This window comes from Parasteatoda tepidariorum, chromosome 10, assembly GCF_982258835.1.
Source record: "Parasteatoda tepidariorum strain Cologne lab strain chromosome 10, Ptep-v5.0, whole genome shotgun sequence".
NCBI classification, from domain to species: domain Eukaryota; kingdom Metazoa; phylum Arthropoda; class Arachnida; order Araneae; family Theridiidae; genus Parasteatoda; species Parasteatoda tepidariorum.
The window spans coordinates 71639349-72705728 of NC_141764.1; the positions used below are offsets into that span (position 1 = coordinate 71639349).

General features: G+C 28.9%; 23 protein-coding genes and 1 long non-coding RNA gene across 43 annotated transcripts; 13 read left to right on the forward strand and 11 right to left on the reverse strand.

The window, feature by feature from the left end:
- Positions 1–14311: 14311 nt before the first annotated feature.
- On the reverse strand, positions 14312–52360 carry Ythdc1 (YTH domain containing 1). Of its 4 annotated transcripts, none has more exons than XR_011637403.2 (20): positions 52147–52355; positions 47611–47703; positions 46587–46807; positions 46341–46467; positions 42840–43037; positions 41799–42071; positions 41508–41585; positions 40671–40715; positions 40489–40583; positions 40323–40376; positions 40159–40213; positions 39148–39265; positions 38858–38942; positions 36811–37876; positions 29328–29398; positions 26758–26788; positions 26621–26672; positions 18188–18259; positions 17991–18101; positions 14312–16554 (listed from the first exon to the last, which is right to left on the reverse strand). XR_011637403.2 is itself a non-coding variant. In XM_016065003.4 (20 exons), the coding sequence occupies exons 1-20, from the start codon at positions 52157–52159 to the stop codon at positions 16468–16470; spliced, it is 2076 nt and encodes a 691-aa protein (XP_015920489.1). In that variant the 5' UTR covers positions 52160–52360; the 3' UTR covers positions 14312–16467. The 4 variants fall into 4 exon arrangements, 2 of the variants coding, with proteins under 2 accessions (XP_015920489.1, XP_015920497.1); XR_011637404.2 differs by having other exon boundaries at positions 47611–47700; positions 52147–52342; XM_016065003.4 differs by having other exon boundaries at positions 37680–37876; positions 52147–52360.
- Positions 52361–52542: 182 nt separating this feature from the next.
- LOC107449491 (ATP synthase F(0) complex subunit g, mitochondrial) lies at positions 52543–61651 on the forward strand. Its single transcript, XM_016065021.2, has 3 exons — positions 52543–52702; positions 56576–56736; positions 61448–61651. The coding sequence occupies exons 1-3, from the start codon at positions 52663–52665 to the stop codon at positions 61544–61546; spliced, it is 300 nt and encodes a 99-aa protein (XP_015920507.1). The 5' UTR covers positions 52543–52662; the 3' UTR covers positions 61547–61651.
- Positions 61652–66946: 5295 nt separating this feature from the next.
- On the forward strand, positions 66947–78223 carry LOC107449463 (venom protein 302). The gene is made up of 4 exons (XM_016064992.4): positions 66947–67032; positions 68200–68261; positions 74073–74184; positions 78014–78223. The coding sequence occupies exons 2-4, from the start codon at positions 68215–68217 to the stop codon at positions 78158–78160; spliced, it is 306 nt and encodes a 101-aa protein (XP_015920478.2). The 5' UTR covers positions 66947–67032; positions 68200–68214; the 3' UTR covers positions 78161–78223.
- Positions 78224–82220: 3997 nt separating this feature from the next.
- On the forward strand, positions 82221–93941 carry LOC107449410 (uncharacterized). Of its 3 annotated transcripts, none has more exons than XR_015429586.1 (4): positions 82221–82356; positions 88722–89949; positions 91898–93669; positions 93746–93941. XR_015429586.1 is itself a non-coding variant. In XM_087152968.1 (4 exons), the coding sequence occupies exons 3-4, from the start codon at positions 88724–88726 to the stop codon at positions 92163–92165; spliced, it is 1494 nt and encodes a 497-aa protein (XP_087009094.1). In that variant the 5' UTR covers positions 82269–82356; positions 84660–84675; positions 88722–88723; the 3' UTR covers positions 92166–93941. The 3 variants fall into 3 exon arrangements, 2 of the variants coding, with proteins under 2 accessions (XP_087009093.1, XP_087009094.1); XM_087152968.1 differs by adding an exon at positions 84660–84675 and having other exon boundaries at positions 82269–82356; positions 91898–93941; XM_087152967.1 differs by having other exon boundaries at positions 91898–93941.
- Positions 93942–99790: 5849 nt separating this feature from the next.
- On the forward strand, positions 99791–108333 carry LOC147803020 (uncharacterized). The gene is made up of 3 exons (XM_087152969.1): positions 99791–99934; positions 104961–106297; positions 107747–108333. Exons 2-3 carry the CDS (start codon positions 104964–104966, stop codon positions 107997–107999), a joined length of 1587 nt encoding a protein of 528 aa, XP_087009095.1. The 5' UTR covers positions 99791–99934; positions 104961–104963; the 3' UTR covers positions 108000–108333.
- A 10915-nt stretch (positions 108334–119248) lies between these two features.
- LOC139426200 (uncharacterized) lies at positions 119249–134412 on the forward strand. Of its 2 annotated transcripts, none has more exons than XM_071184077.2 (4): positions 119249–119388; positions 122981–123089; positions 126421–127541; positions 131842–134412. In XM_071184077.2, the coding sequence occupies exons 2-4, from the start codon at positions 123084–123086 to the stop codon at positions 132137–132139; spliced, it is 1425 nt and encodes a 474-aa protein (XP_071040178.2). In that variant the 5' UTR covers positions 119249–119388; positions 122981–123083; the 3' UTR covers positions 132140–134412. The 2 variants fall into 2 exon arrangements, with proteins under 2 accessions (XP_071040178.2, XP_071040179.2); XM_071184078.2 differs by having other exon boundaries at positions 119375–119593.
- Positions 134413–162586: 28174 nt separating this feature from the next.
- LOC139426203 (uncharacterized) lies at positions 162587–517816 on the forward strand. 2 transcript variants are annotated; one of them, XR_015429597.1, is made up of 5 exons: positions 162587–162985; positions 164179–164195; positions 283976–284160; positions 482610–482646; positions 515708–517816. It is a non-coding gene; the product is annotated as an uncharacterized LOC139426203 (long non-coding RNA). The 2 variants fall into 2 exon arrangements; XR_015429598.1 differs by lacking the exon at positions 482610–482646 and having other exon boundaries at positions 162588–162985.
- On the reverse strand, positions 170413–368773 carry LOC107449509 (paired box protein Pax-6). 5 transcript variants are annotated; one of them, XM_087152983.1, is made up of 8 exons: positions 368481–368773; positions 276498–276592; positions 257286–257759; positions 228290–228439; positions 215047–215205; positions 183912–184208; positions 176485–176672; positions 170413–171669 (listed from the first exon to the last, which is right to left on the reverse strand). In XM_087152983.1, the coding sequence occupies exons 3-8, from the start codon at positions 257554–257556 to the stop codon at positions 171415–171417; spliced, it is 1320 nt and encodes a 439-aa protein (XP_087009109.1). In that variant the 5' UTR covers positions 257557–257759; positions 276498–276592; positions 368481–368773; the 3' UTR covers positions 170413–171414. The 5 variants fall into 5 exon arrangements, with proteins under 5 accessions (XP_087009109.1, XP_087009112.1, XP_087009111.1 ...); XM_087152986.1 differs by having other exon boundaries at positions 170413–171652; positions 368481–368769; XM_087152985.1 differs by having other exon boundaries at positions 215047–215202; positions 368481–368764.
- LOC107449420 (uncharacterized) lies at positions 483236–489971 on the reverse strand. Its single transcript, XM_043052204.3, has one exon. It carries the CDS (start codon positions 487456–487458, stop codon positions 485599–485601), a length of 1860 nt encoding a protein of 619 aa, XP_042908138.2. The 5' UTR covers positions 487459–489971; the 3' UTR covers positions 483236–485598.
- On the forward strand, positions 499216–500649 carry wuho (tRNA (guanine-N(7)-)-methyltransferase non-catalytic subunit wuho). Its single transcript, XM_016065085.5, has one exon. The coding sequence runs from the start codon at positions 499437–499439 to the stop codon at positions 500634–500636; it is 1200 nt and encodes a 399-aa protein (XP_015920571.5). The 5' UTR covers positions 499216–499436; the 3' UTR covers positions 500637–500649.
- tutl (immunoglobulin superfamily member turtle) lies at positions 513588–819647 on the reverse strand. 3 transcript variants are annotated; one of them, XM_087152981.1, is made up of 17 exons: positions 819050–819603; positions 570431–570766; positions 563772–563887; positions 560002–560155; positions 556992–557279; positions 553038–553322; positions 550500–550615; positions 549079–549232; positions 547351–547462; positions 544900–545078; positions 541533–541634; positions 537909–538115; positions 534049–534150; positions 533751–533891; positions 529990–530074; positions 522624–522647; positions 513588–519703 (listed from the first exon to the last, which is right to left on the reverse strand). In XM_087152981.1, the coding sequence occupies exons 1-16, from the start codon at positions 819111–819113 to the stop codon at positions 522641–522643; spliced, it is 2448 nt and encodes an 815-aa protein (XP_087009107.1). In that variant the 5' UTR covers positions 819114–819603; the 3' UTR covers positions 513588–519703; positions 522624–522640. The 3 variants fall into 3 exon arrangements, with proteins under 3 accessions (XP_087009107.1, XP_087009106.1, XP_087009108.1); XM_087152980.1 differs by lacking the exon at positions 522624–522647; XM_087152982.1 differs by lacking the exons at positions 522624–522647; positions 541533–541634 and having other exon boundaries at positions 819050–819647.
- Positions 819648–835865: 16218 nt separating this feature from the next.
- On the reverse strand, positions 835866–844166 carry RpS25 (ribosomal protein S25). Its single transcript, XM_016065092.4, has 4 exons — positions 844136–844166; positions 843323–843412; positions 838766–838949; positions 835866–835973 (listed from the first exon to the last, which is right to left on the reverse strand). Exons 1-4 carry the CDS (start codon positions 844136–844138, stop codon positions 835900–835902), a joined length of 351 nt encoding a protein of 116 aa, XP_015920578.1. The 5' UTR covers positions 844139–844166; the 3' UTR covers positions 835866–835899.
- A 13000-nt stretch (positions 844167–857166) lies between these two features.
- LOC122271323 (uncharacterized) lies at positions 857167–862812 on the forward strand. Its single transcript, XM_087152975.1, has one exon. It carries the CDS (start codon positions 860497–860499, stop codon positions 861934–861936), a length of 1440 nt encoding a protein of 479 aa, XP_087009101.1. The 5' UTR covers positions 857167–860496; the 3' UTR covers positions 861937–862812.
- Positions 862813–870426: 7614 nt separating this feature from the next.
- LOC107449437 (uncharacterized) lies at positions 870427–874831 on the forward strand. The gene has a single exon (XM_043052331.3). It carries the CDS (start codon positions 871729–871731, stop codon positions 873580–873582), a length of 1854 nt encoding a protein of 617 aa, XP_042908265.2. The 5' UTR covers positions 870427–871728; the 3' UTR covers positions 873583–874831.
- Positions 874832–880771: 5940 nt separating this feature from the next.
- Positions 880772–909589, forward strand: LOC107449542 (uncharacterized). Of its 2 annotated transcripts, none has more exons than XM_087152976.1 (2): positions 880772–880831; positions 908341–909589. In XM_087152976.1, exon 2 carries the CDS (start codon positions 908624–908626, stop codon positions 908933–908935), a length of 312 nt encoding a protein of 103 aa, XP_087009102.1. In that variant the 5' UTR covers positions 880772–880831; positions 908341–908623; the 3' UTR covers positions 908936–909589. The 2 variants fall into 2 exon arrangements, with proteins under 2 accessions (XP_087009102.1, XP_015920586.1); XM_016065100.4 differs by lacking the exon at positions 880772–880831 and adding an exon at positions 895913–895992.
- Positions 905557–906357, reverse strand: LOC147803021 (uncharacterized). Its single transcript, XM_087152841.1, has one exon. It carries the CDS (start codon positions 906355–906357, stop codon positions 905557–905559), a length of 801 nt encoding a protein of 266 aa, XP_087008967.1.
- A 37256-nt stretch (positions 909590–946845) lies between the features above and the next one.
- On the reverse strand, positions 946846–956189 carry U2af38 (U2 small nuclear riboprotein auxiliary factor 38). Its single transcript, XM_016065121.3, has 8 exons — positions 956034–956189; positions 954485–954572; positions 954326–954401; positions 952889–952968; positions 952510–952581; positions 949502–949635; positions 947851–947946; positions 946846–947114 (listed from the first exon to the last, which is right to left on the reverse strand). The coding sequence occupies exons 1-8, from the start codon at positions 956075–956077 to the stop codon at positions 946982–946984; spliced, it is 723 nt and encodes a 240-aa protein (XP_015920607.1). The 5' UTR covers positions 956078–956189; the 3' UTR covers positions 946846–946981.
- Positions 956190–956195: 6 nt separating this feature from the next.
- Positions 956196–957919, forward strand: LOC107449553 (3-hydroxyisobutyrate dehydrogenase, mitochondrial). Its single transcript, XM_016065113.4, has one exon. It carries the CDS (start codon positions 956520–956522, stop codon positions 957546–957548), a length of 1029 nt encoding a protein of 342 aa, XP_015920599.2. The 5' UTR covers positions 956196–956519; the 3' UTR covers positions 957549–957919.
- Positions 957920–959465: 1546 nt separating this feature from the next.
- Positions 959466–976265, reverse strand: LOC107449443 (GA-binding protein alpha chain). 2 transcript variants are annotated; one of them, XM_087152977.1, is made up of 10 exons: positions 976132–976265; positions 974337–974551; positions 974096–974249; positions 973344–973428; positions 971098–971175; positions 970862–971014; positions 969118–969330; positions 966881–966982; positions 965164–965387; positions 959466–962039 (listed from the first exon to the last, which is right to left on the reverse strand). In XM_087152977.1, exons 2-10 carry the CDS (start codon positions 974537–974539, stop codon positions 961872–961874), a joined length of 1380 nt encoding a protein of 459 aa, XP_087009103.1. In that variant the 5' UTR covers positions 974540–974551; positions 976132–976265; the 3' UTR covers positions 959466–961871. The 2 variants fall into 2 exon arrangements, with proteins under 2 accessions (XP_087009103.1, XP_087009104.1); XM_087152978.1 differs by lacking the exon at positions 976132–976265 and adding an exon at positions 975637–975760.
- On the forward strand, positions 976164–982181 carry Roc2 (Regulator of cullins 2). Its single transcript, XM_016061897.4, has 3 exons — positions 976164–976859; positions 978123–978170; positions 980928–982181. Exons 1-3 carry the CDS (start codon positions 976679–976681, stop codon positions 981044–981046), a joined length of 348 nt encoding a protein of 115 aa, XP_015917383.1. The 5' UTR covers positions 976164–976678; the 3' UTR covers positions 981047–982181.
- A 356-nt stretch (positions 982182–982537) lies between these two features.
- Positions 982538–992017, reverse strand: Taf9 (TBP-associated factor 9). Its single transcript, XM_043052262.3, has 6 exons — positions 991762–992017; positions 990002–990138; positions 987540–987674; positions 987412–987463; positions 984597–984740; positions 982538–983015 (listed from the first exon to the last, which is right to left on the reverse strand). The coding sequence occupies exons 1-6, from the start codon at positions 991907–991909 to the stop codon at positions 982663–982665; spliced, it is 969 nt and encodes a 322-aa protein (XP_042908196.2). The 5' UTR covers positions 991910–992017; the 3' UTR covers positions 982538–982662.
- Positions 992018–997473: 5456 nt separating this feature from the next.
- Positions 997474–1014274, reverse strand: LOC107447080 (uncharacterized). Of its 2 annotated transcripts, none has more exons than XM_016061892.4 (15): positions 1013851–1014274; positions 1013420–1013514; positions 1010189–1011032; positions 1009948–1010086; positions 1008417–1008561; positions 1007517–1007557; positions 1005499–1005577; positions 1005245–1005390; positions 1004828–1004977; positions 1003233–1003349; positions 1003032–1003099; positions 1002245–1002379; positions 1001488–1001732; positions 999725–999868; positions 997474–998043 (listed from the first exon to the last, which is right to left on the reverse strand). In XM_016061892.4, the coding sequence occupies exons 2-15, from the start codon at positions 1013484–1013486 to the stop codon at positions 997958–997960; spliced, it is 2406 nt and encodes an 801-aa protein (XP_015917378.1). In that variant the 5' UTR covers positions 1013487–1013514; positions 1013851–1014274; the 3' UTR covers positions 997474–997957. The 2 variants fall into 2 exon arrangements, with proteins under 2 accessions (XP_015917378.1, XP_015917379.1); XM_016061893.4 differs by having other exon boundaries at positions 999720–999868.
- A 239-nt stretch (positions 1014275–1014513) lies between these two features.
- Positions 1014514–1021375, forward strand: LOC107447085 (transmembrane protein 256 homolog). Its single transcript, XM_016061899.4, has 4 exons — positions 1014514–1014855; positions 1016774–1016866; positions 1019742–1019770; positions 1021132–1021375. The coding sequence occupies exons 1-4, from the start codon at positions 1014639–1014641 to the stop codon at positions 1021273–1021275; spliced, it is 483 nt and encodes a 160-aa protein (XP_015917385.2). The 5' UTR covers positions 1014514–1014638; the 3' UTR covers positions 1021276–1021375.
- A 4690-nt stretch (positions 1021376–1026065) lies between these two features.
- Positions 1026066–1061564, reverse strand: LOC107447079 (calcium-activated chloride channel regulator 2). Of its 4 annotated transcripts, none has more exons than XM_043052277.3 (14): positions 1061252–1061564; positions 1056712–1056967; positions 1055247–1055391; positions 1054063–1054171; positions 1053580–1053710; positions 1050582–1050696; positions 1049377–1049601; positions 1046451–1046792; positions 1045182–1045385; positions 1042303–1042437; positions 1040448–1040592; positions 1038530–1038649; positions 1036423–1036617; positions 1026066–1027617 (listed from the first exon to the last, which is right to left on the reverse strand). In XM_043052277.3, exons 1-14 carry the CDS (start codon positions 1061402–1061404, stop codon positions 1026875–1026877), a joined length of 3018 nt encoding a protein of 1005 aa, XP_042908211.2. In that variant the 5' UTR covers positions 1061405–1061564; the 3' UTR covers positions 1026066–1026874. The 4 variants fall into 4 exon arrangements, with proteins under 4 accessions (XP_042908211.2, XP_087009115.1, XP_042908209.2 ...); XM_087152989.1 differs by having other exon boundaries at positions 1036423–1036620; XM_043052275.3 differs by lacking the exon at positions 1026066–1027617 and adding an exon at positions 1032953–1034301.
- Between the last annotated feature and the right edge of the window lie 4816 nt (positions 1061565–1066380).

The window sequence follows — 1066380 nt, forward strand, 5'->3', positions numbered from 1 at the left end:
AATGTCGATGTTTAACTTGTGACGAAATCTTGATGAATAAGTCAATGTTTCCTGCAATTCATCATAATTTTTTTAAACCAGAATACAAGGAAAAACCAACTGATATTTTCCTAATATTAAACTCGAATAAGTGCCGAAATGTATATAGTTCCATTCAAAAACTGCAAAAAAAAAAAAAAAATTGAGAAATCACCTTATTCAGTTAAAGCTGGCGGAGTTGGCATTGAAATTGAAAGTTTAATTAATTCTTTATATCTCAATGCACCCGATTAGAAAAAAACATTACTAATACATTTTAAACACATAAAAAATTAAAAATGTGCTTTATTAAATTAAAAATTCATTGAAAAAAAAATGGTTTGTTGCATTTTTACAAGATGAAGCAAAAATGACGGAACATTGATTGTTTCATTTCTGCAACATTGTGAACAATGGTGTAAATATAATGAGTATTCACAAATTTCATTTCAATTCATTCATCCATTTCAATTCAAGAAATTTGATTTCAGTAATATTTCTAAACAACTTTATAAGCAACAAATTGAACTTCTAAAAATCTCCTCAGTATCACAATGTATTAGAAAAGAGTTGAACAATATGTGTTACGAGGCCGCTACCCGCGCCCTCTTGGATTTAAGGTTAAGTTTTTATTTTGTGTCGTCTTGATATTTTTTTTAACTTAACTATCTTTTGGTGACATAACATTATTATACAGTACAATATCTTTAAAAAAAAGATGAAAAAAAAGAGGTCTCTTCATTTTAAGTTCTTAACTTTAATTTCTTAAACTTATTTTTCGAAATCATTCTTAACCGAATTTTAATTAAATTAAACCAATTATTTAATTTTATTACATTTTATAAAAAGCGAATATAAAATATTTTATTCTTTTCTTAACAATCAATGTAACGGCTAACTTTTTATTTCAATACTAATGCAAGACTCAATAATTCACTGTCTCGACTAAATCGAAAACAAAAATCTATTTATAACTCTTAAGTTGTACTGATTCTCACAATCTTTTCGGCAATTCGCTTTCGCCAAATTATTTTCAAATTTAATATTGGCTTTATTTTCGGCTACGTTATCGGCTACGTACGAATGCCAAAGCAGGGGAGCATTCCTCTCTGCAGAGGATTAAAATTGCGATGGCATACCTTCAGATCATTCTCAGGAATGTTTCCCAGACCGTCGCCAATAGCCCATCGTGCAGCTTTAGTGCGACTTAAATAAAGTACTTACTTATTTACTTACGTACTCAAATTTAAATTGAGCGGAGGCCTCTTTTTTACCCACCATCATTATATTTATGAAAATTTAACCAAGAGGATTAAAAGCAAATTTAAAATTTTCCCACCCCCTTCGACAGTGAGATAGGTCGGGAGAATAAGGTGGCAACATCTTCAAATCTTGTGCTCCAAAAACTTGTTCGATGGAGAGAGAGAAAGAGATCAGTCTGGCAGAAAGACGAATGCAGTGCTATGTGACTGTGGGTTCGTTCCCGATTTCAACGAGTTTAAAATAGCTGTGATGTTGATATTTAAATCACTGTAAATGCGGGGAAAAAAACGGATAACCACGAATAACTTTTGATCTTTACGTTTTACTACTCAATCTTAAAGGTTCGAGGGTGTGACCTCAAATGAAATAATTAATTAGTGCAGATATATTTTAAATGACGAAATCAGACAGAAAAACGTATTTTCTCTGAACAAACATCTACGGAATCGGATTTCTGATCCCCAAAATATAGGAGAAAAAGCTGCTAGAAAATATGGTCCCACTAATTTAGTCAGGAGAGCGGTCCAAAATAAAGACCTCCAAATGTTAATTTTATTTTTTGGGAATTTCACGACTTCTCTAGAGCTATTTAAGCGAATTGAAAAATGTTTGCACACACTTATAAAATTCGTTTATCCAAAGATAATTCCATGCAAAAAATAAGCTTTAGTAAACATTTATTGAACTTTAATATTTTATTAAATGATAGTAGAAAACAATTTGAAATGCAAATTATACATCACTTTAAAGTGTGCAGTTTTACATGTCAAAATACAAAATTTGAACGAAATCGACTGAATAGTTCTTGAGAAATCAAATTTTTAAAAAATTTGTATATTTAAAATTCAATTTCTCAAGAACTATTCAAACGATTTCGCTCAAATTTTATATTTTGACATGTGAAATTAAGATGTAAAAAGTGTCATACGGTACAGTGCAAAACTTCTTCGACTAATATTTAATGAAATAATAAAAACAATAAATATTCACTAAAACTTATTTTTTGCATGGAATTACCTTTGGATCAATAAATTTTATAATTGTGTGCAAATTTTGTTTTATTCGCTTAAAAAGTTCTCGAAATATGGCGAAATACACAAAGGTAAAATTAACATTAAGGGGCTCAAACTTTGGATTCATCTCCTGATGAAACTACAGGGGCCATATTTCCCAAATTGCTGCTGCTCCCTGTACCGTTGTAAAAAAAAGGCATGTTTATTCAGAGAAAGTATGCTTTTGTGTCTGATTTCACAACATAAAATATCGTCTGCACCAATTAATTAGAATATTTGAAGTCACCCTCTCGAACCATTAAGATTGAGTTCTGGAAAGTGAAAATCCAATTATTAGATCAAAAGTTATTAAAGGTGGTCCGTTTTTTATTTCGAGCACAGTACATATTTTTTTTCCAAGCTAATCAAGCAAGTATTGTTTTCAGATTCGACAGTTTTTTTAAAGGTTTACTGAAGGTTACTATTGTTATTGTCGTTTGCAAACTGACTACAATGTAAAAAAGGAACAAAAAAGTTCGCAAATATTTCTCTACTCAGTTAATTTTGTTTACTTTTCAGGGAAAAAAATAAAAAGATTTATAAAAGTTTAAAATTTTAATAGAGGTAAAATATAATCAGGTAATGCAAAAAATCACGAAATAAAATTTAAAAAAAATAAAATACCGGTAGTTAATGAAACTTATATTTTAACACATAATTTTAATAAAAAATTTGTATAAAAATATTTGAGTTTTCTAATTTTTTATGTTTGAATTGGTGATTCCATCATTCACAATTCATTCATTTTATTTTGTCCAGTAAATGATTGTTACAATCGTTTGAAAAAGAGCAACAATGTGGAAATAGAAAACGAAAAAGATTGCAAACATTCCTAAACCTAGTTCACATTGTTTCCTTTTGGGAAACAATAAAAAAAATAGAAATTAAAATTTTTAATGTATAATGAAATCTTATCATTTATTATAAAAGAATCATAAAACATAGGGAAATAAAGATAAAATACATAAAAAAAGAATTATGTTTTAATGCAAAATTCCAACAAAAAATTATATTTAAAAATATATTTGTTCTTTGTTAAGGTATTTTTTGAGGTTTGAATTGAAAAATTCATCTTTCACGATTCATTTATTTTTTAAATTTATTTATTTATTCATATTTGTCTGTAAACAACTGTTGCAGTCGTTTAGAAAAGAGACCCAATATGGAAGTAGTGAACGAAAAAAAATTAACAAATATTCCAAGACACAGTTTAAATTGTTTGTTTTTAGAGGTAGCAATAAAAAATGAAATTCAAATTCCAAATTTTCTATTCGTAATAAAATATAATAATTTATAACAAGAAATCAATAAAATAAAGTAAAAAATAAAGAAAAAATACATTATGGAAATTACATTTTAGCGCAAGATAAACAATTGTATTTAAAAAATATTTTGTTCTCGAATTTTTAAAGTTTAAAATGAAAAATTCATCCTTCAGTATTTATTTCTTTTAAATTTATTTATTTATTAATTATTTTGTCCTGTAAATAATTGTTGATTTTGTTTGCAAAAGTGCAACAATGTGGAAATAGTGAATAAAAAGTATTTCAAATATTCCAGGACATAATTTACCTTGTTTTCTTTTATGGGTAACAATAAAAATTATGCTAATTAAAATTTTAATACGTTTTCAAATATATTAATTTAATACAAAAAATCAATAAAATAAAATAGAAATAATAAAATAAAGATAAAGTACATTATAGAAATTATATTTTAACTCTAGATTTCTATAAACAATTGTATTTAAAAATATTTTTGTTCACTAATTTTTTAAAGTTTAAAATGAGAAATTCATCTTTCAGTATTTATTCTTTCAAATTGATTTATTTATTAATTTCCTTTTCCTGCAAATAACTGTTGCAGTCGTTTAGATAAGAGACCCAATATGGAAGTAGTGAACGAAAAAAATTAACAAATATTCCAAGACGCAGTTTAAATTGTTTGTTTTTAGAGGTAGCAATAAAAAATGAAATTCAAATTCCAAATTTTCTATTCGTAATAAAATATAATAATTTATAACAAGAAATCAATAAAATAAAGTAAAAAATAAAGAAAAAATACATTATGGAAATTACATTTTAGCGCAAGATAAACAATTGTATTTAAAAAATATTTTGTTCCCGAATTTTTAAAGTTTGAAATGAAAAATTCATCTTTCAGTATTTATTTCTTTTAAATTTATTTATTTATTTATTAATTATTTTGTCCTGTAAATGATTGTTGATTTCGTTTGCAAAAGTGCAACAATGTGGAAATAGTGAATAAAAAGTATTTCAAATATTCCAGGATATAATTTACCTTGTTTGCTTTGATGGGTAACAATGAAAATTTAAATGCAAATTCAAAATTTTAATACTCGATCTTTTGACCTAGTCTACTTGTGGTTAGAAAGTATACAGCTGCTTACTATAGCTTATTCTGCGAGGCGATATTTTCAAACAGACAATTTTGTTTTTAACAAACTAAATAAATAAATTATATAACTTATTTATTTCTTTATTTAAAGAGAAAATAAATTACATAATTTCTGAGCTAATTATATTTTGAACCCAATCCAGAAGACAAGGGAACTCCTAGATCGAGTATTGGGAGAAATTTGCCTTCGTGGAGGACTTTTTGATGGAGTTAACCCGCATTTGCGTTACATGGAGAAGAAGACCACGAGAACCTGCCACGGTTAGCCTGACGCAAGGGGACTCTAACCCATGATCCTTCTACCACTGAGGATATTTCATGTCAGCACTGTGGTCGGTGTGAGCCGGATGCGGAATTCGTATCGAGTGGGATTCGAACCCGGTTCGCCTCACTGAAAGGCGAACGCTCTGTCCCCTGAGCCATCGCGGCGCTCAGGTGACATGGTTGTTAGATTTAGAAAGAATTCACTTTTTTGGAAGTTCTGATTTCACCTCTTTTTACTTGCTTATTACTGGTTGTTTTTTGTGCAAACTCTGCACCATCATATATAAAAAATATAAATAAACATTATTTATACGTTAATGTTAGCATATTGTTCGAGCAGCGAAATTAAGTTCATTTTACAAATTATCATTTAGGTTTAAATTTCGAAGTTGATATATTGTTTACAAGTTAAGAAGTGTTTTATGATGATTTTTTTCTTCTAATTCCTTGACAATTCCTACGTTTTTAAATGACTGGTCTTCAATCGACGATTCTTTTTAAAAACACAAATAAAAAATCAGGTAACAAATACACGTATACAATAAATACTTCCCAAAATGATCGCAAAATGGTCTCATGATCAACAATGATCAAAACGACACAATGATCAAAATGATCACAAAATGGTCTCATATGATCACGTTGTGAGCCAATTGGCTCCAAAACACACCGAAAACAATAACCCGGAATATAGGGAGGCAAAAGCTCGCAGCACTCCCTAGTATAGAAAACACCATTCATAAAATATAATCATTCATCATAAAATAGAAAAAAATCATGAAATAAAATAAGAATAATGAAAAAAAGAAAAAATACGCAATAAAAATTTTATTTTAACACAAAATTTCTACAAAAAATTGTTTTTAAAACTAATGTTCTTATTCAATTTCTTAAAAGTTTGAATTGAAAAATTCATCTTTCACTTTTTAAATTTTTTTTTCATTTATTCATTTCTTTGTCCAGTAAATAATTATCGCAATTGTTTGCCAAAGGGCAACAATGTGGAAATGGCGAACGAAAAAAGATTACAAATATTCTGGGATACAATTTATCTTGTTTGCCCTCACGGACAATAATATAAATGAGTCCCACGTGAGACACATTCTGCATACTTCCTTTATTCTTGTTATTTGGCATTCTGATCTATAGCGACACCAATTAATTACACAACAAACATTCTCTCTGTTTGATGAATAGGTAAGCAGGAGGAAGAAAAACACCGTTCGAAATGTCAGCAAATAACTGTTCTTTTTTCTCCCCTTTTGTAAGTCTCAGTTAAAATTTATTTTAACTCGTAAATTACAAAAAGTTAAATCTATTGCAAATTTAAACTTACGTTTAAAAATGTTATTTTACTTATTGATTTAAAATTTTTTTAATTACTTGTTACGTATATGTGTACTGTGGTTATTTATAGGATTATAAATTAATATTTTCGCAGAAATTTTAATTCATTAAACAAAATTTTTCCCCATGAATATCTTCAAACACTTTTTATACGTTAGGGAGTGGAAAAAATAATGGAAACAAATCTATACTAATACAGTCGGATCTCTATTTAACGAAGTCGCTAAATTCCGATAATAAGTTCGTTATATGGAAGATTCGTTAAATAGAAAATCACCTTCAGAAATACTTAAACGACACAAAACAGGTTTTAAATTCATAAACTCTAGACATAATTAAAATAGTTATTGATACACTTTTATCAAGTGAACTAGTATCTACTATTTATTTTCTTATAAATCTTAACCATAAAAGAAATGTGCATTATCCAGTGTCACACTATTATGCTACATACATTTTCAACTAAAAAAAGCTGAATTTATGTATAAAATTATAGCTACATTTATTATCGAGGTAATTTTAAACATACATAACCAAATGTGTTCATAAGTTTAATTGCTACTGATGAAATCCGTTAATTTTATCTGAGGTTTTCGTTTGAAATGCAAATTAAAAGGGATTTCACTGCTTTCTCTAAAAGTTAAGTGGCTTCAAAAATCGATTCTAGGTCATTTCGCCCATAAAATGCGTTAACAAGTTTTACATGTTCTGAAATATTTTGGGAAATAGGAGAAGTGGATATCAAAGAAAAGTTCGTTGAAAAGAAAATTCACTTCGCTATTTGGAAGTTATTCTACGAAGAAATTTCTAAAATGTTCTTGGTACATCGAAAAAATTCGCAAAATAGAGAAATTCGCAAAAAGGAAGTTCGTCAAATAGAAGTCCGACGTATATTTGTTTCATATTTCTCAAGAAATACTTAAGGAAGCATTTTATAACTTCAGGAGTGTTTAGATCATGCGATTTCTCATACATATCAGTGAAGCTTAAAGATTTTAGAGGGACTGACAATAAACTAAAAACGGAACCGAGTGTTTTTTTAACTCCCTATTCCAAAAAATGTAGCAATAAATTTGTAACTGGTAGCAATTATTTGGGTTATTATATGAGATAATTGCACAAAATTTCGTAAATCTAGCTTAAATATTTATGGAGATATGGACATTGTTATATAAAAAAAATGTCTTAAGTTTTTTTGCTGTAACTTTAAAAATATTCAATTAAATAAAAAAAAAGTTTTTAGAGCAATTTAAAATTAATTATGAAATCTTTGCTGGAAAATTTGAAAAGAAAAATTGTTGAAAATTGGGCAATATATAAATAAATATAGTTCTTTTATACTGTGGAAAAAATTAAAAAATTTATTTCACATAATAACTAATCGATTTGAATGTCTTAAAAATACAAAAAGTTGCAAGCAGTTTTCCAGGTATTTTTCCTTTTTTAAAACTTTTTAAAAAGATAATTCGAAATGATAAGGGGTATTCTACAAATATATTTTTGTATCATGTGACAAAATTAAATAACAAATGAAAAAACCATTCAATAAACGTTTATACACCAAAATGTAATTGTATAAGGAAAGAAAACATGTCAAAGAAAAGGTACCGTCAAGTGGGGCTACTTTGTGCAGCGGGGGCTACTTTGTGCAAATTCGAATTTGGCACTTTTCAAGTGTGGAATTGGAAGATAGAAGTCTCCTCTATTACTACAAACATTTTTTCGAATTTTGAAACAATCTCAGAGTATGTTTTGTTTATCCAATGTTAACAACTTTCCGACAACGTCGGACGTCGTAAAGTGTGCGTGGAAACTTTAGCTGTGAAATGCAAAGACGTTGATAAAACAATTGTCGCAGTGCAAAGTTTTTTATTTATACATTAATAAACAATTATATCATGTTAGCATTAAAAGTTTTTTAAAATTAATAACAAATAAAATAAACGGAAAATGAAAAAAAAATGTACTGTGGGGCTACTTTGTGCAAAGTTTCATTCGTTTTTTCTTCGACAGAAAAATTGTCACACGTTATAAAAAAAAATACCTCGAACGAGAAATTACCGTGATTACACTTTAGAAAAGCTGCAACAATGTTTGCAAGCAGTTGCTGGTGGTATGTCGATTGCAGAAGCTTCTCGGAAGTACAAAATCCACAGAAATACTATCTCTAATAAAATTCACAGGAATCGCGTGAAACGTGCTGGTAAACTATTATTTTTCTTCTACAAAGGTTTTCTAATGAATTAATCAAACGATTTAACACATAAAAATATATTTTATAGGACATCAGGTGATTTTGACAGAAACTGAAGAGCAAGTCGTGTTCATTCAAGCATGTTATGTTCAAATTTATCAATATTATAAATGTTAATGAATATGTAATAATTATTATTTTTGAAATTTCATCCATTTCAATGTTCAAAAATGTATATGGTTTCCTTTTGTCTAAACTCAAATGTTTTGAAATAAACACTATTTTTAAGAAAAAATTCTTTATAAAAAATGGTTTCTTAACGCTGAAAATTATTTTTAAACTAATATCTTTACACATCTTGATGTTTTTGTTATTAAAAAAGTCAGCAATTAACTTTTTTAACAATTTTATATCAATATTGTACTAAAAACATGATTATTAAACTGAATTCCTATCGCTGCACAAAGTAGCCCCACTTGGGGGCTACTTTGTGCAAGGTATGTTTTGACTTATTATTTGTAAATATTACATACAAATAATGCCAATATTGATCAAATTCACTCGTTTGAGTCCAGTTATGAATATAATATCGATAAATTTTACTAAAGTTTGAATTAACATAGTTTTTTACATGTCAAAGTTCAAAAACTGAGAAATCCTGCACAAAGTAGCCCCACATGATGGTACTTTTATGGGGGATGATCCCCAGTGTCGGTGTCATTTTAAGTAAATCCCGTTTAATAATACAAAATAAAATTTTTGGAAAACCCTTTATCATTTTGAGCTTTCTTATAAAAGTGCAAAAACAACTTATAAAATTGCTTGAAATTTTTCTAAAATTTTAAGATATCCAAATCGAACTTTTTTTATTAGTTACCAAATACAAATATAACAAAATTAAGAAAAAATATTAAAATATTTCCCGCGCATGCGCAGTGTAAAATAATTACTTTCACTGCTCATACCTTGCGCAGTTTTAAACAATTTTTTCCTAAATTTTAAAGCAATAATTTTGTAATTAATGTTAAATTACTCCAGAAATTTTGTTTGATTTTTTTGAATATTTTTAACATTATAGCAAAAAAAAAAAACGCAAGACAAAAAAATTTATTTTTTATAAAAATGTTCATATCTTTATAAATATTTAATCTAGGTTTACGAAATTTTGTGATATTATTGCTTACAAGTTAAAAATTTATTGCTTCATTTTCTGGTACAGGGTGTTCAAAACCACTGCGTTCCGTTTATAATTTATTGTCGGTTCTTCAAACCTCTAAAAAGCTAATAACTTCATTGATAAGTAGGAGAAATCGCTTGATCTAAATACTTATGATGTTTTAAAATGATTCTCTAGGTATTTTTTGATAAATATATTAAAAAATATATATATTAGTATAGAAGTGTTTCCATTATTTAGTCCACCCCCTGTATTTTCGATTCAATTAAAACTGTCGTACGTTTAAAATTAGATTTCTGAGGACCAATTTTATATTTTGAAATATAAAATTACATCTTTTAAGATGATGGAAAAATGTATGCAACTTTCAATTTAAAATTGTATCGTTATTACTGTTGTTGTCGTCTGCCACTTAAGCAGAGGGGGTGCGATTGTTCTTGTTCTCCAGTGGCGCCATTTGCGAGCAAGAATTCGACTTCTGCCACACCCATACGTCACACCCGTTTTACAGGGAGGACCCATTCACACATCCACAGGTCGTTATCTTGACCTGAATCAGAGAACAATCATTCTACATTTTAGTACGTCCAGAGGTATAATTTGCTATCGGAACATGGAGGACTTTGTGATCCGACAAGTTTAGCGTGCATCAGTCACCGTTTACTTCAGCGCGAGTCTTCGAACTCCCATTCTCACGAACATGAATCCAGCGCCCTGCCAACCGGCCTAGCGTTTGATGAAATAATAAATAAAAATTATTTTTTTGCATGAAATAATCTTCGCATAACGGAATTTTATAATTGTGTGCAAAGCTTTTTTAATTCGGTTAAAAAGTTCTCGAGATATGGTGAAATACGCAAAAAGTATAATTAACATCAAGGGGTCCAAACTTTAACAGGTCTCCTGACCAAACTATTGGGACCATATATATAAATTCAAATCTATTTAAAAAATAAAGTATGTTTATTTAGAGAAAGTACGTTTTTGTGTCTGATTTCGTAATTTAGAGTATCGTCTGCACTAATTAATTAGCATATTTGAAGTTACCATCATTAACCATTAAGATTGAGTTCGATTATGTGAAAATTCGATCACTAGTTCAAAAGTTATTCAGGGTGTCTCTTTTTTTGCGCACTATGAATTTTTTATGAACAATTAGTAAAAAAAAAAATAAACCCAATTTTTATGCAAAAACGTATGGATTCCGAATTCCAGATTAACTTATAAGCGTTTGGTTTCGAAGCATGTTTGTAGTCAGGGCCCCATTAACTTCTGAAGTTAGGGGGAACTCAGACTAGTTTCGGGGCCTCATTTTCTGTTTCGTTTAGGAAAACTTAATTCTATGCACATGAAACTTAATAATGCTACAAATATTATTTCCAAAAATGGCTCAGAAGCATAAATATTCCCACCTCTCCCTATTATGACATATTTAAATACTATATTTATTATATAAACATTATGTTCAGAGAGGATGGATGCGAATACTTCTTTTTGATCCCTTCATGGTTACCATATCATCGTTTGTAGTAACATATCTCACAGATATAAACAAATTGAGTAAGATTCAATGTAGATCTTTAAATATTTAGAGAAAATGATTACTTATGGTCATTTTATTTTTATAACCGTTGTTGAACAGTCGATTTAATTTTGGGTTTACGACTACTAATGTTCAACTCCGTAGCCTTGTAATTTTGAACCCAATCCAGGATCAATTATTGGGATAAATTTGCCTTTGTGGAGGACCATTTGATGGAATTCACCCGTTACATGGAGAGAAAAACCACGAAAATCTCCCACGGTATGCCTGACGGCCATCGGACTCTAGCCCAAAATCCGCCTACCACTGAGGATATTTTACGTCAGCATTGTAATCGTTGTTAACCGGATGCGGAATTCGCTTCGATCAACCATCGCTAGGATTCGAACCCGGTTCACGTCATTGAAAGGCGAACGCTCTATCCCCCGAGCCACCATGGCTCACTTATAGTCATTTTATTTTATAACCGTCGTTGAACAGCTGATACAATTTAGAGTTCACGACCATCAATGTTTAACTCCGTAACCTTGAAACCAATCTAGAAGACAAGGGAACTCCTGGCTCATGTATTGTGCGAAATTTTATTTCGAGGACTTTATGATGGAACTAATCCGCATTTCCGTTTTTTGGAGAGGAAAACCTTCCACGGTGAGCCTGACGGCAATGGGACTCTAACCCATGATCCATCTACCACGGAGGATATTTTTGCGTCAGCACTGTGGTCGGCGCGAGCCGGGTGCAGAATTCGTATTGACCAGTCATCGCTGGGATTCGAACCCGGTTCATCTCATTGGAAGGACGGCTCTCCCTTATGGTCAGTGTTACTTTTCATGATCAAACAGAAAATAAAATTCTAATTTTTCATATTCAAAATGTAAAGACAGAAACTACATACTTCTTTAAACCCACATCATTCATCTGTTTTTATTCAATTCTTATTAGTTCGCACTCTCCCTATATATATCTTGTTCAAATTTTCAATCGTTAATAAAATACTTTTTATTTATTCACTCAAGTTAAATTACCTTTTTTTAAACTTATAGTGTATGGCACTTGATATTAATACAGTTTTTTCAAATATTAATTAAATTTAATTCATTTTAGTTTTATATGGGAGAGTAAAATTCCTTTTACGTAGACATTTAGCAGGATATAAAATTAGGAATAAATGTCGTCAGTGGCGAAGCTTGTTGATCGCTGAAAAAAATTTTTTTTCTTCTTTGATCTAAGTAGGAATTGACTTTTAAATTTTTTTTTTTAAATATTACTTATTGGTCAGAAAAAAGAGGGAGTGCATTCAATCTTAAATCGTTTGATTGGTTTAAATTAGTTGTCAAGCAACGCAGACGTGTCTTCTTTTTCAGTATTTATTAAAGCATTTAGAATTCCTTTCCATATGTAGCAAAAATTTCCCTCTGTTGAGGGATCTATTTATTCTTCCTTTTTTCTCTCGTCAATTTAAAATGACGGTGAAATCGATTCATCATATTCGGAAAATATTTCTTTTTCAAAGAGATTTTCTTAACTGGTTAAATTGAAGCTAAACAAACATTTCTAAAGAGAACTCAGGAGACAGATGGACTCTGGGCAGGGGGACACCCCATGGCTTTCACACTGTTGGGTTTGATCCTCACCAAAGATTCTATTGTTTCTGGCCAGTGAAGGGGTTACTTTTAATAAAAGGACCCCTCTTGTAATAGGAGATGAAGACACCAAGTCCAAATAAGGAGGTAAAATGTTTGGCATTCTCTTCTAGCATAGGATGGAGGAAGAGAAGATAGAGCATCTGGAATAAGTCAATAACGGCACTTCGGGCTATTATTGTGTGAAATATGAACATTTGACTTCTAAACATAGCATACTCACAATAATACTGAAATTTTTTATGAAATTTGATACTTAGCGGTTGATATTTATTCCCCCTACCCCAATTTCTCGATACATTAAAAAACCGAAAACGTGCTGCTGTTTTGGCAGTTCAAAGGGACGTTAAATTTTATTTTGATGCGCAAAAGCTCTAAGACTTAGAAACTTGAACTCACGAAGATGTGTAGAAAAATGTACCGGGAATGCAAGGGAATAAAAAAAAATTCAATAGTCAATAATTAGTTATAGATGTGTAGGAAAAATATCATGCAAGTCGCAAGAATGTAACAACAAAGTAGGGATCCTGAAGTTGTGCAGAAAAAGGAACAAGATAGAATAATAAAAAAATTCCAACATTTGACTTTTTCGAAAATAATTAACTGTAAAAAACATACCCTTTGGGCTGATTTACTTCCTGCTGAAATTCAATTACACTGTTGAAATTTTACATGTCGAAAGAGTAATCTTTTTTAATAAATTGAACATGTTTTTTTTTTTTAATTTCAATTTTCTCAAAAGTTATTGCATGTATAGATGCTTTTTTCTTTTGCGTTACATTACATCATTACATTTTGTTTTGCTGCGAAAAATCTGTAAAACTTAAAAGATCTATGAGATAAATGGAATAAAAAAAATTTAATAATTATTAACTATCAAAGTTTTAGTAACAAAAAAAAAAAAAGCATTGCCTGATTTATAGCCCTCTAAAATGCAACTACAGACTTGAAATTCGATGTGCTGAAAGGGCCATTTCCTATTATCAACTTAACGTGAGTTATTTTCAAAAATTAATGTGATTCAAGTGTTCTCAATTTTTTTTTAATAGCGATTATTTATCCAACGTTGTCAAAAAATTTCTCTCTAGAGATCTTTATTTTATAAGCTCGCATGCACTTTAATCCAAGTATTTGTTGTTTATTTTGTTATGATCAACAAAATATTCTTATAAAAAAAAACTATAATACTTATATATATTATTAACAAAGCTATCAAAATATAGATTTCTAAGGGGGGGGGGAAGATGAGTAGTGCCTTCTAGTTTATTATAAGATTTGGAACTTACTCAATCGTACTGATTCAGTCGAGAAATAGATAAAAACAAGCACTTTTAAAAACGCTACGCATCATGAAAATACACTATCAAAACAACAGACTTTAAAAAGAAACAATTATAAGAAAATTGTTTTATTATACACAAATGACATGGCTAAGAATAAAATCCAATATTTATATGAAGTGCTTCACAGTTGACGAATTTCAACAAAAACTCTGAACTGGTCAGTTCTTAAATAAAAATTTAACATATAAAAGCTGGTAACAATTCACTGAGATACCTAACGTAACAAATAACTTTTGAGTTCAACATAAACATCTAAAAAAAATGTTGTTCTGAGATGACAAATTATCCACCACAAAAATGTTGCAAAAATTTCTAATTTAAAGGGTGTTACAAAATATTCTGAAGTATGATATTTGTTCTCTAGATCTAAATACTAATTTATCTGAGTACTAAACAAAAGTACAAACATTGCACTCATACACATTAATACAACACAGTAAAAATTGCAAAGGTGATTTGTAGAGGAATGTGGTAGCACAAAATTGTGATTAAAATAATCATACAACAGTTGCAAAGGAAGTACATTAATGCAAATAATAAAGTGTTACAAATGACCTCACTTAAAGTTAAAAAGAAAAAAAAAGTTAGCAAATTAACACTGATTATATACCTCAAATGTGTTTGTTTACTTGTATATAAGTTTGTCAATATTTTGGGAAAAATTGTGCATTTGTTATTCTTTGTCTTTGGAATGGAAGAAATCAGTTCTTTGTTAGAAGCAAAGTTCAGTAGCACTTTGAAAGTTCAGAAAAAAACTGGTTCCAAACCTTAGAGAACATCACTTTTTTTCGTGAAAAAAGAAAGGACCACAAAAAAATGTATGGCTTTCTGGAACCACAAGAAATTTGACTTTTATATCAATTGATAATAATTTAATAATTCCTGCAGATAATATTGACAATATCAATTGAAAGACTAGGTGTATACATATATATAATATTTCTGAATTAAACACATTTGAAATTTTGTTTTCTATAATAAATATAAATCATCGCAGGATTTCAACTTTCCCTACACAATTCATTTGATTATTTCTTACTGAACATAAATTATTCACACTTTTAATTACGAAAATGCACTAATAAAAGTACATATTTTTATATGTATTAAAATTAATGAATATTTATCACAAAATGTTAACAACAAAATTAATTTACAAGCAACAGAAATTTCAAAGGCAGCAAGGCAAATTATTTAGTTTACTGCAATAGGTAGAGTCAGAAATAAGAATGTATTAGAGCTATATTGCAATTATGGAAAATTTATCATTTAGTTATGAATTAATTCCGCTAGGTTTCAAGATATTTATAAGCAGTCTATGAATATTCATTAAATTTAAAAAAAAAATCTTTAATCAAAAGAACAGAATTAGCACAGCATATGATAGCATTATTATTCCCATTAGCATCGTATTCTAATGATTAATTATAAAGGGATAAAAAAAAGAGCACTTTTTAAGTTCTACTACAATTTAACTTACAAAGGCCAGTCAATTATGATATAATTGAAAATTATAAAAAACATTTATAATGAATAGCATTATGGTACAACCAAATTAATATAAAGATTGCTGACTAGCTATATAAGGAAATGGTCTTACATTAATGAATAAAGTGTACAAACTGAATTATCTCATTGATAGTATAATTAAAAATGCATTGGTTTGATTTGTACACTAAATACATAAAGATAATACAGTCTAGTTTTGATTTTCAATATAATAAATAAATTCAATGAAATGAACCTAAAACTTTAACTTTGAAATCCTTTACAATAAAATAGTTTTGGTAATGTAAACATTATTTTTTTTATTATTATTAATAAAGAAAGAAACAGCTAAGTAAGAAAGAATATAGTAACTATTAGAAAATGAGGGGTTCATTATAAAAGGAAAATATTTAAAAAATGAAGTTTTCTTTTTTATCTTCTCTGTTTCTTCATAAGAAAAAAAAAATTTAAAATAGATTAACACATTGGTTGATATGTGTAGCGATGAATTAATTGCCATTTTAAGATAAAATTCATTGGTTACATTTAGTTCAGTCAATTAAAATTTCTATTTAAAGTACATAAATAGAAAAGTTTATTTAGCATGTGAGGTCATCCATGCAACACAACAAAATAATTTAATTATTCCAACTTTACAATTTAAAGAATGTTTCACAATATAAGTGTTCTTTCTTATTTACATATGTAAAGAGCTCTTCATCTCCTTTCTCTGTTATATCTTCGATCAGGTCTATTTGGCACACGTGCAGTTCGACGTAAAAAGTCATCTACAGATCTTTCATACTAAAGAAAAAGAAAATACTTCATTTTAGTAAAACTTACTTACATTATTCTATATTTTTTTATGCACATCGGAGTTTTTTGGCGCTTCAGTTTAAATCAATAGCTGCAAAAATATTATGCGAGACACGTAAAAATCTCGGAGGGGGGACTTTTTTTGGTTGAATAGACATCTCGGCATTCTGAAGTGGGGTTTATTGCAGTATGAAAAATAATTTTACACAGTCCTGGATTGAGTTTTTTTTGTGAGAATATGAAAAAAAGTGGAGAAAATAGAAAACACAAAAAAGTACCAATACTCAAATAAGTACTATAAGAACTAAACTCAGTGGCGCGACAGCCCATAGAGGGCCAAGGCCTACTGTGCCCATCTCAGTTTTCTTGACCTTGGGCTCTGGGGTGCAGGAGCAGATGTTCCGGTCAGGTGGTCTGCCGAACGCGGAACCCCCAGTGTTTAGTTCCCAAGCATGCTTGGTACTCATTTATCGACCCACTGAAGGGATGAAAGGCTGAGTCAACCCTGCCCGGCCCGAGGATCGAACCAGGGACCTGTGGCACGACAGCGCGAAGCGCTACCGTAAGTACTATAAGAACCATTCAAATTTGATACAATACTAAGAAAATCAAAATTTCAAAAATTAGGTAAAAAATACCTATTTACACAATATCCATTTCAATTTTAAATTCTATACAACCAATATTATTATGTATTATTTTAAATGGAATTTATGATAAAATAAATTATGTATAATTATATTATTTTTAGTTTAATGTTTATTATATTTTATTAAGTCCTAAATAACTGCAAAAGATTGACTTATTTGTGTTCACAGGCTTAATTCTGATTACAAAATATTTTCTGTTTAAAATATTACTTTTAAGATCTCTCTAAGCTGATTAATTTTTTGTTATAATTTGTTTCTTTGAATATCATTGAAATTTTTTTTTTTTTTTGATTTTAGATATCAATTTTGTTTTTATTACCCGAAATAATGAAATAAAACAATTATTAAAGAAATGCATAACATAACTAGAATAAGATTGCAATTAACAACAGCTAAAAAATTTTCTTTTAAGATTTGATATTTCTTTTTAAAAGGCATTCTATCATTTGAGATGGAAAAAACCTTTTTCTTTCAAGGTGATTTTTACGGTGCTTTTTCCACTTATGAATTTGACATTTCGTTTGCATCCTAGCAATTGCTTTATAATACTCAACTGTAGGAAGAATAACAATCAGGTTTTTATAATAACTAAAATTACAGAATTGTAAACTTATCTTAAAAATTAATAAAACAAGAAAGATTTTTTAAAACTAATTGCTTTATAATATTCAATTCTAGGAAGATTAACAATCAAATTTTATGAAAACTCTAGAAAGAATTTTAAATTATGCAATAATGAATATTACTGAATGATTAAGTTTGTCAGATACTCACAGCTCGTTTATCCAAAGGACGTGCTCCTCTCGGAGCAGAGAAATCTTGATGCATGGAGCGTTCATAATACGCTGATTGATCCATGGGAAAGGGAGGTTGAGGAAAATTATGCTGAAAAAGAAGATAAGAACACATATAAACCTAAAGCATAACAAGCTTGAATCGTATAAAAAGAGAAATCGAAAGAAATTACTTACTTGTGCACCAAATGGCATGTTAGGCATAGCATTTCTTTGAGAATGATAGTCCCTTATGTAATCATTGTAATTCTAGAGAAGAAAAAAAGAAATGTAACCATACGTCAGTAATTATTTAGTATTTTAATGTAAGGTGAAACCAATTTTAAAGGTTCAAATATAACAGCTTAAAAAAGTTTGGAGAAGTATTGAGGCCAACACTCTGATCTATAATTAACTCTGCCATCATAGATTCAAAATGTAACAAGTATAAGACAAGATAGACTGACTGCATATCAATTACTAAATAACTTGAGAGAAAATATAAAAACATTTTATCTTTTTAACAGCTTGCAATTTTTCTAGATAAATATTACACAAATTTTAAGACAAAATTTGTTTAAAAAGCACTATTCTAAAAAAATGAAATCATTGACGATAACTGATTCACCCACATATTTTGAGTATAGATTGTCAGAGGCGCTAACTTCCCAAACCAGATATCAGTAATCAGAAGTACAATAACACAAAATATATCCAGTTAAGGTTTACGAAATTCAAAGTAGTCCAATTTCTAGGTGAGCGGACTACTTAATTCTGTATAGGTATAAATAATTAATAAAATTATGCTCGAATTTACAATTAAATTAGTTTATAATTGATTTATTCAATAACAATTAAATGAAAAAAGTTTACAATTAAATGAAAAAAGTACAACACTCTATTAAATTAAATTAATTATTTGAAATTAATGTTCCAGTTTTTGGCTAAATAAAAACTAGCTTTCATTGACATATCCATCTTGCATTCGAACGGAAAAATGTTTGCTTATGGAATTTCAGATTTGAGTTGATGGTTTTTTACTTTACTATCAGGAGAGATAAGATTAAATTTCAGAACAGCTTATTGAATAGGTGAAAGATAAGACATCTTTGCTCTTTTTTATTTCTTATTTCTAAAAATTTGTTAAACAGTTTAATAAGAAAATTAACACTCATATATATATATATATATAATTTTTATTAATCAAATGAGAGACTGTAGTCTTGACTATGAAATTGTAATATTGACGGATAAATTCATAGTTGGCATCGTTGGATTATGATAAGCCCATTAAGCAACAAATTTTTGAAAACCTACATATCAAACATAGTTATATTAACCCTCCTGGTGGCGGACCCGTAATAACTCGGGAATCATTTCTACACACAAAGCGGCAAGCCCGGAATAACTCGGGTTGCCTATCTGCCTCTCTAGCGGCGTGCCCGAGTTTTTGGCTGGTGTTTATTTTCCTTCCCCTGCGACCGCCGACTGGGTACTAATTGAGAGGTGGGGATAGCTGTCATCATAAATCACTATAACAGAGGAGTTGTGAGTTTATTTTGCAGTTCATTAGTAGTTAAATTGTACTGATAGCAAAAGTTTTTGGTGAAGGAGAAAAATTAATTTAATAATTTATTTTATTTTATTTATTTATTTTAGCTTTTTTTCTTTTGTTAACATCAAATCAAACATTTCGTTCTTTCATTGCCGTTTAATTTTTATTATTATTTTTTTTTTAAATTGAAGTTTTTCTTGGTAAAATTAGTGTGGGGGGATATATTATCGCAAATTACTTTTAACTTTTTTATTATTAATTATTTGTTTATTTTGAATAAATTTTAAAATATCTCTATTAATAATGTTCTGCAGTTTCATTATAAGGACTGTAAATTCGATATTTTGATAATATTCATTAATTGAATTTTAATTTTTGAACTTAATAGGAAGAGATTTTAACTTAGTTTAGATTTTGACTTATTTTATTTCTTTCACATTATTTAAAAAATTTTCTAGCAAAGAAGGAAATGAACAAAAAGAAAATAATAATAACAATAAATAAATAAATAAAGAGCGAATAAATAAAATTATGTTTTTTTTTCATGTTTTAAGCATTTTCTTTGAATTATCGCATCTGAAATCTATACAGAAATAAAATTTAAAAAAAAATTGAACAGAATACGAAAGACAGTTATTGAAATTTTAAAAAATAACTTGCACATTCAAAAATTTTTTTGCAAAATGAAAAATCTTATAACCGCAAAGAAACCAACGAGATTAAATATCTTTTTAAATTTAATTTTAATTAAAGTTTATATAAAATTATATTAGTTTAAATAATATTAGTTCATATAAAAACCATATAATAATACTTTGAAGCAATTTTTCCCAGCTAAACTCTGATTACTTCCTGTGACAATTTTAATATCAAGTGATACTATCAAGTAATTTATTAATAATGAGAGTAAAATTCTTAAAACTAAATAAGATACTTGTTTTATTGCGTCATAATAAATGAATTTAACGAATTGCAAATTAGCATAGTTATTCGGATTCGGATTCTTATTATTTAACAAGAAATTACTTAGTAGTTTTCTTCTTCCTCAGAAAGTTATCTATTATTTAATAAACTAATATTGTTTAAAAATGTATCCAAAACTAACTTCATTTTACTACAAAAAACAAGACTAGGTAAAAGAAAGAGTATAAAATAATTTTTATTTTTTAAATTTTTTTTTTCTATCAAAATTTTTTAATAATACTATTCTTATGTATTTGTTTCAAATTTCTGATTTAATTATAATCAATACATATTAAGGACGATAATCAAAGGAAAGGCAACGCAAAGTTAAGTTTTTTGTATTACACAGTTCTTTACTTTTACTTGACCAAAAAAAAAGCCAAACAATCTAATATTTATTTAGGAAGGTGTAAAAAAGAATTTTTCAAAAATTAATATTAGAGAAATTACAGAAAATTATTTTTACTAGATAATTTAGCGAAATGAATACATGCTAAGATAGCATTTCGAACAGTTTAAAAAATGTTTAATTTTTTTACTTATAAATTAACTGTTGGAAAAATTTGACAACAAAACATTTGTTTCAAAAATATCAAATATGATGGTCTTGCAATTTTGGTTGTGGTTAAAATTCCAGAAAACATCGTTGAAGGTGTCACAATAAAATTATCTGCGAGATAAAGTATGGATAACTTTTAAAATTATATGAGCAATTCTACAAATAAACGCCAATTAGGCGGCCAAAAAAAAAATAAAATTTTTTTGAGGGGGCACACTATTTCTAAATGAATTTTCTTCTTTTTTACACCCTAAAAAGGCAGGAAAAAATCGTGAACATGGATTTTTTTCTTTGTGACATACTTTAAATGCGACATACTCTTTCTGACATACTCAGATAAATCTGAGCCATTTATTCAGATAAAACGAGTTTTACATAAATATAATATTATTAGAATGTCTTTCTATCATGTATTTATAGAGATTTCGTACTATAAGATTATATTTTAGTATAAAAAACAAAAATAAAAAAATTTAATCAAAGTTCCTAAATTGAAAAACTCGGGAAAAATTTAAAATTGGTATTTTGTCATTTAAAGTATGTCACAAAGAAAAAATTTCATGTTTAATATTTTTTCTTGCTTTTTTAGGGTGTAAAAAAGAAGAAAATTCATGTAGAAATAGCATGTCCCCCCCCCCAAAAAAAACATTTAATTTTTGTTTGGCCGCCTAATTTGCGTTTATTTGTAGAATTGCTCATATCGTCGCCTTGAAACTAACCGTAGTAAATCGAAAAATGAGATATTTGGGTCATTTTGAGTAAAAAAAAAATCACCCTTTTAGAGAAACAAAGTGTTATCTTCATAGTTCCATAAAATTAATTTAGAGAGCAGATAAATCGTTATCGCATTGACGCGATTAGCATTAGCGCGGAAAGTTAAAAAATTTTTCTCCTGAAAAACTTGTTTTTTTGAGTTACCACGGTTTAGTTTCAAAGCTACGATATGAGCAATTCTACAAATAAACGCCAATTTTTATACTAAAATATAATATTATAGTATGAAATCTCTATAAATACATTTTAGAGAGTATAATAATATTATATTTATGTAAAAATCGTTTAATCTGAATAAATGGCTCAGATTTATTTGAGTATGTCAGAAAGAGTATGTCACATTTAAAGTATGTCACAAAGAAAAAGTTTCATGTTCACGATTTTTTCTTGCCTTTTTAGGGTGTAAAAAAGAAGAAAATTCATGTAGAAATAGTGTGCCCCCCAAAATTTTTTAAATTTTTTTTTGGCCGCCTAATTGGCGTTTACTTGTAGAATTGCTCACATATATATATATATACAATGGTTGCAATTTTAAACACGAATTCTTCAAGATGAGCCTTGACAATAAATCCAAAAGTATATTATTCAAAAAGGTATATTAGCAGATTCAACTGATAAGATTTATTTCTTATTGCTTTTCTATTACATATAAAACTGATTTTTAAAGGACATTTTATTTTCAAATTTTATTTAACTGTGAAGGTATTTTATTTTTATGCACAACTTTATAATTTTAGACAATAAATTAAACGTTTGGTTTTAATTTGTTTACTGTTAGTTAAGTTTTGTTCTATCCCTCCTTTTTCAAATTACATATATAAATACGTTTCTCATTGCAATCTATGATGCAATAATTTTTCTCCAGAAATGCTTTCCTGTTTGACGACAGATAGAAAAGAGAAAAATTTAAAGACTAGGTTTAAAAACAGAGTGTCAAGGATTCAGTTAGTGATTTATCTTCTTTCCAGAAATGTGCAAAGATTGGAATTCCATACAATTAGCAACTACTGGGCTGCGATACAGGAAATGACCCCTTGCAGAGAAGGAAATATCACTCTTTCAAAGCGCCAATCTTCCCCCATGCATTGACTATACCTATCGTAATCTTAGAAAGTGATTATTCAAGAAATTTGTTGCAACATTTGCTTTCATTCTTTGAAAACTAACACTTAGTACACAGTGTTGACCCCAGGATATCTTCAGCTTCCTTCAGTTAGAATGTATTATTGCTTTAAAAGAAAGCGCAAAATGAAATATGCTACCTCTTTTTTTTTCACTAATAAGTTCACTAATAAAATAACTAAAGTGGCCATGTCATCTAGTAAAAGTAGATTTAATATAAAACTTTGAAGTAGTGTAAATAAAGGGAGTATATACTCTCTTTCAAGGCTCCCAAAAGCTGAATATAGACCATTCTCAAAGTCTAAAATAGTTTTGTGACATTGAATTTTTTCACTCTATATTTAATTGGTAAAAAGATTGTCAACTGCAAATATTTTATGTTGCAAAAACTTTTAAACAATTATCTCTTATTGGTGTTGGATTTTCATGAAGTCGTGATTTCTTAAATAATGTTTGTTTTTTCCTTTGTCTAGATCACTAATTCCTAACTAAACTCTATATAATTTGTCCACAGCTTCCCAATCTGATTTCTATTCTTATTTCAGAATACGTAATTACTTTACTAACTTATAAACTTTAAATTTTAATAGGGTTATCAGAATCAATACAGTTCGTGTTTACTGAGTATATAATTATATTGAATCAATCAGTCATCATAAAATCGTTCTATTTAATGAAAAAAAAATTTGATTTTAGAATCGAAGGATTTTAAACCCGTTTTTATAAAGCTCTTACCAGCAATTTATGAATAGTAGTTTGAACAAAAGATTTTCTTTAATGCGTTATTTCGTATCAAATTAGTTACCACTTTAAAATCATTTCTATTTGTAAAAATTTCTCAAGAGCTAATAAGAAATTTTTTGATAATCTTAACTTTAGACTTTTAATACTAGTTTGAATTTCGTTATTGCTGAATATATTTCAATTAATCAGATTTGAAAAATATTTTGTGAAAGAAAATGCGTGCAAGTTGTTAGAAGATGACTACGATTATGCTCTTACTCTAGTGAGCTTCCAAAAAATGTGAATAGTATATAAAAAAAGGAAATTAAAAATTTTATACAAAAATACACAGAATTTAAACATAAATATAGGAGTCTTAATTAATATTTTTTTTTTTTTTTTTAACATTATGAGCAGAAAATTGTTTTATTCTGAGAATACTTTCTTATTAAAAAGTGATTTTTTTAAAAACTAAAGTATGTGATTTTCATTAGAGAAACCAATGTTTAAATTAAATCACGAAATATGAAGTTTGATTGAAATATTTAGTTTTCCTGATTGAAATTCTAAACCTGGTCATATTATTATACTATAACTGAAAAATTAGGTTCAAATTCTGTTTAGTAGGGTTACATATCTTTAAATTGGCGTATGCAAAGGATATATGATTATGCAAGAATTTGAAAAAAAAATCTTTTAGTCACAGTTTGGATCAATCTGTAATTTCTTTCTATGACGTTTGCTGATATGGATAGAGACTGGATATATAAATAAATATGAAGGAATCACAAAAAATGGAACCATTTCAAGGATATAAGTTCATAAATGTAGATTATGATCTTTGTGATTTTTTTAATTTACGTTTGTTTATTATAGGTCCGTTTTATTTATCACTAAAAAAAATTTTTTTTCTTCTTTTTTTGTTAAATTATTGATTTGTTATAAAATAAAAAATGTATACAATTCAAAATTCCAATAAAAGTAATACTGAGAAAAATTTTTGAAATCAATAGTAAATTTAAGTTTATATTTTTCCTTTATTCTTCTTTACACCGAAAAAGTAGAGATTTTAAACAAAAATAACCACAAGAGGAAATTCTATAAAAATTTTGCAATTAACCACTACGCTTTTCATTTTAAACTTGTTTCAAGCTATTCTCTTAATCGTTATCTTATAGTTCATACCTAATGTCTACGGCATGCATAATGTGATGAATACTATTGAATATTCATAGATATCATAGACAAAAAAAGATTTTGCCAAAATGTTTCAAATTCCATCGGTTCGAAACAAACTATTTAAAATCAAGCCTACTTTAAATAGTAATTGCTCTCTAGGTATCCACCTTAAAATCAATCTAAAAACTGAAGAAAAAAATCGGAGAACTGTAAAGAAATGAATGTTCTTTGGTTATCTTCTTATGTTAAAGTTAAAAACTAAATTTTTTATTGAGTTATACAATGAATAATTTTTTAGAGTGATTAGGGGATGTGCTCGTTTTTAGCAACACCAACGTTTATTTGGGCTTTAAATAAGAATTTTCACTTATATTTTCTGTACTTTACTTATACATTTTTTTAAATTTAATTTTGAATGTCTGAAAATTTTGATAGAATTAAAACTGTTAAATTTTAAAAAATTCAGAAAAACAAAAAATTCTGAGCAGAAAAAGAAAATGAATAATAGCAAACCATGCTAATAACCATGCAACACACAGTTTGCTTGCATTAAAAAAATTTACGAGTAATTTTTAAAATTTTCATAGGTTAATATTAGCATTGACCCAAGAAATATATCGATTTAAAGGATACGCATTACTATTTTCAAACTAATTTAAATATTCCATAATGTTATTCAGAAATACATAACGTAAAATGAAGATAATGATCATGGTTTAGATTAAATAAAAGAAAAAGATTGCCACTCTGCAAAATTAAATATTATAGAAAATTAAAGGATCTTAAAAGTAATTATAAACGATATGCATAGTGATAATAAGCACTAAATCAATATAAATTTAATAATAAAAAAGAAAGAAACTTAAACTACATAATATTGTTTTCAATGTTTATTTTTTTTGTTTCAAGATTCATATTATATTTTTTTTATTATTAATTTTTTATTTTAATTTTAAACTGGAATGGAAGAATTTACCCCGACCCGCCCTTATTTAGGACATACGGGTAAATGTTTATTAAAATCGAAAAAAAAAAAATCCAGAGAACTGTACAAACATAAATTACATAAAATACACATCAGACATGGCAACAGCCCATGAACATGGCGAATTCTAAACTGGAATAAAATTTGTCTAACAATCTTCATCAACGAGAAAGGCGAGGGCCATACAGTCATGTCTTTTAAATATAAATTGTAAAAAGATTAAAACATTCTGGAAACAAACACTGAATTGCAGGAGGATTAAAAAAAGATAGTTGAAAAGTGATCTACAAAACGAGTTCCATCCATCAAACTGTCATTCCCTTGGCTGACCCTCCCATCCAAAAGCTGACCACATAGAGCGTAAATAATTCCCTTAACTGCGAACGGAAAAAAGGGGGGAGGCATTCCTTTTGTCTGACCCTTGCCGTTTCACGGACAATTCTGTTAAATATGCTCGACCTTCTAAGAGAAAAACTATTTTAAGTAAGCGCCACCAAGAGGGTTAAAATTCTTTTTTGCTAAGCCTTACAAAACATTAAGATTTTGAAAATTTTAATTCAAATTATTAGTCTTGATAGTTTATTTAAATAATATGCCCTGCCGTAAAATTAAACTACTGTTATACACATCATTGTGAAGTATGCATGGGGCATACTTAAGAAATAAACGTATTTGCTAACAATAAATTTTCAAATTAGTATAAGCCTTTTACTTAAAATAGGGAAGTTTAAGTTCTTAGCAATTCGAACATATAATTCAAGTTTAACTTACTCCATTTTGAACATTGCTCCTGTTTCTCATATTAAAGCGATCTGACGGTGATCTATAAATAAAAGAACATATAAAATTAAGTAAAAAGAAAAATGAAGAAATATTCCAATTTTATAACATAAAAACAATTTTATTACCTATCTCTTCCTGGGCCTGATTTATAGTAACCTAAAAAAGGAGTTCAAAAATAAAATTTAGAAATTTGAATGTCAAAATACAACTTTACAAAAACAGACAGGAAAATACACCTTGGGAGTAAAATAATGGTGATAATGGTAAAATAATGATAAAATGATGGAAAATTATACTAGATAAAGACACAATGGTCTGATATAGCTCGATTATACTCCCACTGGCATCTTGAAGTCCACCCAGCTTAAGATTGATGAAAGTTAGCTTGGGAAGTAAATGCAACTGGTGCAGAATGCTTACCACATTGTCACTATTAATTATGCATGCCAACTTCTCCAGTTCTTACAGGAGATTTTTCTTGGACATTTAAAGTAGTAATACAATTTATGCTTTATCAATTCATTTTTGATTTGATGAATGTGATTTACAATGATTTTGTAATCTGATGATCACAAAGGAGGTTTTAAGTTACAAAGCTAAATAAAGCTTCCCTTAATTTTTATTCCTCACCCTTTTTAAAATAATTGTGAGGAGATAAATTATTTTGGTTTTCAGTCATGCACTATCATGTGACTGGTCTGTAAATTGTATTAAATAAAGATAATAACATAAGATAGCAAATTAGACAAGAAGCAAATAGAATCGAGACTCAATTTTCAAGTTAAAATATTAACCCTATTATCAATTGATTACCCAGTAGAAAAACCTATGAAAGCAACCAGGTCCTGCAGCTGGACTAAACTTTGTGAGATAGTATTTTGCAACCTAAGTATTAAAATTTAATCAGATAAATCTAATATAGTTTTAAGTTGGGTGCCATTTTGCACACAAAACCTTACCTTTTTTTTTCAAACTTAGAAAAAAACAACTAGCCTTTTAAATTATGAAAAACCCAAACATATCCAAAATACTTTTTTAATATTCAATTGTAATAATTTTTTAAACAATCTTTACGTAAGTACGAAACTATATTTTAGAGTTTCTTCAATGTTAGAACAAACGACCACTTTTTTTTAATACAAGAAAGAATTCAGCCATAAATTCTAGGCTTTAAAATAATTTTGTTGAAATTCATTTTTTTAACTATAATTATAAATACATCATAAGGGTTTCCACAAGTAGAAGAAACAGTTTGCTATTAGTTTATTTCTTCCAGTCTTTTTCTCCTTTATATTTAAAATTTACTGAGATAAATACGAAAAAGCAGCATTTACTAAACAAAAAGAAATTAGGATAGATAAGTATGTTATAACTTTTTGTAACAATCCATAAATGGGTAGAATTTTCAAGGGGGTTCATAAAGTATTAGAGTAGCGGTTCTCAATTTTTCTAACTAAGGAACCATAAATGAATGACCTTCTTTAAGCATGACCCTAAGACTTAGAAGAAACTTCATTAGCAATTGTGAAATATATTAAGCAAAAGACGATCAATTATTTAAAAAATATTTAATAAATTAAAAATTAATTATTTTGAAAATATATAATGAATGATGAATAAAAGTCTTTCATTTTGTGGTTTTAACATGTCTTAAAATTGGTTTTTATGTTATGACAGCTTTATTTACAGGTCTAGAGTGGCATCTATAATTCATATTTTGATTTCATTGCATGTAAAGATTGAAAATGAATGAGCTGAAATGCAGTTTTTGTTTGAACAAAAATGAAAAAGAACGAAAATAAACCTTCAGAATAGTTATCAGCTCAATATTAAATAACTAATGGAAAATTAATTGGATATAATTTCGTTACAGGGCTTTGTAACTGATAATGTTGTCTTAATTCCCGGAACCCCAGTGACCCTTCCACAGAACCAAAGGGTAACATGGGACACCACTTGAGAACTGCTGTATTTTAATGCCCAGAAACTGATCAACGCAAGTCATTATTTTCTTTAAAGAAAAAGAAAAAAACTGCCTATAAATAGACTCGAGTCTGAGCATCTAAAATTACTAATTAGTATTTTGTAACTTTAACAAGAGTAAGAGTGTATTATACTCAGAACAAAAACAAAGCAGAAAAGAAAATTCCTTCGCTGTAATAGTATTGATGTTGTTCATATCTAAATTTGAAGAATCTGAGTCAGTTGCAACAAAATAAATGCTTGAACAGAAATGTGTGAATGCAACAGAACATGTGTGAGTGAGTGAGCAATGATCAGATGAATATCAACAAAGAAGCTGGAACTAGATAGAATAGATGCTTGAAATTAATTTACATTGTTGAGTAAGACCTTTGAAAAGTACTGATTTATTACAACTTTTACTGACTTATTATTAAGTGTGAATGGTGCTAAATATCTTTTAACTTGCTAAGTATTTAAAGTTGCACAAAATAGCACCAATGTTTTGGCAGTTTAGTGCTACTTAATAGATGAGATATTAAAATAACAATTATTCACTTAACACAACTTTATATTGCTTTGAAACTTAGCAAGTTTTTACGGGAAACACTTAAAAGATAATTACCAAGTTTTAATTTGTTGTAATTAACCACAAAAAATAAATAAAAATTTTCTTTTAAAATACACAGCATTAAAAATCACGAGATAATCAAAATTCTTTTAGACATAGAACCTTCATTATAATCTTGGCGACTTCTTTTATTGGGTCTTGCTTCAAATGCATCTGGCCTTCGACGTCTCCTTCTAAATTTAAATAAAAAAAATATACAATTCCTTTTTAATGATCATTGAAAAAAGTATAAAAACACATTTAAATAATATTTGCAATGCTGACAATGTATTTCCATGGTAGAAACTTTTCTATTAAAATATTTATTTATAGTTAAAGAAAACATTGAAATGTGTCGTGAAAACAGAAGTTTTTAAAATTCATTGTAAGCAAAAAGAGAAACCTTAGAAAGCTACATCTTCTAATTATATTTCCTCATGAGTATTTCTAGTCATCGTTTTAGGCATAAAATGATGCTAGAATTAGCTATTGCTTGCATATCAAAACTGTTAACTTTTTGATTCATACACTGAAACATAAGTTTTCTTACCTGCACTGTAAGATCAAAAAACAAGTGTAAAAGCATAGAGTTAACAGTTGAACACCTTCAATAATTAGATGAATAAACAGTGAATAATGCAAATATCAAACCAAGATATCAAACAAAGAAAAATTGAAGACTGAAATTAAATTTAGAACCAGTTTTAGCAAAGTTATAAATTTTCAGTCTTATTTTTCTTGTGTGCATAAATTGCATACTGCATATTTTATAATTCCTAAGATCTATTTTTCGATTTTTAATTTCCTAAATTGGCTTTTTTTCCCCAAGGGTTTAAGTAAAAAATTTTAATCCTCCAGAGTATTTGCCAGATTTTTTTTAAGCTTATTTGAAATCCCCAGAACTTTTAGGTTATTAAGGTTCTCCTTGACACATATGAACACAGATTCAGTATTCTCTGCAGCAGCCCAAAGCAGATACTATCTGCCTGAAATTAGTGAGACATGCAAATCCTCTACCACAGCAATGCATAGTCTTGGGGTAAAGATAGCAGCAAACATCTCAACTCTCAACACATATTACTGGCATCATTCCTAGATGGCAGACTTCTACAATACTTGCCTACAAAACGTTGAGCCCACTGAAGTATAGAAATTTAGGCGGTTCTTATGTAGAGAAATATAGCGGTATCTTTAGCAATAACTTTGATAGTTTTAGCACTTTAGAAAAAAATTTTCCAAGAACTTTTAAAATTATGATTTATTTGAGGAGTTTTAATATTTAGGATAAGTTAAATCAGTACAGAAATGTCAGCATTGCAAAAGAAATTATCTTTAAGAGTTATAAGCTTATGTTAAAAAAAAATAAAAACAGCCAATATGCCACGTTTATAAATGTATTTAAGAATGGAAGAAATTTAAATAATCTGCTTTAGATTTATAAAAATTAAAAAGTTTAATCATAAAATAAAAATAACCACTAAAATTTAATTTAAAAATAAATTTGGCACTCACAAATAACACAGAATAATAACTAAATTATCTATATAATCAAGCTTCAGAATACCTTTATGGACCAACATAGCATTTCATTCTTTCACATGTGCATGAAATATAAGTACCTCTTAACTTTAATAATATATGCCCAATGTACAAAAAGTCGGCATTCTGTGGAATGAATAATGACAAACAAGTAAAGTATGAAAAAAATTAATTACATTTCCTAGGCATTCTACAGAATTACAAATGAAAAGCCCATAAAGTATGAAACAAATTCTATTTAACACATTGCCTGGCATACTATAGAATAACTAAGGAAAAACCTTTAAGCATTCAATGAAATGTAATGAAAAATCTAACGGCACAGCTACCAACATGGATAGAAAAGAAGAAAAAAAATCCAGTATATTTTATAAAATAACATAAATTTCATAGCTGTTGTATATACAAATATCCTAAATATTTTACATTTAGGAAAATTTAGGGATTTTTTATTGTCATCAAAATACAAAACTTTATTACACTAATAACTATAAATGCTCTGCTACATTTTCCATTTATGATTGATATTAAATGAACTAGAAATGTTTTCAGGTAAACTCATAATTTTTAAAAATAATAGACAAGTAATTTATCATTAATAACTGAGAATTTTTTTAAATTAATTTACAAAGGGTGATTAAGTTTAAATTGAAAACTATAAATGAGGTTCACTCCATTATGCATTAGCAGGGGTCTGTCTAGGTTTTTTTAAGACAAGAGTTATCTATTTTGTGAAAATTTAGATATAATTTGGGGAAATAAAAAATTATATTAAAAATTCAACAAAAAAATATAGATTTATCATTTCTTACAAAAATTGAAATTTTAAGAGAAAGTATTTTGTGAAACTACCGTTTTTTCTTAAGTGGAATTTGTGAAGGTACCGCTAAATGGTAGTAAATCTGGCCTGGGACAGACCCCTGATTAGTAATACTCAAACATTCAAGAAAGCAAAAAATTTAGTAAAAACTCTATTTCAATAGGGATTTTTTAAGGGAATTTATTCAATTTTAGGGAATTTTTTAAAATGTGCAAAGTACAAAATTTTTCATTAACCAGTAGAGTTGGCAACTATGTAACAGAATACCTAAAGAATGACTAGGTTCAGTACGTAACAATTTTCACAATTCATCTTTTGCCTACAGAACATTTATCATACTATAGAATGCCTAGGCATTCTATACAATGATTAGACAAATTATATAATTCCTCATAATTCATACTTTCTTAAAATGTAGGGCATTCTATATAAAGACTAGGCACTCAACAGAATGCTAGCATTTTATACATTGAAGGTAAAAAATAAAAATTATTTATCACAATATCATAAAACTACACATAAGAGCTAAATAAATTAAAAAGATGTTTCAGGTATTTATTTCATAAAACTTAGATATTGAAAAAAAAAACCTAATTTAATTAGATCTTTCTTATGATATTTTAATATAGAAAACATGGTTATAGGAGGTTATGATATTCTAGCATCAGAAAAAATAAGCATATCTTGCAAAATCATTTTCAGTTAAACAATAAAACTAATCAAAATTCATGAAAGTTTTTCACCATACTATTAAAGAACAGTATAAAGTGATTTCTTCAGCACAATACAGCTATACAGAGTTTCTTTGATTAACCTTTGGCAAAGCAAATACGAAAAATATGCAAATATCAGAAGTATTAGAAACTTTTATATGTACAAATTTTTAGAAGAATATTTTTTAAAGGATTTGAAAACCTATAAAAAATGTATTAGAAATAATTTAAAAGAAAAAAAAATTCAAACATGTAGTTGTAAACAATGTCTATTTAAATACACAGCTTAAATTTCGAGTCAGATAGTAAAGGTTTGTTTGACTTATGAATAAGGTCAACTTGAAATATGAAGATTAAAAAAAATTCTTTAGAAGAATTTAGGGTGCAAGTGATTCTCAGAAATTTAAAATTCAAGAGCATAGATACTAAAAATAGTAATATTATGTGTATTTTATTTCAGGTTTTAAACCACTTACTTTGAAAAGCTATCCATCAAATGATAACATGAGATATTATGAAATTGAGCTTGAGTACTCTAACACACAGAAAAAAAAACAAGTAGCCTAATTGCAGAACCAGCTAACTTAATTTAGTATAAATAAATAAAAAAATTAGATCAATCCTTTCTGACAGACTTAGATAATATGAAAAATCTTCTACGAACAGAAAATTTTTATTAAAAAACTTACGCGAGCAATTATAATTAACTCTTAAATAATGTAATATTAATTACAGGGTATCTGCTATGTTTTAGATTTTCAAATTCATGACTTTCCATGACTAATTCCAAGAATTTTTCATGACTCAACGAAGTTACTATTTTCTCCGACAATAACACAACAATAAATTTAAAAAAGCATTATAATAACATTCATTGGAATGATAGGAATAACCAAAACTGTTACACTCTGCATCTTCATATTTAGATTTTTAATTTAAAAAACAGAGTAAAGAAAAAGTTGAAACAATAAAATAGCTGAAAAAATACAAAAGCAAATAAATTTTTTTCTGCAGAATTAAAGATACTTTTCTTGTTCATCGGAAAGGAAAGAAATACACATTTTTCTGTTCTCATTTTGGATTAAAAAAATTCGCCAATGACTGGCTTGCTTTAGCTAGAATTTTAAACTGATAAAATAAAAATAATAACAAAAATTCTGAAATAACAGAAGTTTAAAAAGATAATTCGCTCTAGAAATTATTTTTCTTTCATTTTTTGAAAGAACACCACAATTTTTAAAGAACACGATAAAAACATTTAACATTTTAATCAAATATGACTGTGATTGGGGATTTTGTAACAAATTCAGACATTCGGAACATCATGAAATTGGGGGAGGGGGTAAATTCCATTTTAAAAATTAGATTTTCCGATGACCTAAATCAATGACTTTTCATGATTTTTCTTAAAAAATAGTTAAAATCATGACGAATTTTGTTCAATACCGAAATCCATGATTTTCCAGGTGCGTGAAACCCTGTAATTAACCCTTGAATCTAGTTTCAACCTGTTCTTTGCCACCTTATTTGGAAAATTTGTTAGAAAATCACCAATTTTTAAAATTGCTTTAATTTTTATAAAACTTTATATTTGATTATTACACATACCTTTTCTATGCATACATACATTCTCTATATTGACAATAACACATGCCTGAAAGTCAAATGCAACGACGCAATCACAGCAAAAGTGTGGCTGCATGAAGTGGAAATTCTGATATAAATTTCTACAAGATTACTTGTGAGTTAGAATTGATTAATTATATTAATTTTTTACTAAATGATTTAAAGAGTAATACTGAAAAAATTTCTGCGGTATTGAGAATTATTAATTGTGGTGTAAAAAAGAGAACTTCGACCATTCTTTGCTTTTAATGAGTGATAAAAAATGTTCTATGAACGCCGTTCCTGTATATTATGCGGATCTGCTTTACAGTATACAAAAACTTTAGTCAAGAACCAAAAGAATTGTGGTCATATGGATACAACATTGATTATTTTTTTAATATCAATTTCTATTTTGACAACCAATGTACCAATTTAGTGATAAAAATTATTACAATTTTATTGGCAAGGTTTCATTCATATTAAAAATGAAAGCAACAGTTTTTAATAATACATCAATTTTGAAGATGTCTGACAACATTTAATATGAGCATAACCTTTTTTCTTCCTAAAATGTTTAGAAGTGTTACATTATTTCAATTTCATGAAGAAAAAACACTGGTCAACATTTTTGCCAGCTATTTTTCTGCAGAAGTTTATATTATTTTCTTTAATACTTCCTACAGAAATATTCAAATACAAGAGTAAATTAATTGAATATTAAATCAAACAAAGACTAGCAATCAGATTAACAAAAAATAGAACTTATTGGTTTGAATTTACATTTTGAACTAGAGGACTCCCTCACCTGCATTCCAAATACTGAACTGTTGCAGTTCTTTTCAGATTATTTCTCTATTTGATCTGGATTATTTCACTATATCTTCAATACCTCAGATAACAATTTTAATTTCTTCTATACAGTGACACCTCCAGGAAAGAACACCTCTATGTAGCGACTTCCTGTATTTATGAGCCCTTTTGGGAGGCACGGAATTTTTTCCATTGACTTTGTGTTTAAGAAAACTTTTAGGAGAGACCATCAAAGCCTCTCCTAGCAACTGGCAAACCTCTGCACCAAATGCAAAAAAGGTCAATTAAATAGATTAAAATGTATTCAAAATATCTGTGTGATACTCTTATTTAGAGCACTTTTTTCGACGATCTCTAAAAGAGATTGAAAACCTCATGTTGCAGACATAGTGCACTAGATACGATGCTATCAATGATTTATTTTTAGAGTTAAAAGTGAATAAATTAGAAAAAAAACTTCTTCCCATTTTGTTAAAGTTAATTTTTATGATATAAAATTAAATAAAAACTTAAACAAAAAAACATAATTGTTTACTCATTTAAAAGTTGTTTCTTACACATAATTATATCAGTAAAGGTTATTTTTATTAACGCTAAATTTTATTCATCGATCCGGTTTTCGTGGCACTAACATAAGTGGCACTTTCACACACACACACAAAAAAAAAGGCACCTGCTAAAATTAAAATCCTTTTTCGAAAAATTATGCACCTTCAATGACATTTTGAAGTCAATGGAGGTAACCCCTAAGAATGACCAATTTCAATTAATGATCATTTCACTGTGGAACAGAGAGTGGTGGCTCCTGAGATTTCACTGTACTGACTGTATTATAAATTTATGTGAGACCAGGGCTCCTATTCACCATCACCAACATTCTAAGCTGCTTGTGCAGTTCTTTTTAGATCACTTCTTTCTCTCATCCACAAAAACAAATTGCCGATAAATAGAGTAATTTTAACGAATCTCTTAGATTCTTTAAAATTTGACTTTGTCTTACAACATGAAAAGATGTTCTTATTTAGCTGATAATACAGGGTTGCCACAGAAAAAAGTAAGAATATAGCTGCATTTAGTAGCCTAAAGCATGAAAATAATTCCCTAAATAAGAAAAAAAATATGACTAAAATTTTATTAAATTACTTAATTTTCATATACTACGATCTATTTAGTCAAATTGGTGTCAAATATAATTTTTATATAAAAAAAAAAAGTATATTTGTAGAAAACTAAATACTTTTAATTAATAGAAATCATTCAAAAAAATATTTTTCCATTAAAGAAAAAGCACACTTTTTCTAAAAAATTTCCAATTTAACCAATAATTGATTTAGCAAATATATATATATTGTGAAAAGTAATTATTCAAATTTGAAATGCACACATTGCAATATCATACTAAAAATTGGGCACTTTAAAATCCTGCAGAATTTCGTAGCAATTACCGTTGAAAAGGCGATTCAGAAACAAAATAGATTCACAATGGAATTAGTGTAAATTGAGCGCATAAAAAAGTGATGACTCAAATTTGCAATTCAAATTTTTTTTATTTTTTAAGAAAAAAAATTTATTGTGTTCAGAAGCTACTGCAGGTTGTCAACCCAATTTATGCTTAAAAAATACATAGCTGGGGAGCAAAGAAAAGTCTCCCAATAGTCTCCTTTTCCTGAATATAGTAGCTTTTGAAAAATGTTATCATAGTCTCCTCAGGGAGAAAATAGTTGCAAATAGTCGCCTGTGGCAACCCTGTAATATATCCTTTTAACTATTTTACAAATATTCTTTTTTCAGTTTCGCATCTCAGCATTTGTCTGTCTTAATTATCATAACTTCATTAAATGACAAAAAATAATAAATAAACTACTTACAAATAGTATGATCCATGTCTTAAAAAAGTTAGAAACAAAAATAAAGAGATAATGAATAAATAAGTAACAGGAATTCAAAACTTTTGTCATGAATATTTTGTTCCATAAATGAGTCATGCTTGGTAAATATTTTCAATATATGTTTACATAAATAAACACATAAGATATTTTGTACACATTAGGCATATTGGCTGTTAATACATATGAATGTTAATGCACACAATAATGAAAAAAAAGTGAAGACATACCAGTGCGGAAATAAAAAACCGCACATAAGAATATATTCATCGAAAGTCCACTGGTTAGATGTAGAGAAGCGAAGGTAAACATACGTGTAACATCAAAACATAATGTTCATTGGCTTAAAAGATCCTTTTATGCTATAAAGATTTGCTTTTAGAAAGAGGTTGGAAAACAGATGATAGTTCTTTTTGTATTTTAAAGAAAAGATATTTCTTGAGGAAAGTTCTAGGCACATCATTTTATTCATAACTTACCAAGTTCAAATTTTGAATAATTTATTTGAAAGATTGCCAACAGGAAAGAAATTGAAAATTATCTGACACTTTAGTTCATTAGTTCGATATCTTAGAGTGACACAGCCCTCATATGAAGTCCCGTAAAGAACCCAATTTAAATATATTCCCTGAAAAAAGTTCTCCCACTTTTAAGTTCTTAAAAGCCTTTTTTTTTAAAAAAAGACATAAAATAAAGTTCCATATTTAAAATCAAATCATAGAGAAATGTTCCAAATACTTTGCAATTGAAACATCGCAAAATAGGATTTTTATTTTCTTTGTTATTTTGACTCATTCCCCTTAAACTTCACAGAGCTACATATTATGAATAGCATGCATGCTAAATTATGATGAACATTTTTTGAAGTACTCGTCAGAGCAATAATAGCCTCATTTCGATTGAAATTGATTGCATACGATTTTAACTACAGCAGCGCTCTGCTGATTTTTAGAGCTTCTTTCTCAATTTGAACATTTTCTTGCATTAAGCTCTTTTTTTTTCTAGCATTTAGCCACCACTGGCAGCTGGATGAATCACTAATTCACTGAAAGGCACATTCAACAGTTCTCGCCGTTTCGGCAACCATTTATCAGCTAACCTCATTGGATCAGGTGGACTTCTTCGTGATGCGACGTGAGCACCTCGGCGACGATCGTGGCGTTCACGATCATCTCTAGACGGTCTTGAGCTTCTTGTTTTATTCCTCTTCATATTTCTCAAAATGCTGATTAAATCGATGTTTTCATCCACAGGGAAGAGTCTGCATAATTCTTCGGCTACTTTTGGCTCAATTTCCTAAAAATTGCACACAATTAGAAAGTAACAAAGAAACGAACTAAGCATGAGCTTAGTGGAAAAGCTAGTCATTTGAAAAACATGTTATCTCATTAAGAGCTGCCACAATAAAAGATTTAGCAAGGTAATGCTATGCTTTATATTTACCATACATAACATTTTAAAATGCAGAAATTTCAGTATTTCCAAATATAGTGGAAAGTCACATAGCCGGAACTGCTGGGACTTAAGCAAGTCCGCAAAATAGATTTTTTCTAGTTAACAGGTTTTTTAGGTAAACAAGTAAGAAATCATGAGTTATTCAATAGAAAAATAATAAATAGATAATTAAGTTTATGCAACAATGTTTTCTAATAGGATGAATGACATTTAAAAATGTTTAGTATGACCAAATATAAAAAAGAAAGAAATTAAAGTGAGCAGGCAATAATTTGAACTTTTCTTCACATGAATAATGATACGTTTTAGGTAAATATTTAATTTTCTAAAAAAACTCAAGGACATATTTCAGCATTTTAAAAATATTGCTTAACTTATAATCTCTTGAAATTCATGACAATGGTCTCATTTTATAACAACTATCTACAACAGCTGGCCATAACATTTCTAACATGAAGAAATTTTAGCGTTTTGAGAAAATCACGAAAACCTTTGTCTAGGAAAATTTTCAAAATATAAATTAACACAGTCCTCTACTAAGCTTTATAAATATTTATTTTCTTAAAAAAAAACTTGAAAAAAGATATTTTAGCATTTTTAAAATATTGCTTAACATATAACCTCTTAAAATTAATGACAATGGTTTCATTTTGAAACATCTACAATAGCTGACCATAACATATTCTAATTAAGAATAAATCTTAACGTTTTGAGAATATCATGAAAATCTTTGTCTGTGAAACTTTTCAAATACCTAATTTTTAAAAAAACTCAAGAAATTCGAGCATTTACAAAAATTTGGCAATTATTAAAGAAAATCACCTGTCCATCTCTGCCTATCTTGACTTGTTTTCCTTCATTCCAGGGGTTATAGAGGTGCTGTGTCTTAGTGAAAGATAATTCCCGCCTAAAAAGAAAAATCAAGCAATAATCAACAAAATGATAAAATTCATGGCAACTGTTTAGAATTAAGTTAGAATTTTAAAATATATAAGCTTTGATATAAAATTATTTTATAAAGTGTTTTACACTGAAAATGACATATAATAGTGTCGAATAAAAATTAAATAAAAATAATAAAATGAGAATAGCATTTTATTAATTAATCTTACCTGCATATGTAATCTAAATGAAAAACACCACCCAAAGCTCTTGCACTTAAACCAGGTGGCAACACCCACTGAATCGCTGGCACATCGTGACGAGATTCTGAACCCATACGAGCAAAGCCTGAAAAATACATATGAATTTGCTATCACACAGTAGAGCTCTTATAATCAATTTTTTTTTTCTCTCCATTTAAATAACTTGGATGACCTAAATCAACAGTGAAGTGTTTTTTTTTTCTTTACAGGTACACTAAGTTTACTTTCTTTTCTGAATTTTAAAATGCTGTCTTACTTCCAATATTCATGAGGCCTTCAAACTAAAATCACCCAGAATTACATGAATAGAATTAATCATTTTATAAGAATAACAAATCAACAATGTGTTAGTTGTTGGAGTTGCATTGCTTTTACTAAAAAAAATCTGAAAGTTTTAATATTTATTATTTCATCTCGTTTTTTTAAAATCATTTTTAGTGTAGTTTAATTTCATCATTATGGCTTCTACTTTTGTTTAAAGAAAATCTGTTATGCTATGTTATCTGCTTGAAAGGGGATAAATCAATGAAATTAACAGTAAAATTCAATGCAACCAGTTAACAATTAAAAAATACTTATTTGCACAAATAATGCATTAAAAAATAAATAATAAAAAAACATTTGTTAAATTATTACGCTACAAAGAACATTTATTTGATCCACAATTTCGATTTTCAAAGTTATTAGAGAAAATAGAAGAGTAAAAAATGATGTTACTACAATTAACTGAATATTTGGACAATCTTTAATCACTCAGGTCCAATTACTTTACACAACACTCCTGCTGTAATACAGTATTAATCCTATGTACTACTCTACTCAATCTGAAACATCCCATTATAAAACTTAAAAGCTAGCCTCACTAAAATTTTTTAAAGGCAGTACAATATAAACCATTTAATACAGGAAAACAATGTACTATAAAGATAATAAATTTTAAAAAATTCTTGGTATAAAAACACAAAAATAGTGTCGTACCTTGAAACTTTCCACTTTCTTTCACAGAAAAGATAAGAATCACATTCCGACAAGACTAAATAATATTAAAACAATGAATTATTTCAGATAAAACAATAATACAAATACATATATTATTTTTGCCAATTTATATTTCATGGGAGAAAAAAATTAATATTTCTTACTCTGTAAGCTTGATTAAACTTGCTTTCATTTTGAGGTGGAGTTGACCAAACACCCTAAAAAATATTTACTATAAGTCTCAAATACTCATATTGAAATACATATGAAACCATTGACATATTAAAAATTTAAATAATGTATATATACATGTAAAGAGAAAAGTCTTACTTTTGCTTTTGACAAAGCAACATTTTCATGATTATTGCTCTTCACTAAGAAAAATCTGGCATCACGGAAAAAGTATTTCAGCAAGTGAGTATAGTCTGCAGAAGAGAGAGTTTTTTAGAGAAAATTTTTTAAACAGTGTCTTTTTTTATTGAAAAATTTTACTAATGAAATATAGAACTTACCTCTTTTACTCACAGAAGAAGTCATACGAGGTTTTTTAACAGCATCTGTAAAAAAATAGGTACTATCAACATATATATGCCAGTTTTGAAATAAATATTAAAAAAAAAAAAAAAACATTATTTCCTCTTTGATTTGTAAAGAAACATTTTCATGTGAATTGAAAAAGTTTCGATTTCATTCTAATGTAAATTTTTAGTCATCTAATTAATAGACTCTTTATTAACTATATAATGTAATACTTTTAGCTATTATTAATTTTTATGTATTAAAAAATATATTAAGTTCAGAACACAGACATTTAAATAAGTATCATACTAACTACACCAAATTTTCTTAAAATGTTCACATAATGCAAAAATTTTTTAAGAAAAACTATTTTACTTAGTACTAATTTGCATTCTATTTGTTTGAGTTAAAAGGCTATTGTTTTTAAGGTTAAATATAAGCTCTGAATTAGTTTTTTTTTTTAAATATAAAAACATGCTTAATTTAACTTCTACATTGCAACTATACAACATTTACTGTTACTAAACAAACAAAACTACTTAAAAATAAAGAAAAATAATAAACACAGTTTTTCTACAATACCATAAAAGGGTAACAAACTTAAAATTGAGTGTAAATGTATATGTACAGATTTAAAAATCCTCATTATTAATTCAACATAATTACTCATTTTATCACTTCTTAACAATAACTTATATATCATAAAAAAATTTAAATTAAAAAAAAAAACAAATTTTTTTAAAAATAGATCCAAAACAATATTATGTTTCAGAAATTATCAATAAAATCGAGTTAATTATGTTTTTTATTAATCTAAATATCACACTTACGTTCTTTGCTTTCTTTTCTATCATAAATAACGGGGGAGTGAGTGCGTTTTCTTGACCTTTTTTCATGTTTTTCAACCTCTATCAAAATAAAAAACATAAATATAAGACAATATAACAAATATATTAGATAATATCAAAAATAAATAAAATCATAAATCTCAATTTAGAAATTTTTAACTTAAAAATACTAACTTTAATGTACAGTTTTTTTTATTTATTTTAAGAAGTGAGTTTAATTTACTTGTTTTAATTTTTATAAAATTAAAGACGACTTAAATCAACTTTTCTTACCAGATTCAGGAGAAGAAGAAGGGGATGGACTAAGGGATCTTGAACGTGATGGTGAAACCGAAGATGAAGCAATGCTGCTGCGGCCACAAGAGCAAGTGACATCATCTGCTAGAGAACTTGAAGCATCACTGATTGTACTGAAATGGGTATTCTTATCATCTAGAGGACTTTTCATACCAAGATGATCATCATCGGATAGTTTTAGTTTTTCATCTATTAATTCTCTTCTATCTTCTCTTTTGGCCATTTGAGAAGCATTTGCAAGAGCCAAAGCTGAAAAGAGGGAAAACATATAAAAGATAAATTAAGGAACTAAAAAAAACTAGTTAATCAATTAGGATTCATGATTTTAAAGAACCAAGAGCAACAAGGTAATTTTAAAGTAAAAAATAAGTAAAACATCAGTTCGTAATGTTGCAAAAGAAATAAAAATTATATCCAGCCTAATTTGAGAACTATGCAAGAGATAATGTGCATACAACTATCTTCTTTTCAATATTGATTTATTTGTTTCGTTTTAACCCTGACAAAAATGGGCAAATGATTTCTAAACAGTATCTTCTGATTAAAATTGTTGTAAGCAGTTAACCGATAGAACTGAAACTGTCAATTTAGAAAATTTTGATCAAGCCGGATTAAGTGAAATCATAGACATTTCTTGGAAATAAACAGCACAGAGAAATAATTTTCAGATTAAAAATAAAACTTAGATAATTAAAAATCATTCAAAGAATATCTATGAATTATCTTTATCTATGAATATGAGTGAGATTTTAAATAAATTAGACCATTTTTATTTTTTTATAAAAAAATCTCTTCAACCTAGACTTTTTTTTTTATTAAATTAAAATATTGCATCTAAAATTTCCAAATACTTAATAAAATGTTAAATAGATATAACATACATAAATTAGAATAATTAAATTAGATTGTTAAAAAATAATCAATAAGACATAAAATAAAATGTTTCATCACATTGAAATAGTATAGATGAAATATAAATGGTATACAAAGTTTCTCCTCAAGAAAAAAATTACTAACATTTACTAGCCAAGGCCTTGCTTTCCGGATCAGTGCCTCTTAAAACACACTTGGCAGCTGTCTGAGAAGATGAACGAGATGAGGAGGAAGGAGGAGAATCCCTCTTAGATGTTAACTTTGCTGGTTTCCTAACGGTTGATGGAGCTGATAAAATGCCAGTAGGAATTGCCTTTTTGGTAGAACTCTCCACTTTAGAGTCTAAATAAAAATAGACATTAATCCTATTAATATCAACAACAAAAAAAATAAATAAAAAAAAAATAAAGGAAAAAAACACTTTTTATCCTATGCCCGGCTTGAACGAACCGGCCAAACACTAATTTGCTGTACAATATACTTACAAGACCAAAAAAAAAAAAAAAAATCCATCAGCTAATAGTAAATAAGGAGATGTGGTATTCTCACACGAAAGGCTTGATGCAGAGATTGTTACACCAATTCTATTGGGATGCTGCTAGAGGTAATCGTAGATTAATCTGTCGACCAGGATAGAAAAATAAGCAATTCCGTTCCCCTTACTTCCCATTTACACGATGCCTGATATTAAGTTTAGGACGCCACAAGAGAAACGGAAACCTGATACTTCATCTCTGATTCTCGTAGTTTGGTTTCAGGCAAATATCGCCAATAAAAATAACTTTGAGTCAGGCTGGAATTCAGGTGCCTGATGATTGACTCTTTGGGTCAAATGGTTGGTTTTTGCCAGTCCTGGCAAAGTGGGGTTCTTAACATCAGGAATAGTGTAAATTTGACTACGATTTTTTCAGGCTTGTGACGTCAGGCGTCTTTTGTCAGTTCTGTTTAAATAAGAGTGTTAGTGAACCATAAAAAATCCAATTATTGTCTTGTATAAGACACTTAGGTGTTACATCACCATAACAGAGTTTCCCGATGTCTCTAGATTTGATCTTTATCAATGATTTATAGTTTCTTAAGAGAAAAAAAATCTAAATACAGTGCCTTAAATTTTGCCAATTAATATAGGAATAGTTTTAAATAATCTTTAAATTACAGCAGCATGAACTTAAAATAAAGAATTTTATGAGATTACTGGCACAAAAAATGAGGTTTTTTCACAACTTGTCAACATTAATAACTGGATGACATAGAACATGTCTTTGAATTTAGATAGCCTCAAATTTAAAATGTAATTTCTCTATTATTCTAATTTTAAATTGCACAAAGCATATTTTAAAAAATCAATTCGGTTCATTTGCAAATAGAACTTATTTATATTTCTAATGGCCTTTCATGGACATTTTCTAGAGATAATCAAAAATTGCAGTAAAAGAAATTATTAAAAAAATAACTTTTGTTGCCAAATTAAAATATTTAAACTAATCTATACATCTGGAATCGAAAATAATAGTCCAGAAAATACTGCTTTTCAAAAAACTTAAGAAAGCTTAAACACTCTTCTTTTGTTAAATGCTAAAAACTCTTTTCTAAAATTAAATGATTAATACTCTGAAAAACACATCTCCAAAATCCATTGCAATAAAATTCACCTATAATGGTAAATGCTATTTGCTCGCTTTAATGCTAAGATTCATCTCTAACATTAAATTTGATCACATAACTTTATTGTCAAATAAATGTTACTCAGGGTGGCCACTCAAATCAGATTTCAAATTTCCCTGATTTTTCCAGGTTTTCCAGATAAAAATCTTAAAATTTCCAGGTTTTTGTTTCTTTTTTCTTATAAAGTATAGGATGTGTACAAGAAAAGTGTCTATATTATAAAATATTTTATTCAAAATGTTATTTTTTTAACATATCATCTAGAAAAAAATAATTTATTTTGACAATTTTCAAGATTTTTTATTTATTTTTTAATGTTTTGGCACAAAATTTTGAATTAAAAATCATATATTGACCAACAAAGGAGCCTTTTTTGTTTAAAATTAAAATATGTTATAAGAGGTTAAAATGAAATAGAAAAAATTAGCATTAATGCAACAATTGTAACAATTTGTCGACAAACATTGCTGTTAGTGATTGTAAAAAAATGTGTGATTGGTTGGTTTGCTCAGAAAAAATAATTTACAGATTTCTTTGAATAGGAGTAGAAAAGCTTTCAGAAAAAGAGTGCGATATAAAATCTATTATCATAAAATTATGACCAACTAATTTTTGGAGAATTTTATAAAGTTAAAAATACAAAAACATTTTGTCAAAATAGAGAAAAAAAATAACCAAAGCATCGGAACAAACTTGAGCCATAAATGGATTTAGCCCAAGGACAGAATTTAACAACAGAAGCTAATATCCTAATCCCTTTTTCCACCAGAATCTTACCTAAATTTTCCTAAATTCCCATAGCGGTCAAAAGTTTCCACATTTGTTTAGCAACCGTGGAAGAATTTTATATGGCATTCTAGTTTAACAGAACTATAATGGAGCAAATTTTGATGCAAGCAAAGTATCGCTAAGTTGATGATATTTCAACTGTTTGGCGATACATTTCCGTTAAAAAAAAGTGGGTATAATGGATGAAATAATTTAAATTAAGAAAATTAGCAAATAATTTAAATTAGTGAAATTTGAAAAATCATCAAAGAAAAATTTCCAGCTTTTCTTTAAAAATCCTTGATTTTTCCAGGTTTTTATCCAAATTTCCCTGATATTTCCAGGTTTTTTCCAGTATAAAAAAATTCCCTGATAATTCCAGGTTTTCAAGGTTTTCCAGGTGGGTGGCCACCCTGTTACTTTAATAGTTATAAAATAATCTCTTAATTTTTAATGATTAGATATCTAATTTTTTTCCTAAATTGCTTTTCATATTAAAAACTTCTTAATGAATATAATAATTCCTGCACTGCCAAATAGAATCTTATACTATGTTAAACCTCTTTAACAGCAACAGCACCACATATAACCAAAGCGGAGTAAAATTTTTGTTTCATAATAAAGAAATAAAATTATAATCTAATACATAACTGATAATTGTACTTACAAATTACAACTTTAATCTAGCAGTAACTATTTGTCAATACTTAATTTTTTTAAATTTCATATAACACTTTCCAGCATAGCCAGATTTTTCAGCGAAAAAAGAAGCACCCTTTAAGCACTCAAAAAATATTGGTAATCACTTCCAAAAAACAAAAAAAAAATTATAATCATAATTTGGATCCGTGCAGTAATAAAATAATTTTTTTTCTATTGTTTAAAGTTCCTAATTACTAAGCATAAAATCAATAAAATTCAAAAACTTCACATAAAGTGACTAGTTTACATAACTAGTTCACATAAAGTAGTGACTAGTTCACTTAAAGTAACTAGTTTTTGATAAATAGTGCAGAGAAAATTGTGAAAATCAGACATTTTTTTGTAATTTAGAATGACAATGGACATGGCAAAGAAAAAACTCTTTTTAAATGACAGAAAACTAAGCACTTTTTATAAACACCGAATAAAAAAAAGCACCTTTAAGCACTTTTTACAAATGTTACCCTGTAATGTGTATAATATTTTAAACTCAATTTTTTTTTTACTTACCAGGTGGTTCTTTCTTGACAATAATAGTCTTTTGAATTACTTTTGTAGGAACTGGGGCAGCAGGCTTTGACGAACTCGAAGAGCTTTTACTGGACTTAATAACTTTCTTAACTATCCGAACAGGATTCTATAATAATAAAGTTATATTTATTTTAATATACATACCACATTGTGTAAGAGAAATTTTTTTACCATAATAAAAATTAAAACATGTAATAAATTCTCAGAAGTAGAATGATTTTAAACCTTATTTGCTGCACTGGTTGATCCATCTGATGATTTTTGACTAGATTTAATAAGTACTTGTCTAATAGTTCCATTTTCTTCAGTTTTTTGTTTCACCTTCTTTTCTTCTGGGAGGGCTGTGGGCTTTGAAGTCTTAGAAATCGGTCTTGAAGGTCTTGTCATCTTTTTATGAGCAGACTTATCAGAAGACTTCGTCGGTACTTTGGCTTGAGATCTAGAAACTGAAATAAATAACAATTCAAATAAAAAACCTACAACTTTCCTTGAGAAATTTAAAATCTTTCAAAAATATCACTTTAGTTTAAGGGAAAAAAAGAGAAAAAATCATGCAAATAATAATGAATTTTAACTTTTGTGATCAATACGAAAATCTATATACTCTTAGTTTCAAATCACTAAATACTTAAAAAAAAAAAAAAAAAAAAATATCATGACACAAGACACTATTATAATAAATATTTGGCAAACTTTCTCTGATACAAGATGCCTTATAAAGAACTACCCTAATCCTCTAACACATTTAATATTACTAGTTTTTACAAATGAAACAGAGAAAAAATTCAAATTTTGTTTTAACCAATGTCAAAATTTTGTAAAAATAACAATGTAGAAGTCAAGTGGTTCATTAAACACTAAAATGCAAACCATGCAATTCAAAATCAGAGTTTGTCTATGCGTGATTGATAAACTTATCACAAAAGATAATGCATTAAAAATCTAATATTTCATGTAACATATATCCATCTACTTTGCAATATTGAATGGGAAAGGTAAATATTTCTCACATGATCACACATTGAGTTTTTTCTTCCTGACAATGTAAACAAGTGCTTATTGTACTGCTTAATGTTTTGATAAGAACGACTGATTTATTTAGCAATTAGAAAATACCAAAATTATGCACAAGTTATAAAAAGAATACTAAAACTCTTTCTAAATGACAAAAAGTATTTTCTCACCAAGATTATACAAAGTAGTAATTATTTAGGAAAAAAACGTTATTGAAATGCAGAATATTACAAACCTATCTTTTTCTCCTGACTATCTAATTCAGCAATTAATTCATCATCTTCTCCAGGAACCACAAGAAGTGCATCCAGAACATTTACTTCATCTGCTAAATAAGAATTACAAACATTTAAAATACAGTTTATACATATAGTAATGAGGCTAATTTATTTTATAATCAGAAAACAGAGTAAAATCTTCTGAAGAATAAGTTTCTAGTCAAAGGAACATAATGAGTTCACAAGATTTAGCAAGCAGAAGTGTGGCCATTTAGTTTGGGTGATCACTCATCTATAGAAAATGTTTAAAATAAAAAATACTAATTTTCCTTGTTTTTGCACATACTATTTTTAAGTTTTCAGGATATCTACTTTATTTCACGATTGATAACGGCGACTATTTATTTAAAAAAAAAGACTGTTTGTCTCCCAATGAAGTGATCCAGGTTTGAATCCCAACCGTGGCTGGTTGATATGAATTCTGCTCGCAGCTAGCACCGACCACAGTGCTTATGTAAAATACCCTCAGTTTGTAGAAAGAACATGGGTTAGATCAGTGTTCCCCAATCTTTTTATCACAGCGGACCTGTCAACATTTGATAATTTTACCGCGGTCTGCTGGGGAGGACGTTAATTGTTTATATTTTAGATTATTTTGATTTATTAATCTTAATTTAATTGTATTTAAACGTGCCTGCAAAATAAAATACAGTTACACCAAAAAATAAATATAAAGTGATTTAACATTTTAGCTTACTAGAGTGTTAAATTAATGAGAACCCTGAGCTTGTTTCGTTGTAATGAGACTGTTCATTCTGGGGGTAATCAGAGACAATGATACATTACAAACATTAAAAAATTTATGTCACTACCTTCGGGGGCCCCTTTTTTCAAATAAATAAAATTTTAATGAAACACAGATATTTTTAATTTGGGGTATAAACCTAGGAATTTAAATTCAGTTTCAATGAAATGGGCGGCCCGATACTATTTCATCCACGGACCGGTACTGGGCAGCGGACTGGGGAACACTGGGTTAGATCATGGACATCCCCTTGCCATCAGGAAAACCATGGTAGGTTTTCCTCTACATGTAATGCAAATTGGGGTTTATTCCATCAAAAAGTTTTTCACAAAGACTAGTTGGTCCCATTGCTTGATCCAGGAATTTCCTGGTTTTTTGAGTTAGGTCCAAAATTATACGGCCACAAAGTGGAATAATGATATTCGTTAACTCCAAAATAGGGTGGCTATTCAATGCTCGTTATAAAATATAACTTAAACAAAGGAATTAAGTAATCTTTTTCTTTTAAATTTGTTAAATCATGGTATTCATATATTTATTACCAATTAAAATAATTAAACATACAATAAATTTGTGAATATTTTTTAATACCTTATCTTAAAAAAAAAAAAAATTATTTACAACCTGTATCATAAATTTAATATTAAACTCTAGAGATTAGAAAAAAATAAAGAAGCAACAAAAACACATATTTTATTAGTGACGCATGGGAGATATTTATTATGAATAATTAATGTAAAATCAGTACACAGGAACATAAATACAATTCAAAAATTTAACATACATTTTAATACTTAATGTTAGATAATCTAGATGAACTGATAAAATAATGCTATAACTTTAATCTGACACAAGTAATATCAAATTCAGACCGAAATGGAAACAATTATCAAAAACTAATTTAGACCAGAATTGGTTATAGTTAATCAAGTGAAAATGATAATACACTGGATACGGTTTTTGTTTCAATGCCATATAGGCAAATTAATAATGAATGTTAGTAGGAACTAATCCAGGATTTTTTTCGGAGCCCATTTTTTTTAAAAGAAAATAATATTTAAAAAATAGAGGTTATTTTTGTAAAAATTTCTAAATAAATGAAAAATGCAGTAAATTGATAAACAAAAAAAAATTTTTTTACAATGCTTTGTACTTATATTTAATTTTTTACTTGATCATATTGTAACAAAAGATTAAGATAAGTTTTCTGCTAGATAACAATTATGTATATCAAAAAATTTTAAAATAAAAGCCAAGCAGTGGTTTATTTTTGAATTCAAATTTTGCGAAAGGTCTGCAAAATGGTTCCCTTTTCCACTTAGCCTTTTCTCTCCCCAGATAACATACACATTCTCAAATTTTTTTAATCTAATTCCACATGTATAACTTTTAATTTAGTCTCATTAATACATAAATTTATTACAATATTTTGATTAAAATTTTTATACAAACTTTTTAAAATTGAGGCACAAAACATAAAAATCCAGGAAATGGTTATGGCTAGCACAAACTTCACCTTAAATTTCTAAGTTTGTAGTAGTTATATGGCCTGTGATTCATTATAGAAGTCCAAACTAAAGAGAGGTGTAATGTGACTCACACAAGCTAAGTATTTGATTATAACTTATAACTGTGTTTGTGTGTTTAAACTCTCACATTCTATGAACGTAACTGCCGTGGAGCTAAAATCGTTTTTTAGGCAAAATTTTAGTTTTCAGAAGAAAAAATATTGTTAGAAAAGATTTTAAAACCTTGTCTTAGTTTAATTAGATTTCTGCAACACACAAAAAAACTACCTGTACAATAAACAGACAGTAGCCCAGTAATGGTTTTAAACTACCTATCTAAATTCAATTGGTTAAATAGATTTTAAATACATAATTTAAAAATAAAAGAAATATAACTTACAGTGTAATTTTTATACTTTTAAAACGAAAATGTATGTTTTGATATTCAAAACGTTGTGTAAGTGTATTTTTTCAGGGTTCCAATTAATCAACAAAAAATAAGCAACTTTCAAGAACTCAAAAAATATTTTTAAGCACTTTAAAAAATATCATAATTAGGCAGGGTTGAAAAGTTTTTGACAATTGACGGTTTTATCTCGTTTTAATTGTCATGTAAAAAAAAACCTTTTAACATTGTTTTTAACAATTGTCAAAAATTATGAAATTCTGAATCATGTAAAAAGAATGGCGTTTTCATACTCTACGGATTGACAATACGCCGAAATAGATTATGGTTGAATGAATTATGAAAGCGTTGAATAGAACAATGTGAACTGTGTCTTGCACAATTCGAAGCGAAAATCAACATAGTAAAGTAAAAATCTAAATTTGGAAAAAGGAAAATTAAGCACTTTATGAAAACACCCAATGAAAAAATGCACTTTAAAGCCTTTCAAAAAACAAAAATCGAAAATAAGCACCTTTAAGCACTTTTTAAAAACGCTATGCACCCTGTATTTTTAATATGATTAATGTCGACCAATTTAACAGAGTAATATGGAGAAAATGTTTATTTTAAAACAGTTTGGTGAACAGATTCTGCGTTGAATAAATTTTGGGGAATAACATAAGTTTTTTTAACTACAATCACTTAAGTGCACTTGACATATTACAGTCGAACTCGTTTATAACGAGCACAAAGGGACCGTAACATGTACTCGTTAAATCCGAGTGCTCGTAATAAACGGGTCCTTAAGACAGGCTTGCAACCAGAAGAGGGGTGGGGGTTTGGGAGGTCAAATTATTGAGTTTACATAAAATTTAATTAATACTTACTTTAATTAATTTAATTAAATACTTTTCGTAATTTAATAATAACTATCCCCCCCATCAACCAGCAAAAAATTTCTAGTTGCGCTACAGTCTTAAAGGAAAGAAGCAATAAACGGAAAGAAAAATAAAGGAAAAGATTCTTACCAAAACATTTATTTTTTTCATTAATCTACATATTTAAAATAGTAGTTTGTTAGCTTACTTTGAAGTTTCAGTTCGCGTTTTTTTTATTTATTCCGCGCGCATTTCTTATCATTTTGAAAAAAAGATTGCAAGACAGAAAAATATTGCTCGCTAAAACCGGGTCTTGCTCGTTAAAAGCGACTTCTGTTCCATAGACTTAACATTGATCCAACCAAATATTCTCGTTTCCCTCGGTAAATCCGAGTTCTCGTTAAATCCGAGCTCGTTATAAACGAGTTCGACTGTAATTATAAAAACAAAATTAGAAATTGAAGTTATAAATTGGTTAAACCCTTCATGTTTATATAAATCAAAGCTATGCAGAAAAAACAGAGAGTCCTATAAATAACAACGAACAACAAATTAGATTTATGACATATCGGCTTATCCAGTAATGTAAGAAAACTCTTGAAGACGGACAATGAACTGATCCGCCATTTTGTTTACAAATTGCAAAATCAGTGTTGAGCAATAAGATTGCTGCGTCAATGTTTGAAACAAAGCTTAATAACTCCTTCATTAAACTATTATCGTATTTAGAATATCAAGATTAAACAGTAAAAAAGCAAGTTAAAATTCATAAATGGTTTAAGAAATCAATAATTTTCATCAATACCGATACAACTAAAGGTATTCGATTCACACTTTTTTTAAAATAATATTATATCCTCATGATCCATACATTATAAAATTTTGTTTTAAAATAGTTCTAAGAGTAAATAAAATAATAAATATTTAAAGAAACTGATGATGGACTAGACATTATTTCCCGGAAAGCGTCTCACCTTTTGAATCCATTATTTTGCTAAGTAAAAGATCTTATAAATTTAAATGCCTTAAAAAAATGAAATTTTAACTATTAACCATATTATTTATAAAGGAAATTTATAAAACTAAGTTTTATTATACGTCATAACATATAAAACTTCTTCAAGATCACAAAACAACAAACAACAACAAGCAACAACTTTCATCTACAGTTTTAATCTTCTTCTTTTCAAAGTGGGGCTTAAAATGTAGCTTCTTCATTTTTTTTTCCTTCAAATATTCATAAAATAAGAGTCATGTGTGTTATGGTACTTAAAATTATCAGTTTGTTTAATATTTTTGAATCACCTATCCTAATGAAGATTTTTAATAAGAAAATAATTATTTAATTTAAGGGAACACTTTTTTCTTTCATTCACTGTAACTGTCATCTTCAGTCTTTAACCTTCATTTCGGTAGTTGTTAAAGCAAGTACTTATTAATTATAAAATAAAAACACTTTTAATTTAGCTTTCATTTTATAACGATAAAAAATGGCCTCTCTTGGTTCTAAGTTGCCAGTTATGATGAAAGGTAAATTTATAATTTGTTTGATGGTCAAATTTATAGGTCACTAAAAAATTGTGTATATAATGTAAACACATATATTAAGGTTAATAATTGTTAATCAATGCAGTATTGCTGTATATTCTTCACTTGATTTATAATTCCATAATTTAGAAATCTTCAAATAATTGCAGTTAAATATCGCTTAATAAAATATACATTTATTAAAAATTGGTTGAATATCTATTGATATTAACATAGATATATATCAAAGCGATGATAAATAAATTTGACGTTATTTTGTTTTGTAACCGTTACTTACAATGAGAAGTTTTGGTTTCCTGAAACGCTTAATAATTTTAGTTTCTTAAAATAATTTAATTTATGTTTGTTTCTGTGGGGATTTAATTATAGACTATGTTAACCTTCATCTATCAAAAGGAACATCAAGATAGAATCAAGTTAACATGTCTTATATACTAGTGAATTAATATTCAATATTTATAGTAGTAGTTATGCCACATTACTACCCTCCCAGGATTTTATCTGTGATAGAATACGACAAACAAATACCACTTGTTGATTCATGCTGTTTATTTATTTATATTAATTTTGCTCATTATATTTTCTTCATTTATTTGTTTTTAGCAATTCGCCCATGATTTTTTTTTATTAACTGGGAGACTTTATTTTCTTTGAGCAGTATATATATTTTTAAGCATATCAACTGTTTCTAATGTGGACCATCCAGCGATGTTGGCATGTTCATATCACGTCCACAGGTCACCAGTGTGGGGATTTAATTTCTTCTGAATCCAGTAGATTAATGTTTTTTTAAGGATAAAGAATTGCCTGAATTTTTATTTTCAATCCTCACAATTAGAATAAGTTAAAAATGTTCAAATTAATTTTAAAGAAATTCAAAAATTTTTAGTGAACTCATGGTGCGCAGCGTTTTTAAAAAGTGCTTAAAGGTGCTTATTTTTTATTTTCGTTTTTTAAAAGCCCTAAAGGTTCTTTTTAGTGGATGTTTTTGAAAAATAAGCTTAATTTTCATTTTTCGAAAATGAGATTTTTTTCTATACTGTGTAGATTTTCGCCATGTGTAATGCAAGAGCGAGGTTTTCACGTTGTTTTATTAAACGTTTTTACAATTCATTCAGCCACAATCTATTTCGGCGTACGTCGACCCATAGGGTATGAGAGCGCCTATCATTTTACATGTTTGATGAAATACTTGCGAGTTTGCATGTGCGTCTACTGAGCTGGGTTCGGTGAGTTTATTACGCTCTCATGTGCAACTCTGCTGCATTTTGCAAGATATTCTTGATTTCAGGCTGCATTTTCCACTCTTTGATATTGAACCAAAAAATCTCTTGATCATTTTATACTGACTAATATAATCAAGAATAGAGTTCTTTGTCAGAAACTGGTTATTTATCATGATCATGTAAAGTTTTTAAAATTCTCTTGCATTTTTTTAATGTATATAGTGTTTAAAATATTATTGAGTGCTTAAAAGGTGCTTATATTTTGGGTTCGGTGAGATTATTGCGCTCTCGTGTGCAACTCTGCTGCATTTTGCAAGATATTCTTGATTTCAGGCTTCATTTTCCACTTTTTGATGTCGAACTGAAAAATCTCTTAATCATTTTATACTGACTAATATAATCAAGAATAGAGTTCTTTGTCAGAAACTGGTTATTTTATCATGATCATGTAAAGTCTTTAAAATTCTCTTGCATTTTGTTAATGTATATAGTGTTTAAAAATATTATTGAGTGCTTAAAAGGTGCTTATATTTTGTTGAGAGATTTAGCTACGCATCCTGAAACTACTAGTGTGATAGTAAACTTTTGGTGCTAGACCATAATTTTTAGTTAGAAGCATGTTTTGCTTTGAATTGAGCCCAGGAATGTTGACTTGCTGTGCTATGCTTGAAAAGTGAAATTTTTGTATGTGAAAAGATTTAATATGACTTGGAAGTAAATTTTTTATTGTTGTAGATCTACTTAAACTATGATTAAAGATTGGTATAATTTTAAGGTATTTTAAAAAAATCATGTTTCTTAACTTAGAACTTCAATGTGTTTATTATTATATTTTTTTCTTATGATATGTTTTTTTAGTTTTGTTGAATAATAGTTTTATATGTAGTTGTATATTGCAATATGTTAATTGTTGTAAAATTATAGTTTTGTGTGCATGTATTGCTATATTTTTATGAAATTTACAGTAGGCTGGTAACAAAACTCTAGCCTGGAATATAATATTTTATTTAGATATCTACCATTTTTTATTTATGAAATACATGTTTTGTATTGTTAAAAAATGAATGTAATACAAGTGAACTTAGAATTTAATGTGATTAGAATATTTGATTCCATTTTTGGCCTATGGCAAAAAACAGTGTCGAAAGTGCTTGTTGAATCCCCAAAATGGTGTTTGTGCTTAACAACGAATCAGTTTCACTTTTTTTTCTCTCAGAAGTAAAGTTTCGAAGTTTCTGAGATACATGTTATTTTTAAATAAAAATTTAATGGAAAATTTAGCTTGTTTGGAAATGTCTCGTAAAATTTTTGAGTTGTTTTAAGGTTATAGATATTTTAGTACATTTTAGGTGTACTTATTATTTTAATCTTGAAGCATCTTGAGCTATAAACAATTCTTTACTGATATATGTAAATCAGAATTTTTTAATATCTTAAACTGCCTTTAATTGTCTTTTTTTTACATTTAATTAAATGTTGTAATCAAATTTTTATGTGAAAGTTCATCTTATTCTGCATATTTTCTTAGTTTTGTAATATTTACTAAAAATTATAATTAAGATTATTTCTTTTTCCTGACCTTAGTCTGTCATGAGAAAGAATTCACTTTTCTTTTATTGAAATTACAGCATTAAATTTTTAAAAGTAATTTTCTTGCTTGCCATCAAATAAAATCCTATCTTTTTTTTTATTATAAAATCTGTATTATTTTATAGGAAGTATTATACTTATAAGGTATCTAAAAATAGTAAGGTAGTTTCTGTTAGACTGTACTATCTTTCCCTTTTTAATTATAATTATTTATTAAAAAAGTTTTATTTTTTATTATAAATACACATATAGGATTATTAAGGTTACATGCCAAATGTGACATGATTTAAAAACAAAAAAAAATTATGTATTTTTAATTAACCGTTTCAATTACCAATTTTTTTTTAAAAAGAAAGAATGCAAAAAATCAACATATTTTTTTATTTTATATACAAGAAACTAAAAAAAAAAACATAAAACACAAGTTCTAAGTTGAAATTTTAATTTTTTTATGCGTAAAAAATATTTAATTTGCCATCAGCTTACCATCCCAATTTATCTCGGGCAAATGAAAAAAGTTAAATATTAGTCTTTTTATATGTTCACATCTTCATAATCTGAAAAATCGTCTGCATTGCTTTCATTTTTGCTAGCAAAAGCCAGTTTTTAAATCTTTTTTCTCTATGTAAATTCATCAACCATCGTATATACAACTGTACAAAACATGCCTACAGTCCCACAAATAGCAAAACTCCCAAACAAAAATTAGCAAGCTTCCAATCACAGCAGATTATTATTATTTTCTGTTTTGCTTCCGGCCGAATAAAATCGTGATAAAACAAAACATATTGACAGGTTAACTCGAGATGGTCAGGGAAGCAGTTATGTCTTAACAATCTTTTTTTTTTCTTGTAACTGTTAGTCTGTTATAATGGAATTTCCTAATTATAACTTTTGACCTAGTCTGCTGGTATTTTATTTTTATTATTATTATAAATTGAAATTGTTTTAAAATATTTTGGATAGAATGAATAGAATTTTCTTTTGCAATATAGCTTGAAATCTGTTCATTTCTCAATTATTCCATTACATTTTAAAGGTTTGGTTGAAAGTTCAAAGCCTAAGCTTGCAACATTTGTGAAATATGCTAAAGTTGAACTTGTACCTCCAAAGATGTCAGAAATGCCTGAAGTTATGGCTGGCTTTGGACGCCTGATGAGGTCAGCAAAAAGTGGTGCTTGGAGACATACTCCTGTTAGGGTAAAAATCTTTTCTTATATTTTTCAGTTTTCATTCTTAATATTTTATTCTTGTTGTTCTTTTTCAGTTTTCATTCTAATGTATTCTAAATTTAAACTTTAAAAAAAATATGTATTAAAATTTTCTATGTTTATGTTTACAAAATGTTTGTAAACATTGGATTGTATTTCCATAGCTGCTGACTACTGGATTTACGAGTAGACTACTAGATTTTACCAGTTTCTCCTAGTCTAATGGTTTTTGAAAGTTCTCCTGGTTTTTGTGCATTTTAAAAAATTACCTAAAATTCAGTTAAGTTTCCTAAACTAATTCCAATTGAATTAGAATTTTTACACAGCTCTTTGCTTACTTGAATATGTAAATAAATATTACTAATACATAATGAAGCAAACCTCAAATATAATAAGCAGTTAAAAGATTTTCTTTTTTTCTTGTTCTAAAATTTTCAGTTTATTTTTATTTAGAGCTCTCTTTTTAAATTCATTAAAAAAAAATAGTTATCTATAATAAGTTATGTGTCCATTACTATTCGAAATTATGAGTTAACATAGTGAAAATCATTTGAAGTTCATTTTAAATGTCAATCAAAAAGGAAAATTATTTCAGATCATTTATACTTATTTGTGTATTTTGATGACGGGCTTTTTGATAAAGCTTTTGTATTTTGATGACAATAAAAATCCCCAAAACTCACAATCTGTATAAAAAGTCAAAAAAAAAAAAAAAATCAGTATATTACGCAACAGCTATCCTGAAATTTATGTTATTTTGTGAAGCTTACTGAATTTTTTCCTATCTATGTTGGCAAAATTGTCTTTCATTTTTGTTGTTTTACACACTGTCAAAGGAACTTGTTAAATGGATCTAAAAAAAATTTATATATAATTTATTACAGGGTTTTCACAAACCTACCTAAATCTTTACCTTAAGGGTTTTAACAAACCTACTCGCATATATAATTATATGTGAGCAGGCTTTTTTAATCCAAATTAAATAAGTGAAGAAAACTCTCTTTCGAAAAGATGTGTGATTCTCCCAAAATATGACTTTTTTAAATCACAAGTTTTTAAAAGCTAAAGATGCTTTAAAAAAGAGTATATTTTTTATAAGACATTTGACACAAGGAAAGTAAAAGAAACTCACTTTAACAATGTTGGCTTTTAAGCTAATCTTTTGGCTCAGAAAATACTAGGATAGTGACATTCTTGCATACCAGGAGTGTGACAGTTTTTTCATACAAGGCCTTTTATTAAGATAGATGTAGGCTTAAGAAAGTTCTTCTGTATAATCATCACATTATTATATGTAATATTTTTTAAATGTTGTTACTCGACTATTAACATTGCTGTAATTGCATACCTTGCCTATATAAGTTCTTGGTATCTTTATGATAATTGTAGTATTTATTGTTTTATTTTGATTAATATATGAAAATAATTTTAAATAATTATATTAAAATACCAAAGCATTAAATGGAATATTTTCATTAAAACAGTATTGTTCTTTTTACATATAATTCTTCTCTAAAATTTTAATTTGCAGTTTTTCACACAGCCGTCCCCTTTTTTAACATTTTAAAATTGCATTGATGTTTAGCTGATATTTTTTCTCTATTGTATTTTATTAAGACATTTTTTAACTGTGTAAAAACTGATTTTTAATCAATTTATTTCTGTGTAATAGAGTAATGTATAAAATTAAAAAATTATATGAATATATGATTTGTTAAAAAATTAAGTTCCTGGTTTCGAAAAATGTGCATACATTAAGATTTGTATAGAAAATATCATGTCAAAGCAAAAGTTTTTTCTGACCACTAGAAAGCTTTTGTTGGACTTCTTTTTAAGAAAAATTAAGTGAAGCATCTGAGCTATACACGCCGGCAAAGGACTTGCCATTCATCATTCATTTGGTTGATTCTCTAATCAAAATTGGAGAGTGTTTAGCTCAAGACAGTGGTGAAAACGAATGTGCCATTTGTTGCACTAATTAGAAGCTTTCTTTGACTCAACAATGCTGGCTAACAATTGAAAGAGAGACATATGCCATTGTGTAGGCTCTAAAAAAATTGAACACTCGATGTTTGGACTGATCATAACCAGGGTTTGTTGATTTAAATTAGCTTGATTTAAATCACAGTGTAAATCATGATTTAATTCAAATGATTTTTTTAAAAAAATCATTGATTTAAATCAGCTGATTTTTTTTATATATATATTTATTTAAAAAGTTAAAAAACAGTGTTTTAAATTATTGATACTGTTATTATTTCTTTTCTAAATTTTAAAATTTATTTGAAATAAATTGCTGCATTAATTAATTTTAGCTAACGAAATTACTATCTTGGTGTGTGTTAAATTCCAACACATTTGAAATTACATTTTGAAAAATCTTTTCATTCTCGAGATTGAAAGTACAGATTAAAGTAAATATTTAAGTTTTTTTTCTCATAATATGTTTACAGTATCTTTGACATTATCAGATTTTGTATTAAGAAAATTTCAATGAGTACATAGATTTCTTTAAAAAAAAAAATTTCAGCTTAACTTATATATTTTGATATTGGATTAAAAATGAATATTTTAATGTAAAAATATATAGATTAAATATTTATTTGTTTTTTGATGAATGACTACATTTATAAACACTAACTGTTAAATTTATTATGTCATTTTAAAAATCAAAAAAAAAAAAGAAATCGCAATTTTAAATTAAAATTATGGTTTGGTAATTAAAACTGTGTTTTAAAAGTTAAAGTATTCTTTAAATTCTCTATTTCATCTCGTCTCTAAATTTCAATCATGCATTTGTTTCAAAATGGTTACTATGCGTTATAATGAAAAATTGTTTTAGGTAAAAATATTCTTATAATATAGTTTTAATATTAATTAAGTTTTGATTTAACATTTATAAAGTTTTTTTTAGTCATAAATCAAAGTTCTTACTGTGTATTTGAATAAAAATCAAAAAAATCCATATTAAATAAGAAAAAATCCAATTTTCTTTTAAAAAATCAGGAAACCCTGATCATAACGCACTATAGCTTTTGTGAAGAAAAATATGCTACAACCAGCAAAATTACAGCACTGGGCACTTGTTCTTCAAAAATGTAATATTCAAGTCATTCACTGCCTGAGATCAAAATTAACTAATGCGGATACATTAAGTTGACTATTTACTTCATAAACAATATCTTTACTTCTGGATTAATTCTTTTTTTTTTCTATGTGTTTGAAGGTAAATATTTTATTCATTAACTATTAATAGAATATATAAGAAGTGCTTGAATGTTCAATTATTGGTAATTAAATATTTTATGTGATTACTAAATTTTAAACTTTAAAATAAAAAAATTTATTTTAAAAATATAATGATTTTTATTATGTTATTTCTGCAGATTGAGTTTAAATTCAATTATATACTTTGTGAGTAATTGGATGATAATTTATAGTACATAATATGCTTTTTTTATTATGAAGTTTAATATCTCCTGAAAAGTTTTTTCTAATGTTTATTTTATATTGATGCTAATTAGTATTTGATAAAAATATTTTTGAATATTTGAAACACTCAATATGTTTGCTAATTTAAATACTGTGATTTGTCTTTATTACATTTTAATCAGTCATATCTCTTTTTTCTTTGAAGTCTAATTTGTAGATTAAACTTATTCAGTAATTTATAGTTTTATATACATATAAGAAATTGCTTTTTTTATTTATTATTTTTTTTTAAGTGTATAATTTTCATATATGTAATTTTTATGCCAATGAAAATTATAAATTACAAGGAATAATGCTCTGAAATTGTCCAGAAATGCCATTGTTGTCAAAATCTGGATCTTATAACAGTGTTCTCCCTAGGCATTCTTAAAAGGGCGGACCGCGCTGCCCGTCATTTGATGTGCCCTCTTTGCTCTTTTTGTAAAATTAAACTGCCATTTCTTAAAAACACTGCCTTTTTTATTCCTATTCCATTAATAAAAATTAATTTACTCTTTAAATTATGATTTGATTACCTACTTGGTAAAATTATCTGTGTTTATAAGTTTAATTCTGATTACTATTACAAATATTTATTTTGTTAGTATTGTTCTCTACTGGTTAAATTTTTATAAGTTTATTTTTTTTTGGGGGGGGGGGAGTATATTAATAAACTTTTTATGCATTTTTAAATAATTTTTTTTTTTAAATGTTCATTGTCTCATTATTTTCAGCTTAAGTTATGGCAAAAAAGCTTTCAAATTATTTCTCAATTAATGTTTTTTTTTTAGTTAACTTTTTTTTCAAAAAAATTTGTGCGCTGTAATTGTCTTTTAGGATGTCTTTAAAATTATTTTTTATAAACTACAAAGTTTTCTCTTATTTTGATAATGAGTATTACTTTTTGAAATACACATAAAATGGTATAAGAGGATAACTTAAAAATTGTTGAGGATCAAAATCAGTTATTACATAATATTACAAATTTTTACCGTGGTAAGTGAGTGCCTTTTCCAAACTCAAAGTACCCTTTTTCTGTGAGGAAGCACTCTGCTCCTTTCTTTTCCTTGGAACTCTGCTTATTAGTAACCACATTTGTAATAAATTGCAATCAACTTGAATTATCTAGTCAATAGAGATTTGTCACGAACCTTTTTAAAAAAAATACTACTAGATTTTTAAACAAAAATTTTGTTCATTTTACATATTGTTTTTTCTTTTCTTTTTAGGAAGCATGGTTGAATTCTTTAGTTGCAGCTGAAATCTATTTCTGCTTTTGCATAGGAGAGTGCATTGGTAAAGGAAGTATATTAGGTTATCAAGTATAGATAGGTACCCAAAGTACGTTATGCATAAGAACTTTGTTATTAACACCCCACTAAATGTCATAGAATTTATCATGTGATTAGATAATAAAATAATTCTCAAAAACATGTGCTTTGATTTGTTTTTGCTTTTTTGTTTTGAGTTAAATAAATTCTGACTCAGTATTATCTTCTGTAATTATCTTATGCATTGCTAAACAGAAAAAAATAATTCATTCTTTAACTTTCGATGTAAAAATTGTATTCAAAATATGTTTTTCAAACTTTAGTGTTAATCACTATGTACTTTAGTGTTAATCTCTATGCAGCTATTAATTTCCAGAATTTATCTTAACTCCAGAAAGTATTATGTGAATTACATACAATTAGAGTTACATGCATACATACCAATTCTCCTCTACTCCGAATTAGAGCATAGGGCTTCTATGCTTCTATCATAGCTTTTCATCTCGCTGTATTTGTAACCAGATATTTTGCCTCTCTCCATATCTTTCCTATTGTTTTCAATTCATTTACAATCATCTTGGCCAAGTATTCTTTGGTCTTACTCTTTTTCTATTGCCCAGAGGGTTCCAATCAGGCATTTGTTTTACTTTAAATTTTCAGGTTTACATAGAACATGACCAATCCCTATTTACGTTTTTTAATTTCCAGATCTATTGGTTTCTGTTTTGCTTTTCTGAGGATTTCTGCGTTACTAATTACATACAGTTAGAGTCCCTGATGTCTAATTTTAGTTAGAGAGTTATGACAATAGCTTCAAAATTGTCTAAAACTTTGGGGTTGTGGCAGAGAAAAATAGTGGAATGGATTACCACACTTGGCAGTCTCGTTTTCTTCCTCCATTTTGGGATTTTTTGTCTTACACAATGGTTTTTATTGTTTCTGTATTCTTTTTTAAAAATAAGATGCAGTTTTTCGTTTTCGAAGCGAATTATATAATGGTAAAAAAATTTTTGTCCTGCTGAAGCTCTGAGCCCAATGTCAATGTTCATTCATTTCCAGGCAGCTATGAGCATAATTAATCGTGATATTCCCGTCAAAAAATTTATTGTTAATTAAAGATTTTTTTAGACTTTTAAACTCTTTTAACTGGAGCTCCATGCTGAATGACAATGCTATTTGAATCATTTCCTGAGCGTTACTGGTAGAACTTATCACGAAATTAATGCCAAAATAAATTTCCCGCCACTTTCTGACTTACTGGAGTGCTCACATTATATGTTCAATTATTTTCTGATCACTACAATCAGAATTTATCACCATATTATTGCAAAATTAATTGATCACTGGTAAAATTTCCAACGTGATCTAGAGCTCCTAGCCTAATGACAAATTAAATAATTATTTCCTGACAACTTTGACTCAAACTGAATTTATCACCATGTTATTACTACAAGAAATTTATACTCAATCAAAATTTCGACTGCTGTCCAATTAGCTAGAGTATTTCGTTTTTATTATAAATGGAAACATCTCGGTGTTTTTTATCAGTTCCTCTCATGCATGCATCATAACATGCAGATTTTATTATCAAAAAGAATTTATTGACAATCTAAATTTTGACCGCTTTTCAAATAGTTTTAGTGTTTAAAAGTAAACTGGGTAGTTTTAATCGTTTCTTGACCGTTACAAGCATAAGTTATACAATCTAAATTTATTGGGAATTTTTATGACCACTTTCCGACTAAATTTCAATTGAAGCTCCGCATATGATTTAATCCCGAAACCCATCAACTAAATCAATTGTGTAAGTTCATAGACTTCCAGAAAGTCTAAAAAAAATCTCCTCTAACCTGAAATCAAAACATTTTTAATTATGTTAGACAATTCTACACTTTATACAAATACTATAAGTTTTCTGTTACTATAAGACACCTCAAATGACCACTGGCAAAGCGTGATACGCAATTGTGCTGACTTCTGAGCCTTTCAGACAGCAGGGAATTTTCTAGAATTCCAATAATGTAGACTAAAATTGTATTTGCAAAGTAAATTTAAAAAAAAAAAAAATTCGTTTATCTTATTAGAGTGCCACTCTTCAGTCCTGGAGACTGCAATCAGTCTTTAGAAAAAATCAGTTGACTAAATTTCATCAATTAATATCTAATCTCTTTTTCATTTGTTTTTTTAATATTAAATGCCCTTTTTTCCTTTTAATTTAATTCCGAAAATATTTTCTGTTAAAAATAAAATCCATTTTAATGAAAACATTATTTTTCATAACTATTGCAAAAGGATCAATAAATGAAAAAATGGGATTAATACTATACAAGTGTACAAAAACATAAAAGTTATGCAAAAATGTGGATCTATAAACAATGCTTGCTTACACAAAATTAGTACTGTTGTGTTTAAATTTGATTCAGTTTTCATTTTCCCCCAATTTTTTTAAATGCTGTTTAATAGTTAAATTAGGATTTTTAAAAAAACAACAACTATTTTTTGGTGTTAAGACAAAAAATAAGTAGAGATATGAATAGCTTTATGAAAAAATTAATGGTTTATTATTCAGTGATTTGTCTAAAAAGATGTATAGAATTAGCTGTTATTTTTATCTTGATTGCTGTAAAAAAAAATCAAAGCATTGATTTAATATATGTGCCATTATCATGGAAAGGTACATATCCGAGTAAGTGAGCAATAAATTTCTGAAAAACAACATTAGATAGTGTCAATTGGACAAAAAATAAGTTCAGATTTGAAATTTTTTCGAGTGGCACCCATGCATTAATTGCTAGCAAAACTTAAAATTTCGATCATTTTCCTACAGAAAAAAAAAACGGGTACAAAATTTTTCGTCAGACTCAGAACAAGAACAGTGTAGCACATCACTTTCACAAGACACTTCTATTACCACCAATAACCAGCGTCTTTCGAAAGAGGATGCGGTTTAGGTGTGAAGGAAAATAAAATTGTTTTCTTTCTTTTTAGTTTGCTGGAAAAACATGGTTTGTAAATTTTTATGTTATTTTATTATGTCATCACAAATTTCGATTTTAAATCAAATGAACTTTAATAAAAATCCACACATTGTTGTACTTATTGAATACTTAATTCAAAAAAATATTTATGTCGTTAAATAAAACTAAAAAATTAAATTGAGCAAAAACAAATAGTCAAACATGTCACTGCTCCAATATGTGATCTAATTTTGTAGTTAATTTTAGGATTTAGGTTGACACCACTATATGGTATAGTAAGGTTAACCGGGCAGTAGCGCTTAATATAAAAAATTCATCAGTGTTGTTTCTAATATCACTTGCCAATCCAGCAAGCCTGCTTGGTGAAACCAAGCGCATTTAAGTCAGAGGGCGCCATCTATGGCCAAGAAAATGATTTGAGCCATACACGTTGAAAATGTTTTTTAATTTAACCACACACATTTAAATTGTTTCTTAAACAAAATGTTTTTGAAATGGAGCCATTAATTGATTCTAATATGCGTGAAAGTATGTTGTTATTGTATGCCATTAAAGCGAGAGGGGGGGTCTTTTTGTTTTCCAGTTCGACCTTTTTGTTCGACCAAGAATTCGACTTCAGCCACACACATGCGTCACAGTCCGTTTTACACGAAGGACCCATTCATACATCATAGATCGGAATTTAACCTGAACTAGAGTACGGTCAATCTCCAATTCAGTACTCCCAGGTGTATGATTTGTTATGGGAACATAGGAGGAGTTTGTGACCCGCCAGATTTAACGCGCACCAGGAGTCTTCGACCGGAGGGGATCGAACTCACGACATCTTGGGTTTGGGCTCAACTCCCTGCCAATCAGGTTATACCGGCAGTGTAGGGTATACCGAGCAATAGCAATTAAAAGCCAAAAAATAATAAATCAACAATTAACAAAATATATGTCCATTATACACAGGTATAGCGCATATCGGGTTGATACTAAAAGCATTTCATTTTTTTATAATACTAATAATGAAAATACACTGTTAAATAACAACACAAATTAATATGCGGAGCTATATCATTGTCAGTAATAGAGTAAAAATTTTATTTAAATCATAGATTAAAATAAAATTCTTACATTCATTCTAAGAATTAAATTGCATATTAAATAAAACAGTACTCAGGAGTTCCAGTAATTCTTAAAATAATATGTGTATAATTCTTGAGATAGTAAAAGAGTTTAATAAGTAATTTTTGTCTTTTCATTTAGGTATAAAAAATCTCGATAAATGGGATATTTTAAAAAAAGTTATATAACTTCTCTACTTTCCTTGGTTAAGTAGCATCAAAAGAAACTTTTAAAAGGAAATTATACAAGTGTGTGATTGTGTATATATATACACTATTCATAAATGATAGGACACACTTAAACCAGAGCTTCGTTAGCCCAAATGTGAGAATGTAAGATTTTTTATAATTTTTAGAACCACTTCATTTATTTAACACCGATTCCATATTTAAATATTGGGCGTCCTATTTTCTGATAAATTTTCCTTTTCCCCCAAATACACTAAAAACAAAGTATGTGTATTGCTTACATTAGGTGATGCTCGTTGCTATTTTTTTTTTTTTTTTTAATGATTTTTTGTACTGCTTCATTCATTTTAACTAGTCTCCCTTTCAAATATGATCATATTTTCCGAAAACTTCCAAAGGAATTTGGAAATATTTATAGATACTTTAAGAAAAATAAAATTAAAATAATTTTTTCCCAGAATATTAAAAATTTGAAATAAGGCTGGGCACTCTATAAAGTTTTTAGGATTTTTTGCATTCCATTCATTTTAAACTAGTCACATATAAAATATGGGCGTGATATTTTAAAAATGAAAAAAAAAAAAAATTCTATTTTGCATACAAATTATTTTAAAAACTGAAATAAGATTAAGTATTTAAATACAAACGTAATTTATTTTGAGTGCATCGAAAAAATGTTATTATATCTTCTTTAACTTTTGAAATCCTTTAAGCATTTAATGTCAAGAAAATTGTACAAGGGATTAAAGATAGTTTCAAAATTTCAATTAAATGTAATAACGTCATTTTCAAGTGAGCTTACTACCGCAGAGGAGCGCTGTACGCGTTAAAACAAAAAGTGATTGTATTTTTCTGCACTCCGAAAGAATTTTCTGTGACTTTTTCGCAATCATTTTTGAGTGGAAACTCTTTAATACTTCTTTATGATTAAGTCATTTGCTTAAAAAATGGAGTGTTGTAACGTTTTTTTTTAAAACTTTTTTTAAAATTATTATTATTACAGTACTGTTTTTGAAATATTTAAAATACAATTGCAATGCATTTATGAATGCAAGATTTCTTATACGTTAACATAAGGTGTCAACAACCTTACTATACGAAGCAATATGCCACAAGTTATCCAACAAAGCTTGCAGAAAAATAAAGATTAAAAGATTATCTATTATTCTAACTGGCATCAGCTGTTTTATTCTCATGAAAAGTTATGTGAAAGATTAAATACCTTAATTCACAGTTTCTTCTTATTAAAGCAAGGAGACAATAATAGGTATGTTTTTAAATTCTGATCCAAAAATTTTGAATCAATGAAAACTGTCTTAATGAATATTTGTTACTTATATTAATTAACATGGGTATTTAAAGCCCTGGCATGCTATGAAATAGCACTTCTTAGAGGTTAGTTTAGTTTGAGGATAAGCTATTTCCATAACTGTTGACTGAAGCAATAAATTCATGACTGTAATTTTTTTTTTTCTTTAGCTAACGCTCGCTTTGTTAATTATGCAAAATATCAATATAAAGAAAAATCGCTGTTTTTGAAATAGAAAAAGAGTGTGTAGTTGATCTTGTTAATATTATAAAAGTTACTACCGAGCAACATTTGTAGGTTCATAAAAATATGCAAACATTTAGAACCATTCATTTATTCTTTAGGTTTTCATTTAGGTAAAAAAACTTTCGCTTGACTGGCGTTTTTTTTTTTTTTTTTTCCTCTTCTTTCTTACTTTTAGTTCCTGAGAAATCCTTAGTTCCTTAAAATTCCCTTGTATTTAAAATTCGATTTCTCAGAAAATACTTAACCGATTTCGCTCAAATTTTGTATTTTTCCAGGTAAAATTACATACTTTAAAATGATATAAAAAATTGTATACCTTACTGTTCAAAGTGTTATTTTACTATTATTAAATAAAATAATAATAAATTGTTACTGAAATAAATTTTTTGCATGGAATTATCTTTGGGCAAACGAATTTTATTATTGTGTGCGAAATTTTTTCAATTTATTTACGAAATTCTTGAGGTAGGACGAAATTCTCAGAAAGTAAAATTAGCATTAAGGGGTCCAAACTTTGGATTGCTCTCCTGACCAAACTATGGGGATAGTATTTCTCAGACAGCGTCTACCCCCTATATTTTTGGGGTGAGAAATCCAAATCCGTTGGGGAAAAAAAGACATGTTTTATCATAAAAAATAGGTGTTTGTATCTGATTTCGTAAGCATAAAAGGGAGTTATAGGAAAAATTAAATAAAATGTTATTAATTTTGACATATTGCGAACGAATTGACCGTAATAGTTATAAAATTTACCTAGAAGTAGAATGTTACTTCTTAAACAGAGAAATTATTACTTAAAGATCAACATTTTAAAGGACGGCAATCTATTTCGTCATATTTCACATAAATTCGTATAATATCACGTGATATCTATTTCAGTTTCAACAGGCTATCATGAAGACCTATACTTATTTGCTCATCTGCAGTGCTTTAATCTCAAGGTATGTTGATTTATATTTGTGAATTTCTCCTCTCTCAGACTTAAAGCTTAGTAAAGAAACAATTAAAAACATTTCTTTCTTAACAATTCACCTACAATATGGAATGAAAATGTTCACTTTGAAATAGGCATTGTTCCACAAATAAAATGATATTCAGAGGCTGATCTCACTAGATTAATTTTTATTACTCGGCACGTTTCTTTTTCGATGACTTGCAAAAATGGTTTCAAAATCAAAATTTAAAATTATCATGCTATCACCGTAGTCAACTGATCACAGAAGACGTCTTATATTAGCAAAATCCATTGAGCTCATTAAAATAGAAAACGCAACAAAAAATAATAATAATAATTTTTTAAAAAATATATTCCTTTAATAACAATATTTTGCGTTTTGGCGACTACGATTAAATACACTTCGAATTTAACTCCTTTGGCGATATTTTTTTCGCGTCTCTGGCTGAGTTTCAGCGCAGAAAGATTTGGCACATTTTATTTGATCTCATTATCAGCATTAGGCAGTGGCATCTTATCTTGTACTATTCGAATTCGGCATGTGAATGCAGTATTGAATGTTGATACTCATTCATAATTCTATACTTTTAAAATACTCCTAACAAAATAATAAAGACCTCTAAATTTTCATAAACATAATCTTTCATTTTTCTACAAGTTTTTCTAAATTGAAAAGTTCAAATTCTTATAAGTTGAGAACAGCTGAATGGTTAATTAGAAAATCGATAATCTCTAAGAACGCTTTAAGAAATATTTTCCTTTATTCCATTAAAATGTATAATATCTATAAATCAGGTTGGGTAGTGGAGTAAAACCAGGTATCTTTACTTTGGAGAAATTAGTTCTGCTTTCCATTTGTTCAAACTTTTAAGTTTCTCTTTACTAATCAAGAAGAACGTTAGTTTGTTGTTGTTGTCTGACAGGCATATTTTAAGGCAAATGGATGCGCTTCTTCCCGTTTTCCAGTGACACCATCTTTGGCCAAGAATTCGACTTCTACCTCACACATACGTCACAGCCCGTTTTACAGAGAGGAAGAATTTACACACCATCCATCAATCCATCCGCAGATCATTATTTTGACCTGAACCTGAACACGACCAGTCTCTGATTCAGTACCCCCAGAGGTAATAATTTGCTACGGGAATTTGAAGGACTTTGTGACCCGAAAGATTCAAAATCCTGCGGAGAGGATTTTTTTTTTATTGATAGACACTCTTATATATATACAAGAAAAATATACCATAACTTAAAAAAAAATTTCGATTAGATAACTAAAGTTTATCTGGATATAGATAGTATTAAACAGTCAAATTATCTTTTCTGTCCACCAAACAAGACTTAAAGCTCCTGGTACAGGAATAAATGTTCCATTTTTTTTAATGCTGTCGAAATTAATCATATTTAATTCCAACTGGTCTGGAGATGATTCTTTCTGCAAGATGATTCTGGGTAATCATCTTGCAGAAAGGTGGTACTGCTAAATATCAAGAATGGTAAAGTACTTCTGTCAGGTACTTCTGTGCAACTAGTTATGTGAGTAATTATTAATTTTCCCCATATTTCTTTAAATCATTTAAAAAGCGAAATCTCACAAGGGCACTTTTTCTTAATTTATTTGATCTCCTTTGCTTGCCTTTGTATCATGACCACCAGAGTGTGCCTACGTTAAAAGTACCTACATGTGAGCAGTGATGGCTCAGGGGATAGAGCGTTCGCCTTCCAATAAGGTGAACCGGGTTCGAATCCCAGAGATGGCTGTTGGATATGAATTCCTCACCCGTCTCGCATAGATCACAGTGCTGACGTTAAATATCATCAGTGGTAGACGGGTTAGAGTCCCCTTGCTGTCAGGCTAACCGTGTGAGGTCCTGCATGCAACGCAAATGCGGGTTAGTTCTATGAAGAAAACCCCCCACGAAAGAAAATTTCTCGCAATACTTGATGCAGGAGTTCCCCTGTCAGCTGGATCGATTTCAAAATTACAAGGATACGTTGTTGAACAGTAGTAGTCGTAAAGCCAAAAATCGGGTAAGCTGTTTAACGACGGTAATGTGAAGAAACTTAGCTCGACTTTAATACTCCATTTTGTTTATAAGCGACTGCCGCCGGCGTCATAGGTCCACATATGTGGGTATCCGTAATGTCCTTCTTCTTTGCAAGTACCCAATTCTCCTATTTTTCACACCTTTCATATTATTAAGTATTTTTCTATGTAAGTTGTAAGCTATCAATTAAAGTGACTAAATTTTTAAACACTAAATATTGTGTCCCACTTATTAGTGAGTTTAATTCGAAATTCAAATCAAATGTAACGAAACTCTATAGGCTCAATAACTTGCTTATCTTATTGCAAAATAGCATTGAATCATTCTCAAAAAAAAAAGTTTAAAGCATTTTAATGAAGCATGGAAGATAAATATATTACAAAGGAAAAACGAAAAAGGAGTCAAATCAGATACGTTCGCGATTTGTCATTTCAAAGTTATGTCCGTAAGGTTCTGCGTAATATGAATGAAGAGGCTAGCATATCCGCAACAGCTCAAGAGATAATGGATTCTGTGGTTTTAGACATGTTTGATAAACTTAGCAAAGAGACCCAGAATTTTATGGTGATTAATGGAAAACGCCTACTTATGCCATTTGATGTCCAATGCGCTGTCATTTCTGTACTGAATGGCGAAGTCAGAAGAAATGCAATTGCAAATGCTATTAGAGCTATAGTTGATTACAAGGCTCTTATAAGAGGCACTTAAATTATATGAAGTAACGAAACATTATTTCAAGCATCAAGAACCAGAAATAACCGGAAATTATTTGAAAGGACATTATAATTGGAATAATAGAAGTCTTTCTGATGATTAACATTTTAATAATTCAACTCTATTGTAATTAAAAAATCCGTGTTGATTTTACCCAGGAATGACAATTGTACAGTATTAAATCACTAAAAATTTTGAGACTTTTACATGTGATGAAAATTACAGCCATCGGCAACTTTTTGTATTGGTTTCATACTGCAACTAACTGTAGAAAGACGACTTGGCCCATTCTGTGCAATACAGTTTTATTTCTAAAAATATATTTCATTATAAATATTAATTTATCGAATTTATTTCATAATTAAAACATCACTTTTCTTGACTTATTCAATGATACTTGTATTGTTTGTTATTTGAAACAGTTAAAGTAGTTTTCCCGGGTAAAATTCTAGAATTGCCCACCCCTTGGCGACTTTTTGAAATCTCGCCATGTTAGCGATTATTATTTGGATCGAAGTTGTTTTTTTTTTGTTATTAAAAAACAATTTAAATTATTACAAATTTACTAAAATATCATTAATGAAATAAAATAAAAAATAACTTGCAATAAGTTTGCAACATATATGCCCAAAATATCTTCCAGAAACCTAGTTTAGCGAGATTTCAAAAATTAGCCACGGGGTGGGCTATTCTAGGATCCATCCATTTTCCCGTGTTGGATAATTTCAAAGGAAAGCCTAGGCCCACCCTGGGCAGTCGGATGAAATAATTTTAGCACTATTAGCATACATAGCTGAGGAAAAAAAATTTCTGCTGTGTGAGATTTTTTAAGCAAATCTCATATATTTTTGTATCAATAATTTCAAATCTGTTTTTTTTTTTTAATGACAATTTTTAGTCTACTTTCTTTTGAAATGAACAAGTTTAAAAACGTTATAGGTGATTTCAAAACGTCTAGGGAAAACATCATCAGGATTAAAATTGTATAGTGTCCCATGAGCACAAATATCGCCCTACTCCGCTAGAGGAGCTTCTCCTATTACTAACTATTTTTTCGTGTGGCTCTGAACATGTCATGTCATGTCTAAGCACCCCCAGTCATGTCATGTCAAAGCGCCCCTAGCTGCTTACATCCCCAGTCATGGGCCCCTATGCAGTTTTTATTTTGATGATGTGGCCTAACTCACCAAATTTTGTCGCAATATTTACACGCAATCCCCCTGTTACAGATAATTTTTTTTTTTAACTTGTACATTTCGACAAAAAATAGACTGAAATGTCATTTTAAAAAAAATCTGTAGTTTTAGGAGCAAAACTAATTTGCAACAAAACGTTTGCTACCCAGTGTTATCCGCAAATGTAAAATTATTCTTGAAGCTTGATCAGATATTTTTAGCTTACGAACAATTGTAACTTTTAATATCATTAAACGCTGAACTTTACTTAAAATTTGAGCTCACTAAATAAACCGAAAAAAAAATCTAAATTTCAATTCACAATTTAGTGTATTTATTGTTAAAGTTTGCTTGTAGCTGTCAGCACACGATTTAAACTTTTATTGTCAGCAGCAGAAAAGAGCACCAAGTCAAATTTACATGCTCTAAATCACCGGTTCTTAAATCTTTTTGACTATGGAACCCTAAATGATCGAGCTTTTCGCGGAACCCTGATATTATGTATAAAAAAAGTGCCGTGGTGGCGCAGAGGATAATCTGCTCGCCTCCCAGTCAAGAGAACCGGATTTGAATCCCTGACTGATCGATGGAAATTCCGCACCTGGCTCGCACCGATCACAGTGCTGACGTAAAATATCCTCAGACGGATTACGGATTAGAGTCCTCATGGAGCCAGGTCAAGAGTGAGAGGTTTTCGTGGTTTTCATCTCCAAATGCGGATTAGTTTCATTAAAGTCCTCTACGAAGGCAAATTTCTCCCATACTTGATCCAGGAGTTCCCTTGTCTTCTGGGTTGGATTCAAAATTACATGGCTACGGAGTTGAACATGCATAGTCGGTCGTAAACACAAAATTGGGTCGGCTGTTCAACGACGGTTAAAAAAATAAAATAAAAATAGTAGCTGTGAATATACTAACCAAAAGAAAAACTATTGATTAATTTGTGAATATTTAAGGTGAAGAATGAAATGTTTTAAATTCTAAATTTGTTCTAGGTTTATGTATACCTTGAAAACGAGTAAAATAAGCTGAATTACGGTTTTCACCATTCTAAATATCGAGAATAGCTTACAGAGAAACTTTCTTCATTCTTGAATTTGGTTTTTATATTTCGATTTGGAAAGTTCAATGAACAATACATATTAAATTTTGGAAAATGAATATTGTTTTTATAATTTATTCAATAAATTATTATAGAAAATTTTTTTTTAAATTTTTCTTCTCCTTTTTTTTGGCCTTTAACACAAACAATTTCATTTAAACATTCGAAATATTAAACAAATTAAGGATTATTTATTGGATATAAATAAAATTATGACTGGTTAAAAACTGTCCAAGATCTCGGAGCCCCTGCGAACTTTTTAACCCTAGGTTTCCGTGGAACACCATTTGGGAACCGCTGCTCTAATTATTCGAAGAAAAAAAAGAGTCGGAATTTTGAATGACCGTAAATTTCTTTATACGTCAAAATTCAATAAATTATGCTTGTTAATCATGTTTGTCCGAAAATGATTAAAGCCTCCATTATTACCAGGCAAACAACAGCAGTAGAGATTTGTGTGCTCTTGTTCGAAAATTCGTTTTCAAGATTCTATCAGTAGGAAAGAAAGTTTATAAGTTGAACGCTGTATAATATTAAGTCTTTAACAAAACTTTAATAACTGAACTGGGTTGATTTGGAAACATATTTTTACAAAATTTTTCTAATTTCCATATTATATTATGCAATTGGACTTTCGGCAACTTTAATATGGAACTATAGTATCGAACTTGTGTTAACTTAATTATTTGGTACTATCTTTCAACTTGAACAGAAACATACACAACCACTGTCTTTAACCAACGTGTATCATTTTGCAGCTGCTTGACGTTGGATTGTCCTGATTGTGATAAGAGCCTCTGCAAAGAGGTGGAACCTTGCCGACATGGAACTACGACTGATGTCTGTGGATGCTGTCCAGCCTGTTATAAAGTAAGTTTCCCTTTACTATAAGTACACTGTGAATTTTTTTTTTTTTTGTAGAACTACGACTGATGTCTGTGGATGCTGTCCAGACTGTTATAAAGTAAGTTTCCTTTACTATAAGTGCACTGTAAAAATTTTTTGTGGAACTTCGACTGATGTCTGTGGATGCTGTCCAACCTGTCATAAAGTAAGTTTCACTTTACTATAAGTTCACTGGAAGAAAAAAAAAAATGTGTATAGTTGGCACCATTTATTTGTTGAGATAAACTAAATACATTTTTAAGTACAGAACTGTCATTATCTTGCAAAAGATAATTTAAAATTAACAAAATAGCGATTCGAAAGAATAAGTGAAAACATAATATTAAAAATGTGATTGTTTTTTTAAATGAATTGTTTTTGCAATGCAGCCATAAATCGATTCTAATGTGCATGAAAATTTGTATTGTCAGTAAGCAAACAAACAAAAATGGATAAATAAATCTATAATAGTGAAAAAGTTAATTAAAATGTGACTACGTCTACTGTAAAAATTTCAGTTCACCACAACACCAAAAATGGTGGCAACTAAACACCAAAATGTTTACAGTGTTATAAGAGTACCGTTATTTTTAAGCCTACGAACAGTCATTCGACTCACCCAATGTCCACTTTATAGCCACATGCATCATTGTTTTTTTTAAATTAAGAATAATTTTCTTTTCTTGTAGTCATCAGTAATACACTGTAAAAAATTCTGGTCTGGAGTTACCCCCATTCTTGATGTTATTTAAACTAAAACTTTTCAAATGGCTTGTAATTACACTTTTTATTTGCTTTTTCACTCTTATAGTTTGATTTATTTACTTACTCATTTTTTGTTTACTGACAACACATATTTTTATGCATCAATTTATGGCTTATTTAGAATCAATTTATGGCTTCATTACAAGGGCGCCGGTCGCGGGGTGCAAGGGGGTGCACTTGCACCCCCCTGGCTTTCTTTAAAAACAAAGAGACACAGAAAAACAATTTTGTTACAAAATTTTTTTATTAAAAATATTTTAATTTAAGAACAAATAATTAAGTAATTAATGAAAAATAACAATTAAAAAATTGTTTAATCAAACAAGAATTGTAATCGTCTTGTCTGCTGTTCAAATCTGCTTATAACTTTTTCAATGAATTCTGAGCCATCGTTGATTCTTTTCTTATGCACACTGAGCATGCACAAACTTGGCAGATATCTAAGCTATGTTTTTAAATTTCATTTAATAAAATATAAATAATATTATATTTTCTATTAGTTATTTAGTTTAACAAAGGTGTAGAACACAAATTGACTTCTCACAACTGTAAAACTTCATCAACACAATAAATACCAATGATAAGTGTAAGCGTGCACAAACACGTTAGTATTCAAAGCTACGGTTTTTTTATTTTATTTTATAACCGTCGTTGAACAGCCGACCCAATTTCATGGGTTTACGACTACTTACGTTCAACTCCGCAGCCTTGTGATTTTGAACCAATCCAGAAGACAAGGAAACTCCTGGATCAGTACCCCCAGAGGTATTGATTTGTTGTGGGAACATGGAGGACTTTGAGACTCGACAGATTTAACGTGCATCAGTCACCATTTCCTACACAGGGAGTCTTCGGCCGGCGAGGATCGAACCCACGACCTCTTGGATATGGGCCCAGCGCCCTACCGACCAGGCTATCCCGACCCTTGAAAAAAAAAAAACTACGGTTTGTAGTTATTTGTGTTTCAAAGTAAGTAGCTATGCCAGCGCCATCAATACAGTTTCCCGTGGCAAAATTTGAAGTACAAGAAATTCGCACTTTTGAAAAAAAAAATATCTTGTTAACAATGAAGAAATGTATCGTGAAAAGAATTAACAGATGAGAGTATATGTAATAAAAAATAAAATGTAATAACAGAATGTATTTAAAAAAAAAGTTTTTTTTTTTTGGGGGGGGGGGGTAGTTTGCTATAGGGTTATACCCCCTTTCATATTATTCTACCGGCGCCCTTGCTTCATTACAAAAGCATTTTGTTTAAAAAAGAAGTAAATTTTTAGTAATATATTTGCACTATTTTATCAAGCAATTATTTTGTCAATTTTGTGTAATTTTTTCCTCGATAACTACAGTTCTGTGTTTAAAAATGTATTTAGATTGCCTCTACGACAAACTTGATAGCAACTGTACACAAAATGTTTTTGCAGTGTACTTTTCAAGAATGCAATTTGAATAGATGTTGATAACACACGCAGTAAAAAAGCTTTACAATAACAAATTAAAAAAAAACTTTAAAGAGTCTTTTTAAATTTTGGAAAGTCTTATATATTATTCATAACTCTTATTTAAATATATTATGTCTTGACGAAAGTTGCAGAAAACTTTAGAATCTGACAATTTTTTCGAATATTTTAGTTTCAGGCTAGCACCTTGTCAGAGAAATTATGATAAATGCGCAGCTGCTCGTGAAAACTCTCTCATAGTTTCAGGAAAATGATCAGTGTTGCGAGACTAGTGGAAATAAATTCTTACTTTCTTTTTACTAAGAGGTTGAAGAGGTTCAAGTCTTATCTGTAGATATCTAATACAACAAGTGCTATTTCAGAATCATTATGGAAAACTGCTAAATTTGCACTTTGCACAATTATGCTTGTAAATGAAAGTGACACTTATTTTAAAAAAATCTCGTTCATTGGAGGTATATATTAAATATAACAATGTGATATATCACAGGGAAGGGCACAAAATAAGGAAAATATATATTCTCGTCTTCAGCTCACACGATTACATTCACAAAAGTGAGTGCTTTCTAATTTTGCATTGTAGTCAAAGCAATATATCTCAATATAATTGTCATCTATAAATAAATCCATTACATATAGTGTTAATAATAACAATAGTATTATATGTTGTGGATTTTATTCATGTTTGCATAATATGTATAAAAGTATAATAATCCCTCCTTTATAGATGTAGCATAAGACTCAAAATAATTTAAAAAAAATTTTTTTTAAGAATTTAAATAGTTTTCAGAATATTTAAATTTTTTCTTCGCTTTAAAATTATGTTTCCTCCTATATTTTTCTTGTTTCCTTCGTATTTTCAACTTGTTTTATCGCCTCTATGCACTCGCTTCTATGCTTATGCTCAGTAAGTAAGACTTATTATTTTTTCTTAATTTTCTTTGTTTATCTCTCCTTTTTTTAAATTCTTTTTCGTTCAGCAATATGAAGCAATGTTAAAATAATTCAATGTTATGTTTAAATGATGCAAAGCTATGTTTCTAATAATAATACTTATATAATACGTTATAAAAATTATACTTTCTTGCGTAATACTATGACATTTGATAGAATAATCTAATACTCCCAAAATTATATTATTCTTGACTCACGCATTCATAACAAAGTAGTGAAATATTCATAGTAATATTCTTCCTTTTTAGAAGAAACATAATATATAATGGAATTTTAGAATTTACACAAAATTAGAAAATTCCTGACTCATTCATTCATGTATAATATTCAAAACTTTCATACTTTCAAGATGAAACATGAAGTATAATATAGAAATGTAATATGTATGTGCTTTGATGTATATTCATGATAAGTAATAGTATGAGGCAACATTAGGGCAATAATTAATGTTATGAATATCATTCATGCATGTATAATACTTATAAAAATGTAGTACTCACTCATCAAGATGTGATATAATACAGATGTGTTATACAACTCAAAGCATTCTTACTTATAACATTCATTCATTACATCCATATTATAATATTCACAACGTTTGCTGAAACAATGCTGATAACCTTTTTTTCTTACAGGGTATAGGAGAAGAATGTGGTGGTCCATGGAATGTGAAAGGCGTGTGCGCTGGCCACCTATCCTGTATTCGAAATCCAAGTAAAAACGAAGAATTGAATCCAATCGAAGAATTCAACAGAACTGGAAAATGCCTAGCGTTACCTTAAAATTGTTATTAAGGAATGTTTACTTGTAGACTTCAATAAATATTCAACGTTTTGAATGCTTCAGTTCATTAACTTATTGAACATCAGACAAATTCTGATAATAAGAGTGTCTTTTACTAACTTTTGTCTCCATGATTAGACCATCTTCAATCGCATCTGCTAGAGCTAAACTAGATCAGTCAAATATGTAGTTGGATTAGTCTTTACGAATAACTGAGTTTAAACAACTGATAGACCATTCTAATTTGTTATTCTCTATTAACCTTAAAAATACGGAGGAAAAAAATTATAGCAAAAGAAAAAAACCATATTTACGTGGTAAAAATATATTTGATTAAAAAATAGAAAGAGAGAATTTTAGAAGTAAACTCCAAAACTTTATATTGATAATAATTCTGTTCGTTATGGCAACAGTTTATCAGAAATTCTGATCGTAAGAATTATAATTCTTATTGCCCACACATCTGGTAAAAATTCCACTGTGAAAAGAAAATTTAATAGAAAAATGCCATTCTCTGAAAAGTCACGATAAAATTGCAAGACTATTATCCAAATGATATCATTCATTTTACCATATACTTGGTAATTTTAAGATTTTATTGACAATGCCTTTAACCAAATAGAATAGAAGTAGAGCTTATAATCTGTTTACCATGCTTTCTGGTTCATTTCCCTGAGAGTAACTATAAATTATTACAAAAAATAAATATAATACTTTTCACTTATTTTGGCTTAAATGTATACAAATAATGAAAAATATGTTTAAAAAGAGATTTTAAGTCAAAGTATTAAAGCCTAGAAAATGTGAGTACCGGTAAAACTAGAGTAAATCATAAAGTTTCAAATTTTGAAGAAAAAAAATTTTTTTTACATAAAATTATGGCATGATTAATTATTATGATTAATATGGCAATACTACATAAACATAATGAAATAATGTCTTAATTTGTTTGCATTTTGATATTTTTAATTTTTTTCTGCATTTGAAAATTATTGATTTATTCTAGGTTTACCTTAACTCATTTTTTTTCTATACTTTAAATTTTAAATTACTTATCGAGGTGAAACAAAATCTACCATGAATGGATTCTCCCGTGGTATCCCTTGTTAGAGCTAGTGCCTTGTGATTAGGAATTACCAACACAAGGGGTAATTTTTAGCCTGGATCCTGAAAATTTTCCGTAAATTTAAATTTGTCCGTCCAGAAAGGGATGTGCGTAAATAACAAATTTTTGTCATAGGTTTACCATTACGTATTGTTAAAAAACGAACTATTTTTTTAACGAATTATTTAATAGAGTAGAAGGATCCGCTATTCAAACCCCGAATTTGTTTCTCATTCATTATTGTTCATTTCATCTTAAACGTAAATATTTTCCACAAAAACACCGATCATTTTGGTTTTATAATATACAATTATTGTAGCTTTATGGTAGAACATTTTGTTAATGTGTTAATCCTAACAAAATAAACTTTTACATAGATTTGAAAAGTAATCAATCATCTGTACTTGAAAAAAAATTAACCTAAGGAATACAGATAGTGAGATTCAGTGAGAATAATTGAATGCGAAATAATTTTAATCGTCAGAGAAACTTAAATGAATTCAAATAGGGAACGGATTTTATATTTATCAAGATTTTTATTTTATTTTTAAAAATTATATTGCGAATGTTTTTTTATTTCCAATGCAGCAGTGATACAGACATTATCCTAACGCCGTACAGAGATCAAAGGAAAAGAAAAATACAAAAGCAGAAAGAGATGAGATATACAAAATACAATAACAAAAGCAAAACATCAAACACAAAAATTAAATCAAGAATATAAATTGAACAAAAGGTCTCTGGTCTCCCAGTATCGGGAGTAGATGCAGTTCTTTGTGAGAACTGAACAGTTGAGAAGATGTTCAGCATTCATCGTCGCACCACTGCGGCAGAGGGGGCAGGCAGGATTATCCACTATTTTAAGACGGAAAAGATGAGCGTATAAGCAATCGTGCTTGGTAGCAAGACGAAAGGCAGCTGCAGCACTGATTCTTTGGGCAATCGGGGAGATTAAGGATATCATTTTTCCTCGATTTTTCTATTGTCCGTTCTTTTAGCAATGATATATGTGTTGTTTTAGTTCCGTGATTAATCATTAATGAAGTGGATTTATAGCTCAAGTTATTTGGGGCATGATTAACGATTAACAAGGCTTGATTCTCTTTACGAATGTTAAGGTTTATATCTCGCAACCTGCAATCTCTCTCATTTTATCTCTGTCTTGTTACTTTAGATTGAACAAATGCCACGTTTCAACAACCAATCAGGATCGTGATATCCACTCTACGTCACTTGCAGGTATCCCATTGAAACAAAAACATGTCATATTGTCGGTTGAGTGCACTCTTTTTAATAATTCATTATAATTAATAAAAATTATATTAAATAATTCTTTCTGTTCGTGTGGTAAGCCCATTCCGAGTTCTTGTGTTTATTTTCCTCGCTTTTGAAGTGTATATCTACAAGCATGAAAATTGTAGAGTAAGCGATAATAGAAATAAAAGAAAATTAAGTTATGCGCTTAAGTGTTAATGCATCTAAAAAATTACTTGATTATAGTTAATCTTGACTATCGTATTAGCAACAGTCAATACCATCAGTTTTGATGCCAAACAATACTGAGAATATTAGTTTTTTTCATATGAATTTAACTATTTTTCGTAATCATGCAATGATGAGCAGCGGTGGCTCGGGGAATAGGGTACTCCCCACCCAATGAGATGACCCAGTTTCGAATCCCAGCGATGGTTTGTCGATAAAAATTACGCAACCGGCCGCACCAATCACAATAGAGACGTAAAGTATCCTCAATGGTAGATAGACCACGGGTTAGAATTCCCTTGCTGTCGAGCTAACCGTGTGAGGGTTCTGTGGTTTTCTTCACCATGTAACACAAATGCTGGTTAGTTCCATCAAAACGTCCTCCACGAAGGCGAATTTCTCCCACTTCTTTATCCAAGAGTTCCTTTGTCTTCTTGGTTGGGCTTAAAACAGCATATTTTTATAATTATATATTTTATAACCGTCGTTGTACAGCTGGCCCAATTTTTGGGTTTACGACTAATAATGTTCAACTACGTAGCCTTTTAATTTTGAACCCAATCCAGAAGAAAGGGAACTGCTGGACCAAGTATCGGAAGAAATTTGCCTTCGTGGAAGACTTTTTGATGGAACTAAACCGCATTTGCGTTACATGGAGAGAAAGACCACGAGAACCTCCCACGGTTAGCCTGACGACTAGGGGACTATAACCAATGATCCCAACCACTGAGAATATTTCACGTCAGCTCTGTGGTCGGGGCAAGCCGGATGCGAAATTCGTATCGAACTCAGTTCACCTCATTGGAAGGCGAACTCTTTATCCCCATAGCCTTTGCGGCTTAAAAATTACATAATTGAACATTAAAAGAACACATTGAACTCAGGTGAGCATAAATAGTCGTAAACTCGGACTTGGATAGACGGTTCTACGCCTATTATAAAATAAAATAAATCATAAAATGACGTAAAGCCACCAGGAAAGCTGCAATTAATAATAAAAAAATTTAAATTTTTTTGATTTTTTAAATTGTCTCGGTTTTTCCCTTTCAGTTTTTTTCATGATAGCTTTGCTTTTAATCAATACAGATTTATTGGTAATTTCTGATTTTTTTTTATATCCCATCCAAAGAGCGGGCTTTCAGTAAGTATTATATTCTGAAAAAAAAATTTTTTTTTTTTGTACTGAATTGCTAAAAAAATATAGTCTAAAGAGCAGCAAAAATTTTAAATTTCTAGGTAAATGCACCGGCGGCAGAAAACGTCTAGCAAAAAATTTCTTTGGTATTTTATTATCCTCAAAAGGTAATTCAAACTATTTGTCCTATTTGAAAAGAATATTAAATAAAAATAAATAAGTAGTTAGCTTGGAAGAACGCTACGCCTATTATGCACACATAGTACAAATTTCCGGACATTTAAGATTAAAATAAGCATAGGTTTCAGATTCTGAGTGGTTAAAAATATTATCAGCTTTAAAAGATAAGTTTCTCTTGTTTTTATCTATCCCGTACTTCGTCAGAAATGTTTTCTACATTTATCGACATGGAACTTTTTTTATAAATATTGTTTTGAATTCAATGTTGGATAGATTTTTTTAAAGACATCGTGGTAAGCTGCCTTTTTTTGATGCAATATTTTGTTATTTCTATGTGATTTTTGAAAGATTGCTATTTGACGATTTCTTCCGATATTTAAAAAAATGTAGGAAAAAAGAGGTATCGTTACTAGTTCCGCTTTCAAAGATAATGATATGCTGGCATATATATATATATATATATATATATATATATATATATATATATATATATATATATATATATATATATATATATATATATATATATATATATATATATATATATATATATGTATATATATATATATATATATATATATATATATATATATATATATATATATATATATATATATATATATATATATATATATATATATATATATATATATATATATATATATATATATATATATATATATATATATATATATATATATATATATATATATATATAATTATACACACACACATTCACGAGAAATAAAGGTTTAAAAATACAACTTTTCTGAAATTTTGTGTAAACTATTCGAGCGAATTCACTGAAATTTTAAATTTTGTTATTCAGAATTGTATGATTTCAAAATGGTGTTAAAATCTGTGTACCTTAGAATTCTAAATTTCTTGACCCTTATAAAATAAAAAAATAAAAATTAATCATAAAATATTTTTTTTTGGATAAGCACATTTATCTTTTTTTTAATTATTTATCTTAGATAAACGAATTTTATTTCATAATAGAATGCAAAAACTTTTAGAACGTTTTTTCTTCGAAGTTCCAAGGATTATTCCATGCAAAAAATTATTTTTAACAAATGTTTATTATTTTTTATTATTTTATCTAAATATGGCCTGAACAATGTTGAATGGTAAGGTATACAAATTGTTGTTTTATTTTAAAGAATATAATTTTACATGGCAAAATATAAAAATTTAGCAAACTTTGTCAAATAGTTTCGGAAAAATCGAATTTTAAATATCTGTATTTTTTGAAATTCAATTTCCAAGGAAATATTCAACTGTTTATATTAAATTTTGTATTTTGCCAGGCAAAATTACATTTCTCTAAAAAATGATACAAGAAATGATACAATTAAATGAAATAATACTAAATAATCACTAAAAATTATTTTTTGCCTGGAATTTTCGTATGATAAACGAATTTAATAATTGTGTGCAAAAAAAATTTCAATTCGCTTCAAAAGTTCTCGATATAAGACGAAATACGCAGAAATTTTAAGTAACATTAAATAGTCCAAACTTTTGACTTCCCTCTTGATCAAACTATTCGAATCATATTTTCCTGATTGCTGCAATCCCCTATATTTTGAGGATCAGAAATCCAAATCCGTTAATATCATCGAAATGACGAAACCAAAATGAACATGAAGTTTGCCCAAACTTTCAGAAGCTCATCTTACTAAACTAGGCAGTATTTTTAAAATTTCAAACTACCCCCTCTATTTTGATACATAAGAATCTAAACTAAACTAAACTCAGTGGTGCGACAGCCCATAGAGGGCCAAGGCCTCCTGTGCCCATCTCAGTTTTCTTGACCTTGGGGAGTGGGGTGCAGAAGCAGATGTTCCGGTCAGGTGGTCAGCCGAAAGCGGAACCCCCAGAGTTTGGTTCCCAAGCATGCTCGGTACTCATTTATCGACCCACTGAAGGGATGAAAGGCTGAGTCAACCTTGCCCGGCCCGAAGATCGAACCAGGGACCTGTCGCACGACAGCGCAAGGCGCTACTGCACAGCCACGGGGTGTTACATAAGAATCTAATCCGATGAAAAAAAAGGTTAATTTATTCATAGAAAATACATTTTGGTATCTGATTTGTTAATTAGCATTAATTAATTAGCATATTTCACGTCGTACTTTTGAACCATCGTAAATAACACCTAATTTGTGAAAATCTAATCATTAGAACTAAAGTTAATTTAGATTGGTATCTTTTTAATTTCGTTCTCTGTGTATTTAACGAAGGAATTGTCTTGATTTCTACAATTTCTTTGCGAACAGGTTTAACTATTATTTGCATTTCAATGATGAAATATTTCTGCTTCAAAAAATTTCATTAAAATGAGAAGATAATTTATAGTCAAATTTTACATAAAGTATCACATTAAGGCGATGATTTAAACCGTCTGAGCTAAACTGTACTTGCGAAATACTTCTCTGTAATTCGTTTCGCAATTCAAAGAATTCAGAGACAATGAATTTTGTTGCTTTAACATCTATGTGCGTTTGTGCACTGTATTTTTTAATGTTATAATAAATTTTGATTTCAAATTAATGAAAATAAAAAAAAATATTAGCTGAATATGTTTTTTTGAGGTTTATACTACTACTGGTGAGTATTAATTTATTTGACACACCATATTTTCGAAAGTAATATATGTAATGTCGTCTTTTTTTCATTTACTGTAATGATCTAAAGTTATATACATAAAACTTGCATCCTTATTTTCCTTCATTTATTCTGAGAAAAAAATCTGTTCAATTTACTGAAAATAAACTGTCAGTTGGTGTACCAGTAATAAAACCGTTAATTTCACAGAAAAATACTGTTATTTAAAAACAGACACCTGTTTTTTAAGCGTTTTGTGTTTATTTTGAAACGCTTTTTAACGCTTATTTTGAAACTGGCGCAAAACATCAATATGGAGAAAAGACATACTCTTGTGAAAATGAAAAGCATTTGTGATCTAACTGTTTTAATATTTAAGAACTTACTCCAATGCTGCATTACTCGATCTCATAAAAAAGTGCAAAAACTGAGAATAAGTCAGCGATTTTGATAATTTTTATCTGGGTTGAAAAATGTCGCCAATTTGGCAATTTTTAATAAAGTTTAATGACTTTTAAAATATTTAAGTTATTTGTCTGTTCTAAAGCCCAGATAATTCACGGCAAGATTGTATATATAGTTTAAAATCATCACACTGCTTCAAGTGTTAAGCACTTAAACCATGTTTTTTTAAATTTTCCTTGCCGATAAAGCTTCGAAAAATAGCGTTAACTAAAATCTCTATAAAAATCATTGTAGGATTTAGACAAGAGTAGCATTCATATGACCTGTCGGCTCTGGAATTCGAACATGGTTCGCCTCTATAGCAGGTGAAGTCTCTTTACCCTGAGCTCCGCATCTCTAGTGTCTTAGTATAAAGAAAAATCTCAAACTGTTTTTATTTTAAAAGTCTTACTTATTGAAATAATATTCATGAGTAAAAACGTTTAAAACTATAGTAACCCACCCGTATAAAAGTCTTTGACAACTTATCTTATTAAGAAATTATATCTTAAGAAATATAACAATTTGGCAAAATATCGATTTGACAATAAAATCATTTTACTTATACGATGTTCAAAATCATAAAATAATTGCTGAAAAATAACAGTAAGTAATGAAAATAAAGGTAAAATGATTTGAAAAAAAGAAAAGAGTTACCGTACGGTAAACAAAACTGAATGGCATGAACAAGAATTTGATTTGACGGTTTTAATCCGTTTATGATTTGGAAAAACTGAGGAAAACCGTTCTGTCAACAAAACAGCTTTAAAGCGTCAAATAAACAGATAAGACCTGCAAAAAGGGGATTTTTTACTGTACACTTGTTCTGTTTATTTCCGAATTTTTTGCAACTTAAAAATAAGTGCTGAAAACTATTGCTGAGACAGTTTGATGTTTCCAATTAATAAGGAAATATGTTTCTCTACATTATTTTTTTAAAAAAACTACTGTTCTGAAAGCTGGCCAAAAGTAAGAGAAAAACAGTTATTAAAGTATCCATCATATTGACGCTTATTATAAGGAAAAAAACATATTTTTAATGGATTCAATTCCAACCTCTACTGTCATAGACATATCGATATTGATTTGTTAAACTTGATTAATTTTCCAGTTTTTTGTTGTTGTTGTTGTGGCTTATCCTCCAAACGCCTGACGAAGTCAGACATGGTCCATCAGGCCGTTGACCCTAAGGAAATCTAGGACCGGAAGGGGGGATGAGTATATGCCCTCTCTGGAAAGTCCCAAACAGTCCAGGATGTGTTCGGGAGAAGCCTGTTCAATTTGACATTTGGAGCAGACCTCGAAGATTCTTCCAGTTTCTTATAAATCCTTATCTATGACATTAATTTTTAATGACATAATTTTGAAAAATAATAATAAAAATTCATGTCGAGGATATTAGCGATCCTAGATATAAGATGTAATAGAGTTATAAAAGTTAACAAAGTTATAACATATAGGTGAAAAGTACAGTACACCAAAAAAACAAAAAAAAAAAACGAAACAACTTTCATAATTTTTGATTTAATGATCGGATGTTCACGTTCCAGAACTCATTTTTAATGGTTCGAGAGGGTGACCTCAAAAATACTAATTGATAAATGCAGACGATATTTTAGGTTACGAATTCAGACAAAAAAAACGTACTTTCTCTGAATAAACAAACCTTTTTTCTACGGATTCAGATTTCGGATCCCTGAAATAATAAGGGGTAGCCTCAATACGGAAAATATGGTTCCAATAGTTTTGTCAGAAGTGTGGTTCACTCTTCTCACAATTATAAAATTAGCTTATCCAAAGATAATAGTTTTTAGTAATTATTTATTATTTTTTATTATTTAATTTAATTATAGTCGGAAAAAATTTTGAATTGTAAGGTATTAAATTTTTTGCATTATTTTAAAGAATGTAAAGGCAAAATACAAAACTTGAGCAAAATCGGTTGAATAGTTCCTGTGAATTGAATTGAAAAAAAAGACAGATATGTGAAATTCGATTTCTCCGGAACTACTCGACCGATTATGCTTGAATTTCGTATTTGGCCATGTAAAATTACATTTTTTAAAATGAAACAAAAATTTGTATACCTTTCTATTCAACATTTTTTCGACCATAATTAAATAAAATAATAAAAAATAATAAATATTTACTAAAAATTATTTTTTGCATGGAATTATTTTTAGATAAGCGAATTTTATAATTGTGTGCAAATAATTTTCATTTCGCTTCAAAAGCTCTCGAGATAGAACGAAATACGCAAAAAGTAAAATTAACATTAAATGGTTCAAACTTAGGAGCGCTCTCCTGACCGAACTATTGGGATATTTTGGGGGTCAGAAATCATGTATGTTTATTCCGAGATATTACGTTTTCATATCTGATTTCGTAAATTAAAATATCGTCTGCTTTTATTAATTAGCATATTTGAAGCCATTAATATTGAGTCCTAGAACGTGGAGATCCGATCATTAGATCAAAAGTTATTCAGAGTGGTCCTTTTTTTGCGCACTTTGCATTGATGACATACAGGGGAAAGAAAGTTATGACAAACAGACATAGTCAGCATTTGCAGCCAAAATGTACCAAAAATAAATTCCTGTGGAACTTTATGATCGCATAGATTAAATGATTGGGAAAGCGAGATACGCTGGCAACATCGTCAAGTGTGGTAAACAGAATCTAATTCATTATCATTCTCTTTCACAAACTTGATCAGAACTATTTTTTGATAGAACTATGAAACAAAAACCTCAACGTTAACTTCTCAACGTAAACCTCACTTCTGCCTAGCTTAATAGTATGAGATTGCCGCAGCTGATGCTCTCTGGTTACTTCAGTTTCCGTTTTTAAAAGCGCTATACGTTGAGCCACCTCATCTAGATTTGGCATGCGACATTTTTAGCTGCAATCATTGGTCGTTTCGCCGTGTAAGAGAAATAGTAACGTAAGCAAAACAAAGCAAACGTTGCCACCGGTGGAAAAGAAATACAGCCAAAATTTGGGAGCCACGTAAGAGAATTATGTATATTAGATAATCACAAATTTTGTGAAATAATTATCTTTTAGAAACTTAGAGAGCCACATGCAGTTTTTATCAAGTAAGTTTTGCAATTATAATTACAATAAAAGCTTCTTTTTGATATAACATTATTCTTGCTAAAAAAGATCTATAAAATTTCCAGTAAAACATTTTGTAAACAAACTAAACATAAAGCTATATTTTCATATTTATATAGCTAAATCAGTTAATCAATTATTTGAGAAACTTTGGGGTAGTTTGAGCGTTTTGACTGGTAAAAAAAGGAAACGAAACGTAACTCAATACAGTTTGTATAAGTTTTATGTAATGCAAGGAGACGAAATTTGAGAGCAACTTCACCAAGTGTGGTAATCTTTCGATACTCCAATCCTCAATATGACAATTGTGAAGTTGCTTGTCATAATTTTCTAACTATGGTATATACAGAAACTCTAGCATTACTCTCTTTATATATATAGAAACTCGTAGCAATCACGGTGCACTTTGTATATTATAAATATCTTTCACATAAATTTACTAAACTATATTTTGTCGTTCATACTTCAAAATTTCTTTTCTTTTTCAGAAATGAACTTGTTCTTATTCATCATTTATTCTGCATGCTTATTTTATTCATTTAAAGCTGAGGATAAAGATGCGATCAAGGAAGAAAAAGAATTTCATTTCAAGGGAAAGCATAGTCATCCTTCAAACACACTTTTACCAAAAGATCATCATTCGCATCATGTTACAACAAATGTTTGTAATATGTCATTAGTATCATCAGTTGAAGATGAAAATCTAAAGTATAAAAACTGCATTTGCGATGAACGAAATGGCGACGTTGATTGTAACCATCTAGGGCTAACTGAACTTCCCAAGTTGATATCATTCCCAAAGTACATCCAGGTCGTCAATTTTAAGGGAAACAAAATATCAACTCTCGAGCCTGAGACATTCTTTAACGGAGGAAATGTTACTGAATTAGATTTATCGCATAATCATATTGATTTCATCAGCAAAACTGCTTTCAAGAACTTTCAGCGGCTGGTTAGATTAGATCTCTCTCACAATCACATATGGAATGTTCCAAAAGATGTGTTCGCAGATCTCATCAATTTAAAGGAACTCTACCTGAATTTTAACAACCTAATATTTTTAAATCCGGGATTATTTAAGAATCTTGCAGAACTTAGAACGCTTTCACTTAAATCCAATCCTATTCGAGAACTCACGCTTAGAAGTTTCGAAAATCTAAATAAATTGGATTACCTAAACTTAGCCTCCACCATGTTGACAGAACTTCCGCCTCATACTTTTGTTTTCACGCCACAGCTAAGAATACTGCATCTTGCTGACAACATAATGACCGAAGTACCGTCTATCTCATTGTATCCTTTGGAACATCTGAAGATTTTAGATTTGAGCCGAAATCCAATAACAACAATTCCTTCAAAGGCTTTTATAGGCTTGGAGACTTTGGTAACACTTAAGTTAAACAACATGTCCCGCTTAACGCGTGTAGAAGATTATGCTTTTGGTGACATGATGCATTTACAAGAGTTGCAGTGCAATAATAATTTCCTACTTCAAGAAATAGCTGCAAATGCCTTTGCTGATAGGACAACAAATATAAAAGTGCCATTGCCTTGGCTATATTTGAAGCACAATGGATTAAGAAGCATACCTGAAGAGCTGTTAAATTGGAGTGATAACAAGGAATTACATTTGATAGGTAATCCTTTCCATTGCGATTGTAACGTCACCTGGATGCTTAGCTTGCAGTTACAAAATCACTTTCAGCGGCACATAAAGTAAGTATCTAGTGCACACACAGAGTGGTCACTTTTTTATGCCCTCCCTCTCAATATCTCGTTTGACCACCACTACCCTTCATTACCGTCTTAATCTTTGTCGGGTTGTACTCATTTTTTATATTTGGTTTGTGTTTATTTTCTAATCAGGTGAAATTGTCTGGTTGTTGGTCTAGATGATGAAGGGCTTCACTAGTCTTCAATAAGGTTGAGTTCTGCAGATTGTGAGCACTAGAAAAACAAAGTGAGGCAAATATTACTAGCCTCAAATCAGTCATTCAAAACGCATTCATCTGATGCTTATAATATAGTCCTCCCAAAGAAAAAACTCATCAATGTTTTATTCCTAATGCTTTATAAAATGTATAATGATTCATTCCTAAACATCGAACTACATTGCAGACTACATCGAAATAAAAGTCCTAAAGTAGACTATTTTTTCACTAGCCCTGTGGCGCAGTAGCTATTTGCAAAAAACTGCCAAGTGGTCGTGAAAAAGCAGCCACTTGGCGAATAAGTATCGATAGTTAAGCTATATTATACAGCTATTCCTATTTCCTGAGTATTTATGCATTAATTATTAATATGGATCCAATAAGTATAATATTTTAATAAGTAAAGAATTAATAAGTATAATATGCTGAAAAGTATAATATGTGTTTCATTGTATGAAATAAGAAGTCAGTTACCGAAATTCTCCCTTTTTTCTTGCCCAGAAAAAAATAATGCAAGTGGAGCAAATAAAAATTATATTTAATTTTTCTTCTTAGTTTTACAGTGGCATTATTCTTAAAAAGGAGCGGAACCGTAATTATCTTTTAAAATATTTGTTTTTATGACCAATCATTGAAAGCACATATTTACTTATTTAAGAATTATTCAATGTGTTTCGAACTCTACTTCAAACAAAGGAAATGTTTTAAAATAAAATCATTCTTTTAGCAATACTTGAAGCACCTATAGAGGAAAACTCGATAACATCAATTTAACTCCGATTTACTAAATAGTGTAGCATTCACGAGAGCAATGCTGCAGCTTCCGTTTCACTTAGAATTTTCCGTTTGCCCACAGATTAACAAACTATTTTCAGGGCGATCACATGATACTGTGTATCAACTTGAACAGAAACGTGATTCAGTTTAACTCCTTGTAACGCCTTGCAACTTATTGATCCGATATACGTCACTGTGAAACGCTAAATCGAGTTTTTCGGATAGTAAATTTGCAAGCTAACTGAGTGAATACTGAAAAGCTAACGGAGTTCACGAAGAAGAAAAAACGTTATCCTGATAAAACGCCATACAAGTTTGGGAAGTTTTTTTTCTCCATTTTATCCATAATTTTATAACACGCTTTATTTTAAAAATGTAAATTTTTTAAAAATTTTTGGGTTTAAGACTACTAATGTTCAACTCCGTTGCCTTGTAATTTTGAACCCAATCCAGAAGTCAAAGGAACTCCTGGATCACGTATTGGGGGAAAATTGCCACTTCTTTTATCGAACTAACCCACATTTGCGTTACATGGTGGAGAAAACCACGAAACCCTCCCACGGTTAGCCCGATAGCAAGGGTTACTCGAACCCATGATCCGTCTACCACTGAGGATAATTTACGTCAGCACTGTGGGCGATGAGAGCCAGATGCGAAATTCGTATCGACCAGCCATTACTGGGATTCGAACGTGGTTCACCTCTTTAGAAGGCGAACTCTCTATCCCCTGAGCCTTCGTTGCCTACATAGGTACTTTTAACGTAGGCACACACTGGTTTTCGTGATACAAAGGCAAGCAATCCAAATCAAGTAAATTAAGAGAAAAGTGTCTTTGTTATAAACTTTTTGAAAATGGCTCTTTGTTATAAGTTTGTTAATGTCTGAATTGCTTTCCTATCTAAATATTGCAATCATTTTAAAATATATATATATATATATATATTTCAAATTTTCAGATGTTTCTCTCCGCCAAAGTTTGCAAATGTAGCCTTGAGTGATTTGAAAGATTATGAATTGACTTGCATTGTCACTGAAGATTGGCCTGGCGTAGTTCTGATTTCAATTCTCGTCATTTTGTTTCTTCTTGCTCTCATCTTGGCTTCCTCATTGCTCGTTTGGAACTTGAATTGCAGAAAACAAAGGAATGCGAAATTTCACAAGATGGACAAAACTGTTATGAATGATATTAGCATTGACTATTATGGGGGTGACGATTTTGTTTGACAAAATATTATGACTGAGGATTGGGAAATATATAATGAATACTTATTTATTCGCTGTGTATCAGTCTTTTCTGTCAGATGGATAACAGTTGATATATTTGACTCTGGTGGACTTAAACTTATATAAAGGACGCATCAGATCCTGATGGCAACAACTACCACCGCCAGTGTCACCAAGTGCTACATTAAAGGTTCTTGCACTTTCAATTGATAAAGATAATGTCGTGATATACAGGGTTATTCATAATTCCCACCGACTGTAAACGCCATTTTTTTTTCTACAATTGGCTTCATTGGTACATGTTACTGTCATCGACCGGCAACTGCTTAAATTAAAACTTGAATACTTTCGGAATAATTTCATATGTTCTTTTCTTGCCGTATTCGTCTTCGTTTTTTTTACTATAACGCCTCGAAACCTCTGAGGGAATTAAGAATAACCATGTATAAAGTGACTTCGATGAATTTGTCTCCTTCTGTGATTTTTTTTCATGTTAGTTCTTAACGTACTGGCTATCCCCAGAACATGGCGACTATTTTAAAGCGATGCATACTTTAAAATAGTCGTCTTCAAAAAAGTTTCCTTTTCGCCATTTGGACTTTTGTTTCATACCCAACTAATGGATAAGTACCAAATGATAGTTGCATTATGATATTTCCATTGATAAAATTTTGACAGTAGATTAATTTTTGATCTAAACAAAATAAAAATACAAAGATATGTTTGTTCTTATTAGTACATACACAACGGGCTTGTACTACTAGGAGAACTTTAATCCAAATTTTTACAGTCGTGGAACATTAAATAATTAAATGCTGTCCTAAGAAAACAAGTGTGCACAAAAATACCAAAATATGGTAATATTTGCCATGTTTCTGGCTCTATGGGAACTCCAAAAAGCTCGTTTTTTTTATTTTATCAAAGAGCGTTGGTAATGATTTTAATAAAATTAAGAATAAAATATTGTTTCGTAATAAGGGACAAAAATTGGTTAATGTGGTAAAATTTAGTAATTTTACGATGATAACTTGGAGCATTGCCACCATTTATTCTATTAAACTTACTTTTCAGTTTTGTATTTTTTGTTAAATGTATGGTAATAAGAAGTATAATTTTTAAAACCAGAATTTTCAGTAAACTTTTATCATATAAAAGGAAGAATTGCCATTGAATAGCTTAAATATCGTATATTCTGATCTTTATAATCAGAATAATAATTTTATTTACCAGAAATGTCATAACAATAAAGTACGGTAATTTTGACTGAATTCAGCATTTGATTTCCCCCTATCTAAACAAAAAACATAAAATAATAGTGAAAAAATCTATAAATCATTAAATTTTTTGATAATGTTGAAGAGTACGAGCTTGGTATTCAATACATGAATATATATTAAGACTTCTTAAAGTACGGCATACAGAAAAATACAACTACAAGCTTCATAAAAAATGAGCTTTCCTTCATCAGGTAAATAAAATTTTAACCATGATATTCATTTCATCAGTTCGTGAAAAAAATGATTTTTCTAAACTAATGAAAATCACGTTTTCGAGTTAGAACGTAAGTATATCGAAAAAAGTTCTTCATTTCTTATATCGGACAAACTTTAAAATCTTTTCAAGAAAGAAAAGGCCTTTCGGTTAAACGATTTCAATATGATTGATGTAAGTATTATTGTGTTCTTATAAAGTCTTATATGTGGTCTGAGTAAAATATTTTATAATTTTCTAAATGCTTTAGATTCCTTCTGATTTAATAAATATTAACAAACAAAATACGAGTGTCTTTTGTGTATTCATATCTATCTCGTTGTTTATAATGCATCAATATTTCACGATCATCGTATGTCTGACTTTATAACGGGTATACAGGGTGGTCCCGAATTCATGGTACAAACTTTAATGATAGGTACAGGACATTGTAACAATGATTTATTGTATAGCAATGTATAGTCGCAAGTGACACGGTGAGGCGTAAACAGGAAAAATGACAGCCGAAAGGAAAAACAAAGATTTTATTGAAAGCGTTGTTGACAAGCGTCATGTTTACAGTAAGTGTTCAAAATTGCGTTCACCAGAAGCGATACATGCTTGACAGCGTCGGTGTAGCGATTGGCGTACACGTTCAAAGATGCCTGGTATTTCACGCACACCTGCAGCAGCTACAGATATGCGAGCGACAAGATCCTCATCTGAGTCAACTGGAGTCTCATAAACAAGATGCTTTAGATGTCCCCATAAAAAGTAATCGAGGCTCGATAAATCGGGAGATCGGGGTGGCCAAGGGATTGGTCCACCACGCCCAATCCATCGAGCACCAAACGTGGCATTCAGGTAATTCCGTACATCAATGCTGAAGTATGCTGGCCCCCCATCGTGCTGAAACCACATGTGGTTGCGAATGGCGATCGGAACATCATGCAGCAGTTGTGGTAACACTTCTTTCAGAAAAATAAGATAGCTTCCGCCACTGAGTCTCGTGGGTAGTAAGTATGGGCCAATCAAAAAGTCGTTCACAATACCAGCCCACACATTAATACAGAAACGTTGTTGAAACGCATGTGGACGCGTTGCATGTGGATTATCTGCCCACACATGGGAATTGTGCGCATTAAAGACACCCTCGCGTGAAAATGTCGCTGCATCTGTAAATAGCACATCCCCTACGAAATCCGGCTGCAACGCACATTGTTGCATCACCCACAGGCAGAAGTTCACGCGGAGAGGATAATCTGCCGGATTCAATGCTTGTACTTTCTGAAAATGGAAGGGGTGTAAGCGATTTTCGTTTAACGCTCTGCATACAGTCTGATGACTCACACCTACGACACGCGCAACAGTTCTTGTGCTTGACTTGGGTCTATCAGCCACAATGTTCAAGATGCTTTCTTCCAGCCTTGGAGTGCGTACAGCTCATAATCGACCAGCGTCATGTCTGTTGACGTCGAACGCACCTGTTTCACAAAGTTGACGATGTAACCGTTGAAAAATTCTATGATCCGGCATTCGTCGATCAGGATACTCCGCGCGATACATTCGTGACGCAGCTCTGCCGTTACCATTTGCACGGCCGTACATGTAATGCATGTCTGCTTTTTCTGCATACGTAAAGTCACCCATCATCTACGGCAGCACAATTGTGAATGGCGCTTTTCCCTACTGCGATGCATCATTTTCAACGGCGGCTAGATATCTACTGCCCTCTATCGGCAATGATACCAACCGATCACTCCATTTCTCTTTTCTTTTATTTCCCCTGTTTACGCCTCACCACGTCACTTGCGACTATACATTCCTATATAATAAATCATTGTTACAATGTCCTGTACCTACCATTAAAGTTTGTACCATGAATTCGGGACCACCCTGTATAAGTTAAATCTCTGATTTTCGTAAACTTTTGAGGTATTGAAAAGTAGGCTTATAAACTGATTTGTACGTTTAAATTCAGTTAAGATATTTTTATTTCTTAAATGTCTCGATATATATGCCGCTTATAAGAAGAAATATCGTCAAAAAGTACGAAATAAGGTAATAAGATGTAAATCTTATTCCGCACTACTTAAATTATTACTCAACGATATTTTTCGAAGCTCTGCCGCCCGATAAAAAGAGCATATACATCGAAGAGCCATTGCCTTATGACCACCCTGCTAATAACATGTAGGACCACCTTTAGCCCTCAAAACTGCTAGCACCCGCCGTGGCATTGATTCCATAAGGTGCTGATAGGTAGTCTGAGGTATCTAGTACCAAGCGCTCACCAACTGGTCCTGCAATTCCCTCACATTGCTAGGGGGTAGCGTGGCAGCACGAATTTGGTTTTCCAAGTAGGGCCACAAATGCTCTATTGGATTAAGGTCAGGGGAATTTGGGGGCCAAGACATGACTTGAAAGTCACTGGAATGCTCTTCGAACCAATCTATGACGATTCGACCCTTATGACATGGTGCATCATCCTGTTGATAAACACCATCCCCCGCAGGAAAAACTGTTGCCATGAATGGGTGAACCTGGTCTGCAACTATGTTCAAGTAGCTGACAGATGTCAGGGATTGTTCTACGAGGATTAACGGTCCTAATGTGCCCCATGAAAACATTGTTCCTGGGCGAGAAACCATGAAAACCTGGGAGAGCCCATTGTTATATATGGAGGGTGGTCATAATGTAATGGTTCTTCGGTGTATATATATATATATATATATATATATATATATATATATATATATATCTTTATATATAAGAAGAGAGTGGAATGATAACACATAGCCAATCACAGAAGATTTCTGGTTAGTAACGCCCAAAACAACCAATCAAAATAGAGATCGCATGTATGTGAAAAGGTAATAATTTTTAATAATGCTGTCAAAAAATACAAAATACAAACTGTCCTCAAATAAAACTCAGAGGACTTCGAATCAAATAATTAAGAATACTCTACTATTACGTTTATAAAAAGGAAGATTTATTAACTCAACAACAAAATTATAACATCGCCATTTCAAGAAAAGAAAAAAAATCTCACACTTGTTACGTAAAGCTATAAAAAGACCAAAGGATTATTTATGCAAACGATTATATATGATTATTATGAACTAAACTTTATGCAAACGATTGTTTATGACGTCATTAGATAAAAGTGTCATTAACGCAATATTATCCAGTGTTTATTAATAATTTTGAGTGGCAATGTAAAAAGATAGTTGTTCTAAAGTTTTATAATAAAATGTTTGTTTTGATAGAACGCAGCTATTTATTTTAGAATTCCAATATATTTTAACAGCTTTGATAAATCGGGTAGAGTTATTGGAAGCACGAATCAACACTCTCTCAAAAAACTATTTACATTCCAAATTATCAAAATATATTGAACAGAGTTTACTTTGAAATACTTATATCTTTTATAAAAAATGGATCGCCGTAAATATCTTAGGCGATATCAACAGCGGCATAGAACTGAACATGATTTAGCAGCACAAAATTAACTGGAAAATAATCGTAGTGCTATCAATACGCGACGGCGGAATGCGCGGCGAAGAAACGCTGAAAAGTCAAGACGTTTAAATAAAAACGAATACCTTGGTGTACTTACGAATACTTCTGATTGAAACTAAAATATTTTGTCAGTTGACAGTATTGAAGTTAATTGAGCAATTACTTGCAATGGTATTTGCTTTTGAAATATTACTTAGAATCAACTTATTAATATTTCATGTTTTAATTTTTTGTAATTTTTGTAAAGTTTTTTTTCATCAGGTTTTAATTGTTTTTAGTTTAAAATTTAAATTACTGGGGGGGGGGAGAGATAAAGCACCATATAGGGAGCGTTTGACATCCTATAAGATCAACAATGATTTGAGTTAGTCTCTACCACGCGTGCTTCGGATACGGAGATTAATCTCCGGCAAATGCCCTATAGTAATGTGTTAAATAATATTGCTTCCTCGCTTTATATAAGTTTATAATATTGTTTGTATTGAAAATGCTTTATATAAGTTTATAATAAGTTCTTTTGACATTTTACAATCCTATCATATTCTCTCTATGTGATATTGGTGCAGAAAAATTGCCAGCTAATCTCCAGGTAAGCTACTTTAACTTTGTTCGCGAAGCGAACGAAAATGTAATTGCGTAGCAATTATCAGGGGTTGGCGAGCGGCAGTGAGCAGGGGGCGGAGCCCTATATTACACACACACACACACACACACACACACACACATATATATATATATATATATATATATATATATATATATATATATATATATATATATATATATATATATTTGATGAGCACGTAACACCTTTTATATTAAGAGAGAATAAATAGTATTTCATTTATGATAAAATCTTTGATTGGCTAATAATTTACTCATTAATAAGCAGAATTTTAATTTTTATCAGTATCTCCGATCAAATTATTACGCATGTAACGTTTTAAAACTAGCAGTAAGAACATTTAAATCCTGTGCTAAGAGATAAAATACAGATTTTTGTTTTTTTTAATCGTCTGCATCTTTTTTGAACAAGATAATGAATTAATTCGCGATCGCAACGAACTATAGGGGGCGTTGTTGTATGAGACGCATACCTGCGATTTCTATATGAACCGTCATTCAGTTACTCTGGAGACGTCGTTAATGTAGCGTGTAGCATTGCAACGTTCCTTTTTTATCGTGGCTAATTAAATTTAAAAAAGAAAAATGTTTAATATCTTTTCTTATACAACCGAAAACAAGATGGTATATCTTTTTTTTTTAAAGAAGGAACATCCAAAACACATCTGAAAAATATTTGTAAATAAACAGAAAAAAATATGTATCTTCTTATTAGAGTTAAAACCTAATGCCTGAGAAATAGTTTTACTAAATTTAATGATATAACCTGAAAGGCCTAATTAAACTCAACATTCCATAGTTTTAAGAATCATATTACTTCAAACATTAAAATAAGCAAAAAGTATACATAAGCTTCATAATTTTATGTAATTTAATTTTGTAAATAAAGTTTTTTGACAGGTAATTTTATCAAAAAGTTTTAAGTTTTAATAAAAATCATTATTTAGAAACTGTAAAACGTAAAGTAAAGAATGCTTACGATACAAAAAAAAAAAAAAAAAAAAAAAAAAGAAAACAATTCTAAAAATGCCTTATATTAAAATAAACAACTTTCATGTTTTTTTCTTTTTTGATTCATAATCGGACGTAGAAAACCATTCTATAGAAAACTATCATCAAGAAAAAAATTACTTAAAAGTAAAATTTTTTTTTTTTATAAAAATTAACACTTACCTGCTTTATAAATCAGAAGAATTCCAAAATGATTTGTTCCTCGATTTTTGTTACCATTTTTTAGTGCTACGAAAATGCGTCTTTGGGATTTGTCAAAAATAGAACAAGATGCAATTTTATTTTTTCTGGAGCGAAATATTTTGTCCATTGTCCACCGAAATCCGATAAACTACTTTGATTTTAAATAAAGTGTTTCATTTTATGATTTGTTACGAAAATTTTAGGTGTATATTGGCGGCACTTAAAAACAGCCAAATCTGTAGCTGCTGTGGCGCTAATACATAAGTACCGAATTTTTATTCATACTTTTCTGAATCATATTACTTGAAACATTAGAATATGCAAGAAGTATACATAAACACATATTGTTATACCATTTATGTTTTCAAAAAAAGTATTTTGACAACAATTTTTATCAAAAAACTATTAACTATAAAACTGAAAATAAAGAATTCTTAGGATAAAAAACGATTTTCAGAATTCTTTACATTAAAATAAAAACTTTCATATAGTTTTTTTTCTTATTATTCTTTTAGTTTTTAATCAGACGTAAAAAACCATTCTGTAGAGAACTATCATCAAATAAGAAAAAAAAAATTTACAAGCTAATTTTTTATTATAAAAATTTATAAAATTTATAAAATTATTTATAAAATTATTCTTGCAACTTAATAAAATTTAAAAATATTATCAGTTTTCTCATTAATCTTTTTTTTTCCTTTTTAATCGAAAGATTGAGCTTAACAGGGTGAAAAGGAAACGAAGAAAAATATTAAATGCTATTCTTCATTTTTCGTCCGCCAAATTTATCAGCAACTTGAAAAGATAATTTCCCTCTTTTATCTAACATGAACTTTGTGTGATATTTTTAATATTCTACCTGTGCACCGCTAATGCAATAGCTTTCTACAAAAAAAGATTGAAAACGATTTTCAAGAAGATCGAACGTTCTTATGATTTCGTAAGATAAATTAACGGTAAGACAATATTTATATTCTCTGTATAATTTGCGTAATAAAATATCGTATGCTATTTTGAACGTATTTAAAACGTATCATTCATTCCCTTATATCAAAGTAATGAAATATGGATAAAATAAAAATATATTTATGAACCTTGAGACGTTAATTTGAATATTTAAAAATATAGGTAGATTAAATTGTATTTTGTTTATTAATTTTGTTGAACTAGAAGTAGTCTCGTTGACTTTTTTACTTAATTAAATTAATTTATAAAGCGTTTGTTTCTATTGAAATGATTGTCTTTTATGTTACAGAATATTAAGCATGTAAATTTTATAATTATTTTTAATTATAAAATTAAACTAGCTTATTGAATGTCAAAATGAAAATAGGGGATTTGAGAACTCTTTCCCTACTAGAACTTTCCAATTAAAATTATTTACTACCTTTTCTCCGGTCATCTCTAATACCAGAAGTATTTACTACCTTTCTTCAGGAAATTTTTAGCTATGATTCTATGCTATCAAAATTATTTACTACCTTTCTTACAAACATTTTAACTATAATTCTCGACTACCAGACTTATGTATCATCTTTTCTTCGGACTTTTTTAACTATAATTTTTAACTACTCGAATTATTTACTGCATTTTCATATGTTTTTAATTCTAAATCGTTACTACCTTTCTTCCACAAATTTTTATTCATAATAATTTCCTATTATAATTATTTGCTACAATTCTTCGGAAAATATTTAACTATTATTTTAATAATGATATACAATTTTTATAATCCAATGTTACATTATCAATTACAATGTAATGGTTATACTTCCTCCTCCTTTCAACATACATTAAGCTTTAGTTTACTTCTAGAGAAGTATTTACTACTTTTCCTCCGGAAATTTATAAGAATGATTCTATACTACTTGATTTATTTACTATTTTTCTTCCAAACATTTCACCTACAATTCTTACCTACAAGCATTATTTACAACCTTTTCTTCAAACATTATTAAATACAATTTTTTACTACCTTTCTTTCACAAATTTTTATCCATAATTTTTTACTACCATCTTTCTGAATATTAATTATCATTTCAATGCAACTAGAATTATTTACTGCCTTTTTTCTTGCTTCGTGATTATAAACGGGCAACATCAAAGGAGAAACTATCCAATTAAATGTTCAAAAATATTGATTGCATTAATACAGATTTTAAATCTATTAAAATAATTATTTATGAAATAATTTTGATCAAACATCATTGCAAATTTAGCCGCACACTTATTAAAATTAAATTCTTATTTAGATTTTAGTCACTCTTAAAACACGTTAAATATTTTTACTAAAAAGATTACTTAGCAATAAAGCGAAATGTTAAGTCTTAATATCACTTTAGATATTTAAGTTGTTATTTTTTTATTATTTTAACCGCATACGCTGCCTGTACACAGTTTCATTTAATATATTTTATAAAACTAAATACAAATTATTTATTATTTATTTATTATTTTTATAAATATATTATCTTTCTTACAAAATTTTGCATGATTAGATAACATCATGCGATTTCATTATAATATAATATCAACAACACTTTAATTATAACACTTTTAATTTTGAGCTCTTACTTTTGAAATCAAAATTGAGAACGTTGAATACTAGAGATAAATATCACTAAATTAGAGATAAATAAATGATTTCCGGGTAAATACTATTTAAACTTTTATTTGTTAATATTATGTTGAGAAAAACCAAAGGTATCTGGATTTTATGCATTTATTTTGTTTATTAATGATCTTACCAAGTACTGTTTTTGTTCAATTGAAATACACAAAATGGAATGACGACCTTCAGCTTTTTATGATGTAACATTCATATGTAAAATGCGTCTAAAATTGAAATGCAGACTTTAAAATAAAATAAAAATTTAAAAGTAGAAGCAGAATTTTCTGTCAATAAAACTTACAAAAAACCTTTTGTACCGAATTTCATAAAAATATTAAAAAATTATAGAGTTATTACACTGTTAAAATTTTCATTCTGAAATTATTGCAAAATAACCAGGAGCAATCTGTTCAGCCGTTAATCATAAAGTTTATGATTGATCTGATCATTTCTGATCAATCAATCAGATCATGATCTGATTGATTGATATGATCATTTTCCTTACATTTAAGTTATTGAAACCGTTTACAAGTGATACGGTTAAAAAACCGTGAATACAAAACTGTACGGTTTTGTAACCATTTACAATTAGCAGAGTTTCTAAACCATAAAAATAAAACTTAAATTGACGGTGTTGCGCTATTTTTGTGTGAAAGATAGTTTCGACTTCTAACAGTCCAGGGTCATAATAGATTGAAGATTGCGGGATACTGGGAAGTCTTCATGCATTGAAGGAATGAAAAAATGTTGTAATTACAACGCTGGGATTCCAGCCCCTGCTCATCTGGTCACGAGATTGACTGATTAGCCCCCCAGCTACAGTGTGCACTCAGCTGCGCGGAAATAAATGACTTTATAAGGTAGGCCTAGTTAGTGCGGTTAGAATTCTGGTTGTTTAACCGTATTACAAAAAAACAATCAATATTTTTTTCTCACTCTTAACAGTTTGAATATCATTTTCTATGGTTATATAACTGCTTCGGTAGAATAAGGCAAAATAACAATGAAATAAATAGCTATTTAACCGTTTTTGCCTAGAAGTTTCTAACACTGCAGTAAAAAATTATTTATATAAAAATCATGACAAGATCGATACAATTACCAGACGAAAGATCTTTTTTGCGAGTATTAATATCTATTAATAATTATATTATACTTGTATGGCAATTAATATTATACGTCTATTATACTGCATGGCATTTAAGCCATACAAATATAATTTTGTTGTTTACAATGCTTACACATTGCTTTAATTACGAAAGGTAAGAAATAATTTCGAAATATTATATGTTCCATTATATTCATATTAAAAATTAAAACTTTTCAGATAATATTTTAATTTTTTTCCCACTAGTTCTGAAATCAAGTGAATCTTATTACATTTTTTTTTTTTTTGCATTCATAATTAATAATGATTGCAAGAACTACTTTTTTCAAATTATTGAAGCATACATTATATAAAACAATTTACTTTGGTACCATTAAAATATTTACTGATTAATTTATATAAACATTTTAACTTTATCCGCATTGAAAATTAATCGTAATGTTAAAGTGATAGTAATTTGTATAAATAATAAAAATAAGATTTTAAACTGTCATTCGTTTTTTTTATTTACTTATTTTAACTGGTATGCTTAAATGATTAACAATGGCTATGTTTTATGTGCATTTCTATACTGATAATGTGCATTCTTATATGTGCAGTGTGCAAAGGAAAAAAAAGATAATGGCAGATATTTAAAATTTGATTTTTTAAGAACTAACTGTTCAAACGATTTCTTTTAAGTTTTGTAATTTGCCATATAAGATTACATTTTTTAAAATGATGTGCAAAATTGGTATACCTCAAAATTAAAAATTTTTCCTACAATTATTAAATGAGAATATAAAAAATAATTATTTTTGCATGGAGTTATCCTTAGAAAAACGAATTTTATAATTGCAAGCAAATAAATTTTCATTTCGCTTAAAAAATTTCCGAGATATGGAAAACTGTGCAAAAAATTTAAACTAACATCAAAGGGTCCAAATTTGAACTCTTCTTCCGGCCAAACTACCAGGACCGTATTTCCGAGATCTACTATTCCCTATATTTTGAGGATCAGAAATCAAGTTCGTCAAAAATGTACAGAAAAGAGCCTCGATGGCTGAGTGATTAAAAAGTTGAACTGTCATTGTGAGGAATTGGGGTTCGATTCCCATTGTTGGTTTCAGGCCCAACCAGCATCAGATCGATGGATATCAATTTGTCTAGGAAGTAAATGAGGCACGTGCGCATTGATGACCACATTGCCACTATCATGTCGTTGGTCAAAACATCGTAGAGCTTTAACCTTCATGAACCCCTTGGTCCCCAACGGGCTTATTCGAAAATACTTTTTATTCAGAAAAAGTACATTTTTGTGTTTGATTTCGTAACTTAAGCTATCGTTTTCCCTAGTAATTATTTTATTTTAGGTTAGTCCTTCGAATCTTTAATTTAAGTCATAGTGCATGAAACTCCGATCAAGTTATTTTATTTTTAATTTTATAACCATCGTTAAACAGCTGACCCAATATTTGCGTTTTACAACTACTAATGTTTAATTAGTAGTTGCCTTGTAATTTTGAACTTCATCCAGAAAACAAGGGAACTTCTGGATGAAGTATTGGGAGAAATTTACCTTCGTGGAGGACTTTTTTGACAGAACTAAACTGCACTTTCGTTAGAGGGAGAGGAAAACCACGAAGAGAAACCACGTTAGAGGGAGAGCAAAACCAAGGGACTCTAACCCATGATCCGTCGATCACTGAAGAAATTTTACGTCAGCACTGTGGTCGGTGTGAGACAGGTTTGGAATTCAAATCGACCATTCATCGCTGGGATTAAAACCCGATTCACCTCATTGGAAGGCAAACGCTCTATCCCCTGAGCCACCACGGCTCAACTCCGATCACTAAATCAAAAGTGTTTCAGGGTGCTTCGTTTATTTATTTATTTGCGCACTCTTTATCGCTAAAAATCTTGAAGCATTTTTTTTTTTTTTTAACCCTGTGCAATTTTTTTTATTGGGTAATCTTGATCTACTAATTTATGAAAGCGCAATTAAATGCTTATTTTTCAAGAAAATTTAACTTCAAAAAGTCTACTTCTTTGAAATAAACAAATTATTAAAAACTCATTATAGCTTGTGAATGTTTTATATGGATACAAAAAAAGTCATTATTTTAAGAACTATAATCACAATATTATAAAATGTGGTACCGATTGGAATATCGAGAATTTTCTAAGATTGCATTTGAAGAACGATTGCTTCTCTTAAGAATGATTCTAAGCACTTTTTTTTTCAGAATTGTTCTCTCATAAATTCAAATCTTCTTATTTTTAGAAAATGGATCAACATTTTGCTATGAGGATCTTCCTAGCATTCTTATTTATTCATGGTGTTTGCAAGGCTCAAGATGTGAGTTCGACTACATTAGAAGAAAAGGATGTGAAGGACAAAATAACTGACACTACGGTGCTTTCAGATGTAAGTAGCTCAATCTCAGTTGCTGACCATTCAATCCCTACAACAGAAAATCCAACTCCTGATGTTTCTACTGCAAGCACAGAATCTGCAAGTCCATCTTCCACTGCAAAGCCGGTTGTTCCCCCTCTACTGAACAGCATTTGTAGCATATCTTTAAAAACATCGGCAGAAAATGATAAGACAGATTCTAAGAAATGCTTATGCGATGGATTTCACCAACACGTGGATTGTAGCCATTTGAGTATCATAGAACTTCCAAGGGAAGTATCATTTCCTCCAGACATCAAGATTGCTCAGTTTCAAGGAAATAAAATATCCAACCTGAATTCAGATACATTTTACAGTGCTCGTGGAATCACAGAGATCAATTTGTCTTTCAATCAAATAGATTTCGTAAGTATCAACGCTTTTAAAGCGTTCAAGGTATTAGTAAGGCTTGATCTTAGCCACAACCGTATCTGGAATTTACCTAAGGGCATGTTCGAAGGTTTGGGCAACTTAAGATACCTGGATATCAGTTTCAACAATTTGGCAAACGTCTTCCCGGGGCACTTCGCTAAACTGAGTGAGCTGAGAAAACTTGTCATGAAGAACAACCCCTTACAAGAGCTGGAACCGAAGCATTTTGAACATTTGACAAAACTAGAAGAATTGGATCTCGAGTCTACTTTGCTTAAGGTCATTCCTGATCGCGTGTTTCTTTTTACACCCAACCTTAAGTTTCTGAAATTGGCCAGCAATCAACTGAATATGGTGCCTACAGAAGCACTTCACGTGCTGGACCATTTGAAAACTCTAGATCTGAGTGGAAATCCGATTGAAGTTGTTCACCAAGAGGCTTTTAGGGGTATGAGATTACTGGTGACACTGTACATGGATAGAATGTCTCATTTGACAACAATCGAAGATTACGCCTTCGGAGACTTGATTCACCTTGAAGAGCTGCACTGCAGTTACAATTTCCGGTTATCCGAGATTGAACCATATGCGTTTGTCAAAAGATCCACAAAACAAAAAGTTTCCTTAGCTCAATTGTTCTTGAGACAGAATGATTTAAAAAAGATTCCTCAAACATTACTGGATTGGAACCAAGGTCTAGAAATGCATCTGAGAGACAACCCACTTAACTGTGACTGCCACTCAGCGTGGATGATCAACACAAAGTTGAAAAATGATTTCCAAAGCCATGCAAAGTAAGTTTCATAGTTTAAAACTTATTTCCAAAATTTAAACCAAAATTTAAACCAAAATTTCACTGAAGTGTTGTATTAAGGCAATTTTCCTAATTTCTACTTTCAGTTTTGTAAGTTTCAACTGTAAATTAAAACTGACATCAATAAACACTAAAAATTGGTTTATAATGGAATAACTAAGGAACATAACCTTACACCTGAAGCGGATTTACACTTCGGGTGACAACAAAACCAATGTGACTTTTGAAAGTCCATTCAGAATGTTTTGATCTATTGCAGAAGTTAAAATCCTGTTCTTACGCATCGAAAATTTAGGAATATGCGTGCGTGTTAGGATACCAAACTGTCACTTGATGAAGCGGCTGATTAGAGCACCGCTTACTATTATAGGTATTTTTCGAAGGCTCCGTCGTCAGATAATATAACGCTTTTTTGTGAATAATATGTTATCTTAACAACTGTTGTGAGTTTGCAACAGTTACTCATGACTGTTAAATCAAGTTTAGTTAACTAAAGTCAGCGCTTTCAATGCTTATTCGAAAAATGGCACAAAGCTTCAATATAAAGAAAAGTCACAGTTTTGTGAAAAAGAAAAGCATTGGAGATCTAATTTTTAAATATTTAAAAACTTAGACCAATATTGCACTATCTTGTCTCATAATTTCAAAAAAAATTTAAATAAATAAGGCAGTATTTTTGATAAACTTTTAAAAAGCCTAATAATTTTTAAAATATTTAAGGTTATTTGGACGCTCGGTGAGTGGTAGCGTTTCGCTCTCTCCTGCTACAGGTCCTGGGTTTGATTCTCGGCCGGGCAAGGTTGACTCAGCCTTTCATCCCTTCAGTGGGTCGAAAGAAAGAGCACCAAGCATGCTTGGGAACTCAACACTGGGAGTTCCGCGTTTGGCTGACCACCTAACGTGAACATCTGTTCCTGCACCCCAGAGCCCAAGGTCAAGAAAACTGAGATGGATACAGTAGACACTATGGGCTGTTGTTCCACTGAGTTTAGTTTTAAAGTTATTTGTCAATTCTAAAAGCCCAGATAATTCTTCGTAGCAAGATAGCATATATGACTTAAAATTATAGTTCTTCTTTAATTGTAAGACCCTTGAACAGTGGCTATATTTTATTTTTCTTGGCGAAAGAGCTTCGTAAAACCATGTTATGGTTATAAACTAGTCTGGATTCAGACCAAGACACCATAGTGATATTAGGCCCATAGTGACCTACGTCTTATCACGTGATCATGTGCACAGGGCTTTTCTATTTACTTTTAACAGGAAAATGTTCTATGGAAATATTAGATATTTGGCCAATGGAAGTTGCTGTTAGTGACAAATTCAATAACGCAAAGAAAATCGATTAAATATTTTAACTGATTAATCTTCATTTTAAAGAGTATTAATTTTCATATCAATGTATAAAAATTGCTTGCTTTCGTTCTAGGTGCGCCACCCCAGCAGATCTTGATGGTATTGCTTTGAGTCAACTAAAGGGCCCTGAACTATCATGTGGATATGAGCTGTCTGATATTGTTCTAATAGTTTGTGGCGTTATCATGGGTCTTCTCCTCCTCGTTTTGATAATTTCATTCCTTTTCTGGAGACGCAACTACAGGGGATATGCCAAACCACATTTTTACAAAGTCAACAAGAATGTTAATGACATCGACTACACCGGTGGTGACGATGGTTTCTAAGCCAATTTTTTAATAGTCAAAGTCATTTGAAGGAACAAATTTCTTACATTAAAAACATTGACATGTCTTTAAAAATATATTTTAGACAATCAGTGGTTTGATGTTGTTAGCTTGCATATTTTTAATGCAGTATTTCGATTGATTTATTTCTTTGTCGTGTTTTTAATAATTTCATCTCGTTGTTGTTTACATTTTTTTTTCAAATTTAAATATATTTTCTTTTTAAACAGCGCATATTTTTGTACTCGATCATTTTTATTATTTTCTCTGACTGCAATGTGCATTTGGTATTAATTCAATACAATTTTTTAATTTATTTTTTTTAAAAATTTTTGTCTCCTGAACTGAGATTTTTATTTGACTAAATGAGGCAGCTTTATCATAGCTCTTAAGAATCAAACTAAAATATGTGAAAAGCATTTATCTTAATTGATAATTGCATAAGGAAATCAATGATTTTATATTATTAAATTTGATTGCTTCCGTTTAGTTGTGCCCGGCAATGCCATTGTTATCATCTTTTTTTCGTTTTGGTGGATTATGGCCGGGTGATTTCAGTGGATTACAAAATTTGGTAGATTTCATCCTAGAGGGTGATTATAAAATACTTCGTTGACAAATGACACTATAAAAAGCATACCGCTTGAGTGATCGAATAAAATTTTGTACATACGTATTCTGATCTGTACGCTCAAGATTGATGTTAAAAGTGATTGCGTACCTCAAACCGTTAGAAATACAGGAGTTTTTTTATTACACCCACTTTTTATGACAGAAACGTAATCCTTACAGTTAAAAACCTAAAACGGATTTGGAGTGATAATTTTACCACAAAAAATAACATTAGACTTTTGCCAAGACGCTTTTCGTGATCGTGACCACTAATGAAAAGAGTGTATATATATATATATATATATATATATATATTTATATATATATATATATATATATATATATATATATATATATATATATATATATATATATATATATATATATATATATATATATATATATATATATATATATATATATATATATATATATATATATATATATATATATAATAATGATAATAATAATAATAATGTTTCATGTTATTTCACATATAAAATAAGCTACTTATACTATACCAGTTACAGCATATGAAAGTACTGACCTTTATCTAATGTTCATTTTATAAAGTAATTCCGAATAGTATTCATTAATAATTGTTATTGAAATAGATAAGTTTTGTAAGAATTAAAAGATTGTGTGTGATCGAACTTTCAAAGTTAAGAAGAGATTTATGAAATAAGGTTTCAAAAACATGTGTTACAAGTATTTTATTGCTTCTTAAAATAATATATGTATATTGCAATGACTGTTCTTTGTGTATTAAAGTGGTATTTTGATTTTAATTTGATTTTTATAAGCACTTTCTCGGTTTCTTTCAATATAACGTAAATCAAATTATTGTTAAGGAACAGAGACTACATTTATTTATGTAAATAATTGATGTTTTGATGTTATTTTCTCTTTACAGCACTTTTTTCAAAAGTTGATTAAATCATTGTATTTATGCATTATATCATAAATAAAAATGTTACCTAAGTCAAGTATTTATTTATCCATCACATAGCAGAATAAACACACACGGTGGAAAATTACGGTAAAAAGTACTGTACTGGCACCCTGAAAGCAACATCCGTATAATCTATTTTTACCATAAAATTTGATTACGTAATTTTTACAGTAATATTTAGTTACTCACAGTGATTCAGTGATTTTATAGTAAATATTATGTGATAATTACGATACGTCAGACATTTTTGCTCTGTAAAATTTTACTGTAAAAATTGATTTTACGATAAAAGGTTTCGCCTCGTAGGGTGTCACTATTTTTAACCGTAATTTTATCCGGATTTTTTTACAGTGATGCACATATTGTTCTTATTTGTATCAATTAATGAATGAATAGTAAGTTATTAGGCTATATTTTAATGCCAAAACTTACTATTTAAATTTAAAAATTAATTTTACGATGAAAAGTTCCAGCGTTTGGGGTTCCAGTATTTTGTAATGTAGTTTTATCCAAAATTTTCTACAGTATACTTGCAAACATTGTTTTCATTTGGCTGTTGGCTGTTGTATCAATTAATGAAAGAATAGTAATTTGTGTATTTTATTAGGCTGTCTTGTAATGCTGTTCCTTTCTTTGAAACCTAAAAGAGTTTAACTTCTTTTTTTGTCAAAAACTATTTATTCTAAAACATTTTAATGACAAATATATTTTTGCTTTAATCTCAGCTTTGGCATGGAGCGGAAAATGAAATTCTAGCAAAGCAATATTTTCAGCCATGAAAATTCCTTAATTATCTTAATAACACGAGATAATATCAGTGACAAAAAATTAAATTCACTACTTATTTTTAGAAATGGTCACGAAATATCACAATTATAAAACAATTTATAACATAATTTTCAAAACAGCTACAAAAATTGCATTAAAATAATTTTTAAGAGATTGTATTGTAGGATAATTTAATATTGATCTTTGAGCGTATAGTGAAACATATATTTGGAACTTCCGCTTTTTTTTTTATATATAGCTTATTTTTTGAAACACAGGCATATTTTCATATTCTCTCTGCCAAACCAAATACTGCAGAATCTGAAATTCCTAAAGCAAGTTGACTGTTACTTTTTTTTTAATAGAAAAGAAAAGTGCTTGTAGAAAGATATTATGTTTGTTGAATAAACAAATACGTTTATGCTGATAGCTAGTGGGGTTGTAGGAAGCAAGTCAGCTTGTAGAAAGAAAGTAGGCTTATAGAAATCAAGTCAGCTTGTAGAAAGAAAGTAGGCTTATAGAAATCAAGTTAGCTTGTAGAAAGAAAGTTGGCTTATAGAAATCAAGTCAGCTTGTAGAAAGAAAGTAGGCTTATAGAAATCAAGTTAGCGTGCTGAAAGAAAGTAGGCTTATAGAAACCAAGTCAGCTTGTAGAAAGAAAGTAGGCTTATAGAAATCAAGTTAGCTTGTAGAAAGAAAGTAGGCTTATAGAAATCAAGTCAGCTTGTAGAAAGAAAGTAGGCTTATAGAAATCAAGTCAGCTTGTAGAAAGAAAGTAGGCTTAGAGAAATCAAGTCAGCTTGTAGAAAGAAAGTAGGCTTAGAGAAAGCAAGTAAACTTGTAGAAAGAAAGTAGGCTTAGAGAACGAAAGTAATCTTGTAGAAAGAAAACAGGTTTAGAGAAAACAAGTAAGCTTGTGAAAAAAAAAAGATGTAGGTGCGTCAAAAAAAAGCAGGTTTGCAAGAGAAAAATATGATAGTAGAAAGAAAGTAAGCTTTTAAAAAACAAATAGGTTTGTGGTAAAAAATAGCAGGATTGTAAAAAGGGCTAGTAGACTTTTGGAAAAGATGTAGGCGTGTTGAAAGGAAGTAGGTTTTCAGAAAGAAAATTGACATGCAAGCAGAAAATAGGTTGATGTAGAGAAAGTAACTTTTAATAACTTTCATTTCAACACTCCCTTTTTTATTTGTCGCAGTTAAAATTGCACAATCCTGCATTTTTTGTCGTCTTATCATCTTTTTTAAGATAAAGTGTCCATCTGTTGACTCCACAATTTAGCCTAAAATAAAAATTCAAGATAAGGTAAGCTGTTCCCCTTTACTTGATTTGTTGCAATCAGCTTTGAAGTATTGACATATCAAGTTAAGAAGACTTTCACTTATCATTTGTTGCTGCAGCAACGAAAGGAGATAAGCTAATAAAAGATTCTTTGAAATTCGTTGCGTTTGGTAACTCCAGTAACGAAAACAAATTTTTTATCGATGATTAAATAATTCGTCATTTAGAAAATATCGAACTTACAAATGAAAACTGACATTTTCTATGCACACAACGTTTAAAAAATAGTCACATAAATCGATTTTTATTTGAAATTATGATTATAGGGAAATATAGGTTTTACTCCAAGAAAACTTTTTGTGCTGAAGCTTTTTTTAAATAAACATCGTTACGATTTTAATTGAATAGATGAGAGGGGGTTAGTATGAAGAGTCGTTACGAGTTTGCTAAAATACCATATTTTGAGTCGTGGTGGCTCAGGGGATAGAGCGTTCATCTTCCAGTGAGGTGAACCGGGTTTCAATCCCAGCGATGGCTGTCGATACGAATTCCGGACCCGGCTTGCACGAACCACAGTACTGGCGTGAAATATCCTCATTGGTAGACGAATCATGGGTTAGAGTCCCTTTGCCGTCAGGCTAATCGTTGGAGGTCCTCGTGGTCTTCCTCTTCGTGTAACGCAAATGGTTACATGAAGAGGAAATGGCGGGTTAGTTACATCAAAAAGTCTCCACGAAGGCAAATTTCTCCCAATACTTGATTCAGGAGTTCCCTTGTCTTCTGAATTGGGTTCAAAATTACAAGGCTACGGAGTTGAACATTAGTAGTTGTAAATTTGGAAAAAACACCCTCTCTTGCTTCGAAACACATTAGCTATCATGACTTGGATCTCTTTACATTCTCATCATCCTTTAAGAGACTTGTGATGGAGACGAAAGACACTCTAGCACAGATAACCACTACATCTCAATTGGACGATTTTCTTGAAGATGTAACTCAGAAGATTACCAATATTTGTCATAGCTCAAAAAAGAAAATATGTAAGAGCCATAAAAATAGCCCTAAATGGTGGTCGGTTGACCTCTCCATACAAAGAAAGAAGCTGAGAGCAAGAAGAAGACTTTTTCAAGCTGAAAAGGATCTTCAACTTAGAATTAAGAAACAAATAGAATACAAAAAAGAAAAAGCTATCTATAAAAGAAACATTAAAAAAACGAAAAAAGAAAGACTAAAGAATTATCTTAAAAATATTACAACCCAAGAATGCTTTGGTCCTGGTTATTTAATAGCCAGAGACAGGTTTAATAGCCATCATGACTTTAAACAGATACATAAATCAGATGGAACTATCACTACCACTAAAAAAACCACAGTTGAAGCTATCCTGGAATATCATTTCCCATTGGACCAACACCCCTCCCCTTTGCTGGAACCTGAAAGTTGTAACAAAGATCAACTATTTACTAAGAATGAAATTACAGTTGTTGTTAATAGTATAAAGAACAATAAAGCTGCAGGTTCCGATAACATCCCCCCTGAAGTCATTAAATCCATATTCTACTTGGAACCAAAATGGTTCATTGAAATCCTTAACAAGTGTCATTCGCTAAATTATTTCCCTACATTATGGAAGAAAGCTAAATTAGTTCTTCTCCCTAAACCTGGAAAGGATTTACACCAACCTGAAAACTATCGTCCCATTTCTCTTCTTCCGGTTTGGGGGAAAGTGTTGGATAAATTAATAACAAATCGATTAATCTTTCACCTTGAATCTAATAACATTCTACATACAGATCAACACGGTTTTCGGAGAGGTAGATCGACTACCACAGCTATGAAGTCCTTACTTGAGAAAACTAAGAAAATAAAGGATAATGAACATCACGCACTGGGTATTTCCCTTGATATCAAAGGTGCTTTTGATAGCGTCCTATGGAACAAAATTATAGAAGAATTGAATTCCTGCAACTGCTCCTATGACTTAGTTAAGTTGATTTCAAGTTTTTTGGACAACAGAAGGATCCTGTTTGATATCCAGAATGAGAAGTTGGAGAGACCTCTAGCAAGAGGAGTCCCACAGGGTTCAAGTCTGGGACCGATCTTATGGCTACTTATAGCGAACACTCTTTTAAATATGAAAAGGGAATCTAATGAGCAAATAATCGCATACGCTGATGACTTCCTTTTACTTCTCAACGGAACATTTCTTGATAGACTTGGACCCCAAGCCACTATGATTTTGACGAAATTTGAAAACTGGGCTACGTCCCACAATCTTCAATTCAGTACCAAGAAAACTGTCGCGATTGTTTTTCCTAAAGCCAATCGGGTCTCAAGACGACCAACTATAAAACTCTGTGGGGCTAACATTGCAACGAGGGAAACCATAGATTATTTGGGATTTAGATTGCATTATCAGCTTTCCTGGTTGCCTCACCTTGACTTTATCTATAGCAAAGTTACTAAATTTCAAGCTAAACTAAATAGAATCTCTGGGGTCGACTGGGGGATTGGCCCTGATGTTCGGAAATTCATCTACCTAAACAGCACTCAGAAACTTATCTTATATGGAGCAGAAATTTGGTTTTCCCAACAGGTAAGAATCATTAATAGATTGAAAAAAATGGAAAGAACTTCTTTACTGTCTATCACTAAGGCATACAAGACTGCATCTACTGACTCTCTCCAAGTACTTGCTGGAACAATTCCTCTAGATATGGCAGTAAACATAGAAGCTCAACTTAATAATATTTTTCAACATGAAGAAGAACATATAATCTATAAACCAATACCTACACCTTATATTTATCATCCGGCTGAAGAAATTTTACTTAAATATCAACTGCATTTACCTACTTATAAAGGACTAGAATTATTTACAGATGGATCAAAAATATTAGTTAACAATGAGTTTAAGACAGGATGCGCTTTCGTGGCCTATCTGGAGGGAGAATCTGTTGAAAGAAAAACCTTTCGCATCTCTGATCACGTTTCCGTGTTTAAGGCTGAATTATGGGCCATTCTCCAGTCGATTCGTTGGCTTAAAGAACAAAGAATTACAGACAATATCTCAATTTATACGGATTCCCTGTCTAGCCTGCAAGCTTTGGAAAGCAGCAACTCTAAAGAGTATTTAGTCCACTTAATAAAACAAGAATTCACAAACAATATCGCTTTACATTGGATAAAAGCACATGCAGGCCATAAGGGCAACGAAGAAGCTGATAGGTTAGCCAAATTAGCCTGTGAGAGATCAACGGTCGACCTGTTTGAAGATCCTAGCAGGCGGACTGCAAGAAAAACTTTGGAACGCGAAAAATTGATTGAATGGCAGGAGAGATGGAGTGACAGCTTCACAAAGGGAAGGCACACATTCGAGCTCCTCCCGAAAGTTCAAACGAGGAAAATCATGGGGAATTTCTTTTTAAATCAATTCCTAACTAATCACGGCTGTCATGGACAACATCAAGCCAGGTTTTTTGGGGGAGCTCAGCTGTGCAGTACCTGTCAGCTTGTTGAGGATTGGGAACATATTTTAATCCAGTGTACAAATTTTAAGCACATTAGAGAGAAATTTTTTCATTCAAAAACCACCTACGAGTTTATAAAGCAGCATTGGTCAAACCCTAAAATAAAAAAGGGAATTGAGGAAATAATAAGAAAATTGTTTAGTAACAAGGCACCTCCCTGAATCCTGATGGCCTTTTGCTGCCTCTTGTTAGGAAAAATACACCTAAATCACGGCTTATTAACTTTCCTGTTATGGTTTGATTATTACTTGAATTTTCTCTTAAAATGTTTTTTTTTTGGAGCTTTAGTCTCATGCTTTGTCAATCTCTGCCCTTATGTGATTCCTCATTTTGAAAATTTTAATCACTTGTGTTCCTAGAGTTTTTATATATGGTATATATATGTCCTTTCTGTTTAAAAAAAATAATAATAATAATAATTACTGGAATTTGATAACTTTAGTACTGTTGTGCCAGCCATAATTATATTCTGAGTTACAAACATCCTTTATTTTCCATGTGAAATTGTTTCCTTTTATTAACTTTGCACCCCTACTGAAGATGCGACATCAATATCTCTTCTGATTGTTACTGTTTATTTTCTTTGTAGTGTTTGTTTCCTTAGTTTATTTCTAAGTAGCACCGTTTTCTGGATTTCATATTTAATATTCCACCTATTTGTTAAAACTCTAATTTGAAAATTTTGAATATGTTTGCTCATGTAATTGAACTGTTACGCTCACTTCGAACTTTCGGAGTGCCCCCGGATGCCCCCTTACGGGGGCGGGACGGGCTTAAGCTTGTTATTAGTAGTTGTAAACCCAAAAAATTGGGTCGGCTGTTCAACGACGGTAATAAAAAGAGAAAAAATACCATATTTAATTTAATTTTTAACTCATAAAATATTTGAGAATAATTTAGACGTGACCTACATTTTGATTTCTATCTGAAATTACAAAATTGCTTATCATAATAAATTTTTCTAAAAAATAAAAAAAAACAATTGTTTTTGTTTACACTAGTCTCGCTACAAGGTACAAGTGTGAACAAGTTTGATAACTGATTAAGTAGTAGTTCATTACTACTCAGAAAGGTATATTCAAAGCCAACATACAATTAATTTCAATTCAAGTCTAATTGGAGAATTAGAACCGATATATCTTAATTAAAGTACTAATTTGTAATAGAGCATTTCACTGTCTGAGAAATACAGTTTAAACACAAATCAATACATTTGAAAATCATTACCAACTTCAAATGTGTATTGCGATGCAGTCATCATTGTTTCCTCAGTCACTGGCAATGGAAGTTTGCCAACTAATTTTTTTTTGAATTTTTTAACCATTTTTTCATTTTAAATTTTTTTCTCCCTAAGAATGAAAGATTCATGCTTAGAATAACTATTTCCCTGTTTTGTTCGTAAAAATTGGGTATCATAATCTCCACATCACTAAACAACTTCACCTCTATCACTGTTTTTTTTTAATTTAAAAAAAAAAAACTTGACTAGCACAAAGTCGTTAACTCTTATTGAGTTAGTGTTGTTAAGAAATTTCAATATATTTATATCGAACTGATATCATTGCGATTTAAAAAAAAATAAAGAAAAAATACCAAAGTTGATAATTTATAAATGAAAAATTCCACTTAAAGCACATCTACACAAGCCTCCCGTCATTTATCTAGGCTAGTCTCACAAAGAAACATGTTTGTTTATGACTAATGCTGATTAATTGAAACAATATACAAAGCAAAAGTAATGGAAATAGATAAAAACCAATATCATTCATAACATATTTTCGCCTTCGGTATTATCCCCTTTAAAAGTAAAACATTTTAATAAAAGAGTAAAGAGTTACTTTTGAGCCTTAGAAAAGTTCTTTACTAATTTGCACTAAAGTATTCACAGTGTGCTTATGCAAATGCACATGGAAATGGACACCAATCTTGCCCATTTCCGAAATCTCATAGAAGAGATTTGATCGAGAAATAAAAAAGTTCCTATTCAAGACGTCTACTTTAGCGGCATGTCAACACTAGCCTCCGTCTCTCCTAAGTATAAACTCATATTGTCAAGTGAGAATGGAGTTAATTTTTGTCTTGTACTTTCAGATCTTGGGCGTTTTCGGAGTATTTTTCAGATTTGGCAAAAATGGGTATCGTGATAAATTTGTAATTAAAATAAATATTTAGCATAACATATTTGAAATTCTTAAACAAAAAAAAAACAACAAAAAAAGCTGAATGTCTTAATGGCGTTTTTGATGGATAATAAATTAAATTAGCAACTTTGTTAAAATCAAGCTCTATAATTATTTGCTGTAATTGAAATTCGTTCAAAAGTGCCAAATGGAGAGCAGTTCTGTATAATTTGATTTGCTTTTCAAAAAATGTAGCTTTTTTTTCATTATAAAGTATAATTTTCAATGGAATAAATCCTTATCGAATCCTCTTTTGAGTATTGTATTATTCTAGACCAGAGATTTCCTACTTACATGAGGCCGGGGGCCACAACTTTATCAAAATTTTACGGTGTCTTGGGATATTCATCCACTTTTAGATACACCTGAATAAATTTTTTTTAAAAAAATTTCCGCACATGCGCTGTATAATGCAACTACTTCAATTACTCTTATCTGGAGCAGTTTTTGTTATTATTTTTTTAATTTTAAAGCAATAATTTCGTTATCAGTTTAATATTGATTGAAACGCTTTGTTTAATTTTTTTTAAATATTTAAGCTATAGCAAAAGTGGCACTAGACCTAGTATATATTTCGGACATTTATCAAAGGTCTAGTCATACTAGGTCTGGTTAAGTGCCATTGCCCGGTATACATTTGCCCGGTATATCCTACACTGATGTTTTTTTAAGGCCAAGTGCCATTGCCTGGTATATATTTACCAGATACTCCAAACACTGATGTTTGTTCTAATCTATCGTCAGTAAGTATTAAAATATCGAATAAATGTAATTATATCCACGAATAAATAAATATCAAATCGGATGTAATAAATACTTAGGACATTCACCAAAGCGACTATGTGATTGTCAACATTCACCGGTGAAAGACAACAACCACCGATTTCGGTCATTCACAGTAACATGAACATCATTTACATAATAACCTCATCAGGACGATTATTTCATACTCTGCCTAAATAGCATCCGGCATTTCAAAAAATAAAAATAATTGGTTTTGTTGGCGATAATCTCGTAAGGCGATAAAGAATCATGCATAGTACAGGTAAGGAAGGTACAGGTAACCTCGAAATAAAAGTGGATGAATACCCCAAGGAACCTTCTTCAAACATAAAAGAGTCCTATGCTATAAGAAAAATCAAACGTATTGAATTACAAATTAAAATAAGAAGTAGATTTTTAAGCAACACACAGGATTAATTTTGCATTTGAATAAATAATTTCTTGGATGCAAACCTGAGAAATAAATTTTTTTGCACCGTTGGTATGCTAAATTTCACAGAAACGAAGAAATTAGATTTTTTTTTAAACGAAAGAAAAGTATTTTTAACCCATATAGATTTTTTACGAAAATTGTCCGAAAAAATGACAACTAATATATTTAGTTTGCGGGCAAAGACTTCGCCGGCCGCCTGTTGGTAACCACTGTTCTAGATCAATCGATGCAAAGTGCAAGAAATTTGAAAGATAATTTTAAAATAGTTCATTAAATACTTATATGTGAGCAGAAATCTCTTAAAGTTTAAAAATAAGTGTCAAAGTAATCATGTGACATGAAAAAACTGCCGATTTTAGAATGCAATCCGTTTTGCTTCCTCTCTTAATTCAGAGGCATGTCTCGGTATTCCCCCCCCCCCGGATGTTGTCACTCCTTGCGCATTACGCTTTTTTTACAACAACGACTGTTGAAATAGTAAGCATCAGGCATGCTTATTATCAATACGTAAACTTCTTCAGAAAAATGATTTGTATTTTTAAAAAAAAAATAGAAAAAGTCGTTTAAGCATGTTTAAAATTCTAAAAGCATGATCTTTATAAAGCCTTAGTTAAATATAAACAACAAACGTTATCAGTTTTTGCTTCCTGAAGTTTGCAAAACTTTTTTTTAAAATGTTTCCAACGAAATCTTAGTTTAAAAAACTTCGAGCATTAAATTTTTATGCTTAAGAAATGTCTATTTTATCTTCATTTCCATGGCAACGTTGTCTGTGGTCGCACCTTGGATTGAAGATAAGTTGGAAAATCGCTAAATGGCATTGCGACATGATTACCCTCTTCACTAAATACAGGTATGCTGACTATTTGATTGATTTTTAATTAATATTTATTGCAGTATCGTCATAGTGAAAGTAATTGATGATGATTTAATTAGATTTAGAGTAATCAGGTGTTATGCTCGTATTATTGTTCAATAAGTATGCAAAATTTTTAAGAAATAAACGTAACTAAACTGATAAGGAATATTTGAAGAAAATGAAATGAATCCCTTAAAAAGTCAGTTTTTTAAACATCCTTAAAATTATAGATTGTTATTATTTTAAATATTTTTGTCATATATTTATGATATAATATAAAGTTGTTCTAAGTATTCCATATTTTATGCGTAATACATTTTTTAAATAAAAAAAGAATACTTTCTTTAAATACAGGTGTGCTAATTGAAGGATTGATTCTTTATTGTGGCTTTGTTATTGGTTAGTGAAAAGTTAATTAGTTCGTAATAAGTAAATAAGATTTAGAGTAATTTGTGTTGTGATAATTGTGTATAACTTTCTTTTTTTTAAAAAAAATGTGCTTTAACTGTTGTCTAAAAATTTCGGATTAAAATTACAGGCTAGATACTACGGATTGATATTATTTGAAATTTTGTAATACACTTATGATATAATGTTGTTATAAGTATTCTATATTTTAAGCGCAATATATATTTTTAAATACAAAAAATACATTCTCAAATTCTCTCATGAAATGCAGGTGTGCTAATTGTTTGATTTATTTTTAATTCATTTTCATTGAAGTGTTTCCATTAGTTCGTAATAAGTTAAAAACATTTAGAATAATTTATGTGTTGTGATAGTTATGCATAATAGTATTTTTGTTGCCTGAATTGACGAGAAATTTAGGAAGAAAATTAAATCCATCAATTACGGGTTTAAATATTAGACATTAATATTAAGTAAAATATTTTCTTCCTTTTTTAATAATACCGTGTTATTATTTCTATTGTGTTTATTATTTCCAATTTTCAATTGGTCATTAAAAGGTGACCACAAAGTGAAATCAGAAAAGCATATTCTATTTTCTTCTCTTCTGTTCTTATTTTCGGATTTTGTTCAAAATATTTAAGAATTTGTACGATATATTTCTGTGCGTAATAAAAATATGAATAACTGCTATTTGAAGATCAATGAGGGAAGAATGGTTTTTGTTGAAGTTGTGTTGTATTTTTAGGAATGCAAAGTTTGGACAAATTAGTAACATAAAAAATTCATTCTCCCCGAGAATTATTACGTAGTGAAAAGGGGTCGTGCTAGGTGAAAATGATTCCTGCAAATCTTGAATTTTTTCTCAGAATCAGCTTTCATGGAAATTAACCATTCTTCCGCCTAGATCTCCATTTGCGAGAAATAACTAAAAAATAGCAAAAACTCAATTCGTTGAACAATGTACAAGAAACAAAAACATCCAGAAAAATTTACGGGAAAACTGACAGCTAGGTTAATAGTGTAAAACCGTTGAAAATTTACGAGCTAAATCAGTCGCTTCAACAGTTTTTTACCATACAAAAAACAGGTTTTCCATAAAAAGCATAAATAATATATGTAATCAGAATATATCTAAAAAAAAAATTAGTTTTTACAACAAAAACTACAAATAAAGATAAACCTGTTGTCTTTACATACTTTTACCGTATGCGAACAAGTTTTCTCTGTGTGGAATTTACAGAATAAATCTGTACTCACACCAGGTGTGAAAATTTCATCGTCGGTAGAATTTGCATCGACTAGTCATTGCTGAATTTCGAACCTGGGTCACTTTATTTATTAGGTGCACGGTCATTCTCCTGAGCCACTGCGGCTGAAGTGCTATATTAAGAAGAAATTGCGATGGTGAAAATATCACATCCATAATATATCAATTTAATAATAGAATCGCAGTTTTCTTTATACGATGTTCGAAGCCATAAAGTGATTGTTAAAATGTTAGAGCAAGTATAGAAAATAATCATTAAATTATAAAAAAATGGGTAAAGTTATATTACGGAACACAAAACTTCAACTAACGGTTTTAGTATGTTTGTGATTAGGGTTAAAAACGGTGAAAAACCGTTTTTTTAACGAAACGTCTTTAAACCGTTAAATATGCGGAGAAATCGCTAGAAAACAACGGGTATTTTTTACGATGAAAATATAAATGATATATCAAATATTTGTTAACAAAATAATATTTGCAGTGGATTTTGTTGTATAATGATAAATAATTTTGATAATATTTCAAATTTATTCCGATTTATTTTCTTCGTTTTTGCTATTAAAATTTTTTATAATGAGATTTGTTAAATTTTACATTAAAACAGGGTAAGTTTTATATAATAGAAGGATAAATTTTGCTTTGTTTTCATAAAATCATGTTTTAAGTCATGTAAAGATGATTAAATTATTTTATTCTTAGAATATAATAGAATTGTTCTGTTCTATTATATTCTGAATGTTTTGATGTATTAAGCTTACATTTATTTATTTTGTGTATATAATACTTGGGTGTAATTTATATACATTAATTTTTTAACTTATAATTTCAGAAAATATTTTGTAAATATGTATGCATGTCTACAATATTTTTGTAACAAATATGAATGGATAAAAGTAATTTAATTCATATTTATAAAAAAACCTACAAAAAAAATTCCGACTTCTAATTATACCTGACGTGAAATTGCCCCTTTCATGTTTTTCCCCCGTAACTGTTTTGTTTACGTCATGATTGTGGTCATGCGTCATAATAAATTAATCATTCTAGGATACATTTGTCAGACTTAGATAATGACTTAAAAATTACTACAATCGACATATTGGTTTTTCTAGTAAGTACGTTCCATTTCTGAAGAAAAATAAAAATTTCATTCAATAATTTAGAAAAATATATATATAAATAAATAGAGATAGAACATATAATTTGCAATTCAAGGCAAAATAATAATAATAATTTACTATAAGTACTTCTTGCCTAATAATGGATATGTAATAAGTAACTAATTTATGTCCCTTAACAATTATGTCACTAATTTATGTACTAAGTTTAACTTCGAACGGTATAAAAAAACTACACAAGACATGTTAATTTATAAGTGAAAGTAATTAGTTTAATTATGAACTCAGTCACAGAAACGTAGTTATTTGTTTATTTGGCGAAATTTCAGTATTTCTCCAAACCGTTGGAACCAGTAGCGCGAATAAAAAAACACTACTATTTATTTTAGAAACTGGTTGATATAAAGACAATTTAACGCTGAAAACAATGTTTAATCATTATTTACAATCAGTTTTAATTTTTTGATTAGTTGATAAACAGAAACACTTCTAATTTTTGGGTGTGAAAATTTTGATGTCTGTATATAATCTAAATTACTCTAAATGATTAAATCGAAAATCTGGAAGAAATCGGTTGAATATTCGTCAAGAAATAAAAATTCAACTTCAAATAAATTTAATTTTTATATTTATTTCAAATTAAAGTTAACTTCTGAATTCAAAATTTTGAAAATATAATTGAATGTGCAGTTGTTAACAAGCAATGAAAAATTTAAAATAATGTCTTGACATTTGAAATAGGATTGGAAAAAGATGAATTATATATATATTTATTTATTTTTTATTTTAGACAAAGTGTTCCGAAGAGCATGCTTTTTATACGGTGGATGTAACTTATACTAAACTTATACAAATTTTTTGATGAGCAAATTGATCTACGCTTAGAAATTCAAATGCAGGTAAGAAAATGTGCTATAAATTTTTTGAGTGTTACCTTTCTTTCAAATTTAGTAAAACACACACATGCAAAGGTAAGAAGTAATAAAATTGTATCAAAGTAATACTTATAAAATTATACTTTTATAGTATATCTTTTTTTCCACTTTTTAATTTGTTCGACAGCACGAATGGGGTTTAGCATTATCGGAAAGCTCCTTTCGACGCTTGTCTTCTACCCTGTAAGTGTTCTTCAGTATTTTGCTCGCAGAGCAGTACAGATACACTGTAAAAAGAACTGGATCAAATTGCGTTATAAAGTACCGCTATTTTCGATGCATCATCCGTAAACTCCATTTTCATCGTAAAATATTCTATTGTAGTATTTATTTGAATAGAGTGATTCGGTGATTTTACAGTAATTATTTCTGTTCAAATAATTTTACAGTATTAGTTATTTAATTAGAGTATTTCAGTGATTTTACGGTAATTATTGTTGTAAAAATTACGGTATACCAGAATTTTTGTTCCGTAACATGTTCCGATAAAAATTATGGATTTTACGGTAAAAAATACCGCTAAGTTGAGTACCAGTATTTCATACCATAATTTTATCCTTACTTTTTTACAGTAGTAGATTTCCTAGCCGTCTAACCATCTCAAATTTGGTCTGCCTTTTTCTTTTTTCTTCGAGTACATGTATATTTAAACCCTTTGACGCAAAACTTTGATTAAGCATATGTTCTAAAATTTTTTAATTATTTTATATTTATTTAAGTAAATTAGTGAAAAATATTATATTTAGTATTTAAATTATTTATGGTTATGGAACACAACAGGAAACACCAGTGGTTTTCATTGCTTTAAAGGTAAAATTTTACAAAAACGGCTCACTTTTAAAAAATAAGTTTCTAAATTTGCACCTATTTGCAGTTATTTAGATCTAATAAAAACAGTCATTCATCATTGAAATTTTTTTGATTTTCAAAATCAATTATTGATAAATTTTTGAATATGAATATAAATAAAATGTTTCAAACTACTCTGCTTGGATTTTATATTCTATTACAAATGTAATTTCAATAATCTAAAAGATTTCTTGTAGTAATTATTGCACTGCTTCGTTTACATCAGATTTATATGTCAAAATATATTTTTGCTTTTAATTAGAACGTCAGAAAAAAAATATAAATAAAATGAACACCGTTGTCCCTTATTTGTCAAAGGGTTAATGAGCATGACAAAATAATAGAAATTATATAATTTGCGAATGTAGAATGCTATAGAAATAAATAATTTAATTTAAATAAATTTGCTCTATAAGTTTATTATGAGTCAACTATTACTGTGTCTGTGTTTCCTTGCTGTGTCTTGCTGTATATACTGTGTCTGTGTTCACTCACAGTTTCAATTATAAATAAAAACAAAGTTTTGGTATCTTCAACCTGATGCAACATACTTGGATGAAATTCAGATATTTTGCCAATTAAATTTGATACAAGCGAGCCCTCCTCACACATATGTAATGTAGTTGTTGTTGTTGTCGTGGACCAATAAGGCACTGGAAGGTGCGATTGTTCTTATTTTCCAATGGCGCCATCTACATCCAAGAATTCAACTTCTACCACACCCATACGTCACACCCGTTTATAGGGCAGACTCATTCATAACATCCATTCATTCATCCAAAGATCGTAATTTTGATCTGAACCAGAGAATGATCAATCTAGAATCCAGTACCCCTAGTGGTACAATTGTTATGGGAACATGGAGTACTTTATGATCCGACAGATTTAACGTGCACCAGTCACCACTTACTACACGGCGAATCTTCTGCCGTCTGGATTCGAACTCCTGTTCTCACGAACGTGATTCCAAAGCCCTATCATCCAGGCCATCCCGGCCCCACATATACGTTATGAAAAGTAAAAATAACTTTTTCGCGTTGCTTTAATATTTTGAATGAAATACTGATTAAGCAGCTAAAATTATTTAATTTTTAGGGGGTAAGAGCTATTTCACAAGGAAAAGTAACTATTTTATTGAAGAAACAATTCATTTTATGGTTAAAAGAAATTATTAAACAAAAAAAGGTAACAATTTTATAGTGGAATACCATTTTAAGAGGAAAAGGGGATATTTTATGGAGGATGGTATTAATTTATAATCGAAGTAGCAATTATTTTATAGAATATCGTTTCTAAGGAGAAAGTAAACATTTTAAAAGAGAAATTACAATTTTGGTAGAGAAAGGTGTTCATTTTTTAGTGAAAAGAAGCAATTTTTGAAGGTGTTTAGGTGTTAGTATTATAAGAGTGTATTATGAGAGTATTATAAGAGAACTATTAGTGTATTATAAGAGGGCTATAATACACTAATAGTGTACATTATACACTAATACTATACATTATCTAGTGAAAAAATAACCGTTACTAATGCTAATTTTCTAAATTTGATTCTTAATTTTAAGAACTAAGGAACATTACAGAACGTGAACGTTATTGGAAAAATTAAATTTATCCTTTTTTCTACACTGTGTAAAATTTCGGATGAAATAATGGTGAAATAAATTTTTTCCGGACCACGATACGGAACAAAAAGTCTGATATACAGCAATTTTTACAGTAATAATTATTGTAAAATCACCGAATCCCTCTAATTAAATAAATATTAATGTAAAAATTACTTGGTAATATTTTACGGTAAAAATGGATTTTACGGATGATGCACTGAAAATGCTCGTGCTATCTGATATACCGTAAGAAACGAAAACAAAGAATTTGATATAGCGTGATTCTTATAGTAATAATTATTGTAAAATCACCGAATCACTCTAATTAAATAAATATTAATGTAAAAATTACTTGGTAATATTTTACGGTGAAAATGGATTTTACGGATGATGCATTGAAAATGCTCGTGCTATCTGATATACCGTAAAAAACGAAAACAAAGAATCTGATATAGCGTGATTCTTATAGTAATAATTATTGTAAAATCACCGAATCACTCTAATTAAATAAATATTAATGTAAAAATTACTTGGTAATATTTTACGGTAAAAATGGATTTTACGGATGATGCACTGAAAATGCTCGTGCTATCTGATATACCGTAAAAAACGAAAACAAAGAATCTGACATAGCGTGATTCTTATAGTAATAATTATTGCGAAATTTTCGAATCACAGTAATTAAATAAATATTAATGTTAAAATTACTTGGTAATATTTTACTGAAAAAATGGATTTTACGGATGATGCACTGGAAATGCCGGTATCTATTACCACAATTCGATCCGGAATTTTTTACAATGTAGTACGTAAATTTTTATTCATTTATTATTATTTTTCAGAAAATGAAAAAATCACCCCAAGGAAGCTTATACAAAGCCATGACATTTGCCATAACTTTCCCATTGCTGGTCTGGAGCCAGGTAACAGGCGCACCTGACTCGTTATGCCCTGCAGTTTGCGTTTGCCATAACTTGCAAGATGAAGGACTCTATAAATTAGACTGCTCTCGGGTAGATTTGTCAATAGTGCCACCCCTTGATGACTGGCCAGCTAATGTCACTCATATGGACCTTAATTCCAATAAAATTACAGCCTTGGACGTTGAACTAGGTCATCCCACAGTAGAAGTTCTGGACTTAAGCGATAACCGCATTGCGACTGCCGTTCAGTATGCTTTTGGAGGTCTTACTAAATTGAAATATTTGAATTTAGCCAATAACGCTATTTCGTCATTTGCTGACAATGGATTCTATGGTCTTGATCATCTACAGGCACTGAACATAAGCGGCAATAACTTGCACGTTATTCCAGATCGACTTTTGTATAATTTCCTTGGCCTGCAAGAGTTATCACTGGCTAATAATCCATTAACTCACATCGATCCCATTAATTTAAATCGTATGGTGGCTTTGAAATGGTTGGATCTCAGCAATACTAATCTGTACTCGATGCAACCGCATATATTCCATACCACGCCGCAGCTTGAATTTCTGGATTTATCTTCCAATGATTTCCATGAAGTGCCAACGGATGCTTTGAGAAGTGCCAAGAGTCTGAAGTACCTTAAATTGAACGAGAATCCAGTGGATAGACTGGATAAGAAGTCTTTCATCAAACTGAGTACACTGGAAGTTTTGGAATTGAATGAAATGGATCAGCTTGAGAAAGTTTTCGCTCAAACTTTTTCGAGTTTGACGAGTTTGCGTGTGCTTGAAATGAAATACAATCGATATCTAACGGTTATTGATGCTCGGGCGTTTGATGGATTGTTCAATAACACGAGGCCAACACTTCAAGAGCTGGATTTGGAAGGAAACAAAATATCTAAGTTGGACAGAGATATGGTGCCGTGTGCAAAGTTGAAAAAGTTCAACGTTCAGACAAACCCTTGGCAGTGTGATTGCAACTTGAGGTGGATCAAAGAGTGTGATATCCAACAGATTTACGCTGCTGATTTAAGGTAAACATACATTCTTTTTACATGTTTTTAAGCTTTTTTTTAATGAAATTAGACATTTTATTAAAATGAATTAGACATTTAATGAAATTAGACATTTTATTTAAAGCGCGTTCATCCACTGAATAAAATTTCAGCACCTTTATTTAGTCGATGTTATAATAATGTTATATACTATATTTCTTTAGAGGCCATTTTCAGGAATTTCTTTTAAATCAAGCATAATTAGTCTTTCCTTTTTTTTTTTATTGATTTTTAACTTTCGTTATTGCAATTTAGGAAGGACATTCACCAGATTTTTAAGAATGTGAAAAACAAATGTTTTATATTTCTTTTGACAAGTGTCTTCTCGAAAATATTATTTGAAATCGAGGATTTATAATTTTGAACCGGCGTTGAACAACCCAAATCCGAATATATGACGTTTAATGTAATTTTGAACTCAACCCGAGAACTCAAAGACAAGGGAATACCTGGATAAAGCATTGAGACAAACTAGCCTTCGTAGAGGACTTTTGGATGGAACAACCAACATTCGACGTAACATGGAGAGGAAAACCACGAAAACCTCCCATAGTTAACCCGATGGCAAGGGGAATCTAACCCATGATCCATCCACTACTGAGAATATTTAACGTCAATATTGTGACTGGTCCGAGCCGAGAGCAGAATTCGTATCTACCAGCCACAGCTGAGATTCGAAACCGGGTAACCTAATTTTTAGGCGAACGCTCTATCTCCGAGCAACTACGACTCAAGATTTATCATTTGAAATCAACGAAATTGTTATTTGTGAGCATATTATGGAGGTGAATTTTTTAGGGTTTTACTTAAAACCAAACATTTTGCTACTAGTTCCTAATTTTATTTTTAGTTTTCATTGGGCATTGCAATTTAAGATGAAAGTGTGATATTCAGGTGAGTTTAAAGTCGCGTACATCAAAACTTAAAGGTCCGTTCAAGTATCAGTTTCACAGTATAAACTAAAGTACGGCATTTGAAAAGTTGGCTTTTGCTTTTTTACCAGATAATATTTAGGTGCTAAACTAAATGTTCGAAATCACGACCTCTTCACGAACATTATAGCTACACTTTTACCAGATTTTGGAAGATCAGATTTGTTTATGTTACCAGATTTTGCATTATGCAGCAGGACACTATTGATGTAAGCGTCACTTAATTAAGAATAATGCAGCATCACGGTAATTAATTGAAAAGTTGGCTTTTTGCTTTTTTACCTGATAATATTCAGGTCCTAAACTAAATGTTCGAAATGACGTCCTTTTCGCGAACATTATAGCGTACTTCTTCTACCAGATTTTGCTTTATACAGCGAGACAGTGTTTATTGGCTGTTGTGATGTTCGTTTTCAGTCAACAATTTTCATTATGCTTTTGGTCTACCTACGCAAAAACTATGTTTCAACTTCTCTAGATTCTTCATTGACCGACTTGGAGAGTCTGTCGGTTCTCTTCTTGTCAGCTATTAATCTATTTCCGTTGAAATGGTGAACGAATCATCTCACTATTAATTTATTGGATGGATTTCATTTAACACAATCTACACGATCATATACCTGGAGGAAATTGAAATTCGATATGCTTTTCCTAAATTACGAACAGTTAAACTTCGATACGTTTGACTTTAAACTCTACTACTATAAAAAAAAATTTTAAAAAACGAGGAAGCAATTTAAATTACTCAAAATCTTTTACATAACAATTTTAAATAACGTGCTTTCTGACATTCTACATTCTTTTTATTGTATTTTCGTTTTCAAGTGTTGTCTTGCAGAATTTTATTTGAAGCATTTTTGAATATAAGGGACTTATACTATCTGAAGTAAAATGTAGATTTATATTTTCTTAAATGTTTTTAGAATTATAATTGAAATCACACTACTTTCGCTAAATATTTTCCTTTAATGTTCCTTTTAAAACTTGTTCGAAATCCCACATTAGATAATTAATAAATCATCCACTTGATTGCTTTTTTGAATCGTTTTCTAATATTAAGCTTAAATTTCTATCGTGAAATAAAATAATGCATTATAAGATTATTTTAAAGAACAAATTGCTTTACTACAGTTAATATTTTCAAATGAAAAATAATTCTATGTGATTATAACTTCCTTTTGCTATCCATAAGAAAGGGAGTGTAATACTTATCAAGTTTCTTAAGGGGTGTGAGAGGATTTCTTGCTTCTTTAAATAGAAAAAAAATATAGAATTTATGGAAAAATTGTGAAAAATTAATCTAAAGATTTTCTGAAATTCTTATTAGAAACAAGAAAATTTTTGATATATTTTACTGGTTGTTTCTAGAGTTAAAATGAGCGATAATATACGAATTTATGGAAAATGTCAAAGAAATGAATTAAAATGAGCTACATAATTTGACTATGTCAATTATTAATAGGCGATGTATGGGGGAGCTATAGTGTTAGGAACTTAGAATTTTATTGCTATCATTAGGAGCAAAAACGAATTATATATTACGAATGCATGGATGTAATGAAGTACGATAAAATAATAATCTGTTGTAATATTAAATAACTTATAATATTATTAATTTTAATACAGGCATGAGCGATGTAATGCAAACTCACGATATTATAAGATGCGACACAACAAAGTTACTGCACACAGGGAAGAAAAAAATTATTAGAAAATTACCGTATTGTATGGTAATGACATTCCTGGTTAAAAAAAAAAAGAGCAACATAATTCTGGTTAATAAAATCAAAATATACGGCGTTGAAACTATTCATTTGGTAGTTTTTCTGTTCATGTAACAGTTTATCAGAAATTCTGGTTTCCGAAATTATATTTCTTATTACTACGCATTTAGAAAAAAAATATATACTAAGTTGAGAAGTAAATTTAACTGAATATAGCGTTTTTATGCCATGGTCTAAGGCAGAGGTTCCCAAAAGGTGTTCAGAGGAACCCTAGGGTTCCATAAAAATGTCACGGGGTTCCATGAGCTAGAACCTTTTTCTAACCAGCAAATATTTTTTAAATTTTTAGTGGGCTAACCAATAATATATTATTTATTTAATATTTCTGTTATTTTTATGATCATTAAATGACAAAAGAAGTAACAAAATTTTAAAATTTCCGTAATTATTTCTTAGCCTAAACATGCACAAGTATTTCTCATCGAACTTTGAGATTCAAAATAAAATAACTAAATTCTAGAAAAAAATATTTTTCTCCGATAACCTTTCTAACAGTTTAAAACAGTTCTTCTTTAAAAACCATAACTCAGTTTATTTCATTCACTTAGACTTGTGTATGCGTCAAAAAGCTTCTGTAAACTTATGAATCTAACTGCCGAGCATATAAATTAATTTCAAGACAGTTATTGATAGAGCATTTCATAAATTCATCCTTCAGAATAACTATTTTCACATTAATTTGTTTTTTTTTTTATTCTTCTTTTTTTTTCTAGTATATTTGCAGTTATTAATGAACTTTTTTAAAAGTAATAGTTCCGCAAACGAAACTCGACTTTTTAGGGTTCTGCAACCGAAAAAAATTTGGGATCCTCTGCTCTAAGGTATCATGATAAAATTACCACACTTACCAAATTTTAACGCAGATTATAAAACCATATTTCATTTGTTAAATTATCTTTTTCATTAATCTTCTTTATCTTTTCGGGAAAACAAAATAAAAAATTTAGTATTTGTCTACATGTTTTTAGGAAATTTTATGTTAAAAATATTTAATTGTAAATATATCATTGATTTTTCGTAGCGACTGATTAGCTATTCCGTCATATGTTTCGACTTCACAAAAACATTCATTTTTTTCTATGTTTCAAGATGTAAGGGCTATAAAAAATATTTAAAAGTGATTTGTTCATGCAAATAGGTTTTCACTGACAATAACTAGAAAATATAGAAGAACAAGAACCGAAACTGAAATTCAGACAGTTAGAAGTTATAAAATGTACGAAAAAGGAATACCAGTTTATATACAGTATACTCTCTATATCTCGAATTTTATTATTATTATCGTAGAATTCATTATTGTTAACTAATATTAATTATTATTGTTATTAATTATTGTATTAAAAAATTTCAATATACGTTATATCGAATTTTTGTATTTTTTTCCGATTAATTATTGTTAAAATTCGTTGAAAAATTACCGAGCTCTTTGGTGTTTCCAAAGAGCCAAAAACATGGTAAATTTTATTATATTCTGATAGTGTTGATTATATTTTTTCTCATTGTAATAATAAATCATTCATTACAGAAAATTTAAAAATAACAATTTTTTTCTATTTTTCACAGATGTAGGCACCCGAAGAAATTTGAAAACGCCCACATTTTTGATATGAGTGAAGAAGAATTTTCATGCGATTATCTAACTTATAGTAATTCCCCAGCTGCTTTGCATCATAACAGAGTCATTAAAAGCTTAACTGTGGCAATCACTGTATGTTTTTTGGTGGCTGTTGCACTTGGAATAGCTTTTACCTACAAATGGAAAAGCATTAAGTCCTGGTACAAGTATAAAACTCAAGGTCCTGGTGCAGTGTACTACGTTCGAGCCAGGAATTCGCCTGGTCCAGCTATAAATGCAAGCTAGATTCTATTCAGCAAATACTCTTCCAGGTCTGGCAAAAAGTTTATAAACTGAGAAGAAACTATTTTTTTTTCTCCATTTTCTGAACTGAAGAAACTGCGAAAAACGTTGTTTTTTATCTTTTCAAAAATAAAACCAAAAAAAGCGGAAATGTTTTGTTACAAAATATACGGACTTTGCTGGAATAAAGTTTTAATAAAACCTTGGAACGTTTTAAACAGTAATATTGTTCAAATCTGCTAAAACCTTAACATGATGTTAAGTATAACCATAGCATTAATTTTCTTAAGCTTTATTAGATATTATAGTTCACATTGATTCAAAAATTGATTCAATTTACCATCTTTGTTATAAGAAGGCTTAGTGAAACTTTGGAACGTGTTAACTGGCAATATCGTTCAAATTTTCTGAAACCTTAACATGATGTGAAGTATAACCATTATTTTATTGTTCATCAGCTTAATTTGATATTATAGTTCAAATTGATTCCAAAATTGACTCAGTTTAGCATTTCTTATGGTTTCGGCAGCTTTGCACAATATTCTTTGTCGAGGTATTAGTATTATGTTTCAACTTCAAACCTATTTTTCTGTTGGTGTATTTATTTTTTAAGTGCTTAGTGAATGATTCATCATTTACATATTTTTAATACTGTAATTGCGTGTGAAAATTTATTAGTAAGAATTTAGTATATTTTTGTTTGTTTTTATATATTTTTTTTTTAGTTTTTTGAGTAAAAAGTAAGAATTTGTTGCTAAAAAATGACAGGGTGCTAAATGATCAATGAAAAATCACAAGGTGACAAAAAATGCAAGTTAATTTTTCTTCAAAGTTTTGAAAAGGGAAAAAAATTACTAAATTTAGTGCTAATTCAATTTATAAAAATAAAAAATAATACAGCTGGAAAAATATCTTGTTTTCTTTGAAATTAACATTTGCTTATGATTCCTTTTCTGATATTTTAATTTCGTTACATTGTGTTTTTAATTAAAAATGAAACATACTTTAAATTTTAAAAAAAAATTATCTTTTTATTTAAGATATTACTGTAAATTCCTGTGAATATCTAGTCTTAAGTTAATGTTTAATGTTTAAAAATAGTTTTAAGCTAATGTTTAAGTATAAAAAAAAGTCTCAGCTTTAAATAAGTTGAGGAAGACTAGTTTGCACCAAACCATGTAGTTTTTATTGTAACCATGTAGTTCTTGTTCAATTCTCCTTACTATAATAATTTTATTTTTTAATATTAAATAAAATATCACATATGCATGAGAAAAATCTTGGTCATATTTATTTCATAACATTAGTATATTGTTACTATGTCGTATTCTAAATAGATAAACTAGGTTAAACTTTGCGCAAAATATGGTTTTGATTGAAAGACTAAAATAGGGGTTATAATAATATTTTAGTTTCCGTAAACTATATAGAAATTTAAGTATTTATATTTGCGTCATATATAATAAGGTTAAATAATTCAAAAATATTATGAGATTAAAATAAAGAAAATTCCTACTACTTTAAGTTAAGCTTCCACACATTAAAATTGCTTCTACTTTTTACACACGTATTTAATTTTTTTTTTTAATTTTTTTGTTCATTTAAAATTATTTTCACTAATTTTTTTTTCCTTTGACTTGTTTTCATACCTTAAAAAATGTGTTACAAAACAAATATGTAAAAAAGTGTTACAAAACAAACACATTTTTACATATTTGTTTTATGCTGCCATTTTATTTTACATTCGACATGATTATATACGTACCTATATTTCTGAAAGAAAAAGGGATGAAGAATGTTTGTTTTGCACTTGTTTCCTTCCTGTATCAAAATTGACCAAAAATGATTGTTAATAGATTTTTGTTTTTAGTTTTATCAGTTTTCACTAATTAAATTCTTCTTCGAAAATATCTTTCGAAGAAAAAAAACAAGTAGTTTTTGTGTAATGAATATCTCTGTAAATTGAAATTTACGTTTTGCACTTGCTTCCTACGTGTATCACAATTGAGCAGAAACGTTTGTAAATACATGCTGTTTTATTTTTTAATATTAAAAATATTTTTCTTTAGTTTCTTTTTGGGAAAATAAGAAAAGCATATTTAGTATTTGTCTGGATGATTTTGAGAAATTTTTAGTTTAAAATATTTAATTGTTCATATGTCATTGATTTTTGTAGCGAATGTTTAGCTGTTTCGTCATATGTTTCGATTTCACAAAATCATGATCATTTTCTGTATGTTTCAAGATGTAACAATAATAAAAAATTTTAAAAATGATTTGTTCATATAAATAATTTTTTACTGACTAAAAAATACTGAAAAATACAGAAGAACAAGGACCACCGAATCCGAAATTCAGACTTTAAGTATACGAAAAAGGAATCCCAGTTTATTTATGTGCTTTTCATCGAATTATTTATCGATGTATACATCGATGTGTTATTACCTATCGTTACGTACAAATGAAACTAGGTATTAATCGATTCCTTACAATGGTTCTATTGGCGTTATGGATTCATTACACTGCTATCTAAAAACATTAAGCTGTCGAACCTTTAGACATAACCTCGTTCTTTCAACGTTGGAAATTTTTGCAACGTATATAATTAGTTTAGTACAATTTTAATACACTTTCCATCGGTGCAGAGATTAATTTTTTAAATCAAAGTTTTATTTCGTATTTTTGCAAATTTTAATAAGCTTGATACATCGAAAGACATATTGCGAGAAGTACAATATTACAATACCTTCAAAACATTAATATTTAAGATACAATAATTCTTTGTTTATAACGAATTAAAAGAAACTTTAGTTTTCCGCTATAGCTGCAAAAATTCGTTCGGGGAAAATGTGATCATTTTTCTGTAATTAAAATTAACAAAGGAAGAGGACAAAATGGAAGACGTTTTTATTTATATATCTGATATTAATGTAGAAAGTGAATATAATTTCACTTAATTTTCCTCTTTTAATCATAATCTCTTAAGTTATTATTTTGGAAAAACACCAGCTAAATTATCATCCTACATAAGAATGAAAAAATCTTTTGCTGTTATCAACAATATTTTCATATACTTCAAATGGATGTACAACTTGCAAAATAAATAAACGGACCCCCCTGAATAACTTTTAATCTAATGATCGGATCTTCATGTTCCAGGACTCATTTTCAATAGTTCGAGAGGGTGACGTCAAATATTCTAAAGTGGGTTAAAATTAATTCTAAAGATAAAGATTAAGATTAAGTCTATAATTGGACTTTCTGAGGTAAATCTTACATTAGATACCCTTTTTGTTGTGGATTTTCTTGCTGTAGCCTGGAGTTTATCTGACTTACCTCAAATTAAGAAGATAGGCAACAACAAAGTCAAATATTGCAAATGGTATTATAAGTTTGGAAATTAGACACAGAAAAAGTACTTTCTCTGATTAAACATTTGCTATATTATCTGATTAAACATACCTTTTTTCCCCGATAGATTCGAATTTCTGACCCCCAAAATATAGTAGCCGTAATCTGGAAATATAATCCTAATAGTTTGATCAGAAGTGTGGTTCAAAGTTTGAACCCGTTAATGCTAACTTAACTTTTTGAGTATTTCACCATAGCCCAAAATTTCTTAAGTGAATTAAAAAATTTTGCATGCAATCATAAAATTCGTTTTTCTAAAGATAATTTCTTGCAAAATATAACTTTTAGTAAATATTTAATATTTTTTATTATTTTATTTAATGATGGTCGAAAAATTTTAGAATTGTAAGGTATAAAACATTTACATAATTTGGAAGAATGCAATTCTAAATGGCAAAATGCGAAATCGGTCGAATATTTCATGAGAAATAAAAAAAATTCGTCATTGTCAAAATTTGGTCCCCTACCACCTAAATTTTTTTTGTGACTTAAAATTCATAACTATGAAAGCAAAATTAAATTTAAATCGTAGAGGAAAAACTGTTTCGCTTTGGTCTGAGGTAAACAATAACTAAATAACTGCGTGAAACGTTATTCGTTGCTAATTAGTAAATGAACGTTATTCATGCCAATATGTGAGCAGCTTCCGCAGAGCGAAATATTTATTTTTATTTTCATTTATTTATTTTTAATTAAGTTAGTTAAACATTGTTTGTTCTTTTTTTTTCTTTCTTTTTTTTTTGCCGAGCCTGTATTAAGATATGTTTTATTCAAATAAATAATAAATAACGGAGAATATATTTTCATTTTTATTTTCAAATGAGTGAGTGTAAATGTAAATAGAATTTACAAGATTTAGTAACATGAAATTCCAAAAGATAAATTGCTTTAAGATAGCTACTAATTATACTAATTAAATAAATAATTAAATTATTAAAGTTTGTCTTTTTTTCGGGCTCACTAATAAAAATAGGCTAATTACACATGCAAGTAGTTGGTTCGTAAATACGCATTTTATTTACCTTGTACTTAATTTTTCAAGAATAAAATTTTTCCTTATCAAAAACTGTATAGGACATTATTCTTTAAGAAAATTTGTTTATAATAGATGGCAGCACTAGTCATTGGTTTTGGGTCATAAAGGGATAAGAAGAGATATTTCCTTATAAAAAGAATAATTTTAAATAATTTTTACGGTAATTGTTATTCGAAAATATTTCTGCCTGTCGTTAAAAAACTTAACTTTGTAATGTTGAGCTGTAGTTTGATTAATGTATGATTGTATGAATAACACGAAAAAAAAAAAGAAAGAAAAAAACATTTTGTATTGATTTGTTGTTGTTTTTCCTTTAGTATTAATAATAGTTATTAAAGATGTCACTAGATGGCAATCAACTCTTTTAATTTTCTAAAAATAAGCAGAAAGATCTTTGAAAAAAAATTTTTTTCATACATAGACATTCCGTGTTCATTAAAATTTGTTTTCTGAAAAAAATTTTATGTTAATAATTTTTCTCCTTCTTATTTTGTATTGTTTGCCTTCTCAAAAAAATTTAAGTTAACACATGAAAAATATAATGTTTTGATAAACGATACATTTTTATTATTTTAATTCGTATAATATTATACTTATTTTTTAAAAGGAAATTTTACCTTAGTTTTGCGTCTGATCTGTATTTCTTTATAATACAACAAATAAAAAACCAGCTTAAAAAAATTTTAAAAAATTCTAATTAAGACCTATTATTATTACAATATTTTTTTGTTTGTTTTGTTTTTCTAAGTAAAATTTTGCTTTAGTTTTGCGGCTATGTTCTAATTTAGAAATTACATAGTATTGTATTAGATTAATTGTATTTTTATTAGATTGTATTGCTTTATAGTATGATAAATAAAAAACAAGTTAAAAGCAACAACAAAATTTTTTTTAAAAAATGTGCTAATTAAAAAAATGGAGCAGCTGGTTTTAAAACGAAAGAATTACAAATTAATTACAAATTAATTACAAAGAATACTCCAGCAAACACTCAAGCTATGGTCGAGGATTTTTTTTACTCTCTACTGGTCATTCGCACACTCAGATAAACACTGGACCTATCATTATAAAATGAAATAAAAACAGAAATATAAACATTGGAAGCTAAAATTAACTAATTTGAGGATAATTTTACTACATTCTAACTAGCCAAACTATTTTTATAGGCTTATTCCTTTGACACAGATGAAACAACGGTGTCGCATTTATATATTTTTTTCTAACGCTCTAATTGCAAGCAAAAAAATATTTTGGTGTTTTTAATTACCAAAACAAAAGCGTTCTAACAGTTATCAAAAAAATCAATTAGATTATTGAAATTATATTTGCACTAAAATAAAAAATAAGAAAAGTAGTTCGATTTTTTTAAATTCATGTTCAAAAATGTATCAGTAATTGATTTTGTAAATTGAATAAATTTCTATGATGAATAAGTGTTTCTCTTAGATCTAAATAATATCAATTAAGTGCTAATTTGAAAAATTTCCGTGAGTTGTGTTTGGAAAATTTTACTTTAAAAGCAGAAAAATACACCTGAGTCTTATGCTGTAGTTCATAACCTTGAATTATTAAAATGCAAAATAAATTTTTCACTTATTTCGACCTAAATTGATAAAAAGAAAAAGGAAAAAAGTTTGAAAAATATGTTTGACATAAATTCTGCTTCAAAAGGTTAAAAGTCTATATCACTTAGTATTTACTGTTACAGTGACAAACGGGTTTTTCTTTTCAATGTGTTTTATACAAAGTCATAATTTAAAAATTACTTTTTCGATATTTCTTTTGAAGTTTGAAAATCCGAAAAAAATAGTTGAGCAATATGAAACACCCATGAAAATAAATGTTTGAATAATTAAAATAAATGAAACGTTAAAATAATGTTAATAATTTGGATTTTGACACATTTATTTATGCTGTAAATTTAAAGAAATTTAAACTTATATAATCACCTGAAATTCACTTTTTCCCTTCGAGTTGAAAGTTTACAATCACATCGATGTAATCTCTAACTGCTGCAAGAAAAATATAAAAGAAGCCAACAAAGTATATGAATATAATTCGAGGGCATGTAGGTTGTGGCAAGTGTTCATGCTTTACAATTTTAAAGCACTATGGAAGTAATATTATAACCATCGTTTGCTATAAATTGTTGCAATTCAGACGTCGAAGGCTTATAAGGGTTGACTATTTCCATTTTAAATTTTATTTTATTTTATAGCCGTCGTTGAACAGCCGACCTAATCTTTGAGTTTACGACTACCAATGTTCAACTCCGTAACCTTGTAATTTTGAACCCAATCCAGAAGACAAGGGAACTCCTTAATCAAGTAATGGAAGAAACTTGCCTTCGTGGAGGCCATTTTGTTGTAACTAACCCGCATATGCGTTACATGTGAAGGAAAGTCACATAAACCTCCCACGGTAAGACTGACGGCACGGGGACTCTAACCCATGATCCGTCTACCACTGAGGATATTTTACGTCAGCACTATGGTCGGTGAAATCAGGGTGCGGAATTCGTATCGCTCTATCCCCTGAGCCACCCCGGTTCCTACAGAAGTAATAGTATGAAGCAAGAATGGAGGAAGAGAAGGAAGTGTAATGTAATGTTAACTTTATCTGATATCATCGATATAAACTTTTTCTACTCGCTATGAGTTGGAAAACCCCACATTTTTTAGTGCCCCTTACACAATACTTCACAATAATTAAAAATTGATCAAAAATGTCTTATCTGACGTCTTGTCACTTATCATATACTACTAAATTAGTGATCAATGTAGTTAAAAAAACAAATTTTTAAAAATTTACTCAAGTGTCTTTGCGAAAAAACATGCATAAAAACTGAAATTCTACTTTTTTTTTCTCTTAGTCTGTAGTTCAAAACTTGCGTGCTTTAATCGTGAGCACTCATCAGAAATTATCGACAATTCTTTTTAAAACCATATGAGATATCGAAGGTGGTGTAAAATACGAAGAAACCTGCTTTTTGAGATAAACACATTGAGAGACTTAAAATCACCAGTCTATCTACCATTATCATCCGGCACAAAAACTGCTATAACTTTGCAAATAATTAGAGTACAAACAAAAGTAAAGAATTTTTTGAGGACTACAACTACAGTGATTCGAAATTTATCATCAACTTAATTTCGAAAATTTTATCCAAAATCCTGTTTTTGCTCAAGTCAAATACCTTAAAGAGTCAGCATGAACTTCGAAAAACAAGATGGAGACCTCCTTAAAAAGTTTCTTTTCCCCGTAATCTACATCTACTATCAGAAAAATATAAAGGAAATCAGCATACTATGTGAATCTAATTCTATGACATGAACGTCGTGGCAAGTACTCAGTAATTATTTTAATGCTCCGCAGAATTAATCGCATGAAGCAAGAGCGGGAAAGCGGCAAAAGAATTTCATGTAATGTCGCCTTTATCTGACATAATCGATATAAACTATTTTATCTCGCCATGAATTGGTAAAAAACTAGCTCTTCTTAACATCCCATTGCGCAAAATGGAGCCATTTACCTAATACTTTACACGATGCGTTCTCTCAAATCAGACTCCTTAATTTTCTTGTCCCCGTAGGTTGTCAGGTTCAAATCCAGATGGAGCGGTGATTAGAAAAGGACAGAATGACATAGATATGGACGACACACCAACGACACCTATACCTATAGGTACCTCCTGATTATGCCTAATTAGGTCCGTGGAAGGGACTGGAGCAAAGTACAAAGTCGGTAAACTGAATCTTTATCTTTTCTTGTTTATGGTAGCCATTAAACACGCTTACACCTTAATGAAGAGGTTCGCCAACTCATGATGGGAAGAGAAAAGATGATTATTTCTTTTTCGAATGTTTTTGCTTCTTAAGTAGATTTTTTTTACTTTTTCCATTTATATTTTTGGTCACTTGATTCTTATCACAACGCGGACTCGATTTATAGTCGCCACCTGCATGATTTGTCGTGTAAAAAAAATACTTGTTAAAGTTCCTTTAATTAAAAATTGACATTTGTTTCTTCGCCTAGTAAATTCTAAAACAAATTTTAGTTCGCAATTAATAGATGAAATGAGGCTTTTTAAAGTCATTTTTATTTTCTTTAGAAAAAGTTTATTTGTATTTAAAAAAAAAAGAAGTTGAACTCAGAAATAAACTAATACTGCTTTCCTCATTAACAGTAGTCAGTAGGGCATATATCAACCATGCTAAAACTGACCTTTTTTTGAATTACCTTTTCCAAAAAACTACTTCTGATTACTACTTACTACTGACTACTTACGCTTTGAAATTTTTTTGGGGACATTTGAAATTATATCAGTTGTATGCTGTGATATTGATTTAGTGACAACAGCTATTTAAAAGGAAAACATAAGGAAAAAACATATAAATAAGTAAATAAATAAGTGAATTTACTTGCTCCGATGAAACGGAAAAATACTATTTTATAGTTAATTAATAAACACATTTTTATTTAGTTTAATATTTTAAAAACTAAACAGCAATTTTAAAATATTTTTCGATTTTGTTATTTGCATTTAATATTTTAATGGAGATTTCCTTTTAAATTTCACCTAATTGTACTTAAAGTTTAAGTAATTTATTATTATTAAAGACCCAATTTTTTACAATTCGTATTTGGTATTGGTATTGATTAAGAACAAAAAGATTTGAAATATTAGGGGGGGGGGTTCTTTTTCTTTGATTGCTGATTCTAATAATGTCCATGATCTAAATTCCCAAATCATACAAACTTTTCAACCTCATAAAAAAAAACTGACTGCAAAAAAATTCGAAGAGTTAAGAATAAAATTATAGCGGATTATGAAAGACGAAATAGAATAAAAAATAAGACATATATTTTCAGAAAGAAAAAAAATAAACAGTAATAAAGAGTAAATATTTAAGTTATCTTAAAAAATATTAAAATATTGGTCAATAAAAAGTGGTATTTAAGAAAAGAAACTCTGTATTTTTTTATTAAGAGTTGCGGTCACAAAGATGGCGGCGTGTCGCTACTTAATCTACGCATCCAGGGCTCTACTTAAAATATGAAAGATTATGTAAGATTTGTTTAACTATCGTGGCAATTTTAAAACAAAAAAAAAAAAAAAAAAATACGATTTTATATCAATTTAAAAAAAAAGACAAAGTTAAAGAAAATAACTCTCAATGTATTTGGATTTATGTCACAAATTTAACTCATTTGTCATCGATTATTCTTTGCAAGTGTTTTTCAAAGATAAATTAACAAATCCAAACACCAATAAAAATAGATAAATGGAATCATTTTTAAATAATTTATTCAAGTGCTATAGTTCTTTCTGTCGCTGATGCTTTCTTTTGTATATTTAAAGAAAAAAATTGTTAATTATTAACAATCAAACATATCACACATCGCTTTGAATTGTATTTTTCCCAATCGTCCATTTCTTTTTCTACGAAAACTTGAAAAGGAAAAAAAAAATGGTGGTTTAAAAAATGTCGCTATTTCATTCAGTTGTTACATTTTATGTTCGTATTGTTCCAGGCCTAAGTTATTAACACTTGAAACGGAAGAAGAAAAAAATTCAACATTTATAGCCTAACTTTAAACTACTGTTTTGATACCTAAAGATCGTATCAGACAATTTACAAGATAACAATTTTTTTGTATTCAAATATTTCTTCATTTTCGATTTGTTACCAGACATATAATAACTAGGCAACATAGTCGCTAAACTCTGAATAAGTTTGGCGAGTTTGTGGTGGGAATGTGTGTTATTAAACGCTGAAGAAAGAAAATGAGTAGGATTTATTGTGTCAGTAATTTGTCGGTATTTTGTTCTACTGTTCTTTTTTAGTTTTTGGTTGTGTTCTTCCTTCGGACACCAGTGAATAGAAAATAATAGGAAGGTTGTGGTCAAATTTATAGAGTAAATGCATGTTGAGTTGACCGCCCTATCGATATTGACACTCGTTTCTATTTTTTCAAACAATGATTTGACGTTAAGTTATGATTGTTCTAAGACAGAATGTTTGGAGACACATTTAACATAGATTTTTAGAGCTCTGCTAATCCACAAAAACAATCCATTGTTAATTAATGATCTTAATAGGCGACATTTTGAAGGGCTTAGAAATTTCAACTTAAATTAAATAATTTCTATACTTTAATTTCATTTAAAGTATAAATGAGTGAGTTTAGGCAAACATCTGGTAAATCATGAAGTTTCAAATAGTGAGAAGAAATTTTTAAACTATAAAAATGAAAATAAATTTATGAGATTATAACTTAGGATTACGCAATTCTCTCTAATAGTTTGTTTGCATTTTAATATTTTTAAGCATTTCTTCAGCAAATGTTGAAGGGCTTTGAATTTTTAAATTAAATTAAATAATTTCTACACTTTAATTTTGTTTCAAGCATAAATGAGTGAGTTCAGGGAAACCTCTAGTAAATCATGGAGTTTCAAATAGTGAAAAGAAATTTTTAAACTATAAAAATGAGAATAAATTTATGAGATTATAACTTAGGATTACGCAATTCTCTCTAATAGGTTGTTTGCATTTTAATATTTTTAAGTATTTTTTCAGCAAATGTTTACTTTATGACTTACTCTAGGTTTGCCTGAACTTGCTTTTATTTTTCTTTAAATTTTAAATTAGTAGTGAAGGAGAAAGAGAATTTGCAACGAAAATTTTCTTCCATGGTATGGCGTCCTCCTATCGCAGAATGTTTGGAGACACATACAACAGATTTTTAAAATAAGATTTTTAAAGCCCTGTTAATCCACTGAAACAAGCAATTGATAATTAATAATCCTAATAGGTGACGTTTTGAAGGGCTTAGAAATTTTAACTTAAATTAAATAATTTCTATACTTTAATTTTATTTAAAGTATAAATGAGTGAGTTTAGGCAAACATCTGGTAAATCATGAAGTTTCAAATAGTGAGAAGAAATTTTTAAACTATAAAAATGAAAATAAATTATGAGGGGTTAACTTAGGATTACGCAATGGAAAGTTCCCTTCCAATGATTTGCTTGCAATTTGATATTTTGAATTTTTTTTTCAGTAATTGAAACTTCATGATCTACTCTTGGTTTGCCTTTTCCTATGCATTGTTGTTGTCGGCCATTAGGACAGAGGGGGTTTAGTTTTTTTTTTGTTTTCCGGTGGCGCCATCTTAGGTCAAGAATTTGACTTCTGCCACACCCATACGACACACCCGTTTATAGGGCGGACCCATTCATAAATCCCTTCATTCGTCCACAGATCAATATTTTGACTTGAACCGGAGAACGATCAACTTAAAATTCAGTACCCCCAGAGGTATTGATTTGTTATGGGAACATAGAGGACTTGGTGACCTGACAGAGTAAGCATGCACCATCTGCCATTTACTACACTGGAGTCATCGGACGGCTGGATTCGAACTCCCGTTCTCAGAAACGGGAGTCCAGCGCCCTGCCAACCAAGCTATTCCGGCCTTTCTATGCGTTAAATTCTAAATTAGTTATGAAGATAAAACAGAATTTGCGATAAAAAATTTCTTTCCGGATATGATTTTCGCTTAATAAAGTTTATTAAGAGTTGAATTTGTTGCTTGAAACAAAGTATTCTAATTTATTTATGGATCAAGCTGAAATTGAAGGGCAAAAAATGATAATAAAAGAAGAGAAAGGACAATTGACTCAACCGGTGGAACAACAAAATAGAAAAAACTCATAATTTATATAAAAGTAAGCTTCTTTCTTTTTAAATATAGTAAGTTATTTTCAAAAGTTTCCAAAAATGTACAATCTTACTATGAATTTTATATGAATACTTTTTAAAATATACAAACGAAGATTTTTAAATAATTTTTAAAAAATTACCGTACATCTAAGTGTACACTTTAAAAACTGTACCTCTGATTTCAGAGGCACATTTGAATCATTTGTGCCTCTGAATTTTAAGGGCACAACGTACCTTTAAAAATGAAAGGCACAATGTACCTCTGATTTCAGAGGCACATTTGGATCGTTTGTGCCTCTGAATTTTAAGGGCACAACGTACCTTTAAAAATGAAAGGCACAATGTACCCCTGATTTCAGAGGCACATTTGAATCATTTGTGCCTCTGAATTTTAAGGGCACAATGTACCTTTAAAAATGAAAGGCACAATGTACCTCTGATTTCAGAGGCACATTTGGATCGTTTGTGCCTCTGAATTTTAAGGGCACAACGTACCTTTAAAAATGAAAGGCGCAATGTACCTCTGATTTCAGAGGCATAATCAGATGTACCTCTTAACTTGGAAGGTACATTGTACCTTAGATTTTGCTTTTATGTACCGCTCATTGAAACAAGCATTTAGTGGTACCAAAACCTGTTATTTACCAGATTTGAACACATTTTTTTTTACCTATTTGTAATTTGCTAGCACTTTATATAAAAAAGGACTTTCTGTTTGGTTTACACTATTACCAAGATATTAATTATAATAATTCTTAATGAAAAATATTTCTCAATTCTTTGAATATTGGCCACTTGAAAGTGATCATTTCAAGGGATTCCATCTAAGGCTTTTTCATAGACAATTATAAAATATGTAAATTTATACCATTTCTTTAATTATGTAGCGTTTAATGATACTTCAACAACTACAATGATGCTTTTCTAATCAGATATAGGTACAAAAAGATAATATTTATTTCTGTTAAGCCAAGTCAATATAATTCATGGATTTTTTTTTTTTCCAAAAAGCATCCTCAAAATGGAAATTTATTATAAATTTAGATATTTTTTAAATATTTAGAGATTTCATAAAATAGTTTTATAAGGATCAAAAATTAAACACTAAATATCATGAAATCTAATATCTTTTATTTTCACACATAAAGAACAATTTTACATAATTTAGTAACAGTTGCAATATGATGTATACAGTTGCACAAATTTGGAAAAACATAGAATATTTTAAAATGATAGATGTATATTTTGAGAACTTGGATATTTTATAGCATGAAATATGCTTAAACAAATGACTTAACAAGTGTAAAATAAAAGATTTCTTTCCATTGAAATGAATTTTTTTAAAATCCAGATTTTGGTGAAACATATTAACCCGTTAGGCGCCATCATTCCCATTTTGGGAACATTAGCTTTCAATTTTTTTAGAACTAACTGTACTTAATATTATTTAATCGATGATTTTATTTGAGCTCAGAATATATGAAAAGCCTTCTGCAATTTTTTTGGAAAGCTTGTTTCAGAAATTTTTTTATTGTATTTTAAAAAACGTGAAATTCTGCATTTTTGCCCCAATCATTAAACATGCATTTGTTTTATAAATATTATTAAAATAAAAATTACTTTCGTGCTTAAACTTGATTACAACAATCGGATATAATTCTCTTTTCTATAATCCGAATTTCGATGTCTACAGTATTTCTTAAAATGTCCTATTTCACCACAATAGAAACATTCACGTTCAGATCTAAATTTCTTCACAATACTTGGCGAATTCCATTTCTCATTAAAATGTTCTTTCTGGCGATCGTTATTACACGGAATAGCTTGTGGATCATACTGAAAATTGGCAATGAGATTTTCTTTAAAGTAATAATAATTATCATCATAAATTTCTGACCTTTCAGCAGGAATAAGCTGTAAAGCACACGAAAACCAAAGATCGAAATTCACACTAAATCTCTTCGCTTTCTGTTCAAAGAGTTCGAAGTACCGTCGAATTCCACACTTCTTGGCATCAATTTTAAACATCTCATTCACTAATTTTTTCTAAAGTAGGAAATCCTTAATAACAATAATATTTGTCACCAATTCTTTCAAAAACTTAATAAAACATTTCTGGAACGGATCCCACCGCTGCCACCAATCAATACATAGCTGTAGCGTATCAAGCTATATTAAAGAACTGTTCAGTTTTTTTATAAAAACATTTATTTCACACCACAACAAATACAATAACAAATATAAAGTACCCGTAACGGGATAGTTAAATCTTATAAAGGAAACTAGAAAAAGTGCCCGTAGATGATATATGAAAACTCACCCGTAACGGGATAGATAAAATATCATAAAACAAACTAGATAAACCCGTAACGGGTAATATGAAAACTCAAATTCCACACAAAACTAATTCTAAAATATCAAAAACTTTCTGGTGTTCTAATTTTATCGTCTGCTTTTATTATTTGTATTTCGTCATAAATATTTCATTGATGTGCGCATGCGCTTCTTCTCCGTTACATCGTACCGAAGAAAAAAAAGGGAAGCCTATTTGAGAGGCACAGGGAACCGGTAAAATCCTTTCGTACCGCGCATTGACTCGCGTTTGCTTTGGTGCCTTTCATTTCTTGTGGTGCCTCTCATTTTTAAAGGCACATTAGTTATGTGCCTCTAACGCGAGAAAATAAAGGGTACATTTAGCTTGTGCCTTTTATTTAAGAGGTACAGTTTTTAGAGTGTATAACCCGTTGCGTAAGTCGAACCGGTATTCTTGATTACGAGATCTCAAATTTTTGGTATGTCTGTTGTATAAGTCGACCGCTGAGAAAAAAAAAATTATGAAAGTTTTCAAAGTAAAAAGAAATAAATTATTAAGTTGTCAAAATTTTTTCAAGTTTAAAATCTTTCATGTTGTTCTCTCTTGATTAGATCGATGCATTTGCCCTCAGATAGAGACGAACACCGCTATTGAATCCTTCCTAGATTATGTTCTCTAATCTTCAAATTTGTACCTTTATGGTATGTTTTAAAAGTTTTTATTGAGTTACATATTTTGAAATATTCTTGAATAATTTATCTTAACTTTTCTAATTCTTAATTTCCTTTTTCCTGTAATTTTAGTTAAAGTGTTTCGGAAAAAAAACTGTTGTTGTTGTTTCTAATGCTACTTGTCGACTAGCAAGCCCACTTGGTGAAACCAAGCGAATTTAAGGCAGAGGGTGCGTTTCAACGGATTCATCTGTGGCCAAGAGTGTGTCTTCAGCTACTCACACGCCACAGTCCTTTTATTGGATAGACCCATTAATACTTCCATTTATTCATTCACAAATTGTAATCTTGACCTGAACTGGAGAGAGATCAATCACCAATTAAGTATTCCCAGATGTATTAGTTTGTTATGGGAACAAGGATGATTTTGTGACCCGACAGATTTAACGTTCACCAGTCACCATTTACTACTCAGGGATTCTTTGACCGGGGATCGAACTCACGACCTCTTGGACATAAGCCCAACGCCCTACCAGCCAGGCTACCCCCCCCCCCAAAATATAAATATGTAAGAAAATATGACGCTTAAATTCAGTTAGTATTTAGTACTGATATATTAGTACTGATTTGTACGCTTAAATTCAGATATTTTTATTTCTGAAATGCCTTGATCTATACGTAAGTTTTTAAATATTAAAATATTAGACTACAAATGCTTTTCATTTTCACGAAACTGTGGGTTTTCTCCATATTGACTTTTTGAGACATTTTCAAAATAAGCGCAGACAACACTGGCTTTATATAGTCTAAACTTGACCTGTCAGTCCTGAGTAACAGTTGCAAACACACACCAGTTATAAAAATGGCATATCATTCGCAAAAAAGCAACATTTCATATTACGACGGATCCTTCGAAAAACAGCCTTAAGACAACCAAACAAAAAGGATAATAACTATAGTGTTGCCAATCGATCGAGAAATACCCGAGTTTATGGTGCCACATACGAGAATTTTACATATAGATTACATTCTCGCACTTTTTACCATGTGCCTCTTCATTCATGCACCTTTTTTCATACCTCTCAAGAACTCTTAAAACATAGTTGTAGAACAAATAATTCCTTTGTAAAAACTAAAGTTTCTGATTGTTTTCTTGGAATAAATACAATGAACAGACTCACTGTAAGTTGATTGACCTTATTGACTAGTTAATACAAACAGGAGCTGAATGAATTAAAAATAAACATAGTCACAAATGAATAAATAAACATTCTTTTTCTTCAGGCCCATACTAAATCCAAGTAATGATCAATATTCTGATTTTTCTAATTATGGATTCAAAGGCTAGACTTTCCCCCCCACGATAATGAAAACAGGGAGAAAAAAATCATGGTTAATCGATTGAATATGAATACTTGAAGTGCTCTTATTAATGCAATTGTGATGCTCAGAAGAGTACGGAATATATGAATGAAAAAAACAAGGTTTTTCAGTTCTGAGATATCGAGCTCTTAGTATAACCACAAACTTGATCTAAATCAGTTGTTCTTGTTCAAATTCGTTAGACTTGACAAACAGCGCGTCAAGAGGTATGTGATATAGATAGTTATTCAGGTGATCTGTTATCTGTTTAAAAGAGCACCGCGCGCTGAAAAAATTGTTTCTTTGATGCACCAGAAGCATAAAAGAGAAAATAAATTGCTTACTTAATCCAATGAAGAGATTGAGTTCGGAATTTTTTTTTTCTTCATTTCCCTAAACAGATTTATTAAATCCTGATAGCTCGTTTCCCTTCTTCTATAGACTGATTATTTATTATTAGAGATAAGAAATGAACACAGAATGCATAGTTTTGTCGGCATAAGGGCAAATAAACGTGATTGTTCTTGGATAATCGGAATGTTAAGTGCGTCTTTAGCTTTTACATGTTTATCCTAAAAAGTGACGATTAATTAGAATACGCATCTTGATACACCAAATTGTAAGATGTTTGTTTTGTATAGATTACTTATGATTGGTCATATATTTTACCGCAAACATTATTTTTTCTTCTGCAACAAGTGTTTAAAAGATCACCCGCATTCACTGACTGATAATTCGACTGAGAAAAAAAGTATGGTCAAAACTACCTGAACATGGTAAAATTTATAGTCTGTATGGATACACCAAAAAGCTCGGAAAATTTTACTGATGAGCTTTGCTAATGGTTTTGGTAAAATTAACTACACAATACGGTTTATAATGAAACCGTCATTATACATGATAAAATTTGGTAAACGAGGTAAAATTTGATAATTTCCCCATGAAACTGTAGTGCGTGGTATAAGAACCATTATTCTGTTAAATTTATTTTTCAGTATTGTATTGTCTAATAAATGTAGGGTAATAAAAACTATAATTTTGAAAAATAGAATTTCCGGTAAACCGCTACCGTATAAACAGAAAAATTACAGAATGAATGGTTTAAATACAGTATATTTTGGTTTGTAATAACAGAATTATGCTTCTTTTTTAATTTTTTTTTAATAATTTTTAACAGAATTGTCTTTATTATACAGTATGCTAATATCACCAGAATTTTTCTTCTCCGTGAAGAAGGCTTTCGCAATTTTAGCTACTAAATGTGTAGAATAATCCTAATGCCCTGCATCGCTAAACGAATTAAGACTTGAATCACAAAGATTGTCTATGATTTGGCATGCCTTTAACCATGCATTGTTTTTTTTCAACCCGTATGCATTCATGGATAATCAGAATGTTTAGAAAAGTTTTGTCACTAAATGTTTAGCTGTAAATCTTATTGCTGTAATGCTTAGAAAGAACTACTTTATCAAATTACTAAGATTTGACACACTAATATTGCTTATGTTTCAAAATGTGTTTTACCATGTTCATTTATTTCATACGCATGCAAAAGATCTTCAGCGAGTATTCATGAATGAATTTCATTCATTAAATCTTTAGCATTTCAGCTTATTTTTCATATTGCGTAGAAAGAACTGCTTCACCAAATTTCGATGACGAAACAACAATGATTTAGCATGTGTTTTACTAAACGCTATTTCTTCTTCTGTAATGTGCAAGGAAAAGAAATTAGCCAGTTTTAATCCATAATTGGAATGTTTGTCATATTTTTAGTCACTGAAAGTTTAATTTATTACCTTATTTTTTATTACACTTAAATTGAGCAACTTCATGGAATATATAAAACTGTACACACACAGATTGTGATTCTACTATTTTCTTTTCTTCCTTAAAGCACATATAAAAGGTCACAAGCTTGTAATTATGAATAATTGAAATGTTTGATGTATATTTAGTTACTAAACGGTTAGTTAATATGCTTGATATATTGGAAATAATTTAACAATTAAGAGTCTGAAGTCTCAGTCAATAGCTTATAAAGTTGACGCACAAATATTATTTATAATTTGACAAGAGTATTATCAGAAAGAAATATGCAAGGTTCGAACTGTCATTAAAAAATTAGAAAAAATATTTTTTTTTTCAATATTATAATGAAAAAAAGCTAAATATTTCTTTTTATTAGCTTTCATCTTAAAATTACAAAACCAAACCAAACGAAAACCATTAGCGAGACCAAATATTTTGAAGCTAAACTCATTTGTTGGGAAATGTTAAACGAGGTGTTAAATAATATTTTTCTAATTTCTAATTACCACAATTTTACTAATACTAGTTTATACTAATTTACTAATTATTTAATTTCTAATACTAAGTTACGAATTTTAAAATTTTTAATACTAATTTACTAATTTTATAATTTCCTTCTTTTGAAAGTACTTTTTAATTTTTTTAAGAAATCTTACCAATGAAAAGTCATCACTCAAATATTTTATGTGACCATCTCTCCTGAAGATGAAATAGTCACCGAATTTATTGTGGCATTCTAGGATTATCTTCTGCTTTTTTTGCTTTAGGAACAAAGGTTGGACTTTGGATTATTTTTATGATTTAAGAATCCTCTACCCTCACTGTTTTGAATTTTACGTAAAATTTTTAACTTGTGTCTTCTCGATATTTTATCTAGCAGTCTTCTGATAATATAGTATTATCTGATAGCAAAATACCTTTAAAAAAATGGAAAATAAAGATGTCGCTTTAGTAAGATAAAGATAAATAGCATCTGAGAATTTTTAAAAATTTAATAAAATTTTCTTCAAATTTGTAAAGCAATAAAATTATACAATTTCTGGTTTTGAATAAGTAATTTAGAGCTACATATTTCTTAATATTTAGAATTGGAATAAGTAATTTAGAGCTACATGTTTCTCAATTGGAATAGGTAATTTAGAGCTACATATTTCTCAATGCTTAGAATTCTTTAAAAATCTAATTTTATTACAGTTTAAGTTGTGTGTGTGTTATGAAAATCGATTTGGATAACGCAAAGAAATTCCCTTAACATTAATTGCATGAAAAACAAAAGAGACTTATCAAAAATCTAAAAACTGGCAACTGTACACTATTTAACAACTTATCAAAAACTTTTAATTGGAGAATTTTATTGGAATAATTTTCTCAGAAAAATTTAAGAGAAAATCTAAAATACCGCAAGATTTATATCTCAATTCGTAATTGGGTCGCGGCCTTTCATTTTAAATCTATCGAAAGATGGTTGGTAGGTTCTAATGCCACTTGCCACACTGGCAAGTCTGCTTGGTGAAACCGAGCAAATTTAAGGCAGAGTGTGCGTTTCTTGTTTTTCAGTGGCGCCATCTATGGTCAAGAATTTGACTTCTGCCACACCATCCGTCGCACCCGTTTATAGGGCGGACCCATTCATACATCCATTCTTTCATCTACAGATCGTAATTTTGACCTGAATCAGAGAACGATTGATCTCCAATCCAGTACCCCCAGAGGTTTTGATTTGTTATGGGAACATGGGGGACTTTTGCGAGTGGACAGATTTAACTTGCATCAGTCACTTTACTACACGGGAGTCTTCTGCCGGGGGGGTTCGAACCCACGAACACTCGGACATGGTCCCAGCTCCCTATCGATCAGGCTACCCCGGCCATCGAAAGATATTTCCAATTGGAGTATATATCTATAATCAGTTTTTCTCTTTTTTGTGAAAATTAAATAAAGAGGATTAAAAGTGTATTTAGGATTTTCCCTTCCCTTTAGCAGTTAATTTCGGTCTGGAGAGAAAAGGTCTCTTAAGGGTCCAGCTAGTTGGAAAAAAATATAACCTACTTTATGGAAGAAAAATAAGATTGTTTTATGAAAAGCACTTGATTATTAAATAAAATAAACATTAAAATTCCTCATACTTACTACTACTTAATCGCAAAAAGCAATGCTTTGAGACAGCGTTAATAAGACAGTTAAACTCCTTCCTATAAAACCCTGAAATTATGGTTTTTGCGAATAATATGCTATTTTTGTAACTCCTGTGAGTTTGCAACTGATGCTCATGACTGTTGGGTATAGTTTAGCCAATTCGAAGCCAGCGCTGTCTACGCTTATTTTGAAAATGGCGCAAAACGTCTATAAGGAGAAAAGCCACAGTTTTGTGAAAATGAAAAGCGTTCGTGGTTTAATTTTTCAATATTTAGAAACTTACTATAATGATAAATTACCTGGCATCATAAAAATTTGCAAAAACTGAGAATACGGCAGTGATTTTGATAATTTTCTACCAGGAGGAAAAATGTCGCCAAATTGGCGATTTTTTAAAAAAAAAAGTTTAACAACTTTTAAAATATTTAAGTTATTTGTCTGTGTTCTAAAGCCCAGATAATTCTTCATGGCAAGATTATATATATAGATTGAAATCATCGCATTGCTTCAAGTGTAAGGCGCTCAAACTATGACTTTTTAAATTTCCTTGACGACAGAGCTTCGAAAAACAGCGTTAACAAATATCGGTAGTACTTAAACTGGCCATTTATCCTCGATGACCATATAACCTAGACTTATCCTATATTAAACATCCACATCTAGAGACATGATTTAATTAATAATAATTTCATTATTTGTAATTTAGTTACCGAACCACGTTTAAGATTACACTTTAAACCATCATAAAATTTAAAATAACTTATATATAATTAAATCATATAATAAAGTAAATAAAATAATTTAAACTTAATTTACTTAAAATTCTTCGTTTTCAATACAAATCCTTTATGATTAAATGAATTTGTATGCTACTGATAAAAAGTTTCGGAAAAGTAAATAAACGCTTCTTAAATATACTCAGCATTTAATTCAAGTCAGGTATTTATCGAGAAGTCATTGCTTAACAATGTTGATGGCGTAATCAGCACTCTCTCTACTTTCAAGTACTCGTAATTTCCATAAGTTTCTCGTTTTCATAGAATAACCATTAGACTTGCTTAGCATCTTCAGTTTTTAAGGGATAATTGCCTCTTTTCCCTAAAGGGATTTTCTCTTAGAATTCTTGTCATTTTATTAGCAATGTCTGGACTGAGGGTCATTCTGGGTACACATAAGACAGTCAAAAATAAAAAAAATGTTCCATAGCTTTCTCACTAATTATATAAAAGTATTTTGATAAGTGCAAACGATATTTTGTATGCCATATTTCATTGAAAAAGAAATTTAAATCTAATTTCAGGTTTTATAAAAGTTTAAATTTTATTTTGTTTTTTTCAAGCAGAATAAATTCCACATGGAAATCATCTAATTATTCATTATGTTTAGAATTAGAATTATTATGTATACAGAAACTTTATACGATTTTAATATTATTGTATTTGATATTAAAGTATCTTATAAGTGCAAACGATATTTTGCTTCACATATTTCGTTAAAAAATATTAAATTTTAAGCTTCAAAATCTGGATTATTTCAATTATGCTAAAAAACAATTCTTTTTTAACTCTATTTAATCATTCTTTATTTAAACATTCATTCTATTTTTAATTTCAGAAATTTTATGTCGTTTTCATATTACACGAGAAAAAGTATGAAAAAATATTTGAAAAATAAACAAAAATTAAAAGGGAAAAAAAACTCAATAAAGGGACATAGAGTCGAAGCTTTAACGCAAACGATTTTAACATTTACGTATTTTTGAATCCTTTCCCGTTTTGCTTGTTTTTTTGTAAACTTTACACTGGAGTTATAAAAAAATACATAAATGAGCTAAATGAAGGAGTTTCTGTTTGTGCCTTCGAAACGCTTTAGAAATAAAATAAAAAATACTTCAAAGTATTACTCTAAAAACTAAACAAGACATTTCTAACTCTTTATTGCAAATAGATGAGTGTAAATTTTGTAAAAAATGCAACTGTCTACAACTTTAAGAAGTCAGCACAAACTTAACTATTCCTTTGTCTCATTTTAAAAATAGTTAAGAAGAAGAAGAAAAAAATAAAGTCATTTTTAACAAATTATAGTTATTTCCGAAATTCTAAAAATGACTGAAGCTTCCGAAACATACCTTCCTTTGCACAGATTTCATTGACAGAATTATGATCGTATTTTGTCAGTCTTCTGATTGCATGGAGTTAGTTGATACAAACTATACTTCGGTGACACCGCTAAATCACTTAAATTAAATTTCCCTGCCAGATTCCCGCCTAGTTTATGAGAAGCCAACAGATAAATCTAACGGTAAAAGGCGCCAACATTTAACAACTATGCGACTCCGCGCGGGCTTTATTTTTATTCCGAATTCATTCCACTTAAAAAACATATCTTGCGAAACGATATTTTCAGTTCGTTTATTTGTTCAAAAACTCGGAAAATTCTTCCCTTGCCAAATCATAAAGGAGAGAAGAGCAAGCGAGAAAGTAAAATAAATAATAAAAAAAGAACGTTTGAGTAAACTGATGTTAGGAATACGTGTTGGGCCAATTTGAGATCTCGTTATCTTCTATTTCCTCCCATTTTACTTCTAGTTTTTCAGTGTTGTTTAAACAAAACCAATTTACTAAAGCAATAAAACTTGCGTCTCCTTTCACCAAAGCGTCCCTTGTTGACGTGAAATATTGTTGAAAAAGAGCGGAGTCTTATTTCAGTTATATATAACAGTAAAAAGGCGGTGCGTCTTCTGAAATGAAAGTCATATCCATTAAAAACTAGTAATTGACAGGCCGTTAACTTGGTAAGAGCAATCATTTGAAATTATGAGAAAATGCTACGCCAAAAGATTTCTTTTTTCTTGTTCTACAAATTGGAAGAGTGGAAAACTCTGATAAGGACGGTAACTGGAAAAGAAAGCATTGGTTAAAATAACACCTTCCACCCCCCCTCCCCCCCCCCCCCTCCCCCCCCCCCCAAAAAAAAAAACAATAATTGAAAAAATACTAACTGGTAAAATATTAGTCTGAAAAACCTCTAAAAAGGAAAATCATATTTTATATTAAATCCATAATTTGATGCTTATAATTAATTTTTTTTAAATAAATTCATATCCTAGGTAAAAATTTTAATGTTTAAAATTAGGTACTTGGTGTTTGAAAATAAAATAAATACTAATTTATAATAATGCTTTATATATATATATATATATATATATATATATATATATATATATATATATATATATATATATATATATATATATATATATATATATATATATATATATATATATATATATATATATATATATATATATATATATATATATATATATATATACCGTAAACCGGGGCGAGTCTACCCATTTTAGTTTTATTTAATTTTCACTATTTTAAATTACAAAAAAAAAATTTTTACCGACGGAGGACTTAGTTCAGACTCTAAGGAAGATGGCGCTGTGGTAGTTTGATCCGTTTTTATTTATTTGGTGTCTTTTTAACCGACCTGTTCAAACGTCTTTTGAGAGATATGTATTGAAAATCAGCAAACTTTTAGTTGGTGCTCCGTAAGTATATTATTATTATTACTATTTTCACTTTGGTTAAGTGATAAACTTATCTAAGACTAAGATTACATTAATTTTATATGAAAAAAACCCAAAAGAATGTAAGTTTTGCTGTTGTAAACAAAAAACCAGAATTCGCGGGGTGAGTCTACCCATTCGTATTTAAATTTAATAAAGCATAATAATATAATTTAGAACTTTGTTTATATTAAAATGAAGTCATTTTAAATGAATTTGAGTATATTATTTTAATTCTGCATTGATAAATTTATCATTAATAAGAAAATTTATAGGTTAAATATAAATGTAAATATAAAATATGTTTATTTTACCTATTTTTTAAATTTTTATATTACAAAATTAACTTTTTTTATTTAATGCAAGTTAAATAAATTATTATTTATAAATTATTATTACCTCCCAAAAGAATGGGAAAGGATTTTTCATGATTCCCAATGTTTGAATTTCGATTTTGTTAATAATCTTTAATTATTATTATTTATTAATTATTTAATTGTAAATTTATATTAATTTTAATTTATTTTAATTTATTTTTATCAACAATAATCAGAAAAAAATGTTATTTTATAATGTTAATGATTATAAAAACAAAACTGTGATCAAAATGTGATAATCAATCAAATACTCAATTTGTGTTATTTTATGAATAAAAAAATGGAATATGTAATAAAGTTATGAATTTTACTTCATAAATATCCTATATAGTAACTAAAATAACAATTTAATAGTAAAATTTGATTATTTACAATGTTAACATTCATTTTAGTAGAATGGGTAGACTCGCCCCATACGAGAGATTTGTCAGCAGTTCTATAAAAATATACAGCAACAGCGTAACTGTAAATATTTTCTAAAATCGATTTCACAGCTTTAAAGAGGGATAAATAGCAATCCCGAAACACCTATTAAAAGCCTTTTTTCTTTAATATTTACAAAAGTTTGACCACTTGAAAGTTGACAAACTGAAAAAATGGGTAGACTCGCCCCGGTTTACGGTATATATATATATATATATATATATATATATATATATATATATATATATATATATATATATATATATATATATATATATATATATATATATATATATATATATATATATATATATATATATATATATATATATATATATATATATATATATATATATATATATTTCAATTTGAATGCTTATTTAGCTTATTGGGTAAATGTTAACTGTCTTTGTAAAATTATTAATGCGTACTTGGATTGTTAAGACACAATCCTGTTTGAGCATAATTGTTATCTTTACATTTCCTCGTAAACATTAATGAATAGATTAAATGATTTTTTCTTAAAATATTTCTACTTCTCTTGAATTATCTTCATTCAGAAAAAAAGTAGGTATCTCTTTGTGTCTTATGTTACTATCAGAAGAGCACGATCTCTGCTTCTTTTAAAATTATCTTCATTAAGTTGAAGCAGGGACCATTTTGTATTTTATGTTATTATCAGCAAATATAAAAAGATCCCTACTTTTTTTTATTTATTATTATCTTTAAGGTATCCAACTGGGTAAAAATCGGCAATTTCGACGAAAATTTCTAATTTTTCTAACTGTCCACATTTGAACTTCTGTCCATTAGCTTTCTAAATCTCTTTAAATTTAGGTTCTCCGGTCTTTAGAGTCGTTGTTGAGTTGTTTCTTTGCGTGCTGAGAGAAAACAGTACAGCAATTTTAGATTTTAAAAGCAATTTCAGAAAAATGTTGATTTTGAAAAAAGCTCTTTACGCGAACTCACATTACACAGAATGACTATTGAAGAATTTTTGAAACATTGAATGTAGATTTTGTATAATTTGATGTTGATCTATGTTTTGAGTTAAAAGCTAGGGTCTCGTGAGAATTCATTACTTATTGCACGCTTTAAATAAGAATGCTTAGATTTAAAAAAAACAACTCAATATGAAACAATATATTTAATTCCATTTCATTTTATATTTGAAATTCTATAAAGATTTTACTTCAAAACAAAAATAACTATATTATTAAACTAAAGAAATTATTTTAATATTCATGCATTACAATTTGTTGTAGAGCAGTTAGCTTTAATTAAAAAAAATTAGTACTTGTTATGCTCAATTTTGCCTTATTTTAAAAAAAATATTTTATAAATTTTTGAAGTTTACTTTTGATTTATAATTTTAAGACATCCGCTTACTAAAAATAAAATTAGAATTTCAATTAAGACTGTTTTAAAAATAAAAATTTCTTCAGACCTAGTTCGATATTTTAATTTTAGAAAGAAATAGGGATCTCTTTGCGCCCATGTTGCTAACAAAAGAACTCTAAGAAATTTCCACTTCTTTCGAATTTTCTTTAACATCATAACGAAGCAGGAATCTCTTTGTGGTTTATGTTCAATGGAGCACCGAAAAGAACTCTACTTTTTTTTAAAATTATTCTTAACATTAAAAAAAAGCAGAGATCTCTTTGTGTTCCTAGCTACTATCAGCAGAACACAAAGATCCATACTTTTTTTAATTATCTTTAACATCAAAAAGCAGCAAAGATCTCTCTGTGTTCTATGCTACTATCAACAGAACACAGAGATCCATACTATTTTTTAATTGTCTTTAACATCAAAAAGCAGCAGAGATCTCTTTGTTACTATCAACAGAACGTAAAGTTCCCTACTTTTTTTAAAAATTATCTTTAACATTAAATTATCTTTAAAGCATTCTCTTATGTGAATGTTAAATGTTAAATTATCTTTAACATTTTTTAAAATTATCTTTAAAAAGCAGCAGGAATCTCTTTTATGTTCTATGCTACTATGAACAGAACATATCTATACTATGAACAGAATAGATCTATACTTTTTTTAATTAACTTTCACGAAAAAAAGCAGCAGGAATCTCCTTTATGTTCCATGCTACTATGAGCAGAACATATCTATATACTATGAACAGAATAGATCTATACTTTTTTTAATTAACTTTCACACAAAAAAGCAGCAGGAATCTCTTTGTGTTCTATGCTACTATCAGCAGAACACATAAATCTATACTTTTTTCCAATTATCTTTATTATTTAAGAAATAAAAAATTTTGCAAGTTGCTGTTTTTTAAAGCACATAAATCACAGCACTGCAAGTTCGAAATGTTAAACCTTAATTAACATTAACTGTTTTAAAGCTTCTAAATAAGTTTTTTTTTCAAAACTTGTCATAAGCGACAAGACTAAGGCGAGTCAGCAATTCGACCAACCACGTGAATAGCCAAGCACCTGTTCACCTTCTGCAATTAAGCTCTATTTTCTTAATCCACTAACATTCCTTTCGCCCAACATAAAAATCTCTCTCTGCTATCTTAATAATGCCAATTCTCACGCAAAACAGCTTGCAAAAAGCAGCTGATTCTGACAACGCAGAAAAGAAAAAGAAAAAAAAAATGGAACGAAATGCTACGGGGGTGGTTAGGGATCGTAGCACCGGATGAGCAAGAGCGTAATTCACCAAGTTACCATCTCGTTAAAGTCACACTTTTTGCACCCGTAGTCATTCCTCATTTTGATGACTTCGTTAAAGACGATCTCTTCATCATTCTTATTTAGGAAGTGTATGTATTTCTTTTAACGTGATATCGTATTTGAGTCAATATATTTTCAGACTTGACGTTCGTTTTTTTGGTTCCGGCGCCATTAGAAAGGAAACTCTATGAAGAGTCAATAAAACTCAGTTTTTTTTTGTTGGTTTTTTTAAGTGATAATAGTACAGAAGACTCTCAACAATTCGAACTTAAAACGGATGGTAAAAAAAAACTTTAATGATTCACAGCTTAAATCAGCAAAAAATATCCACTGATTAAAAAACAGCAAAAGTTATATAACACAGAATTCAACAAGTAAACTTATCTTAAAGTTGCCGATTTTAAAAGTGATCTTTTAGTTGGATAATATTATAAAAAAATTATAAATCAATAAATATACTGTATTTATGAAAAGTTTGGGTCAAATCAATGATAAGTCACATTTTCAAGTTGGTCTGTAGAGTGTTTGTCGTTTCCATGTAGACAATAAGATGTTTTTGTGAATTGTGCTTCATAGGGCTATTTTTTCTTGTAATGCCATGTTACAAAAAAAAAGTAACTTATTTAGCTACTTACCTAAAAGTAAATTGATTTTTCAGAATTTTTTTTATGGGAATTTTCATACTTTTACCTAGAGTTAATAATTGGTCATAAACTTGAACTGCTGTGCTTAGATGCAGCCGAATTTCTAAATTCTGTGTTTGCAACTAGAAATAAACTCGATGAGAAATTATCAATTCGACAAACACCCAATACACAAGAGAATATCACTCGATAGTGTTGCCCTTTTTTCTTGATCCCACGTTTACCGTTACCTACTTTTATGTAAACAATGCCCTACATTTGAATTATTTTCTGAAGTAATTAGAAGATGGTCGCATAAATCATTAAATTGTGCGTGGAAAAAAAACTTTATACCAACATTTAAAAATCAATGAAATTTTAAAGAAGTATACTTCCCTACGGTATGCTTCTTATGATTGTTATTTGCTGTTACTGTTACTTGGCATAATTATTCAGTGATCTTTTTTGTTGTTGTTTTTTTTGCTTTTGTTTTGTTGTAATCTAAGACTTAAGAATTCAAACCATTCAAAGTCTCGATCACAGAAATAAATTCTCTTTTAATTTCGGAGAAGGTTTTAGAGTTGAGCACTAGCATGCTAATTATTTCTGAGCGTCATGATTATCCTGGGATTTAGTGGTACGAACATCCTTTGTTGCAGTCTAGGACCAACCATACCTCCAATTAACATAACCTTTCCAGACCACTATCTTATGAGCTGTGGTAGCCTAGTGGTAAGAGAATCGAACTTCTGTCTGGAAGGACTGGGGTTCGATCCTCGATTCCGCTAAGACACACCGAGTACATACGATATACTTGCTCGTGAAATCTGCGGAATCGAAAGTCCCGTGGTCGGTCGCTGATCAGTACCATAGGTACAGGAATCTGGAGAAAAATTTTCTTCCCTTTCAGATCTATGACTAAATTGAGGAAGTGGCCTCACAAAATTGTAATGGCATGTCTTCGGATCATCATTAGGAATGTTTTCCAGACCGTCGCCAATACCTTATTGTGCGAAGTAAATAAAATACCTTTTAACCACTATTTAAAATATGAAAAATGAGCCCTTTGTTCCCGAAGTGCGTCACAGAAGGTCTCAGGTTTGTGCTCCGAAGTTGTTGAATAACCTCTATACTTACATGGAATGAAGTAAGAAAATTTCCTTTCCTTCACCCTTTTTTGAGTTGTGTAATAAGGAATGGGGAAAAATAAGAATTAGTATCTTTTTAGATGTTATGTATGGTTTTTGATGTAATTGCTTAAATAATTATGTAAGAGTCACTATATGACAAGATATAATTCTTCAAAGCTATCTGAAGCAAGTTAGAGGGTGTGGTTCCAATCGTAACTGTAGACATATCTTTTAATATCTGTCTGCGATGAGTCCCGCAGTGGACTGATCGTTAAGACACGGTTCCCAGCAGATCACCGAAGTCAAGCATCACTGGCTACGGTCAGTGCGCGGGTGGGTGACCACTTGGATCAGCCTGCGTAGGGACCGAGGGTGTGCGGTATTGGTCCTCGTTAAACTGTGCTACCGTAAAGTGCTCGACTTCGCGCGCAGGTCGTCGGGCTACTGAAGCGGGGGTGCCATCCCCTCCGCAGCGGATCAAAATTGTGATGGCATGTCTTCGGATCATCCTCCGGGATGTTTCCCAGACCGTCGCCAATAGCCCATTGTGCAGCTCTAGTGCGACGTAAATTAACAACAACAACAACTGTCTGCGATGACCTTTTGTAACTTGTGCAATATGGCAAGGTATGATGAACCATTTGTACTTACATGCTTGAAAATTTCTTCATAAAAAAATAAAGAATATAAAAATAAAGTATAAAAAGGACCTCACTGTTCCACCAAAAACTCTGTAAGTGTAGAGGTAGCGGGTTCGAATCCAGCCGTAACCCTCAATGCAACTTCGTGATGTTCTTCTCTATCTTTTATTAACTGTTATTCAACTTGACATGGGCATATAAGTCGCACTTTATAAGGAGAATGAGCATACAAACCTGCATATGTTTTTATTTATTTATTGTTATATATGTATAACAATAAACAAAAAAAATATTAAATTTATTTACTGTTATACATATATAATTACATATATTTATATAACTACATATAATTACATGTGTAGGCTTGTGTGCTGACTATAAACACGATTTATAAGTCTTTGTCAAGTTCAAGAACACGTAGTACAAAATAGAGAAAGACACAACAAAGATGCATCCAGTGTTACGGCGGTACTCGAACCCGCTACCTCTGCGCTGCAGAAGCTTTGGTGGAACTACGAGACCTCTCGGCAAAGGAGGCACCCAAAGGAATTTATGGTAGGGTACGTCCATATTTTTACAGCTTTCAATTTATTTTGTGTTTGTGCCTGGGATTATAGAATGTTTTTGTTTATCCGTCACGTAGCTAGATCTGAGTTTGTGATAAAAATAGTTATCATCGTTGTATTTTGTTTGGTGTTTTCATACATGTTTGAAAACTTAAAAATAATCATCGTTATATTTTAGTGTTTGTTAAGAAATAACCATCGTCATATTTTATTTAGTGTTTTTTAACATCTTTGAAAAACTGAAAAACAACAATTGTTTTATGTTAACACTAGTTACGTCAGTTCATCTTGTGCTCAATAGTTGGCCTTCTTAAAGAAAAATAAAACAACAAATCAGTTTTCCTTAGTAAGCATTAGTTGCTTTATATTTTTCAAAATTCAGAGTTGCAGATCAATCAATGAATATTAAACGATTCAATTCTTTTTGTCACATTACAACGAATAAATTAATTTTTTTAATTTTTACTAGTCCGTATGAAAGACATTTATATTGTAATATATATTCCGTCCTTCCTTTTCTTTTATAAAAAAATCTAAATATTAAAAAAAAACTCTTTTTTATTTTTTCTTATTTTGAGAAAACAATTTTATAAATGAAGGTTACCCGCAATCGTTTTCTTATTTTCGATTTGAAATTGGAATAAAATAAATACATTTTGACACTTCTTGAGTTAATAATAATTCTTTGTCAATAAATTTTAAGTTATAACATTAGAAGCCTGCTCTTTTTCTCTTACGAGATCTCAATTTCTTTTTTTTCTTTCTTGGATACATAACTTTTTTTTATCCATTAAATAGTGAATAATACCTCAATATTGTCTGTGAAATAGAATCTTCTTCCTCTAGTTTATATCCTAGAAGTTTCTTTCAATTCATATTTCCAGATTTCATAAGACATAAACTTAAAACTTCGCCACATCGTTCAATCATTTAAGTAGATACATTTGGTGTTAAGAAGTTGAATTGATAATGTATTTCTTATCTTCTTAACTATTCACAAATTGAAAATCATTTACTTAACTGTAAATGTAATACACGTTTTTACATTTTAGATGAGTACGCGAAAAGTCTAATTTTAATTTTTGCTTTTTGAGAAAAGAAATCACACTTAATTTTATATTTATTTTAAAGTACATTAGATTTAGTAGTCAAAAGTTATTCAATAGTTACTAGTTGTCAATAGTTATATTACAGAAAATTTTTACAGTTATTCAACAGTTCAATTATTCCAACAGTTCAATTATTCAACAGTTCAATTATTATAACAATTCAATTATTTCAACAGTTTATTGTTATTAAATAGAGATTAGTTTAGTGCCATTTTTTTAACTTTGTTTTTTTATTATGTATTCTAATCATTTCAATTTGTCTATTCTATTATGTATTCAAAGATTCTTTAAGTTTTGTGCAAATTTTAATTTTTGCTTTATAACAGTTACTTAAAATAATATATATGTATATTTAAAGAACATATAATTTACAAAATTACAGAAGTTTAGTGAAAAATTTAACAAGTTAAAAATGAAGTTTTTTTTTCAGAATGAGTGGGCTTAATGGTAAGTTAAATTTGGTCGTTTTTTTAAGTGAATTGAATATTGGTTGTTTAATTCAAATAACTTCAATATTTTTCTGTTTACTGATAAAATATTACTCACTCTTTCAGTTGTTTTGAAGCTGATATTTTTATTATTTATGTGAAGAATTTTTTTTAAAAAAAATCATGTTACTCTACAGCAGTGTTTCCCAAAGTGTGGTACGCGTACCCCCAGGGGTACGGGAACAGTTTAGCGGGGGTACGCGTTCTTATGCGAAATATCTTGCAACAAACGAAAATTTCAAAAAATTTTATTTAAAAACAAAGCCAGCCATGAAAATTTACGATTACATATTTTTCTTTTGCTATTTTTTGTAGAGTTAACAGTTAATAATTAGTGGTGTCAACAGTTAGTTGTGATTTTTAAGTTTTGTGCAATTTTTTTACAGTGAAGGTTCGTAACAAATTCCATTTATTTTGATTATTTTAATAAAATATAATTTTTATCCTTAACATAGAATTTTTTACCAAAATTTAAGAATTTTTTATCAAAACCTTTGTACCAAAAAAGAAAAGTAAGCATATTTTTTTTTAAAAAATGCATTCATTTTTTTATTAGTGGTACACAGCGTAACGAAAAATTTAGAAAAGGTGCACAAAAGTAATGAGTTTGGGAAACACTGCTCTACAGCATTGGATTATGAAATAAAATCCTTTAAATTATAATTTTTTTTTAATGAAATATGAGTTGTTAGTTTGACTAACGATCTTTATAAATGATTCTCTACGAATTATTAAGTGAAATATTGTCAGTGCAGTGATAAAATATAGCAAAATGTTTTGGATTGTTGCTCTAAAATGGACATTTTTATTATTTAAGTGAAAAAAATTTTAATTGCTGTTACTCTTCAGCATTGGGTTGTAAAATAAAGCCTTAAAAATGTTTTTTTCCTTCTTTTTAAATCTGGAATATAAGCTATTAGTACGACTACCGTTCTTTATAAATATTCCAAGTACTAAGTTTCGAACGAAATATTGTCAGTTTATTGATAAAATAATGTGGAATCTTGTATTGTTGTTCTGAAATGGACATTTTTATCATTTAATTGAAACATTGTTTAATTGCTGTCACTTTTCAGCATTGGATTATAAAATAAAACCTTGAAAATTATTTTTTTTAATTTTTTAAAATATGAGTTGTTAGTTTGACTAACGTTTTTTATAAATGATTCAAGTACTAAGTCTCGATTGAAATATTGTCAGTATATTGATAAAATAATGCAAAATCTTGTATAGTTGTTCTAAAATGGACATTTTCATTATTTAAGCAGAACATTTTTTTAAATTACTGCCCCTCTACAGCATTGGATTTCAAAATAAAACCTTGATAATAATTTCTTAATAAAATATAAGTTGTTCTTTATAAATGATCTCGAATGCATATCCGCCAACTTGTAATCTGTGCTAAGATGACTTACCCCAGTGGTAGTAAGATTAAAAGTAAATTACATTTATACTCGAAAATTTTCTTTGCATTTAGCGTAAACTTTGACCTACCAGAGAGAGATTATTATACATTTATATATATGTAGAATTTATTTAAATATAATGGTGGTCAAAATCATTTTGAATTAAATTTATAATGTAAAGAATAAATAGAAAGCATACATTTTACTAGCGCTTTAAATGTAAAAATGAAATTTTACGCCAAATGCGTAAAAGTTGGCAGGCATGCGAATGGTGTATATAATGGTTTATATGGTATAAATGTTATAAATGGTGTCGAATGAAACACTGTCTGACTATTGATAAATATTGTATAATTTTGAATAGTTGTTCCAAAACGGAAACTTTTATTGTTGAAAAGGAAAAAATTTTAAAGCCAGTCATTTTAAAAAACTGAATTATAAAATGAATTTAATAAATGTTTTCATGAAATGTAAGTTATTATTTCGATTACTATTCATTTTAGGTGATGAGATTGATATTTTTTAAAGCCGGTCATTTCTCAGAACTGAGTTATAAAATGAATTTAATAAATGTTTTTATGAAATGTAAGTTACTATTCCGATTATTCATTTTAGGTAATTAGATTGACATTTTTTAAAGCCAGTCATTTCTCAGAGCTGAGTTATAAAATGAATTTAACAAATGTTTTCATGAAATGTAAGTTACTATCCCGATTACTATTCATTTTAGGGGATGAGATTGAAATTAATTGTTAACTTATTCTGTTAGGTTATACTTGTTTCCTTTGAAACAAACTATTGCTTAAGGCTAGGAATAACGCTTACTCTAATGCTGCATAATTTGGGCTCATAAAAATTTGCAAAAACTCAGAATACGGCAGTGATTTTGATAATTTTCTTCTAGGAGGAAAAATTTCGCCAAATTGGCGATTTTTAAAAAAGTTTAAAAACTTTTAAAATATTTAAGGTATTTGTCTGTTCTAAAATTCAGATAATTCTTCACATCAAAATTATATTTTTAGTATAAAATCATCACATTGCTTCAAATGTAAGGCACTTAAACTATGGCTTTTTTACTTTCCTCGGTAACAGAGCTTCGAAAAACAGCTTGCGATTTAAGATTTAGGCAACTCTCCTGTAAAAGTAAAATTGTATGGATTTCTTCGATGTTAAGACAACTTAGAAGATTTTGATAAAATTTTTTGATTTTTTTTCCCTTTGGTGCAAGTTTTTTCTCTTGGAAGATTTTTATAAAATAATTTGTTTTTCCCTTCTGATGCCAGATTTTTCTAAGAAACTTACTTTTCGGCTCGAAATATTGAATGTTTCTCTGCGAGATTTTAAATGTTCTAATACTGAAGTGTAATTATCTGCCTGGGATAATTATTTTGCAATCTAAATTAGTGAAATAATGACTAATAAACATTTGATATAAAATGATAAGTTATATTTTATTCACATTGATGCAATGATTACATATGAAATGCAATTTGAAAACAAAACCAAAATTAAGGTTTATTACAAGTATGAAAATGATAATGGTATTACATGCATACTGTAGATGTTGCTTAAATTGCTCTAAATATACAGTTTTTGTAGATAAGTTTATTTAAAAAATGTAAAAGATTTATGATTAAATACAGTAAAATAAATACTTTTAATTTTTCATAGCATTTCTTAAAATAGCAATCAATTTTACATGAAGAGTATGAAAAATTTTATTATAATTTTGAAAAATAATCATTAGATTTTTTTCAATTTTTCAAGTACAAAACATGTCTATAAAAATAATACAGAATATCAATACTGACAGGTTAATGTAGATATGGAGTACTACCATAACACTTAAACTAGATTTTATTTTTGCTTTAAAAAACCAGAATATTTTTTTTTAAAGTTGCCTTTTTTTCCCTTAAATTTTTTATACATAATTGTCTTTCCCAAGATTTGTAGTTAATAATATTTTTAAAATACTTTTAAGTAAATAATTTATTTTAATTTAGATGAGGCATTTAAAGAATAATTCTGATTAGATGTTATAAAACAATTATGTTATAAGATCTAAGTTTTTTTCTTTAAAAGGACTGGGTTTTTTTCTTTCAAAAATAAAAGCTATTTAATTGATTCATTGATTAAAATAAAGCTTCTTTTAAAAAATTTAAGTTATGATTAAATGTTTATAGCTCTCTATAATAATTTATTTATTTAACTTTTCTTATTCTATTTAAATTTTCAGGTCAATATGGAACACAAATTATATAAAAATTAGTTTTGTAGAGCCATGTGCTATTGATTTGATGTACTAGTAAAACATTGATTGACCGAGAAACCTGATTTATGATTCAAATCTAAAATACTATATATTTTAAATAATTAATTTGACATTATTGTATATACTTCAAATTTTTAATGTAATGTCAAGACAAAAAGGGACCACCCTATCAGATTTTATTGTAAATGTATAAAGGTTAGTCATCTGTATTTGTTTACAAAGGAAACTATTCATTTTATGAGAATTCAAACGAAAACAAAATGTCATGCTTTATGTTGTTTTTCAAAAACTGGTTTTACATCAATTATGCGACTTGATTTATTTTCTAAAATTCTAATCACATACTTAATTTTCCCCTTAAAAAAAAGTAATTTATATGCAATAATATTGAATTCCGATATTAAAGTAGATCATATAATCTGATATATAAACAACATCATGTTGTTTTTGGAATTTATTCAACCGTGTTACACAATGTTTGATTTTTTTATTTTTTTTTTTATTAGAATTACATACTAATTGCCTGCGTATTCATGCATGAATTTTTAAACAGAATATTTTCTTGTAAGTTTGAAAATATTGCATTTAAAAAAATACCCATTCTTAAATCCATATTTTAATGTTATTTTTGAACTAAAAAATACGGTTATTTTCCTTGAATTTTATTTAGCATTTAATAATCCAGCATTTGAATGGATAATGCTTAGTACACTAGATGAATTGTAATTTGCTGGAGTTATGTATTCACTAAATAAAATATATTTAAATAAACTTACAAAATTTTCACAATCTGCAATCTGCACAGTTGTATAATTTGAAAGTTTATTAATTTTTTTGTACCTTTAATTATTAGTCTATTAATTTTCTTGTACCTTTAATAATTAGTCTATTAATTTTTTTGTATTCAAAAAATAATGTGCTACTGTAATGAGAAGAACAAATTTTTTTTTATGTGGATATGATTTTAAATAAAGAAAGCGATAATGAAAACGAATTTTATAAATAAGGAAAATGGTTATGAAAATGACTTTTATAATTCTAATTTTTTTTAAAGTTGTTTTCGATTTATTTAAAATATTAAGCTTTTTTGAAAAAAAAGCAAGCTCTATTAAAATACTTTTCGTTGCAGCAATATACATCTAAAGCTATAAAAGCTTTACTCAAATTAAGTATGTCTACAGCTATATGCTTAAGTTGTGTGAAATATAGTTTTATTATTTAAAAAAAAAAGAAATTTATGCTTCCTTCTTTTTGTATTTTAACGCTAAAATATGAGTTTCCTAGTAATTTTGCAGTTTCCAGGAACAAAAAATAGTTAAACATTTTTATGCATAAATGCGTAAACTTTGACTTCTGTACACTTAAATTTATGAATTTAGTCAGTTATATATACTTAAATTTTTAATCAGGTTTTTTTTCCAGTACTTCAACACTACCCTATCAGGTCCAGATTTTTGAGCGTATGACAAGTATAGTTTGTCTACGCTAAGAACTCCCCCCTCCACAACGTTTGCGACTGTCTGCTGCTATGGAAACAAGAATAGCGCATTTCAGGGAGGGTAGCTTCTCTTCACTCTAGGGCTAACAAAATAGACTGAAGAAAAATCTTCCCTTTCTTTCGCCAACCTGATATAAAACCTGTCCTAAACAGTAACCCCACACCCCTATTTGAAATGGTTATACCTTGTTACCATAGTCAACGCTACGGATCCAGACGGTTCGGGGAGTTCTTACTGTAGACAAACTATAAAAATATCCTTACATGATTTGTCACAACAATGAGTGGTTTGCTTCTTTAATTCGGTATTTGAAATCGCAGTAAAAGCAGTTTTTTTTTTCAATTCATATATTATTACTTATGATCTACAACAAAAATCGTGAATTCTTTAATCAGATCAACCGGTTTCTGTTCGGATCTTAACGCATGTTATTTGGAAGGATCTGCAGTAAAATATTTTCATTCATTGTCAATGAATTGTGTTTATCACAATTTTTAGTTGTGGTGTTCGGAAATGAAAATTTTTAATTCTGAATCAGATCAGACTCTTTTTTATTTCCAATTTAAACCCATATCATTTCTAGAATTTGCTTGAAAGTAGTTTCACTAGAATGTTATTTGTCACTGGATTATCATTCCCCCCCCCTTCCCTTTTTTTTTATTTGTACGAATCTGAAACAAAATTCGTTCATTCCAAGTAAGATCAACCGGGTTTTTTTTTTTTCAATTCTAAAAACATACTACTGCAAATACTTGTTTTAAAGCACTTTCACCGGATTATATATTTCACTGGGTTCAATTTTATTTCAATTTCACACAATTGATAAAACAATTTATACAATAGCTTTATAATAATTACCAAGCAACTATGTGAAATATAAAATTACTTAAATAAAAACAAAATCTGGATACGAAGGGCTTAGGGTAATAAAGTGTAAAGCCACATTTTTTTCAAAGGTGTAATTTTTTTTACGTCATATTGTTTTGTAATATATATATATTTTTCAAGATAGATTATTTACTCGTTTATGAAATTTCCACTAGATGGCAGCAAAATGGAGAGAAAGACTCATTGACTACGTAGAAATCATGGCGTTTTACCGAAAACGCTCTTTTGAGCTATTTAAAAAATTTAGTTTATCAATGTCTTACCCTAAGCCTTTCAAATGTAGCATATTATTTGTGCACAATTTAAATGATTTCAAGTTACAAATTTAGTTCTAAATATTAGATAATTCCTTCAGTGGTATATTCTTAATATTATACCGTAATTTTGGGTAGTTGTATAAATTAAGTTTATTATACGACAATGGATTCAACCGTTTACTTAGAGCAAATAAATTTAATTCAATATTTCAAATAATATTAAGATCACATTTAAGCAAACAGTTCAAATATTTAAATTAAGAATTTTAGTTGGTCAAACTTCATTGTTCAACCTAGATTTTGCTTTAAATATTCATCAAGCTAATTTCACAAACCACCAGAGTCAACTGTAACTGTTAACCCTTTTTGAAAAGTCTATGTACAACGCAGTTAGAAATCACACTTAACCCCCTCTCACAAAAGAGAATATTGCAGATGTTCACATAAAATGTGAGAGAAAGATTGTCCAGTCTACTCCGATATGTGTATTATTTTCAATAACACTCTACATTCCATTCATAAAAAAAAATCGATGCAAATGTATAAAACTACAACCTTCATGACGAACGTGAGAGAAGGTCGTGAAAAGTATCTCAGATCTAAATTGTTGCCAAATCTTAACAACAGATGGCATTAAAACCCATTAGGATGACTCTCTAAGCAAAATACTTTCTCACACAATGAAAGAGAAGACACATAATGAGATGCAGTTTTATGATGTGGCAAGTTACCCAGCACGTAATATGCTCATGCGAGGCTATCAGTGCTGGACCTGATGGACATTGCCTAGTTGTAAACAGTTTTATGGTATTCATGAATGATTCATGGCCACTGAGAAGATGCTCAAGATAGATGTTCAGTCGGAAGATGGAGATGAGGATGTTTGTCGAGCAGCTGGAGTGAAAGCTGAGTTCTCCCCTCCCATCTTTGGTAGATGATCCATGATCCTTGGTGGTTGTGGCGGCTGACTAGTTGGTCCTACTGGTTCTGGTGAAGGCACTGGACTGAGGCTTGGGGTGGGCGATGTAGGAGGGATGACTCCATTGACGGGCTTCATCATATTCATTCGCTGGTGGCGTCGCCATTTTGCTCGTCTGTTAGAAAACCAGACCTGTTTCAAACAATCAACATAAACTGACTTCAAGAAGAAGATTCAGTCAAAATTTTTGATATTAATTACTATTTAAGTTTTAAAAAGTTATACCACACTTGACGTTGGAGGGTGATTTTCTCAGGTATTTAAAGTGGTAGCATAATTTATAACCCAACATTAGAATTAAAATGATTTTTGTTGTTAAAGTACTTAAATAATTCAATGTTACTGTGAATGACTAAAATTGGTGGTTGTTGACTTTCACCTGTGAATGTTGACAATCACATAATCGCATTGGTAAATGTCCAAAGTATATACTAGGTCTAGTTAAGTGGCACTGTCCGGTATAAATTTGCCCGGCATGCCCTACATCAATATTTTTAAGGTTCAGTGCCACTTCCCGGTATGCCCTACATCAATGTTTTTTTAGGGTCAACCGGTTTAACCGAACCGGTACTCCGAACACTGATGTTTCTCTTAATCTATCCTCAGCAGATATTAAAACATGGAATAAATGTAATTATATCAACGAACAAATTAATAGTAAATATTTCGGACATTCACCAAAGCAACTTTGTGATTGTTGACATTCACCGGTGAAAGTCGACATTCTCTTGATTTCGGTCATTCACGGTTACATGTATATGAAATATCTGAATCTCAATTTTTAGTGTTAACGAGACTTTAAGAACATTCAATTACTCTTAATTGTTATTTAACTATTACTAAAAATAATGAGAGATGTCAAATACTACACTATTTATCAAAATATTTCATAGAGTGGTGGACTATTTAAAACCTAAAGTTTTCAAAAATTTTGCCAACATTTCAAAAGCTTTACAAACACAGAGCTGGAGCAAAGTGGCATTTCATATAAACTTTTGATCCATTTACATGTAGTGGTAGGGAAAATAACTTTAAAACAAATTATGTACGATATGAAATATGATTCTAAGCATGTATAACTTTTGATCTAATGATCGGATTCTGACGTTCATGGGGGTGACCTCAAACATGGTAATTAATTAGTGCAGACGATAGTTAAATTACGAAATTAGGCGAAAAAATGTACTTTCTCTGAAAAACATTCTCTTTTTCAACATATTCGGATTTCGGTCCCTCAAATATAGGGGATAGCCGCGCCATATCGCGTTTTTCGCCATATCTCGAGATCGTCTTAAGTGAATTAAAAAAATTTTGAACATAATTACAAAATTCGTATATCCAAAGATAATTCCATTCAGCAAATAAATTTTATTCATTATTTTACTGAATAATACTTTAAAATTGCAAGGTATGCAATTTTTTACGCCATTTTGATGTATGTAATTTTACATGGCAATATACTAAATTTGACCAAAATCTTTTGAGCGAATTGGCAGGTAGCATAAGCAACTACATTTACATTAATTTAAGGATAGTTTTTCAAAAATATTTATTAAAAACAAATATATTAAATTTATGCTTTTATGCAAATTTGTGTATGTTACTACATAAATTTATGTAAATTTAACGTTTCACATTTTGTCTCATCAATGGTTTATAGGTTTCACAGCAATACATTTCTGAAATGTTGCAGTACCTTATAATGAAGTACCTTAGTTGAAGTACCTTAGTCTTTATATAGTACGAACCAGAAAATATAAAAAAAAAGAAAGGTTTCAATAAAATTATTGTGTTTTTAATATATATTGTCTGAATAATTATATTTTAATATTAATTAATGCTAATGAGTAAGTGTATTGAATGAAGGAAAAAAAATAACCCTTTATAATCCTTCTTTGTTATCAAGTTATTAGCTAATAGAAATATAATAAATGAAATTCCACCTAATGTTTTTTTTTTTTAAAAAAAGGATCACCCTTTGCTCTTTCTTTTATTTTTCACCGTTTTCTTTCATCATAAAAGGACATTTTATACATAACCCCCCAAAAAAGGACATGGTAATGTTTGTATATTTGTTTATAACTTCTTTTCACTCCAACTGAATAAAATGCATAAAACTAATAAATGCATGAAAGAGGACAATAAGGTACATCGAATGAAAAATGGCGGCCGACAGAGTGCTACGCAAGAAATAAGAAAAACTTGCTATATCATTGCCCATCAGATAATGGATTCTCAAATTGTGAAGAATGTGTTTGCATTGCTTTCCACGGAATATGAAAAAAAAAGACCTTACGTTTTGTGTATATAATATGCATTAGGCAGAACCATTGTTGGCAGACTTTTTCTTTTTTCCTACATCTAGCTACCTCTTTTCATCAGTATTATTATTTTATTATTCATTCTCTATTCTGTGTTTTCTTTTTTTTTTGTATCCGAGTGTTCCAGTTTTTTTTCCCTAACAGCAAGCTCTCTTGCAAATGTAATCCAATAATCACCGCCCATATCTGGCAACGGCGCTCCTGAATAAACCATCAGAGTTGAGTTGTGCGCGAGCAGGCAAGCAGCTATACGGTCGTCTGCGTTTTCCCGGCAGGCCCCACCCGTAAGACAGACACATCACATGCATGGGCCCCACGCCCACAAAAAGCAAATGCACTCCCTTTTATTTTTACTCCGGAACCAAGAAGAGGAATAAAAAAAAAATTAAAAAAGAGGCCTTAATACAATAAAAATTGGAAATAAAAAAAATTAGAAAACGATATTAGAAAAGAACAAAAAAGTAAATTCTACTTTGGTTACATTGAACGTTGCCATGGGCAACTCTGCGCGACCACTTAACGATAAACCTCAGAACCCACGTGATATCATTTTAGAATACTACTGGTAGATGGATGTGACAGCCACGCCCACGATTATTCATGACGTCACTAATAGTAGCTCGTTAAGAAGGTAATTACTCATACACAAAGACTAGTTGGGAGGAAGAAAAGTATTTTAGTCATTACTGTGCATTAATAATGGCTTAAATCGCCCACTATGTGGCACTGGTCAGTGCCACCAATCGGTGCGTGAAGGGTAGCACACGGGAAAAAAAAAAACTAACTAAATTCAAAAATGATTGTTTATGAACACACGTGAGAACATGCATCTGCCTGTAAAGGATGTAGGCTACAAATTGTGTTCTGACTTACCTAATACTGAAATGGGGAATCTTACCTAAAGAAGTTGCGTGATTTTTGTTTTGCCCGTAGAGCTCTTTGCGTGACGATAAAAACTACGAAAAGGACCAGCTCATAAAAATACTCTGAATGGGATATTGCGTTTTAGTTGAACATTGATCGTCGATAATTTAAAATTTTGGAAAAAAAATATATAATATAAAGATAACGAAAAAATACGGATAAAAATGTAATTATTATTTAAATAGTTATTTAAAAAAAATCCTATACAATATTCCTATATCCTATATAAAAATCCTATATTCTACATTGAATTCTAACTTATTGTATTCCAATAAAATAATATAACACCAACTTAATGTACTCCAATAATAAAAGTGTTAAAGATAAGCAAATATAACAGATTCAACTAAATTCCCCCCAACATGTTTCCAAATATTCCATAGAATAAATTTTACAAGAATAATAAAATTCTTGTAAAATTTATTGAAGAGCCCTGATTACTGATTTAAAATTCTTGCTAAGCACTTTCTAGTAAGGGCACAAAAAAATAAAGGAAAATCAAAAGGACTAGTAGAGGTTGTAACTTCTCCCAAAGATTAACTCTAAATTATTAACTCAACCCTCAATTAAATTAAATTGTAGGATTAACTCAACTCTAGAGGCAACAGGACCCCCAGGAACTCTTGTAATATTTTTTAATCAAGCTTAGTTTGTAACTTCGTTTGATTTCGTTACTTTGAGCTCGTTATGTCATTTTAGCTGGCTAGCGAAGTATAGCCAATTCCGGCTGTTATGCTATTGAATTCTCCATCTAATCCAAATAGCCACACTTTTAGCTTTGCGCTATAAAACTCTAAATTTAATGTAATTTAAATTGTCGTTTCCAGCTATTATGCTTTTAATGTTCGGCTTTTGTGCAGTTAAATTTTATATTTTATCTAATCTAAATGGTCAATTTCGACTGTTGTGCTATGAAATTTTGCATTTTATCTAATCTGAATGGTCAATTTCGACTGTTGTGTCATGAAATTTTGCATTTTATCTAATCTAAATGGTCAATTTCGACTGTTGTGTCATGAAATTTTGCATTTTATCTAATCTGAATGGTCAATTTCGACTGTTGTGCTATGAAATTTTATATTTTATCTAATCTGAATGGTCAATTTCGACTGTTGTGTCATGAAATTTTGCATTTTATCTAATCTAAATGGTCAATTTCGACTGTTGTGATATGGTATTCTACATTTTATCAAATTCATATAATTAAGAGTTTTACTCAATTTACTAGGTAATGTGCACATCAAAGATCTTCATATCGTTTAATTTAAAAGTTTGTTCTGCTCATTTTATCAACTAATTCGTTGATTATTTTATTGTACTGACTTGATTTTTAAGATGCTAAAAAATAAATAATATTTTATATTTATTTGAATAATAAATATTTTGGATTCGAAATTAATTTCGTCTTTTATGGTAAAGAATGTTTATAATTATATTTCAACTCTAACAGGCATTTTAGTTAAAAATAAGCATTTTGAATTGGAATTTTATGTGATTTCAAATTGTAGAAAGGAATCACGCTTACTTGAACTCTAACATGCATTTAAGTTAAAAATAAACATTTTGAATTAGATTTCCATGTGGTTTTAAATTGTAGAAAGGGATTATGCGTACTTGAACTCTAACATGCATTTAAGTTATACATAAATATTTTGAATTGGAATTCATATGATTTCAAATTGTAGAAAGGGATTATGCGTACTTGAACTCTAGCTTCAGATAGATTAGTTTTTGCTGCTAGCCTCTCCCTCGTACTGACACATGGATAATGTGTTTTTTCAAACTCTTCTTCGAGAACTTCTAATTGTTCAGGGCTGAAAGTAGTGCGATTTCTACGAAACTTGGGCCGATCACCGGAATCAGAGCTTGCTCCATCATCCAAATCCTTATCTATTGGGAATAAAAATTGAAAAAGGATCAGTTTATAGACCCAATTGAATAAAAAATTCAATTGATGAAGTAATTTTAAGAATAAGAAAAAGTTAGTGTTTCATGAGAATATGTTCTCTTGGGTTTTTAATGTATTTTAAAAGAATTTTTAGGACTCCAGATAGGAAATTTGCAACTTTGTATTTATGTATTGATGTAGCTATGTGCAACATTGTAACTAAGGACATAACAAAGTTATTTAGTAAACTCAATAAGCAATAACTATTATAAGCAAAATTGCGTAACTTGTATAAACCATAGCTACGTATAAAGATATCTAAATGCAAGAGAAACTCGACAATAGCACACAAAAAATATATGTTACAGGAAGTATTTATTTTCATTTATTTTCAGTATTTATTTTCATAAAGTATGCTTGAGAAAAATCGATCACAAAAAAGAATGCTACACATTGTATGCACAAATTGTACAAATGTTGTAGTGTTCACTGTAGGTAGGATTTTGTTGTTAAAAATTCTTTTAAGAAATGGCAGAATATTGAAAAATAATAAGAGAGAAAAAAAGAATTTATAATCAAGAATTATGGGTTAATTATCATTTAAATTGCCAAAACTATGAAAGTTATATATGAGAATTTTTATTCCATAAAATTTTACGATGAAAAGTACCTTAAATACCGTAATTTTGACCATAATTTGATCCGGAAATTCTTACCTTGGGTATTTTATGTATATATTTTCAGCAATATTAGAAGCATTTGTATTTTTTTTTAAGATTTTAAGTAATCAAATGGGAATTAAAATATTTATAAAAGTTAAGAAAGATTAGATAAGTAAGGAAAAATTCGAGAAATTTAAAGTTTTCATTGCATATCTACCCACTTATGCTCCTCGATGTAAAATGAGCTCCTTTTTATATTATTTATTTATTTATTTTCCTGAGTTCCAAAGATATTGAGAAATACACGCACAAAAAAAAAATGATATTACATTGATGGGGACGAACCTTAGACCACTAGACTATTTGGATCATTGAATTTGCCAGATTGAAGCTTCGCCCACATTTTGGCGTTTGAGTTTTTAACCAAATCTCTTGAAAAAGATATATTTGCTACATTTTTTTCCGTAACGAAAAACAGTATCCGCACAAATCAATTAGTATGTTTAAGTTTAGACCAATGAACCACTAAGATTAAATCTTTGTACATAAGTCCGATCATTAGATCAAAAGTTGTTCAAGGTGTTCGCTTTTTCATTTACTCTCAATGATAATTAATTTTTTTCAAATTTTTGGGGCAATTACCTTGTCTAGCATATGAGAATTTTCAATCAGTTTTCGTAGAAGTCTAACATTTATACAATACATTGAGAAATATCTCAATAATTTAACTCACTTCTCACATTAATCGATTTTTTTTCCATAATATTTTACTCTATTACGAAAACGAGACATGCAGTAATTGCAATTCTAACGAAAAGCAGAGCAACAAATGAAAACGGTGCTTTTTTTTGTATGTGCCAAAGTCGATGGCAAAAATGCATTTTTAATGCATTTGGCGTAATTTATTTCAAAATACCAGTCTCTCTTCGACGAAAGGCTACACCAAGTTTCGCATTGATAGCTGATGAAGTATTCATGGGCAATTCCAAACTTTCTCATCTATTATACGTGGTTGCTACGAGCAACTGATGATTTGGTTCGAATGTAAACACATGAAACGAGAAAAAGATTATTTTTTTTATCGTTAATTCTTTTTTGGGTTAGTTAAAGTTTAGTTGTTTGTATCGAAAACATGTTTGATATTTCGAAAGAAACCGACATTAGGTTCTATAAAATGTCAAATTCAAACAAAGTTTCGTTTTTATATGCGTTTCTGAATTCAGCAATTTGGCTTTGATTTTTTTTTATCCGACAGACGTATTACTGAGTTTTTTTTCTTTTCATGTTTTTTCTTACAAACGAAACTGCTTTTCTTACGGTTCTTTATGCAGCAGTTGGGCAATTACTGCGAGTGTGGCATCTAGATTGTGGTTTTTTTAGAGTTGACAGATGTGTAAGAGAAGTTGCTTCAGTCACTGAAGTTCCCACGACTTGGCGATAAATTTAAAAATCTTTTCTCTTTTTTTCCTCCTTCTTTCTTTATTAACAAATCTGTTGCTGTTCCATCAATATGACATTGAATTATTGCAATATTTTTTGAATATTTTTTGTTTGCAATTCAATTTTTGTCAAAAAATGTCATTACAAATCAACTCCAGAAAGTGTCAAAAATTTATTTTCCTACGAGAGCGTCAATTCAGTCATAGATTTTTGGAAATATTTGTATATTTGAAAAATATTTTGAAATTTCATCTCATAATTTATTGACAATCAGTATTTTCATAAGAATCGCTAATGGAGCAAAATGTATAATATACTGATGATATGGGTACAAAGGAAATAAATAAGATGATATTTGAAACATTTAAACAATATTTTCTTAAGAATTGAAACTCATTGCTCCTGTCTTTTATTTTTTATAATTTTTATCAATGCTTTGATCTAGCATATATCTTTGTGTATTTTAATAATAAAGCACCTTAAGAATCTTTCATATTAACTTTTATCGCAGAATGAAACATCATGAAAGCACTTTAAAAAAAGAAAATAAATAGTGAAAATTATTTTTAAGAAATTCTAGCTTAGCTAGAATTTCTTAAAAATAATTGACTATTATTAGAAATACAAATTTCTATGTTGCACTAACTAAAATGCCTAGCTTTATTTTTGTCATTCAACAATGGTCTGATTCAGAAAGGAAATTGTAGTGGCATTCAGCTAACATGCAACAATGTGGCGCTTAGAGCTTCAAGCTAATATACTATTTAATAAATAAAATGTTGTTGAATGAGAAATTCCTGCTCGAGTCTAAGCAATTAAATTTTAACAAATAATACCCTACTAATTGCTTTAGATCAATCTCTAAAACAAAGCACAAAACCGTCTGAAGACAAGTAAAATAAATAAGTTCATGTGTATTGCAATTTGCTTCATAAAAATACATGTATACATTTATAAATGACTTTATTGCGGGATACAATATTAAATTATACACACACAACTAAAATTCTCTTCTTGTCTTAATTCAACAATGATACTAGTTGAACGAAAATTGTAATAACATTCTACTGTCTTTCAACAATGTGGCACCAATAGCTTTAGATCTATTTCTGTTTATCGAATAAATTGTTTAGCTGAAAATCGCACAAAATTCGAATAACCCTGTTCAATAAATCCCACATCTTAACAATATTCAATTAGTTTTTTAAGTTTAATCTCTAAAACGAAATGCCGAATATGCTAATGAAAATAAATAATAACAAGATCAATTAATTACTCGAACAACTACGTTACGTATTGAATTTATAAAACCACGACTAATAATTAATAATAATTAACCCCAACTTAATCCTATTCTTGTCTCGAATTCAATGGCAACTGAAGTGACATTCTTCTGTCTTTCAACAATGTGGCACCATAAACTTTAAAGCTGCCGCTATTTAAAAAAATAATAAATTGAGAATTCCTAAAAAGTCAAACAACTCTGAACAATAAACCTCGAAATCTTAATAAACAATACTCCATTAACTGTTCTAGACTAATCTCCGAAAAACAAAACTCTGCTAATGAAAAGCAAAATAATAACAAGTTCACGAAAAATGAAGCATTTGCAAATAAAAACCATTTCCATTTTAAGCTAACTGACTTTGTGGAAGATATTAGACGAGATTCGCCAAAGAATAATCTTTAAGAGAAAGTCACGAAAAACGAATACCTTGCAAGAATCAAGAATTTATGAACACTACCCTTACGTAACCTAATTTTACATTACTTTTTTATTATTTTATCGAATTCCATTGCGCTGTTGCAGTTCACAAAGTTAACTTCCATCGGTCGGCAACAGTTCTACAAAGCAAATGTTCATTAGTAACCGCAGTTCTGCCAAAGATAAAATGTCAAACGACCCAGGCGATTCAATTTAAGTCATCTTACTAGAAGCATTACCATAGAAAATGGGCAATTGTACTTTAAAGAAAAAAAATTCATTGAAATTTTCACGGAACTTCACATTCCTAATCAGATAATTGCTTTAATTGCAAAATTCAAGAAGAAAAAAAAATGGAACCCCGAACAATAAAGAACGCGGTCCCATCCTCAGATAAAGTCATCAGAAGTTGGCGATAGTTAGAAGACATAAAAAAAGATGAGGTAAAAAAAAATGTTCTTTCGGCTTTTGGGGTAACACATTTTTTACCCACATAGAGTGAATAAGTATACCCTTAAAATCGCATTGGAGCTTTAATCTAGAGTTAAATATCAACGTAGTCAACACTAAAGCACACCGAGCTATTAGATATAAGCAGGGAGGCGGCAAAAATCGTGCAGTGCGTCCCAGCAAGTTCTTGAGTAATCTTCATGCTAATGTCCCACCCCCCGGGGGCCGTGGAAGCTTAATTAAGATGGAAAAAAGCGAAGTATAAGAATTGAAACAAAAGAAGCCGAAAGCAGTAAACATGGAAGCAATCAGAGCCCTTTAGAATTGACTTCAATTTAGTTTTATGAGAAATTAATTGTTTATCGTTTGCGAAAAATTGGATGAGATCTCCGCTTGCCCAGACGTTCCATCGTGTTTTCTGTTATTATCTTTAATAACTTTATTCTTGGCGGAATATTTTAATTTCTCGGGATTAACAATATTATTTTTTGCCATTATGGCAGCCAACTTCGTGATTTTGCTCTTACTGGGTGAGAGACGTTTTCGTACGATCGGCGCCAGCGAGGTTTTGTGTGAATCTTTTTCCTAAAGACGATTTTTGTGTTTCTTTTTTTTATTTTGATACTTATTTTAACTACTGAAGTTTTGGAACAATGAGAACAATAAAAGTAGATTATTAAGGGAATTTTGATGAAAGGTGACATCCAGATTTCAAGAACTTCGTGCGGTTTTCCAGATTTAGAAAGAGAAAGTGCCGATTTTCGACGAATCATTTTTCGCACTTGAAGGAAATTTTCTCAGGGCACTTAGGCTTATTTAAAAGCTTATTTATAAAAGGCGAATATATAATTTAAAAAAAAAAAAGAATTTAATAAAAATGCATATTGTTTATCGATTAGAACACTAAAACTATGCATATATTGTAAGGATAATTTGATATTTTTAAGTTGATGGTTTTTAATTGTCATTTTCATATTTATATAACTGCAAAAGCTTTGAGACAAGTAAACAATGAAAATAATGAAGGTAGATTATTAAGGGAATTTTGATGAAAGATGACATCAAGATTTCAAGAAATTCGTATTTGTTTTTCAGATTTACAAAGAGAAAGTGCCATTTTCGATGAATCATTTTTCTCACTTGAATGAAATTTTAAGGCACTTAAGTTGATTTTAAGGTTTATTTATAAAGGGCGAATATAAATTTTTTTTAAAAAAAAAAGCAAATTTAATAAAAATGCTTTTTGTTTATCTATAAGAACACTAAAATTATGTATACATTACTAGGATCATTTGATATTTTCAAGTTGATGGTTTTTCATTGTTGTTTTCATATTTATATAGCTGCAAAAGCTTTATGGCGCCTATTTTTGATCGCTTAAAACACGTCGACTTTTAGTTGCGACTGCATATTTCTGAGGCAAATGAAGTTTTTTAATCAAGTATGATGTATGTTATCACATTTTGAATATCCTCACTCCCCCAAAATGTAACTTCTTTCTTTAAAACCTTTTTAGAAAGCATGCCGTAAGATAAAATAAAGATGTCTCATTTCTGCGGTAATGATATTTCCTTTTTTCCTGTTAAGATTAGCTGTCAGTACTTCATTTTTAATTCATACTATGCAAATCTTTTATATAATAAAATTATACACCAAAAATAAATTAGATAATTAACTAATGCCAATTACTCATCAAAATCTTCTAGTTATCAGCTAAGTAATCTTAAAATAACTTTTTTTATTTTTTAGAGGAAACAACTTTTTTTCTTTCTAATTCTTGAATAAAAGTGAAATAAATTATAATACACAATGTAATATAATTTTTAATCTCACTCCAATGTAATACCGCAAATAACAAGGTATGTAATATAAAATTTAACTATTTCTTACAAATTGACAGTTGAATTAAATCAACAGCTGATTAAAAAAAAGTGAACTGTAGTACCAAATCGTTGGACCATTCATCAGTCAATTCCTGACAAGCATGTCAATTCTGCAATTAGTCTATTTAACATTCAATATTTTTTGCGATTTCCCATAGAATTATTTTAAACTAAAATTCGATAAATGCATCAAATAAATAGCATTTTGAAAAAATCTGTAAAAATAACAATTGTCTTACAAATGCTCATTTCACTATTTAAAGCCCTGTCAATGAAGGCTAAAAATCTTTTCATCTCGGAACAAATTTAGGAGAAGCTGAATATTTTCAATTGTTAGTCTCAATGTTCAGTTGTTAGTATACCAAAAAAATGGATATTTCATAAAACGTCCTTGCTCTTCCCTCCCCCCCACTTCCTTAAGCATAAAATCAGACGACTTAAAATAAACTCGTGCATCTTCTAAAAATTTCATTGAATATATTATAAGCAATATTTTGTTTTTGTCCATTTAACATTTAAAATACGAAGTTAACTTAAAATATTTCATAAATTTATCCCTTTAACGCAAATGAGACATCGGTATCCCTATATATATATATATATATATATATATATATATATATATATATATATATATAATGTACACAACAGCCTAATAGTTACTAAAAATCTGTTAGATTATCAAAATTTTTACTAAACTATGAAAGCCAAGAAAAGTAATTTGAAAAATAAAAAAATAAATTCATATTTAAAAATTTATCTATAATTGATTTTGTAAGTTAAAGAAATTTTAATGATGAATAGTTGAATTCTTTAGACCTAAATAACTGCAAATTAGCGTAAATTTAAAAAAAAAATATTGTTTGGAAGATTTTGACGCAGAAAAAGGCACCGATGTTTCATGCAGCATTTCATAACCATACACTATTAAAATGTTAAGTGTAATATTTTTTCACTTATTTTGTCCTAAATTAATACAAAATAATGAAAAAAGTATATGTTTAATAAAAATTCTAAATCCGAGGGTTAATTTTTCTTTATTTTTGTTGCTCTATAGATCTTCAAAAATAACTTTAAAAATACATCTTCAGTTATACGTACCCATAGAGCGCTGGTCTCTTAGACTATTTAAACTGGATAAAGATGATGGATCCACTGGCGATCCAGTCGCCAGTGGTCCGGCTGATCCGGCATGAAAAGTAGGCCAGATGTGGGGAGTAGTAGCTGCTGCTGCGGCTGCCGCGGCGCTCCAGGGAAAAGCGGCGGCAGCGGCGTAGGGATGGTACATTCCATACCCGGCTGCCCGAGCGAATTCCGCGGCAGCTCTTTCCGCCGCACGATTCCTTAGGATTCGATTAATGGAACTAACGCTAGGTGCCGTGCTGTTTGTGCAAACACCTGAAACAAAGAAAAATATTTCAATGTTAAATTATTATGTAAAATGCAACATTCGGAGCAAAAGATACAGTGATTAAATCTGAAGGAATTATAGTTTAATGTCGACCCAACGCGAAAGAGCATTCTAAAAAAAATTTCAAGCATTATGAAATAAAAGAAATAGTAATATGTAACTGTTTCCGCTAAAGTTTTTGAATAAATTATTTCATAGATTATTAGTCTATAGAATATTTATGTATCGATTTATTTTCTCTTCAGATTATTATTAACAGTCTAACTAAGCAACGAAAACTAGTGAAATAGTCTAACAAAATCAAAACCCACAACATTGATGTAACCATCATAAAGTACTTTAATTGATGAAATAAATCGAGATATCCTCTTTAGAAATTAATTGTTAAAACTAATTTCTAAATAAATAAATTTTTAAAATTAATTTCTAAATAGCAATTTGTACGCGAAACAGCAACTTAATCAACAAATTCTTAAATTTTTCACAGTTTGTAGAACTTTTTCCAATTTTTCCCCCCTCTGTCACGTCATTATTTCACAACACCCAAAGCTTAACTCGAATAATGACGTTTGTTTTAATTTAAAAAAAAAAAAAAAAAAAAAAAAAAAAAAAAAAAAAACCCTATACTTTTTTTTATTTCTTGAATATTTTCTTGTTGATTATTTCTATTAATAAGGTAAAAATTCACAGTTTGTTGAATTTTTCCAATTTTTTCCCCCTCTGTCGCGTCATTATTTCACAACACCCAAAGCTTAACTCGAATAATGACGTTTGTTTTTAATTTTTTTTAAAAAAAAACTCTATACTTTTATTATTTCCTGAATATTTTCTTGTTCATTATTACTATTAATAAGGTAAAAATTCACAGTTTGTAGAATTTTTCCAATCCCCCCCTCTTTGTCACGTCATTATTTCACAACACCCAAAGCTTAACTCGAATAATGACGTTTGTTTTTAATTTTTTTAAAAAAAAAACTATATACTTTGTTATTTCCTGAATTTTATCTTGTTCATTATTACTATTAATAAGGTAAAAAGTCATCAAAAGTTAATTTCAGAAAGAATTATTCTTTTATCCATAAAAAAAAAGAAAAAAAATTTCTGAAGGTCCTGGTAAAAATCAAAATCCCTTCATCCGTGCCTAATTCAGGCTTTAAGAAGAAACGAAATTGCCTATCTGCTATAAGCCACCCACCTTCGCCGTTCCACAAGTAAGCGAGTGTGAAACTATCAAACAGAAGGGTAAAAGAAAATTGATATCACCACAGTTTTCTTTCTTTTCTTTTTTTTAAAAAAAATATCGTCTCTTGGTTTATTCGCCATTCTATGAAAACTTTTGGTTCCAGGTTGGTAATTCCAATTGTGAACAAGGCCGGATACCAAAAGTTTTCTAAAAAGGCAGGTGCTCATTGGGTTTATTTTCCCTTTTTATTCATCGTCTGCTCACAAATCGCATCGTCTGTGTCATTATTTAAAGCTTAAAACTTTTAAGCAGTCTTTCCCCCCCCCCTTTTTTTTTGGAACGATTCGTTCTTTTTGTAGTCCACACCATCTAAACATTCCTGTTTTTTGTCAGAGTATAAAAGAGGTGTGTTGTAAATAGCTCTGAAATGCTGTTCCCAAAAAGAACTGGTAAAAAAAAAATGCTTTGATAGTAATACTTTATTCTTTATTGCATTACGTTTGACTGACAAATAAGAATTATAACTATATATTTTCACAATATTTATCAGAAGGAAAACACATGATTATTTTTTAATGCGTTATATTTTTGAAAAAAATCTTTGAATTATTTTTTTTCTTTTTAATGAATTCTATATTATCTATATGCAGAATATATACACTATATATATACAGAATGATGTAAATGTAAACGGTTACATGCAATCATGGCAGCGATTATTATCAAAATTAAATACAAACAAGAATAATAATTATTATCGAAATTGAACATAATCAAGATAACAATTTTTATTAAAAATAAACTAGTCAAGATCACTATTATAAACAAAATTTATTTAATTAAGAAAACAATTGCAGTCAAAATCAAGTGAAATCAAGAATACCATTTGAAAGAAATCAAAAGTAGTCTAGATTGCAATTATAATCAAATAAAATCAAACGTAATCAAGGTTACAATTATTATCAAAGTCAAGTGTGATCAAAATTATAATTCTTATCAAAATTAAACATGAGTTTTGTACGTATAAAGTTATTTAATTTAACTCAACAAAAATGGCAAATATGCACCAAAATTTTTTACATGTAGACAACCGAGATTGTAGATTAATGTCATTTGTGCAATAAAATTTTGTCAACCGAAAGAATGGCATCTAGACTGTTGACAGTTTAATATTATAAAAAAAGTGAGCTCTTCCCGAAAAAAACTACATGTTTTCAATATTGAGCAGTATTTGATCATTGTTGAGTTATTCCCTGTTCGTGCGATTTCCAGTTTTAGTGGGAAGGAAATGTCAGCACAGATCATGCGATTTAGCATCTTAAGGGTCTTCTCTTTCTTTTAAAAACTGAAATCTAAGTTTCATGTAAATAATCCTTGTACGAATAAATTAAGCATCAAATCAACGAAATTTGGGTCACATTTGCACAAAACGGACATTGAAAATTTCGGAAAAACACTCATTCCAGAAAAACTAGGGAAATCATTTCCCGATATGCTCTTCCAAACTAACCCTATACCAAATGATTACTTTATGAACCAATAAAATATTAACGATGTTTAATTGAAAATTGTGTAAACTTTAAAAATTACTTCTTCCGTGAGATTTTGGATGAACTGTAGGGGAGAGTGGGGTCAATTGTAACAGGTTACGATTGTAACACAGCAAAAATTTCGAGTGTCGGTTTCTAGATTTGGTTTCTAGGTGGCGCACAAGGTGTATTTAATAAATCTACATGTACACCCCTGCTGGCAACCATTTTTATGTACTTTTGAAAGAGTTACATCACAAAAGATATTTTTACGCTACGTAAGTACTTTTTTTGGTATTAGAATATTATATTGTAACAAAGTAATTTTGCTTAAACAAATAAAAGTTTTTAACCGAATATGTAAGTGGACACCTTAATTAACATTTCAATAAAAAAAATTAGTTTAGTTAGTTAACTAGCATTTTTTTTAACAAATGAAGCTGAAATGGCGTCTTGGGGACATTTGTAACAATAAGTAAAGGGACGATTGTAACAGCTGAAAATAAATAATCTTATGTTTACAAACCATTACTTAACTCCTTAAGAACCACCAATAGTTTCCTATATCATTTATATTATGCTGCGTGTGCATTATTTTATTTGTCACCCTTCACAGCGTAAATTAAAATTTTTAACCCCTAAAAGTCAAAAGTTTAACCCTTTAAGTATCTGCTCATTATTATTTTTACTCCTAAAATATAACTACTATTTTGATCAATAAAAAAATATATCACAACTATTTTAATATGTATAATTAACTATGTTTTAGTTGAATTTATGAACTGTTACAATTGACCCCGTAAGTGGGGACAATTGTAACAAGTACACGACTGTCAAAAATTGTTAATAACTAATATAATAACATTTAAAATAAGGTATTTATTTTTTTTTCTAGTAGAGGATAGTCTACTTTACTCGTCTGTCAATTAATACTAATAATATATAGGATTTTTTGTTAGTTAAAAATAGTTAAGTAAAAAATGTTACAATTGACCCCACTCTTCCCTACTAAGCATGGATTGAACTACAATTTAAAATATGCTAAATGAAACTTTAATCATTCACTGATTTTGCTAAAATCCTAAATTTTTGCAAAAAATGTTTACCTCTATAAAATCCAAGAACTTTTTTATTATATTTTTCATTTTCCTATTAGGAAACCGTTAAAATATTATCGTTTTTAGAAAATATATAAGTTATCATGTTTTTAGCAAATTTGCACCCCTTTGTTAGTAAAAATAAGCAAATCGTAAACCATCCTCGCAAGCTTGCATGAGAAAGTCACAGCACTGTCTCCCTCTTTCTTCATTCTAGTTATTTCTTTTTTAGAATTAAACTTAACTCTACAAAGATGCAATAAAAGATTTTATACATAAAACAAAATTAAGTAAAATGTTCTTAATTACAATTTTAAAAGACAATAACAGTAAGGACAAAATATGTGGAAGTAAAAGAAAAACGAAAGCACAATAAAAATAGATCAGAAATAGAGCTCTAAGTTCAAATTCTATTATACAATAAGTTCGAATACTTGTATAACATTATAAAATCATTTGTACCATTTTTTTTTTCATATTTTTTTTTTTAGGAGGAGGAGGAGGAGCGAACAGTCGCATCTAATGGGCGCATAAACAAAAGCAGGTGATCTCTTCCTGGCTCAAACGATAATTATTTATTAACAAATTTAAAATCTAATACAAAAGTTAAAATGCATTTAAATGTTTTTTTTCCACCCTTAATTACTTCAAGTTATAATACTTCATTGAAATAAAAGGAAAAAAAAGCCCATCAAACAATGAGAATTTCGTCAAATTAATGGAATGAGCTGTGATTTCACACTTTAAATAAAAAAGCTATAAATCATTTTTGTTTTCCTTATTATATTTTTTACTGCAGGAACAAACGTTACCTTCTGTGAGAAAACGGTAACCTGCCTCAACTTTTTTTCCCTAATTCTCCAATTTCTTCCAAGAAGTTTTAATGACCATTACGAATTGATTCGATTCGTATAATTTGAAAGGTTTTGTTTTTGAGTTTAATTTTCTTCAATTCTTAGTAAGGACTTTGACCTTGCAATGAAATTTCCCACGAATTAATTTACTATGCAAAAAGAAAGAAAAAACTTCATCAGTACTTGGTAAAAATAGCAGAAAAGATATAAATCATTGTCATGAGAATAGAGACCAATAAGCACGTCAAAGCTTCTATAATTGATTACTCTTTTTGTTCTGTGGTTGGGGAGTAATGATCCTTATTGTTTTGATCGATACGAAAAGATCAAATGTAAACAAGCAGTTTTTGTACACAATTGGGCCTATTGAAATCTGATATACCCACTATTTTTTGGGATCATCGCACATGTGGTTACACGAGCAAAGATAGACATTGATAGATGAGAAACACGCTCCAATGCGATTGATAATTAATGTTGAAAAATACAAATTGATCATCAAATTGATGCTGAGAAAGTGCCAGTAACAAAGCAAAAGTGTTCGTACATTTTCACGCTATTTTTTGGCGTTGCTGTGAAAGCTAATTTTTTTTTTCTTTTTTGTCGTAATTCCTCCCTTTTTTCAAAAATTTGCTTAAATTTGAAAATAGACACATAACTTAATAAAATACGTATTAGAATGCTTTTTTATTCAAATTGTAGATTGAACTACATAGTTCTGTACTTGAAATTCAACGGCTAGAATGCTTTTGTGTCCAAATTGTAGATTGAACTACATAGTTCTATACTTGAAAGTCAACGGCTAGAATGCTTTTGTGTCCAAATTGTAGATTGAACTACATAGTTCTATACTTGAAAGTCAACGGCTAGAATGCTTTTGTGTCCAAATTGTAGATTGAACTACATAGTTCCGTACTTTAAAGTCAAAGGCTAGAATGCTTTTGTGTCCAAATTGTAGATTGAACTACATAGTTCTATACTTGAAAGTCAACGGCTAGAATGCTTTTGTGTCCAAATTGTAGATTAAACTACATAGTTCCGTACTTTAAAGTCAAAGGCTAGAATGCTTTTGTGTCCAAATTGTAGATTGAACTACATAGTTCTATACTTGAAAGTCAACGGCTAGAATGCTTTTGTGTCCAAATTGTAGATTGAACTACATAGTTCCGTACTTTAAAGTCAAAGGCTAGAATGCTTTTGTGTCCAAATTGTAGATTGAACTACATAGTTCTATACTTGAAAGTCAAAGGCTAGAATGCTTTTGTGTCCAAATTGTAGATTGAACTACATAGTTCTGTACTTGAAAATCAACGGCTAAACGCTAAAATGTCAACGACTGGAACGTTGAACAAGTTTCCAACCATGATTCTTGTCAGAATTGAATACAAATGTTCACACAAGGAGTCTTGAATTAATATTTAAGGGAATAAAAAACAAAAATTCTTTCTAAAAAACTGGGGGGGGGGGGACTAAAAATATCAAAGTCTCTTTGATTGTTGGAGGACACATAGAGAATTAAAAGTTGATGAAAAGAATGAGCAGCAAAAAGTTAGCTGTTTTTTCGAAGGTCCATTCCTATTATGAAATGATGCGTTTTTGCGAATAATATGTTTTTTTAATAACTGCTGTGAGTTTGAAAATGCTAGTCATGTTAAGTTAAGTTTAGCCTATCTAAAGCGAGCGCTGTCGATGTGTATTTTGAAAATGGCGCAAAATGCCAGTATGGAGAAAAGACACAGTTTTTTGAAAATGAAAAGCGTTTGTGGTTTTAATTTTTAAATATTAAAAAACTTACTCGAATGCTGCATTACTTGGACTCATAAAAATTTGCAAAAGCTAAGAATTTGGCAGTGATTTTGATAATTTTAATCTAGGTGAAAAAATTTAGCCAAATTGGCGATTTTTAAAAAAGTTTTCTTTAAAACTTCAAGAGTGCATAATTAGTATTACATATTATTTCATGGGACTAATTCCAATACGTTCATTGTTATCAATATTTCTTTTTCTACCAATTGAGGCAAATTTTTTCATATCAGACTACAAAAAAAGTAACAACAGTTGTCAAATATCAGCTTGAGCGATTGAAACCTGCATGAATTTTCACAAAACAAAAATTTTAATTTTCCATGTATTACTTCAGAAAATGTAAAAGTATCAGTAACGAAGGTATAAATAAACTTGAAGAATTTATCCTGCTCTGAGCAAAGAAGCAATATGTTTATTCTGGAGAGAGTTAGAGAATTTTTATTAGAATTTCTCGATTTAAAATAATATTTTCCTTAACGTTAAAAAAATAAATATAAAAAAAGAGAAAAAATGGATGTGGTCAAAGTAAATTAAAACCTGAACTTCAAAAGTATAAGTTATAGTTTAAAATTCTTGCAATGTCTTAGTCTATTTTTGAATGGTATTATTTTAAATAAATAAATATATATATGTATATATATATAAATTTTTTTAACAACAGCTTTTTCAATTAAATTATTTATCAGCAATTTTAAAGTTCTTATTTTATGCTCAAATAATAATCTTTTTTAGTACTTAACATTTAAGGTCGTTGTTTAAATCTGGTAAATATGAAAAAGTATGAAAAAAGTTTAAGTTATCTATAATCTTTCATTATCTCTTTTTATCTATAAGAAATTATTATCTATAAGAAAATGTATTAAAATTGAGTATCTAAATTTCTCCCAATTTACGAAGTATTGTTATTGGGCAATATGTAACATAAAAGAGTATTTATATGCCTTTTTTTTTTTATTTAAGTATGAAAATTAAAAACGAAAATTCGAAAATGATAGTTAAATATAATGACGACAACAATTGAGATATTTTTTATTTCTATTGAAATTGTTAAATGTCAGCTTTTGATAGTATAAAATATACCAAGAGCACATTTGGGTGTCTTATTTTTGAACGTAAATAATTTGCTAGTGGTGTAAAGTTTGAAAGCTAATATTAGAAAATATTTGAACATTCAGCTCATTTATTACAGACAAATAGCGAAGTTTTCATATCCTTTTAGTATGATTTTCGATTTTTGCGTGTGGCGTGATGTCATGCAGTAGAGCTAAATCACTGTTGCATCAAAGATTTGTATAATACTATCAGTATATTGTATAAGCTGTGTTGGCTTCCGATCACCTTTTATGTTAATATCCTTTTATAATTTTAAGCCTTTTACTGGCTTGTATTAAAGAAAATAACAACCGGTACAATCATAGTTTGATTAAAGTTCGGTACAATCAACTCAAACAACTTGAAATGCTTCCTTCGTTGTGCCAATTGTACTTATTTTTATTTACCCATTGCTTGCTGCAAATTTTAAAATTGTAATCCCCTTAGATATGCATAATTCGAAAAGTACATAAACCTGTTCAGATTAACAACATGGTCCAATCATAGAAACCCAAACAAACTTAACTGCTTTCCTCAACTGGCCTATAGAACTAATTTATATTTTCCCAATGTTTGCTGTACATTTTTAAATTGTACGCTTTCTTTGGAAAGTAAATGAACATGTTCATAATTACAATATTGTACATAAGCGTGTACAACAAGATTGCACTTATGCACATGTTATGTGCATGTTTATACATGTACATAACAATAACATAGTAAATAAACATGTGCAAAACTATAGCAAATAAACCCGATCCAATCATAGTAACTCCAACAATTCGATCTGCTTCCTGCATAGGACCAATTTCATTGTTTGCCGTAAATTTTAAAATTATAACGTCTACGCTTAGAAATGCGTAGTTTAAAGAGTAAATAAACATGTTCTTTGTAAAAGCATTGTACATAACAACATTGTACATAACAAAAACATTGTAAATAAACCTGTTTACGAAATTATAATAAATAAACGACCGGAACTTTCATAAAAGTTCAAACAAATTATATTGCTTCCTTCATCGGGCCAATTGCACTTATTTTTATTATTCCAATGTTTGCTGTAAATAAATATGTTCATAATAATATTGTACATCAGCGTGTTCAACATAATCGTACATAACCGTGTGCATAGTAAATAAACGAGTGCAAAAATAAAAAGCTGCAAATTTGTTGATTTTAAGAAATATTTGAATTTTATTAATTCCTCCAATCACATACCCAAACAAATTATCCCTATGTCGCTTCGAAACTTGTGCTGTTATTCAAGCTTCAAACTCACTTTTTCCCTTACACGTGATCATTCGTCATGTGACATACGTACCTCTAATTGTGAAAATTATAGCAAATCTAACTATTTCAAGTCATTCCAAAAAAGAAAAAAGAGAAGAAAAAAAACCTTTGCAGACAAAATAACCATTTTCTGTTTTGACTTTGTAATCAAAACAGAAAAAAAACTTTAAAAAAAAACCTATGTGCAACGAAATGCCTTTACCAGTGACTGGTTGCGTATTATAGCAGTTCAAGACCAACAACCAAGACTGCGCAGCGATTTTATCGTCAACTCGTGTGGTCCAATCGTTCAAACCCAAACCTCCTAACAGACAGAACCAAAGGTACATAATAACAGAGAATCAGACCAACAGTCCGGAAAAATTTCTTCGAAAAACAATGTTGCTGCAATTAAACCTCTTTTTTTGTATTTTGAAACTCTTTGAGCTCGCTCGAAATTTGATGTTTGTTGAAGGTAAAGGTAAACTTGCTTGTCAATTGCTAAGCATCACTAAACGTTTAATGCCCAATTTTCTTTGCTGTTATCTTGCTTCTGGTTGATTTATTTACCTTTTTCTTAAGATAATAAAAATCTGACTTTTTGAAAGTTTGTTCCATTTCTCTCGAATTGATTTTTGAATTTGATTAGAATATTTTGAGGTTCTTTTATAGAGCATAGCTTTTCGGCAAATAACTTTATCAATGTTTGTAGAAGAAACATTTAGTGTTTTTTTTTAATTGCTGTTTTGTCTTTAAAAAAAAGCCTGTAGTATAGATGCAAAACCTGAAAGTAGTACGTCTTTAAAACTTCTGAGATGTGTTGAACCATAAAGTCGTTCAAATATCAGCTACCTAACTAAATGCGGTGTCAACTTGAATCATGTTATAGAGCAAATCAATCCTTCTTAAATTTGATTATAAAGGTTGCCCCAAAATTGACGCAAGATTTGAAATTGACACCATTTTTGCAGTGAATTGTTGACAACCCAGAAAAAAGAACAATTTGACACCTAAGAGTTAAGGGTAAGTAAAAATAGAGCGCTATACGATACAACAACATGTTTTCTACAATTACAACAATACAACAATTCAATTACTGCATGAGACATTTCCTGGTCGTGAACTCTCTCATTTCGGTGATCAGAATTGGCCCCCTAGATCGTGTGGTTTAACACCATTAAATTTCTTCTGATGGAGTTATTTGAAGTCAAATGTCTATGTCAACAAGGCCCCTACCATCCGAGTATTACAGGAGGAAATTAAAAGCTGCATCATCGAAATTCAGCCACAATTATGCAGAAAGGTCTTCAAAAATTTCGACAAACGAATGTGCATGTGCCAGTAAAGCAGTGGAGGACATTTGTCTGTTGTGTTATTCCATAAATAACCCTATCCTATGTTCTTTATGATTCAATGAAAAAGAAAATCTGAAGACCGAAAACTGTGTTTTCTATTTAATTCAAACCTTGCCTTAATTTTGGGACACCTTTTATGGTTCAATTTGAGCTGAAACAAGATACCTTATTAGGCTTGCAGACAATTTTCGCAAGTCGGGAAACATACATTTTGCTTTGAATGTATTTAATTGTTAAAAAAATATAACTGTTTAACATTTAGTTTGTTGACCAAGTGGTTCATGGAGGTTAATACTTCGCAATTTCGAAACCAACGGTATGTGAAAGCAGCAATGTGGTCAACTAAGCACACCGGCCGTATTTTTTTCAGAAAAGCTAATACCCATCGGTCTGAAACTAAATGAACCAAACCGCCGCCAGATGTAGAAATCGATTCTTTCACAATAACAGTTCAGTGATTTTACCACTGCTCCTTAATTGTTGATAGTAAATTCATTAAAACAACAAACAAGCTTTTTAAATTTTTTTTTTTTTATAAATTTGATAATCAGAAATTTAAAAAGCATATTATTTTAAGACAATTAGGTAGTTGCATTTCAAGAAGAAGATCACAGATACCCAAACAATTGACTTATGACGTCAGCGCCAGTTGATCGCTTATAAGCAAAATGGCGTATTGTTAAAGTTGAGTCAAATTTCTCCACCTAAGTTAGAATGTTATCAACGTAAAGTTAATTGAATACAGTGCATTATCGCACATCATATTTGTTAAAATATGAATTCCTTCTTGTCTACATCTTTTATTTAACTTAGATTTACTATTTGTTTACGTATTTTATTATAATTGAGATTTTTTTTTGTTTTATTTACCTGGCAACTTCTATGTATAATTAGTTTGTTTATATTCTACATGACTTCCTAAATGTCAAATAACTATGTTCTTACTAATTGAAAAAAATTAAATCCTTGCGAAAGTATCTTTGTGTAAGAATATAGAATATATCACCTGAGAGAATCGATACTTGACGGGCTCAAAGTAGAATGGAATGAACAGTTGCTAAAGTAAATAAATGCCGCATTTAAAAAACCAATCAGGATCGAGATACCCGAACTACGTCACTTGCAATTATCGCATTAGGTATTTCAATTTTTGAAAAGTAAATTATTTTAAGACAGTTTCGCAATGACATTTTGAGCCCACAACAAGTACGATAAAACCGTTAAATATCATTTTTGCATGGCAAAGTTGTCACAAGCATGACTTGAGTTCAATTTCATACCTATTTTGACAAATTTTCTCTTACTCTGACTTTCAGGGTCTACATCCCACTTGCGTTAAAATTTCGATAAATTAAGTTCCCAATTTTTTATTCGAAAAGTAAATTTTCACATTCATATTATCATAGCTTTCTAAGGTTTATTAATTTTCCCAGAGTCGTCATTCTAAATCTAGTAATTTTAAACCCTGTGTGATTGATTTCTTTTTATCAATTTCACTTTGCTTAACTGCAACAGTGACCTTACCTTGTTTTGGCTTATCTTTCTGGCGCCACTAGTTGAATATTTTTTATCACTAAATGTGAATTCTTTTTAGTTCTTAATTTTTTTTTCTTTAATTAGGTTTCTGTCTTTCCACTGTGTGTTTAGAATTGTGCTGTATTTTTGAAGGTTTAAAAAAATAATTATCTAATGTAAGCATCACTATCTATAATAATTCGCACTCGTCTTTTATTTCTCAAATAAAAAAAAAATATCAGGTTTATTCAAGACCCATGGTAGGTAGGGCGTTGGGCTCATGTCCAAGAGGTCGTGAGTTCGATCCCCACCGGTGGAAGAGTCCCCGTGTAGTAAATGGGGGCTGGTGTATGTTAAATCTGTCAGGTCACAAAGTCCTTCATGTTGCCATAACAAATCACACCTCTAGGGGTAATGAATAGAAGATCGATCGTTCTCTGGTTCAGGTCAAAATTACGATCTGTGGAAGAATGATTAGATGGGTTCTCCCTATAAACGGGCTGTGATGTTATGTGTGGTTGAAGTAGTATTCTTTGTCATAGATGGCGCCACTGAAAAACAAGAAACGCACCATCTGCATTAAATTCGCTTGGATTCACCATGCAGGCCTTGCTGGTATTGGCGGGTGGCATCAGAAACAACAACATGAATTTTTAATTTTTGGGCGCCTTACACTCGTTGTTTTCATTTTTTCTCCATTTTCATATGTTCCCTTATGCGCGATTTAAAATTTAAAACTCTTTTATGTTGCATGTTATACAACTCTGCTGCTGCAGTTCTCACTTTATAATTTCTCCAATGCTTCTAGTTTCAGATAATCACATAAACGATTTAAAAGTGAATATTCTTTGATGCTGCAAGTTATATACAACTCCACGGTAACTCTTTTAAAGTTTCGAATTTCAGATAATCATATAAAAACAAGTTTTAAACTTGATACAAGTTTCAAGAAAAAGCCGATTTTATTTTTTTAAGTCCAGGGTAACATACATCCTTAAGGGCCTTTCTATTTTTAACAGAAGAATGTATGACAAGGGAAAAAAATTGCCATTTAATTTAAGGTATCCGACTAGTTTCGACAACTTTTTTTTTTAAACATTCATATAAAATTTTAAAACACTAGTTTATTATGCGTAAAAACTTATAAAACTAGCAAAAGCAATTATTATTAATATTTTCTTTTTATATGTCCATTTTAGTTTAAAAAAATAAGGCATTTTTTGCATATACGCTAAACACTATAAAAAAAATTCGATCACCCGAAACAAAAATACATCTATGGATTTTATTTAGAAAGCTATCAACTATATTTTGAACTATTATCTTTAAAGCAAATGCGTACACTACTAAGTTAGGGATCAATGTAGTTAAAAAGCAAAGTTTTAAGAATTTCAGCTCTTGTCTTTGCGAAAAAACATGCATGAAAAAGGAAATTTGAACTTTTTTCTCTTAGTCTGTAGTTCAAAATGTCCGCTATAATCATAAACACTCATAAAAAATTTTAGACAATTATTTTCAAAACAACATGAGATATCATGTTTAAGGTAGTGTAAAATGTGAAAAAAAAACTTATTTTGAGATAAACGCATTGAAGGACTTAAAATCACTAGTCTATCCGCTGTTATCAACTTGCACAAAAACTGTTATAACTTTGTAAATAATTAAAGTACAAACAAAAGTAAAGTATTTTTAGAAAGCTAAAAGTACAGGAATTTTAAATTAACGATAAAATCAATTTCGAACATTTTGCCCAAAATCAAGCACTAGTCTAACCTTAAACAAGTATTTCATATCAAAACTAAACTAAAACAAAAGAATAAAGTGAAAGAGTTAATTGCATAAAATGAACTTGAAAAACTAGAAAAGTTTATCACCGGAAAAGATCATCTACTTGCACACGCTTAAATCTTCGAACTTAACGATCGAGAAAATCGCCAATTTGCGCAAGTGCCAAGTCAACATTTTTGCGATTAAGCATGCTTTGCACGAGCTGGTCATCACTTTTAGAGAGGGTCTGCAACCTTGCTCGATTTAGTTCAAATGGTGTGGGGGGAGGGATTGTCCACCGGATATGAGATAGTAGGACCTTTAATCATGACCATCGTCGAACACACGAAGCTTCGTTCCGCTCTTCTGATTTTTCAATTGTAGTTTCCATGAAGAAAAGAAAAAAAATCTTACTTCACAATTTTTTTTCCCTTCCAAACTTATCTCAAGCTTATAAGTCATGATTTGTTGTACTCTTCTAGTCATGCCATTGAATGCATGCATCTAAGATAAAAACTTTTATAATTTTGTCTTAAATAAGGAAAAAAGCAGCCTTATTTCTGCTGGTTAGACAGATTTGTTAAGTTAAATACAAACAGAGAAATATCAAATTCAAGAGAAACCATTTTGAAAAAAAAAAGGAAAAAAAAGAAAGGGAATTGAATTTGCAATTTTTGTATATATTTATTTAAAAGTCCTTTTTGCAGTCTTATTAATAATATTTTATGGAAAAATATAATCACGAAAATTTATATTGAGCTCTTATGTTTACTATTTCTGCTACAGGTATACACATGCATACGTGTAATATTTAAGTTTAGTGGATTTTTTTATTAATAATTTATATCATAATTGGAACGTCAAATGAATTAGAGAGGAAAAGTATTAATAATAAATTTAGTTTAAGGGGTTAGTGTCAAATTTTGTTTTGTAAACTGTTTCCCCTATCCCCTTCCACACTTAATTTGCAATTTTCACAAATATTTTTTTAAATATTTTTCTAGAATGAAAAGGAAATTTTTTAAAAAAAGAAAAAAAATAGAGAAAAGGAAAGTAAGGACATTAGAAGTATAAAACTAAAAAAAATAAAAATAATAATAATTTAAAAATCAGCCAAAATTAGAAAAAATAATGGAAAGATGGAATCTTGTCATCAGCTGACACGATTATATCTGCAAAATAGTGCTTTCTAATGATGTATTAATATAGCCAAAAAGGCAAAATATACCATTATAAGAATACGAGCTACACCAAAGGGGTGAAGAAAAAATTTTCATATATACACAAAGCATTTAACAGTTGGGTTTAGCATATCTAAGAAAATTGAGTATTATCTCGAGTAGAAATTGAGATGAATGCATAATTGATGGACTTGAAACAATACAATGATAAGCCAAAATTATCAAATTGTTCAGAAAAAAGTTTCTTAAGATGAAATTTTGATGAAAATCCGGAAACAGGCAAACTGTCTGTCTAGACACAATAAGGAACATTTTGATGTGAAAATACATTCTTTGGTGAAAGAAACTATAACTTATCTTTAGATTACCAAATTTTATCGAAAGATAATTAATAGTATTATTCCTTAAGTAATGAACTGAAGAATCGAAATTTCTGATTCGAAAATTCTCGAACACTTGCTTCCCCGATCCATTAACTAATTTAACATACGATTGTTACTCTTCCAACTATATTTATTCGCAATAAATAAAATAACAATCTCATTTCCAATAGAGATTTGTCATCGTAGTCAACTTCCTTTGGAAAATTGACCACACAAAATGATATAATTTTGAGTCAATTTCCCATCTTCGTGAATTGTTTTGGATGAGTGCCCGTTATAACGACTTATTCTTGCACTTGGACACATGTTACTTGTGCGTCCTCCTCAAAAAACGGTGCCTGATTACTTGAGGGAGGACTTAGCTATTTAAAAGTAAATAGGGCCGCCAAGAAAGTGCGCCCCACCACCTGTTACAAAGCAGGTGGATGTTTAAGTCTAATGATAGTCCTTTGAGTGCAGAAAACGAATCTATTTTTCTGGTCCGAATACAGCCTACTTCGTTTCCGACTATTAAAAGGTTGCGGCCGTAGAAAATAATTGAGCTTTACAGCTGCTTTTACTAATCACACAGATACGCAATTCCTTGCGTATTATGATATTTTATCTTATTGCTTATTCTATTCTATTGTCATTGATTTTTTTTGTTCTAATGTGTAATTCTGAAAAATTACCGAAATATCGAAATAAAGTTTATTCTCTTAATGCCTAACAAAGTTTAATCCGTGTTCCATCCCCTACCCATGAAGAAATAGCATTTTTTTTTTAATGTGCTTTTTATAGAAATCGGCTAAATTGGTTCTCAAAGATTTCGAAGGAGGTCAATAGTTCTTGAAAATTTTTACTTTTGAAATTTGAAAAAAATATATAAATAAGTTCTTCAAAAATATAAATTTAAAAGTAAATAAAAAATTAAAAAGTTTATTTTAAAAAAATGAGCTGGACAACGTAGAGGACAGCAAATATTCCCTATACCGAACACATTTATTTCATTTATTTATTTTAAAAAAAAAAAATAATGGTAAAATTTCTAATTTTTTTTAAGGAAGGAAAAGAAAAGGAAAAAAAATATTCAAAGCTGGAAGTGTCTAGACAGATTGAATTGATACATCCAACTTTCGTTCTTAATTATTATTGATTTTCTCAACTAATTGTTTTCTATAATAATGTCTTTTATACGTTAATTTTAAATTTCGTTAAAACAGCTGAAAAACTATTCAATAAAAGATACTGAAAAAGAGCAATTGAAAAAACAAAACAAAAAATAAAAAATAAATTCCAAAACATCATTACTTTAAGAAGCAATAGATAAATTAGTAAAAATAACCCAAATGCAAAAGTATGCTGGATTCTAAGAAAAAGAACGCTGTCTTTTGTCAATGATATTTACTTGAATGTTAGCTAGTTTTCCTTTTATTTTGATCGTGATTTTATAAAGTTTAAGTTGATGCTAATGTAATTACTTGTTTCTTATTTCGTATTTATTTAACCACTATATAGATAAAGTTAAAATAATTTACAGTATTTAATTGGTCTGCCCTTCTCTTAAACGGTCAACTTTCCTAAGTGGACAATTTTCTGTGTTCGAAGGGTGTCCGCTTGATTAAAGTTCCAAAGAGCAAGCAACCTTACAGCAAATGTTGTGCTTTCATTTTTGTTTGGTTGGCATAGAAAGGTTGACTAATTAATACCTTTTTTAAACTTAGTCGAAATATTGGTATGTCAAGCTTGCTACCTTAAAAATGGAATAATTGCCTGCAGAAAACTCTTTCTTTTTTTTGTTTTTAACTGTAAACCTTGTTTTTACCTTTTTTTAAATTCTAGCTTTGTTTAGGCTTAGAAAACTTCATGATCAGGCCAACCTGAACTTTTAAAGTGTTATGAAAAGTATGTAAAAGCCTGTACAAATAAATCTTGTTTCAGTAACCACCATTAAATCTAAAATTAACCGTGAGAAGATGAATTTATTCCCGGTTTGAGAACGCTTTCTACTCTTATTTGCGAATGATACGAATTGTCTCACTGCAATACGCATTATCATCTGCGAATGATCCTCGATTTCAGAAGGTTTTTCTAGCCTTGTTTCGTAAAGGCAGATTCAATCTCGATATAAAAGGATTGCTTAAGCAAGATTAATGCAAATATCATAGCGCGTAAACTCGCATAGTTAAATTCTACATTGTTTCAAGCTTGTATGGTTTATTTGCTAATCATTTAAAAACCTTGTTGGGCTTTCCGATAAAGGTTGCTGCTGACATTAAAATCAGCTTTGTACTGTTTTCTGATGACTTCAATGTTATTTATGACATGAGTGGTTATTAAATATATTGCATTTCTTTTCTTAAAATAAAATAAATGACAATCAAATTTACTAATTTATGTTATTTATGTTAGTCCAAGTTAATAAATTTCTATTATTTAAGAAATTTGGTAAACATGATAAATAAAAAATGCTGGTCTGTGCACAATTGAAAGTGAAATTTTTTAATACCAATTTCAAATAAATGAATATAATAAATACATTATGAATTAGCAAAGATTTAGATAGGAGACTATTTTTGTTTTCAGTGATAAATTTCTTGCGAAATTCCAATTACTTCTCCAGGTACACATTGAAATTCTCAGCAAGAAACTGCAACAAGTTTTCTTCATTTAACCCTATCACGCGACCGACAGACGACGACAGGTTTTCACCATAACCAGTGAACCAATCACGCAAGCACATAATGTGATCATTAGTCAACTTAGTTACCCGTTTTGTACTGCGATACGCATCTGCGTATATGCGACCGCGATACTATCAACTAGAAACGCACGCATGATCATTGTATTCTGGGGAGCTACTTCCTTTCTACGTGCCCGCCCCCTATTAAGCGAGTTTGAGTCCGCTTATCTACAAAATAATATTGTTTCTATCTAGAATAAGGCGTACGCCTCTGGCGCGTGAGACAATAATTAGAGCCAACAAGTAAATAAGAAGGTTAACCTTGCTACCCTTGAACGTGCGGAAGACGCGAAAGGATTGGTTTAAGAATTCTGTTATTTTAGAAAAAAGCTATTAACCTTTCAGAATTTCAGCTTTTACTTTTCAATAAAAGGGAATCTTGCTTTGTAAAAAGTAGTTGATTTTTTAAAAAATATATAACAAATTTTAGTTATCATTAAATTTGCAAATTATTAAAAAATACGTTTATCAAAAAAGAAGAAAAAAACCTGCTAGCATTTTTTTAAAGTTCTCTCTAAAAAAAAAAAAAGTCAGGGTTAGCTTGGAACCATGATGTCGGCGTCTGGAAATATTATCGTGCTATATTATACCATGCATTTGTTGCCACTTTAAAAACGCTCTAAACTGAAAAAAAAAGAAAAACCTTTCGCAATCAAGATTGAATTGATAAATTGAATATAGCCGTGGTTCTACTTCCGGCTTGCACTGACCACAGTGCTGACGTGAAATATCCTCAGTGGTAGACGGATCATGGGTTAGAGTCCCCTTGCCGTCAGGCTAACCATATGAGGTTCTCGCGGTCTTCCTCTCCATGTAACACAAATGCGGGTTAGCTCCATCAAAAAGTCCTCCACGAAGGCAAATTTCTCCCAATTCTCGATCCAGGAGTTCCCTTGTCTTCTGGTTTGGGTTCAAAATTACAAGGCTGTGGAGTTGAACATTAGTAGCCGTAAACCCATGAAGATTGGGTCGGCTGTTCAACGACGGTTATAAAATATGAAATATAGCCATGGTGGCTCAGGGGGATAGACCGTTCACCTTCCAATTAGATGAACCGGGTTCGAATCTCAGCAATGGCTGATCGATACGAATTCTGCACCCAGCTCGCATTGATCACAGAGCTGACGTAAAATATCCTCAGTGGTAGATGTTTCATGAGTTATAGTCCCCTTGTCGTCAGACTAGCAGTGGGAGGTTTTCGTGGTTTTCCTCAACATATAATGCAAATATGAGTTAGTTCCATCAAAAAGTTATCCACGAGGGCAAATTTCTCCCAATACTTGATCCAGGAGCTTCCTTGTCTTCTAGAGTGGGTTTAAAATTACAAGGCTACGGAGTGGAACATTAGTAGTCACAAGCTCAAAACTGTTCAACGACGGTAATGAAGCAAAATAAAACTTACAGTTATGAAAATAGCATATTATTTTCAGAATAACATCATTTCACGCGGTAACGAAAACTTCGAAAAAACAGCGTGTTTCGAAATTTCTATGGCATCAAAACTATACAATGATATTCATTTACAATTAATTTTTGGCAGTAAAACGGCCCTTTCTACTGAGTTCTACAGCACGAGCGGTAAGCGATAAAAAAAATAAAAACATGCATTGAAAGGATGCGAGTCGCGAAAAAATTAGGTTTGAGAAATTATTCTGCTGAAACTACTGCCAAATACTTTGATGCCAAATAATGTGGCATCAAAACTATACAATGATATTCATTTACAATTCAATTTTTGGCTGTTGTAAAACGGTCATTTCTACCGAGTTCTACAGCACGAGCTATAAGTGATAAAAGAAAAAAAAACAGCATACACATGAGAGGATGGGTGGTTCAAAGAAATTAGGTGGGAGAAATTATTTTGCGGAAACTACTGCCAAATAAGGAAAGATAGTAAAAAAAACTATCATCGCATTAAAACGGGTCGATTACCGTTCTGATATAACAAATGTTTAGCGAAAAAAGGCAATTGAGTCTGACGCCGGTTGTAAGAAAAGTTAAAGTTAACTGAAAATCAAGTAAATAAGAATGGTAGCTAGCCCTAAGCATTATACTGTCACAGGCGGTCAACTAGAAAGTGACTTCCGGTTCTAACCTACCATCAGATCGCAAAAATATCAGTACACCAACCATTAAAAGGTATATCTTTCATTTTTAGTTTCAACTCCCCCTCAGCTGCAACTTAAGTGGAAGAGAAGAAAAAAATTGCATGTCTATTATCTTTAAGTAACAGGCTTACTGGGACGAGGGGGGGAAGGACTCTTAAATATGGTCCTGCGTATGGTGTTGCTTGAGTTTAAGCTTTCGCGCATAGTTATCACTTTGAGGCAATTTTATGGTAATTACTGGGTGGTAATACAATTGATTTGTTTTATGGTTGGAAGTGGAGTCGGAAAAAGAGTTTTGTTTTATTGATTTTTGAGTTATTTTGAACGGAAGCGAAGAAAATGCTTGTAGAGGATTTAAATATGTTGTTAAAAAGAATTATACTCCGTTGCAAGTTAAGGCTGTCGTAATTTGAAATGATGCTTTGTTGCCAATAATATGCTGTTTTAATAACTGCTGTGAGTTTGCAACTGTTACTCATGACTGTTAGCCTATCTAAAGCCAGCGCTGTCTACGCTTATTTTGAAAATGGCGCAAAATGTCTAATATGGAGAAAAGCCACAGTTTTGTGAAAGTGAAAAGGGTTTGTGGTCTAATTTTTTAATATTTAGGAACTTACTCCAAAGCTGCATTAGCTGGGATCATGAAAATTTGGAAAAACTGAGAATAAGGCAGCGATTATGATAATTTTCATCTAGGTGAGAAAATGTCGCTAAATTGGCAATTTTTAAAAATGTTTAATAACTTTTGAAATATTTAAGTTATTTATCTGTTCTATAGCCCAGATAATTCTTCACGGCAAGATTATATATGCAGTTTAAAATCGCATTGCTTCAAGTGTAGGGCATTTAAACTATGGCTTATTTTATTTTTCTTGTCGACTAAGCTTCGAAAAATTGGGCTAAGAAAAGACCATTGCGGTATAGGGTTCATAATCATTCCCGACCGCATATAGTTCTGCGTTATTTCGTTATCAATTTATACAATATGCTTTCAAAGCAATACAGAAAAAGTTTTTAGAGACTTTCAATTGCCTGTGCACCCAAAGATACGGGACAATAAGTAAAATAAAAATTAAAAAAATATTATTTAACTCTCTCGACACCAGTTAGTTTGCCGACAGGAAGGAAGTAAAGAAAACAAATTCCATTAACTGAAATTTTATTCTGGCAAAATGGAACAGTAATATGTTTTAGGTTTGGAAAGAGGAAGACAGATTGCGAAAGTCAAACATTGTCACCAAATTTGAATTATTTAAAAAACACTTTGAATTTATCTGATCTTATTAAAAAGCTACTTTTTACGAAACTATGATATAGTACTATGGAATTACGATTGAACTACCCTGGTGTAATTCAAGCGTTGTAATTCAAATGATGTTCGAATTACTTGTTTGGATTGATTTCATTTGTCATAAAAAATTAACTGACAATTCACTATAGATTCTCAGCTGAATATAATTGCCATATTGATTGACTGTCATTCATATAATTGACATATTGATTGATTGATTGATATAATGTCATTGAATTGTCATGAGCGATTTACGTAAATTCTAACAGTATTCTTTACTAATTTACTTCTTTCGTGGGAGGATTGGTTATAAAATTTTACACAGTAAACAAAACCTTGCATGAATCTTCTAAATCAGAGAAATTGAATGAGAAGAAACAAAAGTTATTTCATTGAAATAACTTTTATTTCTTCTCATTTATGTCTGGCAAGTCTTGAAAATGGGAGCCTATTTTTATGCGCTTGAAACATGTCGACTGCTGTTTCCAATTTGTATATTTTTGAAACAAATGAAATTTTTAATCAAATAATATCTTACCTCTTCTTAAGATAGTTCATTTAACACTCATAACTCTTTAATAAATAAAAAGAAGAAAATTATTAGCTCTAAAGTTGTTTTTTAAATATAATTTTGAACTCGCAGTTAGAAAAAAAAGAGAAAAATGGAAAAAAAAGCAGAAAAGAAAAAAACGAATGACTGTAGATCTTATTTTTAGAGATTTATAAAGTGCATGAAAAGAATTGCGCATAAGAAATTTATTTGAGTTAAAATCTAATAAGAATGTAGGTGATAACATATTTTTTATTGAATTCTGTTAATGTACATATAAAACCTAAAAGGAATTAAGAAGCACACTGATAGAAATTGCGGAGTTAAACTATAATCGTTCTAAGTAGCTGCTACTATAAAATGAAATCTTGATTATTATAATGCTATAGTTAAGCGAAAATGGAAATATGGTTCTACTGGGCCCTTATGAAGGTTGCAAAAACTGTTATCGTATCATGGTTTAATATTGAATCGATTTTTGAGTGTAATTCAGGTAGAAATGTTTTACTATAGAAAAAATTCCAGGTCGAAATGCGTCTTTTTACTCAATCAATATAAATAAATCAATAAAAATTTATTGATATTCACTCAAGTTCGAGTTAAAATTATGTACTCAAATTAAACTAATAATAATCAATCAAAAATGGGTGAAATTCACTCAAGTTCGAGTTAAAATTATGCACTTAAACTTGAGTTATTTCAGTTGACACTTCGATTTGAATTTAACTCAAGATGAGTTATAACAATTCGTTCATTTTAAATGAATATTATTAAGTTCAATTACATTAAATATTTTACTTTTAACAGTTAAAAGCTTTGCTAAGATAAAAAAAACTGATGTGTTCAATTTCAATAACAAAGAAATTGCTTAAAACGAAATCCATTTTTTTTCTTTTGGCCTTCAGCTTTTTTTAAAATTTACAATCTTATATAATATTCAACTGCACAAGTAATTTTTTCTACATAGGTTTAAACTGTATTGTTTTGAAATTGAGTTATCAAAATAGATATTAATAATTGATTCTTTCTCCTATCTTATTATCAAGTTTTACAAATGATTCGGAAAGAAGAGGGAACGTGTACAAATTACAACTTATGTCAATAGTAACAACACTTAATATTTGATTTATATTCCACAACTATTCACGCCATCCATGTTATTGCACTATTTTGACAATTGCACCTGTTGAGCGTGATGCAGGTAAATCCTCTATCGCTCCATTCCATTTACGACTCTCTAAATGCTTCCGATTTGAAAATCGTGACCCACTACACATAATCATCGGTGAAGTTAGGGAACATTCACAAATTGCAATCACACCAATTGCAGTTCAATACCTGCGCTTATTTTTTAAAAACTGAATTTAATTATGGGAAGATTTTTTCTATAAGGTCTCATTCTTAAAACCTCATTTTGTAGTGAGGTTGAGAAATAAAGGATCTCTATTGCTCTACGAAACAGATTTTGTAATTCCTGGTTTAGCTAATTTTACACTGAAAAAAATGGATACTCAAGTTTCAGGAAACCGTTTCCTGGTATATGCTCCGAGCAAACGTTTCGCCAAAGCAGGGCGCCAAAGTGACGAAATAACTGTCGTCACTTTTTCGAGGAAACAAATTTCGACAAAATTAAAAATATATTTCGTCATTCTATTTTTTCAAGGAAAAAAAAATTAGTTGTGCCGAATATATCTAACTTTTCTAGCAATTACTTTATCGTGGGCACCATATGGGTGGTATAAATCAGTGATCTCCAATTCCCTAGCTGCAGACCGGTACCGTTCCATGGATCAAATGGTACCGGTCGTCCAGAACTTCTTATTTTATTTACTGCGGTGTATTTCTCTCGGATTTGTACAACTCTTTGTGGACGAGAGGTTAACGGAAAGTAGAAAAACGTCCCTTAACGCGGCACCAACACCATACATGTAACTTTATTTTATTATGAAATCTTATTTAAATATAATTAAATTAAAATTATTAAATTAAAACAATCTAAAATATAAAGAATCAATGTCCCCCTTCCCCTAACTGGGATTCGGTAAAATTATAAAACGTTGACCGGCTTACGGCGATAAAAAAGTTGTGGAGCAATGGCATAAATAACACGAAAGGCACAGATTGAACAGAGAGATAAATTGCACCCATGCCCGTAGGGGGATTCGAACCCGTGATCTTCCTAGCATAAGACCATCTACTTGACCAATGACCAGTTGGCTTGATCCGTCGCTTCATTTTCGATTGTCTAGTCTCAATTCTAATTTCGTCATTCTAGTTAACAATCTCCCGCAATGCCCTACAATGTGGTTTCGAGTTGAAACATTTTTTTCATATATTTGAGAATTTGCATTTCGTCAAAAATCACGTAATTTCGCAACGAAATGATTCTCGAAATTAACGAAATACAGCTCAAAGATTGCCGAATCGTGAAAAGTGAGGATATTTATTTCTGAGAGTGCGAATTTTTTTTATTATGCTGTCTTAGGAAAAGATGTTCAGTCTAGCTCTTTAAACTTTCAAAAAAACTTTTAACCTCTTTAAACTGTTGTAAAACTTTCCTCTTTAATTGGATCAAATATTTTTAATGTGGAATGAAAAATTGAAGAAACAGGAAAATGCTATGAATTTAAAATTAATTTTGAGCGTAAACTTAAGTAGTGATCGAAGCTTTAAAATAAATATTTATCGTTGATTCAGTGTGTTGTTATTTTGCAGAGGCAGTAAATTGCCTCATTGCTCTATTTCTTGAACAGAAACAACAAAGGGAAAACCAAAACAAAGAGTAATTCTCTTAAACTTGAAGCAAAGTTGCACTTTTAAACTATATACATTATCTTGCTGTAAAGAATTGTCTGACTTAAAACCGAATTAACGACTTTATTTAAAATGAATTTTTGAACTTTAAAGAAAAGAAGAAAAAAAAACCTCTTTCGCCAATTTGGCGAGAGTTTCTATCTAGATGACAATTATTCGACGATTGATTTTCAATTTTTGCATAGTTTGGTGAGTCCAGACAGCAAAAGTTATCTGATCTCAGTTAAAATAACTTTCAAAATTTAAGTTAGACCACAAATGTTCACAAAACTGTGACTGAATGAATCCCGAATTTAATTACTTCTTCATTTTTCATCTCTTTTGCTCTTCTACGGCATTTTTTGAGATATAGATAAATCATTTTAAGGAATGTAATTGTATTTAGAAAAATACAGAATTTGGACAAAATCTGTCAAATAGTTCCCGAGAAATCCGAATTTTAAATATACAACTTTTTTTAAAATTTGATTTCTCAGAAACTATTAGATCAATTACGTTTTTGCAAAATTTCTAAAGCAAAATGCAAAAATTTTGCCTTAGAAAAATACATTCTTTAAAATTATGTACAAACTTGTATACCTTACTATTCAATTTTTTTCAATTGTAAATAAGGAATATAATAAGAAATAATAAATTATTATCAAAAATTATTATGGAATTTGGAATCATCTTCAGATGGAATTATCTTCGAATAAATGAACTGTGTGCAAAAAGTTTCGATTCGCTTAAAAAATTCCCAAAATATGACGAGTAAAAATTAAAATTAACATTGCGGTGTCCAAACTTTGGACTGCTCTTTTGGTTAAAACTATTAGAACCATATTTCCAAGATTGAGGCTACTCCCTATAATTTGAAGGTCAGAAATCCAAACCTGTCAAAAATATGGTATGTTTATATTCAGAGAAAGTACGTTTTTGTGTAGGATTTCTTGACTTAAAATATCGTCAGCACTAATTAATTAGATTATTTAAGAACACCCCCTCAAACCTTTAAGATTGAGTCATAGTACGTGAAAATCCGATTCCTAGGATCAAAATATCGAATATATGATAATTTTCGATAATACCGGGATCTTTATTAACAACTATAAATATTGGATAAGAAAATTATACCGAATGTTATCGATTACAATAATTATCAAACACAATAATATCTGAAATTTTCTCACAAAATATTTCTCAAATAACGATCAACATGTATAATGAACGATAGTTATCGAATAGTACACCATCGTGTCATCGTTCATGCAAAAGTGTCATGATATATCGTAAAATATCGATATTTTCTGCTGATGTATTTAAAATTCCGATATCGCACAGCATTAAACAAAACCAAGAAAATAATATAATGTATCCACATTTATCGAAATATTTTACAAATGGAAAATGATTGCACGTTTTCAAGACTTATAAAATACGTAAACTACTTTTCAAAAATTATTTTTTAACACTCCCCACCATTGTTTCAAACTACGGAATGCTTTTCTTTCTTTTAATAAACGATTGTTTTTCACATCACAACGCCCCGCTGCTCTTTATGCCACAGTAACAGGTATTTCATATTTGACTAAGCGTCTGACCCTTGACCCTTCGAATTTTGAGGAGTAGATTGCAGGGGGGAGGAGGATGGTATTCCCCCGCAGCACAGTAGCCATTCTTTAAACCTTCAATTAGGTTTTGATGCGCAGTCATTGAATGTGAGGGATTTTGAATTCAAACAGATCTCAACGCCTACCTCAAGCGCTGTTTTATTATTTTTGCGCGCATCTTTTTCTTTATATATTTTTTCTTTTTAGAAGAAAAAAAGTTTGGAATCTGTGGATGGGAAAAATAGTTTTATGACAGGAAGGTGATGTAATTGATTCAAATAACTACTTGTGGGAGAGTCGAAGAAACTTCAAAGGAATTTTCAGGCGTTTGTCAAATTTAGGCCTAAAAATTAAGGGGGACCGGAAAGTAGTGTCGTTTCGGCGCATTTGATATTTGTTATCGGGATTTTATTTTTAATCAATAATGCATTCACCCTCGTTAGCACAATCCTTCACATACTTACATATAGAATTTACATAATTTTCAAATATTTACAAATAAAATATATGGAAACTGCCTTTCAAAAATTATTTTTCAACACTCCCGCCATTGTTTCAAACCACGGAATGCTCTTCAATCTTTGTCAAAATTAGGCTAAAAATTAGGGGGACCAGAAAGTAATATCGTTTCGGTCCATTTGATATTTGTTATCGAGATTTTATTTTTAATCAATAATGTATTAACCTTCGTTAGCAGCAACTTTTCAATACCGGATCGAAAATGAATCGATATGGATCGAAAAAAATGAAATGGTTTTTTAGACTAACGAATATTTATCGTGCCGAAACGACATTACTTTCCGGTCCCCCTAATATGTTCATCTGCATATTGTAAGTTTGTTCGTTTGTATATAACAATTTGAAGCAAATCAAAGTAAATATTAGTTTTGTTCATGCGGATGGTTATTAATAAAATAATTTAGATGATGAAAATGGTTATCGAAACATCTGGAAAAAGAAATGTCCAGGAAAATAAAGCCTGGGGAATGAATAATCTAGGCCAGTGGTTCCCAATTTTTTTTCGGCTATGGTATATTATGCATAAAATCAAGTTTTATATGCAAATCTTGATAATATATTGGATAATAATATATGAAGCTATATATTATCCAATTATAAATTATTTCCCAACAAGTTAATTAACGACAATTGATACTGGAAGCAACTGGTCTAGGTCCTTAATATTTATAGCAAAATCTTATGACTAATTGGAGTTTACCATTGAATTTAATGGATTTCTTCTTAGAATTTGAGGTACTCCAATGCTAGGTATTGCTCAAAAATTTTAATGACAAATTATATCCTCAACTAAGAAACTTTCAATTGAATTAACTGATTTCCTTGAAATTCCTAGCAATTGATTATATTTATATAAAGTTTATTTATAGTTGTGGAAAGTTTGTGAAGTTAGTGTGGGAAATAATTAGGTGTTAATATTGGCACTATAGCAGAAACTTCTATTTGACTATTTTTACATACTGTTCTTGAGTATTTTTACTGGCAAGTAAGTTAATTTCCTCTTTCTGAATGTTATTTTTATAAAATTGGAATATATATTTTCCCGTCTTAGATTTATGGCTATAGAATAACGTTTTTTTTTTTTTTTTTTTTTAATTCCTGGTCTGTTTATGCTTTTTAAGGCATTAAAACCTTATCTGACGCTAGTTTTTCTACAAGCAGAATAATATAAAGAAACTTCTTATTGCTTGCATGTGGAATTGTTTTTAACCAGAAACATTCTTTAAAATGCTTTCCAGTTTGCAAATCTGGCTTATCATTATTTTCTTCTTAGCTCTTTAGTTAAAACCAAAAAGGATCTGCTATTTTTTGTGCTTTGTAGACTAAAGCATGCAAGCAACATGAATAAAATACAAATGAATTGTACTTTCATTTTTGCTTTACATTATTTTTTTTAATCTACATAGAACAAATATTAACCTATTTGTTTTAGTTTTAACTAAGGAGCTAAGAAAAAAATAATAAGCCAGATTTGCAAACTGGAAAACGTTTTAAAAAATATTTCTGGTTAAAAACAATTCAACATGTAAGCAGTAAGCAGTTTCTTTTTATTATTCTGCTAGCAGAAAAAACTGAAAACAGAAATATCAGACATGCCTTCTGATAAGATTTTAATTTTGTTTTAAAAAGAATAAAGCATGCCAAGAAGAAGAAAAAAAACTTGGCGAATAGTAAAACTTGGTAGCAGCAAGTGAACTCAATTTTTTAACTCAGCTAAGATTTAATAAAAAATATAAAAAATTCTGAAGTACAGTCTTTAATGCTTACTGCACCAAACATAATACATGAAGTTAAATCAAATGCTTTTATGAACTATTTCATGAACATTAATCTATAAACTAAAAAATATTAACAATATATCTCCCCCAAGCTATTAAAACCAACCCTGTTTACCTGATGAGAAACAAATCATTGCACGAAGTCTTCATTATCGTTACCAGAAGACATATTTCTGAATCTCTGTATTAATATATGACAAATAACAATGAAAGACAAGTGGTTGTTCTTGAAACAATCGAACACATCTAGATACATGCGAAATTCTGTGCAAACATGGTATAGTGCTAGATTGAATCTCTTTTCTTTTTTTCTTCTTTCATATAGAGTCAATATTGACCTCAACATAGGAAAAGAAATCTCTTGACAGGCGTTTAACTCAATCGCTTCGGACAAATTATGAACAAATAGAATTAACTCTCAATCCCAGACAAATGGATTCAAGAAAGTTGTAATTAATGATGAAGAACAAAAGGAAAAAAAATTGAGAGTAAATGCACCTTTGATTGCTCTGTTTAGGTTCAACAATGGATTTTAAGCGATTTGTTTGGGGGTCTTTTTAGGGTACACTGTTAGAATTTTCATTCTAAAGTTGTGGTAAAATAACCGGCAGCTGTCTGTCCTCCCAATTAACCGTAAAGTTTACGGTTAAAAACCTTTTTTTTTTACTTTTACGGTTTTGAAACCATTAACAACTAGTATGGTTACAAAAACATGAATACGAAACTATACGGGTTTTTTTAATATATTTTACAACTAGCATGGTTTTAAAACCATAAAAATATTTAACTGGACACAGGAGGTTGGCTTTTCATTAGGTAATGGGCACTGTAGGGTGCAGGAACAAAATTGGGGAGTGTAGGACACTGGAAAATCTTCATGTGTTGAAAGGAATGGAAGAAATATTGCGGTGTTAACGCTGGGAATCGAACCCCAGTTCTGTCGGTCATGAGACTAACAGATTTGCCCTCTCAGTTGTAATAAGTGTGCATTTGTAAGGAACTAAATTGCTTCATTAGGTGTGATTAGTTGGTGCGAAAAAATTCTGGTTGTTTAACCATATTAGGCGAAAGCTGTTAATAAACGTTTTTTTTTTCGCAGTTTGATTACTGTCTTATTTATAGTTATTCGACTGTTTTATTTGAATATGGTAAAATAACAAATAAATTGTTATTTAACTATTTTTTTCCGAGAAATTTCTAACAGTGTATCTTAATTTCACCTTTTAACATATTTTGAAGTAAACACAATATTTGATTTAAAATTTTTGGTAAGCTTCATTAACAACAAGTTTCGAGCAAGTGGTGTTGTCTGCATTGCAAACAAATTGCGGCTGTCCATATTTGGTTAAAATGTGATAAATTACAATGTCATATGAACGTTGATTTCAGTAAGAAAAATGTTACCCTATAAAAGGGTTAAATCAAACAAAAATAGTTTTAGTATTATTCGACAAAAAGGTTGTAAACAAATAGAATTAACTCTTAATTCGAGATAAAAGGATTCGAGAAAGTTATAGTTAATGATAAAGAACAGAAGCAACAAAAATTGAGAGCATACGTACTTGTGATCGATTTGTTACAGGTACGTAACAAAAATAGTTTTAGTATTATACGACGAAAACGTTGTAAACAAATAGAATTAACTCTTAATTCGAGATAAAAGTATTCGAGAAAGTTATATTTAATGATAAAGAACAGACGAAAAACAAATTGAGAGCACACGTACCTCTGATCGATTTGTCAACGACAAATTATAAGTGATTTATTGGAAGGATTTTTATGACTTACTGAAGCATATGTGTTTTTTGAGAAAATGCAATATTGAATTCATTATTTCCGATAAACTTCATCAGTAATAAGTTTCAAACCAATTGAATGTGTCTGCATTGGAGCTAAATTTAGTAAATTACAATGTCATATGAGCGATGATTTCAATAAGTTATAACTAAAAAGGGCCTAAATAATATTATTCGGTGTAAAACCTTAACCTAAATTAAGTGCTTTGAAACTTGATCCGAGACAAATGGATTTGAGGAAATTATAATTAATGCTGAAGAGAGAAAGATAAAAAATGAAATTAAGTGTATCATTGATTGCTTTGTTTAGACAATAGATTTTAAGTGATTTATTTGAAGGTAATTTTTTGGGGGGAGGGAGGGGTGCTGAATGCAACATTGAATTTTCTTTTTCGGACTATTTTACAAGTAAAAAATCAAAACCAGCTGTTGACATTGGCAAAATTTTATAAACTTCTTTGAGGTTGCAAATGGCAAAACCGAAGGAAAATTGTTTAAAATTTCGAAAATTCTTCAGACATTTTAAAAAATAATAATGATTCTGAGTGTGTTTACCTAAAAAGTTCTAAGGTTTTCAATTAATTGCATTTGCAGCTAAAATTAAAATAAATAAGAAAAATGACTTACCCTCTGAAATGAGCCTTTCTCTAATTTCCCATGCAAAAATAGTTGGATTTTCTCTTTTGTATTGTTCTATTTTGGCGACGACTACAGGTGTGGCAACTTTAGGTTTGCTACCTCCTATTATACCAGGGCGAAGAGAACCAGTCTCATAGTACCTACCTGCTTTGGCAAATAAGAAAAAAACAAAATTAAAAAAAATAGCTCATTAATTGAATACAAGTCATTGTACTCAATACAAAAAACACCGTTTTCCGAAGCTCTGTCGCAAAGAAAAATAAAAAAACTATAGTTTAAGTGCCTTGCAAATCGATGATTTTAAACTTTATTTACCATCTGGCAGTAAATACCAATAACTTAAGACCAATAACTTAAATTATATTAAAAGTATGTCTTATGAAAAAAAATATGTTTTATGAATGTGTTAATAAATACCAGATAGCTATTGAAATGCCGAACTTCTTTTATGTTCATAAAGGAAATCAATAATACATATTTTATATTAATAAAAGACGAATAAAAAATTTAATAATATTTTCAGCTTTGTATCCTTAACCCTCTAAGCTTAAGTCTCTGTTCGTTTCGTTTTCCAAACTTTCAGATGTAAAACTCAGGGGCTACACTCTTAAAGAACTATAAGAAGTATCAATAATCATTCAGCCGGGACGACTCTTTCTAAAAAAAGTAAAACGCGTTTGTAATTTAACTTTTTAATAACTGAAAAGTTACTTTGACCAGCTTTATTTCAGCTAATAAAACAATCCAAAAATAGAGAATTATCAAGGTAGAAAAATCTCGCCAAATTGGCGATTTTATCATTGAAAAAAATAAATAGTTTAGCTTTTTGTCTTCTTCGGTTTTCAGACAACAATTGCTAGCAAAGTTTTAATTTAAAAATTAAAGTTTAGTTTTGAATTTAAGGCACTCAAGATGGGACATTTCTTATTTCCGTTGCAAAAAAAAAAAAAAAAAAAAGATTACAAATTTAGTTTAATGATTTAAACTCTTAAAAAATTTCATTTGAAACAAAAAAAAAATATTCAGATCAATAAAGTTAATAGAAAAATGCAAAAATTGAAAAACAATGAGGTCAATCGAATGATTTATGAGTGTGAAAAATTTATCGAATTCATGAATAGTAATTAAAGACGCAATGCTAAAGAGGAAACATTACAGATACTTGAACTTCGACAATAAAGCAATAAAATAATTATTGAAAGGGATTTTCATCAAGGAAGTAAAATAAAAATCATGAAAGCTTATTAAAAATAAGAATGTTTGAATCTATTCTAATAATAAGCATATATATCTTATTGTTATGAGTAAGTCAATGTTAATCTTTCATTTCTGCTGACAACATGAAATAATTAATTACGCATGAAAAAATCATCGTTGTTATTATCTGGTATAGCTATTTTTCATATTTTAAAGTGCAAGAAAATTCTGTATTTGTAAACTAATAATAACAAATTTGAACCAGTACATAAAAATGTAAAGTCTTGTCTCCTAATATTAAAGATCAGGAAAACTCTGCATCTTCAACAAGAAATAATTTTCTGCTAGTTGTCATATTAAATTTTTTATGAAGTTTCAACATTATTTTGTTTTCGATGGTATAAATACATTTTTTTTAATTCATCTAAACTTAAAACTCCTAACATTAAACAGAGAAAATTATATTTTTTGTATGAGAAATTTGTTAAACCTAGCCATATTCAAAATTACAAGACTGTGGCGTTGATCATTTTTAATCGCAAGTCTAAAAATAGGTCGGCTATTCAGCACCGGTTAAAGTTAAAACGAAATTATTTTGTGACACATTCATGTAGGTAGTTTAAAAATTATAAAATTAAAGTTTATTTCCCCACATTCCCGAAAGATTTCCTTTTTCATTTTATTTTGTAAAAATACAACAGAGTCTTATTTGCTACATATTTTTCTAAGGAGCACAAATACAAAATAAATTGAAGGAGATAAATTTAAAATAAATAATAACATGAAAACATATAAATGTAAGAATAATTGAATGTCTACATTATCATATAGTTTAAAAACCACCAATATAATTTATAAGAATTGTTCTAATTTTTTAAAAAAAATCAAATTGCATGAATACCTTTAGCAACGGAAGAAAGAAAGAAAGAATTTGCAAATAATGGAATTACGCTAGTTATTTCTTTAAATTGAATAAAAACAGAAATCAAAATTTTTTTTTCGGCACAAGAAAAAGAATAAGCTATTTATTTTTCGAAGTTGTTAAAACCACCATGGAAATAAAATTACGAACTCAGGCGCGAAAAACAAGAAAGTTGAAATTTATTAAAATGAGAGAATAAAAATAAACAAATAAAACTTTGGTTTAAAAAAAAAGAGGGGGAGTCCAGTTGTGTATGCGTAGTAGGTGCTTGTACTGTAATAGCGTAACGTTTATTACAATCATTTCTCTCATCATTACAGTTATTGTTGTAATACACAGCGCCGACCATGTAGGGACCTATATTCAGAAGTAAAAAAAAAATAAAAAAAAAAAAAGGGAAAAAAATATTCTGATAAATTTGACCAAGCGTGAAGGGGGGTAGGAAAGGGGGGAGGGACGAAGGAAAGGATGAGTAAAATAAAAGCTGCAGATCTTCTAACAGAGGAAAATGATCGAATATTTGGTGTTGGGATTCCGTCAAACTCTGATAGGATGGCGGATTCCCAATTGCTATAGTCAAGATTTTTTCTTTTTTAATTAATATTTCTTGCTGAATGAAATATACAATTTGGGGTCGATAGATATACTTCGAGTGGCGTAAAAAAATAGCAATGCGTAACTCGCAGAGAAATATGATCAACAACTTCCGAAATTACCGTCCCGCAATCATTTTAGTTTTTATTGTGGCGTGGGACAGCCCTTAGGGTAAAACTGCCCGGGCATGGTATGTGTTATTAAATGGTTTATATATCTAATCTAAACTTCACTCTTTTCATCTCCTCTTTTTTTTTTTTTTTTTTTTATTCTTTTATTCAATTTTTTCTCTTCATAGAGATAGAAGGAAATAACTTGGCGATTGAAATCGCTAGATAAAAACAATTGGAATAGTAATAATTGAATTAAAATTAAGCAGTTCTTAATTGAAAAGTTTAGCAAATTTTTAATTGAAAAATTTAACCAATTTAAGAACTGACAATTTTTTTTTAAACTTAAAAACTAACGACTTTTTAAATGCATAATTAAGTCTTGAAAACGGAAATGCTCTGGCATCATATTTGTTTTAAAATTATTTATTTTTAAATGACTAAACTTTTTTTTGAAAAAAACTCGATCTTTTTTTCTTCATTGAGATAAAAAGAAGCAGCTTTACGATTGAAACAATAAGAGAAACTTATATTTACGGATACGAAATCAAACACCATTTATGATCAAATAAATTAATAAATTGATTATTTGGTTAATTATTAAACAGATTTTTTTAAAAAAATTAACAAACTTCGGACTTACAAATTAAAATTATTAAATTAACAAATAAAAATTTATTTGAAAATTGTAATAACAAGTTAAATTAACAAATTCAACTATTTACAGACTGGTCTTTCGTTTTCATGGAGAAAATAACAAATATTGTAGCAATGATTGCACTTAAAGAAACAAATAGATAATTCAAATCAGGGAAAGAAGTTTCTTAGAGACAGTTTTGAAAAAATAACTAAGATTTCTCGGGAAAAGTTCTCCCTTTAGTTTTAATTAACTGTACATAATTAATTTATCTGGCCAAATAATTAATTTTACAGTGGATAAAGATATTGAAGTGGCAAACTCTGAGTGTTTTTAAAGTTGAAGTAAGTTTCTAGTGCATTTGGTAAACAGTCGACAATTAACTTTAAAACGTCTATAAAAAGATTTATAGACTTTTAACTATAAAAAGAACTATAAAAAGATTTTTGGCTGGAAATTAAAACGAAAGGCTAAGAATGCGCAAAATTACTCTGATTTAGCAAAATGTCGCTTACAACTTTTATCGATTCATTTAAATTCTCCTTTCTACAACAGATATTTTTGAATTGAGACATACACTGTAAAAGCTTTAATTAAATATATCTTCGATTTGATGTTGAACAATCCAAAAACTGAGAGAACGAGCATTATATTCTAGGTTAACACCAAATCGAGCGCTCATATACGATTTATAGGGTGTAATCTAAATTTAAACACTTAAAACTGAATAAGCTTTCACCAAACTCTCGCGTTTCCCACCATACAAGAATTATTTTCACTGCCTAAAACACGAAAAAAAATCCATTGGCGCTCCTTGAATTTCGCCAGTTGCTAGTTTGTAATCCTGAATAAGATGGCGAGAGTTTGCTATTGCCTTCCACGCTAATATTCATCAATACAAAAAAAAATTCGCCGTTAAAATATGAAAGTATGTTTTTAGTTGTGTAATAAGGATAATTATATTTTAATTTTTAAATATCTGAGAACTGTATTCAATGATTTTATAATGTATAATTTCTATCCATTTCCATTCTATTAAGCCTAGCTCGAATTTTTCTTAATATTCTCTCTATGCTTCACATATGTTTTATTTTATTTTAAAAATTAATGTAAATATGCATTTTGAATTAAGGATTCCTTATATTGTATTGTAAAAATAACGCGGTTCTGACTTTTATATGTATCTCGTTGTAATTATACATTTTAGCTACTTTATGAAGGCTACTTTACACCGAGTAGGGTTAATAAAAACACTGGTGTTGTAAAACAAAGGTAACAGAAATGATGGCATCTACTTTACACCGAGTAGGGTAAAAGAACACTGGTGTAGTGAAACACGAGATAACAAAAATGATAGCGACTACTTTACACCGAATAGGGTAAAAGAACACTGGTACAGTGAAATGCGAGATCCAAATTGTATGGCGTTTCACTGCACCAATTTTTTACGTTGATATACACTAAAATTTTTCACAGTGCAATAAAAAGTAGCTAAATAAGAGAATAAGATAGAGCAGTAATTTTCTTTCAATTAAATAAATTTGGAATGTACCTTGTTCATTCCCCATCCAAGAAGTGAGAATCATGAATTTTTTATAAGCTCAAAAGCCACGCGAGAATAAGAATAGAGTCGTTGAATTTAGAGGATGACCTTGTGACACTGCCTTGTCGCAAGACATGAGACGCACTGCCACCTCCATTCTTATTCCTATGCCCCCAAGCATACGATTGCCGCTTATTTCTAAGACACAAATTAAAGAAGAAGAAGAAAAAAAAAAGAGATCATTGATACCTAAGATGTCCTCAATAAATCATTGTAATACATTCCAAATTCGAATCTTCGAAGCCTAAGTATCATTAATCTATGAGCAGTTACTATAGACATTAAACAGCATTTCCCCCATTCGCAAATATTTCTTAATAAGCACTGTTCGTTTAAGGTCTTAGTGTCATTTTTAGGGTCCCCCCTTTTTGGTCAAATCATTTTGGTTGATGACGCCGGGGTGAAATTTTTAAGCCGCATCATCAATGATCATTTGTTTAAACAACCAGTTGTTCACTGTGACAGTGAGGGTAAAAAAAGGTCATCTCTATAATTTTAATGGGCATGCGACACGCCACGAGGGAGGGCTGAATTATAACAGCAGGGAAGGAATTACCTAAGCTAATTTGGAATAGTTGAGGCACGGAGTCTTGGAGAAGAAATTATCGAAAAACGGAAAATATCTCATCGAATTCCACGCATAAATTTCAAAGGTATTGAGAGCCATCGTGAGAATAAATTCTATTTATCCTGAAAATCACAGAGGACGGTATAATGTAATTTTTATACATATTACATTTCTAATACATAATCTGTAGCAAATTTACATCAGATTAACGTACTCTCTCTTACGTAAGATTTGAAGCAACTGCTCATGGTCGACCTCTTTCTTTCTTTTTTTTTTGCGTATGATTTTATATCAACCGTTTGATGTAAATAATTATTTTTATTAGTTTTGGTTTAAAAAATGATTGTCTAATTACACTGGGTCCATAAGAAACAAAATATTTTTTCTTCCCATTACTTAAAGTCATAGAATCTATTTCTTTTAATTACACAATTCAGTTGTATAATTAAAAGAAATGTATTAGATAGAATAGATAGATAGAAGACAAGTTAACTTCCATAATATCCACGTCCAGTGTAAATGTTTTGATTTCATGGCTGTAATTAGGATGACGATGTTAGTGTTTTTAACTTACGGGTATTTGCAATATCTCTTAATTCCATTCGCGTAAGTCTGATATTTTTTCAAGAGTGCGTGAGCATTCCACTAGAATTGACGAAACGTAACTCTCCTTACTATATAAAATAAGACTGTATGAAATGAAAGTCTTAATTTCGGTTTTTCCTGAAATCTGCATAATTTTATTCACTTTCTTTGCAAAATTTATCAAAGCAAAACTTTTTATGTCGTTGTAATTAAATAAAATTCGAAATCGACTTGCAAAACATAATTTCGAAAATCAGTTGTTTTTTTATTCTTTTGAGATAAAATGATGAGTTAAAATTGAATACTGTTCAGTATGTTTAAAACTGAATATTGTTCAATAATAAGAGGCCTTTGAAATGTAACGTAAGCATATTTTTGGGACTTTTGGGCTCCCCTTTGTCCGCAAAAATAAGCAAATTGCAAACCACATTCTATGCTTACGTTAAGTGAGGCGCAATACTTCAAGTTTTTTGCTTCGTGCATTTAAATTTTTCATTTTTATTTTTTTTTAAAAGTGGATTTAAGTGCCTTACGTAAGCATTGATCATATCCCTCTTCTCTTTGTCAGCAAAAATAAGATACTAACGCAATATTTGAACGGATTCTAAATTTAAAACTGAAAACTACTACTAATATTGTTATAACATTAAAATTAAAAACTAACATTATTACTGAAAATTAAAGAATATTTTTCTCCTACTATAGAAATTTTTTTTTAAAATACCTTTTTTTCCCTTTGAATAAAATATGTCACTTTGTCTCAAACTAATTATTAAATAATAAAAGACTGTAAGTTGTAAAAAGCTTTAAAACTATTTATATTTTAAAGATAAAGATGTCTTGCAGAAGTTTAAACTAAAAGACAACAGTCGTAAAATAATTTAATTTACGAAGGAACAACCTTAAAGTTATTTAAATTATGAGGTAAAATTAAGTAAGTTAAAGTAACATTAAAGTAAGTTAAATTATAAAAGAAGAAGCGTAAAGTAATTTGAACCATGAGACAACAGCCTTAAAATAATTTAAAATATGAGACAACGATAGTAATTTAACCTCTGATACAACGGCCTTAAAATAATTATAACAATGAGGCAACAGCATTAAAATAATTTAAATTATGAGACAACAGTCTTAAAGTAGTTTTATGCTTGATACAACAGCCTTAAAGTAATTTAAATTGTGAAACATGAGCCTTAAGGTAATTTAAATTATTAGACATCGGCATCGAATCAATTTAAAGTATGAAAAAACAAAAGTAGTTAGAACTATGAAACAACAATCTTAAAGCAATTTAAATTGTGAGACAACAGTCTTAATATCATTTAAATTATGATACTCAACAGTCTTAATATCATTTGAATTATGAAACAACAGCCTTAAAATTATTTAAGTTGTGAGACAACGGCCATAAAGTAATGTAAATTATTAGACGACGAGATTAAATTAAAGTATGAGAAAACAAAAGTAGTTCAAACTGTGAGACAGCAACTTTAAAGTAATTTAAATTGTGACACAACAGCCTTAATATCATTTAAATTATGAGACAACAGCCTTAATATCATGTAAATTATAAGACAACAGCTTAAAAGTAATTTAAATTATGACTACATGAGCAAGGAGAGCCTTTTAAAGATAATTTATCCCTTCCCCACCCAACTGGACAACAATGAGAATGTCACAAAAGCCTTTTTCACATCTCATTATATGCACATGTCCTTTCAACCAATGGTTTTCCTTTCTGTGGCATACGGACACCAGAGTGTGACATGCGCCCTCTCTGTCCGCCCTCGCAGATTGCGCGCAGCTGGGTTTCTTCAGCTATTGGGCACCCGCAATTATGGGTAACAGGGCGAATCGAATTACCTAATTCATTTCATGGCTTACGAGGAGGATGCTTGAACAATAAGCGAATCAAGAGCATTTTTTATTGTCGTTTAATTGCATTGAAAATGAGTAAATAATCCACTAATGACTATCTCGTTTTGACTTCCACAATGAGGAGTTAGTATTGATGGATGAATTTATCCAAACAATGTTTGTTATTAGATGTAATTCTATTCATATGGATTGGTATCAAACAATGGTTGTTCGAATGAGATTTTCTGCAATCTGCTTTAAAATATGGATTCCATTTTCGTAAGATGTTTTTAATGAAAACGTCCTGTTAATATAGCATATAAAGAATGAGTTTATGAATGGATTTATTTTAAACATGTTTATTTTAGCATGTTTTTTTTTTAAAATTAAAATTCGTACTTTCAATTTTTAATGATAATGAGGTATAACTGTGAATGTATTTTATAAAACATGAATGAATTAATGACTGCGGATCGCTTTATTTTAATTTACCGTTAAAAATCTTCGATTAATGTTTAAAAAAATAAATAAGTGAAAAATAAAGATATTAACGTATTTATTCAAATTTGATTTTCTCAAAGAACTTTTAAAATGTGATTTTACGGCTATGTATGAGGCATGAATAAATTTATGGATCTGATTAAAATTATTGCAACAATATTTACTTTTAAAAAACTATCGATATTAGGCAATAGTTACCTAAATGGTGTTTTTTTGCAGGCGAATTTCAAAAATGTATTTGATTTACGTGACATATTTTAAATGAAACTGTGTTGCCACTGTGACTGTATCTTATAAAACATGAATGAATTTATGAACACGGATAAATCAACTTAATAATATGATTATGATTAAATCATAATACTATTATTATGATTTGATATTAAACAATGTTACCTAAATGATATTTCTTGCAAACAGTTTTAAAATTTGCATTTGATTATTGCAAAATATTTTTTTTTAATGAAAGCGTGATATTACAATGAATGTAGTTTATAAATCATAAATTAATTTATGAATGATGGATTTCTTCTATTGATATTTGAAATATTTACTTAAATTACATTCTCTTTAAATTAAAGAAAAAAAATTACATTCTATTTTTGTAAAGTACTTTTGATGAAAATGTGATATTTATGTACCTCATAAATCGGGAAATAATTTATGGGTGATAAATTTATTTTGACAATATTTGCCATTAAAATTTGTTTTATTCCAGAAGAATACTATATTTTATAGTTTCAAATAAATAAATCTCAAGATTTAATATCAACTAAAAAAAAAAAAAAGGCAAAAAATTGGAGACACTGGAAAAGAACCACAGCCTATTACAGTTGAGATAAAGCTATAATTAAAAAACATTCTATACTATCTAAACAAACAAACTATATTATCTTTCAGTAAAGAATTATCTGGATTTTAGAACGTATAAATTACTTAAATTAAAAAAATAATCTCAATAAACTGAAGTGGTAAGATATGGATTAAAAATTTCATTTATTTAAAAAATATACAAATTAGAAATAACCGTCAACATGTTTCAAGCGCTCATAAATAAGCGCCCATTTTGAAGACTTGCCAGGCGTGAAGAAACAAAAGTGATTTGAAATATAAAACGTAAAGTTGGCAAAAATAATGATAATAAACAAAACTAGAAAGAAAAATTCGTGTTTTGTTTTTCATCTTTTTTTCCTCTCTCCACTACTGTTTTTTTTTTCTTTCTTTTTTTTCCTAGTTTTGTTTCTCATCTTTGTTTTCGTAATAGGCGATTTTACGTTTTATATTTCAAATTACTTTTGTTTCTTCACGTCTGGCAAGTCTTGAAAATGAACGCCTATTTATGAGGACAAGAAATACGTTGACTGTTATTTCCCGTTTGTATATTTTTGAAGCGAGTGAAGTTTGCAATCAAGTAAATTTTAAAAGCTATTAGAATATATTTCAATCAAATCAAATATTTTAAAAGCTCTACTAGAATTTTTTTAAAGGACAAGAAAACATTCTTTCCGATCCAAGAAAAACAGGATGGATGGTAAGAAAAGAGCAATTTATGCGACAGCGATCGAACCTTCTTAAAACAGCCTTAATCATTTTGAACTGAATCTTCATTTGCGCGTCTGCCAATTTAAAATTAAAAAAAAATATATTATTTATAGCGAAAACAAGACTTAGTGCTGCCAGATTTAATACCACCATATGGAAAATAAGACGCCGTAACTTACCGTGGTTCTCAACTTGAGACACCTAGACCAGAAAACATCTTTTTTTTCCGATCCGCGAAAAACAGAATGGATTGTAAGAAAATAGTTATATTGTAAGAGACGACCGAGTCTACAAAAAACAGCTTTAATAATTTTCAATTCAATTCAAAAAATTTATATACTTTTTTTTTATTTATTATGAAAACAAGACCCAAGAAAGATTTAACATTACATGAAAAGTATGACGCTTATCTTAGAGGTTCTCAACTTATTGAGATACCTAGACCAGAAAACATCTTTTTTTTTCGATTCGCGAAAAGCAGGATAGATTGTAAGAAAATAGTTATTTTTTATGAGACTACTGAGTCTTCAAAAAACAGCTTTAAACATTTTCAATTCAATTCAAAAAATTTCTACAAATTTCTTTTGTTTATAATGAAAATAAGACCCAAGAAAGATTTAATATTACGTAAAAAGTATGACGCTTAACTTAGAGGTTCTCAACTTACTGAGACACCTAGACCAAAAAATCTCTTTTTTTCCGATCCGCGAAAAACAGGATGGATTGTAAGGAAATACTAGTTATATTTTATGAGACGACCGAGTCTTCAAAAAACAGCTTTAACCATTTTCAATTCAATTTAAAAAATTTAAATATTATTATTATTTTATTTTTTATAATGAAAACAAGACTCGAGAAAGATTTAATATTACATAAAAAGTATGACGCTTAACTTAGAGGTTCTCAACTTACTGAGACACCTAGACCAAAAAATCTCTTTTTTTTTCCGATCCGCGAAAAACAGGATGGATTGTAAAGAAATACTTGTTATATTTTATGAGACGACCGAGTCTTCAAAAAACAGCTTTAACCATTTTCAATTCAATTCAAAAAATTTAAATATTATTATTATTTCTTTATTTTTTATAATGAAAACAAGACTCGAGAAAGATTTAATATTGCATAAAAAGTATGACGCTTAACTTAGAGGTTCTCAACTTACTGAGACACCTAGACCCAAAAAAAATCTCTTTTTTTCAAGCGATAAAAAACTAGATGGATTGTAAAGAACCTCCTTAAAAATTTCCTCCATCGAATTTCCAAATCAATCCCCAGTTCTCAAAGATGTCATTCTATCGCTATTAAAAAATAAAAAAATACAAACCACACCAGCGATTATACTTTCGTTTCATCTATCAAAACATATCCCATAGGGTTGTGTAACACACAGACTATGTATCTTTATGGTAATAGCTTTACCTAGTGTTCGATTAATGAGTTTGCAGGATCATTTATTGCGAATGAGTAATACGGCAGCTCACAAAAAAAGAGTCTAAGACTCGTTATTAGCTGAAAGGAAAAAGGCGGTCTTCATTTTGAGACGGTTGTTCGCCCACCTCTTTAACCGACCTCCAGATTTGCATTCACTTTATGCCACCGCTTCTCTCTGCACATTTGTTGTTTGACTGCGACACTGAGCAATTATGGTATGTTTTATGGGTCTCTCAGCTAAATTACGACGTGTTTCTTCTTAAATAGACGTAGGTTAAATTGTTTTTAAAGTGGCTCACATGTTCTTTTCTAGTTTTTAATTTTAATTTCGACGAGGGACATTTATTTTTAAAAGTAAAAATTGGATATGTAGTATATTATATGTATTAGTTAAATAATCACCGGTTTAATTAAAAAAATATAATAACGGAAAAACTTACATTAAATCCTTTTCAAAGTATTTATATTAAATAGTAAAAAAAAATTATATTAAATAAAATAAGTTCAAAAAATCTTGTTCCCTCGCTGTCAGTGCTCCAAATGACCAGATTTTGGATTCACTTTATGTCGCATCTTCCCAGCACATTTGTTGTTTGACTGCGACGCTGAGCAATTATGGTATGTTTTATGGGTCTCTCAGCCAAATTACGACATGTTTCTTCTTAAATAGACGTAGGTTAAATTGTTTTTAAAGTGGCTAACATGTTCTTTTTTAGTTTTTTATTTTAATTTCGAAGAGGGACATTTATTTTAAAAAGTGGAAATTCGGATAAATAATATATCATTGTATATTATATGTATTAGTTACATAGTCACAATTATAATAAAAAAAAGTATTAACGGAAAAAATTTACATCAAGTCATTTTAAAAAAAATTTATATTATATAATAAAAATAATTGCATTAAATTAAAAAAGTTCAAAAAATCTTGTTCACTCTTTGTCACTGCTCCAAATGATCAAATCTGCATTTACTTTGCCACATCTCCTCAAATTACAAGTCTACGGAGTTGAACATAAATAGTCGCATACCCAAAAAATTGTGTCTGCTGTTCAACGGTGGTTATAATATAAAATATAAAATTCTTATGGTAAATATAAGATATGATAATTATATATAAATTTATTATCCGTAAATTAGTTCGTGATTTATGAACCACATTTAAATGTATAGAGAGGAAGCCATAACTGAAAGTAATCGATATGCGAAGTTTTAAAAAAAGTGGACATTTTGATCATAAAGATGCACCTCGTTCTGTCTGTCTAGTTGAGTTCGATAGAGAGCGATTAAATCAAATTTTGCTCAAAAAGTTTTGCCAAATGGCAAAGGAACTAGTAGAGTAAATGAAATGCTCCCAGATTTTAAATGTTTAGAAAATCCACACGATCCCCAGACAATGTTTTACCCAAACATTGGTTCATTGTTTCTTATTGAACAACAATGGTTACCACAATCGATTCAATCCTGCTGCATTAGAAGGACAAGAACTTAATCAAAATTGTTGTTCAAGTCCTGTTAGACTCGCTTTAAAAAAAAAAAAAATAGATAGTACTTAACCTTTTGGTTACGGTTCAAACCTTTCTGGTATACTTATTGTTTCATTCATAAGCAAAGGGTTAATTTTAAATTGCAAAATATTAAGAAAATAAAAATAAAAAAAATGCTAAAAGTGAAAGGAACTTACCTAAAATTTTATTCACTGCTGTCTGTGAGGTAAGAAGTTGGCGAGCAAAATCGTAAGGCCTAAGTCCATAGGGAGAGAAGTCATGGACAATCCTTGGCTGGGGTAAAGAATCATTAAGGCGTGTGTTCAGATATAGAGGACTTAAATTACCTGCAAAAATAAAAGCAACAGACATGAATAAAAGTCCAAATTTAGCCCCGTAACGTTATGCTATGTGTTTTAAAAAGCTGTTGTTTCTATTCCCGCTTGCCATTACCAGCAAGCCTGCTTAGAAACCCAGGCGAATTTAAGGCAGAGGGTGAGTTTTTGTTTTTTGTTTTTCAGTGACCCCCATCTATAGCTAAGAATACGATTTCAGTCACACACAGCTCGTTTGTCACAGTCCGTTTTACAGGGTTGACCCATTCATACATCCATTTATTCATTCACAGATCGTAATTTTGACCTGAACCAGAAAACGATCAATCAGTACCCCTGAAGTGTTGATTTGTTGGTGCGAACTTTAACATGCACCAGTCACCATTTAATAAACTGGGCTTCTTCGGCCGACGGGATTTGAGTTTAAAAAGTAAGGAAAAGTAAGTATAAAATTCTTCTTGAATTGAACATTAAATGTTGCATTTTTGCTGTGTCCATTTTCTTAAACATACATTTTGAGCTGCTTCCATTTTTTAAACATGCTTTTTGAGCTGTGTCCATTTATCAAAATGTTTCTTGAGCTATGTTCATTTTCAACACGTTTTTTGAGTTTTGTTCATTTTTTAAAACACGTTTCTTGAGCTATGTTCATTTTCTTAGACACGCTTTTTGAGCAGTGTCTAGCTCACTTTTTGAGCTGAGTCCATATTAATACTTTTATGTACTTTTTTCTAATGCATTTATTTTTCACGCATACTTTTATATTTTTTTCTAATACTTTATAATTTAATTTTTTTTAATGTGTAATTTTCGTTTACTATTCATAATTTCAATCTTTTAAATTTTATTTTGATTTTAATTTCGCTTTAGCAAAATTCGATTGTTATATTGGCTTCTAATAATTATAAAAATTAAAAAAAAAATTTTTTTAATATTAAATTCAATAATTGAACATGCTAGCTTTAAAATTTAAAGTAAAAATAAATTAAATGTGAAACATATTTTTTTTTTATTCAAAATGTTTTTGATTGATCGGCTGTTTTATTGGAATAGTCTTTTAATTAGTGTCAATAAAATTGGGTGACAAATACTAACAAATAAAGTAAAATAAAAACTAAAACTAAAGCTAATAAAAAAGAAAGAAGATACTTGAGACATTAAAATAAAAAAAAATTAATTAATAATTTTAAAAAAAAATCCATTTTAAATGAAAACCTTATAAAATAAAATACAATAAAGTTATATTCGTATATATTATATGCAGCTTTATTACAGATTGTAAAATACGAAGCAAAAATAAAACATATTGATTAAAAAGTATTGCGTCACAAATAAATCAAATTTAACGAATTCTAAACTCGTTTAATTCATGAAACCCTTAGCCATGTAATTATTATTTACAGAAGACATTCTAGAATAAGCTTTTTATTTGTTTCAAAAAAAAAATTGAGGTATTTATCTTTGTTATTTCTTGCTCGTGTATGGTCATGTGCTACATTATTTTAAACAAAAATTTAAGTTTTAAATGGATATTTCTACTATGTACGCGCTTATTATTTAAAAAAAATACAAATGAAAGAAGTTCTGTTTTATTATTTTTTTGTTTTATTTTTCATTTCATTTCTTATTTTATTAATTCTATTAAATAAGAAAAAAATATATATCGAATAGCAGAATTCCGATCAAATGATTATTTCAATCCTCCCTGAAAATTACCGCAATTTCTGCGACACTCGAATTAAATGCAAGGACAGCGAAAATTGAATCTATATATTTCAACGATATTAACGAAAAAAAGCAAGTGATTGATAAAAGATAAAAAAAAAAAAAATTCTCGAACTATCACCATTTTCAATCCAACTGTTGACATTAATAAAAAAGGATTATGGAGACGCGTATGCGCATTGAAGCGACGCAGAGTTCTATTTTAATTGGTTACCCGCAAGGCAGGGAGATACTACCTTGTCATTAGGCCTGTTTACACGGCCGCTGTCACTGCAAAGGGCCTAGAACACGCGATGCCTAATGGCCTAAGATAGGCCTTTCCATCACGCTACGACTACATTCTTCAGTCGGAGCCAAAGCATTAATTAGAAAGAACTTTTGATGACCCTCCCCCCATGATCGGTCCACCCCCCTTTTAAAACGATAGAAGGTCTTCATGTTTCTGTGTGTGAGCAAGAATCTGTGGTAATTAATGTCGCAAGATCGGCTTTGGCTTATAGTAATCGGTCAGCAGACGAACTAGGGTCCTCACTCTTACACCCCTCTTTGGAATTTTCGAATGTTTTTTTCTTCTGTTTTCGAGTCTGTTAATAGCCACCAATCTCGATAACTGTCAATGTGAGAGAAAAAGAGATGAAAAAAAAAAAAAGGAAAGGAAAAATATCTGGAGAGAGTAGTAGGAATTAAAGACTTTTCCTCTATTGATATATTGAATATCTATTACGATATCAATAGATTGAAAAATATTTAGTTAAGATATTTGATACTGATACGAGTTTCAAAATTTTTTAAAACTTTATTTTGCCGCGATTATTAATATCAATCAATGGAATATATATATTATCAATGGAAAGAAAAAATATCAAGGGAGAATATTTCTAAAGACATTTCCTCTATTGGTATCGTTCACTGAATATCGATTAATATAGACGAAAAATCGATTGATTGATGAATCGATTGCTACGAAAACAGAGTTTTAAAATTTTTTAAAACTTTATTTTGCCGCGATTATCAATATGCATTATTATCAATAGAAAGAAAAAATATCAAGGGAGAATATTACTAAAGACTTTTCCTCTATTGATATCGTTCACTGAATATCGACGAAAAAAAAGCAAGTGATTGATAAAAGATTTTAAAAAAATTCTCGAAGTATCACCATTTTCACCACGTTACATAAAAGTAGAAAAATGTTTTAGCTAAGATATTTGATACCGAAGATACTGAGACGAAAGATATTGATACTAACGAAAAAATTGAGTTTCTTTTTTTGCCCCTATTATTAATATGTATAATCAATACCAATATGATATGTATAATTAATATCAAAGGATAAAAAAAGTATCAATAGATAAAAAAGTATCATATTAGTATCAATGGATGAAAAAAGGTCAAGTGAGAGTAATATTAGAGACTTTTCCCCCATTGATATCTATCACTAAATAAGGGTTACGATACAAAATGGGATACGATGCACAAAAGTTGAAAAATATTTAGTTAAGATATTTGATACCGAAAATACTGATGCGAAAAATAATAATTGACTGTGCAATTGGCGAAATAGAGTTTTAAAATTTTTTAAATCTATTCAAAATAGAAATAAAAAGCTTAAAAAAAGTCCAAAAATAAAACAATTTTCAGTTCATTTAACTTAAATTAGAAAACACATTTTACGTATATAATTACCTACAGAAACAAAACATTCAATTAAATTTATTAAGGAAGAAATGTTGACTTTTTTTTGATTAAAAACAATGAACAAAGTTAATCCGTTGAACTCGTTTCCATTGTTCGTTAGCTATCACATCCCGATTAAAAGTTCGTAAATTGCAAGTACAACAATGAGTGTATTAAAATGAATACTATTTAGTCTATTATAATCTACTGTGTAATGGCATTTTGAGAACTGAGATTCCTTTTTTTTTCCTCTTTTTTTTTTGTTTTTTTTTGTTTTGTTATTGATGGTGTGTTAGGTTCTCATGGCTAAAATTCTTTCTCTAAAACAATGATAACTTTCCCGCAATTATTGCAAAAAAGGGATTAGTTCATAATGAATATTTGTTTAATCTTCCTCGAATATGAGTAGGGTTCCTAATTTTATGATACGTTTTTTATGCTATTTACGTCTGCTGTGAATTCAGAACTGTTAAAAAAAAGTATTTAGTGATAAACATGAATGTTAGACATCAAACCTCAAAAGTTATAAGCCCTTAAAAGATATTTATTTTTAATATGATGTTGTACTTATATAAAAAAATTCAATGAAATGAATACTGGAACTTTGAAATGAATATATTCTTAACATAGGCAATCTGTTTTTAACCTTTATTCATTTAAAAATAAATAAATAAATAAAGAGAGTTTTGAGAAGCCTAAATTCATATTTGATTATTATAGTCAACCATTAACTTTAGTTATCCATAGTAAACATGCTTAGGCATTTTATAACGCTTAAGTAATAAATGTTAAAACTTCTATCAAAAAATAAAAAAATAAAAAAAACACACACAAATTTATATTTTAATGGGAAAAAAGTAAAAAAATGGCTTGAAAGACTTCAAGTGTTTCGTGTGTTAACGCTAATTTTCAGGCATTCTTTTCCATGGCAATTTCGATGAATTCTTAGAGTTTAGTATTACATTTTGCACTTAGCTCGCTTATCATTTGGTCCTATATGTAATTCCTTGACCAACTAACAACTATTAAATATTTCATACTTGACCAATCAATTTTATTATTACTTTGAAAAAAAATGTCCGGTCTGTTTTTCTGGTGCTAATATCCAGTAGACATTTTTCCTAAATCAGGATTATTTTAGAAATCCACTGTATAGTATTTTAGTTTCGTTATTGTTTATCGCAGCAAAAATTATTGATTGTATTAAAATTTTCGCGAAGGTCATTCAATTGAATCAAGGGAAAAGAAAACAAAAAAAGGAGGAAAAAAATTCTAATATTTCCCATTGCTCACGATAGATAACACCCCAAAATAAACTAAATAAGCCGCAATCTACGGCTCAACTGATAAAACACAACTCAACCACAAACCAACACCAATGTCCTTTGCCTGACATAACCTGACTTCCAAAATGACCAATTAAAATTTCATTTACAGTTTTGACACCTTGATAGTAAATGGTTTTTAAAGAAATTCCGTATAGTTTTGTAGTTATGGTTTTTCTAACCTTGTTGCAAACGATTCCGAAGCCGTAAGGGTAAAAATGTTCTTCACCTTAAACTTTACGGCTAATTGGATGGGCAGACAGTTGCTGATTATTTTACTGTAATTTTTTGATGGAAAATTCTAACAGGGTATGTCAATTTAAAATGTGACAAGCGCAGAATAGCTTGTGGGAGAGGAAATAGCAGACCAATTAATTAATTTATTGATTAATTAATCGCATTGTACATTTGTGCAGATTTTAGTTTAAGAAAAATAACAGTTAAAAAGTTGTAAATAAAAAATGAGTAAAGTCAAGGACAAATTGATTATTCAATATATATTCGAATTCCACATCATAAATTTATTTGAACAAAAATCAAAGATTAGTGTTTTAAAAATGCGGAAAAAACAATCTGGACAGCACGGAAAAGAACAGATCAATTTTAATTAATTTTAGTAACTTTTTATAATTCTAAATTGCTTGTCAGAAATTTAGAACTTATGGTACAATGCTCTACATACCATAGTCAGACAAACAAACAAACAACAATAGTTATATTTGCGACTACGTATTATGCATACAAAACTTGAAAGAATGTTAAAATAAGATTTTGTGAAACTGCTATTCAGATTATGAGAGTTTCCCAGCTATTTAAATCTAGTACTTTTATTTTAATTTCTTCTCACTATTTGTCTTTTGAAAGAAAAAAAAATTGATGATTGATTACTTTGAACCAAAAGCAAATGAAGCATTTCCATTTTTCACTACAGAGTTAAACATTTCTTTCAAATGAGTATTTTATCCATTATTCTTCTTATCTTAGTATATCAGTTAATTTCGAAATTTAATTTTTCATAAAGAAGCAAAAATGGAAACAAGGGTTTATTTTTAACTGTTTAGTAGTTAAAGGAGATTAAAACAAATCAAAACAAATCGAAACAGGACACGAAAGCTGTTTATTTAAAATTTTGTGGAATGTTTAACGTTTTCGAAACTGAAAACAATCGTTGAATATTTCTAATTTTTTGAGAGAGAAACTTTACAACTTTGTGCCATATCATTAAATTAGGGAAAATAATTAAAAATAACTGTTTTGGGCTTATTTGAATCCACTTTTTTGGCATTAAAAGCTAGAAAACATGAAATAGAGGTGATTTTGGTAAGTATAAGCACCAATGAAATGTTCGCGAATAGGGTGGTTTCCCGAGTTGCGTGCAATCATTTATCCATATGGTGTGAGATATTAAAAATAATAGGATTAAAGTTAGAAAGTTAGAGGAATAAGAAGAAGAGTAAAAGAAATATTATAACTAGCACATCATGCTGTAGTACATAGATACTTAAATATGAGAAAATTAAAAATCGAAGGCAAACAAAAACTCAAATTCAGATCAAAATTACGATCTGTGGTTGAATGAATGGTCCCCCTGTAAACGGGTGTGAAGTATGGGTATGGCAGAAGTCCTTTTTATTGGCCATAGATGGCGCCACTGGAAAACAAAAACAATCGCATCTCCTCTGCCTCAATGAAAGAGGACAACAACAACAGCAAGGAATTTTTTTTTATGCTTTTCAACATTTAGTTATTTTATAAATTTTTTAAACTGAGCTGGTAATTAATAGTCATCTTACACTCGGCTGACTAAAAAGAGAATTACTGAAAAATTAACCGCAAATACGGAGGTCTAATGAATTAGAACAGCATAACAGTACACGTGAATCGGTAAGCAATATCTGGAAACACTGATCGAAAAACAAATTATAGTTACTTCTATTTAGAATTTTTTTTAAAAATCATAACTGTTTTGTTCTTGTCTATGCATATATATATATATATATATATATATATATATATATATATATATATATATATGTATATGTATATATATATGTATATGTATATGTATATGTATATGTATATATATGTATATGTATATGTATATGTATATGTATATGTATATGTATATATATGTATATGTATATATATATATGTATGTATATGTATATATATATATGTATGTATATGTATATATATATATGTATGTATATGTATATATATATATGTATGTATATGTATATATATATATGTATGTATATGTATATATATATATGTATGTATATGTATATATATATATGTATATGTATATATATATATATGTATATGTATATATATATATATATATATATATATATATATATATATATATATATATATATATATATATATATATATATATATATATATATATATATATATATATATATATATATATATATATATATATATATATACTAATAAAACATATCTTATTTTGTTTTCCGGCTTTTTAATTTTAATATTTTTTAAATTTTTAAAATTTTTATATATTTTTTAAAAACATTTATTAATAATTTTTCTTCTCTCTGTGAAATTTAAAATTTATGAATTTTTTTTCATGTTTCTTTACGTATATTATAAATAATATTTATAATTTATACATGTTTCTTTGCTTTTATTACGTATATAATGCCGGTCAGAGGGAGAAAAAAAAAAAAAAAAAAAAAAAAAACGAGAATTGAAATTCGTCTAAGGGGATAAATTATGGCGATTTGCGAATTCAGATTTTCCCATCTTATTATTTTACAGTAGCAGGCAATTTTCCGCCACTACTTTCTAATAGGCCAACACGAACTTCAAACTACGCAAGCATCTCTTCTTATTTATCTTATAAGTTAAAAGGAAAGAAATCACATTTTATAAGTGGAAGTAATAGATTTAAACATATACTACTAATAAAACATACTTCACGCCGCATTATATTCCCGCTTTTGAACTACACCGGGCGGTTTTTTTTCCCCTTTCTCGAGTAAAATGACACATTTCAACCTGATTTCCCGGTCACCATACCGTTTTTTGCTCCTCATAAATACTGTTTTGGAATAGTTTGAGTGCAACAGAACCACAACTACTGAGCATCAACTTCTTTAAAAAAAAGAAGATAAATCTGTATGGTATGATGGGTGGGGAGAAATTGATAATAGAAAAATACCTCATCCGCCGTGTTTACCCAAGCATAGGACTCGCACAGATCATCATTTATGCTCTTATTTTTGATTTGATGTACTCTCTCTGTTAGAAAAAAGGAATTTTCTTTAGAACAAAATTAGGTTTATTTTTTTTATTATTATTATTTCGGTTATAAAAATAGATTTTGATGTTTTATATTCATTTCCTTGCCCAGTGAAGCGAAGCTGGATGCTATTTTGTGATGGATGTCTGACAAATGAGTGACTCTTCGTCACAAATCAATGTTTAAAGGAAAGGTTTTTCTGTGGATGACCCTGCATTAATAAAAGATTTGCTTGTTTTTGTCGTAAAAATGTAAAATAATAATTACACGCTCCTAAAAAAATAGAATTTATATTTTTTATCATTAAAAGCAATTTGAATGGATTAAAAGTTTTATAATTTAGACAAACAATTTCAGAAATACCAATTCACTGCTGAGCCATATTATGTATGAAAAATTGCTGCAATCTTATTAGTGATAAAAATTGAACCATGTTTTGATCTACTCTGAACGTTATCACTGTGAATTTGCTGCAATCTTATTAGTCTTTAAAATTAAATCATGTTTTGGTTCAACGTTGAACAATATTATCGGTATGAATTTGCTGCAATCTTGAAAAGATTAAGACAGTTAAAATGAATCAAGTTTTTTTCAACATTGAACAACCGTAATATCAGAGCGAATCGCTGCAATCTTGTTAGATTGCTAAATTGAATAGTTTTTCTCTTCAAGATTGAATGATATTATCTGAGCAAATTTGGGCTTTACTTTGATTAGTCTCACGGATTAATACGTTGTATTTGCATAAATGCACTCTCATTTGAAAAAAAAAAAATAACTAAATCAAAGTTACTAAACAAATAGAAAGTATTGAAAAAATTTTTACATAATATACATATAATATAATAGCTTAATAATATAATTTTATATATAATCGCTAGAAAATAAGAAAATGAAAAACTAGAAAATAAGAAACTAGAAAAGGTAAAACTTACCATCGATCATTATCTTAAAACAAATATGAATAAAAAAGAAAACAAAATGCACTCATTAATCAAATTACGAAATAATTCGTTGTCTTTTTAACTGAATAGATTATTATCAATTAGTGCTAAAGCGAGTATAGTATATAAAATTTCAAAAACATTAATAATTAAGAAGCGGAAGCAAAATAAAAAGAAATGACATATCATAAACAAATGTTAACTAAAATCTTTAAACAAGTTTTTTATAAATTAAAGTAAAGAGGTGCTGAGAAAGTTTTGAAATTAATAAAAACAATCTTTTATTACTTAAAGATCTTGCCAGTAAAACCATGATTTTATAAAACTACTAATTTTTTTTCAAAGTAATTAGTTTTAAATTAATCGAACTCTTAATAAGAAAATTAAGTTAATTATGACTGTTTTAATCAATTTTTAAGATTCTCATGTAATTAAATAACATAACAACTCTTTAAAACCTTAAACTATATTTATGTAAAACATTTGCTTCTGTAAACGTCCACATATGCATGTTAAAAAGAGAATGCAAATCTGAATTCTAAGCATGTTGAACAAATGAAAGCTTATCTCCGCAGTAAAGATTATGTTATAAATAATAAAAACTTGAAAATTGCTTTAAACATGAAACAACGTAAAATTAAGAGAGAAGAATTCATAATTTAATTTTGTTAGTTTGCTTTCTAAGACTTCTGCTCACGTAATAGATAACAAATGCTCACGTATTAAATTCTTTCATTCAGAATTCTATTTTCTAATTCTTTCCTTTTGTATTTAGATATTCATGCAACGAATATAAATAGTATAATATTACTAAACAATGAAAAACCTCGTTTTTTTACTATAAAAATTAAGTTTTTTTTTTATCAACGCGTCTTTTACTAGTTCCATTACCATTATTTTGAGTATAAACAAGGGCAAACCCTATTCTTTTACTATTAAAAAGCAACCTTTTTTTATATCAACGCGTATTTTATTAGTATTATTTTGAGTATAAACAAGAACAGACCCTATTCTTCTACAATAAAAAAGTGCCTTTTTTTATCAACGCTTCTTTTATTAGTTCCATTACCATTATTTTAAGTATAAAAAAGGGTAGACCCTGTTCTTTTACAATAAAAAAGTACATTTTTTTCATTAACGCGTCTTTTATTAGTTCCTTTATTTTCAGTATAAACATGGTTACGCCGTATTCTCTACTATAAAAAGTAACCCTTTTTTTTTTTTTTTTTTTTTTTTTTTTTTTTTTTTTATCAAGGCGTCTTTTACTTGTTGCGTTATTCCGAGTATAAACAAGGGCAGATTAAATTTTTCTACTACAAATAGTTTTTTTTAATTGATAAATAATTGATTAATTGATAAATAATAAGGAAAAGCAGATGATATAATTTATTAATGCTCATATTAATAACTACGTCTAAAAGCAAGGGAGTGAAGCGTGTGCAAAGTAGCTATAAGCAGTTCAAAACTGACTGTAAACATCTAGAATCGATTCAAAGAACTTTCGAGTACCGTATTTCCTACTTTAACGATCGAGTAATCGTTATTCTATAGAATACCTAGTTAAATCGTAGAATACAATAATTTTACATACTATAACTGACTTTTCTTGTTATTTCATGAAACTTCTAGCTATAACGGATTAACGGTAACATATCTTTCATAACTGTTGAGGATTCTAGAAATGTATATTAAGAAATATCTTAAAGGAAGACACTATTCTATAGATAACATCTAAAAATCTGTCCTGCGTTGGATATCAGCTGTTTTCTTACTTATTGCTCAATCTGCATACTTAATGCATAGTTGCATACTTTTTCTAATAAGTCTAGTCTTTCTGCTTTCAATTTTTTTAAATCAAAAATTTATTAAAATGCTATTACTTTGCTTTTAAATTAAGCAAATATTTTCTTATTTTAGCTACCATTTTTGATAGTTAAAAAAACAAAACAAAAAAAACATGATCAACCATTTTTGATATCATTAACTTGGTTTCATATCTAGATATAGATTTTTATAATTGCTAAACAGTAGAGGAGAGTCGGGTAGCCCCGCTCACTTAAGGAGTATTGCTTATATTTCTGTATAATATTGAGTAATAATCAATATTTTTGTATGTTTCTATTGTTTGACCATATAATTAAATAATGCAAAGAGAATAAACCAAAAAAAGAATAGTTTAACTTAAAAAAATAGAAATTTAAAAAAACATGTTTTTCAGCTCTTTTCAAAATGCGTCGGGTAGCCCCGCCCAGTTACAAAAATTATGTTTTTTGGCTGTTTTTTCAGGAGTAAATGAAAGTGACCAATGCATTGACAATAGATGAACCTCATTTATCATTTTTATCAAAAAATTATTTTATTTATTACATATTTATGTACTTTTAGTGAATTCTATCATTTAATAACAATCATTTAATAACAACAATATTTGTTGTTAAAAATGCATATAACATTCAAATTTGAAGCAATAAAATAATAATCTTTGCAACCGTACATTTATCAACGAAATAAAATTGGGCGGTGATACCTGACATTCATGTGAGCGGGACTACCCGAAATTAAATTTTTTTTGTAAATTTGTAATTACTCGAACAATTTTTCAAAAATAAACTTCTTTCTTCGTGCAAATTAAACCTAAGACTACATACTTTAATGCTGTATGTATAGAAAAAATTATCTGATAAGTATTAAAATGAAGTTTAAACGAAACATTCAACCAATTTTTCTTAACTTCATGAATACTGTATTCAACATATTTTCAAAACTATTGTTTACCATGTTAACAGCCGCATAAATACTTGAAACTTTGAAAATAATCTCTTTTTAATATAACAATTAATGTCCGATGGCACATTGACTTGAGAAAGTATTCTATACATATGAAATTGACGTTGGGCGGGGGTACCCGCTGGGCGGAGCTACCCGACTCTCCCCTATATATGAAAATCCTTACCCAAATAAATTCTAATAATGAAATAATTGTGATTCCACTTTGAGGTGGTTTGCACAATAAATAGATAAGAGGCAGAATCTTATTTGTTTGCCTTAAGATGGGTATAGGAGAGACGTAATCATGTCTGAATAACCGCAGTGATGCGAAAAGCCCTAAAAATATCAAGTAAATAAGAAAACAAAATGCCGACATCGTCGTCAAAAAAGCTGGTCGTTTTCAATTAGCTAACGAAATTATGTATAGTAACCGTGCATTGCGAAATATTGGTAACATTTGCAAAGTGCCAAACTTTTTCTGTTAGCCAACTTCTTTATGCATAGTGGCGGTGCACTGCAAAATGTTGGCAACGTTTGCAAAGAACCAGACTTTTTCAAATAGCGGGGGACATTATCGACAGTGGCGGTGCATTGCAAAATGTTAGCAGCGTTTGCAAAGAGCCAGACTTTTCAATTAGACAGCGGCATTATGAATCTAGTGACGATGCACTACAAAATGTTGGCAACATTTGCGAAGAGGCAGACTTTTCGAATTAGCCTACGACAGTATACACCGTGTCTGTGCACTGCAACATGTTGGCAACGTTTACAAAGAGACAATTTTTTACAATTAGCAAACGGAATTATATATAGTGAAGGTGCACTGAAAAAATGTTGGCAACGCTTGCAATGAGCCAGACTTTTTCAATTAGCCTACGACATTATATAGGTGACGATGAACTGTGAAATGCCAGCAACATTTCCACAGAGTAGGAATTTTTCAATTAGCCCATAGTATTTACAGATGGAGAAATTAATAATAAAAATATGAATAAATTAGCGGAATTAAATGGATATAGAAGTTTTTTTTTTTTTTTTTTTTTTTTTTTTTGCCTTCTCAATTGGTGGCAGGGGGATACAAACTAATAAAGTAATAGAATTAATATTACGTTATAAATCAATCTGCTCACAACTGATAATAAAATGAAATGATATCAAAAGATATCACAGGCATTTTCTTAAGTCTTGCTCAAACAACTCTCATAAAAAAAGAACGTCCAGATTCTAATGAGCGTGTTATCACAGAGTTCTCTTTCATAAAAATGACTTTTTAATTGATTACAAGGTCAAAAAGATTACTGATTCATCGCACACCTCCGACTTTGCCACCGTTTCCACCATAAAACTCGAAATGGCTGTAACACAGCGTTTATATCTTTAAAAAAAAAAGGATCCATTATCCTCCCAGCCTTGGAGAAATATTCGAATTGTCGATTTGTAATTCCGAGCAACCTACTCTGTGCACTCAAGACTGCCTAATTATTGCTAAAGAAGTACTATTGATAAGACTTTGTGAAAATGTTTTTTTATATAATATTTTTATACACTTTTTCAAGAAAACTATTTTTAAAGGTATGATGTTATAAGATGATATAATGCTCAATGCCTTTTACTCTTTATCTTAAAGAGCTTTTTATTAGGGTATTTAAATGAAGGAGAAAATCTTATTATCTTTTTTTTTTTAAAAATACTTCCTTTTTTTTGGCTAATGCTAAGTGCATTGAAATGACTTTTAATTTGGTATAAAAAAAAAGTTTTTCTAGTTTTATGTAGATACAGATAAAGTAATACTCACGTATTTTATTTTTCTGTTAAGCAAACGGAGTATCAAGTTTTATTGATATACAGTCGGACCTCGATTTAGCGAAGTCACTAAATCCCGATAAAAAGTTTATTATGTGGAAAATTCATTAAATAGAAAATCACCACTTGAAATACTTAAACATCATAAAACAGGTTTTAAATTCATAAACATTAGACAAAATTAAAATAGCAATTGATACACCTTTACTTTGTAAATTATTATATACTATCGAATTGTTTCAAATTATTTTAACATTTCATTATACGAATGTTCGGTGAATTCTTCATATTTTTCGTCTTCCTCGAAATTTATTGACGTATTGTTTTTATTTTTTACACTGTCCAAAATATCCGATTCAGTTAATGTTTCTGCTGTTGCAGCTTTAGAATCAATAAAAAGAAAATCATTAATCAGTACATCATCGTTAATTTCGTGGTTCTCTCTTAGCTGCACCCACAATTTTTTTAAGTTCTTCTAAGGAAATATCATCCTCGTTTTCCGCACTTTCCAAATTCTCCGTGCTGACATAAAGAATCCAGCTTAAGCAGAACTGATACGAATAGAACGATACGTTGAATAGTACGATCATCATAGTTCCATGATTTAGAAATTTCTGTTATATTTTCTCGTAAGTTGGTGTATGGTGTAGATTCCTGCATAAAATGCAGACAAAAAGGGAAATGGATTTTTGACTGCTTTCTCTAAAAGTTAAGTGACTGCGAAAATCAATTCAAGGTCATTTTCTTCATAAAATGCGTTAACAAGTTTTAAACGTTCTGAAATATTTTGGGAAATAGGGAAAGTGAATCCCAAAGAAAAACTCGTTAAATAAAAAATTCACTTTGCTATTTGGAAGTTATTTTAGAAAGAAGTTTCCGAAATATTCTTGGTTCTTCGAAAAAAATCGCAAAATAGTGAGATTCTAAAATGGAAATTCGTTAAATAGAAGTCTGACTGTAGAACATATTTTTTTAAATCTATTTTTAACATTAATATAAAATTAGAAAAATTGCAAATTATTTATAAGTTTGAAAACGAATATTAAATATTTTTTTAGTCATTCTTACAATTCAAGCTTTACGTATTTTCTTATTTCAGTTTTTTATTTAAAATAATTTGGATGCTTGCAAGTAACGTCATCGTAGGTAAATTGTAGCATTTGTGGATTCAGAAACAAATTACGTTCGACACACACGTGTGACGTGGCTTACAGATATCCAATAATATCACATTGAAATCACGTGGTTAGGCATAATCTCTTCACTTGAGTTGCTATTGATTATTAACTGTATTAAACTACTAAATTATTACTTGTTAGTAGTTTAAATTGTTTTTTTTTTAAAACTGTTAAATATTTTAAATATTTGAAACTGGGAACTAGCCAATGCCTAAATATTTAATTTTTTATAACTCTCTAATACTTTTACTTTAAAATCTGCAGTTAATTATTTTAATTTGTTAAATAGTCAATAATCAATAACAGGTAAAATGAACAAAGAAAACTAATTTAGTCAATATTCCAAATACGAAATGAAGAAGTCCGCTTATCTAAGAAACGTTTTTCTTCCTAAAGTTTATTTAACTTTCGTACTTTCAAGAAAATGTTTCGAAATTTCCGCAACTAAAAGTATAAAATAAATTCCGTGAGATTTTCCTTTTAAGCAAGTTAAAGAGAATAATAAAGATAAATTTTGACTTAGCTTCAACTTAAATATTCTTACTCAAGTAATTTACATAATCTATTTAAAAACTATGCAAACTTATTAAATTTAAAAAAAATTAAACGCATATTTTTTTTACCAAATTGATAAAATTCATTATTATAAATACATTCATTGCTTTATTATCTTCATCGAACTAATAACAAGGCAACTAACTCGATATAATTCTCCTTTCATAGTAAGGGTTCATTGAATGAAATAATCAGCACAATCTAATGAAGCGTACTATGCACAACAGAATGATGTTATTAACTTTATTGGCGATTAAAAGCATATTCATCTCTATTAATTCAAGCTTGAAGTGAGGCACAGTACAATCATTCATCAATTTAATCAATCATTTCATATAATGTTTGATATTATTTATCAACAAATATTGCGCTCAATGATCAAACTAATTAATATTTAAAATTGGTGATACGGAATTGGATCAAGTGCATGACTCATTTAACACAATAATTATTATGATTCAAAAGCAATTTTTTTATTTTCATTATTTTATAACGTGATGAGCAATAATTAACACAATTTATTCAAAGTTAATTACAAACTTATTGAAATTATATATATATATATATATATATATATATATATATATATATATATATATATATATATATATTGCAAGAGAAAAGATGTACGAAGAAAATTAATATCAAAAACTAAAGAACTTCCGTTTTTGTAATTGTCAAGGAGTTATTGAATGTATTTGCTTTACTAATTCCTTTTTTCATGTAAGTAGTTATCAAAAAATAAATAAATAATAAATAAAAGCGGGTATTAATATATTCCAAACATTGTATTATTCTGTCATAAAATCTTTTTTACTTACCTTCCTTCATTCAAAAGAAATTATTTAATTGTATTATTCATTCAAAATCGAAGCACAATAAATATATTTAAAACGAAGTACTTAGCCCTTAAAATATGAATTTTTAGAAAAATGTAAGTAAGAGGAAAAATTTTGTGAAGATCAGAAAAAAAATTGCGTTAAAAGCAAGGAAAACGGGAAGAAAACTTGTATTTTGATGAAAATATAATTATTTTTTAAAATAAATTATTAAAAAAATTATTTATGAAAATTATTTTAAAATTTTTGATAATTGTGTATTTATACAGTAAAATTAAAAAGAAATTATCTGAAAAGTTTTAACTAAAGGAATAATAAATTTGCAATTATTCCTCAAAACACATAACAAAAGAAAAAATTGAAAAGAAAGTGTATTAAAGTGAAAAAATAATTTTCAAATATTTTCGCATTTAAATTAGAAAAAAACATAGGTGTTATTCGAAAGAATAAGGAACTCATAAATATGATTAAAAATTTCGAAATTAAAAGGAAAAATAATTAAAAAAAGGAATGAAAAGATTTAAAAGAATAAAATAATCAATTCATAAAAACCGAAGATAGTAAACGTAACAAAATATCAATAATAAATTTATAACTTCCTTTTCTGCACTTACTTGAAATTTTATTATTTGGAACGCAAATAAAAAAATAAGTAAATTTATAATTTGCATTTTAGCATGATAAAATGCTAAAATAAAGGAATCATTATTCTAAATAAAATGTAAGCAAAATAATAATTTTAATATTTTTAACAGCACTAAGTTTACACTAATAAATATTTAATTTTTTTTTAACTAAACAAGGAATTTATAAATATGATTAAAGTTGAAATTGATTAGTTATTAATTTGAAAAATATAGTTAGTTTACAATCACTTTGAATTTTAGAGGCAATAAAATCTTAAAACAAGTAAAAAGTTGCAAATTAATAATAAATTTTTAACCATTTTATTGTATACCTAATCTGATTTAAGGATATAATACTAATTTAAAATAATTCATATAAGTGAACAAAAAATACGCAAATACTTAGAAGTATGCATTCAATTTAAAACTGCATTTGAATCAATAAATATATAAAGATAACGATGTAAGAATAAAGATATATGGATAAAGATATAAGATCAGATAATGTATACTCTATCTGATCTAAAGATATAATACTTGTTTAAAATAATTCATATAAGTGAACAAAAAATACATAAATATTTAGAAATATGCATTCAGTTTAAAACTGTATCTGAATGGATAGAGATAAAACATACAAACGTTAAAATCAAAACAAATTTCTTAAAACACTTTAAAAAGAGTTACTTAAACTAAAATGAAAAAAATTTAACAGCAACTAGTCAAAGTAGTACGGTAATTAAAATAGTACTGCAACATAGTACCATTCAAACGTTAAAATTAAAAAGCGTAATAATAGTAATATGCATTTAAAAGAATGAATTAATTTATAATTTAAATTTTGCACACATTAAAATAAAAAAAACAATAATACTATAGCAATTAAATTAATTATGATTATTTAGTGAGATAAAAATACTGAAAGGAACAAATAATAATTAAATTTTAAATTTAAGTGATCAAGCAGTATTTAAATATTTTGAACTAGGCATATGTTCAACATTCAAAAGGAATATAATAATTTGTAATTAAATGGGTACTTTATTAGTAAAGGAAAGACTTTTATCATAAAATAATTAGTGATTAGAGCAATAATTATTGATAAGTGCATTTAAAAATAAATATTTCATAAGGCTTTCGACACTATTGTGTTAAAAGATAATTGTTATTTTTTTAAGAACTTTTATAAAAAAAGATCCTTGAAAGAGTACTCGGAAGTGAGCACAAAAATAATTGACGTTTTTCTTGAGAAAATACACCTTGCTCGAGCTTTGTTTCACAACAATCCTTTTTTATTCATCAAATAATATTTTGATCTCCTTTCTATCTTAAATTTTGGTTTGATTCCAATTATAAAAGTATATTCTTCAAATTGTTATTTTAATCCCCTTCTGTAAGATAAATATGATTCCATAACTTGATGAATAAATACGATTAAAATTGTAAGAAAACGAGATAGCAGTACATATTTTAGAAACAAAAATTGTGTTTTTAAAGCAAAAATGCAATTTACTATTTCCTTGTTTAGACATTAAATTAGTAAACTCTGTTTTGCTACTGTTAAGTAATTGCAAATTTCGAAAATCATAATAAACATTTATTTTTAAGATTAAGCATTAGAACACGCAAATTAGGTACTTAAACTATGATTTTTATATATATATATATATATATACATATTATAAGGACTTTTTAAACACTGAATAACGTTGGTATATGTATTGAAATTATATTCTAAAAACACGAGCCATAATCTGTAAAGAAATATGAAATATTTGAGTGTTCCACTTCTTCAAAAGGACAAAGATGGCCTCGATATAAATAGTGTATTTTATTTCGTAACCGTCGTTGATCAGCCGACCCAATTTTCGGGTTTACTACAAATGTTCAACTCCGTAGCCGAGTAGTTTCGAACCCAACCCAGCAGATAAGGGAACTCTTAGATCAAGAATTGGGAGAAATTTGCTGTCGTGGAAGATTTTCTGTTGGAACTAACCCGCATTTGCGTTACATGGAGAGGAAAACCACTCCCACGGTAAGCCTGACGACAAGGGGACTCTATGCCATGATCCGTCTACCACAGAGGATATTATACGTCAGCATTGTGATGGGTGCAAGCTGGATGCAGAGTTCGTATCGATCAGCCATTGCTGGGATTCGAACCCGGATCACCTCATTTGAACGCGACGGCTTCTATCCTTTAAGCCATCACGACTCTAGTATAAAATATATTGAGTTTTTCTTTTTTTCATATTATAAACCTTCTCATTTCCTTAATATAAAATTTCTTGTATTCATTTTATTACTGGAAAATCGGAGTCATGGTGGATCACGGGATATCTCGTGTAGAGTTAGCCTCCGAATGAGGTGACGGGATTCAAATCCCAGAGATGGCTGGTCAATTCAAATTCCGCACCCGGCTTGTACTGACCACAGTGAAAAATATCCATAGTGGTACACGAATCATGGGTTAGAGTCCTCTGGCTATCAGGCTAATCGTGGGAGGTTTTCCTCTCCATGTAACGCAAATTCGGGTTAGTTCCATAAAAGAGACCTCCGTGAAGGCGAATTTCTCCCACTACTTGATCCAAGAGATTCCTTGTCTTCTGGATTGGGTTCGAAATTACAAGACTACGGAGTTGACCATTGGTAATCGTAAACTCAAAATAAATTTCATATGAATTTTTCTTGTATTATTCACGTCGCTATTCAATGACAGTTATGAAATGTTAAAAAAAAAATAAAGAAAAAACAGTGGAAAATTATCACGCGTTTGTTAAACATGGAAATAAAACAAAATCTGTGAAAAAATTGCGTTTTAAGAAACTTTAAAAAAAAAACTACTGTCACTTTATTTGGCCTTGGTTCTACATTTCAAGCAATAATTTAAATCCTTTCTGTGTAAAGTGATTTTTCTGATCTAGTTCTACAAGCTTATTTATTTATGTATATATATATATATATATATATATATATATATATATATATATATATATATATATATATATATATATATATATATATATATATTTGATAATAAAAGACTTGTTCTTCTTATACATTGAGCTTCTTAAAAACATCATAAAACAATAAGGATACTACATTACATTCAATAATTTGTGTTACTATTTAATCAAATTAGTTATCTAAAACCTCTAGTTAATATATTTGATAATGGAAAATTAAATTAAAAGAAAACACTGTTAATAAAATAAAATCTGAGATTAGTTTTTATATATTAAAACGAAAAATTCGAAAAATTTAATCGAAAGGAATTTATTTTTATTTTTGTGTCAGAACTATAACAATGGGGGAGTTCCCCGACTTGGAGTAATTAGAATGCTCTCCAAACTGTTCTCACGTTGTCGTTCGAAAACAGCAAAAGTTTAATCAGTTTTAATCAGAAAAGTGGAATAATTTTTATAGTCCTTTATTTGTTTCAAGCAAACGATTTTGTGCTGAATTAAAATATTTCAAAAACAATTTGTATTTAAAAATTTTTTTTAATACAGACTAATTTCCCACGATGCGTTAACTGAATTTTCTATTTTAACTTTTGGTCAAAATAATTCATATGAATTATGAGTTTGAAAATTTAGCTGATTGGTGCATTTAAAACATAACGGTTTTCCCTAAGTTTAGAAAAAATTTTGAATAGCAATTTATTCTTCTTCAAAATTTAAAATTTTTCTACTGCAGTTTGTTTTTTGAATGGAATTATTTAAAATGTTGATAAAAGAATTATTATGAAATAAAAAATAATGAATTCACTTAAGAGATATATTTTACAGTATTGTTCGGAAGTTGTCACTCAAACGATTGTTTAACTTTCGAAAGTTGAAAGAATTTGCAGTGCGCGCTGAGAACTGCGTTGAATTTATTCATTTATAATAATAATTCAAATTTAATTTCTTTCAACTTTTAAACTTTCACCAAAGCACAGTGGGAAAACATCGTTTTTTTTTTAATATTAAACCTTAACATTAAGATCTTGAACCATAAAACGGTGCAGTTTTGCTGCGTTACCTTCTTTCATAGCATCCAAACTCAATCTTCAAACGGGAGAAAGTAAATCGACGCTTTTATCCATCTTTATTTAACTTTCACAAATAAATTTATAATTGTTACTCATTTTACTTTGCGATATCTTTTGAAATATGTAAATTCATAACAATTCGATATATGTAAATTCGGAATAGCGAAGTAAATTCGAAATGTGTAAATTCTTGTATGATCGTAGCCTAATCAGAATGGAAAAAATAAAATGAGCAGTATTTTAGACTTTCAACGGTTTTTTTTCTGACAAAATTATCATAATAGAACTCCCATATCAATATTTTCTGTAAGATAATTTAGTATTTTACGTTTCTCTGTATCTAGAATAACGGGAAAATATTTTCCTTTTCATGTAATTTACGTTAAATAGAATCTTTAAGTTTCATCCTATCCAATTTTGGTTAGTTAAAACAAAAATAGAATAAAATTAAAAAAAAAAATTAATAACTGCCTAATTATATTGCTTTACAATTTTGAAAAAAACTCAGAAGTTCTAAAATTATTCAGTAGCGTTTTTCCTAATCAAATTAAATGGGCTCTTAGTTTTTCCACTTTATATCAAAGAAATATAAAGTTATAAATAATTTTTTTAAAAATACAACTATATATGCATTCAAAATATTGTTCTAAAAAATATAAGTTTAAATTAATAAAAATGTGAAGGGTACATCACACACTGCATTGACACGCATATGGACGAGATACGATTTTCTTAAATTTTAAATGGCGATTTTTTCAAAATAAAGCTTCCTTTTTTTTTTCCTCATTCAAATACTCACACACTGAAAAAAAAGGTACGGTCAAAATTGTGTATGGTAAAATTTACCGTGTTTGTGACTCTATAGAAACACCAAAAAACTCAAGAACTTTTACCGAAACACTTCAGTAATGATTTCGGCAAAATAAACAATAAAATATTATTTCTATAATGTGTGATAAAACTTGGTTAAATAAGGTAAAATTTTGGTAATTTTCTTGATACCTAAGAGCATGGCATAAAAACCATTTTTTCCGTAAATTTTACTTTTCTGTTTTGTATTTTTTACTAAATTTTGAGTAAAGAGAAATATAATTTTGAAAACCAGAATTCTTGGTGAACCATGAAGAATTTAAATACCGTATATTTAACCAGAATTACGATTGGTTTTTTTTACTAGGAATTTCATTATCATGCAATACAGTAATTTTACGAGATTTTTTTTTCGTGCAGGCACAATAAAGTTTTTATTTTTTCATCTCATTTACTTAAACTTTTAACCCCATGTATGCATAACTTAAGATTGTTTATTATGTTTGTCTTTACTAAATGAAAAAAAAAGTTTAAATAGTTGCTCGTAAGAAATTTAACTTGGAAAAACTGCTTTAACTTCCAGTTTTAAAATTTGACTTATCCAAGAAATTTACAATAAAATCTGAATAATAAAACAAAATCTGAAAAATTGAAATCGAATCACATATAAAAAATGCTACTTGAGACTTTTGAAATCTTTTTTTATCTATAAGGGAATTAATATGTAAAGAGCAATTAATGTTTTTCATTTATAATTGCATTTTACTTTCATTATTACTTTTAGAATTATGTCTTTTAAATGTTATGTTGTCAAATTATGTAAGCACCAAAAAAATATTAGTTAATATTTAATTTTATTTAACATTGTAACAATTCTAAAAATTTCAGATTTTTATTTTGAAGTATTATTATTCATATTCATCCACTATTAATTATCTATTCATAATTTTGTCTATCTCTTGTGGTATTTCTATTGCATTTTATATTTGCAATATATATGCTGACTTAATGCAATTCTGGAAATTGTTTACAACGTTTCTGAATTATAAGAAAACATTACAAAAATGTATCATTAAATTAAAATTTAAATGATTACTTCGTTCATTTAAGGAAATCAGACGATAAAGCGCTTATCCCATTTTGTTACTGATAATATTTTTTAAACTGTTTTGTTCAAATATTAAAGTGTTTGTGAAATATATATCCGTATTTTGATGAAAATATTTTGAAATTAATCAGAATCTCCAATGCCTTGACGTGAATAATTATTATTAAAAAAAACATCTTGTGCACTCTAGTTAATGAAAATATTTTAAAAAATATTGCGCTGTTATCACTTTAAAATGCAAGGAAAACCATATTTTTTAATAAAACGATTCAGTAATTATAATTTTAAATAATTATTTTTGTATTGTCAAAATTCTGATTCATTATAAAAAAGGAAGAATTTTTTTGCAACATTTCTTCTTTAAATTCTCTAATTCACTGAAAATTGTTATTCTTATTAGGTTAAAGAAAGTGTTAAAAGAATTATAAAATATATTTTAGCAAAATATTTAAGTATTCAATAAATACCTTGTAATTATTTGTTAGTAATTATTTTATCATTATAATTTTTTGCAATTTTGAAAGTTTTAGTTATGCAAACGAAAAATATTTTATATCATTTCGCTTTCAAATTCTCTAATTTCAGTGTGCTAATTATAGACACGCTTTTTTTTTTTTTTTTTTTTTAAAGTTAAAAAAAAACACTTTTTTCTTCCTTCATAGTTGTTATCGCCTAATGTTAAGGATTTATGGATGGGAAATATTTTATATTAATTGGTTTGTTACAAGAAATTTTCAAAAGAATCATTTTAAGTTTTTCCCATCTTTACAACGATTGTTTTAGAAAATATTTTCGCAGAAAAAATAAATTATGCCCTATTTTATGTAAAAAAAAATAATAAAACGTTTTGAATGCTCTATACGAAATTTCTCAAGAAATCATTTTAGTTAATAGCAACTTAACATCGCTTATGGAAGAAATAATTTAAATAAAATTTTTTTGTTCTGATTTGTTTATTTTATACAAAAATAAAACTTTTAAAGGGAGAAAATTGAATCATATGTTTTAAGCAAACTGTCCATTGAATGCCCGGTTCAAGTAATCGTTTGCATTTTAATTTTTTTAAAGAATTTTTTTAATTTCCTAACGCTGTTTATGTAATTTTTTTCAATTGAAAGCGTATTCTTTTTTCTTACTTTAACGAAATTGTCTCCGAACGTTGAAGATTGAGGATGAGCGAAGCATAGAAATATTTAATTAAATATTTAAACTTTTAAGACTTCACACAATTTAAAATGGAGCAAAGAGTTCTGATACTTCTTTTTTGTACAAGAGATAAAATTTAACAGAGATCAACAGTGCTTAAAAATATAAAGTTTTTATTTTAAAATATAACAAATAATTTCCAATTAGGTTATTACGAAAAAAAAGTTTTTTTTTCATTTTTTTTTAGCAATATTTTGTTCTTGAGTTTTCTGATCTCTGAAGCGTTATTTATGGAGCTGATTCTCAAAATAATTTTAGCAGTGCTAACCTGATTTTAGATAAGACGTTTCAGTTTTAGCCAAGTAACTATTTAAACCTAGTTTTAAGAGTGGTATAGCCAAAATATGTTTCTTACGTCACAATTACACATTAATCAATCAAAATGCTGCATTTTAAATTATTCCATTTTTTTGCATATTATAACTCATATGAGAACGAACATTGCTATCTGTTTTAATTTGTAATCAACATTTCAAAACAGATGAAAGAAATTGTATAAATATTGTGGTCATAAAAAAAAAAGTTTTAAATTATTGAAACGATACTAGGAAGTCTGCTAATTGATGACCTTCAATTTTGAATTAAGTACTTAAAACAGTGCTTTGTAATTTGAATATTGAATCTATCAATCTACCTATTTATCTCCTTCATTCTATCCTCACTTTAAAAAAAAAAAAATAATAATAATAATAATTCTCGAGTGTGCATTTTTTAAATGATTCACTTAATCCATTTTTGTTACCTGTAAGTGATCTAAGGACTTCCTTAAAACAACAAAATAGCTTGTTAATTAAAATACTAAATTGCAATTTTTTTAAGAAAATAATATGCTGTGCAGAATTTAATATCTTAACATTGTGAAATTGTTAAAATATGAATTTACTAAACAATCAAATTCTAAGTTATGGAACTTTAAACATAGACAATGAAAAAATATGTTCCTAACTTATACAAACTCAACTGACTTGCTACTTTTTTACCCATAAAACTTTTACAGTTAGAATCGGGGGTTGTGCTTCTATGAAGGTTGGTCGTAAAAGATATCTTTTACTTTGGTATTCATTTTTTCCATAAAACCTGTATTAATCTTTTTCAAGCATGCAATATTATATATTTTATCAACAATATTTAAAAAAAGCATTGAACTTATTAACAAGTTATCAAATTATTCAACTACATATTATTAAATTTAAAAAAAAAAATATTTTATTTTTCATGCATATGGAGATAATATGACCAAACTAAACTTAGCTTTATCATTTTAAATCTAAGTGTAATGTCTTTAAGTTTATTAATTATAATTAATTCAAATAGTTATGATTATGCTTTCAGTACATTCAGAACTATTTTTTTCAATTATCTAAATCGTTATAACCTTATAACTTCGTGATAACTAATATGAACATAAGTTTTAATTGAATTAATTTTTTTTCCTTTACCACTCGTTTTATCTTAATTCGTTTAGTTTTGTTTTTTACCTTTATTTATGAATTTAGTTAGCTAATATATTACATAAGAAAATGCTGAAATTTAATCCTGGATAACAAAATGACAAATTATGTAAATAACACAAATAAATATAACTGAAACGTACGCATTAAAAACTGTTTGAAAGGTATATTTACTAGAATAATTACAAATTACAATTGTTGTGTAATGGAATCATTCAAAAACTTTCAAAAAAGTATACAAATGAAGAGGTTTTTAAATTTTCAAATCGTCATTACTTATGAGGCAATTAATTGAGAAAATGTAAATGTTTATAGAATTAATCGTGATTGTCACAATTAAAAATCTAAATATATATCTAATTGTATATGTTTTTTAGGAATTTCATTTAGGGTAAATATTTTCAATTATAATTGTTGTATATTTTGATTATTCAATGACTTCCAAATAAATAAACAATGCAACTCGCTTCTTTATTCTCAATTTTTCATCAAAAATTTTTTAGTTTCGTCAAAAATTGTTGATGATGTATATTTACTACGAATACTTAAAAATTACAATTGTCGTGTCATTTAAAAACTTTCAAAAGAATATACAAATAATGAGGCTTTTCAATTTTCATTTCATCATTACTTATTAGTCAATTGGGTATAATATAGCCTACGTCACAGGTTGTGTTGTTCCTACTAAATTTAACCCATGAACGGCATTTTCTGCGAGTCTAACTTCAAGCCACAAATAAACAAACGAAGTGTTCGATCGTTTAAATAGCTGCTCGCCAGATTTTATTGCATTATAAAGAAAAGTTATTGAAACTAAATACAACTAAATAAACATCAACAACTAAAACAAATAACAACAACTACTAATAACAATAACTAAATAAACAACAACTAAATTCTATTCGTTTAGCATTGCGTCAAATGTTGTTCCTACTAAATCGAAGTAGTTGTGTTTTTCTCATATTATACCCAATTGACTGAAAATATGTGAAGAAGAGTTAATAAAATTAATCGTGATTGTTACATTTTTAATTTATTAATTGAAGTGATCTGAAGTGATTGTAATACTCTTATTAAGTTTTACTTTAAAGAGAATGGCAACTTAGGCGATGTTCCATGAAAAATAATTAAGTCGTTTTCATTGTGTTTTTTTTTTTTTTAATAATCGCTTGATTCTTTTAGTTAAGAATATCTACTTTATCAGGAAGAATCTGAGAATAAGATAAAGTGAGTATCACTAGCAATATTGTGAATTAGATAGCGTGCTTTCATTTTATGTGTAATTAGTAACAACTGTTTTTTGATAGTACGTTAAAGTGATAATAACAATTAAAAATTCAAATATTTATCTAATTGTATATATTTTTTAAGAATTTCATTTAGGGTAAATAATTAATGTACATTTGGATTATTCAAAGAATTCCATATATATAAACATTCGCTTCTTTATTCCTTATTTATTAATTTTTCATTTAACTGAAAAAACTTGAAAAAATGATTTATGAAATTAATCCTTAACAACGTACTTATAAATCCAAATATATAAATGTATTTAAATTATACGTGAACTACACAATGTTAACTGTAAATTAACTGTATTTACTGTAATTATTTTGCCGTATTGTTGTATTTTATTTATTCAATTGGTTTTGCAAATCGCCATTTTAAACGAATCAATGAACTGAGAAGACATAACAAAAAGGGTTTATAAAATGAATCCTGAGTAACAAAATGAAAAATCAAAATGTGCAAAGATACTTAAAATATATTTACCCCATAAATATTACATAATTTCCAAATGTTAGTTATAATACATTTGAAAATTATAATTGTTATATATTATGAAAAAAAGAATTCTGAAATATATTCCTAAAAACATATTTTTAAACTTAAATATGTTAAAATATTTATTTTGCATACGTTAAAATTGTTCGGGAGTGATATTTACTGTAAATATTTACATCATTATTGTCACATATTTGAATTACACGATGGATTTTAAAACCATTACTTAAGAATCAAGTAATTGAATTAATTATGCAATATAAAAATATATATTAATTATAAAAATATATTTAAATTATTTGTGTTAAAGCTGCTCAGGAACTATATTTACTTCTAATTTTTACAATTATAGTTAATATATTTTCTCATAATTCAAGAACTTTTTTATAAATGAGCCAAGAATATGGTTATTTTCAATCTGATGTCAAAAATCAAGTAATTGAGAAATCATGGTAAAATGTTTATAATATTAATCCCGAGCTGAAAGATTAGAAATAAATAGTAAAAATATAATTTAATTGTCGATGTTCACATCGCTTAGGAATTATATTTAATGTACATATTCACAATTTTAATTCATTAACATACATTTAGATTATTTAATAGGTTTCATATAAAAGAACGACGAAATTGATTTTTCAACTTGCCATTGCTTGAAAATCAAATAACTGAGAACAAATGAAAAAAAATGTTTTTAATATTAATCCTGATTGGAAATTCTAATCTGTAAATATAATTTTATTGTCCATGTTCAAATTGCTTAGAAATTATATATACTGTAAATATTTACGGTTATAATTCATTAATATTTATTTAAATTATTCAAAAAAAATTTTAATGAAAAAAAGAAGCAATTGATTTTTTACTTCACTAGTGCTTGCAAATCAGATGACTGAGAAAGCACGAAATTTTTTTTTAATGTTAATCTTGAACTGCATGATTAGAAATCCAAATATATGCTTATAATTAAATGATCTATATTAAAATTGCATAGCAGTGATATTTACACATTATTATTTTTATTATGTATATGGATCATTCAATTAGTTTTCACTGAGCAACATAAGAAGCAATCAAGCGTACGAATATTATTAAATTGCCTTAGATAAAATCGATTAGGAATTTTATTTACCGTAAATATTTACAACTATAATTATGTATCTTTGAATTACTCAATCCTTCGTAATAAATGAATGGAGCAATTGATTTTTTATTTTGTCAATGGCTTCGAACGAAGTAACTGAAAAAACATGAAAAAAATTTTTTTAAACTTTAATCCTGAACAACATGATTAGAATTTCAAACATATAAACATAATTAAATTGTCAATGTTAAAACTTTATGACGTAACCATTGTTTTACATAGTTTATAACTATAATTAATATATATTTGGATTACTCAATCCTTCTTAATAAATAAATGAAGCAATTTATTTTTGAATATTCAATAATTAATGCAATAATTGACCACTTTAGAAACTGAGAAAACATGAAAAAAAATTTTTAACATTAATCCTGATTAAAATTTCTAGCATAAAAACATAATTTAAATGTCAATGTTGAAACTGCTTAAGCATAATATTCACTGTAAATATTTACAATTATAATTCACTAGTACATAATTCTATCATTCACTAGCTAATAAATAAACGAAGCAATTTTCTTCTTCTTTTTTTTTACTTTCTAACTTCGGATTCCTTATAAATCAATTACTTGAAAAAAGATAATAATAAAAAGTGTGTGTACTCACCAGATAGTAGTCCCGAAGAGAAAGTAGGTGGTTCGACGGAGACCCCAGCAGGAGAGGCGGACGATGTAAGGAGAGCACCCGCTGGTGGTGGCGGCGGTACCAAGTCGCTGGGTCTCGGCGGTGAGGAAGCGGCTGCGCCACCGGGGGCAGCGAAGTGGACCATGCCGGACAGAGATACTGGACCGGGTGGGGTGACTGGTGATGTAGGATAAATCGGCTTAAGTGGGGCCGGCGGGGGTGTGCTGGGCCGCTTTGGAACGCTTAAGTCCATGAGGGATCACCGTATCGATGGATAACACCTATCTGCATTGCCAGAATTATCACTTTAGGAAAAATCCGTCATCTTCTAATTGTTTTCTATAAATCGTGTTTGAACTGTTGAAAATGGACGAAGATAGAACAGTCACTGTATTGGGTGATCAGCAGTTATAAATCCAAGTGTTCAAAAAGTGTTCAAAGTTGAGAAACAAATATCTGAAATAAATGTAAAATTTTCCAATCTTTCTCACATGAAATCAAAAATGGCATTTGAATAAATTAATAAATATTTAAATAATGATAAATATACATAAATCCTATGTTTTAAATAATTCGATTGAGAAAGTAAACAAAGAATAAAAAAGAGAGAGTGCGTGTGTCTCTCATCGCCGGCGGTCAACAATCAAGTGAAACGCGACTCGCTGTTCGAAATTCGAATGCCAAGGTTTCTTACCGCCGAGAGAAGTCGGGTCGATAACGATTCAGGCCCGAGCAATTAGGCCCGGTTTCGAATGGGGAGGAGTGAACGTTGTGGAATAAGCGTCCGCAGAACAACTTTGACAGTGGAGGAGAGAAACTGGATGAGAGGTTCGCTTTTCCTTAACACCTTCAATGGAACTCTTCTTTCAAAACGTTCTTTTTTTTTTTTATTATTCGAGTCCTCTGGATTGCTCTTTCTTTTTTTTCCCCTTCAAGCGATGGTTTAAGACAAGGATCGGACAAATTACGCTTCGATGAGCATCACTTTCTAGCAAAATAACGATAAGAGACTCTTTAATTTAAGTTATGAATCTGCAAACGATAAAATTTTTAATTTCATTGGAAAGCATAGTGCATGTTAATTGCATGTGATTCAAAATTTAACTTCCTTAATTTCAGTAAATATATAGGTTTTTAAATAAAGATAAAATAATTTCGCAACGAATTGGAGAAATTATTGAAAAGTGTTAATTAATAATTAATATTATTAATAATTAATGTTATTAATAATTAATAATATTAATAATTAATATTATTAATAGTTAATATTATTAACTATTAATAATATTAATAATTAATATTATTAATAGTTAATATTATTAACTATTAATAATATTAATCGTTAATATTATTAATCATCAATGTTAATAAAAATTAATGTTATTAATAATTAATAACATTAATTTTTAATAACATTAATTTTTAATAACATTAATAATTAATATTATTAGTTATTCATCTGTCATCACTTTAGTGCGAATTGAATTACACCATAACCTCAGAAAAAGTCAGTTACATCGTTGAACTATAGTAATTGTTACTTAAACCATAATACGGAGCATATTTACATCGAATTGAACTATAGTAGCTTAACTCTTTAATGTTAATGAAATTTATTGGTTTATAAGAAAATTTTGCCACAAAACTGAGGTTATTTCAAAGTGTTTTTTCTTTTATTATAATAACGTTAACATTAATTTTTAATAACATTAATAATTATTATTATTAATTATTCATCTGTCATCACTTTAGTGCGAATTGAATTGCACCATAACCTCAGAAAAAGTCAGTTACATCGTTGAACTATAGTAATTGTTACTTAAACCATAATACGGAGCATATTTACATCGAATTGAACTATAGTAGCTTAACTCTTTAATGTTAATGAAATTTATTGGTTTATAAGAAAATTTTGCCACAAAACTGAGGTTATTTCAAAGTGTTTTTTCTTTTATTATAATAACGTTAACATTAATTTTTAATAACATTAATAATTATTATTATTAATTATTCATCTGTCATCACTTTAGTGCGAATTGAATTGCACCATAACCTCAGAAAAAATCAGCTACATCGTTGAACTATAGTTGCTTAACTCTTTAATGTTAATGAAATTTATAGGTTTATAAGAAAATTTTGCCGCAAAACTGAGGTTATTTCAAAGTGTTTTTTCTTTTATAATAATAACATTTAACAGTAATTTTTAATAACATTAATAATTATAATTATTGATTATTCATTTGTCATCACTTTAGTACGAATTGAATTACACTATAACCTCAGAAAAAATCATCTACATCATTGAACAATAGTATCGGCTACTTAAACCATAATACGGAGTAAATTTACGTCGAATTAAACTATAGTTGCTTAACTCTTTAATGTTAATGAAATTTATAGGTTTGTAAGAAACTTTTGCCAAAAAACTGAGGTTATTGCAAAGTGCTTTTTCTTTTATTATAATTAATGATACTGTAATAAATAATTAATAATATTCCTTTCAATATTATTAATTATTTGTTATCACTTTAATATGAATTGAATTGCACCGTAACCTCACAAAAAGCGGTTACAACGTTTAACTACAGCTTCGTTAACTTAAACTACGGAGCAAATTTACATCGAATTGAGCTATAGTAGCTTAACTCTTTAATGTTAATGAAATTTATAGGTTTATAAGAAAATTTTGCCACAAAACTGAAGTTATTGCAAAGTGTTTTTTCTTTTATTATAATTAATGATACTGTAATAAATAATTAATGATATTCTTTTCAATATCATTAATTACTTATTTGTTATCACTTTAACATGAATTAAATTACACCGTAACCTCAGAAAAAAGTGGTTACAACGTTTAACTATAGCGTCGTTAACTTAAACCATATTACGGAACAAATTCACATCGAATTGATCTAGAGTTGTTATAGTAACTTAATGCTTTAATGTTTTAGAAATCTATTGGTTTTTAAATATATATAAAATAAATGCAACAGGCAAGGTAGGCGAAAAGAAGAAAAAGTTCTGAAGAAAGAAAAAAAACTGAGAAATGTTTATTGCAAAGGGTTTTTCCTTTTATTTTAATGTTAGCAGTTATTTTTTTGTTGTCACTTTAGCAAGAGTTAAACTATACCATAATCTCACCATAAGACGGAAAAAAAGGTTACAACTTTGAACTTTAGTATCGGTAACTGGAACCTATAATACTGAGTAAATTTGCATGGAATTTAACTATTGAACTATATTATTGACTATCGTGTAATCAAGTTTAGTAAACACAATAATATAGCTCAATTTAGCAGCATGTTAGGGATTGCAGCATATTAAGGTCATTATACTGATTTAATATGCTTCGAAATTTCTGACAGATTAATTAAAATTATTTAAATTTTAATTGATCTAATATTTAAATTTACATTAGTTTAAATTTCGGCACTGCAGAATTTAAAAAAAAAAGATTTTTTTTTTAAAGAAAAACTCTACAGCAATATTTATATTTTTAATCCTTAATAAGAGTGTGGACCTTAAAAATAAGCATTATTTTTGAGGCTTTACTATTCGAAATTTTGGTTTGTTTCAAACCATAATATCGCTTAAACTTATTACAACTTTACTGTGAAGCTAAGTTAAATATTATATTAGCTAAGCTAAGCTAAGTGGAGCTAAGTTAAGTATAAGTATTATACTCTCGCCTTTTTATAACTAGATTTCGCGAAACTACGATACGAATTATGCATGATACAAAGTATACAATGGGAAGTTAAATCAAATTAAACAGTAATCATTAAAATCTCTCTATTTCTGTTACTTTTATCATTTCTATCATCAACTTTACAATTTCCATCTCTTTTACTTCTTTTAAAATCTGTAAAACTTTTATTTTTCTTATGGAACAAGAATAAAATTGAAAAACGATAAAAGTGGTAAAAAGATTAAAACTGTATAGAAAATCGCATGATTTTTAAAGATAAGTAAACTTTATTATTATATTGTATTTTCTTCAAAATTAGTATAAAAATAATTTAATAACAAACATTTTGTGAAAGAAAACAATCATTTTTGACAGTTCAGTAATTCTCTAGCTATATTTCTGTTAATTCTGCCTAGCTATATTCTGTTAATATTATCATGAAATTACGCGATATTTTTTTAAACTGAACGTGAACTTTCAAATAATTGTTGAAACCTTTTCCTCCCTCAATTGTTCTCTAAGTACATTTTGGGAGTTCCTTAAAAAAAATTTTTAATATAGATTTTAAAACCGTTCTCACTGTATGGCCGGATGGTACAGTGATTAGTGTAATCGCTTATTAAGCAGATAACTCAGATTTGGTTTCCAGCAATGTTTGAGTTCTTATTCTCTCATTTTCCCTTTACTACTCCATGCAGTATTCACTTATTAACTGCGTCATACGTTGCATTAAGCTCGGTAAATTATCGAAATTCATTTCTTAATTAGTACTTTTGACAAAATTCGTATTCTAAAACGAGTAAAAGCACTAATTTCCTCAATTTGACGAATTGTTTTCTCGGAGTGTCTTAAGTATCCGAATAATCCCTTTTCGTACTGATTCAATCCTAATCAGGGAAAAAAAATATGATGAAAACCACCAAAATAAGGTAAAATTTACCGCATTTCTGGCTCAATAGGAAAACTACAGAGCTCGGAAATTTTTATTAAAGTGCTCTGATAATGATTTTGAAATAACAAGAAATATGAAATAACAAATCTGAACTAACAAAAATAACAAGAAAGTGTGGTTTTATAGTAAGTGATAAAATTTACTAAATGGGGCAAAATTTGGTAATGATAGTATATACGAGAAAACAGTTTTGTCAAAAACTAAGAAAGTTTTTTAGTGAAATATGAATATCCATTTTTTACAGCATAACGAAATATTAAACCCAGCGATGGCTGATTGATTCGAATTCCACGCCCAGCTCGCACCGACCATAGGGTTGACATAAAGTATCCTCAGTGGTATACGGATTATGGGTAAGAATCTCAAGGAAGGTTTTCGTGGTTTCCCTCTCCATGTGACACAAATACGGATCAGTTCCATCAAAAAGTACTCCACGAAGGCAAATTTCTCTCAATTCTTGTTCCAGGAGTTCCCTCATCTTCTGGATTGGGTTCAAAATAACAAATATACGGAGTTGAACATTAGTAGTCTTAAGCTGAAAATTCGGTCGGCTGTTCAACGACGGTAGCATAGTAAAATAAAAACAACCAATCGAATGATTTGTCATATTGCTTGCCAGTCACTTTGCTTGTTAGAAAGAAGAAAAATATTTTAAATTGTATTGTCGTTGAAACATCGGAATTTTTTAGTGAGTCATACATACACGGAGAAAAAAAAATTCTGGCACAATTACTGTACTGTAAGGACATAACTGATATATATATATATATATATATATATATATATATATATATATATATATATATATATATATATATATATATATATATATATATATATATATATATATATATATATATATATATATATATATATATATATATATATATATATATATATATATATATATATATATATATGGCAACGTTACTTTTAGAAAGTAACGAGTAAAAGTACAAGTATTTTTAAAAAAAGTAACGATTTAAAAGTACATTTCTAGGAAATCGAAAATTCAAAGTAACCTAAAATTTTATTGTATAATAATCTTATGTTCTTTAATGTTTTTGCAAAATTGTTGTTATTTATTAAATTATTTTTAATTTTGAAAGTTATGGGCATTAATTTATTTTTAAATTCCAAAGAATATTATAATATAATCGTATAATATAATTTTAAAATCAAATAAGATTTTAATATCAAACTTTTTATGGATTTGCACGAAAAAGAAATTTTATCTATTGATTTTAATTTTCAGTTTATTATTTTTATTTATTTAAATTATCATTGATTTAAAATTGTTTTACTCTATAGAAACCAGAAAGCAAACACGGGGTTTCAGATAGCTTTGTGATGTTTGAGCTAGTAAAAAATAGTTGAATATGCAGTATAAGCTGAAACAGAACAGTCTACAGTTTTATTTGTATGCTGAAGTCATGCGAGAAAATCATTTTCCGAACATTTCTGCCTAGTGGAATAATAAAAATTTGTAAACGAATTTTAGTATCAGCGGCTAAATTAATACCTTCGAGTTTTCAAGAGTTAAAATAGTAATTATAATAGTTTTCAATAGCACAAATAGTTCTGAAGTTCGTAGAGATTTGACTGGGCGTTGATTGACAAGGTGGGGCATAAACATAATTTTAGTAAAAAATGAACGAGATAAAAATGTATTTAGTAAAAAGTGTATTAAGACAAAAATGTGAGTTCAAAAAGAAAATTGAAAAACGTAATAAGAAAATCCAAAATTTCTTATTTAAAATGTATTAAATAAATGCATAAAACTCGAAAATGAATGAAAATAACTTGCTAATTAATATTTTTATTCATTTTGCAAAATAATTGCATTTCGAAAGTGGTGTCACTGAGTCTGCTGCGAGAATTTCTCAGAACGTGCTTAGCCACGCTAAATAAGCTCTCCACGGGAGGTCAAGGTATTTAAACACGAAGTTAGCTGTGAATGCATATATATTGCACATTAATTTTATAAATCAAAAAAACATAAGCATTTTTTTAAATTTAATTTTTTTCTTCCTTTTTTTCTTTTTAGAAAGCTTACCGAGCTTCAGAAAAAAGTAACGATTTCATTCGCAATTTCCGCTACAAATACTTGTACTTTTTCCCTAAAAAAGTAACGAAAGTACAAGTAAAAGTACTAAATTTAAAAAGTAACGAAGTACAAGTAAAAGTACGAACTTTTTACTTGTTCCGGCGGTACAAGTAACGAAAGTAAAAGTACTGCCATATATATATATATATATATATATATATATATATATATATATATATATATATATATATATATATATATATATATATATATATATATATATATATCCTAAAAATTCGCAAAAAATTTCAGATGATTCAATGACAATACAATTTAGTATATTTTTTTTTCCTCAATTTTTTTCTATTATGAAAAATGACTGATAAGCAATAAGACAAATTGGTTATAATATTCTCATCCTTAACCGATAAACTTTCATCATACCACACAAATGCTCCACGCCCGTTTTTTCCTTCTTTTCTTGAATCAACCGCATTTGCTAGTAAAATATTTCCAACCAAATTTATTACTATCATCGGCTTGCCAGATCAAAAAACTCTTGAATGACTGTTATTTCAATTATTTACTACAAGAAACTTTTATTACTAACTATTACTACTAATTATACTAATTATTTACTACGATTGCTCTTTTCTTTGAAAATATGTCTCAAAGGCACATTTTTTTAAATGAAATGTGAGGATAGGACGATTTCTTTTTCTTTGCATTTAATTTTATGGTCCGTGAAACGTCGATAGCTCTCGTTAAATTTAAAAGAGCTTTTGAAACAAGTTTCTTTCTATTTACTTCTGTATTTTGTGTGTTATGGATTGAGAAACTTCATTAAATATCAATCAAATTCTTTGCTTCGATTAAGAGTCTTCACTTTAGCTCTTTGCATTTTATGAAATAAAAATCTAATCTTTATTTATACGTTATTCATACGTTGCACTGTTAAACATGGATATTTCACGAAACTTTACTTGTTATAGACACAACCGTTTATTGGTACATGCTTCGAGTAAATATTTCATCAAAGTAGCGATAGTCACTTTTTGAAGTCTCCAATATATATATATATATATATATATATTATAACTATAACTATATAAGTCATAACAAAAATGTAATTCATTAAGAATAAACTAAAAATAAAATTAATATTTCAAATTATATTCTACAAAAAAAATATTGTTCTAAATATACTCATTAGAGTAATCTAACTAAAAGATAAATAATATTCTGGAACAATGTGCATTCAGAATATTCGTGTTAGAATAAACTAGCTAAAAGTAATTAGATAAATAGTGTTTTGAAGCAAATTACATTGAAAATATTTCTTAAAACAAACTTACCTAAATGTAATTGGGCAAAAAATGTTCAAGTACACATTACACTACGAGTATTCTTTAGAATGAACAAACTAAAAATAATCAGACAAAAATTTTCTAGAATACATTATACTAAGAATATTCTTCAGAATAAACCAACTAAAAGTCAGACACAAAATGTTCTAGAATAAATTACATTAACTCTGTTTTTCGAAACTCTGTCACCAAGGAAAATAAAAAAAAAGTAATACTTTAAGTTCCTTACACTCGCAGCAATGCAATGATTTTAAACTAAATTTATAATCTCACCATGAAAAATTATCTGGGCTTTAGAACTCGCAAATTACTTAAATATTTTAAAAGTTATTAAACTTTTTTAAAAATCGCCAATTTGGCCACAGTTTTCCACCTAGATAAAAGTTATCAAAATCACTGCCTTATTCTCAGTTTTTGCAAATTTTTATGAGCACAGGTAATACAGCATTTTAGTAAGTTTTTGAACATTAAATATTAGACCAAAACGCTTTTCATTTTCATAAAACTGTGTCTTTTTTCCATATTGACGTTTTGCACCATTTTTAAAATAAGCGTAGACAGCGCTAACTTTGGATAGGCTAAACGTGACCTAATAGGCATGTGCAACAGTTGCATACTAACAACAAAAAAGTATCATTTCATGTTACGACAGAGACTTCGAAAAACGGCCTTAAGAATATACCTCAGACAAAATAGATTCTAAAAAATCAGATCAGTTAATGTTCTAGTAAAACTTGCCATAAAAATATTCCTGTAATGTTCTAGAAAAATATGCTATAAAAATAATGTTAATAATGTTCCAGAAAAACTAATAATGCTCTCGAAAATTATGTTCTAGAAAAACTTGCTACAAAAATATTCCTAAGAATAAATTAGCTAGACGCAATTAGAATAAACAAATAAACTTATAAAACAAATTACATTTATCCAAGGTGAAATTAAATAATCGACAGGAATGTTCGAATAATGTATTTCTCGTTATGATTTCAAATTATTTTTAGGAATGTTAGCTTTTTCTCCCATAAATTAAAATCCAGACTTCGGAAAAATATGCTGCTAAACGAAATTATAATTGTGTCAAATGTACTACTTTTTATGAAAACAAGGTTACTATTACATTAATTTTTCATTATATGACGCTTCTAAATTATTCTCAAATCAATTTAAATAAATAATTATTATAGTTTAGAACTATGCAAGGTTACATTTTCCACGCAGAAATCAATAATTACATTTAGCTTAAAGAGTAAAAAAAAAGATTAAATTACTGCGAGATTACCAAGTACGCCTGCATTACATACATTTAAAGTATTTTCTTCCATAAATAATCGCCACTTAGTTTTATTTCTTTAATCTTACTCTTCTAAAGGATTTCAAGCCTGATTTTTGCGTAGTCATAATAATCTAATGAAACTTCATTAAAGCCAGTAGTTTATCAGGTTTTCAAAGGAAATGTCAGAATAATTTGCCACCAGTAATTGTCGCAAATTGATTTTGAATGCTAATTTGCTTAGTTGCCTCCCTATTTTTAATACCCCTAAAAGCAGATAAAACAACTTCTGTGCATTGAAAACGCGACGCATTTTTTTTCCTACCCATCCTTTTATTAATTTGAAAAATTATTTCAGACCTCCAAGGACATTTTTTGAACGCTATCTTAAGTGGAATTCATTGCTTTTATTATTTTAACTATAATGGTGGGATAAATGAGATAAAAGATTTATTAGCAGAAATGACTAGCTTGATCCACAATTACTAATTCTGCAAATTCATAATTTTTAATTATGAATTTCTTTGAAGTTTTCTTTTTCAAAATAATTCATCTGACTTTTAAACATACCTTAGGAAAAAGTTAATCCATCGATTAAGATGTTTTAAACAATGCTGATGTTTTGGGCTTGTTGCATTGTTGTTCTGTTGTCGGCATTGGTATAGCTCAGACAATGGTCTTAAATTGTGGATGTTTTTTGTGTTTGAAAAGGAATTGAAAACCGTAAAAAGAGTGGTTCAGACATATTAATAACCTTCTCCGGAAACTAATGAGCTCCTAATATTCCCTGAGCATCTCAAATGGTGACGCAATAACAATAAAACTTCAAATAGGGTCGCAATACTAATGAGCATAGATCGTTGCAAAGGTAATTTTAATGAATTTTCAATGCTGAGGAGTACTTTAAATAAAACCTCAATGCTAATAAACACATCAAATAGGGGCGCAATGCTATATTCCAATAGGGTCTCAAGTTGTGAATACCATCGGCTCATTTATTTTACTACCGGCGTTGAACAGACGACCCTTTTTTGTGCGTTCTAATTTTGAGACATCCCAGAAGACTCCTAGGAGCTCCTGGATCAGGCATTGGGACAAACTAGATTTCGTTGATTATTTTAATGTGTAGTATAATAATTTTCTTAATAGTTTAATGTACTACAACCACAATCAAAACCATGTTAGCACTACACTAATCTATATCCAAGGCAAGTCAATTCCTCAACCAACATCAGGTTACGGCTATGTTGTTTCCGTGTCCGAAGGGGCTGGATCCTTCGGACCTCCGGATGTGCAAGGGATGTTGTTCTATGTAGTGGCCGCTCAAACTAGTTTTCGTGGAGGACTTTTTGACGAAACTAACTTGCATTTGTGGGACAGGGAGAGGGAAACTATGAAAATCTTCCACGGTTAGCCGGCTCGTAAAAGGACCCAGGATCCGCCCACCAATGAGCCAGGAGAAGAATTCTCACCAAGCAGCTAATCAATGGAATTCGAATCTCGGCCCCATCATGAATGTTTTTGCTGCTAAACCATCTCGGCTCGTCTTATCTTATTGAAATTTTATATCATCTGAAATCTTCTCATCTTCTCTCATCTCTCTTATCTTAGCTTATCTCTTATCTTATCTAATTACCTAGAGGGAAAAAATGATTTTTTTGTTTTGTTTCAAAAATATAAATTTTGGACAGCTATTTTACTAAAGTTTTTTTTTTATTATTATTAATGTAATTTAAATAAGATAAGATTTTTATAAACTTTATCAGAACGAGCTGTCTAGTTTTGAGCTATTATGACGGAATAATGTAATGTAGATCTTTCTAACATTATCTGAACACATTGTTAAAAGTATAAAGGTACTTAACATGGTATCCAAAATTGGAATTTAAAAAAAATACATTTTAAGGCATTGCATTTTTATAAATTATAAAACCTTCTAGTTACCTATATAATATTAACCTATTTGTAAATTATTTAAAAAGAATTAAAGCTGAATACCTTCGAAAAATTTTATATTAATACATTATCCTCGCGAAATTCAGCGTCCAATATATTGGACAGCATTTAGTATAATTTTATGATTTAAAAAGTTTATTTTTTACTCTATTTAGTATAATTGCTTTTAATACAATTTTATCATTATTTTTATGCTTTGCAATGCGATTATGTAAAAATATAGTTGGATTTTTTCTCGTTAGTAGGAGTTTTTAATTTTAATGAAAAATTATAAGAAATTTGATTCAAGTAGGCTTTTAGGCAGTTTTATACCACGTAAATATCTTATAATTTAAGTTTAGTAGATTTTGTTCCCCGACTAAAATGTGAAGAAAAATATCACAAAAATATCCTTCAAAATGTAAAAAATTGCCAAAAATTAAAATTTATTATTATTTTATGTACTATTAAAAAGTATAAAAAATATTTTTAATTTATTTAAAAAAATATTTTTTTGCTTTTATGGGTTTATTTTCTTATGAGCTATACATTTTTGAAAAGGAAAAACATTGCCATTGCGGTTATTAAAGACTAAAAATTGCTTTTACTTCTATTATTTAAAGCTCGGAGAAGGAAGGGAATTTCTAAATAATCTAGAAATATACAGTCCCCAATCCCCCCAATTAATCAAAACAGTGGATGCGAGGTATTGTTAAAGGCGTCAAAGTCACAGTAATGAATTAGAGGTAATTGATAGCCTTGCGGTTGGGGACTCACAAGTCTATTTGTAAAAGAAGATTCCGTGATTGGAATGCACGTTGAAGCGCATCAAGTGAATGAAGAAAAAAAAATATTAAATTAACAGCTGCTGAATTGTAACCACCTGTATGGTAGTAGATTCAAATTCTGATATGCGCAATTGTTTGATCACATTTTCGTTTGAACATGTTATATTGTTATTTGAATGTTTCAATTTGTGCAGAAATTCCCTGAAAAATTTTCATATTTTTGTTACAATGTTTTTTTTTTATTTATTATTTCTATGGAAAATATTTTTTTAAAATAAATGGTGATTGGAATTTAGGCTTAACTATTGTTACTTCTAAAAAAAATCGATTTGAATTCATGTCTAAATATAACTACTTAAATATTTTTGACTGGTGAATTTATTTGGTCAAGTTGTTTTTGAAAAAGTGATTTGAATGTTTCAGTTTGTTCAGAAATTTTCTGAGAACGTGTTTTATTTAAGTTATGTTATCTTTCTTTCCTAATTTCAATTTCTTTCCTAATATATATATATATATATATATATATATATATATATATATATATATATATATATATATATATATATATATATATATATATATATATATATATATATATATATATATATATATATATATATATATATATATATATATATATATATATATATATATATATATATATATATATATATTTATTTTAAGAAATCGTAATTTGAAATTAGGCTTAACAATTATAACCACCACCTGAATGATAGTAGATTCAAATTCTGATATGCGCAATTGTTTGATCATATTTTTGTTTGATATTTTCGTTGATTGGAATTTAGGCTTAAGAATTGTTATTTTTAAAAAAAAGATTATTCGAATTTATGTCTAACAATAGCTACTTAAGAGTTTTGACCAGTGAATGCATTTGTTCAAACTGTTTTTGAACATGTGATTTGAATGTTACAGTTTGTGTAGAAATTTTACTGAGAATTTTTTTAAATTTCAGTTATGATTGGCTTAAACATTTTTTAAAATTTTAAAAAATTAATGGCAATAGGAACGTAAGTTTAATAATTATTACTTAAAAAAATTAATTCGAATTTACATCTAGAAATTATTGCTTGAAATTTTTTTTAATATATATATATAACGTCAAAAGGTGGCTAACGGCTAGAATTCTATTTAATAATGAATCGGAAACTTTTACTTCGAACTTACTATGAACTTTTACCTTTCTTATTTTGTTATTATTTTTTTACAAATAAAAAGGGAAAAAATCAAACAGAAAGCATTTTAACTTCGCTTTTTCCGCTTAAAGTTTTGTTTTTTCGTCCCAATTTATCAAACATATTTACAATTATTTGTTGCCACTCAGTGTATTTAATTTTTTGCTTATTTTAAAAATTACCATTTCACGTAGCTTAGCGTCTTTTGTTATAATAAATAAAAATGCTGTTTTAACTAGTATCTAAACAAGTATAAAAAATGTAATTAAAATTTTTATTTAATCTGTTATGTCCAGAATTTTCATATTTATTCCATTATTTCATTAATTACAGATATTTATTTAAAATTTTAACTTTTATTTTTCCACATTTCCTCATTTCCTCATTTTAATTTCAATTTGAGTAGACATAATTAATTGCAAGTTTTCAGAAAGGAGAAAGAAGTTTCGAGCCTACAAAATTCAAGAATGAAATGTTATTAATTACATCAAATAGAACTAAATGTTGTTAATCACGTTATTCTACGTCATAAAACAGACAAGATGATCAGCAATTAATCAAATCATTGTTTAAGAAAGAAACCTTTTCCTATAAGTATTCAAAAACATTTTTTAGATTTTATGATTATATTTTTTCATTAAAATTGATAAAAACAGTTAAGTATTTATCTTCCTTGAATTCTTTTTACAAAAAATGCAACATAAGGATGTGATTATTTTCATAAAATATGTTCGTTCAATTTCTTTAAATTACTCGGTCGAAAAGTGACGACAAATGGAACAATTTCCTACCTTTTCAACATCGTTTTCACTTATATTTAATCAAACAATCCGTTTACCCCTATATTTTTAGGGTTAAAAATACAAATCCGTCAACAACGAAATATAAAGTTATGTTTATTCAGAAAAAATAGGTTTTTGAGCCTTGTTTCGCGACTTATAGCATCGTCTGCACTAATTAGTTATTTTATTTGAAGATCACCTCTCGAACAATTAAGATTATTTCATAGTATAAAAAAGTCCGATCATTCTATCAAAAGTTATTCTGGGTGTTTCGTTTATTTTTTGCGCATTGAGTAAAAATAGTTATTTTCATCTTTTGCATTATTATATCAATGCTGTTTAATTTGTTTAGAATGCACTTATTTGTGCTCTGCAAAAAATATACGTGTATCTAAACTGCAAAAATAGTGGTAACTACTTACATCAAAATGGTGCTACACTAAGTGTTCCACAACTCCAAAAATGCTCTTTTACACCACTTGATATAAAGTAGCCGCCCTCTTTTTTTTTGTTCAGCAGCAATTAAATTTAAAATAACTTTAACAAAACATACACATAAGAGTCAGTGAAATTATTTTTACGATACAATACATAAAGTAAGAATCGTTAATTTAGAATGCACATACACACTAATTCTTTAAATAAAATTAGATTATCTATCAAACATACACGGAGCACAGAGAGAATATTAAGAGGAATTTGAACTATTCTTAACAGAAAGGAAGTAGATAGAAATTATGCATAATAAAATTATATAATACATTTCTCAGAAATTAAAAAATTAAAATATAAACATCTTTATTACGCAACTAATAAAATGCATGTATATTCTAACAGAGACCTTTTGCTTTGGTGTATATATAGTATCGTAAAAGACTTCTACTTACCTTGCATTCAAATTTAACCATTCTAAGGACAATATTACAAAGCTAGCCAACATCGGTGTGCTTGGAAGCGAAAGTTATTCTCGCACGGTGTCAATAAACGAGAGTTTGGTGTGAGCTTATTGCGTCTCGTTGCGCTTTTTATAAATGCGCTTTCAGAAATAAAACTCTCTGCTTTGACGATTCAGGAATCGCTGAGCTATATTTCGTTAATTTTGATAATCATTTCGTCACGAAATCATTTGATTTGTGACGAAGCGTGAGCTCACATATATATGACGAAAATGTTTCCTCAGCATCGGTGTGTTTGGAAGTGAAAGTTATTCTCGTATGGTGTCAATGGACGAGACTTTGGTGTGAGCTTATTGCATTATAATTGCGCTCTCAGAAATAAAACTCTCTGTTTTGACGATTCAGCAATCGTTGAGCTATATTCGTTTAATTTTGAGAATCATTTCGTCACGAAATCATTTGATTTGTGACGAAACGTGAGCTCACATATATATGACGAAAATGTTTCCTCAGCATCGGTGTGTTTGGAAGTGAAAGTTATTCTCGTATGGTGTCAATGGACGAGACTTTGGTGTGAGCTTATTGCATTATAATTGCGCTCTCAGAAATAAAACTCTCTGTTTTGACGATTCAGCAATCGTTGAGCTATATTCGTTTAATTTTGATAATCATTTCGTCACGAAATCATTTGATTTGTGACGAAACGTGAGCTCACATATATATGACGAAAATGTTTCCTCAGCATCGGTGTGTTTGGAAGTGAAAGTTATTCTCGTATGGTGTCAATGGACGAGACTTTGGTGTGAGCTTATTGCATTATAATTGCGCTCTCAGAAATAAAACTCTCTGTTTTGACGATTCAGCAATCGTTGAGCTATATTCGTTTAATTTTGAGAATCATTTCGTCACGAAATCACTTGATTTGTGACGAGACGCGAGCTGTCATATTTATGACGAAAATGTTTCCTCAACACGGAAGCTCGTCCCCTTGCATTGTGCGTAGTTGTTAATTAGAATGACGATAGGTTTCTTTTCTTTTGACGAAATTCGTTTTCTCGAAAAAGATCTTTAGTTTGTCACTTTGATGAAATGTTCGCTTGGAGCGTGTATCAAGAAACGGTTTTGTCAAAAAGTTTCGTGAAATTCGAGTATCTATTTTTTTACAGTGTGTTCAGATTTGAATTTTTAAATTATATTATTTAAATTGTAAATGAAGGCTTGATTTGGTGTTAAATTGAAATAAAGTGCTTCCTCACACAATTAGGTTGATCAACATTATATTCAGAGAGATATTACACGACAGTTTAGGCAGTGTACAATAATTAGAATAATATGAAATAAAATGCATGTGATTTTTCGTTTAAGATTGGCGTAAGCATTAGGGCTAGATACAATATATTACGAGCAAGTTGATATTCTAAATTAATATTTCAAAAAATTATCACTAATATTAAATACTTAACAATACGTAACAATATATACAATACATATAATAAAATACATTTAGGTATAAATAATTTTATTAAATCTGAGAAAAGCATCCCAACACTCTTATAAGATTGCAAAATACATGTATTTTAGATTTTTAATTATTTGCACCTATTTTATTTGCAGCTTCTGATGCTACAAGATGCCCAGTAAATCGATTTATGTTACTAATGGTCTATTTTCCCCCAAAACAAATTTCTTTTCCGTAAAAAAAAAATAATAATCTAATGCTGAGATCTTTATAGACGTTTACTTCCACCTGCTTTGCAGAAAAATGATCGAAAAGGTACGAAGTTAAAACTGAGAGCGAAAGAACACGCATTTTTGGCATTAACAAAGTAAGAAAAAAAAAATAATAATTGACAAGCGTTTCTCACCAGCTATCAACTAAGCCAAAAGCGCCAAGTTATCAGGGTGTTTTCTCGCCATTGGATTTATTCCACCTTCTTATTCATAGGCTCAGCAGGTGATATGGCTTCATTTTAAGAGTATTCTTTTACCCTCTTCCCCTAGCCCATAGTCTTGGTCTAAAGACAGATGACAGCTTGCAACAAATGGGTTATTACTAAGATAAGTGATAAACATTGGGTGAGCGTCTCTTTGGTGATTATTAAATAAAAGAGGCGGCGGTGATAATTCCCCTTTGATAGTTTTGATTCAAATCTGCTTAAGTAGCTTTAGTCTCGCTTATTATTTCAATAAATATTTTTCTGAGTTCGTTTAATCTCTTTCCGAGATTTGGTACTGCCTAAAAATATCCAATAATGATTTAATTTTCTAAGAGTAGCGTTAGATTTGGCTTGATTTTCATTTATTTCAAGCAATGTAGTTCAATTTTGGTACTACTTTACACAAGACAATTTGGAATTTCGGTATCTGCTACTACAGTAGACTGTTAATATCTTTACTGCATCTGTATCCGGAGGCAGTAAAAAAAATCACCAATCTATTATTGCACCAGTGGGGCTTAATTAATTGTGATTACACATACTTCTGGTATTATGATAACAGGTAATCGATATTTTGGTAGTATATTAATATGGGTAGCTAGTATAGATACTGGAGTAATAGATTAGTTCAGACTCCATAAACTAAATAATAACCACGATTTCATTTTCTCATTTAATTTCGAAACTTAATCTTGGCTGTAAAAATATCGTATTGCAACAATTACGTTATGGAAGTAAGTTAAATCATCGTAGGTAAATCGTAGTATGTGTCGATTTAGAAGCCAATCATGTTTTACACACACGTATGACGTCACTAACAGGTATCCAATTATTATAAATCTGATTTAAATAACATGGTTAGGTATAATCTCTTCTTCTCAAGTTGAAAGTATCCAATTGCTTACTCTTTTTTTGTTTTTTTGTTGCATGAATGATTTATATTGAATGCTTATAAGCAATGTTCAACTCCGTAGCTTAATTTTTGAAACAAATAAAAAAGACAACAAAACTTTCATATTAAGCTCTAGAACGAGCTCTCCTACACATTTTTTCTGTGGAATTAACCCATGTCCACCATTGGAGCTATTTTTTGCTAGCCCTGTGTTAAGTATGATCTCACCATCACTGCGATTCGAACCCAATGTTGCCATAGTGGAAAACAATAATATCTTTTTGAGCTATCCCGATGTGGCATCAAGTTATAAGAAGTTGTGAAGTTATTAGAAATTTGTATTTCCATTGTCATATTTTATTTGGCATATCATTAGTCAGACATAGCAAGTAAAACATAGTATCAAGAGTAATTTATACTTTTGCTTATACATATGCGAGTCTTTCATATTTTAACTGTGGAATTGTAATATTATTGACGTAAAACAATATGGACGTTGCATAGTTACAAACCACAATCTCCCTGGGGAATTTTTTGATATTTTTTTGAAGTTTTTTTTCTCGATATTCCATTAGCTGAGAATATTACAGTTTCCTCTTAGGTTTCTCAAAAGAAGAATTATCTTAAAGTTTAACCTGTAAAAACCATTATGCTGATGAATGTAAAGTGGGCTACTCATATTTTGATGTCATAATGAGGAAAAGGAATAAAATTTGCCCGTTAACAAACGTGTGCAAAATCTCGGTAAATCTTGCAAGATGTTTAATTTTACTTCCGTTAGAGCAAATTAATAATCATTTCGCTATTATTAGCATTCCAGAATTGAAAAATACTTACAAATTTTAATTTATTTTGCCGAAAGAAAAATTGCTTTATAAAAATTGCTTTATAAATATTAAATTGAAAACTGTCATTTGATATTTTATTTAAATGAATTCAAATAAAATTAAAAGTACATTCTTTTCTTTAGTGACGGAGTGACAAATGATGTAATTTCTATTTGTTTTCTTTACATGGTACATATTTATTATTATTATTTTTTTTTCTATTACACTTTAAATTTCTAAAGTAGTACGTAGCATACGAAAAGTATTGCTTTGCAATCATTATTATTACATAATTTTTTTATATTATTTAATATCATTAGTCAGTTGTTAAATGTATTCTAATTTTTATACAGCACTAAAATATGTATTGAAACCCCTGGCGTTAAGAATATGCATTTATATAGAATACATAACATTAAACTAAATGGAAGTTACACTTTATTTGCTTCTAGGGCGAGTGTCTTCAAAATTCTTTAATACCACTTTTGTATGATTGGTATAGCAGCCATCAGTATTCATGGCTTTCAAATCGATTTTTTTTCAGGGTTATAATTTTTATTCTCAACAATTTTTGAAACACAGTACTTATTTTTCAAAATTATTGAAAGATATCTTACCAAATTACACTAGGCACAATGTAAGTGAATCAATTAAAGTATGACCTCTGCAATCTTCAAAAGTTTGCTTGCAAACTTTACTTTTCAAATCGATTCTGAAAATAAAATAAAAATATCATTAGTTACAATAAAAAATGATAATTGTATAGTTGCAAGTATTTAATAGTGAGGAAATTGTTAATAACGTCGTTTTTAGTTTAATTCTCTCTCAATTCTCTTCTTTTTTTACTTAACTATGACAAGTTAGTCCAGCTTTGAATTTTTATTCTATGCATAACCTCGCAAAAATTTTCTTGCTGTATTAGAAAAATCGTTAGGGCAGTTGCCGCCAACGCTGTTTGAGTGCTCAACATAACGTTACATTTTGTTTTGCAGCGAAAAAACTGTAAAATTTAATGGAATTACAAAAGTGTGTAAAGAGCCGCGATAGCTCAGAGGACAGAGCGTTCGCCTTTCAAACGGCTTGCACCGACCACAATGCTGACGTGAAATTTCTCAGTGGTAGACGGATCATGGGTTAGAGTCCCCTAGCCTACAGGATAATCATGGGAGGTTCTCGTGGTGTTCCTTTCCATGCAACGCAAATGCGGGTTAGTTCCATCAAAGAGTCCTCCACGAAGGCAAATTTCTCCCACCACTTGATCCAGGAGTTCCTTTGTCTTCTGGATCAGATTCAAAATGAGAAGGCTACATAGTTGAACATTAGAAGTCGTTAACTCAAAAATTGTTTCGGCTGTTCAACAACGGTTATAAAAGTGTGTAAAAAAACTGAGATATACAGGGAGTACAATTAAATCAAAAACTTTAACATTTAATAAATATTTCGAGGATTTACGAACGAATTGCGAATTGTTAAACTTGTAGGGAAAAAATACTATACTTAGCAGGCCGTATGAATGCAATTAGAGTGGAAGTTTGGTATACTGAGCAGGTCATATTTGTTTATTTGCTTATTTGTTAACAAACTTAACACAAAGTTTTTTTTTTCTTTTCTTTTTTTAAAAAAAAATTTGTTTGAAAGTTATTCCAGTTTTAAATGCTTATTTCCGCAAATTATTATTTATTTATTTATCTTACGGTACATTTTGCTTTGCTTCACAAAATCGATAAGACTTAGAAACTTGAAATTACGAAAGTATGAGGAACAAAATGTAGGGAGTGCAAAGGATAAAAAAAAATTAAGATTCAACATTAGTTCTAGAGTTATTAACTGTTAAACTTGTCGGGGAAAAAATACCCTGTTTGGTCTACCTTAATCTCACTGAAATGCAACTACCGAGTTATAATGTGATTTGCTGCAAGGGCCATTTTCACTTGTGAACTTACCCCGGAATTTATTTCAAACTTAGTCAAAGGCAAACCTCTTGCCACTATGTTTTTTTTTCTCATCTTTAATAGTTTTAATATACAGTGAACTCTCACTTATGCACCGGTGTAAGGGGCCAGGAGAAAAAAGCGCATAAGTGAAAGAGGAGCATAAGTGAAAAACTTCAAAATTCTAAAACGCAACATAAATTACAGTGACAATATGAATAAATATGTTTCTAAATATTAAATGTTAATATTTATACTGTTTTGGTATTTACTATAATTATACAATGAAAAAATTTAACATACCTTAAGACAATTTATTTTCTTACAAAATAATCTTAATACATGTTTGTTTTTGTTTTTGCCGACGTTATTCAAAAACTGGGTTCAAACGTTATTCATATAAATGGGATAAGGGGGAGTTTCAGAAGCAAAATTAAATTGTAAATAGTCAGGAATATTGTCTAAAGCTTTCAATACTGCTGTGTGATTTGGAGGAACTTTATCATCTCGTCAGTATCATCCCCCACGTTCTCATCGTTCACAAGTTTCAGTTAGATATAAATGAACTCTTCTTCACAAATAATTTGAGTTTTATGGGAGGGGGTAAAACATCACATGATAAATATCTAAGAAAAGTACTTGACGTCATAATATACTGCACAATAAGATGTTCAAGTATTTCCCTCACTAAACAGATCACCTCCTTTTACGTACTCATAATGTCCATCTGATTGCAAGTAAGTGATCGCGGTCTCTTTCATCTGTCATATTCCAGGTGTCTTCTTTTTCTAGAAAACAGCATGGGAGTAAAACTAACCTCTGGACAACAGGAATGGTCATTTTCTAAAAGATTAATGGGCTTTCATTGTTGTTGGTGTGAAAGATAAGACACCCTATTCAAAATTTTAGAAGGAATGTCTTTCCAGAAACAGCAAAAATGAAAAGGTCACAGGGGGAAGCAAATTCAATAGGATCTAACAACATATATTTCTTTTTATCTGTAACAAGGATTGCTCATTTGCTTCATTTTTAATTTAAAACTTTTTTTTTTAAAGAAAAAATATTTAAAGGATAAAAAAATTAAAATGCTAGCCTAAAATTTCGGCGCATAATTGAAAAATTTATTTTTAGAGCGACGCATAAACGAAGGATGTTTATCATTATTTCCCTATCTAATGTACTGGGACCTATAAAAATCGTCGTATAAATGAAAAAGGTGGATAAAAGAGGTGGTGCATAAGTGAGAGATCACTGTATTTCCATAAGGCCTAATGAGAATTATTAACTTACAAAACTTTATTTAAAATTTTAACTTGTTCAGTAAGTGGATAAGAATGTTTTTAAACCATTAAAAAAAATGGTTTCTGCGGAGTTTTTTTATGCAAATGAAGAAAAGAGAAATAAAGATAAACGTGATGTGAAAGTAAGTATTTAAAAACAGTATTGCAATGTTACATTTTCATTTAATTTCATAACACTTTCCCGCATTTTTATTTCATTTAAGAATAGCTTTTGTTTCGTGTGTTTAACTGATCACAACTGATCTTTTTCAATGTACCTTTTCGTGAAACTTGCGTGCCAAGTTACGGGCAACAGCCTTTTTTCTTTCTTTTTCTTTCCCCCTTCTTCTCCCTATCATTAAAAACGAAGAAAGGTGTTGAAGAAAGAGATATGCGGGATTAACAGCTCACATGTATAAAAAAAAAAAAAAAAGTTCTTAATAACCATCGGTCCAGGAAATTCGCCATCGGCAAACATTGGGCGAGATTTATATATTTGCACTGTTTTCTGCATTTGCAGATTAATATAGTAATTTTACTGGCTTACTGGAATTAAGTTGGATTGGATAGATATGATTTTTTCCACGAATGACCCACCATGCACTTTTAATTGAGGTTTGAGGAATAAAAATGTATTTTGCTATTGTCTTACGTTGCCATGGAGATGGTAAGAAGCAATTCCTGTTCACCCATTTACAGAACCTTTGACACTGAACAAAGTTAACGTGTTCTTCTTGGCGGAATATCGTGCGGTTGAGATTGTTTTTTGAGAGGGTTTAAGCACCCAGTGGTTTCGCAAATGCAGTTTAAAGTATCCAAACTCAGCAAACACAAACTTAGTTCATTACTTATAAACCGTTTAACAAATCTACTTAGAGGTGGTTGTTATAGTGAATCACAATTTTTTCATTTGAGAAAAAAAATCTCAATACTTGCGACATTAGGGTAAGTTTTCGAGTTGGATGATACACTGTTCGAAGTTTTAGAGTATATTGGACCATAATATTGTTCAATTTTACAGTAACTTTAATATAGTTCACTAAGTTGAACTATTTTATTGTTCTTTTTAAATTTGAGTACACGAGACTATATGGTTCAACTTGAATGAAGCATGGTTTAATGTAACACCTTATTAAGTTTGCTATAAATTTACATGACATTATGGTTCAACTTGAATCGAAGTATGGTCCAATTTAACCTTTAACAAACCAATGCTGCCATATAAGTGGCATGGTACTTCAATTTATTGGGAAAAATACTGCGCTTATGATGACCAAAATCATTTTATTGTTTTTTTTTTCACACTTATAGTTGTTATATTTTTACAATTAATTTGATTTTAATAAATAATATAATTATAATTAATCTTATAATTATGCAATATAACTATGCCTGGTGTGTTTTAAACTTGAAAACCTTCGGGACCGAATTTTATACATTTATATATTTTAATATTTTCCATATATATTTTTTTTCCGGGAAAATTTTAGCAAATTAGCGCGATATTATGGTTCAAATTACCAATAATATGGTTGATTATTTTATGATGTTTTTATGACGTTTTTTTATCGATCTTGATACTAAATCTGCTCTCATATATTAAACCCTCAAAACTCATTTGGATTTATAACACCATTTAAAATTTGTTTTTAAACCAATAAATCGAATATTTATAAAATGAATTCATCTGAACAATACAACTAAATCTTTATTCTCATTGACGTCTATTTGCCCACGGAACCTTTCCCACGATGATTCAATCTACCGACAAGCAAAAGAACCAACGACACCGACCACCAACAAAAGAATCAATAATCTTCCACATGAAAAGGCATCCACGCCGAAAGAAGAGATCCTTCAATAATGAACCTTAATAAAATCGCAACAAAAGGCTACAAGAGAAAAATGGAATCCCTCTTTTTATCATCGGAAGACAAAAGCAGCTCGTCTTTAAATTGCTGAGCAATAATCTAGCACCAGATACTTCTTTCATTGTGGGCTTTTTGAAAAGAACTATACCTCTTTGACTAAGCAGACATCAGATAAAAAAATGAACACAACGATCATGCTCGATTCTGTATCAGAGCCCCGACCTTGAGTTACTTTCACTAACTCCTTTTTCGAATTAATTGTTTTAGGCCAAGGTGTTTTTTTCTAAGTCATCCTAAAGAGAGTTGTGAAGGTCCCCAGTGTCCGTCTTTGTTGCAGATTGTGACCGTGATTGCTTGAGACAATAGTTTGCTCATTAGTCGCCAGATTGGCTGCCCAACGTCCCGATAAAGTTGAGCATTCACTTTTACTGATTATATTTTGAGACTGTTTCATAAAGGAGGCTCACTCTCTTGGTGAGGTCAATTAGTGAAGGGCTCGAACAATGCACTGATGTGATGAAGGTGACTTGTCAACGATTTCGGAAGTGATTAAAAATCACCATTGATAATGATTATTGTAATAATCACTTTGAAGGAAAGAAAAAGTGCTGCATGATAGCAGAATAGCAGGTGCAGATAAATTGATTTAATCAGGAGTTATTTTAATGTATGCTGATTGCTTAATGAATTAAATCTCCTTGATGTCACAAAATAATTAAAAAAATATTTATCATCGTAGGTTCGTTACAAGCGAGTTGAATGCAGATATAAAATATTGCGCATAAAACTTCAAGCCGTTGTTTAGATATTTGCTGGTCTTTATTTTAAACTATATAATGAGCTCTTGAGTGTTATAGTGAAAATGATTACATTTAGTCACCTATTTTTCTCATGATAATTAATTAAAGAAATTGGTTTGCAATCTAAATTGGATTTTGCATTTTAAGTATAATGCATTTTAAAATGTTTAAAGTTTTCTGGCTATAATTAAATTTTCATTTGCAGATCTACTAATTTTTAAAAAGGAATGACGTTACTCTAAAACTAATAATAAAAATAATGATAATCTACGATGATTTTGTCATAAGAATTGAAAAATCTGACTATTGATTCATCTGACAACAAAGGCTAGAGAGTTAGCATGTCTATAAAACATGTGAATTTTTTATGGTGAAAAACATTCTGGCAAAAGTATTCTACTGTATGGGAATGATTTTTATTGTTAAAATAAATAAATAAATAAATAAAGCCATTTTGATAATAAAACCAAAATATATGGTACTTATAAACCATTCATTTACTAATTTTTCAGTAAAACAATTATATAACAGTTAATATAACAGTTCATATGATAACAGTTTACCGAAAATTATGGCTTTTAAAAATTATAGTTTTTATTACCAAACAGTTAGTAAACAAATATGAAACTGAAAAATCAGTTCAACTTAATAAATGGTTTTTATGTAAGAAATCGTGATAAAATTACGAATTTTGCCGCATTTACCAAGTTTTATCACATATTATAACACTATATTTTATTGTTAACTTGACCAAAATCATTACCAAAGCACTTCGGGAAAAATAACCGAGCTCTTTGGTGTTCGCATAGATCCAGAAATACAGTAAATTTTACCATATTCTGGTAGTTTTGGTCGTGTTTTTTTTCTGAGCATTGTACGAAGGGAAAATAGCTTATATAACTTATAAACTATGTTTTTAACTCTAGATAACTGTAAATTGTTACAGTTGCAAGAAGAAATTGATTCAGCGTTGAACATTAATATCAATATGTTGAACCATATTCTAGTGTAAATTTGCTGCAACCTTTATTAAGAGTTAAATTAAACTACGTTTTTGTTCATGCTGGAAAAAAAAAATTAAGATGTAGTCCAAACTTTACAGAGTGTAATGGTTGTAGTAAATTTAAATTTAAACGTGGCTTTAAATTTCCAACATAGTATAAAATGTTAGCACATAAACCTTTATTTTTTAGCTGTTGCTTATTTTAATCATTTAATTGGAAATTTTAAGCCGAAGAGAGGACAGTTTTGACTACCAAAATCTTACACTTTATTACATTTAAAAATACTAAAACTTTCGAAATAGAGTCAAAAAAAAAAAAAAAAATCAAACAGTTGACATAAAAATTGGAAGGTTAATATTTTCTTCTTGCTTATCATTCGTTATCTCTTAACTCTCTTTTTTCATATATTATGCTAATTTAATGTGTGAATATGAAATTTGATAATTATGGCTGATTCATGAATCAGACAAACATCTTTTACGGGATTCAGATAAGTAACATTATTATGATCACATAAATATCATATTCTTGATCATATATGCATATCATAATCATGATCATTTTATGATCATACAGGTATTTCATAAACATGATCATATATGTATATCATAAACATTATTGTATAAGTATCATAATCATGACCTTATTATTTTCATATTCGTGATCATGTATGTATATCACAATCATGGTCGTATACATATTTCATAACCATGATCATCTAAGTATCATATTCATGATCATATATGTATATCATAATTATGATCATATAAGTATCATATTCATTATCATGTGAGTATTATGTTCATGATCAATTATTTGATCCTGTATTAGCAAGCATTACAAAAATTTAGATAATGCTTTTAACCTTGTAAAAAGATAAACTGGTAAAGTGCAGGAAATGGCAATGTTTTGGCATGCCTAAACCTTCATTATATTTCGATGCTTATAATCTACATTGTGAATACACGATAAAATCTTTATTCATTCACTAAGAAAATTAAAAAAGCAAAACTCTGGGAATACGGAAATAATTATCAAACAGCACAGAATGCATGACACCCGATACATTTTAGCTGTAAACGCAGAATCTTTCCAACATAGAGACAGGGGAGGGGGGATGGAATAGAAAAGGTTGAGATGAAAATGGGTAGGTTATTGTTGCAATCTTCTTTTCGAGCATCCGTTTATTTTATTTCTTCTTCCCTTAAGGGCTCCAAAAGCAGCAGAAGGTCAAAAGATTGATTCCTTTGTTCTCACCTTCCTCTCGGTGGCTGAAGTTATAATTGCTCTTCAAGATCCGAACCCACCCACATATTCAATGAGTAGTGAGAAGACAACCGTCGGCTACCGGAAAAAGGGAACTCACCCATATTTCAGAAAGTACACATTTCACGGTAAATACTTATAATTTAATAATTTTATTGTATGATATCTGACAACAATTACAGAAAGAAATTTTTCCCTGATCCGTAAAATGCTATTTTTAGCTAATATATTAAGCCTAATCATTGTTTAAAATATGAAATAGTGGAACATATTCATGAATAATACAAGTATTATGAATAATACAAGTATCCCCATGTTTAAAACATGAAATAGTGGATCATATTTATGAGTCATACAAGTATCATAATATTTAAAATATGAAATAGTGGATCGTATTTATGAATCATACAAGTATCATAATCAATGTTTAAAATATGAAATAGTGGGTCATGTTTATGAATCATACACGTATCATAATCAATGTTTAAAATATGAAATAGTGGATCATGTTTATGAATCATACAAGTATCATAATCAATGTTTAAAATATGAAATAGTGGATAATGTTCATAAATAATACAAGTATCATAATCTTTGTTTAAAATATGAAATAGTGGATCGCATTCATGAATCATACAAGTATTATAATCATGAAACGTATTAGTATCGTAATGAAGTATAGTATCATAATCATTATCAAATGTTCAATCCTTTAAGTATCGTATTCATGCTTAATCAATAAATCATGTTCTCATCCATGTTCATCTATCTCATGTTCTCTTTTTCATGTTTATTTTCAATTTATTATGCAAATATCACGTCCGTGATCATTTAATGGATCACATAGTGTTATACTCACGATCAGTTCTTTAAGCATATAAGTATCATACACGTGATCAATTAATAGATCATATATTGTCATGTTTAATTAGGGGATCATATGATTATCATCTACCTAGCGTTTTTCTTTCCCGCTTTTTTTCTTAAAAAAAATTTTGTGATTAAAGAAAAGTTATGTCCAATGCTACATTATCTCTCTAAAATTAAATCCATTGTTTCATATTGAAAAATTTGGTACTGAGAAAATTTTGTTGCTTGAGGATTGGAGATTTTGCAGTTATTAAAGTAAATCATTAAAGTTTTCAAAAGTTTCAGTCGGCAGGATAATTTTAAAAGTAAAATAAAAAAAAGTTTAATTAAAAGTATAGTAATTAATACTATAAAGAAGTGTCTGAAAGTAAAACTTAGAATCCATCATACTGAATTAATTCAATTGTTATGCTTTATCTCTGAAATAAATAATACTAGCGGTTCCAGAAAGAAAAAAAGTCACTTGGGAGAGCTAGCTGGTTGCACAGAAATTATAATTTTCATTTGCAACTTTCTTCGAAACTGACATAAATCCAAAAGATAAATAACTAAAAAATTTCCACGATAATAAAAATCCTAAAAAAATTCCACAATAATAAAAATCCTGAAAAATTTCCACAATAATAAAAATCCTAAAAGTAAACTTCTTAAAAATTCTGAAATTGATGAAAGTTAAAAAGATAAACTTTTTAAAAATTCTAACGATGCCAGAAATCGAAAATACAAACGCCTGAAAAATTCCAACAAAAACTTAAATTGAAAAGATAAAAGTTTTAAAACTTATTTATAAGGTTGAAATCATTCAATTATTTCGAGAACAAGCATAAAATATCCATGAAAAAATGAAATAATGCTTCACCATAATAAAAAAAATTTCGTTTGAAGGAAAAATTCATTACTATAATTCTCTATTTCCTATTTCTTCGAAAATGACAAAAACCTTCGTTATAGACAGAAAACCACTTCGTAATATGGAGTATATTTTTAAATTTACTATACGCTCCGATTAAAAATTATGTCATAAGGAGAAATTCATTATAGTGAGACCCACTGTATTTCTCTTTTTATTAAGGAACTCTTAAGCATAATTCGCGTAACCTAGGTTTCCAGGAACGCTGCTATATTTCATTCTTAAAGTAAACTATTAGAACAAAAACGATCTAAACAGAATATAATATATTAATGAATAGATTCGTATGAATGACAATGCATAACTTTAAGCGACTGAAATATTTAATTTATTTATAATGTGTATACCTTTCCCTCCTCAGAATATTTTGCAACTTTACAATGCTTCATGCAACCTTTGGGATCCAAGGACGCTACTATACTAGATTCATGAAGCAAAATATTGTAACAAACACCATCTAAGCAGCACATAATATACTAATAAATAGATTTGTATTTATAACAATGCATCACGCTAAACGACTGAAATATTTAATTTATTTACAACATGTATACTTTGCAACTTTACTATGTTTATGTTTCTAAGGTTTCGGAGACGATGCGGCTATATTTCATTCATTAAATAATATAGTGAAACAAACGATATCTAAAAAGCATATAACTTATTAGTGAAAAGATTAATAGGTAGAAAAAGATATCATTCTAAATGACTGAAATATTTAATTTATTTACAACGTGTATACTTTTCCCTCGTCAGAATACTTTACAATGTTTCACGTATCTTTAGGGTTCCAGAGATGCTGTGATATTTCATTCATAATGTAAAATATTGAAACAAACACGATCTAAGTAGTACATAATTTATTAATGAATAGATTTGTATGCAGGAAAATGCATCACTTTAAACGACTGAAAATATTTAATTTATTTACAATGTTTACACTTTCCCTCGTCACAACTTAACCGAAACCGAAACTAGTTCTCCGCGTCTTTTTCTTGTTCTCTGTGTCTCTTCCATCTTTGATGTCCACGATTCAATTCCCGCTTCCCAACAAATTATAATCATCTTCATTTTTAATCGCACAGTGTAGCCTAGAGTTGAGCATTTAAGCTTCAGAACGTTTACAAAAAAAAAGAATATTTTTAAAAAAAATGGTAGGTAGTGTCTCTCACGCTTTGAGTCACAAGTTACAAAGAACTCACGCTCAAAAAAATTGTATAGAAATAAATTACTTCTCCACTGTATATTATTTAATATTTGCTTTTGTAAGAATACATATTACAGAGATCTATGCATGGTTTTGAAGGGAGAGCGATGATTATAACAATTCGGCTTTTGAAAAAATTCTCGCTATAGGACTTGGTTAAAACTTTTGAATTCTTTCAATAGGTGTTTGATTTTGTGTATTCTTAAAATTGAAAAGCAGACCACACACATTTTTCTACTGAATTTGCATGTTATTAACACAAGTGATATAAATCAGTTTTCGTTAAGAAACCGTTCGTAACTATTTACAATATTATTTTTCATTTTTTTTTGTACCGTGTGAATTGATGTCAATAACCTTTTGTTTAAATTATAATAATTATCAGTATGAAATAGATTCTAAAAAAAATTTTGAAATGCAATTTCGGAACAATAAATGCATTTAAACATGTAAATTAAGTTGAGTAAACAGCATTATTTACAGCTCAAAATGGGAAAAAAACATATTTATATTAAAAATGTACCTTATGATTGACAAATTTGATATACTGGTGTTTCTGGTGATAAGCATATTTCATTTAAAAATTTATCTAATGATACAGATATTTCATATATATGCATTACTAATGATCAACATATTTGATTTAAAAATGTATCTAATGATCCAGATATTTCATTTATATGGATAACTAATGATCAACATATTTGATTTAAAAATGTATCTAATGATCCAGATATTTCATACATATGCATTACTAATGATCAACATATTCGATTTAAAAATGTATCTGATGATCAACGTATTTGGTATACAGCTGTTTCTGATGATAAACATATTTGATTTGAAAATGCATCTGATGATCGACATATTTGACATATAAGTGTTTCTGATGATAAAGATATTTGATTTAAAAATGTATCTAATGATAAACATATTTAATTTAAAAATGTATCAATTGATCGACATATTTAATTGAAAAATGTAATCCTGATGATCGACATATTTGATGTATATGTTTTTCTGATGATAAACATATTATAACACATTATTCTGATAGCAAGCAGATTTAAAAATGTATCTGATGCTGTATTTGATGAGATTTTCTACTGCCAAAAAAATCCAGTTTAATTAGAGATTGATGTACTAGAACAATTAACTCACTTTATATACATTTTTCGATTGTTGGAGTATTATCACAGGCCTCACTCATGTGATGAAAAATTTCGCATTAATCATTAGATTGGAAATTAAATTATCAATTAAATCAAAACATCAATTCAGCAATGTTAAAAAAAGTTGACAAAAGATGATATCGTAATAATTAACACTTTCCTGTGATTTGGCGGAAATTTTAGTTAAATATAAGTCGGAGACAAGTATTGATGTCGAGCTCTGAAGAAAGTCTGGAGTTTAACGACTCCTCAGATCTGATTAACTCCATAAAACTGACAAACATACACAGACAAAATTAATAAAGCTGAAATATTTTCATTATTTTTATTATTGACCTTAATTTTTTACTTACGATATTAGATTAAACAAAACACTTTTTGGAAGTTCATCCCATCAAAATAAGGATTAAGTGTAATCAGAATCATTTGGTATGATGCTATATCTCGAAATCAACTCATGGCAATTAAAATTTTTCAGAGTCAAGCAATTTTCTCCGGTTCTTATACCTTTCAGCGCATAGTTAAGAACAGACAATTACCACACTGTGGTAGTACCACTATTAGTATAACTGATACCTACTAAAAATAGCACCAATCACCATAATATCAGAAATGCTAATTATCAAAACTATTTAAGTATCATTGGCGTTAATAATTGTATAAGGCTCTTTTACCGTTTCCTTTAACTAATCAGTACTTTTCTTCCCCTTAACTTTGCTTTTTAGTCAAATCAGAAGCCTGACTAATTATCAAAATTAATATCAGAAATGCTAATTATCGAAATTAATTAAGAACTTACTGGCGTGAGTAATAGTATGGAGCTTTTATAACGTTCCCTTGAATTAATCAGTACCTTTTCACCCTTAACTTTACCTTTTAGTACATAAATTTTTCTTCGTTTCAATTACCGTTGATTGCAAATTATTTAATTTTATAAAAACACGTATTAAAAGCATAAGTATAAATAAAATAAACGCATGGTTTCAGATAATTTTAGGAATACTAATTCGGTGACATAGCACCGATCCACATGTCATTTGCGTTGATATCACTGAACTTGTAAAAAATAATTGAACATTAAAGAACACGCAATGAAATCTTGAATACCACCAATCACTACCAATCCGCCACCAACAAACTCGAATCATCGGAATTTGTAATAACAATATACCTTTAATTTAAAGAGTTGAATGTGGGACGTGGGGGCACAAGTGTTAGAAAACATAATTCTTACCTGTAATTTCAATTTAAATTAAAGAGTTGAATGTGTGACGTGGCGGCACAAGTGTAAGAAAACATAATTCTTACTTGTAATTTCAATTTAATTTAAAGAGTTGAATGTGTGACGTGGCGGCACAAGTGTAAGAAAACATAATTCTTACTTGTAATTTCAATTTAATTTAAAGAGTTGAATGTGGGACGTGGGGGCACAAGTGTTAGAAAACATAATTCTTACTTGTAATTTCAATTTAAATTAAAGAGTTGAATGTGTGACGTGGCGGCACAAGTGTAAGAAAACATAATTCTTACTTGTAATTTCAATTTAATTTAAGGAGTTGAATGTGGAGCGTGGCGGCACAAGTGTAAGAAAACATAATTCTTACTTGTAATTTCAATTTAATTTAAGGAGTTGAATGTGGGACGTGGGGGCACAAGTGTAAGAAAACATAATTCTTACTTGTAATTTCAATTTAATTTAAAGAGTTGAATGTGTGACGTGGCGGCACAAGTGTAAGAAAACATAATTCTTACTTGTAATTTCAATTTAATTTAAAGAGTTGAATGTGGGACGTGGGGGCACAAGTGTAAGAAAACATAATTCTTACTTGTAATTTCAATTTAATTTAAGGAGTTGAATGTGGGACGTGGTGGCACAAGTGTAAGAAAACATAATTCTTACTTGTAATTTCAATTTAAATTAAAGAGTTGAATGTGGAGCGTGGGGGCACAAGTGTAAGAAAACATAATTCTTACTTGTAATTTCAATTTAATTTAAAGAGTTGAATGTGGAGCGTGGGGGCACAAGTGTAAGAAAACATAATTCTTACTCGTAATTTCAATTTAATTTAAAGAGTTGAATGTGGAGCGTGGGGGCACAAGTGTAAGAAAACATAATTCTTATTTGTAATTTCAATTTAATTTAAAGAGTTGAATGTGGAGCGTGGGGGCACAAGTGTAAGAAAACATAATTCTTACTCGTAATTTCAATTTAATTTAAAGAGTTGAATGTGGAGCGTGGGGGCACAAGTGTAAGAAAACATAATTCTTACTCGTAATTTCAATTTAATTTAAAGAGTTGAATGTGGAGCGTGGGGGCACAAGTGTAAGAAAACATAGTTCTTATTTTCGTACAAAACAATGTTTTTTGCTCATGAACAACAATTATTGCGAAGCAATCATCAATTGCTCCAATTGCATCAAAATTGCATGAGAATTCTGTTCTCGGTTCACACCGACCACAATGCTGACATAGTTATATTATTTTATTAATGCTAAAATATTTTTTTTTGTTAAAATTACACTGTTTGCTTTTAAAATAACAGTACTTATCTGCTTAAAAAACAGGCGTCCATTTTTAAGAAACAGTATTTTAATTTATTTTTTTAAAAAAAAAAACAGACTAACCGCGGGAGATTCTAGGGGTTTTCATCTCCATATAACGCAAATGCTGGTTAGTTTCCTCAAAAAGCCCTCCACGAAGGCAAATTTCTCCCAATAGTTGATCCAGGAGTTCCCTTGTCTTCTGGATTGGTTTCAAAACTACAAGGCTACGTAGTTGATCCTTAGTAGTTGTGAACCCAAAACTTGGGTCGGCTGTTCAACGACTGTTATAAAATATACGAATAAACAATAAGCCTTAGGAGGACACTAAACGATAGGAGAAACCCTCCATGGCAAATAATGGTTAACCTAGTGTAAACCATGAAGTTTCAAGTGCTAAAAAAATTTCAAGTTATCAAAATGCTAACAAATTATGAGAAGATAGCTTAGAATAATTCAGTGGAAAAGTAATCAGACATTCGATATTTTGAAAGTTTGCATTCCATATTTTGAAGAAAAACAATTTCAGCATTTTAAATTTCGTGGCTTACGCTAGGTTTATTTCAACGTAATTTTCTCTAAGCTGTAAATTTTTAACTACCAAAGAATATGATATAGCTGTTTTTTGAAGGCTTTGTAGTCGTTTTAAATTATGCTTTTATTTACGAATAATATGCTATTTTCATAACTAATGTGAATCTGCAACAGTTACTTATGGTTGTTAGGTCAAGCTAAGTCTATCTTTAGCCAGCCCTTTTTGAATGTTTATTTTGAAAATTACGCAAAAAGCCACAGTTTTGAGAAAATAAAAAGCCTTGGGGTCTAATTCTTTTTTAATATTTAAAAACTTATTCCAATGCTGCATTATCTAGCGCATAAAAATTTGAGAAAAAAGGAATAAAGCATTGATTTTGATAGTTTTCATCTGGGTGGGAAAATGTTTCCAAATTTTAACAAAGTTTAATAATTTCTGAAATATTTAAATTATTTGGCCGTTTTGAAGCTCAGATAATTTTTTACAGGAAGATGGTGCATACAGTTTAAAATTATAGCTTTGCTTTAAGTGTAAGGCACTTGGCTTTTTTTTTTTTTTTTTTTTTTTTTTTTTTTCATTTTCCTTGGTGAAAGAACTTCGAAAAAGTTGTGAAGAGTAAGATTCTCAGAAAGCTAAATGTTTCAAAAAGCAAATTATTTTCCTTTTTTTTTTCTTTCAGCTGGTTTTAGAATTAGTTTATTTTCATTTTGCTCGAAAATTATTGTAATTTGATTACCTCTGCTGGAATATCGTCTTATTTATAAAGTATAAAATTTATTATGAACAGGATGATTGATTGATAAAAGCGCTATAATCAAAAATAATCAACCGCATAACGATAATTGCATCAGCAGAATTTGTCTGTTTTCAATAAAAGTGTGAACTTTTTCGTGGAAAATTATTTTCCGCAAATTAATATCTTTCATGATTAGTTTCCGTTGACATCACAAGTTTGGAAAAAATCCAGTGATTTCTTAGGATAATCCTTGGATTGTAGAAAAAAAGGAATTATCTTGTTATATTTTTTTCTTACAACAGGTGACATTTCTTTTGAACGTTCCGCGCATGCGTGACACAGCTAGACCTCATTTGAGGAACGTTAATAACGACTCATTAACAAGGGGGTCTTTTAGAATAAAAAGAAATGAGAGGGGGGAGTGATGTTCGAGTCGCAGAAGCAGGGGTGATGGAATAAAAAGAAAGATGGTTAAGAAAAATAAAAAAAAATAAAAAAATAAAAAAAACAGGTTTGTGCTCACACTATGTCGTAAAATCCCCTAATTTAATGTTGCAACGGTGGGTAATTGTTATCAGACTACAAGTGGGCGACGATCTTACAGCATGTGACAGGCTGGACGATTTCCACAGGTATGCGAATTACCCCCCGGGCGATGGAGTAATTACCACCATTTTTATGCTTAACCGAACATTTTAATGCGCTTGTGAAAATTATTTACAATCTTTTTTTATGCTATGTGAAATGTAATACATTCAGATTAGCATTTAATGAGTTTTTTTTTCTTTATATTCTTTAATCAGTTATAAATGTTCGAATTAGAAAAATTGGTTTGAAAATCTGAACTCGTAAAACAGTTCTCAAGAAATAGTTAATGCTATGACGCTAATTTCTTACATAATATTATTGCACGATAAAGTCTGATATGTTGCTCTTTTTATTTACTTTACAGGGGTGAGTGTTAATGAACAGTCAATTTAATTTGTTGTACAGGATGAGTTTGTTAATTTTAAATCCGATTGAAAAAGTTCGCCGAAAGTATGCCGGTTTTCTGCATTTACTGCTCGTTAAATATATTTTAAGAATCCTAATTAAAAATGAATATGAGAAAAAACTATTACACAGGTGTTGTTGATATTAGCTGTTATTATATACATGTTATTAGGTGTTATAGATATTAAGTGTTACTGATAAATATTTTAGCTAGAAAAAAACAAAAAGATCAGTAACTTAAATATAATTAACCGAACTTGAAAGGTAATTGATTTGAAAGATAATTGATTTGAAAGATAATTAACCGAATTATTAGTGAAGAGGGCGAATTGTAAAGCATAAAAGCCAGTTTGTTTGCCTCAATAAGATGGGAGGTGTTCGCCTTTCAATTCCTTTCTGTTTCCTCAAGCAATCAAACAGTTTTAAATAATTTCAACCAGTGTTATTCACTAGTGATTTGTAAGATTTCGAGACCTTTTTAATTTTTTTTGCCACTCTAAAATATCAATTGATTATTCTATTATGAATATTTTTTTTAATTACATTTTCATTTTGAGATTTTTAAAAATATTTATAAATCGTCTTTACAAGACATCATGCATATTATACCTATATTAAGCAGAAGTATACTTTCGCATATTTTTAAAAGATATTTATTTATTTAGATTTTGATATATTTTAGTTTCTATTACTCTGTAAGAAATTCCGAATCAAATTGCGGTAAGAAATACTGCCGTTGTAAGTTCAGAGTGCCGGTATTCTTTTAACGTGAAATCCATTTTTACCGCACCACGGAAAAAAGAATCTGACGTACCCTAATTTTCACAGTAATAATTACAATATAATTGCTGAATCAATCTATTTAAATAAATATCACTGTAAAAATTACGGTATAGTATTTTTGCGGTAAAAATGCCTTTCATTTCAAAAATGGATTTGATGGTAAAAGGGATTTTACTGATATTGCCCTCTTAATGCTGATACTCTATACCGTAATTTGATACTTAATATTTTACAATTGAAGTATTCTCGGCATTTCGGATGATAATTATTTTGTGCATTTATTTATTTTATATCATTACTGTACGAAAGTATACATGCTAGGGAAAAGAAAGATGATAATTTTGATTAAAATAAAAATCTTTCCCATTCGAGCATTGTCGGCTTAATAATTAAAAAAAAAATAATCGATTTTTCATCAAAAATTTTAAATTGTGTATGATCGTTTAATTTCATTTAAAATATATTTTTTCAATTTATTTCTGTTAAAGTTTTCTATTATGCTCTGATAATGAAAAACAATAAAAAAAAAATGCAAAAAGGAGTTTTTCAATATAATCCACATACGCTTAGTACTTAAAAAAATACTCCGATTTTTTTTCTGCGAGATCTACTAACCCTACATTAAACTTAACTAAAATAGCCTTTCCGACAACTATTTAGCTATTTAACAAAAATGTTTAAAAAAATAGTTAAATGTACTAAAAAGAAGAGAAAAAGAAAACTTGAAAACTTTTAAGTAAGCGGAGGAAAACAATGAGATACCTGCAAGTGACGTAGTGGTGGAATCTCTATCCTGATTGGTTGTTGAAACATGGCATTCGCTTACGTTAGCATCTGTACTTTCCATTCTATTTCGAGTGAGCCATGCTTGTCAAGTATCAATTCTCTTAAGTGACACATTCTATATTCTTGCACATGGATTCTTTCACAAAACTTTCAATTCTTTTATTGCATATTTCTTACTTAACGCAAAGGCAGGCATGAAGCCATGCCAACAACGAACTAATTATGTATCGAAGCTGCCAGCTGTATTTAATTAACTTCACGTTAATTAGCATTCTAACTTACGTGGAGAAACTTAGCTCAACTTCGTTTATCGTTTATAACACGCCATTTTGCTTAAAAACGATCAGCTTCCCCCGTCATCGTAGGTCGCATGTGCGGGTGTTCGTGTTCTTCTTCTTGAAGTGCAAGTACCCAATTATTTGATTTTAAACTTATAACCAGTTCTTCTGCCATTCGAAGTTTTTTTTTTATATATAAAATTGAATTTTTTTTTAAAAACACTTTTGAAATAGCTCAGAAACTAATCAGCATTTATAGCATTTATATGTTACCGAATTCAACTGGAAAAAGATATTATTTGCTGTTGTTATTCTTGAAGCCTTAATAAAAACTAGTTATGAAATATACTTCATTTTGACTTGCTATTGCATGTTTTGTGGTTTTATAAATAACTTAGTGTCAAACGTGATTTAAAAGGAAAATCTACGAACTTATACACCATACTTAAATCATAGTAATATCAAATTTTGATAACATAGCAAACATTTAATTTTTGTCTTCTTTTTGTTGATAGGAGCTGAAAGTAATCTTTGATAAATTCAGTTAAAGAAAATATATTTTGAAGGAAAAGAATAGTCAAAGCTTCATCATTCATTTTAGTGGAAGAGCGTTCCATAAAGAAACAAAAAAAAAAATATTGTGACGTTTTATTGAAAGTACACTTTTATGGACTTTATAATGTATTGAAACATTATAAAGTCTTGAAAAATATTATGAAGCATCTGGAAGAGGGTAGCAAGACATATTTTTTCATTAAAAATCATGTTTTGAAAACTGGGCAATGAAAATAAATCAATGGGTGATAGCATGTTTCTAAATGTAAATATTCAAGTTTTTTTTTTAATTGCACCTAACATTTTCTTTTCCAAAGCTTTTCAATTGAAAAAAAAGATGGTCAGTAAACGGATTAAATAAAAATTTTCTCTGCTTGGCTTCTTAAACATGTTCCTAAACCTGTTTATAAGAATGTTTTCAAAATTTCACTGGACATGTTCGCTTACTAAACGCTTCAATCGAAGAAAAGCGACCTTTATGCAGAATTAATAGATAAATCATCTGCATGGCATTTTTAACATGTTCTTAAATGTGAATAGCAGAGTGTTCTTAAAATGTCACTTAACATGTTCTTCGAGTAAACACTTCAATAGAAGAAAGATAGCCAATAGATGATTGCATATTTTTTTTAAAAATTGTTAACTTTTAAGTTTAATTGTTTTTGAAACTTAGTTTAACATGTTCCTCTATTTAACTTTTAAATTGAAAAACTATTATATTTCTCAACAAACATTCACTAGAAAAAAACATTTTGTTGCCATTTCCTAGTACAGAGGGAGAAATTTTATATCGTTATAATTGATATTTTATAATATATCGCGACATTATTTTTCAATTTGTTTTCAATTAAACCATATCTTCATTAACTGGTTGACGAATTTTTTTATTAGATACTTGTCTTATTTAGATATTAAAAAAATCATTGAGTGAATAAAATTCAACTAAAGATATAAAAAATGACTCTGTACTCACGATAGCATTTCCCATTATAATTGTTGTTGATAGTTACTACGATAATATCGTATTCTATAAATAACCTTTATGAAATTGTCGTATTAAAGTTATTTCAAGATTTTTTGAGAGAATATACTCTGAATAATCAATCATTATATTACAATATCATTATTACGATATTAAAAACATCGATATGATCATATATATATTTATATATGAGATATCAAATATATATATATTATCATATATATATTTGATATATATTATCAAATATGAAGTACGTCATCATATCAATTATCAAATATGTTTTATCCAATTGAATTGCGTATAATAAGAAAAATCTGTAAACCATTCAAATTAAATCTTTCAGTTTAAAAAAATCAAATCATTAGATTAAAAGTCATTCAATTTGATTAACTATATTCTATTTCTAAATTATTTCTGTAAAGATTCCTATTTGAAATTTTTTTAATCGCATTTCTAAAAACAAGGAAACCTTCTACCACACAATTAGTTTTAATATAGAAAATTTTATTATCGAATTATTCGAAAGCTACAATTTAAATAATCGTTAATATGAATGAATAAATATTAATATTCATTCTGCTGTATCATTCTCATTCTTTCAATTTATTTTCTCAATCCCGTTTCCAAGAAGCTTTTAAATACAGCGCACAGCTAATCAAACTCAAGCTTAAATAAAAAAAGAAGAAAGTAATAAGCAAAAAAATAGAAATCAAACTCCAGACACGCAAAAGATTTCCTTCAATACTAGTCATGTGACATTGCCCGAAGACAGACGAAGAAGAAGAAGAAGCATTAAAAATCCGAAACGGTATCATTAGAGGCAAGAAGCAGAAGAAATCATTAGGACTTGTCGCGAAATGAGCCTCCAAACGAAGTTCCACTATAATTATTTGTCGCGATTTCACTGAGCCTGATGTCGCTACCTGAAATGGCATTCTTGGAACACCTGTGTTACCCAAAACCCAGGCTCTGGTTAAGCATGATCAATCTTGAGCCCAAAATATGTACCCAGTACTCCATACCCTTTAATTAGCCAAAGGTGCTCGTTACTTTCATGAGTTATGTGCCACTAACTTTGGACCTGTAATGTACCGTTAATTATCATCTTTAGATCAGGACTAGCTTCATCCCCACCTTGTCCTGCCCCTTCATCTAAATTCGCCGGAAGAAATGCTGCCTTGCTTGATGGGTTATTAATTTTATTATAGTTTGTTAAGTTTTAGTTCGTTTTTATTGATGCGACCCTTTGAATTGGATGGAGAAAGTCAAAACCTTTTAACTTTTTTCTTTTTTAAAAGAATGGTTCTTTTTTTTTTCATTTTTTTCATGGGAGTTATCTACTATTTTGTTTGTATTAGAACTCTTAAAAATGATTATTATTATAGATCCATTTTTTAAATATCTATAATTAATAATTTTCATTTTATGTCTTAGAATTAAATAGCCATTTCTATAATGAAAACAAATATATTATCCCTGAATTTTGTGAGAAAATTAAATTTCCATGCAGTGTATAATAAGATTTTGAATTTTACATGTAAGCTAAATCTGTACGGAATATTTAAAGGATTTTAGCCATTGTTCACGTAAGTTAAAAGTCTACTCGTTAGTTAAAAGTATTATGCGTTGTGCTCATTTTATGTTGTTTTCTAATGTAAACGTTTAAGAAAACTCTCTGAATTCTTATTTTTTGTCAGAAAAAAAATTTAAGGTGCTCACTGCTTACATGAATTACATGTTAGTAACTTAGATCTATAAGGTACCTTTAATCTTTAGATCAGGACTAACTTCATCCCCATCTTATTCGCTATAGTTTTACATCATATCTATTGCATATAGGGATCACAAGAAAAAAAAATCAATGCAGAATATTACAAAAATAAATATAAATGTTTTTGATCAATAAGTTATCAGTAGATTTAGTGGAACAATGAGTAGTTTTTATGACATTTAATAGGTATTTCCGCCTCAGTCATTAACTTTTTTACAAAATGTAAAATTCAAGATAGTGTTATGCCCAAAATGCGCTAAAAAAAACCTTGCAAACTTTTAAAAAATAATTAGTGAATTAAATAGTGATCCATTGCTCGTGTGCGAAAATTAAATGAAAACAATCTATAACAAAGAAATTTCAGCAAGTTATTATTTACACCAGATACACTTTAAAAGTGCTCTAAAGCGATCCTTCTCTTAAGGAAACATTTTATTTTATAACAGTAGTTGAACAGCCCAATTTAAAGTTTAGAACTATCAATGTACAACTTCGCAGCCTTGTAATTTTAAACCCAATCCAGAAGGCTAGGGAACTTCTGGATCAAAGATTGTGACAAACTAGACTTCGTGGAAGGCTTTTTAATTGGACTAATCCATATTTGCGTTACATGGAGAGGAAAACCACTGTAAACCTCCCGCGGTTTGTTCGACAGCTAAGAGATTCCAACCCATACTCCGTTTACACAGAGAATATTTTGCATCAGCAATGTGGTCGATATGAGTTGGAAGCAGAATTTATATCAACCAGCCAGCACTGGGATGAATCGAACCTAAGTCACCCCATTGGGAAGTGAGTGTTCTATCTCCTGAGCCACCAAATTTGCTTCAACAAAAAACAAGTAAATAAATCGAACAGAAAATCACGAAAACCACAAAATGTCTCCTAGGCAAAATTCTGACTTATTGATAACAGTAATTAACAGCAACAGCTTAACCTTACAATTTTTTGCGGAGCGATGATTACTTATAGCCTTAAGTCAATTTTTATTGGATTATCTGAAATATTATGCGCCACCAAAGAGAAGAACTTTTTTTAAAACCACTACAACTGATTTAACTTGACCTCCAGATAGACCCTCCCACTAGGCAAATCTATCCAGCTGCATCTATTTTGATTACAAAATAGATGCAGCCTAAGGGGGTGACAGTAGCAGAGTGACGAAAAGTAATAACAGTACAAACAGTATATCGCCGTCGGCTGTTTGAGCTTTCTAGAAAATATTTCTATATATTTCGTCTAAAAATGCACTTACTAATGACGAATGACGTTGAAAGAAAGGTATTATTAATACAGAAGCAAAAATACTTTCCAGTGACAGCCTCATTAAAAGAGAGTCTGCATAATTTGCACATTCTATGCTTGCAAAAGAAAAACAATAAATACGAAAATGAGGCAATTTTTCGTCAAAAATGAGGGATTCTCAACTTATATGAGATTATAATATGTTTTGCGGGAGAGGTGTTTAAAAAAAATGCACGATAATGAAGCTTGTTTTTTCTAGTCATCATTTTTACTATAACAAAATGGATGTAGTTTTTCAGAATTTTAACCTTAGATTTATTAGTTTTCGCCTTTTATTTTGAATTCCTGTTTTTGGTTTGAAGAAAAAAATGTGAGAACTGATTTTGGATTCAAACTGCTTTTCAAAAAAATATTTAAGTTAATTTTGTTATTTGGTAAAGAATAAATTTTCAAGTTTCCAAAATGTGGCACACTCACAGAGCTAATTCATATCCATTGGTTGCCTGATAAGCGTTGGTGAAGAAGTTATATTGTTTGCAGTCATTTTAGTGAACTGGATCCTTTTTGTTTTGCGTAAACATTTTCACAATTCATACATTTTTCTGGTAAACTCTTTAATCTCTACCGACAAGATAACTCGTCTTCCAGGAATACTCGCTAAGCTCTATTGTTGTATTAGTTGTTGGTGTTTCTAATGCCACTTATCGATACTAGCAAGCCTGCTTGGTGAAGCCAAGCGAATTTAAGGCAGAGGGTGCGCTACTTGTTTTTCAGTGGCGCCATCTATGTACAAGAATACGACTTCAGTCACGCATACGTCACAACCCTTTTATAGGGCGGACTTATTCATTCTTCCACAGATCGTAATTTTAACAAGAACCAGGGAATGATCAATTTCCAATTCAGAGCCCCCAGAGGTATGGTTTTGTTATAGGAACATGGAGGACTTTGTGATCCAACTGATTCAACGAGCACCAGTCACCATTTACTACAAAGGAAGTTTTCGGCTGACGGGCATCGATCGTACGACCTCTTGGACATTGGCCCAACGCCCTACCAACCTAGACTGAATATGGTTATTGATTGCAATTGTTGAATATTTTTTTAAATAAAATAAACAAGCTTTAAAGGAATTTGCGTTTTATTTCAATTTTATGTCTGCGGAGGAAATCTAAATGCAGAAGGAGCGGTGCGACAAAGGCGCGTCATTGCGCAATGAAATTGTTAATTAATTTTATCATTTTTACCTGGTAGCGATCCTGGTAGCAGAAACTCTGCAACAAGGTAGCAAGCTTTGCAAATTATCAGATTTTAACAGCAAATTACTTTTCAACCCAGATTTTTAAAAAAAAAATTTTATAAAAAGTTAAAAATATGCTGAGAGGAGAAGCAGAATAAGATTTTTTTAATTCCGTTAACTTACATTACTTTCAATTACTATCTGTTGCAGTTCCTAAATGGAACTTATTTGCTAATCTGCAGATTTATAAATTAAAGAAAATTGATGATTTTCAAAACTTCCAACTAATATTCTGTAGTTGGTTGGAATTTCGAATATAAAAAATTTAAGACAATTAATTATTTTTTTTTAAATTTAATTTCTACAAAAACTTTTGCATGGTTATCAGCTCCCTGCGGATTTATTACCATCGTTACGAGTATAATTTGAATTGTGGCCAGGATAGCCTGGTCGGTAGGGCGCTGGGTCCATGTCCGAGACTTCGTGGGTTCGAACCCCGCCGACCGAAGACTCCCCGTGTTGTAAATGGTGACTGATGCACGCTAAATCTGCCGTGTCGCAAAGTCCTTCATGCTCCCATAACAAATCAATACCTCTGGGGGTACTGGATTGGAGATCAATCGTTCTCTGATTCAGGTAAAAATTACGATCTGTGGATGAATGAATGGATGTGTGAATGGGTTCGCCCTATAAAACGGGCTGTGACGTGTGTGTGGCTGAAGACAAATTCTTGGCCATCGAAACTGAAAAGCAAGAAACGCACAATCTGCCTTAAATTTGCTCGGTTTCACCAAGCAGGCTTGCCCGTGTGGCAAGTGACATTAGAAACAATAACAACAATAATTTGAATTAGATTAACGCGAGTTTTGTGTAGAAGTTATGTTTTTCTTTTACGTGCCAATTTTTTTATTGTTGTCTTCCTGACTTAGTCGCAGACTAATGTACAGTTATGAAGATTATTCTGCAGTTTGAATCAGCGAATTCTAGGCGCCAGACGAAAACTACGGCTATGGCCTTTTTCATTTAAAAGTTTATAACAATAACATAATAAGTAGATATGAAAATATTAGCCACGTTTCACTTAAAGCTAATGAATCGGCGACGATATCGATAGGTCATTTTCATTTAATTGCCACTTTTTGCAAAAAATTTTTCTTTCTCTTCGATTAAATTATATTTTCAAAAGAAAAAAAAAATTCATATTAGAAATAATTGTTGGTACCGGAAGTTAATTCAACAAAAATAATCTAAATATGTGACAACATTTAGTTAAACATACTAACTTTAAAGAACATTATTTAAAAATATTTGGAGAAGCAAAATACATTTAATGCATACATTGCAACTATGAAATATTTGAGTTGTTTTTAACAACTCAACTCTCCTTTAACATGAATCTTTCTACCACGAATTGATGTATTCTGAAATATCAAAATTTTAAATAGGGCATTTTCATGAAAATTCTATTTTTTAGAATCTTTCTAGATTCATGTATTTTCATGTCGGGGGATAATTTTCAAGTCTAAAAATAAGCGAAAACTGTAAAAAGATATTTTTTTGCAAATACTTTCTTCTTTGCATATTTCTATTGAACACAAATCCAATCCGTTTATTAAATAGTATTTCAAGACCAATTTAGAAATTAAAATTCAATTGATTCATCAAACAATGGAAAAAACGTTAACCATTGTATTTCAATTTAAAGTACAATGTAACGAATTAAATAAGAATTTCACGCAGAAAATCTTAGATGAATTTTATGCCTCACGAAGTCAGTAAAATAAAATTTACAACTAAACTTTTCTTTCCCTTTTTCTTTCACCCCCTTTTAATAATGAATTACATTTTAACAACAAAAAATGGCAACAGTGACGCCACACAAAAACTATATCCCGGTCATAAAAACAGTCCCAATCACATTCCCACCCCTTGGATTTTTTCGTGGTAAAAAATTGGATTGTTAAAAAGACATCATAATCGTTGGATAATGCTCGTCTACTTGATTAATTCCAATGGAAATAATAGTTCAAAGGAAACAAAAAATGATTCGTAATTCTGAAAAGATTATTTTTAATGATTACATTTCTATACCCCATTGAAGATATTATTACTGTAGAGCTTTAATATTTTTCCCTTTGTGTCTTATTGCCGCGGCTATTTTTTTGGCTTTCTCTTGGCGATTATAATTAAGTTCGCATCTTTACGGACTTCTTAATGAAAAGAAAAAAGGAGTAATATGAGAAAAGCGTGCACAATAACACAGCAAGTTAGTGCTAATATAAAAGGTTTTATTGTTCTTATTAATCAGTGAGTTTTAAGTATGTATCACGAAATACCGCGGGAATGTTCCAAGTATGTTTCGAAGTTATTGTTTCTGAAAAATCGGGAAAAACTTTCTTGAAGTTAATGACTAAATTATATTGCATCGCCAAATAGAGAAACATTATGCATTATTTTTAATCACAACCCTTTAATTGTGAATAGATGTCAGGACCTTTTCAAAATTTTATTATCTTTTGTTTTTTGATGACTTCATTATATGCGGAGTGACATTTGGTTTGTTTATGTGATTTCTCAGAAACTTACAGCGCTGGTTCGAAAGTATTCCGTAATAATATATGGGAAAAACTTAAATATGTAATTTTATTTAGTGTTCTTTCAAATTTATATACACAAACTTACTAAGTTTTGCAATTTTGTTCAAAGAATTAAAAAAAATATATACAATAAATTTTCATCAATCAGAACTTATTAAAATTATTCCGTTAATTATTTTGCTGAGAACAAAATCAAAGAAGACGGAGAATGTATAAGGGCAGCAAAAAATTATTTTAACCCATCGACGCGTAATTTTTATTAAGCATACTTTTCATACTTTTTCATTATTTTATATTAATTTAGGGTAAAATAAGTGAAAAATATTATAATTGGCATTTTAATAATTTATAGTTATGAAATACAGTATGAGGCAACGGTTTTTTTTTTCTGCGTTAAAGGTAAAATCTTCCAAATACGGCTCACTTTTGAAATCTAATTTTTAAAATTTTCAGATATTTAGATCTAAGAGAAGCAGTTATTAATAATTATTTTTTTTTAATTTACAAAATCAATTATTGATAAATTTTTGAATATGAATTGAAAAAAATTAAACTGCTTTTTTTGGATCCAATGTTTTAGTGCAAATATAACTCCGATAATCTAGCAAATTTTCTTTAGTAAATATTAGACTATTTTTTATAATTAAAAAAATACCAACATATATTTTTACTCGTTACAGCGTCAGAAATAAGTATATATATATATATATATATATATATATATATATATATACATAGATAGATAGATAGATAGATAGATAGATAGATAGATAGATAGATAGATAGATAGATAGATAGATAGATAGATAGATAGATAGATAGATAGATAGATAGATAGATAGATAGATAGATAGATAGATAGATAGATAGATAGATAGATAGATAGATAGATAGATAGATAGATAGATAGATAGATAGATAGATAGATAGATAGATAGATAGATAGATAGATAGATAGATAGATAGATAGATAGATAGATAGATAGATAGATAGATAGATAGATAGATAGATAGATAGATAGATAGATAGATAGATAGATAGATAGATAGATAGATAGATAGATAGATAGATAGATAGATAGATAGATAGATAGATAGATAGATAGATAGATAGATAGATAGATAGATAGATAGATAGATAGATAGATAGATAGATAGATAGATAGATAGATAGATAGATAGATAGATAGATAGATAGATAGATAGATAGATAGATAGATAGATAGATAGATAGATAGATAGATAGATAGATAGATAGATAGATAGATAGATAGATAGATAGATAGATAGATAGATAGATAGATAGATAGATAGATAGATAGATAGATAGATAGATAGATAGATAGATAGATAGATAGATAGATAGATAGATAGATAGATAGATAGATAGATAGATAGATAGATAGATAGATAGATAGATAGATAGATAGATAGATAGATAGATAGATAGATAGATAGATAGATAGATAGATAGATAGATAGATAGATAGATAGATAGATAGATAGATAGATAGATAGATAGATAGATAGATAGATAGATAGATAGATAGATAGATAGATAGATAGATAGATAGATAGATAGATAGATAGATAGATAGATAGATAGATAGATAGATAGATAGATAGATAGATAGATAGATAGATAGATAGATAGATTTCACATATTTTTTTTGTATTATTATATTTTTTATATATTTTCCTATATATTATTTTGGGACACCAGTGTGCCTATTATATAATAGGCGCACCGATGTCCCATCTGTGTCTAAGGGTTATAGAAAAAAAATGAGTTCAAAATAAGCAGCATGTTTTACAATAGAGAGTATAAAATAGTGAGATTGTATTGTTCCATAATGCGCAAAAAATAACCCACTTCAGAAAAGTTTTGTAATTTTATTTTCGAAACAAAATCTAAGTAATCTATGCCAATCTGAGTTGTCCGAATGAGGAAAAAAAAAATAGTTTCTCCAAAGTTGTCCAAATGAGAAAAAAACAGTTTCTCCAAATCTAATTTGGTTTGTTTTGTTTAGGTAAATTTGAGTCGTGTGACTGCTCTAGCAATGATCTTTGCCCCTTCCGCACAAAATTTACTTCAGGGCATTTTTAGATATTACCTGAAATGCGCAATGGAGATATTTTATAAATTTCACGCTCGTAAATTCTGCGCATGTGCAGTTGCTACTGAAGACTCTCGGTTCTCTATAGAATATGAGCGGAACGTATGTTCGCGAAAGTGCAATATCTCTCTATTATGTGTTTTATAAATCGATCAGTGCAACAAACTACGATAAATGCAACTAAAAGGAGGAATATCACTGCAGAAGCATTCGCAGTACTCGAGTTAACCTAAAATATACAAACAATTTGAAAAACGTAGGTTCTCCATATTGCTCATAGGGAAAATACATTTTGGCAATAAAATTTTCGTTCCACCACTCATAATAGATAAAAAAAATTATTTTTTCTTTAAAAAATTTAATTGCGGCATGCTCCAGTGTATAAGTTTACCCGTTGTGTAAGTCGCTATTCCCCATTTTCAATTAAAGATATCGCAAATTTTTGGAATGTCAGCCGCTAAAAAAAACTAAATACGAAAATTTATATTTTATTGCAAAATCTTTTAAGCAGTGAGGGAATTTCAAATTCGTTGGAGGGAGACAGTTTTTTGTGAGATTCAGCAGATGAGAATGAAGTAGAAACCACTGCGAATTGGAATCCGTTTGACGACGCTATTAAATCCGACTTGTATGATGTTTTGGTAATTTTATTTTATCTTATAACCGCCGTTGAACAGCTGCCCCAGTTTTTTAGGATTATGACTAACGTAGTCTTGTAATTTTAAACCCAATCTAGAAGAGAAGGAAACTCCTGGATCAAGAATAAGAGAAATTTGCCTTCGTGGAGGACTTCTTGATGGAACACTCCTGCATTTGTGTTACACGAAGGGGAGAACCAATAAAACCCTCCGCAATTAGCCTGACGGCAAGGGGTCTCTAATCCATGATCCTTCTACCAATTAGGATATTACCAGCACTGAGGTTGGTGCGAGCCTTGTGCGGAATTCATATCGACCAGCGATCACTGGGATTCGTACTCGGGCCACCACATTGAGAAGCGAGCGCTTTTTACACTGAGCCACCATGATTATGTTCTGGTAATTCTAGCCTTATTGGGAACAGTGGGAACTAATCTTTCTACAGAAATAGATGGTTGCGCCAAATAGCCATAATTTGTTACCCTTCTGCAAAATGAGATGGACATAGTCTAAATTCATGTTCTCGATTGCCTTTCTTCCGTTTCACAAAGCGTTTAACTTCACTAGCATAATTACTTATAACGTATCAATTTGACTCTAAGTAAAACCCTTTTACAAAAACAGAAGAGCGTTCCTAATGGTAACATTTGTTAAAATGTGATTATAACTGTGCTGGTACATTTGCAAAGCCTCAATTCCTTTTCTTACTTTTCACCACACACACTTTCACCTACAATACAATAAATGCAATTGCAAATTAATTTTCTTGCAAAACTAATTCATTTTTCTTCAAACTGAACCTTCCTACCAAAACAGAAGAATACGCATTTGGTCACAATTTGTTGGTCTTTCACAAAGTGACCACGACTAAGTTATTATTCTAGATTGCTTTTCTTCTCACAAAGCTCCACCTATAAACATTTATATAATTAAATTTCCTCTTAAACTAAACCCTTCAGTTCTCTCACAAGCAATTTTCATTGCAAGGATGGCCGAAGACAAATTAGCTGAGGGAAAATGTGCAAACCACTGTCTATTGTGACTATTACAAAACTACACGTGTCCATCCATTGTTTCAGCTATGATAACAGATTGTCAAGGGAAAGACCTGCTTATGAGTATCCATTACTTTTTATACATACATTTCTTCAGCTATCTAACAACCAGCATCTATTAAGAGGATTCCTGGGGCGAAACGACAGACGGCATTTAAGAAAACCTTCCATTTGGTCGCTGCAATTACATTTGAATCATTCTTTAATGATTATCGTTCAGTTCTAAGCACATCGAATGTTTTTTTTTTACTTTTTAGTTCTTATGTATGTAATTTCTTTCCCCTTTCCCTCTTTTCTTTTTTTTTCCTTGCTATGGACACTAAATGTTTAAGAGTAAGATGACCTTGCAGAAATAGGCCTCATGTGTTATGCTCATATTAGTCCAGGTGCGTGAAATTTTCTTTTTTTTTTCCTCTAAATTTTTTTTTTGGGTCCAAGTTCTTGAAGATTGCCTTGTCGTTTTGTCACTGTAGTGCCCTAAGGCTTAACCGCGAGGTTTATTTCAATTGGTTTAGGAACCGAAGTATATTGAGATCTACCATGGGAACGTTATCTTTGTAGAAGTGGCAAGCGAAATATGATTACTTGAAATGAAAGCAATGATTTTGATGTACAAAGTACACAAACAAATTGAAACAGTATTAGGAAGTATATATTACGGAAAATTATAAATATCAGAACATTTTGTTGGAAAGTTTGTCTAAAACACGATTGATATAAAAAAAATTATCTCACCTTAAATCCTTTTTGTTATCTACCAAACACTCCTAAACAGCGCATTCTCCAATTTTATATTTCCTAATCTATAAGAGCTACAAGCGCACTTATGAAGCAAAATGACTCCCAGATGGTCAGACTACCAGGTTAATATCGTTCAAATTTTACTGTAGCCTTAACAAGGTATTTATTTGAACCTTATTTTAAGTCAATTCGAACCATAGTACCACGTAATATAGTTTAGAAGCACGATATTTAATATCTACAAAACGCTTCTAAGCAACTCATTCTCCAATTTTATCTCTCTTAATCCATGAGAGCTGCAAGCGCATTTACCAAGCATAATGCTCAGAAACGGATTGTCAGATTACGACTACTACTACTATAATATTATTTAAATTTACTGCTACCTTGACAAGGTATTTAATCAAATCATGATGGTTTTAAGTCAAATTAAATTATAATAACGTGCAATGTAGTTTAAGAAGCACGATAATATTGTTCGACGTGTCATTATATTTAAGTTGCAGAAAGTTTAAATGACTATATGGTTTAACAAATTGCAAAGATTCTAACACTTTATTGCCACAGGAGTTTAATTTGATCCACTATCGCGATAAATCTTTCCAGTCTCATACTCTTACTGGAGTTTAATTGAATTCACTCTTGCGTTAAATCTGCCCAGTCTCACATTCTTAAGTTAAATTTAATTCATTTTCGCATTAAATCTGCCCAGTCTCATATTCTTAAGTTAAATTTAATTCATTTTTGCTTTAAATCTGCCCAGTCTCACATTCTTAAATTAAATTTAATTCATTTTAGCGTTAAATCTTCCCAGTCTCACATTCGTAAATTAAATTTAATTCATTTTCGCCTTAAATCTGCCCAGTCTGACATTCTTACTGCAGTTAAATTTACCAAAAACCTATTTTTCAATTTTACTAGAAGAATTTCAGGAAATGATCGTAGGACTTTTTCAGTCTTAAAATTTTAAAATTCAACAAAAAAAAATCGTTATGATCTTTCACTATGTATAGATAAGTATATAGTTTAAATTTATGGAAAAAATTTTAATTAAAATATTGCTTGTTACATTATAGCCGTTAAAATAAAATAATCTAGAGAATGTAATAATTTGTGAATCGGCATTGTTTCACAAGGAGCCCCTACTAATTAAGAATGACCTTTGAATCCCTTTTTTTTTAAATCTATAACCACAGATTTTTTAATCTAAACCTAATTAAGAGAGATCACCCACGTGCAAAATGCTCGCCAATTACCCTTTAATATATCCATTTACGATCGACAAACTCGATTGATCAGATAAACGCGTCTGTTTAATATGACTTAAAATAATAACAATAAAGACGTCGGCATGCCCTTCGGTTCAGATATAGAATCACGATTTCTTAAGCATTGCCTCGCCCTCAACTCTTGCTGTATAGGATTAATTAGAATCTAATCTATCCACTAATGAAGATAAGATTAAAAGTTTGGTTACTTGTTTTTGCTTCTAATATTCACCCCCCCCCCTTCCGTTCATTGATTGATGCCAATTTTTCATCGCGCATTTGGTGCCAAAGATTGCCTCATTCAGTAAGAAAATTGTTTAGTGAAAGTGTGTGGAGCGGTATATAAATTAAATAACTTATGTCGACGTATGGGAGATATATTATTGAGAATTTTGCAGTATAAATATTTTTATTTACCTGATTGTTATTCATTAATAGTTTTTAATTGGCATCTGATTTATTATTTGAATTAAATAATTAGTTATTGGCTTGGAAAGTTTTAAAAATCTTTAACAATTCATTAATCTTGAGCCATGGTGCTTCAGCGTTTGCTTTCCAATGAGGTGTACCGGGTTCGAATCCCAGCAATGAATGGTTGATACGAATTACACAGTCAGTTCGCACCGACCACAGTGCTGATGTAAAATATCCTCGGTGGTAGACGGATCATGGGTTGGAGTTCCCTTGTCGTCAGGCTAACCGGGAGAGGTTTTTGTGGTTTTCCTCCCCATGTGCCGCAAATACGAGATAGTAAAGTCAAAAAAAGTTCTTCACGAAGGCAAATTTCTCCCACTACTTGATCCAGGAGCTCCCTTGTCTTCTAGGTTGGTTTCAAAATTACAAGACTATGGAGTGGAACATTGGTAGTCGTAAACCCAAAATATTGGGTCTCCTGTTCCACGACGGTTATAAAAATATAAAATAAAATGTATTGATTTTATTAATTGTATAGTTTTCTCAATGCCCACCCGATTGAAGCTCGTCATACGGGTATCAATAGAGCAGATTTGTTGACCACTCTTTCAGGGGCACCATATTAAGTGAGCATGAAAGGAACATCCATGCTTTGTCCGGGATTCAAACCAAGACCATTTTGTTGTGAGGTCAGCTCCCTAACCACTATGTCCGGTCGGCAACTTTATAGTTGATAGTAAAAATTGTATTTAATTTTTTGATAAAATCCATTGTCTTATAAGTTAATTAACAAATTAATTAATTGACCCATCATCTTATTAAAACTACATTTATGGATAGCATATCATTGTGTTGATATTCAATGTTATCCAACACAATGTTATGCGTTAAATACGCATTGTAACGCAATTCTTGTGCGTTAAATACGCATTGTGATAATACGTGTGTGACGTTAGTGTAGTGAACTAATTTGAGTTAGATTTAGTTAATGAACCACTTAATATCAATGCAAAAACTTTCCATACATCTCTGACAATCCACATTTTAATTCTAACATTTAGTTGCTAAACTGTCGAATATAATCATCATTTGAACTGTTTCGCAAAAAATGGAAACAACTGATTAAAGTAGTTTATTCATCATTTTGATAATACGCAATGTTATCCAACGCAATGACATACTTTAAATACGCATTATAACGCAACGTTCTGCGTTACAATACGCATTGTGGTAATAAGTGTGTGATGTTAGTGTAATACACTAACGTCAGTTAGATTTAGTTAATGAACCACTTAAAATCAATGCAAAAACTTTCCATATCTCTCTAACAATCTGCATTTTAATTCTAACATTTAGTTGCCAAACTGTCGAATATAATCATCATGTACTGTTCCGCAAAGAAACGGAAATAACCATTTAAAGTAGTTTACTGATGGTTGTGACAATACTAACGACAATACAACACAATGTTATGCGTTATAATACGCTTTATGATAATACGTGTGTGACGTTAGTACGTCAGTTAGATTCAGTTATTGAACCATTTATTACCAATGCAGAAGCTTTCTAAATCTCACTGACAATTTGCTTTTCAATTCTAGCATTTAGTTGCCTAACTGCCTAATATAATCATCACATAAAATGTTGAGGAAAAAAAAAGCGAAATAAAGCTCATCCAACACTACTATTTTAACATCTGGCAACTTAAATAGATTCACACCTTAAATTCCACTGATTTTATCATGCTACAGATTCATACCATAAATTCTTCTACAGGGATTCTCTTGAAAAAAAGATTTGGAATCTATCTAACTCATTCCTTGTGCAAGTTTTCTTTATGTAACCATGAACCATTTTGCAATTTCGATCAAGGAAACCATAAATTGCAATTAAATTAAATTGAGAAATAAGAAAAAATTCCAATTATCGGTATTTAGACGGAAATAACCAATTAAAGTAGTTTACTGGTCGTTGTAATAACACGTAGTATGCTAACGTCAGTTAGGCTTAGTTAATGAACCACTTATTATCAATGCAAAAATTTTCCATATCTCTCTGACAATCTGCTTTTCAATTCTAATATTTAGTTGCCCTAACGGTCGAATATAATTATCATTTGAACTGTTCCGCAAAAAGCGAAATAAAGCTCATCCAACACTACTATCTTAACAGCATGCCACTTAAACAGGTTCGTCGACAATGCTTTTCTCTTTAAAAAAAATAATCAAAATAAAGAAAACGAAAAGAAAACGCTATCTTCTTAATATCATATTGCGTGATACCGTTGCATTACAACCCACCTTTAAAGGTTCTAATTGTGGAAGCTCAAATCATAAAAAAAAAGTAGATTGTGGTGCGCAACTCTAAGCGTGCCGCCTGAACCGTTCGTGTTACCTGAACATAATGATTTTGCTCATTTTTTGTTTACACTTGCAAAATGTAAGCGATTCGACCGGATAGTGCATTAACGACCCAACAAATAGGTGGGCTTGTTTACCATGGCGTTATTAAAAACGCGAGCAACCTTGCTCAAGCTGTGAAACGATTATCGGCTGTTTGCCGTTGAAAGATTCTCATTACTGATTTTGGGTCCTTCCCATTCAAAATGTTTATTAGATTTTAGAATAATTTCGTTCTCGTGCATCGAATAGAATAGATTTTAGAATATGATAAAAATTGATTAGCAATTATTGGTGATATTGTTACGAAAATTTGCATTTTGGGAATTGACACTGGGTAGCTTTTGCGCTAAGCACATAATGTAACGCGATTAAAGGTGAATTAATTAACGATGAATAATGCTTTTTGTAACAGATATTTTTGAGTCTTTTATATAAAAACGTACCTGTTACGAAAGCTCAAAATGTTTGCACGAAAACATGATTTTTGATTAGTTATATCAGAAGTTTGGTTTTTAAATTTTAGTTTACCCCTTCAGAATTAGAAGATGAAGAAAGAAGCGCTGAAGCAGGCCCTCAAACTCCGAGTTTATACAAACTAAAGAGTCCGTATACGCACTATTACGAGATGTAATGTGACAGTATCGCAATTAGATCACGTCTGTGTGATCTTCGGCAGCTAGACATAATATATGATACTAGTGGGCTGCGGGCCCTGCTCGCAAACGCTCGCCAACTCCCGAAAATTGCTACGCAATCTTATATGGTTTGTTTCGCAAACCAAGCCCGCTTCGCTCGCTACTAACTTAGGTACATTGCAAATGCACAAAATTCTAAGAATTCAAAACAACTATTCAAATCCATACAACAACTCTTTTTTTAAAAGGAAAATTACATCTTTTTAGTAAATATTAAGTCATTAAAATAAATTTCAATTCAAATAAATGATATGTAATTCATTGAACCTATTAGAAATGTGCTATAGCTATTAGAAATGTGCTATAGTATAATTCGTGATATAAATCAAAAATCGTCAAATAAATTCGTAATATATAAATTCGTGAAAAAAAGTGCTTTCGACAAAATACTAAAATAGAGATCTATCGACAAAGACTACTCACTTCTGTCTAGCTTAATAGTATGAGATTGCTGCAGCTGATAGGGTGAATTTTGGAAGAGATCACATTTGGTGAGAATGCTCTCTCTGGTTATTTCAGTTTATGTTTTTAAAAGCGCTATATGTTGAGCCACTTCAGCTAGATTTGGCGTATGACATTTTTAGTGGCAATCATTGGTCGATCTTCTAACGTTGCCATTCGGGGAGTTGTAATGAGGCTTTTTTTGTCGCCGTGTAAGAGAAATATATATAGAGAGAGAGAGATTGTGGCTCGTGAAGAGAGAATCACGTGACCACTTATGTCTGATTACAGTCCAGAAGGGGTTAAGGACATTTGTTAAAATATAATAAAAATATAGGGAAATAAAAGCATACTTTTGAGTTCAGTTTCAATTTTAGTTCAATCGAATATAAAACGAAAATTTAAACTTGATGTCCATTTTATTATACTAATGTTAAGGTAAAGCATTGTACAAATTGTTTGATTGAAATAAATATAATAGAGAAACACTTATAATTATTAAAATCAGTTCTCGCAAAATTATACTTTAAAAACCTTTTCAGTGACTGGTTAAATATACAGGTTGTCCTATAATAATGGTCCTTAATACTTATTTTTGGAATTCTAGACAAAAATGAAGTAAAAATGTACACAAATCAAGGGTTATAAATTACTTAAACTAACGGAGAAAAAAAATTCTGGCAAAATTACCATACTTCTATGATAGTAACATTGTTAATAAAAAAAAAGACATCATAATTCTGATTAATAAAACCAATATACATGGTATTAAATTATTTATTTAGTGTATTTTCCGTTCGTTTTGCATACAACTATCTTTAAATAAACTCGTTTTATAATTGCGTGCAAAAGCTTTTCGATTCGTTTAAAAAACAATTCTCGAGATATGACGAACTACACAAAAAGTAAAAAAAAACACAAAAGAGTTCAAACTTTGGACCACTCTATTGATCAAACTATTGGGGCAATATTTGCCAGGTTGTGGCTACCCCCTATATTTCAGGGATCATAAATCCAGGTCCGTCGAAAAAAGGTATGATTTATTCTAGAAAAGTCCGTTTTTGTGTCTGATTTCGTAACTTCAAATTTCGTTTGCACTAATTAAATAGCATATTCGAGGTTATCCCCTTAAACCATTAAAATTAACACTTAAAGTTCAAAAATTATTCCGACTAGTTAACTTTTATATTTCGCACTGTGCACACATAAACTCAGCGAAAAATAATATATATATATATATATATATATATATATATATATATATATATATATATATATATATATATATATATATATATATATATATATATATATATTAGAAAAAAATGGAATACGAAAATAAAGGGAAAAGACACTTTTGTGAAAATTATTATTCGCGCAGTTCAATTCATTTACATATTACAAAGAATTTAATTTTTAATGACATGTTTTAGTCTTTTTTATATTCTTCAGTTAAAAATTATTTTTGTACAGCAAACATTCTACACAAAGGAGAAGAAGATAAAAAAAATACACCCTCCAATTAAGCAATGAAACCGCAAGCAATTATTATCAAGTTCGTCTAATACCATCCGGCCATTTTTTGTTATTATTGTTAACTTTTAAACCCGAAATAATAATACATCAATGTACTGAAGAAAAAAAGTATGAACATTGCTAATCCTAATTATCGGTGGATTGTAAGCAATGAGATTTCTATCGCATAACACTAAGTTTTTTTTTCTTTTTTATGAGAACTTTAACAATTGCTCACACGGTGGTTGAGCATAAAAGAAAATTGGTTGTGCAATTAAAAACGCCGACATTGACTGTTGAGGTGCAAGGAGTCGTTTGGGTGTCTATAGATACGACTTAATTAGGGTTGGACTTAGAATAAGACCAATTATCTTTATTTAAATTTTGTTTCAATACTTTCTAGATAATCAACTAGTGATTGAGTAGGTTCGTTTCTTAAAAATTTGTTATTTTAATTAATTTTTTTTTAAATTTATGTTTGCTGCTATCTTCCAGTTTTAAGTTTACGACTACCAATCTTCAACTCTGTGGCCCTGTAATTTTGAACCCAATCCAGAAGAAAAGGAAATTCCTGGATCAAGTGTTGGGAGAAATTTGCTTTCGCAGAGAACTTTTGCTGAAATTATGTTATTTATGTTAATTAAACATTATGTTAATCCACATTATGCTTAATTAACCACAAAATACCCTCCCATTGTTAGCCCGACGACAAGGGGATTCTATCTCATGATATAGGCTGTAAGTAATAAGATTTCTATGTCATAACACTGAGTTTTTTTCTTTTTTCTGAGAAACTAATAATTGCTAACACAGTGGTTGAGCATAAGAGGAAATTGGTTGTACAATTAATTGAATTTGGATTGGAGTTTTTATAAGCCTAATTATCTTTATTTAAATTTTGTTTCAATACTTTCCAAATAATCAACTAGTGGTTGAATAGGTTCGGTTCGAAAAAATATATTATTTTAATTTTTATTTGCCGCCTTTTTTCAATATAAAATAAGTGTTAGAAAGTTTCCATTCAATTTCTAAATTCAATTAGTTTTCATTCAATTTCTAAATTCCTTCACGAAGGTGTTTCTGAAGATCTTTGCTTTTCGTATTTTTTTTATAAAATAAGATTAGATCTCGTATATTAAAACGTCTCTTATTATTCCATTCAAAAATTTTCATTTTCGTAGCATTTACAGTTTAAATGATCACAGAAAAAGTAATGTTTAAGTATTTTTTAAATGATCGCAGAAAAGCAACCTTTACGCCAATTTTTAAGCGTGTACAGAAAGGCGACGTTTAAGCTAACTCTTAAATGAGCTTAGAAGAGCAACTTTTAAGCAAACTTTCAAGTTGAGTGCAGAATGGTAACGTTTAAGCTAAGTTTTAACTGAGCATAGAGAAGCTACGTCTTAGCGAACTTTAAATGTTCTCAGAAAAGTACCATTTAAGCCTACTTTCAATGGACTTAGAAAAGCGATATTTAAGTAATTTTTAAGTTATCTCCACGTGCAGACAAGCGTCGTCTAAGCAAATTAAGTCAGCATAGAAAAGCAACGTTTAGGTAAACTTAAAATGATAACAGAAAAGTGGCGATCAAGCAAACTTTCAATGGAAGCAGAAAAGCAGCATTTTAGTAAGTTATCTTTATAAGTGTTTACAGAAAAGCAGCGTTTAAGTAAACTTAAAATGATCACAGAAAAAATAGCGCTTATGCAAACTTTCAGTGGACTCAGAAAAGGAGCATTTAAATAATAAAGTTCTCTTTAAGCTATTACGAAAAAAGCAACGTTTAGGCAAACTTAAAAGATCACAGAAAAATAGAGCTTAAGCAAACTTTCAATTGACGCAAAAAGGCAACGTTTAGGCAAACAATAATCACACAAAAGAAGCGTATAGAAAATTAACTTTTTTTTAAAAAAAAAAATCACGTTTCAATTTTTAAATTCTAGCAGAAAAACAACTTTTAAGCAAACTTTGAATGATGGAATTTCTCATCTTATAAGCTCTGAAGACTAGTCATACTTCATAATAAGCATACAATACAAATTGAAATTTCCAAAAATTTCTTTTAACACTCAAATATTCATCAACTGGAAACTTACAAATTAGACACCGTAAAAACTTTTTTTCTAACTAAAGAAAACTTCAGCTTACGAAAACAAAGTAAAAGATACAAATGTTCATATCTTACTGATGCGTGGTACGAGTAGTTTCATTACAATATGAATAGCCTTATCACAATAACTGGGGGTGAGGGGAATTCTGAAAGAAAAGTTAGATGGAATATTTTCCTAATTATCTGAGCTCTCTGAGCTTTGTAGTCCTACACAATGAAATTTCACTTGATGGCGAAGAAAAAAAAAACTAAATGAATCTTTCGCGGTTACATGCGATTATCTTCACAAGATTAAGAGAAAGGTGGCGTGAAAAAAAATCATCTCAATTATAAAGCACATACAACTTTGTCAATAAGCGCCAAAAAAAATAGGAAAAGAAGAAAAGGTTCTTTCCGATTCAACAATTTGGCGCCGATGTCACTGAGCGAGATCTGAGGGACCATGACAATTGCCTGAAACTTGTTATTAACAATAGGGCCGTCAATTTTGTTTTAATTGCATAAAAAGTGAAGGTACGATTTTTGGTTACGGCTTATTTTCTTTCTTTCTTTCTTTTTTTTAAAAAGCATACGATATTAGTTCCAGATAGTGGTTTTTTGATTCGAAGAACATCTTTGGAATTAGTGGTACCAGCAATAATTGTGGTGTAACAGAAGAAAAAATAGTTTAAATCCCAGGAAAGTGGAACACTTAGAAACTCAATATGATGAAAATTATAATTTTATAAGACTATTTTGTTTATTAATTTTATAACCGTTGTTGAACAGCCGATTCAATTTAAAGTTTACGTCTACTAATCTTCAACTCCGCAGCCTTGTAATTTTGAACCAAATCCAGAAGACAAGGGAATTCCTGGATCAAATATTGTGAGAAATTTGCCTTCTTGGGGGATTTTTTGATTGAACTTATTGGCATTTGCGTTACACGGAGAGGAAAAATATGGAAACCTCACATGGTTAGCCCGACGGTAAAGGGATCCTAACCCATTATACTTCTACCACTAAGAATATTTTGCGTCAGCACTGTGGTCGGTGTGAGCCAAGTGCGGATTTCGTTTCGACCAGCCATCACTGGGAATCTAACCCGGATCATCTCATTGGGAGGCGAGAGTTCCAACCCCTGAGCCACCACGTGTCAACACTAATTATTGCTTTTTTACTGTCATATTGATCTTGCTTTCGATAATTTTAATTTTAGAATATAAAAGCGTGTTTTACATGTAGAACAAAAATAATTTGCCAAAAACGTTAAAGAGGATAAGAATAAAATGTACTGATAAGGATTTACAAAGCTCCTGTTTTATGATTGAGAATTTTAACATATCCATTTGTGTTTAACAGTCATCCGTGATTGCGCTTAACAGATTGTGTTTAACAGTGTTAACAGTTATCCGATTGTGTACTTCAAAGAACTCACAAATTCCTTTAATTATCGTTTTCCATAACATTGGAATAGTAGTTTTAAAATCATTAAACAAAAACAAAAAACATGTTTTTTACTTACTTTAATGCATATTAATTTCTATAAAATTGATATTGCATTCAATAAATTAAAACATAATAGCTTGTCTTACGTCGCAAAAATAAATTGCCAAAAACATTAAAGATGATTTCGATAGAAAGAAGAGATTAGGATTCAAGAAGCTCCCGTTATATGATTGAGAGTTTTAGCAAATTTGCAGAATTTTAACATATCAGATTGAGTTTAAAAGTTGTTCCCAATTATACTCAACAGATTGTGTTTAACAGTTATCCGTGATTCGCGATCGCAACGAACTATAGGGGGCGTTGTTGTATGAGACTAATACCTGCGATTTCTATATAAACAGTCATTCAGTTACTCTAGAGACGTCGTTAATGTAGCACGTAGCATTGCAACGTTCCTTCTTTATTGTGGCTAATTAAATTTAAAAAAGAAAAATGCTTGATATTCTTTCTTATGCAAACGAAAACAAAATGGTATCTCTTTTTATTAGAGAAAGAATATCCAAAACACATCGGAAAAATATTTGTACATTAACAGAAAAAAATATGTATATTCTTATAAGAGTTAAAACCTAATGCCCGAGAAATAGTTTTACTAAATTTAATGATATAACATGAAAGGCCCATTTAAACTTTACATTCTATAGTTTTAAGAATCATATTACTTCAAAAATTGAAATGAACAAAAAGTATACATAAGCCTCATAATTTTATGAAATTTAATTTTGTAAACAAAGTTTTTTGACAACAATTTTTATCAAAAAATTTCAAGTTTCAATAAAAATCATTATTTAGAAACTAAGAAACGTAAAATAAAGAATGCTGGCGAAACAAAAACAAAAAAACAATTCTTTTTTGTCGCCATTTTTAGTGCTACGAAAATTCGTCTTTGGGATTTGCCAAAAACAAAACAAGATGCAATTTTATTTTTTCAGGAGGGAAATATTTTACCGAAAAAACGAAAATGTACCAATTCCCACAACATGATACTTTATCTTGGTAAACGTACGTTTTGGAAATGTTATTTCATTTGGAATCTTATTTATCAGAGTTCATATGGCGATATGATTGTTTTGAATCTATGCTAAACTCTATATCGGCTCATTTTCCACCGAAATCCGATTGACTATTTTGATTTTAAATAAAGTGTTTTATTTTAAGAAATTGTCGCAAAAATTTTAAGTGTAGATTGGCGGCACTTAAAAACCGCCAAATCTGTAGCGGCGGTGGCGTTAATACGTAAGTACCGAATTTTTATTCCATACTTTTCTGAATCATATTACTTCAAACATTGGAATATACAAGAAGTATACATAAACACATAATGTTATACCATTTAATTTTTCAAAAAAAGTATTTTGAGAACAATTTTTATCAAAAAATTATAAACTAAAAAACGGAAAATAAAGAATTCTTAGGATAAAAAAACGATTTTAAGAATTCTTTACATTGAAATAAAAACTTTCATATTGTTTCTTTTTTTATTATTCTTATAGTTCTTAATCAGACGTAAAAACCATTCTGTAGAGAACCATCATCAAATGAAAAAAAAATATTTACAAGCAAATTTTTTATTGTAAAAATCATTGCACTTACCTGATTTATAATTCCCGGAGAATACCAAAATGATAAGTTCCTTGTTTGAAAACTTTATTCTCAAATAATAGATACATAGTTTATCCCTTCATTACTTTTAGATAACATGCTACACAGCAATATTTTATAATTGATATGAATTTGAATATGTAGCTAAAAACAGAATAGCTGAATTCTAGTTGAACTTATTCTTTCAAAACTAAAAAATACTTACCAAGAAAACGATACAAATTAATTAAGAATCAGCACAAATGGCACTATTTCAAGTAACTTGGATAATGTTTTATTGTTGTTTTCTGAATTATATGGATACAGAAATATATACTATTCTATAACGAAGAAGAATATGCTATAACTATTACAATTCTGTATGTTCTGAATTTATATTTATTCACTGGAATGACGAAAGCAATGTTGACTTCACTTTAATTCGTAATGAATTGAAGACAGAAGAAATGCATTTTACCTTAATACAAACATCTGTAACAGTATCCGAAATCGGAAGTCATCAGTTGCAAGTTTGTTGATAATAGAAATAAAAAATTATTGAGGAATTTTTCTTCAAATGTTTGGCGTGTTCTGTTCCTGAAAGATTTACTAATATTTTGGAGATTTTTTTCAAGTTCTTCGGCCTTTTCCTTAGGGAAATTTTGTTTCTTATTTGCTGCTAAAAAATGGCGTCTTATTCAGTCAATGATTTTGATGGAACTAAATGAAAACGTGATAAATTAATGTCCGATATTTACAGGCTCCCGCTAAACGGCGTACTCGAGCGTTGCGATCGCGAATAGTGGTTAACAGGATGCGTTTAACAATTATCCATGATTGTACTCAACAGATTGTGTTTAACAGTTATTCGAAATTGTGCTTAACAGTTATCCATTATTGTGATTAACATATTATGCTCAACAAATTATGTTTAACTGTATCAACATTTACCCCATGGTGATCTTCAATGGAAACACGGCTTCAACGAATTATCGTTTTCCACAAATATGTAATAGTATTTTCAAAATCATGAAACAAAAGAAAGCATGTTTTTACAGTAATGCATAGTAATGTCTATAAAATGTATTATTTAAAAAAAATAAGAAGAAAGATAAATAGACTAAAATATAGGAAGATCAAATTAATTGATTGATTAATTGAACTAAACGAGCTCACAATTAGAAATAAATATCGTTTTTTAGGAAATATGGATTGGTAAGCGATGTTATCGTAAGTAAATCACGGCAGTGGTCAGAAGCCAATTAGGTTCGACGCACATGCGTGACGTCGCTTACATGTACCCAATTAAATCTGATTTAAATCACTTGGTTAGGCATGATCACTTCACTTCTTTTCGAGTTGCAAGTACCCAATTGTATTTAAAAAATCAATCATGCACCAAACCAAGAACATTTTACACAGTAATAAGTAGTAACTTTAAGATTTTTTTAATAAAACATCAAAAAGTAAAAGTAATAAAGAGATTGATATCTAAAAAGATACAGTTATCCGAATAGAAATTTAAACGATATCGTTTGATTGTATAATCATTTTGCTGTTTTTGCTCCTTACTCGTCACGTGTTCGTGTTATCTACGTTAAAACCAGTTTAGCTTTAGTTTACAACTGATTTCGCCCCATATTTTAATTCAAATGTAATTTTTAAATAGTTTCCTTTTAAAAAAATATATAATTGTCCAGTTGATGATATATATATATATATATATATATATATATATATATATATATATATATATATATATATATATAATTACTTTTTTCTAAATTGCTTTTTTTTTCGTCTGGAGATTCTTTTTAGATCTTAATTTATGGAAAATCCTCCTTTTGTGCTAAATTCCTCTTTTTAGGTTGTGTGTTCCTTTTGATCTGAAGATGCTTTTTGTCCTTGATTTATGGTATGAGTTAGTTTGTGTCGAGGTTTAGTTTGTAAACTGCGTTGTTCATTTGATCGATTCGTTAAACCTATAACTGTTCGATTCCTTTGATCTGAGGGTGCTCACCGAATCTCAATTTAGGATCTGTGTAAACGAGTTAGATACTTTTTCCATGATGCACATTTCAACTCCGACGGTACTCTGATGCAAGGTAACTAAATGAATTGATTTGATATTCAAAATATTTGATAAAAACAATACAAAATTTCTTCTTGCACATTCGCAACGAATGGACTTGCATGAGGAATACCAAATACCCTGGCTCATTCTACTTTGCATTCTCTTCCCAATTCAAGAAAACAGAACAAAAAAGTGCTTAAAGTATTCCTGACAGCTGCCACGAGCTTTTGCAATGCATTAACCTTTAACAAAATCAAAAACGAAAGCAAAACTTGAGAAACAATCCTGAGTATTAATAGAAGGGAGGGAAAAACAGTAGCGCTTTTGCTTTTAATTGCTGAGTGCTTCAGCAGAGAAACAGTTTGTTTACCAGGTGATTGTGACGAGTGGAACTCGGGAGTGAGCAAATGGTAATGTAAATTGAAGTGGCGGTGAGGTAGAACCAAGAGCTGTCAGTGATTAGCACAGACGAGCTGACGTTTAACAGAGCCCACATTCAACGGGTGTCAGGAAAAACTTTTGTTGCTCAGCAGGGTGCAGGGGGTGGGGGTAGGGACTTTATATACTATTCCCGCCCTTCTTTTTCTTCTTTCTCTGTCAGTCCATTACTCATCTTTCTATTTTATGCTCATTTTTCTTACTTTTTATTTTTATTTTCTCGGAATTAAAAGAGTAACTGTCTCTGGAGGTTGATTTGTTGTAGAAATACTATGGAGATGACTGGCTCTAAAATTACTATTTTGTTGCAGGAATTAGATCTACCTTGTCATCAAATGAAATGGAAGACAAATCTGTCATGTATTTAAATTTAAATAAAATGCTCTTTTTTTCCCCTCCGGATTCAGAAATGTAGCTGTATCTTGGAGAACTTTATTTTTGCGCGATCTACCCAAAACTTTCTAAAGCTTATACTACATATGCATATATTTCATTACCCAAAAAGTAATGACTGTATATTCCCGAACGTAGGCAAAGAATTCTTGAAAAAGATACATCTCCAAGATACAGCTATACTAAAAGTATATCTGCGTCTTTGAAAATGATTTCTACATTACTTTTGTATGATCCACCCAAAAATTTCTTAGACTCTTGAGCCATAGGCATAAACTTCATTACCCAAAAACTAACGACTGTATATTCCCGAATGTAGGCTAAGAATTTTTGAAGGTTTTCGAAGATAAAATGGGGGGGGAGGGGCGGGGGTGGTTGGCTTGTAATCAGATCCGTTAACTCTGCAAATTTTCATAAGATCATTGCCAAAAAAAAATATTTTTCTTTTGGTCGAGCACTAGCAATAGATCACTAACTATCGCGAAACGTACTCATACAAAACATATGAATAAATAAAATAACAGTTGAAAATAAAACGCCTGAAAAATGTTGAAAAGGAAGCACATGAAAGTGGCAATAGAAGTGGAATGCTTTTTTAAAATGAAAATAAGATTTTCTTTTATCGCTCATTTTTCTTCATAAAGTTTTTAGGCAGCAAGCGATTAGAAAAGCGATCAAACAGGAAAAAAAAATACACGTGCTAGCTTCAGAGTTTAGATAGCTGTCGCTGTTAGCTTCTAATTCACTTTGGCTATTTGCCAAGTTCACATGCCGTTGACGTCAATCCAGTATGGTTTCTTGAACGACTTGAAAATAAGAAAAAGATTGTGGGAAGGGAACAATTGGTGTGACTTTACAAAGAGTTTTATTTCTGAACAAAAATAAACATACTAAAATGGCTGGGTAGTTCAAAAAGGAAGTTAAAAAGTTACCCAATATTTTTTTTTTTTTATATTGGTTTATGTATGGATTTTGCTTAGTTATAAATTTTCAACGAAAGTCGGAACTTAAATAAATCTTCAAAGAAAGTGGGAGCTTATACATAAATTTTCAAAGAATGTCGGAACTTAGAAATAAATCTTCAAAGAAAGTGGGAGCTTATACATAAATTTTCAAAGGAAGTCGGAACTTAGAAATAAAGCTTCAAAGAAAGTGGGAGCTTATAGATAAATTTTCAAAGGAAGTCGGAACTTAGAAATGAATCTTCAAAGAAAGTGGGAGCTTATACATAAATTTTCATACTTAAAAATCACACTTTTTGCCTGTACATGGGTGGTTTCATACTCGGAAAGAAACGGAATTCCATAAATGAATCTATAATGTCAACTTAATCAAAACAAGTCTTAATACTCAAATGACCCTTGTCAGAATTGGGAGGGGAGGTACTCACGTTAAAAACAACACTCTAGTTGATTTTTCTTCAAAATTAAGGAAACTGATGCATCGATTTTTAATTTTGTGTAAACTTTGAACCTCCCTTCGCAATGATAAATCATAATAAGTAAATCTCGTTATTTATTTTCAAATTATTATTCTTTATTTGGGGGGGGATAAAATTTTGAATTCTCTGTATCATGATAGTAAAAATGCTACAATAGCTTTAATTAATGGAAAAATTACGAAAGCGGTAAAATATAAGTTTCACCGTGGAAAAATAAGTTTCGCATGGAAGTTTCCATACATATATTTTTCAATTTTTTTTGTTTTTTGTTATTCTTTCGAGGAAATTCATATTAAAAAATTTATAAAAACTTTGAACCAATTTTATATTTTTAGTCATTATCAAATTTTAAAAATGTACGATTGAAGGTATGATTTATCCTCCCTTTCAAAAACGTCTTACTTCTTCCTCAACAGTTTTTTTTTTTTTTCTCCCCTTTTTGCACTTTTTTTTTTTGCGTTATTAAACACGACGAAAAAAATTTAAAATATTACATCAGTTTTACACTTATATATTTAATAATTGTATTGCTCTTACAATTTTAGTTCGAATACACTCTTTTGCAGATCATTATATCAATATCTGCATATCCACTATTTTTAAGAAAAACTTAAACTTTAAACTTTGCTTAAATAAAACTTTTTAAGGGGGAAAAAAACTTGTTTAATTGTGTTTAGACCTTTAAAAGAAACGGCAAGCCAGTTTATGAATTTCTGAATTAGCTAGTTTTCTCAACAAAACAAAAAACAAAAAAAAAAACAAAAATAATGCATAGATTTTTAATGCATACATAAATGTAGAGATAAATAAATCATTTACGGTTACAGTTAAATTGAAAAACTAATAGCTCTATAATACTATTGTTAACACCCTGAAGATCTAAGAAAAGACATACCAAATTTATAAATCAACACTTCAGAAATTCAATTTAAAGTAATCATATACGATTCAACAGGAAGTTAAAGGTTAATAGCTTTTAAATGTTTATGTAACTTTAAAAGTTCACTAACTCTATTTCCTTATTTTTTACCATATTCCCCTATTTCACACTTCTAAATATATTCATTCATCGTGTGAGAAAATTAGTAAATAAAAACCTCCCCCCCCCCTATCCGGCCAAGATCATTTCTCATTTACCATGACAACGCACACTCACATAGGGCAATGATTTTAATGACTTTATTGGCGAGCAAATGCTTTAGCGCCAAAAAAAATTAAAAAGCCGTGATAATCGAATTTGGCACTTTTTTTCTTAATGAAACGACCGCTTGGAAAATTCGTGCGAGCTTTATCAAATGTCGTCACACCACTAGTGGTTAAAAGAATAAATCGTGATTTTCCTTTCGAACTAATTCTGCGCGTGGGCGATCAATTAAGCTTTATTCGATTAATATCCTGAAAAAAAGAGGCCAACTCGTGAGACAAGGTCTCGATTGACGAACAGTAGCCTCAGGCTAAATGTGGATAGAGTCTGAGTTAAAATTTGCATGTAATATCCCTAAAAGATAAATTGGACTTTAGTTTTTAATTTGATTTCTGGTGCTTAAGTTCCAATTCGTTGAGTTAATTTAAATTGATGCTATATTTCGCTAAAATTTTTCTTAAAATCCGAGCTTTTCAAACGTTAAGTAAGCATGTTTTTGAAAATTTTTGACGCCCCCTTCTCAGCAAAAACAACCAAGTTGCAACCCCCTGTGCTTACGTACGAATCATAAAATGGCATCACCTCCCACTCTTTGTAATAATCTAAAGAATTTCAGGAATAAATTCAAATGAAATATGTAGCTTTGCATAAAACAAAATATTTATGGCTTAATTCATTATATAAATTTGTTCTTGAAGAAACTTTTTTCCAATTCGTTTCCTTTCTTAAATCTAAACTTTAATTTCAAGTTTAAGTTTTCACAAAGTGGTAAATTTTCTCGAAACTTTCTATTGAATTATTATTATTATTGCATTCAAAAGCTATCAATTGTGCTATTTCTATAACAATGAATAAATAGTCAATTTTTAAAGCAATAAAGCTAAAAAAAAATTTTGAATTTGCAATAACTTTTTGAAGAAATTAGAATTTCGAAACAAAATTTGCGTTATATTCAAGAACAAAAATGGCTCTTTCAGCACGCTAAATTATTGCTCCGTTGTTGCATTTCCTCGGGTTACAGATCAACAAAACTGAATCGTAAATTATTTTATTTCCCCGTACTCCGTGTACCTTCTTCTACATACCTTAGTAATTTCAAGTTTCTAAGTCTTTTAGATTTTGTGAGTGAGTGAAATTTTAAAGTGGGAATTTTCGAACAAAATTATTTCGAGAAAAAAACTGTAGTAAGCCCATTAACAAATACTTACCTTACAGCATACCAAATTTCATCTCAACCTTTGCATTCCCGTGACCTGTACAGTGGGGCGTATGATAGTTTTTCTTACATAATTAACAGTTAATAATTCTTGAACTAATTATCAAATGATTTTTTTATTTTACTCACCGTACATTATTTTACACAACTTGGTAACTGCATTTTGCTAAGTCTCATAGTTTCTGAGAAACAAAACAAAATTAGCGTTAAATTGAACATCCAAAACAGTGTCAGAGATCATTACGATTTTTAAATCTAGAATGCACTGAAAATGGTAAAATTTGAATAAGGTTTTTTTTAAAAAAATAAGCCAGAACCGTATGCTTTTAAAATTTTTATTAAAAAAGAAAATACGATAAAAAAATTTGGAAAATATTCCCATAATATTAAATGTCAGAAAAACTTCTCAAGTAGTTTAGTTTTTCGTATTCAACATTTTTCTTATATTTAAAATTTAATTATGTATTTGAAAATAATTTCTTATTTTTACATTTAAAAATAGTTTGAAAATATTTTAGCAATCAAACATTATTTAAAGAACTAAAATAAAGAAATGTTAAAGAACATTTCTTCTTGCAAATTTTAGAACCATCTAAAAATAAGGCCTTTTTATAAATTATAAAACAATTTGTATTTATTATTATTATTATTATTATCAACTTATCAACACATGTGTAGCAGTAAGAAAATGCAGAAATAATTTATTATCAAATTTATGGTAAAAAGTTTTTAATGCTATTCTTCGAAGCTTTTTCGCTAAGAAAAATGCAAGAGCATTAGCATGAATGCTTTATAATCTCGCATCATAGCTTTAATTTTAAACTGTATACATTTTACTAAAACGAATTAACAAGACTTAATAACGAGAAAACAGATTAAGGATTTAAAGAATTAACTCTTAAAAAAGAACCACCCTGATATCAATATTTTTCCTTCTAGAAAAAAAAATCATTAATCTCACTGAATAATTCTTCGTTTTTACATAATTTTCACCAATTCACAAAATGACGCACTGAAATAACTTTTCAAATAATAAAATTTTACACATTAAATGGTTTTTATTTTCACAAAACTGTGATCTTTCTTCATATTGATATCTCGAAATTTTAAAATTCTGAATCCAACAAACACTATCTGCATCAATGGTTTCAGATTTAATTTGTTAACGCTGATACGTTGTAGTTTAACACTAAATTTATGTCAATTTAAAGAACAGAAATTTTCCGTTCGAAAGTTATAAAATTATTATGTTTTTGAAAGGGAAATTTTTGACACTGTACGTTGAATACAGAATTCATCCACAACACTCAGTGCAATATAACTATATGAATAGTAATCTTATATTACACCAAGAGCAGCGTATGAAATAAGTATTCCAATGTATTTTAATTATAGTGATTTATAAATATTACTTTATTGGTAATTCTTTCAAATTTTATTTCCTATCTTCATAAATAAAGCTGAAAATTATCGCAGAAGTAATTTGTTTCCAAAATATTAACATTTTTAATTATTCAAATTAAGCTTCATATTGCATCAAATGAAACGTATCTATTTTATTAATCAACGTATTAAAATTAAATTAAGTAAATAACCGCAAGAAGTTAAAGCGGTAAGATATTATCCGATTAAAAATGTTTTGCGCTTCAAAGAATGCCTGTTTTTAAGTGCTTTGAACATGTCAACTGTTATTTCCTATTTATATTATTTTTAAAGCGAATAATGTTTTTAATCAGTTAATATTCAAATTATAGTTTCATATATCAAGTGGCATGATATTTTTTTTAAATGTAGTCATATACTTCTAAGAAATTATTATGGATGTCAAATTATTTTTTTTAAAGCATATCTCTCATGAAAACTAATAGCCATCTTTACATAATTTCAACTACATAATTTTCAAAAAGAAGTCACAAATAATGAGACAATTTGTAATGACAAATGATGCATTCTCGCTACAAATTTTTCGTGATATAGGCACATTTTAGGGGATTCCACTTCAAAGAAAGCGTTTGCGTACCTTCATAGGATGAATTATTTCCGCCCTAGACCTTTAATTATACTGGGCGTGCGTGCCCTTTTAATTACCCAAATGTCTGCCTTAATCGACTTCAATTATACAGCTTGAAAAAGAAACATTTAAAAAATTATATCTTAAATACCACACTCTAATCTGAAAAGTGTATCTTCCATCATTTAATGTTAATGTCAACCGTTGGAATTATTGCTAATATTATTTATAAATTGACAAGACTTTTTTTTTCTTTAAACTTACGTAAAAAATTATGGATCAACTCTCTATTATTAAACCTTTCTTCTTTTTTTATGGATAATTTTTTTTTGTACAACTAGGGGAAACTATTGAACGTTTTGCCGCATATATAGTGTTAGCCAAAAATGAAAACTTTTTATGCTTTGTAAAAGGCATGTACATGTAAAGAGACTGGATTCTTTTGGCGAATTAGAAGTATATATGTTTCTAAATAAGAATAATTCAATTGTGTAGACAATTATTTTTGTCACTATAAAGAAAGATGTATCAAATAACGTTCAACGAATTACGCGTATATATATATATATATATATATATATATATATATATATATATATATATATATATATATATATGTATATATATATGTATATATATATATATATATATATATATATATATATATATATATATATATATATATATATATATACACTTTAAAGAAAGATGTGTCTAATAATTTTTAACAAACTATTAAAAGTATATATGTTATTAAATAAAAATAATTAAATTATGTAGACGATTATTTTTATCACTAGAAAGAAAGATGTGTCAAATAATGCTTAACAAATTATGCGTATTAAATAATGCTTAACAAACTATTAAAAGTATATATGTTTCTAAATAAGAATAATTCAATTTTGTAGACAATAATTTTTATTACTAGAAAGGAAGATGTATCTATGCTTAACAAATTATTAAATGTATATATATGCTTCTAAATAAGAATAATTTAATTTTGTAGGCAATTATTTTTATCACTTTAAAGAAAATGTTTCAAATAATGCTTAACAAATTATGTGTACCAAATAATGCTTAAAAAACTAATAAAAGTATATATGTTACTAAATAAGAATAATTTTTTTATCACTATAAAGAAAGATGTATCAAATAATGCTCAACAAATTATGAGTATCAAATAATGCTTTACAAACTATTAAAAGTATATATGTTTCAAAGAAAGAAAAATTCAATTTTGTACACAATTATTTTTATCGCTAGAAAGAAAGATGTGCCTCATAATGTTTAGCAAACTATTAAGAGTATATATGTTACTAAATAAGAACAATTCAATTTTGTAGACAATTATTTTTATCACTATAATGAAAGATGTATCAAATAATACTTAACAAATTATGCGTATCAAATAATGCTTAACAAATAATGCGCATCAAATAATGCTTAACAAATAATGCGTATCAAATAATGCTTAATTAACTATTAAAAGTACATATGTTTATAAATAAGAATAATTAAATTTTGTAGACAATAATTTTTATTGCTAGGAAGAAGGATGTATCTATGCTTAACAAACTAATAAAAGTATATATGTGCTAAATAAGAACAATTCAATTTTGTAGACAATTATTTTTATCACTAGGAAGAAAGATGTTTCAAATAATGCTTATCAAATTGTACATATTAAAATACTCTTGGATAAAACGCATAAACATTGAGTAGGAAAACGTACACAATTGGAAGCTACAGATTTTTGATGAATTAAAAGTAAAAAGGTTTTTGATTAACCCTAAGGTATTTATTATCGTTTCGCATTACGTTTTTTTTTTATTTATTATAAAGTAGTACTATGATATTACCTTATATTACGCAATATTTTGCAATAACAAATTTAAATCAGTATCTACACTAATTAACCGCTTCAGAATTACTAACCATTGAGTAAGTGTAATATTTATTATAAGTTTTTTGTGTAAAGCTGCTTCCAGCTAAAATATGTAATTGAAATAATAAATACAAAATTGTAAAACAGTTTCAGCAATTACCTTTTGCACTAATCTCGTACTATCATTCTCTTTGTTGAAAGATATATAATTAGTTAAGCAACCAAAAACCAAACAGGAAATTAAATAACGTAATAGTAGATGAAATTGAAATGATAATCAAAGAAATTTGCTATGACTATTAAGTTTTAATTATTAAAGTAATTTTAATAAAACTATTCTTGAAACTGAGGACAACTACTTTTTTTTAATATGCGGCAATAATCCAATTTATATTACTATCAATTTATTTTTTCAATAATTCGATTTTTCACATCACTTAACTTTTGCTAGCACTTAGCTTCATCAATAATTTGAATTTTTAAAATGTTCACCATTAAATGGATTTTTTTTAAAAGTAAAAAGGAATAATTTGACGTTTTATGCCATTTTATCTACTTCCCTCTTCAATTGTGCTTGCGTTTAGTTTTATTTTGAAATTCAATAGCTACTATCGAACAACAGCAAATGATTCATGCATGCTGACTTTGCAAGCTAAAAATTTCCACTACTAACCTATCATCTTAAACCAGTATGATTTTTGCTTCTAATTTAGACATCGCACTATAAAAATTATTAATTATTTACGATATTTCGGTGCGATTTCTAGTTAGTAAAGCTGCTACATCTACTGCAGTTTTATACGTCTATAAATAAAAAAAAATTCATCAAAAAATCTATTTTCTAAAAGTTTTACCAATAATTAAGTTTTTTTTTAAAAAAATTCTTTAATAATTAGTTTTTAAACTTTCTTTAAACTAATACTTTGAAATTTTGCACTCCCTCCATCTACACTGTAAAAAATTCTCGATCAAATTACGGTATAAACTACTAGCCATTTGGGTATATCATCCGTAGATTCCATTTTGCAGTGAAATATTATACCGTAATTTTTTCAGTAATATTTATTTAATTGCAGCGATTTAGAGATCTTTCTGTAATTATTACTGTAAAAATTGCGGTAATATCAGATTTTTTGTTCCTCAACATGTTCCTGTAAAAATTGATTTTGTGGTAAGAGAATTTATGGTACCCTGAGTGCCGGTACTTTTTACCATAATTTGATCAGGAATTTTTTTACAGTGTACTTACCCCTTCAATTTTACTTGCTTCAATTTTTATTTTAAAATTAAGTCGCAGTTAACAAACGTCAGCAAATGTTTCGCACGAGTTGACTTCGCAAGCCAAACAATTATTAACATCGCTTTAGATATCATAATACTAATTCATTGTTCATACGACAATTATATATATATATATATATATTTCTCTTACACGGCACCAAAAAAAAGCCTCATTACAACTCCCCGAATGGCAACGTTAGAAAATCGGCCAATGATTGCTGCTAAAAATGTCACATGGCAAATGTCACATGAGGTGGCTCAACATATAGCGCTTTTAAAAACGGAAACAATAACCAGAGTGAGCATTATCACGTTGTTCAATTCAGATTCATGCCCTAAAAACATGATAATATTTAATTTAAACTCAATTAGGAATTAATTAATTAATTGGCGATAAAACAAATTTTTATGTTCTTGAAAATGAAAGACTTTTTGAGGGTTATTATCTCACAAGGAAAAGTTAGGGTTTAAAGTTTAAATTTTTTTCTAAAACTTTCAGAATTTCTAGCATTAACTAATTTATTATATACATTTAGTTGAATTTAGGTGAGTAACTGCAATATTTGATAATTTATTTTGCTAATATGTTTCTCATTTAGCTAATGTTTTGATTTTTTCACCATGTACAATGTAAAAAAAAGCTAATACACTTTTTTAAAAGCCAATAAGAACATTGATAGAATTCTTCTACATAAGTACAATACTATGTCTTTGATGATAAAATACTATGTCTTTGATGATAATATGCTATGTCTTTGTGCTAGAACATTGTGTTCATTGGCGAGCGAGCGCAGCGAGCCATGGTTCACGGCGTGAAGCACATAGGATTGCGTAGCAATTCTCGGGGGTTGGCGAGCGTTAACGAGCAGGGGGCGGAGCCTCCTAGTTATTATGAATTCGGTATTTTGGTATGATTACTTGTTAATAAAGCTGCTACACCTATTATTATATATGTAACCAATAATGATTTTTTTCCATCAATAATTCAATTTTCTAAAAATTTACCAATAATTCGACTTTTCTTTCAAAAAATTAAAAGTAAATAATTTTTTTAAGTTTAATTTTAAATCAGTGCTTTGATTTTTATCCCCTACCTCCATCTATTTGCTCCTTCAATTTTGCTTGCGTTTAGTTTTATTTTAAAATTAAATCGCAACTATCAAACAACAGCAAATGATTCACGCAAGTTGACTTTGCAAGCCAAACAGTCATTAACTTCCTTTAGACATCATACTACTAATTTATCATATATCGGACGCTTTGTTCTCACACGAAATGTTGGCTTCAGATTTGCTGAACCGAATCGCCAACACGTGCAGAGCAATTAACCAGTGCAAATCGGGTTGGCGGCTTGGCGGCAATGACAAAAAAAAAATTTCTTTTTTTTTTCAAAGCAGTTTAACTTTGCTGATCTACACCCGTTGTCCAGAGCATTATCACTCATAATCTTTCTATCGCCAAACATAATCGAGGGAATTTTGAGGCTATATTCCGTGGACAGTTGTCGCACGCGAATTCGGTTTCTGTTCAATCGGGATTGAACAATGATCGGGGGTTTCTCAAAAACAATGACTTTTTGTACTTCCCCACCTAATGAATCTCACGCGAACCTTCAATGATCTATTTAAACAACATCCAGCTTTAATTACGCCATTGTATTCTGTCTGAGTAGATGTGAGCAGTGCTCAATTCGACGCAGGTCGCCATTTGCATAGATTTTTATGAGAGGTTATCTCTTGGCCATCGACTGAGACGTAACCTTGATGAATGTTCATTAAATGGTTGCATGTAATGTCAAGTAAAAACGATTATGTCTTATTGGAGGGTTTTAGATAAGATATTTTTTTTAAATAAGAATGTATCTTATTTGTGGGCATGAAATCTTTAATAACAAGTCCTTCACACGTACGTTGAAGATTAGTAAGTTACAACACATATGCAAATTATAAATAAAATATTAAGTATAATATTTTTGTGTCTTAATTCGTTGTATTTTTTATCCATTTCAAAATTTTTAGTCAGTTATTTTTTACTAGTATATCATAATCATAATATAACCATGTATCATAATCATAGTATATCATAATCATTGTATATCACAATCAAAATCTATCATAATCATTGTATATCACAATCAAAATCTATCATAATCATTGTATATCACAATCAAAATCTATCATAATCATTACCATAATATAATGAATTATTTTGCACCACCTGTAAGGAAGATGCTGGGATTAAGTGCTCCCGTATAACATAGATAAAGGGAGGGGTATAAATATACGTTGAAAATTCTTCTACACTGTAAAAACTAGGGTGTTCTATCTAGCCGAATTCGGTGTTGGAAAGTCCAAAAAATGGCGCGAATGAATATTGTGTTTCAAGTAAATATCGAATCCAGCGCCAACATCGGAGTTTTCGGAAGCGAAGACAGTTAACGTATGGTGTGAAGGTGCGTGATATTAGCGTAAACATTTTGTATTTCATGTGTTTAGAGCTTTCATACACCCTTAAAAATTGCATATGAATGCTCAATTTGATGTTAGCTTGTAAAAGCGTTACTTCACGCAATCTTTGGGTTGCTCATCATCATATAGAGATATTAACATCATATGGAGAAATAACACCATATAGAGAGATATTACTACACCGTTTCCATAGTATACTTGGTGTAAAGTAGCTTCCACCATTTTTGTAGTTCTGTAACACTAATATGTATAAATACAGTGAAATAAAATACACATAAGGATCAGTAAAATTACTTTTGCGATGCGAGATGAAGTAAGAATCATTACTTTAAAATGCACATATAAAATAATTCTTAATTAAATAAAATTAGTTTGTAAATCAAACATGCTCTCAGTACAAAGAGAGAAAAACCCTCGCCAGCTTATTCTGGAATGTAAACTTACTACTGGCGACATCCAAAGCGCGCCAACATTAGTGCTTACTAAAATGGAAATAATTCTCGTATGGTGAGAATTTGTTTAGTGTACGTTTATTCCATTTTAAGCGTTTACATTTAAATTACACTCTTTTAAATGTCGCTCTATTTCAAAGTTCGATTTGATGTTAATCTGAAATTAAGTGGTTCTTCAGAAAAGTTTTGATGTTGTTCAGCGTCATATTCGGCTAAATATTTCATCACAATTTTTACAGTGTAGAAAAACAAAATTTTACAAAAGAAAAACGGACCACTGTGAAATATTTTTAATCCAACGATCGTATTTTCACAATCTGGAACATAATCTTAATGGTTCGAGGGGTGACCTCAAATATGCTAATTAATTAGTGCGCACGATATTTTAAGTTACGAAATCTCACGCAAAACCGTATTTTCTCTGAATAAACATACCCTTTCTCCAACAGATCCCAAAAAATATAGGGGTGACCGCAATCTGGGAAATATGATCCCAATAGTTTAGGCTAGAGAGTGGTCCAAAGTTTGGACCACTTAATGTTAATAGTGCTTTTTTTTTTGAAGTTTGCCACTCGAGAACTTTTTAAGTGAATTTGAAATTTTTTGCCCTCCATTATAAAACTTGTTTATCCAAAGATAATTCCATGCAAAAAATAAAATTTAGTAATATTTATTATTCATTCGCATTATGAAATAGCTTCTTTACACGCTCATATCTTGCGCAATTTTTACAGAATAATTTTCAAATTTTAAAATCATAGTTTTGACATTTATTAAAACTTGCTCCAAAGTTATTTTTAAATTATAGCAAAAAAAGAAGAAAACGTAAGATAAAAGAATTATTGTTTTTTTTAATAAACATTACCGCACCTCCATTAATACTTAAGTTTACGAAATTTTATGTAATTATTTTAAACAACAATCAGAGCAAATTATATGCTTATTATAATATTTTCTGCATTGGGAGCTCAAAAATACTGGTTTCCGTTCATAATTTCTTGTTGGTCACTCAAACCTCTAAAAACTTTAAATTTTATTGTTAAGTTTTGAAAGATACCCCCTTCAATAAAATATATATATACATATATATTATTAGTTTAAAAGCTTTGATTTCATATGACAAAAAATCCTTCTAAAAAAAGGTTTAACTATTAAATGTCAAGAGTAATTTACAAAATCATTACATTCTTGCATGAAAAAAAAATCATATAATCCTGTAAAAACAATTTTCGTAGCTAGAAAGAGAACGCTTTCATAAACATTTTGTTGAAATATGTGTATTCATTTAATTAGATTGCAGCCTTCTAATTTTTCCCGATTTAATAATTAATCCCAATATATGACGAGAATTCCTTCAGAGAACAGCCTTAACTATTAAGTACGTGTAATCATTTAATAAAATTGTAGCGTTCTAATTTTTTCCGATTTAATTATTAATCCGGGCATATAACGAAAACTCTTTTGAAGAATAGCTTCAACTATAAAGATTTCAAAAATAATTCATAAAATTATTATGTTCTTGCATAAAAAAAATCAAGTAATCCTGTAAAAACAATTTCCGTAGCTAGAAAAAAACGCGTTTTCTTACACATTTTGTTGAAGTACGTGTAATCATTTAATAAAATTGTAGCGTTCCAATTTTTTCCGATTTAATTATTAATCTGGGCATATAACGAAAACTCTTTTGGAGAATAGCCTCAAGTATAAAAATTTCAAGAATAATTCATAAAATCATTATGTTCTTGCATAAAAAAAAAATCAAATAATCCTGTAAAAACAATTTCCGTAGCTAGAAAAAAAAACGCGTTTTCTTAAACATTTTGTTGAAGTACGTGTAATCATTTAATTAGATTGTTGCGTTCTAATTTTCCAAACCGAAAATAGGTTGATTACCAGATAATGTTTGTGTACAGACAAGATAGATCTTTTGTGAGGCCGTAATTTGAAAATTCAAGATCAGAAAAGACTCCCTCATTATGATCTGTATTTCAAGCGTCAAAACCAGAAATGACACATCGCTCTTGAATGCTTCGCAGAATATTCTTGGGGGAAACAGCGTTGACCTTCAGCACTTATTTCACACTAATTGCCAAGTTAAATCTGAGGAGACAATACCATAAATTACGAAACAGCGCGGGGGCATTCTAATTGCTGACAGCAGACAGGTAATACGTTTTAGAGCAAACGTAATTGATGGAGAATTGTTCCTTCTTGCAACTAGTATGCTTGTCTTCGACTTTGTGTAGATTTAATTTGAATCAGATTCGATTTAAAGGAGTATCAATTAAGTGAATGCAATTTACAGATTGAAAGAGGCTTTAGTAATGAAACTTAATTAATTAATTAAATGAATAATGATAAAGAATAAGAAATAAGTAGTCGAAGGTTTAATTTTAGAATGAAGGTAATTGAAGAATCGTTCTCCATGCAGTTTGCATACTTATCTTCAGTTTTATGAGGATTTAATTTGAATCATATTCAATTGAAAAGAGATGTATCAACTTTGTGAATGCAATTTGCAAAAAGAAGGAAAGAAATTAATTAATAATGAAATTTATTAATTAATTAAAAGCGTCGAAGTCCTAGTCCAAAAACGATGGTAGTCAATGGAGTATAACTTTTGCTTTCTATTCGACTTTAAGTAGATTTAATTTGTATCAGATTCGATTTGAAAGACTAGTAGCAGCTTAGTGAATACAGATAACTAAATGATAAAAATGTTTCAGCTATGAAATTAATTAATTAAATGAATAATGATAACGTAGGTATAATTTTATCGAAGGTAATTGACTTTGTGTAGATTTAATTGGAATCAGATTCAATTTAAAGGATTATCAATTCAGTGAATGCAATTTACAGATAAAAAAAGAGCTTTAGTATTGAAACTTAATTAATGAAATGAATAACGATAAGGAATAAGATAAAGGTTGTCGGAGGTATAATTTTACAAAGAAAGCAATTGGTAAAGAAGCTTTTTCTCTTGCTGCTTTCCTCTTGCACTTAGCATGCTTGTCTTCAATTTTATGAGAATTTAATTTGAATCAAATTCGATTTAAAAAGACTACTATATTATCTACTTAGCGAGTGCAATTTACAAGAAAAAGGATTTAGCAATGAAATTTAGTAATTAGTTTAGAATATCGAAGTTGTAATCTACAAACGACAGTAGTCGATGTAAAATTGCTCTTCTTACACCTTGCACACTTGCTTTCGAATTTAAATAATTTTAATTTAAATAAAATTCCATTTAAAAGATAAATAACAACTTCACACGCCCTTCAACTACTACTAGATTTTGCTAACACTATGAAAAATATTTTCGGAAACTACGCAAATTCCGAAGTAATTCGTAGATATAACCTTAGTGAGTGCAGTAAACAAAACGATGAAAAAGAGCATTTTAGTAAAGAAATTAATACATTAATTAATGAAAATGGATGATGATAAAGATTAATACGAAGGTAATCACTAAATGATTATCACAGTCAATTATTGTAACCTTAATTTCGGGTTTGAACAAATCCTCGTCAATAAATAATATTCCTAAAAAGTTTTCTGCCGTTTCATTTATTCAAACTAATTTTTTACATAAGCTTCTACAAATCGCAACGACGCAATTAAGATCGTCTGTGAGAAGCACATGAGAAGCAAACGGTTTTTATTTTTAGTAAAATTCGTCAAGCAGTTTTAATTATGTTTAAAAAACCTAAATTGTTTAAGATATCTTCTGTATGTATGAACGTTTTTTTAAAAAAAAATAGTTCGGAGGGTAAATTCAAGAGTAAAGTACATTTTCAAATATTGATAGATTTAATAAATTTAATCTACATAGTATTGCTTATTATGAAACATATTTTGATAACACACTTTATGAAACAGTTCGTTTTTATATTATGACAAGAAAAACATATCAAAAGCATATTTCAAATGAGACCAAAGTGATAAAATCTTGAAAGATAATATTGTTCCTAAACCTAGTTAGGCTTAATGATCTAATTGTGTGTTTTTATTTTTCAAATTAGCTCTAAGAAGTATATATGATACTTATACTATAATAAGGTAGTAATAAAAACATTTTTATTTTTAAGCTGATTTGGATACAAAAATATTTATTTTTGAATAATGTTTATTTACCATATTTCAGCTGCATGTGCAGGATAAGGAGTCATATAATCTTTGTAATTCTATTTTATTCAGTATAAGGCCATCTAGTGGTCAATCTAGTAGAAATATTTATAGTAAAGGGCAGTAGTTGCAAGTCAACTAGTATTTTTCTGAATAATTGTAAAAATGTAAAAAAGCTAAGCGAAACTATCGTATAAATTTGTAATGACCTTAACATTTCACAGCAAAAATGTGCACAGTTTCCGTTTAGTAAGCCTTGTAATTACAGTGAAAATTTACTTTAACAGGAATCGAAGAGAAAAAGGAATAGAGATGAGAAGCGACATTTTTCGCATTCGCAAATTGGCTTTTAGTTCTAAAATTTATTTATCATAATGATATTTATAATTTAATAAATTTTAAAAAGTGAAATTAAGAGATTTTGAGTTTTTTTTATAGAGAAAATTGAATAAAGATCTAAACGTTAATAATTCATACACATGGATCTGGAAATTATGATGCATTACTGGAAAAATCCTTTTATTAACTGTGATAAGAAGATATCTTCTAAATTTTTCATACTATTTTTAGTTCAACGTCCATGGCTTGGAACAATGAACTACCAATTTGTATGAACTATATTTATACCATTACACTAATGTCAGTCAGTTGACGGTTAAATTGCTTCTGCATCACATTCGGAAGGATTCATAAATTTATTAAATTATTATTGCCACTTTAAAGAAGAGTTCAATTACTTTTTCCGTCTAGGAGCCAATCGCAGCAGCGCAATTAAGATCGTCTGCGCGAATCGCACGGGAGGCAAACGATTTTTATTTTTTTCCGAAACTTTGAATGCAAAAATGAAATGAAGCGAAGCGAAACGCTTTCCAAACTAGTGGAAGGATCCATTTCGAATGGATTGTTTGTTCTTTTTTAAGTCTTCCTTCGTCCACAAAACATAGCCTTTTATACCGAGGGTGCATCTTTACAACCAACTTAAATGCCTTAAAGAACACGGTGGTAAAAATGCAAAAAATAATAAAATTATTCGTACACAAATACAAATTTCAATTACCGCCATCTTAGCTGGAATCTTTTTATTATCGCGCCGTTTTTCTTATTACTACCTTACCTATACTCAAACCTTTCTACGAACCGTATCTAATGATAAAATAATGAGTTTGAAGCATCTAAATAACATAAGAAGTTCGGTCTTTCGCGGTTTATGGAGTTATCCCTTTGAATTTTACTTTAGTTTTTTGAGTAGCTCATTTTTGTTTTTATATCCATCATAATAAGTCAATAGCCATTATGTCTTTTAATGACAAGTAAACAAAGGGATTGAATCTGGACAAACTTTAGAAGTTTTGTTGAAAATATTTCGATTTCGGTTATTATTACTAAGCATAGATGGAAGTACACGCCTTTCACTCTTACTTTTTTAATTTCTTTTTATGTTGTCGGATATATTACGACATTATTATTTCTCCTTTTTTACGAACGTTAAATTTATTTTTAATAATGTAATTCTAGGTATTTCTCAAAATTTCCGAGGAAGTCTCAAACGAAAAAAGAAATTGAATTTCTCTATTTTGCTTAGTTGTTATTTACAATTTTGATGATTTATTTCTAAATTTTTGTCAAATAAATTTTTAACAAAAAATTATTTTTCAAAATGAAAAAGATCTCGATAAATTAATCTATATTTCAGACCAACCGAATCAAATGAGGAAAAATTCTAGGAATTTTGACGAAAATATCTCAATTTCAATTTCATTTATAGCAACTGAGCATTGATGAAATTAGTATTTCAATTTCAGTTATTATTAAAGCATTGATTAAAGCATTTAAGAAGCATAATTTTTTTCCCCTTTAGCATTTTTTTCTTCATAATTGTAACAATTCGTAATACTTTACAAAAAAAAACTTTTTTTTGACTCTTTCATAAACATTTAATTTAATTTTAAAAATAAAAATTTAAATATTCATATAACTTTTCGAAGTTACACGGACCAACATTTATGTTATAAATATCATGAATATTTCTGCAATAATATCTTTCAATGCTCCATATAAGAGTTCTCTTGTCTTTTGAGCCGGATCCAAAATTACAAAGCTATGAAGTTGAAGATTAATAACTGTAAATATGATATGGATAGGCTCTTAAAAATCAGTAATAAAATAAAATAAAATAAAACTCAAAATTGATTTCTTTAGCTTAAAAATGTTTAGAATCATAAAAGTTTTTTTTTTTTTTTTTCAATCTGAAATTAGTTGTCCTATGTTTGAAATAGAAGAGAAGCTGACTTAATGCGTTAAAAAACAAGAAGCAAAATTTGTTTATTTTTATTTGTAGCAATAAAAATTTAAAAATACCTTAAACATCTACGAGTAGCTCGAACCAAACACAAATGAAATCAAAATTAAATATTTTGATGAAATCTTGAATTACCAGCGACAAGTCAAAGCCTTATTCTGCAATGTTTTGCTGTAATCTCTTAATCAGGAAATTATTTAGGAATCGAAAAATTAGATGAACCAAAACCTGAATTTGGTGATCCTATGTTTTAAAGAATGAAAAAATAGATTTTATATGTAAAAAATTTTTTAAAAAATCGTAAACGTTAAATTCAATTTACAAAAGAAAAATTATCGGTCTTTCATAAAATTTTCCTAAACGCCTTGAACCAAAACATTGATATTGTTGCCATTGATAATCTGGTGACAAATCTAACATTTATTCATTGTTTCAAAAAATTCTTTTAATCAGGAAATTATTTAGGAACAAAAAAGTCAATCCTCAAAATTCGGTGGTCTTATGTTTTAAAATATATATAGAAAAAATTTATGTCGCAGGTTAAGTGATAAAACCAAAATAAAGGTAAAAGCTTGAAAGATAAATTAAATTTTAAAAAAGGAAATTCTATATATTATATTTAATTTCAGTCTCGAACAATGAATACGTTTTGTTGTCTAAATTTTAATCATGAGTGCCTTACACTAAGGTTTTTTTCTCTCTCTATTTTTACACATCGCGAACATTTTATTACAGTACATTCTGATACTATCAATGAAAATAAACTGCGAATTCCAGCATATTTAATTGAAGCAATGATTTGTATGAGGAATTTTTTAATGAAATTAGGCTTAACGGGAAAAGAATACTCTCGTATTATTCGAACCAGGAGAAATACTTCTTTCTTCTTTTGCAGGGCCTTAAAACGTAAATTTAATGCATGGTTCTAAATACCAGTGCATTATTCTGAATTTAGTTATGAATTTAAAGCTTAGTTCCGAATGCTTAGTTCAGAATTTTTCATAAGTAGGGGAGAGTGGGGTCAATTGTAACAGGGTACGATTGTAACAGAGCAAAAATTTCGATTGTCGGGTTCTAGATTTGGTTTCTAGGTGGCGCACAAGGTGTATTTAATAAATCTACATGTACACCCCTGCTGGCAACCATTTTTATGTACTTTTGAAAGAGTTACATCACAAAAGATATTTTCACACTACGTGAGTACTTTTTTTAGTATTAGAATATTATATTGTTACTAAGTAATTTTGTTTAAACAAATAAAAATAATTAACCGAATATGTAAGTGGACACCTTAATTGACATTTCAATAAAAAAAATTAGTTTTGTTAATTAACTAGCATTGTTTTTTACAAATGAAGCTGAAATGGCGTCTTGAGGACGATTGTAACAATAAGTAGAGGGACGATAGTATCAGCTGAAAATAAATAATCTTATGTTTACAAACCATTACTTAACTCTTTAAGAACCACCAATAGTTTCCTATATAATTTATATGATGTTGCATGTGCATTATTTTATTTGTCACCTTTTACAGCATAAATTAAAATTTTTAACCCCTTAAAGTTAAAAGTTTAACCCTTTAGGTCTCTGCTCATTATTATTTTTACTCCTAAAATATCACTACTATTTTGATCAATAAAAATATATGTCACAACTATAATAATATGTATAATTAACTATGTTTTAGTTGAATTTATGAACTGTTACAATTGGCCCCGTAAGTGGGGACAATTGTAACAAGCGCACGACTGTCAAAAATTGTTAATAACTAATGTAATAACATTTAAAATAAGGTATTTATTTTTTTTCTCTAGTAGAGGATCGTCTACTTTACTCGTCTGTCAATTAATACTAATAATATATTGGATTTTTTGTTAGTTAAAAATAGTTAAGTAAAAAATGTTACAATTGACCCCACTCTCCCCTACTTTATATAAAAGTAATTCTACTCAATTCATTCAAATTTTGTGAAACTTTTCGTATAATGCGAAAGTGTTTCTCTAACTAAGAAAAATTAATTGAAGCAAAATAAATACATAAACAAAATCAGAACAATTAAAAATATAAAACAAACTTACTCGTATTAAGAATGTTGTGTGTACAAAAAATAAAAATCGTAACTCTGAAGGAACAGCTAATGATAAGTTTTTCATGAACTAAAAGATTCAATCTAATATCTTGAAAGATTCTAAGGGTTGATATTTAATATTCTAATCGATTAGTGCAGACGATATTTCAAGTTTTGAAATCAATCAAATATAATAGGATACTCCCAAGTGACGTAGTGTTGGTATTATCTCAATCCTGATTAGCTGTTGAAGCATGGTATTTGTTTACGTTAGCAACTGTTCTTTCTATTCTATTTCGAGTAAACAGAGCTGATCAAGTGACAATTCTCTTAAGTAACACACTCTATATTCTTACACAAAGATTTCATTTCTTTCACTATATATTTCCTTCTTAACACAAAGATAGGCATGAAGTCACGTGGAACATAAACTAATTATGCATCGAAGTTGCCGAGCACAGAAAACAAAAATATGTCAAGGTTACAATATAATATATAAACAAATAATAAATCTAAGTAAAAGACGTAGATTAGAACGAATTATATTTCAGCAAATTCGATGTGCGATGCTTAGATGTATTTAATTAACTTTACGTTAATTAACATTTTAACTTATGTGGAAAAACTTAATTCAACTTTAACACGCTATTTTGCTTACAAACGATCACATGTCATAGATCACATGTGTGGGTATCTGTGATCTTCTTCTTGAAGAGCAAGTACCCAATTGCAAAAAAAAGTTGAATAAATATACCTTTTCATTCGATGAATTTCTATTTGTGTCTCTTTATAAAGGGAAATCGTCACAATCTAGAAAATATGGTTCCAAAAGTTTAGGCAAGAAAGCAATTAAGAGTTTTTGGCCCCTTAATATTAATTTCACTTTCTGTGTATTTCACAATATCAATAGAACTGTTATTTAAGCTAATCAAAGTAAAATTTGCACGAAATTCTAAATCTCGACGATTCAAAGATATTTTCCTGCAGATTTTATTATTTTTTTATGCTTATTTATTATTCTTGAATCTATATTAACAATTGAAAGAAACTCGAATTGTAAGATATCTTAACTTTTACACAATTTTAAATAACGTAATTCCAAAAAAGCAAAAATTAAAATTTGAAAGAAATCGATCAATAGTTCCTAAGAAGTGAAAACATAATTTTTTTTTATTTTTTTTATTTTAACTTCTTTTATTTCATTTTATTTTATCTTAATTTTTAGTTTATGCTTATTTTTATCTATTTATTTTATTATTTTTATCAATATATATTTATATATATATATATATATATATATATATATATATATATATATATATATATATATATATATATATATATTAACAAATCTTTATTTTATTATTATATTATTATTATTATTTAAGAACTGAATGGCAATCATGTAACCGTAATCAAAGTAATATAAATACAATAATAAGGAAATAACTAGTACCATTGCAATTCATATAAGTGATTTAAATTTCGAGCAACGTAATAGGTTTTACGAGACTCGATATATATATTTAATAAGAAAGGCTGGAACTGTTTAAAGGAAATTTAAAATATAGATGAATCAATAAACCATTAAGAGCAATTGTTTTGTGTAGGGAACATAAAGATTAGTAAAAATTGCATGCAACAGTAGTTCTCGAAAATATTTTCCTGAAATTAAACTTGACATTGAGAAGGGAGGATATTTGCAAAATAATTATAACTGTTTACATAATGCGCCTATCTTTTTTTCATGGCCCAATAAACGGATATTACAATCCATTTATATTTTTTTTAAATATTTCAAAAATCTTTCTTATAAGAAGTTTCAAAAAAGTATAGAATAGGAAATCTATTTTCTTATAAATTTGGTGATTCTACTTGTTAAAAGAGAAAAAATATGTATTTTATACGTTAAAATTCAAAAACAATTTTTTTTGTGTCTGAAAGCAACATTTAAATTTAAAAAGGAATTTCTTGGTATTTTGCAAAATTTCCGAGACCGTTTCAAACCAATTTTTTTTTCGCTGACCTGTTAAACAAACAAATTACGTAAGAAATAAATTTGGTTTTGCAGAATTTCAGAAACATTCTCTTGATTTATTTTTTTTAAAATAATTTAACAAACAAATTACATATAAAATAGATTTGGCTCTGCAGAATTAGAATAATCAGCTCTTGAATTTTTTTAAAAAAAATTATTTAATAAGCAAATTACTTGAGAAAAAAATTTGGTTCTGTAGAATTAGAGTAATATGCTTCTGAATTTTAAAAAAAATATGATCTAAGAAGCAAATTACTTGAGAAATATATTTGGTTCCATTGAAGAGTAATATTTTCGTGAGTAATTAAGAGTAATTAAAAAGAAAATGATTTAACAGACAAATTACTTAAGTAAATTTTGTTCTGTAGAATCAGTGTAATGTAGTCTTAAATATTTTAAAAAAGGAAATGATATAAAACTTTGCTTAAGAAATACATTTGGTTCCGTAAAATTAGAGAAATATGCTCCTGAATTTTTAAGAAAATAATTTAACAAACAAATTACGTAAGAAACAAATTTGGTTCCGTAGAATTAGATTAAAATTCGCTCTTCAATTTAAAAAAAAAAAAAAAAAAAAAAAAAAAAAAAAACTAGATTAGCAACTCACTATATTCCATTGCTTCTTTTTGTAATTGGAAAGTAGCGTTCCATATTATTTGCATAAATCGAATTCAGTTCCAAAAACTAATAATAGGTTAATATAAAATAAAATAACTTTTAACCTCCCTAATCGTTGAATAAATTATACTTTGAGATACAATCTTTGAAAAACTGGTTCAAAATGTGGAAATTTGCCACAACTTTAATGAGATAGTGAATCGTTATGTTCAAGTTCAACTAGTATTGTATAACCAAATTAAGACAAGGTAACTAAATTTACAACAACAACATATTGGTTTATACCGATAACTTGACTGATTATCATACCTTAATTATATTAACATACCTTAATTGTTTATTACCGTAATTATTGTTTGGTAAGTTATTGTAATTAAGTAGTTATTACTATAACTTCACACCTCATTTATTAAACCATTCTTTGTTTTCATTGCACTTTAATACAATCACAAGAAATTTCGACCGTATAATAGTTTTACAGGTGCCAATTTTTCAACTACGAACTGTGTTTTTTCAAGCTCGAAAAAATCCAGATTTTTTCCAAATCATCACTTTACTAAATCCCGTTATCGCTTCTAGCAATCAGAAAGTGATGTGTCACATTATTGGGGTAAAACAACTTCAATTCTAAAGACTGGTACTAAATCAATAAAAAAAGTCTTTTTTTTTTATCTCTGTAATAGATGTATAATTTGTAATTAATGTACAATCTCAAAGCAAAACAAAAAAAAAATCGTTTAACTAACGTAAAACCGAAATTCAATGCAAATTAGTTATAATATTAATAAGGTGCTAAATTTAATAGTCAACTATAACTTATAATAGTTTAGTTATAGTATCGTATTAATAAGTTTGTATAACGAAATTTACAATAACCATGACAGATTTCAGGGCTAAGATCACGATAATATAGTATTTTTAAAGATTACATGATTGAATTACCCTACCTTAATTACCTTACCTTATCATACCATCATTAATTCTTCGTTATCTTGATTATTTATTATGTTCATTTAATACGGTGTGTAATTAAGATATTACCATAACTTAATATCTTAATTACCATATCAAACCTTAATTTGTACTTTAATTACAGTGAAATGTGTATTTTTTGTACGCTAAAATGACATTTATACTATTTTTTCCATTGATACAAAACCCCTTTTGCTGGAAGAAAATAATTAATATTATTTCACCGGTTATTTTATGGAGATTTAATATGCCCCTTTATAATTTAATTCTGTAGTTATATTAAAATAATTGCTTATTTTAAATTGAATCGCTTTGATAAATAGAAAAAAATCGGGTCGTAAATTGACAAGCTTAGGTTTACTTTAAAAGAAACAATTCTCAGACTCTAAGATGACTTTTAATACTATGCATAGTTGTGCCGGCAATTCACTTTAAAACATGTAAATTATTTTCCTACCATGTCAAAATCCTTCACTTTAAAATTGGAGTAGTACAATTGGTTTTTGCACTTTCATACAAATTGATTTAATAGCATGAGCCTCAATCTCCAGCGAAAGACGCAAAACTTAATAAAATTATCTTCCAAACGATTTTTTTCCACTCCTGACAGAATGACGATTAGACATTAAGATTAAGTTAGTGGCAACACGCATAATCATTTAAATAATGGGAATTCCAACATTCAATGAGCTTCTGGTGGGATTTAAGCTCAGGGGAAGACTTTGGAATAAATTAGGAATTGTCAAACTTCTTTCGGTCACGCGAACTCTGAGATTTGACCTCTTGGCGTCTTTTTGTCGCATTTTGGCGTCGGTAATGGGTCACTGATGTAAGTTTTTTTCTTCGCTACATTTATTTAATCAATTTTTTTCGGTAAAGATTTCGGCGCCGTCTGCCAATAGTTATTGGACTTTCAATGATATTTAATTGATTTGGGGTTGGAGGATTATGAAGGATTAGGCAGAGAAATTGGAAATAACTCATATTTATTCATTTATTCGTTTTGCTGTTATGACAAAAAAGAAGTTACGCTAGTTTTAGGAAATAAACTATTTATTTAAAATGTAGCGTTATTACGATTATATTATTCTCCAAAAAATTATAGAGGTAATAGTTTACATCTAATTTAAAGAGTGTTTTATTGGTGAGTTGTGTTTTTTTATGCCTTTTTTATACTAACAGAAATATTAGTAAAATGCTTCCATTGAACTCTCACTTGGTTTCGAACACGTAGAAATTTTATCATAAAAAGAATTTATTTATAAATATGGGACACCTTATTTTTTAAAATGTCATTCGCTCTATTATTGCAATGGCAAATTCATTGCTGAAAGTGTTATCATAAAGCTTAATTTTTAAATATTTAGAGTATTCATTCGTCATTTTTATATAAGAGGAATTTTTTTTTTTTATAAATGCAACATTTGTGTTTTAGTCTTATATGTGGATTCTCAAAAAATTTCAAATCCAAAAAAGTGTGTCTATAAAAGTCTGTTATTTTGAAATTCATTATCCAGCTCCATTAAAATTCATTATCCAAATCCATTATGTCAGTTCCAGCTGATCGTTTCTAAGCAAATGGCGTGAAGTTTCTTTACATAAGTTGAAAAATTTGTTAAAGTGAAGTTAATTTAAGTACAACGCCGTATCGCACGTTAAATTTGTGAAAATATAATTCTTACAAGCTTACGTCTTCTATTTAACTTGGATTTATTGTTTGTTTATATATTTTACTGTAACCGTGAAGTATTTTTATTCAGTGCACCTGGCAACTTCGATGCATAATTGGGTATACTATAGCCTACGTCACAGATCGTGTTATTCCTACTAAATTTAACTAGTAAACAGCCTTTTCTGCGAACCTGATTTCTAGCAACAGGTAAAAGCATCAAACGAAGTGTCTTGTTATAAGTCGCTACTCGCCAGGTTGGAATTGTATTAGTCTAGTTCCTTTGGAAATAATTTATATTGTTGTTTTACCGAAGTTTATTAATTTAGTAAGCATATTTAAAACTCAGTTTATTAATTAAACTAAAAGTTAAATGTTATTCCTAGTAAGTGGAAGTAGTTGTGCTTTTTTCATATTATACCCAATTAGTTTATGTTCTACGCTGCTTCGTGCTTATCTTTGTATTAAGTAAGAAATATATAGTGAAAGAATCATTGTGAAGGAATTACGAGAATTGGCACTTGACGGCCTTGGTTTACTAGAAATAGAATGGAAAGAACTGTTGCTAACGTAAGCAAATGCCACACTTCAACAATCAATAAGGATAAAGATACCCACACTACTACGTCACTTGAAGGTATGCCATTCACACATTAACCTAAACAATACATATCTACATCTGATATAGCCATGCCCCTCTAATATAAATTCAGGCTATATTAAGGCTTTAAAGTGCCAGTATATGACTTTTAGTCAGTATTTATTCTGAACTCGTCGTTCCAACTTTGATCTCCTGATATAACTATTAGGGCTATATTTTTATTTAATTGTGTATATTTCTCAATTTTTCTAAATTTAAGTCATAACAAGCAAAAAATAAAATAAACGTTTGCTTATTTAGTAAAAAATTAATTTTATAAATGATTTCATAAAACTAATTAATATTTATTTATTAGCAAAATTGCGATCAATGACAATGAGTATGGTGACTTAACACGTGACAATATGGTGCTTAACCCTTTAATGGGCCCTTTATTTCTAATAAAGGTAAATTAAAGTATTTTTGGAATTGAAATTGTTTTAAGAACAGTAACTGATATTAAAAGAAAAACTCATTTAGTTTATAAAAATGCCATTTTTTTGGTGGTAAATATATTTAACATGACCTATTAGGAACTTACTGACTTTTATTTTTCTTTATTTATAAAATAAATTCCTTATATGATACAAACTTCAAAAGGAATTATATATTTTATAACTTTTATGCGTTTTTCAAAAGTGACAAATGGTTACCAATTTTATTCAAACTCACTTCAAGAAAGCTGAAGCTATTGAAAAATGGAAACCTTATTTAAAAGTGATAAAAGTGGTAAGTATACTTACCACGGCCTTCAAAAGGGTTAACTAAAAGCTAAACGGGATTTTTTTGTTTCCAAAATTCAATGCACAAATTTATAATAACTTTAAAAGTTGATGATATGCTATTTCCTATTTCCAATTTTAGAAACAAAAATTTATTGCATTTTTACAAGAGGGGAATAAAAAAGAAAAAAATGTAAGAATAATTTTGCTGTCAAGTACCTAAGTTAACAGCTGTTTACATTTTTATTGCAATAATATTACAATTTAGTGTTCTACGATTCAAAAATATTTAGTCTCAACAGTTAAAACCTATCATGAAAATGTAATGGCTTTATTATACAATAGGGGACGATCATTATGCTACCTAAATAATAAATCATTAGTATCCATTACTCTTATCTTAAACTTTTATTTTGGATTTCCTAAAGTGCCGAGAGATAAATAACCTAAAAGCAATTAAATGCAATTTAACACCCTTAAAATAACATTACGGATGCTTTAAAATAAGAAGTAGTTGTTCATGGTCAAATTCTCCAATTATTTTATCATAAATGATTTATAAAAGTCAGTCTTTCCACTCATTTTGTTTAAATCATGTTCCTTAAGTGCAGATTCATAATTTCAAAACCAATATTAATGCGATTCCTACGCTGTAAAAAATGTTTGCGTACCTCAACATAAAAAACGGTATCAACTACTTTACACTAAAGTAGTGCACCACTACACTAAGAACCAAGGATAATTCCCGCTGGTGTGAAACACTTAAATATTATTTTACGCTACTTGGGTGTTAAATATATAACATGTTTGTTATTATTAAAATTTAAAATAGCATTAAGATAACACTCACATAAAAATCAGTAAATTTATTTTTACGAGGCAATTATAAAGTAAGAATCATAAATGTGGAATGCATACATACAATATTTCTTAAAATAAAATTAGTTCGTTAAACAAACCTCATAGAAAATAATATAAATTAATTCTTCATGAAACCGAAGAGAACTAAAGTTAAATGTAATAAAAGTATTTAATACAATTGCTAGATTTATGTAAATCTCCTCATGAGGACATAATCATTTTTATTGTACAACTTAAAAAAAAAAAAAAAAACATGCCTTTAAAAGCAATTTACTTCTGTTTCTAAAGAATGTTCAGTATCGTGCGAGGCGAAATCAAACTTTCACCTCCTCACTCTCTAAATGTAAATAAAAAATATCGATCGTCTGATGCCAAAATTGGAGAAAATAATTTAGGAATGGAGTAAAAGCATCTTATCTTGGTGCGAGCTTCCTAAATCATTGAAGTTTAGATTTAACTATGCGGTTCAATAAGTGTATATGAATACTCGATTCAGTATTAATTTGAAATGACTGACAATTTTCAGCACCTATTTTGGATAGGTATTTCACCGCTGTTTTTACAGATTATTCTCAGATAATTAAGTCAAAGTTGAACCGTAAATTAAGTACTTTGAACCATAATACTGTAACCGTAATAAACCATATTTCCGTTCAAGCTGAATCATAGTATCGTATAATCATTTTTAAGAAGTACCGCAATGTGGTTCAACTTAGTTGGATCGCAGCAAATTTGAACAGCCAAATTTTTAACTGTCTGGAAAGCACTTTAATTCAAAATGGCCTCATAAAAGAATTAAACCATAGAGAACTACTAGTTTGTTCTCTTCTCTTTTTTAATTTTGGCAGTTTAGGAGCTAAATCCGTATATCACGAATTCAATCAGCTATTGTCAAATTGCCTCGTATGAAAAATTTAACAGTCATCAGAAATAACTTTTTTTCATTGTTAATTTTTTAAACTTAGATTTTTTCTTCTGGATCAGATAAATTATATTTTAATCAAAAAGTAAAAACAAATTTAGAAGGATTATAAAAATTATGTACATTTTTGTGTCAAATTTTTTTAATATTTTTTTTTTAAATTTTATAAATGTACTTCAAATGAAAAAGAGTAAAATTACGAATTTGGAATATCTATATATAGATTGAACCTTACGGACGTCTCTATATAGATTGGACTTATACAACTCTTTTTTCTTATTTTTTCACTTTTTAGTAGCAGTAACGTAGTCTACATAACTTTGAAAAAATATATATAAAAAAAAACTGTATCTCGTTCAAGACGGCTTACGGAATCCTATTTGCCGAGACATTTTCTTGTAAATACTGCAATGTTCGCAATTTTTTGTGAGTGTACCAATTTGTTGCAATTCACTTGATATTCATATCAGATTTTGTAAAAATAGCAATTTGGTTTGCAATTTCTTAAATAATTAAGTTTGCTATAGTGTTCAAAGTGATAGTATATTTCAACTTAAAGACGAAACTGGTCGATTTAAGATTTTACTAAGGCTCAAGTATCACATTAGAATACGATTTGAACCAATTTGTTTTAAGAAAATGTTTTCTCACACTACTATAGAGAAAGTTATTCCATTTCTTAGCAAAAAATTTTATTCATAAGTTAAGGTTAGAGACATCTTATATTTTTCTTCAGCAACCTGCATTACGGTTTCTCTTTTTTTTATCAGACAAAAACTATTATGTAAGGGTTGCTTTAATTTACAATTAAACACAGGACAGAACTAAAAAGAAAATAAATCTATATCTTCACCCTCCTCATTCATCCAAACAGTAGCGAAAAAAAAGCATGAAAACGATGGCAAGACAGTGAACAAATGCTGTAAAAAGGCACATTACCACCAAAGCGTGAAATTGAAGATTCTCGAAGGAGAGGCACTAAGACGCCTGCGAGCTTTTTAAATGGTGAAATGACACACTGCACCAAAAGGTGAACGGTGTGCTTAAAAAAAATGGAAGGAAAAAAAAGTGAAGAAAAACCCAATGTTTACACCTGTCTGTTCGAAATTCGACGTCTGACTTTTCATTCCAGCCTTCCAAAAAATCTTGATTATACTAATATACTCGATATATTTTTGACCCCGTATCTATATTTTTATTGTTGTTATTAACTCACGATTGATTGTTCTTTGTTGGAACATCTGAGCAAATGTTCTGAACGATGCCCGTTTCTGTCATTGATTAATTTTTTGTTTGGTTCCAGACCAATCGGTTTCAATAAAAATCTGAAAAAAACTTGATTACACTATATTTGATGTATTTTTGACTCTTAATCTTTATTTTTATTTTTAATCACTCTCGATTGTTTCTTAGAGCATCTGCGTAAATGTTGTGAATGTTGACCGTCTCTGTAATTGATTATTTTCTATTTGATTCTCAACCAGTTACTCCAATGAAAATCGCGAAACACTGAAAAATCTTGATAATACTAATATATTTCATATATTTTTGATCATTATTGTTGTTGTCATTTTCTCAGCATTCATTGTCCTATGTTAGAATATGTGAGCAAATGTTCTGAACGATGCCTGTTTCTGTCATTGATTACTTTTTTGTTTGGTTCTAGACCAATCATTTCAATGAAAAACTGAAAAATCCTGATTACACTATATTTGATAGATTTCTGACTCTATTTTTATTTTTAATCACTCTTGATTATTTTTAGAGCATCTGCGCAAATGTTGCCAATGTTGACCGTCTCTGTAATTGATGATTTTCTGTTCGATTTTCAACCAGTCATTCCAATGAAAATCACGAAATACTGAAAATCTTGATAATACTAATATATTTCATATATTTTTGATCATTATTTTTGCTGTCATTTTCTCAGCATTCATTGTTCTACATTAGAATACGTGAGCAAATGTTCTGAAAAAAGCCCGTCCCTGTCATTGATTAATTTTTTGTTCGGTTCTAAATGAATCGTTTCAATGAAAAACTTGAAAATCTGAAAAATCTTGATTATACTATACTTGATGCCGATTTTGTTATTGATCAACTTTTCTGTTACGTTATAGATATCCATCATTCCAATGAAACTAGTATCAATGTTGCTTACATTTCATTGTAAAAAGATGTCTTAATTTCAAAGATATGTTCTTGTCGATATAACCACGCTTTCGACGTTAATGTTTATGCTATAAGTTATATTGATTTAAGGATCTCTTTAATGAAACGATTTTAGAGAAAAAAAATTATTTATTTATTTTTTTATAATATTCAGTGAAACCTCCAGGAAAAATCACCTCTATGTAAAGACCTCCAGGAGAGAATTTCAAAATTTCTCCCAGAGGCCGGGAAAACCTCTGTACCAAATGCGAAAAAGGTCAAATAAGGAAACACAAAAAAATAGCAAAACAAAAAGATATCAAATATAAAAATACATTCACAATATTTGTATGATATTTGTTCTTTTGAACGATCTACAACCTCATGTTGCAGTCAGTGAGCTAAAGACAATGCTATAGATGATTTATTTTTAGATTATTATGATTAATTTTAGAGTTTCAAGTTAAATTACAACCTCGTCAGTGAGCTAAAGACGATGCTATAGATGATTTATTTTTAGGTTATTGTGATTTATTTTAGAGTTTAAAGTTAAATTAGAATAAAAAAAAGTTATTTTAGAAAAAAAATAGGCATCCCAAACTTTTGAACCTCTTTTCATCTTTTAAAGTTTACTAATTTTTATGATATGAAATTAAATGCAAACTTAAACAGAAACAGAATTGTTTTTTCATTTAAAATAGTTCTATCATGCATAATCGGTAAATATATTTTCACACATGATTATATTAGAAATGATCATTTTTATTGAAGCTAAACTTTATTCATTGATGCGGTTTTCATAACGCTAACACAAGAGGCAATTCTGCATTTGTATATAGATAGATATATTTATTTAATGAAAAGAAATTACTTTAAGAAAATGACATTGACTAAAATTATTATTATTATTATTATTATTATTATTATTTGAAAAATCGTGTAATTTCGATAACATTTTGTGAAATCAGTGGAGGCAACCCCTAAGAATGATCAACCTCCATTAATAACCATTGTACTGTGGAACCGAGAGTGGTCACTCCCAAGAGGTTTGACAATATTTTAAAAAATGGAAGCTTGAAATTTTGAGGCAGTTAGAACATTATGTCACCAATCGTTAGATGATTGAAGAAATACTGGAAACATGGTTAATATTTGACGCAAAGCACATTTTTTAAATTAGCTGACAGGATACCCAACAAACTAGTAGACTAATTTAAGGGTTTGTGGGCATAAGTGTTATCAACAATGTCAACGTTAATCTATGAAAAGGTACCCCAACACAGAATCGAGTTAACATGTCTTATATACTAGTGAATTGGAATTGAATAATAGTAGTGGTGGACACACTGCAGCAGTGGACTTTTTTGTCTTGTAGACCCCTTGCCATGTTTATCGGTTTTGGGTAGACCCCCTGCTCACCTGATATTGATTTTTTGTAAATTCATTAAATTTAAATGTATTTTTGACAGCTGGTATAGAGCCACTCACTGTGAAAGATTTAAATTTCTAACTGTAGTGAAGTGAAGTGTAGTGTGAAAAACTTAAGAAAAAAACATAGGTTAATTTTATACACTTATTAATTAAATTCAAACAAATTTAATTACTAATTTAATATGTAAATGGAATAAAATAGTGCACTATAAAACCCGTACTCCGCTACTAATATTATAATTGCGGAAATAAGTTTGTATACAAAGTAGTAGTGTATTGTCGGTCTGTTTATTACATTTTCACGTAAAAACTAAGCAGCAAATATCTGTGATTTTGTGCGCAGATAAAATTGGAGGTAGCTAAAAAGTTGACATAGGCTAGGCTACAATTTACCGCGGAAAAATACTTTTTTGTTACAAAATAAAACTTTACACGCAGAGAAAATAAAATCGTACGCTTTCGGAGCTGCAGGCAACTGCTAGTTTGTAATAATTCAATTTCATACATCAAAAAATAATCTTAATAACTAACATTTTAATAAAATTTTTACTTCATAGCTACTTTTATAAATTCTGTAAAATGTAGATAGATATGTCTTTATATTATATGTAAGTAAATAGGTACTATCAGTGTATGTTGATTATTCCATTCATGAAATACAAAAATTAAAAGTCACGACCTGCTCATATGAGATCCACTATCGCTGACCCCCCTTTTCATTTCATGGACCCCAAATTTTTTTTCTCTTGACATGGACTCCTTGCAGGTTGTCATCGACCCCTGGGGGTCTGCATAGACCTCTTAGGGAATCGCTGCTCTACAGGTTGCTTCATTACGTAGTACTAATTACCTGTCATTTTCAAAGAAACTATTCTCAAATCAATATCTCAGTTCAAAGCGTATTTTTTCCCTCCTCAATCGCCACTTTAATATTTCTCTCTCTCTTATTATAATATTAAAACAAGAGAAAAGGAAAGAAATTACGTGCTTGTAAAAAATTTTATTTTTAACTATTTTTTCAGTCTTAATTTTTTCGTTTTTAAGTTTTATATTTCCATTCAATCATGCGTCTTTTTCTTATGTGATCTTCTAATGCCCATACAATACAATAATTTTCAACGTAACAAACGAAGATAATTGAAATAATAGCTAAAATATTCAATTATAAATAATTTTTAGTGAGCAATATAGAACGAATTCATATTGCTTGTGAAAAAAAATAAAATTGTCCGGTCGAAACTTATTAACGACGTTGAAAAAAAAAATTTTGTTTGTGGTAGTGTTTGACTTCTTACTCATTTGCCAAAATTCTTTGATAAAATTAACAATAAAGATTGCGAGCAACAAACCCCTTAGAAAAAAAAAAAAGGAATAAACTGTGAATTTACTCTAAAAAAATGTAATACTACGAATAAAAATCTACGAGCATCCGCATTTTACTCAAATGCATTAGCCTTGGCAAGTGTAGTATTTAAATATTTTTTTTTTTTTAAATTCAAAATTGTTGAGCTGGAATTTCTTTAATGGCGCCATGTTTATATACTAAAATAAGAATCAAATAAAAAATTTCAAGGTATGTTGATTTTTATTTTATTATTTGTTGATTTTATTACATGTTGATTTTTATTATTTATTCAAGGTATTTTATAAAAAATATTTTTTATTTGACTCCAATTAAATTTCTCCTTTAAATACTTTAAAAATTGTTTCCTTATAAAATTTTAATTAAATAGAGTTTAAATTTCATTGCGATTAAAGGGAGATTTAAATAAAAATTTATATAGCATTTAACCAATTAAGATAAATAATTAATATTTCCGTCATGTAACTCGAAATAAATTTTATACAAAAGAGTCAAGTATTAAGTAAAATCCATCAAGCATTATGTAAAATCACTTCCCGCCAAAAAAATCTAGTTTTTCTTTATTTTTTATTTACTTATTGCGAATTTGAATTAAGAAGAAATCTTAATCAGATGCATTAAAAAACCCTGATTCAAATTTCTATTACCTTTATTTAAAATAAAATTTTAATTATAAGTTCATGAATTTTTCACAAATCTTTAAAATGCTTTATTATGTTTTAAAGTGAAAAGATTTTTCTTATATTTTTAATTATTTATTTATTTTCCGAATTGTTTTTGAACTGTTAGCCTGCTGTTTCGAGCTTTGAAAGACGAATAGTATAGTTCTAGAAGTTAAAAGTAGAGGGCAGCACCTGAACTCATTAAAACTTAGTTTTCAGTTTCGAGGTAGTCAGAAAAAATCTGATTTCATTTGACGTAGTATTTTTGAGTTGTAGTGCAAAATTTTATATATGTATTCTAAATATTTGAGAAAAAATGAAATAAATTATTTTGCTCTGCGAGGTTAGCAAGTTTATAAAACTAAATGCATTACCGAAAAAATATAATGATCAATTACGGATAATTTGCCCTGACACCTTGACAGCCTTGAAATGTAAGGTGCACAATTTTTTACATTATTTTAAGGACTGTAATTTTATGTTACAAAATTTGAGCAAAGTTGCTCAAATAGTTTCTAATAAATAAAATTTGAAAATGCGACGTATTTAAAATTCGATTTCGCAAGGAACCAATCGACTGATTTCGCTCAAATTTTGTATTTTGTTACGTAAAATTCCATTCTTAAAAACGACGTAAAAATTTTTATACCCAACAATTTTAAATGTTTTCAACTATTATTAAACAAAAATAATAAATATATAATATAAATATTTATTAAATTCATAAAAAATCATAATAATATAAATCATAATAATATCAATTCATAAATAATGTAAATATTTACTAAATTCATAAAAATAATAAATATTTACTAAAAGTTACATTTTGCATGAAATTATCTTCGCATTAACACTTTTTATAATTTTGTGCACACATTTTCAAATTCGCTTGATAAGTTTTCGAGATATGGGGAAATACGCAAAAAGTAAAAAGTGTGGACCGCTCTCCCGACCAAACTATTGGGACGATGTATTTCAAATTGCCGCTGCCCTCTCTATATTTGGAGGGGAGTAGAAATCCGAATACGCCGAAAAAAAGGTATGTTTATTCAGAGAAAGTGCGTTTTTGTTCGAAACCTAAAATATCATCTGCGCTAATTAATTAGCATATTTGAGGTCCCCCTTCAAACCATAAAGATTGAGTCCTAGAACGTGAAGATCCGATCATCAGATTTAGTCAAAGTGGTCCGTTTATTTTTTTGCACTCTGTACATTTTCATCCATTTTATAATTGAGTAGAAAATTCTTAGGAATCTTTTGCGTTTAAATGTATTGATGACTGAAACACTTCAAAAAAATTGTTTCCCAATTTTTTCCTATACCTTAATTAACACTTATAACAAATTTAAAACCTTTCCTTGTGTAATTTTTTCTTCAATATTTATTTTGCTTTTTAAGGACTTTTTTTAAAGCTATGAGATTTTATTGCCTTACGTTTACGTAAGCATTTTTCATACCCGTCATCAACAATAAGGAAATCACAGCCTCCCCCCACCCCCCCTGTAGGTGCTTACAGAATATTTGAACTGTTCCTATTTTTTTTTTTTTAAAAGTCGCATATTTAATTATTGATTTCTCGGGACCAATCGATATCCAGCCGATCAAATTCGAGTAAGTAGTCCGATCAAGTCTGTTCGAATATTTTTCAGAGTATTTTTTTCACGCGTTTTAGTAGCGCTTCCGTACATAACCCTTCTAACCCTACGAAAAAGAAGACAAATCATGGGTTAGAAACTCCTTGCAGTAGGGCTAACATTGGGTGATTTCGTGTTTTTCCTCTTCATATAACGCAAATGCTGGTTAGTTCCATCAAAAAGTCCTCCACGAGGGCTGGTTTTCCCTATGCTTGATCCAGGAGTTCCTTTGTCTTCTGGGTTTGGATTAGAATTACAAGGCTACGGAATTCAACATTGACAGTCGTAAACTCAGAATTGGTTTGACTGCTCAATAAATATATAATTTATATTCTTAGTATATAATTCAAAAAAATATATTATGATAGAAATAAAAAATATATAAAATAATTTATATATGCATATAAAATGAAAAAATAAAAAAAAAATTCATTATTTTTTTTATCATATACGATAAAAGATCACTGCTTATCTCCGTATTCTTCTATCATCAGTATTTATTGGAAGTATGACATTCATTTCAATAATTCTTTTAAAATCTCTGTGATATTAAGGAATAACATAAAAGTAAACATTTACTTAAAAAATAATTATCGATATTTTTTAGGGAAAATTATTTTTAGTTCAGTTAAAAACCCTTATTTTAATTCTAAATTAACAGTGTTTATACAAGTTACATAATCTGTTTTTGCTCATTAGGAGTTTTTACTCATTTTCCAAGCACATTTAATAAGTTTTCTTTGATTTCTAATTTGTAAAGAATTTAATGGTTTTCAATTTTAAAAGGTATTATAATTATATTGCATTTTTTTAAAGTATTAACAACATATTTGTGTAAGTTTTAATTTGGTTTTAATAAAGCTTTAAAAAATATTTATACATTTTTGCCCCGTGAAGAACAAAGCCTGACATTATGCTTTTATTTATTTATTTATTTTTATTTGTTTACTTTTATTTATTTATTTCTACTTATTTTTATTTATTTCCCACTTTTCTCGACTTATGTTGGAGAAAATAGCGAAGCGAACGAATAAGAAAGATCTCTGAGCATATACTTTGGGTTGTCATTGTTTAGAATAGTTATTTTTAATGATATTATCTTTTCATCCACTCAACTATTAGTTTTCAATATATATATATATATATATATATATATATATATATATATATATATATATATATATATATATATATATATATATATATATATATATATATATATATATATATATATATATATATATATATATATATATATATATATATATATATATATATATATATATATATTACTATTTAAAAACCTTTAGCAACACAATTTAAAAGTCCTTACTCATGTGGCGAATATTGTTTTTACTTTCTTTCCGTATTTTATAAATATCAATAGGAATATAATTTTAATATCTATCACTTTGCACTGATAGAATTTTCGTTCGAAAATTACGGTAAAAAAAACCGGCAGTAGTCTGTCCACCAAATTAACAGTAAAGAACACTTTTTACCTTTACGATTTTGAAACCATTTCCAACTAATTACAGATAAAAAAACCATGAAAACAAAACTATACGGTTTTTGAACGATTTACAACTAGCATTGTTTCAAAACCATAAAAAGAAATTTAACTGGACATTAGAGCTAGACTTTTCGTTAGGTAATGGGTAGAGTTAAGTTGCGTTACATCAATTGAACCATGGATTTTGGTTTAATTAGTTTATCTGATTATTTCACCTATCGTAAGAGATGGGAAATACTAATTTTTTTGTGTGTTAAGCAGCTTTATGGTGCTGCCATCTATACGTGAATGAGAGTACCGTATTCTTATAGTCCAGGGTCACAAATTGGGGAGTGCGTGTTTAAGGGAATAGAGGAAATATTGCGGTGTCAACGATGGCATTCTACCCCCCGTTCCGACGATCATGAGATTGTCAAATTGGACCTCTCGACTACAATATGTACTCAGCTTCAAGGAACTAAGTGGTTTTATTAGGTGGTTCTAGTTGGTACGATTAAATTCTGGTTGTTTGACCGTATTAAATGAAAGTAATTAATCAGCGGTTTTTGTCACAGTTAATAGTTTGAATACTACCATATTTATTATTATTTGGCTGTTTTGTTTGAATATGTTAAAATAGCAAATAAATTTTTATTTCAACGAAATTTCTAATGTGTCATCGAAACATACATTATTTTCTTAGATAAAAAGAAACGGGATTGAAATTGTTAGCTATCGTTCAGACGCATAGTTCAGTAAACAAAAAATGCATAAATCACTTCAAATTATATTGAAATAAAAAATATGTTTATGTTTTTTGTTTTGCAATGTCATAGCAATTCTGCAATAATCAGAGGCATTGCTCGAGCAATTAAAGCGCTTTAATGAGTTATTATTTTTGAAAAACTGTTGAATAATATCCACATTTAGAACATTCTTTTAACAATAGAGTAAAGAAAAATTTACCTAATACGCCAAGTCAGCCAATTAATGTAGAATGTTATCGTGTGCGCGTCGTGAAGCACCCGTTCGATGACATTTTGATGTCGAAAATGAATCAGGCAAATGGAATTAGTCAACAGGTGGCGAAACATGTGTGTGTTCGCTCAAAATCGATTCTGCTTTCGACAAAAAATTTCCAAGAATTTGTCCTTCTTTTTAGTTAGAATTTTTTTTTCTTACTTTTTCCAGAACCATTGTATAATTAAATGCACTGTATTAAACAAAATGCGTCTCGGTAAAGTAGCATGTTTTTTTTTTTTTTTGGTCTATTTGAGGGCGTTAAGTACACGTTAAATATTAGCAACGAGTACGTATAGATAAAACCAAAGTCATAAAATAACAATCAAATAATAAGAAGCATTTCAATAATAAATACATCTTATTAAATTAGTTTTAATTCAACGAAAGAATCTTGTAAAAAGTGAAAACTGTAAAAGTAACAATCATGTAGTTCAATGTATTGTAATAAGCGATATGCCACTTATTTAATAAGTTTTTTCCGTTTGAAGTCTCTCATGCTTGTTGCTAAGTTTTAATTTAAGGAAGGAATCTTGTGATATAGATGAAATGAAAATCATTAAGTAATAATCGCACAATTCGATGTAATTCAGTGTAAGGTAAAAAGCAAAATGACTTTTGTTAATTTTGTTAAAACGATAAATGAGGGGGGGGGGGGAGCTGATTTTTTAGCTATTTTAATTTCCTTATTCACGTAGTTATAGCATTTTTATTTCAAATTAATATAAATTTCTTTCTGTATTTATTTTATATATCAATATTAAAATATCGCATAATCACACCTGCCACTATTTCGAGTGCTTAACTTCACGGTGCATGTACATTTTGTTTCGTTGTGCGAAATCTGTAAGATTTATCAGCTTGCAGTTACAAAATGGTGTAAAAAAATTTACAGGGCGGGAAAAAAAACGTACTATCCTGAATAACTCTTGGTCCAATGATCGAAACTTCACGCTTTAGGACTCAATCATATTGCTTTGAAGGGGTGCCCTCAAATATGCTAATTAATTAGCTCAGACGATATTTTAAGCTACGAAATCAGACAGAGAAAAGCACTTTCTCTGAATAAATACATCTTTTTTTCGTCCGATTCTGATTTCTAACCTCCAAAATGCTGCAATCTTAGAAATATGTTCCCCATAGTTTGGTCAGGAGGACGATCCAAAGTTTGGACCCCTAAATGTTAATTTAACTTGTTGCTTAAATTGCCATATCTCGAGTACTTAGCTATATATCTAATTTTAAAGAAGTCGTATATTTGAAATTCGATTTTTCCAGAACTATTAAACTGATTTCGCTCAAATTTTGTATTTTTTCATGTAGAAGCACATGCTTTAAAATTACGTAAAAATAAATTATACCATACAATTTAAACATTTTTCGACTATTATGAAATAAAATAATTATTTTTCCATGTGAAATCACATACTTTAAAATTACGTTAAAAAAAATGTATACCTTATAATTTTAAATTTTTTTGACTATTATAAACTAAAATAATTATTTTTCCATGTAAAATCCCATACTTTAAAATTACGTAAAAAAATGTATACCTTACAATTTTAAGCTTTTTCGACTATTATAAAATAAAATAATAAAAAATAATAAATATTTACTAAAATTAATTTTTTACATGCAATTGTCTTCGGATAAACGAACTTTTTAATTGCATGCAACAATTTTTCAATTTTTTAAAAAAGTTCTTGAGACATGGAAGTAAAGAAGCAGAAAGTAAAATTAATATTAAGGGGTCCAGGCATTGGATCGCTCTCCGGACCTAACTATGGGGCCATATTTCCCAGATTGCAGTTACCTCCTATATTTTACAGATAAAAAATCCGAATCCGTGGATAAAAATTTTTTCGACGGTTCGAACCTGGGTCACCTGATTGGGAGGCGAGAGCTCTACCCCTTGAGCCACCACGGCCCCGTTCTTATTAAATTATATTATTATTGTGTAATTAAGTTAAGGAATTATAATAATATGGTTCCCTGGAAATATGAATGATGCAATTTCACCATGCGCAAAAATTTCTAAGTGTAATTTTTTAATTTTATTTTTCACAACTCTTCCTCTTTTCCAGCTCTACAGCCCTTAGTGGACATCGGCTTCCACTACCAACAGAGTTCACGTCCCTCTTTCCCTAGATTTCTTTTTTCAGTTTTTCTTTAACGTATTAAAAAGAAAACAAAAATAATACTTTCTGTTACTAAAATATATATTATTGTAACACGATATCGAAGAAATGTAATGTTTGCACTTACCAATCGATTATCTTTAAGAACTGTGACATTTTCTTCGAGTAATGCGTATTCTGATGTATACTTTAGCTGCAGTCTATAATCAATCATTAAATACCCATTTTTTGTAACCAGATTCGCCAAAACTGTGTGGGTTTAACGATCTCAGCGTTTTTATGACGTATACCAATAACGAATGACGTAGTTACGTAATACCGTCATTAATAAGAATGATATCGAAAATGTCATTCATTGATGGTTGGGTATTTGCATTATGATTACGGAAATGGAGAAAGCTGTTAACGTAGTTGTGATGTTACGGTTAATGCGATACAACTGGTTATTACATGTAATAAATATAATTATTATTAGAAACTAACTATAGAGGTTATTCTGAAATTTTTTTATTTTATTTTTACGAGTTAGATTATTATTTAAAAGGGAAAAAAAACAATAAAATAGGTGAATGTGTTTAATTTTGGTGTTATAAAATAATGGGTGAATGAAATAAATTCAATAGAATGCAATCTACATCAGGTGAATGCTTTTAATTTTGGTATAATAAAATAACTGGTGAATGAAATAAATTCAATAGAATGCAATTTACATCAGGTGAATGCATTTAATTTTGTGTAATAAAATAACTGGTGAATGAAATAAATTCAATGGAATGCGTGAAGTAGTAGCATAACTTTCAATTTCACAAATTTAGTATTTTTAAGCACTTATTATAAAAATGTTAATTTGTTTCTATTTAGTCAATAATTCATCGAAAAATTTTGAAAAATAACATGTTAAAATAGTTAAGTGAAAAATTGAAAAGTTGTTAACTGTTTGTTTTATTTATTATTCTTACTAACAATTTATAACATTACTCGCAAAGGTACAAAAAAAAAATCAGTCAAAATTACCATACTCGTATTATAATGATATTTATTCCTGGTTTAAAAAAAAAAAAAAAAAAAAAAAAAAGAAGAAGAAGAAAAAAAAATTCTGATAATGAATCTAAAATATACGGTATTTAAACCATTTATTTAGTAATTTTTCCGTTCGTATGGTAACGGTTTACGAGAAGTTGTGGTTTTCGAAATTATAGTTCTTATTACTATACATTTAGCAAAAATGCAAAACTGAGAAGTAAATTTAACTGTATTAATGATTTGTGTGCCATGTTCTAAGGTATCATATTAAAATTACCAAACTTTACCATATTACTACATGGTAATAAATTATATTTATGGTTTATTTTACTAAAAATTATCACGAAAGCACTTCGGTAAAAATGACCCGGCTTTTTGGTGCTCCCATAGGGCCAGAAACGTGGTAAATATTACCATATTCTGGTAGTTTCGCCATACTTTTTTTCTCAGTGCTACAGATCGAAAACGTTATGGAACAATTGCTAAAGGGTTTTCCACTTTATGCAACTATCATAATTTAATTATTTGTAGAAATTATTGTAAAATAATTAAGCTTCATTTCTGGTTTATTTTGCTTTGTTTAATTTCTTAAATGTTATTCCATAGTTGAATGTATAATGTTAGTAATTGACAATCTCCTCAAAGAGTAGAGAGCATTTTATATTTTATCCAGAATCAGTAGGACGAACAATAGAGGTGAAAATACGTCTAATATCTTTTTCAGCATAAGAATTTGTAAAAACAAAGTTAAAATTTCAAAGAATCCCATATATGGTTATTTTCTTCTGACAATATTGCCGAACAACCCTTTGTGAATTTATGAATCTATTACGTAATATTTTTCTATTTAAGTTGTTCAATGTTTTATATTATTATTATTATAAGTATACTTCTGAAGCATTAAGACACGTTTTTATTAAATAATATAAATTACTTGCTTCTTTTGAAAATATTTTTACCTATTATTTAGTTGTTGTTTTTTTTGTAATTTTATATTATTTCTAATTTTTTAGCACGACTTAATAAAATTTTAAAATTTGATAAAATTTAATTAAATAAAATCATAATTTTTTTTAAAAATTTAACTTATAAAATATTAATTTAAACAAACACTCTGAATTTAAGGCATATAGTATTAAGAACACAATAAAAAATTAAAACAAACAAATAATTTAATTTAACAATATTATGTAAACTAAAAAACAGATATAAACAGTAAGAATGACTGAATTTCAAAAAGTATATATTTTAAGTATATATTATAAAGTATATAAAGCCTTTTGAAGTATATATTTTAATGGATGGTGAAGAAGGCAATCAGTTATGTTGGTTACAAATGCATAGTGTCACACAACGCCCCCTATCGGTTAACACTAGAGTTAGAAATCGGCCTCTAAATTTATGTGCCGCCGTGTTGAAATTTAAAAAATATATATTTCCAAGTTGTTAAAAATAATAATAATTTTGCAAAAATTATGTACTCATAATACCAGGCCATTATGTCATTAATAGTATTTCTATAAAAAAGCATGAAAAAAGTATGTATATAGGCAATAAACAAAAGCAAATCACACCACATAACAAGAAATCTAACCATACTTGAAGACACCAAACAAATAAAATAAATTTTAAAAAGCTATAAAATTGAAAATACCTAAAAAGTTATTGATTATCTGCACAAAAAAGTAATTATTTTCAAACCTTTCAAAGATATCAAATAATGTTTGCTCTGTATAAAATATTGTTGCCAGAAATCGAAAATTTTGATCTTTTAGGCATTTGATGATTTCAATTATTTTTTTTTTTTTTTTACCAAAAGATCTTAATTTAATCATAAAGTGTAAGTGTTTATCAGTGATGAATTTTATGGGAGCAGGGCCGGTGCTTTTATTTCTATTTATTTTACTTATTAACATTTCGTATGTAATCAGCATTACTCTTCGAAATACCCTTATTATAATTTTCTAATTATGCTTCAATTTTTGAAAAGAATAAAGTTAAGCAAGTAAAAAAATTTCTTTTCATGCTTAAGAAATCTTCTTTTTTTCTTTTCCTTTCTTTTCCTATTTTATCTTTTTTAATCAATGTCATTATTAGTTAGTCTCCAACGTCATAATTAACTTAGAATGTTTTTATAGTTTTTAAACTTTTTTCATGTAAATAATATTAAAGCCCCCGAACATAATGCTCTATAATAAATTATAAATGATGCTAAACCGTAACAATGCTCCAAATTGCTACCAACTTAATATGGAACTTAATAGAATGTTATTATTGTATTTCAAGCCTAATATGGAGCTTAATGGAATGTTGTTATTGTATTCGACCCTAATATGGAGCTAAGATTAAAAATATTATCGGGTTTTTTAACCTTGGTTACGCGATACTATGCTTCAGTTTAACACCTTATTAAAATAACAGAAAATTTGCATTGTATTATGTTTCAAGGTCAATTGGCCAGTAAACGTCAATCATTGATATACTCCTTCCATCCAAGTATGTGAAATAAGGATGAACTTTTTCTCAAATAACTCTAATTAACATCTAATTAACTCTAACTCTTATTAACTTTAATTAACCTCTCTTTTAAATCATTCATTTCCACAATGAGTTTCTTTTTATTAAATAATAGCAATAATAAGAGATATTTAAGTTGCGTCTAGAAATATATATTCGGTTTCTCTACAAAAAAATTAATTTATTACTTCTTTAATTTCAATTATATCAAATTGTTAGTAATTACAAAAAAAAGTTTTTTTTATTGTTCATTGAAATTAAAAACTGTTTATTGTATTTACCCCCTTTTTCTAGTGTACTGCTACTATTGCAAAAGAGTAAAAAGGGTATGATGGGGGAAAAGGGAAAGGGCTTTGGAAAAAGAAACCCAAGCCTATGATCAATTTTTTTTTACGTTCTAGGACTCAATCTCAATGGTTTGAGAACCCAGCGTTATAAGTGCAGACGATATTTTAAGTTACGAAATCGGACTCAAAAACGAACTTTTTCCCCCTTCTAAATCGGATTATCGAATCTCAAAGTATAGGGGGAGGGGGGAGAGGGTAGTCGAAATCTGGTCAGTTTCAGCAGGAGCATGGTTGAAAGTTTGGACCACTTAGTGCTAATTTCATTTTATATGTATTTAGCTACATCTCGAGAAGTAGTGTAGCGAATTTAAAACTTTTTCCGTCCAATTATAAACATAATTTGTCCAAAAATAATTTCATGTAAAAAATAATTTCTTAATAATCATTTCTGATTTTCAATTATTTAATTTACCTGAGGCAAACAAATTCTTACACCAATTTAGCTCTGCAATTTTGAATGATGAAGGGGAAAATATAAAATTTATTTAGCTCGAATATCATCGAACGTTCGAATATCATCGAATCTTTTAAAAAAAAATTTAAAATAAGACTTCTTTGAGATGGCTAAATATTTTAAGATCCTCCCCACTTTTTAAGGGTCAAGAATGTAAATCCGTAGCAAAAAAATTTGCGCTTACTCAGAGAAAGTACATTTATATGCCAGTTTTGTAAATTAAATTATCGTCTGCAGTCTAATCAATCAAAATATTTTTTTTAGGTATGGTACACTATTGTGACAATAATTGATAAGCCTCGCATCATGGTAAATGAAATATTTAGTGAACTTTGTTAAAATTAAAATGGGCTTAGAATCTATGGAAATATTAACAAGCTTGCTTATAAAATATTTTCCATTTAGCTAAAAGCTTTTCAGACTGTTCAAATAATTACTTCAATTTAAAAAGACATTCTTGTTCTTTCCCTTATATTAATTTACGATTTTTTTATCCATAATACCTCACGAAACAATTAAAAAAAAATTATAACATCAAATTAATGCTTATATATGAAATCCAACTTATTAAGACAAGTGTAATAAATTGTCCAACTTGCTTATTTTATTATATTAGGTTTATTAATTGAGTCACAAATTATAAATGTTCATTATTATAAGTATATCAAATAATTAAAAAAAATGTCTTTAATTAAACAACTTAATAAATTAAAAAGTTCGTGAAAATTGTTTCACGTTTAAATATATGGATACATTTCTGTAAAATAAATAAATAAAAAAAATAAGACTAAAATCCATTAAAACATTTTAACTTACATTCTCAGTGAGTTAAACTGAAAGGATTATCACTTGCTCTTCCTGAATCACAATTGATCAAAAATGATGCTCGCTCAAGTTCAGGGAGAAAGACGAGAGAAAAAAAGAAATTAACTTCAATCCTTGGCCACCAGATTACCCTTCAGTGAACCTGGCAACACCTTGCGTAGAGACGGTAAGCGAGCGCCCTCTATTGACGATCTGCAACAAAGGCCAGACAAGCTCATGTGCAACTACACAGACACCAACACTGTGTGATTTTGTCTGCCTAGTTCGCTGTTAAGTTCACAGTTGACTCTGCTCAGCCAATGCACGCCCTTCATGCTCGCCCAAATGCAATTCTACGCAGCAGTATTGGCTGAGCAGAGCAATCCCCGTGGCCAATGAAATAAAGAGGCGGAGCTAATTTCTCTGAACAAAGAAAAGAGTTAAGCTGGTTTGTGTGATTATGCTGCTACGTTGCCACCCTCCCCACTATTTCGTACCCGCCCTATCTTTTCATGATCGATTGACTTTGACAAAAAGCTGTCCAATCCCGCGTCAGTATTGGTGGGACTAAATGTGTGACAATAGAGACAGGGACAATGGAACTTATTTTAGAAGGGTTTGATTGCCTCTGTTCGTTTTTCAAATGGTTTCAAATGTTCTTTTATTTTAATATCGGCATGTTTGAAGAGTGATTTCGCACTTTTTTTTTGTCCTTTTGATATTCTTATCTTGAAATTCATAGTCAAGATTGAGTTTTAAAAATATAGGATTTAATATAAATTTAAATTAACAACTGGCGAAACAATTGTTATTAAAAAAATATATATCTAAAAATTTAGGATCTGATTGTGTAGCTCATTTTTCAAGTTAACAAACAAATCAAATTTAATTTTAAGGTTTTTCAGGTTTTTGGTTTAGGAGAAACAATTATTATTAAATATATTTAAAAACTTAGGATCTAACTCCGTATCTCATTTCTCACGTTAGCGAACAAATCAAGTTTAATTTTTAGTTGTTTTTTTTTTAATGTTTTTAATTTAGAAGAAACAATTATTGTTAAATAATTATAATTAAAAAATTTGGATCAAATTGCGTATCTCATTTTCCACGTTAACGAACAAATCACATTTAATTTCAAGAATTTTTAGGTTTTTGTTTTAGGAGAAACAATTATTATTATCAAAATATATTTAAAAACTTAGGATCCAATTCCGTATCTCATTTTTCACGTTAACGAGCACATCAAGTTTAATTTTAAGGTTTTTGTTTCAGGAGAAACAATTATTATTAAAAAAATATTTGTAAAAAGTTAAGATCTAATTGAACGGCTCATATTAAAATTTAAATTACAGCAGACCTAATTTTTCGGATTTTTAATCATTTAGTTAACATCTAATTTTTTAAGCACTATAACTCTTCAATCAAATAAATTATTAAGAAATAAATTTTTTATTTTTATAAGCAACTAAATTATGTTGATTACTTTGCAAATTTGTGTACCAGTATTAAATTAGACTTTCCATACGTTAAATAGAATAATAATTATTCAAAACAGTACCCTCTAATTTGAGTTTGCATAATAGAAAATAAAATGTAATTTTAAGGAAAAACAATGACAACTGAAGTTTCGATTTGTTTAATATTAATAAGTATATTGCTTATATTGTAAAAATATAGGCGGAGAAACTTGCATTTTCTCTTAAATATAGTTTAAAATAAAATATTTATCTGAATTTAAAGTTAACCATTGATAAATTGTAATGTTCTTTTGAATCCAATGCATAGTTATCGCTTGAGGTAACTATAATGTTTAAAAATTTACAATAAGTCAAATGTTATATTTTTAAAATTTACTAATGCAGTTTAAAAAATGATTTTTAACCTCATTTTCAATATTAATCTATTGGAATATTAGTTTATAATATAATACGTAGTTATTGCATCTGTAGCTACATGTATTGTGACTTAATTATTGATAGAAGTTGTATTTATTCCCAAATATAACTTAGAAAATGGCATTTCTCTGTTTAAATTTGCATGTGTCGTTTAATTGCAATCAATGTTTGTTTAAATTTTAGCTCATCTACTGAAAACTCTAACTTACTTAGTGGTTTTTGTTTCATCGAGAAAGTATAAATAAACAAATCTTTCGACTCTTTATAGCTTCTCTAAAATTTAAAATAGGATTATGAATAATTTACAGGAGTCTAGCATAAGCACAGACATCATTTAAATACAAACACCTATGTGAAGCAATGAGAAGAAAATTTACAATTTTATTTAATTTAGAGCTTAAATTTGAAAGAGAAATATACTATGACGTTCTTCATGCTCGATAAAAGTCATAAAGATGATGTTAATGACTTAAAACAACTTTTGATAGGCAATTAAATATGCTCTTTTCAGAACTGGACTAACTAGTATTTTTTAGATTTTGAATTATTATTATTATAATTTTTTTTTAATTCAACCAACAAAAAATATAAAGTATTAACCAATATGCAAGTGCTAGCATAAATTTAAGCAACATGCTGTATTCAAGCCAATTACAAAGTTCTCTCTTAGTAAGTTTTCTAAAGTCTAGTATTTCTTAGTACAATTTGAATTAAGAAAAGCAGATTTAAGGACAAAACTTTGAATAAATAATATTACACAGAATATTTTAGTTGCAGACGAGTCCAGTTTAGAAAAAAATATGCATTATTTTCTGTTTTCAGTAATTGGGAGAGAAATGTAGCCGTTCCCTAATATATAATTTAAAATATTATAATTGCAGCCCTGTTCATATTATTTCTTCTTGTAATAAAGTTTGCATGTAATACAATTTTTATTGTAAAGAATGACTCGTGATAAGTATTTAATAAACTTGTATTAAATTATATTTTGTCTAAATGATATTTTAAGAAACCCATTGTTATATTATGTACTAATTAAATGGGTCGAATAGTTCCTGAGAAGTTGAATTTTATAAATATGTCTTTTTCAAATGAACAAAAAGTGAAATTAACATTAAGGGATCCAAACTTTAGACATCTCTACTGACCAAACTATTAGGAACATATTTCCCAGAATGAGGCTATCCCTTATAATTTTGTGGGTCAGAAATCTGAAACTTCATACATACACCACACCCATAAGAACGGGGAATCAGAGGGATTCGGTGAAACGACCCTGATACGAAAAAGGTTATGTTTATTCACAAAAAGTATGGTTCTGTGTCTGATTTCGCATGATACCATCTCTCATAGTATAATATACCGTCTACACTTATAAATTAACATATTTGAGGTCACTCCCTGGAATCATAAAGATTGAGTCATGGAACTTGAAGATCCGACCATTAGAGCAAAAGTTATTTAGGGTGGTCTGTTTTTTATTTAGCGTTTTTACACAATAAGAAAATGTAGTGTATCTTAACACCGGAAATGGTTGCAACTACTTCACAGCATCGTGGCGTAGAACCAACAATAAAAAATGTTGGTGTATAGATTTGGTGTTGAGATAAGCTAAAATGTCTCACAATGCATATAGTCGCATTTCTTATCCATTTTTTTTCACTAGTATAGCTTTGTTAATTTTTTCATTTCTTGCTTGTTTATTTATTGGCAACACACATTCCATACTCATTAAAATAAATTTAATTGATGTTATTCAGACAATGATGTTATTCAGACATTAAAATAAATGTTATTCAGACAAATTCTTTCAAACAAATGTTATTTTGTCAACGAAAATGGTTGCAACTATACATCAAATTTTTTACAATATGTTCAAATGTAAACAAACTGCATACGATGTCTAAAGCGTGCCAATTTTATATAAGTTTTTGAATGATAACTACAGTTCTGAACTTAAAAATGTATTTAGTTTACTTCAATATCGAAAGTGGTGCCAACTGTGCGCCAACATTTTTTACACTGTAATTTAGAATGATAAAAACACTAACTAAATGTATACTCAAAATTAATGAAATACTGCTCAAGGATTGCTGAATCCTCAAAAGTGAGAGTTTTGTTTCTGAGAGGGAATGGGTAGACTATTTACACCATTCAAATTCGCTGTCTTCGTTATACGGTGCCAGTTGAGCAATGCTATTTTACAAAATAATTTTTCTTAAGCTTGATTACACAATAATATGATTTAACTTGAACAAAAGCATGTCTCATGTCTTAGTACTTTACCATAGGAGACTTTTTTTAGATTTTGACAATTTGGTAATATTTTTCAATGTTTTTCCGTGGATTCTTGGTATTTTTGTTCGTGGATACTTGGTAGTCGGAACGCTATAACGAATCTCTTATGGCTCCGAAACCATATCTGAAGGATTCTGAAATTTGCACATCAACCACTAGGAGCAATTTTAGTCCTTGATCCGACAAATAGTTTAAAAATTTCAGTTTGCCCTTTCAAGAGAGAAGATTAAAAAATAAAATTTTGTCATTGGTTTAAAAATTAGTAATTACTATAAATCAAACTGCAGACGATTCTGATCGGGCATTTATTGCTTTTTATACACTCAGTAATCGTAATTGCCAGTCAGGTCTACGTTACTAAATTACTATGTATTACCAAAATTATCTTAAAACACGTTTTTATTTGGCTTATAGTAGTGGATTTAAAACATGCTTTAAGAGAATTAAATCATTTAAAATCAACCGTACCTAAATTAATAAAAAAAAGTCATGTACTAAAAATCAAAATTAATAGCGTAAACATAATTATTCGTTTAGGAAGAAATCGCAAAAAATAGCCATATCATTAATATAACCAATGATTAATATATCATTAATGCAACCATATCGTTAATAACAGAGAAGATAGTAGATTTATAAAAAGTCTTTCTCTCAAGTTCTATGCAATATAAAAATGTGATTTTAAATTGAGATTTATTGTCGATATACCATAGTAACAAAGATAAGAAAATACTGAGTAAAAATAAAACGCATTTTTTTAACGACTCGATAAATCCTAAAACGATTAAATTTTTTTTTAATCGAATAATTTGAAAATATTTTTTTTACAGAAACAATTTTTCTATGGTTTCAAAAGATGAAAGTAAGAAATGAAATATCGGGTTTAGCTTATAAGAATATAGTTGATATATTTATTGCATCAGTAATTCTCTAGTGTGTTCATTTCATGTAAAGTGTATCTTAAAACGTGTTGCAGTAATTTCTTATAAAATGTTTACAGAAGGCAAATAAAAAGATGATGGTTTATTTGATCTTATTATTATCCAAATACTGGTATCTTTTAATCTGTTTTTTTTTCTTTTTCTTTTACTTTTTTTTTTTTAAATTTATAAGAAACTTTCAACATATTTTGGGATCAATTTTATATGAAATGAACATAATGTATCTGGAGAATTATTAAGACTATAGCAACTCGATTTTTATAAGTTACGCCGATATTTTTTTTAAAACGTTTTATGTGCAGAACCATAGTATTAGAATTTTTTAAAAATGTTTTTAAGTTAGTTTAATATTTTATAAGATGACATTGAGGAGCTTTTTTGTTTTGTAAATTGTCAGATTTCTAATGATTTACACCAGAGCCAGATGTATACAGTGCGTAAAAAAAAAAAAAAAAAAAAAAAAAAAAAAACGTTTTTAATGGTTTAATCTCAAATATGCAAAATTAATTAGTGTATTTTAGTAATTTTTAGTGCTTTATTTAATTATATTCGAAAAATTTTGAATTTTCTGCTACACGGTTTTTTACATCATTCTAACGTAAATTTTTCATGGCAAAGTATAAAATTTGAGCGAAATCAATTTAATAGTTCCTGACAAATTCAATTTTAAAAAGTCGTAGGTTTAAATTTCAATTTCTCAGTAACTATTAAGCAGATTTCGTTCAAACTTTGTATTTTGCCATATGAAATTAGTAATTTTAAAACAATTCGAAAAATTGTATACCTTACAATTAAAAATTATTTCGAATAGTATTAAATAAAATAATAAAAAGCAATGAACGTCTGCTGAAATGTAATTTTTTTCATTGAATTATCCTTGGATAAACGAATTTTATTATTGTGTGCAAAGTTCTCGAGATATACGCGATAGTTCTCGATACGAGATAGTTCTCGAGACGAACTTTTTAACATTCTCCTGACCAAACTATTAAGACCATAATTCACAGATTGCCGGCTACCCCATATATTTTGGGATACAGAATTCCGAATCAATGGAGAGAAAAAATGTATGTTTCTTCCGAGAAAGTACGTTTTTATGTCTGATTTTGTAATTTAAAATATGGCCGGCATTAATATGTTAAAAAATCTGAGGTTCCCCTCAAACCATTAAGAGGGAGTCTTCATTGGGTGAGAATTTATTCAAAGTAGCCATTATTATTTTTTTTAATGGAAATTATATTAATTGTTATGCTCTGAAGTGCAGTTCCGTGTTAGAGGTTTAGTAGTATTTCCTCGGAGAGATTTTAAATTTGGAAACAGTTCAAAATGCCTGTTTACAAAAATAAACATTGTTCAAAATGTGCACTTAAGAATTGGCACATTTCGAAATGCGTGTTTACGAATTTCGAATGGCAGCAGAAATTGAGCATTTTGAACTTTCAACCCAAATTTAACAACTAAACGAGAAAATTCACGCTAGCTTTTCCTTACTTATTTAAATACTAAGCATAATTATTAACGGATGCAGCCGTGGTAGCTTAGGGAACTGAGCGTTCGCTTTCCAAGGTGGTGAACCGGGTTTGAATCCCAGGGATGGCTGGTTGATACGAATTCCGCTTGCATCGACCATAGTGCTGGCGAAAAATATCCTCAGTGGTTGACAGATGATGTCTTAGAGTCCATTTGCAGTCAGGCTAACTGTGGGAGGTTTTTGTACTTTTACTCTCCATGAAACGCAAATGCGAGTTAGTTCCATCAAAAAATCCTCCACGAAATCACATTTCTCCCAATACTTGATCCAGGACTTCCCTTGTTTTCTGGATTGGGTTCAAAAGTAGAAGGCTGTGGAGTTGAACTTTGGTAGTCGTAAACTCAAAAATTGGTTCGGCTGTTCAACGCCGGTTGTAAAATAAAATCATTATCGGGCAAAGTCCTGAACTCTGGGGTCTTGATAGCTATGTTACACCACAAATGTAACTTTTCAGACGACGACTTCGTATTCAGAACTCTAAACGATAAAGTAAACTTCAAAACTCCGAAGTCCAACAACGCAAATTTACTACCACTATCAAAAATTCGGGCAACTTTGTAAAAATAACCGTTGACTTTTAAGGTCTTGGACGAATTTTATCAAATGGGCAATTTCACATGACACATTTATTTGGTTTCATTAGTTTGTTACATAAAAAAAGAACAAATACTCTTGAAGGAAGTTTCAAAAACGGATTTAAAAGCTATGTCCATTTTTGTAAACACGCTTTTCAATCTCAGTCCAGATTTAAAAACTCAACGACGATTTGTAATAATGCAAATAAAAATATCTGCAACTTAAACTCTTTGCATATCATTTATGATCAACAACAAATTTCATTTAAGGACAATATTTTGTTCTAGCTTTCCTTTTTTTTGGCATCTCTTTAGCTCTAAGATAAAATCGAGACTCATTATTACTATAAATACCACAAATAAAGGTGTCACATCTATAAATGATAGGCTACTAAATTCTAATTCTTGGATAGGTGACTTTTCATTGGTGGACAGTCTGTTACTAATTGTATGATTTCATCGAAACGTATCTGATACAGTGCGATGCCCTCCATTGCAACCTTTTTCTTAATTATTTTGATGTAAATTTACAAACGATGCGAAGATTTAATAACTTCCTCTTTGTATTCGAAAGATTGATATGTTTATTTTTATCGAACAAAGAAAGGGATATGCCTGTAAAGGCGTTAAGAGAATGGAGCTTAATAATACGTAAAGAATTCGGGTAGAAAAGATTTGGAACATAGAATTTAATTTATTGTCTTTTTTTTTTTTTTTTTTTTTTTTTTTTTTTTTTTTTTTTTTTACCGTTTCATGATAAATTTAGTATGTTTGATTTAAATCGTTCGTTAATTATTTCGAATGTCTGATTTAAAACGTTTTGACTGATGAATTTCGAATGTTGGACTTAAACCGTTTGATGAATTTTAAGCATCTGATTTAAACTGTTTTTATTTATATATATTATTATTATCATTATTTTGATGAATTTAGCATGTCCGATATAAACCATTTTTTCCTGATGAATTTCGAATGCTGGATATAAACCATTTGATGAATTTCGACTAACTGATTTAAACAATTTTTTTTTAATAATTTCGAATGTCTGATTTGAACTATTTTTTTTCTGGTGAGCTTCGAATGCTAGATTTAAACCGTTTGATGAATTTTGAATATCAGATTTAAACCATTTCTTGATAAATTTAGTGCGTCAGATTCAAACCATTTTTTAATGATTTCGAATCTCTGATTTAAACCATTTTTTTTTTCTGATGAATTTCAAATACTGGATTCAAATTCGTTAGATGAATTTTGAATATCTGGTTTAAAACGTTTCTTTCTTCTTCTTCTTCTTTTTTTTTTTTTTTTTTTTTTTTTTTTTTGACGTTTTTTGGGGGTGCGGATTCATGAAATGTCTGTATTTTAAACAATTTATACAAATAATTAATTGTAATAATTTAGAATAATGCAAAATTTAAAAACCATATAAATAAAGCAGAATGTTTATATGTATGCATGTATGTATCTTATGCAAATCCTCAATTCTGAGCCGATCTGCACCAAATTTGGTGCACCTTTCATATATATAAATCTCATATGCATAAACATACCACTCTCCGATCACCGGTTCACGTGTTGCATCAAAAAAAAAAGTTTTTCATAAAATTTGGTAAATATTTTAGAATATAATGAGACGTGGTGCCTCAGGGAATAGAACTCCAGACGCCCAATGAGGTGGCCACTGAGGATATACAGTGGCTTGGTCGGTGTGAGGCGGGTGCGGAATTCGTATCGAACAGTCATCGCTGGGATTCGAACCCAAATATGATCAGTGGTAGACGGATCATCGCTTAGAGTCTTCTTGCAGTCAGGCTAACCATGTGAGGTTTTCATGATTTGACTCTCTATGCAACGCACATGAGGGTGAATTCCATCAAAAAGTCCTTCACGAAGGTAAATTTCTCCCAATATTTGATCCAGGACTTACCTTGTCTTCTGGATTGGATCCAAAACTACAAGGCAAGGAACCAATCGAATTGCCAATGAACTAATTGAATTACAAGGCATTGTACCAATTGAACATTGGCAGTCGCAATTCCCTGGTCTCCTTTGCCCTGTGACGTTGCCATGTTGCATCTTTTCGTCGCCAAGCCATCCCTAGTTGTATCAATTTCTTTGCTGAGTAAGTACGAGCTCCTGCGGGGACAGCTCGGGGTTAAGCTAGTTATTGGTTGTCTCGAACTTAAAATTAGGTCGGCCACTCAACGACTGTGAATAAATTATAAAATTACTTTATTTTAAGATGTGCTAAAGGTTATTATCGAAAATAATTTTACGAATTATTTTCGAGAAATTACAATTTTTTAATTTTAGCAATATTTACAAATTGAAATTTTTTAAAAAAAATGAAATTTGTGTGAACCATTCGTGTGAACCATTTGTGTGAAGTTAAATTATGGGAGAAAATGTACTTATTCGTATACGAGAATCAAAAAGAAAAAAAATTACCATACTCTTATTGACGGCAAGGATGCTTAATTAATTTTGGTAAGAAATACAACATTTGGTTTTTTCATCAATATGCTCTAAATATGTTAATATTGGTACCTAAGATACCTGCTGTTGGTACTGCGGAAATAGGTTTCTAACAGCTAAACGGAAGTATCAGAAGTTAATCATGGTAATTTTTGACTATCAACTATGACTGACCTTGAATAATAGCATTATGTCAAATGATGCCGAATACAGTTTATGTTTATTTTGATGAGATGAACTTCTTAAGACGTGTTTTGCTTAATCTAATGATGGAAGGAAACCAGGAAGGGCAATTCAATAATAATAAATTAATATATAGTATATATATATATATATATATATATATATATATATATATATATATATATATATATATATGTTTCAGCTGAATTAGTTTTGTCGGTGAATGTCTTCCAGACATGTGCAAGATTTTATGGTGTTGATCAATTGCAATTTATTGATTATTTACTTTTTCTAACCCATACGACGAATGGGTATTAAGCTATTTTATAATCATTCTGTTAAATATCTATTCCAAGTCTCCATTGCTTGAGCAAATTATTTGATGAATTTTGGGTTTCTTTAATGGGGTACCTGCAAGTGACGTAGTGTGGATATCTCTATCCTGATTGGTTGTTGGAACGCGGTATTTGTTTACTTTAGTATCTGTTCTTTCTATTCTTTTTCGAGTAAGCCAAGCCCGTCTAGCATCGATTCTCTTTGGTGACGTAATCTATATTCTTTCACCGTATATTTCTTACTTAACACAAAGCCATGTAGAATATAAACAAACTAATTATGCATCGAAATTGCCAGGTACACAAAACGAAATATATCAGGGCTACAATAATAAGCATAAACAAATAATAAATCTGAGATAAGTAAAAGACGTAGACGAGAAAAAATTATATTGCAACAAATTCGAGATGCGATACGGCACTGTATTGAATTAATTTCACGTTAACTAACATTCTAACTTATGTGGAGAAACTTAGTTCAACTTTAACACGCCTTTGCTTACAACTATCACCTGACGTCATAAGTCACATGTGTGGGTATCCGAGATCTTCCTCTTTTTGAGGTGCAAGTACCTAATTGTTTTCTAATTTTCAACTTTAAACTTTTGTTGTTAAATGGAATAAAGCACTTCACTTTAGAAAAATAAGTTATTTCAGAAAAATTGTGCAAAATTTAAAATTTACATTTATCATAACTTTTATAAATATCGATTTCAACTCATCAATATTTGCACTAACTATTTCAAATTAAAAGTAAAACATTTGAAAGCTATTTCTACATCCTATTTGAGCAAACGATTTCATAAACTTGAATATTTTTTTTCGTCGTTTTATAATATTTAATTCTAAAATTTTGTTGTTAAAGGAAATAAAATTTATCACTCGAATAGAAACAAAGTAATTCCAAAGCAATTATACAAAATTTAAAGGCAACATTTATTTTTTTTTCGTAAATATTAATTCCAAGTTTTTAGTTTTTCCAGTTTTTATTAGTCCCATATTACTAACCATTTTATAATTTTAAATTTGTAACCTTTTTTCGGTTAAACAAGATAAAAACATATTACGAAATTTTTTGGCTAACAATTTATTCCAGAACTACAACCCTTCGATTAAAGTTTTAATAAAAAAAAAATCAGTATATTTGATTTCCGACGACATTGTAAAAATATAAAACGATTTTGTTTCTTTAACTCCAATGCAAACGACAAATGAAAATACAAAATATCTCCTGCTATGTGACACAGAAGGATTCTAATTCAATTATATCACAGCAAGTGTCGGAACGATAGAGGAAATGCAGACGATCGGCACCTTACCATCTGCGACCTCAACTTATTGTATTCTAAAAACCAATTAAAAGGATTGTTATTGTAAGGAACATCTGCAAAATGGCGATCGCCTATCGCTTGATTTGCATTCTTAAATACACACTGTTACAATATCATTAATTTATGATATATGTTGAGGAAACCTCTGGATCCTTATTTTGATACGGGAAAAATTGTTATGATGTGATAAAGATAAAGACACTCTATTAAAATATATCACACAATAATAACAAGTTCTATGATGCTACGTGATGAATTAAGATTTCGAAGATATTTTTATTACGGACTAATATTGCAAATGCTATTATGCGAGAAATTTCAGTCAAGTTAATTATTTTAAAAGAAGTTCTAAATCATTACCAACGATTCAAATTTAGTGAAATATAAAATTAGAATAAAAAAATATAAATCTAAGAGTTGTTTTTAGACCATTTAGACCACTTATGTATAAGATAATTTTATTTTATTAATCTACTTTATCATAGTTTACTTATCTACTTAGTCATGTTTTTTTTTTAATTTTTGTTTCATTGCACATAATTTTTTTTAGAAAAAAAGCTATTAAAATACTACTAAAAGTTAAATTTTTATAATTTTTCAACTTTGACTCATAATGTCTAAAGCATTGAAATCATTTTATGAAAACCGAAATTCAAATTTACCTAAAATCTTTGGATTAAAAGGGGTAAAGACAAATTTCTCTGAATAACTCTTGACTTAATTATCATACGAAAAGTAATCGTAACAATAAAATGAATAATTTTAAAAGTAAAATAAATAAGATCAACAAAACAGACTATATTAAACTTTTAAAATTTCTGGATAATACTAAATTAAAATTTCCTAATGAAATAGGAAATAGTTTAAATGAATATTTATTCTGGTTGATATGAAGCTATTTTAAACTTTTAATAGACTTGGATAATACTAATTTAAAATTTCCTAACGAAATTGGAACTAACTGAAATGTAATTTGATCTGGCTGATTTGAGACTATTTCAAACTTTTAACAGACTTGGATAATACTAAATTAAAATACCCTAACGAAATTGGAACCGACTGAAATGTATATGGGAACTGATATGAAGCTATTTCAGATTTTGAACAGACTTGGATAGTACTAAATTAAAATTTCCTAACGAAATTGGAAGTGACTAAAATGTATATAGGGACTAATTGATATGAAGCTTTTTTTGATTTTTAACAGATTTGGATAATACTAAATTAAGATTTCTAACGAAATTGAAACTTACTGGAATGTATATTGGAGCTGACTGAAATGATTATAGAAACTAACTGACATGAAGCTATTTCAGATTTTTAGCAGATTTGGATAATACTAAATTAAAATTTCTTTACGAAATGGGAACTGACTAGAAAGTATATAGGAACTGGCTGAAGCTGAAATGACTAGAGGAACTAACTGATATAAAGCTATTCTAGATTTTTAACAGATTTGAATAATATTAAATTGAAACTTCCTAACGAAATCGGAACTGGCAGAAATGAATACTTGAACTGTCTGATATGAGGCTATTTTAAACTTTTAACAGTTTTGGATAATACTAAATTAAATCTTTCTCGCGAAATTGGAGCTTGTTGATATGAGGCTGTTTTAGAATTTAACAGTTTTAGATGACATTAAATTACAATTTCTTAACGAAATCGGCACTAGTTGAAATGAATAAATCAACTTTATCTAAATATCGCTCATCAGGGCCACGTGCGAATGAAAATAGTCGTTTAACAATGGCTCTAATTAGAATGTTTTAAACGGTAACATCATGTTTGGTAACGAATCAATAAATCCGGATGTAACGCTAATGAGATTTCATTTCTGTTTTACCGATGTCTATTTAACGCTTGAACTGACTCATCCGCCAAATCTAAATGAAGTCATCCGATATTCCTGCCAGAAAGCATCCGATCGCATCACCTACCTTGGATATTTATTATTCGTATATATTTCGAAAAATAATCACACTTCTAAATTAGGTATATTTTACCTTATGTTGAAATCAGTAATTAAAATAAATATAACGGATTTCTAACTTGTTCTAATCGGAAGACATTATCTGTGAGTTAACTTGTTGCTAAAGGAGAAATACAGTTTTATAAAAATCCAATTTTTTAAAGGTTAATTAAGTGAAGTTGCCGACCGGACTATGTAGGACTCAGGGTACTGGCATCAGAAGGGTAGGGGAAAGTGGGGTCAATTGTAGCATTTTTTACTTAACTATTTTTAACTAACAAAAAATCCAATATATTATCAGCATTAATTGACAGACGAGTAAAGTAGACTATCCTCTACTAGAAAAAAAATAAATACCTTATTTTAAATGTTATTATATTAGTTATTAACAATTTTTGACAGTCGTGCACTTACAATTGTCCCCACTTACAATTGTCCCCATTGTTACAATTGTCCCCACTTACAGGGTCAATTGTAACAGTTCATAAATTCAACTAAAACATAGTTAATTATACATATTATCATAGTTGTGATATATTTTTTTATTGATCAAAATAGTAGTGATATTTTAGGAGTAAAAATAATAATGAGCAGAGACCTAAAGGGTTAAACTTTTAACTTTAAGGGGTTAAAAATTTTAATTTATGCTGTGAAAGGTGACAAATAAAATAATGCACATGCAACATAATATAAATGCTATAGGAAACTATTGGTGGTTCCTAAAGAGTTAAGTAATGGTTTGTAAACATAAGATTAGTTATTTTCAGCTGTTACAATCGTCCCTTTACTTATTGTTACAATCGTCCCCAAGACGCTATTTCAGCTTCATTTGTTAAAAACAATGCAAGTTAATTAACAAAACTGATTTTTTTTTATTGAAATGTTAATTAAGGTGTCCACTTACATATTCGGTTAATAATTTTTATTTGTTGAAACAAAATTACTTTGTTACAAAAGAATATTTTAATACCAAAAAAAGTACTTACGTAGATTAAAAATATCTTTTGTGATGTAACTCCTTCAAAAGTACATAAAAATGATTGCCAGCAGGGGTGTACATGTAGATTTATTAAATACAGCTTATGCGCCACCTAGGAATCAAGTCTAGAACCCAAAAGTCGAAATTTTTGCTCTGTTATAATCGTACACTGTTACAATTGATCCCACTCTCCCCTCCTGGTTTCGAATCCCGTGGCAAGCCATGGACGTTCTTTCATTCTCTGTACTATCTGTCCTTAGTATGGGAGCAACGTTGGCCCACCTAACATGGCCTGAATTGACGATGTTAACACAGTTGGGCATTAAAAGTAAAAAAATAATAAATAAATAAATTCAGTGAAGTTAACGAAACTACAGTTAATTAAACTAGAGTTAATTCATATCTGCCGTCATCTGATTACTCTATAATAACTCTTAATTCTTAATTACTGCCCTGGATGTGTTATTTTTTAGAATTCATCCCAAAAATTAATATTAACAAGTATATACATTAGGGGTCACAACATTTAATATTTAAGCGGGGTGTTTTTTTTTTTTTTTTTTTTTTTTTTTTAAATCTCTTGACTTACTACAGGGGAGAGTTTAAGCATCAAAATCAATTAGTTTGCGTGTTGAAGCTTGAAGGTGTTATTAATGATCATTCGTCAAACTTCTTCCATTTCTCTTGTAATTAAGATGTTACGTTTTCGTCTCACCTTCTTCAATGGTAACTCGTTAGATTTCGATAGCGATTTCGTCCTTAACTCGGAGAAACATTAGACACGCTTTTATACTATATTATTAGTTGCTAAAATATTAATTTGTGTTCCCTAATGCAGTAGTTCCCCAAAAGTGTTCCACGAAACTCTGAGGTTATGGAGGGTCTTAGAATTCCCGAGAGTAAAGACTTTCTTTCAATAATTGTTGAAATTTGTAATTATATTCATATCCAATCAATAACCCATAATTTATTTACTAATTCAATTATTTTTATCAATTTAAGTAAAATGCCAGAAAAGAAATAAATAGCGAATTTTTTGTTTAAATCAATAACAAAATAGGAGTTATTTTTGAATAACAATGTATTAAGCAAATATTTAAATTATATGCATTTCTAAAAAGTTGAATTGGTATCTTCCATCTAACTTTTCGATTCAAAGTAAAATAAATAATTCAACAATGGAAAATTATCTCTCTGATAACTATTTTCAGTGCATACAACAGTTTTTTGCACTTTTCTTTTTAACGAAAACAGTTATTCAGCGTATTTTTTTCATTTTCAGTTTATACACATACTGAAAAAGCAATGATAGAACTAAACCAGAAGTCTCTCTGAATCTACGAATTCATCTACCTGACGTAAAACAAATTTTAAAAACTTACTGATGAAGAAATGAAGTAATATCGATGAATCACAAAACGAATTTTTTGTTTCATTTTGTTTCATTCTATATTTGAACAAAAAACGATGAAAAAAATTTCGATTTTAGGCTAATAATTTCACAAATGTGAATGATGTTTTCTTTTTATAATATCGGAGTTCTACCAAAAGAAGATAGATCATTTAGGGTTCCATAAAAAAAAAATGGTAACCACTGTCCTAACGTAAATACTTTTGAAATTTCATTTTTAAAAATATATTATGATCAATGATTGCAGAACACCTTGCATACTAATAAAATTTAAAATAATTATTAACAAATTCAAACAATTTAAGTATAAACAAACTTTTTTATTCTTTATTCTCTTTGATTTCTTTCATGTACGGAAAATCGAAGTTAATGTGAGACGCTCAAGAAATCGAAGCTGATGTGAGCACTCAAAATAATATCGCCAGAGTAAGACACTCAAAATAAAGGGATTAATGTGATACACTAAATAGTAAATTCGAACAATTTAAGTACAAAATAAACTTTTAAATTCTTTAATTTATTTCATGGAAATGTCAGGCTAATGTGAGAAGTTCAAAATATTGGAGATGAGATGGGGCACTCAAAAGAAAGTGATTAATATAAGACACCAGATAATAAATTAAAACAATATAAGTATAAAAAACTTTTTAATTCTTTATTTTCTTTAATTTATTACATGGAAGTAAGAGGCTAATGTGAGGCGTTCAAAATTCAATTGAAGCTGAGATGAGGCACTCAAAATAAAGTGATTAATATGAGACACCAAATAATAAATTAAAACAATATAAGTATAAAAAGAACTTTTTAATTATTTATTTTCTTTAATTTATTTCATGGAAGTCCGAGGATACTGTGAGACGTTCAAAATATTGAAGTTGAGATGAGGCACTCAAAATAAAGGGATTAATGTGCGTAGTGTAACTATTACTACAATAATACAATTCCAATTCACTACTATATAAGATGCGTTAACTTGATTCCATCTTAGGGTGCTTTTGACAGAAGAAGGTTGACATGCTCGATAACACTTGTCTGACATTGGTGATCCGGACATAAACTTAATACATCTCTCCCAGTCTTTTGTAAAAACGGCAATGAATCAACTAGTGATAACCATTCATCGAATTCTATCCCACATAAAATTTTGGTGGGAGAGTAATTTAGTGTAACTACCTCTTCAATAATACAATTCCAATTCACTAGTATTATATAAGACGTGTTAACTCAATTCTATCTTGGGGTACCTTTTGATAGATGAAGGTTGACATTGTCGACAACACTCGCCCTGCAATGTGAGACATTAAATAATGTTATTATTGAGAGAATCTCTAAATAATGAGACATACAAAATATCATATTTAATATTATACCGTCAAAATAATGGGTTTAATATGGATTTTAATATCCATAAAACTTCGTGATTGATAATAAGCACTTTTTTTTTCCTGTTTACTTTTTTAAGAACAACACATAAAATACAGCCTTTAATACTATTTTCTACATTCAATTATAAACTTTTTCACACTCATCGTTCACTGATGCTTTTTATACGAGGAGGAGGGGGTATCATTTGGCGCTAATGATTCCCATGTACTACTTGAGCTTACAAACTTTTTTTTTTCGTAACCCCTGTGTGTTGAGTTGACGTATTTCCTATTTCTAATCGATACGAGCAATAGTTTTTATTCATGTTTAGTTTATTTCCTTTTAAACTCAAAAATCGAGAAAAAAAAATCAGTTTTAAAATTAATATTGCACTGAATAAAATTAATTTCGTTCATCAATCATTAATTTTAAAAACCTGTATTTTAATTGGTCGTTGTTTGAAAGTAAGAAAGGGATTATAATTTTACTAACATTTAACACTAGAAAGACGGAAAATTAGAATTTACCTATATTGCCCAAAAGCAGTCAAAATGACTGGATTGTGAATGCATAAATAATTTTTTTTTAAATTAATTTTTAACATTTTTAATATTATTTACAGTTATATAGCAAGTTATTAGTAAATATTAGCAATAAAGAAATTATATGTTGTATAAAAAGTCACAAAATTCTAAAAAATCGTGTCATTATGTACATCATTGTTTTTTTGAATTGAAATTTAAAGCAGTCAAAATGACTTCCTTAGTCAATCTAGTGTTAAGTTAAGGAAATGTGTCCAAATATTTTATCACTTCCATTACCAATGGGAAGGAAAAAATGATTAAAACTGGATTATACAATCCAGTTTTAGTCATTTTTGCTTGTTTACTGAACTGCCGTTCATTGAGTTCATCACCGCTGCCAGCGGAAAGAAACAAACTCAACCCTTTTCCGTTGTTACATTAATTTTTTATTTATAGATGATATTGTTTCTACCGAAAAGATGGAAATTCTACATTCCTATATAATCTTATAAATCTTATTTTAAATTAATAATTGTTTTTATTTGGAAGTCTTATTCATATTCCAATATATTTATTATTCATATTTAAATACATTTTATTATTTTCCTTTCCTAATATAAGTATTTCTTTACATAATAACTCTTATAACGATTCCTTACATTTATTATTTATTATACTAGGACTTAAATGAAAAAATTGGTTCAACAGTTGAAATGTAATTAATTTAATTTTAGAGTGGGTTTCAAGTATTTAATGAGTTCATCGTATTGACCTCTTTCTTTTTCTTCAGTGTCTCATAAACATTAAAAAATATGCGTTGCTCATTGCACCAGGGGAAAAAGCATTGTGGTAAAATTGCAGTACTGTATGATAATGATACTTCCTAAAAAAATTAAAGAAATAAAAAATAAAATTAAAAAAAAAAACATTGTTTTAGTTAATAGAACCAAAACGCACTGTATTTAAACCATTCATTTTGTAATTTTACCATTTTACCTGAAATTATGGTTTTCAAAATTATAGTTCTCTTTACTACAAATTTAGCAAAAAATTACAAGACTTAAAAGTAAATTTAATGTTTAAATTTACTTTTTAATTAAAATGCGAATAAAGAGTTTCATGTCATACTCTAAAGTATCATGATATATAATTACCGAATTTTATCGCATAGTATAAAACCATATTTTATTGTAAATTTTTCCAAAATTATAACCAAGGTACTCTGGTAAAAATTATTGAGCTTTTTCATGTATATATACTGCCTTCCTATATACTGCATAGTTGTCAAAGTATGTAAGTATTAATTATGGCACTACGATCTATTTGTAAAACGTATTCGTTTTTAAATAATAGCTATATTAATTTATAATAAAAATTAATGCATAAAGAAATAAATGTCAATGAAAGTAAAAAAAAAAAAAACGTAATATTTACACATGGTTTTTACTAAACCTTTTAATTACTTTTAAAACTTAATACTATGTTTTAAACTGTAGAAAACTATAAATTGGTACACTTACTGGAAAATGTTTTCTTTCAACGTTGAACCTTAATATTGATACGTTGAATCTTATTTTCGTATAAATTTGCTGCAATTGTAATAAGGAGTTAATTTTTGACAAATGCTAATAGTTTTCACCATTTTTTTTTTATCACTGTGGAGATAACCAAGAATAGGGATGACTGAAGAACATGTTAAAGTTTCATGTTTATTCATGGAACTTCAACAAGTATTAGTAGTTAGTTGTTAATTATTAGTACTAGAAACAATACAGTCTTGAAATCATGCAGGAAAAACAACACAAAATAAATTCTAGGCGAAGAATTTTTAAGCATATTTTTATTTTACAAATGCTATTACAATTCCAAATGCAAAATTTGTAGTACAACGAATAACTGAAACTTACTCAAATATACTGTTGTTCATCGTAATAAATCGATAAATAAACTTATTCTTAAACATTTCCAAGCAATATTTTTTTGTACCTTAAACTTAGCATAATTTGCATAAGCAATTATTAATAAGTTATTTGTATAAACTTAGCATAATTTTGTATTGTTCATCAAGTGATTTTCTCTTCATCCAGTTGATATTCCAAGTTGTCCTTCTGAAATGAAATAAAAATTAGTTAAAAAAATTACGCAATTATATTTTTAGATCAATTATCCCTTATTAATTGTTGGCAATTTGCTAAAAGCGCAAAGCAATTAAATAAATTATTTTCAAATACGGTGCAACAGACCATATGGTTCCATTTCTTATTTATCCGTTGAAATATGGATGTTGCTGTTTGTCTAAACTACCAAAATTTGGCATGGATTACGGGATCACGTTGTTGAAAAACGGAGAAAAACATTCTTTTAAAATAACCGTAATGTATGGTAAGGAGATTTCCAGCTAAAAAAAAAGCATAATTCGGGTAATAAAATCAAAATATACTATTAATTTACCCGTATTTAAACTATTCATTTGGTAATTTGTAGATTCATATGGTTTACTTGAAATTATGGTTTTCAAAATTATTGTTCTTATTACCATACACTTCAAAAAAATAGAAAACTGAAAAACATGCTTAACTTAATAGGTGGTTTCCTTGCCATGCTCTAAAGTATCATGATTCCTAAATTCCTAAATTTTTATAAACCACATTTACTACCTTAACAGAATGGTAATAAAATCATATTTAATTATTAATTTAACCAAAAGTCATTATTCAAGCACTTCGGTATGCTGTGCTTTTTGGTGTTCCAATAAAGCCAGAAATAAGGTAAATATTACCATATTTTGGTAGTTCTGACCATACTTTGTTTCTCAGTACTCAGCTCTGATGTATTTTGCACGTAGCAACATTTTGCACGTAGAAAATTTTGTTTTGCTAATCCTACTAATTTATTTTCAATCAAATAGTAGCAAGAAAGTTATGAAAAAAATTTAATTCGACAAATCATTTTTAATATTTATTCTAGAAAGGAAATTAAATTTTATACTTATTTTTAAATAAGTATTATTATGATTTATAGTAAGAAACACCTTCTCTTATTTGAAGATTAATAAAGGTTAATAAATAATAGCTTCATTTCATCTGAAGGGGTCGGGAGGGTTGACATGATTTTAAGATCGTCTTAGAATTCTTAAAATACACTGAGTATTTGTCCGTAATTTTTGATTAAGTGTCTATTTATCAATATATTAACCCGTTTTTAGTCTTTTATCCTATTCCAGTAGGGGAGAGTGGGGTCAATTGTAACATTTTTTACTTAACTATTTTTAACTAACAAAAAATCAAATATATTATTAGTATTAATTGACAGACGAATAAAGTAGACTATCCTCTACTAGAAAAAAAAACCTTATTTTAAATGTTATTATATTAGTTATTAACAATTTTTGACAGTAGTGCACTTGTTACAATTGTCCCCACTTACGGGGTCAATTGTAACAGTTCATAAATTCAACTAAAAAATAGTTAATTATACATATTATCATAGTTGAGATATATTTTTTTATTGATTAAAATAGTAGTGATATTTTAGGAGTAAAAATAATAATGAGCAGAGACCTAAAGGGTTAAACTTTTAACTTTAAGGGTTTAAAAATTTTAATTTATGCTGTGAAAAGTGACAAATAAAATAATGCACATGCAACATAATATAAATGATATAGGAAACTATTGGTGGTTCTTAAAGAGTTAAGTAATGGTTTGTAAACATAAGATTATTTATTTTCAGCTGTTACAATCGTCCCTTTACTTATTGTTACAATCGTCCCCAAGATGACATTTCAGCTTCATTTGTTAAAAACAATGCTAGTTAATTAACAAAACTAATTTTTTTTATTGAAATGTTAATTAAGGTATCCACTTACATATTCGGTTAATAATTTTTATTGGTTTAAACAAAATTACTTTGTTACAGTATAATATTCTAATACCAAAAAAAGTACTTACGTAGCGTGAAAATATCTTTTGTGATATAACTCTTTCAAAAGTACATAAAAATGGTTCCCAGCAGGGGTGTGCATGTAGATTTATTAAATACACCTTGTGTGCCACCTAGGAACCAAATCTAGAACCCGACACTCGAAATTTTTGCTCTGTTACAATCGTACCCTGTTACAATTGACCCCACTCTCCCCTACTCATTAAATGAAAACACACGCAACCAGAGATCGATGCAGAAGCCAACGGAGCTTAATTAATAAAAATTCTCGAATTTTTTAGTAGTTAACACAAACTGAACAAACTTCACTTAAATTTTAAAAGGTATATCTGTATTAGGGAGATTTCGCACTTTTACGTCAGCTCCCGCTCGCTGTCGTACGTAAGATTTGAAGTAACTGCGCATGCTAGAGTTAATTTTACATGCTAGGTATCTTAACGTTATGTTGGCTTAATTAACACTACAAAGACAAAGCTACAAGCACGCTGTGTATAGCTTTTAAATTTTGATTTCTGCTTAAGCTGACCTTCGAACTAAAAACATGGACATGGGATGTATTGGTGAAATTTAGAAATGAATCGTTGCTATATTACTACTAACTTACCTGTGTAGTTTAAAGCCCACTACTGTAAAATATTGTTATTTGTGGACCTCATGAAGAAACTATATTTTTTCTCTCTTCGATCACAAATCTGATTGATAAGCTGCATTCGTTATCGCTGAATTCATCAGAATTTACCAAATTTCCTGCTCACAGCAGACCGCAATTTTCGTAGAGCATAGCATCTTGAGTTGTATGCCACAGCTTCAAAGAAATCGTTTTGTCCATTGTAAATGTTTGTTTTCATTTTGTGGTCAAAATTAAAATGATATTCCACTACATTAGCGGTTTTTACTAACGGATTTTTTCAAAATTTCTTATTTTCACTTACGTGAGTTTGATATTTTTTCACGCGCCCATGTGATGCCAGGCTAATCCGTTAGTAAAAATCCGTTAGAGAGCGTACGGAGAGCGTACGGAGACCAACGTTAACACGTTGAATGCCAGGCTAATTTTACATGGTTTGCCCGCCTGGCCAAACGGTAAATAACTACAAATTAAATTTGCAAATATTAGGCATATTTCGCTAATTTCTTAAAAGGTTTAACATGGCATATCTGAAGAAAAAAAATGGTGAATTATATAAGCCTGCGAATTGTTAAGTGATGGATAAAAATCTACAAAATTGAATTTTTTAAACCAAGAATCACAATTAATAAACTACCACTTAAAAATATTTATTCGCTGTCCGGAGCAAGTTGGCATCTCTGTGTATATAAATAAAACAATTTTTGTGCGTTCGACATTGCATTAATTTCCTCAAATCATTTAGTAATGATAATAGTATAAAAATATTAAAAATTTACTCGAATTATGTGTTTCTAATAATCTTGGCTTCGCCATTCACCGGTGACCCCCATGGCATTTTACGTGTTAATTTGCGAAAGGGAAACAGTATTAAAACAGTATTAATCCAAAGAGGGAACAGTATTAAAACAGTATTAATCCGAGGAGGAAACAGTATTAAAACGGTATTAATCCGAAGAGGGAATAGTATTAAAAGGATTAAGTCAAACTGGAGGAAAGAGACTGGCTAAAAAATGAGATTGGCGAGTAAATTTTTAGAACAGAGGCTGAAAAGAGAAGAGTCTTAAGCTAGAGTGGAACACCATTCTGAATTGAATATAAATTCAATGACAGTTTTCAAAAATCATAACTAGTTAAAAATTCTCAACTCTCGGAACTCCTGTTACCCCTCAACGGGACATTGGGGCTTCACGAAACACTATTAAAACACTGTATAACCACGAAACGCGCTTGTATATTAAACAAATAAATAATAATATCAAGTCGCATTTAACTGGAGGACAGGCACAAAAAAAATTAAAAACCTAATGATATTTTTCTTCTATTTCGAACAAAAACCAGCTGGATCCTCATTTGAATTCGCACCTGTTCGTAAATCCAAAGCGAAAATCGACTTTCGTCCAGACGAATCGTCAGAAAACAGACAAAATTATATTTGAGAATAGCAAGAAAAAGTTCATTGTAAAAACCCGGCGAAGGTCGAAGTCAGTTTTTTCTTCGAGACCCCATGTTAGTAACTCGCCTTTTTCTGACATTTAAATTACTATTCGATAGTATTATGATATCACCTCTGTCGCGGTGGGCTAGACATCGTCTTTTCGGCCCTTCCAAGAAACGGGGCTGCACCCCCTTGAAGGAAATATCGATCTTCCTTTTAGTGTTTAATAACTTTTTCTTTCTTATGATCAGAACTATGTATATTGCTTTTAATCATAATACGGGACAAATTTGTTGCGTCTTTAATAAGGTGTTATTTTGAACCATATTAGCATTAAAGTTGAGCCATAGCTCCTTAGCGCCTCATTAACGTTGAATCTCATTACTGTAATGTGATTCAAATAGCACCATGTTAATGTTGAATCACTTTAGCGTACTGTGATTCAATAAGGATCATTTTGATGCGGAATTACAGTACATCACAGTGACTCAACTTAGCACTATTTTAATGTTAAATCACTTTATTGTCATGTGGTTCAATTAGCACTATTGAACCACATAATCGTAATGTGATTCAACTTACAACCATATTAATGTTGAATCACATTATCGGATTCTGATACAACTTAGACCCGTATTAATGCTAAATCACGTTATTGTACTGTAATTCAACTTAGCACCATGATGTTGAATCACATTATTGTAATGTGGTTCAATTAGCACCATATTGATTCCCATAGTCGTACCGTGATTAACTTAGTACTGTATAAACGATGAATCGTATTATTGTACGGTGATTCAAATCAGCACCATATTAATGTTATCGCAAATTTGCAAGGATATCATGGCTTAATACGTTTCAAAATTTCTGACAGCGTACAGTTAAGAAAAACTGTTTTCGCTTGGTATATTTCTTAATTGTTTGAGATTTGGAAATTTTGGATAATTTTTATGACATTGATATTGATATGAAAAATATCAATAATCGAAAATCTGTTAAAATATGAATGAAATTAATTTAGTACATAAAATTAATATAACCTTATGAATCCTTAACTTTAAATATTGATAAAAATATTGCTATAAATTAAACTATGTATGATTCATTGGGCAATTAACTAAGTAGACGAAGAGAAACTGATGACTTTCAAGAGAAAAATATTAAGAAAACTTTTATTGCAGTAAGAGAAAACGGAACCTGGAGAATTCGCGTCGACCATGAATTACAATCAAAATACAAAGTACCTAAGATAGTAAAAGTGATCAAGGTTTCTCAGATAAGGTGGCTGGGACATGCATTTCGATATCGTGACGAAATCTTAGTAAAAAAATAATTTTCTAAATGCCAGAGGGAAAAAGAAAAGAGGAAGACCCAGAACAAGATGGTTAGATAGAGTAGAGAAGTGGTTAAGGAATTTGGGATTAGGTAAACTGACTGAGACGGCCTTAACCGGTAACCAGCTGTAGAGCCTAAGAGTAAAAAGGAAATGACATTGATGGAAAATATGCGTCTGTGGAAATAAACCTCTCCATTTATTCGCCATTTTACTTTTAAATACAACATCGAGCCGCGATGGCTCAGGGGATAGAGCGTTCGTTTTTCAATGAGGTGAACCGGGTTCGAATCCCTGTTGATACGAATTCCACATCCGGCTTACACCGACCACAGTGCTGACGTGAAATATCCTCAGTGGTAGATGGATCATGGATTAGAGTCCCCTTGCCGTCAGGTTAACCGTGGGAGATTCTCGCCGTCTTTCTCTCAATGTAACGCAAATGCGGGTTAGCTCCATCAAAAAGTCCTCCACGACTGCAAATTTCTCCCAATACTCGATCCAGGAGTTCTCTTGTCTTTTGGATTCGGTTCAAAATTACAAGGCTACGGAGTTGAACATTAGTAGAATCGTAAACCCATAAAATTGGGTCGGCTGTTCAACGACGGTTATAAAATATAAAATAAAAAATAGATACAACTTCGTCTCAATATAAATCCGAACAGGCTGTGGTTCTTAATTAGCAAAATTCTATTGTATAACTTTATAGATATACTTCTTTTAACTATTTCTCGTCATTGTATGAACAAATTCCTCTTAAAATAGAACGCGTTACCTTCTCTCGGGTGTTGCATAATTGCAATTCATCAAAATGTCTCTTCTAAACCAGGTAAATCAAAGAATGTTTGAAGTCATTGCTGTTTATTTTTTAGCTACGTTTCGTCACTTTTAACCTAAATCGTAACAGGAAATGAGAAAGCACATACAACTTTATCTTTCTAACACAATATCTCTTTTGCATTTGATTCACTTTGACGTTACAATTACAAAGAAAATCATGGCTAAAGGTAACTTTGAAATGCATCAAATGATAAAAAAGGATGACTGTCATTATTTAAGAACTAAACTTTTGATATCGGTAGAAATATCATGATGCGTGCAATTATGCTATGTGAATACTATTCCCCTTAGAGAGGTTTTATGAAACGTTTGTTCTACGTTATACCTGTTACGCTTACCTTACTTTTTTTTACCCCTTAGCGATACTGCGATTTGTATTGGAATTTTCATGCCTGCTTTGTGAAGGTCAAATAGCATTAAAGGAAACTTTAATACAGCGAAATCTCTTACATTTTTCAGACTCTTAGAAATTTCGGAGTGCTTTTAATATTTTTGTTGAATCATATTTCGGTAATATGGTTCAATTAGCACCATGTTAATGCCGAATCACATTGTCGTACTGCGTTTCGACTTGGGCGGTATCATGTTGAATTATATAATCGTACTGTGATTCAACTTAGCATTATGTTAATGTTGAATCACATTATTGTAATGTGGTTCAGTTAGCACCATATTGATATTGATTGACCTAATTGTACTGTGTTTTAAGTTAACACCATATAAATCTCTCAAATTTTTCAGTTTGTTATACATTTCGGAGTGTTTTTAACTCAAATAACTTTGTTGCAAATTTTATATAATACTAAGTGGAGCCATAATATGACACTATTTAAATTTGATTACACCATAGATGCTATGGTTCAATTTGAACGAAAACATTGTTTCAAGAATGCAGCATTTCATCATTGGTTCAATTTTGAAATCGTTTTTCTACAGTGTATAAGCTTTCTGAAGAGGCAAATAAAATAAAAAATAATTTGTTTTTCACAAAATTTCAATAGCATGTACTCCTTAATTAAAAAAAATGTGGTTAATGAAGACGAAACTTCAATCGATATTTTATACACTCGATATTTTACATAAATATATATATTTCTAGTGGGCTGCGCCCCCTGCTCGCTGACGCTCGCCAACCCCCGAAAATTGCTACGCAATCTTATATGGTTTGATCGCAAACCAAGCTCGCTTCGCTCGCTACGAACTTAGGTACACTGCAAATACACAAAATTCTAAGAATTCAAAACAATCATTCAAATCCATATAACAACATTTTTTTAAAAAAAAATTATATCTTTTTAGTAAATACTAAGTCATTAAATTAAATTTGAATTCAAATAAATGACATATAATTCGTTAAACCTATTAGAAATGTGCTATAGTATAAAATCTTAAAGCGTAACAGCACGACTGAGACTCATTTTTCAATGAATAACTAATAACAATAATAAAACAAATCAATTCGTGATATAAATCAAAAATCGTCAAATAAATTCGTGAAAAAAGCGTTTTCGACAAAATACTAAACTAGAGATCTATCGACAAAGACTACTCACTTCTGCCTAGCTTAAGGTTATTTCAGTTTCCGTTTTTAAAAGTGCTGTATGTTGAGCCACCTCAGCTAGATTTGGCATGTGACATTTTCAGCGGCAATCATTGATCGATTTTCTAGTGTTGCCATTCGGGGAGTTCTAATGAGGCTTTTTTTGTCGCTGTGTAATATATATATATATATATATATATATATATATATATATATATATATATATATATATATATATATATATATATATATATATATATATATATATATATATATTTTTTTTTTTTCTCGATTCCTGCACCGTTAGGAATTTGCGACGAATTTACTTCTGATTTGATCGTTAAAGAAATCGGCTTCATTGTTTCGATATCTAGTTAAGCCGTATATGCCGACCAGGTGACCGAGCGGTCAGCTTGCCTGACTGCGAAGAAAGTGGTTGCGGGTTCGAATGCCGCTCAAGGCATGGATGTTTCTCTCTGTGTGTTATCCTCTGTTGTGGGAATGTGGCTATGAACGGAGTTTTAAACATTTTTCTGACGTGTATTAAGGGGATTTTGTGTTTAACAAAAATAAAATAACGACTGACATGGGGTAAATTCTCTTACTAGAATTTCTATATGTCTAGCGTCCTAAAATAATTAGTATATCACCATGTACAATGTAATAAAACTGATAATGTTAATAGCAACCTTGATTTAATCTAATACAAATCATATTTCATCACACCTTCGTTCATGATAACGAAATAAACTGAAATCTTTGGAGATAACGGAAGTTTCAATCTAATCTCCAATGTTATTTACTTATGCATATTATAATCTTCTGTGATAATTAGTTATAATTTTGATTGACTCTATTTTGTTATATATGTTGTATATAGATTATACTTTTATGTTTTGTAACACTTGTGGCAACACAAGTTCGCTGACACCCCCAAACACCGATTATTGCTATGAATTGCTATGCTAAACAAGCTCGTTCCGCTCGCTACTAAGTTAAAAACCCATTTGAAATGTGTCCGCTTATAAAATCTTAAGAATTTAAATCAATTTTTAAAATCTTTAAAGCTAATTCCTTTTTTAAATTTTAAATTTTTAGTCAATAATAAGTCATTGAAGTAAGAGTTTGAAAATGATATAAGTGACATATTATAGAAAAACTTTCGGAAATAAAAAAATAATAATTATGATTTTAGGAAGTAAATTGTAATACGGTACATTTCCTGCACATTCTTTCAATGTTAATTCTTTCATAACTGTCATCAACGTTTTCTTCTGCTCTTTGAGTATGCTTTTAATTATTATTATACTTAAAAAGCGTAACAGCTCATCTAATACTTATTTTTCAATTAACAACTACAAAAATGAATAGAATTAACATTATTGAACCTGCAAACATAATTAAGGACATTTTCATTTCTTTTCAAGTAATAGCGCAGTTTATTTCAGCTTTCCGCTGTTCACACGAGAGAATTTTCATTCAAAAATTTCTACATTTTCACTATCATGCCTATGACATTATTGATCATGCAATTCTTTGTTGCCAACTCGAAAAAGAAATAAGGACTTTCTTTGTCGCCATGTAAGAGAAATATATATATAAATGCTATCCTGTTGCTGCCGGTGAAACTCATTCTCAACAAAATTTGTTATTTGTGAAATTTTGAAATTTTTCTATAAATTCATATTTAATAATAAATTCAATAAATATACATTCATTAAAATTTTAAAATATTTTTTAAGTCTACGTACTTATATGTTTTCTTTTAAAATTTGTTTTCATATTAAAATTCCATCATCAAATTCTGGAAATTTCAAGCCTTGAAACGTTTTAGTAACAACAAATAAATTTGTAGAAAAAAAAGCGCTTATATTAATCTACTATCGCCAAATTCTTATAATTCCAAGTCTTAAATTGTTTTATCTTCTGCAAATAAATTTGTAGAAAATAAAATGTTTGCTCCTATATTCGTCTACCATTGCCAAATCCTTATAATTCCAAGTCTTAAAATGTTTTATCTTCCGCAAATAAATTTGTAGAACATTAGTATAACATAGCCCAGTCTTTAGAATTCCAAGTCTTAAAATGTTTTATCTTCTGCAAATAAATTTGTAGAACATTAGTATAACATAGCCAAGTCTCTAGAATTCCAAGTCTTAAAATGTTTTATCTTCTGCAAATAAATATGTAGAAAATAAAATGTTTGCTCCTATATTAATCTAAAATCGCCAAATCCTTTTCCAAGCAGACGAAAATGTTTTATCTTCTGTGAATAAATTTGTACAAAATAAAGCGTTTGCACTTGCATTCGTATAACATAGCCAAGTCCTTATAATTCCAAGTTCAAAAGGCTTTAACTTCTGTAAATAAATTATAAATTTGTAGAAAATAAGATACATTTGTGCTTATATTCGTAGAACATCACCAAGTCTAGAAGATAATAGAGAGAAAATAAGAAAAAAAAAAAAAAATGAAGTGTCATTGGTCGCGCCTGTTTGGCAGCGCTGTTTGAGAAGAGAAACCACACACACGAAATTATTAGTTGCCGCCATAAAATAAAGGGTTCTTTTTTGTGACCAATGCAGTCAAAATTCCCACGTGAATCATTCGTTTTTAGTGTTTGTTCTTCGTACGTCAAATACTGCGACATCATTCTAACTTAAATAATAATAATGGTTGCGAATGTATGTTTTTTTATAACCTACTTCTTTTTGAAGGCATACGTTTTAATTGAATAGTCTAACTTTCCTATTTAATTATAAGTTTTATGATGGCTAAAACGTCCCCAACCTGTCTTTAGAAATTAAGCTTTAAACAATCAGTTTTGATGATATTTTGAATGATGTGTTTAGTTTTTATGGAAATAATAGACATTATAAATACGTCTCCCTAAAATTAATTAGAAGGAATATTTTTTTCTTCTTCTTTCCATGTAAATGGTTTTAAGAGTAATGAATAGTCATAGTAAGTAATTATTTTAACTATCATTTTATACTAACCATTTTCAAATCAATACTTTTTTTAATCGTTTGTCATTTTCCTTTAAAATCAGTTACGTTATGCTCAAAATAAAACTCGGACCATCCTAAATAACTTTTGATCGGATTTTCACTTTCTAGGACTTAATCCTGTTATTTTCTTTTAAAATCTGTTACGTGATGTACAGTGCGTGCGCAAAATAAAACTCAGACCTTCCTAAATAATTTTTGATCAAATGATCGGATTTTCACGTTCTAGGACTTAATCCTGTTATTTTCTTTTAAAATCTGTTACATGATGTACAGTGCGCAAAATAAAACTCGGACCTTCCTAAATAACTTTTGATCAAATTTCCACGTTCTAGGACTTAATCCTGTTATTTTCTTTTAAAATCTGTTACGTGATGTACGGTGCGCAAAATAAAACTCGGATCTTCTAAAACAACTTTTGATCTAATGATCGGATTTTCACGTTCTAGGACTCAACCCTGTTATTTTCTTTTAAAATTTGTTACGTGATGTACGGTGCGCAAAATAAAACTCGGACCTTCCTAAATAACTTTTGATAAAATTTCCATGTTCTAGGACTTAATCCTGTTATTTTCTTTTAAAATTTGTTACGTGATGTACGGTATGCAAAATAAAACTCGGACCTTCCTAAATAACTTTTGATAAAATTTCCACGTTCTAGGACTTAATCCTGTTATTTTCTTTTAAAATTTGTTACGTGATGTACGGTGCGCAAAATAAAACTCGGATCTCCCAAAACAACTTTTGATCTAATGATCGGATTTCCACGTTCTAGGACTTAATCCTATTATTTTCTTTTAAAATTTGTTACGTGATGTACGGTGCGCAAAATAAAACTCGGATCTTCCAAAACAACTTTTGATCTAATGATCGGATTTCCACGTTCTAGGACTTAATCCCATTATTTTCTTTTAAAATTTGTTACGTGATGTACGGTGCGCAAAATAAAACTCGAATCTTCCAAAACAACTTTTGATCTAATGATCGGATTTTCACGTTCTAGGACTTAATCCTGTTATTTTCTTTTAAAATCTGTTACGTGATGTACGGTATGCAAAATAAAACTCGGACCTTCCTAAATAACTTTTGATCTAATGTCCGATTTTTATGTTCTAGGACTTAATCCTAATAGTTCGAGAGATTGACCTCAAACATGCTATATGTATAACAACATAACGTAAAGATGCGTAGCATCTAAAATGAATATGAGCATGCGCAGTTACTTATATCTTACGTACGGAAGCGTGCGGAAGCGAACTCAAAAGTGTGAAATTTCTCTAATAAGTTGATTTTGTCGAAGACTAGAATCATGATGATTCAGAGAAATCTAAAATTAGTATTTGAGTTATTCAACGGAAATTTTTCATGAACATTTGATAAGCATACTGATAATAAAAATATGATTATTCTGAGATGATTCAAGCTTGGTGTTTCAGATATTTTACTATGTCATGATTACTTTACATAAAAAAGGAGATGTTTCTAATTTATATGTGATAAGTTTGCAAACTCTCATATCAATGAATAATATTTCTCGTAAATGTCAATATTAGAGTTTTTTGAAGTTTAATAGTGATTTGCTTTGAGATATTACTTTACGTAGGTGATGATGTATTAAAAATGCATATTTGATTACTGTTTTTACTGTACATAAATTTCTGTAAGATATTTCATATTCATGATACGAAAAAGAAACGACAATAAATTTCTTTCGAAAAATTTTAAATTGCATCTATTGAACTTAAAATAATTGTAACATTTTAGCCATTTTTTAATTATTTTGGATATAATTAAATAAAAATTTATATTAAGTTAGAATTAGTTATAAAATGTTATTAATAAACATAATCATGAAATATTTAAATAAAGAGAAGAAACAGAAAGTTATTCTCCATCCTGGAGAAAGTTATCCTCAATAATTCAGTCATAAAATAGATTGTAATTAAGAAAAGGCATAATGCTTTAAAAAGCAATAAAAATTTAAGGTTGCATAAATGAATTATAATAATATGCAATATATGTAAAGGTTTTCCTTGTAACTCAGATTAAAGTATATGACTATATTGTTGTTTTTAGTGTTTAATATTTATCCTCATAAATTCAAACGTAAGAAAAAAATATCAAAATTTTCCATATGCTATCTAAATATTATAACTTTTGTTCAGTAAAAGTATTTTATTTATCTATTTTAATTTGGATTAAGATATATGGTTATTCATACTTTTTGAAGTAATCCTCACAATTTTTATGTTTACAAAAAGGAAGAGAAAATAATCAAAATTAATAAAATATTTAAAAATTAATGCGATAAGTATAGTTGATAATTTAAATATAGGAAATCAACTTTATTTCTTGTCTTTTAATATTCAACATGCGTTTTTGATCAAAATCTTTATTTTGATTATGAAAATTAGGAAAATAATTACAATCGAGCTATTTAAAAAAAAAAATAATGCTTATAAACTTAACTTAGAATTTCAATATAGTGAACCAATTTTTTTTTTTTTTCATTTCGCAATGTGGAGTATGATCATGTTATCTTTTGTACCGTTTGTTTACTCCTATGACTGCAAATATATAATATTTCCACAGTTCACTTTACTTCTAATACAGTCTTGCTTTACCATTAACAATCAATTGGACATGATTGACTCAAAATGAATGTTAACAAACCAAAGAGAAGAAATTATCAAAATTAACTGAATATCCTTAAAAATAGAAAAAGTTCAATATTAATATAGTAATTGTAATATATGAAAATTTACCCCGGCCAGCCCTTATTTAGGGCATACGGGTAAATGTTTATTAAAATCCAAACATTTTATTGTAATATATAGCAAATATAGTAAAAAAGAGAAAAAATTAAATGGATATTTTTTCTTTTTTAAAAACTAATGCAATAAAATGACTTATAAATATAATAGAGATAGTAAATTTTATTAATTTTTTTGAATTTGGGAGAAATATGTACAGTTATATGACTTTTTATAACTAAAGAAATATGTACAGTTATAAAAAATCATATAACTGTACATATTTCTTCTAAATTCACAAAATTAATGAAATTTACTATCTCTATTATATTTATAAGTTATTTTATTGCATTAAATTTAAAAAAAAGATATCCATTTAATTATTTCTCTTTTTTTGTATTTAATTATATATAGATTTAGTCACCAAATTTACTGTAATTGTAATATATAGTAAATGTGGTGACTAAATCTTGATTTGATTAAATTCCAAAAAAGAGAAATAATTAAATGGATATTTTTTCAAAAAGCATCAATGCAATAAAATGACTAACAAATATAATAGAGATAGTAAATTTTATTAATTTTGTGAATTTGGAAGAAATATGTACAGTTATATGATTTTTTTTTTATCATATTCCGCATCAAAGTTGCAAAAACAAATTTTTCGTTATAATTATTATGGTCATAAATATATCGCTAGCATTTCAATTTTTATGATTGTAGATATTCTGCTTGTGCAATCCTTAATCCTCATTAGAATCATTATAATTGCAAATATACTTTTTATTTCTCGTTACAATCATTATAATTGCAAATATATTACTTGTATACTCTTCATTTCTCATTACAATTATTATGACTGCAATATACTACTTGTATACTCTTTACTTAGTTTTATAATCGTTATGATTGCAAATATACTGTTTGCATACTCTTTACTCCACATTTTGATTATTATGATTGCGATTGCATAATCTTTCCATACTCCATTATTTCTAAACGTAGTTTTTTGTTATAATACGTAACAGTTGGTTGAATGCACTTAGTCGTCAGGAATTAAATATTATGATATAGCAACATTCGTTAAAAAAAAAAAGAGGAGGAAATAATTTGATTTAAGAATGTTAGATTTGAATAGGCAATCTTCTTTAGTCACGAAGGAAATATTCAAATTAATTCTTCTTAAGATATAAAAAGATGATATAAAAATCATGACGTAATCAGGATGTTTCTTCATGACTTTACCAATAGCTGACGATTATGTTTAGAGTTGCCATGTTTTCCTGAAACATGCATTTATGTATTATATTTCAGTACATGTTGAGGTACGGTACTGTGTAACCAATGACAAGTATATGATTCAATTAGCTCCATATTAAGATCGCAACTATAATGCAGGGTAACCATGTAAGATTATATAATTCAGCATAGCTGCACATTAAGATTGTAACTATAATGCAGTGTAAACAAGTACTGTTATATGATTCAACATAGCTCCACATTAAGATTACAACAATAGTGCAGTGTAACCAAGTACAATTATGTTTCCGCATAGTTTAGAAAGATTGTAGCTATAATGCAGTGTAAACAAGTACTATTATATGATTCAACATAGCTCCACATGCAGTGTAAACAAGTACTATAATATGATTCACATTAAGATTGCAACAATAGTGCAGTGTAACCAAGTACAATTATGTTTCCGCACAGTTTAAAAAGATTGTAGGTATAATGCAGTGTAAACAAGTACTATTTTATGATTCAACATAGCTCCACATTAAGATTGCGACAATAGTGCAGTGTAACCAAGTACAATTATGTTTCCGCATAGTTTAAAAAGATTGTAGGTATAATGCAGTGTAAACAAGTACTATTTTATGATTCAACATAGCTCCACATTAAGATTGCAACAATAGTGAAGTGTAACAAGTACAATTATGTTTCCGCATAGTTTCATATTAAGATTGCAAATATAAGTAGTGTAACAAAGTATTATATGATTCAACGTAGTTTCATATTAAGATAGTATCAAATTTGAACCATATTATGATTCAAGCAAATTGCTCCAAAATTTTTAACTATTTATAACAATTATTATTGCAACTATATCATCATCATCATCATAGTTGACCAGACAGCCCAATGTGAGCCAATACCTTCCTCTGAAAATTTCTCCATGACGACTTCCGATTTATCTTTGATCTCCAATTTTTTTCAATAATTACGAAAAAATTGGACTCCACTGAGTCAGACCATCTCAACCGCTGCCTTTCCCGCTTTCTTTTTCCAGTGGGTCTAAAAAGCAGTATCTTTTTTATTGTGTTGTCATCACTCATTCGAATCACGTGGGCGATACAATTGCAAATATATACCACTACCGATCGCAAATATATACCACTTGCAAATTCTTTATTATAAGCACTGTGACTGCAAATATATCGATCTCATATTTCTCATTCTGATCATTGATTGATAGCTATCAGCTAACTTTAAGTAGCCTGAATAAGATATTATGATAGTCAGTGTAAGATTACATAATTCAACATAACTCCATATGAAGACTACAACTATAGAGCAATGTAACCAAGAACAATTATATGATTCAACATCGCTCCATATCAAGATTGCGGCTGTAGTTCAGTGCAACCAAGCACAATTTTATGATTCCGCATAGCTTTATATTAAGATTGCAACTATAAGCAGTGTAACCAAGTATGATTAAGCGATTCAACATGACTTCATGATAAGATTGTATTAGATTTGAACCATGTAATAATTCACGCAAAATGCCCCAAAATTTCTAACAGTTTATAACCATTATGATTGCAAATATACCACTAGCAAATTCTCTTTTATAAGCATTGAGACAGCAAATTCCTCGATCGCACATTTTCCATTCTGATCATTGATAGATAGCTATCAGCTAAATATATTTAATTCAAGTATCGTAAACCGGGCCGAGTCTACCCATCCAGGGGCGAGTCTACCCATTTTAGTTTTATTTAATTTTCACTATTTTAAATTGCAAATAAAAAAAATTTTACCGACGAAGGACTTAGTTCAGACTCTAAGGAAGATGGCGCTGTAGTAGTTTGATCCGTTTTTATTTATTTGGTGTCTTTTTAACTGACCTGTTCAAACGTCTTTTGAGAGATTTGTATTGAAAATCAGCAAACTTTTAGTTGGTGCTCCGTAAGTATATTATTATTATTACTATTTTCACTTTGGTTAAGTGATAAACTCATCTAAGACTATGATTACATTAATTTTATATGAATAATTTTTTTTTTAACGATGCTACGGACGTTTGAGCTTGAGCCAATATTGTCTAAGGTTGAGAGCTGTTGTAAACAAAAAGCTAGAATTCGCGGGGCGAGTCTACTCATTCGTATTTAGTTTTAATAAAGCATAATAATATAATTTAGAACTTTGTTTATATTAAAATTAAGTCATTTTAAATGAATTTGAGTATATTATTTTAATTCTGCATTGATAAATTTATCATTAATAAGAAAATTTATAGGTTAAATATAAATGTAAATATAAAATATGCTTATTTTACCTATTTTTTAAATTTTTATATTACAAAATTAACTTTTTTTGTTTAATGCAAGTTAAATAAATTATTATTTATAAATTATTATTACCTCCCAAAAGAATGGGAAAAGGATTTTTCATGATTCCCAATGTTTGATATTCGATTTTGTTAATAATCTTTAATTATTATTATTTATTAATTATTTAATTGTAAATTTATATTAATTTTAATTCATTTTTATCAACAATAATCAGAAATTTTTTTTATTTTATAATGTTAATGATTACTAAAACAAAACTGTGATCAAAATGTGATAATCGATCAAATACTCAATTAGTGTTATTTTATGAATAAAAAAATGGAATATATAATAAAGTTATGAATTTTACTTCATAAATATCCTATATAGTAACTAAAATAACAATTTAATAGTAAAATTTGATTATTTACAATGTTAACATTCATTTTAGTAGAATGGGTAGACTCGCCCCATACGAGAGATTTGTCAGCAGTTCTATAAAAATATACAGTAACAGCGTAACTGTTAATATTTTCTAAAATCGATTTCACAGCTTTAAAGAGGGATAAATAGCGATTCCGAAACACCTATTAAAAGCCTTTTTTCTTTAATATTAACAAAAGTTTGACCACTTGAAAGTTGACAAACTGAAAAAATGGGTAGACTCGCCCCGGTTTACGGTAGTCAATAATTAAATACAACGATTTTGCTTCATTCCTTGAAGTAACAAGGAGGAAATAATTTTATTTAAAGAATGTTGCATTTGAATAGGTAATACTTTTAACATTCGAATTATTTCCTTTTAAGAGTATAAAAAAAACGATATAACAAAAAAAATCCGTATCACAATCGTCGCTGTTTTCCCATGGCCCTAACTTCCCAAAGCTGACGATTATGTTTACATCTACCAAACCTTCTTGAAGCATTTCAATTGTAGGAGTTGAAAAGTTCTTAAACAGGCGTTTATGTATACAGCTTCCGTAACCGGCAATTATACGGCCCGTTGACTGTATTCGATAACATTCGAATAAAAAAAAGAAGCTACTGTTCTGCCGGGACGCGTTTGTCTCGGACAGAAGCAAACTTCCCACCTAGGTGCATGCTTGGGAAACTAGGAAGACATATTGGTTACCCACCCTCCTGCGCCATTTTGTTTCTTTTTTTGATGAGAACTTTCCTAAGAGAAGGCAACTGGTTGACCTTTGGACTGTTCTCAACTTCTGAGAATTTTTTTTAATTCTATTTTTCCTTATCCGAGGAAGGTGGACGTATGAGTGACAAGAGGTATTTAAATTTAGAGAGCAGTTCTTGAAGCTGATGAGATGATTTTTTGTTCTATTTCTGGGATTGATGGGGCAGAAATCGACAGGTACACCCGGGCACACTCTGCAGAGATTGAGTAGATGGCGCAACTGCATGTAGATACTATGCCCGCTGAGTGGATGACCTTAACAGATGTAATAATTTTTTTTTTTTAAAAATAAGGCTACAACTAAAGATCATTGGAAGACTCAAACTTGAAAATGAAACTGTGCTTTGTACTTTTATTTAAAATAGGTTAAAAATAAAACTAATGCTTTATATGAGTTTTTTTTTAACTTGTATAATGATAATTATATAAAGCTACAACTAAAAATCCCTGAGAGACTCTAACTTGAAAATAAAACTGAGCTTAGTACTTTTTATTTAAAATAGGTTAAAAATAAAACTAACGCTTTATATAAGTATTTTTTTACTTGTATAATGATAATTATGTAAAACTACAACTGAAAATCACTAGAAGACTAAAACTTGAAAATGAAACTGAGCTTTGCACTTTTATTTAAAATAGGTTAAAAATAAAACTAATGTGTATGAGTTTTTTTCACTTGTATAATGATAATTATGTAAAGCTACAACTAAAAATCACTGAAGGACTCACACTTGAAAATAAAACTGAGCTTAGTACTTTTTATTTAAAATAGGTTAAAAATAAAACTAACGCTTTATATAAGTATTTTTTTACTTGTATAATGATAATTATGTAAAGCTACAACTAAAAATCACTGAAAGACTCTAACTTGAAAATAAATCTGAGCTTAGTACTTTTTATTTAAAATAGGTTAAAAATAAAACTAACGCTTTATATAAGTATTTTTTCACTTGTATAATGATAATTATGTAAAGCTACAACTAAAAATCACTGAAGGACTCACACTTGAAAATAAAACTGAGCTTTGTACTATTAGTTTAAATAGGTTAAAAATAAAACTAATGTTTTATATGAGTGCTTTTTACATGTATAATAATAATTATACACGGAGAAAAGAAATTTTTTTGGCAAATTACCGTACTGTATGGTAATAATATTTCTGGTAAAATAATAATAATAATAATAATGAAAGAAGAAAAACCTAATTCTGGTTAAGCAAAAAGAAATATTACAAAGCCAATATATGTGGTATTAAGCCATTTAATTTTCATTTTTTTTCGTTTATATGGTAACCATTCATTCCGTTCATATGGCAACCACTTTTAAAAGTGTCCATTTAATACCTTATTAAAATTGAAACAAATTTACACCTTAGTATTATTAAAGGTACCAATGGTATGGTTTAATGTTCAGCCAATTTTTTTTCAGAGTCTTGATACAATTTGGAAACACATAAATACTCTAAGAAAAAAAAAGAATGGTCAATACTACCATAATATGGTAAATTTTATCTTGTTTTTGACCCATGGAACATGAAAAATGGGAACATGAAAAATCGGTGCAATCTTTACCGAAGCGCTTTGGTAATGATTTTGTTAAAATTAACGATAAAATATGGTTTTATGATAAATGCCGTAAAATTTGATACTTTTATCACAAGACCTCAGAGTAAAAAGCCATTTATTCGGTTAAATTTGCTTTCTAGTTTTGTATTTTTGACTAAATGAGTAGTGCATAAGAACAATAATTTAGAGAACCAGAATTTTTAGAAAATCAGATTTTATAATTCTATTTAAAATCATTGAGTTGTTATTGTATGTTATTGTAAATAAACTTACTAAAAAACTTCTCTGTCAGTTTATGTAATTTTTGCCATGTGCAAATCCATTACGGGCAATTCGGTGGCTAAAATTACGTGCAAAATAGGCAATTCATGTTTCTTTTTCTCCCTCTCTCTTTTCCATTTTTTTTCTTAAATAAAAGTTAATTTTCTAAAATTATTTATTGTCAACTTTTTTAAATTTTCCAGAATAATAGTACCTTGCGAACATCCATTTTCGGGTCCAGCCTTGGTAACTAACAAATCAAACGCACTGCAGTAAGAACGCACTATGAATCAAAATCCCTCTATTTACGCTTTTACCTCAATTTGCGCTTCTGTTTTGATGTTTTATTATCTGGCAATCTTGTTACAAAAATATTTTAAATCATTCTTGAAAAATTTCCTGTTCATGCAAGTTCATTTGAATTCGCTACTCGCCTTATAGATTTCGTTCTATGTTTTATTCTGTTTTTTCTTTACATTTTATTTTCTGTTTTTACGTGATATTCTATTTCAGTTGCAGTAAATTGTAATTATTTTATTTGAGTGCTCCTTGCACTATATTGTATTGATATATTTTGCTTTGGCTATATTGATACACTATTAGAAAGCACTCCTTTTTGCGTATATAATCATGTGAGCTGATGAAAAGATTATACTTTTTATTTTCCGGATTTTCATTGAATTTTTCTCCTCCTTTTTTTCGGGTTTTTATTATTTTTATTAATATTATTTTTCTTTTTCCCTTTTTCCATTCTTCTGCAATTTTCCCCATATGTTCTCTCTACATTTCGAACATATATATATATATATATATATATATATATATATATATATATATATATATATATATATATATATATATATATATATATATATATATATATATATATATATATATATATATATATATATATATATATATATATATATATATATAGGGGGGAGAGTCGGGTAGCCCCGCTCACTTAAGGAGTATTGCTTATATTTCTGTATAATACTGAGTAATAATCAAAATTTTTGTATGTTTCTATTGTTTTATCATCTAATTAAATAATGCAAAAAGAATAAACCAAAAAAAAAAAGAATAGTTAAACTTAAAAAAATAGAAATTTAAAAAAACATGTTTTTCAGCTCTTTTCAAAATGTGTCGGGTAGCCCCACCCAGTTACAAAAATTGCGTTTTTTGGCTATTTTTTCAGGTGACTAATGTATTGACAATAGATAAGCCTCATTCATCATTTTTATCACAAAATTATTTTATTTATTACATATTTATATACTTTCAGTGAATTCTATAATTTAATAACAACATATGTCATACTTTTATCATTATTAATGTATATTAATATATTATAATATTAATATATATTTATATTAAATATTTAACGAAAATAATTTAATTTAAGTCACAATAATTAGAAACAATAGTTGTTTTTCAATATAAACTTATTTGGTTGATTTCTTCTTATAAACTTAATATAAAATACTTCTTATAAAATTAGAAAATTCACTTTGTATTTTGATTGCATTCAAATGCTTCTGTAGATTGATTCGTTCACAAATAAGTGAAAATAAATAAGTAAGCAAATAGCTTATCATAATATTTATGATTTCTTGATATTAAATTTAATTTGGATATATCAATTACATTTCAAAAATATTTAATTTTTCATTTTTAAATATATAAATTTATGTTTCATATAATATTAAAACATATATTTGTTGTTAAAAATGCATATAACATTCAAATTTGAAGTAATAAAATAATAATCTTTGCAACCGTACATTTATCGACGAAATAAAATTGGGTGGTGATAGCCGACATTCATGTGAGCGGGGCTACCCGAAATCCAATTTTTTTGTGAATTTGTAATTACTCGAACAATTTTTTGCATACAAACTTCTTTCTCTGTGCAAATTAAACTTAAGACTACATACTTTAATGCTGTATGTTTAGAAAAAAATATTTTTTTAGTATTAAAATGAAGTTTAATCGAAGCATTCAACCAATTTTTCTTAATTTCATGACTACTGTATTCAACATATTTTCAAAACTATTGTTTACCATGTTACCAGCTGCATAAGTACTTGAAACTTTGAAAATAATCTTTTTTTAATATAACAATTAATGTCCGATGGCCCATTGACTTGAAAAAATATTCTATACATATGAAATCGACAGTGGGCGGGGGTGCCCCCCGCTGGGCGGGACTACCCGACTCTCCCCTATATATATATATATATATATATATATATATATATATATATATATACGAATATGACACGAAATATGACAATTTACAGTCTCTTGCTCCAAGATCTAGTACCTACTATACAACTGAAAGAACTTTTTTTTTTAATTTTAATATAAATAGCATTGCTGTTGGTATTTTAAAATGACCTTGTACTAGCATTGGCTGTTTTGCATATTTAAAAAATTTAATTGAATTTCAAAATGTCATTTTCCTGGTATGTCACAAACAATATTTCCAATAATAACTAGTATCAAAACATCCCATAAATTTTTCAATATCTAATTTTTTCTATCTCAACCATTGTAAGCATTTCTGGAATATATGCGGAGGGTATTATTTACGAAAACTTTGTAGAAAATAATTTTTTCTGTCAGTAATTTGTTTGCCATAAGAATATCTGTCATTTCCCTGGCTACTTTTATTTAGTGATTTATAACCAAAATAGATAGCGCCAGCAATCAATATCTTATGTTAATATATTGATTAGAATACCATCCTATCTGAACATGTGTTATTGCATGAATAAAGTACCAACTTTCCAGTTCAAAATCAATTTCAAAAATTTTTCAAGGTGAGTAGGTTTTTATGTTGTCATTTTCCAGTCTTCTTGAAATCATTAATAACATAAACTACATAGATTTTCCAGAGTTATTTCAAGAAATTTTGTTGTTTTCTGCGGAATGTAAACATCTTGGGCCGAAATGTTAAATTAAAGAAGAGTTAAATGCTATATAATGGCAGATTGTCACTATCCTGGCTGTCATTTTTCTGGCTTATGAATGCCAGGACATTGAAACAGTTACCAGAAAATTTTTTAAACAGTTGAATGTAAAGAGAGAAAGTTAATATTAACCTAATACCAAATTTATGTAAGGGTGTAATATGCTTGAATGTAATCAAAGTTATTTTTTTTTATTTAATGATTGATTATTATACACAATTTTATTCTGTACATATCAGCAACAAAAACATTTTTGATTCTTTTTGCAGTGGATAAAATAATTAATTTAAGCAATTCATGGTTCATCTAACGCAAAGGCTTAAATTGAGTTACTTACTATTAGCTTAAAATTAATGTTATTTTTAACTTCTAAGCTAATATGTCATTTTCCTGGCATTCAAAATTTGGTGAATTTCTATTTCATTTTTTTTTCTTGAGCAAATGCCAGTAAACTACGCTGCTGTCTGTAAGATGCAACTAAGATGTAAGATGTCTGTACATGTAACTAAATAAATATACAAAAAGAATTTGTTATTTTGAGGACTATAAATTTGAAGAAATTTTTTGTTCCGAATTGTCATGTTTCCAAATAATCATCCATATGTATATATGGCCCCTTAAACTGTATATTTATCACTTTTACTATAACGTAACCTTTGCCAGATTTTAATCATCTTTGCCATTGTGACATCTAAACACTTATTGGTTTTAAATAAATTTTTACATGTTTTGATTTTTATCATTATTATTTTATTATTATTATTATTAATGGACGCAATAGCAAAGGATAAATAATGAACGGAATCGCTGTAAAAACACGGAGAAATTCAAAATGGAGAAATAGATCAGCGTCATTCTGTATAAGTGGCTCAAAAATATTTAACAAAACGGAAAGTTTCAGCCAATTCTGCTGCCGGAACTTTTTCCGTTTCTTTAAAGAAGTTCTTTATGGTGCAATTTTTGATAAATTTTACGTAGTTCAATACAACTAATTTTAATTTAAATTGCTGATCACTACTCGAAAGTCTCTGAAAGCTATCTATTAAATAATTAAATTTCAAATTACTTTTAGTTTTTTTTTCGACATTTATAAATTCAAATTGTGGAATAAAAATTAATTTCACAGAACTCTAAAATTTCTCTTTAAAAAAATGACTTATGGGTCGAACTTACTATTACTAATAGATCTTACTATTACTAATAGGTCGAAACTTTTATAAATTATTTCCACCCCGAAATAAATTTAAATAAACTTTTATCTTATGAATAATTAAATTTTAGACCATGATATTTGACCAGTTGTCATCATTTATAAAATCATCGAATCACCTTTTAAACTTTTGACTGCATTTGTTGTTAAAAATCATTGAATATTATGTCTCTTAACAAGTTCTTACACGCTTCGTTGCTAGCATTTGTAACGCTTTTCTATTATTTTTAAACATTGTGTTTAATCTCCCGTGGATTTAATAATCCATTTATACACAAGAAGCGAGCTTTTAATTTGTCAATTTAGTTGCGGCTGTCTGATTCATTTTTTTCCGCGCCTTCTCCCGGACTTGTTCTCTAAGACAAATGCTGAAAATAATGATTTATTGTTAGATAAAATAAAGTTAAAAATTTATTTAAAAAAATAGCGTTGATAAATGGGATTTCACCATAGGAAGATTTTATTATTATTATTATTTGTGTTCCAAAAGTTGGCAAAACAGATGTGTTTTATTTATTTATCCATTATATTTTACTTAATTACGTTATTTTATTTTACGGATTTTTCAATAAAATAGGGAAAAAATTAGTTTGCAGCTGAATTAGAACGCGGATGTTAAATTATGATTGTTTTTGAATTAGAAAACGATTCTTAAATTATGTTTGTTTCTGAATTAGAAAGTGACTGTCAAATTATGCTTGTATTTGAACTGCAACACGGTTGTTAAATTACGTTTGAACCAGAATTAGAAAACGAATCATATTGCACCTTTACTAGAACAGGGATATTAAATTATGTTTGAATCAGAATTAGAAAACGAATGCACAATTATGTTTGTATCTGAACTAGAACGCGAATGTTAGGTTATGGTGTGCTTCTGAATCAGAAAACGAATCTTAAATTATGTTTCAATCAGAATTAGAAAGCGAATGTTAAATCATATTTGCACCATTACTGGAACATGGTTGCTAAATTATGTTTGTATCTGAATTAGAAAGTGAATGTTTAATTATGTTTGTATTTGAACTATAACACGAATGTTAGATTATGTTTGCATCTGAATTAGAAATCGAATAAATTATGTTTGTATATGAATTAAAACACTTATATTTTCGCTCTGTTAAATTTAAAAAATTCTGACGCTTTTAAAGTTTTTTTTTCTTTCTCCACAATCATTTTTTTTTCTAGAAATCTTCAATTATAATATGATGTAAATCAAAAACTAAAAACAATAACTCCATAAAATTGAACATCTATTATTATTATTTTTTATTTTATTTCTTACATTAAAAATCTTGTTTTCAATTTATATAGATTTACAATTTGTTTTTAAAAAATGAAGAAAAGGAAACATGTGCTGCTTTAAAGTCAGAAATTTTTCAAATTATTTAAAAGTTAAACCTGCTGATGGTAAATCATTCAGATGGTTTTCATTTATATCAAAAATTAAAATTATTTCATTTTAAGTTTTAAAATTTAAATTATTTTAAAAGTACTACACAGGGGACTCTTAAGCAAGTTCTACATTCCAGTGATATGGTATTCTCAATTTTATTAAATGGTATCAGAAACTCTAAGGCTTGTGCGTATTTTTCTTTAAAAAAATATGTATAAAAATGTGTCCCAGAAATCCCTAATGAATTATTTACCAAAAATCCTTATATGAATGGTAATTATTACATTTCTAATTAATTGGCAGTTCTAATTAAATAAGAATAATATCCACTACTCATCGTACTACATCGTTCCCTCTACTTTGTTCTAAAGTTGTCATTTGAAAATAAAGCTTTTTAACAAATTTATAATGCTGCTTATAACTGTTTTAAGCTCCTAACAGCTATTTATAATAGTGAGATTTCGTATCTATCTATCTGCTATTTCCATATTGATTGACGTACCACAAAATATCAAGATGATATGAAGCAAAGTTATTTGAGAGTAAGAACATTTGTAATCTAACTTTGCAGTATTTGTTAGAAGGTACTCCATTCCATTGTTTGGCCGTATAAATATATTTAAAAATAACTAAATATTTTTATTGATTTTAATAATTTTCCGTCCAAGTAGAAAAATCACGGCAAAATGTCTATTTTTTAGTAAACAAATTAGAACTTTCTAAATAAACTTGTTCATTTTGAAGGACAGTTATTTCTTATCAGCAAGATCAACATTTAAACTTCGCTTAGGAACTTAAACTGTGGCTTTATTTATCAGTTTTTATTCTGTTTATTTGTTTGTTTATTTTTATTTATTTGTTTGTTTATTCTTATTTATTTTTCGGTGAAAGAATTTCTAAAAGCACCCGTAAAACTTATAAGATCTTATTGAATACTTTTTACTATTAATAAATAAAGCTAAAACAATGTAAATAAAGCTTAGCAGCTAAAACACAAATATCGATCGTTTCAATACAAATGGTAATTATGACTTCAGTACTGTTGATATACAGTACAATGACTTCAGCTTATAAATAAATAAATAAACATACTGTTATGTGACTTTATATGAGCTATTTTCACGCTGTTTTAGTTTATTTAGAGATTTCAATTATTTATCTAGTTTTAAATATTTTTTATTCGAATATTCTGTTTGTAAGCTATTATTAATGTTAAAGTTCTTACTCATATATTTTTGCCTACAAAAATTTATAAATTTAAAAAGTAGAGGATTAAAAATGTAAACAAAATCATGTGAACAAAATGTGTTTCTTCTGGCTGGCTCAGTATGCATAGTATTTTAAAAAATTGTCATTTAACTCGTGTGATTAAAACGAAGCATTCTTTTAATAATTCCTTACTTGCATTCATTCTTTTAACAATTCATTTCATGTAAGCCTCTTTTTAATCATTCATTATATGTAAGAATGTTTTAGCAATTTATTACATGTGAGCTTTCTTTAGCCTTCTCCCAAAGTTTTAAACTCCACAGTTATTTAACAGTATGTATATTTTTCACCATCAACATTCTCTATTGTTTGATGATTTTCAAAACCTTAAAAATACGATGAAGAGTCCGTATCAGTACGCCATGACTATTTATTACCAGCATTTAGTGAATTGGAAAAATAATTGGCGGCGGATATGGCGCATTCTTTTAATAGAAACAAATGCCATTTCTCGTAACCAAAACAATAGTTTCATGCCTGAATTGCTCTTATGCAAAAATTGAACATTTCTATTTATACATCGTCTTTTGGCAGCATCTGCACGGTTGGTGGAATACACCACTCGCAACAATCCCAAGTGAACGACAATATTTTCCTACTCCCACATGGAACTTAGTACAGCCAATCAGCTACAAAATGGTCCCAGAGATAATATTGTCACCTATCCGATACGTCCAGGACCAAGCGGTGCAAACGACTAATTACAGAGTAATGAGACAGGTAAAAGAACTCCAAATGAGAATAACAAGGTAAAAAAAAAAAGAAGAAAATTTGCCTCCGCTGCGTTAATAATGAAGGTGTGTGCGGGCTTGTCAAAGCAAAATGGCGAATCAGAAAGACCTTATTAAATTCCTGCTTGAGTTGACATTTGATTGAGATGAAATGTAATGGCACATATCGTCTGGTCTCGTCATAAGTTCTATCCAATCACATGATGTCTTTCTCAACGGACACGCTTTATTACGATATGTCTCCGCTTCCTGAGTACGCTGATTGTCCTTTGTGGATCGTCTGCATTGTGATAATAGTCACGTGGATAGTAATAAGGTGACGCTTCTGATGTAATACAATATGAATATGATTTGTATGATTAGATTAGATTTAGAGCGTCAGGGTCAAGTACATTAATTTGTAGCAAATGAATATAAATGTAAAAGTTCTTTGTTCCATGGGTTATTATTTTAACTTCACGAATCGTCTGCAATGTGATATTAGTCACGTGATTAGTAATATGGCGACGCTTGTGATGTAGTACAATATAAACATGGCCTTTTCGATTAGATTTGATTTAAATTGACATGGTCAAGTAAACATTAATCTTTAGTTATTGAATATCAATATTAAAGTGATTTGTTTCACCTTTCTTTGTTCATGCAATTATTTTAACTTAAACAGGTTTTTCTTTTAAAGTGATAGATTATGTAGCGATACATATCTTCACAGATATATTGTGAGTGATAAAACTTTTTTAATTTAAAATCAAAGGCTTATAGTCTAATTCGTTATTCATTTATTTTAAAACGCATTGGAAAAAGGGATTTCATAAATGACAATACATTCGTAAATAACAATATTCCATAAATGATAGTATACAATAATTATCTTAATGGAATTAGAACTCTCTTTATAACTGTACAATATGCCTAAAATCTAGCTTTGTCATTTACTGTAATTAATATTTTAATTCTTTTTAGTAATTAAGGGTTTAGCAAAGTGCTGTATTCCACAGACTTTAATACAACTTTAAATTATAAACTTAAATATGCTTTTCAAAACAATGACTTATTGATAGATCGTTAAAGTAATTATAAAGATCCAAATAATACTAATTGCTTGAAAATTAGCGAAGTCATTCTTTGCTTTTAGCCTCTATTAATGTTATTTTAGAGCTATTTTTCTACATTCTACGTGTGTGATTTTTCTACATTTTGACGAAACCGCTTATTGGTATATGCTCTGATCGAACATTTCGTCAAAGAGACCAAATAACTATCGTCACTTCTCCGTGGAAGCGAATTTTCTCAATAGTATATTTCATTGAATAACCGACCCAATTTTCTGGGTTTACGACTAGTAATGTTCCGTCGCCTTGTAATTTTAAGCCTAATGCAGAGGACAAGGGAACTCCTGAATCAAGTATTGGGAGAAATTTGCCTTCGTGGAGGACTTTTTGAGGGAACTAATCTGCATTTGCGTTACGGGGAGAGGAAGACCACGAGAACTTCCTATGATTAGCCTGAAGGCAAGGTTACTCCAACTCGTGATCCATCTATCACTGAGGATATTTTACGTCAGCACAGTTGTCAGTACGAGCCGGATGTGGAATTCGTATCGATGAACCATCGCTGGGGATTTGAGCTCGATTCACCTCATTGGAAGGCGAATGCTCATTCCCCTGATTCATCGTGGCTCTTGTCAATAGTATAGAAAATTTACGTCCTAATATTATCTATAAAAAAACTAAACTCAGTGGCGCGACAGCCCATAGAGGGCCAGGACCTACTGTGCCTATCTCAGTTTTCTTGACCTAGGACTCTGGGGTGCATATGTTGCAAACAAGACTGATTTCTTATATAAATATTTGAAGAAGTATGACCTTTTTCTTTGTCCTTTCACACAATTTACACATTAAAATTTCTAATTATTTTTAATTAGTAATTGTTTGAATTTTAATATAAAGCTCCAGAAATTTCGTTAGTATTCAATACTTCGAAACTAGCTAGATCATACATTACTTTCAGATGTTATTTGATTTTCCTTGATATTATTTCTGATATTACCTTGCGAAATGTGCTGACCGGCCTGTATAAGGGTCAGGGAACTGGCCTTGCATCAGAAAGGCTATGGGTTCGAATCCCGGGCAAGACATGGATGTTCCTTCATCCTCTGTACTATCTGTCCTTATTGTGGGAGCAACGTTGGCCCACTTGATATGGTGCCCCTGTAAGAGTGGTCAACAATTCTGCCCTTCAGATGACTGTATGACAAAAGGTCATTCTCCAGGTAGGGTACTGAAAAAAAAATGGGGAAAGAACGTTGCGAATTGGGACTTTATAACTGCTTTAAAACTCCTCACACTTTAATTTTGCACTTAATTTTTATTATTACCAATTGATTTATGAAATGGTTTAACACATTCGATTGATATTAATTGTGTTAAAACATGCCAAGTCATACACTGCTTTGTCCCGCTGTGGACTGATCGTTAAGACACGGTTCCCAGCAGATCACCGAAGTCAAGCATCACTGGCTGCGGTCAGTGTGGGTGGCTGACCACTTGGATCAGTCTGCGTAGGGACCGAGGGTGTGCGGTATTGGTCCTCGTTAAACTGTCCAACCGTAAAGGGCTCGACTTCGCTTGCAGGTCGTCGGACTACCGAAGCGGGGAGAACCAAAATTGTGATGGCAGAGAATCAAAATTGTGATGGCATGTCTTCGGATCATCCTCAGGGATGTTTCCCAGACGGTCGCCAATAGCCCATTGTGCAGCTCTAGTGCGACGCAAATGAACTACAACAACAATCATACGTTGCTTTAAGTATCAATTAAATTTACTAAAAAAAAATTTTTTTTTTGATGTCTGACTTTTATCTATCTCGTAAAATAGTTTACACAATATTAAGACCTCCATTTACTTTAAAAATATTTAAATCTTGCAAATAACAGTCGGCATGTTTCAAGCTCTCAAAATTAGGAGCCTACTTTCAAGACTTGCCAGACGTGAATGCGAGGAAACTAAATTTACTTGAAATAAACGAAAAGCTGCGGGAAAAAAAATTAAAAACATAAAGTCGAGAAACAGAACTAGAAAAATCAGGATGGCCGAGAGGGCCAAATTAGGGTAAAATGCATTTCCACGCGCTATGGAGAGGTGTTAAGGAAATAAGTCGTTAACACGGGAATCAGAATTCATATGAATAAAACAAGAGTCCGGTGCATCAAGACGAGATGATGTGAGTGGGGTGGAACTAACTTTGGCATTGTCGAAATTGAATTTAGGCTTAAGATTACAGCAAAGTGCTCCAATTGATGGTTTTTCGAGTTCTTGATAGCGAACATATCTATCGTGTTCTTTAAGTCTCAATTTTAAAGCGCATTTAGTTTGTCGAATGTAGTTAAGGTCGCACTGCCGAGGAATTTGGTAAAAGCCCAATCCCAGCGATGATCAAAACTAATAGGATCTTTAAGAGATTTAAATTTAATTTTGTTAACAGGTTTAAAAAAGGACTTTTAAACCAAAACGGGAAAGAATATTAGTGATTTTATAACAAACGGGTGAGAAAAAAACCATTCACGTATCCTTCAAAACACTTTACACAATAATGTTTCATTCACTTTTTAATGATTCATTAATTGATTGCCAAATTAAGTTTAGAAATTTGATTGGTACTTATTGCTTGAAAATTAGCCTTCATCACATATTCATTTTTTTCTTCAGTTTAGTACACTGTAAAATGTGGCTTTCACCTGTCTTTCAACATGCTTTGAACAATAAATTTGCATTTATAGAGCCATGTGTAACGCCAAAAAAAAGTTTCAAGGTCCATTATCAGGAACAACAGATTAAAACCGTTTCCAAGATAGCATCTTATGGACTAATGAATTCATTAATAATTTTCTTTAACATCCATCTAATTAACGACTAAAACCCCTTTTTTCTTTTACTTTTTTTTCTCTCTCTTCAGTGTATATTAATGTCAAGTGCTTTCTATCGAACTTTAATGAGGGGATGTACAGCCTGTCGTGTGGATGGCGCGTGCTAGGCTGGAGGCCTATAGGCCTTGGAATCTTGATGTCAGTTCCAGACAGATGTGTAACAGGAACTATACGTTACGAAATAAAAGTTGCAGAAGGGAGTCCTTCATCGAATCATTGTTTTGAGCAGGTGCGACGATACGTACGGTTTACAGTTAAGGTGATTGAAAATAAGGATGCAGGTTATGACATTTATTTTCGTTTTTTTTGTTGTTTTTTTTTTGGATATGGTCTTTTAGTTGATGCTTTTCTTTTTCTTGTCTCGCAGGACCTTAATTAGTGGTGATTAAGAGTAATGAGCAGGATTATTTGCGGTTGTATCGTTGACTGCTGTTAGCTGGAAGTTGTCACAAAGATGTTTTTAATGTGTTATTTTCTATTAATTAAATCTTGCAATGATAGAAAGAACGAAATTAATTAAACAATTTTGTCGCAGACTTACCACAAAGCCCTCGCTCTGGATACAGGTTTTGAAACAAGAACTGTGAAAATAGTTTATATTACACTGTAAAAAGTGCATACTCAAATTTCACGAAATGATGATTTGATTAAACAATTTCCTCGTATATGCTCCGAGTGAACATTTTGTCAAAGTGACGAAATAACTATCGTCATTTCTTTAAGATAATGAATTTTGTCAAAAGTAAAAAAAAATTTTTGTCATTCTATTTAACATTCCCCCACAATGTACTACGATAAAGTTACGAGTTGAGGAAACATTTTCGTCATATATGAGAGTGAGTTCGCATTTCGTCATAGATCAAGTGGTTGCGGGACGAAATGATTCTCAAAGTAAACGAAATACATCTCAATGATTGCTGAATCGTCAAAAGTGAGAGTATTATTTCTTGGAGTGTACACTGCTAATTTTACACAGTTAGAAATTTTGAGGATTTTGATGCACATTACAGCTCAAAATCGCACCAACATTAATACAATGCTAAGTTTTTATGTAATATCGTACTTTTAAAATTTGATGACTTTATTGTATCGTTCAAGATTGAGCATGATGATTGAACAAGATTGAACGTGAAGCATTTCTACGTCTTATTAAAGTCGCAATAATATATATATATATATACACTGCTGGACAATTGCTAAGGACGGATCACAAATTGCAATGTAGCGTAACATTAGGCGAGACATGAGGCCTAGTAGGATAAAATATAGTTGCCACACTGTTCAGACATTAGAATAAAGAATATTCATTGTTCTGGAAAGTACAAAAGCTATGAAACATCTGAAAGAAAAAAAAATGTTCATTTGATGCTGCGTACGGAAAAATGGAACAATGCATCTAAATGTCAGCAGGCAACTTGAAGAAAGGTGTCAGTACGGGATATGTCCACCGTGGAGTGTGATGCAACATTCTACACGTCGTATCATACTTTGCGCAACATTATCCAGCAGCTGTTGAGGAAATTTATCCCATTCCTCTGTCAGTGCACGGATGAGGGTGTTCTTGCTTGTCGGAGGATAGTTTCGACCAGAAAGTTGCCTCCCCAAAGCATCCCAAACATTTTCAATGGGGTTTAGATCTGAAGAACGTGATGGCCATACGAGACGTTGAATACCCTCGCTGTTTAGACAATCCTGAACAGCGAGTGTTTGCTGACATATTGCGTCGTCGTCCATAAAAACAAATTCATCACTGACAGCACCACGGAAAAAACGAACATGAGGAAGTAGAATTTTATCAATGTATCGTTGGCCTGTCATAGTCCCATTCGCAACCACATGTAGACGCATGCGGCCATTGATCATGATGCCGGCCCACACCATGACACTGCATGTCGGATATCGGTCCCTTTCCGGGATATTTTCTGGACGATAACCAGTACCACTCTCGCTCCAGATCAGTTGGCGTCTACAATCCTATGACAGACTGAACCTACTCTCATCTGAGAATAGTACGCATGCCCAGTCCTGTTCAGTCCAATTGTGATGCTCACGAAACCATTGCAAACGGGCAGTACGGTGCTGTCTGGTCAATGGGACACACACAACAGGTCTGCGGGCATACAGTTCTCCCCTCCTGAAACGGCTGCCAACAGTTTTTCGGGAGATCTGCTTTCCTGTGGCAGCAAGAAATTGATTTGCCACCTGCTGAGCTGTGGTGCGCTTGTTCCTTTTTGCTGATAGGACGATGTATCTGTCTTCTGCAGGCATTGTACTTCTAACACGACCTCCCCCGTGCCGTCTACTACACATTCCAGTAGTTTTAAATGATTTCCACAGCCGTGAAACAACGTTGTGAGCGATGTCGAACTCCCTGGCAGCATCTGTTATTTTTCGCCCTTCTTCGATCTTTCCAATAATTCGACCACGCTTAAAATCATCTAAGTGATATCGAGAAAACATGCCGAAAATTTCAAGTTCGTCAACTGAATCTTTCCTGTAAAACTTTGACTTGGAACAACAACTCTCCACACCCGTCAAAACCTTTAAAGCTCTTATCAGCGCTATCACGTGATGAACAGACGTGGAAAACAAAATTTCATATGCATACCTCTTCTTACTATATTCCGCACTTATTCTAATTTTCCACATTTTGCTTCCTTTAATTTTATGGTTGCTATGGATGATAGTGTTATCCGTCCTTAGCAATTGTCCAGCAGTGTATATACAGGGTGTCCCAAAAGGTCGTTTACAAACTTAACATGCTGGTCTGTCATATCATGATGAACAAGATTTACATAGGAACTTGTGTCCGAAAATTAAAACTGCGACCGCTAGAGGGCGATAATTGCACGAAAACGGGAGGGTGGGAAAAACAATCATTTTAGGCGTGGACGTTGAAGGAGAAGGATGAATGAGTTTAGCAACGCAGAAATGGCCGACATGCATTACGTATACGGCGCCGCTGATGGAAATGGACGAGCCGCGGCACGGACGTACCTTGAGCTCTTCCCAAACAGACGGCAGCCAAGTCATGTTTTGTTTGGACGATTGCACCGCAAATTATGTGAATCAGGTGCTTTCGTAGCACGTAGCCACATCGGTCGAGAACGTGCTATACGCACACTTGTCGTAGAGGAAACCGTGCTACAGGAGTATGCCATCAACCCGCAAAGAAGTCTCCGAGAAGACGAACGTGTCTTAGGTGTAGCTCGTTCTACATAATGCGCATACTGCACGATGACATGCAACACCGTTACCACTTCCAAAAAGTACAGGCATAGTGCGCTGACGATTATCCCAAACGCATTGCATTCTCACGCTAGTATTTGCAACAGCGGGTCGCACAGCCAGATTTTCGATCATGGATTTTGTTTTCTGATGAATCCTGCTTTACACGGGATGATGTCGTGAACCTGCACAACATGCACGTATGGGCGCATGAAAATCCAAGATGTACACGTGCCCATGCACATCAACAACGTTTCAGCGTAAACGTTTGGGCTGGTATTATCGGTGACATGTTGATTGGCCCTTACCTTCTACCTGAACGCCTCGACGGAAATACCTATCGCATTTTTTTAGAAAGAGTTTTGCCGGATCTGATGGGTGACGTTCCAGCAGCTACACGCCGAAACATCTGGTTTCAGCAAGATGGAGCGCCTGCCCACTTTAGCTACGCTGTTCGAGAATACCTCGATAGGATTTATCCTAATCGCTGGATCGGCAGAGGCGGAACAGTCCCATGGCCGCCGCGATCCCCCCCTACCTGACTCCCCTGGATTTCTACCTGTGGGGACACATGAAGTCCATAGTGTACGAGACACCTGTAACATCGGACATGGATCTTATCGCCAGGATCGCGGAAGCGGCAGCACGTGTCCGTGACACTCCTGGCCAATTTGAACAGGTTCGTTAATCCATGCGTCGACGCTGTGATACGTGCATTGTAGCGAATGGAAGGAATTTTGAGCATTTGCTGTGATGTAATGATGTTTTATAATAAAAATTAACACCGCTATCGATATCATTTTTTTTCTCCTCATCCAAATCTGCACTTATCGCCCTCTAGCGGTCTCAGTTTTAATTTTCGGCCACAAGTTTCTATGTAAATCTTGTTCATCATGATATGACAGACCAGCATGTTAAGTTTGTAAACGACCTTTTGGGACACCCTGTATATATATATATATATATATATATATATATATATATATATATATATATATATATTCATTCAGTTGTCACAAATGAAATGTATTAAATGATCGAGGTATACTTAACACTTGTTACATCGATACTTATGAAGGATTGCAAATGTAGAACTTGTCACTTTAAAAGCTATTTATAAATACAAAATATATCTTTATACGTACTACTTCAAAATGAGCGTCCACTGCGAATTTAATAATTTTCAATTGTTTCTGATAACATAAATCAATATTAACGAATAAAGTTAATATTAACAGGAAATTAAGATTAATAAATAAAGTTTGCTTAATTTTGCAACTATATATTCCTCACCGAACTATTACCCGATATTATATATATGCTTAAGATACGTTTAAGTTGTAAATTAGTAATTAAGTAATAATTAAAATCATTGCAAATCAGTTTTTATTAAATTAAAATCAAACGATAGGGCTTAACGAAAGAAACGAAAAAGCTACAAAACTAAAAAGCTAAACACCGACATGTGTCCTATACGTATATAGTGCTCTACACGGAGAAAAAAATTCTGGTAAAATTACCATAATGTATGATATTGACATTTCTGGTAAAATAACCATAATTCTGGTAATAAAAACTAAAATATGAGGTTTTGATTCTAGTCACTTGGTAACTTTTCCTTTCATGTGGTAACGATTTACCGGTATTCTGGTTTTCATACGTGCAATTCTTATTGCTACACATCTAGTAAATGTTGCAAAACTGAAAGTAAATTTAACCGATTAAATATAAGGTATCAGCCAACCGGACTGTGTTGTGGTCAGGAAGCTGACCACACATGAGAAAGGTCCTGAGTTCGAATCCCGGACAAGGCATGGATGTTCCTTCATTCTCTGTCCTCTATGGTGGGAGCAAAGTTGGCTAACCAATTACGGAGCCCCTGAAAGAGTGGCCAGCAAATCTGCCCAACTGATACCTGAATGACGAGTGTCAACCGGGCATTGCAATAAAAGTTAGGTATCATAAAATTTCCAAATTTATCAAATTACATCACAAATCATAAAACCATATTTTGTTGTTAATTTTTTCAAAATCATTACCAAAGTACTTTGTTAAAAATTACAGAGCTTTTTGATGTTTCCATAGAGAAAGAATCATATTAAATGTTAACATATTATTGCAGTGTTGCTCATACTATTTTTTTCTCATAGAGTCATTGCAAAATATTGGAGCAGATTTCTAACAGATATGCAGGATAATGAAACAACTATGCCATAAACTCGTTTATTTCGAAAGTTAAGTAGAACAAACTATTTTAGAGTTAACAATCAATATATTTTCACTTGTGAATAATAACTATTTGAAAGTAATTAATAGAAATGTTATTTTCTTTTTTTTTGCTCAAATCTATAAATTGCATTTTACGAGCGACAGGATTTAACGAGTATTTTTCCGTTTTCCAAGATCCTTATTAAATGTGTGTATTTTCATATATTCAACTAATAAAAAAATTTGTATCTCTTATTTTATCACATCATGGGTCATGAATAAGTATGAACGTAATAAACGTTTTATTATGAAATAAACGATTTTATCATTTTGAAAGTTTAAGATTCATTTCATTTTTCCCGAAATCTGTTTTGAAATATTTCTAAATTTGAACGTTTACACAAATTATCACGGGTTCATCAGATGCCTAACCGCACAATCAGTGATTATTTATCAAAAGTGGAATAAATTTCAAATTGCAGAGTCATTTATTTTAATCAATATACATTTACCTTGTTTCCGGCTTGATGCGAGCAACAAAAAGCTCGGCTTTTTTTTTATTTTATCGAAAGCCTCTGGTAATGCTTTTAGTAAAATTAACAATAAAATATTATTTTATAATATGATAAAGATTGGTGAATGTGGTAAAATTTGGCAATTTTATCATGACAAAAACAATTAAAAACAATTTATTTGGTCAAATTCACTTTTCAGCTTTGTATTTTTTACTATATGTGTGGTAATAAGATTTATAATTTTGAAAACCAGAAATTCTAATAAATTGTCCTTATATGAACGGGAAAATGCCAAATAAATGGTTTAAATCCCGTTTATTTTGGTTTTATAAATCAAAATTATCTTTTTTTAAACCAGATATGTCATTATCTTACTGCATGGTAATTTTACCAGATTGTTTTTCTCCGTGCGCAAAAACAAATTTATTACAATGTTACAAAGGCATTTTCATCTATTCTTGAAATATTTATTTATTGTTTAATAAATATTTAAATTTGTCGTACGTATTATCGCACAACTACTCATTCACACGATGGTGCTTATTTTTTCAAATTAATTTGCAGTTTCAAACGAAAATCTGACACGTTTTATTACACAGTAAAAACTGTGATACCTTCTCGGATTCGGTGTTGAAAAACTGTAAAAAATGTGTGAATGTTTACTTTATTCAGTTAACATCGAAGTTAATACTGAATCGAACGCTCTTACACACTTCAAAGGGTATTTTTAAATCTTAATACCAATTATTGATAAAGCTTACACCTATCTCGTTGGTGAAGAAGGCTGTGTTTTTCAGAGCACCATAAATTTTGCTAAATTTATTGTATATCTAATATATATAATTCCCTTACGTGGCTCCCAAATTTTGGCTATATTTCTTTTCCGCCTGTGGAAACGTTTGCTTCGTTTTGTTTACGTTAACATTTCTCTTACACGGCGAATCGACCAATGATTGCCGCTAAAAATGTCACATGCCAAATCTAGTTGAGGTGGCTCAACGTATAGCGCTTTTAAAAACGGAAACTGAAATAACCAGAGAGCATCAGCTGCGGCAATCTCATATTATTAATCTAGGCAGAAGTGAGTAGTCTTTGTCGATAGATCTCTATTTTAGTATTTTGTCGAAAGCGCTTTTTTTCACGAATTTATATATTACGAATTTATTTGACAATTTTTGATTTATATCACGAATTACACTATAGCACATTTCTAATAGGTTTAACGAATTACATGTCATTTATTTGAATTCAAATTTATTTAAATGACATAGTATTTACTAAAAAGATGCAATTTTTTTAAAAAAAAGTTTTTATATGGATTTGAATGATTGTTTTGAATTCTTAGGTACATTGCAAATGCACAAAATTCTAAGTTAGTAGCGAGCGAAGCGAGTTTGGTTTGCGAAGCAAACCATATAAGATTACGTAGCAATTTTCGGGGGTTGGCGAGCATTAGCGAGCAGGAGACGCAGCCCACTAGTTTAAACTATTTAACTAAATTCTTGTGGGAAACGATCGTAGGGCATGTTTAAAATGTATCACAAATGCTTTTAGACCATTAATAGAAGTTTAAAGGTGAATAATTGTGCAATTTCAAGATAGTGACAAGATGGTGGTTTGTTTACAGGAAATGTACTTGAAAAATGTGGAGTTCTTGTTGTCGGATTAAGTAGCTGACAAACTGGTCATAGCATTTTTAATACCAAGTAATTTTCATTTCTCTTTACTGATAGATAAAAAATATTGATTGTGGTCGATTATTTGCCTAATAACTTCAATCATCATGTCGGATTGATTTAGCAGGCTACTCTTATAAACTGTTGTTAAAATGTATGTATGTTTTTATTTGAATAATAAAGGTATTTATGTTCTTATAAGATTTACATAAATCTTTCAACTTTCTAAAATAATTTAATAATATTTAATTTCTACTCACAATGCTTTTTTTTCGAAGTTATTAATATTAATATTCTACCTGTACTCTTCGTATGTTTGATAACCAAAGTAATTTTATGTTAATGCATTTTGAATATAGGCATCCCAAATTTATGATTCTTGCTTTAGATTGAAAAGTAAAAGTAACTTTACTGATTCTTTTGTGCATCATATCGTAGGGGAGAGTGGGGTCAATTGTAACATTTTTTACTTAACTATTTTTAACTAACAAAAAATCCAATATATTATTAGTATTAATTGACAGACAAGTAAAGTAGACTATCCTCTACTAGAAAAAAAATAAATACCTTATTTTAAACGTTATTATATTAGTTATTAACAATTTTTGACAGTCGTGCACTTGTAACAGTTCATAAATTCAACTAAAACATAGTTAATTATACATATTATCATAGTTGTGATATATTTTCTTATTGATCAAAATAGTAGTAATATTTTAGGAGTAAAAATAATAATGAGCAGAGACCTAAAGGGTTAAACTTTTAACTTTAAGGGATTAAAATTTTTAATTTATGCTGTGAAAGGCGACAAATAGAATAATGCGCATGCAACATAATATAAATGATATAGGAAACTATTGGTGGTTCTTAAAGAGTTAAGTAATGGTTCATAAACATAAGATTATTTATTTTCAGCTGTTACAATCGTCCCTTTACTTATTGTTACAATCGTCCCCAAGACGCAATTTCAGCTTCATTTGTTAAAAACAATGCTAGTTAATTAACAAAACTAATTTTTTTATTGAAATGTTAATTAAGGTGTCCACTTACATATTCGGTTAATAATTTTCATTCGTTTAAACAAATTTACTTTGTTACAATATAATATTCCAATACCAAAAAAAGTACTTACGTAGCGTGAAAATATCTTTTGTGATGCAACTCTTTCAAAAGTACATAAAAAAGGTTGCCAGCAGGGGTGTACATGTAGATTCATTAAATACACCTTGGGCGCCTCCTAGGAACCAAATCTAGAACCCGACACTCGAAATTTTTGCTCTGTTACAATCGTACCCTGTTACAATTGACCCCACTCTCCCCTACTGTAATTATAAATTTTAGTGTTATTTAATAATAACAAACATGGGAAGCAGCTACTTTACGCCAAGTAGTCGAAAAGAACATTGTAGGGTGTTTCATTACGCTAGGAACTATCCTTAATTTCGGTTTAGTGAAACACCATTTTGGTGTTAAATACCTGTCACTATTTTTAATGTTCCATTCCCCAAAACAATTTTAACAATATATGAAAAAATATTCCTAATTTGTTTTATGAGCTTAAATACAACTAAGTTATCCGACCAGTTTCGACAGCTTTTTTTTAAGAAATTTATATAAAGTTTTGAAAAACTGATCTATTTTTGCAATGTGTACGAAATTATAAAAGTAGCAGAATAATAATAATTTTTTTATTATTTTTTTAAATGGGCATCTTTAGGAAAAATTTAAGCGATTTTTTGCATACATTCTAAACGCTTTAAAAATTTTCTATAGCCGGAAACAAAAAAACATTTGAGAATTTTATTTAGAAGGCTATCAACTATGCTTTGATATATTACCTTAAAAACAAGTGTATATGCATATACTGTTGAGTTAGGGATCAATGTATTTAAGAAAGCAAATTTTTAAAAACTTCCGCAAATATCTCTGTGAAAAAACAAGCATAAAAAAGGAAAATCTACTTTTTTCTATTAGTCTGTAGTTTAAAATATGTCTGTTGTTATCATCAGCACTCATGAAAAATTATAGACAATTATTTAAAAAACAATATAAGATATGTTTAATTTGATGTAAAATGAGAAAAAAGTTAAATTTTGAGAAAAACGCATTTTAAGTCTTAAAATAGTTTGTCTATCCCCTGTTATCACTTTGCACAAAAACTCCTATAATTTTGTAAATAATTAAGGCACAAACAAAAGCAAAGTATTTTTAGAAATAAAAGAGTACAAGGATTCTAAATTTATAATAAACTCAATTTCTAAAGTTTTGTCCAAAATTCATGTTTTTCTAAAGTCGGATAACTTAAGGTTTGATGGGGAAAAATAAGCAAAAGTAATAATAAAAACAAATAACATTTTTGCATGCCTTTTAAAAAAAAATTTCCGCTTATATTCTTTAAAAAAGTAGCTAATTAGTTTTTCAAAAAATTATGTAAACTTAATTTTTAATAATTATAAAAACAAAAAAAAAATTAATATGTTAAATTATATGAACTAGATTTGTAATACGTTAATATAGTTAAGTAATAGTTAGCGCTTGTGATTCATCAAATTATGGAGTCTTAGAAGAAACTTTTATCATGGAAACACATGAATGATTTTAAGAAAAAGCAAATCATAAAACCTTGAATTATATTTATTGAATCAGCTCTATGATCAATTTTGGATTTAAAAAGATTATTTCAGGATATAGTTATGAAAATTTTTAATAAAAAGGAAGCCTTGACTCTTTGTAAAAACATTTTTTGTACGTTTAAACAGCAGGATGTTGGTTTTCAAGGAAAGTGTACAATATAAAACCTGCCAAACGAAGTGAGTGAAAATCATGTTCAACTTATTTAGAATCTTCACATTATTTTGGATAAAGAGTCTGGAAAACAATAAAATTTTGAACATCCGAAACCAATTATTTAGGAAACAGCAAAGTTACCTAATAAGTTATTTAAATTTAATTAAATTTAAATTAAATAATTTATTAATTAAAATAAATTTAAGTAAATTATTTTAAAATTATTTAAATTATTAATATTTAATTTAAATTTATCTTTTCAGACGTAACGGAAGCTATTCCCATGGGGAAATTATGGGTCAAAAAACAGGATCTAAAATTTTTTTTTAAAGTATGAAAGATATAATGATACAGTTTGGTATATAATAAATTTAAATAATTTAGAAATTATTCAGAAGTTTTTTAAAAATTATAATTGAACTGTTTTTTTTTTTTTGTTTTTTTAAATTATTAAATGACTGAGAATTACCCAGGATTCATGCTGTGATGGGTCACACATGGGGTAAATATGAGTCACCTTCTCTTTTTATAGACACATGCACAATACACACGATAACACAATACACATCAGACACAATACATATCAGATACAATACACATCAGACACAATGCACATCAGACACAATACACATAAGTAAGAAATTATACTGAATTATAATTAATTAGCGCATAAAAAGATTTTTTTAATTATCGAAATGAGTTTATTTAGGAGAAAAAACATTAATTTAAATAATATGATCTATTTGAGATTGATAAAAAAAAATTTGCCACAATTCTGGGCACAATTTGTATGATACAAATTATTTCCACTATTTGTTTACTATGTTTATTCTATTACTATCAACGACACAAGGATAATTTCTACGTTGACCCGTAGAATTTGTTTTGAATTTTTTCTTGTTTAGGTCAGCGAAAATTTTCGACACCTTGTTCACTTCAACTTTTTCGTTATTTTCCTGGAGTAAAATGGGCAACTATCGTAGCATGCAGCTAAATATTTTTGTTTATCAATTGTAGAATGAATTCCTTGTAGCAGTTTATCAATATCTTTTGTGGAGGGATTCTTTTGCTACTTTTTTTTTTATTTCGTCACTAATTTATTTCAAATTAGCTCGTTTTGAATTTTGGGGACTGTTAATAACAGCGGTTACCAATTGTTTTAAGCTACGGAGCCCTAAATAATCAACCTTCTTTCGGTTTGATTAGAAAAGAGGGTAATCGAGAAAAAAAGGGTATTCGAGAAAATTTTCTGACCCGTCACCGCGACAGCTCTATCCCTCAACATAGCAGAGGCAGGTTCATTCCGGCACACATACCGAGCCGAGCGGCTCGGTGCATCCCCTCTGTGGCATTTATCAAAATTCATTAAAATATTACGTATTAACAATCTTGATGAATGGCAACAGTATTACATATAAATGATTCACAAATAGTTTAAACATAAAGGTAAATCTATATCGTATTTAAAAAGGGTGAAAAGACCCTTATATTAAGAGATAAATTATTTGGAAAGAAACAAATAAAATTAGTAAATAATGGACAATATTTGGTCCCGTACATTAAGGAATCCAAGACTTTGACATTGAATTCGTGTCGAAATTAAAATTTCCCTCCTTTGGGACTTTTACTATTTCGCTTTTATTATTTTTAAATTTTGATTTGATTAAATTTTCCATTACGATAACAAACTTTAATTTTATACATCAAATTATTTTAATTCATTATTCGCACAATTTCTTGACAGTTTTTTTAAATTTTATTAATTTTTTTAAAATTTTTCATTATTTTCACTCGATTTCAATTTCAGAGTCTTGGATCCCTTTATGTACTGGATCAAATCTCGTTCTTTATTTAATGATTTTATCTGTATTGTATTTACAATTGTTCTTTATTTATAAACCCCGACTCTATAAATAAAGTTTAAGGTAGCTGTGAACGTTACAGCCCATAAAAAACTATATTTTAAAAAACTAATTGGAGGAATGAAGATTTTTCGTCTTTTTATCATTAACAATCTTGAATTATGTTTTATATCTGAGAGTTCTATTTGAGGTCCTTGTGCTATATCTAGTCAAATTATGAATTTGTTTCTGGTGTATATACGTATGCTGAAAAGGTTAAAATAAGCCCAATTATAGTTTACTTTCATAGTTTACTTTACAATTATAGAAAACTTAAAAGAACTGCTATAGACGTTGAAAATGGTTATTATGAAAACAAATGCCTTTATTAAAGAATTTAGTTATTTTGATTTGTAAAGCGTGTTAGGAAATACTAATGGAATATTTTGTAAATGATAATTTTTTTTACATATGTTGTTCAATATATTGTTATATATATTGTTACTAGAAATTTCATATTTTCCTTTTAAAAATATCATTTCTATTTCATTGGCTTTTTAATTATTCTAAATGTAATCTGAGGTTTCGAAATTTATCACAGATTATTTAAGAGTACTAACTTACGGAACCCCTTTAACTCTTCCTTGGAACACCATTTGGGAACCGTTGGTTTAAATTGTTACTCAACCGTCGGTTCGCGGGTCAGTGCCAGTCGGCTACCAATATTCAGTTGCCCGCACACCTTAAATTTGTTATTCATTCAACATCGAATGCAATAAAGAACTTTTTTCTCCACTTTATTAGTGGAAAAATAAATAAAACTCTATTTTCATTCAATTGTTTCTCTTTCACAATAGCTACTTTAATGTATATCAGATCAAACTTAACTGATTTGACTTATAGAATTGACATGTTAATAAATAACAAACAACAACAGCTATCACATAAAATTCAGTTATTGAGTTTTTTTTAAAGTTTATTATTTCCTTTTTATTCATTTCATATTTACTTGTATTCCTTTGCTATCTACTCATGGTTGAATAACTAATGGCAAAATTGATATTTGTATTAGAATTAATACTAATTTTATTTATATTAAATAGTTTTAGGCTCACAATATTGCAGTATGCGAATATTGAGAAACATATTGATCAAAAAATTTTTGCATGTCAGAATTTTGTTAAGGTAAAATATTATTTGACCAGAAATAAATAAAGAATAAAGTAAAGTATCCATTTATAAGAAAAAGTTAAAGTAGAAACAGTGGTTACAGTTAAAATGCAATATAACGTTGCAGTTGAAGTGTAATATAATATTACAGTAAAGTATAACGGTTGAAGTAAATGCTAATATTCATTACACAGAAATAAATAAAAAAAATACAAGTAAATTATCCATTTATAAGAAACAATTTAAGTAGAAACAATGATAACAGTTAAAATATTATATAAATTTGCAGTTGAAATGTAATATAATATTACAGTAAAGTATATTAGTTGAAGTAAATGCCAATATTATTTATGCAGAAATAAATAAAATACCTAAAACATCACTGGCCAAGAATTACCCTGGTCAATTTGAGCATAAATCAGCTTGATTTTAACATTTATTTTAAGAATGATGAAGAAAATACATAAAAATAAAAGGCTTAGATCATTTGCTATTTAAAAACTGCACCAACAAATTGTTTTTCATAAATAATATTTTTCACACTATCTCCTGCTATGGATCTTTAAAAAATATCACGATTTTCAGAAACCTTTTATTAAGGTATTTTTACAGTAGGGTAAAAACTTTATTTTTTTTCCTTCTCTTATTTGTTGAATTTTTAGATTACTTTTGAACTTCATGTGGAGAAAAAAAAAAGAATATTCAAGGATGACTTGGCATAATTGAGTTGTTCTTTGCAAACGTTTTTTAACGCGAAAAAGTTAGTCACTTTTATTTAAGCCGAAAAAAGAGTGACCCATAATTCTCCCTTGTAACCCTAATAAAGCTATAAAAAGGAGGCACTATAGTTTAAGAAAGTCTATAGTAAATTGTGTGAAGGAACACTTTATTTCAGGTTAATACGAAATCGAGCTTTCATATACAAAAGTGTGTAATTTAAATCTAAAAACGGAAGAAAATCTTGAAAATAAAACTTATCATTATTAAAAATGAAGGCAACTTTTTAACCAACTAAAGAGATTGAATTTCAAGTCGAGATCTACGACTTATGATAATACAAGCCTGTATAGTTATCTAACCACTATTAAGAGAACTTATCACAATATAATCACCAAAAAATATTAATCGTTTACCAAAATGCTGGGAATGGCTCATATGGCAACTGTGTCTCTGTGCTTGACTGAAATACAGGTTTTAATCATTTCCGGACGGCAAGAAGTATCTATCCTCATGTCACCAAACAGAAATTATTGTCAATAGTTTGCAAATAGTATTGTATAGTTTTGCATATGTGCAAAATATATTGCCATACTATCGCCAATTAGAATCAATAGAAATATTATATATATATATATATATATATATATATATATATATATATATATATATATATATATATATATATATATATATATATATATATATATATATATATATATATATATATATATATAATTCAATCGAAATTTCGATTATTTTCTGACTAGCTAGATTGTTCAAATTTCAATATTTTCCAATCAAAATTTTGACGTGTTTCTTAATAGAAAATACTAGTCCCATAAAAGAAAAGAGAAAAACTTAAAAAAATTTGCTTTACATTGCATCAAAAATGAGTAAGTAATTTTGTTTTTGTCGGACAAAAAACGTAAGACGCATCACTAACGAAATGAGCTTCGATCGCTACCGAAATTTCCCCTCAAAGTTTACGTAAGTCATGCTCCCTACGTGTTTCGTTTTTAGACGGATAGAAACAAAACTATTTCCGCCTTTTTAGTTCAATCGAAAAGCATAGTTTTTTTCTTCTTCATCAAACAAAAAAAAATTTTTTTTAGAAATTAAAATAATTTTTTTTCTTACAGCACTCGATTTTTATTGAGTTAGAAGCTTTAAGGTAAGGTAAATGGTTTAATTTCTTCCTTTTTATTGTCTTCTTATACTTTAAAATATATTATTTTGCACAGACAAAAAATAATTGTAATGAAATAATATAAATGAAAAAAAAATGAAATAAATGGAAAATAGAATAATGGAAAATAGAAAATGGAAAATAGAATTATAAAAATGAAAATTTAAAACTGAAATAATTACATCTTTTAAAAACGTTTTTAACGATATACAGTTGTAATATTCATTACATAACTCTTTAGTATGTGAAAACAAAACGGGTGGAGAACAAAAAGTTTGCTGCGTTTATTGTGTTTACTTTATGCAAAGAAAAAAATTCGCTGTACTCAGCTTCAAAATAAAAGTGCATACTTCTTTTATAAGATAGATTTTTGATTTTGTGTGTGAAATAAAAAATTAAAAAAAGATTAAAATGTTTCAGCTATAAATTTAATATGATTTTTTTATAAGTAATATATGTAATTCTCAATTCAATTGTCAAAGCTATAAAGTGCTTATAATATACATCACTATAACTCTTATCTTAAAAATTCTTTGCTAAAGGGGTGTTTGAAATCAAATAAAGGGCTTAACTTTCCTCACTAGTTTAAATTATTTTTCTACGGCGACTTAGACAATAAAACCTCGATTGTAACACAATTCTCCTTATTTCAATCGTATGATTTTCATCATGGTCCTTATTAAATTATTTCTTTAAATGCTGTGCTTTTTATAGGCAAATGTGAGAAAATATTGTTTAGCTTATCCATTTTCTCCATTGAATAGGGTAGCAATTAATTAAGCCATTTATTAATTGATATTTCTTCATAATGTTTTCTTTATTTCAATTTGAGTGATTTTAATAAAAAATCTACTATTTTAAATTAATTCTTTAAATGTTGAGTTTCCTGAAGGATGAATTTGCAGAAACATTATTTCGTCTAGCTTTTGCTATTTTCTCCTAGGAATAGCGTAACAATTATTTTTCTACGGCGAATTTTAATGTTAAAGCTGCATTGAAGAAACTTTCCTTTCGCAAGTTCATGTTTTATCTGTTTGAATAATTTTTCACCATAAAAGTTCATTTAAGTTAATTTTTTTTATATCAAGTTCCTCGTAGGGAAAGTTTGTAAAAATATTATAGTGCCGAGTTATTTTTCCTTATTGAGTAGCGTTGTAATGTTTCACGTCAAAAATCAAAGGAAAATAAACAGTCAATATTTATTCGAACTTAGCAGGAGGTGGATAGTTGTAATCTATAAAGATTAAACTGTTAATACTGAATATTAATATTAACTGGTTAATACTAAATATTAAACCGTAAAAACTAACAAAATTTATTTCTGAAGTTATTGCTAGTCTAAATGTTTGACTTTTTTTTAAAAGAAGTTATAGCTGACGCTGTTTTATGTTACAGCCACTGTATAAAATGAAATTTTTAATTTCAAGAAAACATTTGTCTTAAAAAAATTAAAAATTTAAGTTAAGAAAGTTTAATTGTATAAAAAGATATGATATAAATGTTATGATATAAAAATTATGATATAAAGAGATTAAAAATGCACTTTAATTCCCCCCCCCAAAAAAAAAGTTTTCAAATTTTAAATATGCCATTTGATTGATTATATTGTTTTCTCTTACAAAAATAAATAAATAAAGGGTCAGGGAGAAATATTTGAAGTTGATATTTTATGAATTTTTCTCCAAGGTTTTAAAAATGTATCCCTGAATTCATTGTGTAATTCTGACATAATTTTATATATTTGATGTATCGTTGCAAGAATTTTCAAAATAAACTACTTACTTAAAATTGTTGTTAATTTACATTGTAAATTTGAATAAGATTTATGTAACTAAATATATAAGATAAAATAAGATTTACTATTTTATTACACTAATTTACAAGCGCTGAAAAGAATTAGGGCTTTCTTTGACTGAAGTAGTCGCAACATATAAACCCCAAGACCTATATTTAAATTAGTTCTTTTTATGTTCCGTCTAATTTTACTATAATAAAATATGTATAGTAAAATATGCAGCATTATTATGCATGTAATAAAATATGTATAGTAAAATATGCAGTATTATTATGCATTAATAAAATATGCATAGTAAAATATGCAGTATTATTATGCATGCAATTAAATATGTGCAGTAAATTATGCAGTAGTATTATGCATGTAATAAAATATGTATAGTAAAATGCATGTAATAAAATATGTATTAAAATACTGCGCTAGTCTCAACATATGAATCACAAAATCTATATTTGAAATATTTCCAGTTTTGCATGTTACGTTATAAAAAAATTTGTATTATAAAGAAATATGTATAATAATACAGCATTAGTTGCAACGTATAAAGCACAAAAGCTATATTAAAATTGTCTCTCATATTTACATTACGTCCAACTTTATTATAATTAAATGTGTATTTAAGTGAGTTGCATGTCGTTTTGAGAACATTCCATTGAAAACAATATTTACGTATTTTTCTTTTGAAACCTGCATTATTAAATCTTACAGAAGAGAAATAATTATTATTTAAGCCATCTTCTCATTTGTAATCGAATAGTTTATCAAAATCTAATCACACGAGTTATAAGATACATTGCAATGCCTATGTTAAATACGATATTTAATAAATTTTTTTCAAAATTAATTTCAAACTGAATAATTTTATGAAATTATAAAGTACTAGTTAGAGAAATTATTATTTATAGAAATCAGAATTTCAGATGATTATATCACTAAATACTTTAATAAAATTATTCACTACCTTTATAAGGGGTGATAATTGATGTTAGATGTAACTGTTATACCTAATTTTTAATTTTTAAAACTTTCAAAAGAAATTGCATTCAAACAATAGAGCTAATCACGCAGCACAAAAAAAAGAAATTACGTTTAACATAAATTTCAAAAATGAAGTTGGGCACAAAAATTTTAAAAAGATTTCAAAAATTCCAGAAAATGTTTTAGGTAGTTCAATCTTAGCAATATCAATATTTTGTGTAACCAGTATTGAAAAATATTTTTGAAATATTTCCTATTCGTCATCTGGGAAGTGTTTTTAAAATAACCTCTCAGAAATGTTTTTTGATCAGCATAATTAATTACTTCGTCAAAGTTAACTTTTTTAAACCATTAATATTGACTCTTTTAGATTTTGCCTTTCGGGATTTTTCATAAGGATGATTCAGCCAAAATTTCAATGAAACACTTTAGTATAGATAATAAAGTATTTTATGCTTTAAGACAACTTTCTAAAGTAGCTTTAGATGCGGGGCATGAATTCAATATATTTAAGCTAATTTTCACTGCATCTTAATAGCAACAAACTTTTTCAGATTTCCGTTGCACTCAGTAAAAGAAGTTGTAAAAATATTTTACAGAAATAGTATTTTAAAATTATCTCTGCTGATGCCGATGATGTTTCTTCAATACTTATTTTATTCATTTATTTTTTCAGTCTCAGCTGAACAATTTTTGAATCCTATATATTTCCCTTACAAATGCTCTTGTTCATTCCTGTGGATTATGTGAATTTCAGTCTATTATTTATGCGAATTCTAAAAAAGCTGAAGAACTACTGCAATTTCTTCGTACGCATTACCAAAGCAATTCTCTGCGCAAAGCTCAAATTTATTTTACCCTGAAAAATTAAGGCTTAAAAATTAAAGATGTTGAAAGAACAATCGAAGAAAAGAACAATCCTAAAGAAACAAGATTAGAAAAGAAACAAATTATCTCTGCTGATGCCGATGATGTTTCTTCAATACTTATTTTATTCATTTATTTTTTCAGTCTCAGCTGAACAATTTTTGAATCCTATATATTTCCCTTACAAATGCTCTTGTTCATTCTTGTGGATTATGTGAATTTCAGTCTATTATTTATGCGAATTCTAAAAAAGCTGAAGAACTACTGTAATTTCTTCGTACTCATTACCAAAGCAATTCTCTGCGCAAAGCTCAAATTTATTTTACCCTGAAAAATTAAGGCTTAAAAATTAAAGATGTTGAAAGAACAATCGAAGAAAAGAACAATCCTAAAGAAACAAGATTAGGCGTACAAGATTAGGAAACAAGACGTTAAAACAACATTTAAAACTTATTAAACACCTTGATAATATTTAAGTCTTATAGTTGGGTTACACTCGCAAGAGGCATAATGTTACATAGCAAAACTATTTTACAATATGCCTCACATTACGAAATTTTAAGAGTCTACAGCGGCTCCACCCCCCTGTTCGCTCAGTTTACCAACCCCCATAATTGATTCTCATTTATCATTGTTTACTTTTCCTTAAACGGCAATATTTTCCACAAAAAACACAGAACATTTTGGTTTCATAATACACAATTACAGCAGCTTACTTTAACTATTGTCGTTATTGAAATGTTGTCATCATATCGAAATAATCAATTGCTTAGATTTGAGAAATAATCTTCTGCAATGTTAAAAAAATTAACCTAAGGAACACAGATTCTAAGATTCAATAAAAAAGCATAAATTAGAAGTAATTTTACTCGTTGAAGAGATTTATAACAATTTAAATAGGGAACGGTTCTTATAGTTATTTAATACGTTGTTTTTCAATTATTATTTTCACAAATTTCATTATGAATGTTAAGATTTGTATATCCCAGCATGTAATCTTTCTATCTCTTTCTTTTGCTACTTTTGATTGAAATTTACTCAAGAGTGAGCTTTATAAAATAAAGAAATAAAGATCTCGTATGAGAAATATTAATTTTTTACAAAAATGGATAAATAATCAGTATTTAAGGCAAAAACGCTGGGAAAAAAAATCTTGATAAAGCACTTAAATTCGCAAAGATTTGCACACAAATAGAAATTAAAAAAGAAAAAAACTCTTGTTTAAATTATAATAAAAATTGGTCTTACAGCAAGACAAATTTTAACTCTGCAGGCAGTAGATCGGTCAATATGTTTTTGTTTTTTTTAAACGATAAGCATAACTGTTAACAATTCTCCAACTACTAATTGAATTTTTAAGTCTTATAGGTTTTGAGCAGCAAAGTTAAATGTAGCGTAAAGCAAAAATAAATAAATAAAAAAGTGAAAAAAAATTGCAAAAAAAATTTAATTAAAAACATTTAAAGTCGAAATAGCTTCCAAACATATTAGAATTTCGAATAAAAACTCTGTATTAATTTTGCAATCATAAACAATTGTTGCCCTTTCGGCATGCCAAATTTTGATTCTGTAGTTGCATTCCTGCGGGCTGTAGAGAGGCCCTCAAGGAATTTTTTTCTTACTCGTTTAACAGTCGCGAATTTTTGAACAAATAAACGAATGTTGAAATTTTTTATTCCATCGTAATCCCTGTACACTTTTTTGCCCACCTTAGTAATTTCAAGTTTTTAAAGTTTATAGTTTTTGGGAAGCAAAACACAATGTAACGGAATACCTATAATAGGTGGCTCGTACGATTTATTAATATAAAGAAATTTTTTTGATATACAATTTTTCCCCCATCAAATCTAACCAATCAAATAAAACTAATTTCTCGTATCAGTGGTTTTACTCTCCATGTAATGTAAATGCGAGTTAGTTCCATCAAAAAGTCCTCTACGACTGCAAATTTCTCCCAATACTTGATCCGTGAGTTCCCTTGTCTTCTGGACTGGGCTCAAAATGACAAGGCTACAGAGTTGAACATTAGTAGCCGTAAACTCAAAATTGAGTCGGCTGCTCAACGTGCTTTCTTGTATCAAAACAACCTCAGTTCAAAGTGTTTCATTTTACTAAAATATTATTTCTTATAAAAATCATTTTAAAACAAAACTTAACCTTAACCTTAGTTTCAATAAACTAAAACCTTAGCTCTATTGAAAAAAAAAAAGATGAGAAATGCAATACCAGTAAATTTAAATACCTAGATGAGATATTTTTTTTCAGGAAACGAAATGAACCAGTTTTAAAACTGCGTTATTTTGGTACAAATTTTTAATTTTTTGAACTTTCAAAATTTAAAAAAAATATATTTAAAAATGTCTTACCTTAAGAAATGATTTATTCCAAACAAATATTACCTCTCTTCATATGCAAAACAGAATAAACAAGAATATGCAACATAATACTATAAAGTGTCCCCCTTCCGGTATTTTCCGCCCCCCTTCAACAGCAACTCACTCATACAGGTGTCCATCAATAAAGATGTTCGAATTTTTCACCGGAAGTCGAAAAACGTTTGCGCATCCTGAGAAGTCCCACCCTCGTTGCAAAGACAATTCTGTCATCTTTCAGAACATGTCAACATGACACAATGTAAAACGGAAATGAAAACATATGAATGAAACTGTAGTAGTATATTTCGTTCAGAAATTTTAATATATATTGAAATAAAAATTTGAGAATAAACGGAAGTTTCTATCAAATCATAGAACTCATATGCTCAGTTGACTTACGTGACACAGTTATTGGATGATAATGTCAGTCCATATTAATTGTTTATAACACAGTCCTTTAAAATGATCAACATAAGTCCGGTAGTTATGTAAAATTCTACAAAAACAGAGAATATTTCATTAATAAGATATATAATTACTGTAATTTTAGGTAACGACAGTGTTTATAGACTCGTAACGAAATGATGATTACCTGGATTTGAAAATCTACCTCTCATGCAAATATATATATATATATATATATATATATATATATATGGGTGATTCTTTTTAAACATGACACAATTCGGACCAAAAAAGTTCTTCAAATTTAGAGTCTTCAAAATAATCTGAAAAATATTTTGCATACTTCTTTAGTTACACTTATTAATATCTTACAGACAGTAGTATAGTTTATTGACATTTACTCGAGGAAAAAAAAAATAGAAATTCACCAAATCTTGAATGCCAGGAAAATGACCTTTTAAGTTAACATTTTAACATTAAAACAGTCATTTTAAGTTAATAGTAAGTAACTCAACTTAAGCCTTTATGTTAGATGGACCATAAATTGCTTAAATTAATTCTTTTTATCCACTGTAGAAAGAATCAAAAACAATTTTGTTGCTGTTATGTACAGAATAAAATTGTGTATCATAATCAATCATTAAATAAATAAATAACTTTGATTACATCCAAGCATAATACAATCATACATAAACTTGGTATTAGGTTAATATTTGCTTTCCATCCTTACAATATTAGCATTAAAAAAATATTCTGGTAACACTTCAATGTCCTGGCATTCATAAGCCAGGAAAATGACAGCCAGGATAATGACAAATTCGCCATTTTATAGCATACAACTTTAATTTAATATTTTGACCTAAGACGTTTCTATTCTGCAGAAAACAACAGGCTTTCTTAAAATAAATCAGATAAATCTATGTAGTTTGTTATTAATGATTTCAAGAAGCCAGGAAAATGACAACACAAAAATTTTTGAAATAGATTTTGAACCAGAAAATTGGTTCTTTATTTATGCAACAAGACATGTTTATATAGGAGGGTATCTGATCAATCTATTAACATAAGATATTGATTGTTGGCTCTATCTATTTTGGTTATAAACCACTAAATAAAAGTAGCCAGGAAAATTACAGATTTTCTTGGGACAAACAAATTATTGGAACATTAGTCACGGAGGTGAGCAACGTTACCACACATACCCGTTTAGAGGGTGGGCCACATTCACACATCACACAACAGAGAACAACACAGAGAGAGAGAGAAACATTCATGCCCTGAGCGGGATTCGAACCCTCAACCATTGGCTTCATTGTCACATCTCGGCCACCTGGCCAGCACTCTCATGCAAAAATATACATAACGTATTTACTAATGCTTAAGAACTAAATTATTATCGTATTTAACACCCCCAGTGTTAAATACGATTTGTCAGTCCCCAAGAGTGCCTGATACTCATTTTTATCGACCCACTTAATGGATGAAAGGCTGAGTCAACCTTGTCCGACCCGAGGATCGAATCAAGGACCTGTAGCACGAAAGCGTGAAGTGCTATCACTCAGTAACCGAGGGTCGAGAAAGTTATTAAATAAGATAATAATTTAGTTTTTAAACATTGGAAAATATGTTTTACATATATTTGCATGAGAAGTAGATTTTTTTTTCAAATCCAAGTACAATCATCATTTCGTTACGATTCGATAAGCTGTCGTTACGTAAAATTACAGTAATTATATTTCTTATTAACAAAATTTTCTCTGTTTTAGTGCAAAATACTGTTTCTAGAGAGAGAAAAAAGATAAATTAGAAGAAATCTGGAGTTTAATGAGTAAAGGGAGCAGGAAGTGAATCCTTTTAGTCTTTTAAAACGGCCTTTCTTAAAAAAAATAAAAATAAAAAAAAGACCGGATTTGAGGCTTTTTTCTTAAGAAATATTCATGAAATAAGATAAAACGTCGAACTATCATGGAATGGGATGGAATCATGGAATGGAATAAGACGTCTAACTATCATGGAATGGGATGAAATCATGGAACGGGATAAAAAGTCTGACTATCATGGAATGGGATAAGACGCCTGACACCCCTTTATGGTTCATTATAACAAATAATCAAATCTATTTTTTATCTCTTAATTTTAGATGACACATAATTAACAATGAAATTTCCAAATCATTAACACTCCATTTAAATAAATGTAAAAATACACATCATTGGCATACAATTTCTAAAACAAAAAAAAAAAACCGATTCATTCAAAACATTCGATTCATTTAAGATGGAAGAGCAGTCATAAAGATAAGTATAAAAAAAATGAATCAAGAAAAGGAGATCAAGAAAACGATGACATCATGATCGCGCTGTTGATGAATGATTTATCTCCATTAAAGACCTTATCAAAATCGATATCTTTTCAAATCATGGCGACTGATGAATCCTTGATGGCACAGAAATCAATCCACAGAACTTTCCTCTTCGAACAATCGAAATTTAATGGAACATGTCTCCTATTTACCAGAAGGCGGCCCTTCGATTACTTCAATTTCCAGGAAGATTCCTTGAAAAATGTCGATTGCTAATGAGTTTTTGTCAATTGCTAATGAGTTTTAAGCACTCTTGTGTCAGAGGGTGCTGATGAACGAACACATTACGAGTGCGTTTGGGGAACTAGATATTTTTTGTCTTTGGAAAAATCATTTTGTCATTGGTTGATTTATTTCGAATGTGGGCTTTAATTTCAGTGACTTTAGGAAGATTTTTTTTCAAGTTGTCTACCATTTAACTGTCAGTATTTGATAGAAGATCATAGAATGATTGATTAGAATTAAATAGACAGATTTTTTGGTAGACATCATTTGTCATTGTTAACTGTGTTATTGTTGAACATGAGCATGCATTTCTCAGATTTCCATGATGATTTCTGAGCCCCTCCCCTCTTTTGACTTCATTTATCAGGGTGACAACTTCAGATTGAAGAGCCTTGTCAAAATTAGAGACATTGCATAATTGCTGTCTAGTTGTCATTTACATGTAGGTGAATATAATGAATTAGACTACAGATGGTTCTATAAAACATTTAATTTGAGAAAATTTGCTTACGGATAAGTTGTGTTAAGTTGCTGAAATATTTTCTTTAAATATCATTTTAACCTTAAAAAATTAATTGCTTCTAATTAAAAAGAAAGCAATCAATTGAAAAGTTTATATTGCAAACTTTAGTTTAGCTACAAAAATAATTTAAAAAAATGGAGAATTTCATCTTCATCCAATAGAGGTGTGATTCTTGTGTTTTTCTTTCTTCTTTCAAGGCACTACAGCCTGATATAGGCCAAACATCTATCCTTAGATATCAAGTCCTATCCGGAACAAGGCTCTTCCAGTCTGAATACATTGTCTAGTCTGAAATATATTTTAAAATATAAGTTTCATCTTAAAAAAATTGGTTGCTTATAATTATAAAGAATGTATTCAATGGAAAAATTTTAATTTATTACAAAATGTTGAAACGGCAGAAAGTGAGAAATTTCCTCGTCATCCAGTAGCGATTAAGTTGCTGAAAAGGGTCTTCAACGTTGAAATTATGCTGAAAGATATGCATAAGAACATATTAACAACGTTGACTTGACTTAAAAAGCTTATTTTTTATTTAAAAATAGTACGGAGGACGATAAATGTAGTTTTTTCTTTTTTTAATAAGATGGACATTTTTGAGTTCTATTGAAGCATAATAAATTGAAGGACTGAAGGCAATATACTGATAAGCTTTCCTTTTTTTTCTAACTAACTACTCTGTAATATTTTTTCAGAGAGGTAATACTCACGTTTGCAGAATTTCCACTATTCATTTAACCAAAAAAATTTCCGAAACAAATTTAAAATGTAGTGTATCATAATATTCCTTGAGATATTATGAACTTTCTTTTCTAAAATTTTGATCGAGATCTTAATAGGAAAGTTTAAAAAAAAAAATTTTTTTTAATTTAAAAAAACATACAGATTATTTAAATGCCTCTTCACTATGTACTAGCAACCCTTATTTCTCTCTGGACTACTAATTTTATTCCATCTCTCTAGTTTTATTCCATCTCTCTAAATTTTGTTTTGCTGCTCAAAAGCTATGAAACCTGGAAAATTCAAATTAACGTTGTTTTTCATAGCTCTGTCACCAAGGAAAATAAAAAAAGTTATAGTTTAAGTACCTTACACTTGAAGCAATGCAATGATTTTAAACTTTATTTATAATCTTGCCGTGAAGAATTATCTGGGCTTTAGAACAGACAAATAACTTAAATATTTCAAAAGTTCTTAAGTTATTACTCTTTTTTAAAAATCCCCAATTTGGCGAAATTTAAAACGAAGTAATTAAAAACAGTGCGCATGCGTCGTCATTGCATGCGTTGCTATGGCGATCGCTACTGTTTTTCTTTTTATTTTCACTATCAGGCATTTTTAATGTATTTATATAAAAATAATTTGAAGTGCTTTTGTGTTCTTTTTATTATTAACGTGTAATTAATGGCTTGAAGGTTATTTCAATATAAATATGAATGTTGAAGAAGAAAAAGTATTTTGTGACGTCTTGAAACGCGTACATAGGCAGGATATGAAAATCAAACCGACGACAAACATTAATTGAGACAGTTTTTGCAACCCATGATTTGAAATGTTGTGGCGTTTAACGGAATCAATCCAGAAATAAAAAGCATTTGACCAATGGGTTACCAGCGATCGTAATGAGGCAGTCACAACTGTTTTGTTGATTTTTCTTTATTTCAATTTTAGGAGATTTTTCACTTTTCTTTTCCTTATTTTATTTATTTATTTTATTTTAGCATCTTTTTTGTTTGCTTTACGTTACATTTTGCTTTGCTGCACAAAATTTATTACTAAGAACTTGAAATTACGAATGTATTCAGAAAAACATACAGGAAATTTAACAAGGTAAAAAAAATTAATATTCGACAATTGTTCCGAGAATGATTAACGGTTAAACTTGTAAAAAAAAATAGCATGTTCGGTAGATCTTTTACTCACTAAAATGCAACCGCAGAGTTAAAATTTGACGTACTGCAAAAAAACCATTGAAAAAAAACATTTTTTTATCTTAGAACTTAACGTGAATTCTGTTGTGAAATTCCAATTTGTTCGAAAATAATAAGTACTTTTCATTATACTTTACTAAATAATAATACTTTTAATACTTCAATACTTTTCATGATTTTTTCCCATCCTTTTATGTACTAAATATTGACTATTTACCTGTTGTTGTGGAAAATCTATTTTTCCCTTACAAAATCTTTATTTTACTATTAAAAGTAGCAAAGAAAAAAGAGAGAGAGAGAACATATTGCCAGATATAAATCTAAACATCAATAGTGAAAATTGATATTTAGAGGGATCCAAAGGCAAAAGATTCAAATATTATTTACCCTTTGAATATTCTTAACTTCCGTTTGTAAAAGAAAAAAAGAAAAATAACTAAAACAGGCCTAATAAATAAATACACTCCGTTTAACTTTCTATCAAGTGCTATTAATTCTATTTTCTTTTGTCTGTCCAAAGAGTCGAAATCGCTTTGTTTATCTTATCTTCGCATCGTATGAGAGCAACCAAACTCTTAGTTCCGACACCAATCCCATGTGAAAACACAAAATCCCCTCCCTCATTTTTACTACAAATTAATATTCACACACCAACCTCACGTAGCAGATCATGAGAGAATCTACACTTCTCATACCAGCACTTCAATTTTCCTTATTCCTCCCCCCTCTTGTGACAATAAAAACAAAAACAAAAAAAGAAAACCTTTACTGAAATGAGCCTTTATCCACGCTGATAGCCCTGAGGCTAAAAAAATATCCCGTTAAGTCTATTTCTCATCGCCAACAAGCAACTTGGCTTACTTCTTCCTGCTTTGGAACAACTTCTCTGGGGAAGGTAAGTAAAGATCAAGTGTAAAGGTGGGGCTTCCCGCCAATAAGTCCGCCAGGGGAACCTAAATTTAATTATATTTATAGTGACTTCGAGGCGCTCTGAAGTTTTTTAACCTTGTTGAGAAAGGTTTTTCATTTTCCTGTCGAATGAATGGAAGACGACTTGGATGTCCTTGGTGTGTGGATGTGAAAGTTTATAAGGTTCCAACTTCGGATGGATTTTCTCATCATTAGTAAAAGGGACAAAGTTACTTGGGGTTTCTCATGAAAGACACGAATTTGACTTGTTGGTGGTAAACTGACCTTTTCCTTCGGATAGAAGGTGTAATGAGTTATTTGTTATAACAAATCTACTGGCGGGAATATATAATTATGTTTTCTTTTACTAATGATTGCTGATTATTATCATCATATATTTGATTGGTTTCACTTTAAAGGCTAGCGCAATTAAATTTTTTTAGCCATTAATTTTTTTGGTAAATTTTAGCCTATTGATTGAACTTATACAGTTTCTGTCTGTTCATTCTTATTATTTTTTTTATTATTTAACTACTGTAAAATTTTACTTCTTGCGAGTCTTTCAAAAGTTAAATGAATGAAAATATTTGAAATCTTTCTAATAGTATTAGTAAACAGAATTTTGAATTTATTTTGTCTGAAAGAAAATTTAAAGATGCCTTCAAAAGTTAAAAGATTTAAAGTTTTCAGAAAAATGCAGTTCAATAATTTTTGTCTTTGCTTTCTTTACATTTTTTTAAGCGAAAATCATTCTTGTCTTTTTCTTTCATATCTGTTAATTTTGATTAAAAAACATTGTTAAGGTTTATTTTTTTGTTTAAATTACTATTTAACTGTTTTGTTTTTTAAAAAAATCGTGAGTCCTTCTTATGAAGAAAAAGGGAACATCTGAAATAATTACTTAAATTCAAATTCAAGAATAAAGTGACATTTAATAGCATCCTTAAAATTTTCTTAAAAACGATTGAGCCTGTTTTGAATTTAATAGGATTATTTATAAATAAATTGGATTAATGCTATATGAATTGCGTATCAAATTCTACCGCAATCATTTTACAATAAAAAGTTAAGAAGAATGATATAAACATTTCTGATTTATGTAAAGATTCATATACCATTTGTTATTGGGCTTTCAAGTTACAAATAATTTTACATAATATAGGTACTAGTGGGAAAAAACCTTGCACTTACAGCTGCAGTAACCTTATCAATATTATTTGCTGGCACTTATTGGAAAAACATTTCGCGTAACATTTTTTTCTAAATGGTACTGAGGACAAAAATTTGAAAAGAAAATTGAAATTATTTTCAAAAATTATTGAAATTAAATTGATGTGATAATTTTAGTTATCAGCATCAGTTAAGAAATAAATTGATCCAGAGAGCAATTAAACTAAAAATTTAAGTTACAATCATTCGCCCCGTGGTGATATATGGCTGCGAGACTTGAATTTTGACATAAAAAGTACAATAAAAATAATTTAATAATATTTGAACGAAAAATACTTAGAAAAATTATGGCTTATCTGAAATTATTGGAGAATAAGAATTAATTATGTACTGGAAATTCTTTTTAAGCAGATAAGCATTGTAAAATCCATCAAAGCACAGAGACTTTCATGGCTAGGTCACATTGAGAGATCACCTGACAATAGAGTGGTAAAGATTTTGTATTGGAGGACCATGTGCTATAGGCCAAGAAACAGACCAAAGAAAAGGTGAATGGATGATGTCTTGAATGGTTTTGAAAACTTTAAAGATCTCCAACAGGAAGGTCAAGGACAGGAACAGTAGCTGTCTGGAGAAACATTGTGCGACATTCTAAGGCCAACCCTGGACAGTGGTGCCAATAGTATTATATATAACTGTAGTAATTATAGTTCAGTGATTTGTAGCAATTAGAAATATGTAATAATAAATAACTTTGGGTGTATTGTATGGTGTATATGCATAGCTTGAGTATTATAAATTAGTTCACTAGCGTTGAAATGAAACAAAGCGTATTCATTAAACAAATATTGATTTTGATGCGTTTTTTTAAATAATGATGTGGAAAAAAATTTAATTCATGGGATTATTACCCATACTATAAATATATGAATGAATGTCAGTCTATGTATGAGCCTTTTATAAACTCCTAAACCTTGAACTATCCGACCGAAAGTGAAAATTCTGCAAATTCTGCAAAAAAAGAACAGATTCTGCTAATAACGAACTAATGAACATAGATTTTGCATTAATTTTAAGCTTTGTTAGGATTTGAAATGAGGAAATATAAAGCTCTTTATCTCAAAAAAACAAAAAAATTTTTCATTATTTATTTATTATTAATGAACAATTACTTGTTTTCTTAAAAAATAATTCTTTAAAATGAGTATAAGAGCACTTTAATAATTTTTAAAAAACGATTTCTGTAAATTATGAATTTTCGGAATCTTTTAATAACTGCAAGTTCTAGGCTTTGTTACAATACAGAAAAATGCAATGCAATGCGATGCAATGCAATGTATAATTTTTGTCAAATTTTTGTTCATAGTCAAAAACAAAATGCATTTGCTATTTTTTTTTAAAAAAAACCAATGCTATAATTAGGAAATTTGTGAAATCCTTTTCTGATTATCAATTTTCAACTTTTTGAACTAAAATTAAGCTATTTTTGGACAACAAGTTTTTGTTGTTCAATAGTAGTAAAAGTTGAATAAATTCATGCTTATGTAGGCATTATTATATGAAAAATTAGAAAAAAGGAAAGAAAAAAAAGGGAAGTAATTTCAATGCACTTTTTATCGATGACAGAATTTTTCAATATTATTGCATCTTTAAAGACCTACAGAAGAATTATGAGCTCTTTTTTCTAGCAAAGATAAATAATTCCATGATTCCGAATTGATATGGTAACATTTCTGTCTTGCTTTCTTATTCTTTTGTTGGTACAAACGCAGTTTTTAAGAAGCGTTTAATTTTTTCGATCTGAAAATGTATTATAGAGAATTATTTTTATCATGAGTATAATATAAAAGATTGCGTTTGGCGCGATATACACACTCTTGGTTCTAATTTTATTAAACTTTACATTCAATCAATCAGTTCTTCAACGTGTATTAAATAGTAATATAGAAGCTCGGCAGATATCATGAATTTGTCAAAAATAAGATATAACTGGTCAACATATGAAGAGATATTGCCATCTGCAGCAGGTGAGAGACTATTTCATCAACAAAACTGAAAGAAAAAAAAAGAAAAAAAACATCAGAAACTTATTTTTGACCTGAACTATACTTAGAGGATGCCCAGAAAGATTAAAACTTCCCGGTTTCACAATCACTTTCAACTTGGATTTAAGAGAAGAAACAAGTTAGAAAGATGTTAAAATAAAGCAGCATCTGTTTCATTACAACCATGTAAGCAGCATCAGAACATACAACAAAAATAATCAACAATTTAAGGAATAATACTTCCCTTCAGGTTGCACACGAAGGGGGGGGGGAAGCATAGACAGCATAAGGGTTAAATAAAAAAAATTAAGCAAATAAATGAAGGGTAGCGAAGATGAATATAAAGTTACAGGTGCACCTTGTTCACATTGATAACCAGATTAGTGGCTTTATTCCTCACTGTCACGCAATTGAAGGTTACTCTTGGAATGATCTGCGCCACCTGTCATCAATACGAATAACTAGTTTCAGCGACCATTAATTGAGATGCGGTAATCTCGTCGAAGTAGCTTTCGATGAACAGTTATATTCACTTAATTTTTTGATCAATCTCCTAGGGTTTATGACTCACAAAGGCTAAAGTATTTTCTTAATTTTTTTAAAATTGAATATCGTAGGATATGATTGTGTACGCGTATACTCTTAGTTCTTACATCGAAAATCTTTGGTCATAAATCAAGACATATAACTGAATCACTTTGATCATAAATCAAGACAGTTAGATTCACTTAATTTTTTAATCGATCTCCTAGAGTTTATGAATTATAAAGGCTAGTGTATTTTCTAATTTAATTAAACATGTTAGGAATCGATTGTATACGCGTTTTCTCATAGTTCTTTAATCAAAAATCTTTGGTCATAAATTACATATACCATTTTTACAACCGTCGTTGAATAGCAGACCAGATTTGGATTTACGACTATGAATATTCAACTCCATAGCCTTGTAATTTTGAACCCAATCCAAAAGACAAGGGAACTCCTGCATCAAGTATTGGGAGGAATTTGCCGCCGTGGAGGACTTTTGGATGGAACAAACCAGCATTTTCGTTACGTGGAGAAGTAAGCTACAAAAACCTCCCATGGTTATCCCGACATAAAGGGAACTCTTACCCATGATCCGTCTACCACTGATGATATTTTACGTCAGCACTGTGGTCGGTGCGAGCCAGGTGCGGTATTCGTATCGACCAGTCATCGCTGGGATTCGGAGCCGGTGCCACCTCATTGGAAGGCGAACGCTCTTATATATATAACTAGTTATATTTACTAGTTTTCGAATTAAAATTCGTTGAAAAATCAAATTAAAATTCGTAGTAAGATTCGCGCCCTTAATAGTCATCTGCCTTCGCCATCTTAGAGTTTAGTTTAAATTTTTAATTTGTGTTTTCCTGATCGTGCCATCTCAGATATAGCACATAAGGTTGTTTTTCGAAGGCTCCGTCATGATATGTAATAATTGCTTTTTGGCAAATAATATGCTATTTATATAACTGCTGTGAGATAACGAATGTTACTCATGACTGTTAAATCAAGTTTAGCCTATCTAAAGTCAGCGCTGTCTTCACTTATTTTAAAAATGGCTCAAAAACATCCATATGGAGAAAAGCCACAGTTTTGCAATCTTTCAATTTGTAGCTTTATTATATATTCTATAATTTTCTGCAATGCAATTTTTTTAAAAATATTCTTAAATAAATTAGGTTCATTTTTTTTAATGTAATTTAAAATGTTTCATGTAAAGAAAACATGATGAAAAAAATGCAAAATTAACTGTATATAACATTAAAATTGATTTTTGAGAAGATTAAAATGATGCAGACTCCAGTAAATTGATATCTATCTCATTGTTTATAATGCATTGATAATTCCCAATCAACGAATGTTTGATTTTTACAAGTGTATAAGTCGATGCTTGATTTTCGTGAAATTTTGTGGGTTTCGAGTTTAAATACATTATAAATGGTGTAATATATAACTATACCAAACAACTTATTTAAATATTTATTAAAAACTCGATACACTTTCATGTAAATTACAATAAACATTTATAGAAATTCAAATAAAAGTGGTTTGAAAACTCTTATATACAGAAAAAAAATTTATTATAAATGCCAGTATTCAGATAAAATATAACAAATAGACGATTTTAGTAATTTTGAATAGACAGACTAGGAAAACTTTTCTTTAAAGAAAAATATTTAATTATAAAAAATAATAGTTAAATGATATAAGACTAGTTAACTCTTATTGAAGTTTAGAAAAGGAAGAGTGGAACAACCATTACTTACAGAAACAAACTCTTTTTAAAAAATGCTAATGCATATTTATTTTTATTATGCTACTAGTGCTGATTTCTTAAACACAACATTATAATTATCCTTTTTTTTCTTCATGAAATAGCTATGCGAGCTCTTACAAATTACCGGCTACTATCAGCAATTTTAAAAAGAAACTACGATTATTTTTCTTTAACTTACAGTTTCATTAATTCCAGACTACCGGTTTCTTATCTGCACAAGAAAAGATACCTGCGGTGCTACAAATTGAACAACGCGCAATCATCATTTAGCTGTAACTGTAATCGTCATCTCTTTTAAAAGTAATTCTACTTCTGCTATTCACTTCTACGTAAAAGTAAAAAGAATTCCTTTACACGCCATAAAATGCAAATAGAATCAGTGGGGACATTTTAAGACCGAAAATTAGATTCTCCAATGGTTGTATGTTGGTGGTCTACGACTTGTATATGGAGATATTTTCATATGGGTTCATGTACAAAAGTAGGAAAACATCTCTGATTTTTTTTTCCTTAGATTTTTTTATTTCTCGCTACTGGATCTCTGGGAAAACTTAGCGAAAACTTTAAAATGTTTATAATCTAAGAAGCTAAGAAATAGCATAAAATTTCAGTGATAGTTTTAATATATTATGTAGAGTGCGATAAAAATTAAACAAACCAAACTTTTGTTCGAATGATCGGATCTTCAAGTTTTTAGACTCAATCTTAATGGGTTGAGATCGTGATGACGTGAAATATACTAATTAATTACGGCAGATGATATTTTAAGTAATGAAATCAGGCACAAAAAGGATTTTTCTCTGAATAAACATACCTTTATTTAGACGAATTTCAATTTTTGTTCCCCTGAATATAGGGGCAATCAGGGAAATATGTTCTTCATAGTTTGATCAGAAGAACGACCCTAAGTGTTCATTTAACTTATGTGTGCTTCGCGATATCTCGAAAACTTTTTAAGCAAATTAGAAAAATATTTAGAAGAAAATTAGAAATTTCGTTTTTCCAAGGATAGTTCCATGCAAAAAAAAAACAGTGCGTGGAGTCCCTCCGCGCGGAAGAAGTTGAACTTCGCAACCTGCGACGTTAATTGTAGAAGAATCAGCAGTCGTAGAAGGATCACTAGTTCTATTCAACGACTCTTTTTCCTGCTCCGCTCGCTTCCGTGCTCTGTAATCACGGTAATATTGTGCATTTTTCCCACGTGGACCTTTTGAACCAGTGGTTGCCTCATCGTCTCGCCATGGAAAGTGTATTTGTATTAATAATGTATGTGAATGCGCCATAATATATTTTCAAAAGAGAAAACTTAACAATCAATTGATATTCACAAGCGACGTACCTTGACATAACCTTAAATCCGTCGCATTGTCCGTGGGATTGTTTTCACTCATTTTTTACAATTGTTATCCACTAAATTTGAAAATAAAAAATACTACCCTATTAAATTATATGTGTATCAAAACAAACTAAAAAAATATTTATGGAAAAACAATACTTTTATTATTTTTATGCTAGTGAGAACCAAAACAATATGGAAATGAATGATTGAAAACTGGATCCTACCACGTGATTTCCCGGCCAATAAAAATGTAGCCTTAAACGTTTAACGCAACCATGTTGGAAGTCGCATAAGAAGTATAACTTCAAAAAAAATTTTAATAAGTATTTATTTTTTTTCTAAATTTTTTTATTTAATAATAATTGAAAGGCTTTTGTATTCTAAGGCCTACAATTTTTTACATGATTTTAAAGTATATAGTTTTACATTGCAAAATACAAAATTTGAGCTAAATCAGCTAAATAATTCCTGATACGACTTTTTTAAGAATACGACTTCTTCACAGTGAGCAAAGGAAGAAAGAGATGCTATAATAAGTGAAGACGATATTTAAAGTTACAAAACCAGACTAAAAAATCTACTTTCTCTGAATGAACAAACCTTTTTTTGACAGATTTGACATTAAGTGAAATTAACATTAAGGTGCTTTTCCTGACTAAACTATTGGAATCATATTTTCAATATTGAGGCTATCCTTCACATTTTAGGGTTGGGAATTCAAATCCTTTTTTTAAAAAAGGTATCTGCACTTAAAAAAAAGTACCTGTTTGTGTGTGATTTCGTAAATTTAAATTCTGTACTAATTTAATAGTATATGTTTTAGATTGGGCCTTGAAGCAATTAGGATGGTTAAAATCAAACCATTATATCAAAAGTTATTCTCTTTTTTTCTTCAGGCTAAAGATAAACGAAATGAATTGGTTTTGTGCCTGACCACAGTTCCATGATTGTTAAAACGTTAAAGTTTTGTAATGGTTTTCCTACACGGCAGCCTAAGTGCAAATGACTTTTAATAATAACGGTCGTTTTCTTATTATGCTCTTTAGTCAAAGGAATTTTAAAATCATTGTCTTCATTCGGATTCTTCACTGAAAATAAGAATAAAAAGATTAGACGCATTATTTGAGAGATAGCAGGCATATTATTTTTTAATTAAAGATAATGAAAAAAATATTTTTAACTAATTATAAATAATTTTTCATCTTCTCTATAGCTATGAAAATTTATTTCTTTTTCGATGTCGATTGAGCTTTAAAGTTATTGTTTTTATTCGAATATTTCAAAGCAAATTAGAGAAGAAAAAGAGGTGACTGATTAGATATTACAGATTAATTAATACTTAGTTAATTATAATTAAAAATAATTTTCTTTTTTTACTTTTTTTTAATTAACCATAAATAGTTTTCCATTTTCTCTCCTCTGATCACCTCTGGAAAATCTTTAAAAACTTTTTCGTTTTAACTCTTAATGTCTTATAATCAGACCACAGAATTTTAACCGCTTTGTTTTAACCTGCACATCAAATACGTCAAGTATAAAGACATATATGTAAGGAAAAATGAAGGCATTGTGATGCAATTATCTGGGTAATCTATAGAATGCAATGCATTTTGTATTCCATTTTATACTATGTCGGTTTCACAAAAAATTTAACTTGAATTGTTTGTCTATTATATAATTCTGTATGACATAATTTACTACTAGTTATGCGATTAAAAAAAGTGAGCTTTTTTTTCTAAATTAAATAAAAATTTTAAATATCACTTTCCAGTATTCATTTATATAAAAGCAATCACGCTTTTCTATCACGCTCCTTTTTCGAAAAAAAAAAATTGCTTATCACTTTATTGCCCAAAACCTTCTTACATATTTAAAATAAATTTTCTCAAAATTCACATTTCAGGTGACTGTGTTGAGATTTACAAAAAATATTTTGTCGAACTGAAACATTATCACGGAATAAATATAAAATTATATTTTTTTCGATGAAAGGAGTCGGAAACGCAATTATTTTTTTTTTAAATATAAATATAATACAAGTTTTACTTCTTAAGTTCGAAATACAAAGTTAAGAATGCAAATTATGAATTAAAATAACGATGCATGAAATATAACATTTAGGTTGCGAAGAATCTGTATGAAAAACCGTAATCTAGCCCAGAATCTACTTAATAACCTAACCTAAAGAGTGGATACAAAATTGCAACTATTCATGTTTTTTAACACTAGTTAGGCTTCGATGTAGACTCCAGTAGATTTAAATTTCCCTTTGAACTTTAAATCTAAAATTTATTTTATGTTCGTACTTTAAAAAAATTAAAATTTACATTTTTGGAGCAAAACAAAAACGTCTCCAGGCTTATTTCGTGATGCATAAATATTTTTTAATTGAATTAAAAATATTTCTGCTAAATATTAAACCTAATTTCCGATGAAAGAAACTTTTGGAGACAGCATTGGCCTACAACTTGCTGTAGAGCTACAGGAGAAGCAAAACACCGTATCAACTTTTTTCATCACCTTGAAATTAAACAAAAAATGTTTTTCGTGACATGCCTGTTAACCACTCATCACCGGGATTCCGAACTTTGGAAGCGAGCCCTCTATCAGCTGAGCCACCCCTCTTCCACGTGATTACTTAACCTCATTCTCTAGAAATAATACTGGATATAATATTATGTCAATTCTTTTTTATTCTTGTAAATAAAACTTCAACATTAAACAATAATTAAAAAGTGATTAATGATACAACATGAAATGAAAGTGCTGGACAGGAAGACATTGACTATAAACAGTACTAATAACAAACGTTTCGGACAGGTGCCGCTTTTAGAACGGTTTCGTCTTCACCTCTTTGCTCACCTGCTCGATTCACCGAAGGACATTCTTTCTCCAGCTGGGCTACATCCAGATGTTGCGCTTCAGACGACAATTTCAGAAGATCACGACCCCATTGGTTTTTCTCAATTCTGATTCCGAAAATTTTGAACTAAAATGAAATCAAGATGCTGACAAGATTCTGAAAAACAGATGCTGACTTACTAAAATGCATGCCGATCACGAAATTTTGAGATGGATGTAAGGGGAAAAAAAGGGTTAGAAAAATTAAATTGGAAGCGAAAACGATTATTTACTATCGTCTGATAAATCCTGCGACTTAAAAAAACATCTGTAAATGTATAGTGATAACGCCGGCTTTTTCTTTTTTGTACTTTGAATATTGGCAAATTTAATATTAATATCTGATAATTAATCAATGTAGTTTGAATAACCTTTAAAAATTAATTTGATAGACTCGATAAAAAAAAAGAAGGATTAGAAAGAAACTGAAAGTGAAAACGATTATTTATTATCGTCTGATTTATCGTGTGACCTAAAAAACATTTGTAAATGCATGGCTATAAAGGCCAGCTTATTCTCTGATTTACTTTGAATGTCAACAATTTTAACATTATGTAATAATTAGCGAATGCAGTTTGTGTTATTTAAATAAAAACTAATTTAATTAATTTGACGAGAAAAGTGTATAAAAAACTAGACTGTAAGATAAGAACCGATTTTTTACTATCGTTTTGCTAATCTGGCTTTCCGAAAAAAAAATAAAAAAGAATCTATTGATTTACAGCTATAAATTAAAGCTAATTAATTCATTTAACTTAAATAGGACTGAAAATTTAGATATTAGTATATAATAATAAATATAATAAATGAATTTTATTTGATCTATTAAAAAAATTGTGGAATTAATATTTAAGGATGTGATTTAAATTAATTTAACATATGTCAGAACCTCGATCAATTGTTTCTCTTGGAACCATTTCTTACAAACGATAAATACGGGAAAAAGAGGAATGCGGGTCAAAATGAAAGATCAAATAATGACTTGAAAATACATGAAGAGTAATAAAGAAGTATTGGGTTTGAAAATTAGGTAATAAATTAAATTAGGTAATAAACTAGGTAATAGAATTTTTAAAAGAAACCTATTAACTGTAAAATTATGTACTTGCTGCAAACATATTTACCGTGTAACTCAAAAATGAATAGACCTTTAGTAATTTAAAATATTAGTTTTAAAATTTCGGTCTGAACATTCTTTTCTTTTTCACGCAGACAATGCATTTTCGAAATTTGAAGCTGATTGCTCTTCATTTTCTGTAAATTACTTGAGAATGCAGAAAGTTCCTCATTGCTTCAAATGCTTCGAGGTGTATCATAAATGTTGACTCTGGTTGATGTTGGAAATTGTTAACTAAACTGACGGAACTAGAACGAAGACAAGACGATCGAAACTAAAATGACGCAATATTTCTTCACCTTTAACGAAAATCCTTTCCTTGAAGAAGTGAGGACAGTTATTTCGTCACTTTGACGAAATGTGGGCTCGGAGTATGTACAAGGAAACGGTTTCGTTAAAAACGAAGAAAGTTTCGTGAAATTTGAGTATCCATCTGTTACAGTGATTCAAAGAATAGCATTTGTGATGGAACAGTTGAAACAAAATGATACGTACTGGAAAACGTAAGATAAGGGAACGATGAATCTTGGTTCAACTGTATTGCTATAATTTATTTACATCACTATCTAAATTACTATCTTATTTATTTAACTATTCTAAATCGAAGAAATTAATTTTGCATTTTGCATAGCCTGATATCGTTACATCTTTTGAAAGTCTGGTAGATGTATGTAAAATTTCTAACAGCAGAAGGTTACAAAAGAAAACAGCGCATGTTAAAAAATTTTTAATGTATTTAAAGTTGCAATGTTTTTCAAAACGAATTGTTAATATTATGGTTTTATATATTCTTAATGTGATATACCTTAGCGATTTTTAAAATGGGATTTAACACTAGATTGCCTAAGGAAGTCATTTTGACTGCTTTTAATTTCAATTAGAAAAACAATGATGTATACAATGACACAATTTCTTCGAATTTTGTGACTTTTTGAACAACATATAATTTTTTTTATTGTTAATATTTACTAATAACTTGTTACAGAACTGTATATAATATAAAAAATTTTAAAAATTAATTTTAAACAAATTTATTGACGCATTCACAATCTAGTCATTTTGACTGCTTTTCGGCAATATAGGTATATACTAATTTTCCGTCTTTCTAGTGTTAATCATTTTAAGTTTTAAAAAAATTAACAAAAATCAAACAATTATTAGATGCCAACTACTTTCCTTACAAGTATTTGCTATATCTAATGATAAAAATATTTTCAATTCTTTAATATTGGTTTCGTTATTTCTAAAATTGGTTTCATTTAACTGTTTTAAAAATATTTATTTCAATTGATTCCTCTACTAAAGCACAGCTTATAAGTCCAAAACAATGAACTAAGAGTTGTGTCTTACAAAAAAAAAATTTCTAAAAAGGTTTTTTCTTTGAAATTCAGTTTTTACATAAAATCGTTTTTTGTATGGAATCATTTAAATGAGAGAGATAGTGTACTTTCAACTTTGATATAGGTTTACACGAAAAGACATCCTAAACTCTCACTATTTTTTTATCACATACTAAACCTCGATAGCGTTTTCAATTTTCAAACTTACTAATATAGTTTTAAATTTACTATTGTATTGCTTACTATTGTAGATTCCATTATCTTTATATTGCATTGTAAACTTACCCTTGTTGTAGAACGGGTAAAGTTTTTTTTCGCGCATAAATGTAGGTTAATAAACTCATGCTCCCAAGCTTATCAGAAAATGGCTAAAAAGTTCGAGTTTATCTTTATTTAAAACAATTATAAGTAAAGATATTATTTATTTAGATATATAAATTATAAATAACCAATAAATGCAATTAAACACGTAGATTCGAAAACTGCATTCGTAATATATAAGATCTTAAAGTTTGAATGGATTATACTAATATTTGATGATCTATCTTGAAAATATAAATTGGAGAGCATATTTAAAACTTGAGGAATTTTATTCCATTTATATGCAAGTAGATTCAAAATGCGATGTACTTTGTTATTTTCACATTCAGATTAATTGCAACTGATATTTGAATAAAAATATTGTCACATTTTTAGCCAGACATAATTACGCAAAAACTGAATTTTTTGAAAATTCAACAGTTGTGTTACTTCATTACTTCTTATAATCAAAGAGTATAAAGATATGCTAATGTCCTCAGCAGAAAAATTTGCAACTTACACGCTTAAAGTTTCGAAAAATACTGAATTTCAAGATCTTGAAAAAGAATAAAATCCTTGGGGATCTTAGAAGCTTTAAATTTTAATCCTATCAATCCTTTTGTTCCAAATGTTGAAAAGAATAACAAATCCATGCAAATCCTTTATCCAAAATCCGCACGATCCGTCCGAGTTCTTTTCTGTGTTCTTTTGCTTATCTTTTAAGAGGAACTACGGCTATATATTTTGTTGTAACAAGAAACCTCATGCTAAGTTTTATAACAAAGTTTATTTATTTTTCTTTTCGCAAAGTCAAAATAAATAAAATTACTCCTTTCTGTGCGGTTTACCAGATTAAAAATATAATACATAAATCCATCCGTTTATTCTTTTGTACGGCGATAATCAAGAATTCAAAATGTTCTTTTGAAAAATAAAATAACAGCAAAAAACCTCACCAATTTCACTCTTAAACTGGTTTTTCTTTCTTTTAAACCGTTATGTTATTTTATCGTTCGTAAAAAAAATCCCCAATTCCTTTCATGTGTTCGCTACTAAAAGTCAAATTAAATCCAATTCTAAACGAAACAGGAACATATACGAAAACCCAAAAGGGAGATTATCTCGCCAAGGGTGGGTCAATCAAGAACCCCGACGGTGCTTGGCAATGAAAAAGGGACATGTCCAGCTGTCGAAATTAAAATTCAAGCCTCGTTTGGTCTTCAAGATATCGCTTGACCTCCAAAGAAAGTTTCCACGGCTCTTTTTTTCAAGTTCTAGTTCGAGTTCTGAGGACTTCCCGTAGCGATTATATAGGTTACTAACACCTGCAGTCTAACCAAGCCTTTCTCTTATTGTCAGGGAAGCAATTATTTTATTTTCTATGTGGTTTAATGTCTGAAATGTGATAAGTATTTTTATAAAATCAGTGTTTGCATAATTCAGATTTCGGTTAAATAAAGATGGCGGGTTGTTTCAATTTTGAGAAAGAATAGTTTTATGGTAAAAACCAACTAATCATTCGCATCTAAAAGAAGAAACATGATGTCACCATAAAGTTTTACTTACAAGACCATAAGAAAGAGACGGTACATTTGTCATCAACAATCCCTTCCAAAAAAAAGTTATCTTTCCGTGGCATCTTGAATTTTCGGTAAAATTTTTGATTTCCGTTTTCTCCATATTTTTTGTTCTAAACAAACTTTCAATGAAAAAGTATTCATTATTCAAAAAGCACAATATCTTTTTTTTCCTTAAAAAAAAATAATAATGAAAAACAATCATTAGCGTTAAAAGGTTAGGGAGACTACATCATATACTGGGCAGTAAAAAAGAGACGATGTATGTCAATGAGGCTTCAATGCTCCCCCCCCCCCCCAAAAAAAAAAAATTACAAAACCTGAAAAGCTTAAAAGCTTTCTTCTCCTGACAACTTAAATTTTAAATTTAACCTTTTTTTTTACTTACGTTTACTCAATGTTTTTTTGCCTTTGATAAACTTTTGATGAAAGAGTATTTTTCGACACCCTATTATCTTTTAAAAAAAAGAATAGAAATCAAGACCTAACTTCAATAGATAGGAGATAGGAAAAAAATGAGCACTTGCTGACTTTTAAAATCTCAACGGACTTTTTTCTCAAAAAAAAAAAAATTTATAATAATTACTACGGAATAAAATTATGCGATTAATAAGCTTGGACAAATAGTATGGAATAATAATGTACAATTGGCCGCTTTTAGATTTTTATAAATTTACTTCGATTTTAGTGATTTGCTATTACTATACTTTTTATTTATTTTTCTAATAAAAAAATATTTTTTATGAAGCTGAAAATTTGTTTATCGTAAATTAAGCAAAAAGAATACTTTTCACAAAAAAATCTATAACATTGTCTATACATTGTACTGAATTTTCTTTCTAAAAATGGTGATTAGATAAGTGTAATGATTTAATTGGAATTTCAAAGTAACGCGTGCTATATTTCTCGAATTCTGATTGTATGATGACCTTATATTTACATGTTTTGAAAGTAGAATAGATAACAACAATTTATGAGTAAAAATTAAATGAAAGATTAAAAGCGAAATCAACTTTTCCTCCCACCGACCATACATCTTTAATAGTCAAGTCCCGTCACAAGGAAACTACCTTTTAACCGGTAACCTGCTTTTAATTTAAAGAAAAAATTTGATTCCAAACATAGGAATTTTTAGTTTTTATTACTCGCCTAAAAATAAGTTCATAATTTTTACTAATAAGTTCAAAATACTATTTAAAAAAAAAAGAAAAAAAAAAGAGTTAAATGTTTATTTGAAAGTATCTGCAATTATACTCAGCTGCAAATTAAGAAAAAACCATTATTCCTATGGAGCGAGCCTGCTTCTAATCATATGTTAAATAGATGCCAAGCTCCCAGCGCCAACATCGCCAAGTCTTGAAACGACGTTGCACAGCCTTCTTTTTGCTTGCTTTTCTTAAATCGTGTGAAATGAGAAAAAAGAAACTTATCTATTAACAAGTAATGAGAATTAATGAAAATTATATCTAAAAATCGTAACAAATATACGTCTTTTTATTGTCATTTAAAGAAACTGATGAAAGAATAACAAATATTGTTTCTTGCAGACTATGTTCTTCGACAGTGAAATAAAAGTAAAAATTCCTTATCTGGTAATTGATTTGTTAAGGGCAAAACATCATAACAAGCGCCATTTTTAGTGGACCAATCAAATTCAATGTTCTTGCAACGTCATATAGTTGTTTTTTTTTTTTTCAAAAACGAATGTTCTCTTTACTTATCAAAATATGTCGTCAAGTTTGGGATTCCAATGACTTCGAAACTATAACCCTTTCTTAATAATTCTGTGATACATACATTAAGAGATAGCATGAATTAAATTCCTGTCTTACGTGCTTAACTTTTAAAAGCTTTTAAATTGTTTTGAAAGCATGTTTGTATTACTTGATAACGAAATAAAACGGAACTATTTGCAGTCGCGGATGATTACTTAAATTCTGTACAGCAATAGACTCTTCTTAACTTGCAACGGAAAATAGGTCTTTGTTTTCAGAAAGAAAGAAAGATATCTCACTATTCCAATAATTATCAGAAGATTAATGCATATTTATTTAAAATATTGTTTACATGATAATTTTTTTTCATGACATTAGACTACATAGAATTGAAACTTTAGCATGTTACTAGTTAAGAATGTTAGGCAGAAAAAACAGGTCTAAGCTCAAACTTTAAGTAAATGAGAGGGAAAAAAAACATATTTTTAAATATTGACTTGACGAATATTTAATTACAACTGTCAAGAATATTAATATTGAATTTTAATAGAATAATGCTTGATCGCTTTGTATTTGCTAAATTAATCATTAAATTTAAATTTTAAGGTCTTTTCGAAATAAAATCGTAAGACCCTGACTACGTATAACTATGTAGAAAAACTTAATCACATCATTCTGCAAAAAAGAATTTAAAGCATATGGAAATGAAAATTTGTATCTTTTCGGGATCAATTGACTTGATTGTTTCATAAATAAACTTAATGGTTAATAAGCGATAGGATACATTGAGTATGTGAACATTTTGACATTAAAAAGGTTTTGAAAATTTATTGTAAGTAAAATACTTTAAAGAATTCTGGCATTTTCTTCTAGAAATAAAGTTGTTAAAGCCAAAGTGAATAAACTAAATTTTCAAGCATATTTTCTAGAAAATATATTGAAATTGACCTACGTTTTCTTTAGTCAACCAGAAAAAAAAACGAACTACCCTGAATAACGAACTACCCTGAATTTTATAATCGGTTCTTCACGTTGAGGAATCAAACTTAAGGGTTCCAAAGAGTGACCTCAAATAAGCTAATTAATTAGCATAGACGATATTTTAAGTTAAGAAATCAGACTAAAAAATATACTTTCTTTGAATAAACATATCTTCTTTTCAACGGACTCGGATTTCTGATCCCCAATAAATAAGGGGCAGCCGCAATCCGGGAAATATTTTTCGCATAGTTCGATCAAGAGAGTGATCCAAACTTTGGATCCCTAAGTTCTAATTTTACTTTTTGAGTATTTTTGTTATTTTACTATATCTCGGGAACTTTTTTAGCAAATTGAAAAATGCTTGCACACAATTATAAAATTCGTTTATCCAAAGATAATTCCGTGCTAGAAATAAATTTCGATAAATACTTTTTTTTATTATTAATATTGCATTAAATAGCAGTCGAAACTTTTTTTGAATTGTATGTGATTCTTACGTCATTTTAAATTATGTCATTTAATGTGGCAATATACAAATTTCGGTTAAATAGTTCCTTAAATTTTAAAGAAGTCGTATATTTAAAATTCCATTTCTCAGGAACTATTCAGCCGATTTCGCTCAAATTTTGCATTTTGCCATGCAGAATTAGATATTTTAAAATGATGTAAAAAAGTGTATACCTTACTATTCGAAGTGTTTTTGACTATCATTATATTAAATGTTAAAGAAATAATAAATATTTAGTGTAATTTATTTTTTTCGTGCATCTTTGGGTAAACGAATTATATAATTGCTCGTAAACATTTTACAATTAGCTTAAAAATTTTACGAGATATGGCGAAATACGCAAAAAATATTAACATTAAGGGGTCCAAACTTTAGACCGCTCTTCTGACCAAAGTATGGGGACCATTTTTTCCAGATCGTGGCTACCCCCTTTATATTGGGGGTCAGAAATCCGAATCCGTTGGAAAAAAAGGTGAGAAAGTACGTTTTTGTGTCTGATTTAGTGACTTAAAATATCGTCTACACTAATTATGCAATTTATATATTTCACGTTATCAACCCCTCGCATTATGAAGAATAAGTGCTAGATCGTGATGATGCGATGATTTGATCAAAAATTATTCTGTATAGTCCTTTTTTTTTTTTTTTGGTTGTGTGCACTGTACAACTTGCAAGTTGAAACTTATAAAAGTATCTAACTCTCTATAATTTTTTTAGCATTTCTCTTCACTGATATGATGATGAATAATTAAATGTTCAACGTTTAGCATATCTAAAAATACAATAGCAGGAATATTGGGGGGGGGGGAGTAAGGATCTCTCATATAATTCTCGGGGGGGGGGGAAAGAAAGAAGAATCACCTAGCACCTCGTTTTCGGTAAATTAAGTACTTTATTACTGTTATGAATAGTTAACTGTTAAATTAATAAATTTAACAAAAGTGAGGTTCAAGCGATTTCAGTTAATTTTTGACCTTGAAGTTATGTTTAACTCTTTATAATTATTTGGCATTTCTCTAATTTGATGATGAATGATTAAATGCTCACACCTTAGTATATCAAAAAATACAATGGCAGGAAGATGTGGGGGTAAATATCTCTTCATAAAGTTCTCGGAAATTTTTTGTGAAAAAAAAAAAACGAAATTACTGAAAAGCAACAAGCACATCTTTTTTGGCGTGTAAGTGGTTTTATGCGGAATTCTGTGGCAAACGCGACGCGTCTTGTCAACTTCCGATTCCCATTGTTTTGCCAAAAAAAAAGAAAATTATAAATGAACGAGGAAAAAAAATTCTATGTGATGGGTGACCATTCCAGTGAGGCAAAGAGTGACTATGACATTTCATGGGAACTGCCAATGACATGGGTGTGACTGATGTTCATGGGAAAAGGTGATCAGAATTCTTTTTCAGTGAGATAGTGTCAAAAAAGTAGAAGAAAAGCTGTTTTATGCCCTACAATAAAAGAAGAGACACTTTCAGTTTTTAACATTTTTTTTTAAATTTCTCAAGATATACTCGGAGGATTATTTTGTAACTTTAGAGTTGTTTACTTCACGTGATTTTTCAAACTTGGCTATAAGATTTAAAGCTTTAAGAGACTTGAGGGACCTACGATAAATATTGAAAAAAAAAAAATCAAGCAATAAAGCTTGTAACTTGTAACTTGTTTCTGAATTACTATCCCATTACCGTCTTTAGCGCAAATATATAAGTATTTTATGTCTAAAATAGATATTGACACACAAATTTGTACAAAATTTTTATATTTCCTATTATTATATAAATAAATGAACAATTAAATAAGTGATAAAACAAGTATAAATAAATAAGTGAATAAATAATGAATAGATAAATAAATAAATTGGAAAATGAATAAATAAATTTATGTTGCATAATTGAATGAAAACAAAATAGTGTGAAATTCTGATTATTTCGACCTAGTAAAAGTTTTTAGTTTTTAATGGACATGAGAATCATTTAGACCACAACAAATTTTATTGCTCGTATTCTTACGTAATTGCAAAATTATACAAAAATATGTCTAACGTATTAACGATTGTAACTATTCAATGCTACTTAAACTATCACTTAAAACTACCTGACAAAATAAATCTAAGTAGATACGTAACGCCAATTATTTAACATCACTTACATTTTTACTTAACACAACCTAACTAAGTGAATTATGACAGATAACTATAGTGTTGCCAATTTAGATAAAGAAATACCCGCGTGTTTGGTGCCACGTAAGAGAAACAAATATTTATGTAAAATATTAAAAAGAAGTAAAGTACACTGAAGAACCAAAAAAACTGGTATATTTGCCTAATATCGTGTAGGGCCCCCGCGAGCACGCAGAAGTGCCGCAACACGACGTGGCATGGATTCGATCAATGTGTGAAGTAGTGCTGGAGATAATTGACACCATGAATCCTGCAGGGCTATCCAAAAACCAGTAGGAGTAAGAGGGGGTGGGTATATCTTCTGAACATCACGTTGCAAGGCATACCAAATATGTTTAATAATGTTCAGGTCTGGGGATTTTGGTGGATTTCCAATACTCACGGTATACTCGTGAAATAGTCGTACGTGAAAATCCAAATTTCATTGCTATCTCGGAGATGCTATGTTTCATCTCCCGTGCGCCGACTATAACACCACGTTCAAACTCACTTAAATCTGTATAACCTGGCATTGTAGCAGCTGTAACCGATCTAAGAACTGTGCTAGACACTCGTTGTCTTATATACGCGTTGCCAATCGCCGCGCTGTACTTTGATTGGCTCCATACCCCTTTATTTGCATACTCATACCTGCACCAGTTTTTTTGACTCTTCAGTGTATTACAGTAGTATTTTGTGTTATTTACCACTTTATCCCTTTTACTGTTGTAACTTTAAAAACTAAGTTAATTTATCAAAATTTTTATATTTACCATCCATATTTTGATCAAAATATGGTAGGTAGCGCTTCCAATGTCCAGTAACTTTTAAACTGTAGTATCTCTCTAATTCCAACAAAGAATAGTTTGTTGGAATTACTCCCCCTGCCACAAAGTCTGGGTCAGTCTGCTGCTATGGAAACAAGAATAGCGCATTTCCGGGAGGGTAGCTTCTCCTCACTCTAATGCTAACACAATAGACCGGCGAAAAATATTTCCATTCTTTCACCGACACGAGCCAAAACCTGTCCTAAACAATGACCCCTAAACAATGTCCTAAACAATGAAATAGTTATACCTCGTTACCATAGTCACCGCCACCGATCCAGACGAATGGCTAGGGGAGTTCTTACCTTAGACGAACTATATACTTTGTTCTATTTAGACAACAAAAAAAACATGAATGAAGCAAAAATGAAAATACATAAGAATTTTTCGCAAACTGGGTTTGACTATAGGGGAAGATGGAGTGGGGGTTGAACTTAACTATTCTTAAATAAACAAGTTAGTAATTGTTTCAAGAGTACTTTTTACGCTAAAGGGCAGATGAGAGAGAAAAAATTATGAGATTAATAGATTTAAAGTTATAGATGTGAAATGTAGCATAAGCAGCTATATCTCACTTGCCTAGATGACAATCTCAAAATTACAAAGGAGTGCAAAACTGTCATTTTTCATACATAAAACCTCAATAACTTCTAAACTGTTAGCCCTTCCGACTTGGATTTTTTTTTTTTTTTTTGAACTCAAAGTAACAAAATATAATCTGAAACAATTCCTCATTCTTTCAGATAAGAATATTTTAGTTTCTTCCCTCGAGTAGGAGCCATTTTGAATTAAAATACATCATTACAATGCACATGCTGTTAATTAAAATTCTGTTGTTGTTTTTTTTAGTATTATTCGTATTTCAGACTAACTTAAATACTTCAAGTTTCAGCCAGCAGTGAAGACTTATGGCATTAATTGTTTGTCCCTTCTTTTAAATTTAAACACAAATGATTTTAAACATCAGAATATTTTGAAATTTGATTTCTCACAAATTATTGGACCAATTTTGCTCCTTTATAAAAATTACATTATTTAAAATGATATTAAAATTTTTATATCTTACAATTTAAATTGCTTTCGACTATTATTAAACAAAATTATAAAAAAAATAATTAATAACTATTAATATTATTTTTGGAATAAAATTATCTTTGGATAGACGAATGCTATAATTGTGCACAAATTTTTTTAATTCGCTTGAAAAAATCTTGAGATATAGCAAAAAAACACAAAATGTAAAATTAACATTGTGAGGTCTATACTTTAATTGCTCTCTTGACCAAACTATTGGGACCATATTTTCCAGATTGCGTCATACTCCGCAAGAAAAATATATGTTTATTCAGAGAAAGTATGCTTTTGTGTCTGATTTCTTAACTTAAAATATCGCCTGCGTTAATTAATTAGTATATTTCAAGTCACTACCTTGAACTATTAAGAGATATAGTACATGAAATTCCGATCATTTGATCAAAAGTTATTTATGCAGATTCGTTTTTCTTTTCTATTGCTATGCATTTGATATTATAAATAAAGGTAAAGAACTGTACATCGTTACGAATTTTAAGAAAATTGAATTTATTAGAATAATGTCTCATATAATTTTTTGTGTGATTTTTCTTTATAAAATATATTTGTGACTTTAAAGGAAGTATAGAGAACATTAAAAATTAAAACCGAAGAGTTAACTAAATTTAAATAATTTAAATAATGAATTTAAATATGAAATATTTAAATAAATCGATTTCAGAAATAATTTCAGATATTTATAAATTAATTCTAACAGTTTTAAATGATGGAAAATACTTCTTACAATTTCTTAGACGTAGTTATATTCTTAATTTAATTAAAATATATTTTCAGCTATAAAAAAGATATAGAAGATTTAATTACTACAATGAAGATAAACATTGATAAAGAATTTAATGGAATAATGACTTACATTATTTTTTGTGTGATTTATATTTCAAAAATATATTTTTGACTATGAAGGGAATGCGAAGAATTCTAATTCAAACCGAGTAGTTAACTAAATTTAAATATTAAATAATGAATTTAAATATGAATTATTTCAGTAAATCGATTTCAGAAAGAATTCCATGTATTTATAAATCAATGCTAACAGTTTTAAATGTTGGAAAATACTTTTCACAAGTTCCTAGACGTAGTTACACTTTTAACTTAATTAAAATGTATTTTTCGTTGTAAAGAAAGACGTAGAAGATTGAATTACTACAATGAAGATAAACCGTGATAAAGAATTTAATAGAATAATGACTAAAGTAATTTTTTGTATGATTTATCTTTATAAAATATATTTGTGACTTTGAAGAGAATGCAGCGAACACTTCTAATTTAAATCGAGTTAACTAAACTTAAAAATTTTAAATGATGAATTTAAATATGACATATTTAAATAAACTGATTTCAGAAAGATTCCAGGTGTTTGTAAATTAATGCTATCAGTTTTAAATTATGGAAAATACTTTTTATGAACTCTTAGACGTAGATATACTTTTAATTTAGTTAAAATATATTTTTCGTTATAAAGAAAGACATAGAAGATTTAATTACTGCAATGAAGATAAACATTGACGAAGAGAAACTTTTTACGACACTTTTTTTTTTTTAAATTGGAGGGGTGAGGGAATACACCCACTCACCGGAGGAGAATAAAAAAAATCACCTGTTTCTTCTTAAGCAGATGCATAAGCTATATTCAAGGTAAAATAAATATTCTTAACCGATGAAAAAGATTTCCAGGCTAGACACATTCTTCTTAATCTGACCCTCCTCCCTCAAAAAGAAAAAAAAAAGAAAAAACAATTTGAGAATCTTCATCAGCTGTGGCGGAAGTCATGTCGCCAAGTTGTTTATAGATGGTCTTTGTAAAAAATAATACCCTGTCATTAATTTGGTGTTAGTTACTTTCTAAATTGTAAATAGATTTAATGTTTAAAAATATTAAATAAATTTTGCACCACATTCGAAAAAAATAAGAAATAATCCAGTTAAAAGCTTTATGTTATTGAAGACAGTTAACTAATTAATTTCAGAAATTTCATGCGATTAATACTTTATTTTCGGAACATAAATATAGCTTATACGAACGTCCATGTGAAACAGTGCCATATACTTTAGATTTGACGAGATTTCAATTTTTAATTAATGGAAATACAGTTAATTTTATGTAAAAGAAGACTGATCATTCAGTAATTGTATAAATTTCGTTCTGTATAACCTTTACATATGGAAAATAAATAGTCTCTACGAACGTTTATATGGGAATATATGGTTTTATATGGGAGGATATATGGAACGCTTATATTGGAAACATATATTTGAGGTATTAATTTTTCAAGCGTTGTCTCCTTAACTCAAATGAAAATATGGTTAATTTGTGTAGTGGTCAGGGAGCTGAACTCACATCAGAAAGGTCCTGGGTTAGAATCCCAGACAAGGCATGGATGTTCTTTCATTCTCTGGACTATCTGTCCTTACTGTGAGAGCGGAGCAACGTTGGCCCACCTAATATGGTATCCCCGAAAGAGTCCTGGGTTCGAATCCCAGACAAGGCATAGATGTTTTTTTCATTCTATGTACTACCTGCCCTTACTGTGGGAGCAATATTGGTCTACCTAATATGGTGTCCCTGAAAGAGTGGCCAAGAAATCTAACCTACTGATACCTGAATGACGAGTGTCAATCGGGTGGACATATATATATATATTATTCGTGGAGATACAGTAAAAAATTTTAAGTTTCTAAAGACAGCTTTTAACAAATTTAATTTTTTTCCATATTACTGTAAAACCTTTATTTTTACTGTAAAACCTTTATTTTTACTGTGAAACCGTTATTTTTACTGTAAAACCTTTATTTTTACTGTGAAACCTTTATTTTTATTGTGAAATCTTTATTTTTAATGTGAAATCTTTATTTTTGGAGTAATTTTTACCGATATCTCTCGATTGAATGGTTCCATGTACCCAAAATACAATCGAGCTTTGAAAAATTTTTCTAGTTTCTGCAGAGAAATTTTGAGATTTTAATTATAAATATGACTAAAATGTTAGAGACCGGTTGCAGTGACGAATCCAAGATTAGCTATGAGATAGTCTAAAAACTTTCACCATAAAGATAGGAAAAATAAAATAATATAAAGTTCGGAATTTTTGGAAAAATATTATTCATACTTAATTTTGAAAATTAAAATACTTTTAATGTCTTTAATAGACGTACTCATACTTTTGCATAATATCTTTTGAGGTGCGTACTTTTGCTTGCAAAAGTATTTAGCGAGCAAAAAATGATGTTTCATTCTATTCTATTTTAGCAATATTTTCTACTTAAAAAAAAGGGGATGACTTAATAAACATAAATTTCTCCGCTGTTAAACATGTTCTAAACTTTTTCCTTAATATTCAACTTCGTGAGCAAAATTATAATAGTAAAAATTAATCATGATCATATTATATTGATATTTAGAATAATACATTAATGTTAGATCGATAAATCGATATTAAAATGATCGATATTAAAATAATAGATATTAGAATATTAGATAATATAATATTGATATTTATTGAACCAATTTTTGCGATAAATGTAATTTGTGAAATTATTGTCTGTTTTCATGAAACTTACTGTATTTAATTTTTTTTCTTCAATAAACATATTTATGTTTAAAATTAGAAAAAATATAATATATATATCATTTTAAAATATTTGTTATTACTTTGATAATTCTCTTTTCCAAAATGATAAAAAATATTTTAAAGTAAATAAAATTTATGAAAATGATAGGAATTTCCTTAAGCAGAACAATAATTAATGATAATTATCAGGATTCAAGCCAGTATGACGACATAGCGACAGCTGTCCCCAAATGTTCTACAAGTGTCGTAGAAATCATACGCATAAGCATCAAATTTGTCGCCTTGGAAAATATTTGGAATTTGCAAAATATTAACAATAAAACATTTTTCTTTTCCATTGAATTCTAAGCATTTAAAAAAACTTTGCTGTACTAATTTTATTGTTCTATACGTGGTATGGAATTTAAATGTGTGGTATTCAAATCGAATAACTAAAAGTGTCTGGTACAAAAAGTATTAAATTTAAATGTTGAAATTTGAATACTGTGATGCGCTTAGTATTCATGTACTGACAGTATAAGTGCTTATCAACAGAACAATATTTCTTCTTCTTTTAGAATAGACTTTACTTAAAATGATAAAATTTTTAGACAATCAATTATTAATATAATATTTTGTTTGCTCTCACTTTCTCTGTTTCCTCATTTATTTATTTATTTGGTCTCAGCATTTTAATTTCTATGTCGAATCTATTTGATAATATCATTTTAGATTATTTTCACTTAAAATTAGTAAATACTAATCTTCAATTATTATAAGATAATGAACTTAATTAGTTTCAGGGTATTATAGATGACAATTAATAATTTTTGATGAGTATCATAATATGAGTATCATAATCATAGTATATAATATTTCATAATTGCTTTGTTCGATTTTTCTCTCTCAAGTTTGTCTACTATATTAAGTTTTTGGACCACTAAAGGAATACCTAGGTGGTCCTATTGGACCACTAAAATTTCATTGCTGGTGTAAACCCTAATACTTAGGTTTTCATAACTGATGTGTTATCCATGCATGCCAAATAAGTAATAAGAAAGCATTACAAAAATAAACAAGCAGCCAAATTTATTTACTTTACTTAACTAATTTGTTATTCACAACTTTCAATTACTATTTATGTTTATTACTAAATCAGGGCTCGAAATTAACGGTGACGTGTTGATCCGAGTCTATAAAAATTTGATTCAGACAAACATAAAATAATTGTCAGTGGTTCTTCGGTACAGCAATCTATGTAAAGAAATGTTAAGCCATTTTTTTATTTTCGGTTTTATTTTTTGCTCTATATTTCTGTCACCAGCAAAACACTTCTTGTGCGTTTCATTTCGTAGCATATTTTGTCAGAATTGCGGCATCATACACTCATTATAATTGTTTCTTTAAACTAGCTAACATTTCTTCAATAATATTTAATAGAGCCGCGATGGTTCAGGGGATAGAGCGTTCGCCTTCCATTTAGGCGAACCGGGTTCGAATCCCAGTCAATACGAATTCCGCATCCTGCTTGCACCGACCACTGTGCTGACGTGAAATATCCTCATTGGTAGACGGATCATGGGTTAGAGTACCCTTGCCGGTCGGCTAACCGTGTGAGGTTCTCGTAGTCTTCCTATCCATGTAACGCAAATGCTGGTTAGCTCCATCAAAAAGTCCTCCTCGAAGGCAAATTTATCCCAATCCCCAGGAGTTCCCTTGTCTTCTGGATTGGGTTCAAAATTACAAGGTTACGGAGTTGGACATTAGTAGTCGTAAACCCATAAAATTGGGACTGCTGTTCAGCGACTGTTATAAAATTATAAAAATAATATTTAATGGAAACATATAAACGAACAAGTGAAAATGGTTATGGACCAGTAATATCTTGCAGTTTGCCTTCGGACCCCAGACTAATTAACGCAATCAAACATAAGTAACTTAGTTTAATTGAAGATATTTTAGGTTTTTATAACTGAAATGAGAAAAAATAATAAAATTCGTTTATTTCTATCTTAACTACATCAAAATAATCGGAATTTTTGGAATGATCAAAATAATCGGAACGATGAAGAACTTTTTTTTATTTTGAATCGATATCGATTATTTTGATCATTCCAAAAATTCCGATCATTTTGATATAGTTAAGATAGAAATGAACGAATTTTATTATTTCTTCTCATTTCAGGGAACGATGAAGAACTTTTTTTATTTTGAATCGATACCGATTATTTTGATCATTCCAAAAATTCCGATTATTTTGATATAGTTAAGATAGAAATGAACGAATTTTATTATTTCTTCTCATTTCAGGGAACGATGAAGAACTTTTTTTATTTTGAATCGATACCGATTATTTTGATCATTCCAAAAATTCCGATTATTTTGATATAGTTAAGATAGAAATGAACGAATTTTATTATTTTTCTCTCATTTCAGGGAACGATGAAGAACTTTTTTTATTTTGAATCGATACCGATTATTTTGATGTAAATAAGATGAACGTATTTTGTTAATTTTTTATAATTTCGGTAGGTTTCTGAACCTCTGTTTACACCCTTATATTACAGAGTACAATTTAGAAATTAATTTTAAAAAGTTATATATACCACTATACCTTGTATTGCCTTCCAGGAAAGTTGAAACAGGTTCAACACTATGCATATCACTAACCCAATTTGTTAAATCCTAAAATGGATTTCAATTAATTCAGTTGTAAAAGAGGTCTCGACAAGCAATTATCTCACAGCGGTAGATTTTACACGGACATGCATCCCGAATAATTGAAAACAGTTTTCTTTTTGTGTCCTACTGTTCGATCCACCAACTGCCTGGTGTGGTGATATGTTCGTATGTGTGGTCTTTCAATGAACATCCTGATTTGCTTGCCATTAGGCCATATCCATTCCTTAAGTAAAATTAAACTGTAGTTTATTTATTTTGATATAATTAAGACACCCAACTTATGAAATTAAGTAAAGAAAAAAAATCAAAATAAAAAAAATCAAAAAAAAAAAAGTAATATTTTTAAAAATCACGTTTTTGTAGTGGAGAATAATAATTAAAAAACAAAAATTTGAAAAACGAAAAACGTGGTTTGCAAGAAATACATAACAGTAATGTTATATTAGTGTGTGCATGCGTGCTCATGAGAATATGTGTATGTATATCTGTAATTTTAATTGTATCTGAATGTGTATGTGGAATATGTTTGTGTATATGCATGTGTATGAGGATGTGTATGTGCATGTGTATGAGTAAGAAAATGTGTATATGCATGTGTATATGTACTGCTATGTATTTCATGCGCATTACGTCTTTCGTTTTTCAAATTTTTGTTTTTTAATTATTATTCTCCACTACAAAAACGTGATTTTTAAAAATATTACTTTTTATTTTGATTTTTTTTCTTGTACTCACTTCCAAAATCTCAATTTTTACACTCACTGTACACAAAATTTTTCTACTAACATGTGACACTAATTTTAAATATGCATGTGTATGAGGATGTGTATATGCATGTGTATGAGTAAGAAAATGTGTATATGCATGTGTATATGTACTGCTATGTATTTCATGCGCATTACGTCTTTCGTTTTTCAAATTTTTGTTTTTTAATTATTATTCTCCACTACAAAAACGTGATTTTTAAAAATATTACTTTTTATTTTGATTTTTTTTCTTGTACTCACTTCCAAAATCTCAATTTTTACACTCACTGTACACAAAATTTTTCTACTAACATGTGACACTAATTTTAAATATGCATGTGTATGAGGATGTGTATATGCATGTGTATGAGTAAGAAAATGTGTATATGCATGTGTATATGTACTGCTATGTATTTCATGCGCATTACGTCTTTCGTTTTTCAAATTTTTGTTTTTTAATTATTATTCTCCACTACAAAAACGTGATTTTTAAAAATATTACTTTTTATTTTGATTTTTTTTTCTTGTACTCACTTCCAAAATCTCAATTTTTACACTCACTGTACACAAAATTTTTCTACTAACATGTGACACTAATTTTAAATATGCATGTGTATGAGTAAGAAAATGTGTATATGCATGTGTATATGTACTGCTATGTATTTCATGCGCATTACATCTTTCGTTTTTCAAATTTTTGATTTTTAATTATTATTCTCCACTACAAAAACGTGATTTTTAAAAATATTACTTTTTAATTTGATTTTTTTTCTTGTACTCACTTCCAAAATCTCAATTTTTACACTCACTGTACACAAAATTTTTCTACTAACATGTGACACTAATTTTAAATAATCGAATCGACAACATTGACAATTGCGAAATTATTAATTTTTCTTTCATTTTGTTTTACTTTGTATGTCTTCTTTCTCTTCATTTTCATGCATTGTCATCCAGTTCTGAACTATGTGCCAAATTTGAAGTCTGTAGCTAGTCGGGAAGTTAGTTTAAAATCGATTACAAAATTCCACCCGAACAGATATACACGAAGGCAAATTGATATAAACGTGGTAAAGTAAAGAAAATCAATTTCAAGAATTATTCTGCAGATCTTGCAATAAGTCATAATAAACAAAGTAAATGATAGTCCTTATGTTGATGTTTATATTTATCTATCGATCAAACATTTATTTATCGATCGATCCTGATAAGAATTTATCGATAAAAAAAATGGTATTAGTTAGTATATTGTTAATGGTGCTTTCTTTTTATCGCTCTTAAGAAAATGTGTTTTCGTTTTATTATCATTTCTTGTTTTCTTTTTCGTATGTCATTCCATCATGCAATTATCATTATTTTCTGCTCTTTTCTGAAATTCTATTATAATAATTTATTCCATTTTCTGTAATATTTTTTCCTCATTTTTGGTATCTTAAAATAATGGTGAAAAATCATTTCCCAACTAAAAAAGTTTAGAAATTATTTATATTTTGAGTAGTGTTTCGTTTCTGAAATGCATTTTTCTTGACAATATCAAACACTTTTCAAAGGATAGAACAGAGTTATTTTATAGTGTCATTTGGAATTAATATGCAAGCAATAAAAAAGATTTTTTTCCAAATATGCATTTGGGGGAATCGTTTTCTCGACTATTGAAAATACACAATCGGAGCAATTATCTCAAAGCCAAGCTTTTTTTTTTGTTTTGTTTCCTTGTAGATTTAAATATTAAATTATGACCATAATAAAAAATCTTTGAGATACAAAGCTTTTTCATATTTTTATTCTTATATTATTATTATATAGTTCATTTAAAGTTAAGTTAGAAAAAAGAAAAAAATCTTGAAATATCCTTTTTTAAGACTAAAATATCCAACAAGATTAGGCAATTTTTTCTTCTTCCTGAAAACAGCTTTAATTAAAATTTTATTTTTATTTTTGATAAGCAGAGTTCTTAGCATTATAAATCTAAAGTAAATTTAAGAAATTTTGCAATTTCTTTTTTCCAAAATAAGGACAAATTAGAGGATTGAAATTGCAAATTTTTTGTATTACGCTAACAGCTCTACAACCAATTGTAATGCATAAATATCAAAAATAATATTTTTATCTAGATCAATAATATGATTACCTGGGTTTGGAACTAAAATCTTTAAAAAAATGTCAAATCAGCAGTGAAATAGAACTAAATATATTGTTCAGTATCGATTCTTTAAAGAAAAATTCTAAACATTCTTACTTGAAGCAGGATAAAACAATAAATTCACTTTTAGACGTTAGCATTTAATTCAAAATAAGGCCAAAAACATACAAAATCTACATACAAAGTTTCAAAAAAATTCGATTAAAAACTTTTTTTGTAATGTGTGTTAGCATAAAGAGATTTTCTCGAAATCAACGTTTTTGTGAAATGCATTTAAAGTATCTAATTGCTATTCTATTTCGTCTACGATTCTCAAGACAGGAGAACAGAAATTCAAAGAGATTTCGAAAGCTAATGAACAAAATGTGGCTCAGGGGACAGAGTTTTCGACTTCGAATGAGGTGAACCGAGTTCGAATCCCAGCGATGAATAGTCCATACGAATTCCGTACCCGGCTCACTTTTACCACATTTCTGACTTATAATATCCTCAGATGTAGACGGATTATGGGTATGAGTCCCCTTGCCATCAGGTAACCGTGAGAGGTTTTCGGGGCTTTCCTTTCCATGCAACGCAAATGCTGGTAAGTTCCATCAAAAAGTCCTCCACGAAGGCAAAATTTCTCTTAATACTTGATCCCTTGTCTTCTAGATTCGGTTCAAAATTACAAGGCTACGGAGTTGAAGATTAGTTATTGTAAACCAAAACTTGGGTAGGCTGTTCAACTACGGTTATAAAAAAAATTTAAATAAAAATTCCGGCATTTCCATCGAAATGGCGGAATTTAACACAATCGGATATCTTTAAACAGCGGTTCCCAAATGAAGCTGTGTGGAATCCTTGGTTTCGGTGAAAAAGTCACATGGTTTCCAAGAATTAGGACTTTTTTTGTCTCTGTTTTTTAACCAGTTATGATTTTAAAAAACATTATAAATTACGAAACCCTGTAATAAGATTCAATTTATTTTTCATTAGTTAAATATTAATCTGTTAATTATTCTCAACGTGTTTCGCCCTTTTTTTTAATTTTTTATGCAAATGAAACCAGCATTTCATCTAATTCATTTTCAGTTAATGCATGCATTAAATCAAAGAACTAAAGTAATTGCCACTTTAGGCCCATAGATTCAACTGTCTGGCATTAAACCCGATTTTAATACTACGCGATTAAAAAACTTCATTCTTTATTCATTCATTAAATATTTTCAAAGCAATAAATAAAATTTCAATTATTAAATATTTTCAAATTAATAGTCTTTCGTTAATAAATATTTTTACAAATGCTAATGAAATTTCTTCATTAATTCTCGGATATCCGCTCTAAGAAGGTCGATTATTTAGGGTTCCGCTCTAAGAAGGTCGATTATTTAGGGTTCCGCGCTAAGAAGGTCGATTAATTAGGGTTCCGCTCTAAGAAGGTCGATTAATTAGGGTTCCGCTCTAAGAAGGTCGATTGTTTAGGGTTCCGCGCTAAGAAGGTCGATTATTTAGGGTCCCGCTCAAAGAAGGTCAATTATTCAGGATTGCACTCTAAGAGGGTTGATTATTTAGGGTTCCGCTATAAGAGGGTCGATTATTTAGGGTTCCGTTATAAGAAGGTCGATTGCTCAGGGTTCCGCTCTAAGAAAGTGACTCGTCTAGGTTTCTGCAGTCGAAAAAAATCAGGAGCCACTGCCTTAAAATGTTTCTAACATAAAAACATAATGGTCTAAAACCGTTTCTCATTGTTTTTGACGACTTCTCCTTAAATAAAATATTAAATAACTAAGAAATTCCGTATTTTTTTGGTAGTCATCACCATAAAATTAATAAAATAAGACATTCCTTACCTGTAAAATATTTCTTTACCTTCATTTAACTGTATTTATAGGTAAAATATTCTTTATCGCCTTCTCTTAGTTCTCTACTATTATTAGTAATTATTATTTCAGCTTTACGACGTAAAACTAAACGCGCAATTCTTTTGAGATTAAGTAAACCTATGATATTACCTTATTACGGAACATTTTATGATAAAGATATTTAAAACTTATAACTATTAACTCATTAATTTGCGTACTATTATTAAAAAGTAAATAAGTTATATTTACTTTTATAATAAGCTTTACATAAGCTATAAAGCTTATAAAAATAAATATAATTTATTAACTAGGATTTCAGGAATTTTAATTATAAACAAAAATAATCAAGAGCATAAATTTTTTTTTTTTTTTTTTAAATAAAGTTGAAATAGTAACCAAGCTAAATTGAATAGATTTAAATTTTATCCTAACAAAAACCCACACTAAATACTATTCTTTATAATGCACGTATGCAGAAAAAGAAGCGAAATAATACCGTAATTGTAAATGAGTTTAAAATTAAACAAATAAACATAAACTCACTCATATAAAGTAGAGTAAAAATAAGAAAATGAAAAAAGAAGGAAGAATGAGCTTTTAGGTGAGCTGGTTGTCATAAAGTTTAAAATAGAGTAATTTAAAATTCAGTGCTGCCATCTATGAAACCAACGCTTCAAAACTAATAATATTTGATAAATGTTAGAAACATAACATTATCTTTCGATTAACGAATCTTATCATTGTAGGCAAAAATTTTTGGATTCGCTTAAAAACTTTTCAAGCTATGGTGAAATACGCATTTGCGTATTTCACCATAGCTTGAAAAATACGCGGTGAAATACGCTTTGCGTATTTCAGGAAAATTAAAAGGTCCGAATTCAGGAGGTAAATTTATACAGATAAAGTACATTTTTGCGTCTGATTTCGTAGCTTTAAATATTGTTTGCCCTATTTATTTTCATGCTGTAATTGAGAGCTGAAAATTGCTATCCCACAACCACTGGCCCTGTAGTCCAGTACAGTAACACCACTAGATCAGTGATCGGCTATATATATGTATATATAAATTATACAATATATCAAAAAGATATAAATAAAAATATAATTAAAATTGTTGCTGTTTGCTACCTTGCCATAACGAAAACTGACACTTTTTTCGTTTAAACGTAGTTTTATTGTTGATGGCAGCCGATGAATTACAATTTTTATTATTTATATCTTTTTGTTTATATATATCACCGTCGTTGCCGAGTGGAAGGATTAAAACAGGTCTTAGGCAGGGAAGGAGGGTACAAAATTTATTTATTAATTATTAAACGGAGAACAGCTATAAAAAAGTGGTCACGAAAAGTTGTGCTTCTCGATTATAAGTTAGGGAAAATTTTGCAAAGTAAATCCGTAAAATTTTTCATTTTAGGGAAATCTTAATATTTGCAATTGTTTTATTATATAGGTTGTTGGGCGATTCCCACAAAGAGTAAAGGGAAAAATGTCTTACATTTAATTAATGCATGCTTGAGCCAAAAATAGATTTAAAAGACAGGATGAGAATTTAAAAGTGCGAGAAAGTGTTTCGATTAGAATAATAAAATAAAGAAAAGGATTTACAGAAAAGAAATAACATAAAAAGATCAATTGAAGCTTTTTATGTTACATATATATATATATTTAGGTTTAAAAAATTTTTTTATTTAGCTATGAGTGTAATGTATATAAAAGTCGAATCTAGTTGTATTTCTATTCTTTGCAATTTTAATGATCCAGTCATATTTAGGAAGTCTGTTAAAGTGTATTTAAATTTTTTTTCTTTCACATTTTATTAATATTTATAGATAATTCACCGGGGCCATATTATTTGTTTTGGTTTTAAGGGCCATTCGCATTGAATTCTATTGTCCTAAGCATACATATGCAGGTTTAAAAAAATGATATAATATTCAAGCATGATTTGCAATTATGTGCAATCTCATGCCGTGGAAGTTCTCCCTAGTTCCAAATTTTGATATCTATATAATCGATTAAAAGTTATTTTGATTTTCAATTTATGTTATCCTTTTTTTCCAAAATAAACATGTAAGCTTATAGCTAGAAAATAGATATATATATATATATATATATATATATATATATATATATATATATATATATATATATATATATATATATATATATATATATATATAGCTAGTGTACTATGTATTTTATTTAAAGTTTCTTAATTATTTTGTTTAAAGATGAGCTATCTAAAAAAAATAAATATCACTTTGTTAATTTTTTTTTTTAATGAGTTAAATTTTCATTGCAACTTTTTTTTATGCTAATGTATTTTTTGTAAATTTCAGATGGTAAGTTTGTTTTTAATTAATCATTTCCTTAAAAAACTAATATTTAACAATAAAATAACAAGAGCTAACATATCACCTTATAATATCAGTAAATCAAAAATAACGTAAAATGTATGAAAAAAATCCTCTGATCTAACATGTATTTTTTAAAACTTACAAGTTTTATTTTTAAAAAATAGCTTACATTTGAAAATGCATTTTAAAATGTTCATGACTATATGCATAATTTTTTAGTTCGAATTTTTAAAAGAGTTTGTTTCATAAAACTTTATGTAATTGATTATTTATTTGAAATTGAAAATTCAGCAATTTGTTAATAAACATTCTCATGAAAAAATTTAGATTTATTTTCTAAATTATAATTAACTTATTTTATAATTAGGTATGAAAAATGACATCTGTATCAAAAGTATTGGTTGGTAAGCATTTTTAGTATACTATCTAAAAAATTTGAGTATTCATAATTAAGAGCATTTGATAGGAAAATTAGTACACTATTTGCAATGGTGAATACAATATGGGAATTATAATATAATACACTATATTATTTTATCACAATATTTAAAAAGTTCATTAGAATTTTAAAATAAAGCCTACTAATTTTTTGTGTAAAACGTAGAGAGAAACTCCGTTTTTAGAAAAATTTCATAACACATTCATTGCATTAATTTTTATTATCAATTTTTACTTTTATTACTATCATTTATTCAAAAATTATTTATGCCTTTTAAATAACATTATGATTTTAACTAAAGTAGGTAACCCAAAGATGAGCAGTGCTCTTAAGGTACACCACCTCCCAAAAAAAGAATCAATATTATTTTTAATCGCCATATAGTGATACTGCACTATAAATAATCCACAAGCAGAGCAAGTCGCTGAATTTGAATCTTTTAGTATAATACCGCATCATTGTATGCAGACATTTCACCTTTTAAAAGAAGCTGCTCTAATTTTTAGGTAAGAAGATATTTAGATTACATATGTTTAATTTCACAGTACATTGAATTATGGAATATTTTAGAAAGTTTATTTCTTACTTTTCAACCATTAGGTTACAATACAAAGTCTGATATTAAACGAAGTGCATTTCCTATTAACCATATACAGAATAATACAACATACAGAATAACATATACCATACACAGAATAATAAAATACAATAATTTGTGCAAGACATTTAAATTTCATTGAACCATTATAAGAAAAGGACTATAATAAATAAATATGTCACCCACACACTTACATATATAAACATCTCATAATGAGAAAATTATTTCATGAATATCCGTGAACTGGAAAGTTATTACAAATGACACATTAAAATTATTAGCATATTTCATTATTTAGCATAATAAATTAGTTAAATACAGTTTTTTAGAATTTAAACAAAACCTTAATAATAAACTAATTTCGATTTTTTAATAGTTTGAGTTATCTTTTGTGCTCTTTTTTAAAATTACATAAATTATACAATCTAAGACAATCAAATGTGATTAGCAAAATATATATCAAGTAATCATTAAATAGTTTAATTAATATTCAGAGCAGTAGCATTTCTGTAACATAAATATAAGATTTATAAAATGATGAAAAGATTTAGATTTAAGTTAAGAAACTGATTTTATGAAGCAAATATTACTTTATATGTTTCATACTTGCAATTAAACCGAATTTACTTCAAAACATTCATTAAATAAAAGATGTTACAGGTAATTTTAATTAAAGGCTGCTATTTACAGGGTATCTGCTACATTTTAGTTCCATGATTAATTCCAAGAATTTTTCATGACTTAACGAAGTTACTATTTTCTTCGACAAAAACACAACAATTTAAAAAAGCATTATAATAACATTCATTGAAATGATAGATATAACCAAAACTGTTATACTCTGCATCTTCATATTTATAGATTTTAAATTTAAAAAATAGAGTAAAGAAAGAGTTGAAGCAATAAAATACCTGAAAAAAATACAAAAGCAAAGCGGATACTCTGTATTTAAAGTTTTTTTCTTATTACAGTACAGAACCCGTTATCCGGAAAACCAAAAAACCGGAACGAAATTCGGTAAATTTTCACGCCATTTAAAAAAAATAATAAATTTTTTCCTCGTAAGATTTTAGGATTTTTCTTTCTTTTTTGAAAGATGTTCGCCTTACCATCATTTTGGAAATAATCATTAGTGTATTACTTCATCTTTTTTTCTTCTTTTTAAGATTATTTCCAAATATATATATATATATTTTTTACTTGGGTTTAACAATAAAAAACGGCTTTTTATAGTGATTCAGAAAATCGGAAATATCAGTTATCCGGAATAGCGATGGTCCCGGATAATCGGTTCCCTACTGTATTATTAAAAATATCACCTACAACTCAGGATTTTAATGCTGAGAGAATAAAAAACAATTTATAACCAGTAACCAAGGTTACAACTTCTACTAAGATGTGTTTACAAGAATGCATTTTAATCCACAACTTTTCAATACTGGAGCTTATTTTACATGCATTATATAAGTATAAAAATACAATAAAAACAGCATTATAAAATATGAAATAAAAAACACTTCAGATTCATTAAATTGTGTTAAGTCTAATGACACTTCTGTGAAATTTTTTACTTATAATGGAAGCAAGAAGAAAATCTTTCCTCAGTTAGAAATGGTCTATATTCAGCCAGTCACTTTTTACATATGCCGCAAAAATAAATGCACCACCACCAGTATGATCAGAATGTGATTCTTTTGACATGTGCGACAAGAATTATGTTTTTCAGCAGGATCAACAAAACAATGATTAGTTCGATTAGCTCTAGTTAAGATAGACTTATCTAATTAGAGGTGATACAAGAATATGGTTTCTCAACCAGTATGAACACGAGTGTAAATATTCAGATCACTATTATTTAGAAAAAACTACTTCATAACATACTTCAAAGATATGCTGTGTTGCTAGTAGGAACAACACTGTATTTAGTCAGATGACATTTCAGAGAAAAACTCTTATTACATTATGGTACATCAAAAAAGTTTCTCACCAGTTCAAACACAAACATCAAAGTCAGTCTTTTGAAGAAAAAAAAAAACTCTTTTGAAACATATTATAAAAATGCAGTTTTTAACCAGCATGAATAAAACTATGATGAGTTAAATGCTCTTTAAGTAAAAAAAAAATTTTTTTTTTTTTTTTGCATGCAACAGCTTCTTAACAGTGTGAACATGAATATGACGAGTTCGGTAATCCTTTCTTGAAAAAGTCTTATTACATATATTACACGAAAAAGATTTTTCAGCAGTATGAACACAAATGTGCTTATTTAATAGAACTATTTGTGAAAAACTCTGTTAACATATACTACAAGAATAAGGTTTATTCCCCAGTATGAACATGACTGTGTCTAGTCAGATGATGTCTCTGTGAAAAACTCTTATTACATATACTACAAGAATAAGGTTTCTCACCAGTATGAAGACGACTATGTCGAGACAAAATACCCCTATCTGAAAATCTCTTATCACATATATTACAAGAATAAGGCTTCTCATCTGTATGAACGCGACTATGTCGAGTCAAATTACACTTTATTGAAAATCTTTTATGACATATACTACAAGAATAAGGCTTCTCGCTTGTATGAACACGGCAGTGTTCAGTCAGTTTATACCTCTGAGCAAAACTCTTATTACATATACTACAAGAATAAGGTTTCTCACCGATATGAACTCTACTATGAAGCGTCAAATAAGCTTTACTTGAAAATCTTGAATTACATTTACTACAAGAATAAGGTTTCTCACCAGCATGAACACGATTGTGTCTAGTCAGTTGATCTTTTTGTGAAAAACTCTTATTACATATACTACAAGAATAAGGTTTCTCCCCGGTATGAACTCGAATGTGCGGATATAGACTCTCTCTATGAGAAAAACTCTTATTACATATACTACAAGAATAAGGTTTCTCACCAGTATGAACTCGAATGTGCTTCAATAGACTATCGCTTCGAGAAAAACTCTTACTACATAAACTACAAGAATAAGGTTTCCCACCGGTATGATGACGACTATGTCGAGTCAAATTACTTCTATCTGAAAATCTCTTATTACATATATTACAAGAATAAGGCTTCTCATCTGTATGAACACGACAATGTACAGTCAATTCACCTTTTGTTGAAAATCTCTTATAACATATACTACAAGAACATGGCTTCTCACTTGTATGAACACGACTGTGTGCTGTCAATTGACTTCTTGATGTAAAACTCTTATTACATACACTACAAGAATATGGTTTCTCACCAGTATGAACACGATTATGTAGCGTCAAATAAGCTCTACTTGAAAATTTCTTATCACATTTACTACAAGAATAAGGTTTCTCACCAGTATGAACACGACTATGTCGAGTCAAATTACATTTTAATGAAAATCTCTTAGAACATATACTACAAGAATAAGGGTTCTTACTTGTATGAACGTGACTGTGTTCAGTCAGTAGATCTTTTTGTGCAAAACTCTTATTGCATATACTACAAGAATAAGGTTTCTCACTGGTATGAACACAATTATGTAGCGTCAAATAAGCTCTACTTGAAAATTTCTTATTACATTTACTACAAGAATAAGGTTTCTCACCAGTATGAACACGACTATGTCGAGTCAAATTACATTTAAATGAAAATCTCTTAGAACATATACTACAAGAATAAGGCTTCTCACTGGTATGAACACGACTGTGTATAGTCAGTAGACGTCTTTGTGAAAAACTTTTATTACATATGCTACAAGAATAAGGTTTCTCACTAGTATGAACACTACTATGTTTAGTCAATTTAGATCTGGATGAAAATTTCTTATTACATTTACTACAAGAATAAGGCTTCTCACCTGTATGAACACGATAATGTTCAGTCAGTAGACTTCTACGTGAAAAACTCTTATTACATATACTACAAGAATAGGGCTTCTCACCAGTATGAATACAAGCGTGTTCAGTCAGTTGACCTCTTTGTGAAAAACTCTTATTACATATACTACAAGAATAAGGCTTCTCACCTGTATGAACACGATAATGTACAGTCAATTGACTTCTACATGAAAAACTCTTATTACATATACTACAAGAATAAGGCTTCTCACCTGTATGAACACGATAATGTACAGTCAATTGATTTCTACGTGAAAAACTCTTATTACATATACTACAAGAATAAGGCTTCTCACCCATATTTATACAATTGTACTTAGTAAGATATCTCTGTGAAAAACTCTTATTGTACTCTTTTTATGCTACAAGAGGATTTCTAACCAATATGAAATGTGCAGTTTTTAGTGAGATTACTTCTTTTTGAAAAAATTTAGTTACATATTACAAGAATAAGGTTATCTTACAGGTTGAAAAACACTTTTACAGTATATGTTTACTTTTCTGTGAAAAATTTTATTTACTCATACTGCACAAAAAAGGTTTCTTAACAGTGTGAAGGCAAATGTGAATAATTTGAAGAAAATTCTAATTACACAAAATGCAAGAAATAAGATTCCAGCTTATATGACTTGTATTAAGTATGGGTCTCTCTTTGTTAGCATTAAAAATAAATCACTACACTACCAGAATGCTACATAAAATATTGTATAAAAACACTTTTGAAGGTGTTACTAAAGCAATAATCATAAGTGTAGATAAATTGTGTGTAGTTGAGTAAGATCTCTTAAATAACAATCCTAAATATGCTGCAAGAAATGAAGACACATATCCACTTTGCAATGATTTAAAATAAAAATACATAAATATAAGAAAAAATATAAATTTTCCATTTAAAATAAAATTTTTGCTCCTTCTTTTGCTTGTTTGATACAAATAGCTAGAACTAGACAATGGAAAAATAATTAACCATTAATTAAAATGAAGGCAATAATTCAAAATAATTTTCACTACAAAAGTAAGTCATTTAATACACTTCAATAACACATATTACAAGCTGATCATGTAGCATCAAATCCCTTACTTCAACTAAATTTTTTAAATAAGCAAAATAAAATACTGCAGAAATATGATCACTTTATAACAAGAATATGATTTATTAATAGGAGCATCTGTGAAAGGATCTATTTAAAATATATTGAGATGCAAAATTTTTTTCTCATAAACTTTGCTTTGATATTTCTATTTTACCATACATACAAAACTAAATTAAATTATTTCACTTTATGTTTTTTTACACAAAAAACGGCAGAGACAATGAACCTCTTCAAAAGGAAATTCCTTTAAATTTAATACACTATGAATGACACACTGCAAAATGAATGTTTTTAGGAAAACTTCATACAAAAATAAACAGTAATGCAATTTACTATTATGAAGATGAAATTATCCAATTAGATTTCATTTACAATTTATTTCATATGCACATTGCAAAAATATGTTACAATATATATTTTTAAGTCAGACATAATTTTTTTTTAACTGTCACTGATTTCAAAGGTTTGACAATACAAATATAGATATATATATATATTTAAAAAAAATTGCTAAATTTTGTATCAATGTTTCATCATAAACGATAAATGCGTGTTCTTATAAATTAACATAAATATGAGAGGGTCAAGAAAGTTTAATTTTATCCAACAATTTTAAATTGCACAAACTGCAAATAAAAAATATTTTCTCAGTGTTAACAAGAAAATCACAATCTCAATTACTTGTATATAAATATCAAATCACATGTGCTTTATAAATGTAGGAGACAGTTTAATCAACTGCAATTGCAATCAATTTACAACTTTTTAATAATGCACTACATGGAAAAGTTCGCCGAACGTGTTAGTTAGATTACTGCAAATTAGTTCCATTCCTCATGCTTTCTTAAATAAATTAATCCTATATTATGAACACAAAACATGAAATTACTTCTTATTGCATAGGACTTTATATGTAGAACAATCATTAACTACACTTGGAAACTTTTAAGCAAAGAAATTTCTATGAAAATATTTTTCTCTTAGAACATCATTACAACTATGTGTCACACTTTGCCCAGACACTCTGCCACAACAAAGAATGTTATTGTCAACACAGAAAGATATTGCCTTCAATAATCATATCTCCTTTTGCCCAGAAGCATTTAACACACACGGCATGAATAGTTTATTAATTATATGAATCGAATAGAAAGCACGTTTTTTTATTATTTAGGCACGCACAGCAGAAATTTTATTTGTTGTTAGCAGGAAGAAAATGTTATTTTATCATTCCATCGATATTTGTTTTCAGTATTAACAAGAAATATCATATGAATATGAGCTACATGGAAATAACCCTCTTAGAGCTCTTTCTATAGATTTACAATTATATGAGTGTAATTTACATTAATAAGGGTTTTGGATATAAATTTGAGAATAATAGTTTTATTACGTCTTGTCCCCAAGTATGAATAAATCTCCTAAATCCAAATAGCACATTAAGTGAAATACAAATCAAAAACAATATCATTAACCTTTTCTTTACACATATTAAGTTGCAAAAGTCTTCTAAAGTTAAAGCAAGTAGTTTTTAAAATAGTTTTCAGTAAAAATGTGGCGGGGGAAAGAATTCTAACCTTGGAGCTTTTTACAGTTTGCAGCTTTTAGCTTGCTTATATACAAGGTTGCTGTTGTTGTTGTTACTTTACGTCGCACTAGAGCTGCACAATGGGCTATTGGCGACGGTCTGGGAAACATCTCGGAGGATGATCCGAAGACATGCCATCGCAATTTTGATCCTCTGCGGAACGGATGGCACCCCCGCTTCGGTAGCCCGACGACCTGCGCGTGAAGTCGAGCACTTTACGGTAGCACAGTTTAACGAGGACCAATACCGCACACCCTCGGTCCCTACGCAAACTGATCCTAGTGGCTACCCACCCGCACACTGACCGTAGTCAGTGATGCTTGACTTCGGTGATCTGCTGGGAACCCCGTCTTAACGATTAGTCCACTGCGGGACATATACAAGGTAGAAAAAGTAAGTTGCATAGCATATGCAGCATTCTCGTTGTAGGTTGAAGAAACGGAGTCCATGATAATTTTAGAAGCCCTGTGACTGCTTTACTGCAGTCAAGGCGGGAGCATCATATTCCAGGACTGATATAATGATTAGTCAGTGCTTAGTACTTAGATAAGGTAGGGAAATCAATCTTCGTGATGTAAGAGATCCTGATTTTGAAGGTGCTTCTATCTATGTCGTTTGTCAGCTGAAAAAATGTCTATAGAAAAAATGCCTTGCTTTAAGCTCATAACCTTAGCATTTCGAAAACTTCAAAATACTTTTAAAAATTAAATAAAAGGTATTGTAAAAGGTGAATGACTGGAAAATCTACAATGCAGTAAAATAAAATAGAGAAGGGAGACTTTCAACATGGAACTGTTGTTTTCCCTAGATGGCATATTCTTGCGTTGCAATCGCAAATACGCGCTATTCAAAAATACTCTATCTCCAGAAGTTTAGATTAAGCGATATTTCACTTCCTCATTGTTTCTGTTGAAAGTAATTTTTCCGACATTAACTTTTACTTCTATTTGGTAGTGATGTGCCAATCGATTCATTAAAATGAATCGATTCTTTTTAATCGATTCACTTAATTGAGTCGATTTGTGAATCGACTCTTCGATTCTTTTTTTTTTTTTTCTTTTTTTTTAGTAAATCTATGAAATCGTTGCATGTAAGAAAGTTCGAAGATGCAACTGAGATCGTTCTTGGTACCCACAAAATGATTTCCCTATCATTTTCGCTTAAATCCACGAATTTTTTTAATATACAGAGATTAATCCTTTAAAGAGCATTTTCTCCGAATGCTGTTATCGCTCCTCTGTTAAAGGGCGAGGAAATATGAAAACTTGATTGAATATACATATTTTTGAAAAAAATTCACTACTCAGGTTCCCTTTAATTTTGAAAGGTGATCAGATATGCGATTGACGCATCCGAATGGACTGTTTTTTTTAGGGGCCGTTCCCGCTGAATGCAAAATATTTGCGTTTGCGAATAAGATCCTGATTGGTCAAACATATTAGCATGCGTGAAATTCACCAATCAGGAACTCAAAACCATTATTCAGGTAAAAATACGTGCATTTTTTACTGTTTCCAGTGGAAATAACCCTTTAAAGTCTAATAAAGGTGGTTGGCTCGCTGCCTACAAAGCGAGCTATAAGCAAATGTATCAATACTGTATCTCTCTGAGAATAATGCATTCTTATTTTGATTTTCGCGCTTGATCATAAAAATGTATGTTTTATTAGTTTCTTTAAAAAAATTTTTTTACTTCTGTGTAAATTAAATTTTAAATAAATTCTTAGTGTTTCAATTGCTATGATGTACATCCCCAAATAATTGTATTGGCAATGCAATGAAATCACTATACCTGAAAAACAAACAACCTGAAGAGAAGTGGTATTTTTTCCTTAAAGAAGAAAAACAAGTTTTGGAATTTTAAAAAAGTGTTATACTTTTCTGGAAGAAAAAGTGACTGAAATTTTTTTACTATATTTGGAGAAATTTTTATCATTAGAAAAAAATGCACAAATTTCTGCTGCTCACTTTGAAACCAAGGAGGCGGATTCCTTTCAATACCCAGTTCTTCATCATTCCTTTTTTTTCTCCAGAAGAAGTGCATGGATTTGAAAAAAGATTACCTATAATAGTCTTTTAAAAGTTGATTGCGTACCTGTTTCAGTGAAATATTTTGAGTCATCCATAAAAAATGTCTTGCATTTGACTATACACAAAGTATATTCTAGATCTCCCTATTAGTGGAAATTATGAATGATAAAAGATTTTTCTTTGATTAATAAAAGCAAATTTTATTCATTAGACTTTCATTACTTGATGTATTTATTTCTATTGCTAACTATTTTTTATTCTTGTGGTTGTTTATGTTAAACTTGTTTTTGATTCAGAAATGCACATTTCTTTAAAATGATTCATTTTATTTGTAACAGAAAGATATAGCCATTCAAACAACATAGAATTCTTGAAATTTAACTGTATGTAAAAAAAAAATATATAGCTAAGAAATTATTATGGAAAGATTATAAAACTGATTAAAGATTTTCACATTGATACAAAAATACTATGACATACCTTCAAATTATCTTGTTGCACTTTTTCATTAAGTAAACTTAAATTCCTATACCATGATTATGAAAATAACTTTTAAAATTTTTCAGTATATATACAAGTAGTACATACAATATGTATGCATACAATTAATTTCTTCACATAACAAATATAAATTTATATTCATAAAATGTGATAAATAACTCTAAATTTTTTTTACATCTTAACTTCTTTATTAACTTAACATAAATTCTCAAAGAATCAATGTGATATATAATTTTAATACTTTTTGATATATACTAGTTATCTTCATTTAATTTACATAAATTTTTATACAATTATGATATATACCTGTAAATATATATACATATATAAATGCTTGAAATTTCATATTCAATTTATAACAGCAGTTAAATACTAAAATAAATATGAAGTAGTTTTTATTCTTCGAGGATAAATTTTTATAACATTCTCAAAACTTGATGTTTCTTGCAAATTTATTTTAAATCATTAAATTGGAATAAATTACTGATAATAATTATCAAGTAATATGATGAATATTCTCTCATTAAAAAGATATAAAATTCTTGAAAAATGAATTTTATAAATAACACTAAATTTTTACTATAAAGAGCAGTAATATTTTTCAATTATATAGCATAAATTTTCATACAATGAATATGGTAAATGCCTCTTAAATTTTTCAATATACATGAAATTTTTGCTCAACTTATAAGAACAGTTAAAAGCAAAAAGTATAAAAAAGTGCATAATCTTCAAAAATAAATACAATGAATATGATATATACCTCTAAAACTTAAATATGTACATATATATAAATGCTTGATATTTCGTGTTCAACTTATAACAGCAGTTAAATACGAAAATAAGATAAATATAAAATAATTCTTATTCTTCAAGAATAAATTTTTATAACATTCTCGAATATTGATGTTTGATTTTTCTTGCAAATTTATTTTAAATCATTAAATTGGAATAAATTGCTAATAATAAATATCAAGTATGATGAATATTCTCTCATTAAAAAGATATAAAATTCTTGAAAAATGAATTTTATAAATAACACTAAATTTTTACTATAAAGAGCAGTAATATTTTTCAATAATTTAACATAAATTTTCATACAATGAATATGGTAAATGCCTCTTAAATTTATCAATATACATAAAATTTTTGCTCAACTTATAAGAACAGTTAAATACGAAAACGAAAATATAAAATAGTGCTTAATCTTCAAAAATAAATACAATGAATATGATTTTTATTCAATGAATATGATATATACCTCTAAAACTTAAATATGTACATATATATAAATGCTTGATATTTCATGTTCAACTTATAACAGCAGTTAAATACGAAAATGAAATAAATATAAAATAATTCTTCAAGAATGAATTTTTATAACATTCTCGAAACTTGATGTTTGATGTTTCTTGCAAATTTATTTTAATCATTTTTTATTTTAAACCAAATTTATTTAAACTTTTATCAAACGAAGAATCAGTACTTATGTTACAAATTTGAATTTAAAAACAAAATTTCTGTTACCTTTGAGGGCTTTAATCGATTTCTGCGATCTGTGATAATTTGCCCACTTTTGGAAAAAAGTCTTTCACAGGGTACAGATGTGGCTGGAATTGGGAGATATTTTTTCATCATTTGAAAGAGACGAGGATAAACAGATTTTCTGTCTTTCCACCAAGAAAGGGGATTCTCCTTTCTTCTAATTAAGGGCTCCTCCAAATATTTGTCGACCTCAACTCTGCTAGCTGCTAAAGGATTAGTTGGCAGCAATTTCTTAACTTTACTATCAAAGTCATTCCATATAGATGAAGATGGAGTTGGTTCGTTTGGCTCGGTCGCACTCTCAAAATTTTCAATAACTTCTGTCACAATCCGACTAGCTTTTTCTGCCAGGGAATCAATACCTCTTTTAAGTGCAATTTCATCACTGAAACCTTGTTTCTTGAATCTTGGGTCTAACAATGTAGATAAAGCTAGTGTTTCGGATCTCTCTGCATTAGAATATATTATTAATTTTAATTTCATTTTCTCTATAACGGTTTTTATCTCTTTATTGAGTGTGATATCGATTAATAATTTGTTGAGGAATTTAAAAATGCTATTGCTTATTACTATTACTTTCGAAATTGTTACTTGTTTTTCACTGCTGAACTCTGTTGTAATTTCTTCAAACACTTTAAGAATTTCAATTAATTTATTTAAAATGTTCCATTCTTCATCTGAAAATTGTATTAATTTTGGATGTGAAATAAGGGCTATTGTTGAAATTACTGCATCCCTAATTGTTTGCAGCCTTATTAACATAAAATAAGTTGAATTCCATCTTGTTGTTATATCAATCTTCAATTTTAGTGGAGGAAGTCCCATTTGAGTACATGTTGAGAGCAATTTTGCCGAAGCTGTTGGGCTCCTCCTGAAATGTTCAACAATTCCTCTAACTTTATCCAAAATTTTTTCCACTTCTTTCAGCCCTGCTTGAACAGCAATGTTCAAAGAGTGCGCAAAGCAGGAAACATGAGTCCATTGACATAAACGAACAGCTGCTTTCATATTGGCAGCATTGTCTGTTGTTACACAAATAATTTTCGATAAGTTCCATTTTTTTACTACACGTGAAAATTCTCTACACAGATTGTCTGCAGAGTGACTCTCTGGCATTTCAAAGCATTCCAATAAAAAAGTTTTTAAATTACATTCACTATCGATAAAATGGGAGGTTATTGCTATATAGCTTTGATTTGCCGATGAAGTCCACGCATCTGTTGTTAAAGCGACTCCTATTATGCCAGGGTCCGATATTTCACTTTTTATCATAGCCATTGTTTTCTCATAAACAGATGGGATTAAACTAGTTGTTAGAACTTTTCTGCTAGGCAAATTGTAGGAATTGTTAAGCATCCCAATAAATTTTTTAAATTCTTTATCCTCTACAATAGAAAGGGGGTGGTATTCTTTACATACCATTTTCACTAATTGATTGTCCAATAGTTTCCTTTGTGGGACATTTATTGGACGTGGAAAATAGCTTGCTATATTTCCTTGAACCTTTCTTTGTTGCATGATTTCTGTGTCATGTGAAGTACTTGCAGTATCCACATTCATGTGAATCTCTTCTGGGTTCTCATAATCTACGTTCGTCGGAGAATCTTCAGTGATAGCAGTCTCTGGATTGGTCTGTTTTGGTCTTTTAAACTTAGTAAATGGATGTTTTGAGCTCATATGCCGCATTAAATTACTCGTTGAAGATTTTGAAAATGTAATTATTTTTTTACATATTGAACATTTGGCTTTATTATCTCCCAGATCGCAGAAATGGGTCCAAATTTCGCTGCGCTTACGCGATTCCATTATTTCAATATTTACGAGAATACATATAAGCTTCTTTAACACGCAGCATCGAGATGAGCAAAGAACTGATACTGAACTGATTCCAACAGTTGCTTAAAAACAGAAAGAAAACGAATATTGAGGGGAAAGTAAGAAATTCCTACCCCTTAACTCCGGATTTGTCGCAAAAATACCCTCCCCCACTTCCCATTTCAAAAGCGCGACAAATCCGAAGTCAGTAAATGAAGAAACTGCCATTTCAACTGGGCCTCATTACTGAGGTCAGCCAAATATTAAATTATAACGCATAACACTTTCGCTTTTCTTTTCATCTTTTCAGCAGGATGCGGGGGAAGTTGATTTTGTCGGCTAGAAAGAGCCGAAAAAAACCCCTTTGCGGTTGCAATTGGAGTCCTCCTCACCCATCACCCTTTGTACAAGACCTCCGCCGTAACCCCCGAAAAGATCCGCCGTAATCCCTTTCTCCTCGCATCCGCCGGTTACGCCTCCGCCCTGTCCACTTGGGGAAATTAAGTACCCTCACAGCTGTCCACTTCAGTCAACGCCCTGTGAATTTCGGTTTGTCTTTCCCATTAACTACTAAATTCCGCCGGACACAGCTAATCCATAAGAATTTAGGAAAAAAAATTGAAGAGAAATCAATGGTTATTTTTCTATTACTTAAACTATATGTTAATCTTCAAATTAAGTTCTGAGACGATATTTTTTTAATCAAAAATTCAAAGTAACATGTTTAGCCTCCTTTCTATCGAGGCAAATTACTTTGAATAAGAATCCCTACATGTTCCATCAATCTGACATTTAAATGATTTTAATGATGATATAAATTTGTTTATACAAAAATAATCATTAAAAATACATAATTTATTTCTTGAAAATTTATCTAATTAAATACAGCCAATACTCTATATGGTAAATGTTAATAAAACAAATACTCACAAGTCATTACAAAAAAAGTTATTAGATTTGACCTCCTAGAATGAGAATCTCGGATACAACGATTGTGACACTCTTCCTTTATTCAAAAGGAATAACACATTTAATGCTCGGAAATATTAATTTAAATAATTTCTTTAGTGGAAGTATTTTGTTTCGAAAGCATTAGAAATGATGACGCCTATTTTCAAACTGACATTCACGGAAATAAAAAATGCAGCACAAAATTTCAGTCTTTAATTTGCAATGAATAATTAAGATCGAAAGTTCTAATGGGAGCTTAAATAACATTACGACGGTGGCATAGAAAACAGGACTTGCGTATCGGTCGTTATTATGGAAGAGTCGTTATAAGAGGAGGTCCTGCAAATGAGTATAGACACAACAATCAATACTATTTTTAAAATATTTGATTAGAGGAAGGAAAATTTTCATCGTTTTGTCTTAATCTAATTTTATCTTAAATTTGGTTTTATGCCCAAAAGTTATAATAAAATAAATAAAAAAAAAATTCTTTTTAAAAAAAATTACCAGTTATACACCCGTATTTATAATTGAAAAGGTGAAGGGTGTGAAATGTGTCTAAAAATTATCCAAAAAAAAAAAAAAAAAAATATCCATCCTCCCAGCATTAAAAAATATTTACGCTAAATATTAAAATTTTTTACAATCAACTATTTTTCAACCATTAAGAAAAGAAAAAATAAATTAAAAAAAAAAGTTTAAAAAAAATAAATAAACAAAAGAAAAAAAAATTTTTGAACTTTTTTTAAAAAAAATTTATTTTTCCTAAAAATGACTTTGGTTACTACCCCTCTTCATAACTCCTCCATCCCTCTGCAGGTATCCCTTAATGTTAAATCAGAGTTCCGCGAAACACCTTTTGGGAACTACTAATCTAGGCAATACTAATAATTTATATATATATATATATATATATATATTAATATTTGTTTAAAAATTATTTAATATAAAGACAATAATTAATAATAAAGATATTCGCAAAAAATTAAAACGGTAAATTCACTTATAATAATGAAAAAAATTCTAAATGTATGACGTGAAACAAAATAATAAATAGTTAAATTACGTTTTAATACTTAAAAAATTAAAACTTGAAAAAATGAGAGGATGTGAATTGATATTCAATAAGTTTGTCTAAAAGTATTCCTAACGAAAAATAAATAAATAAATAAAATAAAATATATCCCTCCCCCACCAGCATTAAAAAAATATTTACTCTAAATACTCAAATTTTTCGCAATAAACAGTTTTCCAACCCCTTAAAAAATAAATTAATATTTTTTTTTATCCTTTTCTTAAAAAAAAAAAAAAAAAAACTGTCCTTTTTTCAAAAATTTTAGTTTTATGCCCCTCAGCATAACCCCCATCCCTCTGAAGGTATCTTTTAATTTTAGAAAATAAGATAATAGCGAAAAGAATCGATTCGTTTCACAAAACAGTTCTTTTAATGTTAAAAGATATAAAACCGCTCAAATGAATCATTTAAACAGTTCAGTGAATCGAATGCAATGTTAAAGTATAGGAAAACGACTCAAAAGAACTGATTGGAAGTCCAAATCAACTCTTTGAGCCGATATCAATGTTAAGAGATACGAAATGACTCAAATGAATCGTTTAGAAGTTCAATTCAACTCTTTGAGCCGATTTCAATGTTAAGGGATAGGAAACAGTTCAAAAGAATCGATTCATTTGGCTTTATGATTCTTTTAATGCTAAGAGATAGGCAAACAGTTCATTGACTCGTTTATTCGACTCTTGATTCTTTTTCTCGCATTCGGCTCATTTTTAACCAATCAGAGGATCGTTCATTCGATTCTCGACTCTTTTTGTCTCATTCAACTCATTTTCAACCAATCAGAGATTTGCATTCATACGTAAGTTCATTACCCAATCAGCGCAACGGTTTCATTTTCCGTAGCTCTCGCTCCTTGGCATAGAATAAACGATAACACAAAACTCTGCTTTACTTCATATTTATTGAAATTTATAAATTGAAAACTATTCATCTTTTGAAAAAATTTGCTCTTTAATATTGAAGGACTGAAAAGTAATATCTGAGCTTTGCAGCTTTAATATCTTTTTTATTTGTAAGGAAGAACCGAAACTGTAGAAGACAGCTTTTCAGTTATTGTTGCCATTTTCAAATTGTTGTTTATCAAAAGAATTTATTAATTTCGCAGATGAAAAAAAAAAGAGAGAGAGTGATGCACACTTTTCACAGCATCAGAATGCAGTCCGTATTGCATTAATAGCATTTTTAATTCCCTTCATCATTCAAGTGAGTCCACTTTATTAATCACCTCTGGAAACCAGCTGTGCGCTAACGTTGACATCAGGGCCATTCTCATTGGATGCGATTTTTTCGCTTGCGAAAACTCTCACACATACGAGTACCTTATTGGCAAGTTGTTCGCATGTAAATATTTTCAACCAATCAGATTGCCATTCACATGATGCTCGAATGAGAATGAACCTGTGTCTATTCGATTGAATTGGGATTTTGGCAAGTTCCAATGTATAAATGAAATGGTGCATCAAATGCTTATGCGGATGTTTAGTAAGTATAAGTACTAACTTTGAATAAGCTTATAAAGCGTAGAGTGCAAAATATTGTCAAAAAAAAAAAAAAAAAAAAAAAGAATCGATTCTTTTTCAAAAGTGAACTTGATGAATCGATTCACAAAAAAGAGTTGATTGAAATATCGATTCGTTCGTTTTTCGCACATCACTACTATTTGGTTTAAGTTTTGAAAGATGGCGAATTGTTTGGTAATTGAAAACGTGGGAAAATGTGCTTTTTTTAGAAATGATGAAATAATAATTTTAAACAAAACTAAATCAGACGTTATTGAAAAGCCAACTGTATTAAAATGTCCATCAATTTGTTCCAGCCCCGAAACAACTAATGGAAATAAAAATAATAAGAAGTCTGAAAGTAAACAAATCCACATTTTGTCTGCAGATATTTCGTCATGCGGCAATCTTTTAGTTATTTGTGATAACAATTATCGTGTCAATTTGTGGAAAAATGAAAATATTACTTGGGACATTGTAAACACTCGACATTCTGCTCGTAAATGTCAAAAAGTTATTTTTAGCAATCTACTTTCAGACATCATTCTAGCTGATCGGGGTGGCGATGTATTTAAATTTTCCTCTTCAGAATTGAATAGCGACGGAGAGTTTATTTTAGGACATATAAGTTTTATCACAGATATTTGTATATCCTCAGACGACAAATACTTAGCAACTTGTGACCGCGATGGTAAGATAAGAATATCTAATTATCCTAATTGTTACAATATCCATAGTTATTGTCTTGGGCATGCAATGTTCATTTCTTCGGGGTTTTTTCTGAAACATTATACACTTGTATCTGGATCCGGTGATGGTAGTTTAAGGTTATGGGAATTGGATGGCGTTGAGAAAGAATGTGAAAACTTATGTCAAAATATAACTTTTGATGATGGTGATAACAAATGTGAGACATTTTCGTTTATTGAAGATTCCGTTAGGGATGATTTGTCTAAAGAAAGTTTACAGTGTTCTATTCAATGCTGTAGAATAGATGTGAGAAGAAATTTATTAGTTGTAGTTTTTCATTTTTTAAAAGGAATTGCTTTGTACAAAATTTCTGATTGCAAGTTTCAATTCAAGCAGTTTATGAATTTGTCATATAGAGTCAAGGAAGTTCTATTTTTGGAGAATAATAATTTACTGATTGTATCAAAAGATGTACCAATAACATTTTGCGAATTTAAATTTGACGATGAAACTGATTGTTATATGTTGTGCTCAAAGTCTGAAGTTTCAGAATTTACCAAAGAAGTACAAAAATTTTATAATGGTTTTGAAAATGTTTTGAATTTTGTGGAAGATGAACATATGTTGTTTAAAAAGAATTATGATAATGATGATCAAGATGAACATAAATCTAAAAAGAATAAAATATAACTTTCTTGTTAAATATGTGTTTTCTTTCTTTAATAAATATAATTATCAATCATTTCTTTTAACTGTGATTTTATTAGAAATATTTTTTAGTATTACTGGCAACAGTTATTTGGGATTAACCCATCTACCATTTTTGCCAAACTTAACAACTAGCGCCAAAGTATTTGGCGAGCGTTGGCAGGTCGACGGGATAATCCCATAGTATCCTGGCAACTTTTTGGAAAGTTGATAGCACAATTTATTTTGGTATGAAATTAGAAATTATTATGATTACTAAAACATTGTATGAATCAGATGATTTAAGTACTCATTAGTAAATACTGTAAAATTTCAGTTCTGAAGATACTAGCAAAACTAAAATTTTTGTTTGCCATTTCATGTTCATGAAAAATATGAACTATAATATTTGATCAAAGTAATATTAAGACAAAAATAAGGTTGTCTTTAGGCTGTAGTATTTCAAAAGCAGATATGTTGCGAGTGAAGAGTGTCTTCACTTATTTTATTCTAAAATCGAAATAAAATTTTGTTGTTTGATATTGAAACATTTCCATGATCCACATCAAAAAGGCATAATAATTAAAGTCGAAGCTACATGAAATTTACTCGGTAACCTTAAATATAATTGTTTGCCAATGTCAAGTTGAAATTTCATACTCTGGTTAATAGTTAGAAAACAATATAAATTTAGGATAAAAATTAAATAACAAAGACTTGTTCTAACAAGATTATTCTAAAATTATTATTATTTTGTAATGTTTCCTTACCAAAAATATTATATTCTTCATTTGGTATATAGCCGACAAATTGGCTCTTGACTAATTCTTGAGTTTAAAATTTTTATTAAAAAATCATTATGATGTTATATAGCAGTGATTAGTTTTTAATAATTATATATTTTAACAATTTTAGTTTGAAATATTAATTAATTTAAAATTGTTTTAAATACATTTTATTAGAGCTTTGAGTCATAAATCTAAAAGTAATACCTAAATATAATTTAAATAATAAGATTTTATTTTACTAGTCGTTTGTATGTTATATGTTAAGGGTCTTTCTCTTAATTTTGTTGCTTTGTTTATTTATGAATTTGATTTATTTAATTATTTTTATATCTATAATTTGATTATATATAATTATTTTTGTTAAATATATGCTCAACTGATTCAATAAATTAAAGCTAAAGAATAATTTGCCATTGGAGTTTTTTTATTAGTTAGATTACTTATTTTATTGACAACACTTTAATTAGCTTTATGTCGTTCTAAGTGTTATGCAATAATCAAACGAATGAACTTTAAAATAACTTACTACGCATTTGTATTATATATAACTAAAAATCTAGGTTTTAAATCTGATTAAAATTGAAGGAAAATATCAGCTTTTTTAATTCATTGTCATTAGTCTTTATTTTTGTTTACTTTAAATTTCTGTATTTTTATGCTGCAGTTTCGAAATTTAAGTTTGCTTTAGATTTTAAAGAAAAGCTAATTGTCTATATTAAATGAATTTTAATGTTAAAAAAAAAACTTAAGTAGTCCTGATAATGTGAAGAAGAAAAATGAGTTGGGGGAGGAAGCAATGAAGAGACTGTGTCTAATAAGTCAAGATAATAGCAAAAAAATAAAGAGCAAACAAAGACAACTTTGGCCTTTAAGCCTATAAATTGAGATTCTTTGGCTGTTAAATCAATTTTTAACACTTTTGATTTAAATGTCAGAGATACATATTTTTGTATTTGACAAATTTGGTCTTTCATAAAACTGAAATTCTTTATAATTTAAAATGTTTTCTTTAGAATCTCATCTTCCCATTTGGAAAAAAAGGGCATTAAATTAAACGTAATATTTTGATTTATAAAAGAAATTGTTCTGTAGTTTCGAAGGTGTTAAGCTCATAATTGTTATTCATTTTGAAGTCAGTTATATGGCACTTAAACTATTTAAAAAATAATAATATTTGTCATTGTAAAAAAAAAGAAAAAAAAAAGATTGCTGCTGTCTTAATGATAACCATCACTAAAAGTTTAAAACTCACATTAATATGAAATTTTTTTTTTCATTGCAACCAGCCCATAGTTAAGTTTTTGAGGTAATCTTTTTTATTTTTATTCTGAACAAATCATTATTTTGAATGCTCTTGTAAGGAATTAGTTAACTATGTTTACTAACAATTCTGGAATCAGCATTTTACGGAAGGTATTTTATTATACATTTTTAGATTGTTGATAACTATCTTTGTTTTTGCATGATTTATTTTACATAAAAAAGAATTTTTAGTGCCATCCAAATCAATTTAACTGTAATAGAATTAAGATTTAAAAACAGACTGACGTTTTATTTTAAACCACGAATTACATAATTTTATTGCTTAATATTTTTAAGAAAAATCTATAGAAATTCTAAAAATTATCAAGCACTATTTCTCCTAATCTAACAAAGTGTCTCCTTTATTTTCAATCTTTTCTGAAAAGTTTAGTTCTGCACATCAAAAATATCTAAAAATTGCTAAAAACCTAAAATCAAAGATGGTAAGGAAAGTGTTTTTTTTTCGCAATTAATTAAAAAAAAGAGATTTGGAATTTACTTATTTTTGCAGAAACTGTAATTGCATAAAACATAATTTACCATTGTTGAAAAAGAACAGTAAATTGCAAAAATAATTAAATTTGGAAAAATTGCATTTAGTTGCATCTTTTTTCAAAAGCTCATAAAATGATGAATGTACTAACACATTCATGTGTTTAAGATTTTTAATTCATTTTTTACTGACAAATAAAAAATGTAACAGATTTAATGAAATAATTATTAGAATAAAATATCCAAATTTTTTAACTAGAGGAATTATTAAATTTGTCATGATTTTAATATAATTTAATCTTATTTTGATGAAAATTCATAAAGAAGGAAAGTCATGGATTTCGGTATCGAACAAAATTTGTCATGATTTTAACTATTTTTTAAAAAGAATCATGGATTTAGCTCACCAAAAAATCTAATTTTTAAAGAGGAATTTATCCCTCCCCCCAAATTTCACAGTGCTCCGAATATCTGAATTTGTAACCAAAACCCCACTCACAGTCATATTTTATTAAAATATAAAATGTTTTTTTCCTGTTCTTTAGAAATTATGTTCTTCCAAAAAATAAAAGAAAGAACATCATTTCTGGAGTGAATTATCTTTTAAACTTTGATTTCAGAATTTTCTTTCTTTCATCAATTTAAAATTCTAGCTGAAGCAAGCCTGTTATTGTCAAATTTTTTTTATTTGGAGATGAGAACAGAATAATATAATTCTGCAGTAAAAAAAATTTGCTTATATATTTTTTTTAGCTGTTTTATTGCTTCCATTCTTTCTTTACTCTGTTTTTTACATTTAAAATCTATAAATATGAAGAGTATAACAGTTCTGGTTATACCTATCATTTCAATTAATGTAATGCTTTTTTAAATTTATTGATGTGATTTTGTCACAGAAAATAGTAACTTCATTAAGTGGTGAAAAATTCTTGGCATTAGTCATAGATTTGAAAATGTAAGATGTAGCAGATACCCTGAATATATTTCTATTTTAAGTTTCTGATTTTCAACTCTTCATTATTCAACTAAATGTTTTAGAAAAATATTTTTCATTTAAAATAAATAAATTAAACTTTAAAAATAAAAAGTTTTATCTAATAATTGTTTACCACATTTCAAAATTTTATATCTTAATTTAATACTCAGCATTTTTTTTTCCCTAGCTGTTAAGTTTTGAAAAATTCATCGTACTGTTAGGAAAAATGGACTGAAAATGTTAATTTCACCTTTTTCCTTCAAGTAAAATAACTACTAAATCACATAAGGTTTATTTATAAATTTACAGACGGATGATCTTTAATATACATTTTTAGAATCTCTAGCCAAGGAGGAAGTTAAAAAAAAAAAAAAAAAAGAGTATGTAAGAGTATATGTTCCTCAAATTAATAAAGCAAAACAAAAACGCTATGGAAGTTCTAATTAATATTGAGAGATGAGACTCAACTGCGAACATCAACTTGTTAAAATAGGCAAAACTGCGAAAAATATTAGAAACATCTCCAAGTTTCATTTGGAAATCAAACTAGTTTTGTTTTTAATCTCAATTTTTTATATTCTCTATAATGATTTATTACATTTAAATTTTCTTGCTCAAATATTAATTTGAAATCTTTTGTGTGTGCTTATTGGATTTCATTTTCAACAAGGATTCTAAAAAATATATATTAAAGGGCATCATTACAGTTTGTCTATGGTAAGAACTCTCCCCGCCACGAAGTCTGAGGGCGTCTGCTGCGATGGAAACAAGAATAGCGCAATTCAGGAAGGGTAGCTTCTCTTCACTCTAGGGTTAACACAATAGATTGAAGAAAAAGATTCCCTTTTCCCCGCCGACCCTTAGCCAAAACCTGTAGTATGTTATGACCCTTACTTAAAATAGTTATACCTTGTTACTATAGTCACCGCCATGGGTCCAGACAAATGGCATCGGGAGTTCTTACTTTAGATAAACTAGAGAACAGCATGTACTCAACAACAAGTGTTCAAACTTCATTTCATAAAAAAGTTCATAATTAAAAAATTTAAAACTAACGATGTTGTCTTATAAAACAAGAATACAAATACACCATTTTCATTATTATTTTATTTTCGTACTGAGAAAAATACTAAACATCAAACTGAAAAACTGGTTTGTGATGTAACAAAGACAAAAATTAAAGAAGATTCAGACATCAACGAATCTTCAAGATTTATTTAATGTCTGTGGTTCTTCTCAACTAGAATTTTTTTTTTGATGTCCCAAAGAACAGTTTGCTTCCTTGTGTAGTTGTGGTCTATTATACACATTAAATAACATGGAAATCATTTGATAAAATAAAAATTAATCTTTTAAGAAATTAATTTTTCTTTAAAAACTGAGAATATTAGTCACAAGAAAAACACCAGGAAAATACAAAATTTCTTAGTCGAAACACTTTTAAATCTATATACATATAACAGGGATGCCAAACTCCAGTTATTTTTCCCATAGTAACAGAGATACATATCTTTAATACCTTTGTAATGTAATATTTTTTTTTTGTAATTGTCTAAAAAAATATCTTATTAAATAGAATAAATATTAAAACTATTTCATATTTAATTATAGAACAAAAAATAAGTTTAATTATATAAATAAAAATGAGTGTTTTCCAATAAAATTGCCAAATATTATGGCGCTATTCACAAGTAGAATGGGAAAAAAGAAATAGGCAATGGAGTTCTCCTTTTTAAAATCTTTCTTTAAGCAGAACAAAACTACGTAAAAATAAGAGAAAAATCTGTAGTAGTTTGGCATTCCTATATACATACATAGTTTAGTATTTAAAGGTTCTCAAAAACAATATTTTTTATAAATTATAAATCTAAAGCTATATAAATCGAAACAAGCGTCAACTGAAAATGTAAAATACCATTGAACAAAGAACAGGGTAAATATGCTGCCAAATTCACAAATGATTCATATTTATTAATTTTTTTTAAAAAATTCCTTCTTAAAAGCATTTGATTTTGTTACTGATTGCCATACTATTACATGCTGTGTAACAAAAATGTAATATATTTTTGCTTTTATGCATTTGTAAATTAAACATATACTGAATGGATTGTTGATAATGAAGTAAATCATTAAAGTAAAATGAAGAAATTCAATGTTAACAACTAATTTATTTCTTTTGAATGTTTTCGAATAAGGATATGATTATTGCATTTATAACCTAAAATGAAATTACATTTTATACCAAAATTGACAATTATTTAATCCTTTATGTTAATAAAAATTATATGTTTTTCAAACACTATGCAACTATTCTAAAATGAAAAGAAATTTCATATTTGTATAGCTTAATTTTGTTTCATAAATTTTTTATCCATATAGTTTTAATGAAACACATCAAATTTTTAGATGTTTTAAAAATACAAAATTTTGTCAACAATCAATCATTATGCCCATTTTATTAATTTAAAACTTCAACTATTAAAAATCAACGAATGTTTTTGATATAGGGGTGCTATTTATATATATTAATATTCATGTTATTAAAGAAGGACAAAACCACATTTACTTATTTTAAGTATGTAAACATAATCATGTAATTAAATCTACTTTATTCTTCAAGAACAGATAAATTATAGGGGGACCTTAATATTTACTCTTTAACAGTTAACCTTGAACTCGAATCAGGATGAGTTCTCTGCATTTCCCAACACAGCAAACAGGTTTTCTTGACGTTATTCATAGAAGGAGTGATGCCGGGTAGGGAAATGTTTATACTAATTTGCCAAGTATTAAGACAGTTAATGCAACTTTGTTGAAAGACTTACAATATATTATATTTTACTGTAAAAAAAACTGAGAAATCACTTGAATGGTCAAAGATATTGTAGGAATAATCACGTTAATAATATTAAGACACGCCATAAATTGAACTCAATTGTAAATATTTAAAAAATGTTGATTTGAATGTTAAAATGAGTAATAAGCCATTTTTTCCCCACTATATATATATGCTAATTAGCATCAGTTCAAGAGTTTCTAATTAATTTAAATTAGCACACAGAATTCAAGGACTTTCTTTGTTCAAAACTATTTGTCCAATTTAAACTTGTTTTAAATTATCAAATTAAAAAGTTATAAATTCCAAAAGTATAATTCAGAATCCAAAAGTATAATTCTGAATTATATTTTTACACATAATTTTCACAACTCAGTAGGCAATCGTGTTTTTTCATGTCAAAAAGTACTTGATACTGCTTCATTGATCCTTTCTTATGCACTTTATTGAAAATCCACATTTCAAGGAATATCAACTTTGAAATATTAAAAAATTCCTGTTATCAATCCATTAGTTACCTTCCTTATTTTTATGGGTCATTAAAAAATGCAATATCCATATTTTATGTTTTTATTATTACAACTAATCGGGATGAATAAGATTTTTATAAATTGGACAATAATTAACATATGAATAAAAAACCTCAATCAATCATTTTGATAATTTCGTGAATAAAACAGAAAATAATGAATACCACTTTCAAATCAATCTTGTAATAAATAAATGTATTAGGCAGGATTTATTAAAACAATATTTATCTATTAATTTAATTTACATAACGTGTACCCTAAAAAATGTAAATTATTTAAGTGTTTAATAATTGTATAAAATATTTCTTATTTATTTTTAATCGAAAATCAATTGTAAAAATGATTTCTTTGCTATAAAAGAAGTTTAACCCCTCTATATAAGGCTGATAATTTAAAACTCACTTTTAAACTATTAAACTACATCCCATTCAGTAATAATAATAAAAAGTATTACTTAAGTATTAACTTTTACCCAAATCATAAGATAGCTTAAAACAAATTTCCTTGAGGTCATTTAATAGCTTGAAATCATTTTAACTTAATGAAGTTATGTCCAAAAATATAAACAGTTTTTACTAATAAGTGTACTAATAACAAAACAAAAAAGTGATAGTTTTTTTTAAGAAATATTTTAAATCCGCGAGTTTTAGCAACCATTTCTGAAAGATGTCAAGCTAAATTACACTCTAATGTAGCACCATAACACAAACATTCACATTTGAGCTTTGAGGAATAATCCTGGCAAAATACATTAATTTAGTGAGTGTAATAGCGTGTTTAGTCTAGGTGCATAAAAATTTTAAAGCATAAAGTGACGTGCTTAAATATGAGGACACAAGGTTAATTACTACTTAATATACAATTTTTCTAGCTCAAAATGGAAAACTATTTCTCAATTTTATAAATTTTTTACTTATCAACTTATTTTTTATGCATATTTTAATGTGGGTGTTGGAATGGTAACAATTTATAAAGTAAGTTGCTTTTTCAAAATGTAAGATAGTTATATGTAATTAGAGATAAAAACGAAAGCACTAAATAAAAGGAGAATAATCATAAGAGAAAAGGCATGAATAATTCTATATTTTAATAATTTTCTTTGCCATTTCATTGGAAGAAAAAAAAGAATAATGATAAAAGGAGAGGTATGAATAATTCTGTATTTTAATAATTTTTACTCCTATGTATTTCATCAAAAAAAAAAAAAAAAAAGAAGATTGAGAGCAAAAATTATGATAAAAGAAAAGATGTGAGTAATTTTATACTTTTATTGCCATTTCATCTAAAAAAAAAATAATATCAAGAAAAGAAAAAAAATTACAAGGAGGGGTTAATAAAATTCTGTGTTATAATAACTATTAATGGCTTTACAAAAAAATAATAAGTGTTAAAGTTTTGAGATGTTAAACGGCTTAGGGCAAAAAAATTTTACGTACTGGACATAGGAAACATTTGTAAGTAGAATAAAAAAAATATTTCCAGAATTTAAGTGAACCAAATCTGTTTTAAATCATAACCATCACACACAGGTAATGACATAAGAAACCATAAAATTTGTTATTAAAAACCAACTACATTACAAACCTTAAAAGAAATTAATAAAGAATATGTGATGAATTTTATTTGACAATTTTAAGTCTTCATTTTTACAGTTGTTTAAATGTTAGCCTATTTTTGAATATGTTTTTAGGCACATCCTATGTGCATCATGTTCTCTTTTTGAATATTTTCATCTTAATTATAACTTTTAAAAACTCATGCTCAATTTAAAATTGATTTCGATCATCTTCTATTCTAAAAAAAGTTACTTGCAAAATTAAAAATTAAAAGCCTTTGTTTAAGAAGAAAAAATTGCTAAATTAATTTTTATTCAGAAGTATATTTAAGTAAGAGAAAAAATATAAAGCACATAAATACAATACGAGTAAAAACAGGGATGACGATTTAATAAATTGTTCCTTTCATTAAAAAAAGAAAAATGATAGTAATTTAAGACAGCATCATAAAATCATATTAGAGAAAGATAATACCCATTTGAAATATCAAAGGGAAAAATTATGAATTTAAAATAAATAATAAACAGCCAAGTAAGAGAGAAGGTTTCGGAAAAGTTTTTGTTCAGTTATTATAGCTAAATTAAATTTTATCAATAAGATGCACAGAAATAAGGATAACTGAACCAAAAATATTGAAATCTTGAGTAAGCAAATATTAGTTAATAATATTAATGTATTATTTTATTAATTAATTTTATTACAGTAATAATTTATAAGACAATTTTGCAGAGCTTCCTAATAATAATTGATTAAATGTACAGAAAAAAAGAATAATTGCCTCTTAATATTAAGGCTCCCAACTATCCAGTTTGATGTGACGTAAGAGCAGACCAAATAACAAAAAAGCCATATAGGATAGTTTCACTTCTTATCTAATCATCTGTATTAAAAATACATGCGACACATTTCAGGATAAGTAATGAATAAATAACCCTTTCAGGACCACCTTTTTTAGTACTGTTATGTTAAAAGTTTGTGGACATAAAAAGGAATTCATCAAGATTATTTCCTAGAAGTAAATTGATTTTCAAGACCATTTTTTGGTGGGTTGCAATATTCAAAATTTTATCTACTGTAAAGAATTTGAGATGTACCTCGACTTCTCTGCTTATAAATAGTCGAATTTATAAATTATGTGTTTATAAATACAAATAAAGTCGACGAGAGATTATCAAATGAATAAGCATAATGCGTAAAAGATTATAGCTCCCCAGTGTCAACCTTTCTTCTTGGCTGCACTTACTGTTACCCACATTTATGTAAACCAGTGATTCTCAACCTTTTTTCTGTGGCGGCACACTTTTAACGATTACGAAATTTGACGGCACACAATGAAAACAATTAGTTTAAAAGTTGTTTACTTACCTATAATATACTGTGTTAAATAGTTTGTGACAATAATTTTGAATGTGAAATAAAATAATATGTACTACAAAAGCACGTTTATTAACGAATTAATTATTTCTTTCGACTAATTTTTTATTAGTTAGCGACAGTTTTTTATTTCTTTTGCTAGTTATTAATTGTTATCTTGTTTTTTATTGTTATTAACTGTTAGTTTTTTACATTAATTATTATTTTTTTGCGATTTCTTGTTAATTAGTTTTATAGCTAATTATTAATTGTTATCTTGTTTTCTATTGTTATTAACTGTTAGTTTTTTTCATTAATTATTACCTTTTGTGATTTCTTGTTAATTAGTTTTATTGCTAATTATTAATTGTTAGCTTATTTTTTGCTAGTTATCCTTTGTTAATTTGTTTTTAGAATTATAAATTGCGTAGCTTACTTTAATGATTAGCTTTTATTTCCGTTTGAAAGTTAATACTCAGCTTGTTTGCTTTTGTTAATTAATAATTTTAATAGTCATTAAGTTTTCTACTTATTTCAAAATTTTTGTCAAAGACAATTTAAACTCTTCCTTCTTATTTTAAGATTGTCTTATTTTAAGACAGTCGCCGACAAAGATGTTCACGTAGTTAAGGGGTGGAAAAATTATAAAAAAGTATATATATAATAGTATTATATATACACTTTTCTTAAATTTAAACTTTACTCGCAATAAAAAAAAGCATTATAATTTTTAATGTATCATTTCTAATATTTGGCGGCACACAAAAGTGCCGCGGCACAGTGGTTGAGAATCACTGATGTAAACAAAGCCCTCTTCATTGGTATTTTCTTCTACTTTTTTTCTGAAGTTATCAGCATATCACTGCAAAAATCATAGATGGGAAAACAGCTTTCCGTCTACATTTAAAAATTGATAAATTTAGTGGGAAGTATACTTCACACGGCCTTATAAAAAGCTAATGAAGTACAAAAATGTTGAAATTTATGACTAAAAAGAGTCAAAATAAACAGGCAACAGTTTAAGCTTTTTCTCATTTTTGACTTCTCCACCTACCAATATCTTCAAACAATATCACTCGTCCTATACAAATTTTTTTTTGCCAGTCCAGATAATCAAGAACTGGGTAATTGGGAGCTTACTATACACAAACAAATCTCAAGTTATGCTGTAATTGTAATTAAAACATAAAAAGCCCTTCAAGAATATCAATTCCAAGGGAACTTTTAAACTTGAATTCTTGCATAATTTAGAAAAATCACATATTTAGCCTGCTCTATGAATATCAATTCGGTATTATAAATTAAGATTTAACAAAAATGGGAGAAAAATAGGTTTCTGTCAGTTTCAAGTAAGTAAATTTTATAGTAAAAACCATAGTCATTTAACTAGTTAACACTTTTGTTGTCGTAAAATAGAGTATATCTGTGTATGTAGTCAATTTTGATCATAGATCTACTCAATATCGCATATACACATATGTTCATAGAAATATGTTAAAATTCAACAAAGTATATTTTTATCATTTTCATAATAATAACAGTAAGTTACAAGAAAAAGGAAAGAACAAATTTAATAACAAGAGTGGAATATATAGGAAAATTCCAGTTTTGTTGGCAAAATCAGAAATGAAGAACAATAAGAAAAACCCTTCTTTAAATATGCATTTATACAGACATGTGTTCTACTAAGGGCTAAAACAACTTGTAGGACATTAAACATTCTGTCATGAAATCAGCTATTTAAAATTTTAAAAAAAATTATAAAATCATAAAAATCCACAAATAATTATTAAAAAATATTTTCTTCAACATTGATAAAAGTAAATATTTCTCTTAAAGCTTCAGCTTAAATATTGATTAAAAAGAAATGAACAAAACTGCAAAAATAATTGATAAAATTAAAGATACATAGATGACAATCAATTTAAAAACATGGTTCTTTTAAAATGTTTTTACTAAAACTCTATGTGACATTTTTTTCAACCAAAAACTATAGTTTAAATCTTATTAACTTTGTGGAATAGCTTTACAAATGTAAAACAGTTGTTAATAGGTATGATCTACCAACTTTTCAATTAAATTTTTTTTTCAGTTCCTTAAATTATTTTATACTTTAGTGTGCAGAAATAATGTATTTTCAGTGATAACTATTTTTTTTTCTATCAAGTTAACTCTGTAATAGATTAGTAAATATAAAATAATTGCTTATACGCTTGTTCTAACAAAATAAATTGTTCGAATTTCCTAAAGTAATATATTTTTATTATTTTATATAATTTTATTATTTTATATATTTTTATTATTTATATATTTTCATTATTTATATTATATTTCATAACTTGTTTCATTTTTTAACAAATCTCACAGTTTTCTGAAAATGATGATCATACTTGCAGCTTTAAATATTACTGAAAACAAAATATGAACTGAAATTAAGGTCAATCAATAAACAACAATATTGACTTTTATTAATTTAAAATGAAATCTAATAATCATTTTCACTCTTCAAATGAATAAAAAAAAATACATCTACAAAAAGAAAATTTAAAAAAAAATGAATTAAATAAACAAAAACAATGCAAATAATTGTCAATGCATTTAGAATGTAAAAAAATTTCTATTTATGTAGCCCAAATATATATATATATATATATATATATATATATATATATATATATATATATATATATATATTAGTCTTATTTATAAAGGAATTTTTTAATAAATGAAATTACGTTTAAATTTTTTATGTTTATATTTTTATGTTTATACAAATAATTTTTATCTTATTTTAAATCATATATCATAATCATATTTATCTTAAAATAAAGTAAGAGGGATTTGATCCACTATTCAAATGAAGTCCCTTTTACCCATTTACCTCAATGCCTGTTCTTATCAAATCTATAATAACTGTCTTAACAAAAATAATTCAGAGAGATAAGTTGGAAACACAAAGAATTACATGACATGGATGCTTAGTGTCCCACAGTGTAAAGAAATTTAACAAAATGTGCGTCATAAGTTTTCAGAGAAGTAGAAAACAAGCTTTTAACACAATCAATCTAGCAAAATACTTTTAAATAAAAATACCCTCCCAAAAGTACAATAACATGAACTATAAAAGTTTCGTTTTCTACATTTAACCGGAAAAACTTGCAGAGTTTAAATGTTTTCTCTTTTATCACACCAAGGAATGAAACTAAAGCAAAGAAAAGCACTAAAAGCTTATTTTTTTCTTATCTCTATGCAATACATGAATACCTGCTTCAGATCAAACAAATTTAATGCTTACTTGCTTGCAATTTTCTATACTCTACACATTTTATCACACACTAGATACATCTTGGAATATTATCAGATAAACTTTAAAATGAAATTTGTAGTTTGAAATTATACACAATTTTATGTATAATTTATTTAATCAATTATAAAAAAAATTTAAGGAATATATTTAGTTTCAGTCGATTATTTGTATTCATTTACTCAAATTTGAAAAACTTAAACAAAAATACAAATTTAACAGGTTGGAAGAAAAGGTTTTGTAAACACGCTAAAAAGTAAAGAAATAAGTTATGTTATTTTAAAAATCTGATTCCAATTTATTTATTTTTAAGCTTATTAATTTTTAGCTCTTGGTGAAAATGATATATGCAATAACATTAAGAAGGTGTATGTATATTATCTTTCAACAGGTTCTTAAATGTCGCTAAAGGTTAGGCTATTTAAGTTATTCAAAAGAAAAGAAGAAAAAAAAAAACATTTAAATCATGTCAACTTTACAGTGAACACCAAATTTCATATTTTGAGTTCTAGGATTGTTAATTTAAAAATAGAAACTACTGTATCTTTTTTAAAACATATAGTTAGGATGATTAGTTTATTTTTAAATTATAAACACATAATTATCGTTAGTCCTGCTTCTCCTGAGTTTGTGCTTAAAAATAATTGCATATTTTTAATGTTAGATTTAGATAAATTCTTGCATATTGCAATTACTTTATTTTATTCTTAATTTTTTCATACCTAGAAAATCCATTTTATTTTTCTATTACAAAAATAAATAAATAAGACAAAATTGAGGAATTAATTTAAAAATTTATTTCAGTCTTTTAAGTTATTATAACATAAAAAAAATGACAGTAGGATGATAGATTTGATATTTTAGCTTTCAAGCATTTTTAGTGTTTATCTGAAAATTAAAAGTGCCACGAATTATTAGCATTGAAAACTAACAGACGTGAAATAAGTTCTGATTCATAACAAAATATAAATTATATGACGATTTTATTTGAGCTATATATGAGATCAAATATTTATACCCTCTGAAATCAGATTAAATATTTATAAAGCCATACAAATTATTTACCTAAATAATTTTTATGACCAAGATGAGGATTAATAAATTCATTTATAAGTTATGTTTAAATAGATGTGATAAGTTATTTATAGGGAAAATATTAGAGTCCTCATTTTACAAAAAAAACATTGAAATTTGTAAGTCAAACTTAAAAATTATAATTACTCGTAAGATAATTAAAATTAGTATATCTATAAAATAGCATATCAGAAAATCATTGGTTTGTCTTTTTATTATAAATTTTTAAGAATTGTATATAAATTGAGCTTAGAATAAGTACTAAAATGTTCTTTCTCATCACAATATTTGTTGAATATGTTCCAAATTTTTTTTTTAAATAACAAATATTAACACAAAAAATAAAACATTCCTCTCCTCCCTAATAAAGAAAAACTACTATTTTTATTATCAGAATATCTATCTTAAACCATTTTTTCATTATTTTTGGTTAAAAAAATCTTTATGAGCTGCATACTAGTTCAGCTGTTACTGCTCCATTCAAAATGAATAATTAGTTTTGTGCTGTAAAGCTAAGTGTATAAATAGTCAAAATTTTGATTTAATGATAAAATATGAGCTATATTTCACTAATTAACTATGCTAATTGAGCAATAGATAAGTATTAATGATAAAAAAATGTAAGGGTGGATTAATTTGTTTGAAATTAGATACCTTATAAGTCATTCTATTTTTAACTCAATATAAAATGCTAACAGCCTTCACAACCAAAAAAATAACATTACAGCTATGATTACAAAAGAGAAATATTATGCAATAAACTTAGGTATTATATTTTACGTTGAACTATTTTGTGCATCAGCTTATTAAGAAGGCCCAGATTTTAATGATGTTTGCATTTTTGAACCTTTTTGCTCCATTAGGGAATTTTCTGCATTCTAGTGAAGTGGCGCCAAGGTAAGGCATATCTGAGTGCCAGAGCTTAGGGATTTGGCGAACTTGGGGTTGGTTGTTTCCTTGGGCACAACAACCCAGGGAGGTCTGAAGGAGATGCAATTAGTTGTGTGCTAGAAAGGAGGAGAGATGGTGAGTACGTCTTGTTTTCTTTAATTGTTTGTTACCTATTTTAGTAGTTATCAAGAATTAATAGTAAAATGAAAGGAAACTGTAATTTGCATTGAATAAACTTAAAATGTATTAAACATAATTCAGTAAGATTAAACCTTTTTCAAGAAATGTTTTAATGTTGAGAAATTTTAAGAAGTACTAACTCATTATTACAACTTTCACACATTTTAATTATACTATTTAATACAATACAGCTTAAAATATAATCCTTCAGAAAACCGAATTCTAAATTGCCTTTGTTTTTATAATGACACACTTGTCATCTTCTGCCCGGTGAATCCACACTGCACAAAAACTACATTGATGTTTGTTACATTGAAAATCTAAAACACTTTTTAATTACAAAGAGATTTTTTTTATTTTAATGATATTTTAAGAGAATTTTTTGTTATTTTTACGGTCTATGAGAATTTATTAGGTTATCGAAATCTGGGCTCTGCTTATTAGTATTGATTGTATAACTCACTTCTTTTGTAATTAAAATATATTTGAGCAAGCATATTTATTTTTAAGATTTTGACATTTTTCTAAAATGTTTTCATACATTGAACAAGAAATATCAGTATTTAAATACTTTTCAACCAATGTTTGTTTGTAAGTTTAGTTATGAAAAAGGTAATAGAAAAGAATAGGCTGATAGCATGATAAAAATAACTTTTCAATACTTTGAACAGTTCAGGGAAGCCAACTAGTAGCAGTGTTTTTCCATAGTAAAAGAAATAATTGTGCTTCCAGTAGCACTTCACATAGCAATGCTTTACCATACTAACAAAGATAATTTTCTAAAGTACTTTTAATAATCATAAAATTAATTATTTTATTGTTATTTTAAGTTACAATGATAGATGGATAAATAAATAGTAACTTTTATGCTTTAAAATATAGTGTTTACCATCAAATAAAAAAATAAATAAATAAAAACAAAGTCATTCACAACTTTTAAACGAAAAATATATCTTGAAAATAATAAGTCATTTAACAAATCAGGAAACTGGATTCTGTCAGAGATTTTTATAGCCTTTCGTAATCCCCAAAAAAGTATGGAAAATCTGTAACAGTTAGCCTCCCTGTATAAGTCCAAGTGAAATATTGTTAACATAAAACACACATTAAATCTAAACCAGTTTCATTTAATTGTGTGATAAAGAGAGAAAACAAATGTAATCATTTTTTAAAATTTTATACAAGCGCTGATTTCATTACCTAAAACACTTCAAACAGTATTGATCTAACTTTACATTGTGTTAATGAACAATCTAACCAGAGTTCCTCTCCAAGAATATACAAACAAGCTAACTTTGGTTGCATTCAACAATATATTTTTTTAAACTTTTTTTTTATTATTTGTGTTTCTGTTTTGTTTTGTTTTTTCATTGAGCAATGCATCCGTTATTGCTCTGTCTTGTCCGAGAGCAAGACCCCGGGACGCTCGTTGCATTCCGAGAGTTCCGTCGGGTATATATTTGTATAGTACATCACCAGCACCGAAAACTGCGGAGAAATCGAAGCACAAGGTGCTTTTGGCACGTGTAAGGCAGTGAGACACTGAGAAAAAAAACTTTTTTCAATGTGTGGTCCTGAAAGTTTTGAACAATCAATCGCTTTCAGCAACAAATATAATATACACACCGGGTTAAAATGCTCAGGATGTCCGCTGGACGCTCGTATTGTTCGGAATGATTAAAATTTACAATTCCCAAAGGCAAATAGCAGACTCCATTGCATTTTTTCACACAGATGTTCCAAAACGACTAACAAATGATGACTCATAAAATTCAAATGTGTTCTTACAGAATGATATGGAGGTAAAGCAAAGTTTAGTTGTTCTGCAAGCACCAAGACATAGCATTTTAATCACACTTAAAAGTGTGCTGAAGAATCATTTCAAGTGAAGAAAAAGAAAATAACCAGACACAAGTTCCGTAATTATAGATTCTTCATTACAAGAACAATTTTGGACTAAGTGCAAACATACAGCTGTGTGCATTACAAAACACTTTTCTTTGTTACCAAAAAACATTTACTCCATTTGAAAAGTAATAATGTATGTTTTTATTTCTTTTTGCAATATTATCACAGTTGCAAATTATTTCAAACTTTGCAATGACAAATTTATTCGATAACTCAACAAATTGAGACCATTTCCACTACATAAATTATAGTGATTAAGTTATTTCTAGTAACTAAGTTCGTTTTCCTTTACTTTTCGAAAAATATAAATAATTAAATGAGAAAGGAAAGAATCAGCACAAGGTTTAATCACGGCTAATCACAAAAGAGCTAATTTATTCTCAGAAATATCAAGCAGCAATTTTGGTCATTAGCGTAAATAGACATGAAAATGTGGAGCGCACATTTCATTGCAAATTTAAATAGTTCCAAGTGCTTCTTTCCCTGAGTTCTGAGTTGATGCATGTTTTGATAATATGTTGGAATATTTGTTTTCTTGGAATGCTATTGCCATTGAAGTAGTAAAAGAAATGTAGATAAGAAATATGTTGGAATTTTTTCTTGGAATGCTTTTGCCATTGAAGTAGTAAAAGAAACGTAGATAAGAATTATGTTGGATTATCTTCTTTCTTGGAATGCTATTGCCATTGAAGTAGCAAAAAAAGTCCGTCTTTGTAATAAATGCAGATATCTTAAAATCAAATTGGAATTTAGTGCACTATTCGATCTATTAGTCAGGAATACTCAAAATAAATACAAACAGAATATACACAAGTCTATCTCATTAAACTAGAATAACTCTTGCTTAATCTCAATGCTAGTTGCAGAAAAGTAAGTTGCATTTTGCAATGGAATCGACTTTATAAAGGTAAGAATGAGAAATTCAAAACAAATCTTCCATAGGTTGAAATCGAACCACATATTAATATTTTTTTGCAGCATTAGAACATTGTTCTAGATAGCACATTTGTACTTTATGTAGGAAAAAGAAACAGGACACTTGCAGCATGCTTTTTAATTTTGGACCATTCCATGTGACAAAAAGTTTTGAGCTTGGTTATAATTTTTTGATCAACAGTACTATGCACATCGAATGCAAATAGTAGTTTTCTTTTTAAAAATAAGTGTATTGAAATTCAGATTCTGGCAAATTTAGTTAGTCTGCTGCATTTACTTGTGACAGCTGAAGGCCATATTAGTGCACAAAAGTAATTATTCATGAAGAATGTTTCACAATGGCATTTAATTTCAAGTGGCATCTAAAGTAATTATTCATGAAGAATATTTTACATTTTTTTTCCTTTCAAAAATAAATACATTGTAATTCCGAATGTGGCAAATTTAGTTAGTCTGCTGCATTGACTTGTGACAGCTGAAGGCCATATTAGTGCATAAAAGTAATTATTCATGAAGAATATTTCACAATGGCTAAGTGTATGAGGTGGGTCAAGAGGGTGCATGGTCAGTCCTATTCTCTTTATATAGGCTTTAGTTTCCTATTTTATGGAGAGACTGGACGGAATTAAAATGTTGTGGGAGGTGGGCATAATTTATCTTCAGCTTCTCATCTCTAAAATATGTTCCCAAGATGGTAGCTAAGCCATTGCCAAATGGCTCTATTACGTTCGAAGAAGCTGAAAATGTAATAAATGCCATTTTGTTTTCTCCAACACCGCTGAGACAATCTTCCAGCACTGATTTTGGAGCTTAGTTCTTCCTGGTGGAGTGTAGACACCCTCTCAGGAAGAGATTGGTTCCAGGCTATGCCTAAAATGATTTATTGTCTGCAGATAACTCTAAAATTCTGTATTGTTATACTTGATATTCTGCTTTTCTTGTATCTGAAAAATAACAGTAATTGCATTGAATTAGTCCATCTGTGAAATAAATATAATTTTATTTCATGTTAAACTAAGAAAGTGCTAAATTATTACAAATATAAATAGATAATGCAAATACAACACGCAAATTAAATTTGAAAAAATATTGCGAATTTTAGAGCAATTTATTATATCAAAGCAAATTAATGAATAAATAAATAAAAAATATATGCACAGCAAAATTTTAAAGTTTAGGTATTGCCCCTACAAAAATATGAAACTTCTCTCGTTTAACAGTGACAGAAAGTTTGAACAAAATTACATTTTAGATGTTTAAATATTTTAATTATTTAGATTCTTACTCTAAATTATGCTACAGAACTTTTTTTTTCTGTTGTAAAAAGAAGAAAAATCAGTTTGTTGTAGAAGAAAGTAATTGTTTGTTATCTTGATTTTACATAGGAATTAAAAGATAAAAAAGTAATCATATTAGTTTTTTTTCAACGAAAAATAAATAAATAAATAAAAATAAGATTTAATAATTTTTCTAAACGTAGAAAAAATAGGTTGTGGATAAAAGAATGTCAAACAAATAGATCAATATATTACCATTTTGAATAACTGTTTTGGTTTAGTAAATGTTTGACAAAATTTTGTCCATACATTATAAGTATGGATGAAATTAAATATTATCATCACAATTTTTTAAACTTATTATCATAAAAAATAGTTTAATTGGGCAAAAGAAGTTTTAGGAAGTTTAATTGAAAAGTACAAAGCATTTAGTCAATAATTCCAAATAAACACCATATACTTTAGTATTTAATTAGCATTATTAACTAAAAGCTTCCTTGATTTGTAATTTCCATTATACTTATTAAAGAAAACATTATGGTTTTTAATTAAAAATTAAGCATGTATTTTAATGACTTCTAAAATTATGAATTTTAAATTTTGTAATTACACTACTTGACAATTGCTAAGGAACAGCTACATTTTTCAGAATAATTAATAATAGACGTTGATTGATAAACTGAAACTAAGCATATATTTAGTAGAGACCATGTGCATTTATTATTATGCAAAATAGTTCATATATCGTCATATCAATAATGCAATTAAAAATAAAAAAGATGCTCATTGGACGATTTCCTAACAGCCAGGAAGAATGGGTCTTCTTGCCAAAATAAAACAGAAATGATTACCTCAGTAAGATGTGAGATTACCTCGGACACTAATGCACAGTTTGAAGCTGTAATTCACACTGTCTAACTATCAAAGAATCCTTGTGGGGTATTTTCCTAATCCTCTTGCAATGCGGTTTTCAACTCTTGCACGGTTCTTGCAGAGCATGTTCTTTGTGAAACATGTCTGCCAAAGACATCCTATACATACTCTACAAGATTTCAGACTTAGGAGCACACAGGTTATTGCATACCGTCAATATCTTTACTTTCTAGTGCATCCTCTACCTCAGCGCACTTGTGTGGCCGCACATTGTCGTTCATAAACAGAAAAGTCTGGACTTAACATAACTCTAAAAAGATAAACATGACCCAGAATAATCTCTCTGCAATTACACTGGGATGTAACATTACCTCACTCAAACATGTGGAGCGATGTTTAGCCATTGCCTTTGATGCCTGCCGTTACCGACGGGCCTGGGCAGAACTGATTATCTTCATGAACTTATTGTTGTGCATAACATGTTCACCTTTCTCTCCACACTATCTGGTAGCCAGTATCACTTCTCATAGTGAATTAGGAATCGCCGAAGAACATCACTCTGGACTACTGCTGGTGACCCTAAACAATACGTTCCTTTCACCAACATTATCTTGCTCAACAATGGCGTCTCAGTTAGGGAGGGATCCATCCAGCAGGTTTCCGTACATGTAAACAAACTTGATTTTGTCACTGTGAGATGGTTCTAAGAGAAACATGTATACCGGTAGTGGCTGCAAGGTCTGCAACTATCTGCCTAGGTTACTCTTGAGGTGTGGTGCTCCTACAACGACCACGGCATGCTATCACATATCATTTCCACCTGCAAGGTTGTTTTTTTTAATCGTGAGATGACACTCCCATTACTGTGGTAACAGTGACATCTTGACCTGCTCCTTGTCGTCTACGATTGTAAGAACTCAAATGATATCTTGATAATATTTTGCACTTTATTGCAACAGCATACTGAATTTTACTGAAATAAATTCAGCAACCTATGGTGCTATTTTGGTCAAATAACATTATGAATTTTCGAATGAAGGAAGAAATTGTGTGCACTGCAGTTTATACAGATAACGGTCTATCTATGCTCTATCACGCCCTTTACACTTGATTTTACGGTTATTGGTCGCTCTCAAGAATGCTACTTTCCATAAATCAGTTGTTCCTTAGCAATAGTCAAGCAGTAAGTAATGATATCTACTATCAAAAATTATGTATATTGTGAATTTAAGAAGCATATTTCACTTTGTTATTTGATTTGCAAAGCTTCTAAAACTCTTATAATTATGTTCATGATATTAATTTTGTGATATAATACTGGGTGTTGAGACATTGAACTTTTATATATTATAAAAGTAATTTTTTTTTGTTGATGTGTAGTACTCTCAACTTTTGTATTTTAAATAATTATAACTGTTTTGTGATATAGAATATTGTCGTGAATGCTGAGATTTTTTGTTTTATGTAATTAAAATTGGGCTTTATATTTCTTTTAAAAAATTTGTAATTTTGAAATCAAACAAATTAAATCAAGGCATTGTTTTATTTCAAAACCTTTTTGTAAGTATTTATTTCGAAAAACTGACACATATGCAATAAGAACTAGTTAATTATTTTGTATGGCTCTGCTAAACAGATATTTTCTAATCTACAAGCATTGCAGATAATATAAAATGCTTTATCCACTAATGTAGGTATCGGTATGTTATCTTACCTATAGTGCAAGCTTCCTCAATTGCTATTTTGCACAGAAAAAAAAGAAAAGAAAGTAAATTAAGCACACAGAAGAATAACAACAAGAAAATAGAATAACATAAATATGTAAAGTATTAATATATATTAGTGACTGCAGTTTCTTAAAATTTCTTTATCAGCATCTAAATGGTCAATGGGTCAGAGACCAGCAAATTCTCCTTTGGAACACTATAAAATAATAACCACTGGTCTGTGGGACCCTAACCTGCCACAACAACAAGCTCCTCTGGTGGAAATGGTATAATTAAAATCATGGTACAATGGGTTAATTTGACGTCACATTTCTGGGACATGTCTTAGTTAATTTTTTTTAGTTTTGAGCTTTATGTTTACAGGGGTCTGTCTAGGTTTTTCTGAGAGGTACCTATTTTGTGAAAATTTAGACATAATTTGTGAAAAATTAAAAACTATGTTAAAAAATCAACACAGAAATATGGCAAAAATATGGATTTATCGTTTCTTAAGGAATACAAAAATAAAATTATAAGAAAAAGTATTTTGTGAAACTACCGTTTTTCCTAAAGTTGAATTTGTGAAGGTACCGCTAAACGGTAGTAAATTCGGCCTAGACAGACCCCTGGTTTATTAATATTATATATAACGGAATTATTTAATTTTAAGATACAAAATGCAATTTAAAGAACTGGGAGCACCTTCTTAAAAAAAACTTTATGATGCATTGAATCAAGAAAAATACATGCCGCATGAGAAAAATAAGTGAACTTGTAAATTTCAAAATTGGTGGCAGACAAACTACAATGGCTAGAGTTTAGTTTGGAAAATAGTAAAATATATTGAACAGTATGCAATATTGGTTATTATTGATGTTTATTATTCTGAATTTTATTTGGATAATGGCTTCAATTTTTTACATTTATATTTTTGTATAAGACCAAATTAGCTATAATTGATCAAGTTCTATTCAAAATTAACTAAAAAATGTATTGTCATCATGTAGCACAAATATAATTATAAGTACACTGTTCAAATAAACTTAATTTGGATTGGAAAAGCGATATTGTTTGTGGGCCAGTACATAATGATGCTTACTGATCCTTCAGACCAATAACTTTTTTTTTATAATTTGTAACATTGAGTATTAAGCAGGAGAGTTTTTTTTGAAGGCTGATACACATGAAAGAAATATACTTAAAAACTTATCTACCAAAGGTGTCGATAAATAACTTTATACTACAAGATTGCAGATTTAAAACAATATGGAAAGTTATTTTATACAGTTGAAATGTCATTTTAATTATAAGGAAGAAAAAAAAACAAATCTTAAATGTTGAGTTTTTCTATTTGATATTTAAAATTTATCACTTTTGTTAGAAAAGTAATAATTTATTAGATTTTTGTCAGTAAATATATTTTAATTGTTTTAGAAAGACTTTTAAATTTTTTTTATTCATTCACAAAAAATAACTCTTTAAGATATTATTAAATTTATAATTTAAAATTTACTATAAACTTTATACTTCGATAGTTATATTTCAAAAGGAAGTAATATTATTATTAGACATTAAATCTATGAGATTTAATAAATTTTTTATCCAGCATTTCTTAAACAAATTACAGAAATCTATGGGATTTCTTAAAAGATGCTATGTACAAGATATAGTTTTAAAAACATTCGTCAAACTTCGAATTCAAATTAGAAAATCTTTATTGTTCTTTTCACGGAAAATTTTATTCATTATTTTAATTTGAACTGGGATATGGGATTCCCAAAACTATAGAATAATTTTATTCGTCATAACGTTTTTTATCCTTTGAATAAAAATTTAAAAGAGGTAAATCCCTAACTTTAATGACTAGTGGATAATATGAAAAGTTTAATTAAAATATAATTATGTTAATTGAAGTTTAATAAAAATATAATTTAAATGTAGTTTTGGGAATACATATCTCCATACAAAGTATACATATGTTTTATATTCAATATAAATTTATTTTATTTCTTCAAATCATGATTAGTATAATGTTTTCTAAGTAAGCTATACAGTAAAAACATTCAGGAACAGTGACATAAAATTCAATATTAAATAGACTTAATAACTCAAATTTTTAAAATTTAATTACTTACTAATGTGGGATGCACTAAAAAAATAATAAAATTTGATTTTCAACATTATTGCAATATTTTAATGTAAATTGAATAAACTATTTCTTTTTGACAAATTTTTAAAACTTAAGTATTTTTTAAACCAAACAAAAAATCCAACATGTTGACTCATTACACAAGTTTAGAAAATTAAGAAAATTATATTATAATGGAATTGGGATACTTTACACATAGCTTGTATAAATATCTTTGTTAAAATAGTTCAGTTTTACTTATTAAGATGTAAGTTTTTATGGTTTGAAATGCTCTTTAAACATGTGCTGGATAATTAGTGCTAACTTTTAAATAAATTATTTTATTGGACTTGAAGAAATGACATATTCTTTTTGAAAAAAATTTATAATTATAGAAACTGGATTCAGAATTGTATAACTCGATATATGAAAGGTTGAATAATCTGGAAAATGTGTTTTCAGCAGTTTAAAATTTAAGTTAAAAGAAATTTCATTCAATTTTAAACTGTATAAATTTTCTCATTTTAAATGTTAATTAAAACAGTAAACTAATTAAACACTAACAAAAAGTATTGTAATTAATTAAAAATTTAAATTGGATTTTATAATTAATATACACAAAATGTGGAAAAGTTTCATAATCTAGAAAATGTGTTTTCTACAGTTTATATTTTCAATTGAAAGAAATTTAAAAGACATTATTTTTTATTGATCAGAATTTAGAATCTCTCAAAGAATATATAATAATTTTATTTTGTATTTCAGCATAAAAAAACAATGTAGTCTTAAAAACTTTCAGGCCATGTTGTTCACAATATTAAAATTTTTTTCAATCAGACGATAAAACTAATTTTATAAAATTATCGACAAAAAATTAGCAATTTCAGTAATTTGTTGTACAGAAATGATTGAAGAAACAATTGTAACACTATTTGTAGGAAACTATCAGCACAGACTGATCCAAATTACATTTTCCAGATTATGAGCACCCTATTTTTTAAGATTTTTTAATTTGAACTCATTAAGCAAAAGTCTGTTTATTCAAGATAGGTAAATTTTTGTGTTAGACCAAATTTAGTTAACTTCGGTTTGTCCCCTCAAATCATGATAAAATCTGGCCATTCAGTTGAAAGTTATTTAAGGTGTTATGTTTTTTAATGCATGCATAGTGATTAAACATGACACTAGGTACACCATGCGTTTGAGTACCATTTCTTCATAACCATATATGACCTAAAAATGGTATGGTAAATATAAATACTTAATCTAATGAGGTAAAGATTATTATTTTGTATGCTCTGAGTTTTTAATTATAAAAAAAAATTAACTATGTCCTTCTGAAGATATAGATAACAAGTTTTTAAATTATAATATAAAACCCAACAAACTATACTTGCAATAATAGAAAAATCAGGTATAAAAAAATTGGATTCTAATAAATTTATTCAAGTAAAATATCTAACCAATCAAATCAATGGGTTATTTCATGTCTAGCGGATGCTAGTGCCAAAGCAATATGGAACCAAAAAATTTAATGTGTTATTTCCTGTTTAGTGGAAACTCGTATCAAAATAATATTAAACCAATAAATTTAGCAACTTCGAGCCAATATATTTAATAGCTAATTTCATGTCTAGTGGAAACTTGTCGGAGTAATGGGGAACCAATCAATTTAATGTCTAATTGACACTACTTGGATTGAAATAATGTGGAAAAAAATAAATTTAATGGGTAATTTCAGGTTTAGTAAATCAATTTTAAGATACATCATTATTTTGCCATTTTCATTTTTTAAATACAATTCAATACACAAGAATTAAGTTCTGGAAAAACTTTGACTTGACAAAAATTTGTGTGCATATAGTTAATAGGTAAATGCAGTGTAATGATTGTTTTATTTTTCTTTAAGCTTTGCAACTTAATTATGAAATTGCTATCAAATAATTTTTGAGACAGCAAGCTCTAATTTACATAATCACAAATACTCAAGAAAGTGTTTTCTTGTTATTATTAAGACTCTTGAGATTATTATATTTTGTTAGTCTTTTTGCCTGAAAACAACCCCTGAAAATAAGTGATATGGTACCTTTTTTATAGACGCTTATTAAATAGAAAAGAAGGAAGCATGAAACTGTTATAAAATAAGGAATATCTCTGGTTTTTGCATAATGCTGTTAAAAAATTTCATTAATTTCACTAAGATAATTTTTTTTCTCCACAATCTAATTATCAGTACAACAGCATTGACTTATTCAATACATACACAGATTTCAAGATCAAATTCATTATTGTAAAAAAGTTGTGTCAACTCAACAAAAAAATTGAGATCATTCTGCTCAATTGAGAAGGTTTACACAGAAAATTTTTTCTGCGTAAATAATACATTTGGACAACATCATTATATTTCCTATTTTAAATCTCTTTATCAAAACTGGAAATCGTGATAAAGTAACGTTTAAGTCAAAATAAACAATTTGTTTAAATTTAAAAAATATCAGTAAACTGTATGCAACCTATAATAATGCAAAATGTGTAATAATTGGAAAACTATTTCAAAACTTACAAATCTCTTAGTTAAAAAATTTATATTTATTCAAAATTTTGTATGTTAATAGGCAATACAAAATATAAAATTGAATTTTAAACAACAAAATATGCATCCTACATATCGCGCACAATTAAAAAAAAGTGTGGATGAAATTCTGCATTCATTTCTTTTATTCTTATTCAAAAATTATAAGACTGAGATTGTGTATTAACAGTCAAACAGAAAATGTCAGCTTTAACGTTACCTTAACTGTGTGTGTCTGAAAACTATGGTTCAACATTTGGTAACATCCTACTAAGCAACTAATTATATTATAACAAATTTGAATCAATGATACTTAAAATATAAGATTAAATACAGTATTGGCCAAACTATTAAAACAATTAAACAACTTAAAAAAAGCAAAAATGTATCATAAATCAAAATACTGTACAACATTCATTAATTCAGTATAAGTAAAACCAATTCCGATATTAGTCACAAAGAATATTACAGATAAATTAGAAATACACCACCACAAACAGTGAAAAACAAATTAATTAATAAATTTGTTTTTTTTCTCATCTAAACTATTTTGATTTTTATTAATTTGATCAGTAGAATATAGTGTTCTGTAAGTCCCTAAATTATTTTTATATAAACATATAGTAAATTTTTCTAATAATTAGGCCAACACTGTATGTAACCAATTAATAAAAAACACATGGAAATCCATAAAAAATTATGTCTAGCAACAAATAATATATATATATAAAAAAACAAGTAGTAGCCATGTTTATAAAACATTTAAAACACTGATCTAAGCCATCAGAACTTACTATGTGAAAACTTATATTTAAATGGTTTTTTTGATTGCAAAATAAATTTAAAAACTAAACATGCTACACAAGAAAAAAACAAAAACTTAAGACGAATTGTGCATCAAAATGTGAAAAATGACAATTTCATATGCACAAGAAGGGGCAGGACAATTAAAGAAGACTACACCAAGATTTACAAATTAAAAAATGAAAAAATCGGATCACCTTTTTTTCTCCTTTGATGACATGGGATCCAGTTGGATGGAAGGAAAAAATTTAAGTTAAAATTCCAGACAATAAAATAAAAAAATATGTAATAAAAAATTAGGTGCTCAGACAAAAAACTTTTTTGTGAAAAAAATTAGGCAGTACCAATCAACAAAGCAATTAAGTTAAACCCTTGTTCCATATAGAAATAAGGAAAACTTAAAAACAAAATTAAATAAACATAATTTATAACAAACACTTCTATGGACTTAAATATTCAATAAATAACAAAATGTTTTAATAGTAAATAAATAAGATTTAGAGAATAATCTATGAAAGAGATTGCGATTTATGATTTAAAAGTTTTGCTAGTAAGAAAATGTGTTGTTCTACATGAAATGGCCATTTTGAATTTCCATTTTGTAACCTATATTAAAATGTACTATCAAATCAGTACTAAGAATAAGTTTTAGCATGCTGTATGAACTGCATTGTAATTAGAATGTTCTCACGTCAAATTTATTTATAGTCTAATTAATTCTTGAAATCTGTAATTAATATCTACAGCTCTTTATATCCCAAAAAGGTGTGCTGCAATAATTTTACATAAGAATCAAATTTTAGCATGCTGTATGAACTGTGTCATAATTAATATGTAATCGAAATTAAAATTGCATTGTTAATTATTAAGATGCCAGGTGGTTGATTGGTAGCACTTTACACTCTCATGCCACAGGTCTGAGGTTCTATTCTCAGACCGGGTTAACTCAGCTTTTCATCCCTTGGTAGATAAAATGAGTACCAAGTACCTTGAGGACTAAACACAGATGGTTTAGCATCCGGCGGACCACCCAACTGGAACGACTGCTCCTGCACTGGAGCACAAAGTCAAGAAAACTGGGATGGGCACAGTAGGCCTGAGCTCTTCATAAGCTGACACCCCACTGAGTTTAGCTCTAATTTTATAGTTAATTATGAATAATCATCTAGATATTTTTACTCCATATCTAGGTCTACAAAATATCCACACTAAAAATAAGTTTTAACATGTTGTATAAGCTGTATAATCAGAATGTTCCATATCAGTCTTATTCATAATCTAGTTAATTATGAATAAGACTAATATGGAACAATATTTAAACTCGTAACCTGTATTTAGATGTGCATATCTGTATTTAAATATCTTTAATAGTATATGAATAGACACATCTAGCAGCACTTAAGTTAAATTTTAGCAATTAGTATCACAATCAGAATGTTCTGTAAGATAGCTAAGTATTTAATTCTATGTTGTTAAAGTATTGGCAAGTAAACTACAACCAACCTTATTGGCATTTTAGTTAGTCCAAACTGCCAGTTATGTTGTTGTTAACTTATGTTGCAGATAATCTCACATATCATTAAACCAGTTCAAAATTTCAGTTTACTAGCTGACTAACTAGGATGACTTTACATAAAACAATTAATTGCATATGTTTTTATGGGTTCTTAAGAGGTGTGATTTATAAATGTAATTAAAATTGTTCACTAACAAACATTCACCATTTTGCAAGCATTTATGGCCATTACATATAGGACAACTATTAAGTTTACCTTTTTAAGTAGGCAGCCAGAATATTAAATGTTCTTTTTAAAAAAAAATACATGAATAGTTTTAAGATTTAACAATTGTATAAAAACTCAACTCTCACTTTTTTAGCGGCACTGGACTACCACCATGGGAGTGTCCTCCATTTCTCGCATCTGCCATTGTTGGACATGCCACCATCATGTATGCTGTTTGGAGATCAGGAGAGGAAAAATATAAACGTTAGTACACTTTGTAAAAGAAACTAAGTCAAATAATAAACCCACTTAAAATCAATGACATTCACTAAAGAAGAGTTTGACAAAGGATTATTTGGTTACTTGCTGTAAAGCAGATACACTGGACAATTCACTCGCTAAAATGCTTCTTATTTTTTAATACAAGGTGAATTCAAAAAATTCAGTGAATAGTGTCATGAAGTAAAAAAAATGAGAAACAAACAAAATACTTTAACTGAAACTCAAAGTAATCACCATAAGCTGCAATAGATTTGGGACATCAACTTCTTTTTGTAACGTTTGAAACATATCTTTGACATCTTTCTTTCTATCTCTAAACAGTTTGAACTACTAAAAAACAAAAACTTGTCTATTACCAGGGGTATTGTGAGCCCAAGTCAAAATTCCAAAAAATTTCTTGAGTAAAAAAAAGTTTAAATCGAAAAATTAAAAAAAAAATTTAAACAAGGTTTTTTCTTTTTTCTCAATATTTTTTAGTTTACTTAAAATATATTTAAAATTTTACACATACCTATACCATTTACAAGTACCTATGTCAACCTGGAGAAGTAATTGAAATTTACGAATATGTCTTTTTTTCTTGAGTTTATGATTATAATAACTATTTACTGATAAAAAATGAATATTAATCTTTAATATAAGCTTTATAAAGCATCTGGCTCTCCCTTACAAATAAAATAAACTGTGTTTTTAAGCTCCACCTTTGAAAATTTGATTTGCGGAAACTTTTGTGATCAATGATTTTTTAAAACATCTGAACCTTCGATCTCCGGAAACTTCTGGATCACGGTTAGCAAAAAATCCAGAAATCCAGATTTTTTCCGGAGCACAATCAGGCCTGTATTACTGCTTCCACGCCATGCACTTTCATTGCCAGGGTATCTTTCTAGACTGATTTCATCAATTTCCCCACATTTTTGTAATTGGTGCATAAATTTTAATATTTACTACATAATTATACCTTATTCTTATGCATAGAATTTATTTCAAAACACTCATACTTCCTATTAGAGTCTAATTAAACAATTTTCTCTAAATATATTATTACAATACCAAATTTTTGGGTAACAATATTGAACTTTTAGGTACCTAAAATATGTTGGGTGTTTAACCTTTTAACAGTCATGCCAGAAATAATCTCGGACACATCACTAGTGTTCCAAAATGTAATGCCAGAGTATAACTCGGGGTAATTTTTTTTTTAGTGCATTACATTGTTATACCCGAACTATTGGGAGAAGTTTATCTCGGCTTCATCTCTTTGTCAAACCTGAATCTATCTGGGCAAAAGTTAATTTTGAAACAATTTAGAACAATAGATGGCAGCACTTTACTGAAGGTTTCAAGGGATAGAGGTTTATGTTCCAAGTACACGGGATTTTTTTTTTGTTGCAAAATGGCGTCCAGTTCTTTGAAACTTTATATGGATAATTTATTTTTTTAGAAAAAAATTAAATGATTTTATTTTTTGAAATTTTTCAAAAATAATGCTCCACTAAGAGCAAACTTTTCCACTGCCACATTAAGTGGCAGCCGCCTCAAGCGAATATATAGTGGCTAAAAACCTTAAAATTTCTATGCATGTAATTCAAAATATCAATTTTTAACTACTAAGTATATTTTGTTTTGTGCTAAACATTTGATTTTTGCAATAAAAAAAATTGACTATTCATGTTCCCAAATCATCAAAATAACTTCACAGTTAAAAGGCTAATAAAATACCCTGGCATTTTCCAGATTGATAAAAGTTTTTAATTTTTCCCTGTTCTCTCTATTTTATTGTCCCCCTGCTGACATTTCATGTGTTTCAGTAGTTGTTTAGCATAATTTGAAGCAAAACTTGTAATTTCTTCGCACAGACACACACATTTCTTCACAGTAGGACTGATTCAAATTAGTCAAAGCACAGACACACTTAACTATTATGATTTGGATGCTAAGGTCTTATTTTTTTCCCACTGCATCTGTATTAGCACAATACCTTAATCAGCTGTGTTATTTAACTATGTAACAATTCTTCCCCAAACTGTTTGAATACACCTTGTATAAAATTAAATCCCTGTAAAAGATATGTTTCATACAATTATACATTTCAAGAAAAGTGCACATGTAAACATGAAACATTATTTAAGCCTAAAATAACAGGGTATAAAATAATGTGAGTGATTGTTTTAATAGTAATCAAAAAATTACAAAACATACTTTTTGTTTCCTTGTTTTGGGGTAACATTATAACGAATCAATATATTTTAGGGCAACAAAATTTAAGAATTTATTTATAAAAATTTTGGATTTTGAAAAGGATTTCTAAATTATGTTTTTCATGCTTATTATTAGAATAGACTTTTGATAAAATCAAATAGTATAACAATTTTGTATTTGAAAAAAAAAAGTTAAAAAATAGAGCTAAGATTTTTTTTTTTTTTTTTTGCAGAAAATTCCTACTTCTACCAATTGCTATAATTATCTTTTCTTACATCTATAACTAGTAATAATCATCTAATATTTTTTGTCAATATATATGATTTATGAGTGCTCACATATTATCCTATTGACCATTTTTGTTAACATTGCATCAGAGTAATTTTGGTATCTTTCAAATTCATTTTTATGTAGTAATTGATTATAAAAAATTAACAAAATATATATATAACTTATCGCAAAAAAAAAACAAGATGTAAAAAAGGATATAATATTTAAATTTGAACCACTTTCAAATTTATTGACAGATTTGGCAAAAATGGTCAACAAAATTATACGTAAGTATCGATTTATGTCATTACACACTGATTCAAAAGACTTGATGAATATTCAGATCCATAAAAATTTTGTAATGTAATATAAAAACAATACTTAATCATTTAAATAATTAATCATTTAAAACTTAGAAATAATATAAAAAAATTTATAATTTTATATAATAATTACACTACATATTTTTATAATTTAGAATCGTCCAAGTTGTGCATGATGATATTGTCAATTCAACAAAAATGGTAACACTTACAATATTAAAACAGAATTTCAGGACAAAAAAAAATATTATTTGAAAACGTTAAAAATAAATAATAAATATTGGTATTCTATAAAAATAAAATAATGAGGAATAAAAAGGTTTTATTTTATTTTATAAATATTTTTAAAAGCAAACATTACTTTATAAAAGTTTGCATGTTAGGATAGAAGAAAAAATTATCAGTTAAAATCATAATTCATAATTCATTTAATATTTATTCAAAAATAGTAAAGAAGTCACTAAAAACAATCATCCAAAAACAGAAAGTTCCAATATTAAGAGTAATACTGTAATAAATAGCATTCTAAACTAAAAAAAACAACATGTGATTTGTTTCATTTTGCAAAGTTTGTCAATGTTAACTAACACCATATGGCCACAATGTAAAGAGTTGCCTCGCACTTCTTCAACATCAAAGGAACACTTTAATATCTTTACCCACCTGTGTAGGGGGATGAAGTACCCTTTCTCACACAGGGAAAAGAAAAACTTTAGAATCAATTGAACTTTTTTCCTGGGTACAAAACTTAGGGCGGAAGTTTAAATTAAAACAATAAAAAGAGACTGTGCATCACATGTTGTCCTTTGAAAAACGTTATATAAATTTACCTTTTTCAGCTTTTCTTCTTTTTCTTTTATTACAAATTTTTACAGCACACACAGATAGGACAATGGCAGCTATAAAAAACAGGATACCACCCACAACACCAGCCGTGATCGCTTTGCTGCGATTTCTGTCTTGTAAATCACCTAAATAAACAAATCATTAATATTTCGCACAAAGAACAAGAGATCTTCAGAAAATGTAAATCCTACTCAATGAAATTTTCATACTTCTAATAAAGGAGCTTACTTTTAAAAATATTGAAGGATAAAAATTAAACTACATTTCTAAAAATGTTCCTACCATGTATTTCCAAAAGAACTTCTGGACTAGGAGCGGATGGAACACTACCATTTGAATATGCTAAAACTCTAAAAGCATATTTTCCACCCTGAAGTAATTTGGCTAAAAAGAAGTAATACAGATATCATAAATAAAAACTTTATAAATAAAAAATAAAATGATTACAAAGTATACAGTATGCATAATAATATTAATCTTGGATAAAAGGTATTACAAAATAAAACGTTTTGCTATTAACTATCGAAATAAAATCTATAAAAATATCCACATTGAAGTCTACAATATATAAATTAATGTACAATTCATTGGTTTCTATATTTCAAACTCTAATGTACATTTCAATATATTTTATTTTCCAAAATTCAGCAAATAATTGTAAGTTGACAAAAAATATATTTTTCATATTATGTCCAAAATAAGTAAAGCAGTAGCCAAGAGGATAAAATAAAAAAGATAAGCGTAAGAGGAAAACACAACGTAAAAAGTATATCTCGAAAGTATTATTTAAAAAAAATTCCTACCTTTTCTTAGTTAATTACTATTTAGGAGTAATAGAAATTAGTAAAATAATTTGATTACATTTCTATTTATTTATACGATTGAAATCACTTTTAACAATATTCGATGAATTTATTTACCAATTTAAAGCAGGGTACCTACAAAAGAAGATAACTGTGAATTTTCAAGAAGCATAATATAAATTAAGTCATAAAAATTGCCGAAATTATATATTAAAAGGACATTAAAAATTTGATAATACTATAATTATAATATTGAACAATTAACATTCACATAACAGCTTAATATTTATATAAGTTGCCTCACAGCTAGCATATTTTTAATACATAATGTCCATTAATATTTTCATAAAAATGTGTTTTCCTCTAAATGTTGCATCATTATAATAAATGTACGTATGACATAATAATAAAAAGAAAAAATTTCCCATAAATATCTGCTTTCGAATTAAATGAAAACAAAACCTTTGATATCGAATATAATTTGAAAAAATGATGAATGCTTCTAATTATTCTCACAAATACCATGCATTATATGCAAAGTCACAAGTTCAAAATTGTCAAATACAAAATCAAAACAAAATAGGTCAAATAGTTCATAAAAAGTCAAATTTCAAATGCATGACTTTTTAAAATTCACTTTATCATGAAATATTTGACCGATTTTGTTCAACTTTTGTATTTTAGTATATAAAATTACATTCTTTAAAATAATGTAAAAATTTATATACCTAACAACTCAAAATTTTTTGACTATTGCATCATATTGTCATACCCGAATACATATTGGGAGAAGTTTATCTCGGCTTCATCTCTTTGTCAAACCTGAATCTATCTGGGCAAAAGTTAATTTTGATACAATTTAGAACAATAGATGGAATAGATTTACTGAAGGTTTCAAGGGATAGAGGTTTATGTTCAAAGTGCACGGGATTTTTTTGTTGTTGCAAAATGGCATCCAGTTCGTTGAACTTTATATAAATGATTTATTTTTTTAAAAAATAATTTTTTTTAAAATTTTTTAAAAAATAACGCTCTACTAGAAGCAAACTTTTCCACTGCCACATCGAGTGACAGCCGCCTCAAGCGAATATACAGTGGCTAAAAAAACCTTAAAATTTCTATGCATGTAATTCAAAATATCAATTTTTAACTACTAAGTACATTTTGTTTTGTACTAAACATTTGATTTTTGCAATAAAAAAATTGACTATTCATGTACCCAAATCATCAAAATAACTTCATAGTTAAAAGGATAATAAAATACCCTGGAATTTTCCAGATTGATAAAAGTTCTTAATTTTTCTCAGATTGCCACTGCTCCTTATAACTTATGGGCCAGAAATCGAAAGAAAAAAGTATGACTTTTAAGAGAAAGTACGTTTTTGTGTCTGCTTTTGTAACTTAAAATATCATCTACACAAATTAATTATCAAATTTAAAGACAAGTTCTTGAACCATTAAGATTGAGTTCTAGTATTTGACCATCTGATCAAAATTTACTCAGAGTGATTCTTTCCTTTTTTTATGCCCATTGTACATATAAAAAAGTATGCATGCAAAAAAGCAAAATTAAGCATTAATTGAATTTGAAATGATATTCTGGAGAAATTTACAAAAAATAGAATTCAAAATTAAAACTATTATTATTATTCATAACGAAATGCACACTAAAAAGAACAAAAAAAATTTATATTAATGGAAAATATTAATAGAAATTTGATTAATTAAATAGAAAATAACTAGTTAACAAATAAGAATTCAGACAGGTGCCTATTTTTTATACAAGAAAATAATAGAAAATTTAATTTTCCTCAATTAACAGGCCATAAATGGCTCAATTAAACATGTTTATAGCATCTACTATTTCCTAGCAAGTTAGGGGGCAAAGTTATTCTGTTTTTTGTATTTCTAAAGTTTTATTTCATCTAAAAATTTGATTCCTTTACAGCTTTGTGAACTGGATATATTAGATTTAAAACACTCATTACTTTTCATTACAGAACAGGAGTTCTAGTCAATTAAATACTCAATAGATATTTACACAAATAAAATATAAGAAAATATATCTACTGCAAATTAAAAAAATTTTATATTATACAATAATAAAAAATATGTTGAGAACATAAATAAGTTTTGGCAGATTATGGCATGTTTACTGAATATAAAAATTTATTTATTCTACATTACTTTATTTAATTTGCTCTTAATTTTGTTTAATCAAAGAAAATTTTATATGAAGTGACAACTTTTGACTATCTTAAAGGATACATATACTACCTGAGTATTCGGATAAAATTTAATTACACATTTTGGTCAAAAATTTTGCTTCAAAAAAATATAAACACATGATAATTTTGAAAAGTAATTTCTTATATAATATAAAACAACTTATAACTTGCATTAAAAGGATTAAATAGACCCCTTAGCAGTTAAAGTGTAATTATTGATTGCCAGTATGAACCAGTATAAATTGCATTAAACGTTTCATAGCTGTTTTTTTTCTTTCCTAGGTCAAAACATGTTTGAAACAAATATAGTTCAAAGATTTATTTCAAATGAAAGATGTAAGTAATTTATTTATTTTACAGTTAAAATAATAGTAAATTAAATTTAATCCAGACAAAAAACTGAAAACCTGCAATAAATCAATGTTCTTTTAAAAAAATAAGTTATTATCAAATGACTAAAAAAATAAATTCTTGGTAATCCCCTAATATTTAGAGAAAAAAAACAATTTTGCAGCTCTTTCTTTCTCAAATAAATAAATTTAAAAAAAAAATTATACTCTTTTATAATCAATACGACAAGATGTAAGAAATATTTAAAGTAATAATGAAACTCTATATGTCTTATTATTAGTCTTGATTTTATTGTGTGCTCATTTCCGTATCATTTTGATATTGAAAAACAAATGGTTAGTTAACATTTAATGAATAAGATACTTATTTTTTTTAACACTTATTATATAATATGCTTTTAAAATGGGTTTTCATCAATTAAAATTTATAATTTTATATCAGGTCAGGGAGTTAATCACTTTATTTCAAGCTTAAAACTTCCTAATCAGTAGTTATTTTGCTAATAGTTATCAACACTATTTACTATATTTTTAAAAAAAAGTATGCAATAAATCCCAATAAATTCACAAATGCTGAGTTAAAGGCTCGTTTCAATCAAAAATAAAAATATTTTTTTAAATACAAATTAAACAAACTATACAGTTTATGAAAGCACGTCTAATTTGGCAGACATCACAGTAAAGCAAATTTAAAAACACTTAGAAACTAATTTATATTCTCAAAATATTTCAGAGGAATTTAAAAGCAGGAAAAAAATTACCATCATAGTGAGTTTCTTTTATATTGCCCCAGTTTAGCCACTGTGCATCATTTTTGTACTCAACGACATAATATGATATTGGAACTCCATCTGCGGGGGGTTGCCACTTAATACTAACACCCAGGACTGTTTTTGTAACAGTAACATTCCTCACAGTTCCTGGGCTTGGTCCAGCTGGTGTAGATGGCTCAGGGGCAGGAGTTGACCCTAGATGTATGGAAATTAAAAAGTGCTAATTAAACAAATACAGTCACACACAAGTTTATTATCAATTGATAAGAACAAAAATTATAACCACAGATTCAATTTTTAAGAATTTTACTATGTTAACTTAGTTGGAAAGAGAAACTAAATAAGAATTTAATAAACAAACATGTTCATTTTTTTAATATCAAATATTATTAAGAAAACACACATAAATAATTAATAAACCAGACTATCATAAAGAAACACTAGATAACAAGTTTAATAACTTTTCTTTAGGAAAAAATTACTTAAAATTTGCTTTCGCTTTATAAATATGATAGAACTTTGATTGCCAATGAATGCAGGTTAACATAAAATATTCTCTTGAAATTTAATAAATCAATGCACGTAAAAGTATGAAAAGTATTAAATTTATTAAAAATATAAAGAATTAATAAATTTACATTAAGAATGAAAATTGCAAAAATATTTATGATGCGATGGAAAGATGAATATTTTTAGAAATTTCAGTGTGAACACACTCTTTTCTTCGTAAATAAGAAATTTTCAACCTATATAACAAATTGCCATTCCATTTCTGTAAATTAGTGTGAATACCAAAAGTTTCAGGCCTTCAACAAACATGGCACTGGTTATGATTCTGTCTCCATGGATTTTCTTCAGTTTCTGCAACCATATTTTCAATCAACATCACACTTTCACCATTTTCATCAACTGATGTATAAACATCAAAAGTGATGTTTTACTCAAATCTCCATGCTGGTTTACTTCGTGAAGCAAAATAACTTAATTTTTTTTCTTTTTCAAATGCAGGTAAAATTTCTGAACGATGACCGTGGAAATGTTTTAGTTTAAAAAATGATCTAAGCTGGTATCGTTAGCATTATAAGAATAGCATTTGTGACAAAACCATTAAAGCAAGACTGAACAAATGGGAAAAAGATGAGGGAACTATAGATTAAGGTTCAACTGTATCGTCTTTTTAATTCAATATTTCAAATACTTTAAAAAACTAGCAAAGGTAATTTAAATGAAGATATTTTTTCTAATATTTTATAAATGAACTTGTAAAGTGTTAAAAAAAATTACTTAAACAACAGCATTTGTAACAACTGAAAATATCCCTTACCCTATTTATACCAATAAAAAAAAATCCTTCTTGTTATTAGAAAGAGAGAGAATTTGCTACATTAACTTGTCCAAATGAGAAATGCTCATTTGGTTAAGATACATTTTAAACTCATAACATCTTCAGGTGTCCCTCCAACAAAAGATACAAGGCATAAGTCAAAACCTACTTAACCTAAGTAATCCTAGTAATAAACGTAAGTTATCTACAGCATATTTTATAAAAATTCGATTTGACTTTTTCTAATTGCTCAAAGTTGAAAAAATTTGCGTGACTCTGCTCAGCATAACCACCTTAAACATTTAATTGCTTATGTTTTAGAATCAAAATTTTATACTTATAGCTGCAGTATATAATTTAACTAACTTTTAAAATTTTAAACTCATTTTTATAAATTCAACCAGAGTTAATTAAATGCAGAAACTTGTAAAAGCCTAAGTTACTAGACTAAGACTTAAGACTTCTATCGGCATTTTTTTAATTTCTTGGGCACAAAATTTCACTAAAAAAAAAAAGAAAAGAAAAAAAAAGAGAAAAGAAAAAGAAAGTAATTCAAGATTTTACAGTAATTTGACCCGAAAGGATCTGTGCTTACACACTTAGCTTACATATCCTTTATTTTAGATATTCAATTTAAGAAAATGGAAAAATAAACAGATATCAGATGGTGAGTTTTACACCAACTGATACATGTTGATATCTGCTGACACAAATGTCATTTACATATGAAATTTCATATGAAATATTACTGGTAAATTTACAAGTATATATATATATTATAAATTAAACTGGCTAAGATATTTATAAAATAACACAAAAATTCTAACATTTTCCTATAAAAAAATGAAAATGAAGAAAGAAAATCAAAGAAAATTCACTAATAATAAGCACAACTACTTAATTGTAATTAAAATGTAAACAATTTAAATATTTATACTTTTAATATTTCACGAATCTTTCAGAAATTTCATATTTTAGAAGAAATCAGAGCATATACAATCCAGATAACACATCAAGTTAGTTCTACTTTCATTTGAACTTATCTTAAACATTATGAGTTTCATAACTTTAGAACATTTAAGAAGCACTTTTTTTACTATAGTAGTATTATCTAAGAGTTTCTAAAGTGAGGAACATTCCTATCCTAAAGCACACCATGACAAACATAGTTGAAATGAGTTAAGCAATGTATTATTTAGACATAGATAAACATAGACACATAGATAAAGCACTACTGTCTGGCAATCACAAGATGAGCTCTATGTGAAGTTGAAAAGTAGATACAGTGAAACCTCCAGGAAAGATTACCCCTATTTACAATCACTTTTGGGAGGCAGAGAATTTTTTCCATAGAATTTGTGTTGAAGAAAACTTTTAGGAGAAACTATTTAAACCTCTCATAGTGACCGAGCAAGCATCTGCACCAAATGCGGAAAAGGTCAAACAGGGAAACACAAAAAAATATCAAAACAAATAAGTAAATTAAAATGTATTCAAAATATTTGTGCGAGGCTCTCATTTAGATCTTTTTGACGATACAACCTCATGTTGCAGTCAGAGTGCCCTAATGACAATGCTATAAATGATTTACTTGTAGAGTTGAATGCTAAATTAGAAAAAAAGTGTTTTTTAGAAGAAAAAAAACAAGCCTCTTAAACAAACAAACCACTTCTAATCTTTTAAAGCTAACTAATTTTTATGATATAAAATTAAATGCAAACCTAAACAAAAAGCATAATTTTTTTATTTATTTAGAATAGCTTAATCATTCATAATTGATAAATTTGTTTTTACATAATTATATTAGTTGGGATCATTTTTAGAGGTGCTAAATTTTATTCATCAATTCATCGTTTCATGATCCCAAGAGAAGTGGCATTTCCGCAGCAAGAAAATAACACTGACTAAAATTAAAATCATTTAAGAAAAACCTTATATCTTCGATAACAATTTTGAAGTCAATGAGGTAACCTCTAGAATGATCAATCTCAATCAACAACCACTTTACTCAGGAATACGGAGAGTGGTCGCTTCCCGAGAGGTTTCACTGTACCATTTATTAAAATAGTTGCGGTGGTGGGTATTAGCTAAAACCAACCATCAAGCAGAAAATAGTTTTTAATATAACGTAACCACCACAACAAAGTGATTAAAATGAAGAGACCAGTCATCGTCAACAAGTCTGGAATCAGGAGCTTTTCTTGTGATTACTAGACAGTATATATGTCATAGATAAAGCATAGACTTGAAGTTGAGAAAAGAATAGGATATAGAGTATAAGAAGTTACCAGGAACAGAATTCCCAGGAGATATATCCCCTCCTAAGACAGTTGAAGAAGATCCACCACTAGGGAGTTCAGTAGCAATAGTACTGGAAACATAGTCAATAGCTGAAAGTTTAGTAGAAAGAAGAGAGTTTAAGAAAGAGAATATTAGTAGTTAGAGAATGAAGAAAAGGCTACAACGAAAGATGTATAAGAGAAAATATTTTTTTAACATTGTTTCTAGCATTAATAGAAAGTATGCAAGATGATAAAAATTGAGACATAGTTTTAATGGAATTCAATATTAAAAAAAAAAAAAAAAAGATTTTTATGTGGCTCTAAAAATTAAATTAGAATAAGGTATAAGACAGAAAACAAACATAAGGCATAGAACATGTTTTTGTATCATTAAGTTACTTGTGCTCTTATCCATTGTTGTTCCATTTCTTTAAATAATAGCTCACTTGTTTATTTTGAGAAATTTAAGCTAGCTAAAGCTTACAAAAAGATATAAAAGAGAAGATATTTTTCTTTGGTCTTTCTAGAAGTATTAGAAAGTAAGTAAATTATAACTGACATATTTTAAATAGTATCTAACTATCCAAATAACAAGGCAATTTTATGTTGCTATATAAAATGAAGTAGAATAACATATGAGACATAAGGCACTATATAAGATGTAGAACAACATGTTTTTAGCAACTAAATTACATGAGTTCTTATATGTTTGAATTTTTTTAATTTTATCTAACTTGTTTCTTAAAAAGAATAAAATATAAAAGAGAATATATAAAAAATATATAAAAGAAATATAAAAGAGTTTATAAAAAAGAATATATTCTATATGTTCATTTCTAGTGAATTTAAAAGATATGCGAATTAAAAACTGACAAATTTAAACATCATTAAATTATCCGAAGATCAAGGTTAATTTTTGGAGTTGTGTGAAATAGTAAAGAAAACCATAAAACATATAATTTGTAAAACAACATGTTTTTGTTAACTAGACTAGAGTTAACTTTCTGTTAACTTAACAACCAGAATAACATATAAGATATAGAAATCAACAACATGCATGAATCATATTACATAGGGTCAAATACACAATTAAAGGTTTCTTGTAAATATTCGCAAAATCTTTTCAAATAATGCTTATAATTGAGTTTTTTTAAATTTATTTTTCTTATTTTTTTTACTACAGATTTTGTACATATATTAAATAAAATATATATTAATATATATATTAAATAAGTATTAAATTGATATATATATAAATAGCATAAAATGTATATATATTAAATATATATAGAAATGTATATATTAAATAAGCATTAAATTTAAAAGCTTTAAAATAAAGCATAATTTCTTTAAAAAAATAGTTAATTTGAATTATATATGAAGAATGCAGTAAAATGGATTACACAATAACTCTCTCTTTATTTGAATTTAAAATAAATAAATTTAATAGATACTAAAATGTTAAAAAAAAATTCGATAAAAACAATTTGTATTTGTTTTCTTGAGAAAAAAAATAATAATCTTTAAGCACAATCAATTTGAAGAAAATTGATTTAAATTAATCTGATTAAATTTTGATTGGATTAAAATGAATGAGATTTTCATTTTTTTTCTTCTTTTTAATGAAAACAAAACCAAAACAAAGAACAGTAGAGTTATCGTTACTTCTTCTGATAAGAGTAAATACATCAATTCTAAAAAAATTTACACACCAAAACATAAAATACAATGTCTCAGTGAAAACTTGTCAGTGCTAAGAATTATCTTTGAATAAATATGAGATGATCAAACAGGTTCCTGGCATAGACCAAGAATGGTTATTTTATATAATAGTTTTTAAAACATCTCATAAATTCATAAACGACATATAAATAATACTAGTATCTGGCACAACGATCTAGTTCAATCTTTAGTAAGCTATGCTTAATTTAAAATTTTCTCAGAATAAGAATTGATTAACAATTAATTGTAAAGATTTACATTGGCTATGCTTGTTGGGGTATTTTTTTAGATATGTGTAATCCTTTACCATATAGATAATAATTACTTTTCTTTATTTAAAATTCAGAAAATAAATTAAAATTAATAAAAAAAAAACTGATTTACGATTAAAAATAAAATTATTTACGACAGTAAAAATGGAAGCAATAAGCACTTTAAAGCATTTAGCGTAGGTGTAGAACAATTTTATTAATTTAGCTAATATAAATAGTTCACATAAATGGTGGATTTTAAATATCTATGTAGGGTGGAACATAAGAGAGTCACCCTATCATATTGAATTTATGAGCTGAGGCATTCATTAATGCCACGGTGTGCTCAACATGTTACAAATATAATGAAGGCACTGTGCTGAAATAAATATCAGTTCCCCCCCCCCCCAATAATTATAAAATATGTGTTGCTCACAATATGGTTAGCAATGAGTTTCAGGATTTTAAGCTTCTAATTTTTAACTAATTCAGCAATATTGCAGAAGTCTAAATCAGATTTTTTTTATTGCTACATTAATTTGCTGAAGGCAAAAAGCAGAACCAAAAAGAAACATTCATCTCTGACTTCAATCCAGTTGATAAGAGTAATACAAAAAAGAAAGAAAAAGCAAAGGTATGAATATGTTGAATAACTGAAATCCTGACAGTATATCAATTTTAATTATGAATTTCATGATAATGAATAAAGTTTTGTCAGTTTAAAAACAAAAAAGTTGAGTCATTCCTCTAAAATGATAATTGCATTAGAACATTCTTTAAATAATTAAAATTTGATTCAATAATAAATAAAATAGTGAAAGTGGATAGTGAATAAAATAGTATATTTTAAAGAAATAAAACATTAACTAATTTCTTTCAAAGCACTCAATTTTGAGTTTTAACAATACTAAAACTAAAAACACGAGTAAGTAAAGAATAAAGGTTGGGTATATTATTGATAAAACTTCAATTATAATTGTGCTTCATATTTAAAGTAAAATCAGATGGAAATGCAGAATAAAATGAAAGAAATTAATAAACTATTTAAGAAATAAAAACTTAAGTCTAAAATGATATAAATATAGTAAAGACTTATAAATAATAAAAAATACTAAATTAACTATCAAATACTAAATTAACTAACTTTTCCCTTTAACAAAGTTTCGTAAAACTTTAAAAAAAGTTATAATTTTATAACTTATAATATACATATTCTACAGCTAAAAATTTAATACCTTTAAACAGCCCACTTAAATAAATAAAAAAGCAATTTTTAACTATTGGGCAAAATACACTTTAAAATTATCTCTTGTGTTTATCACCGGTAAGTTTGGTTGCAGTTACTTAATTTTTAAAAAGAATTCTTATATACAATTCAAACAAAGAGTAGGAAGACATACATTTTGTTTTTGCCCTGATGATTGGGCTAAACATTCCATCGCCCAGTTTGTTTCTTGATAGCACTTGGAAGTCGTATTCGGTGTCAGCTTGTAAATTATAAACTGTAAAAGTGGTCGCTCCATCAGGATAGACCCTTATGGTCCGCCAGTCACTGTCACCTTGATCTGCCAGCCTATACCTGTAAACATATCAAATCCCATGATATATACTATTTCAATGTAAATATTTTAATATTCAAACACAAAAAGGAATTTTTAAATATATTTTTTTAATGGCAGGCACTGAACTTTCGTTCTTTAACTTGGAAGATGCCGGAAGCATTACTCATTTAACGTTACCCAGTGGGCACCTGTGAACCTAAGTCATGGAGGCGAGCAACATTACCCACCCCCCACAGATACCCATTTATAGGGTGGGCCACATTCACACATCACACAATAGAGAACAATACACAGAGAGAAACATCCATGCCCTGAGAGGGATTCAAACCCGCAATCATTGGCTTCACAGTCTAGCACGCTGACCGCTTGGCTACCTGGACGGCATTTTAAAAAAATAATACTTATAAGTAAAAATGTACTGGTAGAAGCAGAACTTTATTTATATCACACTAGAACTGCACAATGGATAATTGAGCGATGGTCTAGGAAACATCACTGAGGACAATCTAAAGACATGCTGTCATAATTTGATCCTCTGCAGAGGATGGCTCCCCCCCCCATACCATGAACACAAAGTCACACAATTTACGGTAGAATAACTTAACGAGCACTGATCCCACACACCCCAAAGTTCTTACACTAATCAAAATAACCACTCACTGACCACAGCCAGTGATGGTTAACTTAAATGTTCTACTGGGAATCGTGTCTTTTAAGATAAGTCTGCTATTGGACTTTTAAATAAAAATAATAATAATGAAATAATAAAGTAATTAATTAAAAAGGGATAGAAATTTATACTTTTTTCATGAAAACATAATCTGTTCTGAATATGCAAATATGCTTTTCAAAGAATATGTGCATGTCGAAAATGTGGCTGATGACGATAAACCAAGAAGCAATTTACAAGGAGATTGAAATAAAAAATAAGAAAAATTGTAAAAACTGAAAGTAAAGGAATTATAACAAAAGCACCCAGTTACTAAACTATAAACATTGGTTTTTTAGTTATTAACCATCTGAATATTTGTAATGCCCAAAAATAAGCTTTCACCTGATTTTTTTTCCAGACTATCTTCCATACAGTCCATTAAAAAAGTTCTGTGATTGAAAGTTAAAGCAGAGAAAAAAAAATTCTATAGAAACCTGCCTGATCCACTTAGTCAGTTAAATTTAAAATTTTTGAACTAGTTAAAAATCTTCTTAGAAACATAAATTCATTTATCATCTATCCAGATATTTTAATTTACCAAATAAGCACTGATCCTACTTAAGTTAGATAAATGGTATTTTACAATAAATATAAACTAAGTAATATTTATATTCACAATTGTGGTGCCTGGTACAACATATTATAAGACAAAATTGTGAAGCTTTAACCACCATGACCATCTAATACACAATAGAATGCTCTGCTTTTTCTTACTATTTAAATTACATTCACAATATATTTTAAATGTACCATAAAAAAGGGGGAATGTTTTAAATATTCGGCTAGAATTACATTCAAAAATAAAATCAGTTTTAAAAATTTGTAAAAGAAAATTAAGAGCTAAAATGAAAAAATTACTTTGAAAAATAATATTAAAATAAAAATTACTTTGGAAGTTAAAATACTTAGATTCCACAAGAAAAAAAAATTTAAATTATATAAAATTTACTTTGGATTTATAACTTATATTTAAAAAATATTGAAGAATACAATATATATTATAGAGTTCCTACTTAACACTTAAAAATTTTAATTAAAAATGTTAAAGTTTATAATACATGATAAAGTTAAAACTTAACAATTATAAATTAAACTTAAAAATATTTATTTTTACTTAAAATAAAATTATTAGTTTAAATTAACATGGCTTGAACAGAGAATTTTTCAAATATAGGAATAAATAGCAAAATAATAAAAGAAAATTGGCATAAGCAGATGAAGTTTCAAAACAACACATTATTTATTTATGCTATATTCATTAAATGTTTTTGAATTTAATATAACCTAAAAGTAAAACTTAAAGTTAGTTTTAAATATTAAAATTTTTTATTAGAAATATAAGAATCATTAAACTTCTTAAAAACACTGATAAATGTTACAATTATGTCCTTTACAATTCATCAGTAGCAGAAAACTTTCAGTTTCAATAAAAAAAAAATTAAAGGTAATTGAAATTTATTTCCAGCAAAATGATAATATAAATATTGATATTTAATTTAATATTTATATTAAATTAAATATTTAATTTAAATATAATTAGTTACCACATAATATTTAATTTAAATATAATAAATTACCATATAACATAGGTTTGCTCATGTCCACCATCATATGCAGGTAACCAAGTCAAAGTAGCAGCTACAGTACTGGTATTTACAGTTACATTAGTAGGAGCATGAGGAGTAGTTCCTAAAATGTAGTTAAAAAATATTTAATGAAGAATATCATAATAAAGTGATATAATATAATATAATATAATGATGCATTTTAATCTTAATTTTAAAAAGTTTATTTGTAATTCAAAACTAATAAGTGCTAATAATTAATAATTTGTATCAGTTAAATACTTTTAGTTAAGTTAAAATACTTTTCTTCAGAGGCACAGATTTTTATTGAATTTTTTAGCATTTGAAATAAAACTTAATAAGTAATGATGATAAGGGAATATTTAACCACAAAACACCTTGTTGATTGATATGAACAATTAGCTTTTAATCTTTCAGTACTTTCTGACTTATAGCTCAGTGTGTCTCAGCTTTTTTTTGTCCATGCGGAAAAAGAATTTTCATTCAGAAATTTGTAAAAATGAGCATTTATGCTTTCGTGAGCTCACATGCTTGACATTTCAATTATTTGATGCCAACGCAAAAAAGAAACTAGGATTTTCTTTTTCGCCATGCAAGAGAAATATAAGTACAGTCAAACCCCGCTATAGTGAACCTTCAAAGGACCGAAATTTAAGTTCACTATATCCGTGTTCACTATATCCGTAAAGCAGGCAATTTAACTAATGGTTCCCAAACTCCTCCCTTTTATTATACATTATTCAAATAAATGACTGAAAAATATTATGTAGTAGCAAAAAATGTGTTATTTTTCATTACTCTTAGTCTTGCATACAAAAAAAATTAGTAATCTTTAGCTGATGAGCAATCCTCAACATCAGTTATGGAAACACTTCCCGACTCTCAGATAATTTTTCCTGAATTTCTGTTATTCCGTTTTTTTAAACCTGTCCAACCAGCCATTCAAGCACATGAAAGTAGTCTCATAAAATCACTTAGCAAATTTATCCACATTTGTCCAGATTGTGGCTTCTTCGAATGGTGAACCACTTCAGTAATGCTTCTTCAACATCCTTGTGATCTGCTTTTCTCAACTTTTTTCTGCCTTCTAAATTTTTTTCATGAGCAGAAATTATTAATTGCCTATTTTTCCATATGTTACAAACTTCAGATTTGGATAGTTTATATTCCCTGAAAATATCAACAAAAAAAATGAAGAAAAAAATCAGTCGAAGACAGAAAAAAGTTCATTATATCCAACTTCCTCACTTTTTTGGTTCACTATATCCACAAAAAATAACATTATGCGCGTATAGCAAGGCACGGGACCGAACATTTGGTTCACTATATCCGAGAGTTCACTATAAACCGTGTTCACTATAGCGGGGTTTGACTGTATATATAGATTGGTTTTGGTATGATATATTTTAAGTTTCTATGCATGATAGTAAAATACTTGAAATACTTCTGAAAATAACAATGTTTCTGAAAATAACAATGTTCAGTAGCACATGAAAAAGATTGAAAGATGCACTTAAACATACACTAACCAGGCACTTGCCTGTCAACTAAAGAGTTTACTAGAATACATTATATAACATTTCAGTGCATGTAAGAAAATCAGTTTACAAAATGCTAATATACTATGTTAATCAGATATGAAAGAAATAAGGATGTTATGAATATAAATAATTTATAAATAAATGTTTAAACAAATATTTTTAAATGAATTGAACTTACGCTCAACTAGTAGGAGAGTACTTGTCACAAGGGTGGCAATTTCATTTTCAAGGACACACTCGTATCTGCCATGATCTTCCTTCTTTAGGCCTCTTATAGTTAAATTGCCACCCCGTATCAAAGCTCTTTCTCTCGGAAGTTTAGAGCCATCCACCTGCATGCACATGATATACATGAACTTATGACTTTTAAAATAAGATCATTAGAGATATAAACTAGTTTTCTTTTCAACCACCAGGATATAGTTTTAAATTTACCAGTTTTATAAATACCTAATATAAATTTATTAAAAGAGATTTATACTTAAAAGTACTTTAATGTAATTTAAAATCGTTAAGAAATTGTTCAAGTTACATAATTTTGAAAATTTTCAATCTAGTTAACATAGACGAATAAATTGATAAAACTTACTAAAAAATTTTTTTCATTCACAAACATTTCAAACACAATTATGTATTAACTCGTTTCGAATATACTTACAGTAACAAGTCTTGTTACTCAAATAATTAAGTAACTACTAAGGTCTAGGCACCAAAGGAAAGTGTTTTGAGTACTACATATTCTTTCAGTATTGCAATTTTTAATTGGTAAGTACTTTCGTTAAAAAAACTGAATATATTTGATCAATTTAAAAAAAAAAATTACAGTTTTATAAAATTTTTTAACTAAGAAGAGTTGAAAAAAATATTTTAACCCATGCCTCAAAAAAAGATGAATTCATGTTGATAAATTTAAAAAGTTTAAGCTTAAAGTTAAACTTTGCATAAAGTCTGTTTTCTTATATGAAAAAAAAATATTGTTAACAAATATACCTGTTTATAACCCTAGTAATTTTACACAAATACAAGGGAAGAATTTTTTTAAAAAAATAGTGAGCAATTATCAAAAAAACTAGTTAGCTAAAAACTTAATTAACAAAGTCATTCACTTTTAAACAATTTGTAACTATTTGATACATCTCTTAAATACGGAAATAAAATGGAGAAGACTAAAGACACACACACAAAAAAAAAAAGAAAAAAAAAGGGTTGAGAATGGTGCTGATGGTTCAGAAAATGCACACACTAACATTAACTTGATCAGATAAGTTTGACAGTTTAACACATAACAGTTAATGAAGAATAAATAAAATACATTAAAAGATTTATAAAATTTATACTTGTATATTATTTTGATGAATACAATTTTTAAATTAACCATGAACAGCTGCAAATACATTTATTTTTAATATTGATCACAAGAAAAAAATTATTATAAGATTTAAAATCATAGTTGAATAGACAATAAGTTCGAATTAAATTGCAACTATCATTGAAGTTCAAACTTTACTCATAAAAAAAAATTAAACATAAGTAGTCAAACTATAATTTAAGTTTCCAGAATGTATATATGAAATAAAAATATCATTTGAGTACACTTACTCTTCGCCAAGTGATAGCTGGTTTAGGTTGACCGATGCCCTCACATGGTAATTTAATTTCACTGTCAACTGGTTTCTGGTATATTTCTTTAGGTTTCAGAGTATACATAGGCGGTTCTAAAATATATGTTTCAGATGACTAACAGAAATACAGTTGACTTATAGATAGATAAAACAATATTGCAAAAAAATTTACAATAATACTGCAAATATAAATAGCATTTGAAGAATTTAATTGTCATATTTTAAAGAGAGAAAAAGATAACACATATACAAAGGAAAGTTTGTTACAATAGAAGGAATTTTTTAATTCTTAACCTTCTAGTGCTTTCACAAATACTAATACTTTTAAATATGTTTTTTTTTTAAAAATTATAATACACTTTTTGTATTTTTCTGCTTTATAGACTTTCTCACCTTTATCTTATTTGTACACATTCTTATCCTTTGTTTTCCCCTCAATACACTTTACCCCTTAAATTTAAACAATGCATTTTGAATTGGAATGCTGGTAAAAATTATTACAAACTAAGTATGATAAAATTAGCCATTAAATAATATTTCAGAATGGATATTTAATAATAAGATATATTATGTTCTTGGAAAAACTGTGTCAAATATTTTAAAAACAAAGCACAAATTTATTTTTAAGAAATCAATAATCAAAAAGTAAATCTTTTCATTTTAATGTCATGTTATTATACTCTAACTTCCAGTTCTTCCTTCTCTTAATTATGCAAATTAGGTAGCCTTTTGAAAGCTTGAGGTCAATTATCGAGACACCAGGTGCGAATGTTGAGAAACGTGTGCTAATGATAGTTATCTTGACATAAAACAAAGTAGTTCCAGTCCGCAAATTTTGGGCTGATAATTGTAAGCTGTATTTAAAAATATTTAAGTGTGATTCATTATGCCATCAATAAATATTAAATTACTTTATTCTAATGCTGACGTGCGCCAACACATAATGATACCATCATACTTAATTGTCCTACCCAAGTTCATGGGATAAAGTTCCTCATTTTTCCTGCTACATACAATATGTCGAAATCCAATGTGCTAAATTTGATTTCATTCACAAATAAGACATTATAGATACGTTTTGGATTTATTTATCCTTGATTTTGCTAAATAAAGCCTAAGGTTTCAATTTTTCATAAAAACAAAACACTTTCTACAGGCAGAGTGCCCATTTAATCCAGCTGCTCTGAGAATTTGCAAAAAAGTTTCAGGTGAGATTGAAGCAGAATATTTTTTTTTTTTAAATTCCAAAGAAACTCTTACAACACTGTGATGAGTTTTTTATAAATTTTTCACAAATTTTATAATTTTAATCTTTGATCACGTTGATTTAAATTCCTTCTTTCAAGCGTTTCATCATATACTGCACTGTGAAATGGGGTAAAATAAACTATTTGAGCAATATCCATTACTGATTTACCATTAATGATAACAAATAATCAACTTTCAAATGTTATTTGTTCTTTTATTATGACTATGAGCCATTTTTAAACGATAAAATAAAATATAATGGAGTAACAAGTAAGCAAACATTACAATCCAATTTTATGACCATAATTTTAATATCAAATTGCAAAACAGAAAGATAAATTAATAGGTAAATAATACTAATAAATGAAAAATAAGTAAATGAAAAATAAGTAAATAAAAAAATTAAAGCAATTGACGATAATTTTAATAATGAATTTATCTGAAAACATGTAAGTGTACAAATGACTTTTGTGAGGTGATTACTTTTCAGGGATCTGTTTAGAAGAAATTTGGGTCCGTTAACGGACCCTTCACAAAATATCTTTTCATATTAACGGACCGTTCACAAAGTATTTTAACTTAAAAATGGACCTTTCACAAAATAATTTATCTTTTAATCGGACCCTTCACAAATTTGTTAATCTTCATTATTGTTTTGTAAATCGAATAAACCCTTCCCAGGAAGGAGGGGGGGGGAGAAAGACAGATGTATACGAACTAAATTTTGTCTTCGGCAGACGCTTCTTCCTTTATTCGTCCAAAATGAATATTCTGTGTTCAACAGTATAGACTAAATACCAAATATTTGTATGTTGCATCGCTAATTTAGTAGCTGCAATTGATGTTTATTTTTTAAAATTCAATTTTTTAATTATAATTTTATAGTGTTGAGCATAATCTTGTATGTCTTTACAGTTTAAAAACTCCCTGAAAAAGTTTTTTTGCAATAACGGACCCGATATTGCACAAATTCACAAAAGCAGGACCCTGGTTGAAAGAATGTGACTTTATTTTATATTCACAAATTAGGAGTAATTTTTTCACAATTTTACAAAAACAGACCTTTCACAAAATGTCTGGACAGACCCCTGCTTTTTGATTATTAATTTCGTAAAAATAAACTTTTACTTTGTTTTTAAAATATTACATGCCATTTTATTAAGAATAGATTACAGATCTTATTATTAAACACCCATTTTACATGTACAAACACTTTTGGGAGCCACTGTATATCATTCATGAAAATAAACAAATATTGACACCTTACCTCTTACAAGTACTTCCATAACATTGGATGTTCCGGCAGTGCCATGGATGTTGTAAGGTGTACATCTGTACCTGCCTTGATGCTCATGACTAACCCTTTGAAATAAAAGAGACCCATTGTTGAGAGTGACTACACCAGGAGTGGCATTCGGATCAAAAGGCCTTCTGTCCTTTGTCCATGTGATGAACTGGAAAGGTGGACTAGCTTGTACGTAACAACGAACCACTCCTGACAATCCAAGTGGAAGATACTGGATGGTTGGTGAATAAGTAATACGAGCTGGATCTATTTCAACAAAAAATAAGAATCAATCAATGATAAAATTTAAAATAAAGAAGAATTTAACAAAATATACCAAATGACTGATACATTTAGTTCGGAAAAATGATTCAAATTTAAATAAATCAGATGACTATTAAAAATGGCTCTTACATATATTTTCCCATTTTATAAAAGGGAAATATGATACATGCCATTGAAGCAATTTAAAATTATATTTTTGTCAAAAATTTACCTATTGGGACATTTATCACGCTCTTTTTAAATTTTTTTACCCCTTTCCCTTCCCTTCTTGCCACATGTTACAACATGTTACTAAATTAAATAAACATATAATAGCAGTTTTGAAACAAAGAATTGTGTTTTGAATCATATTTCAAATTTTACACAAATTTTATGTATTTGAATGGCATTTGTGAGCATAATTATAATATTATTGATTTGTTATGTATTAAGTAATACAGTCAACTGATAATAAGTTGTAATATGGCCAGTGGTTTAACAATTATTATGGTTTAATTTATTCATTTTCATTGCTAGGCACTTCATTTCAACTCCAATTTTATGGCACATCACTTGAATTGCTTTTAAAAATCTATTCAGAATTAACATCTTGAGGATGAAGATAATTTATTTCAGGTGGCTTCTTCATTAAAGTAGTTTCTTTATTGTTTAAAGGACACTTTTGAGATCCTGTCAAAGTTATTTTAATCCATCAATAATTTTTAGCTTCATTTCTCTCTTCTTCTCTGCTGAATCAGATAACTTGTCATTATCTGATTCATCTTTTATGCTCTCACTTTGTATAGCACCATTGAATTCTGTAGTTTGTGATTCTACAATAGTTATTGGCTGATTCATGCCACTTAAAATCTGTTGACAAAACTTGGCATACTCAGATGCTGAAGCATCAGAGCTAGGATAGCAAGGAACAACACCCTTTTCATTTTCATAATTTTTAAATATTGAGGAAGATAAACTAGTTCAATTGTTTTTGACATAACAACAGTACCTGTTAATCGACCCTCTTCAGTTTATGAAGTTGAATGTCACTTTTCTCAACTTGATGTTCAGTAATTTTTCCACTTATATAAACAACTGTGGCATTTTTGTCAATGGGCTTTTGAGAGAAACGCTAGTGCTTGTTAGCCTCTTGTATCACATATTTGACTTCTGTGCAAGGACTTGGAGGAGCAGGTGCTTCTGACCCTTCTTCATGTATAGATGTATCCTCAACGTATGAAGAATCTTTGTCATCTGGGGTAATAGTGTCTCCTTTTCTATATGTTGAAAAAGTTGCCCCTTTTGTCAAGAGATAATAGAATGAAATAATTCTCACTACTTTCATAATTGGTATCTGGAATAAAAGGTTCATGACTGGGAGTTATAACAGTAGGATTATTTTGAGGATTCCCCTGTATCAGCATCTTCAAAATCAAATTTTGCACTAGTTTTTTGTTGTTGTTAATTTTGCATTAGAAAAAAGGCACTAGTTGTTCTAGATTTCGCTTTTATAGACCATGGAATACCTTGATCATAGACATGGCCAAGGGCGCCGGCAGCGGGGGTGCACTTGCACCCCCCTGGCTTTTTTTAAACAATTAAAGAGGTACGGAAAAACAATTTTGTTATAAAATTTTTTTATTAAAAATATTTTTATTCAAAAACAAATAAGTAATTGTTGATACATAACAATTAAAAAGATTTTTAATCAAACAAGAATTGCAATAGTCTTGTTTGCTGTCCAAATCTGTTTATAACTTTTTCAATGAATTCTGAGTCATCTTTGATTCTTTTCTTATGCACACTGAGCATGTTCAAACTTGGCAGATATCTAAGCTATATTTTTAAATTTCAATTAATAAAATATAAATAATATTATATTTTCTATTAGTTATTCAGTTTAACAAAGGTGTATAACACAAACTGACTTCTTACAACAGTAAAACTTCATCAACACAATAAATATCAATGTTAAGCGTGCACAAACACGTTAGTATACGAAACTACTGTTTGTAGTTACTTGTGTTTTAAAGTCAGTAGCTATGCCAGCGCCATCAATACAGTTTTTCGTGTCAAAATTTTCTAGTACAAGAAATTCGTACTTTTTTTTTTTAAATATCTTGTTAACAATGAGGAAATATATCTTGAAAAAAACTAACAGATGAAAGTATATGTAATAACAAAACAAAATGTAATAACAGAATATTAAAAAAAAAAAATTGGGAGTTAGATGGTTGCACCCCCTTTTATATTATTCTACCGGCGCCCTTGGACATGGCTACTATCTGCTGACATTGAGTCGCTTTGTCTATCAGTCTTTTTAAAAATTGAATATAAACCTCCCAAATCACCCAGATTGTTGAATTATTGAAACTATGTGTTCATGCAAACCATGAGAAACATCTTGGCCATTAATTTCTAACAAGAAGCCACCCTTCTTGAGTCCTGCTTAATCTGCAACCCCTCCTTTTTTTGCATCTTCTAAATATTGGGTAGGCTATACATCCTTGGATTCTCTTTCCATTGAAAGACTTGAAGCTTTAGCTCCCCTACGAAGTTCTAGGCTAATTGAAATGTTTTCCACATTCTAGGAATGGTACTGACATGTTTACCACACATTTCTCTTCTTCCCTCAAATTGAGGAAAAACAGGAGACTGCAAAGTATCAAACATTTGAGGAGCTATTACTTGAACACATGATGAAAGGAAAAGTTCAACCTGACCACCATCTATTCACCCTCAAATAAGGTCCTCTTCTGTCTCACTAATAACCTCCACTGTCCCACCTGTAACTAGCTGCAGATAACCAGGGGTTAAAGAACTATACTATAGTCTTCTCTACACACACAATTAGTCCCAGGAAGAAAATAACTACAAGCATCATTATAGTAGTCTAGACCAGATTCATATCTCGCACCACTATTATTAGTGCATACACATGAAGAGTCACTAGTTATGCTTTTTTCTGTGATTACACTACCAGAAGCAGTATCCTCACTGTCTTCTCCACTAAACTGTGTGCAAGTTGATGAAATAGTAGAAGCATTACATATGCATGAAATAGAAGAAATAAGAATAATACAAGGTTATAGAGGCTTTCAATCTGCTGACTTTAACTGTTTTTATTTAAATCAAAATTTAAGTTTTCACACTTCTTGTTGCCCTTTCCCTCCTCCTCGTCACAAACTATCACAACTTCATGAACCTCAACTCTCCATTTTAAGTGTGACATCATTTACCGACGGCCCCTTAATGATCGAATTGTAAGCATCATGAAACTTAAATGAAATTGTATAGAGTTTAAAAAGAAATACCAAACTTAAAAGTGAACTTAGCTGTGTAAATTACATGATGGGTTCAGGATTTGAGCTTGTTGCTTTAATTTCACATATCAATTTCTACCTACATCAATTGTTGCTAACATTTTCCTTAAATGCTTTAACTCACACTTTATGGGTAAATCTGCACAAAATTTTCCTATCTAGCATTATTTCCTTATAGAATAACATCAAGAAAAACAGTTTTGCTAATGTCCTCACATAAGATACCAATAAAACAGTACTCAGCAATGAAAGTTTTGTATTAAATTTTCCAAAGTAATTGGCATCTAAAAGGTTAACTAAATCCTTTAAGATACAAGAGTTGAAAGTTATCTATTTTGTTGTGACTTACATTCTACACTTAAAAATGCTGATGCTGTATCTGGTGTGCCAATGCCATTTGTGACTTCACAGGTAAATTTTCCTGAATCTTCAGCTGATGTGGGACTAATAAAAAGAGTACCATCACGCCTTACAACTGTCCTCGTCTCCAACCAAGATAACTGGCTAATTTCTACTCCGTTGTGAAACCAACGGTGGGTAACATTTGTAGGGAGAGCTTTGGCTTCACATATGAATTCAGCTTTATCCCCTTCGAGTTTAGTAACATTTCTAGGAGGAACAACAATGGAAGCAGGACCTAAAAAAATAATCAAAAAAATTGGAAATAGTGGAATACAAGCATTAAATTTAGATAATAGAAATGAAAATACATGGAAAAAGAATAAAAAGGTTTACTTTTAAAACAGAGACTGACAAAAGTTGTAAAATTTTAGGAACCAGGGAAAATTTTTAGGAGTCAGATACTAGAATTATCGTGATTTTATTGCATTTGCTACCAAATGAAAATCTATCTTCACACAGATATGCTTGATATTTTTTAGTGATATGGTTCATATGTGTGTCTTTTTGTAGCAAAAGAATTAAATATTCAATTAAAAAATCAAATTCAGCAAAAATTTTAATAAAATTAATTTGTTAAATTTTCAATTATTAAAATTTATGCAAAATATGAGCATTTCTTTCACACTGTCAAAAGAATTTGTTATCATAGTTCTGTAGGGAATTGTATTTAGTAACTAATAAAAAAAATTTGATTTAAAAAACTTGAAAATTTTAAAAAGTTTTTGGCAATTTTCTAAGTAGATTTAGAGCTTTTTTAAAGAAAGCTCTGAATGATAAGGGGTTTTCCACAAATTTCATTTTCTACTATTAATACACTAAAGGTTAAAAAAAAAAAAAAAAAAAAAAACTGGCAAAATTGGAAGAATATTTCTCTCCAAATCACTATTTCCCTATCTAATAACATGGAAAAACCAGTTTTGCTTGTAGAGAAGACTGCAGATTAAAAAACAACTTTTTACGCACAGAATCATCAACGGGTTAAACAAGATTTATTAAAAATGACACCAGAATAATAGATCATTTCCATAAAAATAAGTTTTCTTTCCCTATATCATTATATTTTGGTGTACAGACGACTATTGGTAAGGTATTGTCACTTGTTTTATAATACAAAATTAAATTTGTAGAATACCCCTTCAGAGATTTTTTAAATAATTTACAAAAACAATTTAGAAAACAAGTTTATTGCTATAATTTCTGACAAAGAGAGTCCAAAAACACTTTTTTCATTCGCAATTTACTGCTGGTCCCTCAAACTGGTTAAGCTTTATTAATAACTATGAGAAATCACATGACTTAAAATGCCTAATAATCCTCAAAGGATTCAAAAATCCTCAAATTGAGAAATTCAAAAAGAAAAAATTTGTAGGGTAGTATACAGACATACACATATTAAAAATAGTCAAGCAACCCAGGAAAAAGCATTTTAACCATTTTTAAAACTATAGAAACCAACACAAGCTCACAACTAGATCAACATGAAAATATAGTTTATCCATAACAAAAGATTTAAAGAATGTGATTAATATATAAATGAGTAAATTCTAACATTACATCAGTTTTTATAAAATATTAAGCTGCTCAAGGCTTTGTGCAGCACAGTAGGATGAACAAATCAATATTTTTTACACAAGAAATAAAATTGGGAACACTATATAGATAAAACTTAACATTTTACAAACAGTATTAAGTATGGAATTATAAAATTATCTTATCTACTTTGTTTATAAGAAATTTAGATTAATAACTAAATAGATGCATTGATTATCTATATTAGAATTTTTGTACTATTAAAAGTATCATTCTTACAATTATATTTTATTGGAAAAATTATTAATAAAATAATATTAAAAATTGAAGTAAACTTAATTTTTCGAAGAAAAAAAATCCTAAAAAAGTTAAATAGTTAAAAGAGCAATTAAATTAGATTAATAAAGAATTAAGGTTAATAAAGAATTAAGGTTAATAAAAATAATAAGATTAAATGGAAATAAAATGAAATAATGCTTAAGCTTTGTCTTCTGTCAAAATTTTATTTTCAATATAATTCCAAAATTTTTTTTTTATTAAAAATAAAAACATTATATAGAAATTTCCAAAAAATTAACACAATATAAATTAAAATTTTCTCTGTAATTCTTTTTAAAAAATCAAGATTTAAAAAATGAAAAAATAAAATATTTAATTTCAGTTCTTTAAGCACATTTTTTTTAGTTTTGAAAATACCAATCTATAATAATAAAAAGAATCGTTTGTCTGACAGTAGTACTCTGACAGTTTTTCAAAGTGCCTAGATCCTACGAATTATAATCTAGATGCCTAGATTATAATTCCACAATCATTTATAAATTCTTGAAAAAAATAATTTTTATAATATAATATTTTATATTTGAATGAATTTAGATTTCTTAAAACTTATTTGTAAGCAGCACACTCTGTTCTTAAATATGATTATTTTTTTATTCACAGTATGAGTTTTCAAAAAAAAAAACATTAGTTTTTATAAGAAAATATTTTATTATTTAAATAAATTTAGATTTCTTAAAACTTATTTGTGAGATACATTTTGTATAAATGTGTTTTTTTTTAAATCCGCAATATAAATTCTGAAAATACACAATAATTTTTATAATACAATATTTTATATTTAAATGAACTCATTTCTTAAAACTTATCTGTGAGCACACACTTAGTATAAATGTTTTTTTTAATTCATAATATCAATTAAAAAAAAAAAACACAATAGTTTTTATAATACAATATATTATATTTGAATGAAATTTGATTTCATAAAACTTATTTGTATAAATAAGTTCACTCTTTGTATAAATATGCTCTTTCTTTTGAATTCATGATTATAATATTTAGACACTTTAAAAATTGTCTAATTTTATAATTGTTGCTAGTAGCTAAACAAAATAAAATATTTGAACATAAAAGTAGAAAAACATATTTACCTGCAACTATGACTTTTGATGTAGATGTCACAGTCCCCTCTCTGTTCCGGGCCATGCACATATAATCACCAATGTCTGTTTGCCGCAAATTATTAATTTTCAATTCAGTAGGAAGTATTTGGACTGTCCTGCTTTCTTCTAATGGGGAATTATCCTAGAAAATTAAACACATTAATTATGTATGAAAATTAAAGTGCTATCTTAATGAAAGCTCTGATGATTTTCTTAAAGTATAAGAAAATTCAGCAAAAACAGGTGAACTAAAAACAATTGCAGAAACAACTAAGAATCCTAATGAAGTTTTTAAGTATAATATAGATTCAGCAAAACGGGGTGAACTAAAAAAAATTGTAGAAACAACTAGCAGTCCCTAAAGCTAAGTAGTAAGACACTTCTAACCAAACAAATTTTACTATGGTTTTTGACTTGCATACATCTGTTTTTAGACTCATTGCATCAACATAAAAATAAAAAAAACCAGTAGAATCTTTAAATTTACTACTTTTTTGCTTTAAGAAACTATGTACTATATATTAACAATAAGAAAATATATATAGAAAGGCTATCTTTTATTGGTACACAAAATTTTGCGCTGTATAAAAAGGATAACCAGGTGCCAGTGAAAAGTCGCCAAAAAAAAAAGACTTCCGCCAACTTTTCTTGGAAAATTTTTTTAAATACACCTAAAAATTAAATAAAATAAAAATACTTAAAAAATATTTAAAAGAAATAGTTAAATTTTCTTGCACCCCAGATAACTGAAAAAATGTTACTTTAAATTATGATATTTTAAACTACTTAACAGAGCTTAAAAATAATGGTGGTCTGTTTATCTAACACCACTAAAATTTAACTTGAACCACCCAAAATAAATAACTAATGCTCCACTGGACCAGCTAGTGATGTAAAAAGAGGGCATGCTGTTTTGGTATATTGATTTTGTTTCAGTTTGAGTTTTCTCACAAAATAGCATATTTCAATGTATCTCATTGAAAACATTATTTATTCTCTATAATTTTTCATTTAAATTCATTATTTTTTTTGAAAAAAATCTAATAGATATTTGTCAGCAAGTAAAATTGTGCACAGACTAGAAGTATCCTTTCAGAAATATTTTTTTATTCTTAGGACCAGTTCTTAATTTCTAACTCCGTTTAATATGAGTTTCAAAGATAAAGCTTAAAATTTTAGCAATATGCTTTACATCAACAAGTTGGGTAAGGAAAATGCTGTACACATGAATAAAATTCTTTATTAAAACAATGAAGAGAAAAGCAAAAACTACCTACATTAGACAACTATGCAAATTAGTAAAGTTTATAAAACCATTTAAGAATAAATCATAATTCAAATTGATATTTAGATAGTTTCCAATTGTAAATATATATATTGAGTGGGAAAAATAAAACATGCTTAAGATAATTTTTCCGCATTTGATCTTTTCTTAACTTTTTTACAGGAAATTGCTACAATTACTTCCTGACCTTCATTTTTAAATTGGAGCTCCAAAAACTAAATTAGGCCTTAACAATGTCTGGTTTAATATTTTAAAAATTTGTTTCTCCAACAATAATTTAATAATTTATTACAATAAAAGTTTGAGCCTACCTATTAAAATGTAATAAAGAAAGGTATTGTTTTAATTAAAAATATTTTTGTTTACACTATCTAATAATGCATTTTAACTAAGAACTCTTGTTTTTATGCTAATTAACAAGCGTTCATTACATTAGAGATGTCAACAAATATCCAATGGAAAAAAAATTTCTTAAGCGAAATCTGGAGTTTGTTATTTCAAACTTTAAATGACCAAGAATTTAAGATTAATTGCGTTGCCTTAAAACGTACAAAATAAACTCATTATTTTGAAACAATATTAAAATTCAGTAAAATAATTTTATTTTATCTTCCTTATAATTTTATTCACTTCTTAGAAATTACTTTTTACCGCGGATTTTTATATAATTTTTATTTATGGAATTGCATGCTAAAGCGCTTTCGGGTACCTATTTTTGTTAGCACTAAGTTCTTGTACTTCAAATTCAAAACATTTAAAGGATTATTCTTACTAATGCAATTATTCTACGTTTCTTTCAAATTTGCATATGCGCGAGTTATTATTTCTTGTCTCCTTTTATATTGAAAAATATTCAATACAATGAGAAAAAAAAATTTAAATGTAGCTCATGCACTTCCGAACACCACAGAGAAAACTGGAGAACCTGATTGGTGGGTAAATTCGTGATCACAACACTTGATTACGTCCTCTAGCGGGGAGGCTACTGGTTACTAAGATTTCATTTAGTTCATTGATAAAGTAGGAGGCCTTTTTTAGCAGCAAATAAGAAGCAAAATTTATCTAAGGAAAAGGCAGAAATACTTGAAAAAAACTACCCAGAACATTGGTAAATCATTCAAAAACGGAACGCGCCCAATATTTGAAGAACAATTTTCATCAATAATTTTTTCCTTTCTATTTAACAACAAACTTGCAACCGATAACTTCCAATTTCGTTATTGAATACTGTTATAGATGTGTGTATGGCGGTAAAATAAATTTTTTTTGTCTACAATAAATTAAAGTAAAGTCAACATTGCTTACTTCATTCCAATGAATAAAAGTAATTTCAGAACATGCAGAACTGTAATAGTTTTAGAATAGTATATATTTCGGAATCTATATTATTCGGGAGACAACAATAAAGAATAATCCGAATTACTTGAAATAGTACCATTTGTGTTTTTATTGTTTTCCTGGTAAGTACTTTTTTTTAATTTGAATGATTAATTTCAACTAGAATTCAGCTATTATGTTTTTAAGTTACATATTGAAATTCATATCGAGATCTTACTATTATAACATTTTATTATGTGGTATATAATCTTAAAGTAATGAAGGGATAATCTATGTATATATTATTTGAGAAAAATTTTTTTAAACGAAGAACATTTCATATTGAATTTCTTCCGATTTATAAAGCAGTGTTATAATTTTTATTTACTTGCAAAGAATTTTTTTTTTCTAATTTGATGACAGTTCTCTACAGAATGGTTTTCTAAATTTGATTAGAACTTTAAGACTATTACATATGTTATAACATAATTTGTTTCTATATACTTTTCGCATATTTTAATGTTTGAAGTAATATGATTTAGAAAAGTATGGAAAATAAAAGTTAAATAAACTTTCAAATTAGATCATTAAATTTAATAGAGTGATTTCGCAGGCATCAGGTTTTAACTCTAATAAGTGGCAAAATACATATTTTTTTCTGTTTATTTACAAATATTTTTCCGAAGTGCTTTGGATGTTCCTTTTCTAAAAAAGCAATTCCATTTTGTATCTCTTGTATAAGAAAGAATATCAAACATTGTTCTTTTTAATTTTAATAAGCAACAATAAAGGAGAAACGTTACCATGATACACTGAAGAAATCTCCATTGCAACTGATGATCGTGTTGTTCTGCTAGCAGTCATTCGTCTCAACAACGCCCCCTATAGGTCGCTACGTTCGCGAATCGCGGGAAAATATGTGTCACTAATTAGGTTCTCATTTCCCTCCACGACGATCCGAATTGAATCAACCTCATTTAGTAAGAATGTTCCTCTAATTGATGAAAAATATTCATCCGCGAAAAACTCCCAATCAAGTTCTCATTCGCATGAGAAAAATTCACATGCACTGAGAATGGCTCTTTAAAAATCTTTAACTGTTTTCAAATGACAACATTAAAAATAAAATACGAGTAAAATAAAATAAAACTCTTACCTTATACCATATAAGATTTGGTGGAGGAGTCCCTTCTGCTTCACAAGGCAATGATACTGATTCTCCAACTTTCACGTACACAACATCGGGGGGCTTCGTTTTAAAATGGGGTGGAGCTGAAAATATTAACACAATTTTTAGATAACTTATTCAAACAATAGAGATGTCATTCATAGAGAGTTGGTGGATGTTTTAATTATGTTAGATATCTCAATTATGTTTTAATGATATGGAATGATAATAAAAGCAAATCAATTTCTTATCTTTCTGTTTACCATTATTATTAAATTATGTACAGTGCGTAAAAAATACGGTATACCCTGAATCACTTCTGATCTAATTAATGGATCTTCACGTTTTAGGACTCAATGGTTTCAGGGGGTGACCTCAATATACTAATTAATTGGTATAGACGATAGTTTAAGTTATGAAATCAGACACAAATACTTACTTTCTCAGAATAAACATACCTTTCTTTCCAACGGATTCGGATTTTTAACCCACAAATGGGAGGGAACCGCAATCTGAGAAATATGGTCCCAATAGTTTGATCAGGAGAGCGATCCAAATGTTGATTTTACTTTTTGCGTATTATGCCATATTTCGAGAACTTTTTAAGGCTACACGGTACCCTTTTTTAAAAATTTTTTTTAAGGCCTGTAATATTAAAAGTAATAATAGATTTTCATTTGTATTATATTATTAAACTGATTTTCAAAAAGAAAAGGGAAATCGACAAACCACAATTTAAAAAATTTAAATTTTTTTAAAAAATTCAAGATTTTTTTAAATTTTTATAACTTTTTTAATTTTCAAAATTTTTTAGTTATTTTAAATAATATAAATATCTTAGATTATTAGGAACAAAAGTTAGTATGGATTTGATGCTCTGATACTTAGTTGAATCTTAATTATTTTTATCGTTACTAAACACGTGGAAAACCCGAAAATTCTAAAAACTCCAACTTCAAATTTTTATTAAAAAAAATGTACACATCTCACACTGAAATCCATACTAACTTTTGGTCTGTATATACATAAAAGTTTCTACAAAAAATTTCAAGTCTTTATCTTTAAAGGGAAAAAAGCCTTAGGGAATCGAAAACAGTGGCATCAACAAAAAAGAAAGTCTGAGAAAATGACATTTAAAGTAAAGAGAACCATAAAACCAAAACTAAAAATGCTTGTACAGTCCTACTTTCTTAATATATTATAAACAAACTTATTGCTGGTCCAAAAACACTAATTTACTTGAATATTAATAGTATTATATTTTTTCACATTTAAAATTTATATGTAACCTGTATCGGCTAAAATACACGTAACATTGGTTTAGACAAACTAAGCAATAGGATTAAAGAAATAGCTAGCATAATTATATAAATATTCAGTCAATCAAGTATAACAAATATTCTGTTACGAATGTATTTATAAATTAAAAAATATTAGTCTTAAAAAAGACTTTTTATAAATAAAAATTTAGTAAAAACACAACTTTAGAACGCATCCATCAAACACCGAACATAAATAAACAACAATGCTTCTAGAAGTGAAAGTAAAATTTGATAACTTTTGGAGAAAGTGAAAATTAATAATCATCGAAATAAAATAAGTATTTTTTTGAAAAAAAAATGTTTTAAAATTAGATTTAAAAGAAAACGAAACTAACCACGCCCCCTCGCTTGTCAAATTGTGAGTCTGACACAACTCGGAAAAATCCTAATATCTCTAAAACTAATTAGATCTCAGATGCAAAATTTTTCAACTTGCTTCCCAACCACATTAGCCACCCGAAAATGCAAAAATATTTTTTTGCATATTTTTGCGAATTTTAGGGTACTGTGTAGCCTTAAAGCGAATTGAAGAAATTTTGCACAGAATTATAAAATTCTTTTATTCAAAGGTAATTCCACGCAAAAAAGAAATTTTAGTAAACATTTATTATTTTATTTAATAATAGTCGAAAAAATTTTGAATAGTGAAATATACATTTTTTAACATCATTTTAAAGTATATAATTTTAAGGGGGAAAATACCTAATTTGAGTGAAATTGGTTGAATAGTTCTTAAAATTTGATTTCTTATGTATTATTTAACCAGTTTCGCTAAATTTCGTATTTTTTCATGTAAAATTACATACTTTAAAACGCCGTAAAAAATTATATACCTTACAATTTCAAATTTCTTCAACTATTATTAAATAAAATAATAAAAAATAAATAATACTGACTAAAATGTAATTTTTTGTATTGAATTATCTTATAGATCTACGAATTTTATAATTGTGTACAATTTTTTTTTAAATTTGCTTAAAAAGTTCTCGAGATATGGTGAAATACACAAGAAGTAAAATTAACGTCAAAAGGTCCAAACTTTGACGAAATAATTAGCTGAACGGACTGTGTAGAGGTCAGGGAACTGGCCTTGCATCAGAAATGTTCTGGGTTCGAATCCCGGGCAAAGCATGGATGTTTTCTCATTCTCTGTACTATCTGTCCCTTCTGCGGGAGCAACGTTGGTCCACCTAATATGGTGCCTCTGAAAGAGTGGCCAACAAGTCTACCCCGTAAATGCCTGAATTGATGAAATGTTAACACTGGTTGTCATTGGAAAAAAATATTTCCATGGTTAAGGCTACTCCCTATACTTTGAAGGTCAGAAATCCGAATCCGTCTGAGAAAGGGTATGTATATTCAGAAAAAGTTCGTATTTGTGACTGATTTCATAACTTAAAATATCGTCAGCATTAATTTTTTAGCATCTTTGAGATCTCTCCCTCAAGTACAAGAACATGCTCCCTTGAGATTGAGTACAAGAACATGCAGATTCGATCATTAAATCAAAAGTTATTTACGATGGACCGTTTTTTATTTTGCACACTGTACATAAATAAAAAGAAAATCCCATTGCAAAATAGGATTAACACAATTATGTAAGGTAACATTTATATAATCGTATAACATTGTAAAAAGAAATCGAAGATTTTTTTGTGAGATTACGAAATAGAATAAAAGAAAAAATAAACAACGGGTTAAAAATTAACTAACTGTATCGTACAATTACATAAAATTGAGGTAGATAAATATAATTTAATAGCTAACTCTAGACAATAATAAATTTAATAATTTGAGGTACTATTTTAAATACCTTTAAAAATTGTGTTTTATAGAGCTTCTTTTTTCACTTAGGGGAAAAATTATATTAAAATCAAAAACACTTCCCCTGTTTTCACTTTATCGTAAATTTAAATTTTTACTGAGCTCTTGCTCAATATTTTTATCACTTGTTCATCAAACAGACATTCAAGTTATTAGTTCAAAAACATGAAGGAGACTTCACTTTATTGCATTGGCCCAAACAATCTCCAGATCTTAATCCTATTAGGAATTTGTGGGATAAGGTTGAAAAAAAAACCATCCAATATCTAGATCATCACTGCGATTGGAAAGTACTATTCTCCAAGCATATAGTCTCAGATGTTACAAACGACCAATCAACAATTAGTGGAGCCCATGACAAGCAGTATTACGGTTTCACTTGCCACCAAATAAGGTGACCAAATAAGATATTAAGGTAATGCTCGTAATAAAGTAGTTGCATAGTACATATACCTAATACAGTTGTTTTTTAATTGAATGTATTTACTTCAACTCGTTTCTGATTTATATATATTTAAGTACTATTCAATTACTAGGTAGTAAGTACCATTTCCTTAAAGTGAATCGAAGAGATATAATGAATACAGATAACAGAATCGATAAAAATATCTAGCTCAATATCCTTAATTTCCCATTATTGATTGCTTTTCTTCTACATTTGATACAAATTCATTTCTTTAAGTCACACATAAAAACTAAGGAGAAAAAAAAAAAAAACTGTAATTGCCTGTCACCATTGCAAAACGATCACATTCTCATTTTCGCTTAATTCAATAAGATTTGTTTTACAAATACTAGAGTATATTGATGTCGTCAGAAACGCTTTTTTTTCTTCCCCTTTTGCTCGGTTGAATATACATTACACAGAGAAGATAATCGAATGTTCGTTATACTAACAAGTACTTCATTTAATTGGATGCAACCAGGCAAAATATATTTAAAAAAAATTTCGTTCTTACTTCGAGCTGCTAACAGTGTGTCATTATTGATGGTAAAAGGATGAATTCAGTTTTTTTTAGAGTGATGTGATTCGGTATTGTGTGTTTTGCACATTTGAAGCAAATTTTACTCAGCCTGTAATTGCAATTAAAAATTAACTTTTTTAAAAATTTTTTAAAGCCAAGACATTTATATGTTTCGGAGGTGAAAAAATAATGAAAGGTGCTTCAATATAAAAGTAAATAACAATGATCTCGAGCTTTTGACCTGCTCTACTTCCATTTAGAAAGTATACAGCTGCTTACTACAGCTTATTCTGCGAGGCAATATCTTCAAACAGATCATTTTGCTTTTAATAAAAGAAATAAATTACATAATTTTTGAGCTATAATACGCTGTATTTTATAAGATATTAATGATAATTAAGTAATTCTGGTGAGTTTTAAGTGAAAATTTATTGCAGTTATTTATAGACGTATTGTTAGAAAATATGACATGGTTGCTAGATTTAGAAAGAACTCGCTTTTTTGGCAGTTCCGATTTGGCCTCTTTTTACTTGTTTATTACTGTTGCAAGCCGTGCACCATCTTACGTTAGTGTTAGCATATTGTTCGAGAAACGAGATTAAGTTCATTTCACAAATTATCATTTAGGTTTAAATTTCGAAATTGGTATATTGTTGACAATGCAAAAATTGTTTTATAACGATTATTTTTTACAAATGACGATTCTTACGTTTCGAAATGACAGGTTCTTCAAATGACGATTCTTATAAGGATTCTTTTCTAAATACAAATAATAAATCAGGTAACAAATACACGTAATGCAAGAAATACTACTACAGAAAGTTTCAAAGCACAATGATCACGTTGTGAGTCAAAAAGCTTCAAAATACACCGGAAACAGTAACCCGGAAGTGGTTCAGACACTGGTTCAAATTCATAAAAAAGCATTAGCAGTGAATGTTTATCTATCTCTAAGCTACAAGAATTCGATATTACTTTAGCCCCCGGGATCTTTAATTTTTCAATGATAAAAACTTAACTAAAATCATAAATTTATGCAATTTAAAAAAAAAAGACTTCTGTCCAGGTAAAAACATTTTAATGTTATGAAAAACGTTATTCTATGTTGTAGGAAATTACTTGTTATCTAATTGGATTAGCATATAAAACAAGAATTATTAAATTTTGATCTTGAACTGTAGTTAGAATGAATGAGGGCAAAATTAGAGCAAATATGTTCAAAAAGCACTTTTTTTCGGAACTAATAGAAACGGTTGGAGAATTTGAAGAAATAAGAAGATTAATTACTTCACTAACTTAATGATAATAAAAAGTAATTTTTAGGTAACGCTATTCAATGGAAAAAATGCTGCAAAAGAATTTCTGGAGCTTCAAATTCCGACATTCTAAAAGCAAATTACAGACGAACCGCTTGTTCAATAGGGCAAATTCAGGGAGCTGAATGTTGTAAAATTCTTCGAACATTTTATTTCTTTCACACTCTAAAATTGATCTTGATAAGGTTAAATGGAGGTATCCCCGCTTATATAAAAATATCCCTCCATGTTTCTGTTCAAGAGGGAACAATGCCGTATTCCCTCTTAACCCTTCACAATGAATACTTCAAAACATAGTTTGCACATGCATACTACCGAATTTAAACATGCAATGCTTCATGTCAGTAAATCCTGGTTCATACACGTTATACGAAACATGGATTAGTCGTTATATGAAACATGGGTTAATTAGTACAGGTTATAGTGTGTTTGACTGTATGGCATCAAGACTAAGGTTTATTTATCTATTGCAGCAACATAACATTGAAATGGACTACTAATTAATTCTGCATTTTGTGACGTAGCTAAGTTAACTGTTAACCGGGCATAAAGCAAAAACGTATATTTTTTCCTCATAAGGATAAGGCCTCATATCTTTGTTACGAATATAAACAAAAACCGGTTCTGAAACATGCAGAAAGGTTTTCTCTTTCTCAAACATACACACAAGGCAGAACTGATTACGCAATAGATCCAATTGGACATATTTCCTTACTTATGAGGCAAATATAAACAGTCAAAACGAAACAATTAAGAGGCCCCATTCGCGTTGAATTCTCGCCGTGCATTTGACAGATTACCGTCATTCTGATGAAACACTTTTACCAGAAACGCTTGTTCATTCTTCCTCAATGTCATAGAGGATAAAGATTATTAGGGCAATAACCTTTTGGCTTTTTGTAGCGATTTGCATAGATGCTTTTTGCACGTAAAAACGCCGTCTGTGGGACAAAATTTGAATTATTTTTACTGCAGATATCCATTTCTATGATACCTATAATTATACGAATGTACGTATGAACCAAGTATATATGTACCAAGTTTCATCTACATCCGTTGACCAGAACAGATTCTAAGTGGGTGTAACTTCAATTATAGCTACCAGAATCAGACCTTGTACTTTCGATTTCATCACAACAACAGATATATACTTTCGATATAACAGATATACTTTTGTATATTATAGATGAACTCTCTTTGTATATTATAGATATACTCACCGTGTACATCAAGATGCACCCAGGTGCCATTCTTGGGGGAATCTGGAGGTCTATTAAGGAAGTACACTTTGCACTCGTACCAGCCCTGGTCACTCTCATGCACATTGGTGAGGTTGAGCGAGGCTTGGTGGGCAAGTGACACTCTACCCTCGTAGCCATCTCCGGCATGCGGAGGATAGCCATCGTACCAGATGTAGATGGGAATTTTGATGCCTTGCTTCTGCCACTGGATAACATACGGCACCGGTTTGTTTTCGGGGAACTCGAAGGCACAACGTAAGATCACGTCCTCCCCGATCGTGGCAGTGAAGTGTTCTGGATCATCCTGAACGTAACCTGAAGCAAAAAGAATTAAATAACTTTTTGAAATTTAATTGGTATTCACTAAATAATTAGTAAATTTCACAAACTGTACTGTATTTCTAAATTTCATTATTAGTGTTAATAATTATGTATCCATACGATTTGATTGAACGGGTAATAAAACATAATAAAAAATAGATAAATAAATAAATAAATAAATAACAGTTAAATCATAAAAAAACCAGACAAACAGAAAATTGGACCAAATTTAACTGCAAGAGGAAAATTGTTTTAATATGATTTATGAAAGAAAAATGTAATTGTATATTGAAAAGAATCAAAAATCAAATCACCAGATGATTAAGGACGACCTACCAATTTATCCAGATGATTTCAAAGCAATAAATAAATAAAAAATGAAAAATTTTTGGAATTTTATAAAAGTGCGATTCGAAGTTAGAACAAATATTGTTATATAATCCTATCCATCAACATTTCAAGAGATGAGGGAAACTTACAGCATATTTTTTTGACATTATTGAATAAAATATATTTGTGCGACGTATTATTAATGTTAAGATCATATACCTCGATATTGATGTACCACATAATTTTTGTCATTAAATAAACATGTTCAGATAAATAAATACTTGCTTTAATTTTTACTTTATAACCATTGAAATATTCTAATTGTAAGTTTTGGACATTATTTATTAAAATTTATATTTTGTGCTTGTTAATAAGTTATTTTTGTGTTTATCTTTATCTTCTTTATTAAGTTTCTACATAAAAAGTCGTGTAAAAACAGCGTCATTTTCATGTATAATTTTTTTAAATAACGAAATTGGGTTGTATTTTGTGCAGAAAGAAAAGCAGAAGAAAAATAGAAAATATATTCTTAATTAATTGAAAATAATTTTTTTTATAATGTTAGAAAATACTTGTATAATTTTCAGGAAAAAATCGATTTAAACTGGTAGTAGACAAAAAAAAAATGAATGCGTATCTCAGTAAAAGTCTTAAATATGTTAAAAGGGAAATTTAAAACAAGCAGAACGTTTCAAATATATGCAATTTTTATTCTAATCAAAGGCAGTATAATTCTCGTCTTTTTATTCTTCTCATTAGAAATGCTTTTGCAGTACTAATTTATTCAAATTCTTTTCAGGATTTAATCGCCTGAAAGAAAATGGAACACTTTTCCTCCGAAATAAACGTTCCATAAAGCACTGCATCATTCATTAATAATTCAATACAAAATGAGACAAGCAAAGAAAAAACAACACAAATTCCACTTTGACCTGTGATGCAACAACACGAGAAAGCTTTTTTCTTCCAACCATCCTTTCCACGCTTGGCCACGATTTCCTTGCAAAGGCAAGAGAAGATGATTCGGAACGAGAAATGGAACGAATAGGAAAGGAAGAGAAAAAGGCTCCAAAAAGAGATGCTGCTTTTCTATTGATCTGCATCAAGATACGATGGACAGAAACGAAATGAGGGAACGAATGGAGAACTGGTCACTAGCACATCCACCCCCACCAAGAGCCTGCTCTCCCTTTAAGGGGGAATCTCTTCTTTTTTATCTCTCCTTTTCGTTCGATTCTTCTCTCAAGAGAACTCAGAAAGGATGGTCACAAAATAGAGAAGGACGAAAATGTTGTTGGTCGAATGGTTAGATTGGGTGAGAAAAGCCAGAAGAGGAAAAAAGAATAAAAGTAGGGGTATAGCTTTGGGCTCTTGAATTAAGGGATTTAGAATGGCACATAGTGGACGCTCCATGGGATTGAGTTGTAAGGAATCGGGGAGTGGGGTCAGGACCAGTGGTAAGGTTGAGGGGCGTATCACTGAAGAGAAGTTATTATAGTAGCGGGACAAAGGGGTGATGTGATGACCTGGGAAAGATTCGAAAATTTGCTACCTGGTGCAGAAGAGCACTCATTCTATTTTTATTTACAGTACCGGTAGGTAAAGATAAACTGAGAAAAGGTCTAGTGGAGGGGGGATTCGAATTTATGTTTTTCTTATCGAATTATTTGGTTTAGGAAAATATAGAATACTTGTGTTTTCGACTAGACCTGAAAGCATTCGTTTGGGAATTTTTACCAGACGATTTGAAGAATTACATTTTTATTAGGTCGTTGAAGCATAAAACAATTATTTTATGATTACATCAGTAGTTAATTTAGCTAAATGGCGTGGCTAGAAGCTAAATTTAAAGTAATTGAATCATTTCGTGGGCTTTGCTTAAATAATTTATAAGTGGAGAATTTATTAGATCAAAAATAAAATATATTTTTATGAATTTGCTTTATTCAATGTATATTTTATAAATGTGTTTCATGTCATTTTTCCCAGTGGGCTAAACTAGCTTCCTGCTCTTGATGAATTTACATAATTGTACCGAAATAATATATGCTACGCATTCTAGATGCATAAAAATCAGATGAAAATGATGACCAGTCCGAACACTATCTTTGGACCGATAAATCACTTGGTATGATTCAGTTTCTTCACATGACAATCAAGATTTCTTTCATTATAATCAGCACAAATTTAATAAACGATGCAACGATATTGTTTACCTGTAACATATTTCTGTACCCCTAATTTAAAGTTATTTACCTGCAATATTTATTTATCATCATGTCATATTACGCTTTTGATTTTGATTATTATTTTTGAAACCCAAATTGAATTTGTAAAACCCAAATTGGTGTTTCTTTATTATAAAGTATTCATATAATAGCCTCCTATAGAGTAAACTTTTTTTTGTTGATAAATATATTTAAATATATTCATAAACTTATTAACCGTTTCACAATAGTCAAACAGTAAATAAGCTATATTTACTTTCATTGCATGTTTTGCGTAGAAGTGTGCTTAGTCAACGTACGCAATTAACATAATGAAATCAAAATTGTAAAAGCAATATTAGGAATTAACTTTTCGCGTTACTAAATTATGTCATGGGTGAAAATATGTGATGACCAAAAAGAAATCCTAACACGTGATTGAATATAAAGTATACTCTTTCAAAGGTAGCACATTTTTTGTTACAGCAATGACTTTTTGAAGATTCTAAGTAATGTTCTTCTCAAAACCACAATTCCTTAAAAGGATTCTACAGAAAATCGAACACTGTTCACTTTCATTAAGGAAAAGTTTAAAAAAAATCCGAAGAAATTTCCCGGTACAGAGTTTATGAAGCCCTCTCTAAACTGTTCTGACGATGTCGTTCGAAAACAAACTGAAACGTTTAATCGGTTTTCATCTTAAGGAGAAGAATAGAGATATTTTTTCCTTATCTTTTTGTTATAAATAAACGATTTTGCATAGAATTCTTATGTTTAAACTTTTCATTTTAATTCAAAATGATTTATAACCCTGCACCGACAGTAATTTTTGTCACTTTTTCATCAAAATAAAAGTCCATATAAAATATACATATAGAATTGAGAATTTGATTGGTGCATTTAAAGTAGAACGATATCAAATCACATTCAGTAGGAATGTTTCCTAAGTTTTTAAAAATTCTGAATTATATTTCATCATTCTTTAATATTTCAACTTTTCGTTGTGGTTTAATTTTCTTTTATTGTGGTTTGATTTTATGAATGAAATATTTAGAATATTGATAAAAGAGTTGTTATTAAATAAAGAATAATTAAGCATTAAGAAGTCGTCAACCAACAAACGACATACTTTACAAAACACTTCATTTAGGGAGAGCTTTAAAAGCTCCATGTCGTAGAACAAATCCAGTGAAAAAAACAAACATTGTTAATAGAACATAAAATTTTAAATGAAACATGAAAATGTTTCATTAAACAAAATCAAATTGTTTTCCTGCTTTACTTCCTGAAAAGAGGAAAATATTACACATTTTATAAGGAATTTAAACCGGGCACTCAGCAATTCCGGGCTGTGGTATTAATTATCCCTGTCCCTTAATTGAAATGACCTTGAAACTCATTGCAGGCTATATAGAATCCCTCAACTCCAAATCGTCTATAAGTAATTCAATTTGACGTATATATAATTTTTAAATTTTCTCCAAAAAATACATTCTACAAATGAAATTTTTCTGAAAAAGAACCAGCAGATCCCTGATAGAAATCAACACTTCAATTTTTAGAGACATTTAAAGGTATTGCATGTGAACAAAAAGAAATGAAAACATAAGATTGATTGGGTGAATTGTATACTTTCAAATGAAACACATTCCTTGTTACAGCAAAGGGCTCTTTCCGGATTCTAAGTAATGTCCTTCTCCAAAGCCACTACTCCTTAAAGGAATTCTACAGAAAATCGAACATTGTACACTTCCATCAAGTGAAAGTTGGAAGAAAAAAAATATCCTCCAAAGTAGTGATATGAAACAACTTAAAATTGTTTTCCTACTTTACTTCCGGAAAGGGGAAAAATTGTCTCGGGAGCTTCGAACCGAGAATGCAATATCCTGAAAAGAGAACAGGAAAATGGCTAAAAAAAGAAAAACGTTTCTTCGGTTAAATAGAGAAAAAAAAGCGGCAAGTTAAGGGGCCAATATACACTCCAGTAACACGGAGGAAGACACTCACCCAATAACAAGGTCTTTCTAGAAGGGAAGAAGAGGAAAAAATCATTTTAAACGTTATTGATGAGGTCATAGAATGGACCTGTCCAAGTACTGAGCTGTTGATGATAATCTGGGTCAAGAAAAAGAGTGGACTAAATCTTTTCACGAAGAATACCGATTTACTTTGGATCTTTGTACTTGAATATTCTATCATTTAAAGTGTGGCTATAAAAACAGGTATGATAAATAGTTACAAAATTTATAAATTCAGTGCAAACGAGTTTATATTCTGTAGAATGTGATTTAATATTGAACAAAGTTTTTCAACGCTGTGAACATTTCTAGGAAAAAAGACTAGAAAAAATTATGTTAATTTAAAAATTTAAGGGTCAAAAATATTCTATAATGCATGCTTTATAAGATGTTAAATAATAATTATATAGCACAGTTTTCCATACAAAAAAACAAGTTTGTACATTATTGATGAGGACATAGAATGAACCAGCCCAAGTACTGAGCTGTTGATCATGATTTGGGTCAAGAAAAAGTGTAGACTAAATCCTTCACGGAAAATACTTTGGAATACTTTGGATTTCTGATGCGCAGTGAGCAAAATAAAATACGGACTACCCTGAATAACTTTTGATCTAATGATCGGATCCTCCCCGTTCCAGGATTCAATCTTAATGGTTCGAGGGAATGACCTCAAATTTGCAAATTAATTAGCGCAGACGACATTTTAAGTTATTAAATATGACACAATAAGGTACTTTCTCTGAATAAACAAAAAAATTCTTTTCGACGAATTCGGATTTTTGATCCCCAAAGTATAGGGGGCAGCCATAATCTGGAAAATATAGTCCCAAAAGTATGGTTAGAAGAACGGTTCTATGTTTGAACCCCTTCATGTTCCTTTTACTTTTGCGTACTTCGCTATAGGGTAAACTAACCAGTGAAGGAACACTACCCAGTGAAGGAACATTTCATACATATTATTAAAAATAAGAGTTTGAAAGTTTTTCGTTAGATTGATTGGCAACAATAGCTTACTGCCAAACAATAGGAAGTCATCTAGCAGTGTTTTGGATTACCTGATCAAATAGACTTCTCTGGAAAAAATTTTGAATTTATTATTATCTCTGCAACACCTTGTTTCTTTGAAAAAATTATAAGGTGAGTGTTAGTATTTATATGTTTGAAGTGGAATTAATTGCATGTAATAGTTTTATTTTTCTCACTGTGAAAAAGAGAATTCAAAATATAGTTATTGAAGTTACGTTTTATTTTTTTAAGCATCGTAAAGTATAATAAAGTACGGAGATAAGGGGGTGTTTATTCACTGGATCACCAAACGATGAAAAACAAGCTTGTTCCTTTTGCTGGTTTTTTTCTAAGTTAATGAAAATAAATGATAAACTTTAATTTTCTTGAACCTTTAGTGATGTTTTTCATCAAAAGTATGTTAAAAATACAAAAAACAACTTCCAACCAGTGAGGGAACAGGCATGTTCCTTTACTGGGCATAGATTTCCAAGTGAATGAACAGTATGTGTTAATATGTTGAAACTTTAATTTTTAATTCGAAAAAAAAGTTAACATTTTCTAAGTATTTATATGTTATAATTTCAAGAATAGGCTTTTTTTCAAATATTTTTATGGCTTATAAATTCATAAAGAGCATTAAAAAATAACCAAAATTAAGTGTTCCTTTACTGGGTGTTCATTCACTGGTAAGAGCTGTTCCTTCTCTTGGTTTTCTTACTACTTGTTATTTGAACCTCCAAAACTTTAAAACAATATTATGTAAGTTCTCTACAATTTTTTTACATAATTTGCAATTAGTAACAAATATGTTGACACTGTCATTTAACTAAAATTACGAATTTTGAAATTAATATGATTTTTTAAAAGACAAGCGAAGCTTAAGTGTTCCTTCACTGGTTAGTTTACCCTACCTCGAGAACTTTTTAAGCAAACTTTAAAAAAAAAAATTGGAACAAAATTATAAATTCGTTTTTTCAAAGATAATTCCATGCACAAAATAATTTTTAATATGCATTAATTATTTCTCATTATTTTATTTAATAATAGTCGAAAAAATTTTGAATTGTACTCATTACATATTTATATTATTTTCAAGAATGTAATTTTACATGGCAAAATACAAAATTTGAGCGAAATCCCTCAAATGGTTCCTACGAATTCGAATTTGAAAAAAGTCGTATTTTTAAAATTTGATTTCTCAGGAACTATTCGACTGATTTTGATCAAATTTCATATTTTGCCATGTAAAATTACATTCTTTAAAATGATGCAAAAAATTACCTGAATGTCCTGTCATTTAAAGTGTGGTTTTGAAAACAAGTATGATAAATATTTACAAAATTTATAAATTCAGTACTAAGAACATTTCGATGAAAAAGACAAAGAAAATTATATTAATTTAAAACATTACAGTTAAAATTTAGTAATGCATGCTTTATAAAAGGAAATGTAATAATTGTACTGTACAAGATTAAATAGCTTTGAACAACATTGATGAGGTCATTGAATGGTCCAGTTCAAGTACTGAGCTGTTGAGTATTATGTGGGTCAAGAAAAAGTGTGGATTAAATCCTTCACGGAGAATACCGATTTACTTTTGATTTCTAATGCGTTTGAGTGTTCTATTAATTAAAGAATGTTGATGAAAACAAGTATGATAAAGATTTACAAAATTTATAAATTTAGCACAACTGAGTTTATATTTCGCTGTGTGTGATTTTATATTGAATGAAGAATTTAAATTCAGTAAGTATTTAAATTTCTAGGAAAGAAGGAAATGAATAATAATTTAAAATATCATGGTTTTAATAAAGAATAAATGTAATAAAAATATTTACAATGCATTTACATAGCGAGAAATAATAATCTTGTAATGTAGTTTCTCCCATTTAAAAAAAGAAGAGAAAATAGCTTCTAACGTTATTGAAGAAGTCACAGAATGGACCTGTGTAAGTAAAGAACTGTTGATGATAATCTAGATCAAGAAAAAGCATGGACTAAATTCTTTTCGAAGAATACAGATTTACCTTAGAACTGGGATTTTTTTCTACCAATCTAAAACAGTGCTTTAGCACATTTTCATCACTCTTCAGGTACTTTAGGGATTATTTGATTCAAGAAAACTACTCAAAGTATTTCTGGAAATAGTTTCTTTTAAAGTTTAAAGAGTTTGTCCTATTTTTCAAGTTATTGAACTGAATGTTAAATTTTTTTTTATGCAGATGGGCTTAACTACTGAATGAAAAATTTATATCTATCAATCAGTGTTTTCTCTCGGATTTCATGCTCATTATTAACAATACTTATGACATTGTTGAATTTACTTTACCTATGAAACGTTGAAATTAAATTGCCCAAAATTTATTATGCCATTAAAGACCTCTTTCAATAACATTGCTACATCACTTAATATTGTAAACAATACTTTACTCTTGAAATTTTTAGATGAGTTGTCTCGAAATTATCAGGCCGTTATTTCAACAATATGTCTTACAATACTTCACTCAATTATTTGTTCATAGTTAACAATACTTATGCCATTGTTGATATTCCTTTACTCATGAAATACTAACATGATTTAACCCTAAAGTTATTAAGCTATTAAAGACCTCCTCTCTCATTAGCATCGTTACAACATTTTAATATTGTAAACAATAGGGGAGAGGGGGGCACATGTGAACAAATTTTTTTATTTCTTCATTTTTCAAAAAATATCATCAACTTTTCATAGTAAAGAAGTCCATATGTTTAAATAGTCTTTTCTTCGTCTTATGGAATTTTTTGAGATTTTTCAATAAAATATTTCTTTACTTTATAATATTTTAGAAAAATGACTTCAATTGTTCACATGTGCCCCCATTGGGGGCACATGTGAACATGCCTGGGGCACATATGAACAAGATTAAAAACACAAAGCAATCATCATATTTCAAAGAAAAAAAATCTTTATTGTAACAGATATAGATACACATTGTACTGAAGGGGTTGTAGCTTACTATATGAATTTAAATTGTACAACAGTACTGTCAATAAGAAAATAATTTTTCAGCTGTATAATAATTTTTCCGTTATTGGGTTTTTCGCACCTTCATGTTCCAAGGGAGTTGTAATTTTTTCTTTCTTCTCTAATACTCTTTTATGCTTTTTTTTTCCATTTTTTCTATCTTTTCATTTGTAGCCTTAGCAATTCTATTTTCTCCGGTGTATCAGCCAATATGCGTGATGCGCGATCAACCGTTTAATAAAAAAAAATTTTTTTAAAGGAAAAAATTATAAATTTATTATGGAAAATTAAATAAGAATAATTTTAAATGCATACATGTTTTTTAAACTTATAATATCATGAGGATAATAATCTTAATACTATGTAGGGGCACTTGTGAACTGTTCACATCTGCCCCAGATGTTTTGTTCACAAAAAAAAAAGAATAATTGTCATAAACTTACCTGAATGTTCATATAATGGTCTGCAATAGTTAATTTTAGTTTATTAGTTGATTTATATTATGCTTTCACTTGAAGAAGTGAGTGATTATAATATATACAACACCAGCTGATACAAAGAAATTGTCAGAATAGAACAACAAAATGTCTCATTGTTCTGAAAGTTTTTCAGAGAGGTAGGACTAGTACTGCCATCAATTGAAAATTTTTCGAGATTTTTTATTTCAATTCATATTGGTAAAACATACCATGTTCACATGTGCCCCCTTCTCCCCTACTTTATACGTGAAATTTGTAGATGAGTTGTTTTGAAATTATCAGGCCGTTATTTTAAAAATAAGTCTTACAATACTTCACTCAATTGTTTGTTCATAGTTAACAATACTTATGTCATTGAAGTTATACTTCTTATGCGACTTCCAACAAGGTTGCGTTAAACGTTTAACGCTACATTTTTAGTGACCGGGAAATCACGTGGTAGGATCCAGTTTTCCCTCATTCATTTCCATAATGTTTTGGTTCTCACTAGCATAAAAATGATAAAAGTATTGTTTTTCTATAAATATTCTTTTAGTTTGTTTTGATACATATATAATTTAATAGGATAGTAGTTTTTATTTTCAAATTTAGTGGATAACAATTGTAAGAAATGAGTGAAAACAATCCCACGGACAATGCGACGGATTTAAGGTTACGTCAAGGTACGTCTCTTGTGAATATCAATTGATTGTTAGGTTTTCTCTTCTGAAATTACATTATGACGCATTCACATACATTATTAATACAAATACATTTTTAAAGGGCGAGACGATGAGGCAACCACAAGCACTGGTTCAAGAGGTCCACGAGGGAAAAATGCACAATATTACCGTAATTACAGAGCATGGAAGCGAGCGGAGCAGGAAAAAGAGTCGTTGAATAGAACTAGTGATCCTTCCACGACTGCTGATTCTTCTACAATTAACATCGCAGGTTGCGAAGTTTAACTTCTTCCGCGCGGAGGGACTCCACGGACTATTTTTTAATATTTCTTTACTCATTAAACGTTGAAATGAGCTAACCCTAAAATTATTAAGCCATTAAAGTACTCTTTCATTAACATTGTTACAACATTTCAATATTGTTAACAACAATTTACAATATTGTTAAGATTATGATATTAACAAAGGAGTATATTACCGATGTATAATATTTTCAATCCTGCAAACAAAATCATTTGGCAGCTATTTAAACAATAATTCTAACAATACTTCAGTTTCAAAATGAAATGTTACAAAATTACTTATTTCTCAGAAAACATACCGAATTTTAGACATACCAAGGGTAATTGGTTAGAAAGGAAAACAACATTTTTAGGATAATTCAAAAGAGGTAAAGTACCCCATAAAAACACATACACACACTTTTACTTTACTTCAAAAACCCAAGCTCCTTCACACCCAAAATATGCGAGCATACTTGTTTACGAGAGCTATTAATATCTCGAGAATATCGCATCCAAAAAGTGAATGATATTTCAAATTAAAACCCTCTTTTCTCTTTATGTTAGCGAAGGGAGAAACCGTAAAATGTTTCGATAGGAAATACTTTGCCGTTTAACGAGCACCCAGAGGATTGATGGCTCAGACCGGGTTCTCGCTCAGATTCTGCGCTCCATAGTAATATTTTCGATGTGTAATTTATTTTGGATGTTTGTTTTTATTTGAAGCGTTAACGATTCGGCAGCTTTTTAGTTCCTGCTTTATTTAATATTTTTTTCCCCCTACTCCATGACGTGAAGGATGTGACGTAAATGAGGTGATGACGAGAGCAAGAAGAGAATGTTGGAAACGACGCCCATGGCAATTTCGAACCTTAGCTAATTTGTTCAGTGTTTCGCATATTTTATGTTAACAGCCGGAGGCCGAAATTGACAAGATGCAGCGAATTCCATCCTCTCCCAAAACTGTTTGGCCAAGGGATATTTTCAATTCTTTTTAATCAAAAATAATTTTTTTTTCTTCGTATAAACAGTTTACTGAATAGCAATCAAGATTTTTTTTGTACTTTTGAAGTTGTTAGATTTTGATACCATAAAAAGCAAATTAAAACTGTTTGTGTAATTAGAAAGATTAAATCTATTTTTTTTAAAGAAAAATTAATGAATTTCAGAAAAATTATTTGCTCAGAATAAACAGTGATAACGATTATTCTGTGTAGTTTGATGATTGTTTTATTTGAACTGTGGTTGATCGTAATACTAGCTAAGAAACAGGATTTTAGATTCAAGATCTAGGAGCATAATTCTTAATTTCATTACGAAATTTTGTCAAATGAGAATGTTTTTATTTAAAATATATTCTTATTCACTATTATTTTATTTTATTATTAGTTTGTTTATTTATTTATTTTGAAATACATTATTGTATAATCCACTTATCCACCTATATGGCCATGAGATATTTGTAGTTCTTTTAATAATTTTTTATTTATTTATGAATAGCTAATTGACTAGAAAAAATAGTAAGCCTTTTTTTCACATTTTCGTATTTGCTATATTTTGATATCGTAAAATATTTGAGTAAATTACACTTTCTTATCATTTTTTTCCCCCAATGCCCACCTGGAGAATGACTTACGTCATACGGGCATCTGAAGGTCAGATTTGTTGGTCACTCTTTCAGGGGCACCATATGAGGTGGGTCAATGTTGCTCCCACAGTAAGGACAGAGATAGTGCAGAGAAGGAAAAAACATCCATGCCTTGCTCGGGATTCAAACCCAGAACCTTTCTGATGCAAGGGCAGTTCCCTAATCCCTACACAGGCCGGTCAGCACTATCATAAAAGATAATAAATTTCATAAAATTTTTTTAAATTTTCTTTCGAAGAATGGTATTTAGTATGAAAATTGTTTTAGTTGGAGAAAAATAAATTGCAATGTTACCTAAAATTGATATACAAGATTCCAATTCTTATTTTACTGTTAGAAATTTCTCGAAAAAAATAGTTAAATAACAATTTATTTAACTTTTATTTTACCATATTCACACAAAACAGTCTAACAACCATAAATAAGATGATAATCAAACTGTTAACTGTGAGAAAAATTGTTTATTAACTGCTTTCACCGAAAGCGGTTAAACAGTCAGAATGTTATCTCACTAACTTGACCCACCGCATGAAGCCAATTTAGTTCCCTGAAGATGAGTGCTTATTATAGTCGAGAGGGCTAATATGTCAATCCTATGATCTACAAAACGGGGGTTCGAGTCTCAGCGTCGGCACCACAATTTTTCCATTCCCTTCAACTCATGAAGTGTTTCCAGTGTCCTGCAGTCCCCAATTTGTTACCCCGGGCTGTTAAAATACGATACTTTCATTCACGCATAGATGACAGCACCATAAAGTTGCTAAACTATGTCCAGTTAACTTTCTTTTTTACAGTTTTGAAAGTATGCTTGTTGTAAATGGTAAAAATACAGTGCACAGTTTTGTATTTATTGTTTTTAACCGTACTAGTCGTAAACGATTTAAAAAAAGTAAAGATAAAAAATTTTCTACACCGTAAAAATTGAATGGACAGACTGCTGCCAGTTAGTTTATCTTAATTTTAGAATAAAAATACTAACAGTGTTTGAGAGTGCGATTTTTTTTCCAACTAAGGCATAAGAGCTTTGAATGATAATATATTGCAATATCAAGTTATTTATTTCATTAAAGTTATTCATTTTCTACAAAATAAATTTTGCGATCAATTTTATATTTTTAAAAGGTCATCGAAAGGTTTAAATTATACTTTTAGATTTAATAGATAGCAGCAATTATGTTTATTTGTTTCTTTAAATACTACCGTTTTTTATGCTTGTAAATATATATACCACTTCTAAACACTATATGTTTTATTAAATTGCTGATAAAAATGACATGCGTTAAAGAAATAACGTATTAGTGAGATTTTGCTATGAACTGCATTATAAAAAGCTTTTATAAATACTCTGTTCTCAGTTCTCCCTTTCCCCTATTTATAAGTATTTTAAAATAATTCTTTATGAAATAATAGTTAAATATTAATTTACAATATAATTATTTTATTTCATGTTACAAACACAACGTTGAATAACCGATCCAATTTTTAGTTTACTACTGCAAATGTTCAACTCCATAGCCTCGTAATTTTAAAGACAACCCTGACGACAAGGGAACTCCTGGATCAAGTATTGAGAAAAATTTGTCTTCGTGGAGATCTTTTTGATGGAACTAACCCACATTTGTATTCAAAGGAGAGGAAAACTACGAACTTTTCATAGATGAAGGTTGACATCAGGGCTAAAGAGAATACAAGGGCTAGTTCACTCCGCTCTTAGAGCTGAAGCTACGATTTCCCTCCTCATGACGTCACTGTATCTACAGATCTCGGAGATCGCAAGCAAAGATATGATAACTTTGCATCTTTCTCTTGTAAAAATAAGTTAGACTTTTTCTGGTTATTAGCCTTCAAACTTTACGTAATTAACACATTATTTCCGTTCATAAACGTAGTTAAAAAAAACTTTCTTGGTTATTATATTAAAAAAATACCATTTTAAACTTATAAAAATGTTTTGCTAGTTGGGGAAAATGACACGATAAATACTTTATTTTAAAAAGTTAAGTTTTAACTTTAACTATTAAGAAAAATGAAGGCATATATCGACACTTTTTTTATCTGCATATTCTTTTATAAAGATAAGTTAAGTTAAATTTAGAATCCCTGATTTTAAAATATGTCGTTAATAGCAATTTGTTCATACTTAATCATTAGGAAACATCAACCTTAAACGCCAATTACTGAAACAAAATAATATAGGTTCATAATGACATCAGAAATTTTACAATTGTTTATAGACATTTAAATTTACGATGATATAATATATAGATATTTAAATTTAAAAGAATATAATTTTTAAAAAAAATCATAAATATTTAGAATAACTACATTAAAAAATATGTTATGAAATTAGGAGAATTTCAACTATATACTATATATTTTATTTATACTTTTTACTTACATTTTAATTTTCTTTGACTTTATCTATTTTTTAATTCTTTTCACCTGCCTTTCTTTATGAAGTAGCGAGGCGGTTTCTATTTAGATAATGAATTTTTATAAAAGTTCTTTACGACAGAATAAACGTATTGCGGTTTTATATTAACTGTGTCATTTCGGAATCCATTCTTTACATAGTTGTTCATTTACTTTAGGGAACACGCGAAAAATTATACTTTTTCCTTTTGTTTTTATATCAGAACTTTTGCAAGTTGCAATCGCGCAAACTGGCATTTCGACAATAGTTTTAAATTCTTGTAAATTCACTGCAAAAACTGAGGAAAGTCATTATAGAAAATAACAAATGTCTTAGAATATCTCGCAAAAAGAAATGATCCAATATTAGTTAGAGCTATTAAGGCCAAACGCTCCGTTCTTGAAGTAAAAGTGCGAGCTTTGCGCCAAAGTGACGTCACTAGAGTGACGTCGGAGGATCGGCGCGGCAAGAGATACTTCAAAGGAGTGAACTAGCCCTTCTATTCTCTTTAGCCCTGGGTTGACATGGTCAATAACTATTCTCTATCTCTACATTGGTGACCTCCGGACGTGATGTGAACACGCCTACCTTAGGATAAACGCCCACTACAATTTGAACTCGCCTACTTTGATGGATGGTTTACACTAAACAGTTGACTTGCTACTTGTGACTGCGACATTATCCACCTTCTCGTGCTGTTACTACTCAGTTTCGATCACACACAACGTATTCACTCGACTGCTAATGGTAACTCAAGAGTGACCTCGACCGTGAACTTAATATAGCTCTCACGTTCAGCACTCAAAAAGTACGGTGATCTTAACACTGTTCTCCCCGCTTCTCACAAAACAGCAATGAATCAACTAGTGGTATTCGTTCATCGAATTCTATCACAGATACAATTCTGGTGGAGGTGTACTGTAGTGTATCTACAACTACAAAAATATAATTCCAATTCACTAGTATATAAGACATGTTAACTTGATTCTATGGTGGGGTACCTTTTCATAGATGAAGGTTGACATTGTAGATAACAACACTCTCCCCACAATGTGTATTAACAGTGTAAATATATATACATGCAAATATTCTATGAAAGAAAACTGAAGAACTGAATATCCTATTCAGAAGCTGAGAAAAGGTACCTCGAAAAAGTTCAGTTATTGCAGTATTGGTATATGCCCTACCGACTCCCCTGAAAGAGTTTTTGACTGTTTCTTATTATCTCAGTTTTTCGTATCAAATATTGAATATTTATCCATTGTTGCTGAAAAATGTATTTTTTTATCGCTATAAATCTCTATTTTATAAGCGCGCGTTTGAGTTAATGTCAGAAGTAACAAAAAAGGGAGGGAAGATGTCGCCAGACATAAATTTTAACACTTATATTAAAATTTTTGAAAATAAAAAAATAAATGAATTCAGGAAATGATTCATATCTTTAAAATTCACTAAATTTAAAAGTGTTTCTACATGAAGCTACAATAATTGTATATTTTGTTTATAAAATATGCGTTTTTGTGATTAATACAGACTTTCTCAGGGTTTTTTCGTAAAGCGCCTATAAGCGTAATGAAAATTTAAACAAAATAACAAAATAACTTGCGTTTTAATATAATATTTAAAATATAATTTTATTCTAGATTATTTAACTAGGCTAAACTCTTTCCCAGAGAAACCTCTATTTATTCGTTTAAAACTATAAACATCTAAGAATAAGACAAAATACATAGTTTATCGTGTCAAAATAAATACAATAAATAGTGCCATTTATCTTATTAACCTAAGCTTTTGAATCAATATTAAGATATCATTTGATAACCTAAAATTGCTGCATAATCTTTTAAATTAATGTGTCTCATAAACTCTAAAATAAACAAACAAGTTATGAAAGGGATTATTTATTCAAAATGCTACATTTACTTAAACTGTTTACAAGAAATATCTGTCATGAATTTCCCTTCTCCATGAAGTTCTTAAAACAGCCGTAATGCAACCTCTTAAATGCATTTTGATAGAATCTTATCGTAATAGTTTGTTTAGATTATATTTTGTAAATAAATCCAGCCATGGAAATGAAACGACTTGCTCGTTATCGGATATAAATCCTTGAGAAAATCACGCGCGTGCATAAATTAAATCCGGGTAAAGAGAGATGACAAGCGCCGAAGGGGGATATCTGATACAGAATGTGATAATGTGGATGATGATGTCATCGATGAATGTATGCAGTTGTTATTAATTGGAGATTGCAGTAGTCCGTATGAACGAGATATTTTGATAGCTTCAGTTATTTCAGATCCTTCATAGAGATACAGGTACTACGATTTGCCAAATCTGGAACTATGAAAATCGAAAGATATTAAATTGAAACCTTTTGATGAAAATCTTCATTTATATATGTATAGTGAAATTAATTAATTAAGATATTAACATAAATATTAGATTAAATCTTTAATTGCATCACTACCACATTGATTTTCCCCTCTCGGCCACAGTAGTTTTTCTTTTTCAGTTTTTCATCTTTTGTTTTTTCGCTCTCGGTTACTGTGGTTTTTTTCTAATTTTGTTTCTCACTTTTATTTTTTCGATGGCAACTTTACTTTTTATATTTTAAATCATTTTTGTTACTGCTCATTGACGTCTGGCAAGTCTTGAAAATGGATGTCAATTTTTGAGTGCTTGAAACATGTCGACTTCTATTTCCAATTTTTTTTTATTTTTGAAGTGAATGTTTTTTTTTTTTTTTTAAATCAAGTAATATCAATACCGCATCAGTTTCTTGGGATTATTTATTTAATTAAGAGAATTATGACGACTATATTTAGATTTCACTTGGCAAACAAATTGGCTTACATTGCTTAAATTCTACTTTTACCGCCATCAACCTTAAAACTAATTTTTTAGAATTTGACTACGCTCTTCATTATATTTCTCTTTAAATAATGTATACGACTCCTAATACATTGTTACAGAAATTATAATAATAATAATAATTTAATTTTAAAAACACAATTAAGTGTGGTAATTATAAGACACCGGACTGTTTTAAGTTAAATAATTTTTATAAGCAAATTGTCTCAAAATCTCGTCAGAGGTCAATCCAAACAGAAATTGGAGATGTTTTAAGCCGCCAAATTCAAATCTGTAAAAATGACCCCTTTACAAAATCCATAAAATTTGAAAATTTATAAAATTAAATTCATAAAAATTACACTTTTACGAAGTTTTATTTCATAAAAGTATTAGTATTTTATTAAATTGTTCACGTCTGTTTTTAAATACTTTTGATATTAATCTTAAAATCTCGCAACTGCTAAAATTAAATTTTTTTTACAAGATTAAGACATTTTTATAAAATGGGCTGCTGCACATATAAATGCGTCAGTGAGTCAAGTTATATTGATTAACTGAAAGAAGATGCATTTACAAAGCTTTGATGTGAAATCTCAACACAGGAAAATTAAAACTATCTAAAATCTCGAAGGAGGAGTATAGAAAAAGAGAACAAAAAAGATTATTTCCACGGAGATCTGAATAAAAACAGAAGAATGCGATCCTCCAGGAAAAAAAATTGCTCAAAAATCAATAGTTAATTTAAGTGTTTTATAGCACAAAAGGAATTTTTGATTAAATACTTGATGACAAATAAGAATTAATCCCATTTCCAAATTTTCAGTTAATTATATCTGATTAAATTACGATTTGACTAAATCAAGCATAAATCGAAATAAATTATTTTCTCCGGAATTAATTTCTCGTATTTCGTCACTTGTAAAATTAGGAGATAATTAAATTAAATTCATTCGTATTTCCCAGATAAAATTTCCTACGTTTGATCTTTTCCAGTCTTGGACCGACATTATTCAATACTTATAAGATTGCAATAGAGTTAAATTAAAAAAATATCAATTTACATTGAGCATTTACAGAGACGTTTTTCGACTACTTTTTCTTTAATTAAATAATAAACACGATGCATCCTTGATGTTTTCTCTTTTTTAAATTTTCGTTTGAATCTTAATGTAATTAAATTTAAAATTGAAAGAAATTTTTGTGTAAACCTAACTGTACTTTAGCGGTATATTATAAACAAACGAGATTGCTTACTTTTTCAAATTTTTTCGTTTTCATATAAAGAGATTGACATAAAAACAAACTGAAAAATAAAATCGAAAGCACATATTTTTAAGGAATAAATTTGTTGATTTTTATTTTTTTTAAAAAATCGTTTTAATCTAATTTTAAGTTAAATCAATTTCATAGTTATATCTAATCACACTCGAATTACACAATAAACAGACAATATCGTTTTCTTTTTCTAAACTTTACTTTTATGAAGAAACCGAAGTAAAAACAGTTATATTAAGAGAGTAAGGTCTAAGCGCATTTTGACTTTTTCTTTCTTCCTTAAAGCTCGAATACTTTGATGCGAAAAATAAACTAGCTTTGCCGTTTCCTGCGTAAATAACAAAGAGTAGAATGAGGTAATTACATTTTTGAATCTTCAACAACGGCAGTGAAAAGGTGAAAAGGAAAAGTGATATAGGGTGAAAAAGAACAAAATTATGTTATTTTTCTCGTTTCCTTGTGTTAGAATGTTAACGAAGATAAAAGAAACGACTGTAAGGTGTTGTTTGATAACAAACAAGCAATTATACATCTTTATGAAGCTAAAAAAATTATCTTTCGAAACAGGAATGTAGAAGATTTCTTTTCTTTTTATTATCACTGAACGCAGGAAAATAGCTAACAAAAATGAGTTTTGTGATGTTGCAATGCGTATAATAATTAAATTGTTTAATATTGCCAAAAAATTTAGAACTAACAAAGCTTATTAAGATGATGTGTAACTCGAAACTTTCAGAGTAATTTTATTACCAAGTTTTGAAGATCATATTTATGAACGATAGCAAAATAACGAGCATAACTATCAAAATACATAATCATAGCCATTAGGGAAATGAGAAATAAATATCATTTTGAAATATTACAAGTTGTAATTTTAGGTTTTATGGCATAATTATTTAATTAACATAATTATTTAACATATTATATAGCATCATTATTTATTCTATAAGACTAGTTTTCTTTGAAATTGATCTCTGCTTAATTTCTTAAGTCGAAGCATACAGAATTTTATTACTAATATTTTCACTTAATACCTTCCCATTTTGAAGCAAATGTAAAACGATATATATAATGTAGAAAGATGATTAATTTCAAAATATTGTGTTAAAGCTTTTTTTTTTTCTATAAAAATTGTTTGATGACAACCGAGCAAGTATTTTTATTTAAAAAAAACTATTATTGAAATATTCCTTAACACATAAACTGAAAACATGTTAAAAAAAATGGGTTTTTTTGACGCACATACATGCTCAGAAAAAGTATTTTTAACATTTAACCCCAATATTAATACCTTGACGCCCGGTGGCTGAGTTGTAGTGCTTCGCGCTCCCGTGCCACAGGTCCTGGGTTCGATCCTCGGTCCGGGCAAGGTTGACTCAGCCTTTCATCCCTTCAGTGGGTCGATAAATGAGTACCAAGCATGCTTGGGAACTAAACACTGGGGGTTCCGTTTTCGGCTGACCACCAGACCGGAACATCTGCTCTTGCACCCCAGAGCCCAAGGTCAAGAAAACTGAGATGGGCACAGTAGGCCTTGGCCCTCTACGGGCTGTCGCGCCGCCGAGTTTAGTATTAATACCTTAATATTAAACCACGATAACTTAATTCAGAAATAATTTTGTTTACAAGAAGGAAAACGGACGAATGAAAATTTTGAAGACTACCAAAATGGGAGCTAAAGCTTGAAACGTTTAGTCAATATCATTGTCAATTTAAGCAATAAGTTATTTTGAATCGCATATTTTAGTAATGAGAGTCTGTTAAAATTACATTTATTCTAGAAACTTGATAAACCCCTTTTTATTAGCGCATTTGGTATTTACTACAGGTACCATATAAAAGAATGCCACAATGGTACACATTACATCAGTAGGATGAAAGATGGGAACGGTAATAACAGAGCAGATTAAAATCGAATACTATTTTTGCCATACTTGTCTTTTATCCCATTGATGAAGATGTGTCATCGTGACATCGAAGGGCTTATAGAGTTTAAATAAATTTTTACTGTTTGTCATTTTAAAACGTTGTTTTTTAGGAAATTTAACATCAAAACAAAATTTTAAAAATTTCCATATCCCGGGAAATTTTTTTTTTCTGTTTAGGTTTCTAAAGCTTTCCACCAATCCTCCTGACGTGGATTAATTTTAGCGTCGTTGAAAAATATTGTACATAAATATTTTAGTTTCTCGATCTATCAATTGAGGAACTTAAGGAAAAGAAAAAAAAAGCAAAAGAAAAAATACCGTTAGCATAATTAACTATCATTTAAACTACTATCCTTAACATTTGCTAAAATAGTCTACTCAAAAATTTCAGTAAGAATTTTCTTTCAAATAAACAAAAAAAAAAAAAAAAACAAAAAAAAAAAAAAAAAACACTTTAAAAATATATAAATGAAACTCAAATCATAAATTATACACCATCAGAAATAAAACTCTAATTTTTGATGATCGTAGAATTTTTTTTCTTTATTTATAATTTTTGACAAAAATATTTTCCACGTAATCAAGTGAATTTTGATGACACACTTACTGTCCAATATTTGATGAAACTGCTTCTTTACTCGTGTGTCATTTAAGTGCATTCTGGAAGTTCTCCAAAACTTTCTATCCCATTTTAAAGCTATTAGCTTTTTATGACGGGATTATATAGGGTTTAGGTCGTGCATGAGTTTAATTTGTGAATAATTTTTCAGTTATATATATATATATATATATATATATATATATATATATATATATATATATATATATATATATATATATATATATATATATATATATATATATATATATATATATATATATATATATATATACTAGGGGGCTAAGCCCCCTGGTCGTTGCCGCTCACCAACCCCCGTGATTTCTTCGCAATAATTGCCTTTTCTTGGCAGAAAACAGTTTTTCTATTTAAATTAAAATTATTCACTTAACATATATATGTACTAAAAGGAATTCTGTTTGCTTACTCTTGTGCTTCTACTTCTCCTGTCCAAATTTTACTATCTATTAGTATTATAAACATTTAGATCTCTTGGCGAACTGAAATGATTTTTCGAAGTAATAATTTTTTAAAAGAACATTTATATTCTTATAACATTATATTGTTCAAACAAATTTGATGAGTTTTTTAATATACATGTTAATTTGCATCTAGCATTAGGCCATATGCTTTTGGAAAAATTCTTGTCTTCAAACAAATGGAAATAGTTATCTTCTCCATTTGAGGACGGGTTAACACGGAGCGTTTTCCAGGAGACAGTTTCGTCAAAAATAAGGAAAATGTCATGAATTATGAGTATCTATTTTTACTGGGTAAATGGTATAGTTTTTTTAAATGTAATAATTTTTATTAAGGCGAATAATTGCAATATGGAATAAACGAAAAAAAGAATGTTTTTCATTATGATCTATTAAAATGAGACGATTATTCATCGAGCAGAATGTCTTGATATACTATAGTTGCTCAGTTAAGCTCCAATGAAGGGTTATGACTTTTCTTTAAAGTAAAAGATAACTTGACCCTTTAATATCAGATATTTTCATGTCCGAAACTTTTAATTGCATTCTTTTCAATTACACATATACTTCCCTATATGCAACTTTATTTAATAAAGCTGAATATACTATATTACATCAACGAACTAGTCTAAACACGCGTAACTAGGGCAAATTGTCAAATGGACGGTGAATAATTAATTAACCGACGTAGTTTATAGAAAAATCAAGAAATTAATAATGAACTTTCTTTAGAGGGCTCATTAAATATGAATTAAAAGTTGAACTTCACAAAAAAATATTTCGAAAAGTATCGTTCATTTCATAATAAAGTGATTATTCCTAAACTAATAAAAATGGAAAAGAAAAATAACTATTAAATCTCAACTCATCACGGTGATCAAGCAAACTAACACTGATGTCTTGTTTGTAACATAAATTTGATGTATTGGTTTCATAAAAATGTGCGATAATTCTTTTTATCTACCTCTAGAATTATACCATTTATTTCTTTCAAACTGTTCTTTAAAATACTTTTATTTTATTTTAAAATGTCTTAAAGAACAAAACTCTTTCAACACAATAACGCGTTTAGGTTATAAATTCTCACAGTCGATTAATTACTCAACGTATCGTATCGATTCTTTATTCGACAGAGTAAAAAACTTCAAATTCCGAAAACGAATTTGATTTATGTGAACGAAATGAGAAATCGTTTGCTTTGAGCGATTAAACGAACATTAAAAATGGAAGAACGAAACTGAAAGGTTAAAAAAATCGTTTGCAGTACAATTGATTTTATTATTTGTATAGAATATCAACAGATGATAGAAATGAAATTTTTTATTTATTCCGAGTTTTTCGAAAGTTAAATATTTGCAGAAAAAAATTAAAAACCTTTATTAAAAGAGATTTCGTTTACTGCAGCAAAAAAAACTACTGAGATCTCAATAATTAATTAGAAAACGTGAGAACTAAACTTTTGCTTTCATTACTTAAGCAGACGAGAACTGGAAATACGGAAATACAATTTTTATGTAACGCAGCTCAAATTACAATTTTTTGAAACAAGGAATGAGTAACTCGTAATCTTGTATTTCAATTAATTAGGATAACTACCTCGTCGTTGAGACAATGTGACATCAAGACTTGTTCGGACTGATTTAAAAAAAAATTGCTGTCAAAGAGACAATTTAATAAACAAAATGAAATAAATGTGATCTGATCTGAATTTATTCTCCTAAAAGTTTATTTATTTTTTCTTTTATGGAGCTATAACTCACAAATTCAAGATTAATATTTAATAAATATTATTCGATTTCTATTCCGTTTTAATGATTAATAAAAGCTATGATAAAGTTTTATATGAAATCTGGTATGAAGTTTTTGTTATTTTTATTTTTTAATTTTTAAATGCTTTGAACTTAAACTTTTATTAATCCAATGCAAAATGACTCAACATTTATCACTGTACAATTAGGAACAGTTTAAAACAGCATTGCACAACAACAAAAATGTATTGTGAAACAAAACAATTTAATTTAAGTTTCAAAAATTGCTTTTTTTTTAAATTGAAAAAGTTAGAAAAAACTTTTTTTTACAAAATTGAAAAGAAGTTGTCGTTTTTTTTTAAAATTATTTAGACAGTATTTTTTAAAAACAATAAAATTCAAACTGAAATTTGTTTTAAAAATTGCATTTTTTTATGTTTCAAAATTCTTTTAAAGTATAAAATATTTTTTAAAATTCTTTTTATCTCTAACAACATTGAAATCGGAACAACAGTTCGCAAAGAGGGAAACATAATTATAAAAAAAAATAATTCATTCCTCACAAGAGCTAAAGCGTTACGTATTACATCAAACGTAAACAAAAAAAAAAAAAAAGGTAAATGCATCACAAAAGGACTCTAAACATTTATCTATCAACAATTCTACAATACAATTTGATACAATTTTAAGCAGCTTTGTAATCGCGTTAAGAGGACAGAACAATTTAATTTAGAGCTAAAATTTTTAATTCGTTTATTAAAATTTTTTTTAACAAAATTAAAACAAATATAGGGTAGAGTCGGGTAGCCCCGCCCAGCTGGTACCCCCGCCCACTGTCAATTTCATATGTATAGAATGTTTTTTCAAGTCAATGGGCCATCGGACATTAATTGTTATATTAAAAAAAGATTATTTTAAAAGTTTCAAGTATTTATGCAGCTAGTAACATGGTAAACAATAGTTTTGAAAATATATTGAATACAGTAGTCATGAAATTAAGAAAAATTGTTTGAATGTTTCGATTAAACTTCATTTTAATACTAAAAAAATAATTTTTTCTATACATACAGCATTAAAGTATGTAGTCTTAAGTTTAATTCGCACAAAGAAAGAAGTTTATAAGTGAAAAATTGTTCGAGTAATTACAAATTTACGAAAAAGTTGGATTTCGGGTAGCCCCGCTCACATGAATGTCGGGTATCACCGTCCAATTTTATTTCATCGATAAATGCACGGTTGCAAAGATTATTATTTTATTGCTTCAAATTTGAATGTTATATACATTTTTAGCAACAAATATTGTTGTTATTAAATTATTGTTATTAAATGATAGAATTCACTAAAAGTATATAAATATGCAATAAATGAAATAATTTTGTGATAAAAATGATGAACAAGGTTTATTTATTGTCAATACATTGGTCATTTTCATTTTCACCTGAAAAAACAGTCAAAAAACATAATTTTTGTAACTGGGCGGGACTACCCGACACATTTTGAAAAGAGCTGAAAAACATGTTTTTTAAAATTTCTATTTTTTTAAGTTAAACTATTCTTTTTTTGGTTTATAATTTTTGTATTATTTAATTAGATGATAAAACAATAGAAAAATACAAAAATATTGATTATTATTCAATATAATACAGAAATATAAGCAATACTCCTTAAGTGGGCGAGGCTACCCGACTCTCCCCTATATATTTTTTGAATAATTTTTTAACAGCATAATTTTTAAATTCTGTTTTAGAGTTTACTTTCGCAAAGCATAAATTTTTTCTGTTTTCAAATTCCTTTAAAGTATGGAATATTTTTTTTTCCGAATTTTTTTTTTTAATTTTATAACTTTAAGATCGGAAAAATTCTTGCGACTTTTGAACTTTTTTGTTTGATTAGAACGGAAATAAAAAGATAATAAAATATAATAAAAAAAGCTACTTCATTCCTCACAAAAACAAAAGCATAAAAAATATTAGATGAACAAAAAATGTATAGGCAAAATTCTATATTGACAATGCGTCATATGAAAAAAAATCTTGAGTCAATATATTTACAAACAACTGACAACCATTTCAGTAAAGGATAAAACACTCATTGTTTAATATTTAAACACTCCTAAAAATCACTTATTTCTTACTGAGTGATGAAAGAATAAATAAAAAAAAAGTGTACTTTGCTAAAGATTTTTATTATTCTTAAATTTCCTTCATGCTCTAGTTGTCCCATCAAAATATATCTAGAGTTACATATCTAGAATTAAAGCAAGTGTTCGTATTTCAGAAGTTGTCATCATTTTATCAATAGACCTAAACTTCTCAGCAATCAGATTTGATTGCGCCTAATCAATTTTATAAAGATTGATGAGCATGGAACCAAGAGAGGATCAATAAAGTTAGGCGACAAATAATTGAGTTTGTTAAGCAAATTTGGCGTTTTCTAAGCCTTTTTTGGATTAAAGTCTTAAAAGTATGAAACATAAGTCAGCTTAATATTTCACAAAGATAAATGGGTTTGGCTGTAAGAAAAGAAAGCTTTGAAATCGGAAAAATATAATATTATAAAAAGATTAAATTTAAGTATGTTGTTTAAAATAAATAGAGTTACAAATTAGAAGATGATGGAAAATTAAGAATGTTGTTTAAAAGAAATAGAAAAACAAATTAAAACATAATAAAAAAAAACTAAGAATGTTATTTAAAAGAAATATAAAAATAAATTAGAAGATGATAAAAATTAAGAATGTTGTCGAAAAGAAATAGAAAAACGAGTTAGAAAATAGAAAATTAAAAATATTGTTTGAAAGAAATAGAAAAACAAATTAGATAGAAAGATGAGAGAAAAGTAATAATGTTGTTTAAAAGAAACAGAAAAATAAATTAGAAAATGATGGAAAATTAAGAATGTTCTTTAAAAGAAATAGGAAAACAAATTAGAAGATGATAAAAAATTAAGAATGTTGTTTGAAAGAAATAGGAAAAATTAGAAGATGATAAAAGACTAAGAATGTTTTTTTTTTAAAAATTAGAAAAGCAAATTAGATGATGATAGAAAATAAAGAAGGCTGTTTAAATGGAATTGAAAAACAAATTAGAAGATGATAGAAAGCCTCAAAGTAAGAGACAGATTAAAAAAAACATTAAAATTTGAACAATTTAGTACGATGAAATGATTAAAATTAAATGTGTTATGCAAAATCAATGCAGTAAGAAATTTGAAAAAAGATAGAAAGCTTATAAATTAGAAAACTGATAGAAAGTTTGTTAACTGCAAAAATGTAATGTAATGAAATAATTAAAACGTAATATTTTATGTAAACGATATGGAGCAACCAATTAAAATATAATAGTTTCAAAAGTGGAAAATCGCTTAAAAATTTCAAAAATATTTAAAAAAAATTTGAAAATTGGCAAAAAAGTCTTCAAAACTGAAAATATGATATGAAAAAATTAAAGTTAATAATGTTGTTTAAATAAAGAGGAGTAACTAATTAGAAGATAATAAAAAGCTTCAAAATAAGAAAACTGATAAAAAGCTCCAAAATTAGAAAAATATAATAGAATGAAATGCTATTTAAAATTATTACAGTAATAAATTAGAATAAGGTAGAAAGCTTTGAAATTTGGAAACTGGTAGAAAATTTCTTAATTGCGAAAATGTAATCTGATAAAATAAATAAAACTTAATATACATGAAATTACATAAAGTTTTATTTACTTCATTCGGAGCAATCCTTTAGTATATGATAATTTTAAAATTGGAAAATTAATTAAAAAAGCTTAGAAATTTAACATAATATGATGAAAAGATTAAAATTTAATATTTTATCCAAAATTAAAGAAGCAACAAATTTCATTTTAATATGCTGATAGTTGTGTAAAAATTATGATCGAAATTGCAAAATAATATTAACGAAAAACAATTAAAGTGTAATAATTACAGTGTAACAAATGACAATTTTATTTTTAGCATTTTCGAAAGAAAGGCTTTTATAAAACGCTTGAAAGTAAGCATAATAGTTCTTCATATTCCTTGACTAATTGTAATTGACCATTGGAATTAGTCAATTCCTTGTAAATGAATAATTCCGAAAAAAAAACTTTAAGTATGGATAGTTAAATTATTTCGTTAAATATAAGGATAAATCTAACTATCAAATTGATCTAGGGAGCACTTTTTAAGAGTACTAAAAATACTTAAAGATTACCATGAAATAATAAGATTTTTCTGAATATTGTACTACTAAGTATATAGTGAACATTTCAGAAGCCTAGAAATAGTACAATGGAGAAGTTTGTTCTTAACATTTCCCCTTCAGTAAAAGTGTGACTTATTTTTATATTGCACATAACTTCTTCAATTGAAATTTCATTTTTATTTATTCGAGTCCTAGTCTTACACCCAAAATGCACAAAATTAAAAATTTGGAATAAAAGAAAATATGCAACAAAACGCCCATAAAAAAATTTAAACTGAAATTATGGAAAAAATATTCTAAACAGAAAGCTATTCTTAAAAAGGAGGTTTTTATAAAGAAATGCTCAAGAAACAATGAAAACTTAATTGGTCAGCGATTACAAAGTAAAAGATTTTACTCGCTTATGATTGTAAAAGAAAAAAAAATATTTACTCTAAAAAGTTGTTATTATGCAAATACTTAAGAAAAATATTTCCAAATATTACAAGTCTGTTTCCTTTACCTCAAGGATTTCAGAAACCATTATAATTTTGGTAAATAAAGCAACAAAGCCCGAAACACCCGAAATGTACAAAATTAAAAATTTAAAATAATAAAAAATTGCCAAAAAAACATCCATATTAAATCATAAAATTTAAACTGCAATTACAGTAAAAAATATTCTAAAGCTATTCTTAAAAAATCGGGTTTTTATAAAATTATTTGCATGAAACAATAAGAACTAAAAACTTACAAATTTGAAATTGTAATTAACTTGTAAGAGGAAAAAAAATTCCTTTTCTTTAAAAAAATTATTATGTTCACATTAAGAAATAATTCCAAATATTATTTGTTTGTTTCATTTACCTGAACTTTTTCAGAAATTGTTAGCATTTAAAAGTAAAATGCTATATTTTAATGCTGCTTTTCATGTACTTAACAAGGTTATAACAAGTTTAACAAAATATTGGGTGAGCACACATTATCTTAATTTTTTTATTATATTTGATACTCTCATTATTCAAATAACATGCTACGTACTCAAAAATAATTTTAAAAAAAATTATAATCTAAAATTCTTTTTAGTTTTAAAAATTAAAATACAATTATACAGTTATTTAAAACTTACATTTCCCTAAAAAAGCTAAATGAATAGTATTCTTTACAAAATATTTCTTCAAGCTTAACAGAATATTTCCATGAACTCCTCTTAAGAGAAATTAAATTACGAAAAATGCTAATTAATATTTATAATCTCCATAAAAAGAACGCGTTCTTTTACTTTATCATTTTAGGTAAAACTTTTTACTGTAAAAAAAGAAACTAATTGTACTTGTTATAAAAGAAAGAAATGTTTTCATGCAAGAAGAGTATACATTGTGTCAACTGAAGAAATTTTTTTTAACTCTTTCAACTGAAAAAAATTTGCTAATTGTCTTTCTCATCACGTATTTCGTTTCTGTTGCTAATGTTTCCATGTTTTGTACTCGGCCTATCAACAGTGCGCAGGTGCCTTACTTGTAAAATAAAATTAACCTCCTTTAAAGAAAACAATCCTATCTTCCTTTAAAGACACTCCGATATTTACAGCACGTCTTAAAGGAGGAAAAAAATACGAAGTAATCCAGTTTTTACAGAAACAATTACGCATTTAAAAAAAACTATAAAATAAATAATTTTTGACTAGGATTTCAACACAACAAATGTAAAAATTGAATTATAGAAATGCTTTCTTATTTTAGATTGAGATTATCAATAAGCTGTATGTGTTTAAAGTCGACATGTTGAAAAAAAAGAAAACAAAATGACTTTAAAAGGATTTAAAAATAGAATAGCATTAAAAAAATTGCATTAAGATTTAAAGAATAGATGTTTGGATTTTTTAGCATGAAATGTAATAAATTGCTGCATATTTAGCAATGTTCAAGTTCTTAATTTCAAAATGGTTTTTGAAGTTAGATAAATAATTAATTGTTTTAGTTTGTATTTTTCCTTAGATTGAGATCACTAACAAGTTTGATATGAGTCGCTCAGAAGCCAATGCGGTTAAGTCCAAAACACAAAAATTGAGAAAATTAATGTTTTTTGATACATAAGTTTTTAAAATTCTTGGTTTATTAATTTAATTAGAAAAGTGTATAAAGTCTTTTTTCGAGGTGTAAACTCTGCAAAAAAAACAAGATATGTACAGGATGTGTAAATAAAAACGTAAGTATTTATTGAAATAATGACAGCATCTTAAAAATTTTAGGACTTATACCTTTTGGCAGCTGAAAAGCATAAGAAATTTATGTAAAAAAATATTGATAAAAGGTGGACTTATTCACAATGGCTTCTGAAATTATTATACAATATATTCAGAAGCTATTAAAAAAAGGGCTGTCTAACCTAGAAAAAAGTAGCCAACAAGTAAATCCTTTAATAACTAAGAAGATTATTATTTATTTCATCAAAATTTCCAAAAATCAGAAAATATCAAAAAATGGACTTAACCGCATTGGCTTCTGAGCGGCTCATATGTCAAGTTAAATTGCCGAAAAAAAGAATGAAGCAAAAAATAGTTTTATAATGTTTGAAAAAACAAAATTTAAAAAAAAAACTTTCATTAGTATGTAAGCAATCTGTGTTTATATTTTATGAATCATGAAATATGATAAATTAATACATTATTAATAATTTCTAAATTCCTAGTTTCGAAACATTTTTTGACGTTGGATAAATAATTAATTATTTTATATTTCTATCTTATTTTAAATTGAGATCATCACAGGTTACCCATTGACAAAATGGTTGTCTAACTCTTTTTTTCCAGTTTGAACTGTAGGTTAGAAAATTTCTGATTCGTAATTAAAACAATATAAACAAAAATACCGTTCAAATGATAAAATTCTCTTTTATTCACAACTCAAGAAGTATTTAAGGGATCTCGATGGTCCCATATTTAAAAAATAAACTCACCAACTTATGCATAATAAAATTAAAAGTGAAATAACGAATTCTAAAAAGAATTATCAAACAGCAGCTGTCGCCATAGCAACGCATGCAATGACGACGCATGCACACTGTTTACTATTACTCTTGAACACAGTTGAAAAGTGTGATGACGTCCAAATAATCTGCGCACGCCATCAAACCCAATACAACACCCATTTTGCCAATGGGTAAAAATGGTTTCATAATGTATTTCAACGAAATTAAAAAAATTGCATTACGATTTAAGCAAGTGGTGTTTATATTTTTTGACTCCTGGTTTTTGAATTAGTGCATAAGTAATAATTTCTAAATTCTTAATTTCAAAACATTTTTTGACGTTAGATAAACAATTAAGTGATGTAATTGAGTTTCAGCTATAAACTTATAATATACTTTATGAATGATAAACTTAAAATAGTTATAAACCTAAAGTACTGACAAAGATAAATTCGAAAATCTGTACACAGTATAAGCATTTTCATAGAGTAATACGAACTTGGGGTAAGAGCTTTCGGATAAGTCTTGCAATCATAATTTCTGTTGCAGGAGTAGTTTTGAATGCGCAATTTGCAAATTTCTTCCACGAAGTAATAAAATAAACTCTATAATTTAATGATGAGAAATAATATGAGGTATAATAACTCATACTGGTTTTGATGTCATACTGCAGTAAGTATCGCTTTCATTTTATTATACTTTCATTTTATTATACTTTTGTTTCAGGTAATTCTTGCAATCATTTTACAACCTATTATCGCAATTCTCGTAGTTTGTAATATCCCTAACCATGGCCAAGCACCTAGCCCAGTTTTTATGGCTGTATCTTTTGAAGGTCATGGTAAGAATACCGCGTCACTATAACCCCAGTCAGATGGCGTAGACAACGGCAAAGCTGGTAGCCCTTTTCGCAAACTTCGACAACGAGAGAACTTTCAGCCACAACAGAATTAACTTGCTCCTTGTGGCGTATACACGCCGATTGTTTTTATCGGCTATCGGGATAGGACCCACAACCTCAAGCTCTCCACCTGCTGTGTGAGCGACGCAGTAATATACTGTGCCACCGGAGGGCTTGCAATCTATTACAGGTAAACCGCGGTTGCACAGGCGATACAGAGTTACCCTCCTAATGAAGTGCACAAGTTCGAATCCCAGAGGTGACTGGTTGCTATGAATTCTGCTCTTGACTCGTACCAACCACAAATTTGGTAGACAATCATGGATTAGTATCCCATTATCCTAGGTTAAACCATGGGAGGTTATCGTCTTCATGTAACGCAAATGTACGTTAGTTCCATCAAAAAGCCAAAGGAAGGCCAGTTTGTCCCAGTGGTTGATCCAGCAGTTCTTGTCTTCTGGGTTGGGTTCAAAGTTACAAGGTTACGGAAATTAACATTGACAGTCGCTAACTCAAAATTGGGTCGGCTGTTCAACGGCTATCATAAAATAAAATTAAATCTGTTACTGGCGACTTTTTGAATATCATATTTTACATACAGTTATGAGAAATAGAAAGACGATAGTTGGCATAAAAATGGAAAAAGGCATAGTTTTTTATAAAGGTTTTGGTATCATAATGTATTAAGAATCTCATTAATTTTAGTATGTTTTTATTTATTGGTTCAAATTGCTTTTGGGTAATACTTGCAATCAAACTTCCGATTACAAGTTTAGTTTCGAGTATCAATATGCAATTTACACACTCCTACGTGCAAACAAACAGAAAAGAAAATGAGTATTCCTTTTATTAAGGTAAATAATGGAAAAGGTATAATAGTTTTTTTCCTGTACAAAATCCAGGGGGAAATAAGCTTTCACCCACGTCTCAGTCCAAGTTTTTTTTCCTTTTTTTATTTCCATTTCGGATAAGATGTTTCATCTTTTTGATGAGAAAGCAAAGTTTGTTTTCTTCTTTCTGAGCCGAGAAAGATATTTCCTCAAGGCGTTTGAATGTTGTTTTTCTATCTCTCTTCTTCGGATTCACAGGCGAAAACTGTTTGCAGAAATTTACAGAATTCAAACAGACATGAGAGTGAATTTTTCAGCAGATTTAAACAAGTCAAATAGAATCAAAGTAGAAACCGTCGAGACGATCTTAAGAAGTAAATCAAGTCTCTAATTTTAAATATACTGTTTCACTGGTTCTTCTTGTTTGTTCTCTCGCTTACAAATAATTTCTACTTTTTTTTGATGAGCTTCAGCTTCTTTTCAATATATTAAATTAAAGTTCGTTCTTTGCTTGCAATGTATACAGAAGGACATATTTATATATATATATATATATATATATATATATATATATATATATATATATATATATATATATATATATATATATATATATATATATATATATATATATATATATATATATATATATATATATATATATATAAGTTCAAAATGAAGAATAAAACAAAGAAAAATTATAGACATATTAAAAAAAGGGGGTGGGAAATAATAAGTAAAAAAAAAAAAAAAAAAGTGAAATGTTAATTAAAAAACCGGAAAAAAAGCCGGAAAAAAAAAGATATAATCTTTTCTTCAGCCCACACGATTATATCCGCAAAACAGAGTGCTTTCTGATATTGTATCAATAAAGCCAAAGCAAAATATATTAATACAATAGTGTGAGGAGCACTCAAAAAAATTTTTTTTATAAAATAACTACGTAAAAATAGATCATAAAAAGTAAATATAACATGTAAAAACAGATAATAAAATAAAATAAAAAGAAAAAATAAAATAAAAATAAAAACATTAAAAAGGGGGGACTATAAAGCGAGTAGCAAAATCATAACAACTTACTTGGACAGTTATTTTTCAAGAATGATTTAAAAATGTTTTCGCAGAAAGATTGCCAGATTACAAAATATGAAAACAAAAGATGAAAACAAAAGCGCAAATTGAGTGTAACAAAAGGGTTCTAAAGTGTCGTTCTTACTGCACTGCTGAAGTGATTTGTTATTCTGAGTTTTGATTTGTTAGTTACCAAGGATGGGCCCGAAATGGATGTGCACAAGGTAATATTATACTGGATAATTTTAAAAATTGATCATAAATAGTTTTAGAAGATAGATGTTTATTTAAGAAAAAATATAAAATAGAAAAGAGAAACATAAATTGCCTGCTTTGTAAATAATTTTAGCCGAAATTATTTACAAAGCAGGCAATTTATGTTTCTCTTTTCTATTGTAAATAATTATTGTAAATAATTTGTTTTGATTGTAAATAATTTGTTTTCATCTTTTGTTTTCATATTTTGTAATCTGGCAATCTTTCTGCGAAAACATTTTTAAATCATTCTTGAAAAATAACTGTCCAAGTAAGTTGTTATGATTTTGCTACTCGCTTTATAGTCCCCCCTTTTTAATGTTTTTTATTTTTATTTTATTTTTTCTTTTTATTTTATTTTATTATCTGTTTTTACATGTTATATTTACTTTTTATGATCTATTTTTACGTAGTTATTTTATAAAAAAAATTTTTTTGAGTGCTCCTCACTCTATTGTATTAATATATTTTGCTTTGGCTTTATTGATACAATATCAGAAAGCACTCTGTTTTGCGGATTAATCGTGTGGGCTGAAGAAAAGATTATATCTTTTTTTTCCGGCTTTTTTTCCGGTTTTTTAATTAACATTTCACTTTTTTTTTTTTTTTTAAATAAAATATTGTTTGTTTGTTTTTTTTTTTTTTTTTTTACTTATTATTTCCCACCCCCTTTTTTTCATATGTCTATAATTTTTCTTTGTTTTATTCTTCATTTTGAACTTATCTAATGAGTGCTGTTTACTTGCAGCTTAAGCGCAATAAATGTTACTTATTGTTTTTCTTAACTTTCTTAGTGTTTTCTTGTATTTATTTATTTATTATATATATATATATATATATATATATATATATATATATATATATATATATATATATATATATATATATATATATATATATATATATATATATATATATATATATATATATATATATATATATATATATATATATATATATATATATATTTACACTGTGGATCGGACTCTGGACCAGAGAGGCCAGGATTGGATCTTTGACTCTGCTAAGACCAACCGAGTTCATACAACATACGTGCTCGTAAAATCTGCGGAAGCGAAATCTCTGAGAAATCGCAGAAATCTGGGGGATCGCAGTACCATTGGTACAGAGATCTGCAGAAAATTACATTCGCCTTCAGACTTATGTCTGAATTGAGGAAGTAGCCTCACGAATGAGTGATGCTGACAGCTATCCTAGGGGTTGTGAGCCATATCGTGCTTTTACCCTTGCGGTGCTCTCTTGTCAAACAAAATCTCACATTCCTGTTTTAATTCACAAGGCCAATGGCTGGTAGACTTGGCCTATTCAAGTGTCACTAGAAACGACTACAACAACATGATTTATTTGTAATAAAATTCCATTAATATTGCTACAACACCAGCAAGGAGTGTAAACAATAAAATTATATTTATTGGGTGCATACATTGAAGGGAAAGGAAGGAGTGATTAAATTCATTGGAAATTAGGAAGCATCGGTTCTGAAAAAAATCAGTTTCTAGAGTTGAAACTTTTACTAGTAATAACATTTATCTGCCTGAACAGGGAGTTGAACAGAGTCTGAACAGTATTTTCTCGAACCCTAGTCTCCCTCGATACTTTACTACAGAATTATAGAAATCCGTACTGTGACTCTCGCATAAAATTTGGTCATAAAACCGGTTGTAGTGCCGTTACATGCAAATTAGAAGGAAGTAAGCTTTTGAAACAGTTCATCAGTACTAGTGATTAGTGAGTGATAGTGGGCGTTATCCACGATGGTCCCAATCACGTATATAATTCTTATAAAACCAGACTTGATTATTAGGTTGACGTGCCGCCATTTCTGTGCAAAGGTTGTTGATGACAACACTAAAGGTGCTTTTGTCTAGAATGAAGCGTCATGTGTAGCAGAAGTCATGATCAGAAAATTCTCAATCCATACTGCTGCAAAAATCGTTTACTGTTAGAGCAGAGCTAGCAATGTGACATGGTTACGCATTATTATTATTATGTAATGCTGCGCATTGTTTAAAGAAGGATATTTCTGAACGTGCACATTAATACACATTAAATATGCTCATTTTATTTCTGATTAATGTCGCTGGTCAACTGATGAATTGAAAGAACATGAAGATTCCAAGGAAAAGGAATTCTAAACACTTTCTTGAGCCGAAGACATCTATAATGTTTAGTCATTTACAAGACTAAATATTGACATATTTTAGACATAAATGGTATTTAATTAACGGGATATACCTAGAATATATTGTATAAATGTAATAATAATAATATTTAGAAATTATGATCAATTTTTTCTAGAACACGTACGTAATCAATAAAATTAAATTTCTCATTCAAGCCAAACAGCATATGGTTGCAAAGAGTTATTAAGAACTCAGTTCGTTAAAAAGTTATAGATTAATGAAGTAAGACTAGCAACTAGGTTCAAACAAATTCAGTCTGAGTAGTTAATTAAATAGGAACAATATAATATTGCTAATACAATACAATATAATATTGCTAATACAATACAATATAATATTGCTAATACAATACAATATAATAAAAACATACAATATTGAAATAACTATATATTTATACAATAATAATTTTTTAAAGAAAAGTTGCACTGATGTTATATTAATAAAGAAGTGAAATGAAATGAAGAAATTAGTTGCATACCAAACTTTTATTAAAACAGTCAAACTGACAACCATATGCAAACAAGGAGAGTTTTCGAGGCCAAATTGAACTGAGTTTGTCTATTTACAGTGAACAAATTTAATTCTAAAGCAGTGTAATTGAAATCGAACACAACAATCAGAGAAACAAGTTACTCGGTCTGGTAAACATCACCATCTGACAATGTCAACAGTTCAATACCACAATTGAAGCATAATCCAATACCAAAATAGATCTCTCGTGCTCAGTGATGAAGTACAATGCACACTGAACTCTACTTCCAGAGGAACTCTAATTAAATTGACAGAACTTCGAGTGCAATAGGTCAATGGTGCACGAAATTGTATCACGGAGTCCAAGCTCATTTAGATTTAAATTGTTTTTAATTTTTGGTCTTCGATGAATTGGATAAATGGTTTTAAATGAATGTCCTGGTTTGAAGTAAATATCAATCGATCTTAAGTTATGTTTCAATTAAAGGAAAAATAAAACATATATTCTATGAAGAAGGTTTGTTAATTGAAGATGTTGATCACCATTTGTAAAATGATTTAGTATTTGGTCTTTGATAAAATGTTTTAAATGAATGTCATGGTTTGAATTAAATATCAATTCATCCTAAATTATGTTTCAAATAATGAAAAAAATAAAACATATATTCTATGAAGAAGGTCTGTTGATTGAAGATATTGATGACAATTTCGTGAATAATTTAATTTTTGGTCTTCGATAAAATGTTTAAAATGTATGCCATGATTTGAAGTAAATATCAATTGATCATAAATTATGTTTCAAGTAATGAAAACAATAAACGTATATTCTATGAAGAAGGTTTGTTAATAGAAGATGTTGATGATCATTTGTTGAATAATATAATTTTAAACTTCGATAAAATGCTTTAAATAAATGCCATGATTTGAAGTAAATATCTAATGATCTTATGTTTCAAGCAATGAAGAAATAAAGCGTATCTTTTTGTTTTATTTTTTTTGTTGACTGAAGTTGTGTTGAAGATGTTAATGACCATTTGTTGAAAATAATTGGTCATACATGGGAAACAAAGCTTGAACAAATATTTTGAGAAATCAATGTAGGAAATTATTACTATCCATTTGGGCAATTATTCTATTCTTAAGAATGATGAAGGTAAATTAATTTAGTGACGAATCAAATTTGATAAATAATTTAAAAAAATTATTTTTAAAGATATGGAGTTAAATCAAAATAAAAATGAATTTTTAATTTTTATGTACAAATGAATTTACTAACATAATAAATTTTGAAATTCAATACCATCCAGCGAGCCAACCGGTGATCTTTCTTTCGCTCATTTTCCTTCAGACTTTTTGAAAGTTAAAATCTTAGTGAAATTATCTTCCGAGCTGTTCTAAACATGGCCTGTTTATCATTAAGATTACTTATGCTATGTGTGGTTGCTTACAAAAGCAGAAAAATTCAAACTTGTTTCTTGTTCTCAATTTTTCTGCAATGCAATAAAAATTTCTCTCGGCCTTTTTCTCGCAAAAATATTTAATGGGCATCGTGTATATTCCTAAAGTCTATGTCTCACTCCTATCTATTAAAATATGTTGTGTTAGTATCTTATATATTTTTTTAATTTACTTTGCCTCGGATGGAATTTCAATCGTCTTCTCAGGTCAACGAATAATTTATTGGATATTTTAATTGTGTCTTTAATTTCTGCTTCTGGCCTATCTTTGTCTTTAAACATATTTTTAAAGTATTTTACATCATCAACCTTTCCGAAGTTTGCCATCGTAAATGCACTTTGAGCTTCTATTATTTTCCATAGAAGGTAAATATTTGAAAAATTTAGTTTTACTTTTATCAATAATTAGCTCCTTTTTCATGGCAGAAGCTAAAAAAGCCTGACTGGAAAATTTCATAAATTGATAAATTAATTATAACATTTACTTTTTAAAATGAAGATAATTGCTAAAGAAATTACAGAAACTATTTATTATATTATTAACTATCAAAAAAGTAGAGTAATCTAAAACACATACTTTTCAGAATAGATTTTGTTCTAATCAAAGCGCTTTTATAATTTAAAATATCAAAATGTACTTTTTGATAATATTTCTTAGATGAAAAATTTATGTTATGTAATTCTTTGTTATACCTAAAATTCGTAAAACTAAACACAAGACTAAAAATGTCACCGATTCCATTACTAGTTAAAGCAATTTTCTCTTTCACGTGCAAAACTAGCTAGTGATAGAGTTTGTAATTACTTATTCCTACTCGCCATGGAACTTTCTGCCAGATTTTCGACACGGTGTGCTCGTTGATTTAATCACATACATGCTATTTACGCCTGCCTTCCATCTCATTTGCCACGCACGCCACTTCACTTAAGAGGCTAGGTCCTAGACACTTCGTCACGCAGTCTTAAGACTAGGACCTAGAAAGCAAAATAACTCTTTCCCCAAAATGGGCGCTCGATTTTCAATGCCATAATAGGATTATCGCCCTTCTACATTTACGCCTTTAGCCCTCATACCTTTCCATAGCTGTTGAATCCATTATGGAAGGAGATTATGAAATCGTCGGTTAGTTTCGTCTTAAAAGGGATTAGAACTTTTCAGCCTTTCTAACCATTCTTACACGCTTCGATAGGTAAATAGTTGGTTGGCACACATCTCTGGGTACACATCTCCGAGCCCAGTCTCCAACGTAGGCGATTGTGGAGTATGGATGAAGATTCTCTTTTTTTTTCTTCTTTATTCTCCCTTCATTTTCGACAAATGGGATTGGAAAATTCGAAAGCGCCGTCAATTAACTGAAGTCGTGCCTGTAATTTGAGTTTGAGAAACGTTGAACAAAAGATGGTATGTTAATTGACCTCGAAATTAGCATTAGCTGGTAAGAAGATTTCCTGATGAAGACGTTTAAATCTTTAGCTGGTTTTTTTTCTGTATTTTATTTGGCTTATCATGCAATATTTGGGGCTTTTCTTGATTATTTCTAAAATAGATTAATTCGATTTTCTCGTATAAAGCAGTTCTTTTTCGTTGAGGAAACTCATGAACCTTTTCTTGTTGTTAGTTGCATGTTTTTAAATTATGGATCGATTTCTTAACTGGATTAATTTTTTTCTTAAATTACCTTTTTCAATATTTTGCAAAATCACGTGGCTATCTTTAAATCTCTTTAAGTGATTTGGATGCTTTTTTAATTGGTTTAAATATAGAAAAGATTTTTTATTCCTATTTTTGAAAGAGGTTTTTTTAAAGTCTTGTTGCAATTTAAGCTCGAGAAATTTCAAACCAAAAATAAAAGGTAAGTTATTTCACATCGAAGATAGTGTATGTCTTACGGATGGAACATATATTTTAATGACAATTATATGAATAATTTAGAAATACTGAAATATATTTATTTTAGTAACTTTTCCAAAAAGTGAGGTTTTTTTTTAATGATTGGAATCATTGGTAATATTGGATGATTGAAATTTTAACCTTTCCCACTTTTAGCTTTAATCATACTACTAATGGATCGAATTGCAGTTTTCGATGACAACTGAGAAGTAATTTGTTTGGTTACAGTCATAATGCCTTGTATAGAGAATATATCATGAAATAAACTCTCACTATACCATATAAATAAGTATTTATAAAATACTTATAACTATAACTACACCTTAAAGATTTCTGCAGTTTGACAAAATGGTATTGATTTAACAGCAACATTTTATCTATTTATTTATTAATTTAAATGTTTTGTCACAAATTGGGGACACTTACCCTTATTCGAAGCACTTATTTTTGAAGTATTGTGTAATGTTTGCCCTACTTCGTTCTAATTTCACTGGAATACTGCTATGCAGAGAAGATAATGAGATTCAAATTGTATCAAAGAAAAAAAGATTATTTTATTTTTAAAAAAATATTTTACAGTGACAAGAAAAACTTTAAAGACATTAGACAAACTAAAATTGCTAAAAATTTATTATAACTTTTGAGGGAAGATCATTCACATACCAAAATCAACACAGAGATTTAACCAGAATCCTTGATACTTTCTGAAAATACCAGTTAATAGCACTTGACAGATGCTTTCTAATTTCATACCTTCGTTTTTGTAGAAAGCATTTTAATTTAAAACATAGTCCATCAAACTGGGTTCCATCGAACATTTTTTTTCTCTTTAAAATCCTTCTCTAACAAAACGATAGTATCGTCGAGATTAGAAAGGTTCAACATTTTTTTTTGAAGCGTCCTGAACGTTTAAGTATAAATGCTTTCTACAATTACAAAAAAATTTTGTTTCTCAGCAAAGATGGCGCATGATATACAGACGTGGACGCGTTCTAATTCTCCCACCCATAACAAGATTTTTTGCCATTTTCTCGTATTTTTATTAAAATGAGTCGAAGTTGCTTTATTTTATTATAAAAGAACAGGGAGTTGCTGCGCTGAATTTTTGTCTAAAATATTATAAACACAAATTCATTTCGAATTAAACTCAATATTAGAATAGATTCTCAATCGAATTCAATTCCCAATAAAATTTAATGGTTGTTTTCTCTTATTTTTCATGTCCATCCTGCTAACTTATGGTCTAATTTTCTTATGTGGCATCAGATATAAGCTGATGATGAGTTAATTTTAAAGTAGGGTGGAAATGACTTGTGAAGTGAGGCTTACTCTATTAAGTGAATATTTAAGTTGGATTGCTATTCTATGATTTTAAAATTAAAAAAGAAAAAAAAAACAATATATTACAGTATTGAATAATTACTAATAATTACTATTTTATGCTCGTTTCTTTCTTTTTTTTTTTTGGATTGCTTAAATATTTAGCTACGTACATGTATCGGATTAGTTGTTACAGTTGCTTAAGATGATTGAGAACTTCTGATAGGATGGCAAAATAACCGTACATTCCAGAAAGAAAATACGCACTAGGCTTCGAATATTTTTGAAAACTTGTTCCTATGGATAGCACTTCCAAATTAAATTTCTGACACTCACATTTATTTTTTATTTCTTGGATTTCGTAGATCAAGTTCTAGAAGACTGTCTAGACATGGAAACGATCCCGAATGCTTCCAGCATATTCAATTTAAAGGCGCTGAATAAATTCCAAAGCGGCGTTGTAGTTAGCTTCCAGCTAACTTCGAAAAGGGACCTTTTCTTCGCCGGTCCATCCCATCCTCCTACTCTTTCGTTCTACCATTTCGAACAAGAATCCCGTCGTTCGTTTTAGTCATCGATCCTTGCTCCTGAGAAGAAGGGATGGCACAATCCGAAAGAGAAGAACACCCTTTGGCATGGTGATGCCAACGAACTCATACTTTCTTTTTCTTAGAAATGTTCTTCCTTCACTTTTCTAAGAACTGGAACAATAGAGAGAACTACCCTTTCATAACAAAATGCCATTGAGTCCACCTTCTTTTTTTCCTCTCTCAAAAATTGAAGAAAAAAAATCGTTTGCACTTTTATTTAGTTCGATTTCATTTAGCGGGAAATTCCAACGTTAAGAATATTCGAAATCATTGATAAATCATGGGGGAAAGAATGCTTTGATTTGTAATACGTCAGAGACATGCGTAACAAGATTTCGAGCAGAATCTTTCTCCTTTGTTTGTTTTGAATTTCGATTGTAAGATTGATTTTGCAATTGCAGAAAAGATTATTCTCCCGAAAAGCGGAGGAAAAAAAGCTTTTAATTGAAACAAAGTTAATTTGCTTTCAAAGTAATGGTTTTATATCAACAAGAGAATTAACATGCAGGTATAGAATGACAAGAATTTAAAATCGTTAAAGCAGTGAATTCTAAAGGTTTTGAAAATTTTTTTTAAATCTTATTTTCCTTTACTTATTTAATTGATTTTTATCGAATCTTTTTCAGAAACAAAGATTTCTGTTTTTTATATCTTTATGCAATTTACGAATGTCTTACAAAATTTTATAATTTAGTAAGCTCGAATATAAATAAGCGACACAGAATTTTTTTTAAATGGAATTAAGTAGAGATAGATAGAATTCAAAGACCTATTGGGTTCACAGTATTTAATCTATAATTTATGAAAAAGAATAAAAATATTCAAGATTTTTTTTATTTATATAATTGCCAGAATTTTGCTCATTTTTCACATTATGAGTAGATTTATCTTAAAAAAATTTCAACCTTCTGGAGCTTGTCATAGTTTTTATTTAAATTCTGTGGATAATGAGATAAGTTACATTCTTAATGATTTAATGTTTTTCTTCTCTGTGTCTACATACCAAGTATGCTGTCTTAGGCCAATTGTGGTATTATGAACGTCAAAAAAAAATTAACTAATTCCATTATATTTGATAATGGATAGATCTTAGGCTGGAGATAAAAGTTTTTATCCTTTTTGTGATGCTAAATAGAATAGTTTAGATACCCACGAACATTAAAAATCTTTTTAAAAAAAACTTTGTTTATATACATTAAGATATTGGTAACAACAAGGAACACATCTATATAGCCCGAATTTGTTTTGGCTGGTAGAATATTTAAAAGCAGCACTAATAACGGTGGGATCAAGGTACCCTCTTTTACCCCACTTCCTCCAACTCATGACCTTTACTCCACTTCTGTTACTTAAGAATTTTTTTCTACTTTCCTAACTTATAACTTTCTCTCCACTTTCTTTTACTTACGACCTCCCCTCCTTTTCTCCATTTTTGACCTATTTCCCTCACTTCCGCTACTTATAAATATTCCCCCCTTTTCTTATACTTACAACCATTTCTCTTATTACTTTTTCTACATTCTCTTCTACTTATGACCCTTTCTCCACTTTCACCAACTTATGACCTTTTCCTCACTTATTCCAACTTGTAACCTTTCACCGCTTTCCCCTACTTGTGACCTTTTCCTCACTTATCCCAACTTGTAACCTTTCACCGCTTTCACTTACTTATGACCTTTTTCTCACTTATCCCACCAACTTCTAACTTTTCGCCACTTACTCCTACTTATGACCTTTTCTCTACTTTCTTTTACCTTAGGCCTTATCTGCCTTCAAACTGTGAAATAATGTAAATAAAACTTTAAAAATCAAATTTTTAATATGGCGTTCCACTTTAATGGAAGAATTCATAAGTTGCGAATACTCGTGAATGACGTGGAGACTCGTGGATGACGTAAGAGAAAAAGAATGCCTCCATATTTTGTAATTACGTCACGGCTATTTTTCAAGGCGTCTTTGTTTCAAATTTAGATAGCAAAACAGATTTTGCAATTGCAAGAGAAATTAGTCATTGGAATACAAGGAGAGAAAAAAAAATATTTAATTAAAACAAAGTTAATTTGCTGTCAAGAAAAGGGCTTGTACAAACAAGAGAATTAATAGATAGGTAAAGAATGTTAAGAATTTGGAATCTTCAAGGACAAGACTGCTCTGAAGATTTTAAAAAGTTTCTTGCCATGCTTTTATAATAATCGATTTTGTGTCAAAACTTTAAGCAGAAGCGATGATTTTGATATTTTCTCTGAGTTTTGGGAATTGATTACGTCGGAGGGATGGCAGAAAACAACGTATATTTCATAAATATAAAAATCTCATTGTTTATATAATTACATTTTGAAATGATTTACGAAATTGACTTAACCAAAATAGATTTGTTCGCTTAAGAAATAGAGAAAAAGCACTTTTTTTTTAAAAGGAAAAGATGTGGAATATTTTTCTCTTCTATTTTGAGATTTCTTATTGTAAAAAAACAAGTCAAGCAGATTTAGTTTTTTTTAATAAAAATTAAGAATTTTGCTTTATGATTTCCTAAACTCAAAAAAATAGAAAAGTATATTGTTTCATTTAGAAACTTAATAGGACACAAAAAACCATGCTTAAAAATATTGTAAAGTTGATGTGAATCAGTGTTTATTTAATAATTTCTAATTTTCAACTAAAATTTCACTTACAGTTATTATATTATGGTACAATACAAATCAAAAAATAAGATCTTTATATTCTGTTTTCACGAATTCCGGATCATTCAGTTTAAGTTTTCCAGATTAATAAAAATAGAGAAATATTGTTTCGGCTAGGCTTAATACATAGTGAAAGTTTGCCCATCGTGTCCATTGGAACATGAATGCGTTGATATCCATTTTCGCCACATTTAGTGAATGAAAACTGACGAATTTGCTAGAAGAATATGATCCATTACATCTCGCAAATTTGAGAATAATATCAGTTTTGAAACCTATGTTACAAACTTCACGAAATAGTTCCTACAGTTTGATTTCATATTTGAAGGTCTTCCGCACCTTTGCTCTTGCACAATGTCCTATTTCAATTTCATTGAAATAGGAGTGAGTTGAAAGAAAAGAGGGTGAGTCATTTACTTGAAAGTACGCCGCACGCATGCGCCTTTGAACTTTCGAAAGTAAACACCTCAGAGTATCACCACTTCTCAAAGTCTCGGAATGCTAGATTTCACTTTTGAAAATGAACAGTAATTATTTTTAAAATTAAAAACTATCTTATTTAGCAACCAAACGTAAGCCTCTTTAAAGAATGGTAAACATTTTGATTAAGTGGTAGCAACTGTTTTATAAAGATGTTTTAAATGTGTACAATTCACTCTTTTAGATTTATTCCACACGCTTTAGTTTTAATCACTCCTGGAGGTACCACTCTAGGAATCTTTATCTCTCAAAATGGCTCCTTAAAAATATCGATTTTTTCAAATTTCTACAAAAACGCTAAAATCTCAAGTCAGCTGTAGGTTTTTGGAGAATTTTGAAAGGAGTTTTAAAGTGGTGTTGAAAGATCTAGGTGTATGTTTGATGGCTAAAAAATTAGCAAACTAAATCAACGCTCTGTACTTGCCATCGATTAGAGCATGTTCTTACATCAGAACATCTGTGGGATTTTAAAATATTACTATGTTTTTCCGCAAAAGAATTATTGTTAGAAGATTTACTAGTCGAGAGTTACTACTAGAGAATTTATTATCTTTCAAAACCATCTTGTTATTTACAGGTCCATGAACTCCCTATAGGTAAAAATCTAAAAACGATTTCAACTACTTGTCCAAAATTCAAATCTAACATGACAAACAGTGGTAATTTCCATTACTGATTTGTATTATAACCAACAAAATGTGTTATTTCCATTTACATCTTTGCAAGTTCATGAGAACAAAATTTTTAATAGTCTCTGTTTTCTAAATTTTCCATCGATGACTTTTGCAAATATAATAAATATATCACCTTGCCGAGCTATTTTTATGCTATGGATTAAACCAACAGTAATATTTTTCACTTCTTTTCACCATATTTCCTTTAATCCACATATTTCAACGGTGCAACAAAATAAAAATAAAAAATACAACTTAAAAGCGTATAAAATTCTATTATAAAGTGTCCATCTTAATACAATATTGCATTTTTTACCAAGCCAGAAAGCCTGTCTTATTGTTGAGGATTACACTAACATATACGGACTTTTTTTTCTGAAATTGAATCCTCCACAATGAATTATGTATTTCATGTTGTAAAGCATCTATAGGAAAGAATGACTACGAGGCATGTGTGAAAAATAATAGCGCTTTTTTCCCCAAACCCTCTAGGGAATCTTGAAAAAGAATAACGGAGAACATCGTATGAATAGGGAATTTAACCCCCACCCCCTCTGTTCCTAAAACTAAAAATCAAAATTCTTTTATTCTCAGTTTAAGAAAATGCAACTTTTCCAGAGGTGGGGGTAAAGAGGTGGCAACGACTCCTTTTGTGTATTAAATAAGGAGGTAGGTTTAGGAGTATTATTAAAAAAGTGTTTGCTACCGATGAAAAAGAAAACAAAATATTCCCTTTAGCATAAAATGTTGGTGTAAATCAGAATTGATTACGTCTAACAGTTTAACAAGAATTCCCTTTCGGTTAAGAGTTTTCGATATTTTATTATTTACTGCTTGGAAACTTTTAAAATAATTTAAATTTAAATATTATTTATATGTAACGTCTTTAACCGGATTAAATCATAAATATATAACTGTCGATTAACAAAAATTTTAAACGTAGCTTGTAGAAGAAGTAAAGTGATTACACAAAGCCATGTGATTTAAATCAGATTTAATAGGATACTTGCAAGTGACGTCACGCGTATGGGTCGAACCTGATTGGCTCCTGAATCGACAAATGTCACGTTTTCCTTACGATGACGTTAATTACAAATATCCGATTACATTGTACAACATATTTGAATGGGTTTTCTTTCCTTTGGATAAAAGTATGTGATTCTGTATACATAAAAATTGCTTGATTCATATACCAAAACAAAATGGCGCATCACGTATTTTGTTTTCTTTTTTTTTGTAATAGAAAAGTCGTCAAGCGTCTGGTGAATTTTCAAATATTACATTTCTTACTGCATCTAGAGTCCCGAAACTTTGAGAAGAGAAATAAGGCTTAAGTCTCTAAAGTCGCTAACATAATCTAGTGTCACGACATAATCTAAAGTTTTTGTTCACAATATAATATAGTGTCTAATATAAAATAAGGGAAATTATTAGAAATTTTAGCATATTAAAAGTAAAAAAAAGTTTTTATAACTTTTTAAGATAGTTTTTTTTTTAAATTATGCTTAAAGCTCACTTAAAAAATAATTTAAATGAATAATAAATCCTTCCCCCCCCAAAAAAAAATAATATATGCTTTTACATATTGTACGTACCTGCTTTTTATAACAATCAAGTGTATTTTTCATGCTTGAAACGACCCGGTTTGTGTAAAACTTGGATTGAATTACACTAAACATATATTTAGCTAACAATATTTTTCTTTTCTGCGTTCAGGTTGTGTTCAAATTTACTCTGCAGTATACGCATAAACTAACAAAACTAACGGTTAGAATGGCAAACTCTAAAAAGAAATTTTGACAGTTTTTATAAAATAGATTACCACAACAAAGACGAGCAAAATAAATTAAACAAAAATGGTGATTTTTCACTGTATTTTAAAAAGCCTAATTTAGATTGCTTTTATGTGATTTGCGTTTGTTTTGTAAGACTAAAAAAAGCTTATTCTTAATTACTCAGTCTATTAGGTTAATTAAACAAATGTAATTAACCTTTGAAACGGTTCTTTTGCTTTTTTCCCTTCATCCTGATTACTATCTTCTCTCCTTCTGTTTATCTTTACCCAGTACTTACTTAATTTATTACAGTTATCTGTTATTTTAATTAACCCAAGAGAATGTCGATATATATATTCATATTTTCAAAATATACTTAAAATCATAAAAATAACTTGAAATACATATCTTTGGAAATTTAATTATGGAAACCACGAAATTCATTTATTAAATAAACTTCTAAATGATTAAATCACCAGTGGGCTACGTCTTTCAAATTTAGGCTTAAATGAAATTCAAGCTTATTATTATTTTTTTTAAAGAATTTTTTTTATTTTGATGTATATGATTAGAAATTTACATTATAGAAATTTAAGGAAATTTCTAATTTGGGTAATGAAGAGAAATATAATAAATATTGTTCCTTTATGTTCTGAATTACTTCAAATATACTTTATTTTGTAAAATTTAGGGGATTTTTAGGGTTAATTTTATACGAAATACATTTATTAAATAAACTTCTAACTGAGAAAATCACCCGTGGACTACGTCTTTCAAATTTAGGCTTAAATGAAATTCAAGCGTATTATAATTTTTTTTTAAAGAATTTTTTCTTTACTTTTTACTTTGATGTATATACATAGAAATTTACATTATAGAAATTTAAGGCAATTACAAATTTGGAAAAATGAGGAGAAATATAATAAATATTGTTCCTTTATGCTCTGAATTACTTCAAATATACTTTATTTTTCAAAATTTAAGGGATTTTTAGGATTAATTTTATACGAAATACATTTATTAAATAAACTTCTAACTGAGAAAATCACCAGTGAACTACGTCTTTCAAATTTAGGCTTAAACGAAATTCAAGCTTATTATTTATTCATTTATTTATTTTTTTAGATGTATATGCATAGAAATTTACATTATATAAATTTATGGCAATTATTAATTTAGGGAATGAAAAGAAATGCAATAAATATTGTTACTTTTATAATCTTAATTACTTCAAATATACTTTATTTAGAAAAATTTAAAGAATTTTTACGGTTAATTTTAGAAGAATATAATCGAACAATAAAAAATTTTGCTTCAAAAATAAATTACAAAATTGGTTGATATGGGCTAGCCAAGCCTAACGTGTTTAAAAAGTATTCATATTGTGGCTTATTAATGAATGTATAGACGAAAAATAATATGCTTCTAATCAGCATCAGTGCATCAATTAACCCTTTGAGATCGTATATCTAATCTCAGTCACCAAAGCTTTCTTAACATTCTAGTTTATTCTCAGCCACCAAAGCTTTTTTTACTATTCTAGTCTACTCTCAGCAACCGAAGTTTTTTCCCCCGATACAGTCGTATATCTATTCTCAGCCACCAAATCTTTTTTACTATTCTAGTCTATTCTCAACCACAAAATCTTTTTACCACTCTACTACTACCACGCTACTTTTTACTCTAGTTTACTCTCAGCCACCAAGGCTTTTTTACCATTCTACTTTACTCTCAGCAACCAAAGCTTTTTTCTTTGATTCAGTCATACATCTACTTTCAGTCACCAAAGCTATTTTACGATTCTAGTCTAATCTCAGCCACCAAAGCTTTTTTTTTCTGATTCAGCCGTGTATCCAGTCTCAGCCACCAAAGCCTTACCATTCCAGTCTACTCTAAGCCAACCAAAGCTTTACCATTCTAGTTTACTCTCAGCCACCAATGCATTTTTCACCATTCTAGTCGAAAAGCAGAAATAAAAATCATAGTTTAATAGCTTATTTTTAAAAAAGATATTTTTAAATAATATACAAGGAATATTCAAATATGTATGTTTTCTCTATTTATCTTTTTATATTAATTCTCATTTATTAGGTTTATTTCTAAATTTACATTTACTACTCTATTTCTCATTCATTATTAACTTTAATTCGCCTTTATTATTTTCAACAATATTTTTAAAATATTTATAAAATATTTTTTGAAAAGCATTTGCAATAATTAAAGTTTAATAACTTATTTTTTAAAGCAATATTTTAAACTAATATGCAAAAACAAAACATTTAAATATTTATGTTTTGTCTATTTATCTTATTACTTTGATTCTCATTTATTAGTTATTTTTTTAAATTTACAATTATTACTTTAATTCTCATTCATAAGTTACCATTTGTTATTATGAGTCATATTTTTAAAATATTATTTTTAAGAAACAATTATAATAAACAAAGTTTAATAACTTATTTTTTAAAAAGATTTTTCCTAATTAATAAACAGTAAAAAATATATTTAAATATTCAGGATTTCTCTATTTATCTTTTTACTTTAATTCTCATTTATAAGAATTTTTTTAAATTTACGCTTATTACTTTAATTCTCATTAATTACTAACTTTAATTCCCATTTGTTATTATTTCTAGACATATTTATTTGCAAAAGAATAAATATAATAATCAAAGCTTAATAACCTGTCTTTTAATAAAATATTTCAGTCAAATATTTAAGGTAAAATACATTTACGTATTCATGCTTTCTCTATTTAACTTTTCCCTTTAATTCTCATTTATTAAAGCAAAATAACTCGCCTCGGTAGTAGGGGTTGAAATAACAATAAAAAAATCTGGTCGTATGAGAATTTTGTGAGAAAAATTACAACAAAAAGAAACAAAAAGACTAGCTGCTTTCGTGTTTTAATTAAAATCAGCTCCCGTTTAAGTTTCATATTAAAATGTGGTTTACCCACGCTCTGAAAGACAGGGCAACATTGTTTAAGGTAAAGTAAAAAGGCTTTTTTTTTAACAATAATAATAAAAAATTCCATCCCAAAATAATTAATGCGGATGACCGCATTTAATTAACTGTGCAACTTTATTCCCGTAAGTCCTTTTTCTTTCTGTGTACTTCGTGCATTTTACGAACGCTTCGAAAATACGGGTTCGTAAAGTATTGAGCAATGTTACGGCACTTTAAATTCGTGATGAGCTTTCTACACTTTGCTTACAATTTAAATTTTTTGTTCACTTGACTAACTTATTAAACAAGGGTATTTTTAATAAAAAAAATTTTTTTAACTGAACTCAATTACATTTCATTTGCTGTAATTAGTTTGCAAATTTTTCAATGTTTTTTTTCTTCTTTACATTAATTTAAGAGATTGAACAGTGTTTTCTGATTATTTTAAATGAGATTGATATTGAAGCTATAAACGCAAAAGAATTTCTCTATAATTGGGTTGCGTTCACTTTGTTTTTTAATTGGATTTCATTTTTTTAAAAATATCACATGGTCACAAATTATTAAATAAATATAAGAAATAAAATAAATAATTTTATTTCTTGTATTTTTTAAGCCATTGATAAAATAGCACGGCATAATGAAAGCAATAGGTTTTATAGTTATTGCAGTCAACAAACATAAGCTAAACTTAAAAGAAAATGTACAGTACTATATGACTACATAACTTTAGGGAGAATTAGTTGAATAGTTTTTATAGTTTATTTGTGAGCTATTATACGCTAACATCAAATGTAGTATTTGCATGCAATACACGTCGAATAATTTGAAAATTCTTTGGAAACTTTTTTAACATTTCTGAAAGCAAAAGGCAACGTAATTCAATTTTAATAATGCACAGTATGTAACTTAACTACCAGTTTTTTTATATACATTTTTTTACTTCTTGTGAAACAAATTCATAAAAATCAACTACAGTAATAATAGTATTTTATTTACGTATCAGTAGAGTTGCACAATAAGCTATTTTATTTTATTTTATAACCGACGTTGAACAGCCGAACTGATTCTGAGTTTACGACTTTCAATGTTCAACTCCGTAGCCGTGTAATTTTGAACCTAACCCAGAAGACTGTTGAATTACTGGATCAAGCATTGAGACAAACTAACTTTCGTGGAGGACTTTATGATGGAACTACCCCACATTTGAGTTACATGGAGGAGAAACCACGAAAAGTTCCACGGTTAGCTCAACGGCAAAAGGATTCTAACCCATGATCCGTCTACTCCTGAAGATATTTTGCGTCAGCAGTATGGTCGGTGCTAGCTGGGAGCATAAATCGCCTCAACCAGCCACCGCTGGGATTCGAACCTTGCACCGCATTAGGATGCAATCGCGCTTTCCCCTGAGTCGCCATGGCTCGCACAATGAGCTGTTTTATTTTATAGCCGTCGTTAAACAGTCTACACAATTTTGGACTTACGACTACTAATGTTTAACTCCGTAGCCTTGTAATTTTGAATCTAATCCAAAAGACAAGGGAACTCCTGGATCAAGTATTGGGAGAAATTTCCCTTCGCGGAGGACTTTTTGATGTAACTAACCCGCATTTGCGTTACATGGAGGAGAAACCACGAAAAGTTCCACGGTTAGCTCAACGGCAAAAGGATTCTAACCCATGATCCGTCTACTCCTGAAGATATTTTGCGTCAGCAGTATGGTCGGTGCTAGCTGGGAGCATAAATCGCCTCAACCAGCCACCGCTGGGATTCGAACCTTGCACCGCATTAGGATGCAATCGCGCTTTCCCCTGAGTCGCCATGGCTCGCACAATGAGCTGTTTTATTTTATAGCCGTCGTTAAACAGTCTACACAATTTTGGACTTACGACTACTAATGTTTAACTCCGTAGCCTTGTAATTTTGAATCTAATCCAAAAGACAAGGGAACTCCTGGATCAAGTATTGGGAGAAATTTCCCTTCGCGGAGGACTTTTTGATGTAACTAACCCGCATTTGCGTTACATGGAGAGGAAAACCACGAAAACAACCCTCGGTTAGCCGGATTGTAAGGGAATTCTAACTCATGATCCATCTAACACTGAGGATATTTTATATCAGCACTGTGGTCAGTGCGAGCTGGGTGCGAAATTCGTAGGGAGCAGCCCGAACCCGGTTCACCTCGTTGGAAGGCGAACGCTCTATTCCCTGAGCCACCACGGCTCTCATCACAATTTTGATCCTCGGCGGAGGGGATGGTTCCCCCACCTTGCTAGTCTGACTGTCTGCGTGAGAATATTAGGAGTTTTAAGTTATTTAAAGAAGGTTATCAAAATCTTATAAACAAAATCCGCATGAATTGAAGCATAAATGCAAATAAACAAACAAAAAGCTTATTTTACAATTAAAAAGAATGTAAGAAGTACTGTAAGTGTTTTGTTATAAGAATATATTTGTCTGAAACAAAACAATTCTATGTTCTATAATATATCTATTATATACGTATTTATATCTTGATCTGAAGTCAAAGGAATTAAGCCAAAGTGGTAAATAAAAAAAAGAAATATCCACTTGGATATTTAACAAAAATGTAATACCATGTTTTTCATTTCGGTGTTTTTCATATATAGACCATTTATTGTAACGTGACATTAATTGATCATAATAAAATTAGGTCAATTAGAAGAAAATAATTTTAAATAAATTTTGCTGTTAACAATGTTACAAAAGTATTATTGGTGCCTTCCAACACAGTGTTTTTCTCGAAGATCGGGTTAAAAGAAAGTATAGCGGCATAATTATCGCGAAAATAATAACCAAGTGACATTCATTTCCATGTTAAAATTGGAGAGCTGTAGCGTCACGTGGTATTAACGTGCTAGATCCTAGCTCCGTTGGTGGAAAATTCGTATTCACTTTTAACCTATTCCGAATTTCATTTACGACATATGCAGATTTGATTGACTTCAGGATTACCTTAGGATAGATTCTTAATCACTTAAGGATTTCGGGGGGGGGAATTTCCTTTTCATAGTTTAAAATATTACTTACTACCTTAAAATAGTGCACCGTAAGTTTTATGAGCAAAAAAGATATCTCACTATTCAAATTTTGAATATTTGCACAGCCTTCTGCGTGGCATTTCTGGAGGTTGCATTTTTTAAGTCGGCTGATCTTGTAACCTGAACATATTTTCAGCGATAGACTTCTGATTTTACCTGTTTATTCAAAATCTCATTTCTACTATCTACCAATCACGAGAAGAGCTTTCAATGAGGCTGCTTCCAATCAAAGCTACTAGTCTGACGTCAGGTTAGACGTCACACCACGTGACATGTTTCTAAGCTGTCAATTGCAAACTAGTAGGTTGCTAAGTTGCTAGTAGGCTTAACCGTTCGATTACCACAGATTTTGTATGTGCTCAATAGATAAGTAATTCATAAGTTTTTTTTAAATATATATTAAACAGAATTAGGATTGAACTTGCCAGAAAATGCATCATCAAGTTTCACCACATAATCAAATTTATCATCGTGAGGTAAAAATAATCTTGAATGCATCGATGATCGAACTAAAACACGTGCACGTGATACGGAATCCTTGGATGAAGCCTCGAAAAGTATAAACCCGTAATGCAGTTAAATGTTTCTAAAGTATACTTCTACCGATCTTGTGCGTGTTGCAGAAACTGTCGATTTGGAAGAGTTTCTACACCTCCAAAATTTAAACAGACCCGATACAAATTTTACGGAATTTCCACAGTATTTTAAATAATCTTTTTTTCGACTTTTAGTTGTTTTATAAAAGAGAAGAATATTTCATTAGTTTCCGCGAACTTTTATAAACTTAGTCGTTACTAAACTTAATCGAAAATGTCATAGTTGGCAGCATAGAAACCGTTTGCAAATAACAATCCAGCAACAAGTCATGTGGTGCTATGACGTCATCACTATTATCTTCTATTAAGTCGAAGGTTCATTCCTTAGCTGCTACACAACAGAATTTTATAGTATTTTCTTTTAAGAAAATTCTGGTAATTTTGGTTCTGAATTTTAATTTTTTTTAAAAATTTAATTTTTTGTCATAACAGTAGTTTTTAAAAGGAAACGTTTCATTGATTTTGTTTTACATCACCCTGAAAAAGTAATTTTTTAACAATTCACAAGTTGACGGGTTTTTAATAGAATTTTGATTTATTCCTTTATTTCGTTCAAAGAAATTCACAAAATATGCTCATTTTTCCTACTGCTAGAATGGTCTAACCCCTTAAGTGACTGGATTTATTTTGAAAACAAAAAATATTTTGAAAATGATATTCTATAAACATCAGGAATAAAACGCATTGGAAAAAGTCTTTGTTTAAATAACCTGGTTCAATATTAAAATTTAGAATGAATCTTAGTGAATCAGAGAGTTCCATGTTTGTTTTACTATTTGCCAAAGCAAATATACACTACTGAATTCTACATCCAAGTTCCTCTGTGATTGACGTAGAACTCTTGAGCTTCAGCAATTTCAAATCTTTGGAACTAATAAAAACGTAACGCTGAATTCGAATAATAAATAAACGTAAACTCGTATGTACTTTTCAACGATTCCTTTCTTCTTCACCACTTTTTTATAAAAAAATAAATAAATAAACTTTTTTCTGTAAGTTTCGAAAACACTTCTGGCCGAGCTTGCAGTTTTTTCCCATACCATCCAAAAGGAAGGCAAAAGTGCACTCCCTTAAAAACTGAAAACAAAGCAAAAACTTTGCTTGTGTTGGGGAAGAAAGAAAGAAAGAAAAAAAGGGAAGAAATTCTCAGTGAGATGTAGAGACAAGATAGAGAATTGATTCATCCGTGTTTCTGGTTTTGGGTTTGGAAAAGATATCTTCCATGAATGTTTTTGAGCATAAACTCTGGACCAACATACACCCACTCCCTGCCTCTGCGGACATTTTATCTTGTGCGTTCTTCGATGGAAGAAATACGACTTTTACTTACTGGAGAACAAACACATTTCAATTGTTTTTTACTCATACAAAACAAAACATTTTCGAATTTGTTCCAAGTAAAAAGAAATTTTAAGATTCGAAGGTACATGCCGGCTTCCTCAATCTTGAGTTAAGCTTTAGAACAAAGTTCAAGTGTGCATAGGTTAGATCATTTTGTAACCAAAGCTTCTGATTGGATGGATGATTTTTGAAATTTTTTTTCCAGAAAATGTACAGCCTTAGTATGCAAATTATCTAGTTTGGTGAGAGCAAGAGTAACTTCAGTAAAAAAAAGTATGGCTGATCATTGTTGTGTGTTTTTTTCTAAATAAAATTTTCGCACAGAAATTGAATTAATATTTAAATCAGTGAAGGAAAAAAGAAATGTGTTAAGCTTAAGTAAGAGATCTGTTAACTATATTTTTTGCTTGAATAGACTTTTTATTCAGATATTTTATGTAAAAAAATTTCTTAACGAATAATTTATAAAAAATTAATATGTAAAAATAAAAAAATGCTGACTTTTTCTGCATTTTCGAAGTAATTCCTTCCTTATATGCATTTTTCATTCAGAACAAAATGTTTAATTATAAAAAAGTATTTTTATTTATTTATTTTTACTTACACCTGCTTATTTATTACTTTTTTTACAGATGATTCCTCTATTCTTAAATTTATCAATTATTGAATCCCTCATTTACTGATTTACCGATTCACTGATTCTCCCATTAGCTGATTTATTTCCTTTTTTTTTCTTTTACTTTTTTCCTTCATTAGCTCGCTATATCAAGATTCATTTTTAGTAACGAATGCTGTAGCTACGTGTCAAAACAGTTGTAATTCTAGAAAGAAAAACCTTAGCCCCGAAGGTCGTGATTACCCTTACAGTAATTTTGATGAATAACGATTTGTAAATAACACCTGCCGCAATAAACTTTAACCAAATAAGGCTTGGTGTTCTTGACCTACTGTTCAATTTTAGAAAATGGTGAGATTTCTAAACTTATTAGTTATAAGGTGCACTACAGAAATGGGTGTAATTAATCTCTAAAAGAAATATACGACATGAAACTAAACAACGTGCACGAGAATACAAAAAAAATTTTGAAGAAATTCGAAAGGTTTTTTTTAACAAATCAAATATTTATTATTGAATCAACGATAAGCTTTTTTTCGAAGTTTTTCTTTAAGCAGTTGAAGTAAATGATAAATAGTACTCCTGACTCTTTAAAGGATATTTACAACAGGAATATTAGCACTTAGCTGTAATTAGTTTATAAATTTTTCAACGTTTTTTTTTTTTTGCATTAACTTGAAAAATTGAACTACATTTTATGAGTGTTTCAAATTAAGGCAATGAATGAAAATGAGTTTTTTAATAATTAGGTTGCATCAAATTTGTTTTTAATTAGATTTCGGCTTTTCTCTCTTTTTTCTAATTCTGTTTGACTAAAATTCATTACATAAAAATAATTTAGATGTAGTTATTATTATTTCGTATATCTCTGAACGTTGCTTCCTTGTTATTTCCATAATTTTCAAGGCAATTGTGTTTCAAAATTTGCCTTACCTCCGAAATCAATGAAGCGAATCAAAAATATTTTTGGACACAATTGTATTTATTGTTTTTTTTCTTCCAAAATTATTTTTTACAGTTATTTCTTTAGTTAATCTATTTATTGTAGCAACAACAAAAAAGGAATTGAACGGTTTATACATTTTTATACCAATTTAATTTTTGTTATTATACACGACAAAATCCAAATTTTGAACGAAATTGGTCGAATAGTTCTTGAGAAGTGAAACTTCTGATTTCTTTGAGATGGTGAAGCGCGCAAAAGGTTCAATTAACATTAAGAGGCAGAAACTTTCCACTTTTCTCTTTGCTAAATAATTGGAAATCTATTTTCATGATACAGGATTTCCTTACATTTTGAAGAACAGAAGTCCTAATCCGGGAAAAAAGGCCTGTTTATTTGAAAAAAGTTCATTTTTATGCGTGACTTCGTAACTTAAAATAAAAATTGCATTAAATTACTTATGAAATTTAAAGTTAGAATCTCAAACTATTAAGATTGAATAGTGCGTGAAAACTCGTCATTAGATCAAATGCTAAATTCATTTTCTTCCCTGTTTCTTTATTTCTAAAGTCATAATGTTTATAGAAATATGAATCACGTTTTTGAGTTAAAATTTTACACTATCTCTTAAAGACTTTTCATCAGAGATGATCATATACATGAAAGAAAGAAATTTGCAAACTCCCATATATCTTCAAAAAATATTAACCCCATAGCCAAATAGATCAAATATCGATTCTTTAACAGTTCGATGGGGATACCAAAATATAAATTACGTTTTATATTTCGAACTTTAAACAATTTCTTAACAACTTTTCTTAAAGGAAGATCATACACATAAAAAATGAAGTTACTAATCAGAATACAGCTTCCAAAAAATATTAACTCCATAGGCAGTGCTTAGACAAAAAAGGGCGTGTTATGTTTCAATATCACATATTAAATTCCTTCGAGTTCAACAAAACATAATTCATGCTTCCATAAAAGATCGTAATGTGCATGAAAAATAAAAGTTGCAAATTCTTATATTTCATCCAAAAAACATTGATTCCATAGCCAAGACTTTAAAACAGTGATTCCATAACAAATTTTCTATTTGATTACAATGGCGGTATAAGGGTAAGAATCACATTTATAATTCCAATTTTAAACAACAATGTTTCTAAAAAACTTTTCATGAAAAAGGATCATATACATTTAAAAATATACTTGTAATTTCCCATATGTCTTCCAAAAAATATTAACTCCATATATAGAGCTTAAACAAAGAAAAAAGTGTAATGTTTCAAGATCATCCATCAATATTTTTTAAGAGTTTATTTGATGTATAAGAATATCAATCACGCTTCATAGTTTCATTTTAAACTTTTTCTTAAAAACGTTTTATAAAAGAAGATCATATACATAAGTATGAAAAGTTGAAAAATCAATATTTTTTTAAGAGTTCATTTGATAGTATAAGAACAGTAAGAACATAAGAAGAGTATAAGAACACCAATCACGTTTTATAGTTTCAATTTTAAACTTTTTATAAAAAAGGATCATATACATAAATATGAAAAGTTGCAAATCTCATATATCTTCCGAAAAATATTAACTCCATAGCCAGAACTTAAATTAAGAGAGTGTGTAATGTTTCAAAATCTCATATCATTTTTTTAGTTCTATGGTATAAAAATAGGAATCATGTTTTATAGTTCCAATTTTAAACTTTTTCTTAAAACCCTTTCATGAAAGAAGATCATATGTATGAGAAAATAAAGTTGCATATTTCAATACGTCTTCCAACAAATCTCCATAGCCAGAACTTAAATTAAGAGAGTAAGTAATGTTTCAAAATCGCCTATCATTTTTTTAGTTCTATGGTATAAAAATGGGAATCACGTTTTATAGTTCCAATTTTAAACTTTTTCGTAAAAACCTTTCATGAAAGAAGATCATATGTATGAGAAAATAAAGTTGCAAATTTCAATACGTCTTCCAACAAATCTCCATAGCCAGAACTTAAATTAAGAAAGTAAGTAATGTTTCAAAATCGCATATCATTTTTTTAGTTCAATGGTATAAAAATAGGAATCACGTTTTACAGTTCCAATTTTAAACTTTTTCTTAAAAACCTTTCATGAAAGAAGATCATATATGTATGAGAAAATAAAGTTGCAAATTTCAATACGTCTTCCCACAAATCTCCATAGCCAGAACTTAAATTAAGAGAGTAAGTAATGTTTCAAAATCGCATATCATTTTTTTAGTTCAATGGTATAAAAATAGGAATCTGTTTTATAGTTCAAATTTTAAGTTACAATATATCTTAAAAACTTTGCAATTTTATTCTTACGTGTATATGATCTTCTTTTATGAAAATTCTCATATATCTTCCGAAAAATATTAACTCCATAGCCAGGGTTTAAACAAAAAAAAAGTGTGTAATGTTTCAAGATCACATATCAGCCGATGTGAAGAAAAGATGAAAAGAAATTATATATCGTGACGATGCCAAATGAGAAATGCCGAGTCATTAATACTTGTCAAAGAGCCGCTGTTGGAACAGAGATCTTTAAAAAAGAGAGAGAGAAAAAAAAAATTATGCTTCGCAGCCAGAAATGAAAATCGTGAGTAATCGCTTACCCTACAAGATTAAAGGAACGTCGGCAAACCTATGAAGCTCATTGCGTGAGAAGAACATTCTCCAAATTCGAATGTCTTAAGTGATTCTAGTCGCTATTCAACCCCGCAAAGTGGCTTTATTCACTTTGCTAATAATAACTAGAAATGAGAAATGCTACGTTATTGTTTTCTAATGGAGATCAATTGTTAAGTTGCTTACCAGTGGAGTATGGGTTAATTTAAAAGTTTATTTAGATATGGTTTTGCTAAACGATGAACTTAAAAAACAAAATTATACTGAAAATTGTTTGAGTATGAACCAGAGTTGGCCAAAAATGTAATCGATTACATTTTTTGATTACAGTAATCAATTACTTGTAATCTTGATTACAATTTTCAAAAATTTTGATTACAGCTGTAATCATGATTACAATATTGATTACAGTAATCAATTACTTGTAATCGTGATTACAAAGTTTGATTACAGCTGTAATCATGATTACATAGTCGATTACAGTAATCAATTACTTGTAATCATGATTACAATTTTCAAAAAATTTTGATTACAGCTGTAATCATGATTACAATTTTGATTACAGTAATCAATTACTTGTAATCATGATTCCAAGTAATTGCGATTACAAGTAATCACAACAAAAACGATTACAAGTAATTATGATTACGAGTAATCAAAATATATGATTACATGTAATTTGATTACATGTAATTTGATTACATGTAATTATGATTACATGTAATCTAATTACACGATTACAAGACTATTGTATTTTTATAAATGATTATATTTTACAGTAGATAGTAGAATGTATTTTATAATGATACATTTTGCACGTATTAACATGTACTGCGTTTTGTACGTATTTGTATACGTACAAATGAATGTAACTAAAATGTATGTACATATGATTTTATCTAGTGCATATGTTCAGACATTTTAGTTTCACACACATTTACATACACTTATATTGTAGGTATAAAATATATGTACGTATGTATATAGATAATAATTACGTATGTATGTGCAAACAATGTAGACATGTACATTTATACACAATGAATATATGCATTTTATGCAAATATTTGTGTATGTAAAATGTATATCTATGTTCATGTACGCATGTATATACAAGTACTTGTGTTTGTACGAATATACATACATTGTCTGTACAATGTATGTCCCATGCATGTATGTGCAATTTATTTATGAACAGTACAATATATGTATGCATGTACAATATAGGTATATCGGTAGGATGTACAATATATGTATGCATACATGTACATGATATGCATGTCCAGTGTATTTATGTACGTGTACATAATATGTTCATGCTCAATGTAAGTATCCAAATATGCATAATACATTTGTGTACGATTGTACGTACATTGGGGGTATTTATATTTCACATATATTCATACATGCATTCGACATGCATAACGTACGTACATACACACATTTGAGATGCATATATTGTACAGATGTATATACATATAGCGTACAGATGTATATACATATAGCGTACAGATGTATATTCATATAATGTACATATGATGAAATGAACATATAATGTTCATATAATGTACATATGTGTGTACATATACAGTACATATGTGCATAATTCTTTCGTACAAATTTTACATGTGTACATGCATGCTGTCCCTATCTATGCATATGGTGCAATGTATATATGTCCAATGAATGTATCCACACATGTACAATACACGTATGTTCCATGTATGCATATCCATATGTACTATATATGCACGTACAATACATGAATGTATGTACATACATTGTACATGCGTACATACATTACACGTATACATATGTACATTACATTTATGTCTAAATATGTGTACAATGCAATAAATAAAATGCATGTAAGTTAACTTTTAATGACTCAAGCAAGTTAAATGACAAAATCAAACGATATTTAAATTTAGTTTTCAGCTTTAATTGTTCTATATCATTTTGAAATTCTCTGAATAAAAAATTATTTTCAGGTATTTTCATGAAATGTTTGACAATACAGATTTATTTTTTTTATAACATAATGCATGATTCATAGAAATTTTTTAAATGGTAAGAAAAACGGTAAATTTTATGTGTGGAATTAATATTTAGAAATTCCAAATAAAATTATCGTTTGCTTTCTAAAAAATATGAGGTCGAGTTTCATATGCCTTAGAATAAATTTTAAAACAAATTTTAATAACTTTACTCATATAAATTTTTTTAATGTATGCACAATGTATGTGTATATTGTAATTACATATATTTAAATGTACGCATGTATTTGTACATTACTTGTAATTATGTACATGTATACGTTGTATGTACCTGCGTACATTGTGCATATAACTATTTTTTTGTACATCCATGCATTACATGCGCATAAGTATTAACAAAGTATGTAGTTATACAAGTACATACGTAAGTTGTACATAAGTACTTACTTTGCGTGCACATATATCGACGTACATATAAATATGCATGTATACATGTTCGCATTTTATTTACGCAACTATGTGCATATATTGTACCTTTAAATAACATTCTTACATATTGTACGCAAATACGTACAATTTTATATACAAACGTACATTGTATATACGTGCTATTATCGTAAATTTATACACTATATGCACTTAAGTACATAAAAGCATGCAAACGCATAAACATTGTTTTCATATACGTTTATACATACATTGTCTATGTATACAAAGATACAAAACATTGCCTTTTTGTACAAACTAACATACATGCGTACATGTATCATAAATGCATAATTATATGTTCTAAGCATATGCGCATTGCATTAAGTATATTACAATATAATTATGAATATTGTACGTACAAACAACGTTTGTGCATACATTGTATGTATAGGATTCGCAAATTGTACGTTCATGCGTGCGTACATTCTATGTACATAAAAATATGTAAACACATGAATACTTACATAAAAAATTTGACTATAGTATACAATCGTAAAAACTTGTAATCGTATAGTTTGATTACAAGTAATCACAATTACATGTAATCAAATTACATGTAATCATGATTACATGTAATCATATATTTCGATTACTTGTAATCATAATTACTTGTAATCGTTTTTGTTGTGATTACTTGTAATCGCAATTACTTGTAATCATGATTACAAGTAATTGATTACTGTAATCAAAATTGTAATCATGATTACAGCTGTAATCAAAATTTTTTGAAAGTTGTAATCACGATTACAAGTAATTGATTACTTGTAATCGTGATTACAAGTAATTGATTACTGTAATCAAAATTGTAATCATGATTACAGCTGTAATCAAAATTTTTTGAAAGTTGTAATCACGATTACAAGTAATTGATTACTTGTAATCATGATTACAAGTAATTGATTACATAGCTGTAATTATCTGTAATCAATTACAGTTGTAATCGATTACTGTAATCAACGGCCAACTCTGGTATGAACTAGCTCACGTGCATGAAATTAACTTTTAGTTATAAGTCTCTAAATGTTGCCAGTAAAAACTTTTAAATTATAACTATTGTTTTCTATTACCTTCTTGGTAAATTTCAAATAATTTTAGTGAAACTGGTTTTTAATGTAAATTAAAAATAAGCAACTTAAAGATTTAAAAAAAGTACTAATTCTAATTTCATTAAGAGCAGCATCCAAAAAACATCCAAATAAAATTCAAAAGATAACATAACATTACATAACATAATTTTACATAAAAAAAAGTAAATAAATAAATAAATGATATAAATAAAGGTTTGATTAAATAATAAGACAAAACCATTTTTTTTCTTCATTTTATAGCATTTTTTATTTTGGATAGTGTAGCTGTTTCGATTATTGCAAAAACATGACAGGAATATAAATAAGGGGAAAACTTTGCAAATCTACAGACTTTTTATAATTACATTCAGCTCTCACCTAGAATTTGTGTATCTAAATATTTCTTGTTATTTGCAGTGAACCTTTCAATAATTCACCAAACACATCTTAAGTTTCGCAAATAAAGTAAGACCTAAATTATTTGAAATAATTAAGATCGTACTTTGGCTGATCTAGTCGGTTCTTCGAATAATAGAAATACTGATATTAAATGAGTAGCATCATTTTCTGAATCTATTTTTATCAAACAAAGTCTGAAATTTGAGAATGAATTTTTTTATGATAGTGTTGTATAATGTTTATTTTTAACAAGACTGTTCGAGGATTGTCTTTTTTCCACATAGGAACAAATATTTAATAATTTAAAAAAATATTTAATTTTAAAATTCACTTTTATGCTTTAGACTTGAATAATGGAACTACCTTATTTAATTATTTATTATTATTTTGAATAAACCATTTCATTTTATTTTGTTTTGTTTTAGAACCATCGTTGAACAGGCAACACAATTTTTGGGTTTATGACTATCAATGTTCAACTCCATAGCCGTGTAATTTTGAAACCAATCCAGAAGACAAGGAAACTCCAGGATCAAGTATTACTATGGTGAGAGTTGGATTTCTAACCTCAAATCTTAACATTCGAACTCTAAAGAAAAACTTCCAGAAGACGTAAAATTTTAAGCTTCTAAGTTTCGTACATTAGAGAAATAACAATTACCCTAATATAAGGAATAATGGGACAAAATCAGTTCTGTTTACTCTGTCATCTTCTTTTCTTAAATAAATAAATAAATAAAAAACTTAAAATTTAAATGCTTTTAATTACAAATGCTGTTTTTAAACAACAGAACAATTTTAATCTATATATATACGAAAATTATTTACCTGAATGCTTGTAAAAACAATGTTATTTTCCCCGTGAAACTCAAGAAATGGAATATGTTGGGTTTTGAATGCTAACACATTATTTCAATGCTTCATTGAGGATTCTAACCATACTCTCAGGGAAATGAAAACTCATATTAATAAGAAAAAGTTGCTATTGATTTTAATAAGTAAATATTTTACTTTAAACTCATTAAACATTTTTAAATTCTTTTACAAACAAAGAAGGAATTTTATTAGAATAAATTATAATTCCAGAAGATCTTATTTACTTTTAAACTAGAATATACTCCTAAGAAAATAATTAAATCGAATTATCCCTATAACAAAGAGCATGTTTATCTTTGAAATTCCTTGAAAATTATTGAATCTAATTTGCACATCGTTACAGGTAAATTTCAATTAGGCTAAGAAATATACTCCAGAGACAAAATATCCAACTATTAAGGTAAATTCAGGCATAAAGGAATTGTTCTTAAATATCATGAATAATAAGAAAATCTAAATAACATTGGCTACAAATTTCCAAGACATTCTTTCATCCTTGATAAATATAACGAACTGTTAATGATTGCATTGTGCTGAACATGAATATGGCAAAGAATAAAATCTGAATCGGCCAAACATTTTTATTTTAATCTAGTACGCGTTATTTTGACAATTGTAGTCATGTACAGTACGCCAAAAAAAGATTAAAAAGAAAACAGACCACAAATTGTATTTAACGTATCAGGCGCCGTTTGGTTAGCGAAAATGTTAAATTACGGTTGTGAACACACCAAATTCATTATAATTTTAAATGTTGTTTTACGAAAATGACAACCAAACAAAACTAATTATATTCACTAATGGATCTTTAAAGAATCATAAGGGAAAAGAATCATACGAGATATTTCATACTACCTATTATCAAATTGAACTCAAAATAAACATTTAATTTAAAGAAAAGAATGTTGAGTGTGAGAAAAAGCACAAGAATAAGCTTATAAGCTAGTAGAAGCACAAGAAAAAGCTAACTGAATTCGTTATAGTACATTTTTAAATGAACTATTTCAAATTTCATGCGTTTTATGCTAAAAAAATGCTAATCTATTATCAAATTGGACTCAAAATAACCATTTAATTTAAAGAAAAGAATGTTGAATGGGGGAAGTAGAGAAAAAGCACAAAAATAAGCTTATAAGCTAGTAGAAGTACAAGAAAATAACTGAATTCGTTATAATACACTTTTAAGTAAATTATTTCAAATTTCATGTGTTTTATGCTAAAAAAAATGCTAATCTATTATCAAATTGGACTCAAAATAAACATTTAATTTAAAGAAAATAATGTTGAATGTGAGAAAAAGCACAAGAATAAGCTTATTAGCTAGTAGAGGCACAAGAAAAAGCTAACTGAATTCGTTATAGTACATTTAAAATCAATAATTTCAAATTTCGTGTGTTTTATGCTAAAAAATGTTTAATGCTAAGAAGAAAAAAACGATTGTTGCGAAGCGATCACCGGGATTCGTGAGTGGCAGTGAACAGGGGGTTTACCCCCTAGTAAGAAACAATATTTCATTGTTTAGATAGTAATGTCAGCTGTGTAAATAAGTAAAAACCAAACAATGCACTTTTTGAAAATAAAGTTATGATAACATCTAAAATATTATTCCTGTTGTATCTTTTATCCTGCAGGTATAAAGAGCACGTGCAGTTAAAATTTGCTCCATATTCTTTTGATGTGTCCATATTCTTTTGATATTTTAATGTTTTTCCTGATTAATAAATATTAAAGTTGCTTTTATCTTTTTCTTCTGTATTTTACATAGCCTATAGTGATGACTCTCAGAGTCAGGTTCAATTTTTAGAGGGATCATTGTTAACTGACCCATGTCGTAGGCTGGCATCAAAAGTCTCTTTAGAAACTTTTAAACACTTTAAACATCAATCAATTGGCTTTCTTTTATATAACTTCAAAAATCCACCTTAAGATCACTTAAAAAATTGGCAAACTGGATACAGGAGGATTCAGTACATCGATTACAAACTTGAAAATGAGGTAAGTTATATCATATAGAACTGTGTATTGCATAGCAACCCAAGACTAGAAATATCATCTTAAGCTACAGGGGGCAACTCCCTTTTTTGAACTAACTGTTCAAGTGCAATTGAAAGAGAACTTTTATTTATCTGAAATCTCTTCATTTTATGTTTTCTAATGATTTTTGTCGAAAATTGCATTCAAATAGGCTTAGAATGGTAAATCAATAATATGATGACAAAATAGTCAAACTCACCAAATGGGTCACCAAATCATTAAATTGCAATAAAAAAGCTATTTCTGGATCTATTAGGAAAACAAATTGACAGCAATCGTTAGAAAATGTAATGGATCAGAGGAATTAGTATTTATGTTCACTTCCGCAACATTAGGGTCCATTCCTTTAATAGTTCTGTAACAGTTCAACAGTCTCACTCGAATAGTAATTCTTAACCCAGAATTAAATTACTTAACCCCAATCGTAATCCTAGTTAGAAAGTTAAGTTTCTAAGTAAAAATTCCAACTCTATTTCACTAAACAATATTGATCAAGTTTCGGGTCAAAATTGTCGGGTGAAAGACAAAGAAAACTTCTAAAATAAGTTTAAGGGCCATATTTTTTAGCAAATCTATTTAGCATTTGCGATAAGGGAGATAAACACCATAAAACTAATTTTTAGATTTTTTACTCCTCTTGTTTTGGTTCTCGATGTCTTTTAATCGAACTTGATCAAAATACACTAAAATGTATTAAGTTATTTGCCAAGCGAATATTATGAATTGTTTCGCGTCAAAACTCCTTAAAAGCACTGAATTAATTAGAATTTCTGGATATTTGAATGGTCAATCTACACCTCTATTATGTAGTTTTAATTATCTAAAAATATTTTATTTTTCCGGATTTATGATAAGGTCTCAAATTTGAAGACTTGGCGTTTTTCGATTAACAAATCCGTCTTCCTCGCGTGTTTGCAAGTTAGCTTTCCTCTTATATAATTAGAAATCAAGATTAAAACTTTTAAAATAAATTTCAGATGATAAACAATGTTAAATATCGATCACTTAAATTAATATCAAATAAATTGAAGTCATTGGATATTAAATTGAAAGCAATTAATCGGATATTTTTTCAATCAAAAAACTACTTCTTAGTCTTTTTTTTCTAGTTAAAATAAGATGATTTTAACAAGATAAGACAAATATTTTTCCTTTTTGTTGATTTTTTTTCTTTTGTCTCAGTCTTTTCTAGACATGGTCTTTCATCCAATTCACCGTCATCACTTGAACTATAATTATTCAAAGGGTTGTTCAATATGAATTTCTTGTTTGGAGTGTTGAGCATCATTATAAATCTACACCGAATCTCTACAAACATTCTCATACTCTCTTTCAATAAAATCATTTTCAGGAAAATCTTCATCAGTTATTTTATTATAGTTTGGTGGAAACAAGTAATGCTGCATAGATGTAGCAAAAAATTTATCCGAATCTTGCGTTTCCGTAAAATCTTTTACTTACAGTTACAAAATTGAGATTCATGTTGATTTTAAATGAAAATCAAGAAATCTCTTCATTTGAAATGGATCTTATTCAGTGAAAGCTTAATGAAGAATTCATCAAAGAATCTTTTACAAATTCTAAGAATCTATCACAGAATAAAATATAGAAGCGGATGTGTAATAGGAAATAGTAATTACTATGAATAAATAAATATCTATCTACTTATTATCACTTGTTTTGAAAAGATACCTAATTATCAACTAAGAAATAAAAAAGAGAGATGCGTTTATTTATGCGGGGGGGGGGTGTAAAAGGAATCATGTACTGCGGAATCTTACAGTGTAGAATGGTAAAATGAATAAAAATGTCTTATTTAATAACAATTAAATAAAATAAAGTAAGCAATAAAACAAACAACTATGATAGTGCGATATCCGCTAGGCTTCCCAATGAGTCTTCCGTTCCATTCTGTTACCATAAAAGTCATACATGTTCGTAATTATTATGCCTGATTATAGAGTCCTCTGTTTGTCAGGCAGAAATTCGTTTTATTTTGCCACTCAAAAGATGCCAAGTTTCTTATTTTTGGACCTTTTAAAATGAACTGCTACAAAAGCCATTAAGAAAAATTTCTTGACTCATGCTTCTTAAGAATTAAAAACCGAACTGTTGTTATTCATGTACTGTATGCGACAAAATAACGGAACCACCCTGAATAACTTTTAATCTAATGATCGGATCTTCACGTTGTAGGACTTAATCTTGAAGATTCAAGGGGGTGACTCTAACTATGCTAATTAATTAAAGCCGATAATACGTTAAGTTAGGAAATCAGACACAAAAACATACTTTCTCTGAATACATTTTTTCCGATCTTTCGAATAATTCATGAAAATTCGAAATTTAAAAACATGACTTTTTTAAAAATCCATTTCTCAGGAATAACACGACCGAGTTTGCTCAGATTTTGTATTTTGTCATGTAAAAATACATTTTTTAAAATGCTGTTAAAATTTGCATACATTAAAATTAAAAAATTTTTCAACTATTATTACATAAAACAATAGAAAATATTAAATAATTATGAGAAACTTATATTTTGCATGTATCTTTGAATAAACGAATTTTATGATTGTGAGCAGAAATTCTCAAGATCTCTGCAAAATGTACCAAAAATAAAATTAATATAACTGGGTGCAAACTTTCGATCACTCTCCTGACTATTGGGACCATATTTCCCAGATTGCACACCCTATATTTTGGGGGTCAGAAATCCAATTCCGTCAAAAAAAAAATGGCATGTTCATTTTCAGAAAAAGTACACTTTTGTGTCTGGTCTCGTAAAATTTCGTCTGCATTAATCAACAAGCATACTATAAGAACCATTTAGATTGAGTCTTAGAACAAGAAAAATTTGATTATTAAATCAAAAGTTATTCAGGGTGATCCATTTATTTTTTTCCCGTTTATATTTATTTCCGTTAGTCTGATCCCGAATTTTACGTTAAAAAAGTACCGGCGCTTTGGATGCTTCATCTATAAAATCTACTTTCACTGTAAAATATTGTACCGTAATTTTTACAGTAATATTTATTCAGTAAGAGGGATTCAATAGTATTACTGTAGTTATTACTCTAAAAATTACGGTATTAAAGATTTTTTGCTTCGTTTACAGTAAAAATAGATTTTACCTTAAAATGTACCGGGAGCCTTAGTGCTTGTACTTTATGCCGTAATCTGATCCGGAATTTCTTAACTTGAATCTTGGAATCTTCTTTGTGGTCAACATGATATATCATTGATCATACACCTCCTCCTCTCCAAAAATATATATATATATATATTATTTTTAGAGTATTAAAACTTTGAGTTTTTATTATGCAGAAACTACTTTGTAACGATTTTCGGTTTACAGAAAGTTATACTGATCTAGTTTGACTGAAATGACAAGAATTACAAAGTAAATACATCATGAAAGGATACGATACAGTTAAGCCAATTTTAATATTCTCTGTACTGGATAAGTAACCTTCTCGACGAAATGTTCTGAGAAATATAATCTATACATTTTTAATGAGGATTCAATCATGGCTAATCCATAAAGCGAACTCAACTGAAGGGGAATTAATCAAAAGGAAATATGCATTTTGAATTAACGTACTTAATACTCATCAATCATAATTTTAGTGCACTGAAAATTACTCACATGTTAAGAGATACAAAATGAGACAGCTACATCTCGAAAAGGTAGAATGAATGCTTCGAGCTAAGTGGAGTGCAGTTAATTAAATTATTTAATGCAAACAGTTTTGTAGAATAATTTTATTTATAATTTCGTCAATAACCTATTCTTGTATTTCAATTCATGAGAAATGTTATTCTGATTAAAGTGCAAAGTGCACTCAATCAAGTTCAAGATAATTTAGAAAAATATTGTTCCTCAATTATGAAAATTTGTAATTATTTCTTTAATATATTTTTTATTACTAACATATAGACCATTGTGGTTCCTGCTCTTGAAATGATAAGAAAAATGTTCCTTGCAATTATTGGATGATGGCCAATAATCTGAATAATTGGTCATACGTGAATTGATCAACTTCGAGCTTTGACAGACACATACGTGTTGTTTGCTTAATCATTTGTAGGGCCATTTTTTCTAGTTGTATCATATATAATATATTTTTTAAAGAATAATTTTGGAATTAAGTTTGATTAATAAAAAAATATTTAAATTTCAAGACCTTATATTGGTTTGAAGATGGATGAGAATTTCAAATTTTTACCTACTGTAAAGAATTGGCAATAAAGTTTAATTTATGTGCTAATAAATAACTGAATTTATTAACTCAGTTCTTAAATTACAAATAAACTCGATGTAAAATGATCACTTGTACGAAAGCCTAACGCATAAGAGAAATAGTTCTCCAGTGACAGCAAATCTTTACTGTTGCGCACAATTATGTAAACAAAATCCTTCGTTGATATTTTTCTCTTCTTTTTTCTGAAGTTATCAACCACGGCAAGCAAAAGGTGGCGGGGAAAATATACTTCTCGCGACCTTATAAAGGGTCAATAAACTACACTATACAAATGCGAAATTTTTGACATTATAGCTATCAGCAGGTGGCCGCAAAAGTCACATGTTTGTAAGTAATACATAAAGGTTAAAACGTAATCCTGAGATTTTCTGCACTATAAATCAAAAATTAATGAATTGTCGTTGTAAAGAATTGTGGTTCGATCACCAAAGGACTCTGTAAAAGCGGACTGTGTGCAGTGGTGACCATATTGCCACAATCATGTCATTGGTTAAGAAATTGTGTCCTCCTTGGTCCACATTGGAATGTTATTGGAATGCTTTGTTTTTAATAAAGCAAAATTATTGTAAAATAAATCATGCGCAAGTTTAATAAACTTTTCTCCATTGGCGAATTAGAATTCTCCATTGAAGATGTGTAAACGATTCGTCGTTTTTAACAACAACAACAAAATTAACAATATACTTTCATTAAATTTTCTGTCAATCTTGAAATTTCTCTAAAGGAATTGATCCGTTCCATCGGTTACTTAAAAGTAATGGGCCGGGTAACGGTCAGAAAAAAAATTGGTCAAAGGTATCCCGCATACTCATTGATACTGAAGCACGATCACTGATCTGTTCTGGCAAACCCTCAATGTTCCGAAATGAGATCGCCACTGACCGATTGGGCTCATTGGGGATTCACCATTGTGGAATCACGATTAGCAAACTCACAGACGGCAAGTATCATTGTAACTTTTGACTTTTTCCCAAGCTGAAGACCCTGCTTGGTCAATCTGATTTGTTTCTTTTTTCCTGTTCTGTATTTGTGTAAGCCATAAAAGAATATCTGCATTGGTTAGTAATTTTTTTCAAAGCTCTGTCGCCATCGACAATAAAATCTCCATAGATTGAGTGCTTTACGCTTGAGACTATGCATCCCATTTTGCTGTAAAAATTATCTGGGTTTCAGAATGGTCAAAAAACTTAAATATTTTAAAAATTATTAAACTTTTATTAAATATTGCCAATTTGGCGAGCTTTTTCCATTTAGATGAGAATTATCAAAATCAATGGATTGTTCTCATTTCTTGCAAATTTGTATGATCCCTGATAAAACAGATTTTTTAAAGACGAAAAATTAGATTACAATTTTTTTTCTCACGAAACCGTTGCTTTACTTCATTTTGACATTAAGCTTCATTTTCATAATTGGGATAGAAGGCGCTAGCTAAAGATATGCTGAATTTTACCTAACAACTAAATAAATTATCCCAGAAACTGTAACGGAACGATATTACTTGAATAAAAACTTCAATCGCTTCTAAAACTTACAAATCGGAAATAACAATCGACATGTTTCAAACACTTAAAAATAGGCACACATTTTCAAGACTTGCTAAACGTAAATGAGAGAAACACAAGCGATTTGAAATATAAAACGTAAAGGTGCAGACGAAAATACCTAACTCTCTCTATTGTGTGTAGAAATGCATTTTACCCTGATTCGCTCCTCTCGGCGACTGTGGCTTTTATTTTTCTGTTTTTTTTTTAATCGTTTTTCTCTCGCTACTTCTGTGGTTTTAATAGTTTTATTTCTCAACTTTATTTTTCCATTTTTCGTTGGCAGCATTACATTTTATATTTCAAATTAACTTTGCTTTTCTCTGATTCACGTCAGGCAAGTCTTGAAAAAGGGAGCCTGTTTTTGAAAGCTTAAAGCATGTCAACTGTTATTTCCGATTTGTATCCTTTTAAAGCGAAAGAAATTTTTAAGCAATTAGTATGAATAACTGTTGCGAACTCACAACAGTCATCAAAATAACTTTCGATTATCAAAATGAGTTACTTTATGTCAAGAAAGATCCTTCAAAAAACAGCTTAACCGATTCTGAGTTAAGAGTCCTATTGCCATGAGGCTAAATTTATAAAATTACGTAATCCTATCAATAAACACTAATTTTTTTATTTTTTACATTTTGTGCTTAACTACACTTAAAACATTATTTTTTTTTAGTAAACTCTAAAATTAAAGTGTTACGGTGCTGAAGGCTCAAGAACGAAACATTCTTTACGTCTAGTGTGATTCGTTGATGAAAGAAAATGCAAAATGGGAATTGTGATTTCGAATTGCCAATATGTAGGGTTGGTAACTAAGTTTCTATTGTTTTTTTTTTTTTTTTTTTTTAATTTTAACAAAAATTACGTCATTAAATATTTTTGGCATGACGCTTCAAATTATTCAAAAGACAGTCCAGAAATAATATTTTGTTGTATTTAGTATTTTCGAGTTTATTTATGTTAATTTCCTGATCATCAAAATTGAATGTCAGCTCCTTCTTTTTTGCTTTAAATCAAAACTCTAAGTCGTCAAAAGCTTCTCGTGATAACTGTGGTGTGTAACATAATTGAAAAAACCTCTCGTGAATGTTTTGCCAAGTTAAGTTTTAAAAACGGATATTTAAACGTAAAGATGTTTTTCATTCTTTCCGGCCACTTGAAATCAATGGCGAGCAATTTTCGCAGGAAAATTCAAATCAAACGACAAAGGAACTGAAAGAAGAATAGAAAGCGCCATCACGTTAAGCTTTTAAACAATTTTTTTAAAAAAATGGCAGGAACTTAGTTGCTAACCCAATAAGTTTTTAAAAACATTACGACTGTATGTATATTCAGTATTGCCAGGATCAAGTTGCGCTGTGTGTGACAACTATTATTTTTATCACACAACGCATAATTTAAATCAGCGGTTCCAAAAAAAAGGTACAAAGCGAAACCCTAGGGTGCCGTTGACAGGCCAGAAGAATTTCATAAGTTAAAAATTTTAAAAAAAAATTGTGACGGTTTTGGAAACCTTGTGATATATTTGGAATCAAAATAATCTACTATTTATTTAACATTTCAGTTATTTTTATGAAATTATTTAAATTAAGTGACAATGGAAAAAGAAAGAGTAAAATTTTTTTTAAAAAAACAGTTTATTAAGCAAACGAAAAGAATATGTATTTACATGCATCAGTATTTCTTATTAAACTTTAAATTCACAATAAAAAAATAAATTCAAGAATTAAGACTTATTTTTCTTCAATTATTCTCCTGGTTTAAGACAGTGCATTTTCAAAAACCATAATTCAGCTTACTTTATTCAATTTCAACTTATACATACGGCAATGACTATTATATTTTGAAGCCGCTGCAGACCAGCGAATTTAAATGCTTAATATAAAACCTTATTTTAAGATTGTTAATAATGAAGCAATAAAAAAATTTTATTCTACGCATTAAATTTTTCCAAGTTAATTAAAAGTGTTTATTTTTTGATTCATTTAATTATTTGGCTAGCATATTCTCTGTTGCTATTAAACGTTTCTCTTAAAATCGGGGCTCCGCCAAAAGAAAACCGATCGTTTAGAGTTCCATTGCCGACAAAAAATTAATAGCCACTGATCTAAACTATCGCTACACTACTTATAATTTTGATGCTGCAAAATCTATAAACAACATTGTTAACTGCAACCATCAGTGTGAAATCATTAGTTTCAGTATGATCTTAACTGCATACATAAACGTAACAACATACAATTTAATTCAGTTCAGAATACTCAGTTCATAGCAATAAAACAAAATATTATATTTTCTACTTTGCTGTCCTTAGCCTTATTTTAAACATATATTGCTTCTAATTTATGAGCAATCAGTGAGCAGCTATGATTGCTCAAAAAATATGGTTGTTTCACTTTCGTAGTAATGAAACAACCGCATTTTTGAGATCCTAAAACACGGTTTAAAATTCAAATTAATGTTTAACATTGTTTAATTAAAGGCTAGCATTCAATCGAAATACAATAATGAAATTATTTTAAAATAAATATACTTTAAGTATCTGCCATTCAGACTATAAACTAATTCAACTTAAAGCAACAAAAAAAATTATACTTGTCATTGTAATAAAAAGTTATCCAATTAATCAATGGATTTTCCTTATTACTATTTATTAACATTTCATTACAAAAAGTATTGTTCCCTAACAACAACAAAAAAAAAACTTAAGCTAAACAAGTTAAAACTTTAATGATAAAAATTTCCTTCTCAAAGACTTTTGCTAAAGACGATAATAAAAATTAATTACTAAACTTTCTTATTGATGTTATTTTTAAAATAATGAAATACTTTAAATTCGTAATATGATTTTCGTGACAATATTTTATAAAAATAATTTTTTTCGAACAGTAAGTATAACAATACATAAGAGTAATTTTTACAATTTTCTCCTAAACGTTCTAAAAAACTTTGATAATAACGATTTAAATTGCAATTATGAAAATGTTGCTGCTAATGGGATTAATAAATTTTATAATTCACCAATTTAAGGAAAAATTTAAATTTTGTTTTGATGGGAGTCATTCAGTTCATTATTTAACAGGAATTTAAATTCATTTACATAAAATTTGTATAGCTGATTTTATTGTGTTTTACATTTTTTTAAAAATAAAGTAAAAGAAATGCATATTCATATGTAAATTACTCTAAATGCGTTCGAATTGTGCCATTGTCACATGTTAATTGTGCAATTAACAACTGTTTATTATTCAATATATTTAACAATGTATTCTCATAAATCTAATTAATATTATTTTAAATGCCGCTGTTATATTCAATAATTACTTTTTCTAAACAAATACAATTAAGTCCACTTTAAAATAATTACTTTATAACATTTTTAGAGTTTCATTCTTTCCTCTTATATACACTGAAATAAAATCATTTCCATTTAAAAAGTGAATCAAAATACTTTAACTTTCATTTAAAATAACAAATATTAATATTTCGAATGATTGATTTTTAAAAATATATATTTATGAGCTAGATAATAAATCCTATATAATTATAACTATTTTAATATGTTAAATTAATTTGTGATAAAGAATTAGGGAATTTTTAAAATTCTCAAAAAGACACAATTGTAATGTCATTTCTATAGGTATTCATTGTTTTTGTAATTGTATCGTATTGTGTCGAATGTTTCACTCAGTACGTAAAAGAATTTACCAAAATTAAGAATTTTATAGAAACTTGAGCATGTGCTAAATATATAAAATTCCTAAAATCTCTTTAATGAATGGTAAATCTTCATTTTCATTTTCTGTATTTAGTTTTAGGAATACATTTGTTTAAACTGGACAATAAATTACAAATGCATAACAGCTAATCAAAATATGGGCTAAAATATGAAGGACAGAATATAAAAAATACAAATTTATAAAATTCTATTTTTGGGTGTTAAATAGAATGGGGGAGGGGGAATTAAGATATTTGTAAATATTGCATTCGCTGTCTACACCCAAAAATGTTTGTAGACAACAGCAAAAAATCCCCCTAAATTAAATTATTTTTTCTAAACGAAGTATAAACGTTTCCAGATAAAAATTCAATGTAATGAACTGTCCAAACACTGTAATTGGGTACTCAAAATATTAAACCACAATTCAGTGGTTAAAAACATTAAGCCATGAAGGTATGAAGCTCTTTCTTCAGTAGCGGCTTGAAGCCCAACTAGTTTCAGATCGATGTGCATCGAGCTTATCTAGGATGTGAAAGTGACGGCTTGTGCGTAATGCTGACCTCAATCCCGCCACTTCACTATACATTGCCTCAAAGTTCACGAAATTGTGGTACCTTAACCTATTCATGAGTATACTCATAGCCACTTTATCCCACAAAGGGATATTGCCACGCGTTAAGAATTCGCCACCTCGCCAAACGCGATAAAATCGGAAATTTGGTGTTTTGGCGATTGATTTTATCCACTGGAGAAAAAAATATATATTTAAATCGATCCTCTCAAATTACATCGAAATGAATTTTTGAATTATGTCAGTATTTTTCATTTGATTACAGCAAGGTAGGTCCGCCGGATTGCCAATTAGAATTAAGTCCAAACAAGATAAGCCTAAAACAAACTACCGTAAAATAGTTTTATATGAGAAAAAAAAATTATCATAAAAAATTTTGAAGATTTGCATTAGGCGATGACTTTCGAAAATTGTCGAATACTTTTCATATTTAACTAAATTACTGACAAATAATTTGAAAACTTTAGCGTGGGTCCTATATATATATATATATATATATATATATATATATATATATATATATATGTGTGTGTGTGTGTGTGGGGACGGCATGAGTGGTCTCTTATTTAAGACGACCACTCATGCCGTCCCCACACACACACACACACACACACACACACACACACATATATATATATATATATATATATATATATATATATATATATATATATATATATATATATATATATATATATATATATATATATAACCACAATAGTATTAGCATATTTAAATTATGGTATTTACCTTTTTAAACCAAATCAAAAATTCATTCTTCACTGAATTGAGAAGAGAAACTGTTATTATAACATTAAATTACAAAATATTAAATTACAATTAGTTAAATATGTTTTTAACATTTGTTTAAAAAAATTATGATGATACTGTATTAAGATTTTAATTACGCTATTAAATTGCATAGCTTTTTTTCTTTAATTGTATTCGTTCGAGATTACTACAAAATTGATGACAAGTCAGTGTCACAAATTTGCCTATTCTATGAAATTCCATAATTACCTCACTTTATAGCCAAATCTTCTTTCATTTTACCAAATTGCGATACTTTTTCTCTTCAGCATTTCATCTTTAAAGAGCTGAAAGTCATTACTTTTCATGCCAAGGCGAAAGTTTATTTTTATTCCTGGAGGAATTACGTGTCTACTTTATTATAGACGAGGATTTTCTTATTCAGATAATTTTCATTATTTTACGAAACTCACCAGCAAAAAAAAAAAGGATTAGAAAAATTCTTTCCAGAAATATTTCGGCAACTCGAGGCATTAAAAATACACCAGTTAAACTCATTACACATGCAAGTTTCGTAGAGTAAAAATTATTCTCCTGGTCGTCACAGTCAGTTTATGATGGTCCACGAAAAAAGGACTCTTTCATATATTTTATAAAGTTAATTAAAAGGATTTACCTTTTATATTTTATGGCCAAAGAAATGCTCTAGTTCGTCAGAAAAGATGCTTGGAATAAAGTCGTTTTAAAATTACTTGCTGTCAGTGGGACATTAGAATTTTTTTTTTTAATTTTTACCTCTCCTATTACTATTTTTACTTATCCATATATAGTTAAAGTATAATTAGCAATTTCTGGTATATCCATTAGCGAGTATTTCTTTTATGTCGTAAAAAGAAATGGAACATTTTAATTAAGTAAATAACCAAGATGAAGGTACAATTGTGTATATTTCATTGTTGGAATAAGTGTAGCGAATAAAATCATCGCCAAGCTGACATAAAAAATAATGCAACCCTAGAACAAAATAGCAGAACGCGTTTTGCAGTGGGGCGGCGTGCACGTAACGAAAAGTTAATAAAGTTTTGTTTTCATCCAAAAATGTGATGTTTTCCTTTTAAGAGCAAAATGCTCATTTGATTAAACATTCTTCTATCAAAAGGTACCTCCAGATAGAACTAAGTTAACATGTCTTATATACTAGGGTTTTGGTATTTAATTACCTTAGTGATAGATAACGCCACATAAGCATGATCAAAAAAGAAAAATCAAAAATCTTTCATATAGGCCTATAAATGTGAAATAATAGTTTTCTAGCTTTTCAGCAAACAGTACTAGATTTACAGATAGTAAACTTCATATAAATAAAACTTCGCACTGCATAGAAAAAAATTAAACCCAGTAAAATCCCATATCCGGACGTCCATTTTCCAGAAAAAGCTAATTTCCGAACACTTTAAACAATCAAAATAAACAAATCTTTTCCCAATTTTTTTTTCTATCCCGAATTTCGAAGTTCGAAGTCTAGGCACTTTATTTAAAATTCCATCTAATAAACTCAATAATAAATTCGCATCGGTGAATAACATGGGGTGATTCCCTTCACATACAGCTTTAATTTTCTCGCGTAATAACGAAGTAGGAGAAGGAAATTAATTTAGTTCGTCGCTAAACGAAGGGTCAACTCTAGTGTAATCCGTTTGGCTCTAGTATTTGGAAAGCAAACAAAGACTAGATTAGTATTGGATCGAAATATTTTAAGAGAGGAAGATAATAAAGATCTTTAACCTACTCGCTAACACGTATTAGGTATTTACAGAAAAGTAATATGTTTTTATTCCTAATTATCAAAAAGGTATTTTTCCTACCATGTTTCGCATTCATTGCTTTATGTTACATAGATAATCTTAAACTTATAAAAAAAATGCTATCGAAATTTTTATATTATGAAGAATCCATTGAAATAATATAATTTACTTTTCAGATAAAATATTTATTATTAATTTCTTTTCCTTGCTTGCTTACAGTGCAGAGTGTTCCACGTTTATTGCGCTTAATATACAGAGTGTTATTTAAATACAACCCTTGTTATTGTTATTTCGCATACCACCAATTCTGCTTCGTGAAACCAAGCTAATTTAAAGGATATGGGGTGCATTTCTTGTTTTTCAGTGGCTCCATCTATGGTCAAGAATGCGTTTATTGTCACACATGCGCGTCACAGCTCGTTATTCAGATAGAACAAATTCATGCACCAATCAATCATCCACAGATCGTGAGGTTGACCTGAATCAGAAAATTATCAATTTCCAATTCAGTTCCCCCCAGAGATTTTGTGACCCCGAAAGATTTAACGTGCACCAGTCATCATTTAATACTGCCGGATTCTTCTGCCGGAGGGTTTCTTTTTAAAAGATAGTTATTATTTCTATTAATATCAAAATTTAACGTCAGTTTTACAGGCAATTTTACGCATATCTGTCACTTCGGCCGGCGGAGTGACAGTATTTGAACTTACTATAACACGAACATGAGTGCAACACCCTACCAACTAAGCTATACAGGCCCAAGACAACCCGTAATATGCATCTTTAGAATTCTTAACAGACATGGAACCCTGAAAATATGTATATGGGGAGATAAGAGAACAAACAAATTAAGAGAACAAAAAGCAAAAGCTTTATTTAAATCTAATAAATTACAAGGTGAATGAAAAATTGAAAAATGTTTACTCCAGTTTTTTCAAGCGTAATGAACTAAGTAGGCTAAAAAACCCGTTTAATTCCTCTCGCAATCAACCTAGTCTTGTGGTTTGTCACATTCGCTTCTTGTAGTGCGATATGTCACAAACCGAAAATGGTTCGGCTTTTTAATGAAATAAATAATAATTTGCAATCACCCCCTTGTGCATGGTTTTTTGATATTTCTAAAACTTCATTCTATGATAGGCCTTTCTATAATATATCTTTATATCTTTATAATTCCTGCCAAAAATGAAGTAAAAGTTAAAGAGCATATCAACATTTAATGGATGAAAAAACAAAAACTTTCTTATCAGAATCTGGCATTTCATCGTTAAGGAAACTTTATCAAAGAAGCAGTTGACACACTCCATTTTTTCCTTTATTTGAAACTTAAATATTGAAGGAAAAAAATATTTACAGATCTACCATTTTCGATAGTTGAACTTACGAATGTCTTTTCGTATCACATTCAATCAATTTTTAAAATAAATTTTATTCCCCATGTTTAAAAATATAGTACAAGTATGCTTTTACTCATTCAATCACAAGGACTTAAAATATACTCCAAATTCACATCGTTGATAAGAAGTATTTCCTTATAGTCGCTAAGGAATAGACTTAAAAAAATCCATAAATACTAACTACGGAGAGTTTCCATATCAGTTTTTTTTCTAATGATTATGATTTGGATGTTTTTAATCTCCCTTGTCTCTGTAATGTTTTGTTGGATATAGATTTTTCGTCAGGTCATTATATATTAGGATATGCAATTGCAAGAACTTTTGAAAGTTAAAAGAGAAAAATTGTAACGGGGAAATATGTCTTAATTTCAAACAAGACGAAATTACCCGTTCTAATTGCTTAAACTTGACAACAGTTAACGAGTTAAACGAGAAACAAATATGTCCAGTTGTGAGAATAATTTTAAGAAATTCAAGCTCTGGACATTTTAATGCAGATTTTTATTAAACTTATTTTTTATACTTTTTTTCATTTGGTCAAAATAAGTCAAAAATATTATAATTAACATTTTAATAATTTATAGTTATGAATTACAGCATGAAACAGTGGTGTCTTTCTCTGCGCTAAAGGTAAAATTTTCCAAACACGGATCACTTCCAAACATTTAATTTTTCAAATTTATACTCAATTGCAGTAATTTAGATCCAAGAGAAACAGTTGTTCATCATTGAAATTTCTTTAATTTACAAAATCAATTACTGATAAATGTTTGAATATAAATGAAGAAAAAAAAATTCGAACTACTTTTATTGGGTTTCATATTTTAGTGAAAATATAATTCAGATAATCTAGCAGATTTTCGTAACTAGCATTTTTTCAATAACTACTAGACTGTTTTTTAATGGAAAAATATCTTTCTTCTTGCAATTACAGCTTCAGAATATATATATATATATATATATATATATATATATATATATATATATATATATATATATATATATATATATATATATATATATATATATATATATATATATATATATATATATATATATATATATATATATATATATATATATATATATATATATATATATATATATATATATATATATATATATATATATATATATATATATTCAAAATGAAGAAAAAAACAACGAAAAACTAAAGACATATAAAAAGGGGGAAATAGTTAGTAAAAAAAAACAAAACAAACAACAGTTTAAAATGAAATTAAAAAAAAAAAGGACGAAATTTTATTTAAAAAACCGGGAAAATTTTACTTGCAGCTTAAGCGTTATAAATTAAATTAAACTTATTGTTTTTCTTAACTTCTTATATTCTTATATTTATTTACTTATTATATACATATATATATATATATATATATATATATATTTCGGCAGTACTGTGAAATTTAGAAGATATAACAATACATATAAAACCATTAAAGATATTACATTTTCGCATTTTTCTTTTTTTTATCCACAGGGTGCTTTAATATCAAAACTCATGCCAACATTGCTCAATAAAAAAAGAAATAAGTTTCAAAATTAAATTAATTTGAATTCAATTCGAAGTACAAAATAAATGTTAGTGGAAATATAGTTCAGATAAATGTTAGTGAAAATATAATTCAGATAAATTTTTGTGGAAATATAATTCAGATAAATAATAATGGAAATATAATTCAGATAAATGTTAGTGGAAATATAATTCAGGTGAATGTTAGTAGAAATATAATTCAGATAAATAATAGTGGAAATATAATTCAGATAAAAGTTAGTGGAAATATAATTCAGATAAATGTTAGTGGAAATATAATTCTGATAAATAATAGTGGAAATATAATTCAGATAAATCTTAGTGGAAATATAATTCAGATAAATGTTAGTCGAAGTATAATTCAGATAAATAATAGTGAAAATATAATTCATGTAAATGTTAGTGTGAATATAATTCGGATGAATGTTAGTGAAAATATAATTCAGCTAAATGTTAGTGGAAAAATAATTCAGATGAATGTTAGTGGAAATATAGTCAATATAATTCAGATAATCAGCATTAAGGAAAGAACATTTTATGCAGGAGTGAAACAATTCAATTATAAAACAAAACTATACAGTTAGTTTTCATGTTAAACAAATTTTCGAATCAAAACCGGATTAATATTACAGAGGTTTTAAAATGAAACTTACAATAACAAAAAAATAAATTATTCTTCATTTAATTCCGTTTCTTTTCTTTAAAGTTTAATAGCCTAATTAATATAATAATAATAACTTTGTCCTAAAAGAACGAGTTTAAATTTATATAAAATTAAATTTCACTTTAAGCGTTAAGAAGTGTTTCTAAATATATTTGAGTCATGGTATATTTTTAATGTTTTGCAAACTTCGTCTTTATTAAATATAAATGTGAATGACGTAGATTACAAATTGCAAATTACATTGTGAAAAAATAATTTATTAATTGTTTTATCCTTATTTCAATTTCGATGCAATAAATATGAATAAAAAGCAATAAATTTGAATGAAAAGCTTACCAAATAAACATCAAGCAAAAACATTACATTACCTAAAAAAGAAAAGAAATTATTAGAGCGATAAAAACTATAATTTATACAATAATCATATTATCAACAATTTTTTTTAAATTATTTTAATAATATAATAGTTTGACATTAAACACCATTTCAACATCATTAAATGCACCTTTTGAAATTTTTATGTTATATCTGCATTCAATGCTGTTGACTCTGCACGAAGAAAAAAATTCTGTTATAACTACTGTACTGTAGGGTAATGGTAATAACATTTCGGTTAAAAAAAAACAACATAATTTTGGGAACATACAAAAAGAAAAAAAAATCAAAATATGCGGCATTTAAATGTAATTTTTCCGTTCCTACAATAATAGTTAACCGGAAGTTCTAGTTTTCAAAATTATAATTCTTATTACCAGATATTTAATAAAAAATCCAAAACTGAAAAATAATTTAACCAAATAGATGGCTTTAATGCCATGCTCTAAGATATCATGATAAAACTACTAAATTTGACCACCTTCACCAAATTTTTTCACAGATTATAAAACTATATTTTATTACTAATTTCACGACAATCAGTCGATTCGGTAAAAATTACCAGAGCGTTTTGGTGTTCCCATACATCCAGAAACACGGTAAATTCTATCATATTCTGATAGTTTTAACTATACGTTTTTTTGCTCAGTGCATTTATGCTTGAGATAGTAAACCCTTTCCATAGATTTCAGACATCTCTTATGATTGCAAGAAGGTCTGCTATTTATGAACTAAGAAAATGGCAATATTTAAAACGCATATATAAAAAAGTACGAAACAAAAAATTTTAAAAGTTCTTGCAGAATTTTTTGTACATAATAAAAGCCGAAACCAATCGTTTAAAAATCATTCATAATTTAAAATACACATTCATAAAATTACAAAAAATTTTATTGGGTGCATTTAAGAGAATTAAGAAAACTGCACTCATTTTTTTCTTCTTCTTTAAATAATTGCGACTAAATCATGAATGTGAAAACAGTAAAAACAAATAGAATTAACAATTAAAGCAATTATATGCTTCGTTTATTTAAAAAAAGTTTAGAAATTCGCTTACTAGTAAATAAATTGCAAACAATTATCCCAACTTTCAATTCTTTTTAATTCACCATCCTATTTTTTTTAACCATACATTTACTGTAAAATAATACTCTAATGTTTTTCTCATCAATATAATTTTCTTACTGTGTTTTCTTTAAAAAAATTATGTAATTTCCCCATAAGGATACATTTACTAATTAACCGTGTTTCATTTAATAATAGAGATTGTTACTTAAAAAATTTGTGTAAAATAATATTTATTATTTTTGTCATAAATATAAATTACTTATAATGATTTCAATGAAAAAAAATGCACTATTCCCATAAAGATGCATTTACTAATTAAATGTCTTTAACTTTAAGAAGAGGAAAAATTTTATTCTAAAAATTCCTCACAGCCAATTAAAATTCTGTGAAACCAAAATAGTAATGCACGAAATTAAATTTTGAATTTTTTTCCTTAATAAAAATGCAAGGCGATAAGAACAAGATATTCGGAAGAGTTGTACAACTAAACATTAATTTTAACTTTTCAGAAATTTTAAAAATTGAAATTATTCATTTATCATGTTTGAAAATGTTGTATTATGGGGAGCAAAATAAGTAATATTTCAAAAAGGTGAGTAATATTTCAAAAACTGCAATGCATTTATCCTTCAGATTTTTTCAGAAAAGAATATATAAAAAATAATGAAAAACATTTCTTTATAAATGTGTCAGTCAAAGACAAATTTTCGTTGTTTTGAAAAAGGCAAGAACAACTTATGAACAAAACCAGAAAATGTATTCAAAGTTTACAAATACATTTTCTTGAAAGACGATGGTGAATAAGTCAAATTTTATGCCAAAATTCGTAACAAACCAGTAGCGAAAAAAATTTCTTTTTCAAGTTTTAATCATTTATGTTTTTGATCTTACAGGGTTAAAAAAAAAACATGTTTTTCACAAATAACACTGAGGAACAATTTTTTTCTGCATTTATACAAATACTGCTTAGTCTTTCCAATAACTTGTGGGTATTTCAAATCTGATATTAATTTTGATCTTAAAACAATGCATTTTTTTTTAAAAATGACATTAGTTTATTTTTTGTTGAAATGTAGAAGTTTAAAAAAGTAATCTGTAACAGGTGGTAGCATGAATGGGGTTACAAACTTCCAGTTCAAAAGTGCAAGAAGAAACAGTTCATAGCAGGAAAGTGTCCCTAGAAGCGTATGACGACATTTCTGCCAAAGAGTTCCCCTGCAGTTTTAATGAAGTTTGATGTACTTTAACTCCCCTAGAAATTTGTCGTAACATTTTTGTGACCCTCTGTTACATATAACGTTTTTAAAATTGACCGTAAACTTGATTGTTTTTAAACTTGTTTCGACCAAAAATAGACAAAAAATGTCATCTAAAAAGACTGTAACTTAGAGAAACCCATTGCAGACTTGAAATAAGTGATATGAAAATATCCAAGATCCGTTAAAAAGTCTCATTTAACAGAAAACAAAAAAATTGTTCCTCTAGTGTAATTTATAGTATTAATAAAATATTAAACGAATACAGGTATACTATTTAATATTGAACCAATTTAAATACGACTTTTCGTATTTCAATTTCTTACTTTAATAATAAAATTTGTTAATTTGCATATAATGACACTTAACTAATTTAATTAAACATTATTTAAAACAGGGTTTTATTTTTTATTTTTTTAATTGTTATTTTACAAAATTGAGAAGAACTAAATGTAGAAATAATTCTTTCTTTTATAAAATACTAAAAATTTTATTATTATTCTACATACTACCTTTTTTTAGTCAAAAGTGTCTGTTATTTTATTTAAAAGCTTTGCACTGAGGTTATTAAAAACCTGATGTTTCTTAACTTGTAATGTGTTTTCTTTCTATCAAAACTATATAAATTTCGTCAGGTACATATTTGATTCGGCACAACAAATTTTATTGCTGAACTATTTACTTACAATTTCGTAGTAAGTCGTGAATAATAGAAAATATAATTTAAAAGTTATAATTTAATTAATTTTTTTTTAATTTATTGAATTCATCAAGTTTAAAAAAGAGGTAAGCAATTTTAAATTATTTGTTCAAAACATGGCACTACAAATGATGTGCTTGACATTTAATAAATAAAAATGAGTAATACAAAATTTCATAGGTGACACAGCAATAAACGTGAACACAATTAATTTTCTCGATAAATGTTAAATTATATGAAAAAGAGTTTTAAGAGTAATAAATAAGCGTAGGGCGTGTAAATAATTATACTTATTCTCGTTATCGTTTTACAAATTAGAATTCTTCCGCAACTGCAAAGAAGTTTTGTAGGTTCAATTAGAACAATTGTGCACTTACAATCCGAAAATTAAAGTGATTATGCGATTTAATTCAGATTTAATTGGATATCTGTAAGCGACGTTAGGCGTGTGTGATTGGCTTCCCAATCGACTAACGTCACGATTTTCCTACGATGACGTCACTTGCAGGTATCCAGTTTTCCCAGCAGTGCTTCTTCTTGCAACTTATATGTGACATGCAAAGCATTAACAGAATTCACTGTCTTTTTATTCACAGAGTATTGCTAATAGGTATGCTCTGTAACTCAAAAGTGGTATCATATTTTCAATGCATGCAAATAAACACCGTTTGTGGCGTAGCACCATCTGTTGATAAATTTTTGCGCTAATTTTCGTTCTATAAGAGTGGCAAGGCATTAGAATTACCTTTTTTTTCAAGTTTTATATTATTTGAACCATTAGAACACATTTTGGAGAAGCAGTTCCTAATTCTCTTCGGCTATGGAACCCTAAATGATCTACCTCTTTTGAGCGAAATCCCTACTTGAGTTTATCAAACATATTGGCTGAAAAATCCAATTTCGCAAGCCATCATTATTTGCTATAGTTCAACATGGTTGACGCATCTACTAATTGGCTGATCTATAATTTAGAAACAGCTTTTTCCGCCTCATCTTTTCCGAGTTTACAACCGACTACTTCTGTCACCATAAATCAATTAAATTTTCTGCAACGGTGAATGGATTTCTTACTCATGAATCCTATAATTGAATGTGAATAATTTTCCTGTTGTATTTTTAATATAAGCTATTGCATATCATAATAAATTCTTAACACTTGGAACCTTTGTGAACCCTTCAGCAGAATCCAAGGGTTCCACGGAAGACCTTTTCGTTTTGTTCTCGAGTCCTTTGAAGTGTAAGATTTGCTCCCAGCTAACCCTGTACACAACAAAAATCTAAATGAAATAAATTATATGCATGGATAAAACGTTTAAAATCTAAAAATAAATAAACGATACAATTATAACCTGATTAGAATCTAAGAATCAAAGGCGTTTCAGCTTCTGAAAACAAACTTTCTTCTGAGGTCTCTCCCAAATTAATTACTCGGCACATCATCAAAGCAGCAACTGCTGCAAGTATTTCAAACATCAACCAAACTAATTTATTCTTAAGCGTATTAACAAATTGACATTCACAAAAACCCTCGCATCTGCTCTGGCATCGCTAACCAAATGAAATTATTACGAGAGATCTCAAATCCAATAAATGTTTTCTAGGAAAGCTAGTAAACATTCCTCGCGAAGCAATATTTTGAGTAAGCAAGCGAATAAACCTCAATCACTTAGATACAGCTTGTTTATCTTTGCTGATAAAGTAAATACCAACACACAGCAAAAGAATAATTAAAACTTCTCGAGTTATGGGCCTGTTGGAGAAAAGCACAAACCCGTTGGCAAGAACACGCCAAGTTGAAAAGACAGAAAATTGTATTAAGGCACCAAACAAGACTAAAAATGAAAGCGTCACTTTCCACAATTAAACGAATACTGGTGTCCTCTTGTAGAATTTTTTATTTTTTGCTCCAGAGCACCAGAAAAGGGAGAATATACACCTAGTGACAAGGTAATCGTATTTTCACGGACTTATTGACCAAGTGAGACTTGAGCCTGAGATGGAATTATACTCACTTGTTTCTGTTTTGTTCCATGCTTTGAACAGGGAATGAAAGAAAGGAAAGAAGAATAAGGAATTTGTTGGCCAAAGTTATACGCTTCGAATCTTTATAATTTTTTGTTCTTTTTTCCTTTCCTTTACTCTTTTTTCCTTTATTTTGTTCGTTCTGGAGTAGGATCCAATCTGTCGGAGCTTAGGATTGGGAAAAGGGTAAAGAATTACGAGTTTTCGGAAAAGGATAGAATTTTCGCAGCTGGAATAGAAGGTTGGAATTTATTCGTTATTTTAATGTCGCTCTCTCTCTCTCTCGGAGAAAGATGGGTTTAGCTACTTTGACTGTGCGATAAATCCGATCATAGATTAGAACAAGCTCTGTTCTATTTGTATCTTGTTTATTATTCCAAACAAGAACGCAAAATGAAAAACAGCAGTTTTCATATTGAGGTTGCACCCACCTTGTTATGAACAAGAGAAGAAAAAAAAATTCCTTTTTTTAATCAAATGAAAAAAATATATGCTACGCTAAAATATTTTCTAAAGCTACATACATTGGCAAGTTAAAAGTAAAATTTGTTTCGAGTAAAAATGTAGTTCTTCGAAATTACTTTTCCAATACTTCTCCTAAGGATTTATGAATGATTTTTTGAAAAAGAGAGTTTATTTTTTTCTCGTTCGCAAAACAGCTAGTTTGTTTCCATTTTCCTGAAACATTATTAATGCATAGTTAGTTTTGTTTGAATTGTAAATTCTTAATAGTACAAACGCTTTTATAAACTAAGCTTAATGTTTTTGTTTTCATATTATCATACAGTAGCAAATTTGTGTTTTTCTAATACTTAGTCTAATAAAACATTTCTTTTTAAATATTGCATTATAGCATTATATGCATTATATGCATTATATGCATTTATAGATATGTATATTTATTTACTGATGAAAAATGAGAAAATTGAAAAAAATTGTTAAATGAATTTAGTTTGAAACAGTAAACTGGGCTATCCGAAATAAGTATCATATTTTTGTTTTCAATAGCAAATGATCATTGTCAGCATTTTCCTGGCTTAGAGTTTTAAGTTTAAAATCCCGTCACTTATATACGATAACTTATGTAATCCAATATTTTGGTTAATTTACTTTTTTATTTTTATTTCAGCATGATTAATTAAGTTTTTAACCACAAAATAAAATTGATAATTAATGAAAATATATGAAATCGAAGAAACTATTTCAAAACTTGCAACGACACTAAATGGCTTTATTACTGCAAAAACTCAAGATATGCATTATCTACAAATTATTTTTTAAAGAATTTTTTTTCATTTATACAAATTTAATGAGAGAGATGTGATATTTCCAGTCTTTTCTATATAAATATTAAATCTCACAAATTCTCATGCTCCCCTTACCCGATGAAAACCGGAGTTCTTATCTTCAAAAAAGCTACGATTTGAACAAGATATCTCATTCAACTCATACTTTTCAAAATTTGCAACACCTATAAAAGCTTTGATGCAGAAAAAGTTCAAAATTTTCTGGAAGAATAAATTATTTAAAATACCAGAACCATACCAGTCTTAAGTTTTTGTTTTCAATAAAAAACAAAAAGAAATAACAGTGGCAAAAAAAGCTAATTGAATAATAAACTGCAATCCCGTAGTTGGCAAAAAAATCTTCACACTTTAAAATAAATTCAAAAAAGTTCTCTTCTATGTACACTGAGAAAAAATATTGTCAAAACTATGCGAATATAGCAAAATTTACCATGTTTTTGGCTGTAATGAGAACACAGAAGAGCTCGGTAACTTTTACCGAAATGCTTTAGTAATGATTTTGGTGAAAATTATCAATTGTCATATAGTGTGTGATAAATGCGGTAAAATTTGGTAACTTTATAATGATGCTTTAGAGCATAGTATAAAAACAATTTATTTTGTTAAATTTAATTTTCAGTTTTGCATTTTTTACTAAATGTGTGGTAAAAAGATCTGAAATTTTAAAAACCAGGATTTGGGGTAAATCTTTACCATATGAATAGAAAAATTACCAAATAAATGCTTCAAATACTTTTATTAATCAGAATTATAGTTTTTTTTAACAGAAATGTTATTATCATACGGTAAGGTGGTTTTACCAGAATTTTTCACTGTGTAGGTAGAAGATTTAATCTCTTAGAATCACACACCCAAAGAAAACTGTCATCGGACGCTTATTTTACAGAAAAGATGCGACTCGCACGACATATCTCATTTAACTCATACTTATACTTTCCAAAAAGCAACACCTTATACGAAATATTTTCAAAAATTGCAACAACTATAAAATATTTCATACAGAAAAGGTTCAAATCCTGCAATAACAATATGCGTTTATTCCAGAAAAATTTCATTTTCAAAAAATTGCTTTCTGTAAAGTAAAATTAAAGAAAACTATGGACTCTCTTCTATATAAGTAAATATTTAATCTCACAAAACCACACCCCAAGGGAAACTGACATCAGACGCTTAGATAATATTTTTCAAAAGCTGCAGCAATTTTTAAATATTTTATGCAAAAAAAGCTCAATATTTTCAACAACAACGTGCATTTATTACCAAACAATTTCAATTTCAAAAATTGTAACAACTGTAAGAGATTTTATGCAATAAATGGCCATAATAAGAAACAACTATACGCGTTTATTCCTGAAAAGTTTTGATATCTAAAATTGCAAAAACTGCAATTTTGCAAAAAATGTCTAAAATTTTCATCAGCAATATGTGTTTAGTTCCCGAAAAATTTCAAAATTACTACAGCAATAAATGATTTTATGCACAAGAATCATACCGGTCTTAAGTTTTTGATTTTGATCTAACCCAAAAGAAGTAACAAAAATAAGGAGAAATAAATAACAAACACAGCCAGAGAAAAAAAAATTGTTTTCGTAAAATAAATTCAAAGAAAGAGATGATTTAATATCACAGAATTACTCCAATCCCCCTGAAATAAAAGCTGACGTCAGAGGTGCGTGAAATCGCATTTAATGCATTCTGTCCGGAAGGCTTCAACTTTCTTACATATAAACAGAAAGGTTTCAAATACAGAACCATGGTGGCTCAGAAGATGGAGTGTTTGCCTCCAATGAGTTGACTCAGGTTCAAATCCTAGCTGTGGCTGGTTGATACGAATTCCACTTCCGGCTTGAACTGACCACAGAAACAACGTAAAATATTCTCAGTGATAAACGGATCATGGATTAGAATCCCCTTGCAGTGGGACTAACTGTGGGAGGTCTTCGTGGTTTTCTTCTCCAAGTATCGAAAATGCGGGTCAGTTCCGACAAAAGACCTCCACGAAGGCTAGTTTGTCACAATGCTTATTTGCAAATGTGTCTTCTGAGTAGGGCTCAAAATTACAAGGGTGCGGAGTTAAAGATTAATAGTCGTAACTTCAAAATTGGGTCGACAGTTCAAAGCCGGTTATGAAATAAAATACAATATTTCGACAAATATGAAATATTTTCTGCAGAAAAATGTCTAAATTCACAACAACAATAAATGTTTTTTTTTCTGAAAAATTTCAGAAATTGCTACAAAACTAATTTTATTTTATATACTGGAATCATAACAATATTAAGTTTCTGATTTCTCGAATCAAAAGAAAAATAGCAGAAAAAGAGGCGAAATGGATAACAAACAAAAAGTAATCACTCGTAGCAGGAGAAAAGAAAAACTAATGTTTTTTTCTGTAAAATAAATTCTAGTGAAGAGCTGCCTCCTATATAAATATTAAATCTCTCAGAATCTCACCCCCCAAAAAAAGCTGACGTCAGACGCTTACAGAAAAGCTGCGACTAGCACGAGATATCTTATTTAACGCATGCTTTCCAGAAGGCGTCACCTTCGGACATTTATGCTTTCGCTCATGACGTAGACCAGATTTAAGGCCGGCCTGTATCTAGTCGTAAATTTTGGCGAAAGCAAAAGAAAAACGCGCCATTTGTATGATAACTAAAGTGTTAGTTCTGAAGAAAAAAATATTTTATCTCTTCAAGAGTATGTTTTCTTGGCGCATAAGTGGAAAAAATTCTCAAGTCTTAGCTGCTTGTTTACGGTACTAAAAAGAAAAAGTTGTTAAACCTCAAATAACTTTTGCTAAGAACACGATCTAAAATAAGATTAAAGAAACAAAAAGTAATAGGAGTAAAAAGTCTGTCCTAAAAAAATGTCGAGATTTTAATTCTTTCAATAATTCTGTTTTAGTAAGTGAATTTTTAAGTATTCTTCCAATATTCCAAGTTAAGTTCACTCTTAACTCAAGAGCTAAGTGAATGAAAGTTATAAGAGACATTTTAAACGAATAGAGTAAATTAGCTTTAAAAATTTATACACTTACAAGGGAGAATTATTATCGTACCTAGTTTTTATTTCTTATCCACAAGCTTTCAATTGGCGAAATTTTAAAAAGTCCATAACACACATCTCTCTCTTTTTTTGGTGCCGAGTGTTTAATTAAAGATCCAGAAAAAGTTTTAAAAAAAAGGACATTTATTTAAAATCAGGAAGCTTCTCATTATTTCTAACTGCAACAAGACAATAACAATTTCATTAGTTCAGACGTTTTTTCGTATGATGACATCAGAATTAATTGAACAGCAGTACATTCTAAAGGCGATGATACAATTCAAAATCCTTTATTTTCTTACATCCCGTGATGGGTCATTTACATTTCTCGAATCTAAATTATGTTTTATCTTTTTCTTTAACTGATTCACTAATACCTCTTTACAAAAATTCGGCCTTAATCATTCAATTCCAAAAGAGTTCTAAAATTATCGTCTGCTTTTTTTTTTTTTCGTACCCCATCAATCTTAAATAATATACAAACCCAACGAGAAGTACTCATTTGACGTCATAGCAGAATGTAACTATTTCTTTTTCTCTTTCAGTATTTCCTATAAAATGCATTACTCAATTGAATTGATGAGTCCTTAGGGAATTTAAACATCTTAATTTCAGATAACAAATTCGACGCACAGTGCACTCAAACACTGAACAGCTGTCGCCATTTTCAAAATAATTTTAAATTATTGGAAACAAATAATTATATTAAAAATAAGTCGAAAGATGATGCAAATGAAAAAAAAAAAAATATATCGAAATCAACACAAGTGAATCTTCAACTGGAAGTTGAAACATCCTCTACATATACTGCCCTCTATTGTTGAGAACACGAAACAAGGTCGAGAATAAAGTGAACATTGCTGTACTGCACTTTGTTATTGCTTATGTTAGCCTTTGTTTCTGTTGATTCTTACAGTGCTTTAATTTGTAGAGAAAGACAAGTTATCTGCGGTTATACAGCGTTTGAACTAGCTAGCTAGATTAACCTTAAGTACTATTATTTCCCCGAGGGGCTCTCACGAGGGATTATTTAACTCTGTAGTTTTCTTAAGCACACTCTACCAGTCAAAGCAAGCGATGCGTATCCTGTTGACTGTTTCTTGCATTTGGAATCTTCATTTCTTGCATTTGGGTACTTGGAATCTTCATCCCCCTTAAGAAGACAGAACTTTCTGTAAATATACTGTCACTTAGTACCTTCATTAACTGAGAGCTCTGAAACTTAGTGACTTGACAAATAAATCAATGCTGACAACTAATGATAATGATGTTAAATACGATCAAAATAAGACAATGCCCGAAAAATATCACTGTTTTCAAAAACGTTATTAAAAACCTTCTTCCAATAAAATCGTTTATTTCTGACCCATGTAAAAAAAAAATCATTAGATTTAGTCATGTAAGCTGTGATAAGCGTATGTCTGCAATTTCGTCCCAAGTTACATCAAATCACTCTTTTCTGTCGTCAAAAATCCCTTCCCCTAATTTCTTAGCACTTAAAACAGTAGAAAATGAATGAAGTTAGAATGAGATTTTGCGAAAATTAGTTTTATATACCTAGATGTATATGTAGAACATATATATTTTAATTATTTATTCTTAATTCAGAATCAAGGTTAGAATTCTTCGAATTTCATAAAGATATATTAGCCGTCATTCAACTGGGTACTTGCAACTCGAAAAGAAGTGATTATACCTAACCATGTGATTCCAATCAAGTTTAATTGGATGCGGGTAAGTGACGCCACGTGTGTGTGTCGAACCCTATTGGCTTCTAAATTGACAAATGCCACGATTACTTACGATGACGTCACTAGCAAATATCCAATTACATGACCGGAAGCTTTTTCATTTGGTATTTACAATTAATATTCACAGAACAAATCATCACTGTTTAGAAATATTTGCTTACTATGAGATTTCACGAGCATCAGCCGTATATCCAGGCTGTCATTACTTATAGTGCGGCTTTCAGGAGAACTCCAGACAGTCTTCTCTCATCGTGGCGGGTACTATGGTTACGAAGAAAGGTCACTTCGAATAGGGGTGTAGGGTGAATAGTTTTGTCTTAATCTTAGCGTAGGTCGTCGTGAGTAAGCCAATCGACACCTTCTTTCCTCCATTTCATCCTCATTAAAAATGTGCTCTCGCTTGTTATCATAGCAGCAGACAGCCCCAGACTTTCAGCCTGGAGGAGTTCTTCTCAAAGCCGCACAACTAAAAAAAACTGTTGTGTTTCTCATCCAACTTGATTAACAGCAACACTCAGATCAAGCCAATGAACCGGTGTAATTTTAACAATGAAGAACTTCACCAGAATTGAAGCCACTTCTGTCTGTATTTTAATATGGGTTGATTGCTTTCTCTTTTGGCTACCAACCCATATTAAGGTATAGCTAAAATTGATTTGAATGAAATTTTATTTCTATCTAAAGGGATAATCTTTAAGATATTCACTACATTATATCATGTCACGGAAATCCCTTTCAAAAAAGATAATCTTTAAGATATCTACGACGATCTATCATGTCACCTTTGAAATGATGTTGGCTTAAATTAAAATCCACCTTTTTCTCATACAAACAAAGATTTACTTACGAAGTGAAATTTTTTTCCTTAAAATATTTATGGAGAAACATTTAATAACGTATTCATGAAAATTATATCGGCTTATGTCGCTCATCAACAGAAAGTTTCAGGAACTTTTGAATTTTTATTGATGTGACAAATTAGTTTTATTCAAGTTCATTTTTAATTTAAAAATATTAATTCACAATAGCTAATTACAAGTTGCGTCAACGACAATTGTAAATGGAAAGATACTCTAATTATTTGTAAAAAATATTTTTAAAAAAAAAGAAAAAAATACTTAAATTAGACTATTTCAAACAAAAGTTTCATTCTTGAATAATATTAATGAACTTAGATCATTTTGATTGGAAGGCACAATAATTATCTTACGAAAGATGGAAAACATAATTCCCGAAGTAGACTTTCAAGAGAACTAAAAGCGAGATATAAGCGTGAAAAATATTCATCATCACACAGTTTCTCGTTACTGGGGAATGTAAGCCCATTGGTAGTAATTAGATGACAGTTTCTAGGAAATAATAATCTGACAGTTTTAAATCAACGTTGACTTATTAGTAACGACTCGCTTTCTGCCTCTTTCCTATTAAAATGAAATCTCTTTCATATAATGAGTCACTAGAAAGTAATTAATTTTAAGAATGTTTATTGAAAACTGCCTGAAAAAATTAAAAATTCATGTGAACACGTGAGCTATATCTCGAAATTTATCGCAATAACTACAGAATTTTTTTTACACTACTTTATTTGAATTAAGCAAAACTACAAAAATAAAGCATAAATAAATGTACAGAAATGAACAATTATCATTTCGGTTCCATCAACGAGAGCATTTCTCAGTGTCTGAGCACAACACAAAATAATAATAAAAAATTCAATTCAAATTTTTTTAAAAATGAGACCTTCATAAAAGTTGAATTTACTAATTTACGAGAACTTTTAACCTAGTGACATTTAAAAAAGAATTGACCAGATATATATATATATATATATATATATATATATATATATATATATATATATATATATATATATATATATATATATATATATATATATATATATATATATATATATATATATATATATATATATATATATATAATTATCGTCAGCAAATCCAATTTCGGGCAAATCCAAGATAACAAACAAATTGAAAGCAGTTATGCGCTTAAGTAAGAGCACATCTTAAAATATATCACAATATTTCTTATTTACGTTTTAATTTCATATTTTGCAACCTAGCAAACTATTTATGAAAATATTTTTAAATCTTTTTCGCAAGATGGCAGTAATTGAATGGACGTCTGATCTCGCTACTTGTTTTACATGTAGCTTTTCGTGTTTTAATTTTTTTATTCTCTTGTACTTTCGCTTGATATGTTTTATTTTCGTATCGAATTTCGTGATGCTCCTCTCACTATGGATTGACGTATTTTGCTTTTGCTACGTTAATACAATATTAGAAAGCTCTCTATTTTACGCATATAATCGTGTGAGATGACGACGAGATTACATCTTTTCATTCTTTTGTTTTCTGGCTTTATATATATTTATATTTTAATTTTTAAGACAGTTTTCAAAAAGAATTTTAGTTATTTGTGATAGTTTTTCTGGTCTGTTAAATAATGTTTTCCATTTTATTTATTTCCTTCTTTTTTTTGTACTTTTATCTCTCTCTCTCTCTCTCTCTCTCTCTCTCTCTCTCTCTCTCTCTCTCTATATATATATATATATATATATATATATATATATATATATATATATATATATATATATATATATATATATATATATATATATATATATATCTTTATTTTCCTTTAATAATCTTTTTTACCTTTTTTCCTTTAATAGATAGTAGATTTAAAAAAAAAAACTGTAATTGCTTTTAACAAAAGATTCTCAAAATGCACGATAGCCGTCCAACTGTTCAGTAGAAACAAGCCTCTGGTAAGGCGAACTACTTACAGCAGATGGCTCGCCAACTCGACCTCCCTTATGCCAAAAACCGTAATTACCGAAGAGTTCTTCTTCCGTCATCACAGATCAATATTCATTTCGACAACAAATAAGAGAATTTCTGAAAGAGACTTTACGCCACTGGCGATCAAAGCTTAAGGAAGAAGCCAAACACGGAAGAAGAAAAGAACTATCTGATCGACGAACAGCAGAGATGGGGGTGGGGGAGTTATGGTGTGGTGTCGTATCCAAAAAGGTGCATTCACACATGAGATGGTAGAGCGATCGATAGATGGCAAAGCGGCCATATCGGTGTCCACCTGAGCAGCAGTCTGTCTGACCAAGATCAGGTTCTTGTCGCTTCCCCTACTTCTCCATTAGCATTAATAGGAGGTCAATTACACCATCCGGCGAACTCAGTTTTTCAATTAATTACTTTGGAAGATGAGATCTTGATAAGGGGATTCATTACCAGGAACTATTACTTTCATTCTTTTATTCGAAAGCGGGATAATATTTCGATTCTATTTTTCTTCGATTAAGTGTAAAATGGTGGTAATGGAAAAAAGATCTTTATCGTTTGCAGCAAATTTTAGATGCTTCTTTTTTTTTTAAAAATAATATGACAATATACCGTTTTACGTTTTTTAATCGTTGGTTTGTATTAAAAATTGCTGTATATTTATGCAAATAGTTTTATGTAATATTAAATGTCTCTTTATTAACTTAAAAAGTAGAAGTTTATTAAAATAACGGCTACGTTATAAAAAAAATGAAGAATGCTAATTACTATTAGGAATAATGCTATAGTTTCCTTTTAGCCCCATTTAATAAATTAAAGTAACTCATAAAAATTCATAAATTTAGGTTAGAATTTGTTTTGATTTGCATTAAGATTAATGCTTACTAATTATTAAAATGCTTTTTTATGGAAAAATATTGATTGTATAAGAATAGGTCAACATTTTTACTCAGCTAGAATTTTATGACTGTAATACAAGTCAAATTTTAAAAAAATCTTAAAGTTAAAAAAAAAATATTAATTAATTAAAATTAAAATACAGACGACTAACAACTGAGAGTTTTATCTTCTTTTTAATTCACATGTTCGTATTCGCAACAATTTTTTTTAAAAAAATAAATGAGGTTTCGTAAAAGTTCTATAGACTGCTCTGTTCTATAACTCTGTAAGTTCTATAGCTGCTATCTGTCAGAACTTTTAATTTTAGACAATAATAACGATAAAGCAACAAAAAAAAACTCAAAATTGTTATAAAAATGTGTTTATAAAAAGCATCATAATCGAATAGAATCGGACAAATCCCAAGCAACCATCCAATCAGATCGAACTTCAACTGCAGTCTCTTAGCGCTTTAATTTTATAACCTGGCAATTAGGCTACAATGATATATTTTAGATCACATATCATAAGTAACAATACTACATTTCATTCTCTCCAATTTTTTTTTTTTTTTTTTTTGCTTATGTTTACATGTATTGTATTTATCGTGATTTTACTTGATTTGACTTGATTCAGTTTTTTACATTTTACTTAGGAAAAAAATCGGTATCATTTTTTAGTTCTCCTCACACTATTTATTGATTAAGTCAATGCATTTCGTTGTTAAAGTTACTTACTTTTGATCGTTTCCTCTCAATTTCAGGATAAATTTGTTAAAATTTTAAATTCTAATAACATTTTTTCCTATGTATATGGATGATTCACCAGAAAGTTGAGACAAGACCTTTGTCTTAATGCATTTTATTTTTCTTTCAAAAAGCAATTGTTTTAAGAAAAAACTATTAAATCATGCCAGTACACTTTTAGTAAGCATTAATTTATTATATTTTAAGTAATATAAATAACAGCTTAATTTGAATGCATAAAATTTTATTTCTGTCTAAAGTAAACAATGTTAAATGTTCATTGCGCATATTTTTGTTGTTAAATGTTTCACTTATTAAAACTGCATACTATATTAATCCTTAGTCATTTTTATATTTTTGCAGCTCATCAGAAAACTGATTTCCATTAGTTTACTTGTCACTACCGTCTCCTACTATAAATATTATCGAATTAATACCTGAAAGCTCTTTAATTAAATAAAATTGGAATTAAAAGTTCGAACAATCCTTATACTTTATAATCAAAAGAAATATGGTAAATTTTCAGAATAAAATTTGCATGCAAATCAGTTTACAGGTAAGAATATTTTCCACTTCTGTTCCCTTCTTATCCTTCGTATTTTATTTTAAACAAATTGGTCCATTTTACCTAATTAATAAGAACTAATAAGAATAATCCTATAAGAGATCATTTTAAAATTGCATAATCAGATTAAATAATTGTAGCTAGTTAATTGTTTAATTATTGACTTAATAATTAAACAATTAACTAAGTAAATAATTACTAAAATACTATTGTTCAAGATTTTTCCCCTTTTTTTCGTGTTACTACTGTATCCTTTAAATTACGTTTTATATATTTTTCTCCCTTCTCCTTAAATAGCATAAAAATTAATTGCTTCCTTAAATTATCCAAAGTGTGTTATTTCAAATTTATTTCATAATAATTAATTTTGCGTAGATTAACTTTATCAATTCTAACAAGTTCTATCAACTTTACAATAAGTACATCATAAATTATGCTTTATGCCCTTCAATATCAGAACATATATATATATATATATATATATATATATATATATATATATATATATATATATATATATATATATATATATATATATATATATATATATATATATATATATATATATATATATATATACATATATATATTAAGAACGATTCCCAAGTTCCCAAGATTAAAAAAAATACGTTTGAAATAATTAGTTTTTCAACTTGTATTACATTCACCCTAGAGCAAATTTACTTTATTTACAAGGAAAAGTGGGTTAAGGATTGTATATAGTTGAATGTAAGAATGGATTTAAACTCAAGGCGTAGTACTGTGCACTCCATTAACAAAATCAACAGAGAGATTCATTAGCATTCTGCTAGCTGAAATTTTTAATAATAACTTAACATTTTTTTCTTTTTTTGAAATATTAGACAGCTTTCTTAATCTATTTGCCTCTTGGAACGCTACATCCGTCCTCGTGATTAGATATTGGCCCTAATCCAACACAGAAACATTACCCATTCAAGAGACCCCTAGCTAGATTGTCTTTTTATTGAAGTTTTTAGTTACGACTTTTTTTGATTTAAGTGATTTTCTCTTAACAAATAAATAATCACAAATATTTTTTTTTAATTAAAAAATAATTTGACTTATATTATCTGTAAATTCGTTATTTCTTTTCTGTTAGGGAATAATTTATTTCATTGTTATTTTTTAAATTTATTTACATTTTTTCCTTTTAATAGTACAGGTTAAGCATTCAGATTGATTGCGAACGAATAATGATTGAATCCGAATAATGATAACACAAAAATTGTAAAGTTTTTTTTTCAATGCCCACCTGGGGGATGACCTTTCGTCATAAAGGCATTTGAAGGAAAGATTTGTTGACCACTCTTTCAGAGACACCGTATTGAGTGGGCTGACGTTGCTCCCGCAGTAAGGACAGATAGTACGAAGAATTAAAGAACATCCTTTCCTTTCCCAGGATTCGAACCCAGAAGCTTTCTGATTTAAGGCCAGTTTCCTGACCCCTACAAAGACCAATCGGAAAAATTGTAAAGTTGAACTTACATTTTTTTAAATTATTTTTGAATTGATTGATATTGAAAAATTAAACAACTTAATGTTAGATGTTTCAGATTGCTTTCACTGATAATTATTATTAAAAAACTATACTATAACTAATAAACTATAGTTCACTCATGTATATATATATATATATATATATATATATATATATATATATATATATATATATATATATATATATATATATATATATATATATATATATATATATATATACTAGTGGGCTGCGCCCTCTGCTCGCTAACGCTCGCCAACCCTCGAAAATTGCTACGCAATCTTATATGGTTTGCTTCGCGTACCAAGATCGCTTCGCTCGCTACTAACTTAGGTACATTGCAAATGCACACAATTCTAAGAATTCAAAACAATCATTCAAATCCATATAAAAAAATTACATCTTTTTAGTAAATACTAAGTCATTAAAATAAATTTGAATTCAAATAAATGACATGTAATTCGTTAAACCTATTAGTAATGTGCTATAGTATAATTCGTGATGTAAATCAAAAATCGTCAAATAAATTCGTAATGTATAAATTCGTGAAAAAAAGCGCTTTCGACAAAATACTAAAATAGAGATCTATCGACAAAGACTACTCACTTCTGCCTAGCTTAATAGTATGAGATTGCCGCAGCTGATGCTCTCTGGTTATTTCAGTTTCCGTTTTTAAAAGCGCTATATGTTGAGTAACCTCAGATAGATTTGGCATGTGACATTTTTAGCGGCAATCATGGGTCGATTCACCGTGTAACAGAAATAGTAGCGTAAGCAAAACAAAGCAAACGTTGCCACCGGCGGAAAAGAAATACAGCCAAAATTTGGGAGCCACGTAAGAGAATTGTATATATTAGATATTTAGATCTATTGGTAAACAGAAGTGATTTTTCTAAGTAATCATTTTTTTAAATAACATTTATGTTGTTATAACGTTATATTGTTGAAACAAATTTGATGTGTTCACATCCTTAATTTAATATTTTCACTTACCAAACGGTAGGATATATTAAATACTTTTTTTTTGCCTGCATCTCATTGTGCATGAAGCTGATCCTTAAGTTCTAAATCATTTAACAGATCTCTTTAACTGTAATTTATAACAGTATATTAATGTTATTTGCTCAAAAATAATAATTGGTAGACCACCTTTCTAAATAACTTTATCTTAAAATGTAAGGCAGATTTACATTATAATACTAATAAAAAAACAGCAATTCTCTTAGTTTTAAACTCTTGAATTAAAAGCGTAATAATAGCAGTACAGGAAAATAACTTTAAGTTAGGGATTCAAAAATATTTATAGAAAAGCATGACTTTTATTAATTTTATGCTGACTACAACCCAAAACAATAAGGAGACGAATGAGGAAAAACTGGATCACACCACGTGATTTTCTGGCCAATAAAAATGCACCGACAACAATGGAAAACTGCGACACCATCATTAGAATTTTATATATAGTAAGAAACGATTCTTATTTTAGCTTAAAACTCCAATTAATCAAAACATAGCTTCACCGAGAGTTTAGAGCACGTTTTCAATAATTATTTATCTTTGCTCCTTCAAGTCAGGTGAGCACAAGTAAAATCATCGTGATTAGCTTTCGTAGTTAATAGTTAGAAATCGAATTTTAAGTGCGAAGTAGTTTTTTTAAAAAAAGAATATGATCTAATCTAAAATGTAATTTTTTTAAATAATTAAACATGATCCAATAAAGTACTTTTTTAATGTAAAAACGATCAATAAAGTGTAAATTATTTTTTTTAAGTAAATAGGATCCAATCTGAAGAGCAAATAATGTTGTTGTCTTATGCTACTTACGAAATCTAACAAGCTTATTTTAAGGCAGACGAGTGCGCTTCTTCTTGTTTTCCATCTATGACCAAGAATTCGACTTCTACCCCACACACATACGTCCCAGCCCGTTTTACAGGATGGACACTTTCGCACACCATCCATACGCAGATCGTACTTTTGACTTGAACCAGATCGCGATCAATCTCCGATCATGTACCCACAGAGATATTTATTTGTTATGGCATCTTGGAAGATTTTGTGACCCCGACCAATTTAGCCTGCACCAGTCACCATTTTGTACATGGGGTGTCTTCAGCTTCCGGGGATCGAACTCACGACCTCTTGGACATGGGCTTAACGCCCTACCAAGTTTATCCCGGACCTAGAGCAAATAAGGACGAGCCGTGGTGACTCAGAGTATCGAGGGCTCGCCTTCCAATGAGGTGAACCCGGGTTCAAGTCCCAATCATAGTCGATACGAATTCTGCACCCGGCTCTCATCGACCACAGTGTTAGCGTAAAATATCCTCAGTGGTAGGCGGATCATGGGTTAGAGTCCCCTTGCAGTCAAGATAACCATGGGAGGTTCTCATTGTTTTCTTCTCCAGGTAACGCAAATGCGGGTAAGTTTCATTAAATAAATCCTCGACGAAGACAAATTTTTCCCAATAGTTGATCCAGGAGTTCCCTTGTCTACTGGATTGGGCTCAAAATTACAAGGCTGAACATTAGTAGTCGTAAGTCAATAGTTGGGTCAGCCATTCAACGACGGTTATAAAATCCATTATCGCTTTACAGTAATATTTTTAATAATAAATTTCCATATCACACCCTTAATCCATATTCCCTCTATCGATGTTTCATGTCAGTCTTAACAACAAAAGAAACAATCTCATGCATTTTTCATGGAGCGTAAGGAAAAAATGACTCAACAAAACTAACATTAAGCAGATTGCTCACACCCTTTGGAGAGATGAATAAAAGTGCCCTTTAAACCATTTAGTGATCACCGTCACTAACGACTTAACGCCGAGCAGCGTGAAACAATGTCTGATTGCAAACCATCAGAAGTAATAACAATCGAAACAACGACACTGATACCACACCGTCCACTGCAATAACTCAGATTGCAGGATGACCTCGTTTCCTATGTCCATTGCTTCTACTTTTGGGAAAAATAGAGTTAAAAAGAATATTCCTCGATTACCGACTCTGGCTATTATACTCACTTGCTGATCGATGCTGTTCTGCTTATTCTGGCAAACTTCCCACCCATCATGAAGCCAGATAAATTCTCGATTTCTATTTATTTTCGGCATTTTATTTCAGTCATCGCCACCTTCTGCTGCCAGACAGATTTCGATTACATAAGTTTGGCGGGGTAAAAATGTATAGGATATGTCTTGTATCTAAGTGAGCCTGAACGATATGTTGGATTCTAAAAATGTGGAAGACTTTAAGCGAATTTTTCGGCTCGTCGTTCTTTATTAAATCTAGGTATTTACTAAAAATTGTCATGTTGTTCGGTGCCATAGGCTGTCTCGAACACAATATCAAGAACTCAGTGGTATTTTTTACCGCAGAAGTGTCGCAGACTTTTGCTTCATTTTAGTACTTCAAGCGTCGCACACCAAACAATAAATAATAGTTATTTTCATTCTAAACCATATTGAATTCTTTTGTTAATTTTTAAGCCCATTTTAATAGACTGCCTTGTGTTTATGTATTTTTTTTAAATTTTAATAATTCAGAACCAGTTATTTTGTCTTTCAATGTTTGATAGGAAAGAAAGGCTGCAGATTTTGACAGCATAATTCTGCTTACTTAAGGCGGGACCCCACCCTGAATATTTCAAAAATTCGAAAAAAACTTTTATTGCATTTTTCGAATTTTTGTACCCTTCTTAATGTGTGTCTAAAACAATTTATCGGTACCTAACTTCGTTTGGAAGTTATACCGGAAAATAGAGAGTCGTCACTAAGCAGGTGGAAAGGCCCGTTCAGCCGGATTAGGAGGGGCGATATTCTTTTTGTGTCTCGTCCATTCTGTTGACTGTATATAGAAACTTATTGTAGGCATTTCATTTATCGACCTTTATATATATGAAATGAAACGTTTTCTCCTACCATAAGTCAAAACTTTAAACTCATTTTTCTCAAAACGCTGTTTTTTGACCTGGCCTAACGTTTTTCTCATGATCTATACAATGAAATAAGCTGTTTTATATTTTAAGTTACGTAAAAATATATTCTTTAGAAAGTAGCATATTTTTGATATTTTTATTTTTCGATTTTATATTAGCATTTTAATGAATATTTTTTTAACGAAAAACTTAACTTTTTTTTTAAGTTGCAGCCATTTTGGTAATTTTGCGAATGTCAAAAAACCGCTATGCTACTTTTTAGATAATGTCTTTATGTTTCATAAAATCTAAACAAAATCGTTTCCCTATGTTTCAGGACTTCTAAATCCATGAGGCCAGTGAGGTGCTACTTGTCGATGACCAGCCACACACGGAGCTGCCCTCAACTTATTTTTTACTATTTTGTAAGAGAAAAATTTTTAAAATAGACTTAAATTGTAGCTAAATAACATTAAAAAAACAAGGAGTCTCTGCATTGTCTCTATTACTTAAAAAAAAATTCAAGAAAAACGTTAATATTTTACCATCTCAGGGTGGGATCACCCCTTAACATTCATTATTTAAATAATTATCTCAGGTAAAAAAAAGATATCAACCCTTTGAAGCAGATGGGACACCAGTGTTCTTGTTATATATTTTTTTTCTGACGCTCTGATCACAGGCGAAAATATGTTTTGATCGGAGTTATATTTGTATTAAAATATAAAATCCAAAAAACAGTAGTATCAAAAGTGTCATTACCCTACAGCATGGCAATTTTACCAGAACTTTTCTCCACGTGTAGTTTCAGGCCTAGCATTAGGCAACAAATTATCAAGTAGACACTCAAATATTTTATAAAGAAAGGATGAAGACCGTTAACACTAAATAGCATGTACGTTGACAAAAAAGGGTAGAGAAAAACAAAATTAAAATGCATTAATGATGAATGCTTCAAAAAATATCATTTCGTGATATTTTGGTAAAGTACTAAGTTGAAATAATTTTGAAATAAATTTCCTTAAAAGCGTAAAAACAATAGTTATCTTGCACAAAACTTCTAGTATAGTTAAGTTCCAGAAATTGTGAAGAAAACTAATTTGGAAATATTTTGCGTATTTATTTACTGAAACCATATTTTTATATTTAAAACAACTAGGTGATAAAAATAAAAAAAGAACCTTAACAGATATGAAATGAATTATTTCTTACCAACTTTCTCTTATTTTTTTTCTGCATAAAAAAATTTATATTTATAAGAACAAACTGAAACTTAATGAAAACATATAACTCTAAGCAGCATATGTATTAACAGAAGAGTATAGAACAAAAGAGTATAGAAAAGGAAATAAAAATACATAAACCATGTATGCATAAAAAATCATTTTGTGACTATCCTAAGCTGACAATCAATATCAATTCTTTTAAAATTACGAAATGCGAAAAATTTCTTTTTTATTTTTCATTTCCTATTAATTATAATGATTATCTAAGTAAATTTAAAAAACACAAATGAACTAGAAATATTTCAAGCTTCGTAAGACTATTTTTATCTTTTTCTGAATTTTATTTCTTTTTTTTTTTAAGTGACATCTCTTTGACTATTATTTCATTTGTTTCCGACACAAAGATACTTCATTGTATTCGATAACCATAAAATACGAAAATATAAAAATGCTTCTTTTATTAAAATAATAAACGGTTCATTGTAATAAATGTTTACCTATCATTAAAACTCCTATTTTAAAGCATCTAAAAACGGTATCTACAATGGACGACTTTTTTCCCATTTTGTTTACTTAATTGAAGTTTTGAAGCAAACAAATTACTGAAAATGAAAAGAAGGAAAAAAATTTCTTTTGAAAAAAGTCAACATCAATTATTGTTATTTTAGGATAAATATTTTGCTTCATGAGTAAAGGATAGAGCATTTTTATTGCTCCCATTTCACAATTCCTTATATTGTTTTTATATTGATATATATTTTTCAAACTTAAACTTAAACTTTTAAGGAACAGAATTAGATTTTTACTCATATCCCTTTCTCCAGTCTGTAACATGCATACAAACCTGAGCAAATAATTTACTTGATTATATTAATTTCAAGCTTTAAATTTTCTCCAATTTTAATAAAAGTAATTTAATTAAATCAAGTCTGACCTAGTTTTGAGTCCCATCTTTGATATCGTAAATTTTTTAATGCTTTTTAATTTCCTAATTTTAACTATTAAAGTTAAGAAGAATACAACTGTAGTTTTCGATAACATTGTTACTTTTTCAGTCAATAACTGAGATCTAAATCAAGGCAAATAATTTTACTTGATTAAATTTGCTTCAAAGGTTGCTCCAATTTTAATAAAATAATTTTATTAAGTCAAGTCTTACCTAAGTTTAAGTCCCAGCTTTAAAATTGAAATTGTAAATTTTTATGACGATTGTTAATTTTCTAATTTTAACTTAAATGTTGGAAGAGCTCAACTAGATTTTTCGACAATTTTCTTATTTTTCAGACAATAACAGAGATGCAAACCTTGGGAAATATTTTTACTTCATTACTTCATTTAAAGTTTTCTTCAATTTTAATAAAAGTAATTTAATTAAGTCAAGTCTTACCTAGGTTTGAGTCCCAGATTTCAGATTTATCTCTTAAATTTTTATAATGTTTTTATACTGATATTTATTTTCTTTATTTTAACCCATAAATTTTGGAGAAATAAAACTAAGTTTTTTCCTCAAATGTTTGACTTTCCAGTTAATAACAGGAGTGCAAAACTGAGCAAATAATTTTACCTGATTAAATTAGGTATAATTTTTTCCTTAATTTTAATAAAAGTGATTTAATCGAGCCGAATCTTACCTATGTTCTAGTCACAGCTTTGAGATTTATCTCGTAAATTTTTATATTGTTTTTATAATGATATAATGATTAATTTTGTAATTTTAACCTTTAAAGTTTGGAAGAATAGAACTAGATTTTTCCTGTAATTTTTCATTTGTATGGACACAACCATTTAAAACTAGAGAAAAAGTTACTTTTAAAATTTATCTCGTAAATCTTTATATCGTTTTCAAATTCATATAAATTTTTCTAATTTTAACTTTAAATTTTGAAAGAATGAAACAAAATGTTTCCTCAACTATCTTGTTTTTCAGTCAATAACAAGAATACGAACCTGGGAAAATAATTTTACTAAACTAAAATACTCTATAAAACTACAGTGAAATTTTGTTTGAAAATATTATATTCAAATTAAGTCACTCTTTACCTAAATTTAAATTTAGCAGGCTGATTCGTGCCTTGCTCTTGCCTATATTGATCATGAAAAATATCCCTATGAATGGTGTGCCAAGATTAAGATCAGGAGAATCAAAAACTTACTGCACCGCAATTATACAAACTTGTTCAGCTAAAGATAATTCCATATAAAAAAAATTAAATAACTTAATTAACTAATGGTCGAAAAACTTTTGAATTGCAAGGTATAAAATTTTTTACAACAACCTACAAAATTTTAAATTATCGAAACTAAAATTTTGTGAATAGTTCTTGACGACAGAAAATTTAAGCACACAATTTTTTTGAGATGGCAAAATGTGCAAGAAGTGAAAATATAACTAATGGATCTAAATATTTTATGTTGTCTCCTCCCTAAACTGTTTGGACTATTTCTCCAGATTGCGATGACCCCACATATTTAGAAAGTCATGAATCCAAATCAGTCATTAAAAAAATTTATTTATGTGGTTAATTATTTAGCTTAGAACACTGTTTGCACCAATAAATTAGCATATATAAGATTAGGTCTTTAAACCATTAAAATTAAGTCCTAGTTAATAAATTATTTAACTAAAATTTATTAGGGTATTCTATTTTTTGTACACTGTATAATATATATTTAGTTTAATAATATAGAACTATGTAAATTTTTCATTACATTCCCTTATTAAATACTTTTTTAACTTTTAAATCAAATCAATAAACCGATATAAAAGCGCATCCTCACATTTAAAGATAAGATGGGATAACCAGGGAGTGATTAAAAGTATGCAATATGCAATAAATTGAACATATTGTAAACTGTACATAAGCTTCATTCAATATACATATCGATTATTAACACAATTGAAGAACTACTAATATTAGTGAACTATTTTCTAATTATTATTATATATGATTTTAATTTAGATATGAATACGATTCGAATTTTCAATCTCACTCAATCTGAAATCAAGTTGAAAAAAGATAGTGTGAGTTTTAATTTTTATATTTCAGTGATTCGGATTTTATTTCTTTTAGAATAATTTCAAGCCAATAGAAAAGGGAACACTTTTACCAAACTAATCTGTTCTGAAAATAAAGCCCTACTTTTAATATATTTATTGGAATAATAAATCCAAAGAACGATGAAAAATAAACAAATTTATTTACAGATCTTTCCGCCTGCGTACTCAAATTACTTTAAAATGGCGTTTTCTTGAAATTTATGTATTGGATATCCCGACAAAAGTGACGTACACCAACGTTCCTTTTTGGAATCCATAAATTCCCAATTCAAATATTTAATCGGAAAACGCATTCTGATGTAACTGCTCAGGGGGGAGAACAACAACGGGAACAAATATCGGTTTTCCGATAAATCGAACATTCTGGAATCACACAGAATGGGTGAAAGAGGTTGGGCTTTCAAATAAATGCCTGCCCAAAGAGCAATTCCAGGTGTTTTCCAGTTAATCACGTTACTCCATTAAGAGCTAAGAGTGCGATGTAATTAGGGCTTTAAGCCACCGCTTTGATTACAACGGTCAAGACTGACCCTTAGTGAATAGATGTGCTTGTTACTAGAGTGCAACATATTACTTTTCGCAGATGAAGTGAAGTGGAATGAGTGAACGAAGGTGTTCCATCTGCGAAATCGTTTGCTAGTGAAAACAAAATGGCTAACGAGAAGCTATCAAGTCATTTAAAGGCTTAGTTATTAGAGTAAATATTCGTTATAGATAAACCATTTCGAACTTCATTTTATACACCTTTATTTTAAAAAAAATCATCTTGAGGACTATTTTTTTGGAATGAAAATTAATAAATTAACATTATTTCTTATATTAAGACGCTTTAAAAAAAATAAACATGTTAGTCCATTAATGTTTGATTTTATGTATTAGAGTAGTGGGGAAAATAATAGTATATATTTTATAGTACAGTATATTAAATATGTATAAATTTCTTTTGTTTTTAAATTTGCATGATTTCAGATCTGGATAAAAGTATTTATAGTAATAAAGTGGTTAGAGACTATGAAGTATATGAATTTTAATTTCAAAAGAATGATTATGTGTTCCTGTTTTAGAGCTTATACGGTGTTATTTTTAAATGCCAAAATTATTATTTTTAGAAAAGAAACTGAAATTAAACTAAAATCATGAAAGGAAGATTTTTTACTGAGTGTGATGTGAAGTATGTAATTTAAGGTAAATGAAATCTAAAAATCTATTACAAAAAAATAAAAATAAATGAAAATAAATAAAGGAAAAATTTAAAAATATTAGTAAACTCCGTTTCTTATCTGCTTCGCCATCCAGCCCCCCCCCCCTGATTCCTTTGTATTGATATTTGTTTCCGTTGAGAACAGAAATTTTCAATAGTTTTGAACAGAAATTTGAGACTGTTGAGAACAGAAATTTTATTAAAAAACAGAATTATTTCCATTTATATAATTCATTCTAATGCTACCCACACATGATTGTTGTTTCGATCTATTTTTTGTAATTTTGAGCTCAGCTTAGAAATCATCTGCTGAGAGACACCAACTCGCCTTCTAGAAATACTTTCCAAGGGAAACTAACAAGCCTCCAAGCTAATTAAATAGATAAAATGACCACAAAAAACTCAAGTTAGCCCAGCAACTAAAAGAATCTTATCTTTTTAAATTATCATTAGGAGATATTTTTTGCTAGCTTTCTGATTTAATGTTAGTGCTTGTCATTCATTACGGCTAGAAAATTACATCATTAATTAAAATGATAACGTTTCGTTAAAATGACAAAAAATTTAATATTTCTTTCAATCGATTTCTGGCTCACGATCTCTTAGAATTTAGAAAGTACAGGAAAATCTTTAAGTTTTTTAAACAAAGTTAATAAAACATCCTAATATATCAAGCCTATTCGGACAACATCTCATAAGTATAACTTAAGCGGAGGAGTACACTCTGTAAAAAATGGATACTCGATTATCACGAAACTTTCTTCGTTTTTGACGAAACCGTGCCCTTGCGTATGTTCCTAGCAAACATTTCGTCAAAGTGACGAAATAACTATCGCCGTTTCATTGAGAAAACGAATTTTGTCAAAATTAGAGAAATGTTTCGTCATTCGATTTTTTACCCAAAGAAAATTTATAGTACCTAATATATCTAACTCTTTTAATTATTACTTAAACGTGGCCACCATAGAGACTGTACGACACAACAAGAACAGATAAATAAACTACGCCCATGCCCGAAAAGGGATTCGAACTACGGATCTTCCTGGTACAGGACCAACTTCTTGACCAACATTAAATCCGGTCAGTGAACTTCGTCAGTTAATTTTGGATAGTCTACTCTTTATTCTAGTTTCGTCATCCTAGTTAACAATCTCCTACAATGCACTACAAAGAGGTTTCAAATTGAGGAGACATTTGAATTGAAGAAACATACATTTGAGTTCGCGTTTCGTCACAAATCACGTAATTTCGAGACGAAATGATTCTCAAAATTAAGGAAATACTGCACAAGGATTGCTGAATCGTCAAAAGTGAGAGTTTTATTTCTGAGAGTGCAACAAAAGTTTTCAAGATTCCGTTCTAGCTTGAAAATCTTGCTATTGTTTACACTTAGTTAACCATTCATACGTTAAATGTCATAAACACGTTAGAGAATCATTTATTTTTAATTAGGTTATCAAAATTAAGGCGAAAATATTTATTTAAATCCGATAAAAACTATGTGCTAATTTGAAATTTTTATATAAAGTTATCAATTAGGGTCGGATGGCAAAATTCACAGCTAATACTTTCACTTAGTAAAAGTTTATACTTCGGTTGTTAATAAATAAATAACTAAAAAAGATTGTAAACATCTTGTAAACAGAAAAAAACATCAGCATGATAAACTCCAGAGATAAGTGGTAAAGACTAAAGATCAAGTTGTCTCTTGCTCTAAAGTTCCTCTTACAATTTTACTTCCATTAATGTTTTATTTTTGTTCCTCACATTACGTAAGATTTCCAGCGATAAGTTTCAAAACACAATGTATTTTTTGTTTAAACTTTTCTGCCGCAAATATTTGCTGAAGACTGCTTACAAAATAATTTGCGAAACAAATTTCAGTTTTTCTAAACATACTATAGAAAGAGAAAACAAATCGAATTACTTTTATTGCACAAGATTTTCTATGCTTGGATTAAAAAAATTAAGCTATAGTGCTATTTAAGAAATAATAAGAACGTCAAATGAAAATTTTTAACTTTTTCAGAATTTTTATTTCTCGACCGATAAAATAGCCACATTTTATTAAACTTACCAAATTTGATCACATATTATAAAAACCAAATTTTATTGTTTATTTTGCCAAAACCAAAGCATTTCGACAAGAATTACCGTCTTTTATGTATTCTCATAAAGTCAGAAGCAGGGTAAATTTTTACCATATTCTGCTAGTTTTAACCATGCTTTTTTCTCAGTGCAAAACACATGATATCATTTTTTTCTCAGAAGCCATCCTTAATCATCTAAATGTTTTGAAAATAATAAATTGTATCAATCAAATAAAAGAAAAAAATACTTTTAATTTCAATAAACAATGACTTTAAGTAGTTCATATATTCTGAGAAGCTACACTTTGATCAAAACATGTTATTTTAATATAAAATTTACTTTAAACCTTCACAAGTTAAATTATGACAGAGAGCATCATATCTTACTCAGGAGAGTAGAATCATTCCAAATGTTTTGAAAATAATGAATATAATAAAAAAAACGAATATTTTTTAATAATAGGAAACAATAACTTAGATTAATTCTAATATTCTAATAAACTATACACTGCTACAAATGTTTCGGAAAAAAATGGTTAGACAACAATTTATTCAACTGTTATTTTACTATATTCAAACAGAACAGTCAAATATCTGTAAATAAAATGGTATTAAAAATGCTAACTGCGAGAAAAACCATTTATTAACGGCTTTCACCTAATACGGTTAAACAACCAAAATTTTGTCGAATCACCTAATGAAGCAACTTAGTTTCTTGCAGCTGAGCACATATTATAACCGAGGGAGCTAATTTGTCAATCTCATGACCAACGGAATGTGAATTCGTGTCTCAGCGTTAGCACGACAATATTCTCCCCATTCTCCAACACAAGAAGAGTTTCTAGTGGTCCTCCAACTCGTTCCATTTGTGACAGTGGACTATGATACTTAACTGTGACTATACTATGACTATACTAAAATACGATTCTCTTATTCACGCATAGATGGCAGCACCCTAAAGCTGCTTAACACAAAAAAAATTTGTATTTCCCCTCGCTTACGATAGGTGAAACAAGCAAATAAACTAATAAAACTACACTCCACGGTTCATTTGATAAAACTCAATTTAACCACAACCTAGCTCCAATGTTCATTTAAATCTCTTTTTATTTGTTTTAAAACCATGCTAAGCGCAAGTGGTTAAAAAACCATAAAGTTTTGCAACCATGGATTTTTAACCATATTAGCTGTAAATGGTTTCAAAACATTAAAGATAAAAAATCTTCCTTGCCGTAAACTTCACGATTATTTGGATGGACAGACTGCTGCCAGTTTGCCTTAATTTTAGAGTAAAAATTCTAACTGTGTAGTTTAATCAAAACATGTCATTTAAACAGCAACATTTATCGTAAACCTCCACCAATCAAATGAATTTTACCCCTTCCCAATAAGAGGCCAGTCTTTTAAAAAATAATAATTTGTCGCAATATGATACTAGCAAAAAAATTTAAATTAAAAAAAAATAGCAATTTTAAGTGGCACAAAAATTTCAACAAACTATACGTACATCAAAAAATGTTATTTGAGCAAAAATTTCATTTTAAAACCTACTCTTGTTAAATATAACTCACAACACCATATCGTACTCAGAATCCCAATCCATCCAATCTGTTTGAATGGACGAAACCATTGGTTGCTATGGCAACAGAGAAGGGAGAATCGTCGATATAGTTCCAGTACGTAGCTATGAGCTTTAAGATTAGAAAGACAGAAATAGCTCGTGTATAAAAATTCCTGTCTGTTATAAACCTCTTACTATTGAAGTACAATTTTTCTGGAAAAAAAAGGATATTTTTCGTTTTACTCTGTTATTATTTCGTTTTATATTTCTCCGTTTTTTCCCCGATTCGTATGAATGTTATTTTACAGAAAAGGGAATTATGAAAGAGTATTAAGCTCGGAGATAAACAGATTAAAAATGAAAAATTATAAAACGGAGGATAGGTTTAGTCTCATACCAGACATTTTAAATAAAATGGCAAACAAATGTATCATAAAAAAGGAGTACATAGAAAAATAGTATTCGTTTCAAACTAAAATGACTGAAGATAAATATAGATTTTTAAATGGTTGCTCAATTCCCCGTGGCGTTTACTATGCTTTAAAATAGTACAATGAATTAATTTTTAAAAAAATTACATACATTATTTCCCTGAAAGTTTTAATGCATTTCTGAAAGACCTATTAAAAAAACTAACAAATATGGCTTAAAGTATCAACTTATACTATTAATATTTTTATTTACAATTTTAATCCAATAAATTTTATTTTCCATTAACAAAATTTAAATTTAAAGTTTAAAGTAGTAGTAAACTATTTGTTATTTGTAAAGTTCATTCAATTCAATAAAAATTTAAATTATTTGAAGTAATAATAAAGAATAATTGAACTGTTACTAGTATAATCATCCATATGCATCGAAAAATATTATTCATTTCTAACTGATATAACTGGAGATAAATAGAGATTTTTAAATAATTGTACAATTCCCCTTGGCGTCTACTACGTTTTGAAATAGCAAAATGAGTTATTTTTCTAAAAATTAATATATTATTACTTTGATGGTTGTTAATGCATTTCCGCAAAAACTATTTAAAATATTAACAAATATGGATTAACGTAATGTTTTTTAATAACAATATGTTTCCAATAAAAATAGTTTTTTTATAAACAAAACTTAAATTTAAAATTTAAAGTAGTAGCGAACTAATCGTTAGTTATAAAGTACATTTAGTATATAAAAAATTTTATAATCTGAAGTATTAATAAAGGAAGTATTAATAACTATTAATTTAACTCTTGCTCACATTAACACCTGAAAAAACAAGATAGCTACGTTCTGTTTGTACAGTAATCAAAGCAAAAACAATCATTCTGAAGAATTTTTGATCTAATGAGCAGATTTTTAAGAGTGAAGGTGATGAATTGAATGTGCTATTAAATTAGGGCTCTTTTATTAAATTACTAAATACGATATAAAAATACAATATCTCAAACTCGCGAAATTAACCCTCCCGAAAAATTAAAAAGTTTGCATTTTAAAATGTTTATTTCTGTCGAAAAACATTCAACAAATTTCGTTAAAATATTTTTTATAGCTTTGGTATTTTAAGTAAGATTACATAGTTCAAGATGGTGTAAGAACTTTTTTTCCAAATAATCAACAGGTTTTTTTATTAAATTATAAGAAAATAAAGATTTATTAAAAGTTACTTTCTTTATGAAATCATCTTTGTGTAAATGAATTTAAGTATAAATTACAAAAATAAATCCATTGGAGATATGTTATCTGTTTATCATTTGCATCACGTGATATGGTCAAGATAAATGTTTTACTTAATTAGTAGAAATTGTGTCAAATTTGTTTAGTCTTTTTATCCGCACTGAAGTTTATACATGATTATTTTGTGATTTAAATTTGCTTTTGTAGGTTAAACAATATTTTTTGGTGTTTAAAACAAATTCACGAGAAAGAAATAGCTGATTAAATTGTAATTTTTCGAAAAATAGTAAACTAAATGTTCAATAATTCAGGAGTAATAAAACTACAAGAATAACGACAGATATTTGTAGCATAAAATGACTATCCTTAGGATTTCAAATTTATTTAAATTATTCAATCATTAAAATTGTATTTCAGTCTTATTTTTTTGTTTCTTTTCATTGACGTAATAGCACTAATTTAGCTCATTCACGAAGAAAAAACTTTTAATCAGAACTACCAGAATATGGTAAAATTTACCGTGTTTCTGACTCTATCGGAACACCAAAAAGTTCGGTTATTTTTAACTCTTTAGTAATGATTTAGGTAAAATTAACAATAAAATATGGTTCTATAATGCATGATAAAATTTGGTAAATGTGGTAAAACTTGGTAGCTTTATCATGATAACTTAAAACATGGGATAAAAACTATTTGGTTAAATTTACTTTTCAGTTTCATATATTTTTTCTACATGTGTGGTAATAAGAACCATAATTTTGAAAACTAGAGTTTACCAGAATAAGAAACAATTACTATATGAATGGTAAAATTATCAAAATAATAGTTTAAACACCATATATTTTTATCTTATAACCAGAATTATGGTTTCAGAAATACCATCACCATACAGTAGGGGAAAGTGGGGTCAATTGTAACAGGGTACGATTGTAACAGAGCAAAAATTTCGAGTGTCGGGTTCTAGATTTGGCTCCTAGGTGGCGCACAAGGTGCATTTAACAAATCTACATGTACACCCCTGATGGCAACCATTTTTATGTACTTTTGAAAGAGTTACATCGCAAAAGATATTTTCACGCCACGCAAGTACTTTTTTTTGGTATTAGAATACTATATTGAAACAAAGTAATTTTGTTCAAACAAATAAAAATTAGTAACCGAATATGTAAGTGGACACCTTAATTAACATTTCAATAAAAAAAGACTAGTTTTGCTAATTAATTAGCATTGTTTTTAACAAATGAAGCTGAAATGGCGTCTTGGGGACAATTGTAACAATAAGTAAAGGGACGATTGTAACAGTTGAAAATAAATAATCTTATGTTTACAAACCATTACTTAACTCTTTAAGAACCACCAATAGTTTCCTATAGCATTTATATTATGTTGCATGTGCATTATTTTATTTGTCACCTTTCATAGCATAAATTAAAATTTTTAGCCCCTTAAAGTTAAAAGTTTAACCCTTTAGGTCTCTGCTCATTATTATTTTTACTCCTAAAATATCACTACTATTTTGATCAATAAAAAAATATATCACAACTATGATAATATGTATAATTAACTATGTTTTAGTTGAATTTATGAACTGTTACAATTGACCCCGTAAGAGGGGACAATTGTAACAAGTGCACGACTGTCAAAAATTGTTAATAACTAATATAATAATATTTAAAATCAGGTATTTATTTTTCTTCTAGTAGAGGATAGTCTACTTTACACGTCTGTCAATAAATACTAATAATATATTGGATTTTTTGTTAGTTAAAAATAGTTAAGTAAAAAATGTTACAATTGACCCCACTCTCCCCTAAGGTAATTTTACCAGAATATTTTCGCTCGTGTTTAAATAAATATCCCAATAAAAGATATTTCCCAAATACAAAACACACATAAAACTACCCCTGTTAAATATCTAAACATAATTAGCCTTAAATTAATTTATTCGACAAACAAATCTCTCAAATGTTTTTAAAATTACGTCATTGAATAACAAACAAGCAGCATAACTATTCAATATTTAACGAAAAATCAATTCCTTTCTAAAACCAAATAAACATTTCCAATCCATAAATCCGAATAAAAAATCTCTCAGCTCGTCAACGTTTATATTAGCGGAAGTAACTAATTTCCCAGAATCCCTTTCAAGTACGACAGTAAAAGCGATTACAGCTAAAACATGGTGCTTAACATTAATATATCTGTTACGGTCTAACCGTAAATGGAGTTTCCCTTGCATAAGATACTCTACTTGTAATAGCATTATCCGGATAAAGTTTTTAGAAATGCTGACAACATTGTTTTATCCTCTTAGAAATGTTAAAAAAGAGTTTATGAGGTTTTATCCATGCTTGAGAAACCTTACTGGCATCATTGAACTTTATGCTATGTCTGTCTCGGTAAAATTACAGATGAAGGGTTGTTAGATTTGAAATACGTTTTTATTACTGTTTCGTAATGGTTTTAAATAATACTTGGCTACTAGTAAATTCATAACAAAGATATCAAAATATTTTAAATTTAATGTAAATAAAATAAAAGAATAAAATTTAAGAAAGCTGTATAACAACCAGAATATGCTCAAATTTTCAGCATTTCTGACTCTATTTGAAAACTGAAAAGCTCTCTAATTTTTGCCAATGGTGCTTTTTAACGATTTTGGTAAAGTTAACAATAAAATATGGTTTTATAATGTGTGAAAAAAATGGTAGTTTTATTGAGATAACTTAGAGTGTCGCATGAAAGCCATTTATTCGGTTAAATTTTCTCTTTAGTTTAATGTGCGATACTAAATGTGTGATATTAAAAACTATAAATATAAAAAAAAGTTTAATTTTCAAATTTTAAAACTAAAAAATTTCGGTAAACTTTTATTATATGAACAGAAAAATTATCGAATGAATGGCTTAAATGCCATATATTATCGGTTTTATTAACTAGAATTATGGAGTCTTTTTTTACCAGAAAAGTCATTACTACACAGTACGATCATTTACCAGAATTTTTTTTCTCCGGGAATAAGGAAGCATTTAATTTACTGAATAAATTTAAAATAACAGTATGAAACAGCATTTACACATCGTTAGATTGAGCTAAAAATTAAATTAATTTAAAAATTTTGAATTAATTAATAAAAAATATTCTATCTCATTAACTTTTAAAATATCTACTTTCGCAATCGATGCACTTCTGTGTTATAATTTCAGATTTATAAAATTCATTCAATTTTCTGTTGCTATTATCGTTGCAGAGATTATTTTCCTTATTTTTGTCACTGCCTGAAATTATTGAGCTTAAAATAAATTGTAATACTTATTATGTTATTTGCACCAAAATAAATGTCCTGAAAGATTCATATTATAATATTATATTTGCGTTTTTATTTTAAGATATGCTATTGCATTTCCAAACATGAAAAGCGCAATTATCAAAAAGGATAAATATGAATCTGACTTGTAAACCATGTATATTGTAGACTAAAATAGGCCATAAAAAATATTAATTTTGTTGTATGTGTTGTGTATGAATTACATTCAGTAAAGCAAGTAATAAAACGTATTCAGTAATTTAACTATTTTCATTACCTGGTAAGTTAATCTAAAAAGACATTTAGTTTGCTTAACTTTACATGAAAATAAGTTTTTTATGTTTCGCTTTTAAATAAAAAAAATAACTAAATCTTGTTAAATTTTGCAATTTTTTCAAAAAGAGCAATTTCTTAGTCAGAATGTTGTTGCACAAGTATAATCATTTTAGTAAGTTTAAGCTACATTATTCACTTAAATATTTTAAACATATCTGTCAGGCTTTATAACTTAAATTGTAATCTTATAATATTGTGCATGCATTATGATTAAAACCAACAAAAATCCACAAAAACAAAACACATAACTAGCAATAGGAAGGAAAGTGTGATAAAGCAAAAAATACACCATTAATATAAAATTATAATTACTTTAACCAAACTGCAACATGATGACTGAATTATACATTACCTAAAATAGAAAATGAAATAGAATTAGAATATTTATTTTTTAAAATAAACATAAGCACATACGTTAATTTCATTTTTTATGAAAAAAATTCTTAGTAACGTAGTAATCAAGAATTAAATCTTTTAAAAACTATATATTCATTAAAATGACTTCTCGCTGTGCAAAGGATATTGTATTAAGGATAAATTAAAACGGAAGTGAATTAACTAAAAGTTTTACGTTAATATTTTGCTTATACCAATACTTATTCAAGAGCAAACTTCTTAATAAGGAAATCGAAAAAGTCGGAGATCTATAAAATGGATATCAGACCTATAGTTATGTATGGCAATAAAACTTGGAATAAAGACAAATCTAACCAACTAATCTACGAAATGAAAATTTTGAAGAGAATTTTTGGACAAATTAAAGTAAGTAATACACGGTGGAGAATAAGAAACAGCAGAGAACTTGAAAACAAAAAAACATAATTCGACTGTTAAATCCAAAACTTTTGCATGGTAGAGGCACATTGAAAAATTAAGTAATAGAAATTTAAGAAAACTTTTAATTAAGAGGAAGACCGAATAAGAGATTGTTGGACAATACCTCCAAAGATTTAACCAGCTCGAAGGTGAAAATCTGAAAGTCAAAAGCCAAAAATAGGAAAGTGTGGAACGATATTGTTCTGCAGACTAAGGATCACAGTAGGCTCTATGCTCTGTTTGAAGTTAAGAAAAGACCATTGCTGTATAGGATTTAAGTAACAATCCGCGACTAAATATAGTGCCGTTTTACTTCGTTATCAAATTATACAAATATGCTTTTAAAACAAAATAAAAGTTTTAAAAGTTAAACAGGTCAGACAGAAATTTAATTCGTGCTACCTTTTACGATATATATCATAGAATTATTTTTTAAAAATTTATAGTTGCGTAGTCTTGCTGGAATCCTGGACTTGGGGGCACATTTCAATAATCAGTGAGAACATTCGTTCTTGAAAATGAAACAACCATATGAAATTGCAAAAGCATGATATTTGATTGGACCACTGACATGCCCTTAACAAATCAAATGCAAGATAAAGAATTTTTACTTTTGTATCGCTGTTGAAGAAAATCATCTCCAAGAAACAATATTTATCGTTCTTTCATCAGTTTCTTTAAATGCGAACACAGAAAGTATCATTGAAATATGATGCAACTCTCTAATTTTACGGGAAATAAAACAATAGTTTTTAATCAATAGGTTTTGCTTTCCTCATTTCACACGATTTCAGAAAGAAAGCAAAAAAGAGGCTGCTTAACGTCGTTTCAAGACTTGACGATGTTGGTATATGTTCTTGGCATCCATTTGGCGTGCATTTAGATGCAAGCAGGCTCTCTCCATAGAGATAATGGTTTTTTCTTAACTTGCAACAAGGAATAGTGCTGTATAAGTAAGTAATCATATATAATATTATTCTTTAAATAACCTACTTAATGCATTGGCATACATTTAGAAAAATGTTATTTATAAAAAATAAATAAGAAATAATAAAATTGATATTAAGAGAACCGGACTCTTGACCTCTCCTTGATTGTAACTTAAGTGTCATTTTTTCCATCCTGCAGTGCATTCAGTGCATTTTCCATCTATGCATTCAGTTGTCAATTATATAGTATATGACGTTGTATATGTATATAGTATATGACGTTTATACTAGTTGTTACATGTTGATCAAAAGACAAATATGGCAACTTCTGCCACAGATTTTCAATAATCCTTACAAAGTGGATTAGACAAGTGCATTTTCTTTAGCCTGTGTTGCATTCAGCTAAGTGGAAATTTAACTTCATCGAAGAAAGTTCACATTTGTAGTGAATCTTACTCCAACTTTCATTAAAAAGTAAAATTATGAATCTTGATATATGTTATACTTGAAACAATGTTGGTAAATCTTTTGTGAATAAAAGCTAAATCAATGGCAAAAGCTAAACCTTAAAGCTCTGATGGAAAGTAGTAGGGGAAACTATTACAGCCCTATGGAAGTAATTTTGAGGGAATATATAATATTTTTCTAAGTATTAATATTTTATTTAATAATAATGAGAAATTCTACGCCGAAGGCAGGAAATTTAATTCATAGTTGCCTATTTTTAAAATTTCTGAACCAATTTGCACATGTTAAAAGGCTGTTCCAGTCATGAAAGATAATTAAAAAACAGGCTTTGAAATAGGTAAAAAAAACTTTATAAGGTTAAAAGATTATTTTTCTCAGCCCACAGTGATACTAATCTTTCAGTAATACCAGCTTTCCTCAAGTTGGGTGAATTAGGGGAATTTCAGATCATGCATATGTCTTTATGATACATGAAGGTGTGGAGGCCACCGTAAACATAGCTTCCGAACTCCCCCTAGACAGTGGTGCACAATCTTTTCTGTGGTTGTTTGAGCATCTCACTACCACCCCAGAGGTCATTGGTTCGAATCCTGTCTGCGGGCAACAAACATCTCTCTCACACATTCTCCTCCACACCGGTGACTGCGGACGTTCGAACACGTTCGATTCAGCCAACGTTCGATGCAACCTGGACGTTCGATGCAACCATCTTATTCCTCGATAGATGACAGCCCCATTCTACATCATATTGTTCCATGATTCGCTTTCATTCTACAAACAAACCATGTGGATCAACAAAATCAAGTCTGAACTACACTGAAGTGACGACTTTACTTACGGCTATGTGGTCTCTCACTCCCTTGAAACACTCCCGACTGACCGAGTCAGACTTTTCATTCATTAGAGAGCGAATATCAGTATAAAGCGAATATCAGTATAAAGAAAAGGCTCGTTATAAAATGTCAGTACGAATTGAAACCCCATTTTAAAATATCAGTACGAAGAAAAGACCCAATATAAATTATCAGTACGAAAAAAATCCTCATTATTAAATATTAGTATGAAGCTCCAGTAAAAAATAACATTAATAAGAAAAACCTTAATATAAATATCATTATGAATTAAAACCTCATTGTAAAAAATATAAATTATAAACAAAATCTCCATTATTAAATATCAAAATAAAGAAAAAACCCAGTTTTGTGAAGATTAAGCGTGTTCTTAGTAAAAAATTTCCCCTTATATAAAAAATCCATTTATAAATTTCCCAATATTCAACAATATACTAGTAAGTACCAAAATGGCAGAAAAAATTACTACTTAAAAACAGCAGTTAAAACTAAATTCAAGTAACAATATCGGACGATTAATAATAAGAAAAAAACTAAACTTTCTAACCAATATGAGAAAAACAAATATATTTCCCTAAAAGAGTTCACCATATTTGAATATTTGTAACTTCATTAGAATGAAAGGTTTTATATTCCATCAATCCCTACATTCGAAAAACTTTTAAAAAAATTCTGTACATTTGGAACGATAGATAAAAATGAATTATGTAAAAAGCAAAAGTCACAGTACTACGCTAGAATAAGAAACTATACCTTATTTTTTTACGAATTCTGCTCCTTACTCCTGTGCCATAAAAGAAAGAGGCATATCTATCCACGTTATTCTTTATTTTCATTGGCTGCAGTCATACGCTACGAAAGATCAGTACATACCACTACCAAAACCCTTTAATAGATTCTAGAAGCCATTCCTCCTCATGTACACGAACACACCTCCGTTTCAAGGATTTGTGTGTACAGAGAGAACGATTCCTTCGAGTCCCCTTGTTGCCACGAAAGGGAAAGAAAAACCAAGCAGTAAATAAATAAAATGTTGGCCTCATCCAGTAAATGCATTCTTTTCTTGCAATGTTAAAGAGTCACGTCTTTCCATTAAAGTTCTATTGGCAAGAGAGGGATATATTTTTTGGCAGATTTTCTTTCATGGGTATCTGTTTTCGTGTACATATGTTACACTTGGATTTCCTTGCGGTCACAATTTTCTTTATTTGCTTTGATTTTGCAAGGAAAAGTAGGAGAATAGTTAGGAGTTTTGTTCTTATCGGCAGTGGTTAGCATGGATTTTATGAATTGTTGCTCTTGAGATAATTTCTGCATAATTGCTGTAACCTTAGAAAGCATAAAAGTGAAACATGTTTCGCTTCAAGTTAAACAATATTATTGCGTTGTCAAGCTCCGCCTTATAACATTTTTTGTGGTTATCTGCTAATAAGTTACCCTTTGTAATTCTTTACAATCAAAATTCAATTTGCTTTGAATTTTCTCGGAAAAGTTATTAGAAAACAGTGAAGAGACTGAAATTTCTGGTATTAATTTGGGTTTCCCTTACTGGACAAGATGAATTTTATTTTAAATGTGCAGTGTATTATTTTTTAAATAAAAAACTTGCTAAAGGTATCATTAATTAATTAATTCCTTTTCTCCATTCCTTTTCTTTTACGAAAAGTCAGTTTTTATATCTGGTGCACTAAATTGTATATCACCAGAAGGAAACAAAATTTAGGCACTAATATATGCACTGTAAAAAAATCCCGGATCAAATTACGGTATAATGTACCGGCATTTTACGTGCATTATCCGTAAAATCCATTTTTGCCTTAAAACATAATATCGTAATTTTCACTATAATATTTAATTAGAGTGATTCAGTGATTTTACGGTAGCTATTGCAAGAAAAATTATGGTATAACGTATAGTATATTAGTAGATAAAATTATGGGATATTTTTTGCCCATAACATGTTCCGGTGAAAGTGGATCTTACAGTAAAAGGTACCGGCACCCTGAGTACCGGTACTTTTTACTGTAATTTGATCCGGAGTTTTTTTACAGTTTAGGAACTGTAAACAAGAGACTAAGACTTGAGTAATGATTAAGTCAATGAACTGTAGATTCTTATGGAAATGAGTTCTGCCTCACTTTTGAAAGTTCAAGCCCCCAAAGGTTTTTAATTATAAAGGCGTGATGGGTTTTGAATGAATTATTTTGAACCCACTCTGATTGAAATCTCATAGGATGTATTAAGACATTATAAATTCAGAAATAATTTAATATCTTAAGTATTATATAATTATTTAGTAAACTATTCACAAATTATTTAATATTAATACCAAATAAAAGGCAAAATTGGCAGTTACCATTTTGCAATTAATAAATAAATTGAAAAAAAAATTTCAGAGCCATCCCCATTCTGAATAATAAGCAACTAAAAAATTCGAAACTGCTATGAAACTGTATATTGAAAAAAGAAGTTTGATTTAATACTATGTTTCAGTACACAACATTCCGACTAATAGACCAAAAGTTATTCAGAGTAATTTTCGTTTAGTTTTGTTGACTGCTTATACTAGTTTAGTGTCATGCTTGAAATTTTTTTGTGCAATTATTTCCAAAATTTCTTTTTTTTTTGTTGTTTTAATCATTCATTTGCAATCATCATCATTGCAATAATTTTTTGCAATTTGGAGCATTTTTCTGTCATTACGTACACAATTTATTACCATTAGAATTTCCTAGTTTCTCTAAATTATTGTTTTCTATAGTATAAATTTCAAAATATAATGGGTATAAGTTAAGTTTAATTCCTAGTATTATAACTAATTTTGAAATAGCAGAGATTACGTAGAATATCTCAAATCTTAATTATACACTAATGACAATGAGAAACTATAATTCTCGAAGTAATTTTCTTAACTAATATGGCAGAATATAAGCATTGAATATAGTTTCCCATTAATTGTTATCTAGCTTAACTATCGCTCTAACTTAACCCATAATGCACACTTTGATTAATGTGACTTTACTCAAAAGCCATCAAACCACTCAACTACTATATTAATTATATATCCTAATTTTGGCACTTCTGCTAACTATGCGAATTCTAAGCACAGAAATTTTGGCTGCCTTGTTAATCTAAGAAATGTTATGTGCTTTAAAGTATTCGTTAACAACAGTATTATACAGTACAAATTATAGTAAGTACTAAGATGAAAAATATTAAAACAGAAAAAAAAAATAATCTGTTACATGTCTACTACTGAAGCTTAGATCAATAATAATTTTTTAGAATTTTTATTAAAATAAATGTTTTTCGGTATTTAAAATTTTGCTAAATTACATATTATTTAATTTATGAAGCTATTATTTGACAAAAAGTAATCGTTTTAAGTTATTTCCCACAGTTAGAAATTTGTCGAAAAAAATGGTTAAATAATAGTTTATTTATAAGTTATTTTACTAAATTAAACAAAAAAAGTCAAATAACCATGAAAAAGATGATATTTTATTTCACTTTATAACAGGTGTTGAACAATTAACCTAATTCTGAGTTTATGACTATCAAAGTTCAATTCCATATCTTTGTCATTTTTAATCTAACCTAGAAGACAAGGTATTTTCTGGATCAAGCATTAGAGCAAACTAGCCTTTGTGGAAGACTGTTTTTAATGGAACCAACCCATATTGCGCTACATGGAGAGGAACACCACGAAAAATTATAGTGGTAACTCCAGGGATAAGGTAATTCCATCCACCCATACAACTGCTACTGATGATATTTTACGTCAGCATTGTGGTCGATGCGAGCCGGGAGCAGAATTCGCATCAACCAGCCACCACTGGGATTCGAACCTAGGTCACCTCATTGGGAGACGAACGCCATATCCCTTGAGCAATAGCGGCTCTAACGTCTACTCATTGTAAAGGATGTCTAAAACTTATCAGCGAATTGTGAAATCACTAATATTGCCTTGATATTTAATAAAGTAACTAATCATGAACCAGAACTTATAAAACGCTTAATATTTCTCACAATTCCATGATATTCTATAGAATAGCTGGAAAAAAACCTACAACATTCTATGCAATAGCTGGGCAAAAAATATAATTATTATATATTATACTTTATCTAAAAAGCATTTGTTATTCTATAGAATATCTAGGCATTCTATGGAATGCCAAACTTCTATACAATGATGTTAATATACACATAAAATAACCTTAAGCAAAAAGACACTCGTCTAGCAATGTTGACAACCATGCAAATGTGATTTAAATTATTTGAACTGAATTATTTCAGCCGTGTTAAGTCCTAATGATAAATCATAATCATTTAAACAAAATTTATTATAAATAAAAAAAGAGAAAATGTTAAATTTATTCGTTGATTTTAACTTTATTTACTGAAATTTAATGCTTAGATAATTTCTCTAAAATAATAAAGAAATCGTCAATAAATTCAACTTAAAAAATATTTTATATTCGAGTTTACGAACGATGCAAATCTCTTGTCTGACTTAAATCACTTTTTAGTTCTTTGAGTTAATTTAATTGACATTTTAATGGTTTTCCGTAAATCATCAGCAAATAATTACTTCGGTTTGGAAATTTATGAGAGTGTATTTTTTCGCTCAGGATTGAATTGAATTTCAAACTATTTACTATTAAATGCAAATGAATTTTTCTAATGCATAATGTTTATTAAGTTTTTTGTTGTTAATTAGAATATCTCCAAGTAGGTATCAACTCCAAATAAAAAAAATTAACATAGGATTGATAATGACAGTTGTGTTGCTTTATTGAAATAAATGCGTAATTTAAATAATTTAAACATTACGCATATTTCGAAATAATGTAATTAAAAGGAGAAGTAATCTTGCAAAAAATGTAAAACCATTCGTAAAATATGAGAAATTAAGTAGAACTCGTTTTAAAAATTGACGTTCTTTTAATTTATTAAATTTATTTTTTAATTGGCTTTTTCTCCTGCCAAATAATTAAAGTATTTAAAGCAATAATTGTTCTTAACCGATCGTTTATACAATTGAAAATTTTGAATAATGTATGCATGCTTTAATCAAAAATTTATTAGATTGTTAAAATAACTAATTGTTTAAAATTTATCAGTCTCACAAGTTCTATTTAACAAACAAAAGGAAAAAGTGATAATATAAATGTATTTTTTTTATTTTTTTTACATTTTATTAAGAATTAGCTTCAATAAATAAAATGATTTACTAATTTAACAACAGTAAAACAAAAAAATCAAATACTGTTGAAATAGTTTATACAGCAAATATCTAAAAAAAAGTTTACATAGCAAAAGAGTCAGTTTGATTAAATATTTCTTTAAGTTTTCTTCAAATACAATGATGTTTTTATTTAAAAAAATGGTTTTTTGCTTTAAGTTTTTTGAACAATAAACATATTTTAAGTGGGAACATATTGAAGAAGGGCAATTAATAATTTAACAATAATGTTGCATAATTAATTATTGATAACACAATTAATAAAGCAATTTCAAAATAAACATTTACCATAAAAAAAGTGGACGATTTTTTTTAATAAATTTAACCTACAAAATTCTCAAACATGATTTTTTTAAATAAAGATAAACTGTTAATAATTAAGGAAAACAGATACATATTACTTTTATAAAAATAAAAAAAAGAGTTGATTAAATAATGCTCTAAATTAACTTTAAAATTAACAATTCAAAAGTAATAACTGTTGAATTGCATTAGTTAAACAAGAAATTTTAAATTTTCTAATAAAATTATAATTATATTCCCCACAATTATTACCTTTGCATGCATTAACTCATAAATGAGCTTATGTAATCTTATTGTGTCTATAAAAGTATTTTATGAATGTTTTAAATACAGTCTCTATAAACTTGCGTGTTTAGCATATTTTAAGAAATGCAATTAACGATAAAGTTTAGTATTTTTAAAGTAAAATACCATTTTGTATAATTATTAAGCGGGAAATATTACTTTAAGAGATAAATATACTAAATTTTCAAACAAACTTTGAAACTTTTAAAAAAAAATTCGGTATTTATTGTTTATTAAAAAACTTACTTATTTTTGAAGTTGTTCTTTTTTTTTCAAAAAAAGGTTAAATAAATAATGTTTTAAATTATCATTAAAGTTGTGATATTTAAATTTCTCATTAAACTTAAAATAAAATTTCATGTTTACGGTGTTTAAAAAATTTAAATTTTATGTATACAATTAACATGTGACCGTACTTTTTTTCCCAGTGTATAATTCCTATACACACCAGGATAAAAATTATCGCTAAAACTACCAGAATATGATAAAATTTACCGTGTTTCTGGAACTATGGAAACACCAAAAAGCTCGGTAATTTTTACCTGAAGGCTTTGGTAAAATTAACAATAAAATATATATTTATAAATGTGTGATAAAATTCGGTAAATACAGTAAAATTTGGTAATTTTACTATGATATTTTATAGCTAGGCATCAAAACCATTCATTTGGTTAAATTAACTTTCCAGTTTTGTATTTTTTACCAAATGTGGAATAAGAAGAACTATAATTCTGAAAAACAGAATTTCCGGTATATCGATACCATATAAAAGGACAAATTATCAAATAAATGGCTAAAAAACAATATTTTTTTTTATTTCCTTATCAAAAATATCATTACCATGCAGTACAGAAATTTTACCGGAATTTTTTCTCAGTGAAACCAGCCCTACGAAGAAACCCCAGTATTCAGTTCCCAAGCATGCTTGGTACTCATTCTATCGACCCACAGAAGGGATGAAAGGCTGAGTCAACATTGCCCGGCCCTAAGAGCGAACCAAGGACCCGAGGCACGACAGCGCGAAGCGCTACTACTCAGTCACCGAGTATCCTTATTAAAAAAATATTATTGTAAAAATTATGGTATCATATTTTACGATAATAATGAATACTAGTGGGCTGCGCCCCCTGCTCGCTAGCGCTCGCCATCCCCCGAAAATTGCTACGCAATCTCATATGGTTTGCTTCGCAAAAAAAGCTCGCTTCGCTCGCTACTAACTTACGTACACATTGCAAATGCACAAAATTCTAAGAATTCAAAACAATCATTCAAATCCATATAAAAACTTTTTTTAAAAAAAAAATTACATCTTTTTAGTAAATACTAAGTCATTAAAATAAATTTGAATTCAAATAAAAGACATGTAATTCGTTAAACCTATTAGAAATGTGCTACAGTATAAAATCTGAAGATAAAATTTCTAAAACTGATATCTCTTTAAAAAAGTTAAAATTTTGGCTATAATTAAGTCTATTAAGAATTCAAATAAGTGAATTGCAATGGAAAAACCTGCGTAAACTAATAAATTCTAGTAAAACAAATAAATTCTCGATATAAATCAAAAATCGTCAAATAAATTCGTAATATATAAATTCGTGAAAAAAAGCGCTTTTGACAAAATACTAAAATAGAGATCTATCGACAAAGACTACTCACTTCTGCCTAGCTTATGCTCTCTCTGGTTATTTCAGTTTCCGTTTTTAAAAGCGCTATATGTTGAGCCATCTCATCTAGATTTGGCATGTGACATTTTTAGCGGCAATCATTGGTCGATTTTCAAGCGTTGCCATTCGAGGAGTTGTAGTGAGGCTTTTTTTGTCGCCGTGTAGGAGAAATATATATATATAGATTGTTGTTGATGCATCCAGAATGCTGGTACTTCATACTGTAATTTAATGTGAAACTTTTCACAGTGTAGTTCTAAATCTCAACAAAAAAAACTTCAAATTTAACTATTTAACTACATTCTTTGTAATAACTCTCCCGTTTACGATTTTTACTTAAATAAAGATGCAACTAAGTTCTCGTGTCGCTTTCTTAAAATCATTTATTATATTACCTTCGAGTTTGGAAATCAATCCTTGATATCAAACACAGACGCTGAAATTGATGCATTGGAGAATATTATGATAAATGCCCAAGCAAATGGAGAAACCATCATTCTCAAAATAAGTAATGAAGTCTCTATGTCTTGTGCATTCTATATAAATGACAAAACCAATGCCTCGATAAGAATTTAAAGACAAACTATATAAATTTGACACATTTTCGACTAATATTTCTTGAGAATAGATACATTTGTTTCGATTAAGTTGACAAATATCGCAGTTCTTAAGCTCTATTGCAAACAGTTAATAGTTTCAGAGTTTTAAAAACTTCTATAGTTTGTTTTTTCTTCGTTAAAAATAACGAGGCTTAGTTCTTGGCTGCTATAAATATAACGTGCACAGCTGAAAGCATACACTGTAAAAAATTCCGAATTAATAAATCCCCGATACTTTTTACCGTAAAATCCCATTTTATAAAGTTTCAGAATTTTAAAAATTCCCATAGTTTGCTTCTGCTACGTTAAAAATACCCTTGCTTAGTTCCTGGCAGCCATAAATGTAATGTGCATAGCTGAAAGCATACACTGCAAAAAATTCCGGATGAAAGTGCGGTAAAAAGTACCGGCATGTTGAGTGCCGATATTTTTTACCGTAAAATCCTATCTTATTGGAACATGTTAAAAAAAATCTGATATACCGTAATTTCCACAGTACTGATTACCACAAAATCATTTTATCACTCCAATTAAATAAATATTACTGTAAAAGAAAAGTTAAATTATTTTACGGCAAAAATAAATTTCACTAATGATGCACCAACTTTTTTACTGTGCATAACTTAATACGTATACTTATACATTTAGTTTCGACAACTTTAGAAAATATTGAGGGCTAATTCTTAAATTGAATGAGAATTAAATTGAATCAGGAGTTGCATGCACAATTTCAGAGCAATAAAATTTGAAGCTTTCAGTAAGAATACAGAAAGTATTCACAGGAGATGGATGGGAGGAACTGCATCCCTCACCATACTTGCCTGATATTGCACTATCGAAACTCCATTTATTCCAATAACATTTTTAGAGATGCAAAAATTTCAAATATTGAATGATATTCAAATTGTCATCAGAAATGATATTCGAATGATGATTCGATGATGGTGATGATATTTTGCTTAAAAAACACTTAATTTTTATCGATTCATTATTAAAAATTTGCCCACTTGATGAAAAATGATTATTGATAAGAAGTATGATTATATTATTGAATAAAAATAAAATCTTACTAGAACTTCTGCTTTTTTAATTTAATATAAAAAAAATTACACCAATAAATTAAAGTAAGGCAGGGTGATAAAAAAACACCGACTTTTGCATTGTTTTAAACTACAAAAAAACAGGTTTTAGAATACAAAATGAAGTAGATCTTTAATGCATCTTTCATTACCGCGTGCCAGCTATAAAGTTAAATAAAATTAACAAATTTGTGTACTATATTTCATAAGGAAAGATTGTCAGATTTTTAATTCAATTTAAGGAATCCGACTAAGTATAAATCGGCAATTTCGACAAAAATTTCTTCTTTTTTTTCCATCCATGTTTGAACTCAGTCCATTAGCTTTGCAAAACCCTTTTAATTTTTGAACTCCTATTTTTAGATGTGAAGTTATGGTTATTTTTTTGTATGCTGGCTGAAGAAGGCGAGAGTAAATTCCCGAGGAAAAAAATTACTTTTGTTAAGTTTTCAAAATTTTAACTATTTTTTATTTGAGCAAAATATATATTTAAAACATATAAAATTCATTTTCAGAAATTAATTTTTGAATTATTAAGTTTGTGTTGTCGGAATTTTGCTAAATTCCAGAATCTTCTTGCATTTTAAAATATTTGCCGCTATTTTTATCAAGCTTTTAGTCAAAATATTTAGAATTTCTCTAAAACAAATTCAATATTAAGCGATATAGTTTTTTTGTCTTTCTAAAAATTTTTAAGGTTACAATTCAAAACACAGGTAATCACGCTATTGACCTGGAAAAAATATTTTGAAGTTAATACATTACAATTTGCAGCAGGATTGTCGGCGTGATATGAAAGATTTGTAGTTTCTAAGCTCAACTCTGCCCTTACTTGGAAAAACATTTTATTAATTTTAAAAATTTACTTAAAATTTATTTATTAAAATTTTACTTTAAATTTATAGCTTTAGAGTCCCTTCCTTGGGAAACATGAAAATTTTTAACTAAGCCTTTTTTTAAAATCAAAATGTATAAAAACCAGTCGGATAGCTCAAAAATCAAGATCTTTAGCATTTAAAATAGTTTTTTTAACATACAAGAATATGCTGTAAAAAATACAAGGGCATAGATAACTAAACACAAACGAAAATATATTTTTACGATCTGAAAACAACCACGTCTAATGCTTTTATTCGAAGACCAGAAATCTCAGAATCGAAGGAGCTTCTCTGATTTCTCAGACCTCACAACCGAACGAATGTAAGTTGACGTTCTTTATTTCCGAATCGACACACGTAAAGGAATAGTAAAAATAAACTCAGATAAGAGAAGTAGTAGAAGAAATGAGATAAGAATAACGAAAAATAAGGACAAGGAGCTCTTTTGAAGAACAAATTATGGGATTTTTTTTCTTCTTCTTTTCTGCGCAAAAAGAAGGCTAGCCGTGTTCTTGGCAGTTTAATGTTCATGTCCGTCGCATGGATAATTGGCTCGAATAGTCTTTTGCGTTCTAGATTTCATGGAACAGTGTGGGCCCATTATGAGAAGATGGAAGAGTAGCCCAGTCTAAATCTCATAAAGTTACGACGGCCTCTCATACTTTTCCTATTTTATGGTATCCTAATGTAATACTTTTGTTTTATTTCCTTCCTCTTCACGCCCTAACATAAAACAGTATATATATATATATATATATATATATATATATATATATATATATATATATATATATATATATATATATATATATATATATATATATATATATATATATATATATATATATATATATATATATATATATATATATATATATATATATATATATATATATATATATACAGTGCACTCCCGATTATCCGGGTTAATCACCGGGACGGGTCGCACGGACAATCGAAAAACACGGATAATCCGAAAACTCTTTTTTATTAAAGAAAAAATGAGCATCAGTACAAAAAATATAAAAATTACTTACATTTGCAAGCTGTATAACATCAAATTAGGATTTTGATTTTAGAATTTTTTTCCGTGTACTATGGCATATTGTAGAATCGACGTCCGTGTAGGATTTACCAGAATTGTTAAACCACAAACTACAACTACGGACAATTGTATTTCAGGTTAATTTAATGGGCGATTCGATGATTAAATGAATACAAAAAGTCAACGAAACTCATCAAGAAAACATCCGCCTTATTTCAATCGCTGCTGATAGAGATCGATTATTTCTATAGACGAGGGGAAAAAATTAATTAATGTTGACATCCAGCAACTCAATGACACTTTTCAAACAACACAGAAATTGTCAAATGCCATAAAATTATACTCTAGACCTACTAGAACACCTCAATAAAAATTTCCTTGTTGGAAATAACTGTAATGAAACATCACTCGATTATTTTGGCGAGAAAGAGTAATTTCCTTCTTGTAAGCGTTCATTTCCTTCTAGGAACTGATGAGAAATGTAACGACTAAGACAGTAAATAATTATACTCTATTAAGGCATCCGACAGATTTTGGCGCATTTTTTAAACAAAATACTCAATTAAAATTTTAATTTTATGTTTAGAAATCAGGGGTCCTAATATTATAAGTTAAAAGTGAAATTTGCAAAATATTTTTTGTTAAAAAAGGGCAACTTTGAACCTAAAAAACTGCACATTTTTCATGTCACAATAACAGCTCTACAACAAATTGTAATGCTTAAATTTCAAAACAATTTATTTTCTAGATCAAAAGAGATTCAAAATCTGAATTTTTTTTAAAAAAAAAAGTAATGAAATAGAACTAAAAACATTGTTTAGTATCGAATTTTTGAAGAAAAATTCTAAGCATGTCTGCTTAAAGCTGAACAAAAATAACAAATTCTCACTTAGACCTTCGCTTTTAGTTAATAACATAGCTACTGTTAGACAAAATCTACAAACAAAATTTTCTGTAATAAACTATTTTTGTTACTTTTTTTTCTTAAAATCTGCGTTTTCCAAAAAATTTATTTAGAATACAGTAAAATTCTAAAATGTTACAAAATTCAGGCATAGAAATTAGTTATTACAAAATTAATTTCTGAGAATGAATTTTATTTGTCTTGAAAATATAATTTGTTCAAATAAGTAAGGATTTAAATACTCAAAGATAAACGAAAAACATGTTAGTTTCGTTTTCAAGAATTAACTTCTGGATTCGGATTCGTCAGTTAGAGTAAAATTTCAAAAAATTCTATAATAAACTTTTTTTAATGTGTGTTAACGTAAAGAAATTTTCTTAAAATCAGCATTTTCCAAAAAATGCATTTAAAATGCAATAAAATTCTAAAATGTCATAAAGTTCTGACAAAGAAATTAGTAATTCTAAAATTATTTTCTGACAAGGAATTTTATTTGTCTTGAAAATATAATTTATTCAAATAAGTAAGGATTAAGATACTCAAAGAAAAACGAAAAACATCTTAATTTCGTTTTCAAGAATTAACTTCTGGTTTCGAGTTCGTCAGTTAGCATAAAATTTCAAAAAATTCCATAATAAACTTTTCTTGTGATGCGTGTTAGCATAAAGAAATTTTCTTAAAATTAGCGTTTTCCAAAAAATGCGTTTAAAATGCAATAAAATTCTAAAATGTCATAAAGTTCTGACAAAGAAATTAGTAATTCTAAAATTATTTTCTGAAAATAAATTTTATTTGTCTTGAAAATATAATTTATTCAAATAAGTAAGGATTAAGATACTCAAAGAAAAACGAAAAAAATCTTAATTTCGTTTTCAAAAATTAACTTCCGGATTCGGATTCGTCAGTCAGCATGCAAAAAATACCAATTTTCACCCAGCGCAACTTGATACATCTCTCACGATCAGCACTCCAAGTCCGGTGATCTTAATACAGCAATGAATAAAGTGGTATCCGTTCGATGAATTCTATCAAAGATAAAATTTTGATCGGGGAGTACTGTAGTGTGCCGACCACAAAAATTATTCCATTCCCTTTTGTAGCGTGCTACAAATATTCAATTCCTATTCACTAGTACATACATGTTAACTCGAATCTATGTTGGGGAACATTTTCGTAGATGAAGGCTGACGCTGTCGCTAACACTCGCCTCGCAATATCAAAAATTCTGGAAAGTGATCGAATGACTAGAAAGTTTAAAGAGCTAAAACACACAAAACAGTTTTAAAAACAAAAGTAAGTCCAATAATTATATAAAAAAGCAAAAGAAAAATCAAAAATGTCAAAAGGAAAATTTAAAAAAAAATATCTTTGAAATTACGCAGCTTAAATATAAAATTGAGAATATCCAGAAAAAAGAACTCATTAAAGAAAATTATGAGTTATTTAAAAATTAATGATAGTAAGCTTTTTATCGGTTACGCGTATTTATCTATAAACGTTTACTAGCGATTATATCACAGAAACTTCGACGAAAATATCTAATTTCAATGACTTTAATTTTAAATAAGTAGTTTTAAAGTAAATCTGAACGAAGAGGGAAAAAACAAAATTATAAAAGCAACAAAAAAATCAAAATTAATTCCGAAGAGACTAAACAGAGAAAAAAAATTCAAAAGGTCTAATGAAGGAATTAAAAAACAAAAAGTTTAAAAAACAAAACGATGGCAAAAATCGAAATATGTATTTAAGTAACATCTTCAAACTTTTTATATCTTAAAAATATAACCCACAATTTCCTGAATAACTAACTATCAAAAATAAATATAAATTATTTAAAATTTAATGACAGCAAAATTTACCTCGTTTTACGTTTATAATTATCTATAAAAGTTCTCAATCGATTACTTCCAACAAGCTTCTATGGAATTACTCTATTTTAATGATATCGTTTTCAAATAAGTATTTTCAAAGTAAAATAGAAACATTAACAACCTCACGCAATTTCAAATCCAACAAACATCGCACAAACCCATCTTCCCTTTGTTATAATTACAGAAAATATCGGCCTTTCTCCCACCTACCCCATTCCTAAATCTAAAATTCAACTTTTGCAGGCCCACCCTTCCCCTAGCTGTTCCATCATAAAGCACTCAGAACCATCCCCCATCGCCATGAAAAGAGTTATTTAAATAAATGCTCTTATAGTTCTGTTGAAACAATTGCAGGAACAGTAAACGCATTTTCCCGAAATCACGCTGCCTCATTGAAATCGAATATTTCGTTCTTCTCTTAAGAACGTAAGTCGTCATTTACTTAACGTCTGAGACGAATGTTTAAGATAAGGGGGAGGGTTATAAAAGGGGTGGTGAAGAGCTTGAGACGGTAGAATTTTCGAATTTAAGGCACTAAGAGGATTTTCGGAATAGCAAAAAGAAAAGCGGTTCTTAGTTCTGTGTAAATTGACAACTGAGCGCGTTCCATGTTGGAATTGCTGACGATCGCCGTATTGTTATTTACTTTCAGGGATATGGCATCGTAGTTAAATTCTGTTAAGAGCTAATGCTGTTTTAAAGTGCACTGCATTTTGCCACAATGGGAATTTCAAAAGATTGTTCCACTGAATGGCAGAAAGATTTTAATGAGAATTGAGTTTAATTCTCTTCGAACATAGTTGAGTGCTGACTTAAAACAAATCTTTTTTTTTTTTGGTACCATGAGATATGTTTTAGCTATATAAAAATAAGAGGTTTGAAAGTTTTAAAATAATACAAAAATGAAACGGTAAAATTCCGCTGTTTTCTTTCTTTTTTTACGTTTTAGTTTTATAGAAATACTAAGTATAAAAGTTTTGAAATAATGGAAAAATAAAACAGGAAAGCTCTGCTGTTTTCTTTCTTCTTTTTGGGGGTATAATGAGATGGAGAAATATACGATTTAGCTGCATGGAAATAATAAATTTAAGAGATTTGGAATAATGCAAAAATTAAACAGTAAAATTACGCTGTTTTTTTTCTGTAGAGATAGAGTATTTTACGTTTTAACTATATAGAAATAAGTATAAAATTTTGAAATAATTCAAAAAAGCAGTAAAATTACTCTGGTTTTTTTTCTTCTTTTGTACAATGAGATAGAGTATTGTACATTTTAGATATTTAGAAATAATGGGTATAAAAGTTTTGGAATAATGCAAAAATAAAACAGTAAAATTGCACTTTTTTTTTAGTATAATGAGAAGGAATAATATACGTTTTAGATATATAGGGATAATAAGCATAAAAATGTTGAAATAACAAAAAAAAATTAAACAATAAAATTTAGATTTTTCTCTTTTTTTTTTTGCTTAATGCTATAAGATATTATTCGATACTGTACAAAATAAATAACAAATATAATGAATTAATTTTGGGATAATGTTAAAAAAAAGCAGTAAAATTATATACATTTCTTCTCCTCTTTTTGTACAATGAGGTAGAGAATTATGAATTACTGTTGGAAAGAAAAAATAAGTATAAATGAATAACAAAATAAGTTTTAAAATAATGTAAAAAAAAATTTTACATTGAGATGTATTATTGAAGGATACAAATCGTATCAATATTTAATAACGTATAGCCAACAGGATGGACAAAAATTAGCAATAAATAAAAAGATTGGAGTTATTTTAGCTTTATTGGTATAAGTTGCAGTTTTTATAGGTCTTTTAGTTTTGTACACGGCTTTGCATTGCTGTACAGTCTTGATTTACTGATTAGCTAGTTTCCCCTCCTCCTCCGTACGAAATGATGAATAAATGAATAATGTACGAGTAAATGAGTAATGAAGTTTCAGAATTAAGGGGAGAGAAGCTAAACTAGTTGTTGTTTTCTTCTCTTTTTTGTAGAATGAGATAGAGTATTTTAATATACTATTAAGTACAAATAAAATATAATTGAATTAAGACTTTACGAAATAAAGTAAAAAGAACACAATAATTCTGAGTTCCTTTTGAACACTTTGGAATACTGCAAAAATAAACAATAAAAAGAAGTCAAATCATGAACCAAATGCAACATTGTCATTTTTTGCTACAAAACATTTTACCTCTAAATTTAATATCTCATCTGTTACGATTTCGTTTTGTTTTAATCGTATTAATTGCGCTGTTTACAGAAGAAAATGTAACTAAAATATAGAGAGTTTGAAAGAAAACAAATAAATCATTTTTGAAATTATCGGCTATTATTCCAAATTTTCATATATACATACAAAATGTATCCTTTACAATAAAAATTGTTGACGATTGTTGTATTGTTATTTACTTTTAGTGAATGGCAACATAGTTTAATTTGCTTTTTAAAAGTGCAAGGCATTTATTACGAAAGATTGTTTCCCGGAATGAGAGAAGGATTTTAAGGGAAATAAATATTAATTATCTTTGAAAATAGTAGGGTGGAAATGTAAAACAAATTCTAATAGTGAATCAGGTTTTTACGGGCAGAGAGAGAAAGAGAGAAGTTGCAGAGAAATGAAAGAATGTTCAACAAAAAAATAAATGTAAGGGAGTGATATAGGAATAAAAAACACTGCAAAAAAGGGTCTCAAAATTAAAAATAAATGCAAGGGAGTGATTTAGGAATAAAAAACACTGCAAAAAAGGGTCTCAAAATTGAGCAAAAATGTGTCAAAAGGGCTCAAAAGCAAATAAATAGTTAAATTTTAAAACTCTGTCTTAGAAATTAAAACAGCATTTTCATTTTTGAGTAAAATGCATAGTCTCAAAAGAGAGAAATGTGTACGCGAGATGTTCATTGACTGTCATCAGGATTCGAACCAAGGACCTCTAGACCGTAGAAGGAACCACAATAGTTGTACACCCTAGTCCTAGGAGAGTAAGAAAGCTTTAAATATTTCATTCACTTAAATTTTTTTATTTAATATATAGTGAAATAAGTAAAAAATGAAATTAAATTGATCTCCAGACTAAGCTATGACAACTATATTTTCCTAATTGCAACCCTTTGTACCACTGAAATTCCATCTCCTGATTTGTCACTGTAGCGGCTTCTACATAAAGCCTCCTTATTCTCCTGCACAAGGGTGTATAACTATGGTACTTAAAGCATCCTAATCCGAACCCAGAGGTCATTGGTTCGAATCCTGACTGCAGTTTACAAGCATCTAGCTTACACATTTCTTTCGACTCATCACTTCTTAGGCTATGTATTTTTCTCGCAAATAAATATATATCATACCAATTTTAAACACAAGGTTTTTAAATTTCAATATTATTTGTTTCGAAGAAATTTTGACACATTTTTGCTCAATTTTGAGAAATCCTTTTTTACAGCGAACATAAACTGGATGCAACATTACTACTCGCTACCACAAAATGTATATTATTTTTGCAATTTATTATTTTAAATCTAGTGTCTAGTAATATCAGTATATTTAAATATATTAATTGCTGAACTTGAGACAGTAGTTTCCTATTAATGTATATGTTACCGCATGTAATGTATATGTAATGTATATGTTACCGAGAATTACGGAAATCAAAAGAATGTCGACTTTCACCGGTGAATGTCAACATTCACATCAGGCGCTTTGGCGAATATCTGAAATATTTGTTATATCCGATTTGATATTAATTTATTCATAATATTATTATATTTATTTGATATTTTAATATTTGCTAAGAAAAGGTTAGGAGAAATATGGAAGTACCAGGCAATGGCACTTAACTAGATGTAGTATATATTTCGGACATTTACCAAAGCGATTAAATGATTATCAACATTCACCGATGGAAATCAACAATCATCAATCATTCACAGTAACATATAAAAGTGAACGTTAAACTAACCAAAGTTAAGCCATATTTGTATTTTTTTTAAAAATCTTGTATTTGAATTAAATAAAAAAAAAAACGTAATTTTCTAATAGGCCGATGAAAATGGTCAAATGCGATAAAATAAACGGAGTTATTTTGTAACAATATCACCTTAAAGAAAGACTGTTAAATTCTATATAAAATAGTACATATATATATTACTGAATTCTCGGCATTCGTTTTTCAGAAGGAAATAAAAAACAAACAAAAAAATGGTAAAAGCTTTAAGTTCTTACTCCAAAGAGAAAATAGGACTGCTATAAATTTCACAGTCTACTCAGTTAGCCGTAAATCCCCCTTCTCCAAAATAGGAATACTGGTGGATAAGACGATAAAGAAGTAGCCTTTACCATGAAGGAATGGTAAAAACATTTGGAGAAAAAAAAAGAAACAAAAAGGAAATGAAAAAGAAAAACTGAAGTTATAAAGATAAAAATGCTGGCCATCGAAGTCCTAGGATGGTTATCTCATACAAAAAGAAATTCTATTTCTTATGCTGTCTTCTTCTTTCGAAAAGGTTTACATTGGAAAGAAAGTATATATTGAGACAGTGTTTTAGCATCCGTTGTATTGGATGGCCAAGAATGCGATCAATCGATTAGAAAAAGAGTGGCTGGAAGTGAAGTAAGTTCATCGGAAAATCGTTGCTGTCGTTTACAAAATAAATCAGATGCCCTTCTCATTGGTGGAAAAAGGTTTCCTGTCTTTAGGGATCCGAGAGATGATAGACGTTAGGCGTTAGAAAGTAAATTAGAGACTCACTGTGGTGGTCAATATATTGAATAGTGTACTATCTTTGTACGTCGGAGATAATATGAGAATTTTTATCAAAACACTTTGTCGTCAATAACGCTGACATTGGTGGCGATAAAAATAGCTGGCCACTCGTATATCGTACATTTTCTGGTCATTACCTTCACGTTCTGTTGCCTCCTTCTCTTACTGTTAACTGAACTAAATCTTGCTGTTATGTTGCTGTAAATTGCGGCCTTACTAGATTTGATTTATCAACATATCTTACCGTCACCTAAACTGATTACTCATCGGATTACCTTAGTTGTAGATAAACTTGATATGGAGCTTAATTTCGACGTTGGTTAAACTAATTATCATTAGTGGCTATAAAAATTGTTAGCGACTCGTATATCGTATATTTTCTGGTCCTTAGCAACACGTTTTGTTACCTATTAGTCTTACATTAGTTAAACTAAATCTTGCTATTAGATAAATAAGTTACCACCTTATATTTCAATAAGCTAGTCTAGTTGCTACCTTACCTTGTCTTTCGCTAAATTTGATTTATCACCGTTTCTTACCGTAAACTAAACTGATTATTTATTGAATTACCTAACTATTAGTAAGACTTGATTTAAAACCTTGCTTTGCCTTTGGTTAAAATAATCATCATTGGTGACGATAAAAATAGTTAACTATTTGCTTTGCGTCTTGCTGTTACCTGAATCAAATCATGCTGTTATATTAATCAGTTACCAATGTACATTGCTGCGAGCTAAATTAATTGCTGCTCCACCTTATTTTTAGCTAGTTTTGATTTATAACAGCCTCGTACCGTTTTCGAAGCTGATTATTCAACATATTACCTAGCTATTAGTTAAACTTGATTTGGAGCTTTATTTTGCCATTAGTTAAACTAATTATCATTTGTGGCGATAAAAATAGTTAGCTACTGGTATATCGTACATTTTTTGCTCATTAGCTACACTTTCTGTTACCCCCTTGTCTTGCTGTTTGCTAAACTAAAAGTTGTTTAAATTTGCTGTAAGCTCGGCTAGTATTAACCTTGTCTATTAGTTGAACTTGATTTGAGGCTTCACTCTTACAGTTAGTTACACGAATTATTTTCCTCTTTTTCTTGCCCCTATTAGTGCTTTACGCGTAACATTTATATATATATATATATATATATATATATATATATATATATACAATTTTCATGATCACGCTTTGCCTGTTGATGTTGATTAGCTATATTTGCTATGAGCCGTGTTCCTTTTACCGTCATCTAAACAAGATTGTCTTGGGGATGAATTTGTCTATATTTTTTAACTATTTTAACGTCAGTCGATAGCCAAAAAGGGCAAACCATCGATTAGAGAAAAAAAAGTGGCTTTAAGTGAAGTGAGTTTACGGAATAATCGTTGCTCTCATTCACAAAATAAATCAGATGACTTTCTCATTGGTGAAAACAATTTTCCTGTCTTTAGGGATTCAAAAGATGATAGACGTTGGGGTTAGAAAGTAAATTAGAGACTCACGGTGTTGGTCAATATATTAAATAGTGTATTATCCAGATACTTTGGAGATAATATGAGTATAGATGATAATTAGTATCAAGCACTTTGCCGTCATCAATAATGACCTCAGTAGTGATAAATGTGGTCAGCTACTTGTATATCATATATTTTCTGGTCGATATCTGCGCACTATATACGTTCCTCATAGTCAAGTTGTAAGATAAACTAGATACCACATTATCTTCTAGTTAATAAATTAGTTACTGACTTGTCTAAAAACAAGTTAGACCGCAACAGTTATGTATTTGTCTTGCTGTCATCTAAATTACAGAAGTAATCTCTTTGTCTTAACTGTAAAAAATAACTGTAACATCTGCAGAAGAAAAACATGTTTTCCTGGAAAAAAAACTATTAAAAGAAAGAGAGTTTTACAGTTTTTATCCCTTATCTGTACTTTAAAAAATTCTCCTTCTTTTTACGGGCTTTCTCTGTATATTTTAGGTAGTTTAAAGATGTTTTGTTGACAAAACGGTTTTTCTCTGTTTTTCATTCTAATTATGAACTGATTAAATAATTCGAATTCAATTTAATGGCATGCAGTTTTGCTTATCGTGTGATAACACTACCTTTTTTCAAATTATTTTAAGATTTCTATTTTTCTGAACATGCTCTTTTAATTTTTCAGCAATTTTTTTATGGTTTAGAACATAGTATAAATAAAACAGCGTATTCAATTTATTGTCAAAATGATGCTCTACCTGATTATTATATTTCTTAAAATATTTTTTTGCCTTTCAATAAGATGACCCAGGTTGGAATCTCAACGTCATCTGGTCGTACGAATCGAATACTGATCTAGGTTCGCACCGTTCGCATAGTTATTTTATAGAACTGTTAACACAGAGTTTTGGTTGTTAAAATTGCAAAGTTAGTCTGTTAGTTAAAGTAACTAGTTAATATCTTAAAAAATCTGCTTTAAAAATAGCAGTCTGTTTTTAAATAATAATATTTTTCTGTGAAACAAATGGCTTTAAACTGGCACACCAGCTGACTATTTTTTTTCCATAAATTTAACCGATTTTTTTAACAGTGTGGCTGTTAGCGAAAGTAGTAATCACCGTGGTGTTATGTCAGCTAAACTAATTACCTCCTTATCTTGCTGATAGTTAAACTAGATTTATCTCTCTTCTGTTAGCTCTCTTCTTATCGATATCTAAACTAGTTATTCATTGGATTGCTTTGCCTTACTGTTAGGTAAACTTTTTTTCTTTATCTTCATTTACCTGGCAATTAACTACACTTGCTATAAGCCGTTTTCTATTACCGGAAGTCAAATTGTCTATCTATCCTTTTGTTTTGTAGATAACTGCGCTTGTAATTGACAACGAATTTTGCTGAAATAGTTGTAAATAGTGAAACTTTTAGCAAATATAAAAACAACTGTTGTTATAAAAAAAACAGTAATTTTATTTTGATTCTGCTGTTTTTGTTTGTATTTAAGTTTGTCTGTATTTACTAATTTTTCACTTCTTAGCTTGAAAATGTTAATTCCACTTGTCAAATGATATAAATGCATATGAAAAGGTTAATAATATATCTTTAAGTTCTGTCAGGGGACAATAAATTCACAAAAATTAAAATATAAATATTGTTTACCTCCAAATTGTGGATTCATCTAAGAAAATCTACTTACTGTAGATACACATAATTTTTTTATCTAAAACAATGAGAAAATAAGTATTTAAAACGAGAATTTAAATATTATTTTTTATTATTAGAAACAGTTAAAATCATCTATCAAAACAAACTTATGAAAATTATAAAAATAGTTTGTTTAATTTGAAAGCCAATGATAAAATCAAATAAAAAGTACCATTAAAAGGCAACCTTTACAATTTCAAAGAAGTATTTAATTTAATACATTCATATTACTATTAATTTAAACTAATTTTTAAAAAGTGTGATTACGTATTAATTTTAACATCTTCTAATTTGAAAATATTGTTTCCATACATCATAAAACAAAGATAAATATTAAAAAAAAACTAATAAATCTTGAGTTTTGATATATTGCTCTTTATTTACAAAATTAGAAACTAAAATATGGATATTTTTTCCTTCGCAGGATCATATGATGAAACACACTTAAAATTGAAATTAACACGATCGGAAAATAAGAAAAGAGTATGCAAGTTTTGTTTTTCCGAACAAGTTTAAACTTTTTAATCAGTTCAAATTTAATAAAATGATAGAATATGTTTGCTTTGGTTCTTGTTTTGTTTTTTCTTAATTCAAATTTAAGCTCCATTATGAGCATTAAAATAACTACTTTTATTTTTGCAATTTTAGAAAAATTTGGTGTCTCTATAAAACTTGTAAAATATGGCGTTTCGGAGAAAATTCTGTAAGTTTTTAATTTGAAAATATCTTTTAACTGTACCCAATTATAAAAGTATGCATAATTAAATTAATGATAATTTTTTTCAGTTAGACACAATGGAAGAAAAAAAGAAAAATTAAAATTGAGAAACAAAAATAAATTATTCAAAAGATTAAAGCACAAGAATAAAATTGAGCACATGAAAATTGTTTTCCTGCAAGAGGAGGAATTATGTAAGGAAACGTATTTACAGGGGTCATTCATTTAATGTAGGTTCGTTAACACAATCGGGGAAAAAACAAGTATTATTTTCTTACACAAATTAAAACTGTATAAAACTAATTTAAACACAGGTATACATTTATAAATATTTTTGATGATTAAAAAAAAATGATGATTTTGATTATTAAAAAGATTAGAACAGTAGAATAAAATTGAGCACCTAAAAATTGTTTTCCTGCGCGAGGAGGAAATATGTAAAGAAACGTATTTACAGGGGTTACTCATTTATTGTAGGTTAGCTAACTAGATCGGGAAAAGAAAAAAAAAATTCTTACACAAATTAAAATTGTATGAAACTAATTTAAACACGGTTAAACATTTATAAATATTTTTGATTACCAAAAAAAATGATGATTTTGATTATTAAAATGATTAGAGCACAAGAATAAAATTGAGAACATGAAAATTGTTTTCCTGCACGAGGAGGATATATGTAAAGAAACGTATTTAAAGGGGTTATTCTTTATTGTAGGTTAGCTAACACGATCGGGGGGGGGGAATATTGTTTTCTTACACAAATTAAAATTGCATAAAACTAATTGAAACACAGTTATACATTTATAAATATTTTTGATGATTAAAAAAATTGATGATTTTGATTATTAAAGAGATTAGAGCAGTAGAATAAAATTGAGCACATAAAAATTGTTTTCCTGCTCGAAAGGAATTATTTAAAGAAACTTATTTACAGGGGTTAATGATTTATTGTAGGTTGATAAACACGATCAGAAAAAAACAAGCATTGCTTTCTTACACAAATCAAAATTTTATTAAACTAATTTAAGCACAGTTATACAGTTATAAATATTTTTCATGTTTTTGATTACTCTATTAAGTAAGGATCCATTTTTGCAAATTAGGAAAACATATAGAAATATAAAAGAATTTTCTGCGGTGATTCTCATTTAAAAGTACTTTTCTTTCACTGCCTGATTAATAAATTCTTCAATAAAATTGTATTACCCTGAATTAAGAACTGAAAATTAAAAAAAAAAAATAATAATAATAATAATCAATAAAGCATGAACTTTTTCTTTTTCCCTTTCATTAAAAATACTTCTTTTCATACTTATTGTTTTTATTAAAAATAGATGTATTTTTGAGAATTAAGAAAAACTTTAAATGAAAATAGAAGGGCATGAATTATTCTTTTTTTTTTTTTACTTTCATTAAAAACTCAATTTTTTTACTATTTGTGGTTTCCTTTAAAATCAAAGGTATTTTTTCAAATTAAAAAAATTCCACAAGTCAGAAGAAAAAAAATTAGTAAGACAAATTTTATCGAATAAAAGGCTAAACTAACAAAGGCTTTTACAAATAGACGTTAAATTAGTTTTAAATAGCAAAAAATATGTAAAAAAATTTAACCAACTATGGAAAATAAGAAATCGTTTCATTTTTGCATATCCCTGACAACTGGCTGTGTTTAATGAAGATTATACCCAGTCAATGAAGAAACAAATTACCAAAACAACTGTTCCGTAGTAACTCATTATCTCCACTACCATATTATCGACCCAGTCTTTTTATCCAATTTTCAAAATGCCGCGGACTGGGAGTAATAATCTTGGTAATTTCCTGCAACTTCGTGCCAAAACGTCTGCGATAATTTTCACGTCCGCAACCAAAGAGATAAGCGAATCATGAAGTTGGGATTTTCGCGAATAATTTCAGCAACTCGTTCGACTACAGCTCTCTCGCTTTTCTCTCAAATTGGGAATGTTGTCAAGGTGAGGTGAATTTAATTCTTTAAGGTCTCTGAAAATGCGAATTACACGCAAACAGTGTACTGTTTTAAGGGAAGCGAAAAATTGAGGAATTGCAACTGAATACTTTTCGGGTCACTGTTGCAGAAAATGAAACCACCGAATTGAGAATTAATTTGGCAAACTAGATTAAGAATGCACTTGGGTTAAGATGATTTGTTAGCTGGATGGTGTGGGTAAAATAAACTTATTAACCCTTCTTTTAGAAAAGGACTAAATTTAGAAATTTCGATTTTTAAAATAAATGGTTGAAAAAAATTATTCTTCGATGCAATATTTTGAAGTATACTTTACTATTTTAAAGAAATTAAATAACATACTTTAAAACTTACATACTAGTGGCATGATAGTTACGTAATATATGTTAACTATATCATAGTTAGCTATATTATAGTTAACTATATTATAATTAACTTTATTAAAGTCAACTATTATCTTACATAATAGGAACTATTATCTCATGTACCATGTTTAACTCTTATATAATATGTTTACGATTAAGTTAAATGTGGAATAAAATATTCTGTTGCATGAGATTTTTTGACGGATCTTGAATATTTTTACGTCACTAATTTTAAATCCGCAATTAGTTTCTCGCTCCAAGCTACATTTTCTTAAATGACACTTTCAGCTTATTTTTTGTAGAAATGTACAAATTTCAAAACGCTACGTATAGTAGGAAATTATCCAGCGTCTTATATAAACGTCTAGGAGAGTTAAGGCAAATCATCAGGATTAAAATTGCAAAGAAACCCAGGACGGCAATGTTTTCATGCGCCGTTAGGAGCACTTCCTTATAATGAACTGTCTCAAAAAAGTCTACGGTGGCATTTTTGAGCATGGGTTCGTACGCAATTTTAATCCTGATGATATGCCCTAATTTCCGTAGAAGTTTGTCGCAACATTTAAGTGATCCCCTGTAATATATAACGTTTTTAAACGTGTACATTTGGACAAAAAAATAAACAAAAAATGCTATTTTTGAAAACAATTGCAGCTAAACTACTATTAGATTTCAAATCCTCAGAGCAGAATTAAACAGGATCAAGTGCTTGAATAAATGCAGCGAAAAATTTGCTCCCCAGTGTTATCTTACATACCATCACATAAGACTTGAATTTTACACTGCTTAACAATTGCTAAGGAACAGTTACATTTTTTGGAATAATTAATAAGAGACATGTTGATTGAAGAAATGAAACTAAGTATATATTTAGTGGAGACAATGTGCATTTATTATAATGCAAAATGGTACAATATTGCCATCAATAATAAAATTAAATATAAAAAATATGCTCCTTGGAAGATTTCCAAACAGCCACGAAAAATGGCCTTGCAAGAAGGAAACATGTATGAGTATCTTACTAAGATGTATGATTACTTCTCACACTAATGCACGTTTTGCATCTGTAACATATGCTGCCCATTAAACTATCGGGGTGTCCTTAGGGGATAGTGTATCACTCATCTCTCTAGGCTGTTATCAGCTCTTACACAGATCGGGGAGGGCGTGTTTTCTGCGAAACATGCCTGCCAAGGGCATCCTCAGCATGCTCTATGGGATTCATGTCCGAGGAATACGCGGGCAATTGCATACGAACAATACTTTCACTTTCTAGTGTGGCTGATACCTTAGCACTCGTTTACTGCCTCGCATTGTCGTTTATAAACTGGACCTACCACATCCCTAAGAAGACGAACATGATCCAGAATAATTTCTCTGCAATACTGCTGGGATACCTCGCTCAAAGATATGAAGCGGTATTCTGCCCTTGTACGTGATACCTGCCCACACCAATACTCCTGGGCCACATCGATCACGTTCACGAACATACTGTTGTGCATAACATGTTTCGTTCTCTCTCCACAGTAACTGGTGACCAGAATAACATGTCGCAGCGAAACGGGATTCTTCGTAGAACAACATTCCGGACTACTGTTGGTGATTCCAACCAATACACCAGCGTAGTCTTTCCCGACAATGGCGCGGTTGAAGTGAGATGCATCGGATAGGCTTCCGTGCATACAAACTAACTTGATTTAATCGCCGTGAGCTTGTTCTGGCAGAAACCTGTGTACCGGTAGTGGTTGCCAGGTATGCAGCTATCTTACTTGGAGGGACATTTATATTCTTTTTTTTCCACTAGGGATACATATCGATATTGAGGTGTGGTGTTCCAACCACGACCACCGGCGTGCCACCGGCGACCACCGGCGTTTTTAATTGCAAAATTACACTTTTTGATACTCCCAGTGGTGACACTTTAACCTGCTTCCAGTCTTCCAATTGCTCGTCCACGATCAATAGCACTAAAAAGATATCTTGCAGTTATTTTGCACTTAATTATTTCAACAGCACCTTGAATGTCACAGAAATAAGTTCAACAACCTACGGCACTACATTGGTTAAACACCTAACAGCAAGCGTTTTCAAATAAACGAAGAGCTAGCACAAACTTTATATAGATAACGGGTCCTGCTCTACCACGCCCTCTGCGCTTGATTTTACGTTTATTGGTGAGCTGCCGGGAACTCTACTTCCAACTATCCCTAGCTGCCTCAGCAAGTTGATTTAGTTGTTTCTTATCAAATGTGAAGCAGCGTAGATATCAGCATTTCAATATTGTCATAGCATTATTTAATGGCCAGATAATTTAATTTAAATATACTCAATGTACCTAATCATTATTTTATATAGCATTGTATACCACTAATATGCTTCAAAAGCATTACACATGATTTTACCTATTGCTTAACTACAAAATCACTTAAGAATTTACAAGAATAACTTTATCAAGAAATACCTAATTTACAGGACTTACTTGACTTAAAACACAAATGTTTAACCAATTATTCTTGAGTACAACATTTAAAACATGCCTAAACAAAATCTTGCATAACACCACATAACATGCTTAAATATTATTTTATACAACATGTTACAGTAATAATAGTTTACTATTAACTTATGATAACATGCTCAACTTTTATCTTATTTAATATTTTATCTTATATAATAAACGCAAACTATGTGTCTACTTTGTATTTTCCCTTTTTATCTTAATTTTGAAAATTTTGAAGAATTTTGAATTATTCTTAGAGTAATAAAATTATTGAGGGGAAATATATAGTTTACTTTTATTATGCACAATATGCTAAAAAATCATACTCATTTCAAATATCTGTTCGAAAGTAACAAAACACAGCATTAGTATGTTTTATTTTCCCCTTGTTCTTTTTTTAGGCTCTCTTTGACTCTGCTGTATTAATTGATGTATTCTCACTACTCAACTGTAGTGTATCAGATTATAAATTTTTTTTAAAGAATTAACCCTAACTGCACAGTGATGTAGATCTGCACAGTATGTTTAAACCCTCATATTTCTGTATGCAGCAATCTTTGCATACTGTTTTTTTAACGAATTAATTTTATCTTCACCAAAACTATTTTGGAATTTTCGAACGCAAATAGAATCTTTGTAGTTTGTACTTAATCTATGACTTTTAAAAACAATCCTTGACAATTTATTTCTTAATCAATTACTTTTTTTCATTGTTGGAATCTTTTTGCGTACAATTTTATTTGTCGGGTGATACAAGCTACGACTATTTATATAAAAAGTAATTATATTTGAAAATAATTACTTACATAAAATGTAATTATGTTTGAAAACGATTATTTATATAAAATGTAATTATGCTTGAAAACGATTATCTATATAAAAAGTAATCATGTTTGAAAATGATTATTTATATAAAAAGTAATTATGTTTAAAGTCGGTTATTTATATGAAATGTAATTATGTTTAAAAACAATTATTTATACAGAAAGAAATTATATTTAAAAATGATTATTTATATAAAAGGTTATCATTTTTGAAACAATTATTTATATAAAAACTTATGTTAGAAAAATTTAATTACTGTACGAAGTAGATATGTAGAACTCAATGAGTGATTGTTTATGATGATGTAGAAATAAATCAGTGTGTTTTTTGAAAATAGAAGAAAAAAATTTCTCATGTTATTTTTTGTATTTTTTTTCAATTAACTATCCCCTATTCCAGGTTGATTTAACATTTTATTTATTACAAATAAATAAATTTCATGCATTTAAGAACTAAATAAAGCTGAGAATCAGTTTAAATTTATCTGTTACACATTTATAACAGAAGCAAACAATCACATAATACATTCATAAAAACGAATGGTAGTACGTTTAGGGCTATAGCAAAAAAGACTTTTTTCTTTTCTTCTTTTCGAAACAGTGAAGATACAAATTAAAAATAGTAATGTAGAAAATTGCTGAGTCGCAATCTGCGACTATCCCTTTATATCAAGCTTTAAAAAATTATGTGACTTAAAAAACAGATGCAATAATGTAAAAGATCCGAAGTTTATGAAAATAAGTATGTGTAATCCTAAAAGAATGGATGCAACTGCAATGAATAATAATTATGTTTAGATATCATACTTGTATGATAAATGATCTTGTAAACTATTACATTTAGTTGAATAATTTTATACTTAGCTTAAAATTTTATTTTGTTTTAAATAGTTTAAAATATGTGAATCTATTAAAATTTCTTTTTAAATGATGCTGCCAAGTTGTATCTCGAATTTGAAAGATAATTTGGAATTTCATCAATGTGGAGCTGCATGGCTGATAATATGTAAGAGTAAAATGGCACTATACATGTTTCAAAAGAATTAACGGAGTAGCTCACACCTATAAATTTAATATTACACATTTAACTTTCCTTTAAGAAGAAAATTATAAAAGATAAAAATAAATAAAAACACGATTTTTAATAATTTTCTAACACTATCTAATCACTATCAACTACATTAACCAATTTTAAGTAACGTTGTGCTAGAAGATTTTCGAGATTGAGTTTAATTTATAACAAGAAATTCATTTAGCTAGTTGCCAAAAATTAATTGGTTTGTGGTGGGAAAGTGGATGGTAATTTTTAAAACTTTACTTATTGCAAAGAATCGGCTGTAAATTGGAACTTCTGTACTTATAAGTAAGCGAATTAATAATTTCTGTGCTCATAACTACAAATAAAATCGATGAGCAACGATTAATTTAACGAACGCATAAAGCATTTAATAGGATATAGCTCCCTTTTATAAACCTCAGTTCTTGACATCTTATTTATGTAAATAAAGCCCTTCATTTGATATTTTTTTTATTTTCAGTTGTTATCGGAAGATCACCGCCCAAGCCACAGGAGAAAAATAATTTTTCATCGACATTCAAAAATTAATAACGTCAATGAAAAATGTACTTCCCACTACCTTATAAGGGATTAAACAAGGAATCGTTACTAAATTTATGAATAATTAAACTACTAAGTCATCACGCACACTTTCTCATTGCACACGAGTGTTATTTGATTTTCTGTAAATAGATTTACACCATTAAGTATTCTTTTAAGAATATTGCTCATCCATTTCGCGTATTCAGAAGCAAGAATTTCGAGCTAGTTAATTTTTATTGTCAACAAAAGGCTCAAACAAACTTATTTGACTTGATGGAAAAAAACGTTCCAAGAGATTTAAACAGCGAAGCACACAATTCCTTCGATTCTACTTACGAACTTCTTCCCACTTCCCCGAAATCATCCGAACAGAAAATGAAAAATCACCCCCAAAATTCAATTAACCAATCCCCTTCCACTCCACCCCCAAGAAAAGAACCATCTTTCCGCTCCATAAAGACCAGAAAAGGCTACAGGGACCTGTTTCCGTGACGGCGCATCCCAAATTTGTACCAACACAAACTCTACAGCCCCACGCCAGAGCACCCCCTCCTCCACTTCAGATAAATAACGAGCCTGCTATGTTACAAAGCATTACAAGATTCTCCGCTTCCCCCTTCCCTTCAATCCACCCACCCATCTTTTGCATCAATCAGCAGTAAATGGGGATGTGCCTCGCTCCTACATCACATTCTGAATGATTGTACAGGGGAAGCCAGCATAACACACACACTCTCTCAAAGGTCAAAGCCTGAAAAGAGGGTGCCATACTTGGTTGTGGTTGGAGAGGGATTGTGTGTGTGTATGTATACACGTACTGCTGCCTCTGGAATCGATCTGAATGGCCAGCGAAATCAACCAGTGTGATGTGGTGAAGGTGTATAGCGGCGTGCCAGGTGCAAGTGATATATTTTCTACCATAACTTCCATTGTCTGTCTACCGTCGATAATTGTGAATGTCCTCGGTGTTAGCTTTACGGGCTTCTTCTTTAAGGAAATAAATTCCTCAGTTACTCCAAACAGAGACAATGATTAAAACTGGGAAATGTTATTTCAGCAATCATTTTGACTTATAGCTCCTGTTGAGTAATGGTTGAAGAAGTAAAGTTGGAATTTGAATGAATGCAGAAGAATCCATTCGCTGCAAGACTATTTCTAATTATTTTTGCTGAATTAACTAAAACGATGGCATAAAAAGTAAATTAGTATATTTTCTAAATGTTATTTGTGTAATTAATATTTTGTATTTTAATTAATATTACAAAAATTATGTTATCTTTGTATAGTGAAAATTGATCTTTATATGGTATATATTTCTAATGTTTTTTAACATTCAGATTAAAATTTTAATCATAGGAAGAAATTGGCTATAACGAAACTTGGCTGTAGAGATGCTTTAACAAAGTTAGTTTATTAACAATTTATAAAGCAATTTATATGAATTGCAATCACTCACTATTTCAATAGAACTGCAATTGGGTACTTGCACTTCAAGAAGAAGACCACGGATACCCACACATGTGACCTATCACGTCAACATTATATAATAATTTAAGTATTATTTAAGAATAATTAACTCTACGATTATCATTTTTAATTCCACTAAAAAATCTTTTTTAACATTGAACGATTGTAAAATTTCAAGTGTTCAAAAGTTAGATCCGAATTACTTAAAAAGTAAGTTCCATGTGCCTGGTAATATTAAAAGAATGCGGTTTGCAAGCTTTTTCAACATAACCATTAAATAATTCACGTGAAATACTGGGAGTAAGCCACTCATATAAATGTTGTAACAACCCAATCAAAACGTCAAAATTTGAACGAACATCATCTTTCTTCATGACAACAGTTCTCTCTAAAATAAACGAACACAGCAAAAAAAAAAATTATTAAAATTAAAAATTCTCTAAAACCAACTTCATTATTCGAAACTTGATCAAGTTTTTGTCTACAAACTAGTTTAAGTGCATAACACTGACATAATGGAAGAAATCAAAAATTTTCGTTTCGCTGTTTTTGAAGAGAAACAACCACATCGAAAAAATTCAAAAACAAGTAAAATTTTGGAAAACGATTATCCAGGACACAAAAAGAGTGAAAATTACGAAATATTTTACAAAAAGGCACATCATATCACAAATCTAAAATCACTCGCATGAAACGGCAGAATATAATATCGGTCGAATAGTTCCTGAAAAATTAAATTTTAAAAAAGTCGTACATTTCAGGTTTGATTTCTCAGGATTTACTTGACCGATTTTGCTAAAATTTTGTATTTAGCCACGTAAAATTACATTCTTCAAAATGGTGTAAGCAATTGTTACCTTACAAATTGAAATTTTTTTCAAATTATGTAATAATTAGTAATCTAAATAAAGTAATAATAAATCTTTACAAAAAGTCATTTTTTGCATGAAATTATGTTTGGATTAACGGTTTTTATCATTACTTGCAAAAGTTCTTCAATTCACTTAAAAAGTTTTTGAGCTATAGAGAAATACTCAAAAAGTCAAATAAAATTTACATTAAGGGATCCAAACCTTGGACCTCTCTCCTGACCAAACTATTGGGACCATATTTCCATGACTGCCCTATATTTTGGGGGTCAGAAATCTGAATCCATTGAAGAAAAAAAGGTATGTTTATTCAAGAAAATACGTTTTCGTGTCAAATTTCCTAACTTAAAATATTGTCTGCAATAATTAATTAACATCGTTGAGTTCAAACTCTTGAACCATTAAAATTGAGTCCAAAACTTAAAGATCCGATTATTGGATAAAAAGTTATTTAGGGTGGTCCATGCCGGCCGAACAACTACGGCATCCTACGTATTACGAACCCGGATTTTCAGGTTCGAATCCTGCAGGTAGCCAATGTATGTCTCTCTCACACAATTTTCCCTCCACATCTTGAAACAGTATTTTGCTCAAAAATGTGAGTATATGTCGTTTCAATTTTCAGTACATACAATATTTTGTTTCGGGACTTTTTTTAGCACATTTTTGCTCCATTTTGAAAAACCCTTTTTCACAGTGTAAATATGTTAATGCAAAGCTTTAAACTGTTATCATCCAAGTATATATGTTCGGAAATATAATATAAAACATAAAGCAATGAATTATGTTTGGAATATTAAAAACGTGTTTCAGATATAACGTGTGCCATAACATTTTTAAAATGAAATAAACAACTTTATTCTTTTTATTTGAAATTTATTTATTTTTCTTAATTGTTAAATTAGCTTTTCGAAATTTAAATTATCCCAAATTTAAAAATAATAAATATTTTATATTTTTTTCAATTTTTCAATAAAATTTAAATTATATTTCTAACAGAAATTCAAAACAATACGATTTCTTAGCAAGTAATTAAAAATCCTTAACATATTACCCAAAAGACATTATTATATTTACCCGTATAAATAAACTATTAAGTAAAGTTAATTTCAACATTTATTTTATTGATATATTAAATTTAATATAATTTTTTCTTTTAATTAATAGACGTGTAAAATTTATTAATAGTCAATTATAAATAATTCTTATATTATGTCATCCTTTTGGGAATTTTAGAATATTCCGATCTTGGGTAAAAAAAAAGCTAAAACACTAAAGTGATTAGGAAAATATTTTTTAACGTGTTTCGGCGTAAATACCGTCTAATACTAAGAGATAAAATGTTCTTTCATTAACATAAATTAATATAAATTAAGGATTATATCAGCGATAAACTTATTCGATGTGGTAATCATGCTAAAAGTATAGATTTCAAAAGCAATATTTAAATTTAGAAAATGTATTTTGCAGCATCATAGATTACTTGACAAAAAATTTTACATAATCAGTGTTATATTTTTGTAAGAAATAAATAAATAAAATAATTAATTAGTTCATACGCTGTAAAAAATTCGATTAAATTATGGTTTAAAATACCGGCACTTTAAGGGCATCATCCGTAAAATGCTTTATTACTGTAATTTCTATAGTAATATTTATATAATTAGAGTTATTCGGTGATTTTAGTGTAAGTATTACCGTAAAAATTGCGGCATATCATTTCTGTTTCGTAACATATTCCGCCAAAAATGGATCTTATGATAAAAAATACAGGTACTCTGAAGTGCCAGTACTTTTTATCGAAACTTGATTTGAAACTTTTTACAGAGTGAATACTCTAGATTCCATTTAATGTATCAGTGGTATCAGTGATTATTTCTTCTTTTTTTTTTATTTTAAATTCCTTAAATTGCAAACAATATATTGCAAATTCTATTTAGAACACTTGCGTAAGAGCACGTTCTCTTATTTTAAACTTTTTTTAAAAAGAAAAAGGCTGGCAAACTAAGCCATTCTTTGTTGATGAGGAATTTATTTTTATCTATATACATTTTAAGGGGCTTCTACATGTATAAACTTTCTGTACGGTACGTTACAATTCCAGAATTATTATTTCTGCAAATCACGAATTATACTGAAATTTTAACAAGAATTATTTATCTTCTCACTATCGCTGAAAAGTAAAAAAAACGTACTTTTCTTTGGCTACATTAATACAATATTAGAAAGCACTATTTTTTCAGATATATATATATATATATATATATATATATATATATATATATATATATATATATATATATATATATATATATATATATATATATTGGAAGTAAGTTATATTTTATTGCTTTACTTGGTTATATGTGAAAATCATGATCTGTAAACATGTAAACAAATTAACCCGTCACAACAATAACGGGGACTTGAATCCGGGTCATATTCATCCTATAAGTGAATGTTCTAACTCTGGCAATTGTCACTATATTCCAAGTAGTATAATTTTTCAATATGACGCCTTTATGTAGAATATCTAAATAAGAATCTGAAGACTAAAGGGAAGGAGGAATAGTTTATGTCCATGAAAGCTGATTCTGAGAAAAAAAAACGAATTTAAAAGTTTGAGATTGTACAGGAGCATACGACAAATCATAAAATAAAAATATACATGAATATCACAAGCATTTCTTTACATCCTCTAAAAATTTCAAAGTAAAGCTTACATTTTTTAGTGTTGAGAAAAAATAAAATTAGAAAATTGGGTTAGAGCCGTTTTTTTCCCCAGAAATTCCTCCCTAATCAATACTTCCTTAGTAGGACTCCCGTTGTGTTATTCACTATACTTTTCTTTGCTCACCTTGTTTACGCGGGGGCAGGAACAGTTTTTACTCAGCCTTTCCCATCTTCAAAGAGTAATAACTCTCGAGGAGAAACAATTTTTCACGTTATTGATTTGCCAAAACTTAATGTTCCTAAAAATGCGACAGATTTGGGTCCAATCATCATTTTTGTAAAAAAAATTGACATAAACCTTTCCTCCTTCCTTAATCTTCATCTGGTATTTTAACCACAGAGAAAGTACTGGGTTAAGTAGCGGGTTACGTTTGCTTTTGTGAAAGACAATTCAAGTGAAACTAAAACACATTCATGTTGCATAAAGAAAAAGCAACTCAACTCACGGTTAGCACGTCATCATTTACCGTCTTACTTTCAGAGGAAGTTAATCAGTATACCAAACACACTCAACAAATTATTTTCAAATTTCTTAATAAAAAATAGTAATTGAGGATATTAACATTAATTAAAGTAAACTATGAAATCTCTACTACTCTCAACACAAAAACTCCTCTGGGTCAAATATCGAAGCTAACCTGCATTTTTTATGAAGACAGACATTTTTTGTGAAATTAACCCTCGATTTCATTACATGAAGAGTAAAAGGACAAAAGCCTTTTGCGGTTAGCCCGATGAAAATAAGACTCTAACCCATCATTCATGTACTACAACTAGAGATACTCTAATATTTTGTGCTGAATCCCTCATAAGTGTAGGTATTGATTTGTATATCAGTCGATCTTTTGTATTTGAACAACCATAATCATTTGATATTTTCCATTTAAAAAAATCATTATGCGCTTGAGAGACACTAGTTAAAAATGTCCAATGAAAGATTAGTTAAGCCAGGAGCGATATTAAATTTTAAATATTTTGTAGTCACGTATGATTTCATACTTGTGGTTATTTTTCACATCGGTACACTCTTGCAATTTAATAATGTCTAGGGGAAACCACACCAATCACAATAACAGTCCATAGTTTGAAAACCAGTCACTCATTCGAAGCTGCTAAATGCGAAAGGAAGCTTACATTAATTAGAAACCCTAGCCTTAGGGAAAGGGGTAAGCTTCCTGCTCCTGATATTCGGTGACGATTTTGAGAGAAAGTCTAGACATTTTCGACATGCTGAGAAAAGCTAGAAGATTCGCTCAAGCTGATTTTGCTGGAAGTTGAAATTGTTTGAACAGGAATAATTTAAATTGTTGTGAATGGAAAATAATATATTGTCATTAAATATTGTTTGCATCACTCATGATTGCAAAGTAGTTTACTTAAATAGTTATTAACATCCCATTGTAGTCAGTTTAATAATAATTTTTACCATAAAAATAGAAACTATATATGTACACGGAGAATGAGAAAAATAGGCAAAGTTAGCAAATTTTTCAAAATTTGTCAAAAATTATACACGTATATTTAATTTTCCTAAATGCTAGTACATACTACGTTTATTTTTAACTACATTCAAATAAAATTTTTAACTTTCCCCACAAATAAATGAGGTATGAAACTATTTTTAAGGACTACATCCCTCTTATCCATAGAATGAGTAGAATGAGCATCATCTGTAGGGAAGATTGTCACCCGCGTGTGTATGGGGTGTGTGCAAGTCGTATTCGTACCTTACTCCTAACCATAACATACTCATAACCTTACCTTACTCTTACTCGTATACCTTACTCCTCATTATACCTTGCTCATAACCTTACCTTACTCATAACCTCACTTGAATCATAACATTACTTTGCTCCCAACCTTACCTTACTCTTACCCTTACCTTACTCATAACCATACCTTACTCCTAACCATACCTTACTTCTAACCACACCTTACTCATAACCTTACCTTACTAATTACCTCACTTGAATCATAAGCTTACTTTACTCCCAACCTTACCTTACTCTTACCCTTACCTTGTTTCTAACCATACCATACAAATAATCTTACCTTACTCATAACCTCACTTGAATAATAAGCTACCTTACTCTCAACCTTACCTTAACCCTTACCTTACTCCTAACCATACCTAACTCCTAACCTTACCTTACTCATAATTTCACTTGACTCATAATATTACTTTACTCCTAACTTTATCTTATTCTAACCTTACCTTAATCGTAACCTTACCTTACTCATAACCTAACCTTATTCATAATCTTACCTTACACATAACCTTACAGTACTCCTAACCATACCATACTCATATATTCATCCTAATCATAATCATACTTTACTCATAACCTTACTCATAACCTCATTTGAGTCGTAACTAAATTTCATAACACTATAATAAATTGCATGAAGCTTTTGTTTTTCGTAGTTTTGTGTCACTTGGATGGATCCATTGCCTTTTTTACAACTTTCTTATGTTAGTACGCGTATGTTTTCCATTTTCGACCACTATTTTGCCCCGGAATATGTCAATTAAGAATTTTTGGTACTCAAATATTAAAAAAAAAAAAAAAAAGGTTAAAAATCCTTAACTCAAAACTTCCAAGTTCCAGACACTAAGCTCAAAATCCTTTCAACATAATGCTTCAACCATTTTCTCTAGCTCAAAGGAGAACACTCTATTTTCTCTAATGCATTTTATTATTTTTATATATAAATTATTTTAGACAAAAATAATTATCAAATACAGTATGGTTTTGAACTAAAGAGTTTTTTATTCTTTTTTTTTACTTAACAAACTTGACTTCAAACAAAAAGAGAAATGTTAAAAAACAAACTCAATTCGTGTTCCTAACTCTAATCTTAAAATCCCAAGACTCTGCTTCAGCCATTTTCTCTAGCTCAAAGGAAGGGCACTCCATGCTTTTCAGAATCGCCATTTTCTTTTTGGAGCATTAGAGAAGAGCGGCGGAAAAAAACACCTTAAAGACCGTTTGTATAGCAGTAAATAAATAAATAGTATTTTCTTTAGCAATGCCATTAACCGAAATAACTTTCTCACACTTCAGTTCCGTTAATTGTTGCCCTTTTACAAGTAGAAAAAAAAAAGAAAATTCTTTGAAGAGTGTTTATTTCTCGTGTATTTTATCCGGTCTCTTTTTTTTATCCCCATTAATAGTCCAACGAAATTAGGAAATAAAAATTTTTTTTCTAATTAAATGTTGTCGAGAATTGAAGTGTAGTTTAAATTTGACATAAATATATATATAAGTATTCACTGGTGATAATTCAGAATTTGTTAACGATTTCAATTTATGTGTTTTTAATTATTTTTATCCACTCGTAGTAAAAAAATACAAAAAATGCTTTTTTTTTAAACTTAATGAAGTTAAAAATTGCTATGTAGTTTGCATCTGACAATATGCAAAGTAAAAATAGATAAGTTTTTTCTTATATAATATTTATTTAACTTTATCTAAATTTGTTTGTTTTTTTCCTTTCTCAAAAAAGTATAAATTCTTTTCTGCTAAAAGCATGAAATAGTGAACGAAATCAAATTTAAAATCGTTTTTATGCTTTATAAGACAAATTTGTTAACTATGCGTAAAAAAAAATTACTGATATTCGTAAAAATGTTTAGCCTTAACAAATTTTTTATACATCACATTTTTTTGATGGATTATATTTCTTCTTTAAAACAAAAATTTCATTTTAAATACAAATTTTTAACATTAGCTATGCTAATTTTCTATTTATTTCACAATAGTAATTTGCGCGAAGAGCAATTATAAATGTACTAAGGGACTGTACCCTAAGCTAGCCTCGCTCTCTTGCTCTCCAATTATTACAATCGTTGGCAAATAAAACCTCTGATAGACTTTGACAATGGACCTCTGGTAAATGTGCCCTGCTCTTCAGAGCTGCCCAACCTCTAAGTCTAAGTCTAAATAAAACCATAACCACATGAATTAATAAATGGAATAAGTGCATTTATATTAGTACTTAAATTAACATTTATAAGAGATTCGAATCATTCAGATTGAGTCTTAGTTCGTAATAATCCAATCATTAGATCAAAAGTTATTAAGTTGCTCCCTTTTTTTAAGTACTGCCCATCAACAAATTTTATAAAATATTCGGAAAAAAAATTGTTCATTTCAATTGCACGAAAAATTTCGCAATGATAAAATTAAAACATCGAGTATTTACATCTTTTGCATGAAAACAATTCTTTGAGTTTTTTCCTAAATTTAACTTTTTCTTTTAAAGTTTTACTTCAAATTTTTAATAAAGAACAATCATTTAAAGAACCAGTCACTTGATTTTTGAAGTTGAAGTTTTCAAATATTAAAATTATTAATTACTTCTTGATTATTAATTTCCTCGTGATTCTTTAAATTATTAATTCTATAAAATATAGATCCAAGTGCTACATATCTGATACACTGCTTTTCAAAATCTGACAAGTAGATACAGAGGAAAGCAGGATTAAAAATATCAACATTAGATTTTTTTTTAACGGCAGGTACTAAACTTACGTTTTTCCCCTCGGAAGATGACGGAAGTGTAACGTTACCCAGTGAGCACCTGTGAATCTAAATCACGGAGGTGAGCAACACTGCCACAGATACCCGTTCATAGGGTGGGCCACACTCATACATCCCACACAACAGAGGACAGAAAGAAACATTCATACCCTGAGCGGGATTCGAACACGCAGCCAGTACACGCACTAGTCCGGCCACGCAGTACACTAGTACACGCAGCTCGGCCACTAGTCCGGCAAACATTAGTTTGATTGCCTTGAAAATGCTTTTAATGATTCCATTTCAATTCCCTTCTGTTTCTTCTAATCATCAAACAATTTTTGATATTTTTAATCCTATCCATCTCAATAATTATTCGTCATTTCGTGATAATAATTCCTATTTATCTAATACGTATTTGACTTCAGTTTTGACAAGAATTCTAAGAATAAATGTTGGGTGGGGGAAGCAAATATGAAAAACGAAATAGAAACATCAACAGAAGTTTAAATAATAATGAAAAAAACTTTGATCAAAATAACGAAAACTATAAATTAATAATTAAATTCCCAGCAGTATTTTTTTTTTAAAAAAAATATTGCAAGTTTTGATTCCGTAAACCAGCTTAAATACCCGTACAATAACAGCGTTCTTGCATTAAGTAGACTTTCAAAATATTAAAGAATACCTTGAGGGTAAAAAGGCGCCCGAATAATAAGATTCCACAAAGGAATAAATTTGAACTCTAGAAAGCTTTTAACCTATTACAACTGTTTAATTTACTCTTAGGTTATTTTAAAACTGGGATCCTTTTATGTTAAGGTAATAGAGATGCTCTCCATTCACAGTTTAAATGTTTAAAAAAGGATTAGCTCGCAAGTTTTACTCTATTTCTAAAGCAATGCAGTAAAATAGCTTTTAATTTGAAAAAAAATTTCTTTATTCTAAATTGTAAATAAATAATACTCTGATAAAAAGTGAAAAAATATTGTGAATATTTGAGATAATTATTTTAAATTACACTATTCTAAACTCGTACATATTTGTTAAACCTTTTAAATACTGCTTACGGCAGTTTTCTAATGGTACTTTATTTACGTCGCACTAGAGCTGCTCAATGGGCTATTTCATTTTACAACCGTCGTAAAACAGCTGACTTAATTTTGGGTTTACGACTACTAATGTTCAACTCCGTCGCCTCGCAATTTTGAACCCCATCTAGAAGACAAGGGAACTCATTGATCAATAATGGGGAGAAATTTGCCTTCATGGAGGACTTATTTGATGGAACTAACCCACATTTGCATTACATAGAGAGAAAAACAGCGAAAACCTCTCATGGTTAGCCTCTACATAAGTTGAGCTAAGTTTCTCTACATAAGTTCGAATGTTATTTAACGACAAGTCAACTCAATAACGAGCCGTATCTCACATCGAATTAGTTGAAATATAAAACTTTCTCGTCTACTTCTTTTACTTTATTGCCACCATGATACATTTTTGTTTTGTGTACCTGGCAACTTCGATGCATAATTAGTTTGTTTGCGTTCCATATAGATGTCTTTGTGTTAAGTCTCTGCGTAAATATATAAGTGAAAGAATTGATATCTTTGAGAACGAATCTTTGTGAAAGAATTTAGAATGTGTCACTTAAGAGAATTGATACTTGACAGGCTTGGCTTACTCGAAAAATAATGGAAAGAACAGGTGCTAACGTAAACAGATACCACGTTCTGATAAATCAGGATCGAGCTACCCAAACTACTTCACTTGCAAGTATCAAATTGTACGTCTGCAAAGGACCTCGTCATTGGTAAATCATGGTACGTATGGATTCAGAATTTGTGGATTCTGATGAATTCAGGTTCGACGCACATGCATAACGTTGCTTACAGGTGTCCAATTAAATCTTATATAAATCACATGGTTAGATATAATCAGTTTACTTCTTTTCGAGTTGTATTTACCCAATTACAGTAGATTTCGAATTACAGTCGGATTTCTATTTGTTGAACTTCCGTTTCACGAATTTCTCTATTTTGCGATTTTTTTCGAGGAACCAAGCACAGTTTGGAAATTTCTTCGTAAAATAACTTCCAAATTACGAGTTGAATTTTCTATTTAACGAATTTTTCTTTGAGATACACTTTCCCCATTACCCAAAACATTTCAAAATATTTCAAACAGGTTAATGCATTTCATGGGGGGGGGATGACCTTGAATTAATTTCTTGGACTTCTATACAAAACCATCGGGGTACTGAGGGAGTTAATTTAGGCATTTGCTTCTCCCTCAATTAGAAATGGTTTTGTTTTTTGGCTACCGGGGCCGGTACCCCCTGAAGACGTCTGCTTTGGTGGTCATATTTTTATTTTTATTTCCTTCGTTTCCATCAAACAGGTTAATGCATTTCGTGGGGGAGATGACCTTGAATTGATTTTATAAGCCACTTAACTTTTAGAGAAAGCAGTTAAATCGCTTTCCCTTTTTGTTTGCATTTCAAACGGAAAACTCAGACAAAGTCAATGGATTTTATCAGTAGCAATTTAACTTAACGCATGTGGTAATGTATGTTTAAAATTAATTTTATAATAAATTCAGCTATAATTCTATACGTAAATTTAGCTTTTTTTAATTGAAAATGTATGTAGCATGATTGTGTAACACTGGATTATGTTTTGCTCTATTCTTGCTTTCCATGTCTTTATGGTTAAGATTTATAAAATAAATCTTCTATGGTTCTTTTATGGTTAAGATTTATAAAATAAATAGTAGATACTAGTTTAGAATATAAAAGTGAATCAATTGCTATTTTAATTACATCTAGTGTTTATGAATTTAAAACCTGCTTTGTGTTCTTTAAGTATTTCGAATGGTGATTTTCTATTTAACGAATTTTCCATTCAACGAACTTATTATCTGGATTTAGCTACTTCGTTAAACAGAGGTCCGACTGTTAAAAGAGTAACTGCAAACAAACTTAACATGTGACGTCATACAACTTTGGAGATAGTTATTCGGTGACGTTAACCTCACATGCAATCCACGTTAATCATTGATATTACTTGGGATGACGAATAAAAAATAATTAAACATTAAAGAACCTGTGGACTAAAGAACAGTGGCAATTAAAGTTGCCCATGTATTTTACTGCGTGATACAGTCACTTTGCCTTCTGAGTCTATTAATTTTATTCTCAAAAGTGCCTGCTTCTACAACTTTCTCAAACATCACGACACTTTAAATAAAGTTTTTAAAAATTGAGCTACATTTTAATGTCTTAAGCGTCAAGATCTTGTTTTAAATTTCCTTAACGAAAAGAGTCAGTTTAAATAGGCAAAAAGTTTTTCTCGTCGTACCTTCTTAAACGTGACTAATTTTCGGAAAATTCGTAATTGTTCTTTACGCAGTTGTTGAGAGAAGGGCTGTTTAGTTAAATTTTCAGTTTTTGATTTTTCTAATTTTTTTTTCTATATTACTTTAAAGAAATGTGACCAATACTTAGGATGAATTATTACTTCAATTAAACGCTTAGATTTCTTTGATCAACACAGTAAAAAAATTTAAAAACATATATCCATCTGTGACAACTTACTTCAAACTTTACACATCTATTCGAGGAATTTTGCGTATAAAAATGGCGAATTAAAGATGATAAATAAACTAGCGCAAAAACTTACTTTTTCTGAAAATACGGTTTCCTTTTCTTCGGCGGATTCGAATTTCTGACTCCAATATATAAAAGATACCCGAAATCTGGGAGATATGGTTCTAATAGTTTGATCAGGAAAGCGATCAAAAATTTGGACCCCTTAATGTTAATTTTATTTTTTACTCACTTTGCCATAACTCGAGAAATTTTTAAGCGAATTGAAAAAATGTTGCATTCAATTATAAAATTCGTTTATCCAAAGATAATTCCACGCAAAATATAACTTTCGGTAAATATTTATTATTTTATTTAATAATAATCGGAAATATTTTGAGCTGTGAGGTATACAATTTGTTACATCATTTTAAAGAATGTAATTTTAAATTTCAAAAAAACATACTTTGGCCGAAATAGGTCGAATAGTTCCTGAGATCTTTTTCGACTATTATTAAATCAAATAGTATTAAAAAATAATAAATATTTACTAAAAGTTATAATATGCAGGGAATTATCTTTGGATAAACGAACTTTATAATTGTGTGCAGAATTTTTTCAATGCGCTTAAAAAGTTCTCGAGATATGACGAAATACGCAAAAAGTAAAATTAACACTATGGGGCCCAAGCCTTAAACCGTTCTTCTGACTAAACTATGCGGACCATACCTCCTAGATTGTAGCTACCCCCCCCCCCCTATTTTGGAGTTAAGAAATTCGAATCCGTTGAAAAAATGGTATGTTTATTTAGAAAAAGTAAGTTGTGTCTGATTTTGTAACTTAAAATATAGTCTGCTTTACTTAATTAGCACATTTGAGGTCACCCCCACGAACCATTAAAATTGAGTCCCAGAACGTGAAGATTCGATCATTAGATCTAAAGTTATTTAGGGTTTATTTTTTGGCACGCTGTAAAACTGTTTCATTGAAAACGGTTAACATCTATTGAAAAATTTAATTATACCACTAAAAATTCAATCCGTCTATTTCAATCTCAATATTATCGCCGATAATGATACTAGTCCTTAATTATCCAAACAGTTGTAAGCTAATTTTAATTTTAGCTTTGCTCCCTGTAAAAAAAATCCTTAATTCTTCTAAAATACGAAAAAGTGAATTTAAATTAGGTACTGAATCGGTTAAATTAAATTTTTCAAACCTTATTAATACGATCATTGTATAACACAATACTTATCAAATTTGCATTTGAACAACATCATTCAGTCAAGTCTTAGAAAGATCAGGAGTTTAAATACTAAATCTATCCTTTAAAAGATATTAAAATGCATTGAATTTTCTACTGTCGTATACATTTCAATGATAACAAAACTAAGCTTCTATTTAACTTAACTAAACAGGAACGTTTTTGTGATTTTACTCAAATTCGGAAATCCTTCGATAAATGTTACCAAATTCCCATCCTTTCAGAAGTCACCCGACTCGCAAACACTGCTTATTCAACCCCGTGCCGAATTTGTTAAAAGCTATTCACCAATCTCATATAAAAATCTTTTGCAAGTAAAATTCGTCTTTATAATGAAGCATTTTAATAACAGAAACACACTCGGGGATTGAAAACTATTCCCAATCCGCTGATCTCGAACTGTTTGTGCCTAAACATTTACGAACCTTAAGCATTTAAAATGAGTGTTCCAACCCAACCTAAAGTGTGTCACAACTAATATCTCCCATAAGTCCATTGCTGTTACAGCTAACTGAAGAACATCAGTAATCTACTTTCATTCCTTCATTCTATACACACACACACAATATACTATATCGACTTTTCAGTCAATTTATTCCCTCGTTCTGGTGGGAGAAACCTTCAAACAGCTCAACTCTACTCTACTCCCCCTAAAAGAACACACGCAACTATATATTGTAGTTCGTCGGGGCTGGAGCAGAGGAGGTCGTGGGGTTGGAGGTTGGATTCCTGCTTACATGTATGATTGCGTGAATAAGGAAAGAGGAGAGTATATGCTGATGAGTTTGAGTAAGATACGTTAAGCAGAAAAGGAAGAATACTTTCCCCCAGAAGGCGTTGGTGCAAGAATTTAAATTAGGCATTAATGTTCCGTCCATCTCTTTCCACCTGCAATGGAAGCAGAGAGAAGAAGAAAAAAAAGGAATGTTTGGGGTCTTTACGAATAAAAATATTACTTCGATATTCCCTATCGTCTGCTTTTTTGCCTTTCTGAGATTATTTAAATCGGGAACGGAAAAGAAAACTTTTATAAAAAAATAAAATTCTGCACAATCTTTTGGGGTTTTTTTTGCCATTTTTTTTTTTTTTTTTTTTTCATTTTATTTTGCATGCCAGTTGCAGATGATTCTTTCTGTTTAGGATAATTTGTTGCCATCTTCAGAACGTTTTAAATTTAAAATGATTTTTCTCTGAGTCGTCTCTTTAAAACATAGACATATAGTTGAAAGCAGGAAAAAGAATTTTGAATTAAGGTAATAGATGAATTGCATGCATTCAAAAATATTCTTCTTGGTTGAAAAAGTAATGAGACTTAAGTTTTTTAGACTTTATTTAAACTGTTATTAACTACTGAATTATTGATTTTTATCAAGTAAAAAACAAAAATTGGCTTAGTATAAAGCATTCTGGCATATAGAGTTTTTACCTAAGGGAAATTATACATTTTAAATAAGGCAAAATAGGGTTAGAAAAGATAAATTTTAAAAACTGACGTAAGCCATTATACCTAGAATCTTATAGCATAAAAATAATTTATTATCTAGAAAAATAAAATGAGTAAAATAATATCATTGCTGAAAATTCATTGTTTGATAACGTTTTTAAAAATTTACATCTAAAAAAAAAATTTGACGATTAGCAATTGTTAACGCAAAACTTTAATGATAAATCTCTTAATTTGCATTTATTATTGTTTTTTGAAAACTCCTTAAAAACAAGTACAGATAATTACTTACCAAATCCTCTTACATCATGCCCTTTTCTCATTTACTCATCTATTCATCTTCCTTTAATGCTAGATTACAATTAAAACATTTTTTAACTAATCAAGCGTTTGAAAATTTTACGCTGGATTTTTAACTTTTTTTAAAGATTTACTTATAAAAAAGGAAGCAAGACGATTAACAAATGTTTCCGATAGTGAAACTCTAATGATAAAACTCTTAAGTTATATTTATTATTAGCGTTTGAAAATTTTCAGCAAAAAGAAATTAATGCAGATAATTACTAACGAAATCCTCTGATATTAATCCTTTTTGTCATTCATCTTCTTTTAATGCGAGATTACAATTAAAAATTTTTCACTGATTAAGCTTTTAAGATATTTTACGTTGGGTATGCGGCCTTTTTCCTTAAATCAATAATTTTAAAAAAAATTATCAGATCAAAGAAACTTCATGAATCATAAAAATCTTAAAAAATTTTTAAGTAATAAAAGCACGCTGTTATTAATTATAGAGTTTTTGAGAAATTTAAATGGCAAGTCATACCTAATGCTATATTAGCTTAATTTTAGGAATATATACATCTGCATATTAAAGGACTCGTGTACCATATTGAAAAAATTTTATAACATCGAAATAGCGGGGATAGGGTGGTTGGTAGAGCGCTGGACTCCTGTTCCTGAGAACGAGAGTTCGAATTCAGCAGGTCAAAGACTCCCCGTGTAGTAAATACTGACTAGTAACACGTGTGGAAGAAGTCGAATTCTCAATTATAGAAAACAAGAACAATGCCACCCTTCGCCTTAATGTCATAGGACAACAACAACAATAACCTCCCACAGTTAAACTGATGGCAAAGGGGCTCTAGCCCATGATCCGTCTACCATTGAAAACGTTTTACGTCAGGACTGAGTTCAGTGCAAACGGGTGCGGAATTCGTATCGACCAGCCATCGCTGGGATTCGAATCCAGTTCACCTCATTGGAAGGCGAACGCTCTATCCCCTTAGCCACCAAGGCTCCCAGATTTGACATTCAAATAATCTAGTTGATTCATTTCATTTTTTTAAACTTATCAGTTCTTATTTTCTTATTAATATTGTTTGAAACTGAATTTTAGGCATATTAAAATTATCTTAATGAAAAGACATCATTATCTAAAAACTATATTCTTCTCACACAAAAAATAAGTCATAAATTTACAACATTTTAAAAATTTTATGTCTACTCAATAAGCTGTTTTACAAATTCAATAAATATCCCTCTTGTACTCATAAATCATACCCAGGACTATAAATGAAAACAAATTTTACTTTCACAAAACTATATTTTTTTGTGAATACATCTCCATTCCTGTCCAAATCAAAACTATAAAAGTAACTTTAAACTTCAAAAAAGATTATGTATGGATTTCAGTTGGAAAAAAAAAGTAAAATCAGAAGATACTAATAAAACGTTCCTACTTCAATATCATGCTGCAATGCCCGCTGAGCAACTTCATCCATTTCAGTATGAATATTTTTCCCCAAACTCATAACATTTTATGCCTGATAAGTCTTTCTTTTGAGTTTGTATTTTCTATGCATCCCTCCCCTGGTTACGCAGTGTACCAATCGATGTACAAATATGCAAAATCCTCATGTTTAGGAAATAAAGCTTTGATATGGGATTTGACTGAGTTTGAAATACGTGCTTCTAGGCCTAATCAAATCAAAGTGAAAAGCAGATATTGAATAACTGAGACCATTTTTTTTTCTACCTTTCATCTCTTTGTTCTTCTAGGTTTGCTTAATATTTTAAAAGAAATGTAGAATTTTAAGTTTACGTGTCCTGTCCAGTTATATAAATTGACTTAAGTTGACTCAACCGTGCATAAGCTTCTCTATAATGTACGTATAGTTATTTGGGATGAAATTACGAGTGGTTATTTTTGGTTGGAAAATGTGATGTGATTTCTTTAGTGCAGATTTAAATATTTGGGATGTAATTAAGAGTGGTTATTTTTGATTGAGAAATATGACGTAATCTCTTTAGTTCGATTTTGGTGCTTGGAATGTAATTACTAGTGGTTATCTTTGATTGAGAAATATGATGTGATCTCTTTAGTGCGGATTTAAATATTTGGGATGTAATTACTACTGGTTATCTTTAATTGAGAAATATGATGTGATCTCTTTAGTGAGGTTTAAATGTTTGGAATGTAATTACTAGTGGTTATCTTTGATTGAGAAATATGATGTGATCTCTTTAGTGCTTATTTAAATATTTGGGGCGTAATTAAGAGTGGTTATTTTTGATTGAGAAATATGACGTAATCTCTTTATTGCGATTTAAAAGTTTGGGATGTTGGGAAATATTATAATTCTATTATTTTAATAGAATAGTACAAAGCGTTGAAAGCAATACTGGAACACAATTTATCTTTATGTCATAATTAAACAAAATTTCTCTTTTTCAATTAAAAAGCGAAGAGTTAAATTTCTAAATTGAAAAGTCTAATGTGGAAAAAATGTTAAGTGATATTCTGAAAATATTAAAAACGTTGTGCTTAAGAAATAGTTTGAACAGTGAGCAATAATGAAAATAAAATTTATGCCAATACTTCAAACGAGGGGGTTTTAAATGGGAAAATTTTACTTTTAACAATTCGTCTTTAGGTTGAAATTTGCCAATAGTAGTTAGTCTAACAGATTTGGAAAAATCAACTGCAAAATTAATAAAAAGAAGCCTAATGATTTGTTTTATTTTATTTAAAAAATAATAAAACAAATTACACCCTTTCGTTTTAACATTACAAAACTCGATTTCGAAATAACTGAAAATAGACTATGAGCGCTTGCTACTCTCTGCTACTGATAAAATTCGTCAAAAATGTACATTTATAAATAATTATATCGAAAAAAATAATTATAATGAGAAAATTATGCATTTTCATAGCAGTCCCTTAATAGGGACCTAAGGCACTAGGTAAATCCAACTAAATTATGGGCATTGTCTTCCTACACTATTAGAATTTTCCTTTTAAAGTTACGGTAACAGTCTATCTATCTTATCGACAGCAGTCTGTCTAATTAACTCTAACGTTTAGGGTTAGGAATTTTTGACCTTAACGGTTTGGAAACCGTTAACTACTGGTGTGGTTAAAAAAAACATGAATATAAAACTTTACAGTTATGTAATAATTTACAACTAGCTTGGTTTCAAAACCATAGGAATGAAACTTTACTGGACATTAGAGTTAGGTCGTGCTAGGGTCGTTAGAAAATGGACATTGGAATTTAGTTCAGTTGTGTTTTGTCAAATGAACCATGGAATTGGTGGTTTAATTAATTTATCTAGTGGTACCATGTATCGTGAAGGATGGAAGACACTATAATTTTGAGTAAAGCAACTCTATGGTGCTACTACCTGTGCGTGAATGATAGTTTCATATTCCAAGAGTCCAGGGTCACAAGTTTTGGAATGCAGGACATTGGGAACTCTTCACATGTTGATGGAATCGAAGAAATAACGCTGGGATTCCATTCCCCATTTAACTGGTCATGAGATTGACAGATTAGTTCTCTCGGTTATAATATATACCCAGCGGCAAGAAACTAAGTGGCTTCATTAGGAGAGTCTAGTTTGCACAGATACAATTCTGATTGTTTAGACGTATTAGGTAAACACAGTGAATAGACGATTTAACTCGCAGTTAACAGTTTGAATATCATCTTTTTTAGCGTTTTTTAACAATTTTGGTTGAATATGGTAAAATAACAATTAAATACATTGTTATTTAATAATTTTTTCCAGAAATTTCTAATGGCGTGAAAGCTTTTGCAATTATGTTGTGAAGTTTAAAATCATTTATAAAGCTTTTTATAATTTGTAAAACAAATATATCGGGATCATATTACTAAAAGTTCATTTAATCTAGAGCCAATCATTGATTTTATGACTCACAGTCAACTATTGAATTAACTCCTTTTGTCAGAGTAATATATAATTAGTTGGCAAAACTTTGATGTTTCCACAACAACAATATACTCTGCGAGTTCCAATACTTTTGTTTCTCGAAATCACATAGTTCAAAGCCTGTAAGGCAAAACTGGAAATCAATCTCCCATTTATGTCATAATTAGGGCACAAATCCATTAACTCCCCCTATTTCTTCCCAATCACAAACAGAAACCGTCCCTCCAGTAAATGTTTAGTCGCATCCATAAACAAGCACCATTCGATATTCCCCTTTTTGAACTATCGATTCATCGCTGAAAACCCAAAATCGATATGAGAGCTGGAATTCACGCTATCGTATTAACGGTTTAATAATACAACCAGAAGATGAGATGACGGCAATAAACCCTTTTCGTCGAAAATCACCTTCCCGGACATGAACTGATTATGATTCGGGAAAAGGCTTAGAAGCATTCTTGTATTGCATTAGCCCCAGGGCTATAAGTTGATTTATCGGGCAGCATTTGTAGTCCAGCCTTATTCTATTATGTAACCCACAGCCACAGCGAAATGGCTTAAATGTATTCCTCGCCAAATATTAACGCGCAAAATTAAATCTCCTTAGAAAAGGATGAGACACTTCGGTGTTTTCCTATGGAATGCTCGTTTGTGTCTGGTGGAAAGGTCGACAGTGATAAAATATAGCTGCGAGCACGAATCCGCTTGTTAAGGTAAAAGGAATATTTCTCTCTGTAGTAGCTATTTTTAAGGAATGAATATTAAAATGTTGAATGTTAATTTATTATGTTTTGGCGAGAAAGAACAACATTTTACGAAATGAGGGAGAAAGAGTGATTATAGTTAGGTATTGCACGCTTCTAAAATGATTTGCATTTTATTTATGCGGAAATTCTTCAAGCCTTTGACAGTTTAAAATGTTATTGAAAAATATTTTTGACTTTGGAAAAAGTAAAAAAAACCCTTTAACTGTCCGCAATAAATTTTTTTATTTTTTTTAAAAAATCATTTTTTTACGCTTTTATTTTATTTTATGTAAAAAAAATTACTTTTTATGCTTCTGTTTTTATTATTCATTGTGTTCTTGTTATAATGTAAACCCTCTTGTCATTGGAAACAAAAACAATTTTATTTTCTGTTTTAATTTTAATCTAAAAGCCATTTTTTGGTATTCCTTTTTTAACTATTTATAAAAACAGTATTTGGTAAAATAATAACAAACGGAGAAAAAAAAATTTGGTAAAATTATCATACTGTATGTTAGTGACATTACTATTATAAAAAAATATAATAATAAAAAAACATTTTTCTGGTTATTATAACTTAAGTATAAGCGATTTCTAACGGTTTACCGTAATTCTTTGCTAATTCATAACATAAATTTATTTGCTAACGGTTTACCGGAAATTCTAGTTTTCAAAATTATACTTCTTATTACCAAATATTTAGTAAAAAAACACGAAACTGAAAAAAAAATTTGCCGAATAATTGCTTTTTGTGCCATGCTCTAAGATATCACGGTAAAATTACCAAATTTTGCCAAATTTAACAAACTGTATCACATATTATATATATGAAGATCTGAAAACAAGAATCATAAAAGATTTTTTTAAAAAGTCACGTATTCTATCAAACTACTCATTCAACAATCATCGTTCGATTTAGAGTTGACCTTATCAATTAAAAATCAATTGCACATCGCAGTTTAGAAACCATAACATCCGAAAATATAACTCACCGTTCTTTATTCCAAATCTATCAAAATAATTTCCAAACAAGCATTAAACTGAAAAAGTATAGATAAAGCAGAAAAGAAAAATGTATATGGAAAAAAATTGACTGGAAAAAAAAAGAATATTTGGCTATGTGCCAAAGTATAGATTTTTATTTCTATCCACGTATCGTTAGAGTGGAGGGGAGGGCGATTTGTCTTTCGAAACTCACCTAAAGCTTAAATGAAAATCAAAGAACAATTTTTTTTCTATAGAATGACTTTTCGTAATCATCCGAAACAAGAGAGTTTGGGTCATTAGTTGCAAACAAATACGACGAGGAATAAGAAAAAAAAATCACATTCACTTTTCGTGATCTAGTGAAAGAAGTTGCGCAGAATAAACAGAACATTCTGGTTAAATAACAATAATGATTTTATGTATAAATATGATTAATTTACTTGCACGAAAGTAAGAGGGAAAAAATAGTATGTAACCTTAGAAAAAGCATTTATGAAATTGTAAAATTAGAAAATGGATTTAAAAAATGTTAGAAGTATAAGAAAAAGTCTACGCAACATTTTTCGTGATCTAGTGAAAGAAGTTAATAAAAATAAACAGAACATTTCAGTTAAGTAACAATAAAGATTTTATGTCTATAGATGATTGATTTGCTTGTCCGAAAGTAAGAAGTAAAAATAATATGTAATCGTAAGAAAATATTTATGCCCGGAAAATCAAATAAGAAATCGTAAAATTAGATACAAAGGATAAAAAAAAATTACATTGCATTTTTCGTGATCTAGTTAAAGACTAAACAGAACACTACAAATAAACAGAACATTTCAGTAAAGTAACAATAAAGATTTTATGTCTATATATGGTTAATTTGTTTGTCCGAAAGTAAGAAGTAAAAATAATATGTAATCGTAAGAAAATATTTGTGCCCTGAAAATCAAATAAGAAATCGTAAAATTATATATAAAGGACAAAAAAAAAATAACGTTACCTTTTTCGTGATCTAGTTAAAGAATAAACAGAACATTACAAATAAACAGAACATTTCAGTTAAGTAACAATAATGATTATTTTATGTATAAATATAATTAATTTACTTGCGTGAAACTATGAATAAAAATAATATGTGACCTTAAGAAAAGCATTTATGCCCTGAAAATCAAGTAAGAAATCGCAAAATTAAATGCAGGGATTGAAAAAAGTTAAAAGGATTAAAAAAATTTACGTTGCATTTTTCGTGATCTAGTGAAAGAATAAACAGAACACTACAAATAAACGTAACATTTCAGTTAAGTAACAGTAATGATTAAATTATGTATAAATATAATTAATTTACTTTACATGAAACTAAGAATAAAAATAATATGTGACCTTAAGAAAAGCATTTATGCCCTGAAAATCAAATAAGAAATTGTAAAATTAGAAAAGGGATTAAAAAAATCCACGTTGCATTTTACGTGATCTAGTGGAAGAAGTTGTTACGAATAAACAGAACATTTTAGTTAAGTAACATAAATTCAAATGCAGCTGATAAAAATGATGCTCAACCATAAGAAATTTATTAATATAATAGCGATTAAACAATCCTCAACTCTAAGAAAAATATACAGATATAAAAATATAAATAGTAGAAATCATTACAAAATAGTAAGAGGGATAAAAAAAATCATTTTCGATGTAAGCATGGTCTGATGAAGGAGTTACGAACAATAAATAGAACACATAGAAGAATAACAATGATTTGGTGTATAAACTAGTTGTTCTTCTGTTTTCCATTCACCAACCCCATGATTGCTTCACAATAACTTTTTTTTTCTTGACACTAAAAAAATTTTTTCAAAAGTTGAAATTATTCACTTAAATGTATTAAAAAAACTTTCTCGTGCTCATGACCCCCAAAAGTTTCTCTTATCATTTTGTTATAATCTGTTTGCGAACATTAAACATTTTTCTTGATAATCTCTTTATTAAAATAACATTCATAATTAAAGCTTTATTAGCACTAAAAATTTATTAGGTTACCATGGTAACCTCATCTACAATTTTACTTTTGTAAATTTCTATATAATTTTATGTTGCAATAAAAACTCAATGTTTTTCAATTTTAAGGAATGTGTAGTAATGATGCAAAAAGTAATTTTCAAATATTTTTTCGCATTTTTGAGTTTAATTTAATTATTTTAAATGTGTATGCTCAATGCGCCAGTTTGAGCTCAATTTATTTATTTTTTAATAATTATGAATCAGTTAATAAGTTTAAACATAAGTTTTAAGCCTTATATTTGCAACAATAATTAAAATGAAAAGTAAATAATTGCAAATATCTTTAAAATACGGATAAAAAGATATCTTACATGGAAACAAGAGATGTTAAAAGCCAGTGTCTGAACTATATCACTTGAGTGGAAGAATCAATCAATTGGCGTTCGCACCATTTCTATTGACGATTCATAATCCCCTCACAATCTAAACGTATTCCTATTGGTAGCTATCTGTAACTGATTGATCATTCATGAATTTCCAGTGGACAGATAAGTGAAGTGCTGTCAGTTTAGACATCTCTATGCCTTTCTAACTTTTATTAATTTTATGCTGATGGCAACCAAACGAAGTGAGTCCTCAAGTGGAAAAACTTAATCCTCGTTCCTGCTAAGTTTTCACTAATCAATCAGTTCACTAATCAAACACGTGACAAGATGTCTCCTCATTGATGGTGAGTGAGAATGCGTGAAATTTTCAAAGTATAGTTAGATATAACTCTTGGGTCACGTAAATAAGAGGTTGTTGTTGTTGTTGTTACTTTTAATTTTATAACCGTCGTTGAACAGTCGACTCAAATTTGAGTTTACGACTACCAATGTTCAAGTCCGTAGCCTTGTAATTTTGAACCCAATCCAGAAGACAAGAGAACTCCTGTATCAGTACCCCCAGAGGTATAGATTTGTTATGGGAACTCGACAGATTTAACGACAGATTTACACGGGGATTCTTCGGCCGACAGGACTCATGCTGTTACTTTAACAAGCCTGCTTCGGAAATCAAGGGAATTTTTAAGGCAAAGCCTGCGTTTCTTGTTTTTCAGTGGCGCCATCCATGGCAAAGAAAACTTAAGCCACATACACGTCTCAGCTCGCTTGACTGAGAGGACTCATTAATACATCTACAGATCATAATTTTGACCTGAACCAGACAACGACCAATCTCCAATTCAGTACCCCCAGAGGTATTGATTTGCTTCGGGAACTTGGAAGACTTTGTGACCCCGATCGATTTAACGTGCACCAGCCACCACTTCATACATAGAGATTCTTCGGCCGGCGGGATTCGAAAAATAAACAGATAAAATGATAACTAAAGGAAGTAGAGCATCTGAGATGCTATTGTACTCTGTTAGAATTCTCATTATAAAATTAAGGTTAAAAAAAACCAGCAGCAGTCTGTCCATCCGATTAGTCATTAAGTTTATGGTTTGGAGCATTTCTTTATCTTTACGGTTTTTAAACCGTTTACTACTGGTACGATTCAAAAACCGAGAGTACAATATTCTGGTATCAACGCTAGGATTCGAACACCTTTTCAGCCGGTCATGTGATTGATCGATTAGCTCTCTCGGCTACAGTATGTACTCAGCTGCACGTTACAAAATAACCTAGTTGGAGAGGATATAATTCTGTTTGTTAAACCATATTAGGTAAAAACAATCAATAAACGTTTTTTCACACTTAACAGTTTTAATGTAATTTTTTCACGGTTGTTTGACTGTTTTGGTTGAATATGATAAAATAACAATTAAATAAATTGCAATTTTACTATTTTTAAAGAGAGATTTCTAACAATATAACAAAATAATGTGATAAAAATAATAGCTTTCACATTTTGTAACTCAAGTTGTTAAAAACTTCAGCCAGCAAAATTTGATAAGCAATTATTTTTCACTTAATTAAGAAAATGACTTTCAGCACAAAGAAGCAGGAAAAATTCTGAATAATATCTCCCGACTACTTAAGAGCATGACAGATTTAATAAAAAGTAATCAGGCATTCTCAAAATTTGATTACAGAAAACTGTCAGGGGCAAAATTAAATTAGGAATTTCACTTTAACTGCATTTTACCCATAACTGTAACTGTGGATATAAGAGAGTGTGGGTTTTACTTCTCCTAATAACTTGCAGAAAAATAGTTAAGAGTTAACTAAGGTAATTAAAAGTAATTATACTACACTTCGCATACATGTCGCTAATGTTTGTTTACAAGATTTATCTTAATAATGCTGAAACTTAAGTGGCTCCTCAATTTTCTGTGAATAAGGTTTCAAGAAAAAAAAACACCTTTGAAAATTAAATACTCTAAATTTCTATAGTAGAATAATGCCATTTAAAATAGCACATAATATCTGTTTTAGAGTTATAATATAGTATAATCCCACAAATCCAACATTCTGGATAATTCGACCTCATATTACTTTTTAAAAGTTGTAAATAATTAGAATTATTTTATTTTGTAACCAACGTTGTATAACCGACCCGATTCTGAGTTTATGACTATCAATGTTTGACTCCGTGGTGTTGTGATTTTGAACCTAATCCAGAAAACAAGGGAACTCCTGGATAAAGCATTCTATGAAACTAGCCTATGTGAAGGAGTTTTTAATGGAACTGATCCACATTTGCGTTAGACGGGAAGAAAAACCAAGAAAACCTTCCACGGCCATCCCGACGCAGAAGAGATTCTAACCCATGATCCGTCTATCACTAAGGATATTTTATATCAGCACTGTGGTCGGTGAGATCTAGGAGAAGAGCTCGTGTTGAGCAGCCAAACCCGGGATTCGAACCTGGGGCACCTCATTGAGATGCGATCCCCTGTGCCATTGTGGCTCAATAATAATCACTGCAAAAATATTAAGAAAATAACTGCAAAGAAAAGCATCCCTTCCTCGAATAATAAAATTAAAAGGAGTGAAATCCCACAACAGCCCTATATCGGCCAGATAGTCATAGCAACACAATTATCCACACAATTTCATGACAAGCAGCGTGATCAGCATTGTGCTCCAGCCAATTTAACTTATCAGACACGCCTGTACTCATCGATTTTAGGATGAATTTCAAGCCCCACCGGGGACAGAACCCTAAACCTACATTCTAGTGTCTTAATCACTGAGCCATCAGGGTTCGAATCATAGAAAATGAATAAAAGTCTGGATTTTGACTAAAGTGCTAAATCCGAGATAGAATTGAATTCACGTATCATACTAATCCAAAATCATGTAAAGCTTGTTACAGTCGAAGTAGGAAAGTAACAAATATTTGCTCGATGATATTACATCGATAATTATGTCATTTAAATGTCAAATTCCTAATACTTTAGAATATGAACGGCTGTAAAACATCATTAAAATTTTTAACAACAAACGCTTTTGTAAATCGTTTACCACGTGAATAAGACTGACGAAACAATCTCGGACAGAGGTCAGCTTAAAACAAGAGTTGCTTCCATTTCTAAAACAATCCTGCGTCGAATAGGAAAACTTTCTAATACACTTACTGCGTTAAAATAATTTTTTTTTCATAAATGGAGCCCCACTTTCAGGCACCATGACATCTTTATCTGGCCATAATATATGTAAAGCTTGAGTCAGGAACAAATTAGCATAACTGTGCTTTTTTTAAATCGAAAATGGGCAAAACATAATTATGGTTTATTTCTCCAAAAAACTTGAAAGATTTAACGAAATTTTTATTACTATGATTGAACTATATTTAAAGAAAGAAAAAAACGCAAATTTCAAAATTATACTAGCCACCTTTGGCGATCAGCTTGGTAAACTTTCAAAACTATCTTGTGCAACGTATAAACTTTAATGGTAATCAAGCCAACACAACTGTATTTAAATATTCTAATTCTTCAATCCTAATTAGTTTTAAACAATACATTAATCAATTATTTTTTCATCCTCAATCTGTTGACTACGCGAAAATAATTTCAAGAGATATCAGCGATACTGTCAAAATTCTTCAGGCATTGAATTTCAGTAATATTTTAAAATCTGTCAGGCCGACAATAAATCACACATACCACCGCAAGTATGAGTACGGGACATTTCGGTATAGTAGGCAGCAGAAGTATTAAAACTATTTCCATCCCTGTTGTAAGTTAAGATAGAGAACTCATCCTAATTCTTCATTACTTGCAGCACTACTACCTCACGCACCTCTCAATTCATAAGATTAGAGGCTATTGCTTGAAAAAGGTCACCAATAATTGGTCTGACAGTATGCGGCCCCTGAGCACAGTTTATCTTTAAAACTTCTAGAATCAATTTTAAAAAGGATCAAAAATGAATCAAAATAATAACTTCTTAACTAAGTTTTGGTATGGTCACTTTGTAAATATTTGTATAATTTGTGTTTTTATTGATATCATATCTATAAAAACACAAAATTATTCTAAATAAATACTTAACGTTTAGCTAACTACTCAACACTACTTAAATTATCACTTAAGACAGCCTAACAAATGAATTTAATTCAATACTTGACTAATTTTTTAACACTACTTAAATTATTATAACGTAACAATTGTAGTGTTGCCAATACATAGGGAAATACTCGAGTTTATGGTGCTACATGATAGAAAAATTTACAATGGCTCCCAAACGTGTTCGTAAACATATAACTTTCAATTAATAGGGCTCTATTCATTAATTAAAGTGAATATTTTAGAATAGTTATTCATTAATAATATCTTTAATGTATTCTTAACAAAACTGAATGGAATATTTTGAAAACAAAGTTAAAGTTTATATCCATTCTGAAATATTCATTTTAATTAACGAATAGAGAAATTTTTTATTGAAAGTCTCAAGTTTACGAATACTTTGAGAGCCACTGTATATGGATTAAATAGATCACTAAATTACATCAACTATCGTTAATACTTTCAGTGAATAAACAGAAAACAACATTTTTACAATTGGGCAAATTTGAAAAAAAAATAGTTTATCTTATTCGTTCAGAATACTCGCAGTTAATAAATCAAATAAATATTTCTAAACTGAATTTTCTTAATCCGCTTGAATAATTTCTCGTACGAGAGCTCTAATAAATCAAAAAATATCGTTTGTTTAGCCAAAAAAAAAAATAAGAGAGACATCGCTTGGAGCTCTCTAAGTTTAATCACATTCCTAATAGCTTAGAACTTCTTGGAAAACAAATAACTTGGAATTATTTTTCCTTTTTTTCCCAGTTTTTCTTTTATTTTACAAGAACTGTGTAATGAAATTTTTGAACCGATTGGAAAACTAGCGAACCAAAAAACTGAAGCAGACGTTCGTGTCCAACAAATTGAAATAACTACTTATAACTGAACCAGTGAATTGCCATATATTTCATTATAAAACTCCAAAGAACATGTTTTAAAGTTTAGTTTTTATTTTGTTAATAATCTGAATTGCGTCCTTAGTTTCCTTTTTTTTTGTTACAAAAATAAAAATAATAGTTTTAAACTTGTAAATAAAATTTGCAATAATTCGCAAATTCAACCCTCTGGGGTCGATGATATATTAATATTCTAAAATTCTATTTTTCTTTATTGCATGTGAACACATTTAATCGATACATACGAGGATATATAAAATAAATTAAATCTACATATTTTTATTCCATAAAATGCATGTCTCTGATGATTATATATTTTGGTTATATTATAATTATATTATGATTGTATATTTATTTTTATATTTTGGTCCGAGCTCAAAATGCGAATTCAAGAAAAGAAACGTAGCTCAAAATATGCATTTAAGAAAAGAAACGTAGCACAAAATGTGCATTCAAAAAAAGAAACGCTAGTTCAAAATATGCGTTTAAGAAAAGAAACGTAGCCCAAAATGTGCATTAAAAAAAAGAAACCTAGCACGAAATGCCCATTCAAGGAAAAAAACGTAGCACAAAATCTGCATTTAGGAAGAGAAACCTATTGCAAAATGTGTATTAAAGAAAAGGAATGTAGCTGAATATGCGCATTCTAGAAAAGAAACATAGCTCAAAATGTGCTTTTAAGAAAATTAGTATAGCATAAAATGCGCATTCAAGGAAAGGAACGTAGATCAAAATGCGTATTTAAAAAAATGAACATAGCTCAAAATAAGCATTTATGAAAAGGAACGTAGCTCAAAATGTATACTTAAGAAAAGGAACTATTTCAAATTGCCCATTTAAGAAAAAGGGACGTACTTCAAAATGTGCATTTAGGAAAAGGATTGTAGCTTAAAATAAGAACTCAAGAAATGCAGCGTAGCTCAAAATGTGTTTTGAAGAATATGGACATAGCTCAAAATGTGTTTTGAAGAATATGGACATAGCTGAAAAATGCAGGTTTGAAAAATCGGACATAATTGAAAATGCACGTTAAGGAAAATGGACAGGACGCAAAGTGCGCCTTATTTATGTAAAACAATGAATCCATATTTTTTTAACACCAAACTAAAATGGTGCACATCAAATCAATATGAAAATTAGCTCAGTTTTCGAAACACTATGAATAATTAGAGCATATCACTATAAATAATTAAAGCATAACACTGTAAATAATTAGAGCATATAAATAAAACACGTAATAAAAATTTAAAAAGAAAAATGGAAGTACCATATGATCAAAAAATTTCAGGATAGGAAATTTTCTATAATTACTTTAAAAAGTCTTCAAAAGGAAAAATGAAGCTGTGCCTTACCTGAAATAAAAAAGAGACAAATTAATTCACTTTAAAATAAAATAAAAAACAGAAATTAAAATAATATACTATTTCTAAAAAAATGGCAATTTAGTTGGAAAATAAACATTAATGAAAATAAACACTAAAACACTTCACACTTATCACTTCGTTCGAAAATAAACACTTCGTTTTTAATCACAAAATTATTAATTAATATTAAAAAGTAATAAACAACATTTTTACATAGTTAAATAATATAAGAGAGAACATGAGTACAAAAATTAGATCTTGTACTTCAGTTGCCTATTACTTTTTTTTGGAAAAAAATAGCCCTGTCAAATTTAAATTCTAAAATATTTTAACCCCAACTTTTCTAATAGTTTTTCATAGTTTACCTTTCTTTTCCAACTCACATAAACTTTCATAAACTGTGTTTTTATGAAGAATACTCAACTTATATTCAACAAAATAAACTCAATAAAACTGCAAAAGAGTTATTTACAACTACAAAAAGAACTAAAACTCCGCAATGAATTGTGTTTCCTATGACTGATTTGCTGTTAACATTTCTGAAAAACCTCTCGTTTACATAATACCAGATGTTGGCGAATGTTAACGATCTGCGTGAGACTGGCGCAGATGTTATCCATGTTCTTGAATACTAGTTAGGCTAATAATTTGACTTGAAAAGTTATTAACAGTCGCCAAAACAAAGTTCGGTTGAGTAAGATATATCAGTTTCTATTCAAATATTTATGAAGCTAAAAATAATTCGGCAGTTTTCCGTATTTATTTATTTTTCGTATTAGAATCTCTATTTTTCAAAATCTGTCATAAGTTTTTGTTTAATTTTTTCTTATGCAGGGAATAGAATAAATAGAATTATGTATGCTTTAGAAACTGCTTTTAAAAATATCAGGAATTTGAGCTTAATATAAAGTTAGATGAAAGTTGGAATAATTTACTGACTTTTATTTAAAGAATTCAAAAGTAAAACTTGGAATAAATATATTAAATTTGCTTATTTATTTTCAACAAGAGTAAACAAAAATTACTTTTTGAATCTGATTTTTAATTTCTTTTTTAATGGTAGTTCTTGTTAAATTAGTAATCACATAAATTAAATATATAATCTTTAACCCTTTGAGGGGCAGAAGAATTTAAACAAAAATTTTAAGCAAGTAAATCTGAATTTTCTTTTTTCTTTTTCAAAATTAAAGTGTTATACTGAGAAACGCACAGCTTAAGAGATAAAAAAAATTACAAACTTCGTGGTTTATATTATTGTCAAAAATAAGAAGGGTATTTTTTTATCTCACTGTTCCCGAAATATTTAAGAAGGAGAAGAAGCAAAATTGCTATCAAAATTTGTCGAATAACATGTGAGGAAGATGGTTAGAAAACATTAAAACCAGTTTGATTGTCCGATGAAACGTGGATATGTTTCTAATAATCGGACTTTCAACTTTTCCATGTTGCTTTCCCTCATTCAGAATTGTTTGACTTATTCAATCTGGCCTTCTGCAGAAGTGATTAGATTATTATTAGTTACAATTATTTCATATTTATTATTTTATATTTATTATACTTATATTTATTATTTAAACAATTTGAATAACAAAATATTTCGTCCTGCAGAAGAAATAAAGACAAACATAATGGTTCCATTTGAAGAAGAACCTTGCAATTTGAATTCAAATAATGAATTCAAATTTGCGCAAAATGTTGTAAAGAGGTTTTTATAAGATAGTACTTACCATGAAACTCCATAACTTTCTCGTTTTGCTCAGCAACCCCAACTATTGTTTCTCAATCATTGAGATAAAACTTAAGCCTAAACATTTTTCTGGGCTGTCATATCAATTCTCTTCACCTTATCTTTCAAAATCTTATTTAAATTTTTGTAACAATAGAAATATATTAAAAAAATTTTTCCGCCAAAGACACAATTTAGCAATGGTACGAAAACGTTAATTCCTTGGACTCCTTAGCAATTTCAAAAACTTGATTTATTAAAATATTTTAGTTTCTCTACAGCAGAGCCGCGATGATTCAGTGGCTAAGAAACTGAACTTTCATTGCGAAGTAATGAGGTTCCATCCCCATTGGCAGCTTAAAGCAACACTTCCTAGAACAGAGAAGGCCTTCGCACAGATCACTCTAAAAGTGTGAAGGAATGAACATAAATTGTGCAATGGAGAAAATTAAGAGAAATGTCATAGAGTTCGGACTAATTAACTGTGCAGTGGGGACGGAATAAAAGAGATGTTACGACGTTCGGACTACTAAACTGCGCTATGGAGGAAAAATAAAAAAGGTTTCTACAACGGTCGGACTACTAAGGATCGGGCTACTAAGGACGCCCGAAGTCCCTCTCTCTTCTGCTACTTTTGAAGCCTACACAGCTTCAGAGCAATGGGTATTAGCTAGTTTAGGAAATAAAGGTGGCTTGCGCGCAATGCTGACACTCTTCCACAATCATGCTGCTAATAACAAAGTTGTGGAACCTTAACCTCCAGGAATTCCCTGGCCCAAAACTGGCTGCAGTTATTACTTTATTTTAACTGAACCCAGTTTTACATGTAAGAGCCTATATATTGTAAATTAGAAATGGCAACTGCGGTTGTGCTTATTTGGTTTGTAACATAAGAAAAATTGTAGAACGTTGATATAAAATGTACGCTAATATAGCAAGTTACGAGTAAGTTTATACTATCAATAAATATTTGATTTTGTTTGCTATAAAGGATATTATTAATGTTAAATTAACTACATAAGAGGCCAACATACATTAAATTAATTGTGTAAATGAAATAAAATTTCCCATTAAGTTAATGTAAGTAATAAAACGTTAACCAAATATGTTTATCCACAAATATGAATAATAATCCTAATTAAATAAAACCAGAGAATAATATTCAGGAGACATGATAAACATTACATTTAAATATCGTTAAACATACAATAAATCAAGGTAAATATCGTTATTGATATTATGCTAATAACAGCCAAAGATTGTTTGACTTTATTTGGTTATTAATAATCATTTCAAGTGATATAGAGATGTCTGTAATTTTCAACAATTTTCATTAGTCGCAGCGACACTACCAAGTTATAATTAAAGAAAAGATTTTTATGTGCTGTTAGATTACTAATGAATACTATTTATAAAAAATTTTGTTACGTTTCATTAGGTTTTAAATCAAACTCGAGTTTATGCAATCACCTCATAGAACCGTAAGTTATAAAATACATTTAAAAAAAAAACAATTACGTGTTGGCAGCCTTTTTGCATCGCTTTACGATGCAAAAAGCGCCAATGAAAAGAAGAAACAAAACTATAAATTCCAAACTACGAAAAAACCGGTAATAAATAAACGTCTTCAAATGCTAGTAAATCCTGGCTATATTATGTTCAAATCCCTAGCTTAAAAATCTGATCTCTTAATTAGCAGTTTTTACACAATGCTCCTTTAAAAAAAAGCAATTAAACTCGCCTTGCTTCTGTTGCACTTCATTCTTTCCTATCAATTCGCGCCAACTGATCTACGCCCCTGAAATATAATTATCTTAATTGGCGATCTACGCTTCGCCAACGAACATACAAAAGGCTTAATCAACTTCCATGGCAATAAAAATTATCGTCTCATTTGACCAGGGCCAAAGATTCGTGTGTCGTTTCAGACCGGGCGTGACTGTTTGGCGTATTAATCAGAGCGCCAAGCAACCGAAAAAGAGAGAATAGATTTCGTTCACGTTCCTTTTTCTACTGTTTTTTTTCTCCAGTTTTCTCCACAATATCGATGGTTTTCAAGAGTAGTACTAACGCATAGACACTTCCGACGATTTATTGGCGGTAAAAATAGCCTAATAGAAGTGATTCGGCGAATCGCAAAAATAATAGTAAAGCCTATGCAAGCGTCTCGTTAAAACCATTAACAACGATCCGAAGAAACCGATCATAAATTTTAGGCACCAGGAAATGTATTGTGCTATTTCATTCGGATAGAAAGATGAACAAAATAATGCGTTTGATCTCAAGCTGAAATTTATTTAGCTGTGATTTTACTGTGCATTGAAAATCTCACAGCTTTAAATTTCACATCTATTTTCCCGATTGAAATAATTGTTAATGTTAAAATATTTCATAGTCACATGTAAAGGTACTTAATGATGCAAATAAACTGAGGTAGAATTTTTCAAAAAATGTTATAAAATCAAATCATTTTTTTTCTTTTTTTTTTTTACAAATATGACTAAAATTTGTTAATCTTAAAAAAGAAATTATCTCAGTTTAAGGGGTCTAGCAAGTACAAGCAAACCAGTAAGTTTACCGAAATGTATTCTTTTTCAATTTCATTCCATTTATAGAACTTTTTATGAAAAACACGCTCTATAAGCAACAGCCCCCCCCCCCCAAAGAAAAATAATTTACTTTTAGAATACTGTTTTATTACTGTTTTAACAAATCAAAGCGTACAGAATAAACTTTATTTTTTGACTTGATTCCATTTTTAAATTTTCTATGCTGCATTAAAAACAATTTTCAATACATTAAAGTGTCAAACATCTTCAAATTTCGCTAAAAAAAATTTTTTTAGGAAAAAGCAATTTAATTTTATAAGTAAAATTCAAAAAATTAAAAACAAATAGAAGCCGCGATGACTCAGGGGATAGAGCTTCCGCCTCCCTATGAGGTAACGCGGTTTCAAATACTAGCGATGGATGGTCAATACGAATTCTGCACCCGGCTCGCACCGAACAGAACACAGTTCTAACGTAAAATATTCTCAGTGGTAGATGGATCATGGGTTAGAATCCCCTGGCCGTCTGGCTAACAGTCGCAGGTTTTCATGGTAGCGCAATGTAGCAATTTTCCATCCAGCTCAAACACGGGTTAGTTCCGTTAAAAAATCCTCCAAGAAGGCTAGTTTGTCATAATGCTTGATCTAGGAGTTTCCTTGTCTTCTGGGCCGGGTTCAAAATTACACAGCTACGGAGTTGATCATTGTTAGTCATAAACTCAGAATTGGATCGGCTGTTCAACGCCAGTAATAAAATTAAATGAAATATGTATAAAAAATTAAAATTATGATATTTAAATTTTACAACTATTAATAAACTCTGCCTTTAAATTTATAAATAGTGCAAATATTTCTGCTTAAGTCCTAGAATACACACGTTTCGTTCAGTTGATTTCCAACATTTAATTCTGGATTGACTTATTATCGTGCAAATTGAATTGAATTGTATTGTATGAAATTAAAATTTTACATAAAATTGAAATATAAATTAAAATTATTATTAAATTAAAAAAATTATTAATTAGAATATTAATTTAAATACTAATTAAAATTACGGTATGAAAATAAGTTCTGATTTAGCAATAAACTATTGAAACTATAAGTTAATTATAATTTTTACCGTGCAACAAACTTTAATCAAATCCTTAATTATATATAAGAAAAACTAACTAGTTGGATTCCTAGCTCTACCAAATCACACATAAAAATAGAACAAAAATAATACCGAACTATAATTACATCAAAAATACCGAAACAAAATGGAATTATATAAAAAGTACTCTGTAAAAAATTACGGATCAAATTATGACATAAAGTACATGCACTTTGTGTTCATCATACGAAAAAACATTTTTGCCTTAAAATCCATTTTTACCATGAAACATTATACCGTAATTTTAGTAATTTTTAATTATTATACTGATCCAGTGATTTTGCTGCAATTATTACTGTAAAATTATTGTAAACCAAACTTTTAACATAAGTTTGAAAATGTGGCTATGCAAAAATACCAAAATGTGATTTCCTCAAAAATTTGATTAATCCAAGTAATATCAAGAATTATATTTTAAAAATATTAGTACAATTAAAAAAAAAACGATTATAGTCTTAAAGTTTTTTTAATACATTCTACAAACAACACAGACTTATTTTACATAATATTCTTCTAACTTCTAATCTCCCTTTTAAGGTATTTTAAAAGTACGCCGTACCTTAGGAACTTTATCAACGATCTTTTACTTTCTCAATGGCTCTTCATATACTAATGAATAAATTAAGAGCTTTTTTAAAATAAAAAAAAAGCTGCATGATTAACTACTTAAAGATAAAATATTGAATTTAAACTTATTCTTTCAGTAGAAAGCGAATGATTAATTAAATCTCACGCTTTCGAAAATGCGAAAATTCTAATTAAGATTTAACGCCAAATGGTGAAATGCAATCACAGAAATAAAAAAGACTGATTTTTTAAGCACAATTTGTTGAAGCGTTTGTAGAGTACTTTATTAAAAAAATAATTCAACACAATGAATTAGTACTTAATGCATTACACTGAGTGTCATTTCAATAACCTTTTTTCAAAACATTTTTTAAAATAATTTTTGTTATTACCTTTTCATCTTTGTTATATATATATATATATATATATATATATATATATATATATATATATATATATATATATATATATATATATATATATATATATATATATAACGTCGTTGCAGAGTGGAAGGATTAAAACAGGTCATAGGTCGGGAAGGAGGGTACAAAATTTATTTATTAATTATTAGACAAGAGCAGTCATGAGAGTGAGTAAAAGTGCACATGAAAAGTTGCGCTCCTTGGTTATATGTTAGGGAAAATCTTGCAAAGTAAAATCCGTAAAATGTCTTAATTTAGGGAAAGAGGGAAATCTTAGTAGTTGCTATTGGTTTATGAAATAGATCGAATGTTTCCCACACAGAGCAAAGGGAAATGTGTCCTGCTTTTAATTAAATGCATACTTGAGCCAAAAATAGATTTAGAAACAGGATGTAGCTTTTAAAAGTGTGAGAAAGTATTTCGATTTGAATAATTAATTAGTAATAAAGTAGGAATTGTTTTATAGCAAAGAAACTAACATAAAAGATTAATTGAAGCTTTTTATGTTATATATATATATATATATATATATATATATATAACACAGGTCAAGATACAGATGCTATAATGGAAATTGAAGAGAAAAAACACACAAAATACCAAAATACATAATTTTAAGTTGCGGGTATGGTAAGGTATAGTAGTTGGCAGTAATTTATCGCCAACCGCAGCAACTGTCCTCACACTGACTGCATGGTAAAACCCCCCGATAAAGCTGCCATGCATGTCATGGCCACCACTTTACTTTCTTTTTTATTGTTTTTACTTTTTAATTTTCAGGATGTTATTTCCTGATACAAACTTTTTGGTTTTTCCTGTTGTGGTGTTCCCAAGGTGAAATTTGGTACGTATATTATTTTCAAAAACTTTATTTGCTACATATATACTTATATATATATATATGTATAGATATATATATACATATATATATATATATATATAGTTTTTGAAAATAGTATGGTGATGGCAACTACTTTACACCAAAGTGGTGTTCTTCTGCACCAAGAACTAGGGATAGTTCCTGCTGCAGATGTAAGTAGCCGCCACCATATTTCGCACCCCGGCAGGAACAGTGTCATAACTCTAAAATGCGGTATTTGAGAAAAATCAACTTAAAGAACGCTATGAAACTTACTCTGAAATGGACACAAAAGTGACACAACTGTCCTCATCTGGATAAATTGCGAGTTAGAGATGTGACACATTTTGAGCTTGATGGGGCACTTCGTGCCGGGGTGCGATTTGTTCTTCACCCTCAGTGGCAGTACACCCTGTCACCTTGAATGCCGGTACTTTTTACAACAATTTGATCCGGAATTTTTTACAATGTGTGCAAAACTTATTATCGGAACAGTTTGCTTGACTTTAACTGTTTCCGTTTAAACTTGCACTAATAAGATATGTAGATGTTTATATAGGCTTCTGCAGCCATAATAAGGGCTGTGGTAAGTGTACCAGTGGTTAAACTATCGGACTTCAGTCCGGGGGAACCGGGGTTTGATCGTCAACTCCTCTAAGGCCACCCACCACGAGTACATGGAATATAAATGCTCGTAATATTTGTGGAATGTAAAGTCCTTTGGTCTGTCGCTGAGCAATACCATGGGTACGGGGATCTGGTGAAAATTTCCTGCCCCTTCAGATCCATGTCTAAATTGAAGAAATTGCCTCACAAATGAGATCCTCTCTGTAGAGAATCAAAATTGTGATGGCACGTCTCCGAATCATACTAAGGGATGTTTCCCAGACTGTGGCCAATAGCCCATAGTGCAGCTCCAGTGAGACATAAATAAAGTACCTACTCAGCCAGAAAAAAATTACTTTTTTAATTACTAATTAATTTCTCTTAACTAACATGAATACAATTATGTATTATATGAAATTTTAGGGAAAAAATTATGTTTCGGAGTTAAATCCTTGTTCAATTACAAGAGATTTATTTTAAATATCGTTTTCTTAGCTGTTTTAAAGACATTTCTTGCCATTTTTCAAGGCATATTTTGGAAGATTTAAGTAATCAATATCAAAATTCCATTTATAAACAATACTCCTAAACTTCGGAAAAAACTAAAGTATCTTTAGTACCTAAAAAACAAAAGTGACTCTCATCCATCTATTACAACAGTATCTTTTTAATCATAATTATTCAAAGAAATTTTTTAATTGTTATAAATATACAAGCGTGGTTTTATTTTTATTTTATAACCGACGTTGAACAGCTGACCCAATTCTAAGTTTACGCCTACGAATGTTCAACTCCTTAGCCTTGAATTTTTGAATTCAACCCAGAAGTCAATGAAACTCTTGGATCAGGCATTGGGAAAACCAGATTTCGTGGAGGACTTTTAGATGGAGCTAACCCACATCTGAATTACATGGAGGGGGAAACTACGAAAATCTCTCACGGTTAGCCTGACGGTAAGGGAATTCTAACCCATGAGGATATTTTGCGTCAGCACTGTGGTCGGTACGAGCCGGGAGCCCTGACACCGCTGAAATTTGAACCTGATCCACCTCAATAGAAAATAAATACTCTATCCCCTAAGCCATCATAGTTCTACACGCATGGTTTCTAAAGTCCTAAACTAAATTTAACCATGTTTAATTTTTTTCTAATTATTTTTAACAAAGTGCTACAATTTATATTAAAAAAAGTACAACTATTTCATATTAAAGTACTGCTATTTACCCTTAATCAGCATCGTCCATGTATAATATTTCAAAAGGCGTTAAACATGTTATAACTGAAATAATTTGCAATTTCTCCTACGTACCATAAACAAAATTTGGAAACAATCATAGATCTTTTCAGAATATTTGCACACACCTAAATGCGACACAATCTAAGAAGAAAGTTAAAAATCGCCTTTTTTTTCTTTAAGAAAAAACTATTCCCGCTTCTGGCATCTTAAATGACCAGTTATAATACATGGTAAATTCACTTTTTTTAACTCGAAAATTTACAACCTCAAAGGAACAACTCATTTTATAAAAAAATATATCCCAAAATGTCACAACAAGCAAAACAAATTTTTGCCCATGTTTACACTTGCTTCAAGAAAAAAGCATAAATTTCTTTTTAAATGAAAAGAAAATGGCGTTCATAAAGAAGCCGGAAACAGCTATAAAACTTTGTGCCATAAATTCTCGAACAAATTACCTTTATTTATATTTTTTTTTATTTATGTTCTATTGTTGACATTCTATTTAATTTTGTCACCTTCCTCAGTTGGAATTGTGCGTCATATCTTGTTTCCGCGTGGAGAATAAATCACAGCAACTTTATAGAATATACGACTCTCTCCTTCTCTCAATTGTTTAATTAATGCGCTGACTTTTAATGATGCCCTAGCTTTCAGCTCAGAAGATCCAAATCGATCACGACGAGCTTCTATAATTTAGAATTTAAAATGTGAAAGGCGAAGGAAGTTTCCATGAAGTAAACATATAAATTTTAATTTGAATTCTTGAATTTATGACACAATCAAAAGACAATTATTTGCTTTGAAGATAATGCGTACGTTCGTTCTCATTAGCAATATAATTTAAAACGACTCCCGAAGAAAGTCATAGAAATTTTTCATCATTAACGATTTCACCGTGCATTGAAAATTTCTGATTTCCCGTAGTATAATTCCAATGTTGTAGTACGCAAAATAAAAAAACGCAACAGCGAGCTGCTTTACTTTCGATCTAATAATTGATTTTTCTAGTTTTAAGACCCAACCTTCTTGTTAAGATGGTTAGAACTTGTTTATGATAATTAATGCAGACGATATTTTAGGTTACAGTGCAGACGGCATTTCAGGTTATGGTGCAGACGACTTTTTAAGTTATGAAATGAGACGCTAAAACGTTCTTTCTCTTATTAAACATACCTTATACTCGATGTATTTTTTTTTATTTTATAACCGGCATTGAGCAGCCGACCTAATATAGAGTTTACGAATATCAATGTTCTACCCTAAAACCTTGTAATTTTGAATCCAATCCAGAAGACAAGGGAAATCTTGAATAGAGCATATTGACTAACTAGAATTCCTGGGGGAGTTTTTGATGAAACTGACCAACAGTTGCATTATATGCAGCGAAAAACCACGAAACACTCTTACAGGTAGACCTATAGAAAAAGGATTCCAACCCATGATCCGTACATGATCCGTACGTACACGTACTAAAAATAGCCAGAATTCATATAATAGACTAAAAATAGATCAGAATTCGTATCAACTTGCGACCGCTGGGATTCAAACCTGGGGCACCTGATTGGGAGACGATTACTCTATGCCCTGAGCCACGGCGGCTCATCCTCGATAAAAAATAAATAATAAATAAAAAAAAATTTAAAAAAATATTTTAAAAGCGTCGATGAACAGCCGATGCAAATTCGAGTTTACAACTACCAATCTTCAACTGCGTATCCTTGTGATCTTGAGCCCATTCCAGAAGTCCAGGGAGTTCCTAGATCAGTACCCCCAGAGGTAATGATTTGTTATGGGAAATTTGAGGACTTGTTGACCCCGACAGATTTAACTTGCACTAGTCACCATTTAATACGCGGGGATTCCTTGGCCAGGTAGATTTGAACACCCGTTCTCACGAACACGAGTCCAACTCCCTACCAACCAGACTGTCCCAGCCCTATCCTCGATAGATTCAGATTCTATGCCCTCAAAATTCAAAATAATATCAACTTTATAGAATGCACGTCTGCCTTTCTTGCAATTTTTTAAATTAATGACGCCTTATTATTGTTTCCGGCTCAGAAGTTCCAAATTCATCAAGATGTTCTTTCTTTTAATTTTGAATTTAAGACAAAGCAAAAGAAATTTTCAAGATGATCGAACTAATTTATCCGTTAACAGATAAATTTTAATTTTAATTCTCAAATTTATGACACACCCAAACGATAATAATTTGCTTCGAAAATTATCCATACTTACGTTCTTTTTAGTAATATAATTTAAAACGACTCCTGAGAATTCACAAAAATTTTTCATCATTAATTAACTTACTCTGCATCGAAAATTTCGCATTCAGAGTTTAAATTAGCAGTACTTTACGCAAAATAAGAAACGGAACAACCGAATATTAAATTTTGATCTTATTAGATCGGAATTTCTCGTTTTAGGAAACAACCTTCGTGGTACGAGAGTTAGAATTAAATTTGCTCAATAATTAATGCAGACGATATTTTAAATTGCGAAATTAAGCAAAAAAGTATACTTACTCTAAATAAACATGCTGTTATTTGATAGATTTTGGATTCTAGGGCCACAAATAAGAGATTATCATCACGCTTGAAAGTTTTATCCCAATTGTGTAGTCCAGAGGGTGATAGAAAGTATAATCCCTTGATGTTAATTTCTGAATTTTTAACAATTTTTCTTAATCTGTTTGAAGAATCAAACAGTTTTTGAGTAGGATACTTTAAACTCGCTTATCCAAACATGCGGTCAACAAAAAACAATTTTTGCTAATCATTTATCTATTATATATAATTCTCTTACGTGGCTCCCAAATTTTGGCTGTATTTCTTTTCCGCCGGTGGCAACGTTTGCTTTGTTTTGAAAACACCGAAGCATTCTGCCTTTTAATGATGTGTTTCTGATATCTATTATATATAATTCTCTTACGTGGCTCCCAAATTTTCGCTGTATTTCTTTTCCGCCGGTGGCAACGTTTGCTTTGTTTTGAAAACACCGAAGCATTCTGCCTTTTAATGATGTGTTTCTGATATAATATATATAATTCTCTTACGTGGCTCCCAAATTTTGGCTGAAGTACTTTGTACAACTAAATGAGATTCTTTTCACAACACTTAAATATTTACTTTATTTTATTCATTCATAGAGAAAACAGTCGGCAAAGAATTCTGTTAGGTTAAAAAACATTTCGCTAAAAAAATAACGAATTCTAAAAGAAATAAAAATAAACAACTTAAAAAATAAAAATGCCGTTGCCAGCCATAGAATATTTTGAAAGTTAACTTAGCAACATAAATCAAAATGACATAGAAGCGCAACTAGATCAAAATTATGATACCTGAGCGCTTGACGTAACAAATCCTTCAATTCTAAAAGTGTTGTATCGCCAAATGCCCAAATTAACAATTGTGTTCTTAAAGAAATTCTATAAAAAGTTTTAAATAAGCAACTAACTTCTACAACTGCTTCTGGAAGAACTTGGCTCATTGATTAAAAATATTTTTTAATTTTACAGTACTAACTTTACTTCTACTTTCATTATTTGTGTTTCAACTTAACAATACTACCTTAATTTATACTTTAGAATTGCCTCGGAGATATTTGAATTGTTAGCAATGACTTAAACAAGAAGTTTTATTTTAACTGACGAATACTATATTATAATTTTAACTTTTTCTATGATTATACTCATTTTCTTACTCTTTTCTTTGTTTTTTATACATTTTATTTTTATGTGATAAAATAAAAAACTTATAGTTGTTCTGCTTCTGAACACTGATGAAAACACAAAATGATGGGCTTCATCAACAATCAAAAATATATACATTTATTTTACCAATTCCATATTATTAAGGTGGCGCCCTTCAGAGAATTAAAAATACAAAATTATCTTCATCAAAGCCGATGCTTTACATCCGGCGTTCAGTGGCAGACTACTATTTCGTGGCAGACTACTATTTCATATTGTTTTACAACACATGGCTTTAGCCCTCTGGTGGGAAAGACTTTAAAACAAAACTTACAACAGTTACTTTTCTCAACAATTAAAATTTAGAATAGCGTGAATAAGAAAAATATGTGAACTGTTTGCAATTTCAAATTAATATTGAAATGTACAGGTTTAGAATTTTCTACAGTGAAAAGTTTTCGGAACTTCAGTATTCAAAAAAGTATACAAAAACTAGACGTTAAGAACGTATCCAATGTTCGAGCAAAGCGAGCATTGGATTGCGAAGCAATCCGAAATGAACTGTGAAAGCAGTTCCGGGGGTTGGTGAGCGCCAGCGAGCAGGGGGCGAAGCCTCCTAGTTATTTAATAATGACTGAACAATTAATAAAGGTCAAATATTAACTGTAATTGAGCAATTTTTGAAATACAAGTTCTTTTATATCTTTTTAAACTATATAAATATAAATTTCATAATACAAAGTTTGAACGAAATCGGAGCTATAAGCTTTGAAAAAAAGCTCTCATAAAAATGTTTTTTTAAATTTTCATTTCTAAAGAATGTTTCCATAGATGTCATTCAATTTTTGATTTTTGAAATAAAAAAAATAGTTTATTATGATGTGAATGTTTATATACCTTACAATTCAAAAGTTTTTTGATTATTTTTAAATTATTAATTATTAGTAAATTATTAATTATTATTAAATTGAATTAAATTAAGTATATAAGTTCTATTATTAAATTAAATTAAATTACGTAATAAATTAATTTAACTATTGTTATTAAATTAAATTAAATACGTTGCTCTGATGAAAATTCTGAAATTTGATATTTCTTGAATGTCGATCAAAAAATTTTCTACTTGATCATTCATGTCAGAACAAATCATTAATGATAATAAAGAAACATAATATCATGTGTGTTACATCTGATACAAATTTTTGTGCGTGCACTGATTCATTTGTCCTATTGCAGAAATAATCGATTTTTACATTTATTCTAACAATCAATTTTTTATTACATTTTCTTTTGGAAAGAAATAAGTATCAATTTAAAAAAGAAACTGAGATATGATGCATGTACTTTAAGATTAACGATTTCTATATTGGTTGTAATAGTTAAATAAATGATGTCTGGTTTGTAAAACCAATGACATTTATCAGATAAATCAATAACCAAAATGTTTAATAGTTGATGTAGCAATAGGTCATAGTAGTTATTATTACGTATAACTGATGTACCATATGAAATTGAACTCAAAATAAACGTTTCTTTTTCTTCCTTTTTTCGTCGATGGAGAGTTTTGAAGTGCTCAGCATTAATTTTTAAACGAATAACGAATGCTGCTTAAAATTGTATTTCATCAATTTTTTTGTGAATAAAAATAACAATTTTAGATAGAATAACCTTTCAATCTAATTTTGTAACAGTCGAACAATTTTATGTCCGTAACCTTGTTATTTTTTAATGTAGTTATGAACAAAAGGAAATAACAATACTCATTTATGAGGCTACTTTCTCATTTTAGACGTAGACCTGAAGGGGAAGGAAATTTTCTCCAGATCCCAATACCAATGGTACTGCTCAATGACCATCCACGGGACTTTTTATTCCCCAGATTTCACGAGCATGTACTTGGTGGATCTTAGCGGTATCGAGGATCGAATCACGACTCCTCAGAACCGGAGTCCAATTATCCACTTGTCTATTATGGCCTCTTTAAAATTCTAAGTCAGTAAATCAGCCTCCAGATGACAACTAAGTGTCTTGGGCTCAATTCTGATAACATATTAAAGATCGAAACTTTATTGTTGTAGTTTCGAATGCGTCTTCCGAAATACCGGCAAGTCTGCTTAGTGAAACCTAGCGAATTTAAGGCAGAGAGTGCGATTACTTTTCTTCAGGGGCGCCCTCTATGTCAAAGAATAAAGCTTTGACCACACACGCATCACAGACCGTTTATAGGACTGACCCATTCAAAGATCCATGCATTCATCAACAGATCGCAATTTCGACCTGAATCAGAAAACGATCAATCTTCAATTCAGTTCCCCCAGAGGTATTAATTTGTTATGCAAACATAGGACTTCGTGATCCGGCAGATTTAACGAGCTCCAGTCACCATTTACTCCACGGAGAGTTTTCACCCGATGGGGATTAAACTCATGAACTCTTGGACGTGGGTCCAACGCCCTACCAACCAGGCTATTCCGGCCTCAAAATGTATTAAGGTTATGAATCCATGAATTGTATGCACGTGCAATCGATGCAAAAAATCACATAATTTACAATTGCCCTCCTAATCTGCGAATATTCATAGAGTTTTTATTTTTCACAAAAACAATTTCCAAAACAATGTAATTTCAACTTCTTTTTTTTTTATTCTATTTTATTCGGAATATCAATGCCCAAGCTTTGTCGGTCCGCATTTAATTTCATGAAAACTGTTTGAATCTTTAATTTAGAAAAACGGCCAACATGAGCATTGGTAATGATTGTATATTCAAATATATTACAGGAATGAGTTATCTAGGTTTATAACTAGCGAATACCGCATGCAAAAGAATGACATAAGGAATGTTGAATGAAAACTTAATAAGATTCTGGAATTCAAAGGTAATATCAGAAAAATTTCCATGAACAAGGTAAGAGCTCTGTGTTCTACCTAATTCAGTAAACCGAGTATACAATAGATATTATGGCCAAATTTTACCGAAAAAAAGGAAAGTCTGAAGAAGTATTCAGTCTTTAGTCTAATTTCACTTCACTTGACTTTAATAATTTGATTAATCTGGGAAAAATAAATTTTCTTCTACATAGATACTTTCGTATCGTTGATTTTAAATCTGTAATCAATTTCTCTTTCCAAGCCACAGTTTTTTATTTTAATGGGACATTTTTAGTTTATTTTTTGCCAAAAAGTACATGATTAAAAACGTTATAAGACATCGCGTAAGTATTGCGACAAGCTTCTACAAGCTTTAGGGCACATTATCAGAATTAATCTGCATATAGCCCATTCCCAGAAATGTCATCATACGCCACTAGGGGCACTTTCCTATTATGAGCTGTTTCGTCGTGTGCTTTCGAACAGTTCATAGTAAAATTTCTAGTCGCATACGACAACATTTCCGGGCAGAGATTTTCTAATCCAGTGATATTTAACGACACACATTACTTTAGCATTGTTTAACATTTCTTAAATAAATAAAAATAAACTTGATTCTTGACCTTGTGAAAATTAAGGTAACAGGTTTTAAAAGAAATAAAAGCTTGTATTACTATTAGGACCAATTTCAGCCTAGATTGAAACCTCAAAAAAAAAAAAAAAAGTTGTTAAATTTTGCTGGATTGCAAATTGACTTCCGGGCAGGAGTTCCTATGAAATTTTAATCATGATGAGGTGCCCTAACCCCCCTAGAAGCTAGCCACTACATTAACATAGCTCCTGTTACATATAACGCTTTAAAACTTGTACTTTTCTACAACAAATAAACTAAAAATGTCCTTCTAAAAAATCTGTAGCTTCAGTAGCAAAACTAATTTTAGATTTGAAATTCCCACACCCGAATTAGGCAAGATCAAGTATTTGTGTCAATGCAACTCAACACTTGTTCCCCACTTCTGGTGTTAAATATGAACATATGTATATAGCTTTTTAGTTTTCTTTAAAATATTAAATTTATTCAGAAATTCCATCCAATATCCCCTTTTATCTGTTTTAAAATTCGTAAACAAATTTCAATTCGAAGAACCGGGCAAATAAAATATTCCATCGAAATATAGCGGATGCAAGTAATCTTGCTTTATCAATCAAACAAAGAGTGATACAGCGACGACTACCAATCGGTGCTCAGCTGCTACTATTTTTCATCAGGGACTAACTAGCAAGAGGATATACCCTTTCCCGAGATTCCAGGAGCAGATGGAAGCATTTATCTGGGAAAGTAATTACCAGGAACACGTTCTTTTTTTTCATTCTCCCTTTTGCCTCTTTTTGCTTCTTTCCAGGCACCTTCCAAGGAAGAAGAGACGACAGAAAGCGGTCAATGAGATCCCTGTCGCTATTAACCAAGGAATTATGTGATGGGTCTTTGGCCATAGGTCAGTAGCAGAGAGAATGTGATTATCTTCGAAGACTAATAGGTGAAAATGTTGATCTATGTACATGCATAAACTGGAAAGTGTTACATTGTGGTTGTTGTTGTTGTTCTCCTTTCAAAGTTCAGATTTATATTTTTTTATAAAGTGGATTCCAAGTGAAATCTAATATAAAATTAATTGATTTGTAATAAATCTTTAACTTTTTGACGCAGAATTTTCATTAAATATATTTCTCATACTCTTTCAATTTTTCTGTCTTAATTTAAGTAAAAATAAGTGAAAAATGTTATATTTTGCATTTTAATAATTTATGATTATGAAATACAGCATCGGACACCGGTGTGTCTCTTTACGTTAAAAGTAAAATTTACCAAACAAGGCTCACAGGGGGTCAGGGAACTGGCCTTGAATCAGAAAGGTTCTGAGTTCGAATCCCGGGCAAAGCATGGATGTCTTTCATTCTCTGTACTATCTGAACTTACTGCGGGAGCAACGTTGGCCCACCTAATATGGTGCCCTTGAAAGAGTGGTCAACAAATCTGCCCCTCAGATGCCTGTATGACCTAGGTCAGGGATGGCGAACCAGTGGCACGCGTGCCATTTATGGCACGAGACACAATATTTTGGGCACGCCATCACAGAGCGTGTTATTCCTACTAAATTTAACTAGTAAACAGCATTTTCTGCGAACCTGATTTCTAGCAACAAGTAAAAGCATCAAACGAAGTGTCTTGTTTATAAGTCGCTACTCACCAGGTTGGAATTGTATTAGTCTAGTTCCTTTGGAAATAATTTATATTGTTGTTTTACCGAAGTTTATGAATTTAGTAAACATATTTAAAACTCAGTTTATTAATTAAACTAAAAGGTTATTCCTAGTAAGTGGAAGTAGTTGTGCTTTTTTCATATTATACTCAATTGTTATTACACTATACTATGAATTGTTATTACGCAAATGTTATTGCACTATGAAGCATATTTAACAATTAAATTAAAATTCACAAAACAAACAAAATAATAAACAATTATTAATAAAAACATCAACAATTAATGCTAAATAAAACAATAATAACCATAAAAAGCAAGCTAACAATAAATAACTAGCAAAAAAAAAATAAACAGTCCTGCTTAAACTAACATCTTACAACCTAATATAAGTAATTTGTCATCGAATCTGCAGCAACAGAAGTCACACTGAGGTTACTTTAAGACATATCAAAATGTATTTTTTTTTCAATGTAAATAAAGAGTTTTGAGTTGATAGTATTTGGTATTATTATATTCCCAATAATCACGAAGAAAAATTATTTGACGGCACGTCTATGACCTCATTAAACAATTTTTTAGAAAAAATGGCACATTGGTATATAAAGGTTCGCCACCCCTAACCTAGGTCATTCTCCAGGTAGGCATTGGAAGAAAAAAAAAGCTCACTTACAAACATTAATTTTTCAAATTTGCAGTTATTTAGATCTAAGAGAAACATTTAAAATTTCTGGAATTTATAAAATCAATTATTGATAAATTTCTGACTATAAATGAAAAAAAATGGGTTTTTTTTACAAGTTATTTTTTTTCAACGAAGATAGGGTATACTTTGTGTTTTGTAGGACTAGACTAAAGCAAAACAACAACGAGAATAAAACACAAATGGAAGCACATAAATGAACAACTATAGTTGCATTTCTATAAACAAGAACCTTCCTTGACGTTTTTTGACGTTTTGAGACGGAGGATGATTCTTTTTTGTAAAACTGAAACTAGTATTATACACTTATGTACTTTCTTCACGTTGTTTTTTGCTTTAGTCTTTTTTTTGGGGGGGGGGGGGAATTGATATTTTAGAAAAAATATTATTCCGAAAAACTAAGATATTTTTGAATAACTATTAGAATGTTTTTTATAATTAAGAAAAACCAAAATACGAAGAAATACCAAATACTTACGATTGGGGCGTCAGAAAAAAATATACAAACGAGACACCGATGTCCCATCACCACCAAAGGGACTTATATGAACTCAATACCAACATTTACTATTAGCATCATTAAAATAATATAAACAATTCATATTGTTTTTACTTCTCTGCAATTTTTGTGGATGTTTATTTTTATTTTTTAATCACCGTCGTTGAACTGCCCCCCTCCCAGTTTCGATTTTTAACTACCAGTATTCAACTCCGTAGCCTTGTAATTTTGAACTCGATACAGAAGACAAGGAAACTCTTAGATCGAGAATTGGGAGAAATTTACCATGGTGGAGGACTTTTTGGGTGGAACAAGTCCGGATTGGTATTACATGGAGAGGAAAATCACGAAAACTGATGGCAAAGGCACTGATCCGTCTACCATTGAGAATATTTTACTCCAGAACTGTGGTCGGTGCGAACCGGGTGAGGAATTCGTATCGACCAACCATTATTTGGATTCGAATCCGGATCACTTCATTGGAAAGAAAACGCTTTGTAGTCTGAGCTACCCACGAGTTGTGAATGTTTTCCTTTTTGCACAAAAATTTTGTTTTTAAACAAGGAAATGGATTTCCCCACTGGCAAATAGAAAGTACACGCATGACATTCAAAGTTGTCATGGAAAAAAAATTGGATAAAATGTTTAACCCTCACAAATGAATTATTATAAATACATCGATTTAATAATTCGTCCTTCTTCCCTCATTCTTTTCCCCATTTGTTCACTCCTCATTTATTTTCCTCATATATCATGAATCATTCAAAAACTTTGTTACTATAGAAGGCATTATTCATAAATAAATATTAAATAACGATTGTTTAAATTTATATTTTCTCTTTCCAGTTTAATAAAAAAAAATTATGCAGAATTATGTATATAAAGAATTTAGGGCAATATTATAGACCTTCCTTTTCTAAAGATAACCTTTTTTTATCAAACTTCTTTTTAGTATTCTTTGCAGACAGGTGCTTATAATACTCTTGCAAAATTTCCACTAAAAATCATGATGTTTTGCACCAAAAAAAAAAAAAACCCTAAAGACTTTAAAAATACAACTTACCATTATATTGATCTAAGCTTTTACATATAATGTATAATAATTTTTAATTATCATTAAGTTTAACTCCAATCACTTAAAATAAAAAAAAGTCTAAATTTAAATATAAAATCTTGCTTGCCTAATTTACTAGTAAAAAAATGCAACCAAAACATACTTCATTAAAACACTACTATGGTTGAACTGTTTATTAGTTATGAAAGGTGTAACTGTACAAAATTTTAAAATACAGTTCCTTGTGAATTAAAATTTTCCATTTTACCAACAAAATTAAATTATATATGTTCATAAGAGTAAAACAAACCCTCACACTTAAATATATTCACAAGATTTTAATTTGCCGTTATTTACATTTTAGCGTAATTTCTATCCAATAAAAATATTTTTTTTTCAATCTATTGTAATGTATTTATATGCATAGCATATAACAACAGTCCCGAAATTTAACGAACATTTGAAAAATTAATTAAAGAAAAACGGAAGGAGATATACGATTCACTGCTTTCTGCTAAGGAAACAAGTATTTTGGAGAGTTTAAAAATCATTGAAAAACTCGTCACAGGTGGCGTTGCTGGATAAAAAAAAAACACTATGAAACAATAATTGCTTTCTGTGGCTTGTCAGACCATTCCAACTGAAAAATTCGCATGTAAATCCGTGACCTTTGTCCTGTTACAGACTGTGCCACATATAATTTGCAATTATTTTAAAATTACTAGTTTATACATTTTTCTCAGTTAAGAGAGCCATCTGTTGATGTGTTTCGTAACAAATTTTGAAACTGGCTGACAGCTAAAATATACGGTTTCTTCGCTGAACTCAGCTGTTGAAACGTCGGCAGTTTTAAGTCATTTGGTAATAATACACCTTTATAACTAAAATTAGACGTCCTTCCTGGTCAAGCTTGAAATAGATAAAATTGTTAAATTACGTTAACAGATCACGATAAATTTTAATTCATTATGTTTTAGAAATAATACTTATTTAGGTTTAAAAGTTTTAGGTTTAAAGATTATTAAAAAAAGGTTTAAATAAAAACCAGCATGCAACTAATGATGAAAGATTTTAGTGTAATTACTGTTTCAGTTATTAACTGTTTCACTGCGATCAAATGTTTCAGTTTTACCTAGCAGCACCTCTGTTCGGATATTTTACCCAAATTGATACTTAACAAATGAACAGCCTCAACAACTAAATAGCCCCCTTTCATGTATCCAATCTCAAACCCCTCAGACAACAATAACAAAATAATCAACAATGAGCAGTACGTGGATTGTTTGGTAATAGCCAATCACGAGGAGGGAGAATCATCTTCCATTTAGTTGAAACGATGCCCAAGTCACTACAGTTTAACCACTAGAGACAGCACAGCTCTTTTCTAGATTTCGCCCTCGCTATCTTAGTTAGCAGGTATTACATTACTAAGCCAACACCATATATCCTCTTTACAAACGCTCTGTTGCATATTTTACTCGAGGTTTAGGATAACTCATTTGCCTATGGAAAGATCTGCGTTGTTTACAGCAAGTTTGAGTCTTGTATTTACCAGGATTTGGTTTACCTCGGCCACCGATAACATGACTTAGAGCGCTTAATTAAGGCAGAAGGAAATCTTGTAAGATGCATTTTCGAAGTGAATTCAACACAAGTTATAATTCATATGGTATATTATTTCAAAATTGAAATATTTCGTTTTATATAATATATCTTTATTGTTGGAATACAAAGTAATATAAAACCAATTAAGCTTGAAATTAATTCGTAATTTATAAATAATTAGTGTTATTTTTTAAATGCTTTCATAGTTCGGAAAGTTCATGCCACAATGAGAAATAATAAAAGTATAGTCAGTACTATCAGAACATGGTGAAATTTAATGAGTTTCTGACTCTATGGGAGCACAAAGCTTGGTAATTTTTACCAAAGCGTTTTGGTAAGATTAACAATAAAATATTGATTTATAATCTATGATAAATTTGGTAATTTTGTAATTACATATTTGAGGATGAAATAAAAACCTTTTATTCGGTTAAATTTACCTTTCAGTCTTAGATTTTTTACTAAATGTGTGGTAATAAGATCGAATTATAATTTTAAAACCAGAATTTCCAGAAAACGGTAAAATTAAAAAATAAACGGTTTAAATATTATATACTTTAATTTTATCAACAAGAATAATGGGTTTTTTAACCAGAAATGTAATCATCTTATGTTTCGATAATTTTACCAGAATTTTTTTTTCTTTGCAGTATGGAAATAATGCGAAAAATTTTATAAACAATAAAAAAGGGAACACTTCTATAACTTTTGATCTAATGATTAGACTTCCGTACTTATTTGAGGGGTTTACTTTAAAATTACTAATTATTTTAATTAGTACAAAAGATATTTTAATTATGAAATCAGAAGAAGCAAAATTGTACTTTCTCGTGTTTTTAAAATTCATATTTCTCAGGAGTTAATTTTTACGGGAATTAAATTTAATTGATACATGCTAACCTCGGATATACTTGATACTGGTAAATATCACAATTGACATAATTCTGTTGCTGTTTCTAACAACACTTGGATAAGCCAACCCCGCCAGGCATTGGTTGCTTGTGAATTAAGTCAAGAAGGTACATCTTTCGCGTGACAAAAGAGCACCTCGAGGATGAAAATATGTCTTAGTTCAAACCCCATCGGATAGATGGCAGCACCATTCATTCGTGAAGTTACTTTCTTAATTTAGACATAGATCTGAAAGGGAAGGAGATTTTTTCCAGATCTTAGTGCCCATGGTACTGCTCAGCAACCGACCACGGGACATTCGATTGCACAGATTTTCCAGTACGCATATCGTGTTTACTCGATGGTTCTCAGCGATTTATTGCTTAGATCTCGATTTTCTATCTAAGCAATAGGCTACCACGACCCTCATGATTTTATAAAAATATTAAAGTAAACATTTTCTGTTGCCAGCAGCCAATCATAATTTTACAAATAAATTTTTGAAAAACGTTACATTTTAAGTGTTTTTAAACATAAATAAGACTAAATAAGAAACAATATTTTCATAAACCAATACAATATTTTTATAAACTGAAAAAATTTCAAAATCAAAATTTTCTTTCCAGATTATAAACTTTCATAGCACTCACGTGTTTCGAATTTGTAACACATACTTTGTTTGCAGAAAAAAAGAACGAAAAATTTAAATACGGCTCTTTCTCGCTTTTTCCAAAAAATAATACATTCTCCGATTCTTGATTACGTTAGATTCAAATTTCATTACTTAAATTTTCCTTTCCTGTGTATCCAGTCAAAAACAGCTCCTCTCAATCTTCTTCCTTTAGGCATACAAACCAAAAAACCGTAAACATACTGTTGTTTTGAAATGTTCTTTTTTTATTATTATTTTAGTCCCTAATCTAATAGCTGTGTTTTCTTAGTATTAGTGTTTTAAGATAATATGTTTTGAAGAAACAAAAAGAATTTTGTAACACCGAGGAATAATTCTGTTAAAATAGAATAAATTTTTTAAAAAAATCCTATTTCTGACGGTGATGTTAGAATATTCATTTCAGTAATTAAAATTTATTTAGAAAGAATTAACAATTTTTAATAACATAAAATATTCGTGTTCTTTAAACATAATTATAAGATAAAAACCCAATTTAAAATTTTTTTTAATTTTTTTTTTTAATTTTTAGTTGCTTTTTTGTTTCAAGGACAAAGTTTAATAAGCTAATTAGTTTGAAGGCAATTCCACGCTTTGTGTCTCCCTTAATGTATGGATTTGATTAATGGTCAATTTACAAGTTATTGCGTTATATTCATGAATTAAGTTTATTTTTTAAAATAAAACTATTTTCCTATTTGGTCTTGCTGTATGAAACATTTTTTTTTATTTTTAAACAAAATATTTTTTGAAATATATCAAATATTATACAAAATTTGGGTTATCTACCAGTTATCTATTATCTTTAATATTTAACTCAATAAATTAAGGAAATAGAAAATCCAGGCTTTCAAATGATAAACTAAACTCATTATTTTGTTAACATTGAAATTGTTATGCTGAGGTTGACAATTTCATGAAATGGGATGCCTGGAAGTGACGTAGTGCGAGTATCTCGATCCTGATTGGTTGTTGAAACGTGGCATTTGTTTACGTTAGCAACTGTTAGCAATTTTTAATTCTATTTTGAGTAAAACAAGGCCGTCAAGCATCAATTCTCTTGAGTGAGACATTCTATATTCTTACAGAAAGATTCTTTCACAAAGATATCAATTCTTTCACTATATATTTCATACTTAACAAAAGACAGGAATGAAGCCATGTAGATCATAAACAACTAATTATGCATCAAAGTTGCCAGGTACACAAAACGAAAATATATCAAGGTTACAATAAAATACATAAACAAATAATAAATCTGAGTTGAGTATAAATGATCAGCTGGCGCTGACGTCGTAGGTCACATGTGTGGGTATCCATGGTCTTCCTCTTCTTGAAGTGCAAGTAATCACAATTGCCCTGCTATATTTCTCAAAAAAAATATTGTTTCTATGCTTGATATATCATAAACCAAATATAACTTCATAAAAATAATTTTATTCATATTCATAAAAAAATAATTATTAAAATTATATATTAGATATTATTCTATTCGTATAATTATCTAATTCGTATAATTATTTCTATTTCTCCCTTCTCTATTGAAACTCCCTAACTTTTTTCCTTTTTTAATTTTAAATTACATGTAACCTCTAGATTCATTCTTTTGAAAGAAACATGCTAAATTTAATTTTAAAATTTTGTATGACTTATGAACAATTGCTGATGAATAATTTATTATTTATACTAACTGTATATTGATGTAACTTATTCTTTTAAAAAAGCAAAAGTTTAATTTTTAAAATAAAACTAACTTAAATTAAAATTTGACTTAAATTGAAAACTAAAATTTGGAAAATAATTGTTTGGAATTATAAATTCGTTTACTTATATCAATCCTTTAACAGTCTCGAATCGTTTGCTCAATTAAATCTTTTTCTTCATGTAAAACTTTTATATTCACCATTTTTTTTTTTTTCAAATCGTTTGGTCAAAGCAAGTCGTTTGCGATTTTTTTTCCTTTTCCTTACTTTAAATTTAAAGAATTAATTACAAATTAAATAAAAGCATTTAGTGTAACTTTTATGGTCATTAATGCTAGCTAACTAATTTATAGTTTATTGCTTGCTTAATCATATATATTACATAGAATTTTGGAGCCGATCTTCTTCATAAACGTAAGAGACAGAATTTCTAAAACTAGTGTAAATGTGAAATATTGTAACCATAGGAAATGATAATATTAGTCATTTAATTTTTCACAAAAGAGCATTTTGACATTGTTTTTGACCAATTTATACTCGAATTAAAATAACATAATTCATTCAAAAACTTAAGCTTAAAGTTTAAAATCAGAAAACTATATTAAGAGTGTTACACAAAATTATCTGCCTTTTGCATTTCAAAATATTTCTAATAAATGAAACATATTAAGAAACCTTTGCGAGTATGTTTGTACAAAACAAATAGCGTGCAAGTCGTTCCATTTCAGAAAGTTAATTTTAGCACTTTCTTATGAAAAATGCGAATAAGGTTAGAAGAAAATTGCTATGGCTTCAAACTTATATCAAGTAAGAAATTAAACCGATTTATAAAAATTGCTTTTTTTACAAATAGTTTTGTCCTAAATTGTTAGAAAGTTTAGAAAATTTCCACGTCGCTTATTCAGAGTTATAATCTGTCAAATTTCTCACAAGTTCCTAGTAATAAATAGTTTAAATTTTTTTAATATATCAAAACATTTATCAAAAGTTCCTTCTAATTTCTTATAACTTGTCTCACCATTTCAAAACATTCATAAAATGAAAATTAAGTTATTAATCAAAATTTAAATACAACTGACAAAAAGATAATTCAAAGAATTGTCATTTTTCTTAAAATTAATTTCACTTTATTGTTAAAAATTGAAGAATCGAAGACTTAAAAATAATTTTTTATTTGTCAGATGAAAGTTCAAAAAACTTTTTTAACTCTAGTTTAACAGTTTATTTTAATTATATTTTTCAACAACTCTATAGGATGGTAAATCCTAATAAGAATTATTAATTCTGAGACTCTAAAATGTTTTAATGTTACTATTATAATGTTTTCGTGTTCGTCACTTTACATGCTAAATATCGACATTTCTTTTAAAGCAATTTTTACATAAAATTCTGCACTTTTCTACATAAATGCTTACCTTATTTTGGTTAAATGCAACAACCTTGAGATATTTACCTTTAAATCTCAAATATTATCAAATGAAATAACCTTATGAAAATATTTAAAAATGTTATTTGAAAAATTTTAAAAAAATTTTCAAGTTTGCAGAATAAACTTGTATAAATTTCTAATTAATATAATTATTGACTTTTGACTTTATTTAGCCTAGATTATAGTATACTAATTTTAGATTAGATATACTTATTCTTTTATAAATTTAAGTTAGATACGCTAATTTTTTGCCAGAATATCTTCTGTTAAAGCATTCTGTAAGTAAAAAGTATTTAAATTTCTTACAATATTTACTAAAATAGTATGATGAATTATTTTTCCATATAAAAAGTAAAACTACATCATCTTGTCACAAATTACTTAAAATTCATGCTTGTAAAAAAATGTAAACCAAATTGCAAAACTGGAAAAAATATGATCAAAACTACCAGAATATAGTAAAATTTACTATAGGAAAATCATATTACTTCCACTATAGGGAAAATCAAAAAGCTAGGTAAGTCTTATGAATGTAATGATATATTATATAATTCTTCTATATAATAATATGTAAGAATTATAGTTTTATTTTTTTTAACCAGAAATGTCATTACTATACAGTACTTTAATTTTACCAGAATTTTTCTCTCCGTGTATCAAAGCATACGAAGCATCTACAATATGAAGAACAGAGCTTGAAACTCAGTTTAAACAATAATAACCCTAGGGTATTGCATTAAAACTACTATCAATAAAGGTAAATTCATTCAATTTCAATCATTACTCACTTCTCAAAGTAAGAAAGAATTTTATTTAAAAGAAAGTTGAACTCTTTATTAAAATTCCAAACACTGAATACTAAGTTCCAATACTAAGTTGAAATTCAAAAAAAAAATTTATACTAAATCAAATCATTATCAATGTGTACGATGCTTCTACAATACTACGAACGAAAATGTAGCGCAAAGAACTCAAGATTCAACAGTAAAATCTAGGAGCGAAAACAGCTGTGAATAAAAGTAAATCCTTTCAATTTCTTCTCAAAGTATAAACGAGAAAAAAATTGGCAAAATTACTGTATTGTTCAGTAATGGCACTTCCGATTTTTAAAAAAAATCCTAATTTTGATTAAATAAATCAAAATATACTTTATTTAAACCATTCGTTTGCTAATTTCTCCGTTCATATGGTAACGGTTTTCCGGAAATTCTGGTTTTCAAAATTAAAAGGACACATAAGTGAACACATCTCAAAACACGTATTTCAGAAAATGGACACAGCTCAAAATATATTTTTCTTAACGGCAATCACTGAACTTATAGTTCTTCGCCATGGAACGTACCGGAAGTGTTGCTCATTTTGCGAAGCCTGGTGAGCACCTTGTGACCAAAGTCACGGAGGAGAGCAACATTACCCACGCCATATAACCACAGATATCCATATAACCTCAGAGAGAAACATCCATGTCCTGAGCGGGACTCGAACCCGCAACCATTGGCTTCGCAGATAGGAACGCTAACCGCTCGGCCACCTGACAGGCAAGCACAAAATATACGTATTTAAATAAATAAATCTGAATTGAGAAATAAATTCTGGTAAAATTACCGTACTGTATATTAAGGACATTTCTGTCAAAAATGAAACCATAATTCTGGTAATAAAAACTAAAGTAAACAATATTTTAGCCATTTATTTGGTAGTTTTCTACGTCCGCATGATAACAGTTTACCTGATTTTCAGGATTTACAAAACTATAGTTCTTATTAATTCACATTGAGTAAAAAATACTGAACTGAAAAGTAAATTTAAACTGAATAAATGGTTTTTATGCTATACTCTAAGGTAATTTTTTTTTTAATTTTTACTTTACAGAAAATATTTATCGTTTCCAAACGCAACTAGAATCGTTGAAATTTTATTTCTTTATCTGAGATATTTTTCATTGTTGGCACGCTATCTGAGTACAATTTTATTTCAGCGACTGTTATGAATTGCGATTATTTATTTAAAATGTAATTCTGTTTGAAAATGATTAATGACTGAAAAATTTATGCTTAAAATATTAGATTATTGTGCGTAGTAGATTTGTAGAATGCAAGGAGAGATTGTTCCTGCTCAGAGAAAAAACTTATGATAGAATTACCGTATTGTATGGCAATGATTTTTCTAGTAAAAGAACCATAATTCTAGTAAATGAAACCAAAACATGCAGTTTTGAAACCATTCATTTGATTATTTTTCCGTTCATATGGTAACGATTTACCGGAAATTTTTCATTACAGAATTATAGTTGTTATTACCACACATATAGCAAAAAACACGGAATTAAATTTAACCGAATAAAGGATTTTTATGCCTTGCTCTAAGGTATCATGGTAAAATTACCAAAATTCACCACATTTACCAAATTTTATCACATAATCCATATTTTGTAGATGATTTTACCAAACTATTACAAAAGCGCTTCGATAAAAATTACCGAGCCTTATGGTGCTCCCATGTAGCCAAAAACACGGTAAATTTCACCATATTCTGCCAGTTTTGACCATACTTTTTTCTCTTAGTGTAAAAGATATATACTGGGAAAAGATTGATTATTCTTAAAGAAAATGCATAAAAATAGACCATCATGAAAGAAAGAGAGAACTTATTTCGAGTAATCTAATTGATATTTATATCATAAAAATTAATAAATAATTAGAAACCTTTTAAAATGCAAATGAAATTTTCTGTTACATAAAATATAAAGTGTTTAAACTTTTCGCAATATTTATTAAAATAATATCATAATTTTTTTTTCGAGCAAAAAATCAAACTCCATCCCTTTACAACAATTTATTTCAATTTCTTAACTTTTCTTTTCTCCATGTATCATTGCATACGAAGCTTTACAATACAACTAACAAAAATACATTACGTAGAACTCAAATTTTAACAGAAATAACCCTAAAGCAATGCATTAAAACAACTATCGATAAAAGGAAAAAATTCGTTCAATTTCAATCGTAACTCACTTCACAAAATAAGAAAGAATATATTCTGTGAAAAGGTTAAATATTCTGAAAGAAAATGCACAAAAATAGGTCACTATGAAAGTAAGCGAGAACTTACATAGGCGAATCTATGAGTTATTTACATCGTTAAAGAATACTTTCTTAGATGTAAAGAGTGAAAAAAAGGGACTTTTATTCAAATTTGAAAAGATTCGTAATTGGGTCTCAGCGCTGCATGCGACTCAAACAGAAAGGTAAGCTTGTGAACGGGATATTTCTTTGAAGGAATTTTTTAGAATAAGATTCGGAAGACCTGCGCTGGCGAAATAGAGTATCGATCGTCTTATTCTTTACTTAGAATCGTCACAAGCGCGCTGTACTTTGGTCAAGGTTTTTTACCCTTTCTGAATTTTTGAAGAAAAAGAAATTGAATAAGAAAACGATGGTAATGGTGGTCATAGTAAATGTGCTTCATCTGTAGCTATATACTTTTAAATGTGCTTCATCTGTAGCTATATACTTTAGGACTATATTTTTTCAGCAAAAAAATTGTTCTTAAAAAATCTATCATTGGTGAGTTTTTTTATTTTGTACGTAACTCAAAATAAGCTCAAAGTGCACAATGCATAGCTTTGCATATGTATATAATAAAAAGAATGTATCTTCAAATGCTTTTTAAGAAAATGAGCATATTCCGAAATGAATGTGTTTGGTGCAATAAATAACGTTCATAAAGTATGTTTAAGAAAATAAAGCATAATTTAGCCATAGCTCGAAATGAAACTAAGAAAATGTTCACAACTCAGAAGAGCTAAAAAAAATAGGGATTTAAGTAAATAAACCTACCCGGAAAAATATTAGCTCAAAATGCATGTTCAAGAAAATGATTTGCAACTTAAAAAAGTGTTTAAGAAAATGTACACAGCTCAAAACACGTATTCAAGAAAATGGACACAACCAAAAATGCGTATTTAAATAAATGTACTTACACAGCGAAATTGCAGCTCAAAATGTGTATCCAAAAAAATTTTTACAGCGCAAAATGCGTGTTTAAGAAAGTGTATACAGCTCAAAAAGAGTATTTGAGAAAATGGACAACGTTCAAGAAATGCGCATTTAAGTAAATGAACCTACGCAGATAAGTTATGGATCAAAATGTATATCCAAGAAAAGATTTAAAGCTCAAAATGCGTGTTTAAGAAAGTGTATACTGCTCAAAAAGAGTATTTGAGAAAATGGACAACGTTCAAGAAATGCGTATTTAAGTAAATGAACCTATGCAGATAAGTTGTGGATCAAAATGTATATCCAAAAAAAGATTTAAAGCTCAAAATGCGTGTTTAAGAAAGTGTATACTGCTCAAAAAGAGTATTTGAGAAAATGGACAACGTTCAAGAAATGCGTATTTAAGTAAATGAACCTACGCAGATAAGTTATGGATCAAAATGTATATCCAAGAAAAGATTTAAAGCTCAAAATGCGTGTTTAAGAAAGTGTATACAGTTCAAAAAGCGTATTTAAGGAAATGGACACAGCAGCTCAAAAAATGCATGTATAATAAGTGTGCCTACACAGATAAATCATAGCTGAAAATGCATATTCAAAAAAAAATGGTTTAGGACTCAAAATACGTGTTTAAGAAAATGTACACAGCTCAAAATGCGTATTTAAGTAAATGAATCTATATGCGGAAACAATATCTGGTGAAATTACTGTACTGCATGATAATGACATTTCTGATAAAAATAAAACCATAATTCTAGTAACGAAAACCTAAATATGCAGCATTTGAACAATTTATTTTATAATTTTTCCGCTCGTATGGTAACGATTCACAGGAAATTCAGGATTTTAAACAATAGTTCTTATTACCTTACATTTAGTAAACAATACTATTCTGAAAAGTGAATATAACCGAATACATCGTTTTTATGCCATGCTTTAAAGTATTAAGATAAAATTACCTAATTTTACCACATTAAGAAAAATTTTTGACAAATTATAAAAGTATATTTTGTACTTGTTGTTGTTGACGTATGCCTGTTTAGGCAAAGGAGGTGCAATTGTTCTTGTTTTCCAGTGGCGCCATCTATGGCCAAGAATTCGACTTCTGCTACACTATACGTCACACCCGTTTATAGGGCGGACCTATTCATACATGCATTCATTCATCCACAGATCATAATTTTGACCTGAATCAGAGAACGATCGATCTCCAATCCAGTACCCCCAGAGGTATTGATTTGTTATAGGAACATGGAGGACTTTTGTGACTCGACAGATTTAACGTGCATCAGTCACTTTACTACACGGGGAATCTTCGCCCGTCTGGGTTCGAACCCACGAACTCTCTAGTTAATTTTACTAGTTATTTTGTAGTTAATTTTATGAAAATCATTACCAGAGGTAAAAATTAACGAACTCTTTGGTGTTCCGATAGAGTCAGAAACAGGATATATTTTACCATATTCTGGCAGTCTTTATCCAGTAATTTCTTTCCACTCGTACTTCACACGAAAGTGGTGTTTCACTAAGTGCTCCATTACACCAAAACCAAGAACAGTTCCTAGTATATGAAACAGCTAAAATGTGAACACCGTGACTAGACAATTTTTCCTCAGTGTAGCTCAAAATGTATAATTTAGAAAATAGACATGTCTCAATAAGCATATTTAAGAAAATGGACACGTCTCAATAAGCATATTTAAGAAAATGGACGTGTCTCAATAAACATATTTAAGAAAATTTTTAATTTTTTTTATGAAAAGTATGATATATTTATTTTTATGAAAAGTTTTTTTAAAACTTAAATAAATATAAAGTAATAATAACATAATTTCAAGCTTTTAAAAAATTCATTCAAAATATGCAGTTAATTATACGATTTTATAATTCAAAAACATCTGAAAATTGATAATTAGTTTAGGAAACAAAAAAAATAGACACTTTTATCACATTAAAATATTACAAACAGTAAATGAATGATACTTGTAATATTAATATAATAATGATTCAAATGTTATAAAACTATTATATGTACGACTACTATATAAATATTCTTTGAAAAACTATTCTATGCTTTTTGAACCAAACAGCAAGAAAAAATCGAAAGTGAAAAATAAAAATTTTAACAAACATTGTTTAAAAATTTATGATAATCAACAATTACAAAAACACAAACGTGCTTTCAACAATACTAAACTCATATTTTTACTTCACCCGGGCTAACGATTCACTATAGAAAAAATACCTCTTCACATCTTTCCTAGCTTATATTGCCCACACCAATACTACATTCTTAAGAATAGCACCAAATAAAAAAAAACTCAGTTACAGCAAAATACTTTTTTGCAAGACGTTGATAACGTGCATGTGCGAAAATAGCATCGACCAATGCAAACAAGAATGAAAAAAGCAGACGATAAAGAAAAATACGCATCGCTATTTTGTTTGGAAGAAATAAAGAAATTTTAGAGACAAAGCAGACCTTGATAGAACAAGAAGTTCACGTAAGAGAACGACATCGATGAAAACTAAAAGTAGTACCAGAGACAAAGAAAACGAATAATCTGAAATAAGTAGACCTCAGGGAAATTTAAAACCAAATGTAAAAGCTGTGCAGCATACAGAACAGACAGAATGCGCTCAGAGCTTAGGAGAAACGACACCATAAAAAAAATTTTACATTGAATATTTTAAAAAGAATGGCACACTGAAAACGCACCTGCGATCTGAAAGTTTAGAAAGTTAACTTATCAAGCTATGAGTAAAATGTAAAGAAGAATGCTAAAGTAATACCTGGATTAAGCGAAAAGTTTCAAGATCTTATCGAATGCTTGTTTACAATCTTCATATATCTCTTAATAAATGAAATGATATAATTTTATATTTATCAATTATTACTTCAACAACATAAAACATTCGATTTCTTTTTGTGCTTTATATTTTTGCTACTTATTTTACTTCAATTATTCCAACAAATTTAATTGCTGTTATTAAATAAAGTTTAAATAAGGCACCGAGTTTGAAAAGATATATTGTTGTAAACAATTCAAAAGCCATCTGTATCTATTAAATTTTATTTTCTTCAAAAGATTAAGTATCTTCCGGATATTAAAGAAATCTTTCTCATTCCATAAATACGTTTTGTTGAAATCAATTTACAAAAATAAAATAGTTTACTAATTTTTGTTATTAACATTTTATTAGTTTTTACTGTACAAATTCAACAATATAAATTATTGCATGTGCTTATAAATAACTTACATCAATGTTTAAATAAAAAATTCAAACTTATATTTTAAAAATATTCAATATAAGAGAATTAAGTAGCAAATAAGTTGTATTTTTTAAACTTCCTGAACCTATAAGAAGTATCTAATACATAAATTTGATAACTTGTACATATTTTATTTTGATAGGCTCGTGATATACAAAAGGATTATACGTCAGCGTTCATTTTTAGCATAAATATTATCAATGACAATTTAATATTTAAAATTCTTGTCCACAATTTCCGGATACACAGTTGCAAAAGAAAAAATTTCAACAATTTCGAAAAAAGTTTAAACCATAATACCGTTCAAATTACTACAATCTTATTCTGAACATTAATAAAGCCATATTATCAAACTTCTTAAACTTGATTACACAAATCAGTTTTATGCTGATGACAACCAAACCAATATGAAAATTAATGCGGAAAAACTGGATCCTGTCATATGATTTTCCGGCCAATAAAAATACACCGACAACAATGGAAAACTCTGTTAGACCATTTTGTTTCTATGTTTTAATTCCAAAAGCATATTCTTAACTTCTCTTCAATATTTTTGTAATACTTTAATATTTTATAATAAAAAATAAAGACAAAGGAAATTTTTTGCAAGCATTGTAATTTTTTTTTGTTTCTATTCATATACAAAATAAAAATAAAACATTGCAAGAAATAAATTTTTCTACAAAGTATCTAACTAAAACTATTTCCATCTTCCATATAGCTGTCCAACTTGCAGACTGCCAAAAACAATGATTGAACTCAAAACACCGCTTGTCAAATGCTGAAAGCGGTCTTTTTGCCACATTCCCGATTAAAGCTCCGATCCGACAGTTTTCCCGATCCTGTTTCTCTTCCCAGGAAAAAAAGCTAAGCAAAGTAACCCAATATTTCTACAGTTGGGATGAGAGAAGTAAAAAAAAAAGAACAAAAAAAAAATAAATAAAAAGCAACTGTCAAAAATGCTGACAAACTGCAAAGAAGAGCTTTCTCCCAATTTGACACGCGCTAAATGTCGCACAACCTTACGTCACTCAAGACGCCCGCAAAATAAAAGATGGCTTCCATGGTTTGAAAGGAAAATTTACTAGGAGTCAGGACGCTTTAATGGCTCTGTCTTTCATAGTGGTGGAGAGATAGAAAAATAAGCTGGTGATACTTCCGATATTTTATTCAGGTTATTTCTTTAACTTCTTTTCCTTTTTTTGTGTGTATAAAACGTCACAACGCATTAGAATAAAGTTCCAATGCAAAAGAGAGAATTTCGAGAAGGGGCTTTTTCGTTTTAACTAAATATTTGCATACATATATAAATAAAATGAGTTTGGTCATTGTTTTGAGCGTTTTTAAAAAGGTTGATATTTTTGACTTGCTATCCTTAGTATTTCTCCATTTAAATCTGACGATACTATCAAAACTATTCAAAAGGTCTTAATCGTTTCATGAAGCTATTTCTTTATTTTTAATAATTTAAAATAGTAATGTTCTAAAATAGTTTGATGGATTACATTAGGAAGAAGCATTTCCATTTTTCTTACAACATATACTAAGTTAGCTTTTAACTTTAAACAATAATTAAAACTGACGGTTCTGCACGTAAAATGTCGCATTTTAACCTGCAGTCTTCTCTGCATAGCAAAACCGGTTTTTCCATGTTAATAGATAGTTGAATAGTGTATAGGGGAGAAACATTCTCCCAAATTTACCCATTTGCTTAACCGCCAAAGGGTTAAATTCAAGATTTTGTATAAAAGTCAAACGATTAAAAGTGAAAATTAGAAAACGATTTCTAAAACGATAATAAATATAGAAACAATTCTACCTTTAATATTATCGTTTGTTCAAAAAATTTTATTTTTGCCACTTAAAACATGGCGTTGGAAAAGAAATTAGAATTTTCCACTTAAATTGAATTGATGTTAGCAAGTTGTCTTCTAATATTGTTGTATGTTATTTTGTGTAGAATACTGAAGGCTTTATTTGTCTTGTAATTTAAAAAATAGAATTATAGAATTTATTGGTGATGAGACATATGAAGTAAAGTTTTTAGTTTACCCCAATAGTGCATATCTTATTAGCAAGTTACAATAAATTGGACTAATAGTTCTTTGCTTTTGATACAGTATCAATTATTACAGCTTATAGTGAGTAAACTAATGAATCAAATCTTTTTTTTTACGTGTAAAAGAACAATGTTAAATTAAAAAAATTCTCTTTTTGGAATTTTGGCACGTGCTGAACTGATTATCGTTAAAACTCCTTCCACCTTAATGCAGTGCAAATCCAACCATCTTATACAATATCATCGGTCAACTTTAACCGGAATATGGTCCGATTTAATATTTTAATTTTTCAAAATTTTTACGCGTTTTGAATGGGTTTGCAAGGTAAAATTCTCCAGGTTCCTCTCCTAACGATTTGACGGACAGCAGAGCAACACTTTTTAATCACACGGCAGACAAGGAGTATCTACAACTTATAACTGTATATTATTATAATAATAGCGTGCTGGCGTGGGGAAAAAGCAAGATTTGTGGATACCAAGGTAACGGCGAGGGGAAATCGTGTAAATTTGAAGCTCCTATTCTATTAACAAAGAATATAATATGATGCCGAATCCAACCATTTTATGCATTTCTCAAACCTATTAGACTATACAATCGTTCAACTTGAACAGAAATACGGTCCAATTTGACGCTTTAACTTCTCTTTCAAAAATCTTGGTACGTGTTGAACCATATTATCGTTTGAGTTTGCTGCAACTTTAATGTGGTGCCAAATCCAACCATTTTATGCACTTCTTAAACCTATTACACGATACAATCATTCAAATTGAACTAAACTACGGCTCAATTTAACGCTCTATTTTCTCTTTAAAAACTCTTGGCACGTGTTGAACCATATTATCGTTCCAATATGCTGATATTACATGCAGTTCAAATTAAACGCTTTGTTCACTATCTGACTAAAAGTATACGGAAAATCACTTAAAGAATTGGATTTGGCTGGTGTTGCATCATGGTGTGGAGGTATTTTTCATGACATGGGTATTTTATTTCCAATGGATGAAAACGTGAACTCTAAGATGTATGCGGACATTTTGGATAATACTGCCCTCCCAACTCTATGGCAGTATTTCGAGGAATGTTCATATCTCTTCCAGCTAGATAACTATTTCGTTGAAGCATACTTTTTTGACGAAACGAGTATTTAAAAACTTCGCATGCCTACTCAAAATACCGATCCCATATAATACCTTTGGAATGAATAAGAAAGAAAATAAAACGGCCATCATCATTGCCAACCCTCATTTCAGCAATGGCGAACTCCTGAAAGTCAATTTCTTTGGCCATCTATCATAAACTGATAGAAAGTCTTCCAAGCATCGGCACGCTGGCATAGATGTAAAAGAGGGAACAACATCATACTAATATATACCTTAGAACTCTCCAAGTCCGTACTACTGTTTGCCCGGTTATTTTGCACCAGATAGTGTATGGTTCAACATTTGAACCGATTTTTCTGAAAGCATATAAAAAGCTGCAAAGAAGAGCTTCATCTTGATTTGACACCCGTTCAATGTCTCATGTCACTCAAGACGCTCGCAAAATAGAAAATGGCTTTTATGGTTTACAGGAAAATGTCACTCAAGCCACCCGCAAAAAAAAAATAGATGGCTTCCATGATTTAGAAGAAAATGTCCTACGTCACTCAAGACGCCCGCAAAATAAAAAATGGCTTTTATTGTTCAAAATAAAATGTCACTCAAGTCGCCCGCAAAAAATAGATGGCTTCCATGGTTTAGAAAGAAAGGTCACACGTCACTCAAGACTACCTCTAAATAAAAAATTGCTTTTATGGTTTAAAAGAAAATGTCACTCAAGGAGCCCGCAAAATCGAGGATGTCTTCCATGGTTTGAAAGGTAAAATTAACAACTAATCAAAAATCTTTGATTGCTCTGTCTTCCATAGAGGTCTCTCTTTGATTTCAAAACTAGTTTTACTCGGTTTGACATAAATTCTACAAAGTTTTTCGCAGTTTCTTCATTCATATAATACGCTTGATTTAATAAGCAAATGGTGATATTTTTTGATACGTTAACAATTTTACTGAACCTTTGGTTGTATAAACCCATGGACTCTAATGAGATAGGAGAGTTTTCCGGATACTCTAAAACAACCATTTTGTTTTGGATAGTTATAGAAGCAAAGTCTTATTGAAAAATCCAATTTTCTTATTTGACTATGTCCTCATTCCTTGTACTGGTCTCCGTTAATCATACTATAGACAGAAATGAGCAGTTCTTTAAAAAACACTCCCTATAGTATTTTTTTTTGTTGATTAAATAGGAAAAATCAGGACTTTTCCCTTAGTTCAATGATAACATTCGCAACTGTAAAGGTTATTTAGCATGCAGTCCATACAAATATTCAAAATTCAATCACGTTTTTTATGGAACTCCATTTTTCAACCTTTGCCAACAAGACCTAAAAAACTATTCATCTTATTTCCATTTTGCTCCCATTAGATTAAAGATAATCGAATTATCTCCATGTAGTTCATGTTTGCGAAATTCTCTGTATCCATTTTTATGTGGAAAAAAACGAAATTTAGAAGCTTATAAATATTTAAAAATAGAGACAACAAAATATTTTTTACCCTAACTCATAGAAAATTGATTATCCATAACTTCATTACTAAAATGAAAAAAGTGTTTATGTACAAGGATGGTTGAATGTATATGTGGAGAATTATACCGAAAAATAAGATTTCTGAAAAAAGAAATTTGAAATTTGTACGTGGTACAATAGACTTGACTTTATCTTTGCTACAATTATGTAACATATTTTTAAATGATTTGCAAATTTTGTGAGTACAGATGAGTTATATTATGTAAAATGCTTTAAAAAATATGTAGAAAAGTATAAGTCTTCAGGCAAAATAATATATAATTTTGATGACTTGTGCATGCTACATTTTACGCACCTCTATTTAGGTCAAGATTGCGTAGCTTGCATTTAAAATACTTAGTAAAATGTTATATTAGTAGAATCACATTAGTAGAATCAATAAAATGCATAAAATATTATAATAAATATTAATATCATCATATTGCATACATCCGAATAAAATATGTCAAAATATTTTGAATAATTTGTTTCCTAGATAGGAAAATTGAAATTTAAAAACTTGTATGCACTACATATTATAAATTACGGTAAAAAGTACCGGTACTTTTCCAGTAAAATCCTTTTTTACCGGAGCATGTTACGAAACAAAAAGTCTAATATGCGGTAATATTTACAGTAATAATTACCATGAAATAAATGAATCACTCTTTTTAATTACTGTAAAAATTAATATAATTTTTAAACTGCAAATATAAGTGTATAACTGTAAAAATTAATATAATTTTTAAACTGCAAATATAAGTGTATAACTGTAAAAATTAATATAATTTTTAAGCTGCAAATATAACTGTAAAAATTAATACAATTAATGTATGTAAAAATGTATAAATAATACTGTATAATATTTTACGGATGATGTAACCAAAGCACCTGTACTTTATACTATAATTTGATCCAGAAATTTTTATAGTACACAATTATACAGTATATATTTGAAATTCTCAGTAAATAAAGTTATTGTAATAGAATAATATTATATAAAATATGATTCCTAATAAAATATGTATATCCATGTTGAAAAGTTAGGTTTCTTGGAAAATGAGATTGGAATTAGGAGAGTTGTACGTGCTGCATTATACGCTACTCTGTACTTGGTATATAGTACGTATTTAAAAAGAATTTAATAAATTATGTTATTATAAAGGAAGTGAATTGGATAAAATGTGTAAAAAAAAATTTAAAACTTGTCTTTCTGAAAAACGAAATCAAATACGTGTATGTGCTGCATATTACTCAACTTAGCATTGGTCACAACTATACGAGTACAACTTATAATTAAAATGCTTAGTAAATCGTATTATTATAGTAGAATTACGTCATATGAAATATTTTTTATAATATAGTTCTACTTTTTATGTAATAAAAAATAATAAAAATAATACACATAATATTTTTTTTATCTAGCACCTTTGTTACATAAATTGTTATGTAATTTAATCTAACAAAAATATTTCTATATACGTAAAAAATAGAAATTGAAATTTGAATACTTGTGCAGAGAAAATGCTGAAAAATATGGTTTCCTGAAAAACGAAATTGAAACTGAATTGACTTGTATGTGCTACATATAACGCAACTCTGTATTGGTCTCTATTATTTAATATATATTAAAAATACTTAGTAAAATATGCGATTATTGTAGGAAATGTTTTTTAATATAACATATAAAAGCATGATTCGCCGAAAAAAGGAAATTGAAATTTGTATACTTTTATGTGCTGGATATGCAAAAGCTACACTGTAAAAATTCTGGATCAAATTACATTAAAAAGTAACTGCACTCAAGGTGCCAGCACTTTTTACCATAATATCCATTTTTACCAGAATATGTTACGGAACAAAAAATCTGATATACTGTAATTTGCACAGAGATAATTACCGTAAAAAAACTGAATCAGTCCAGTTAAATAAATATTTCTGTAAAAATTACGGTATAATATTTTACGGTAAATAAGGATTTTACAGTAAAATGAATTATGGTGAATATGGCCGATACTTCATACTGTAATTTGATCCGGATTTTTTTACAGTGTATCTATTGTTCATTATTATTATTGCATATATTTAAGAAATTTAGAAAATAATGCTCTTCTAAAATTGAGAAATTTAGTAAAAATCCAAATTTTCACAGTGATAATTACCGTAGAAAAACTGAATCAGTTCAGTTAAATAAATATCGCTGTAAAACTTACGGTATAATATTTAACGGTAAATACGGAGTTTACGGTAAAATGAATTACGGTAAATGTGGCCGATACTTCATACTGTAATTTGATCCGGACTTTTTTACAGTGTATCTATTGTTGATTATTATTATTGCATGACATATATTTAAGAAATTTAGTAAATAATGCTCTTATAGTAAAATTATTTTAAATAAAATATGCTTAAAAATAAAATTATATAATTATAATAGAATCAAATAACATAACATCCATTTATAATATGAAAAAATGAGCAAAAAGTATTGAAGAAGGAAAAATACATTCATGATTCCCCAAATAATTCTTCGCAGGAGGGAAATCGAATCTCTTTTTAATCCTATACTACTTTTTCAACATCCTTAAACTTGAACGAAACTAAATATTATAAATACTTAAAAGTTCTGACATTTCTAGCTTAAAAAAACATATATTCACATATTAAACTATAGGTATTATTTATAAAACCGCTGCATATGGGATTTGTATTTCTCGGAATGTCTATTATTCCATAATCCTTTTCGGCTGAAGTATCGTTATATTTACGATCTCACAATTCGCTTATCATCTTCTTTTCCTTCACAGAATTAAATAAAAATATTTGTTATTTCAAGATCCAGGAGAAGATATCGGATTTCCTTTTTGCTTTTATTGTACATTAACTCCTCCCCAAACACCAGCCCATTATTTTCTCTTTCAAGAACATAACCTTGAATTTCTTTCGGAAGAAATTTTTTTTTTCTATCTTCTTTTTAGACCATGTCTCTTTGAAGTTGTTTTCTCTGTAGCTTCACTTTTTCTACTAAGAAAAAAAAAAGAGTTTTACAGCTTAGGAAGAAATGTTCCTTTGCCTAGAGTTTTTTTTTTCTTCTTACATAACAAATATAGGTTACCAAATCTGATGAAAAGAAAATACTACCGATAGTTAAATATTTTAATTGCATACGGAAAAAACAAATAAATGCAAGGTCAAAAGATCTCGAAGAAGAAAAAGGGAGGAAATGGTATCAGTAAGCGCTTTCTCTTATTTTAGATCGCCATTTTTTTTCATTCGAAGTTAAAACCTAAATTTTTTCTCCTAATCTTTTAGTTGAGGCTAAAAAATGGTTGATAAGTCTTTTTACGTTTTAATTTTTTTATTGTAACAATAAATATTCGATTCATAACAATAGACAATGTTTTCTTCCACATTCTTTTTGGTAATGAAAATATTTTTTCCTTTCATTTTTTCCATCTAACACTCCCACTAAACAACTATATATTAGTTCGTACACTATTTTAAAGCTCTTTATTCGTATTTTTCCTAAAAAAATAAATTTAAAAAATATAAAACACCTTTTTTTCTTGTGTTTACTTACATTGTTTAATAATATTAAAAAAATTTCTATAAAATAATCAAATATTAATAAGTTAATGTAGTTAGATAAATTAATGTATTGTGTAATAAATGAACACCATTTTTCTGCATAACATTTATTTACTCAAGATAAATTGCCTTGCAATTTCTTTGGTCAGGAACAGCATCGCCTTCTTGTTGATAAATATGTTCCTTTTATTTATTTTTTTAATTTCATTACATTATAGATAAATATAATCTGTATTTAAAATATACATTCGATTTCACTCTATTTTATGTGACTGTATAAAATTTAGTTGCGTAAAATATTTTTATGTAATTTATGTAATAATTTTGATTTTATAATTCTGATATAAAAATTTTCCATTGATAATTATCTTAATTACATTGTTTTTAATGACGTATTAAATGAAAAGAACTACGCCAAACTAAATAGTGAAATAAAAAACATTTCTGCAATATGGGTTTAAAATACATAATCAAACATTTCTAAAAATCATTTTAAAAATTAATAGAGTTTAAAGTATTATAAGCGTTAACAAAGAAACAAATAAAAACTTGAAAGAAATGTCATGAAAGCTTCTTGAAATCAGACTAAATAAGCTATCAAGGAAATTAATTGAGCTAAAAAGGAGGAATTATGTTCTTTATTTATAAAATTTATAATTAAAAATATAAAATGTCACTTCACGGACTCACTATTTTATTTAGAGGCTTATATTTAAATCGTTCAATATTATACTCAATAGTTCAATATAGTCAATAGTTCAAGCTCAATATTATAGTCGTTAATTTCGGATCACTGCTGTAAAAAGGGAATTAAAATCCCCAAAGTATATTTCAAAAAATCAATTCAATATTTTGGTCATTGATTTTAGATCGCTGCTGTAAAAGGGAGATTAGAAACCTCCAAAATATGTTAAAAAATAAAATCAATATTATGGTCATTGATTTTGGATTGCTTCTGAAAGAGGGAGATTAGAAATCCCCAAATCATATTAAAAAAACTATTTCAATATTATTGTCGTTAATTTTGGATCGCTGCTGTAAATAGGGAATTAATATCTCCCCAAAGTAAATTTAAAAAATCAATTCAATATTTTGGTCATTCATTTCCGATCGCTGATGTAAAAGGAAGATTAGAAGCCTCCAAAATGTAATAAAAAATAAAATCAATATTATGGTCGTTGATTTTGGCTTGCTACTGTAAAAGGGAGATCAAAAATACCCGAATTATATTAAAAATAAATTCAATATTAGGGTCGTTAATTCTGAATCGCTGCTGTAAGAGGGGAATCAGAAACTCCGGAATTATATTAAAAAATATATTCAATATTATAGTCATTAATTTTGGATCGCTGCTGTAAAAGGGGAATTAAGACCATCAAAGTTTATTAAAAATCAATTCAATATTTTGGTCATTGATTTTAGATCGGTGCAGTAAAAGGGAGACTAGAAACCCCTAAAATATAATAAAAAATAAAATAAATATTATGATCATTGATTTCCGATTGCTACCGAAAAAAATAGATTAGATACTCCCGAATTATATTTAGAAATTTATTCAATATTTCGGTCATTAATTTTGGATCACTGCTGAAAAAGGGAAATTAGAAGCTTCGGAATCATATTAAAAATTATATTCAATATTATAGTCGTTAATTTTGGATCGCTGTCGTGAAAGGTGGTTTAAAATATCTCGAATTATATTAAAAAATATATTCAATATTATGGTCGTTAATTTTTGATCTCTGACGTGAAAGGTGGATTAGGATCTCCCGAATTCTATAAAAAAATATATTCAATATTATGGTCGTTAATTTTGGATCGCCGATGTGAAAGTTGGATTAGGATCTCCCGAATTCTATAAAAAAAATATATTCAATATTATGGACGTTAATTTTGAATCGCTGATGTAAAAGGTGGATTAGAATTACATTAAAAATGAATTCCATTTCGTTGTAAGTCAGTAATTTTTTTGTTATGTCACTGCTAAGAAAGAATTGGTCAGGAACCCTCAATGTTCTGCTTCAATTTCTTGTTCCAATTTATGCTTTGCTTCAATTTCTGTTACTTTATTTATCAATCTGTTTCCGCCAAGGTCTTGTTAAATTCACGCTCAACCAATTCCTCTCTTATCTACTCCAACCAAACTGAATAAAATATTTATTATTTGCAGATCCACGATAAGATATCGGATTTCATTTCAGTTTTGTTGTGCATTAACTTCTTTCCAGACATCAAACCATTATTTTCTCTTAGAAGAACATAACCTTGAACTTTAGGCAGAAGAGAATTCCCCCTCTTCTAGACCATGTCATTCTAAAATGGTTTTCCCTGCAACCTCACTCTCTCGAAGGGAAAGGGTGATTTACAGCTCTCGAAGAAATGTTCTTTTCGTCTCGAGGAGGTTTTTTTTTTTCCCCTTACAGAAAAGCATCCGAAAAACAATACATTATTTCAGGCAATTTAGAGGCCTGTTAATCTACTATTATTTTTTAAAAAAATATTTAAGGGATAATAATAGGAGCAATAAATTGTAAATTGGAATTCAATGTACTGTTATTTTAAAAACGGAAACAAGGTTGTGAAGTGGAATTTAATACGCTATTCTTTTTAAACAATATAAAATTAATAGTGGAATCATATGATTGGGAGTCAGAAATTAAGCTATTATTATATTCAAAATTGTAAAATATAACAATAGAGTATATAAAATTTTGAAAGATGAATTTAATTTACTATTAATAAAAAAATAAAAGTTGTACTAATGGAAGCATTGGATTTTGGAAGTGGTATTAAATCTTCCACTACCTATGTATGGTAATAATGTATGTATGGTAATAAATATGTATGGTAATATATATGTATGGTAATAATGAAAAGATAAGATTGGTAAGTATAATTCAATCTATTCTTTTTAAACATAAGTTAATAATGGTAGCACAACATTGGGTAGACTACAAACACACTATTATTTGAAAAATCATGAAAGGTAAAAAAAATCAAAGGATAATAATAGAATCAATAGATCGGAAATCGAAATTCAATGTACAGTGTGCATAGTGAAAAGGACCACCCTGAATAACTGATCTAATGATTAGATTTTCATGTTCGATGAATCAATCTTAATGGTTTGAGAATGTGACTACAAATATACTAATTTATTTGTGTAACCGATATTTTAAGTTACGAAATAAGATACAAATCTGAGAAATATGGCCCTCATAGTTTGGCCAGGAGTTAGGACCCCTTAATGTTAATTTTTACATTTACGTGGTTCATCATACCTCTAGAACTCTTTAGGTTAATTGAAACATTTTTGCACGCAATTATAAAATTCGTTTATCCAAATAATCCCAGGCAAAAAATTTCTTTTATTAAATATTTATTGCTTTTTATTATTTTACCTACTAATAATCGAAAAATTTTAAATTGTAAGGTCTGCATTTTTCAAATACAATAAAATACGGAATACACAAAAAATAAAATTAAACTCTCCGGACCAAACTGGGGACCATATTTCCAAGATAGCGACTACTCCCTATATTTTGGGGATCAGAAATCCGAATCCCTCGAAAAAAAGGTATCTTTATTCAGAAAAAATGCATTTTTGTGTCTGATTTCATAACTTAAAATATCGTCTGCACTAACTAATTAGCATATTTGATATTCCCCTCTTGAATCATAAAAATTGAGTCCAAGAACGTGAAGATTCGATCATTAGATCAAAAGTTATTCAGGTTTATTTTTTTGGCGCACTGTATTTTATTCGGGTTGCTTCGTTTTTTTATTTTACACAATGTACCATTATTTTAAAAATGGAAGCATAAATTTGTGAAGAGGAATTTAATCTACTATTTTTTAGACAATATAAAATTAATGATTGAAGCGTAGGATTGGCAAGTAGAATTTAAGCTACTATTGTATTAGAAATTGTAAAAGATAATAAATACATGCATAGAATTTGAAAAGGTGAATTCAATTTACTATTCCTTAAAAAATGTAAAATGTACTAATGGAAGCATAGAATTTGGGAAATGATCTACTATTATCTGAAAAGAAAATATAAGGCAATAATGGAAAGATAGAACTGGAAAATATAATGTAATCTATTCTTTTTAAACAATGCAAAAGTTAATAATGGCAGCATAACTTTAGGTATATTAATAATGCACTATTATTTGAAATATATAAGGTAACTGAAGTATGGAATTGGTATGAACAATTTAACCAGCTATTCTTTGTTACAATATAAAAGGAAAATGGAGGCATAGTATCTGAGAAGTGCTATTTAATCTGCTATAGTCTTAAAAAATATAAAAGGCACCAATGGAAGCTTAAAATTTGGAAAGTGAAATTTAATCTACTATTATATGAAATAATATAAAAAGTAATGATGCAATTGGAGAGGATAGTATTATTATTTGAAAAAATATTAAAGGTAAAATGTGTAAAAAAGTGTCACTTAGTCTATTATTATTTGAAAAAATTTAAAAGTCAATAATCGGATCGGAAAGAGCAGCCTACTATTATTTGATAAAAGATAAATGGTGATAAAGAAAATCAGTTCAAATCATTGAAAAAAATAATTACAATTTTATTAAATCATGTCGATCTTCGTTGTTGAAAAATAAATTTAAATTCCAAAACCCTTTGCCTTTTCATGAATTTATTTAAACAAGCCAATGAAAACTTAAAAATTGACGAAGATAATTATTCCAAACAATTTCCGGTTAGTAGACTCGAAGGAGCATTAAGATTAATAGACAGGAGACAATTCAATAAATACAAGAGGCAATTATAAAATATTGCTCTCTTGCCAAGAAAATAGTAGTACAAATAGCCTTTTGAGCAAGGACACTCGATTCAAAAGACTCCCAAGTCTGTTACATTCTTTTCCAAGATATGGAGACAACACTATTGTATAATCTCAGATCGCCTCTATTTGTCTTGGAGGAGTCACGTGGCTTTAAGGACTTTTGATAGTAAACTTCCAACCTGATTCTTACATGCTATATATTCTCAACAGGTAATAATGTTGATATAAAATGGGGAAGCAAATTTAATCAACTATTATTTAAAAAAGATAATTTTTAGCAAAGAAAGTATGAAAGTTTAGACAGTTAAAGAAAATTTAGATGATTATTTTACGTAGAAAAAAATTATGGTAAAATTACCGTAATTTATGAAAATGATATTTCAAGTAAAAAAAAACATAATTTTGCGTAATAAAAGAAAATATATGGTACATAAGACATCCATTTAAAAAAATTTCCTTTCATATGGTAACTGTTTACAAGAAAATTAAGTTTCTTTCATCAATAAAAGTACTTATTTTCACACATTTAGTAAAAAATACAAAACTGAAAAGATTTTACCAAATAAATGGTTTTTAAACCATGCTCTAAGTTATGATAACAAAATTGCCAAATGTTACCACATTTGCCAATTTTTAATACACTTCATAAAACAATATTTTGTTGCTAATTTTATAAAAATTGCCAAAACGCTTCAGTGAAAATTCTCGTGCTTTTTGGTGTTTGCATAGAAGCAGAAACGTGATAAACTACAATATTCTAATAATTTTACTTTATTTTTTTCTTATCATTGATTTATATTTTTGAAAGATTCAATCTACATAGCTATCCCATAATTTAATCTTAAATTAACCGAAAGATATTTTAGAAGTGGTTCTGTATGAAGACGCACGCCATACTCCTTAGATATAGAGACTTATAGACTAGAAAAAAGAAATAGATAAAATATTTCAAGCTGTTGATGTTTGAGCTTTTGTACGCTTGTCACGCATAACCTATCAGAACAGATGTTTCAATCGAACTTTACCTGAAAAACAAAATAAATGCACGCGATCTACGTGAAAAAGTCAAGTGTAGAAATATAGCGAAACTAGTTTTTTTCTTTATAAATACAACTATATAACAAATATAACAAATATAACAACTATAACAAATATATAACAAATATAACAACTATATAAACAAATATATAACAAATATAACAACTATGTAAACAAATATTTTTCTTTATAAATAGAATATTGCGAAACCTGAAATGTTTCAATTCATTATTTCTACATAACATATAATTTAATTGATTATAGTAGCTTACCGCATTGTGAAGAAATAACTGATCAAATTACGGTTAACCATAAAATCTATTTTACTGTAAAATATTATATAGTTTTCACTGGAATATTTATTTAATTAGAGTGTTTCAAAGTTTAAGGTAATTATTACTGTAAAAATAACAGTACATCAGATATTTTGTTCCGCAACATGTTCCGGTAAGAATGGATTTTACGATAAAATGTACCGGCACCCTGAGTGCCGGTACTTTATACCATAATTTTATACTGAATTTTTTACAGTGCAGGACCCTAGATATAAATAATGGCAGAAAATGATATTTTTCTCTTATGTATCTTAAAAGAAAGCCAACTAATGGGACAAAACAATTTTTTTAAAAATTCAGTTAGTTATATTATTTAGTTTTGTTGGTATTTTTAATTATTACATAAGAAAATGATAAATATTAGTTTTCAGCATTTTTTGCATTTTATAAGATAATTTTACAAATAATGTATAATTTCGGAGGTAGTTTTGTCCCCCAAAACTATGCCACTGGTCTATATAGTAATAAATTTAGACCAACGAAGTAAATATATATTTTAACATAGACATTCGCAAAAAAGCATACAAAATGAAAAAAACTTTTAAAATACAATTTTTAGCTGATAAAATTAATCCAAATGTTGTTCAACATATTTAACGATGGGTCACAAAAAATTATAGAAAAAAATATCTTTTTTCATAAAGCATTATTTTTTTACTTCATAGATCAAGTTTCATATATATATATATATATATATATATATATATATATATATATATATATATATATATATATATATATATATATATATATATATATATATATATATATATATATATATATATATATATATATACTGGTTTTGTTTTCTATGATACATATGTATACACTTTCTCTGTTTTGTTTTTTCTGATTGCCTTAAAGTTTGTACTTTTCTCAAATAATCTTTCAAGACAATTTTAAGCTTAACTAAAGCATCCTACAATATTGTAACACGATTGCTTTTTTACTCATTTCTTAAAGCTATAACTTAATAAAAATCATTAATTTATTTTGAATTATCATGTGGTCAAACTTTCAACAACTTTATTTCATATTTGAAACACCAAATAGTTAGTACCTCAAAATTTAAACTTTACTAGGCGTTTCTAATGAAAAAATTCTGCTTTTTACAGTTTACAAAAGTTTTCTTTTCATACTTAAAAGTTATTTAGAACAATTACAATTTCTTTATTTTAGATTAAAACTTTTCACAGAAAAATAAAACTTTTTAAAATGAATCATATTGGTGCTCTTTATTTTAATAACTATTTCGGATGCAATATGCGAGATATAATTCCTCAGTTTTAGGGATTATTTTGAGCAGAGACAGTTTTAAAACATTCCTTCGGTGAATTTAATATAATTTTGACCCAAGTCTAAATCATTTTGCGACTTCTTGCTTGCGCAATGTCAGTGTCTTTATATTTTTTCATAATTCCCAAACTCCATTTTTATTCACAGATTCAAATCTTTTTCTCATAACCTTTGTCTTCCAGATAACAAATGATTTTCATATATATTTTCATCAATATCCAAGAATCGATTCCATACAAAAGCACAAGGGAGAAAAAAACCTCAGACAATTTTGTTAGATTGAAATTATATATTTTTTAAACTTTAGTTTTAGTTTTGGAAGAAACTTAATAGCGCTCTAAGCTTATTTAGGGGGCAGTTTAAGCTCTGTATGCTTAAAAAAGTTCTCCGTTCTTATAGATGAGCCGGAAGAAAAAAATTTCACAACCTAATAAAACGCAGAAATAATGGATTGTTAAAACAATATAACGAAAATAACAGGAAGTAAATAAATCTGTTCTTAGTTTGTAGTCTTTAGATTTTTATCACCTCTTATCCGGTCATAAAAATCTCCTGGGTTCAAATTTAATTACTATATCCTGATAAATGTATAAAAAAATTATTATCCCACACCACGTATCTTAAAGTAAACTTGAGAAGAAAAAGTATAATTGCAATTAGAAAGAGTACAATTTTTGAGATAAAAACAACTCATTTTTAAATGCATGCTTGTTAATGAAAAATTATTGAAAGTTTCTGTAACTAAATTAAATACGATCACATAATTGGAAGCTTTTAATTCTAACGTGTTTACAAACATTCTTACAGCTGAATATGCGTGTTTAAGAAAATAGACACAGCTCAAACCGCGTGCTTAAGAAAATAGGCACAGCTGGAGATGGGTTTTCAAAAGGTGACACTGCTTGAAATGTGTGTTTACGAAGATGAACACAGCTCGATTTGCGTGTTTATAAAAATGGACATAACTCAATCAAAATGCGTATTTAAAAAAATATACATAGCTCAAAATGTGTACCTAATAAAATGGACACAGCTCAAAATGCGTGTCTAAGAAAATAGACACAGCTCAAGATGCGTATTTAATGAAATGGACACAGATCGAAATGTGTGTTCAATAAAATGGACACAATACGTGTCTAAGAAAATATATAGCTCAAAACGCATGCTTAAGAAAATAGGCACAGCTGGAGATGTGTTTTCAAAAGGGGACACTGCTTGAAATGTGTGTTTACGAAAATGAACACAGCTCGATTTGCGTGATTATAAAAATGGACATAACTCAATCAAAATGCGTATTTAAAAAAATAGACATGGCTCAAAATGTGCACTTAATAAAATGGACACAGCTCAAAATGCGTCTCTAAGAAAATAGACGCAGCTCGCGATGCGTATTTAATGAAATGGACACAGATCGAAATGTGTGTTCAATAAAATGGACACAATACGTGTCTAAGAAAATATATAGCTCAAAACGCATGCTTAAGAAAATAGGCACAGCTGGAGATGTGTTTTCAAAAGGGGACACTGCTTGAAATGTGTGTTTACGAAAATGAACACAGCTCGATTTGCGTGTGTATAAAAATGGACATAACTCAATCAAAATGCGTATTTAAAAAAATAGACATGGCTCAAAATGTGTACTTAATAAAATGGACACAGCTCAAAATGCGTCTCTAAGAAAATAGACACAGCTCGCGATGGGTATTTAATGAAATAGACACAGATCGAAATGTGTGTTTAATAAAATGGACGACACAGCTCGAGATGCGTATTTAATAAAATTGACACATATCAAAATGTGTGTTTAATAAAATGGACACATATCAAAATGTGTGTTTAATAAAATGGACACAATGCGTGTCTAAGAAAATATACACAGCTCGATCTGCGTATTTAATAAAATGGATACAGATCGAAACATTTTTTTAATAAAATTAAAACAGCTTGAAATGTATGTTTAAAAATGAACCCAGTGCAAAATGTGTGTTTATAATAGAGATAATGCAAAAATTGAGCCTTTTCAATATTCAATCTAAATTTAACAACCAAACTGGAGCTTGTTTCGTGTTTACTTTTCCTTATTTATTTAAACATTAAGCATAATAATTACGGAGCAAAGTCCCGGATTTCAGGATCAAGGTTTGCTATATATTACAGTTGTAACTTTTAAAACGAGGTCGTAATATTTCTAACGATATAGTGAGTTTTTAAAATCAGATTTTCAACAACATTAATTTATAACCACTGTTATAAATTCACAGGACTCGTAGCAACCTGATTTGATTGGAATAAAATTTAAACCTAATTATTTACTAGGTTACCAAAACATAACAATATTTCCTAAAACTTGTTTTAATTTATGATTGCAGTAAAAATTCGTTAAACATTTTTATTCAAAGTAATAATTCAGCAATAGAGTAAAAAGCTAGTTAACATCACTTTAAAAATTGCAAAAGAGTAATTAAATATATTTAACATTAAATGTTGATTTTCAAAGTAATATCACTCAATCACTTCCTTATATAATAAAGGGTAGCCAGTTTAAGTTTTAAGCCTTCAATTTTGATTAACAATCAAACTAAAAAACGTAATAATAACAGAGAATAATATCGAGAATAGATGGTAAATAATTACAAGTAAATACCGTTAAATAAGTGACAAATAAATGATTCTCAAGCAAATACAGTCATGACGTTTATTAATTAAATTTTGATAATAGTCAAAGTTATTAATGATTTTTTAATCTAATGCACAATTTTGAAAACTGTTTTTAATGTCCAAAATTAGATGAGTTAGATAAATACCGTTTATATGATTAAAATCAACAATTCAAACAGAGAAAATTTTTATTTAAAAACTATTAACTTTTGTTGAAAATTAGTGTCATTTTATTATCAGATTAAAACCTATCATTTTAAGCCTCGCGGACCAAAATAAATAGTGGTTGTACAATGTTCACCAACTAAGAAAAGTAATTTACATAAAATTATCTTTTAAAATCTCATTTTTGAAAATGTCGTATCGTTTTAACAACAAAATATCACTTAAAATTTCAAATTCAACTAAATATAATCAGTTTGTTTTCTATTATTTTGAGCTACATTGGAAGAAAGAAAGAAAGTAGTGGTAGTACAATTTTTACCAATGGAAAAAAGTGACTTAAATATAAAGATCTTTTGAAATCCTGCTTTTTACCAAATGTAAAATTGTTTTTAACAACAAAATATCACTCAAAATCTTAAATTCAAATAAAAATAATTAGTTTGTTTCATTATAAGCTACATTGGAAGGAAATAAATATATAAAGCTGTGGTGATATAATTTTCACCAAGTAAAAAAGTCACTTAATTAAATGATCCTGCTTCTAGAAAAATGTCTAATTCTCTTAACAGCAAAATATCACTTAAAATCTCAAATTAAAAAAAAAATATTCTTATTTTGTTTCCTATTTTACTAAGCAAAATTGAAGGAAATAATAAATAAAGCAGGGGAAATACAACTTTCGTCAATAGAAAAAATAACTTAGTTAAAATTATTATTCAATTTCTGTAACTCCAAAGGTCTAATTTTCCAAATATCTAATTGTTTTTATCAGCAAAATATTACTAAAAATCTCAAATTCAAATAAGATAATAAGTTTAAGTTTCTTATCATTTTAAGCCACATTGGCGGAAATAAATAAATAAATAAATAAAGCAATGGTAGTACAACTTTTACTAATAAAAAAGTAACTTAAGTAAAATTACCTTACAAAATCTTGTTTTTCCAATTGTCTAACTGCTTTGTAACGTAAAATATCAAAGTCAAGTAAAAAATAGTTGAAGTTGTTTATTATTTTGATCCTCATTCCAACAATTAAAAAAATTAAACATAAAACTATCCTTCAAAATCTTATTTTTCAAAATGTCAAATGGTTTTTAACAACAAAATAATACTTAAAATCTCAAAATAGGATAACAATGACTAGTTTAAAATCGCATAAATAACAAAATATAAAATTAAATCTTTGATTCCATAATTGAACAAAAAAAAACAATCTGCACCTAAGAAAATGAAACCGTTATTAAAAAAACAATAATTTTTCCCAGTTTTCAACTCCAGTTAAAAATAAATAAATAAATAAAGCAATCTATTTTTTAAAAAAAGAGTAATCAGCGATTTTTAAGAAAATGCAAGCCTCAAAGGAAAATAACAATCACCATTTTTATTGAAAAAAAAATAACTCTAAATCGCATGTTTCTTATTAGTTATCAAATATAAGAAAATACAAAGATACAAAGAATAATTAGATTTAGAATTTTTCTCATTTTTAATCATTTGATGCAAATAAGATAATATTCGAAAATTAAAAAAATTTTAAACTAGTTTTAGCAAAACACGAGAAACTTAAATGAAAACTATTATTTTGTTTGTTTTTCCCTTAATCAAGCAAAGAAAATAAAGATTTGATGAAAATACTTTTTAATAATATTTGATACATAGTTTAATTTTAATTTGTTTGACATATTAAAACTTGGTAACTTTTATTTGATTAATTAGCACATTTCTAGTTTAAAAAATTATATTTTTTCATTTAATTCTTTTTATTTTATTTGTTAAAGTGATTTTGTTTATGAAAAGAATTAATTCATAGTTTGCAATTAAGGTAAAATTTTAAATTTCCTTCAAAATTATTATTCAAGTTTTTTAAATCAAATAAGAATCTTTTATTATTGAATTTTTTGAGCCGTTTTCCGTACTGTACTGACATATAATGATAAAGTAAACAAATGACGTAAAAGATAGCAGGATGGCTGCACTCCAGAAAAATTGAATCGCATTCTATAATGACATATTAATGCTGAAGTAAACAAATGACATATATGGTTGCAGACTGGCAGCATTCCCGAAAAATTGAATCGCATTCTGTATTGATTTATAATGCTGAAATAAACAATTGACGTATAGGGTTAAAGGGTAGCTGCATTCCATAAAAAATGAATCGCATTCAGTACTGACATATAATGCTGAAGTAAACAAATGACATATAGAATAACAGGGTGGCCGCATTCCAGAAAAATTTAAAAACTGATTTTAAAAAAAAGATCAAGAAAAAAAATTTTTTTATTATTATTGACCAAAAGTATTTTTTAAATTAAATACACGAGTTACAACTAAAAATTCATCTGAATTCCCAAAATTGACGTAAAATAAAAGCTTATAAATTTTACAATAATCTGATAAAATATTTTTCCCCACTTCTTTTAATTTTTCCAAACTGCAGCCATTTTGTGTAGGCTCTTATGAGAAAATCTGTCTGCTTTTTTTAGCAACTGTTACACCTCTTTTAATCCATTTCAGAAATCTTCATGAAATACAGTCGAATCTGAAAAAATCTATTCAACTGAAAAAATTTTGCAACTCTGCATTTTATGTAAAAATCTTTTTCATTTGAAATTTATTAAATCGTTTAAAACTATAAATAATTATTAAATACACTAATTTAATTTAATGCACTAATTTAATTTAATACACAATTAAAGAATTAGTAAAAACACTTAAATAAAAGAACATAATTTAAGGATAATTACAGTTATAAAAGCATTCCTGAAACAGCCCTTTATTGACATAGGGGTCAGGGAGGTAAAGACTTCGCAGTTTTGTGACAAACTGCCTGATTGTGCATACCACCTGATTGTGCATACCAACATACCACCTTTATTTCCAGACAGGCTGGTACCCATTGATTTGAAAGTGGATGGATTCAAGTCACCACTGGGGATCGAGCCTTAGCCAGATTGAATCTTGTTTTAACAAGAAAATCATATATTTAAAATTTACTTTCTCATGAACGATATCAAAACTATACCACCGGTTTCATTCAATTTTTTCATTTTGCCATATAAAACTGCATTCTTTAAAATGATCTAAAAATTTGTATACGTTATAACCCAAAATATTTTCGACCATTATTAAACAAAGTAATAAAAATTGATAAATAATTATCAGAAATTACTTTTTGAATGGAATTATATTTTGCATGGAATTTCTTCAGATAAACGACTTTTATGATTGCGTAAAAAAATTTCAAATCGATAAAAAAGTTCCCGAGATATGGTGAAATACGTCAAAATAAAATTAACAACTTTTTTTTTTTTGATCTGATATATTTTAAAAATAATAATCTTATATGAACTAGAACCCGATCTTATATGAACTAGAATAATCTTATATGAACTGGAATCTTATATGAACTAGTACTTTATTGTCTTCCCCTAATTAATGTAAATGATTTACTCTAGTTTGTGAACTTAATGTTTCGATTTTTATTGGAGCAGAGTATTAAATCTATTGAAAGTTACTTATTCCAAAAAACATTTTATTTGGCACTTTAAACTATTTCGATTTTAGTTATTCTGTTTTAACCATGAATTGTTGTTCAAATAATGGCAAGAGCATTTTTAACTTTAAGAAAAAAACAATAGAATAAGATATCAAGTCAATGACAGAATTGAAATAAAATAAAAGACACTCAACATTTAAAAAAAATTTTTTAATAAACTTGAAATTGAAGAAATCCTTCCAACGTGAAGCATTACTTTACATCACTCTCAAACAAATCTAATATTTTTCAAACAATAGTTTCATCATCTCATTATTTCAATTCAAAAAAAGGAACGAAGAATAAAACTAACATTGTTCTTTTTTTCCTTCGTATTGGCGATAAAATTGGCGAGAAAGGTTAGATGACTTCGAACTCAAAATGTCCTCTTAATGATGTAGCAAACCGCGCAACTTTAACAAATATGTTTTTTAAAGAAGAAAGAAAACAGGGGTAAGAAGGATTAATACAATTCTACTAGTAGATGGGGGGGGATTGAATTTGTGGTACGTTTTCTTTGACAAAAGATCTGAGCTAGTGTTTTTGGCAAAAAGCCAAAATGTCAGAAGAGCGCGGTTCTCTCGTCTCATAACCAAGAATCGATGATTCTTGGTTTCTAGAACTCTATATGTGTACTCTATAAATTTGTATTTCTAGAAAGAAAAGTCATTATTTTCTTTTATTATGTTCTCTATTTGCTTTGTCCCAAAGATGATAGAAATGTAAGAGGAATAATTGGATAAGGAGACAGTTTAATGAAATTCCAACAAGTTATAAACCTTTTTATTTTAATAAATATAATACTAGAAGCTTATTTATCCCTTAAATTATTAACTTCCAATAATTTTTAATAATATATTTCGTATTAGTATTAGATATTATGGAATCAAATAAAAAGACAAAAAAACATGAAACGCAATCTTGAATATTAATAATCTGTCGAAATCTAAATACACATTACAATATAATAATGGCCTAGACACTAACAAATGTGCATAAAATTCGACGGTATGTTTGAGCGTGTTTTTCGAAGTATTGTTCCCGATAATTTAGACACAGACGCCTACTTTTATTTTATTTTATAATCAGAGTTGAACAGCCAACCTATTTGTGGATTGACAATTATTAATGTTCAATTGGCAGCCTCTCATCCGACCCGGAAGACAAAGGGACTCATGAATCAAGTACAGGAACAAACTAGCTTTTGTGGAGAGCTTTTTGATGAAACTAACCCACAGCATTTGCGCCCCACGGAGAAGGAAACCCACGAAAACCTCTCATGGTTAGCCCGATGGCAAGGGTACTCTTGCCCATGATTCACTTACCACGAATGACAGTCACTACGTCAGTGCTGTGGTCAGCGTGAACTGAGAGCAGAATTTCTTTCAACCAGCCTTTAGTGAAATTCGAACTTGTTCATTGGTATGACAGACGCCATCGTTTTCATCGAATGTGTCCTAAGTTAATCTGACGGTATTCAAAAACTTATAGCAAGAAAATAGTTAAGTTTTTAAAGTATGGAGAAGGTGATGGCTATCCCCCTGCCAATAAATCCCTAACCCCAATACACAACCAATCTCCCGGCCTCCTCACCATACTTTCAAACCACACAACCGTGTACGGAGGTTTAAAGCTCTGAAACTGACGAAGATATTAAAATGGATTTTGAACGACTAAGACATCATAGTCAAAAGTGCAGTCTGATCAGACAACCATAGGAAAAAAGTGCAGTCTGATCAAACACCCGGCTTTTAGCATGGGAAATTGAACCCTGGACCAAGCCATTGCAAGTAAATACTAAACCCACCCCATTGAATGGGCGATCTGAAAAATAATTTTCTTTGGTGTATGGTGCTTTTGATTCATCCTTGAATATGGACCATGGTCTGTAATGTGTTAGTCAGTCTTGTTGTGCCAGTCCTGTTGTGTCAGTTTTATGTGAAAAAGGCCTCATTAAATCAAAATTACTTTACTTATACGCTTTGTAACTAATTATTACTACTACTAATTATACTAATACTAATTTACTAATTATACTGAAAAAAATTGCGGATAAAATTACGGTAAAAAATACCGGCTTTCAAGATGTCGGTACTTTTTACAGCTAAATCAATTTTCACTGCAACATGTTACGGAACAAAATATCTAGCATACCGTAATTTTTAAAGAAATAATTATCGTAAAATCACTTAATCACTCTAATTAGCTTAGAACAGTGTTTCCCAAACTTATGACTTTTGTGTACCCTTTCTACATTTTTCGTAACGCTGTGTACCACTAATCAAAGAATTAATGTATTTTTTAACATAAAAAATTGCACAAAAGTTAAAAATCATAACTGGCTGTTGACACCACTAATTATTAACTATTAACTTTGGAAAAAATACTCAATAGAAAAATACGTAATCGCAAATTTTCATGGCTAGCTTTGTTTTTAAATAAAATTTTTTGAAATTATCGTTTGCTGTAAGATATTTCGCATGCGAACGAGTACCCCCTCTAAACTGTTCCCGTACCCCTGGGGGTACGCGTACCACACTTTGGGAAACACTGGCTTAGAAGAACCCCGAAACTTTATTCCGCAATTTGATCCGAAATTTTTTACAGTATGCGGAAGTTGAAAATAATGCGTAATAATTGAATACTTTATTTTTAATTTACACGGCTAATGGAAATCAATACATACAGTGCAAAAAAAAACATCTAAAAGATGAGTAAAGTATTCAGATCTCCACAAACTAAAATGCAATATTAATGGTTCTTCAATATGCTAAATATTCAGTACAAGCGATCTTTTAAAGCTATGGAACTAATGCACAAACATGCTTTCTCTGAATACAATAAACAAGTGTTTGCTTAAAATGGATCTGGATTATGATGAACTACAACGATTGTTTCAATGGATTTCGCATCCTTTTTAATTAAAATTACATATTTTAAAAAGAGAAAAAAATACCATTTACAATTCAATATTTTTAATTTTTTTTCAATTAAATAATAGTAAATAAAATTTAAAATTTATTCTTTTTGCGTGGAAAGTTCTCATCAAAACAAATATGTTTGATTTACTTAAAAAGTTCTTATAAGTAACGAAACACAATAAAAAAAAGTCACTAAACATTTTGGGGGAGGGGTTATTTTTGACCGATCTCTTGATTAAAAATACTGCGACCATATTTTCCAGATTACGGCAACTTCTCATATTTGAAGAAAAAGAACTCAAATCATAGAAGAGTCATTTTTATTTAGTGGAAGTGCGCCCTTTAGTTTGGTCTGATTTTGTAATTTAATTTGTTGATTAGGTCTGCACAAATTAATCATCGTAATTATTGTTAGCCGCTTCATTAATAACATGAAAATCTGACCTCTGAGTCAAAAACCATTAAGATTTTTCCATTCTTGTGCACTGTATCTATAAGTACGTACTTCCAGAAAGAAAGTTCGTCATTTTGTTTCTGTGTTCCCTTGTTTACTTTTTTACAAAGGTTAAAGTGACATGAAAGGAATAATATAGCGCAGACAGTTTAATAAATTTTCCTCAAGCTCTTAATATTTTTATTAATTTTAGTTAGCGATTTAATTAATTGAATTAAAAGTACAGTTAGATTCTTCATCACTAATTAATTAGATTTATACTATAAACAATACACAATAAATTAATACTCTGATATACCTAATTTGATTATTCTTTTGTTCACGTTACTACAACATAAACTCATATTTCTAAAAAGAAACATCAGTATTCTATTTCTCATCTATTTATTTTGTTTAGAAATTTTAATAGAGAGCTTAATTAATTAAAAAATATTGAACTTTAATATTCTATCGCATACTTCTGGTATCTAGATCTGCATAGGTGTAATCTATAAATATCTATTTCCAGAAAGGAAATTGTTATTCGCTTTTCAAACTTCTTTGTTCTCATGATAATAATGATGTATTAAAATAATTCGAAAATACGGAAATAGTTTTTCAAACAAATTTCAAACAAGCTTAAAGCTTGAAAAAAATATTATTTTCTTAAGAGGCGTAAAAATAATAAGAGGCGATGCTTTTGAAGAAACGACTATAATTTAATACTGTGCATTATTAATGTTTAAAAATTGTGATACTATTGAATGCTATATAGAAAAACAATAATTTTTAGCTTAATATAAAACTGAGAATGGAAAATAAAGTTAATAGCTACTAAAATAGGAAATAGTAAAATTTGTGCAATAGATAACAAAGATAAAAAAATAATAAAACTATTCATAAAACTAGCTGTGCTTATAATTCATTTTCAAAATACTGCTGTTGTTGGGGGTTTTTTTTGGGGGGGGGGTTCATCCCTGTGTTCACAAAATTTTGATTAAGTGCGAATATTATGATTAACACAGGAAAATGAAAAATATTTTTAAAAGATCAAAAAATTTACACTGTGAAAAGAATTTAGTAATGCTCATGAAAAATAATAAGCATCTAATATCTAGCTAATAAACAGCAAAAAATTATTTAAATATTCTGAAAATTTCCAACTGAAAGTCAGTAACCTCCTTGGAACCTTTCTGAAGAATTTAAAAACGTTCACACTATAAGCTAGTAACATTACTGGGATAATTTAGCAATTTTGAATTGCAACCGTGGAATGTGGCTAAGATCTAGTCTGATCAGCTAGTAAAAGCATCTTTAATCACTTCTAAATAAACAGACATTTTTACTTATTCCAATTTATTTAAATAATTTACCATAAGTTAAATTTTTCATTCAATCTTTTCATTGTGTTTTATTTTTTAAACCTTTCTTTTTTTCCCTTTAAACATTGTGTTATCATGCTAAAAAAAACTAAGGGGCAAGCAATTCATTACCGAAACATTATACTTACTGACATGAATAGATGAATTAATTATAAACAAAAACTAATCTTTGTGTATAATAACAAAAATGACAAGTTCCTCAATAAAAGTTTGTAATAAATTGATTTTATACTTTGATTAATTGACTAAATCTTTTACAAAAGAAAAGTAAAATTTTACTTCTAAACTACATTTGAATTACATATTACGTCTGGGTAATATAAAATTCTTTTTATATAAATAATAATATTAAAAATTAACTCTATTTTTAAAAAAATTAAAAGACTAAACTTTATGAAAAAAAGTTTTCTTTGTAAAAAATCGATAATTTTATAACGATTTAGAATTATTTCCTATAAATGGTATAAGACGATTTCTTCTTCAGTTAATTTCTATAAAAATTCAACAAAGAAAAATTTAATATTGTGAAAATTGTTTTCAAACTCTGTTTTGTTTTCTGCTTGGAGCATAAGAATATCGATTTTACATTTTCTAAAAAATTTGTTTTAAAATTAGTTTTTAAATACTGACTAGAAAAATTAGTTTAGCATAAATCATTAATTATAAAATTTGGCATTTATGGTTAATGTTTGAATCAGAATAATACGCCTTTCGAAGAAAAGCAGCAAAGCTGCCAGCTGTCTGTAAGACTGCTTTTCTTTGGTATGTCCATTGCTTATTGCTTTTTGTTAAACTGTTTTATTCTTTTGTAACATATATTTTTAGATGTTAATTACTTTATGTTATTTTAAAATAATACAATATTCAGGGCCAGAAAGTTAGAAAAAATTATGTTAAGGGCTGAAATAATTCTGATGACTGACTTTTTTTTTTGCTCTAGATCTGTTTCTTTTTTTATTTACTTATATTTATTATTTTTTTGCAGTTGATTGCAACTATTTTTATTTCTTCTTTATTATTTCATTTATTTATTTATTTTTGCAGCTTCACTTGGATATTACTACAATTCATTTAGCTGCTTTAGCGTTTTGTTTTGTTATTATTTCTTTTTTTATCTTCTTTGCTTTTGTAGCTTTTCTTTGATTTCATTTATTACTTACTTTACCTGAACATTTATTTTCTTTCCTTTTTAATTTTTTATATGTACGCATACATTTTTCACATTAAGAAAATATTAACTGAAAAAAATGTTACATGCATATGATATGATTTTTCTTTATACAGTAAACCCTCACGGCAAAATCATCATAATTTAAAAACATACAATTTTAGCTCGGTAAAATTCACAAAACCTAGATTGCTAGATCGTGAATATAATCTCAGTAACATCAAAGCAAACATTTTATTTGCCTTTCTCCTTATTGACTGAAACGTGATTTAAGCACTCGATTCGCTGATTAAGATTTGTAGCTAAGTAAAACTGTACCAACGACCGAGAAAAACACTCACGGTTTCACAATTATTTTTCTTCCACCACATACTTGATACAATGTAGCTTTTAAAATCAACCAGTGATGTCATCATGGTAGTTGCTTACTGTTCCTCACGAAAAGATCGTGTGTTTGATCCCAATCGAAGCCAATACGCGCGACTGATTTAAAGTTTTTATAGAACTCTTTAGCACAAAATTTTTGTTAAGCATATTTTTCATACTGTTTATTATTTTGTATTCATTTAGGTCAAAACAAGTGAAAATATTATAATTAGCATTTTAATGGAGGTATTTCCGAATCGTGATCAGTCGCGCCAACTACAATCGCCAAGGTGCCAAATAGATTTTAAACTTGCAATTTTTTTTAAAAAAAAACAACATGTAGATGTTTGCCCGGGGGTGGCTATGAGTTATACATTTCAAGATGAACCTTTTTTGTGATGTTTTATTTTTTAGTTTCTCGTGGGTCACTGCCCGGAATTCACCACGATTTGGCGATTATTCTGCCATGGAAATCTCCCATTTTAATTCTTAATAGTTATGAAATACAGCATGAAACACCGGTGACTTTTTCTGCGTTTATGGTAAAATCCACCAAACACGACTGAGTTTCACACAAGAATTTTTCAAATTTACACTTATTTGCAGATATTTAGATCTAAGAAAAACAGTTATTCATGATTGAAGTTTCTTTAATTTACAAAATCATTTACTGATATATTATTAAATATGAATGGGGAAAAAATCTCAAACTACTTTTTGGGGAATTTTAAATTTTAGTACAAATATAATTCCGTTTTTAATAACTATTTGACTGTTTTTTTTTTAAATTGAAAAATATCGAAATATATTTCTGCTTGTAATTAAAGAGCGAGAAACAAATACACGAAAGAAACACCGGTATTCCAATTGCGTCAAAGGTTTAACCATTCCTCACATTAATTACCACATTAATTTTAAGGTTTCCTTTAATTACCTTAAAATTTGAGTGATAGTTTTCTTAAGGATTCATTTACTGATAAATCTTTATTAATTAAATATTGTAATTAAAGGAGTTATTTTAATTAACGGTTGGTTTGCCATGAAAACAAACGATAATTCTCTTTTCTTATTTATGCATGAAAAAACATATGAAAAGTAATTTTAAACAAAGAAAAATAATCTCTTAAAAATTAATTAATTAATGAAAAAATATTTCTTTAACAAAAAGTAGTTATTAATTACATTTTCTGAAAAACATTTTTAGTTTATTTTTGATCCGAAGAAAAAGGAAAAAGCAAACACATATTTCTTTCCTTCCAAAGTTAATGTAGATTCGATAGATTTAATCAAATAATTCGAATGATATGGATATTAAACAAATGGAAGCTAAATAACATTAAAAACTTTTGTATTTAAGATGTTTTTAAATAAGGCCAACTTTTGTTTGAAACATTATTATAGTTATGGCCAACTCCATAACTTTAATGTCAACATTTATAGTTATGGCGTTTAAATATATCTCCTTGCGACATATACTAACCATTTGGTGTATAAAAATGTATTTTGGTTAATTATTTTTCTCAAAAAAATAAAACTCGTTATAAAAATAAAAAGAATTTCAATTTATTTACTTTTTCTCTTTTAAAATAAATTTAAGAAAGTAATGTAACTTCTTCTAACACATTTTTAATTGTTATATTTTTTTTTCTTGAAAGTCCAAGTGACAAAAGGGGTAAAATCTTTAAATTTTATTATTTTCTCTTCTTTTTCTTTTATTCTCTTTCTCTTGAACAATGATTTTAAAATAAATAATAAGCCCTTACAGAAAACATTGCCTAAAACATAGTCATTTAAAAAACCTCCCAAACCATATTTTCATCCAAATTTTGAGCAAGTTTATGAAAAAAAAATTCTCGTTGGTTGAATTTTAAAAACATAAAATTATCTTTTATTTTCTCGAACATCAATTAGTTAATAAAGTAAAAAGCTATCACAAAAAAATTATCGTTTATCTCTTAACGCATAATTATTTTTTAAAAAAACTCCAAAACCAAATTAACTGAAATTAAACTGAGTTTTTGATCCAATTTTATAACAGCAAGATAATTCAAAGCAGAAGTAGTAGAATTGTTAAAAGAATTGGATTATTTAAAACGTAGTGGAAATTGTTAAAAGATAAAGAAAATAAAGTTATCTTACATTTCCGGATTCAATTACAACAAACAAAGAGTTAAGTTAATGTTTTATTTATTTGTTTATAAAAAAAGATTAAAACGATACTTTAAAAAGTGTCTAACAGTACTGTTGATAGTGATCTTCTCCATTAATTTAAGGGAAAGGAAGGAATACAAATCCACGATGATTTAGTATAAAAAGTATACGAAACTGCAAAAGTATACTGTCGAAGCGATTATTTTTAAATTACTGCTATACTTTTAACAAGGTCAAAAATTATTTCAATATAATGATGATACCATATAAAAATACGCCATTTCAAACCAGAACGCTTTATAGGTTGAATATAAACAATCTTTTTCTTTCCTTTTTTTTAAATTTGCATTACTATGGGCTAAAATTAACACACATAATCTCAGTTGAGATTTCTACATTCATTTATTTTTGTTTGCATCGTTGTAGATATTTAATAGACATCAATATTTACGCTGTCCATCCAATTGCTTTTATTTTGATTAAACCCTAACCGTCTGTAATCTGGAGTAATCAGATCTTGTGAAAGTCCTAACATTCAGGGGAAAAAAAGAACACTGATAATTTCGAAGATGGAAACATATGAGTGCGTGTGCGTGGATAAGTATTTCTCAATAATAAATATTTCACAACTATTTAATAGTTTATTGCTCTAGTATCCCCTTAAATTATAAGCATTTCTGTTATCGTATTAAAAATTCAATATCGATATTTCTTTTACCTCCAATAACAACATCGAAGAAACCCATTAGACACTATAATAATTTAATTAACACTACTGTTTGATCAAAATATAAACGAACCCAATATGGCGCAAACCTACCTTGTGAAATGCTATTGCGGAATATTAAAAAAACAGTATCCTTTGTAGTTTTTTTTTAACAATTTTTTTAAACATTTTCTTAATCTGATTAAAATTTCCTGTATCTATCTTTTTTATTTGCAATAATAGTACTGTTGTAATCTTTGAGACATTATAATTATTTCCTTATTGACTCTTATTTTGATTAAAATATGTGTGATGCTAATATGGAAACACTAAGCTGAAGAGTGCTGATAGGAAAAATTAAAAAATAGTAACAGAAAAAAATATTTATTTCGCTATTTGCTCCCTAAAAATTAATGTAATTGAATATAAAAAAACCAATTAAATCAAGATTCATGACAATTCAAAATTCGAAAAAAGTCTTGTCCAATAATTTGAATCTCTGAATTATTTATCTATTTTTATTAAAGTTTCTTATAAATCCAACATATAAAGAATCAAATGTATTTTATTAGTTTTAAGCAAGGCACAAGAGTAGAAGTTCAATAAAAACGGAATATTCCAAAATAATCAATAATACGGCATAGTGACAATAACAGTTCACATTAATATTAATTAGTAAAAGCTTTGTAGTATATGGTAATAGTATATTGATAAATCATAAGATTATTATAGTGCTTTCAGTTGTAATAGTACAATAGTAAACAGTAATAGTATAATACTAAGACGTAAGATTATCATGATTTAGAACAATCTCATTATACAGAATGAATCATTTTTCTTCATATTCACATAATATAAGACACAATTTACTCTTTATAAATGTATTATATTAATCTAAGATTATACAACTTTTCTTCAAAAAATTAAAACCATAAGATAAGCAAGAGTGCCATATATTTTACAGCGTTATTACAGCAATTAAACTAAAAACATAAAATTAAAATTTTAATATTTTATATGCTAGATTGATTGATAACAAAATAATAACAGAATATTTTCTTTTTAAATTTTCGGCAAGTTAATGAGATTAGTATTTCAGAATTTTGTATAGAAAATATTAGAACTTAAATATATAATAAATGTAAAATAAAATTTAATCAAACTATACAAGACCATTTATCGAAATTTAATTTAAAATTTAATTAACTTTTCCTAACCCTATTTCAAAGGAATTAATTGATTACGTGTCGACAGATGGAGCTGAATTCTGAGAGGAGTCAAAGTAATCAACGATCCGAATCGAGTTAATTTTTTTCTTCCTATTAATTGTCGTTTTCATTCAATACCCAGTCACCAAACGATAAATAAAAGAAGTAGAGTTGAGGAGATAGATATTGACTTACCTTTGATGATAGCCCATAGACAAGCAAACAACGCCAGTAATTGGCATGTTTTCTTCAAAATCATCTCATCTAGAAGAAACCTTTTACACCAGCGTTTTATACTTAAAAGTAAAATTCGAAATCCAAAATTTCGGCTAAACGAATCCTTATTTTATCCGCAATATCGTTTGTGAAACATATTTGCAGACGATATCTTTCTCTCTTTAGTTTGTTTCTCTGTGAAACACGGCACTTTATCCCCCCGCAGCACTACGCTCCTGAGGAACACAGAGCGAGAGCAGAATCGAAGCTTTTTCTAGTATCTCCTCTCTTTCTCTCGCTCTCTATTCTAAATAGATATATATTTAGATCATCATCTTAATCGTTGTTTATTCGATGATGAGAAATATCCAGAATGAATCACAAATTACTCTCACAAACGTCCTATAATCGGGCTGGTAATCTCGGGTCGACATTCGGTGTTCGCCATCACTGCGTCGAAGATCGGCAGTTTTCTCTTATTCCAATCGGAGAGAGGACACAGGCGCCCCGAACAGGTGTCGCACTCTCTAGCCCTGGCCGCAGTAGTGTAACATCTGATGACTGAACTACTACTGCCATCTTATGCCCGATTTTGGCATTAAAATAAATAATTTTCTCACGTCAATTAAAGAACGACAATAAAACTGTAATTTGAATTCTTCAATGAATTTAAATTAAATTACTGTCAAAAATATGCTTTATGATTAAAAAAATTAAAAACAATTAAGCCTTTGACATCGATTGCTGTTTTTCGATTTCTGTTAAATAAAACAATTACTGGTTGTTGTTTTCTTTTCTTTTTTTTAAAAAGAAAAAAAAGATTGTCTATCATTTTAAATATTTTATCATTGTTTTTTCCTTAACAACTCTCCAAATAATTTACCTTATAAATCTTAATGATGACAAAATAGTTTCTCTTTAACTAAAACATATAATTTTTAGTTTTTAATTTTAATTTTAATTATGAATAATATAACTAATACTTTTAAAAAATATGTGTGGAATCATTTTTTTTTTTTAATTTGATTATAGTAAACTGAAAATGACACAAATTCATATAAATACAATAAGACATATTCCCTTGTAAATGAATCCAATTGCTCGAAATTTGAAATCTATATCAATTTAATCAGTAAAAATATAATACATTAGGTATAATTAGTTTTAAGCATTAAAAATTGCAAAAAATTTACTATAGAAAAAATATAAAAGATGACATTTGGACGAACAAACTATATCTATATGAACCCTCGTTAGATAATGTCGAAAATTTCAATACCTAATTATTTTTATTTCGCTAAAACAAATAATAATTATGAGGTAAAGAGTTTATAAGTATGATGGCAAAAAGAGAAACCAGATACGAAAAAAATAAAATATATTAAAGCTGAATAAACTTATATTTAAAATGGAAAATAATTTTTTTTTAAATAGCTAATGAGTACATTATTGCAACAAATATTGCATATTCAGTACGTTATTACAACAAATATTGGACATTGAGGAATTTATTGTAACAAATGTTTCAGATTAAAGTACTTTATTATAACAAATATTGCAGTTTGAGCACTTTATTGCTATTAATATAGCAGATCGGTTTGGACTGAGATGTTACTAACTCTCTAACCAAACAAAAACAAAATCATGCAAAACAAAGACGATAATACAAGCTCTAATCCTCAAAACGGCATTACACGCTATGTTAAGTGTAAATATGAAAAAAAGAAAGTAAAAACAAAACAAGTTAGGTAGAAATTCAGCGTCTTTTCTCTGAGTTCAGCTGGGCTCAAATTTACTTAAAAACGTTTCTAAAAGAATGAATATCGCAAATTTTAATATTCCACAATAATAACTACTGCAACAACACGACACAGCAGAAAGTTTCTGTAAATGAACATTATCCACAACACACGTTAAGTCAACTGAAGCTAATATTACTAAACAAAAAGGCTCAACAATCCTGCTAATTTGTTTCCTTACACGAAAATAAACCATGCTGGAAAACAATATTTACATGACATTATGATACAATATTTACATTATATCTCAAATAAATTTCGTATTCATGTTATACGAAACTGATACGAAGGAACAAAATGGTAGTAATGGTAGTAAATAGTAGTAAGGAACAAAATGGTAGTAATGGTAGTAACAAAATGGTAGTAGTAATCGGGTATCGGTAAGTACCCGATTGTTAAACACGTAAGTCAAATAAAGCAAATATTATTCAACAAAAAAACTCAACAACCCTGTAAATGTGTTTCCTTACACGCAAATAAACCCTGTTGGAAAACAATATTTACACTACATAATGAAGCCCGGATAGCCTGGTTGGTAGGGCATTGGGCCTCTATCAAAAAAGTTGTGAGTTCGATCCCCGCCGGCACAAGACTCCCCATGCAGTAAAAGATGACTGGTGCATGTTAAATCTGTCGGTCACAAAGTCCTTCAAATTCCCATAACAAATCAATACTTCTGAGGGAGCCGTGGTGGCTCAGGGGATAGCACGTTCGCTTTCCAATGAGATGAACCGGATTGGAATCCCAGCAATGGCTATCGATACGGATTCCGCACCGACCACAGTGCTGACGTAAAATACCCTTAGTGGTCGACGTATCGTGAGTTAGAGTCCCCTTGCCGTCTGACTAACTTTGGGAGGAATTTTTGATCTTCCCCTCCATGTAACGCAAATGCCGGTTAGTTCCATCAAAAAGTTCTCCACTAAAGTAAATATCTCCCAATACTTGATCAAGGAGTTCCCTTGTCTTCTGGATTTGGTGTAAAATTACAAGGTTGCGGAGTTGAACATTAGTAGTCGTAGACCTGAAATTAGATCTACTGTTCAACGACTATTATAAAATTATAAAATACCTCTAGGGGTATTGAAATGGACATTGATCGTTCTCTGGTTCAGACCTGTGGATTAATGAAAGCATTTATAAATGGGTACGCTCTTTAAAACAGGCTGTGATGTGTGTATGTGTGTGTGGCTGAAATCGTATTCTTGACCTTAGATGGTGCCACTGAAAAACAAGAAACGCACCATCTGCCTTCATTTCACTTTATTTCACAAAGCAGGCTTGCTTGTATTGGCAAGTAGCATTAGAAACAACAACAATATATTACATATTGAATCATCTCAAATAAAACGTTAAAAAAAATCATGTTGTCCGTGTAAAGAACAAAATGGTCAAAATTTACAGCAAAAATTATCGATAAATTCTCGATAATTAAACAAATATTCGATAATTATTTAAATGAAGCAAATGTTAAACAAAAAAGCTCAATAACCCTGTAAATATGTTTCCTTACACGAAATGTAACGTTAAATATATAATCCCAGAACCCATCTATATATCTTAGGGTTGTCGAGGGGCTAGACAGATTGTTGATAGAAGAACTCCGTTAAAATTACCACGTAGTACATATTCTAACAATACAAATTGGCATAAATTTAAACCGAAAGTATTGGTAATTTGAATGAAAAATATAAGCACGACAGCTAAAGTCAAACGAAGCAAGTATTATTCATCAAAAAAAGCTCAACAATCCTGTAAATGTTCTTCCTCACAAGAAATTAAATAATGTTGGGTAACAACATTTACGTATTCATTTTGTGTCATGTTGAAAAAAGGTATAACAAATTCCATCGTTACAACTCTGAGTCTAATGATCATTGATATAAATTTAAAGTAGATCACTCCCCCATGCCTCGAGAAACCACATCATCACATTTTATTAACTAATTGAATCACACTTTAAAAATTATTACACTCTTCATGGAGAAGTTTTAAAACTATTGTGCTTTTGATATAAGCTCCATTTATAGATTAGATTTAATGTAAAATTCATTTAACATTGAACAATATTATCCTTCTGAAACAAATCTAACCAATACGCCTGACAGTTAGCTGTTTAGTGAGAACTTCCTTAGTCAAGGGTGAAAATGAAAAAGTTTTTTAAATTCTGTATTATGCCTGGGTAATATCTAAATCGTAGAAAAATATTCAAAATGGATAAGTACAAAAATAACATTCAGATATTTTAATTACATATTTCATTGTATGAAAACAGTTTTGTAATTAATTATGACTAAAAATTTCAAATAAACTTCTTAAATAAGAATTTAAAATTTAGTTAAAGCTTTTTAAAATGTTCCAAGAGTTATATAATTTAAGAAAGATCTCTTTCTTTAAATTGATCCAAGTCCTGTAATTTTTCAGTCCTGTAAGAACTTACTTACAAATTAGAAAAACATTATTTCTGTAATTTAGCTTACATTTCATATTTATCATTATCTGATACTTATTCCTTTAAGCAAGCACATTTCGATAAATAATTGTGTATGGATAATCTTTAAAAAAATCTTGCACCCATGACTTTAATTTTAATTACTAAAATAAAATTCCTATTAACATTTTTAAGCATCCAAATTAATAAACTATATGTTTTTAGTAAATGCGGAAACTAACAATCTGAAAATATTGCCTGCGTAATAGAGTTTTAATACAGTCAAATGCAATAAATTGCCCAACCTTATTTGTCATTTAGATAACTGCAAATAACCAAACTATTACTTGACACTAAGTTTAATTTATTTAGTTGTTAACATTTTCGATTGTTGATTTAAAAAAATGAACTTAACGGCAAAATGGATTTCACGGATGATGCACAAAAAGTCCCGGTATTTCATACCGTAGTCTGATCCGAACTTTTTTAGTGAAGTTGGTATTTATTTAGTGTATTTGGTACATATTAAAAACAGCACCTATTACCATCATACCAGTTATGCCAATTACCAGAATTAATTAGAATCGTCACTAACAGTATGGTAATTATTTTTCCATTCCCTTAATAACGAATCAGTTCCTTTTCTCCATTGACTTAGCTTTTTATTTCATAACTCTTTTTTATTTCAATTATAGTCGATTTTAAATTATTTAGTTTTATAGAAATACGTTTTTTAAGTTCAATGGGATACTCGCAATTGATGTATTTGGGTATCTCGATCCTGATTGGCTGTTTAAACGTGGCATTAGTTTACGATAGCAACTGTTCTTTTCATTCTATTTCGAGTAAGTCACGCCTGAAGAGTATCAATTATTTTAAGAGATACATTCTAAACTCTTTCACGAAGATTCTTTCTCAAAGCTTTCTATTTTTTAACTATATATTTACACAGAGACTTAACAAAAAGACAGGCACGGAGTCATGTGGAACATAAACAAACTAATTATGCATCGTAGTTTCCACGGATACCAAACAAAAATATATCACGATTACAATAAAATACATAAACAAGTTAAATAAAAGAAGCAGACGACAAAGAATTATATTTCAACAAATTCGATGAGCGATACGGCGCTATATTTAATTAACTTATCGTTAATTAACATTCTAACTTATGTAGAGAAACTTAGCTCCACTTTACAACGCTATTTTACTGATAAAGATTAGCTGGCGATGGCGTGATAAGTCACATGTGTGAGTATGGGAAGTCTTCTTCTTGAAGTGAATAAAAAAGCGTAGTTTCAGTTAACTTTAGGAACACTAATTAGGTGAGCCTCGATAGCCCTCACATGATCACAGGGTCATATGATTATTCACGTTGATCACTGGACTTCTAAAACATAATTAAACGATTAAAAAACTTTTTTTATTGAAGGAACCCGCATTTTACATCACATGAAGAGGAAGACGACGAAAATCCTTCACGGTTAGCCCGACAGCGAAAGGATTCAAACCCATAATCCGTCTATCACTGAGGATATTTTACGTCAGCACTGTGATCGGTGCAAGCCACCACTGGAATTTGAACCTGGGTGGTTTGGGCCACCACGGCTTTAGGATATAGTTATCGAATATAATATTTTTATAGAAATATTAATAGAACATGGTAAAAAAATAATTATGACTAAAAGTTACGAGATTGAAGGACTGTTTAGTGGTGATTGGGAAAAGGGAAAGGAAGGGTTGAAAAAGTGAGCTTTTTCAGAGTTAAACTATACAATTTTTTTCCTTTTTTTTATTCTATTCCTTTAATTTTAATAACGGCACTCATCCTAATTTGGAGTCATTTTTTGAATTACTCATTTCCATTAAAGCTAGTTTAATTTGAAAGAAAATTCACAACTTCCAATATTAAACAAATATCTAGAAATATTAATTAAAAATTGTTAAAGATCAAAAAGTGAAAAAAAGAAAACATACGAAATTTCGGCAGTTCCAAAAATATATTTTGTGAAAGGTAAAAATATTAACGCGGCCATTCTTTTTTGAAGCTATAAAAGAACATGGCAGTTCTTAACGTTGTTTGCTTAATTTTGTTGATGATGTCAGTTGCTGTTGATTTGGGATCAATTTGGCTAACACTTAATATATTTCTTTTTATATTTTTTACCCCGTTGAAACTACTTTTAATAAAATTCGAAAAGTATTCATACACGTCAAAAAATACTCATAATTCTAAAAATACTCATGTACGTAAAAAAATTGCTTAGAATAAAGCAAAAAAAAATGTATAAAGAAATTTTAAAAATCGTTTATCATCATAAAAACTTCAAATATATGAACAAGAAAACGAATGCGTATATAGTACTAATGTCAACATATGTATGCCAATTTTTCAAATATCTTTTCAATCAAGCAGAAAATCTTCAAGCATCATGTTTTAGAACCAAATCACAAATTCAATATTTTGCAATTTTTAGATAATTTTGCTAATACTATCTGGTTATTTTATAACTCCTAAAGAACATTTGAAATTGTAATATCATTTTTTGCAGCTCGGGATTCATCTGAAACTGAACAAACAGTGTAAAAAATAGGCATCATATTTCCTGCCTATTTATTTTGAAATGCTTATAAAACATCGCAAAACAATTGTGGACATTAACTGCAAAATCACAAGCAGAAATGGCGCTAACATTGAATATCATTTTTAAAAAAAATGTACTCCAATTTAATTTGTAGGTTTTTACATTTTATTTCATCGGTGGCGCTGCAAATGCAAAATAATGATGGTGTAAAAATTGTTTAAAATAGATATATATCGAAAAATATATATGCCAGACATAAAAATTGACTTTTTTTGATGTAGTGAAAAAATCTGTATTTATACCAAACTTTATCCCCTCCCCGAGAAAGAGGGGATGTGCTTCTTCTTAAAATTCCATATATATATTTTTAGATTTTTTATCCGATACGTGCTTCTCCTGATATTTGACCATTTCCATACTTTTTGAACACCCTGTATATAAAATGTAATCATTGCGCAGTACCCTAAATAAACACAAAATTTCGTACATTAAATCGGTTATATACACTACATTTCTTAAACTGTTCGTTCTCGAATAAGACAATATCAGGCGATTGCTTCATAATAAAGAAACAACACTTTTAGTTTTTAATTCAAATGAAATCAAAAACGTAATAATAACAACGTATAATATTAAGAAAAGTTGTTAAATAAATACCTCTCACAAGTAACGTTAAATAAGGCACGAGAAAACAATTTACAGGCAAATACCGTCATTACTTTTATCAATATCATGCTGATTACAACCTAAAATATCCAGGATTTTCTTTGCTTATAAATGACAATATCAAGTAATTTTTTATTTAAAGAGTATGTGAGAAGCAGTAAGATGATAGATATTCGCGATCGCAACGCTCGAGTACGCCGTCTAGCGGGAGCCTGTAAATATCATTAATTTATCACGTTTTCATTTAGTTCCATCAAAGTCATTGACTGAATCAGACGCCATTTTTTAGCAGCAAATAAGAAACAAAATTTCCCTAAGAACTTGAAAAAAATCTCCAGAATATTAGTAAATCTTTCAGGAACAGAACACGCCAAACATTTGAAGAAAAATTCCTCAATAATTTTTTATTTCTATTATCAATAAACTTGCAACTGATGACTTCCGATTTCGGATACTGTTACAGATGTGTGTATTAAGGTAAAATGCATTTCTTCTGTCTTCAATTCATTACGAATTAAAGTGAAGTCAACATTGCTTTCGTCATTCCAGTGAATAAATATGAATTCAGAACATACAGAATTGTAATAGTTATAGCATATTCTTCTTCGTTATAGAATAGTATATATTTTTGTATCCATGTAATTCGGAAAACAGCAATAAAAAATTATCCAAGTTACTTGAAATAGTACCATTTGTGCTGATTCTTAATTAATTTTAATCGTTTTCTTGGTAAGTTTTTTTTAGTTTTGAAAGAATAGATAATTTCAACTAGAATTCAGCTGTTCTGTTTTTAAGATACATATTCAAATTCATATCAATTATAAAATTTTGCTGTGTAGTATGTTATCTAAAAGTAATGAAGGTATAAACTATGTATCAATTATTTGAGAATAAAGTTTTCAAACAAGGAACTTATCATTTTGGAATTATCCGGGAATCATAAATCAGGTAAGTGCAATGATTTTTACAATAAAAAATTTGCTTGTAAATATTTTTTTTTCATTTGATGATGGTTCTCTACAGAATGGTTTTTTACGTCTGATTAAGAACTATAAGAATAATAAAAAAAGAAACAATATGAAAGTTTTTATTTCAATGTTAATAATTCTTAAAATCGTTTTTTTTATCCTAAGAATTCTTTATTTTCCGTTTTTTAGTTTATAATTTTTTGATAAAAATTGTTCTCAAAATACTTTTGAAAAATTAAATGGTATAACATTATGTGTTTATGTATACTTCTTGTATATTCCAATGTTTGAAATAATATGATTCAGAAAAGTATGGAATAAAAATTCGGTACTTACGACGTATTAACGCCACCGCCGCTACAGATTTGGCGGTTTTTAAGTGCCGCCAATCTACACTTAAAATTTTTGCGACAGTTCATAAAATAAAACACTTTATTTAAAATCAAAATAGTTAATTGGATTTCGGTGGAAAATGAGCCGATATAGAGTTTAGCATAGATTCAAACCAATCATATCGCCATATGAACTCTGATGAATAAGATTCCAAATGAAATAACATTTCCAAAATGAACGTTTGCCAAGATAAAGTTTTATGTTGTACATTTTCGTTTTTTCGGTAAAATATTTCCCTCCTGAAAAAATAAAATTGCATCTTGTTTTGTTTTTGGCAAATCCCAAAGACGAATATTCGTAGCACTAAAAATGGCGACAAAAAAGAATTGTTTTTTTTTGTTTCGTCAGCATTCTTTATTTTACGTTTCTTAGTTTCTAAATAATGATTTTTATTGAAACTTGAAATTTTTTGATAAAAATTGTTGTCAAAAAACGTTGTTTACAAAATTAAATTTCATAAAATTATGAGGCTTATGTATACTTTTTGTTCATTTTAATTTTTGAACTAATGTGATTCTTAAAACTATAGAATGTAAAGTTTAAATGGGCCTTTCATGTTATATCATTAAATTTAGTAATACTATTTCTCGGGCATTAGGTTTTAACTCTTATAAGAATATACATATTTTTTTCTGTTAATGTACAAATATTTTTCCGATGTGTTTTGGATATTCCTTCTCTAATAAAAAGAGATACCTTTTTGTTTTCGGTTGTACAAGAAAGAAGATCAAGCATTTTTCTTTTTTAAATTTAATAAGCCACATTAAAGAAGGAACGTTGCAATGCTACACGCTACATTAACGACGTCTCCAGAGTAACTGAATGACGGTTCATATGGAAATCGCAGGTAAGCGTCTCATACAACAACGCCCCCTATAGTTCGTTGCGATCGCGAATCTTTTATGATATAGATACTTAAATGTAATTAATTTAAGTCGTAACATATGCATTATTATATTGGATATGTAGAGAAAGAAAATTTGAAACTTCAATGTTTATTTATTAATTATTACTAATTTATTATTTATAATTATTTATTAATTATAAAAATATATAGAACTAAAGCATAACAGGGCTTTAGTTAGTGACTACAGCATTTGAAAGGGGAAAAGCTCAGTCATCAGATCTATATCATTTTATATCATCTGTTTTAAATGCTGCGAACCCTTGCTTTATTTATTTTTGATATTGATTTTAAGAACCCAGTAACTTTTTTAGTCGTTTTTATTTTTTTAATTTGGCACTTAATTACCAGTAACAGTCATGCAAATGATTGAAAAGTGTTATAATCTTATAAAAAGATTTTTTTTTTCTTTTTTAAAGCATTTCTAGGAGAAGCAGATTTCTGTAATAACGATGAAACAACGGCGATATCCTCCTGAAAATTTAAAAGAATTCGAGAAAGCTGTTTTTTTCTTAACCTCCAACGTTTTTATTATTTTTAATATGAAAATGTATCTGAAAATACTATGCACCAATAATCTTATTTTTAAATAAAGTCAAACTGTTTTGAATCTTTAATGTCTTCTAAGTATTTTACACATTAAAATTATCTCTTTTTTTCCCACAAAATGTATAAATTCTGAAAGATAAAACTAAACAATAATTAAAAGGCTTCAAGAAAAAAAAATTTAAAAGCTTAAAAAAGTATAAGAACTATCGTTTGCATGCTTGCAAAAAGGAAAAACAAGACAAGCAGATGTTTCTAAAAACGAAAAAAAAGAGGCAAAAGTCAAGGTGTTACCATTCAAAACAAAATACTAAAAGAACATATTTATTAAAACAAATGAAAGAAAAAGATGAAAGAAGCAATCATAAAGATTTTTGAAACCAACAGTGATTTCTAAAAAAAAAGTTGAGAATAAAACTTTCAAGCGCGCACTTGTAAAATAGCTTGAGTTGTAGAAAATTATCCGAAGAAAAAAAGATATTTTATCAAGAAACTTAAAGAATTCTTGAACTTAAATAAATATAATGGGCTGGTAAGTTTGAGTAAACTTTGCGTTTCAAAGAATCAGTGAAAGGAAAAGTCTTCAATTTGGCGAACGCCGAAAAATTTTTCTTTGCCAACCATTGTAATCTCAAAAGGTGAGAACTGTCTGCCATTCGAAATAATATTTTAAGAAAACTGAAAAGAAGCAATACACAAAATAAAAAACGGAGCATAGTAACTTTTGATCTAATGATGACGTGGTAAGATGCTATCCTAATGGTTTAAGAGGCTTCCTTTACATATTCTATTTATAATTTGTGCGAACGATGTTTTTTTAAACTACAAAATCAGACACAAAAATATTTTTTACTCTCAATAAACACATCTTTTTCTGTTGGCGGGTTTTTCATTCTCAAAATGTGAGGGAACAGCTCTTTAAAAAATATAGCACATATAGTTTAGTCTCACTTTTTTACGGCTACGGAATTCTAAATGATCGAGCATTTTGTGGCAAAACCCCACAAATATACATATATAAATAAAAATATTAGCAACTCTGAACACATTAATCAAAGAAACTAAGTATTTTGATAACATTTAATGAGAGTAATGACTTCTTTTTTTCATTTATCTTTTCATCAACAAAACCCTTAAAATAATAGCTATTATGTCAAACAGTTAAATTCGCAGACATTGAGTAATATCTACTCTAATTCTAAATTTGTTTTTAGTGCAGGCATTAACTGAAAATTAAAAAAACAAGCTGAATATTAGTTCTTGAAAAAGAACTCAGAAACGTTGAAAATATCAGAGAAACATTAATTCGTTGTTCAGAAATTTTGTTATTTTATTTTGAATTGAAAAATTCGACGAGAAATACTGATACAATTTTTTAAAAATTACTGTATTTAATTATAATTTTACTGTAAATTCTTAAAAAGTAATTTCCAAAAAATAACCTAACTGTCTAAGAAATTCTGGTTTATTTGTTTGATATAAATATAATTATAAATTTCAAAAATCATTACTGATTTAAAACATCTTAACTCACCATTTGGGAACCACTGGTTTAGTCAATGGAGCGATCGAACATTTGGCCCACTTGATGTTATTTTACTTATCGTTTTTTTTTCACTATAACTCTAGAACTTTTGGAACGAATCGAACACTTTTACACATACATTGAACACATGCTTACAAAACTAAGTTGTTGTCTGTTTGTTTTTTTTAAGATAATTCGTAGTAAAATGAATTTTTTTAAGAATTATTTAATATTTTTATCTTTATTTAATTTAATAATAATTGACAATATTTTGAATAGCAATCAGTTTTTACATCATTTTACTCTGAACTTCTTATGATAAATTTCTAAATTAAAACAAAATCCGTCGAAGAGTTTCTGAATTGCTAAATTTTGAAAAAGTTCTATTTTTAAATTTGTTATTCTCAAGAACTACGTCACCGATTTTGCACAAGATTTTATTTTCTTTAAGTGACATATTAAAAAATAGTATAATTATTAACATTTTATGGACCGAACTTAAAAAGTTTTTCTCACTGAAATCTTTGCATCGATTATTACAAATTACAACTACACTATATTTATTTCAAGAAACAAAAACCCAAATCCATTGAAAAAAGATGTTTGTTCAGAAGCCAGCCTTGCTTTCGAATTACGAAACTTAAAATATCGTCTGCACACATTAATTATGGCATTTAAGGTTAACGCCGTGAAACATTAAGATAGCGTCTTTTGTAAAGATTCGATCCATAGACTTGAATACTGTTTAATAGAATTTTTTAAAAAAAAAACATATTAATTCTTTTTACATTTCCTTTAGTTCAAGGAAACTTTGTCAGAATAATAATGGAAGTTTCATAGAGTTCTTTAAATAACAAAATCTACATATGACCGAAAAACACTTTTTAATTTTGCAAATTTTATAGTAAAAACTGATGAACGTTTTTTCATTATTTCAGAAATTCTGTACTAAATGAAGGATGTAAGTTATATGCGTGCCAGCTATGAAGGATTGGCGGATTCTACTGTATGCGTTCGTTATACAACTTTTTTTAATAACTGAAATCTGTACAGAAATGTTTATTAACACTTAAAACAAAAGTTGAAAGATGTTAATGCAATAAAAATTTATAATCAACCTTACCAAACCATTGAGATTGCTAGAATTTAATACGCCTGTATATCATATTTTATTTTTCACGCCTGTATTTTTTTTTTTTTTTTTTTTTTAATATCTTATTTAATTACAGTTGTCCCTTATTCTTCCCCCTGGTCGAAAATCTCTGATTCTCAATTCTAGTTATCTTCTGCACAAAGGGATTATTAATTTGAAAAGTTTTTAATGAACATTAATTTACAGAATTTTTTATTTTATATACATGAAATTGCATTTTTAAATTTTCTGTAAATCAGGCTACAAAACGAAAAATAATGCATTTTCGTAAATTGATTAAAATTACTGCTTAATAAAACAGCTAAGCTTTTCAACAAAAAATAAGCACCTTTTAAGCCCTCAAAATATACATTTAAAGTGCTTCTTTTATAAAATAAAATGAAGAATAGGATGTATGCACCATAAAGCACTTTATATTAAATATAAGCCACATAAATACAGATTTTTAAACACAGTCAAACCCCGCTATAGTGAACCTTCAAGGGACCGAAATTTCTGTTCACCATAACCGGGAGTTCACTATATCCGTTAAGCAATTTAACTAATGGTTCCCTAACTCCCCCCTTTTATTACACATTGTTCAAATAAATGACTGAAAAATATTATGTAGTAGCAAAAAATTTGTTATTTTCCATTACTCTTTGTCTTGCGTACAAAAAAAAAAATTAGTAATCTTTAGCTGATGAGCAATCCTCAACATCAGATATGAAAGAACTTCCCGACTCTCAAATAGTTTTTCCTGAATTTCTGTTATTCTGCTTTTTAAACCTGCCATTCGAGCACATAAAATCGCTTAGCAAATTCATCGACATTTGTGTTGTCCAGATACTTCGATTGGTGAACCACTTCAGTAATGCTTCAACATCCTTGTGATCTGCTATACTCAACTTTTTTCTGCCATCTAAATTTTTTTCATGAGCAAAAATTATTAATTGCCTATTTTTCCATATGTTACAAACTGCAGATTTGGATAGTTTATATTCCCTGCAAATATCAGCTTGATTGCATCCATTTTCAATTTTTCTGACTATGCCCATTTTATCATCAATGGAGAACGTTTTACGTTTACTGCTAGCCATAGTTAAATTTGAGACACTTGTGTGCAGGATTTTTTAAACTGAACTGAGAGCAAAAAGGAGGGCCTTATCAATAATGAATAATTGCTCATTCCCACTGACATAAAATGCATATTGATCTTTGATCTGACTGGGTTGGAAACATCTGCTTTGTTTGTTTGTTTAGATGGTTTTAAAAATAGGTAGAATATGTATTTTTTTTGAAGTAGAAATTTCAAAATTATTACAAAAAAAAAAACAGTTGAAGACAGAAAAAAGTTCATTATATCCAACTTCCTAACTTTTTTGGTTCACTGTATCCACATTAAATAGCATTATCCGCGTATAGCAAGGCACGGAACCGAGCATTTCGTTCACTATTTCCGGGAGTTCACTATAAACGGTGTTCACTATAGCGGGGTTTGACTGTATATTCAATATTGAACCACACATTCTATTTTTTTAATTAACAATTTATTAGTTAACATAAAAAAAGAAATTCAAAATTATAAGCAGATTAACTTTAATTTAAAAAAGCTAGCTGGTGTAGTTTTTATTAAATAAAAAATTTTTTACAAAAGCATATTTAACAAAACATTAAAATTAATATTATTGATCATTCTGAATTTATGAAGTATGTAAAATAAGCAAATTAAGAAAACTTAATATTTTTTGGAATGTAAATACGAGTATTGAAGCTAAACATTCTTGTCAAAGTAATAATTACATGGCCTCTACATTCATGTTATTTAACAAATTTGAGATAATTGAATTTTTTATCTTAATTACTTTTAAATCAAATTCATTACTCATTTTTTGGGATGACAAATCTGAACTAACGTAAGATTTTTTACTGCATTTACTAGATGCTAAAATAGTGACAAGTCATTACTCATTTTTTGGGATGACAAATCTGAACTAACGTAAGATTTTTTACTGCATTTACTAGATGCTAAAATAGTGACAAGTCATTACTCATTTTTTGGGATGACAAATCTGAACTAACGTAAGATTTTTTACTGCATTTACTAGATGCTAAAATAGTGACAAGTCATTTACTTCAACTTTTAAAATCTTTGAATATTATTTATATAAAAACCTTATAAATTCATAACTATTTAAGAACAATAAAAAGTTTAACTTAAATCACTATGACCCAGAGTACAACTGTGATAAGGAATCCTAATACCTTAAGCTGCTAAAAAGTGCGAAAAAAGATAACTTATTTACCCAATGATTTAGCTTGCTATGGACAGAAATGTAATAATTTAATTATACAGAACAGAAATAATTTTACTCCATTATTATAGTCTCCAACCAAAGGATAACCTCGGGTTATCCAATTCTGATTTTCGCAAAAATATGCAGTTTAATAAAATTATATATGTAACATTTGTTACGTACGTTGATTGCTTATACTTCAGATTATTTTAATTTATTAAAATTAACTGCATTTAAACATGCCTTCAAAATAAAATACTGTTACACCAAAAAATAAATATAAAGATATGTAAGACATTTTAACTTGCTAGAAGGTTAAAATAATAAGAACCCTGAGCTTGTTTCACTGAAATGTGATGGTTCCATCTGGGGATAATCTGAGACGATACTTTACTAACATTAAAAAATTTATGTAACCACCTTCGGGGGCCCGTTTTTTAAAATAAATAAAATTTTAATGGAACACAAATATTTTTAATTTGGGGTATAAACTTAGGAATTTAACTTTAATGAAATGGGCAGCCCAGTACCATTTGATCCACCGGCCTAAAGCATGAAAATAGTCGCCTAAATTAAGAAAATAGTTGCTTAAATAGGAACAAAAAATTTTCAATATTACTGAAATTTTATTAAATGACTTCATGATAATATACCAGGATCCATTTAGTCAAATTGACGGCCAATATGATAATTTTTAAATAAATGTTAGTGTTCTAGTACTAAATTTTTACATAAAAAATTTTTATTTGCGGAACATTAAATACTTATAAATGCCAGAATTCAGAAAAATAATTTTTTGTTAAAAAAACACTCTTCCTATTAATTTTCCCTTTTATCAATAATTGATTTAGCAAATATACATATATTGCAAAGTGATTACTAAAATTCACGCAACATAGCATCGATTAAAAATTGGGTTCTTCAAAATCAAGTAGAATTTCATGGCAATAACTGTTGAAAGGCGATTGAGTAGATTCAAAATGGAATCTGTGCAAATTGAGAGCAAAAAAAAGTTTAGGAGCACAGAAAAGTCTCCCTTTCTTGAAAAAAGTTGCCATAGTTGCCTCAAATCGAAAGTAGTTGCAAATAGCCGCATTTTAGTCACCTGTGGCAACCCTGTACTTATTAATCCGTTTTTATAAATCCATTTTAAACAGCAACAAATTTTAAAAAAGTAATAAAATTCCTAATTAGATTAAAAACGTAAAAGATGCTTACATCATAAGAGTGTCATGTAAGTTTTAAAATTAACTATTCCTGAAGCTTTGAAAAAATGTTCAAATCTAATATAAATTTGCTAATAGTAATGCTACTACATTCAAAAACACCAAATGGATTATTCAGAAACTCTTGAAAATTTAGTGAATAAAATACTTAAAAACAAGAACTCTTGCTAAAGTAGGCATCCAGCAAACTCCAGCAACCTAAAGTCGCAGCTAAGTAAAATTTACTCTTACAAAAAAAGCCTTAATGCATAAGTGCCGACTTGGTATACGTCAACAACAAAAAAACACAAAATAAGATCCTCAGAAATCAAATACAAAAATTGTCTTTATAAATTTTTTTTTTATTTAAAACATTTACACTGTGTCTTCTTTAGTGACTCTGGTATAAATCACTTGACTGTGATGTTTAACAACTTGCTTGATCAGTCCTGAAAAAGAAAACACACATTAGTTTCTTCAAAAATGCTAATTAATGTGAGAAAAAATGAACCTTAGTTTAAATAGAATTCCTGCAACAACAAAAAAATGCATTCCACTGATTGGGCTTAATTACATTCAGCAACAATTACAACATTTAGTCTATTAGAGACTTGCTTCCATAAAAAAGGGATAGTTGAAACAAATTTGATTTTGCACAAAAATGACAGTAAAATGGTTATGCAAAGATAACAGGAAATGCATTAATCAGAAAAAGAATTAACACATGACAGTAAAATGAAGCAAGACGGTAAATAGAAACCACCGTTACGCTAGGAACATCATGAAGGGAAGTGATATCAACAACTTTCTCCAACACGTAGAAGAAAGAAAAAAAAGTTCTATGTGTAAAAGTTCTAAAAGAACAGAGAGATTTTTCTTAAGGATGCTTCATTGCAATTCTAATATTGTAATGAAGGAATTGTGCGTTTCTGGTATCCCACCGGATAGCACTAAAATAAGCAGTCAATAAATAGAATATTGCTTCTTTACAGAAAATCCTCAATATCTTGCATTTTGTAACTAAGAAAATTGATGAATAAAAAATAGAAATTGCAAAAAATTGACATTATATATTTAATTTGTTAATAAATTTTAAAACAAATTATGTAAAACTAGAATCATTATTTACAATAATTCAACTACCATTTACTGAAAAAAATTCTTAGCGTTGCCTCTACAGTTCAGTGGACTTCCACAAGGAAGATTAAGATCAATCAAGATAATTGCAAATATCCAGAGCCCAATTAGACTAATTAAATTAAAGTAATATCAACAATAGTATAAATGATATAAAGTAATATCAATAATAGGATGTCATGCATATGGCCGGTACAAGCCAATCACAAAAGACAAAATTAAAAATGTTTCAGAAAATAAGTAGTAATCAAGACAACTCATTAGGTTATTTTCCTGCCCCTTATATTAGATAACAGGAATATTGATCCTATAATCACCACATACATTTGCACAAGTTTAGGCAATAACAATATTTACTATCATGAAAATGCAATAATAAAAACTACATTGTAGAAAAATAATCTGAAAGCAGATCTTCATTACTACAAGGTTCTTAACATATCACATTTTAACTTAACTGAGTTTTGACCATTCTGTATGTTTCCGTGTTTCGGCACAGAAATTGCCACTGAGGCAAAACTGTTAATTATGTTGATCTTTAGTCTTCAGTACTGGCCCTAGATCAACATAATTAACTGACCTAGCATGGCAGAAGACAACATTCAAGTTTCCACACCTTACAATTGAATTTTTAATAATCAGATTCAACAGTTAACTGCAGTTAAAATACTGGTTGTATCCCTGTTTCGGCACAGAAATTGCCACTCAGGCAAAACTGTTTTCTATAAGGGATAATTCCTTTAGTCTTCAGTACTGGCCCTAGATCAACATAATTAACTGACCTAGCGTGGCAGAAGACAACATTCAAGTTTCCACACATTACAATTGAATTTTTAATAGTCAGATTTAACAGTTAATTGCAGTTAAAATACTGGTTGTATCCCTGTTTCGGCACAGAAATTGCCACTCAGGCAAAACTGTTTTCTATAAGGGATGATTCCTTTAGTCTTCAGTACTGGCCCTAGATCAACATAATTAACTGACCTAGCGTGGCAGAAGACAACATTCAAGTTTCCACACCTTACAATTGAATTTTTAATAGTCAGATTCAACAGTTAACTGCAGCTAAAATACTGGTTGTATCCCTGTTTCGGCACAGAAATTGCCACTCAGGCAAAACTGTTTTCTATAAGGGATGATTCCTTTAGTCTTCAATACTGGCCCTAGATCAACATAATTAACTGATCTAGCGTGGCAGAAGACAACATATAAGCATAAGATTCATGCTTATAAATAAATAAAAATATTGAAAAAAAATTGCACTCTTTCCATTTACACTTTGCAAGTCAGCATGGCATAAAAAAACTAATAACATAAATAATAAACTAAAACATGGCATAGAAATAATTTATATTTAATATTTGCAAATGTATATTTTAATATAATCAAATGTACTCTTGTAGATTTATGCGCTATAATAAACAATGTTATAAATAACACAATTTTAAAAATATGCAAAAATTAGCAATGACAACTACCAAGAAATAGATTGTAATAAATATCACATTAAATAGTGAATATTCAAGAGAGCAATTTGAGTAGCGATCAGGTGCGCAATCATCACAACGCACAGGATTTTTTAAAAAATCATGTGAAATATAAAAAAATTTATTCAGTCTTTAATTCTGGCCCTAGATCAATGCAACTATTGACCCAGCAGGACAAAAGAAATAGGCCCAAACCTCAAGCTAAAAAATCTACAAGAATTAAGAGAAACAATTTTAAAAAAATTAAATATTTCGGAATTGACTATTAAACATACATACTAACACTGTAGTATGGTTGTGATAGTTTGTCAAGTTTGAGAGAAATAGCAACAAAAAAAAAGCACTGATCAATAATGAAAGAAGCATATTCTTTAATGTGAAACACTAAACAAAATAAATAATTCAAATCCGACAACTTTGAAACGTTAAAACAAATCAATTAGTGATAAGCTCTTCGGAAACATGTTTTCTTATTTCTTCTATTGAATAAGGGTCTACATCTTGAAACAATATATATATACCATAATCTGTAACTCAAATCGAAATATCATACAACTAGGACAAAAACTAACAATAAAATGCATTAGAATAAAAGGAATTTTTTAAAGTTATCTCACCTTTCTGATGAAGTTCTTCTAAAGCTTTCCTTGCTAAAGATCCCCTGACTTTTAAACGATCAGAAACAACAGATGGAGTGATCAATTTGTAGCTTGGAATTTCCTTAAGCATCTTTTCATATGTTGGCTTGTCAAAAAGCACCAAGTTGTTTAACTTGTCACGAACTTTTCCTTTGGACCACTTCTACAGGTTTGAAAAAAAATTTGTTTTTTTTAGGAACAAGGCAAATTCTTTTAAAAAGAAAACTATTATCAATAAAAAAAAGGCTTTAAGGTTATAAAAGGCTAAAGGTCTTAACTGTTAAAAGATGTAACAAATAAACTGTTTGATAAACATGACATATTAATTTAACCCAATGAATTATCAAACCTACATCAAGGTTTATAAGTATCATGGAAAAACACTTCCTTTTGTTACTCAGTAATTGTAGTGACAATTCCTACAGTAATTAGTTAAGAGGACCACGGAAGAAAATTTTCTAAACAGATCTTTTTTCCCCATCATTACTTATTCAAATTCATTAAAATGTCATTAATCAAATCTTGCTTTAAATTTTATATCAATACTTTTTATTTAAAACGTAGAAAAAGTTAGTCCAGACGAACCTATTGTAAGCCATGAAGTTTCAAATACTGAAAAGAAAATTTTTAAACATACAAATGAAAATAAATTATGCAGTAACTTAGGATTATGCAGTATTTTTTTCAGCAATCGGAATGTCATGACTTACGTAACTAGTAATGAAAATAAAAGAGAATTAAAGTCTAAACGTAAACTTTCTTCTGCAATATATAGTCCTCTAAGTAATAATTAGTTAAGTAGTACCCCCATAGTAAACAGTTAAATCAAATAATTAAAAAAAGCATTAACAGTTCAACAAATAAATATAACAGCTTGACAGTGTTCAGTACACGTTGGGAAAATATCCACACAATGTTTCAGACCCGAAAGATTACTCATCATCACACTGTTATATTTTAGGATATAATGAAAAATGTTAATGAATGAAAAATGTAAATCAATGATTAATATTAATTAAAAAATTGCGCATTTAAAAAAATGCCAACAAAAACTTCATTGTAATTAATTAATGCTTAATTATAACTTAATTTCTTATGAGACAAACAGAAATGTCATTTACAACATTGGATAGAGAATCAATATATTTAACTACATAAAGATTAAAGTTACAGATTTGATTGTAAGTTCAGAATAACTCAGATCATGTACAATCTATCCTTGCAAAGTCATCTATTCTATACTATGTTATTGCTATACATGTATCCTTGCATTTGACTTTGAAAAAGGAATTGTAATCTGATCAAAACAAATGTATAAGCTTTGCTGTTTCATTAGTAAAAGTAAAAAGTACCCATACGATCACACTTTTTCAGTAATTAAGTATTAAGAAAACATACTTCTACCAAGAAGGGATCTGGAATAAAATTACTGCATATTCACATTAGTGCAAAAACATAACAATGCTCAGTACACGTTGGGAAAAAACATCCACACTTTCATTTCAGACCCGAAAGATTGTTCATCATAACATTGTTAGTCTAGTAAATTCTTCAAGTTTCAATTCATATTTTTTAAAAAACAATTAAAAATAGCTATTTAACTTAAAAATATCTAAGTTCACTGAAAAAGCTTATCAGAGCTAGCCTAAACAATGTAAAAATTACTGCTCAAACAACTTAACATTGTTTGTACTAATCTAACTCTTTTAAAAGACATCACAAACCACTTTTGGCATTAAGCGACAATGATTTTTACAAGACGCATGGTTAATTAGGACTTTTTATATCCCTAGCAACAATATTAATTACCTTGGCCCCAGTTTGGTTCCAAATGGGTCTTATAAGAACATCAGGCAGAGGTCTGCCTAGGTTTTTCTTAGAGGTACCTATTTCGTGAAAATTTAGACATAATTTGTTCTTAAGGGATACAAAAATAAAATGTTAAGAAAAAGTATTTTGTGAAATTTCCTAAAGTTGAATTTGTCAAGGTACTGCTAAACGGTAGTAAATTAGGCCTGGACAGACCTCTGAACATGCACCTACATCAGCCAATATAGAATCTATATTGGCTAAATAATGGATAATGTACAGCATCAGTCAAACATCTGGTGAATCTAAAAAATTATTTAAGTGCTTATTGAGCCAATATTCATGAATATTGGCCCAATGCGGGCCCAAGTAATTTTGCTGCTAGGGAAATGTTAAAAAGATCTGTTACATAAGAAAAACAGAAATACAAAATACAGACAAAAAATATCTGCAATGATTCAACTTACTTTAGATTACATAAATCTGCTAGTGCATTAGTTATTTTCTATCAAAAACAGAGAATTATGCCTATAGGGATGCACCAATTTTTATACATCTCCATATAATCCCTAGGCATTAGATGTGCAATATGACATAAGCAGAATCGCTCCATTTATAAATACACTTAAAACTAAGATAAGATAAATTTCAAATCAATGCTCAGTACGTTGGGACTAAATGTCATCATTTACATCAGGAAAAATAAGTATCATCACAGCATTGTTTAATATACTTTCTATATAAGATGCCAAAATATTAGTAGCATTAAAGTGTTTTCATTACAGAAAAAAATGGGAGAGAATTTCCCACCTTCCTCAAAAACAGGGTGAGATTTCTAAAAATTAAAAATACACAAATAGACTCTGAAAAAATTATCTCTTTAATTATAATATTTAACATCTATTTTTTAAAGCATTGAATATTTTTACAGCATCATATGGAAAATATTCTACGTCTATTTTTTCATCAGCTATTCTCATTAGGTTGCTCTAATCTAATGCTTATCACAGGGATGAGAGTAGTTGAAAAGTAAAAAAGAGGAAATTCAAGAATGAATATATTATATATATAATATATATACATACACACACATAAAAAAAATTGACAAAAAAGTGCAATTTTTAAACTTGTAAACCATGCGATTATAAATCCCGATGATTAAATTTAAAATTGCATTAATATATAAATATGAATCACACGCATGATTTTAAATTTAGAGAATATGAATCCTGTAATTTTTAAAGCACGCATAAATAGGAAAATTGGTGTTTGGTATACAAATCACGACATTGGATTTTAAGCTCGCATGAATATGAATCGCTACATAGGGTTTTAAAAGCGCATAATTACAAATCGCGATATTGAATTTTTAAATCTTCCTCCGCAATGTACGACATTTAAATCGTCTGATTATGAATCGCAACGATAAACTTTTATATCAGGTAAATACGAAAATCAATGTTTGAGGGAGGAATGAGGTCTTAATTCGTTTAATATTTTGTCTTAATTCGGTTTTGGGTGCTAAAAGACTTTCAACAGATGCTGAACTATTTGGAATCACTAAGTAAATTTACAGCAGTGTGCACACATTTTCCCGTCCTCTACATCTGCCAGCAAATGAAAGTTGAAAATAATGAAAGATCAAGATAGAAAAATGAAATGGATTTTATTAAAAATGGCACAAGGCGAAATGCCTTCCAAAATTCGCGAGATTCGAGCATTAAGAAAATGACTAATAGAGTCTGTGAATTTCACGCGGTAATCATTTATTAATGCGAGAAAAGAAAAGGATGTGCAAGATTCTCTGGTTATAGTGAAAACACTGTAATAACATTAAACTGAACTATAAGTACTATAAACATATTGCTAAGGCCAAGCGTTCCATACATTTACTTATTACAGTAACTAAGGAATAGAACACACAGAATTATCACTAAACTACAAACACCAAAATTTTTACCATTGAGGATATCGTTACAGAGCACACTGACTATGGAAACCTTTAATAACAATTTCGATACTTACTTGACCCTAAGACCCTGATTATGAAATGTTAAAAATTTTGGATAAACTGTTACAGTTTGTACCTATGAATAATTAAAACTATCCTTTTGAATAGTAATTAAAACTCAACTACCTAAATTTTGAAGATTTTCAGATAATCAAATTCTGATTTTACACTAAACCCATAATTACACGCTAAAAAAATTTAAACCATAAATACACACAATAAAAAATAAAATACTTGAAATACCGCAGGTGCTAAACAAAATAGAAAAATTTATTTATGACAGTTTGAACAGATTTCAGTAATACAAAGACTGAGTTCTTTCATAAACACTGGCAACAGCAGTCCTCATATTGTTATATATCATTTTTTTACTATATTGCTGCCAAATTAGTACTTACTGCTAAACTAATAAAAAAATTTACAGAATAGATCAAAAAATAAGGAAAAATTTACAGTTTTATATCAATCAAATAGTCACGTGCCGATATTTGTACTGGTACTTCAGTAACTAGCATATCAATAACTGGTCTTTCAGTAATTGCCAATAAAGATCAAATAAACTATTTTCTATGGAGAATGGATAAGTAAAATAAATACATCAATGAATTTAATGAATATGTAGCCTGTCAAATTGAATACTTATAAAAGTAACTTAGTTTAGTGAAAATTTAAATATTGAAAGTTACTTAGTTTAATAATATAATTAACAGATGTACCTTCTTTTTAGCTTTACCCCCAGAAGATCCACCTTCCTTCTTCTTAACACCAGCTTTAGGGTCCTTTTTCTTTTGATCTTGTTTGGGTGGCTAGAATGAAGTTAAAAATATGTATTCTTTAGCATACATTCAATTCATTTAATTTTTTTCATCATATCGAAAAAAAATTCTAACTCCTAGTCTATTTTTACAACAGTAAAGAGATATTTATATAAGTTTAAAGTTACGCGGAATTAAGTTAAAAAAGAATAAATATTCTAAATTTATAATGTTCTGATTAATGAAAACTTACATTAAATAAAAGTTCGCTATCTCGTCATCCTCACTACGTAAAAATTGAAAGCCTGTTTTGAGCCAGATACTGGCTTTAATGCAATATTCATTTATTAGCAAAGTAAGAATCAAAAATACAAGCATTAAGTAATTAAAAAACTAATTAAATTTTAAAAACAAGGAGAATAAGAAGTAATCTAATTACCACAGATCGGCATTATTCACACGTGTACAGACTAAGCCTAAGATAACAGAAATCAAAGGCAAAAAAAAAATATTTAACGTTTTAAAATATCTATAAAATGGGAAAAAAAACTTTAATTACAATCAATTTAATATAATAGATAAGAGAAGAAATGAAATATTCGAAATACAAAAATGTTGGCCACTTTTTTTAACATTACATTTCTATATATAATGATTAATTCTGGATGCAATGTGTAATAAAAAAATAAAATCATCAACAAAATATAATTTTAAAAACATTTAAATGCAAATTTAATTAATGATAAATAACGAAGGGACATATAACTAACTTACCATGATGACTTCTCAAATCACCACGCAATCTACAAACGCCAAGCAAGATTTCCAAATTGTGCATTCAGTTCAGTTTAAGAGACCTATTGCCAGACCAGATAAACAAAAAATAAAATAACCGAATTTACTGAAATAACTTAAGGGCTATTTTCACTGTATGTAAGTCAATAATCGCGTGTGGTTCGTGCCATAGAGTTGATATAGTAGGTAGAGGAACCAAGTCCGCTTTATTCCTTCCGAAAAGACACGCCACAGATAGCAAGCAAAGAGTTACAATCACGTGATGGAAAGAGTGCAATACTTGGCGCAGTATCACAAATGTTGGCGCACTAAGTTTTTAAAAACAGCTTTATTTCGATATTACCGATGCGCAAATAATCGGAGCATTTGAAAGACAAGTTTTTAAACAGCTTTATTTCGATATTACCGATGCGCAAATAATCGGAGCATTTGAAAGAGAGAAAAAAAATATTTTCGTTAATCATATTTCTTTAATATTATTAAATGGGTTTTTAAAACATGAGGAGTTTTTTTTCTCTTAACAAATAATTTTTAATTAAAGTACTGCCTTTATTTAAAAAAATTCAGTAGTTCTCGTCTGTACCCTTAACACTATTCCTTAAAATTTATTCATTATATAAAAATAAAAAACGATATTCTGCATCACTTATATTTATTACTATATTCAGAAATTTTTTTTTTAATGTTTTTATTGCAAAGACCTATTTAAAAAAAAATTACTAATATATATTGTAATAACTATTGTTATTTTTTTAAAAAAAATAATAACTTCGATACAAAAATCAGGATTTTTTTTAAATCTACCAGGGCTTAAAATGTGAATTTGAAAATGTTGCCCTTCTTTTTTAATGAAACACAAGTTCGTTTAAAAAATTAATTTAATCTTTACGTTTTAAAAGTTTTATCACTGTTAGATAAAATAAATTGTAAAATTAAACAGATTGTCTGAAAAAAGTTCGATGCTTAGAAATAACGTTAATGTTGCAACACTGCTATCATTTTTATTTAAGCTCACCAAGAGACTGCTCGAGAGGTAATATCAAATTTCGGGAAAAATAGCTTCGGGGAAAATAAAACCCGTTTTTAGTAGAACAGATTAGTTAGAAAACATATTTTTGATTAAATTTAATTACGTTTAGAATTTTATTTATATATTGAATACATTAAATTATTTATACAAAAAAGATTATTTACATTATTAATTTAGAATTTTGACTTCTTTTTTTCCTGACACTTAAAATAGATATTTTCAAAAATAAACTGCTGTTGCATTTTAACTTAATACTCAACAATTTGTCTAAATATGAAATAAAATATTTATTCTAATATAAAAGTTTTCAGCTCCGAATAGAGAAAAATATAAGATTAAAAGCATTAAACTAATCAAAGAAAATAATAAAAGAGTTTAATTAGAAATTTTACTTTGTATTTCATGTACAATCTAATTCCTTAAATTACTAGGAAGTTTAAATTGTACACACAAAGAGACTAGTAGAAAAGCTTTCGAAATTTAAACAAAAAATACTTAAATAAAAGAGAAAGCAATTAGAATTTTTACTTTGTACTAAATGTAGATTGAAACTAATGACGAACTTATAATTAAAATATCTTACTTTTATTTGTGATAGAAATTGCAATTTATGCAACTTTTTATGAGGTAAATTTATGCAACTATTATAGGTCAATGTATATTTAATAATTTTTATACAGAAAACCAGTATCTTAAAAAGTAGCAGTTAAAAATATTTTACTTTACAAATAAAAGAACCATAATCATTTTATGGACATTAAGAAAATTACAATGCCCATCCATAAAAAATGTAATTTTCTTTAAAATAGTAAGTGCATTTAAAACTATATCTTTTAGCCAGCTGCAAATTAAATATATACAATCTAGATAAAGGTAAAAACAGTTGAAATTTTACAAGAAAGGTTCACGATGCTAAATCTTTGCACCACAGCCAGCTGTTAGCCTTGGCCGTCTGAGCAGTTTATTCCATACCAATGCATAACATGCGCTAATTTACTGCACTAATTTACTCCTATACAACTTATCCACTTCTATGTTATGTTTTCTAAATTTGTTGCACTAAATCAAACTAATTCTACGCTTTAATATACTAGTAAAATAAAGTATTTCCAATAAAGCAACTACTTTTAAATAAAAAGAAAATAAACAAGTACTTAATGATTATATTAAATATACCTTAATTTATTTTCTAAATAGTACATAATTTGTATTCATTTTATGTATAGTAACAGAATTATATAATTTTATTAAAAATTAACACTAAAACTACTATACACTATTTTATATTTAAATACTAAAAATATTTCATAGAATTTAATTATTCATCAAACATATAAGAATATACAAATAATTTGGTTTTTAAGCATTCCTATGTAATTTAAAAAACACAACTTCTTATGTACCATATTTTTTATTTAAATATATATATTTAAAGGAAACATTTTAGAACAAGATAAATATTGGGTTTTAGTAATCAAGAGGTAAAGATATACAAAATCTTCAGAATATACAGAAATGATATCGACATTTAAAGAGAACTAAAACAAAACCGAAAGTTTACTCAACTGTTCCTTGGCGCTAAAGTATCTCGCCAAGGAAGCCAACAAAGCTTTGCAGCTATTTCAGCTAAAAATAGAATATATATTGAAATATACTTAAACATTATAAGTTTAAAGTTTAAGAAACAATAAAAACTTATGTTAAATGCAAAAAAAGTGAGCAAAAACGAGCGTAATTGATTATTAAAGCAAATAAAACATGATTATCAGAGCATGGCTGAGTATCGGAAAAATTTTAAAATCAATTTTAAAATAGAAAAAGTGAAAAAAAATGTCGCCCTTTCTTGTAAAAAGTTATCGGACAGTCCCTAGAAAACTTCTCCGTGCAGCAAAATGCTCAGGACTTTTGTACCATTCTTATTTCTGAATTAAAAAGACAGACAGTTAATTGAATCAGACGATCGCAATGCTAAACGAATGGACGGGAATCGAAGCGGTCTCAGTGAACGGCAAGTTTGGGCTACAGTCACGTGACTTTATCTTGTCCACGGGTCGGGGGTTATTCTACTCTCTCTACCCAGTATTTCAACTCTATGGTTCGTGCATACTCCCGCACGCGCGAACCACACGCCTGGAGCAATTAGATACTCTTGTTACAGCTTACAAAATTTTCTTAATGTCAACGGATTTATTGATCTGGTCTGACCCCGTCAGACCAGATGGGAATTAGCAACAACAACAACAACAGCTTGCAAATTACTTTTACTGCATGCAATTAAACTACACTTTCTATCTACTTCGTTAAGAAACTACTAAAAAGATGCTCGTGCCTCCGTGATAAAACATGCGATTCTGAAAAGCGATCATCCGTTGATGGACCATTCTAACTGCCTGCTATCAAAACGCCACATGTGCGATTTCGAAAATACGAGCAGGAACCTGATTGGCTAGAAATATATTGCCGATCGCAACCCTCGAATGCGCCATCTTGGGAGAAGACCAGTTCCATGCCTTTGTCCTTTCACTCTTCCCTCCGCTCCTCTTTTCAGTTGTATAGAAATGTACTGCGGTATTTGTCCATTGCTTAATATTTTCCGTTTATAATTAATAAAAATATTTTTTTTAATTTTCATGATGATTTCTTTTAGAACTATGTTTAATGTAGTTTTCAGTTCCGTATAGTTTTCCATCTTAAAGGATTTTAATCTATATTCTTCCTATTTTAATCTATATTCTTTCTTCCATGACTCTCCACACGCTAAGGAAGAAAGCATGCGAAGTGTTGATATAGGTACAGGTCTGTTCTACGCCACCTGTTGCCCATTTCGATCGGCAATATTTCACTGATCAGATTTTTATTTACATCTCCGAATTCTCATACGCTAATTTTTCGCATCTAGTGCTAATGGTCCCTAAATGTACCTCTGATTGCAGTCGAGAAAAGGAAAAAATACTTCATTGGTTCATCTTTCCGGTGGAGATTATATTTCACCAAGCAGATTCTTAAGAGTCATTCTCAATGTATGCAGTTCACGCATTTCCAATCGCAGCCGGGATTATATAAAAACCAAATTAGTGGCAGACTTTTAACAGCGTAGGATTTGACAACAGTTATTTAAAATGAAACCTGTGGAAAATAGAGTGATAGTTTTTGTAAATATATGTCTGACGTCGCAAAGTTATCAGTATATATGTTCTTTAAGTTGTAATTATTGTATTTGTTGAAAGAGAAAATGGCGACGATGTTTGTATTCTAATGTTGATTAAATGAAAATGGTGAAAGTTAATGCATCGTGTCATGTTATTTTCTACTAGAATTATTGTAATCTTGTAAAATATAGAAATTAAATGGAGTCAGAAAATAAATAAGCTGAGTACGACTGAATGAAACAATATTCAAGGAGATACTAACGACAAAACCCAATTGCACTTTGTTCTGATAGAGTAAATGTAATATTTGACAAAAAGTCAGGCGTCAGTGCTTGAATTTTGAGTAGTTTTCCGAATAATACAGTCAGACATTGTGTAAATCATCGCCTTCAGCTTATTTTAGATTTTTCAATCTAAGAAATTCATCATTTTAAATTTTTTATTAATAAAATTTATAAAATTTTTAATCAATCAAACAAAAATAGAATTGAGTTTTTTAACATCTCAGAGCAGCTTGGGAATGAAATCATTAAAATTGGGAGTGTTTTGGGCCTCGATTGGCAGCATACAGTTTAAAATCAACAACTGCACTTTGACGCTCTCATTTATCTTTGTATTTGTTCCTTAAATCAAATAATAGATTCTCCGGCATGCACAAATCCCTAGAAGACAAACACTTCCTAAAAGAACATATCTTAACAGAAATCTTGTTGCTGTAAGCATCACAAGAAGGAAATTTGGATTTAGCTAAAGCAAATAACTGAAGCTTTTGAAATGTTCTAGACTAATCAAGGAGCTCAAGAAAAAATATTAGAGGAAAATTATACCTTTTTAACTTATTGATTTTTAATATATTGATTTATTATTAATATATGAAATTTTAATATATTGATTTTAGTAATAACACAAATTCAAGGTCTCCATCAGGAAAAGGTTCGACAGCATAATTTGAATTCCTAAAATCAGATCAATGAATGCCGCTGGGTAGAATAATTTTTTCCTTGGATGTCTGGTTTTCCATCCGTCATCAGATTTCCACTTTCTGTTATATCACGACATGTCTAATGCAGATTGAGTTACATTGAGCCCAATACTGGTTAATAGCAGAGCTGTATGTGGAAATTTCTTGCCAACTTGGTCTAATATTCGAAGATTTCTTCACTTCAAGGATAGGTCTTATATCAGAATCTTCCAATTGGGCCTGCTTTTTCCCTTCATCACTCCATGGATCAGGTTTCGATATTGTTGAAACTGTAACTTGGGATAACGTAGATTTTGTTGGCTGAAATTTCTCCTTTAATCTGGAGCAACATCGGCAGTTTTCATAGCAGGGCTTTCTCGAGAATGCATTGACATTTCCATACGAAGTACCCTTGCAATTACGTATCTTGAAGTTATATTCCTGGAGTTTTTGTATTCACCTGGCTACCTGATCTTCCCGATTCTTAAAATTTAAAATCCAGTTTAAAGACACGAGAACAGTCCGGAGCAAGAAATTTCCAGTCCGAGAACGAATTTGTCACTAATGTCTGCCTCGAATTTCGGATATCTCGTAGGATATTTTGAATAATTTTCTTAAGATCAGTGCTTGAATCTGTAGTGGATAATGCTCTAATGGAGTGGCGATCCGTCTGAGATGCTTGCTGAGCCTCAATTTTGTGTACGCAGCCGAGAGCGGATCCTATATCCTTTGAATCGGCGAGTCTAAAAGCCTTTTATGTCTTCGGATCCCGCACACTGTTTGTGAAGTGTTGGAGAGCTAAATCTTGACGCATTTCAGGAGGGAAGTCTGAAAATGCAAGACGAGACAATCGTTGAATATGAGCGGGTAATTCTACGAGACTTTCTTACGCTTGTTGATAGCAGGACTTCAGTTGCATTCGGCTGCATTCTCTAGAGCATATTTCGCATAATCACCGCTCATATGAACTTGAAAGAGAGCTGCGGCAATATTGGCTTCCTTTTTCTCTTGACTGGCGTCCATCTTGGCTTATATCTTTTCTTGGCTGTCTTTCTTCTGTTCTTCCATCTTTTGAAACATCTCCACCAACGTCTCCGTAACCATTGCTCTTGTAATAAGCATTAACGTCAATCCCTATTCTGATACCAAAAGTGTTCCTAGCACAAGGAATCATGTGGACTGGAGATGAATAAAACAGATCTTAAGACTACAAAAATTTATTGGCAGAATCTTCCAGAAAATCCAGCAATTGGGTATAATATGAAAAAAGCACAACTACTTCCACTTACTAGGAATAACATTTACCTTTTAGTTTAATTAATAAACTGAGTTTTAAATATGTTTACTAAATTCATAAACTTCGGTAAAACAACAATATAAATTATTTCCAAAGCAACTAGACTAATACAATTCCAACCTGGCGAGTAGCGACTTATAAACAAGACACTTCGTTTGATGCTTTTACTTGTTGCTAGAAAACAGGTTCGCAGAAAATGCTGTTTACTAGTTAAATTTAGTAGGAATAACACGATCTGTGACGTAGGCTATAGTATACCCAATTGTCAGAAATCAATGACAGCACGAATAACCGGCTAATATGCAACCAATTATAGGCTTTAAAACCCCCAGATGGTTTACCAGAGACACGCAGATAAAGAATTTATTTCAGTCACAAACAGACTAATGTTCTCTACTACTCTGAGGCACACTCCTTTTTAAACAGGCTTGCGACGAAGCTCGCAACTTTCGACATGATTTTATACGTTTCTCGTATATCACCGTTAATATTGGTCCTATCGCTTCAAAACTCGAATTTTCCAGAACTATCATTTTGTCGCTAATATGGTCACCAAATTGTCATCAAGTTGGCAGAAATTTCAGCCTCCACTCTTACCTCTACTTACTGCCTTCACCAACTGAGTTCAATCCGTAAAACAGAACCAACCCGCTCCACCCCCCCCCCACCCAAAAAGTTAAAAACCATTTCTAGCAAAATACCTCACATTACTTAGAAACATAATATTTAGATTTGTATAAGCTATTACATACTTCTGATTCATAATGATTTTTCATTTGGCTCAAAAAATAACTATAGAACATTATTACTGCGTCAGTAAACAAATGGTTGAAGAGAATGTCGAATTATAATCGTAAGCTGCGAGAACAAAGCAAACTTAGCACAGTAACATGTAATAGTTTCCAAATGAAAGATAATTATAACATCTCAAACAATATATCTTTTATCACAGTAATGAAATAAATGAGTTACATACAAAAGAGTAAATATTCGATAACATAATCGATAACTATTTTATAAACAATGTGAAGTAGAACCTATACTTTTAAACATGATTCTAATATATTGTACATAACTATTGGAAGAAAATAACAAGATTAATTGCTATAAATCTAATGAAGTTGCGTTATTGTTTATCAATCAGAATTTTAAAAAAATTTTACTAAATATTCTGAATATAAAAAACATGGAAAACACATAATTGCATGAAAGAATTAGGCGAATTGGCAAGATCAAAGCAGGCGGGTTTTAAATCACACCATAAATTGTTGTTGTTCATTAACGGAGCACTAGAGGTGCACAATGAGCTATTGGTGACGGTCTAGGAAACATCCTTGAGGATGATCCGAAGACATGCCATCACAATTTTGATCCTCTGTAGAGGGGATGGTACTCCCGCTTCAGTAGCCCGACGACCTGCACACGAAGTCGAGCACTTTATGGTAGAGCAGAGGTTACCGCGCACCCTCGGTTCCTACGCAGGCTGATCCAAGTGGTCCCCGCACACTGACCGTAGCCAGTGCTGCTTGACTTCGGTGATTTGCTAAGAGCTCCGAGAATTTCCCTTCCTCTTGTTGATCAAATTTCCAAATCAGTACAGACCGTGAGATCTCTGTCATTTATTTGGGTTCCAGCTCACACTTAAATAAAAGAAAATGAACGCGCAGACCAGCTTGCGAAACAAGCACCAAGCCGAAATTTCATTTCTCATTTTACATGATCTTAAGACCTCCACCAAGCCTTCCTTAACGAACAGCTCAATAAAGAACTCGTATGGAAGGATTACAATCCTTTCTCTGTTGCAATCTCTTCGCTCTCCTTGATGGATCTCAAGATCACCGCCCACTAATCAGCTCCCGAAATCTCTTCCGACAAATGCTATTGGCGATCGCAAAGCTCGAATGCGCCACCTGAGGAAAGACCGGTTTCATGCCTTCTCCCTTCCTGCTCCTCCTCTTTTCAGTTGTATAGGAATGCACTACGATATTTTTCCTTTTCTTAATACTTTTTCTTTTTATTTAATAAAAATATTTTTCGAAATTTCCGTGATACTTTTCTTTGGAACTATGTTTAATGCAGTTTTTAGTTCCATATAGTTTTCCAAGTTAGAAGATTTTAATCTATATGAAAATCAAGAGAAAAAATAGCGTACTTCCTTCCTCTATGACTCTCCACACGCTAAAGAGGAAAGCATGCAAAGTGTTGCCATAGGTAGAGATTTCCTCGCCACCTGCAGCCCATTTCGATCGCCGTTTTTACACAAGTGTAAATTGATATAAAACCTAAGCTGCCGTACTGCGTATGGATCGACACAAACGATCACTTGCTCCTGGAACGTCCCTGAAGGAACTGATCGTTAAGACACGGTTTCCTGCAGATCACCGAAGTCAAGCATACAACTGGCTGCGGTCAGTGCGTGGGTGGGTGACCTCATGTGTCAGCCTGCGTTGAGACCGAGGGTGGGCGGTATTGGTCCTCGTTAAACTGTTCTACCGTAAAGTGACTGATTTAGAGTACAGGTCGTCGGGCTACCGAGGCGGAGGAGCCATCCCCTCTGCAGAGGATCAAAATTGTGATGGCATGTCTTCGATTCATCCTCAGGGATGCTTCCCAGACCCTCGCCAATTCGCGATCGCAACGAACTATAGGGGGAGTTGTTGTATGAGACGAATGCCTGCGATTTCTATATCAACAGTCATTCAGTTACTCTTGAGACGTCTTTAATGTAGCGTGCAGCATTGTAACGTTTCTTCTTTATTGTGGCTTATTAAATTTAAAAAAGAAAAATGTTTGATATTCTTTCTTATGCAAACAAAAACAAGATGGTATGTCTTTTTTTTTTTTTTTTTTTATTTTTTTTTTTTTTTTTTTAGAGAAGGAACATCCAAAACACATCGGAAAATATTTGTAAATAACCAGAAAAAAATATGTATCTTCTTATTAAAGTTAAAGCCCAATACCTGAGAAATAGTTTTACGAAATTTAATGATATAACATGAAAGGCCCATTTAAACTTTACATTCCATAGTTTTAAGAATCATATTACTTCAAAAATTAAAATGAACAAAAAGTAGGATATAAAGCCTCATAATTTTATGTAATTTAATTTTGTAAACAAAGTTTTTTGACAACAATTTATATCAAAAATTTCAAGTTTCAATAAAATCATTATTTAGAAACTAAAAAACGTAAAATAAGGAATGCTTTACGAAACAAACAAAAAAAAAAGTATTTCTTTTTTGACGCCATTTTTTAGTGCTACGTCTTAGGGACTCACCAAAAACAAAACAAGATGCAATTTTGTTTTTTCAGGAGCGAAATATTTTACCGGAAAAACGAAAATATACAAATTCCCATGACATGAAACTTTATCTTAGCAACCGCACGTTTTGGAAATGTTATTTCATTTGGAATCATATTTATTAGAGTTCATATGGCGACCAGGTGAAATAAAATAGAGATCATTTTGAATCTATGCTAAACTCTATATCAGCCCATTTTCCACCGAAATCTGATTGACTACTTTGATTTTAAATAAAGTGTTTTATTTTATGATTTGTCGCAAAAATTTTAAGTGTAGATTGGCGGCACTTAAAAACCGCCAAATCTGTAGCTGCGGTGGCGTTATTACGTAAGTACCGAATTTTTATTCCATACTTTTCTGAATCATATTACTTCAAACATTAGACTATACCAGAAGTATACATAAACACATAATGTTATACCATTTAATTTTTCAAAAAAAGTATTTTGACAACAATTTTTATCAAAAAACTATAAACTAAAAAACGTATAATAAAGAATTCTTATTATAAAAAACGATTTTAAAAATTCCTCATGTTGAAATAAAAAACATTCATATTGTTTCTTTTTTTCTTTATTCTTATAGTTCTTAATCATACGTAAAAAACCATTCTGTGGAGAACGATCATCAAATAAGAAAAATAATTATTTACAAACAAATTTTTTATTATGAAAATCATAATATTCACCTATTTTATAAATTCGCAGAATTCCAAATTAAATGTATGCATATATATGCATAGATTATCCCTTCATTGCTTTTAGATGACATACCGCACATCAAAATTTTATAATTCGCGATCGCAACAAACTATAGGGGGCGTTGTTGTATGAGACTAATACCTGCGATTTCTATATGAACAGTCATTCAGTTACTCTAGAGACGTCGTTAATGTAGCACGTAACATTGCAACGTTCCTTCTTTATTGTGGCTAATTAAATTTAAAAAAGAAAAATGCTTGATATTCTTTCTTATGCAAACGAAAACGAAATGGTATCGCTTTTTATTAGAGAAGGAATATCCAAAACACATCGGAAAAATATTTGTACATTAACAGAAAAAAATATGTATATTCTTATAAGAGTTAAAACCTAATGCCCGAGAAATAGTATTACTAAATTTAATGATATAGCATGAAAGGCCTATTTAAACTTTACATTCTATAGTTTTAAGAATCATATTACTTCAAAAATTAAAATGAACAAAAAGTATACATAAGCCTCATAATTTTATGAAATTTAATTTTATAAACTAAGTTTTTTGCAAAAATGTTTATCAAAAAATTTCTAGTTTCAATAAAAATCATTATTTAGAAACTAAGAAACGTAAAATAAGAATGCTGACGAAACAAAAACAAAAAACAAAAAAAAAAACAATTCTTTTTTGTCGCCATTTTTAGTGCTACGAAAATTCGTCTTTGGGATTTGCCAAAAATAAAACAAGATGCAATTTTATTTTTTCAGGAGGGAAATATTTCACCGAAAAAACGAAAATGTACCAATTCCCACAACATAAAACTTTATATTGGTAAACGTACGTTTTGGAAATGTTATTTCATTTGGAATGTTATTTATCAGAGTTCATATGGCGATATGATTGTTTTGAATCTATGCTAAACTCTATATCGGCTCATTTTCCACCGAAATCCGATTGACTATTTTGATTTTAAATAAAGTGTTTTATTTTATGAATTGTCGCAAAAATTTTAAGTGTAGATTGGCGGCACTTAAAAACCGCCAAATCTGTAGCGGCGGTGGCGTTAATACGTAAGTACCGAATTTTTATTCCATACTTTTCTAAATCATATTACTTCAAACATTGGAATATACAAGAAGTATACATAAACACATAATGTTATACCATTTAATATTTCAAAAAAAGTATTTTGAGAACAATTTTTATCAAAAAATTATAAACTAAAAAACGGAAAATAAAGAATTCTTAGGATAAAAAAACGATTTTAAGAATTCTTTACATTGAAATAAAAACTTTCATATTGTTTCTTTTTTTATTATTCTTATAGTTCTTAATCAGACGTAAAAAACCATTCTGTAGAGAACCATCATCAAATGAAAAAAATTATTTACAAGCAAATTTTTTATTGTAAAAATCATTGCACTTACCTGATTTATAATTCCCGGAGAATTCCAAAATGATAAGTTCCTTGTTTGAAAACTTTATTCTCAAATAAGAGATACATAGTTTATCCCTTCATTACTTTTAGATAACATACTACACAGCAAAGTTTTATAATTGATATGAATTTGAATATGTAGCTAAAAACAGAATAGCTGAATTCTAGTTGAACTTATTCTTTCAAAACTAAAAAATACTTACCAAGAAAACGATTAAAATTAATTAAGAATCAGCACAAATGGCACTATTTGAAGTAACTTGGATAATTTTTTATTGTTGTTTTCCGAATTATATGAATACAGAAATATATACTATTCTGTAACGAAGAGGAATATGCTGTAACTATTACAATTCTGTATGTTCTGAATTCATATTTATTCACTGGAATGACGAAAGCAATGTTGACTTCACTTTAATTCGTAATGAATTGAAGACAGAAGAAATGCATTTTACCTTAATACACACATCTGTAACAGTATCCGAAATCGGAAGTCATCAGTTGCAAGTTTGTTGATAATAGAAATTAAAAATTATTGAGGAATTTTTCTTCAAATGTTTGGCGTGTTCTGTTCCTGAAGGATTTACTAATATTCTGGAGATTTTTTTCAAGTTCTTCGGCCTTTTCCTTAGGGAAATTTTGTTTCTTATTTGCTGCTAAAAAATGGCGTCTGATTCAGTCAATGATTTTGATGGAACTAAATGAAAACGTGATAAATTAATGTCTGATATTTACAGGCTCCCGCTAGACGGCGTACTCGAGCGTTGCGATCGCGAATTGTAAATCTCGATATGAATTTGAATATGTAGCTTAAAAACAGAATAGCTGAATTCTAGTTGAAATTATTCTGTCAAAACTAAAAAATACTTAGCAAGAAAACGATAAAAATGTATTAATAATCAGCACAAATGATACTATTTTAAGTAATTTGATGATTCTTTATTGTTGTTTTCGAAATTATATAGATACAGAAATATATACTATTCAATAAAGAGGAATATTCTATAACTGCAGTTCTGTACGTTCTGAATTCACATTTATTCATTGGAATGACGAAAGGAATGTTGGCATCACTTTAATTTGTAATGAATTGAAGAGAGAGAAAAAATTATTTTACCTTAATACACACATCTGTAACAGCAAGTGATCTTGAAATCAGAAGTTATGTTGTTGGTAATAAAAAGGTAAAAATTATTGAGAAATTGTTCTTCAAATGCTTGGCGTGTTCTGCTTCGATGTTTGGCATGTTCTGGTTAGTTTTTTCAAGTTCTTCTACTTTTTCCTTAGGGAAATTTTGCTTCTTATTTGCCGCTAGGAAAATGGCGTCCGTCATTGCCAATGGTTATGCTGGAACCCTATATTTTCAGGCTCCCGCTAGAGGGTGTACACGAGCGTTGCTATCGCGAATAGCCCATTGAACTACAACAACAGCAACAGCTATCTATCAGACCTCCACCCTAAACTACATTAATGGAAATACAGAGCTATAAGCTCGCCATAGTCTTAAAATCTACAATCAATCAATCAATAACCGCCACTGTTGAACTCTACCTTGCTTAAACTGATGAAGACTTTCGCAACTTAATTAAAGAAGCGTTTATTGATATTATTTTTGATATGTATTTCACTTAATGGGCTATTTGGATTTAGAAGATTTATTCGTACTTGGGGACAAGATGTAATAAAACTCTTATTCTCAAATTTATAAGACTGCGTATCCAAAACCCTTATTAATGTGTGAATTGCACTCTTATAATTGTAAATCTATAGAAAGAGCTTTAAAAGGGTTATTTCCATGCAGATCATATTCATATGATATAGCTTCTTTATACTGAAAACAAAAATCGATGGAATGATAAAATAACATTTTCTTCGTGCTGACAGAAAATACAATTTCTGCTGTGCGTGCCTAAATATTAAAAGAACGTGTTTTCTTTTCGATTCATGTAATTAACAAACTTTTCATGCCTATATGTTAAATGCTTCCTGGCAGAAGGAGATATTATTGAAGGCAATATCTTTCTATGTTGACAGTAACATTCTTTGTTGTGACACTAATGGTAAAAAGTATGTGGGCAAAGTATGAGACATAGTTGCAATGAAGTTCTAAGAGAAAAATATCATAGAAATTTAATATTTGCTCTTTCCTTAAAAGTTTCCAAGTGCAGTTAATGATTGTTCTGAATAAAAAGTAGCAACAAGAAGTAAATTCAATTCATTTAAATGTTTTGTGATTGTAATATAGAAATAATTTATTTAATAAGGCATGATAAATTAATCATGAAGAATGGAATTAATTTGCAATAATCTAACTAACACTTTAGATGTACTTTTCGGTGAAGTGCATTATTAAAGAGTTGTAAATAGATTGTTATTGCAGTTGATTAAACTGTCTTTTACATTCATAAAGCACTTGTAATTTGATATTTATATACAAGTAATTGAGATTGTGACTTTCTTGTTAACACTGAGAGAATATTTTTTATATGCAGTTTGTGCAATTTAAAAATTGTTAAATAAAATTAAATTTTCTTGACCTTCTCATATGTATGTTAATTTATAAGAACATGCATTTATCATGTATGATGAAACAGTGATGCAAAAGTTAGCAATTTATTTTAATATATATCTATATTTGTAATGTCAAACCTTTTAAATCAGTAAAAGTATAAAAAAAATATTGTCTGACTTGAAAATATATATTTTACCATATTCTTGCAATGTGCATGTGAAATAAATTGTAAATGAAGTCTAATTGGATAATTTCATGTTCATAATAGTAAATAGTATTACCAGGGGTCTGTCAAGACATTTTGTGAAAGGTCCTGTTTTTGTAAAATTCTGAAAAAACTACTCATAATTTGTGAATATAAAATAAGCGTTAAGTCACATTCTTTCAGGAAGGGTCCTGCTTTTGTGAATTCCTGCAAATAGGATCCTGTTATTGCTAAAAACTCTTTCAAGAAGTTTTTAAATTGTAAAAAGATACAAGATTCTACTCAACAATTGCTGCTACTAAATTAGAGATTCAACATATAAATATTTGGTATTTAGCCCATACTGCTCAACACAGAATATTCGTTTCAGACGAATAATAGAAACAAAATTACTCACATTTTTAATAATTTTAATTGACGTATTTTAAATAATACAACTTAGTAATGTATCTCTTTTAATGTGTTACACATTAAGTAAACTTAAACAATTCTTAAATTTATAATATTTTATTTAAAAAATTGCCAGAAATTAATTTTTATCTACATAATATTCTATTAATTAATTTTATGAATAAATATAAATTGATCAATTATTTGTTTACAAAAAAAAAAAAAATCATTTAATATCAATATGCACCCGATGCTTGTAAAAGTAGAAATATTTTCTTAGAATACTACATTTGGAATTTAAACTTAGGGAAACTTGGAAAACTTTCGTCCCCCTCCCCCGGGAAGGGTTAATTGGATTAACAAATCAATAATGATGATAAACAAATTTGTGAAGATCCGATTAAACGATAAATTATTTTGAGAAGGGTCTGTTTACATGAAAAGATAGTTTGTGAAGAGTCTGCTAAAGGACCCAAATTTCTTCTAAACTTTCTTCTATTGAAGAATGCATTCATTCATAGTGTATTAAATTTAAAGGAATTTCCTACATAAAGAGGTTCATTGTTTCTGCATTTTTTGTGTAAAAAAAAAGTGAAATAATTTAATTTAGTTTTGTATGTATGGTAATATAGAAATATTATTAAAGCTTATGAGAAAAAAATTTTGCATCTCAATATAATTTAAATTGATCCTTTCACAGTTGCTCCTATTAATAAATCATATTCTTGTTATAAAGTGATCATACTTCTGCAGTATTTCATTTCGCTTATTTAAAAATTTTTGATACAACATGATTATTTTGAATCATGTGTTATTGAAGTCCTCTTTATGCTATTAAATGACTTTTGTAGTGAAAATTATTTTGAATTATTGCCTTCATTTTAATTAATGACTAATTATTTTTCCATTATCTAGTAATAGCTATTTGTTTCAAATAAAAATAAAACCAAAAATTTTATTTTTAATAGAAAATCTATATTTTTTCTTATATTTATGCATTTCTATTTTAATGTCATTGCAAAGTGATTATATGTCTTCATTTCTTGCAGCATATTCATGATTGTTATTCTAGAGATCTTACTCAACTACACACAATTTATCTACACTTATGATTAAATTTTTTCTCAGAAAAGTAAATATATACTGTAAAAGTGTTTTTTATCCTGTGAGATGTGCACAGGATGTAATTCTTGTTTAATGTTATTCTTGTAATATATATAACTAGATTTTTTCAAAAAGAAGTAGTCTCACTAAACATTGTGAATTTCTTACTTGTGAGAAATCCTATTCTTGCAACGTAAAAAGAGTACAATAAGAGTTTTTCACAGAGAGATCTCACTAAGCCCAATCGTGATAATATGGGTGAGAAACCTTATTCTTGCAGTATATGTAATAAGAGTTTTTCACGTAGAAGTCTACTGACTGAACATTATCGTGTTCATACAGGTGAAAAGCCTTATTCTTGTAGTATATGTTATAAGAGATTTTCATTAAAAGGTCATTTGACTCAACATACTCTTATTCATACTGGTGAGAAACCTTATTCTTGTAGTACATGTAATAAGAGTTTTAGACAAAGAGGTCAACTGACTGTACACAGTCGTATTCATACTGGTGAGAAACCTTATTCTTGTAGTGTATGCGATAAGAGTTTTACACAAAGAAGTCTATTGACTGAACACAGTCGTGTTCATACTGGTGAGAAACCTTATTCTTGTAGTACATGTAATAAGAGATTTTCAACAAGATCTAATTTGACTCTACATAGTCGTATTCATAGTGGTGAGAAACCTTATTCTTGTAGTGTATGCGATAAGAGTTTTACACAAAGAAGTCGATTGACTGAACACAGTCGTGTTCATACTGGTGAGAAGCCTTATTCTTGTAGTATATGTGATAAAAGATGTTCAACTAGTTCTAATTTGACTCAGCATAGTCGTGTTCATACAGGTGAGAAGCCTTATTCTTGTAGTATATGCAATAAGAGATTTTTAACTCGATCTTATTTGACTGAACATAGTCGTGTTCATACTGGTGAGAAGCCTTATTCTTGTAGTACATGTAATAAGAAATTTTCAACAAGATCTAGTTTGACTCTACATAGTCGCATTCATACTGGTGAGAAACCTTATTCTTGTAGTATATGTAATAAAAGTTTTTCTCAAAGCGGTCAATTGACTGAACACAGTCGTATTCATACTAGTGAGAAGCCTTATTCTTGTAGTACATGTAATAAGAGATTTTCAACAAGATCTAGTTTGACTCTACATAGTCGCATTCATACTAGTGAGAAGCCTTATTCTTGTAGTACATGTAATAAGAGATTTTCAACAAGATCTAGTTTGACTCTACATAGTCGCATTCATACTGGTGAGAAACCTTATTCTTGTAGTATATGTAATAAAAAATTTACTCAAAGCGGTCAATTGACTGAACACAGTCGTGTTCATACTGGTGAGAAGCCTTATTCTTGTAGTATATGTGATAAAAGATGTTCAACTAGTTCTAATTTGACTCAGCATAGTCGTGTTCATACAGGTGAGAAGCCTTATTCTTGTAGTACATGTAATAAGAGATTTTCAACAAGATCTAGTTTGACTCTACATAGTCGCATTCATACTAGTGAGAAGCCTTATTCTTGTAGTGTATGTAATAAGCGATTTTCAGATAGAAGTTATTTGACTCGACATAGTCGTCTTCATACTGGTGAGAAACCTTATTCTTGTAGTGTATGTAATCAGCGATTTTCAGATAGAGGTCATTTAACTCGACACCGTCGTCTGCATACTGATAAGTAACCAGTATGAAACTGGTGCATTCATTTTTGCAGCATAAGTAAAAAGTGACTGATTGAACATTTCTCAATGAGGAAACACTTTTTTTTTGCTTCCATTACAAGTAAAAAATTTCACAGAAGTGTCATTGGACTTAACACATTTGAATGAAGCTGAAATTTTTTTCTTCTTAAAATATTTTATAATGCAGTTTTCATTGTATTTTTCTGTTTTTACTCTTATTTAATGTCTGTAAAATAAGCTCCAGTATTGAAAAGGTGTGGATTAAAATTAAAATGCATTGTTGTAAACACATCTTAGTAGAAGTTGTAACCTTGGTCACTGGTTATAGATTGTTTTTTATTCTCTTAGCATGAGAATCCTGAGTTGTAGATAATATTTTTTAATATTAATAAAAAAAATTAAATAGCAACCTTTAATTAAAATTGCATGTAACATCTTTTATTTAATGAATGTTTTGAAGTAAATTTGGTTTAACTGCAAGTATGAAAAATATAGATAAAGTAATATTTGCTTCATAAAATCAATATCTTGTTCTTAAATCTAAATTTATATAAGTTTTCATCATTTTATAAATCTTATATTTATGTTATAGAAATATTAGTTTTTTTAAAATGATTACTATTGAAATAAATTTTATTAATCGCATTTGAAGGTCTATTATATTGTATAATTGTCTAATCGTCTATTGTATAATTTATGAAGCAATTGTATATTTTATGAACAAATTATTGTATTTTTTTTATTCTGTATATGGTATATGTTATTCTGTATATTGTATTATTCTGTTTATGGTTACAAGAAAATGCACGTCATTTAATATTAGACTTTGTATTATAACATAATGATCAAAAAGTAAGAAATAAACTTTCGAAAATATTTCATGATTCAATGTTCTGTGAAATTAAACAAATGTAATCTAAATATCTCTTGATCTGAAAGTTAGAGCAGGCAGCTTCTTTTAAAAAGTAAAATGTCTACATACAATGATGCGGTATTATACTAAACGATTCAAATTCAGCGACTTGCTCTGCTTGTGGATTTTTTATAATGCAGCAGCACTATGTAGTGATTAAAAATAATTTTGATTCTTTTTTTTTTTCGGAGGTGGTCTACCTTAAGAGCACTGCTCACCTTTGGGTTACCTACTTTAGTTAAAATCATAATATTATTTATAAAGCATAAATAATTTTTGAATAAATGATGTAATAAAAGTAAAAATTAATGTAATGAATATGTTATGAAATTTTTCTAAAAAAAGAGTTTCAATGTTTTACACAAAAAATTAGTAGGCTTTATATTAAAATTCTAATGAACTTATTAAGTATTATAAAATAATATTCTGCATTATGTTATAAATCCCATATTGTGTTCAGCATTGCAGATAACATACTAATTTTCCTATCAAATGCTCTTAATTATGAATACTCAAAATGTTTAGATAGTATACTAAAGATACTTATCAGCTGATATTTTTAATTCAGATGTCAGTTTTTATAACTAATAATTTATAACTAAAAGCTAATTATAATTCAAAAAATAAGCCTAAAAATTTTTTCTTAAAAATCTTTATAAATAGGTTACTGAATTTCAAATAAATAACCAATTACATAAAGTTTTATGAAACAAACTACTTTAAAAATTCGAACTGAAAGTTATGCATGTAGTCATGAACAATTTAAAATGCATTTCCAATTTAAGGCAATTTTTCTTAAATAAAACTTGAATGCTTTCAAAAATACATGTTAGATCAGAGAATTTTTTTTCTTACATTTTACGGTATTTTGGATTTACTGATATTATAGGGTGATAAGTTAGTTCTTGTTATTTTATTGTTAAATATTAGTTTTTTAAGGAAACGATTAATTTAAAACATACTTACCATCTGATATTTACAAGAAATTCAATAGCATAAAAAAAAGTTGCAATGAAAATTTAACTCATTTTAAAAAAATTAAAGTAATATTTATTTTTTTAGATAACTTTAAACAAAATATTCAATAAACTGAAAATAAAATACTAAGTACGCATAAGTTTTCTAGCTATAACTTTACACATTTATTTTGGAAAAGACGAATAACATAAGTTGAAAATAAAAAAATTTAATCGATTATATAGATATTAAAATTCGTAACTAGGGAGAACTTCCATTGCATGAGATTACGCGCAATTGTGATTCATACTTGAATATAATACAGGGTTCGTACAGACTCCTTATACTCCTTGGAAATAAAAAATTTTCCAAGGAGTACTTGGAACTACTTAGATTTCCAAATTAGTCCTTAGAAACTCCTTAGATTATTGTATTGCATAGATGAACTTACTAAGTCCGCTGATGAATTTGCTGTCCAAGCAGGGGAACGAAATGATGTGACTTAGCTGTCAAAATCTAATAGTTTAAGAAGAAAATTTTAAAAGAAAAAAAAAATTTACAGCAAATAATTTTAATTTTACATGTTACAAGCAAACTTAATAATTTACTGTGATTTTTATTCTTATTTTTTTTTGTATAAAATGCCTTAGATTTTTTTTGTGTATTCAAATTTAAAAATATAAGATTGTTAGGTTTTTATGTTAATCTTTAACATCTGTACTATGTACTATAACAAGATTTATTACAATATTTGAAACTGAAAAATGTATTTATGCGTAAAAGTGATAACTTTATTTATTTTTCTTGATGAAGTTTGACAAAGTCAAAATTTATTCCAAAAGGGTTAGAGAAAAAATATGCAAAATGTACATTTTTGCAATACATAAATCCTCATAATAACTGCTTTTTAATTTTTAAAAAAAAAAAAACTATAGTTATCTTTAACGCAAAGTTTTTAAATTTTTGATAAGTCCTTAAAATTTTGGACTCCTTGGATGTCTTCTTCTGATCTCTGTATGAACCCTGATATAATATCTATTTTTTAAACCTACATATGTATGCTTAGGGCAATAGGATTCAATGCGAATGACCCTTGAAGCCAAAACAAGTAATAAGGCCCCTGAATTATCTATAAATGTTAGTAAAATGTGAAAGAAAAAGAAATTTAAATGCTTTTAACAGACATCCTAAATATGACTGGATCATTCAAAGTTTAAAGAATAGAAATACAACTAGATTCGACTTTTATATACGTTACACCAATTGGTGGAATAAAAAAATGTTTTAGACCTAAACGCATATTTTTTTGAACAAAAAGATATAAATAATAAAAATATGATCAAAAGTCGTAATTCATCAGCTGCCATCAACAATAAAACGTATCTTTAAACGAAAAAAGTGTCAATTTTCGTTAGGGCAACGTAGCAAACAGCAACCATTTTTATTATATTTTTATTTACATCTTTTTGATATATTGGATAATATCTATACATATATAGCCGATCACTGGTCTAGTGATGTTACTGTACTGGACTATAGGGCCAGTGGTTGTGGGTTCGAATCCCACCGTAGGTATGGATGTAACTTTAACTCGCTGAAACCCGTCCTGCAAACGGGTTCGTGGTTGTATGACGTGGGCAACGCCACTCCAACCCCGTGGCTTAGTCACGGGCGCCTACTGGGTAAAGAAAAGATAGTAGCAATTCTGGCATTTCTTAGGCCAATGGCAAGTGCCCGCCATTAAATAAATATATATTGTACCAAGCACAGAAGTTTGAGTGGGTTGGAGATGAATAAAACAGTCCTTAAGACCCCAGAAATTTATTGGTAGAATTTTCCAGAAAATATAGCAATTTTCAGCATGAATAACTGGCTAGTATACAACAAATCACAGACCTTGAAATTTCAGACGGTTCACTAGAGACTCGCAAATCAGAACAATCACAAACAGACTAATGTTCTCCGATACTATAAAGCACACTCCTATTTATATAGGCTTGGAGAGGCAGCCCTCGGAATTTTTGACGTGATTCTAGAGATTTCTCGTATAACTCGCGCAAAAATTAGTTTTATCGCTTCAAAACACGAATTTTCTAGAACTATAATTTTGTTGGCAAAAAAGTCGCGACTTTTTTTAAAATAAATTTTGCAATTAAACTGTTTATTTAAGATCTGAGATGTTTAGCTTAATGACAAAAGGATATTTGCAAAATAATACACATTTTTTACAAATTTGTAATATTGCCCTTCATTCAAGGATGGCACGTCCCGGGTAGTACAATCCCCACAAGGGAGACAAAAATAATACAATACTAAACAACATTATGAAGTTTAAGCTTATATAAAACATACAAATTATGAAAAGTAACATCACATAACACTACAAAGATAAAATTACTAAATGCACTTTAGAAATATGAAACAATTTAGCATTATTTCCAATTAAAAAAACAATAAATTTACTACATCTGCTCCAAATGCTTTTTTTTTTTTTTTTAATTTTGCTATATCATATGGTAACCATGACAGAGATATACTTTCGTCAAAGTCTTAATTTTATATTAAATCCATTTTTTGATGTTATAAAACCTTCAAAATACAAATTTCAGTGTCTGACCTGTTAATTCCATAATACCTGACTTTCTGCATAATAATAATATATGTATATATAATAATAATCTGAATCAGAATATTTTTGTTTTATTTGATGGCCTATATCCTTAATAGCTTCTTTTAAATTTTTTTTCTTTGATAGTCAATATCAATAGAACTCTTTCGGCATTAAGATTGTTGTTTTTATAATCAATTAACATAAATGTCGCACGTTGTTTTTATCATCAGTTTTTAAATTCATCATATCCAATTTTTAAAGTTCTATAACTAATTTGTTTTTAATTTATTTTAATTTGAAATTCCTCGCCTTAAGATCCAAATATTCATACGATTTTCTGACAATTTTGTGGAATCTCAACTAAAATTATTAATTATAACAATAGTTCATTTCGAAGAAGCAAACAAAAATTCATAGTCGACATTGACACCCGATTCTTAAAAAAAAATGTTTAAAATATTGTTCAATTTTATAAAAAATCATTGAAATAATTGAATATCCATTTAGTAGTGATTTATATTTAGTTTTTCTTTTGTATCAAATTTTTTACTAAAAGTGATAAAAGCAAAGATTAAAGAAAGCTATTGCCTTTTCACATTATAATTGGTCAGTTAAAAGTGAAAATTTACGGATTAGTCTTATTTTTTGTTTTATTGTAAATATTTTTTTTTTAGATTTAATTTTCATCGGAATTTAGCTTTTACGTTGTTTATGTTAAGGATATTTTTGTTAATGGTTTTCTCTGTATTTTGTTAGAATAATTTAAATTCTTTAAATATATTTCATTCAGTTTATACTTTCAATTTTTTAAATATTTCAAAAGTATATAACATAATTTCTCAATATCATCAGGTTTTTCAAAAGATTTTTTTAAATTTTCATTAGTCTTTCTCGTTATCCAGCTTCCCAATTTTATTTCGAATAGCTATAATTCAAAAAATAATATTACACTTTTAAGTAAAAAAAAGAAACATCATTTTCACGAATGACTGAATTTCTGAAGGAGCGAAGCACATTATTCACTCTTCAATTAAATTTCAGAGCTAAATAAAGTGAACCAGATGGCGTATTCGAGTGTGTAAGCTCTTGTAAGGTGACATATCACGAAAAATCTTTTTCAGCTTTTTAGTTGATGAAATATCATCCTCATTTGCTGGTACCATTATAAATTCTATTTCAAAAAAACCACTCATAATATATCTTTCCTCATCTGTAGAAAAAACAGTATCCTCTTTTTCAAGCCCGCAACGGCAAATCATTCCATTTGGAGCATTTTCTTTCAGATGGAAAGCTTTGTAAACAAGCAAGAAATCGCGATAGCCCACGCTTGTGGTACCCATTATATAAATGAATTTCCAAATGAAAAGAAATTTTAAACACTCTTCGAAATTTCAATTTGGCACTACTTTTACAATTGCGATAAATTTTTACTTTTTGTAAGAAGCCACCAGGTGACTGGAAACCCGTATTTCAAGTTTTAAGAAAGCCGTAATATTTGAACCGCATGAATGGAAATATGACTTTGGTGTGACATTGACAGTGTGTTCTATTCTTGGAAAGAAACTATTGCCTTCAAGATATGAAATGAATGGTCAGATCTACCCTCCCCCCCCCTCAAATTACTAGTAAATAAATCTGCCTCTAGATTTCACCCCTCACATTACCTCCTGGGGTTAATTACAGCTTCAATAATCACTCCTTGTCCGAGTGTAGATGCTCTTAAGGGGTTGCTAGGTTAGATGAGCTATAGCTCTCATTTCTCGTATTTTAATGTGACTTCTAATTTATGGGTATTGATGATACGAGATACATTTTAAGAAACACGTGGAAATCCGACGATAACCTCTGAAAAAGCAATCGAAAAGTCACTTGTTGGATTGACTGTGAATTAGACTAAAATAAACCGCTTATTAAAAGTAGATAAAATTTCAAAATTTAAGGCTAAAAGTTGATTAGTTAAAAAATTTACGATGACATGCTCTATTGTTGGTTCATGACTGGAGTCAGTTGATCTGGGGCTAAAATGACCTCGAGGGTTAGTTTAATAATTTGAGTCACAATTTTCCTGCAGGTCAATAACGCAAAGAATTGGTGTTCCTCTTCGCAGTTATTCATGTGGGTTCCACGAAGTACCCGGAATCTTGGACAGTGCTTAATTAGATGTTTAATGTCCTGTCTCACTCCACAGTAATTGCATGAAGCTGATTTTCTGAAATAACCGCTTGTTAAAAATAAAATTATTACTAAAATTTGAAAATTCACGTATCATAATTCTGCCGTATTAAAATTCTCGGGGTTTTTTAAATCTTTGGAAATTCGTAGTGATAACCACCGAAAAAAACGATCAGAAAACCACATTGATTGAAATTTGGCGCGTTTAAAAATTTAATGCGTAACACAAAATTTATGATTTTTTTTCCCCTCAAGAAATTATAATAGTTTTTTTTTTTTTTGTGCTCGGGAAAGATATATTAATCTCTGTGAACAAGCAAAGGATGTTCAGTCTCCAACCCCAAAGTATTCAGATTTTTCTTGCCCCTGCAGAACAATTCTAAGAAAAGGTAATTCCCTTTTACTCCATACATTCGTCACATTTCACTACCATTCATATTATATATATATATATATACATAATATAATGTTTCAACTATAGATACAATAACCTTTCAACTTAAAAAATTTCGTTAAAACTAATGTTTTTAATAATTTGTTTTGTATTAATTATTATTCAGATTATCATTTCTTCATCATACATTGTGATATATTAGCAGAATACTCTTAGTATCTAATTTTCATGTTTATTTTTTCATCCTCATTAAAAGTTAGTAAATTTCTTCTTCAAGTCATCTTCATCTTTATTAAATATTTATTTATTATTATTTTTTTCCAATTTGATAGTCTAAAACATTCAATTTGAATACCAATGATTTCAAAAATTACTTTTCATTTTTGAATTAGAAGAAGTATTTGAGCGCTTTTAATGTTTTAATATGAGTTTTAGTTAAATTTTCAATTACTTAGAAAAAATGCTCAATATTATAAATTACTCAAAAAAAATTTTTTCATTCAAAGTATTTTTATCACTATAATTCTTAGTTCTAATGTTTAATACATTAATTTTTTAAAAAAATATTCAGATTAACTTAAATTATTTTCTGATTTGTTTTCAATAGTTATTTTAGATTAATACTATTAATTAATTAAAATTTTCAATGAAATCTTTGAATAAAAGCAATATTGTTTCGATTATTTAACTGTTTTTTTTCAATTTTTTTTTTTATCGATAATACTGATCAGTAATATTCCATAAAAATATTTTAATTCCCAATGCAGTTGTAAAATACATCATATGCACATGTCAAAATGCATATTTTGACAATTTTAACATTTCTTTTCATTTAAGTTTCAAATCTCCCCTTCAATTTACTATATATATATATATATATATATATATATATATATATATATATATATATATATATATATATATATATATATATATATATATATATATATATATATATATATATATATATATATATATATATATATATATATATATTTGTTTTAACTCTCAAAATAAAATTTAAGATTATTATAAATAACTTTGTCTTAATGTAAGCTTTAAATGGAACAATTTGATACAAAATTAATCTAAGCTTAAAATTTAAGATTTTCAAAAACTGTAATTAGTTTTCGAAATTATATTTTAATCAAAAATTTTTCTCTGTCTTTCGATCATCACTTACTATGACAATGATTTCGTTTTTTTATGATGTAGAAGAATATCATCCGCAAAATATAACCTTAATTTTGATTTAAATGTCTGTGACTTCAAAAATTATGTATTATTTATTAACTTAATTTAAATTTTGCACCGAAATATTATAAACTATTGTTGATTTAAAAATATTTTGGTACTTATTAATGAAATTTAAGGGTACTATATCTAACATTAGTTTCACTATATTACAATAGATGGCGCCACTAAGGTATTCTTACTTCAAAATTTGACCTTTAATAGACGGGAGTGCAATCAATCAATCAATTACCGCCACTGTTAGAATTCTATACTGAAAACAGTGAGTGAATTGCACCAATATAATTGAAAATCTATACAAAGAGCTCTAAAACAGTTATTTCTATGCAGATCGCATTCATATAACATTATCTTCTTCATTCTGAGAACAGAAATAAATGGACTGATAAAATAACACTTTCTTCCTGCTGTCAGTAACTAAAATTACTTCTGTGCATGCCTAAATATTAAAAAAAAACGTGTTTTCTGTTCAATTTCATGTAATTAATAATCTGTTCATGCCGTGTGTGTTATACGCTTTCTGGCGGAAGGAGATATTATTATTGAAGGCAATATACTGCCTTGACAATAACATTCTATATTGTGTCACTAAAGTGTGACACATTACTGTTTATTTTGGCGAGAAGTTTTTCTAATAACATATAACATTCATTTTGCAGTGTGTCTAAGAATGCACTCATTCAATAATGTATTAAATGTAAGGTAATTTTCTACATAAATATGTTCATTGTTTTAGCAGTTTTTTTTGTAAAAAAACAAAAGTTGAATAATTTAATTTAGTTTTGTATGTATGTTAAAATAGAAATATTATAAAAGTTTGTGGGGAAAAAATTTTGCATCTCAATATAATTTAAATTGATCCTTTCTCTGACACACCTATTAATAAATCATATTCTTGTTATAAAGTTATCATATTTCCACCATATTTTATTTTGCTTATTTAAAAAATGTAGTCATAGTAAAAGATTTGATACAACATGATCATTTTGAATTATGTGTTATTGAAGGCCTCTTTATGCTATTAAATGACTTACTTTTGTAGTGAAAATTATTTTGAATTATTGCCGTCATTTTAATTAATGACTAATTATTTTTCCATTATCTAGTAATAGCTATTTGTTTCAAATAAAAACCAAAAATTTTATTTTGAATAGAAAATTTATATTTTTTCTTATATTTCTGTATTTTTATTTTAAATCATTGCAAAGTGAATATATGTCTTCATTTCTTGCAGCATATTCATGATTGTTATTCTAGAGATCTTACTCAACTACACATAATTTATCTACACTTATAAATTAATTTTTTCTCAGAAAAGTAAACATATACTGTAAAAGTGTTTTTCATCCTGTAAGATAATTTTTTCAAAAAGAAGTAATCTCACTAAACACTGCAAATTTAATACTGGTGAGAAATCCTATTCTTGTAGCATAAGAAGAGTATAATAAGAATTTTTCACAAAGAGATCTAACTAGGCACAATCGTGTTAATATGGGTGAGAAGCTTTATTCTTGTATATGTAATAAGAGTTTTTCCTGTAGAAGTCTACTGGCAGTACATTACCGTGTTCATACAGGTGAGAAGCCTTATTGTTGTAGTGTATGTAATGCGAATTTTACACAAAGAAGTAATTTGACTCAACATAGTCATGTTCATACAGGTGTGAAGCTTTATTCATGTACTATATGTAGTAAGAGATTTTCATCAAAACATGATTTGACTCAACATACTCATGTTCATACTGGTGAGAAACCGTATTCTTGTAGTGTGTGTAATAAGAGTTTTGCGCGAAAAGGTCAATTGACTGCACATAGTCGTGTTCATACAAGTGAGAAGCCTTATTCTTGTAGTATATGTTATAAGAAATTTTCATTTAAAGGTTATTTGGCTCAACATAGACGTGTTCATACTGGTGAGAAACCTTTTTCATGTAGTACATGTGATAAGAGATTTTTAAGTAGAGCTTATTTGACGCTTCACAATCGTGTTCATACTGGTGAGAAACCTTATTCTTGTAGTGTATGTAATAAGAGTTTTGCAACAAAAGGTAAATTGACTGAACACAGTCGTGTTCATACAGGTGAGAAGCCTTATTCTTGTAGTATATGTTATAAGAGATTTTCTGTAAAAAGTAATTTGACTAAACATAGTCGTGTTCATACTGGTGAGAAACTCTTTTCTTGTAGTAAATGTAATAATAGATTTTCAAGTAGAGCTTATTTGACGCTTCATGATCGTGTTCATACTGGTGAGAAACCTTATTCTTGTAGTGTATGTAATAAGAGTTTTGCACAAAAAGGTAAATTGACTGCACACAGTCGTATTCATACAAGTGAGAAGCCTTATTCTTGTAGTATATGTTATAGGAGATTTTCACAAAAAGGTAATTTGACTCGACATAGTCGTGTTCATACTGGTGAGAAACCTTTTTCTTGTAGTAAATGTAATAAGAGTTTTTCTGAAAGAGAGAGTCTATTTAAGCACGTTCGAGTTCATACCGGTGAGAAACCTTATTCTTGTAGTATATGTAGTAAGAGTTTTTCTCAGAGAGAGAGTCTATTTAGGCACATTCGAGTTCATACCAATGAGAAACCTTTTTCTTGTAGTAAATGTAATAAGAGTTTTTCTGAAAGAGAGAGTCTATTTAAGCACGTTCAAGTTCATACCGGTGAGAAACCTTATTCTTGTAGTATATGTAGTAAGAGTTTTTCTCAGAGAGAGAGTCTATTTAGGCACATTCGAGTTCATACCAATGAGAAACCTTTTTCTTGTAGTAAATGTAATAAGAGTTTTTCTGAAAGAGAGAGTCTATTTAAGCACATTCGAGTTCATACCGGTGAGAAACCTTATTCTTGTAGTATATGTAGTAAGAGTTTTGCTCGAAGAGCGTGTCTATGTAAGCATATTCGAGTTCATACCGGTGAGAAACCTTATTCTTGTAGTATATGTAATAAGAGTTTCAGACAAGGAAGTCAATTGACTCAACACAGTCTTGTTCATACAAGTGAGAAGCCTTATTCTTGTAGTATATGTTATAAGAGATTTTCAACAAAGGGTACTTTGACTCGACATATTTTTGTTCATACAGGTGAGACGCCTTATTCTTGTAATATATGTAATAAGAAATTTTCAGGTAGAGGTAATTTGACTCGACATAGTCGTCTTCATACTGGCGAGAAACCTTATTCTTGTAGTATATGTAATAAGAGTTTTTCAAAAATAGTTCTTCTAAATAAGCACATTTGTGTTCATACTAGTGAAAAACCTTTTTCATGTAATATATGTAATAAGACTTTTTCAAGAAAGGATTACCTAACTCATCATATTCATGTTCACATTGTTTAGGAACCATATTCTTGTATACAAAAAAAAAAGTTTTTTTTTTTCTACTTACATTCTAATGATATGTTTCAAAAAAGTTTTTTTCTTTCAAAAGACTGACTTAAATGCTTGTGTTTGCACTGGTGTGAAAAAGTTTTTTGTTGTACAATAACGTAATAAGAGTTCTTCTCAGAAATGTCATCTGACTAAATACTGTGTTGTTCCTACTAGCGACAAAGCATATCTTTGAAGTATGTGATGAAGTAGGTTTTTTTTTTTTAAATTATGGTTATCTGAATGTTTACACTCGTGTTCTTACTGGTTGAGAAACCATATTCTTGTAGCGTCTGTAATAAATCTTTCTTAACAAGAGCGAATCGAATTTTGTTGACCCTGCTAAGAAACCTAATTCTTGTCGCAGATGTCAAAAGAATCTTTCTTATAGCATTCTGATTCATATTGGTGCATTCATTTTTACAGCATATGTAAAAAGTAACTGACTGAACACAGACCATTTCTCACTGAGGAAAAATTTTCTTCTTGATTCCATTATAAGTAAAAAAAAATCACAGAAGTGTCATTAGACTTAACACAATTTAATGAAGCTAAAATGTTTTTTTCTTTTTAAAATATTTTATAATGCAGTTTTCGTTGTATTTTTCTGTTTTTACACTTATGTATTGCCTGTAAATAAGCTCCAGTATTGAAAAGTTGTGGATTAAAATGCATTGTTGTAAATACATCTTAGTAGAAGTTGTAACCTTGGTTACTGGTTATAAATTGTCCTTTATTCTCTCCATTAAAATCCTGAGTTGTAAGTAATATTTTTTAATAATAATAATAATAAAGCTTAAATAGCAGCCTTTAATTAAAATTACATGTAACATCTTTTATTTGATGAATGTTTTGAAATAAATAAATTTGGTTTAATTGCAAGTATGAAACAAATGGATGAAGTAATATTTGCTTCTTAAAATCAATTTCTTGTGCTTCAATCTAAATAAGTTTTCCTCATTTTATCAATCTTAAATTTATGTTACAGAAATATAATTGTACTGAATATTATGACAGTTTTTTAAATGATTACTTGATATAAATTTTGTTTATCACATTTGAATGTCTTAGATTGTATAATTTATGAAACTTTTGAAAAAGAACACAAAAGATAACTCAAACTATTAAAAAATCGAAATTCGTTAACTAGTAAGGTTTTGTTTAAATTCTAAAAACTGTATTTTGCTAATTGATTATGCTAAATAATAAAATGTTAAAATAATTTTAATGTGTCATTTGTAATTACTTTCACGAAATAATTTCATGAAATAATTTTCTCGTTATGAGATGTTTATATATGTAAGTGTACGGGTGAGATATTTATTTACTATAGTCCTTTTCTTATAAAGGTTCAGTGAAATTTAAATGTCTTACACAAATTATTGTATTTTATTATTCTGTATATGGTATATGTTATTCTGTATATGTTCATTTAATATTAGACTTTGTATAACAACATAATAGTTAAAAAGTAAGAAATAAACTTTCAAAAATATTTCATAATTCAATGTTCTTTGAAATTAAACACATGTAATCTAAATATCTACTTACCTGAAAATTAGAGTAGGAAGCTTCTTTTAAAAAGTAAAATGTCTGCATACAATGGTGCCGTATTATACTAAACAATTCAAATTCAATGACTTGCTCTGCTTATGGATTATTTATAATGCAGTAGCACTATATAGCGATTAAAAAATAATATTGATTCTTCTTTTTTTGGAGGTGGTCTACCTTAAGAGCACTGCTCACCTTTGGATTACCTACTTTAGTTAAAATCTTAATATTATTTGTAAAGAATAAATAATTTTTGAATTAGTGATAGTAATAAAAGTTAAAATTTGGAATAAAAATTAATGCAATGAATATGTTATGAAATTTTCTAAAAAAGGTGTTTCAATGTTTTACACAAAAACTTAGTAGGCTTTATTTTAAAATTCTAATGAGCTTTTTAAATATTATAATAAAATAATATACTGTATTATATTGTATAAATCCCATATTGTATTCACCATTGCAAATAGTATACTAATTTTCCTATTGCATGCTCTTAATTATGAATACTCAAAATTTTTAGATAGTATACTAAAGATACTTATCAGCCGACATTTTTAATACAAATGTCATTTTTTAATAATAAAATAAGTTAATTATAATTCAGAAAATAAACCTCATAATATTTTCTTGAGAATGTTTAGTAAGAGATTGCTGAATTTTCAATTTCAAATAAATAATCAATTGCGTAAAGTTTTATGAAACAAACTACTTTAAAAATTCGAACTGAAAATTATGCATGTAGTCATTAACAATTTAAAATGCATTTTCAAATTTAGGTCTTTTTTTTTTTTTTTTTTTAAATGAAACTTGTAAGTTTTCAAAAATACATGTTAGATCAGAGGATTTTTTTTTCTTCTTTCATTTTTGATTTACTGATATTACAGGGTTATGTTAGTTCTTGTTATTTTATTGTTAAATATTAGTTTTTTAAGAAAACGATTAATTTAAAACAAACTTACCATCTGAAATTTACAAAAAATACATTAGCATAAAAAAATTTCAATGAAAATTGAACTCATTAAAAAAATTAACGAAGTAATATTTATTTTTTTAGATAACTTATCTTTAAACAAAATATTCAATAAACTGAAAATAAAATACTAAGTACACATAACTTTTCCAGCTTTAAGTTTGTACATTTATTTTGGAAAAGACGGATAACATAAATTGAAAATCAAAATAACGTTTAATCGATTATTAGATATTGAAATTCGTAACGAGGGTGAACTTCCACTGCATGTAATTGCGATTCATGCTTGAATATTATATCTATTTTTTAAGCCTACATATGTATGCTTAGGGTCCTTAAAGCCAGTAATATGGCCCCTGTGAATTATCTATAAATATTAATAAAATGGGAAATACAAAAATATGAATACTTTTACAGACATCCTAAATATGACTGGATCATTCAAATTTTAAGGAATAGAAATACAACTGAATTGGACTTTTATATACATTACATTCATTGATGAATAAAAAAATGTTTTAGACCTAAATAAATACATATGTAAACAAAAAGATATAAATAATAAAAATATATTAAAAAGTGGCGTAATTCATCGGCTGCTGTCAACAATAAAACGTATCTTTAAAGTGAAAAAGTGTCAGTTTTCGTTATGACAACAATTTTTATTATATTTTTATTTATATCTTTAATACTATATTGTATTATATATATATATACATCACATGGTGCATAGCGTTTTTAAAAAGTGCTTAAAGGTGTTTATTTTCAATTTTTGTTTTTTAAAAGCCCTTAAAGGTGCTCTTTTTATTAGGTGTTTTTAAAAAGTGCTCAATTATCTTTTCGGAAATGAGATTTGTTTCTTTACCGTGTCGATTTTCGCCTCGTATTATACAAAAGCGTGCTTTTCATGTTATTTTATCATCAGTTTTCAAATTCATCATATCCAATTTTAAAAGTTATATAACTTATTTGTTTTTAATTTAGTTTACGTAAAATAATAAAACTATAATATTTAGTCCAATTAAAAATTAATCTCCGTAAATTTCTTGGAATTTTAAAATGTATGTGTAAAAAACTAGTTATTTCTTTAAAAATAATTTCGGAAAGCTAAAAATATGCAAAAATGAATATAGAAGTATGCATCAAAGATAAATATGAGATAATTTCTTTTAAGATTTCGACTGAAAGAGAAAAAAAGAAGTCCCTGGGCAAAGTGGAAATCGGGAGCCATCATCGAGTTTAGAGTTAACACATTCAGTGTAAATTTCTCTTCTAATAATAAGTTTTCTGGATCGCTCAAAATGAAAACCCTCGCCTTAAGATCCAAATATTCATGCGATTTCCTGACAATTTTGTATTAAATCTCAACTAAAATTATTAATTTTAGCAATAGTTCATTTCGAAGAAGCAAACAAAAATTCATTGTCGACATTGACACCCAATCCATTAAAAAAAAGTTTAAAATATTGTTCAATTTTATAAAGAATTATTCAAATAATTGAATATCCAGTTGGTAGTGATTTAGATTTAGTTTTTCTTTTGCATCACATTTTTTTACTAAAGGGATAAAAACAAAGATAAAAGAGCGCTATTGCCTTTTCACATTCTAGTTAGTCAGTTAAAAGTGAAAATTTGCTGAACATGTACAGAAACGGCTAAACCGTGCCAAATACAAATTATTATTTCGTTCAAACATGCACGTTAGAGAGGTTAAGCTCTTTCGTGTAATATCTCGCACGGTCACTCATTTTTAATTTGTGATTCAGGTATTTGTGTGTGCAGGTACTTCAAATATTTGAAGAACCTGCAAATATTTGAAGTACTTCAAATTTTATATTAATATTTTCAGCATTAAAATCTCCCCCCGAAAAATTTCAAAGTTATTCTCTTGTATTCAATACAGTAGGGAACCGATTATCCGGAACCATCGCTATTCCGGATAACTGATTTTTCCGGTTTTCTGAATCGATGCAAAAATCCGTTGTTTTTTTTTATTGTTTAACCCAACTAAAAAAAAGAAAATAGTTGGAAATAATCTTAAAAAGAAGAAAAAACGATTAAGTGATACACTAATGATTATTTCCAAAATGATGGTAAGGTAAACATCTTTCAAAAAAGAAAGAAAAATCCTAAAATCTTATGAGGAAAAAAACATTTTTTTTAAAAAAATGGCGTGAAAATTTATTGAATTTCGTTCCGGTGTTTTGGTTTTCCGGTTTTCTGATTTCCGGATAACGGGTTCTGTACTGTACTTGCATACAAATTTTATAATACAACAGTATAAATACAAATAATATTCTCTTGTATGCAAATTTCTTTTCTGAAAAGCATCGATCATATTCTTTACGTTGTAAATGGTCTTTTTTTTTGCCTTGAAAGCTGAGATTTAGTTTATTTATACGTAAAAATAAGTCATATATGTAAAGAAGCTTAGCTACCCATTCATTTTTTAATAAAGGGTTTACCTTATATAAATTCCTTCTGCAGACCCGTAACGCTGTTTGATGTTTTTAATCCCGTCTCCCTTAATATTAAACTATTAGATTTTGATTAAGTAATTGTTTTCCCTTTTTTTTTGACAATATGAGAGTTCAAATGTATACATTTTCTTTCAGTTTTATTTTAAACAATGGTTCCTTTTATATATATATACCATCCATGAAAAGTATAAAATTAGCTATGAATAATGCTACTAATTTTATTGAGACCTTCTCAATCCTTTCTACGACATTACCTTTGCCTTCAGTAACGAGCCACCTTACTTAAAGGTAATTCAAATTATATTTAGCTTTAAGTCGCGTAGCATTTAAACATTAAATGTTCCGACTTAGCGTCATCTTCTTTTTTCTTTTCATTTTAGTGTTATGTTTTTCTTCGTTGCTCTTGGGATACAATATCGTGGATGGCAATTCGCCTATTACCTAGCCATGCGTTCGATAAAACAAAAGTCTGATGCTGTACAATGCAACATTGCAAATTGTTAATTCTTTGGCACACTTCTCCACGTGTGTTTCTTTTAGCCTAAGGCGACTGTTTAATCTTCTTTGTTTGGTTACTTCTAAAGCAAGGCCGATTATCATACTTTAACTCATCTTGTATTCCACCTGGTTTCATCTAACGTCTTTTTTCCAAGCGAAGGCCACTAATGACGCTAGGTATGACGTAGAATGCATTAAATGACGCGCTTATGCATGATGCCAACTTAACAACTGGCGCCGGTCAAATAATGTCAGTTAAATATTAATTAAAAAGATTTTTGTTTGTATGCATTTTTTTTCTCTATAGATAATTGAGATTGGCGTGCATCTTGAACAATCTATTTTTAAAAGTTTTCTGCCGGTAGTTAATTAAGCATTGCATAATGATATATAGTGCGTTTTATAATGAAATAAATAGACCCAATCTATTTTTAACGGAGACAAAACAATTTCTAACAGACGGCTCAATACATTTTTGTCGAAAACGTGATAAAATATTTAATTTTCCCGATATATATATATATATATTGAATTTCAGTGGTTTGACCCGGGAGAAGGTTCTGCTTTATCCCCCCCGAAACTATAGTTGGCAGTTTATATAGCATTGTTTCTGCTCTTTTCACATTGTTTTTGTTCATATATTGCAATAAGGTTACCCTTTCATCACTAATGAAATAAATAAATCATTCAAATCCGTGGTGGCTCAGGGGTAGAGCACTCGCCTGCGATGAGGTGAACCTGGTTCGAATCCCAGCGATGGCTGATTGATACGAATTCCACGTTCGGCTTACAGTGCTGAGGTAAAATATCATCAGTGGTAAACATGGGTTCGATTCCGGTTACCGTGGGTGGTTTTCATGGTATTCCTCTCCGTGTAACGCAAATACAGGTCAGAAATACTCCAAGAATTAAAATAAAAAATTTCTCCCAATACTTGATCCACGAGTTCCCTTGCCTTCTCGGTTAGGTTCAAAATTACAATTATACAGAATTGAACGTTGGTATTCGTAAACTCAAAATTTTGTCGGCTGTTCAACGACAGTGATTAAATAAAATGAAGTAAACCATTCGTAAGATGGAAAAAATTTAAAAACGAATTAAACAAATTTCTTTATAAAGATGTAAATTGTGGGTTTGCCAATTTACTTTTAAAAAATATTTAATGACCAAAAGTGATAAGCTGTAATTTTAATTTTGCGATCGATACAATAAATCAATATTTTATTAACTTATTTTAAATTTTCACAAACAAAACTTCTTTTTATTCAACAAATTTTTCATATCTTCATCAGCCACGTTGTTGACAATGTGCCCTTGTTGTGCACGGTCAAGTGAAAATCTTTGCCATGAACTCTAATTCTTCAGATAAAAACATAGGGTTAATTTATATAGGCCGATTTTAACTCGTGTTCTTCCCTCCTCTAGAAGTAATCCACTGTTCGGGAAATTTCGCGTCGCATTATCGATGAATGATTCGCTCTTGACTCTTTGAAGATAAGAAAATAAAACGGAATACACAACAGTAAAATTTGATAAGAAAGGCCTGAATCCACAGGCAGACAGCGTGGGATTTGTTTTCAAATATTGATGAAATAAAATAAATTTATTGAATATAGATAAAATTTAATTCTTGCATTGTAAAATCCTTCCACGACAGCAGTAAGGCATAAAAGGATTTTAAATTCGCAGATCTATATTATGTCTTTAAAAACAATTGGTAAACATTTAAATACTTGTATTTTCACTAGTTTGTTTTAACTGCAGGGAGTAGTATTTAAATTTATTACCGGCGCTGAACAGCCGACCCAAATATCAGTTTACAATTATAAATGTTCAATTCAGTAGCCTTTTAAATTTAAACCCAACTCAGAAAACAAAGGAACTCTTGAATCAAGCATTGGGGCAAACTGGCCTTCGTGGTGGACATTTTGATGAAACTAACCCATATTTACGTTGCATGGGGAGGAAAACCATTAAAACATCTTACGGTTAGCCCGACGTCAAGGGTATTCAAACCCATGATCCGTCTATCACTGAAGATATTTTACGTCAGCAGTGTGTTCGGTGCGAACCTGGCACAGAATTCACATCAACCAAGCACCGCTGGGTTTCGAACCTGGATCACCTCATTGGGAGGCGAAGGCTCTATCCCATGAGCCACTGCTGTTCTGCAGATTGTAATAGAAAATATTTGACACGCCTATGGTAATCTATGGCAACCAAGGAAACTTATGTGGCAAGATTCCTTAAGCCTATAGTAGTCATAGAAACTCGTATGGCATTTATATGGCAAGATACCATACCTATGGTTACCATAGAAATTTGAATGGTATTTCTATGTCAAGACACCATAAGTCTAATGATGGCCATAAATTTTGTATGGCGGGGCACCATAGCCTTTTGGTAAAATTAGAGGGTAGTACCATAGGCATATGGCAAATTAATAGAAAAACACTATACGCATGCGTCATTCATATGGGAGAGTAGACGTGGTTTTACTGGAACTCCGACGATCCATATCAATTTTGGGTTAATCAAACTAATCCATCGAAAACAATGGTACCTTTTAATAAAGTTTGTTCACCTTATAGAAATTTATAGTTATTTGAAATTATTTTCTATTGTTTCAACGAAAAAACAGCATTTCAACTTCATAAAATTTCCACCGCTGACAAGTCGACGGAGCATTATATAGTCAAAGGTTTATTTTTTATTTATTTTCCTAAATTTTTGTACTCAGTCATTTTATTATTTTTTTTTCCGAATATCTGACTAAATCTATTTTTAAAATTCTTGAAATTAATCAATATCCTATTAAATTCGACAACATTTTTCTAGATTTTTGAACTTAGTCTATCTTATAAATATAAACAAACAACTTGATAATCTAGAACTAAATTAGCTCTCGCCGCTGCAATAATGTTGAGTGAATTTCGCTGACATAAAATGTTAGATTTTGTGCCTTTCTGCAATATGTGCTCAATCTTTGATGTTGTTTGATTTTGGATTAATGAACAGTAGAGAACCAACAAAATCAGTAAGTTCATTCCTTTTTTTTTTCTTTTTCGTTACTAATATTGCCTTTATTGTTTTCAAATTAATTTTTCTCGTAAAGATTTAAGTTATCCGAGTATTGTCCGGTAAAAGTTTTGTACATAATTATTGTCTTTTCTCATATATTTAATAGTTTTATCTCCCACGCTGATTTCACTTATTATAATTATTCTTGTAGGATAATCTTTGTGAAAAGTGATACCTGTAATTCAATGACTCTTTTTCATTGTTGCCTATGTATAAAATAATAATTAATAAACCATAATTAATGAACAGTAATTAATAAACCATATTTAATTAACAGTAATTAATAAACCATATTTAATGAACAGTAATTAATAAACCATAATTAATAGACTATAATTAATAATTAAAAAACCATAATTTTATGTCAAAAATTTTGTCTATTTATTAAATACAGCATTTTACTAACTCCATTGATAGCATAGCTACATCGATTCATGGTGCAAGAATATCTAGACAAACTATAAGCAAACTTTATCTCAATCCAAGATGCAAAACTAGCTGGATCCAAAATGCAGGTATAAAACTTACTCGATTCGAGATGTAAAACTAGTTCGATCTGTGACGTAATACTAATTCGATCCTAGATGAAATACTAGCTCGATGCCAGATGAAATTCTAAGTAAATCCCAGATGGAATGCTTGATGGATCTCAAATGAAATACTAACTCGATCCAAGTCATGTAACTGTATCTTGATCCAAAATGTATAACTACTTTGATCCCAGGTGTAAAACTAGAAGATGTAGCAAAATTAACTCAATCCTTGATGTTTTTACATCAAGGATTGACCAAGCTAGCTCTAATCCATACTTGGAACTAGCTCGTTCCTACGTGTAAATCTAGCATGATCTTAGCACATAATTATATCTTGATCCAAGATGTAAAAGTAGCAGATGCAGCAAAATTAACTCAATCCTTGGTCCTTGATGTAAAGCTAGCTCTAACCTATTCTTGGAACTAGCTCAATTCAAGGTGCAAACCTAGCACGATCTCAGCAGAAAAGAAAGCTTAATTCAAATTACAAAATTTAGCTCAATCCATGTTGCGAAAGTGGTTTAATCCGTGCGTATTAGTAAAAAAATAAAATTTAAAAAAAAGTCGACTTGAAAAAAAAAAAAATCCTGAAGTGCGAGTATAGTTATATGGTTTATTTTGCTTTATTTTATTTCGGATTTGAGTTCGGCTGCTTTTAATATACTCCTCAGCGGGTCAGCTTTATTATTACTTCGCAATTAGCCGTATTCAAATAATATATAAAACATTTTCCTGTAAAGTCCTTATTCGCGTTTTTCAATATTTTGCTTTTTTAAATTTGAGTATTTTAAGTGCACATCTGTTATCTTCTTTACGATAACATTTACGATTTACAGAAATACGGTCACTTTCTATAATATAACAACAGCGTTTTCCAATGCCTTAAACTATTTCTTTTCACACAAATTAAATTCAGGTATTTATAACACAGACTTCAAAAAGAGAATTTTTATAAATAAGAATTCATCTGAGGGATAATTGTGTACCGAAGTGTTTCATAATCTCAGCTCTTAATGCGTAGTTTTAAATTAATTGTCAGGAATGGAATAATTAGAACCAATGCATCAGATCATACACGATATTCATGCAAACCTACAGTATTTTTATGAGAAATTTTTTTTAATCAAAATCCAGCGAATGATTATAGAAGAAAGTGAGAATAAAAGTAGGATTAAAATCAGGATAATTATGTTAAAGATAAATTATTAATATGTAAAGTGGAATTGAAAAATGATTAAAAGAAATTCTTTTCAGCATCAAACAACATCAGTTTCGTGCTGTGATACTCTATTGTCACCTCCATAATAGTTTTTTTAAATTTCGATAATGATTTTCTTTTTTTCACTCATGCATACTACACCAATGTCTAGTTTATAAGAACTAGTTAGCAGAAAGTTTGAAAATGTATGTTAAGGACTTGGGTAATTTAAAGATATATGCATTAAAATATTTTTTAAATATATATTAAGAATGTTTCAGAATTCCCCATATAAAGCTATAAGTAAAAGTGCTTTTAGATCAAGCTTAAAGTCAAAGTGTTTTTATATCAACCTAAGCATAAAAGTGTTTTCAGATCAAGCTAAAGGTAAAAGTGTTTTTATATCAAGCCAAAAGTAAAAGTGTTTTTATATCAACCTAAACATAAAAGTGTTTTCATATCAAGCTAAAGGTAAAAGTGCTTTTATATCAAGCTAAAAGTAAAAGTGTTTTTATATCAAGCCAAAAGTAAAAGTGTTTTTATATCAAGCTAAAAATTCATCATAAAAAAAAGTGTAAGTGAAGTGTTTTTATATCAAGTAAAGAAAAGTGTTTTTATGTCAAATGAAAAGTAAAAGTGTTTTTATATCAAGTAAAAAAAAGTGTTTTTATATCAAGTAAAAAAAAAGTGTTTTTATATCAAGCGAAAAGAAAAGTGATTTTATATCAAGCTAAAAGTAAAAGTGTTTTTATATCGAGCTAACATTATTAGGTGTCACGCAATGTTTAAACCTTGAAATCGAAATTTTTCAGAAATTTCTTATAAAATAAATTTTAATTGCAATTTTGGTTACAACGTTTTAAACTGGATGAAAAGTAAATTATAAAGGAATAAAAAATTTATGGTTTTTAAACACTAAAATATAGTACAAATTGCTGTATTACAAAATATAAATTTTTATTCTGTTTTCCACCCTTTATTCATTTTGTTGAAAAATTTATGTTTTCTGCTTTAATTTTCTTTTGTTTCCTTCTTCAGGCCTAGCGAATCTTGAGAATGGGCCCCTATTTTTACGCGCTTGAAACCTGTAGACTAAAACCTTTACATTTTTGAAAAATGAAGCTTTTATTTTTAATCAGGTAACCTGATTATCAAGTAAATCACAGTATTTCTTTTTAAATGAAAATTGCGACTTATTTTTACACGATTCTACAGTCAGTACGTTTAAAAATATCGCTCAAAAAGTATTAATACTTACCTATCACTTATATAAATCTTAATTAACACTTACATAGTTAGTATCCATATAAATAAGTACAACACGTAGCTTCACATATTAAAAAGGTACTTTTCAAAAGAACTCGTTTGTATTCTTGCAAACTCCTTTGCTTTTAATCCAATTTTCCCTAAAAATTAGCAGAGTGTACAACTAATGGATTTTCTGTTGCGCATAAAACTTTTTCTTATTGCACTCTTAGATTTTAATTATTTAAATATTAAACAGGAACTCTTACAAAATTTAGGGTTTGGCATTTAAATAAACTAAATATATATATATATATATATATATATATATATATATATATATATATATATATATATATATATATATATATATATATATATATATATATATATATAATTGAAATTTCACGTTCAAATCGGAATAATTTACAGCTTACAAAATCCTTATTTCTTATAGACCAGGGGTTTCATACTTACATGAGGCTGGGGGCCACACTTAAAAACACAAATCAAATGGCGGGCCGCAACTTTATCAAAATTTTATGTAGGACTCTTTTATGTTTGAAGGAACATAAATGAGTTTGAAGGAACGAACACAAAAGAGTATTACTGTCAGATTTTTACCAAGTTGTACAAAACAAAAGTATTGAATTACAAATTAAAATAAGAAGTAGATTTTGGAAAATATTTAATTGTTATTAATAATATTTTTAAAAAATATTAAATAAATAATAAGAATTCGGGCTGCAATAACTTTAATGTGCACCTACAGTGGTGACCAAAAGTGTGGACACTTTTTGAAAGTTTCATGTTTTTCAACTTTGTGTGCTTGTAGAATATATTAATTTTCACTTAAATACAAACGTTTATATATCAAATTGAAGGTAATTTAATGTAGAATTTAATAATAAATACAGTATTACAATATCTATATTACAAAAAAAGTTATGCAACTAATAGTAAGATCTATCTTAGATTTGCATTTTTTTAAAGTGATACTTACACAATCAATACTTAGTAGGATAACCCTTATTTTTTAAGACAGCTTCACAGCGTCTTTTCATCGAGTGAACGAGTGTTTGGAGTTTATCTTTCGTAACCACATGGTGCCAAGAATCAATTATAGCTTCAATAAGTTGTCTTTTATTGGATGGACGTTTTTTTCGTACAAGAATTTTCAAACGTCGCCACAAATTTTCAATTGGATTGAGATCAGGGCTGTTTCCTGGCCATGGTAATATATCTATGCCTTTATTTCGAAACCATGCTTTGCATACTTTTGCTGTGTGGCATGGAGCTGAATCCTGCTGAAAAATAAATGGTGCGTTCTTTGGGAAGACATCCCTGATGGAAGGCATCAATTTTGGTTTCAGGACAGTTTCGATGTATTTTTGGCATTCAGGATGCCATCAGTCACTTGAATTCAGCCCACACCATCTGCAGACATACATGCCCAAATCATGACTTTTGTTTGAGTTTTTTGTAGTTGCTTCAATGCAATTAGGATGAAGTGCTTCACCTACTCTACGTCTCACGTATTTTCTACCATTACTATCAAAGAGCGATATTTTACTCTCATCGCTCCAGATTACTTGCTTCCATTGATTTTCTGACCATTTAATGTGTTCTTTTGCCCACTTAACTCGTTTCTCGCGTTGCTTTTTATTTAAATATGGTTTTTTCCTTGGAATTCTAGCTTGTAGTCCAAATCCTAATAACCTTCTTCTTATTGTTCTTGAACTTACTGCAATACCCGCTGCATTCATTTCACATCTAATGGCATCTGATGAAATTTTTCTATCTTGTAGGCATAGCCATATAATTTTTCTATCGGCAGTAGCACTTGTGCATTTTTTTCGGCCTGATTTGGCTTTATTTTCCACTGATTTCGTTTTTTCATAACGTAAACAGAACTTTTGTACACCAGAACTTCCCCAACAATGCACCATTTATTTTCAGCAGGATTCAGCTCCATGCCACACAGCAAAAGTATGCAAAGCATGGTTTCAAAATAAAGGCATAGATATATTACCATGGCCAGGAAACAGCCCTGATCTCAATCCAATTGAAAATTTGTGGCGACGTTTGAAAATTCTTGTACGAAAAAAACGTCCATCCAATAAAAGACAACTTATTGAAGCTATAATTGATTCTTGGCACCATGTGGTTACGAAAGATAAACTCCAAACACTCGCTCACTCGATGAAAAGACGCTGTGAAGCTGTCTTAAAAAATAAGGGTTATCCTACTAAGTATTGATTGTGTTAGTATCACTTTAAAAAAATGGAAATCTAAGATAGATCTTACTATTAGTTGCGTAACTTTTTTTGTAATATAGATATTGTAATACTGTATTTATTTTTAAATTCTACATTAAATTACCTTCAATTTGATATATAAACGTTTGTATTTAAGTGAAAATTAATATATTCTACAAGCACACAAAGTTGAAAAACATGAAACTTTCAAAAAGTGTCCACACTTTTGGTCACCACTGTATGTATTAAACTATTAATGTGCAACAGATATCTAATTGTTAAGATATAAAACTTTAAAAAGGTTGGTATTAAAACATTGCATTGTAGTACATAAAATATTCAATGGGAAAATTGAGGTTTGTCTGCTGCAACCACCAGAGAATAGATATTTACATTTTAAATTTACAAATGAGTGTGTAAATATTTTCGTCCAAAATCAGTGGTTTCAAAAAGTTAAATCAGAGAATTTCTTCGAGAAAAATTCTGATACGCACATGCAAAATTATCTTCACAAAATACAAAAAAATTAAATAAATAGAGCAACATACACGATTATTTTTGTATTTGAATAAATATTTTCTTGAATGCAAAACCTGAGAAATAAATTTTTTTGCACCATTGATTTGTTAAATTTCACAGAAGCGAAGAAATTAGGTTTTTATTAACGAAAAAAGTATTTTAAACCCATATAGATTTTTTACGAAAATTGTCCGCAAAAAAATGACAACTAATATTTTTTAGTTCGCGGGCCACAAGAAAAGGCTTCGCAGGCCGGATGCGGCCCCCGGGTCGCCAGTTGGAAACCCCTGTTATAGACCTTACATAATTTTCAACTACAGAGCTAATAAAATTATTGCATGTAATATAAAAATTTTATTCTCTTTATTTAAAAATCAACCAATGGTTTCGCTTCATAGTGTGACATTGCATCATATGAGCAATCTTTTGATGATTAAAAACTGGCAAGAGCTCCATGATTATAGAGAGGATTATTTCGCAACTTAAACTTGTGTAATTTTCTGTAATAAAGAAATATATCATTCTTTAGGTACTTGGGATTTTCCTGACGTTAGTTTCTCAGAAAATATATCTTTTTTATGATAAAATATATCTCTTGATTTCGTAAAACTCAAAAAACGTGATCACCGTATGATTTTTCTACAACGAAGCATTCATCGCTACACAATTAAAACAGACATTTTAATGAGATGTCTTCTATGTGTTATCAACAGAAAATACTAGGGCAGTGTTAGAAAATTTTATCTTTTTCTAAATCAATTTAGAATTATCTGATTAAAATAAATAAATAGGAACATTCGGAAATCTGCCAACAAACGTGGAAATGCTTCGTTCTTGAGATGCTTTGGACAAGTGTTCAATGAACTAGTCTAGAGACTGACCAAATACGGCGAGAATGGTCGACGGGCTGTCTGATCCTGCGGTCGAAGTTATCAAAAATTTTGATAACTTTATGGAAGAACAGAAAGAGATTTTGATATGAGATATGAAAGGAGATTGCGATAGATCGGATGTTTGGAGCTTTTTTTTTATCAGGTCAAAATGGGGGTGAAGTAGGCATTTGCCTTTCAATTCGAATGTTCCATAGATTCATGATGTTAAACTTGTCAACAGTTTTAAAAGATGTAAAAAAAAAAAAATTTGTAAGGGTGTGAAAATATATAAATTTAAACTCTTTAGAGTCTTGGATCTTAAGTTAATTTTTTGATTTTAATTTCAAGATATTTTTTTGGTCTTAATTTTTATTGCTAGTGTAATATTACATTTAACATGCAATAATATCTCTTCAAATTTATCTTCAATAATTTTAATGAAACCTGGTACGTAAGGTTTAGCTTAATGTGTAGCTGATACAGCAAAGAAAAAAGCATGAAAATTAATAAATAAGCTAACTATTGGGGTCAAAGTTATCATGCGTTAGGGTATAACTTTTTTAGCTCACAGACTTAAGTGTTTCTTTAATAATTATTGAATGCTAACCTAGAGGTTATTAGTGTAGTTTTTCTTCATATCTTGTGTATTTTTCAAGGGTTGTTCCATAACCACCGCTCTTTATAGATATTTTTAGAATATTTGTCCAAAATGAAATAAAAAGTATGTGCACGAAGCAGTCGCAAGCTGATACGAAAGCAAGATAACAACTTAAACTCTATATCAAAATCTGAAGAATGATTAGAGAGAAAGGCAGAATTAAAATTATTAAAATCTGCTTGACTGTAAAAGGAACTAAACGGAAGTTTAGAGTTAATTATAAGAAACTTCTTCAAGCTTCATTATATAAGCGAAGCAAGTTTTTGATATTTGTAATTCCCTTTTTCTCAATTATGATGAGTCGAATATTGATAGCGTTTCTGTCTTTCTTTCTTGTTTTCATATTAGTTTGCGATCCTGATATGCAAATTTTTTTACTACATAAGAATTTCAAAAATATTTTTTAAAGCAGGTAACGATAGAACAGTTTTTGTATGACGATTTTAACCAATTAATCACAAATTTGAGGATCGTAACGATGATGCACCAACAACAAAAATAAAAAAATTATAAAAATCATACTGTTTTTTAACTATAGACGCTCTTAAATTATGTCATCTACTGAGAAGCTTCAATGATTTTATTTCGAATAAAACATGAAAAGACATATTGACACCATAAAATCAAAAGATTTAATAGTTACAGACGCTCTTAAATTATATCATCTAGCGAGAAACTTTAACGATTTTGAAAAGATATAGTGACAGCAAAAAAATCATACTGTTTTAGAACTACAGACGCTCTGGAAATATGTCATCTAGTGAGAAACTTCAATGATTTTATTTCGAATAAAACGAGAAAAAAAATATATTGAAGCCAGATTAAAAATCATACTGTTTTAAAATTGCAAACACTCTTAAATTAAATCATCCAGTGAGCAACTTCAATGATTTTATTTCGAATAAAACATGAAATGACATATTGACACCAGAAAAAAATAATACTGTTTTAGAATTACAGACGCTCTGGAAATATGTCATCAAGTGAGAAACTTCAATGATTTTATTTCGAATAAAACGAAAAAAATATATTGAAGCCAGATTAAAAATCATACTGTTTTAAAATTGCAAACACTCTTAAATTAAGTCATCTAGTGACATGATTTTCAATGATTTTATTTCGAATAAAACATGAAAAGACATATTGACCCCAAAAAAAAAAAATCATTCTGTTTTAGAATTACAGACGCTCTTAAATTATGCCATCGAGTGAGAAACTTCAATGATTTTATTTCGAATAAAACGTAAAGAAACATATTGAAACCAGATAAAAAATCATACTGTTTAAAAATTGCAGACTCTCTTAAATTAAGTCATATAGTTAGCAACTTCAATGATTTTATTTCGAATAAAACATGAAAAGACATATTGGCACAATAAAATCATAAGATTTAATAGTTGCAAACGCTCTTAAATTATATCATCTAGTGAAAAACTTCAATTGTTTTCGAACTACAGACGCTCTTATACTATGTCATATAGTTCATTGATTTGATTCGAATAAAATATGAAGATATGTTGACATCAACAAAAAAAAAAGATCATACTATTTTCTCAATTGCAAACGATCTTAAATTATATAATTTAATAAGAAACTACCGACGCTCTTAAATTATGACATCTAGCAAAAAATTTCAATGATTTCGTTTCGATAATGCCATTGAAAAAGAGAAAGATAACGACCATTAAAACAACAACAAATTGTCCAAAAGGCATTCCTTGCATACATATGCAAAATGCTGTAAGTATGAAAGAAGTGGAACGCATTAAATAAATATCTCGTAAAAATCCAAGTGAAGTCCTAGATTGATGAAATTATTTAACCTTATTTTCTAGAATTTTCCTAGGATGTAAAATAGTTCAAGAACATGACTCATCCTATACGATCATCTCTCCAGGGTCAAAACGAAAATCGTTTTGAAATGTCCAGTGATGATAACTCTTTCGATCGATTCCGAAAATTCTTTAAGATGCCAGATTACAGTCCTGATAAAATTATGATTACTGCACCCACACTCTATAAAATATCCTTGATTCTGAGAACTAGATAAAGGAAGCTACTTATTTTAAAATTAGCTAAGAGAGAAAATTGAGTCTATTATTAATCAGTGCATCCTGTTGTTGAGAAAGATAGTTTCATTTTAGAATAAGCAGTAAGGTAAGACTTCAGAAAATGAATGATCTCGAACAACGCCTTACAGCAGAGCCTGATTTATAATAAGGATTGAGAGGTCTAAACTTTCTAGAAGCCACTAAGACTTTGAAATTAATACTTCCCCCTTTTACAGTTGTCTGCAACAAAGTTTTGAGTTCACACAAAAATTGAAGTTTAAATTTTTTTAATGCCTGATTCCTGAAGTGCCTGATTTATCATGTAGCCAGAGAGCAAGGGCGTCGGCAGAATAACCTAAAAGGGGGTGCACCCTCTAACAAACTACCCCCCCCCCAAAAAAAACCCCTTTTTTTTAAAAATATTTTATTATTTCGTTTTGTTTTGTTATTACATATACTTTCATCTGTTAATTTTTTCAAGATACATTTCTTCATTGTTAACAAGATATTTTAAAAAAAGTACGAATTTCTTGTACTTGCAAATTTTGCCACGAGAAACTATATTGATGGCGCTAGCATAGCTACTGACTTTGAAACACAAATAACTATAAACAGTAGTTTCGTATACTAACTTGTTTGTGCACGCTTAACATTGGTATTTATTGTGTTGATGAAGTCTCACAGTTGTGAGAAGTCAGTTTGTGTTATACACCTTTGTTAAACTAAATAACTAATAGAAAATATAATATTACTTATATTTTATTAAATGAAATTTAAAAATATAGCTTAGATATCTGCCAAGTTTGTGCATGCTCAGTGTGCATAAGAAAAGAATCAAAGATGACTCATTGAAAAAGTTATAACATATTTGGACAGCAAACAAGACGATTACAGTTCTTGTTTGATTACATAATTTTTTAATTGTTATGCATCAATAATTAGTTAATTATTTGTTTTTCAATAAAAATATGTTTAATGAAAAAAATTTATAACAAAATTGTTTTTCTGTATCTCTTTAATTGTTTAAAAACACCAGGGGGGTGCAAGTGCACCCCGCTGCCGGTGCCCTTGCCAGAGAGTCTACCATAAGGGCATTCAAATTTCTAGGAATGACTTAAATTTTGCAAGCAATGTTTTTACTTCTTTGCAGTTGTCTACTGTAACGTTTTGAATTTGCGAAAATTAAAGCTTCAATTATTTTAATACCTGATAGGTCTAATTTAAGGCCTAAGAACTCTGAACCATGGGATATCCACATATCTACGAGCCACTTAAATTTTGATAGCAATGCTTTTATTTCTTTACAGACTCAAAATTCGTGTTGATATGCACTAAATTTCGTCTTTTTCACCCAATAGGTTTGTTTTCCTTTCTTTTTATTTAAGATAGTGAAGGGTATTACCATTACGAAAATACAATTCCAATTCTCTAGTACATAAGACATGTTAATTAGATTCTATGTTGGGGTACCTTTTCATAGATAAAGGTTGTCATATTCGATTTCTACTCTCCCCACATTGGTGATCCGGACGTGATGTGAACATGCCTACCTTCAACAGAAATGAGAAGAGGGAGAAAGGAAGATTTTCTGAAAGAGCGTTGACGACCGCAGTAACGTTGTGTAGCAATGGCGATTCTTGGTGAAACGGCGCAACCGCACTTTTTCGATAAAAAATCATTTTTCATCAGTTTTGCACTTTTTTATCAAGGTAAAATTATTTTAGTAAATATGATTAGAAATTCCATTATTAAATCTGGAATATTAGTAAATACATAGTTAAAAATTAAATGGACTAAAAAATAATGCGTATGTGTAATGTTTAATGTTTTGTTATAACTATCTTTTAGTGAGCACTAGATTATGCTATGATTTCAAATTAAATGTGAAAAATTTTTTTTTTAAAGCGATTATAATTTAGAGAATTTTAAATCAAATGCAGTTGGGAGCAAAAGTTTTTTAAATACTTATGCGTGGTATTTTTTAAGAAGGAAAAAAAGTGCTTAAAATGTTGGGATTTTGGCGTTTCCCCACTGAAAAATTTATCACTGGGCTGGGATATTGATCATCTTTACATCAAATTTCGAATTTAATGAAATCTCAATTTTTAATTCAATTCATTCAGTGAAACGTTTTCTTTTTAGCTCAGTTATTAACAAATTATTTTCTAAATATCGACTTTTTTTAAAAAAAAAATTATAATTCTTATATGATCTTCGAGTTGTCACTGATTTGGAATATGTGTAGTTTCTTTTTTGGTGGACTTTCAGGTAACACGCCAGATGGATCTTGGCATCATCAGATGGCGTCTCGATATCTTATTTTTAACCTTTGTCTTAACTTTCTTGATTAAATAAACGGACACCCTAAATAACTTTTGATCAATGATCGGATCTTCATGTACTAGGACTCATTCTTAATGATTCGAGGGGACGACTTCAAATATGCTAATTATTTAGTGAAGATGATATTTTAAGTTACAAAATCAGACATAATAACTGGCTTTCATTGATTAAACATACATTTTTTTCGACTGATTTGGATTTCTGACTCCCAAAATATGGGGGGTAGCCGCAATCTGGGAAAAAGGATCCCATTAGTTTTGTCAGGAGAGAAAATTTGGACCCTATAATGTTAATTTTACTTTTTGCGTATTTCTCTCTATCTCGAGAACTTTTTAATCGTAGAGAAACATTTTTGCACACAATTATAAAATTTGTTAGTCCGAAGATAATTCCACGGAAAAAAATATTTACTTATTATTTTTTAAGTAATTATTTATTTTTTATCAGTTTATTTAATAATAATCGAAGAATTTAGAATTGTAAGGTATGCAATTTTTTAGCATCAATTTAAAGAGTAATTTTACATGGCAAAACACAAAATTTGAGTCAGATTGAGAAAAAATTTGAAGAAAAGAAATTGACATTAATTTTAAAGAATGTAAAATTACGTGGCAAAATACAAAATCGGTCGAATACTTGTGAAATAGTGGAAAAAAATTTTCAAAATGTATTTTTAAAATTCGATTTCTCAAAAACTATTTTTCTTTACCTTTTTTTTTTTTTCGCACTGTACGTTGTTTGGGCATCTCCATTGAAATTCTCCGTAGCGAAATTCTAATTAAATTCAAGGCGCACAGCTGGGATTACCATAAAAATTCACAAACCAAATTGAAAAAAAAAAAAAAAAAAACATCAAGGAACACCGATTGATAGGAAGTGCGCCAAACGCGCAAGTGCGCAAAACTACCCTGCAAGTCTGGCAAAACTCGGTTCACTCACAGTTAAATAAAAAAAATAGTGCGTGGAGTCCCTCCGCGCTGAAGAAGTTAAACTTCGTAACCTGCGACGTTAATTGTAGAAGAATCAGCAGTCGTAGAAGGATCACTAGTTCTATTCAACGACTCTTTTTCCTGCTCCGTTCGCTTCCGTGCTCCGTAATAACTGTAATATTGTGCATTTTTCCCTCGTGGACCTCTTGAACCAGTGGAAGTGCTTGTGGTTGCCTCATCGTCTCGTCCTGGTAAATGTATTTGTATTAATAATGTATGTGAATGCGTCATAATGTAATTTCAAAAGAGAAAACCTAACAATCAATTGATATTCACAAGACACGTACCTTGACATAACCTTAAATCCGTCGCATTGTCCGTGGGATTGTTTTCACTCATTTTTTACAATTGTTATCCACTAAATTTGAAAATAAAAAATACTACCCTATTAAATTATATGTGTATCAAAGCAAACTAAAAAAATATTTACAGAAAAACAATACTTTTAATATTTTTATGCTAGTAAGAATCGAAACAATATGGAAATGAATGAGGGAAAACTGGATCCTACCACGTGATTTCCCGGCCAATAAAAATGTAACGTTAAACGTTTAACGCAACCTTGTTGGAAGTCGCATAAGAAGTATAACTTCAAAAAATAATTTGATACTTAAAAAACTATTAATTAATTGTTGAAATGCAACCGCGGTGGAAAAAAAGTTTAACTGAATTAAAAACCGAGACTGCTTTAAATTCGGAATCTGAGGCAAGTATGGTGCAGCAATTTTATATGGGCAGTAAATTTTTTTTAACATATAGAGAATGACCTTTATCTTCACTTTTAATGTAAATGACAATTCGTGACAGTTGGCATGAAATTCGTTAGGTGTGTGCTTTTCCAACACCTATATCAACTGCATAAAACTTTATGACGCACGTGTGTTCAAACAAGATCCAAATTTTTCTATCATTTTACGAGAAGTCCTGCAGAATTATAACACAAAGGGAAAGAGACAATAAAACTGAAGGTGAATTCATTGTGTAATCAGGTGTATTTAGTTATGAGTAACGCTCAGCTAGTGGAATCGTTAACTTATTCCAGCTTTCCAGTTTCACCCGGTTATTTGTTCGCCAACAGATGACATTGCTCAACTTTTAGCATCTTCTTTGAATGACAAGACAGCGAAAGTTGTAAGAAGAAAAAAAAATCCTAACATCAATTGAAAAAAATTCGTTTACATGTGTAAAGTGACGTATTATATGATTTTAGATTGTAAATCTATGATTAATATGTGTATATTTTTACAAACATAAAAGTCAAAGCCAAACGAAAAAAGTAAAAAGTTTAAATAATTTTAATTTATTCAAACTTTATTTCAAACTAACTCATGATTCAAAATGCTGAGTTAAAAATTTCAGTTTTTTTTAAAGTCCTACATATTATCAGTATGTTTTTTTTTTATTTATTTATTTGCACGGTTTCAATTTTTAACAACAAAAAAAAAAACGAACAAAATTTTTTTATAATGGTTTTTTTACAATCGAACGGTTTAAAAAATAAAATAGAAATAAAGTTAAAAAAAATATTTATGGGAAATTTAAAATGGAAAAAAAATATTAAAAAAGTAAGAACAAAATTTTTTATAACTCAGAAAACGCACAATGATTGATAAGAAAAAATGCACTAAACTAGATTCAAAAAATATTTTGTGATTACTAGAAAACTGAATGAGGTGGTTATGATTTTAATGACATGGTCGTTTCGGCCTGATTATCGGTGCATGATTTCAGAAAGGCTTAAAAAATAGCATTATTTCCTTGCTTTGTATAAAGCTTTGATATAAAAACTTTAAACGAGAAAAATAATCTTACAGTTTCTAAAAAAGTCACAATTAATAAATAAAGAGTAATGAAAGAGTAAAAAAGAGTGATAATATTTATTAGATAAAAAAAGCACTAAAAAGTCAGCAAATCAATAGACGTTTTTTTTAATTATTTTTTTACTTTACGTCACGACTTCTTATAAGTAAGCTAATAATAAAATACCTCTGGCGAGCCTAGAGCCCATACTTGTCTAGGTAACTGGTAAACTATTATATTATTATTGTTTTTACGAATACGTTTTCTTTATAATATATTATACTATTATTGTTAATATATATTATATTATTATTGTTAATATATATTATATTATTATTGTTAATATATATTATATTATTATTGTTAATATATATTATATTATTATTGTTACTATAGATATTATTATTGTTTTCCTTTTATAAATTTATTCTTTATTTTACTTATTAATCAAAAATATAAGTTATAAAGCGTTAAGCATTGTTGAACTCAATTATGTGTGAGCCGTGGTGGCTCAGAGGATAGAGCGCTCGCTTTCCAATGACGTGAACTGGGTTCGAATCCCAGCGATGGCTGGTCGATTTAGGCCCCAGTGTCTTCGAGGGTCTATTGAACGTTATGCATAAAGAAAAGAAATATCATTCATACATAAACTAAATTTATTAACTAAAAACAAGAACACAACCATCTGGTTTGACGGCCGAGAATGAAAAGGTAAAGCTGGAAAAGTGAAAATCCAAATTACAACTCAGTTGTCAACGGAACGTTGCCAACGGTGTTAAATAAATTTAAAGCTTTAAATAAAGTTAGGTGAGGCTAGATCTGTAGCTCACCATAGTACTCCCCCTCCAGTGAGGTCCACGAACGTTACCAAAAATGAACTGCGCAAATGTCTATTGCGGGTAACGAACAGGTACTTGAACTTTTCTTCCTCTCCAGGGCCGGATTAAGACCTCTTGAGGCCCTAAGCACTGAAAATATTTTGGTGCCCCCTCCTCAACAAATCAAATATATCTAGTACTAAGTCACGAGTTAATTCAAAATATAAAATCAAAATTTTTTGTAAAAAAAAGTATTTATTCAAATTAAATAAAAAAATTAAAATAGAATCAATTGAAAACTTTTCAATTAATATTAAAAAAATAACTTATGTTTGTGTGTATGTACAATGTGTAAAAAAGCAAACACTTCGAATAACTTATGATCGAAAGTTTGAACTTTTATATACTAAGACTCAAAATACTTTAAATTAAAAAAACAGACAAGTACTTTTTCTAAAAAAAGCATGCCTTTTTTTTCGATTGATTCGAATTCTTGACTCTCGAAATAAATAGCCATATGTCGAGAATTTTTCAACCCAACTAAAACATTTTAGCTCACAATAATAAAATTCATTTACCTAAAAATAGTTCATTCTAAAAATAATTTTTAAGAAGTATTAATCATTTTATATTATTTTATTTATTAACAGAATAGTCGAAAGAACTTTAAATTGAAAATTTGAACAAATGTCATTTTGAATGACAAAATACAAAATTTAATGTGTACTAAATCAATCAAATAAACCTTAATTATTCAATTTTAAAAAAGTTATATATTTAACATTTAATTTCTCAAGAACTTTTCGACAGATTTCGTTCAAATTTTATATTTTACCATTTAAATAAATATTCTTAAAAATTATATAAAAATTTACATATTTTTAAATTAAAAATTGTTCCGTCCATTAATAATAAATAATTTTAAAAAAACTATTTTTGACAGGGAATTATTTTTAGGTTAATGAATTTTATTAATAGTTGCAAAATTTTTTCAATTCGTTTCAAAAGTTCTCGGGACATGGTGAAATGCATGAAACCTGCAATTGAATAAAAGAGTCCAAACTTTCAACCTAAAAAAACTTTTGGGATCTTAATTTCCATATTGTGAATACCATCAATATTTTGAGAAGCAAATATCCAAATTCAACAACAATAACATTTATATATGTAGATATAGGAAGCACGTTTGCCGGATTTCATAACTTAAAAAAAAACTTCTGCACCAACTAATTAACATATTTTAAGTTTGGCCCTCAAACCCTTTGAGATCTAGTAAGTTAAAATCCGATCATTAAATCAAGAGTTATTCAAGTTTTTAATTTTATTTTACGCACTGTATATAATACAGCATAACTTTTACAAATAATAATGCTTTTCATTATTCCTTTTTCCTTATTAAACCTAATATATTAATAATGATAGGAAGAGGGGAAAAATAGTGATGAGTAATTTTATAAATACAACAATTATCTTTAACGATCCTATAAAATCTGGATTAAAAATCTGAAATGAACTTATTCCATAATAACAACTCACTCTAGATTTCATCTGTGGAAAACAGAACTAATTATCTAATAAAATTATTACTATTTTGTTCTATATTTTGGACATTCTCGTAGTTAGTTGACCTGTCAAAGTCAAAGGTACAGAGGAGCTTAAGAGTAATAAATTACTATCAATTAAATCTTAATTTGACTATTAAAAAAATGACCTTTTAGAAAAAATGATAGAAATCACTTAAAACTACTGCATTAAACCTGTACTTGAAATTCTCATAAGTGATAGCAGAAACTTAGGTCTGAAAAAGCTGTTACAGTAAATAAACACTCTGTCCTCAATAAGTAAATAAATGCATAAACAGAATACTTTAAATAACTATAAATTCAATGATCAGATTTTCATTTACAAATTCAGAACATTCGTGTTTTTATAATACAAAACAAAAACATAAATATAGCAACAATGAATATAATATAAAAACTGAACTTAAATAATAATCAGTAGAAAATAACAGACCATCATTTTTAATTTATTCACTTTTTTTTGTGTTACGATATTTTTTATTCCTGTATGCATACGCGTACATAATACCACATAAGTTTTATAGAAAATAATTTCAGGTTTGGAAAAATATAATCATAATGTAAATAATCATAGGTATGTAATTTTATTAAACCAATATTTATCTTAAACCAACTAAAATCTACTTTGCCTACTAAAATTTTATGTACTAAATATTTTACATATTCTTTACAACATTTAAAGACAAATTCTTAAAATAAATCAAAATAAAATTTGTGTATTGTTACCTAAAATTTTTATTTTAAATCGAATAACTATTTTAATTATAACTTCATAGAATGAAATTTATTTCGATAAGATCATTCATTTAAAAAATTTAATTACTTCTTGAAACTTATAATACGGCAGCCCCTCTTAAAAAACATGTCACATTGTATTTTTAACAAAAGCTTGAAATTTGTTTTTATTGCTTTTGAGTATTATTGTGTAATAGAATGCTTAAATGTAAAAAAAATTATATAATTTTTAATAATTGTAATTTTATTTTTACATATAAGTTTAATTTTTTATTATTAAAATATAATACTATAAGAAAATTAAACTCTTCGCTTATATTGATTTAGACAAAATCAATATTGATCGATAAATAATAATTATTGATAAAATTATTTGAAGGATTTAGCTACTACCTGAAGCAACATCAGTTTTACACTATTACAGCATGCTTTCAAAAGCAATAGTTTAGAATAATGTTTTTCTGTGCATTCATGTAGGATTCAGTGCACTCACGTTCTGTGCATTCACGTATACACGGGGGTGTGTAAATACGTGAAATTAGTTACTGATTGTAGCATAAATAATGTTATTGGTTAAAAATTATGTCAATCAAGAAACTTTTCTTTTCCTAGACCTCCCACTTTCTTCAAACTTATAAGTCACCATTTATTTGTATATCTACCCCCACCCCCTAACTCGAAAGGAAGACAATTTGAATTTTCTGAGATATGCACCCTTTTTTCTTTCGAAAAAAAAAAAAAAAGAAAAAGAAGGGGGAATGAGTCCCCTATAAAGATATCTGAGATGAAAGGATGTTCTCTGTCTGTAGTAAATCAATTGCTACGCTTGTCTTATCCTTAAAATGTTTCTTCTCAGAAAATTTAGCTTTGTATTCTAACACATATGTTGGTGATAATCACGGTGGTCCTTTTCAGGAACCTTCGAATTCATGGAATCGAATGCTGGCAACATACAGATTTTGTTGTTTTACTGGATTGTTTGTTATAGGCAGAAAGCAAGATCAGGTTAAATTGAACCACGTTTCCCAGAAGTCTATTACTTATAATAAAATAACAGGGAACAACAATATTTTTCCCACTCGTTTATGCAGAATGACCAATTTTTATTTTAAGAAAAAATTAATGGATAATGGAAATACCTTAACTAATTATTTATTTATTTCAATCTGATTTACACACGAGCTACAAGTAAAAATTAAGCACAACTATTAAAAAAATTTTTAGTGACGGAAATAATATTATTATATTCAAAATATTTACATGTTCAAATTATCATCATAATAAAAGTTGATGAAATTACACACATATATTGTATATATATATAATCATTATCATTAAGGATTTTCCTTATTAGTTATTAAACATATTTTAAAATTCAATTAATAAAAATATCTTTCTTAAATTTGCTATTTATTTTTAATTTGAAATTTTCAGTACTTTTCTTATTTCTTAATTATAATTTTTACAAATTTCGTTATAAGATGCACAAAATATAGTTTACTTGCACTAAACAAAATTCAATGATTAAAAATTTTATTTTATTGCTTGCTACTTATTTCTTACATTTGCTTTCAAAATTAAATTAGTTTTAATGGGTACTCTTCTTAACGTATTTTTCAATGTCAACGAACATCCGGTTCACATTGAGAATTTACACATTTTTTGTGCTCAACTTTTATAACATTTGTATTTATACAAGACTCTAAGGACTAAGGAACCTATAATTCTTTCCTTATTCAAAAACTAGCTGATTGCATTCATATTACGTAGTATATATTTTAAATCTTAAAATCTAATTTCGTTATTCGATATATATAGATAAAAAAAATCATAAGTGATGCGAAGTGTGTGGTCATATTTTTCCTAAATTTAACCTCTCCACCACAAAGAAATTTCGAAAAATGACACTTAAACACAGCTCCTTTTTCTTAATTTAGTGAATAAAAAAAATTCTTTGACGTAAATTTTTGAAATAAATTTTTGCAACACAACCTTTACTTAATTTGATGACTTCTTTTCCAGTTGCAATGAGAATATAATTAAAAATATAGTATAAGCAAATATTTTATGTAGTATAAACAAAAACATGCGCAGAAACTGCAAACATGCACAACATAGATTGTTTTTTCACATCAAAAATCACATTTTTTACATCATCAAACCATTGCATCAAAATTTTGTAAATCAAATTTTTTTTCATAAAAATATCAAATTTCTGGAGTATTAACTTCTACAACTGCGAAAAATATTCTGTAAACATGAATCGTAGCAGTATGTTATGGAATCATTGTAATGGATAAATAAATAGAGCTTTTATCGCATAGAAATTCACTACCTAATTTCATTATAAGATCGAAAATTTTTGATACAAAACATCTTTTGTTTTTTTTTCCTTTTATTATGTGAAATTTCGTACTTAGAAATGGTTGCTATCTACTCTTAAAATGGAAGCTCAAAATAATAAATTTATTATCAATGTTCCAAAAAAAAAAAAAAAAATTTACTGCGAACATTTAGTTAGGCTTTGTGGTGCCCCCCTATCCTCTGGTGCCCTAAGCACGTGCTTAGTGTGCTTAATGGTTAATCCGGCCTTGTTCCTCTCATTGTAGTTTTGGTTAAAGATCGAGGAGAGTTTTCAAATTTAACCTTATGCTGTTTCGGTTTGGAAGGTGTAAGATTCGTTGATTGTTGTGAAGATTCCATACTGTTCTTTAGAATAGATTTATATGGAGGATTTGTGGGGAGATTTTCAACTCTTGGATGCACATTGGACGTATTGTCTGTAAAACATGGTTTAAGTCTGTCAATGGTTACTGTTGATTCTTTATTTCCAATTTTTAAGGTGAACACTTTGTCGTTGCGTTTAACAACTTTATGTGGGCCGTGATACGGAGGTTCGAGACTTCGGCGGCCACTGTCAATTCTCACAAACACATGTGTGCACGTTTTCAAGTCTTGATGCACAAAAATATTGTGCTGTCCGTGCCGTGGTACTTGAGTAGGAAGCAACGTACACATGAACTCACGAAGTTTTTGTACAAAAAACGGGACATTGCGGGATTCTTTGCCAGTACTGGAAGGTCGGAAAAAATCTCCGGGTAATCGAAGGGTTGTACCGTAGAGCATCTCTGCACTTGAAAAGGTGAGGTCCTCTTTAATAGCAGTTCTCATTCCTAAAAGAATTAGTGGGAGGACTTCGATCCATTTTTCTGTGGCATAGGCTCTAATGGACGATTTTAAGTGTCGGTGAAAGCGTTCGACCATTGAATTAGCTTGTGGGTGGTAAGCTGTTGTTCGAGTTCTGTGTATACCCAGCATTCTGGATAATTGTGAAAAAAGTTCACTTTCAAATTGTGCTCCTCTATCAGTAGTTACAGTTTCTGGAACTCCAAAGCGAGCTATCCAGGTATTCAGTAGGGCAGCAGCAACAGTTTCAGCAGTGGTGTCAACAATTGGCGTTGCTTCAGGCCAACGCGTGAAGCGATCAATTGTTGTGAGACAAAATCTAAAACCTTTCGATGTAGGAAGTGGTCCGACGATATCAATATGTATATGCGCGAACCTATCAGAAGTTAGAGGATAATCTTTTAAAGGTGATTTCGTATGCCTTTGAATTTTAGCTCTCTGACACGAGACACAAGCTCGACACCACAGGGTACAATCTTTATTCAAGGAAGGCCAAATGAACCTTTGTTTAATGAGACGAATTGTTGCGCGTATACCGGGATGTGACAGGTTATGAAATTTGGAAAAAAATATTTGTCGGCAAGATTGAGGAATAAATGGACGTGCAACATTAGTAGAAGTATCACAACAAAGTATTATACCGTCAGGAGGATATACAATATTTTTGAAAACTAAACTAGAATTAGCTGACGACTTTAAAGTGCTAAGTTCGGGATCGGATTTTTGCGCTGCTGCAAGTTCAGCGTAGTCCATTGGACCAGTGAGTGCTATTTCCTCTATGCGGGAAAGTGCATCAGCAACAACATTTTCTTTTCCAGGCACGTGACGAATCGACGTTGTAAACTGACTTATATACTGTAAATGTCGGTTTTTACGAGGTGAAGAGTCATCCGATTTTTGCTGGAATGCGAAGGTCAGCGGTTTATGATCCGTTAGCACATGGAACTCTCTTCCCTCTAACATGTGAGCGAAGTACCGTATGGAAGAGTAGACTGCGAGTAACTCTCTATCGTACGTACTGTATTTTCTTTCAGTGAGCGTGAGTTTGCGAGAAAAGAATGCTAGAGGTTCGAGTGTGGAGTTTTTTAGCTGTTGAAGGACTGCGCCTATACCAACGTCGGACGCGTCTGTATGCAAAAACAATTTTGCGGCGGGTGTGGGGTGTGCAAGTGTTGCTGCCTTAGAAATGGCTTGTTTGCAAGTTTCAAAAGCGCACACAGCTTCGGTTGACCAATTAATGGGTGTAGGGTCTTTCTTTTTATTTGTGAGTAAGGAACTAAGAAGAGATTGTTTTTCGGAAGCGTGATCTATAAATCTATGGTAAAAATTGAACATTGCTAAAAATCTACGTAATTCCGATACAGTTTTAGGTTGGGGAAAATCGGTAATTGCGGACACTTTACTAGGTGAAGGAGCAATTCCATCGGGAGACACTTCAAAACCTAAAAATGTTAACTTTGATTTTCCAAACACACATTTTTCGGTATTCAAAACAATTCCGTATTCATCAAAACGTTTAAAAACTATATTTAAGTGAGTTAAGTGTTCTTCTAAAGTTTTAGAAGCAATTAAAACGTCATCAAGGTATACGAAGCAAAATTCTAATCCCCTTAAAACGACATGCATGAAGCGTTGGAAAGTTTGTCCTGCATTGCAGAGCCCAAACATCATTTTAGTGAATTCGAATAAGCCAAAAGGGGTTATAACAGCTGTTTTTTCAATGTCTGCTTCCGCGACAGGGATCTGATGATACGCTCGAACAAAATCTAACTTTGAATAAATTTTTGAGTCATTTAGGCTATAAGCGAAATCATGAATGTGTGGGAGAGGGTATCTGTCCGGTATTGTAATAGAATTTAACCGTCTGTAATCACCGCATATTCTCCAAGTGCCGTTTGACTTCGGCACCATATGAATGGGACTTGCCCATGGGCTACTTGAAGGCCTGCATAAGCCGGTTTTTAACATATAATCAAATTCTTTTTTGGCGGCTGCAAGTTTATCCGGTGGCAAACGTCTAGCTTTTGCAAACACCGGAGGACCTGTAGTTTGAATATGATGCTGAACATCATGAGTTGAAGTGCTGAAAGTTAAGTTATTCGTACATATGCGAGGGTACTGCAATAATAATTTTCGATAAACAGCATCTTCTGCAATAGTTGTTAAACCCAAAGAGAAAGTAGGAAATGTTTCCCCTTTAATACCAGCGTAAGTTAAGGAATCAATCAATTTTTTATTTTTTAAATCAACCAGCAATTTAAAATGGGTAAGAAAATCCGCTCCTAAAATTGGTTGAGTAACGTCAGCGACAAGAAATTTCCATTGAAATCGCCTGGAAATTCCGAAATCTAAAGTACATGTTGTCTGACCGTAAACTGCAATTTTCGAACCATTAGCAGCGTAAATATCAAAAGATTTATTAGAAATCAAATTTTTCTGCATATGTGTTTTTGGAATAACTGAAACAGAAGCCCCGGTGTCTATAAGAAACTGGCGGTTGGTGAGTCTGTCGTATACAAATAGGCGACTTTGACTAGGACCTATATCTGCCGTCGCATGAACAGAGGGTCCAATCAGTTTTCCGAATTTTGAGCGTAATTGCAAGGAGGAATGCATTTATTAGCTTTAGTACCAAATTTATAGTGATACCAGCATAGAGGTCCAGCCACAGTGCGCTGTGTCGACCGTGAACGAGAACCTTGTCTACGTGTGCTAAATTTATTTTTATTCCGATATTGTTGTCTAGACAAACGTGTAACGGTCTCGGAAAGTTTACGAATTTCATCCTCCAATTTTTGAAAACGCGAATTGTCATCTGTCACATTTATAGAATTAACTGTCAATGAATTTTGAGTTACTTCCAAAATTTTATCGGCTTTCTCGGCTAGGAGAGATAAATTTTGCTCACCTTTTTCCATGCAAACTGAAAGAATTTGTTGCACGGAGACCGGTAAACGCTGAAGAAAAAGTGAACGTAAAATTTCTGTGCTTATAGAATTACCAGCGAGATCTTGCATGGAGCGTAATAAGTGAGAAGGTCGTTTATCTCCCAATTCTAAGTCTTTAAGAAGCATTTTCAAACGAGCAGTTTCGGAATCTGCATAGTTTGCAATTATTCTATTTTTAATAGTTTCATATTTATTATCAGTAGGTGGCTGCCGAATAATATCCGAAATTAAAGTTAGAACGTCTCCATCTAGAGCAGACACAACGCAGTGATATTTTGTGTCGTCGGCGCTTATCCCAGATACGACAAACTGAGATTCCAATTGAATAAACCACACTTCTGGATTAGCGCGCCAAAACGGGGGTGCTTTAAAAGCGACGCGAGCAACATCTGCCACGCTTTCAGAAGCAGTAATTTCGTCAGGCATTTTGTTTATATGAGCGAGTCAGAGAGCAAAAAGTAAAAGGCATGCACAATAAATCACAAATTTAAATTTCTAATCGAAGTATATCAAACATAAGTTAATAAATGCATTTTGAGAAAGAATGCAAAATACAGTTGAAGAATACTTCATTTTAAATTAAAATTATTGTAAGTGAAGTTGAAACTAATTAATTGTATTTCTTATACTCTAATTAAAAATTCATTGCTTTTCACACATTGTAATTGAAATTTATAGTAAATTAAGATTAGAGTAACAAAGTTTACGAAATTGAAAAGTAGTTATTAAATGTCAAATATAATGACAGAATATTTTAAAAAGTTCAATTAACTTTATAGAAATATTAAAAAATTTGCATTATCTTAAGCATTTATAAATTTAAATTTCATCTAATATTTGAAATAAATGACCATATTTACGTCGTAGAATAAGCTTACTGAACGCCAGTTGACACCACCATGAAAGAAACACATTCTATTTGCAGACTATACGTGTTCTATGTCCAAACGGGTCACCACTTTTAGGCCCCAGTGTCTTCGTAGCTCACCATAGTCGATACGAATTCCACACCCGACTCGCACTGACCACAGTGCTGACTTAAAATGTCCTCAGTGATAGATAGAACATGGGTGAGAGTACCCTTGTCATCAGGCTAATTGTGGGAGGCTTTCGTGGTTTTCCTCACCATGTAACGCAAATGCGGGTTAGTTCCATTGAAAAGTCCTCCATGAAGGCAAATTTCAATCAATACTTGATCCAGGAGTTCCCTTGTCGTCTGGATTGAGTTCAAAATTACAAGGCTACGGAGATGCTTTAGTAGTACTTTAGTAATCGTAAACTCGAAAATAGGGTCGGCTGATCAACGACGGTTATTTAAAAAATATATATATATCAATTATGTTTCTAGGAAATGCGATTGAATTCACAATATATGTTTATGAGGATTGAACTGCTTTTATTTTAAACATTATTTATAAAAAGAACCAGACAAATTGATAATAAGTAATCTTTTAGAGGGGGAAGACGTGGGAGAACTGTAAAATTTTCGAAAATACTGAAATTTTAGATTGAAAAGTTCAGCTTTCGGAAAAACAATCTAATTTGAGCTAAGAAAACAAAATTATTTCAAAGGAAGCATGGGGGTTGGTGAGCGACAGCGAATAGGGGACTCTTAATTACAATAACAGTGAAGTTCTTTATAATTAGGGGTCAACGAAAAAGTATTTTTTGTTGTCGCAAATTTTTGTGAATTTTTATTTCATGTTTAAAGAATATTGAATTGGGTTATATATGGGCAGTTCTCGGAAATTGGTTAAATTTTAAAAAGATTGAATTCGAGAAATTATTTTGTACTCCATTTGATTTTGAATTTAGGAGATGCTTAAAAACTTCAAAATCTACCTACAAGCTAGTTAGAAAGAAAAGGCAAAAATACGTTTCTAAAATATTTCTGCTTATTTTATTTTTTTTAAATAATAATGAAATTGCTAATCAGTTCTCCACTTTTTTTTTTCTTCTCATTTCATTCCATTTGCCTTCTTAAAAAAAATCTCACTTCCAAAATTTCATTTAATTCCTCTAAACTTTACTATACTTTACTAAAACAATAAAAAAAATGCTAGGACAAAATATGTATGTATATATACATACGACTATATAATGTACAAAAAATATACTAGTCTTACAACTTTTTGAATTGAATACGCCATTCGTAGAAAAAGTTAAGTTTTTTTTTTTTCCTTCTGAATTGAGCTTTAATTGGTGAGAAGAGATAAATAAACATTAACTCTTCCATTTCCACAGATTTTTTTCTTCTCAGAATTTTCTTTCGTTTAAAAAAAAATAAATAAAGGCAGACGGCGACAAATGAAATAATTCATCCATCAATCACATTTTGTATTAAAGAATCATTTTGGAATGCGCGCCACTAGTTGCGGCAGAGATAACATCCCTCTTTCTTCCCCCCAGACTTGCTCGGGCCTTCCTGACCTTGGCAACTCGTGTTCCTGATCTGTCTGCCTGGCGCCAGTCATTTGGATGTCTGCCAGCTCCCTCCCCTTTGATCCGAGCTATTATAAACGAGGACGAGCCTCCAACAAGTCCACACTCTCTCTCTGAACTCCTAGAGAAGTTCTAAACTTGTGATCTTGCTCGAATTCTCTTTTGGATATTGTCTTAAGAGACTTGTCAAATTTTTGACGATTCATTTACACTTTTGGGACTTGTTCGATTTTTCAACTCTCAATTAAAAATGGCTTTCATGATGCCTGTTGTGAAAAATGATTACAACTTGTATGCCAGCTGCCCAAGTACCAAGTCTGGTACTCCTCAGCAGTCCAGGGGACACAGCCTGTCCACTTCCCCTGCTGGTGCTTCCTTCCTAAGTTCTCCCAGACACTCTCACACTCCTGCTTACACTAGAACAGCCAAATCTGACATTTCCTTGCAAAAGTTCCACAGCAAAGTTCTGGATAAACTCAAAAGGGCCTTCCGCACCAAGGATACCTCTGGATCAACGGAAGATGTGACCCGGGCTTCCAGATCCTCAATCGAAATCCGGTGAACTCGGTACTCTGGACTTCTGTAACCTATCTTGGCAACCAGAAGACATCGTGATACATATCTACAGCCATGGCAGGTGATGACGGCTACTGCCCTCGCCAAAGGTGCTGGATAGGCAGTCCAATCTAGAGCAATTCTCTTCGCAACCTGCTGAAAATCAATTTCTACCAACTATGTAAGAGTGCCAAAATGTTTCTTGGGACTGAGGATGCTTTGAAGGTGTACGCCGGTATGATGTTTACTTGTTTATCTTATGAACTGATTTGTCAAAACTAGCTTTGATTCTTCTACATACATCGATTTTGATAAATCGATCCAATCTTACCATTTTCTGATCTATTTCTTGTCAAAGACTTTAATTTTAAAATTTGTTCAATATTTTCTTTTAACTTTTACTGTCATTACCTCAATTCTTCATTTTATTGTTGCATACTTCACCAGTAATTACTATGTTACTGAGCTTTGTTTAAAAATTTTTACGATTGACATAATCTACATTATAAAACGATGTTTTCGAAGAATTATAATGTTCATTCTTACTCATTCTGTTGTTAATCTCATCAAGCATTAGAATTTATTTTGTTAACGATATTTATTACAATCACTTATTTATATATTTATTCTTATGTTATTCAATAAATTTTTGTTTTTTCTACATTTGTATTATGTTTTTCTACAAGTTGTCTTATAATTAATTTTAAGTGTAAAATTGATTCTATTGCAGTGATTTTTATAAGTCATTCATATATATATAATAGAATTGAGTCAAAATTAAGTATTTTTAAACGCTAAAGTTTAGAAGTGCATTTATTAATAGATAAATCCACAATTGCTTTATAAGTAATTAATAATTATAAAGCCCATATATTAATACATATAAAACATTTTCCAAAATAAGTCTTTTGTTGAAATATCATCATGAAATTCATTTTTGAATTGGAAAGAAATATTATAATTGAAAATTGAGACCTTGATTATGTATAATGAACTTGAAAAATGAAATATATTGAAGATAAAATCTTTCAAATACATATGAAATTTATTTTATGAAAATGAATTTTTACTTCCAGTTTACTAATTTCAAATTAAATTTAGTTGCTTTAAAAAAATAAGTGAAATAATTTCTCTTGGGGAAAGTTTCTACTAAAATTAAAATAATAAAATAGCCTTAAAAGAAATGGAATGTGCCATATTTAGCAAGTAAAACATTAAGGGAAAAAGAAAAAAAAGCAAGTATTAAATATCTGAAATATAGATCTTTCTCATGTGCCAGTAATATTTCAATCTAGAAATGATGATGAATAAAATAGGATACGAAGTAAGTTATGTTCATTTGTGTAAGTATAAATTTTTTCATTTGTTTTTCATCTTTCAAATCAGAAATTCAGCATCTTGATTAAATACTAATATTAGTTATTCCATTTAATTTGGCATAATTTATTCTAAACAGTATGTAATATTAAAATATTGCTCTGAAAAATAAAGCGCCACTTAGAAAATACTATTTATTGAACAACTAACTCTAGCAATTGAACCCTACTGAAACGTAATGAAATATTAATTCAGAGGTCATTAGATATTTTAACAAACATTAATTAATATACAGAGATTAATTTGAAGTTGAAGCAAAGAATCTTTTAATAGTATTGTCTGTATCTGATTATTATATCACAATACGATAAATATACTTATTTGTAGTCAAATTAATCTGTGAATGTAGATTAAATTTTTAAATAATATCTAGCTACATAAACAAATTTTTTATTACATTAAATTCAGGCTCAACTGACGTAATAGAGTCGGTTGTTAAATTTAGATAATTGTTAAATTTGTCGGTTGTTAAATTTAGATCTATATTTTGTACTAATGTGACTGTTAATTCCATAGTTATCAGTCATAATACATCAAGAGCAATTTTTATTTTTTTTTTTTTTTAAATAATGCTTTAGAAATAATAATATAAACTGGTACAACTTAAACACGGAATTTAAAATTTTATTATTGACTGTAAAAAAGAAGAAAAAAAAGAACTTCTGTTTGTTTAAGTGATAGTGTGATTAATTGAATTTTTTTTCTTTTTCTTTGTGGGGGGTTCAATTGAAATGAAGTTTAAAAATTATTTAACACTCTAGTATTGATAGCTATTGTATAAGAGCTTACAGAACTAGTTTCGTAATAATAATTTTATTTAATTTAGAAGAGATGAAATTGCGTGAAATATAAAGTAAAATTTTAAAAAAAATAGAAATACTTAAGAATTAAAGATAGTTTAACACTTCGCTCATGGCCTGCAAAAGCGGCATTTTGAGATTAGCGGATTTAAAGTTTTCATTGCTAAGGAAAATGCATAAGAAATGCTTTAGTTTGCTTAAACAAAGATTACCTTCAAGTTGAATTATGAGTTGTGCTAGTATTGCTGCTGAAAAGAATATGTATTTTCATTTTTACACCTGTTCTTAGTCTAAAACCCGTGTTTTTTGAGATGTGCCACTATTGCAGCCCATGAACGACTTGTCTACATTATTTTCTTCAAATATGCATCTTTTTTCGGTAATATTACTTCAACTACTTCAAAAATTACTAAGATCTTAAGATGCACACGAGTTACAACTCATGTGTAGCAGAAATTCATAAATGTTTCATAAACATTAAAGAGTTCGTAATAGAAACAGCTTATATAATAGACTGTTAACTATTTCTGACCTTACGATCAGCTATCTAAAAAGTTATTTAAATATTTTGACAGAAGACAGGATTATGAAGAATGTTTTGTTTATACTGCTATATATATATAATATTTTAGAATTTGCCAAAAATAAAACTAGAAAGCACATTATCAGGGAATTACAGATATTAGGAAATATGCAAATAAATATTTAAGTGAGAAAAAATACCATTGATTGCTCTCTAGGAAAGTGGGATTAAAAACATAAAAAACCGTTTGATTACTTCTTAAAAATTGAGATATTTCTATGAAACGTCTTTTATCTATGCCGTTCCCTGCGGCAACCAAACATGTTTTGATGTGTTCAGTTAGGCTTGCCCCAATGTTTGTTCGTTGATATCGTTTCTGCTTACTTTGCGACCCTTTATGTGTATTTTTTGACAAGGATTTTTGCAATGCTACAGCATCATTACGTTTTTTTACACTTTCATTAAGTAAATTTTTAAAAAAAAACGTATGTTATTTAAAGCAGAAAACGATGAATATTTTCTACTTTTCATTTTTATATTCAAATTGATATCTAAAGTTAGATTTTTTTTTTTTAAAGTTAAATTCACTGATAGAAAATTATAGCCTTATTCGTATTTTTTATTAGCAAATTTTATTACACTGATATTTTAAGTATTCTTAGTTTACGTTTAACTGAAAATTAAAAATAACTGATGCTGGACGAACAAATAACAATTCACTGTCTTTTTTATTCTTTTTCGAAGTAACTGATACTTTACATCATATAAGTATATGAGTTGTGTTGTGACTTATACATTTTGCGCAAAAATTTCATCAATGACGTTAAAAACACTGGAATATTCCCGAAAAATTATGCCATCAATTTGTACAATAATAAAAACTCTCAAAATTAAATGTAACAATTTTACTCTGTACAGTATATTTTTAAATCCGAATGAATTTATACTATTTGGAGCTATTAAAAATATTGTTGGTGACTGCAGCAATTGTCATTCACATTAATATAAATTTAAAGAGAAGTTTTAATATACACTCATGGACAAAAAAAATTAGCGCACCTAGAAGGAGTCGTCAAAATGAAACGAAATTTTACATACGTAATGACTACTTTGATATAAGTAAATGATTAGAAAATCAAAGATTATCGCTTTTCTTTGATTTTCTAATCATTTACTTATATCAAAGTAGTCATTACGTATGTAAAATTTCGTTTCATTTTGACGACTCCTTCTTGGTGCGCTAATTTTTTTGTCCATGAGTGTATTTGAAATAAAGATTTCGTGTAAGGAAGAATAATTGTTTGGGGTGCTTTTAGAACTTATAAGGTAACTTTGTATCTCATATCTATGGCTGGATTAAGAGGGAACCTACTGTACCAGGTTCCCTAATTTTTTAAGTCCCACTAATAGTAACACACTTTTTTAGTCCCTCTAAACTTTATGAATGTTTAGTTGATTTTTGCAATTTTAAAAAAAAATTATTCAATATTTTCAAGCGTAATGTTTTATAACTTTCTTTTATTATCATTAAAAGTTTTGTGTATTCCTAAGTGTATGATTCGAGAAAAAAAATTGTTCAGTCATATTCATATTATATTATTTTGTGCCCCGCAACCCACTCCCTAATTTTATTAATCAATGACTGCATTTTTAAACTTAAAAATTGAATGTGAAACAAACGATTTTAAAGTAGACCATTTCCTTTCAAATCACATTATCTATTCAATTTCGTAATATTATATATACCAAACAAACCTCATAGATTATGGTTTGCAACTTGAACAGTTTAATGAATTCTAGAAGCAACGCCACTAGCAAGGTCAAAACTGGTTGTGTATGGAGGAATTCATCAAGGTCTCATATTTTTTTTATTCCATCCTCTTCAACCGTCTGCCAGCGGAGTCACTAGCCCGAAAATTGCCTGTTTGTTTATTTTATTTTGTATTTTCATTACATTAAAGCAGCGGGCCGTTTTATTAAATGCAATAAAATTAACAGCTACTGTTTTTATTATGATCCATTATTATTTGTTTATAATTAATTTATTAGTTTATTATGAGACAGTGTGTGACTTTTGTAGGCAGCATGTGGAGGTCACGCTATTGAAAGTCTTTGATAAAATAAAAAAACTTCTATTAATAAGAATTTTGCTGCAAGTCTGTCTTACAATGAATAGAACCCTTTTTTTTTTTCGCTAGGGTCTAGAAATTTAGACAGATAATGTAAGTGTCCATTTCGGCCTGCGATTCTTAAAATTGATCGAAAATTTCAATTGGACACTTCAAGAAGAGGAAGATCACAGATACCCATAAACACAACAGTGACATATGACATCAGCACCAGCTGATCGTTTATAAGCAAAATAGCGTGTTAAAGTTGAGTCAAGTTTCTTCACATAAGCTAGAATGGTAATTAACATGAAGTTAATTCAATACAGCGCCGTCTATGTATTTAACTTAGATTATGTATTTTATTGTAACGTAACCGTGATATTGTTTTGTTTCGTGAACCTGGAAACTTCGATGCATAATTAGTTTTTGTTTTATATAGCTTTATGACTGTATTTGTGTTAAGTAAGAAATATATAGTGAAAGAATTCAAATCTTTGTAAAAGAATCTTTCTGTAAGAAAATAGAATATGTCACTTAAGAGAATTCATACTTAACGGGCTTGGCTTACTCGAAATAGAATGGAAAAAACAGTTGCTAATGTAGACAAATGTCACGTTTCAGTAACCAATCACGATGGAGATACCCACACTACGTCGCTTTCAGGTATCTCATTACTCCATTCTCGACGGACCTATGAAAAATGAATATTTCTTGTAGGTAAAATGTTTTAAATAAAACTAAGGACGATTCGGTTTTATCGTTTATTTAAAATAATAACATTAATGATGATTGCTAACTTACAGCTCAAGTGTTTCATAGTTAAGCATTTGAAAGCGTTTTAATCAACGTAAATAATGCAAAATTAATGTTAATTGAAATACGAAAATTAACTCATGCACTGAAGTGCAAGAAAATTGTGATAAGTTTTGATTGCCATGAGTCGCCAGTGATCGTTAATTTCGTGCCGCTGCCAACTGATGCTAAGTATTAGTTCATCTTTATTTTGATGGGTTGAACTTCTAAGAAAACACATTTTTCTAACTTTATAGTTATATTAATTTAAATCACCATAAAGTGACACAATAACAAAAAAAAATATTGTAATTATTTAAGCTATCTTCATTGCGTGGGCGCATTTACGCCGTACGAAGAATGGGTCTTCAGCTAGGGTCAAACATTTCAGCATACAAGATTTTCAAACTTTATAATTGAAAACATTTATCTTAGTTAAGTAACTTAAAAAACAAGTAAAAATGAATCGTAATTAAAACAACTATTTCCCTCTCCCCTTTAGAGAAAAAAAAACTATTGCAAGTGAAACAATTTCTACGTGTTCCACGAGTTTTGCCCTGATGATGCGCGTGTTTGGTTTCAGGCTCTCCAACTAATCGACTGTATTTGACTATTTATGAAGTGTGAGAAGTCTTATTAATCAGTGTGAGATGTCTAATTTAAAGGTTCGATGATTGCGATACGATGTTTACATTAATTTTGTTGCAAGAAAAAAATGCGTTATTTCAAAGGCATATCTAAACATCTAACGTTTTGATATATGCAATATCTGAGGATATTTCTGTATCGTGATCTGTCACGCCAACTACAATCACCAAGACGATAAGTGGATTTTAAACTTGCAATTAAAATTTAAAAAAAAACATGAAGATGTTTGTCCGAGAGTGGCTACGATTTTCAAAGAAGGGGACCAACAAACCCTTCAAGTTTTTTTAAATTTTTTTTTATAAGTTTTTAGCAGGCTGCTGCCCGAAAGTTGCCGATTATTCTACCGGGATGTGGAACTCATCACCAATATCTTTACTATTTGAATAAATTGTATCAGAGCCGCGGTAGCCCAGGGAATAAAGAATAAAGTGTGCCCTCCCTAATGTAGTGCCGGAGGTTCGAATCCCAGCGGAAACAGGTTGTTACGAATTGTGCTGGCGTAAAATATCATCAGTGGTAGAGGGATCATAGGTAAAAAATCCCCTTGACACCGGCCTAACTATGTGATGTTTTCGTGGTTTTCCGTCCCATGTACCGCAAATGCGGATTAGTTCCATCACTAAGTCCACCATGACGGCTAGTTTGTCCCAAAGCTTAATCAATGAGTCCTCTCGTCTTTTGTGTTGGGTTCAGAATTACAAGGCTACGGAATTGAATTTTGATAATCATAATCTCAGAATTGAGTCATATTCTTTTTAGAATATTTCCATACTATTAAATTATATAAAAATGATTATAAACAGTTAACCATAAAATATTCTTCCATATTTCACCATAACATAAATATTACTCCATCAAATATTTTTCATCACTCAAATTATAAAAATTTTCTTAAAGATTTATTGCAATAATTATTTTAGCTAGAAGTGTTTACACATTCCTAAATACTTTTATAGAAAGCATATTAAGAGCATAAATAGTTTATAGATTATGATACTAATTGCAGAGTATCAGTGATGTGATGTTGATTGTGTTCCATTCACTGATGTAATATTTTTGTTCCAGAGAAAAAATTTCTGTGACGTAACCCAAAGCATTCCTATCTTGCCCTCTGGTCTTAATGACGTAGACGCTTCTCTATTTTCCGTCACGTAACACAGTGAAACCCCTCGATTTCGGTAATAAACAAAGCAAATTATGCAATCCGAAATTGTGTTAACGATTATCAATAAAATTTTTCTGGAAATAAGTTGGGTGGTAAACGTGACGGAGAAAAGTTACTATTCTTGGAATCTTGGAATTGGTCAATAGTTTTTGTTGCAAAATATGTGTACAAAATGTTTCGAATGGGAAAAAAAAGTTTGCTAACATGGGACATTGAACCTTGCAATAATAATGATTCAAAACATAATTTGAAAGTGTTTAGTTTTTTCATTTAAGTTTACAAGTGAAATCCAGCTTTAATTTGTTTTCTTTGAAAGTTATGGTTACGTTCGAAACCTTATTCAATTTGAGCCTTTTGCACCCTTAACAAAAGTTTTTTCAAATTAATCTAACTTCATTTTACGTTTTAAAATTTTTTTATTTTGTGAATTTGAACTGTTTACGATTACTTGTTACTGTAACGATTACTTGTTACTGTAACGATTACGTGTTACTGCAACGATTACTTGTATTTGCTTAGGATATGTATGCGTTATTAAACCTAATTGGTTCTAAATTATTAATAAATTAGGTATGAAAATTGAAATTAAATTTAAGAAATTGGTTAAATAAATATGTTTTTAATAAATAAACATATCGTCCCAATTTGTTGCCATATATTATTTATATTTTAGAGATTAAATTAAAAGTTTAACTGTTTAAAATTCGAAGCGTAAATTTTGGCATATCTAATACAGATCTAACTTAGACCGACAAGAAAATATTTTTTTTTCTTAAATTTAGTTGATTATTTTTTTATTATTATTTTTTAACATTTTTCTTGGATTTTCTGTTTTTCTTAAAAATTTCTATATTTTAGTAAACACTGTTAATTAAAACTAAAATAACTTTAACTTCACTTGAAGTAATTTTTTTTCAATTTCAAACGATAGATAATTACGACGAAAAGCATGGTTTGACATAAATTTATATAATAATACATAAATTTCTTTTATGTGCAAGCTATTGTATAGAGTAGGTTATAATGTACAGAGTAACAGGTTTTAGACCAAATATTTTTACTATCACTAAAGTTTTAAAAGTAGTTTTTTGTTAAGTTCTGATCGAAGCACGAACCCAAACAAGTTTGGGAAAATTTGTATCGTTGTCCTTTATTTTGCTCTGCATATCAAGCTAAAGACACTAAAAACTAGTGCAAGAAGCATTAATCCTACTTTTAACTGCACAAGAATGGCCATCATATAGACCAGGCTTGAATCCAATGGATTTTCCGTTTGGTCCATCTTGGAGACAAGGGTTTGTGTCAATATAAAAGTACGCATAAGAGTTGAGCCTTATTAAAAAATTTCTCGAGCTAAGTATGAGACAAAATATCAATAAGGTATTTACTGTCCATATTAAGGGTCAGTTTGTATTTTTTCATCAATATGTTATATGTGGTTATTTTTTTAATTTTTATTTGAAGTCTTGTTTGTGATATATTAATCAACATTTAAGTTAAAAAGTATACAGGGTAACAAAAAAGTATAGGGATCACTTTTGTGGCTATCTACCACTGAAGTTTTAAAACCTTTTTACATATATAGCTTACTGATCTAAAGCTCTGCTATTAGACTTTCAATTGCAATACTATTTCATATCACAAAAATGTCTTTGAAGAAATTTGACAAAAAGCTAATTGGTCAAGTACAAGCATTTTTAGAACTTCGCTGGAGCCACAGGGCTATACAAACCCATTTTAAAAAGAAAGGTATTGCGATTTCACTCAGCCATATCAGTCGCATCAAGAATTCAAAACTCGAATGGATGCAAAATGATGCAAAACAAAAAAGAAGTGGACGGCTAAGCAAATTGAAGAAATCAGATTTGCAGAAGCTTGATAAGATGACATCAAAACCGGATCCACCAACACAGGCAAGCATGGCTAGAGCTCTTAACGTGAGTCAGCAAGTTGTAAGCTATCAACTAAAACAAAAGTTGAAGAAAAAATGCCATAAAAAATCTAAATGTCATCATTTAAGTGAGAGATGGGCGCAGATTAGGAGGCAACGTTCATGGCCCCCCTATAAGCTTCTCCGTAAGGACAGATGGCGAAAGTTCATTACAACTGATGAAGCTTGGATCTATCTATCTGATACCAATGCCAAATCTAAAGTTCAATATCTTAGTTGCGAGCAGAACAGGTGAGATTTGACACCATCAACCAAGGTGCCTCATCCCAAAGGCGTAATAGTTTAGGTGGGCATATCCGCCCATGGTGTGGCCAAACCTCGGTTTGTGAAACCTGGGGCCAAAATAAATTCTGAGTATTACATACAGAAGATATTAAAGCCCTTTCTTAAGGATGATTACTGCAGATTGTACCCTAATAGTGATGCTGTGCTCCATCAGGACTCTGCCCCATCGCATGCATCTAAGGTCACCCAGAAATTCCTAACAGATCAGCAAGTGCAATTCCTGAGACCAGAACAATGGATTCCAAACAGTCCTGATTGTGCACCATGCGACTATTTCCTATGGGGACATCTGAAAAACAAACTGAATAAGCGAAGAATTTCTACATTGAGAGGCCTTCAAAGAGTTATTAGAGAAGAGGTGAAGAAAATCCCCCAGGAAATCATTTTGCGGGCTTTAAAATCATGGCCGAAGCGTTGTAGACAAATCTATTATGCCGGAGGTCGACATATTGAGAAGCATCGCTGAATTTATGTAATAAATTTTGGAAATATAAACATTCAAAAATGATCCCTATATTTTTTTGTTACCCTGTACTTGTCCGTACCGTAATTTTCTTGCCATCCTGCATGTTGCACTTTTGGTAAAAGTGTTAAAAAAAAATGAAATTTAATTTTAGACAAAAGATTCTTTTACAGTGATCCCTGAAATATCCCATTGGATCAATTTCAACTTCTGTCTCATACTATTCTGTCTTTTTTCGGTGACGTTGATCTTTAAAAAAGGAAAAGAAAGAAAACATCAATGTTTATTAGAACAGTCATAAATTGTATAGGGTTTATGGAAGACAAAGAAAAATATTTATAATAAAAGGGCAATGAACTTAGCGTAAATAATTCATAACAGGATTTGAAGTACTTTGTTTATTAAGGACATCAGGACTCAGAAAAATCTCTGTATGTAATTTCATCGCATTAAGTCAATCAAAATATGCTATTTTTAATCAAGAAAATATTCAATAATAAGTCTCTCTATGCTGGCTTCATTTTTTTTGCATATTGGATTGTATTTTGTAAGCGTGAAATTATTTACTGCGTTAAATTGATGATAATGAATTCCTTATGAATAAATTGTAGGTTCATTACAAGAAGTTGATCAAACTACTGCTATGTCTTTTTTTATTATTTTAAATAACAGTGTTTTATTTTTAGATGCCATATGTGTTGGTAAAACAACACGTGCTTCATTAATTATTTATTCACATGAACTATTTTTTTTATTTTATGAATTGAACTGAATTGAAAAAAATCAGTTGAATGGGTGAATCTATGGGACAACGAAATTATGTTTATTTGTCTGTAAATAATATATGCTATAATCGCACTCCGATCTGGAGTGAACAGGGTTCGATCCTTGACTCCTCTAAAATCCACAGAGTACATGCGATATGCGTGCACATAAAATTTGTGGAATAGAGGTCGCTGAGTAGGACCCTGCACATGTCACTGATCAACCCTATGTACATGTTTCCGGAGTAAATCTCCTTCTCCTTCAGACCAATGTCTACATTGAGGAAATAGCCTCACAAATGAGTGGTGCTGCCATCTATCCTCGGGGTTCTGAGCTAAGACGTACTTTCAGCCTTGAGGTGTCCTCTTGTCACACCAAAAGAGCCTACTAACTTAATTCGCACAAAGCCAATGGCTGGCGAGTTTGGCTTGTCCAAGTGTCATTATAAACAATAGACATAGTATATATAATCATCATTAAATGTTTTTTTATATGGAATTTACATACAGTTCAGATTTTATTTTAATTTAAACGCCTGCCAGTCAAAGAATAATTTAGCTTTGTAGAAACCTTATATATGTAGTTAATATGGGATGTTAGAAAAAATCAAGTATTTTTAAGGACTCTGACTTTCGTTTATTCATTTTTTTTTTCTACTAGGATTTCAACGTGTGTAACGGCTTTATTGAATCGCATTACATAAAAAATATGTAACAAAAAAATAAAAAAGTATATAATAGAGTGAGATTGAAGTGACTTCATAAAATGCAAAAACTGCGAACTTAACACTATCTTTTACCTTAACTCAGCATTAAATTATCTTACCGTAGGATTTGCTTGCGTATGTTTGCTCAAGGGTGTTTTCAATTTAGTATAGCCTGGAGGATACGAGTAAGCAATATATTTTACTTAAAAACCACATAACCATTTGTAAAAAAAATAAATAATGAATAACTTTTTTGAAATCGTCGCAATTTAAACAAAAAGTTTACAATAACAGCTGATTTTACACTTAGATTAATATCTTAAGATTAATCCGAATTGATGTTATCAAAAGTAGGAAACGTTTTATAATGCATGTCATTGCATTCATTATAAAACAATATTTCACATCGTCTTACTCAATGCGCGATTTCTTACTTTGTCTAATATTGCCTAATTCTGAATCTAACTTAGGTTTTTTAAAATAAATATGTTATCATTATTATAGAACTCATCAAACTCATTAAGTAGACAGGCAAAGGCAGCGGTTCCCAATTTTATTCAGCTAAGGAGCCTTAAATGATCGACTTTCGTTTGGCGGAAACCTGACTTAAAAAAATAAAACACATTAGCAAATTTGAACACATTAACCAAAGATTAATCAATATGAAGAAAATGTAAAGAATCAAATCGAAGTCTTACAAAATAGGTTTTGTGTCAGATAGTTAATTCATGAAGCTTCATATAGTCTATTTCAGAATTTGTCGTGTCCCGCAATGGACTGATCGTTAAGACACGGTTCTCAGCAGATCACCGAAGTCAAGCATCACTGGCTACGGTCAGTGTGCGGGTGGGTGACCACTTGGATCAGTCTGCGTAGGGACCGAGGGTGTGCGGTATTGGTCCTCGTTAAACTGTTCTACCGTAAAGTGCTCGACTTCGCGCGCAGGTCGTCGGGCTACCGAAGCAGGGGTGCCATCCCCTCCGCAGAGGATCAAAATTGTGATGGCATGTCTTCGGATCATCCTCCGGGATGTTTCCCAGACCGTCGCCAATAGCCCATTGTGCAGCTCTAGTGCGACGTAAATTAACAACAACAACAACAACAGAATTTGTCGTAAACCCAAAATTAGGTCGGCTGTTCAACGACCGTTATAAAATACATAAATGCGAGGTGCCGGGATAGCTTGGTTGGTAGGGCACGGGGCCCATATCCAAGAGGTCGTGAGTTCGATCCCCGCCGGACGAAGACTCCCAGTGTAGTAAATGGTGACTGATGCATGTTAAATCTGGCGAGTCACAAAGTCTTCCATGTTCCCATAATAAATCATACCCCTGGGGGTACTGATCCAGCACTTTCCTTGTCTTCTGGATTGTTCTAAGTTACAAGGCTACGGAGTTGAACATCAGTAGCCGTAAACCCAGAAATTGGGTCGGTTGTTCAACAACGGTTATAAAATAAAATAGAACACATAAATACACATTGCAGCAAATTCGTTAGATTAAAATAAATTTGATTACTTTCTATTTTTAAAAAGGCCTTTAAATTGAACAACAGAAAGTTCAAATGTATTTTCAAATATTAGCGAGCTATTTTATAAATAGTTTCAAGCATAGAACGAATATAATATAATTGTTTCTTTAAATAACAGCTACTTTTTATTTTTTTTAATTGAATCGAATTGACAGTTATAACATTAATGTATATCTAAATAACTAAGCAAAACTTAAAAATAAATAAATAAAAAACTATAAAACTTATTTCAATGATATAAAAAAAACTCTATTTCATTAATTATAATGTTGGGCAATGTACAATCATAACACCTCTAACTGAATAACAGAGATTTCTAGAATATTTGACCACGAGGTCTCGTTCTAGCTCACGAAACCGTGTGCACCTACACTCATCGAAATAAGATGATGAGGTTGCAACTGAAAAGCAATTTATTTCGAATGAAGGAAGGTAATAAGGAAGGATTAGAAACGCATTAATTAAAATGAGTGCTCATCATAAACATTTGATTGATTTACTCGACACAAAATGTCAATTAACCGCTTCCATATTGCGCCGAAATGAAATCGCATTGATGGATTTATTAACGAGAGCTTTAAGCGAAAATTACTTGAGTTAGTGGGGAGTTTGTAATTAAATGTTGATTAATAAAGCAGCAGTCGTAGAATTATCATTTTTTTTTCAATGCAACATTGTAGAATTAAGCGTATTATTTGTCTGGTCATACTAACTTAAATTTGAGTTAACAACTTTAACCTGCTGAACGCCAAGCATTTAAATTTTGACAGACAATGCGTTTTTTAATTAAAAATTAGTAGCTCAGAAGAAAGTAAACTTAATCGAAAGTAAATCGAATTTTTTTTCTTAAATTTTTTATTGTGATTAAAAATTCTGACATACGAGGAGAAATTTAATTATTTTTTCTCTAGATAATGAGAAAAAATTGTCTTAAAATATTTTCGGCTACACGAGTTTAAACGTCTTTCAAGGTTCTCTCTTACAAGATTATTATTTTATTTCAGAGCAACGAAATTATGAATAATGAAATTATTTTAAACTATTATCTGTCCAACTTTGACGCGCAATAATTCCTCGAAGGAATAAGATAGTTAATATGTTGCTTGCATCAAACATAGTTCCCTTCTGAGTTTTATAACTCTAAAAGGTAAAGGTAACATAAACGGTGTTCTGATAATAGTGTTCTATATTTATTCGTCACCAACAATGCAATATCAGTGGTCGGAAGAAGCGCGCTACTAGTAGCGCAACTGCTGTAGTAGTACAGATTTTTCTTTTGCAATATAAGTGCTATGTGCAAGTTTTTTTTTTATTATTTTTTTTAGTAGTGTAGTGTTTTAGTAGTGTTTTTTAGTAGTAATAAAATACGAAAAAAAAAATAGTTCGCAGTGATTTCTGGTTACTACTTTCTTCGTTAGTTTAGTAAAAAAAAAAAAATTATAAAAAAGGTACAAATACAGCAAATTTTTTCGAAACCGATGGATACAAATCTTCGCGGTTAAGTTAATGAAAGCACACAATGAAACTGCCCCTGTGTACGAGCGTTAATAAGAATTACGTTTGATACTCCAGAGCACTAAGTTTTTTTTTCATATATGTTGGTATTCCTGTTTTATTTCATTGTTTTCTGGAAATTTTGTAATAACAATTACATGTAATTCGATTTCGTCACGTTAGTGTGTTCGAGAAATATGAAAACGGGAGTTTTTTGTAAACTTAGCTCATTAAAACAAATATGGAATATTGGTATTATTTAAATGGAAGGGAACATATTTTTTTTGTAATTTTCGATATACTATTTTTCTTAGAGGAAACAAAAAAGCATGTAACAAAATCGCAAATATTTGATAATTTTCTGGCATTTCTTAAATTAAATATTCGCTGTTCAGACAGTTGAACAACGAATTTCTCGAATCCGACGTCTGCGCGGACGGCCATTTTCCCGTAATGTTGCAATTATGAACATCTACCTAAATGGAAAACCCCTTCCAGATTTCAGTGCAGAAACCTCTGTAAATCATTGGCTTGATTGTGGAACTGGCAAACGTCATATTTGATTCATTTTAAAAACGCAGTACCCTCGGATAAATTGACATTCCGGGTAACTTGACCTTTGTCATTTAAATTATTTCACAAAAGAAACAAATTATTTCATGAAAGAAATACTAGGTTACTATCAGTAACCTAGTATTTCTTTTATTACTATATAATGTAATCCTAGTATTTTTAATCCTAGTAACTACCAATTCATTGTGCAATTTATATAAATGTTTGTAATAAATAAGAGAAAATTACATTTTTATTTATTTAGAAGCTACGGGTTAGTTTCAAGGGAGGACGGGTACATTGTTGGGCAAGCCGTCCTCGACATTTACCTAAATTTCTGAATTTTTTCGAGCCCTGCTATATATTCATTTAAACTTGTAACATATAATTGTACAATTAATGAGAACATAACCGCGTGTACAGAACAAAATTGATTCAACTCAAAATTTAGTCTATGCAAAAGAAGAAGAAAATGAAGATGAAGGAATTATTAGTAAAGGTCTTAATTAATGAAATATTTACCACAACTTGGTGGAACTGGCTTATTTAGAGTCGAAAGGATTGCGTTCTACGTCATGTCATCCGATTTCGTACGTTATTAAAGTTCTTAAGATAGTTACTTTAATAATTTTTAATGCAATTTCGAGTTGTTTTCTTCACATTCTGAGCTAGACTTGAACAATAGTTATGCCCCATTTTTGTGAGAGGTAGCTTTACCCGCATTAAATAAGTGCAAGCGTTAAAATCTCAGACCAGTGGTCGGAAAACAACATTTTCTTTGTAGTTAACTTACAACTACTTTATTACAAATGCAGTTAACTATGACTACTTTTCTTTAAATGTAGCGATAACTAACTACTTTCGAAATGTGGTCACTACTTTTAGAGGACAAACTTAACTGGAGCACTTAATTTTCACCAACAATCAAAATGATTTTGAAGAAAAAATTGACTTTGTTAAATATGCGGAGTTATTAAGAAGTTTTAATTCATGTTAACATGTAATAGTTTTTGTTTTAAAGCACTTTTACGAATTTGTTCCTTTAACCTTTAAACTCTAAGCTTTTCTCGACAGTGAATATTTAATTTAAGAAATGCTACGAAATTATCAAATATTATGTGATTTAGATCAATGCTTTTTTATATCCTCCAAGATATAAAGTACAGTGCGAAACACAAAAAACGGACCACTCTGAACAACTTTTAATCTAATGATCGGATCTTCACGTTCTAGGACTCAATCTTAATGGTTTGAAGGGGTGATCTCAAATATGCTAATTAATTAACTCAGACGATATTTTAACTTACGACATGAGACACAAAAACGTACTTTATAGTTCCTGTGAAATCGAATTTTAAAAAAGTCTGATATTTAAAATTCTTTTCTGGAACAATTCGACCGATTTTTCCGAGCATCGGACGTAGATCTTATTAACGCTCGGCTACAGAGACATTCTTATTGCGTGCGTTGACAGGCCTACGAAGGATTTGCACCGATCAGATTCCAAAAGGTTTTTGCTTCTGATCTTAGTTTCTTCATTTAACTAACGGTAAAAGTAGTTGCAAGAAATCGCTGCAAATTATTGTCTCTCCCCCCCTTTTTTTTTGTATCTATCGCACTACTCACTTCACTTCTTCTTTTCAGTAACGCACTACACTACAAATTACGGAAAACAGTAACGACACACTACAGAAAACAGTAACAGTAATTTCGCTTTGTAGCCCGTTACTTTCGATCACTGCCTCAAACCTTGCACAGAAAAAAAAAATAAAGACAAGCTAAAGTTGCGGGTAGCAAAAAAAAGCTCTGTTCAGTTTAACCTTGTAAATGAAAAAGCTCTTTCTTTTTGACAAAGCTTCCCACTTCTTGACAAATTTTTAAGTTCTTGAGGTCATGAGATGATAGTTTTTATGTTATTTTTTTAAACATGTAATTGTAATTAAACGTGTTATCTTAAATACTTGTAAATTGTAATCAAACATAGTTAATGAAAATTGTAATTAAACATGTAATATCGAATAAGAAAAAGAAAGTGCATAATATTAATGCACAGTTGCTATAATTACGAAAAAAAAAAGCAGCAGTATGGTTGCTATTGCTATAATTTTTATTTAGAAAAATATCTGCTATTCCTGTTTCGGAAATAGATACTGTTGATCGAGACTTAAATGCTCAAAATATATTATTCAAAACAAAAACATTAATTGAAAATTAAAAGCGAGCTTTTAAAAATACGTAGGTATATTATTCCACAATTTTTTATTATGCTTAGCAATAATTTTTACAATAATTATTAACTTTCAAATTTATTTCCACTAAATTTTTCATTTAAAAAATGTTCAACAGAAGCTCATCTCTTAACCCACCCCAAAAAAGAGGGAAAAAAACGTATTTCAAATTTGCGTATTTTGTTATCTTGCTTACATAATTTTGCAACAAAAATTTCACAAATGTTCCTCAGCATTTTCTTTGAAGTTGTGAATTTCAAAAATGATTCTTCAATTTCGAAATATTTTTTAAGATATCAACCACATGGTAATTAAAATTATTAATTTAAGTTAGTAATTTGCTTTCTATTTATTAACGAACACTTGGCCAAAATTTATACCAATTTGTTTTAAATAATTACATAAGAAAATTTTATCTATTTTTAAAACTCTTATTGGATAATCTCAGACTTGTGGTGTCATGAATTTTTTTTTTTTTTGGCACCCATGATTTTAGTTTATAACTTCCCGTATTTTATTTAAATATTTATTTTATAATTATTATTTTAAAAGATAATTGAATTTTTCCTACGATTTCGTTTATTTGAAAAAATAATAATTATACAAGTACATTTCTAAATTTTAAAATGAAAACTAAATTCAACGATCAATACATCAAATACGTAAAATTTTTTTTAATTAAAAATTTTTTTTTAACAATCTTAGATTATGTATAAAGCATTACTTTCGAAAAAAAGGATTTTATAAAAAGTATTAAAACCTTTGAAATGCATTTTAACTTCATTTATTGGAAGTAAGATTTCAAAATATAAATACATTTTAACTACAAATAAAATAGTGATACTTATTTTTTATATCAATTTGAGAAATATTTCCTAAATTAATACATAAGTCATTATATAATCTACTTAAATTATTATGTAAAATTAAAATGTTCTAACTTTATTGATTAATCATGCTTGGAAAAAAGAGACTATCCGTTTTTAATTTGACAGCTATTTTAAGATAAAAATTGTAACTCTGAAATCAGTTCAAAATTTTTCAGCAATTTATGGGAATAATTTTGAGGTAAGTAATTTTTTGTTCCAATACTCCATTTCACGTTGTAGCTTTCACATTTTTTCTGGTAGAAAGAGAGTTGGAAAGAAAAAAAAAAGAAGAAAAATAGAAAGAAAGGAAAAACGAGTGTTCGAAATCTAGATGCGAAGGTCGCTCACTTCATTTTAGAGACGTTGTCGCGGAATAGAAGGAGTAAATCTTTTTAAGACTTCTAATTGGTCCATGCAACTTCACTTCGTGTTTCTTTGGCGCCAGAATGTCGTGCGACTGGCAGAACCGAGGAAATTCATTGTAATTAACGTTTCGTAAAAAGAAAGAAAAAAAGATTGAGTATATAATGAGTATTATAATATCTATTCAAAGAATTAGTTAGATGTAATCAGTATTGCTTAATTTATCTATTCCTGATTCTGAAAAATAAGATTGATATGATGTCTGGATGCGTATAATTTACGAACTGGAATATTCGCGAATTATGCATTTTTGTGATATTAAATACCATATGCGGATTGTGTCCAGATTAGTTGACGCCGTTTTAAACTTATTCATTTTTATTTAAAATTAGTATGTTTTTATATCATTATTTTTTGGGTCTAAAGTCTGAATTTTGTTAATTTTCTTTACACTCCTTGATAAAAAAAAATTTATTATCACTTATGACTAGTATTTTGTGCGATAAACAAAACTATTATTAAACCATTATAATTATGTATAGTTAACGTGAAAATAAATAATTATTTATAAAAATAGCATCATCTCAACACTTTTTACTGCTGCAAGGCAGGGACCGATCAAGACTATTTCAGGCCCACAAAATTTTCTAGGCTCCTTACAAAATATTTTTAAATTAAATTACTTAAGAGAAGTCCTAAGAATAAAAAATATTCAAGCTACTTAACTTCATGATTCAAGAGAAACATTCTAAAAAATTTTGAAAGTAGACAATTGAAGATTATTTTTCTAAGATAAAGTTTACGCATCTATCAAACGCATGAATCTATTAAGCATCAAAGCAAAATATAAAATAACAAAACAATGTTAAGTCAAAATAAAAATAGTTTGGTGACCACAAACAATTGAAATCAGTGATTTTTGCTATAAAAGTCACTGATTAGCTGAATTATTTTTTACTGTAAGCTGTAATTTTATTTAGTACTTAAACCAACACAAAGCTAACCCACCTTTCATTAGATTTAATGATAAGTTTAGCATGCATACTAAGATTTGAAGTAAAAAAATGCATTTTTTGCAAAAAACTTTCTTTCAGTCTTTTTTTAAAAAAAAAAAAACAAAAAAAAAAAAAAAAAAAAAACAAAAAAAAAAAAAAAAAAAAAAACAGTAATATATAGAATTTTTTTCTAATTTTTGTGGGGCCTAGGCGATAATCAGACCCTGCTACAAGGTACTTCTTATTATAATGCAAATGTTTTACAATATATAATGAGAAACGAGGAACTTACTATGTATACGGTTGTTGTTATTTGGCTAGTACGTGCGTACCAATTTTTCAAATGATAACATCTAAAATTCTATTTAAAAAATATCTAATCAGGGAATTTCAGACTCAAATGAATTCGAACCTCCGAAATTCTTTAAAAAAAATCATTAATTTTTAATTTCAAATTTAATTTTTTTCTAAAATTTTTTTTTCAGAAATTCTGTCAGCTTACTGGTTTTTGAATGATTTGTATCCTATCAATAATTAGGGTAAAGGCAGAGCTCTAACGAAAATTTAAAATAATATACAGAAAAATGGCTATACTCTAGCACCTTCGCTGTATTGCGAAGTTTGTAATTTTACATTTAAGTTGCATATATTTTTAAAGCTTAGAGTCACAATTTTAGGTTATTTAGAATGATATATTCAAAATATTTAAGTAGAATATGTATTATAAAACTTATTTTTTAAAGGAGGAAAAAAACATTTTAGATAAATAATGTTTTCTAGTTAAAGAGCGAAGTTTTCCATCCCAGATTAAGCACATATGGTTTTGTTTAGCTCACACATTGGTGAGTTTGACCCAGAAGTTCTTATTATATTCTCGTTGACAAAGATATTGAAATTTAGGAAGCGTAAATATAATTCAGCTGCTGTACGATGATAATATAATAATTGAGTCGGGTACAGGTGGTGCGCAAACTAGGGGTCGCGACGCCTGTGGGGGTCGCCAGAAGTTCTTTGGGGGTCACCAAATTTTTATGAAATGCATTATTGCTGCATACTATACAGTGTACATATAAATAGTGAAACGCCGTCACTCACTGTTTAATTGCAATTCCATGCTGTCCACTCTTTCTTTGACCGTAATGCGTAATGTATTCTCCATCTGGCTATCCGTGGAAAAACAATATCCCGTTTTATGCAAGAATGTTAATACAGAGTGTTAATACAATTTGCATCAACGTATTTATGTGAAACTGGATTTAGCAAACTAGTTTCAATAAAAACTAAATACCGCTCGCGTTTAAACCCTGAAGATGATATGCGAATTGCAATTAGCAACATACATCCAAACATCGATGAGATAATTAGAAACTTGCAGCCACATACATTTCATTAAAGGGCAATTACTGATTTTTGTGTTATACAAAATGTATTTAAAATTATAAATAAAATTAATATGAGTCAAATATGATGACGTTTTTATTCGATGAAACGAAAGAAATGCTCAAAATATACATCGTATTTGTGAACATTTATCTCTAGGGGTCGCCAAAAATTTTCTCTCTACAAAAGGGGTCGCAGTCGAAAAAAGTTTGCGCACCACTGGGGTACACCACCCGTAGAGTTGACATTATTTAAAATGGAAGACGGAATATGGTTAGCAGTCTTTAACCGTAGATAAAACCGTTGGAAAATACATAAGTTTTAATCTCCATGTACTACAAACGCGGATATACTGGCCAAGTTTTACGCAAAAGTAGTTTTTCACTATTACTTGAGTCAGGAATTCTCTTGTCTATACAATGAGTAATAATTCGGATAAAATTACTATACTTGTATGGTAAAGATATTTCTGGTAAAAAAAGGCAACTCTGGTAATTATATCAAAATGTACGGTGTTTAATACTTTGATGCAGAAGGGATGCCGGTGTCCCTTTTATATACATATTTTTTCTGACGCTCGAATTACAAGCAAAAATATATTTTGGCATTTTTTAATTATAAAAAAAAATCTATTAAATTATCGAAATTATATTTATACAAAAATATAAAACTCATAAAAAGTAGTTTTTAAAAAAAAAAAAAAATTCATTTATTTTAAAAATAATAATTAATAGTTGGTTTTGTAAATTAATGAAGTTCTGTTCAGTCTAAATAACTGCAAATTTGAAAAATTATTGTTTGGAAATTAGTCGTAAATGGAAGATTTTACCTTTAATTCAGAAAAAGACACTAGTGTTTCATGTTGCATTTCATAACCATAAATTATTTAAATACTAAATAAAACATTTTCCAACTATTTCGACCTAGATCGATACAAAATAATGAAAAAAAGTATGAAAAATATGTTTTAATAACAATTCTTGCGTCAAATGGTTAAACCATTCATTGAGTAATTTTTTCCGTTCGTTTTGGTTGCAGTTAACCAAAAATTCTGGTTTTCAAAATTATTGTTCTTATGACCATACATTTAGTAAAAGTAAAAAACCGAAAATTAAATATAACCGAATAAATAGTTTTCATGATGCACTCTAAACTAAGGTTTCATGATGGGATTACCATTACCATAAAGATCTTCAGAACTATTATTCATTTTATCATTCATTTGATAATTAAATAACCCAGTGATTCTCAATCACTGTGCTGCGGCACTTTTGTGTGCCGCCAAATATTAAAAATGATACAATAAAAATTATAATGCTTTTTTTATTATGAGTAAAGTTTAAATTAAAGAAAAGTGTATATATATATATATATATATATACTATTCATAATTTTTCCAAGCTTTAACCGCGTAAACATCTTTGTCGACGATTGTCTTGTCTCTGACAATCTCAAAATAAGATGGAAGTGTTTAAATTGTATATGACACACAATTTTAAAAAATGTTGTAACAGCTAATCATTAAAGTAAGTTATGTAATTAATAAACAAATTAACAAAGGATAACTAAAAAAACAAATAAACAAAGGATAACTAAAAAAACAAATTAGCAAAGGATAACTAACACAATTTAAGCTAACAATTAATAATTAGCAAAAAAAACTAGTTAACAAGAAATCACGAAAAATAACAGGTAACAGGTAATAACTATGGAGGGCAAACTAACAATTAATAACTAGCTAAAAAATAAATAACTGTTACTAACTAATAAAAAATTGCTCAAAAGAAATAATCAATCCCTTAATAAATGTGCTTTTGTAGTACATATTATTTTATTTCACATTCAAAATTATTATCACAAACTATTTAACGATAAAATTAACGTAAAATAGGTAAAACTATTAACGTAAAATAGGTAATTATATATTTTTTAATCTAATTTTTTTCATTGTATGCCGTCAAATTTCGAAATTGTTAAAAGTGTGCCGCAGCGAAATAAAAGGTTGAGAATCACTGATATAACCTATTGATATATATGCATTTTTCCTTTTTGATGTCAATGCTAGTTTTGTCCCAATGCTGGATTAAGGAGTTCCTTGCCTTCTGGTGAGTTGAACATTGATAGTCGCATGCCCAAAAAAGGGTCGGCTATTCAACACCGGTTAAAAAATAAAATAGTATATATTTTAATTCATCTTTTCTCTATTGTTTCTTCATATTTTCATTTCGTCATTCAAGCAAAATGCAACTTTTCCTGTTTAGTAAGAATAAAAATGAAGCTTTGTAATCAGTGAATAAATCAGAGAGAAAGTTATGCTTCCTGTAGAAAAAAAAAAAAAAAAAAAATATTAATGCTTGTCCCTCAATTTGCCTTGAAATACGCTACAATTCTGACAAGAAGAATGTGACACGTGGTTTGGATTTGTGCCAAAAACGAGACTCTCTGCGACTTATTGTAATTGTGGAATAAGGATTTATTAATGTAATTTGACGGGGGTACGTAACTAGTTTAGAAAATGAAGATTTAGAATGCGCAGATTTAGAAAATGAATGCATGAAATATTAGAAAGTACGATTTATTTATCTTTGATATTAAAGGATTAAGATTAATTTTTTAACTTAATCATCTATTTTTTCGTAGTTTTATTTTTGAAAAGTAGTATTTTATTTATCATGAAATATGAACACTTAATTTTTAAAATATTAATAAACCATTCTTATAACCTAATCTATTCTAATTGAAACGTTTGAATAATTATCTAATGCAGGGTTTCTTAGAATGATTATTTTTTTCCCCATACTTATTGAGCAAATCTGGCACATGTGTGAATAAAACAGTCAGTTTCTTCACTTGTACTATACTCAGGGCCCGACTTAGCATAATTGGGGCCCCCTCTGCTTCAGTAATGAGGAATTGAACTTTATAGAGGTATTTAAATTTTTCACCTCATTATACATGTATAACAAGAAAATTGACTAGAACCTAAAACCCCCTTGTCCCCCCCCCTCCAATGGTCAGGCGGATTACCGTTCTGTCCATTTTATAGATTTTCTGCCAATTCTATGTCAACCATGCTGAATGCAGGTTTCTGATTGTTATTGTCATCTAGCTGCGAAAAATACATATCCCTGCTGACATTAGGGCGGAATTCAGCTAAATTTTCGCAATTACATGGCTAATTCAAGTCAATCAAACGCCTGTATTTCTGTAAACACATCGCATTTTGCTATATGTAAAAATACAGGCTTTTAATTAGCCAAATTTGTCCGTTGTAATTGCGAAAATTTAGCTGAATTCCGCCCTAGAAAGCCATGGATTTACGAAATATAAGATTTTTGTGTTCATACTATAGATAAATGAAGTAGCTAACATAAAATTCACGGATTTTATAATGTCTGATATTTTGTTTAAAAAAAGTTCATTAATGAAGGAAACTTAAAATAAACTTTCAATTCGATTTGGGGGCCCACCTCTGATGTGGGGCTCGGGCAACTGCCCGTATGCCCTGCCTTTATCAGGCTCTGACTATACTTTTGCAGTTTAAAGGTCATTAACTTTAATTTTAAGACTTACAACAATGTGAAAGTTTTTAATCAGTAACAAGCTTAAAAATGTAACATAATTATAAAAATAAATTCAATTACTGGAGTAAATTTAAACATTAACTACAATCTGTCCATTAAGTATAGCCACTAATTTGGAATGTCACTTCTGTGGAAACCAATTACGCCCATTACTACTTCAAACAGCCCATAAATGGGAAGGGTGTGGCTGTTTATTCTTAATTATATTATCAAATCTTGGCCAAATGGTCCACACTGCAGGACAACACAGGACTTCAATATTCTTTAGATTTGATCAACACTTTGATCATATTACGATTGTAGATGAACATTGTAGAATGTCTTACACATATAGAAAGTCTCATAAAAAAAGTAAAAGAAAGTTTATGGCTGTTCCAGAAATCGTTTGAAATTCTTTTGCAACTCCTAGTCAAAATCTTCTAAAGGCTTCGTCTTTATCTATTTTCAGGTACATCATAGAAAAATATTTGCTAATGATAAAATTATTATTATGAATTAAAATAAATATAAATATTGCTGATATTTCAGGCGACCCCCAAATCGGAATCGCGACGAGCAGTTAAAAGAACTCTATCTACAGCAATTTTTTAATACAGACTTCGTGAGAAAAACTCCTGTGCATTACCTTGCATAGCAAGTTTTTTTATTTTATTTACAATTAAAGTGCTTTGGATCACTGATAAATTGAATAATAAAAAAATCTTAAAAGTTATAATTTTCATAAATTGTTGATTGATATGATTATCTTATATAACTAGTTCCATCAGATAATATGACAAAAGAAAATTCAACGCTTGAAAATGAAATTAACATTAAGAGATCTTAACAGAAATATTAGGACTTTATTTTCCCGATTGCATTCAACTCCCCCCCCCCACATTTTAAAGGTCAAGAATCCAAAATATTTATAAATCGGTTATTATTATTAATTAATTAAGTCGGTTGAAGTTCTTTCAGATAAAGCATTTTTTTCCCTTCGTAATTCGTAGTTAAAAATATCGTCACCATAAATTAATTAGTATATATATAAGGTTATTTCCTAAAACCGTTAAGATTAAATGTTTGTACAAGACGCTGCGATTAATAGATCTAGAATTACATAAGAATTAACTATTAATTTACTTTCGTAAAAGTTTAAGTCCCGCACACTGGCTGCTGTCTGTGTGCTGGTGGGTGGCCACTTGGAGCAGTCTACGAAGGGATCGAGGGTGTGCGGTATTGGTAAACTGTTCTACCGTAAAGTGCTCGACATTGCGCAGGTCGTCGGGCTATAGAAGCGGGGGTGCCATCCCCTCCACAGAGGATCAAAAATTGTGATAGCATGTCTTCGGATCATCCTCAGGGAAGTTTCTTAGACCGTCGCCAATAGCCCATTGTGCAGCTCTAGTGCGACGTAAATAAAATTACAACTAAGTAAAAGTTTAAAATCTTCTATTAAAAGTTTAAAATCCTCTTTTTCGGAAAAATATCCCTTACTGACGAAATTTATAAACATAAGAATACTTTTTTTTTAATCTTCTACAATTACAGTATTGTTCTTTCTAAAAGTTATAATTATTTATATTAAGTGCTGGAATATTAAGAAGAATTATTCTCATAACTTCAAATTGCTGTAAACTAAAACGATATTCTCCGACAATATTCCACTAACATTTTGAATAATGCTATAAAGAAAGATTTTTATTTTTTCAATTCATAAACTGTACACAGTTAGAAAAATGCCATTACATAATATTTCGAGTAAATTCTACAGATGCTATTATTACAGTGGTCAAATAATTCTTTCCGCACCATGTTGATTTTCAAGGAAAACTTGTTTTAAAAGAGAACTGAAGATGATTTTTTCTTTAGAATAATATATCAAAGTCACGGGACATACCATCTTGGAATAGAACGTATAAACCGCCTGAAAGCGGAACGTTGTCGTTAAAATAGAACCTTGGCAGCAGGTCTCGGAATTCCTTACCCAGTTGAGTCATCCTTAAATGGTTTTAAAAACTCTTATTTGTGTACTAACAAACTGCGAAACTATAACAACTCTGGATGTGTCATGAGTTTCTCTAAGAAAAGAAGTGAGGGTCTTCATTATTTAAGCGTTTGCCAATTACGAATTAAAATTAAGGGCATTACTTCTCGCAGCTGAATTCTTATTTTCGTATCGTTAAAAGTCAGAATTGTTAAAAATCATTTTTCTAAAGAAATGGCAATACACATAAACTTTATATATATTTTTTCTTTAAATAAGTTACACTTTTGATTAATTTACTGCAAGTGCTTAATAAGTTAGATTGAAATTATTTTAGAAAGAAAACTATTTCAATCAAATATTTTTTCATTCCCATTTAAATTTCAATTAAATAATTTAAATGATTTTTAATTTTTGACCGTCTGAACACAAATCCGACTGAATTTTGAATTTGCGTTTTGAAATCGCGTCTGAATTTTCAAGCGTCTTCAACACAATTCTGTAACTTCACGCAATTGAATTATTATTATCGTACTGTTAAAAATCATAATTTTTAGGTAACATTTCGTAAAAAAATGCCAATAGTTACGAACTTGATATTTTTTTCTTGCAATAAGTTATACTTTTAATTATACGAAAGCGTCTAGCAAGTTTGATTGAAATTGTTTTAGGAAAAAAATTATTTCAATCAAATAACTTTTTCATTCGCATTTAAATATCAATCAAATAATTAACAATTAAAATTGAAGAAATCACTTCACGCAACGGAATTATTTTCGTATAGTTAAAAAACATAATCATAATTTTTAAGAAACATTTTCTAAAAAATGCCTTTCATTAAAAAAAAGAATGAAAAAAAAAAAAAAGACAATACACACAAACTTGGGCCATGGTGGCTCAGGGGATAGAGCGTTCACTTCCCAATGAGGTGAACCGAGCTCGAATACCAGTAACGGCTATTGATACGAACTCCGCATCCGGCAACAATGCAGACGTAAATATAATCAGCAGTAGACGGTTCATGGTTTAGAGACCCCTTACCGTGAGGCTAACCGAGGGAAGTTTTCCATCAAAAAGTCCTCCACAAATTTAAATTTCACCCAATACTTGATCCAGGAGTTTACTTGTCTTCTGGATTAAGTTCAAAATTACAAGGCCATGGAGTTGAACATTAGATCGACAGTTTACTTGCAATTTTTTTAAGTTTTTAATGCTCTTATGTTTCCTATAATATTAAAGTACACTCAAACATTATAACGTTCCATTCCATTGAAATAACATCCATGTTTCATAAGCGTATATTCGCATTTGTATGTATGGTCAAAGTAATAAATTAGCTATTATTCATAATGGCTAATTTAAAAATAAGAGTAATACTAATTCTAAATACGTAATTTTTATTAACGCTCTGCCACAGGGGCATTTTTATTGCTTTCATTGAAGATTTGTGCCAATCCTATTCGAAATATTAATTGCATTTGAACCTTCTTTCTTTACTAAATTAACGTTATAAGAGCGGTTGTCAGGTTATCTCTACACACTACTGTATCTTCCTTTTTTTCCCTTCCTTGTATCATACTATTCACTAAAACACTTGTAGCTACTAACTAAAATTTGTTCCACACTTGTAGCTACTTACGACCACAGATCAAATTCAGATTTTCACCAAAATTCATCAAGCTCATTCGTAGCAGAGTTGGCCGTTGATTACAGTAATCGATTACAACTGTAATTGATTACAGATAATTACAGCTATGTAATCAATTACTTGTAATCACGATTACAAGTAATCAATTACTTGTAATCGTGATTACAACTTTCAAAAAAATTTTATTACAGCTGTAATCATGATTACAATTTTGATTACAGTAATCAATTACTTGTAATCGTGATTACAACTTTCAAAAAATTTTGATTACAGCTGTATCATGATTACAATTTTGATTACAGTAATCAATTACTTGTAATCGTGATTACAACTTTCAAAAAATTTTGATTACACCTGTAATCATGATTACAATTTTGATTACAGTAATCAATTACTTGTAATCGTGATTACAACTTTCAAAAAATTTTGATTACAGCTGTAATCATGATTACAATTTTGATTACAGTAATCAATTACTTGTAATCATGATTCCAAGCAATTGCGATTACAAGTAATCACAACAAAAACGATTACGAGTAATTATGATTACAAGTAATCAAAATATATGATTACATGTAATCATGATTACAAGTAATTTGATTACATGTAATTGTGATTACTTGTAATCAAACTATACGATTACAAGTTATTACGATTGTATACTATAGTCAAATTTTTTATGTAAGTATTCATGTGTTTACATATTTTTATGTACATAGAATGTACGCACGCATGAACGTACACTTTGCGATTCCTATACATACAATGTATGCACAAACGTTGTTTGTACGTACAATATTCATAATTATATTGTAATATACTTAATGCAATGCGCATATGCTTAGTACACATAATTATGCATTTATGATACATGTACACATGTATGTTAGTTTGTACAAAAAGGCAATGTTTTGTATCTTTGGATACATAGACAATGTATGTATGAACGTATATGAAAATAATGTTTATGAGTTTGCATGCTTTTATGTACTTAAGTACAGATATTGTATAAATTTACGATAATAGCACGTATATATAATGTACGTATGCATATAAAATTGTACGTATTTACGTACAATATGTAAGAATGTTATTTAAAGGTGCAATATATGCACATAGTTGCGTAAATAAAATGCGTACATGTATACATGCATATTTATATGTACATCGATATATGTGCACGCAAAGTATGTACTTATATACAACTTACGTATGTACTTGTATAACTACATACTTTGTTAATACTTATGCGCATGTAATGCATGGATGTACAAAAAAATTGTTATATGCACAATGTACGCATGTACATACAACGTATACATGTACATAATTACAAGTAATGTACAAATACATGCGTACATTTAAATATATGTAATTACAATATACAGATACATTGTGCATACATTAAAAAAATTTATATGAGTAAAGTTATTAAAATTTGTTTTAAAATTTATTCTAGGGCATATAAACTCGACCTCATATTTTTTAGGAAGCAAACGATAATTTTATTTTGAATTTCTAAAGATTAATTCCACACATAAAATTTACCGTTTTTCTTACCATTTAAAAAATTTCTATGAATCATGCATTATGTTATAAAAAAAATAAATCTGTACTGTCAAACATTTCATGAAAATACCTGAAAATAATTTTTTATTCAGAGAATTTCAAAATAATATAGAACAATTAAAGCTGAAAACTAAATTTAAATATCGTTTGATTTTGTCATTTAACTTGCTTGAGTCATTAAAAGTTAACTTACATGCATTTTATTTATTGCATTGTACACATATTTAGACATAAATGTAATGTACATATGTATACGTGTAATGTATGTACGCATGAACAATGTATGTACATACATTCATGTATTGTACGTGCATATATAGTACATATGGATATGCATACATGGAACATACGTGTATTGTACATGTGTGGATACATTCATTGGACATATATACATTTCACCATATGCATAGATAGGGATAGCATGCATGTACACATGTAAAATTTGTACGAAAGAATTATGCCCAATATATTTATGCACATATGTACTGTATATGTACACACATATGTACATTATATGTTCATTTCATCATATGTACATTATATGAATATACATCTGTACGCTATATGTATATACATCTGTACAATATATGCATCTCAAATGTGTGTATGTACGTACGTTATGCATGTCGAATGTATGTATGAATATATGTAAAATATAAATACGCCCAATGTACGTACAATCGTACACAAATGTATTATGCATATTTGGGTACATACATTGAGCATGAACATATTATGTATATGTACATAAATACACTGGACATGCATATCATGTACATGTATACATACATATATTGTACATCCTACAGATATACCTATATTGTACATGCATACATATATTATACTGTCATAAATAAATTGCACATGCATGCATGGGATATACATTTTACAGACAATGTATGTATGTTCGTACAAACACAAGTACTTGTATATACATGCGTACATGAACATAGATATACATTTTACATACACAAATATTTGCATCAAATGCATATATTCATAGTGTATAACTGTACATGTCTACATTGTTTGCACATACATACGTAATTATTATCTATATATATACGTACATATATTTTATACCTACAATATAAGTGTATGTACATGTGTGTGAAACTAAAATGTCTGAACATATGCACTAGATAAAATCATATGTACATACATTTTAGTTACATTCATTTGTACGTATACAAATACGTACAAAATGCAGTACATATTAATACGTGCAAAATGTATCATTATAAAATACATTCTACTATCTACTGTAAAATATAATCATTTATAAGAATACAATAGTCTTGTAATCGTGTAATTAGATTACATGTAATCAAATTACATGTAATTATGATTACATGTAATCATATATTTTGATTACTTGTAATCATAATTACTCGTAATCGTTTTTGTTGTGATTACTTGTAATCGCAATAACTTGGAATCATGATTACAAGTAATTGATTATTGTAGTCAAAATTGTAATCATGATTACAGCTGTAATCAAAATTTTTTGAAAGTTGTAATCATGATTACAAGTAATTGATTACTGTAATCGACTTAATCATGATTACAGCTGTAATCAAACTTTGTAATCACGATTACAAGTAATTGATTACTGTAATCAATATTGTAATCATGATTACAGCTGTAATCAAAATTTTTGAAAATTGTAATCATGATTACAAGTAATTGATTACTGTAATCAAAAAATGTAATCGATTACATTTTTGGCCAACTCTGATTCGTAGCACAGTAGTTTTTTCACCACTTGTAGTTATACTTCCAAAAACTGATCAAATTCAGATTTTCACCGAAATTCGTTTATTACAGCAATGTTTTTAGTTTCTTTTGCATTGAAAATCGCATTTTCGAGAAAAAGCTACCAAAAGGAGCCAATAGAAATGTTAACAAGCGACGCAAAGAGTTTTTTATTATAAAAAAAAAAATCTGAAAACACCAAGTCAAGTTTGAAACAAGAAGTAGATCGAGCTGAGTTGGAAATAAAAATATTTCTCATTTAAACTCATATTCTTCATTTATGTAAAAATTATTAACTTTAATACAGCCTCTACCATTTTAATTTTTTTATTCAAATTAATCTATATTAACAAGTAATAATATCTTTTGGTATTTTTTTAATATGGAAAGAATAATAATGACGAATTCTTTGATATTGTGTTTGCAGTCATAAATTTGTTTTGCACAATAACATTGTTTTTTTTGTCTTAAAATTTATTGACGAATTTTTTTTTACTTAAATCAAAATTGCAACTAAATTTAGTTTAATATAGAAAATAATGCATAATCTTATCAGCCTGATTTAAACAATGTTAATAAAAAACGCTGAAATGATATTAATAAAAAATGACAGTTCTTACCTGAGAACATTTCATTTCGATTTCTTATTACAAAATAAGTTTGAATGATAAAAGAAAATAGATATACATGAAGATTGTTCCATGGACACATAAAAAAATAAAATAAAAGAGTTATCGTTTGCAAGATTGCTCACAAAATATAACGAAAGAATAAGACGAACAAACGATGAAAATATCAGAATTTTCAAAAAAAAAAAAATATTTATGTGTTGGTATATCTCTTCCAAACATTTTATAAAATTCAAAAAAAAGTTTAAAAAAAAAAAAGAAAACTTTTCATTAATATATCGATTGGGCTCATAGCAAATAACAAGCTTAACTGTTAAATTCTCTTCCAAACTAATGAAATTAAAAATATGATTCCAAACTTATGAAATTGAAATGAAAGTTTATTGAAAAAAAAATTCTCCCTTATCACATCTCTTTGCGTTAATGTACAAATAGTTGTTTTCTAGATTTTAAATTATTATAGATTTTAATAAAGTACATAATCGCAAAGTTGAGAAACTAATTTTCGATAATTCAGGAACTGAACAAAAAAATTAAGTAATCACCAAAAATTGCAAAAAATCGGAAATAATGAAAAATAGCCTAAAAAGAGTGAAAAATTGGCCATCGAAGCAAAAAATCAAAAATATTTTTTGCCTAATATTTAACAGTGGACATAAGGAATATGTGCTTCAAAAAACATCGCAGTAACAATATGTATGAAGAAAAACGATTTATATATTTCGAATTTGATTTTCTCGTACGTTTGAAAACATCTGAAAATCTCCACAAGTATATAAATGTTATTTATTATATTATATAAAAATATATGGCCCATTTACTCGTTTCATATTATCCACTGTCATGTAAAAAAAAAGTCATACATGTTAATTTTATAAAAGTTTGTTAAAATTATATAGCTGAAAGGAAGAAAAAAAAAACTTTAAATTTTTAAATGTATAACCAATCAGGAACGTTGCTTAAAATTCTTCATAGCTATCGACTTTTACATACCTTAGTTACGTATATTTTCCAATGTCCACCCGATTGACACTCGTCGTTCAGCTATGAGTAGTGAAAATTTGTTGGCCACTCTTTCAGGGGCACCATATTAGGTGGACCAACGGTGCTCCCACAGCAAGGTCAAATTGTACAGAGAATGAAAGTACATCCCTGCCTTGTCCGGGATTTTTTTGATGCGAGGACAGCTCTTATAGCAGTATATACATGTATAAAAAATAACTTCAAGGTGATCTCTACACCCTTTAGATAACACATTTTTTTCGTCGCTAATCGCAGCAGCGATATATTTCGCTACGCCTTAAAGAAAATATATATATTTATCGCCTTTATAGAAAAACAATTTTTGATTTTGTGAAATTTATTCTCTTCTGCTATACATGGACAAACAAAATCATGGTTATTTAATCTCTTCAAAAAATATGTATTATAAGAATCAATAAAAGTTATGCTTCCTAATTCTCAAAACACTTGCAGATCTTTTGCCATATTTGAAATAGCTCTAATTAATTTACACCTTCGTGATAGATATATATAAAAGAGTTCATTTTGGTTAAAATATATAAACTTAAATGAAATTATATCCTTATACAGATATATTACTATAAGTCATTTGATAAAATTGTGCAACCCTACATAGCAAAAAGTGTTTCATTGTAGAATGGAACACTTTTTGCTATACCCCTGTAACCAATAACATAAAATTAACGTTTTTTTCTTCTCTCCTTAGAATGATACATAATTATTTTATCTTCTCAAGCTGTTAAAATCAAGTTCAATAATAAGCAGAAAAAATAATATTTTAATATATTTTTTAACATTAGTTAAATTCTATTTGCCTGCTTTTTTTTAAATATTTCTTTTACAGAAATAAAATTTTTCAAAATGCATTCATCGTTTAAAATTTTAAAAAGAGCAAAGCGACGATGAAATTAAATATTTAGTGTCAGATAAGGCTGTCTCCTCCTTGTCTGGGTCCCCTGTAGAAAAGATTAAAAAAAAAAAAAAATTACCCATTTTTATTCTTTTTCTAAAGCAATTAATAAGGAAGTGCAGAGTAGAGAAAAAAGTAAAGACCTAGGTGAAAGAAAAAAATATTGACTAAAAAAAAAAAAAAAAAGAAAACATGACTGACACATTGCAACAGAAGTGTGTGAACCATCTTAAATTTCAATCATGTAAAATATACATAATTTATTTTAATTGTTATAGTATATTAGTCCTAAAATATTTGCCTATGATACATGACAATTTCATATTTAACTGAAAACAAAATATTAAAATATAATAAAACTTCCATTGCTTCTTTCTTTAATACACTATGACTCTTTATAAAAATTTGCCAAATTTCCCTAAAATAATTCTTTTACAATCCTAAGACTTTTTAAATTAAGAATGTACCAGGTGTTTTATACTCACTGTTCTTAGTCCTTGCTAAAGTTGTAGCAAATAACAGATTTTATAAAACAATGATAAGAGATTATAAAACAGAAACACCATAGAAATGTATGGAATAAATAAGGCACTACTAAGAATAGCTAAAACCAGTTTGATTGCCTATGAAAGTTTGAGGTATTTCTAGTTATCCCCTTTCAGCTGCAGTTTCTCCACTAATGACAATTATTCTAAAATGTATATTAAGGGTGGTGGTAACATAACACTCTGTACACCCAAAAAATATGTGAAGCTCTCTGTCATACCTGCCAACATTTCTTAGGCTACGAGTAAAGTTTTGATACATCATACATAATCATTTAAGTCAAAAAGAGAAATTCAAAATTGGAAATATAAGGACTTACATTTTAAAGACATTACATAGTGAATTAAAAAATATGTATATAAATCTTAAACAAAAGATTTTTAAATCATTATTTATAATTACTTAAAGTATTTTATATTTCATAACCGTAACTGAACAGCCCACCCATTTTTTTGGTTTACGACTACTAATGTTCAACTCCGTAACCTTGTAATTTTGAACCCAATCCAGAAGATAGGGGAACTCTTGAATCAAATATTGGGAGAAACTTCCCTTTGTGGAAGACTTTTTGATGCAACTAATCCAGAGAGGAAAACCCCCATAAATAGCCTGATGGCAAGGGGACTCTAACCCATGATCCATTCAACACTGAGGATATTTCATGTCAGCCGAATTCATATCGACCAGCCATTGCTGGGATTCGAACCCGGGTCACCTTATTGGAATGCGAACGCTCTATCCCACGGCTCCTACTTGAACTATTAACCTTCAACATGCTGCAGTACTAGTAATAGCACTATTTGTTTAGGAATAGTAAGTATTTTTGCCATCAGCAGATATTTTATCACCAAAGTTTTATTTTTTAAACTTCTTCCACAAATACGGAGAAAATAGAGAATATATGGGTAAACAGGAGACGGTCATATAAAACAGGAGACTTGGCAGGTATGCTTTGTATACTTAAAGTGCAGAAAAGAGTATTTTTAGACATACTTTATTTTACTATCACCTTTATTTAAATATAATCTTTATTTTTTTTTCATTCTTAAGAGACAAATATTTCTTTTAATTAGGGGTGTATATCTGCGGCCTGTAAGCTGTCGATGTGCAGCACGCCAAAGCACCAGGAAAAATCGGAAATTTTGAATTTCACTTTTAAGTTTTTGAGATTTGGCCCTTCAATGGTCTGTCTGCAGAGCACAGGGCTCTTCACTCAAAAAGATTGTGCATCTCTACTTAGAAGTCTTTCACATTTATTTCCCACATTAGAAATTTCATAAGGATGCTTTTTAATAATTGACAATCAACAATATTTTACAGTTATTTCTCTTTAACGAGTACATCCATATCATGAAAATATTAACTATAATATTCCTAAGTTCATAATATCATAAATATAAAACTTAAAGAAAAACTTTAAACTTGCCAAATAAATCTGTAAAGAATATAAATCTGAACTAGCAACAAAACTGAATTACAAATTGATTATGAAAGATTACTTCTCAAAATAACAAGATATGATATATTAACAGGATTGCTAAACAAAATTTCAAAATAAATTTGTGGTCTTTTTGTCGAATGAGGTACAGTTGTGTATATTTTAAAAGTGAAATGATTCTTATTATTTGAAAGTAAATAATCAAAACATTAAGATCTCAACATCTTGCAAACGAAATTAAAATTTATTAACATATAACAAACTTTGTCTCACTTTTCTGATTTTCTATGAAATATAATTTCAGGATATCTTTTTCTAAATTTTAAATAACAGATCAGAATGAACCAGACTGAAATATTAGCTCCCCATTATTTTTAATAAAAATATAAGAAATTTTTAAAATGTTAACAACTGTAGTAGATGAATGTAGTTAGTCAATATTGTAATTTATTTTGCTTCAATATGCCTTCAAAATAAATAAAAATCATTTATACAAGTAAGTATTTTTATAACAAGAAATTAAAATGCCTATACATTACGATTAAATGTAACTACTCTGAATTGAAATTCAATTCACTGCTAATAACTTGTTGAAACAAGAAACGGCATTCAATGCCTAAAAAAGTGCGTTCTGAAGTCACACAATTATTATGTAATCAAGAAAAAAATTTAAATTTCAAAATATTAAAAAACACACTATTTATTTTAGCATAAGTATAGTCATGGTTGACAGATCACAGATTCCTTGGTGACATTGCATTTTAATTTTATTTCAACCACTTGAAATTTAAATAAAAAATTATTTAGATTTTTGAATATATATTTTTTCAATTCGTTTACATCAGATTTCTATATACTTTAAATAAAAGGTATTTATAAAAATTGTCTGCATTTATAATTTTCCATTATACTTATGCCATTATTAATATTAAGTATCAAAACATTTCAAGCATTAAAATTTCTGATTATATGACTTTCATGTATATGTAACAGGGGTGCTTAAGTCAAAATTCCGGAAAATTTCTTGAGTTAAAGAAGAAGAAAAAAGTTTAAATTGAAAAACATTTAAACAAGTTTTTTTTCCCCTTTTCTCAATATTTCTTAGTTTACTTAAAATACAAAAGTAAGAGAAGCAATATTTAGAGAAGTAATTAAAATGTACAAATACGTCTTTCTTTCTTGAGTTTATGATTGTAACAACTATTTACTGATAAAAAAATCAATATTAATCATGAATAAAAGCTTATAAAGTATCTCTCAGGCTCTCCCTTACAAACAAATAAATTAACTGTGTTTTTAAGTTCCACCTTTGAAAATTTGATTTCCAGAAAATTCTGTGATCAATGATTTTTTTAAATGTCTGGAACTTCGATCTCCGGATTTTTTCCAGACCACAATCAGCCCTGATTTAAGATCAGAGGAAAAACAGTGCTACAAATTATTTAGCCTTAGAATTATATTGTAAAACCTCTGCTATAAGAAAAACCACAATAGAAATGAGCTGAAAAAATCAAAACCATCTCATCTAATCAATATCAATCTTCAACACAGAAATGTCATTAGACAGTAAATTAAAATAATTATTTAGGTACATAACAAAAGAAATTACTAATTGAAAAAAATTGTTTTTGGGAAGAAAAAGTAAAAGAGCAAATCTAAAATTAATTCGAAGAAGTAAAAGTTATACCATAAGTTTAATGAATTATAAACAAATATTAATCAAGAATTACCCTGACACTTTCGAAAACTAACATAATATACATCTTAGAAATTGAGTTTCAATGAACTATAATTTGCTCTTAAGATAATACATAAGTTTTAAGAATCAAAATGAAATAATATAGTTCAAAAGCGAAATGAATGATATTTTATTGAGTAATAAAATTAACAAGTATGACAGATGTAAGGAAGAAGAAACAATATCTAAATGCATATGCATATTGAAGAAAAGAAAATCGCATAAAGCAAGTATGTAATGTTTCTTGGAATTAAAACCTTCCTTCTCGTTCACGACGATCCCTATCTCGACTGCGTGACCGACGCCTTCTTTCTCTGCTGCGGGACCTCTTACGTTCTCCAGGTACAACACGAGGACTGCGAGAACGAGAGCGTGATCGAGATCTAAAAAATAAATATACAAGAATAAGTTTGTTTTAAGTCAACAATATGGTTATAAAATAAAATACATAGATAAAATATTTGAGTATTAATTATTATCATATTTGTTCTGCTTAGAGAAACATAGAATAAGTTTCCTAATCTAAGCCAATTTACCCTTTATTGGACATTTAACAGACAAATTGCTTCCACATCTTTAAAATTTTAGCACGTTCAGCAGGAACAATTGTTAAGTAACTATGATTTATTTTTTTCAGTGATTAATTCGTAACAATGAAATAATATTAGGTATTATACATATATTTTAGAAAATGATTGTGCAAGTATATATGTGGACTTTCTTAGCGTAACATCTCGGAATATTACATCACTCTCCATTATGTAATATTTTAAGAGATTTCATCACCCTTCTTGACATTGAGAGGCGCCAGCCAATCCCGAAGGAAAACTCCCGAATTTATAATTAACTCTTACTTTATACCATAGAACAATCTAATTCTTATTCACATGCATCCCGGAGACCACTGTGCGAAGGCAGCTCTCACGAGACATGTCAATAACGTTAACTGTTATATCCTTTTTATTTCTATTAAATTGTTATGTTTGTTAAATTATCGTCGTCATTTACTCCTCTGCTGCACTAACTCCCATATATATATATATATATAAATAAAATAATGATTTTCACATTCTAAGAGTAAAAGCAGCTAATCAAAGGTTAAGAAAAAAAAATTACAACCTGCGTCTCCTTGGGCGACCATATAATTCTCGTCTTAATTCTCTTGAAATAGGTCTCAAATGCATGAAATTGCAAAATCCACTTCTAGTGCATTCACTAAAAGATAAAGTTATAAATCTTAATTAAAAATATTTCATGAATCACACTAGTACAGTATAATTATAAATGGAATATAAAATAATGATAAAAATAATTAAACAAGCAATAATTCTAACTAGAATGGTAGGTTAAGTATATCTATATTGTAATAAGTTACAAATTTTTCTAAGAATTCACTTAAAAAGAGGCAAAATAATAATAAATACAAAATAAATTTTGTATAACATTAACTCAATAAGGAATAGAAGCAGTCACTGTTTAACAAATGTAATTGTATGTTACAAATCTGCACTTTTGAAAAAAAAACCAAAAAATTTGTATTAATTGTGGAAAGATTGTTTAAATTGCTACTAAATTTTTGGATTCTCCTTTTTAGAAAAATCACTCAAGATTTAATAATTGGAAATTAATATTCCAAAACCCACAAAAAACTTATTTTCGTAAAAATGTTACATACTCCCTTTTAACATTGACTGCTTCAATTTCTATCTACATACACCTTTATAAATAGTTCAAATGAAAATAAATCTATCCACAAGAGAATAAAATTCCATTAGTTCAATCAAAGGATTGAAATCACTAAAACAAGTTTAAGTAAATATATTAAAACTATAAAAAAATTTCAAATAAAATGATTTAAATAATTAAAATAATGACTAACTTATTTTGATATTTTAAATAGTGAGAATAGCAAAATAGAATCCTTCTAAAATATTAAAATAAAGTTAGATTTTGAAGAGGGGGATTCAACATCACAAACATGCATGGACTTTTAACAGAAAAAAGTCACATTTCTTTTTAAAGCATAGCTGCTAACATAATAGGAAAAAATCCAGTAGATTTTACGAAATATAAATTTCATGATAATTGTTTCATAATGTACTAAATATTTTACTCATAGGGAATATTAGGGATTTTTATAATCATCAAAATAAAAAAATTGCAATATTTTCCAGCTATGATTGACATTAAACATACCTGAAATGCTGTGCATTATGTATACTCATAATTTCGAATATTAAAAAGCATTTTAATCCAAAGATAGTTAAGATTTCTTAACTAATTTAAAAAGTAAGTTCTGAATAAAAATAAACTGAACATTTTAGAACAAAAAAATTTTTTGAACTGATTTAAGGTTAAATGAGGTTTACTTCAGTATGTATTAGTACAAATACTTATTTAAATAATTCAAGCAATAATCTGTACAAAAATTCTATTTCAATAAGGAATTTCTCAGGAAATTTTTCTCAAAGTTACGGAATTTTCTAAAATGTACAAAAACCAGGAGAATTTTAATTAAACCAGTAGACCAGGAGAAATTGGAAAAATCCCGTACCCTACTGAAAAATCCAGTCGAGTTGGAAGCTATGTGCAAAACATAAGAGTTAACTCCATTAGTGTATTTTCCCAATTTTACCCTTTAATACCATTATAAAAAATTATAATTTTTCTGAAAAATACCATATTTTATTAGTTAACATAACAAATTTTTTTTATTAAAAAGAAACTTAATAATAATAATAATAATAAAAAAAATGCAAGCAATAATTACCCCATTTCATATTGTCGGCAACAAGCTTCACGGAAATCAGTTACGGGAGAAAGCTCAGCATATATGGGACGTCCAGCAAACCATCTCTTATTTAAGTCCTCTACAGCCTTTTCAGCATCTTCTTCTTTGCGAAACTATAATTAATAACATCAAACTTTAAGTAATATTTAATCTTACCCGAAAACTTGAAACAATTACATCTGTTCGATATTTCAAGCCTACAATGCAATTAATGCAAAGATTAACTGTAAAAGACTAAACGTTCATCAACTAGACTTTTGCCAGTTCTGTGAATTCCAGGCGGTATCTTTGACATCTTCAAAGATTGTAAACGTTACATTTAATCACTTATCGATATTTAAGGGGAAAAAAAATACAACCCTTAAATTATGTTTTTGCTCAACAGAAATGAAAATATGATAAAAATAAGACACGTATAATATGCAGAAGCGCAATGCTCTTAATGGTAAATTTGTCACGGTTGAGAATTTTTTAAAAATATTACTAAAAAAAGAAGAAAAAAAAACCATGCTTCTCCAAAGAAAGTTAGTTTTCTTTAAATTCCCAAGGGAAACAAATTTGCGCTTTTACCGACCAATACAAATGTGATTTAAAATTCACTCATCGCAATTCTTATTAACACGATTTAAGGTCATGCATCGAGATTCGTAATCACAATTAAAACAAATCAAATATTGCATCTATATTTTCATTAAAACATTGATAACATTTTGAGAATAATTGCTTCTTACACACCTTTTTTTGCACAAATTTCAGATAATTTAAAATTTGATCACATGTTTAAAATTTTTTTTTTTTTTACCAAATCTATCCACCTGATATGAATTAATATAGAGTTCAATAAAAATTAAACTTAAAAAAAAAAAAATCTGTGATTTTTAAACGAATTTCGCCTAAATGAGGTGGCAACGGAAGGGTTGCAACTAGTTACAAAAGTTAATCAATGAATGAAAAAACAATTTTAATTGAGATTTTGTGTTCACAGAGTTTTTCATTTTATCTAAGTCTTATGTTTTTACATAAAATAAACTGTGCAAATAATTAGTTACTGAGTAATGCTAATTTAAACCTTTCATGGTAATTTAACTCGAATTCAATTCAAAATTTTCATCCCTTTGTCCCTATACTGACTATGTCCTTTGGGTTAATCAAAATACAATGATTGTTAGAAAACCTTAAACTAATTTATGATTTTGATAATTTATGCTTAATATTTGATTTTGTTTAAAACTAAGTAGTCTTAAATTCATTTTCTTTTAAAATCTTATTTAATTATATGCTGAAAGATGTGTAGCAAATGTAAACCTTTGTTTTTATATATCTTCCTATTGTAACAACTCTAGGCTAATTTTACTTGTTACAGTTAAGTTTTTGTTAAAAAATAAATAAATAAATAAAAAGACTTTTGTAAGAATAGAGGGAGAAAAAATAAATAAAACAAGATTGCCAATGAAACAAGAAAAATATAACCCTCAAATTAATGCAAGACCACATCATTCTGTTTGATTTAGTCTCAACAAACTGACAATTTAAAAAAAAAAAAAAAAAACTAAGATAGCTCTTGGAAACACTTCAAAATAATTTTTGACTATGAAGGATTGATGGGAAACATCACATCTTTTAACTTGTTCTGATAATGAATTTGACATTTAACCGAATCTATTTAAAAATACAGTTGCCTCTCTTTAGCTTGAACAACTAACACAAAAAATTTCCCAACCATAATAATGTTAACATTTAGATTTTAATCCAAAATCTTATCAGAAAATTTTGGTTAACTAAAAGTTTGATCTTGCAGAAAACTACTGCTTTCCACATTTAAAATAATTCTCAAGAGAACAATTAATATTAATATCATTTTAAAAACATAAAATTAATCCAATTTAGTGAGTTTATTATTGGTCTAGCTGTTTTAATTTTATTTATGTCGATTGTGTAAATAAAGTGTAGGAGTCAGGGTAGTAAGGTGAGAAACTAAAGATTATGTCTTAACATCTAAATTTTTTTATTATAACACATCTGAAAAATTTAATGAGCAATATAAAGTTCTAATAATTGTTTTTCTTTTTCTCATTTTTGGGTGGAATAAAGTAATTGTTTTTAGTTTCAATTTAATTCCAAAATGCAAATTAGCTATTAAATTAAGTTCTATCAGTTAAAAATATTCTTGAAACCCATTGGTAACATATATACAAATTAAATAATCATACAGTGATATTTAATCAAACTAACACAAAACAACAGAACATTAATGTAAAAACTTCTTCAGTTTAATTGGTTCTATGTAGTTGAATTATTTTTAACTAATGTATTCAGTTTCAATTTCAAAGTAGAATTTTCTGACAAACTTAAATATTTGTTTTAAAAAATTAATATTTTAAAAAGCACCAAATTTTCTTCAATCAAACACCTGGGAAAATCGGTAGGAAAAATATTCTGAAAATATTGAATTTTATTAAATTACAAAGAATCAAAAGCCAAACAGGATAACAATTGAAAATAGTGTCTTTTATACCTGGGTAAAAGAGTTGTTTTCTCATGTATGAACCATTTCATTAACGACAGAACAGGGTTTCTTTGGTTCACTATTAATTATAAAAAAATTAGTAATGAAGAATTATATAACTAAAAACCTAAACTGGGAGAGAAAAATAACCACATTTTTTTGATGAAAGAAATCCATTTAAATTATTTTATGTAATCGGATAGACTGATAAATTTAAAAATTATTTAAAATCAAATATTGCTATGACAAAGTTGCTTTAAAATTCTAATAGATCTCAGACAATATAAGAAAAATTTCTACAATTAGTACACATAAATATATTGCAGTTATTGAAATAAATCAAAAGAGAATTATACAAGATTATAATTAAATAAGAATGGAAATGAGTTATATTTTCTTATGAAAATTCAACATATGTTCAAGTGATAAATTCTTCATAAGAACAAAAGAAACAAAACAATCCATTATTTGTATACATTACCTTGACATACACATTTCCAACTAAATGATCCCCAAGGTTATCACAAACATTCATTTCTTCAATTTCTCCATACTATATTAAAAAAAAAAAAAAAACAATAAATGAAAACACTTCATAAAATTACACACACACGTAAAGACATTTTTTTAAACAATATCATACACCAAAGAAAATTTTTAAAAAAAAAATTGTAAATCTATGAATAAATTTCAATTAAAATATATTGAAAGTTCACAGACAAAATAATTTATCAGTTTCATTGCCCAAAATTAAAAAAAAAATTTTTGGGGGTAAAAAAAAATTTCTAACACCAAAATTAGGTAAGCATTTTGAGTAAAATATTCTAAACATCAGTGATATTTGTGAAAGTTATAACTACCTTATCTTCCAATTCAACAAAAACATCTTCAAAAAAATTATCAAAATGTTCTTGAACTTCTTCTTCTGATAAATTAGTCACTAAAATATTAAAAAATAAACATCTTACAGTTGTAAGTAATACTCAATTTGAATAAATTTCATACATTTGCAACAATTTGTAATCCTTCTGAGTTTATTCCAAAAAAAAAAAAAAAAAAAGTTTCAAACTGGACATGCTTGCACTGTGAAAATTAACAGATCACTCAATAGGTCTCAGGTTTTACTAATATTCTTAGAAATTAAGAGTTTATTTGTCAACATACTCCCCCTCAAGAGTGATACATTCACTCCAACGCTCCTTAACTTATCAATGCATTTTTTGTAGAACTATTTGTCTGCGCTTCACAAAATACACAAAAATTTTAATAATAACTTCTACATTTGAGTCAAATTTCTTTCCCTGGAGCATGTTTTTGAGGTCGGCAAAGAGCCACTAGAAAGCAAATTTGGACAATAAGGTGGATGGGGAAGTGATTCACATACTGATGTTAGAAATCATTCTTATCTTGCTTTATCAGGAGTTAAACAGTGTTCTGAATGGTCGATATGATATCCCTTCTGGTTTGGTGAGAGTTAATGCAACACCCATTGCGAAAGCAACTTGTGCAGACTAACATTTTCTTGTAAGATTGTAAATACACTACATTTGATAGCTTTAAGGTAGCAGTTATCTCACGCAAATTCACCTTATGGTTTTTCAAAACTATTTTATGAACTTATTTTTTAAACTGATTTTGGACAACCACAGTATTCAGCATGATCAGTGTCTTCACTATGCCATTTATATTCAGCATACCAGTCAATAATAGTTGACTTCCCTGGTACAGAGTCCCCATAATGCTTATCAAGTCACTGTTCTGCTTCTATAATATTTCAACTTATCAAAAAACAATGCTTAATGAACATATGAAATTCTTTTGTATCCATTGTTTTAAAAAATAATAAGCTAGTGTCACTTAAAGCACTTCTAACCTCTAAAGAGATAATCAGAAATTTTGACTGTTACTGCTTGAGAAATCTTACTATCTAAAAATCGTATGGTTCTGTTAGCAGTAGTGCCATCTATGTGTCAGACCAAGAGACTTATTGAGTGGCGTGTTAAATTATACATGAAATAAGGTAACACGGCAAATACAAAAATCATGCTTAACCGGCAAAATAATTATAAAATTTTTTAACAAAAACCTTGTTCATAATTTAAAGACAGAAAATTGCATGATGAAATTACCCTTTGTCATGCAAGCAAAAAATCAGTATTTTTTACTTATAAAGGATAGATATACATACTTACTGATATACATACACCCATTTAGCACAGCTCAAATTAATTCAATAATAATGGAACAATGCGAAAGCTACAGACAGATAATTTGCATCATCAGAAGTAAATACTTACAAAACTTGCAATGTGATCCATCAGCTGACTGAGCTGAATTTTGTGGGTTATGATACAAGTTCTGGAGAAGTACAGTCTACATAAAAAGAAAATAAATTTTAATTTATTTTTTAATGCGTGTAATTTTAAATTATAAGGTGAAATATTTTTATTTTTTACCTGGCTAAAAGTTGGCTTATTGTGGATTCTTGAGCATCTATCTCCGTGACGACAAGCTCCAATTTTAAAGTAGAAGGAACAATTGACTCTAGACAAAACAAATGAAATGAAATTAAAAGATAATTCAGAAGTAATACTTCAGAAGAAATTTAGTAACATACAAAGGTCACTAATATGCATCCAGGTGCTTATTTCATACACCAGATTCAGATTCCAACCAGAAGTAAAAATACTCCTTATTAACCTTTCATCAATTTAGTAAGCTTTTTCGTTTCTTTTTTAAATTTTTTTCTTTCATTTGGTCCATGAATATCATAATATAACCCATATTTTGGACTACAGCCTTGTATTTTAATTTACCTCTGAAAAATTTCCAGAAGAGTGTATTTTCTAAAAAATCATTTTTGTGTAACAATGCTTATAGTTTTAATTGTAATAATTAGAGAAAAATTTTATAACTCAAAAGACTGAATCTTACACCTAAAATAATTGATTTTGTATAGTATTTCTAATAAAATATGTTGTTGTGCAAGCAAATAAAAAATTCTACATGTTCAATGAACAACATATATAAAATTTTATACTTAAAAACTCAGGGTGCTCTCTAAGAACCAAAGCTAGTGGAGCAAATTCTAAATCTTTAAGCCACTTCGCTATCATTTTTACACTAAAACTTGAAAAAAGGTCAGATTAACGGGTAAAATTAAAACTTTAAGATAGGGGATATTCATAGCAATAGTGTCAGACTTAAATATCCCCCAAGTATTAAAATAAACTAATTGAATTTTAACTCATTGAGAAGTCTTAAATTGATACCTTTTATTATTATTATTATGTCATTTAACAAAAATATTTCAAATTAAAAAAATAATGATTCATCAGAGTAGTTGAGATTATCAAACAGGATTGTTCAAAAATTCTTCAAAAGGCACTCAATTCATTTCTACACAATCACAAATTTGACTTTTTTAAAAAATGAAAACATGTTATAGCAATTATCAACTGTGTTTTTATTTATTTGCATGCTTCTGTGAAAAATATGATTCAACAATTAGCATAATTTAGATTACCAAAAATTTTTTTTTTTAAAAAATCAACAGGAAAAAATACATTTTAAATGCTTGAAATTTTAATTCTTTAAAATTGGTCAAGAACGAGGAGCTATCTACATTCTTTAACTTTAAAAATTGTTACCACTGGATTATTATCACTAAAATATGTTTTACTTTACCGGCGCTAAAGAATAAATTAGAATAATATAAATAACGAGCTAGTAGGAACTTAATCTAAAATTCAAAAACATATAAAGTGATATTGTATATGAAATTATTACAGCAGTAATTCGAATCCTTCACTCAATGCTTAAATAATATTTATTAAATGATAATTAACAATCATGAAGTTACCATATTTGAATAACTAGCTTTAACTATGTTCTCCTCAGTTTAAGAATTTTAAATCTTAATTCCACGTATCGAAAAGGAAATAAAGCATTAATTATTAAAATAAAAACAAACAGAAGGAATAATTAAAATAATAAATAACATACTTATCTTTTTCTGTGCCGAAAATTGAAGCCAAGTATTCAGCCATTTTCTGTGTTTAGGTTTAGCAATTCGATTACGATTCGAAATCTCACTCGGAAGATTTTTATCTGATCAACGCTTGGTCTTAATTTTGTCGCTATGAACCTCTTTTTTATTTTATACAGAAAAACCATGTTCAGTGATTATTCTTAATTTATAAAGATTTCTGTCCGTTTGCAATAAATATAATTCAGCAGATTAATTTTATTTAAAGACGAAACCAGAATGAATTGCAAATATACTCGTCGCCTTCATTCAAACCAAATAGTATCATTAGTGAGAAAAGAGACTATTCAAATGAATGAACATAAACAATCAGTTAAAATGTCATCAGCTCGTTAAGCAATGATTTAAATTATCTGATTTCTTCCTTGTTTCTTTGTAGCATTAATTTGTCTTTGATTATTATTAAAAATATTGCAAAGATTTCATCAAATATAGGCTATATAATGTCAGTTTTACGATTTATCCGTAAAGAAAGCTTTTTGTTAACAAATATAAGTCGTGAATATGGTCGCCCTAAATTAAGTAAACGAACACTAACAACTACTAAACATAGTTTCCAAGCTTTTACTCTTGGTTTTATTGGATTAGGTAATATGGGCCGAAATATGGCGAAAAACCTCCTCGACAAAGGACACCCTTTAATGGTATATGATGTTTATCCAGAAGCTATGACCGAACTAGCTGACAGTGGTGCGCAAATAACACAACATCCTGCTGACATGGCCGAGAGATGTGATCGAATCATTACTATGCTTCCTTCCAGTCCTCATGTTCAAGAAGTTTACACCGCCAAAAATGGAATCTTCCAATTAGTCAAACCTGGTACACTTTTAATTGACTGTAGTACCATCGATCCCACTGTAACGAAAGATCTTGCTATAATGGCTGAGAAAAGAGGTGCTACATTACTAGATGCACCTGTTTCAGGTGGTGTAAATGCTGCTAAAAATGGGTCACTAACTTTTATGGTTGGCGGCAACGACAAGGAAGTCGAAGCAATTAAACCCATACTTTTATGCATGGGTGAAAATGTGGTGCATTGCGGTAAGGTTGGTACTGGACAAGCTGCTAAAATATGCAATAACATGGCTTTAGCAATATCAATGATTGGTGTTTCTGAAGCAATGAATCTCGGTATTCGTCTTGGGCTGAATCCAAAAATGATGAGTAAAATTCTTAATATGTCTTCTGGCAGATGCTGGGCCAGTGAGGTCTATAATCCTGTTCCTGGTGTTATGGAAAATGTTCCATCATCAAATAACTATGAAGGAGGATTTGGTACTGCTTTAATGGCTAAAGATTTGGGACTTGCTCAGTTGGCTGCTACAAAAACTTCTTCGCCTATCCCGTTAGGCTCTCTGGCTCATCAGATGTATAGAGTTGCATCAAATAGTGCTTTTTCCAAAAAAGACTTTTCATCCATTTTCTTGTTTTTACAGGAAGGGCAAGTATATGATCCTAAAAAAGAGTAATACTGAAATTACCTACTAATTATCCTAGATTCTTCTTTTTGTATTATGCATCTAAGATTGTCATGATTTCATCTGAAGTTATATTAAAAGTAACTGATATTGAAATCTGTGCCGGTGCTCCAACAATGCCAAAATGTTTTGGATTTTTATATATTGTATGCGGGATTTCTTTTCTATTTTTATATATTCTTGTACTCACATTGTGCCTTTGGGATTGTTTTTTGTACCTTTATTACATGGTTTCATCTAAAATTATCCTAAATATAACTGATATTGATCTTATTTTATTACTCTAATGCTAAAAGTGTTATTAATTTTTGTATATTTTTTACTGTTATGTATTATATGAATTAAATTTTTATTTATTTGGAGTTATTTATTAAATTGCATTTAGGGACTCTAAGATATCACCAAACAATTATTGATGTTTAATTAACTGTAGTAATAGCTGCTACTTATATTAGGGTATCAGAATATTTTAATAAAGGCACTGTGGTAAGATACTTTTAAAGCCCTCTCCAAATGTATACGAGACAAATTTTATATTCATTAGTTCAAAGATTTTTTAATCAATATTAAAATCAAATAACACAAATACTTAAATTTTTTTTGAGGAACTATCTTGAAGAAAGTGAGTTTTATAATGGGTACAAAAATTTTACGATTTGTGCATTTGCAATTGATTGCTGTAAAGTGCTCTATTTGAGTCATATCTTATATGAATGTAGTAAAAATTTGTGAGAAATGTGTATTTAATCAGGAAAGTAAATTTTTGAGGCTATTTCTATAACCTAAATTATCATCCACACTCATTGTCACATTTGAAGTGATCTCTTATAACATTAAAATAATATTTTAATTCAATGAGATTATTTAACAAGATAAAAAATATTTATTTTTTGCTAACTGTACATCTTAAGTTTAACATAATTTCACTTCATAGACAGAATAAATGATTTTAGATTTTCAAAATATAACTTTTACAAAAAGCTAAAATAATAATTCAGTTAATTTGAATAAGTTTTTCCTTAGTGACCAAAAAAAATTTTTTTTTAATAAACAATCTGTCTTTAATAAGGAAATTGCATTATTGTAATAAAAGCACAATTAGCGTATTATAAAAGACGAAGCTTTTTCTGTATTATTTTTATATAATTTGAACAGTATTAATATTCAAAATACCATTAAAATTTTATTTTTGTTGAAACAGATAAATGCAATCAGTGCTTAAGTAATGGCTAGTTAAGTTAGATTGCTCACATGCGAAATTTATTCCGATCCAATTATGAAATCAAAATTTTATGCTAACATCAATAATAAAAAAACGTCATTGGTTGTTTATTGACTTAATAAAAACATAGAGCTTCAATCTAATAAGTGAAGTCAGAACACTTCAATAGATGTCTGTTTGCTGCGATTTGAACTTCATCCCTTATTGAAGACAGAAGGTTCTCTTCTACGAAGTGTTAGACAAATCATGAGTTGAAATCTCTTATTCGCCAAGCTAAAAGTGGGAGATTTTTATGATTTTCCTCTCCATGCTAAACAATGTATGAGTTCTAAGTCCTCCAATAAGGCCAGTTTGTCACAATGTTTGATCTAGAAAAACCCCTTGATTTCACAGCTGAGTTCAAAATTACATTGCTGTGAAGTTGAATATTAATAGCTAGCTGCAAATATGATATGAATCAGCTGATCCATACCAGTAATTAACAAAAAATAAATTAGCCATTTTTCATAACCCTAATTATGAATTTTCAAAGCATCCAGAAAATTTAGAAATATAAAATTTTCTAGTGGAAGTTCATGATGAAAATTTTTTATTCTCTTAAAAATAGAATGCAGAAGCATGCTAAATTTTGTGACTTTTTGTTAAAATTTTATTCAGAAATTATAAAAAAATAACAATAATTTAGATTTGTTTGAAAATATTTATTTCATACATTTCAAAAGTCGATATCAACATCTTAAGATCTGTACAGTTGAAATATTTATAGGTTAACAGTGAAAGTTGTGAAGGGAAAATATAAATATCAGAGTAAATAATGAAAATATTTGCACATTTTTTTAACTAAAAGAAATCTAAATATGCATGATAAAAATAAATGATCTATAAATAAGTAACTAATGATATAAAACAAGACAAAAACCTATAAAACTATTAAAGAGTTCAATTGTAAGGCATCATGCATAGTAAATTTATAAAAATTTACACATACACAATTCTATACTAGATAAATGATAATTTCTGGTTTTAAAGAAGCACTTATACAAGTTTAAAGTAAAATAAAAGTACTGATTAATAGAAGGGAAATAAAACACTGAAAAACATTTTAAATATGCATTTAATAAATTTAACTTGATAAAATATTAACAATGTCTAGTATCTATTTGAAACAAATAATAAAATGCCTCTTCTGTGACAAAACTATATTATAGTTCATGTAATATTTTGAAATATAATTGTCCACTTATGAGAAAACAGAATTGAAATAAACATATATTATGGGAAAGGTAAGGGACACAGTGGAAAAAATTATTATTTTAAACGTGGGTAAAGATAATTTATAACAAAAGTTAAATTCCTTCTGTAATGTAACATTTTTAATTTCTCCAAGATAATTAAATTTGCTTTATTAAAAATAGGTTATCACCCATGCTTGGACGTTGATTTTTTTACTATAAATATTTTACAATTGTTTCAATACAATACATTTATTTTAATACAATACATTTATTTGAATACAACACATTTGTTCGAATATAATACATTTATTTGAATGTGATACATAGATTTTACATTTGCTTGAATGAAAATATACATATGCATTTCAAAATTGACAGTTGATAACAGAGTATTAATGTTGAGGGGAAACAAATTGAGTTTCTGATTAATTTAGGACTGTGTCTAGGATTTGAGTCAAATTACCCAACATAATACAATGCAACAAGAAAACAGTTGAGAGTTGAAAAACTCAATATGTAACCAAACTGTTTTATGGTTTAAAAAAATAATTTAACAAAGAGCAGAAATAAGTTTTTTTCTCATATTGTAATTAAAAACTCTGATTTGTTAAATAGAAGATACAGCTACAGACAGAATTGGCTTAGAATCAGTCGGTATATACATAAGTTAAAAGGGATTAGCGGTAGCAGAAATCTGATTATTTTCGATATCTACAAATAACTTGAAGGCTTTGTATTATTAAATGTTAAATTGTAAAAATATATAGAAAAGTAGAACAAAACATGCATTCTGTATACTATCTGCTACAAAATGAATACAATTAAAACAACTTCCTTATGTAACAAAAAGAAGAAAAAAACATAACAAATGAATGAATAAAAAAAATACACAAAATAAAATTAATAAAACATCCTAATTTCTCTGAGCTTTTTTATTTTTTTAAACATAAGTTTTAACTATTGAGGGTGAAAATAAAGATCAGTGTATGAAGAATATGTACAGATAAGTCTAGGCTGATTAAGGTCTTATCACATGAATATTAGCGAACTCCTCTTACTATAATAATTACTATAATAAAATCTGTTGACATATGATTATGCTGAATTTTTACAAATGCAACAAAATGTATACAACTGAAAGAGATTTGACAAAATTTGCAATGATAAAAAGTGATAGACTTGACAAGAAAGAATATTTAATTTAAGTAATGAAAGCTTATAAGGAATTCAAGGTTTAAAAAATAAAATACATTTTATAGTTATTCAAAATTTATAACCAAAAATAATAGAAAATCTTATAAAAGAGATCAACTACCTTTTAAAGTCACATTTTTTTGTTTAAACTACTTAAGGCCATTTTTTAAGGTTTTTCATTGTATTAAAGCTTTAAGATTTAAGACGTTCAAATATGGGCATTTATTCTTGGTAAAAATATTAAAAGACTTACTAAAAAACAGAACCCTTAATCCAATCCAATTTCTAAAGTCCCTTAATTTCTGGCACTTTTTGCCCCACTTTGGGAAGGATTTTTTAGTAACTGTTTTAAAAATGCAATTCAAATTCATTTTTTAAAAATAAAAAGAAACAAACTTAAATATTTGTTCATAATCAGTGATATTTCCAATACTTCCATCAACTCTAGTTATTACTTTTTACACAATTAAATATAAACGCTAATCTCTGTTCTAATTTGATTATACATAGTTTGAATAAGAAATTGGTTGTTACCGTAATAATAAAAAACCAAGTCAAGTTCATAAAACTAGAAGTTTTTACAAAGGTCAATTCAATTTTCTTGCAAAATAAACCTTCATTTGAAAAACTTGATAAATAAATTAAAAAAAGTGAAAGTTTGATTTAGGAAACATGATCTGTCTCAACAGTTTGATAAGTTAAGACAGTATGAGATGGAGTTTGACATTTTTCTTCACATTGTTTTACTAATCTATTCAATTCATAAGCATCATAACCTAGAAGACTTTTTAGATCACATACAAATTTGTACACAAACCTCTTTCCATGAACCTAAAAAAAAAAATAGAGTAAAATTAATTATTTAAGATTTTAAATTCTAATAAAAGCTCAATGTTGAGTATGACATATATTTATAGAATCTTGCAATTCCAACACTGCTCAAATGCTTTGGTTGTTTGATTTTCAAATTAACATTAATTACAAAGAATGAAACATAAATTAATGCACACTATGGTTTTATTAAGAAAAGTTTAATTTTCAAAATGAACTTTTGGAATGCATAATATGAAAAAACATATATATATTTGTTTTTAAGACTATTCAATGAGCTTTGAAATAAATTTAAAATAATCGATAAATTTTGTGTCAATATAAGTAAGATATCCATTAGAGTAACTTCTTAAAAACTTTTCAATTCTCTAATTTTTAGTAATTTCAATAAAATTTCATAACTAGTAAATCATTCATGTTGTTTTAAATAAAACTACGATTTTTTTAAAAATTAAATAGAGAAACTGCAACAATGCAGAAAAAATTCAATGTGCAACAGAAACAATTCACGTGCTTGAGTTTTAAGGAAATTGAATAATTGAGTTTGCATATCACAAAACATTGCTTTGAAGCACACACGTTTTATAAAAAAAAAGAGGGAAAATATTAAAAAATCTATCATAACAGAAGCAATATTCATTTGAGATTTTTTTCCTAAATCTGAATCTCCCCCCCCCCTTTTCAATTCAGAATTTCCTATAACATTCCTTGAATAAGGAGTCAATGGTACATCCAAATTTCACTTAACATTCCTAGAATAAAGTGTCAATGGTACATCCAAATTTCCCCATAACATTCTTTGAATAAGAAGTCATGGTACATTTGAATTTCCCATAACATTTCTTGAGGAAGGTGTCAATGGTGCATCCAAATTTCCTGTAACATTCCTTGAATAAGGAGTCAATGGTACATCTAAATGTCTTTATTCTAAAGCAACTGAAATTTTGCATATTTCTGAAATATGAATCAAAAGTGTTTCTAAAGCACTAGGATTATTATAGCTCCCTCTCCTTTTTTTGGCTTGACGGTAAAACTTAGATGATGGTTGTTAAAAGGTAATTATATTGAATTGAAATCAAACAATGCCTAGGGATAAATTATTAACAAATACCGATTTTCTTTGTCACTTTCAAAATATCAAAGTTTTAGAAAACAAAATTAAGATAATGTTAATGACAATATATATATATATATATATATATATATATATATATATATATATATATATATATACAGTGTAAAGTCGCGTATCCGGAATCGGTGGGACTTCCAGAAGTCCGTATAATAGATTTTTCCGTATAATAGACCCCCAAGGTAAACAAAGCTTAAAATGATTTAATAAACGATCTGAATCTAAGAAGCAAAAAATAAATAAACGTTATTTTTAAGGGGAACAATGTTTTAGCATTAGAATATCTAAATCAAATATAAAATATTAGAAAAAAAATATTATTGTTGAAAATATGGAAACGAAAAAAATTTAACAGTTATGAAAGTATTAATCCGCCATTTTGAACTAGAACGATTCAAGCAGGAAGGGGAAATTCATGTCATTCTGGAACAAAGCTTAAAATGATCTAAATCTAAGAAGCAAAAAATAAATAAACATTATTTTTAAGGGGAATAATGTTTTAGTATTAGAATATCTAATCAATAAAATATGAAATATTAGAAAAAAAATATTATTGCTTAAAATATAGAAAACGAAAAAAAATTGACATATGAAAATAATAATCTGCCATTTTTAACTAGAATGATTCAAGCAAGAAAGGGAAATTCCCGTCATTCATTAAAGTGGGTAGGTGGAGGAGAAAAATTCACTTCCTCCTTATTTGTGAAAGAAAATAAGTGTAAAGAGGAGATCATTTAAGTTGAGGGTGGGGAAGTAACAAATTATTGTTTTCTCTCCAATCATTGGCTATCAATCAAGCATAAAGGCGGGGCACGCTGATCGGGTTCTCTTTATTTTTTCTTCTATGACTGAAAGAATCTGTTAAAGCGAGAATGTTTACCCCTTTTCCCCCCCGCCTCCTAAATATTACATGGTATGGGGAAGAACGAATGTTTTGTTTCTCAAGGACGTATATCCTTTTAGACCTATTCAAATTTTCTATTTTGACTCCCCCTCCACCTTAACGCTTGCCCCGTTTACCCTTTTCCACAGTATTTCTTCTTTCAATAAAAAGGTTCCAGGAAATGCCTCTTTTACTAGCCACCTGCATGGGAAAGGAGGGGGGGGGAGGGGACTCAGTTGCGGTCTTTTGAAAACAAATCTCCCTCTTTTTCCTACATTCCAAGGGAGGAGCGTCACTAACGGTCACTCAATGGTCTTGGTAGATCTCCCCTTTCTGGTGATTTATGGGTTCGATGCGGAAAAGAGAAAATGTGTCTTCTTTTTTTTTTTAAGGAAAGGGGATGATGGAGAGATGTTTGTTTATTTTGATTGTTAAAAAGTGTCCGGGAAATCGACCCTTCCGGGAAAGGGACGTCCGGATATGGGACGTTACACTGTATATACATGAATTCATCTGGTCTAACTTGTTTATTCTTACATTACTAGGTGTATCAAAAATGACCATAGATTCGAAAGAGCAATTAAAAGAAAAGTGGAAGGAGATAGAAATACATGATTTGGTGCTACGAAAACCACAATATATTACCACCAATTTTCAAAATTACTTAGTTGGTAAACAAATGCAACATCCAAATAATAAAAACAATGCATGCTAAATACTTGCAGCATCAATATGACGCTGCCTGAGAACAGATTTAAAAGGTATCCAAGCAAATATTTCAGTTGAAAAGGTTTGACATGGAGCAGAAAATATTGTTTTCCAGTCAGCTGTATCATCTGTTAATGAATAACTAATGAAACAAATTTTTAAATTCACTAAGAAAATTTTTTTTGTTTAGTAAGCAGAAACAGTACATTTTTAAAATTCATTCTGTCAAATTATCAATCATTCATTATTGAAATCATCAATCAAATCATTATTGAAACACTTAGTAACTACAATACGACTACAATATAAAAATTTAGAATACTGAAAAGGTATTCAGTTATTGTAATAATCAAATAGTAATTTCAAATACAACAGAAAATAAAAACGAAAGTTAATCGTACCTTAGCAAGCATTTCTCCATCATAATAATACCGTAGTGCTCTACTTAGTTTTTCGTAGTTCATAGTGGGTTTGTTTTTCCTCTGACCCCAAAGTTGAGCCACTACTTCAGGATTAATCAATTTAAATTCTCCATCATTGTCTACCCACTGAATGTAGTCTCTGTAATCTTTATCAGTCAAGAGTTCAAGTAGAAACTGCCAGAGTTGTATTTGACCATTGCTTCCTAATGATGATTAAAAATTAATGTTAATGAGAATGCTTTATTAATTCTAAAAGTATTTTAAGAAAATAACTTTATCTTTTTAATATTTTATAATTTAGTTTTATGGTTTTATAATTTACTTTATGCTTATTAAGACGATAAATTTTACCTCAAACTAAAGCAAATACAATACAATTTAATTATAGAAAAAAACAAGTTTTTTTTTGTTGAAAGATTCTTTTATAATATGAATAAATTAGTTAATTACACAAAAAAAATTATTATATGTGATAAGGTTACATACATATACACACATTTTGTTTTTCTTTAATAGTACATGATCTCAGAAAAGTTACAATTTCATTTTTCTTTATCTTTCGATCTTTAAGCTTTCACACATTATGAGTGAGTATACTTTAATACAAACATGAAATATAACATAAAGTTTATATAGATTGCTAATTATTTAAATTTTTTTATCTCTCATCATAAATAAGTAATCCAACAAATATCTATGTGTAGTGCTATAAGGATTTACAAATATCATTCTCGAACAGAATTTTGTTTGTATTAGACACATGAAAAATAACATAAAAGTTTATATAGATTGTTAGTTATTAAAATTTATTTATCTCTCATCATAAATAAATAATCGAACAAATATCTATGTGTAGGGCTATAAAATTTAATGAGTAACATTCTCATACAGAATTTTATTTGTACGAGAAACATGAAAAATAACAAAAAGGCTTATATTGATTGCTAATTATCTAAATTTGTTTATCTCTCATCATAAATAAATAATCCAACAAATATCTATGAGTAGTACTATAAGGATTGATGAGTATCATTCTTGAACAGAATTTTGTTTGTATTCGACACATGAAAAATAACACAAAAGTTTATAGAGATTGTTAGTTAATTAAATTTATTTTTATCTCTCATCATAAATAAGGAATCCAAGAAATATCAACTTTATAGTACTATAAAGTTTGATGAGTACTAAATATCAAACAAAATTCTGTATGAGACTAAGCATCAAAATGATCACAAAGCATTAGCATGAGTCAGGCAATAGCACATAAAATATTAAAAAAACATCATGACAATGAGCAAACTCAAAAGATTAAATTTATCTATTAAATTTAATTAAGATATTATTAATATACAGATATTAATAAAATATAATAACATTTTAACATTATGATTAAATTTATATTTATATTAAAAGACTGCATTCAGTCAATAAGCCACTATATATATTTATAAACATAAATATGTTTTAATTTACAGCAAGTATCTAATACTGAGTAGTAGCATTTTGATGATTGCAGTTAGTGCAATTACGATCTGATACAGGAATGTCTGGGTCAAATATTCTGGTACTCAACTTATGTAAAGAACTCTAACTTTACTATTGCTAAGTTGATAGTACATTTTGTTTATTATATTTAAAAAAAAAATATTACAGTCATGGATTGAAGAGTTGCTGTAATATAAATAAAATCACAAACCAGTAGGATTTCCAGGACTGCCTTCGTAAGAAGAAATTTTAGGAGGACCGATTCTTGGAACTCTTCGAATCCTGCTTCTATCTTCACTGTTTTGAATTACAGCTATGTAAAAAAAATTTTTTTTTAATGGAGTTAAGCGAGACAATGCATCAAGATAATAACTTACAAAACAAAACTTTAACAAAGCATAAAAAATAATACAACTATGCGACCCCTACAACTATGACAATAGGAAATAATGTTCACTATCTTTGTTCTTCCTAAGCAGTTTTAGAAAGATAGCCTACCTTTTGATCCCTATAAACACACCCTCCTTGCTTTTTTTTGTAAAAATAAGCCATCATCCATTAAAAAACACTGCCTTTCTATTTTTTTTTTCAGGAAAAGGTAATTTTTCTTAACCACTTATTTTAATGAAAAGTCTGTTTTACAAAAAAGATTTTTCTTTTGTTGTCCAGTTATATAGTTAAAATTCGCACAATATTCAGCCCAAGTGATATTCAAATCTTTTATTTGGGGGGTACATTAATGAATTTTTTAATGATTTTAAATTTCACCATTATTATTGTTTTTTTTTAAAGTAAATACCTTTTATTCAAAATTGCCCCTTTAAAATTTTATTTTTTCACAAATTTTAGTTTAAAATACAAAAAAAAAAAAAAGCTTTCAAGTTGTTTATCAATTAATTCTTTTTTTTTTTTAAAACTTACTTTTAAAAAAAAATAATACACAGGGATTGTTTTTTAGCATGCCTTCAATTATTTTTCAAAAACTTAAAAATTTTCTCTTATTTTGATAGAGAATAATTTTTTGGTGAAATATACACATAAAATAGTATAAAGTAACTTAAAAACGGATTAAAGTTATTACTTAATATAAAACATTTTGATAAATTTAATGGTAGTAAGTGAGTGCCCTTTCAAAACTCAAAGTGCCCTTTTCTGTGAGAAAGCACACTGTCTTTTTTTATTGCTAGGGAATACTCTGCAAATTTACAATTATAATTAAACGAAATTTTTTGAGTTTAGGACTTTTGATGGTATTAAGTTTGCACTTTCTTCACAGATTTTTAAAGAAACATTGGTGATTAAATATTTATTAATTTATTTTAATTTATATGAGAAAAATGTATGATTTGCTACACCAGACTGGTCATATTAAAAACAAGAATAAATTAATGATCACAAAACATTTTTGAAGGGAAAAAAAATTCAAACTTACTTAGGGAACTATTTAATCAAATTTTCTATAGAACAAAATGCACGTTTAATGACCTTACAGAAAACTACCATATAATTTTCTAAGCATAAAATTTTTGACTTATATTTAAGTACTATTTTGCTCAGGATCTTAACTGTTGGTTGATTAGTTAATTAAATTACGTTAAAAAATATTCTAAAGCAACAAAATAAAACAAACTTTTCTGAAGATATAAAAGTCTTCTTCTTCTTTTTTTTTTAAAAAAAAGAAAGAAAGAAAATATATTTTTTAAGATGCATATTTTTTAAACTTTTTCTTAAACTTTCTTATTGTGTTAGAAAGAAATCTACAACATCAATTTAAAATACAGTAAAGTTACAAATGATTTCTATCAGATCAGAAAATAAGGAAAAGTGTTATTTTTTGCAAAAATTTAATTTTGTTATTTCATATTAATACAATGATGCTAAAATAATATTTACATTTGTGCCAAACTCAATATAACGCTTTAGTTTATTCCCATTTTTCTTTAATTTTATTTTCTGAAAAGGATTCTATTAGTTGATAATCCAGATAAATAGAGTTAAGAAAAATGAATTTTAATCTTTTTACACATTATTTTGGGACAATAAAATTACAAGCTGATTTATAATTTTTTAGTTTCAGACATAACCTTGAACTAATAAAAATTAAAAGAAATATATATCTATTTACAACAAAGATTAAAAAGTAAACCTAAAATTATGATAAATTTTATAAAAAGTAGTTTCTCCATCAAACACATTATTCATTTGTAATCTAAAATATCTTTTATAATAAACAAATGTATCAATGAAAAATAAGAAAGAGTGATAGTTTTCGAACAATATAAAACAAAACATCTAAAAATATCATTAAGTACATTTTTACATTTTAAACTAATAAAACCTAAGCGAAATTTATAAATAGATGGAAAATAAAGATTAACTAACAATATAACAAAAATCCTTATAAAATTTCTATAAAACTCTAAAAAAAAATTAAAAAAACATCCTTACCAACAATTTTAAACTTCCTCAGTAATTCTAAATGAGTCCAAAACATATCATTAGCATCAATATTTAACCTTGCTTTGAAGTCTTCCATGGGGAATGTCATAAGTTCTTTGCCTGTTAAACTCCAGGCACGCATCCCATGCTTTGAAACTTTAAAGTGTGACGTTGCCCAGTCAAACCATAATTTAACATGATCTTCAGTCCAAGCTGAAGGATCTAGAATCATTTAAATGAATTATAAATACTCGTTATTTAGAAGGAATCTTTTTTTAAATTGGATAGCAATTTGAGAGTTAGTTGAAAAACAAACTCAGTAAGTTTTTAGTACTGTGGTTTTATCATTTGCTGTTACAGTCAGTATACAATAAATGTTACTTGCAGAAGTCAATGATTTTTTATAAACCATAAAATAATGCATTTTTACAGTCAATAAAATACAACATAACAACAAATTTATATTAACTATAATATGAATAACTACAAATTTTAAATGACTTGAGATATTTCTATGATTGAAATTAAATGACTATGGCAGTAAAATGTTTTCATTATGTTCATTACACTTTTGGATTTATAATTTTGAATCGTAATAGAAATTTAATTCACGTTAAACTGTTATAAAATATTCTAATTAACTTAAAAAGGCAATTGAAAAAACTAAGAATCTTCACAAAAAGAAAAGCTTCAAATGAGCTAGTACTATAAATAAACCTTACTTCATAATTTAGCAATATTTGTTTAAATACTCAAGCAGGCAATAAACAGAATAAAAAAAATCATTTTTATAAAAATTTATTTTCCAAAAACAAAAAAAAAATCTTAAATGGAAGGAATTTTTTTTTAATACAAAAATTCGTAGAATGCTCGATTTAACGATAACTAATAGAGTTGACAGTTATGAGAAAGGTATAATGTTGAAACATGGAAATCATCACAACATTCTTTTCCCGATATTAAAAAGAGAAAAGATCCATACATGATATAGATCTTGTTATTGTTGTTAATTTACGTCGCACTAGAGCTGCACAATGGGCTATCGGCGGCGGTCTGGGAAACATCCCGGAGGATGATCCGAAGGCATGGCATTGCAATTTTGATCCTCTGCAGAGGGGATGGCACCCCCGCTTTGGTAGCCCGACGACCTGCACGCGAAGTCGAGCACTTTACGGTAGCACAGTTTAACGAGGACCAATACCGCACACCCTCGGTCCCTACGCAGACTGATCCAAGTGGTCACCCACCCGCACACTGACCGTAGCCAGTGATGCTTGACTTCGGTGAACTGCTGGGAACTGTGTCTTAACGATCAGTCCACTGCGGATATCGATCTAGGATAGTGATATAGATCTATGAGCTGCTGTCAAAAAGACGATTTTCATTATTTCAAAGTCGAGAGTTAAAAATAAAAGTAAGTTAAACTGAGAGTAGTGAAAAGAGTTATCTCAAATTTAATCTATAGATAAAAAAGTACATAAATATAATTTTTATGTTGGGAGGAACTAATTTCTCATATAAGACATAATTTGATCAATCGAAAATCTTTTCCAATCAAGCTTGGTTTAGCTTTTATTAAGCCCTCTTAAACATGGCATAGATTTTAGAAGATGGTGGATTTTAGCATTATAGATTTTAGAGGAAGATTTCCAGATTTTAAATTTAGTATTTAATTTAAACCAAAAATAAGCCTAGATGAAGGATTATAATCCAACGGTCAGCTTAGATAAAGGATTTTAAAAATAATGCTTACCATTAGAAATTTGGCACCTCTCTTGTAATTTTCGAAAAACAGGTGACATTATCCATCGAGTGACTTGTGAATCAGTTGGTGACTCTCGAGTCTTAGACTGAGAAGATGATTCAATGTAAGTGCTGTCCCCAAGGAGAAATATACGAGGCGAACCTTGAAGTAGAAAATAAAACTCAAAATTTGGTTAAACATGGAATATTTTTTATAACACAATTTTGAATATCTTTAAAGTATACCTTCACCAGATACAGATGCAGATATTGGTATTTCCTCAGCTGGTTTCAACACATCAACAATGTTTAATTTCTTTACATCTGTGAAAATATGCCGATTTTTACAGAATGAAATGAACATAACAATAAGAATTAAAAAGAGAAAAATTCTGCTCAAGCATGCTATCAAATACTGAGTAACTGCACGTTTTTTATATATATAAAAATTGATTTGAAGTACAAAGAAATTATTAATCAATAGAAAATTTAAACCATTTTTAAAAAAAAGTATTATTTCATTTACATAGTAATTTTAAAATAATGACTGGTACCTGAACGGGAGTTTATTTATTTTGAAATTAATAAATTTTTGCATGAGAAATGGCTTGCAAAATATAAATTCTATTTAATTACATTCTCCTAAATTTCGTAAATTAAAAAAAAAAAAAATTTTGAGGAAAAAAATTTGCAAACATAGATTAACTTGTAATTTGTTTATTTTTATTCAAAAGGAACAGGGAATCAACTTTCACCAAAAACAAATTTACTTAACATTTTAATGGGCTCTAACACCAAATATCACATATCATTGGAAACAAGATTTTTAAACTAAGAAAACATTAAAATATTTTCAAAGATGAATTGACAATTTTTATTTAATTTATTGTAAAAAATAAATTTTTTTTAAAATTAGTTTATTTTGCATTAAAAACAAAATGTTTAGTTGTATTTAAAATAATAAAATTAATAAGATTATATTTCGCACTATATGTATTGTTAAATGTCATGAATGAAAATTTTTCATTGTCACCATGTGAAAGATAGCTCGCCAATTGCAGGGACCATTTCGCTTAATGTTTCGTTTCATTTTTATTATTGCTTGTTCGATTTTTATTGAGAATGTTCTATGGTGAGCGCCCTATAATAAAACTATAGATATTAATAAAATATTTGTTAATTTCAATATTGTTGTTTATTCAATAAGAACCAACATAAATTAAAATACATCGATAGTTAATTCTACAATCCATTCTTAATTTTAAATGTATTATTTAAAATATTTGCCTCTTGAAATACCCATCCTAAATGTTTCAGGGAAATTTAAAAAAACGTCCATGGATCATTATTAATTTGAATTTAGCTAAGTTGAAACCAAGTTTAGAAATAGGAAAAAAATAATTTGCAAATTTTTAGCAGATGGAAAAAAACCTTTCCGATGTTTTTGCATGTGAAACATGGACAATTATTCCAAATGTGATTGTTAATTTTGTGCCTTGTAAAAATTAGATGTCTGTGACTCCGATGTATTCATTGAATAATATTTATTAAATTTGGCAAAAAAATAAAAATAAATGCTTAGTAATATAATTCATTTTAAGAAAAAATACAATCTAAATTTTTATTTTGAATGAAAGACAAAAAATATAAATGCTTGCTCTGACTTAAAAAAAGTTTTTTAAGCATGGTTAGTGTAAATATAATCATTCAAATTTTAACCTTTAATATGAAAACATACAACACATTGATCTCAAATTTTTTCTATTAGTAGCATTTTTGCTACATATACAAAGAAAACGGAAAGGAGAAATACAGTTCTCTAAATATGTAACTAACATGGAAAACTGCTCAGTACAGGAGGCTGTACTAGAAAAACAACTTAAAACGTGAACTATATACTCAGATTTAGCACAGCATTATATGTACTAAGCCTCCCATAATTTTATTCCTTTCTTCCATCCCAAAATGTGCTGGGAGCCATAATCAACCAGAATTATATAAATGAATTTCTAAAAGAAATATTTTAAAAAGAACAGTACTGTTAATAATCAGTTCAAAAAAGAACAGACCAGCCAAAAATAAAAATAAAAAACATTCCTTCTCCCCCCCAACCCTAGCAGCGGTTAGGGGAAAGGTGTGTGACACCCGTTTTAAGAAAAATCTCGGCTACTGTGCCCCTAAATGTTGCTTTTTCCTTTATACTCAGTGACTGTACCAAAGCTTTGGAAACTGTTATACATTACGGCGAAGGAAACTGGCCTTCTTTACCTTTCTACATTCTCTGCTCAGAATGTCTAATATGTAATGGTAAAAATGGAGAAAAAAATTTTATTCGTTATTTGATGTCCCTTTGAAAATTGTGGCCCTCGAGAATACTGCACCAAACAGTTTAAGCTTTATCATCAATATGTCTATTCTAATCTATTATATGCTAATTTTATTTTTTAGCAAGTTAAAACAATTGAACAAAATTTTAAATCACAAATTCATACCATCTTTCTCAAATATTTCCACATTAATTTGAACCAAACCTTCCCCTTGTACGCATTGGTTAACCAAATTTTTTGTAGCATCCAACTAAAAAATAGAAGATCAGATATTTTTAACACATAGAACTGAATTATAAAGGAGAAAAATACAAAAATGATAATAAATATATTAACATAAAAGCTCTACACCATTAAATTACAATCAAAGTTGTAGAGTCAGTAGATTGAACGTTCGACTTAGACTTTTCTGAAGCTTAACTCCGATTTAAATTCTCTAAAAAATTTCCCCTTATTACAAGAAGATTCTTCAGTGAATATTCCTGAATTAGGAAGCTATTACAAGTATAACATTAAACTAATTTAGATTATATATTTAATAAGTTTGGTTTAGAAATTTAAATATCACCAAATAATTCATTTATTAATATCGATTTTTCAATAAGTTTAATAATTGCCTTTTTTATTTCCTTCAATAATTCAATCAAATATAGGCTCAAAAACATTCAATTGTAATAAATAAATTTTGGGATAAGATTAAATTATTAGATATAATAATTGTCATAATATTTGTTTGAGTAATATTTTTGCATTATTATATTGCATTTGACATTATTATAAATATTTGTCTAAATAATTTTCTTTTTAAATGACTTTGTTTAACATATGTCTAAATTTTTAAATAATTAGCAGTCTAGCAATTTTTTTCCAACTCTTCAAATTCTGATGTTTTGTAAATAAAGAGACAATACTTTTACCTCCTGTGCATCTTGCAAAACAAACTTGAAATCTGAAAGGTCTTTTCTTGTTTTCTGCTCAAGAAGAGATCTGAGATGATTCAAGGGTTCTACTATATCCATAAACTCTACATGAGCCTCTACATACATATTATATATTGAATCTAATGTCACACTGAAAATAAGCAGAAAGAATCATATTTTAATAGGAATAAAATTAGAAAAAAAGGAATTTAAAAAAGAAAAAAAGATTAATGAATACCTTGAACTCTCCTGAGTTATTTGAGATTCGCTGACTTCTTGAGAAACTTCTATACTACATTCAGGTGTAGTTTCTATAACATTTTCAGACATGTGTACTCTATCTACATTTAAGGCACATGTTTGACTAGGTGACACATTGGACACCTTAGCTTTTTTCTCTTCTGGTTCATCAGGATTGTCTGTTTCACTCTCTCGCTTCATTACAGTGAATATCTAATAAAAAAGTGAACAAAATTAGAAATGAAAATACTCTTTAAAAGTTTATTTAAATTACATACAGTACATGGGTACTTTGTTACATTAAACATTTTAAAAATTAAGAGGATGAAAAAAATTTTCATAGGAAAGCTCGATTTTCAAAGAATAACATATCTCTTCTAAAATAGTTTTACTAATTAGATTTGAACAAGATGATATGCTACAAATTGTTTATTAACTATTTAGTTTTTATTACATAGATTTAAACAAGATGACATGCTAAAAATGCTTAATTTAAGCAAATTCTTCGCCAAATTCAGCTGCAATGGCTCAGTGGTTAAAGTACTGAACTGTCATTGGGATAGACTGGGGTTCAGTCCCCACTGGTAGCTTGAAGCATCAGATAGATAGATCTGAAGCATAGCATCAGATCGATGGGTATCAGCTTGTCTGGTACCCATCGATGCTGACCTTTCGCATCACACAGACACAGTGCTGACCACATTGCCACAAGCATGACGTTGGTAAGGAAACTGTGGAGAACTACTTTTAGAAACTGTGAACAATTTATTTTTCAGGGATAGCCTGATTGGTAGAGCATTGGGCCCATCTCCAAGAGGTCATGGGTTCCATCCCCACCGGCCGAAGATTCCCCGTGTAGTAAATGGTGACTGATGCATGTTAAATCTGTCGAGTCACGAATTCCTCCATATTCCCATAACAAATCATACCTCTGGGGTACTGATCCAGGAGTTTCCTTGCCTTCTGGATTGGTTCAAAATTATAAGACTACCAAATTGAACACTAGATGTTGTAAACTCAAAAAAAATTTGAGTTGGCTGTTTACCGACGGATATAGAAAAAAAAAGTGACTGGAAGGTGGGTATCACTTTAAAAATCTTTAAAGTTTAGACAAATGAGAAAACCTTGCCTGAATCTCTAATTTAAATTCAGCTAAATAAAAACCATATTGAGAAATAACAACTTGCAAGCATGTAACAGATATAATAATCTTTCTTAAAAAACTATAAAACTTTTGACATAATTTAACTGTTTAATTTTAAATCTTTTACATTTTATAACCAGCAAAAATTGGATACCTGCAGGCTAAGTCCTTTAGAAAATTAATGTACAGTTAACTGATTCCTGGTGGTGATGGGAGGGGGGGGGGTTATGAGAAATATCTCAAAAGATTAAAAAAAAAAAAAAGTGGAATTAGACGAAAATTTAGAACAAATCTCGCAGATCTCTATTTTGTTAATGACGTTAGATGTTTAGCATTAGTTATTAATATGGAAACATTCTCTTTTATTCCAGTTTTTTGGGAAAATTACAATATTGTGATTTTCGGAATTCAAGTTTCAAATCTCCCATTTGGTGCCTTATAGACATGCGTTTGGCATGACAGATCACGATACGTAAATATCCCCACCGTAAATACACCGCCCCCACAAGCGACTTTCTCGGCGTAGGTACTGATACGGAAATCTCAGAATTTATCAAAAAGTTCAATCCCTTCAAATAATTTTTATCTATTTATTCCCCTAATAGTGGTTTATATTAATATCAAATATATTGGAGGAAAATTTATTAACATTTCAACTATGAGAAAATTTCAATTTTTCTGATCTTTATTCCTCTTTTCTTTCAATTTTAATGATTTTTTACAAAATTTTGCGGAGAACGTAAATAATACTTTACAAAAATTTATAAACAAACAAGACCAAACCGGAAATAACGAATGTCATTTAAACCGGATGTTAAGTTTAAATGCCTTAAGTAATTAATTTTAAATGAGAACAATAAATTAATTAATAACTTCGTAATAACTTATCTTGAAACAAGTTAAATGAATCTTACAGAAAATTTAAAATTTTGCTGACTTAATAAATAAGAACATGCAAAATTTAGAAAACTATTGAAGTGAAAGGAATAAATGAGAAAAACAACCGTGGTTGGTTTTGGGTTTGTTTTTTTTGTCCTTAAGAGAATTTAATTTATTTTTTAATTTAAACATTTAATAATGAAACTTTTTCTCGAAAAATGTTGTTGTCTTAAAATCCAAATCCATTAAACTTAGATTTAAATCCTAATTATTTTAAATCTCAAATTAAAAACTATCTTCAGTGCAAGAGTTTAAAAATGTCTAAAGACAATGATGATGCCGTTCTTGGAGATGATGAAGATGTAAACGATCGGGAATTTGAGAACAATGGACACAAACCTGAAAAAATGTTTACTTTAAAAAAATGGAATGCAGTTGCTATGTGGAGTTGGGATGTTGAATGTGATACTTGTGCTATTTGTCGAGTTCAAGTCATGGGTAACTTTATTTGCATTCTTTACTAATAATTTTGATTTCTTTATATTTTTTTATAAAGTAGCTTACAAGGGAAGATTTCCGTATCCTGATCTGTGGCACAATTGTCGAATTAAAAAATTACCAAGACTTGGCAAATTTCCGGGCAGCGCCTTTGAGAAACAAAAGAAAAACATCACAAAAGAGGGCCAATGCGAAGAGTATAATTCGTAGCCACTGTCGAATATGCTTTTTAAAAAAAAATTACAAATTTAAAATCCATTTGACGTCTCGGCAATTTTAGTTGACGCAACAGATCACAATACGAAAATATCCTCACACGCATTTATTAATTTTATTTAAGACTATGAGTAGCACTTGATTTATTAAAACTAATTATTCTTTATTAAATTATTTTTTTGGTCATACATTGAGTGCAAGAGGAAATCTCTTTATGAATTGTAAAAACAGTGTAAAAAGTATATTTATATAACATAAAACAGAAATAAGATAGTCTTGATATAATAATGGGACACTTAAAGAAATTAAGGAATATGGGCAGATACTATTTGATGCTTTACAAGGAGCACTCTCAATTAAAACTAATAAATGAAAAAATGAATATTTTCGTATCACGATCATGTCCAAAGTAAACACCAAATCTTGAATCAAAGTAAACACCAAGTCACCAGTGAGTGACCTGCAAGAAGAAACTAACGAAAAACATCATAGAAAGGGACCAACTCGATGGGTACAACTCGCAGAAATTGAAAAGATATAATTAACATCACAGAAGAGAACGAATTGAAAGGTATAACACGTAGCTATCCCCGCCAAATCTCTACATGTTTCATTTCTTTTTTAAAATAATTGAAAGTGAGTTAATTCATTTTCCCGAGTTTTGAATGCAAATATGTGACTTGCCTTATTCTAATCTGTAATTGAGATATTGTTGAAAAATGTTATGAAACTTGCTGCTAAGAAACCATAAGATAAAACACTGTTATTACAGTAATAAAATTTTTTATAACTAAAAAATTTGGGAACTTATCCGATTTGGAGGCAATAAAAAAGCACCAAACTATTATTTCTCTGTTTTATGTTAATAGTTACCTAATATACCTCAGCTATATTTCATAGATACATAGCAGCTGGCATAGTTCTTAGGAAATCTTTTTTACAGATTGGATAAGCTCCCTCCTCGAAATGAATTTCAGTACCAAATTTTTAAACCAGTTATTTGTGTTTATTTTTTTAAAAATTGATTGTCTGTTAAAACTTTTCTAGATGCTTGTTTAAGGTGTCAAGCTGAGAACAAACAGGATGATTGTGTTGGTAAATATATTTATTTTATATTGTCTAATCATATTAATCATTTCAACTTTAATGTAAGTAGTAATTTTTCTGTAATTCTGTTAATGTATTCTTTTTATGTAATTCTGCTAATTTATTAATTTTTTCTGTAATTTTTTCAGTTAATTTATTTATATGGCTTCTCCTATAATTGTTCAATAATTTCTCCATGTAAAGTTTTAAAAAAATGACTGTTAGTCTTACTCATTTATCATCTATTTAAATTATATCAATTCTGTAATAATGTAATGTTTGACAAAAAGGTATATTTATCATTTTAAAGTGTATCAATAATTTGTTTGCATTGCATATTGTTTTCTTTTTAATCAATTTTTCAGGAAAGTATGTTTAGTTACTTTTAAACATTTTTCTTCTTCATTTGTCTCAAAAAAAATATATTCCTAATATCTTTATAGTTTTCCTTTTTCATTAGAATGGGTAGATTTTATAATTACGGGCCTGTCAACTTTCTATCACTGCTTTGTGGGAAAATATCTTCTAGTTAAAAGTTGATAATGTGTATTGATAACAACCTAGAAGTTCATATTTTAATCTATGATCCTTTGTTTTGTAAATTTGATTTAAAATTATTTTCCACACTACTACATGTAAATGATTCATAAATTCATTTATATAAAAGACCACTTTATTCCAATTCTCGCATGGTGAAGCTTTTAAAATGTTGTCAAAATTACCAAAAAATCTGTAAGGTGATGTGCTCCATAAGAAAGATATTTTGCAAAAAGCATAGTAGTTCGTTGCCCTGTAATTATTGTCTGTAAGTTCTGCCTTTAAAAAAAGTGTTCTTTATCTTTTCATGATTTCAACTTTTTTTCTAAAAATATACTGCTGCTTTTGCAAACACTACTAAATTCTATTTACTTTATTAATCCTAAATGAGAATAAATTATTAAGAAAACTCTATTGTGTAAAATTAAATTATTGGTTCTCATTTTATAGTATAAATTTTTTTTTTTTTAAAATTTTTCTTTGCTGGACATGAGCTAGAATGTTGTTTTAAAGACACTGGTAATAATCATGATGCATAAGAATGCAGCAACTTTAGCATTTTTTCGGTTTTCCTTTGCAATGAGAGACTGTAAATTATTAAATGTAGAATAAGTTAAAGAATTCTTTACCTCATACTCAAAAAATAAACTAATATTTTTTGAACCAAAGAATTCGTAGTTCTTTATAACAATGTAGCATTTAATATTATTAAATAATTGTGAACAATAGGGATTGTCTGGCTCATATGTTTCTGCATTACTTTTTTTTTAACCCTACGATAGGAAAGAGTCCTAAGACCTAAGAAGTGGCTTAGTTTTGTTACGCAACATTAAAATAGTTAACAACAGAAAAGTTTTTAACTTAATGAAGATACAACAATGTGTGATTAAAATCTATATAGCTCTATGTCAAACAGGAAGGTCCCGCAGTGGACTGATCGTTAAGACACGGTTCCCAGCAGATCACCGAAGTCAAGCATCACTGACTGCGGTCAGTGTGCGGGTGGGTGACCACTTGGATTAGTCTGCGTAGGGACCGAGGGTGTGCGGTATTGGTCCTCGTTAAACTGTTCTACCATACAGTGCTCGACTTCCCATGCAGGTCGTCGGACTACCGAAGCGGGGGTGCCATCCCCTCTGCAGAGGATCAAAATTGTGATGGCATGTCTTCGGATCATCCTCAGGGATGTTTCCCAAACCGTCGCCAATAGCCCATTGTGCAGCTCTAGTGCGACGTAAATGAACAAATCAATCAATCAGTCAAACAGGAAGGGTAGATTCTGCCATTACTCAAATTCCATTAGTCTTTTAAAATTATCCTGAAATGGGTGGCAACATTCATGACTTGATAATAATTTTTAGATTTACTGTACCTACTTGCATTGTGTACTGTAAAAAAAAATTGATTTATTTATCTCTTAAACGTAATAAAATAAAAACGTAATGACAGTTGCAAACAAAAAAAATATTGTGGTGAAGAAACAAGTGGTTTAAAATGCTAAAAAAATGGATAAAAAATATTGAACGTCAATATTTTTGAAAGAAATAACCCTGTAATTTTTTTTAGAAACCTTTTAAACTTAAAATTTTTCACTGGAATAGTTTAGGGAAGTTAGAATGTTACAGTAACTCTGTAATGTTGTATTATTTTGTATTGTTCATTCAGCTGTAAAATATCTCCTTCTAGTTAAGCTAATTTGTTTGACATAAATAAAAAAATATGAAATTAAGCAAATTTTTTATTTATAGTCTAATTTTTTAACAATTAGTTTCTGCATAAGACTAATTTCAGTTTTGTCTTAAGTTTACTAATGAGTTCTGTGTGAAACTGTACAAAAATTTCCCTGCTTTGCACTACTTTCGTATTGAATATTATGAGAAAACCCGGTTTATGGCCTGCCACTAAAAAGTTTGAAAAAGCTGTGACTAACACTTAGAGGGTTGCATATTCTTAAACTATGAAGTTTTTTTACAAACTGCATGGTGTTATAAATAGTGGAAGCACATCTTGTCTTCACTCTTCAATTATATTTATATACATTATATTAATGTATAGCGCGACACAATTTTTTGAAAATCATGTTCTCTTCAACTACAGTAAATTCATTTATTATTATCCATTAACAATTGTATAGGCTCATTTATTTTTATAAACTCAAAATTTGGATTTTTTTTTACATGCTTGTATAATATTATATTCAATATTAAAAATATTCTTTCATTTTTGCAGTTGTATGGGGTGAATGTAATCATTCTTTTCACAATTGCTGCATGTCTCTATGGGTGAAACAAAATAACAGGTGTCCCTTATGCCAACAAGACTGGCTCGTACAAAGAATTGGAAAATGATTCTATGTTTCTTGTATTTATAATATTTCAATTTGTACAATGTGTATTTAAATATGTTTATGATACTAAAAATATTTGCAAAAATTGTGTTCATTTATTTTATTATACAGATATTTTATTATTAGTATAGATTGTTTATTAAATGAAATCTCAATAAACCTTTTCAAACTAACTTTTTTTTGTTTGGTATTGAATAAAAATTTACATTATATTTTTATAAAAAAAAATATGTAAAAGGCTCATCATCATATATGATGGTATTAAAGAAAGCCATAATCAAGAACTGTGGGCTATTATTTCTACTTATGTTTTCAAGCTTAGGCTTGGACCTTAATTTATTTACTATCAGGTTATGTCCTTTTTCTGGCAATTGTTTAACATATTTCACCATTATCCAAGATATGTGTTAATAAATTAAATGCAACACTAAACAAGAAGAGCAAAGCAGGCATGTTCACATAATTGATGGTAGAATCTATTTTATAGTTTGTATGCAACATTTTCGATAAATCATTGCATAATTTATTCATTACCTATAGTATATGGATCAAGTAGCTGTGAAAGACAAATGAGAAGCTGTGTAAGGAAATTTTTGAGCTAAAGGAATTTTTATCACTCTTTCAAAGTTGTCAAACATATACATTTTCTCCCAAAGCTTTAAATGAGTTACAGGAAGATTTTGCGACAAATCCAAGTTTTGCTCGTAAAAACAGATTAGTGCAGGCTTTTTAATATTTTCTATTTTGTAAAAATTCCATTGTTGCATCTAGAAAGTTCATAAATCAGGGTTCACAATAAATGAGTTTAACTAAACTAATTAATTTTTTCTTTTTTAATTACAAATTTTAAAAAATTTAATCACTTTGAATTTAATTTCAGTAAAAACTTAAATCCTTTTTAAACCTAGCTTATTAACTACATATTGTATGAAGAAAAAATATTATTGCTTCACCATGTTTTATAACCCTCAAAGATGTATACATATATTATGTAAAACTTAATATTTTATTCTGTGACAGCAGATATAGTTCCTCTGCACCCAATATTAATATAAATTTTTAAACAATTGTAACCTGCCTAATTTATGATTGTATAATTGATTCTAATGCATGAAATAAATATTTCACAAAAAGTATTTAAATGTAGAAATCATTTAGAATTTTTTTTTCCTCTTAACATTTTTGTTTCACACCACAAAACTTCTTAGTTTCCTCTTTATAAAGCCATCTTATTTTAAAATTTTGAGTTTTTTTTTAAAAGCAAAATAATTACTCTCTTGAATTTGAAGCACTGAATAAAACTGTCCATATTTTTACTGAAAATAAATGATTGAGAAAGATCTATACATACAACTACCAAAAAGAACCTCTAAAGTAAAATTCTTCAAATATTTTCCTTTGTTCGTTTAAAAGATATTAAAATAAGTAAAAAGAATTTGTATGGAATTATATATTATGTAAAGTCTTTATTTTGACTATACAAAAACATATATAAACACAAATGATAAATTTTTTATTAGTATTTCATATGAATTTAAATGAGAATAATCATAAAACATACAATAATAGGACAATGAGAATGCTAAACTGAAAATACAATCACAAGTGAGATTTCATTTATTCCATGTCATAGTCATCATCTTCCTCCATATCCCCTTTGGCACTAGCATCATTTGGCATCTTAATTTCAGTATTCATTGTACCTACAGTGGGCATATTTATTTGTGGAGTTGATGCAGAAGTTGTGCCTACATTAGGCATTAATATTTGTTGAGAAGCCGTGGTAATGTTAATAGATGGCATCAACAGCTGGTTTGTAACAGTAGTAGGCACACCAATTGTAGGCATTAAAATATGCGTAGTAGTTGCTGGGTTTGTTCCGATTGTAGGCATTAGTAATTGAGGCAGAGAATTGATTGCTGTTGTCACTGCTGGTGGTGTGGGAGATAAAGAAGATGTCACCCCTTTTCCTGAAAAATAAAGATTTAATTTTTAATATATAAATAAATAAATATTATTACATAAATAAAGATTTAATATTTAAAATGCAACCATTTGGCGAAAAATGACCGAAGTTAGAATAAAATTAATTCTATATATATATATATTCTAAATTTGTACAGGTCAAATACTAAAAATACAAGCTTGGGAACTATCAAAATCAGAGACTATCAGATTTTTAACAGATCAAAGATTTAAACACTATGAAGATTTAAGAAAGTCTTCTTGAATCATAATGGTCACTCATTTTTCATAAAACCACATAGGGAGCTTTAGATGCTCCAGAAATAAAGTAATATAATTTTTGCATGAGTATTGGGAAAAATTCAGGTCATTGGTCAACAGGCAAAACAATAATATGCGATTTTATGAGGTACAATTACCAATTATATTATTTTTTATCATAGTAATAAAGTCAGTTACACCAATCTTGTACAATTCAAAGTTTTAGAAGCTTTAGCATTTTTGTTTTAAAAAAATATTTTTAAAATAACTGGCATTTACAATTTCTACTGGTATTTTAAAATAATTGAAGATAACAAATATCACTTTTCTAGACTAATGCATTTTTAACTTGGATTTTATTTTAAGTTGAGAGTACCTGTTTTTATTTTTAAAAAAAATAATAAATAGACAACAAGACTTAATTTATGTTAGCTTCAGCAGACCATAGCTTAACTAGATCAATAACTTAGCAGTTACTTATCAGGACATCTCATTATACTAAAATGATCTGTCTGAAAAACAATGTTTCTGTTGGACGATCCACTCCCCTGCTTTGAACACAATGGTTGAAGTTGTCTATTATGCTTAGCCAAGACAAAGCATAATTATGAAATGACATAGTTGCTTTAAAATGTGAAGTATGATTTATCATGTTTAAAAATTATTGTCTTTTAATTTAGCTTTAAAAAGTCACAGAATTTAAAACTTTATCTAATAATATAAAAATGTTTTCAATAATCACTTGAGCACCTTTACTTTTCTATTATAATAATAAAAAAACGCTTAAAGAAATAAAAAAAAATTGCAACAAATATTGTTTCATTAAAAAATATTTTTTGTTTTGCATTAAATAATTAGCAATATTGATTTTAAAATGGCTAAAATAATATTGAAAATTATTAAAATATTGTATATGAGACTAATTAACATCTCCCTAGATATAACTATTTCAGAGTATTTAAAAGATTCTGGTAACTTTAATATAACTAATATCAATAAAATATTCCACAATAAAAGAAATGTTTAAAAAATAGGAGAAAATAGCAAAAATTTCTCTGTATACGTATATCCAAAAGAAAAAAAAACAATGCATAAAAATTTATAAGAAGATAATGCAATATATATATACATATATATATTTATAACTTAGCCAGTAGATAAATTTTTAAATAATATTAACAGTAAATAAATGTTTATACGTCAATATAACATTTACGCTTATATGTAAAATGAACAATGCATATACATTTATTGAGAAAAAAAATTAAGTGTATTATGATTTCAACCAGTAAATATTATATAAAAGAAATAATATTTTTTATTACCATCAGAGAATTTGATGATTGGTGTCGGCACAGGCTTTGAAATGCTTACAACTGGTTTTGTTATTGCTGGAGACAGATTTGTATTACCTTTGGAAAGAACAGAAGGTGCCTTGTTCACATTTATCAATGCAGAATTCTTGTTTCCTGGAAAAATAATCAAAATTTTATTATAGAAAAAGATTTAATGTAAACTACATACAGTTCATAAATAGATTAAAACATAAAACATACACTATTTGAAACACAATATTTAAATGAAGAATTTAGGACAATGATAAACCACATTTTCAAATTTTTTAATGGAACTTTGTATGCAAAAGCTTTGAGGGGAAATCATTATGATCTTCATGTAATAAGAGATCGGAATACTGTACTGTTTTTTAGAGGAAATTCAGAAAAATCTATGAAGAATTAATCTGGACAAAATATCTAGGCACAGTTTTCAGCAAAATTAGGGAGAGAATTCGAACTATCTTTAGAAAACATTTGGCTAATGACTACATTAATATTCCAAGCCCTTCAAATAATCTAGAACGTGGAATATAAAAAGGGAATTTCAATTATAAGAAGAAAAATTTTTTTTTTTTGGAATTTAAAACTTAGATGTCCAACTTGATCAGTCTTTTGGAAAAAAAATTTTAGGTTCTTAATATTTGTGCTTCTCATAGTGATCAAGAATTCTAATCCAAAAAAATAAGAATTTTAAAGTAAAAATTTATTAATACTTCATAACAGTAAACAGAATAATTAATTTTATATTATACTAATAGCAGCAATTTAAAAATTCATTTGTCTAAATACTAGCACATTTTGAAAGATTATGATTAAAGTTCTTACAAAGGGTTATTTTTATATTTAAACAAAATTTACACTAACACAAAAAAAAAAAAAAAAAAAAAAAAAAAAAAAAAAAAAAATAGAAGTTTGAGAATTGATGCCTACTGCAGTAACAATTTAAAAAAATTATTTTCTTAGAAATTAAACAATTAACAATCCTCCATGACTAAGAGATCAATGCTTATCCCCCCCCCCCAAAAAAAAATAAGGGCATATTCAATTAAACAGCTACTTGTTTGTTACAAACTAATATATATTTTTAAAATCGTGGTTATACAAAAAATGAATCAAGTTTTAAATTTTTTCGATTTATTTAGAAAAGTTGTTTTTACTACAGTGAAACCTGTCGGGAGCAACCACTATTCCCGTTCGACAGTAAAATAGTCGTTGATGGAGGTTGGTCGTTCTTACAGGTTACCTCCATTGACCTACATAAGTTTTGGCAAAAAATATTATTTTAATTAGTGTCATTTTTTTGGTGCAAAAATACCACTTGTGTTGGAATCATGAAAAGATGTATCGATGAATAAAATCTCAGCATATATAAAAATGATCCCAACTGTAATTATGTGTAAAAACAAATTTACTAATCATGAATGATAAAGCTATTTTAAATAAATCCCGTTCGAACAACATTTTGCTTTCTGTTTAAGTCTGCATTTAATTTTATGTCATAAAAAATAGTTATCTTAAAAAGAAAGGAAGAGTTTTTTTGTTTGAGATGCTTGTTTTTTCTGAAATAACTTTTTTTCTAATTTAACCTTCAACTCTAGAAGTAAATCATTGATTGTATCACCTTTAGTGCACTCTGACTGTAACATGAGGCATCGTCAAAAAAGATCTAAATAAGAGCGTCACACAAATATTTTGAATTAATTTTACTCTTATTTGTTTTGATATTTGACCTTTCCCGCATTCGGTACAAATGTTTGCTGGTCGCTGGGAGAATTTTTAATTGTCTCTAGAGGAGGAAATCTACAGAAAAACTTCCATGCCTCCCAAAAGTGGTCATAAATAAGTCTTTCCTGGAGGTTTTACTGTATTTCTAAAAGTTTTTATCACAATTTTTAAAATTTTCTATGCATCTTTATTATTAGAGCCATTATTACAATATACTTTCACTCTTTATGTTTAGACATAAAGCCCTCTTTTATTTCAACTTCATTAATAAGAACACATCATTGCCCATATACTTTAAATAATCCAATAGATGTGGTTATCTAAGTTTGGCACAGATGACGATAAATTTTATTATGTGACTTTAAAGATTTCTCTAAAATAAAAAAAAAGCAGGGTATTTTTTTAAAAACAAGGGGACCTTCAGTTTTGAAGGGTACTAATCTATCAATTATATTTAGATAGATTAGTGAACTTCAATATTTTAGGTTAATTTAGCCCAAAAATAATTTGCAACAGTTATAGTAATTTGAAGTACCCAGTTTCTGCTACTGCAATTTCTTTTAAAATAAAAAAAAGATAACATTCTCTAAAGAAAAAGGGAGGACAGCATTTTTACAAAAAGGACAAGAAAGGCGCATTTACCTCCGTAAAAGGGTGGGCCGCCTTTCTAAAAAATACGTAGGGAGAACACTGTGAATTTTCAATTTAAATGTCCCTAACCACCACCATCATCTAAAAACTAAATAGTAGAATATAACCAATGTAGTTTTAACACTAAAGCTAATTAGTTTCAACACATATCCACAGTTATTTTCCATCAAAAACATGCAAAATACATCAATGTATTCAAGTAGTTATTTGTAAAACTGTTTCTATTAATTCTTGCATCAAGCATTGATTGTAAAAATGGGATCTTAGTACATACATTATTTATTATCATGTGAGAGCTAACTAATTTAGAACATATATAATTCTTGGAGAAACCACAATAAAAACAAATCATGTAATGAGACAACAAAGTCTGGCAAAAAGTTTGGGTGATAAAAGGATTTACATTGAGATTTGTGACAGATCTTACCTAAATTGGAAGTGACATTACTTATGCTTAATCTGGAAACTGTATGAACTCTCTAAAAAGAAAAGAAAAAAAGAATATTGTAACAAAATAAATAAAAATTAAAACAGCATTAACTTTCTAAAACTCACTTTTTTTGAAGCTGACTTTAATCGATAATTACAAGAAGTAAGACTGTGACGATCAGGAGGAAGACGCAATCCAGCTGTTGATTTGATTTGTGGCAAAGGCATACTGTTTCTTTGCTTAGCAACCTCTAAAATTACCTTAATAAATAAAATATTATAAAAGTAGGTGATTAATTTAGAATGACAACGGTTAATTATTAGATTCAGAAAATATAACAAGTAATTGTTCTAAAAATATTTTTGGCAAATTAAGGACATTATTAGTCAAATATGAGGAGCAATAAATTTATTACATGTATAATAAATTCAATAAAATTTTAAAAAGTATAGAATTATCTTCTTATATTATTAAAAAATATGAAAAAGTAACAAAAAAAAAAACTGTAAATAACTTAATTGAGAGTTATAAGCAATAATAACAACTAATCCTACTTCCTTTCAGAGAAAGAGGAGATACCAAAATTAAGTTTGAATGACATAAAAATGTACATTACAGAAATACAGAATATTTATCTAAAATGGCTTTAAAAAAAACCCACAGAATTTAAGAAAAATTATTCAATATTAATCACAATTAAGATTTTTTCGTATGAATATCCACTAAATTTATTCTTCACAAACTAACTTCGTTAATACAGATACATGCATTAGTACAGATTAGTAGGTACTGCTTGGTGAAACCAAGCGAATTTAAGGCAGAGGGTGTTTTTCTTGCTTCTACAGTGGCACTATCTATGGCCTAGAGTACGACTCAGCCACACACGTCATACCCTGTTTATAGGATGGACCCATTTATTCATCCATAGATCATAATTTTAACCAGAACCAGAGAATGGTCAATCACCAATTCAATACCCCAAGAGTATTGATTTGTTATGAGAACTTGGAGGACTTTGTGACCCCGACAGATTTAATGTGCTTCAGTCACCATTAACTCTTCATCTGACGGTGATCGAACTCACAACCTCATGGATATGATCCAAATGCTCTACCAACTAGGCTATCCCATTTTTACCACAGTTTCTTTTTTCTTCACTATACTAAAATCTCACTAGCACTCAGCATTGCTGTATGGCTCAAGATGCATCATAATCTTTTTTTGCTTCTCCTGACTTTTCAATGCATGATATTGGAACATACCAGTTTATAAATTTGAGAATAGTTTAACTTTTTTTTTATCAAAGACCACATAAAAATCGCAAGAGATACTTCACATGGACAGATAATCAAATATGGAAACCCCCCATTAAAAAACAGTTGAGTTAGCAAGTATGCTCTTTATTAAGCTTATGTTAAGCCTTTAACACACCAAAAATAAAATAAAAAATCAAGTATCTGTACAAATAAGAAACACAACTTAATTAATATCAATTAAAATAGAATTCAAAATTCTAATAATAATATTAGAATTTGATGGCGAATTTTAACAAATATTGCTTTGATTTTTCCACTAGATAAAACAAAATTTAAGATTATCAAACTATAATAACAATGGAACATTGAAAAGAAAGCAATGTATTGCAATTATGCATTATTTTGAAGCAGATCATCATTTACTTCTTTCTTTCTTATTCAAATATGAAGTGACTTTGGAATTGTTACTGAGAAAATATTTAAGCTGAGAAATGAATTAAAATTTATTTTCTCTGTAAAAGGCAAATAGATTTAGCATTATCAGAAATGAATTCATAAACTTGCTTATTCGGTTGATATTTTTGATCAGTGGAATAGAGTGAACCTTTAGATGCAAAGAAAAAAAGGAATTGAAACAGCATAAAATTCATTGGCTCTTTGAAAGCTGTTCGTGAAGTGAAAAGTAAGTAAATTTAAGTAAATTAACTTACAACTAAGAAAAACTTGATTTTGAAAATTGTTGTAATGCTTTATAATTTAAAATAATTTCTTGATGTGGGTGATTAAATTCTTTAAGGAAGCTTTAAAAAAAAAAAATTTCACATCATTTGAGAACTTTCAAAAATTTAAAATTAGCGTAAAGTTCAGATTCAAAGTAGATTGGTTGTCAGAAGTGATACGTGTTGTACCTTTCAAGTATTCATATATGTATCCAAGGATTAGCAAACATTATTGGCATCAATTCCAAACAAAAAGTGCATTATAATTGTTAGTATTGTAATCAAACTATTTATATCATGCCTTGATTTGAGGGTATCCTGGATTTAATGGAGGAATTACATGTTCAATGTTAAACAGCCAACACAAAAATGTGTCATTACGATCATAAACCAGACACCATGAGAAAATTAATTTTTTCCAATTTCTTGAAAATTATTTCATGAAGCAGTTTTCGTTATTTGATTTCTAAAAAAATTTTCAGAAATAATTTTAATCTGATTAAATGTGGTTTGTGTGTACTATCTTTGAAAAGTGGTGTTAGGTGGGAAATTAGTTGAAACTACTGGAATACAAGATAAAATTGAAAAAGAACTTTCTAACAAAAGTCTTACATCTCGAGCAGGTGGAGCAGCCATTACTCTTTCTTGATATAAACTTATAGCCAGCTTTACGTCCTCATTATCAACACATTTCTTTTTTGCATGAGTTGAATATAAAAAAGCATCATCAAGAATAGTTGTCAGATACCCTAAAAACAACAAAATAAAATAAATATTCAAGAATCACATAGGTAAGAAATTTATTTCAATTAAAATTGTACAAAGATCCTCATAAAAAAAAGGGGGGGAATTGTTTTTTTTTTTAATAGAAAAAAATTAAAAACAAGTTTGATTTAAGAAGCATTTACACTTAATAAAATAATATTCAGAAGATTATTATTTTTAGATACATTTCTTAATGTATAATGCAGACTAAAAACTATTATTTATAATAAATATTTTAAAGACTATAAATTTTAAGTAAACCAACAGACAAAAAAATATAAGCTCTAACACTTTTGTAATAAACTTTAATGGGGATTGAAGTTTATTACAATTTATAGCTAAAAATTTCCAACCAGGAAAGTATTTAAGTCCTGCTTTTGGTCTGACAAAAAAATATAATTATTTTCTTCCTTTCAGCTTTTTTAAAAATATCACGATTAAAAGGTTTATTTTGTTTTCGTAGTTTTGAGTACATTATTCATCAATCAAGTCAGATGGGATTAAATGGGGATATGTTAAAAATAATCTATTTTGTCCTTTTAAATTGAGAATTTCATTTAATATTTTTAGAAAGATTTAATGGGATTAGGGCAAGAAACAGATGGGGAGATTTCTGTATCGTAATCTGTGGCAGAATAATCGCCAAGTCTTGGAAACTTCTGTGTAGTGGCCCACAAGAGACTAAGAAAACATCACAGAGAGGGACCAACTCGAAAGGTATAATTCGCAGCCACTCGCGGGCAAACATCTACATCCTTTTTTTAAAAAAATTTGCAAGCTTAAAATCTATTTGGCACCTTGACGATTGTAGTTGACGCTACAGATAACGATTCAGAAATATCCTAAAACTGATAAAAAGTTTAATGTTTACAAATTATCTGGTTGTATGTATCAACTTTATGTTAGTTTAAGCTACTGATGAATTTTCTTCGAATATCATTAAAAATTGGCAAAAACTAAAAATTTTAGTTCAAACTGGTTATAGGGATATCTAAAGAACAGATCTACATAGAAATGTAAAAATAAATTTCAAAGTTCTATTTATTATGAATTGCCTTTTTTAAGGTGGGATTAAATGGGTATATGGTTAGGCTTGATTAAGGGTTGCATGATAGGGATATTTCTTTTTGTAACTTCAGTATTACTCTGAGTTTTATAATGAAATATCTAAGAAATAATTGACTTGTTTGATTATAGTTCTACAAAGCAATTTTAAAGCAGAAAACAAAATTTCGTTTAAATTTTATTTTAGGAGAATTATAATGGGGGGAATAGCAATATAACAGACACATTACACAAATAAAAAGATTACCAAAATAGCATAATCTTACCACTTAATGAGCATATTTAAAGATATTTATATCCTTAAATATGTTCACACAAGTTTCTGCCTTTATATGGCAGTTCTTTTCATGGGGAAAAAACGATTTCCTTAAAGTAACTAGATTTAATATGTAAGTAGTAAGAATACTTTAAATTACCATTACAGATATTAATCTTTACACTCTAATTTATTTTTCAAATAAACCAAAATAAGCTTTTGAAATAATTATTATTTCATTTTAACAAGCATTGTAAGTAAGATTTTTTTTTTCTGGATAACTTACGATAGCTAAATTCCAACATTTGGTTAAGAACTCGGGGCTCATAATCACTTATACCCATTTCTTTTAATATACTAGCCATTAATTGAATATCTTTCGGTGAACTTCTCACAGACCCAACAGATGAAGTAGGATCTACAGCTTCAGCCATATTTATTATAGAAATATATTGAATTGAACGTCTAACTTTACTTATTAATGAATATTTGTTTTGGTTTTGAATGTCTTTTTAGACAAACATTAAAACGACTTTAACTGCTTATGTCTTTCCAGTTAAAGTTCAATCAAAATATATTTAGATGCAGTAGCGCTACCTACAAACGAATTCGGAGGAGATGCAAGTGAGAATTTTTTTTTATTTCTCACTTGCAGATATTTTTTCCTCACATTCCTCAAAAATGAATAGTCAGATTTCAATAAAAAAAGTCCCGCAATGGACTGATCGTTAAGACGCGGTTCCCAGCAAATCACCGAAGTCAAGCATCACTGGCTGCTGTCAGTGTGCGGGTGAGTGACCACTTGGTTTAGTTTGCATAGGGACCGAGGGAGTGCGGTATTGGTCCTCGTTGAACCGTTCTACCATAAAGCGCTCAAATTCACGTGCAGGTCGTCGGGCTACCAAAACGGTGGTCCCATCACCTCTGCAGAGGATCAAAATTGTGATGACATGTCTGGGAAACATCCTCAGGGATGTTTTCCAGACCGTCACCAATAGCCCATTGTGCAGCTCCAGTGTGGCGTAAATGAGCTACAACAACAATTCAATAAAAAAAAAAATTCCATCGAAATTTGATATTTATTACTGTGGTATTTATAACTTGATATTTATTATTACATTTTTGTCAAGGATTCTAAAAGTATTATTGAGAGCAGTGATTATGGAACACCCTACCCGACTATGAAAAGACTAGAATTAGCGACTGGTTCTCGAACGCTTCGTCAAAGAGGAACAATCATTCACAATTCGATCACAATTAGCGGTAATTTGATACATATTTAAATTTGGCTTTAAATTCTTATTACGAAGTTTTGTGCTTTCATATTAATGTCTTTATTTTATTTATTGTGGGTGTATTGTCTTGTATTTATGTAGTGTGTGTGTTTTGAGTTTATTTTATTTAATTACTTACTTGGTATGGAACTTCTCGTATAAATAAGTTGAATTGAAACAATTATAAAGTGCAATCAGACTAGTTTACTTCCCCCCCCCCCAGGGCCGGCTTATGCATGTCGGGGCCCCTAGGCAATGCTCGTCTCGCCCCCCCCCCTACCGTCTTCTAACTTCCTAATATATTTTTTCGCTAACACAACACTTTATTCATAATTACGCTGTTTTTTACTACATAGGTATATTATCACATTATTCAATAAAAATATTGAATCAAACGAAAAGAATATAAGTAATTAATATATGCATTTAAAAAAAATCATACAATAAGCTTAAATATTAACTCTTCTAACTTTTTTTGTTGCAAAATCGTTCAAGACATCCTGAAAGTTAACCTTTTCCAATACATCACTGTTTATAATTACTGTTGAAGAAACATAGTCAATTTTTTTCTCTGTAGCACAGGGTCCCTGAACGTGGCGGGGCCCCTAGGCAGTTGCCTACAGTGCCTAATGGATAAAACGCCCCCCCCCATCCTTTTCTAACATGATCAGAATTCATTTCTCAACCATCGACTGTGACTTTTTTTCTTTTATTATCTTATCCCCAAATGGCCTAGACGTATCTTCAGGTTAATAATGTCTCTCAACCACAATGAACGATCCCCTTTTTCTATTTTTTGCATTTATAATATTGAATATTGCATTTAGTTACATTCTCATCAGCTTCCGATTCTCGTGCTATTCAGTTCTACACTTAATCAGCCATAATTATCTTGGTTAGATAAGTACAAGTCTCACGATTATAAGAAGCTCAAGTGACTTTTCTCGTGATCATTCTCTCTCTGTTTTTGCTGATATATTCTCGCTGATAGTTTCTCGCACCGTTTGTATTTTTTTAGTATTTAATTTGTTCATAGATAAGAATTTAACAAAAATGTTGTTGAAACGGCTATTAATAATAATAAATGCACTTTGAACTGGATTAACGCGAGTTACAAAATTCATATCTCAAGCAGTTAAATACAATGATGAAACCATTCTGATTTGTTTTGAAGGTCATGGTGAAACCGTTTTTGTGCCTCAATTGTGGAAAAAAAAGTTTATATGTAATGTAATTAAAAAATATAAATTCGAAATTCTTATAAAATTATATCATTTACATTTAAAAAAAAGAAGAAAAAAAGAGTCGTTACAAAAAAGCTAATTTGCATACTTTTCTTTTCTCTAGATAAATTTATTTAATAGAATAACGGCAAATCTGATTATTCCCCGAAAATTCAAGATTGATATATGTTATCTCGCTGTGATATAAAAGGATTTTTAATAATTCTTTGTAAGATTGTTTTAAAACTGCGACGTAAAAAAAGTTGCACGTCTTTCGCTTTTACATGTTAAGACAATTGAATGTTAAGAAACATAGTTGCTGCCACGAAAGTTTAAGCGGAACGACCTAAGACGCCTTTAGTCCTCCATCTCGTTGAATTTTCCCAAGCCTTTCATATTTTTTTTCATTATTTTCACAAAGTTATACAATAAAGTAATTATGCTTAAATTTAATAAAAATTTCATCGAATTTTGATCTTTTCTTAGGACTTCGAAGTTGCGATGAGTTTTTTATTTTTTATATTCATACAATCAATATTTTATAAATTGTATGGAGAATGTGATTTTACTACATTAAATGAGAATAGTATTCATGCAAGGCTTGCTCTAAGTTACAGTTGTATCTTTTTATGTAAGCTCATTATTTTATTTATTTTTGCGCAGGATGTAGATGAGGAGGCTTGATAGTTGAAGAATTTAAAATTGCATAGGTTGAAATTCCTCACATCCTAATACCAAATATACTAAGCGCTTAAAAAAATATTTGCGATCGCAAATAATCAAAAGATTGATTTAACTTCACAGTAATTACGGTTTACTTTTTTAATTGATATTTAGAAATAAAAAAAAAATATGCTCAAGTATTTTATTACTCTTAGTATTTAGGGTACAAATTCTGCTCTGATTATATCACCAATTGCGTATCAAATCCTAACGGGACTCTTTAAGTCCAAAATAAAAAAAATTTATTAAAAAAAATTAAGAAATAATATTGAATATTAAAGTTTTTTTTTTTGCCCAAGTACAAAGTAGCCATTATTTGATATGGGGCAGGGGGGAAATTCACATTTCTTAACTTGGTAAATAAAGGATTATTAAACTGAAACGCAGTTTTTCATTCAAAGGAAGACTGCATTTCTTTTGAGTCGATAAGAACAAAGCCGTTTAGATGGCTTCTAGTGCTGATGAAGACTGCCTTTCATTCACTTCTACGATTTACAAAACAATATCCTTTACTATTTTTATAGGTTTAGGTCAGGATCAAGTGAGAGGCTATACAAAACTGCTATATTTTTAGCTCTGAACTATAATTGCGTAGTAGATCTTAGAAAGATAGTAAATGGCCCCCTAGTAAACCTTAATTGTTAAATTATGATTAAGAACAGCTCAAAAATTCTAAACCATAGAATTCAATTCTGTAAGTAAAGGTCCGTGTTGTCTTTGAAATTTCACTTTGGGATTCTTTTGCCGTTTGGAACACCTGAATTCCACTTTCTTTTTTAATAGCGGCGCTGCTCATTAAAGGTTATTTAGACTGAATACGATTTGGTTGGAGAGTTCGTTGAAGGTATATTTCCACCAATCTGGTCCTAGTTTGCATGCAAAAAAAATTGCATTCAGAGTGAGAATGGTTTTTTATTTGACTTATTTTCTTATGGCCAATTTAATCCCTTTGTTTATTAATTCGAGTCATGTTGCACCCTTTGATGCATTTAACCTTCGACGAGAGCCTCTCAATGAGTTGACCTAGGTTTGAATTCCAGCGGTGACTGGTTTTTCAAGTGAAAAATCCAAATCTCTTGATTCATCAAACTGATAATTTTAAAGTCTGCATGCACAAAAATTGGAAAAAAATATTTTTTAACAAGACAACTGCGGGACCTGGAATAGAAGGCAGGTTTCAGACTAGTCTAACCTACAAACTTGAAGTAGCTTGATTATGGTTAATTTTAAATATCTTGAGTTGCCTCAAGGCTACAGCATTATGCTAGATGATACTGAAGAGTCTTTTATATTAATGGGATGAACTACTAAATACTTGCGTTGTTTAATCTAATAAAGTAAAGCCACTGAAAAGGGTAACAAATAATAAAAAAATATTGGAATTATTTCAGCTTTATTTGTCAGCATTTGTCTTAAAGTTTTGTGTAAGATTTTACAGCATTGTTCGCTATTTATTAATTGATGCTTATTTTTTCACCCCGTACTAAGAATGGATATTCAGCTAATATATATATAAAAAAAGAAAGACAATTCAAATACAAAGTATTTATTGCTTCAAATGTGGCACATTATTTTGATTATTTACAAATAAAGAATATAATGGTTACACACAGATGCTACAATGCAACTAGATTATATATATAAAAGTTATCAAAAGCACAAAAAATATTTAAGGCATATTCAACCCAAGGCCAAATTTGTGAATAAGCTTATAGAATTGATATCTAGACCTGCAAGGTACCAATCTTTGACACCGGGAAATATTGTTTTGTACATAAAGGGGAAAAAAAAATAAAAAACAATCCAAGCATAGGAATTTAAAGGGAAAGAAATTAAGCAGTTGAATATATCTACACAAAGCAAAATTTATAATAAGTTTTCCTTACAAGGATAATGAAATTGCATTCTAACAAAATGCTTGAAGTCATAGGAGATATATTTAAATGACAAAAAAAAGTATAAAGTTTTGATATTTCTTATTAAAATAACATTATTCCTTAATTGCAACAAACTGAATTTTAATAAGATTTGTATAAATTTTTATTTAGTTTCATAAAATATATAAATTATCATAAAATAAGTGATTTTGATTATAATAATATATAACTCTTCTTGAAATATCTATTTAATCTTTAAATAACTTTTGAATTTATAAAATTTCATCACACTTAACTTCCCGATTAAAAAAATGAAGTGTACTTAAAAAATACAGAAAATAATTTAAAAAACATATATATATTAAAAATAACTATAAACTTTTATATTTTATAAAAATCTATAATCTTGAATATTTTAATATCTTGAATTATATATAAATAATTTTGTGTATAATATCTATTCATTCATAAATGCAAAGTTGCCAGCATGTTGAAATAGCAAGACATGTAAATGACAGGGTTTCGTAAAAAAGTAATTGTACAAGTCTTGCAGATTAATGATTTTTTAATAACCTATATGTGTTATATTATTATACCTAGTGTCCTAAAAAACACAAATTTGATTAACCAATTTTAGAAAAATGGCAGGAGATGGAAATCTATCATATGCAGGGTAGTGCTTAAGAAATTTTCTTAAATTTCAAAATTAGTTATGTTTTTTTTAATGGAAAACCTATATTACTTCAAATGCAACAGATATCCATAGCTAATAAAATGTTTTATAATTTTTTTGAAAAGCACCATCGGTTTGGTCAGAAGAAAGCTCTGGTTTCCCAAGTAGAAAACAGCAAACTGCACAATTCCGTACTTCTGCTGGTCTCTAACCGATTTTCGAAACTTATTTTTGGAACATTTGGTAACTATAATTTTATGTCAAGGAATATTATAAGCCTTTTTCCAAACAGGAAATTTCAAGGAATAAGTTATGAAGACTTTAACGTTGTTGGCAACTATGCAAATAACTGAATAACACATGTTTCATTAATAAATGTATTAAATGTGTCATTCAGTATTATATGTAAATTATTACATTATGAAATGTAAATAGAAAATAAACAATAAAATAACTTATTTCCCTCCTCAAATTTAAAACTTCATAAGAAGTTGGTTGGAAATATAACAAATGATAAAATGCAACTAAAGATAATCAAATCAAAATTTTAAATAAAGAAGAAAACACAAAAAAAAGTTAAATGTTTTGTTCAGCTGTTCCAGCAGCTTTTTAACAAAATGTGTACCAATACACATGAAAAAAAAAAAAAAAAAAAAAAAAAGAAAAGAAAAAACAATGAACATATTTAAGCTTGACTAGGATCTTGAGTTAACTAATTACAAATCATCTCTTTCATACTCTCCAAAAGTGATTTGGATACCTTTCTTTCTCTGCTCGCAGAGCGCTTATGATTGAGTCCTGCAAAGGAACAAAACAATTAAACATCTAATGAAATTCAAGCATTATGAGTAAAACTATTAATATAAACCATTAACTATTTTTTGCCTATCAAGAGTACCTAGTTCAGAAAGTTTATCAAGGAAATCATCCCTTTTTTTTTACATTGAACAGTAGAAGCACAGAAGAAATAAGTTTTTTTCTTTTCTTTTGGAGGAGTGGGAGGGAAGGGGTTTCATGCACACTTAAACTATAAAAGAAACAATACCGGAAAGTGGAGAGACAGTGATAGAGGTTTCATATATAGCTTGTCTCAAGTTAAGAGTAATGTTAACCTTATTCTCTACCCCTTTAGCATTGAGATTTTCACCAAGAATTCTACATAAAAAAAAAAAAAAACTTTTGTGAAAGATTTGAAAATACAGTTTAACATCAAATTACTTACAGGCTTTAAAAGAGGTATGTTAGATTATTATTTGGAATTTTATATTTGTTCTGAGCAATAGATATTAAAATTTTGTTTCCAAATACACATATGTAACATATGGATAATTTAAATTGACTCACAATTACTTAATCAGTAAAAATTAGTATTTGTTTCAGATATGCACTTATTATGTCCAGAAACAAGCGTTATATCAGGATATTTGTCTAAAAAAAATTCTGGGAAAGAAAAAAAAATTGAGGAAAATGACTAAGCTACAAGAGACTAATGCAAATAAGTTATTTTTGACATCACTGCAATTTTAATAAACAGGAAGTATCTTAATAAAAGCAAATTATATAGTCAGCCAAAGGATCTTCAATAAAGTTTTATCTAATAACGGAATTTTAATGTTCTAAACGGTTTGAAAATCTTAGAGCAAATCAATAAATTAAGTAATGAAATAAAACACAAAAATATTTTTCTTTAAATGATTGGGCCCTTTTAATGTTATATTTATTTATTTTAATGATAATTCAGGAATTTATTAAACAAATGTAAAGAATTTTGCACTGCCTAAAATAAATTTATCCTAATTTAACTTCCGATTCAATTTTTTTAAAAAGAATACATATATAAGGGGTGATTGTGATCTAAAGGGAAAATTCGTACAAACAATTAAACAGTGTGCAAAACTTTATAACATGATATCAATTTATATTTAATATAATTTTTTGAACTAAGATTTATAATTAAATTAGTACTAATAAAGAATATTACACATTTTAGTAAGTAATTTAGGAAATAAAAATAAAAAGATTAATGATTGAAAAATGAATGAAATAAAAAGATACCATCTTAAGTACTAAAACAATAATAATAGCATTTACAGATTCATACTATTATTGCTATTTTAATTTATACTTAAAATTTTGTATTCAATGAAGGATTTCTGGTATAATTTTTTAATTTACAGTTTGAAGCGAGTTGCAAAATGAAGATATATATTAAACATTGCTTGGGTAATAAATAGCTGTAGTGCAATAGTTTGTATGTTTAGTCGTTACAATTCAGTGAAACTAAATGTAGGATGCACTAGAGTTAATAAAGTTTAACTTTCGTATAGTTTTTTTCTTTTAAGACTGAGACATTTAAAATTTCTTGAAAAAAAATTACTATGAAACTATGTTTTAAGGTGAGAGTAGAACTCAGGGTAATACAAGGATAGAGGGAAAGGAAATGGTTAGTTAGAACATGCTAAAATAAAATTTACCTTACTGGAGAGTCGAGAGTCCAGCTCTTTCAACTGTTCATCTAAACTCTTCTTATCCTCTGTAACAGATGACGTTACAGGTGAAGAAGGTGATGTTTGTGTTGTGCTTGAAGATTCGCTTGAAATGCTAAGAAGGCTACCAGAAGCACCTGCAATTCAAAACAAATCATTAATAGTGTCCACTTGAACAGTAATAAGTAAACAACCTCACTTTCAACAAACAGGTTTCTTGTTAAAAACTTAGATGGTAATTGCATGGCTTATTGCAAAAACATTAAGTTATAAAGAATTTTTTTCCCCAGAAGCACTAAAATGAGCATGAAGTTACAATACTTTACTTACTTGTTTCTATTTTAATTGAATTTTCATTTAAATAGGCAAAACACAAAGTATTTTATCTAGAACAATTTAAAATTTTGATTAAACAGGGTTCTCACTCAATTTTAGGAAAAAAAAATTCTCTGACTTTTCCAGGTATATCAGGAAGATTTCTATGAAACTTAAAACCATATTTTATCTATACTACGCAACTTGTAATGTCAAATATTAGAATTTGTGAGCAAAGAAATATCATTGAATGAGGATAGAAGAATGGAAGTTTCACTGTAATGTGAAATTTTTATAAATAGTTGTTATCAATGTCAGAATTATTTAACTCTTAATCTCATTAACTGATTACTGTTACTGACAATATTGAGACTGGTTTTATTTTCCGAGTATGATGGGAATTTTTTTTTTTTTAAATTGAAATTTTTCTTGACTATTCTCGGTTTTTTAGAGGCAAAATAAAATTTCCTGTCTACTAGAGGTTTTACTTGTTCTCCCTAAGACAAGGGAGCCCAGTTAAAATATAAATTCTAAATAGATTGTTTACTCGAAAAAAAGTACTGTCTTTCCATTTTATTTTCTGAAGTGTAGCCAACAAAATCCTATATTTTTAAAGACACATCTCAACTCTTTAAACACTCTTGCTCAATTTAAAATTAAAACATTGCAATTCGCACACAAATCATTTGTAGGGTTATCTTCATGAATTGAAGTTTGTCTATGATCTCAATGCAGCCAGACAAAGATTATTATTCTAAAAATGCAGCAAATTACACAACAAAATTTGTAAATACAAGGCTCTTAAAAACTAATTATATTTAAATTTAAGTTGCATTTAAAACAATACTAAAAAATGGAATATATTCATATACATTTAAGCTTGCAATAGGGGGGAAAATGCACACACAGACCTGCAAATATTTCATACTATGTGTAAAATGACTGGTGCTTTCATATGATACGGAACGATAACACCCCAAAACAGATTTTGATCGAAATAACTGTGAAAGTGTTGAATAGAACAAAGTGAAAAACTACACGATTTTAATTCACGGTCGTGTGACACCATAATTCAAGTCGAAAATAGACATGGTAAAGGGGAAAAAAAAAAATCTCATTTCGGAAGAAGGAAAATTAAGCCCTTTTTAATAACACCCAATGAAAAAAAAACAAACTTAAAGGACTTTTAAAAAACAAAAATCATCTCCTTTGAGCACTTAACAATACCCATCATTTTAATTATATACAGGTTAAATAATAAAAAAATAAATAATAATAATAATAAAAAAAAAACCTTATGAGTATCACAGATAGGTTGTTTTGAATTTAATTTTAAAGTAAAGAAGTATGTAAATACCTGAAAACAAATAATTTATAGTTCGAGTTTTATCAATTATGCGATGTTCAATAACTAAAACACTGAGTTATGAGTTATACTAACTTCCATGTCTTTTATGGAGACTGCTGGTAGGAGAAGGAGAAACTCTTCCTAGAGAAGAAACACCTGTAGTCGTGGTCGTATGACATGTGCTGGTCGTTAGCCCAACAGTACTGACTGACCTAGTGTGACGAGGAGGACGGCCTAAAACAGCATGCTGAAGAACAGCATCTTTCTCTTGAGAATGCTGTTGCAGTACTTTAATCATGGCATCTTTTTCAGCTAATTTGGACTCAAAGTCTTTTATCCTTAAAGAGACACACAGAATAAAAGTTCAATTCTCTGATACTGAATACAAAATAATGAAATCTCAGACAGTTGCATTTGAAAAAGTGCTTTTAAGCACATATTTTATTTATTTCAGTAACGAACAGTAATTGTTATTGCATCTGAAATCATTAAAAATTAAGACTTTTTCTAGCAATACAAAACAAATAAAAGTCATTATTTCACTTTTTATAAAAGAGAAATTAAATGATAGAAATGTCACTAAGAGTAATTTAGTCCCATAACATAGTTATATTTCATCACAAAAAATAAAAATCTTACTTTGTAGTTTAGCAATGCAGAGTATTTACTTTGAATGAACTTTTCAGAAATATACGATTAGCAATAAAAAATTCAGGTTAGGAATAAAACAAAATGAATTTATTACGTAACAATTGTCTTCACAAACATATAGTTTAGCTTTTAATAAGAAATAATTTAAACTTAACTTTAAAAAGGGAGGAATTAGCATACTAAATATCTTAAAACATACCTGCTTTCTAATTCAGTACATTTTCTATTTGCAGCATAGAGTTCATCCATTTGTTTAAGTTTTTCAGAACGAGCTTGTGCAATAAGTTTTTCACTTTCCTGAGAAGTCCTTTCCAAAGCAGCTATTTTAGCATCTCTGAAAGATTAAAGTACAGTACATTAAAACACAGTTTATAATGGCTATTTATTGTAGCTTATTAATTACAATTGAAGTCCTAACTTCAAGGAACACTCAAATAATATTTTAGAGAATTTGAGAAAATAAAGATCCAAATCTTAATTCTAGTCATCAAGAAGCTGTTTTATTTTTTTTATTTATTATATATAGGCATTTTAACTAAAAGTAAAACAAAGAAGATAAAATAAATTTAATGTCCTACACCAACATAGCATATTATCTAAGTTTATAATAATTTTTAACTAAAATGGAAAGTACCTGAAAGGCCAGTTTTTTCTTACTGATAGTTTCTTAGGTTAGGAAAAAATAAATAAAATTTATTCTCAATGGGACCAATTAGGACAAAATATTTTATACAAGGCACATATTAGGATTAATATGAACCTTGCTCTTTGTCAGCAAATCACAAACCCCTACCATCATTACATAAGAAAGATACAGGGAAAAATTAAGAGATGTCTAATGTAAGCATTGCTCACATGATCTTCCCTTGTCTGCAAAACATAAACAAATCACAACCTGTTTGCCCTGTTAATTTCATCTAAATTTGGAAGTGACAATTCAAGTACCTTCACAGTGATTTTAAAATGAAGTCAATGTTTCAACATACTTTGGTACTGAAGCTGCATCAACAGCTATCTGCCTCATAGTGCTTTCTTCTACATATTTTTGTTCCCACTGAAATAAAGTAAGAAACAATTTAGTACAATAAATAGTTCAATTATCAATTTACTACCCATGCATATAAAACTGTTTTAAAAATTAGTAAATGTCTAAAAACTTTAAACTAATAAATAAGTTTAATTCTTACCCTTGATACTTCAGCTTCAAGTCCTATTATCTTTTCTTCATACTCCATAATTGTTTTCTTAAGACTTTCAACACTATCTGAGTTCTCTGCCTTTGAATGTGGATTTGATTTTCCTTGCTGCAAATAGGAAAAAAAAAAAAAAAAATTAAACTCAGATTTTTTTTTTCCTATGAAAAATATCTAACAGGGTATACTATATTAAAGCCTTAATTGTTAAATATAAATAAAAGTTCAATTTTTTTAAAAACTTAAGTACTTTTTTAATTAACATTTTAGAGAAGTTAAACTAAATTTTTTTCTTAATTGTTATCGATTAGTTTATACCAAAGAACATAATATTAAGCTATAATCTCTTACATATTCAAAAATTATTTTTGTCAACGTGAAATATACATCAATTTAGCAATTGCTTATTTTCTGAAAAATAAAAATGTTTTTATTTTAAGAAAAATGAATTATATGCATTGGAAAGGATAGATCACAAAGCTTATTTAAAACTGCAAAATAAATTATGAATAGACTAAATATAAAACAATTTTTACAGAAGCAATCGCTTAATTGTAGGAAATAAACCCATGAAAGAAAAAAAAACAAAAAACATTTGATTAAAAATAAGAAAATTTTCTCTGTTTCTTTTTAACAAAATGTTGTGACATATTTTAAAAGCACGTACACAATATTTTATTTAGAGTTCATTTATACGTAAATATTTTCAAATAGTTATTGGATCTTCCATAGATAATTATGAATTCAGTTTTTAAAAAATCTAATTTAAATCTCTTTTTCAGTTTCATCTTTTGTAACCTAAGTCAGATTCTTCTTATTATTATATAGTTTCCTATTTTACTTAACTTCTTTTTGTTGAGACATTTAGTTAAGAATTATGATTAAAAACTGATATCCAAATAAAATGAGCTCTGTGTTTGAAGTATGCTACGGTACAGTAATGATTAGTTAATACTGCCTGGCAATAGAAATATCAACTAAGTGACAAAAAATTCAAAATTGAGATTTTTATATATTTTGGCTTTGTTTGGTAAGCTCTACATATCGCAAATTTGATTAAAAAAACAAATGCTTTATCAGTTTTTTAAAATTTTATTTTACATTCATAACATTTGCAATAGAAGGAAAATAGCTGTCCTGCCACTTTTCTATGAATCAATCTTGAAGCACTTACGTTGTTTTTTGAATTACAAGGCAAAATATTTATCTAATGATGATAATCCAAACAAAGTATGAAATTGATTTAATAAAATTTTAAGGAAAAAAAAACAACTTAGTAATAGGTCAAACTGAAAAAGTGCTAAAACTATATTTATCTTATGTAAACAATTAAAATAAAAAAAATTAGAAACCAAAAAACAATTTTGCGTATTGTTTTTGGCTTCTAAGTTTTATTTAAATTGTCCAATGACGATAATATCATAAAATAATTAGTATCATTTTTACTTCTTTGGTTTTGGCTTGTTTTTAGATTCTAACTTTTTATTTAAATTGTCTAATGATAACATAAGATAATTAGTTGATAAAATCCCTGTTTAAAAAACAATTTTATCAGAAACTAACACGCAAATTTAAAAAAAAAAAATTACCAATTGTAACTTCAAGGCTTGAACTTCTTTTTCATGCTGTGCACGCAGTTTCCTTTCAACTTGTAATCGTTTCTCACTAGACTGCTGCAAACTAGTTAGGGCTTTCTGAAGTTGAGCAACTCTATCAACGTAGACTTGCTTCTTTCGAGACTAAAGGAAAATTTAAAAAATATTTATTTCACATGTAATTCGGGTTTAAAATAATAGCTATAATAATGTTTGATGTCATTTTAGTGGTAAAATTTTAAGCAACATACACATTGAGAGTTAAATGATTTTGTTGCCTTCAATACTTATTGCTTTTTATTATAGCTAACAAAGAAAGAAATTATTATTACAATCAATAAAGAACAATTAAGATGCATCTTCCAAATAAATCACAATACTTTTTAGCGACATAACAAAACAAGAACTAACCTCTTCTTCTAATCTCATAACATTCGCTTGGGCATTTGTCAAGGCATTATCTAAAATGTCAATGTGGTTTCTTTGTTCTTGCAAAGTTGCACGTTGAGCTTGTAATTCAATCTCTTGCCTTTCTTTTTCTGCTAACAACTCTTTTGCTAGAAGTAGAATGAAAAAAATTTAGAGGGCAATAATTAAAACATAAGAGACAAATACTTATGTAAATAACAGGGGACGTCACATTATAAAGCATATTAATATCATACTTTGGGTTAACAGTTGAGCTATCAGAACTTCCCTCTTACTCAGCTCTTTCCTTAATTCTGAATCATTTACTTCAGAAACCTTGAAATAACAAAATATCTCATAATTAAAAGAAATTATTTTCAAAGCTATTTAATTAAAATTTACTAGAGATAATTACTAATATAGTTATCAATTCTTATCTCAACAGTAAATTAAAAACCTTTGAGAATAATCTCTTTTAAGAAAAACCTACTATAAAAATTATTAAAATGGAATTATTTAACGATTTTTTTAAAATAATAAACATTGTTATATAAATTCTATCAATTCATAGTTAGAAAATATATCCTTAAAAAATACATTTTATTTATATATAGCTTGTATTTTATGAATCTTAAGAATCTACAACTAGTATTAAAATAATAATAATTGAACTTAAATTCAGATTTTTTTAAAAATTCATACGGTGATTTATGTTAAAATTAATGCTAAGTCAATCAAAACATTTGGAGGAGTTCAAAAACTTAAGAAATATTTGTCAACCAGCAGTTAAGGTATAAGACAATAAAATTCATTTTGCTATTTTTCAAACTTTTTTTTTTAAAAATTAAAAAATATAACTGAGACCAATTTTGCGATCTGTTCATTTTAGGCTTGCTTTTCCGTAATGAATAACATATTTCACTAATACATTAATTTATATCATGCATAGCTATAAAATATCTTATGCAGTAATATAGTTTCAAATGATATATATATAATGATTTATTTTCATTATATTACCATTATAATTTTTAAAATTTAATTAAAAACTGAAGTTAAAATCATAAAAATGTGATTTTTTTTTTACTTAAATTTTTTTTAAAAAAGTATGAGTGCGACTTACACATCGACTACTTTTATATCAAACAACACATTTTAATAATTTTAACATTTAAAATTATGACAAACTTAGCCTTTTCGGTACAGCCATTAAATGCATACACTGTGTATAGAAAGTTACTTTTATCTAATTTTGTATATATAGTTTAAGTATAAACTTGAATGAGTTTTTAGTCTAATGTATTTTATTTTCTTTATGTATTTTTTATTAAAAACACACTAGCAACTGAGCAAAATTAGAAATTTTCCTTACAAGTAAATTTTCCGTACAATGTCAAATACAATCGAGCATAAAAATTGTTTGACAATAATTAAAAAGTGCAATAAAAAATTTGGTTTACTGAATTTTATTATAGAGTGAAACCTACAGGAAAGACCATTGCCTGGAACTAAATGCAGTAAAGGTCAAATAAGGAAATGCAAAAAAATATCAAAACAAAAAAGTAAATTAAAAAAATATTTGTGTGAGGCTCTTATTTAGAGAGCTTTTTGAGGATCCTGAAAGGGATCTACAACCTTATGTTGCATTCAGAGTGCACTAAAGACGAAATCAATATTTTTATGAGCTGAAAGTTAAATTAGAAAAAAGTAAACACCTCAAAAAAAAAAAAAAAAAGACGAACCTCTTCTTATCTTTTAAAGCTAGCTTACTTTTATGATATAAAATTAAATGTAAACTTAATATATTAGTAGGGACACTTTGTACAGAGTAAAATTTAATTCATAGATTCAGTTTTCATGACGCCAACACAAGTGGAATTTCCGCACCAATGAACTAACTGAAATTAAAATTGTTTGCAAAAAACTATGTATCTTTGATAACATTTTGAAGTTAATGGAGGTAACCTCTAAGAACAACAAATCTTCAATAATGAGCAATTTACTGTAGAATAGAGAGTGGCCGCTTCCGAGAGGTTTAACTGTAATGACATATCAAGATCTAAAATATTTTGGAATGAATTAATTACCTCATAGATGATTATATTAGTATTTATTTATTAATTTTAAAATATTTGACTTTGTTCCTTATTTAACTTTACAAATTTTCTTACTTAAAGTTATAGAAAAATATAGAAAAATCTCGAACTTAATTTAGTTAGAGATTAAGTTTAATAAAGTACATTAATTTCTAATTCAAACATATTATTGTACTTACAGGAAATTTAGCTAGATGAGAACTGGAAGATGCAATGTGTTCTAAAAATTATGAAAGAAAAGAATTAGTATCACAGGTAAAATAAATAATTAAAAATAACTAATATATTTTAATTATTACCAGAGATGCAAACTTTTTGAAATAGCCATTGGAAATAAAATACATACAACATTAACAAAGAGCAATTAGCAAAATTTCAAAGAATTTTTAACAACTTAATTTGACTTATAATATTATTAAATCTAATGTTAAAAACATGCGCCAATTTACTGTAAAATTAAGAAGTAATACTTAAGGGCTATTTTTTCTAATATTCCTGGCACACAACACATTTTTATAACTCTTGTAGATAAAGGGGAGGGGAGAACTTCTAATAGAATACAAAAATCCTCAAAAACTGTAATCTTTCTGTCTCAATCATCAAACTGTTTGACTACAAAATTTTAGTAATTAGGGATAAATCACAATAGTTGGCACCTCTATATTATAATAAATATTTTAACACAATAATTAACAAAAACGAATACTCTAATTTAAATCAGGCTGAATCTGTGATTAGCACATTTATCATTCTTATTTATTATGTTTCAGATTATTAATACAATTACAATTAATATTTTTTAACTCTAAATAAGCATGTATTCACTTTATCAATGAATGGACAGGAATTTAATACTAATAACCACCATAAAAACAGTATAGTTCTTTTACTGTGTCCCATTATCATATGTGGCAGCAAATATCATTTTCATCATAAAATTATTGATGTCATACTTAAATTAATTTTCATTAAAATATTTTTTTTTCCATATGGAAAATAACTTATTCCCTGATAGGATATAAACCTGAAATATTCCTAGATCATTAAGGTATAATAACAAACACCAGCAATATAATTACCTCTAAGTTCTTTGTTTTGCTCCTGCAAACGACCTATTTCCATTTCCAAGCGACTTCTGATTGTTCTCTCCAATTTTTCTCTTTTTTCAGAAGAGTGCACCAAATCTTCATAGGCTTTATGTACTTTCTGTATCTCCATTTCAAACTGCGAATAGCAAAGATAATTAAAAAATCAATTACCTAAGACATTTTATCATTAAAAGTTTCAAATTATACAATTATGAATTTTACTTAAATTTACATTTTAGGAACACTATTAAATTTATGAATCTATTCACAATATAATTATTTTTTCAAAATACTACCAGTCACTTTTCCACATCTTCATTTATTTCTTATTTATTTTTGGAAGAAAAAAAAACTTGTTTAATGACGAAAGTATATCATTGGAAAGTCTCTAGAACATTTAATTTTTGATTCACGTTCTAGAATCATGTTCAATAACAGAGTCCAACGTAACGAATATAAACTGCGCAAGGGATAAAAAGTAAGAATGACGTCACTACGTTCGGGCTACTAAGTTGCATAGTAATCACAAATTCGAAAAATGACATTACATTTGGGATACTAAAGGATCAAATTTCTTGTTTATGGTAACCCGTGCTGTGGCCTTCTCTTTACTAGGAGGTTTTGCCTGAGAGGCCCAATATAGGACCCTGAAATTTCAGAGAGCCCCTAAAATGTTACAAGTAAATTCCTTTCAAGTTTTTTTTTTTTTTTTAAAATCAAGAATTGTCTATTAGAATTAAGAGTTAAAGATTGAAATAGACATAAGTAATTTGAAAACATCCCATTACAAAACAGATAAATTTTGTTTAAAGTAATGACCAGGGGTCTCCTCACAGTTTTGTGCATTGAGACCACACATTTCGAGATCAGGCCCTGAATGCCTCCATTCAAAATGCATTAATTTGTGATCTCATCTTGCAGAAGGAGAGTTCTTTAACAATTCACAAATTTCAAAGTTGTAATGTATACAATAGATGTATTTTGCCTCCTTAAATATTTTCAAATGAAAACTCTTTGAAGTCAGCATGTTTAACTAAATTTTCGCACATATTTAAATTGTTTTAATAAGAAAGAAGTTTTATAGCCATAGATTATTTTGAATATGATACAATCTAATCCAAGCATCAAAAAAAAGTTAAGCACTATAACAGTATTATAATGAATTAACTCGGTTTAAAGTAGTAAATGTACACCGATCCTCGAATGCAAATAAACTTTCTTTAAATATACATTTTTTCATTAAATACTGAAATTTTAAAAATTGCTTTGTTTCTATTGACTAAATTATTCATTAAATTTTAAGTTTTTGAAAGTTCGAGATAGGCCCGATCTGTCAACTTCGAATTATCGAGACTCTACTGTATTAATATCATTAGGTTTGATCATCACAGACTCATTAGTGTTGAGGAAAAAGTGGCTACTAACTGAAAATTTTAATTTTCATGTTTGTCAGATATCATGCTTTAAATAGAAAATTAATAATTCAATGCTTTTAGTCGGATTAAACACTTGGACAGAATACCTTTTGCAATTTGGAGACTTTCTTATAGTACAAATCTAGTTCAGTTTTCAGTGTAGTATTTTCAGCTGATAGTAGTTCAATCATCTGACTAGCATGCATTGCATCAGAATCTAAACAAACTCTTCCATGTAAGTCAGGCCTAAAGGAGATCAAAATGAATTATTTATAAATGACTATAGTACAAATCAGGAATAATAAAAGTCCTAAAATAAAACAAGCAGTTAAAAAAAATCAATTTTACCTTTGAACAGAAAGGGACAGTTTGGCACTATTGTCTTCCGAATGAAAATGCTTGGTATGACTAAGATCTGGATGTGATCTAGTCACAGTCAGCCTCTCAGCAGACTTAGATTTTGACCCTAACATTCCATAACCTCGTCTACGTATAGCACTACCAAGGATAATTTGAGGATCTTTTGCAAAATCTAAATTAGAATAGTCTTGGGGTGGAGGGTAATTTTCTATTACTCTATTTTGATGATTCAATTCTTTCGCTAAATATTTCAACACTTCAGATTGGTCTAGGTAGTCTTTTGGGATTTCTGTTAAACCAGGTACAGATTGTGGTTCTAAATAGTTTGATGGAGGCATAGGATGGTTCTGATTAGGGGATGAATAAATTGGAGTCTGCCTCCCGACCATCGAATATTCATTAGCAGGTAAATGTGAATATTGTTCCCAGGCATTGCGGTGTTGAGGGTTGTGATACCCAGGAAGCATCTGCCTACGAGGAGAGGATTTTGGAGACAATGGCACAGGTGGACTGTTTCTAGTTACTAAATTCATCAAATTGCAATTTTCATATAACCTGTATTTTTCTAATTTTTCATAATCTGTCCCTTGGTACATGTTATTTTCTGGGCTCTTATAATTTTGGCTGAAGAAGGGTGAGTTGTGATCTACAGGTATTTTTTCATGGATGATAAGAGTGTTGGAAGACATAGAATCAGGATCATTGATCACAGTTTCTTCTCCTTGGGGCTCTTGCCTCACACCATTTTGGAGTACTCTTCTTTCCTCCATGGTTAAGTTTTCATTAGATGTGGAGACATCAGTATCACTTCCAGACAAATTCTGCTGATAACCTACAGTTGAAATAAAAACAATTTAATGAGAAATTTTAAAACCAGTCATTTTAATAATCCTCTTAACACCTTAGATAAATAACATCGTTCAATTTGTTGACTACGTAAAACCAATATTTATTATCCATTAACTAATAGCAATACCATAATATTAAGTATGTATTTGAAATTTTTAAATAAATATTTGATAGTTTAATTATTAGTTTCTATATGAGTTAAAGTAGTTAAAACAAATTGAAATGACAAGAATGGAAATAATTTATTCAGGCAAACATACAGAATTATTTTGGATATGTTTTTTATAAATGAAATTTGACATTACGATGAAATGAGGTAAGTTAAGAGTCATAAAATAATCTTTTATGTCAGTTATGCTAACATTTTAGTTTTTATTTATCAATAATCACCCACTGTCTGAAAGACTTAGGGTCATAGGGTTTTCGGTAAAATGGACAAATGTAATACTAAATACAGGACATAACTAAGACAAAAAAAAAAGCAACCTGAAACTGTTTACTCTTAGTTTTATAATACGAACAGAGAAGTGTTGACAACACATATTTCTCAGCTATTAAATTTTTCTCATTAAATAATTTTGTTTTCAAACTTTTTAAAAACAAGACTCACTTAAATCTTTGTATGATTATTAAAATACTTGTTTATTTAAATTAATTTTATATGATTATATGTTATACATACTTAGTTCACCGTATTTGGTTTCAGAGCATTCTGTTAAGCTCATTTTAGGTAATTAGTTGTTACCATTAAAATACTAAATTCAATTCTAGACGTTCTTAATATTTTAAACAAAACTTGACAGATGAAAGATAAATAAATTTATAAAATTTAGAATTTCTATAACTTTGTGTAACATTGGAAGTACCTCAATAGCTGCAAACAAAAATCATCAAAGGACTGGCATTTTGATACTGTTAAAACTTAAATTTTTAATAATAAAATAATTTGCTAATTAAATTCATTACCCTAATAACTTATTAATTTTCAGACAATAAGAAGTGAATAATTACTTCATTGACAACATGTGGGAAAAATATTCAAGGAATTAAATTGAAACACATTTTCATTAAAAGGACTTCTTTTTTATTTGCAGATATAATTACACATTAATGAGCTGAGTATATCTTAGATTTTATTTCGTAGCATTGAAATTGAGAATAGATGGCAATAGATTTTATAACCTCTCTTCCTAGTGTCATTAACAAACATATTCAAGAGCAGGAATGGCTTAGAAGATAAGTATTCATCTACTAATAACGTGACCTAGGTCCGAATGCGAGGAATGGCCGGCCAATATTTATTTTGCTTTTACAGACTACAATGTAGATGTACGTTAATGACATAGGTTATAGGTAAAAACACCCTCACTGACACATTAACGGTGGGAGGATTTTTTTCTTTCCATGTAATGTAAATGCAGGTTAATTTGCAATTTTAAAAAAAATCTAAAGGTTTGCCTGAGGGTAGCTACAAGTTTATACCCTTTAGGTTAGTCACAATTTTTTTTTTTTTTTTAGTTTCTTGAAGGCCACTGTCCAGAGCTGCCCAGACTTGATTAATTGTGCTGCAGATCAAAACAGGAAAAACTTCTCAAAAAGTCCTCTATTAATGCTAATTTGTCCTAATGTTTGATCAAGGAGTTCCTTTGTCTTTTTGAGTACGGTAAAAATTACAAGGTTAGAGTTGAACATTGCAAAAAGGTTGACTATTCTACACCGGTTAAGAAAATGTAAACCCAATATAACTAACTTTTCATATAATAAGAATTTTATTCAGGGATCATTTTTCATGCATTCCTCATTATGCGTAGCATAGAGGAATAACCAATTTGTCTATGAAGTACTTTTTTTTTCAAAGTTTTTTTTCTTCGTGTTTTGATGCCATTTTACTCATTTAAAGCACTAAATGTTCACTCATTTAAATTTACCTCAATCAGACAACCTGGGAATATATATTTTCGCCTAACATGACGTTAAGTTAAAATGTTAACAGACCAAAAATTAGATAACAGGTAGGAAAAACGAAGTAATTGGAGTCATCATTGCACAGGCCTACACATAATGTTAAAAGGGACAACAAAATAACCACAAATTGTCTCAAATTTCTAAAATAAAAAATTCTTTTTCGTTTTAAGCACCTATATTTCTCATAAAACAATACAGTCATTAATTAGGAACTATGTTCTTTTATATTTTCAAATGAAATATACTTTCTCCTTCATATTTAGTTAGAAACTTTTTGCATAAAAATAGGGGTACTACTTAAGTTCAGGACCTGATTTCAAACATGTTATACAAAAACTAGAAATCTATATAGTTTTTTATTTTGGATATTTATAACAATTGGTGATGTATTGATAATATAGTTACCTGAATGTATAAACGGACGAGGAGGACTGTTAGTTGAAGATAAATTGCCTCGGACGGAATGCATCATTATTCGACGGATAAGTTCAGCAAATCATCTAAAAGAGTTTAAATGAGATTCAAACACTTGGCAACAACTACTAAAATAATTTGAATGAAATACACATCATTTCATGTGAATGAAATTACTTAATTCAATTCATAAGCGAATTAGAATAATTTAAATAGCTGACACAAATTGTTAATTACGTTCAAAATCAACTATAAAATAATAAGTAAGTTATTGAATTCATTTTCTGAGATACAAAAATTTTAACAAAAAGAAAGTTTCATTCTTGGTATTAAGTAAAATGATGAAACTCTTTTTATAACAAAGAAAGCTTGTATTGCACTGCAATTAAAACTATTTTTAAAAAACAAAAGTTAAGACTTACATTTAAATGGAAACTTGGTAAAAGAAATAACTGTCGAAGTTGGCGTCTTTGTGAATCTATTAACTTTATAAAATAGTTTAAAGGTAAACTGTTATAAAAGTAATAGCTCAATAAAGTAAGTCGTGCAACAGCGTATAACAAATCGCGTAAAAAATTTCAGGAATTCAGTAAACCTCTGACGTCACAAATATTTCCCGGCGGGCTTATTATTAAGTTGGTTCGTTTAACACGAATAAAAATTAATTTGACTTCTTTGTGGGCTTTAATTTCATTTAACTTGACTAGATAGACCTTCTCAGTTCATAGAAATTAAAATTAAACTAAGTTTTTCCACTAATAATAAACATTTTCGTGAGTTCACACCTAAATTCCTTTAAAATCAAATCAAAACAATTTGTCGTCTATCAATATATCGAAAAGATATGTTTACATTCCTCAGTTATCGTTTAAAAACAATCGATTCTAAATAATTGTTATGAATATTAATTCTAATTTTTACTTTTAATTAGTGACTCTGATTTTAAAACAACAAAGTTCTTTTTATTTGTATTTTAAAAACAGAAAATGTTATTGTAGAATTAATTATTTCAGAAAGAAATTTATTTTCTAATTTCAAGTTTGGCAACTCTTTTTATTATTTTAGTTTTTGCTTTCTTAAAGTGGCAATCAAGAGGTGTTGTTTTCTGTTTTGTTTACTTTTCATTTCGTTCTTTGCACAGGAAACTGATAGATACACTTACAATTCGATTCTCATTTTATTTCTACTGATTTCCAATTGATTTAATAAGATGATTCCTGGTAAAGCATGGGATTATGCGAATCCTTTGAATTGGTTGAATATGATTCATGGCTCTGTAATACCGAAACACGGAATCAAAACTCATGCTATTTCAACCCCTCACGTTTGCGCTCTAAATTTATCAAAAGTAGCTGGTAGTATGTTTGTAAAATTAGCTGGGGTTTCTGGAGCTATTGCAGTTGCTATGGGCGCTTATGGATCTCATGGTATGTTTTAATTTTTTCAAAGGGCTACGTATTTTGTTTGTAGTTGTTGAAACTAATAATTCAAAGAGAAATCAGATGCTACATTAGAAGTAAAGAAATACAGTCAAACCCCGCTATAGTGAACACGGCTTATAGTGAATTCCAGGATATAGTGAACGAAATGTTCGGTCCCGTGCCTTGCTATATAATGTTATTTTTTGTGTAATAATGTTATTTTGTTTGTTGTCGTATAATGTTATTTTTTGTGGATATAGTGAACCAAAAAATTGAGGAAGTTGGATATAATGAACTTTTTTCTGTCTTCGGCTGATTTTTGTTTAATTTTTTTGTAATAATTTTGAAATTTCTACTTCGAAATAAATACATATACCATTTAAAACCATCTATAGAGGGGAATGTAGCGATAAGCATTTTTTGGTGTTTAGTTCTTTAATCTCACTTTACCATCCCTAAACAAACCAAGCAGATGATGTACCTGTAAGGTGTCAGTGGGATCAATTTGCATTTTCTATCAGAGGGAATGAGTAATTATTCATTGTCAGAATAATTATTATTGGTCAAAGGGTTGGGCACTAATATGTGTTGATAAGGCCCTCATTTCAACTCCTTTTTGCTCTCAGTTCAGTTAAAAAAATCCTGCAAACAAGTGTCTCAAATTTAACTATGGCGAGCAGTAAATGTAAAACGTTCTTCATTGATGATAAAATGGACATAATCAGAAAAATTGAAAATGGATGCAATCAAGCTGATATTTGCAGGGAATATAAACCATCCAAATCTGCAGTTTGTAGCATATGGAAAAATAGGCAATTAATAATTTCTGCTCATGAAAAAAATTTAGATGGCAGTAAAAAGCTGAGAAAAGCAGATCACAAGGATGTTGAAGAAGCATTACTGAAATGGTTCACCAATCGAAGAAGCCGCAATCTTCCAGTATCTAGTACCAGTATCATGTACTCGAATAGCAGGTTAGACAGGTTTAAAAAGCGGAATAACAGAAATTCAGAAAAAATTGTCTATGAGTCTTGTGTTTAACCTGATGTACTATATTCTGTCACAGTTATGATTTTTATAAAATTAATTTTCTTACCTCATATGTGGTCTTCAATAATTTTTCTGTCAATAAATGATTTTTTTTTTTTATTGAATTGTAATCCATTTGCATTGATTTCATCGAATGTAATTGAAACAGAAATGGCTGGGCTGAGTTATTTGTCTTATTTTATTGTCAAGTTACGTTAGCTTAGTTATATCTTATAAATATGGTTATAAACATTGATGCATTCTTTGTTTACACTTTGAAATTTGATAATAAAAAATTTTATGATAAAGTGAAGTGACAAATAACTTTTATAAACTAAAAGTGTGATTATTTGATTTTGTACAACACATTAATAAATAGTATATTGTTAATTTTATGTTTTATTGATTTGTTTAATGTTTAACACTAGATTAAATTATATTAATCTTATTCTGAAAATCATTCGACTCTTTAGTTACAAAGTTAATTCATGAAATAATTTTTGTAAATTAAAAGAAGCATCACTATGTTTTATTTATTGAGTCATTGAAAGGTTAATTTTTATAGTTTAAATAATGGTAATGGCAGTAATCACAACTAAACATTATATCTAGACTTATATAATCTCCATAAAAAATAAGGTCAAACTTTATGAAATAAACCTTAAATTTCTGCAAGTCTTGATACTAATGTGATGTGATGATGTCTGTCAAGATGTTCTTAGGGTTTGAGTTTTGATTACATTTTTATCCAAAAATCTGTGAAACAATTTAACTTTGAGAAAAATTAAGTGACATTTTATCTAAATTAAATGTTTTATTAACCTTGCTTTGCTTGTCAATTTAAAAGAAGTATATAGAATTTATGTAATATTTCGTTAAAGTAATTTATTTGCAGGTTTATTTCCCAAACCAGATGTTCCTGCTGAATTAAAAGATGTTTATAAAACAGCAAATTTTTATCATTTCATCCATTCATTAGCACTTATGGGTGTACCCTAGGGGTGCTCAACCTGCGGCCCGCGGGCCAAATGCGGCCCGCCAACCCTCGATGTGCGGCCCGCGGCCGCAATCAGAACAAAATGAAAAAAAAAAAAAAAAAATATTTGTTTTTGAAAAATAATAAAAATAATTCGGTAATTTAAATTTACACTTTTAAGTTTTTGACGCACCCAATCTCAATCAATGTAGTTTTTCGATGGTTAACGCTACGGATTTCAGCATAGTTTTAAAAATCCCAATATTTTTAATACATCATTATTACGATTTACGAATTTTAATTACCACTTTTGACGCCTTTCGTATGTGCCGATTCCAATGACTTTTCGGTAGTTATTGCTACCCATTTTCAAGTAGTTTCTGAAATAGCGATTTTTGAAAGTTATGAGACGCTTTATTTGTGCAAACTTCATGGAAAATCTAAATGACTTTAGAACCTTTCTTCAACAGTTATTGCTGCACATTTCCGCCCGGTTTTTAAAACTTCGATACTTTTGCACGATATTATTACGAATCGCGAGTAAAGAATCGCTCATTTAGATAACCATTTTTTGACACGGCTTAATTGTAACGATTTTATCGCAAATCAAATTATTTTTTAATCGTTATTCTAGAAATTATTGCTACACATTTCTACAAGGTTTTGTAAGTACCGATATTTTTTATACGCTATTGCGACATTTTAATTTCAAATCCCGCATTTAAATTACATAAAATTTTGATGGACTTTATTTACTCCAATTTCATCTGAAATATAAAAGTATTTTGGCTATTGTTTTAGTAGTTATTACGTTTTCCCCGTGATTTAAAAAGATTATGATATTTTTATTACTATGGTTTGACAGCAAGCGAGTTTTGAATCGCGCATTAAAATAATTATTTTTTACGTGCTCTGTTTGTGCCGATTTTATCATTTGTGTTGTACCGATATTAACACGCATTTTTTAAGAGGTTTTTCGAGCGTGTTTTTTCTTCTTTCTCGTTATTGCTGCATTTTTATTTGTGATTTAGAATATACCTGATATTTTCACACAATATTACAACTCGTGAAATTCGATTCAGTTTTAATTTTTTTTCGTAACTTAAAAAGTAATTATGTATCTTAGCCAAATCAACACCTTCCCAGGAAAAAAAAACGAGATGTGTTTATATTAAACGCGGTCCGTTTTGCAAAAAAAATAATTCAAAACACGGCATAATTCTTTAGTCCCATGAGCACGTGCAAGTTTAACAACACACATCGAACCTATTCTTTTTGTTGTCACTTGTAATTTAAAAGTCATACATCGTAATTTGTATTTACGCTATCTGAAAATTGCCCATCGCATTTCGTATTAACATTAACGAGATTTAAAAATAATCCATCGCGTTTCGTATTTACGGGATTTAAAATCACATATCGCGATTCGTGTTCTGGCGTTTAAAATATCATCGGTTGCTACTTTTCTCGCAATTCATATGCACGCGTTTTAAAAATCATATATCGCGATTCATATTCATGCATTTTAAAAATCAAGTGTTGTGAGTAGTCCTTTCGCAATTTAAAAGCCACAAGATTCGTATTCACGCGATTTGAAAAACAAGCATCGAGTTTTTTATTTACGCAATTTAAAAATCACACATGGCAATTCGTATTCAAGCAATTAAAAAATAACGCATAGCAATTCGTATTCAAGCAATTAAAAAATAACACATCGCTATTTGTATTTCCGTGATTTAAAAACCCAGAAAGGAAGAACACCATCTAGGACAAATTCCAAAACTGATGATGTTATTTGCTCTAAGTTTAATACTACCCACAACAACAGCTTTTGTCGAAAGACTGTTTTCCAGAATGAATTTGGCCTGTTCAAAATTACAGAGTAGTCTATAAATACAATCATTACATTTTCATTTAATGGCTCAAAAAATATCACATGATCAAGTTGATAAAATTTTCACAATATTCAAAAATTTTGCAAATTACAGTATAACCATTAAGAAATTTTTTAAACCATTTTCTACCTTCTTGGAGCATTTTATATCATTTATGATTATATGCTGGGAAACGATTTGTATATCATTAAATTTTAACTGTATAAAAAATTTAATCAAGATAAATTTCGTAAAGTAATGTAAATTTTATTGATTGTTAATTGATTGTAAATAGTAAGTGTCATGTTAAAAATATATTCGTCATAAAAAGTTGTAAACAAGTATTTTAATAGTTTTTTATTATTAAGGAATATAGTTCCTTAAAATTTAATGTGTTTTCTTTCTTTCTTTTTCTTCCCTCTCTCAGCCTCTTATAATTTAAAATAAAAATGTCTGAGTTAAAGTACATTCCCTAATAAATGCTAAATCTTATTTTCCACTTAAGGGGTTTTGTTTTAATCATTTTTAACCCTATAAACTTTCTTTAAATCAAAGTATTTAACTTGAATTTATATTAATAACTAGAATATTTATTTATTTGAAATTTAATTCTATGAAGAAAAAATTTAACGTTAAAATCTATGTTTAAATGGACTTTTGTATTTTGTAATGTGATAAAAAAATTTAAATTTTTCCATAGTTTTTAAATTATTTCAATTTATCTAAATTTTTTCTGATAAATTGATTCTGATTTTCGAATTCTGTTTTCTTTCTTAAGTAATTAGTTTTGCATTTTCTAATTTTAAACGTTTTAAAGTGTTGTATTTTCTGCAAAGAGATTACAAGGTTAAGCGACAAAAAGAATTTAGTGTTATATAAACAATGATGTTTATATAACAATCACCACCAACAATTGCTTTCAATATGTCGGTCTAAACACTTTGGCATGCGGCCCTTCATTGGTCAATCTGCTGTGCATGTGGCCCTTCACTGAAAAAGGTTGTGCACCCCTAGTGTACCCCTTACAAGAAAACCATTATTAGTAAGTATTCAATATTGTTACTATTTTAAGATTATTATAGTATTCTTGAAAGCAATATAAGTGCAAAAGTAGGTGGAAAATAAACAATGGCAAAATAAATATGTTGTAAATTATTTTACTATATTACTGCGAGACTTAGATAAAACGAAAAACATTCTGCGAACACAAAGTCTCCATTAAAAAACTTTCTGCATACATTTATTTGCTCTTGTAACTAGTTTCAACATTTTCGTTGCCACCCCATTTTGATAAAATTCGTTTGAAAATCACTGATTGTTTTAAAAATGTTTCATTTTTATAGAACTCTATCTTGATTCATACCACTGGGATGAGTTTGGTAAAAAAATAGTAAAGTTGAAAATAGAAATCCAAAAATTTTGAGAAAAAAGATTTATAAATAATAATTCTTTAAAGATTTATAATTAATAATTTATAAATAATAAAAACGCTTAATACTCAAATTATAGTTATATTGTATTCCAGTTATTAAAAAAGCTCCAGAGCACTTTTCCAGCACAATTATACCCTAGATACATAGTCTTATAATTGTTTTGTTTTTTTAAATTTTTTTATTTATCTTAAAGTCCAGCAACATGAATTTTTAATCTAAGCAAACATTGTGCGATTTTCATTAAACCCTTTGATGCATTTATTAAACATATTTTTCATACTTTTTTTCATTATTTTGTAATAATTTAAATCAAAATATATAAAAAGGAACATAAATTTTGCATTTTGATAATTTTATAGTTATGAAAGAGTGGGGTATTTTTTTTGCTTTAAAGCTAAAATCTTCCAAACATGGCTCTCTTCCAAACAATAATTTTTCAAATTTACTTATTTAAATATGAAACAGTTATTTATGATTGAAATATTTTTAATTTACGAAATCAATTATTGATAAATATTTGAATATGAAAGAATTTTTTTTTTCAAGCAACTTTTTTTTTTGGGATTTAATATAAGGATTTTTTGGGATTTAATATAAGGATTTTTTGGATTTTTATATTTCCTATTAGTGCAAAAATATTTCTGATAATCTATTTTTTTAGTAACTATGGACTGTTTTTATAATTAAATATACCAAAATATATTTTTGCTTGTAATTAGAGTACCTATCAGAAAAAAAATATATAAAAGAGACATAAGTTTTCCATCTGCATCAAAGGGTTTATTTATTTCATAAAATACAAACCTAGAGGAAAAAAAGTTCTATAAAATATAAAAATGCAATCTACATTGCACATGTATTTCAATGCAATAAGATGCTGTAAAACTCTCCTAAATTTGTTTGATTTCAGCCTCATGTTAATGTCATTATTTCCTTGTTTCAATTTTATTTAATTTTTTATTTGTTTCAGGTTGGAACTTTATTAACAACTGGCATGTTCATATTTTGTGGATCTTGTTATTATTATGCCCTTACTGGAAATACAACTGTTATACGAGTTACTCCTTATGGTGGAAGTTTACTAATTGTTTCTTGGCTTGCAATGCTTTTATGATTTCTCGTCTTCTCCATATTTTTGATAGAATGTTGAATTTTATTATACTCTGATATCTCATTTATTGTTATGAAATAAATTTTGGTGTTTACATACTTACTTTATGATTACTTTACTCATTTTATTATCTCACAGTGTTATTTCTCTTATTAATAATTACATTCCAAGCTATTTTATTTTTTGCAACAATTTGTTTGAATAATTAAGAATTATCACATTAATTTTTTTATGATCAATCTAAATTTGTTCTTTTTGTTTATGTACTTTTTTCCATTAATTTTATCATATATCATTTTGATTAACAATCTACTTTGCTTAGGTGAAATTTTTATTCTGGTCATAGCTCAAAATATGTGTTTAAGAAAATGAACACAGATCAAAATGTGTGTTTATGGAACTGTATGCAACTCAAAATACATGTTTGAAAAAATGAGCTCGGCACAAAATGCACTTTTAAGAAAATGGACTTTGCATTTTATTTCGTCTTTCAAACTTCTCTTATGATAATTGTTTGCTTTTCATAGAATAAACTAATTCAGGTTTTGTAGTTGTCTTGCTATTACTGATAAAAACATTTTGTCCTGATTAGCACAAAATACACGTTTTAAAAAATTGACAACGCATTTGATTTTATTTATCAAACTTCTCTTATGAAAATTTTATGTTTTTTATCGAATTAATTAATACAGAATTCTTAGTGGTCCTGTTATTCCTGATAAAAGATAGTTTGTACTGATTACTAGCTTTTTATCCTGATTTGTGTGTGTGTGTTCAGAACTTCCCTTTGTCTAAGAATATAAATGCGGATCTTTAAAAAATAGGGTTGAAGAATCAAAAAGTTTAAATTTTCGACTCAGCATTTTTTTTTATTGGAAATAATAATGACAGTAGAAATCACATAATTTGATAGTTCAATTTTAGTAGGGAACCACCTACTGATTATGTACAGTGTGCAGAAAAAAAAAGAACATTTACTAGGGTTCAAGCTTAATTGTTCGTAGGGACAACATTAAATATGCTAGTTAGTCAGTGCGGGAATTAGTTTTAGTTACAAAATCAAACACAAAAGCACACTTTCTCTGAATAAACATACCTTTTTTATGACGAATTATGATTACTGTCCCCCAAAAATAGGGGTAGTTTGGGGTGTACAGTCCTAATATTTTGGTCAGGGAACAGTCTAAAGTTTCGACCCCTTGATTTTCATTTTGCTTTATGCGTATTTTGTCATATCACTATGAATTGAAAAACTTTACCTTGCAACTGTAAAATTCATTTTTCCAAGAAAAAATTCCATGCAAAAGATAATGTTCAATACTTTTTTTTATTGTTTTATTTAATAATAGTCACGGAAATTTTGAATTCTAAGGTATACAAATATTTACATAATTTTAAAGAATGTAATTTTATATGGAAAAATACAAAATTTGAGCAAAATTGTTCATTCTTGAGAAATCAAATTTTAATCTTAGTCAGATATTTAATGTTGGATTTCTGAAGGACTATATGACCCATGTCATTCCAATTTTGCTATATACATGCCACTGTACATGATTTAGGCTTATTGCCTTATCCACAGGATTCATTGTTTAAATCTTTTTAGCTATTCTGTCTAAAAAAGAAACTCATATAGCAATTTTATATTATCTAATTTTTATAGTGATGAATTCAGGGGACATATGCTTAAGCAAATGAAGTAAAAGGTTTTGTAAGATAGATTTTTTGGAGTCTCACAATTATTGACTTGTCTCTCCCACCTGATTTTAAAAATGATCTATTCCAATCAATTATACATTAATCATATCGTAGAATTTTGATATGATGAATCCACTAAAATTACTTTTCTACAAAAATGCTAAGTGGCATGTGCAATATGTTTTCATTTCGAAATTATTCAAGATCCTTTTTTAAAATTATTTGATTGAGGAAATCTTGGATTAAATATATGTTGCTATGGGGGAATATTAACTAATTCATACTTCTTTTTTTAATGTAACAGTACTATAAAAATTTTGCATACATTAATTTGAAGCTATTATCAGTTTTTCAGTATCGATATAATTATACTGTTACAATTTCTGTCCTAAACAAAGTAATTCTGAAATTAAAAATAGTATATTTTGTTATTCTTTTGTGATAAATTTTGCTTTTAATGCACTTAAGTAGAACAATTAAAATTTTTTAGTTTGCTGTTTGAATTTTTAAAAAATAGTCTGGTATAAGTATAAGTTTCAAAATGAGGCCTGATTTTTTTAAAAATGTTGTCATGATTTTTTTCTTTGACCCACTACGAAGTCTGCTAATGGATCTAAATAAATTCCTATAGTGAAGTATCCATTTGCCTAAATCACATTTTTTTAAATTAATGTTTTTTGAAAATACTTTAAATATCAGCTTTTTTACAAGGTTATTACTGGTCCTATAAATTTGTAATAGTGATATTCAATTTATGTAATACAAATTTAGATTTTTTTTTAAAAACCATTTCATTGCATAGTGTTCAGAATATCAAGAAATCACTTGAAAAGTTACTTGTGTTACCTACTGAACCTCAAAATCTATCACATTGCCCCATAATGATTTTGCTTAGTACAAAATTCTGCATTTGGTTGATAAATTTGGGCTGGATAATTTTTTTCTTCTTTTTCTGATGCCCACCTGTGTTAACATCCGTCAATTCAGGCATCTACAGGGTGATTTTGTTGACCTCTTTTATAGGGGCACCATATTAGGTGGGCCAACGTCGCTCCCACAGTAAGGACAGATAGTACAGAGAATAAAAGAACATCCATACCTTGCCCGGGATTCGAACCCTGAACCTTTCTGATACAAGGACAGTCCCCTGCCCCCTACACAGGCCAGTCGGTGGGTTGGATAATGAAAAGGTGCATTTTTTTGTTGCCTATTTTCTTAAATACACATTTTAGTTGTGTTTTTTTTTTCTTCAAAAAATCATTGTGAGCTGTGACTTGAAAAAAAAAAGAAGCTCATAAGCGATATTTCATGCAATTTAATGTTTTTTAATTTCCAGTTGTAGTTTTCTTGAATAATTTAAATTTATTACATAAGTTTATTTTTATGATCAATCCAAATTTATTCCCCTTATTTGCATAGATATTTTTACTTTATTATATCAAATATTATTTACATTAGAAACACAATATTATTTACACTTTTGTCAAATTTAGTTTTTTGAGTTTCAGTTTGGGCTTTTTTTCAGTACTTAATTTCGTTAACATTTCAGTATTGAAAAATTGATTTTGATTTTATTTATTGTAAAAATAATGCGAAACAGAGAAATTTCAGTCAAATCCGACCCCAGAGGTTTTAATACTTTGAGGATTATATTAAAAAAAACAGCCCTTTTATTAAAACTAATTAATTTGTTTCAAAACTATAAGATATATATATTTTTAATCTTAACTGTGTATCGTGTCTGTTAATTTAAATTGTGTAATACATCTGTATTGTTAGTACAATTTTTATCTTATAAATTATTTAAAGGAAGTATTTAAAAGAAGTCAAATGTTTTAACCCAACCAGTGTTAATATAGGGAACTTTCATGTATGCACCGTTTGTTATAAAATAGTGAATCGATTTGTGAAAGTTTTTTTTTAATATTTTGTTTCTTTTATTATATTTTTGCCATTTTTTAAAAAGAAAATTTGTATTTAATCATTTATTAACATTTAAGGGAATTTATATAAAAACATATTTCAATTCTTTTTGGTTCCAAATTAAGGTGGCTAAAATTTGTTCTATGAATATGAGCCTAAATATATATATACATATATTTATTTTATCAAAGAAAGTTATACTCAATAAAAAGCATTAAAAATCGTCAGTGAAAAAAAGCAAATGCTATGCACGAAAATCATTTAAGTCTTGCATTATAAAAGAACTAAAATCAAATAAATAGATCCCCAAAACTTTAGTGAGTTATGCCCTCAAAGCTAATAATGAAGATAAGAAAATGTGTCATTTTTATGAAACAAAATCAAGGTTGTAGTTATAAGAACCTGTGCGGTTTAAAGTGAATTGAAATAAGCTTAGAATTTTTTTTTATGTTAGTTGTGTAGGATGTTCTAATTAATTTTTGTTTTCAAGGCTGCAATTTGATCATATTTAAGAACAGCATGTTGTTTAATCTTAGCGCTATTTATATAACTCTTAATGTTATTTTTAATTATTTTTTGACTAAAAATTATCAGCCTTTTTTAAACAGTCATTTAATAAAAAAGTAATATAGTGGTAGAAAAATTGATGTATTGATTCTTATTTGTAATATCGTTATATAATTTTGACCATGTTTAGGAGACATGAATGTTAAGGAGACAAATGTTTCATAAATAAATATAGAATCTTTATAAGTATAGCTTTAAAAATACTTTCTACTCAGGATACATTTTTCTAAAAAGTTATTTTTCTAAAATACATTTTTCAGTAACTAAAATTCAATTATAAATGCTTTAATGCATACATTAGAGAAAAACCAATGAGATTATTCTTATTACTTGTATACAAAATGCTTATTTAGAAACTTGGTTAAGCATCATGAAATAATGATCTTACTAAATGTTTTCTTGATTAATTCTTTATGGTAAATCCAATCTTCCTATTCAAAAGCAGTGCTTAGTAATACTATAATGTAATAATAAAAAGTGTTCTTTTGCTTTCTTTAATCTATATTTTTGACATTTTTTTCAAACTTATTTAATATTGAACCTAATTCCAACTCTTGCTTAATTTCAAGAAATAAATGTTGAAATTGGATTAAATGCCTTAGATGTTTTGTTTTCTTGGCCCACTTATTAATTCTAATCAAGAGAAATGTATAGAATCATTCTTAAATTGGCCCAATCGCAAATAGAACGGTTCTGATTTGTATTTTTATAATTATATACTGTAAAAATTGTCTATCTGGTTTTGAAAACTTTTTTTTTATCACAAGAGTTCAGAAATGTAAAAACGTCATTTTTGCCAAGTATTTTAAAAATATACATTATGGCGGTGCTTAGAAAATACCCTTTATGTTGATTAAAATGTAATGTGCTAAATGCATTTAAAAGTATCTTACACACAACCTAAGTCTTTTTTCTACCGGATTGTTGTGCGTGTATAGCACATTAATTTGTCTGATGTTTTTCACTGATTGAACTGCTGGAATTTTGACATCAGTTTCCTTTTTATGTGTACTGGAGCCCTTTATACTGATTAAAATCTAATGTGCTAAATGCATTTAGTAGCATCTTACACACAATCCAAGTCTTTCTCTACTGGATTATTGTGTTTATATGGCACATTAATTTGTCTGATGCTTTTCACGGATTGAACCGCTGGAATTCTGACATTAGTTTCCTTCTTATGTACTGGAGCCCTTTATACTGATTAAAGTTAAACGTGCTATATGCATTTAGAAGCATCTTACACACAACCCAAGTCTTTTTCTACTTGATTATTGCTTGTATATGGCACATTAATTTGTCTGATGTTTTCCACTGATTGAACTGCTGGGATTCTGACATTAGTTTACTTTTTATGTACTGGAGCCCTTTATACTGATTAAAGTTAAATGTGCTTTATGCATTTAGAAGCATCTTACACACAACCCAAGTCTTTTTCTACTTGATTATTGCGTGTATATGGCACATTAATTTGTCTGATGTTTTTCACTGATTGAACTGCTGGGATTCTAACATTAGTTTCCTTTTTATGTACTGGAGCGTATATTACTTGTGAATTAGATGTAGGCACGTTTTGCTCCGGCATATGTATTTCATCAGTAAATTCATAATTATCTATTTCTGTATTATCACTTGCACAATTTGATTGTTCTGCATTCATATCTTTATTCTCATACGGATTTCTAATCGGAGCTTTATCTTCATGTGATTCAATGTGTTTACGATACCTCCGGAAACAAAACAGCCATATGATCAGATTGATTATCAATAAAAGTATAAGTACGGCGACACTTATCCCTCCTAGTATTCTATACCACTTGGTGTGCTCGTCGTTGTTTGGAATAATCAAATTCAATGTTGTTGCCTCTGTGAATATTTCTGTGATTGTATCTGTGGTTTCATTTTCATTGAATATGAAAACTTGTATTATGTTTGAAAGTCTTCCCTTGTTTTTATGAGCATCTGATGCTCTGAGGGCAACAAAATGAATGCTCGCATTGTCAGGATAAATTAGTTTAAATTCTAGAGTCTCTTTTTCTCCAGAAAGTTGAGGAGTAAAGTTTTCTGGAAGTAGCAATGTTTTCGGAGGGTATTTTTGTAGCATGTGTTCCTGTAGGTCTTTCCAGTCTTGTGAAATGTACACTTCGTAACTGTCAGCTAGGAAGGAAGAAAAGTTACTTTCAGTTTATTTGGCTAGTTTGGTTAATTATCTATAATAATAAAATGAAAAGGTTGTGTGTCTGTCCCTCTCCAAAACCATTTGAGCTAGCCTCTTGAAATATGGGCAGTGAGTGAAAGGGGTTATATTAGCCCCTGATCCTAAAAATTGTTCCAAGATTTCTATTAGATCGATCAGGAGGGCCATTTAAAAAAATGGAAATTTCTCATTGGTTTAAAACTAGACTCATTGATATAAAAGGAACCTCAGACAATTTTAAAGATAGCGCCAGTAGTGTTTGCTTGCCTTTTTTTCATGTTCATGTATAATATTATATAGCTTGCTTTTTTTTAAGGTTAACTGCATGTAACAGATTAATTTTTTTTAACTTGGAGGATTACATTGTTTTTAAAAACCATTTTATTACAAAAAAAAAAAAAAACTTGTACTAGAATTGTAAATTTGGATCAAGGCAACGAATCAAGTAAAAATTCTTGTTTTCAGTTTTCATTCCTCATTCTTTCGTCTTATTTCCTAAATATTCACTAGAATTCAAATTTTTATCAAAATTGTCTGAAATTTGATGTGTTATTGTGCTTGTCTTTTAAATGAAAACACATAAATATATTCTATGTCTTTATTGGGCTTATAAGAAGGCATATTAAGCGTATCACATACTTGAATTTTGGCACAATAGTTTTTAAAAGACAGTTCAGTTTTAGTAGATTTAACAAAAATTGTCATGCTTATTCTGTTAAATACACACAAATACATTTATAATATAAAAATAATGTAAGACAAAGCTATTTAAGCATTTTCATATTTTCATTGGCAGCAGTTCTAAAAATGCATGACACTTGGTGCGTGTTTTAAGGTGACTTGTACTAGTTATCCTTTATTTTTAAAGCATATTGTTTTGTTGTTTTTGATAATATGTTTTTTATTTATCTGATTTTAAATAATTTTCATTCGTTAGAATAACATTAAACAATTGTACGTTTTAATTATTTTTAACACAGTTATATTTTTACACATTACTTATTTTTCTAAAAGAAAAACCACATTATGTCAAGCTGCTAGTCAATTTTCCACTGATTTTTACTTTTTTTTGAAAAATGGCGGTTACGGTGTCATAGTTAGTCATTTTCGAGATAAATGGGTCGAAATGAAATTTTAAATTTATTTTACGGGTTAATAATCATATTACAAATTCTTATATTAATGATTATCAGTATTTTTTTTTAAATTTGCGAATATAATATCTAGATTCTATCATTCATTTTATTTGGTCACCATCCTAATTTCTAAAGCTTAAAAATGAATTAATAAATAAAAAAATTCAAATTTGTAAATTTGCGTGCTGCACATAGCGCTTAGAAAATTTATGAAATTTTTAATTATTTACTTAGGACAAACTTTAATTTAAAAATAAGATTAATGGTGTTCGATAAATGAATTAAAATAAAAACGATAGTATTAAACAATAAGGGCATTGAATTTTGTTCTTTTGTATTTAAAGTAATGTTAGTGCTTTTTAAAATGTTTGTAGGCATCATTACATAATAGCCACTTGACGCGAGTTATTTTCATCCCAATTTACGCATTTTTCATTTTTAATATAACGTTGATAGTGTTGACATTTAACCATAGATATAAAGGCAGAAAGATCAATCACTCGACCAAACGGACGTCACGGTGAACGTTGACATCACTGGTCTAGTAACTAGTTTGTACTCTATATCCACGCCCTCTAGTGAACTGCGGTGCTTGTTTATTGCAGCTGTACATAATTTGTTCTTTTTTTATTTGATTTTTATAAGTTGTAATGATTAATAATAATTGATAACATTCAGTCTCTTTGCCAGAAAAATCTGAAATTCGCAAATTTTATGACACTTTTTTTTTCCAGATTTTTTTAAAGATTTATAATTCATAAATTTTAAAATTAAAAAAAAAAAAAAACTAATATGTTTTTAAAATTTAATTCTTTATATCATTCTGAAATTCAAATATTTGAAATAAAATAAAACACACAATTTATGTACTTACAAAAAATAAATAAATAAATAAAATAAAGAACATTTTAGTAAACATTCCAAGCTAGCCTGTTAGCGTACAATTAGTTTGGTAGTAAAGCGTTTTCTTGGTTTTCATTTGTGTGTAATGGAAATTCTAATTATTTTCATTCAAAAAGTTTTTCAAAGTACGATTTTACTCCTCTATTTCAATAACAAGGTACTTTGATATCTGGGTCGTGTTAAAAGTTAAAAATATAAGAAAAGTATTTCACAACATCCACTAAGATGAGAAATTGTCTGTCAAGGATGATAAAAAAATTAATGGTTAAAAAAATAATTCATTGCGATAATGAACATACAGCTGTAATGTTATTATTGTTCAGTTATCTAAATGACTTTTTCGTGGTTTTCCTTTGCATTTAACGCAACATTTGATTTGTCTAAATTTTAATTTAATTTTAAATAATATATAGGTTACTACAAAAGCTTTTATAAACATGATTTTACTCTGATATTTAAATTGCAAGTTACTTTGATATCTGGGTCGTGTTAAAAGTTAAAAATATAAGAAAAGTATTTCACAACATCCACTAAGATGACAATTTGTCTGTCAAGGATGATAAGAAAATTAATGGTTAAAAAAATAATTCATTGCGATAATGAACATACAGCTGTAATGTTATTATTGTTCAGTTATCTAAAAGAATTTTTCGTGGTTTTCCTTTGCATTTAACGCAACATTTGATTTGTCTAAATTTTAATTTAATTTTAAATACAATATAGGTTACTACAAAAGCTTTTATAAACATGATTTTACTCTGATATTTAAATTGCAAGGTACTTTGATTTCTGGGTCGTGTTAAAAGTAAAAAGTGTTTCACAACATCAACTAATATGACAATTAGTCTCTCAAGGATGATAAAAAAAATTAATTGTTGAAAAAAATAATTCATTGCGATAATGAACATTTAGCTAGAATCCTATTACCGTTCAGCAATCTAAAAGACTTTTTTGCGGTTTTTCCTTGCATGTAACGCAAAATTTGATTATTTCTATTTGGCCTTAATTGAAATAAGTTATTTTCATAACTTTAATGATTATGATTGCACTCCAAGTAACTTATGAGTAATTTTGATTTCTGGGTTGAATTAAAAATAATAAGGACGTTTCCTTATATTCACAAAGATGTTAAGCCATCTATCAAGGATGGGAAGAAAAAAAATTATTGATTATTTAAAAATAACTTCTTTTAGATAATGAACATTTAGCTGGAATATCTATTACCGATAAAAACAATCTGAAAAACGCATTTGTAGTTTTCTTTAGCATGTAACGCAAAATTTGATAGTTTAATTTTATAAATTATCAATAATAGATTATTTTATAACTATAGATTATTTTTATAACTTTCTTTTATAACTTTAATAAAATAGATTATTTTTATAACTTTCCCGCATTTACGTTACATTTTGAGGAAAACATCCCACGGTTAGCCTGACTTCAAGGAGACTCCTGATCTTCTGAACCACAACGGCTAGGCCTGATTAATAATAAAAAATGGCTGCTTATAAAAAAATAATTTCATTGAGATAAAGATGAACATTTAGTTGAAATCCTATTACCGCCAAGCAATCTGAAAAACATTTTCTAGGTTTTCCTTTGCGTGTAACGCAAAATTTTATTACTTTAATTTCAACTTGATCTTGGTTAAAATAAATTATTTTTATAACTTTTATAAAAATTGTTTTACACCGATATTTAAATTGCACGTTACTTTGATTTTTGGAATGAGTTAAAAATTACAAAAAATATGAAGAGCATCTCGCTATATTCACCGAAATAATTGACTGTCTGTCAAAGACGCTAAAAAAATTATTTATTATATAAAAAAATTCATTACGATTACTGAGCATTTCGCTGGAACTCCTTAAGCGTCAAGCAATCTGAAAGATATTTTCGTGGTTTCCCTTTACGTTTAACGCAAAATATGATTGTTTTCTTAAAAAAAAACATTCATAAAGGCAGCAATGTTTAAATATTTACATAAATTATGAATTATTTTATCTATATTCCTTGTAAATCAAAACAAAATGAAGAGCATTTGATTGTGGGCAATTAATTAGCAAGGTACATAGTCTTACGCGGACATTAAGTAATGAATTGGGAGATTTTGATACTGATATATATATATATATATTATAATAATTTGAATAATTATTTGTGCAAAGGCATTAATAAAGATCGGAAATTAATAGATAATACAATCGAGTTCATAATAAATACTACGAATAATTATTTTCATGAAAAAGATTTTTATTTTTAATTTTCATCGGAAAATTTAACAAATTTACGGTTGCATGGCTTTAAAAAAATGTGTCATTGATGTGCATTTTTAATTATTACGATTTTAAAACAATAATAGTAAACTTATAAAATTCAAAGGATTTTAGTTTCGAACTCCTTCTGTTAAATCATATTTTTAAATACAAAAAAATGCTAATATAAGCATCTATACTTCAGTTATAATAGAACCAGACGCTTCAAACTAATAACTATGGTTGGATAAGTAAATATCCTTCCTTCGGTTTTAATTAATCTAAGTTCTGAAAACCAAAACTAAGCAAAACCGAAACTATAGTATATAATTGCTCGTAATCTGAATAATCTCTGCTTTTAAAGCTTCAATAAACAAACAAATAAATTATGAGTAATGAATAGACATCTTTAAGCAATATACAAAATAATATACTGGTTTACGGAAATGAAAAAGTTTTAGAATTTAAATTAAATTGCTTTTTAATGATCAACACTGATTACGCGCAATGCAAAGGTACGGCGGAGATGTCAGAAAATAATCACTACAACGACGCGAACGCCACTTTTTGTGCGTAAAACCGGTCTGTCAAAAGCGTGTTGCTTTTCTAAACCCCCCCCGGGAAAGTTAAATGTCCTTATCCCCTATATTAGTCCCTGCATTTAACCCTCCCTTCAAACCAAAAAAGTGACTGGGACTAGGATCAGTGAAGTGTGTTATTGGTAGTACTTTGGGATTTTATGTTATAAGTTAAACATTTCGATGCTTGATTACAATATTTAAGATTAGTATCATCATCTTAATTAAATATTGGTATAAGTGAGTAAAATTACGTTGAATTTCTTAAAAATTAAATTATGTCAAGAGAACATACTATTGTTCGAAGGTTTTGGAAGCTCTGCAACTGGAGAATTTAATTTTTCCTCGTTTTCGCTAAGTATTCTAGCAAATCGTATTTATTGGCAAAGTAATTAATTTGAAATCTAGTTCTATGCTTTAGGATTTTGTTTTATTTGCTATGCTTTTCGATGTGTGATACGAATATCTTGGATTAGTATCATCACCTTCACTTGTTGAATGTTGATTTAAGTCCGTAAAGTTACTTTGAATTTTCTTAAATCGAACTCTGTCAAGAGAATATACTATTGACTTGTCATTACTGTTCGAAGGTTTTTGGGACTCAGTCACTGGAGAATTCAGTTCTTCCTCGTGTTCATTAAATATTTTTGCAAATCTGGAAAGTGATCAAATTGTATTTATTGGAAAAGTAATTAATTTGAAACCTAGTTCTGTACTTTAGGATTTTGTTTTATTTGCTATGCTTTTTGATGTGTGATAAGAATTCCTTGGATTAGTATCATCACCTTCACTTGTTGAATGTTGATTTAAGTCAGTAAAGTTACTTTGAATTTTCTTAAATCAAACTCTGCCAAGAGAATATACTATTGGATTGTCATTACTGTTCGAAGGTTTTTGGGGCTCAGCCACTGGAGAATTCAGTTCTTCTCCGTTTTCATTAAATATTCTTGCAAATCTGGCAAGTGATCGAGTAGTATTTACTGGCAAAGTATCAACTAATTTGAATCCCAGTTCTGTGTTACTTTGGGATATTGTTTTATCTGCTATGCTTTTCGATGTGTGATAAGAATACCTTGGACTAACATCATAACCTTCGTTTGTTGAATATTGATTCATGTCAGTAAAGTTGCGTAAAGAAACACTCAAGTCTGATTCACTTTGATCTATAGATTGAGACTCTCGGTTACGAGCTATGTTCATATTGTAAGCTATGTTCATATTGTAAGGTGGACGTAAAGAATTTTTTTTCGAAATTATTTTTGGGTCTTTCTTTTTTCTCATAAAGCAACAACAAATTATTATGTTGATCAATATAAACAACAGTAAAATTCCTCCTGCTGAAGACAAAATTATAATGAATTTTGTATCTGACAAAATCTCCTTCCAAGATCTCTCCGTCTTTGTATCGGGCGTTGAACTTATTAAATATACTGTTGAACTATGCATATCTTCTGTGGATGTGACATTCACATCATCTGTAACGCTTTCATTATTAGTGGTAGTTACTTCTGGAATAATTACTTTAGTCCCTTTCATAAAGACTTGAACAGTATTTGAAATTTTTGCCCTGTTACCACTGGCATCTTTTGCTCTTAGAGCTACGTAATAAAGAGCATCGTCATCGTTTCTTGGAAATTGAAATTGAAATATTTCTTTTCTCCCGCTGTTCTGGGGAGTTTGTGTCGTTTTTAAAGTCACGGTTTCTTCTGAATCGAAATACATATCCATTAGATTAGCTGGATGATTTGTTGCCTTAATTTCATATGCCGATGCTGAAAAATATTTAAAAGCTTTAAATTTCAAGAATACCTGTTCTTTAGTGACAATGAGATCACATTATGAAAAAAATTTGCAAATTTAATTTATTAAATTTTGTAAATCCCTAAAAATTTTAAAAGTCAAGATCAAAAGTCAAGATTTTCAAATTCATTAATCTTGCAAATGCCCAAACTGAGACTTTTTAAAATGTTCACTAAAAAATATTCATAGATATCTATGCATTTGCGAAATTTTTTAATTTTCATCGAAAGAGTTTCGATCTGTTATTATGAAATGCGAAAATAAATGCTTATTGAATACGACTCTAAAATCGTGTTGTAACTATCTTTTTTTGTAGACCAGATGCCAGTTTTAAGCTATATCTGCTGCAAATGGTGCTAAACTGACCTGCAAAAGTGGATGACTATAAATTATAAAAATTAGTTCAAATTTTGGAACACCGAATGTTTTCAACTTATGAGTTAATTACGTTTCTTTATATCCGGCTGAACCTTGTAATTTTTCTTTTTTGAATAACTCTTGACGCTTGTTGTTCAGATAAATATACCGAGACGTTTTTTGTATAATCATAATTTTTTTTACAACACCGTGAATAAGGAAAGGAAATAAAATAAAAGAAAATTAAATAAAAATTTCTAATTGACGATGTAGGGAAAAACGTTAACGAAGCTGCATCAACAATGAAACAATTCGAAATCGTTTGCCTAAACATTGCATTCTTTTTATTATGATTTTTTCCGGTTTTTCTTATAAATAAATTAAAGCATACAAAATAATTTTCTGGAGTGAATAATTTTACTCTTTAATTAACATATTTATAGAATTTGTGAAAAATAAATTCTTTAGATTCAGAAAAAATGACATTGCTAGAAGAAAATGGCATTGCTCCTGGAAGAATACGAAACGGACAAACGATAAATTCGATTATGGAGGCTTCTATTTGATGGATTTTATATTCGATGATTGTGTCTTTTCGTTGAATTTTTATCAATTGTATTTAAGTGCATTTTTAAATTAATTGAATGTGGTAACAATCTATGTTAATGTATCCTGAATCAAAAGTTATACTTATATGAGAATGCAATGAACTTTTCCTCTTATTTGTTGTTGTTCTTCATTACGATAGTATTTTTAAAAGTAAGTTACTTAAATTCTTTTTAAAATTTTTCTTCCTTACAAATTATTTTTAAAATATAACGTATGTAACATAAAACATAGCATATAACATATGTGTATAACGTTTGTAATACACATTTAATGTTTTATAATATTGTGGAAACCTTAAACTTTTTTATAGTCCTTATATTATAAAACTTATCAGTAATAGGAAAATTGTTCTATAAAATCAATTATAAAACGTAACCAATTCATTAAAAGAAGAAGTTTTGCACCAATGAATACAACAAATTGACTTATGGCCTGTGTAAAAAATTCCTAGCATTTAAAAATTACTTCGTGTTCTAAAAACAAAAGTAACAAAATGGCGGAGACGATATTCCTTGCCAAGTATTATATTGTGGAAACTTTAAGATTTTTATTATGAGTTTAAACGTATCAAAGATTTTTTTTTCTTGGCAGAGTTAGTTTTGTAAAATTTATTCTTGATAGAAAAATCTATCTATAAAATTAATTATAGAGCAAAACCAATCATAGGTAAGACATTTATCGTACCTTAAATCGATTGGTGTTGTGGTTTGTAAAATACTGCTCTATTTAATGAAAAATCACGCGAAAATTATACTCCAACTTATGCCTGTATAACATGCTTGTTATGTACTGAGTGGGCAGTGGTAGCACAGCGGTTAGAGAATCAGAAGGGCTATGGTTCGATCTTCGACTCCGCTACGACACACCGAGTACATGGAAATGTCTAAATTGAGGAAGTCGCCTCAGGAAGGAGTGGTGTTGCTATTTAAACGAGTGGGTTTTGAGCTAAGACGTACTTTTACCTTTGTGGTGCTCTCTTGTCAAATGAAAAGCGCACTTTCTTGACTCAATTACTATATGCCGAATGGCTGGTGATTCTGGCTTGTCCAAGTGTCATTAAAATCAACAATGGACTAGGGAAATGGTAATGGAGTAAATGGTTTAAGGAAATATACTTAGAAAATCACCTTTTCCAAAATCGTAATCATTTCCTGGTGCTGTCCATTGTAGAGTAACTGTGCTGTTGACGTGAACAATTTGAGATACTTTGAGATCTGCTACTCTGTTGGGAGGTAAAATATCTACATCTGGAACCTTTGCTGTTACGCTAAATGAGCCAATGATTTTTCTTTGTGTCTTTTCAGGTTCGGCATAGTTTTCCCCTGCTTCAAAAATTGAATGCAAAATTTTATTCTAAAGTAATTAGTTTAACGTCATCAGACGCTTTTTATATCATGTCAATTTAACTTGACACCAGAAAATGCACTCTCAGAAAAAATTAATTTAAAACATTTTGAGAAACAACCTTTTTATGGTAAAAAAATAAGAAATAAATTAAAAAAAGTAATAAATAAAATATTGCGTGTAACTTATAAAAATCGTTATTATAAAGTCTCTGTTAATTTTCCAGGGATTATGTTCATTTAAAATATTTTTAAAATGTGTTGCTAGAATTCTTATGAATTTTTTTATAGAAAGCAGATAATAAGTCGGTGGTTAAGTCGGTGGCTTATTTGGTGTTCTTATTGTTATTCGAAAACCACCGATTTTTCATCTGCTTTCTTTAAAAAAATTATAAGAAATTCTAACAAGACATTTTAGAAATATTTAAACTGAACATAATACCTTGAAAATTAGCCGAGACTATATAAATACTATTTTTATAAATTACTCACAATATTTTATGTACTACTTTTCCGTGCTAACCCATAGAAAGGTTGTTTTTTTTAAAACTTTTTAAAATTATTATATTGCTTATTATTTCTTACTAGTATTCATTACGTTTCTGACTTATATATTGTACCTTATTTTTTGCTCACAATCACTTTCAAATGCACAAATGTAAACAAAATAAACACGATGTTTCAGATATCTTTAGAAATGCTAATTTGGTTACGTAGCACCGATTCAAAAACAAATCTCGTTGATGGCTGAACTTGGTAAAAATTAATTAAACATTAAAGAGCATGTGATAAAATCCTAAATAGAATTGTTTACAATTTCATTTATAACAATAGCTAATGTTAAACTAAAGCGAAAAAAATAATTTTTCAAACATTTCACACGAACGGAATATTTAAAATTTTTAAACGATTTTTCGTATCGGATGCTAAAATTGCCCCTCGGAGTCGATGACCTAAATTTCAGAATCCTAGCTCCAATGGTTGTGGAATTAGAGATTCAAAATAACGTTTAGAGACAGGGGTAGACAAATACTGAATAAACACAAAAGAAAAGTTGAAAAAAGATATATCTTAGATGTAAAGCGTAATATTACTTTGAACCATAATAACGTTCAAATTTGCTGCAACGTTCATGAGATAAAAAACTGAACAGTGCTTCTGTTCAAATATAACAGATCAAGTTGAGAAAATGGATTAAATTACATGATAATACATGTTCAATTCGGCTCTAAATAAAGATTAAAGTTAATTTTAATGATAGTGATTCCACATGATCTAAAACTTCTAACAGTTTGTAGAACATATGAAATGCTTGATTTCTACAAGGGAAGTCTGAACAAGACTGCAAAACTTTTAAGGGAAGTAGGGCACATAATAAAGTATAAGAATCGCCTATGAACTAATGACAGGAAATGTCATCGTACGCCGCCTGAGGCTCTTTCCTATTATGAACTGTTTCTTCGCGTGTCTTTGAAAAGGTACTTTTATTTTTCGAAATGATGTTAATTTCATGTTTTATATTAATTATTGTCGAAAATAGCATTTAAATTAGTTCATAATTAGATTTTTAATCCTAATTGAAAGGTTTGGCGAGCTTGCCAAGTTAGACTCCAAATCAGTAAAATATGATTAAAAATCTAATACTGAACCAGTTTAAATGCTATTTTCGACATTAATTGTAATTAAACACGAAATTAAAATAAATTAGATAAATAAAAGTACCTATTCGTAGACACACGAAGAAAAGTTTCATAATAAAATCAGGCCATTTTTTAGAATTAATTCTGAATATTAGGCATATTTTTCGATTAAATCATAAAAAGCTTCATATTTTTAAAACAAAATATATTTTAATTATAAATTTTATCTATAGAAAATTATCGGTTTTTACCATTTTTTGAATTTGCAGGTCCTGCAATTTTTACTATGACTCCTACAGCATACGTTCCTTTTTCTTTGTATGATACAAAATATCGACTGTAAATTCCATCACCAGATTTAACATCAGGATCTAAAAGTATTTTATTTTTTTAATACATTAATATACATATTAGAATAGTTTGTAACATTCCAATCTCTTCAAGATATTATCTCTTATGTTAAAGATATTCATACATTCTTTCATACGGCTTGTAAATACAATTACAAGATTCTTCATTTACCTAAAGATAATTTCATGGATATTTTTCTTAATGATTTATTATATTTCATTTTGTAATACAAATTTATTACGTTTATCATTTAATCCAAATTCTACAAACCAATTTAAATTAGTTAAGTAGTTTTTAAAAAATAAAAATTTAAGAAAAGTTTATTTTTCATAAGTACTCGTATTTTCTAAATTTTTTAGAACATGAAATAAGATGAAGTCAACGTCTTATTTATGTTACGAAACCTTACTTAAACTTTATATACATACGTTTAGGACATTACATTTAAAGCGTTTTTTTCGTTAAAACCGCAAGTAGGAGAAAAAGGCTTTCCTGAAAAAGCGTTTATCAATACGATACTTTTGTGTTATTTAGAAATTAAATTTTCTATCAAACTTGCAGCTTCTTTATAAGACAACATAAGCAAAAAAAATTCCATTAGTTAACTTTTTGAAGAAAAATTTTTTGGTGGAAAAATTATTAAACGTGGCCATTTAAAAAAATACTTTCGAATCGATTGACTTTCAAGCGCATATCTCAAATGAGATTATTACCCTATTTAAAATACTAGATATGAAATATTTTCGACCTCCAGGTCGAGGAAATATTCCAGTTTCTAGATACGTAAATTGCCTTTTGAGACCTTAAAAGTTAATAAGTTAAATAAGTACATTCGTATTAACAAATGTGGGCTGGTATAACAAAAGAAGTGCTCACAGAGCACTGATAATACTAAGTTCAAATCTTCGCGATGGTTGTTTAATTCGTTGACCACAGTACTAGATTACTCATGGAATAATTTACTCATGGATACGGAAATAATTACATAATAAATAATTAACCATTAACATTGTAAAATAATAATAATCCTTAACGGTTCACAATTGTTATTTATTTAAACTGAAAGATTGTTGTTTAGATAAAATGTTGTTGTATGACTGTTGTTTGAAGTAAAATACACGATACCTGTTAACGTACAAACCTATTTATTTATTTCTTGGCACCATAGTCCATGCTGAACTATGCCCTTTGTAACAGTTCAGCTCCTCATTTTTAATTTCTTATTTTCCAGCTCTTGAGGTCTCTCTCAACCTCACCATTTATTCCTCGGTTTTCTCCATTTTCTTTGACCTTAACGATATTTTTGTGCATTAAGTGTCATCCATTCTTTCTTGAACTCCAACGATTTGCTTTTTTCCAACTTTATATAAGTTATTTTCTTTTCTTTAAATAGAGTTTAGATTTCATGGCTGAGACATTTCATCTTGAATAGCATCACCCTCTCTGACTGGTCCAAAATGGCTTTCAAGATTTTACTCTCAATGATAAATAATTTTTTTTTATGTTTTTGAATCAAGATCCAAATCTCTGAACCATAGATAACCGTTGGTCTGAGCACAGGCTTATAAACCTCGAGTTTTGTTTTCCGTGTAATATACACAGCCTGTTAACGTGATATAAATGTGCCCCATTGTCTCACATCAAAGTTAGCCTGCCTTATATTTTTTAAAAGACGAATATCAAATTTTTCTGGTAACATATAAATTACTAATGGATGTTTTCATTTTTAACAAAAATCATACTTTTATAAGAACAAAACACACTTACGTTAATGATGATTAAATTATTTGTTTCGTAATGTTAAAGTAAAATTCTCACCACCATTCCCGTTGTCTAGGAGCTCAACTTCTGTAGGTATATTCATGCCAGGTCCAGTAATTTGAGCAATTACTCGTACAGTATTTTCTTGATACGATCCAGAGATCTCTGCATAAATTATTAAAACATTTTGGCCTGGTGTGATCTGAAATGAGTAATGTTTTGTAGCATCAGAAATGTTTGTGAAAAAGGAATAAAAGATGAGCGAGACTGATACGTTATTAATAGCTCAAGAATAGCTAGTTAGGAAATTTAATTTAAAAAAAAGAAAAGAAAAAAAGCAAAATTTTGTTTATTAGCAACAAAAAATTTTTTTTGTTAACACAATCGATTTCTAACTGGGCATCCCATAATCAATTTAAATAATAATTTAAAGAGATAATATCAGTATAATAATAATATCAGTTTAAATAATAAATTAAAAAAGACAGTGAGGCACATCATAAGGAGGGAGCACCCCGTAACAGGAAATATTCTCCTTCTTAACTGAATACTTGCAACTCGAGAAGAAAAATACGCTATTCGCCCACCCATGTGATTTAATTCACATGGCTGAGCTTGGTATATTGCAGCAATGGAATGCCTGCAAGTGACAAGTAAGGGTATCTCGATCCTGATTGGTTATTGAAACCTGACATTTGTTTACGCTGGCAACTGTTCTTCCCATTCTACTTCGAGTAAGAGAAGCCGTCCAAGTATCAATTTTCTTAAGTGACACATTCTATATTCCTTCACAAATATTCTTTTTCGAAGATTTTTTCACAAAGATTTCAATTCTTTCACTATATATTTCTTACTTAACACAAAGACAGAAACGAAACCATGTAGAACATAAACAAACTAGTTATGCATCGAAGTTCTCAGGTGCACGAAACAAAAATATATAACGGATACAATAAAATACATAAACATATAATAAATCTAAGTGAAATATAAGACGTAGACGAGAGAGTATTATATTTCAACTAATTTAAAATGCGAAAAACGACACAGTATTTAATAAACTTCACGTTAATTGACATTCCAACCTACGTGGAAGAACTTAGTTCAACTTTAACACGTCATTTTGCTTATAAACGATCAGCTGGCACTGATGTCATAGGTCACACGTGTGGATATTCGTGATTTTCTGCTTCTTGAAGTGCAAGTACTCGGTTTATTACCATGCTGATTTAATTTTCGGATCAAATACAGCTGTAAGCGACATCGCATGTGTCTGTCGAACTTGATTGGCTTCTAATTCATGGTATAAATGAGTGCCATGATTTACCCTCTATGGCGTCGCTTATATCCAATTGGGTCGCTTTCTAATTATGAATTGTTTTTTCCCAGGCCTTTGAACATATGCTTTTCTTTATCGAAATTACCTTAATTTTATGTTTTCTAAGAATTATTCAAAAATTACATTTAAATAGCTTCTTCAGTGTTAGTTGTTTTTATCGTAATTTAATAATTTGGAGACGAACTTAACAAGCTCACCAAATCATAAAAATTATGACAAAAAAGCTATTTTTTTTAACCTATTTGAATGCACTTTTCAACAATAAGTATTAAAAAACATAAAATTATCATAAAATTATGATATTTTACGTAAATAAAAGTATCAGTTCAAGAACATAATGTCTAATACTATATGCAAAGGAAAGCACGCTTAGCTGCGTACGAGGGCATTTACGGTCTCTGGTTATTATGGTTACTGTGCAAATTCCCTACCTACCTATAAAGCTTTCACCCCTGGGACATAATATAACAATCTTTTAGAAGCAGCATGTTTCTTTCAGAAATAAATGCAACATTAGTATTGTAACTGTTACAAAATTACCTACAATGGAAAATATTCGATATATTTACTTACAGTATATTGGTTTAACCATCCTTTCAAAGAAATGGCGTTTGTAGAAGACGAGAGTTTATAAAGGATTGCTGAAGCAGAACAAATTGGATTATTAACACCATCTTTGACTTCGAAATTGTACGTCCACGTTTTTGGCTTAAAATTGAAAATAAATAAGCAATAAATAATTAAAGAAGGAAGAAAATAAATAAATAAATAAAAAAAAATGTTACAAATGTTCTAATTTTGCTTCAAAAACAGATACCGAAAATTTATTACATAACTGATTTCTAGACTCTTTCTAGAATAGTTGGAAATACAATTTCGGAAGTAATTTTGTTGAGTAATATATTTGTATATTGAGTATGGTTAGCACAAATGAATTATCCGATTTTAAATATTTATTTTTTCGAAATTAATACACATTTTACAATAAGGAATACATGATATTGTTTAAAATTCTAAATTTTTTGTCTCATACGTACAATGTGTGATCCTTTTGTTACATGACAAACATATAATTTATAATCAAGTTTTTTTCCACACATTTTGCTGTCATAACTTGTATTAGCATCAAACACAAAGTTACAGTTGAAGTCACTGTGGCTGGCCTAGCCATGAGTTATTGAGGTGCCTGAGTTACAGACTCTTAATCCTCCTTCTGATCATTTAAAGCAAAGGGCATGACTCAAATGAAGTTTGGCATATCATGCAGTAGTGTAATTAAAAATAAGTTAGAAGTTTCTCCATAAAAATTTAAATTAATTGAAACAGTGAGTTAAATAAAAAAAAATAATGGTGAGTTCAGCTAAATGGCAATGGTATATTTAAAAGAGCTCCAATGTAAAAACAGAAGCATGAGAGAAATGAATAAGATAATGAAATATCCTTTTTTATATTTATATTAAAACATAATCGCTATGTAAAACATCCTGACTGTATTTTTTTTTAGTTGAAATTAATCAGAAGGTGGCCGAGAAGGATGGTATATCGATTGACCATAAGTTCTTATTGGCTATTATTTGGCTATAGACCTGGCTTGTAGGAGTCCATTATTTTGTATTACTTAAGGTTATAATAAGTGAAAAATATCCTATTTTACATTTAAATAATTTATAGTTATGTAATACAGCTAGGTAAAATCTTCCAATCAGCGCTCACTTGAAAACAATATTTTTTCAAATGTGCACTTATTTGCAATTACTATTTAGATTTAAGAAAAGCAGTTTCATAGATGGAATGTCTTTAATTTGCAAAATCAATTGTTGATAAATTTTTGAGTGTGAATTTTCAAATGACTTTTTTTTGGATTTTATATTTTGGTTAAGATAGATATAATTCCGATTGTCTAACAGATTTTTTTAAGCAACAATTAAACCGTTTTTTAAAATTAAAAATACCGAAATATATTTTTATTAGTAATTAGTAATATAGTTAAATAATTAGAAATATAGTTATTAGTGCGTCTTAAGAAATATATATGCGAGAGACATCGGTGTCCCATCAGCTTCAAAGGGAGAAACTTTGTAGCCATCAGGAAATGATTAAAATTTTTATTGTCATCACTAATGAAGCTGCAGTATTGATTTGTCTTCTCTAGTTTGTCTGAATTTAAGTTCAAGATTTTCTCTTGGCGATATCATGGACGGTCATAAACTGATTGAAGCTAGTATTGTAATCAGTCCCATATGATATTTGAGCACTCTAGTTACTTGGAAAGTTTTCGAAATTCTTGTGACCGATAAATTCCATTTGGCGATAGACAAATTTTGTTTATAGCGTTCAGGAAAAGATTCACACTAGCTTTGTTGTCAGATGCAAAGCTATAGTTGAGATTTCAGTGCTTTAATTCGTCAGAAAATGGTCACAATTGAGTGTCAAAATTTCACTCTCGCAAGTATAAAAATGTGGTTCACGTGCACAGAAGAATGACAAAAATAATCGTTTTTCGTTATTGAATGCAGTAAATATTTCGTCAATTTTAAATTTCTTTAGCTAAGAGAAAATCAATATTTATTTTTGTTCCATTTGTAGGATTCAAAACTTATATTTTTTATAAAAAAAAGTTTAATATCACTTTTAAAAAACTGAAGAGATCTTTTTAAATGAAGGTAAAACGAAATGAAAATTGATATCATAGTAATAAATGTTTTAAGTAAAACTAAGTATATGTAAAACTAAGTATTACAATTATTTTATGAAATATCAATTCTAAATATATTTTAAAAGAAAAACTAATTTTAAACACAACCATAATTTTTTTAAAAGTAATCTCGTCACCGAAGTCGACTTAAAAATAATTTCTATATAAGTTAGTTTACAAATGATAAAATAAACAAATACACTATTTTTCAATTATAAAGTTAGCATGTTGAGTCTTTATTATCCCCTTACTTCTCGCTCCCGTGAAAATGACGGGGTGAGGTTTCGCCCTTTATTTCTCGCTCCCGTGATATTCCCGGGCTGGAGTGTTCAGTAGTAACGAGCCAATAAGAATAAAGCTAATTCATTTCTTTTACCCGGAAAGCATTTTATTTCTCATTTTACACACCAGATGGCAGTCCCAGGATATTTTTATGGTAATTGTAGATAGTTAGTTTATTTTAAATTAGATGTCAGCACTAATCAAATACGTGTATAATATACGTGTATAAAAAAATAGGAACTTTTTATGACCATTTTCTTGAAAATTTACCGATCGTTAAGGGGTTAAATAGAATTTAATTAAAAAAAAAAAGGTGCAGATAGAGTGGTATTTTTTTTGGAAGGGGGAGGGGTTATAAATATGAAGCAGATTTAATTAGCTTAGTAACAAGTAAGGTTTAGCGAAGCATTTAGACATCACTAGTAAGGCGTAACTATTACAAATAAGTATAATATTACATATCTAGAGAACTTACCACCACCTCATCTGTTAAATCAGTAACAGTTCCACATTTAAAAGTAGCTATGTATTCTTCATCCCAAGAAGAACAGTTGGGCTCACGAGTTATTTGACCTCTGAGGTCACAATGCATAGTGTAAACTAACTTCCCCTTAGTAACAGATGGAGTAGAAAATGTATCTTTTATTAAAGAGACAGTTTTGTACGTCACTTCATGTACCTAAAATTTAAAAAGTAATGTTGCAAATTTTTTAAAAGTCATAAGAAAATATTATCACAGACTTACAATACATTTCATTATGCTTTCTAAGACAGAATGCAGAAAAATTGCTAGAAATCAATAACAATTTATGACGGTTTGGTATTGTGTTGAAACCGATAGTGAACTGTTTTTGTTCATAGTTTATTTTTAAAAAAAATGGCTTTAAAATGTTATAGTCATGATAAGAAATTGTGTTTGATCCATTTTGCTCTATTAGTTTCTTTCATCCAAAAATTTTTTTTCGTAATATTAATTTTCATAAGCAACATTGTTTAATTTTGATCGTAATTTGGTTTATCTTTCTATCTAAACCTGACAAATAAAAACGAGGATGGTTAGTTCATTAACGAACCTTTTACATTTTGTTTTTCGTTGAAACAAACCATTTACAAAATATTTCACCAAAACACGAACTTTTTTTAAAAAACATTTTCTTGTGAAAACAGATTTTTTTTTTTTATAAAATATTCTACCTTGAAAATGGACTCCTCATTTTATATTTTGTTTTAAAATCTGAAATGATATTTCAAAACTACTAGCAATCGACTTACATTGCTTTATTTGTGCTGAAATTCCAGTGATAACTACTCTTGTTATATTCACATTCTGGAAGTTATATAAGGTCACAGATTTACATAAGATAAGAATCTGCCATTTTTTAAAAAAGATATTACTCAAATTGGACATTACACTGTCCCACTATTTCTAGACGGAGTCACAAAATTTTATCAATTTCGATGTGTTTTGATGTTCGACTATTACTATTGGTCTGTCGTCTTAATCACGGTTCAATGAAGTTATAAACTCAAAATTTTACTTTTCATTATGTTACTGGTCAAGAGCGCAAGAAAATAAATCAGCTGTATAAAAAAAAAATTTAAAAACTCGCTCTGTTATGTAATTGACATCCACTCAAACTATTAGTTTTTACTTAAATTTTTGTAAGCTTAGAAAGATACAAACATGATATTTCAGAGAAATGCTTTTATTTCATTATAATTAATTGGTAAAGTATGTCCTTACCACTATAATTTTGTCATCTACTTCCAAAGGACTTTTGACCACAGCAGAGAGGATGACATTCAGTTGTTCAAATAATAAAACATTTGGTACCAATCTATCAGTAATCTCTGTGCGATAAGGTTTAGGCAATGAATGCAAAAACCCACCAGTCGATCGCACCGCATTTACTAAATCAGTGGGTACGACATCAGTTTCTGTATCTTCTAAAAAAATTAGATGAAGTTGAACTTTCGGATAATTTTGTATTGTTTTCACGAGCTCTGATATTTTTTGACCAATGAGCGCACTTTCCCAAGCGATGAGGATGACTATTGGAGAAGGATGTGTTCCAAACAGTGATGCCTGAGAAACAGAAGAAAATAAGATAAAATAAGATTTTATCCATAAAAGTATTTTTGAACTGAGTCTAACATTTTATTTATCACACTTAAAATTTGGAGGATTAAGAGTTTGAGAGTATGCATCTCCCTCATCATATGGTACCCGGTCTTGATTCGAAAATCAAAATTTGTTGCCTAAGTGAGACTTGATTCAAAAGATGGGATGTTCTCAAAATGTTATCAATGAATGGACTATTGATGGTTTTGGTACCCCAATCCATTAAAATAAATGAATAAAAAATATTAAATCATTCATGGGTCGCTTTCAAGAAAAGCGTCATTTTTTTGGTGTATTTTTTTCTCATTCAGTTTTCAAGAAGATAGAAAACAGTGTAGATGACAGGTGTGATTCACGAAAATTTGTTATTTATATATATATATATATATATATATATATATATATATATATATATATATATATATATATATATATATATATATATATATATATATATATATATATATATATATATATATATATATATATATATATATATATTCAAATTATCAACCAACAAATTAGATAAACATCAAAAGCTTTCGCTATCTTTCGAAAGTCTTCGCCAAACGCAAATCTAACGATTTATTTTTTTCCCACCGAAAACTATTTTTTACGGTAGTTTATTTCAGGCTTATATTATTTGGACCAGATTCTAATTAGATATACGATGCATCTACTGAAAATTACTGTATTCTGTTAAGAAAAATTCATTTTTACGTCATTTTGAGGATCGAGTTAAATATATCTTTCTTTCCAGTAGAAAAAATCATTTGACAAAACACAATTTTATTCACCAAATTTACGATTGCATTTTGCAAGGTGGCGAATGAATGCTTAGCGCAGCCCCTCTCTCTTTTTCTCTCTTATATATATATATATATATATATATATATATATATATATATATATATATATATATATATATATATATATATATATATAAGCTAAAAAATTCAGAGAATATGGAAAAAAATAAAAAATAATGACAAGAGAAGAAAATTATTAACAAAAATTTTTTTAAAGTATTTAAAAAAACATAATTTTTAATACCTTAAAAAAAAAAAATTATTAAAATTTGGAAAACAAAACTAAGAAAAGATATAATCTCTTCATCAGCTCACACGAACATATCCGCAAAAGGAGTGCTTTCTAATATTGTATTAATATAGCCAAAGCAAAATATATCAATACAACAGTGTGAGGAGCACTCAAAAAAATTTAAACGAAATTGGAACACATTAAGTAAAAAAATATATACGGAAAAACAAACAAATATATCAAGCAAAAAACTGAAAATAAAATGTAAAGACTTTAGAGAACAGTACACGAAAGGAAATCTACATAGTGAGGAACGAATTAAATGAACTTACCCGTACCGGAATCTTTCAAGAATGATTTATAATATTTTCGTAATAAGATTGCCAGATTACAATATATGAAAACAGAAGCATAAATAAAGTGATATCTTATGGCACGTTCTTACTGCAAAACTGAAGCTCGTTTAATTTGTTAGTTACCTTGGGTGGGCCCGAAAATGGATGCGCGCAAGGCAATAATATAATACAGGATAATTTAAAGTTTGTAATTAAAAAGTTTGATAATTAAAACAATTATTTAAAAAAAAAAAAAAAAAAAAACAGGATTTACTCGTTTTGAATTGATTTTTGGCAGGAGCCAAATTATTATTGCTGCTGAAATCCAAAAATTAGGCTCAAAGAGCAATGCCCTTAACACACGAAATTAGAAGACAAACTAAAAACGGAAACAAAAAGAAAACGAAAGTAAGCTAATAGTAGATAATATTAAGCGCTAAAGCTGCTTTAAATATGATCACTTTAACATAGCACAATAAAAACAAAACCGAACAAAAGCGGAAACAAAAAGAAAACGGAAGTAAGGTAATAGTAGATAATATCAAGCGCTAAAGCTGCTTTAAATATGATCACTATAACATAGCACTATAAAAACAAAGAGAAAAACGAAAATAATTAATAAGTTTTATTAACTGCGCATAAGCTGCAAGTATATAGAACTCATAAAATAAGCTAAAAAATTCAGAGAATATGAAAAAAAATAAAAAATAATGACAAGAGAAGAAAATTATTAACAAAAATTTTTTAAAAGTATTTAAAAAAACATAATTTTTAATACCTTAAAAAAAAAAAAAATTATTAAAATTTGGAAAACAAAACTAAGAAAAGATATAATCTCTTCATCAGCTCACACGATATATATATGATATAGATATAGACACGATATATTGTCATTATATATATATATATATATATATATATATATATATATATATATATATATATATATATATATATATATATATATATATATATATATATATATATATATATATATATATATATATATATATATATATATATATATATATATATATATATATATGATTGAAAATAGTCACATTCAATCTTTTTTTAAGCTATTCGATGATAACAAACTCGATCTTTCGCCCCCTGTAACATATTTCATCGCGTTTTTACATTTTCTCATACTTTTTACATCTTGAACTTACATTCAAAGCTCTTTGAATTCCACAAAGTAAGCATGCATTTGTCTTTTTTGTTGTCACTATATGCGTATCCAAAGTTCTAAGCAGTTCATCGTAATCTTCGATGTTTAGGGTAACTGATTCTGAAACATCAGACGAGTCTGAAAATGTCACAAGATTCAGTGCTGATTTTACTGGTACTAGATTCCTTATGAAACGGTAGAGAGAATATCGCAGTTCTTGAACAACCTACCGAAAAAAATAAAATAATACACAAAATAAAACATATATTATGGATGTTACTATTAAAAGTCGTAGTTTAAAAGTGGAAAAATTATAAATGTGATAAAAAAAACTAAATAATATCAATGCATTAGTCAATAAGTTAATTATTATAAAACAGTGAAAATCATTTACGAATGTAATTTTTTCAGACATAAAATAATTCTTGGTGTCATTCCAAGTTTCAGCTTAGAAATATATTTTCATATATTTAAAACTGGTAGTTACGATCATAACATATTATGTTACAATCGCAAACACCTAATTTTAACTAATGATTGATTTTAACTATGTAAAATAATTTATCTAAATTGTATTAATTTTATTTAAAATAAATTAGTTAAATAAGCAAGAAATATATCTGAGGTATTGATTTTTTCTCATAAATTAGTACAGATTAAAAAAAATCTAATATATTTTGGTATACATAATGTTTTATTTAAAAAAATAAACATAGGCTTAAACTGACAATTCTTGCATGCAGGGTTTATATTATCAAAAAATGCATTTACTTGCCTTTATTAGAGTATGAAAATTTGCCTAGTTATATTGAGTCAAATCCATTTTGCTGACTTGCTAATTTTTTCATTGAAATGTTTTACACAGAAATATCGACAAACATATATCTTAAACATTCATAAAATCTAGAAAATGTAAAAATTATTTGGCTGTGGTAAAAATCTAATCACTATTAAAAGAAACGTTAATAGTATAAAAATTGTTAGAATCCTAACAAAACAAGCAATAAAAATATACTTTCATTTATATTAAATCATCATTATACGTAGAACTTTCAAGTTGATACAAGGTATGCGATGCAAAAGTTATCTTTATACCAGTTAACCAGTGTGACAACTAACCCCAGTATTACCTACATATATTCATTAATAAGATATACTCTTTTTTATCTGATAAAATTTTAAAGTTTAATAAACTTTTCCTCTTACCAACGTAATATCTGATGATGCACTGTTTTGAACCGCAAATGTTAACTGAATATTTTCTTCTTTATAACACTTGAAAGTTGGACTTGGTGGAACAGTAAAATTACCAGGTAAATTTCTAAAAATATAAAACGTGCATCAGATCCTTTGTCTTGTGATTAACCTTTTGCTTATGGCTGGTACAATGAGTGGACAAAAATGACATGGCTTCATCATGCTAAGCATGGTAGGCAAAAGATTGATAATAAAAAATGCATTTTAAAATCAATTCTGAACAATGCAGAAGCAAATTTAGTTTTATAAATTTAATTCCAATTATTAAATTTTATTTTTAGTTCAATTACCTATTAAAATTTATTTTTAGTTCAATTATTAAACTTTATTTTTAGTTCAATTAACAAAATTTATTTTTAGTTTAATTATTAAAATTCATTTTTAATTCAATTAAAAAAATTTATTTTTAGTTCAATTATTAAAATTCACTTTTAATTCAATTAAAAAAATTTATTTCTAGTTCAATTATTAAAATTTATTTTTAGTTCAATTTATAAAAATTATTTTTAATTCAATTATTAAAATTCATTTTTAGTTCAATTTATAAAATTTATTTTTAGTTCAATTATCAAAATTTATTTTTAGTTCAATTATTAAAATTTATTTTTAGTTCAATTAACAAAAATTATTTTTAGTTCAACTATTAAAATTTATTTTTAGTTCAATTATCAAAATTTATTTTTCATTCAATTACTAAAATTTAATTTTAGAAAAACAATTGAACAAGTGAAAGTAAATAACTCAATCCACTTCATATAATTCAATCAATTGTGCTTAATATTTAAATTTTCGACTGCTTTCACTTGAAGTATTTGTTTGCACATACTAATTACCCTCATTATATAACTTTATTTTATGCAACCTTATTTTATACAACTAGAGTTTAGGAAATCTAAACTTACAAAGATGCTCTATAAATTATTTTTTTTAATCGTCGTGATTTTAAAATTCCATTTTAAGAGTTTACGAGGATGAAGTCACAATGAAACCTGAGAAGTAGACTACTCGTATATGTTGACCACCTGTCTAGGATGACCTCTAATATAAAAACCGAATTTATCCTACTAGTAAAAAATATTAAGGGCTTTTCTAACAAACAGTTCGTAAGCACATGCAACAAAATAAATTTTAAAAATGCTGAAATTAATATGATGTTAAGTTTCTATGTTCTCGTATGTTAAAATTTTTTTTTCATTATAAATACATGACGTGCATCATAAAATCGGCATACTTTTTAAACTTATCACTGTAATATTTAATTTATGTAAGAAATTGAAATTCATTTTGGTAGTTAATATAATTTCTATTTGATAAATAAAATTCACGTTAAAGAAGTTTAATTACATTTATATGTATTTTAATTGATGTAATAAATGAAAAATATGAATAGCATAATCCAAAAAATGATAAAAATAAAACAGCGAAACATTATTTTCTGTAAGCGACCAATAAAACTGACCAATAAAGCAGCGAACAACAAGTATTCAACTTGCACTGGCTCTATTGTATTAAAAAGTTTCATTTTGTTTGGCATTATTAGCCAAATTTATGTCCAAATTATTATTGTTCTCCAATTTTAAAAAGTCGTACAACTATTCGATCGATTTACCGCAATCGTCTTTTATTTTAAATTACATATATCAATAATGAAGAAATTTTTCTCCTTAAAACTCAGAATTTTTCGATATTATTAAATAAAATAATTAAAAATAATGAATAATTATTAAAATAAGTTTTTACGAGAAATAATCTTCGGATAAATGAATATCAAAATGGCCTGCAAAATTTTTTGGATGTGCTTTAAAAGTTCTCAAGTTGTAGTGAAACACGCAAAAAGTGCGATTGACATTGAGAGTTCAAATTCTGAATTGTGACCACCCCGTATTTTGAGAATCAGAAATAATTTGTCAAAAAAAGTATGTTTATTAAAGAAAAGTATTTTTTTTTTGTTCATAATTTCGTAGTTTAAAATACATATTTGCGCTAATAAATATTTGCGGTAATTTCTCAAACCATTGAGCGATATTCCGATCATTAGACCAAAAGTTATTCAAGTGTTCGCTTTTTTATTTTGTACACTGTATATTTCCATAAATGTAGGTTATTTAAAAACATATTAAATGTAATGCACATGATATTATTGAATCAGTCCTTGGAATTGATGGTCGCACCTTGTATTAGTTTGGTAACTAAATTCATGCCTTTTTTTTTTTTAATTTTAACATTACTCGTGTTTTTGGTATAATGGTTTAGATGGTGAAAGCTTAGTTCTACTGAAATCTATGTTCTTTCTTTGAAATTTTTTTTTATCTATGCTAATTTTAGGATTAATGTCATTTTCTATGTTAATTTTTTGATCGATGTTAATTTTCTGATTACTAAAATGGAATATCAAGTTAAGAAAAATGATAATTTTCGAAACCTTCATTTTGCCTTAAAGTTAGTTTAGACCCAGGAAGCTGCTTGTGAAATTTATGCTGTATATGGAAAGGGTGTCGTAGATGAAAAAAAAAAACAACTCGTGATTGGCACGCAAAGTTTGAAAAGTAAAATTTTAACCACAAATATGCAATTCGTTCTTACCGTCCACTAAACAGTTGCCGAAGTTCGCCAACAGCGCCTGAACTATCTGGGTAGAAAAATTCGCGCCGAAAGGCAAGGAGATTGGCAGAAAAAAATTAATGCTCATGCACTTCAAATTTTTAGAACAAATTTAAAAAAAAAAATGGCTGGAACTAAATTGAAAACCCAATATAAAAAGCCTCTGACATAAGAACTTTTGGTGAAAAATAAAATTTGACGATTGAAAATTATCGAGTATGTGTTTTGATCATAAATTTTGTGCTGTTTACTTCAGACTAAGAAATGTTATTTACAGAGTGTTTATACGAAAAATAATGCGACGTTTTAATTTTTCGTTCATGATAAGCTATTTGATTTTATTTACTTTCCATGCTTGAAATCATTTGAGTTCTCTATAACAGACCAAACTGTTTTTCCTTCACATAAATTATTGTGGAGTGTTGGCATCACTGGATTATGAGGAAAGCTCTCACTTCCATTGCAAAAGTGGCGTGCCTAAAATTTCAAAATACAATATTTTAATGGGTTTATGCAGCAATAAAACATAAATTATGAAACATACGCAACTTTAAAAAAATCTCAATAAACAGAATATTAAATATTTTAAAGTTAATAGTTAAGAAATCTATATAATTAATTAAAATATTGAAAAATGTTGATAAAAAGTTGCTAATTGGCACTAAAAATAGTGTTTTTGCAATCACTTTGTAAATTTGATGCTTGTCAAAACAGCTTTTCAGTTATTTGTAATTTTGGATTGATGCTTATACTTTACTTAGATAATTTCTAAACATGGTTACAATTCAGTAAAATTATGACATGCTTTGCAACTAAAAACAATATTTACCCCTGTATTGTTTATTTTGAACATTAGTGATGACTTTAAGTCTTCTTTAGGAACAAATTCATCTGGTAGTTTACAGCTCGATAACCCATCATCTTCAGATATTGTCACGCTTAAAAAATAAAGAAATAAAACATTTCAATGAGTATTAAATGCAAACATTTAACAAATTAATGTAAATCAATTTAGCACTTTCCCGTCTGACTAATTTTCACAGCAATCAAATAATAATCGACAATTCAGGCTATCGAGAGACCATGAAAATAGTCAAACTAATTTGGCGAAAAAAATGTGTTTAATTGTGATTTTTTATTTACTTCTAGAAATCAATAGAAGCATTATTTTATTTTATTTTATAACCACTATTGAACAATCGACCCAAGTTTGAGTTTACGGCTACCAATGTTCAACTCCGTAGCCTTGAAATTTTGAACCTAATCCATAAGACAAGGGAATTCTTGGATCAAGTATTGGGAGAGATATTGATCGAACCAACCTACATTTGCGTCATATGTAGAGGAAAACCATGAAAACCTTCCATGATTAGCCTGAAGGCAAGGGGACTCTAACCCATGATCCGTCTACTACTGAGGATATTTTACGTCAGCACTGTGGTCGGTGCAAGCCGGGCGCGGAATTCGTATCGACCGATCCATCGCTGGGATTCGAACCCGGTTCACCTCATTGACAGGCAAACACTCTATTCCCTACCACGGCTCTAATAAGCATTATTGAAAAGAAGCAACAAAAAAAAACTCTTTTGAAATCCAGTGATTCACTACTGAATGAGGCGGGACTAGAAACATAAAAAAACTCTTGATTGCTGAGGGAAACGGAGAGTTGAAAGGCGAATTGTTTCATTATGCAATCAAAATTGTTAAGTGCTTTTTACCACTTCTTCGTCAAGAGTGAATCGACAGAATTCGATAGGATTCTTGTTTGTCCCTTGCTTAAATACAAATTAGCGACCCTAATGTACAAATTTTTTAACTTCTTTTCTAACAAGGAATCAAAATATGTATTAAAGGCGGTTATTACGTAACACCTTGTTTTTCCTTTAAGTCTTTGATTATTCTAGAAAAGTATTTTAATTGGAGATAATTAATAATTGCCGATAATAATAATCATTTTTAGAATTGATGCGTTATTTCTCCTAAAATCATGTATAATTTTACAAAATGCTTTACCTTGCTTCGATCTTTGCATTATAACAACCCACTGGCGACCAAATTTTATTTGGTGATAGATAACAGGCATCCTTTTTAAGAGGAGTTTCTTCAAATACACCATATCTGTAGGTAGACCACTCTTGTACAAACTGTATAGCTAGATCTGTAGATAGAAATTATTTGAATTACGCTGAAAGTTTGAAGCAATGAAAATGTTGTGAAATGATGGATTACAGCAATATATGTAACGGAGCAGAGTATTTTTTTATGAAATACAATTTGTAAAGAAAAGTAATTATAATAATATTAAATAAGTAAATATACTCGTAATAACATCCTGTAACTATTACTTTCGGTTATGGTTTTATGAATGGCTCAAAAGGTAACTTTCATTGTGATTGTCTTAAAAGATACTAACTTCACTAAATAATGGAATATGTTTAAAAAGAAAAAAAAAAGCAGTAACACTGTTTAACTATTATTCACGCGATATTCATCTTATGAAAATCTGAAGAAGAGCTTCTTACTTCGAATATCTCAGAAGAGGCTTGTTTTATAGAATGATTCTGTTCCGAATACAATTATTGTAAAATTACTAAACACGTTTCCGAGCATTTAAAAAAAAAGTTGTTTTTAATAATCGTAACAACCCACACGCGGAGGCTTTTACATCACAAAATGAAAGACATTTTAAAATTTGGGTAACTTCGGAAGATTTTATTTGTATTAATATACTGACGGAAAAAAAATCCAACTTCAAAGATTTGTAATTTTGACCTCGTAATTTTATTATATAGCAAAATTTTATATATAACAAAACTATTGTATTTTTTTGAAAAAAAGTATACAATAGAATTTTGCTGGTTAAGAAGCTAATCATAAGTATAATGCCGAAAGTATCAGATAAATACTAAAAATATAGATTATATTATCTTTTTAATCCTTAAAATAACGTTATCTCTACTTGTTTTGTTACTTGACAAAACAAGTAAAAATTTACTATATAACCTCCTGAGAATCAGAATCCAATATATAAGACAACATTTCAGACAATTTTATCACTTAAAAAATAGTTAAAAATAATTGTGTTTATGTTTACAAAGTGTTTTTTTTAATGTAAAAATTACATTGGTCTCAACCCTCGTTCATCAGAGGCTTTAATTACAATGTAAAATTTTAAAGAAAACGTAAGAAATATGATTCCAAATATCTTTTTCTGTAATTTTTTGGCTTATAAATATTTTTGTGGCGAAATATGCTATAAAAATATCCCACAACATGCAAAAAATATTAAAAATTCACTATTTTTTATGTAAAAATTAATAACAAAAACTTAAATAAGTTTAAATAATTGAATTTTGTTTAAAATGTTCTCGCATTTATGATATTGTTTTCTTAAGATTACAATTTCTGCTGTTATTTCAAACTCAGATCGCAGGAGCTTAAATGTCAATTTTCATTTTGAAACGGAAATTTTTTTTACCTTCAGTGTTTCCATCTGTCCAATTCAGTGGCATGTAAATGATATCTCCTTCTTGACCACATCCTTTGCTATTTTGAGCTTGCAAAGCCCCAGGTAAGTCTGATATGAAGATATTTACTTTTTTTGGAGGTTCTTCTGCACGATCTGAGCAAAATCCTCCCACCCACTGAGGTGGAAGGATTATTATAAATTCTTTAAAATAGGCTCTCTTTTTTGATGCTTGGTATAAGAATTCTGATGATTTTCGCAAAACTTGCTAAAAATGGAAGAAAAAAAATTATTTCCTACTGGAATGTACTTATAGGATGTAATTGGGTACTTGATATTCAAGAAGAAGAAGAAGACGATCACTGAAATACAGACATCTGACCAATGACTTCACAGCTAGCTGGTTGTTTCAAACCAAGATCGCGTGTTAGTATTCTGGATATTCCTAGCTAAGGTCTAACTCAGTATCTCAACATAAATTAGAATGTAAACTAACGTGAAGTTAATTAAATACAGCGTCGTATCGCATATCGAATTCGTTAAAATATAATTCTTTCTTGTCTATGTCTTTTATTTAAATTTTATTTATTATTTGTTTATGTATTTTATTGTAACCGTGATTATTTTTATTTTGTTAAATGTGATTATTTTTATTAGACTGCACAGCCAGCTGGTTGTTTCAAACCAAGATCGCCTGTTAGTATTCTGGCTATATCTAGCTAAGTTCTAGCTCAGTTTCTCCTTATAAGTTAGAATGTAAACTAACGTGAAGTTAATTAAATATAGCGCCGTATCTCATATCGAATTCGTTGAAATATGATTTTTTCTTATCTACGCGTTTTATTTAAATTTTAATTATGATTTGTTTATGTATTTTATTGTAACCGTGATTACTTTTCTTTTGTTTATTTCGCAACTTCGTTGCGTAATTTGTTTGCTTATGTTCTACGTCGTTTCGTACTCGTCTTTGCGTTAGGTACGAAATAAACCGAGTTCATCTTTGTGAAAGAATATAGAATGTGTCATTAAAGAGAATTCATATGTGACTGTTTAAGCTTACTCGAAATAGAATGGAAAGGATAGTTGCTAGAATAAACAAATGCCACGTTTCAACAGCCAATCAGAATCGGTACGCATATTGGCGTCACTTGCAAGCATCTAATAGTATAGTTTATTGAAAAATACACAAAAAACTTTATTTTGTGTTGATTGATAAAACAGAAAAAATATAATAAAGACAATTTCGTTACAAAGTCAAAATTTTAAATTTTAAATGTTCAAAATTTTAAGAATACGATAATTTTTAATTATTGCAATAATTTGTGCATTTTTTGAAAAATTAATTCCCCAAGAATTATCAAGAATTTGCAATTTTGCTTTAAACTGCCACATGTAGATGAAAGGAGACATTTGTTAAGGGAAAAGGTTGATGAAAGGAGACTATAGATACTATGGAACGGGATAGCCTGGTAGGCAACGAGATGGGCTCACGTTTGTGAGAACGGGAGATCGACTGACGACTCCCAGTGTAGTAAATGGTGACTGGTGCTAGTTAAATATGTCAGGTCACAAAGTCCTCCATGTTCCCATAAAATATTAAACCTCTGGGGATATTGGATCTGAGATTGATCGTTCAAAATTACGATCTGTGAATGAATGAAGGGATGTATGAATGAGTCCGCCCTATAAACGGGTGTGATGCACGGGTGTGACAGAAGTCAAATTTTTGGCAATAGATGGCGCCACATAAAAAGAAGAACAATCGCACCTCCAAATGCCAAAATGGCCAACGACAACAAAAACCAGATACTACAAGCATAAGAGAACTGCATCTATATATATATATATATATATATATATTTATATATATATATATATATATATATATATATATATATATATATATATATATATATATATATATATATATATATATATATATATATATATATATATATATATATATATATATATATATAAATTATTTTATATGGATAGATTAGATTTTGATGGAGGAAAGTTTCGCTTTCTTTTTTTTCGCTGCATTCATTAAGCTTGGTTGAAGCGCACTATATTGTGAAATTATGTAAAATGCATCGGGTTCTATGTTACGTAATACGTCTGTATACTTAACGTATTTAAAAAAAAAAATGGTTAGTAATATTAAATATTGAAAAAAAAAATAAAAAAAAACAAAACCCCTTCCTGAAAGTTTTTTGAAACTGAAAGAGTGTGGTTGTTCTTAAAATGGTTGCATAGTAGTATTTTTGCTGTTGTATTTGGTAGAAAAATTTCTGAATGTAAATAACTTATAGCAACTTAAGCTAATTATTAATTTTCTACCTGACAAAAGCAAAAAAAAAAAAAAAAAAAAATACTTTTACGTCTGAAGTGAAAAAAATAGAAATAATACAATTTTATCAAACGTGATGTGTGTTGCCATAAATAAAATTAAAGTAATAATATTTGCACTTAATTTATGACAAATGTATGTAAAGAAAATAATTCATGTGTAAAAATAATTAAATTAAATGCCCTTGAAACAAACTCTGGGCATAAATAGGTTAATACACTAAGATGAGGGTTAAAAAGTTTAATCAAACGTAAATTATATATCTATATACTTTATTTATGATATTATATGATTTTAAGTAAGTAAGAACCTTTTGGAATGATAAATCTTTTGCTTAGAAATGAAGTTTTATTATAAAATCAAGCTTGATATTATAAAAGAATTTTATTTAATGGCATTTTTTCAATTATCTAATTTCTAGTCAGTCATTAATTAGGAAAAAGAAGACTAAAATGATTATTTACCCATTATCAAAGCATAAATAAATTCTATATTTTTATAATATTAAATTTTTCAAAATTTAAACTGTTCTTGTAAGACCAAAAAGAACTTTTATTAGTTTATTGTTTAAATATAAATTGTCGATTAAAGGATGATTTGTGAATATTAAGAAGATGGTAGATCTCTTCTGTTTAGTTTTGTGGCTTAGAAAGGGTTTGTATAATTATAGGGGAAAAAAAACCACGAGAAAATCGTCTAGATTAAAAAGAGGAATTTGTTTATTTCTTGGATAAAAATAAAACACATAGATTTTATTCACATAGATTTTTTCGTAACTAATTATTCTACAATAATATAGAGTACATGGCAGTATGGATAAAATATATAACCTTTTAGAAAAGTCAGAGAAATTTTTGAAACCCTTGCAAGACCTGAAAAATTCGTAATTTTTGAAAACAATGGGGAGGGGTAATTTACAAGTTGGAGGAATTTTATATTCCTGAGGAAAAGATAGAATGTTTCTTAAAACAGTTTAAAATTTTAATTTCTCTTGAAGCAAAAAAAGCATTTATATCTATCTCTTGAGCAATAAACTTGTGTTTTATGTGTAATAAAGAGAATACGACATCAAGTTAAAACTATTATTTTCAGTATGTAAAAATTTAGCAAAAAAGAGCATTCATGTCTCAGATGTTACTAAACGTACATCATGAAAATTAGTAAATAATTACGAGAAAAACTTTTTAAATAGGAATAAAAAGAAATGAAATACTAGTCTACTTCTTTCACATGACTTCACTTTTTAATTGCCTATAATTTTCTTAATTTATTTTATACCAGATATATAATTAATTTTTCAAATGTAAATCTTCAATTTACAGTTTACGCGTTTCTTTTTTAGAGAAAGTCAAAAAGAAAGTACAATATTGTTTAAGCATGTGCTCTTAATGGTAAGTTTATCTTAATGTGATCGTAATCTTAAGTTAATATTTTTCCTATCTAAGATATCTTATCCTTCCGGGTAAAAAAAGAATTTCTTTGAAATACTGTATGTATTAAGTCAAAATGTATTCTGTATGAGAACAAATTAAGTCAAAATTATTTCTTCAATATATACGCATTTTGTAAGAAAAAGTATTTATGCATTAGATGTTAGTAAACGTAGATCACAAAAAATTTTAAATAATTACTAGTAATTATTTACAATTACTAGCAATGTAAATTGTAAATAATTACTTTTTAAATGCATGTAAAAACAAAATAAGTACTAGTCTACTTCTTTCACGTGATTTCACTTTACTATTCCTCACAATTTTCATAATTTATTTAAATATTTAATTATTTTTTAAATTTATTTCATAGCAAATATGTTATTAATTTTTCAAATATAAATATTTAATTTACAGTTTAAAATTTTCCTTTAAAGAGAAAGTAAAAAAGAAGGTACGATATTGTTTAAGCATTTTCTCTTAATGTTAAGTTAATATATACGACTAAAACTACGAAAATTTTACTAAATTATTGCAAAAAAGTTATTTTGGTTTTTATTTTTAGTATTCAAGTTTTTAAAACGTGGATTATCAGAAAAGTTTTATAAAGGGTTTCATCAGACGCTATTAAGACAGTAATTTGCAAATTGAGTAAAACCAATTTTAAGTTAAAAATTGTATGAAATTATGCAAAGTTTTATTGCATTTTAAAGTTAGAAAACTCTTTTTAATAAACACATTTACAAAAGTGGCAATGAAAATAATTTACCTTAAATTTTTCGAACTTGAATGAGGGTTCTTTAATGTGCTCAGAAAATGAAATTGCCACTCCCGTATAAGCGTTTTCTTCAATTAGTATACACCACACATTAGTAATGAAACATAAATATAGTACATTGAAAAATAATTTATAAAAGTACATCTTTTAGAAGCACAATTTCAACCAAATCCAAAAGTTTTAAAAAGAACATTTCGAAACATTTTAAATTATTATAAAAAAAACTCTCTTAGTTTATTGTGTTTTAAAAAGTAATTAGATGTTTTTTTCTAACTGAAAATCTGTGTATACATTTCAGGGATATGTGTAATAAAAAAAATGATAATAAAGTTTGTTGCCATGGCAACTGATATGAAATATCTGCTCAATGATAAAATAAGATTAACAGGTTAGCTAAAATAAAAATGAAGACATATATTATTCTTTTTTATATCTCCTTTTTTCTTTTTATCAAGTTTTATTGGGGTTGTTGATATCGTAAATATTTATTTATTCCTGTACAGTAGAGTCCCGATTATCCGAGCCCCGGTTATCCGAGTTTCCGCTTTAACCGAGCTATCAAATATTTCAAGGATTTTTTTGTTCTAGTTTATTTTTAAAAAACCGCTGAAAAATAAATCTGAATTTTATCTTCCAAACACTCAGAAAAACAAAATCCAACAACTTGGTCTGATGAAATTATCGTTATTATCATCAATAATGATAATGAATCTAGCGAAGATGATGAAGACAGTGATTATTAAAATCAACATATAAAAATCTCTCATACAGATGGACTAAAGGCTATCGAATGTACTATTGAATATATAGAACAACAAAAAGAGGCGACACCAGCCTTCCTGTTATCCCTAAAAAAGGCGAAGCATTACTACAGAAAAGCGCAAAAGTTACGTAGAACGAAAAACGATTAAGGACCTTTTTTAAGTAAAAACTATTTAATTCTCGTAAAGTATGCTTTTTAAATGTTTTTAAGTAAGCTTTTTAATTATAATATGAATTGTGTGCGGCATACTCGTATACATTTTGTATTTTTTAAATCTTTTACATTTATACCTTCTCTTTTTCTTTCCGTTTTTATACTCTTCGCTTTAACCGAGTTTTTCAGTTATCCGAGTTTGTTGCGGTCCCCATTAACTCGGATAATCGGGACTCTACTGTATTTTGTAAGATGTATAGTCCTTTACTTTTTTTTAGATTAGAAATGAACTCTTAGAATTTATTCAAAGGCCTCAGGGTAAATTTAGCTCAACCTATACTCAGTTTACGGCTTATGGGTAAAAAGTGACCTACCGAGATTGCTTAAGTCACCTTTACTGCTCTTCTTGAAAATTTTTCTTTTTCTCTTCTTGACAAATAAAATTGGCAATAAATAAAATTTTCGTCAGATTCTTTAATTATTATATTTTAAAATGTTTTTTGAATTTGATGCGTAATTTTAACTGCAATAGTTACGAAAATAGTTATGATATGAAATATAGTGTGATATTTTTTTTTACCATATCTGATGCATTCTGAAAGCTTAAATAAACGAAAATCAAATAAAAGTAAAATAAAATTCTCAAAAAATCAAATTTTTTTAAGTTTCTAAAAGGAAAAAAGTAATTAGATATTTCATGCCAAAAATGAAAAACGCAGAGCTCACCACTTTCGAAAAGCATGCGGTTATTTTAGGAGGTGATAGAAGTTTATTTGGAAAGTGATGCACCTCATGCTTTTAGGTTTTGTTTTCATAAAAATAAAACCATTTTAGTAAATGGTAGTGTCCCCTGAAACATAGCTATTGTCTAAATTAAATTTTATCATCAAGAATGGCACGACAACACTTTGAGAGCCTGGGCCTTCCTTAAAAGCTTTTCCCAATCTACTCTTCTCCCAGAAATTGATCTCCAGTTCTTCTCTTTCAGGATAACTATTATAACACTGGGTATATCCTCATTTACCCAGTTTTTACATTTCTTTTTTGGGTATTCCTCTTGGTCATTTTTTGGAGGGTGTCGTATTAAAAACTCACAAAGCTGTTGGCTGTGGACTCATTCTTATTAGCTGCCCCGACCATCTCATTCTATTAAATTTTATGGATATAATATCCTGTCTTGTAAAAATTTTGTAAATTTCGAATTTATATGTTTTTTTCCACATACTATTAGTATCATCGAGAGCACCACCAAAAATTGTTCTCATGACCTTCATTTCAACGATCTCTATTACCTTTTTTTTTATTTTTATTTATTTATCAAGATCCATGTCTCTGAAGCATGGGTCTAAACTCATTTGTTTAAATATCTTGTACAGAAAGATCTTTGTCCTTCTTTTCATTAAAAGCCATTTCAATAACAATTTTAAACCGAAGAAGCAGCGATTGGCTGAGATAATCTTCAATCGGACATAAAATACTTAATTTCCATTCGGAAGATTATTTTCCCCTCCCAAATAGATAGAACAATTTGCCAGATGTTATTCGTAATAGGAGTTACATTCTATTTTGGAAGTTCAGCGGGAATAGTATCTAGTCCTGCCGCTTTGTGACATTTCAGTTCATAAATATTGCATCGAACTTATTCTAGATTTGGAATGTTAACTTACATATCTTCCGTACTATTATAAGTCCGACTTATTTGACCCATGGAAGTTTAATAGGTTGTAAACATTTTCACCCTATTTATCCATAATTTTATTTCTTCCATTAACCATGTTTCCATTTTTATCCTTACGACATTTTTATCGTTGGTTTAAAGTCCTTTCTTCCCTCAATTGATGACCCGGTAGAAAGTTCTGCTTTCATACCTGATCCTAAGATATTCGATTTTGGTAAGTTGGCTCTCGTTGTGGATTTCCCATCCTTCTTTTAATAATTCTTTTTTTTTTTTTGAAATGCACTCTCATATTCGTCAACTTTCTGACCTTTTTTCTCTGCCTAACAAACTATTTGAAAATTGTTGTAGAATCTTTTGTATGTACCCATTTATTATTTACCTCACCACTATTCCCTTTTAAATTAAGCTCACTTGGTAGTTGAGTTTGGAATTTCCTGCTTATCTTAGAATTGTTTAGCTTCTCATAGTGAAGGAGAAATATTTTCCCTTATTTTGCAGATCACTAGATCAGTGAAAACTTTCAGAAGAATAATGATCACTAGATCATTGCTCCTCTAAAAATTTTCACATCCCGTAGATTTGAGTGATGTCTAGAACTAATTAGTTCTAGGTATCTCCCAACTAATAAGAACTAAATTTGTTTTACAGGTTTATATTTTTTAAACATACATAGGTATTTGCAGATAAATATCTATGTATACCCATACTTCGGTACAATATAGATAAATGTATATCAACCTTACTAAAAGAAGAAAAAAAGTGTTTTAAATCAACAATAGATGATGTCATATAATTAGTCATCACTGAGCAAATTGTAATAAGTAAATAATTAAATTTAATGATATAACTTAAAATAGTTAGTGGCCATATAGAGTTTTCTGCCATCTATTCGTATTACGAAGCTTCAAGAAATTTACTTTCGTCTCTGTGTTTAACAATAAAGGTTTTCTGGAAATGTATGGTTGTTTTCAGAAATTATAATCTCTGCTTATAAAGTTGCAGATGCAATCCGCGTTGTAAGAAATGACGAAGAAATGAACATCCGCCTGTTTTCAAATGACTATATGTCATACGAATCAAATCCAACGAACAAGTTAAGGCTAATGTCTAATTACATTTTGCGAGGGATCCTAAAAAAACGACCACTTTTTTTATTTTCAACTTTAGTATTTATTTTTAAATATGAAAGCTTGAACCATGTTTTTGATTTGCTGCTATTATGCTAATGCTAAACAGTTTATTTAGTCGTGTAAAATTAATTCAGTTTACTCCCTTACGGGAGGGACCAAGACCGAATATTGGTGTGAAACCGTGTACGTCAATTCTGGCAAAATTAGTTCTGCCTTTTAACGAACAGTCTCTAAATTATAGTCTCTTTTTGAAGAGAACTCTAATCGCTATTCACCTGGATCAGTGGCGTTGACTATGGCTACGGATTTAACTATTTCAAGTAGGAGTGTTAGGTTAATATTTGCGACATGTTTTGGCTCCGGTCGGCGAGTGAAGCTCCCCTCTTTGAATTTAGCAATTCCTTGCTTCCAAAGAGGCTTTGAGCTTTTCGGCAATGGGAGTTATTTCTATAGACAAACTATACATTCTGATAGGTAAGAAGGAGGCTCTACCATATTGGTATGCTGCTGCTGCTGTTGTTGAATTCATAGTGTCTGTGTATATAAGTTTGTTTTACTGGGCCAATTCTCTAATATTCTTTGTTTTTAAACTATTTGTATTTATTAGTCATGACACTTATAAAAAATCTTTTGCAGTCCAGATTATTATAATTTGGTACGTTTACTAAGGACTCATACCCTAACAAATAATAAGGATTTAGTCCAGTCATGGCATGGTTCTGTCAAAAAGTATACAAAGAGAAAGAAGTCTAGCTTCCATAGACATGTAAACCAAGGTTTAGTGCGGGCCCTGTATGTAAAAGAAAAACCAATAATTTAGAGGTACAGGAGCTATTGGGGTTGGGAAGGAATGTTTACTCTTTTTATTTAGGATTAATATGTTGCTGTTCTTTTCACGATTTATAAAGAGTACTTACAACTTATAAGGACATTTCTGTAAAAATTCAATTACATCATCCATGTTGATTATATCACATTTTGAGTTAAAACGAAAGAATCAAATACCAGGAAACAGAGTACCAAACCAACAAGTTAGTACATATGATGTTCTGCTGAATGTTGCTCTCCCAATAAGTTGTTTTTCTGTCATAGCATTCCGTACTACGCAGTTCCCTTCTCATTCATATTCGAAGCTCTGGACTTCTTTCTACATTTTTCGGTTCTGTTATATTTCGATAATCTTTGCTCTCGGGGTAATATTGGGCACTACCCTCACCATATAAAGCTGATTTAGATTATCAGGCGAAAGAGAAGAAGAAGAATATTTAAAAAAATGTGCTATTAACACACATCAAGTTTTTTTTCTTCTTTTGCAGAGACTCAAAAAAAGAGGAAAAAAAGAAAACTATAAAACAAAATGACCAAAAAGTGAAGTGTATGCTGAACCTATATAACA

Excerpts from the sequence above, each read along its gene's own strand:
- Ythdc1 (XM_016065003.4), bottom strand. Across the intron at positions 29,399-37,679 it reads AGTCCACCTGATCCAATGAG|AAGGAGACGTCGAAGGCCAG; the intron begins GTTAGCTGATAA and ends ATTTAAATTTAG. Across the intron at positions 18,102-18,187 it reads ACATGCCATTTGGTGCACAA|CATAATTTTCCTCAACCTCC; the intron begins GTAAGTAATTTC and ends CTTCTTTTTCAG.
- LOC107449553 (XM_016065113.4), top strand. The coding sequence starts at position 956,520 with ATGTCAGTTTTACGATTTATCCGTAAAGAAAGCTTTTTGTTAACAAAT.
- RpS25 (XM_016065092.4), bottom strand. Across the intron at positions 838,950-843,322 it reads GGGGTAAAGCTAAAAAGAAG|AAGTGGTCCAAAGGAAAAGT; the intron begins GTACATCTGTTA and ends TCAAACCTGTAG. Across the intron at positions 835,974-838,765 it reads AGAAGAACTTCATCAGAAAG|GACTGATCAAGCAAGTTGTT; the intron begins GTGAGATAACTT and ends TTTCTTTTTCAG.
- LOC107449443 (XM_087152977.1), bottom strand. The coding sequence starts at position 974,539 with ATGAAGCGAGAGAGTGAAACAGACAATCCTGATGAACCAGAAGAGAAA. Across the intron at positions 971,015-971,097 it reads TGCATCTGTATCTGGTGAAG|GTTCGCCTCGTATATTTCTC; the intron begins GTATACTTTAAA and ends TTCTACTTCAAG. Across the intron at positions 969,331-970,861 it reads GAGGTGCCAAATTTCTAATG|ATCCTTCAGCTTGGACTGAA; the intron begins GTAAGCATTATT and ends AAATGATTCTAG.
- LOC107447080 (XM_016061892.4), bottom strand. The coding sequence starts at position 1,013,486 with ATGATGCATTCCGTCCGAGGCAATTTATCTTCAACTAACAGTCCTCCT. Across the intron at positions 1,008,562-1,009,947 it reads AAGTCTCCAAATTGCAAAAG|TTTGAAATGGAGATACAGAA; the intron begins GTATTCTGTCCA and ends TGCTATTCGCAG. Across the intron at positions 1,003,100-1,003,232 it reads TTGAAGCTGAAGTATCAAGG|TGGGAACAAAAATATGTAGA; the intron begins GTAAGAATTAAA and ends ACTTTATTTCAG.
- wuho (XM_016065085.5), top strand. The coding sequence starts at position 499,437 with ATGGCGAATTGTTTGGTAATTGAAAACGTGGGAAAATGTGCTTTTTTT.
- LOC107449420 (XM_043052204.3), bottom strand. The coding sequence starts at position 487,458 with ATGGGTGAGAAGCCTTATTCTTGTAGTATATGTAATAAGAGTTTTTCA.
- LOC107447079 (XM_087152988.1), bottom strand. The coding sequence starts at position 1,061,404 with ATGTACTTTTATAAATTATTTTTCAATGTACTATATTTATGTTTCATT. Across the intron at positions 1,045,386-1,046,450 it reads TAGATGACAAAATTATAGTG|GTACATGAAGTGACGTACAA; the intron begins GTAAGGACATAC and ends TTTAAATTTTAG. Across the intron at positions 1,036,621-1,038,529 it reads ACCTGCAAATTCAAAAAATG|CAGGGGAAAACTATGCCGAA; the intron begins GTAAAAACCGAT and ends CAATTTTTGAAG.
- LOC139426200 (XM_071184077.2), top strand. Across the intron at positions 127,542-131,841 it reads ATTTACGCTGCTGATTTAAG|ATGTAGGCACCCGAAGAAAT; the intron begins GTAAACATACAT and ends TATTTTTCACAG.
- LOC147803020 (XM_087152969.1), top strand. The coding sequence starts at position 104,964 with ATGGATCAACATTTTGCTATGAGGATCTTCCTAGCATTCTTATTTATT. Across the intron at positions 106,298-107,746 it reads GATTTCCAAAGCCATGCAAA|GTGCGCCACCCCAGCAGATC; the intron begins GTAAGTTTCATA and ends CTTTCGTTCTAG.
- LOC107449491 (XM_016065021.2), top strand. The coding sequence starts at position 52,663 with ATGGCCTCTCTTGGTTCTAAGTTGCCAGTTATGATGAAAG. Across the intron at positions 52,703-56,575 it reads GTTGCCAGTTATGATGAAAG|GTTTGGTTGAAAGTTCAAAG; the intron begins GTAAATTTATAA and ends TACATTTTAAAG. Across the intron at positions 56,737-61,447 it reads GGAGACATACTCCTGTTAGG|GAAGCATGGTTGAATTCTTT; the intron begins GTAAAAATCTTT and ends TTTTCTTTTTAG.
- tutl (XM_087152980.1), bottom strand. The coding sequence starts at position 819,113 with ATGATTTTGAAGAAAACATGCCAATTACTGGCGTTGTTTGCTTGTCTA. Across the intron at positions 560,156-563,771 it reads CAAATCTTATATGGTATAAG|GATAATTCCCCATTAGAAGA; the intron begins GTAAGAGTTTTA and ends TTAATTTTCTAG. Across the intron at positions 541,635-544,899 it reads CATCAGGGCAAAAACAAAAT|CTATTGACTATGTTTCCAGT; the intron begins GTATGTCTTCCT and ends CTAAACTTTCAG.
- LOC122271323 (XM_087152975.1), top strand. The coding sequence starts at position 860,497 with ATGGGTGAGAAACCTTATTCTTGCAGTATATGTAATAAGAGTTTTTCA.
- LOC107449437 (XM_043052331.3), top strand. The coding sequence starts at position 871,729 with ATGGGTGAGAAGCTTTATTCTTGTATATGTAATAAGAGTTTTTCCTGT.
- LOC107449509 (XM_087152983.1), bottom strand. The coding sequence starts at position 257,556 with ATGGACTTAAGCGTTCCAAAGCGGCCCAGCACACCCCCGCCGGCCCCA. Across the intron at positions 228,440-257,285 it reads CTCTTCGGGACTACTATCTG|GTAATTTAAGTCCTCTATAT; the intron begins GTGAGTACACAC and ends TTATTTTTGCAG. Across the intron at positions 215,206-228,289 it reads AGCAGTGAATAAAATTTTAG|CAGGTAGGTACTATGAGACT; the intron begins GTAAGTTCCTTT and ends TATTTGCCAAAG.
- Roc2 (XM_016061897.4), top strand. The coding sequence starts at position 976,679 with ATGTCTAAAGACAATGATGATGCCGTTCTTGGAGATGATGAAGATGTA. Across the intron at positions 976,860-978,122 it reads TTGTCGAGTTCAAGTCATGG|ATGCTTGTTTAAGGTGTCAA; the intron begins GTAACTTTATTT and ends AAACTTTTCTAG. Across the intron at positions 978,171-980,927 it reads CAAACAGGATGATTGTGTTG|TTGTATGGGGTGAATGTAAT; the intron begins GTAAATATATTT and ends TCATTTTTGCAG.
- U2af38 (XM_016065121.3), bottom strand. The coding sequence starts at position 956,077 with ATGGCTGAATACTTGGCTTCAATTTTCGGCACAGAAAAAGATAA. Across the intron at positions 954,402-954,484 it reads ATAAGCCAACTTTTAGCCAG|ACTGTACTTCTCCAGAACTT; the intron begins GTAAAAAATAAA and ends CTTTTTATGTAG. Across the intron at positions 947,947-949,501 it reads TGCCGACAATATGAAATGGG|TGAATGCACTAGAAGTGGAT; the intron begins GTAATTATTGCT and ends TTTATCTTTTAG.
- LOC107449542 (XM_087152976.1), top strand. The coding sequence starts at position 908,624 with ATGGCTTTCATGATGCCTGTTGTGAAAAATGATTACAACTTGTATGCC.
- LOC107449463 (XM_016064992.4), top strand. The coding sequence starts at position 68,215 with ATGAAGACCTATACTTATTTGCTCATCTGCAGTGCTTTAATCTCAAG. Across the intron at positions 68,262-74,072 it reads TGCAGTGCTTTAATCTCAAG|CTGCTTGACGTTGGATTGTC; the intron begins GTATGTTGATTT and ends ATCATTTTGCAG. Across the intron at positions 74,185-78,013 it reads GCTGTCCAGCCTGTTATAAA|GGTATAGGAGAAGAATGTGG; the intron begins GTAAGTTTCCCT and ends TTTTTCTTACAG.
- LOC107449410 (XM_087152967.1), top strand. The coding sequence starts at position 88,724 with ATGAACTTGTTCTTATTCATCATTTATTCTGCATGCTTATTTTATTCA. Across the intron at positions 89,950-91,897 it reads CACTTTCAGCGGCACATAAA|ATGTTTCTCTCCGCCAAAGT; the intron begins GTAAGTATCTAG and ends TCAAATTTTCAG.
- LOC147803021 (XM_087152841.1), bottom strand. The coding sequence starts at position 906,357 with ATGCCTGACGAAATTACTGCTTCTGAAAGCGTGGCAGATGTTGCTCGC.
- LOC107447085 (XM_016061899.4), top strand. The coding sequence starts at position 1,014,639 with ATGATTCCTGGTAAAGCATGGGATTATGCGAATCCTTTGAATTGGTTG. Across the intron at positions 1,016,867-1,019,741 it reads CCATTCATTAGCACTTATGG|GTGTACCCCTTACAAGAAAA; the intron begins GTGTACCCTAGG and ends TGTGCACCCCTA. Across the intron at positions 1,019,771-1,021,131 it reads TTACAAGAAAACCATTATTA|GTTGGAACTTTATTAACAAC; the intron begins GTAAGTATTCAA and ends TATTTGTTTCAG.
- Taf9 (XM_043052262.3), bottom strand. The coding sequence starts at position 991,909 with ATGGCTGAAGCTGTAGATCCTACTTCATCTGTTGGGTCTGTGAGAAGT. Across the intron at positions 990,139-991,761 it reads AATGTTGGAATTTAGCTATC|GGTATCTGACAACTATTCTT; the intron begins GTAAGTTATCCA and ends TGTTGTTTTTAG. Across the intron at positions 987,675-990,001 it reads CTGCTCCACCTGCTCGAGAT|GTAATTTTAGAGGTTGCTAA; the intron begins GTAAGACTTTTG and ends TTATTTATTAAG.